The sequence below is a fragment of the Ranitomeya variabilis genome, chromosome 8 (assembly GCF_051348905.1).
Source record: "Ranitomeya variabilis isolate aRanVar5 chromosome 8, aRanVar5.hap1, whole genome shotgun sequence".
In the NCBI taxonomy this organism is placed as follows: domain Eukaryota; kingdom Metazoa; phylum Chordata; class Amphibia; order Anura; family Dendrobatidae; genus Ranitomeya; species Ranitomeya variabilis.
In genome coordinates this window covers 174,397,714-175,551,146 of record NC_135239.1, presented here as the reverse complement: position 1 = coordinate 175,551,146, position 1,153,433 = coordinate 174,397,714, and the positions used below count along the sequence as shown (strand labels likewise).

The following is a 1,153,433-nucleotide window of genomic DNA, read 5'->3' as shown; positions in this document are numbered from 1 at the left end:
AATACTAAATACAAAAGTATAAATAAATCAATATATGCATTAAATAAAGTGAAGAAGTGTAGTGCAACACGCGTGTGAACGAGTGATACAGTGACATAATAAAGGACAAACAAACGTAAAGAGGACCGAAGTCCAAATATATACAAGATGTGGATGGAATGGAGAAAACTTTATTTGTTGTCTGAGGCTTGATGACATGATGATTGATGAAGCTAAAAGAAAGTGAAATACAAATGCACTGTAAGAGATTTGTTCATTAAGGCCTTTGGGTGCTAGTGTGTCCAACCTAAAGATCCAATTTGCCTCAATTTGGGCGCGATGTCTCTTAAGGTCCCCAACTCTTGCACTAAGAATAATTTGATCAATACCCCTGACTTTGAGCAGCGACTCAGCACATTGATGGACTAGCTTGAAGTGTTTAGGTAGTGTTTTAAGAGAGTCAATATCAGAATTAGTCTGAGCTGCTCTAATGTCAAGGACGTGCTCTCAAACCCTACATCTAACTTCTCTGGAGGTTAAACCAACCTATTATAAGGTTACATGGGCAACTTGCACAGTATAGAACTGTTGTGGTGGTGCAAGTAATGGGATAGAGAATATTGAATATCCTATTCTCTTCAGCATTAGAAGAAGTGGAACATCTTTCTATATCTGGACAGGCTACACAAGTCCCACATGGACGACAACCCCACTTTGGGCCCCGTGATCCAAATAGATACAGCTTTCTTCTTGTAGTGACTATGTACTAAAACATCACAAAAGTTCTGAGACCTTCCAGAGGTGACAGCCAGTTTGGATGGTAAGTAATCAAGAAGGACCGGATCTAGTTGTAACACCTTCCAGTGTCTAGACAAAATTTCACTGATCTCACGCCACCTACAATTGAACGAATGTATAGATCGTACCTTCTCCAACGACTGTGGAGAAGAGAATCAAGGGATAAAGAGAATGCCAAGAGTGTGCAAATTGACAATTTTCATAGTCATGAAAATACAGAAAAAACGTTAAATGAGAAGGTGTGTCCAAAAATTTGGTCTGTACTGTATATATATATTGGACACAGTAATGTTTCTGCGTTGAAATGAGGTTTATTGTACTAACAGAAAATATGCAATCTGCATTCAAACAAAATTTGTCAGGTGCATAAGTATGGGCACCCTTATCATTTTCTTGTTTTAAATACTCCGACCTACTTTTTACTGACTTACTAAAGCACTTTTTTTTGTTTTGTAACCTCATTGAGCTTTGAACTTCATAGCCAGGTGTATGCAATCATGAGAAAAGCTACTTAAAGTGGCCACTTGCAAGTTGCAAGTTGTTCTCCTGTTTGAATCTCCTCTGAAGAGTGGCATCATGGGCTCCTCAAAACAACTGTCAAATGATCTGAAGACAAAGATTATTCAACATAGTTGTTCAGGGGAAGGATACAAAAAGCTGCCTAAGAGATTTAACCTGTCAATTTCCACTGTGAGGAACATAGAAAGGAAAATGGAATAACACAGGTACAGTTCTTGTTAAGGCCAGAAGTGTCAGGCCAAGAAAAACATCAGAAAGGCAGAGAAAAAATGGTGAGATAAGTCAAGGACAATCCTCATACCACCTCCAGAGAGCTGCAGCATCAACTTGCTGCAGATGGTGTCACTGTGCATCGGTCAACTATACAACGCACTTTGCACAAGGAGAAGCTGTATGGGAGAGTGATGCGAAAGAAGCCGTTTCTGCAAGCACGCCACAGAGTTGGCTGAGGTATGCAAAAGCACATTTGGAGAAGCAAATTTCTTTTTGGAAGAACGTACTGTGGACTGATAAAACCAAGATTGAGTTGTTTGGTCATACAAAAAGGCGTTATGCATGGCGGCAAAAAAACACAGCATTCCAAGAAAAACACTTGCTACCCACAGTAAAATTTGGTGGAGGTTCCATCATGCTTTGGGGCTGTGTGGCCAATGCCGGCACCGGGAATCTTGTTAAAGTTGAGGGACGCATGGATTCCTCTCAGTATCAGCAGATTCTTGACAATAATGTTCATGAATCAGTGACAAAGTTGAAGTTACGCAGGGGATGGATCTTTCAGCAAGACAATGATCCAAAACACCGCTCCAAATCTACTCAGGCATTCATGCAGAGGAACAATTACACTGTTCTGGAATGGCCATCCCAGTCCCCAGACCTGAATATCATTGAACATCTGTGGGATCATTTGAAGAGGGCTGTCCATGCTCGGAAGCCATCAAACTTAACTGAACTGGAATTGCTTTCTAAAGAGGAATGGTCAAAAATACCTTCATCCAGGATCCAGGAACTTATTAAAAGCTACAGGAAACGACTAGAGGCTGTTATTTTTGCAAAAGGAGGATCTACTAAATATTAATGTCACTTTTCTGGTGAGGTGCCCATACTTATGCACCTGTCAAATTTTGTTTGAATGCAGATTGCACATTTTCTGTTAGTACAATAAACCTCATTTCAAGGCAGAAACATTACTGTGTCCAACAGTTATTAGATATATGAAACTGAAATAGCTGTTGCAAAAAAAATAACTTTTATAAAACATTAAGCTTAAGATTAATAGGGGTGCCCAAACTTTCTCATATAACTGTATATATATATATATATATATATATATATATATATATATATATATATATATATAAAATATATCTGAAAAAAAGGCTGATCTATCAAAATCGGTAACCTAGAATTATCACTTTTTAGCCACCGCTCTTCCTTAAAAAAACCCCAGTAAAATAAATAATGCAATAAATAAAAAAAATGGCAATGGGATCAAAATCCATCCACTCAGATTGCATAAAAAGCCCTCACACAGCTCGAGTAACGGAAAAATATTTCAGAATTGTTTTCACCAAAAGGAAGTAAATAAAAAATAGCAACAAAAAAAGACAAGTTTTGTGCCCCCAGGTACTGACCTGTAGAACCATGCTGCCAGGTCACTTTTACCATATGCTATAAAAGCAAAACCCAAAAAATGATGGTAGAATTACGTGGGTGGTGGGGGGGAAGGAGGTTGCAATTTTACCGAACTTGGCCTTGAATTCTTTTTTTTGCCCTCTATTCATTTTACAATACAAAGTATTGGTGTCATCCAGTAGTGTAGCTACTGGGGGGCAGTCGTCCTGGGCCTCGTGCTCTGAGGGGGCCCATCTGGAGCTAGGCTACTATAACTATCCGCGTGCACAGTGTGCCGATACAGTTACATTCTGCAGCAGTGCAGAAGGAATCGATCTCCCTGTTTTGCCACCTGACCGCAATGGGCAACTTCAGCAGGCGTCGGGGCCCGGTCCCCACCCATCATCACAGGTTCAACTATATCGGCTGGATGCTGATACAGGTGACAGCCTTGATGAGGGAAAGAGCATTATGCTCCCTCGCACATCATCCCGTCAGCATCTGACATCACTGATGCATTATACTAGAGAGTCTGATTATGGAGTGCTGCATTATATTACAGTCTGCCTATGGGGCAGGTGCATTATATAACAGTCTTCCTATGGGGGGTTGCATTATAATAGTCTGTCTATGGGGGGCTGCATTATATTAGTTTGCCTATGGAGGATTGTATTAAACTATAGAGTCTGCCTATGGGGTTCTGCATTATACTATAGAGTCTGCCTATGTGGGGGAGCAGTATACTATAGAGTCTGCCTATGTGGGGGAGCAGTATACTATAGAGTCTGCCTATGGGGGGTGTATTATACTATGTAAAGTCTTTCTGTGGGGAGTATATTATACTATATAGAGTCTGCCTATGGAGACTGGTATCTACCACTGACCATATGGCGGTAATATCCATGTTGGTCTTGATATAGAGAGATTATTTTCAGTAACAGCGCAGTCATCTGCTGAGGTTCTCCTCCACTATTAGGGTGCGTCACCAGTTGTAATCAGAGTTACCTGGTTGGGGGCCCACTCAGAAGTTTCTCCCTCCCTTAGCCAAAACCGTAGCTACGCCTCTGGTGTCATCCCAAACTACAACTCGTCCCACAAAGAAACAAAACCCTAATATGGTTTTGTGGAGGGAAAAGTAAAAGAAGTTATGGATCTCGAAGCGAAAACCAGGTCCTTAGGGGGTAGTTTGAATTTATTTTTTAAATGGGGTAATGCATAAATAAAACCATTTCAGCTTTATATTTTATGCTATTTACCTTGTGATTTAAAACAAATCAAGTGAAATAACTAATTCACTTGAATTATAAATGATTTTGTTATTAAAATCAGTTTTTTGTTTTATTTTGTACAAATGATTAGTAATTCCATGTATATCCCAATAATACACTGCATTATATAAGGGTACAGGCATATCCAGTCTGTGGCCCAGAGCTGCATGATGAGGTAGGCAGTGACATCAGGACACATCATGGAACACGGACCATGGAATGTGAGGTGATGACATTATGACATAACAATGGCCTCGGCTGTTAAAGGGGCTGTTGTTGTGTTGATCGGTGCACACATGTAAGAGAAGTATCTCTAGCGAGTGCTCCCTTTTGACTTTGTTATTTTTTGGCAAAGACAAGGAAATATTTCTTGAGCGTTTATCGTGAAGATTTATTTTGTTCAGCGTTATTCAGTGTCTTCAGGGCTAAGAGAGTTCCACCATCTTGCCCCACACTGAGAGGATCATGGCTTCAAGGGACAATTCTAATCCATCCCAAGTCCCAGGAGAGCCTTCATCAAATGGGATCACAAGACCTTCTACATCAGGTAAGATGGGGAAGGGCATAAAGATCCACTAATACGTCCATATACAGGTCTCTAAAATCTATATTCTGTAAAGGGGATAATATTCTACAGGAGAAAGTCCTTATATGTGTTTGTCTTTTTCACACAGGAACATCGCGGCATAGCAGGGAGGATTCCCCTATAGCCCACAGGACAAGGGGCAGGATTGCCCGACAAAGAAGAATGGAGATAGCGCCTGTTAACACTAGAGGTAGAAGGCAGAGACAAAGAAGACCACCACCACCACCACCACCACCAGCAGCAGCACCGGAAAGGTCTGAAGATGCTAACCCATCTCCCATTACCACCCGGCTTGCAGTGGTGAATTCGTCCATGCTGCTACTCCCCACCTCCATAAGGTCAGCCGAGGACCCACCAGCGACATGTGCCATCTGTCTGGATGACTTTACACCTGGGGATCGAATCAGCCACATGCAGTGCTCCCACTTCTTCCACCTTGCGTGCATTGGAAGATGGCTACTGGACAATAACAGCTGTCCACTCTGCAGGCACATTAACAGCCAGCCTCAGTTTCTGTTCGAAGCACATCTGGAAAACTATGGGGAGATTCTGGTAGTAGTTAATGACCCCAATATGCGATTCCACCCGCCAGTGACTGTATTTTTATTTGATGCCTGGAGAACCCTTGTGTTCCATTGAGGGAATTCATTGCCAGCAGTGATGCAGAAACAGTGAGTATTTTATTTTATTGTCCAATTATAAGTGATAGTTGTTGTGTGTAATGTCTATATAAATATTTCATAGGAACCTAAGCGTCACTCCTGGACGGGGCACAGCGGGAGGTGCGGCACAGGGTCAGCCGCCATTTCCATCTTTCATGCACAGAGCACCATTCTTGTGTAATTTTCTTCATTTATCAGGTGAGAATGCACAAAGCTGACATTTACCTTTTATGTGGGTTACAGTTATCCTACCTGAGCCTTGTAACAATATTCTGCCCATTTCTATGTGTTGCGGAACTGATTGAGTTATTCTGTGCAGCATAAATATGACGAATGTTGTGTGCAAGCATTCTACTCCCTGACAGCACAAGCACAGGAGCATTCACTTTTTTTATTATAGCGCCCTAAAGCTAAAGTCTCCAGTCTCTATTTACGATGGAGTAAATGTTCTGCCAGAAGATGACATTTTCATCAGACAAATTAAAAGATTGAATTACTCATTGATATAGAAAACCAAAAATGCCATAGTGCGTCGTGTGCAAGAGTCCAGAGTTTTCCATAACATCTTTTATCATTTTCTCACAGGGACATCCTAAAAGACATAGGCTGGGCCATTCCACCAACCGTCCCCCAGGCTGAAGAGAAATTGTTATTATGGAGAAATGAAGCCTCCAGTGACACCGGATGAGGCAAAACATAGAAGATCAAGACTGCAAATAAGAACCAACTGCAACATCAACATCCAGTCTGAAGACCGATCACATACAGAATGGATGATGTCAGATCCCACCTGCTCGGGCTGGAGACAACCCAAGCTAACATCCTAAACTCCAGCTCAATGCCCTCAGTGATCAACTGCTCTCACGGAGAAGATGCAGCGAGTCAATCGGGTGACGCCGACTCCATGGCAATCATTCACTGGACGGCAGAGCAAGGAACCATCCTTTATGACATCCAAACACCTTATTGTTTTATAAAGAACAATGAAATCTATTTAGTCTTTATAATTGACATTGTTATAGACAAAACATATAAAGGTTTTACTGTTTAGAAATAAGAAAAAAAAGTTCCTTAAGTTATGGCACATATTGAATAAAGTGACAGGTAGTGAGGGTTCTCTGCCTTCTGTTCACCACTCAAAGCCTCACATTTCGCCCCCACACCATGTAGATTAGGGGTCTCTTATCTGTGACTTATAAGCCACATGTGGCTCGTGGCTGTCTGCAAGTTTGGTTCAGGTCTCCTGATGGTGAGTTTGGTGAATCGGCCTGCATGAAAGAGTTGATGGATCCTCATATACTACCCCTGGCAGGGTTCTTTTACGACTATGGCTTTCCTTCCTTAGACTTCCTGGACTGTCCCATGTGTTTCAGAGAAAGCATACTGCGAGCAGCCAACTGCCGTCTGTACGTCTCTGACATTAGTCCAAAGTAGATTCCTGGCGACTTCTCTTTAGATGTGGGCGAGTTGCTGCTCCCACTCGCTCTGGCACTCTACAGACAACACATGTCCCTGTCTCGGGGTGCTGCTGTGTGTGGGGTGCATCACACTTACTTCTGGCCTGCAGACCTTTATTGGCTCCATGTTTTCCTCTTCCAGAACCTTGGCAGCAATCAATCTAGGGGACACTTGTTTTATAAAAACAATCAAACTTTTCCTGGGCAATTTTTACAAGCAGGCATATAGGATATGGGTTGTCATCATTCCCACTGGTACCGGACACAACTTCAGCCATGACTCTCAGTATAGGTAGAGTATATATTCACTAGCACTAGGAAGTCTTCATCACCACTAGCAGTGCACCCGGATTGCAACACCTGCCGCCTCATAGAGTCTGAGCTTCACAGGCTGAGGGCACCCATGGGCCCCGACGTCCATCTCAAGGTTCCCCAGGCTGGCAGACGGAATCACGTGGAAGGGTATTTCTGACAACCCACTGCCCTGCAGTGTGGTCCCTAGCAGCCCAATGTGTGAGACTGCTGCTGTCACTTCACACCACTGTCCTGCACCGAATTGTCACTTCCTGAACTTGGCACTAAGGCTATTACCAACCCCAAACTGGGCCGACCATTACAGTTAACCCTGCCTACGCTAGACTGCAGCCCCAGTGAGTGTTGCCCCTGTAAATATGCCTCAATATAAAACACATTTAACCCCTCAGTGTCATGGAGCAGACCATCAGCTCCTCTACTACTACATTCACCCATACTTTAATTATGGTCATCCTCGAACATACCAGACCTTAAGGGAAGAGTTCGTGCAGGAATTAAAACATTATAAAATATGTAGCTGCAAACTTGTCCCAATATCTTCTTCCTTCTCGGGAGACACCTAGCCCTTCTTGAATAAGAGCCCCGATACAGCAAGTGAGACAATCCATCATCTATTATATTTCTATCTTTTCAAAATTTTAAAACCTTCAGCAGCATCGGCGCTTCTTGGCACGGACCCTGGAAGCAGAGTGTCCATGTCCATATTTTCACCAAGGGCCAACACAGCAGTAGTTCTTTCCTTGTTCAAAAACCTAGTCCATGAAACTTGAAGATTACCAAAATGGGCAATCGTAGCGTCACTAATTTGTACAGAAAATCTTTTGAAGCCTGCAGCTGACTTCAGCCTCCAAGCGTTGGGAGCGCATGACGTCACTGCCATGCGCCCCAGTCATGTACATGCCGACATCAGCTGCTGTCCTCTGGTCGGCAGTACGAGTATGTATTTCAGTGCATGGAAACGGTGAGTTTGTGCCCAGCAATACACTACAATTCGATGAGTGTCCAAGGACGCACATCCAGCTGAAGTAATGGGGGTTGGTGTCGGCAGGCACCTCACCTGCAGGCCTGATTGCGGTGGCAACCGCGGTTGTTATGCCACTGGCACCTACATTTTCTCAAAGGTCAACAGAATTTTGAGGGAGTAGACATAGCCTCAAATGGCTCCATGCATTTGCTATAATTTAATGGGAATCAGTCAGAAGGATGAACCCCCCTAAGCCGTCTATATGGGATCGTAGGTCATAGAAGGTTGAATAAAGTGATTCATTGATATCTGTGAACTGATGTGTTATTCCAGAGAAATGTACATTTGTCACCCCCGGAAGAAGCTGGCGGCGAAATGCGCATCGGGTGAGCAGACGCCTGGGTGAACACTCTGTCCTGGCACATTTACTGCAGTCACACCCTAAGGTACTTACCACTGAGTTGCTGCAGTCTTTCTTTGATAGATACTCTTAATCTATAATCATCTATGTGTTTTTAAGTCTGGGAAGCATTACTGTCCCCACCAAGTGTTTCTTATTTGGCTGTGTACCTCCATAAGACCACTGTGCAGCACCTTGAGGACTGTTTTCATTATAATAGGTCTTTACTCATATTACCATTACCATATATTCTTTGTGCCTGTTTTTACGTAGTATTACATTTTGACTATGGATAATGCCAGATTGTGGTTGTAAGCATACTTGGAGAGGATTATAGTCACAGTACTAAAATATCATTACAACTATACCTCCCTGCCCATTATATCCATACCACTTGTCTCACCCAGCATCCCCTATATGACATTTTTGCTTACTGTATTCTTTGCATTTTAACACATTTTGATATTTAATAAAATGCACCTGTTTTATGGATCTCTTCGTTGCCCAGTCCTTACTGTAGGTTTGAGTATTTTTGTTTTCGTGTCAAAAATATGGAAGTGCCATTCTAAATAATAACGGATAGTATTGTTTAACTATTTTTCTTAATGTACCCAGAAATAGGTGAATAAACCAAAAGGAAACAAAAAAAAACCTTATAAAATATATCAAATTTTATTGAATCATATCATAAAAAACATGAAATAGGGGACCAAAGAACAACATTAGAAACCATAGTACAGGAAAATCATTGGTGGGAATACTGACCAAATAACAGTTAAACATGATAAGAATCCCATATACTTAGACAATATAGTGCAAAGAATCTTTTAGACAAACATATCTAGAAGTAAAGTGCATAGAAAGCATGAAAAGAAGGGATATAATGTATAAATATCTACCAGTAGTCACTATCCTGTGGCTCCTGTGACTCCAATGTACGTTTCGCCCAGTGGCTGTTATGACCCCAATGGCAGAGGGTCTCAGGAATAATTGCTAAGTCTGCAAACACAGAAAACCAGCTCATAGGGCAGTGGTAACTGGGCTGACCATATATCTAATCCTAGCACCACAAATACCAGCAGCCGGGGAACGTTCCTACGTTGATCCTAGACGTCTCGCGCCAGCCGGAGAACTAACTAACCCTAGAAGGGAAAAGAAAGACCTTTCTTGCCTCCAGAGAAAATACCCCAAAAGTTGGATAGAAGCCCCCAACAAATAATAACGGTGAGGTAAGAGGAAAAGACAAACATAAGAATGAGCTAGGTATTTAGCAAAGAGAGGCCCACTAGCTAATAGCAGAATATAGAAAGATAACTTATATGGTCAGCAAAAAACCCTATCAAAAATATCCACACTGGAAATTCAAGAACCCCCGAACCGTCTAACGGCCCGGGGGGAGAACACCAGCCCCCTAGAGCTTCCAGCAAGGTCAGGAATCACATTTAGTACAAGCTGGACAAAAATGAGAGCAAGCAAATAACCCAAAAAACAAAGAAGCAGGACTTAGCTTAATTTTGCACGAACCAGGACCAGCAGATAGGAGCAAACAGAATGTGTCTGATTACAACGATGCCAGGCACTGGACTAAGGTTCCAGGAGGTTTATATAGCAACACCCTTGAACTAACGACCCAGCTGGGTGCAAACTGAGGGAAGAAAATCCCAGAGTCATATCACTAGTAACCACAAGAGGGAGCCAAAAAGTCTAATTCACAACAGTACCCCCCCTTAAGGAGGGGTCACCGAACCCTCACCAAGACCACCAGGGCGATCAGGATGAGCAGCGTGAAAGGCACGAACTAAATCGGCCGCATGCACATCAGAGGCAACCACCCAGGAATTATCCTCCTGACCATAGCCCTTCCACTTGACCAAATACTGAAGCCTCCGTCTGGAGAGACGAGAATCCAAGATCTTCTCCACTACGTACTCCAACTCGCCCTCAACCAACACCGGAGCAGGAGGCTCAGCAGAAGGAACCACAGGCACAACGTAGCGTCGTAACAAAGACCTATGGAACACGTTGTGAATGGCAAACGAAACCGGAAGATCCAAGCGAAAGGACACTGGATTAAGGATTTCCAATATCTTGTAAGGACCGATGAAGCGAGGCTTAAATTTAGGAGAGGAGACCTTCATAGGAACAAATCGAGAAGACAGCCTCACCAAATCCCCAACACGAAGTCGGGGACCCACACCGCGGCGGCGGTTGGCAAAACGCTGAGCCTTCTCCTGTGACAATTTTAAGTTGTCCACCATATGATTCCAGATCAGCTGCAACCTATACACCACAGAATCCACCCCAGGAGAGTCAGAAGGCTCCACATGTCCCGAGGAAAAACGAGGATGGAAACCAGAGTTGCAGAAAAATGGCGAAACCAAAGTAGCGGAACTAGCCCGATTATTAAGGGCAAACTCAGCCAACGGCAAGAAGGTCACCCAATCATCCTGATCTGCCGAAACAAAACACCTCAAGTAAGCCTCCAGAGTCTGATTAGTTCGCTCAGTTTGTCCATTAGTCTGAGGATGAAAGGCAGACGAGAACGACAAATCAATGCCCATCCTAGCACAAAAGGATCGCCAGAACCTGGAAACAAACTGGGATCCTCTGTCAGACACAATACTCTCTGGAATGCCGTGTAAACGAACCACATTCTGAAGGAACACAGGAACCAGATCGGAAGAGGAAGGCAGCTTAGGCAAGGGCACCAAATGGACCATTTTTGAAAAGCGATCACATACCACCCAGATGACAGACATACCCTGAGACACCGGGAGATCAGAAATGAAATCCATGGAAATGTGTGTCCAAGGCCTCTTCGGGACAGGCAAGGGCAAGAGCAACCCGCTGGCACGAGAAAAGCAAGGCTTAGCTCGAGCACAAGTCCCACAGGACTGCACAAATGACCGTACATCCCGTGACAAGGAAGGCCACCAAAATGACCTAGCCACCAGATCTCTGGTGCCAAAAATTCCCGGATGACCTGCCAACACCGAGGAATGAACCTCGGAAATGACTCTGCTGGTCCAATTATCAGGAACAAACAGTCTGTCAGGTGGACAAGAGTCAGGTCTACCAGCCTGAAATCTCTGCAACACACGTCGCAAATCAGGAGAAATGGCTGACAAGATAACTCCCTCTTTAAGAATACCAACAGGTTCTGTGACTCCAGGAGAGTCAGGCACAAAGCTCCTTGAAAGAGCATCAGCTTTCACATTCTTTGAACCTGGTAAATACGAGACCACAAAGTCAAAACGGGAGAAAAACAATGACCAGCGGGCCTGTCTAGGATTCAGGCGTTTAGCAGACTCGAGATACATCAAATTTTTGTGATCAGTCAAGACCACCACACGATGCTTAGCACCCTCGAGCTAATGACGCCACTCCTCAAATGCCCACTTCATGGCCAGTAACTCCCGATTGCCAACATCATAATTCCGCTCAGCAGGCGAAAACTTCCTAGAGAAGAAAGCACATGGTCTCATTACCGAGCAACCAGGGCCTCTCTGTGACAAAACGGCCCCTGCCCCAATCTCAGAAGCATCCACCTCGACCTGAAAGGGAAGTGAGACATCAGGCTGGCACAAAACAGGCGCCGAAGTAAACCGGCGCTTCAACTCCTGGAACGCCTCCACGGCTGCAGGAGCCCAGTTAGCAACATCAGAACCTTTCTTGGTCATATCCGTCAAAGGTTTAACAACGCTAGAAAAATTAGCGATAAAACGACGGTAGAAGTTAGCAAAACCCAAGAACTTCTGAAGACTCTTAACTGACGTGGGTTGAGTCCACTCATGAATAGCTCGGACCTTGACTGGGTCCATCTCCACAGCAGAAGGGGAAAAAATAAACCCCAAAAAGGGAACCTTCTGTACTCCAAAGAGACACTTTGAGCTTTTAACAAACAAGGCATTCTCACGCAAAACCTGAAACACCATCCTGACCTGCTCCACATGTGAGTCCCAATCTTCAGAGAAAACCAGAATATCATCCAGATAAACAATCATAAATTTATCCAGATACTTCCGGAAAATATCATGCATAAAGGACTGAAACACTGAGGGAGCATTAGAGAGCCCAAAAGGCATCACCAAGTACTCAAAATGACCTTCGGGCGTATTAAATGCAGTCTTCCATTCATCACCTTGCTTAATGCGCACAAGGTTGTACGCACCACGAAGATCTATCTTGGTGAACCACTTGGCACCTTTAATCCGGGCAAACAAGTCCGACAACAGAGGCAAAGGATACTGAAATTTTACAGTGATTTTATTCAGAAGCCGATAGTCAATACAAGGTCTCAAAGATCCGTCTTTCTTGGCCACAAAAAAGAATCCCGCACCAAGAGGGGAAGAGGATGGACGGATATGCCCCTTCTCCAGAGACTCCTTGATATACGAACGCATTGCGGCATGCTCAGGTACAGACAGATTAAATAATCTTCCCTTAGGAAATTTACTACCTGGGATCAAATCTATGGTGCAGTCACAGTCCCTATGAGGAGGCAGAGCACTGGATCTGGACTCGCTGAATACATCCTGATAATCAGACAAATACTCAGGAACTTCCGAAGGAGTAGAGGAAGCAATAGACACCGGCGGGGAATCAGCATGAATTCCCTGACAGCCCCAACTTGACACAGACATTGCCTTCCAATCCAAGACTGGATTGTGGGTCTGTAACCATGGCAGACCCAAAACGACCAAATCATGCATTTTATGCAGAACAAGAAAACGAATCACCTCCCGATGTTCAGGAGTCATGCACATGGTCACCTGCGTCCAAAACTGCGGTTTATTTTCCGCCAATGGCGTAGCATCAATACCTCTAAGAGGAATAGGATTTACTAACGGTTCAAGAACAAAACCACAGCGCTTGGCAAATGACAGATCCATAAGACTCAGGGCAGCACCTGAATCCACAAACGCCATAACAGGGTAAGAAGACAAAGAGCAAATCAAAGTCACAGACAAAATAAATTTAGGTTGCAAATTACCAATGGCGACAGGACTAACAACCCTTGTTAGGCGTTTAGAGCATGCAGATATAACATGTGTAGAATCACCACAGTAAAAACACAACCCATTCTGACGTCTATGATTTTTCCGTTCATTTCTAGTCTGAATTCTATCACATTGCATTAAATCAGGTGTTTGTTCAGACAACACCACCAGAGGATTAGCGGTTTTGCGCTCCCGCAAACGCCGGTCAATTTGAATAGCAAGCGCCATAGAATCATTCAGACTTGTAGGAATGGGGAAACCCACCATCACATTCTTAATGGCTTCAGAAAGGCCATTTCTGAAATTTGCGGCCAGAGCACACTCATTCCACTGAGTACGCACGGACCATTTCCGAAATTTTTGGCAATACACTTCAGCTTCATCCTGACCCTGAGAAATAGCCAGCAAGGCTTTTTCTGCCTGAATTTCAAGATTGGGTTCCTCGTAAAGCAATCCGAGCGCCAGAAAAAACGCATCAATATTTGCCAATGCCGGATCTCCTGGCGCTAGCGAGAAAGCCCAATCCTGAGGGTCGCCCCGCAAAAAAGAAATAACAATTTTAACTTGCTGAGCTGAATCTCCAGATGAACGGGGTCTCAGAGAAAGAAACAATTTACAATTATTCTTGAAATTCCTAAACCTAAATCGGTCTCCAGAAAACAATTCCGGAATAGGTATTTTAGGTTCAGACATAGGACTACTGGTAACAAAATCTTGTATGCCCTGCACACGAGCTGCCAGCTGGTCTACACTTGTAATCAAGGTCTGGACATTCATGTCTGCAGCAAGCACAAGCCACTCAAAGGTAAAGGGGAGGAGGAGAGGAAAGAAAAAAAAAAACTCAGAATTTTCTTTCTTATTATCCCACTTCTGCAATGCATTAAACATTCAATGTTGTCCTGGCATACTGTTATGACCCCAATGGCAGAGGGTCTCAGGAATAATTGCTAAGTCTGCAAACACAGAAAACCAGCTCATAGGGCAGTGGTAACTGGGCTGACCATATATCTAATCCTAGCACCACAAATACCAGCAGCCGGGGAACGTTCCTACGTTGATCCTAGACGTCTCGCGCCAGCCGGAGAACTAACTAACCCTAGAAGGGAAAATAAAGACCTTTCTTGCCTCCAGAGAAATTACCCCAAAAGTTGGATATAAGCCCCCAACAAATAATAACGGTGAAGTAAGAGGAAAAGACAAACATAAGAATGAGCTAGGTATTTAGCAAAGAGAGGCCCACTAGCTAATAGCAGAATATAGAAAGATAACTTATATGGTCAGCAAAAAACCCTATCAAAAATATCCACACTGGAAATTCAAGAACCCCCAAACCGTCTAACGGCCCGGGGGGAGAACACCAGCCCCCTAGAGCTTCCAGCAAGGTCAGGAATCACATTTAGTACAAGCTGGACAAAAATGAGAGCAAGCAAATAACCCAAAAAACAAAGAAGCAGGACTTAGCTTAATTTTGCACGAACCAGGACCAGCAGATAGGAGCAAACAGAATGTGTCTGATTACAACGATGCCAGGCACTGGACTAAGGTTCCAGGAGGTTTATATAGCAACACCCCTGAACTAACGACCCAGCTGGGTGCAAACTGAGGGAAGAAAATCCCAGAGTCATATCACTAGTAACCACAAGAGGGAGCCAAAAAGTCTAATTCACAACAGTGGCTTTCTCAAGGAGTTTGGGGGGAAGTGAATGGGGGGGTTTATTTATATGTCACACAGGCCAATCAAACTTAATGGTTCCTAATAACAAGTGTTGTGGCATGATGAAATAGACTAATTGCCAGCAAAGAAAAAATAACATATGCCCATAACAATGATGCTATATTGGGCATCAGCAGAAAAAGCCTTGGCCATATAAAATGCAAATCAAAAGCCTATAAAGATGTATGCGTTCCACCGTGGAATGCTGCCACAGATAGGCACCTCTGGAACCAGAAGTGACATGTAGCAACGATGCATCCAACCGTGGAACACAAAAGGTGCAGCCAGAAAGTAATGTCCGGTTCTCCAACAGGAACGCATAGCATGAAGCAACTCCGGAAGTGGTAATGACGTACCGCGGTCATGCATCCCAAGGTCGAATGCATGAATACGGAGAAAGCAATGACCGGAAGGTGCGGCCGAAGGATGTAAGATGCTCCACACAGGAGCGCATGCAGCACTGAACACCCCCGGATCAGGAAATGACGCGCCACAATGTTGCGCACCAGAGTGAAATACAAAGGACAGGGGGAAATAGCCAGGAGATGGTGATAAATCACATCGTTAGATGGGTACTAAGGAGGCTATGCAACCTATCAGGGCATAAATGATGGAGCAAAGTTAATGATATTTCATAAAGAAAAGGCTACAGTGGAATATGGCTAAAAGCAATTACCATACTGGCCAGAAAAAATAGAAAGATTAAAAATACTGACATCTAGTATAGATATAACAAATAAAAAAATAAAATAATACCATCCATATACATAATAGGGGTAATCATAAATAGCATGTATAAAGTGACAAGTGCATAACATAATATGGGCAAAAATATATACCCAGAAGAAAAACAGATATAATACTATATACAAAAGTATAAATATATCAATATATGCATTAAATAAAGTGAAGAAGTGTAGTGCAACACGCATGGGAACGAGTGATACAGTGACATAATAAAGGACAAACAAACATGTAGAGAGGACCGAAGTCCAAATATATACAAGATATGGATGGAATGGAGAAAACTTTATTTGTTGTCTGAGGCTTGATGACATGATGATTGATGAAGCTAAAAGAAAGTGAAATACAAATGCACTGTAAGAGATTTGTTCTATAAGGCCTTTGGGTGCTAGTGTGTCCAACCTAAAGATCCAATTTGCCTCAATTTGGGCAAGATGTCTCTTAAGGTCCCCAACTCTTGCACTAAGAATAATTTGATCAATACCTCTGACTTTGAGCAGCGACTCAGCACATTGATGGACTAGCTTGAAGTGTTTAGGTAGTGTTTTAAGAGAGTCAATATCAGAACTTGTCTGAGCTGCTCTAATGTCAAGGACGTGCTCTCGAACCCTAAAACTAACTTCTCTGGAGATTAAACCAACCTATTATAAGGTTACATGGGCAACTTGCACAGTATATAACTGTTGTGGTGGTGCAAGTAATGGGATAGAGAATATTGAATATCCTATTCTCTTCAGCATTAGAAGAAGTGGTACATCTTTCTATATCTGGACAGGCTACACAAGTCCCACATGGACGACAACCCCACTTTGGGCCCCGTGATCCAAAAAGATACAGCTTTCTTCTTGTAGTGACTATGTACTAAAACATCACAAAAGTTCTGAGACCTTCCAGAGGAGATAGCCAGTTTGGATGGTAAGTAATCAAGAAGGACTGGATCTAGTTGTAACACCTTCCAGTGTCTAGACAAAATTTCACTGATCTCACGCCACCTACAATTGGACGAATGGATATATCGTACCTTCTCCAACGACTGTGGAGAAGAGAATCAAGGGATAAAGAGAATGCCAAGAGTGTGCAAATTGACAATTTTCATAGTCATGAAAATACAGAAAAAACATTAAATGAGAAGGTGTGTCCAAAAATTTGGTCTGTACTGTATATACACTCACTGGCCACTTTATTAGGTACACCTGTCCAACTTCTTGTTAACACTTAATTTCTAATCAGCCAATCACATGGCGGCAACTCAGTGCATTTAGGCATGTAGACATGGTCAAGACAATCTCCTGCAGTTCAAACCGAGCATCAGTATGGGGAAGAAAGGTGATTTGAGTGCCTTTGAACGTGGCATGGTTGTTGGTGCCAGAAGGGCTGGTCTAAGTATTTCAGAAACTGCTGATCTACTGGGATTTTCACGCACAACCATCTCTAGGGTTTACAGAGAATGGTCCGAAAAAGAAAAAAAATCCAGTGAGCGGCAGTTCTGTGGGCGGAAATGCCTTGTTGATGCCAGAGGTCAGAGGAGAATGGGCAGACTGGTTCGAGCTGATAGAAAGGCAACAGTGACTCAAATCGCCACCCGTTACAACCAAGGTAGGCCTAAGAGCATCTCTGAACGCACAGTGCGTCGAACTTTGAGGCAGATGGGCTACAGCAGCAGAAGACCACACCGGGTACCACTCATTTCAGCTAAGAACAGGAAACTGAGGCTACAATTTGTACAAGCTCATCGAAATTGAACAGTAGAAGATTGGAAAAACGTTGCTTGGTCTGATGAGTCTCGATTTCTGCTGCGACATTCGGATGGTAGGGTCAGAATTTGGCGTAAACAACATGAAAGCATGGATCCATCCTGCCTTGTATGGAGCATCTTTGGGATGTGCAGCCGACAAATCTGCGGCAACTGTGTGATGCCATCATGTCAATATGGACCAAAATCTCTGAGGAATGCTTCCAGCACCTTGTTGAATCTATGCCACGAAGAATTGAGGCAGTTCTGAAGGCAAAAGGGGGTCCAACCCGTTACTAGCATGGTGTACCTAATAAAGTGGCCGGTGAGTGTATATATTGGACACAGTAATGTTTCTGCCTTGAAATGAGGTTTATTGTACTAACAGAAAATATGCAATCTGCATTCAAACAAAATTTGTCAGGTGCATAAGTATGGGCACCCTTATCATTTTCTTGTCTTAAATACTCCGACCTACTTTTTACTGACTTACTAAAGCACTTTTTTTGGTTTTGTAACCTCATTGAGCTTTGAACTTCATAGCTAGGTGTATGCAATCATGAGAAAATCTACTTAAAGTGGCCACTTGCAAGTTGTTCTCCTGTTTGAATCTCCTCTGAAGAGTGGCATCATGGGCTCCTCAAAACAACTGTCAAATGATCTGAAAACAAAGATTATTCAACATAGTTGTTCAGGGGAAGGATACAAAAAGCTGCCTAAGAGATTTAACCTGTCAATTTCCACTGTGAGGAACATAGTAAGGAAAATGGAATAACACAGGTACAGTTCTTGTTAAGGCCAGAAGTGGCAGGCCAAGAAAAACATCAGAAATGCAGAGAAAAAATGGTGAGATCAGTCAAGGACAATCCTCAGACCACCCCCAGAGAGCTGCAGCATCAACTTGCTGCAGATGGTGTCACTGTGCATCGGTCAACTATACAACGCACTTTGCACAAGGAGAAGCTGTATGGGAGAGTGATGCGAAAGAAGCCGTTTCTGCAAGCACGCCACAAACAGAGTCGGCTGAGGTATGCAAAAGCACATTTGGAGAAGCCAATTTCTTTTTGGAAGAAGGTCCTGTGGACTGATGAAACCAAGATTGAGTTGTTTGGTCATACAAAAAGGCGTTATGCATGGCGGCAAAAAAACACAGCATTCCAAGAAAAACACTTGCTACCCACAGGAAAATTTGGTGGAGGTTCCATCATGCTTTGGGGCTGTGTGGCCAATGCCGGCACCGGGAATCTTGTTAAAGTTGAGGGATGCATGGATTCCTCTCAGTATCAGCAGATTCTTGACAATAATGTTCATGAATCAGTGACAAAGTTGAAGTTACGCAGGGGATGGATCTTTCAGCAAGACAATGATCCAAAACACCGCTCCAAATCTACTCAGGCATTCATGCAGAGAAACAATTACACTGTTCTGGAATGGCCATCCCAGTCCCCAGACCTGAATATCATTGAACATCTGTGGGATCATTTGAAGAGGGCTGTCCATGCTCGGCGACCATCAAACTTAACTGAACTGGAATTGTTTTGTAAAGAGGAATGTGTTATGACCCCAGTGGACAGGGTCTCAGAGGAACGTGTAAGTCTGCGAGATTCAAAAATCCAGCTCATAGGGCTGTGGTAACTGGGTTGACCAAATAGCTACTCCTAACGCCAACACTAGAAGTAGCCGGGGATCATGCCTACGGTGATCGCTAGATGACTCGCGCCAGCCGGAGAATCTAACTACCCCTAGGAGAAGAAAACAAAGACCTCTCTTGCCTCCAGAGAAAGGGACCCCAAAGCAAGATACAAGCCCCCCACAAATAATAACGGTGAGGTAAGAGGAAATGACAAACACAGAAATGAACCAGGTTCAGCAAAGGTCAGGATACAGATTGGAACAAGCTGGACAAAAATACCAAACAAAACAAAAGCAAAAAGCAAAGAAGCAGACTTAGCTTGAAATACAGGAACCAGGATCATAGGACAAGAGCACAACAGATTAGCTCTGATTTCAACGATGCCAGGCATTGAACTGAAGGTCCAGGGAGCTTATATAACAACGCCCCTGAACTAACGGCCCAGGTGAGGATATAGGAAAAGACAGAAGCTCCAGAGTCAAATCACTAATGACCACTAGAGGGAGCAAAAAGCAAAATCACAACAGTACCCCCCCCTTAGTGAGGGGTCACCGAACCCTCACCACGACCACCAGGGCGATCAGGACGAGCGGCGTGAAAGGCACGAACTAAATCGGCCGCATGAACATCAGAGGCGACCACCCAGGAATTATCTTCCTGACCATAGCCCTTCCACTTGACCAGGTACTGAAGCCTCCGCCTGGAGAGACGAGAATCCAAGATCTTCTCCACCACGTACTCCAACTCGCCCTCAACCAACACCGGAGCAGGAGGCTCAGCAGAAGGAACCACAGGCACAACGTACCGCCGCAACAAGGACCTATGAAACACGTTGTGGATAGCAAACGACACAGGAAGATCCAGGCGAAAGGATACAGGATTAAGGATTTCCAATATCTTGTAAGGACCAATAAAACGAGGTTTAAATTTGGGAGAGGAAACCTTCATAGGAACAAAGCGGGAAGAAAGCCACACCAAATCCCCAACACGTAGTCGGGGACCCACACCGCGGCGGCGGTTGGCAAAGCGCTGAGCCCTCTCCTGTGACAACTTCAAGTTGTCCACCACAAGATTCCAGATCCGCTGCAACCTATCCACCACAGAATCCACCCCAGGGCAGTCAGAAGGTTCCACATGACCCGAAGAAAAACGAGGGTGGAAACCAGAGTTGCAGAAAAACGGCGAAACCAAGGTGGCGGAACTAGCCCGATTATTAAGGGCAAACTCAGCCAACGGCAAGAAGGTCACCCAATCGTCCTGATCAGCAGAGACAAAACACCTCAAATAAGCCTCCAAAGTCTGATTAGTTCGCTCCGTCTGTCCATTAGTCTGAGGATGGAAAGCAGACGAAAACGACAAGTCAATGCCCATCCTACTACAAAAGGATCGCCAGAATCTGGAAACGAACTGGGATCCTCTGTCTGACACAATATTCTCAGGGATGCCGTGCAAACGAACCACGTTCTGGAAAAACACAGGAACCAGATCGGAAGAGGAAGGCAGCTTAGGCAAAGGAACCAAATGGACCATCTTGGAGAAGCGATCACATATCACCCAGATAACAGACATGCCTTGAGACACCGGAAGATCAGAAATGAAATCCATGGAGATATGTGTCCAAGGTCTCTTAGGGACAGGCAAGGGCAAGAGCAACCCGCTGGCACGAGAAAAGCAAGGCTTAGCTCGAGCACAAGTCCCACAGGACTGTACAAATGACCGCACATCCCTAGACAAGGAAGGCCACCAAAAGGATCTGGCCACCAGATCTCTGGTGCCAAAAATTCCTGGGTGACCTGCCAACACCGAGGAATGAACCTCGGAAATGACTCTGCTGGTCCACTTATCAGGCACAAACAGTCTGTCAGGTGGACAAGAATCAGGCCTATCAGCCTGAAATCTCTGCAACACACGTCGCAGATCAGGAGAAATAGCTGACAAGATAATACCATCCTTAAGAATACCAACAGGTTCAGCGACTCCAGGAGCATCAGGCACAAAGCTCCTGGAAAGAGCATCGACCTTCACATTTTTTGAACCTGGTAAATACGAGACAACAAAGTCAAAACGGGAGAAAAACAATGACCAGCGGGCCTGTCTAGGATTCAGGCGTTTAGCAGACTCGAGATACATCAGATTTTTGTGATCAGTCAAGACCACCACACGATGCTTAGCACCCTCGAGCCAATGACGCCACTCCTCAAATGCCCATTTCATGGCCAACAACTCCCGATTGCCCACATCATAATTTCGCTCCGCAGGCGAAAACTTCCTAGAGAAAAAGGCGCAAGGTCTCATAACAGAGCAACCAGGGCCTCTCTGCGACAAAACGGCCCCTGCTCCAATCTCTGAAGCATCCACCTCAACCTGAAAGGGAAGCGAGACATCAGGCTGGCACAAAACAGGCGCCGAAGTAAACCGACGTTTCAACTCCTGGAAAGCCTCCAAGGCAGCAGGAGCCCAATTAACCACATCGGAGCCCTTCTTGGTCATATCCGTCAAAGGTTTCACAATGCTAGAAAAGTTAGCGATAAAACGACGGTAGAAGTTAGCGAAACCCAAGAACTTCTGAAGACTCTTAACTGACGAGGGCTGAGTCCAATCAAGAATAGCTCGGACCTTGACTGGGTCCATCTCCACAGCAGAAGGGGAAAAAATGAACCCCAAAAAGGGAACCTTCTGTACACCAAAAAGACACTTTGAGCCCTTGACAAACAAAGAATTTTCACGCAAAATTTTAAAGACCATCCTGACCTGCTCCACATGCGAGTCCCAATTATCAGAAAAAACCAGAATATCATCCAGATAAACGATCAAAAATTTATCCAGATAGTTCCGGAAAATGTCATGCATAAAGGACTGAAAAACTGAAGGGGCATTAGAGAGCCCAAAAGGCATCACCAAGTACTCAAAATGACCTTCGGGCGTATTGAATGCGGTTTTCCATTCATCCCCTTGCTTAATGCGCACAAGGTTGTACGCACCACGAAGGTCTATCTTGGTAAACCACTTGGCACCTTTAATCCGGGCAAACAAGTCAGACAACAGCGGCAAAGGATACTGAAATTTGACAGTGATCTTATTTAAAAGCCGATAGTCAATACAAGGCCTCAAAGATCCGTCCTTTTTAGCCACAAAAAAGAATCCCGCACCAAGAGGGGAAGAAGACGGACGGATGTGTCCTTTCTCCAGAGACTCCTTGATATATGAACGCATAGCGGTATGTTCAGGTATCGACAGATTAAACAGTCTTCCCTTAGGAAATTTACTGCCTGGAATCAAATCTATTGCACAGTCACATTCCCTATGAGGAGGCAATGCACTGGACCTGGACTCGCTAAAGACATCCTGATAATCAGACAAATACTCCGGAACTTCCGAAGGCGTAGAAGAAGCAATAGACACAGGCAGGGAATCCTCGTGAATACCACGACAGCCCCAACTAGACACTGACATAGCCTTCCAGTCAAGGACTGGATTATGGGTCTGTAACCATGGCAGCCCCAAAACAACCAAATCATGCATTTTATGTAGAACGAGAAAACGTATCACCTCGCGGTGTTCAGGAGTCATGCACATGGTAACCTGTGTCCAATACTGCGGTTTATTTTCTGCTAATGGCGTAGCATCAATACCCCTAAGAGGGATAGGATTTTCTAATGGTTCAAGAATAAAACCACAGCGCTTAGCAAATGAGAGATCCATAAGACTCAGGGCAGCACCTGAATCTACAAACGCCATGACAGGATAAGATGACAGTGAGCAAATCAAAGTTACAGACAGAATAAACTTAGGATGCAAATTACCAACGGTGACAGGACTAACAACCTTAGATATACGTTTAGAGCATGCTGAGATAACATGTGTAGAATCACCACAGTAGTAGCACAAGCCATTCCGGCGTCTATGAATTTTCCTCTCATTTCTAGTCAAGATTCTATCACATTGCATCAAATCAGGTGTCCGTTCAGACAACACCATGAGGGAATTTGCGGTTTTTCTATCACATTGCATCACATCAGGTGTCTGTTCAGACAACAACATGAGGGAATTTGCGGTTTTGCGCTCCCGCAACCGCCGGTCAATTTGAATAGCCAGGGACATGGTATCATTCAGACCTGTGGGAATGGGAAAACCCACCATAACATTCTTAATGGCCTCAGAAAGGCCATTTCTAAAATTAGCGGCCAGTGCACACTCGTTCCAATGTGTCAGCACGGACCATTTCCGAAATTTTTGGCAATACACCTCAGCCTCGTCCTGGCCCTGAGACATAGCCAGCAAGGCTTTCTCTGCCTGAATCTCAAGATTGGGTTCCTCATAAAGTAAACCGAGCGCCAGAAAAAACGCATCAATATCAGCCAATGCCGGATCTCCTGGCGCCAACGAAAAAGCCCAATCTTGAGGGTCACCCCGTAAGAATGAAATAACAATTTTTACTTGTTGAGCAGAGTCTCCAGACGAACAAGGTTTCAGGGACAAAAACAATTTACAATTATTCCTGAAATTCCTAAACTTAAATCGGTCTCCTGAAAACAGTTCAGGAATCGGAATCTTGGGTTCAGACCTAGGATTTCTGGTAACATAATCTTGTATACCCTGCACACGAGCGGCAAGCTGGTCCACACTTGTAATCAAGGTCTGGACATTCATGTCTGCAGCAAGCTTAAGCCACTCTGAGGTAAAGGGGAAAAGAAAAAAAAAAAAAAAAATGAGAGAGGGAAAAAAAAACCCCAAATTTTCTTTCTTATAATCCCACTTCTGCAATGCATTAAACATTTAATACTGGCCTGGCATACTGTTATGACCCCAGTGGACAGGGTCTCAGAGGAACGTGTAAGTCTGCGAGATTCAAAAATCCAGCTCATAGGGCTGTGGTAACTGGGTTGACCAAATAGCTACTCCTAACGCCAACACTAGAAGTAGCCGGGGATCATGCCTACTGATCGCTAGATGACTCGCGCCAGCCGGAGAATCTAACTACCCCTAGGAGAAGAAAACAAAGACCTCTCTTGCCTCCAGAGAAAGGGACCCCAAAGCAAGATACAAGCCCCCCACAAATAATAACGGTGAGGTAAGAGGAAATGACAAACACAGAAATGAACCAGGTTCAGCAAAGGTCAGGATACAGATTGGAACAAGCTGGACAAAAATACCAAACAAAACAAAAGCAAAAAGCAAAGAAGCAGACTTAGCTTGAAATACAGGAACCAGGATCATAGGACAAGAGCACAACAGATTAGCTCTGATTTCAACGATGCCAGGCATTGAACTGAAGGTCCAGGGAGCTTATATAACAACGCCCCTGAACTAAGGGCCCAGGTGAGGATATAGGAAAAGACAGAAGCTCCAGAGTCAAATCACTAATGACCACTAGAGGGAGCAAAAAGCAAAATCACAACAGGAATGGTCAAAAATACCTTCATCCAGGATCCAGGAACTTATTAAAAGCTACAGGAAACGACTTGAGGCTGTTATTTTTGCAAAAGGAGGATCTACTAAATATTAATGTCACTTTTCTGGTGAGGTGCCAATACTTATGTACCTGTCAAATTTTGTTTGAATGCAGATTGCACATTTTCTGTTAGTACAATAAACCTCATTTCAAGGCAGAAACATTACTGTGTCCAACAGTTATTAGATATATGAAACTGAAATAGCTGTTGCAAAAAAACCAACTTTTATAAAACATTAAGCTTAAGATTAATAGGGGTGCCCAAACTTTCTCATATAACTGTATATATATTTAAAATATATCTGAAAAAAAGGCTGATCTATCAAAATCGGTAACCTAGAATTATCACTTTTACGTCACCGGTCTTCCTTAAAAAAACCCCAGTAAAATAAATAATGCAATAAAAAAAAAAAATTGCAATGGGATCAAAATCCATCCACTCAGATTGCAAAAAAAGCCCTCACACAGCTCAAGTAACGGAAAAATATTTCAGAATTGTTTTCACCAAAAGGAAGTAAACACAAAATAGCAACAAAAAAAGACAAGTTTTGTGCCCCCAGGTACTGATCTGTAGAACCATGCTGCCAGGTCACTTTTACCATATGCTATAAAAGCAAAACCCAAAAAATGATGGTAGAATTACGTGGGTGGTGGGGGGGAAGGAGGTTGCAATTTTACCGAACTTGGAAATGAATTCTTTTTTTTGCCTTCTATTCATTTTACAATACAAAGTATTAGTGTCATCCAGTAGTGTAGCTACTGGGGGGCAGTCGTCCTGGGCCTCGTGCTCTGAGGGGGCCCATCTGGAGCTAGGCTACTATAACTATCCGCGTGCACAGTGTGCCGATACAGTTACATTCTGCAGCAGTGCAGAAGGAATCGATCTCCCTGTTTTGCCACCTGACCGCAATGGGCAACTTCAGCAGGCGTCGGGGCCCGGTCCCCACCCATCATCACAGGTTCAACTATATCGGCTGGATGCTGATACAGGTGACAGCATTGATGAGGGAAAGAGCATTATGCTCGCTCTCACATCATCCCGTCAGCATCTGACATCACTGATGCATTATAGTAGAGAGTCTGATTATGGAGTGCTGCATTATATTACAGTCTGCCTATGGGGCAGGTGCATTATATAACAGTCTTCCTATGGGGGGTTGCATTATAATAGAGTCTGCCTATGGGGTTCTGCATTATACTATAGAGTCTGCCTATGTGGGGGAGCAGTATACTATAGTCTGCCTATGGGGGGTGTATTATACTATGTAAAGTCTTTCTGTGGGGAGTATATTATACTATATAGAGTCTGCCTATGGAGACTGGTATCTACCACTGACCATATGGCGGTAATATCCATGTTGGTCTTGATATAGAGAGATTATTTTCAGTAACAGCGCAGTCATCTGCTGAGGTTCTCCTCCACTATTAGGGTGCGTCACCAGTTGTAATCAGAGTTACCTGGTTGGGGGCCCACTCAGAAGTTTCTCCCTCCCTTAGCCAAAACCGTAGCTACGCCTCTGGTGTCATCCCAAACTACAACTCGTCCCACAAAGAAACAAAACCCTAATATGGTTTTGTGGAGGGAAAAATAAAAGAAGTTATGGATCTCGAAATGAAAACCAGGTCCTTAGGGGGTAGTTTGAATTTATTTTTTAAATGGGGTAATGCATAAATAAAACCATTTCACCTTTATATTTTATGCTATTTACCTTGTGATTTAAAACAAATCAAGTGAAATAACTAATTCACTTGAATTATAAATGATTTTGTTATTAAAATCAGTTTTTTGTTTTATTTTGTACAAATGATTAGTAATTCCATGTATATCCCAATAATACATGGCATTATATAATTGTACAGGCATATCCAGTCTGTGGCCCAGAGCTGCATGATGAGGTAGACAGTGACATCAGGACACATCATGGAACACGGACCATGGAATGTGAGGTGATGACATTATGACATCATAATGGCCTCGGCTGTTAAAGGGGCTGTTGTTGTGTTGATCGGTGCACACATGTAAGAGAAGTATCTCTAGCGAGTGCTCCCTTTTGACTTTGTTATTTTTTGGCAAAGACAAGGAAATATTTCTTGAGCGTTTATCGTGAAGATTTATTTTGGTCAGCGTTATTCAGTGTCTTCAGGGCTAAGAGAGTTCCACCATCTTGCCCCACACTGAGAAGATCATGGCTTCAAGGGACAATTCTAATCCATCCCAAGTCCCAGGAGAGCCTTCATCAAATGAGATCACAAGACCTTCTATATCAGGTAAGATGGGGAAGGGCATAAAGATCCACTAATACGTCCATACACAGGTCTCTAAAATCTATATTCCGTATAGGGGAAAATATTCTACAGGAGAAAGTCCTTATATGTGTTTGTCTTTTTCACACAGGAACATCGCGGCATAGCAGGGAGGATTCCCCTATAGCCCACAGGACAAGGGGCAGGATTGCCCGACAAAGAAGAATGGAGATAGCGCCTGTTAACACTAGAGGTAGAAGGCAGAGACAAAGAAGACCACCACCACCACCACCACCACCACCAGCACCGGAAAGGTCTGAAGATGCTAACCCATCTCCCATTACCACCCGGCTTGCAGTGGTGAATTCATCCATGCTGCTACTCCCCACCTCCGTAAGGTCAGCCGAGGACCCACCAGCGACATGTGCCATCTGTCTGGATGACTTTACGCCTGGGGATCGAATCAGCCACATGCAGTGCGCCCACTTCTTCCACCTTGCGTGCATTGGAAGATGGCTACTGGACAATAACAGCTGTCCACTCTGCAGGCACATTAACAGCCAGCCTCAGTTTCTGTTCGAAGCACATCTGGAAAACTATGGGGAGATTCTGGTAGTAGTTAATGACCCCAATATGAGATTCCACCCGCCAGTGATGGTATTTTTATTTGATGCCTGGAGAACCCTTGTGTTCCATTGAGGGAATTCATTGCCAGCAGTGATGCAGAAACAGTGAGTATTTTATAGTCCAATTATAAGTGATAGTTGTTGTGTATTATGCTGCCATGTGATTTGGCACAAGAGATTGTCACATGTAATGTCTATATATATATATATTTCATAGGAACCTAAGCGTCACTCCTGGACGGGGCACAGCGGGAGGTGCGGCACAGGGTCAGCCGCCATTTCCATCTTTCATGCACAGAGCACCATTCTTGTGTAATTTTCTTCATTTATCAGGTGAGTGCACAAAGCAGACATTTACCTTTTATGTGGGTTACAGTTATCCTACCTGAGCCTTGTAACAATATTCTGCCCATTTCTATGTGTTGCGGAACTGATTGAGTTATTCTGTGCAGCATAAATATGACGAATGTTGTGAGCAAGCGTTCTACTCCCTGACAGCACAAGCACAGGAGCATTCACTTTTTTTATTATAGCGCCCTAAAGCTAAAGCCTCCAGTCTCTATTTACTGTGGAGTAAATGTTCTGCCAGAAGATGATGTTTTCATCAGACAAATTAAAAGATTGAATTACTCATTGATATATAAAACCATAAATGCCATAGTGCGTCGTGTGCAAGACTCCATAGAGTTTTCCATAACATCTTTTATCATTTTCTCACAGGGACATCCTAAAAGATATAGGCTGGGTCATTCCACCAACCGTCCCCCAGACTGAAGAGAAATTGTTATTATGGAGAAATGAAGCCTCCAGTGACACCGGATGACGCAAAACATAGAAGATCAAGACTGCAAATAAGAACCAACTGCAACATCAACATCCAGTCTGAAGACCGATCACATACAGAATGGATGATGTCAGATCCCACCTGCTCGGGCTGGAGACAACCCAAGCTAACACCCTAAACTCCAGCTCAATGCCCTCAGTGATCAACTGCTCTCACAGAGAAGATGCAGCGAGTCAATCGGGTGAAGCCGACTCCATGACAATCATTCACTGGACGGCAGAGCAAGGAACCATCCTTTATGACATCCAAACACCTTATTGTTTTATAAAGAACAATGAAATCTATTTAGTCTTTATAATTGACTTTGTTATAGACAAAACATATAAAGGTTTTACTGTTTAGAAATAAGAAAAAAAAATTTCCTTAAACATATTGAATAAAGTGATAGGTAGTGAGGGTTCTCTGCCTTCTGTTCACCACTGAAAGCCTCACAATCCGGCCCCATCCCATGTACATTAGGGGTCCCTTACCTGTGACTTACAAGCCACATTTGGCTGGTGGCTATCTGCAAGTTTGGTGCAGGTCTCCTGATGGTGACTTTTGTGAATCACCCTGCATGAAAGAGCTGATGGATCCTCATATACTGCTGGGAGGCGGCTGCAGAGTCACCATCCCGAAGTGCTGATCTGTTCAGTGAACGGATGACCCTGTGGGTACCTGATGTCGGCCAGGTTATTTTTACTTCCCTCCCCTGGTAGGGTTCTTTTACAACTATGGCTTGCTTTCCTTCCTTAGACTTCCTGGACTGTACCATGGGTTTCAGAGAAAGCATACTGCGAGCAGCCGACTGCCATCTGAACGTCTCTGACATTAGTCCAAATTAGGTTCCTGGTGACTTCTCTTTAGATGTGGGCGAGTTGCTGCTCCCACTCGCTCTGGCCGCTCTACAGACAACACATGTCCCTGGGTCGGGGTGCTGCTGTGTGTGGGGTGCATCACACTTACTTCTGGCCTGCAGACCTTTATTGGCTCCATGTTTTCCTCTTCCAGAACCTTGGCAGCAATCAATCCAGGGGACTCTTGTTTTATAAAAACAATCAAACTTTTCCTGGGCAATTTTTACAAGCAGGCATATAGGGTATGGGTTGTCATCATTCCCACAGGTACCGGACACAACTTCAGCCATGACTCTCAGTATAGGTAGAGTATGTATTCACTAGCACTAGGAAGTCTTCATCACCACTAGCAGTGCACCCGGATTGCAACACCTCCCACCTCATAGAGTCTGAGCTTCACAGGCTGAGGGCACCCATGGGCCCAGACGTCCATCTCGGGGTTCCCCAGGCTAGCAGATGGAATCACGTGGAAGGGTATTTCTGACAACCCACTGCCCTGCAGTGGGGTCCCCAGCAGCCCAATGTGTGAGACTGCTGCTGTCACTTCACACCACTGTCCTACACCGAAATGTCAGTTCCTGAACTTGGCACTAAGACTGTTACCCAACCCCAAACTGGACCGACCATTACAGTTAACCCTGCCTACGCTAGACTGCAGCCCCAGTGAGTGTTGCCCCTGATAATATGCCTCAATATAAAACACATTTAACCCCTCAGTGTCATGGAGCAGACCATCAGCTCCTCTACTACTACATTCACCCATACTTTAATTATGGTTATCCTCGACCATACCAAACCTTAAGGGAAGAGTTCGTGCAGGAATTAAAACATTATAAAATATGAAGCTGCAAACTTGTCCCAATATCTTCTTCCTTCTCGGGAGACACCTAGCCCTTCTTGGATAAGGGCCCCGATACAGCAAGTGAGACAATCCATCATCTATTATATTTCTTTCTTTTCAAAATTTTAAAACCTTCAGCAGTATCGGCGCTTCTTGGTACGGACCCTGGAAGCAGAGTGTCCATGTCCATATTTTCACCAAGGGCCAACACAGCAGTAGTTCTTTCCTTGTTCAAAAACCTAGTCCATGAAACTTGAAGATTACTAAAATGGGCAATCGTAGCGTCACTAATTTGTACAGAAAATCTTTTGAAGCCTGCAGCTGACTTCAGCCTCCAAGCGTTGGGAGCGCATGACGTCACTGCCATGTGCCCCAGTCATGTACATGCCGACACCAGCTGCTGTCCTCTGGTCGGCAGCATGTATTTCAGTGCACGGAAACGGTGAGTTTGTGCCCAGCAATACACTACAATTCGATGAGTGTCCAAGGACGCACATCCAGCTGAAGTAATGGGGGTTGGTGTTGGTAGGCACCTCACCTGCAGGCCTGATTGTGGTGGCAACCGCGGTTGTTATGCCACTGGCACCTACATTTTCTCAAAGGTTAACAGAATTTTGAGGGAGTAGACATAGCCTCAAATGGCTCCATGCATTTGCTATAATTTAATGGGAATCAGTCAGAAGGATCAACCCCCCTAAGCCGTCTATATGGGATCGTAGGTCATAGAAAGTTGAATAAAGTGATTCATTGATATCTGTGAACTATCTTATTCCAGAGAAATGTACATTCATCACCCCCGGAAGAAGCTGGCGGCGAAATGCGCGTCGGTTGGGCAGACGCCTGGGTGAACACTCTGTCCTGGCACATTTACTGCAGTCACACGGTAAGGTACTTACCACTGAGTTGCTGGAGTCTTTCTTTGATAGATACTAATCACCTATGTGTTTTTAAGTCTGGGAAGCATTTCTGTCCCCACCAAGTGTTTCTTATTTGGCTGTGTACCTCCATAAGACCACTGTGCAGCACCTTGAGGACAGTTTTCATTATAGGTCTTTACTCATATTACCGTTACCATATATTCTTTGTGCCTGTTTTTACGTAGTATTACATTTTGACTATGGATAATGCCAGATTGTGGTTATAAGCATACTTGGAGAGGATTATAGTCACAGTACTAAAATATCATTACAACTATACCTCCCTGCCCACTATATCCATACCATTTGTCTCACCCAGCATCCCCTATATGACATTGTTGCTTTCTGTATTCTTTGCGTTTTAACACATTTTGATATTTAATAAAATCTCCCTGTTTTATGGATCTCTTCGTTGCCCAGTCCTTACTGTAGGTTTGAGTATTTTTGTTTTCGTGTCAAAAATATGGAAGTGCCATTCTAAATAATAACGGATAGTATTGTTTAACTATTTTTCTTAATGTACCCACAAATAGGTGAATAAACCAAAAGGAAACAAAAAAAACTTATAAAATATATCAAATTTTATTGAATTATATCATAAAAAACATGAAATAGGGGACCAAAGAACAACATCAGAAACCATAGTACAGGAAAATCATTGGTGGGAATACTGACCAAATAACAGTTAAACATGATAAGAATCCCATAAACTTAGACAATATAGTGCAAAGAATCTTTTAGACAAACATATCTAGAAGTAAAGTGCATAGAAAGCATGAAAAGAAGGGATATAATGTATAAATATCTACCAGTAGTCAGTATCCTGTGGCTCCTGTGACTCCAATGTACGTTTCGCCCAGTGGCTTTCTCAAGGAGTTTGGGGGGAAGTGAATGGGGGATTTATTTATATGTCACACAGGCCAATCAAACTTAATGGTTCCTAATAACAAGTGTTGTGGCATGATGAAATAGACTAATTGCCAGCAAGGAAAAAATAACATATGCCCATAACAATGATGCTATATTGGGCATCAGCAGAAAAAGCCTTGGCCATATAAAATGCAAATCAAAAGCCTATAAAGATGTATGCGTTCCACCGTGAAATGCCGCCACAGATAGGCACCTCTGGAACCAGAAGTGACATGTAGCAACGATGCGTCCAACCGTGGGACACAAAAGGTGCAGCCGGAAAGTAATGTCTGGCTCTCCAACAGGAACGCATAGCATGAAGCAACCCTGGAAGCGGTAATGACGTACCGCGGTCATGCGTCCCAAGGTGGAATGCATGAATACGGAGAAAGTAATGACCGGAAGGTGCGGCTGAAGGATGTAAGGTGCTCCACACAGGAGCGCATGCAGCACTGAACACCCCCGGATCAGGAAATGACGCGCCACAATGTTGCGCACCAGAGTGAAATGCAAAGGACGGGGGGAAATAGCGATAAATCACATCGTTAGATGGGTACTAAGGAGGCTACGCAACCTATCAGGGCATAAATGATGGAGCAAAGTTAATGATATTTCATAAAGAAAAGGCTACAGTGGAATATGGCTAAAAGCAATTACCATACTGGCCAGAAAAAATAGAAAGATTAAAAATACTGCCATCTAGTATAGATATAACAAATAAAAAAATAAAATAATACCATCCATATACATAATAGGGGTAATAATAAATACCATGTATAAAGTGACAAGTGCATAACATAATATGGGCAAAAATATATACCCAGAAGAAAAACAGATATAATACTATATACAAAAGTATAAATATATCAATATATGCATTAAATAAAGTGAAGAAGTGTAGTGCAACACGCGTGTGAACGAGTGATACAGTGACATAATAAAGGACAAACAAACATGTAGAGAGGACCGAAGTCCAAATATATGCAAGATGTGGATGGAATGGAGAAAACTTTATTTGTTGTCTGAGGCTTGATGACATGGTGATTGATGAAGCTAAAAGAAAGTGAAATACAAATGCACTGTAAGAGATTTGTTCATTAAGGCCTTTGGATGCTAGTGTGTCCAAACCAGCATAGTCAACTAATATATAAAACTTAGCTTTTACTTCCTCAATATTAAAACTCCTTTGGCCACAGACAAATATACATAAATATAAAGTGCTCAAACAACACCAGTGCACATAAAAAGATTGGATACGGTCTCACCAAGTTGTTACTTCTTAGTTTCTTAGATCCATCTTATGCTTGTGAGACCGAAGATATGCGAGAGCAAAGTAGGGGGGAGAAATGTGGGGTCTGGCTTCCCTGTCGTGCCCACTGTGAGAGACTCCCGCCCTAACAAGGGCGGTACCCAAGTATGGAACTACCTTAGAATACCCATGGTACGTATAGCCTCCCTGGGTGTCATGTAAATTGCTTCCCAACGCGTTTCCCCCCCAATTCAGGGGGTTCGTCAGGGGAAGTAGTTCAAATAATCTGCGGTCTCCTGCAGTGGCAGGTAAGACCTTCCCATGTGTTACGTGCCTCTCTCAAAGGTTACACAATCTCTCTGCTTATTCCCTGTTTGCTGTCAGTATATAGGGTAATGGGCGGGACCTTGTGATCTTTGGCGTCTTTCATCACTTCCTTCCATTAATGTGTACGGATACCGCCATATTTTTACCTCGTCCGCTGCGCCTAAGCGTCACACTACTTGATTTACCGATTACCTTATTCTGTGTCGCCCGCTGATTGGTGTATTCAGCGTGTGCGCCGTTGTCTAGCTTACCCCGGTCATATGACCACAGGTCCTTTTCGGCGTAAATCATTAGGAACCACTGCGCATGTCTGTTCCGCAGGTCGTAGCTCTTTCAATTACTATGGACCAAAAAAGAACGGCACATTTAGTTCTTTTTCTTTCGATTACAGTACCAGGATCTATTACCTTCGGTATTAAACTTGATAGAACAGTTCATATAAAATCTTTTCCCATTCTATCTCAAGTATACCGTCCCCACCTCTATATACATATACCGCAAATTAATAAAGCCCCATATCTTTCTTAAGTAGCTCTATCTGTTAGCCATAAGCAGTGGATTTTTTCCACCTGCATTCACTATATGTATAGTTTAAGTTATGTATTCATGGTCTCATCCTGTGAGACTCAACTTGGGGTTCTTTTTTGGCTGCATCTCCATCTCCTGTCCAGACACTTGGCATGTATTCTTATTGTTTCTCTACAGACTAAAAACTGTCAATGAAGAAAGGGTATTTTATTTTTATAAAAAGCAACTATAATTAAGTTGTTCGTTAAGCCCTAGAGGTTGTTGGGTACCTAACTGGTATATCCACCGACACTCTCTTTGTAGGATCAGTTTGTCATAGTTTCCCCCTCTTATGGGTGGTTTGACTCGATCTATACCCATAAATCTCACTGTCTCACATTTTCCTTCATGGCTATTATTTACATGTTTGGCTAATGGCGTGTCTCTGCCATTTCGTATGTCTCCTAGGTGTTCCCCTACTCTCTTTTTTTAAGGTGGGATAGTCATCACCCAACTCCCCAAAAAATAAAATACCCTTTCTTCATTGACAGTTTTTAGTCTGTAGAGAAACAATAAGAATACATGCCAAGTGTCTGGACAGGAGATGGAGATGCAGCCAAAAAAGAACCCCAAGTTGAGTCTCACAGGATGAGACCATGAATACATAACTTAAACTATACATATAGTGAATGCAGGTGGAAAAAATCCACTGCTTATGGCTAACAGATAGAGCTACTTAAGAAAGATATGGGGCTTTATTAATTTGCGGTATATGTATATAGAGGTGGGGACGGTATACTTGAGATAGAATGGGAAAAGATTTTATATGAACTGTTCTATCAAGTTTAATACCGAAGGTAATAGATCCTGGTACTGTAATCGAAAGAAAAAGAACTAAATGCGCCGTTCTTTTTTGGTCCATAGTAATTGAAAGAGCTAGGACCTGCGGATTTACGCCGAAAAGGACCTGTGGTCATATGACCGGGGTAAGCTAGACAACGGCGCACGCGCTGAATACACCAATCAGCGGGCGACACAGAATAAGGTAATCGGTAAATCAAGTAGTGTGACGCTTAGGCGCAGCGGATGAGGTACAAATATGGCGGTATCCGTACCCATTAATGGAAGGAAGTGATGAAAGACGCCAAAGATCATAAGGTCCCGCCCATTACCCTATATACTGACAGCAAACAGGGAATAAGCAGAGAGATTGTGTAACCTTTGAGAGAGGCACGTAACACATGGGAAGGTCTTACCTGCCACTGCAGGAGACCGCAGATTATTTCAACTACTTCCCCTGACGAACCCCCTGAATTGGGGGGGAAACGCGTTTGGAAGCAATTTACATAACACCCAGGGAGGCTATACGTACCATGGGTATTCTAAGGTAGTTCCATACTTGGGTACTGCCCTTGTTAGGGCGGGAGTCTCTCACAGTGGGCACGACAGGGAAGCCAGACCCCACATTTCTCCCCCCTACTTTGCTTTGCTATCTTCGGTCTCACAAGCATAAGATGGATCTAAGAAACTAAGAAGTAACAACTTGGTGAGACCGTATCCAATTTTTTTATGTGCACTGGTGTTGTTTGAGCACTTTATATTTATGTATATTTGTCTGTGGCCAAAGGAGTTTTAATATTGAGGAAGTAAAAGCTAAGTTTTATATATTAGTTGACTATGCTGGTTTGGTCTATTTGAATAATGGTCAAAGAAGTCTTGAGTATATAACTCAGACTTATTTCTTGCTGAAAAACGTGCTAGTGTGTCCAACCTAAAGATCCATTTTGCCTCAATTTGGGCGCGATGTCTCTTAAGGTCCCCAACTCTTGCACTAAGAATAATTTGATCAATACCTCTGACTTTGAGCAGCGACTCGTCATCACATTGATGGACTAGCTTGAAGTGTTTAGGTAGTGTTTTAAGAGAGTCAATATCAGAATTAGTCTGAGCTGCTCTAATGTCAAGGACGTGCTCTCGAACCCTACAACTAACTTCTCTGGAGATTAAACCAACATATTTAAGGTTACATGGGCAACTTGCACAGTATATAACTGTTGTGGTGGTGCAAGTAATGGGATAGAGAATATTGAATATCCTATTCTCTTCAGCATTAGAAGAAGTGGAACATCTTTCTATATTTGGACAGGCTACACAAGTCCCACATGGACGACAACCCCACTTTGGGCCCCGTGATCCAAAAAGATACACAGCTTTCTTCTTGTAGTGACTATGTACTAAAACATCACAAAAGTTCTGAGACCTTCCAGAGGTGACAGCCAGTTTGGATGGTAAGTAATCAAGAAGGACCGGATCTAGTTGTAACACCTTCCAGTGTCTAGGCAAAATTTCACTGATCTCACGCCACCTACAACTGAACAAATGGATGTATCGTACCTTCTCCAACGACTGTGGAGAAGAGAATCAAGGAATCAAGAGAATGCCAAGAGTGTGCAAATTGACAATTTTCATAGTCATGAAAATACAGAAAAAACTTAAAATGAGGTGTGTCCAAAAATTTGGTCTGTAATATATATATATATATATATATAAATATACACAGTGCCTACAAGTAGTATTCAACCCCCTGCAGATTTAGCAGGTTTAATAAGATGCAAATAAGTTAGAGCCTTCAAACTTCAAACAAGAGCAGGATTTATTAACAGATGCATAAATCTTACAAACCAAAAAGTTTTGTTGCTCAGTTAAATTTTTATAAATTTTAAACATAAAAGTGTGGGTCAATTATTATTCAACCCCTAGGTTTAATATTTTGTGGAATAACCTTTGTTTGCAATTACAGCTAATAATCGTCTTTTATAAGACCTGATCAGGCCGACACAGGTCTCTGGAGTTATCTTGGCCCACTCCTCCATGCAGATCTTCTCCAAGTTATCTAGGTTCTTTGGGTGTCTCATGTGGACTTTAATCTTGAGCTCCTTCCACAAGTTTTCAATTGGGTTAAGGTCAGGAGACTGACTAGGCCACTGCAACACCTTGATTTTTTGCCTCTTGAACCAGGCCTTGGTTTTCTTGGCTGTGTGCTTTGGGTCGTTGTCTTGTTGGAAGATGAAATGACGACCCATCTTAAGATCCTTGATGGAGGAGCGGAGGTTCTTGGCCAAAATCTCCAGGTAGGCCGTGCTATCCATCTTCCCATGGATGCGGACCAGATGGCCAGGCCCCTTGGCTGAGAAACAGCCCCACAGCATGATGCTGCCACCACCATGCTTGACTGTAGGGATGGTATTCTTGGGGTCGTATGCAGTGCCATCCAGTCTCCAAACGTCACGTGTGTGGTTGGCACCAAAGATCTCGATCTTGGTCTCATCAGACCAGAGAACCTTGAACCAGTCAGTCTCAGAGTCCTCCAAGTGATCATGAGCAAACTGTAGACGAGCCTTGACATGACGCTTTGAAAGTAAAGGTACCTTACGGGCTCGTCTGGAACGGAGACCATTGCGGTGGAGTACGTTACTTAAGGTATTGACTGAAACCAATGTCCCCACTGCCATGAGATCTTCCCGGAGCTCCTTCCTTGTTGTCCTTGGGTTGGCCTTGACTCTTCGGACAAGCCTGGCCTCGGCACGGGAGGAAACTTTCAAAGGCTGTCCAGGCCGTGGAAGGCTAACAGTAGTTCCATAAGCCTTCCACTTCCGGATGATGCTCCCAACAGTGGAGACAGGTAGGCCCAACTCCTTGGAAAGGGTTTTGTACCCCTTGCCAGCCTTGTGACCCTCCACGATCTTGTCTCTGATGGCCTTGGAATGCTCCTTTGTCTTTCCCATGTTGACCATGTATGAGTGCTGTTCACAAGTTTCGGGAGGGTCTTAAATAGTCAGAAAAGGCTGGAAAAAGAGATAATTAATCCAAACATGTGAAGCTTATTGTTCTTTGTGCCTGAACTACTTCTTAATACTTTAGGGGAACCAAACAGAATTCTGGTGGGTTGAGGGGTTGAATAATAAATGACCCTCTGAAAAAACTTTTCCCAATTTAAAAAAAAAAATAAACAAAGAAATAACATTCTTTTTTGCTGCAGTGCATTTCACACTTCCAGGCTGATCTACAGTCCAAATGTCACAATGCCAAGTTAATTCCAAATGTGTAAACCTGCTAAATCTGCAGGGGGTTGAACACTACTTGTAGGCACTGTATATATATATATACAGTTATATGAAAAAGTTTGGGCACCCCTATTAATCTTAAGCTTAATGTTTTATAAAAATTGTTTTTCTTTTGCAACAGCTATTTCAGTTTCATATATCTAATAACTGTTGGACACAGCAATGTTTCTGCCTTGAAATGAGGTTTATTGTACTAACAGAAAATATGCAATCTGCATTCAAACAAAATTTGACAGGTGCATAAGTATGGGCACCCTTATCATTTTCTTGTTTTAAATACTCCGACCTACTTTTTACTGACTTACTAAAGCACTTTTTTTGGTTTTGTAACCTCATTGAGCTTTGAACTTCATAGCTAGGTGTATGCAATCATGAGAAAAGCTACTTAAAGTGGCCACTTGCAAGTTGTTCTCCTGTTTGAATTTCCTTTGAAGAGTGGCATCATGGGCTCCTCAAAACAACTGTCAAATGATCTGAAAACAAAGATTATTCAACATAGTTGTTCAGGGGAAGGATACAAAAAGCTGTCTCAGAGATTTAACCTGTCAATTTCCACTGTGAGGAACATAGTAAGGAAAATGGAAGAACACAGGTACAGTTCTTGTTAAGGCCAGAAGTGTCAGGCCAAGAAAAACATCAGAAAGGCAGAGAAGAAAAATGGTGAGATCAGTCAAGGACAATCCTCAGACCACCTCCAGAGAGCTGCAGCATCAACTTGCTGCAGATGGTGTCACTGTGCATCGGTCAACTATACAACGCACTTTGCACAATGAGAAGCTGTATGGGAGAGTGATGCGAAAGAAGCCGTTTCTGCAAGCACGCCACAGAGTCGGCTGAGGTATGCAAAAGCACATTTGGAGAAGCCAATTTCTTTTTGGAAGAAGGTCCTGTGGACTGATGAAACCAAGATTGAGTTGTTTGGTCATACAAAAAGGCGTTATGCATGGCGGCAAAAAAACACAGCATTCCAAGAAAAACACTTGCTACCCACAGTAAAATTTGGTGGAGGTTCCATCATGCTTTGGGGCTGTGTGGCCAATGCCGACACTGGGAAACGCATGGATTCCTCTCAGTATCAGCAGATTCTTGACAATAATGTTCATGAATCAGTGACAAAGTTGAAGTTACGCAGGGGATGGATCTTTCAGCAAGACAATGATCCAAAACACCGCTCCAAATCTACTCAGGCACTCATGCAGAGGAACAATTACACTGTTCTGGAATGGCCATCCCAGTCCCGACCTGAATATCATTGAACATCTGTGGGATCATTTGAAGAGGGCTGTCCATGCTCGGCGACCATCAAACTTAACTGAACTGGAATTGTTTTGTAAAGAGGAATGGTCAAAAATACCTTCATCCAGGATCCAGGAACTCATTAAAAGCTACAGGAAGCGACTAGAGGCTGTTATTTTTACAAAAGGAGGATCTACTAAATATTAATGTCACTTTTCTGGTGAAGTGCCCATACTTATGCACCTGTCAAATTTTGTTTGAATGCAGATTACACATTTTCTGTTAGTACAATAAACCTCATTTCAAGGCAGAAACATTACTGTGTCCAACAGTTATTAGATATATGAAACTGAAATAGCTGTTGCAAAAAAAACAACTTTTATAAAACATTAAGCTTAAGATTAATAGGGGTGCCCAAACTTTTTCATATAACTGTATATAAATATAAAATATCATATCTGAAAAAAAGGCTGATCTATCAAAATCGGTAACCTAGAATTATCACTTTTAAGCCACCGCTCTTCCTTAAAAAAAACCCAGTAAAATAAATAATGCAATAAATAAAAAAAATGGCAATGGGATCAAAATCCATCCACTCAGATTGCAAAAAAAGCCCTCACACAGCTCAAGTAACGGAAAAATATTTCAGAATTGTTTTCACCAAAAGGAAGTAAACACAAAATAGCAACAAAAAAAAGACAAGTTTTGTGCCCCCAGGTACTGACCTGTAGAACCATGCTGCCAGGTCACTTTTACCATATGCTATAAAAGCAAAACCCCCAAAATGATGGTAGAATTACGTGGGTGGTGGGGGGGAAGGAGGTTGCAATTTTACCGAACTTGGACTTGAATTCTTTTTTTTGCCTTCTATTCATTTTACAATACAAAGTATTGGTGTCATCCAGTAGTGTAGCTACTGGGGGGCAGTCGTCCTGGGCCTCGTGCTCTGAGGGGGCCGATCTGGAGCTAGGCTACTATAACTATCTGCATGCACAGTGTGCCGATACAGATACATTCTGCAGCAGTGCAGAAGGAATCGATCTCCCTGTTTTGCCACCTGACCGCAATGGGCAACTTCAGGGGCCCGGTCCCCACCCATCATCGCGGGTTCAACTATATCGGCTGGATGCTGATACAGGTGACCGCATTGATGAAAGAGCGTTATGCTCCCTCTCACATCATCCCGTCAGCATCTGACATCACTGATGCATTATACTAGAGAGTCTGATTATGGAGTCCTGCATTATATTACAGTCTGCCTATGGGGCAGGTGCATTATATTACAGTCTTCCTATGGGGGGCTGCATTATAATAGAGTCTGCCTATGGGGGGCTGCATTATATTAGTTTGCCTATGGGGGTTGCATTATACTATAGAGTCTGCCTATGGGGTTCTGCATTATACTATAGAGTCTGCCTATGTGGGGGAGCAGTATACTATAGAGTCTGCCTATGTGGGGTGTATTATACTATGTAAAGTCTTTCTTTGGGGAGTATATTATACTATATAGAGTCTGCCTATGGAGACTGGTATCTACCACTGACCATATGGCGGTAATATCCATGTTGGTCTTGATATAGATTATTTTCAGTAACAGCGCAGTCATCTGCTGAGGTTCTCCTCCACTATTAGGGTGCATCACCCAGTTGTAATCAGTTACCAGGTTGGGGGCCCACTCAGAATCCCACCTTCTGCCAAAACTATAGCTACGCCTCTGGTGTCATCCCAAACTACAACTCGTTCCACAAAAAAACAAAACCCAAATATGGTTTTGTGGAGGGAGAAATAAAAGAAGTTATGGATCTCGAAACGAAAACCAGGTCCTTAGGTGGTTGATTTGAATTTTTTTAAATGGGATAATGCAAAAATAAAACCATTTCACCTTTATATTTTATGCTATTTACCTTGTGATTTAAAACAAATAAAGTGAAATAACTTTAATTTACTTGAATTATAAATTATTTTGTTATTAAAATCAGTTTTTTTGTTTTATTTTGTATAAATGATTAGTAATTCCATGTATATCCCAATAATACACTGCATTATATAAGGGTACAGGCATATCCAGTCTGTGGCCCAGAGCTGCATGATGAGGTAGGCAGTGACATCAGGACACATCATGGAACACGGACCATGGAATGTGAGGTGATGACATTATGACATAACAATGGCCTCGGCTGTTAAAGGGGCTGTTGTTGTGTTGATCGGTGCACACATGTAAGAGAAGTATCTCTAGCGAGTGCTCCCTTTTGACTTTGTTATTTTTTGGCAAAGACAAGGAAATATTTCTTGAGCGTTTATCGTGAAGATTTATTTTATTCAGCGTTATTCAGTGTCTTCAGGGCTAAGAGAGTTCCACCATCTTGCCCCACACTGAGAAGATCATGGCTTCAAGGGACAATTCTAATCCATCCCAAGTCCCAGGAGAGCCTTCATCAAATGGGATCAGAAGACCTTCTACATCAGGTAAGACGGGGAAGGGCATAAAGATCCACTAATACGTCTATACACAGGTCTCTAAAATCTATATTCTGTATAGGGGATAATATTCTACAGGAGAAAGTCCTTATATGTGTTTATCTTTTTCCCACAGGAACATCGCGGCATAGCAGGGAGGATTCCCCTATAGCCCACAGGACAAGGGGCAGGATTGCCCGACAAAGAAGAACGGAGATAGCGCCTGTTAACACTAGAGGTAGAAGGCAGAGACAAAGAAGACCACCACCACCACCACCACCACCAGCAGCAGCACCGGAAAGGTCTGAAGATGCTAACCCATCTCCCATTACCACCCGGCTTGCAGTGGTGAATTCGTCCATGCTGCTACTCCCCACCTCCGTAAGGTCAGCCGAGGACCCACCAGCGACATGTGCCATCTGTCTGGATGACTTTACACCTGGGGATCGAATCAGCCACATGCAGTGCTCCCACTTCTTCCACCTTGCGTGCATTGGAAGATGGCTACTGGACAATAACAGCTGTCCACTCTGCAGGCACATTAACAGCCAGCCTCAGTTTCTGTTCGAAGCACATCTGGAAAACTATGGGGAGATTCTGGTAGTAGTTAATGACCCCAATATGCGATTCCACCCGCCAGTGACTGTATTTTTATTTGATGCCTGGAGAACCCTTGTGTTCCATTGAGGGAATTCATTGCCAGCAGTGATGCAGAAACAGTGAGTATTTTATTTTATAGTCCAATTATAAGTGATTGTTGTTGTGTATTATGCTGCCATGTGATTTGGCACAAGAGATTGTCACATGTAATGTCTATATATATATTTCATAGGAACGTAAGCGTCACTCCTGGACCGGGCACAGCGGGAGGTGCGGCACAGGGTCAGCCGCCATTTTCCATCTTTCATGCACAGAGCACCATTCTTGTGTAATTTTCTTCATTTATCAGGTGAGTGCACAAAGCAGACATTTACCTTTTATGTGGGTTACAGTTATCCTACCTGAGCCTTGTAACAATATTCTGCCCATTTCTATGTGTTGCGGAACTGATTGAGTTATTCTGCGCAGCATAAATATGACGAATGTTGTGAGCAAGCGTTCTACTCCCTGACAGCACAAGCACAGGAGCATTCACTTTTTGTATTATAGCGCCCTAAAGCTAAAGTCTCCAGTCTCTATTTACGGTGGAGTAAATGTTCTGCCAGAAGATGACGTTTTCATCAAATTAAAAGATTGAATTACTCATTGATATATAAAACCATAAATGCCATAGTGCGTCGTGTGCAAGAGTCCACAGAGTTTTCTATAACATCTTTTATCATTTTCTCACAGGGACATCCTAAAAGATATAGGCTGGGTCATTCCACCAACCGTCCCCCAGACTGACGAGAAATTGTTATTATGGAGAAATGAAGCCTCCAGTGACACCGGATGACGCAAAACATAGAAGATCAAGACTGCAAATAAGAACCAACTGCAACATCAACATCCAGTCTGAAGACCGATCACATACAGAATGGATGATGTCAGATCCCACCTGCTCGGGCTGGAGACAACCCAAGCTAGCACCCTAAACTCCAGCTCAATGCCCTCAGTGATCAACTGCTCTCACAGAGAAGATGCAGCGAGTCAATCGGGTGAAGCCGACTCCATGACAATCATTCACTGGACGGCAGAGCAAGGAACCATCCTTTATGACATCCAAACACCTTATTGTTTTATAAAGAACAATGAAATCTATTTAGTCTTTATAATTGACTTTGTTATAGACAAAACATATAAAGGTTTTACTGTTTAGAAATAAGAAAAAAAAATTTCCTTAAACATATTGAATAAAGTGATAGGTAGTGAGGGTTCTCTGCCTTCTGTTCACCATTAGTATAGAAGAAATAGGAGACAAAAAAGCGCAAATAGGGTCTTGTCCTCAGGACTGCTCTTAAAGAATTATGAGAGAACTGCTCACCTGATGGTGCAAAGTAAAGGCGTGTAAATTGTCAGCTGCTGCAGATCCACAGGTCGGCGCTGCGACCTCTTAGAGACGTTATAATAGATGAATGTGGATAAAATCTGCGCTGCTGTAACAAATAATGAATCCAGATATAGTTGTAAGGTGTTCGGGTGGTTTATTCAACGCGTTTCGAAGCTCATGGCTTCTTCTTCAGGAAGTTTCCACACAAAGATATCCATTTGTGTGGAAACTTCCTGAAGAAGAAGCCATGAGCTTCGAAACGCGTTGAATAAACCACCCGAACACCTTACAACTATATCTGGATTCATTATTTGTTACAGCAGCGCAGATTTTATCCACATTCATCTATTATAACGTTTCTGTTCACCATTGAAAGCCTCACAATCCCCCCCCCATCCCATGTAGATTAGGGGTCCCTTATCTGTGACTTACAAGCCACATGTGGCTCCTGGCTGTCTGTAAGTTTGGTGCAGGTCTCCTGATGGTGACTTTTGTGAATCGCCCTGCATGAAAGAGCTGATGGATCCTCATATACTGCTGGGAGGCGGCTGCAGAGTCACCATCCCGAAGTGCTGATCTGTTCAATGAACGGATGACCCTGTGGGTACCTGATGTCAGCCAGGTTATTTTTACTTCCCTCCCCTGGCAGGGTTCTTTTACGACTATGGCTTGCTTTCCTTCCTTAGACTGTCCCATGGGTTTCAGAGAAAGCATACTGCGAGCAGCCAACTACCATCTGTACGTCTCTGACATTAGTCCAAAGTAGATTCCTGGTGACTTCTCTTTAGTCGTGGGCGAGTTGCTACTCCCACTCGCTCTGGCCACTCTACAGACAACACATATCCCTGTCTCGGAGTGCTGCTGTGTGTGGGGTGCATCCCACTTACTTCTGGCCTGCAGACCTCTATTTGCTCCATGTTTTCCTCTTCCAAAACCTTGGCAGCAATCAATCCAGGGGACACTTGTTTTATAAAAACAATCAAACTTTTCCTGGGCAATTTTTACAAGCAGGCATATAGGATATGGGTTGTCATAATTCCCACAGGTACCGGACACAACTTCAGCCATGACTCTCAGTATAGGTAGAGTATATATTCACTAGCACTAGGAAGTCTTCATCACCACTAGCAGTGCACCCGGATTGCAACACCTCCCACCTCAGAGTCCGAGCTTCACATGCTGAGGGCACCCATGGGCCCAGACGTCCATCTCGGGGTTCCCTAGGCTAGCAGATGGAATCACGTGGAAGGGTATTTCTGACAACCCACTGCCCTGCAGTGGGGTCCCCAGCAGCCCAATGTGTGAGACTGCTGCTGTCACATCACACCACTGTCCTACACCGAAATGTCAGTTCCTGAACTTGGCACTAAGACTGTTACCCAACCCCAAACTGGACTGACCATTACAGTTAACCCTGCCTACGCTAGACTGCAGCCCCAGTGAGTGTTGACCCTGATAATATGCCTCAATATAAAACACATTTAACCCCTCAGTGTCATGGAGCAGACCATCAGCTCCTCTACTACTACATTCACCCATACTTTAATTATGGTTATCCTCGACCATACCAGACCTTAAGGGAAGAGTTTGTGCAGGAATTAAAACATTATAAAATATGAAGCTGCAAACTTGTCCCAATATCTTCTTCTTCTCGGGAGACACCTAGCCCTTCTTGGATAAGGGCCCCGATACAGCAAGTGAGACAATCCATCATCTATTATATTTCTTTCTTTTCAAAATTTTAAAACCTTCAGCAGCATCGGCGCTTCTTGGTACGGACCCTGGAAGCAGAGTGTCCATGTCCATATTTTCACCAAGAGCCAACACAGCAGTAGTTCTTTCCTCGTTCAAAAACCTAGTCCATGAAACTTGAAGATTACTAAAATGGGCAATCGTAGCGTCACTAATTTGTACAGAAAATCTTTTGAAGCCTGCAGCTGACTTCAGCCTCCAAGCGTTGGGAGCGCATGACGTCACTGCCATGTGCCCCAGTCATGTACATGCCGACACCAGCTGCTGTCCTCTGGTCGGCTGTACGAGTATGTATTTCAGTGCACGGAAACGATGAGTTTGTGTCCAGCAATACACTACAATTCGATGAGTGTCCAAGGACGCACATCCAGCTGAAGTAATGGGGGTTGGTGTTGGTAGGCACCTCACCTGCAGGCCTGATTGTGGTGGCAACCGCGGTTGTTATGCCACTGGCACCTACATTTTCTCAAAGGTCAATAGAATTTTGAGGGAGTAGACATAGCCTCAAATGGCTCCATGCATTTGCTATAATTTAATGGGAATCAGTCAGAAGGATCAACCCCCCTAAGCCGTCTATATGGGATCGTAGGTCATAGAAAGTTGAATAAAGTGATTCATTGATATCTGTGAACCGATATCTTATTCCAGAGAAATGTACATTTGTCACCCCCGGAAGAAGCTGGCGGCGAAATGCGCGTCGGTTGAGCAGACGCCTGGGTGAACACTCTGTCCTGGCACATTTACTGCAGTCACACGGTAAGGTATTTACCACTGAGTTGCTGGAGTCTTTCTTTGATAGATACTAATCACCTATGTGTTTTTAAGTCTGGGAAGCATTTCTGTCCCCACCAAGTGTTTCTTATTTGGCTGTGTACCTCCATAAGACCACTGTGCAGCACCTTGAGGAGCGTTTTCATTATAATAGGTCTTTACTCATATTACCATTACCATATATTCTTTGTGCCTATTTTTACGTAGTATTATATTTTGCCTATGGATAATGCCAGATTGTGGTTATAAGCATACTTGGAGAGGATTATAGTCACAGTACTAAAATATCATTACAACTATACCTCCCTGCCCACTATATCCATACCATTTGTCTCACCCAGCATCCCCTATATGACATTGTTGCTTACTGTATTCTTTGCATTTTAACACATTTTGATATTTAATAAAATGCACCTGTTTTATGGATCTCTTTGTTGCCCAGTCCTTATTGTAGGTTTGGGTATTTTTGTTTTTGTGTCAAAAATATGGAAGTGCCATCTAATATATAAAGCTGAATGTGTGTATGTATGTATGTCCGGGATTGGCATCTGAACCGTCGCAGCTACAGCCACAAAATTTTGCACAGTCACACGTCTGGACCCCGAGGAGCGTCATAGGCTATGTTGTGAGGTGAAATTTTAACCCCGCGCTTTCCAATTCACCAAACAATTTTGCCCCTATCTACATAATGGGGAAAAAATGAAAGGAAAAGTGTTGGAGGAAAATTGACAGCTGCCAGATGTGAACAAGGGGGACTTAAAGAATGACAGCGATGGCGCCAAAGAGTATATACCGTACAGTTGCTAAGGTGGGGCCCCAACATGGGATAATCACCACACCACCACGGGGATATGAACACACACACAAAATGCGCCACACACTACCACGTGCTCGAACACATATACCACCCTCAGCACACATTTCACCACACATACACCAACCTCGCCACATAAAAGTAGAAACACAAAAGTCGCCGCTCAAAACTCGCCACGCGCAAAACTCTCCACATGCAAAACTCACCACACGTGCAAAACTCACCTCATGGAAAACTCGCCACACGCAAAACTTGCACACGCAGAAAAATTGCCACACGCAGAAAAATTGCCACATGCACAAAAGTTGCAACACATGCAAAAGTTGCCTCACACAAAACTTGCACATACTCAAAAGGCACCACACATAAAACTCGCCACGCGCAAAACTCGCCATGCGCAAAACTTGCTGCACACAACTTGCTACACTAACCTGTCACATGCAACTCGACACACAAAACGTTGCTACACGCATGTCACCACACAAAACTCATCTCACAAAAGTCCCTACATGCATGTCGCCACACGCAACTCAACACACACAACTTGACACACGAAACTCGCCCTAAAACACACACAAGTCTGGTATTATCCTTCAAAAATAAAAATCTGATTAATAAGCAGACAAACTACAAGAGCAACAAATGTACCATATAGGAATCCGGCAACTGTCAGTCACATGACCAGTCTATTATGTGTATGTGTGAGCTAATATATACTGCCAGGGGGTGGGCTTACTGTTGGCTGGGGATTTATCAGGCTGCCATTTTAGCTTACAAATACTGAGGTAAAAATACTGACCAAATAACGTGTGAACGAGGGCTAATACAGGAGGAGATGACATACAGATATATACTATATACAGGAGGAGATGACACACAGGTATATACTATTTACAGGGGAGATGACACACAGGTATATACTATATACAGGAGGAGATGACACACAGATATATACTATATACAGGAGAGATGACACACGTATATACTATATAGAGGAGGAGATGACATACAGGTACCTACTACATACAGGAGGAGATGACATACAGGTATATACTATATACAGGAGGAGATGACACACAGTTATATACTATATACAGGAGCAGATTACCTACAGGTATATAGTATATTCAGGAGGAGCTGACATACAGGTATATGCTATGTATAGGAGGAGATGACATACAGGTATATGCTATGTATAGGAGGAGATGACATACAGGTATATACTATATACAGGAGGAGATGACACACAGATATATACTATATATAGATGAGATGACACACAGGTATATACTATATACAGGAAGAGATGACACACAGATATATACTATATACAGGAGAGATGACACACGTATATACTATATAGAGGAGGAGATGACATACAGGTACATACTACATACAGGAGGAGATGACATACAGGTATATACTATATACAGGAGGAGATGACACACAGGTATATACTATATACAGGAGAAGATTACCTACAGGTATATAGTATATACAGGAGGAGATGACATACAGGTATATGCTATGTATAGGAGGAGATGACATACAGGTATATACTATATACAGGAGGAGATGACACACAGATATATACTATATATAGGTGAGATGACACACAGGTATATACTATATACAGGAGATTACATACAGGTATATCTAATGTATAAAGCTGAATGTGTGTATGTATGTATGTGTGTATGTCCGGGATTGGCATCTGCACCGTCGCAGCTACAGCCACAAAATTTTGCACAGTCACACGTCTGGACCCTGAGAGCGTCATAGGCTATGTTGTGAGGTGAAATTTTAACCCCGCGCGTTCCAATTCACCAAACAATTTTGCCCCTATCTACATAATGGGGAAAAAGTGAAGGGAAAAGTGTTGGAGGAAAATTGACAGCTGCCAGATGTGAACAATGAGGACTTAAAGAATGAGAGCGATGGCGCCAAAGAGTATATACCGTACAGTTGCTAAGGTGGGGCCCCGACATGGGATACTCACCACACACGGGGATATGAACACAAACACAAAATGCGCCACACACTACCACGTGCTTGAACACATATACGACCCTCAGCACACATTTCACCACACACACACCAACCTCGCCACATAAAAGTCGAAACACAAAAGTCACCACTCAAAACTCGCAACGCGCAAAACTCGCTACATGCAAAACTCGCCATATGCAAAACTAGGCTCACGCAAAACTCGCCACACGTGCAAAACTCACCTCATGGAAAACTCACCTCATGCAAAACTTGCACACACAGAAAAATTGCCACATGTACAAAAGTTGCACCACATGCAAAAGTTGCCTCACACAAAACTTGCACATACTCAAAACGCACCACACATAAAACTCGCCACGCGCAAAACTCGCCATGCACAAATCTTGCTGCACACAACTTGCTACACTAACCTGTCACATGCAACTCGACACACAAAATGTTGCTACACGCATGTCGCCACACAAAACTCATCTCACAAAAGTCGCTACATGCATGTCGCCACACGCAACTCAACACACACAACTTGACACATGAAACTCGCCCTAAAACACACACAAGTCTGGTATTGTCCTTCAAAAATAAAAATCTGATTAATAAGCAGACAAACTACAAGAGCAACAAATGTACCATATAGGAAATACGGCAGCTGTCAGTCACATGACCTGTCTATTATATGTATGTGTGAGCTAATATATACTGCCAGGGGGGAGGGCTTCCTGTTGGCTGGGATTTATCAGGCTGCCAATAGCAACCAATCACAGCTCAGCTTCTATTTTGCTACAGTTAATTAACCTGAGCTCTGATTGGTTAATATAGGCAACAAAGACATTCTCAGTATAACAAAGCTAATATATGTTGTGAAATTCTTCTATTAGCTTAGTTTTTGCCTTTTAATAATTACATTTCTATCTATTTGTTTTGTGGTTTTTGTGTGCAGAATAAATTTTTGTTAACACATTCTATTTTGCTAACAGCAGTCATTAACCCGGGCGAAGCCGGGTAGTACAGCTAGTTCTAAATAATAACGGATAGTATTGTTTAACTATTTTTCTTAATGTACCCACAAATGGATGAATAAACCAAAAGGAAACAACAAAAAAACTTATAAAATATATCAAATTTTATTGAATCATATAATAAAAAACATGAAATAGGGGACCAAAGAACAACATCAGAAACCATAGTACAGGAAAATCATTGGTGGGAATACTGACCAAATAACAGTTAAACATGATAAGAATCCCATATACTTAGACAATATAGTGCAAAGAATCTTTTAGACAAACATATCTAGAAGTAAAGTGCATAGAAAGCATGAAAAGAAGGGACATAATGTATAAATATCTACCAGTAGTCAGTATCCTGTGGCTCCTGTGACTCCAATGTACGTTTCGCCCAGTGGCTTTCTCAAGGAGTTTGGGGGGAAGTGAATGGGGGGTTTATTTATATGTCACACAGGCCAATCAAACTTAAGGGTTCCTAATAACAAATGTTGTGGCATGATGATATAGACTAATTGCCAGCAAAGAAAAAATAACATATGCCCATAACAATGATGCTATATTGGGCATCAGCAGAAAAAGCCTTGGCCATATAAAATGCAAATCAAAAGCCTATAAAGATGTATGCGTTCCACCGTGGAATGCTGCCACAGAGAGGCACCTCTGGAACCAGAAGTGACATGTAGCAACGATGCGTCCAACCGTGGAACACAAAAGGTGCAGCCAGAAAGTAATGTCTGGTTCTCCAACAGGAACGCAGAGCATGAAGCAACCCCGGAAGTAGTAATGACGTACTGCGGTCATGCGTCCCAAGGTGGAATGCATGAATAAGGAGAAAGCAATGACCGGAAGGTGCGGCCGAAGGATGTAAGGTGCTCCACACAGGAGCGCATGCAGCACTGAACACCCCGGATCAGGAAATGACACGCCACAATGTTGCGCACCAGAGTGAAATACAAAGGACAGGGGGAAATAGCCAGGAGATGGCGATAAATCACATCGTTAGATGGGTACTAAGGAGGCTACGCAACCTATCAGGGCATAAATGATGGAGCAAAGTTAATGATATTTCATAAAGAAAAGGCTACAGTGGAATATGGCTAAAAGCAATTACCATACTAGCCAGAAAAAATAGAAAGATTAAAAATACTGACATCTAGTATAGATATAACAAATAAAAAAATAAATATACCATCATAATAGGGGTAATCATAAATAGCATGTATAAAGTGACAAGTGCATAACATAATATGGGCAAAAATATATACCCAGAAGAAAAACAGATATAATAGTAAATACAAAAGTATAAATATATCAATATATGCATTAAATAAAGTGAAGAAGTGTAGTGCAACACGCGTGTGAACGAGTGACACAGTGACATAATAAAGGACAAACAAACATGTAGAGAGGACCGAAGTCCAAATATATACAAGATGTGGATGGAATGGAGAAAACTTTATTTGTTGTCTGAGGCTTGATGACATGATGATTGATGAAGCTAAAAGAAAGTGAAATACAAATGCACTGTAAGAGATTTGTTCATTAAGGCCTTTGGGTGCTAGTGTGTCCAACCTAAAGATCCAATTTGCCTCAATTTGGGCAAGATGTCTCTTTAGGTCCCCAACTCTTGCACTAAGAATAATTTGATCAATACCCCTGACTTTGAGCAGCGACTCATCACATTGATGGACTAGCTTGAAGTGTTTAGGTAGTGTTTTAAGAGAGTCAATATCAGAATTAGTCTGAGCTGCTCTAATGTCAAGGACGTGCTCTCGAACCCTACATCTAACTTCTCTGGAGGTTAAACCAACCTATTATAAGGTTACATGGGCAACTTGCACAGTATAGAACTGTTGTGGTGGTGCAAGTAATGGGATAGAGAATATTGAATATCCTATTCTCTTCAGCATTAGAAGAAGTGGAACATCTTTCTATATCTGGACAGGCTACACAAGTCCCACATGGACGACAACCCCACTTTGGGCCCCGTGATCCAAAAAGATACAGCTTTCTTCTTGTAGTGACTATGTACTAAAACATCACAAAAGTTCTGAGACCTTCCAGAGGTGATAGCCAGTTTGGATGGTAAGTAATCAAGAAGGACCGGATCTAGTTGTAACACCTTCCAGTGTCTAGACAAAACTTCGCTGATCTCACGCCACCTACAATTGGACGAATGTATATATCGTACCTTCTCCAACGACTATGGAGAAGAGAATCAAGGAATCAAGAGAATGCCAAGAGTGTGCAAATTGACAATTTTCATAGTCATGAAAATACAGAAAAAACGTTAAATGAGAAGGTGTGTCCAAAAATTTGGTCTGTACTGTGTATATATATTGGACACAGTAATGTTTCTGCCTTGAAATGAGGTTTATTGTACTAACAGAAAATATGCAATCTGCATTCAAACAAAATTTGTCAGGTGCATAAGTATGGGCTCCCTTATCATTTTCTTGTTTTAAATACTCCAACCTACTTTTTATTGACTTACTAAAGCACTTTTTTTGGTTTTGTAACCTCATTGAGCTTTGAACTTTATAGCCAGGTGTATGCAATCATGAGAAAAGCTACTTAAAGTGGCCATTTGCAAGTTGCAAGTTGTTCTCCTGTTTGAATTTCCTTTGAAGAGTGGCATAATGGGCTCCTCAAAACAACTGTCAAATGATCTGAAAACAAAGATTATTCAACATAGTTGTTCAGGGGAAGGATACAAAAAGCTGCCTAAGAGATTTAACCTGTCAATTTCCACTGTGAGGAACATAGTAAGGAAAATGGAATAACACAGGTACAGTTCTTGTTAAGGCCAGAAGTGGCAGGCCAAGAAAAACATCAGAAAGGCAGAGAAAAAATGGTGAGATCAGTCAAGGACAATCCTCAGACCACCTCCAGAGAGCTGCTGTATCAACTTGCTGCAGATGGTGTCACTGTGCATCGGTCAACTATACAACGCACTTTGCACAAGGAGAAGCTGCATGGGAGAGTGATGCGAAAGAAGCCGTTTCTGCAAACACGCCACAAACAGTCGGCTGAGGTATGCAAAAGCACATTTGGAGAAGCCAATTTCTTTTTGGAAGAAGGTCCTGTGGACTGATGAAACCAAGATTGAGTTGTTTGGTCATACAAAAAGGCGTTATGCATGGCGGCAAAAAAACACAGCATTCCAAGAAAAACACTTGCTACCCACAGTAAAATTTGGTGGAGGTTCCATCATGCTTTGGGGCTGTGTGGCCAATGCCGGCACCGGGAATCTTGTTAAAGTTGAGGGACGCATGGATTCCTCTCAGTATCAGCAGATTCTTGACAATAATGTTCATGAATCAGTGACAAAGTTGAAGTTACGCAGGGGATGGATCTTTCAGCAAGACAATGATCCAAAACACCGCTCCAAATCTACTCAGGCATTCATGCAGAGGAACAATTACACTGTTCTGGAATGGCCATCCCAGTCCCCAGACCTGAATATCATTGAACATCTGTGGGATCATTTGAAGAGGGCTGTCCATGCTCGGAAGCCATCAAACTTAACTGAACTGGAATTGTTTTGTAAAGAGGAATGGTCAAAAATACCTTCATCCAGGATCCAGGATCTCATTAAAAGCTACAGGAAACGACTAGAGGCTGTTATTTTTGCAAAAGGAGGATCTACTAAATATTAATGTCACTTTTCTGGTGAGGTGCCCATACTTATGTACCTGTCAAATTTTGTTTGAATGCAGATTGCACATTTTCTGTTAGTACAATAAACCTCATTTCAAGGCAGAAACATTACTGTGTCCAACAGTTATTAGATATTTGAAACTGAAATAGCTGTTGCAAAAAAAACAACTTTTATAAAACATTAAGCTTAAGATTAATAGGGGTGCCCAAACTTTCTCATATAACTGTATATATATATATATATATATATATATATATATATATATATATATATATACTGTATATATATATATATATATATATATATATATATATATATATAAAATATATCTGAAAAAAAGGCTGATCTATCAAAATCGGTAACCTAGAATTATCACTTTTTAGCCACCGCTCTTCCTTAAAAAAAACCCAGTAAAATAAATAATGCAATAAAAAAAAAAATTGCAATGGGATCAAAATCCATCCACTCAGATTGCAAAAAAAGCCCTCACACAGCTCAAGTAACGGAAAAATATTTCAGAATTGTTTTCACCAAAAGGAAGTAAATACAAAATAGCAACAAAAAAAGACAAGTTTTGTGCCCCCAGGTACTGACCTGTAGAACCATGCTGCCAGGTCACTTTTACCATATGCTATAAAAGCAAAACCCAAAAAATGATGGTAGAATTACGTGGGTGGTGGGGGGGAAGGAGGTTGCAATTTTACCGAACTTGGCCTTGAATTCTTTTTTTTGCCCTCTATTCATTTTACAATACAAAGTATTGGTGTCATCCAGTAGTGTAGCTACTGGGGGGCAGTCGTCCTGGGCCTCGTGCTCTGAGGGGGCCGATCTGGAGCTAGGCTACTATAACTATCCGCGTGCACAGTGCGCCGATACAGTTACATTCTGCAGCAGTGCAGAAGGAATCGATCTCCCTGTTTTGCCACCTGACCGCAATGGGCAACTTCAGCAGGCGTCGGGGCCCGGTCCCCACCCATCATCACAGGTTCAACTATATCGGCTGGATGCTGATACAGGTGACAGCCTTGATGAGGGAAAGAGCATTATGCTCCCTCTCACATCATCCCGTCAGCATCTGACATCACTGATGCATTATAGTAGAGAGTCTGATTATGGAGTGCTGCATTATATTACAGTCTGCCTATGGGGCAGGTGCATTATATAACAGTCTTCCTATGGGGGGTTGCATTATAATAGAGTCTGCCTATGGGGGGCTGCATTATATTAGTTTGCCTATGGAGGATTGTATTAAACTATAGAGTCTGCCTATGGGGTTCTGCATTATACTATAGAGTCTGCCTATGTGGGGGAGCAGTATACTATAGAGTCTGCCTATGTGGGGGAGCAGTATACTATAGAGTCTGCCTATGGGGGGTGTATTATACTATGTAAAGTCTTTCTGTGGGGAGTATATTATACTATATAGAGTCTGCCTATGGAGACTGGTATCTACCACTGACCATATGGCGGTAATATCCATGTTGGTCTTGATATAGAGAGATTATTTTCAGTAACAGCGCAGTCATCTGCTGAGGTTCTCCTCCACTATTAGGGTGCATCACCCAGTTGTAATCAGTTACCAGGTTGGGGTCCCACTCAGAAGTTTCTCCCTCCCTTAGCCAAAACCGTAGCTACGCCTCTGGTGTCATCCCAAACTACAACTCGTCCCACAAAGAAACAAAACCCAAATATGTTTTTGTGGAGGGAAAAATAAAAGAAGTTATGGATCTCGAAACGAAAACCAGGTCCTTAGGGGGTAGTTTGAATTTATTTTTTAAATGGGGTAATGCATAAATAAAACCATTTCACCTTTATATTTTATGCTATTTACCTTGTGATTTAAAACAAATCAAGTGAAATAACTAATTCACTTGAATTATAAATGATTTTGTTATTAAAATCAGTTTTTTGTTTTATTTTGTACAAACGATTAGTAATTCCATGTATATCCCAATAATACATTGCATTATATAATTGTACAGGCATATCCAGTCTGTGGCCCAGAGCTGCATGATGAGGTAGACAGTGACATCAGGACACATCATGGAACACGGACCATGGAATGTCAGGTGATGACATTATGACATAACAATGGCCTCGGCTGTTAAAGGGGCTGTTGTTGTGTTGATCGGTGCACACATGTAAGAGAAGTATCTCTAGCGAGTGCTCCCTTTTGACTTTGTTATTTTTTGGCAAAGACAAGGAAATATTTCTTGAGCGTTTATCGTGAAGATTTATTTTGGTCAGCGTTATTCAGTGTCTTCAAGGCTAAGAGAGTTCCACCATCTTGCCCCACACTGAGAGGATCATGGCTTCAAGGGACAATTCTAATCCATCCCAAGTCCCAGGAGAGCCTTCATCAAATGAGATCACAAGACCTTCTACATCAGGTAAGATGGGGAAGGGCATAAAGATCCACTAATACGTCCATACACAGGTCTCTAAAATCTATATTCCGTATAGGGGAAAATATTCTACAGGAGAAAGTCCTTATATGTGTTTATCTTTTTCACACAGGAACATCGCGGCATAGCAGGGAGGATTCCCCTATAGCCCACAGGACAAGGGGCAGGATTGCCCGACAAAGAAGAATGGCGATAGCGCCTGTTAACACTAGAGGTAGAAGGCAGAGACAAAGAAGACCACCACCACCACCAGCAGCAGCAGCACCGGAAAGGTCTGAAGATGCTAACCCATCTCCCATTACCACCCGGCTTGCAGTGGTGAATTCATCCATGCTGCTACTCCCCACCTCCGTAAGGTCAGCCGAGGACCCACCAGCGACATGTGCCATCTGTCTGGATGACTTTACACCTGGGGATCAAGTTAGCCACATGCAGTGCGCCCACTTCTTCCACCTTGCGTGCATTGGAAGATGGCTACTGGACAATAACAGCTGTCCACTCTGCAGGCACATTAACAGCGAGCCTCAGTTTCTGTTCGAAGCACATCTGGAAAACTATGGGGAGATTCTGGTAGTAGTTAATGACCCCAATATGAGATTCCACCCGCCAGTGACTGTATTTTTATTTGATGCCTGGAGAACCCTTGTGTTCCATTGAGGGAATTCATTGCCAGCAGTGATGCAGAAACAGTGAGTATTTTATAGTCCAATTATAAGTGATAGTTGTTGTGTATTATGCTGCCATGTGATTTGGCACAAGAGATTGTCACATGTAATATATATATATATATATATTTCATAGGAACCTAAGCATCACTCCTGGAGGGGGCACAGCGGGAGGTGCGGCACAGTCCATCCAGTGCGGCACAGGGTCAGCAGCCATTTTCCATCTTTCAAGATGACATTTTCATCAGAAAAATTAAAAGATTGAATTACTCATTGATATATAAAACCATAAATGCCATAGTGCGTCGTGTGCAATAGTCCATACTTTTCCATAACATTTTATCATTTTCTCACAGGGACATCCTAAAAGATATAGGCTGGGTCATTCCACCAACCGTCCCCCAGACTGAAGAGAAATTGTTATTATAGAGAAATGAAGCCTCCAGTGACACCGGATGAGGCAAAATATAGAAGATCAAGACTGCAAATAAGAACCAATTGCAACATCAACATCCAGTCTGAAGACCGATCACATACAGAATGGATGATGTCAGATCCCACCTGCTCGGGCTGGAGACAACCCAAGCTAACACCCTAAACTCCAGCTCAATGCCCTCAGTGATCAACTGCTCTCACAGAGAAGATGCAGCGAGTCAATCGGGTGAAGCCGACTCCATGGCAATCATTCACTGGACGGCAGAGCAAGGAACCATCCTTTATGACATCCAAACACCTTATTGTTTTATAAAGAACAATTAAATCTATTTAGTCTTTATAACTGATTTTATTACAGCCAAAACATATAAAGGTTTTACTGTTTAGAAATAAGAAAAAAATGTTCCTTAAGCTATGGTACATATTGAATAAAGTGACAGGTAGTGAGGGTTCTCTGCCTTCTGTTCACCACTCAAAGCCTCACAATCCCCCCCACACCATGTAGATTAGGGATCCCTTATCTGTGACTAATAAGCCACATGTGGCTCGTGGCTGTCTGTAAGTTTGGTGCAGGTCTCCTAATGGTGACTTTTGTACATCACCCTGCATGAAAGATTTGATGGATCCTCATATACTACCACTGGTAGGGTTCCTTTACGACTATGGCTTTCCTTCCTTAGACTCCCTGGACTGTCCCATGGGTTTCAGAGAAAGCATACTGCGAGCAGCCGACTGCCATCTGTGCGTCTCTGACATTAGTCCAAAGTAGGTTCCTGGTGACTTCTCTTTAGACGTGGGCGAGTTGCTGCTCCCACTCGCTCTGGCACTCTACAGACAACACATGTCCCTGTGTCGGGGTGCTGCTGTGTGTGGGGTGCATCACACTTACTTCTGGCCTGCAGACCTCTATTGGCTCCAGGTTTTCCTCTTCCAGAACCTTGGCAGCAATCAAGGTTTTATAAAAACAATCAAACTTTTCCTGGGGAATTTTTACAAGCAGGCATATAGGATATGGGTTGTCATCATTCCCACAGGTACCGGACACAACTTCAGCCATGACTCTCAGTATAGGTAGTGTATATATTCACTAGCACTAGGAAGTCTTCATCACCACTAGCAGTGCACCCGGATTGCAACACCTCCCGCCTCATATCGTCTGAGCTTCACAGGCTGAGGGCACCCATGGGCCCAGATGTCCATCTCGAGGTTCCCCAGGCTGGCAGACGGAATCACGTGGAAGGGTATTTTTGACAACACACTGCCCTGCAGTGGGGTCCCTAGCAGCCCAATGTGTGAGACTGCTGCTGTCACTTCACTCCACTGTCCCACACCGAATTGTCACTTCCTGAACTTGGCACTAAGGCTGTTCCCCAACCCCAAACTGGGCCGACCATTAGTTAACCCTGCCTACGCTAGACTGCAGCCCCAGTGAGTGTTGCCCCTGACAATATGCCTCAATATAAAACACATTTAACCCCTCAGTGTCATGGAGCAGACCATCAGCTCCTCTACTACTACATTCACCCATACTTTAATTATGGTCATCCTTGACCATACCAGACCTTAAGGGAAGAGTTTGTGCAAGAATTAAAACATTATAAAATATGAAGCTGCAAACTTGTCCCAATATCTTCTTCCTTCTCGGGAGACACCTAGCCCTTCTTGGATAAGGGCTCCGATACAGCAAGTGACACAATCCATCATCTATTATATTTCTTTCTTTTCAAAATTTTAAAACCTTCAGCAGCATCAGCGCTTCTTGGTACAGACGCTGGAAGCAGAGTGTCCATGTCCACATTTTCACCAAGGGCCAACACAGCAGTAGTTTTTCCTTGTTCAAAAACCTAGTCCATGAAACTTGAAGATTACCAAAATGGGCAATCATAGCGTCACTAATTTTTACAGAAAATCTTTTGAAGCCTGCAGCTGACTTCAGCCTCCAAGTGTTGGGAGCGCATGAAGTCACTGCCATGCGCCCCAGTCATGTACATGCCGACACCAGCTGCTGTCCTCTGGTCGGCTGTACGAGTATGTATTTCAGTGCACGGAAACGGTGAGTTTGTGCCCAGCAATACACTACAATTCGATGAGTGTCCAAGGACGCACATCCAGCTGAAGTAATGGGGCTTGGTGTCGGTAGGCACCTCACATGCAGGCCTGATTGCGGTGGCAACCGCGGTTGTTATGCCACTGGCACCTACATTTTCTCAAAGGTCACCAGAATTTTGAGGGAGTAGACATAGCCTCAAATGGCTCCATGCATTTGCTATAATTTAAAGGGAGTCAGTCAGAAGGATCAACCCCCCTAAGCCGTCTATATGGGATCGTAGGTCATAGAAAGTTGAATAAAGTGATTCATTGATATCTGTGAACCGATGTGTTATTCCAGAGAAATGTACATTTTTCACCCCCGGAAGAAGCTGGCGGCGAAATGCGCATCGGTTGAGCAGACGCCTGGGTGAACACTCTGTCCTGGCACATTTACTGCAGTCACACGGTAAGGTACTTACCACTCAGTTGCTGCAGTCTTTCTTTGATAGATACTCTTAATCTATAATCACCTATGTGTTTTTAAGTCTGGGAAGCATTACTGTCCCCACCAAGTGTTTCTTATTTGGCTGTGTACCTCCATAAGACCACTGTGCAGCACCTTGAGGAGCGTTTTCATTATAATAGGTCTTTACTCATATTACCGTTACCATATATTCTTTTGTGCCTATTTTTACGTAGTATTACATTTTGACTATGGATAATGCCAGATTGTGGTTGTAAGCATACTTGGAGAGGATTATAGTCACAGTACTAAAATATCATTACAACTATACCTCCCTGCCCATTATATCCATACCATTTGTCTCACCCAGCATCCCCTATATGACATTTTTGCTTACTGTATTCTTTGCGTTTTAACACATTTTGATATTTAATAAAATCTCCCTGTTTTATGGATCTCTTCGTTGCCCAGTCCTTACTGTAGGTTTGAGTATTTTTGTTTCCGTGTCAAAAATATGGAAGTGCCATTCTAAATAATAACGGAATAGTATTGTTTAACTATTTTTCTTAATGTACCCAGAAATAGGTGAATAAACCAAAAGGAAACAAAAAAAACCTTATAAAATATATCAAATTTTAGTGAATTATATCATAAAAAACATGAAATAGGGGACCAAAGAACAACATCAGAAACCATAGTACAGGAAAATCATTGGCGGGAATACTGACCAAATAACAGTTAAACATGATAAGAATCCCATATACTTAGACTATATAGTGCAAAGAATCTTTTAGACAAACATATCTAGAAGTAAAGTGCATAGAAAGCATGAAAAGAAGGGATATAATGTATAAATATCTACCAGTAGTCAGTATTCCGTGGCTCCTGTGACTCCAATGTACGTTTCGCCCAGTGGCTTTCTCAATGAGTTTGGGGGGAAGTGAATGGGGGGTTTATTTATATGTCACACAGGCCAATCAAACTTAATGGTTCCTAATAACAAGTGTTGTGGCATGATGAAATAGACTAATTGCCAGCAAGGAAAAAATAACATACGCCCATAACAATGATGCTATATTGGGCATCAGCAGAAAAAGCCTTGGCCATATAAAATGCAAATCAAAAGCCTATAAAGATGTATGCGTTCCACCGTGGAATGCTGCCACAGAGAGGCACCTCTGGAACCAGAAGTGACATGTAGCAACGATGCGTCCAACCGTGGAACACAAAAGGTGCAGCCGAAAAGTAATGTCCAGTTCTCCAACAGGAACGCATAGCATGAAGCAACCCCGGAAGTGGTAATGATGTACCGCGGTCATGCGTCCCAAGGTCGAATGCATGAATATGGAGAAAGCAATGACCGGAAGGTGCGGCTGAAGGATGTAAGGTGCTCCACACAGGAGCGCATGCAGCACTGAACACCCCCGGATCAGGAAATGATGCACCACAATGTTGCGCACCAGAGTGAAATACAAAGGACAGGGAGAAATAGCCAGGAGATGGGATAAATCACATCGTTAGATGGGCACTAAGGAGGCTACGCAACCTATCAGGGCATAAATGATGGAGCAAAGTTAATGATATTTCATAAAGAAAAGGCTACAGTGGAATATGGCTAAAAGTAGTTACCATACTGGCCAGAAAAAATAGAAAGATTAAAAATACTGACATCTAGTATAGATATAACACATAAAAAAATAAAATAATACCATCCATATGCATAATAGGGGTAATCATAAATAGCATGTATAAAGTGACAAGTGCATAACATAATATGGGCAAAAATATATACCCAGAAGAAAAATAGATATAATAGTAAATACAAAAGTATAAATATATCAATATATGCATTAAATAAAGTGAAGAAGTGTAGTGCAACACGCATGGGAACGAGTGATACAGTGACATAATAAAGGACAAACAAACATGTAGAGAGGACCGAAGTCCAAATATATACAAGATATGGATGGAATGGAGAAAACTTTATTTGTTGTCTGAGGCTTGATGACATGATGATTGATGAAGCTAAAAGAAAGTGAAATACAAATGCACTGTAAGAGATTTGTTCATTAAGGCCTTTGGATGCTAGTGTGTCCAAACCAGCATAGTCAACTAATATATAAAACTTAGCTTTTACTTCCTCAATATTAAAACTCCTTTGGCCACAGACAAATATACATAAATATAAAGTGCTCAAACAACACCAGTGCACATAAAAAGATTGGATACGGTCTCACCAAGTTGTTACTTCTTAGTTTCTTAGATCCATCTTATGCTTGTGAGACCGAAGATATGCGAGAGCAAAGTAGGGGGGAGAAATGTGGGGTCTGGCTTCCCTGTCGTGCCCACTGTGAGAGACTCCCGCCCTAACAAGGGCAGTACCCAAGTATGGAACTACCTTAGAATACCCATGGTACGTATAGCCTCCCTGGGTGTCATGTAAATTGCTTCCCAACGCGTTTCCTCCCCTATTAAGGGGGTTCGTCAGGGGAAGTAGTTCAAATAATCTGCGGTCTCCTGCAGTGGCAGGTAAGACCTTCCCATGTGTTACGTGCCTCTCTCAAAGGTTACACAATCTCTCTGCTTATTCCCTGTTTGCTGTCAGTATATAGGGTAATGGGCGGGACCTTGTGATCTTTGGCGTCTTTCATCACTTCCTTCCATTAATGTGTACGGATACCGCCATATTTTTACCTCGTCCGCTGCGCCTAAGCGTCACACTACTTGATTTACCGATTACCTTATTCTGTGTCGCCCGCTGATTGGTGTATTCAGCGCGTGCGCCGTTGTCTAGCTTACCCCGGTCATATGACCACAGGTCCTTTTCGGCGTAAATCATTAGGAACCACTGCGCATGTCTGTTCCGCAGGTCCTAGCTCTTTCAATTACTATGGACCAAAAAAGAACGGCACATTTAGTTCTTTTTCTTTCGATTACAGTACCAGGATCTATTACCTTCGGTATTAAACTTGATAGAACAGTTCATATAAAATCTTTTCCCATTCTATCTCAAGTATACCGTCCCCACCTCTATATACATATACCGCAAATTAATAAAGCCCCATATCTTTCTTAAGTAGCTCTATCTGTTAGCCATAAGCAGTGGATTTTTTCCACCTGCATTCACTATATGTATAGTTTAAGTTATGTATTCATGGTCTCATCCTGTGAGACTCAACTTGGGGTTCTTTTTTGGCTGCATCTCCATCTCCTGTCCAGACACTTGGCATGTATTCTTATTGTTTCTCTACAGACTAAAAACTGTCAATGAAGAAAGGGTATTTTATTTTTATAAAAAGCAACTATAATTAAGTTGTTCGTTAAGCCCTAGAGGTTGTTGGGTACCTAACTGGTATATCCACCGACACTCTCTTTGTAGGATCAGTTTGTCATAGTTTCCCCCTCTTATGGGTGGTTTGACTCGATCTATACCCATAAATCTCACTGTCTCACATTTTCCTTCATGGCTATTATTTACATGTTTGGCTAATGGCGTGTCTCTGCCATTTCGTATGTCTCCTAGGGGTTCCCCTACTCTCTTTTTTTAAGGTGGGATAGTCATCACCCAACTCCCCAAAAAATAAAATACCCTTTCTTCATTGACAGTTTTTAGTCTGTAGAGAAACAATAAGAATACATGCCAAGTGTCTGGACAGGAGATGGAGATGCAGCCAAAAAAGAACCCCAAGTTGAGTCTCACAGGATGAGACCATGAATACATAACTTAAACTATACATATAGTGAATGCAGGTGGAAAAAATCCACTGCTTATGGCTAACAGATAGAGCTACTTAAGAAAGATATGGGGGCTTTATTAATTTGCGGTATATGTATATAGAGGTGGGGACGGTATACTTGAGATAGAATGGGAAAAGATTTTATATGAACTGTTCTATCAAGTTTAATACCGAAGGTAATAGATCCTGGTACTGTAATCGAAAGAAAAAGAACTAAATGCGCCGTTCTTTTTTGGTCCATAGTAATTGAAAGAGCTAGGACCTGCGGATTTACGCCGAAAAGGACCTGTGGTCATATGACCGGGGTAAGCTAGACAACGGCGCACGCGCTGAATACACCAATCAGCGGGCGACACAGAATAAGGTAATCGGTAAATCAAGTAGTGTGACGCTTAGGCGCAGCGGATGAGGTAAAAATATGGCGGTATCCGTACCCATTAATGGAAGGAAGTGATGAAAGACGCCAAAGATCATAAGGTCCCGCCCATTACCCTATATACTGACAGCAAACAGGGAATAAGCAGAGAGATTGTGTAACCTTTGAGAGAGGCACGTAACACATGGGAAGGTCTTACCTGCCACTGCAGGAGACCGCAGATTATTTGAACTACTTCCCCTGACGAACCCCCTGAATTGGGGGGGAAACGCGTTTGGAAGCAATTTACATGACACCCAGGGAGGCTATACGTACCATGGGTATTCTAAGGTAGTTCCATACTTGGGTACTGCCCTTGTTAGGGCGGGAGTCTCTCACAGTGGGCACGACAGGGAAGCCAGACCCCACATTTCTCCCCCCTACTTTGCTTTGCTATCTTCGGTCTCACAAGCATAAGATGGATCTAAGAAACTAAGAAGTAACAACTTGGGGAGACCGTATCCAATTTTTTTATGTGCACTGGTGTTGTTTGAGCACTTTATATTTATGTATATTTGTCTGTGGCCAAAGGAGTTTTAATATTGAGGAAGTAAAAGCTAAGTTTTATATATTAGTTGACTATGCTGGTTTGGTCTATTTGAATAATGGTCAAAGAAGTCTTGAGTATATAACTCAGACTTATTTCTTGCTGAAAAACGTGCTAGTGTGTCCAACCTAAAGATCCATTTTGCCTCAATTTGGGCGCGATGTCTCTTAAGGTCCCCAACTCTTGCACTAAGAATAATTTGATCAATACCTCTGACTTTGAGCAGCGACTCGTCATCACATTGATGGACTAGCTTGAAGTGTTTAGGTAGTGTTTTAAGAGAGTCAATATCAGAATTAGTCTGAGCTGCTCTAATGTCAAGGACGTGCTCTCGAACCCTACATCTAACTTCTCTGGAGGTTAAACCAACTTATTTAAGGTTACATGGGCAACTTGCACAGTATATAACTGTTGTGGTGGTGTAAGTAATGGGATAGAGAATATTGAATATCCTATTCTCTTCAGCATTAGAAGAAGTGGTACATCTTTCTATATTTGGACAGGCTACACAAGTCCCACATGGACGACAACCCCACTTTGGGCCCCGTGATCCAATTAGATACACAGCTTTCTTCTTGTAGTGACTATGTACTAAAACATCACAAAAGTTCTGAGACCTTCCAGAGGTGACAGCCAGTTTGGATGGTAAGTAATCAAGAAGGACCGGATCTAGTTGTAACACCTTCCAGTGTCTAGGCAAAATTTCACTGATCTCACGCCACCTACAACTGAACAAATGGATGTATCGTACCTTCTCCAACGACTGTGGAGAAGAGAATCAAGGAATCAAGAGAATGCCAAGAGTGTGCAAATTGACAATTTTCATAGTCATGAAAATACAGAAAAAACGTTAAATGAGGTGTGTCCAAAAATTTGGTCTGTAATATATATATATATATATATATATATATATATATATATATATATATATATATATATATATATATATATATATATATATATATATATACACATATATATATATATATATATATATATACACATATATATATATATATATATACACAGTGCCTACAAGTAGTATTCAACCCCCTGCAGATTTAGCAGGTTTAATAAGATGCAAATAAGTTAGAGCCTTCAAACTTCAAACAAGAGCAGGATTTATTAACAGATGCATAAATCTTACAAACCAAAAAGTTTTGTTGCTCAGTTAAATTTTTATAAATTTTAAACATAAAAGTGTGGGTCAATTATTATTCAACCCCTAGGTTTAATATTTTGTGGAATAACCTTTGTTTGCAATTACAGCTAATAATCGTCTTTTATAAGACCTGATCAGGCCGGCACAGGTCTCTGGAGTTATCTTGGCCCACTCCTCCATGCAGATCTTCTCCAAGTTATCTAGGTTCTTTGGGTGTCTCATGTGGACTTTAATCTTGAGCTCCTTCCACAAGTTTTCAATTGGGTTAAGGTCAGGAGACTGACTAGGCCACTGCAACACCTTGATTTTTTGCCTCTTGAACCAGGCCTTGGTTTTCTTGGCTGTGTGCTTTGGGTCGTTGTCTTGTTGGAAGATGAAATGACGACCCATCTTAAGATCCTTGATGGAGGAGCGGAGGTTCTTGGCCAAAATCTCCAGGTAGGCCGTGCTATCCATCTTCCCATGGATGCGGACCAGATGGCCAGGCCCCTTGGCTGAGAAACAGCCCCACAGCATGATGCTGCCACCACCATGCTTGACTGTAGGGATGGTATTCTTGGGGTCGTATGCAGTGCCATCCAGTCTCCAAACGTCACGTGTGTGGTTGGCACCAAAGATCTCGATCTTGGTCTCATCAGACCAGAGAACCTTGAACCAGTCAGTCTCAGAGTCCTCCAAGTGATCATGAGCAAACTGTAGACGAGCCTTGACATGACGCTTTGAAAGTAAAGGTACCTTACGGGCTCGTCTGGAACGGAGACCATTGCGGTGGAGTACGTTACTTAAGGTATTGACTGAAACCAATGTCCCCACTGCCATGAGATCTTCCCGGAGCTCCTTCCTTGTTGTCCTTGGGTTAGCCTTGACTCTTCGGACAAGCCTGGCCTCGGCACGGGAGGGAACTTTCAAAGGCTGTCCAGGCCGTGGAAGGCTAACAGTAGTTCCATAAGCCTTCCACTTCCGGATGATGCTCCCAACAGTGGAGACAGGTAGGCCCAACTCCTTGGAAAGGGTTTTGTACCCCTTGCCAGCCTTGTGACCCTCCACGATCTTGTCTCTGATGGCCTTGGAATGCTCCTTTGTCTTTCCCATGTTGACCATGTATGAGTGCTGTTCACAAGTTTGGGGAGGGTCTTAAATAGTCAGAAAAGGCTGGAAAAAGAGATAATTAATCCAAACATGTGAAGCTTATTGTTCTTTGTGCCTGAACTACTTCTTAATACTTTAGGGGAACCAAACAGAATTCTGGTGGGTTGAGGGGTTGAATAATAAATGACCCTCTGAAAAAACTTTTCACAATTTAAAAAAAAAATAAACAAAGAAATAACATTCTTTTTTGCTGCAGTGCATTTCACACTTCCAGGCTGATCTACAGTCCAAATGTCACAATGCCAAGTTAATTCCAAATGTGTAAACCTGCTAAATCTGCAGGGAGTTGAACACTACTTGTAGGCACTGTATATATATATATATATATATATATATATATATATATATATATATATATATATATATACAGTTATATGAAAAAGTTTGGGCACCCCTATTAATCTTAAGCTTAATGTTTTATAAAAATTGTTTTTCTTTTGCAACAGCTATTTCAGTTTCATATATCTAATAACTGTTGGACACAGCAATGTTTCTGCCTTGAAATGAGGTTTATTGTACTAACAGAAAATATGCAATCTGCATTCAAACAAAATTTGACAGGTGCATAAGTATGGGCACCCTTATCATTTTCTTGTTTTAAATACTCCGACCTACTTTTTACTGACTTACTAAAGCACTTTTTTTGGTTTTGTAACTTCATTGAGCTTTGAACTTCATAGCCAGGTGTATGCAATCATGAGAAAAGCTACTTAAAGTGGCCACTTGCAAGTTGTTCTCCTGTTTGAATTTCCTTTGAAGAGTGGCATCATGGGCTCCTCAAAACAACTGTCAAATGATCTGAAAACAATGATTATTCAACATAGTTGTTCAGGGGAAGGATACAAAAAGCTGTCTCAGAGATTTAACCTGTCAATTTCCACTGTGAGGAACATAGTAAGGAAATGGAAGAACACAGGTACAGTTCTTGTTAAGGCCAGAAGTGTCAGGCCAAGAAAAACATCAGAAAGGCAGAGAAGAAAAATGGTGAGATCAGTCAAGGACAATCCTCAGACCACCTCCAGAGAGCTGCAGCATCAACTTGCTGCAGATGGTGTCACTGTGCATCGGTCAACTATACAACGTACTTTGCACAAGGAGAAGCTGTATGGGAGAGTGATGCGAAAGAAGCCGTTTCTGCAAGCACGCCACAAACAGAGTCGGCTGAGGTATGCAAAAGCACATTTGGAGAAGCCAATTTCTTTTTGGAAGAAGGTCCTGTGGACTGATGAAACCAAGATTGAGTTATTTGGTCATACAAAAAGGCGTTATGCATGGCGGCAAAAAAACACAGCATTCCAAGAAAAACACTTGCTACCCACAGGAAAATTTGGTGGAGGTTCCATCATGCTTTGGGGCTGTGTGGCCAATGCCGACACTGGGAAACGCATGGATTCCTCTCAGTATCAGCAGATTCTTGACAATAATGTTCATGAATCAGTGACAAAGTTGAAGTTACGCAGGGGATGGATCTTTCAGCAAGACAATGATCGAAAACACCGCTCCAAATCTACTCAGGCACTCATGCAGAGGAACAATTACACTGTTCTGGAATGGCCATCCCAGTCCCCAGACCTGAATATCATTGAACATCTGTGGGATCATTTGAAGAGGGCTGTCCATGCTCGGCGTCCATCAAACTTAACTGAACTGGAATTGTTTTGTAAAGAGGAATGGTCAAAAATACCTTCATCCAGGATCCAGGAACTCATTAAAAGCTACAGGAAGCGACTAGAGGCTGTTATTTTTACAAAAGGAGGATCTACTAAATATTAATGTCACTTTTCTGGTGAGGTGCCCATACTTATGCACCTGTCAAATTTTGTTTGAATGCAGATTACACATTTTCTGTTAGTACAATAAACCTCATTTCAAGGCAGAAACATTACTGTGTCCAACAGTTATTAGATATATGAAACTGAAATAGCTGTTGCAAAAAAAACAACTTTTATAAAACATTAAGCTTAAGATTAATAGGGGTGCCCAAACTTTTTCATATAACTGTATATAAATATAAAATATCATATCTGAAAAAAAGGCTGATCTATCAAAATCGGTAACCTAGAATTATCACTTTTAAGCCACCGCTCTTCCTTAAAAAAAACCCAGTAAAATAAATAATGCAATAAATAAAAAAAATGGCAATGGGATCAAAATCCATCCACTCAGATTGCAAAAAAAGCCCTCACACAGCTCAAGTAACGGAAAAATATTTCAGAATTGTTTTCACCAAAAGGAAGTAAACACAAAATAGCAACAAAAAAAAGACAAGTTTTGTGCCCCCAGGTACTGACCTGTAGAACCATGCTGCCAGGTCACTTTTACCATATGCTATAAAAGCAAAACCCCAAAAATGATGGTAGAATTACGTGGGTGGTGGGGGGGAAGGAGGTTGCAATTTTACCGAACTTGGACTTGAATTCTTTTTTTTGCCTTCTATTCATTTTACAATACAAAGTATTGGTGTCATCCAGTAGTGTAGCTACTGGGGGGCAGTCGTCCTGGGCCTCGTGCTCTGAGGGGGCCCATCTGGAGCTAGGCTACTATAACTATCTGCATGCACAGTGTGCCGATACAGATACATTCTGCAGCAGTGCAGAAGGAATCGATCTCCCTGTTTTGCCACCTGACCGCAATGGGCAACTTCAGGGGCCCGGTCCCCACCCATCATCGCGGGTTCAACTATATCGGCTGGATGCTGATACAGGTGACCGCATTGATGAAAGAGCGTTATGCTCCCTCTCACATCATCCCGTCAGCATCTGACATCACTGATGCATTATAGTAGAGTCTGATTATGGAGTCCTGCATTATATTACAGTCTGCCTATGGGGCAGGTGCATTATATTACAGTCTTCCTATGGGGGGCTGCATTATAATAGAGTCTGCCTATGGGGGCCTGCATTATATTAGTTTGCCTATGGGGGTTGCATTATACTATAGAGTCTGCCTATGGGGTTCTGCATTATACTATAGAGTCTGCCTATGTGGGGGAGCAGTATACTATAGAGTCTGCCTATGTGGGGTGTATTATACTATGTAAAGTCTTTCTTTGGGGAGTATATTATACTATATAGAGTCTGCCTATGGAGACTGGTATCTACCACTGACCATATGGCAGTAATATCCATGTTGGTCTTGATATAGATTATTTTCAGTAACAGCGCAGTCATCTGCTGAGGTTCTCCTTCACTATTAGGGTGCATCACCCAGTTGTAATCAGTTACCAGGTTGGGGGCCCACTCAGAATCCCACCTTCTGCCAAAACTATAGCTACGCCTCTGGTGTCATCCCAAACTACAACTCGTTCCACAAAAAAACAAAACCCAAATATGGTTTTGTGGAGGGAGAAATAAAAGAAGTTATGGATCTCGAAACGAAAACCAGGTCCTTAGGTGGTTGATTTGAATTTTTTTAAATGGGATAATGCAAAAATAAACCATTTCACCTTTATATTTTATGCTATTTACCTTGTGATTTAAAACAAATAAAGTGAAATAACTTTAATTTACTTGAATTATAAATTATTTTGTTATTAAAATCAGTTTTTTTGTTTTATTTTGTATAAATGATTATTAATTCCATGTATATCCCAAGAATGCATGGCATTATATAAGGGTACAGGCATATCCAGTCTGTGGCCCAGAGCTGCATAATGAGGTAGGCAGTGACATCAGGACACATCATGGAACACGGACCATGGAATGTGAGGTGATGACATTATGACATCATAATGGCCTCGGCTGTTAAAGGGGCTGTTGTTGTGTTGATCGGTGCACACATGTAAGAGAAGTATCTCTAGCGAGTGCTCCCTTTTGACTTTGTTATTTTTTGGCAAAGACAAGGAAATATTTCTTGAGCGTTTATCGTGAAGATTTATTTTGTTCAGCGTTATTCAGTGTCTTCAGGGCTAAGAGAGTTCCACCATCTTGCCCCACACTGAGAAGATCATGGCTTCAAGGGACAATTCTAATCCATCCCAAGTCCCAGGAGAGCCTTCATCAAATGAGATCACAAGACCTTCTACATCAGGTAAGATGGGGAAGGGCATAAAGATCCACTAATACGTCCATACACAGGTCTCTAAAATCTATATTCCGTATAGGGGATAATATTCTACAGGAGAAAGTCCTTATATGTGTTTGTCTTTTTCACACAGGAACATCGCGGCATAGCAGGGAGGATTCCCCTATAGCCCACAGGACAAGGGGCAGGATTGCCCGACAAAGAAGAATGGAGATAGCGCCTGTTAACACTAGAGGTAGAAGGCAGAGACAAAGACCACCACCACCACCACAACCACCACCACAAGCAGCACCGGAAAGGTCTGAAGATGCTAACCCATCTCCCATTACCACCCGGCTTGCAGTGGTGAATTCGTCCATGCTGCTACTCCCCACTTCCGTAAGGTCAGCCGAGGACCCTCCAGCGACATGTACCATCTGTCTGGATGACTTTACACCTGGAGATCAAGTTAGCCACATGCAGTGCTCCCACTTCTTCCACAAGGCCTGCATTGGAAGATGGCTACTGGACAATAACAGCTGTCCACTCTGCAGGCACATTAACAGCCAGCCTCAGTTTCTGGTCCGAGCATATCTGGAAAACTATGGGGAGATTCTGGTAGTAGTTAATAACCCCAATATGAGATTCCATCCGCCAGTGATGGTATTTTTATTTAATGCCTGGAGAACCCTTGTGTTCCATTGAGGGAATTCATTGCCAGCAGTGATGCAGAAACAGTAAGTATTTTATAGTCCAATTAGAAGTGATAGTTGTTGTGTATTATGCTGCCATGTGATTTGGCACAAGAGATTGTCACATGTAATGTCTATATATATATATATTTCATAGGAACGTAAGCGTCACTCCTGGACGGGGCACAGCGGGAGGTGCGGCACAGGGTCAGCCGCCATTTCCATCTTTCATGCACAGAGCACCATTCTTGTGTAATTTTCTTCATTTATCAGGTGAGTGCACAAAGCTGACATTTACCTTTTATGTGGGTTACAGTTATCCTACCTGAGCCTTGTAACAATATTCTGCCCATTTCTATGTGTTGCAGAGCTGATTGAGTTATTCTGTGCAGCATAAATATGACGAATGTTGTGTGCAAGCGTTCTACTCCCTGACAGCACAAGCACAGGAGCATTCACTTTTTTTATTATAGCGCCCTAAAGCTAAAGTCTCCAGTCTCTATTTACTGTGGAGTAAATGTTCTGCCAGAAGATGATGTTTTCATCAGACAAATTAAAAGATTGAATTACTCATTGATATATAAAACCATAAATGCCATAGTGCGTCGTGTGCAAGAGTCCACAGAGTTTTCCGTAACATCTTTTATCATTGTCTCACAGGGACATCCTAAAAGATATAGGCTGGGTCATTCCACCAACCGTCCCCCAGACTGACGAGAAATTGCTATTATAGAGAAATGAAGCCTCCAGTGACACCGGATGAGGCAAAACATAGAAGATCAAGACTGCAAATAAGAACCAACTGCAACATCAACATCCAGTCTAAAGACCGATCACATACAGAATGTCTGATGTCAGATCCCACCTGCTCGGGCTGGAGACAACCCATGCTAACACCCTAAACTCCAGCTCAATGCCCTCAGTGATCAACTGCTCTCACAGAGAAGATGCAGCGAGTCAATCGGGTGACGCCGACTCCATGGCAATCATTCACTGGACGGCAGAGCAATGAACCATCCTTTATGACATCCAAACACCTTATTGTTTTATAAAGAACAATGAAATCTATTTAGTCTTTATAATTGACTTTGTTATAGACAAAACATATAATGGTTTTACTGTTTAGAAATAAGAAAAAAAATGTTCCTTAAGTTATGGCACATATTGAATAAAGTGGCAGGTACTGAGGGTTCTCTGCCTTCTGTTCACCACTCAAAGCCTCACAATCCGCCCCACACCATGTAGATTAGGGGTCCCTTATCTGTGACTTATAAACCACATGTGGCTCGTGGCAGTCTGCAAGTTTGGTGCAGGTCTCCTGATGGTGACTTTTGTCAATCACCCTGCATGAAAGAGTTGATGGATCCTCGTATACTACCCCTGGTTGGGTTCTTTTACGACTATGGCTTTCCTTCCTTAGACTCCATGGACTGTCCCATGGGTTTCAGAGAAAGCATACTGCGAGCAGCCAACTGCCATCTGTGCATCTCTGACATTAGTCCAAAGTAGGTTCCTGGTGACTTCTCTTTAGACGTGGGCGAGTTGCTGCTCCCACTCGCTCTGGCATTCTACAGACAACACATGTCCCTGTCTCGGTGTGCTGCTGTGTGTGGGGTGCATCACACTTACTTCTGGCCTGCAGGCCTCTATTGGCTCCAGGTTTTCCTCTTGCAGAACCTTGGCAGCAATCAAACTAGGGGACACTTGTTTTATAAAAACAATCAAACTTTTCCTGGGCAATTTTTACAAGCAGGCATATAGGATATGGGTTGACATCATTCCCACAGGTACCGGACACAACTTCAGCCATGACTCTCAGTATAGGTAGAGTATATATCACTAGCACTAGGAAGTCTTCATCACCACTAGCAGTGCACCCGGATTGCAAAACCTGCCGCCTCATAGAGTCTGAGCTTCACAGGCTGAGGGCACCCATGGGCCCCGACGTCCATCTCGAGGTTCCCCAGGCTGGCAGATGGAATCACGTGGAAGGGTATTTCTGACAACCCACTGCCCTGCAGTGTGGTCCCTAGCAGCCCAATGTGTGAGACTGCTGCTGTCACTTCATTCCACTGTCCTGCACCGAATTGTCACTTCCTGAACTTGGCACTAAGGCTGTTACCCAACCCCAAACTGGGCCGACCATCACAGTTAACCCTGCCTATGCTAGGCTGCAGCCCCAGTGAGTGTTGCCCCTGACAATATGCCTGAATATAAAACACATTTAACCCCTCAATGTCATGGAGCAGACCATCAGCTGCTCTACTACTACATTCACCCATACTTTAATTATGGTCATCCTCGACCATACCAGACCTTAAGTTAAGACTTTGTGCAAGAATTAAATCATTATAAAATTTGAAGCTGCAAACTTGTCCCAATATCTTCTTCCTTCTCGGGAGACACCTAGCCCTTCTTGGTTAAGGGCCCCGATACAGCAAGCGAGACAATCCATCATCGATTATATTTCTGTCTTTTCAAAATTTTAAAACCTTCAGCAGCATCGGCGCTTCTTGGTACGGACCCTGGAAGCAGAGTGTCCATGTCCATATTTTCACCAAGGGCCAACACAGCAGTTCTTTCCTTGTTCTAAAACATAGTCCATGAAACCTGAAGATTACCAAAATGGGCAATCGTGTCGTCACTAATTTGTACAGAAAATCTGCTTACTTCACTATCAAAGCTTTCATCCCAGTTCATTCAAAGACGGGATACCCAATTGGCAAATTTTCCTGGGTCAACCGAAACTGCTCGGAATTGGATGAATACAAATATGAGGCTAGATCTCTAACTTCGCACTTCCAGCATTGTGGATATCCCAAATCAGTCATCTCTCGAGCTTTTCAGAAAATTGCTGTTAAAGCACAAATTTTTTTACTCAATCCATCTTCCCGATCAAAAGATAAACCTAATTTGATTATGAAGTAGATTCAACAATCAATGAAGTCTTATTATTTGACTCTTTCATAAGCCCTGGATCATGCTTAAAATTGAGTCACTTTTTTTTATACCTGAGACACCTTCACTAACTGCCCGATGAACACCCAACCTACGTGACAAATTGGTCAAAAGCGGGCGACATTTAGGACCCGCACGTACTCTAGAGGTTCTTTCCCCTGTGGTAAGTGTTATTTTTTCCTGCTTAGAACTTACAAGAACCTTTATTAATCCCATTATCAGCAGCAGTACAACCTTAGAGACCTTGTAAATTGTAAAACACGTAATGTCATCTATGCTTTAATTTGCCCTTGTTCTAAAGTCAATGTGGGCGAAACCTTTGAGGAGTTACGTAGGAGCGTTCAACAGCATACGTGTATGTGTAAGAAGGAATGTGCTGGACAATATGGTGCACCTGGCTGCCGTTCATTTGATTCGTTTTACGGCTCCTATTTAAGCCTGACACTCCACTCGGGCAGATTACCCCTGACAAAGCTGCCGGCAGGCAACGATACGCGTCGGGTCTGCTTCTCCGGCTATTTCCACTTACCCTGGTACATATTTAATACGTTCTCATTGCTCCATTGCTGCTATTAGGGAATTGTTCCCCAGCCTCTGCTCTCTTTATCTGGCATGCAATACAATTAATTGTATTGTTTGTTTTTTTTGCTGCCATATATATGTGATCATTGTACCCCAGGTATTTCATCCTGGTATTTACACATTTTGTACTCTTGCTGATATTGTTATATTATATGAAAAGGGGTTTTTTTTTCAAATTTATTTTGTATACGGTATATTATATATATGTATGCATTTAATCATGTTACTTGGAACTAATATAAAACTAAATTAGGGAAATATTTATACACTTACAATCGCCTGAGGAAGGGGGAATTGCGGTATTATCTTACACTACCCTTTCAAGTTCTCATACATATTTTGAATTGTTTGTAAATACATTTTTCTGTCTCTGTTGATATGTTTGCGTCTTTAATAAAATTGATTTTATTAATTATGGGTGTGCACACTTCTCTTTCCTTACAACGTTTCCTAACCTTTCCTTTAGATGCTTTTCCTTTCCTCGGTTCAGCTTATGTTGAGTCCTGCTTATTCGCTCGGATACTGCCGTTTAGGACTCCTTATGTTTTGGCCACAAAAATGAATATCTAGGGTCTTGAGAAAGCATAGCCCAACGGAGTCACTGAGCTTAGGCGAGAAATGGATATTTCTGTAATTAATTATTTACACTGTACGGTCAACACTGTAAAGAAAAACTAATATTAAAGAGATTCATAAAAATATGGCGGCACAAGCCTGATACATGTTCTGAACTTGCATACTGCTACTGACATCAGACTTCCTTGTAACAGTTTTTCCATAGGCTGACAACACAAAGGGCTCTTTTTTAATAAAGGGATAAAGCGCGTTTGTCATGTATTACAAGTTTGATCACAGATTTATAAAAGTTATCAACAATTGTACAAAGTTACAATACGCTCCTGCACACTCCACGCTGGCAATGTTAGCACTTAGTGTAAAGCTCGGTGGACTTTTTGCAGCATCTGATGCTACTTTTGGCTCAGTAATCAGAAAGTTCTGTCCAGAGGGTGAGAACATGTGTAAGCCCGATTTTCTAGGACATGTTTTGCGATTTTCTTAATACTTTCATCTTGATTTTCTGAAGAATCTGAAAAATCCCCAAATAGAATGTATAAGATACAACAGGGTGAAAATGATTGTCAAAGTGCTGAGCAACTAATGCCAGCAAGAAAAAGCGTCAAGCTAAAAAATAATGAGAAATGTACGGCTGCATTTACTCTTACATACATAAATATAAATCTTGTGACTTTACAGCAGCTCTAACATTTTCTCAAAAGTGAGCAGACTTTGGAAGGAGTGAGCTTGGCCGGATACGGCTCCATGCATTTGTTATCATTTAAAGGGCTTCCGTCAGAAGGATCAATGCTGCCAAGTCGTCTATATGGGCAGGTAGATCATAGAAAGTTGAATGGAAGGATACCTTGTTATCTGTGATCTGAGCTCTTATTACAGAGAATTCCATATTGTTCTTAATATGTAAATGAGCTGTTAAGATCTATGGGCCGGACATAGATCTCCACGAGAATCTGCCTCCGGAGCTTATTTAAAATAAAAGGGACATTACGAGTGTGAGACAAGTAGATCAGGAGAGCAGACTGTCAGTCATTACATGTCTCACACTGGTACTGTCCCCTGTCATTTAACCCCTTCCCGACCTTTGACGCCACGTAGGCGTCATGAAAACCCGTGCCAATCCGACCCATGACGCCTATGTGGCGTCATGGAATGATCGCGTCGCTGCAGAGCGGGTGAAAGGGTTAACTCCGATTTCACCAGATCTGCAGGGAGGGGGAGTGGTACTTCAGCCCAGGGGGGGGTGGCTTCACCCCCCCGTGGCTACGATCGCTCTGATTGGCTGTTGAAAGTGAAACTGCCAATCAGAGCGATTTGTAATATTTCACCTAAAAAACTGGTGAAATATTACAATCCAGCCATGGCCGATGCTGCAATATCATCGGCCATGGCTGGAAATACTGAAGTGACCCCCCCCCCCCACCACCGATCGCCCCCCCAAGCCACCGATCTGTCCCGTAGTCCCCTCCGTCCTGTGCTCCGCTCCCCCGTCCTCCTGTCCGCTCCCCCCGTGCTCCTATGTCACCCCCCCGTGCTCCGACGCCCCCCCCCCGTGCCCCGATCTCCCCCCCCCCTTATACTTACCGAGGCTCCTGGTGCCCGTCCGCCTCCTCCATGGGCGCCGCCATCTTCCAAAATGGCGGGCGCATGCTCAGTGCGCCCGCCGAATCTGCCAGCCGGCAGATTCATTACAAAGTACATTTTGATCGCTGTGGTAGGTTCTATCACAGCGATCAAAATAAAAAAAATAATAAATAAACCCCCCCCCTTTATCACCCCCATAGGTAGGGACAATAATAAAATAAAGAAAATATTTTTTTCTTTTTCCACTAGGGTTAGGGTTAGAACTAGGGTTAAAACTAGGGGTAGGGTTAGGGTTAGGGTCACGGGTAGGGTTAGGGGTAGAGTTATGGCATGTGCACTCAGTGCGGATTTGGCTGCGGATCCGCAGCGGATTGGCCGCGGATCCGCAGCGGATTGGCCGCGGATCCGCAGCGGATTGGCCGCGGATCCGCAGCGGATTGGCCGCTGCGAATTCATAGCAGTTTTCCATCAGGTTTACAGTACCATGTACACCTATGGAAAACCAAATCCGCTGTGCCCATGGTACGGAAAATTCCGTGCAGAAACGCTGCGTTGTATTTTCCGCAGCATGTCAATTCTTTGTGCGGATTCCGCAGCATTTTACACCTGTTCCTCAATAGGAATCCGCAGGTGAAATCCGCACAAAAAAACACAGGAAATCTGCTGTAAATCCGCAGGTAAAACGCAGTGCCTTTTACCTGCAGATTTTTCAAAAATTGTGCGGAAAAATCTCACACGAATCCGCAACGTGGGCACATAGCATTAGAGTTAGGGTTGGAATTAGGGCTAGGGTTGGAAATAGGGTTAAGATTAGGCTTGTGGTTAGGGTTACGGATAGGGTTAGGGGTGCGTTGGGGTTACAGTTGTGGTTAGGGTTGGGATTAGGGTTGGGATTAGGGTTACGGGTGTGTTGCGGTTAGGGTTATGGTTAGGGGTGTGATTAGGGTTATGGCTACAGTTGGGATTAGGATTAGGGGTGTGTTGGGGTTAGTGTTGAAGTTAGAATTGAGGGGTTTCCACTGTTTAGGCACATCAGGGGTCTCCAAACGCAACATGGCGCCACCATTGATTCCAGCCAATCTTGCGTTCAAAAAGTCAAATGGTGCTCCCTCCCTTCCAAGCCCCGACGTGCGCCCAAACAGTGGTTTACCCCCACATTTGGGGTACCAGCGTACTCAGGACAAACTGGGCAACAACTGTTGGGGTCCAATTTCTCCTGTTACCCTTGCAAAAATAAAAAATTACTTGCTAAAACATAATTTTTGAGGAAAGAACAATTATTTTTTATTTTCACGGCTCTGCGTTGTAAACTTCTGTGAAGCACTTGGGGGTTGAACGTGCTCATCACACATCTAGATAAGTTCTTTGGGGGGTCTAGTTTCCAAAATGGGGTCACTTGTGGGTTGTTTCTACTGTTTAGGCACATCAGGGGCTCTGCAAATGCAATGTGACGCCCGCAGACCATTCCATCAAAGTCTGCATTTCAAATGTCACTACTTCCCTTCCGAGCCCTGACGTGTGCCCAAACAGTGGTTTACCCCCACATATGGGGTATCAGCGTACTCACAACAAACTGAGCAACAAATATTGGGGTCCAATTTCTCCTGTTACCCTTGTGAAAATAAAAAATTGCTTGCTAAAACATCTTTTTTGAGGAAAGAAAAATGATTTTTTATTTTCACGGCTCTGCATTGTAAACTTCTGTGAAGCACTTGGGGGTTGAACGTGCTCACCACACATCTAGATAAGTTCCTTGGGGGGTCTAGTTTCCAAAATGGGGTCACTTGTGGGGGGTTTCTACTGTTTAGGCATATCAGGGGCTCTGCAAACGTAACATGATGCCCGCAGACCATTCCATCAAAGTCTGCATTCCAAAACGTCACTACTTCCCTTCCGAGCCCCGGCATGTGCCCAAACAGTGGTTTACCCCCATATATGGGGTATCAGCGTACTCAGGAGAAACTGGACAACAACTTTTGGGTCCAATTTCTCCTGTTACTCTTGCAAAAATAAAAAAGTCTGGGCTAAAAAAATATTTTTGAGGAAAGGAAACACATTTATTATTTTCACGGCTCTGCGTTATAAACTTCTGTGAAGCACTTGGGGGTTCAAAGTGCTCACCACACATCTAGATTAGTTCCCTTGGGGGTCTAGTTTCCAAAATGGAGTCACTTGTGGGGAGTTCCTACTGTTTAGGCACATCAGGGGCTCTGCAAAAGCAACCTGACGCCCGCAGAGCATTCCATCAAAGTCTGCATTTCAAAACGTCACTACTTCCCTTCCGAACCCCGACGTGTGCCAAAACAGTGGTTTACCCCCACATATGGGGTATCAGCGTACTCAGGAGAAACTGGACAACAACTTTTGGGGTCCAATTTCTCCTGTTACCCTTGGGAAAATAAAAAATTGTGGGCTAAAAAATCATTTTTGAGAAAAGAAAAATTATTTTTTATTTTCATGGCTCTGCGTTATAAACTTCTGTGAAGCACCTGGGGGTTCAAAGTGCTCACCACACATCTAGATTAGTTCCTTGGGAGGTCTAGTTTCCAAAATGGGGTCACTTGTGCGGGAGCTCCAATGTTTAGGCACACAGGGGCTCTCCAAACGCGACATGGTGTCCGCTAATGATTGGAGCTAATATTCCATTCAAAAAGCCAAATGGCGTGCCTTCCCTTCCGAGCCCTGCCGTGCGCCCAAACAGTGGTTTACCCCCACATATGGAGTATCATCGTACTCAGGACAAACTGGACAACAACATGTGGGGTCCAATTTCTCCTATTACCCTTGGGAAAATAAAAAATTCTGGGCTAAAAATCATTTTGGAGGAAAGAAAAATTATTTTTTATTTTCACGGCTCTGCGTTATAAACTTCTGTGAAGCACCTGGAGGTTATAAGTCCTCACTATGCATCTAGATAAGTTCCTTGGGGGGTCTAGTTTCCAAAATGGGGTCACTTGTAGGGGATCTCCAATGTTTAGGCACACAGGGGCTCTCCAAACGCGCCATGGTGTCCGCTAACGATTGGAGCTAATTTTCCATTCAAAAAGTCAAATGGCACGCCTCCCCTTCCGAGCCTTGCCGTGCACCCAAACAGTGGTTTACCCCCACATATGAGGTATCGGCATACTCAGGAGAAATTGCCCAACAAATTTTACGATCCATTTTATCCTGTTGCCCATGTGAAAATGAAAGAATTGAGGCTAAAAGAAATTTTGTGTGAAAAAAAAAGTACTTTTTCATTTTTGCGGATCAATTTGTGAAGCACCTGGGGGTTTAAAGTGCTCACTATGCCTCTAGATAAGTTCCTTGGGGGGTCTAGTTTCCAAAATGGGGTCACTTGTGGAGGAGCTCCACTGTTTAAGCACACAGGGGCATTCCAAACGCGACATGGTGTCCGCTAACGATGGAGATAATTTTTCATTCAAAAAGTCAAATAGCGCTCCTTCCCTTCCGAGCCTTACCATGTGCCCAAACAGTGGTTTACCCCCACATGTGAGGTATCGGTGTACTCAGGAGAAATTGCCCAACAAAATTTAGGATCCATTTTATCCTGTTGCCCATGTGAAAATGAAAAAATTGAGGCTAAAATAATTTTTTTGTGAAAAAAAAAGTACTTTTTCATTTTTACGGATCAATTTGTGAAGCACCTGGGGGTTTAAAGTGCTCACTATGCTTCTAGATAAGTTCCTTGGGGGGTCTAGTTTCCAAAATGGGGTCACTTGTGGGGGAGCTCCAATGTTTAGGCACACGGGGGCTCTCCAAACGCGACATAGTGTCCGCTAAAGATTGGAGCCAATTTTTCATTGAAAAAGTCAAATGGCGCTCCTTCCCTTCCGAGCCCTGCCGTGCGCCCAAACAGTAGTTTACCCCCACATATGAGGTATCAGCGTACTCAGGACAAATTGGACAACAACGTCCGTGGTCCAGTTTCTCCTTTTACCCTTGGGAAAATAAAAAAATTGTTGCTAAAAGATCATTTTTGTGACTAAAAAGTTAAATGTTCATTTTTTACTTCCATGTTGCTTCTGCTGCTGTGAAACACCTGAAGGGTTAATAAACTTCTTGAATGTGGTTTTGAGCACCTTGAGGGGTGCAGTTTTTAGAATGGTGTCACTTTTGGGTATTTTCAGCCATATAGAACCCTCAAAATGACTTCAAATGTGAGGTGGTCCCTAAAAAAAATGGTTTTGTAAATTTTGTTGTAAAAATGAGAAATCGCTGGTCAAATTTTAACCCTTATAACTTCCTAGCAAAAAAAAAATGTGTTTCCAAAATTGTGCTGACGTAAAGTAGACATGTGGGAAACGTTATTTATTAACTATCTTGTGTCAAATAACTCTCTGGTTTAACAGAATAAAAATTCAAAATGTGAAAATTGCGAAATTTTCAAAATTTTCGCCAAATTTCCGTTTTTTTCACAAATAAACTCAGAAATTATCGACCTAAATTTACCACTAACATGAAGCCCAATATGTCACGAAAAAACAATCTCAGAATCGCTAGGATCCGTTGAAGCGTTCCTGAGTTATTACCTCATAAAGGGACACTGGTCAGAATTGCAAAAAACGGCAAGGTCATTAAGGCCAAAATAGGCTGGGTCATGAAGGGGTTAAACAATCTGAGGAGGCGGATTCTCAGGGAGATCTATGTCCGGCCAATAGATCTTAACAGATCATTTACATATTAACAAAAATATGGATTTCTCTGGAATAAGGCATCGGATCACAGATATCAAGGTATCATTTTATTTAAATTTCTATGACTAACATGCCCAAATAGACGACGTAGGAGGGTTGATCCTACCGACAAATTCCCTTTCAGCTGGAAACTTACACAGATTTAATTTCTAGTGGGGCATGGACCACTGAAGATCTGACAAATCTATTTAAGGACATGAACATTGAAGATTGTTGGTTAAGATATGCCAAACGTATTAAGATCTGCCAGTAGTATCTAACATCATTCTAAAGTAAATGTGCCCTATGGTGTTTGGATCCTTACAATCCCGCCTATCGCACTTTTGTCAATACATTATTCCACCAAATGAGTGAGTACGGTGTCAGAGTAAAATGAAAGGATATACAGTACAGACCAAAAGTTTGGACACACCTTCTCATTTAAAGATTTATCTATTTTCATGACTATGAAAATTGTACATTCACACTGAAGGCATCAAAACTATGAATTAACACATGCCTTCAGTGTGAACGTACAATTTTCACGGTCATGAAAATACAGAAAAATCTTTAAATGAGAAGGTGTGTCCAAACTTTTGGTCTGTACTGTATATATATATCAGTGGCTTGTGCGGTTTGTGTGTCGTGTTGTTCGCAGACTTAGTCTAATTTTTAGATCCTGTTAGACTGACAAGTCTGCTTCATCAAATCTGCCAAATTATTATTGTCTGCACTTGATTTATTAGCTCCCTGTCAGTGAATATAGTATGTATTGATAGGAGGGTATGGTGCATTTAGGATATGGCATCACTTTCTAATCGAAGTAGTTGTACGTGAAAAAACAAATCCCCATTGATAAATCTTCCTCAGTGCTTTACAACATTTAGCGGTGTGCTTTCATGCCTTACATTTTGCCAGCTGAGCCATCATGAAGCAGTTCTTGAAATAAGCTTCAGAACAGAAATAATTTGCAATCAGCACCTATAGTAGAAAAAAAAATTGCATTAAATAATTACAAAGTAAAACAACAACAAAAACCTTTGTTCTGTGTTAGCCAGGAAGCCGTTAAACAAACCAGATGTGCATAATCCTCCGTAGAGCAGGAAGTGGGATGAAGGAGTTCTGATACTTACCTCGTGATCATGGTTGCGCAGGCCAATAGTGATTGAGCGACTCGCCCGGGATATCACCGCCGTCATGGCATACAGATTGATGAGAATATCCGCCACTCGCTTCAGCGCGAGCTGCTCCTCCACAATTGTCTGAAAAAACGGGGTTCGTGATAATGGGCATTAAATTCGTCACTGAAACCAGTTCTTCGTAAACCATCAATTTGATGTAAGGATTTACTAGCGCATAACCTGTACCTCTATAGGAGCAGAAATACAGTAACGGCACTGACTATAACGGATTACTTAAAGAGACACATTCAGGAGGCTTTTGCCATGTAATCTGACAGCAGCATGATGTAGGGACAGAGACCCTGACTCCTGTGATGTGTCACTAAGAACCACCATTTTTTCTGCTGCAGATGTAGCAGAGCTCTGAATGCTGATCTGTGTATAACCCTGCCCACACCGACTGGCAGCTTTCTGTGTACAATGTCAAAGTTGCCAATCAGTGGTGTGGGCAGGAGGACTATGAGGCATACAACATCTAGTCATCTAGCAATAATCTCCTGCTGATAAAACACTTTGTATTGCAACAGCCAAACATTGCTGGAATCAAGGTCTTTGCCCCTACATTATGCTGCTCTCAGATTAGAAAGCAAAAACCTGCGACAGGTTCCCTTTACAGGGATATTCCTAAAGGGAAAAAAGAGAAAATCTACTACCCAGAGGGTAAGTAACAACATGCTGATCACTGGGGAATCAACTGCTGGGACCACCAAAGATTTGTAGATCTGGGGGTCTGCAGTCCTATAACGAATTTACGGCAAGAGCACTCGCTCGATCTGCACTCATTGTCTATGGGACTGCTGGAAATTGCTAAGAACAGTAATCAGCAGTCCCATGGATAATAAATGGAGTGGAAGCCGAGAATGTGACCCGCTGATATGTTCTTGAGTGTCCAGGGGCTTAGTAGCCAGATCCCCAGGTTACCTGTAGGAGATCACTTGTATTTTTTCGCTTTTTAGTTAGTACTTCAGCATTTGTAAACCAAAATCAGAAGTAAAAACTACAGAGAAAAACTATAAATGAAAGGATCACACCTTTTCTTTGTTTAAGCGTAGGTTCACACAGCAGTATCTAAAAATTGGTCTTGTTTTCATACAGAAACGCGTGACGATTTTTTCTCACTTGTCATCTATGTGTAGTCCGTATACAATCCGTTTTTTACTCCGCAGCTAGTAATCATTTACAAAACCAATTACAGTTTCCTATTTTGCAGAATCACAATGTATCTATAAAAAACGGATGCTATGCTGCAGTTCCTTATGGATTTCATTTTTTTTTGCACACCCGTAGACATGAATGGGTGAATCTCATCTGATTTTAGGAGGAAAATCCTGCATGCTGCAATTTTTTTTCATATGCAGATTCAACCAGTGAAAAAAAAAATCTGTTACCTGCACTGGGACATTGAATAACACTGGACAGAGTGAGATCCATTTTTTAATGGATAACACTCAGACCAAAAATAAAGGGGTATGCACGAGTCCTTAAAATGACCTGTGGCTTTAGCATGCACATATTAATGAAATACTAACCAAAACCCTCATGTGTGAACAAGGCCTTGTAAAAGGTAAGTCAGATCAGCGTCCACCATCAACCACGAAATACAGGGACAGGGGAATCAAGCTCTTACCTTTCCAAACCTGTACAACAGACTTTCCACAGCACTGGCAAAATAATACGTATTCTCCTCCAGTTTCTTTGTACTTTCCTGTCAATTTAATAAGTGAATATTCATAGTTATTGATATCTCAGCTCTCATCCAAAATGGTCAGAGAAGAAATAAATCAAAGAGTTTGTATAGAGCCTGTTATTAATGCATCAGGCATTGAGATACACAGAGGGAACCATTGGGCACACGGCAGGCTCCATCGGGCACACGGCAGGCTCCATCGGGCACACGGCAGGCTCCATCGGGCACACGGCAGACGCCATCGGGCACATGGCAGGCTCCATCGGGCACACGGCAGGCTCCATCGGGCACACGGCAGGCACCATTGGGCACACGGCAAGCACCATAGGGCACACGGCAGGCTCCATCGGGCACACGGCAGGCTCCATTGGGCACACGGAAGGCACCATCAGGCACACGGCAGGCTCCATCAGGCACCATTGGGCACACGGCAGGCTCCATCCATGTGTCTCCATAACCAGAATGGGACATGTGCACGATACCAGCCGGGCATCTGACTGCCACTTTCCACGCTCTCGCCTTGGATGCGCTAGCATCTCAACAACCAATGAAATTTAGGGGCGCTGCATAACCCCATGAACAGCAAAGGAAAATGCATAGAATGAGGACGTTTTGCCATTTTTTCTGAATAATGGTGTCTTGTATTGCTATGACGAATACTAACATGAAGAGTTCTCGAGAGGACTATGCACATGTCCAATTTGTGGTCATTAGTGAGCACTTTTGTTGGGTTTATGGAGAAAAAAAATTAAAAAATAAACTTTTTCTTTGAGGAATCTGTTTTCTAATCTTTGACATTTGCACAATTATTCACTTTATTGCAGACAAAATGCACATTTGTAACGTGAACGTTGGGTTCGGTAATTTTGTTTTGTTGTAATAAATGAAAGTTTTATTATGGTGGTAAAAACTCTTTATATGATGAATCACTTACTTCAAGGCTTGGGTGCACGACTCCATCTTTTCCAGTTAACCCTAAATTGATTTTCCTCCCGACAGTGCTGCCCAATTTTTTGCCGATAAGTTCCAAGGCGATGGAAAGATTCCCCTTCCTTAACTCCCTGATAAAAAGGAGACCACTGGCATTATACACGTCACATAGGAAGCCTGCAGGCAGGATTGTAGTATGATCCATATTACTGACTGCGCACAAATTCTACTTAGGGCTCATTCAGAGATCTGTACAAATCGCACCAACTACAGACCGCTAATGCACGGCCCGGCCGCAGGTCTCCAGGCCGGAGCACGACAGCTTCATGTATTGCTAGGTAGGTGTCATTTTTAGGTCAGGATACAGCCAGGCCGTGCATTGCGGACAACGGATGTCTGCAGGAGTCTGTACAGGGATTTTCTGATCTTTAAAAACTGCATAGTAAGGCTATGTGCACATGTTCAGCATTTCTTGCAGAAATTTCCTGAGCAAAACCGGACATTTTCTGCAAGAAATCTGCATGCGTTTTTTGAGTGTTTTTCTCGCGTTTTTACCGCGGTTTTTTTGCAGATTTTTCCGGAGTTTCCCAATGCAATAATATAGTGGGAAATCCGCAAAAAATCTGCAAAATTAATGAACATGCTGCTTTTTTTACCACGATGCGTTTTTTTCGCAGAAAAAAAAAACAGCATCATGTGCACAAAAATTGCGGAATGCATTCTAAATGATGGGATGCATAATGTATGCGTTTTTTTCGCGTTTTTATAGCGAAAAAAAACGTGAAAAATCTGCAACGTGTTCACACAGCCTTATTGCTCTCACAGCGAGCATTGGCAGCATCAAAACAACTGTGCTGCACAGAGCCTAAAAAAAAGAGAGAGAGAGAGAGAAAGAAAGAGAAAGAGAAAAAGAACAAGAGAAAGACAGGGAAAAAGTAAGAAGGAAAAAAAAAAAAGAAAAAGACAGATAGAAAGAAAAAAAAGTGTGAGAAAGAAAAAGAGCGTGAGAGCTTCCAGCTGTAAAGTTCGGGTCCCCATTGACTTCTATGGGGTTTGGGCACAGTTCTGGTACCTGAACCAAACCTCCATGGGTCTGCTCATCCCTGGTTATCACCTACCCAATGGATAAAGGCTGTCTGCTGAAATCAAGCTGAGTATTTGCTGATTGAGAGAATCACTATTATTTCACTTACTTTATTTTCCCAGTTAGAATCTTTCCTGCATACTGCATCCCTGTGAGGGCAATGTACATCCGCAGGATTTCATTAGTGCCCTGAAACCAAGGATACATTCAGAATTACAATGTACACTTTGTATAGAATTACATAATAATATTCTACATGTGCACAATAACAATGCGGAATATTTAAGCAAACAGAAAAACAAAAAAACAAAAAAAACTGTTATAAGACCAATGAAACCAAAAAGGGTGTGTAAAATGTTACTCTACAGCTGCACAATGTAAACATATTGTATATACTTCATAACATGCACTGATTGACGGCATAAAAGGGGGGGTCTCAAGCCGTTTTCAGGCTCCCCTGGCGCCCAGCTTGCACACACGCGCTCCTTGCCTATGTGACTATCCTCGTGAGTTGGCCTTGGTAACAAGTGTTATACTAGAAAAATACAAAAAAGGTACCTGCACAGCTGATAGTCTTTTCAAGAATTTTGCCATTTTACCCATTTATTTTACCTCTTTAAATACCGTACAATAAAACCTATAATGCAGAACTGTGTCCGGCATCGACGTAACAATGTCTTGCTCTCAAGCGGTAAATGTCCGATATGAATAGAGGCAGAATAATGCAGCCCGAGAACACTCACCTCAAAAATAAGAAGAATGCGACTGTCCCGTAGATAGCGTTCGTATGGATAATCCTTCATGTATCCCAAGCCCCCAAGGATCTGCAGCGCCTCGCTGACACACTGCCATGCCCCTTCAGAGCTAAACACCTGACACAAGAAACAATCACTATTAGTAGCTTTTTTAATATCAGGGTGCCACAAATGTAAAGCTAAAATCAATATTAAGAAATTGTGAGCTAAACAAAAATATCTGAAGATCCGTTTTGTGTTATCAGTATTTTTAGGTTTCCAGAAAAATAAACAATAATTAAAAAGGAGTAGTCAGTGATCACTAGTGATGAGCGAACGTGCTGGGATCAGGTGTTATCTGAGCATGCTCGAGAGCCACTCCATTATCTACTATGGGAATGCCGAGTATTGAGATTGGCTTTTTTTTTTTTTTTTTTTTTTTTACAGCCCCATAGAGAATGAATGCAGTGGCGATCAGACGTGCACTGACGCTCCATTCTAACAGGGATGAAAGGTCTGCGGTAGGGACCCAGCAGTCGGACCCCCCACTGATTAAGAAGTTAGCAGCTATAGTGGATGGCTTATAACATATTTCCACCAGACAGCCATTTTCTTAATATGTAAAGGGGTTAAGTGTGTCCAACTCTCCAGCCATACAAAGGACTTCGGATACGTGCACACGTTGCGTTTTTGTCACGTTTTTATAGTCCAGTTCGGGCACAAATGGAAGGATTTTCTAGTATCAGCAGTGTGAATAAGATTTCTGAAATCTCATGCACACGGTGTGTATTTTTTCCTTGCAGATTTCATCCATACTAATTTATGGGGAAAACGTTGCTTCAAAATTTGCATTTAAAACAACCCTCAAAAAATAACCACGTGATAAAAATGAGAGCCTCAATATCAATGCTTATAAAAACATAAAAGCTCTTCCAGAGTCCTCTGTATTATTAGATTTGCCATACCTATCTCCAGTGGGTTATTGGTTCCAGCTGGGCATAGGAAACCACAGAGATCATCATAGTCTACGGTAATCGCAGATTATTTTTAAACTCGTTTGATAGAAGATTCCACAACATACATAATCAGGTGATATCATAGAACAAACATTTATCATTGCTCTCATTAAAGGGAATCTGTCGTGTCATTTTTGCGTACCATACGAATAGTACCTTGATTTCTATATTCTAAACTTACCTTAACCATGGCAGCTTCTACTGAGCAGTCGGGAAACCCTGGCCTGTCCATCATACCAGCTGTGAGGTACGCCATGCTTTCCATTACATAAGCCTTTTCAGCCATGACAGTAAATTTCTCCTATATTACCGGGAAGTAAAAATAATTTATTACAAATATAAGCAAACATAAAAAGGTGTGTCCATTCACTTCTGTAACACACAACACATTAGGGTCGTCGTTTGTCTGGTACAGAAGAAAATTATAGTAACTACCACATTAGACACTTACAGTACTCAAAAGGGATTGTCCAGGCATAAAAGTCTGCAGTCCCCTCATCTGACTCCAAGGCTTTTTGAATTGTGATAGTGTGCAATGTACACACTGTCAGGATTCCCTAGCATTGCCAGTGCGACCGAGATGTCACATCACCACATTTATACACTTTGCTTACTTGTGGTTTTGTGCCAACTACATGTGCATGGCCTCTACATCTAGCCTAGTCTGAAAAATCCGATTAGGAGACAGCTCACACTGGCAATACTGGGGCATCCTGACAGTGTGAGCATCGCACACTGTGACAATTCACAAGTCTGCAGTCACTGAGAGACTGCAGACATGTGTAAAGCCTGGGCGTCCCGTTAATATAACATAATATATATTATAATGCAATTTCTACATAGGCAAAATAGTAATAAATTTCTCTTTTTTGACATCCCCAGAGCTAAGCCTGCAATAGGCAGATCAGAAAGCAGACAGACAGTACAATGGGTGCCCTAAAGACGCACATGTTCCCGCATAGACTCACTCTCTTCCCTGCTATTCTAGAGACCTTGTGAGGCAGCTGCCTTGTGCCAACCCCAGATCAGTGCAGCAGATGTAGACAGATAGAGCTCTAGATCCAGAGACACTGGATCCACTGTACTCAGTGTGGGTTGCAGCTGCCGTCGTCATATTGTCACAAATACGGTCACAGAATAATGAGGAGGAATTACCTGTATTAGTTCAAAGTCGCTGAGCTTCTTGTTGAACTGTTTCCTCGTACAGGCATATTCCGCTGTCATTTCTAGATCACATAAATAAAAGGGTTGATAAAACAATGTGAGATGTGATCACATAATTTAACATTTGACTTCACAAGAAAAAAAAATATTACACCAAACATGAGAAACCCAAATATCACAGCCCTAGCTTCTTCCAACGATAGAAAATAATCATTACTTAGTGACCTAAATTGAAAGGGGTTGTACACCACTGGGGACATTAGTTTTTCCCAAAATTAATTTATTTTTTAATAAAAACATTTTTTGTAATTAGGTTTCATTAAAATCTTTGCATCGTTTACTTTATATAACCTCTGTGTTGCGCTGCCTATTGCTGGTTGCAAAAGGGGTTAACAGAGTAACAGAGAATCCATCAGTGAGCTCATTCTGTCTAATGGGAGAGTTTGTAGAATACGTATGTGTGCGTGTATAATATATATATATATATGTATATACATACACACATATCTGGGAGGACACACTGCACATGTGCCCGGCCCCCCCTCCCAGAAGGATCACGCTGGGTCAGGGGACGGGTCAGGAGGGCCCGGGGATGGCAGAGGTATCGATGGGCTCAGGGGCATCCTTTTTCTCTCCTCTGTCATCTACATCATATCAGAAGATAGAGAAATCATTGAAACAGAGGGCACACTTTTTTGTAACGACACCTGACAAATCATACTTGGATCTCCCACAAGTGGTGCCCCATTTTAACCCTACGATGCATAATGCGGGACTTTTAGGCCCATTCACTTACTTTTTTGCTATTTTCTGAAAGATTACATGACTTCTGATTTTGAAAGTCTAGGTATTCCTCAGGCTTGTAGTTTTTGTAAATTTCCAGTCGATTATGCGATAGCCATTTTTTTTTTTTTTTAAATAAAAAATGCTTTATTGGAAAACCACATATTTCCATAACACTGGCCCATTAGGCCCGTATTATGTTTATCATATACTCAGCAGTTAATGTGTCATTTTTTTGGCTGTAAATTTTTTTTTATGACATTGCAGATATTTATGTGCAAACTTAGAAGACAGACATATTGCTTCTGGAACAAACAATAGATGGAAAAATATCTCAGGAGATGAACCTTACGCTTATATTGGACTAACACTTCTGTCAGGGTGACAACAATCTTATTATTATCAGAGAATTATTTCTGGACCCAATTCTGATCCATACTACAAAGCATCAGTGTCAGGGAACAGATAGGAGGATACTCGGAGAAGCCTTTGATTTGATTAGTGACCTCGTCCTTCAAGGTTGGAAATGGATCAATGAGCTCCTATTAGTTAGATTTGGAATATTTGTATCAGGAATTGTAACAAGCGCTACAATCCTAGTGATAATGTAACAGCGAATGAGCGACTTGTACCCTTCAGAGGACGCTGCGGGTTCATTCAATATATGCCGAGTAAACCAGCCAAGTATGGACTGAAAATGTTCTAGGTGTGTGATTCTGACAATTATTATGGGATGAATGGGCTTATCTACTGGGGAAAAGAAGTTGGCGCATATATAACAATGGACAATTACTGTTGACTTTTTGCTTGGGAAAAATGATAGAAGCTGGGGATACTCTTCTCTGAAATACACTGGTGTCTCAGAGAAAGAAAAGGCATCCTGTTCTTCTCGGCACTGCTGTAGGTGATTGACAGGTCTCTCATTCATGTGAACATAGGGAGAGAGCTGTCAATCGCCTACAGCAGTGCTGGGAAGAGCCGGCCAAGGGCTCAGCCAGACTAATCTGATCTCTATGGAGCCCGATCAAAGCAAATTATCGCTGGAGAGTTTCTAAGGATAATATCAATCACTCGACAGATTCCCTTTAAATACTTTATTCTGCTTGGTCTTCTTCCAAAAAGAATCATTGCAATTATTAGAAACACCACATGACAAACAGTAGGAAAAGCCGATGTAAGAAAATGTCATGTTACCTATCAGCTTCTTAATGATTCCGGCTGAGGCGCTGCCCATGCTGAAGCGCCCGCTATTCAGAATATTCATGGCAACCTGAAAAATACAGTTATTAAGACGAGGGCAGAGGTTGTGAGAACATTATGGGTTGTGGGGATAAACTGTGGGGGATGGAGGAGAGCATAGTCCGATTACTCTCACGAGTATGGAAAGTTCCAAAAATTGGAAATTGATAAGAAATATATTGCTGCTATATGAGTATTAAATGTAGCGACAACTTGTAGATTGTGAACCTTCGCGGGCAGGGTCCTCTCTCCTCCTGTACCAGTTGTGACTTGTATTGTTTAAGATTATTGTACTTGTTTTTATTATGTTTACCCCTCCTCACATGTAATAAATGGTGCTATAATAATAAATAATACTAATAATAACTCACCTTAAAACCTCCTCCAACTTCACCGATGACGTTCTCAATAGGGATCTTTGTGTTCTCAAAATGGAGCTCACAGGCTACAAGATAATTTAACATATGAGAAGAGGACCACGCATCACATTTACTGCACAACATTTAATATTAACCGCATATCTGAACGTAAAGGTCTTCTATTTATATGAAAAATAGACATGGATTGAAAACATTTTCTCTTAAAAAGCCATGTAAGCCTTTTTTACTGCTTAGTCACAGCAGCGTGCACCCCATGGTTTGCTGTCTCCCCCAATAAAGCAATAGAGAAACTGTTTTTATTTCAAAAAGCCACCACCGGAGGGAGCATGAGAGCTTTTTACATATGGCCCCACATTGCGCTCACTGAGAACAGAGTATGCACTGAGCTCCCTCTAGTGGTGGCTACAGGAAGACAAAATGTTATGTTTTGAGTCTATGCAGAGGTTTTGGAGCGTTTTATGAGAAAAAGCTCTAAGTTGTATTAAAATCAGATTAAAAATTAATCTGCACAGATTTTGGATTGAGGAATAGTATGATCATAAAGGCTGGATTGTCTCTGCTTGTTCGAAACGAGTTAACCTGAAGTTATTGATGCCACTTTTGGCATCAAAGTGGGTTATGCCAGCAATGACTTTCATCACCTATGCACACGATAGACGAAAAGATCAAGGGAATGGAGGCTCCTGTGTGATGCAAGTAGTTGTACATATGTATGATCACGGCTCCATTTACTTCTATGGAGAATGCAGTGCACAGGTGTGACCACCGTTCCTATAGATCATGACTAGAGCGATGGTCACACATGCGAACCACCGCTCTATTTACATAAACAGCGGCCATTTTGGCAGAGCTGGCTGAGATTGTCATGAAAGCGCCAAAGTTTCCCAAATTTTTGCGAGACTTCTAGTAAATAAAATTGCAACTTACAGTGTTTATGTTAAAAAAAATATATATTATTTTATATATCGGACCCCCAAGACATTGCACTGGTGAGCGAGGATTGCTCTTACTGTTCGATCCTCGGATTCCGAGCTTATCTTCAGGCTTTCCGTGAGAGACCCCTCCGAATGCACGCTCCACAATAAAGGCTGAGATTTTATCCTTTGTGGCTCCATCTGCATCTACAACTTCTGTCCTTGCAAATACAGTAAAAATATCAGCCAGGCCTCCGTTAGAGATCCAGATCTGTAGAGTGAAGTCACATTATAAAAGCAAAGCCACAATAAAGGAATTAGAACTCCCCCTAAAAATTCACACAGCAAAAAAATGGCAGCAGCGATATGTACCTGCCCAGGTGTCCGAACTAATGCACCACTAGCCTATTAGTGACCCATATAAATGCACTAACGTTGGCCTTGTAAACTGGGGTGTCTGTCCTCATGGGGTGCACGCATATAGTGCTGGGCAGCCCGCCTGATCTAATAGCATGAGTGTCACTAAAAGGCTGTAAGCCAGACACTGTGTCATTTTCATCCTAAATCCCTATCTATTTAGTGCCATAATCTAAAACTATATACTTGCATTATAAAGTCCCTATGCTTCCCCAACTACATAAACTGCTTATATTAATTTTTTCATTTCCTTTTTGAGGACTCTTTATTTGAAAATCCCTTAGCAAAGGGATTCATACACTGGGATTCCCAACACTCACTGACTCTTGTTTCTGGGGCAGGGCTACTCACTGCAGCAGTGCAATGTGCACAATGACAGTGCGCGCTGTTGCTCGCTCAGATCAGCACTAATGAGCCAACAACACATAGTGCAGTGTCTGAATACTCTGTGTGCAGAGACCAGTGATGTCATTTGTGGGGGCAGCGCTGGTCTCTGCACACTGGGTATTATGCCACTGCACTCAGTTACTGGTCCACTGCTGCTGATCAGAGTTGGCAACAGAGAGCGCTGTCACTGTGTACATCGCAGAAACGAGTGTTACTGATGACGCTTCATTTCAGAAAGGGGGCAGGGGCTGTGGCAGTGACTGCAGCTTCTGCCCTGATGATGAGTATCTCAGCATGCACTGGAATTCTCAAAGTGTCATCAAACAGGAAGTGAAAAAAAATCCTTAACTCTTCTGCCTAACTCACCTCTCTCCACGCTACTCCTCAGCTTCTACCCTCTGAGAATCCCTTCATTGGCTTCCAATTCCCCAACATATCCAGTACAAACTACCAATACTGACCTACAAGGCCACCCATAATCTGTCTCCTCTGTATATCTCAGAACTAATCTTCCTATACCTTCCAAGACGTAACCACTGGTGTTTTAAAGACCTCCTTCTCTCCTCCACACTTATACGTCCCTCACCCATTTGCCTCCAAAACTTCTCCAGAGCATCCCCCATCACATCTGATTATCCGTCACACTCAAAACTTTCAGACAAAACTTGAAAACCCATTTCTTTATGAAAGAATACAACCTGTAATGACCGTGCTACCACATCACCACCACCGGAGCTGTCGCAATCCCCGGCGTACTGTCACTTTACCCATTATCTTGTAGAATGCAAGCCTGCAGGGGCAGGGCCCTCTCCCCTTTATACTAGTCTAATTTATATTTATACTTTGAATCTAACCCCTTCTCATGTACAGCACCATGGAACTAATGGGATAATAATAATAGATTATAGCACTAAATAGACAGGGATTTAGGAGGAAAATGATTTTGGCCTTTGAACTTTCCCTTTACGGCAATAAAACATAAGTACTTGGTTACAGAGCTGGACATAGTAAAAAAAATACATAATACATATATACACATACAGTTACTGTATGGAGATACAGCAGAGCTGAGTTATGTATCATTACAAACACTTTCAGCTCTCATCTCGGTGCTGTCAGCTCTCCGACTTCCCACACTGACTGCTGTGACGCAAGATCTGAAAGTGTTTGTAATAATACATAAATCAGCTGTGTATCTTTACACAGTAGTTGCAGAGATCAGTGAGGAGACGAGGCATGTTCTTTTCACCCATTCCAATTGGTTAGCCTCATGCAGGGGAAGAAGTACACGACCCTACAGCCAAATCACTGGTAACGCCAAGCTGAATAATAAAACAACGAATAACCTACACCTTTCAAGCTAATATCTCCAGAACACAGGAAAAATTACAAAATAAAGACTATGCTTTACTGAGCTCTGCAGCAATTCTTCCATGATATGGACAGTTTAGCATTCTCAATTGGGTGACAGATCGCCTTTAATAGAAATCATAACCATCAATCAATCATAAATAAGTACTTCTGCATCATAAGTTTAACCATTGAGAATCCAGATATTGCAGGTAATGTGTCTGGAATTGATCATGACTCTTGTTGTTTGAAGCCTAACCAGTACTGTGCATTAGTCGATGGCTATTAGTCCATATAACTTTACCTTTGAACCATTGAGGATGTAATGTTTTCCATCATCACTTAATGTGGCTCTGGATTTTATTGAAGCAGCATCACTCCCACTGGACAGGGAAAAAATATTAGTATTAGGACTTTGTTTATTAACAGAGATTTAAAGTCTGTTGCACTCATAATGACAACATATGCCAATCTACGTCTCATCTGCTGTTGGAATAACAAGCATGGATCAGAGCTATAAACAGTTATGGTCATACTACTTTATATGTTTCCAAATAGAGATAACGGAAAACCTATTGCAAAGCAATCTTATACTAGAGCAGCATATTGGTCTGGAGATCAGTGTCACGGCCATTACTCTAAGTATAGTATTGAAGGGATAGGCCAAGCTGAAACTAACGTGTACTAAAGGGGTCCTCACTGTTTATAAGCTTCCACCTGCCTTGCCAAAAAGCAGTAGCCAAGATCCCACAAGACCCTCAACTATCACTATATTATACTGCTATGCAATGTGACACTTCTGCTAATGAGCAATTGCACCGCCTTGATTTATGGTTGAAGTTCTTGCCTCACTCATCAGTACAAGGTAGAGCTCAAGGTTTTTTTTATTTATTTCCTTTTTTAATAGGACACACTATGGTATGGGAAAAAATTAAAAACAAAAATTTATCACATCGCCTATGCAGGACAAGCCATAAGCCTCACGGTGCCAGTATGTAATGTTAATAGGGAGATCAAAGTAACCAATTATGTATATATAACAAACATATACACACAGAGTTATCCTACATTGCACAGCTATGATTTTCTTTGTAATACACCATCATTTTATTTTGCTTCCTTCTCTCCCAAAAAATCATACTGAAAGTGCTCTTTTGACTGCTTAGGATATGCTCCTTTATAAGCTACCTTGAACTGCTGCTGTAGCAAGAATTGGTACTTACAACAATATTTACAAACAAAACACTTCCCTGTCTGAGCACAGGAAGGACAGCATAGGCGTTCACATAGGGAGAGGCCTTAGGCCATGTTCACACGCTGCGGGTTCCTCTGCGGGTTAATCCCGCAGCGGAATTGAAAATCTGCAGGGCAAAACCGCTGTGGTTATCCCTGCAGATTTATCGCGGTTTGTTCCGCGGTTTCCGCTGCGGGATTACTGCTGTACTATTGATGCTGCATATGCAGCAATATGCAGCATCAATAGTAATGTAAAAAATAATAAAAATTGGCTATACTCACCCTCTGACGTCGCGATCTCCCCGGCGCTGCAAGCGGCTGTGCCGACAAGGACCTTCGTGACGTCACGGTCATGTGACCGCGGCGTCATCACGGTCATGTGACCGCGACGTCACCACAGGTCCTGTTCGGCACAGCAACTGAGACCGGACGGCCGCGGGCAGCGCTGAGAGGTGAGTATAGCTTCATTTTTTATTTTAATTCTTTTTTTTACACTATTTTATGGTTCCCAGGGCCTGGAGGAGAGTCTCCTCTCCTCCACCCCGGGAAACACCCGCACATTATCCGCTTACTTCCCGCAACGTGGGCACAGCCCCATGCGGGAAGTAAGCGGTTCAATGCATTCCTATGGGTGCAGAATCGCAGCGATTCTGCACAAAGAAGTGACATGCTGCGGGTTGTAAACCGCTGCGTTTCTGTGCGGTTTTTCCCGCAGCATGTGCACTGCGGTTTGCGGTTTCCATAGGGTTTACATGTTAATGTAAACGCTATGGAAACTGCTGCGGACCCGCAGCATCAAAATCGCGGCGGTTCCGCGGTAAAAACCGCAGCGTGTGAACATGGCCTTAGGAATAGTATTTTGATTCTTGCTGAAAAAGCAATTCAAAGCAGTTTCAAAAGGAGCATAAACTAGGCAGTTATAACAGCATTTTCAGCATATTCTTTGATAAAAGAAAAATAGGGCAATGAAGAATACAACCGATTCATAACTTGGCAAAGGTTGATCAATAATAATAATAATAAGTTTATTTACTTTATTAAAAAAAAGGCAAAGATGGTTTGTAACATATGTTTGACCTTGAGGCATAACTGGTACTCTCCCAGACCTCTGAAGCGCACCCATCTGGGGTTGAGAAAGTCCTACATTACATGCACCATTCCAGATGGGCCACTCAAGCGCCCACTGTTATAAAAGCATTTTAAAAGAAGAAAAAAAAGTCTCCAGACATTATAGACCAGACACCAACATCCGGCAATACTTTAATAATATATTTTATATGTAGAGGCTTTAACATCTAAATCGGGTGGCCCAAGTCTACAGATTTTTGGGGTTTTGGTGCTGCACACTTTATAGATATGATAATGTGTTCTATAGAAATAAAACATTTACATTTTTTGTGTAAAGTAATAATGGTAAATGGGATGTAAACTGACAAATTCTGTTGGCTTTGCATGTAGGAGACAAACAAAATAGCAAAATCTAAGAGAAAATTACATAGGTTTTTTATTTACCGTATATACTAGAGTATAAGCCGAGAATTTCAGCCCATTTTTTTAGGCTGAAATTGCCCCTCTCGGCTTATACTCGAGTCATACCCAGGGGTCGGCAGGGGAGGTGGAGCAGCAGCTGTGTAATCATACTCACCTGCTCCTGGCGCGGTCCCTGGTTCCCCGGCAGCTTCTTCCTGTAGTGAGCGGTCACATGGTACCGCTCATTACAGTAATGAATATGGACCCGGCTCCACTCCCATAGGGGTGGAGCCGCAAATTCATTACGTAATGTGCGGTACCATGTGACCGCTCACTACAGGAAGAAGCTGCCGGCGCCGGGGAACAGACCTGCATCCGGCGCCAGGAGCTGGAGAGTATAACTCAGTGCGCGATATTCACCTGCTCCCCGTTCCACCGTCGGCGCCGCTGCGTCCTCTGCAGTGACACTCTGGTCAGAGGGCGCGATGACGCAATTAGTGCGCGCCGCCCTCTGCCTGAGCAGTCAGTGCACAGGATGGGGAAGACACAGCGGCGGCCGTCGGTGGAACGGGAAAGGCGAGTATAGCAAGTGCCGGGGGCCTGAGAGGTGAGTGTGTGATTTTTTTATTGTTTTAATCGCAGCAACAGCATATGGGGCAAATATCTGTATGGAGCATCTTATGGGGCCCATCATGAACTGTATGGAGCATTATATGGGGCTCCTGATTCAATATGAATATTCAAAAACACTTAACCTACTGATGTCTCAATTAATTTTACTTTTATTGGTATCTATTTTTATTTTTAACATTTACCGGTAGCTGCTGCATTTCCTACCCTAGGCTTATACTCGAGTCAATACGTTTTCCCAGTTTTTTGTGGCAAAATTAGGGGTCTCGGCTTATACTCGAGCATATACGGTAAATAACTTCATCTTTTTTAAAAGGTAAATTCACACATACAAAAATTTGTGTTGCAGATTTTACATCAAAATAAACAAGTGGCGAATTTCGATTCAGATTTAAATGGTCACGTCTACACAATTTGCATAAATCAATAGTACAAGTGAATATAAGAAGCTGTAATTGATCCCATCAGAGAACTATGCCTTTTTTCTCCATTTATGAGCCACTTCTTCCTCTCCCCCGCATCCTGAATCATTCACCATGGAGGTTATAATTTAATTTGTTCAAGATGGGCTCTTTGCTCACTGAGGGATCAGATTACAGCTGCCGATGGAAGTGTATGAAAAGGTGAGAAGCATATGGTGCCGTTTCTGCTTTTTAGTAAGTGTTTTCTCTCACCCCAGTGCATGGATTCACTATTACACCACTGTATAAATGCAGCTGTGGCTTCAAACGGCGTTCCACATAGATAGAGGAGAGCGAGAATCCCTGGAGTCTGTGTCTACAGTGTCAGCGGCGGACATACCATTGGTGCAAGGTAAGAGGCCCAAGAGGTAAGGGGCCACTAGCACCACCAAAGCAGGTGGAATTGAGCATTATGATGAGTTATTGGACTGCAAAGGACCTGTATATTGTTTGTGAACTGGGATCTTCTAATGTCTGTGTCCGCCCCTATACAGTACACTAGCTCAGAGACAAATTATAATTATGGATAAAGTCTACAAAGGGGAAAAGTGTGGAAAAATTAAAGATACAAGTCAAAAACATCCAGACATAATGATACAAAACTACATTTATGCATTGGAAAGGGGTTACCTAGGACATTGTTTGGGAAGCAATGTGCATCTATTGATTGCCCGCTACACGCAAAGCAAATATGTCAAAGCTATGCACTTATCACATACTTAATATCCTATACTTTGTGCCATATAATCAGCTTCTTTCTTACTTTGTGATCAAACATCCAAAATAGAGCAAATACAAGGGGAAAAAAAAGCAAAAAAATAAAAAACCATAAAAGCAAAGAGCTTTTTTTTTTTACCTTCCAGGCTCCGTGAGACAAAATGCGGCAATGTGTTCTCCTGATGCCAGCTTCGGCAGATATTTTGCTTTTTGCTCATCATTACCGGCAATCAGTATTCCCTGAAGAAATGACAATAAAGCAGGAGTAGGTCTACAAATCTTCGCCCGGGATAATCTCCCGTCCCTCAACCAATCATAATAAAATCAAGTGTCCGTGTTATTAGGGGAGACAAGCGAGAGAAATATCACATTTCGGAAATAACTAACAACCCATCATCGTATCCCCAACACATGAATGGCGGAGCGGACGCCAGACACAGGCAGGGAAAGCTACGACTCCCTCCATCCAAGACAGGCCTGAAGGGCACGGCAGTCATTATCATTAGGCCTGCGCTGCACTCGCAGATTGGATTTCCCCATTATGAACAATGTAATACATTGGGGACATCGAGCTTCTCCTAACAATCCCAGCGTGCTAATGTGGTAAGCCGAGGCTCCAGAACCGGCAAATGATCACTCGCGATTAAAACAGCGCAACTAAAGGCTGATGGAAACGCGGCCCGTTCATTCACTATGAGGGGCTCTTTAACTTTAATGCAGAACATAAAAATAAAAAATTTGAGAAATTGACCATGGAAACCAGATTTCTAATCTATAACACAACATGGACAGCTGGACTCAGACCTGTTCCCATGACTAGGGTTCTTTTCACATTGGAGGACCAGTCACAAATTTGGCCTAAAATACCGGACAAAATGGCGCAGCACGCTGTAACTAGTCCAGCACTATGACTGAGAAGGTTTTGGCACAAAAAAAATGCAGCAAAACCTAATACCTGCGTTTTTGGGTGAAAAACACTGAAAGAAGGGATATGCTCCATTGTGCAAAAAAACATGCAAAGCGCAAAATCCCGAAGACAAAAATAAACAATGTGTGTGCATAACATTTCTGAAACCTCAGACTTTGCTGGTACTGTAAAACGCTGATGAAAATTTTCATTAAAAAATGCTGCAAAAATCACCTAGTGTGAACTTAGCCTTAGGCCTCATTATAGCTGTATGGAGCCTTCTTTAGTCTGACTTGACAAGGAGAACAGTGCGGCATGCATTATTCACTTTTCTATTAAAGCCATGAATACCAGACACAGGTATCCGTCATCTGACCAATCTGGCACTGCAGTGTGCTTTCCATCAGAAACAATTTTCTTAAATACACTAGGTGGGTTTTTTTTGGGGGAAGTGAATGGACTTTCCTACTGTGGCTACCGCGCAGCACCATCAGCACAAGCAGGAGACCGAGAGGAACATGTGACAAGTTGGGTAAAAATGCGCTAAAAGAATTATAATTTAACTCAAATGTAGAAATCAACATGCAAATAAGGAGATTTTTGTTTACTTACCGTAAAATCTTTTTCTCCGAGCCACTCATTGGGGGACACAGGACCATGGGTGTATGCTTGCTGCCACTAGGAGGACACTAAGTAGACAGAAAAGTTAACTCCTCCTCTGCAGTATACACCCCTTCACTGGATACAATTTCAACCAGTTCGGTAGTAAAGCAGTAGGAGCATGAACAAAGACAACTATGTCAAAACCAAAGAAGTAACAACAAGCCAAAACAGGCTAACAGGGTGGGTGCTGTGTCCCCCAATGAGTGGCTCGGAGAAAAAGATTTTACGGTAAGTAAACAAAAATCTCCTTTTCTCCTATGCCTCATTGGGGGACACAGGACCATGGGACGTACAAAAGCAGTCCCTGGGTGGGGAGCAATATGCTAATACCCCATGTACCACTGGCTTACGGCTTAAGGAACTGCCGCTTGCAGAATGCGCCTGCCAAGGGCGGCGTCTGCAGAAGAAATAGAATGAATGTGGTAATGCTTGGTAAAAGTGTGCAAACTGGACCACGTCGCAGCCTTGCAGACCTGCTGTGCCGACGCCTGATGCCGAATGGCCCACGAGGCGCCCACCGACCGAGTAGAATGAGCCTTGATCCCAGCTGGGATAGGCACACCCCTGACACGATAAGATTCTTGAATGGCTGACCGAATCCATTTTGCCAGAGTGGCTTTTGAAGCAGGAGAACCCCTCCTGGGCCCCTCTGGAAGTACGAACAGGACGTCTGACGTACGAAAGGGAGCCGTCCTCGAGACGTACCGACGAAGAGCTCTCACCACATCAAGAGTGTGTAGAGCCTTCTCGATGCGATGGACAGGTGTCGGGCAGAACGAAGGTAAAACAATCTCCTCATTGAGGTGGAAAGAGGAGACGACCTTGGGCAAAAAGGTGGGAGAGGTCCTCAATACCGCCTTGTCCGGATGAAAAATTAGAAAGGGAGGGCGGCAGGAGAGCGCAGCCAACTCCGAGACCCGTCTGATGGACGTGACGGCTACCAGGAAGACTACCTTCCAAAAAAGGAAGGTTAAGGAAACGTCCTGCAGCGGTTCGAAGGGAGCCTCCTGAAGTGCTCCGAGAACTAAGTTGAGATCCCACGGATCTAAGGGTGACTTGTAGGGAGGCGCCACACGGGAGACTCCCTGGAAAAAAGTTTTCACCGGCAACCTATTGGCAATCTTCCGCTGGAAAAGAACTGACAATGCCGAAACCTGACCCTTTAGGGAGCTAAGGGCAAGTCCCGACTCTAGTCCGGACTGAAGAAACTCCAGTATGGAAGGAACAGAAAATACTAGAGGAGACCGTCCCTGTGCCTCGCACCATGAGAAAAAAATTCGCCAGGTACGGTGATAACTACGCATGGAAACAGGTTTCCTAGCTCTGATCATGGTGGAGGACACCCTGGGAGAGAAACCCGCTTGGCCTAGAATCCAGGACTCAACAGCCAGGCCGTCAAAGATAGGGCCCTTGAGTTCTGATGGTAAATTGGGCCCTGTGAAAGAAGATCCGCGCGATCTGGAAGACGCCAAGGGACGTCGGTTACCAGCTGAACCATTTCGGCGTACCATGCCCGACGCGGCCAGTCTGGCGCGACGAGAATCACTGGTACCCCCCTCTGTCCTGATCTTTTTGATGACCCTCGGTAGTAGGGGAAGAGGAGGAAAAATGTACGGGAGTCGGAATTGGCGCCAAGGCAGGACCAGGGCGTCTACTCCGAGGGCCCGTGGGTCGAGGGACCGAGCAAGGAACTGAGGAACCTTGTTGTTCATCCTGGAAGCCATGAGATCCACATCCGGGGTCCCCCAGCGATGGCAAATTTGCTGGAAGACCTCCGGGTGGAGGGACCACTCTCCGGAGGCGATGCCCTGGCGGCTGAGGAAGTCCGCCGCCCAATTTTCCACACCTGGAATGTGGATCGCCGAGATGGTCGAATGGTTCGACTCCGCCCAAAGGAGGATGTGAGACACCTCGAGCATGGCCGTCCTGCTGCGGGTTCCGCCCTGACGGTTGATATACGCCACGGCCGTGGCGTTGTCGGACTGGATTCTGACTGGATGACCTGCCAGAAGACGGTGAAACTGGTACAATGCTAGCCTGATAGCTCGAATCTCGAGGATGTTGATGGCAAGGCGAGACTCTTGAGCGGACCACCGCCCCTGGGCTGTGTGATGGTTGAAGACCGCTCCCCAGCCTATGAGACTGGCATCGGTGGTCACCACCAGCCACCGTACTGGGAGAAAGGACCTTCCCTGAGTTAGGGAGGACTTCAGCGTCCACCACCTTAGGGTCTTCCTGACCCGAGGGGACAGGATGAATCGGCGATCGAGGGAGGACGGGTTGCCGTCCCAAGCCGACAATAGTGCATGTTGCAGGGGACGGAGGTGAAACTGCGCAAATGGGACCGCTTCCATGGCCGCTACCATCTGCCCGAGAACTCGCATGCTGGCGCGAATGGAGTGGGATACTGGGCGAGAAAGACGCTGGGCTCCCTGCTGCAAGGCCAAAACCTTGTCTTGAGGGAGTATGACCAGACCGCGGGAAGTGTCTAGTATCATCCCCAGGAAGGAGATTTGTTGAGCCGGAATTGGAGAAGATTTTTCGAAATTTATCTTCCATCCCAGACGAGAAAGAGTATCCACCGTGAGAACGACGGACTCTTCGCACGCCGGGTAGGAAGGACCCTTTATCAGTAGGTCGTCCAAGTACGGAATTACCACCACTCCCCTGGAATGAAGAATGGCCATGGCAGCCGCCATGACCTTCGTAAAAACTCTGGGGGCGGTGGCGAGACCGAAGGGCAAGGCCACAAATTGGAAGTGTTCCCCGCAAAAGGCGAAGCGAAGGAACTGCTGATGCGGAGGGAAAATCGGTATATGCAGGTAGGCATCCTTGATGTCTATGGATGCCAGGAATTCTCCCTTTTCCATAGACGCGACCACAGAACGGAGGGATTCCATCCTGAAGTGTCTGATTTTTATGAATCTGTTTAGTAGCTTCAGGTCTAGGATCGGACGAAGTGATCCGTCCTTCTTTGGGACCACGAACAGATTCGAATAGAAACCCTTGAATCTTTGTTTTAGGGGGACCGGAATGATGACTCCGTCCCTTTGTAGTGCCCGTATTGCCTGAAGAAACGCTGTGGCCTTTGACCTTTGAGGGCAAGATTGGAAGAAGCGTGTAGGGGGGAGGGAGGAAAATTCTATTTTGTATCCGGTGGACACCAGATCTCTGACCCACTCGTCGGAAACGACTGAGAGCCAGGTTTGATGGAACAAAAGTAGATGTCCGCCTACTTTGTCGGAGTCCACCGGATGGTGCAAGGAGTCATTGGGCGGAGGATCCCTGGGATGCGGATCCCTTAGATCCGGGAGGTTTAGGCCTGGGTCTCCAGTTACGATTAGGTCTGTAAGAGACCTGGGTGCCTCGGCCACCGCGCGAACCTCGTCCTGATGCGGGGGTAGGAGATGAGGAAGACCAGTTGGTATTGGGCCGAAACGGCCGAAATGGAGGTTGCTGCTGGTACCGAAAGGGCCGGGTAGGCTTTTGCTGGGGGAGAAATTTACTTTTCCCTCCTGTAGCATCCGAGATCATTTGGTCCAATTTTTCTCCAAATAACCGACCAGCTTGGTAAGGCAGGGCTGTTAGAGAGCGTTTAGAAGCCGAATCTGCTCGCCAATCCCTGAGCCACAGGGCTCTCCTGATGGAGATTGCATTGGCGGCTGCCTGTGCAGCGCAATTAGCTGCGTCCATAGAGGCGTTGACTATGAAGTCTCCGGCCTGCGCTATCTGGTTAACCAGGATGCTGGCTTCTGGAGGTAAATCACTGGTTTGGATGTTAGAGGAAAGAGTCTCAGTCCAAGAGACCATAGCCTTAGCCACCCAGGAGGCGGCGAAGGATGGAAAGAGAGACGCTCCTGTGGCCTCAAAGGCGGAACGAGCCAGATAATCAATCTGGCGATCGGAGGGATTCTTAACGGAAGAACCGTCCGAAAGAGACAGGATGGTCTTGGACGCGAGGTGTGACACAGCAGGGTCCACCGAGGGAGACTGTAGCCAGTCTTTGACTAATTCCCGAGAAAAAGGGTATTTGGCCTCGATGGACTTTTGTCCTATGAAACGTTTATCTGGGCGATCCCTATGTTTTTGTACAATCTCTTTAAAGTGAGGGTGAGTGACAAAAACCTTTTTAACACGTTTAGTTCTTTTGAAAGATACCACGTGTTCGGGTTCCGATACGGCATCCTCAGTCACCTTCAGGGTCTGGTTTACCGCCTCAATGAGAGAGTCGAGAGACTCCTGGGAGGAGGGGGGTCCTGAACGTAGGAAATGTCGGACTCATATTCAGAGTCATCCGAGTTTGGGGAAGGGGACCTGGAAGCGGAGCTTGCAGGTACTGAAGGGCCTGCTAGCTCATGGTCAGGGGATGAAACGTGAACACGTTTTTTCGAGCCCCGGGTAGAAAGTGACCGGATACGCCCCCTGCTTGTAGACGAATCCATACCGTCGTCTGAATCCTCCATGGTCCGACCTGGAGGGGGGCCCCGGAGGGAATCAATTGCCCTGGCTAGGGAAGCCACAGATCGTGACAGAGAGGTTGCCCACTCAGGGGGGCTAGGCTCTACCGGGTCGACGGGAGCGGCGTCGGCGACGGTACCGGCGTCGGCAAGGGGCGGCTGCACAGAGGGTGAGACGCAGTCTACACACAAAGGGCTAGTGTGGGCTCGGGGCAGGGCCGCATTGCAAGTGGCACATACAGTGAAAAACACTGTGTGCTTCTTGTTACCCTTTTTTGTCTCCTTGGATTGAGACATAGTGCCTTGGGGACAGAGCGGGCAGTATGCGCAGAGAAGGGGTTAAGCTTTCTTGAAGCAGCTTACCCACGGTCCTTTCTGTGTCCCCAGAGAGAGATTGGCGGTTCTTTTCCAGGAATTCTCCTTGGAGCGCTGCAGAAGCGTGGTCTCCGTACAGGGAGAGGGTGAGAATATGGCCCCCGAGATTTGGAGAGCGCTTCTAGTCCCAGACGAGAAGCGCCGGTGTAGGGGGCGGAGCTACGGCCGTGGGAGGAGATTTTTCCCCTGCGGCCTACTCCGGCTGAAGAAGCCGGGGACTAAATTTTAGGGCCTGCCGACGATGTGCGGCGGCGGCCGCGACGTAGCGCCGCCGAGCACCACCGACCCCCGGTCGGCGGTGCCTCTCCCTGGGGACCCGGACCGGAACGCTACCGCTAAGGGGGAGCAGGGGGGGGTCCCCTGAAGGTACTTACAGCCGCCTTGTCCCGGTTCTCACAGGCCTGCGGACGCTTCTGTGAGGATGTGCACTCAATCCATGCACCCTGGATGGGGATGGAGAGGCCCCTGATGCATCGCTGCAGTAACAGAGGGGGCTGCGGCACAACATCCCCTCCGGACTGCATTCTTCTCCAAATTACATTGCTGTAATGCAGGGTCCTGGAGGGGATTGGGGGAAAGCGGGACCGTATAGGAACCGTTGCCCTGGCGCAAACTTTTCGTGCGCCATACGTCGCAGGAGAGGGACGGGGAGGTATACTCGCCGTGCTCGCCTGTTGTTGGTTCGGGGGAGAGCGGACCCTATGAAAAAAGGACCCGTCGCCCCCTTCACTCCGTTAAATAAAAAATTTACATAAAATTTAAAAAATTAAAAATCAAAATAAATAAAGTTGGGGTCTGGGAAAAAGACCCAAGTGCCTCCTAAGACACTAAGCAAGAACTGGTTGAAATTGTATCCAGTGAAGGGGTGTATACTGCAGAGGAGGAGTTAACTTTTCTGTCTACTTAGTGTCCTCCTAGTGGCAGCAGCATACACCCATGGTCCTGTGTCCCCCAATGAGGCGTAGGAGAAAAATGCAAATTCTGGTCAGTCTCCTTATTTCCAAGGCAGAATATAAGACCCCACAACACATATTCACGGACGTGGTAATATAGGATGTCTTACCTTTAGCCCTATGGCTTGGTGAGCAGCCAGAGTTACAGCTATTGCTCCGTCTAGAGACGTGATCTCTCCCAGCCGAGCATACATGGTGTTGGATAACCCCAGGCCTCCTGCATGAATCATTGCAGAGAAAACAGCCACAGGTCAAAGAAACCTTTCAGTACAAGAGGCCTCATACAGCTTCACTACTTATCACTGAACGTGTCTTTTGCTTTGCCCTTTGTAAATGTACTAGGATAAACACAGTGTAATATGAGGGGTGAGCATGCTGCCTACGAGAGCGTTCATCAATAATGAATGAGAGGTATATACCGGGTGGGAGAGAACAAGCACTGAGGGGTCAGGTTATAAGAGTCAGAAATGAGGAATGTACAATCACCAACAGCCACCAATTTGTCGCAACGGTCCTGATTCTTCAGAAACAAGGCAGAAAAATCTGGGAACATCTCAGAACTAAAAGGAGCAGAGTTTACGTAAAGCCTGCCAAACACCAATGTATACATGTTGTATGTGTGGTCCAGGTCTTTTCCTACAGCTATGATACATGTATATACCATAAATATCTGACAGCCGCTTATCCAGTCTCTGGGCCCCGCATCCACCTCTGTAATGGGCTGTATACTGAATTTCTATATCAGAGAACGGAGAGAGGACTATGGTCGGGCACCAGTCAGAAAAGGGGATCAGGGGATCCCATTTTTGAGTGTGGGTCCTATAGGTGGGACGCTGTGTGAAATGTACAAAGTGAGGATAGAAATTACATTAAGTCCCGAGACAAATCTTGATAATGCATCTATCACTCCCCCTTTCTTAACCAGCGTTGTATGATGAACGAAGAAACCCACTCTAGGAGCTGCACACAGAAGCCAGTGAAAAAGGCACTTACCGTACTCCTCAGGAATTTGCATGCCAAACAGTCCAAGGTCTTTCAATCCGTCCAGTGTTTCGGGAGGGATTTTAGCATTCTGATCTATTGCTTTAGAATCAACTGCAAGAAGCAAAATATATTTAACTACAATAAATGTAAAAAAAAAATGAATGAGAGGCACGGAATTCATTACATCGGTATTTCTGTCATTTGGGGTTGTCTTATCACAGGCAAATCCTTGCAATGTGCAGCTGCGAAGCTTTGCTCCACGGCGGAAATGTAATATTACATGGCAGCTATCCTTGTCATATAAGGACGGCTCAGATCCACCAGAACAGGACATCAATACACCATAATAAATACATGGATATCAACACACACGGCCACCTCTCTGAATCTAGTAGTAGTGGCAGAAATGGTTTGGACAAAAAACAATACAACGGTTTAAGGCGATCTTATATTTTTGCTAGAAATGCTTTGTAATACTACAGAGATCATCATCATCATCATCATCATCTCACCTTCCTCACTGAAGAACTTCTCCACCGGTCCTACGAGTTGATTGATCTCCTCCAACTCATCATTACTGATCTCTGGGTATGGAAACACTTCTTCCTGGAAGACAGAAAGAAAGTCATGTAACTACTGATAATTTACACCATACATGTTGTCTGCAGGATTCTTCATTGTTCACAAAGGTGTCCCTTACTTCAATATTTACAAGAAAACTATTATAGGTGAAACCTGGATCTACTGCGCTGCATTCAAATGTGAAAAATGAACTATTTTACATCTGAGACTAATCAGTTTTGGATCCCAATGGGTCATATTTTCATAAGAGTTATGCCTAAGACAGATAAAAAAAAAAAAAAAAAAAGTCTACAAAAAGACCTCCCTCCTCCGGTCTCTAACCCATGATGTTCCTCTAAATCAGATATCTCATCAGATGGATGCCGGGTCTCACAGCTTAGACCGTGAGATGGTTCCTTCAGGAGAGGACATCCCAACGTGTGGCTAGCGAATGCTTATTTTATTTCACACGCAAGTTCACAAAAGTTCAGTGACAAATAATCATTCTTGATATTTGGGTGAGCTTGCTGGCACTGACGTCAACATCTGAAGTGCGGAGCGCCTTCTCCGAATACACACAGTTTGCTAATATACCTGTAGGGACCTATACCTGCTTCCTAAGAAGCCTATAGAAGCTGGAGTGGGGATGGGAAAGCTTTCTGCAACTTTTACCCAGAGCTGTATATTTTGGCGGAGATGTGTTAAGGTGAACCTGACAGCAGACACATGCCGCCAGAAGCGGACACTAGCTCCATCACTTCAGCCAGACACGTTTTACTATTGTTTCAGAGAGAACAGAGTATGAAGACCTGGCCGAGGCCATGCGGCTCCAGTGAGGAGTTCGTGAGTCCGATGGCTTCTCCACTCCTCATTTCCTTAAACTGACAGCTCTCTCCCTAAATCTGTACAGGAACAGACCTGCCAAAGAGGAGGGAGGCTGGGACAAGAAGGGAGATATTAAACAGCAATTAGATTGTTACATTTTACCCTATTCACAAATAAAGAGCTCTCTTCATTCTTTTAAGGGCACATATACAGCGTTAATTGAGAATTTAGCCTATTTTAGGTATGCACAATTATTTCTAATAGAACGCAGTACTGTGCTATGTAATAGTAGTGCGTTTTTCGGAGTGTTCTATAATCCTGCCTTTCTACCTGTACGTGTTACAGTATCTTACAAGTATATGACTTTCAGTGCATTAGGTCTTCATCATTCCCGTCCCTCACACTAGAGGTTTTGTAGGCTTTAGTATTATATGTTTATCGTATTTTTATTCTAATAAAATGTACTAATTTTGACCTATTCAGAGTTGTGTCCACCATTACTATTTTGCGAATAATTTATGCAATATAATAGTACTCTTTTGAGATCTCCTAAGATACGCTGATAATTTGCTTCCGACTTGGAGCTACATGCATGGTGTCCAGAGACTTCTCTGTGGCTCTACCGTTTATCTCTGGTTCCATACAGAGACAGAAAAAGGGTTTTCTGGCTAATTTATAGGGAAACATTATGCCATGCTCCATCGGATGCCATTTTACAGACACTCTCTAAGGGAGAATGCCTCTGTGATACAGTACAGTACTGAGCCCCATACAGCAAAATGCAGAGTTGGAGGATTTTATATAACAGGTTACAAATCCCTTAGGTCTATTCTGGGTCTCTGAGTAATAATGCATCCATATAGCCGCAGGGGATGTTCATACCTTGTATATCAGTGTATGGCACATCCCTTTGCTCACAAACACTGGACATATAGATTGTGCATTGTGACGACCTCCTGCTGCAGATGGAGGGGCTCAGAGCTCCCCTTATGCTCTATATCCCTCAGACACTGGATGTAATAATCTATAATGGATTAATCCATTCCTAACATCCTGTGGATAACACCAGAGTGATAACGGGTTAACAGTAAAGAGCTCTAGCCCTTACACCAGCAGGATAAAGCCACTGAACGGCCCAATTCTGTTGGTATCCTCATTTAGAATAGTGTGTGTGTGTGTGGGGGGGGGCAACTAATAACGTCCTCATGACAGTTAGACTGCTGTCACACTAGCAGTATTTGGTCAGTATTTTCCATCAGTATTTGTAGCCAAAACCAGGAGTGGAGCAAATAGAGGAAAAGTATAATAGAAACATATGCCCCACTTCTGCATTTATCACCCACTCCTGGTTTTGGCTTACAAAATACTGATGGAAAATACGGACCAAATACTGCTAGTGTGACGGCAGCCTTATACTGGTGGTCACCGATCCTTCCCTAACAACAGATCGAAAGAAGAAATCACTAAAGTTCTCATGCTTCGCACTGACGAGGGCCAACAGCCCGAAACACCATGTCTGCGAATTGAGATACTGATTTGGCTTTTATCCTAAGTCATATTGCACGACTCGTTAAAGAGTTGATTGTGACTTGTAGGATCGCTACTTCCAATAGGTGGCGCTATAGAGTTAAGTCCTCTTTTTCTCAGAAGAGGCAATTTACATACTAAAGACTTTGTAATTCTTGAAAGAATGGGGGAAAGTGAACCCCAGATTTTTCCATGTGCCCTGCTCAGGTCTTCTCAACCAGTAATTGAAGCTGCAACCTCTACACAGACAATTTCCCCTCTTTACGCTTTATCTCCATATCTGTCCATTATGAGTTTTTTCAGTAGTCTTGTCTGTATCCCAACCATTAGGACACAAGGGGAGAAAAATCATTCCGGCACATCCACATGACTCTGAAAGGGATTGTCAACTTTTACGGACAAATATATTTTTATTTACTATTTTTTTCTTAAATGCAACTGTCTTTCATTAAAATGTTGCAAGTTTTGGCTTTAAAGAAGCACTACCATCATTTTGTTCCCTCTTAAAGGGAACCTGTCACCCCCCCAAAATGGAAGGTGCGCTAAGCCCACCGGCATCAGGGGCTTATCAACAGCATTCTGTAATGCTGTAGATATGCCGCCGATGTAACCTGAAAGATGAGAAGCAGATGGAGTGCTCTGCTTCCCGGGGCTTCAGGAAAATGGCCGCGGGAGGCCGCGCGTGCGCAGATGGAGATCGCGGCGGCCATTTTCCTGAAGCCGAGATCTAAATCTGCGAACTCGGCTTCAGGAAAATGGCCGCCGCAATCTCCATCTGCGCACATGCGGCCTCCCGCGGCCATTTTCCTGAAGACCCGGGAAGCAGAGCACTCCATCTGCGCACACGCGGCCTCAGGAAGATGGCCGCCGCCACCGATAAACCGGTGATCAACCCGGCTCTGCCGTTCACATTGCATTCCGGGCCGCTGCGGACGACCTCACCTGTGGAAGGGACCCTGCGCACGCCATACCGCACCTCTGCTGCCGCCACTACAGCCTGCATTACGACTATTAGACGCACCCCCTATTTTCCCCCCTTTTTTTGGGGGGGGGAAAGTGCGTCTTGTAGTCCGAAAAATACATAACCAAAACACCCTGGGCAAACACTGTAGCATCCGAATCAAGGCACCACAGTGTCACTTAACAAGTACTAGCTCATAAACCAATAGTAGGGTTAAGGGTGGGCACAGTAACCTGACATGGCCCTCACACTGGAGGACCCCACTACTGACACTGCAGATGACAACAGAGAATTTCACACATCGAAAAACACCTAATTCTGTTCCAGTCCAGCGGTCCAGGTGGGTGCTGGCGTCCGGCATACCAAGCCGTCATTAATCTCACAGCACATGACTGCTCTTTTCCTGATCATGGTGGCCGTGACCTGCATAAGCCATCAAGCACGCAGAAATCTCACATGTGATAATAACAAAATATCCCGGCCGACACCAACAGCTGCACAGGGAGTCCAAGGAGCGGGCGTGCGAGGCACAAAAGTGTGTGAAAGGTCTCCGCCATACACGGGAGCAGCGTCGGACATCACCCATCACCTAGACACACGATCTCGGGCTGCAGACCTATCCGCCATCCAACACAAAGAAGAGGGAAGCCAGTTGTGAAATACTGATATGCCACGATTACATCAACAGTGGTCTTATATAGATAGGGACCCTCACTGAATGCTGCAATTAAGCGGCCCCAGTAATTTTGCAGCTGGGACCTTCTAATTTCATAATTTTAGCTCCGGGCGCTGCACAGGAAAAATACAAAATCACCAGAACCACTGCTGTAGATCAGTAATCAACACATCATAATCTGTAAAATATCAATTCACTAGTTTACTCGTTACTGCCTATTGTACTGTATGATCCAGATGGAAAACTATAGGTCACCTGTAGCTGGGGGTCTCGTGCAGTGGTCAGCTGATTGTTAGGCTAGGTGGAGAAGACCGTGCATTCTCTCATCCAAGAGAATGGGAATGCAAATGACACTAGAGAGTGCGCTCCATTCTATCAGATGAGGAGAAAGTGGAGAAAAAAAAAGGTCTCCATCTTCTCCATTCTGTCAGTCTGTGGAAATTGGACTTCACTCAGATGTCATCTGAGTGCAGTCCGATGTTTTCCACAGACTCATGAATTTGCATTGCTGAGTGCAGTCCAATACTCGTATCAAACTCTGGCATGCAGTGAGCCGGTCCGAGGATAAAATTGAATATGTGCACAACTCTACAGACTAAGGCTACGTTCACATTTGCGTTGTGCGGTGCAGCGTCGGCGACGCAACGCACAACACAAATGTAAACGCGTGCACAACGCAGCGTTTTGTGACGCATGCGACCACTTTTGCATGGTTTTTGGAGCAGAAAAAACTGCAACATGCAGCGTCCTCTGCGCCCTGACGCATGCACCACAGTGACGCATGCGTCACAAAACGCAAGTGCAACGCATGTCCATGCGCCCCCCATGTTAAATATAGGGGCGCATGACGCATGCGTCGCCGCGGCTGCGCCTGACGCAACGCTAATGTGAACGTAGCCTAACATTGGTCCGACTGCTTCCATTGTTTCCTCAGGTTGCACTCGGACTGAAAATACAGCCATATGCACGAACCCTTAGGGTGCATACATTAGGACAAACCCTTACAATGAACCCAACAACTCTTCTGACTGAATCGACTCAAGGGACTTAGTCCAGTAGCCAGGTCAGGAATCTGTGGCTACTGGAGGGGAGCCCAGAAAACCGTCTCCTACCTCCCAACATCCGCAGCTCTTCTTTGATGATCCGGCCTGGTGTGATGTCACCATGTGCATCAAGCAGCAATGATAACAGCGAATCAGTCCGGCTAATCAAAAGAAGAGTCATGGATGCCGGGAGACAATACTCAGGGCTCCCGTCCAGTGGCCATAGATAGCCGACCTTGCCAAAGCACTGTCTTGTGAATCACTCTTGTGGTGATCACAGGCATCTTATCCATGGGGAAAGTCCTGATAGGGAGAACCTGTCAGCAGGAATATACATGTAAAACTCAAGCTATGGGGACAATGGCGCTGTCACACTGATTTAATACAAACCTTTAGGCTATGTGCACACGTAGGAAATGTGGTGCAGAATTTTCTGCACTAAATCTGCATCTGCTGGCAGAATCCGCAGGTGCGTTTTTAGTGCAGATTTTATTTCTATAATGGAGGGGTGCAGAAACGCTGCAGAACTGCACAAAAGAAGCGACATGCACTTCTTTGAAATCTGCAGAGTTTCTGCGCAGATGTTTCTGCACCATCTGCACAGCTTTTTTTTTTTCACATTGATTTACATTGTACTGTAAATCACAGTGCGGATCTGCAGCGTTTCTGCTGCAGAAAAATCGGCTGCAGATCTGCACCAATTCTGCACTAAATCTGCATCGTGTGCACATACCCTTAGAGGAAAACTATGCAGTCTGATTTTCCTTAAATCTTCATGATAACTTTCGGCTTCCTTAGCGCTTTGGGGCAGGACTGTGAGTAGGGTCTTCGGCTCAGCCACGGCCCCTCCGCTGCCTCTGTTGCATTCATCATCTTGGTTATTTACATTTTGGGTTGACGCTGTCCGAGCTGTGGACGATGCTCTCGAGGATTCAGCTGGTGGCAATAGAGGGGCCATGGATGGGTCCTCCGCACTGAGACCCTACCCAGTGATGAGGAAACCAACATTTATCCCAATGATTGAATGTGAGAATTCTGTGCCGAGAAAGAGGGAAGACACAGAGCACAAGGTGTGCCAGCTGCTGCAGCACCCATGGGTGGGGATCCTGCCCCAGGGAGGAGGATGGGAGGCTAGTTGTACATTACTTTATGCTGTTGTTCTCCTGATGATGAAGTCGGTGACACTTTGCAGCGTCGAGAATCACATGACTGCGTCCTCCGGATTATTCCCTGTATCCAGCACAGACTACCACTCCCATCCTCCTCACAAGTCTGTGCCCAGCGCCCTGTGGTGCTGGAGCCGCTGGTGGCCGCACTGTCTATAACCACTGGCAGTGGTTACTATGGGGACTCACGTTCCCCTCCCCGGGCCCGGGGTGCTGCCAGGTCCCTACCTTATTAATGGAGCCCAGGAAAAGCTGCTTGGCGAACGCCAGACTCCGCGGTCCCGTGTGTACGAGCCGCCGTAATTCCACCTGACGGCCCCGGGTAGAAGCGCCCCATCTCCAGGCGATACGCCCGATCTGTGCACACAGGCGGCTCATTCCTGTCACGTCAATGTCACGGCCGGTAACAGTCTGCCACTAACGAGCGACCTGCTACGTCATCAGTAGGCGCGGCTGCCGGCGTCACGTGATCCTATCGAGCGCCTTCAACTTGTTCCCAACGCTCAGTACATAGCTGAGAAAAACTACAGTTCCCAGCATGCCGTGCGCCGGATACACTGTGAGGTGCGCGTGTGAGACAGAGACTTTTCTGACAGGGAGTATGACAGCAGCCCGCCACCCGGCCCGTCCTCACAGGGGTAGCCCTCCACCCGGCCCGTCCTCACAGGGGCAGCCCGCCACCCGTCCCGTCCTCACAGGGGCAGCCCTCCACCCGTCCCGTCCTTACAGGGGCAGCCCGCCATCCAGCCCGTCCTCACAGGGGCAGCCCGCCATCCAGCCCGTCCTCACAGGGGCAGCCCGCCACCCAGCCCGTCCTCACAGGGCAGCCCTCCACCCGTCCCGTCCTCACAGGGGCAGCCCTCCACCCAGCCCGTCCTCACAGGGGCAGCCCTCCACCCAGCCCGTCCTCACAGGGGCAGCCCTCCACCCAGCCCGTCCTCACAGGGGCAGCCCTCCACCCAGCCAGTCCTCACAGGGGCAGCCCTCCACCCAGCCCATCCTCACAGGGGCAGCCCTCCACCCGTCCCGTCCTCACAGGGGCAGCCCTCCACCCAGCCAGTCCTCACAGGGGCAGCCCGCCACCCAGCCCGTCCTCACAGGGGCAGCCCTCCACCCGTCCCGTCCTCACAGGGGCAGCCCTCCACCCAGCCCGTCCTCACAGGGGCAGCCCTCCACCCAGCCAGTCCTCACAGGGGCAGCCCTCCACCCGGGCCGTCCTCACAGGGGCAGCCCGCCACCCAGCCAGTCCTCACAGGGGCAGCCCGCCACCCAGCCCGTCCTCACAGGGGCAGCCCTCCACCCGTCCCGTCCTCACAGGGGCAGCCCGCCACCCGTCCCGTCCTCACAGGGGCAGCCCTCCACCCGGCCGGTCCTCACAGGGGCAGCCCTCCACCCGGCCGGTCCTCACAGGGGCAGCCCTCCACCCGGCCGGTCCTCACAGGGGCAGCCCTCCACCCGGCCGGTCCTCACAGGGGCAGCCCTCCACCCGGCCGGTCCTCACAGGGGCAGCCCTCCACCCGGCCGGTCCTCACAGGGGCAGCCCTCCACCCGTCCCGTCCTCACAGGGGCAGCCCTCCACCCAGCCCGTCCTCACAGGGGCAGCCCTCCACCCAGCCAGTCCTCACAGGGGCAGCCCTCCACCCGGGCCGTCCTCACAGGGGCAGCCCGCCACCCAGCCAGTCCTCACAGGGGCAGCCCGCCACCCAGCCCGTCCTCACAGGGGCAGCCCTCCACCCAGCTAGTCCTCACAGGGACAGCCCGCCACCCAGCTAGTCCTCACAGGGGCAGCCCTCCACCCAGCTAGTCCTCACAGGGACAGCCCGCCACCCAGCTAGTCCTCACAGGGGCAGCCCTCCACCCGGGCCGTCCTCACAGGGGCAGCCCTCCACCCGGGCCGTCCTCACAGGGGCAGCCCTCCACCCGGGCCGTCCTCACAGGGGCAGCCCGCCACCCAGCCCGTCCTCACAGGGGCAGCCCTCCACCCAGCCAGTCCTCACAGGGGCAGCCCTCCACCCAGCTAGTCCTCACAGGGGCAGCCCGCCACCCAGCCCGTCCTCACAGGGGCAGCCCTCCACCCGTCCCGTCCTCACAGGGGCAGCCCTCCACCCAGCCAGTCCTCACAGGGGCAGCCCTCCACCCAGCTAGTCCTCACAGGGGCAGCCCGCCACCCAGCCCGTCCTCACAGGGGCAGCCCTCCACCCGTCCCGTCCTCACAGGGGCAGCCCTCCACCCAGCCCGTCCTCACAGGGGCAGCCCTCCACCCAGCCAGTCCTCACAGGGGCAGCCCTCCACCCAGCCCATCCTCACAGGGGCAGCCCTCCACCCGTCCCGTCCTCACAGGGGCAGCCCTCCACCCAGCCAGTCCTCACAGGGGCAGCCCGCCACCCAGCCCGTCCTCACAGGGGCAGCCCTCCACCCGTCCCGTCCTCACAGGGGCAGCCCTCCACCCAGCCCGTCCTCACAGGGGCAGCCCTCCACCCAGCCAGTCCTCACAGGGGCAGCCCTCCACCCGGGCCGTCCTCACAGGGGCAGCCCGCCACCCAGCCAGTCCTCACAGGGGCAGCCCGCCACCCAGCCCGTCCTCACAGGGGCAGCCCTCCACCCGTCCCGTCCTCACAGGGGCAGCCCGCCACCCGTCCCGTCCTCACAGGGGCAGCCCTCCACCCGGCCGGTCCTCACAGGGGCAGCCCTCCACCCGGCCGGTCCTCACAGGGGCAGCCCTCCACCCGGCCGGTCCTCACAGGGGCAGCCCTCCACCCGGCCGGTCCTCACAGGGGCAGCCCTCCACCCGGCCGGTCCTCACAGGGGCAGCCCTCCACCCGGCCGGTCCTCACAGGGGCAGCCCTCCACCCGGCCGGTCCTCACAGGGGCAGCCCTCCACCCGGCCGGTCCTCACAGGGGCAGCCCTCCACCCGGCCGGTCCTCACAGGGGCAGCCCTCCACCCGGCCGGTCCTCACAGGGGCAGCCCTCCACCCGGCCGGTCCTCACAGGGGCAGCCCTCCACCCGGCCGGTCCTCACAGGGGCAGCCCTCCACCCGGCCGGTCCTCACAGGGGCAGCCCTCCACCCGGCCGGTCCTCACAGGGGCAGCCCTCCACCCGGCCGGTCCTCACAGGGGCAGCCCTCCACCCGGCCGGTCCTCACAGGGGCAGCCCTCCACCCGGCCGGTCCTCACAGGGGCAGCCCTCCACCCGGCCGGTCCTCACAGGGGCAGCCCTCCACCCGGCCGGTCCTCACAGGGGCAGCCCTCCACCCGGCCCGTCCTCACAGGTGCAGCCCTCCACCCGGCCCGTCCTCACAGGGGCAGCCCGCCACCCAACCCGTCCTCACAGGGGCAGCCCGTCCTCACAGGGGCAGCCCGCCACCCGGCCCGTCCTCACAGGGGCTGCTCGCCACCCGGCCCGTCCTCACAGGGGCTGCTCGCCACCCGGCCCGTCCTCACAGGGGCTGCTCGCCACCCGGCCCGTCCTCACAGGGGCTGCTCGCCACCCGGCCCGTCCTCACAGGGGCAGCCGTCCACCCGGCCCGTCCTCACAGGGGCAGCCCTCCACCCGGCCCGTCCTCACAGGGGCAGCCCGCCACCCAACCCGTCCTCACAGGGGCAGCCCGCCGCCCGTCCTCACAGGGGCAGCCCTCCACCCGGCCCGTCCTCACAGGGGCAGCCCGCCACCCAACCCGTCCTCACAGGGGCAGCCCGCCACCCAACCCGTCCTCACAGGGGCAGCCCGCCACCCAACCCGTCCTCACAGGGGCAGCCCGCCACCCAACCCGTCCTCACAGGGGCAGCCCGCCACCCAACCCGTCCTCACAGGGGCAGCCCGTCCTCACAGGGGCAGCCCGCCACCCGGCCCGTCCTCACAGGGGCAGCCCGCCACCCAACCCGTCCTCACAGGGGCAGCCCGCCACCCAACCCGTCCTCACAGGGGCAGCCCGCCACCCAACCCGTCCTCACAGGGGCAGCCCGCCACCCAACCCGTCCTCACAGGGGCAGCCCGCCACCCAACCCATCCTCACAGGGGCAGCCCGTCCTCACAGGGGCAGCCCGCCACCCGGCCCGTCCTCACAGGGGCAGCCCGCCACCCGGCCAGTCCTCACAGGGGCAGCCCGCCACCCAGCCCGTCCTCACAGGGGCAGCCCTCCACCCAGCTAGTCCTCACAGGGACAGCCCGCCACCCAGCTAGTCCTCACAGGGGCAGCCCTCCACCCGGGCCGTCCTCACAGGGGCAGCCCTCCACCCGGGCCGTCCTCACAGGGGCAGCCCTCCACCCGGGCCGTCCTCACAGGGGCAGCCCTCCACCCAGCCAGTCCTCACAGGGGCAGCCCTCCACCCAGCTAGTCCTCACAGGGGCAGCCCGCCACCCAGCCCGTCCTCACAGGGGCAGCCCTCCACCCGTCCCGTCCTCACAGGGGCAGCCCTCCACCCGTCCCGTCCTCACAGGGGCAGCCCTCCACCCAGCCAGTCCTCACAGGGGCAGCCCTCCACCCAGCTAGTCCTCACAGGGGCAGCCCGCCACCCAGCCCGTCCTCACAGGGGCAGCCCTCCACCCAGCTAGTCCTCACAGGGGCAGCCCGCCACCCAGCTAGTCCTCACAGGGGCAGCCCTCCACCCGGGCCGTCCTCACAGGGGCAGCCCGCCACCCAGCCAGTCCTCACAGGGGCAGCCCGCCACCCAGCCCGTCCTCACAGGGGCAGCCCTCCACCCGTCCCGTCCTCACAGGGGCAGCCCGCCACCCGTCCCGTCCTCACAGGGGCAGCCCTCCACCCGGCCGGTCCTCACAGGGGCAGCCCTCCACCCGGCCGGTCCTCACAGGGGCAGCCCTCCACCCGGCCGGTCCTCACAGGGGCAGCCCTCCACCCGGCCGGTCCTCACAGGGGCAGCCCTCCACCCGGCCGGTCCTCACAGGGGCAGCCCTCCACCCGGCCGGTCCTCACAGGGGCAGCCCTCCACCCGTCCCGTCCTCACAGGGGCAGCCCTCCACCCAGCCCGTCCTCACAGGGGCAGCCCTCCACCCAGCCAGTCCTCACAGGGGCAGCCCTCCACCCGGGCCGTCCTCACAGGGGCAGCCCGCCACCCAGCCAGTCCTCACAGGGGCAGCCCGCCACCCAGCCCGTCCTCACAGGGGCAGCCCGCCACCCAGCCAGTCCTCACAGGGGCAGCCCTCCACCCAGCTAGTCCTCACAGGGACAGCCCGCCACCCAGCTAGTCCTCACAGGGGCAGCCCTCCACCCAGCTAGTCCTCACAGGGACAGCCCGCCACCCAGCTAGTCCTCACAGGGGCAGCCCTCCACCCGGGCCGTCCTCACAGGGGCAGCCCTCCACCCGGGCCGTCCTCACAGGGGCAGCCCTCCACCCGGGCCGTCCTCACAGGGGCAGCCCTCCACCCGGGCCGTCCTCACAGGGGCAGCCCTCCACCCGGGCCGTCCTCACAGGGGCAGCCCTCCACCCAGGCCGTCCTCACAGGGGCAGCCCTCCACCCGGGCCGTCCTCACAGGGGCAGCCCGCCACCCAGCCCGTCCTCACAGGGGCAGCCCTCCACCCAGCCAGTCCTCACAGGGGCAGCCCTCCACCCAGCTAGTCCTCACAGGGGCAGCCCGCCACCCAGCCCGTCCTCACAGGGGCAGCCCTCCACCCGTCCCGTCCTCACAGGGGCAGCCCTCCACCCAGCCAGTCCTCACAGGGGCAGCCCTCCACCCAGCTAGTCCTCACAGGGGCAGCCCGCCACCCAGCCCGTCCTCACAGGGGCAGCCCTCCACCCGTCCCGTCCTCACAGGGGCAGCCCTCCACCCAGCCCGTCCTCACAGGGGCAGCCCTCCACCCAGCCAGTCCTCACAGGGGCAGCCCTCCACCCAGCCCATCCTCACAGGGGCAGCCCTCCACCCGTCCCGTCCTCACAGGGGCAGCCCTCCACCCAGCCAGTCCTCACAGGGGCAGCCCGCCACCCAGCCCGTCCTCACAGGGGCAGCCCTCCACCCGTCCCGTCCTCACAGGGGCAGCCCTCCACCCAGCCCGTCCTCACAGGGGCAGCCCTCCACCCAGCCAGTCCTCACAGGGGCAGCCCTCCACCTGGGCCGTCCTCACAGGGGCAGCCCGCCACCCAGCCAGTCCTCACAGGGGCAGCCCTCCACCCGTCCCGTCCTCACAGGGGCAGCCCTCCACCCGTCCCGTCCTCACAGGGGCAGCCCGCCACCCGTCCCGTCCTCACAGGGGCAGCCCTCCACCCGGCCGGTCCTCACAGGGGCAGCCCTCCACCCGGCCGGTCCTCACAGGGGCAGCCCTCCACCCGGCCGGTCCTCACAGGGGCAGCCCTCCACCCGGCCGGTCCTCACAGGGGCAGCCCTCCACCCGGCCGGTCCTCACAGGGGCAGCCCTCCACCCGGCCGGTCCTCACAGGGGCAGCCCTCCACCCGGCCGGTCCTCACAGGGGCAGCCCTCCACCCGGCCGGTCCTCACAGGGGCAGCCCTCCACCCGGCCGGTCCTCACAGGGGCAGCCCTCCACCCGGCCGGTCCTCACAGGGGCAGCCCTCCACCCGGCCGGTCCTCACAGGGGCAGCCCTCCACCCGGCCGGTCCTCACAGGGGCAGCCCTCCACCCGGCCGGTCCTCACAGGGGCAGCCCTCCACCCGGCCGGTCCTCACAGGGGCAGCCCTCCACCCGGCCGGTCCTCACAGGGGCAGCCCTCCACCCGGCCGGTCCTCACAGGGGCAGCCCTCCACCCGGCCGGTCCTCACAGGGGCAGCCCTCCACCCGGCCGGTCCTCACAGGGGCAGCCCTCCACCCGGCCGGTCCTCACAGGGGCAGCCCTCCACCCGGCCGGTCCTCACAGGGGCAGCCCTCCACCCGGCCCGTCCTCACAGGTGCAGCCCTCCACCCGGCCCGTCCTCACAGGGGCAGCCCGCCACCCAACCCGTCCTCACAGGGGCAGCCCGTCCTCACAGGGGCAGCCCGCCACCCGGCCCGTCCTCACAGGGGCTGCTCGCCACCCGGCCCGTCCTCACAGGGGCTGCTCGCCACCCGGCCCGTCCTCACAGGGGCTGCTCGCCACCCGGCCCGTCCTCACAGGGGCTGCTCGCCACCCGGCCCGTCCTCACAGGGGCAGCCGTCCACCCGGCCCGTCCTCACAGGGGCAGCCGTCCACCCGGCCCGTCCTCACAGGGGCAGCCCGCCACCCAACCCGTCCTCACAGGGGCAGCCCGCCGCCCGTCCTCACAGGGGCAGCCCTCCACCCGGCCCGTCCTCACAGGGGCAGCCCGCCACCCAACCCGTCCTCACAGGGGCAGCCCGCCACCCAACCCGTCCTCACAGGGGCAGCCCGCCACCCAACCCGTCCTCACAGGGGCAGCCCGCCACCCAACCCGTCCTCACAGGGGCAGCCCGTCCTCACAGGGGCAGCCCGCCACCCGGCCCGTCCTCACAGGGGCAGCCCGCCACCCAACCCGTCCTCACAGGGGCAGCCCGCCACCCAACCCGTCCTCACAGGGGCAGCCCGCCACCCAACCCGTCCTCACAGGGGCAGCCCGCCACCCAACCCGTCCTCACAGGGGCAGCCCGCCACCCAACCCATCCTCACAGGGGCAGCCCGTCCTCACAGGGGCAGCCCGCCACCCGGCCCGTCCTCACAGGGGCAGCCCGCCACCCGGCCAGTCCTCACAGGGGCAGCCCGCCACCCAGCCCGTCCTCACAGGGGCAGCCCTCCACCCAGCTAGTCCTCACAGGGACAGCCCGCCACCCAGCTAGTCCTCACAGGGGCAGCCCTCCACCCGGGCCGTCCTCACAGGGGCAGCCCTCCACCCGGGCCGTCCTCACAGGGGCAGCCCTCCACCCGGGCCGTCCTCACAGGGGCAGCCCTCCACCCAGCCAGTCCTCACAGGGGCAGCCCTCCACCCAGCTAGTCCTCACAGGGGCAGCCCGCCACCCAGCCCGTCCTCACAGGGGCAGCCCTCCACCCGTCCCGTCCTCACAGGGGCAGCCCTCCACCCGTCCCGTCCTCACAGGGGCAGCCCTCCACCCAGCCCGTCCTCACAGGGGCAGCCCTCCACCCAGCTAGTCCTCACAGGGGCAGCCCGCCACCCAGCCCGTCCTCACAGGGGCAGCCCTCCACCCAGCTAGTCCTCACAGGGGCAGCCCGCCACCCAGCTAGTCCTCACAGGGGCAGCCCTCCACCCGGGCCGTCCTCACAGGGGCAGCCCGCCACCCAGCCCGTCCTCACAGGGGCAGCCCGCCACCCAGCCCGTCCTCACAGGGGCAGCCCGCCACCCGACCCGTCCTCACAGGGGCAGCTCGCCACCCGGCCCGTCCTCACAGGGTCAGCCCGCCACCCGGCCCGTCCTCACAGGGTCAGCCCGCCACCCGGCCCGTCCTCACAGGGTCAGCCCGCCACCCGGCCCGTCCTCACAGGGTCAGCCCGCCACCCGGCCCGTCCTCACAGGGTCAGCCCGCCACCCGGCCCGTCCTCACAGGGTCAGCCCGCCACAACAGGGGCTGCTCGCCACCCGGCCCGTCCTCACAGGGGCTGCTCGCCACCCGGCCCATCCTCACAGGGGCTGCTCGCCACCCGGCCCGTCCTCACAGGGGCTGCTCGCCACCCGGCCCGTCCTCACAGGGGCTGCTCGCCACCCGGCCCGTCCTCACAGGGGCTGCTCGCCACCCGGCCCGTCCTCACAGGGGCTGCTCGCCACCCGGCCCGTCCTCACAGGGGCTGCTCGCCACCCGGCCCGTCCTCACAGGGGCTGCTCGCCACCCGGCCCGTCCTCACAGGGGCTGCTCGCCACCCGGCCCGTCCTCACAGGGGCTGCTCGCCACCAGGCCCGTCCTCACAGGGGCTGCTCGCCACCCGGCCCGTCCTCACAGGGGCTGCTCGCCACCCGGCCCGTCCTCACAGGGGCTGCTCGCCACCCGGCCCGTCCTCACAGGGGCTGCTCGCCACCCGGCCCGTCCTCACAGGGGCTGCTCGCCACCCGGCCCGTCCTCACAGGGGCTGCTCGCCACCCGGCCCGTCCTCACAGGGGCAACCCTCCACCCGGCCCGTCCTCACAGGGGCAGCCCGTCCTCACAGGGGCAGCCCGCCACCCGGCCCGTCCTCACGGGCTGCTCGCCACCCGGCCCGTCCTCACAGGGGCTGCTCGCCACCCGGCCCGTCCTCACAGGGGCAGCCCTCCACCCGGCCCGTCCTCACAGGGGCAGCCCTCCACCCGGCCCGTCCTCACAGGGGCAGCCCTCCACCCGGCCCGTCCTCACGGGCAGCCCTCCACCCGGCCCGTCCTCACAGGGGCAGCCCGCCACCCAACCCGTCCTCACAGGGGCAGCCCGCCGCCCGTCCTCACAGGGGCAGCCCGCCACCCGGCCCGTCCTCACAGGGGCAGCCCGCCACCCAACCCGTCCTCACAGGGGCAGCCCGCCACCCAACCCGTCCTCACAGGGGCAGCCCGCCACCCAACCCGTCCTCACAGGGGCAGCCCGCCACCCAACCCGTCCTCACAGGGGCAGCCCGCCACCCAACCCGTCCTCACAGGGGCAGCCCGCCACCCAACCCGTCCTCACAGGGGCAGCCCGCCACCCAACCCGTCCTCACAGGGGCAGCCCGCCACCCAACCCGTCCTCACAGGGGCAGCCCGCCACCCAACCCGTCCTCACAGGGGCAGCCCGTCCTCACAGGGGCAGCCCGCCACCCGGCCCGTCCTCACAGGGGCAGCCCGCCACCCAACCCGTCCTCACAGGGGCAGCCCGCCACCCAACCCGTCCTCACAGGGGCAGCCCGCCACCCGTCCCGTCCTCACAGGGGCAGCCCGCCCCCCGTCCCGTCCTCACAGGGGCAGCCCGCCCCCCGTCCCGTCCTCACAGGGGCAGCCCGCCCCCCGTCCCGTCCTCACAGGGGCAGCCCGCCCCCCGTCCCGTCCTCACAGGGGCAGCCCGCCCCCCGTCCCGTCCTCACAGGGGCAGCCCGCCCCCCGTCCCGTCCTCACAGGGGCAGCCCGCCCCCCGTCCCGTCCTCACAGGGGCAGCCCGCCCCCGTCCCGTCCTCACAGGGGCAGCCCGCCCCCCGTCCCGTCCTCACAGGGGCAGCCCGCCCCCCGTCCCGTCCTCACAGGGGCAGCCCGCCCCCCGTCCCGTCCTCACAGGGGCAGCCCGCCCCCCGTCCCGTCCTCACAGGGGCAGCCCGCCCCCCGTCCCGTCCTCACAGGGGCAGCCCGCCCCCCGTCCCGTCCTCACAGGGGCAGCCCGCCCCCCGTCCCGTCCTCACAGGGGCAGCCCGCCCCCCGTCCCGTCCTCACAGGGGCAGCCCGCCCCCCGTCCCGTCCTCACAGGGGCAGCCCGCCCCCCGTCCCGTCCTCACAGGGGCAGCCCGCCCCCCGTCCCGTCCTCACAGGGGCAGCCCGCCCCCCGTCCCGTCCTCACAGGGGCAGCCCGCCCCCCGTCCCGTCCTCACAGGGGCAGCCCGCCCCCCGTCCCGTCCTCACAGGGGCAGCCCGCCCCCCGTCCCGTCCTCACAGGGGCAGCCCGCCCCCCGTCCCGTCCTCACAGGGGCAGCCCGCCCCCCGTCCCGTCCTCACAGGGGCAGCCCGCCCCCCGTCCCGTCCTCACAGGGGCAGCCCGCCCCCCGTCCCGTCCTCACAGGGGCAGCCCGCCCCCCGTCCCGTCCTCACAGGGGCAGCCCGCCCCCCGTCCCGTCCTCACAGGGGCAGCCCGCCCCCCGTCCCGTCCTCACAGGGGCAGCCCGCCCCCCGTCCCGTCCTCACAGGGGCAGCCCGCCCCCCGCCCCGTCCTCACAGGGGCAGCCCGCCCCCCGCCCCGTCCTCACAGGGGCAGCCCGCCCCCCGCCCCGTCCTCACAGGGGCAGCCCGCCCCCCGCCCCGTCCTCACAGGGGCAGCCCGCCCCCCGCCCCGTCCTCACAGGGGCAGCCCGCCCCCCGTCCCGTCCTCACAGGGGCAGCCCGCCCCCCGTCCCGTCCTCACAGGGGCAGCCCGCCCCCCGTCCCGTCCTCACAGGGGCAGCCCGCCCCCCGTCCCGTCCTCACAGGGGCAGCCCGCCCCCCGTCCCGTCCTCACAGGGGCAGCCCGCCCCCCGTCCCGTCCTCACAGGGGCAGCCCGCCCCCCGTCCCGTCCTCACAGGGGCAGCCCGCCCCCCGTCCCGTCCTCACAGGGGCAGCCCGCCCCCCGTCCCGTCCTCACAGGGGCAGCCCGCCCCCCGTCCCGTCCTCACAGGGGCAGCCCGCCCCCCGTCCCGTCCTCACAGGGGCAGCCCGCCCCCCGTCCCGTCCTCACAGGGGCAGCCCGCCCCCCGCCCCGTCCTCACAGGGGCAGCCCGCCCCCCGCCCCGTCCTCACAGGGGCAGCCCGCCCCCCGCCCCGTCCTCACAGGGGCAGCCCGCCCCCCGCCCCGTCCTCACAGGGGCAGCCCGCCCCGTCCTCACAGGGGCAGCCCGCCCCCCGTCCCGTCCTCACAGGGGCAGCCCGCCCCCCGCCCCGTCCTCACAGGGGCAGCCCGCCCCCCGTCCCGTCCTCACAGGGGCAGCCCGCCCCCCGTCCCGTCCTCACAGGGGCAGCCCGCCCCCCGTCCCGTCCTCACAGGGGCAGCCCGCCCCCCGTCCCGTCCTCACAGGGGCAGCCCGCCCCCCGTCCCGTCCTCACAGGGGCAGCCCGCCCCCCGTCCCGTCCTCACAGGGGCAGCCCGCCCCCCGTCCCGTCCTCACAGGGGCAGCCCGCCCCCCGTCCCGTCCTCACAGGGGCAGCCCGCCCCCCGTCCCGTCCTCACAGGGGCAGCCCGCCCCCCGTCCCGTCCTCACAGGGGCAGCCCGCCCCCCGTCCCGTCCCCACAGGGGCAGCCCGCCCCCCGGCCCGTCCCCACAGGGGCAGCCCTCCACCCGGCCCGTCCCCACAGGGGCAGCCCGCCACCCGGCCCGTCCCCACAGGGGCAGCCCGCCACCCGGCCCGTCCCCACAGGGGCAGCCCGCCACCCGGCCCGTCCCCACAGGGGCAGCCCGCCACCCAGCCAGTCCTCACCTGCCATCTTCACTGACTTGAGGCGTAATGCTCCAGCCATAGCAAATACGCTGACTCTTGACCCTTTTCTCCAGACCACAGGGGCTCCAGCTGTCACCCCCATCCCTCAACTATAATAAAGGGCTTTTTTTATTTGGATCTTTTTTGTTTATACCTTTTTCGGGCACATACAATGTCTTGATTTTACGGGTTTTTTGAGGGGGGAGAGGAAGATGAAACCAAAAAACAATAATTCTCTCATTTTGATTCTTCTTTCCTTTAACCTCATGTTTAAATTTACTTTTTATAGATCTGTCTTTTATGGACGGAGTGATAATAAATATGTAGGGTTTTTCATTATTTTTGACCTGGAAACCTTCAAAACATTTTAGATTTTAAAAAAATTTATTTATTTTTTTTTTTTTTTTGAGTTTTACTTAACTTTTTTAAGCACCTACACCTGCGATCACTTGCTTGTCATACTTCAGAACTTCAGTATTGCAGTAAAAAGAAGAAATGGCCCAGGCCGAGCTTCACGGGAGCACAAATGTCGGGGATGGGTGACTTCAGTAGGCCCAGCAGTGTTGCCAACCAGTCAATTCTTGGAAGTCTGTAAATAATACTGCACTTTTTTTTTTTTTTTTACCTAATATCAGGTGAAAGATTCTCTTTAGGGAGTAACCGTCGTTTTAATATTTTTACATAAATCAATAGCATATATGAAAATAAGCAACATTCTAATACTGTATATCTTATCAGAGAAATCTCTCATCCTGAACTGATCATTCACGCTCAGTTCATAGATATAATGCGTCTTCAGTGACTACAGATTTCCCCATTACTGAGATAGATGACAGTTGGTGCTTATGAAGTTCTATGGAGAACTGTAACTGTTTCAGAACTTGCAGCACAATATGGGTCTGCCTATAGCGCTTCCCTCCTCCATAGAGTTTTAAAAGCACCGACTGCCATCTCCTAGCTCTGGAATGGGAAACCTGTTTTCACTGAATACAGATTTTACAATTAGTTGAAAATGAAAGATCAGTCCAGGAGGAGAAAGAAGCAGATTTCTCTGGTAAGATATATTACAGAGTTGCTAATTTTCGGTATACTATTGATTTATGAAATGAAAAATAAATTAAAGACTGATAATAAAACATTCCAAAACAATGAGAAATTGCATTTTATTGGAAAAATGTTAAACATTTATTCCTGTATAATGACTTGTATGCAAGGCAAAATTTAAAAAGGATTTATAAAATATATAATTTGAGTAAACCAAAAGCGATTTTTTTAAATGAAAAAATAGGAAATTTTAGTGTAATTTATGAAGGAAGCAACTGCTAAAAATGAGGGACTCGCATACACCCTGTATAACACATAAAGGAGGCCTCATACACATTCTGTTCAAATTGTCATGTAGTGGTAGACTCATACAGGCTATGCATAGTTGAGGGTTATATACCAGGGAAATTTATTCCAGACCACAAAATAGTCTATGGGTGAGCAATATAATGCTGATAAGAGTATGTGCACATGTTGAGTAAAACTTCTGCAGGAAAAAACACAGCTGCAAAAATGCGCGTTTTTGCCTGCGTTACTGATTGCAGTGAAGTCAATGGTTAAAAATGGCAAAAAGGCATAGAGAATTGACATGCAGCGGATCTGCAAGTCAAAAATACTCAACGTGTGCATGACATGTCAGGTTTCTCCTTCACTTTCCTGGAAACAGGTTTTGTCACACAAAAAAACTTGACAAAAATGCATCAAATCTGCACCATGTGCACACAGCCTAAGTTTTTGAAGATTTTTTTTGAGGGTTATATACCAATGAAATGTACTCCAGACTACAGAATAGTCTATGGATGAGCAATATAAAATTTTGATCAAGTTTTTTTAGGCTTATATACCAACAAAATGGACTCCAGACGACAGAATAACTTGTGGGTTGGCAATATAATACTAATACAGTTTTGAAACAAGTTTTTTTTTAGGCTTTTATAGTAAGAAAAATTACTCCAGACCACGGAGTAGTCTTGGATGATCAATATAATAAAGATAAAATTTTGAGCAAGTTACTTGAGGGCAATGAAATGTTCTTGTGGAGAAACGGGGTCAGTGGGTGCTCTCGTCTGTTGGCCCAGCTGTCTTTAGCAAGACTGCATGGACCACGGCTCATACCATTGAACGCCCGCTCTATCTCCCAGTGGGCAATACACTACACAGACAACACAGGGTTAAGGTAAAACAGTGTGGCAATACTTTATTGAACCACAACACACAATAACAAACAACAATCCCACCAATTACCCCAAGATGGTGCACATTACAGGGCCTCACCCTTCCGCTGACTCGCCGAGATAATGGTAGATGTTATGTCAGAGCTCCCAGGGTCGCTACTCTATCTGTGGATGCACGCACAGAGAAGGGGTAACGACAAGCATAGGGAGATGACCAAGAACTGTCCATAGAGTCCATACAAGGTCCAAAGCCAGTTGACACGAGAGTCACCACCTGGCTTATCTGACCATCTCCATGGAACCAGGCGACCAGCGGGTCCCAACCCTGGCTTTCTCCAAACATATCCATGGTTCAGAGATGGTCACTGGATCAGATCTGTGTCTTTCCAACCGGAGCCAAAAAACCCCGGGTTGTTTCCTATAGAATCATAGATCAGTGTCCCTCGTGATGGTGCCATGATGAATTGGCTGCAGTCCTTTCTCTTGTCGGGTGGTTTGCAGAATGTCTGGCTGATAGCTCTGTGTTACTTCAGTCTCCCAGGATGTGATCTCTGAGTCTTTTTATACCCAAGGCATGTAAGCTATTTTTAGAATTACCCGGGGTCCTTCAGTCCAACATCAAGATAAGGTAAACAATGGTGATGGGATCAAGGTAGCCCTATTAGCATATCAGCACACATCAATAAACAAAGCTTTAAGGCCCCGTCTCACATAGCGAGATCGCTAGCGAGATCGCTGCTGAGTCACAAGTTTTGTGACGCAACAGCGACCTCCATAGCGATCTCGCTATGTGTGACACGTACCAGCGATCAGGCCCCTGCTGCGAGATCGCTGGTCGTGTCGGAATGGCCTGGACCTTTTTTTGGTCGTTGAGGCCCCGCTGACATCGCTGAATCGGTGTGTGTGACACCGATCCAGCGATGTCTTCACTGGTAACCAGGGTAAACATCGGGTTACTAAGCGCAGGGCCGCGCTTAGTAACCCGATGTTTACCCTGGTTACCAAAAAAACAAACAGTACATACTCGCCTTTCGGTGTCCAGGTCCCTTGCCGTCCGCTTCCTGCTCTGACTGCCGGCCGGAAAGTGAGAGCAGATCACAGCAGTGACGTCACCGCTGCGCTCTGCTCTCAGTGTACAGCGGCACTGTCAGAGCAGGAAGCAGACAAGGGACCTGGACACCGAAAGGCGAGTATGTACTGTTTGTTTTTTTTGGTAACCAGGGTAAACATCGGGTTACTAAGCGCGGCCCTGCGCTTAGTAACCCGATGTTTACCCTGGTTACCGGGTGCTGCAGGGGGACTTCGGCATCGTTGATGACAGTTTCAACGATGCCGAAGTCGTTCCCCTGATCGTTGGTCGCTGGAGAGAGCTGTCTGTGTGACAGCTCCACAGCGACGCTGCAGCGATCAGCATCGTTGTCTGTATCGCTGCAGCGTCGCTGTGTGAGACGGGGCCTTAACACACTCTATGTACAGTCACTATTACAGACTTAGGGTACCGTCTCACTATACGATTTACCAACGATCACGACCTGCGATACGACCTGGCCGTGATCGTTGGTAAGTCGTTGTGTGGTCGCTGGGGAGCTGTCACACAGACCGCTCTCCAGCGACCAACGATGCTGAGGTTCGCTGGTAACCAGGGTAAACATCGGGTTACTAAGCGCAGGGCCGCGCTTAGTAACCCGATGTTTACCGTGGTTACCAGCGTAAAAGTAAAAAAAAAAAAACCGTACATACTCACCATCTGATGTCCGTCAGGTCCCTTGTCGTCTGCTTCCTGCTCTGACTGAGTGCCGCTGTACAGTGAGAGCAGAGCGCAGCAGTGACGTCACCGCTGTGATCTGCTCTCACTTTCCGGCCGGCAGACAGTCAGAGCGGGAAGCAGACGGCAAGGGACCTGACGGACATCAGATGGTGAGTATGTACGGTTTTTTTTTTTTTACTTTTACGCTGGTAACCAGGGTAAACATCGGGTTACTAAGCGCGGCCCTGTGCTTAGTAACCCGATGTTTACCCTGGTTACAAGCGAACGCATCGCTGGATCGCTGTCACACACAACGATCCAGCGATGACAGCGGGAGATCCAGCGACAAAAGAAAGTTTCAAACGATCTGCTACGACGTACGATTCTCAGCAGGGTGTCTGATCGCAGTAGCGTGTCAGACACTGCGAGATCGTAACGATATCGCTAGAACGTCACGAATCGTGCCGTCGTAGCGATAAAAATGCCACTGTGTGACGGTACCCTTAGGGTACCGTCACACAGTGGCACTTTTGTCGCTACGACGGTACGATCCGTGACGTTCCAGCGATATCCATACGATATCGCTGTGTCTGACACGCAGCAGGGATCCTGCTGAGAATCGTACGTCGTAGCAGATCGTTTGGAACTTTCTTTCGTCGCTGGATCTCTCGCTGTCATCGTTGGATCGGTGTGTGTGACACCGATCCAACGATGCGTTCGCTTGTAACCAGGGTAAACATCGGGTTACTAAGCGCAGGGCCGCGCTTAGTAACCCGATGTTTACCCTGGTTACCATCGTAAAAAAAAAAACCACTACATACTCACATTCCGGTGTCCGTCAGGTCCCTTGCCGTCTGCTTCCCGCTCTGACTGACTGCCGGCCGTAAAGTAAGAGCAGAGCACAGCGGTGACGTCACCGCTCTGCTGTTACGGCCGGCGCTCAGTCAGTGCAGGGCAGCGGACGCGAATGTGAGTATGTACTGTTTGTTATTTTACATTTTACACTGGTAACCAGGGTAAACATCGGGTTACTAGGCGCTGTGCTTAGCAACCCGATGTTTACCCTGGTTACCCGGGGCCTTCGGCATCGTTGGTCGCTGGAGAGCGGTCTGTGACAGCTCCCCAGCGACCACACAACGACTTTCCAACGATCACGGCCAGGTCGTATCGCTGGTTGTGATCGTTGGAAAGTTGCAGAGTGTGACAGTACCCTTACACAGTATGTTAGATAGTATATCAGTTGGCAAGTCTGTCTTCTTGACCCACCAGACATAAACACTTAAATTCACAAGCCAATATACAGATAAAAAGCCAGTTCTTTTGGTTTGCAAAAACATGGTTGTCTGGGAAATTAAGATACAATCTGGTTTCATCACAGTTCTCAAAAACACGTAATACTGTTTGGCTGACAAATGTAACCCAGCAAATGGCTGACAAATGGAAGCCTACAAATTTTTTAAGAGCTTTTTCTCAGTTTTAGAGATCACAGAAATGTACTCCACACTACGGAATAGTGTATGGTTGAGAAATATTTCCCAGGAAGATGTTTCAACGATTTTCGAGTGTGTTATATAACACAAAAAAAGAACCTTAAAGCAAGTAATACTTGATGGATCGAAATATATTTAATATTTTTCTGCCCAGACTGGAGATTGTCTCTCTCCCTGCTCCTGCGACTCTCTCCCTCCCTAGGCTAAATTGTATGTGATACAAACAGCAAAACTAACAATTATCCCTAAGGCTAGGTTCAGATTGCGTTAGTGCAATCCGTTTAGCGCGAGCGCTAGCGGATTGCGCTAACGCAATGTCTTTTTCGGGGCCGCGTTCAGGGGTCGCGTTAACGTCCCCGCTCTCGCAGATCCCCGATCTGCGAGAGCGGGGAACGGACCTCTGGCGCGCCGCGGACGCTGCAAGCAGCGTCCGAGGCGCGCTACAAAAGACCGGCACATCGCTAGTGCGTGCCGAAAATGACACGCGCTAGCAATGCGCTCTAACATTGCCGGCAATGGGAGCGCTAACGGACGCAGTGCAACGCTGTCCGTTAGCGCTATCCCATTAACGCAATGGGAACCTAGCCTTAGAAGGGCTGTTAGTATGATGGCTCAGTATCACCACTACACTCCTCTGATTCATTATACTGTGCACACACACAGGCCTAGACAAGCACGCTCTCCCTCCAATACAAAGTATCACAGAGCTGTGCAGTGGCGTCAGTGTGCCGAGCTGGGCAGCGCCTGTCCTTTTATAATCATTGATGTCAGAGGGCCAGTCACAGTATCACATGAGAAAGAAGCACTGCATGCTGCGAATGGCTCCGATATTCAGATCACATGCACTATACAAGTCTATGGGTTTGTGTAAAACTTCTGATAGAGTTAATCCGAGTGTCATTAGCATAAACGCCCGATTTTGTCTCCAGGGAATATACGGCCGTGGGACCGCAGCTTTTATATAATACAAGGATAACTTGAGTCATCCAGAACAGCTCTCCATTCTGGCTGATGGAGGATTGTCATAGGAGAATCCATTCTCAGGAGGCCTTTTATGGACACGGGTTACTTTTGTGAGACAACCTCTTAGCTTTCCACCTATTTGGGGTCTTCAAGGCCTACGGTGTGACATTAAGAAAAATCATATTTGTGTCCCCATGTTAAGAGCCTTTTTTTAAAAAAATATAATGGGGCACTACTTACTATGTCAAACATCTTAGATGCTACAGACATTGCCGACCATGCATCCAAGGGGTTTAACAGCTAGAATACATTACAGCTGACATGGCGCCTGCATGAACACTGCTTTTGTGTCCATGCCATCCACCAGATATATTTATACGTTCTATAGTGAGTATGTTGAGGTATGGGGTTAAAATCTAAATTTCTAAGTTTCCATTTGTGCACTATGTCAGATTCCCTGGGCTACCTCAGACCTGCATGGGCTTGTTTTTTTTTTTTTTTCTAAAATCAATGAACCAGGGAAAGTGTCAAGGGTTTTTTATTTTTTTTGTGTGTTTTTTACTTTTTATTACTGAGTTAGTAATGGGGGTGTCAGGTGATAAGACGCATCTCTATTACTAACACCAGGGCTTGATGTCATCTGTGTTTTGGGGCAATTCACAGCTGACATTAACTCCATGCTCTCTAATGTGATGCGCCAATTCTGGCGTGCCTGCAAGCTGGTATTTTTAGGCCGCGAATAACCCTGGACCTTCACAGACTGATAATACCATCTCACAGCTGTCTGCTTTACCTTTGCTGGTTTCATAAAATAGTGGGGACCCCATGTAGTTTTTTTACTTTATGTATTTGGTTAAACAAGCATAAAAAGCTGTGCAATAAACTCCACATAACAGGTTCTAAAGGATGCAAGTTTATAATATGTAGGGGGGGTTGTGAAATTATCCATCTACAGTATCTATCTAAAATATCTATCTAAAGTATCTATCTATATCCCTTCTATTCTGAAAGTTCTGGCTGTGAACTTCCTGTGCTTGTCTGATGAAATTTTGCTTGAGAAAGGTCCTCAATTAGACTGAAACGTTACCATCTCTATGGGCTATTACATTTTTCAAATTTACTAGTGTAGGAGTGCTACATTTATTTTTGTGTGTACAGTGGGGCAAAAAAGTATTTAGTCAGTCAGCAATAGTGCAAGTTCCACCACTTAAAAAGATGAGAGGCGTCTGTAATTTACATCATAGGTAGACCTCAACTATGGGAGACAAACTGAGAAAAAAAAATCTAGAAAATCACAGTCTGTTTTTTTATCATTTTATTTGCATTTTATGGTGGAAAATAAGTATTTGGTCAGAAACAAAATTTCATCTCAATACTTTGTAATATATCCTTTGTTGGCAATGACAGAGGTCAAACGTTTTCTGTAAGTCTTCACAAGGTTGCCACACACTGTTGTTGGTATTTTGGCCCATTCTTCCATGCAGATCTCCTCTAGAGCAGTGATAGTTTTGGCTTTTCGCTTGGCAACACGGACTTTCAACTCCCTGCAAAGGTTTTCTATAGGGTTGAGATCTGGAGACTGGCTAAGCCACTCCAGGACCTTGAAATGCTTCTTACGAAGCCACTCCTTCGTTGCCCTGGCAGTGTGCTTTGGATCATTGTCATGTTGAAAGACCCAGCCACGTTTCATCTTCAATGCCCTTGCTGATGGAAGGAGGTTTGCACTCAAAATCTCACGATACATGGCCCCATTCATTCTTTCATGTACCCGGATCAGTCGTCCTGGCCCCTTTGCAGAGAAACAGCCCCAAAGCATGATGTTTCCACCACCATGCTTTACAGTAGGTATGGTGTTTGATGGATGCAACTCAGTATTCTTTTTCCTCCAAACACGACAAGTTGTGTTTCTACCAAACAGTTCCAGTTTGGTTTCATCAGACCATAGGACATTCTCCCAAAACTCCTCTGGATCATCCAAATGCTCTCTAGCAAACTTCAGACGGGCCCGGTCATGTACTGGCTTAAACAGTGGGACACGTCTGGCACTGCAGGATCTGAGTCCATGGTGGCGTAGTGTGTTACTTATGGTAGGCCTTGTTACATTGGTCCCAGCTCTCTGCAGTTCATTCACTAGGTCCCCCCGCGTGGTTCTGGGATTTTTGCTCACCGTTCTTGTGATCATTCTGACCCCACGGGGTGGGATTTTGCGTGGAGCCCCAGATCGAGGGAGATTATCAGTGGTCTTGTATGTCTTCCATTTTCTAATTATTGCTCCCACTGTTGATTTCTTCACTCCAAGCTGGTTGGCTATTGCAGATTCAGTCTTCCCAGCCTGGTGCAGGGCTACAATTTTGTTTCTGGTGTCCTTTGACAGCTCTTTGGTCTTCACCATAGTGGAGTTTGGAGTCAGACTGTTTGAGGGTGTGCACAGGTGTCTTTATACTGATAACAAGTTTAAACAGGTGCCATTACTACAGGTAATGAGTGGAGGAAAGAGTAGACTCTTAAAGAAGAAGTTTCAGGTCTGGGAGAGCCAGAAATCTTGATTGTTTGTTTCTGACCAAATACTTATTTTCCACCATAAAATGCAAATAAAATGATAAAAAAACAGACAATGTGATTTTCTGGATTTTTTTTTCTCAGTTTGTCTCCCATAGTTGAGGTCTACCTATGATGTAAATTACAGACGCCTCTCATCTTTTTAAGTGGTGGAACTTGCACTATTGCTGACTGACTAAATACTTTTTTGCCCCACTGTATATTGGAGGATTGGTTTATGCTTGGCAGGCTCTGCACCCCTGCCCCCCTTTTTGCTGATGCTGCCTTGATTTTTGACTATCTATATCTATCTATTATCTGTCTGTCTATTATCTATTATCCTCCTGTTCTGAGGTTTATGGCTGTGAATTTACTGTACTTAGCTGATGACATTTCTTGGTTCCTTGTGTGATGTGTGCATAAACCATGCTCATGGTCCATGTGGCGTCCATTTTTTTTCCTCGCACCCGTTGACCTGCATTGGGAGTCTTGTCGTTATACACGGCCACTCCCAGCATGCTGTTTTGTTTTGTTTTTCTCAGCCCAATTCAAGCTGAGGAATATCTTGCAGATCGTCACTGCCTCATCGAATAGCATTTTTTCAGAGTGCAAGGTAATTTTTTAATCGGATATCACTTGTCCGATTTATACACCAGTATGAGCGAAACCTAATAACGTCACTGATAGCAGCCAAGGCTGTAACTGGGGGGATTTCTACATATACTCAATACTGAATAAATAGAGATATTTGGGAAATTTTGTTTCCATTTTTTCATCATCTGCAGATCATTAACATGCCTATCCATTTTGTGATTTCCATTATTCGATAACATTTTCTTCTTGGTGTTGAAACTTCACTGCTAAGGAGTGTAAAATATGCAAAATGTCAGTTGTTAAAATTGGATTGACGTTCCACAACAATGCACAGTACGATGTAACAAATCCTATACATAAGGCAGCTTAAAAAAAAAAAAAAGAATTTGTCTTTGTCCGGGCGTCCATATTCCCTGGTAGCGTATATGTAAGGGGCTGACTTTAGGAGAAAACACATTTAAGTATCTGTTTGGCTTGTGTAATATTTTTTCATGGTAGAAAATCACACATATAGAGTTCACAATAAATATTGGACGCCGTTCCCAATGATAACACTGGTCAACGCAATTTTTCTGGCAAAAGGTTTTAAAACATATTTTAAGTCAATTTTGGCTGCTGATTACGAATATGAACTCCGTTTTTGGCTATCTCATCAGGATTTCGAGATATTTTCAATTTTTGATGAAAATTACTCCTAATGTTTTATGATAAAAACACATGATTTTCAGTACTACATTCTGTATATTTTTAATCAAGGAATAACAAAGATTACAAAGTCTATGTACAGCAAATCAAATATACTTACAGAACTAAACTACAAAATATAAAAACACATATATATGGCACACAGATGAATGACAAATGGCAGTTATTTGAACTTTCTTTTCTTGGCTGATCTGTGATGTATGGCTTCTGGGTTGTCTCTCACCAAGCTCCAGCAATAGTCAGCCATCATATGTGAGTCCCACCGGCCTTGATACCGTTCTTCCATGCTCCCCTTGTTCTTCGCTCACATCCCCAAGGTTCTCTGGAAAAAAGTCCAAATGGCTGTGTAAATAGTGAATCTTGATACTCATTCTACATCCAAGATTTCGCAGACTCATTAGTAGCTCTTCCACAATCTCTTCATAGTTGTCTGCTTTCTTATTCCCTAGAAAATTCTGCACCACATTACAAAATGCATTCCAAGCTCTTTCTTCTGTCTCATTCATTGATGTGATAAAATTTGGGTCTCTCATAAGTGTTCTTATTTGAGGTCCATCAAATATTCCAGCCTTTTTCTTCTCTTCACTAAGACCAGGAAAAGTTGAACATATATAGTTAAAGCATTCTCCACTGGGATTGAGAGCTTTGACGAACTGCTTCATCAATCCAAGTTTTATGTGTAAGGGAGGAAAGACAATGTCCTTCCTATCCACTAGAGGATCATGGATGACATTCTTATCGCCATATACCAAACTCCGTCGCTGAGGCCATTCAGTTCTCACCCAATGCTCTGCTGTAGCTCTACTGTCCCAGTAGCACAGAAAACAAGGGTGTTATCATAACAAATTATGCATGTTCAAAGAAAACAAAGATATTCTCACATTTATTGGGAGACTAAATGAAAACTAAATTTACCTTAGGCTAGGTTCACATTGCGTTAGTGGGTGGTCGCTAACGGACAGTGTTGCACGGCGAAAATGTCGCAATTAACGCCCTGCAACGGTCCGTTAGCACACCCATTGATAGCAATGTTGTTTCAGCCTGAAGCGCATCGCTAGCGCGTGCCTTTTTCGGCTCGCGCTAGCGATGTGCCGTTCTTTTGTAGCGCGCCTTGGACGCTGCTTGCAGCGTCCGCGGCGCGCCCGAGGTCCATTCCCCGCTCTCGCAGATTGGGGATCTGCGAGAGCAGGGACGTTAGCGCGACCCCTAAACGCGGCCCCTACAAATACATTGCGTTAGCGCAATCCGCTAGCGCTAAACGGATTGCCCTAACACAATGTGAACCTAGCCTTAGTGAACCGTATAAACCGGCGCTTTTCATACACTACTTATATTTATCATGGAATTCATGAAAATGGGCTATATACCTATAGCGCAAAAATGTGATGTGATAGAAAAATTATAAGATCAGATTTGAATTCAGCACCCTCAAATTAGTCTAAAACTGTTCTTAAAGTCCATGCCAGAAATTATTTTTTTTTTGTAGACCAGTGTAAGTAATGTTAGTATGTAATAATTCCAGCGGTGGACGCCGCGGTGACAGCCTGCATGTAGGCTGTAGCCTCTCTTCCTCTTTTGGATATTCAACACGATATTGATAAGATTTCTCCGGGTCATATAGTCACTTGATCCTAGCTATTATCCCAATTTACGTTACTGATGAAGGTCCCTTTGTGTGACCGAAACGTTTTTTGAATTTGGGATACAATAAATCTTTCATTTCTTCTCACCACAAAGTTGAGTGCCGGGTTTTGTATTGTTTATTGATTACGGTTTGGGAACCTACCCGTGCACCAGATTTGGTTGTGCACACGTTAATCTAACCACAGTATGTAATAATTCAGCATGGCTCAGCAGAGGATGCTCATTACCTGTTATCTAATCATCGAGGTCTAGAATACATGCAGGTTGGATTACAATGATGCTGTGGACAGAAGCCATAAGGCAGCATCCGTCGATACATTCTCTATACTATGTCGCTATAACATAATAATTCTATGACAATTTCTAGATTAGAGAATATCGGATCAACAGGTTTCTCAAATAATTATGTTTAAGGAATCACTTTACTTTATAATGACTTTCTATGCAGCCTGAAGCCATTTTATACGTAAGCCCAGCGGGAAATCAGATTCACTGCAGGCAGCAATAGGGGTGCAAATAAGAGATCGTCAAATTACAGAACATATCACAACCAAGGGTGTACGCATAAAATCCAGGGCTTCTACTCAGATCATATAGAGCAATGCCTCCATGTTGTAGTGCCTGCCATATTAGTCCAAGCATTAGAAGTTATTACTTGTTTATTGTGTTTGTCCTGCAGATTGACCTCCCACCAATCATGGTAATGGGGTTAAGAAATTCCTCATCTAAGGGTACCGTCACACAGTGGCATTTTTATCGCTACGACGGCACGATTCGTGACGTTCTAGCGATATCGTTATGATATCGCAGTGTCTGACACGCTACTGCGATCAGACACCCTGCTGAGAATCGTACGTCGTAGCAGATCGTTTGAAACTTTCTTTCGTCGCTGGATCTCCCGCTGTCATCGCTGGATCGTTGTGTGTGACAGTGATCCAGCGATGCGATCGCTTGTAACCAGGGTAAACATCGTGTTACTAAGCGCAGGGCCGCGCTTAGTAACCCGATGTTTACCCTGGTTACCAGCGTAAAAGTAAAAAAAAAAAAACCGTACATACTCACCATCTGATGTCCGTCAGGTCCCTTGCCGTCTGCTTCCCGCTCTGTCTGTCTGCCGGCCGGAAAGTGAGAGCAGATCACAGCGGTGACGTCACTGCTGCGCTCTGCTCTCACTGTACGGCTGCACTCAGTCAGAGCAGGAAGCAGACGGCCAGGGACCTGACGGACATCAGATGGTGAGTATGTACTGTTTGTTTTTTTTTACTTTTACGCTGGTAACCACGGTAAACATCGGGTTACTAAGCGCGGCCCTGCGCTTAGTAACCCGATGTTTACCCTGGTTACCAGCGAACCTCGGCATCGCTCCAGCGCCGTGATTGCAAAGTGTGACCGCAGTCTACGACGCTGGAGCGATACTCATACGACGCTGCGACGTCACGGATCGTACCGTCGTAGCGACGAAAATTGTACCGTGTGACGGTACCCTTAGTAGAGCTGTAACCGACAAGTACATCGCTGCAGTCCCATAGAAAGTGCATGGTGCATGTCCGACCAGCCATCGATTTAAACAGGCATCTGCAGAGCAGTCAGATTCCCACTGATCAGCAACTTAATCCCTACCTTACAGATAGGTGAGAACCTCTACAGATGGGAATGCTTGTATGTGAAGGTACTTTTAAAGGGAACCTGTCACCCCCAAAATCGAAGATGAGCTAAGCCCACTGGGGCTTTCTGTAATGCTGTAGATAAGCCCCCGCTGTATCCTGAAAGATGAGAAAAAGAGGTTATATTATACTCACCCAGGGGTGGTCCTGGTTCTGTTCTGGTCCGATGGGCGTCGTGGTTCAGAGCCTCCCATCTTCTTACGATGACGTCCTCCTCTGGTCTTCACGCTGCGGCTCCGGCGCAGGTGTACTTTGTCTACCCTGTTGAGGGCAGAGCAAAGTACTGCAGTGCGCAGGCGCCGGGAAAGGTCAGAGAGGCCCAGCGCCTGCGCACTGCAGTACTTTGCTCTGCCCTCCACAGGGCAAAGTACGCCTGCGCCGGAGCCGCAGCGTGAATACCAGAAGAGGACGTCATCGTAAGAAGATGGGAGGCCCCGGACCGCGACGCCCATCGGACCGGACCGCAGCGGGACCGCCACTGGGTGAGTATAATCCAACCTCTTTTTCTCATCTTTCAGGATACAGCGGGGGCTTATCTACAGCATTACAGAATGCCCCGGTGGGCTTAGCTCATCTTCGATTTTGGGGTGTCAGGTTCCCTTTAAAGGGTTTATCCTCTCCTTCTGACGTCCAGAGGAAGTGAGAGAGCAGCCGCAGATCTCACTTCTTCCATATGTCAATTACGTCTGTAGGAGAGGAGAATGAAGTCAGTGCACATTATGTCACGTGATCCCCGGAAAAGCCAGTGCCGTAACTGCTGGAACGGCGCCGGACCTGGAGGCAAGTATAGGTGTTTTGATTTTTATGGGGCTACATAGGGATGGTAAGGGGGGTGTCTGAGTAGTAGGCAACCCCTTGCAACGAATGGAAAAACATGGCTACTCAATTTTAAAAAGTTTCACACCATCGATCAGAAATGAGCAGCACCAAACAACCCCTTTAAATAAGATGTTAGTGATTTTCCCGTCATGCAATTCCCCTATAATAGCCAAGTCTAATCCATAAAAAGTTCAAGAATGTTACAAGCTTTGAGTCTCATGGACCGGAGACATGAAAAGAATCTATCAGCAAGATTTTGCTGTGTAATCTGAAAGCAGAATGAAGTAGGGACAGAGACCCTGATTCCAGTTATGTCACTTGCTTTATTGGGTGCAGCAGTTGTGATAGAATCACCGTTTTCTCTGCTGCAGATCTAGCAGAGCTTGAAATGCTGAGCTGTTATAACCCCGCCCACACCACTGATTGGCTGCTTTCTGTGTACACTGTATGTTGTCTAAGCTGCCAGTCAGTGGTGGCTGCAGGATTAGACTAGGACGCACGAGACACCTAGTTCTCTAGTGATAATCTCCTGCTGATAAAACACTGATTTTATTAAAACAAAAGCAAAGTCTAGTAAGTGACACATCGCTGGAATCAGGGTCTCAGCCATTACATCATGATGCTGTCAGATTACATATCAAAAACCTGCTGACACATTTCCTTTAAAACTGATGTCTGTATAGATCGATTAAACTATGAGGCCGATTCATGGAAGCTTTTACGAGGGCATGTGAATACTTTGAAAAGTTGTGCAATATGGAGTCGTGCATTTTACGACTTTCGGCATTTTCACATCAGCCCTGACAAAATGGCTGGAGCTGAGGAGAAGCCCTCCCTTCCGATTCTTGAAAATCGCCTTCATTTTTTACACCAGAAATACTGCTCCAGTCCTTTACTGGAGTAACATTTCTGGTGCGACACGCGCAACTGAGAAGAAGCGAGTTTGGTGCCTCTTGCACTCCATCAAAACTGATGAATCGGCCCCTTTGAGTTAAAAAAAATGACAGCAGATGGATGTGCGAATGTAGCAGGAAAGATAAAACCAGACACTACCATTGGATCGTGTTTTCTGACGCAATACCCTTTTCTATCCACAGGTGTCACTATTGTAGCTTTTCCATGCTTGTCGTTCACTTCCATGTGCTGCAAACCTGCGCTGCGGTCACGCACTTGCTGCATACGTTTGCCTGTTATATAGAAGTAAATGGCTTCTTGCATGTGTGACTGCATATAGCTGACAAGGCGCAAGTTTTAGGCTTTAATGAAGATACAGACGACAATATTAGAGAAGGCGGCCACCCTCCAGTCCTCTGTCATTCCATCTACTTTGTCAGCAACGCATGGCAGGTAATGTGTTTTCCATTAGGAGGGTAATGGCCTGGGGGCGACTAGCACTCTCCTCCGTACGCTGTATGCTATAATTGCTCGTGAAATAGTAAAGTCTCAAGCCATGCATGGATTTCTCACCTTCCGCACAATGTACTCCATTCTCACTAATATCAGTCCTGCCTTTTGGCGAGTTCTTTTTTTTTAATGGTAAGTACAATTCCTGCTGCCTGGATAAGAAGCCTTTGAACTATTACTTAGAATGGAGCCAGGAACCTGCGGTCGATTAATCGCGTAGCCACGGCTATAAATTATGTTTTATCACACGCACTAGCCAATCATTTTACTATGGAGCCATTTGAAAACAAATTACGCGGTGCAATGAAATAAAAGGAAATATTGATTTTCTCTGAGGATTTAGTAGGTCTCGACGATGTGTTATTAGCAACACGTCTTTCATTTATTACCCAAGAGGGATGGAGAGCGGCTATTCCCACCGCGGCTCGGTCAGCTTGTCACAAAAAGATCGCCTCCCAGGCAAAATGGCTGGAATACCCATAGGACGAGGAGAAAAATATAGATTCACGTATTACCAAAGCAAGCTTCTATTCTGGCATTGGTCAGTCCTGCCAAATGACGGGGATTACTTTTCAGAATATTTGCCAGTTCTCTGAATGCTGAGCTGTGTATAACCCCACCCACACCCCTGATTGACAGCTTTCTGTGTACACTGCATAGGCAGAAAGAAGCCAATCAGTGGTGAGGGCGAGGTTATACAGAGCTCATGAATATGGAGGACTACATGGTAGTAATTTTACTAGTCCTGTAGTGTTAATCTTCTGCTGATAAATCTGTGATTTTATCAAAATTACAGCAAGCAGCCCAGTAAGTGACACATCACTGGAATCAGGTTCTCTGATCTCAGATTAGGTGGAATAAATCTGATGACAGATTCCCTTTAATAACTGATTATTGTGTATATAATGGGATTATTCAGACACCTTGCTTCTCAAGCAAGAACAACCCAATAAAAACCCCGAGAAGATTTCATATTCACTATGATTTGATTGATTTAACACAGATGTAATGGCTCATGTAGGGCGTCCGTGCTGGTCATGGCTCACCCGAATGTCACAGCCTCAGAGATATACAGGTGCTTCTCACAAAATTAGAATATCATCAAAAAGTTAATTTATTTCAGTTCTTCAATGCAAAAAGTGAAACTCATATTTTATAGAGTACAGTCCCAGCAAATACACAAGATGGTGCAAATTACAGAGTGTAACCCTTTCGCTGGCTCGCCGGGATTAGAGCAGCTGTGATTTTGGGGCTTTCAGAGCCGACCACCCCCAACAGAGGCACATCCCCCTTTTATAGTTCACAACTGTCCTTTAGGCCATCATCCACAGTTCAGGGGGAAGGTGAAATGAGGTCATCTCTCTTTGAGTATTTAATCAATCTGCATAGTTTGTCCTTCACTTTTTGCAGGTTAACAAGCTGCCTGTACTAATACAATGGGTAATCAACATATTAGCAAACATCGATTGTTCAATTATCCTGCATCTCTGTATTCCAAGGATAGCACAATAAGTTGCAACCAAAATCAATTGAAGAGTCAACAGTCAGGCTCCTATGAACAATAGCCTATGTCTCGACCCACCGAACACATGTCTGGTCTAATTAAGAATAAATGTATAGGTTCACCAAATAATGGTTATTTTCTTTATAATGAAAATATATATAGCTTCTGTATCAATTCCTCATAGTTCTGCTGTTAGGCACATTATTATTATTTTTTATTATTATACATTTTTATAGCGCCATTTATTCTATTACATGTGCAAGTATAGACAAATACAATAAACATGAACGAAAAACAAGGAACTAACAAGTGCAGAAGGAGGGAGGACCCTGCCCGCGAGGGCTCACAGTCTGCAGGGGATGGGTGAGGATACACTAGGAGAGGGTAGAGCTGGTTGTGTGGCAATTCAGTAGGTTGAGGGTCACTGCAGGTTGTAGGCTTGTCGAAAGAGGTGAGTCTTCAGGTTCTTTTTGAAGGTTTCAGTGGTAGGTGAGAGTCTGATGTGTTGGGGTAGAAAGTTCCAGAGTATGAGGGAAGCACAGAAGTCTTGAATGAGGTTGTGGGAAGAAGAGATAAGAGGGGAGTAGAGAAGGAGATCTTGTGAGGATCAAAGGTTGTGTGTAAGTAAGTACCGGGAGATCATGTCACAAATGTATGGAGGAGTCTCGTTTTGGATGGCTTTGTATTTCATAGTAAGAGTTTTAAACTGAAGTCTCTGGACGATTGGAACCTACTGAAGGGCTTGGCATAGGGGAGAGGCTGGTGAATAGCGGGGAGACAGGTAGATTAGTCGGGTAGCAGAGTGTAGGATGGATTGGAGAGGTGCCAGAGTGCTAGAGGGGAGGCCAGAGAGTAGGAGGTTGCAGTAGTCAAGGCGGGAGATGATAAGGGCGTGCACTAGTGTTTTTGCGGTTTTGTTGTCGAGGAATGCGCGGATCCAGGAAATATTTTTGAGTTTGAGATGGCAGGAGGAGGCAAGGGCTTGGATATGTGGCTTGAAAGAGAGGGCAGAGTTGAGGATCTCCCCGAGGCATCGGGCGTGTGGGACTGGGGAAAGTGAGCAGCCATTGACATTGATGGATAGGTCTCGTGGAGGGGTAGAGTGAGATGGGGGAAAGATGATGAATTATGTTTTGTCCATGTTCAGTTTTAGAAAGCGAGCAGAAAAGGGTCGAGATAGCAGACAGACAGTGTGGGATTTTGGTGAGTAAGGAGGTGAGGTCAGGTCCAGATAGGTAGATCTGCATGTAATCAGCGTAAAGATGATATTGCCAACCGTGGGATTCTATGAGCTGTCCCAGGCCGAAGGTGTAGATGGAGAAGAGTAGGGGTCCTAGAACTGAAAAAGAAATGATTAAGGGAGCTTAGTCTCCAGAAACGCGTTGAGATTCTTACCCATATGGCTTGTGCTGAAGTCTGTATCCTCTATGCTTAAAAGTATGTGAATAAAGAAAACTCTTTTTTACGGATTCGGTGAAGCTGGACATTCTTTTCTTTTTTGGACTCTATACGCCTGAACACAGCGGGTCCGTGCTCCCGAGGATTGGTTTATGCATCACGGGTGAGCTAGTTTATATTCTTTATTTCAATGTCCTAGAACTGAGCCTTGAGGGACACCGACAGACAAGGGGCGAGATGAGAAGGTGGTGTGGGAGAGGGAGACACTGAAAGTTCAGTCTGTTAGATATGACGAGATCCAGGATAGGGCTGTCTGTGATGCCAAGAGATGGGAGAATCTGTAGCAAGAGGGAGTGGTCCACATTGTCAAAGGCAGAAGACAGGTCCAGGAGAAGGACAGAGTAGTGTCGTTTTCTCTTGGCGGTTAGAAGGTCATTGGTGACTTTAGTTAGGGCAGTTTCACTTGAGTAATGGAATCGGAAGCCAGATTGTAACCGGTCAAAGAGGGAGCAGGAGGAGAGGTGGGAGGACAGTTCAAGATGGACATGTTCCAGTAGTTTTGAGGCATAAGGGAGAAGAGATATCAGGCGATAGCTAGACACAGAGGATGGGTCGAGGGAGGGCTTTTTGAGGATGGGTGTGATCTTGGCATGTTTGAAAGATGAGGGGAAGACACCAGTTGTGAGTGAGAGGTTGAAGAGGTGTGTCAGTGTTGGGATGAAGACTGGTGAGGTTAGGGATGAGGTGAGACAGCAGCGGATCAAGTGTGCAAGTAGTGAGATGTGATCTAGACAGGAGGGTGGAGAGCTGATCTTCTGTCATGGTGGAGGAGAAGCTGGTTTTAGAGGAACTGTGTTGAGCAGCTAAGAGGGGCATTGGGTGCTGTGGGCCAAAGCTTTCTCTGATCGTAGCAATCTGTTTAAAGAAAGAGGCAAAGTCTTCAGCAGAAATGAGCGGGGAGGGAGGAGGTGCTGGGGGACGGAATAGAGAATTGAAAGTGTTGAAAAGCTGTTTAGGGTTATGAGACAGGGAGGATATGAGAAATGAGAAATACGTTTCTTTTGCGGCAGTGAGTGTGGACTTGAAGCTGGCGAGGGACTGCTTTTATGCGATGAAGTGCTCGGCAGAGTGGGATCTCTTCCATCTCCACTCAGCGACCCTGGAAGCCCTTCTCAGTTCCTTGGTCAGGCTGGTCAGCCAGGGCTGTCTGTTGATTGTACGAGTTTTGCTATGCATGAGGGGGGCAGCCGAATCGAGTGTTGCTGTTATGGTGTTATAAAAAGTGGCAGCAGTATCTGTGTCATGAAGGGAAGCTATGTCTGTAAGAGGGAGAAGGGACTCATAGAGTGATTGTAAATTGAGGTGTTTGAGATTTCTGCAAGGGTGAGTGAGTTTGTGGAGTGGGGGTTGCGCACTAGGAGAGGAGAGGGAAGAGAATGTCAGTAGGTTATGGTCAGACGGGGAGGGGAGTTTGTGAGATTAGTAAGGGAACAGAATCGGGTAAAGATAAGGTCTAGTGTGTGACCATCTTTGTGAGAGGCCACAGAAGACCATTGAGTGAGGCCAAAGGAGGCAGTGAGCGATAAAAGTTTAGTGGCAGCTGAGGTGGAAGTGTCAATGGGGATATTGAAGTCACCCATGATGATAGTGGGGATGTCAGCAGAGAGGAAATTGAGTAGCCAGGTGGTGAAGTGGTCGAGAAAGGTGAACATGGCTAGTTTTGGGGAGCGGTAGATGACAGCCAGCTGGAGGTTGGAATCAGGAATAGATGCGGATGGAGTGCACCTCAAAGGAGGGAAGAGTAGCGGAGGGTAGTAGTGGGATTGGAGTAAAAGAGCAGGTGTCAGACAGGAGCAAGCCAACTACTCCACCGCGTTTGTTGCTGGGGCGAGGGGTGTGAGAGAGGTGGAATACGCCATAGCAGTAGCGTAGCTACCGGGGGGGCAGAGGGTGCGGGCCCCGGGCCTGGTGCTCAGAGGGGGCCCACCCAGAGCTATGCTATGGTAACTGTATCAGCGCGCGCAATCTCCCTGCTCTGCTGCCGGCCGCTGTGGGGCCCGAGCAGGCGGGGGGGGCCCGGTGCCAGCAGTGGGCCCCCCGCCTTTCATCGCAGGGTCAGCTGTACCGGCATTTAGCCGATACAGCTGACCGCAATGATGAGGGAAGGAGCGCTGTGCTGTGCTCCTTCCCCCATCATCCCCCTGTCAGCATCTGACGTCGGCGACGCTGACAAGGGTGCGATGACGTCACTGCCCGGCACCCGCTGTCAGGAGACAAGCGGGAGTTCAAAGCAGCGCTGGAACCAGGAAGAAGAGAGGTGAGTATTTATTTTTTAAGGGGTGCTGCCTTATAATACAGTATCTGCCTATGGGGGGGTCTGCCTAATACTACCTGGTCTGCCTATGGGGGGGTCTGCCTAATACTACAGGGTCTCCCTGTGGGGGGTCTGCCTTATAGTACAGGGTCTGCCTATGGGGGGTCTGCCTAATACTGAACAAAGAAAAAAGGATTATTTCAGCTCACCCTTAGGGTGCTTTCACACTAGCGTCGTACGACGCATGTCACAATGCGTCGTTTTGGAGAAAAAACGCATCCTGCAAAATTGCCTGCAGGATGCGTTTTTTCTCCATACACTTGCATTAGCGACGCATTGCAACGGATTGCCACACGTTGCATCCATCGTGCGACGGATGCGTCGTGTTGTGGCGGACCGTCGGCACAAAAAAAGTTAGAATGTAACGTTTTTTTTGTGCGTCGTGTCCGCCATTTCCGACCGCGCATGCGCGGCCGGACTCCGCCCCCGCCTCCCCGGACATCAAAATGGGGCAGCGGATGCGTTGTAAAACTGCATCCGCTGCCCCCGTTGTGTTTTTTTTCACAGTATGCGTCGGTACGTCACATTGCGACGTGCGTCGTACGACGCTAGTATGAAAGTAGCCTTATAGAAGAATTTCTCATAGTCCAAATAAAGTCCGAGCATGGAAAACGTCTCTGTCCACTCACAAAAAACATTGTATATAGTAGTGGGAATCTTTTTGATTCGTAAACTGTCATGATCTCAATGGCAAGAGAACATAGCATAAGCATATATAGGAACTAGCTCTTGGAAGATGGGAACTGAGCTGACCATGAACTAAACCTAACGCACAACTAGCAGTGGCCGGGTAGCATGCCTACGTTGATTCTAGATGCCCAGCACCAGCCGGAGGACTAAATAAAGCTAGCAGAGGAAAATATTAGTCCTAGCTCACCTCTAGAGAAATACCCCGAAAGGAGACAGAGGCCCCCCACATGTATTGGCGGTGAGTTGAGATGAAATAACAAACGTAGTATGAAAATAGGTTTAGCAAATTTGAGGTCCACTTACTACATAGCAGAAGACAGAAAGGACACTTTCATGGTCAGCTGAAAACCCTATCAAAAACACCATCCAGAAATTACTTTAAAACTCTGGCATTAACTCATAACACCAGAGTGGCAATTCCTGTTCACAAGAGCTTTCCAGACACAGTAACGAAACTACAGCTGTGAACTGGAACAAAATGCAAAAACAAACATGGACAAGAGTCCAACTTATCTAGTAGTTGTCTAGGAGCAGGAACAAGCACAGAGAGGCTTCTGATAACATTGTTGACCGGCAAGCAACTAACAGAGCAGCAAGGTTATATAGCGACTCCCACATCTTGATGGGAACAGGTGAACAGAGAAGATGAAGACACCAGTTCAATTCCACCAGTAGCCACCGGGGGAGCCCAGAATCCAAATTCACAACAGTACCCCCCCCTCAAGGAGGGGGCACCGAACCCTCACCAGAACCACCAGGGCGATCAGGATGGGCCCTATGAAAGGCACGAACCAGATCGGAGGCATGAACATCAGATGCATTCACCCAAGAATTATCCTCCTGGCCGTATCCCTTCCACTTGACCAGATACTGGAGTCTCCGTCTGGAAACACGAGAGTCCAAGATTTTCTCCACAACGTACTCCAACTCACCCTCAACCAACACCGGAGCAGGAGGCTCAACGGAAGGCACAACCGGTACCTCATACCTGCGCAATAATGACCGATGAAAAACGTTATGAATAGAAAAGGATGCAGGGAGGTCCAAACGGAAGGAAACAGGGTTAAGAATCTCCAATATCTTATACGGGCCGATAAACCGAGGCTTAAACTTAGGAGAAGAGACCCTCATAGGGACAAAACGAGAAGACAACCACACCAAATCCCCAACAGAAAGCCGAGGACCAACACGACGGTGGCGGTTGGCAAAAAGCTGAGTCTTCTCCTGGGACAACCTCAAATTGTCCACCACCTGCCCCCAGATCTGATGCAATCTCTCCACCACAGCATCCACTCCAGGACAATCCGAAGATTCCACCTGACCAGAGGAAAATCGAGGATGAAACCCCGAATTACAGAAAAACGGGGACACCAAAGTGGCAGAGCTGGCCCGATTATTGAGAGCGAACTCCGCCAATGGCAAAAAAGCAACCCAATCATCCTGGTCAGCAGACACAAAACACCTCAGATATGTCTCCAGGGTCTGATTAATCCGCTCGGTCTGGCCATTCGTCTGAGGATGGAAAGCGGACGAAAAAGATAAATCTATGCCCATCCTAGCACAGAATGCCCGCCAAAATCTAGACACGAATTGGGTCCCTCTGTCAGAAACGATATTCTCAGGAATACCATGCAAACGAACAACATTTTGAAAAAACAGAGGAACCAACTCGGAAGAAGAAGGTAACTTGGGCAGAGGAACCAAATGGACCATCTTAGAAAAACGGTCACACACCACCCAGATGACAGACATCTTCTGAGAAACAGGCAGATCTGAAATAAAATCCATCGAGATGTGCGTCCAAGGCCTCTTAGGAATAGGCAAGGGCAACAATAATCCACTAGCCCGAGAACAACAAGGCTTGGCCCGAGCACAAACGTCACAAGACTGCACAAAGCCTCGCACATCTCGTGACAGGGAAGGCCACCAGAAGGACCTTGCCACCAAATCCCTGGTACCAAAAATGCCAGGATGACCTGCCAACGCAGAAGAATGAACCTCAGAGATGACTCTACTGGTCCAATCATCAGGAACAAACAGTTTATCAGGTGGGCAACGATCAGGTCTCTCCGCCTGAAACTCCTGCAAGGCCCGCCGCAGGTCTGGAGAAACGGCTGACAATACCACTCCATCCTTAAGGATACCTGTGGGCTCAGAGTTACCAGGCGAGTCAGGCTCAAAACTCCTAGAAAGGGCATCCGCCTTAACATTCTTAGAACCCGGTAGGTATGACACCACAAAATTAAACCGAGAGAAAAATAATGACCAGCGCGCCTGTCTAGGATTCAGGCGCCTGGCGGTCTCAAGATAAATCAAATTTTTGTGGTCAGTCAATACCACCACCTGATGTCTGGCCCCCTCAAGCCAATGGCGCCACTCCTCAAAAGCCCACTTCATGGCCAAAAGCTCCCGATTCCCAACATCATAATTCCGCTCAGCGGGCGAAAATTTACGGGAAAAGAAGGCACAAGGCCTCATCACGGAGCAGTCAGAACTTTTCTGCGACAACACTGCCCCAGCTCCGATCTCAGAAGCGTCGACCTCAACCTGAAAAGGTAGAGCAACATCAGGCTGACGCAACACAGGGGCAGAGGAAAAACGGCGCTTAAGCTCCCGAAAGGCCTCCACAGCATCAGGGGACCAATCAGCAACATCAGCACCCTTCTTAGTCAAATCGGTCAATGGCTTAGCAATATCCGAAAAACCAGCAATAAATCGACGATAAAAGTTAGCAAAGCCCAAAAATTTCTGAAGACTCTTAAGAGAAGAGGGCTGCGTCCAATCACAAATAGCTTGAACCTTGACAGGATCCATTTCAATGGAAGAGGGGGAAAAAATATATCCCAAAAAGGAAATCCTCTGTACCCCAAAAACACACTTAGAACCCTTCACACACAAAGAATTAGACCGCAAAACCTGAAAAACCCTCCTGACTTGCTGGACATGAGAGTCCCAGTCATCCGAAAAAATCAGAATATCATCCAGATACACAATCATAAATTTATCCAAATAATCGCGAAAAATATCATGCATAAAGGACTGGAAAACTGACGGAGCATTAGAAAGACCAAAAGGCATCACTAAATACTCAAAGTGGCCCTCGGGCGTATTAAATGCGGTTTTCCACTCATCCCCCTGCCTGATTCGCACCAAATTATACGCCCCACGAAGGTCAATCTTAGAGAACCACTTGGCCCCCTTTATGCGAGCAAACAAATCAGTCAGCAACGGCAATGGGTATTGATATTTAACAGTGATTTTATTCAAAAGCCGATAATCAATACATGGTCTCAAAGAGCCGTCTTTTTTTGACACAAAGAAAAAACCGGCTCCTAAGGGAGATGACGATGGACGAATATGTCCCTTTTTCAAGGACTCCTTTATATATTCTCGCATAGCAGCATGTTCAGGCACAGACAGATTAAATAAACGACCCTTTGGGTATTTACTACCCGGGATTAAATCTATGGCACAATCGCACTCTCGGTGCGGAGGTAACGAACCAAGCTTGGATTCTTCAAAGACGTCACGATAGTCAGACAGGAACTCAGGAATTTCAGAGGGAATGGATGATGAAATGGAAACCACAGGTACATCCCCATGAGCCCCCTTACATCCCCAGCTCAACACAGACATAGCTCTCCAGTCGAGGACTGGGTTGTGAGATTGCAGCCAAGGCAATCCTAGCACCAAATCATCATGTAGATTATACAGCACCAGAAAGCGAATAATCTCCTGGTGATCCGGATTAATACGCATAGTTACTTGTGTCCAGTATTGTGGTTTATTATTAGCCAATGGGGTGGAGTCAATCCCCTTCAGAGGAATAGGAGCCTCCAAAGGCTCCAAATCATACCCACAGCGTTTGGCAAAGGACCAATCCATAAGACTCAAAGCGGCGCCAGAGTCGACATAGGCGTCCGTGGTAATAGATGACAAAGAGCAAATCAGGGTCACAGATAGAATAAATTTAGACGGTAAGGTGCAAATGGAAACAGATTTACCAAGCTTTTTAGTGCGCTTAGAGCATGCTGATATAACATGAGTAGAATCACCACAATAGAAACACAACCCATTTTTCCGTCTAAAATTCTGCCGCTCGCTTCGGGACAGAATTCTATCACACTGCATACTCTCTGGCGACTTCTCAGTGGACACCGCCAGATGGTGCACTGGTTTGCGCTCCCGCAAACGCCTATCGATCTGAATAGCCATTGTCATGGACTCATTCAGACCCGCAGGCACAGGGAACCCCACCATAACATCCTTAATGGCATCAGAGAGACCCTCTCTGAAAGTCGCCGCCAGGGCGCACTCATTCCACTGAGTAAGCACAGACCATTTACGGAATCTTTGGCAGTAAATTTCCGCTTCATCTTGCCCCTGAGATAGGGACATCAAAGTTTTTTCTGCCTGAAGCTCCAAATGAGGTTCGTCATAAAGCAACCCCAAGGCCAGAAAAAACGCATCCACATTGAGCAACGCAGGATCCCCTGGTGTCAATGAAAAAGCCCAGTCTTGAGGGTCGCCCCGGAGCAAGGAAATCACAATCCTGACCTGCTGTGCAGGGTCTCCGGCAGAGCGAGATTTCAGAGACAAAAATAATTTGCAATTATTTCGAAAATTCTGAAACCCGGATCTATTCCCCGAGAAAAATTCCGGCAAAGGAATTCTCGGCTCAGATACAGGTGCATGACAAACAAAATCTTGCAAATTTTGTACCTTCGTGGCGAGATTATTCAAACCTGCAGTTACACTCTGAAGATCCATTACAAACAGGTGGACACAGAGCCATTCAAGGGTTAAGAGGAGGTAAGAAGCAGCTAGACAGCAATTAAGGGCTAGGCAGCAAAACTCTGAGGGGAAAAAAAAAAAATTTCCCTTCAACACTTCTTTTTCTCCTGCTTCAGCCCAAACAATTAACACTTTGTGGGCCGGTCAAACTGTCATGATCTCAATGGCAAGAGAACATAGCATAAGCATATATAGGAACTAGCTCTTGGAAGATGGGAACTGAGCTGACCATGAACTAAACCTAACGCACAACTAGCAGTGGCCGGGTAGCATGCCTACGTTGATTCTAGATGCCCAGCACCAGCCGGAGGACTAAATAAAGCTAGCAGAGGAAAATATTAGTCCTAGCTCACCTCTAGAGAAATACCCCGAAAGGAGACAGAGGCCCCCCACATGTATTGGTTGTGAGTTGAGATGAAATAACAAACGTAGTATGAAAATAGGTTTAGCAAATTTGAGGTCCACTTACTACATAGCAGAAGACAGAAAGGACACTTTCATGGTCAGCTGAAAACCCTATCAAAAACACCATCCAGAAATTACTTTAAAACTCTGGCATTAACTCATAACACCAGAGTGGCAATTCCTGTTCACAAGAGCTTTCCAGACACAGTAACGAAACTACAGCTGTGAACTGGAACAAAATGCAAAAACAAACATGGACAAGAGTCCAACTTATCTAGTAGTTGTCTAGGAGCAGGAACAAGCACAGAGAGGCTTCTGATAACATTGTTGACCGGCAAGCAACTAACAGAGCAGCAAGGTTATATAGCGACTCCCACATCTTGATGGGAACAGGTGAACAGAGAAGATGAAGACACCAGTTCAATTCCACCAGTAGCCACCGGGGGAGCCCAGAATCCAAATTCACAACAGTAAACCCCTTGGAATAATGTTCTGTTCTAAATAGTTTTGTAAAGTGGTATAGTCCCACCAAATACTTGTTTCATTTAGATATGATTTTTCATCTGCCTGATACTGGTCTGCCTGTAGGGGATCTGCCTAATACTACAGGGTCTGCCTTATACTACAGGGTCTGCCAATGGGGGATCTGCCTAATACTACCTGTTCTGCCTATGGGGGTTCTGCCTAATACTACAGGGTCTGCCTGTGGGGGGTCTGCCTTATACTACAGGGTCTGCCTATGGGGGGGTCTGCCTAATACTACTGGGTCTGCCTATGGGGGGTCTGCCTAATACTACAGGGTCTGCGTATGGGGGGTCTGCCTAATGCTACAGGGTCTGCCTATGGGGGGAGGTCTGCCTAATACTACAATACTACAGGGTCTGCCTATGGGGGGTCTGCCTTATACTACAGGGTCTGCCTATGAGGGGTCTACCTTATACTACAGGGTCTGTGTTGTGAATTTGCTTTTTGCTCCCTCTAGTGGTTACTAGTTTTTTGACTCTGGTTTTTCTGTCATTCCTTTTATCCGCACCTGGGTCGTTAGTTAGGGGTGTTGCTATATAAGCTCCCTGGACCTTCAGTTCAATGCCTGGCAACGTAGTTATCAGAGCTAGTCTGCTGTGCTCTTGTCTACTGATCCTGGTTCCAGTTATTTCAGCTAAGTCTGCCTTTTGCTTTTTGCTATTTGTTTTGGTTTTGTATTTTTGTCCAGCTTGTTCCAAATCTATATCCTGACCTTTGCTGGAAGCTCTAGGGGGCTGGTGTTCTCCCCCCGGACCGTTAGACGGTTCGGGGGTTCTTGAATTTCCAGTGTGGATTTTGATAGGGTTTTTGTTGACCATATAAGTTACCTTTCTTTATTCTGCTATCAGTAAGCGGGCCTCTCTGTGCTAAACCTGGTTCATTTCTGTGTTTGTCATTTCCTCTTACCTCACCGTCATTATTTGTGGGGGGCTTCTATCCAGCTTTGGGGTCCCCTTCTCTGGAGGCAAGAAAGGTCTTTGTTTTCCTCTACTAGGGGTAGCTAGATTCTCCGGCTGGCGCGTGTCATCTAGAATCAACGTAGGAATGATCCCCGGCTACTTCTAGTGTTGGCGTTAGGAGTAGATATATGGTCAACCCAGTTACCACTGCCCTATGAGCTGGATTTTTGTATTCTGCAGACTTCCACGTTCCTCTGAGACCCTCGCCATTGGGGTCATAACAGTTTGCCAGGCCAGTATTAAATGTTTAATGCATTGCAGAAGAGGGATTATAAGAAAGAAGATTCTGAGTTTTTTTTTTTTCTCCTTCCCCTTTACCTCAGAGTGGCTATGCTTGCTGCAGACATGAATGTCCAGACCTTGATTACAAGTGTGGACCAGCTGGCTACTCGTGTGCAGGGCATACAAGACTATGTTATCAGAAATCCTAGGTCAGAACCTAAAATACCGATTCCTGAACTGTTTTCCGGAGACAGGTTTAAGTTTAGGAATTTCGTGAATAATTGTAAATTGTTTTTGTCCCTGAGACCCTGTTCATCAGGAGATTCTGCTCAGCAAGTAAAAATTGTTATTTCGTTCTTACGGGGCGACCCTCAGGATTGGGCTTTTTCGCTGGCGCCAGGAGATCCGGCATTGGCTGATCTTGATGCGTTTTTTCTGGCGCTCGGTTTACTTTATGAGGAACCCAATCTTGAGATTCAGGCAGAAAAGGCCTTGCTGTCTATGTCTCAGGGGCAGGACGAGGCTGAAGTGTATTGCCAAAAATTTCGGAAATGGTCCGTGCTGACACATTGGAACGAGTGTGCACTGGCCGCTAATTTTAGAAATGGCCTTTCTGAAGCCATTAAGAATGTTATGGTGGGTTTTCCCATTCCCACAGGTCTGAATGATACTATGGCACTGGCTATTCAAATTGACCGGCGGTTGCGGGAGCGCAAAACCGCAAATTCCCTCATGGTGTTGTCTGAACAGACACCTGATTTAATGCAATGTGATAGAATCCTGACTAGAAATGAGCGGAAAATTCATAGACGCCGGAATGGCTTGTGCTACTACTGTGGTGATTCTACACATGTTATCTCAGCATGCTCTAAACGTATAGTTAAGGTTGTTAGTCCTGTCACCGTTGGTAATTTGCAACCTAAATTTATTCTGTCTGTAACTTTGATTTGCTCACTGTCATCTTATCCTGTCATGGCGTTTGTAGATTCAGGTGCTGCCCTGAGTCTCATGGATCTCTCATTTGCTAAGCGCTGTGGATTTACTCTTGAACCATTAGAAAATCCTATTCCTCTTAGGGGTATTGATGCTACACCATTGGCAGCAAATAAACCGCAGTATTGGACTCAGGTTACCATGTGCATGACTCCTGAACACCGCGAGGTGATACGTTTCCTGGTTTTACATAAAATGCATGATTTGGTCGTTTTAGGGCTGCCATGGTTACAGACCCATAATCCAGTCCTGGACTGGAAGGCTATGTCAGTCTCAAGTTGGGGCTGTCGTGGTATTCATGAGGATTCCCTGCCTGTGTCTATTGCTTCTTCTACGCCTTCGGAAGTTCCGGAGTATTTGTCTGATTATCAGGATGTCTTCAGTGAGTCTGAGTCCAGTGCACTGCCTCCTCATAGGGACTGTGACTGTGCTATAGATTTGATCCCAGGCAGTAAATTTCCTAAGGGAAGACTGTTTAATCTGTCGGTACCTGAACATACCGCTATGCGTTCATATATCAAGGAGTCTCTGGAAAAAGGACATATTCGTCCGTCTTCTTCCCCTCTTGGTGCGGGATTCTTTTTTGTGGCAAAAAAGGACGGATCTTTGAGACCTTGTATTGATTATCGGCTTTTAAATAAGATCACTGTCAAATTTCAGTATCCTTTACCGCTGTTGTCTGACTTGTTTGCCCGGATTAAGGGTGCCAAGTGGTTCACCAAGATAGACCTTCGTGGTGCGTACAACCTTGTGCGCATTAAGCAAGGTGATGAATGGAAAACCGCATTCAATACGCCCGAAGGTCATTTTGAGTACTTGGTGATGCCTTTTGGGCTCTCCAATGCGCCTTCAGTTTTTCAGTCCTTTATGCATGACATTTTCCGGAAGTATCTGGATAAATTTTTGATTGTTTATCTGGATGATATTTTGGTTTTTTCTGATAATTGGGATTCGCATGTGGAGCAGGTCAGGTTGGTCTTTAAAATTTTGCGTGAAAATTCTTTGTTTGTCAAGGGCTCAAAGTGTCTCTTTGGTGTACAGAAGGTTCCCTTTTTGGGGTTCATTTTTTCCCCTTCTGCTGTAGAGATGGACCCAGTCAAGGTCCGAGCTATTCTTGATTGGACTCAGCCCTCGTCAGTTAAGAGTCTTCAGAAGTTCTTGGGCTTCGCTAACTTCTACCGTCGTTTTATCGCTAATTTTTCTAGCATTGTGAAACCTTTGACGGATATGACCAAGAAGGGCTCCGATGTAGCTAACTGGGCTCCTGCTGCCGTGGAGGCTTTCCAGGAGTTGAAACGCCGGTTTACTTCGGCGCCTGTTTTGTGCCAGCCTGACGTCTCACTTCCCTTTCAGGTTGAGGTGGATGCTTCGGAGATTGGGGCAGGGGCCGTTTTGTCGCAGAGAGGCCCTGGTTGCTCTGTTATGAAGCCTTGTGCCTTTTTCTCTAGGAAATTTTCGCCTGCCGAGCGAAATTATGATGTGGGCAATCGGGAGTTGTTGGCCATGAAATGGGCATTTGAGGAGTGGCGTCATTGGCTCGAGGGTGCTAAGCATCGTGTGGTGGTCTTGACTGATCACAAAAATCTGATGTATCTCGAGTCTGCTAAACGCCTTAATCCGAGACAGGCCCGCTGGTCATTGTTTTTCTCCCGCTTTGATTTTGTTGTCTCGTATTTACCAGGTTCAAAGAATGTGAAGGCCGATGCTCTTTCTAGGAGCTTTGTGCCTGATGCTCCTGGAGTCGCTGATCCTGTTGGTATTCTTAAAGATGGAGTTATCTTGTCAGCTATTTCTCCGGATCTGCGACGTGTGTTGCAGAGATTTCAGGCTGATAGGCCTGAGTCTTGTCCACCTGACAGACTGTTTGTCCCGGATAAGTGGACCAGCAGAGTCATTTCCGAGGTTCATTCCTCGGTGTTGGCAGGTCACCCGGGAATTTTTGGCACCAGAGATCTGGTGGCCAGGTCCTTTTGGTGGCCTTCCTTGTCAAGGGATGTGCGGTCATTTGTGCAGTCCTGTGGGACTTGTGCTCGAGCTAAGCCTTGCTGTTCTCGTGCCAGCGGTTTGCTCTTGCCCTTGCCTGTCCCGAAGAGACCTTGGACACATATCTCCATGGATTTCATTTCTGATCTTCCGCTATCTCAGGGCATGTCCGTTATCTGGGTGATATGTGATCGCTTCTCCAAGATGGTCCATTTGGTTCCTTTGCCTAAGCTGCCTTCCTCTTCCGATCTGGTTCCTGTGTTTTTCCAGAACGTGGTTCGTTTGCACGGCATCCCTGAGAATATTGTGTCAGACAGAGGATCCCAGTTCGTTTCCAGGTTCTGGCGATCCTTTTGTAGTAGGATGGGCATTGATTTGTCGTTTTCGTCTGCTTTCCATCCTCAGACTAATGGACAGACGGAGCGAACCAATCAGACTTTGGAGGCTTATTTGAGGTGTTTTGTCTCTGCTGATCAGGACGATTGGGTGACATTCTTGCCGTTGGCTGAGTTTGCCCTTAATAATCGGGCTAGTTCCGCCACCTTGGTTTCGCCTTTTTTCTGCAACTCTGGTTTCCATCCTCGCTTTTCTTCGGGTCATGTGGAGCCTTCTGACTGTCCTGGGGTGGATTCTGTGGTGGATAGGTTGCAGCAGATCTGGAATCATGTGGTGGACAACTTGAAGTTGTCACAGGAGAAGGCTCAGCGCTTTGCCAACCGCCGCCGCGGTGTGGGTCCCCGACTACGCGTTGGGGATTTGGTGTGGCTTTCTTCCCGCTTTGTTCCTATGAAGGTCTCCTCTCCCAAATTTAAACCTCGTTTTATTGGGCCTTACAAGATATTGGAAATCCTTAATCCTGTATCTTTTCGTCTGGATCTTCCTGTGTCGTTTGCTATTCACAATGTATTTCATAGGTCCTTGTTGCGGCGGTACATTGTGCCTGTAGTTCCTTCTGCTGAGCCTCCTGCTCCGGTGTTGGTTGAGGGCGAGTTGGAGTACGTGGTGGAGAAGATCTTGGATTCTCGCCTCTCCAGGCGGAGGCTTCAGTACCTGGTCAAGTGGAAGGGCTATGGTCAGGAGGATAATTCCTGGGTGGTCGCCTCTGATGTTCATGCGGCCGATTTAGTTCGTGCCTTTCATGCCGCTCATCCTGATCGCCCTGGTGGTCGTGGTGAGGGTTCGGTGACCCCTCACTAAGGGGGGGGTACTGTTGTGAATTTGCTTTTTGCTCCCTCTAGTGGTTACTAGTTTTTTGACTCTGGTTTTTCTGTCATTCCTTTTATCCGCACCTGGGTCGTTAGTTAGGGGTGTTGCTATATAAGCTCCCTGGACCTTCAGTTCAATGCCTGGCAACGTAGTTATCAGAGCTAGTCTGCTGTGCTCTTGTCTACTGATCCTGGTTCCAGTTATTTCAGCTAAGTCTGCCTTTTGCTTTTTGCTATTTGTTTTGGTTTTGTATTTTTGTCCAGCTTGTTCCAAATCTATATCCTGACCTTTGCTGGAAGCTCTAGGGGGCTGGTGTTCTCCCCCCGGACCGTTAGACGGTTCGGGGGTTCTTGAATTTCCAGTGTGGATTTTGATAGGGTTTTTGTTGACCATATAAGTTACCTTTCTTTATTCTGCTATCAGTAAGCGGGCCTCTCTGTGCTAAACCTGGTTCATTTCTGTGTTTGTCATTTCCTCTTACCTCACCGTCATTATTTGTGGGGGGCTTCTATCCAGCTTTGGGGTCCCCTTCTCTGGAGGCAAGAAAGGTCTTTGTTTTCCTCTACTAGGGGTAGCTAGATTCTCCGGCTGGCGCGTGTCATCTAGAATCAACGTAGGAATGATCCCCGGCTACTTCTAGTGTTGGCGTTAGGAGTAGATATATGGTCAACCCAGTTACCACTGCCCTATGAGCTGGATTTTTGTATTCTGCAGACTTCCACGTTCCTCTGAGACCCTCGCCATTGGGGTCATAACAGGTCTGCCTATGGGGGGTGCTGTCTTATACTACAGGATCTGCCTATGGAGGTACTGTCTTATACTACAGGGTCTGCCTATAGGGGTGCGGCCTTATAGTACAGGGTCTGCCTATGGGGGTGCTGCCTTATTGTACAGGTCCTGCCTATGGGGGTGCTGCCTTATAGTACCAGGTCTGCCTATGGGGGTGCTGCGTTATAGTACAGGGTCTGCTTATGGGGTGCTGCCTTATAGTACAGGGTCTGCCTACAGGAGTACTGAACAGTAAAAAAGTTATGTTTCAGCTCACCCCCATCAGCAAATCCATGAGAGTCCACAGGAACATCCGAGCAAGGAAAACGCCACCGCCCAACGTCCTCTGCTGAGTAAGTAAGAAAAAAAAAATCCAGCTCCGGAGTAAAAGTCATCAATTTTATTTCCACATATTTAAAATTCGGAAAAAGCTGCTTGCAAGTAACTGCACAACTATTTCAGAAAAGAAGCCATAAGTTAGCTGAACGCGTTTCGAGCACGCATGGTGCTCTTTGTCCACAGCATGGACAGGAGTGCTACTGTAGCGCCCCCACTGCCGCAGGGCCGAGGGGTACCCGGTACCGGGCCTCTGAGTCTCTGCTCTGGGGTTATCACGGTGGCTAGGCCCGGTCCGTGACCCTGCTGAGGGGCGTACAGGGAATGGTGGATGTGGATGGTGATGGTGGTGCGGTGCAATAAATAACGAGGACACCAGGTTGCAGTCTCTTTACCTCTTTACTGAAGATCTCTGAGTCCTCAGTCCGGAATACGGTTCACCAGGCTGCGCAAGTCCGGCCGGTCCGATGGCACCTCCAGAGTTCTCCTTGCAGGTGGAAATCTGTGCCTTCCTGCTAGCGCTATGTGTTGTGGTCCTCCCCTGCTGTGCTTACGGAAAGTCCCCACAACTGTTGTGTCTGTTTCTCGTGTTCCTTCACAACAACTCGATTAGATGATGTTCTGCTAATCCTCCGTCCCTCCCGGTGTTATGGTTGGGACGCACCCGTATGACGGGTAGGCTCGGAGCTCTTCCGGGACCCCAGAGTCGCCCCTCTCCACAGGTTGCCCCCCATGTCTGCATAGGTGATTTAGGTGAGACAGCCCGTCTGTGACTGACTGTCCTGCCGTTGGTTTGAAGTATTGCCTGGAGCTAGATATATGAATACTTCCTCGGCGTTCCGGCCGCCGGTTGTGCGCCTCAGTAGAATGTTGCCTCGGTCTTACAGCACGACTCCTACTGGTATTCTCCTTCTTGCTATGATCTCGTTTCTCACTCAGCACAATATATCTCGCTTCTGATCCTTTCTTAGGGCACCGCCGCTATGCTGAGCAGGCACGGTCCCGTGACGTTCCTTCTTGTAGCCAGGCCTCTGTCAGGGTCCCAAACCTGACAGGGACCCTACCGAATCTTCCCCCACAACACCCTCTGCCACCAGGTGTTGTCTGGTCCAACCCAGTCAGCTTTCTGTCTAACTTCCTGCCTGACCCCAGTTTACCCACACGGTGAGGAGTGGCCTAATAAATAGCACCCTTAGCTCCCCCTGGAGGCCCGACTGTGAAATGTATTGGTGTATGTGATACCTGGTCAGATGAACTCCTTCAGTGCCATCAGACGTACCATAGCCCCCCTTAGCGGCGGAGCCACAGTACTGCAACGACCAGGACTCTGGGGCGCTGCACTCCCCCCCGGTTAAATCCAGTACTCCGGGACTGGGAAGAAAACAACAATACAAGTTAGCAAAAAGACATACAATTTTTGTGAGTGCAATAACAATAAGCATATTTAAACAGGGCTTCCCTTTATGGGAGGTGAGGACACTTGAACGTTACAAAACATGGTTAAATATTATAGCAACATGCTATAAATAACTTTCTTTTACCCAACCGGGTATTCTACTTAGTGCAAAATTGTTGAACAATAATTTAACATTGCCTTTAAGGTTGTACACTCTAAATCCACTAAAGACCTTCTTATAACACATTATAAGGCAATTAACTTCATACTCCTTCTTCAAGTCTGCAGGACCGCCTGTCCTAGATGCTCCAGACCTACTGCCTCTCCTTTCTTTACAGGACCGCCCCTTTCAGCCCGGGCCTACTGCCCCTCCACTACTATACACAGTATAGAACATGTTTTTCTTTCTGTTTGAGATTACTGAGCCATCTCTATATGGCTCCTAAGAGGACTCACCACTAACCCCTACGGGTTCACTTCCTGTCCTCATCCTTCTATTAACATTATTGAACATTTCTTACAATCAACTAATTGGCTACATTTAACTTTCACATCTCAACATTATTACTTCTTTTTTCAAAGCATCATCATTCCTTAAGTTCTATCGATGAACATCCCCTTTAAGAGGGGACCAAGTCTCTATGAGGTAGTGCAACTTCTCAAGCTGCAAGTCCATATGCAGCAAGGACTCCAGTACAAGTTCCAAGAATCGTATCTTCGCAAAGAGTCCTTCTTTTAAGTAAAACCAGTAGGGAGCACCTTTAAGAAGGTGCAAACTATTTACAAGAAGTTTGTATCATGCACTGTTCATGATTCCAGCAGTTTTTGGGAAGTTGGGCAAAAATTATAAAACAAACCAAAAAGCAGAAACAATAGGGATCCCGGGTCAACAAAGGGATCCCTTTAAGAGTAACCCTAGACGGGTTTTGGCAGCAACATAGCAGAAAAACAATGAACTATTTACAATCATTAAAGCATTCTTGCTTACTCGAACCACTCAGGAGGCAGCACCGGCGGAGGCAACCCCTTTGGGTATTGCGAGCCGCCCGGTACTGCATAAGGGGGTCTGTTGTCCCATCTGGGGGTCTGCGTACCCACAGTCTTCAATTCGGGAGCAGCACGGGCACCACCCCCCTGAAGAGGTGCCTCCTTGGCCACGAGGGTGGTGGAGGTGACAATACTGCATGTCGTGGTCTTAACCATAGTGCACGTAGGGGTGACCTCGGTGGTCCTGGTAATGACCATGGGCTGACCACAAGGGGGCACCTTGGCTACAGGGGTTAGCTTCACTGGCACCTTAATCGGGGGTTTCACAGGGGTCTGCCTCTTGCGGACATTCAGGGCAAACCACCCCTTTTCCCCAAAGTGCCTGGTGTACGAGACTTCATCCCCCGGGTAGAGATCCCGGTCTGGGTGGCCCTCTCTGAGATGCGACTCGACATCTCTGCGGTTTACAAACACCTCCGCATACAGACCCGGCTCTTTAATGAAGCCCCAACCTCCGCGGAGCTTGAAGGTGGTGATGATGCCCTGCCTGCGCGGGGCCTGGTGAGCGGTGGGGTCCTTGCGGGCCCGGTCCTTGACCGCCAGGACTTTCTGATGGTAGGCCTCCAGCCCGGCCTGGTACTCTTTTTCTCTCTCCTTCCACTGCTGTTCTGTTCCAGCTGGGCCTGGTATTCTTCCCAGCTCAGAGCCTGCACCATCTCCCCTTCCCATGTCTTCACCCCGGGGAACCCCATGAGATCAGATCCCGGGTTCACCCAGCGGCATACCGTGCGCTCCGCACGGGTCTCACACAACAGGGTGGTTGGCGCGATCGGGGCCTTCAGGCGGTGTTCCATGCCCGTTGCCTCCTCCCATGGTAACAGGCGTTGGAGTCTATGGGTCCCAGGGAGAGGGGGTGCAGCGACGGGGCCTATCAGCAGGTCCTCTGCTGGCGGGGCAGGGTCGACGGACTCACCAGCCAATGCAAATTCCTCCTCCGCGGCGGGTTCCGCTAATGGTGTCAGCGAGGGCCTCAGCAACAACTCCGGTAGCGATACAGGATCCGATGTCAGAGGATTTCCTTCCGGCGCTACCTGGTGCGGAGCCTGGGCCCCCGTGTTCAGCTGAAGGAGCTGGTGAATCAGGTCTCCCATTTCAGCCTGCAAAAGATCAGCGTTCTCTGTGGAGTAGTGGCTGCGGTACTCGTCCGGGTAGTTGGGGGAGACTTCTGCTTCCACCCCACATTCGGGTTCCGAGCTGCTGGCCATGGCGTCCTCCACGTGAGTCGCTTCCTGGTTCTTTTCCCGCTCTCTCCTTCGTGGGCGGTTTCGCTTTCTCTGTTTCCGCCCACCATTGAGAATCAGGAGGCGGATCTCTGCTGCTGACGGACACGTCCTCACGGTGCAGAAGTATTTAGACTGGGCGGCCATTGTCTTTCGCGCTCTCCAGCTTGTCCACGCCTACTCCACGCCCCTCTTCTTCTCCTGCGCTCTCCTCAGCGCTGTAATGGCGGCGGATTTTGGCGGCAAATGGCACAGCACAGTCCTTGCAATAAAGTACAATCCAAGCACAGTAAATCACAGTTCCAAGGCACACATGACCTGATTCTTCAGGCTTAAGTAGATCCTGTTCGTGACGCCAAGTTGTAGCGCCCCCACTGCCGCAGGGCCGAGGGGTACCCGGTACCGGGCCTCTGAGTCTCTGCTCTGGGGTTATCACGGTGGCTAGGCCCGGTCCGTGACCCTGCTGAGCGGCGTACAGGGAATGGTGGATGTGGATGGTGATGGTGGTGCGGTGCAATAAATAACGAGGACACCAGGTTGCAGTCTCTTTACCTCTTTACTGAAGATCTCTGAGTCCTCAGTCCGGAATACGGTTCACCAGGCTGCGCAAGTCCGGCCGGTCCGATGGCACCTCCAGAGTTCTCCTTGCAGGTGGAAATCTGTGCCTACCTGCTAGCGCTTGTGTGTTGTGGTCCTCCCCTGCTGTGCTTACGGAAAGTCCCCACAACTGTTGTGTCTGTTTCTCGTGTTCCCTCACAACAACTCGATTAGATGATGTTCTGCTAATCCTCCGTCCCTCCCGGTGTTATGGTTGGGACGCACCCGTATGACGGGTAGGCTCGGAGCTCTTCCGGGACCCTAGAGTCGCCCCTCTCCACAGGTTGCCCCCCATGTCTGCATAGGTGATTTAGGTGAGACAGCCCGCCTGTGACTGACTGTCCTGCCGTTGGTTTGAAGTATTGCCTGGAGCTAGATATATGAATACTTCCTCGGCGTTCCGGCCGCCGGTTGTGCGCCTCAGTAGAATGTTGCCTCGGTCTTACAGCACGACTCCTACTGGTATTCTCCTTCTTGCTATGATCTCGTTTCTCACTCAGCACAATATATCTCGCTTCTGATCCTTTCTTAGGGCACCGCCGCTATGCTGAGCAGGCACGGTCCCGTGACGTTCCTTCTTGTAGCCAGGCCTCTGTCAGGGTCCCAAACCTGACAGGGACCCTACCGAATCTTCCCCCACAACACCCTCTGCCACCAGGTGTTGTCTGGTCCAACCCAGTCAGCTTTCTGTCTAACTTCCTGCCTGACCCCCAGTTTACCCACACGGTGAGGAGTGGCCTAATAAATAGCACCCTTAGCTCCCCCTGGAGGCCCGACTGTGAAATGTATTGATGTATGTGATACCTGGTCAGATGAACTCCTTCAGTGCCATCAGACGTACCATAGCCCCCCTTAGCGGCGGAGCCACAGTACTGCAACGACCAGGACTCTGGGGCGCTGCACTACCTTATACTACAGGGTCTGCCTATACGGGTGCTGCTTTATACTACAGGGTCTGCCTGCGGGGTGCTACCTTATACTTAAGAGTCTGCCTATGGGGTGCTGCCTTATACTACAGAGTCTGCCTATGGGGAGTGCATTATACTATATTGAGGACTATCTGGTACATTATACTATATTGAGGACTATCTGGTGCATTATACTATATTGAGGACTATCTAGTGCATTATACTATAAAGAGGCTATCTAGAGGGGCATCATACAGTTTGGGGATTACAGTGTTGGAGCCATCAACCAGTTTGGAGGCTACTAAGGGGTCAGTATACTGTATAGCAGAGCATCATACTGTGTATAGAGGAGCTGTACAGGGGGCAGACTCGGGACATTATTAAATGTAAAGTGGGCAGTTATTGTTATAGGGGAACTCAGGTTACTGTGACTGTCAAAGGAGCACACAAGGCAATATTACTTTCTAGGGGACAAAATATGGGCACTGTTTTCTAGGGCACTTGTGCCCAGCATTACTATATTATAGAGGGGTGCTTTAGAATTTAGAGGGCACAGAGAACCACACAGCAGGGGCAGTAATAGGGACACATACGGCAGCAGCGGCTCAGTATTGGGGTATCAGGTGCAGTAATAGGGACACATACGGCAGCAGCGGCTCAGTATTGGGGTATCAGGTACAGTAATAGAGTCACATACGGCAGCAGCGGCTCAGTATTGGGGTATCAGGTGTAGTAATAGGGGCACATACAGCAGCAGCAGCTCAGTATTGGGGTATCAGGGGCAGTAATAGGGACACATACGGCAGCAGCGGCTCAGTATTGGAGTATCAGGGGCAGTAATAGGGACACATACGGCAGGGGCTCAGTATTGGGGTATCAGGTGCACTAATAGGGACACATACGGCAGCAGTGGCTCAATATTGGGGTATCAAGGGCAGTAATAGGGTCACATACGGCAGCAGCAGCTCAATATTGAGGTTTCAGGGGCAGTAATAGGGACACATACGGGAGCAGCGGCTCAGTATTGGGGTATCAAGTGCAGTAATAGGGACACATACGGCAGCAGCGGCTCAGTATTGGGGTGTCAGGTGTAGTAATAGGGATACATATGGGAGCAGCGGCTCAGTATTGGGGTATCAAGTGCAGTAATAGGGACACATACGGCAGCAGCGGTTCAGTATTGGGGTGTCAGGTGTAGTAATAGGGATACATATGGCAGCAGCGGCTCAGTATTGGGGTGTCAGGTGTAGTAATAGGGATACATACGGCAGCAGCGGCTCAGTATTGGGGTGTCAGGGGCAGTAATAGGGACACATACGGCAGCAGCGGCTCAGTATTGGGGTGTCAGGTGTAGTAATAGGGATACATACGGCAGCAGCGGCTCAGTATTGGGGTGTCAGGGGCAGTAATAGGGACACATATGGCAGCAGCGGCTCAGTATTGGGGTGTCAGGTGTAGTAATAGGGACACATACGGCAGCAGCGGCTCAGTATTGGGGTATCAGGTGTAGCAATAGGGATACATATGGCAGCAGCGGCTCAGTATTGGGGTGTCAGGTGTAGTAATAGGGATACATACGGCAGCAGCGGCTCAGTATTGGGGTGTCAGGGGCAGTAATAGGGACACATACGGCAGCAGCGGCTCAGTATTGGGGTGTCAGGTGTAGTAATAGGGATACATACGGCAGCAGCGGCTCAGTATTGGGGTGTCAGGGGCAGTAATAGGGACACATATGGCAGCAGCGGCTCAGTATTGGGGTGTCAGGTGCAGTAATAGGGACACATACGGCAGCAGTGGCTCAGTATTGGGGTATCAGGTGCAGTAATAGGGACACATACGGCAGTAGCGGCTCAGTATTGGGGTATCAGGTGCAGTAATAGGGACACATACGGCAGCAGCGGCTCAGTATTGGGGTATCAGGTGCAGTAATAGGGACACATACGGCAGCAGTGGCTCAGTATTGGGGTATCAGGTGCAGTAATAGGGACACATACGGCAGCAGAGGCTCAGCATTGGGGTATCAGGTGTAGTAATAGGGACACATACGGCAGCAGAGGCTCAGTATTGGGGTATCAGGTGTAGTAATAGGGACACATATGGCAGCAGTGGCTCAGTATCGGGGTATCAGGTGCAGTAATAGGGACACATACGGCAGCAGCGGCTCAGTATTGGGGTATCAGGTGTAGTAATAGGGACACATATGGCAGCAGTGGCTCAGTATTGGGGTATCAGGGGCAGTAATAGGGACACATATGGCAGCAGCGGCTCAGTATTGGGGTATCAGGTGTAGTAATAGGGACACATACGGCAGCAGTGGCTCAGTATTGGGGTATCAGGGGCAGTAATAGGGACACATACGGCAGCAGCAGCTCAGTATCGGGGTATCAGGTGCAGTAATAGGGACACATACGGCAGCAGCGGCTCAGTATTGGGGTATCAGGGGCAGTAATAGGGACACATACGGCAGCAGTGGCTCAGTATTGGGGTATCAGGTGTAGTAATAGGGACACATACGGCAGCAGCGGCTCAGTATTGGGGTATCAGGGGCAGTAATAAGGACACATATGGCAGCAGTGGCTCAGTATTGGGGTATCAGGGGCAGTAATAGGGACACATACGGCAGCTGCGGCTCAGTATTGGGGTATCAGGGGCAGTATAGGGACACATACGGCAGCAGCGGCTCAGCATTGGGGTATCAGGGGCAGTAATAGGGTCACATATGGCAGCAGCAGCTCAGTATCGGGGTATCAGGTGCAGTAATAGGGTCACATATGGCAGCAGCAGCTCAGTATTGGGGTATCAGGGGCAGTAATAGGGTCACATATGGCAGCAGCAGCTCAGTATCAGGGTATCAGGTGCAGTAATAGGGACACATATGGCAGCAGCAGCTCAGTATTGGGGTATCAGGTGCAGTAATAGGGTCACATATGGCAGCAGCGGCTCAGTATTGGGGTATCAGGTGCAGTAATAGGGTCACATATGGCAGCAGCAGCTCAGTATTGGGGTATCAGGTGCAGTAATAGGGACACATACGGCAGCAGAGGCTCAGTATTGGGGTGTCAGGTGCAGTAATAGGGTCACATATGGCAGCAGCGGCTCAGTATTGGGGTATCAGGTGCAGTAATAGGGTCACATATGGCAGCAGCAGCTCAGTATTGGGGTATCAGGTGCAGTAATAGGGACACATACGGCAGCAGAGGCTCAGTATTGGGGTATCAGGTGCAGTAATAGGGACACATATGGCAGCAGCGGCTCAGTATTGGGGTATCAGGTGCAGTAATAGGGACACATATGGCAGCAGTGGCTCAGTATTGGGGTATCAGGTGCAGTAATAGGGTCACATATGGCAGCAGAGGCTCAGTATTGGGGTATCAGGTGCAGTAATAGGGACACATACGGCAGCAGCGGCTCAGTATTGGGGTATCAGGTGCAGTAATAGGGTCACATATGGCAGCAGCGGCTCAGTATTGGGGTATCAGGTGCAGTAATAGGGTCACATATGGCAGCAGCAGCTCAGTATTGGGGTATCAGGTGCAGTAATAGGGACACATACGGCAGCAGAGGCTCAGTATTGGGGTGTCAGGTGCAGTAATAGGGTCACATATGGCAGCAGCGGCTCAGTATTGGGGTATCAGGTGCAGTAATAGGGTCACATATGGCAGCAGCAGCTCAGTATTGGGGTATCAGGTGCAGTAATAGGGACACATACGGCAGCAGAGGCTCAGTATTGGGGTATCAGGTGCAGTAATAGGGACACATATGGCAGCAGTGGCTCAGTATTGGGGTATCAGGTGCAGTAATAGGGACACATACGGCAGCAGCGGCTCAGTATTGGGGTATCAGGTGCAGTAATAGGGTCACATATGGCAGCAGAGGCTCAGTATTGGGGTATCAGGTGCAGTAATAGGGACACATACGGCAGCAGCGGCTCAGTATTGGGGTATCAGGTGCAGTAATAGGGACACATACGGCAGCAGCGGCTCAGTATTGGGGTATCAGGGGCAGTAATAGGGACACATATGGCAGCAGCGGCTCAGTATTGGGGTATCAGGTGCAGTAATAGGGACACATACGGCAGCAGCGGCTCAGTATTGGGGTATCAGGTGCAGCAATAGGGTCACATACGGCAGCAGCGGCTCAGTATTGGGGTATCAGCAGGATGAGGAGTTTGTGCAGGTTGGGAATAGATGGTGATGGGGCTAGAATGTGAAGTGAAACGTGTCTTTGTTGTTTTCTCTGCAGCCGAGTCCTGGCTGGAGAAGCTGTCATGGCATTCTGGGCCAGATGGGAAAAGTGAATGATTCCATCAGTGAGAACGTCAGTGGTAAGACATTATCTATAACTGTGCTGTGATCTCTTATATGTTCTGTAGGGCTGGTATTTACCACTGACCATATGGCGGTAATATCCATGTTGGTCTTTGTATAGAGATTATTTTCAGTAACATCGCTGTCATCTGCTGAGGTTCTCCTCCACTATTAGGGCGCGTCACCGAATTGTAATCAAGGTTACCTGGTTAGGGGCCCACTCAGAAGCTTCGCCCCCTCTGAACCAAAACCCTAGCTACGCCTCTGCGCCATAGGAAAGCACAGCTGGAGAGGCTGAGTCAGAGGGGGTGAGCCAGGTTTCAGTGATGCCGAGGAAGGAGAGTTTGTTGGTGATGAAGAGGTCATGGATGAATGGCAGTTTGTTGCAGACGGAGCATGCGTTCCATAGTGCACCAGGTAGGGGGGCCGGGGGAGAGGAGGCTGGATGAATTAGTATGAGGTTATCATGACACATGGCTTACTACAATTATCTGATATCTCTGTGAGCATCACACATCTGGTCACTTCTCAATCATAGTGTATCATTGAATAACTGCAAGCAAAGACAGTGAAAAATTCACCAAAAAGGAAATGGATCCTGGCATGATGAAGAAGTGATACATTTTTACGTGTTTCTTTTCTTTCCTGTGCTGGATCCTCGTCTATTATGGGTGAATAGTGATAGACCGAAAACCTAAGGTGAATGCATCTGTATAATCCAGACATGAAAAAATTATTCTTCTGAAAAAAATATCCTTAAACTCTAACATTTAATATTGACCTTGACAAGACAAATCACAGATAACTGTCTGACTTCAAATTACATAGACTACTTGAAATTTTAGCAACATGGATTCAATTGTTCTCTTATTCTTATAATAATACCCAATTTTGTGTAATTTGTCATCTTGCAAAAGCACTAAATAGGGCGATTGCAGAAAGTTTAAGATGCTGAAAGGAACATTTTATATAACCGAAAGGATGTTAAAGCTTTAAAAGGAATCTGTCAGTAAAATCAACCTCTCCCATTTATATGGGTATGCAGGAGTTTGAACTGCAAATTTATTAACACCTTTATATCTTCTCTCTGTTGCTTCATTTCTGAAAAATTAGAGTTTTAATTCATATTCAAATGAGCTATTAGGTGCTTTCGGCGTGGCAGAGCACTTAGCAAGCCTCTGCCTTCCAAGGTTGTTTCCCTGCACAGCACCAGCTTCTTTAGCTTGATTGATCACTAACTGATTTCCTTGCCTGGCGCCTTACATTACACAGACAGTGAGCTACCAATCAAAATAAAAAAGCTGGTGCTTGGCAGAGATGCAAGCTCTGGAGGCAGAGGCTCATGAAGTGCTTTGTCACGTCCATAGCACGTAACATTTCATAAGCATATGAATTAAAACTCTAATCTGTCAGAAATGCAGCAACAGATAGAAGATATAAAGGTTTCAATGGATTTACATCTCAAAGACCTGAAGAATGGGTCATTGTTATCACATCAGTGAGTGTCCAATACCCGGCAGCTCACTGATCAGCTGGTATCTCCTTCAGTGGCAGCCATATGCAAACAGTGTGTGGAGCTGAAAAAGCATAACTCTGTACACTGTTTAGTAGCCTTTCCCTGGTACTTCCGCTGTGTTGCAGTTCACTTCAATACATGCTAGGCTTTTATATGACTAGTGTCCTTCATTTTTCACCAATTTTTCCCTCTGCAGACTCTGTAATGTTCAGTCCTGTCTGAGCTAATGGGAAGAGCAGCTTTGATGTCTCCCATAGACAGTACACAAAGTGAACTGGATTCTCCTACTCTTCTTTATAGCACATAGACAAGAGCAGCGGCATGGAAGAAATTACACTGTTGAAATACATTTGCTGAAAGTTATAGAGACCATTTATATAGAATCTCATCAGGTTTTTGCTAGTCTGCATAATGTAGAGAAATAGACCTTGATGAGGTTATATGTAAAGGGCTGAAAGCAGTGATGCACTGTTGGATGAGACTGTATACAGTTTCAAACAGGAGCAATGTACTGTGGAATGGGGCTGTATATAGGGGCTGAGAAGAGCTATGTAGTGCAGGAAGGGTCTGGATATTGCGGGGCTAAGAGGTGATTTACTGAAGAAGGGGGCTGAGTTTAGAGGAGGCTGATTGGAGCTATGTTCTGCAGAATGGGGCAGTATATAGAGGGATTAAGTGAAGCTATGTACTGCAGAATGGGGCTATATAGAGAGTGGTTGAGAGGAACTATGTACTGCAGAATGGGGCTGTATATAGAGGGATTAAGTGGAGCTATGTACTGCAGAATGGGGCTGTATATACAGGGGTTTAGTGTAGCTATGTACTGCAGAATGGGGCTGTATATACAGGGGTTTAGTGTAGCTATGTACTGCAGAATGGGGCTGTATATAGAGGGATTAAGTGGAGCTATATACTACAGAATGGGGCTATATATAGAGTGGTTGAATGGAACTATGTACTGTAGAATGGGGCTGTATATAGAGGGGTTGAGTAGAGCTATGTACTGCAGAATGGGGCTGTATATAGAGGGATTAAGTGGAGCTATGTACTGCAGAATGGGGCTGTATATAGAGGGATTAAGTGGAGTTATGTACTGCAGAATGGGGCTGTATATAGAGGGATTAAGTGGAGCTATGTACTGCAGAATGGGGCTGTATATAGAGGGATTAAGTGGAGCTATGTACTGCAGAATGGGGCTGTATAAAGAGGGATTAAGTAGAGCTATGTACTGCAGAATGGGGCTATATATAGAGTGGTTGAATGGAACTATGTACTGTAGAATGGGGGTGTATATAGAGGGGTTGAGTGGAGCTATGTACTGCAGAATGGGGCTGTATATAGAGGGATTAAGTAGAGCTATGTACTGCAGAATGGGGCTATATATAGAGGGATTACGTGGAGCTATGTACTGCAGAATGGGGCTGTATATAGAGGGATTAAGTGGAGCTATGTACTGCAGAATGGGGCTGTATATAGAGGGATTAAGTGGAGCTATGTACTGCAGAATGGGGCTATATATAGAGGGATTAAGTGGAGCTATGTACTGCAGAATGGGGCTGTATATAGAGGGATTAAGTGGAGCTATGTACTGCAGAATGGGGCTGTATAAAGAGGGATTAAGTGGAACTATGTACTGCAGAATGGGGCTGTATATAGAGGGATTAAGTGGAGCTATGTACTGCAGAATGGGGCTATATATAGAGGGATTAAGTGGAGCTATGTACTGCAGAATGGGGCTGTATATAGAGGGATTAAGTGGAGCTATGTACTGCAGAATGAGGCTGTATAAAGAGGGATTAAGTGGAACTATGTACTGCAGAATGGGGCTGTATATAGAGGGATTAAGTGGAGCTATGTACTGCAGAATGGGGCTGTATATAGAGGGGTTGAGAGGCGTTATGTAGTGCAGAAAGTGTCTGTACATTGCAAGGCTAAGAGGAAGAGGAACGATTTACTGAAGGAAGGAGCTGAATATAGAGGAAGCTATAGGAGCAATGTACTGTAGGATGGGGCTGTATACAGAGGCTAAGAGGAGCTATGTACTGCAGAATGAGGCTGTATATAGAGGGATTAAGTGGAGCAATGTACTGTAGGATGGGGCTGTATACAGAGGCTAAGAGGAGCGATGTACTGCAGAATGGGGCTGTATAAAGAGGGATTAAGTAGAGCTATGTACTGCAGAATGGGGCTGTATATAGAGGGATTAAGTGGAGCTATGTACTGCAGAATGGGGCTATATATAGAGGGATTAAGTGGAGCTATGTATTGCAGAATGGGGCTGTATATAGAGGGATTAAGTGGAGCTATGTACTGCAGAATGGGGCTGTATATAGAGGGGTTGAGAGGCGTTATGTAGTGCAGAAAGTGTCTGTATATTGCAAGGCTAAGAGGAACGATTTACTGAAGGAAGGAGCTGAATATAGAGGAAGCTGATAGGAGCTATGTACTGCAGAATGGGGCTGTATATAGAGGGATTAAGTGGAGCTATGTACTGTAGGATGGGGCTGTATACAGAGGCTAAGAGGAGCGATGTACTGCAGAATGGGGCTGTATATGTTATACTTCAGGAAGTGCATAGTCATAATCCAGTGGAAGGGCCACTGACTACTGCAGGGGAATATGTTATTACCTGGATGGAAGGATTGATTATTATACTACAGGTGATCACTGCAAGGGAATGTGATCTTATAATCAGGTGGAGTGATTTATTATAATATGTTGGGGTAAGTAGCTATGAGAGGGTGGTAGTGAAGGGCCGGGCCACTCATTGACCAGTTCTTTGTGCCCTCCCACCCCCTTGCCCCCACAATCCTACATTTGCCAACTCCTGAACAAAGGTGTAAATATTCTCTTTGCCGCTCTCCAGTCATTGTCGCAGTGTCAGACTGTAGGTGTAATCCATGAGGAATACACATATTTCCTGAGAAAGGCATGTCAGGAGAGCAGACAGGACCTCTTAAATCACTCGCCTCCAGAGTGCTTCTGTAATGATATTTTTGGAAGAATAATAGATTCATGAAAGGAACTGATTTGTTTGTTCTACGTATCACAATATTGTCAGGTTCTGATGCTGTGGCAGTATCTGATTTACATGTTTTTCGAGGAAATCAGCAGAACATGCATAAAACAAGTATATCTTTGTCCTTCCAGTTCACGTTTGACGTACAAAGCAATAAGAAGCAATCCATTAAGTCATACAGGAAAGTCTGTGTTGTGTGCTGCAGTAATCTAATCTTACTCTAAAATGTAGGAATTTACTAAGACTTTCTATGTCTCATTATTTATGTTCTTGTAGAACTCTGACTCGCTCTAAAAACAGGAGGAGAAATGTGTAAATTGTTGGGGAGTCCTCCATTGATGTGCTTTGTAGTTTTCTTGTACTGTTAAGATCTATGGGCCGGACATAGATCTCCCTGAGAATCTGCCTCCAGAGATTATTGTAAATGAAAGGGAGAGATACCAGTGTGAGACATGTAATGACTGACAGTCTGCTCTCTGGATCTACATGTCTCACACCCTTTCATTTACAATAAGATCTGGAGGCAGATTATCGGGGAGATCTAAGACCAGATCGTAGATCTTAAACAAATTTACATATTAAAAAAAATGTATTTTTCTGAAATAAAACACCGGATCACAGACATTTTAAATCGTCTTCCTACATGCCCATATGGATGGCTAAGGAGATTGATGCTACTAACATTCCCTTTAAGAGGTGTCCACCCTCAAAATATATAACTGGTTCGGCCAGTAATTGGATGCAATAGTCACAGGTCCTCCCATACTGAACAGGAAGTATGGAGACCTGTTAAAAATAAAATTCAGGGATAGACAACCCCTTTAAGGTCACAGGTAACTATGACTCTCATAGTGACTCTTTGCTCTGAAGTACCGTACATACTATATAACATAAAACTTGATTATGTGGCGTTTTATGGGAATAACCAATATAATATTTTTACGAAATGCTAATTTTTTTTAAATATAAAAAAAACTGTGGAAATTGTTTAACTTTTTTATGAGCGGGTGTAATTTTTTTTTACTTTTGCAACCTTTTTCATCTCTCATTTTATTAAACTTTATAATCATTTGTTCCCACTAGGGGACTTTTATTATTATTATTATTATGCATTGAAACATTTGTCTATTTTAATGCACCATCGGCCGCATATAGATAATACAAACACACACCTATGAAATGTCCTAACAGGTATTATTTTACGCTCTTGCAGCCCATAAAGCTTTAACTCAATCTTAAGACTTGTTCACACATTGCGTTTTTTTTACTCTCTGTTTATGCCCCTGAAAAAACGCAGCTTTTACAAAAGTATGAGTAAAGTTAGCGACATTTCTGAAATCTTATGTACATGTTATCAGTCATCTCTGCATTTAGAGCTCTGCCCATATGGCGTTTATAGCTTGGCTGACTACAACGGACGCTTCCAACACACGGCACAAGCGAAACCAACACTTCTGTAATTTGACATAATAAACATTTTAACATCTGAGATTTTTTTTCTTTAACTTCATTTAAATGTCTCTTCTTTCTACTTAAGGCAGATGGAATTTTTCCGTTCATTTCACTGATTTTTTTTTTTAGTTGTATACTGTAGGCAATCCCGTGAGCTCATTACAGTCATTTATTCCCTGGTAACTTGCTGGTAATAACACTTTCTCCGTGTGAATGTTCCTGGTACTGTGCAATTCTCCCTTATTTACATTGTATTTGGTCAACAGAACAAGAAGTAAGGAAAACATAAAGATTGTGTTTGTTCTTGGGATGCTACAATGTATAAATAAGTAACATTCTACAGAAATAATAATAATAATATACAGGGCAATATAATACTCAGGTCCCATTATTATCTATATAATACGTTACACAATTTGTCATTACCAGCTCGTATACTTTAAGTCTTATTTCTATAGAATTGAAAGTTGCTCATGTGCATAAAAGTACTTGTCCTATATATAAAATAGAAACGTGTCTATTGATGTATTCGTACCCCGTTTCCCCGAATATAAGACCTGTCTTATATTAATTTTTGCTCCAGGACTTATTTTCACGGAATGTCTTATTTTTCCATGAACAACAATCTACAATTATTAATACCAGTATTAATTAATATTATTAATATTTATTGCTCATCGGTTTCCATACAGTACTGTACCGTAGTAATTGGTGAATGGATCCTTCTTCAAGAGAAGACACCCTGAAAGGAAAAGACTGCAGAAGACCCAAAACAATAAGGGTTGGTGAGTGCCGGGCTCTCACACACATTGGGGGGGAAACAATCACTTGGCTGCAGTGAAACGCACAAGGGAGCAGCTGGAACGTCAAGGGACCTGACAGCACGTGACGCGCCTGTGACAGCAGTGAGGACGGCAGGACTACCCAATCTGTGTGTGAGAGCCCAGCACTTGCCAACTCTTACTGTGTTGGGTCTCGTGGGGTCTTATGAGTGCAATTCTTTTGGGGGTGTCTGCTTTCCTTGGTGAAGGGTCTATCTATCCCGCTGCATTCTATTTTCTATTGATTTTACTTTTTTACATGTATCGCTGCCTGGACACTATTAAAGTTGATTTGTTTACGAGCTGTAGCTAAGGTTTATTTTTGAAGTATGGCTTATATTTTTAGCATCCTCAAAAATCATGTTAGAGCTTATTTTCAGGGTAGGTCTTATGTTTCGGCAGAACATTGTAGATGTCTCACTATCCCAGCATTCCCAAATAAGCTGCAGAGAACCTGAACTGCAGGCTAGAACATGTATGCAACCTGCACTATGGGTTTCATCATTGGATATATGCAAATTGCCTCTTCAGAGAGGAAGAGGGCTTTAACTCTAGAGAAACTTATTGGAAGCAGCAATCCTAAAAGTCAATATAGACCCTTTAACAACCCTTGCCACATGGCTTAGGATAAAAGCCAAACCAGAATCTCAATTTGTAGAAATATGTTTCAGGGTGTTGCCCCTCCCCAGTTGTCATGCTCCACTAAGGAACCAGATGACACACGGCGAAACGGATGAGAAGGGAAGCACTGCAACTACTGAAAGATTAAAGGGGCACCCTTGAAGCCTGCCCTGTGCAACCCTGAGGACTCTTACGTCCCTAGATGGGTTCTTTCACCCCGTGCTGCGATCAAGATCCTAATCTTTGCCTTGCTCTAAGTAGACCCTGGATAGTGCGTGGGGCAGCAGGAATGCTAATCCTGCTGTATAATACAGACACAAAAGAGGACTGAAACGGGTAAAGAAAACAGCAATCACTCTAAATGCAACCAGACTAAGGAATGGTATATAACGGGAGAGGAAAGGTGAGACAAACCAAAAAGGAGATAAGAAGGATAATACCAAGCACACTTCTGAACAACATTCTCCCGAGTCGACTCCGAAATGTCTTTCACTTTCCACGGGTCACAGCTCCCAAACCAACTCCAAGGTATAGTAAGCTATCACTGGCAATTACTCAAGCTAAGAAGTGAGCATTTATACCTTATACATCTCTTCCAATCATCAGTCGGCTGGCTCCCCATACACATTAGACTGTTGGACGAACTCATCGATGTCAGCCTGTTTGGCTGACATTAGTTTAAGTATATGGGGGCCTATAGTCCTTATTCTCTATACAGAACACTTGCATGGTCAGCGGAGAATGCAAATGCATGAGGGTGTTACATCTGTCAGAGGTTGTGCGCTAAAAAAGGCAACCTCAGACAGACTTGGCGGAAGCAACTCTGTCTGACAGATTCCAGAGGAACACTGCTCTTCACTTTTTAACCTTTGCACAGGGATCTGGTTTTCAAACGGGATTACTTCCACGGAAAAGCTGCTATACAGAGGAGCGATCTCAAAGTGAGAGAATAATTGAGTAGCTGGCTCAGAACCAGGAGGTTGGTGTAGGGACAAAATCATAAAGAAGGCGATTAGTCAACCAGCAAGCCAAGGTCAGAAATCAGTAATGTCCATTGGGAGAATAACAAGGCACAAGTTATACAGAAGCAAGTCAGATTAAGGGCTCGCTCACATTCGCGTATAAAAAATGGCTCCGATGTCAATCCAGAAAAGTAGGACAGTGTCATGCGAGTGTGCAATTTTTTTTTTTATCACCTAGCATCTGTATGACATGTGAATGCAATCCGTATTTAATGCGTTTTTCACATCATCTTTTACATACAGTAATACTCTGTAACGTAAAGCTAGTTTACAAAAGTAATAAAACAATCTTATGTAAAGATATAGATAGAAAGATATTAGATATATAATAGACAAAAAAATAGATATTAGATAGAATAAATAGATGTAATGTAGATATATAATTTCACAAGCCCCCAACATATAATAAACTTGCACCCTTCAGTGGCCTTCATGTGGCACTGAAGGGTGTTTAACCTTGTATAAACTATTAAATAATTTAAAAAAAACATGGGGTCCCCCCCCTATTTTTGATAACCAGCAAAGGTAAAGCAGATAGCTGCCAGCTGATATTATCAGTCTGGGAAAGCCCCTGGTTATTGGGCCATTCCTAGCCTAAAAACACCAGCCCACAGCCGCATCAGAAGTGGCACATCACATGCGCTTTGCTCTTCCCGATTGCCCTGGTGCAGTGGCAATCAGGGTAATGGGGCTTGGGATTGATGTCAGCTATGATTTATCAAAAATCACAGCTGTCATCAATCCCTGGGGTTGGTAGTAGAGGCCCCCATTAAAAACCCAGGAATCAAAAGGAAATGCACACACACAAAAAGGTTTATTAAAAAAAAAAAAAAAAACACTGCCCTATGCTTTCCCTGGTTCACCAATTTATTTTAAAAAAGCCACGCAGGTCCACTGTAGTCCACCAAATCCAACATAGTCCACCGAATCTGACATAGTCCACAAATGGACACCTGAAAAACAAAAAGAGAAAAAAACATGACAATGTCCCTCATTCACCAATTTATTCCAAAAAATATTCTCTCACAGCTACGTCGTAGTCCAGCATTCCCCGAATCCGGTCCTGGCAACTGTGAATAGGAGTAAGTAGCATCACTACTATTCACAGACACAGTGGCCGGGTACTCACATCACCACTAATCAGAGTTGCCGTCTCACACTGCACTCTGCAGCTCTGCGCAGCGGTGACATCAGTAACTATACCGCTCATCAGAGTTGCTGCCGAGTCCCGCTGCCCTCTGAGACTCGGTGTCTAATTAGTGGTATAGTTACAGATGCTGGTCAGAGCCGCTGGTGAGGTCAGTACCCGGCGACTGTGAATAGCAGTAACGTCACCACAGCCTGATTTATGGGAACGCGATTGTCATGATCTGTACTTTTGCCCTGTCCTGTATTTGAATCATATGTATTTTCTTGTGCTTTGAGTCAATCTGTAACAAAATGTCTCCTTCCCCCAATACTTGCAGCCCTAAGCTATAATGTAATTAAGCTTTGTCAACATCACTAGGAAGGAATAGCCATTGTTCCTCACAGCAGGTGGCTAGTCAAATGTACATATTACTTAGACTATGTGGAGCTGACCAAAATAGAATCTTCTGGTGAACTCAACCATTGAACAGAAGGTGTGACCCCTACCCCTTCATGGGCGGATCCCAGGAGCTCAGACAATCCATTCTTATGTTGAGATCAGATGTGAGTTGATGCTGGAAGGAGAAGGAGTAGGGATTCTTAGCTGAGGCAAGACCCTACGTTCATCTGTGACTGCGGAAGCGAGACTTGAGCTGAGGCCATATCTCGTCGTTCGTGAGATTGTTTGGGATCTCTTGGACTCGTGTGGACTATAATTTTGTTAGCTGGCACAAGGATTATCGGGAGGTGCCCCCGAACCTGTTCCGTTGGACTAATTGTGGACTCTGTAGATCTACCTGCCTGTGTTGTTCCAGCGTTCTTGATAATAAATCTGTGGAATCATCCCTTGGCCTGTTGTCCCTTCTTGCTCTGCCGTACACCCCGTCACAAACTGGTGGCAGCAGTGGGATCAGAGCAGAAGGAATGGAGGACAATGGCCCAACATCTGGAACCAGCACCGCAGAGTACAAGAACTGGACTGTGGTGAACTTACAAACAAAGGCCCGTGAACTGGGAGTCAGCTACAAGGGGCTCTCCAAGGAGCAGCTAATTGAGGCTTTGGAAGGAGTTCGCCTGCAAGATGACGCTGAGGAGGGATCCTCACAACAAATGGAGGAAAGACTGCAGCCGGAGGTAAATACCCAAAAAAGTCAGTGGGTTGTATGGTACGAGGAGGAGTTGGCATTGCTGGGAGAGGAGCTCACCATCGCCGATAAGAAGGAGGCCATTCACAGAGCTCAGGAGAGGGAGAGGGAGGCCATTCGCAGAGCCGAGGAGAGAGAGAGGGAGGCCATTCACAGAGCCGAGGAGAGAGAGAGGGAGGCCATTCACAGAGCCGAGGACAGAGCTCAGGAGATGGCATTGCTGGAGAGGCAGATCGCTTTGGAAGCAGCAAGAAGCTCCAGACAGAATGTAACCCCCGCACCCACCATGAGGGAACTCCCCAGAGTGTCCCGCAAAGACTTCAAGCCGTTTAATGAGGCTTCAGGAGACATCGAGGGCTTCTTCCAGGACTTTGAGCATCAGTGTCGATTAATGGAAGTCCCGGACAGAGAGCGAGTCCGACATCTGGTGGGGCTCTTAGAGGGTGGAGCTGCCGCAGCCTATAGAGCTATGGGCCCTCGAGAGAACTGTGAGTATGCGGAGATTAAACTGACTATTCTAGAACATTATGCTGTGACACCAGACACTTACAGGACTCAGTTCCGTACTTTAGCCTGCGATGAGGAAGTGTCTTTCAAGATGTATGCCCACAGACTCAAACAAATATGTAATCGCTGGCTGGAAGCAGAGGAGGCCTTAACCTGGGAGACCTTTCTCCAGGTTATCCTAAAAGAGCAGTTTTACTTCAAGTGCCCTGCTGAGATCCGGGAATGGGTGCGTGAGAGGAGACCAGCCACTGTGGAGGAAGCTGCAGCTCTAGCTGATGAGGTTCTCACCATCAAGCCTCAGTGGAAAAAACTACTACTCAGTGAGAAAAAAACTACCAGCCCCCCAACGCTGGCAGCTCCTGGTCCTTCGGCCTCCAATATTTACCATCCCACTAGACCCCCCACTCATGGTGACCTTCGTGTGACTGTGCCTCGCACTACTACTGCTCCACCTTTGGGAATAAGACATGGAGGAAGAATCCCAGAGCGCAGATATTATGGATGTGGGCAGCCTGGGCATCTGCAATTCCAATGTCCAGGTGTTCGGAGGCAGAACCGCTACAGACTGCCTTTGCCCGTTCATTATCTACAGACCCCCTCACCAGGAGAAGGGCTGGATATAGTCCCTGATGACTTGCTAAGTGACTCGGATACCCTGGATCCCCTACCAGGAGTCTATGGGGTGCGAGCCCCAGCCACCTGTTCTTCTGAGCTTCAGCACAAGCATCTACAGGAGGTCGTGCTGGATGGCCAAAAAGTTGTTGGCTTCCGTGACACTGGGGCTTTCCTCACCATAGCCGATCCCCGAGTAATTCAACCAGAAGCAATTCAAAAGGGACCAGGAATTGCTATTGAATTGGCTGGAGGCACCCAGAGATATATTCCAAGAGCGAGTGTGACCCTGGATTATGGCTTTGGGGCCAAACAATGTATGGTCGGCGTGATGAGCGGCCTCCCTGCAGATGTTCTTCTGGGAAATGATGTGGGAAATCTTCAATGCCACTTTGTCGGTGCGGTAACCAGAAGTCAAGCCAAGAGGGCAGCGGATGTGGACGTGTACAACCCATCCATGGAAATGAGGCCACCAGAAATGCCGTCACAGCCAGTGAGTGATTCTTCTTGTGGGGATAATATGAATGTTACTTGGGATAAAGTTCAGTTTAGACAAGAGGTAGAGACTGACCCCACCCTTGCTAGTTTTAGAGCTCGAGCTGAGATAGGGCAGCTAGGGGAGAACGGGGAAAGAATTATCAGAGAAAATGGACTTCTATATCGGGTTACCAATGCCAACTCCCTAGATAAGCCCTGGACTTATAGCAAACAGCTGATTATTCCTCAGAAGTACAGAATTCCCCTATTACACCTTGCTCATGACATTCCTACGGCTGGCCATCAAGGCAAAACTCGCACGGAGAGACGATTGACTCAAACTTTCTATTGGCCGGGGATTTCCCAAGCCGTAGCGCATTTCTGCCGAACTTGTGACATATGTCAGCGTAGAGGGCGACCCGGAGATCACCCAAAGGCACCCCTGCAACCTCTCCCTATAATAGAAGAACCCTTTCAAAGAGTAGCTGTCGATATCATTGGACCTCTTGCTAAGCCAAGTAAATCTGGGAAGCAGTACATTCTCACTGTCGTGGACTATGCCACCCGATATCCAGAAGCTGTGGCCTTGTCAAGTATTTCTGCAGCCAAGGTGGCCGAGGCCTTGGTTACCATCTTTACCCGAGTAGGATTCCCCAGTGAGATCTTGTCAGACCAAGGCTCCCAGTTCATGTCAGAGCTGGTCCAGTGCCTGTGGCGCACTTGTGGAGTACGAGCGATCCGAACGACCCCGTATCATCCCCAAACAAATGGACTTTGTGAACGATTCAATGGCACTCTGAAGAATATGCTAAGGGCCTTCACGGACAGAGATTCAGACTGGGAGAAGTACCTACCCCATCTCTTGTTTGCCTATCGGGAAGTTCCCCAGGAGTCCACTGGGTTTTCCCCCTTTGAACTACTCTATGGAAGAAAGGTCCGAGGACCCTTAACCCTGCTCAAGGAATACTGGGAGGGGCAAGTTGAGGATACAGGAGCCCCTGTTGTCCCTTATGTCCTAAAGCTGCGAGAAACCCTGGCTCAACTTGCTAGTTTTGCCCAGAGTCATGTGCGGATGGCTCAAACCAGACAGAAGACATGGTATGACCGTAAAGCACGCTATCGGGAGTTTGTAGAAGGACAACAGGTCTTAATGATTGTTCCCCATCGGCAGAATAAACTGCAGACCACATGGGAGGGTCCCTTCCGGGTTCTCAGAAAACTAAATGACACCAATTATCTTCTTGCTTTAGATGATCAGGGGCTAAGACAAAAGACTGTCCATGTAAATATGATTAAGGAGTACCATGACCGGAACATTCCAATGATAGCAAGCTGCCAGCTGGCTTCAGAAGATGGTCAAGAGGATGAGGACTCCCTACCTGATCTCGTGGAAGCAGCGAGAGCCCCATCCACTGTGGAACAGGTTCCACTGGGAGATCACCTGGATTCCTTACAGAAAAAACAGATGCTGGGAGTGCTTCAACAGAGACGGGCTGCTTTCTCATCCCAACCAGGTCGAACCACCATCACCCAACATCATGTGGACACTCAGGGTATCCGTCCCATACAACAGGCTCCTTACCGGGTACCTGAATCAGTTCGACACACCATGCAGCACGAACTGGAGGAGATGTTACAGCTTGGGGTAATCCAGGCCTCCCATAGCCCTTGGGCCTCTCCTGTGGTGTTAGTACCCAAGAAGGATGGGAGTACCCGGTTTTGTGTGGACTATCGACGACTAAACGACCATACCGTCAGTGATCCGTACCCAATGCCCCGTATTGACGAACTTCTAGACCGCCTGGCTGGGTCCCGATATGTCACTACCTTGGATCTCAGTAAGGGCTACTGGCAAATTCCTCTGACGGAGGAAGGGAGAGAACGGTCCGCTTTTATAACCCCCTTTGGTCTGTATGAATTTCTAAACATGCCCTTTGGAATGAAGACTGCCCCTGCAACCTTCCAGAGAATGGTGGACCAGATCCTCCGGGGATGTGGTGACTTTGCTTGTGCCTACTTGGATGATATCGCAATCTTCAGCCAGACGTGGGAAGAACATCTGAGCCAAGTAGCCATTATTCTTGACCTGCTTCTTGCAGCAGGCCTAACCATTCGACCAGATAAATGCCAATTGGGGATGGGTGAAGTTCAGTACCTAGGGCATAGAGTGGGAGGAGGGAAGCTCCGTCCTGAACCTGCCAAAATCCAAGCTATTAGAGACTGGCCTGTACCCCAAACTAAGAAACAAGTTATGGCTTTTTTGGGCACTGCCGGTTATTACCGAAAATTTGTTTCTCATTTCAGCACGGTGGCCAAGCCTCTTACCGACCTGACCAAGAAAACGATGCCCCGGCTGGTGGTCTGGACTCCAGCCTGTGATGAGGCTTTTAACAGGCTGAAGGACGCTCTGGTCTGCGACCCTGTTCTGGCTGCTCCAGACTACAAGAGGAGATTCATTGTGCAGACTGACGCCTCTGCTTATGGACTGGGAGCTGTACTCAGCCAGGTGAATGCAGCTGGGGATGAGCACCCCATTGCCTACCTCAGCCGGAAATTGCTGGACCGAGAATTGGCCTATGCAACTGTTGAAAAAGAATGTCTGGCTGTAGTGTGGGCCCTCAGGAAACTAAGACCGTATCTGTATGGACGAGAATTCACTGTGGTTACTGATCACAATCCCCTCATCTGGCTGAACAGAGTCTCTGGGGACAATGGACGCTTACTACGATGGAGCCTGGCTCTGCAGCCCTATAACTTTACCATACAGTATAGAAGAGGCAGCCAACACCAAAATGCAGATGGACTGTCCAGGCAAGAGGAGCCCTGAGCCCGGTCAGCCATGCCTGTGTGTACTTAACCAGCGACCTGTGGAGGTCCCTAGTACGTACACAAATTGGGAGGGGAAGGGATTGTCATGATCTGTACTTTTGCCCTGTCCTGTATTTGAATCATATGTATTTTCTTGTGCTTTGAGTTAATTTGTAACAAAATGTCTCCTTCCCCCAATACTTGCAGCCCTAAGCTATAATGTAATTAAGCTTTGTCAACATCACTAGGAAGGAATAGCCATTGTTCCTCACAGCAGGTGGCTAGTCAAATGTACATATTACTTAGACTATGTGGAGCTGACCAAAATAGAATCTTCTGGTGAACTCAACCATTGAACAGAAGGTGTGACCCCTACCCCTTCATGGGCGGATCCCAGGAGCTCAGACAATCCATTCTTATGTTGAGATCAGATGTGAGTTGATGCTGGAAGGAGAAGGAGTAGGGATTCTTAGCTGAGGCAAGACCCTACGTTCATCTGTGACTGCGGAAGCGAGACTTGAGCTGAGGCCATATCTCGTCGTTCGTGAGATTGTTTGGGATCTCTTGGACTCGTGTGGACTATAATTTTGTTAGCTGGCACTAATTTCAGCACGGTGGCCAAGCCTCTTACCGACCTGACCAAGAAAACGATGCCCCGGCTGGTGGTCTGGACTCCAGTTCCGTTGGACTAATTGTGGACTCTGTAGATCTACCTGCCTGTGTTGTTCCAGCGTTCTTGATAATAAATCTGTGGAATCATCCCTTGGCCTGTTGTCCCTTCTTGCTCTGCCGTACACCCCGTCACAGCTAGCCTACATCGTAGTTGCGTGGGAAAATTTTTGGTAATAAATTGGTTAACGAGGGACATTGACTTGTTTTCTTTCTCTCTTTTTATATTTTTCAGGTATCCATTTGTGGACAGATTCCCAGGACTATGGCAGACCTGCATGGCTTTTTTTCTTTTAATAAATTGGTGAACCCGGGAAAGTGTGGGGGAGTTTTTTTTCAAATAACCTTTTTGTGTGTGTGTGTGTTTTTAATTTTGATTGCTGGTTAGTAGCAGGGGTGTCTGATAGACACCTCTCCATTACTAGCACCATGGCTTGATGGTAGCTGTGCTTTTTGACAAATCACAGCTGACATCAGCCCCAACTACCATTACTCCATTTACCAACGCATCAGGGCAATCGGGAAGAGCGAGGCAAAGCGCGAGAATTGACGCATCTCGTGATGTGCCACTTCTGGGGTGGCTGTGGGCTGGTATTTTTAGGCTGGGAAGGACCCAATAACCGGGGACCTTCCCAGCCTAAAAATGTCAGCCTGCAGCTGTCTGCTTTACCTTTGCTGGTTATCAAAAATAAGGGGGATCCCACTTTTTTTTTATTTATTTAATAGGTTATGCAAGATGAAACACCCTTCAGTTCCACATGAAGGACACTAAAGGGTGCAAGTTTTTTTTATATTTTGGGGGCTTGTGAAATTATATATCTACAGGACATCTATCTATTCTATAGTATCATTTATTCTGAGGGTTCTTGCTGTGAATTTACTGTACTTGGCTAATGAAAAGTTGTTCCTTTTCAGATATGTGCCTAAAATTGGCAGTGGACAGCAGGATTTCAGGAGCTTTGATAGCTTGCAGACCCACCCAGGTCTCACAGTAGAGAGCAAACATTGATAGAAGTTAACTATATATCATCTCTCAATCTGGATGGAACTCCAAGTCATCCTCAAGGAGGGTGCAGCGCCACCTGGAGACAGAAGCAGGAACGGCAGGCACCAATACAGATGTCACAGTGGGGAGAAGGAAAGTTAGCTGTTGGCCAAACGAACGTTAAGTTGACAAATATCTAATGTTTATGGCTAACTTTAGACTTGAACTAATGTGAACACAGTGGTTGTACTTATTATTAGATCCATCAGTTAGGTCTCTGCTGATATTTTATAAGAAATACATTGAAGAGACTTGGTGCCACTTGAAATGTTTCAGATCAAGTTTGCTGCTACAATAAATTAGACATTTAATAAAATAGTATATTGTTAGCTATGAAGTTCCATGCGGTAGAGAACATTGTGGCTTATGTTTGTTGACTTGTAATCGCTGGGGAATCATACTAACAAATACGGCATTTCTTGAACTATTTGCTCTGAGCAAACATTACTGCACAGAATAAAGTCTATATGTTGTGTTTATTTATTTATTTTACTATGAAAGAGCCACATTAAACCGGTGAGTTGACAGCAGGAGCCGCCCGAGAAGGAAAGGCTTTCTGTTCAAATAATTGATTTGGCCTTTTCCAGACACAACAGGAGACAGCAAAATCTTTCCAGTGAATGCAAAAAGCATCACAAAATGCGACACTAATGAAATGCAAAGGCTTTGTAGTCTCTATTCCGAGCCTGGAATAACGCAGGAAGGAAAACATCTATGTTTTAATAAAAGAATACAGAACCTGGCAGACGAATCAAAAGTCAAATATTCCGTGTCCATAGAAATGAATGTGTCGGAGCTTCACTTGTCTAAGACGACAAAATCATTGACCTCATCATATTGTTTAATAAAACATTACTATTACTAACATGGATTAATCTACTATGCTAAATATGTGTGAGCACCACTTCAGCTACTTATTGTCATCTGTGGTTACAGCTGTGGAATCGTAATATTTTTTTTATTACTGAAAGCCAAGTTATCAGGGGCGTAACGATCGCGGTCACAGAGAGTCCAACCACGACTGGTCTCATGTGGGAGGGCCACCCGCCGATACTAACCTCAACTGGATGGGCGTCCGAAGGCGCATATTCAGCCGAAGTGTATTGCAGTGCAGGGACCCTCCAGCTCCCTGCACTGCAATACATGCTGCCAGCCAATCAGAGGCTGTCAGCTGACGTTGGTGTGCTAGTCATGAGTGACGCATGGCAGTGACGTCACGTGTTGCCCATGACCACACATTGAAATGAGCTACAGAAGAGGACGCTGCATGTAGTGGGAGGTTAAGAACAATCTTTTTTTTTTTTTTTTTTTTTTTTTACGTTATAGAAAACAAAGCTGACGCTACATCAGTAAGGGGCCCAGGATGGGGGGCATTATACCAGAATTGGGGTCATTATACCAGAAAGGGGCTCAGAATGGGGGTCATTATACAAGGAAGAGGCCCAGGATGGGGGTCAGTATGCCAGAATGGGAATACAGTATGGAGGTCATTATACCAGGAAAGGGCCCAGGATGGATGCAAGGAAGGGCACAGGATGGGAGGTTATTGTACAAGGAAGGTCCTCAGGATAGGGGTGATTATACCGGAATGGGGTCCAAAATGGGGATCATTATACCAGGAAGGGGCCCAGTATGGCAGACATTATAAGACGGGGACAGGATTTCAAGAAGGGGCCAGGATGGGGGATGTTGTAAAATTAAGAGACCTAGGACAAGGGACATTATAGCAGGAAGGGGCCCAGGATTGAGGATATAATTACGGTAAGGTGCTCAGGATGAGGGACATTATTCAAGGAACGGGCCCATGAGGTGGGACATTACACCAGGAAAGGGCCCAGGATGGGGAACATTATAACCGGAAGAGGCTCAGAACAGGGAATATTATAACAAGAAGGGACCTAGGATGAGAGACATTATTACAGAAAGGGGTCCAGGATGAGGGACATTATTACAGGTAGGGGACTGGACTGGGGACATTATTACTGGAAAGGGACATTATTAGAGAAAGGGATCAGTTTGGGATGCATTATAACAGGAAGGTGCCATGATGGGGACAGGACAGCTACACGTATGTCTTTATAGAATCTCGATTGCTACAAAGGTCCCTACATCTGACCAACAGGGAGGTAGGAGCGAATGTCCAAATTTTGTGATGGGGACCATGGGACTCTAGTTACGCCACCGCAAGTTACTAATGGTTTTAATAATCTCCATCTCTCAAGATTAATGGTTGTTTAATGAAAGCAACACCTTTTTTTTAATAAAAGGCTGATTGCAAAGATTACTGCCACATCTGTTCTCAATCAAGAAATCATTTAAATAGGACCTGCCTGACAAAGTGAAGTAGACCAAAAGATTCTATAAAGCTAGACATCATGCTGCAATCCAAAGAAATTTTGTAACAAATGAGAAACAAAGTAATTGAGATCTATCAGTCTGGAAAAGGTTACAAATCCATTTCTAAAGCTTTGAGACGCCAGTGAACCACCGTGAGAGCCATTATCCACAAATTGCGAAAACATGGAACAGTGGTGAACCTTCCCGGGAGTGGCCAGCTGACCAAAATTACCTCAAGAGCACAGCAATAACTCATCCAAGAGGTCACAAAAGAAAAGAGGTCATCCAAAGAACTGCAGGCTTCACTTGCCTCAGTCATGGTCAGTGTTCATGATTCCGCCATAATAAAGAGACTGGGCAAAAAACTGCCTGCAGAGCAAAGTTCCAAGAGGAAATCCGCTGCTGAGCTAGAAGGACATAAAGGCTCGTCTCAGTTTTGACAGAAAACATCTTGATGATCCTCAAGATGTTTGGAAGAATACTCTGTGGACTGACGAGACAAAAGTTGAACCGTTTGGAAGGTGTATGTCCCATTACATCTGTCGTAGAAGTAACACAACATTTTAGAAAAGGAACATCATACCAACAGTAAAATATGGTAGTGGTAGAGTGATGGTGTGGGGCTGTTTTGCTGCTTCAGGACCTGGAAGACTTGCTGTGGTAACTGGAACCATGAATTCTCCGTCAGGATTTTTTGGTAGACAGCAGAATGTCCGGCCATCTGTTTGTGACCTCATGCTGAAGCGCATTTGGGTTATGCAGCAGGACAGTGAACCAAAACACACCAGCAAGTCCACCTCTGAATGGCTAAAGAAAAACAAAATTAAGACTTTGGAGTGGCCTAGTCAAAGCCCTGTCCTTATCCTGATTGAGATGCTGTGGCATGACCTTAAAGCGGTTCATGCTCGGAAGCCATTCGATGTGGCTGAATTACAACAATCCTGCAAAGATGAATGGGCCAAAATTCCTCTAGAGTGTTGTAAAAGACTCATTGCCAGTTATTGCAAAGGCTTGATTGCACTTGTTGCTGCTAAGGGTGGCCCAACCAGTTATTAGGTTTAGGGGGCAATCACTTTTTCACACAGGGCCCTGTAGGTTTGGATTTCTTTTTCCTTAATAATAAAGACCTTCATTTAAAAACTGCATTTTGTGTCATTTGTGTTATCTTTGTCTAATATTTAAATTTGTTTGGTGATCTGAAACATTAAAGTGTGACAAACATGCAAAAGAATAGGAAATCAGAAAGGGGGCTAACACTTTTTCACACAACTGTATATATACGTCACTGCCGATAGACCCAATTTTTTATGGACACTTTCCACATATCATTATATAGGTCACATCCCCAACTGCACTTGACCTAAAGCCCCTGAATTACAGTGTTCATCAATCCTTCAAAAATAATCAAGGCAATTAAAGATAACCGTCATGTAAAATAATGCTATTAACCGGCCGTTATGGGTTAACCTGCAGGTTAATAGTGTTTTGATACTGTGTGGCACTGGCACTGAAAGCTCCGCTGCTGGGAGAAAATTAACTTTATTCCTCCCATCAGCGTTTGGCCTCCAGTCATAGGGGCGGCTCCTGCACGGTTTCTGTCACCCCTCTGTGAATAGAGAGAAGCAGCTGTAACTGCGCCTCCGACACTGACTGACAGCCGGCTCTAAAGCTGTTGAACTCTATACACAAAGCAGTGACTGATCCCGCAGTACCGCTTCCCCTATGACTAAACACTGAACACTGCTGGGAGAAATAAAGTTAATTTTCTCCCGGCAGCGGGGCTTTCAATGCGAATGCCGCACAGTATCAGAATGCTATTAATATGTAGATTGACCCCATACCTGCGGGTTAATAGCATTATTTTACATGACAGGTTCCCTATAGGTTAATACAGACTCCAGATATCAAAATTGTGTGAACATACCATAATACATTATTTTGTTTTCATTTGGAAATTTGAAGAATAAATGACATATTTTATTTTACTTTTTGCTCAAATTACGCCTAATAAAATTAAAAAGTAAACGTTTAGAAATAAAAGATAGGACAGCTTCAGGTGTTGAAGAAAAAAGAAAAAAACAAAAATGTTTCGGTTAGTAAAAGAAATAAACAAATTAGTGTAAAAAAGAGCTACGAAGTATTTGGTTCAAAACACATCGGTAGTTAAAGGGGCTATAAAGCCCTAAGAAATTGATATTCTATTGTTAATATAGGCCATCATTATCAGATTAATGGTCTCTTCACATCATGTTCTGTCCAGATGTCACCGTATCCCAAAATTCCAAGCGACGGACGTTCACCGACCTCCATATTGGGACACCCAAGTGAAGGGTGTCTCAATATGGAAACTGCTGGTGGTACCACCAGCCTCTTGTGCGTTACCACCAGCGGAGCACCATCGCACCACACACACACTGTGTACGCCGTATGCACCACACACACAAACATACACTGTATACGCCGTACGCACCACACACACTGTATACGCCGTATGCACAACACACACACACTGTATATGCCGTACGCACCACACACACACACACTGTATACGCCATATGCACCACACATACGCTGTACGCACCACACACATGCACTGTATACGCCATATGCAGCCTCTTGCGCGGTACCACCAGCGGAACACCATCGCGAACAGGCTGCCGCCGGGATCAGCCGAGTGATTCACTGACCGCCGCCATCTTTGTACAGGAGGAGAGCATGCACAGATATAATGTGACCGCCGCTATCTGTCTGCACAAAGATGGCGGCAGTCTGAATTACTGTGCCTGCGTGAATTCTGCGCAGGCGCAGTGAATCATTCGGCTGATCCCGGAGGCAGATGCACGACGTGTCTACAGGCAGAGGAAGCTGGTCACATTAAAGGGGTTTTCCCACGAACGAAAGTTCATTTTAAAAATTGTCTGTGTCTGACCGTGTACGGAGCATACCACATCTCCTGGGCAGAGGAGGAAGCAAAAGACAATACTGACATTACAGCAGGGGATCACAGTGGATTAATTTTGTCAGGTAAAATATTTAACTGTTTTTAAACAATATTTTACCTCACAAAAGGGAAAGAGAGAGTGGTTAGGTGGGTGAGCACATGGGGGAGAGATTCTCGACGCTGCAAAGCCGGCCCCCATCGTGACATTACCGCCCTCCCAATGTGACAGCATCAGGCCTCCATCTAGTGTATATACACTGCTCAAAAAAAATAAAGGGAACACTAAAATCTCACATCCTAGATATCACTGAATGAAATATTCCAGTTGTAAATCTTTATTCATTACATAGTGGATTGTGTTGAGAACAATAAAACCTAAAAATGATCAACGTAAATCACAACTAATATCCCACGGAGGTCTGGAGTTGGAATGATGCTCAAAATCAAAGTGGAAAATGAAGTTACAGGCTGATCCAACTTCAGTGGAAATGCCTCAAGACAAGGAAATGATGCTCAGTAGTGTGTGTGGCCTCCACGTGCCTGTATGATATCCCTACAACGCCTGGGCCATGCTCCTGATTAGGCGGCAAATGGTCTCCTGAGGGATCTCCTCCCAGACCTGGACCAAAGCATCCGCCAACTCCTGGACAGTCTGTGGTGCAACGTGACGTTGATGGATGGTGCGAGACATAATGTCCCAGATGTGTTCAATCGGATTCAGGTCTGGGGAACGGGCGGGCCAGTCCCTAGCTTCAATGCCTTCATCTTGCAGGAACTGCTGACACACTCCAGCCACATGAGGTCTGGCATTGTCCTGCATTAGGAGGAACCCAGGGCCATCCACACCAGCATATGGTCTCACAAGGGGTCTGAGGATCTCATCTCGGTACCTAATGACAGTCAGGCTACCTCTGGTGAGCACATGAAGGGCTGTGCGGCCCTCCAAAGAAATGCCACACCACACCATTACTGGCCCACTGCCAAATCGGTCATGCTGAAGGATGTTGCAGGCAGCAGATCTGTTATGGTGACCTGGTGGTTAGGAGCACTAGGAATGACCCGATGAGCAAACTAGTAATACCGGACCAGCTCTGGGAAGTGGGAGCTCTGCTGACCACAACCCCTAATCCTATCACAACAACTAGAAATAGCCGTGGAGCGTACCTGACTCTGCCTAGACGCCTCTTCACAGCCTAAGAGCTAACTACCCCTAAAGATAGAAAATAAAGCCTACCTTGCCTCAGAGAAATTCCCCAAAGAAAACAGGCAGCCCCCCACAAATATTAACTGTGAGTTAAGATGGAAGTCACAAACACAGGAATGAAACAGGTTTCAGCAAAGGAGGCCAGACTTAACTAAACAGACTGAGGATAGAAAAGGCAACTTTGCGGTCAGCACAAAAAACTATAAAAACCACGCAGAGTGTGCAAAGAGACCCCCGCACCGACTCACGGTGCGGAGGTGCCACTCTGCATCCCAGAGCTTCCAGCTAGCTTGGCAAAATCATGATAGCAAGCTGGACAAGAAAACAGAGATAAACAATTTAACTAGCAGGGACTTAGCTTTTGCTGGAGTAGACAGGTCATCTGCAAGATCCAAGAGAGAACTGAACCAGTACTAGAACATTGACAGCTGGCATCAAGTAACGATCTGAGTGGAGTTAAATAGAGCAGCCAGCCTAGAACTAAATGAGGTCAGCTGGAGAAGGAACCTCAGAACCAGCAGGTCCACTCACAGCCACCAGAGGGAGTCCATGGACAGAACTCGCCGAAGTACCATTCACGACCACAGGAGGGAGCTCGAGAACAGAATTCACAACAGTACCCCCCCCCTTGAGGAGGGGTCACCGTACCCTCACCAGAGCCCCCAGGCCGATCAGGACGAGCCAAATGAAAGGCACTAACCAGATCGGCAGCAAGAACATCAGAGGCAACAACCCAGGAATTATCCTCCTGACCATAACCTTTCCACTTGACCAGGTACTGAAGTTTCCATCTCGAAATACGAGAATCCAAAATCTTCTCCACCACATACTCCAACTCCCCCTCAACCAACACCGGGGCAGGAGGGTCAACGGAGGGAACCATAGGAGCCACATATCTCCGCAACAACGACCTATGGAACACATTATGGATGGCGAAAGAAGCTGGAAGTTCCAAACGAAATGACACAGGATTAAGAATTTCAGAAATCTTATAAGAACCAATGAACCGAGGCTTTAAACTTAGGAGACGAAACTTTCATAGGAACATAACGAGATGACAACCAAACCAAATCCCCAACACGAAGTCGGGGACCAACACAGTGACGGCGGTTAGCGAAACGTTGAGCCTTCTCCTGGGACAATGTAAAATTGTCCACCACGTGAGTCCAAATTTGCTGTAACCTGTCCACCACAGAATCCACACCAGGACAGTCTGAAGGCTCAACCTGCCCTGAAGAAAAACGAGGATGGAAACCAGAATTACAGAAAAAGGGCGAAACCAAAGTGGCCGAGCTGGCCCGATTATTAAGGGCGAACTCAGCCAAAGGCAAGAAGGACACCCAATCATCCTGATCAGCAGAAACAAAGCATCTCAGATATGCTTCCAAAGTCTGATTGGTTCGTTCGGTTTGGCCATTTGTCTGAGGATGGAAAGCTGAAGAAAAAGACAAATCAATGCCCATCTTAGCACAAAAGGACCGCCAAAACCTTGATACAAACTGGGAACCTCTGTCCGACACGATGTTCTCCGGAATGCCATGCAAACGAACCACATGCTGGAAAAATAATGGAACCAAATCAGAGGAGGAAGGCAATTTAGGCAAAGGTACCAAATGGACCATCTTAGAGAAGCGATCACAAACTACCCAGATGACCGACATCCTTTGAGAGACAGGGAGATCCGAAATAAAATCCATGGAAATATGCGTCCAGGGCCTTTTCGGGACCGGCAAGGGCAAAAGCAACCCACTGGCACGAGAACAGCAGGGCTTAGCCCGAGCACAAATCCCACAGGACTGCACAAAAGAACGCACATCCCGTGACAAGGAAGGCCACCAAAAGGATCTAGCCACCAAATCTCTGGTACCAAAGATTCCAGGATGACCAGCCAACACCGAACAATGAACCTCAGAGATAACTCTGCTAGTCCATCTATCAGGGACAAACAGTTTCTCCGCTGGACAACGGTCAGGTCTATCAGCCTGAAACTCCTGCAGCACCCGCCGCAAATCAGGGGAGATGGCAGACAAAATTACCCCCTCTTTGAGAATACCAGCCGGCTCAGGAACTCCCGGAGAATCAGGCACAAAACTCCTTGAAAGGGCATCAGCCTTCACATTCTTAGAACCCGAAAGGTACGAAACCACAAAATCGAAGCGGGAGAAAAACAGCGACCATCGAGCCTGTCTAGGATTCAACCGCTTGGCAGACTCGAGATAAGTCAGATTCTTGTGATCCGTCAAGACCACCATGCGATGCTTGGCTCCTTCAAGCCAATGTCGCCACTCCTCGAACGCCCACTTCATAGCCAACAACTCTCGACTGCCCACATCATAATTGCGCTCAGCAGGCGAAAACTTTCTAGAAAAGAAAGCACATGGTTTCATCACCGAGCCATCAGAACTTCTTTGAGATAAAACAGCCCCTGCTCCAATCTCAGAAGCATCCACCTCGACCTGAAATGGGAGCAAAACATCTGGCTGACACAACACAGGGGCAGAAGAAAAACGACGCTTCAACTCCTGAAAAGCCTCAACGGCCGCAGAGGACCAATTCACCACATCAGCACCTTTCTTGGTCAAATCAGTCAATGGTTTAACAACACTAGAAAAATTAGCGATGAAGCGACGGTAAAAATTAGCAAAGCCCAGGAATTTCTGAAGGCTCTTCACAGAAGTAGGCTGAGTCCAATCATAAATGGCCTGAACTTTAACAGGGTCCATCTCGATAGTAGAAGGGGAAAAAATGAAGCCCAAAAATGAAACCTTCTGAACTCCAAAGAGACATTTAGACCCCTTCACAAACAAGGAATTAGCACGAAGGATCTGGAACACCATTCTGACCTGCTTCACATGAGACTCCCAATCATCCGAAAAGACCAAAATATCATCCAAATATACAATCATGAATCTATCCAGGTACTTTCGGAAGATGTCATGCATAAAGGACTGAAACACAGATGGAGCATTAGAAAGCCCGAATGGCATCACCAGGTACTCAAAATGGCCCTCGGGCGTATTAAATGCTGTTTTCCATTCATCGCCCTGTTTAATACGCACAAGGTTATACGCCCCTCGAAGATCTATCTTAGTGAACCAACTAGCCCCCTTAATCCGAGCAAACAAATCAGACAGCAGAGGCAAAGGGTACTGAAATTTGACGGTGATTTTATTGAGAAGGCGGTAATCTATACAAGGTCTCAGAGAACCATCCTTCTTGGCCACAAAAAAGAACCCTGCTCCCAATGGTGACGACGACGGGCGAATATGCCCTTTCTCCAAGGACTCCTTTATATAACTCCGCATAGCGGCGTGTTCTGGCACAGACAAATTGAACAGTCGGCCCTTCGGAAACTTACTACCAGGAATCAAATTAATTGCACAATCGCAATCCCTATGAGGAGGTAGGGCACTGGATTTGGGCTCATCAAATACATCCCGGTAATCCGACAAGAACTCAGGGACTTCAGAAGGATGGGAAGACGAAATTGACAACAATGGGACATCACCATGTACCCCTTGACAACCCCAACTAGATACAGACATTGATTTCCAATCCAATACTGGATTATGGACCTGTAGCCATGGCAAACCCAAAACGACCACATCATGCAAATTATGCAACACCAAAAAGCGAATATCCTCCTGATGTGCAGGAGCCATGCACATGGTCAATTGAGTCCAGTACTGAGGCTTATTCTTGGCCAAAGGCGTAGCATCAATTCCTCTCAATGGAATAGGATACTGTAAAGGCTCCAAGAAAAAACCACAGCGCCTGGCAAACTCCAAGTCCATCAAATTCAGGGCAGCGCCTGAATCCACAAATGCCATAACAGAATAGGACGACAGAGAGCAAATCAGAGTAACGGACAAAATAAATTTTGGCTGTACAGTACCAATGGTGGCAGACCTAGCGAACCGCTTAGTGCGCTTAGGACAATCAGAGATAGCATGAGTGGAGTCACCACAGTAAAAACACAGCCCATTCTGACGTCTGTATTCTTGCCGTTCAGCTCTGGTCAAGGTCCTATCACATTGCATAGGCTCAGGCCTCTGCTCAGAAGATACCTCCAAATGGTGCACAGTTTTGCGCTCACGTAAGCGTCGATCGATCTGAATGGCCAAGGACATAGACTCATTCAGACAAGCAGGCGTGGGGAATCCCACCATAACATCCTTAAGGGCTTCAGAAAGACCCTTTCTGAAAATTGCCGCCAGGGCACACTCATTCCACTGAGTAAGCACAGACCACTTTCTAAACTTCTGACAATATACCTCCGCTTCATCCTGACCCTGACACAAAGCCAGCAAGATTTTCTCTGCCTGATCCACTAAATCTGGTTCATCATAAAGCAATCCAAGCGCCAGAAAAAACGCATCTACATTACGCAATGCAGAATCTCCTGGCGCAAGGGAAAATGCCCAGTCTTGAGGGTCGCCGTGCAGCAAAGAAATAATGATTTTTACTTGCTGAATGGGGTCACCAGAGGAGCGAGGTTTCAGGGCAAGAAACAGTTTACAATTATTTTTGAAATTCAGGAACTTAGATCTATCCCCAGAAAACAAATCAGGAATTGGAATTCTGGGTTCTAACATCGGATTCTGAACTACATAATCCTGAATGCCTTGTACCCTTGCAGTGAGTTGATCCACACAAGAGGACAGACCTTGAATGTCCATATCTACACCTGTGTCCTGAACCACCCAGAGATTTAGGGGAAAGGAAAAACAAAACACGCTGCAGAGGAGAAAAAAAATGGTCTCAGAACTTCTCTTATCCCTCTATTGAGATGCATTAACACTTTACGGGCCAGCTGTACTGTTATGGTGACCTGGTGGTTAGGAGCACTAGGAATGACCCGATGAGCAAACTAGTAATACCGGACCAGCTCTGGGAAGTGGGAGCTCTGCTGACCGCAACCCCTAATCCTATCACAACAACTAGAAATAGCCGTGGAGCGTACCTGACTCTGCCTAGACGCCTCTTCACAGCCTAAGAGCTAACTACCCCTAAAGATAGAAAATAAAGCGTACCTTGCCTCAGAGAAATTCCCCAAAGAAAACAGGAAGCCCCCCACAAATATTAACTGTGAGTTAAGATGGAAGTCACAAACACAGGAATGAAACAGGTTTCAGCAAAGGAGGCCAGACTTAACTAAACAGACTGAGGATAGAAAAGGCAACTTTGCGGTCAGCACAAAAAACTATAAAAACCACACAGAGTGTGCAAAGAGACCCCCGCACCGACTCACGGTGCGGAGGTGCCACTCTGCATCCCAGAGCTTCCAGCTAGCTTGGCAAAATCATGATAGCAAGCTGGACAAGAAAACAGAGATAAACAATTTAACTAGCAGGGACTTAGCTTTTGCTGGAGTAGACAGGTCATCTGCAAGATCCAAGAGAGAACTGAACCAGTACTAGAACATTGACAGCTGGCATCAAGTAACGATCTGAGTGGAGTTAAATAGAGCAGCCAGCCTATAACTAAATGAGGTCAGCTGGAGAAGGAACCTCAGAACCAGCAGCTCCACTCACAGCCACCAGAGGGAGTCCATGGACAGAACTCGCCGAAGTACCATTCACGACCACAGGAGGGAGCTCGAGAACAGAATTCACAACACAGATCGCTCTCCACGGCGTCTCCAGACTCTGTCACATCTGTCCAATGTGCTCAATGTGAACCTACTTTCATCTGTGAAGAGCACAGGGCGCCAGTGGCGAATTTGCCAATCCTGGTGTTGTGTGGCAAATGCCAAGCGTCCTGCACGGTGTTGGGATGTGAGCACAACCCCCATCAGTGGATGTCGGGCACTCAGACCTTCCTCATGGAGTCTGTTTCTAACCGTTTGTGCACATGCACATTTGTGGCCAGCTGGAGGTCATTTTGCAGGGCTCTGGCAGTGCTCCTCCTGTCCCTCCTTGCACAAAGGCTGAGGTAGCAGCCCTCCTACAACCCCCTCCACATCTCCTGGTGCACTGGCCTGTCTCCTGGTAGCACCTCCAGCCACACTAGGCTGACAGACACATCAGTCCTTCTTGACACAGCTCGCATTGATGTGCCATCCTGGATGAGCTGCACTACCTGAGCCACTTGTATGGGTTGTAGAGTCCGTCTCATGCTACCACAAGTGTGAAAGCACAACCAACATTCAAAAGTGACAAAAACATCAGCCACAAAGCATTGGTACTGAGATGTGGTCTGTGGTCCCCACCTGCAGAACCACTTCTTTATTGAGGGGGTCATGATAATTGCCAATAATTTCTATCTGTTGTCTATTTCATTTGCACAACAGCATGTCAAACAGTGTTGCTTCCAAGTGGACAGTTTTTTTGAGCAGTGTATATATATATATATATATATATATATATATATATATATATATATATTAGTGGGAGAAGATTTATATGTCAGTAGTTGCCAGGAGTAAATTATGTGTCACATATGTAATAACGGGCTGCACTGTCTTCAGGAAAAATCAGTTACATTCATTCTTTCTGCAGGATATTTTCAGATTTGAATCTTGCTGTGTTTTGAAAAATGAACATGGCATTCAGCTGGAGTGGATGCCTTAACTATAAGTCAATAACATGGTGGCCACTATGTTAGGACCAGGTGACCTGTGCTTCCTCGAGAAGAGGTTTGGTTTCTGGTCTCACAATTTCACATGACATTTACCGGACTTTCTGCAGTTAGATGTACATAAAGAATAAGTGAGTTTCTTCCTGCATCAAAAGACAGACTTTTTCTGTTTTTACAACCGGACTTTCCACAATCAGACATACTCTTGGATTAAATTAGTTTCATTCTACATCCAGAGAAAACTTCATGGCTCATTTTACGTTGCCAGAATTCAAATTAAATCCATGGTTGGGATTGGTCATCAATATCAGATCTGTGAGGGTCCTTCACCCAGCACCCCCACCGATCAACTGTTTGTAGCTCCTGCGGCTTCATACACTGTATAGTGGCCACTCTCAGTAGTGCAGACCACCCTCTGCCTCTTAGTACGGAGTCACAGGGACTTTGTGCTACAGTACAGGCTCTTTGTGGTCTTATCTGATTTTGTTCCTGTTAGTTAAGTTCATCTTTGAGGAGGGAAAAAATCCCAAATGGTGTCCCGATTCTTAGGTAACCAATACACCCACCGTTTAGGATAGGCCACTTTCACTGTGGACTTTAAACTTCAGAGAACATGCCTGTTGATGCTTTATGGAATTTGTTTTACGTTGTCTGTGCGCGAGTAATAAAGTATATTTCGTAATTGTAGTAATGCAATTTTCTAATCATTTTCCCTACTTTCCCCTAGGAAGAAATAACTAAGGGAGCTTCCTTGGCTCAAGGAGACCCTCGTTCAGATGCTTTCTAACAATTGTAATGAACAGTGGCCCTCATTCATCAAAGCAATTTTGACATTCTGGGGTAAATTGCTTTGAAAAGTCCAACATTTTTGAGGAATTCATAGTTGCACAAAGCAATTGTAAATTTGACATTTTCACAGTTTCTTTCAGTTTCCGCCAAAATGTGCGCCGTGGCAGCATACCTCCACAGGTCGTCTAATTCATGAAGAGCTGTGGTGTTAATAGGAAATCTTACCAGCATGGATGACGTCACAGGGGTCAGGACTGGCTCTGCAGAATAGTCACACTCTCCCCCAGTCTATTCCAACCTCAACTGGACAAAGCAAAGAAAATGTTTTAACAGATTGCGATGGGCGCCCATTGCCCACTGATCCCCGACATTGGTGACGTTTTCTTGGTGCTCCAGGTTATGCCAGTTCTGGTTCATGTCTACCATATGAAGACCTGTGAACGTGGTCAAAATCTATAAGATTTGACAAATTATATACAGTCAGAAAAAGAAATGTTTTTCCCCTTTAACGATTTACTTTAATGTGAAAGAGTTTGGTTAAAATAGTTGAAGTGTACACAGCCGTAAGACCGGTGTGCGGTCAAGGTTGCCGTGTATATTAGAAAACACAGAAGCTTAAAATTAAATCTTAAGCCGGCGAGCAGATCCTCCAGCTGAGAAGTAGCTGGACACGGCAGCGCATAAAGGTTTCCATGGCAATCCATGATGTCAGCGAGTGTAAATGATTGAATCAGAAAAGACGCTTCGCTGCCAGAAATACTTTACTCTTAATACACTGTGTATAAGTATTGGTCTACAAACCTGCATACAGCCGGGGGGGAAGGTGGTCAGAAGATAATACATACAGCACTGAAATTTGGAAATATGCCGAGACCCTATAATATTTGTCTCTTACCTCCTTAGCTATTTTCCCTCTTTCCACCCATCTTTATCTAACCTAGTTTTCCTTCTCACCCCCATATTTCCCTAACTCCTTTCTTCCCTGTCTCCACTCAAATTTCTCTAGCTTTCAATCCCCCCTTCCCATTTCCCTCTCCCCACTCTGCCTTCCCTAGCTCCTTTTTCCCCTCTCCACCCATATTTCCCTAGCTCCTTTTCCCCTTTCCACCCATATTTCCCTACCTCCCTTTTCCCTCCCTCCACCCATCTTTTCCTACCTTTTTTCTCTCTTCCCACCTATCTTTTCTTTGCTTCTTTTTAGCCTCTCTCTACCATTCTTTCTCTAGCTCCTTTTTCCCCCTCAGCCCCACTAATCTTTCTCTAGTTCCTTTTTTTCCCTATCTCTACCCATCTTTAATAGCGCATTTTTTTCCTCTCACCACCCATTTTTAATAGCTCCTTTTTTCCCTCTCCACGCCCATCTTTATTAGCTCATTTTTCCCTCTCCACACCCATCTTTAATAGCTCTTTTTCCCTCTCCTTGCCGATCTTTAATAGCTCCTTTTTTCCCTCTCCACACCCATCTTTCCCCAACTCCTCCCCATCTTTCTCTAGCTCCTCTTTTATCCTTTCCCACCCATCTTTTTCTTGCTCCTTTCCCTTCCCCAATTTCTAGGCCCATATTATCTGACTCTCACACATCTCTTCCAGCCATGCCAGTCCCATACATCATGCCATGTTCCCTTCATCCTTTTTCGCTCACACCCTCCCCTACTGTCACATCATGCTCTAGTCCCGGCCATGACCCTTTCCCATTGGACCAATGCCGACTTCCTCTCTTCTTGCTTCTTCCACTCCATATGGTTTTAAACAATTTATTTTTTTCTCTTTTTACTTTTCATTATTATTCACACACCATTTTATCAACATCATATGAATTTTAATGTATGATTGGTATCTGTCTGTTGTTTTTTACTGCACTTATTGCCTAAGTTATGCTAATTAGGTCAAGGGTACCACATTTGGCGCTTTTTTATTATTTATACCACACACATGTACATTTTTACTGTATTTGGCCTGATGAAGATAACAATTTGGTGTTGAAACGCACAGCCTGATATTTTACCAATAAAGGAACCTTGACTACATCCTCTGCTCTTTGGACGGTCTTCTATATTGTTTTGTATTCTGCGGTGTTGTTTGTCCACCATCACTGAGGAAAGGAGCAGCACCTGACAGACCATAATTCTACAAGAATATACCAAGGTTGTGTCGGCAATTGCAATTACACAACCCCAGAAGGTGAACGCATTCCCCATTAATCGACCAAAATCTCCACCTTCTACTGGTTTATTGCACTAAGAGGCCTCTTGTTTAACTTTGCCATAAATTTCTGATAGATGATGGTCCCACTTATGGTACCTGCTTCTATCTCCAGAATAGGGGTTCCCCGATCGCTTGTTCCAGCTGGCACCTCAACACTAGTGAGTGGAAAGGTGGTTACACGAGCAAATATTCAGCAAACATAAATATTGGGCTCATTCTAGGTGCTCCTTGACAACTCCTAACCATTCTCAACTTGATGTCTTGTTCCCTAAGTTGAATTTTCATGAATAGTACCCTTCCTTGTTTGCTAACATGGACCCATGTAGATCACATCTTTGTGTAGGTTTTGACCAAGTACCCCAAAAAGTGGACAAGACCAACCTTAAATGTGTCTCCTTGCTTTAAGGATCCAACTAAATAAAGGCTATGCCTGTGGAACCTATGATGTTGCGACACCGCTTCACTAGAGATATGTAGGGGATACTTTTTAAAGGTCAATGTCTCCTAGAAAATTACATTATGGTAAGACTAAGTACAGATTTGCTTAGATTTTTCCTGAACTTTATTCTCATACATTTCTCAGAATAGTACAGTACTGTAGGTGATATTACTTCACCTTGAGAACATCACGCTGACAATCTTCTCCCTAGCAACTCACCGATGCCGCAGCTTACCTTGATTTCTCTATATATTGTCTCTATTTCCATTGTCGTTCTTCGAGGTTTAATTTATGTTTTTCATAAACTTCTCAGAAAAAACTTGTAAGTGCAGCAGAAAAATCACCAGCAACTTTAATTACCAGTTGTCTAAACTATTACAAAGCCCACACAATTTTAAAGAAGTTCTCCAAGACTTTACCAACGATGACCGATAATGAGGATATCCTTGGCCTAATCATAGGTCCCAGGTCTAGCAAGTAAGTTCTGAATTTTGGTCTTCGTCCCAATAGGTCTGACAAATGTCCAACACAATGTCTGGGGTCCAACCTGGAGTCCCTTTTATCTGCACAGTAAAAGGACTTGCGCAATAGTAGTGTCCCCATCAGTGTTTCCATGGATATGGTGACTTCTCTGTATGAGTACCTATGGCTGGTACAGCAGTTCACAATGTAAGTAGCTGTACAAGGAACAGCCACCCACAGAAATGTCACAATCCTGGAGAACCACGTTCAGGCTATGCCTATATGAAGGGTTTCTTAGGAGGTTTTGGAGCAGAAACTGATCGGAAACTCTCCAAATCCTCTTCAAAAATCCAAAACTCCTCAAAAACTTTGGAGTTTCTGCTCAGCTTCCACTACAAAAACTCAGCAAAAAGTATCTGCATGCACATACCCGAATACCTAGCACACTGAAAATAAACAGTGTACTGTATATACCTCTGATTCTTCAGAAGGAAACTGCGGCACACAACTCTTCTCATAAATGCTGAACACCAAGGAGCCAGTGTAAATTGTCCATCGTACCAGCAATGCCAAGGTGCACTGGTGGCATTGGTCTACAGTTCCCAGTATGCTTTGAATGCCTTTTGTTCTGGAGATGTAATGGTTTCACCATGTTTTGGGCATCAGCAGGAGTTCGGTGATAGTGTACGCATGCTCTCTACATTTTTGATGCTATCCATCTGTGTAGCAGAATTGTTGTGCACCCAACCCTATTGTACTGGACCATTGGAAAAAGACAGGAAGGATTCAAAATAACAATATATTAAATGATAATAAATTATATAAAATATTAAATACAAATATTAAACAAGATTATATATAGAGTATCACACAAAAGTGAGTACACCCCTGGTATTTTTGTAAATATTTTATCATATCTTTTCTTGGGACAACACTGAAGATATGATACTTCGATACAGTGTAACGTAGTCAGTGTACCGCTTGTATAACAGTGAAAATTTGGTGTGCCCTCTAAATAACCCAACACACAGCCATTAGTGTCTAAACCGCTGGCAACAAAAGTGAGAACACCCATAAGTGAAAATTGCCAAATTGTGCCCAAAATGTCAATATTTTGTGTGGCCACCATTATTTCCAAGCACAGCCTTAACTATCTTGGGCGCGGAGTTCACTTGAGCTTCACAGGTTGCCACTGGAATCCTCTTCCACTCCTCCATGACATCACGGAGCTGGTGAATGTCAGACGCCTTGCGCTCTTCCACCTTCTGTTTGAGGATTCCCCACAGATGCTCAATAGGGTTTAGGTCTAGAGACATGCTTGTCCAGTCCATCACTTTTACCCTAAGTTTCTTTAGCAAGGCAGTGGTCGTCTTGAAGGTGTGTTTGGGGCCATTATCATGTTGAAATACTGCCCTGCAACCCATTTTCTCAACAGAGAGTATCATGATCTGCTTCAGTTTATCACAGTACATGTTGGTATTCATGGTTCCCTCAATGAACTGTAACTCCCCACAGCCGGCAGCACTCATGAGGCCCCAAACCATGACACTCCCACCACCATGCTTGACTGTAGGCAAGACACATTTTTCTTTGTACTTCTCACCTTGTTGCCACCACACATGCTTGACAACATATGAACCAAATAAGTTTATCTTGGTCTCATCAGAACACCGGACATGGTTCCAGTAATCTATATTCTTAGTCTGCTTGTCTTCAGCATAGTGTTTGCGGGCTTTCTTGTGCATCATCTTTCGAAGAGGCTTCCTTCTGGGATGACAGCCATGCAGATCAATTTGATGCAGTGTGCAGTGTATGGTCTGAACACTGGCAGGCTGACTTCCCATCCCTGTAACCTCTGCAGAAATGCTGGCAGCACTCATACTTCTATTTTGAAAAACAACCTCTCTATATGACGCTGAGCACGTGCACTCATCTTTTATGGTCGACCATGGCTAGGCCGGTTCTGAGTGGAACCTGTCTTAATAAACCGCTATATGGTCTTGGCCACTGTGCTGCAGCTCAGGTTCAGGGTGTTGGCAATCTTCTAATAGCCTAGGCCACCTTTATATATAACAACAACTTTTTTTTCCAGATTCTCACAGAGTTCTTTGCCATGAGGTGCCATGTTCAACTTCCAGTGACCAGTATGAGAGAGTGTGAGAGCGATAACATCTAATTTAACCCACCTGCTCTCTATTCACACCTGAGACCTTGAAATGCAAGTGAGTCACATGACACTGGGGAGGGAAAATGGCTAATTGAGCACAATTTGGTCACTTCCACTTAGGGGTGTACTCACTTTTGTTGCCAGTGGTTTAGACCTTAATGACTGCGTGCTGAGTTATTTAGAGGGCACACCAAATTTACACTGTTATACAAGCGGTACACTGACTAGTTTACATTGTACCAAAGTGTTATATCTGCGGTGTTGTCCCAGAAAAGAAATATCAAAAATATTTGCAAAAATGTGAGGGATGTGTTCACTTTTGTGAGATACTGCATATTTATATAATATATTTTTTATTATATATATATATATATATATATATATATATATATATATATACACAATAAAAAAATATATATATTTTTTACTTTGTCCAGATTTTAGACATAAGATGTCAAAAAGTGGAAGTATGTTTAGAACTACAATGTATGAATGTGAGCAGTGTTTAACTGGAACTTACCCATCATTTCTTCCACCAGTGGAAGGAACTTTCTTGAAAATAAACCTTTGCATAGCAAACTGTGAGAACCAGCAGAGGACAACTCATCATTTCAAAGTCTTTATTCACCATACATGCATATGGCGCCAAAGTTTTAGGCAGGTGCAGTAAAAAGCTGCAAACAGCATCAATTCTTCTAGTTACACGAATCGACATCCACAGAAGATCTGTGGTTAGTTCTCCAAGATGTTTGGAGCAACCTCCCTGCTGAGTTCCTTCTTTTATATAAAGTGTATCTTGAATAATTGATGCGGTTTTGAAGGCAAAATGTTTTTACAGCAAACATTGTTTTTTTTTTTTTGTTCATTCACTTTATTTTTATCAATTACCACTTCTAATTTTGATAGCTTCTTACATTGCAGCATTTTTTCCACATCTGCCTTACACTTTGGCGTGGCATTGTATATATGGCAGGAGTTGAATATGTTCCGTTTCTCCGAATTCCATTTATCGGTATATCCTCACATCTCAGACATACGTTACGATCCAGTGACAAAATACCATTGTCGTCTTTTATGGTTTATTGAGTTAGTCCACATGATCACAGTTATAGTTTTACATCGATAGGGTTTGTTACTACTTACAAACAGAATGCATATTAAAATGAAAGCACTCCTCTCTTCGCATTACTTACAAAATGCAACTTGTGTCCCATCAGAAATCGGTCCGTCTAATGGGAATCTAACAGTCTACTCTTAGGAACTAACCCTCCGTGTGTTGTCTACTACGCTAATGTTATAGTCAGGAATCTAGTAAGAGATAGGGACTGTGTGCAACCTCAGTATGACTGCAGACGGAATAGTAATATACACACTATGTACAGGAATCAGTCACCTAGCTCCTACTTGGTCCTAAAACCGCCATTCCTAAATCGCCACTTGCGGTTAGTTCCTTTTTTGTTGTTGTTTTTATATATACAAAGCAATCTTTATTTGCAGGCAAGAAGTGCAATGGTAATTTACAATGAAAACATAACAAATTCATGCGGAACTGCAGGAGACACAGCAAGTCAACAAGTAGAGAGTCAATATACATATATGTATAAATATCCGCTGCCACGTTCAGCTTATATTAAGAAACCAGAGGTCTCCGCTACATGCAGCACCATGGGGAGTGTCATTCTACAATACATGTACAGTATATAAGTATCTTGTTATTGTTTACAGTGTGCATTTCATTCTTAACTTAAAAAATACATATACATTATGTGGTCGTTCCAGGAAAGAGTCGGCGCCTTCATATTGGTTACGTCATAGCGGAATGTGGCGGATTACATAAAAGCACTTTTATAGAACTACCGCTGTGCCGATCAATCACAGGATCAATCTGTATTATACGTACAGCGTTACATAGAAAAGCAGAATATATTGTGTTTTTACTTATTTGGTCGATATGCCAAAATGACTATGTAACAAGTTTTATCAGCGGGAGGTTGAGGCCTCATTATTTCCACGCAATGTGTCAATAATTTACTTGTTCTCTTTTTCCTGCTTCCTAAATCTCTGGTTATAATGGTAAAAGCATGGTATAATGTAGGAGAAAAAGGTAGGGATGTATTCGGCACATCAACTTGTAGTTTACGATCCCAAAAACTATATTAGGATGTCAAGCCATCTTAAAAGTATTTAAAAAAAAAAACACATAACGCGTTTCAGGCACGACAATAGCGCCCTCAGTCATAGGCACATTGCTGTGCTTCTCAGCGGGATCAAGACTCACCAGTTACACATCGGACCCTGCCTGATTTGGATTGGATCGCTACGGCGTGCAGCTCCCTGACCCCCTCTCTCCTCATTGTATAATGTACTACATTTTATTAGTAGGTATGGAAAAAGGAAAAAAGTAGCTTTCATCTGCCACCGACAGGTCCCGTCAGTCAATTTCTGGTCCATGTAGCTGACGAAGGGGCATGAGCTGCTTACAGATGGTCTTTAGTGATAAGCGAGCGTGCTCAGATAAAGTGTTCCCAGAGCATGCTTGAGTTCTAATCGAGCATTTCGGCATGCTTGAATAATATGCTCGAGTCGCATATTTGCTAGGCAATCCCTGCATGTGTTGCGGCTGTCGAACAGCCGCGGCGACTCGAGCGTATTATTCGAGAAGGCCGAAATGCTTGATTCGCACTCAAACATGTTCGGGTAACACTTTATCCAAGCATACTCGCTCATCGATAATGGTCTTCCTTTTGGAGAAGACTCTGATTTGGCTAACAGGTTCAGGTCAGGAGAGCCGCCGGCCAGTCCGAGCACTGAGATCGTCGTCCGTGTTCTACGGCTTTCTGACTGCGCCCTTACAATGTAAGTGTATGGAGCCTTGCTGTGACGCTCTATAGACTTACCTTGTATAAGCCACTTTTGGCTCATAAATATGATCTGTCGAGTCAGGACCAAAGTGGCGCTGGAAACCAAGAATAGACATTAAGTTTATTAATGCACTCACACTATACTACACAGGTTTAGGCAATACAATTTAGTGGGAATGCTCCTTTAAAAGGTCAGAGATTGACTTATAGGATACTTTCTTCCAATTGGTAGTGCTACAGAGGTTGTTTTATTTAATTTGGAGGGGATTTACAAGGGGAAGCGGAGCCACCGTACTGTCAGCATCTAGGCAGCGCATCTTCTGCTGACATTTGCATTGGAGTTGGGAGAAGCAGAATCAGACAGGGCCGTCGAGTTGCTAAAGCTCTGCGGGAACAACTTGAGACATCACACGTTTGCTAAGTCAACGTACCGTCCCATCGATGCTGCATCTCGATGCCAAATGCAAATTTCGTATTAGCTACTACAGAGCTCAAAAACTGTTTTTGCACCCAGAACTCTTTAGCAAATCTGTTTGCACCCAGGTTTCAGAACAAATGGCAAAGGGCATATACCAGAAACCAAATGGCACGAGTTCTTCTGGATCTCACAATCGAGATTTGAACATGACCATCAGTTCCCACCATCGGGCTATGCAAGTAGTGTGCTTATGACTGCATATGGAGAAATAAAGGCGTCCACACTAATGAAGCTCCACACCGGCATTGTGCCTGTTATAACTATGTTTTTGCCTTTCTAACTTCTACTAAATAACATTAAGACTGCAAGAAGGAAAATATTAATATGATTCACGATGAAGAATACAACCAATATGCCGAGTCTTCTCTTTCCTGGAACGACATATAAATTACAGATAATTTCTACTATAAAGTACAGAGGTAAGAAGGGAAGGCTACATATTGTAATATGTTATCACCTTACCTCGGCTAATATGAACAATAATACTGATATATTCTGCAAATATACACTATTTAGAATGTAGCATCAGAATATTTACTATAGATGACATGCAAAACCGCTGTTTTTTTTGCCTTACTAGTAAGTTTTATAGCCTGTGAGGAACAGAACTGAGCCTTTTGATGAGAATGGGAGCCGTGAACATGTTGTGGGCAACCTCAAAATATTCTGTAAGAGACCTGACCTCTGCAGTGTACAAAGTGACGGGATACCCTGCAAACATGGCCTCGACAGGTAACAAGCGGTTTATGATTTGCAAGTAGTAACTCGATAAGACTGCCATGATGTATGTTACTATTGGGTGATTTGGGCAACACATTGATTTATCTTTTTACTCTATGTACCTGCAAAAATATGTTCTGTCCTTTCAGAACCAGACTTTGGCCCACATTTAATAAGTACCTTGCGCCAGTATCTGCCGCAAAATCAGATGACGATGATAAGTGGTATAAGCTCTATGGAGTATGTGGGGTCTTCAAGTTTGAAGGGAACCTGTCAGGCAATTCATGCTGACATAACGCGGGCAGTATGATCCACAGCCTGGTTGCAGGATAGCAGCCAGGTATATCTTTCTCTGAAATCTATCAATCACCTGCAGCAGCGCTGGGAAGAGACGGTCAGAGTTGACACCGTACTAGTCTCGTCTTCAGTTATGGTCAATCCGGCTCTTCTCAGCGCTTCTGCAGGTGATTGACAGGTTTCTTTCTCACGTGTACATAGGGAGAAACCTGTCAATCTCTTGCGGTGGTGCTGGGAAGAGACGGCCAGAGTCGACACCGGACTAGTCTCGTCTTCAGCTATGGTCAATCCGGCTCTTCTCAGCGCTTCTGCAGGTGATTGACAGGTTTCTTTCTCACGTGTACATAGGGAGAAACCTGTCAATCTCTTGCGGTGGTGCTGGGAAGAGACGGCCAGGATCGACACCGGACTAGTCTCGTCTTCAGCTATGGTCAATCCGGCTCTTCTCAGCGCTTCTGCAGGTGATTGACAGGTTTCTTTCTCACGTGTACATAGGGAGAAACCTGTCAATCTCTTGCGGTGGTGCTGGGAAGAGACGGCCAGGATCGACACCGGACTAGTCTCGTCTTCAGCTATGGTCAATCCGACTCTCCTCAGCCCTTCTGCAGTAGATTCACAGGTTTCTTTCTCACGTGTACATAGGGAGAAACCTGTCAATCTCTTGCAGTGGTGCTGGGAAGAGACGGCCAGGGTCGACACCGGACTAGTCTCGTCTTCAGCTATGGTCAATCCGGCTCTCCTCAGCGCTTCTGCAGGTGATCGACAGGTTTCTTTCTCACGTGTACATAGGGAGAAACCTGTCAATCTCTTGCAGTGGTGCTGGGAAGAGACGGCCAGGGTCGACACCGGACTAGTCTCGTCTTCAGCTATGGTCAATCCGGCTCTCCTCAGCGCTTCTGCAGGTGATCGACAGGTTTCTTTCTCACGTGTACATAGGGAGAAACCTGTCAATCTCTTGCAGTGGTGCTGGGAAGAGACGGCCAGGGTCGACGCCGGACTTGTCTCGTCTTCAGCTATGGTCAGTCCGGCTCTTCTCAGCGCTTCTGCAGGTGATTGACAGTTTTTTTTTCGTATGTACATGGGGAGAAACCTGTCAATCTCTTGCAGCGACGCTGGAAATAGCCGGCTGAACTTTCAAAGTATATTCTCTCTGAAACGTAGAAGCATTTCAGAGAATAATAGGCTGTGATTCATGCTGCTCGCAGTTTGGGCAAAATAAATAGCTAGACATGTTCCCTGTAAGACAAACTCATTTACTATAAATCTAGAAAATGGTGCAATTTTTGGCATAAATCTATTTCGGCTTACAGCAAGGATAGATTGCCTTTTCTGCCTCTCAGACCTTCTCAATTGTAACTTTTGAGGAGACATGTGCTTCTACGCTACACGGAACTGATACACGCAGATTTTCCACCTGGTTTTTTGTGTACGAAATATCCACATCGTATTACACTACCAGCAAAGTGGAAAGTAGAAGTGTTCGAAGTGGAAATTGACAGCTGCAAGTGGATCAGTCGTTCCACTTAAAAGCTTGCGTAGGTCACGCTGGCCAACACGTCTCGATAAACGTTGGCCATGGTCTTCTACATAAATCAGTAAGGAACTGAGTGCACTCTGTAATCATCATTGGGGAGGTCTTTTCTGTCTCTTTACATGGTCTCCACCATTTTCCCAAAAAAAGTTTCTATGAAGACATAATTTATGCAAGACATGACCCCAGAAAAAAAAATTGGGAGACTTGGAAACCTAACTACTGCTTTCTATAGCAAATACTAAGAAAATGATAATCGTCCATTACGGTCACTAGCATTGTATAGTCTACAAGGAACAGTCTCTGCTTCTCACAGGAACCAAAAGTAGGCCCATATTGTTCTATAAGTAAAGTTTCTAATGTCAAGGGTCTCAGCAACATACATATCAGCTGGTTCCTCTGAAAGGTCTATCCTCTGGCCTACGAAGAGTTACGCTGGTATCAATAAGGTATACGGGCAAGGTACAGAATAGAAATCCATTGGTTCCTTTCATCACAGTGAAAAGTATTGTTTGGATTGGTTTGTAAAATGTGTCAAAATACAACGTCCACAATGAAAAGCAGGAAAAGTAACGAGATGACCTCAAGCAATTCTGGATAGAGGTAACCATACACGTGATGGGTGACTTACAGAAGACTCTCTCGGGAACTGAGATCTGTAGAGTTGGTGGGGAGTAAACCGTTAGACTAAAATCTCTACTTGCCAATCAAAAAGAAGACAAAAAAAAAAAAGAATGAAAAAACACTGCTAAAAAAGTCTGAAAATACATTCTCTGCTATAAAAAGGTCTCAAACGTTTTGCTCCTAGTTTCAGAATCAAAATGAACGGTGACAGCAAGACACTGCAGACAATGGAGAAGAAGATCCACGGACGCTGTATGATGCGAGTACACGAAAACACACATCTAGATTTATGTGTTTACAAATCGTATGTATATATATATTTATATATATGTATATAAAAAAGGTAGATAATGAAAATTCACAGTTCTTACAGCCGTTAAAGTGTCCAAGAATCGGTATGGTCAATGGTCAGTTACTCTAGAACTGCAGGGGGTTCTTCCGTCAGCTCACGTACCTGGAAGAAGACAGTGTAATACTGATCTGTAGTAGGTTGTTGTTGTTTTTTTTAATGTTTTTTTAATGTTTTTTTTTTAATCTTTTACAATAAGAATAATTTATCCTTCCGTACAAGCAGAAACTGTCAGAATAATTGGCACATATTATCATTATTACTACGGAGATTGCTTGGTTTTAGGAAAATACTAGAACCTCTTCGTAATGTTCCTACAAACTAGATGAAAGTGAGAATGCTCGTGAGTCAATATTGCTAGAGGTGAAAAATAATTTTTAAATATTTGTGTTTTTGTTTTTTTTAACTTTTTCAAGTACAATAATTTAAGGTACTAATGTGTACACGCACGCAATATATTAAGAAGATGCTATATGTAAGTGTGTACACACACGCAGTAGAACTAGAGTAATTAGCTAAGTAGTATTATGAACCAGGCCAGTGCTGAGGGTTTTTTTTTTATTATTTTCTTATGCAGCTACTAGGCCGTTCTTCCATTGACTTGCTACTTCTATATTGTAATTAAATAATAAATAATGCTCCTCTTTTAAGTGTGACAGCAAGGAATGCTCTGGCGCTTTGGAGATCCTTCGTCTTCCCCTGCTGGAAGGATGATGCATCTAGACTATTGTGCTAATTCCGCTGTGTTTGGGTTTGGTGCTTGTGGACGTAGACGGCACTGGCTGAGAGTGATGATGTTGCGCATGCTGGGAATGTGCCGAGTGCCCGGAGTGCCCGGAGTGGGAGTGCTGTGCATGCGGGTGCTGAATGTAGGATGCATGGGAAGAATGCTGTCCGTGTGGGTGGTACTGGTGCGGCTGGATGTGCTGCGGAGGGTGGTAGTGATGATGGTGGTGGTATGGCGGTGGGTTTTGCGGCACGTGGCAGTACTGTGAGTGTTGTGCGTGTACTTGTGCCTGTGTTTGCCCCTCGACTTGTGCCAAGTGATGGCTCGTTGGGTGCTGTTGATGTGAAATCAATGTAGGATGCTGCGGCGGCGCTTGTCCGGCTACCAGATGGCCTTGGGAAGATGGCTTCCCTCTCTTGCTACCGAACAAAGAACCTAGGAGGGAGGAAGAGTTAGGTAAGCTCTGACGAGAGGCACATTCCCGAGTTGAGGTGGCTCGTCTGCGCATGTGAGGGCTGCTAATGATGGACCCCTGAAAAGGAAGCATAAAAAATACAATTACACAATTTGCAGCAGTCCAATAGTATTATCAAAAAATACAACAAGCTACGCACCTAATCTAAGACAAGCCCACTGATGTCACTAGGTTGTCCCACTGCCGTCTCAAAAAGCTCTCGTAAAATCCAGACATTCGACTGTTACCATAACGCTACAGCTATCTAAGCTAAACTACAGAGGTGAGCTAAGCCTATGTGAACTAGGTCTAGGCCTGGGCTTAGAGGGGACGGGCATTAGGCGGTCATGGGACACAAATTATCGGAGGTGAACACACAGAGATAGGTGACTGAGCACATGATCAGTGTAAATTAATGGTTCAAGATGAATGAAATCTCATGAAATCCTCATTGACGTAATTATCATATTGACTTTGTCTTCTGTCTACCTGAGTACAACCTCTGCTTCCCTTACGATATAGACTGGATCAAATTTAACAGTGTGGTCATAATATTCATCACACTAACAGATAGGCAAGAGACTGTCATTAGAAGTATAAGGTAGTAAGGAAAGAGGGTTAGCAGCCAGCTAGTGGTCCAGGGCCACCGTGAGAAGGAAGCAGTCACGTGTGGTGGTGGTGGTGGAGTCATGCTTCTAGGAGCTAGGAGGATTACGAGGAGCCAGGAGCGTCCTCACAAATCTTAAGTGTTTGTTTGGCTTTGGAATATACAGAGTGAGAATCCCGGGCATGCAATATCTGAGGCAAGCAGAATACAGAGGAACAAAAAAAGTGTTCAAGTGAAAGGAAAGGATTCAAATGCATATCACATCCAGCTAGGCATCCTACTTACTTCCATATTGCTGTCTAGCGATCCTGCACTGCTGCGCCGCCCACGCTTGCCTGCCCAGGACATGCAATACCATAGATTAGATATCGACACAAGATCTGGGTAACACAAGTCTTCCCCTAGCTGACAACCTAGTCATTTTACTCACTAAGCAATCAAACCTGACATATATAGTTGCTCTCCTAGCGCTGTCTGAGAAACACGGCCGAAGGCTGTACTTCTCTAGAGGCGTAATGCCACAAAACACGGGAACTAGCGGTTACCCAGCGGTGCTACAAAAACACGCTGTAAGATTCCAGCTTCCAGAATACCTTGCCAGGTTATCTCAGCTCTTCGGAAAAGATTGACGAAGTATACTGGAAGCTGTTCGAAGGTTATGAGATGCCAAACACTGTATAGGGAATTATGGGTTAACAGGGGTGTCCAGAGGAATAAAACTGTAGATAAATGTAGATAAATCAGTAGGTTATGCAGCTTACTAATATACTTTATGTCTCAAAAGTGCCCCGATCTTCAGCTACAACCTCCGAACTGGGTCCTGTCCGACCTTTTTCCAGTTTGTGTACCATATAGGAAAGCGTTGACAAGAGTGATGTGCGAAGGGAACTCGTGGACTGATCATTTCAATAGCTAAGCCAGACCCCTTCTCTCTATATACATCATCGGTGACAGAAGAGGGCTGGCTGACTTCTCATTTCGACAACTAAGCCAGTCTCTACTGTGACAGAGAAGATGGCTAGCTGACTACTCAATTCGATAGCTAAGCCAGACCCCTTCTCTCTTTATACATCATCTGTGACAAAGAAGAGAGGTGGCTTAATGCTCATTTCAATAGCTAAGCCAACCCCTAGTGTGAAAGGGAAGGGGACTGGCTGACTGCTCATTTCAATAGCTAAGCTAGACCCCTTCTCGCTTCCTCCATCATCTGTGACAGAGAAGAGGGTTGGCTGACTTATCATTTCAATATGTACCCAGCTCCTACTGTAACAGAGAAGGGGGTTGGCTGCCTGCTCATTTCAATAACTAAACCAGCCTTTATTGTGATAGAGAAGGGGAATAGCTGACTGCTCATTTCAATAGCTAAGCCAGACCGCTTCTTTCTATATATATCAGCTATTACAGAGAAGGGGCTGGCTTAGCTTCTGAAAAAAAGTCATCCAGACCCCTTCTTGGACATCACTGGTCACATGTGTGCGAAGGTGACCAACCACAACCCAGGACTGGAGCTTGTAGATGAAGATCGGGCGGCACCTTTCAGAAGTAAAGTGTATTATTAAGTTTCATAATTTATTAATGTAAACACATTTAAACTACATTTCTTCTACTTAGACAGCCCCCTTTAAAGCATTGTGGCATTAGACCATCTAGTAAATAGGAGGTTTCATAATAATTAAATTAAATAAGAGGCTGGAATGAAAAGCCAATTATACGATTTACATTCTCGTCATTACATGGGGAGAGACTGCCACATCACCTCGCTGGTCAATTTGAATCAGTGACTTTTATTTCTAGGCATGTATCCGGTATGACTCTAGATATGACATTCTCAGGTTGAAGCAGATCTGTAGCGAGGAGATGATTGTTACACACTGATATCTATTGGAATATGAGAGATGAGACGTCTGGTTGTGATCTATTATCTCTACATCAGCAGAATGGGAGCTACGGTATGGGCACAGTCCAGGACCTGGGCTATGGGTGAGGCGGCTAGGCTACACAGGCCAACACATAGTAGCTTACTTGCACTGGTTTTGCCGTTTCTGAACAAGAACATAAAAGCTGCAAAATGACACTGGATGATTAGTGATGCAATGAATGGAAATGAAACATCTTTTTTTGTCATACACAATACTTTTTTTTACTTCTAAGCTTTAGTCTTTATGCTACAAGATTGACATAAAAATAAGAGGGTGAGTTTATCGTGTATTTGTGTGGCCAAATCAAGGACTGGTGTTTAGTGGCGTCAATAGAAATCCTGTCCTACGTAAGTTTAATAGATAAAATGTGCATGATGTATCAAAAACAATAATCCTAATAACATCAACATTATACAGTTCTAGCAATATTCAGATTTTAAAGAGAATCTTTCGTGACCGGACACTTGGCTCTCTATGCCTCGGGTCTGCGGATCTTTTGCACCACGGACAAGTGATTGGTCCTGATGGGACAACCCCTTTAAGTTGTCCCATCTGCACAATATTGTCTATATGTCCCATTGGTGCATATGACTGAAAGGCATTGGGGATGGGAGGAAGGTTGGGAAACGTCTCATGAATTACTGAAAAGCAGTGACTCCCTTCCTGGCCATCCAAGTAGAATACGGGAGTCATTCATTTCAATGGCATGCAATACTGTAGGGGTCACTGCAGGGATAATGAACAGCTGATGGGCGCTTTCCAGGCAGACCAATCAGAAACCTCATAATCAAAGGGTTATCTATGACATGATAAACCCTTTAATAAAGTTGGTGAGTCTTTTGCTTTTCTTTACCTGGACATAATCTCAGAAAGTATATGTAATTAAATGAAAAACTCATTAAAGGGAATCTGCCACCTGGTTTTTGCACCCCCATCTTTTAGCAGCATAATGTAGGGACAGATACCCCGATTGCAGTGATGTGTCACTTACTGGGCTGCTTGCTGTCATTTTGATTCAATCCCTGTTTTCTCTGTTGCAGATCTAGCAGCTCTCTGAATGCTGAGCCCTGTATAACCCCACCCACACCACTGATTGGCAACTTTCTATGTACAATGTGCATAGGCAAAAAACATTGGTGGTAGGGTTATACAAAGATCACTAGTATGGAGGACTACGTGGCAGAACATTTACAAGTCTTCGAGTGATAATCTCCTGCTGATAAAACTGAGTTTCACAATGAAAACAGGAAGCCCGGTAAGTGACACATTGCTGGAATCAGGGTCGCTGTCTCTACATCATGCTGCTCTCAAATTAGATGTCAAAAACCTGGTGACAGGTTCCATTTAAAATATGTCTCCATTTTTATACTACAATTTGATGTGCAAATACTCTATAATAAGCTTGAACAAAGACAAAGGTCCATGATGCATGATCTAAATTCTAATCATGCTTCAACTTATCCTTTTGGTTAGTGTAATGGTTCATCTAGGCAAGTCTTCACTATTATATTATTATAAGGGGCGTGGCTCACAGGATCCTCAGGGGCGTGTCTTTAGGCCTCTCCACCAAAGTCCCCTGTGAGCCACGCCCCTTATAAAGACCAAAACAATGCAACAACTAAATGACCAGTATCTCTGGAAACATAGGGAGGTTTTATATAAGCCAACAGAAGAAAATGGAACACTCAGGAGCGGCGGGAAAAAATAAGAAAAAAATGGCCACTTTAGACCTAGTGACAGGTCTTCTTTAAACGCTTATTAGGATCAATAAACTGTGTTTCTCTAATTATTAGAAATATTTCATGACTATTACATTGTTATCATTTCTATTAGCATTTCCAATGCCAATGTAGAGCACATTTCTTTCCTGGTAACAGAGAAACATGTTTCTATCTGTACAAATAGACTATTTATAGTGTGAGCATACCACACCATCCATACCTGCATAGTAGTAATTTTGTCTGTTATTTTGTAAAGGGTTTGTCCAAAACGAAGATATTAATGAGCAATCTTTGCACTGTGTAGTGGCCATTTTCAGCTCCCATTGAATAGAGAGCTGAGCCGCAGTACCCAGGAATGGCCACTACTCAGTGGATGGCGCTGTGGGGTTCTGGCCGCGGGATCTGGTCTGATCGCTGGGGGTGACTGGATCCCACTTATATCACTTTATGGATAGGTTATCAATATATTAGTCTTGGGCAACCCCTTTAAGTGATGGCTATACTACTTTTAAATGAAAAAGAAAAAATAATAATTAAAAGCTTGTATTCATTAATGGAAAATATAAAAGAAATGAATTGTAATTTAAAAAACAATTTAGGTTTTGGCATTTGGATAGGAATATAAATATAACCATTTCATCAGAGGTAGGTGGGTCATAATAAGCCACTATAAATAAATGTTCTGTATGAGTAACGTACTGTGCTGCTATAATAACTGTATCAGATAAAGCCAACAGATACCAAAAAATCTCACTAAATATTCTGAGTATGCTGAGAGAGTCTGTCCATAGCACGGAAGAAAAAGTAGTACAGACATAACCTGCTTTCTAATCCAAGTCTCATTACTTTTCCCGTTCCACAAGACTCCATCCAAGTCCCGCAGTCATCAACCGGCATAATAACTGGACACACACCAAAAATCATAGGCCTGAAGCCCTCATGGCTTAAAAGAAACATGTCTAAGGAATTTGTAGATTTTACGGTGATGTGTAACGGTTTTAGGCAAAAAATTAGAAATGTTAATAGTTTATTTTTATCAATGAACAAAATGGAAAGTGAAGGAAGAAAAGAGAAATCTAAACCAAGTCAATATTTGGCGTGACCTCCCTTTGCCTTCAAAACAGCATCAGTTCTTCTGGGTACACTAGCACACAGGTTTTGAAAGAAAGTGAGATTGTTCCAAACATCTTGGAGAAGTAACCACAGATCATCTTCTGTGGATGTTGCTTGTGCAAATCCTTCTGTCTGTTCATGTAATCTCACACAGATGATGAGATCCGGGCTCTGTGAGGGCCATATCATCACTTCCAGGACTCCTTGCTCTTCTTACCACTGAAATAGTTCTCAAAGACATTGGCTCTATGTTTGGGGCCGTTGTCCTTCTGTAGACTAGATTTGGAGCCAATCAGACACCTCACTGATGGTATTATATGATGGAAAAGTATCTGCCTGTAGTTCTCAGCATTAAGGGCTCCAAGAAATGGACAACATCGAGACATCAAGATCAGCCATGGAAAATTGATGTAGCAGATGAAAGATACATCACTATGAAATCAAAAGATGTCCAGCAGTGCCATCAACTCAGAACTGGAAGCCCCCCAGTGGGACCCAACTACACCCATCTACTGTTCAGAGAAGTCTTGCTAGAAGTGGTCTTCATAGAAGAATTGCTCCCACAAATCATACCTTCTACAATGAAACAAGACCAAGTGACTCAACTATCTACGAAAACATAGGAGCCTGGGTACACAAAAATGGCAGCAGGAGCTCTGGACTGATGATTTAGAAGGTAGCTTGTTTGTGAAGGGGTGGAGAGCTGTGCAATAATGAGTGTCTGCAGGAACAGTGAGGCATGGTGGAGGATGCTTACAAGCTTGAAGCTGCTTTTCAGCAGAAGAAGTTGGGAATTTGATCAGGATGAATGGTGGACTCAAATAGAGAAATACAGGCAGATACTTATGCATCAAGCAATACCATCAGGAAGGTTTCTGATTGGCTTCAAATTTATTCTGCAGCAGGACAACTACTCCAATCATACAGAATATGTCATTAAGAACTATCTATAGAGCAACGAAGAACAAGGAATCCTGGTAGCCATGGTATGGCCTCCAGAGAGCCCTGATCTCAACATCATCCAGTCTCTGTGGGATTACATTAAAAGACAGGAGGATTTGCACAAGCGTATACCTGCAGAAGATCTGTGGTTAGTTCCCCAAGATGTTTGGAACAGCCAGATTCTCAATCTGTAGGTAGCACTAGTACCTCAGGGGGTACACAACACACCACTACAGGGGGCCTACACTGTTGTCATGCTATACTTACAACATAAAATAAAACATCTGATAAACTAATTTAATGCAATTTATTTGAGTTGGGGGTAATTGGCTTAAAATGTCACTGGCATTTACACGAAAAAATTTGGTAAACATAAAAGTCAGAAGCTTTAATCGATTGGAGGTGTCAGCATCTGGATCCCATCGACCACTAAAGCCCGGGAGCTACTCTCCTGCAAAGATGGGCTCACTAGAAAGTCTCTGGAACTTATGCTCAGTCTCAGAGATTAGCCTGACCACTGGGGCTCTTTGGTTTTAGCTATCGGTGGGGGTCTCAGCCCCGACCCCACCAATCAATGCTTCTGACAAGTCTCTATGTTATACTTTTAATATCATTAATAAAAACTGATTTCCGTATAACCAAATCATGAAAAGTCCTCCTTCAGGACCTCAATAGAACTATTTTACACACCGGATTAACACCAGATTTTTACTGTAATGCCACGAGTAATGTGATAATGGCCACATACTAAACTTATCTTGTGTTCCAGGAGACCAAATCAACATATGCTCCTAATAATGCCACAAACATTGCAGTGAATATGTCATATTCCCCCAAGAAAGTGAAGAGTTTCTTCTGTTTTCCTTCTACAGCCTTTACTTATTGTATAGCACACATTCATATTTCCTCCCAAAATCTTCTATTATCTCACCTTGTAATGTTTGAAAAGAGGGGTGTTAAGGCCATGTGCTATATACTTAGAAGGTGCCACATTTTCGTATAGTATGGATATGGCCAACATGCGTCTAGCCGGTATGATGCCCTACATGTACATATGGACTTACCTGGCTGTTATTGTGCACGGTTAGTATACAGCCACCTCCTCAAATATTATATGTTATCATTAGAAAATGACCTATTGTTTAAATCAGGTTTTTGCATTCCATGTATTTTTGCAAAATTTTTGCAATTTTGTTTTCCATGTCATGTTAAAAGGAATTTGTCAGCAGGTGTTTGCTATATAATCTGTTAGAAAAATGATGTAGGGACAGAAACCCTGATTCCAGTGGTGTCACGTCGTTTACTGGGTGCAGCAGGTGTAATAGAATCACAATTTTCTCTGTTGCAGATCTAGCAGAGCTCTGAATGCTGAGCAGTGTATAACCCTGCCCACACCTCTGATTGGCAGCTGTGTACAATGGAAACTAATCAGTGCTGGGGGTGGGGTTTGACTATCAGGTATGAGGCCAGTTGTCCTGTAGTGATAATCTCCTGCTGATAAAACTCTGATTGTATTGAAACAGTAAAACACAACCTAGTACTGGACACATCACTGTAATCAGGTTCTCTGCTCTTACATCATTCTGCACTCAGACTACATAGCTAAAACCTGCAAATGGATTCCCTCAAAAAAAAAATACAATCAGTAATGTTGCAATTCTCACACTGACTCCTGTTTTTTTTTAACTTTTACACTTCCAGTCCTTTTAGGAAGAGTTTAAAGGTATTTTCTTATTATCGGAGGCAGGATTATAATGACAGGTGACATCTCTAAACATAGATGACAACACAGGATCCACCAATAACAATAGGCACTATCACATCTGTCCCTGATCCTCTCTCTTCACAATGACCTTTGCACATGTATTGTTTCCTGAAACAACTTGAAGTTAGAGTCTAAAAAAGCCCCAGAGGTCAATGTGAAGATTGCAACGTTTATATTTTTTATTTTTAATACAGATCGTGCAGTGTAAAGAAAATAAAAAAATTGCCAAAAACTTTTATAATGTAAGTTTAGCACAAAAACCTGATTTAATGGGGTTTTCTAGGAGCAGGGTTCTTCAGCCTATCGGCTAGTGCTAGTTTGAAATTATTATTATTATTATTATTAATTATTATAGCACCATTTATTCCATGGCGCTTTACATGTGAAATAATAAAATATGCTACCCAACCTCCCAGGGTCCAGGGCTGCCTGCCCACCCAGCTCAGATCCCAAGGGTAAGTAGCACCATCTCCTGCCAACTACTTTCTGTCCTGACTTGGACAATCACTGGCTGAAGGAGTCACCCATTACAGTCACTGACTGGCTGCAGCGGTCTCATGTCCCAGAGCTGGGACTTCATTTGCAGCATAGTTTCATATATACTCACATAGGTCGAAAAGAGACATTCAGTAAGAACCTCAACTTCAACCTTTCTCCTTCATTCTCTTTCACTAGATTATTTATAATCCACAGCGCCATTGGTTATGAGAACAGCATCCAGACATTTTTTTAATAATGTTATTATAGTGTCGGCCATTACTATCTGTTGTGGTCGGCATTCCACAGTCTGACTGCTCTAACTGTAAAGAACCCTGCTGGAATCGCCTTCCTTCCACCCTAATGAGTTCCTCCTGGTCCTTTGTAAGGTTTTTGTAAGGAATTAATCATGTGCCAGTTCCTTTGTATCAACCACACATGTATTTATACATATAAATGAGATTGCCCATCTATTCTCACCTGTCATGGCAAGAGAAGAGTCAAATGACCGTTTACGGTTTAAACGGTCCGATTATTCTTATCAAAGTTTGTTCAAAGTGGCATCAGTTTTTGACGGACAATCGGAGAAAAAAAAAAAGGTTTTCCACCTTCTCCATTCTGTCAGTCCATTAAATTTTTTCCCATGGACCCATAGAATTGCATTGCAAATTTTGATCCGACACTCAAATCACAATTGGACGTGTCACCGATTTTTTCCACCGACCACTCGGTTCAAGGACAAAATCGGACATGTAACAGCTCCATAGAATATCATGGTTACAAGAGCTATCCGTGAAAACCAAAAGGAGCATTCATCGGAGAAAATTGTCCTAAGAGAGACATTTTATCCTGTATAATTATCTAGGTGCCCGCCTTTCAACACTGTCTCCAACTTTCCAATATCCTTTAAAAAAAAGTGGAGTCCAAAACCAGATCCTGCATTGAAGACGTGGCCTTACAAGTGATTCATAGAAGGATAATAATATGTTGGGATCACAGGATTTTATCTCTTTTATGCATCCTAAAATTTCATTTGCTTACGAAGCAGCTGTCTGGCATTGAGTACTGCTGCTTAACCTACTTGAAGAAGAGACTGGCTGAGAAGACCACCATCAAACTGGAAACGGAGGGTCAGTGACATTTTGAGATTTAGCTTTTTTTAACCCATTCTGAATCTAATATATAAAGCTGAATGTGTGTATGTGTGTATGTCCGGGATTGGCATCTGCATCGTCGCAGCTACAGCCACAAAATTTTGCACAGTCACACGTCTGGACCCCGAGAGCGTCATAGGCTATGTGGTGAGGTGAAATTTTAACCCCGCGCTTTCCAATTCACCAAACAATTTTGCCCCTATCTACATAATGGGGAAAAAGTGAAAGGAAAAGTGTTGGAGGCAAATTGACAGCTGCCAGATGTGAAGAAGGGGGAATTAAAGAGTGAGCGATGGCGCCAAAGAGTATATACTGTACAGTTGCTAAGGTGGGGCCCCAACATGGGATACTCACCACACCACCACGGGGATATGAACACACACACAAAATGCGCCACACACTACCACGTGCTTGAACACATATACCACCCTCAGCGCACATTTCACCACACATACACCAACCTCGCCACATAAAAGTCGAAACACAAAAGTCGCCGCTCAATACTCGCCACGCGCAAAACTCGCCACACGCAAAACTCGCCACACGCAAAACTCACCTCATGGAAAACTCGCCACACGCAAAACTTGCACAGGCGGAAAAATTGCTACATGCACAAAAGTTGCAACACATGCAAAAGTTGCCTCACACAAAACTTGCACATACTCAAAAGGCACCACACATAAAACTCGCCACGCGCAAAACTCGCCATGCGCAAAACTTGCTGCACACAACTTGCTACACTAACCTGTCACATGCAACTCGACACACAAGAAGTTGCTACACGCATGTCGCCACACAAAACTCATCTCACAAAAGTCGCTACATGCATGTCGCCACACGCAACTCAACACACACAACTTGACACATGAAACTCGCCCTAAACACACACAAGTCTGGTATTATCCTTCAAAAATAATAATCTGATTAATAAGCAGACAAACTACAAGAGCAACAAATGTACCATATAGGAAATACGGCAGCTGTCAGTCACATGACCAGTCTATTATGTGTATGTGTGAGCTAATATATACTGCCAGGGGGAGGGCTTCCTGTTGGCTGGGGATTTATCAGGCTGCCAATTTAGCTTACAAATACTGAGGTAAAAATACTGACCAAATAACGTGTGAACGAGGTCTAATACAGGAGGAGATGACATACAGATATATACTATATACAGGAGGAGATGACACACAGGTATATACTATTTACAGGGGAGATGACACACAGGTATATACTATATACAGGAGCAGATGACACACAGGTATATACTATAAACAGGAAGAGATGACACACAGGTATATACTATATATAAGAGGAGATGACTTACAGGTATATACTATATATAGGAGATGACACACAGGTATATACTATATAGAGGAGGAGATGACATACAGCAGGTATATACTATATACAGGGGAGATGACATACAGGTATATACTATATACAGGAGATGACATAAAGATATATACTATATATAGGAGGAGATGACATACAGGTATATACTATATACAGGGGAGAAGACATACAGGTATATACTATATACAGGAGATGACATACAGGTATATACTATATATAGGAGGAGATGACACAGGTATATACTATATACAGAAGAGATGACATATAACAGGTATATACTATTTACAGGGGAGATGACATACAGGTATATACTATATACAGGAGATGACATACAGGTGTATACTATATATAAGGGAGATCATTACAAACATGTATACACTGAGGGGAAAATGAGAGGTGTGAGGTGAAAATGAGGGGTGTGAGGTGAAAATGAAAAGGTGTGAGTGCAAAATGAGAGGAGTGAGGGAAAATAGTGGAGTGATCGGAAAATGACAGATGTGAGGTCGAAATGACAAGTGTTAGGGGGGAATGAGAGGAGTGAGGGGGAAAATGAGAGGAGTGAGGGGGAAAATAAGAGGTGTGAGGGGGAAAATGAGAGGTGTGAGGGAGAAAATGAGAGATGTGAGGGGGAAAATGAAAGATGTGAGGGGGAAAAGGAGAAGTGAGGTGCTATAACTAACCACAGATATTTACTATGCCCAGGCTACGCCGGGCTCTTCAGCTAGTCTTTTATAAAGTAAAAACAACAACTTTTAAGACCTCTTTTGTAGAAAAAAATTATCCAGATCCATGCTTAAAGTTCTTAAAATAATACCCGAGATGTTAATCATTGCTATATTTACTGTTTTTTATAAATTCAGGCCTAAGTTTAATTTCATTTGGTTTGTGTGACGGGCAATAAAATAACTTGCTGAAGATTTTCCAATGGTGCTGCCCAGTGGCGTAAGTTTAAACTTGTGGGCCCCAGTGCAAAATCTCCAACAGGGCCCCCAACTATCACAGGTCTTCAATAATATTGGACTTCTTATATGAGACAAAGGGACCTTTTGGGCCCCTCTATGCTCCAGGGCCCTGGTGTAACTGCTACCCCTGCACCTACTCCAGTTATGCCCTTGGTGCTACCTTCACTAATCACAACCTACAAAAGTCCTCCAGCCTTCAATTATCAAGGCCAGGGCTTAGTAGTCCACAATTTTCTTAACTTGCACCACGTGATCCAAAAATTATTTGAAGGGCATTGAAACAGCCACTTGTATCCATCTTTTCTGAATGTTTTATAACAATGAAACAAAAGATCCACAATGTCAGAGTGCAGAATATTAGCTTGTAAGACACAACGCACACTCTCGTTAGATATTATTTCATGCACCACACTGTACAAATACGCTACATGCTGCTTTCTAGAGAGGTTTAATATGGCATCATTGCAAAATCATCCTCTTCAAACGTCAGTGACAAATAAATGACACATCCATCAAAACTCATTCTGAGCGTCGCAGGGGCTCTATAATACAATATTTTGCTAATATCTACTTAATTCTGCCATGATTAGTTGTCATCAGGGACCTACTAGCTCTGCAACCCAACTTCATTAATCGCTTGTTGGTCTCAAGGCAAAATATGTGCACTAATGAATAAATTGAATTAATCAGCTAATTTATAAAGACGTTTGTCTGTTTTGAGGAATGTTGCAGAATTTCTTTAATAAAGTGTTATTATTGTAGACTTTAGGTAGTTGAGGGAGCGACTCAAGTCTAACCTTATGATCGTTGGGGTCAAATCCATCATTAGGACATACTGTCCATCAGCAGAACACAGTGTCTATCAGCAGGACACAATATCCATCAGCAGGACATAGTGTCCATCAGCAGGACACTGAGTCCGTCAGCATGACACAGTGTCTTTCAGCAGGACACAATGTCCTTCAGCAGGACACAGAATCCATCAGCAGGACATATTGTCCATCAGCAGAACACAGTGTCTATCAGCAGGACACAATATCCATCAGCAGGACATAGTGTCCATCAGCAGGACACTGAGTCTGTCAGCATGACACAATGTCTTTCAGCAGGACACAATGTCCTTCAGCAGGACACAGAATCCATCAGCAGGACATATTGTCCATCAGCAGAACACAGTGTTTATCAGAAGACATAGTAAGCATCAGCGGGACATAGTGACCACAGCAAGACACAATGTCCTTCAGTAGGACATAGTATCCATCAGCAGGACATATTGTCCATCAGCAGAACACAGTGAATATCAGCAGGACACAATGTTCATCAGCAGGACATAATGTTCATCAGCAGGATATAGTATTCGTCAGAAGGATGCTGAGTTAATCAGCAGGACACGGAGTCCATCAGCAGGACACTGAGTCCAAAAGCAGGACACAGTGTTCATCAGAAGAACACAGTGTCCATCAGCAGAACACAGTGTCCATCAGCACAGTGTTCATCAGCAGTACACGGTGTTTATCAGCAGAACACAGTGACCATCATCAGGACACAATTTCCATAAGCAGAATAGTATCCATCAGCAGAATACAGTGTCCATCAGCAGAATACAGTGTCCATCAGCAGAACACAATGACCATCAGCAGAAGACAGTGACAATTAGCAGGACACAGTCCATCAGCAGAACGCAGTATCCATCAGCAGACCACACTGTCCATCAATAGGACACAGTGTTTGACCACAAGCAGGACACTGAGTCCATCAGCAGGACATAATGACCATCAGCAGAAGACAGTGACAATTAGCACGGCACAGTGGCAATCAGCAGACATAAAGCACTATAGGGTGCACCAAACACCAGATATTAGTCAATGCGGATGAAAAAACCATGCATGGAAAAATGAACCATGAATTTGAAAACGAGAAAAGACCAAGCAATAAATGGTTTGCACACCTGAATAAATATAAAATATATAAATCACAATTTATTAGGGAAACAACACACACATTAAATCTTAAAACCATTAAAAAACACATACAAAATCAAATCACAACACCCCTGGCCCAGGGGCAGCGATACACGTGGGGTTCTCCCCACACCCGTTCCCTATTGTTTTGTGAACCCCCAGCTCATTTCTACTTGTTCCTTGCCTGTATTCAAACCGGTTTGGTAAATATTATCAGAGCTTTGGCCTCTTATTTGGCCCTTAGCCTTTTTTGGTTAAGGGGCTCTTGTATACCATTCTCGCTTTTTGCTATAGACATGGGTTATTCATCCCGGGTTTGGGCATTCATGGCTTCCTAATATATAGGGGTTCACTGTTCTCTATTTAGCTACATTTGGACATCTGTATACATGTGTATGCTTCCTCCTGTTTTGATTCCATTATAATTATTGCCTGTTTATTGAACGTGATATATACACATGGTTTTATATACCAGTGTTATAGTGCAATAGGAGGTTGTATTATCATTATTATCATTACACATGTATATTGGGCCAGGGGTGTTGTGATTTGATTTTATATGTGTTTTTTAATGGTTTTAAGATTTAATGTGTGTGTTGTTTCCCTAATAAATTGTGATTTATATATTTGATATTTATTCAGGTGTGCAAACCATTTATTGCTTGGTCTTTTCTCTTTTTCAAATTCACAGTGTCCATCAGCAGGACACAGTGGCCATCAGCAGGAAACAGTGGCCATCAGCAGGACACAGTGACCATCAGCAGGACACAGTGACCATCAGCAGGACACAGTGACCATCAGCAGGACACAGGGTCCAACAGCAGAACACAGTGGCCATCAGCAGGACACAGGGTCCAACAGCAGAACACAATTGTGATTTTTGGGAGTTTGGTGGTTTGTTGTGTGTGTTCACCAGTGAATTCTCTATAATCTAAAAATAATAAGCAAAGATTCAAAAAAATATTCAAAAGTACACTTCACATAACATGGACATTCTGACTGGGTAATGTTCATATTCTATGCCTATTTATGTCAATGTATGTTAGTGAGGAAGGGTTTTAACAGGTATACAGTACAGACCAAAAGTTCGGACACACCTTCTCATTTAAAGATTTTTTCTGTATTTTCATGACTATGAAAATTGTACATTCACACTGAAGGCATCAAAACTATGAATTAACACATGTGGAATTATATACTTAACAAAAAAGTGTAAAACAACTGAAAATATGTCTTATATTCTAGGTTCTTCAAAGTAGCCACCTTTTGCTTTGATGACTGCTTTGCACACTCTTGGCATTCTCTTCTTTAAATGAGAAGGTGTGTCTAAACTTTTGTTCTGTACTGTAACTACTGTATGTTGTTAGGATGCAGTTACTTCCAAATTAGGATGTAGAAAAGGTTAGGAAACAACTTGGATGTGTTGTTAGATGGAATCTGTCACCAAATATTGCTGCCCCATCCAAGAGCAGCATGATGTAAGTACAGAGACCCTGATTCCAGCAATGTATCACTTACTGAGCTGCTTGTTGCGGGTTTGATTAAACACTGTTTTATCTGTGGCAGATCTAATAGTTCTCTGAATGCTGAGCCCTGTATAACCCCACCCACATCACTGATTGTCAGAGTTCTGTGTACACTCTGCATAGGCAGAAAGCTGACAATCAGTACTGGGGTTGTAGCTGGACTACATGTCAGCAGGTTTGCTAGTAGTGATGAGCGAATATACTCGTTACTCGAGATTTCTCGAGCATGCTCGGGTGTCCTCAGAGTATTTTTTACTGCTCGGAGATTTAGTTTTTCTGAATGATTTACATCTGTTAGCCAGCATAAGTACATGTGGGGATTCCCTAGCAACCAGGCAACCCCCACATGTACTTATGCTGGCTAACAGATGTAAATCATTCAGCTGCGGCAAGAAAAACTAAATCTCCGAGCACTAAAAAATACTCAGAGGACACCCGAGCATGCTTGAGAAATCTCGAGTAATGGGTATATTCGCTCATCACTATTTGCTAGGCCTCTAGTAATAATCTCCTGCTGATAAAACTATTTTATAAAAATGACAACAAGCAGCCCAGTAAGTGACACATCACTGGAATCAGGGTCTCTGTCTCTATATCATGCTGCTCTCAGATTAGTTAGAAAAAAACTAGTGACAGATTCCCTTTAAGTAAATCTTCATAGAGAGCTTGCAAGCTACATATAACCATAAGGCAAATAGATATACAAGGCTAAGGGGGATGGCCAATAAGAGAATATCTAAATTTAAGAGACTGTATAATAAAGATTACGAATCGGATATGAAAACTGCTATTGGGTTATGGTAAAAGATAAGATACAAATAATAAAAGATATTAAAAGTCATACAATAACACGGCATAGAAAACTGGGAGTGTAATCATAATCAGACTTCATGTAACTAAACTATTGTGTTACTTGTATTACTTTATGGAAGGTTTCTCTATTGAGACTTTGACTATTGACTTTGTGGTCGATAAACACTTACTATAGATTACAGTATCTCAGAATGGATGGGTAACTGGGTACGACGAGAAAAATTGGACAAAACACTTCAAGAGAAGTTATCTGTGATGTAAAGGTCTCTTTCATGGGCAGGTAATTGACTGAGCAATCTTATAGAGAGAATCTGTCAGTAGGATGAACCCCCTAAGAAGTCTATATGGGCATGTAGGTCATAGAAGGATGAATAAAATGATACTTTGATATCTGAGATCCAATGCCTTATTTTAGAGAAATCCAAATTTTTCTTAATATGTAAATGAGCTGTTAAGATCTATGGGCCGGACATAGATCTCCCTGAGAATCTGCCTCCAGAGATTATTGTAAATGTAAGGGAGAGATACCAGTGTGAGACATGTAATGACTGACAGTCTGCTCTCCTGATCTACATGTCTCACACTGGTAAGGCGCTTTCCATTAAAAATAAACTCTGGGGGCCGAATTATCAGGGAGATCTATGTCCGGCCCATAGATCTTAACATAAAAATGTGGATTTCTCTGGAATAAGATAACTGATCGCAGATATCAACGTATCATTTTATTCAACCTTTTATGTCGGATTAGTAGGGTTGATCCTAAGCCCTTTAATAAGAAAGCTTGTTCCTGATCATGACACCGGACATCTAACCAACAAATTGGCTGACTGCATCTCTTACGTGTGCCTAATATTATAATTGTAAGCAGCACATCTCAGGTGTAAACTTGGGATAAGCTGCTAACAAGAAGCATATTGGATGGGGACCAAGAGATGGCATTGGCCTGTGTAAAATGCCATCGATCGGCAATTGTTTAGGAAGGATCTGCCCTAAGAGATGGTATTGGGAGTTGATGGGATCATATACGACAAAGTGTAGATAAAAAGGGTGGTGTGGTGGAATGAACAAGCAACATGAGCCACTGGAGGGAAAAGCCAAGGATAAATGAGGACAAAGTAATGGAAGACACGGATGAGAATGATGTGGTTGGTGGTGGTTATATTAGATGGATGGAAAACACGGATGAGTATGATGTGGCTGGTGGTGGTTATATTAGATGGATGGAAGACACTGATGAGTATGATGTGGTCGGTGGTGGTTATATTAGATGGATGGGAGACACTGATGAGTATGATGTGGTTGGTGGTGGTTATATTAGATGGATGGAAAACACGGATGAGTATGATGTGGTTGGTGGTGGTTATATTAGATGGATGGAAGACACTGATGAGTATGATGTGGTTGGTGGTGGTTATACTAGATGGATGGAAGTCACTGATGAGTATGATGTGGTTGGTGGTGGTTATATTAGATGGATGGAAGACATTGATGAGTATGATGTGGTTGGTGGTGGTTATATTAGATGGATGGAAGACACTGATGAGTATGATGTGGTTGGTGGTGGTTATATTAGATGGATGGAAGACACTGATGAGTATGATGTGGTTGGTGGTGGTTATATAAGATGGATGGAAGACACTGATGAGTATGATGTGGTTGGTGGTGGTTATATTAGATGGATGGAAGACACGGATGAGTATGATGTGGTTGGTGGTGGTTATATTAGATGGATGAAAGACACTGATGAGTATGATGTGGTTGGTGGTGGTTATATTAGATGGATGGAAGACACTGATGAGTGTGATGTGGTTGGTGGTGGTTATGTTAGATGGATGGAAGACACTGATGAATATGATGTGGTTGGTGGTGGTTATATTAGATGGATGGAAGACACGGATGAGTATGATGTGGTTGGTGGTGGTTATATTAGATGGATGGAAGACACTGATGAGTATGATGTTGTTGGTGGTGGTTATATTAGATGGATGGAAGACACTGATGAGTATGATGTGGTTGGTGGTGGTTATATTAGATGGATGGAAGACACGGATGAGTATGATGTGGTTGGTGGTGGTTATATTAGATGGATGGAAGACACTGATGAGTATGATGTGGTTGGTGGTGGTTATATTAGATGGATGGAAGACACTGATGAGTATGATGTAGTTGGTGGTGGTTATATTAGATGGATGGAAGACACTGATGAGTATGATGTGGTTGGTGGTGGTTATATTAGATGGATGGAAGACATTGATGAGTATGATGTGGTTGGTGGTGGTTATGTTAGATGGATGGAAGACACTGATGAATATGATGTGGTTGGTGGTGGTTATATTAGATGGATGGAAGACACTGATGAGTATGATGTGGTCGGTGGTGGTTATATTAGATGGATGGAAGACACTGATGAGTATGATGTGGTTGGTGGTGGTTATAGTAGATGGATGGAAGACACTGATGAGTATGATGTGGTGGGTGGTGGATATATTAGATGGATGGAAGACACTGATGAGTATGATGTGGTTGGTGGTGGTTATATTAGATGGATGGAAAACACGGATGAGTATGATGTGGTTGGTGGTGGTTATATTAGATGGATGGAAGACAAGGATGAGTATGATGTGGTTGGTGGTGGTTATATTAGATGGATGGAAGACACTGATGAGTATGATGTTGGTGGTGGTGGTTATATTAGATGGATGGAAGACACTGATGAGTATGATGTGGTTGGTGGTGGTTATATTAGATGGATGGAAGACACGGATGAGTATGATGTGGTTGGTGGTGGTTATATTAGATGGATGGAAGACACTGATGAGTATGATGTGGTTGGTGGTGGTTATATTAGATGGATGGAAGGCATTGATGAGTATGATGTGGTTGGTGGTGGTTATATTAGATGGATGGAAGACACTGATGAGTATGATGTAGTTGGTGGTGGTTATATTAGATGGATGGAAGACACTGATGAGTATGATGTGGTTGGTGGTGGTTATATTAGATGGATGGAAGACACTGATGAGTATGATGTGGTGGGAGGTGGTTATATTAGATGGATGGAAGGCATTGATGAGTATGATGTGGTTGGTGGTGGTTATATTAGATGGATGGAAGACACTGATGAATATGATGTGGTTGATGGTGGTTATATTAGATGGATGGAAGACTCTGGTGAGTATGATGTGGTTGGTGGTGGTTATATTAGATGGATGGAAGACACTGATGAGTATGATGTGGTTGGTGGTGGTTATATTAGATGGATGGAAGACATTGATGAGTATGATGTGGTTGGTGGTGGTTGTATTAGATGGATGGAAGACATTGATGAGTATGATGTGGTTGGTGGTGGTTATATTAGATGGATGGAAGACATTGATGAGTATGATGTGGTTGGTGGTGGTTATATTAGATGGATGGAAGACATTGATGAGTATGATGTGGTTGGTGGTGGTTATGTTAGATGGATGGAAGACATTGATGAGTATGATGTGGTTGGTGGTGGTTATATTAGATGGACATATTGGATGGTTACAGATGATGATGGAAAGAAAGATTCAATGACATATTGTAAAATAATGGTTGTAAAATCACGGCATGGAGGGTCGATTAGTATCCTGCCATTGACAATGTCAAATATACTGCACTTGTACATCAAAGAGCCTGAATCGCTTTATTAATGGGTACAAGGTACGGTACTTTCCAGCTCACAAGGTCAAGGCGAGCCGCAAGGCTTACCGTCCAAGAAAATAAGCAGCTGTTTAAAACAAGGCTATTGCGTTTCACAGCACGCTAATACACAAATAATAATTTGGGATCTTTTTCGTCTACGTTTATGGCTCTGTGTGCAATGTTCTACTCTTTCTATTTAGGTTACATTGTGTTCCTGCATGGCTTAATGTGTACCATAAAGAAGCTTCATATTCCACTGCTATCCTGGTGATAGGACTAACCCAGGAGGTTTATAGTTTTTATAAAGGAGAACATTCGTGAATGCTGATAAAAGATAGCGGTCCAGTTTTTCATCGGACTTGTGTTTGCAGACCCTGAGGGTATGCAGCTCAATGTCAGTCTGCTGCGGTAAAGCTAGTTTCAGATGGTAATGCTAAAAGACCTAGATAACTGGGCCAATATCTAGTACAGCATCGAAAGGCAAAAAATAAATTTAGACGGGCTTCACTCCATTTCATTCATCTAATGTAATGCACGGGTACACGGAAGCACAGGATACACATGAAGCGATCATTACATGAACCTGGGTCTGTCTGCTTCTATGTCTACAAATCCACTTACGCTTTCCACTGTCTTCACTGCAAGTATACATAGTAATCTATAATAGTTCATTGTCAAAACAAGTAGGCAAAAAAAAAAGGAAAACAGCAAATAAACCAAATAAATATTCTTATAAGGGTTACGGCTGTATACAGCACAAATGATGGTATATTTATATTGAATATACATATTTGTGTATATTAAGCTCATAACCAGGTATACGAGAATCATTCTTACCTGCTTCTGACAGATCTCGAAGAGAGCTGCTGAGAGCGCTGCGTTTTAGTCCTTCGCCTGTGGCGTAGCTGTCATCTAGACATGTCCTGTTCAATGTGCCGTTACCAGACTCCTTCTTCAAACTGGAGCATTGAGACATACTGGGACGCACCACTCCCTTCTGCTTCTCTAGCTCCGCTGAAGCAAACACAATGAGTAGAAGGGAAAAATGAGCCGCATTATCAACTCACAGAAATCCAATACTGAACAACGAGAAGCGTTTTTATCTGGGATTTCACTGACGAGATCCCGTCCTTAGGACACGCTACATTAGGTTAGGGCAACAATAGTCTTTAAAATGACAATCTGGCAAATCCAACATTGTAAGCCACCTTCAGGACCTAGAGCCTGAATACAACCGAAGCACCCCTATACATCCATATTCACGCTGGACTGTGTGTGAAACGCGTCAGTGTTTTGTCATTTGGGATTTTAATGTTGTATAAAGCCTTGAAAATGTATATCCACTATACTTGTTATTGTTTTACCCTGAATTCTCAAACTGGTCCACACATACATTGGAGTTGAGCTTGAATTTTCCTCTTTTTGTTTTTAGGTACAACCATATGTCACATCTTCATCTTTCCAGGAGACCTCTTCGCATCTGAGCTATCCTGATGGGATTCTCTGTTTGTCTTGGTTCTTCATATTTTTAGATTGGCCATATTGATAGTACAAGTTATATGGACGCTGTCCCTTCGAGTCAAGAGGGTGACAAGGGACCACCATATAGTGTATGCTATGTACCCCACCTTCTCATTAGTAGTGTGAGAAGGTATTTAGTGGGCAAAATTTGGCATCACTAATATGTAACCTAAAGGGCATTATTCTAGTGAGAGCTTCCCCGTTCCTTAGTTGAATATGTCGCGATTATTTTTATTCATCCGCTGATTAATCATCCATGATTTGCTTAGGAACATTAGTCAACCACTAGACCAAAATCCATATGTGGCCTTTGGGCCAGTAGAAGACTGTGATGTCCTGGCATCTTGGTCACTTGGCCATACTTTTAATAGAATTTTCTATTTCTTATTCAGTAGATCTTCACTAAATCTACTAATACATCCCCTGTTCTACTGAGTAGCTGCCCTGACATCAGTATGACATTATATGCGCAGAATGTATATACCTTTGTACTTACACTCTATTCTGTATTTTTCCATTTCCTGAACTTCTGCAATGGACTCTCTCAAGTCATCTGTGAACTTCTTGCGATCCTGGGGATTTGGTGCATTGAAGTTTATGAGAACTTTAATATCTGCTCCTGGAATTGCTGATGTGAGTCGGATGCCATTTGGGTAGTCTAAAATGAACAAAGAGTAACAATCAATGAATTAATCTAGAAATACAGCGCGCAGTGAAGCTCGGCGTCGTGTCCGTAATGTAATATCTGCACAGTAGAACAACCATCAAAGAAGAAATTTGCTAAAACAATCTTTTTCGCAAGGCTCAAACCTTAAGAACAGTGTGGTCGGCTCATGGTACCGTGCTTTTAAGGCTAATGACCCACTAAGAGGTTCACCATGACGTGGTAGTGGCCATTATACCATCTGATCACAATGTTAAACTAAGAACCTTGTGTTCAATTTTACAAATTTGGGAGCTTTGGATGTGCAGTCCATGTATTCCTACAGCTATGGTATATTGCATGATCTGTCCCTTCTTTTTTGTTTTACGTCGTATCAGCACTCTGTCCATTTGGCTTAGGTGTTTTAATTAGCAGGAGACTGCAGAAGGGGTTCTATCTATTCTTGCTCTAGACTTTTAGTCTTAGAGCTTGTGGAAACTGAGGTATTGGTTTTTGTTATCTATTCACATTGGTACTACATGGTGGCCATTGTTGCTGTGATGCAGCACATGTGGGGTGGTGTGACCAGGAGCCATGGGGGCTTTGCCTTGCGGCACTGGTGCTCTGGTGCACCGGGTCGCTCTTCACCTGATGCTAAACTGCTTTGGCGGTGGTCGGCACACAGTGCCGCACATTTAAGGTTCACCGTGACGTGGCAGTGGACTTCATACAGTCTGATCAGAATGTTAAAGTATCAACCTCTTGTTCATTTTCATACATTTTTTGCTTAGCTGTAATAGACCAGCGTATAAGTTTTGATGTATGGTCCTGGAGCGGACATATCATTGGTGCAACCTGTGCAGCCACACAGGGACCCAAAAGGTGAGGGGGCCATATCTACCTCAAAAGCTGGTGCAATTGTGCATTATAATGAGATATTGAACTGCAAAGAGCCCATACATTTGTCTAAACACTATCAGAAGCCAGGGCATCAAATGAGCGCATGGAAACAATAAAGAGCAATGCAAACATCAGATGATGTAAAACATACAATCATTTTATGGTCTCAGAAAACATCTGTGGTATAGAGAACCTATCATCAGTCGCCAGTTTTTATTTTCATGTTATTTAGATTTTTGTTTTGTTTAACTCCGACATGTGGTCCCAGAGATATGAGCCTTTTTATTTACTGATCATTTATATCACCTTGACAAACCAGGTGTGGCTCACGGGCTCCTCTGGGGCGTGTCTTTAGGCTGTTTTGCATAATTATCATTTGAGACACACCCTTTTTTATAAAGACCATAAAAAGTTGTGTCAGAAAAAGGCCCATATCTTTGGAATCGCATGACGGATTTTAAAAAGAAAAAAATAATAATACTCAGGGGAGAAACAAAAATACACAACGACAAGCAAACTATCAATTCTTGACCTGCTAACCGGTCCACTTTAAATAAACCTTTTCCCGAATATCTTACTGAATTCAGAAATAATCAGACTCCATATTCTTTGCACTCCCTGTTTTATCTACTGATTTCAGCTGACAGTTCCTGAGAAAGCGAAGACAGAAGAAATGAATCTGCCTTGTGTAATTCATGAAATTTTCTCGAGAGCAGGAAGCTAAGGGCATCTGCTTTTATTTTTAGGAATATAAGGTAACAGTATTCCTTGAAGCGTAAAAAAAAAATAATGTTATTTCTTCACACATTAGTGTTACTTTATAGCACAATATTAATTCCTGGCTGATGATCATATATTATCCGATGCCCATAAATCTGTCATATGAGCCCAAGGGGTAGCAGATGTGCTATAATGACGGCTTACGGTATCATCTATAACTTCGGGATCCCAAAAGAGAGATCTGTCGAAGAGGAGAAAAATATTTAATATTCTCCTGAGTAAACTGTCAGAGAGGTATAATTCTCCATACGAAATACTCCGAACTCCACATTGTGCTAAATAAAGCTGAGATACTTGTGTTACGGCACAAGGTCATGGGTAATATATAATAGCCGTCCTATTCTTTTGCGGGTTATGAGCATAGACAGGAATATATAGAAATCTAAATAAATATTGCGACAGGCACTGATTAATGTCACCATGGCGTAATAAAAGCGAGGCTTAGTTTGGAGGGCCACTGTTATAAACAATCACATCACCGAGCACAAAGTCGCCTGCCAGGATGCTTTAGCATTTGCCGCCTAATGGACTCCACAAATACTCTGCACTGCGGTGACCTGCTGGAGCTTTTGTGAATAATGCCGCTTAAGAGTTGTGCAAATTGACATTTACAGAACAATTTACAGCTTTCACACTTGTCTTCTCGAGAATTCGTCTCATTTTCTATCATCCGTGCTGGTTGCCTCGCAACCGCACAGCTATAAACTAAGGGCAGACGCACAATGGCGCTTGCCGACATCAAGATCAGCTGCAAAATAAAAATTCTCTGTGTTAATTGATGGGATGTAAAAGAAGAGTTTGGTATTGAAAGGGTCTCTCCAAACAGAACTCAAAATCTGAGTTTTACCTAGGACTCCAAGTTCCCCCTAATCAACATGGCTTTACCTCCCATTGCTAGTCCATTTATTTTTTAAAGGGAACCTGTCAGCAGCTTTTACTCCCCCCCAAAAAAAAACATTTATATGACTGTAGTGCCCTTTAAAAGATAAGCCAATCCCTTATGGACCCCAAAGTGCTACTCTTTTTGAAGATCAGTGTGGAAGTGCATTAGGACGTGACGGTGCACTTACAGCTCCTCAGTCTCACACTGTATTCCTGATCTAGCAGCATCCTCCCCTGGCTGATTGACAGGTTGTTTGCTTTATACACTGGCCATTGACTAGTCCATCAGCCAGGGATTGGTGCTGTCAGCACGGGAGTATATAGTGAGGTTGAGGAGCTGTAAGTGCATCATCACTTCTAGACTGACCTCAAATCAAGATTTCTCGATGTTAGGGGGTCAGAAAGGGATTGACGTGCTAATCTTTTTAAAGGGCTACAAATGAATGGTTAGGGAGATTAAAAGTTGCTGACAGGTTCCCTTTCAACATTCTGCATCCTTCTTCCAGGAGACAGCCTGACCTGAGACCTTCTTCAACAATTCTTACTCTTTCCTATGGGCAAACATGACAAACATAAAACAAATATGAGTAGATTGTATAGTAGGACTTAAGACCCCCATACACATTTGTGTGACAGTTATCTTCCCCGAATCTCCCATACACGGGAGTGCTCAGCAGATCGCTCCTATATAACAGTGCTGACTTCTCTGGCAGGACTTTGCCTCTGCCGGGAATAAAAGGATTGGCTTTTGGGATTCCAACATGCCAATCCTTCTCCCCTTCGACATCACCTGCCGGGAGAGATGGGAGGTTTTTATACACATTAGGTATCTGCTTGATCAGCTATCTCTCCCGACTTCCCCATACATAGGAACACTCGTCTCCTGTGTTTTCAATGAGAGAGCTGCTGCCAGATTTCTCTGGCAGCAGCTTATCCTCATAAGAACAGAAGGATAGACTGTCGGAAACCCAACGTGCCGAAACCTTCTCCCACCTCACATCATCAGTCGGGGCAGAGTCAGGAGACCTCCATACACATTAGACTGTGAGCCTATCCCAGCAAAATCGAAGGTCTGTCTGACTTTACTCTATATAGTATTGATTGGTTCCTATAGTATTTAGCCAGAGCCCAGGGATTAGCATAAAATTCACCAAGATCAGAATTCAAAATTATGCCAGTGAAGAGTTGCAATTCTTGACAGAGTCCGTAGACCAGGGCAGAGGTTATTTTTTATCTTATACAGCCCATGTAACTACCATGCAATATCCAGGTTATAATTTTATTGATACGACTCCAAAAAGATGCCCCCATTTACAGCCCACAAGAGTCGATGTAAAACTTACACTGATTTTCGAACAGCATAACTTGCATTCCATAGAGGGAGAATGACTGCCGAAAGCTGTAGGTTACAGAATTTTTCTTCTTCTGGAAGATTTTTGTTACCTGGAAAGTATGTAAGTGAACATTTAGCGTTTGGAGGACTTTATTGGTCTTCCACTAACAAAACGTTAACTACATTTATTAATATAACAAATTAAAGCTGCACTCTGAAATGCTACAGTATATAAACATTGAATATATGAAATTGGATCTGAATTAGTGCTGTAGAAAACAAGATTAAAAATGAAGGTACCTAGCGCACTAATTGGCCATCTCTTGTGTGCCCAACAACCAGCGACAAGGCGTACACCTTTGTTGGGACCCTGACCTAACATGATACCTCTCTCGGGCTAGTTACAGGCTGTTTGGCACACATGAGCTTTAATTTGTTAGTTACATATAGAGTAGATCTCTTAGCTTTCACCTGTTCTCATTTCTCTTACTGCTTGGAAGTGATGGTCAGACTTTTGATATTTGTAAATTCCTTAATCTCACATTAATAGGTCCTAATAAATGCTATATCAAAGAACATTCTAAATTACTGAAGAAACTTACATTAAAGTCAATTTTAAAAGGTTGGGATTTGTACTTTCGGATTTTTTGGTGCTGTAGCTAATCCCCATTCATAGCAATATACTGATGCACATTGTGTCTAAAAAAATGCTGAAGGGGCCACATCATTCCAGCAAGGGCCACTGACTTTGGTATTTATCGGTGGTCCAAGGAGTAGGGCTATCACTAACCACGCATTGATTGCCTCTCTTAAAAGTATGGTATCAATGACTATTGAGGGAAAAAAACATTTAACAAAAAATGTGTATAAAAATGCATGGTAAGGATTAAAGAGGTGTTCCCATCTCTGTAAGTGATGGTATAGCTGTCACACTGTGACTGTTCGTGATTAGGGAAAGAGGCCCTGAACCATCACTAGGACTGGGGCCCTAACTATCCCTGATCCCAAAGGTACCTCTAAAGGTGAGGAGGTTTGGGCCACAAGCCTTACTGTTCTCCTATTATACCCTAAACTGTCCCCTCCCCCTACACCAGGAGGCCTGGGGCAGAAATGCTGGTGTATCTACATGTAAGACAGACAACAATAACAGAAAACAACAAACATACAAACACTCACCAAAGGTAGAGAGGTATATAAGAAGGGATAGGAAAGTACCAACCAAATGGAAATAGGACAATGAGGAAAGCATACACACAAAAACAGCACACAGCAATCTCCAGTAGCAACAACATTATTTAATTCAGCACAGCGTCTCCAAGAAGCTAGGAAGCAAAGCTTTCACTGGCAAGAAGAGAAGGTCTGGTCAGGTTTTATAGGAAGAGGAAATGATCAGCTCAGAAGCAGATGAAAAGTAGCCGCATGTTTCTGACCAACATAAAAAGGGATGTTAACTTCTACAGCATCAAAGGAAACAAAATCCATTTACCGTAATATGGGACACAAACACACAGGCTAAATGGAAGATCTGCGATTCACAATACGTAGTGATCTTCTAACCCCAGATCTTCCACAAGGATCTGACACACTCGTGACAATAGCTCTAGAATATGCTAATATTTAATAATCTATGACCCCCACTGATCGTGTCAATAAATGACCTGCAGAGCTTCTTCAACTTTCCATTCAAATCATAGTTTCTCCCCTGCGATGGGGTGTTCCTGATGATCCACTGCAGAGCGGCTCCTTTCAAGTGAATGTTTCCGTTCCCTGCACAGCCATGAGTGCAGGAGCAAATGTGCATGGAGATCAGTGAAAAAGAATCTGTCAGCAGGTTGTTGCTATGTAATCCAAGAGGAGCACGATGTAGGGACAGAGACCCTGATTCCAGTGACGTGTCACTTACTGAGCTGTGTGATGTCATTATGATTCAGTGATTGTTTTTTTCTGCTGCAGATCTAGCAGTGCTTGGAATGCTGAGCCCTGTATAACCCTGTCTACACTGATTGACAGCTTTCTGTGGCCATCGTATATTGACAGAAAGCTGCTAATTAGTAGTGGAGATGTGGTTGGACCAGAAGGCACAAGACACCTAGTCCTGTAGTGATAATCTACTACTGATAAAACACTGATTTTATTGAAACAGCAGCATTTAAGTAAGCGATATATCGCTGGAATCAGGGTCTCAGACCCCACATCATGCTGCTCTTGGATTACAAAGTAAAATGTGCTGACATATTCCTTTGAAGGGGACGGTGCTGAAGCCACTTTAATGATCCGGATTGGGTAAGGTCCGCGACGTTAGATCCCCAGTGATCATAAAGTGATCATATCAAGGCGAAAATGAAAATAGCCTTTTAATACTTAATGGAGCAGATTTAGTAAAAAAAAGTGTGCGAAAGGAAAACTGTCTTTATTACCCATAGAAAAATATTAAAATTTGCGAGCCCTCGGTAGTTGATGGCTTTTAATGGCGAACTGAAAAGATGGTAACAAAAAGCAGCTTTTATGACTACTCATTGTTTTACGCCCAGCGTCCTGCTTCTCCCGTTTATCTGCAGTTTTACAAAGCGGCATTTCCAATGCCGGCAGCAAAGCCTTTCATAAGTGTATAGATTAAGAAGAAGTCTCATCTCTTTGATCTCCAAATCTATTTTTGGGAAAGGATGAAAGCTCCAAATTTATAGTGATAAAACTTTTAACAGTTTTGAATGCTTCGAGCTGCACAAATAACATGTAATATGTACGCACTCTCCGAAAATAGGAGCCACTAGTATACTGTATATTTCCTCCTGAGCCTTAATAAGGTATCCTGACTAAACGATGTCTGATCCGTGACTTCTGGGGATAGATTCCGCTTAGGGCAGGTATACACCAGCGTATTTTCTCTCATCCGAGAGAATCGGGTCAATCATGCAAATCAAACTCTGATCAGACTGTCAGCATAGTGTAATCAGATTCTGTTGGATGAGGAGAAGATGAAAAAAAAAATTCTCCATCTTCTACATTGTGCCAGCCCATGGAATTCGGACTGCACTCAGATGTCATCCAAGTGCAGTCTGATGGTTTCCATGCACTCATTGACTTGCATAGTCGAGTGCGATCCGAATATCAGATCATAATTGGGCATGCAACAATTTTTTCCTCGTACTGGCTAGCGGAACCAATCGGACATGTGCAAGGCCCCATAGACTTATACTGGTCCAAGTGTAATCTGATGTTTTGTCGGATCGAACTCAGCCCAAAAATATAGCCATGTGCATGAGCCTTTAACCTGATACATACCACTAGAAGGTCATTAAACAGGAAGATTTCTCTCTGGTGTAAACCGAGTTTTTGGGGTTTGTTTGGATCGGGGACTTCGAAAAGACGGCAGTAGCAGACCAGTCTTCGATGTGGTAAGGAAAGGACCTGTAGGTAGAAAAGCAACATTTTCAATAGGTGGTCAGAATCCAGAACAAAAATGTTATCAAATCATGATTGTTAAGGCCAAATACACATTAAAGTTAGTTGGAATTGCTGATTTTCGTAGGGTCTGTGTCAGAGAGGAAGAGGATTGGGCGTCTTCCAAGGAGGTGATATCAGGGGTGAGAAGGATCAGGCATTTTCAATTTCAATGTCTGATTCTTTGCTCTCCATGCCAATGTACAATATATGCATGCTCTGCCACACTGAGCGTGCAGGAGTATGACGGGACTATAGAAGATCATGGTGGATCAAAAAGTGAGCAAAAAGTTAAATGGGTCTAAGGGTATAGGATCTGCTTTTCGGTAGAAAAAAGGACTTGTATTAGGTACAGTAGATCCACTAATGACTATTTCTGGAATGGGCAACTACGGTGTAACCATTGGGTTGGCTGATAGAGGATCATAAATGTCAGACTTTCCTTCATCTGAAGATCACTACAGATCTGGATTTCATCATGCCCAAAGCACGCAGGCCCCGATTCACCAACACTGGCAATTTTCACACCAGTCTTGATGAGGAGGGTGCCTTGGAGTCAGAGGCACGTAATGACAAGTGACGTGCGCCTCACTAGAAATTTTACTTTGGTCATGGCCTGGAATAAGAACCACCAAGGTTGATTGTGAATTAGAAGAGATGTGGCGTCACACCCCTGCTGCACCCCGGTCATGCCAAAATGGGCAAGAAAACGCCAACAGTCACAACATTTTTTCAGAAATTAGATGCATAAAAATGTGACTTTTCAAAAGCTTTTGCGTCAGTATTCTGGTGTAAATGTGTTGATAAACTGGGGCCTCAAATTTTACATCTCTATACACAAATAAAAATCATGACCCTATAGAGTAACGGGCCGACCCTATAGAGTAACGGTATTCTCCAATGCCAGAACTTGGACTAATAATATTTGAGCTCTCCAGGCCTGTAACTCATCATTGTCAGATTATTCTAAATCTTATTAAAGCCTAATCCTGAGCCTACATAAATACACATAAACACATTAATAAATGTGATGTGTGACAGACGTGGGGCAGAAATATAGCCACTTCTGACATACTAGATATACAAAAACAAACATAAAAACATCGAGCAGTCCTTTACCAATTACAAGTGTTGTCTCTAAAAAAAAAGCTAAAAAGCTAAGACATGCCATCAACATTCGACTGGGGTCCAACCTCTAGAAAACGTTGGCTCTGCTTTGCATTTTCTGGAGATTATACAGTACGGACCTAAAGTTTGGACACACCTTCTCATTTAAAGATTTTTCTGTATTTTCATGACTATGAAAATTGTACATTCACACTGAAGGCATAAAAACTATGAATTAACACATGTGGAATTATATACTTTCACGGCCACTACACAATGTATGGAGCTATGCCAGGTCCAGTGTGCTGTGGCTTGGAATACGGCTGGAGGACTTTCTTTATTTGGATCTTCACTGTGCCACATGTGGCAGCAGTGGCTTCCTCCGTGCCACGAATTGTAGCAGCCTCAATAAGGATGAGCTGGTACTCCTACATCCTTTTTGTATCTTGCCTCAAAGTTGTACCACCACTGATCTGATACTATTGCAAAGAAAACTATTTTAAAGGGGTTGTCCACTACTAGGACAAAATGTTTGGCCCCAATAAAATAATAAAACCTATACTCACCTCCCGTGCCAACGCCGTTCCCGCAGTGTCAGCACTTGCTCTCCCCGGTGCTCTCGTGATGGCATCACTGCCCATTCTTCGAACAAATCGAACATGGAGAGGCAGTCCAGGCTGACGCTGATCTCAGACTTCCTCTTCATGTTCGATTTGTCTGAAGGTGGAGACAGTGACGCCATCTCTGATTGGGCGCCGATGTCACGTGTCACAACACCGCGGGAGAGTGAGTGCCGGCACCGCGGGAACGGTACTGGCACAAGATGTGAGTATAAGCTTTATTATTTTATCGGGGGTATGACAAGAAGTTGGCCAAGTAGTGGGCAACTTCTTTAACAAACATATAGGGGAAAAAATTCTAGTATTAAGCATATATTAATAAGGAGAACGTTTCAGGACAAAGGTAGACATTAGACGCTTTAGACGAGATCTAGTAGAGTTTAGCTAAAAAGTGTTAACAAAACGAATACCTACACAGCCAAGTCCGTGGTGTAGGGATCCGATCTACAGTAAAAAGACACACATAAAGTCATTAGCAATAAAAAAAACCACAACGTAAGAAACAAAGGAAATGCAGTGACAACACAACCAGGCCGTGGAAAACTCCAGCATGTATTCTGGAGAATTGGACAACAGAACACCTTACACATTCTCATCTCAGAACACCACATGTGAAGAACTAACGCGTTTCAATAGATGGATCTCCTGGAGAAGTTACTGCGGCGAGGAGCAAGGCCAGGGAATGATATTTCCAGGGATCCTATAAAATAACCTACATCGTTGGCTTTGTGATTTAATACTGCAAAATGATGCAGCAACACTGACATTTCAGAGGGCAGTAACATGGAGGAAGCAATAAAACAAATGATCCTTTTATTGTGATAGGTAAAGATGCTGATGAGGTCATTTATTACACACATCATAAAATCGCTGTCAACACATTAAAAAAACAAACAACACAAAAAAACATAAAGAGACCAAAGTCTATTGTTGCATGCCCAGAATTGGCTGATTTATCTGGGTAACGGATATGTTGCTGGGAATCACACGTAGGCTTGACACTAAAACAGGTTTATAATCAGAGCTGAGCAATAATAAGTCAATAAATATGAATATTACAAGAAACCAGATACATTGATAGCCAGGGACTCCGGCAAACAGACAGTGGGAGCACAGATACTAACACACTTTCCTCTTTCGGAAACAGTCCAGGCAATTTTGTGGCTGTCCCAGTCCTAATAGGGTCAAGGTCTACGCAAACCCTACCCATAAATTGAATTTACCGACCAGGGATGAGATGATCCTGGACGTCATGGGATCAAAAATCTCTTTAAATGGAATTTGTAACTATGTTTTTTGTTGTGAATTTGGATTCTGGGCTCCCCCGGTGGCTACTGGTGGAATTGAACTGGTGTCTTCATCTTCTCTGTTCACCTGTTCCCATCAAGATGTGGGAGTCGCTATATAACCTTGCTGCTCTGTTAGTTGCTTGCCGGTCAACAATGTTATCAGAAGCCTCTCTGTGCTTGTTCCTGCTCCTAGACAACTACTAGATAAGTTGGACTCTTGTCCATGTTTGTTTTTGCATTTTTTCCAGTTCACAGCTGTAGTTTCGTTACTGTGTCTGGAAAGCTCTTGTGAACAGGAATTGCCACTCTGGTGTTATGAGTTAATGCCAGAGTTTTAAAGTAATTTCTGGATGGTGTTTTGATAGGGTTTTCAGCTGACCATGAAAGTGTTCTTTCTGTCTTCTGCTATGTAGTAAGTGGACCTCAAATTTGCTAAACCTATTTTCATACTACGTTTTGTTATTTCATCTTAATTCACCGCCAATACATGTGGGGGGCCTCTGTCTCCTTTCGGGGTATTTCTCTAGAGGTGAGCTAGGACTAATATTTTCCTCTGCTAGCATTATTTAGTCCTCCGGCTGGTGCTGGGCATCTAGAATCAACGTAGGCATGCTACCCGGCCACTGCTAGTTGTGTGTTAGGTTTAGTTCATGGTCAGCTCAGTTCCCATCTTCCAAGAGCTAGTTCCTATATATGCTTATGCTATGTTCTCTTGCCATTGAGATCATGACAGTTTGACCGGCCCACAAAGTGTTAATTGTTTGGGCTGAAGCAGGAGATAGAGAAGTGTTTAAGGGAAATTTTTTTTTTTTTTTTTTTTCCCTTCAGAGTTTTGCTGCCTAGCCCTTAATTGCTGTCTAGCTGCTTCTTACCTCCTCTTAACCCTTGAATGGCTCTGTGTCCACCTGTTTGTAATGGATCTTCAGAGTGTAACTGCAGGTTTGAATAATCTCGCCACGAAGGTACAAAATTTGCAAGATTTTGTTTGTCATGCACCTGTATCTGAGCCGAGAATTCCTTTGCCGGAATTTTTCTCGGGGAATAGATCTGGGTTTCAGAATTTTCGAAATAATTGCAAATTATTTTTGTCCCTGAAATCTCGCTCTGCCGGAGACCCTGCACAGCAGGTCAGGATTGTGATTTCCTTGCTCCGGGGCGACCCTCAAGACTGGGCTTTTTCATTGACACCAGGGAATCCTGCGTTGCTCAATGTGGATGCGTTTTTTCTGGCCTTGGGGTTGCTTTATGACGAACCTCATTTGGAGCTTCAGGCAGAAAAAACTTTGATGTCCCTATCTCAGGGGCAAGATGAAGCGGAAATTTACTGCCAAAGATTCCGTAAATGGTCTGTGCTTACTCAGTGGAATGAGTGCGCCCTGGCGGCGACTTTCAGAGAGGGTCTCTCTGATGCCATTAAGGATGTTATGGTGGGGTTCCCTGTGCCTGCGGGTCTGAATGAGTCCATGACAATGGCTATTCAGATCGATAGGCGTTTGCGGGAGCGCAAACCAGTGCACCATCTGGCGGTGTCCACTGAGAAGTCGCCAGAGAGTATGCAGTGTGATAGAATTCTGTCCCGAAGCGAGCGGCAGAATTTTAGACGGAAAAATGGGTTGTGTTTCTATTGTGGTGATTCTACTCATGTTATATCAGCATGCTCTAAACGCACTAAAAAGCTTGGTAAATCTGTTTCCATTTGCACCTCACCGTCTAAGTTTATTCTATCTGTGACCCTGATTTGCTCTTTGTCATCTATTACCACGGACGCCTATGTCGACTCTGGCGCCGCTTTGAGTCTTATGGATTGGTCCTTTGCCAAACGCTGTGGGTATGATTTAGAGCCTTTGGAGACTCCTATTCCTCTGAAGGGGATTGACTCCACCCCATTGGCTAATAATAAACCACAATACTGGACACAAGTAACTATGCGTATTAATCCGGATCACCAGGAGATTATTCGCTTTCTGGTGCTGTATAATCTACATGATGATTTGGTGCTGGGATTGCCTTGGCTGCAATCTCACAACCCAGTCCTCGACTGGAGAGCTATGTCTGTGTTGAGCTGGGGATGTAAGGGGGCTCATGGAGATGTACCTGTGGTTTCCATTTCATCATCTATTCCCTCTGAAATTCCTGAGTTCCTGTCTGACTATCGTGACGTCTTTGAAGAATCCAAGCTTGGTTCGTTACCTCCGCACCGAGAGTGCGATTGTGCCATAGATTTAATCCCGGGTAGTAAATACCCAAAGGGTCGTTTATTTAATCTGTCTGTGCCTGAACATGCTGCTATGCGAGAATATATAAAGGAGTCCTTGGAAAAGGGACATATTCGTCCATCGTCATCTCCCTTAGGAGCCGGTTTTTTCTTTGTGTCAAAAAAAGACGGCTCTTTGAGACCATGTATCGATTATCGGCTTTTGAATAAAATCACTGTTAAATATCAATACCCATTGCCGTTGCTGACTGATTTGTTTGCTCGCATAAAGGGGGCCAAGTGGTTCTCTAAGATTGACCTTCGTGGGGCGTATAATTTGGTGCGAATCAGGCAGGGGGATGAGTGGAAAACCGCATTTAATACGCCCGAGGGCCACTTTGAGTATTTAGTGATGCCTTTTGGTCTTTCAAATGCTCCGTCAGTTTTCCAGTCCTTTATGCATGATATTTTTCGCGATTATTTGGATAAATTTATGATTGTGTATCTGGATGATATTCTGATTTTTTTCGGATGACTGGGACTCTCATGTCCAGCAAGTCAGGAGGGTTTTTCAGGTTTTGCGGTCTAATTCTTTGTGTGTGAAGGGTTCTAAGTGTGTTTTTGGGGTACAGAGGATTTCCTTTTTGGGATATATTTTTTCCCCCTCTTCCATTGAAATGGATCCTGTCAAGGTTCAAGCTATTTGTGATTGGACGCAGCCCTCTTCTCTTAAGAGTCTTCAGAAATTTTTGGGCTTTGCTAACTTTTATCGTCGATTTATTGCTGGTTTTTCGGATATTGCTAAGCCATTGACCGATTTGACTAAGAAGGGTGCTGATGTTGCTGATTGGTCCCCTGATGCTGTGGAGGCCTTTCGGGAGCTTAAGCGCCGTTTTTCCTCTGCCCCTGTGTTGCGTCAGCCTGATGTTGCTCTACCTTTTCAGGTTGAGGTCGACGCTTCTGAGATCGGAGCTGGGGCAGTGTTGTCGCAGAAAAGTTCTGACTGCTCCGTGATGAGGCCTTGTGCCTTCTTTTCCCGTAAATTTTCGCCCGCTGAGCGGAATTATGATGTTGGGAATCGGGAGCTTTTGGCCATGAAGTGGGCTTTTGAGGAGTGGCGCCATTGGCTTGAGGGGGCCAGACATCAGGTGGTGGTATTGACGGACCACAAAAATTTGATTTATCTTGAGACCGCCAGGCGCCTGAATCCTAGACAGGCGCGCTGGTCATTATTTTTCTCTCGGTTTAATTTTGTGGTGTCATACCTACCGGGTTCTAAGAATGTTAAGGCGGATGCCCTTTCTAGGAGTTTTGAGCCTGACTCGCCTGGTAACTCTGAGCCCACAGGTATCCTTAAGGATGGAGTGGTATTGTCAGCCGTTTCTCCAGACCTGCGGCGGGCCTTGCAGGAGTTTCAGGCGGATAGACCTGATCGTTGCCCACCTGATAAACTGTTTGTTCCTGATGATTGGACCAGTAGAGTAATCTCTGAGGTTCATTCTTCTGCGTTGGCAGGTCATCCTGGCATTTTTGGTACCAGGGATTTGGTGGCAAGGTCCTTCTGGTGGCCTTCCCTGTCACGAGATGTGCGAGGCTTTGTGCAGTCTTGTGACGTTTGTGCTCGGGCCAAGCCTTGTTGTTCTCGGGCTAGTGGATTATTGTTGCCCTTGCCTATTCCTAAGAGGCCTTGGACGCACATCTCGATGGATTTTATTTCAGATCTGCCTGTTTCTCAGAAGATGTCTGTCATCTGGGTGGTGTGTGACCGTTTCTCTAAGATGGTCCATTTGGTTCCTCTGCCCAAGTTGCCTTCTTCTTCCGAGTTGGTTCCTCTGTTTTTTCAAAATGTTGTTCGTTTGCATGGTATTCCTGAGAATATCGTTTCTGACAGAGGGACTCAATTCGTGTCTAGATTTTGGCGGGCATTCTGTGCTAGGATGGGCATAGATTTATCTTTTTCGTCCGCTTTCCATCCTCAGACGAATGGCCAGACCGAGCGGATTAATCAGACCCTGGAGACATATCTGAGGTGTTTTGTGTCTGCTGACCAGGATGATTGGGTTGCTTTTTTGCCATTGGCGGAGTTCGCTCTCAATAATCGGGCCAGCTCTGCCACTTTGGTGTCCCCGTTTTTCTGTAATTCGGGGTTTCATCCTCGATTTTCCTCTGGTCAGGTGGAATCTTCGGATTGTCCTGGAGTGGATGCTGTGGTGGAGAGATTGCATCAGATCTGGGGGCAGGTGGTGGACAATTTGAGGTTGTCCCAGGAGAAGACTCAGCTTTTTGCCAACCGCCACCGTCGTGTTGGTCCTCGGCTTTGTGTTGGGGATTTGGTGTGGTTGTCTTCTCGTTTTGTCCCTATGAGGGTCTCTTCTCCTAAGTTTAAGCCTCGGTTTATCGGCCCGTATAAGATATTGGAGATTCTTAACCCTGTTTCCTTCCGTTTGGACCTCCCTGCATCCTTTTCTATTCATAACGTTTTTCATCGGTCATTATTGCGCAGGTATGAGGTACCGGTTGTGCCTTCCGTTGAGCCTCCTGCTCCGGTGTTGGTTGAGGGTGAGTTGGAGTACGTTGTGGAGAAAATCTTAGACTCTCGTGTTTCCAGACGGAGACTCCAGTATCTGGTCAAGTGGAAGGGATACGGCCAGGAGGATAATTCTTGGGTGAATGCATCTGATGTTCATGCCTCTGATCTGGTTCGTGCCTTTCATAGGGCCCATCCTGATCGCCCTGGTGGTTCTGGTGAGGGTTCGGTGCCCCCTCCTTGAGGGGGGGGTACTGTTGTGAATTTGGATTCTGGGCTCCCCCGGTGGCTACTGGTGGAATTGAACTGGTGTCTTCATCTTCTCTGTTCACCTGTTCCCATCAAGATGTGGGAGTCGCTATATAACCTTGCTGCTTTGTTAGTTGCTTGCCGGTCAACAATGTTATCAGAAGCCTCTCTGTGCTTGTTCCTGCTCCTAGACAACTACTAGATAAGTTGGACTCTTGTCCATGTTTGTTTTTGCATTTTTTCCAGTTCACAGCTGTAGTTTCGTTACTGTGTCTGGAAAGCTCTTGTGAACAGGAATTGCCACTCTGGTGTTATGAGTTAATGCCAGAGTTTTAAAGTAATTTCTGGATGGTGTTTTGATAGGGTTTTCAGCTGACCATGAAAGTGTTCTTTCTGTCTTCTGCTATGTAGTAAGTGGACCTCAAATTTGCTAAACCTATTTTCATACTACGTTTTGTTATTTCATCTTAATTCACCGCCAATACATGTGGGGGGCCTCTGTCTCCTTTCGGGGTATTTCTCTAGAGGTGAGCTAGGACTAATATTTTCCTCTGCTAGCATTATTTAGTCCTCCGGCTGGTGCTGGGCATCTAGAATCAACGTAGGCATGCTACCCGGCCACTGCTAGTTGTGTGTTAGGTTTAGTTCATGGTCAGCTCAGTTCCCATCTTCCAAGAGCTAGTTCCTATATATGCTTATGCTATGTTCTCTTGCCATTGAGATCATGACAGTTTTTGCTATGTAATCTGAGAGCTCATGATGTAGGGGTTGAGAGCCTGATTCCAGGCATGTCTCACATACTAGGTTGTGTTTTGTTGTTTCATACAATGAGTGTTTTATCAGCAGGATATTATCACTACAGGACTAGGTGTCTCATCCCCTTTGTCCAATCCTGCCCCCCAGCACTGATTGACAGCTTTCTGTCAATATACATTGTACACAGCAGCCAATCAGAGGTGTGGGCGGGGTCATACAGAGCTCAGCATTCCGAGCTCTGCTAGATCTGCAGCAGAAAAACCTGTGATTCTATGAGAACTGCTGCACCCTGTAAACTAAGTGATACATCGCTGGAATCAGGGTCTCTGTCCCTCTGTGATGTAGGAGCAGCTAGTCCTTCCTTTCTGAACAGTACCCTCCTGTCCAGGCGGAATTCGAAGACTGTAGTCACTGATTGGGTGCAGTGGTCACATGACACCCTTCCCTCCCCCCTCGGAAGAAAGATTTTATTTTCTGGCGGGGGACACAGTACGGATTACAGAGAAGCAGTTGCTCTCTGGAGATTGGACATAGTTTTTATTTTTTCTTTGAACCCCAGTGGTTCATTAAGATTTATTGGAGCAGTAGTGAGGAAACCCTTTAAGGAATTTTTTGGAAATGTTCACAATATAAAATCTTTTTACTGCTAGTTCTAAAATTCTTTGATGAATCATTTTTTAATAAGTTTATTTTTGGTCAAAACTTCCTTATTCTGCTACATTGCTCAAAATCCCATGCCTCCATTCACAATCCCAAAGTCCAAAGAGTTTTCCAAAATTTTAGAAAAAGTTCATCAAGAGTAGGGAATTTTATAAAGCAAAGAAATAAGTATTACTAACCCCTTATATCCCCTTATGTTCTGGTGGTCAAGGCCGGCCATTCAAATGACCGCTGCAGCTCATCACTTGCCCCAGAGCTCATAAGCCCTGTGTGTAAAGATCACAATCAAACCAAGCGATTGGCTGCAGTGGTCAAGTGAATGATGGATGGGACATCATTGATCAGCTGGGACCACTAACAGCGGCAGAGCTGGAACGTCAGGGGATTCAACCTGTCTTTTAATTTCTAAGAACACTCCCTACTCTTGGCCAACATTTCTAAAATTACTGAAACCTAAATTAGAGGAAGTTAGAAACTTCAATGCAAACATGCTCCCCCTAGAGGGGGCTGCAAACCCCCAAAATGTTATCATTTACATTTATGGCTGTAGACATTCACTTTAGGAACACCTTCAATTAGGAAAACATGTGCAAATTGAGTTTAATTAAAAAAAATATATATTTATTTCTATTCACAGCAAATGCTAAAAATATTGACTTACCTCTTGTTCTGGAGAAATAATAAAATTATAATAATAATGAGAAAAAAATCATCTTCCTCTGGTTTTCAGGGACACTAAAGTCACACATGATTGTAAAGTAAATTTTGTATTAATGGCTTATGTGTTAACCTATTTACCCACATTCATCCATTAGGCTGCATTCACACACCCGCGTCTGATTTCACATCAGTGTAAGAACGTCCATTTTTCTTCCATGTGTGATCTGTTTTGCCTTCCTGCTGTATCTAATTTTTTCTACCCCATTTTTAATAACAAGCAGGTAGACTGTGTGAACTGTAATTTATCCACTGACTCCTCCTAATGGATCATTTTAAAAATGATGGAACATTGATGGAACTCTGAAGTACAAAGGATGTCTTCTCTTTTTAACCCCTTTAATGGATCCCCATAGACTTTAAAGGGTAACTGTACTTTTTAGTAACGATTCAGAATAACAATGAGAGAAAGAAAAAATGGTGGCACTCACCGACCCATTAAAAGTTCCTTTATTGTTTCACATTAAAACCTGGATGCAGGAGAGTCTGTGGAAAACATGTCGGACAACGACCATTTAGCACCTTCTGCGCTTCAACGGGTCCTGTACTGAAGGGGAAATGATGGAGATCTTGCTTGCTTTTTAGCAAAATTCCCATCATTTCTCCTTCAGTTCAAGACCCTTTGAAGCACAGGAGGCACGAAACGGCGCTGAAACAATAAAAGAACTTTTAATGGGACGGTAAGTGCCGCCATTTTTTCTTTCTCTCATGGACATTGATTGATTTGTTTTTTCTTGGTGAGCACTTGAGATCCCAGGGGTCCGATGTGATTTGCTTTCCCTTAATCACAATAGACTTTGGCCATAGGTGTGACAGCGGTGCCGGTCTCATTCCTTGAACTATTCAAAATAAGCTATCATGTGTTGTACATGAGGAATAACACCATTTCTAGCCATTATATAACCTGTATCCGGCATTTTCACCAGTTTTCCCGTCTGTAGGCTTTATCTCTAATTTACATTCCTCTCTGAGCTGGTGGGTAGAGACTAAATGCTGTCACCTCTCCCATACACAGTACTGCGCACAGAAAGGGAGTCCTAATCTTCATTTTATTTTATTTTTTAGCAAACAGAGTCGAGCAGAAGCACATAGGAAATTATACAGCAAGAGTGATCAGTGTAGTTATTTATTGAGCACTGGTGTGAGATAAAAGACTTGTTAGAAAGCTCACCATGATCTTTCTATGTCTCCTTCTACCTGTTTCCTCTCCCTGCTGCTCACTCTTCCTCCACTCTCTGTAGATTATAATGGACTTTATTCAGCGTTGATTATGAGTTCAGGAGGTAGAGGGAGAGGAAAAGGCTGATAAGAGGGAAAGGAAGTAGATTTCTCTGATACAACATATTTCAAAGTTCATTATACTCTCCTGCACTGTTGATTTATGCAACATTTTTGAAAGCCATTTAATGGCCGAGTCTTATAAGCAAAATGGGGGAGAATAGCACAAGTTCTGAGTCTCACAGATCGGTCACATGGATCCATATTAAAAACGCATGTGTGTATGGATCAATAAAATTTTATGGGTCCGTGTGCTGCCCGAGAAAACAATGGACATCAGGAGGATGTGTACAGCGGATGTGTTAATGTAACCTTACTTTACTTGTATAGACCATTTACACTATCAGGAGATAATCCCAGTAGTACACGGTAGCATATTACTATGTGTACTGCATACTGACTGGGCGCTAACCAGTAACTCACCGGCTTCTTGCCTACAATAAGTTTTTCAACCTTCTGAACTTGAGATACATGATCTTCATTAGTCTTGAGTTCACGCTTACGGATGCGCTCATATATGCCTATCAGCATCTCCCGAGGGATGTCCTCACCATCGTCCACACCTGCAGAGAGTGACAGTTCTCATTACCAAAGGACGGGACATTACAGCTTGTTATTGCTGATGGCTCTGCAAGGTCAAAGCCAAGGACAATGATCACACATATCGTTGTTTTTCAGGGATGGCCAAGCAGGTACTGAATTGACAATTAGCCCAGGCACCACAACACTGTTTCTCTGGATAGTTGGATCACGGAGAAAATGATATCCGCACAGTTCCTCGTTCTGCATTCATCATTACCTGTCATCCCGGACTTCAATGTTTAATTACCCAAAAGTATATAAAGCCCACATCATGCACTGAAGGGGGTTCCTTATTACTACAAAGGTGATTTAGCTTTATATACTGCACGCGAACAGTGGAATATCAGGATGACTGAAATCATTTTGCTAAAAGTATCCCTACTAGTTATGTCTCCCATAAATATCCCTAGTAGTTATGTCTTCCATAAAATATCCCTACTAGTTATGTTTTCCATAAATATCCCTACTAGTTATGTATCCCATAAAATATACCTAATAGTTATGTCTCCCATAAAATATCCCTACTAGTTATGTCTCCCATAAAATATCCCTAATAGTTATGTCTTCCATAAAATATCCCTACTAGTTATGTTTCCCATAAATATCCCTACTAGTTATGTATCCCATAAAATATACCTAATAGTTATGTCTCCCATAAATATCCCTACTAGTTATGTCTCCCATAAAATATCCCTAATAGTTATGTCTCCCATAAATATCCCTACTAGTTATGTATCCCATAAAATATCCCTAATAGTTATGTCTCCCATAATTATCCCTCTTAGTTATGTCTCCCATAATTATCCCTACTAGTTATGTCTCCCATAAAATATCCCTACTAGTTATGTCTCCCATAAAATATCCCTACTAGTTATGTCTCCCATAAATATCCCTACTAGTTATGTCTCCCATAAAATGTCCCTACTAGTTATATCTCCCATAAATACCCCTACTAGTTATGTCTCCCATAAAATATCCCTACTAGTTATGTCTCCCGTAAATATCCCTACTAGTTATGTCTCCCATAACATATCCCTACTAGTTATGTCTCCCATAAAATATCCATACTAGTTATGTCTCCCATAAATATCCCTACTAGTTATGTCTTCCATAAAATATCCATACTAGTTATGTCTCCCATAACATATCTCTACTAATTATGTCTTCTAGAAAATATCTCTACTAGTTATGTCTCCTATCAAATATTCCTACTAGTTATTTATTTATTATGCTTTTCTTATACAGCGCTATCTTATTCCACAGCACTTTACATACATCATCATCACTGTCCCCAATGGGGCTCACAATCTAAATTCCCTATCAGTATGTCTTTGGAGTGTGGGAGGAAACCGGAGAACCCGGAGGAAACTACATACAAACTCCTTGCAGGTGTTGTCCTTGGTGGGATTTGAACCCAGGACCCCAAGATCTCAAGAAGAAAGGTTCTCACTTTAAAACCGAAGCATCGCCATGATGGGCCATTAAACAGTAACTTTTTTCGCTTTGAATGGTGTACTGCCTCCAATCTCTTGAAGTCTATCTATCTATCTATCTATCTATCTATCTATCTATCTATCTATCTATCTATCTGTATATGCTATTGAAAATTTTAACTGTTACCTCTTAGATTCTTCACAAAATCCTCCAGCTTCATCTTTCGCTCGGGCTTTACGTTGGGGCTGTACATGTCAGTGTTGAGAAGGATAATTGCAAATGCCAAGATGAAGATGGTGTCTGGATTCCGGAACTGCCTGACAACCCCGGGGTTACAGATGCAATACCTCTGGCTGTAATACAAGATCAAACCATCATGTACAAACCAAGACACTTCCTAAAAGCTAGTAAGTGAGTAGGCCATATTACATACAGTCATGGCCGGTCCTTCTTTCCTAGAGGGAGAGTCAGGACATTAGGAGGAGGACTGGTCCCAAAGTTGGTGAGTTCGACATATGGTATATGTTCTCAGCACTAGGACCGCTAGTGATTTAAAGTATATTAGTCTTAGTCTACTAAGAATTTCACTATCAGAGCAGCTTCCACTGAGAATTAGACCTATGAGGACATCATGTATTTATCTCATTAGACAAGTATTCAGTAAGCCCACCGAGCCTTGGGCCTTCCCAAGATGGATATTTCAGGAGGAAGTAAAACTTACAGGAAACATACAATTCATGAAAATGATTATTAGCAGCTCTCAAATCTGGAACTTCTTTTGTGCAGTCAGGTTTTACAAAGAAGAAGAGTCTGCAAATGAAAGTAAGTGCAGGATTTACATCTGCTGGGTGCAGAGACCTGGTAATTTTCAGCAGCTCTTATTTGGCTGAGTATTACGGATGTAATTCTGGTATTTTAGTCAAATGCTCTTAAAAGGATAACATTTTTTCAGGCGCTCTAATAATTATGGATAATGCAGTTTCTGACGAGCAAGATTTCAAAATTATATACTGCACGTTCTTTCAGAGTGTTAAAAGGGTTTGTATGGGGGTAACATAATGATCGGAGGGGTTCTGACCGCTGGGCCCATACCCGATCGGCAGAAAGGAGAACTTTTATCCCCCATGAGAACGAAGCCGCAGTGCAAATCCTGGATCATTGCTCCATTTATTCCCTATTCATCTGCCGAGCACTGCTCTTTGTCTTTTTTTCCAGCAGCCCCAAAGAAGATGAATGGAGAAGCTATTGCGTTTCTGACCTGCCGCAGTATTTTGTAACAAGGTTAAAAAGTCCTCGTTCTGCCGATCCTTGCAGATCCCAGAAGGCAGATTCCCACTGATCAGTATGTGATCACCCATCTTATGGAAAGGTGATAACTTATTTTCACTGGACAACTGCTGTAAGGTAAATGAGACCTAACTAGGTCTACCTAATATCCAAAATTCACACACTGAAAATCCATTGATTACAGTGTGAAAAGGCAACCATCTAAAGGCCTCCTTACATATTACATAGGTGTCAGCTGGATGATTGTTTATCCAACAGCCATTTCCTCCGATTCACCCATACACAAGAACGCTCGGGTAGACCAAGGGTTCTCTAGGAGAGAGGTGCTGTCAGAGACAGAGCCTTATCTTGTCACCAAACTGAAGAATCGGTGTTGAAATTCCAATGCTTAGATCCTTGGGGGGATCCTCTCCCGCATGCGGCATGCCAATTAAATTATGGCCAATATCAATGAGCATAGCTGACTTTTGCCTAATGTGTAGATGGTCCTTTTGGCTCTTCCCTAAAAGATGATGTGAGAAGGATCGTACATGCTGAACTTCATCGCCCAAGCCTTTGGTTTTCCCTGTATCAAAAACTGCCACTAGAGGTATTTAGCAATGGGTTACTCCCCACTTTGCCAAAGTGAGCAAGCAAGTGTATACCGGGCATTAAGAGAGATACCTGTTGGACGACCACTCATTTGGCCGACAGCCAATCTGTATGGGAACCTTTATCATGAAGCTAGCCCACCAGCAGTTGTAGGCCTTGTAAAAAGTCGAGGTTGGCACTCAAATTATAATATTAGTTAAAAATTGTTAGGGGAGCTAATGTTTTAGACCTAAGACTAACGGGATCCTCTTTCTGCCATTTATACTCCCATCTGATTTGTTTCCATTTCTTACCAGTGACCTATAACATTGAGATCATGATTATTACCGTACTACACAATTTACAGATAGCGGACGCCGTGTGATGGGTGCATCATATGAAAGCTTGTAACATTGGCATCTGCTGGTGGGCTAGTTGGTGAGGCATCATATGGTGGTAGAACATCTGGAAGAACATACACTCAGGTTGGCCACCCTGGGCAGGCATCATATGGTGGTGGAACATCTGGAAGAACATACATTCAGGTTGGCCACCCTGGGCAGGCATCATATGATGGTAGAACATCTGGAAGAACATACACTCAGGTTGGCCACCCTGGGCATGCATCATATGGTGGTAGAACATCTGGAAGAACATACACTCAGGTTGGCCACCCTGTTCAGGCATCATGTGGTGGTAGAACATCTGGAAGAACATACACTCAGATTGGCCAACCGGAGTCACGGAAGCACAGATCGCTAAGTCTTGCGGTGATGATTTCACATATGTTCTTATCGGCGGTTTGTGGCTTCATACTAGGTGTTCAGCGCACCGAGCATAAAACAATTTATTCTCCAGTGACTGTTTACAGTGCCCGCTTGCAGTTCAGTGCTCTTCTTCATGCGAGAGTAGAGATCAGCCCCTGAAATGTATTCATCATCCATGACCTTCAGAGGCAGGCACTTTATTTCCAGGGACAGCTCATCCCTCCCCAGTGTTTTCACACATGCTGTTTAAATTCCAAGCGGCCGAGCCATGACCATCTGACTCTGCTTAAGTCAAACTGCAAGAGCTTAGTGAAGCTTAAATCTTTAACTATGTGCAGCTCACATATTCTGCATTCCTTGTGTGCCGGCTCTGCAAACATTGCACCCTTCCATATATACCTCGTTGTGAATATAGCCCGTAGAGCAGACGGTGCAATGAATACTGTATGCATACCTAAAGGCTTCAATGAGTCGCTCCACTTTCTGGGCTTCTCCCTGGACCCGTATATGAGCTTGGAACTTCCTGAGAGCTTCATCTAACTCCATGGCTGAAAAATCCATCTCATCAACCACGCAGCTGGAAGACAGAAGCACAATCGCATTGTTTAGCCTCCCAGCTGGGAAACAGGACTGTTGGGGAATTAGGTTTTAGGCATAATATTAAAATATTAGCATTATATGCTATTTTATAATTAACCGTAACCAACTAGGAGTTCTTGCTAATTGTAAAATTGAAAATCCCATCACACATACAAAAGCAATAAAATAAAAAAATCTGTACAGCATCAGTGAACAGTTTGATGGTTGGCAATTGTTCAGATGAAGCCTATTTGTAAGTCGGTACTAGACTGTATAAATAAGGATCAAACATTATATGGGGTTCTCCGCTTTGGACCAACCCTATTTGAAGTGTCCCTAGAAAATAAGCTGAATAAGTGTTCTCCAATCGAGAGCGCCAATAAATCAGACGTTACCTCTGGGAAACCTGGATATAAGTGTTTCCTTTTACTGCAGCGCCTCCACAGGGGAAACAGAACATTACACATCGTCCAATCGCATCATCGTCTGTGAATATAGTGGTTTGTACTGAAGAAGAAGTGTTGTATTCTTCGAAACTCGTTGACAAATAAAATACCCTTCACTGTCTGTTCATCGTCTGGTGGGAGACTAGAAGTGAGATTTCAGATCCATCTTTCCGCTTGTCCACATATTATTGTAACCGCTCTCCCCTCCAGCCAAGAGATTAGTATCCTAAATATGAGGAACCCACTCTATTGACTAAGAATTCCCTATTATTTTGATGTCAGTGCATTTGGAGCTATTAAGATGTGCAATGGACTCGTAGCTAGGAGTCCGGAGTCTTCATGAGGGGAGCGCCGTCTACCCCTTATACATGTAACATCCAACCGGCTTAGTGATTTATGGTTGTGGTGTATCAGAATGTATACAAGGCAGCCATCAATAACAGATACACCGAACTCATAACCATGTGTCTTCTATACTCTTTGATAGCTGCTTAAAGGGAGCCTTTCATCTGATTTTTTTAAATTAAACTGAGTACCTCCTTTAGTTGGCGCTGATCTACTGATTCTGGAACAGTTTTTCTTTTTCTTTTGTGCCCCTCTGTTCCAAAGTTAAGCCCCCCGGTAATGCAAATGCAAATTTTCCCTTCAACTAACTGGGCGTGTACCAGAGAATGTTTCTGTGGGCTCCTCTGAAGCTGACCAATCAAAACATGGCCAGACCCACCAATAAGTTCTGTGGTATACGCCCAATTGGGTGAAGGGAAAATTTGCACCTATATTATCGAGGGGCGTAACTTTGGAACGGAGGAGCACAGAAGAACTGTTCCAAAATCAGTCGAGCAGTGGCAATTGGAATCGATATTCAGCGTAAATGAAAAAAGGCAGTGAAAAGTCCTCTTTAAAAGGGGTTGTCCTGCCCTAGGTTACAAATCTGCAGTTACTCTATGCGACTGCAGACTTGTGAATCTTCACAATATGCGCACTGTGGCTCACAGGGGTATTCTCCTGTGTCGGTGCCGGGAAAAGTGGGAATGTGACTGTCAGTATGTGATTTGCATACATGCGGGCACGTGCCAACTAGACGTGCGCAGCCTAGCTTAATGCAAGTGTATTGAGAGAGGCCGGACAAGTCTAGTCGGAATGTGGCTAGAATTATGCAAATCACATACTTGGGGTCACATACTTGCTGCTCCCAGCGCCGAAGGATCCTTCACGCGATATGAGGATTCACAAGTGTGCAGTCACATAGATTGATTGCAAAGTTATATCCTAAGGTTGGACAATTCCTTTAAGCTATAAAGTTTTTTTTTTATGTGTGCGCCCTTTTTTACAAACAGGAAAAAGATGGGCACTAATTACAGGGCATTGATCTGTTACCCGGCACTGAGCAGTGATCAATTTTCCTCTGCGTTGTTGGTAATACACACAATGAACAGTTTTAATCTTCCCGAAGCAATAAATTGTAGTGAAACCATTTAAATGTGCCATCAAAAAATGGCCTAGTGTTTAAGTCGGGTTTTTCTGTTAAATTGATCTTTTTTCACTTTTTACTTTTTTTTCATTCAAGTCTCTATATAAAAAAAAATACAGAAAAAAATCCCTAAATCTAGCATATTTCACACTGGCTACTATTAGACTCGTATATCCTGTTCTTCCCATGGACACTTGCAGCAAGGATCCTATTGAATTGCATTGGAGTATGTAATGAGCATGGTCTAATGTGGGATAAGGTCATGGTGCAGGAAGGGGGAGGAAGGGAGCTTTGAGATAAAATTTGGTGGCACAAATTATTGTGTCTGAAAATCATATCCATTCATCTAAAAAGATGGAGCAGTGACAGAACTGTCTGCAACAAAAACTGCAGCAAATATGCAACATATGGATATACCCTAATTATTATGGTTCAGTTACGTATATAGAAATGACCATGTGATGCCCCTTCACACGTCCGTAAATACCGATAGCGGAAAAAATTATACTGATGTCATCAGTGTGTTGGAACATCAGTGTACCATCCGTTTTTTCCAGTATTTCGTAAGAAAAATCAATTCCAAAGTTTCTCCTACACTTTGCAATGTTAAACACATACAGCACACGGACGGCACATGGACGGTACACGGACGGCACACAGATTCCAGAGACTTGTATTGTCCATTGTCTTCTGTACTGCTGGTAAAAAACTAAAATGTCTCCTTGTGGTTTACACTGACATGTGAGCAGCACCATAGATTATAATGGATACCTGTGGCATCATTGAAAAAAACAGATGCTACACGTACTGAAAACATGTGAAAGGGGTCTTAGTGTATCCGGCACGTTTTCTTTATCTCTAAAGGGGTCGGCAACTTCAGCTTTATTTTAACTGCTGTTTTGGGGACATGATTTTGTGGCACTGACTAATATGCAATATTACAGGTCCTCCTCAGACTCTTGGACATTTAGCCTTCCTCACAGAATATACAACTATTCTGTCCACAACATGGCTGCTGATGGAGGAGAATGTGATCAGATCAACCATCGGCTTCCTCCAATTTAAAAACACCTCACATTGGGAAAGTTGCTATTGAAGGAGGATGATGTAAAGGCCTGGTGACATGATCCTCCACCAGCGGCCATCTTGTGGAGACGCAAGCTGTGTTTTCTGTCAGAAGGCTAAACATGCAAGTGCAGGGGACTGAGCTGTGATACCTGTACAGGCCGTCGCCGGGTTATGAACTAGATAGATTCTGTAGGTTTGTTTGTAGTCCGAATCTTTATAACAGTTGGAATAGGGTTGGCAAAAAACAACTATTGTTCACCTCATCGCTGACCTCTCTGCTCGCTGCTTGCCGTTCGATATTCAATACAGGCCAGAACTTTCAGCCGTGTCCAGTTATCGGAGGTCAGTGTGTCTTATAAGGTTGATGTCAAGATGTGTGCTGCAACCTTCTGATGCTCAGTGACCTCCGAGGCCTGGACACCGCCAAAATGAAGAGACCAGAGAAGCATTGTGCAATGGCGGAAAGAAGAGGACCAGATGGTGGACACCAAGTGGCAGGGCGGCTGGTGAGGTGAATTTTTTTTTTGACCAATACTCACGTCATCACTCACCTCTCCTACAGCATCTGAGGAGCACAGGGGCACTGAAGATGGCCATTTCCCACAATCCGGCCAGTTTCAGAGCAGCGCTTACAAGCTCTTTGTACAAACATTTTGCAATTTTATCCATTTAAAGAGAATCTGTCGACAGCTTTTTGCAATTCTATAATTCCACGCTCTATTCATCCTGATCTATCTGGTTCATGAGCGGAGTGCCTGTTCCATCAAATTACTGAAATTTAAAGGGCACATTGCATTTTTACCCCCTATTAACCTATACGCCAATAAATGCTTGAGCCATTAAACAGAGTCTGTGATGGATGCCTAAAGTGACGTCTGTCACCCACAGGCTATAATGGCATCCGCTCTGGCCACTTCTCATTTTTGCTCTTTTGTTTTTTTCCCTTCCCTTCTTTCAAGACCCATCACTTTTTTATTTTTACGCCGACATCCGCATCGACACTGGGAAACGCTGACTGGGTGCAGATCTTCAAAGTATATTTTCTCTGACACGATGGAGAACTTTAGGGAATAATATACCTGATGATTCATGCCGGAAATGACATGGACACCATGAAATAACCTCACAGGTCCCTTTAAAGCATTTATTGTGTGGTAAAAATCACCTGACAAAATGATTTTCCAGGTAAGTACAGTTACGGTGATACCAAACTTGCAAAGGTTTAACTTAAGTGTTGGAAAAAAAAAATCAAAAGAGTTTGTAAAAATAAAAATAAATAAATAAATAAAAAAATAATTAGTTTGTGTGTCGCCATTTATGGAGACATTTTGATAGCTTTTTATTGCATTTTAAATGAGGCATTTATTGGCTACTGAAATGGCTCACCTCTGCAGTCATGCCACTGAAACTATCACTTATTTGTAATCCTAAATCTATATTTATTTAATGACGTAATCTAATCTCTTCTCTAATATACTTTAATTAAAAAGTCCCTTCCTTCCCTCGCTTTATTAACTTCTTTATTTTTTTTCACTACTTCCTCTGTGATGACGCTTCATTTGAGAATACCAATGCATGCTGGGATAGTCAAACGAGATGTACACTGCTACAGCCTCTGCCCCCACCTTGAAATGAAGCGTCATTAGTGACATCCTTTTCAGGGTCTGGGCTAGTCCCTGCTCTATTGATCATTTTGACGCAAATGCACTCTCTCGCCGGCTCTAAAAAGTGACAAGGCAGCAAGAGGGCGCACTGTTAATGCTCATTGTAAGGAGAGAAGGAATAAGCAGTGACTGCAAGTGATGTCATTTGCAGAGACAAGGCTGGTCTCTACTCACCATTTTTTCACCTAACCACGTGCACTGACAGTGTGCTATGTTACTGCCTTGTCACTTCTCATTAAACCTGGTGAAAGAGTGCACTGTTACTGTGCGCTGAGAAGAACAATGCACAGTGACATGATCCTATTGAGCATCTGCAGCACCCCAGAGTCCTGGTTGTTGCAGTACTGTGGCTCCGCCACTATGGGGAGCTATGGTACGTCTGATTGCACTAAGGAGTTTCTCTGACCAGGTACACTGACACCACACTTCACACTCCGGCCACCAGGGGGGGGTGGTCCTATCTAGTACGCCACTCCTCACAACTCTGGTAAAACTGGGGGTTGGACAGGAAGACAGAGAGAAGTAGCTGGGAAGAGCTAGTGAGAGGACCTGTCAGGGATGGGATCCTGGCAGACTCCTCAGAACAGAACTAACCAGTGCACAACGGGAATACAGTAAAGAAGTATTGGGACCAGAAGGAGTCGTGCTGTTAGACCGAGGCAACATCCTTCTGAGGCGCAAACAGTCGGTGGCCGGAACGCCGAGCAAGTAAGAGACTTTAAGTACTACTGCAAACCACGGCCGGACAGCTAATTACAGGTTGGCTGTCTCACTTAACACCTAAGCAGACAATGGAGGCAGCTGTGGGAGAGGGGCGACTCTAGGGTCCCGGAAGAACTCCAGGCCTACCCCGTCATACGGGTGCGTCCTACCATATCACCTGGAGGACCGGAGAAAGAACGAACAGTAGAGACAGACAGAAACAGTTGTGAGGACTATCCCGGGAGCTCAGCAGGGAAGAACTACAACACCCAGCGCTAGCAGGTAGACACTGATTCCCACCTGTAAAGAGAACTCCTGATGTGCCTTTGGACCGGCCGGTCTCTGACAGCCCTGTTAACAGCGCTCTGGACTGAGGACTCTAAAACCTTCAGTAAAGAGGTAAAGAGACTGCAACCTGGTGTCTTCGTTATTTACCGCGACTTGCACCATCATCATCACTTATTGCACCGGACGTCCCCCACTGACAGACAGGGCCACGGACCGGGTCTAGCCACCGTGACAACCCCAGGACTGAGACCCAGAGGCCCGGCTCCGGGTACCCCTCGGCCCTGCGGCGGTGTGGGGGCGCTCCACATCCATCAGAACTATCAATTGGGACAACCTCCAATCTTTGCTGTTATAATTGGAGCCAGCTATTACACAACCTGCATCTGTCATGTGTGGAGCGGGTTCGGAAAAAATCTGTCATAGACCACCCCTGCTACCATGTGTACTGATGTCTTCTTATATAGGACCCCATCAGGCACAAAGGCTTATTTGTGGCTGCCACCTTGCCACTTGCTGTGGTTACACAGCAACCCATTCAGTGCAGCACATAACCTGAAATGCAGCAATATATACATCAAGTGTGTTATCGGTCCTTACATATAAGTCCACACATCTGGTATGATACAAGTTGCAATTTACGGAGAAGTACTTCTAGATGAAATAGTTTTGTTCCCTCTGTTAAATGCAATATGCCCTCCCGTACTGTGGTTAGAGATTGTAGTGACAAATAACATGGAGACAATGGTCCTGGATGGAATCCAAAGACTCCGAGAAGTGACATGGAGAACATCCGTCAGATGGCTTTCAGGTTAATGAATACAATAAAGAGGTTAGTTGGTACTTTTATTCAGCTGCATCAATTCAGTCCATGAAGGCTTAGGGAGCATCACAAGGACCTAGAGTCAAGTCTGCACTAACGGCCAGTTACATAGTAAATCAGGTGTAAGTAGCCGTAAATCTCCCATAAAATGCATGGAATTATAAAATTATAGTAGCTTTGAAGCTTTGGAAAATCTAACACAGAAATTGCTATTTAGTCATTTATAAAGAGCTGTAGTTCTCATACAGACAGATATGACATCTATCGAGGAATTCATACCCCCAAAATATGACTGTGTTGCTTAGACTGCACCCTCAAAACAAGCAAGGAATGGGGTAGTGAGCTACTAGTATGTGTGCCATGGTGCGGACAAGAGCCATTTACTCAATGCTTTAACAGAGAGAATCGTTAATAAAGTCCTGAACTTATGAATAAATTAACTATACCATTGACTGACGGCACACACAGAGTGGAGCAATACTTTAGAAATCACAGTTTGGGGTCAGACTTCCCAATGTGCCTTAAACTTGAAAGGGTTATCTGGACATAGGGCGCAGTCAGGCGGCCGTATATATCGGACAGAGATTGAACTACAATGCTCGGCCGCGGCTCTCCCGACCCGAACGCAACACCTGCATAGAAATATATGTAGCTATCATGCCACCAGCCATTCCAAGCATAGTAGTCCACTCTAGGGTTGAGCGAAACGGGTCGATCATTTTCAAAAGTCGCCGACTTTTGGCTAAGTCGGCGTCTCATGAAACCCGATCCGACCCCTGTGCTTGTCGGCCATGCGGTACGCGACTTTCGCGCCAAAGTCGCGTTTCAATGACGCGAAAAGCGCCATTTCTCAGCCAATGAAGGTGAACGCAGAGTGTGGGCAGCGTGATGACATAGATCCTGGTCCCCACCATCTTAGAGAAGGGCATTGCAGTGATTGGCTTGCTGTCTGCGGCGTCACAGGGGCTATAAAGGGGCGTTCCCGCCGACCGCCATCTTACTGCTGCTGATCTGAGCTTAGGGAGAGGTTGCTGCCGCTTCGTCAGAAGCAGGGAGAGCGTTAGGCAGGGTCCACTAACCACCAAACCGCTTGTGCTGCAGCGATTTCCACTGTCCAACACCACCTTCGGTGTGCAGGGACTGTGGAAGCTATTTTTTTTTTTTTTTCCCCTCAGCGCTGTAGCTCATTGGGCTGCCCTAGAAGGCTCCGTGATAGCTGTATTGCTGTGTGTACGCCACTGTGGAAACCAACTGCTTTTTTCAAAGCACATATCCTCTTGTTCCTTCCTTTCTGCACAGCTATCTTTTTTGTTTGTCCACACTTTTTATTTAATTTGTGCATCAGTCCACTCCTATTGCTGCCTGCCATACCTGGCTTACATTACTGCAGGGAGATAGTAATTGTAGGACAGTTTTTTTTTTTTTTTTTTTTTTTTTTTGTGGGAGATTAAGATTGGCATTTCTGCTACAGTGCCATCCCTGTGTGTGCCATCTCTCACTGAGTGGGCCATAGAAAGCCTATTTATTTTTTCCGTGATTTGTGTTCTAAAATCTACCTCAACACAAAAACACTACATCAATCAGTGGGAGAAAAATATTGGCCTCAGTCAGGGCTTGTGTGCCACTGCTGTGTGTGCTATCTCTCATTCAGTGGGCTATAGCAAGCCTATTTTTTTTTTTTTTTTTTAATATTATTTGGTTTCTAAAGTCTCCCTGAAAAAAAAAAAAAACCTAAAAAAACAGTGGGAGAGTAATATTGCCCTTTCAGCTTGTGTGCCAGTCTTGACTCCTGGGTGTGCCACCTCTCTCCCTCTCATTCAGTGGGCCATAGAAAGCCTATTTATTTTTTTAAAAAAATATTATTGGGTTTCTAAAGTCTCCCTGAAAAAACAAAAAATACATAAAAAAACAGTGGGAGAGTAATATTGCCCTTTCAGCTTGTGTGCCAGTCTTGACTCCTGGGTGTGCCACCTCTCTCCCTTTCATTCAGTGGGCCATAGAAAGCCTATTTATTTTTTCCGTGATTTGTGTTCTAAATTCTACCTCAACACAAAAACACTACATCAATCAGTGGGAGAAAAATATTGGCCTCAGTCAGGGCTTGTGTGCCACTGCTGTGTGTGCTATCTCTCATTCAGTGGGCTATAGCAAGCCTATTTTTTTTTTTTTTTTTTTTTTTTTTAATATTATTTGGTTTCTAAAGTCTCCCTGAAAAAAAAAAAAAAACCTAAAAAAACAGTGGGAGAGTAATATTGCCCTTTCAGCTTGTGTGCCAGTCTTGACTCCTGGGTGTGCCACCTCTCTCCCTCTCATTCAGTGGGCCATAGAAAGCCTATTTATTTTTTTTTTTTAATATTATTTGGTTTCTAATTCTCCCTGAAAAAAAAAAAAAAACCTAAAAAAACAGTGGGAGAATAATATTGCCCTTTCAGCTTGTGTGCCAGTCTTGACTCCTGGGTGTGCCACCTCTCTCCCTCTCATTCAGCGGGCCATAGAAAGCCTATTTATTTTTTTTTAAAAATATTATTGGGTTTCTAAAGTCTCCCTGAAAAAACAAAAAATACATAAAAAAACAGTGGGAGAGTAATATTGCCCTTTCAGCTTGTGTGCCAGTCTTGACTCCTGGGTGTGCCACCTCTCTCCCTTTCATTCAGTGGGCCATAGAAAGCCTATTTATTTTTTTTTTTAAATATTATTGGGTTTCTAAAGTCTCCCTGAAAAAAAAAAAAAAACCTAAAAAAACAGTGGGAGAGTAATATTGCCCTTTCAGCTTGTGTGCCAGTCTTGACTCCTGGGTGTGCCACCTCTCTCCCTCTCATTCAGTGGGCCATAGAAAGCCTATTTATTTTTTTTTTAAAATATTATTGGGTTTCTAAAGTCTCCCTGAAAAAAAAAAAAAAAACCTAAAAAAACAGTGGGAGAGTAATATTGCCCTTTCAGCTTGTGTGCCAGTCTTGACTCCTGGGTGTGCCACCTCTCTCCCTCTCATTCAGTGGGCCATAGAAAGCCTATTTATTTTTTTTTTTAAATATTATTGGGTTTCTAAAGTCTCCCTGAAAAAACAAAAAATACATAAAAAAACAGTGGGAGAGTAATATTGCCCTTTCAGCTTGTGTGCCAGTCTTGACTCCTGGGTGTGCCACCTCTCTCCCTTTCATTCAGTGGGCCATAGAAAGCCTATTTATTTTTTCCGTGATTTGTGTTCTAAATTCTACCTCAACACAAAAACACTACATCAATCAGTGGGAGAAAAATATTGGCCTCAGTCAGGGCTTGTGTGCCACTGCTGTGTGTGCTATCTCTCATTCAGTGGGCTATAGCAAGCCTATTTTTTTTTTTTTTTTTTATATTATTTGGTTTCTAAAGTCTCCCTGAAAAAAAAAAAAAAACCTAAAAAAACAGTGGGAGAGTAATATTGCCCTTTCAGCTTGTGTGCCAGTCTTGACTCCTGGGTGTGCCACCTCTCTCCCTCTCATTCAGTGGGCCATAGAAAGCCTATTTATTTTTTTTTTTAAATATTATTGGGTTTCTAAAGTCTCCCTGAAAAAACAAAAAATACATAAAAAAACAGTGGGAGAGTAATATTGCCCTTTCAGCTTGTGTGCCAGTCTTGACTCCTGGGTGTGCCACCTCTCTCCCTTTCATTCAGTGGGCCATAGAAAGCCTATTTATTTTTTCCGTGATTTGTGTTCTAAATTCTACCTCAACACAAAAACACTACATCAATCAGTGGGAGAAAAATATTGGCCTCAGTCAGGGCTTGTGTGCCACTGCTGTGTGTGCTATCTCTCATTCAGTGGGCTATAGCAAGCCTATTTTTTTTTTTTTTTTTTATATTATTTGGTTTCTAAAGTCTCCCTGAAAAAAAAAAAAAAACCTAAAAAAACAGTGGGAGAGTAATATTGCCCTTTCAGCTTGTGTGCCAGTCTTGACTCCTGGGTGTGCCACCTCTCTCCCTCTCATTCAGTGGGCCATAGAAAGCCTATTTATTTTTTTTTTTAAATATTATTGGGTTTCTAAAGTCTCCCTGAAAAAACAAAAAATACATAAAAAAACAGTGGGAGAGTAATATTGCCCTTTCAGCTTGTGTGCCAGTCTTGACTCCTGGGTGTGCCACCTCTCTCCCTCTCATTCAGTGGGCCATAGAAAGCCTATTTATTTTTTTTTTTTAATATTATTTGGTTTCTAATTCTCCCTGAAAAAAAAAAAAAAACCTAAAAAAACAGTGGGAGAATAATATTGCCCTTTCAGCTTGTGTGCCAGTCTTGACTCCTGGGTGTGCCACCTCTCTCCCTCTCATTCAGCGGGCCATAGAAAGCCTATTTATTTTTTTTTAAAAATATTATTGGGTTTCTAAAGTCTCCCTGAAAAAACAAAAAATACATAAAAAAACAGTGGGAGAGTAATATTGCCCTTTCAGCTTGTGTGCCAGTCTTGACTCCTGGGTGTGCCACCTCTCTCCCTCTCATTCAGTGGGCCATAGAAAGCCTATTTATTTTTTTTTTAAAATATTATTGGGTTTCTAAAGTCTCCCTGAAAAAACAAAAAATACATAAAAAAACAGTGGGAGAGTAATATTGCCCTCTCAGCTTGTGTGCCAGTCTTGACTCCTGGGTGTGCCACCTCTCTCTCTCTAATTGTGGGCCATAGAAAGCCTTTTTTTTTTTTTTTTTTAATATTATTTGGTTTCTAAAGTCTCCCTGAGAAAAAAAAAAAAATAAATTAGGTGGGAGATTAATATTGACATTAGTGCTTGAGTGACAGTCCTGCGTGTGTGTCATCTCTGTGATTTTGTGCCACAGAAAACAGAGTGTGTAACATTGTGCCTGATTTTCCTTGTGGTCTCACCAACCTGTTAAGGGATATTGAAATCATACTGAAGTTATAGCTCACCGTGTAAGTTGTTTGACAGCAACAAATAAAGTTACTTTGGTTAAGATTTTAAAACAATGAGGAAGTCTGGTGCAAGAGGTCGTCGTGGGCGTTCATTGTCAGCTGGTAATGATGGTAGTGGTAGAGGAGCATCAGGTGGTCGTGGGGATAAAAATATTCCACCTAAGTCTGGAGCTGTGGAGCCAGTTTCGTCGTCAGGCTACACAAGGCCTCGAACGCTCTCTTTTCTGGGAGTAGGAAAACCGCTTTTAAAGGCGGAGCAGCAACAGCAAGTTTTGGCTTACATTGCAGACTCAGCCTCTAGCTCTTTTGCCTCCTCTTCCGAAACTGGTAAATGTAAAAGCAGCGCGTCGCTTGTGGATGTTCACGGTCAGGGACAAGTCGCTTCCTTGTCCTCCTCAGCAAAAACTACAACAAGAGAGAAGGATGCAGCAGGCGACACAACGGGTCACTCCATGGAGCTCTTTACACATACCGTCCCTGGCTTAGAAAGTGAAACATTTAACAGGCCATGCCCATTACAAGTATATTCTGACATGGAGTGCACTGATGCACAGCCACAGCCAGAGTACTATGCTGCTCCTTTGACTCAGACCACCACATTGCCCTCTCAGGGTACAGATCCACAATCAGACCCTGATGAGACTATGTTGCCCCGCCACGAACGCTATACCACCGACCGACACAGTGACACAGACGAAGTTGCACACGAGCTCGAAGAGGAGGTAATAGATGACCCAGTTATTGACCCCGATTGGCAGCCATTGGGGGAACAGGGTGCAGGCGGCAGTAGTTCAGAAGCGGAGGTGGAGGAGGGGCCGCAGCAGGCATCAACATCGCAACAGGTTACATCTGCCGGGCCCGTATCTGGCCCAAAACGCGTGTCAAAGCCAAAACCTGTTGGAGCACAGCGTTGCCATCCGGTTAAAGCTCAGTCTGCAATCCCTGAAAAGGGATCCGAGTCTAGGAAGAGTGCAGTCTGGCATTTTTTTAAACAACATCCAACTGATCAGCGCAAAGTCATCTGTCAAAAATGTTCAACTAGCTTAAGCAGAGGTCAGAATCTGAAAAGTCTAAATACTAGTTGCATGCATAGACACTTAACCACCATGCATTTTCAAGCCTGGACTAACTACCAAACGTCCCTCAAGGTTGTAGCACCCTCGGCCAATGAAGCTAGTCAGCAACGCAACATCCCTTCCGTCACTGTAAGGCCACCATTTTCCGCACCACAGGCAGTATCTGTGCAGGTTTCTTTGCCAGCCAAAAGCAGTCAGGGTCAGGGAATCACCAGTTTTGTAGGAGGAAATATTGCATCTAGGGCACCGGCGGAAACAATACCGTCTCCAACCGTCTCTCAGTCTGCCATGTACACCGGCACACCCGAAAGTTCCACGATCTCCAGCTCTCCAGTCCAGCTCACCCTACATGAGACTCTGGTTAGAAAAAGGAAGTACTTATCCTCGCATCCGCGTACACAGGGTTTTAACGCCCACATAGCTAGACTAATCTCGTTAGAGATGATGCCCTACCGGTTAGTTGAAAGCGAAGCTTTCAAAGCCCTGATGGAGTACGCTGAACCACGATACGAGCTACCCAGTCGACACTTTTTTTCCAGAAAAGCCATCCCAGCCCTGCACCAGCATGTTAAACAGCGCATCGTCCATGCACTCAGGCAATCTGTGAGTACAAAGGTGCACCTGACTACAGATGCATGGACCAGTAGGCATGGCCAGGGACGTTATGTGTCCATCACGGCACACTGGGTGAATGTGGTGGATGCAGGGTCCACAGGCGACATCAATTTAGGGACAGTTGTGCCTAGCCCACGGTCTAGGAAACAGTTGGCTGTAGGCGTTCGCACCCCCTCCTCCTCCTCCTCCTCGTCCTCCTGCAGAAGCTACAGCTCTTCCACAGAACGCAGTCTGCCAACCACTCCATCGGCAGATGACACTGTTGCACACCAGTTGTCCCATTATGGGCCAGCTACTGCCAAGCGTCAGCAGGCTGTATTGGCTATGAAGTGCTTGGGCGACAATAGACACACCGCGGAAGTTCTGTCCGAGTTCTTGCAACAAGAAACGCAGTCGTGGCTGGGCACAGTAGATCTTGAGGCAGGCAAGGTAGTGAGTGATAACGGAAGGAATTTCATGGCTGCCATCTCCCTTTCCCAACTGAAACACATTCCTTGCCTGGCTCACACCTTAAACCTGGTGGTGCAGTGCTTATTGAAAACTTATCCTGGGTTCTCCGACCTGCTCCTCAAAGTGCGTGCACTTTGCTCACATATCCGACGTTCGCCTGTACACGCCAGCCGTATGCAGACCTATCAGCGGTCTTTGAACCTTCCCCAGCATCGCCTAATCATAGACGTTGCAACAAGGTGGAACTCAACACTGCACATGCTTCAGAGACTGTGCGAACAGAGGCGTGCTGTTATTTATTTGTGGGAGGATACACGGGCAGGCAGTAGGATGGCAGACATGGAGTTGTCAGGTGTGCAGTGGTCTAAGATACAAGACATGTGTCAAGTCCTTCAGTGCTTTGAGGAATGCACACGGCTGGTTAGTGCAGACAACGCCGTAATAAGCATGAGCATCCCCCTAATGCGTCTGCTGATGCAAAGTTTGACGCACATAAAGGAGCAGGCGTCTGCACCAGAGGAAGAGGAAAGCCTTGATGACAGTCAGCCATTGTCTGGTCAGGGCAGTGTACAGGACGAGGTAGCGGGCGAAGAGGAGGTGGAGGACGAGGAGGATGATGGGGATGAGTATATTTTTAATGCCGAACCTTTCCCGGGGGCACAGGAATTTGGTTGCGTGTCACGGCCGGGTTCTGGTTTTTTGAGGGACACAAGTGACGTAGATTTGCCTGCAACTGCCCCTCAACCAATCACAACCGGAGATTTGACAACTGGAACTTTGGCCCACATGGCGGATTATGCCTTACGTATCCTAAAAAGGGACACACGCATTACGAAAATGATGAACGATGACGATTACTGGTTGGCCTGCCTCCTTGATCCACGCTATAAAGGCAAATTGCAAAATATTATGCCACATGAGAACTTGGAACTAATATTAGCAACCAAACAATCAACTCTTGTTGACCGTTTGCTTCAGGCATTCCCAGCACACAGCGCACGTGATCGTTCTCACACGAGCTCCAGGGGGCAGCAGACTAGGAGTGTTAGGGGTGCACACATCAGAAGTGGCATTGGACAGAGGGGTTTTCTGACCAGGTTGTGGAGTGATTTTGCTATGACCGCAGACAGGACAGGTACTGCTGCATCAATTGAAAGTGACAGGAGACAACATTTGTCCAGTATGGTTACTAACTATTTTTCATCCCTTATCGATGTTCTCCCTCAACCGTCATTCCCATTTGATTACTGGGCCTCCAAATTAGACACCTGGCCAGAATTGGCAGAATATGCATTGCAGGAGCTTGCTTGCCCGGCAGCAAGTGTCCTATCAGAAAGAGTATTCAGTGCTGCAGGTTCAATATTAACCGAAAAAAGGACTCGTCTGGCTACCCAAAATGTTGACGATCTAACATTCATTAAAATGAACCACAACTGGATTTCGAAATCTTTTGCCCCACCTTGCCCGGCCGACACCTAGCTTTCCTATGAAAAGCTCTTGCCTGTGAATTACTTTTCTAATGTCTAATTTGCTGCAGCTGATTGTACAGCATACGACATGTTTACACCTCCCTAAATGGCAAAACTCCCCACACGGGGCCGTGGTATCGCGACTTGGCGCAAGCACCCGTGAGACTGCTGTTTGTCTGAAGAGGTGGGTGTGCTCGCTTTTGGTTGACGGCATTGCTACTGGGTCCCTCATAGTACAATGTAGTGTCTCTGGCGGTGGTGGTGCGCACCCAACGTCAGACACACCGTTGTAACATGAGGGGCCCTGGGGCGGTCCCGCCGGCCTCAAGAGAGTTCCCCCCTACCCCAGCTCAAAATGTGCTCTACCACGTGCAAAATTATGTCGCACAGCTCCACCAATCTTTAGTCTATTCGCTGACATCATTCAATGTCTGGCACTGACAATACAAATTTGTAGACATCTATGATGCAACTTAAAGTAGTCTGTGTCTGTGTCCTATATTGGCACCATTAAATAGTTACTGCCAAATTACTATGTCAGAAACTCAGTAGATGAGCCCACCCCTGTACCTAAGTATGCCACCTTTTTTTTTTGTTTTGGTTGTTTTGCGAGACATTAACATCTATTTATATTTTGGGAGTACTGGGACAGACACTCCTTGCACTACTCCTCCACTCACCACCAAGCTGCCTGTGTATCCATGTAACCGCTGTAAAACTGCCATGAGCCTATTGTTTGTTATTTTAGGCCTTTGATAGCCTGTCTGCGGCCCCTACTTGCAATACTCCTCCACTGACCACCAAGCTGCCTGCCCGTGTATCCATGTAACCGCTGTGAAACTGCCATGAGCCTATTGTTTGTTATGTTAGGCCTTTGATAGCCTGTCTGCGGTCCCTACTTTAAATACTCCTCCACTGACCAGACCACTGCTGCCCGTGTACCCCTGGAACCAATTATAAAGTGCCTACAGCCAGCCCATTTTCTTATGTTAGGCCTTTGAAGCCTGTCTGCGGTCCCTACTTTAAATACTCCTCCACTGACCACCAAGCTGCCTGCCCGTGTATCCATGTAACCGCTGTAAAACTGCCATGAGCCTATTGTTTGTTATTTTAGGCCTTTGATAGCCTGTCTGCGGCCCCTACTTGCAATACTCCTCCACTGACCACAATGCTGCCTGGAGTGCCTGCCTGTGTATCCATGTAACCGATGTAAAACTGCCATGACTGCCTACTGTTTGTTATTTTAGGCCTTTGATAGCCTGTCTGCAGCCCCTACTTGCAATACTCCTCCACTGACCACCAAGCTGCCTGCCCGTGTATCCATGTAACCGCTGTGAAACTGCCATGAGCCTATTGTTTGTTATGTTAGGCCTTTGATAGCCTGTCTGCGGTCCCTACTTTAAATACTCCTCCACTGACCAGACCACTGCTGCCCGTGTACCCCTGGAACCAATTATAAAGTGCCTACAGCCAGCCCATTTTCTTATGTTAGGCCTTTGAAGCCTGTCTGCGGTCCCTACTTTAAATACTCCTCCACTGACCACCAAGCTGCCTGCCCGTGTATCCATGTAACCGCTGTAAAACTGCCATGAGCCTATTGTTTGTTATTTTAGGCCTTTGATAGCCTGTCTGCGGCCCCTACTTGCAATACTCCTCCACTGACCACAATGCTGCCTGGAGTGCCTGCCTGTGTATCCATGTAACCGATGTAAAACTGCCATGACTGCCTACTGTTTGTTATTTTAGGCCTTTGATAGCCTGTCTGCAGCCCCTACTTGCAATACTCCTCCACTGACCACACCAATGCTGCCCGTGTACCCCTGGAACCTATTTAAAAGTTCATAGAGCCTAGTTATATATTTTATTTACTATTAATAAGGCCATGATGGACTACGCTGTACCACGCTACAAGCTAACCAGTCGACACTTCTTTTGCGAGAAAAGCCATCCCAACCCTCCACCAGCATGTAGAAGACCGCATTGTCCATGCACTCTGGCAATCTGTGAGTACAAAGGTGCACCTGACAACAGACGCATGGACCTGTAGGCATGGCCACGGAAGATTACGTGTCCATTACGGCGCAATGGGTTAATGTGGTGGATGCATGGTCCACAGGGGACAGCCTACTAAGTCTGTCTGCAGTCCCTAATTCAAATTGTCCTCCACTGTCTAAATCGGAACTTCCACCTTCTGGCTTTCGGCCTATAGTATCAGAAATTAAACTGCATTTGGCCTTCAACTTTGGTTAGGGCCTACTAACGGCTTCTGCCCCTCCCTGGTGTTGCCCTCAACTAAATAAAGCTGAGCTTCAACCTTCTGCTCCAAATTACCATTTTGAAAAATGCAATAGGCTTTTCAGGCCTACAAAAGGTGTCTGTCTGTGTGCCCCTCCCTGGTGTTGTCCTCAACTAAATAAAGCTGAGCTTCAACCTTCCGGCTCTCATTATGTGGTTTTAAAAAAAAAAATGGTGGTTAGGGCCTACTAACGGCTTCTGCCCCTCCCTGGTGTTGTCCTCAACTAAATAAAGCTGAGCTTCAACCTTCCGGCTCTCATTATGTGGTTTTAAAAAAAAAATGGTGGTTAGGGCCTACTAACGGCTTCTGCCCCTCCCTGGTGTTGTCCTCAACTAAATAAAGCTGAGCTTCAACCTTCCGGCTCTCATTATGTGGTTTTAAAAAAAAATGGTGGTTAGGGCCTACTAACGGCTTCTGCCCCTCCCTGGTGTTGCCCTCAACTAAATAAAGCTGAGCTTCAACCTTCTGCTCCAAATTACCATTTTGAAAAATGCAATAGGCTTTTCAGGCCTACTAAAGGTGTCTGTCTGTGTGCCCCTCCCTGGTGTTGTCCTCAACTAAATAAAGCTGAGCTTCAACCTTCCGGCTCTCATTATGTGGTTTTAAAAAAAAAAATGGTGGTTAGGGCCTACTAACGGCTTCTGCCCCTCCCTGGTGTTGTCCTCAACTAAATAAAGCTGAGCTTCAACCTTCCGGCTCTCATTATGTGGTTTTAAAAAAAAAAATGGTGGTTAGGGCCTACTAACGGCTTCTGCCCCTCCCTGGTGTTGTCCTCAACTAAATAAAGCTGAGCTTCAACCTTCCGGCTCTCATTATGTGGTTTTAAAAAAAAAATGGTGGTTAGGGCCTACTAACGGCTTCTGCCCCTCCCTGGTGTTGCCCTCAACTAAATAAAGCTGAGCTTCAACCTTCTGCTCCAAATTACCATTTTGAAAAATGCAATAGGCTTTTCAGGCCTACAAAAGGTGTCTGTCTGTGTGCCCCTCCCTGGTGTTGTCCTCAACTAAATAAAGCTGAGCTTCAACCTTCCGGCTCTCATTATGTGGTTTTAAAAAAAAAAATGGTGGTTAGGGCCTACTAACGGCTTCTGCCCCTCCCTGGTGTTGTCCTCAACTAAATAAAGCTGAGCTTCAACCTTCCGGCTCTCATTATGTGGTTTTAAAAAAAAAATGGTGGTTAGGGCCTACTAACGGCTTCTGCCCCTCCCTGGTGTTGTCCTCAACTAAATAAAGCTGAGCTTCAACCTTCCGGCTCTCATTATGTGGTTTTAAAAAAAAAATGGTGGTTAGGGCCTACTAACGGCTTCTGCCCCTCCCTGGTGTTGCCCTCAACTAAATAAAGCTGAGCTTCAACCTTCTGCTCCAAATTACCATTTTAAAAAATGCAATAGGCTTTTCAGGCCTACTAAAGGTGTCTGTCTGTGTGCCCCTCCCTGGTGTTGTCCTCAACTAAATAAAGCTGAGCTTCAACCTTCCGGCTCTCATTATGTGGTTTAAAAAAAAAAAATGGTGGTTAGGGCCTACTAACGGCTTCTGCCCCTCCCTGGTGTTGCCCTCAACTAAATAAAGCTGAGCTTCAACCTTCTGCTCCAAATTACCATTTTGAAAAATGCAATAGGCTTTTCAGGCCTACAAAAGGTGTCTGTCTGTGTGCCCCTCCCTGGTGTTGTCCTCAACTAAATAAAGCTGAGCTTCAACCTTCCGGCTCTCATTATGTGGTTTTAAAAAAAAAAATGGTGGTTAGGGCCTACTAACGGCTTCTGCCCCTCCCTGGTGTTGCCCTCAACTAAATAAAGCTGAGCTTCAACCTTCTGCTCCAAATTACCATTTTAAAAAATGCAATAGGCTTTTCAGGCCTACTAAAGGTGTCTGTCTGTGTGCCCCTCCCTGGTGTTGTCCTCAACTAAATAAAGCTGAGCTTCAACCTTCCGGCTCTCATTATGTGGTTTAAAAAAAAAAAATGGTGGTTAGGGCCTACTAACGGCTTCTGCCCCTCCCTGGTGTTGCCCTCAAGTAAATAAAGCTGAGCTTCAACCTTCTGCTCCAAATTACCATTTTAAAAAATGCAATAGGCTTTTCAGGCCTACTAAAGGTGTCTGTCTGTGTGCCCCTCCCTGGTGTTGTCCTCAACTAAATAAAGCTGAGCTTCAACCTTCCGGCTCTCATTATGTGGTTTTAAAAAAAAAAATGGTGGTTAGGGCCTACTAACGGCTTCTGCCCCTCCCTGGTGTTGCCCTCAACTAAATAAAGCTGAGCTTCAACCTTCTGCTCCAAATTACCATTTTAAAAAATGCAATAGGCTTTTCAGGCCTACTAAAGGTGTCTGTCTGTGTGCCCCTCCCTGGTGTTGTCCTCAACTAAATAAAGCTGAGCTTCAACCTTCCGGCTCTCATTATGTGGTTTAAAAAAAAAAAATGGTGGTTAGGGCCTACTAACGGCTTCTGCCCCTCCCTGGTGTTGCCCTCAACTAAATAAAGCTGAGCTTCAACCTTCTGCTCCAAATTACCATTTTAAAAAATGCAATAGGCTTTTCAGGCCTACTAAAGGTGTCTGTCTGTGTGCCCCTCCCTGGTGTTGTCCTCAACTAAATAAAGCTGAGCTTCAACCTTCCGGCTCTCATTATGTGGTTTTAAAAAAAAAAATGGTGGTTAGGGCCTACTAACGGCTTCTGCCCCTCCCTGGTGTTGTCCTCAACTAAATAAAGCTGAGCTTCAACCTTCCGGCTCTCATTATGTGGTTTTAAAAAAAAAATGGTGGTTAGGGCCTACTAACGGCTTCTGCCCCTCCCTGGTGTTGCCCTCAACTAAATAAAGCTGAGCTTCAACCTTCTGCTCCAAATTACCATTTTAAAAAATGCAATAGGCTTTTCCGGCCTACTAAAGGTGTCTGCCCCTCCCTGGTGTTGTCCTCAACTGAACAAAGCTGAGCTTCAACCTTCCGGCTCTCATTATGTGGTTTTAAAAAAAAAATGGTGGTTAGGGCCTACTAACGGCTTCTGCCCCTCCCTGGTGTTGCCCTCAACTAAATAAAGCTGAGCTTCAACCTTCTGCTCCAAATTACCATTTTGAAAAATGCAATAGGCTTTTCAGGCCTACTAAAGGTGTCTGTCTGTGTGCCCCTCCCTGGTGTTGTCCTCAACTAAATAAAGCTGAGCTTCAACCTTCCGGCTCTCATTATGTGGTTTAAAAAAAAAAAATGGTGGTTAGGGCCTACTAACGGCTTCTGCCCCTCCCTGGTGTTGCCCTCAAGTAAATAAAGCTGAGCTTCAACCTTCTGCTCCAAATTACCATTTTAAAAAATGCAATAGGCTTTTCAGGCCTACTAAAGGTGTCTGTCTGTGTGCCCCTCCCTGGTGTTGTCCTCAACTAAATAAAGCTGAGCTTCAACCTTCCGGCTCTCATTATGTGGTTTTAAAAAAAAAAATGGTGGTTAGGGCCTACTAACGGCTTCTGCCCCTCCCTGGTGTTGCCCTCAACTAAATAAAGCTGAGCTTCAACCTTCTGCTCCAAATTACCATTTTAAAAAATGCAATAGGCTTTTCAGGCCTACTAAAGGTGTCTGTCTGTGTGCCCCTCCCTGGTGTTGTCCTCAACTAAATAAAGCTGAGCTTCAACCTTCCGGCTCTCATTATGTGGTTTAAAAAAAAAAAATGGTGGTTAGGGCCTACTAACGGCTTCTGCCCCTCCCTGGTGTTGCCCTCAACTAAATAAAGCTGAGCTTCAACCTTCTGCTCCAAATTACCATTTTGAAAAATGCAATAGGCTTTTCAGGCCTACTAAAGGTGTCTGTCTGTGTGCCCCTCCCTGGTGTTGTCCTCAACTAAATAAAGCTGAGCTTCAACCTTCCGGCTCTCATTATGTGGTTTAAAAAAAAAAAATGGTGGTTAGGGCCTACTAACGGCTTCTGCCCCTCCCTGGTGTTGCCCTCAAGTAAATAAAGCTGAGCTTCAACCTTCTGCTCCAAATTACCATTTTAAAAAATGCAATAGGCTTTTCAGGCCTACTAAAGGTGTCTGTCTGTGTGCCCCTCCCTGGTGTTGTCCTCAACTAAATAAAGCTGAGCTTCAACCTTCCGGCTCTCATTATGTGGTTTTAAAAAAAAAAATGGTGGTTAGGGCCTACTAACGGCTTCTGCCCCTCCCTGGTGTTGCCCTCAACTAAATAAAGCTGAGCTTCAACCTTCTGCTCCAAATTACCATTTTAAAAAATGCAATAGGCTTTTCAGGCCTACTAAAGGTGTCTGTCTGTGTGCCCCTCCCTGGTGTTGTCCTCAACTAAATAAAGCTGAGCTTCAACCTTCCGGCTCTCATTATGTGGTTTAAAAAAAAAAAATGGTGGTTAGGGCCTACTAACGGCTTCTGCCCCTCCCTGGTGTTGCCCTCAACTAAATAAAGCTGAGCTTCAACCTTCTGCTCCAAATTACCATTTTGAAAAATGCAATAGGCTTTTCCGGCCTACTAAAGGTGTCTGCCCCTCCCTGGTGTTGTCCTCAACTGAACAAAGCTGAGCTTCAACCTTCCGGCTCTCATTATGTGGTTTTAAAAAAAAAATGGTGGTTAGGGCCTACTAACGGCTTCTGCCCCTCCCTGGTGTTGCCCTCAACTAAATAAAGCTGAGCTTCAACCTTCTGCTCCAAATTACCATTTTGAAAAATGCAATAGGCTTTTCAGGCCTACTAAAGGTGTCTGTCTGTGTGCCCCTCCCTGGTGTTGTCCTCAACTAAATAAAGCTGAGCTTCAACCTTCCGGCTCTCATTATGTGGTTTAAAAAAAAAAAATGGTGGTTAGGGCCTACTAACGGCTTCTGCCCCTCCCTGGTGTTGCCCTCAAGTAAATAAAGCTGAGCTTCAACCTTCTGCTCCAAATTACCATTTTAAAAAATGCAATAGGCTTTTCCGGCCTACTAAAGGTGTCTGCCCCTCCCTGGTGTTGTCCTCAACTGAACAAAGCTGAGCTTCCACATTCTGGCTTTCGCCCTATACTATCAGATATTAAACTGCATTTGGCCTACTAGTGTGGTTAGGCCCTTGAAACAGTGTCTGCTGCTCTTGGGTTTGCTACTCCACTGAACAAAGCAATGCCGCCTGTTTAGTCCTGTTACCAATTTTGAACTGCATGTAGCCTACTTTATTCTTTGGCCCTATATCTGTTTCCTCCTCATCCTGCCCATTGCCCAGCCACTGCTAAATGAGTCTGCTGGTACATTGACCTAGACCACTACATTCCCCTTGTACTCTACACAGCCAGAATCTGTCCCTGCTGAAAGTAAGGTTCCCCTTCCCGCATGTTATACCACCTTACACAGGGACAAAGAGGAAGGTGCAGATGAAAGTGCAGGTTCCTTCATCAGGTGGGGGGGCATACTCGTTGGCGACGTCACTGGCACAGGGCCCCTCAGAGTACGCAAAAGTGTCGCTGCTGGTGGGAGGCGCCCCCGCCATGCAAACACACCGCCGTACTTTGAGGGGCCCTGTGCCAGTGGCAATGCGAACGAGTGGGCCCCCCCTGCTTGCTCAGGATCACAGCACTTGCAACTTTTAAATACTTACCTTTCCCTGCAACACCGCCGTGACGTAGTCCGCATTTCCTGGGCCCACGAAAAACTTGAGCCAGCCCTACTCCCCCCACAACTTTCCCCCAATTCCCTATGCCCAACTATTATTATACAGTTAATTAAGATTGGCAAGCTTCAGAAACAAGAATGGATGTTTTTGGCATTAAAATGGGCACTGTAGGTGTTTTCCTGGCCTCCACTCACTGCCGACTATGCTTCCCCATTGACTTGCATTGGGTTTCGTGTTTCGGTCGATCCCCGACTTTTAGCGATAATCGGCCGACTGCACTCGACTCGACTCTGGACAAAATCGGGTTTCCCAAAACCCTACTCGATCTTAAAAAAATGAAAGTCGCTCAACCCTAGTCCACTCGGTTCGATTTATACGGCCCACTGAATGCGCCCTTATGTGCACACGTCCGGATTTCTTGCAGAAATTTCCTGAAGAAAACCGGAAATTTTCTGCAAGAAATCCGCATTTTTTTTTTTTGCGTTTTTTTTCCGTTTTTTTCGCGGTTTTTTTTAGCATTCTGCAAGCGTAATTAGCTTGCAGAATGCTAAAGTTTTCCAAGCGATCTGTAGCATCGCTTGGAAAACTGACTGACAGGTTGGTCACACTTGTCAAACATACTGTTTGACAAGTGTGACCAACTTTTTACTATAGATGCAGCTTATGCAGCATCTATAGTAAAAGATAGAATGTTTAAAAATAATAAAAAAAATGGTTATACTCACCCAGACATCTCCTCAGCGGCGTCCGTTCCTCTTCCTATAGCTGGTGTGTGCGCGCAGGACCTTCCATGACGTCGCGGTCATGTGAGCGGTCACATGACCGCTCACGACCAATCACAAGACAGTGACGTCATCACAGGTCCTTTACCGCACAGCAGCTATAGGAACCGAAGCGGCAGCATGCAGCGGTGAGGCGGGAAGACATCGAGGGTGAGTATATGACTATTTTTTATTTTAATTCTTTTATTTTTGACCAATTATATGGTGCCCAGTCCGTGGAGGAGAGTCTCCTCTCCTCCACCCTGGGTACCAACCGCACATAATCTGCTTACTTCCCGCATGGTGTGCACAGCCCCGTGCGGGAAGTAACCAGATCAATGCACTCCTAGGTGTGCGGAATCCCCGCAATTCCGCATTTTTAGGCCATGTGCACACGTTCAGGATTTTTAGCGTTTTTTTTCGCGTTTTTTCGCTATAAAAACGTGATAAAAACGCGAAAAAAACGCTAACGTATGCCTTCTATTATTTACAGTGTATTCCGCATTTTTTGTGCAAATGTTGCGATTTTTTCCGCGAAAAAATCGCATCGCGGAAAAAAAAGCAACATGTTCATTAAAAATGCGGAATTGCGGGGATTCCGCACACCTAGGAGTGCATTGATCTGCTTACTTCCCGCACAGGGCTGTGCCCACGATGCGGGAAGTAAGCAGATTATGTGCGGTTGGTACCCAGGGTGGAGGAGAGGAGACTCTCCTCCACGGACTGGGCACCATATAATTGGTCAAAAATAAAAGAATTAAAATAAAAAATAGTCATATACTCACCCTCTGATGTCTTCCCGCCTCACCGCTGCATGCTGCCGCTTCGGTTCCTATAGCTGCTGTGCGGTGAAGGACCTGCCGATGACGTCACTGTCTTGTGATTGGTCGTGAGCGGTCATGTGACCGCCCACGTGACAGCTCACATGACTGCGACGTCATGGAAGGTCCTGCGCGCACACACCAGCTATAGGAAGAGGAACGGACGCCGCTGAGGAGATGTCTGGGTGAGTATAACCATTTTTTTAAAAAATTTTTTATTATTTTTAAACATTCTATCTTTTACTATAGATGCTGCATAAGCTGTATCTATAGTAAAAAGTTGGTCACACTTGTAAAACAGTATGTTTGACAAGTGTGACCAACCTGTCAGTCAGTTTTCCAAGTGATGCTACAGATCGCTTGGAAAACTTTAGCATTCTGCAAGCTAATTACGCTTGCAGAATGCTAAAAAAAAACGCAAAAAAAAAAAAGCGGATTTCTTGCAGAAAATTTCCGGTTTTCTTCAGGAAATTTCTGCAAGAAATCTGGACGTGTGCACATACCCTAAATGAACATGTTGCTTTTTTTTCCGCGATGCGATTTTTTCGCGGAAAAAATCGCAACATTTGCACAAAAAATGCGGAATACACTGTAAATATTAGGAGGCATATGTTAGCGTTTTTTTCGCGTTTTTATCACGTTTTTATAGCGAAAAAACGCTAAAAATCCTGAACGTGTGCACATGGCCTCAGGGTTAGGCCATCACTATTACATTGGTGAGTCTTAAGCCCAGCATATACCTCAGATGGCTGTCTGCAGAACCGTCCGTTTGTCCCTAAGATATCTGGGCCATCTCTCCCATACACAATGGCACTCGTTCTGTCTACAACATCTTTCACTTATCTCAAGGAGAACAAAAGAATCGCCAGACCAAGATCAGACATGCCGGATCCTTAACTCCTCCGACAATCATCTGTCTGGGGACCCCATACACATTAGACTGTTGGCCAAACCCATCGATATCAGTCACTTTGGCCAAAATTAATCTATTTTGTATGGTGGGGCTGGACTCTCAGTCCGCTGGGCAATCAGCTTTTTGCGGAGGCTGCAGTAATCCAGTGAGCACTATGGCCGCTTATTGTTTACATCGGTCCTTAGTGGAGACGGAGAGAAGCAATTTGATTTCTGGTCCAGCATCCAGTCTGGTCCTCCGTAGCAGCCGGTCTTCACTCCTATTGCGGACAACATTCTGGGCACCACTGGCACTTATTAAGCCCTGTAACGTCATGTGATCGCGGGGCCTAGTGAGCACCAGAAGATCCTAGTGTGCTGGGTGCAATAGTGGAGACCGGCAGCAACAGACAACCGGACCGGTTTAGGCCTACTCAAAAAAACTGATTGGGAGGAGTTGCAAGAATCAGGTCTCCACCAATCTAATATTGATCTAAAATTGATACGCTCTCAATTTTGAAAGCCTGTATAACATTTTTACTTGATATGACCAGTGACTACTTATTGGACAAAATGGGCCAATTGGATCCATATGGTATTTAGTTAAGTTCCTGCTGATTATCTGGAATAATAGTAATAACTATGATCATATGTACGCCTGCTCCAGGCATACTTGTCTGATCGGAGAGCATCTGCACTTTCGCTCCACAATAGAGCACAATATAATACTCTAAATCTGTAATGCCTGATAACCACGGGAGTCATATATGGTATCTTCATGGTGCTATGAATTAAGCTGGCCAATATTTCAATCATTAATGAGATATGGTAGCTGCTACTGAATGGCCTCTAGTTTCATGATAAACAGTGCTGAATCTCCGGTCCACCGCTCCCTGATCATACCATAGGTTCTGCCGATCATCCAACATAAAAACGACGAGTGCCAGGGAGGAACGCTACTCACATTGATGACATGTGGGCACAGATGGCCATGTTCAGAAAAGGCACTAATGGAAATGAACATTGGAACGTTTATTCTTCTCGTAAGCACCAAAGTGAGAGCAATCTCATCCACAAAAGTGCAAAATGGCCAATTTTATTAAAATTGACTACAAACAAACCTATCACGGTGGAGCTTACATTTACTAAACCGCTCTCCTAGAATGAAAGAAAGTTATACCATAGGACAATTTTAGCAACAACTTTACAGATGTTAACGACCACCTCGGATCCCACGTAAAAAGGCAGAAAGCAATTACTATTCATCTTAATATTTACAAAAATGAAAAAAAACTAAAAACTTAGGACTGTATAATAGTTCTGATAAAGCTTTACTCACTCGAGGACGTCTCTGTTGAACTGTTTCTGTCTGTTACCCAGAAACTCTCCAATCATTTGGCGGCTGAGTCCCTTTCTCTGCAAGAGAAAATGAGCCACTCCAACTGGGGTGTCCGGTACAAAGCCCCGCTCAATGAGATACTGGATTCCCTTTTCAGGTTTCCTACAGAAACAGAAAAAATTATAAAATCAATGGAGATACATTGAAACTGGAATAACAGAAGCAGAATTACATGGTAGATCAATTTTCTTCCCAATCTGTAAATAAATTTGTACTACTGTAGATTTACTGTGCTTTGTTCATATTGCATTTTTGATACGTGACAGTGGTTCCGTCAGGGCTTCCATCTGAAGCTCTGAACAACAAGATTCAGGTGCAACGTCCGGGGCCATTGACTTTGAAGTGAGTTTGTCAGCACAGAATAACTGCTGAAATCATGTTCAGCCATTCGATGCACCCTTGGTGTGGCCAAACAGTTCATTGCACCTTCTCACCTACTAGTTTTCCATCTATTTCCACCCTTCTTTGGCTCTATAAAGCCAGAGCTGTCAATCAAAATAGGGGAGGAGGTAGGGAGAGGCGTGAAAATAGGGGAAGAGGAAGGGAGATGGGTGAAAATAGGGGAGGAGAAAGGTAGAGGGGTGAAAATAGGGGAGGAGAAAGGAAGAGGGGTGAAAATAGAGGGAAATTAAGTAGATGGGAAGATGCACTGAAATGTTTGGCCACACCAAGGGTGCACCTGTGCTTGGACAGCCATCTTGTGCTTCACTTACTCTCTTTAATGAGGAAGTATCGTGGATCCCGGTCAGAGGCTTCTCAATCAGCCAAACCAGATCTCTGCTTTGCACTGATGAGGGGCAGTACCCCGAAACACAGTGTCTGCAAATTGAGATTCTGGTTTGGCTATTATCCTAAGTCATGTGACAAGGCTCGTTAAAGGGTCGACATTGACTGTTAGGATGGCTACTTCCAATAGGTGGCACTAGAGTTCTAGTCCTCTTCCTCTCTGAAGAGACAATTTGTCTCTTTAATGAGGCAGAGAGACTTATTTTGTGCTCTATCAAATCTCATTTTAGACATTTGTTTTCTTTTACCTTGAAAATGTGTTGGTGTAATAAAAACTTTAATTTTATATCATGGAGGGTTCTTCATTTCCAAAAGAACAGCCCAGGCACCGTGATCTCTCCACTAAAGTGAATTGCTATCTGGAAGAACTTTTTCTCCAGCCACTGGGCTGCAGTTGTGGATTCCAAGGCTCTAATAGGTGTTGTGTCCCTACACAACCACCCGAGGCGAGCACCACCATCACTCTTACCCTCTCTCATGGTTTTGCCCTAGTGTGCACTTCTGTCCCAACCAAACCTCATTTTAGGGCGTCTCTTTGCTCTGCACTTTCCAGTATTTAAAGCAGGCAAAGTCCAAACAAAGCTCCTAGTAGAATGAACACATACAGTAACTTCTTTTAACCTCTTCATGGTTAAAAGAATCAACAAAAGGCTGATCATGTGCACAGTAGTGATGGGCGAGTGTGCTCGTTACTCGGGTTTTCCGAGTATGTTCAGGTGTTCTCCGAGTATCTTGGGCGTGCTCATAGATTAGGTTTGTGTCCCAGCAGCTGCATGATTTGCGGCTGTTAAGCAACCTGAGCACATGCAGGGATTGCCTGTTTGTTAGGGAATCCCCACATGTATTCAGGCTGTCTAGCAGCCGCAAATCATGCAGCTGCTGGGACAAATGGTCGGGCAAGCCGTAAATCATCACTGAAAAAAATGTTTTAGAAGTGAGGGTGAGCAATGAGTGGAACAGGCTGCCACGAGAGGTGGTGAGATCTCCTTCAATAGAAGTCTTTAGAAGCTGGACAGACATCTGTCTGAGATGATTTAGTGAATCCTGTATTGAGCAGAGGGTTGGACACGGTGACCCTGGAGGTATCTTCCAACTCTACCATTCTATGATCCTTCTTTTCTCTGTCGTCAGGGAGAAGTCAAGACCCCCTGATACACATTACAGCCAGTCTTGTCAAAATAAGCAGGTTCAGCATTTCTCCTATATGTTTGGGCCCCTGTTGGCGGCTTTTTTGATTGACATTTTAGGAACTCAGAAAAGGCTTTTCCATTCTTTACAAAGTTAAAGTCTGGATGTACAGATGACAGATTCCTGCACACTAACACTGCACATTCTCACTTTACGCTTTACAGTCCCTCCAATTACTGACATTTTCTGGATTGTTTCTTTCAACAAGCAACATAAGTAAAATTGAATCTCCAGATGCTAAAACAATTGATTTCCGAGACAAGGTGACCTACAAACATCCACGCGCTAACGCTGAAAACAATTTTACCAGTGAGGATGACTAACTGGAGATTAAAGGCTTTTGTTTTCAGATAAGAACACTTCAAGCCCAAAAGGCTTCAGAGAAGCACAGGAAATATGGAGAAATCTGTTCTATAGGAGGATGTGATGCCTTTCACTCAATGCCAAAAATACTGTAGAATAACCAGTGCTGACATTTACAGCCCGTTCATTGTTGCATTTGTGCCTTTTTTCTGTCTCTCGTTTTTCCATTTACGTCTTATTCTTCCTTCAATTTGCATTTTTTTTAAGCCTGTTTTATGTATTCACCAGTTTGTGAGAGTGCTTTTTATTTTCCATACGTCTTTGGCTAATTGATCAATTGTTTAAAGAAAAAGGCTAAATTTGGCACCAATGTACCCCAATCTACACCCCCACACACACTTTGGAGTGCTTTTACATACAGTAGTTATTTGGGCTCGAATGTTGCGCCATACGGTGAAACTCTTTTTTTTTATTTTGCGGAAAATTCATTAAGCATGTTAGCTATTTTAGGGGGCAGCACGGTGGCACAGTGGTTAGCACTGCAGCCTTGCAGTGCTGGGGTCCTGGGTTCAAACCCCACCAAGGACAACATCTGCAAGGAGTTTGTATGTTCTCCCCGTGTGTACGTGGGTTTCCTCCAGGTTCTCTGGTTTCCTCCCACACCACAAAGACATACTGATAGGGAATTTAGATTGTGAGCCCCATTGGGGACAGCGATGATAATATGTGCAAAACTGGAATATGTTAGCGCTATATAAAAATAAAGATTATTAATTTAGAGCAAAGAAAAGGGACTTAAAATAAAACGCAAATAATGACTCGTACCCTTAGTTTTTATTATAGGAAGACACTATTCCATCAACTTTGCTGAATAACAGACAGCAAAAATAGGACAGTAGCATATACTTTACAATCTGGCTATATGCTAGCGTGCAAAAATCAAGACTGAACCAGTGCCGACACTGCTGGAACAACACCGGAAATAATGATAAGTTTTATTATTTTACAAAAGGAAAACGAAGATTGAGAAGGGGTTGTGCAAGTAGTGGACAACCTCTTTAACACGTGCACAGCAATGTCATTTTTACATTGCTGTGTACTATGTTCATTTTGTGGCGCTTTTTCAGGTGGATTCCGGGCGGAACTCACCTGAAAAAGACATCGCGTGCACATACCCTTTCGTTCCTGGGACTAGTCTGACCTCTCCTACATGGCTCACTTCTGCCAAAACAACATTCTGTCTAATACTATATCTCACTGCTCTGAAAAACAAACTCAATAAGTCTATTTATAAGATGGGAACAGAATGGCCGTCTTAGCGTATGACAGGGTGGAGTGGACATTTCTTCAATTTTGCTAATTTGCTGTTTTTGACTCATCACAAAGACTTCTCTGTGGCGAGAGAAACTCCTAAGTGACAGCACGAAATGAACATGAAAATGATATGTTCTGGGAGAGGATGGGTCGATGGGAGCCTGAAGTGACCGCGAAAGTGGCTGCGGGAGAATGTGACAGGAGCAGATGGTGAAGATCCTCTATAAGCAGCCTGCCGTGCTGAGGACTAATCGATGTTGTCATCTTCAGGTACGGCAGCTTCAGCTTAGGAGAGTCAGGAAACAGACACAAATGTGAGCGACAACCTGTCTCGGTTTATGGGCTTGTGCACACATTGCAGATGTGGCGCGTTTTTGCATTGCAGATTTGCAAGCAAAACCTGACGCAATCCTGATGGCAGCAAAGTGGATGAGAAACCTGAAGTGTCATGCACACGTTGCTTATCTGTGACTTGCAGATTTGGGGCAGAAAATAATCTGCAGCATGTGAATTCTCTGTGTGTTTTTGTACTGCATTTTTCACCATTAACTTCACTCAAATCAGTCAAAAAACCGGGGAAAAATGCACCATAAAAGCGGCAATAGCACACCATAATGTGCAAAAATGCACCATAAATGTGGTAAAAAGCACCATAATGTGCAAAACGCACCATAAATGTGGTAAAAACAAACCATAATGTGCAAAAACGCACCATAAATGTGGTAAAACACACCATAATGTGCAAAACGCACCATAAATGTGGTAAAAACACATCATAATGTGCAAAAACGAACCATAATGTGCAAAAACGCACCATAATGTGGTAAAAACACATCATAATGTGCAAAAACGCACCATAATGTGGAAAAACGCACCATAAATGTGATTAAAAAGCACCATAATGTGCAAAACGCACCATAAATGTGGTAAAACACACAGTAATGTGCAAAAACGCACCATAATGTGCAAAAGCGCACCATAAATGTGGTAAAAACGCACCATAATGTGCAAAAACACACCATATAATGGGCAAAAACCATAAATGTGGTAAAAACACCATAAAGTGCAAAAACACACCATAAATGTGGTAAAACACACCATAAATGTGGTAAAACACACCATAAATGTGGCAAAAACACAACATAATGTGCAAAAACGCACCATAATGTGCAAAAACGCACCATAATGTGGTAAAAACACATCATAATGTGCAAAAACGAACCATAATGTGCAAAAATGCACCATAATGTGGTAAAAACATCATAATGTGCAAAAACGCACCATAATGTGGAAAAACGCACCATAAATGTGATTAAAAAGCACCATAATGTGCAAAACGCACCATAAATGTGGTAAAACACACAGTAATGTGCAAAAACGCACCATAATGTGCAAAAGCGCACCATAAATGTGGTAAAAACGCACCATAAATGTGGCAAAAAACACACCATATAATGGGCAAAAACCATAAATGTGGTAAAAACACACCATAAAGTGCAAAAACGCACCATACATGTGGCAAAAACACAACATAACGTGCTAAACCACACTCTAACGTGGCAAAAAAACAAAAAAAAAAAGCGTTTTTCTTGCCAAGAGCTGCATAGTTGCTGCATCCATTTACTCATCGTGTGCACACAGCCATACTTGAATCTTATGTCTATCATTTTCTTTCAGATCCTGGCATTAGCCGTGTCTTAGGGTATGTGCATACGTATCTGTGAGGGCTGCAGATTTTTCCGCAGCGGATTTGATAAATCCGCAGTGCAAAACCGCTGCGGTTTTTCCTGCGGATTTATCGCGGTTTCTATTGCGGATTTCGCTGCGGGTTTACACCTGCAGATTTCTATTGGAGCAGGTGTAAACCTGCAGCGGAATCCGCACAAAGAATTGACATGCTGCGGAATGTAAACCGCTGCGTTTCCGCGCGTTTTTTTCCGCAGCATGTGCACTGCGGATTGCATTTCCCATAGGTTTACATGGTACTGTAAATGCATGGGAAACCGCTGCGGATCCGCAGCAAAATCCGCAGCATGTGCACATACCCTTAGAGTATGTGTCCACGTTCAGGTTTGCTTCAGGCTTTGGTCAGGATTTTATGCAGGTAAAATCCTGACCAAAAATGCACCTGAGGTCACTGGCAGGTCACCTGCGGTGTTCCTGCGTGTTTTGCTCATTGTAGCAAAATGCTGCGTTCTGGAAAAAACGCAACGCATGTGCGTTTTTGCGGGAAAAACGCATGCGTTTTTTAATGCACAGTGGAGACGGGATTTCATTAAATCCCCTCCACTATGCTGTAACATCTGGACGCTGCGTTTTTGACGCTGCGGCTCAGCGCTGCGTCAAAAACGCAGCGTTTCCTGAACGTGGACACTCACCCTTAAACCCCATTGAAAAAATGGTTGTTAGTTAAAAATACATGTAGATAGGTAAAAATACAGCAAGATTTTGCTATTTAGTCTGATAGCAGCATTATGCAAGGCACGAGAGCCTGATTCCAGGGTTGTGTCACTTATTAGGCTGTGTGTTGTAGTTTCAATACATACAATATAATCAGTGTTTTATCAGCAGGAGATTATCACTGCAGGACTAGGACTCGCATGCAAAGCAGTCGGGCAAATCTGCTACATCTAATATCAGACAAAACAGGGATTCTATCAAAACTACACCAAACAGTCCAGTAAGTGATACATCACTGGAATCAGGGTCACAGCCCCTAAATGATCCTGCTCTCACATTATATAGCAAAAACCTGCTGGCAGATTCCCTTGAACTTTTAAGGATTAAGAAGTTGGCAATTTTTTTAATTCATTTCAACAGTCAACACTTTTTGGATGTGGCTATATGAGGGCGAAACTAGAATTTTTTTTACTGTATTTAATGGCATTCATCATGTTATTAAATAACATATTAATCATTTACATTCATAGCCGACACAACAATATACTTATTTTTATTTTTTTTACATAATAAGCCATTTTTCAGCGGGGAGAACAAGTGTTTTGTGTTCTTTTTTAGTTCTTCCTTTATTGCTCATTTATCTATTACCTTTTATAAGCTTGATCACTCATATAATACCCTGCACCACTACTGTATTACAGTGTATTATGCCTCCACCAGAGTCTGATAGGTGTATAAAGATGGCAGACAACTGAGTTACCGGAGGCCAGTAGGGTGTCTAACTACATAAAAGTGGTCCTTACTGCTGGAATAAGTTGCCTAACAGCACCCGCAAGCAGGGCCGGCGTCAGCACCCGGCGTACCCGGGCAAGTGCCGGGGCCCAGGCGAGACGGGGGGGCCCACTCACGCTGTCTGGGATCAGGGCCGCCATCAGGGCATTACTGCCTGCAAGATCATCAAGATGAAAATATATGTAATGGAGCAATACATACATTTTCGTTGGGTAGTACATTTTCCAGCCGGAGAAGCCGCATAGTTTCTGGCGAAACAGCCAAACGCAGATGTGCCATGCTGCTAGCGACACTTAGGAAGAAATGAATGGGAGTTATGGGGATGACATAGAACAGCAAGCTACGCATTCTCTACGACTCGGGAGGCATGTCAAATGGCGTAGGTCGCTTTATTACACTGTTTTTTTAACTCCCATACATTTCTATAGGAGTTGCGCAAACAGCATAGCACAGCAGCGCTTGGTCGTTGTCATAGCCAGGACCTAAAAGCAGTAGTCCCTATCGTGGCCATGAAAGGACAACATAGGATTAACCCCTTATAGGGGCCATTAACTACCCATCGGAGGCCAAAAAAGTTTCGGACTACATCTGATGCTATAATTTTACTAATTATTCTCTCTCATTCTTTTACTTTGTAGGGTTCCATATCTAATTTGCTTCCTTGTATCCAAGGTTGTGAAACATTTTGTATACTCCAAATATGTACAGAGAGAACAGGCAGCGTCTACAATAGATACTCGGAGCACAGGATTGTTCACAAAGCCTTTCCTATGAATGTACATACAAACATTGAGCATTGAGTTACTAAGGCTCCCAAATATGAGTACACAAGGAAGGCAGCAGACGTGATGTGATCAGAGTTCTTCATTGTCCACTGTTCTATAACTTGTAGATAAGTAGAAAGTTGAAAATAAAAAAATCAGATAATGTACATGGGGTCCTTTCTTTCTCAATTCAGTATATTATCCACCTTTGGGTATAATTTTTATTTTCTTCCTTATATGCATGTAATTTGGGCTAACAATCATTTTTGCAATTGGGTTTCATTCAAAATGTTGCACCATTTGCCTTCTATAGCTTTTGTGTTGGGCTGTCCATTGCTGGCTGCAGAATGAGTTAACTGAGAATCCATCAGTCAGCCACTATGACGGTCTGAAGGGGAATTTCTAACTTTTTTATCTGTCGTTTTCTGAGCTCCTCACAGACCACATCAAAATTGAATATACAGAGAAACAAAGAGACTGTAAAAACTAAATAGTGCAAAATGTATCATCATTTTTAGCCCCTAAAATGTGTCATGATTTTTAGCCCCAAACTGGCCCTTAAGTAAAAACAAAAAAAAATAATTTCCCAGAGGTGGACATTTTTATTTTTTTTTACCTATCCACAAGATAGATGACAAATGTATGATTACTGATGTCCGACAGCTGTAACACCCACTGATCACAACAACAGGTGAAGTCCCTTGTGTGAGTCTTACTGAGTATGTGCGACCACCACTTAATGGAGTGCTGGTCGCACATGCTCATTATATTATTCATTCACTCATGTTTTCATTCACCTAGGGGACTTTGGCCCACCATCCTTGGGATCAGTGGGCCACTCAGCAGATAGAACCCATCGATCATACATGTTTATGGGACAACACTTGTCTGATTCGGGACTTGCGGGGACGTTGCGTGACCTTGGACACGACTCTCTTTTCACTTTTTCTTTGAAACCCTCAGAATAATCCTTTAAACCATTTTCAAGCTGCCCAAGGTGTTTCTTTAAGAGTTCAGGTGGTACTTACTTATTGAAAAGGTTCAAGCCGATCCTGTAATGTCTTTTCCTGATGACATCATTACTGAATGCCGGGGAATCCCAGCTGTTCCGTGTCTCTTTGTGGTACGTCTGTTTGCTCAGGGTCTGCTCCCGGATACTGTCTCGTGAAGACTCTGAGCTGCAGTTTATGGTATCATTGGAATTAGAAGTGCTATTTATGCTGTCATTATCGCCATCCGAATAATCAGATTCAGATTTACTCTGTCGGTTCACAGTGCCATTGATTATCAACTGTGCATCGATAGGCCTTGGACGGTGGCGGCTTTGCTCATCTTCCCTAGAGATTATTTTGGTTGGAATATGGGGGATATGTTTGGGGCTTCCTTGCTGACTGTGAATCCCTCTTTCATACACGTTCTGCCTCTTTATAGATCCTCTTTCCGAGCGATCACTAAGATCTACTGAACTGTCACTGGGTGGCTCAATGGTGAGCAAAGGGAGATGGTCTATTCTTGACCGATGGTCCTGGCACTCCAGTGACGGAGTGCTCCGACAACTGGTATCTGTATCCAACTTATCGTCCTTATGAGTCATGGACCAGTACTCTTGCGAAGAGTTCATTGATCTGAGTCTCAAGTCAGATTCTGTGCTGGACGGCCTGTCCACAGACTGAGAAAGAGGAAGAGGAGGGGAGAGCTCTTCCTCGTCAATATACAGGGTAACATCACTATAAGATGCCGTCATTTCATCAAGTTTCCGATGATCAAGATTATGTGCTGGCTTCATCTGACTACTTCTTTCCAATTCCCGACTTCTAACTTGCTCAGATGCCTGGACCTCATCTGCGTGTAAACTACGGCAATTTAAAGCATCATCGATGGATTCGGCAAGGGACTTAACTTGTCTGCTGAAAGCATCTTCAAGTTCTGTGATCGCATCGGCAAAATCACTGGAGGCAGCAGGAGATTTTAATGATGTTTGCTCACCGAGATCCCCACAATCAGACTGCAACATACGGTGCCCAAGTTTTGTGCCATCGTTCGACAGAGACACCTGCTTCCCTTCAAAATAGGAACTATGGACTTTCTCTGGTCCTTCAAAGGAGAACTGCATTCTCATATTGGACAACACGATCCGTCTCGACATGCGGTTTTCTGACATGGAACTTCGAAGCCTCTCGAAATTCTTGTTCATCTGATATTGCCGGAAGGCGGTTTGGATGGTGCGCGCAGCATGTCTGGTTATGAGACGGCCTCCATATTTGCGCTCCAGCATTTCCACCTTCAGAAAGAAACACAAAGCAATTATTAAGGTTCTGTATCAGACACAGGAATGTCCCGATTGTTTTAAACAATAAATTATCCTCATCGTTATTTATGGATATTATCAGATAGTGATTTACAACCATGTACTTTTGCATTTTTTCCTTATTAAAATTTGCTTCCGTTCCTGAGATATTAACACTTTTCTTTTGTTTGCAGCTTGTTGCCTAGGAGACAGACCACTGCTGTTGTCTAGCTTGTAAACACTGAACTGTATCTGGCTGGGATTAGGAGGTAACAGCGCACTCCAGCTATTCTGGCTTAAAAACAGTGTGTTACGCTGCCAGTAACCTGTACACTTTCTGAGCGCTGTTATACTCACTGCGCTCACTGCTCTGCTCCTTTCAGTCACAAGCCATCATGCTGAACTCCCTCTTGCAGCATTCCCAGCATGGCTGCATCCTCCTCTTCTTGAGAATCTCCACCTGGGTAAAGGGAGGCATGAAAAGACTCTGCAGGAATTCGATCCCTGTGTGTCCCGCAGAGTTTAACTTCCCTGCTCCTCTCCCTGCCAGCAGGGGATATAATCGACAGCTCCGCCCTCCACACCATGCCTGAACTTAGGTTCCTCTCCTAATATCCTGTCTATGTGCGAGTTTGTATTGACTCTCCTGTTTCCCACCCGGCTTGGATACCCATTCTGTCTGACCTCTCTGCTACTGAAATCAACTTTGTATTCTGAACCTGTGCTGCCTACCTTGACCTCGTACTTCCTGAACATCTCTCTGCCTACGCCCCCGATGCCTCTTATCCCTGCCTTAACCCGTTGGTCAGCTGCTGCAGGTCCAGGCCTGGAGTGGCACCTGGTGGCTGCCCTAACAACCTAAGCCTATCCTCACCATCAGAGACTCTAGTGAAGATCAGGCAGTCACTTAGTCATGCATCTCCAGGGTAAGCCCAGCTATTGGTGCAGTGGGTCCACATCCACCACTGTCACACTGTGTTTACAAGCTCAGAAGAAAAGAGCTTGTAAGCACTACACTTTATCTTCTGTCTAGCAGCGGAGGTCGGTCTCCAAGACAGCGAGCAGTAAACAAAAGTGTTAATATCTCAAGAAAGGCTGAAAATTTTAATTACTGGTATATTGCAAAATTGCTTGGATTTATAAGAACTATCTGACAATACCTATTTATGAAGATGGGGGGGGAAAAAACTGTAAGCCATGTTCACAACAATTTTACAAAATAAGACTTATTGTGTAATAAACTATCTGTGTTAACTCCTTAAAAGGGAATTATTAGTATGATCAACCCTCCTAAGTCATCCATACGGGCATGGAAGTAATTGAAAGAGGAATAATATTGTACTTTGATAACTGCGATGTGATGTCTTATTTCCGAGAAATTCACATTTTCTTAACATGCAAATGAGCTGTTAAGATCTGTGGGCCGGACATAGATCTCAACAGCTCTTATACATAACTAGCTGTACTACCCGGCTTCGCCCGGGTTAATGACTGCTGTTAGCAAAATAGAATGTGTTAACAAAAATTTATTCTGCACACAAAAACCACAAAACAAATAGATAGAAATGTAATTATTAAAAGGCAAAAACTAAGCAAATAGAAGCATTTCACAACATATATTAGCTTTGTTATACTGAGAATGTCTTTGTTGCCTATATTAACCAATCAGAGCTCAGGTTAATTAACTGTAGCAAAATAGAAGCTGAGCTGTGATTGGTTGCTATTGGCAGCCTGATAAATCCCCAGCCAACAGGAAGCCCTCCCCCCTGGCAGTATATATTAGCTCACACATACACATAATAGACAGGTCATGTGACTGACAGCTGCCGTATTTCCTATATGGTACATTTGTTGCTCTTGTAGTTTGCTTATTAATCAGATTTTTATTTTTGAAGGACAATACCAGACTTGTGTGTGTTTTAGGGCGAGTTTTATGTGTCAAGTTGTGTGTGTTGAGTTGCGTGTGGCGACATGCATGTAGCGACTTTTGTGAGATGAGTTTTGTGTGGCGACATGCGTGTAGCAACATTTTGTGTGTTGAGTTGCATGTGACAGGTTAGTGTAGCAAGTTGTGTGCAGCAAGATTTGTGCATGGCGAGTTTTGCGCGTGGCGAGTTTTATGTGTGGTGCATTTTGAGTATGTGCAAGTTTTGTGTGAGGCAACTTTTGCATGTGGTGCAACTTTTGTACATGTGGCAATTTTTCTGTGTGTGCAAGTTTTGCATGAGGTGAGTTTTCCATGAGGTGAGTTTTGCACGTGTGGCGAGTTTTGCGTGAGCCTAGTTTTGCATATGGCGAGTTTTGCATGTAGCGAGTTTTGAGTGGTGACTTTTGTGTTTCGACTTTTATGTGGCGAGGTTGGTGTGTGTGTGTGGTGAAATGTGTGCTGAGGGTGGTATATGTGTTCAAGCACGTGGTAGTGTGTGGCGCATTTTGTGTTTGTGTTCATATCCCCGTGTGTGGTGAGTATCCCATGTCGGGGCCCCACCTTAGCAACTGTACGGTATATACTCTTTGTCGCCATCGCTCTCATTCTTTAAGTCCTCATTGTTCACATCTGGCAGCTGTCAATTTTCCTCCAACACTTTTCCCTTCACTTTTTCCCCATTATGTAGATAGGAGCAAAATTGTTTGGTGAATTGGAACGCGCGGGGTTAAAATTTCACCTCACAACATAGCCTATGACGCTCTCGGGGTCCAGACGTGTGACTGTGCAAAATTTTGTGGCTGTAGCTGCGACGGTACAGATGCCAATCCCGGACATACACACATACATACATACACACATTCAGCTTTATATATTAGATATACCTGTATGTAATCTCCTGTATATAGTATATACCTGTGTGTCATCTCACCTATATATAGTATATATCTGTGTGTCATCTCCTGTATATAGTATATACCTGTATGTCATCTCCTCCTATACATAGCATATACCTGTGTCATCTCCTCCTGTATATACTATATACCTGTAGGTAATCTGCTCCTGTATATAGTATATACCTGTGTGTCATCTCCTCCTGTATATAGTATATACCTGTATGTCATCTCCTCCTGTATGTAGTATGTACCTGTATGTCATCTCCTCCTCTATATAGTATATACCTGTGTGTCATCTCTCCTGTATATAGTATATATCTGTGTGTCATCTCCTCCTGTATATAGTATATACCTGTGTGTCATCTCCCCTGTAAATAGTATATACCTGTGTGTCATCTCCTGTATATAGTATATAGCTGTATGCCATCTCCTCCTGTATTAGCCCTCGTTCACACGTTATTTGGTCAGTATTTTTACCTCAGTATTTGTAAGCTAAAATGGCAGCCTGATAAATCCCCAGCCAACAGTAAGCCCACCCCCTGGCAGTATATATTAGCTCACACATACACATAATAGACTGGTCATGTGACTGACAGCTGCCGGATTCCTATATGGTACATTTGTTGCTCTTGTAGTTTGTCTGCTTATTAATCAGATTTTTATTTTTGAAGGATACCAGACTTGTGTGTGTTTTAGGGCGAGTTTCGTGTGTCAAGTTGTGTGTGTTGAGTTGCGTGTGGCGACATGCATGTAGCGACTTTTGTGAGATGAGTTTTGTGTGGCGACATGCGTGTAGCAACTTTTTGTGTGTCGAGTTGCATGTGACAGGTTAGTGTAGCAAGTTGTGTGCAGCAAGTTTTGCGCATGGCGAGTTTTGCGCGTGGCGAGTTTTATGTGTGGTGCCTTTTGAGTATGTGCAAGTTTTGTGTGAGGCAACTTTTGCATGTGTTGCAACTTTTGTGCATGTGGCAATTTTTCTGCGTGTGGCAATTTTTCTGCGTGTGCAAGTTTTGCGTGTGGCGAGTTTTGCACGTGTGGCGAGTTTTGCATGTGGAGAGTTTTGCGCGTGGCGAGTTTTGAGCGGCGACTTTTGTGTTTCTACTTTTATGTGGCGAGGTTGGTGTATGTGTGGTGAAATGTGCACTGAGGGTGGTATATGTGTTCGAGCACGTGGTAGTGTGTGGCGCATTTTGTGTGTGTGTTCATATCCCCGTGGTGGTGTGATTATCCCATGTTGGGGCCCCACCTTAGCAACTGTACAGTATATACTCTTTGGTGCCATCGCTGTCATTCTTTAAGTCCCCCTTGTTCACATCTGGCAGCTGTTAATTTGCCTCCAACACTTTTCCTTTCATTTTTTCCCCATTATGTAGATAGGGGCAAAATTGTTTGGTGACTTGGAAAGCGCGGGGTTAAAATTTCACCTCACAATATAGCTTTGACGCTCTCAGGGTCCAGACGTGTGACTGTGCAAAATTTTGTGCCTGTAGCTGCTACGGTTCAGATGCCAATCCCGGACATACATACATACATACATACATACACACACACACACACATTCAGCTTTATATATTAGATAAGAAAAATATGAATTTCTCTGGAATATGACATCAGATCACTGTTATCGAGGTATCATTTTATTCAGCTTTCTATGACCTACATGGCCATGTAGATGGCTTAGGAAGTTTCATTCTACTAATTGATTCTCTTTCACGACCAGGCCTGTTAGGTCCTTAAAGGGATTTTCCACTCCTTATTAAAAATTACTAATGGAAAGCCATCTTGATAAATGAAGCCATACTTACCCCTGAAAACTACCCTCCGTTCTGACATTGTTGTAATGGCTGTCTACGCCGGGCTGGAAGTGATGACTTCACAACCTCCGGTGAACTGACTGCTACAGCCACTGATTAGCTGCAGGGTCAGGAAACTGGTGGCCATGACATCATCACTTCCGGTCTGCGGGAGAATGTCAGAACAGCAGCATTGGAGCAGTGGCTTCTTTTATTCTTTTTTTTTTTTTTTCAGGATTCCTTAAAATTAATAGCTTTTAATAGAGTGGAAAACCCCTTTAAAGATCAGGTACATCTTTTCCGTTTTTCCTCTCTACATTTCAGCAGCTGTAACGCTTTACATTTTTTAAGTGCCCCTTGTTTCAGGCAAGAGAAAATTAATATTTTCAATCTTGAGTGTACATATACTGTAAATGACCGTACAAGCTATTTAATTTGTTTTTACCGGGAATAGCAAAAAAAGCAATTTTTTGCATTTTTTTTTAAACCAGTCACGTTTCAAATTATAATTAAAGCGTCACATTAATTCTTCAGCTCATGTGGATATCTAATCGGTTTTGTTTTGTTTTTTTTAATGTATGCGCAAGAAAATGTACTTTACACTTAATTTTTTTTTTCTGTTACTTTTTTGCTTTTTTTTTAAACTTTTTTATATATTGTTTTAATCGCATTAGAGATTACTATTACATATGTCTATTTTAGCTTCATAAAGTTTTATTACATCGGCAGCTGGTTATACAAATGTATAAATAAAAGTAGCAGAAACATTTTTTTTTTCTTTGAAGGTGCTAGGGAGAAAGAGCTGTAGCCTGGTGGAGCGGAGGAGAACAAAAGTTCCATTGTATTCTTTCTAGTTTTCTACATTCCTCCAATAATTTTTTAAGTTAATATGTGATTTATAGATGCACTCTGTAAACTAATACATTATTTTTGATCCATGACACAGGCTAAAGTGTGAGCAGACAGCATAAAAACATGGCGCCATACAAAAAGGCCCATGCGAATTAGCATATGGCGGTCATTAATAGGTTCATCTTCCTCTGTTTTCAAGAGTTCAGCATGCAGACATGTAAACCAGCAAACACAGGTAGTACCCACCCTCCCCTGGTCCGATCTCTGTGTTTTGGATTTATCGGTAATGTTACGACAATAGCGCACATCACCGCTGAAGCCAATCACTGAGCTCAGTGGCTCATAACATCTGCAGAGCCACTGAGCTCAGTGATTGGCTGCAGTGGTGATATGTGCTGTTAGCGCTGCAGCCAAACTACAGACACCAGTAGTAGAGACCCATCGCTGCACCCGAGGATGGTGAGAGCTTTCTGTGTCAGGGGTTTTACATGTCTGTAATCATTCGGGAACCAATTTTTTTGAAAGTGGAAACCCCCTTTAAAGCACATTTAGATGATTATGACGGTGTTTGTTACTGTAAGAAATGGATCCGTTAGAAATTTATGGATTCAGAATGCTTTTCACATTCAATCGACTATTCTGATTTGCAACAACAGTTTAAAAAAAGGACTTGTACTGTGATTGTCTGCAGCGGTCCTCTCATTTTCTAAATGGAGCCAGCGGAGACATCAGGAGCGGTCTACGCTGGATCCGCGAGGACAACGTAAAGTGACCATGTTACTACTTTTTATTTACAGTCGATGTCTTATTTTTTTTCTATATTAGACAGCTCTTTTAGGGGAAATCAGTCTAGTAATAAAGTGAAATACTAGGGGGTGATGGGTAAAAACGACTGTGCATGACTATTGATACTTAACCCCTAATATATCATAAATTAGACACTGGGGCATATTTATCAAAACTGTCTAAGAGAATGTTCACATGCAGCGTTTTTATACCAAATTTTTCTGCACCAAAAATCAGTGTTGGCAGGAAAAACTCTACAGTATGCTTATTTTTTACACGGTTTTACTAGCATTTTTTCCCACATTCATTTGAACTGCAAAAATGCTGAAAGAACTGACACGCTGCAGAGTACAAAAAACATCCAGTGGCTCAAAAAAACGCAAGGAGCAAAAAAGCAGAGTGTGAATGAGATTTTGGAAACACTCCACCCTAATTCTTAGTGCAAACTAGTCCCAAATGCTCCAGATTTATCAACGTGGTTTCGGTGTGATCAATCTGTCTACTTTTAAGACGGTCTAGTCTAAGTTTCTGCTGCCTCCCAGTTGGCTTACTCTGTGCCAGAAACTTGCGCCAAAATTGTGGTGTATTTTTGGGTGCATGTCACATTTCTGGTACGTCACATTCCTTTTAAGCAAGCCGAGACCTTTTAATAAATATGCTGGAAGTCATGAAGACATTTTTTGGGGAGAGTATTAGGAATTCTGGCACTTTTAGCTTGATAAATATGTCCCTTTGTGCCTTGTCAAATTATTTGGGGATATCATGTAAAAAAAAGATGATGTTGCGTTTTAAACACTAAATTAAGAGTAACCGATGTTTCAATTTTTATTTCATAACTCAATAGTACATATGAAAATAAGCAACTTTGTAATGTATGTTATCAGAGAAATCCGCTTCTTTCTGATCGTTCACTCTCAATTCAGGGGTAAAATCTGTCTTTGGTGAATACAAAGGAGACAGGAAATGACAGTTGGTGCTTCTAAAGTTCTATGGAGAAGGGAGGAGTCAGAGGCCGACACAGACGTTCTGCTGCAAGTTCTCCTGAAATGACAGCATTCTCCATAGAACTTTATGAGCACCAACTGTCATCTCCTGTCTCAGTAATGGGAAAATCTGTGTTCACTGATAACAGATGTTACCTGTAAATTGAGAATTTTGAAGATGAATGATCAGTCCTGAAGGAGAAGGAAGCAGGTTTTTATAATACAAAGTTTATTATTTTCACGTTTATTATTGATTGATGGAAAAAAATAAAAATGTCAAGATTTTTTTAACCATTTACCAATTGCATCCACCTCTCAGCTGTATTAGGTCTACTAAAAAATATTTTATTCAATGACAGTATTCAGAGATCTTGCAAACGTGAACTCGAAAAAAAAAGGACAGATTTTTTTTAAAGAATATATGTATAGAAATACAGCAAGAAGTGTTACCTGCTTGTCCTGCAAGTCTGAAGACAGCTCATAGCTCTCGGAGAGTGATCGGGAGCGCTTGATCGCCTCCTCCTCGGCCTGTTTCCGCAGAATGGATGTGGAATGCTGTAGCTTTGGCCTTCGCGAGCGCTGTCCGGGGGACACGGAATAAATCCCGTAGGCAGGATGGTCGTACTGGTCGGGGCTTATAGATGAGCTGTGCGTTATTGCCCCTTGGTGGTAACCTGAGCCGTCTAAAGAAGCGCCTGTTTCACTTCCAGGGACCTCGCCTTCAACACTAGAAGGAAAGAAATGAATAAACAGCCATAAGTCTTGGGAGTTCCGAGATCTCCGTCCTCATCGATTATATAAAGCCTTTACATAATCTAGTATATATAGATCCACACGTACGTGTACTCACACCTAATCAGCAGAGATGTGGCAGGTAACATCACGGATCTCACCTGTCTCACCAGCACCTTCCTTTCATCTTAACAACTTCCACACACAAATACTGAATGTACTGGGCGTGTAGGAGACATGTGTCAGTCTTATCCCCGAGGTCAAAGTACTGACTGATCACAATAATCTGATCAAAGCACCTACTGTCTGTGCCTGGAGGAGACTCCCTGAGAAAAATCATTAATATACGGTAATCCTTTTCCACCCTTTGAGACTAAATTACGATAATACAACAAAAAAAAAAACATATCCAGACCTTTAAATGCCAAAAAACAGCCCCCCTTCTACAGAGAGTGTCCAGCTCGGGTAGGGTCTGAGGACCGCCAATGTTAAGCAAAGCTTGTAACTCCTATTTATTATTTAAAGAAGACCTGTCACTTATCATAAATATGGTTTCATTCAACCTTGCGTAAAAGCCGCTGTTCTCCTGAATCCGGCGTTGTTTTTCTTTTCTTCCTGCGCCTCTGCGTTCCTGAGATATAACCTCTCTTTCCCCTGTACGTAAATCTAGCCTTGTTAGTCAAGTGGGCGCCTCCCTCAATGACCACGCCCAATTGGATACAAAGTCTAGGTTTATACACAGGGAAGAAGAGGCCATGTCTTAGGAATGGAGAAGGGTAGAAACAAAAGAAAAACAACGGACAGTACTCGGATGTCATCGCGTACGGTCTGACTTTTTCACCGACCCATTGTCTTGCATTACCGATATCTTCGGATCAAAATTGGACATGTCTCCACGATTTTCCTCTCGGTCCGCAAAAAAATTCAGACATGTGAAAGTCCCCATAGACTATCACAGGTACTAGTGCTATCTGTGAAAAACACGGAGAGCACTCATATGCGAAAAATAGACGTTGCGGCTCCAATAATGATCATCGGGAGACATCCAATGGCCTATATGAAAACAGACAGTCCTGTTCTATTTTTCCTTAGCTTATCATGTAGAGACTTATAAAAAGAGCAGAGCAAGGGGTCAGCAGGGACACACCACCCGTGCGCAGGACCCCGGGCTCGATATGAAATCCCAGCCATTGTGGCTTTGAACTTTCTGAGCAGCGCAGATTTATTTCGTCCCTCTCGGCTGAATTCTCACTTCAGAGCTGGAAACGCCAGGAGATTTTCAGACTCTGATAATGAAAACTTCACGGAAATGTTTAATTCTTTGGTCACCATAAAGCTAAAGAACATATCGATTTTCTTCCAGAAAACACGACAAAACAGCTAAAGTTTTACAGTGTACTAAGTTACGCTGCTTTTTCTAGTGAGAACAGGTACCAAAAAAGTGCGAAAGACATGTGTTTTTTTATCCTCTAAAGGCTGGCTTTACAAATACCCTGTGTCACATCATTGCTCGAAGCAGCGCTGACTCATGCGCATGTGGTTTGAGTTTTCTCTTCTGTGATTTGTTTTTGTTTCAAGAAGTGGCAAATTGCATGTGACTATCCCCCTCACCTTCCAGCAGCCCGTAGCTCAACCCTTCCTTCTTGTTCTATAGTCTTAGTAAAACTTCTCAGTCTCTCCGAAAAAAAAAAACATTTGCAGTAATGCTGAAATAAGTAAATAGGGAAGAGGGAGATGCAGCTGCAGCTTCTCTAATGCTCTAAGTCTATGAAACGGCTTGGGCAGTAGGAAACTACATCAAAGTACAATAAAGGTGCCCATACATGTGAGATAACTCGTCTGACAGCTATATGTCGTGACTTTCTTATACCCGTAAGATAACTCGTCCGACAGCTCCCAAGTCATGTGAACTCTCAGGTTGGGGAGAGGGGAGAAAGCTGCTACCAGACACCTGGTTCGAAGGCCTAGAAGAGCTCTCCCACTCAAAAATTCCGACACACATCTACCCCTACCCAAACAGTGATTGTCATTTTTTATGTAATAAAGGCAGGCTTAGTATGTCCTGGATGTGATATGAATATGGGACAATAGTCTACTTCCAGAGTGAATTACCTAAAATAAAACAAAACACTACAAACTTTTATAAACTTTTAAACTTCTGACCAACTTTTAGCACAGGCTATAGTAATATATCATGTACAAAGGAAAGCCGGAACAATCCTATTTATAGGCGATTTCTGTCTATTTATATCTGTATGTTCAGCACACGCTCATATTATTTTTGATTACTCCTGTTGTGTCATTCTGCTCGCCTCCTGTAACAAGCCTGAGATGACGCTTACCGTGATGACTGGTGCAGCACACCTCTTATATTACCGGTCGTAGTCATAGTGGTTACATCAGCGCTTGCTGCATACAGAGCCAGGCCCTGGTAAACACGAGCCCTATAGTAACACCCTGTTTCCCATGGGTTTACAGTATATTTGCACTACATGACATGTTTGCATGGCTGTGTGTGCAGAGTAACAACAGACCTGTAATTTTATCATGTGTTGTTCTTAGTAAAATTACAACTTATCACCAGGTTTTTGCCACCTAATCTCAGAGCAGCATAATGTAGAGACAAAGAATCTGATTCCAGTGATGTCTCACTTACTGGGCTGCTTGTTACAGTTTTGATCAAATCAAACTTTTATCAGCAGGAGATTATCACTAGAGGACTAGTAAACCTGCTGCCATGTAGTCCTCTATATTCATGAGCCCTGTATAACCCCGCCCCCAAAACTGATTGGTTACTTTCTGTCTATGCAGAATGTACACTGAAAGCTGCCAATCAGTGGTGTGGGCGGGGTTATACAGAGCTCAGCATTCAGAGAACTGCTAGATCTGCAGCAGTAAAAACAGTGATTTTATCAAAACAACGGCAAGCAGCCCAGTAAGTGACACATCGCTGGAATCAGGGTCTCTGATTGTTACTATTGTTATTACTGTGGGTGTTATTATTACATCTTGTCAAAATGGCTGTATCCCTTCACAGTCAGGCAACGTGAATGATAATTAGACAGTTTTAGGACTCATGCAGACGACCGTATTTATGGTCCCAGCATAACATCAGATTGCACTCGGACCAATGGGGCCGTGCACCTGTCCGGTTTTCACAGAATCCCCGAGTTGGACCCGATTATCGGATCACACTTTGCCGTGCAAGTCAATGACTCCACGGAAAACATTGGGTTGTACTCGGATGACTTTTTACAAATTTTGCAATTTTTGGTGCTGAAAAGATGCAAAATCTAGTTAAAGACAAAAATAAAGAACATATAATAATAATAATAATAATAATAATCTTTATTTTTATATAGTGCTAACATATTCCATAGCGCTTTATAGTTTGCGCCAAATTTATGGGCCAGGCGTGCAATTTTTGAAGAATTTGGCGCAAAGAATGTCAGTGAATATCACATGACAAAAAAAAGAGAAGTGGTTACAAAAAAAATAAAAAATGCAAATGATATTATAATTGCAGTATACTGGGAAACTAGACTTCACGTAATGCCCTATTACTTTTGCAGAGACATCGTCAAACTGAACAGTTGGCATATTGTGCCCATCTAGAAGACCGGGTCCTATAATGGGTAAACTGGTTCTTGGCGCCCCAAGCTTTTGCAACCTAAAACCCACATGTGCCAAACATTTACCCATATTAAAACACAGTAATAAAATGTACAGAATAAAAGTGGAAATCTGTTGGCAGTGTCCCCTGAGATCGTCCTATTTTCCCATTTACCAGACCGTATCAGGCCCCAAACTGCGTAATGCACCCACAGACTAGGATTCAACTTCCCCGTTTATTCGATCCATCTGAAAAAATCCAAATATATTATGCATTCCGGCATTTCATAAAGGAAGAGAAGTGTAACTATACTGTGAGAAAATGATTTATTGTAGAAAATATAATTACGGGAGTTTGCCTTCAGGCGCGCTGCCCCCCACAGTCATGACAAAGTATTACTTCTGTCACTGCCAGCTCCACTCTGGTGAATCGCCATTTGTTGGCACTTGGCATGCTGTGAATATCTGATCATCTGCGGTCTAAAGGCACCGAGCTGTGAAATGAAGTTCACCGAGAAACAATGCACCTTGCTCTGTTGTTCCTTACATTTCAGATGTGCAAATAGCCTCTTTAGAGAGAAGGATTTGAACTCTAGCGCAACCTATTGGATGCAGCAATCCTAAAAGTCAATGTTGACCCTTTAACGAGCCTTGCCACATGACTTGGGATAAGAAGCCAAACCAGTAACCTCATTTGCAGACAAGCATTTCGGGGTGGTTGCCCTTCATCAGTGCAAAGCAGGAGATGTAATTTGGCTAGGTGAGAGGACTCTGACTTGAGGTTGTAAAGTGGAACATTTCTCCTTGTGGAAAGTATCAAGCCAGCGTAAGGAGACTTATGGGCCATACAATACTTCTCTGTGAATTTACATATGCTAATAGCCTCCTAACAGAGGAAAAGGACTTGATTTTGGTGCTATCTTTTGGCTGTAGCAATAATAAAAGTCAATAATGACCCCTTAACGAACCTTGCCATATGACTTAGGAAAAGAAATCAAACCAGAAACATCATTTGCAGACAAGTATTTCGGGGTGATTACCCTTCATCAGTGCAAAGCAGATCTAATTTGGCTAGGTGAGAGGACTCTGACTGAGGTTGTAAAGTGGAACATTTCTCCTTGTGGAGAGTATTAAGCCAGTGTAAGGAGACTTATGGGCCTTACAATACTTCTCTGTGAATTTAAATATGCTAATAGCCTCTTAGCAGAGGAAGAGGACTTGATTTATGGCGCTACCTTTTGTATGTAGCAATCATAAAAGTCCATGCTGCCCCTTTAACGAGCCTTGCCATATGACTTAGGATAAGAAGTCAAACCAGAAACTTCATTTGCAGACAAGTATTTGGGGGTAGTTGCCTTTCAACAGTGCAAAGCAGGAGATCTAATTTGGCTAGGTGAGAGGACTCTGACTGAGTTTGGAAGGTGGAACATTTCTCCTTGTGGAGAGTGTCAAGTCGGTGTAAGGAGACTTGTAGGCCATGCAATACTTCTCTGTGAAATTAAATATGCTAATAGCCACTTAACAAAGGAAGAGGGCTTGATATCTGGTGCTACCTATTGGATGTAGCATTGACCCTTTAATGAGCCTTGCTGGAGTTACATAACCTGAGAAGGTTTTTGCCATGTCCTTTACAAGAGAAGGCCTCATTCAGACATCCATTTTTCATGCACTTGTTCTGTCTATGTTTTTCACGCATGAGACGCGTACTCATTAGAGTCTGTGTGGCTGTTCACATGTCCGGAATTTTTGGCAGTGTGTCTGGAAAAAAAAATCTTGGACCCATGTCTGTTTTTGATACAAGTCATCACCCATACAAGTTTAGGGATCCTGTAAATTTACGGACAGCATATGGGTGCCATCCACGCGCAGTCCGCGTGCTGTCCATTTTTAACATTGTAACGGGTAGGAGAAGTTTGAACTGTAAAATGAGACTAAAATGCATACAGGTGACATAAAATTTCCCATAACAGTAATCTAAAACTATGAGAAATGAGAAAGTTCTATGCTGACCTTTATTAATGCCGCAGTTTGGGCCTTTGACAGGATGAAACAGCAAGAGGACTGGCAGTGCCATCTGCCAAGGGACAACAAGGGCTTTAAAAATCTTACTAATTCGGTAAGAACTGGGTCAAACATATAAATAAACTCTATAGAAAAATCTTTGATAATGGTGACATTTAAGAAGTAATAAATTATTTGAGGCTGAAATATCCCTAAAATAAAATATCAGGTCTGCAGACAGGTCTGTGGGGTCAATGCAGGGTATTACAGGCAATAACATGATATTACTGTTATCAGATTTACAAACACATGCCCCTGGGTGTTTGCCCATCATCAGTAAAAAAGGGGGAGATCTGATTTGGCTCCATAAGAGGCCTCTGACCAGAGTCTAAGGGGTAAAGTTTCTTCTTGGGGAAACTGCTAAATCGGCGTAAGGAGACTTAAAGGCAATGCAATGAGCTATAAGTCTCCTTACGCCAACTTGGTACTCTTCACAAGGGGTCTTGAATACAAATGTATTTGTGGTAATATCACAAAGGAATTTATATGTCCCCTTTCTGTTTGTACTGGTTTCCACCTGCGTTAAAATTTGTCCATAAGAGATACACAGTGCATACACAAGGTCATATCTGTGATCTATTTCGTATGGATCATTAATATTTTGTCAATTAAATCACATAGGTCCAAAAATTATCTTTGTTTTTCCCAAAAATTGCAACACGTAATGAAGGTATTTTTGCATACCCGTGGATAGATTAAACTATAGGGCCGACATAAGTGAATATTGGCGCAATTAACACAGCAAAAAAGTAATTTTTAAAAATAAAGGTATTTCTAGAGCCTGAGCTATGGAATAAACAGAACAGCTACAGTCACCGAAACTAATGAAGAAATATCTGACAAAGAGAAAAAAATTCCATTCCACCTCATATGGTTAAATCATTAAACCTCAGACGCACAACACAGGACTCATTCACTTCCCCAGAAAACCCAGCAATGTGACGGCAGGGCTCAGACTTAGCAGGAGATGCCAGGAAGTGTAATCAAGACTCCAAAATGTCTGCAGCTCCCGTGCAGAAGAGCGACCTATGAAATATTGAGGGTGATTTCTTCAGTCTCGCAGAACACTTAGGCCATAAAACCAGCAGCTGCCGGGAATTAAAAATCTGTCTAATGAGCCTCCCAAATCTCTCTTTTTGGAATTAAAGCTCAGAGTGAAAGCTAAATCTGGAATACTAACATTCCTCGAAGACTCCTACAGTTCTTCCAACAGCTGACTCCTGGAATGTGAGCATTCATCCTAAATAAAGTAGTAGACTGATAAAGAAACCAAGCAGCGTGCCACCGGCCTGGCAGCTGGGAGCCCACAAGACTTAATATAGTATTACCACCGCGGTGACATATCAACGCATTCGTTTTCTCTCATCCTATAGTTACACCATTTCCTTAGAAATTCTGCAAAGAGAAGAAACGCACGTTGAGGCATTCATGATGATTTAATTAACCTTCATGCATTTAATCTTTGTATATTGATCTGCAAGAAAGAGTACAACGCCAGCGTCGGTGCTCATTTTACATATGGCAAGTGAATGTGCACACTGTAGGGGAATGAATGGTCATTACTACTCTATAATTAGCATCACTGTTGGCATTTTCATGGCGGGATTTGCTAATAAGCAGTGGAGTATCTATAGTGGGTGCAGGGTTTGCAGTTACACCCGGTGCACTGGAGCCAAAAAGGGCCAAATAAGTCATTTTGGACCATATATGTCACAGACCTCTCCCAGATATCCAGGTCTCCGCTTCCTTCCCCTGGGTCCGCTGCCTTCTGTTGTGCTCCACATTGGGTTTTGAAAGTTGCCCACTTTGGATTAGAGACATCATCTCACAGGGCCTATTTAAGGACCATTAAGACACACACTTGTGTCTGGGGTTTGAGACTCTTGCCCTCTATGTTTGGTATGTTCCACCTTCTGTCCATACTGTGCTCTACTTGCATCCATCCCTGCCGCTCCTGAGATTCCTGAGTGTGCACAGTCCTCGCTTCCCAGGTGCCTTCCTGAATCAACGCTTGGAGTCCGTGTGCCCACTCGGACCTGAGGCTTAGAGGATCCACCTCACCAGGAGAGCCTTAATATGAGAGAACCAACTGATGACCCATGATACTTATTCCTGCTGGAAATTTTTCATTGGGACCCATGAGCTCCAAGTTACTCTACTGCTGCTATTGATGATTTTCATGACCTGTCATACAACTCCTGTTTAAATTTACTTTTGGGGTCCTAAGAGTCATGCAGATTGCACCACGATGGAAGGCTACACACTGTGCCCTGCCGCCGGACTGATACTTCTCGCTCTGGGCCAAACAGCACCTACAGCAATCAAAAAATATTATATGCAGTCATTGGTTTCTTTATTTTTTTTTTACTTTTAGTTTATTTTTTTCCTAGAAATCCAGTGGACATAAACCAGGCTCCGCTCACGTGTATTGATGGAAGCTTTTCCTTGTTGACTCAAACTTCAAGCAAAATGTTTCATGTTTGTTGAAGAGGAGGATGAATCATTGGGTGATTTGCATAGAGGAACACAGAGCGCTTTGTGGCAAGAGCTTGGCAACTGGATGGAAGAGCTATGGACGGGCAGATCACATGGAAATATCACAGACTAGCAGGAGATTGATGCTGCAGGCACATCATGAGAACATTAACCATCCATCCAGCGTGAGGCATGATGACATGCTCCATCCGACCACACCTAGTACATGTGCATGTCTGTAAGTCTGTCTGCAGCAGAAAAGAAGAGCAAATACGACAGTAAGCAAAGTGCAGCGGGGACACCGACTGTAATGCATGGACTGACCCTGGGTCTCCCGACCAGGACTTGTAGGCTCATATATGAACTGACCTATAGTCAGTCCGTACAACTATTCATCTTCTCATTGTCTAGAATGATGCATAGATTCTACGATTGGTAAGGAGGGCGATAACCAGGTAAGGACTGGGTCTGAAATTCAGTCCTGGCATTTGAAATCACACAGGCCCATGTTGTCCCCATCCCCATGAACCAGATGGGATATATTACTAACATTACCCTGGATGGAGGAAAGGAAGATTTTCTACAAGACCAATATTTCTAATGATACCCATGGCCTGCTGGGGTAAGTGACAGAGTCAACGACTTTGTGCTCCATCACAACTCTTAATAGTATGGGTGTCTTGAGAACACCGATTTTGTTAACAACGTAGCAGACAAGACAGCCCATGACCAGACAGGCCCTTCTGGCATTTGCCAGAATTGCCAGATGGCCAGTCCAGCCCTGGCGATAACACAAAGAAATGTCCCTAAGATCACCGGAGGTTAGGGAAGTAAAACTTTTGTGTTGTTCTTAAACAAGTTCCATGCCCCCGAACATTGCACCTAGAGGTTGACAAATTGAAAACTAAGACCATGATCAGCTAAGCTCTGGTCACCCTCATATTCTAGCCGAGGCAAATATTTAAAGTCGTGATGCTAGCAGTAATGTAAATTTATCTCACAAAAAAACAGGTGACACACTCAGAAAGTGTAGTTAGATGCTTACTAGAATACGGACTCTCCAGTCTTTTCTGAATCACACATGGACCCAATGTCTGTTAGCGAAACACAGGAAAAGTTTTTCACGTTTTTCTCAACTCACAAACAGTAATGTCGAAGCATGAGGTACCCATGTCACAGCCCTTACCTATTATGCCATGTTCTAGCCAATCTTCTAACAACATATGAGCAGTTTGCAAATAGTATAATTGCTATCATTGTCTCTCATCTTCCTCTAGACAATACCCCTATAGATTCTCTATGGGGTTAAGGTCAGATGAGTTTGCTGCCAATCAAGCACAGTGATACTGTTGTTTTTAAACCAGGTATTGGTACTTTCGGCAGTGTGGACAGGCGCCAAGTCCTGCTGGAGAATGCCAAGAGAATGTATGGGGTATTGTCAAGAGGAAGATGAGAGACACCAGACCCAACAATACAGATGAGCTGAAGGCTGCTATCAAAGCAACCTGGGCTTCCATAACCCCTCAGCAGTGCCACAGGCTGATCGAGAAGACGCTGTATTGATGCCGTAATTGATGCCAAAGCAGCCCCGAGCAAGTATTGAGTGCATTTACTGAACATACATTTCTGTAGGCCAACATTTCGGATTTTAAAATCATTTTCAAGCTGGTGTTATAAAGTATTCTAATTTACTGAGATAATGACTTTGGGGTTTTCATTGACTGTAAGCCATAATCATCAACATTAACAGAAATAAACACGTGAAATAGATCTCTTTGTTTGTAATGACTCTATATAATATACAAGTTTCACTTTTTGTATTGAAGAACTGAAATAAATTAACTTTTTGCTGATATTCTAATTTTGTGAGAAGCCCCTCTAACTCTGCGAACTACTCCAGTTATTTCACACACAGCAGGAGGAGCCAACACCATCACAACATATGCATTATTTTATGTGCCAATTTTGTTTTTCAACCTGGGACCCATCTACCCTAAATTACCACTCTGAGAGTCCTTTTTTGGGGGGCTGGAATGACACCTATTAATTTAGTGTTATTGGAACATCTCCCAATTGACATGCACAATTTACACCAAGCAGAAATATGTTCGTAAGGTTGCAAAATTTCCAAAAATATAAAATAATAGAAAACTTGACTTGCCCTTGGAGAGTAGCTGCAGAGAGGAACAAGTCTGATCCAGGCGTATGCAGGAGGTGAAATGGCTGGCAGATCTCGTACTGCTATGTAACTGGTGATAAATCTAAACCTGTCCCATGCTGACATCACTACAAGCACTGACAGGCTCAGCTTGGGACACCACTAAGGATTTTTGGCAGATGGTAAGATGGCAAGAAAAAAAAAAAACTCCTGAAAGGCAGAGGCTCCTAAGTCATAAAATGTATGGGAACCATAAAAAATGTAGAAAAAAACAAATGGGCAGCTGGCATACCTGTGTACATTCCTATAGCAAAATTACTGTGGAGCAATTCCAATGGACATAATTATAAGGTTATGTTCACACACACACAGCAGATTTCTTGCATAGATGTGTGCGGCTGTCCTATTTGTGGAAATCCATATACATGAGCGCATTCAGATGTATGGCAGTGATTATTTCAGCTGCAAAAATTTATGCAACAAATCAGTCACGCGGGAACTTACCCTAAAGGCTCATGCAGACATCGGTGACAATAGATCCGAGCACGGACCTGCCTCGGCTCTGCTGACTTGAGCGTCACCGCTTTATACTATATACATGTCTATGAGAGTGTGACACATGGGTCGGTAAAGGTTCAGCCAGTCAGGGCATTGTGGTTCATGCTAGGACCGATTTGCAGTGATGTCTGCATGAGGTTTCCTAAAAGGTTGTAGCTGTGCCAAAATTAAGAATATTGGTGTATACACACACAATCGTTTCCGTATGGATAGACATATACTGGCACATGGTTCATTTGTAGAAATCCATACACTGAATTATTGGTGTGTGGGGAGAGGGGGAATTATTATTATCAAAAATGGTGAGTCAACTGGAATTTGCAATATAGTATGCACCATTTGCACAGGCCTCAACTTACTGAATATCTAGGATATGTTGTATATGGGGTACCTACACTGGACACCGTTGTCACTAAACGTGGGCATACACTTTACGATGTTACTGGTCAAATGCTTATTCAGCAGGCAGCTATTTCTGCCTCTTACCCCCATACACATACACGGTCAGTCGAACATTCATATGATCTCAACAGAAAGAGGGGAATAAATAAGCTGTGGTAGTGACTTATCTTTCACTGCTTCATCCCATACACATACACGGTCAGCCAAGCATGCATATCATCTTAATAGGAAGAGGGGAATAAGTAAGCTGTGGTAGTGACTTATGTTTCACTGCTTCCTCCCATACACATACACGGTCAGCCAAGCATGCATATGATCTTAATAGGAAGAGGGGAATAAATAAGCTGTGGCAGTGACTTATCTTCCACTACTTCCTCCCATACACATACATGGCCAGCCAAGCATGCATATCATCTTAATAGGAAGAGGGGAATAAATAAGCTGTGGCAGTGACTTATGTTTCACTGCTTCCTCCCATACACATACACGGTCAGCCAAGCATGCATATGATCTTAATAGGAAGAGGGGAATAAATAAGCTGTGGTAGTGACTTATCTTTCACTGCTTCGTCCCATACACATACACGGTCAGCCAAGCATGCATATCATCTTAATAGGAAGAGGGGAATAAGTAAGCTGTGGTAGTGACTTATGTTTCACTGCTTCGTCCCATACACATACACGGCCAGCCAAGCATGCATATCATCTTAATAGGAAGAGGGGAATAAATAAGCTGTGGCAGTGACTTATGTTTCACTGCTTCCTCCCATACACATACACGGTCAGCCAAGCATGCATATGATCTTAATAGGAAGAGGGGAATAAATAAGCTGTGGCAGTGACTTATCTTTCACTGCTTCCTCCCATACACATACACGGTCAGCCAAGCATGCATATGATCTTAATAGGAAGAGAGGAATAAATAAGCTGCAGCTAGACACCTGTGGTGGTGGCAAATCTTTTATGAGAAAGAAGCATTGGTGTTTTTAAATCCAATATGCCTGATCCTTTTTTACTCATGGGTGATTTTAAACATTGCCACGCTCATCAGATGGATGGTCAGTCCTGCCAAAATTGGCTAGTTTGGCGGTTTCAATATAACGAGTTTGGACATCTCTGAAGAGTCAATCGCTTTCCAAATGCAGCCCATCAACACTTTGTCCTACTTCTCATTGGTAAACTACTGATTTTTTCTGGGAAAGCTGCGTTTAGCCAAGCGATTGTAGTATTACATGACAGTCTGTCAGATGAGTGGCTGCCCTTCTAGTATGATGGATCAAGTCCACCAGAATGGAAGACGCCCTATGGCTTAACAAATAGAAGGGGTGCCAAGCGGGTACATGTACAGGGGTTGTCTTGATGAGACAGCCACATCAACTCATACTGCCCTCTGATAAGGAAGCCTGATCTTAACTATAGGTCCCCTTTTTCCGATGACAATGGTTTTTATGAATGTGCACCACTGTATGAGTGTACATTACCTGGGAGGGTGCTGCCGTAAATAAAGTTACACATCCATTATCAGAATCATTGGCGTTATACCTGGGAACAATCTGATAGCGCAAGGAGGAGTCGAGATAAGACATGCCACCGAACAGCAGCATGTATTATGCTGAAGAATTTGCAAGGCAAATGTGTGTACTTTGAAATATACAGCCGCCTGTCTTGGTGTTATCAGAAATCCCATGTAATCATGTTATATTTGGGAATTTCTGCTTATTATTTCCAGTTGATTTTAACCCTAGAACGCATACCCATAGAAATCTACACATTCACGCACCTGGGGCCTTTTAGGCCTGCTTACAATTATCATGGAATAACTCAAATAAAAATACTTTTCAAAGTTTATTGCAAAGTAAGGATGCATTCCCACTAGCGCAGGGGTCCGCCAGGACGGGATTCCGTAATGGATCTGACCTCCTGGTGACCCCAGCTAAGGCTGGTGGACGCATACCTGGGGCCTCGCAGGCCTGCCAGGTTACTTGTTTTCTATTTTCTGTAAAATTACTTTAGTTAGAATTTTGAAACTCTAGGTATTCCTCAGGTATATAGTTGTTAGTAATTTCCAGTTGTTCATATATTTTTATGTTATAGGCATTTCGGTATAACAACCTTTTTTTGGGACTACCCCATATTCACGCACCTGGGGCCTTTTAGGCCTGTGTGCAAATAACATGGAATAACTCAAATAAAAATACTTTTCAAAATGTATTTTAAAATTGCAAGGTAAGGATGCATTGCAACTAGCGCTGGGGTCCGCCAGGAGGGGATCCGTAATGGATCTGACCTCCTGGTGACCCCAGCTAAGGCTGGCAGAATCCCGCGATTCCGGCAGCCTTAGCTGGAGTTACCAGGAGGTCAGATCCATTATGGATCCCCTTCTGGCGAACCCCAGCGCTACTAGGAACACAGCCTAAGATGTGTATATTTCAAAACATAATTATGTGCATAAAACAACAAAAAAGTAAACGGGCACGCCAAATATAGGCATTCTATATGCAATTTTTTTATGAAAACATTTTTTGGTTGTAGCAAACTTGGTGCAGGAATATTTATTTGTAACTTTACATATTCCCCCGACAATTCTCGCATATTATTTTTTCGGCTGAATGTTCCTTGCATACATTTTGTCCGCAAGTAGAACAGAAACGCTCCGATTTTCTTTCCTTCTTTGCTGGACAAAAATAGCAGCGCTTTCTTTTTTTTTTCTCTTTGCTCTGGATGTTCCAGAAAGCGTATTCCACATCGGATCATTGCCTCCTTAATTTGCCTTGATAAGCATATCATGCTGCTTCTCTCCATCATAGTAGGCATCAAAAGTCCATAACAAAGTTCTGTCAAAAATAGACGTCTTTTGTCTTTCCTGTTGGCATGGAATTCTGGATTAGTTTGACAATAAACAATATAGCTATTGAGGGCTGACACATCAAGGATATTGGAAAAAAGGGCAACAGGCCAACGTTTAGTCTGCCTTTTGCACGAATACTCTCCAATCATTTCGTCCATCTTGTCGACACCTCCTTTTGTCTTATTATAATGCAGTATGATTTCAGGTTTTTGTTTCCTGTCATTGGTGTCAATACTTCCATCATGATGCATTGTACTCAGTAATATCACAGGTTTTTCTTTCTTGGCTTTATAAGACACCATTGTTGCTTGGTTGCAGAAACCGAATACACTCTCGTAGATCGTTCGCTGTGCATTGTGCTTCATGATTGGAGGAATTTCGCGGCGGTTTGGCCTCATAGTACCAACAAGTGTAACTTGCTTTTGAAGCAAAAAGTTGGCCATTTCAAAATTGGTAAAGTAATTATCCATTGTAATATTTTTATTCTTTTTTTTTTCTTATTTTTCTTATTTTTATGTTGTCATGCAGAATCCACACTCTTCCCAGCAATAGCAGAGTCATAAAAGTTCTTCCCCAGCAACAATACAGACAAAAAGACTGAGTATCACATGTAAACCTAGTACCGGCCTAAAAGGCCCCAGGTGCGTGAATATGGGGTAGTCCCAAAAAAAGGTTGTTATACCGAAATGTCTGTAACATAAAAATATATGAATAACTGGAAATTAACTATATACCTGAGGATTACCTAGATTTTAAAAATTCTAACTAAAGTACTTTTACAGAAAATAGAAAACAAGTAACCTGGCAGGCCTGCGAGGCCCCAGGTGTGCGTTCTAGGGTTAATGGAGAAGCTTTAAAGCCCCTATCAGATGAAATGATTTATTTCGTTACATATTCTAGTTACAATAAAACAGAAATCAATATTCTTTAAGGGTTTGTCTACTATGTGAGAACTCCTTATCAATGGAACCCAGGAGGTCAAACAATTAAAAAAAATCCTCCTTGGCTGGTGCTGCTCCTCTGTACTCAACACTGCATTCCCTGCTGGTCTTCAGGAATCAACATCTGGGAGGTGCATCAGGTGAACGCTGCAGTCAATCAGAGGCCAGTCATTGTCTGTAGTGTTTACATTTTGCCTAAGCTGAAGAAACCCACCAACTTCAGTGGGACATCAATCTAATGTGTATGGACGCCTCTCGATTTGCCATCAACAGAGAAAGTTCAAGCATGAAGGAATCGCAAACCCCAAACCTTTTGTTTCCCCAAGCCACTGGTAGTGGTGTTTCCCTCGCGCTCTCAGTGTCTACGAGAAAGTTGAGAGATTGATGTTGTTTCATCAACTTGTATCTGAGATTTATTGACACCATTAAAGGTTTGAACCAAGATATGAAGTTATCCCCTATTAACGGGATGGGAAATAATTTTGTGATTGCTTTGAGATCCAACCGAACAGTCTGATTGAGAATAATAGGTGTACATGCCCGACCTCTCTCCATTTGGACAGGAGCTCCTCAATATTGGAGTCACAGCGGTCGGATACCCACCAATCAGGATGTTGTCTCCTATCCCAAAAATAGGGAATAACTTCATATCTTGGTCCAATTTAATGCAGTGTTCTACATTTGTTGGCTATCCTGGTATTCCAAAACTATAACTTCCAGCAGGTCCCGACAGCCGTAGTTTGGGAATTATCGCTTAAAACAGAACCATAGAGAAGAGAATACTGCTACAAGGATGCGATGAAATGTGCTGAGCATTTGAAAGCATTTTTCTTGTAAGGAAACGGCATTTTAGCTAAAAATATACGATCCTTTTATGGCTGCCAGCTGCTCTGAATTGACCAAACTAGCAACTGCCGGAACGGTTTATTTATACCCTGTAGAAGTGGCATTTTTCAGCAGGACATCACATGTGAACTTAGCTGCTTCTATGATGGTCAAGTGTGCAAAAACTTGTTGAATAAATGTCAATGGCCCCATAAGCTCCTCTTAATAATGATAATCGTGTGAGAACAGCTGTATGGGGGAACAGACACCGATCCTAGATGGTGGGAGCTGGGAAAATATCGCCAGGAGATGACAATCTGGGTACATTTTCCATTTTAAGGGATTCTTGGTAATGTGAAACACAGATGAGGTGATTTTACTCGAATTCTTTGGAAAGAGCTTTGCATTACATCATGGTTTCTGGCAGTCGTTCTTATTTGGCTAATGCTGCAAAGACAGGGAGGTTGGATATCGCCATCCAGATACTTATTTCCTTAGATTTATAATGTTTTCAGCTATTTATAGTGCTACGTACAAAGCTCTGGTTCAGACTTGCGAATCTCTTTTGCAAATTTGAACAAGGCTGCAAACTTGAACGGTAAAAGGCCTATACATGTAAAAGTTGTCTCACCCATTTCTGCTGAATGTGTATGGGAGGAAGCCCCCAACTCTCCCCCCTATAGATGATGTTGAGGATCAAACATTTTGAATGTAAACGCCCAATCAAGGTGACATTGGACAAGTCTAGCCAGTGCAGCTTCTCGGGATTTAGGTACCTCCGGTGTGGCTTCTCAGGGTTCAGCTACAGCTGATGCACCTCCAAGGTTCAGATCCGCTAGGTCAGGTTTCAGGCTACAGGGACTGCCGGGTGTGGCTTTGGGCCTTTGCCACACAAGGCCCAGTGGTTCTGTGTCAGGCCCAAGCCACACAGGGACCAGAGGCCCAGGTTAAGACTCACTACACGGTATACTAGGATGACAGACCTGACAACATACAGTTGCACATACGAGACATGTAGGGGAACTCAAGGAAAAATAAAAGTTGTTCAAGCGTTTGGTAAAATAGTTTCTTTATTTTAAGTCCATTAAAAATGTACAAAAATTACAAAAGGTTGCATAGACAGGGCAAGGGAGCAAGACACGTTTCGAACGCTCACTTGCATTCTTTATCACAGCTTGGCTACACAATCAAAAGGATCCTGGTCACAACAGCCACTCAGCTTTCAGAAACACAGAGTGGACAGCAATGTGAACAGCCTCTTCTCTCAGCACCATGGTATCTCCATTGTTAGATCAGATAGACAAGAGGTCAGCAGTGTGAGCAGCCTCTTCTTACCTCAGCACCCCTAGTATCTCCAGTATTAGATCAGATAGACAGGGTGACAGCAGTGTGAGCAGCCTCTTCTTACCTCAGCACCCCTGATATCTCCGGTATTAGATGAGATAGACATGGTGGACCGCAGTGTGAGCAGCCTCTTCTCTCAGCACTATGATATCTCCGGTATTAGATGAGATAGACAGGGTGGACAGCAGTATGAGCAGCCTCTTCTTACCTCAGCACCCCTAGTATCTCCAGTATTAGATCAGATAGACATGGTGGACCGCAGTGTGAGCAGTCTCTTCTCTCAGCACCATGATATCTCCGGTATTAGATGAGATAGACAGGGTGGACAGCAGAGTGAGCAGCATCTTCTTACCTCAGCACCCCTGATATCTCCGGTATTAGATGAGATAGACAGGGTGGACAGCAGAGTGAGCAGCATCTTCTTACCTCGGCACCCCTGATATCTCCATTATTAGATGAGATAGACATGGTGGACAGCAGTGTCAGTGGCCTCTTATTACCTTAGCACCCATGATTTCGATTGCACATGCTTGCATGTACCTGTCCTATGAATATTCTAGTACAGGTTTCTGTCAGTGGCCATTTTAATGCTCTATAGTGATTATCTCCTTAGACAAAACAAGGGTCATTTGCTAATTAAAGGTATTTAGAAACTTAAAATAAAATTTCCTTTAGTAATTTTTTGTTCTATTTCCAGAGAACACCTTTAATAATCAGGTACTCATTATGGCTGTATTATGGAACTGTATTACACAAATGCCCAATACAGTGCCCATATGAAGCCTTAGAAATATTCTTATAATGATCATGTGTCCATCAACCAAGTTTCCTACTCCATTGTTCGCTCTCTTATACACCTTTATATAGTGACAAAACCTTCACATAGTTACAAAACAGAATCAAGTCTTCAGAAAGAATATCAGAAGTGACTCACAAGTTTTATGTAACCTCACACTCAAAAAGGGTGTTCCTATTAGATTTTGGCCATTCCCTAAGGCTGTCCTGGGGATGGGACTTATCGTAAACATCCTTATTCCACCAACCAATGTTTTGTTAGGCAAGCTTCCACATCACATAGAAGTAGAATTTTGTACCAATGTGGCCAAAAAGCCCAAGACAAAAAAATTCAAATCTCAGGTAAAACTTTATTTAGTGCTCCTAACCAAAGTTACTCTTAAGCTAAGTCTAATTCTAAAGCCTCCCGTGTGCTTGATGCCTCCATGCCAGACATCTCTGTAAGCACATCATCGGGATCACATGGATTCCCAGCACCGCAACATGCAAAACTCTAGTCAGAAAACTACTCTGTAATCAGAATTTTGTAATAAAGTCCTTGCTCCACAGCTGTTGCAGATTACACGAGCCCCGACTAAGCCAATGCTTCACAATTTCCACCAAAATAAACATAAAATCTATTTACTGTGTGATATACCTGGAGCGCTGCCGGCTGACTCATGGTAACGATCAATGGATAGTTTTATATGTTATATATGGTGTAACGTTGGCTGTGGGGAAAGCAGACACTGAAAGCTCAGTTCTTATGAAAATCAGAATTAGTGGACAGGATGCGAGGAGTGAGACTCAAGGCTACGTACGCCATGCTGCCTGCTCGGCTCAGATCCTATCACAGCTTCTACAGTGCTTTATAGGCTGCTACCACCATGATTTACGGTAATTCCTGGGTAATTAAAAAAAGTATTTTAAGCTTCAGAATGGAAACTCTGTTTATATTAACACAGAGCTCCACCAAGCACTACATCGGAGTTTCTGTCGGAATCCCCGAAAAACTCAACCCAACAGAGTCATTCACTTAAATGAAGCCAACGGAGTCATCGTGGACCCTGTCTGGCAAACTCAATGTCTGAAAAAGACAAATACTGCCACGATGGAGGCTTCACTAAATTGTTCCCTTCGCAATACAGTTTTTTGGGGGATTCCAACAGAAACCTCGACATTTGTGCTAGGCAGGGAACACGCTATTAATGTGAAGCATGCCTAAGAGAAACACCCAGGAAGTTTTACCCATCTCGCTTAGTAGTGTTGAATGGTGGTGGTCTGGGTATTTTGACCCCACTGATAGCTCAAAACTAAGAAGCAAATGCCCTCAGCCTATCATTGAGCACAAGCAAAACAAAGTCTATGGGTACGGTATGTTCACATTGGCTTTTTTTATGTGGACTCGCTATGAAATCCATGTAAAAAACTCAACTAGTGGCTCTTTACAGCGTCCTGCTCATACTCACGGACGAGCAGCAGGAACAACGGGTCACAATCAACACTACTAAACATTGGCTATAAAAAAAGTTTAAAACTTTAGGTACCCTTTAAAAGTGAACTCATGAGAAAATGAATTTTCCCAATGTGTGAAGATGACCAGATCTCAGCACCGAAAAATCCTCACCTTCCTGTGCAGATCTAGAAATGTCACCCGTTACAGTAGAGAATGAATGGTGGCCGATATTAAAGGGGTAATTAAGTAAAGGGACACTCCAACCAAAAACATATATCACCCGTCCACTGGACTCACTCCTATAAAATTGGAATGGTGCAACATAGCATATGTTTGACCACTTCTTGCACAGCGGTTACACCATTTAGTACCGATCCAGTAATGTAACTGCCCAGCTGACAATTGGAGTATAATTATGCCTTTGTTTTTGACAGATTAATTTGCTAATCCAAAATTGAAGCTGCTACAGTACATGCTATGTGAGTGCTGCCAAACTCTATACAGCGCTATAAGCAATGAGAAATGAGTAAATGTCATAAAATTAATTTTGTGGGATTTTTATTTTCTGAGACTTTAGTATTGAAGACCTATCCAATGGAGGTCTAACTCCCGGCTAATCCACCGATCGGCTCATTTAAAGTATTGCGGTGCAACAGAATTGTAACAGCTCCATGGAGTGTGTAGTGGCCATAAATGGTACTGCAAGGTCTCTCCCATACTTATCAAATTTAGAGCAGTATAAATAATAGAAAAGCCCGAGACATTTCTTTGCATATTTTTAAGAAATAATACAGTCTCTCTTGTCATTATACAAGTCAATTACGCGGGACTCTAACCTAAAGATAATAGAAACACAATATCCAAACCCAACAAGATCTATAGAAAAAGAAGCTGAAATTAATGTCTTCTCAGCTTGTAGTGCCTAGTAAATTATTAAAATGCTTTTCATTACATTTCCCAGTGCAGTTTTTATTTGCTCTCATAAATTATACAGTATTTATAGCTACAAAAGAGAATAGCTGTAGTTTATGAAATGCTAAACAGATGACATCACTAAATGACTGCTGATGACATCATCGGCCGGAGCTTAAACAGGCACCGGAGGTTTATGTATGCGGTCTCCGGTGTATTATAATTATATGTTCCGCGTTTTCACAGCAGGACGAGTAACTTATACAGAACTCCGGGCTGCGACTAAATAAGTAATAGGTTTTAATGTAATTGAAAGAGCGCGATATTTTATTTATTGTTCTGTCGCTGAGTCTCATCAGCAGGAGGTCACATGCCAGTCATTTACTTATTATGTACAATTACGATAATTATCAGTGACAAATCATAAAGGAGAATTCAAGGTAAAGGGGAAAAAAGTGTCCTGAATTCTCAAGAAGGAAAAGGGTTCAACACTGGAGATAAAAGCAGCAAAGTTCTATGTAAACGTGTTAGAATCCTGCTCGTGTTTCAGGCATCTTCAAGCCCTAAGTTGTATCATCAAAAACGTCTTGAACCTGCTTATCAAACAGGATCGGCTATGTCAGGATAGAGGGATATAGATAAGATTCTCCAGGCGTGTTGCCGCTCAAGACTGTGGCTTCATCAGGGGTTGGAGTATTGTGCCAGCAGTATACACTGTCTCTGTGTTTAGCCTACTATCTATGTTATGTTTCATTAAGCTTTAATATCTTCAATTATACTATTAGATCAACGGAAGTACTATTGTGCCGACAGTACATACTGCTTCTGTGATGAGCCGGTTGGCCATGTGGAACCTTTATTGTATGTCAGGCTTGTGATTCACATGTATATATTTATAATATATTTGATAGGATTATAGCATTGCACTTGGGTAGCACCTTAGTTGACCCCTGCTACTTATTTGTAAGCTTCAAGCATAGACCTAATATTTGGCGATAAGTGGTGTTATTACGCATTTCTAATATTATTGTGACACACAGTGTGAGAACACTAAGTGCAAAACGAGGAGATGGAAGCCCAAACGCTAGGGAAAGGGGAGTGGAGACCCCTAGGTAGATGTAATAGCACCCTGCCTATCCTACCGTCCTTATATTGATTCCACACCAATAGTTGAGCAGGAACCTAAGCCCTGTATATCCCTAGAGCTAGGCCCTGAATAGGGAAGGGGGAAGAATGAGCACTGGTCAGTCCCCACTGTACACTAAAGAGAAGGGAGACAAACAAGGGGAAAGCAACTTAGCTTGAGCAGACTCAGAGGGGTAACACCAAATGTCCTCCAACAACTCCAGAGAGGAAGTAAGCTATAGCTCCAAGCCTTCACAAGGGAAAATGTGAATATCACCAGCAACTCCCTGAAGCAGACTGAGAGTCTATAAACACCCAGGTCCAGGTGTGTCAAATAGAGCCGGAGGGAGGTTGCCAGTGGGTCCAAAAGTCACAAGGATTAAGAAGGCAACTGCAATGCCAAACGCATAGACCTTCTGCAGCCACATGCTGTCTGTAGCATCTGACACACCTGTGACAATTATGGTATTTTTATTGGTTCCTCATGTACCATCTCACAGATAGGTGGAATAGATTCCAACACTTGTGGTCTGACGTACTACTAAGGCTATTTGTGCTGTTTAAGTGTTTTTAAATGTCCTTGCTATTACATTTAGGTAATCCTTGTCTCTACATACTTTCTTTTTCTTTATTCCCTTGACAACTGGTGGCAGCAATGGGATCTGTGTGATCTCCCCTGTGTCATCCTTCACCGTGACCACGTTATGTGAGGCTTCTGTAATGCAAGTCATTAGTATATACGTGCTTGAGGAGAATCCCAGGAACCTGAGGCCTCGGGGCTAACAGTGGAGGCCCAATGAGTGAGTTTCCGTCTTTAGTGAATACTGATTACATGATACAATTAGACTTATTGTAATAGCTCCAGAGAAAACAGAATTACCACAGCAACCAAAGTCCATCCATTGCCACCCGTTCTACTCTCACAATCCTTCAACATATCTTGAGGAAGCTAAGGTCCTACAAAGGTTTATTTTGCTGGCAGGCCCCTTTGGCAAGCACTAAATCAAGGCAAGAGCTGCTTTTACTGCTGGCAAGAAAGTTTTAGGAAATGTTTCAGGAGCCTGAGACGATTACAACAAGAAAAGAGAGGCTTTGCTTTAATAGATGAAAGAACTGGATGGTGATGCTGGAGGCAATGCTGCCAATAGACATGCAACAATGGTTGGCCAAAAAAGAACTGTTAAAATCGGCAAGTCCTTGAATGGTTAATTCTAAATGGTAATTTATAGGACCAAGGGAGTGGGAGCTTACAGACCCCTCTGATACAGCTTATCTATAGGTAAATATTTCTCCTGTCCTGCTTATTTGTCCCACAAGAATAAGAGCGCTGGTCGAATAAATTGGGATGGATCTACATTATCCCACTGTGGCCACTATGCAGTTGAGTTGTGATGTTCTGCTCCACAACCACACACATCCAGCCCCTGTAGACACTGGGTACAGCTGATCATTGGGGGTGCCAGATATCATACCTCAACTAATCTGGTAATGATGGCCTCTCCTAACGATATGCCACCTATATAAAAGTCTCGGACAACCTCAGCTTACGGCAGAATTGGGGGTTTGGGAAAGTAAGCTGTTGGCTAGAAGATCAACAACTATCTGTTCCAGCTATGGCTATCTTTAATAAGATGTTTAAAAACAAAAATCACTCAATCTATGTTGAAGAGTCTCCCATGAAAAAAATTAAAGGGGTGGTCCAAAATCCAAAATAATTTTCTAATATACATAAATTAAAAAATCCCTGTCCTTCCCTAACTACCCTAACTGCTTTTCTATTTTTTTATCTGTTTCATTTCAAGGAGGGGACAAGAGGTGCGCATCGACCACCGCCTCTGCCCCCTGACGACGCTTGCACCGGGATTCTCAAATGAAGCGTCATCGAAAAGGAAGTGAAACAAAAAATTGAATAGCAGTTAGATAGTGTAGTTAGGCAAGGATATGGACTTTATAAGAAAATAGTTTAGGTTATGACACTAAATAATAGGGATTTAGAATGATGAAAATTACTTTGGAGTACGGACCACCCTTTTAAGCATTTCCACTTGTCTGTCCTAACTCTGCAGATAGGGAGGATGCTCTCCATTTACAAAAGAGATCTGTCTTAGTTTTCAATGTAGTATATGGCATGCCATATAATTATAAGACTTCTAAGCATAGTAAAGAATTAGTCCAAGATTATTAGTCTTTTCAGATGAATGGGGTGGTAGAGTTACTCATCTTCCCACCCTTTAAGTTTACAACAATGAATTCCTCCTCTCATTACAACCAACCCAAAGTGCTGTCAAAGTCCGCCAATGCTGTTTGTCAGAAGGTAGCGTGGCTTGACGCCTCTTATTCGTCCGGCCGGCTTTGTAAGCTCAGTGTGATTCTCCCACGTATTTGGAAATATCTGATATACAGAATAGTACATCCCGAAATGTGAGACCTGATCTATTTCTGTTCAAGTTACTAATATGTGATTTAGGCCATTCAGCAGATCCCGTACTAAAGTGATGTCATGTTATTTTTCAGCACAGACTTGGACAAGTTGTGGTTTTTAGAATTTTTTTTTTAAGGAAAAACTTTGGAACTGGAACACAATGTTCTTAGTTGTACTACCCTTTAGTTCTTCCTAAAAGTCAAGACTCGTGAACATTTTATTTATCACTGGGTCTGGGCAGACATATTCCTCTTGCTGCCAACTGGACCATAGTGGCAGGAGTTTCATGCCATCAGCACTCCATCGGTATGGAAGTTACAATAATTGATCCATGCAGATTCATGCTGTCACCTTGGGGTCACCTTGCTGGTTCCAAATCATTGTCGTAATTAAAGAGACAGCTAAAACTGTCCATAAAAAAGCGGTAAAGCTAGAAGTGGGAAATATTTACTAGCGCAAATTGGGTTGGGGTTCCACTAATTTGTTTGCCCCCCACTGTCTCTGCCAAAAACATAAGATTCATTCTGGTGGATTTCTGCAATGTTTCCAGTTTCCCGGTGTTTGCTTTCAGCCGAATTTCTACCTGTAGTATCCTACCATTTCCCTAGATAAGCAGCACCAGATGTGTTGGCTTATATTTACTTTGAGATATCTATTTCTATGGATATATCCTTCATCTGGGAATTAAATACATGCAATTCAACACTGCCTCCTCTCCATCTAGAAAGTCAGATGAACTCTAGTGCTGTGGTCTCTAAAACTTTAAAGGTTTCTCCAATTAAAACAAGGACTCTTCTGATCGATGGAGATCCCAGATACAAATCTGACCCTTACGACATACTGTAAGTCCTAAAAGTTATTGCTGGTTTTCCCAGGCATGTAATTCCTATATGTATTTAGATCAATGTAGAAATGTTACCATTGACGTTACATAGATGATCTTTTTTTATGTAAATCCACATACAAGAAAAGTAGATTCTACAAACCAATGGTTAATGAACAATATATCTATTACACATTCGGTAACCCTATTTCCAAAAAAAAACCCACTGCACTGAAAAAGTACCAAAAATTAAAGGATTGCAACAAATTTGGCCCAATAAAATTATTTCTAATGTCAAAGTGAAAATTGGTCTAAAAGAAATTAAAACTGAAAGCACACAAAGCAATATTACACAAAGCTGATTACGGAGGCGATTTAATGAAGCATTAACGATAAACCCAAATTGGCATTAGATCATTAATCCCTCCTGAATTTCAACCAATCAGTTTAAGAATTAATGCGATCTAATAAAGTGACTGCTATTAGGTGTATCAATGGCGTTGATTCAACAGTTCTTGGCCATGGGAGAGTGACTTGTTGGCGCACCGTGACACAGTTATTTCATTTGTTATTAAAGGGAGTCTGTCACCATTTTTGTGTCTCTGAACAAATGTCTAACATCACCTGTATACCCCAAAAATGCAATTTTAATTGCTCCCGCGCTGTTTTTAAACAAGGATGGTCCGGTCCGATGGGCATCCTCCCAGTGGCTTCTGTGCCTCCTCTCTGCTCCTACTCACTGTCCTCCTGCTTTGACATGTCCTGCCTCATCCACATAGAGAAACAAGATTTTGCGCCTGAGCAGTAACCTCACATATCCACCCAGATGAACTTTGCCCTGCCCTAGTGTGGGCAGAACCAAAAACATCACTGCAACAGCGCTGAGTGAAGTCATCCAGTTATTTCCAGCGGCAGGGTACATTGGAGATGGAATGACGCCTGCGCAGTGATGTTTTATGCTCTGCCCACAGTAGGGCAAGGTGAGAAATCTCGTTTTGCTATGTGGATGATGCAGGAAGCGTCATCCACATCTCCATCCTTCAGCTTTGATCGATCAGGACCAGGGAGGAGGCATAGACATCACAGCTGGAATGCCCATCCGACCGGACCATAAAATGGCATTTTTGCATGTATACAGGGGGAGTCAGGAGATGGTAGACATGTTTGTGGCATGCAGAAGCAGACAAAGGTGGTGCCATTTGTTCGGAGACACAAAAACTGGTGAGTGGTTCCTTTTAAAGCCAACTGAGTATACAAGTCCAGATACTAATGCTAATAAAATGTATCCTGTTGGTACAATGAATGGGAAGGTGCCAATAAAAACAAGTATGACTTTGGACTATTTACGATTGTGGTACTGACACTTCTGATCATCGCTTCCCTATGATTGGTCCAATTTCTGGCTCAGTGGTTAGCACTGTATGGTGGCTCAGTGGTTTTAATTCTGCAGAACACTAACATTACACTCACAAGCTATACAACTGCAATCTCCAGGGGGAATCTGCCATCACCAAATGCTAGTTTGTCATTCTCTGCATATTTAGTGCATGTTTTATCGTAAAGATGGAAGATCTGGAACTACTTTACTGAAAGTCGAGGCATCATTTTCTCCTTTACGGCGCTGCCCTGTGACTTCATCCAGTTTAACCATTCATTACCCACACGTACTACTATTCCAGAAGGGAAGCATATTCCAGACGTGGGCACATACTTTCACAAAGAGTCATATTTAGGTGGGACGCACCATTCATTAAAAGTTCTAACATCTGCTTTTATGGCATTTCTATGCAAGATTAATAGAAAACAAAGTGCCCAAAAGTTATAAAAAACAAAATGTAATACGACCGATATGTACGATAATGGCTTCAAACTACATACAGCATAACAGAATCGATTCAGTTTTTCCAAAAGCATGTCAAATAATGCGTTGCCCCTTCTTTTACATAGGACTGCAGATTTGAATCCTATATAAACTAAAAAGATACAGTAAATAGCACAAAGTCTGCAAATAGCACAAAACACATTACAGCTGATACCGTCCCATAGACAGGATGTTATACAGTGTAGCACTATGCATTGTGGAGGAAGTTTTACGTCACTTTTCTACGTTGTTGCGCAGTGGTCTTGTAAACCGTCTACAACATTGTGTCTGGTGTGACGGGATTTGTATAAAAGTGGCGGAAAATATTTGATGTAGCGGTGACTTATTGCAGCATTTTGTATACATTGCAGGCGCTGGTCCCTGCGAGGACCCCGTGGTGTTTTGTGCGTAGTGTAGTATATACAATGGTGCGTGCTATTTGTGTCCATATATATAAATATTCTGTATTACCAGCTGTCCAGTTCAAGCTCCAGCAGAGACTGGGTCCTCTCCGAGTTACACTGCAGGCACCACATGGCTCAGCGCAGGGACAGGACAAGGTGACGGTGTCACATCATCCCAACTGGGACCCCAACATCCTGTATCCCCCCTGACCGGCTGCTTCTGCAGTGATCCGGAAGAATCAGCAGAGAGGTCCACCCTTCCAGTCCAGGGGAGGATGGGGGGCTGGCAGGGAAGCTGGGATAGGGGGGAGAGGAGGAGGAGGAGGGACACTGGATTAAACTGCTCTCATTTGCTGCCCATTGCTTGCGCTTGTGTTTTCCAAGGAACAGGAAACTGGTAAATAGTCCAGAGCTGGAGAACAGGGAACAGAGCAGTGTATACTGTCAGGAAGGGCTGATCAATGGGGCACAGTTACCCCGAAGTCTAGGGGCACTGCTCCTGCACTTATGGCTCATTTTCTTACTAGGACCAGAATTATTATTATTATTATTATTATTATTATTATTATTATTAATGATACTAATAGTAACAACAATTATATCAATATTTATATAGTGCCAGCACACTGAACCAAGCTTTACATTTAATGCAAAAGTGATCCTGAAATCAGCCACATATGGAGCTAGCCGTATTTATTAAGATCTGCCATCGCTTTTTAAGACGTCCATTTATTATGCTGCCTATGTAGCATCGATATATTCAGGAGAGCTTTACAGAGATTTTTTTTTATCACTGTCCCCAATGGGTCTCAATAATCTGAATTCCCAATCAGTATGAGTGTGGGGAAAAAAAACAGAGTACCACGCAAACATGGGGAGAATGTACAAACTCCTTGCAGATGTAGTCCTTGGTGGGATTTAAAAGCAGGATCCAGCAGCACTGTAAACTAACAGTGTTAACCACTGAGCCACCATACAGTGCTAATCACTGAGCCACCATACAGTACTAACCACTGAGCTGCCATACAGTGCTAACCACTGAGCCACCATACAATGCTACCATTGATCCACCATACAGTACTAACCACTGAGCCATCATACAGTGCTAATCACTGAGCCACCATACAGTAATAACTACTGAGCCACTATACAGTCCTAACCACTGATCCACCATACAGTACTAACCACTGAGCCGCCATACAGTGCTAACCACTGAGCCACCATACAATGCTACCATTTATCCACCATACAGTACTAACCACTGAGCCATCATACAGTGCTAACCACTGAGCCACCATACAGTACTAACTACTGAGCCACCATACAGTCCTAACCACTGATCCACCATACAGTACTAACCACTGAGCCACCATACAATGCTACCATTGATCCACCATACAGTACTAACCACTGAACCATCATACAGTGCTAACCACTGAGCCACCATACAGTACTAACTACTGAGCCACCATACAATGCTACCACTGATCCACCATACAGTACTAACCACTGAGCCACCATACAGTACTAACCACTGAGCCGCCATACAGTGCTAACCACTGAGCCACCATACAGTGCTAACTGCAGAGCCACTGAGCTATCCAGACTACAAGATTATATCATTTTCCTTTTGAAACAAGTCCAGGCAGCAGAGGCACAGGTGTCTATAAATGTCTGATTACATAGCAGTACATAAGGCAGGTCGATGTATGATGCAGCCCGGCTGCCGTGGAAGTTGTGCTATTTTCAGAACATTTGTCTGGTTTAGAGACATTTATCATGAGCTGTTCGACATTTTAAAAGAAAGTCTGCAGTTCTGGCTCCTGAGATGAGTCTTCACTGAATCTCAATAGAAAGCATTAGCAAGAAAAGCAGATAGGGCAGCTTAGTGGCTCAGTGGTTAGCACCTTATGGTGGCTCAGTGGTTAGCACCTTATGGTGGCTCAGTGGTTAGCATTGTATGGTATCTCAGTGGTTAGCACTCTATAGTGGCTCAGTAGTTAGCACTGCACGGTGGCTAAATAGTAACACTATGCTGGCTCAGTGGTTAGCACTGTATAATGGCTCAGTGGTTAGCACTGTATGGTGGCTCAGTGGTTAGCATTGTATGGTAAATCAGTGGTTAGCACTGTATGGTGGCTCAGTGGTTAGCACTGCATGGTGGCTTAGTGGATAGCACGTTATGGTGGATCAGTGGTTAGCACTGTATGGTGGCTCAGTGGTTAGCATTGTATGGTAAATCAGTGGTTAGCACTGTATGGTGGCTCAGTGGTTAGCACTGCATGGTGGATTAGTGGTTAGCACTGTGGCTTTGTGGTGCTGGGGTCCTGGGTTCAAATCCCACCAAGGACAACATCTGCAAGGAGTTTGTATGTTCTCCCATAGTTTTCCTCCAGTTTCCTCCCACACCCCAAAGACATACTGATAGGGAATCTAGATTGTGAGCAAAATGCTTGTTCATCCAGTGATGTGAAGGCATAAAGATCATCTACTGTCACATGTACACAGGGGAAGTGCTGCTGATAACATGTGCTGTATATGAGGAAAGATAATTGTATTAATGTTCTGTCTCCATCATTGCTCACCATGTTATCCTTGGGGTACATGCCCACGATCAGCAATAACAAACGCTGAATCGTACGGTCCAAGTACAACGTAGCCGTGGCGTTCCAGCGGTTCCTTCCTGATGGTCTCCTGTTTACCTTGACAGCAATGCCCCAAGTATCCAGTATGACTGCTGCAGCCAACTACCGGCCTTATACCGGCCTTAGGGCTTGTGCTTTATATTGATCAGGCCAGTGATTGGCTGCAGCAGTCACCAGTTGGGTAAGGCTACAGAAGAGGAAACTTAGCGTCAACTGTTTATTTAGGGCTGTCGCAGGTTGGAGATGAGGTGAAATGATAGGAAAATCCCCAACGTATAATGGACACAATGTAAAAGCAGAAGACATTGTCCCGGGAAAACAGAACATGTTACAAGAGAACATAGAAGTAAAGTATGTTGTACCAGCAAAGTATTGCACCCTAGGTGAGGAGAGGAGATAGTGGCAAAAGTAAAACCAATTACAATAATCACCGGGCTGCAGCTGATCCCTGGCATCATCTTCATGTTCATTTCGACAGGAGGCGGAGACAGTGACGCCAGCGCTGACTGGACGCCGGGCATCACGTGCCAATTCACCACATGACAGCCCCGGGGCCGTGAGTGCCGATGCTGCGCTGGAACAGTGCCGGCACGGGAGGTGAGTATAGGCTTTATTATTTTATCGGGAGCCATGCATTTAGTTTAAGAAGGGGTTGCCCTAGCAGTTGACAACACCTTTAAAAAATCAGGTGTAAGGATAACAGTGCGGATTATCTTGATGCGTTTCGCAGTGTTCTTACTTCATCAGGAGAACTGAAGATCATTGTGGATCTCCTGATGAAGTGAGAGCACTGCGAAACACATTTAGAATAAACCGCACTGTTACCCTTATACAGTACTGGACTGGATTCCTTTGTTGGATATACCACCAGCGGCACAGGTCCGCAATTACTTAATCTCTAGTAATCAGGCAGAGATACATCCAAGGCTAAAATCCCACAATGAGCTTTTAGTGAGTTTTTGATGTTGCGGATCTTCCGCAGCATTTATGCACTCATTAAGTAAAGTAGGTTATTTGCATGTTTTTTTTTTTTTAAATACGCAAAAAAATCACTGAAAACTCATCATGGGAACTTAGCCTAAGGCCGGAGACACACTGCTGCGAGATACGGCCGAGTCTCGCTGGTTAAAAGCAAGCTGTGGCACCTGCACTCCGGAGCGGAGCGTGCAGCTGCATAGCAATACATGGAGCTGCACGCTCCGCTCCGGAGTGCAGGTGCCACAGCTTGCTTTTAACCAGCGAGACTCGGCCGTATCTCGCAGCAGTGTGTCTCCGGCCTAAGGCCGGCATCACACTCGGCGTAAGACAATACGGTCCATATTTTACGGCCGTAATACGGCCGTAATACGGAGAAATGTTCCCAAAATAGTGATCCGTAGGCAGGGTGTGTCAGTGTATTTTGCGCATGGCATCCTCCGTATGTAATCCGTATGGCATCCGTACTGCGATATTTTCTCGCAGGCTTGCAAAACCGACATCTAATGGATTTATGTGCTCAAATGTTCGGGAAAACATATATACAGTATATATATATATACATATATATATGTCATTGAGACACATATATATACATTCTGTATTTAGATTTCATTCAGCGCGATATCTGTGAAAAGCCGGTAATTCAATTGCCAGCTTTTCATTTCTCCTTCCCAAACCCGACATGATATGAGACATGGTTTACATACAGTAAACCATCTCATATCCCCTTTTTTTTTTCATATTCCACACTACTAATGTTAGTAGTGTGTGTATGCAAAATTTGGGCGCTGTAGCTGCTAAAATAAAGGGTTAAATGGCGGAAAAAATTGGCGTGGGCTCCCGCGCAATTTTCTCCGCCAGAGTGGTAAAGCCAGTGACTGACGGCAGACATTAATAGCCAGGAGAGGGTCCATGGTTATTGGCCCCCCCTGGCTACAAACATCTGCCCCCAGCCACCCCAGAAAAAGCACATCTGGAAGATGCGCCTATTCTGGCACTTGGCCACTCTCTTCCCACTCCCGTGTAGCGGTGGGATATGGGGTAATGAAGGGTTAATGTCACCTTGCTATTGTAAGGTGACATTAAGCCAGGTTAATAATGGAGAGGCGTCAATTATGACACCTATCCATTATTAATCCAATTGTATGAAAGGGTTAAAAAACACACACACACGTTATTAAAAAGTATTTTAATGAAATAAACACAGCTGTTGTTTTAATATTTTATTGCTCTCTCAATCCATTTGCAGACCCTCGCTTGGCAAAACAATAAACGCACAAGATACATACCTTCTGCTGACCCATCACGTCCCACGAGGTAATCCATCTGAAGGGGTTAAAATAATTTACAAGCAGGAGCCCTGCAAATGCAGCTGTGCTCGTGCTTGTAATTCCCCGGCGAATGAAGGAAATGTAGGTCATTGACCTACATTTCCTTCAGTCGCGGTGATGCGCCCCTGCTGGATGTTCTCATGAACTGCAGCCTGGGAACTTTTTCCCACGCTCCAGGTCATATGAGGACATCCACCAGGGGCGCATCACCGCGACTGAAGGAAATGTAGGTTAATGGCCTACATTTCCTTCATTCGCCGGGGAATTACAAGCACGAGCACAGCTGCATTTGCAGGGCTCCTGCTTGTAAATTATTTTAACCCCTTCAGATGGATTACCTCGTGGGACGTGACGGGTCAGCAGAAGGTATGTATCTTGTGCGTTTATTGTTTTGCCAAGCGAGGGTATGCAAATGGATTGAGAGAGCAATAAAATATTAAAACAAACGCTGTGTTTATTTCATTAAAATACTTTTAAATCATGTGTGTGTGTGTGTGTGTTTTTTAACCCTTTCAAACAAATCGATTAATAATGGATAGGTGTCATAATTGACGCCTCTCCATTATTATTCTGGCTTAATGTCACCTTACAATAGCAAGGTGGCATTAACCCTTCATTACCCTATATCCCACCGCTACACGGGAGTCGGAAGAGAGTGGCCAAGTGCCAGAATAGGCGCATCGTCCAGATGTGCCTTTTCTGGGGTGGCTGGGGGCAGATGTTTTTAGCCACGGGGGGGCCAATAACCATGGACCCTCTTGTTGTGAAATTGGATTTTGGGCTCCCCCGGTGGCCACTGGTGGAATTGAACTTGTGTGCATCATCCCCTCTGTTCACCTGTTCCCATCAGGATGTGGGAGTCGCTATTTAACCTTGCTCCTCTGTCACTTCCATGCCGGTCAACATTGTAATCAGAAGCCTTTCTGTGCATGTTCCTGCTACCAGACAACTTCCAGCTAAGTCGGACTTTTGTCCTTGTTTGTTTTTTGCATTTTGTTCCAGTTCACAGCTGCAGTTTCGTTTCTGTGTCTGGAAAGCTCTTGTGATCTGAAATTGCCACTCTGATGTTATGAGTTAATACTAGAGTCTTAAAGTAATTTCAGGATGGTGTATTGATAGGGTTTTCAGCTGACCATGAAAGTACCCTTTCTGTCTTCCTGCTATCTAGTAAGCGGACCTCGATTTTGCTAAACCTATTTTCATACTACGTTTGTCATTTTCATCTTAAATCACCGCCAATATATGTGGGGGCCTCTGTCTGCCTTTCGGGGAAATTTCTCTAGAGGTGAGCCAGGACTATATTTTCCTCTGCCAGGATTAGTTAGTCCTCCGGCCGGCGCTGGGCGTCTAGGGATAAAACGCAGGCTACGCTACCCGGCTACTGTTAGTTGTGCGGCAGGTTTAGTTCATGGTCAGTTTAAGTTTCCATCCTTCCAAGAGCTAGTTCCTATGTATGCTGGGCTATGTTCTCTTGCCATTGAGAACCATAACACCCTCTCCTGGCTATTAATATCTGCCCTCAGTCACTGGCTTTACCACTCTGGCAGAGAAAATTGCGCGGGAGCCCACGCCAATTTTTTCCGCCATTTAACCCTTTATTTTAGCAGCTACAGCGCCCAAATTTTGCATACACACACTACTAACATTAGTAGTGTGGAATATGCAAAAAAAAAAGGGGATATGAGATGGTTTACTGTATGTAAACCATGTCTCATATCCTGTCGGGTTTAGGCAGGAGAAATGAAAAGCCGGCAATTGAATTACCGACTTTTCACTAACACCGCTGCGTATTTCTCGCAAGTCACACTGCTGGTCCGTGTGGAATCCGTATTTTTCTCGCCCCCATAGACTTTCATTGGCGTGTTATTTGCGCAATACGCTGACAAACGCAGCACGCTGCGATTTTGTACGGCCGTAGAACGCCGTATATTACGGATCCGTAATATACGGCTGATAGGACGAGACCCATTGAGAAGCATTGTGCCGTATGTTATGCGAGTTTTACACACGTAGTTTCTGCGCTCTTACGTCCGTAAAACTCGCATGTGTGACGGCGGCCTAAGACATCAGCTTTGGATGTAGCTGCAACCTTTGCAATCTCTACAGCTTTGCCAGGTACTGTACACCAAGACAACAGCACATGAGCTACACTGGGAGACAGATGAATATTGTATCTGGGAAGGAGACAATGTATGGAGCAAGCAGAACATGTCACATTGACAGCAGAGGGAGAGTAATACATTGTTCTTGGTTAGTAAAGCATGTTACATGGCAGCATAGGGACAGCAGAGAATATTTCATAGAAGAGCACAATGCAGAACATGAATCCACAAAATGTACTGAGAACTGAGAATAGACAACCTGGGAGCCAGGTCTTGTATGATGCCTTATGCTAGAATCCTCTACAAGCTTGGTTTAATTACTTGGACTAAAGGGATCAATTCCGATGACTAAATAATAAAAAGTCCTATTTATAAGAATAGGATAACAATTTTTGCCCACATAACCTTAGGGTACAGCCACTACTGTGGGAAATGTGGGGCCTATTATTCTGCATGGAGAACTATGTGGGGCCATTATACTGTATGGAGGACTTTGTGGGGCCCATTATACTGTATGGAGAACTATGTGGGGCCTATTATTCTGCATGGAGGACTATGTGGGGCGTATTATTCTGTATGGAGGACTATGTGGGGCCCATTCTAATGTATGGATGATTATGTGGGGCCTATTATTCTGTATAGAGGACTATGTGGGGCCTATTATTCTGTATGGAGGACTATGTGGATCCCATTATAATGTATGGAGGACTATGTAGGGCCTATTATTCTGTATAGAGGATTATGTGGGGCCCATTAAAATGTATGGAGGACTATGTGGGGCATATTATTCTGTATGGAGGACTATGTGGGGCCCATTATAACGTATGGAGGACTATATGGGGCCTATAATTCTGTATGGAGGACTATGTGGGGCCCATTATAATGTATGGAGGACTATGTGCGACCTATTATTCTGTATGGAGGACTATGTGGGGCCTATTATTCTGTACGGAGGACTATGTGGGGCCAATTATAGTGTATGGAGGACTATGTGGGGCCTATTATTCCATTTGGAGGACTATGTGGGGCCCATTATAATGTATGGAGGACTATGTGGGACCCAATATAGTGTATGGAGGACTATGTGGGGCCTATTATTCTGTATGGAGGAGGACTATGTAGGACCCATTATAGTGTATGGAGGACTATGTGGGGACTATTATTCTGTATGGAGGACTATGTGGGGCCCACTCTAATGTATGGATGATTATTTGGGGCCTATTATTCTGTATAGAGGACTATGTGGGGCCTATTATTCTGTATGGAGGACTATGTGGATCCCATTATAATGTATGGAGGACTATGTAGGGCCTATTATTCTGCATAGAGGATTATGTGGGGCCCATTAAAATGTATGGAGGACTATGTGGGGCCCATTATAATGTATGGAGGACTATGTGCGGCCTATTATTCTGTATGGAGGACTATGTGGGGCCTATTATTCTGTATGGAGGACTATGTGGGGCCAATTATAGTGTATGGAGGACTATGTGGGGCCTATTATTCCATTTGGAGGACTATGTGGGGCCCATTATAATGTATGGAGGACTATGTGGGACCCAATATAGTGTATGAAGGTATGAAGGACTATGTGGGGCCTATTATTCTGTATGGAGGAGGACTATGTAGGACCCATTATAGTGTATGGAGGACTATGTGGGGCTTATTATTCTGTTTGGAGGATAATGTGGGGCCCATTATACTGTATGGAGGACTTTGTGGGGCCTATTATTCTGTATGGAGGACTATGGAGGACTATGCGGGGCCCATTATACTGAATACTGGTTGGCCCGTGCCTTTGTCCAAGTTTTTCATTTTGGCCCTCTGTGTGTTTGAGTTTGATATCCCTGACTTAGATAGAAGAGTTTTCTAGGTGTGCTGCATGACATGGTCGCTGTGCAAGGAAGGGGAGGAGATGAGCTGTGACCATTACATATTGTGACTGCTGTGTTCGTTAGTAAGCTATATACAGTACAGCGGATATCTTGTGTTGTAACTCTGCTTGTGATAATATTGAGATGAATGTTGAAAACTGATTCATGCAAAGGTATCAGACTAATATTGGGTTTCGTTTACAAAGTGAAAATGGTAAAATTGTAAAAGCCACTTCCAGGTCACACTGAGCAAAATGTGACCTGGAGAGTCTGACGTGCGATAACGTCACTTAGAAGAGGAGCGGAACGGCGCAGTGAAGGTGAGTTTATCAACACACGCACCACAGTACATAAACATATATACAGAATTAGTAAAAAAACTAAACTTTATGGGAGGGCTTCTGTAATTTAATACGTGGAAAAATAACTCAAAGCACTTTTTGTCTAAACAATAAAAAGAAGGCTTGATACATGCAGACTATTAATATATGTGAGGCATAACATTCCCACAGATAATATTAGGAAGAAATATTCAGTAGCGCCACATTATAAAGCTCCGTCTGTCTGTAGAAAAAGAGAAGGGAAGGATGTGATACAATCACAGATAATATATTATCCTTGTCAAATAAGCAGCTTTGAAGGATGAACAGATCAATCCTGTGTCTTCTAACTTTCAATGTCATTGGGAAATAATCAGGTCGTCCGCACTTGAGGCAGAACCATTCCACAATCTGTAACAAGGGGCACTGGCTGGGTGCCAGCGCCGTCCTCCTATAAAAACATCTGAAATATTTCAGGGAGAAATAACAAATGCTGTATTGTGAGGAAAGATACTTTATATGTTGTTTTATTGTACTATATCGCTACTAAATCATCTGTAAAATACAAAGGAAAAATTACTGTACGATGCACACAGTGATCCTATAATGGCCTCTTCTGCCTACTCATAGGGGGGATTGTCGGCCTCTAGCAGGGATAGACTCGGTGTTAGAGATCTCAATGCCATAAGGGGCTTCAAAAGTCCAGAGTCGGATGCAGGGTCCAGAAAAACGTAAAAAATGCATAGAGATAAATGAAGTAAATACAACGTTATTTAATGTTACCGAGATTTTATATTATAAATGTGATGGATCGTAAGGGATCCATGACCATTATTATCCAAGGGCCACTTCCGGTTACGTCTCTAGTGTCTTGTAGTAGAACAATGACTGATGAGCTTTTTCCACCTGAGATCATGAATGTTGGCATAACTGCAGCATCAACCAAGAAAAGACCTAATCAGGATGGCCAAATTGATAGACAGCATCAAGTTTCTGGACAGTTGGCAAACCTGAAGCTAATGTCATCCCAAGATGTTATACATAACATTTTAGGATTGCCCGTCACATATTAATAGACTGCAGAAGAGCCATAATAATCATGCAGCTCAGGGGCGATCAGACAGAAGAGCCATAATAATTATGCAGCTCAGGGGCGGACACAGGCAGAAGAGCTATCATAATCATGCAGCTCAGGGGCAGACATAGACAGAAGAGCCATAATAATCATGCAGCTCAGGGGCGGACACAGGCAGAAGAGCCATAATAATCATGGAGCTCAGGGGCGGACACAGACAAAAGAGCCATAATAGTTATGCAGCTCAGGGGCGGACACAGACAAAAGAGCCATAATAGTTATGCAGCTCAGGGGCGGACACAGACAAAAGAGCCATAATAGTTATGCAGCTCAGGGGCGGACACAGACAGAAAAGCCATAATAATCATGGAGCTCAGGGGCGGATACAGACAGAAAAGCCATAATAATCATGCAGCTCAGGGGCGGACACAGGCAGAAAAGCCATAACAATCATGCAGCTCAGGGGCGGACACAGACAGAAAAGCCATAATAATCATGGAGCTCAGGGGCGGATACAGACAGAAAAGCCATAATAATCATGCAGCTCAGGGGCGGACACAGGCAGAAAAGCCATACTTACTGGGCTTTGTGTTGTGATTTCAATAAAATCAGTGTTTTATCAGCAGGAGATTATCACTCAGAGGAGATGGCAGTGGATAAGAAACCCGGGCTGAGGATCCAAAATACAATAGGAGCATTTTGAGGTGATCATACGTCTTGAACCAGTGATTGAGAGATTCCATAGTGTTATTTGCATTCGACTGAACAGGACATGTAGGAGCGCTGCAGTCCATCACTCAGCAGCTCTCAGCCAATGAGACGGACACTGATTGAAAAAACAATGATAAATGCAGATATCATTTTGGAGGGATGTAGGGAAAAGGAAGCAGGAGTTGCATCTTCAGGTATAGACCAATGTCATAAAAGAGCCTTTGCTTGTCTGTGGAGCAATAATGGGGGACTGCAAAACTCAGCAAATCCTGCAGATAACAAGGTGGGAGCTTCAGCGGCAACGACATATAATTTGAAGATTCAGATACGTTTTACCGACAGATCTTCAATATTTCGATTTTAAGGCAAAACAGAAAACGCTGCCAAGAATGACATTGTAAATCATTTGTATTCCGGATCATATGATGTTGATCTGCTTCCAGTTATGGAACAAGCAGCGCGGTGTGCGGGGAAAATATTTACTCAGCATAAATATGTCCTGTATCCTATAAATTCCCATTTTGCTTTTCATTTTACACTTGATACATGAGAACCTCAGTCCTTCATTACTAATAATAATTTAATGATAGAAGTATCTCATCATTATCTATCTGCCACCCAAAAATGCCTTGAATAGTGGTGACCTAAAAAAGGACTTGTCACTTGCCATAAATATGTATTTTTTTCCTATTGGCGCCGTTCTCCCGAATCCGGGGTTGTTTTTCTTTTCTTCTTGAGCCTCTCCATTCCTGAGATATGACCCTCCGATCCCTGTATGTAAATGAAGCATTTTTATCGAAGTGGGTGTGGTCTTCTGTAGGCATCTTCTTGAGTATCACGCCCACATGGACAATAAAGTACAGAGAGAGCCATATCTCAGGAATAGAGAGGCTGAAGAATATAAGGAAATCAACACCAGATTCGAGAGAAGAGCGACGTTCACACCAGGTGAAAATAAGTAAATTTTCAAGGGAATAAGCAGCAAGCCTCATCAGAGAGGAACTCTAGCGTCACCTATTGGATGTAGAAATCCTAAAAGTCAACATTGACCCTTTAAAGGGCCTTGTCCACATGACTTAGGATAAGAAGTTAAATCAGAAACTCAATTTGCACAGACACGTGTTTCGGGGTTTTTGCCTCTCATCAGTGCAAAGCTGGAGAACTTGTTTGGTTGGGTGAGAGACCTCTGATGGGGCTTTAAGGGGTAAAGAAGTTTCTATTTGGGGAGAGTGCCAAAATAGCGTAAAGAGACTAATAGGCCATGCAATGCACCGATATTTATAAAATTCCAGAGGAGCACTGCAACCTATAAGTCTCCCTATGCCAACTTGCTGATACTTCACCCCTTAGACCTCATCTTTTTGGCAGATGACAGGTCCGCTTTAAAGAAGATGGAACTGAAATCTGGTCTGGATAAAAGGGTCTTCTCAAAGAGGTGGTCTTTGAGAGAGGCTTCACTAGATATGCATACATCCTCCTTCATAAACCTAAGCAATCAAGGCACATAGCTCCAAGGGAGAGTCCGAGTAGTTGAGCTGTTCCAGATGTCACTTGTGCCTGTAAATGGTCCTCAAGTCAGAGGTCAAGCATCAAGGAGAACCCTGCCCCCTGCTGCGCTCCTTGTGCTATTTGTTATAATGGCAACAGTCAGGGACAGAATTTGGGACAGAATTCTCCGGTATCCAGAACACAAGTGCTGGGTGCAGTCAGAGTCCTGGGGGAGACGTGACCCTGAACCGAACCTTCTGCAGGAATCCTCCTCTAGTTCTTCTGCTTCTATCTGTCTGTGTATCACTGGGTCACAAATATGTAAGAAGAGAGAAGCATTACTGCGCTGTTCTCACAGTGTGCACAGTACACATTATTTCTCCCTTACAATGCCTTGTACTTGCTCGGTAGGAGGATGTAACACACAAATACAATTCTGCCTGACAATAGGTAAAGGTATTTTATGGTGTGTGCCGACATCATAAAAAGTATGTCATCATTGTCATCTGCGGTTACTTCAATATTAGCGCAAGGAGGAACTACAAATGTACAATACTAAGAATAAAGCAATCGCCTTCTCCATAAAAAGTCAGCCTGCCAAAACGAATTTAGATCAGAGATTTAACTATAGGCATGGACACGTATTACCCCTTAAAAATAGATATTACATATACAGAGTAATGCAGGACGCATAATGCAGACGATACAGTACCATATACTAAAATCAGCCTAATTATTAATCTCACAGATACAGAACCATATACTAAAATCAGCCTAATTATTATGTACACGGATACAGCACCATATACTAAAATCAGCCTAATTTTTATGCAGACGATAAAGTAGCATTTACTAAAATTAGCCTAATTTTTATGCACACAGACACAGTACCATATACCAAAATCAGCCTAATCATTAGGCACACAGATACAGTACCATATACTAAAATCGTCATATTTATTATGTACACAGATACAGTACCGTATACTAAAATCAGTCTATCTCCCAATATTTTGCCCTGTACTGACAAAATTTAAAATAAAATGGAAATCTATAGATGCCTCTTTCTTCCTTGCGAATGAGCCAGTGGCTTTGCTGGGATCAGTTTTCTCCTTTCTTAATGAAAGCTTATTTGCATCGATTTTGGTTCCTATAAAGCTTTTTTTGTAAATAGGTCTCTATAAGTAGTGAGAACCATTATCTCCCTAGTGTCCGTTCTGGCCAAAGTAGAGCGGCTGGTTGGTGCCCTCAGCTCCCATGGCACCTGCCCGTCGCGCCCTCCCTGGATACGTCCTATACCGAGTAGCTCCGATCTTTGGTGGCATTCTCTCACCTGGGCTCCGGTGACCTCCGATTTCTCCGTTCTGGCTTTCCACCACTTTGCATTGGTCATCTGGATGAAGCGGAGTCCCTTTGTGTGTATAATCTGTGCTGCGGTCTGAGCTGCGGGAATTCCTCACATCTGCTGACTCCAAATGTTTTCTGCCCAGAGTCAACAAGCCACCCAAAAATGCAGTCTCGTAATCATGCTGCTCCTAATGGTAATATTCCAAAACGTCAGATGACCTTTTTCTTCATTTCAGTAGATAGGAGTTTTGCACTAATAATAATAAAAAAAAAATAGAGCGAGAGCCGCAGCAGCGTACTATATCATCTTTTTCCGGCTGATGTTGAATGAATATCGACTGTTAAACAACACCAATCAATGGCCTCAGTGTTGCATGAAAACTGCACCGGACAGAAGAACAAATTGGAATAAACCACACAGGCAAAGGCAGATACGTATGGATTTAGCTCCTCGTATGAGACCTGTTTCTTCTCCTCCAATGCCAACATTCTGACCACTCATCACCATCTCCAAGACTTCTGATGAGATATTGTTAGCGACAGCCTTTACCCATCATATACGGCATACACTAAACACATGGAACCTCTCCAAAAACCATCTCGGAGAAGACCAGTCCGTATCTAATCTAGGCTATGACGGATTATCGACCATCTTCCTTGAGAGGAGCTAGAAGACCATTTTTTTTAGCTGCAAATTTTATTGCATTCAAATCCATGAGTTGTGGGAATAATTAAATTAAGGGCTCATTTAGATGGTCACTGTACTTATCTTGATCTTATTTGATAGATAATGTGATAAGTAGACAATTTCCAAATGACTTTAATGCTGTCTGACCTTCAAACAGATCACTACAAATTCCTGGCCACTAGGTGTCTCCCTTCTGTGTAACTTGTTGTCTACTGCCCATTAAAGAGGGCGTCTGGGACTTTAAAAATGTTGGCAGAGACAGATATAAGAAGTAAGCACAGGTTTTATGTTATCTCTCAGCTCCTGCTCTCCTGTCTGTTAAACTGTGTACAAGCAAGCAAACAGTCAAGGTGTTACATATGGGCACTAAGAATGCATGTTCCAGCACCTAGAGTGCTGGTAGAGTACTGTGAGGGATGAGAACATTATGACTATACCTTTCTACAGGTTTTGTACACTTTGAACATTGCAACCCTTATCATTATTGAAACCGGTCTGATAATCATCACCTGTTATCCAATTGATATTGGCAGCAATTACATGTAGTACGCACACAGTGTAGTATAACGCTGGGCCCCTTAGATCCATATTGTTCTCCAAGTGACTAATAGCCCAAAAGAACAAGGTGCGTCCTGATGGGATAACCCATTTAATTATATTCAGTTCAGCTGTTTCTCTGCTGCACCAGTCACCTACAGAGGTAACAGATGCTGGCGATGCTCACTAATAGCTGCCATTGCAGTGGCCGTAGGGTTCTTCACTCAGGTTGCTACATACTCTGAATGGTAGAACTCAGCATTGTTGCGGTAGTTTGTCTGTGTAGCAGTTCTGCCATCATATTCATTAGCCCAGAGGTATAAACTGAAGCTCCTGGGCACCAATGCAATGATACCTCTGCAAGACACCAATAAGTTTAGGAAGAAGTCAGTCTTAGATCCATAAAAGATGCTAGCTGTAATTCTATATAATGATTTCTGGTTTTCATAATTTTATATAACATTTGCATTGCTTTTTAGTTATATGAAGTTGCTTCCAGTGTTACATCTGGAATGCAGACTCCAAAATTGCCAAATCTGAACGAGGCCCTACTTTGTAAACACTTACATGATATTTCTCAGTCTTATATAAAGTTTTAAGCTGTTGTCCAGAACTTAGATACTGAAGACTAATCGTTAAGATAGGTCATCATTATCAGATCGGTGGATGTACGATATCCGGCACGCGCACTGATCAGCTGACTGCAGATTCTGCAGCCGCATAAACAATGAATAGCGCTTGTGCCCCACAGCTCCACTCACCCTGTAGTGGCCATTATCGGGTACTGCAGCTCAGCTCCCATTGAAGTTTACTGCACAGCAGTGCTTTGTGGAAGTTCAGATGACAGTATGCTATCATAATACATTGAATTTGATGGGTCTTCTTTACTATACTTTTCTATAACTTCTGTTTTTATGAAAACATGCAAAAATATCACGGCAGACTCCACTGCATGCAGTTTTCTGTGCGGATTTTCCCCTTAGACTTGCATTAAGTGCAGAAATTATGCAAGTAAAAAATGTACATGGCATCAAAAATGCATTTTATCCGCACCTAGGTATATCAATACATTTTTGTGAAATGCAAATATCAAAAACTATCAAAAACAAAGCAGCTTTATTTAAATCATGACATAGCAACAAGAGACAAAAATCGTAGAGTAAAAAAAACGCAATAAAAAACTGCAAGTAAACTAATTTAAATAGGTGGAGAAATTCTGCCGAGTCAAAAACTCACCAAATAGTCAACGTATGCACAGGGCCTTATTGATCCCAAAAATGGGGGCCAAGGTGTGAATGGAGCAGTCAGTAGTGAGCACATACGACCACCATGCTAGTAGACAGTGAACGGTACAGTGGTCACACGTGATTACTACCGCTCCATTCACACAGGGGACTGGTGACGGGTGGGTCCCGGCAGTAAGATCAAGCAATCGTACATTTATAACCTTTCCTGGTACAACCCCTTTAAAGGGAACCTGTCAGCCGATACATGCAGCCCAAACCGTGGACGATGTATCAGTCCCTGGCAGCTATTTCAGTCAGAGACAAACATACACGGCCATTATTGTACAGCCAGGGGCTGATACAGGCCGCCTACGCTTTGGGCAGCATGTATCGGCTGACAGGTTCCCTTTAAGATTTGCATAAATGCAAAATATATCTTTGCCGTGAGAGACACATTATAGTTTTGCAGTTAAATTGAATCTCTCAGCAGCTGTATGCTTTATAGACTCATGGCGGCCATAAATAAGGACTGAGGAACTTATGCCAGTGATGTGTCACTTACTGGGCTGCTTGCTGTAGATTTGATAATAGTTATACCTGCTAGTCCTAGCAGTGATGCCGCTCTCTAACCTCTCCACTGGAATTGATGGAAAGCCTTCTGCCCAAACTGTGCATCGACACAAAGCTGTCTATCAATGAATAACATTGAGCTCATCACTGAGAAGACTAGCAAAGCTGCAGCAGACAAAGCAATGATAATATCAAAACTACAGCAAGAATGCCAGTAAGTGATACATTGCTGGAATCAGCATCTCTGCATTTACTTTATACTGCTCTCAGATGAGGCATCACAAACCTGGTGACAGATTCCCTTTAACTAGAATATCTTCATCCATTTTTGCCTTTGCATAGATCAGCTGATCCTTCACAAGAAAACACAGACTTTCCACTCAATCCCTGGTCATGGTCACACTAATAAAGTTCTCTGCGATAAATCAGGATGCTCAAAATGATCACATCCACTTAGATAGTGTAACTTTATCAATGTCAGAGTTTCTTTTTTTTTTGTTTAAAGCAAAGCAAAATGCTGATAAAAGTTATTATGTATCAAATATAATATAAAAAATGTAAAAGAATCCAGGATATCATTATTTATTTATTTTACTCACTTATATAACGCCATTAATTCCGCAGTACTTTACAGACATTATCATCACTGTCCCCATTGGGACTCACAATCTAGATGCCCTATCAGTATGTCTTTGGAGTGTGGGAGGAAACCGGAGGAAACCCATGCAAACACGGGGAGAACATACAAACTCCTTGCAGATGTTGTTCTTGGTGGGATTTGAACCCAGGACTCCAGCGTTGCAAAACAACAGTGCTAACCACTGAGCCACCAAACAGTACTAACCACTGAGCCACCATACAATGCTAACCTCGGAGCCACCATACAGTGCCAACCACTGAGCCACCGTGCTGCCCTTGACATGATAGCAGTTTTACTCTCAATGCGTTTCGCAGAATCTATAACTTCATCAGGAAAACCATAGAACGTCAGTGTTTTCTGAGGTTTCTCATGATGAAGTTATAGATACTTCGAAACGCGTTTAGATGGCGTTCATAGGAGATCGTGATTTGTGCTATACATAGCAGGGCTGATATACTGTTAAGTGGAGCACAAGCGATTGGACGATTGCAGCTTCAAGTCCCCTAAGGGGACTATTAATCAGAGTAAAAAGTTTTAAAAAAATTTTGGGGAAAAATATGAAAAAAGTTAATTAAACAAAAGTTCAAATCACCCCCCTTTTGCCCCCTTAAAAATGAAACAATAAAAAATATGCATATTTGGTATCGCTGCATTCATAAAAAGTCCAATCAAAATATGAAGAGAATTAATCCGATCGGAAAACGGCATAACGAGAAAAAAAAAAAGGAAACTCCAGAATGACCTTTTTTGGCAGCAGCAACATCGCAATAGAATGCAATAAAAACGGTGATCAAAACATCATATCCCCATACCCCAAAATGGCATCAGTAAAAACATCAGCTCAGGGAGAAAAAAATAAGCCCTCACCCAAAAACATATCAAAATAATAAAAAACGCTTAGTGTCTTGGAAAATGGCAACAAAAGCAAACATTTTTTTTTACAAATTTCCGATTTTTTTTTTCAACACTTAAATAAAAAAACAAAAACAACTATCTGCATAATTGTAGAACATGGTAAATTAAAAACCCAAAACACAGTTGTGGAATTGCACTTTTTTGCATTTTCAACATACTTGAGATTTTTTTCCTGCCTTCCCGTGCATCACATGGTGTCATTCAATAGTACAACTCATTCTGCAAAAAATAAGTTCTCATATGGCTCTTGGAAGAAAGGGAGAAAAAAAATTAAAAAATGGAAATACAAGGGGAGAGCACTGTTATGCTGGGGTCCTGGGTTCAAATCCCACCAAGGACAACATCTACAAGGAGTTTGTATGTTCTCCCCGTGTTTGGTGGGTTTCCACTGAGTTCTCCGGTTTCCTCCCACACTCCAAAGACATACTGATAGGGAATTTAGATTGTGAGCCCCAATGGGGACTGTGATGATGATGTCTGTAAAGCGCTTTAGAATATGATGGCGCTATATAAGTAGGTAGAATGAGCAAAGTAGCTAAATCCATCATGTCTCACGCAGCGCCATGTTCACCTTGTTATGGAATTTCCTTTCCAATGTCAACCAAAATAATACACATTTATTTCTTATATATTCATTTTCTTGACCATTTCTTGCATTCAATGTCCCCTTTCTTACATATGAAAAAGGAAAATATGGAGCACAAGTTCTCTAGAAGTCTGTATTTCTGAGCTTGATGGAAAAAGGTTTTAGTTTAAGCAAACCACTGACATCCAGAAGATGGCGATTGGGCCACCTAGCCTCAACTACGTATGTTGGGCTGCCTACTGGCAGATGCCCCAGAACGGAATGTATTCTGAAAAATCATTTTTTTGAAGAACTGGCAGCAGCTGAGAGGAAATGAGGAAGCAATGACTGTGTTATTATCTGGTAGAGGAGGAAATGCTGACCAGCAGCTCAGCCGGCAGCACATGTGCCGGTGTACAGGCTACAGAAGTGCTGGCTAGGGAAATGTCACATTATCAGTGTTCTGCAAGGACAGGTCATTTCACAAGTTATTTATCATCCTCTCCTTGGCCAAATATAAAAACAGGGTAATAAGCCAGCTCCGTTCTGTCCAAGCAGATGTTATAAGGAAGCACGGAGAGGCCAAATCTTGTTAAAACGGAAAAGTCAAGAATAGACAGTAATGGAAAAACAGAGGCGCAAAAACTCCTTCTAGAACCCAATCCAGCCCAGAGATACCCAAACCCCAAAGAGGGAAATGACCTGAGGATGTATCACAGGTATGAAATGTATATTACCTATGGAAGGCAATGCTTCACCTCCAAAATGTCCAGAAAACTGACCAAACTTCTGCAAGAGTAAGTATTCAAGAACATTCGCACATGCCCTGCCGCCTCATTCAACTCTAAGACATTTGAGATCCCCCAACCATGGCCAAGGGCCCAAGGCTAAGTGATACCATGGGCTATCTTCACGAGTGTCATGGACTTGAATGGAGGGACAGGTTTCATATTCAAGCCTAGGGTACTAAATATATTGGTCGATAACTGAGTGCTGTACTGGGCTATCTTGCTCTGTGCCACATGGTGCATGTAGATGTGCCGATTTTGGCCCATTAATGCACTTTAGTTAGTGCCGATCGTCTATTTGACAAGTCCAGCGTTCATGTACCATCCTCATTGCATGACCCGATTAACAGTAATGGGGATGGAACAATTGCTAATATGGTCGTTCTGTCCCATAAAGTATAGTGTGACCGGCAGCACATCCCCTGTTTACACGGGACAATGTACTGCTAAGAAAGATTATTTTTATGACAGCATAAATGATCTCATCACCCAATTAATGAGCAATTTTCTCGTTCATTGGGTAATTGCTGAGATGTTTACACATAAGGGCGCATATAAATTGCAGACTGACCAGCAACTCTTCTGACCTGAGTGTGACAGCTGCATAGAAATACATGAAGCTGGTGGGGAGAGCCGCCGGCCAGTCCGTGCACTGCGTTCCGATCTCAGTCGGATTTATACGGCCTTCTGACTGGGCCCTTAGAAAGCTCATCTGCACTGCTGGTATTTCAAAAAGTTGATGTTTCTTTTTGCACAAACAATTACCCAACAATGGAGCGTTTTCCTTGCTCGTCGTTGGATGGACGCTGGTATGTTTACATGCGTAAATAATCAGGAGTAAGTGTTCTTACGAACATGTTTGCTGAGGGGAGGAGGGGAACTATGCGAAGGTGCCGGGCATAGACATAGCACGGATGACACAACCATCTGATAAATTAATAGCCATATACTCAACGTGTCTCTAGTTGGTTTGGGTCTACAGGAATGGAGATGTCTGGAAACCTCTGTATTATACCATTTACGCATACATGGACGATCCAGGTGAAAAAGGAGAGAGGGGCAGGTATAGATTCCCAATGAGACATTGACCCAATCAACAGCAGGGGGGATTGTTAGCACTTGATAAAGAACTTCTCTTGGAACTATCCAATGTTTCACGAATCAGCCTTGTAAGCAGCGCACGATACAGCCGGGGGATTAGCCTCTACACAATGGCCAAAGACTGAAGGTAACAGCTGAAATAACAGTCTCATTATTCCCCAGAAACAAAGCGAAGCAGCACGAGCCTGGGATAATTTATCTGTATTGTGCTCTCTTTGATCTGACATTTTCAGTCCACAAAATGTCTCAAATAGTCAATCAATCTCCGGTGAATAACTAACAAACTTACCTATTTTACCGCCCATCTCGGAGAACTAGCTCCATCGCTCTGCAAATGCTTTTTATTGTTATTTTCAAATGACTTTCCATTTTCCAATGTCAATTGACCCTCTGTAAAGAGCAGCCACATATAGCCAGAAGGTTATTACTGCGAGCTTTGTGTGCGAGATCAATCCCATAGTAGCGCAATTTAATGTAATGCCAAGAATCAAATGCGCAGTTTCTTGTTCGTATTCTTTTATGTAGAGATTTATCTATATGTCATTATAATAGGCAGCTGAAAAGCGCATTGTCAATCCCAGCAACATTCATTTATTCTTCATGCAGCCATGTTTATGGCTAGATCTTTTCAAGGCCTTAAAGGAAATCTGTCGCTAGAACAGTCTTCAGGTTATAACATCTTTGTCTTATTGAAGCTGAACTAGTGAGTAGAAAAGCATATAATAATTAACCCCCATGAGAAGCTGCTCAACAGAATGTCAAATGAACCCTCCTAAGCAAAAAAACTTGCAAAGGCTTCCAGCAACAGGGTAGTATCGTCTGGTCGGTGGACAACTCTCTCTTCCGAACTCCACATACATATTCATGCTCAGGTCAGCCAATCATGCATCTGTTCTGAGCGGCACAGTGGACAAGAGACCTTTGCCATTGGCTTATCTCCATTGACATAGGTTGAACAAAAGTTGGCAAAGATGCCAAATATATTTGATTCTCTAGGGCAGAGTTCCCCAACTTCAGTGTTCGAAAGCCACAAACAGATCATGTTTTTATGATTTCCATACTATTGCAATACTAAGGAAATCCTGAAAATATGACCTATTGGTGTCTCTTGAGGACTAGAGTTGGGGAACACTGCTCTAAATCATCAAATGTTTGGCATGTTTGGCCAGTGATAACACTGTTCTAGGATGTAGAAGAAAAACAAGAAGCCTCTGGGTGCTGATGGAAGAGATGACGACTCATAAGTAGAGGTTCTGTTAAATTATTGAGGCTTCTGTGCTGGTGCGTTTATCAGGTCATTAGATGCATGCTCAGTTCAGACAAGCATGCATATTTTCCAAACGGGAGAGCATAGAAGACCTTTGGTGTTGGCTTATCTTCCTTGACATAGACTAACCAAACGACAGCCAAACATGTTATACACATTGGACCCTTGGCCAGTTCTGCCAAAATCAACAGGCCTGGATGACCAAAGTCTAATGTGCTGGGCCACTACCGTCATGTCTTCTATTCGTAATGGAGTTGTGACAGCTATGACATTACTTATTTTGATATAGATCCCAGCTATTCTGAATGGAACCGACTGACCTATAATCATCACAATCATTGACCTATAATCATCACAATTATTGACCTATAACCATCACCATCAGGTTTTTGTTGGATGCTTTAACACTTTCTTGCCATCAAGGACACTGAAAAACCCAAGATTAGGGAATAAATAAGCAAAACGGCATTAAGGAGCAACTATGCACTAGTCAATAGGCAAGAGTCTGTCGAGCAGGCTGTTAGGTTGAGCTGAGCTGTCGAGCAGGCTCTTTATCTCAGGGTGTACATCGGTAAAATGACCATTCTAATAGGAAAGGAAAAAGTGTAGGAAAACAAGTTTTCTTTAGTTTATTGTATTAAATACATCAGGTTTTAAACGATAATTCAAAATATAAGGTTGTATCAAGGAAAAACAGATGATATGAAGAATCAGAGGAACGTCAAGGGTTTGATCCTCCACCTCGTTGTCAGTCTATGTGAGGGAAATCAAAGGTTCAAAAAACAAATGTTCCCTTTATATTGGGGTCTATTGAAAAAGGAAACTTCAAAAGATTCTTTGTAATGTGCCCATATAATGAATAATTCACCATCTGCTGCCTGAAAACTGTAATATTCAATGACGTACACGATTAAACAGGAGATGGAGGGGTCTCGTTACGATCATCACTTGAGTCTGTTGAAATTGGAGAATTTCCTTTAGTACTAAGGTACATCAGTCTTACCTGCTACGTGAAATTAGTGGAATAACTGACCTTTAAGCTGGTCAATGAGCATGTAAAATATTTGCCCAGAGTAAGAGAAGAAACCCAACGCCTGTGCCTCCAGAGTAATACCTCCATCAGCAATTATGTCAAACACTACATTTTAACATACACCAATCAACCATAACATATAAACCACCTGTCTGATCTTCACGTCGCCAAAAGAGCTCTGATCCCAATTCTGCAGGACCTTATGAAGGCTCTTGGCAATAAAGTACTCAGCATCTTGTGCTACGGTAGCTTTTCTGTGGGAACAGATTAAATAACCTTCACACCTCATGCAAAATGATTATGTTGCTGGTTTACCGAATGACCTTCATTGGAACACGTTTGGTGGGTGCTAACCACTGTATAACACAAAAATCCCGCAAGACTTGCCCTTTTTGATCTGCTCTAAACCAGTAGTCTCCACTTGTCTACTAGCAATTTGACCCTTGATCACTGTCACCTGTCAGTGTTGTTAATGCTATAGCTGATCAATATACATACATTAAAATCAATGTCTCGGATGACCAGACTGAAAGACGCTCTATGCTACCTGCTCAGCAGCTAGTCTAGTTCACATGGCATAAGTGGACATATTTGACAGGACTCGTAAAGATGAACCATAAAGTGACCCTCTGCCCTGGCTCTAAAAAGTGATTTTCATGGAGCACTCCATTTGCCTCCAATTACCTCTCCGGAGTTCCTACATTAAATTGACATGGAGAGAACAGTCGTAAGTCCGAGTCATGCTTCCCTTGCTTTTCCCATGCTATGTAGGCATGATTCAGGCTTACCCCTGCTCCCTATGCCTCTGCGGCACCCATCTTGAATGCAGGTGGACCGTAAAGCTAATCTCAGCAAAGGAGGCAGAGAGCGCATCATGTAGGCCTACAGCACATAGTGACTATTCACTGCCAGTGTGATGGTAAGATGGTGGCATATTACTAGTGATCGCCAGAAATGCACCATCATACTACATTTTATTTTGCATCCCTTGATAAATGAGACAAAAAAATTGTAACTAGGTGGATTTATAATGGAATCTCCAATGACTTTACGTTGTTTTCCGTTATAAGTAACACCAGCCTTCCTTAACAAGCTACACGTGTGGAATGGCTTCTGTCTGGTACACTCTGGTGGTGTGTGTGTGTGTATATATATATATATATATATATATATATATATATATATATACTGTATATACGTATACATATATGCATATATGTAAAAAAAAACAACAACATACATATATACAGTATATATACAGTATATATATATATATATATATATATACATATATATATATATATATATATATATATACACTGTGTATATATATATATATATATATATATATATATATATATATATATATATATATATATATATGTTTTGGTTTCTTTTTAGCTCACCAAACAAAACGTTGCATGAGAGTTTCTGGTACCACTTTATATTTTTGTGGATTGTCCCATAAACAACATACAGTATATCACTTATACAAGATAGATAATAAATATATGATCGCTGGGGTTCCTATTGCATTTACTGATTTTGAGAAAGGGAATCCCGAAGTTCCCTATGTCAATGGAGTAGTAATGAACATGTGCGACCATTGCTTCATTCAATGTCTATAGATGGTCGCACTTGCTCACCACTGTCTCATTCACAAGGAAGATTTGGGGCATCCATTTCTCAGGAGCAGTGGGAGTCTCTGTGGCCAGAAGCTCAATGATCATTCCTATCCTGTGGATAAGTGCTAAATGTTATGTTTGGGACAACTGATATTGACCCATTGATAAATACAATTTGTCCAGGACGAGGGTCGCCAAAGCAACCCAACACATTCTGTTTTACACCACGGTAGAAGATTAGGTAAGGTACAGCGTAGAGATGGTATGAGATTTTTTTCGCACATCCCATTCCATTGGCCATAGCAGTGGGCTGTTGTCGTGCCATGGGTCTGGGAGAACCACCTCTTACCTGTCATCATCCCCAGCTTTTATTTTAGCTAGTCGACAACATAGTTGTGGCGTGATGTGCATGTGACATCTTGTGGCTGGGTAATCAAAAGAGCAGCCAGGGATGACAGAAGGTAAGAGAAGGTTCTTCAACTCCCAAGTCGAAGTCATAGACCACTCTCATGGCCCATGGAAAGGGAAGTGCAAATCGATTATCACCAATACCTGCTCTAATAAGTTACATTTTGTCTCTTCGGCCCATAACTTTGTCCATAAATGACTTTCCCGTTAGTTTTTTGCCCATCTTTAGCAAAGTTGCCATACTGTAGGCAGCACTGTGTTCTCCATAGAGTTTTTATGTTCTCTAAGAGTCCATCCTTGTCTATTATTTTCACCCATGGTAGACCTACAGATCACATGACCAAAAAACCTACAGATTGTTCCACCCTACAAATTATTCATTTACTGACGAGAACTGAACGTCATTAATTTATTTCTCTGTCCTCAATATGGAAAAAATGGAGGAGGCCCAAGTCTTGGAAACAATTTTCTATGGATTTCCAGTCTTATTAGCGCCAAAACTCTTCTTCTGACATCTTGTGAAATCTCTTTTGATCTCGGCAAGCTGCTCTTAAACAGAATTCTTTTGTTAAGAGGAGAAAACCAAATTGCTTTCTGATAAGACAGAACGGATCAAACCCACACCTGAGCGGAGTGCAACACGACTCGAATCGCTGTTTTCCGAGATCAATACATTCAGAGGCTCGATATTGTTAGAGGATCATATACTTTTGCCATTAGTGACCTTGCTTGCTTATAAGATAGAAAATTGACCGAGTAAGAAAATATTACCAGCGCCATATTTACCATGGACAAAGAAATCAATTACTTGAAAGCCCTCACTGATGTTTTCTTGCCACTATTAAATGCATGTAAAAATAAAAAGCAACAAAGGATTCTTTTAAGAACCCTTCCGCCACAACTGATTGCTGAGATAATATTTTGAGACCCTTAAATTATTGTGAAGGAATCCAAACAAGTGATCCTAGCATGGCCTGATCATAAGGAAGGCAAAAGAGGCAGCTGCCATGAGGTCTCCACCACATAAGTCCTCCACTTCTCAGCCATTCACAGAAAACACATTGGAGTTTGGAAAGTTTTTCAGTATAGTTCCAAATATATCAAAGTTTAATATATGGCAGAAAAGACCATTTAACAACCATCACCACATGAAAATTTTGCCCAAGATCTGCACCATTTTTGATCCAACCCCAACACTGTCTTGGTTGGACTGTATGGGCAAAGTATTAGAAGCATGAGCTTATATCCATTGAATGACGGTATCTGGATATTTTAGAAATTTGTGCGTGCGATACTTCATAGTCATTTCATCACTGTATACCAGACCCGTGTGAAGTCTATGGCTGCACGGAGACATGTGTCAAGGAAAACACGTTAAGTCGTCACGTCTAAGGATTTTCTATCGTGTTTACATTGTCACCTTCTGTGACTGTGACACAGAGTCGCAAATGTTTCCGAATGTGTTGGATCTTATAGCGCAGGCAGTCCATAGACTTCATGCGACTACGACTTGCGTTCGACTTATCTCCCATTTGGCCATTTTTTTCCCCAGCAAAATCGAGGCTCTAAAATAGTCGCACAACAGCAAGACGTAGTTGTTGTTTTTTTTAGACTTTTCTGAGAATTGCTTGTTGCTCAACACATGTCGCCATGTAGGGCCGACCTAAACTTTTTGCCCATGGCCTGCACCTACTTTGATCCAATGAGTGCTGGACTCCATAATAAGCTGAGGAAAGGGCAATGGCGTTAGGCCTCATTCAGACATAGGTTTTTTTCTTCTACGTGAACAAAAAACAGACCGAATTTCATCAGTGTGCCGGATCAGTAATCCTTCCGAGTCTCAGTTTTTACCACCAGTGTTTCATCAATTTTTCTCTAATATATATATATATATATATATATACAAAAACAACTGATCAACATTCCCTATCTTCTTCTTAGACAGTATAAACCGGACAACACTAAGATGCAACTAGGGTGCCATCAGTGTGTTATCTGAGTTTTTCTCCGATCCATAGACTTGAATATTCAATATTTATATGTAACTTGGGTCAAAAACGGATAATTGAATGAGGCCCCAGAGGTAGCACTTTATAAAGGTAGCAATGCCACAGAAAATGGTGGCGTCTACGACATTATTTTAAAGACTTGTGCACCACATCGTACTTCGTGCTTAATTTTGCACAATTTGTCCAATTCCAATACAGCTACAGCGTATATCATATATGCAATATATAAGGTATAGTTTAGAGTTGGTGCAAATCAATTTGCAAGACCCATCCCATCGGTTATATCGGCAATCTGAAGGCCTGAGAGAGCCGCCTCCTAAATGGTGTCATCCGCGGCTCCTCTTGATTAGGCGGTGTGACGTGATGTCATCGTTATGGCGTGATGTACATGTGACGTTGCTCGGGGCTGGCTGATCAAAAGAAGAGCCGCGGATTCCGGGGGATAAGAGCCGGTTCTCACGGCTCCCATCCGGCGACCACAGAAATAATGATGGGGCCAAATTTTGCAAATTGATTCACATCAACTCTAAAATGGACATTACAACACAATACTGAATATACAATATATACTGTAGTTAAATTGGAATTGGAGAAGTGGCACAATACATTGGGTATAGGTGCCTTTTACAACACCGGGCATTCCCCATGGCACAGCAAGGGCCTTTCATTTTCGGAGACTTATCCTTCAAAGGTGAACGCGACCATCACAAATGTGTGCACCATGGAAATATGATCGAGGAGTAACAACATATTTCCAACTAAGTAAAAAGAACTAGTAGTTTCCGAACGTAGCAGTAATAGCCACCGCCATACCAATACTAGTCGCATTATAACCCTATAGGGGTCAGCACTGTTGCTTTGCAGCGCTGGGTTCCTGGGTTCAAATCCCACCAAGGACAACATCTGCAAGGAGTTTTGTGTTTTCTCCACACTCCAAAGACATAGTGATAGGGAATTTAGATTGTGAGCCCCAAACGATGTCTGAATATGATGGCGCTATATAAGATCATTAAATATCACACCTGATTGTTAGGAAAAACAAGGATCTTTAATGTCATAAAGCCATAGGCCCAATACGCCGGGTCTCAACAGATCGAGATTTGTATATTAGTAGACTCCATGTACTTCTCGGATATCGCAAGATCGCAGATCCCTTACTTGTCAACCAGTCTGACAAGAGTTAATGGGTGAATAACAATACTCCGCATTCACACAATAGGAGTCTCCTCCACAACATGCAGAACAGCAGACATTGCAGACGGCTCTCGCTGCTGCTTTCCTGCCCTGCTAAATCAATGTGTCTCCTGCGGCACAGTGTCCTGCACTGCATCAGTCACCTACCTCTGACTCCATCCTTGCCCAGGCTGGCGACAAAGAGCGAGGATCTGGCGTTCAGGTGGAGCGATGCCTGTGTCACTTTGCAGTGGATACTCCGTAATGACACAGGGAAAAAAAAAATCAAGAAAGCTTTGTGCTGGTATAGGAGGATGCAGCTAGGTCAGTCCCTCATTGACGAGCAACGTGCAAGCGAGAGATACCGTAGAGTACTGCTCAGCACATTGTAGCGGTGGGATGGACCCTATAGCTCCCTCTTCTTCTCCGCCGCTCGTCCACTATGCACTGGGTAATTCCCAATCTCTCCGGTGATTGCAGACATTAGCCAACCTTATTGCAAGGTCAAAGGCCTTCTCATCCTTGCAAGACATAGTCTGAGGCTTAAGAGATTGGAGCCGAACTGTACATAACAGATGATGCGGCACGTGACCTAATGGAATTAAATCAGTCTTTCCTTCACGAGGATGGTTACCTAATGGAATTAAACCCTTCTCCGTTTCTCAAGCGTTGGCAAAACCTAATAGATCTCCGACAAAATAAATAAGGAATCCCTTCTCGGCAGGACGCAACAAAAATTGGCAAAGCAGAGCTACCACTCCCATGGCCTGTCCGCTCCCGCAGGTCCACTTTCCGTAGGAACCTTGTAAATTGGAGAAACCTCCTTAGCCGCACAGGTCAGGGGAATACGGGACGCGCTGATTTCTCAGGGTTATTGGACGAGGTAGCGTTAAGAGTTGTGGGAAGTTCACAAGATTTCTGACTCAGGCTGCGCTTCCTTAAAACTGGTTTAGCCACCCGGGGCGTTAACCCCTGCCTCGCCGGCGGAGTCATGCACGCGCTTATACAAAGGCAGATCTTGTGCCTCCTGTCCAACTTCTTACAAGGGAGAGAACGCAGAAGATGGTGACTGTTTAACCCACTAATGACTGTCGCGTCTGGTTACGTCAGCCCATCCGGTGCCTTTTTTTAGACATCGCATTGGAAGCCGAGTTATGCGCGGAAATATCTGTAGTTATGGCAGATTGTAATTAACGTAGATGAACGCGTGTAATGAGTGTCTTTTAGGGTGGTGCTTAGAGATGACAAAGAGCAGTCTGACTGTCCCCATAAACATCTACCGGAGCGTGGCCGTCACACGGCATTGTCGTACTGTGGCTGCAGAATGTGACTTGGACACGGATTGTGGCCACTAGCTATGCATCCTATGGGTTTTGCGGTTGCACGGTGTAAAAATAACATGTCGGCTGAGACTAGGGTCACTTGAAGCGCATATAAAATATTAATATATCAAAGAGCTAATTTTATGGACAATTTCTTGCTTCCTTTTTTATTTAAATACATGGAAATAATTTTTGCATTTCGGTTTTATTAAAACTTTGCAATGTTCTACCCTACGTGTTGCACTGTCTATTGTTGGCTGCAGAATGAGTTAACTGAGAGCCCATCGGTGAGCTGTTCTGACAGGCAGCTTGTAACTCTTTATCTCTTTTTCTGAGCACCAGTCAGACCACATCAAAGCTGAATCTGCAGTGAAACAAGGATCTTGTTAAAAGCCAAAAGGTGACTTTTTTTGCCGACCAAGGGTGGATATATCATTGTTGCAACCTTTGCAGCTGCGCAGGGACCCCAGAGGTAAGGGGGCTACTACAACCTCCAAAGAAAGTAAAACTTTCCATTATGATTAGTTATTGGACTGCAAAGGTCCCATATACTGTTCCTGCACGGGGGCTTATTTTGGTCTGTGTTTGTCAGTTGTGCTGACAATCCTCTGCCCTTGCACATGCAGGATACGGTCCTACTGCAGCAATTAAGGATTGACCACACATGTTCAACCACGTGAGCTGTAGCTCATCCATGGGTGCCATTATATATGCAAGGGGGTGCCAATATTGCACCTTGCAAATAAGCATTATTCTAAAGAGGTATAAATGTCATAAGAAGCCAACCAGAACGTTATCCGGCACTAAAACAGGGATGACCTTCACTTCAGATAGGCCATCAATGTTCCATCCTTGGGGATCCAGCCTCCTGGTCCTTCCGCTGATCAGTACAACGAAAAGGAAGGCATCATCATCATCCTTTATATAGGCTGTATGGACAGCTGTGCCATTGGCCACATTTACCTATCGACCCAACAACAGCGTCACCTGGTTGAATTTTTTTTTTACATACATCGTAATTCAGAAATTTTTGAGAAAAAAAGAACACCAAATACAAAAAAAAGCCCGATTCATTCTTTGCGTTTCTTTTATGTCACTGTTATTTTTTGCCCTGTGGCACCCTTGTGATTTTTTTTGCTTAAAAGTCTTCAAAATGCTGTAAGCGGTTCATGACTTTTGCTCGCAATACTCTTTAATTTTGTCTTCATCAGTTTTTGCACTTTTTAAAAGCAAAAAGTTGCATGTTCCATTGAAATGTGGTACACAACTATACCATCTGCACGAAAACTTCTCCAGTACAAAAGGGAAAAAAAACACACAGCAGGGGATGACTGTAGTACATTTCCGCGAATAATTTAGCGACGTATAAAAAGCTGAAGTTGTTGAATGAGCTACAAATATCTGAAAAAGTAAAACCACGCTCACAAATGGTGAATATAAATGAAAAAAATATATAAAATAAACCTAAAGGGATTGTCCACTACTTGGACAACCCCTTCTGAATATCTATGTTCCCCCCAGTAAATAATACTCACCTGCAGAGCCATTCCAGACAGGCTCTCCCAGGGCTCGCATGACATTATGTCATGCAATTCCTGTGGCCAATCAGCTCTGGCTTCATTGTCCTCTCCTACAGACATAACTCTGGTTGTCTTGATTTGCCTGAAAGTGGGGAGAGTGAAGCAAGCACTAATTGGCCACAGTGATCTCATGGCATAAAGTCAAGTGATCCTTGGGACCACTAGTGCTGGAATGGCACTGGAGGAGAGTATAAATGTTATTATTTTATGGGGGTAAACATATGGATTCAGAATGGGTTTTCTGAATAGTGGACAATCCCTATCAAAAGGTGCAACTTAAAAGAAGAATTACGTGCAAATCAAAAATAATTCATTAAACTATTCACATAATGGAAAAATCCATTTTATTTAATACAATTAAAGCCATGTAATATGCAACAAGTACACATTAATGAGGAATGTAAAGAGACAGTATCAAGTAAACATAGAGAGCGATAAGTTCAAATGGCCAGGGTTAATATAAAAGCACACACTCCCCTTGATAAAGCATCTGTGCGAAACGCGCGTCGGGGTGGCCATGATGGTTTTATTACATTATGCGTAAAATATAGCAAACTGCTTAGCCTGGTTTCAGACTGTGTACTGGTAGAAATGTGCGGCAGCCATTTTTTAATATAATGTATATAATTTATGTTTAGCCTGGCCATTTGGACTTACCGCTGTATATGTTTACTTGATCCTTCCTCATTTATGTGTGTTTGTTGCATATTCCATGTTTTTAATTGTATTAACATTTATTTTATTTTACTGTTATGTGAGTAGTTTAGGGAGTACCTAGGTATTCATATGGAGTAACTCATTCCTTTTTTTCCCAGAATTAATGGGGAGACTGATAGTGATATGTCTCTAACCTTAAACAAATATATTTGGTATTTGTATGATGATAAATCAAAAATACACTTAAAACACTAAAAACGTAAAAAAATAATAAAGCGGGGCCAAAGTTCGTTGTCTGACATCTCAATTCTTGCTCCATAAAAACCCTCAGATGACAACTTATGGCTGAGGGCTAGGGTTGGCTTTAACATACATTTCAGTAGAACCATAACCTGACTCCATTGCACCCAGAATTGGAAACAGTTCCCCCAGCTAGGAAAAAAAATGGGATCGGTGAATCTCCAGGTCCTGGGAGTGACCACAACTTCTGCACCCCCGATTACAATTCCGAGAATGTAACACATTGGGGGGAGGATTGGCTCAAGTGACAATCAACAGGTGAAAGATGCTCTTCAACCTCCGAGGCTAAAGTTTTGAAGAACTATGTCAGATCCCCCGACCCATATTATTATGTCTGTCAAATCCCGATTGGTGGTCAGCAGGTGATGGATCTAGAAATTGGATGTTTCTATCCTCAGCCTTGTACATTTTTAATGACAGTTTCCTGGATATTGATTTCCAAGTAATGGCTAGAAAATACAGAATGCAGGAGAGGCCGGTGTCATACGATAGCGGGTCGAGGACACAGAAAAGTACAATGGTCTCCAATGTAATGTTTTACGCTAAACCTGCTGCTACAATGTGGCTTCAGACTGCAAATAGATGGTATGTAAGGCAGAAAAACAGACCTGTGACATGCAGGTCAGCCTAGTCTAAAGTATATAGTCGTTATTTTAAAAAAAGTAAAAAGAAAAATATTTAAGGCGCAGACTATACGTCATTTATATACAGTACATGTTTAATAAAGTTAGTTTCATTCACCAAAAAAGCCACAAAACCACATAAATAACCCATGGTCGCGTCTTTTGTAGGGTTTGTACACTTTCTAATTTCTTTGCGTGATCAAAAAATGCTGTAAAAACACTGAAAGAAGTGACATGCTGCAAGAATGCAACGTGTGAACATAGCCGAAAAATTTAAAATTCAATGTCTCGCACAAAAATAAAAATCTTCCACATTCATAAATTTTTACTTTTCAGTCTGTCCAATTAAGGCTAGTTTCACACTAGGGTTTACCTGATCTGCGGCAGGCTGCGGACTTCCTCCGTGAAGCCCCGCCCTCTGCCGCACCTCTGCCGCTAGCTCCGCCTACTTCTGCATGCGGCCCGCATGCGGCCTGCGTACCTATCTTTAACATTAGGTACGCAGGTCGTGCGGCTGTATGCGGATGCTGCCGCATGCGTCGTTTTGACGATGCGGAAAAAAAAGTGCTACAGGCTGCGTCCTACGCTGGTCGCCGCATCGTCAAAACGACGCATGCGGCAGCATCCGCATACAGCCGCACGACCTGCGTACCTAATGTTAAAGATAGGTACGGAGGCCGCATGCGGGCCACATGCAGAAGTAGGTGGTGCTAGCGGCGGGGGTGCGGCCGAGGGCGGGGCTTCGCGGAGGAAGTCCGCAGCCTGCCGCAGATCAGGTAAACGCTAGTGTGAAACTAGCCTAAGATCTCATGCGAACGTTAGTGATTTATACACTTCCCTCTATGTAATATCTGGAACCAGAACTAATTAAAGTGAGTCACACATCAGTATTCCTAAAAGAGTCATTGGCCTTCAGGCTACAGTCTAAGTACAGGCACATGGTGATTTACCAGTCATGTGTGAGCCCCGGTGACATTTGACTTCAACACGCTGCTTTGTGAATTGACTGTCTCTATAGCAAAGCTGCCGAATTGTCAGTCAGGTGATCTCTCCCTGCCCGATCACATGGAAAAAAAAAAATACATGTGCAACTGATTTTAGTGGGGAATTCAGTGAGGGTTATTGCACCCACTACTAACGTGCTTTTATTTGGCTGGTATCTTATCATGAAAAATTTGACATATAGAAAGTTGAGTTGTTATGTCAATCAATCCCTGTGGCCAGCACTGATTGGCACCAGGGATTGCGTGACATAATGTCATGCGATCCCTGGAAGAGCCAGTGTCAACACTGCCATAGTAGCCCCGACACCGGAGGTGAGAAGTGTTATTATTTTACTGGAGAGAAACATAGGGATTGAAAAGGTGTTGCTTGGGTAGTGGACAACCCCTTCAATGTCATGCCCGGTGGATGAGGTCCTGCAAATCAACTTACACCAACTACCAGTAATGGAGTCTCTCAAAACATTATAAACCTTGAAATTAAGTGTAGAGAAATGGTGTTTTTTCATCTTCATCATGTGTGCCTATGACATCCCTCAGTGTAATGTGTACCATGTAATACCCCATTTACCCTTCGGAGGTGCTGCAGGGAAATTAAACACTTGTTTATCAGGAACAGCAACAGATTACTGTTAACTGAGTCCCAGTAGCAGAAAACACAAATAACTCCTTTAGAGCGCCACTTCGGCGGTTTTTCGTTTGAAATTTTACCGATGGCGTGGGGTCACTAATCTAAGCTCCCTGCTTCTACTCTCATACTTACCAGCCGCCGTCTTCTGCTGCTCTCAGAGCCGCTGCGGTCGGTCTCCAGCAGTTTGTGACCTGCCGTCTTGCTCCAGTCTTTGCTGGAAAGATCCGGAAGTCATGACTTAACGTAAGTCTCTGAGAGTCAGAACTAGGCCAGGGCGCCTCTTTCATAAGACTGACACTGAGAGCTTGCGACCGTTACCGCTGACATCCGGTCACAAGATGGCGGAGCGGGATCAAAGCGGTGCTGGGAAGAGCAGGAGACGGTGGTGGGAAGAGTATAATACTAGAGCCAGGTAACTTAGATTATTGGCGCCACTCCAGAGCTGAAAAATAAAAAACCCAGAGTGGCGCTCTAAGAGCATGCATTGATAATGGTAAAAAGTAAACCATTTTGCTCCATGATCACTCCATTTTTGCCCTATATTCCGTGGTTCAAATCTACAAAAAAATGCTTATATATTTTTGCAATCATTTTGCGTTTTTGTACTTCTCTTTAATCACAGGTTTTCTTTTGTCACCAGACATAACAATAAATTCAAAATTCTGCTGCCTCCCATAGTAAATGTGATATCCAGTATGAGATAAGAAAAGTAAATGATTTCCAAAGTTAAGGTGGCGACACAGGTTAGACTTTAAGGAGTATTCCTATCTCCAAGATCTATGCCAATATTTAGTAAGTGTAATAATAATATTAGCAAATACCTCCAATTAGTAATGTAGTACAGTTTTTCTGATTCACTGTCTCTTTCCTCATGTGCAGGCATTGCAGGACCTTAGGTATCCATGGTTACGACCACTGATATTTTTCAGTACGCTTACTTATATAGCGCTATTAATTTCCACAGCACTTTACAGATATGATTAGATATAGTGACAATTAGTTAGCTAGTTGCTAGTGGTCGTAACCACGGATACCTAAGGTCCTGCAATGCCTGCACATGAGGAAAGAGACCTAGCAAATCAGAAAAACTGTACAACATTTCTAATTCTAGGTATCTGCTAATATTATTGTTATAACACCTCCTATATATTGGGGTAGGATCTTGGAGATGGGAATACCCCTCTAATGCCCCCCAGCACCTTAAACCAATGTTGTCCAAACATGCCAATATCGGAGGGATCAGCCGACCAGTATGTATGGGGGCGCCGGGCCGACTGATGGATGGGGTAGGGGGACATGTCGATCGGACATGCCCGATTTCACACTGCCGATTGTATTGTTCTCCCAGAGATAAGCCATTGCTGGAAGCTCTCTCTCGTGGAGAACAGGAGATCTCGGCTGAATGATGGGAGATGTGTATGGTAGAGATGGCCAAGATGGCGGTCAACTGAACGATCAACCATTGTATCGCTCAGCTGACAGCCATCTAATGTGTATGGCCGGCCTTAGGTCGGCCAAACCCGCCAATTTCAGCAGGACCGACCCACTATCTAATGTTTATGGCATTGTTGTACTATATTGGAAGCCAAAAAAAAAGAATTTGATATGACGAATTTTAATTTGTCGATCCTATGTTTTCGGGGGGAGATAAGCTGCTGCCAGAGGGGGCACAGGCACGCACAGCTTAACCGAGGGTGCATGTGTATGAGGAGTTTGTTAGAAATAGCTGTTACCAAAGGAACTTGTAGAAAACATATGGCCACCTTTACCCTCTGTGTGGATGATAACTGTGAAATAATGCTCAAATGGGGAGGCTTTTAAAGGGAAACTGTCATCTCATTCATGCTCCCCGAACTTCAGGCTCCATTAATCAGACAATAGCAGCGTAATTGCAGACATGTATGTTTTACTTTTAAAAGCTACAGCGTTTAAAAAAAAAACATTCTTCAAAAAGCCAAGGCCATGGGTCTTGGATTCCAAATCCGATGCAGTCCCCTGTTGACTACTTCACGCTCCACTCCCCTATACTGACAGGTCTCTCCCTAGACACACACATGGGGAGAGACCTGTCTATAGGATCTTGGCCGGCATAATCCGCAAGACATGTTCCTCCGACTATTTATCAAAGACACATACAGGTGCATCTCATAAAATTAGAATATCATCATAAAGTTCATTTATTTCAGTTCTTCAATACAAAAAGTGAAACTCATATATTATATAGAGTCATTACACACAGAGTGATCTATTCCAAGTGTTTATTTCAGTTAATGTTGATGATTATGGATTACAGCCAATGAAAACCCAAAAGTCATTTTCTCAGTAAATTAGAATACTTTATAACAGCAGCTTGAAAAAATTATTTTAAAATCTGAAATGTTGGCCTACTGAAATGTATGTTCAGTAAATGCACTCAATACTTGGTCGGGGCTCCTTTTGCATCAATTACTGCATCAATGCGGCGTGGTATGGAGATAATCAGCCTGTGGCACTGCTGAGGCGTTATGGAAGCCCAGGTTGCTTTGATAGCAGCCTTCAGCTCGTCTGCATTGTTGGGTCTGGTGTCTCATCTTCCTCTTGACAATACACCATAGATTCTCTATGGGGTTAAGGTCAGGCGAGTTTGCTGGCCAATCAAGCACAGTGATACTGATGTTTGTAAACCAGGTATTGGTACTTTTGGCAGTGTGAACAGGTGCCAAGTCCTGCTGGAGAATGCAATTTCCATCTCCAAAAAGCTTGTCGGCAGAGGGAAGCATGAAGTGCTCTAAAATTTCCTGGTAGACGGCTGCGCTGACTTTGGTCTTGATAAAACACAGTGGACCTACACCAGCAGATGACATGGCTCCCCAAACCATCACGGATTGTGGAAACTTCACTTCAACTTCACAAGAACTCAAGTAAATTAACTTTTCGATGATATTCTAATTTTGTGAGATGCTCCTGTAGTTCCTAGCATTACAAACCATGTTTTCCCTAAAATGTCACATCGTGTCAGAGTAAATAATGCATGAACGAGAAAACGTGTTATAGGCAGCATGAATCTCGAAACAAGTTCCCTCTACTCTATGAGATGTTCTGAAGTATGCATCCACTGGGGGGTCTTGTACTTAGCAGGAACCAGAAGTTCAGAGCTCAAATGCCTTGTTCTGGTAAGGCCTAGTTGCAGCTGTGACCCCTGGTAGGTGGTACCATAAATGACATAAAAGACAATGTACACGTGACCGGAATCATTCTTCATCACTGTATATAGAATTTCCTCACTAAGTCTAGCTGAGGAAACAGTCAAACGGTTGGTATTTCATGACACAGCAAATATATGAAGAAAAAGAAAAGTTACTGTAACACAGAAGCAGAGTTCAGATCCCCAGAGAGCAAAGAAAATCACAAAGACTGCAATATAAGCCATATATAAACACACACAAAAAATACATTGGCAATCTCAGAAGACCACTGATTTCCAGAGTAAAGGTCCTCCTTAGACCGATTCAAGGCCCTCTCTCCCTGTAGCCGCATTGACTCTTTTTCTGGAGCACTCATCTCATCTGGGAATTAAGGAACATTCATGAGTAGTTTTCTATGTGCATCCTCTTCAAAATTCTCATTAAAAGACTCCATGTGAACACGCCCCTTGAAAAAGGAAAATCCATTTCCGAAACGTGCGTTGGGGAAGGAGCTGCGGCACAACTACCAGGACATCATGATGGGTAATACATTGCTTTAATATCTCCTAATGTTGCTATATTACATATAGGCACCTTTGTAGCTACAATGCTAAGAAGAGAGGGAAGCTTATGCTAGTGGCTACCAGCTGTTACAAGCTAATTATACATCTCTCTCTGACTCCACTTTGGGGTGGTTTTTTCTTTGTGCCTTTATATGGGAATTGTGCAATAGGTATACTACTATTTACCTGTGGGATTGCCCCATACACCCTGGTGCTGTGCCTGGCTCCTATTCTATCTTGGACTATCTGTCGCTTACCTGTAACATTTTTATATTTTTGTACTTATTTAATTGCTCTGTCACATTATGGGCCTTTTGTCGTGCTCTTCTAAGCCCTAATTTTTAATACATTTTGTGTGAGTTATTTAACTAATAAAAGGTGTTCAATATATTTTCAGTATCTAGCATGACTCTTTTTCTTTGGTGTATCATATAATTGCGAGTCGCTATTTTCACAATATGCAATTTAGCATATAAAGGCATATATATGCCATACAATACGTATTGAGTAATATGTTTTGGGGAATATGTATACAAATAGTTGTAGATGGTTGGATATTGTTCAAACAGCCTACACGTAAAACTAATGCTCCCCTTACATGTTAAGGTACCTTCACACGAAACGACGCTGCAGCGATAGCGACAACGATGCCGATCGCTGCAGCGTCGCTGTTTGATCGCTGGAGAGCTGTCACACAGACCGCTCTCCAGCGACCAACGATGCCGAGGTCCCCGGGTTACCAGGGTAAACATCGGGTTGCTAAGTGCAGGGCCGCGCTTAGTAACCCGATGTTTACCCTGGTTACCAGTGTAAAATATCGCTGGTATCGTTGCTTTTGCTGTCAAACACAACGATACACGCCGGTCTGACGACCAAATAACGTTCTGAACTTTATTCAGCGACCAGCGACATCACAGCAGGATCCTGATCGCTGCTGCGTGTCAAACTAAACGATATCGCTAGCCAGGACGCTGCAACGTCACGGATCGCTAGCGCGATATCGTTACAAAGTCGGTTCGTGTGAAGGTACCTTTAGACTAACGTTGGCCAAGACTAGGGTGTAAGGGTTCCTCTGGTTGATGAATGTTGGGGAAGTTCAGGATCGGCCATGTCTGATTTTAGACAGCCGAATCAGTTGTTAGTCCGCTGGCATAAATGTCTGGCAGTGGCTATTTCACAGAGAACACAGGAGTGCTGGGAAGAGCCGGCCAAAATGACTGTCGTAAAAAACCATGGCTCGCCCGACAGCCATCTAATGTGTATGGCGTCCTCCACATCGGCCTGTTACAGCTTCTATGTGACAGGAAATTGCCTGGATGAAAATGAACCTCAGAGATGATTTTGACTGGATTACTGTGATATTTTGTCATCTGCTGCTGAGGAGCAAGTGATCTTACAAAATTTTAGCAAAAACGTGACTTGTGCTTTATTTACAGTATGAAATCGAAATGAACAGGCGCGACTGCACTCCTCAGCCCATGACTGTTCCTTCAGGATCCGAGGCCTATCCGAGGCCTACGTCACCGTCCGACTCTTCACATTAATGTAATAGCTGCCACAGTTTTCAAGTCTCAAGGTGTGCACACAAGTGACAGAGAAATCTTTCTGTAGGAGCCAGACATCCCCATAACTACACGACCGCCTCGGGCTCTGCTTGTTTTCAGACGCATCAGGCAAGGCTTCGAGTAATTACAGCGCATCAGCTTACACGTCAAAGAAAGTCTTCGCTGGATCACAGGTTAGCAATAACCAGCAATCTTTTAATGAGAGCTGAAAACGCGATGAAAGCAAATGATAAAATATCACAATAAATGAAATGGAGAGACATTTTTATAACATATCCTAAATATATCACAGCTTTATCGCTCTGTCTGACATTTGGATTTCGCAATAAGGACGTTTTAATCTCAAGAAGAAAAATTCTTAAACTGCTAAGGGTTATATATATCGCCTTCAAGGGAGTCTGTCAGCACAAAATGACTGTTCAAACCAAGCACAGGAGATTGGTGGACAAATAATTCAGTGCTACTTCCCACCTATGTGTGTTATGATCCGGTGACTTAGGAGCAGCATGAGACTTTCTCAGGAGTAGGTGGAACCTGTACTGACCACAATCCCTAAACTGACACCGCAACTAGAAGTAGCCGTGGGGTGTACCTAACAATCCTAGACACCTCGACACAGCCGGAGGACTAAATACCCCTATAGATGGAAATGGGAATCCTATCTTGCCTCAGAGCAGAACCCCAAAGGATAGGCAGCCCCCCATGAATATTGACTGTGAGTATTAGAGGAAAGACATACGCAGGTAGGAAACAGGATTTAGCAAAAGAGGCCACTCTAGCTAAATAGGAACGGATAGGACAGAATACTAAGCGGTCAGTATAAAACCCTAAAAATATCCACAGCAGAATAATACAAAAATTCCAACATCTAACTAAAGACATGGAGCGTATATCTGCATCTCCTGAGAATCCAACTTGACTGTAAAAATCCTGACACAGTCCAAGATGAACAAGAAAAGACAAATGAATAGCACAAAATAGTAAACACACTGCATGTGTGCTGTAGAAACAAAAACCAGACACTTATCTTTGTAGATTTAGCAGCAGGGCAGGAAGACCAGAAAGATTCAAAACCTCCAAGAACAATGGACAACTGGCACTGACTAATGAATCCAGCAGCCCTAAATACCCCAGTCAGGCCTGCAATCAGCAGGGACACCTGACCAGGATTGCAAGCCAGGGACAACTGCAATACCACCAACAACCACCGGAGGGAACCCAAGAGCAGAATTCACAACAGTACCCCCCCCTTGAGGAGGGGGCACCGAACCCTCACCAGAGCCCCCAGGCCGATCAGGACGAGCCAGATGAAAGGCACGGACCAAATCAGAAGTATGGACATCAGAGGCAAAAACCCAAGAATTATCCTCCTGGCCATAACCCTTCTATTTGACAAGATACTGAAGCCTCCGCCTCGAAAAACGAGAATCCAAAATCTTCTCAACCACATACTCCAACTCCCCATCAATCAACACAGGAGCCGGAAGATCAACAGAGGGAACAACGGGTACCACATATTTCCGTAATAAAGATCTATGGAAGACATTATGGATAGTAAAAGAGGCCGGAAGCGCCAATCGAAAAGACACAAGATTGATAATCTCAGAAATCTTATAAAGACCAATAAACCGAGGCTTAAACTTAGGAGAAGAAACCTTCATAGGAACATGACGGGAAGACAACCAGACCAGATCCCCAACCCGAAGCCGGGAACCAACACACCGACGACGGTTAGCAAAACGCTGAGCCTCCTCCTGAGACAACACCAAATTGTCCACCACATGAGCCCAAATCCGCTGCAACCTGTCAACCACCGAATCCACACCAGGACAGTCAGAAGGCACAACCTGCCCCGAAGAAAAACGAGGATGAAAACCAAAATTACAAAAGAAGGGCGAAACCAAAGTAGCCGAACTAGCCCGATTATTAAGGGCAAACTCGGCCAATGGCAAGAAATCCACCCAATCATCCTGATCAGCAGACACAAAGCATCTCAAATAAGTTTCCAAAGTCTGATTAGTTCGCTCGGTCTGGCCATTTGTCTGAGGATGAAATGCGGAAGAAAAAGACAAATCAATGCCCAACCTAGCACAAAAGGCCCGCCAAAACCTAGAAACAAACTGGGAACCTCTGTCGGACACAATATTCTCCGGAATACCATGCAAACGAACCACATGCTGGAAAAACAACGGAACCAAATCTGAAGAGGAAGGCAATTTAGGTAAAGGCACCAAATGAACCATCTTAGAGAACCGGTCACAAACAACCCAGATAACCGACATCCTCTGGGAAACCGGAAGATCAGAAATAAAATCCATAGAAATATGCATCCAGGGCCTCTCAGGAACCGGCAATGGCAAAAGCAACCCACTTGCACGGGAACAACAAGGCTTGGCCCGCACACAAGTCCCACAGGACTGCACAAAAGAACGCACATCACGTGACAAAGAAGGCCACCAAAAGGACCTACCAACCAAATTTCTGGTACCAAAAATACCAGGATGACCAGCCAACACAGAACAATGAACCTCAGAAATCACTCTACTAGTCCATCTGTCAGGAACAAACAGTTTTCCCACTGGACAGCGGTCAGGTTTGTCAGCCTGAAATTCCTGAAGAACCCATCGTAAATCAGGGGAAATGGCAGAAAGGACCACCCCTTCTTTCAGAATGCCGACAGGTTCAAGAACCTCAGGGGAATCAGGCAAAAAACTCCTAGAGAGGGCATCAGCCCTAATATTCTTAGAACCCGGAAGATTCGAGACCACAAAATCAAAACGGGAAAAAAACAAAGACCATCGAGCCTGTCTAGGATTCAGCTATCTGGCAGACTCGAGGTTAATCAGATTCTTATGATCGGTCAAGACCACAATACGGTGCTTAGCTCCCTCAAGCCAATGTCGCCACTCCTCAAACTCCCACTTCATAGCCAACAACTCCCGATTGCCGACATCATAATTGCGTTCAGCAGGCGAAAACTTACGGGAAAAGAAGGTACACGGTTTCATCAATGAACCAACAGGATCCCTCTGGGACAAAACGGCCCCTGCGCCAATCTCAGAAGTGTCAACCTCAACCTGAAACGGAAGAGAAACATCCGGTTGACGCAACACCGGGGCAGAAGTAACTCAGCGTTTAAGCTCCTGAAAGGCAGAGACAGCCGCAGAGGACCAATTAGCCACATCAGCGCCTTTCTTCGTCAAATCGGTCAAGGGTTTAACCACGCTGGAGAAGTTAGCAATGAAACAGCGATAAAAATTAGCAAACCCAAAAATTTCTGAAGGCTCTTCACAGATGTGGGTTGAATCCAATCATGAATGGCCTGAACCTTGGCCGGATCCATCTCTATAGATGAGGGAGAAAAAATGAAGCCCAAAAAAGAAACCTTCTGCACTCCAAAGAGACACTTAGACCCCTTCACAAACAAGGCATTGTCACGAAGGATCTGAAATACCGTCCTGACCTGTTCCACATGAGACTCCCAATCATCGGAAAAAATCAAAATGTCATCCAAATATACAATCAAGAATTTATCAAGATACGTCCGGAAGATATCATGCATGAAGGACTGAAAAACAGATGGAGCATTGGAGAGCCCGAATGGCATCACAATGTATTCAAAATGACCTTCGGGCGTATTAAACGCAGTTTTCCATTCATCACTCTGCTTAATCCGAACAAGATTATATGCCCCCCGAAGGTCAATCTTCGTAAACCAACTAGCCCCCTTAATCCTCGCAAACAAATCGGAAAGCAGAGGTAGAGGGTATTGAAACTTGACCGTGATCTTATTCAAAAGGCGATAATCAATACAGGGTCTCAAGGAGCCATCCTTCTTAGCAACAAAAAAAAATCCCGCTCCCAACGGTGAAGAAGATGGCCGAATATGCCCTTTCTCCAAAAACTCCTTAATATAACTCCGCATGGCGGATTGTTCAGGCACAGACAGGTTGAAAAGTCAGCCCTTAGGAAACTTACAGCCAGGAATCAAGTCAATCGCACAATCACAGTCCCTATGCGGTGGAAGGGCACTGGACTTGGGCTCATCGAATACATCCTGAAAATCAGACAAAAACTCTGGAACTTCAGAAGAGGGAGAAGAGGAGATTGACATCAAAGGAACGTCAGTATGAACCCCCTGACAACCCCAACTAGTCACAGACATAGACTTCCAATCCAACACAGGATTATGTACCTGCAACCACGGAAAACCCAGCACGATAGCATCATGCAAATTATGCAACACCAGAAATCGACAATCTTCCTGATGGGCTGGCGCCATCACATGGACACCTGTGTCCAAAACTGGGGCTTATTTTTAGCCAAAGGTGTAGCATCAATGCCCCTTAAAGGAATAGGGTTCTGCAAAGACTGCAAGGGAAAACCACAACGCCTGGCAAACTCAAAGTCCATTAAGTTCAAGGCGGCGCCTGAATCCACAAACGCCATGGCAGAAAATGATGACAATGAACAGATCAAGGACACAGATAACAGAAATTTAGGTTGTACAGTACTGATGGTAAATGAACTAGCGATCCTCTTTGTACGCTTAGGGCAAACTGAAATGACATGAGAAGCATCGCCACAATAAAAACACAACCTATTCTGACGTCTGAATCCTTGTTGTTCCGTTCTAGACAGAATCCTATCACTCTGCATTGGCTCAGGCATCCGCTCCGAGGGCAACGCCACAGCGCGCACAGTTCTGCGCTCTCGCAAACGCCGATCAATCTGAATGGCCAGAGACATAGAATCACTCAGACTGAACGGTGTGGGAAACCCCACCATAACATCTTTAACGGATTCAGAAAGACCCTTTCTGAAAATTGCCGCCAAAGCATCATCATTCCATTTAGTCAACACAGACCATTTTCTAAATTTCTGACAATACAATTCTGCCGCTTCTTGACCCTGAGACAGGGCCAACAAGGTCTTCTCCGCTTGATCCACAGAATTTGGTTCATCATATAATAATCCTAAAGCCTGAAAAAAGGCGTCTACATTAAGCAAGGCCGGATTCCCAGATTCCAGGGAAAATGCCCAATCCTGAGGATCGCCACGCAGCAGGGAGATGACAATTTTAACCTGCTGAATGGAATCACCAGAGGATTGAGATCTCAGAGCAAAAAACATTTTACAGTTGTTTTTAAAACTCAAAAATTTGGACCTGTCACCAAAAAACAAATCAGGAGTAGGAATCTTAGGCTCTAAAACCGGAGCTTGAACAATATAATCAGAGATACCCTGTACCCTAGCAGCAAGCTGGTCTACACGAGAAGCTAATCCCTGAATATCCATGCTAGCACAAGACTCCTCAGCCACCCAGAGAAAAAGAGGGAAGGAGAGACAAAGCAGGCTACAGAAAGAAAAATGGCTCAACACCTTTCTTCCCTTCTTCTGAGATGCATTTAACTCATTGTTGGCCAGTTGTACTGTTATGATCCGGTGACTTAGGAGCAGCATGAGACTTTCTCAGGAGTAGGTGGAACCTGTACTGACCGCAATCCCTAAACTGACACCGCAACTAGAAGTAGCCGTGGGGTGTACCTAACAATCCTAGACACCTCGACACAGCCGGAGGACTAAATACCCCTATAGATGGAAATGGGAATCCTATCTTGCCTCAGAGCAGAACCCCAAAGGATAAGCAGCCCCCCACGAATATTGACTGTGAGTATTAGAGGAAAGACATACGCAGGTAGGAAACAGGATTTAAAAGAGGCCACTCTAGCTCTAGCTAAATAGGAACGGATAGGACAGAATACTAAGCGGTCAGTATAAAACCCTAAAAATATCCACAGCAGAATAATACAAAAATTCCAACATCTAACTAAAGACATGGAGCGTATATCTGCATCTCCTGAGAATCCAACTTGACTGTAAAAATCCTGACACAGTCCAAGCTGAACAAGAAAAGACAAATAAATAGCACAAAATAGTAAACACACCGCATGTGTGCTGTAGAAACAAAAACCAGACACTTATCTTTGTAGATTTAGCAGCAGGGCAGGAAGACCAGAAAGAGATTCAAAACCTCCAAGAACAATGGACAACTGGCACTGACTAATGAATCCAGCAGCCCTAAATACCCCAGTCAGGCCTGCAATCAGCAGGGACACCTGACCAGGATTGCAAGCCAGGGACAACTGCAATACCACCAACAACCACCGGAGGGAACCCAAGAGCAGAATTCACAACATACGTGTTTGTCATCTACATCTGCCCTCCTCCTCTCCTCCAAAGATTTCAATCAAGGAAGAGGAGGCAGAAATAGATAGAAAACAAATAAGTGGGATGGTGCTCTGAACTACTTGGCCAAACCCAGGGTGCTCCAAGTGTCTGTGCTTTGTTTGAACAGTCATTTTCTGCTGACATACTCATTGTAAGATCGTTATGGGCTGATGTAGCCAGGATCATAGGGATTCCTTACTGTTTCACTTGAAGCCATGTCAAGTGAGCAATTTCTTCATCTGACCTGGATGTTCTTTTTAATGGGGATACCTTATCAGAAGAACCTTTTTTTCAGACTGAAGCCAGCTTGGTGATCAGCTATTCGTGGTGGAGGAACTTGTAGCTAGCATGTAGGATTACATGCCAGCCATTTAAATTAGTGGCCATGATAGCACTGATTCGCTTCTCCAGTGGGTGGCATGACGTCATCAGAGATGTGCCGCAGATTCTGTTAATAAACCCCCAACTATCAGGTGCTTTATATCATACTCGTATCCTCTTTGCGGAAGAGGGAACTTTGGGCTTCCTCAAGGTTCTAGACATGCATAGAACTACTACCCCACACATCTACTACCCCTGCACCACCACCATATACACCGCTGAGCGTAGTTCAGTGGCCAGGGCTTCTCAGAAGTGCGTGACTATCATTGGGAGATACTCTACATTTACACTAGCCAATCATGGCTATTAAATTATTGCCGGTTGCCTACGTGTACTCTGATCGGCAGTTGTCTAAGAATCTGTGTAGACAGGCTGACCGCACTTCCATACGCCCCGAATCATCATTGATACAATAATTTTGTTCACACAGGATATTATTGTTCTCGGCAGCACATGTCCTGTTTACATAAGATGATGTGCTGCCAAGAAAGATAATTTTTGAGCAATTAATTAAACAGTGACCATTTTGCTCCTATGTCGAGTGATTGACAGCCTAATTAGACAGTATAACAATTGGAAAACAAGCCAATTAACGACCAGTGTAAATGCTTAAACATTCAATCCCTGCTCTCCTGCATGTACAGTGGGGCAAAAAAGTATTTAGTCAGTCAGCAATAGTGCAAGTTCCACCACTTAAAAAGATGAGAGGCGTCTGTAATTTACATCATAGGTAGACCTCAACTATGGGAGACAAACTGAGAAAAAAAATCCAGAAAATCACATTGTCTGTTTTTTAATCATTTTATTTGCATTTTATGGTGGAAAATAAGTATTTGGTCAGAAACAAAATTTCATCTCAACACTTTGTAATATATCCTTTGTTGGCAATGACAGAGGTCAAACGTTTTCTGTAAGTCTTCACAAGGTTGCCACACACTGTTGTTGGTATGTTGGCCCATTCCTCCATGCAGATCTCCTCTAGAGCAGTGATGTTTTTGGCTTTTCGCTTGGCAACACGGACTTTCAACTCCCTCCAAAGGTTTTCTATAGGTTGAGATCTGGAGACTGGCTAGGCCACTCCAGGACCTTGAAATGCTTCTTACGAAGCCACTCCTTCGTTGCCCTGGCGGTGTGCTTTGGATCATTGTCATGTTGAAAGACCCAGCCACGTTTCAACTTCAATGCCCTTGCTGATGGAAGGAGGTTTGCACTCAAAATCTCACGATACATGGCCCCATTCATTCTTTCATGTACCCGGATCAGTCGTCCTGGCCCCTTTGCAGAGAAACAGCCCCAAAGCATGATGTTTCCACCACCATGCTTTACAGTAGGTATGGTGTTTGATGGATGCAACTCAGTATTCTTTTTCCTCCAAACACGACAAGTTGTGTTTCTACCAAACAGTTCCAGTTTGGTTTCATCAGACCATACGATATTCTCCCAAAACTCCTCTGGATCATCCAAATGCTCTCTAGCAAACTTCAGACGGGCCCGGACATGTACTGGCTTAAGCAGTGGGACACGTCTGGCACTGCAGGATCTGAGTCCATGGTGGCGTAGTGTGTTACTTATGGTAGGCCTTGTTACATTGGTCCCAGCTCTCTGCAGTTCATTCACTAGGTCCCCCCGCGTATTTCTGGGATTTTTGCTCACCGTTCTTGTGATCATTCTGACCCCACGGGGTGGGATTTTGCGTGGAGCCCCAGATCGAGGGAGATTATCAGTGGTCTTGTATGTCTTCCATTTTCTAATTATCGCTCCCACTGTTGATTTCTTCACTCCAAGCTGGTTGGCTATTGCAGATTCAGTCTTCCCAGCCTGGTGCAGGGCTACAATTTTGTTTCTGGTGTCCTTTGACAGCTCTTTGGTCTTCACCATAGTGGAGTTTGGAGTCAGACTGTTTGAGGGTGTGCACAGGTGTCTTTTTATACTGATAACAAGTTTAAACAGGTGCCATTACTACAGGTAATGAGTGGAGGAAAGAGGAGACTCTTAAGAAGAAGTTACAGGTCTGTGAGAGCCAGAAATCTTGATTGTTTGTTTCTGACCAAATACTTATTTTCCACCATAAAATGCAAATAAAATGATCAAAAAACAGACAATGTGATTTTCTGGATTTTTTTTCTCAGTTTGTCTCCCATAGTTGAGGTCTACCTATGATGTAAATTACAGACGCCTCTCATCTTTTTAAGTGGTGGAACTTGCACTATTGCTGACTGACTAAATACTTTTTTGCCCCACTGTATATCCAGCTCTGGCCCATACATGACTGAGCGACACAACAAACTGTTAGCCTTGATAGCAGTTAAAGGCTACAATATAAACACCTAAGAGTGCTATAAAGTCCTGACGCTGGCACCTGCCCAACACTGATGTAGAACATTAAGAGGTACGGTATGTACTGCTATAAACTCTTAAAACTTCACTTACATTGACCAAAATTACTCCTATAGGCCAAAACTGTAGGAAATTCAGACCCCCCAGTGTACACTAATTCAGCTGGCACAGGTACAGTAGATGTATAGGTTTTGGGCAAATTTTGAGTTTTGAAAAGTTTTATGGTCTAACCAAATTATAGCTCCTATTGACCCAAATTTTTAATGTGGAAGTGATAAAGCTGCGATTCATTCTAGCTTTTCCACCAGGCATGTACTTAGTGTCTGCCTGTCAGTAAGGAGAGGCTCGAGGACGGGTGGTTTCCTTGGAGGCTCATTTACAACTCCGGTGCTATGTATTGATCGGGATTACCTTCACCAAGAGACCGATGACATTTTTTTTGCTTGTCAAATCGGCTTGCGGTATCTTCCTTTTGACACTACTGAATATTCATCGCAAGTAATAAAATACTTGGGATAACACAGGGTTTACCAAACACCAAAGGTCATCATTTATGGTTGTTTTCAGGTCGCTTTTCTTTTTTTTTTGTCTTGTGGTTTCCGTTGATGTTTTTTTTCCACCAAATTCTTCAAAATGGCACACGCGGTTCATGAATTTCGTACAAACTCAAAAATAATTTTTATTTTTGTCTTTGACCCTTTTTAGTGCCAAAAGTAACACGTCTCGCTAATTGGTGCAATATTTGTCTTCAAAATATCTGGCGTACAAAAAGGACTCCGGGCAGGAACTGGAGTATGTTTGTGACAACTTTTTAAAACTTTTTGATGGATTAGGCAAAGACATCTGGAGAACAAAAACACACCCACAATAGTGAATGTAAAAAAAATAAAAAAAAGAGGCTAACACATTTAAAAAGCAGAATAAAGTGCAAATGAAAAAAGGGGAAAAACACCAAAAACTAGACAAAGGTTAAAATGCAATAATGAGTCGGGCGTTAAAATGTCCAGAATTTCTCCATCTCATGCGGGACTTATGCCTACAGCATCGCTCTACCTGTTACTATTATGGGCACAGCTATGAGCGGTGTGACTTGCCTATGATGCTTGACACCATGAAGTGGCGCTGCGAGTCTACTTGTCACTCAAGATCAGCAGCCGTTTCTTGAGCAGTCTCATGGCGTCACACTGCCATTAGGCAGCACGATAGACACAAATGTGCAGGAGAAAAATATCACATCTCTGCACGACTGATCATCAGAGCTGAAAAAGGAAAAACGTACAATGAACAACGTGTTGTTGTTTTTTTTACTTTCCCAGAACCGACAGAATCTGGGATTTTGCAGATTTATTTTTTTTTACCATGGAAAAAATAATCTATGGAAGTGAAAGGAATTTCCTGTGACGCTTCTTGTTGGTGAATCATTATCTGGTGTCAGTTTATAACTTTGCAAAGAATGGACAAGATATACAAGTTTTGTTTACAGATAGGAACAGTGATGATTTTTTTTTTACATATTTTTATGCTTACGTGCATGTGATTGGGGCTTAAAATCATGTTTGCTATTAGGTTTTATTAAAAAAAAATTGCACCTTTTGGCTTTTACAGGCTCATTTTTTCCCTACAGATTCAACTGTGGTCATAAATCAGCTGAGAGGAGATCAGGAAAAGACAGATAAAAACTTACAGTCTCTACTATCAGACGTCATAGTGAGCTCACTGAAAGATTCTCAATTAACTCATTCTGCAGCCAGAAACAGAAATTGCAACACAGAGGCTACAGGCGGCAAACGGTGCGAACTTTTTAATGAAACCCATTGGCAAAAATGATTTCTACTCCAAAAATACATGTATTTAAGTAACAAAAAAAGTTCAGAATTATAAAAAAAAAAGTTCAGAAAAGTGGACATTTTTATGAATGATCATTTTTAGCAAACTTATAATTGGGAAGAGTTTATTGAATGTAGAAATGTTACAAGTTACGGCCGGGTAGTAGATTTCTGGAGTTGGCACATTGATCCGGGGATTTATTCCAGATGCCATATTTGTAGTCAGGAATCATTTTAGTTCCGGAGATGAGGATAATTGTCTTTTTCCCCAGGAAATTAAATTGAACTAGAAGGACTTGCATATTTTTTTCAGCCTACAGTATATCACAACGAAATAGAAATTATCTGGATGAGAACCCAAAACAGACATTTTATACTGTTGGTTACAAGCTCTAGTCTACATCTAGTTCTCCTACATGACAGCAATTGACTTGATTTTTAAGTAAAAGTCTAAAAAAAAAGCCCCAGTGGCCAGTGTGAAAATTGCAACATTTCCATTTTTGATTTTTAATAAAGATTCTAATATAAAAATATTAAAAAATTGTTAAAAAAAAATACATTTAACACAAAAACCTAATTTAAACAATAGTTAATTGTCTGTTGACTCGTTCCCTTTAAGATGAAGGGTCCCAGTCTTGCTGTAATAGTCAACAAGAGGGCTTCTTGGGTAGAATTCTGAACCATGGGTACATTTTAGATTCACCAAGTTAGGTGGATCCACTACGCCCTAGGTCAGGGTGGACACGCAGACCCCAGGTGTTGTTGATTCAACACGCAGGAAGGAACATGGACAACGAGGACTTGACACACACAGAAAAACTCAACAGCAGCAGGATTGATGGATGGATGGATGGATTGGGACCCAGCAGGGAAAAAGGGGAAGTTAGAAACACATCAAGCACAGGTAATGGCACAAACCAAACATGGAACACTAGCGTCCCAATCCCAAGACACAGGGGTATGTCTAAGTGGGCTTTAAATAGGTCTAGGGAGATGATGTCATTGATCCACTTCGGGCAACCTGCAATCTCGATGTGGAGCACAACAGAAGGCAGCGGACCCAGGGGAAGGAAGCGGAACCCAGGATAGGTGTGTAACAGCAAGATTTGCATTCCTGTGACAATAAGGCGGCATCAGTAAGTTGGAATGAAGTCCTATGTGTGCAATTGCTGCAATTAAGCTAAGGCAAGGTGGAAGTACAGTATATGGCGAGCTTTTGGTCATAACCCTATCCATAACCTATAGATAAGACAAATGTTGTTTTTTTCACCCTAGGTTTTATTTCTTCAATTTCTCATTGTGCTCAGCTTAACACATCTGTTTTTTTTTAACTAATTCCCCCCCCCCACACTGTCCCTGCCCCATAGAGAGTAACAGCTATAAATCTTGACAGCATGGTGAAATAAATTGATCATTAAAGCATGCATGCTCAGCAAATGTTTCACCACTTTGTTTTTGAAGGTGTATGCTTTTATAAAGTTTGTACCATTGTTTTGCGGAGCTAAGTCACACAAAAACTGATTTACTGAGCAAGCCAGTCAGCAGACGAGGGGAACTGAGCTGAAAAATGACACGTATAGTAAAATGACATATGAAGCTTTCTATCCATATATCACAGAGATGGGAATACAGAGTTTGCTTTACATTGTGCTTTTTAGAGGCAATTTTTAGAGAATAAATGCACCTGTTCAAAATTATTTTTTTTATCCCTTTTATCATTTATCATAGTCAGACCCATCGCAATAGTTTCAAGTCACCAAGAAGCCAGTGACCGTGCATCTCCCTATACATTACTGGTCACAGGCAGGGCAGAGAAGTGCAATGTAAAACGCTCTGGAGGGATCTTCTCTACGCTCAGTTAGGAGCTATCTATTGCAGGGTTACCTGATAAAATTTCCACTGTTGGTGTATCACAACATCTTATGTAATGAAGCAAGGAGGTCTGAATGCTACTGAAAGGTATTCGGGTCTGAGAGAATTACAGTCTATGAACAAGGCGTTTATCATCTAACCACTACCTAGGTGATAAATGATAGATCGGTGGTGGTCTAACTGCAGGGACCCTCACTGATCATCATATCGAGGGACTCCAGTCTGTATTAAATCCAGCCAAAAGACCGCACTACCCCAAACTGGCAATCAGTGAGGGTCTGAGCGGTCAGACTCCCACCGATCTAGCATTTATGACCTAATATTCATGACTTTAGCTTTTCCCCACTTTATTGCAGACTGGAAGTTTAAGGTCCCTCATACGTATGATATGGCTGTCGGCCAATCATTCAGAAGGCAGCTATCTCACCCAAGTCTCCTATAGACATGAGTAGAAATGGGTGAATCCGATCCATAAAGTCTGGGGTCTGTGCACAGACGTCTCCCAGATGTCCGAGTTACTGTTAGGGATTGACAGGCCGAACAAAGCTTATTGAAAAAATAAATAATTAAAAAAATAAAGACAAGTGGTCCCCTCTATTATTGATAACAAGGGCAGGTAAAGTCGACAGCTGTGGGCTGCAGCCCTCAGCTTAATCTTGGCTTGTTACCAAAAATAGAAGGGTCCTCAAGCCGTTTTCTTTTATTTCAATACATAATTTAAAAAAATGGTGTGGGGTGCCCCCATATTTGATAATCAGCCAAGCTAATACAGACAGCTGGGGGCTGGTATTCTTAGGCTGGGAAGGACCATGGATATTTGACCATCTGCAGCTGCCCCAGAGAAGGTGCATCCATTAGATGCACTAATTCTGGTTCTTTGCCCGGCTTTTCCCACTTACCCTGGTGCGTTGGCAAGCGGGGTAATACTTTGGGGTTGATGTCAGCTTTGTAATGTCAACTGAAATCAAGCCCAGGGGTTAGTAATGGCGAGGCATCTATCAAATACCCCCATTACTAACCCAGTAAGTAAAATTTTATAAAGACACACGCACAGACAAAAGTCCTTTAATTGAACAAAACACTCCCTGAAAAATCCCACCTTTTTCCAATTTACTAACATAAAAATAAAATTAATCCTCACCTGTCTGCCATTAATCAATAATGATGATGATGTCCCACGATGAGCCCCAACTCTGTTACAACTGGTTGAATTGCTGAGTGGTGACATCAGTAATGTTACCGCTCAACGCGGCAACCAGACCACACTGAGTTTAGCGTGAGAACGCGGCTGGGTGTGACCAGCGGTAACCTTAATGACGTCACCGTCAGACACACTGAGCTGCGTTCTCAAGCTCAGCTCAGTGAGATCTGGCTGCTGGGCTGATCAAGGGACATCAGCATTATGGAATATCAGCAGACACGTTAGGATTACTTTGATTTTTTATTTTTATGTTCATAAATGGAAAACTGAGGGGATTTGTGAGGGAGCGTTTTATTCAATGAAAGAACTTTGCTTTACCTTTCTTGCTTGTGAGTATGCGTTTAGTAAAAGCGGTGTCGCCTCTCCATTACTAACACCTATGCTTTATGTCAGCTGATATTAAAAACCCCAAAAATATTACCCCGCTTACCAACACACCAGGGCGAGCGGGAAGAGCCAAGGCTAAGCACCAGAATTGGCTCCTCTAATGGATGCACCATTTCAGGGATGGCTGATGGCTGGTGTTATTAGTTTGGGAGGGGGCCAATATCCACGGTCCCTTCCAAGCCTAGTAATAGCAGCCCGCAGCTGTCAGTTTAGCTTTTGCTGGTTATTAAATATACTGGGAACCCCAAGTCATTTTTTTGGGGTCCCCCTTTTTAATAGCCAATAAAGGCTATAGAGACAGCTGTGAGATGATATTAATAGACTGGGAAGCTCCATGTTTATTGCCCCCTTCCCAGAATAATAACACCAGCCCCCAGCTGTCTGCTTTCCCTCAGCTGTGTATTAAAAATAAGGGGGACCCCACACCATTTTTTCTTTTATTAGCTAAATACATGTACAGTAAGTTACAAAAGTACTGAACTAATTATATATCACACTGACATCTTTATTACTATGCGCAGGCGTCGGCTGGTGAATACTCGAAACAAGAGAGGTGGAGGGCACCATCGTAATATCACTAACTGGGATCCACCCGGAGTATGTCATTTAGAGAACATATCAAAAAGAGAAAAAGAGACATACACAAAACCAGGGATCACCAAAAAGATAGATCAATATAATAAATTACAAATTTTATTATGATCACACAAGACACATCAAACAATTAAAAACATTTAAAAACCAAAAAAATGGTACATACCCCAACAAGGGGATGCCCCCCAAGACCACATGAAGGCTTATTCCACAACGTATATACATATAAGGTGCAAAGATACAGTGGGGCAAAAAAGTATTTAGTCATTCAGCAATAGTGCAAGTTCCACCACTTAAAAAGATGAGAGGCGTCTGTAATTTACATCATAGGTAGACCTCAACTATGGGAGACAAACTGAGAAATAAAAATCCAGAAAATCACATTGTCTGTTTTTTTATCATTTTATTTGCATATTATGGTGGAAAATAAGTATTTGGTCAGAAACAAACAATCAAGATTTCTGGCTCTCACAGACCTGTAACTTCTTCTTTAAGAGTCTCCTCTTTCCTCCACTCATTACCTGTAGTAATGGCACCTGTTTAAACTTGTTATCAGTATAAAAAGACACCTGTGCACACCCTCAAACAGTCTGACTCCAAACTCCACTATGGTGAAGACCAAAGAGCTGTCAAAGGACACCAGAAACAAAATTGTAGCCCTGCACCAGGCTGGGAAGACTGAATCTGCAATAGCCAACCAGCTTGGAGTGAAGAAATCAACAGTGGGAGCAATAATTAGAAAATGGAAGACATTCAAGACCACTGATAATCTCCCTCGATCTGGGGCTCCACGCAAAATCCCACCCCGTGGGGTCAGAATGATCACAAGAACGGTGAGCAAAAATCCCAGAACCACGCGGGGGGACCTAGTGAATGAACTGCAGAGAGCTGGGACCAATGTAACAAGGCCTACCATAAGTAACACACTACGCCACCATGGACTCAGATCCTGCAGTGCCAGACATGTCCCACTGCTTAAGCCAGTACATGTCCGGGCCCATCTGAAGTTTGCTAGAGAGCATTTGGATGATCCAGAGGAGTTTTGGGAGAATGTCCTATGGTCTGATGAAACCAAACTGGAACTGTTTGGTAGAAACACAACTTGTCGTGTTTGGAGGAAAAAGAATACTGAGTTGCATCCATCAAACACCATACCTACTGTAAAGCATGGTGGTGGAAACATCATGCTTTGGGTCTGTTTCTCTGCAAAGGGGCCAGGACGACTGATCCGGGTACATGAAAGAATGAATGGGGCCATGTATCGTGAGATTTTGAGTGCAAACCTCCTTCCATCAGCAAGGGCATTGAAGATGAAACGTGGCTGGGTCTTTCAACATGACAATGATCCAAAGCACACCGCCAGGGCAACGAAGGAGTGGCTTCGTAAGAAGCATTTCAAGGTCCTGGAGTGGCCTAGCCAGTCTCCAGATCTCAACCCTATAGAAAACCTTTGGAGGGTGTTGAAAGTCCGTGTTGCCAAGCGAAAAGCCAAAAACATCACTGCTCTAGAGGAGATCTGCATGGAGGAATGGGCCAACATAGCAACAACAGTGTGTGGCAACCTTGTGAAGACTTACAGAAAACGTTTGACCTCTGTCATTGCCAACAAAGGATATATTACAAAGTATTGAGATGAAATTTTGTTTCTGACCAAATACTTATTTTCCACCATAATATGCAAATAAAATGATAAAAAAACAGACAATGTGATTTTCTGGATTTTTTTTTCTCAGTTTGTCTCCCATAGTTGAGGTCTACCTATGATGTAAATTACAGACGCCTCTCATCTTTTTAAGTGGTGGAACTTGCACTATTGCTGAATGACTAAATACTTTTTTGCCCCACTGTATATTCAAATAACAATATGTGACCTATATGAACGTGGAAGATATACAGCTGCTCCAAAGAGTTTGTAAATGCTCTATAGGCGTATAGTCGCTATGACCTTTATAATGTTAAATGGGTCTATAGGCGTATAGTCACTATGGCCTTTATAGTGCTAAATGGGTCAAGTACACTGAATAGTGATGCAAAAAATAGAACGTGTGTAGCCCAGCACCTGTAATGAGCCCAGATACAGTACAAAATATCAAAAAGACTGGCATAGCTGATAATAATCTAAATGCCAGAAGAGCCTAGTACAGTACAAAATATAAATAAACAATCTGTACACCCATGAGTCCTTCCATCCGCAAAAAATGCAATATAGAGAGGTAAAGGACAATGCCTAACAACACTTTCAATACATAAGGAAGATATAAATGTGTACGATTTAGAAAGTCAAAGAGTACCATACCAGGCCTGCCTGCAGAGAATAGCTCAGCTTAAACCATGGTGGAAAGGGAAGGCATAAGGTGTCAGAGAACGCCCTATAGGGTCTGCCCGGAGCAGAAGACAGCACTCATGGAATGTTAAGCCAGTCAGAAAGGGGGGGGGGGGCACAGGAGCCCAACGCGTGTCGCCACGAGCGTGGCTTCGTCAGGGACAAAAGTGATAGTGTCCTTGCATTGACAATATATATATATATACTAATAGGTTAAATGCTTAGATTCATACCAGCTGCGTGAAGCCTTCCTGGTAGATGCATGACGACGCTGTACGAAGTGCTGAAGAGCCAAATTAAGCACCGGAAGTGCCGTACCGACATAAAAAACTAAGGCAACGGCAGCGGGTCACTCCCGGTGCTTAATTTGGCTCTTCAGCACTTCGTACAGCGTCGTCATGCATCTCCCAGGAAGGCTTCACGCAGCTGGTATGAATCTATGCATTTAACCTATTAGTATATATATATATTATCAATGCAAGGACACTATCACTTTTGCCCCTGACGAAGCCACGCTCGTGGCGACACGCGTTGGGCTCCTGTGCCCCCCCCCCCCTTTCTGACTGGCTTAACATTCCATGAGTGCTGTCTTCTGCTCCGGGCAGACCCTATAGGGCGTTCTCTGACACCTTATGCCTTCCCTTTCCACCATGGTTTAAGCTGAGCTATTCTCTGCAGGCAGGCCTGGTATGGTACTCTTTGACTTTCTAAATCGTACACATTTATATCTTCCTTATGTATTGAAAGTGTTGTTAGGCATTGTCCTTTACCTCTCTATATTGCATTTTTTGAGGATGGAAGGACTCATGGGTGTACAGATTGTTTATTTATATTTTGTACTGTACTAGGCTCTTCTGGCATTTAGATTATTATCAGCTATGCCAGTCTTTTTGATATTTTGTACTGTATCTGGGCTCATTACAGGTGCTGGGCTACACACGTTCTATTTTTTGCATCACTATTCAGTGTACTTGACCCATTTAGCACTATAAAGGCCATAGTGACTATACGCCTATAGACCCATTTAACATTATAAAGGTCATAGCGACTATACGCCTATAGAGCATTTACAAACTCTTTGGAGCAGCTGTATATCTTCCACGTTCATATAGGTCACATATTGTTATTTGAATATATCTTTGCACCTTATATGTATATACGTTGTGGAATAAGCCTTCATGTGGTCTTGGGGGGCATCCCCTTGTTGGGGTATGTACCATTTTTTTGGTTTTTAAATGTTTTTAATTGTTTGAGGTGTCTTGTGTGATCATAATAAAATTTGTAATTTATTATATTGATCTATCTTTTTGGTGATCCCTGGTTTTGTGTATGTCTCTTTTTGATATGGCTGGTGAATACTCTCATCATTGTCGCCTGCTCTTGCTGCTACCAGTGAGACCAGGCGTATGCTGATGAGAGCAGTATTCACCAGCTAACGCTTGACTGGCGGTAACTTTTTCACTGCTGGTCATAACTGTTGGCTCACATGCTGTCATCTCTGTGACAGTGTGGGAACCGCGGCGGTGTGAGCAGCAGTAACATCAGTGAGGTTACCACCAATCAGAGCTGGCATTTCCCACGCTGTCACATAGATGACAGCGTTGGAACTGCCGGATGTTCAGGACCCCCATTCATTTGAATGGGGTCCGGGATTGAGTTTGGGTACCGTTCTGGTTTCCCCAACCAAACTTTTTTATAAAGTTCAGTTGAACCCGATGGACCTGAACATTCATGGGTCCACCCATCCCTACACTGCTGAGCGCTCCTGTGTGCTCTTTGAAAGAGCCACTGCCAAACATGTCTGGCAGTCGCTTATCTCTGGGATAAGGATCGGCAGTCCAAAATCATATATGCTGAATATTTTTTGTCCCCCAACATCATCAGCCAGGGGCCCCCATACACTTTAGACTGTTGGTCGAACCTGTCGCCATCAGCAATGTTAGTATAATGTGTATGGGGCCAATCTACTAATGTCCCATCACAGGCTCAGGGGATCTGCTCAACCTCCATGCTTTACGCTACATCTCAATTATATTCAAGAACTGTCAGTATTGGGATTTTCTTAAACATAATTTTGGCAGGATGTTCTTTGGCTGTACATAGTGTTCTGTAAAGCACTTTGGTATCATAGTTTACACGCTTTACATACTCAGGACACACTAGCCTTTACCCTTGTCCACTTTTATGATATAAGGAAGTATATAAAAATAGCTATTTTCAGCCTCATGAAAAGGCTTCATCTGTCCTTTATAACTAGAGCAGATGGTTGTCCTGGTTCATTGGATTCGTGACTTGCATATAAAAAAACACATAAAAGATATCTATGGCAAGAGGTTTGTATATTTCTTTAGCAGATTCAAAAGGAGGACACAAAACAGAGTAATAAAGTGGGAAAAAAAGCGTCCAATACTTTTCATGTCAACTGGGATGGAGATACAGCTGGTGCACGGGGATGCAGCAGCCTCATCTAGGGCACCCAAATAAGTGATGGGGTCCCATTGTGAGGAGCCAATGTCACATAAAGTGACATTGGCCGGCCAGGGCATCGCAGTCGTACTTCGACCATGAAACATGAATGTGTGAAGCCAGCCTCGCTTCTAGTGAGGAGCTAATCTGCATGCGCTATATTCCCAGGAAGGCAATCTCCACCACTAGAAACATTACACCCTGAGGGTTAGCCTTTGAGCGCAGTCAGACGGCTGTGTAAACTGGACCGAGATTGGACCACAGTGCTCGGACTGGCCGCGGCTCTCCTGACTCGATCGTGACGACTTCATATAATTCTGTGCAGCTGTTATTCTCAGGTCGGGAGAGCCAATGGCCAGTCCATGCTTTGGGTCCAATCTCAGTCCAACTTATACAGCCGGCAGACTGTGCTCTTAAAAACACTTTTACAACGAAAGATGTTTTTAGGATTAGGGCTAGAGATGAGCGGATCGCTTCTCGGAACTCCAGTCCATGGTTCAGATCAGTACCTGGGATCCTGGAGGATAAGGAAATTTGCCATCTCCTCTCCATGACTAGAGAGGTCGTGGAGAGAAGGTTGGCAAATGTCCTTACCCTTCAGTATCCCACGCTCGGCTTATAACACAATTTTTGTTCCTGGCTTCCAAGTGTAATATTTCAACTGCTTATGTTTAAAGACTATGGAAAAACGACTTCATTCAGCACAAACTTTGATTTTATGACCACAGGACAGAAAAATGTCGTATATATTGTGTCAAATAAAAGAAATTACACCATAACAAATTTTTATATATTTTTTTGTTCCTGGGTCCAAAGTGTGTTTTCCTAACCCGTTATGCCTAAAACAAGTAGAAAATAGTTGTTGTTCCACTAAAACTTTGCTTCTGTGATCAGGACAATGACATTTTGAAATTTGTCTGTTTTTGGGAATATTCCTCATTCACATTCAATACTAAGTAGTCTTCATTGTCCTGATCACAGAAGCAAAGTTTTAGTGGAACAACAACTATTTTCTATTTGTTTTAGGCATAACGGGTTAGGAAAACACACTTTGGACCCAGGAACAAAAAATAAATAAAACATTGTTTCATAGTGTAATTACCCAGGCTGCACTGCACGTTGCACAGAAAACGTCAGATCAGGCCGAGTATCACAAGTACGATCTGTGAAAAACTTGGATAGCATTCATGCAAGAAAACTGTACGTCAGCATGGGGCCTTAGGCCACGTGCACACGTTCAGTATTTGGTCAGAGTAACGACACAACATTTCTTCTAAATTATGCCAGACGTAAATTTTGTAGGCCCCGAATCATAAACTGTTATCAGAAGTACTGACTCTTCTTGTAGGATGAATATTTACCTGTAATATTACCTCCTACAGTTTATTTTTTGTTATCTTTGCAAAACAGTAACGCATGGTCACTGAACAATGATGTTTGCTGATATGTTGATTACATACATTGTCCATGCCAGACAGTTTGTTGGCATTCCCAAACAGGGGAGGAAAAACTATGCAAATAGATTACATAATAAACAGAGGCAGGTTGGCCTCATTCACATCTCTCTCTGACCTCAGGATGCTGGTTGAAGGCAGTTGTGAACTATATAGAGACTTTTTCTTCTTGTCCGTGAGACTCTACAGGAGTTCAGATTAAGGGACTACAGCCCCGGCTGGAAGAACACAGGACTGCTTCATTGACTATCACTTACAGAATCTAGATTGGGACAATGGGGTCACCAGGCCAAATACTTCACTGCTCTCGATTAGCTTCTTAAGCTTGTTGTTACCTCTGTTATGATCTGGTGGCCTAGGAGCAGCATGAGACGTACTCTGGAGAAGGTGGTACCTGTACTGACTGCAGACCCTGAACTTAACACCGCAACTAGAAGTAGCCGTGGAATGTACCTAGCACTCCCTAGACTTCTCGACACAGCCGAAGGATTAATTACCCCTAGAGATGGAAAAGGGAAAACTATCTTGCCTCAGAGAAAATCCCCAAAGGATAGACAGCCCCCCACAAATATTGACTGTGAGAGAAGAGGGAAATAACATACGCAGACTGAAATCAGAATTTAGCAAAGGAGGCCACTTCTAGCTAAATAGAAAGGATAGGACAGAGTAATATGCGGTCAGTATTAAAACACTAGAAAATATCCACCACAGAAAATACAAAATCTCCACATCTAACGAAAGACATGGAGGTTATATCTGCATCTCCAGAGATACCAGCTTGGCTGAACAATCCTTATACAGACCAAGCTGGACAAGACAAAACATGGAAAATAACTTGAACGATCAGGCCCACAGCATGTGGACTGCAAAAAACAAAGACTGAACTTATCTTTGTTGAAATGAACAGCAAGCAAGAGAGACCAGGCAGGGAAGTGAATCCTCCAGGAAACAATGGACAACTGGCACTAACTAAAGGGTAAAGCAAGACTAAATAGCCCTGTCAGAATTGCAATAATTGGACACACCTGATGAATGCTGCGATCCAAAGACAGCAGCACTACCACTTATAACCACCGGAGGGAGCCCAAGAGCAGAATTCACAACATACCTCCTCGCTGTGGGGGTCCGCCAAAAGCAGGGAGCCACTGGTGATGATATTCGGCACTGGTAGCAGCTCTAATCTCGGTGAGTCAGTGGAAGGGTAAACTGTTGTCAGAAGTATTGACTCCTCTTGTTGGATGAATATCTACCTCTAATATTTCATGTTGTTTGCGGATTAAAATGAAAACCGAACGCTCATGTGACTCACATGAGAAAAAAAAAAAAACAGAAGAAAAACGCTTTGATCCTTTGCGTTGGACTCCCATCTCATAAGCTGGGACCCTTCCGACAGATTGTTGGATTGCCATCACTGAGCGCAGCCGTCTCATGACTCATTCATAGATCACGTCTATGGAAAAATGGAATTTTATTTTCGCAGTCTGACAGGAGCTGTAATGCCATTTAAATAAAGGCAATTTAGCCTCATACGAGGTGGTATAACATTGTAATAATTGTAATTAAATATGTTTTACTGTTCCATTACATCCTAATGGGTAAGGATTGCAGCATGCTGTTATAACACTGCCATTTCATTAGGCAGCGCTATGACTTCCATTCATTACAAGTGTCACAAATACCAGAATATCACTGTTATTTCCACAAAGCTAATATGGGGTCAGATTGCTATGTATGTAATAATCTGCGAGGGCTGGTTATTACGTGAACGAATCTCGCACCTTAATCCTGCACACATGAAAGGACTGGAATACTGTATATATGGACAAGATTACAGAATACACTTCTTGGCCGGGTAGGACAGAGACGCCAGGTTTCATGTATGTATTACAGCACTTAAAGGCTGAATGCTGCATATTCTGATATGTCTGGTTTAGTACATACCTATATTCCTCATAAAATAACCATTCTGGAGCATCTTGTATTATATCTCTCACTAGTACTGTTCCTCCGTTATTCCCCTTGGAAATTTGGGAATAATTTAACATTTGGGTATCACCAGTTAGGGGGCGTGTCCCTGCCCACTTTCACACTGTCCAATTAGGGCGAGACACACCCCCTTTGTAAGCACTGATTGGACGAGGCCTTTGTCAGTAACTCCCAGCTGTCAATAATAACTGAGGAACAGCGCAAGGTAGAACTATAAGAAAAGATGCTCCAAAACTGTTATTTCATGGTGAATGCAAGAGAGGGGACCACTCCTTTTTGATTACTACTGAACAGTCCATTTAAAAGGATGTCAGTAAACTGTAAAAAGTTAAAATTTGTGACATTATATTACAATTATTTTTGTAATCAACTAATTTGTAACCGCACCACTTAGAAGGAATCTGTCAGCAGGTTTTTCCTATCCCATCTGTGAGCAGCATGATGTAGGGGCTGAGACTAATTCCACTTATGTATTACTTGCTGCGCCGCTTGCTGCAGATTTGATAAAATCACAGTTTTATCTGCTGAAGATCTAGCAGTTCTCTTTAAAGCTGAGCTCTGTATAACCCCGTCCACACCTTGATTGACAGCTTTCCGTGCTCACTGTGCATAGGCAGAAAACTGCCAATCATTGGTGGGGGCAGCGTTATATAGAACTCATGGACATGGAGGACTACTTGGAAGTAGCAGGTTTACTAGTCCTCTAGTTGTCATGCACGTGGATCGTGGATCCACTGTGCCACGTTCTGGGCTTAACCAGGAGGAACGTGGCTGACACTCAGTTACTGCCGGAGAGGCTTCAGGCTCATGTACTGATGGAGCGGCTTCAGGCTCATGTACCGCCGGAGCAGCTTCAGGCTCAGGTACTGCCAGAGCAGCTTCAGGCTCAGGTACCTCCAAAGCGACATCAGGCTCAGGTACCACCAGAGCGTCTTCAGGCTCAGGTACCACCAGAGTGTCTTCAGGCTCAGGTACCACCGGAGAGGCTTCAGGCTCAGGTGCCAGCGAAGAAGCTTCAGGCTCAAGGTACCGCCGGAGAAGCTTTAGGCTTAGGTACGGCTGGAGTGCCTTCAGGTTCAGGTACCGTCCAAGCAGCTTCATGCTCAGGTACCACCGGAGCGGCTTCAGGCTCAGGTGCCAACGGAGAAGCTTCAGGCTTAGGTATTGCTGCACAGCCCTCAGGTTCCGCTGGAGTGCCTTCAGGATCAAGTACCGCCGGAGCAGCTTCCGGCTCAGGTACCGCCAGAGCAGCTTCAGGCTCAGGCACCGTCAAAGCAGCTTCAGGCTCAGGTACTGCCCAAGCGGCTTCAGGCTCAGGTACTGCCAAAGCGGCTTCAGGCTCAGGTACCGCCGGAGCAGCTTCAGGCTCAGGTACCTCCAAAGCGACATCAGGCTCAAGTACCACCAGAGCATCTTCAGGTTCAGGTACTACCAGAGAGGCTTCAAGCTCAGGTGCCAGCGGAGAAGCTTCAGGCTCAGGTGCCAGCGGAGAAGCTTCAGGCTCAGGTTCCGCTGGAGAGCCTTCAGGTTCAGGTTCCGCCGGAGCGGCTTTAGGCTCAGGCACCGTCAAAGCAGCTTCAGGCTCAGGTACTGCCAAAGCGGCTTCAGGCTCAGGTACCCTCAGAGCGTCTTCAGGCTCAGGCACCTCCAAAGCAGATTCAAGCGGAGGTACTGCCAAAGCAGCTTCAGTTTCAGACAACACGGGTCTCAGGAACAGGATCTGATTCAGACATCAAGGATTTCAGGGACAGTTTCTTGGTCAGACAACACAGGAGGACCTGGCATCTGACTAGTTGCACAACACTAACTATCCAAAGTTAGTTATACTTGATGTCTTCCAGCTATTGTGAATCGCACAGATCACGCTTTTTTTTTGCAGTTGCGCAGTGCATTCGGCTCTTGCGCCTGCGCATTATGCTTTGCCCAACTGTGGGTATAGCATACAGCACAGCATGCGCGGTGATGTGCTGTATGCTATGCCCACAGTTGGGCAAAGCATAATACGCAGGCGCAAGGGCCGAATGCACTGCGCAACTGCAAAAAAAGAGCGCGATCTGTGCGATTCACAGATCGAATTTACGTCAGACACGCCGAGGAGCAGGGGGGAGAAACAGTGATTTAACCACGCCCATTTGACCAGACCAGCGTGATTGACAGGCGAAAACGGCGACTTTAGTAAGGTATTTTGGCAGCATAGGTGGGGAATCAGGGGACAAAAAATACACTATTGTAAAGCACAGCTCAGGCCCTATTTAACGGTATTTTTATCTCATATTGAAAAAACGGGGTGACAGGTTCCCTTTAAGAATCCAGTAACTATGTAGCAATAACTGGAGAACCACAGTAATGGTTCCTTACATGTGAAATCCAATGATCTTCATACTATAGGATGGTAACTGCCCATAGCTACAATGACATAAGGACCTTGCAGCTTACTTCATGCGTTTCTAAAGACAATTCTGCATTCTATATAGTTTTTTTGCATCTGTTTTCCAAAAATCACAACGATTACTGCCAGTCATTACGGCTCACAGAGTTGTAATCATATGAAATCAAAAGTTGTACTAGATGCATGACTGGGGCAGACTGACCTGTCAAGAGTCAGTGAAAGCAACATGGAATTAAAGAGGACCTGTCGCTTGCTCAAAAAAAAATAGTTAAATACCTTATAAAAGATCCCTGAGCTCCCCTGATACTGCAGCTTTATTTGTTTTGATTTGTGTTGCTCCATTACAGAGATATTCACATTTGTTTCTTCTGGAGTGCAGTATGTGAAATCTGTGCCTTGCAGTCCAACAGGGTGTTTCTTCAGAGTCTTCTCTAAGGGTGTGACCTTTCACTCCTCCCTCCCAGTAGCTGCCAATCACAGCTCACTAGCTGACCAAAAAGTCTAGCAGTCTCCGACTTTGCTGAGCTGTGATTGGCAGCATCTAGTAGGGCGCGGTGAAAGTGCACGGCCCCAGAGAAGACTGAAGAAACATCCGGTGGATGTCCAAACAGAGATTTCACATAGTGCGCTCCAGAAGAAACAAATGTGAATATTTCTTAAATGGAGTGTAGCAGCGCAAAACGGAAAAGAGGGTCAGAATCAGGGAAACTCGGGGACTTTTTTTTTTAACAAATTATTTAATTTTTTTGAGCAATTGATGGGTTCTTTTTAAAAGGGGTTGTCTTATGTTAGGCTACTTTCACATTAGCGTTTCCCTGATCTGCGGCAGGCTGCGGCCTTCCTCCGTGAAGCCCCGCCCCCGGCCGCACCTCCGCTGCTAGCTCCGCCTACTTCAGCATGCGGCCCGCATGCGACCTCCGTACCTATCTTTAACATTAGGTACGCAGGTCGTGCGGCTGTATGCAGATGCTGCCGCATGCGTCGTTTTGACGAGGCGGAAAAAAAAAATGCTACAGGCTGCGTCCTACGCTGGTCGCCGCAGCGTCAAAACGACGCATGCGGCAGCATCTGCATGCAGAAGTAGGCGGAGCTATAGGCGGAGGTGCGGCCGGGGGCGGGGCTTCATGGAGGAAGTCCACAGCCTGCCGCACATCAGGGAAACGCTAATGTGAAAGTAGCCTTAGAAAAAATAGCCAAAACCAGCATGACACCTGTCTAAAAGCTGGCTATGGTATTGACACTAGGTTCAATTAATTTTAAATATGGTTAACCTGCTATACCAGACACAACCCACAGACCGGTGTGGCGCTGTTTCTCTAATTATGTGCATCCCTGTGAATATTTCTCATTTTATTTTGCTTTGTGGGATTATTCCTCATTATCTTTGGGTATTATTGTGGAGGTAAATGATCAGTAATGGTTATAATAACGTCATCTCTCCTATGCGCCTTTAATATTTCCACTGGCATTAGAGAAGAAGTCTTGACACGCGCCAGGCTTACATTAATTGAAGCTTCTTCTAGGCGGCTGATGGCCTTTTAGTGAAACATATTTCTGTCATTTTAGCGTTGCACGGAGCCCAGACAAGAGCCCGGAGGAGGCTGTCACCCTGCGCAAGGTTTTTAAGCCCAATAGCGGAAAAGATGGTACATTATGAACTAATTATGCCGGGTACTGGCTTTTTTTATGGCAATTTAATGGCCCCAAGCAGCCAAAATCTGAAAACTAATCTACTGAGGTCACCGAGTCGCCACTGCCAGTCATATGCCATGAGCACGGAGATATTTACCAGTGTGCCACTTACATAACCGCAGTACATCCGACGTACTCATTTTAGGCCAGTAGAAGAATTTTTGCAAAGTGTTGGCATATCCCTGGGATATGAATGGGAGGGGATAAAAAATGGTATTGCTGTTTCACAGTTTTTTGCTGGACAGCGGTATGCCGGCCACTAATTGCAATGTGGCTAACAGCAGTGCCCGACACTGTCGGGAGAGGGGTTTTCTCATCAATATAAAGAGTTAAAATTGCAAAGTACATGAAAAAACAAGCAACTTTGTCATTTACCTCCTATTAAAAAAAAGTGAACAGTTTGGGCCAATGACTCATCCATGCACGGTATGAAATGTAAATCATTCAGCAACGTTATCTTAAGAAATACCGTTTAGTGTCCCGATAGCTTTATTACCGGTCTGCAATGCTGCTGGCATTGTGTAGCATGAGATAGATCTGGTACATATAAAAATTTAAAGGGGTACCCCCATGTTAAAAAGTTCTGGGCATATTACTAGCATATGCAAGCCTTTATTATTAGTGGGGGGGTCTGACTTCTGAGACTTTCACTGATCATGAGAATGACAGATCTCCAGTCCTGGTGCAGAACTGTGTTCTCTAAGTACTGTGTCCTCTCTCCCGACTGTGTCGGGCACTGCTGTTAGCTCCCCAAATAGGTCTCCTGGATAGAATCAGCATTAATTACTAAAAGAAAATAAACTGTATCCTGCTTTACCACTTGTGGGCCACCCATAGACTTCAAACATCTGGGTGGTTTGCGTTCAATTTTGCAATGACATTCTACAATTACATTGCATAGTGAAACAATTGCAGGCAATCGACAGCTGTGGGGGCAGGGAATCCACTGTCAGACACGGCCGAGCTCCCCATGGAAGGCAGAGAGGGTTTATTACAGTTTTTCCTTTCCTGATCACTTGATACCCAGCTCTGAACAAGTGTCATATATACAGTATAGGAAACACTAACAGTGCTTCCTTCTCCAGACCCCGCAGTCGTGTTTTTGTCAGATCTATGGAGGAATCAGGAGCTGCTGAGTTCTAGGAGAGTCAATCAGGTCTGCAGTTCACCCAGGAAGCTGAAACTCTACTATAACTGGGGCTAATATACTAGTCCAAGTTACAGGGAAAATTAGATTAAAAATAAAATAAAGTATAACTTTATGGAGGCACAATATGTGAAGTAAATGACAATTAATAAAAAGCAGGCAAAAAAAATAGTCACTGATAACTCAGATCACTGTTACCAGCTAGGACCCCATTGAAAAAAATACGTATCTGATATACTGTATAAAAAAAAAAATTGACAAAAAGGGGAACACATTTTTTAATGGATTTTTGTGGCCCATTGTGGTTGTTGTAAACTTTTTTTTATAAAAGTAAAAAAAGAACATAAAAAATAATCCCCGTGTATCACAGCAAAAAAAAAAAAAAAAAAGAATGAGAAAGAAAATTGAAGTTTTTTTAAGCCACAAAAAAACCCCAGAAAATGTGCCTGGTCAGGAACTATAAACTGATTATAAACTAGACTGATAATATACAATGCGTTAGAGTTCAGTATTGCTATAGTAATTCATGATCTTTATGAGCATCAGCTCGTCAGGTCATCCACTGTTATCAGGGTTTTTGATTTTTTTTATGATTTTGCATTTCTTACACCCTACAGTACACTAGATGAAGTCTGATGGAGGCATCAAACTGGGCTGCACTTCCTTTTCTGGCCACCAGGGGGAGGAAACAGAAAGAGAATAAAACCAGACAGGAAAGAAAGCAGAGGGCAGTAGGCAGGCAAGGAGCAAGCAGTAAGGATCATGTAGGGTGCCATAAGGGGCTGGGAAATGAAGACTACATGTTATAGATTATGTTCAAAACAATGTTCATCAGGCAACATTTATATATACGGGCTAAGTAGACTGCAATTATAAGTTGTCCTCCCACATATAATCAAATAATAATCGTACTATCATAATAAAGTCTACATTTGTATTCAGCAATATTAATAAAAAACAACAATTCCTATAGTCATATGGAGGATTTATAGGGAAACTCAAACACAAAGCAGCAGATCATATGTGTAATATCTGAGCAGTGCACACTCATAATACAGTGCAAGCATGTTAGAAAAGTGCGCGGGTGCATCACAATGCTGTGTAATGGCCCGAAGAGCACATCACGGAGCACATCGCAGAGCACCTCGCGGAGCACATCACGGAGCACGTCGCAGAGCATATCACAGAGCACATCGCAGAGCACATCGCGGAGCACATTGCGGAGCACCTCGCAGAGCACATCGCAGAGCACATCGCGGAGCACCTCACGGAGCACATCGCAGAGCACATCGCAGAGCACATCGCGGAGCACATCGCGGAGCACATTGCGGAGCACCTCGCAGAGCACATCGCAGAGCACATCGCGGAGCACATTGCGGAGCACCTCGCAGAGCACATCGCAGAGCACATCGCGGAGCACCTCACGGAGCACATCGCAGAGCACATCGCAGAGCACATCGCGGAGCACATCGCGGAGCACATTGCGGAGCACCTCGCAGAGCACATCGCAGAGCACATCGCGGAGCACCTCACGGAGCACATCGCAGAGCACATCGCAGAGCATAACGCAGAGCATATCGCGGAGCACATTGCGGAGCACCTCGCAGAGCACCTCGCAGAGCACATCGCGGAGCACCTCACGGAGCACGTCGCAGAGCACATCGCAGAGCGCATAACGCAGAGCATATCGCGGAGCACATTGCGGAGCACCTCGCAGAGCACATCGCAGAGCACATCGCGGAGCACCTCACGGAGCACATCACGGAGCACGTCGCAGAGCATATCACAGAGCACATCGCAGAGCATAACGCAGAGCATATCGCGGAGCACATTGCGGAGCACCTCGCAGAGCACATCGCAGAGCACATCGCGGAGCACCTCACGGAGCACGTCGCAGAGCATATCGCAGAGCACATCGCAGAGCATAACGCAGAGCATATCGCGGAGCACATTGCGGAGCACCTCGCAGAGCACATCGCAGAGCACATCGCGGAGCACCTCACGGAGCACGTCGCAGAGCATATCGAAGAGCACATCGCAGAGCATAACGCAGAGCATATCGCGGAGCACATTGCGGAGCACCTCGCAGAGCACATGGCAAAACACAGGGTCTGCACTAGAGAGTAGGGGCTAACGCATCATCACCGTTCTGACCCACAATGTGCAATTCAGGAGAGTGTCATGTGGCCTCCACAACAATACTGCCCTGGAGTCTCTTATTTCTGCACATGCTAATTAAAAATGTGCGCACTCCACGGTGCCAACTAACTAATTAGGGTGTTAGAGCATTCGGCTCTTTTGTTGGGTGATTGCTGACATGTTTGCACCTAAGAACGCTCATCTGCGCTGCTGCTGTTTATAAATCTGGAAGCTACACACTCTGTATGTTACACACATGGCATGTTACACACATACACACACATCCATCATGTCCCATATACAAGTGTTACACACATTGCATGTTACACAGAAAGTACATATTACACACATACACACACTGCATGTTACACTAATGGCTTGTTAAGGCCCCGTCTCACTACGATTTACCAACGATCACGACCAGCGATATGACCTGGCCGTGATCGTTGGTAAGTCGCTGTGTGGTCGCTGGGGAGCTGTCACACAGACCGCTCTCCCCAGCGACCAACGATCAGGGGAACGACTTCGGCATCGTTGAAACTGTCTTCAACGATGCCGAAGTCCCCCTGCAGCACCCGGGTAACCAGGGTAAACATCGGGTTACTAAGCGCAGGGCCGCGCTTAGTAACCCGATGTTTACCCTGGTTACCAAAAAAAACAAACACTACATACTCGCCTTTCGGTGTCCAGGTCCCTTGCCGTCTGGGTAGATGCTAGAGTGTATGGTAGATGCTAGAGTGTATGGGCTCCTTCCAGGTGTGACGTCATTTCCGGGGGCGTGTCATATCGGGAGGGGGCGTGTTCTCCAAGGCGGCAAAGGAAAGCAGCATGACAGCTTGTGGACGCCATGGAGGTCAGTGGTTTCAGGGTGAAAAATGCTACTTGCCGCTCGCTATTCGCTATTGGGGGGAGGCCCTGTGGTGGTCGACCTACTTGTCTGTGTGGGGAGTGACCCGTGGTGGGATTTTGGGGGGTGTTGCTGGCTATTGTGGGGGACCCCTGTGGTGTGGTTTTGGGGGGCTCCGCTGCTGCTGGCTATTGTGGGGGTTCCCTGCGGTGGGATTTTGGGGGGCTCTGCTGCTGCTGGCTATTGTGGGGGATCCCTGCGGTGGGATTTTGGGGGGCTCCGCTGCTGCTGGCTATTGTGGGGGACCCCTGTGGTGGGATTTTGGGGGGCTCTGCTGCTGCTGGCTATTGTGGGGGACCCCTGTGGTGGGATTTTGGGGGGCTCTGCTGCTGGCTATTGTGGGGGATCCCTGCGGTGGGATTTTGGGGGGCTCCGCTGCTGCTGGCTATTGTGGGGGACCGCTGTGGTGTGGTTTTGGGGGGCTCCGCTGATGCTGGCTATTGTGGGGGACCCCTGTGGTGGGATTTTGGTGGGCTCCGCTGCTGTTGGCTATTGTGGGGGACCCCTGCGGTGGGATTTTGGTGGGCTCTGCTGCTGCTGGCTACTGTGGGGGACCGCTGCGGTGTGGTTTTGGGGGGCTCCGCTGCTGCTGGCTATTGTGGGGGGACCCCTGTGGTGGGGTTTTGGTGGGCTCCGCTGCTGCTGGCTATTGTGGGGGACCCCTGTGGTGGGATTTTGGTGGGCTCCGCTGCTGCTGGCTATTGTGGGGGACCGCTGCGGTGTGGTTTTGGGGGGCTACGCTGCTGCTGGCTATTGTGGGGGACCGCTGCGGTGTGGTTTTGGGGGGCTCCGCTGCTGCTGGCTATTGTGGGGGACCGCTGCAGTTTTGGTGGGCTCCGCTGATGCTGGCTATTGTGGGGGACCCCTGCGGTGGGATTTTGGTGGGCTCTGCTGCTGTTGGCTATTGTGGGGGACTGCTGCGGTGTGGTTTTGGGGGGCTCCGCTGCTGCTGGCTATTGTGGGGGGACCCCTGTGGTGGGGTTTTGGTGGGCTCCGCTGCTGCTGGCTATTGTGGGGGATCCCTGCTGTGGGATTTTGGGGGGCTCCGCTGCTGCTGGCTATTGTGGGGGACCCCTGCAGTGGCATTTTGGGGGGCTCCACTGCTGCTGGCTATTGTGGGGGACCGCTGCGGTGTGGTTTTGGGGGGCTCCGCTGCTGCTGGCTATTGTGGGGGTTCCCTGCGGTGGGATTTTGGGGGGCTCTGCTGCTGCTGGCTATTGTGGGGGATCCCTGCGGTGGGATTTTGGGGGGCTCCGCTGCTGCTGGCTATTGTGGGGGACCCCTGTGGTGGGATTTTGGGGGGCTCTGCTGCTGCTGGCTATTGTGGGGGACCCCTGTGGTGGGATTTTGGGGGGCTCTGCTGCTGGCTATTGTGGGGGATCCCTGCGGTGGGATTTTGGGGGGCTCCGCTGCTGCTGGCTATTGTGGGGGACCGCTGTGGTGTGGTTTTGGGGGGCTCCGCTGATGCTGGCTATTGTGGGGGACCCCTGTGGTGGGATTTTGGTGGGCTCCGCTGCTGTTGGCTATTGTGGGGGACCCCTGCGGTGGGATTTTGGTGGGCTCTGCTGCTGCTGGCTACTGTGGGGGACCGCTGCGGTGTGGTTTTGGGGGGCTCCGCTGCTGCTGGCTATTGTGGGGGGACCCCTGTGGTGGGGTTTTGGTGGGCTCCGCTGCTGCTGGCTATTGTGGGGGACCCCTGTGGTGGGATTTTGGTGGGCTCCGCTGCTGCTGGCTATTGTGGGGGACCGCTGCGGTGTGGTTTTGGGGGGCTACGCTGCTGCTGGCTATTGTGGGGGACCGCTGCGGTGTGGTTTTGGGGGGCTCCGCTGCTGCTGGCTATTGTGGGGGACCGCTGCAGTTTTGGTGGGCTCCGCTGATGCTGGCTATTGTGGGGGACCCCTGCGGTGGGATTTTGGTGGGCTCTGCTGCTGTTGGCTATTGTGGGGGACTGCTGCGGTGTGGTTTTGGGGGGCTCCGCTGCTGCTGGCTATTGTGGGGGGACCCCTGTGGTGGGGTTTTGGTGGGCTCCGCTGCTGCTGGCTATTGTGGGGGATCCCTGCTGTGGGATTTTGGGGGGCTCCGCTGCTGCTGGCTATTGTGGGGGACCCCTGCAGTGGCATTTTGGGGGGCTCCACTGCTGCTGGCTATTGTGGGGGACCGCTGCGGTGTGGTTTTGGGGGGCTCCGCTGCTGCTGGCTATTGTGGGGACCCCTGTGGTGGGGTTTTGGTGGGCTCCGCTGCTGCTGGCTATTGTGGGGGACCCCTGTGGTGGGATTTTGGTGGGCTCCGCTGCTGCTGGCTATTGTGGGGGACCCCTGCGGTGGGATTTTGGTGGGCTCCGCTGCTGCTGGCTATTGTGGGGGACCCCTGTGGTGGGATTTTGGGGGGCTCCGCTGCTGCTGGCTATTGTGGGGGACCGCTGCTGTGTGGTTTTGGGGGGCTCCGCTGCTGCTGGCTATTGTGGGGGACCGCTGCAGTTTTGGTGGGCTCCGCTGATGCTGGCTATTGTGGGGGACCCCTGTGGTGGGATTTTGGTGGGCTCCGCTGCTGCTGGCTATTGTGGGGGACCCCTGCGATGGGATTTTGGTGGGCTCTGCTGCTGCTGGCTATTGTGGGGGACCGCTGCGGTGTGGTTTTGGGGGGCTCCGCTGCTGCTGGCTATTGTGGGGGGACCCCTGTGGTGGAGTTTTGGTGGGCTCCGCTGCTGCTGGCTATTGTGGGGGACCCCTGCGGTGGGATTTTGGTGGGCTCTGCTGCTGCTGGCTATTGTGGGGGACCGCTGCGGTGTGGTTTTGGGGGGCTCCGCTGCTGCTGGCTATTGTGGGGGGACCCCTGTGGTGGGGTTTTGGTGGGCTCCGCTGCTGCTGGCTATTGTGGGGGACCCCTGTGGTGGGATTTTGGTGGGCTCCGCTGCTGCTGGCTATTGTGGGGGACCCCTGCGGTGGGATTTTGGGGGGCTCCGCTGCTGCTGGCTATTGTGGGGGACCGCTGCTGTGTGGTTTTGGGGGGCTCCGCTGCTGCTGGCTATTGTGGGGGACCGCTGCAGTTTTGGTGGGCTCCGCTGCTGCTGGCTATTGTGGGGGACACCTGTGGTGGGATTTTGGTGGGCTCCGCTGCTGCTGGCTATTGTGGGGGACCCCTGCGGTGGGATTTTGGTGGGCTCTGCTGCTGCTGGCTATTGTGGGGGACCGCTGCGGTGTGGTTTTGGGGGCTCCGCTGCTGCTGGCTATTGTGGGGGGACCCCTGTGGTGGGGTTTTGGTGGGCTCCGCTGCTGCTGGCTATTGTGGGGGACCCCTGCGGTGGGATTTTGGTGGGCTCTGCTGCTGCTGGCTATTGTGGGGGACCGCTGCGGTGTGGTTTTGGGGGGCTCCGCTGCTGCTGGCTATTGTGGGGGGACCCCTGTGGTGGGGTTTTGGTGGGCTCCGCTGCTGCTGGCTATTGTGGGGGACCCCTGTGGTGGGATTTTGGTGGGCTCCGCTGCTGCTGGCTATTGTGGGGGATCCCTGCTGTGGGATTTTGGGGGGCTCCGCTGCTGCTGGCTATTGTGGGGGACCCCTGCGGTGGCATTTTGGGGGCTCCGCTGCTGCTGGCTATTGTGGGGGACCGCTGCGGTGTGGTTTTGGGGGGCTCCGCTGCTGCTGGCTATTGTGGGGGACCGCTGCGGTGTGGTTATGGGGGGCTCCGCTGCTGCTGGCTATTGTGGGGGACCGCTGCGGTGTGGTTTTGGGGGGCTCCGCTGCTGCTGGCTATTGTGGGGGACCGCTGCAGTTTTGGTGGGCTCCGCTGATGCTGGCTATTGTGGGGGACCCCTGTGGTGGGATTTTGGTGGGCTCCGCTGCTGCTGGCTATTGTGGGGGACCCCTGCGGTGGGATTTTGGTGGGCTCTGCTGCTGTTGGCTATTGTGGGGGACTGCTGCGGTGTGGTTTTGGGGGGCTCCGCTGCTGCTGGCTATTGTGGGGGGACCCCTGTGGTGGGGTTTTGGTGGGCTCCGCTGCTGCTGGCTATTTTGGGGGGACCCCTGTGGTGGGGTTTTGGTGGGCTCCGCTGCTGCTGGCTATTGTGGAGGGACCCCTGCGGTGGGATTTTGGTGGGCTCCGCTGCTGCTGGCTATTGTGGGGGACCCCTGTGGTGTGGTTTTGGGGGGTTCCGCTGCTGGCTATTGTGGGGGACCCCTGTGGTAGGGTTTTGGTGGGCTCCGCTGCTGCTGGCTATTGTGGAGGACCCCTGTGGTGGGGTTTTGGTGGGCTCCGCTGCTGCTGGCTATTGTGGGGGACCCCTGTGGTGGGGTTTTGGTGGGCTCCGCTGCTGCTGGCTATTGTGGGGGACCGCTGCTGTGTGGTTTTGGGGGGCTCCGCTGCTGCTGGCTATTGTGGGGGACCGCTGCAGTTTTGGTGGGCTCCGCTGATGCTGGCTATTGTGGGGGACCCCTGTGGTGGGATTTTGGTGGGCTCCGCTGCTGCTGGCTATTGTGGGGGACCCCTGTGGTGTGGTTTTGGTGGGCTCCGCTGCTGCTGGCTATTGTGGGGGACCCCTGTGGTGGGGTTTTGGTGGGCTCCGCTGCTGCTGGCTATTGTGGGGGACCCCTGTGGTGGGGTTTTGGTGGGCTCCGCTGCTGCTGGCTATTGTGGGGGACCCCTGTGGTGGGGTTTTAGTGGGCTCCGCTGCTGATGGCTATTGTGGGGGACCCCTGTGGTGGGATTTTGGTGGGCTCCGCTGCTGCTGGCTATTGTGGGGGATCCCTGCTGTGGGATTTTGGGGGGCTCCGCTGCTGCTGGCTATTGTGGGGGACCCCTGTGGTGGGGTTTTGGTGGGCTCCGCTGCTGCTGGCTATTGTGGGGGACCCCTGTGGTGGGGTTTTAGTGGGCTCCGCTGCTGATGGCTATTGTGGGGGACCCCTGTGGTGGGATTTTGGTGGGCTCCGCTGCTGCTGGCTATTGTGGGGGATCCCTGCTGTGGGATTTTGGGGGGCTCCGCTGCTGCTGGCTATTGTGGGGGACCCCTGCGGTGGGATTTTGGGGGGCTCTGCTGCTGCTGGCTATTGTGGGGGACTCCTGCGGTGGGATTTTGGGAGGCTCCGCTGCTGCTGGCTATTGTGGGGGACCGCTGCTGTGTGGTTTTGGGGGGCTCCGCTGCTGCTGGCTATTGTGGGGGATCCCTGCTGTGGGATTTTGGGGGGCTCCGCTGCTGCTGGCTATTGTGGGGGACCCCTGCGGTGGGATTTTGGGGGGCTCTGCTGCTGCTGGCTATTGTGGGGGACTCCTGCGGTGGGATTTTGGGAGGCTCCGCTGCTGCTGGCTATTGTGGGGGACCCCTGTGGTGGGCTTTTGGGGGGACCTGCTGCTGCTTGCTATTGTGGGATTTTGTGGGGGGGGACTGCTGCTGGCTGTTGTGGTGGACTTCTGTGGTAGGCAACCTGCTTTTGTGAGGGGGGCTGCAGGCTATTGGGGGACCCCTGACCTGCTTGTGGGGGGGGGGGGGCGACCTGCTGCATGCAATTGGGGGTGACCCATTTTAGTGGGGGGGTGACCTGCTTGTGGGGGGGGGGACCTGCTGCTGGCAATTGGGGGGACCCCTGTGGTGGGATTTAGGGGTGACCTGCTTATGGGGAGACTTGTTTGGGGTGAGAGACCTGCTGCTGGCTATTGGGGTGACCCCTGTGGTGTGATTTGGGGGCGACCTGCACCTTTTAGTGAGGGTGACCTGCTTATGGTTGGGTTTGGGGAGGCGACCTGCTTGTTGCGGGACCCCTTTTAGTGGGGGCGACCTGCTTGTGGAGGGGTGACCTGCTGATGGCTATTGATGGGCCCCTGTGGTGGGGTTTGGAGGTGACGTGCTGCTTACGGGGTGGACCCCTTTTAGTGGGGGCGACCTGCTGCTGGCTATTGGGGAGACCCTGGTGATGGGGTATGACGGCGACATGCTTGTGGTCGGGTTTTGGGAGGGCGTGACCTGCTGTCTATTGGGGGGGACCCTTGTGGTGGATGTGGGGGGAGACCTGCTGCAAGCTATTGGGGGACCCCTGTGGTGGGATGCGGGGGTGACCTGCATGTGAGGGGTGACCTGCTGCAGGCTATTTGGGGGACCCCTGTGGTGAGATTTGAGGGCGACCTGCTTGTTGTTGAATGTGGGGAGGTGACCTGCTTGTCATTGAATGTGGGGAGGCGACCTGCTTGTCATTGAATGTGGGGAGGCGACCTGCTTGTCGTTGAATGTGGGGAGGCGACCTGCTTGTCGTTGAATGTGGGGAGGCGACCTGCTTGTCGTTGAATGTGGGGAGGCGACCTGCTTGTCGTTGAATGTGGGGAGGCGACCTGCTTGTCGTTGAATGTGGGGAGGCGACCTGCTTGTCGTTGAATGTGGGGAGGCGACCTGCTTGTCGTTGAATGTGGGGAGGCGACCTGCTTGTCGTTGAATGTGGGGAGGCGACCTGCTTGTCGTTGAATGTGGGGAGGCGACCTGCTTGTCGTTGAATGTGGGGAGGCGACCTGCTTGTCGTTGAATGTGGGGAGGCGACCTGCTTGTCGTTGAATGTGGGGAGGCGACCTGCTTGTCGTTGAATGTGGGGAGGCGACCTGCTTGTCGTTGAATGTGGGGAGGCGACCTGCTTGTCGTTGAATGTGGGGAGGCGACCTGCTTGTCGTTGAATGTGGGGAGGCGACCTGCTTGTCGTTGAATGTGGGGAGGCGACCTGCTTGTCGTTGAATGTGGGGAGGCGACCTGCTTGTCGTTGAATGTGGGGAGGCGACCTGCTGCTGGCTATTGGGGGGATCCCGTGGTGGGATTTGGGGATGACCTGCTGCTTACAGATGGAACCCTTTTATTGGGGGGTGACCTGCTGCTTACTGGGGGATCCCTTTTATTGGGGGCGACCTGCTTATGGGTTGGGTTTGGGGGGGGGCTGAAGAGGGTTTAAGCTGGGTGGGGGGTGGACATCGAAGGGGGTGTGTGCTGGGTGGGGGGGTCCACGTCCGATGGGTGTTGGATGCCCGATGGGGGTTTGTGGGGGTTGGACGTCCGAAGGGGGTGTGTGCTGGGTGGGGGGGTCCACGTCCGATGGGGGTTTGTGCTCGGGAGGGGGAGTCCACGTGTGATGGGGGTTTGTGCGGGGTGGGGGGTCTGCATCTGGGGGTTTGCTGGGTGGGGGGTTCCGCGTCCGGTGGGGGTTGGACGTCCGATGGTGGTTTGTGGGGGTTGGACGTCCGATGGGTGTTGGACGTCCGATGGGGGTTTGTGGGGGTTGGACGTCCGATGAGAGTTTAAGCTGGGGTGGCGTTCGATTGGAGGGGGTGTCTGATGGGATTTATGGTTGGGGCAGGGGGCGCCATATTTGGATTTACGCTTGAGGGGAGGGAATGTCTAGTGGGCTTTGGATTTATCCTGTGGGGTCCGCTGGTTAATGTGAGGTGGATGTTCCTGACTGGGGGAGCGAGGTTATGCTGTGTGGCCATCTGGTTGATGTGGGGGGGGGGGGGCTAATGCTTCATTGGGGTACACAAAAAAAATATGAGTGTATGCTGCTTATGCTATGCAAAAAAAAAAGGTATTTCCCTGTAGAGTAGGCCACACCACCAACTGGCACGAAGCTAATCCTTTTTAGCTTAATGTCAGTAGGAGGCAGACATGGGTCTGGACCACCCAGCTCAGTTCTGACTTAGGTTTTGGGTTTTTTTTTTTATTAACGATTTTCCTTTTTCTTTTTTTTTCTTTTTTTTTTTTTTTTTTTTTCAGATACGGCTTTTGAGGGCGACAGTGGAATTGTCACTCTAATCTCCCACCTAGAATTGTCACTACCATATCATCTGTGGTGTACGAGGCAAGGCCCTAACACATCAAGAGTGTTTGTGGTTCCCCAGAGGACGGTCCACGCCACGAATCCCCCTACCCTCTGGCCCCCCCAGAGCCAGATGGAGTAGGGAGGGAAGACTAATCCGTTATGTGCCAGCCGCCGAAAGGTCTGCGTCCAGGTTATTCCATGCCCATCTTCATCATCTGTCTGTGAAGAATGATGTGTGACCTTCAGGACAGGTATATCCTACCAGGCAGTGAGGGGGCTACTTTAAAAAAAAAAAAAAAAATGGAAAGGACAGGACAAGTATGCCCTAGTTTGCCCCTGAGCAATATGGACATCTTCTGGGGAAACCTTCCTATTCATGCAGCCTCCATGTTTTCCAGAGGCTCCTGTGACCCTGCTCTTAAAATATCCAGGCTTCGGTCTAGGCCTTCTCTGGTGGCCGGTCCACACCGCCAGTGCCCTGAACAATCATGCACACCAACTTTCTAGTGTGTCCTACTCTGCACCTATCAGTTTAAGAGTACTTCGCTTCTGCAACAGAGGACTAAAGTCTGCCTCCCAAGACATCTGCTGTTCAATTTTGTTTGTTTTGGAAATGTTCTGTCCAAAAAACCGACGGGACAACTCTCCGACCCGCCAGGAAAAGATGAGACCTTCCTTTAGGCCAACCCCCTCCTGGCATCCATGAACCCACCAGCACTGGTCTGCTAGGCCTGGATCTAGCAGACTCTCTTCGACATGATGGGGCGTTCCCACCTTGGATGTTTCTCAGGGTCGGCTGCCGTGTCCTTCACAATTCAAGGCCGGTATTACGATCTCTGGTCTGGGACACCGAAACCTCAGACATCGGAGGCAGGCCTGGGGGGAACAGAGCCACATACCAAACCGACAGTCCAACCCGCATGCACCAACAGCATACTACAGTTTTACAATACTTTAGAAATGCATAAAATGAAACAAGCAAAGGCATAAAGTTATTCAATGCAAAAAAATGCAGTCTTATAAAATTGGAAATGTTTCTATATCTAATGGTAAAATGATATTTATCCAGTATTTCTATAAGTAAAAGTCTGAGATTTCTGTGGGAAATGGTCATTTGTTCCTCTTAAACCAGTTCTGAATGTAAATAAAACATTGCTCTGATGAAGTCTCCACATTGTATTTTAGCCTTTCATTTCATGCGTAGGGCAGGACAAGCTCATGATGTATCTGTGTAACACATGTAAGGTGCTATAATAACAGCCTTAGGCTGGTTTCACACCAGCGTTCGGCAGGGCTGCGGATGGCAGCCTTCTTCCTCCGTTAAGGCTACTTTCACACTAACGTCGCTTGCTGTACGTCTCAATGCGTCATTTTGGAGAAAAAACGCATCCTGCAAAGTTGCCTGCATGATGCGTTTTTTCTCCATAGACTTTCATTAGCAACACATTGGGACGGATTGCCACACGTCGCATCCATCATGCGACAGATGCGTCGTGTTTTGGCGGACCGTCGGCACAAAAAAAGTTCCATGTAACTTTTTTGTGCGTCGAGTCCGCCATTTTCGACCGCGCATGCGTGGCCGAAACTCCGCCCCCTCCTCCCCGGAACTCACAATAGGCCCCGGATGCGTTGTAAAACTGCCTCCGCTGCCCACGTTGTTCTACATAAAACACACTGTCCGTCGGGCCGACGGTTTGCGACTGCCCGTACCGACTGACTAGTGTGAAAGTAGCCTTAGCCCTGCTCACTGCCACAACTCTTCATTCAGTTCCGCCTACGTCTGCATGCGTCCTGCATACCCTATCTTTAATATTGGGTACGCAGGCCAAGCGGATGCCTCCACATGTGTTGTTTCAACGCTGCGCCGACTGCAATAAAATGCAACATGTTGCGTTCAATGCAGTTCAGCGCATCTTCAAAATGAGGCATGCCTGCGTACCCAATGTTAGATGGGGGATGCATGCAGACTTAGGCGGAGCTGAAGGAAGAGGCGCAGCAGTGGGCGGGGCTTAACGGAGGAAGAAGGCTGCCGAACGCTGGTGTGAAACCTGCCTGAGACAGGTAAGCCACCTTTGAAACAATGTTCACATGTACAAGCTCTTAGCCCCTTTGTGGCGGGGCCAATTTTTTAAAATCTGACCAGTGTCACTTTATATAGTAATAACTCTGGAATGCTTCAACATCCCATTGATTTTGAGATAATTTTTTTTTTTCGTGTTATATTAGGCTTTATGATAATGGTAAACTTGAGTTGATATGTTTTGATTTATTTTGTAAAAAATCAGAAATTTTACAAATTTTAAAAAATATAAATTTTTAATGATTTTCCCTTTAAGGCCGGAGTCACACTAGAGAGGAATACGGCCGAGTGCTATGCGAGAAAAAAATCGCATAGCACTCGAACCAATGTTAATCTCCCATCACTTTTTTTTTCACAGCCGTATATGTGCGAGTGAAATTGCAGTATGCTGTGATTTGCACCGTATATCAGCCGAGACTCGCCAATGAAAGTCTATTTGTGCAAGAAAAACTCGCACCACACGGGCCATCAGTGTGACTTGCGAGAAATACGCAACGGTGTCCTTTGAAAGGCCGACAATTCAGGTGCAGTGTACAGTAAAATCACACTGACAGGTTACAATAGAATAGACATATACACACAGTATAGGTGTATATAAAATCTAAAGAGATACACTACAGACCAAAAGTTTGGACACACCTCATTTAAAGATTTTTCTGTATTTCATGACTGAAAATTGTATATTCACACTGAAGGCATCAAAACTATGAATTAACACATGTGGAATTATATACTTAATTTCAGTTTCACACTTTTTTGTTATGTCTTATATTCTAGGTTTTTCAAAGTAGCCACCTTTTTCTTTGATGACTGCTTTTCACACTCTTGGCATTCTCTTGATGAGCTGCAAGAGGTAGTCACTGGGAATGGTTTTCACTTCACATGTGTGCCCTGTCAGGTTTAATAAGTGGGATTTCTCGCCTTATAAATGGGGTTGGGACCATCAGTTGTGTTGTGCAGAAGTCTGGTGGATACACAGCTGATAGTCCTACTGAATAGACTGTTAGCTGCTTTTTTCCTGCCATAATACAAATTCTAAGTAAAGAAAAACGAGTGGCCATCATTACTTTAAGAAATGAAGATCAGTCAGTCCGAAAAATTGGGAAAACTGAAAGTGTCCCCAAGTGCAGTGGCAAAAACCACCAAGCGCTACTTAGAAACTGGCTCACATGAGGACCGCCCCAGGAAAGGAATACCAAGAGTCACCTCTGCTTCTGAGGATAAGTTTATCCGAGTCACCAGCCTCAGAAATCGCAGGTTAACAGCAGCTCAGATTAGAGACCAGGTCAATGCCACACAGAGTTCTAGCAGCAGACACATCTCTACAACAACTGTTAGGGCTTGTTTCCATTTGCGAGAAACACATCCGTATCTCGCATGTGGAAACCAAGCTGTGGCGCCGGCACTTTGGAGCAAAGCGTGCAGCTCCATGTGTTCCTATGCGGCTGCATGCTCCGCTCTGGAGTGCCGGTGCTACAGCTTGGTTTCCACATGCGAGATACGGACGTGTTTCTCGCAAATGGAAACAAGCCCTTAAGAGGAGACTTTGTGCAGCAGGCCTTCATGGTAAAATAGCTGCTAGGAAACCACTGCTAAGGACAGGCAACAAGCAGAAGAGACTTGTTTGGGCTAAATAACGCAAGGAATGGACATTAGACCAGTGGAAACCTGTGCTTTGGTCAGATGAGTCCGAATTTTAGATCTTTGGTTCCAACCACCGTGTCTTTGTACACAGAAAAGGTGAACGGATGGACTCTAAATGCCTGGTTTCCACCGTGAAGCATGGAGGAGGAGGTGTGATGGTGTGGGGGGCTTTGCTGGTGACACTGTTGGGGATTTATTCAAAATTGAAGGCATACTGAACCAGCATGGCTACCACAGCATCTTGCAGCGACATGCTATACCATCCGGTTTGCTTTTAGTTGGACCATCATTTATTTTTCAACAGGACAATGACCCCAAACACACCTCCAGGCTGTGTAAGGGCTATTTGACCAAGAAGGAGAGTGATGGGGTGCTACGCCAGATGACCTGGCCACCACAGTCACCAGACCTGAACCCAATCGAGATGGTTTGGGGTGAGCTAGACCACAGAGTGAAGGCAAAAGGGCCAACAAGTGCTAAGCATCTCTGGGAACTCCTTCAAGATTGTTGGAAGACCATTCCCAGTGACTACCTCTTGAAGCTCATCAAGAGACTGCCAAGAGTGTGCAAAGCAGTCATCAAAGCAAAAGGTGGCTACTTTGAAAAACCTAGAATATAAGACATTTTCAGTTGCCTTACACTTTTATTAAGTATATAATTCCACATAGTTTTGATGCCTTCAGTGTGAATGTACAGTTTTCATAGTCATGAAAATACAGAAAAATCTTTAAATGAGGTGTGTCTAAACATTTGGTCTATACTGTCTGTGTGTATGTATGTATGTGTGTGTGTGTATATGTATATGTGTATATATATAATATATCACACGGACAGCGGAATAGCTGATAGTTAATTTGTCGGCTTCTGTTAAATCATTGCAGAGGCTGACAGGATAGGAGACATGGTTTACATACAGTAAACCATTGCAGAACAGTTAGACTTATATAGGTCAGTGACTAATACGGTTAGTAGTGTGTGTGTGTGTGTGTGTGTGTGTGTGTGTGTGTGTGTGTGTGTAAAATTTGGGGCCTGTATGTATTTAATAATGTTTTCACTGAAAAAACTGCTCCCGCACAATTTTCTGTGCCACAGAGGGAAAGCCAGTGACTGAGGACAGATATTATAGCCTAGAGAGGGACCATGGTTATTGCCACCCCAGAAAAGGTGCATCTGTAAGATGCGCCAATTCTGGCACTCAGCCTCTGTCTTCTCACTGCCCTGTAGCGGTGGCATATGGGGTAATAAGGGGTTAATTTCACCTTTGTATTGTAAGGTGACATTAGGCCAGCTTAGTAATGGAGAGATGTCTGATAGATGCCTCTCCATTACTAACCTGTGGGCTTGATGTTACTTGACAATAAAAAGGTGACATCAACCGCACAATTATGAACCCCTCTGCTACAGGGCAAGTGGGAAGAGCGAGGCTAAGTGCCAGAATTGGCACATCTATAAGATGCGCCATTTCTGCGACGGCTGAGAGCTGATGGTTTTTAGCCTGTGGGGCTGCCAATATCCATGGCCTCTTCACAGGCTATAAATATCAGCCTACAGCTGTCTGCCTAGCATTTGCTGGTTGGATTTTATGTCAATATTTTGTGTTCCCCTGTAAAATAGCCAGTAAAGGCTAAGCAAACAGCTGTGAGCTGATATTAATAGCCTGGGAACCTTTATGGTTATTGTTTCCTTTCCAGAATAGTAACATCAGCTGTCAGCTTTCCCACTGCTGGTTATGAAAATTATGCGGGAGCCCATGCAGGCTTTATTTTTTGAAAAATAAACATTTTGCATTTCACGCAGGTTTCTTAGTTGTTTTTTTTTACAGCATATGTAGGTTAATTATGTTAATGCTCCTACATGGGTGTGTGTGTGTCTTTAGTTAATATTAATGAGGGTATCTCGTGAAGAGTTTGAATAAGGAAATGCATCAAATTCCTTTATTTATTTATTTTTTTTAATATATCTTTATTTAGCGCTCACGATTTACAGAAACGCATCAAATCCGCATAAAAAAGTACAGAATTTCCACTGCGTTTTCTGCTAAGAGACGCACTAACCGTGCAGACATTTCCTCAAGCAAATCTGCAACGTGCGCACATAGCCTTAACCATTATGCGTCCATATTCATTAATGAGCAGAACCACGTGACCGCTGAACACAGGAAGAGCTGCCCGGAGACCATGGGACATGCAGGGACCGCGCCAGGAGCAGGTGAGTATGTGACAGCCGCCGCTTCCCCGCCGACAATGACTCGAGTATAAGCCGAGAGGGTCTCTTTCTGCCCCCAAAAATTTCGGCTTATACGCGAGTATATACGGTACAGCACTCTAGAAGGGTGTGTATAAGGCCATATAGGTGCTGGTGGTACTATATATGGGGAAAACCTGGTGACAGGTTCCCTTTAAGAAACCTATGGAACTAGGTTAAAATTAGCATTTTTTTGGATGGTGAAAAACTTGTAATTTAAATATTGATGGTGGCTGAACTGCAGGTGGTCTGTGTCGCTTCATAAGTTTAAGACCGGGGTCACACTAGCGTAGAATATGGACGAGCGCTATGTGAGAAAGCATCGCATGGCACTCGGACCAGTGTTAATCTATGGGGCAGATCACATCTGTGATTATTTTTTCATGCCAAATCAGCATACGAGAACAATCGCAGCATATATACCTGACAGGGGCCCATACAGTCTATATCTACAATAATATATACCTGACAGGAGCCCATACATTCTGATATTATCAGTAATATATACCTGACAGGGGCCCATACAGTCTATATCTACAATAATATATACCTGACAGGGGCCCATACATTCTGATATCATCACTTATATATACCTGACAGGGCCCATACATTCTGATATCACTAATATATACCTGACAGGGCCCATACATTCTGATACCATCACTAATATATACCTGACAGGGCCCATACATTCTGTATCTACAGTAATATATACCTGACAGGAGCCCATACATTCTGATATCATCACTAATATATACCTGACAGAGGCCCATACATTCTGATATCATCAGTAATATATACCTGACAGGAGCCCATACATTCTGATACCATCACTAATATATACCTGACAGGAGCCCATACATTCTGATATCATCACTAATATATACCTGACAGGGGCCCATACATTCTGATATCATCAGTAATATATACCTGACAGGAGCCCACACATTCTGATACCATCACTAATATATACCTGACAGGAGCCCATACATTCTGATATCATCACTAATATATACCTGACAGGGGCCCATGCATTCTGATATCATCACTAATATATACCTGACAGGGGCCCATACATTCTGATATCATCAGTAATATATACCTGACAGGAGCCCACACATTCTGATATCATCACTACTGTAATATATACCTCACAGAGGCCCATACATTCTGATATTATCACTAATATATATACCTGACAGGAGCCCATACATTCTGATATCATCACTAATATATACCTGACAGGAGCCCGTACATTCTGATATTATCACTAATATATACCTGACAGGAGCCCATACATTCTGATATCATCACTAATATATACCTGACAGGAGCCCATGCATTCTGATATCATCACTAATATATACCTGACAGGAGCCCATACATTCTGATATCATCACTAATATATACCTGACAGGAGCCCGTACATTCTGATATTATCACTAATATATACCTGACAGGAGCCCATACATTCTGATATTATCACTAATATATACCTGACAGGAGCCCATACATTCTGATATCATCACTAATATATACCTGACAGGAGCCCATGCATTCTGATACCATCACTAATATATATACCTGACAGGAGCCCATACATTCTGATATCATCACTAATATATACCTGACAGGAGCCCATACATTCTGATATCATCACTAATATATACCTGACAGGAGCCCATGCATTCTGATACCATCACTAATATATACCTGACAGGAGCCCATACATTCTGATATCATCACTAATATATACCTGACAGGAGCCCATACATTCTGATACCATCACTAATATATATCTGACAGGAGCCCACACATTCTGATATCATCACTACTGTAATATATACCTCACAGAGGCCCATACATTCTGATATTATCACTAATACACACCTGACAGGAGCCCACACATTCTGATACCGTCAATGATATATATATACCTGATAGGAGCCCATACATTCTGATATCATCACTTATATATACCTGACAGGAGCCCGTACAGTCTACAGTATATCTACAGTAATATATACCTGACAGGAGCCCGTACAGTCTATATCTACAATAATATATGCCTGAAAGGAGTCTGTACAGTCTATATCTACAATAATATATACCAGGAAGGAGCCCATACACTCTAGCATCTTCAGTAGTGAGCCGGCTAGAGTGTATGGGCTGCAGTCAGGGAACCAGGAAGGAGCCCATACAGTCTATATCTACAATAATATATACCTGACAGGAGCCCATACAGTCTGTATCTACAATAATATATACCTGACAGGAGCCCGTACAATCTATATCTACAATAATATATACCTGACAGGAGCCCGTACAGTCTATATCTACAATAATATATGCCTGACAGGAGCCCGTACAGTCTATATCTACAATAATATATACCTGACAGGAGCCCATACAGTCTATATCTACAATAATATATACCTGACAGGAGCCCATACAGTCTATATCTACAATAATATATACCTGACAGGAGCCCGTACAGTCAGTATCTACAATAATATATACCTGACAGGAGCCCGTACAGTCTGTATCTACAATAATATATGCCAGAAAGGAGTCTGTACAGTCTGTATCTACAATAATATATACCAGGAAGGAGCCCATAAAACTCTAGCATCTTCAGTAATGAGCCGGCTAGAGTGTATGGGCTGCAGTCAGGCACCTGGAAGGAGCCCATACACTCTAGCATCTTCAGTAGTGAGCCGGCTAGAGTGTATGGGCTGCAGTCAGGCACCTGGAAGGAGCCCATACACTCTAGCATCTTCAGTAGTGAGCCGGCTAGAGTGTATGGGCTGCAGTCAGGCACCTGGAAGGAGCCCATACACTCTAGCATCTTCAGTAGTGAGCCGGCTAGAGTGTATGGGCTGCAGTCAGGACCTGGAAGGAGCCCATACACTCTAGGCTCAACCTAGAGTGTATGGGCTCCTTCCAGGTGTGACGTCATTTCCGGGGGCGTGTCATATCGGGAGGGGGCGTGTTCTCCAAGGCGGCAAAGGAAAGCAGCATGACAGCTTGTGGACGCCATGGAGGTCAGTGGTTTCAGGGTGAAAAATGCTACTTGCCGCTCGCTATTCGCTATTGGGGGGAGGCCCTGTGGTGGTCGACCTACTTGTCTGTGTGGGGAGTGACCCGTGGTGGGATTTTGGGGGGTGTTGCTGGCTATTGTGGGGGACCCCTGTGGTGTGGTTTTGGGGGGCTCCGCTGCTGCTGGCTATTGTGGGGGTTCCCTGCGGTGGGATTTTGGGGGGCTCTGCTGCTGCTGGCTATTGTGGGGGATCCCTGCGGTGGGATTTTGGGGGGCTCCGCTGCTGCTGGCTATTGTGGGGGACCCCTGTGGTGGGATTTTGGGGGGCTCTGCTGCTGCTGGCTATTGTGGGGGACCCCTGTGGTGGGATTTTGGGGGGCTCTGCTGCTGGCTATTGTGGGGGATCCCTGCGGTGGGATTTTGGGGGGCTCCGCTGCTGCTGGCTATTGTGGGGGACCGCTGTGGTGTGGTTTTGGGGGGCTCCGCTGATGCTGGCTATTGTGGGGGACCCCTGTGGTGGGATTTTGGTGGGCTCCGCTGCTGTTGGCTATTGTGGGGGACCCCTGCGGTGGGATTTTGGTGGGCTCTGCTGCTGCTGGCTACTGTGGGGGACCGCTGCGGTGTGGTTTTGGGGGGCTCCGCTGCTGCTGGCTATTGTGGGGGGACCCCTGTGGTGGGGTTTTGGTGGGCTCCGCTGCTGCTGGCTATTGTGGGGGACCCCTGTGGTGGGATTTTGGTGGGCTCCGCTGCTGCTGGCTATTGTGGGGGACCGCTGCGGTGTGGTTTTGGGGGGCTACGCTGCTGCTGGCTATTGTGGGGGACCGCTGCGGTGTGGTTTTGGGGGGCTCCGCTGCTGCTGGCTATTGTGGGGGACCGCTGCAGTTTTGGTGGGCTCCGCTGATGCTGGCTATTGTGGGGGACCCCTGCGGTGGGATTTTGGTGGGCTCTGCTGCTGTTGGCTATTGTGGGGGACTGCTGCGGTGTGGTTTTGGGGGGCTCCGCTGCTGCTGGCTATTGTGGGGGGACCCCTGTGGTGGGGTTTTGGTGGGCTCCGCTGCTGCTGGCTATTGTGGGGGATCCCTGCTGTGGGATTTTGGGGGGCTCCGCTGCTGCTGGCTATTGTGGGGGACCCCTGCAGTGGCATTTTGGGGGGCTCCACTGCTGCTGGCTATTGTGGGGGACCGCTGCGGTGTGGTTTTGGGGGGCTCCGCTGCTGCTGGCTATTGTGGGGGTTCCCTGCGGTGGGATTTTGGGGGGCTCTGCTGCTGCTGGCTATTGTGGGGGATCCCTGCGGTGGGATTTTGGGGGGCTCCGCTGCTGCTGGCTATTGTGGGGGACCCCTGTGGTGGGATTTTGGGGGGCTCTGCTGCTGCTGGCTATTGTGGGGGACCCCTGTGGTGGGATTTTGGGGGGCTCTGCTGCTGGCTATTGTGGGGGATCCCTGCGGTGGGATTTTGGGGGGCTCCGCTGCTGCTGGCTATTGTGGGGGACCGCTGTGGTGTGGTTTTGGGGGGCTCCGCTGATGCTGGCTATTGTGGGGGACCCCTGTGGTGGGATTTTGGTGGGCTCCGCTGCTGTTGGCTATTGTGGGGGACCCCTGCGGTGGGATTTTGGTGGGCTCTGCTGCTGCTGGCTACTGTGGGGGACCGCTGCGGTGTGGTTTTGGGGGGCTCCGCTGCTGCTGGCTATTGTGGGGGGACCCCTGTGGTGGGGTTTTGGTGGGCTCCGCTGCTGCTGGCTATTGTGGGGGACCCCTGTGGTGGGATTTTGGTGGGCTCCGCTGCTGCTGGCTATTGTGGGGGACCGCTGCGGTGTGGTTTTGGGGGGCTACGCTGCTGCTGGCTATTGTGGGGGACCGCTGCGGTGTGGTTTTGGGGGGCTCCGCTGCTGCTGGCTATTGTGGGGGACCGCTGCAGTTTTGGTGGGCTCCGCTGATGCTGGCTATTGTGGGGGACCCCTGCGGTGGGATTTTGGTGGGCTCTGCTGCTGTTGGCTATTGTGGGGGACTGCTGCGGTGTGGTTTTGGGGGGCTCCGCTGCTGCTGGCTATTGTGGGGGGACCCCTGTGGTGGGGTTTTGGTGGGCTCCGCTGCTGCTGGCTATTGTGGGGGATCCCTGCTGTGGGATTTTGGGGGGCTCCGCTGCTGCTGGCTATTGTGGGGGACCCCTGCAGTGGCATTTTGGGGGGCTCCACTGCTGCTGGCTATTGTGGGGGACCGCTGCGGTGTGGTTTTGGGGGGCTCCGCTGCTGCTGGCTATTGTGGGGACCCCTGTGGTGGGGTTTTGGTGGGCTCCGCTGCTGCTGGCTATTGTGGGGGACCCCTGTGGTGGGATTTTGGTGGGCTCCGCTGCTGCTGGCTATTGTGGGGGACCCCTGCGGTGGGATTTTGGTGGGCTCCGCTGCTGCTGGCTATTGTGGGGGACCCCTGTGGTGGGATTTTGGGGGGCTCCGCTGCTGCTGGCTATTGTGGGGGACCGCTGCTGTGTGGTTTTGGGGGGCTCCGCTGCTGCTGGCTATTGTGGGGGACCGCTGCAGTTTTGGTGGGCTCCGCTGATGCTGGCTATTGTGGGGGACCCCTGTGGTGGGATTTTGGTGGGCTCCGCTGCTGCTGGCTATTGTGGGGGACCCCTGCGATGGGATTTTGGTGGGCTCTGCTGCTGCTGGCTATTGTGGGGGACCGCTGCGGTGTGGTTTTGGGGGGCTCCGCTGCTGCTGGCTATTGTGGGGGGACCCCTGTGGTGGAGTTTTGGTGGGCTCCGCTGCTGCTGGCTATTGTGGGGGACCCCTGCGGTGGGATTTTGGTGGGCTCTGCTGCTGCTGGCTATTGTGGGGGACCGCTGCGGTGTGGTTTTGGGGGGCTCCGCTGCTGCTGGCTATTGTGGGGGGACCCCTGTGGTGGGGTTTTGGTGGGCTCCGCTGCTGCTGGCTATTGTGGGGGACCCCTGTGGTGGGATTTTGGTGGGCTCCGCTGCTGCTGGCTATTGTGGGGGACCCCTGCGGTGGGATTTTGGGGGGCTCCGCTGCTGCTGGCTATTGTGGGGGACCGCTGCTGTGTGGTTTTGGGGGGCTCCGCTGCTGCTGGCTATTGTGGGGGACCGCTGCAGTTTTGGTGGGCTCCGCTGCTGCTGGCTATTGTGGGGGACACCTGTGGTGGGATTTTGGTGGGCTCCGCTGCTGCTGGCTATTGTGGGGGACCCCTGCGGTGGGATTTTGGTGGGCTCTGCTGCTGCTGGCTATTGTGGGGGACCGCTGCGGTGTGGTTTTGGGGGCTCCGCTGCTGCTGGCTATTGTGGGGGGACCCCTGTGGTGGGGTTTTGGTGGGCTCCGCTGCTGCTGGCTATTGTGGGGGACCCCTGCGGTGGGATTTTGGTGGGCTCTGCTGCTGCTGGCTATTGTGGGGGACCGCTGCGGTGTGGTTTTGGGGGGCTCCGCTGCTGCTGGCTATTGTGGGGGGACCCCTGTGGTGGGGTTTTGGTGGGCTCCGCTGCTGCTGGCTATTGTGGGGGACCCCTGTGGTGGGATTTTGGTGGGCTCCGCTGCTGCTGGCTATTGTGGGGGATCCCTGCTGTGGGATTTTGGGGGGCTCCGCTGCTGCTGGCTATTGTGGGGGACCCCTGCGGTGGCATTTTGGGGGCTCCGCTGCTGCTGGCTATTGTGGGGGACCGCTGCGGTGTGGTTTTGGGGGGCTCCGCTGCTGCTGGCTATTGTGGGGGACCGCTGCGGTGTGGTTATGGGGGGCTCCGCTGCTGCTGGCTATTGTGGGGGACCGCTGCGGTGTGGTTTTGGGGGGCTCCGCTGCTGCTGGCTATTGTGGGGGACCGCTGCAGTTTTGGTGGGCTCCGCTGATGCTGGCTATTGTGGGGGACCCCTGTGGTGGGATTTTGGTGGGCTCCGCTGCTGCTGGCTATTGTGGGGGACCCCTGCGGTGGGATTTTGGTGGGCTCTGCTGCTGTTGGCTATTGTGGGGGACTGCTGCGGTGTGGTTTTGGGGGGCTCCGCTGCTGCTGGCTATTGTGGGGGGACCCCTGTGGTGGGGTTTTGGTGGGCTCCGCTGCTGCTGGCTATTTTGGGGGGACCCCTGTGGTGGGGTTTTGGTGGGCTCCGCTGCTGCTGGCTATTGTGGAGGGACCCCTGCGGTGGGATTTTGGTGGGCTCCGCTGCTGCTGGCTATTGTGGGGGACCCCTGTGGTGTGGTTTTGGGGGGTTCCGCTGCTGGCTATTGTGGGGGACCCCTGTGGTAGGGTTTTGGTGGGCTCCGCTGCTGCTGGCTATTGTGGAGGACCCCTGTGGTGGGGTTTTGGTGGGCTCCGCTGCTGCTGGCTATTGTGGGGGACCCCTGTGGTGGGGTTTTGGTGGGCTCCGCTGCTGCTGGCTATTGTGGGGGACCGCTGCTGTGTGGTTTTGGGGGGCTCCGCTGCTGCTGGCTATTGTGGGGGACCGCTGCAGTTTTGGTGGGCTCCGCTGATGCTGGCTATTGTGGGGGACCCCTGTGGTGGGATTTTGGTGGGCTCCGCTGCTGCTGGCTATTGTGGGGGACCCCTGTGGTGTGGTTTTGGTGGGCTCCGCTGCTGCTGGCTATTGTGGGGGACCCCTGTGGTGGGGTTTTGGTGGGCTCCGCTGCTGCTGGCTATTGTGGGGGACCCCTGTGGTGGGGTTTTGGTGGGCTCCGCTGCTGCTGGCTATTGTGGGGGACCCCTGTGGTGGGGTTTTAGTGGGCTCCGCTGCTGATGGCTATTGTGGGGGACCCCTGTGGTGGGATTTTGGTGGGCTCCGCTGCTGCTGGCTATTGTGGGGGATCCCTGCTGTGGGATTTTGGGGGGCTCCGCTGCTGCTGGCTATTGTGGGGGACCCCTGTGGTGGGGTTTTGGTGGGCTCCGCTGCTGCTGGCTATTGTGGGGGACCCCTGTGGTGGGGTTTTAGTGGGCTCCGCTGCTGATGGCTATTGTGGGGGACCCCTGTGGTGGGATTTTGGTGGGCTCCGCTGCTGCTGGCTATTGTGGGGGATCCCTGCTGTGGGATTTTGGGGGGCTCCGCTGCTGCTGGCTATTGTGGGGGACCCCTGCGGTGGGATTTTGGGGGGCTCTGCTGCTGCTGGCTATTGTGGGGGACTCCTGCGGTGGGATTTTGGGAGGCTCCGCTGCTGCTGGCTATTGTGGGGGACCGCTGCTGTGTGGTTTTGGGGGGCTCCGCTGCTGCTGGCTATTGTGGGGGATCCCTGCTGTGGGATTTTGGGGGGCTCCGCTGCTGCTGGCTATTGTGGGGGACCCCTGCGGTGGGATTTTGGGGGGCTCTGCTGCTGCTGGCTATTGTGGGGGACTCCTGCGGTGGGATTTTGGGAGGCTCCGCTGCTGCTGGCTATTGTGGGGGACCCCTGTGGTGGGCTTTTGGGGGGACCTGCTGCTGCTTGCTATTGTGGGATTTTGTGGGGGGGGACTGCTGCTGGCTGTTGTGGTGGACTTCTGTGGTAGGCAACCTGCTTTTGTGAGGGGGGCTGCAGGCTATTGGGGGACCCCTGACCTGCTTGTGGGGGGGGGGGGGCGACCTGCTGCATGCAATTGGGGGTGACCCATTTTAGTGGGGGGGTGACCTGCTTGTGGGGGGGGGGACCTGCTGCTGGCAATTGGGGGGACCCCTGTGGTGGGATTTAGGGGTGACCTGCTTATGGGGAGACTTGTTTGGGGTGAGAGACCTGCTGCTGGCTATTGGGGTGACCCCTGTGGTGTGATTTGGGGGCGACCTGCACCTTTTAGTGAGGGTGACCTGCTTATGGTTGGGTTTGGGGAGGCGACCTGCTTGTTGCGGGACCCCTTTTAGTGGGGGCGACCTGCTTGTGGAGGGGTGACCTGCTGATGGCTATTGATGGGCCCCTGTGGTGGGGTTTGGAGGTGACGTGCTGCTTACGGGGTGGACCCCTTTTAGTGGGGGCGACCTGCTGCTGGCTATTGGGGAGACCCTGGTGATGGGGTATGACGGCGACATGCTTGTGGTCGGGTTTTGGGAGGGCGTGACCTGCTGTCTATTGGGGGGGACCCTTGTGGTGGATGTGGGGGGAGACCTGCTGCAAGCTATTGGGGGACCCCTGTGGTGGGATGCGGGGGTGACCTGCATGTGAGGGGTGACCTGCTGCAGGCTATTTGGGGGACCCCTGTGGTGAGATTTGAGGGCGACCTGCTTGTTGTTGAATGTGGGGAGGTGACCTGCTTGTCATTGAATGTGGGGAGGCGACCTGCTTGTCATTGAATGTGGGGAGGCGACCTGCTTGTCGTTGAATGTGGGGAGGCGACCTGCTTGTCGTTGAATGTGGGGAGGCGACCTGCTTGTCGTTGAATGTGGGGAGGCGACCTGCTTGTCGTTGAATGTGGGGAGGCGACCTGCTTGTCGTTGAATGTGGGGAGGCGACCTGCTTGTCGTTGAATGTGGGGAGGCGACCTGCTTGTCGTTGAATGTGGGGAGGCGACCTGCTTGTCGTTGAATGTGGGGAGGCGACCTGCTTGTCGTTGAATGTGGGGAGGCGACCTGCTTGTCGTTGAATGTGGGGAGGCGACCTGCTTGTCGTTGAATGTGGGGAGGCGACCTGCTTGTCGTTGAATGTGGGGAGGCGACCTGCTTGTCGTTGAATGTGGGGAGGCGACCTGCTTGTCGTTGAATGTGGGGAGGCGACCTGCTTGTCGTTGAATGTGGGGAGGCGACCTGCTTGTCGTTGAATGTGGGGAGGCGACCTGCTTGTCGTTGAATGTGGGGAGGCGACCTGCTTGTCGTTGAATGTGGGGAGGCGACCTGCTTGTCGTTGAATGTGGGGAGGCGACCTGCTTGTCGTTGAATGTGGGGAGGCGACCTGCTGCTGGCTATTGGGGGGATCCCGTGGTGGGATTTGGGGATGACCTGCTGCTTACAGATGGAACCCTTTTATTGGGGGGTGACCTGCTGCTTACTGGGGGATCCCTTTTATTGGGGGCGACCTGCTTATGGGTTGGGTTTGGGGGGGGGCTGAAGAGGGTTTAAGCTGGGTGGGGGGTGGACATCGAAGGGGGTGTGTGCTGGGTGGGGGGGTCCACGTCCGATGGGTGTTGGATGCCCGATGGGGGTTTGTGGGGGTTGGACGTCCGAAGGGGGTGTGTGCTGGGTGGGGGGGTCCACGTCCGATGGGGGTTTGTGCTCGGGAGGGGGAGTCCACGTGTGATGGGGGTTTGTGCGGGGTGGGGGGTCTGCATCTGGGGGTTTGCTGGGTGGGGGGTTCCGCGTCCGGTGGGGGTTGGACGTCCGATGGTGGTTTGTGGGGGTTGGACGTCCGATGGGTGTTGGACGTCCGATGGGGGTTTGTGGGGGTTGGACGTCCGATGAGAGTTTAAGCTGGGGTGGCGTTCGATTGGAGGGGGTGTCTGATGGGATTTATGGTTGGGGCAGGGGGCGCCATATTTGGATTTACGCTTGAGGGGAGGGAATGTCTAGTGGGCTTTGGATTTATCCTGTGGGGTCCGCTGGTTAATGTGAGGTGGATGTTCCTGACTGGGGGAGCGAGGTTATGCTGTGTGGCCATCTGGTTGATGTGGGGGGGGGGGGCTAATGCTTCATTGGGGTACACAAAAAAAATATGAGTGTATGCTGCTTATGCTATGCAAAAAAAAAAGGTATTTCCCTGTAGAGTAGGCCACACCACCAACTGGCACGAAGCTAATCCTTTTTAGCTTAATGTCAGTAGGAGGCAGACATGGGTCTGGACCACCCAGCTCAGTTCTGACTTAGGTTTTGGGTTTTTTTTTTTATTAACGATTTTCCTTTTTCTTTTTTTTTCTTTTTTTTTTTTTTTTTTTTTCAGATACGGCTTTTGAGGGCGACAGTGGAATTGTCACTCTAATCTCCCACCTAGAATTGTCACTACCATATCATCTGTGGTGTACGAGGCAAGGCCCTAACACATCAAGAGTGTTTGTGGTTCCCCAGAGGACGGTCCACGCCACGAATCCCCCTACCCTCTGGCCCCCCCAGAGCCAGATGGAGTAGGGAGGGAAGACTAATCCGTTATGTGCCAGCCGCCGAAAGGTCTGCGTCCAGGTTATTCCATGCCCATCTTCATCATCTGTCTGTGAAGAATGATGTGTGACCTTCAGGACAGGTATATCCTACCAGGCAGTGAGGGGGCTACTTTAAAAAAAAAAAAAAAAATGGAAAGGACAGGACAAGTATGCCCTAGTTTGCCCCTGAGCAATATGGACATCTTCTGGGGAAACCTTCCTATTCATGCAGCCTCCATGTTTTCCAGAGGCTCCTGTGACCCTGCTCTTAAAATATCCAGGCTTCGGTCTAGGCCTTCTCTGGTGGCCGGTCCACACCGCCAGTGCCCTGAACAATCATGCACACCAACTTTCTAGTGTGTCCTACTCTGCACCTATCAGTTTAAGAGTACTTCGCTTCTGCAACAGAGGACTAAAGTCTGCCTCCCAAGACATCTGCTGTTCAATTTTGTTTGTTTTGGAAATGTTCTGTCCAAAAAACCGACGGGACAACTCTCCGACCCGCCAGGAAAAGATGAGACCTTCCTTTAGGCCAACCCCCTCCTGGCATCCATGAACCCACCAGCACTGGTCTGCTAGGCCTGGATCTAGCAGACTCTCTTCGACATGATGGGGCGTTCCCACCTTGGATGTTTCTCAGGGTCGGCTGCCGTGTCCTTCACAATTCAAGGCCGGTATTACGATCTCTGGTCTGGGACACCGAAACCTCAGACATCGGAGGCAGGCCTGGGGGGAACAGAGCCACATACCAAACCGACAGTCCAACCCGCATGCACCAACAGCATACTACAGTTTTACAATACTTTAGAAATGCATAAAATGAAACAAGCAAAGGCATAAAGTTATTCAATGCAAAAAAATGCAGTCTTATAAAATTGGAAATGTTTCTATATCTAATGGTAAAATGATATTTATCCAGTATTTCTATAAGTAAAAGTCTGAGATTTCTGTGGGAAATGGTCATTTGTTCCTCTTAAACCAGTTCTGAATGTAAATAAAACATTGCTCTGATGAAGTCTCCACATTGTATTTTAGCCTTTCATTTCATGCGTAGGGCAGGACAAGCTCATGATGTATCTGTGTAACACATGTAAGGTGCTATAATAACAGCCTTAGGCTGGTTTCACACCAGCGTTCGGCAGGGCTGCGGATGGCAGCCTTCTTCCTCCGTTAAGGCTACTTTCACACTAACGTCGCTTGCTGTACGTCTCAATGCGTCATTTTGGAGAAAAAACGCATCCTGCAAAGTTGCCTGCATGATGCGTTTTTTCTCCATAGACTTTCATTAGCAACACATTGGGACGGATTGCCACACGTCGCATCCATCATGCGACAGATGCGTCGTGTTTTGGCGGACCGTCGGCACAAAAAAAGTTCCATGTAACTTTTTTGTGCGTCGAGTCCGCCATTTTCGACCGCGCATGCGTGGCCGAAACTCCGCCCCCTCCTCCCCGGAACTCACAATAGGCCCCGGATGCGTTGTAAAACTGCCTCCGCTGCCCACGTTGTTCTACATAAAACACACTGTCCGTCGGGCCGACGGTTTGCGACTGCCCGTACCGACTGACTAGTGTGAAAGTAGCCTTAGCCCTGCTCACTGCCACAACTCTTCATTCAGTTCCGCCTACGTCTGCATGCGTCCTGCATACCCTATCTTTAATATTGGGTACGCAGGCCAAGCGGATGCCTCCACATGTGTTGTTTCAACGCTGCGCCGACTGCAATAAAATGCAACATGTTGCGTTCAATGCAGTTCAGCGCATCTTCAAAATGAGGCATGCCTGCGTACCCAATGTTAGATGGGGGATGCATGCAGACTTAGGCGGAGCTGAAGGAAGAGGCGCAGCAGTGGGCGGGGCTTAACGGAGGAAGAAGGCTGCCGAACGCTGGTGTGAAACCTGCCTGAGACAGGTAAGCCACCTTTGAAACAATGTTCACATGTACAAGCTCTTAGCCCCTTTGTGGCGGGGCCAATTTTTTAAAATCTGACCAGTGTCACTTTATATAGTAATAACTCTGGAATGCTTCAACATCCCATTGATTTTGAGATAATTTTTTTTTTTCGTGTTATATTAGGCTTTATGATAATGGTAAACTTGAGTTGATATGTTTTGATTTATTTTGTAAAAAATCAGAAATTTTACAAATTTTAAAAAATATAAATTTTTAATGATTTTCCCTTTAAGGCCGGAGTCACACTAGAGAGGAATACGGCCGAGTGCTATGCGAGAAAAAAATCGCATAGCACTCGAACCAATGTTAATCTCCCATCACTTTTTTTTTCACAGCCGTATATGTGCGAGTGAAATTGCAGTATGCTGTGATTTGCACCGTATATCAGCCGAGACTCGCCAATGAAAGTCTATTTGTGCAAGAAAAACTCGCACCACACGGGCCATCAGTGTGACTTGCGAGAAATACGCAACGGTGTCCTTTGAAAGGCCGACAATTCAGGTGCAGTGTACAGTAAAATCACACTGACAGGTTACAATAGAATAGACATATACACACAGTATAGGTGTATATAAAATCTAAAGAGATACACTACAGACCAAAAGTTTGGACACACCTCATTTAAAGATTTTTCTGTATTTCATGACTGAAAATTGTATATTCACACTGAAGGCATCAAAACTATGAATTAACACATGTGGAATTATATACTTAATTTCAGTTTCACACTTTTTTGTTATGTCTTATATTCTAGGTTTTTCAAAGTAGCCACCTTTTTCTTTGATGACTGCTTTTCACACTCTTGGCATTCTCTTGATGAGCTGCAAGAGGTAGTCACTGGGAATGGTTTTCACTTCACATGTGTGCCCTGTCAGGTTTAATAAGTGGGATTTCTCGCCTTATAAATGGGGTTGGGACCATCAGTTGTGTTGTGCAGAAGTCTGGTGGATACACAGCTGATAGTCCTACTGAATAGACTGTTAGCTGCTTTTTTCCTGCCATAATACAAATTCTAAGTAAAGAAAAACGAGTGGCCATCATTACTTTAAGAAATGAAGATCAGTCAGTCCGAAAAATTGGGAAAACTGAAAGTGTCCCCAAGTGCAGTGGCAAAAACCACCAAGCGCTACTTAGAAACTGGCTCACATGAGGACCGCCCCAGGAAAGGAATACCAAGAGTCACCTCTGCTTCTGAGGATAAGTTTATCCGAGTCACCAGCCTCAGAAATCGCAGGTTAACAGCAGCTCAGATTAGAGACCAGGTCAATGCCACACAGAGTTCTAGCAGCAGACACATCTCTACAACAACTGTTAGGGCTTGTTTCCATTTGCGAGAAACACATCCGTATCTCGCATGTGGAAACCAAGCTGTGGCGCCGGCACTTTGGAGCAAAGCGTGCAGCTCCATGTGTTCCTATGCGGCTGCATGCTCCGCTCTGGAGTGCCGGTGCTACAGCTTGGTTTCCACATGCGAGATACGGACGTGTTTCTCGCAAATGGAAACAAGCCCTTAAGAGGAGACTTTGTGCAGCAGGCCTTCATGGTAAAATAGCTGCTAGGAAACCACTGCTAAGGACAGGCAACAAGCAGAAGAGACTTGTTTGGGCTAAATAACGCAAGGAATGGACATTAGACCAGTGGAAACCTGTGCTTTGGTCAGATGAGTCCGAATTTTAGATCTTTGGTTCCAACCACCGTGTCTTTGTACACAGAAAAGGTGAACGGATGGACTCTAAATGCCTGGTTTCCACCGTGAAGCATGGAGGAGGAGGTGTGATGGTGTGGGGGGCTTTGCTGGTGACACTGTTGGGGATTTATTCAAAATTGAAGGCATACTGAACCAGCATGGCTACCACAGCATCTTGCAGCGACATGCTATACCATCCGGTTTGCTTTTAGTTGGACCATCATTTATTTTTCAACAGGACAATGACCCCAAACACACCTCCAGGCTGTGTAAGGGCTATTTGACCAAGAAGGAGAGTGATGGGGTGCTACGCCAGATGACCTGGCCACCACAGTCACCAGACCTGAACCCAATCGAGATGGTTTGGGGTGAGCTAGACCACAGAGTGAAGGCAAAAGGGCCAACAAGTGCTAAGCATCTCTGGGAACTCCTTCAAGATTGTTGGAAGACCATTCCCAGTGACTACCTCTTGAAGCTCATCAAGAGACTGCCAAGAGTGTGCAAAGCAGTCATCAAAGCAAAAGGTGGCTACTTTGAAAAACCTAGAATATAAGACATTTTCAGTTGCCTTACACTTTTATTAAGTATATAATTCCACATAGTTTTGATGCCTTCAGTGTGAATGTACAGTTTTCATAGTCATGAAAATACAGAAAAATCTTTAAATGAGGTGTGTCTAAACATTTGGTCTATACTGTCTGTGTGTATGTATGTATGTGTGTGTGTGTATATGTATATGTGTATATATATAATATATCACACGGACAGCGGAATAGCTGATAGTTAATTTGTCGGCTTCTGTTAAATCATTGCAGAGGCTGACAGGATAGGAGACATGGTTTACATACAGTAAACCATTGCAGAACAGTTAGACTTATATAGGTCAGTGACTAATACGGTTAGTAGTGTGTGTGTGTGTGTGTGTGTGTGTGTGTGTGTGTGTGTGTGTGTGTGTGTGTGTGTGTGTGTGTGTGTGTGTGTAAAATTTGGGGCCTGTATGTATTTAATAATGTTTTCACTGAAAAAACTGCTCCCGCACAATTTTCTGTGCCACAGAGGGAAAGCCAGTGACTGAGGACAGATATTATAGCCTAGAGAGGGACCATGGTTATTGCCACCCCAGAAAAGGTGCATCTGTAAGATGCGCCAATTCTGGCACTCAGCCTCTGTCTTCTCACTGCCCTGTAGCGGTGGCATATGGGGTAATAAGGGGTTAATTTCACCTTTGTATTGTAAGGTGACATTAGGCCAGCTTAGTAATGGAGAGATGTCTGATAGATGCCTCTCCATTACTAACCTGTGGGCTTGATGTTACTTGACAATAAAAAGGTGACATCAACCGCACAATTATGAACCCCTCTGCTACAGGGCAAGTGGGAAGAGCGAGGCTAAGTGCCAGAATTGGCACATCTATAAGATGCGCCATTTCTGCGACGGCTGAGAGCTGATGGTTTTTAGCCTGTGGGGCTGCCAATATCCATGGCCTCTTCACAGGCTATAAATATCAGCCTACAGCTGTCTGCCTAGCATTTGCTGGTTGGATTTTATGTCAATATTTTGTGTTCCCCTGTAAAATAGCCAGTAAAGGCTAAGCAAACAGCTGTGAGCTGATATTAATAGCCTGGGAACCTTTATGGTTATTGTTTCCTTTCCAGAATAGTAACATCAGCTGTCAGCTTTCCCACTGCTGGTTATGAAAATTATGCGGGAGCCCATGCAGGCTTTATTTTTTGAAAAATAAACATTTTGCATTTCACGCAGGTTTCTTAGTTGTTTTTTTTTACAGCATATGTAGGTTAATTATGTTAATGCTCCTACATGGGTGTGTGTGTGTCTTTAGTTAATATTAATGAGGGTATCTCGTGAAGAGTTTGAATAAGGAAATGCATCAAATTCCTTTATTTATTTATTTTTTTTAATATATCTTTATTTAGCGCTCACGATTTACAGAAACGCATCAAATCCGCATAAAAAAGTACAGAATTTCCACTGCGTTTTCTGCTAAGAGACGCACTAACCGTGCAGACATTTCCTCAAGCAAATCTGCAACGTGCGCACATAGCCTTAACCATTATGCGTCCATATTCATTAATGAGCAGAACCACGTGACCGCTGAACACAGGAAGAGCTGCCCGGAGACCATGGGACATGCAGGGACCGCGCCAGGAGCAGGTGAGTATGTGACAGCCGCCGCTTCCCCGCCGACAATGACTCGAGTATAAGCCGAGAGGGTCTCTTTCTGCCCCCAAAAATTTCGGCTTATACGCGAGTATATACGGTACAGCACTCTAGAAGGGTGTGTATAAGGCCATATAGGTGCTGGTGGTACTATATATGGGGAAAACCTGGTGACAGGTTCCCTTTAAGAAACCTATGGAACTAGGTTAAAATTAGCATTTTTTTGGATGGTGAAAAACTTGTAATTTAAATATTGATGGTGGCTGAACTGCAGGTGGTCTGTGTCGCTTCATAAGTTTAAGACCGGGGTCACACTAGCGTAGAATATGGACGAGCGCTATGTGAGAAAGCATCGCATGGCACTCGGACCAGTGTTAATCTATGGGGCAGATCACATCTGTGATTATTTTTTCATGCCAAATCAGCATACGAGAACAATCGCAGCATATATACCTGACAGGGGCCCATACAGTCTATATCTACAATAATATATACCTGACAGGAGCCCATACATTCTGATATTATCAGTAATATATACCTGACAGGGGCCCATACAGTCTATATCTACAATAATATATACCTGACAGGGGCCCATACATTCTGATATCATCACTTATATATACCTGACAGGGCCCATACATTCTGATATCACTAATATATACCTGACAGGGCCCATACATTCTGATACCATCACTAATATATACCTGACAGGGCCCATACATTCTGTATCTACAGTAATATATACCTGACAGGAGCCCATACATTCTGATATCATCACTAATATATACCTGACAGAGGCCCATACATTCTGATATCATCAGTAATATATACCTGACAGGAGCCCATACATTCTGATACCATCACTAATATATACCTGACAGGAGCCCATACATTCTGATATCATCACTAATATATACCTGACAGGGGCCCATACATTCTGATATCATCAGTAATATATACCTGACAGGAGCCCACACATTCTGATACCATCACTAATATATACCTGACAGGAGCCCATACATTCTGATATCATCACTAATATATACCTGACAGGGGCCCATGCATTCTGATATCATCACTAATATATACCTGACAGGGGCCCATACATTCTGATATCATCAGTAATATATACCTGACAGGAGCCCACACATTCTGATATCATCACTACTGTAATATATACCTCACAGAGGCCCATACATTCTGATATTATCACTAATATATATACCTGACAGGAGCCCATACATTCTGATATCATCACTAATATATACCTGACAGGAGCCCGTACATTCTGATATTATCACTAATATATACCTGACAGGAGCCCATACATTCTGATATCATCACTAATATATACCTGACAGGAGCCCATGCATTCTGATATCATCACTAATATATACCTGACAGGAGCCCATACATTCTGATATCATCACTAATATATACCTGACAGGAGCCCGTACATTCTGATATTATCACTAATATATACCTGACAGGAGCCCATACATTCTGATATTATCACTAATATATACCTGACAGGAGCCCATACATTCTGATATCATCACTAATATATACCTGACAGGAGCCCATGCATTCTGATACCATCACTAATATATATACCTGACAGGAGCCCATACATTCTGATATCATCACTAATATATACCTGACAGGAGCCCATACATTCTGATATCATCACTAATATATACCTGACAGGAGCCCATGCATTCTGATACCATCACTAATATATACCTGACAGGAGCCCATACATTCTGATATCATCACTAATATATACCTGACAGGAGCCCATACATTCTGATACCATCACTAATATATATCTGACAGGAGCCCACACATTCTGATATCATCACTACTGTAATATATACCTCACAGAGGCCCATACATTCTGATATTATCACTAATACACACCTGACAGGAGCCCACACATTCTGATACCGTCAATGATATATATATATACCTGATAGGAGCCCATACATTCTGATATCATCACTTATATATACCTGACAGGAGCCCGTACAGTCTACAGTATATCTACAGTAATATATACCTGACAGGAGCCCGTACAGTCTATATCTACAATAATATATGCCTGAAAGGAGTCTGTACAGTCTATATCTACAATAATATATACCAGGAAGGAGCCCATACACTCTAGCATCTTCAGTAGTGAGCCGGCTAGAGTGTATGGGCTGCAGTCAGGGAACCAGGAAGGAGCCCATACAGTCTATATCTACAATAATATATACCTGACAGGAGCCCATACAGTCTGTATCTACAATAATATATACCTGACAGGAGCCCGTACAATCTATATCTACAATAATATATACCTGACAGGAGCCCGTACAGTCTATATCTACAATAATATATGCCTGACAGGAGCCCGTACAGTCTATATCTACAATAATATATACCTGACAGGAGCCCATACAGTCTATATCTACAATAATATATACCTGACAGGAGCCCATACAGTCTATATCTACAATAATATATACCTGACAGGAGCCCGTACAGTCAGTATCTACAATAATATATACCTGACAGGAGCCCGTACAGTCTGTATCTACAATAATATATGCCAGAAAGGAGTCTGTACAGTCTGTATCTACAATAATATATACCAGGAAGGAGCCCATAAAACTCTAGCATCTTCAGTAATGAGCCGGCTAGAGTGTATGGGCTGCAGTCAGGCACCTGGAAGGAGCCCATACACTCTAGCATCTTCAGTAGTGAGCCGGCTAGAGTGTATGGGCTGCAGTCAGGCACCTGGAAGGAGCCCATACACTCTAGCATCTTCAGTAGTGAGCCGGCTAGAGTGTATGGGCTGCAGTCAGGCACCTGGAAGGAGCCCATACACTCTAGCATCTTCAGTAGTGAGCCGGCTAGAGTGTATGGGCTGCAGTCAGGACCTGGAAGGAGCCCATACACTCTAGGCTCAACCTTGCCGTCTGCTTCCTGCTCTGACTGAGATCCGGCCGTACAGCGAGAGCAGAGCGCAGCGGTGACGTCACTGCTGTGCTCTCACTTCTCACTGTACGGCCGGGAGTCAGTGAGAGCAGGAAGCAGACGGCAAGGGACCTGACGGACATCAGAAGGCGAGTATGTACTGTTTGTTTTTTTTTTACATTTACGCTGGTAACCAGGGTAAACATCGGGTTACTAAGCGCGGCCCTGCGCTTAGTAACCCGATGTTTACCCTGGTTACCAGTGAAGACATCGCTGGATCGGTGTCACACACACCGATTCAGCGATGTCAGCGGGGCCTCAACGACCAAAAAAAGGTCCAGGCCATTCCGACACGACCAGCGATCTCGCAGCAGGGGCCTGATCGCTGGTACGTGTCACACATAGCGAGATCGCTATGGAGGTCGCTGTTGCGTCACAAAACTTGTGACTCAGCAGCGATCTCGCTATGTGAGACGGGGGCTTTACACACACATTGCATATTGCACACACACACTGCATGTTAAGGTACCTTCACACGAAGCGACGCTGCAGCGATAGCGACAACGATGTCGATCGCTGCAGCGTCGCTGTTTGGTCGCTGGAGAGCTGTCACACAGACCGCTCTCCAGCGATCAACTATGCCGAGGTCCCCTGGTAACCAGGGTAAACATCGGGTAACTAAGCGCAGGGCCGCGCTTAGTAACCCGATGTTTACCCTGGTTACCAGCGTAAAATCTAAAAAAAACAAACAGCACATACTTACATTCACGTCCCCCTGCGTCCACTTCCTGACTGACTGAGCGCCGTACAGTGAGAGCAGAGCGGTGACGTCACCGCTGTGCTGCTTTCACTTTCACTTTGCGGCGCTGAGTCAGAGGAGGAAGCAGACTGCAGGGGACGCAATGTGAGTATGTGCTGTTTGTTTTTTTTACATTTTACGCTAGTAACCAGGGTAAACATCGGGTAACTAAGCGCGGCCCTGCGCTTAGTAACCCGATGTTTACCCTGGTTACCAGTGTAAAATATCGCTGGTATCGTTGCTTTTGCTTTCAAACACAACGATACACAGCGATCGGACGACCAAATAAAGTTCTGGACTTTATTCAGCGACCAGCGACATCACAGCAGGATCCTGATCGCTGCTGCGTGTCAAACGAAACGATATCGCTAGCGAGGACGCTGCAACGTCACGGATCGCTAGCGATATCGTTATAATGTCGTTTCGTGTGAAGGTACCTTTACACACATACACACACATAGAGGACATACCAGACTCTCTTCTCCTCTGGTCCTATGACCCTGATGTCACCAAAACATATTTCTAAACTTCACACCAGACATCACCAGTGAGGTTTGTAGCTTGTAAGGGAAGAGGACCCTGGGAAATCGCCTGTATTGCCATCACCTCCAACTCCTCACTACTAAAGCTAGCTAAAGGCTAAAAACTGACCTACGGTTCGAATTTAAAAAATCTACAGCACATCTATTCTTTGAGTGGCAGTCATTGAAGACTTCACTTTTTGCAATGCATAGGGTGAATTTGTTAACAAATCCCCCCACACCCACACCATGCTTGAGAAAATCAAAATTAGACAATGCAGCCAAGCTGGAGTCATCTGTGGCACTACTTACCCTTGAGATAGTTTAACTTTTCAAAAAGGATTATACATCCATTCGCAGATGGATTTTTCACAGTAAGTACACCGGCCTCATCCGGTCCCAGAGATGAATTTAAGGATTTTTGCCGTTTTAATTGTGAAATCTGGTGACTGATCCCATTTAAGTGTCACAGATAAAACGTATCTTTACTTCTGCGCTGACAAAGTTCGTCGGTAATTACAAAAAAAAGTGATATCCCAAGGTCATTCTTTTCCAGAGTCCTGGGTGTTAGTTCAGGGTAGCTGCGTACCACTGACTTTGGCGATATATGTGACATGCTGTTTTTGCACATGGCGCAGTAAACTCGTCAGGGGACAAGTGTCAGAGCGGATCCAGTGTCACCACATATAAAGTTACAACGGCGCATTTGCTCTCGAGACCCCATAAAGCTTCTGAACGCTAAGATTACAACAACAAAAAGATTTTGGTGGTCCAGTTCATAAACGTTTCCTTTGATACTTCCTTTCTTACAGGCATTCCTTAGGCAAATGAACCTCATAAAAGTGGGATGTTATTTAACAGAGACGGGGCTGACACGTTTTTGGAAGAATCTCCTTGAAAATATCTAATTACTGTCCAACTAATTAAACAATGTACAGTTGGGAGCGATCAGACGTCTTACGTCCCAAGGCTGCTGGAAGAAGAATACTAAACATCCTCATTACTGGCTCCGTCCTATGTGTGATATTAGGGTACATCCATCACAATAAACTCTTACCTTTGCTACTAGGTAAAGAAATAGAATAAAATCACTAAAATAGCATAAAATAATATCTACCATGTAACGAAGTAATAAATAATATTACAAATGATAGCATATTTCACAGCACCATGTTTTATGTCATTGGTAGAAGCAGTGATAGGGAGAATATGAGGCCTAATTAAATAGTATATGTAAGAGGGGATGGGGCTGAGTGTTGCTAAGTGCACAGTCCCGGGGGGCTATAGTATGGACCCACATGCACGGCCTGTGCCTTCATGAGATTCCACATTCTCCTATGGAGTCAGTGGTTCTTCACGTTACTATACAGTAGTGTGGAAAATTAATACTGGACATCAAAATCGAAGATCGATAACATGGCTATGAAGATGGATCTTAAAGGGGTTGTCTGGGACTTTAACAATGATGGCCTAGGGTGGGTCATCAATGTCTGATCGGTTGGGGTGTGACACCCGGAACTCCCGCTGATCAGCTGTTCCCGGTGTTGGCACAGCCGGAACTCTTACGTTACGGAGCGGCACAGCTCCGTCTACTGTATAGTGGCCGCGGCTGGGTACTGCACCTCTGCCTATTCAAATCAATAGGGGGTGGAAGTGCAGTACCCTGTGTGGCCACTATTCTGTCAACGGTGCAACTGAGCCAACACTGGGAACAGCTGAAGGGCGAGGGTGCAGGGTGATGCACCCACCGAACAGACATTGATGTCCTATCCTTAGGGTAGGTTATCATAGTCAGGTCTGTGAGGGACCGAATCTTTACATCCTGCCCTTTGTGATAAATCTACAATACCCAACATTACTGCTGCTAAACTGAATGTATGGCGCAGGGTAACTATAAGGCCAGTTGATTGGCGGGGTGATGCGAGCAGGACACCCACTGATCTGATAATAATGTGCTTTCCTTATAGAGGACAAGTCACATGCCATCTCTCTCTCTCTCTCTCTCTCTCTCTCTCTCTCTCTCTCTCTATTTTTGCCTTCTTATATCCTTTCTTACTTGTTTACCTGGAGCCGATCCAGTTGTCCATTTTCTTGATCAATACAGGTCATTACATGGGGTCAATGGCTGAGGGAATAACGTGGCTCCTCCAGCTGCTCCTATCACTATGACGCTTCGTGCTTTCATGACGCACGAGCGGCAGGCACGTCCTGCATGCCAAATGTGAGCACACGAGACGCCATCTGTACAGCCGGCCATTCTTCCCCCTACAGCTCATTACTCCGCGTTCTGTTTATTATCTCCCATCTTGTTAATGATACTCGGTTCGGTGTAAGGGATTCATGAAGGAAAATGTGCAAAATGTCAAAATGTGCAGGATGGCTCAAAGTGCTCGGTAAAAAAACAGGAATATTTTCAAAAAACAATGACGTCAAGAATTAGATTGTATGAAAAACAGTCGAGACAGAGACACAACCGGCAGGGGCTCGGTGAATATAAAGGCACAACCGGGCTAGTCCTGGAGGCTCAGGTGTGGTCCCGGCATTACCATGGGCCCTGGAGTATGACAACTTGTGTGGGCGGCCCACCATTCCTAATTAAGGACGGCACCGTCTGCTCCTTACTGTCTAAACAATAGGTGTCTACTCAGATCCAAGTGAACTGAAGATCTCCAAGGAAAACAGGCATTGTCCGCATCGGTAGACCGGCACGTAGGATGCTATTCTTTTGCCGTAACAGCATAAAACACACAGGTATTGGGTCGTTCTCCTCCCTCAAGTTTTAAAGGGAAACTTTCACATGATTCATGCTGCCCAAATCATGTACAAATACGACTGAGTACCATAGCCTGGTAATGGTGCCGGCACCGGCAGAATTCTCCCGCAGCGGCAGAATTCTCCCGCAGCGCTCTAGATGATTGACGAGTCGCTCCCGTAGCTAGAGATGTCAATCACCTGGACTGGCACTACAAAAAGCCAACCGGGGGTGACGCCATCTCGTTTCATCTCCGGTTATGATCTTCTGCCAGATCTTATAATTATATTTTCCTGGAAACACCAGAAAGTTTCAAAGAAAGGCTGTGTACAAAGTGCTGCCATATTTTATCAGTTGTTTCCGATGTCGGCAAAAAAAGGAAGAGGCTGGACATAAATGGTGGAAGCTTGTATTACGGCTTCCATAAAGATCTCTGTTGTACCTGCGTATGAAGTCGGAGGCATAGGGAGGTGTAATAGGCGGAATCGGTATATATTACAGAAAAAATGTTGCCGTGTTCCGGTAAGGTTTGCATATACACAAGTCTGGCAAAGCTTATATGGCAGTTCACGACCACTGTCTAGCAAGGTACTGTAGGAGATGTGCATGCTTTTTGTACTGCGCTACAGACTCTGCGTCAGCGCCAATAATATATTAAATAAACATGTATATACACTGTACAAGCTTATGTCGAGGGGTTATATAAAAGTAGCCATTTCAATATAGTCTCTATTTTATATCAATGATACCTTCTATTCAATACTGCAAGAACAGAGTCACCTTCTTCTTAAAAGGAAGCTATCATCAGAAAGTATCACTTTTTTAAATCAGGATTTTGTGTTAAATGTAGTTTAAACAAAATATATTGTTTTTGTTTTTTGTTTTGTACATATCACAATCTGTATTTAAAAATAATAAATATAAATTCTGTAATTCTCACACCGGCCACCGGGGCCTTTTTAGACTCTAACTTCCTGTTGTTTCAGGAAACAACACGTGTACTCAGGCACAATGGTTTGACTCTGTCCTTTTGTATTGAAGCATGTAATGAGCATGTGGATAGGTCATTGTGAAGGGTGGGGGAGCAGTGTCAGCTGTGACATAACCTATTGTGATTGGTGGGTTTTGTGTTATCAGCTGTGAATAGCAGTAGTACCTGTCATTGTGACCCTGCCTCTAATGATATACTCGTCTTGAAAAGACAGGCAGTCTGGGTCACTGTAATCCTGCCTCTGATGATAATGAGCCTGCTGGAAACTCTCTCCATGACAAGAAAGGAATTTATGAGTCTAAAACAGCATATGTTGCGGGAGTGAAAATTTTAAGATTACAAATTTAGATTTTTTAAAAAATAAAGATCAAATTATAAAAAAACAAAAAACAAAACACCGCTTTTTAAATAATAAAAAAGTCACTTAAAAACCTAATTTAAACAATAGGCCATCTCAGAACAGATAGCAACATAAGACTTTGTTTGAAGCCTGGCCAAGAAAACAAGATCCTTGGCAGAGTTTTATCTGATTCCTGCAAGTTGTTGGAGTATTTATTCCTCCCATCTATCACTTGGAGACTTGGCCTGCCGTCCCTTTAAGTGACCCCCTGGTTTGGGAGACCCCTACCTCCTATGATAAAAGCAGTCCGTCGGCTTCCAAGTTTCCAGTTAATTATTTATGTCTTAAACTTTCAAGCGAATCTATTGTAATGGAAAAATGGAAGGGTTTCCGAAACTTCACTTTATCGGCCATTTACTGAACCAATTGCATTGAGAATCGTTATCACTTCTTTTAGCATTTCTATTATCTGGGGTAGAAGATGATTAATTTTACAGGAGAGGACAATGAAGCAACCAGATTGTCCCTCCCAAGCGTTGTTCCAAATAGTTGTTAAAGGGAATCTGTCAGCAGATTTTTGGCTATGTAATCTGACAGCAGCATGATGCAGAGGCAGAGACCCTGATTCCAGTGATGTGTCACTTACTGGACTGCTAGGTGCAGTTTTCATTAAATCCCTGTTTTCTTTGCCGTAGATGGAGCAGTGGACAAAATGCTGAGCTGTGCTTTACACTGTGCATCGTCAGCAAGGTGCCAATCAGTGATGGGGGGCGGGGTTACACAGATTAGCTGGACCGTCTGGCATGTGACAGCTAGTCCTACAGTGATAATCTGCTGATGATAAAACACTGATTGTATTGAACTAGTCTTCCAAGAAGCATAGTCCACGGTCAGTTTTTCAAAGCATGTTTTATCATACAAAATCTCATAGTACGACCTACCTGGCTGAATCCTGCCGAATTTTTAATACAGTGATTACCGAAAAATCCCTCTAAGACAATAAAAGTGGAGCAGAATGATATTTGGGTTTCTAGGAAAAGATTCAGTATAACTTGTATATTATTCATAGAAATCTCTGATGTTTGTATTATAGGAGTCCAGTGGGCGGTCCTACTAGTGATTGACAGCTATCTCTGCATGCACAGTCATACAAGGACAGCCTGTCAATTAGTGATGAGAGAACGTGCTGGGATAAGGTGTTATCTGAGCATGCTCGGGTGCTAACCGAGTGTCTTTGGCATGCTCGAATAATATGTTCGAGTCCCAGCGGCTGTTAGACAGCCACAACACATGCGGGTATTGCCTAACAAACATATGCTGCAACTAACAGCAGCGAATAATGCAATCACGGGGACTCGAATATATATTACTCGAGCATGCTGAAGACACTGTTCGCACCCGAGCATGCTCCAATAACACCTAATCCGAGCACGCTCGCTCATCATTACTGTCAATCACTGATTAGGACCGCCCACTGGACTCATATACACTATAAACACCAGGAATTTCAATGAATAAAACTAATAATAATCAATAAAATCAGTCCTCTTCATATTATAAGCCATCCTCTAAAATGGCATCTGTTATGTCCCCAAATAGCCGAAATACATGTCACTGACATCGTACAATGGGATTTTCTAATCTTTGTCCCATAAATATTTCACACTCCATTCAATGAGATTTTGCAAATAAATAGGAGATAATTACTTGGCGCAGCTGTTGAGGGACCGAGTCGGTCCCTGCGGGACTGGTCTATACTATCACAGACATGCTGTTTGTCTTTTCTAGGAACGCTTCCTCTCCTCTCTCCCCAGCCCTTTTTATTTTTCCCATTAACCCTTAACATACCATTAAATGGAAAAAAAAAGAAATCATATGGTCGGCGATGTCTAATCTTCTCACTGTCCCCTCGGACCTTTAGTCCTAGTCCTAAAATGTGCTTCCCTATAACGTGCAGTGCACGAACTGCGGAGACACCTACGAGACACCTGGGTCCTGTTTTCAAGAATAACTTTCATTTTACTGTTTTTCCCCCCATAAATCAATAGTACGCATGAAAATAATAAATCTTATTAGACTAATAAGCTTGGAGTGATCATTCATTCTCAGTTCAGTCAGTGTTCAGTGAATGCAGATTTTCCCATTACTGAGATAGGAGATGACAGTTGGTGCTTAAAAGATTCTATGGAGGGAGGAGGAGCTAGAGGCCGACACAGACGTTCTGTAAGTTCCCCTGAAACGACTGTTACACTTTACATCATAACCGTCGTTTTAATATTTATATCATAAATCAATAGTACAAGAGAAAATAAGCAACTTTGTAAGATATTTTATCAATTTTGCTTATTTCACTCTCAATTCAAGGGTAAAATCTGTTGTCAATGAAGATTTTTCCATGACCGAGTTAAGAGTTGATAGTTGGTAGTTATAAAATTTTATGGAGGGAAGGAAGGGATTCTGCTGCAAGTTCTCCTGAAACGTCACTTACCGTTCTCCATAGAATTTTATGAGCACCAATTGTCATCTCCTATATTAGTGATGGGTAGATCTACATTCACTGTAGACCATTTTATCACCAAAATGAGGTCTTTGAGAAGGAAAGATGGAGAAAAAAGTGGATTTCTATAATAAGATATATTAGAAAGTTTCTGATTATTCACCTGTACTATAGAGTTATGGAAAAAAAACAAAAAAAACAATGGTTACTCTTTAATTTTATTAGGTTACATACAATAAGTACAATATTGTACACACCGCTGCGGGGTATAATGCTTATTACCTCCATACAGTACAGCTCACATACAGCAGAAACCTTCACCCACCCAGGATGAAGGTCATAATCTAGCTATATTCACATCAGTGGTATTTACTAGATGCTACGTGCACTAGGATGACACAAGTCGGATGAAGGTCATAATCTAGCTATATTCACATTTCAGTGGTATTTTCTAGCTGCTGCATACACTAGGATGCCACGTCAGATGAAGGTCATAATATAGCTATAGTATATTCACATGTCAGCGGTCTTTTCTAGCTGCTACGTGCACTAGGATGCCACGTCATATGAAGGTCATAATATCTAGCTATATTCACATGTCTGTTGTCTTTTTTAGCTTCAACGTGCACTAGGATGCCACGTCATATGAAGGCCATAATATCTAGCTATATTCACATGTCAGTGGTCTTTTCTAGCTGCTACGTGTACTAGGATGCCACGTCGTATGAAGGTCATAATATAGTAATCTAGCTATATTCACATGTCAGTGGTCTTTTCTAGCAGCTACGCGCACTAGGATGCCACGTCAGATGAAGGTCATAATATACAGTAGCTATATTAACATGTCAGTGGTCTTTTCTAGCTGCTACGTGCACTAGGATGCCATGTCATATGAAGGTCATAATATCTAACTATATTCACATGTCAGTGGTCTTTTCTAGCTGCTACGCGCACTAGGATGCCACGTCGGATGAAGGTCATAATCTAGTTATCTAGCTATATTCATAAGTCAGTTTTTTTTTTTAGCGTCCACTAGAATGTTATGTCACATGAAGGTCATCACCTAGCTATAGTCATGTCAGTGGTCTTTTCTAGCTTCAACGTGCACTAGGATGCCACGTCATATGAAGGCCATAATATCTAGCTATATTCACATGTCAGTGGTCTTTTCTAGCTGCTACGTGTACTAGGATGCCACGTCGTATGAAGGTCATAATATAGTAATCTAGCTATATTCACATGTCAGTGGTCTTTTCTAGCAGCTACGCGCACTAGGATGCCACGTCAGATGAAGGTCATAATATACAGTAGCTATATTAACATGTCAGTGGTCTTTTCTAGCTGCTACGTGCACTAGGATGCCATGTCATATGAAGGTCATAATATCTAACTATATTCACATGTCAGTGGTCTTTTCTAGCTGCTACGCGCACTAGGATGCCACGTCAGATGAAGGTCATAATATACAGTAGCTATATTAACATGTCAGTGGTCTTTTCTAGCTGCTACGTGCACTAGGATGCCACGTCGGATGAAGGTCATAATCTAGTTATCTAGCTATATTCATAAGTCAGTTTTTTTTTTTAGCGTCCACTAGAATGTTATGTCACATGAAGGTCATCACCTAGCTATAGTCATGTCAGTGGTCTTTTCTAGCGGCTACATGCACTAGGATACGTCTTTTGCATTTCCCAGATGTGGGTGATGATCTGTATCACTTCTCCCTGCACAGAAATGCATAGCACTAATTTTAAGATACATAAAAGAGCGCACAGATATCATAATGAAATGTTCATACAACTGAAATCTAATATATATATATATGTACTTACCGCCGGCCTGGATATCACCCCATCCAGTATACGAGGCAGATCCAACTGTTATACTAAACACCTCTTCTGTCTCTCTCCCTGTATCAATTCAATGTCTTTCGTGCAACTTCTTGATCCCTAAATTAACCTCCCTGAGACGGGATTACTGTTTGCAGGAAAAAGAAAAGGGGCTTTGACCGTTCCGCCCTTCAAAACAAAACAAATTGGAAAAAGAACAAAAACCAACAAGATAATCTTGGGGCTTGCGTGACACTATGAGAGAGGACAACCCTATGTCAATGTGTCTGTGTTCAGCATCTTAATGCAGCGCCCCAGGAAGAAGGACAGCGGTCTGTAAGGATACAATGGAGCTGCCCTGTAATATCATGGCTCTGCGGAAAGATGCTGCACAGGGACATGCACAATACAGGAGCTCTGGCCGGATCATGTGTCCCTGGTTTAAGGTTTCACAGCGGGACTTTGTTTCCGAGGAGACAGCTAAACTTACCATCCTGGGAAACTTCACATTTACAGTGGTCTTGAAATTATCTTATTTAAGGTCAATATAACGGGCGAAACATGTCCAAAGTAGACACGGGCGAGGCAGAAAAATGGAGTCCTTGTAAAGATAAAGCACCTAAACAAAGAAAGCCTCCGCCATTCCTTCCTGCAGCACACTACATTATTCAATAGGGTGGAACCGCCATGGGGTAAAGGTGATCCGGGCATAAAACACCGCTAACATGAGCGCTCGGCTCTCCAACAAATTATTTACACTCGCTAGCGTTCCTTCTGTCTAGATAGGGCGTTTTCTGCATCATATCATTTGGTCAATTCATGAACTTTATAGAAAAAGCAATTTCTATCTTCCATATAAGAAGGATACGGTGCTAAATGGTACCAATGGTCCAGCTACTTGCATATCGGTGGTTGTGAAGGACACTTAAGCAAACATCTGGGTCTACGTGGTGTTAAAAAGATTTTTTGGGAAAACCCCTGTCCCCCAGCTGCCTTACTCGCCCTCTCCAAGTCCAACGCTGAGTCTTCTCCACTGCTCCCAGGGTCCGTTATTGTTTGCTGAACTGATGTCACATCAACAGCGCTGCAGTCAATCACTGAGCTCAGTGGTTCTGAGCGGCTTGTGCTTTCAAATTTGGCAGAGGTAACAGATACCAGGAACAGTGGCAAAGACTGGACCTGGGGAGGGTGAGTAAAGTTACCGTAACTTTGTTTGCTTCCATATACCTTACATATCGGTTGGTTTAATGCTCGTAGTGCCAACAACTGTTTCTCCTGACACCTCCTATACATACACGATCTGCATGGAAAAGTGTGCTGGAGTTTTTAATGGAGAGATCTCCCCTGAGAAGAAATCTATTGGACACATTGAAACCCAACAGCCCAATCATACTCTCCGCTATCTGGAAACGGGCCAGGAGGCCAATATGCACATTAGATGGTTGACAGTATTTAAAGGTAAACATGCACAATGAGATATGAGGACCCCGTGGCAGAATGGAGACATGTTCATTATCAACGTCATGTCTAACCAAGAACCGCTCCATTTATTAGATTTTTTTGGGCAACCCCTAAACCTCTGCCAATACTGTCCACCGTCTAACCATGTCCTACAAACCATTCCTCATCCTTGCCCGAGACAACTAATGTTATGAGACGGGAAACTGGTGTTCAGATCAAGAGCGTTTCAGTCATCCATCCTACACGAGAAAAGTGCATCAAGTCAGCAAACACATGTCCCTGTCTATAAAGGGTAGCCCGACGTTGACACCAACCCAACTAAGGTTTGTGCCGGCTCCAGAAGTGTCCAGATATCAATAAGGCCGCTGAAGCCTGTGATTGGCCTCATTGGTGAGGTGACCAGAAGAGCGCAGCATCAGATAAACATTCGACAATGCACTCTTCACCAGACCACCACAGCCATTCACAGGCCTCAGTGGACCTTTCGATAGATCTCCGGAGCCTCATCTGGATCCAAGGAGGGGGAAAGAAGGAGAGTATGTCTCTGTGTGTTATTTTGAAAATATACATGCATAAAAAAAGGGTTTACAGTATCGGAAACTCTCCTTTAAAAGGTTTGTCTCAGAACTTGCTGTATTCTTACTCCATATCTAGGTTGCAAGTGTGAGGGTCTTGAATTGATACAGCGTTTCTATGGATGTCTGTATGATCCAGTACTCACACCAAGAACTTCATCAGATAGCGTCAACTCGACTACAGAGGCATGCATGAAGATTTCAGAAGAAGTATATTCTCAAGCTGAATTCTTATATTATGCACAATAGTAACAGCAGAAGCTGTAACAGCTGAAGTAGGCAAAAAGACAATTGTGAACCAGAGAGACAAACCTAGAAAAATACATAGTAAATATAGAAAAACTGACTGAACAGCCATCTAGTCTGAACTGGTGCATAACCAAAAAGTCTTACATAGCAAATAGATAATGGCTGCACTCAAGTTTATTGTGCTAAAGCAAGGAAATGTGCAATACATGAAATGTGAACAGCATAATGGCTTGTGAAATTTATGAAAAAACACATGAGATTTTTAGCACAAAATTTGGCCAAATATTGTGAGCCCATTCACCAAACGTCAAGGTAATCTCAGATCGAATGGGTAACTAACCTGTCTGCCTAGTGTGAACACTTACCTATGGCTAATAAAATGGTAAAGCCTGTATTTATAGAGGAGGTTAGAACCAACTGTGTTTGGATGTAGTTAAAATCACAGCATGGTGAAGGGCGGGGCGTTCAAGTCAGAAAAAGCAATACATAGTAAATATAGACAGGTTAGTTACCCATTCGATCTGAGATTACCTTGACGTTTGGTGAATGGGCTCACAATATTTGGCCAAATTTTGTGCTAAAAATCTCATGTGTTTTTTCATAAATTTCACAAGCCATTATGCTGTTCACATTTCATGTATTGCACATTTCCTTGCTTTAGCACAATAAACTTGAGTGCAGCCATTATCTATTTGCTATGTAAGACTTTTTGGTTATGCACCAGTTCAGACTAGATGGCTGTTCAGTCAGTTTTTCTATATTTACTATGTATTGCTTTTTCTGACTTGAACGCCCCGCCCTTCACCATGCTGTGATTTTAACTACATCCAAACACAGTTGGTTCTAACCTCCTCTATAAATACAGGCTTTACCATTTTATTAGCCATAGGTAAGTGTTCACACTAGGCAGACAGGTTAGTTACCCATTCGATCTGAGATTACCTTGACGTTTGGTGAATGGGCTCACAATATTTGGCCAAATTTTGTGCTAAAAATCTATGTGTTTTTTCATAAATTTCACAAGCCATTATGCTGTTCACATTTCATGTATTGCACATTTCCTTGCTTTAGCACAATAAACTTGAGTGCAGCCATTATCTATTTGCTATGTAAAACCTAGAAAAATGGCTGACAAACACTAAGTGGAGAAGAAAGGAGGGATCCTTACATCAGAGCTGGACTACAGGGAGAGATACGGAACAAACTTCTAAAGGCAAACCTGGATGACCTTTTACTGCTCGATATTGCTTTCAGCCTGTAAGCATCAATGAGAACTTGCAACTTCTTCTATACAATTTTATTAGAAATTCAAAGAATATTACAAGACGTAAAAAGCTGTAAAGAAGAAGTTGTGCAATTACAATTGATCAGTGATCCTCTCATTACATCTCTAAACCAACATAATATATATATATTTATATACACTGTGGGGAAAATAAGTATTTGATACAAATTACAGATTTTGCAAGTTTTCCCACCTACAAAGAATGGAGAGGTCTATAATTATTATCGTAGGTACACTTCACCTGTAGGATACAATCTAAGGAAAAAAAATCACATTGCATGATTTTTATATCATTAATTTGCATTTTATTGCATTAAATAAGTATTTGATACAATAGAAAAACAGAACTTAATATTCGATGCAGAAACCTTTGTTTGCAATTACAGAGGTCAGACGTTTCCTGTAGTTCTTGACCAAGTTTGCACAAACTGCAGCTGGGATTTCGGCCCCCTCCTCCATACAGATCTCCAGATCTTTCAGTTTTTGGGATTGTCGTTGGGCTACTGTCATGGGTTTACCGTGACAAAGAGGAGCCAGAAGACTACAGCATCTGATTTTTCCTACTCCTGCACTTCACCTTCATATTAAATGGTGTAAATTTCTTTGGGCAGTGCAGGGGTTAATCTACTGAGTTGAGAGCTCCTGGAGCATTTAGGCTCTCAGCTGTGCACTGTTAGCCACTCCGATCTCCTATATAAACTAGGTCCTGGCTAGCACTCATTGTCAGTGCTAGATTTTGTTGCATGGCTGGAGGTTGTTGTTGGTGGCTATTGGAGTAGGCGGTTGGTGGATTTATCTGTGACTGTTGCTTGGTTTTGAGTGTGTGATAATTCCCTTTCCTCTCTAACTTTGGTTTAGCCTCATCCTTCACTCTCTGGTGCATCTCTCTGTTATTTGTGTGTGTATATTTATATGTTTGGTATTTTTTGTTAACCTTGTTCGTATTACCTTGTTAATCTGGTTGCCGTATTACGGTACACTACTATTCCCCTCTTCCCTAGGTGGGAGAAGGGTGCATACTGAGAGCGGATTCAGGAGCTAAGGCAAGGTAAGTGGCCCCGGCATCTTCACCATCAGAAGTAATCCGAGGAACAGGGCGAGCTAGAGCGCCGCTAGAGTTAGGGTCAGAACCCATGGTCCCGGGACACCCGGCAACAGAGTCGTGACAGCAACATTGAGTTTCAGCTCAAAACTTGCAAAATCGGCAGTGTATCAAATACTTATTTTCCCACTGTATACACAGTATATATATATATATATATATATATATATATGTTAACGACAGGTCATCAATATCATATGTTCAGGTAACTCTGATATAGTAGCACTGTAGTGTCAATTATCATCTTGTACAAACTGTACCTGTTACATTTACTGATTGACACATCCTCCCATTTTTAGTGCCGTCCGGGTCCTTGTCTACACCCCGTGACCGGAACGGTGACTACACAAATCACACGGTGTCCTCTGTGTGAACCAGAAGTCACTTTTGTAATGGACTCCTATCTGACTATGAGTCTCAGACACATTTTAAAACCTTTTGCCCATTTGATTTCCACAAGGGAGAGGAACTATCATATAAAAACAGAAGACGTCCTTTGTTACATTACTGTAACCTCCGAAGAACGGTTATTGTTAGAGGAACAATGACATCATCTCTTATTTAAAATGTATCAATTACAAAATGGAAAATAATAACAATAGAAAACAGATCTGGTTACATTTCCTGTAATGTCGATTATTTCCCCTATCATTAGGGTTTCGCTGGAACATGACTTTCAGGAGTTTGGCCGCACAGATTCCACTGAGTGAAGTAACAGTTTTCTGGCAATGTCAGTTTTGCTATCCATTACATACAGTATATACGGAAACTAATAAAATATTTTTAGTACTAAATAGACCATTATGTCCAAAAACTGTATTATATAAGATAGGGAGCTCTTTAGCCAGACACCAAATACCATTTTTTAAATGCAATATTACCATCACCAATAATTTTTATAATTGTTCCAGTATACCTGGAGAAAAAAATTACACATTTTTTCATCTAGTCTTGATGGAATTTTTTCAACCTTTCTATGTACCTATAAATGTTGTATCTTCCTTAAAAAGAACTTTATAAACTATTTATATTGTAGCACTCTCTATTCCTACGTATCCATGCTGTAATGGTGCTACTTCTTTGCCGCTTTCACTCTGCCCTTCCCTATAATTGGTCCCTTCATTCATTTCATAAATGCTCAGTTGTCCCATCGCATTCCCTGAGTCGCCCGCTGTCCAGGCTTGTGCTGTAATAGAGGGCGGTTCAGCATCCCTAACACAATTAGACTTTTATGGTGAACAGGAACTTATTTAAACCTCCCACCAATATTCTTAGGGATGGTTTTAAACACTGTGCCATCCAGTTTTAGCCAGGGGTGTATGTCGGCTCGTGAACGTCCTGCGGGCTCAATAGTCCCTTTTTTTATTATATCGTCATCTATTAATAAATCCAACTGATGAAGCATTACATTGTCCCAAGACTACTATTTATAGAGGGCCTTTCACCTGCTAAAAGAGACCAACTTTCACTCTTATTTTACTCCTGTTGCTCCCCTGAAGGTTTTTTTTTAAAAAAATCTGTCATATAGGGCTGACCTGACATTACAACTGATGGCTCTTCAAAGCATGTATGCATGTAGTTGTGGTGGTTCAGGTTATGTATTTATGTACTAATGGTGCTTCTAGTGATGTATCCTTGTACTGATGGTGCCTCTAGTGATATATCCTTGTACTGATGGTGCTTCTAGTGATGTATCCTTTTACTGATGGTGCTTCTAGTGATGTATCCTTGTACTGATGGTGCTTCTAGTGATGTATCCTTGTACTGATAGTGCTTCTAGTGATGTATCCTTGTACTGATAGTGCTTCTAGTGATGTATCCTTGTACTGATGGTGCTTCTAGTGATGTATCCTTGTACTGTCGGAGGTTCTAGTGATGTATCCTTGTACTGGTGGTGCTTCTAGTGATGTATCCTTGTACTGATGGTGCTCCTGGTGATGTATTACTGTACTGATGGTGGTTGTGATGCTGTATTTCTGTAATGTAGGTGGTTTTGGTGATGTATTTCTGTATTTGGTTCCGATCCTGTACATATGTAAAAATCCATAACTTGTCAGATAACGTGATACATGACTATGTTAATAAAGTCTTGTGCCCTCTGACAAGGGTTGCTACATCTGTATTTTTGTTAGGAACATCAATTATAAAATTAAACCATGTAGCATATCAGATCCTGTGTATTATACTCACTATCAGGATTCAGGTCTGCTTGCTGGTTCCAGCGGTCATCAGGTGATCACTCATATGTGATTTTCATATATACGGTAACATGCCAACTAGCCTCTTTTCTTGTTTATCACAGTGTGATATTGAGAAAATTCGGACGATCAGCAGGTTGACACATTATTGAATGTATGCAAAATGCATACGAGCAGTCACATGATGAATATGCAAACCAATTAAGCTGTGTATAGGGGGGCGCCAAACTGATTTTATACCCCAGGTGCAGGAAAACATAGATTCCCTTCTGAGAAGGATGTAAACATAAAATACATTGCATCCTTATAATAGATATGTATAGAGGAGAAGAGGAAGATAATTCTGGACCTTTAAAATCCAAATATAAAAATCATGGAAAGGAACTTCAGCTTCAGATACAAGACAGCGCAAGTGTGGAACTAACGCAGAGATGAAATCCGTGTGATCTGTGACCTGACGGGGACTCGATTTGAGGCAGGGATTCGGAGTCTCTCCCCCATGTACAGAGGATAAACAGAGCAAGGAATGTTCTGATGTTTCCCTTTTGTATTCCCGCAGAGTTCAGTTTGGATGATGTGACAGGTCTTATAAACATTATCCGCGGAGATAGTGATGAAACCCCTTTTGGAAAAAAAAAAGAAGAGAAAACTCTGAACTGTTTATGTAAATACTGAACTGCCTGATCTCTCGCCTCTTTGCACTTATCCCCCGGCTGAAAGGAGGATAAAGGGAAAATATGAACAGAAAACACAAAGTGGAGCCGCGAAATGTAAATACAGAATTACTTATGTACCGTAGACGCACATGTACCGTAACACGCAGATAATCCGGTGTCTGATGGGTTCCATCAATGCAACAGAAGACGAATTGGGAACCCGATAGGAACCTATTGTAGTACTGATTAGCTGTAACTTTGTAACATAGGTTCTAAAAAAGAAGAAAAAGTAATTGTGCATACAAAAGAGGGGATGTCACCTGTTTAAAAAGCTAGAAAAAAATCCATAAACCAATAATCAAGTGTCATCTTTTCGGGTTCAATATTTTGTGTTGATCAATATTTTATATAAATCTCCCTTGAGGTCGGAGCTCTGTTTCTGCATAGAAAGAGGTGAACAATACCATTCTGCCACCACTAGAGGGAGCACAGAACAATACTTAGTATCAATATTATGCAGTACGTTCCCAAGCTCCCCCTAGTGGTGACTGCAGGCAGGCAGAACTTTATCATTTACAATGCAAAGAATTTGTATCAGAAAAACAGAGTTTCAACCCTATACAGATATATGAAAAAATAAATAAGCACAGAATCATGGACCTATTAAAAAAATGGTGTTCACGAATGAACAAATTGCATATAGGTAGCAATACATAAAAAAAATATATTTACTAGCACATTTCTTCTCACCTACTAAATCTAGGCTGCAGTCATCATGCCCTATATACCCTATGTGACAGCTACAACCAATCGCAATCACTGTCCTTAGCTGTCTTGAGCTATAAACCACTGAGACCAGTGACTGGCTGCAGCGGTCACATAAGGTATACATTACATCACTAGCTAAGGTAAACAGATGACCAGCACTGGAATGTCGGGGATGGACTGGGTGAGTATAAATCACCCAGGTTATAGGGCAGCCTTTTGCTACTGCTCTGAGCTTTCTTGATTAGTTTCAGTGGTAATGTCACACCGAAGGCACTGCAGTCAATCACTAAGGTCAGGAGTTCAAAACATCTACACCTGCAGAGCTGCTGAGACCAGTGATTGGTTGCAGTGCTGTCATCACCAGTGCATCTGATCAACAAAGACTGGGCCAGCAGCAAGAGGCAGCGCTGTGCCCCAGAAGTGTGAAGGAAAGCTAAGGTTTTCGTGTCTTTTTTTGCGTTTGTGAGCCTATGGAATAATAATAATAATAATAATAATAATAATAATAATAATATGAAATAATAATCTTAATAATATAATCCTGTACTAATAAAATAGAGTTATTACACCAGGCCAGGCCTCCCCAGTACTGAGAGTGTTTTAGTACAGTATCAATACAAGGGTATAACCTTTGGGGACACAATTTTTTATTTTTTATTTAAATGAACGTATTTGAGACTGAAAATTTTGCAATTGATTATCATCAAGAATTTTGCCCTTATGCCTTCTCCAGCCTCTGTGTTACAATGTCTATTTCTGGCTACAGAATGGGTTTACCGAGAATCTACCAGTGAGCTGATTTTGTAGCTGTCAGGGAACTCTTGTTTGTCGTTTTGTGAACTCTCGGCTGATTTATGACCGTAGACCACATCAAAGTTGAATGTGCAGGGAAACAAAAAGAGCCTGTAAAAGTCACATTTTCCAAGATTTTTAATGAAACAAATTGATTTTTTAGCCCCAAATAGATGCATTAATTGAAAAAAAAAATCCTTAAAAGTGGAAAACCCCATTAATACAAAGCCGTCTAAGCCACTCATGTACAGTCCCACGTGATGGATCTTTTATTTCTTTTGGCTTCCTTTCCTCTATTCTTCGTATATATTGTGTGCAAAGCCATTGCCACATTTCTATTTAATTATTACAAGTTGTGATGGTCATACAAAAGTCGTAATAAAATAAAGTCTGAATATAATCCAAATAATTCATCTAAGGAACGGCGACTAAATATCACCCGGAGAAGTGGATGGCGGCACTGCTGTATCTGCGGATAATCCTGTAATCGCGCTGATCGTGCTGACAGCCGTGTATACATTTCCATACATTTCCATACATAGTAAGTGTCTGGGATACAGTAAGATGTCAGCACGTCCGGACAGCGCACTGCCACCACCATGACTTCATCGGCTGCTCACATACCTGTCTACATTCATTCTCCCTACTCCAGAACGGACGAGGTGGAGCACAGCGCACTCTGTACATAAATCTGCTTGATTTTAGGCACTCGGAAATGCTGCAGTTGGGTCTGATGGGTTCTCTTGCTCCATATGCATTAAAATAAACTTCAGACATTGTGAATATTCAGGCATGGTCGACTGAAAAACGCTGCTTTCTCCTTTTTGCAAAGTTGTAACAAAAAGGCAACTATCCTATCACTGCTCCCCAAAAAACTTTTCTTTCTAATATACTTTGTATAAGTACCAAATTTTGACAAAGAGCAAATAGCAGCAAGAATCCTCATCTAGGAAACATTCTCCATACCCAATGAGACATATTTGTAAGATTTTATATGTACACGTCATATTTATTATTTGTCCACCTTCACACGACTGTAATAGGGGCGTATTATAGTGTCCGCATCATAGCTGCAGCCTGACATCCCATCGGTCTATTGATCCAAAATTACATCACCTAAGAATCTATAAGGATCAATGTGCAGGTCAAGCTGAATCTCAGACGACCCGGGCATTGCGGCTGTAAGGTGCAAATAAAAGGAGGGTTTTTTTGGTACAGAGTTCTGGAGACAAATCCATGAGTGAATTCTTGAGATGAACAAATCAGTTCAAGTTTCACAAGTTCGAACATTCGCAAAAAAACTCTTTCCCGGCACCATTTGCCACACAGCTGAAGCATCAGAGAATGGGCTAATGTCATTTTTCATTGCTGCATGAACTTCCCCATAATGCTTTGCAACTATGACATGTAGTGGATTATCCTTGTACCTTGGTCAGTACCTGGGCCATCACAGATCAGCGATACCAAGTGGAGCACAGTTTGTATGGTAGAGTCATTTTCCATCTATAGAGTCAGTGGGTAAGTCTCTCTCTCCTGAAGAGTGCAACCTCTTATGGTCAGTGGGGGTCCTCTCTCTCCTGAAGAGTGTAAGTTCTTATGGTCAGCGAAGTCCTCTCTCCTGAAGAGTGTAAGTTCTTATAGTCAGCGGAGTCCTATCTCGCCTGTACAGTGTAAGCTCTTATGGTCAGTGGGGTCCTCTCTCTCCTGAAGGGTGTAAGCTCTTATGGTCAGCGAAGTCCTTTCTCTCCTGAAGAGTGTAAGCTCTTATGGTCAGCAGAGTCCTCTCTCTATTGAAGAGTGTAAGTACTTATAGTCAGCGAAGTCCTCTCTCCTGAAGAGTGTAAGTTCTTATAGTCAGCAGAGTCCTTTCTCTCCTGAAGAGTGTAAGTTCTTATGGTCAGCAGAGTCCTATCTCGCCTGTACAGTGTAAGCTCTTATGGTCAGTGGGGTCCTCTCTCCTGAAGAGTGTAAGCTCTTATGGTCAGTGGGGTCCTCTCTCTCCTGTAGAGTGTAATCTCTTATGATCAGTGGGGTCCTCTCTCTCCTGTAGAGTGTAATCTCTTATGATCAGTGGGGTCCTCTCTCTCCTGAAGAGTGTAAACTCTTATGGTCAGCAGAGTCCTCTCTCTCCTGAAGAGTGTGAGCTCTTATGGTCAGTGGAGTTCTCGCTCTTTCTTCTCCCCAGTATTGAGATTTGAGCAAATTTATTTTACACAAATTGAATTTTGGGGTGAAAACTTGGCAAATGTAAATTTTAAAAGATCTCCTCATCTCTAGTGAATTCAACAAGGAATAGGAAATATAAAAGAAGGACGTATACTGTATTTTTCATACTTCTTGCCAAATTTAATTCTGACTTTGACTCAAAAATTTAGTTGAAAGTGGAATCAAAAATGTATATTTTCAGCTAATATATTAAAATGAACTATGTGAAAGTGTCAATCAATCTAGAATCCATTAGTACCCACACATTGTTGGTTATTGTTTCTCTAGCTCTTAACAGTCACACCCTGTAACCTCAGCTTAGTAGTCTTATGATATTAGAAATCCCTATTTCGAGAAGCTCTTCTGGTGCCTTCAGCCAACAGATATTTATTTGTATTAATCATGTAATCTAACGCCTTGGTAGGAGACTTTTCTGCAGGACAGCAGTTATCCTACATTGCCCCCCACTAAATATCACAAAAATGACTAATCTCAATCATAAACTTTGACCTTACCTTATAGTTCGGACCGAAAGGCAATATTTCCACATAAGGTTCCACATCGCTCCTCCATCCTCCTTCATGACCACCCGGGATGTCCTGTATAATCCACTTATAAAGGTACAACTGAAGACACAAGCTCAGATCAGTTCAGGACTCGCGAAGGTGCAGTAGACACCAAAACACTTCAACTTGTAGAAATCCTCAGACTTCTGGGACGAAAACTTCAGTTGAAGCCTCATCTCATGTTACCTCTTCATGGTTTACAGGAATCTGTGTTACGATGAATATTATGCACATTTTCCGAGGAAGGAAAAAAAAACAGAACGTAACCTCAAAATGACTGGTTTGGGTTTTTCCTCCAGTCAAGATTTCATCCAAAGGTCTCTTTATTAAGTTTCTTCAGAGTCTCCGTACAACTATGCTCTCTCTGAAACTGTAAGTGAAATCATCTACTTGAGACTGCACAAGACCACAGCTGTCTGCTAACTATCTGACTTGACTGCTGTGTAATAAACTCTTTCCCAGCCCAAGCGCCCTAATGAATCATTTTCCAATAAGCAAACAAGGAGCTTGAGACTTAAATGAACCAGGGTAATGTGAAGCTCCATCTCTGGACGAGCTAGACACAGTAATCTGTTTTTAGTACAAGGAAATGAAGCCGTGTTAAGAACACACTGGTGGATTCCTGAAATGGAAAATTCAATCTAGAATCATTTTGTCTTAATGTGCTTCTTCAGAAATAAGGAGGGTACCATGGATGAGAGACCTGGAAGAAACACCATAGGTCTTATATAGGCAACCTCCCCAAAAGCTTACATTCTATAGAGGAAAGTACTCCAACAGTACTCCAACAGGATCCAATCCCGTATCTGTACTTAAAATAAAGCTACAGGGAAGATGTAATGCAGGTTTATGACTAAAGCTAACATGGCATATATACATAGTTAGTGCCAACCAAAACGTATGAACCATCTGCAGCAGATGTCAGCTGTATACTACAAGTTTGCTGGAGAGGCTGCGATCAGGGATAACTCCCATCCTGGACAAATAGGCCAATTAACTGTTGTGGTAAAACCCAGTGGTCCGATTGAGTCATTAAACTTCAGTCTTGGACCATGGTGATCAAGGACCTAAATAACCAATATTGGAGGTTTTGCCATTCCCAGATATAGTCAAGTGGCTGCTTTAAGAATAGAAGCATTAGTTAATATGCTGCAGACTACACACCTGCAAATCCCACCATCAAAACAGAGTGGGCATTAAGGCTACGTTCACAATTGTGTTGCGTCGGGCGCAGGTTCGGCGACGCATAGCAGCGCATGCATCATGCGCCCCTATATTTAACATGGGGGCGCATGGACATGCGTTGTCTTGCGTTTTGTGACGCATGCGTCATTTTTGGCGCAAGCGTCAGGGCGCACAGGACACTGGATGTTGCATTTTTTTTGCGCCGAAAATCAGGCCAAAATTGGACGCATGCGTCACAAAAAAGCTGCGTTTTGCATGCGCCGCACAATGCAAATGTGAACGTAGCCCAATTCAGGTGTTTTTAAAGGGGGGGAATAACCGGGTTCTTCCCCCATGTGGACCCAAAGAATATGGTCATTTGAATTATTATTATAAATTAGCTCTGCTCGTTTAAAGGGAACCTGTCACTCCCACAATCGAAGGTGAGCTAAGCTCACCAGCATCAGGGGCTTATCTACAGCATTCTGGAATGCTGTAGATAAGCCCCCGATGTATCCTAAAAGATGAGAAAAAGAGGTTAGATTATACTCATCCAGGGGCGGTCCTGCTGTGGTGGGTGTCGCGGTCCGGGGCCTCCCACCTTCTTACGATGACGTCCTCTTCTTCTTGTCTTCACACTGTGGCTCCAGCGCAGGCGTACTTTGTCTGCCCTGTTGAGGGCAGAGCAAAGTACTGCAGTGCCCAGGCGCTGGGCCTCTCTGACCTTTCCCGGCGCCTGCGCACTGCAGTACTTTGCTTTGCCCTCAACAGGAAAACTAAGTACACCTGCATAGGAGCCGCGACAGGAAGAAAAGAAGAGGACGTCATCTGATGAAGATAGGAGGCGCCGGAGCGCGACACCCATCGGACCGGGTTCGCCCCAGGGTGAGTATAATCTAACCTCTTTTTCTTATCTTTTAGAATACATCGGGGGCTTATCTACAGCATTACAGAATGCTGTAGATAAGCCCTTGATGCTGGTGGGCTTAGCTCACCTTCCATTTTGGGGGTGACAGGTTCCCTTTAAGCCTGACAGCTCTTAAAATGGATTTCACAGAAAGAATTTGAGCAAGCCGCTCTATCTATCAGGTCCCAAAAAAACCCTAGACTTTGCCCATTAACTCCTGTTCAGTGATTTGGACTTACACAAGGCTCCCAGTGTTGGCGCTGCTGGCCGGTGGAGCAGTGTAACAGAGAAGGATCGTATATGCCAAATCAAGTCAGAATTGTCAGGCAAAGGCCCAGGTCAATACAGTCTGAGGTCAGCAACTAAATACCACACATGATTAGGGCAGCAGAGGTATAGGACCAGAACCAGGGTCAGGTGTAACCTATGACTGTGAACTAGAGGCAGGGAGCTAAGAGTTTACATGGTGTGAGCCCCACCTAAGTCTCACAGAAAGGAGACAATAATATGATTATGATCAGAAATTGACCTCCAAGGTCTCTGACTGGATGACACCACGAGTCCCAGAATATCACACTGAACTTCTGCATTGTTATCCCACATCGCCCGCAGTGAAGACGCGGTGTCGCCCACTGACAGAAGCTGAAGCAGAGGGAACAATCATAGATATAGCTGGAACAATTATGTTTCAATTAAGATATTAAACCTAACAGCTACTCAACAGCTCCTAGAATAAAGAATCCCATTTCTGTAGCTATAGATTCAACCCTTTTCTTGGCATGAGAGAGAATGACCGTCTTCTGGGGAACTTCATAGTGAAAAAATGCTCATTTTTAAGTCTATGTTTATACTCGTGTATGTGAAACTTTGAAATATTTTGAAACAATTGAAATATGTACGAAATAAAGACTCATATTCCTAAATTGTAGTCTAAGGGGTAAATTATGTATTTGGGACTAGGGCCAGATCTGCTAAGGCATGACTTCGCAGATTTCCAAGGAATTAAATAACCTAAAAAAGGACTTTACCGGCAGATTGTATATTTCTAACAAAATCCCTGCAGATCTGGAACTAATTAGGAATGAGCTCACCATGGGTGGAAACTGGAATTGTTATGACCCGGCATTCCTGAAATGAAAATATTGAGAAGTCAGGAGATGACGATGGCAGCCATGGAAGCCACGCAGACTCTAGTTCTTACAGGAAAGTTGAGATTTGGTTGGGTACAGCAAGCTGTTTCGGCTTTTCCTCAGTAAACACGGTAATAACCACAGTGAAAATCAAACTGAGAGCCACATCCATGGGCTGGTAAAATATGCAACTGTGCCTAAGGGCTCTTAAACATGACCGGACGAGTGATATCTATGGTGTTCATGGATAGTACTCATACCCATGATATTCTATGGGGCTGTGCACATGTACTTTACTTAGGACCCAGTGATCCAAGGAAAAAATCTTCGATTTTCCTGATATTGATTCGAATGTTGAATCAAAATCATCAATACAAGTCTTTGGGTCGGTGAAAGAATGGAAAACAAGGAGAAACTTTTTTTTTTCTCTCTCCACCTCCGAGAAAAACTGATCACGCTCTGATCAAAGTCTGATCCGAATAATCAGACCATTTTTCTAAGATGGAGAGAAACCTAACCGAGACTTTCTTGTCACGTACAAATTTTCAGGGTTTTTAAAACAAGGGTTTTTATTGTGTTTTTCTGTTATATAGTGTAATTCAAAACACGTGGTTTTTCCAGTGTTTGGTTTTTTTTTCGTCCTAGAGCCCACTGCATTCAAAAGAAAAAAGGACAAAATGCCACAAAAACACTGAAAACAAAGGTGCTGTACAGTACATGCAGATTTTCAATAATTTGCTATAGCATGAAAAATACTACAAACCAATGATTGTGAAACCGGTCTAAAAGCTGTTTCTTAAGAAAATAAGGGCTGCAAGGGTTTCAGGCCTGTTCTGCTGTTCCCTATTAAGAAACCTATGTGCTTCCCTCTGAAATCGGAGCATAAAGAAATACAGTAGGACAAACTAGAAGTCTATTGGTAGCGTTTTATGGCTCGTAATAGTGTGGTAAGGTAATACATATGTGTTCGTGAGTCGATAGGATAGGTCATCGATATCACATCTGTAGTGGTCCGACACGCAGGACCCCATTCCCCCACGATCACCGTTTATCAGCTCTGGATGTAAACAATTTATGGAATTGGAATATTGCAGATTTTTTAGTAGCCGCCCCTGAATAGGATGGTTCTAAGGGCCATTCCGAGACCCCCGGGCACAGTGCAGTTTAACAAATATGCCAATCATACAAGTGTTTGTTTCCAATTATCTGGTTTACTGCATTTAAAATTAGACCGATTTAGAAAACCGAATAATCATTGTTTTACATTTCACACAATTTAGTAATTAGTATCGTCTGTCTATTTTTCATAAAATTAGAGATGCAATTGTTGTATCAAAAACATTTCTAGGCTTGATTGAAAAATGCCTATGTTGTACACAGATGGAGTGATTAGACTATTAGTAGTAGTAGTGAAATTAAATTATGGCTATAAGCCAAAAAGTAATTAACCTGAATAAGTCATTAGCCATTATATAATGTTATCAAGCTGTAAACATCTTAATTACTGATAAACACTCATTACTACCGGGTATATTAGACTGGATCATCTGGTTGAAGATATTTTAAGTTTTATTGTATATTTATATGTGTGTATATATTACCACACACACACACATATATATATATATATATATATATATATATATATATATATATATATTTATTACACACACACAGGGGTGTAACTACAACAGGTGCAGGGGTTGCAATCGCACCTGTTGTAGTTACACCAAAGTCCCTTTGGCTTATAGAAAAAGACAATTGCTATTGAAGATTTAAAATATTTGGGGGCCCCATTGGAGCTTTCGCATTGGGGGCCCATGAGTTTCAAGTTACGCCACTGCACACACACTATATATATATATATATATATATATATATATATATACTGTATATGAGAGAGAGAGAAAGAGAGAGACAATGCAAACTTCGAGGGACCATCCATGTCATCCTGAGAAGTGCAGTTTTCTTCTATCGGGATGCAAGTGTGACTTATATGTAATATATACCACGTGCCTTTTGGAATAAGTTTAAGAAATTAAGCTGCAGAAAATAGTCCCCATGAGTCTTTGTTTACTGCACTTCTCTCCAGAGATGATGCGCCATACAGTCATATGACTACTTCAGCCAATCACTGGCCTCAGCGGTGATGCCAGCTGGTAAGGCACATGACTGCAGAGGCCAATGATTGGCTTCAATGATCACATGGATATGTGGCGCATCATCGGTGATGGTTAAAATAACAAAGACCATCAGGGGCAAAGAGCAGCTGCATCTAATTACTAAATTATCTGGCAACATCAACCTACTTTAGCAAGGTTTTGACACATTGGTGGTAATTCATCAACTTTTGCCAAAATTCGGGCTTAAAACTGCTTGAAATGTTGCACAATACTTTTTAAATTTTTGGCATTTTTACACCAGACTTAGCCAGCTCCACCAACTTATTGAAAAGTGGGTGCAGTTTAGTGGGGGTGGGTGTGTCCGAACATGGTGTGGGGGTTTCAGCTATCTGGTAGCCGCGTGGATACGCACAGGCACAGGGTTTTAATATCAAAACAGAATAAAGTGTATTGTCCGTCATAAACTTTACAGCTTCCAAAGGGAAACACACCTGCCATCCAGGACCTTACCTCCCGCTTTCTTTCAATTGGTAATATCAAGATTTGGACCATAACAAATTCATGCTGGTGCAAGGCATCTGAGAGCTATGCCAAAATAGTTTACAGGTGCACGTTTCGTCATGAATTTTGTGCTTCTTCCTCTATAGCAGACCCTTCATTAAGACTGGCGTACAAAATGGCAGTATTGATTAATCTGGGCCTAGTTTCTTACTGCTCTACAGATTCTTAGAACAATGCCAATATTTTATTTGCCAGTTGCCTACTCAGAATTTTTTTCAATATTACCCTCTCTATTTCCCAGGAAAGACAGTCAAAGAAAAGTGTCCTTTTATTGAGAATTATTGAATTCTAATTTAAAGACAAAATCAGGTAAAATAATGATTTTTTTTAATGTAAAATCTGTGGCCACCGTCTATTTCAAGAACAAATGGGCAGTGCTGGCCTACAGAGTGCATGAAACCCTTAGGTAATTCCTTAGATTAAATTTACTGTAAATCTCCCACACAACAATCCAAGCAAAGCTGCACTGACCTGAATGGATGTTTATGTAAAACCTCTGAGCTCTGTTGAATGGCTTTTTTCCCCATCATTTAGGGAGTATCACAACCCCTGATAATACTGCTGCGGGGAGAGCTGCACACAGCAGCAAGGGAGCTGAGCAACGTGCCGGGAACTAACCAGGTAACAACCAGGACCTGAACCATGTGACAGAGTAGGAGGTTGTCGGCGGCGGAGCCAGACTCCGGTGTGCAGAGGAGAGATAAACACAGAAGAGTAGTCAAACAAGCTAAGATCTGAACCAGGAGATCACAAGGTACCAAAGGGGTGAGACAGGGGATTGTCAGAAGTGAAGCCAGAGGTCAGAAATCCAGAAGAACAAACAAACAGAGTAACACATGGAGAGCAAAGAAAACAATTGCAAACCAGGCACACACTCCAGGGGTCAGGCACACAGACTAGAACGAAAGTATAGCTGACAGGGAATCCTAGTCTGGAGTGAGTATAAATACCCCTCCCAGATCGAAAGGAAAGCAGGCAAGATTAACCCTGAGAGAACAGGACATTAACCATGTCCTAACCATGACAGTAAGCCAGCGGGTTTAAACCATTCCACCATTGTTATCTTCTAACATGTCTCAATAACAAAATACATTGAAGACCATCACAATTTCATTATAGCACTGTAGCTTCAGGCTACTCGGCATCTATGGTAGATGCGTTGTAGTCAGTCTTAAGGTCCAAAATACCACCAATCAAGCAAGTCGGTTACCAGACAAGGCAGGGCAGGTTCGGCAGCTGATCAAGGATAAACTTCCCTGATTTAATTTCTCTGTGGCAGTGAATGTAGTCTATATACCACCCAGAGTGTTCATTTGGACTGTGATTCTCAGGTTTTTACATGGCTACCTCCCAGACCATTCTTGTGAGTAAACTCTTAGATGGTTTGACCTGGGACTATCTCCCTATTTTCTTTTTGCTAATTCTGTTTGACCTTCTGGATTCTAAGGGTACTGTCTCACAGTGGCACTTTTGTCGCTACGACGGTACGATCCATGACGTTCCAGCGATATCCATACGATATCGCTGTGTCTGACACGCAGCAGCGATCAGGGACCCTGCTGAGAATCGTACGTCGTAGCAGATCGTTTGGAACTTTCTTTCGTTGCTGGATCTCCCGCTGTCATCGTTGGATCGTTGTGTGTGACACCGATCCAACGATGCGTTCGCTTGTAACCAGGGTAAACATCGGGTTACTAAGCGCAGGGCTGCGCTTAGTAACCCGATGTTTACCCTGGTTACCATCATAAAAGTAAAAAAAAACAAACAGTACATACTCACATTCCGGTGTCCGTCAGGTCCCTTGCAGTCTGCTTCCCGCTCTGACTGACTGCCGGCCGGAAAGTAAGAGCAGAGCACAGCGGTTACGTCACCGCTGTGATCTGCTTTCACTTTACGGCGGCAGTCAGTCAGAGCGGGAAGCAGACGGCAAGGGACCTGACGGACACCGGAATGTGAGTATGTACTGTTTGTTTTTTTTACATTTTACGCTGGTAACCAGGGTAAACATCGGGTTACTAAGCGCGGCCCTGCGCTTAGTAACCCGATGTTTACCCTGGTTACCAGTATAAAATATCGCTGGTATCATTGCTTTTGCTGTCAAACACAACGATACACGGCGATCGGACGACCAAATAAAGTTCTGAACTTTATTCAGCGACCAGCGACATCACAGCAGGATCCTGATCGCTGCTGCGTGTCAAACTAAACGATATCGCTAGCCAGGACGCTGCAACGTCACGGATCGCTAGCGATATCGTTACAAAGTCGTTTCGTGTGAAGGTACCTTAACCCTGTTTTTTAATCTTTGCTTCTGGTTCTGTTTCTGCCTTATTGCACACACTGTAATCAATCACTGGTGTGTCAAGAAATAAGAGACCCTATGGTCAGTATATGATCAAAGAATGTCTTCTAACAAAAAAGTGATTACCCATAGTGGACAACCCTCGCGTATCAGACCTTTTCTCCAATGAAACCTTAGCAGTCAGCCATTTTCAACCCTTTTTATTTCTGCCTAGAACCAAAAAGATGAATCCGTGGATGCTATGCAGGTCTGTGGATTCGCAGAGTCAGAGTTGTGTCGTCGGAGTCTTGAAACATTAATAACAGTGTATGTCCTTCAGTCTAATGAAATTGCTTATTAAAAAGAACAGGGAAAGCTGCTGTAAATGTGTTATTATTAATAATTATTGGCAATTTATGAAGTACTTGGAAAATTTAAAAAGAATAATCAAAGTCAAAACTTTGGCTTCATGACTCCAAAGCAACAAAAGACACTTATAGAATTATAATGGCTCCTCAAGGGATGGTACCTTCACTTTTCATGGTCTTGTGACAATGAAAATAATATTAAGGATTGTTGTTATTTATTGCCCAAATGCTTTATTTATGAGTAGGTGCTGCATCTATGCATAAATGCTTACGACTGCCATAAATTTTGATAAAAGTTTTAATGGAGGGCAACTTGTGTTTTGGACTGTTTTAGGCTTAATGGGCCTTTAAGTGAGACATCCGTCTTATTTCGTCTCAAACACTTGGGCAGGAAGAGAAAGATTTAAAGTCCCCTGTTTACAGCCGAGCATTTGAAGCGCTGCTCTAAATCATTATTCACATAAACACACTGAGCACAAATGGATTCAATTCCAATGCTGCAATGCAGAGCAATATCGAATTCTAAAAATAGAAGATAAAAAAAAAGGAATATCAAAGAGATGAAAGGGATAAACAGTACAAAGCCTTCATCCACAACGAAAAAAAAAAGAAATCTTCACTTTACTGAACGTCACGACAATCAGAGCATTTTCTGTCAACAAGAATCTTACAATCAGAATCACATATGGAAAACCAGATTATTTAGGATGTTACACGCTGGGTCTATCCAGGTGCTCTCTAAAGGGCTTTATGATTTGATCTCGGCATACAGCACTCTGAAAGAACTGGGCAAAGATTTCAAAGCAGACTGGAGTTTCAAGATGCGCTGTTCAAGCTCTTTGGAAAAAGCATCAAGAAATGGGTAACTCTGAAAACCATAGACGCAATGGTCAGCCAAAGAAACTTAATGCAGCAGATGAAAGATACATCGTGCTTACTTCCCTTTGAAATCGGAAGATGTCAAGCAGTGCCATCAGTTCAGAACTGGCAGCTACACCAATCTAAGTCTGGCCAAAAGTTGTCTTCAGGGAAGAAACAATAAACAAGACCAAGCGTTTCAACTATTATTATTATCATTATTATTTATTATTATAGCGCCATTTATTCCATGGCGCTTTACATGTGAGGATGGGTATACATAATAAAAACAAGTACAATAATCTTGAACAATACAAGTCACAACTGGTACAGGAGGAGAGAGGACCCTGCCCGCGAGGGCTCACAATCTACAAGGGATGGGTGAGAATACAGTAGGCGCGGGTAGAGCTGGTCGTGCAGCGGTTTGGTTGATCGGTGGTTACTGCAGGTTGTAGGCTTGCCGGAAGAGGTAGGTCTATACACAAAACCTTAGGAACCTTAGGAACTGAGTTACAGAAAAATGGCAGCAGGTGCTCTAGACTGATGAGTCAAATGTGAAACATTAGTCTATAACATGACAACAACCCCAAACATACAGCAAATTATATTACAAATTATCTTCAGTGTAAAGAAGAACAAGAAGTCCTCGCAGTGATGTTATGGCCTCGACAGAGTGCTAATCTCAACATAATCCAGTCTCTGAGGGATTACATGAAGAGACAGATGGATTTGAGCAAGACAATCTGAGGGTAGTTCTCCAAGATGTTTGAAAAAACCTTCCTGCCGATTTCCTTCAAAACTTTTGCGCTAGAGTACCTAGAAGAATTGATGCTGTTTTAAAGGCATCGGCTGGTCAGACAATATGATGTGACCTCTGGGTTACACCATGGTTGCCTGGTAATAGTTTTATTGAACGCAATATAAATTTATATTTTGCTACTATTGGGATTCACTTATACCAATCCAGACATCAATGTTTGATTTTTTTTCAGGCTCACACACGATTGAAGAGACTGTCCACTTAGTTCTTTATTTTAAATGGTTCGTCTTGACAAAACAAACAAAAAGAAGAGATGCTTTTTTCACGGATCCTCCCATCTTGATGTTTCCCTGGTCCTATATTGGTCTTTTCTCTCTGGTACCTTCTGGATCACCAGAAACGACCCTTAACCAAGGGTCACTGAGTGTCGGGAGGAACTAAGATGTAGTTCTCAGTGGAAGACCAGAAAAGTGGGAGGGAATCAGAAAGGTCAACATCACTTCAATTTGTTTCTTTTAATATTCTGAGTTTCTGACCCTTCCTTTTTTTATCAAAATGGACAAACTTTTTAAGATAAAAATGACGAATGCTAAAGATTTTGTGCAGTATGGTAAAGGATTCTGCTAAAGAAAGCTTCTCCCCAGGATAAAACCTTTTAAACAAGGGTTTTATAGGGTGGTTTTAAAATAGTCTTTGTCATTCTTTCATAAATTTTTTTCTTCTATCTAATAATTGACACCAAATATCCCTGACAGAATGGCCACGTGTCAATATATCCTAACAGTTGACCTAATACCATGACATGAGCATTGTGTACTGCTCCACTTCACAGCTACAATACTTGTTATATACGAGGCCTTTGCTTTGGATATAAAACTGTAGAAGAGAAAGACGGTGGAGTAGAAGATCTTGGTGGGGGGGTATATCTGACCAAGATGTGAACTTTCTCCTGAGGACCACAAGAGATTTGTAAATACTTTCCACTAACCTAGCATCTGACTGACTCAAGGATATGGAAGGAATCCAAACTCAGTTTTATACTTGAAAGAGCCAGCGATCAATTAAACAAATCATTAACGAGGCCAGAAAAACAGCGCATTTTACATTAATTATAAACAATTTTAAAGGTTAAGATGGAAGCGGTCGATAACAAAATCTATGCAATGAGAAGAATGCTGTGATAGTCCAAGATTGAGGTCCCCTTATTAAAACACAGCCTAATTATTATGGGGTTCTCGCTGCACGTTCCTCGCCTCCTCCATTTTCTCAGCTTGGCATTGAAAAGCAAACAAGGGAAACAATGAGTAAGCAGGCCGGAAAAGAATACCTCCATTATAATTGTAGATTAGAGTCCTTCAAGTATGTTAGTGGAGAATATTCAACCATGCTGCTTGCAAGGTGATAGCCCACGACCTTGGACAACAATGCTACGTTGGGTTGACACATACAGATTTCAATCTGCATTCCTCCCTTTATTTTTTTTCCAGGTAATTTAAGAATTACAAATATTAAAGTCATCAGTACCTGCCATTTTCAACCGAATTGTCCGACAATGTAATGTCCTTCTTACTCTACCCAACAGATGTTGGTACGCGAGAGAAGGATTGAGCCGTTTGCATTTAAGTGCCCAATCCTTTTATTCTTCAGAAGATAAGCCACCGCCAGATCTGTCTGACAGCGTCTTTCTCAGCTCTCCTTATTGAAAACACATGAACATTCAGCTGAAGCAGTATGGAGGAGTCGAAAGAGACCGCAGTTGGCCGATAGATATCGCTTGCATATGGCCAGCTTTACCTTGGAAGTACCAGCAATACAATATCTCTTTTATCTGTACAAAACCCACATAAAAAAACCTAAATGGGAATTTCAGTAATATTTCTTGATAGCCTGCCCTCGAATAGAGCTGAGGAATCATACCAGACAGAGCTGTTGTCTCCAACAGCAATAACGATTGTAGAAAATGCTGTGATCTTTCATTCAGCTAACCGTGGGGGTCCAGATGGATGGATGTACGGTATATTTATAACCATAAATGAATATTTATAGAAAACCCCTTCAAGGCGTCCATCACCCAGTTATTGATTTCTAGACATATATTAACAAGTGATTTATGGTTGGTTTGTTTTTCTCCTATAGAGAAGTCTATGGGTAAACATATGAAAAAAGACAGACCTAGAATAAACTGCGTTTGAAAAAAATGCCAAAGGACCAATGAACACACCAAAAGTCTATGTGACCATAAAGTTTTCCCTAGGAGGTTTGGGAGGAGAAACTTTCAAAATTCTCCTCTAACCTCAAAACTCCTCAAAAACTTGTAGTTTCCGCTCATTTTCTGTAAAAATACTCTGTGTGTACATAGCCAAAAATGTGAAAAAGGGCCAGAAGAAAACCCCAACATTTGGTGTGCATTTGCAAAAAAAACATCCTATTAGACACTTGTAGGAAATCCTGTATATAAAAGGTCCTTTTGTGTACATTATGGTGCCCTCGATGGCCACTGTGCTCATCTCTGTGTGAATGCGCACAATGAGACAAAACTGAACAGGAAATATCTCAAGATCTCCACATCCTCAAATTTGTAACTGTACCTAACAGAGTGGGTCCATGGCATTGACAACGAGAACAATATTGCGGATCCCTCACCGGAACCTACTCAACAAGTTGTTTTTTAGCAGATATGCCCAAAGTGATCAGTTTTCAAATGGCGGATATGAGAACAACGAACTGTAATCTTTGTAAATGCTGTTGATTTAACCAGCCGACTCCACAGCAGATTATGTATCCCATCTCATCCACAAGCTACGTGGACATTGAATTGTGGATTTTAAAATCTGTAGTATATGAATTCCTGTTGCAGATTTTCACAGTAGATTTCCTTATTCTATAAGGGTTAAACCTATAGTAATTTCCATTGCAAATCAGCAGCAAAATTCACATGTTGCACATTTGGGTTTTGCTGCAGATTTGCCATGGGTTTGTGTTGATTTTCACCATGTTAATTTGCAGCAGAATTTTCCAAATCCAAAATTTTGTATATGACTACAATTTCCTTAGGCTATGTTATTATTATTATTATTTATTATAGCGCCATTTATTCCATGGCGCTTTACATGTGAGGATGGGTATACATAATAAAAACAAGTACAATAATCTTGAACAATACAAGTCACAACTGGTACAGGAGGAGAGAGGACCCTGCCCGCGAGGGCTCACAATCTACAAGGGTGAGGGTGAGGATACAGTAGGTGAGGATAGAGCTGGTCGTGCAGTGGTTTGGTCGATCGGTGGTTACTGCAGGTTGTAGGCTTGTCAGAAGAGGTAGGTCTTCAGGTTCTTTATGTTCACATCGTGTTTTAGCCTATGGTCAGTGGCTCCAGTCGAGGCAACCAGTGATGGTGAAAATGACTGTAATAAAGCAGACAGAGTCACCGTGAGCTCTATCGGACATTACTTTTGGTCGTATACGTCTATTTGAGGCAGGTTCCAAGACGTAGTTGACCACAACTTGGAGCTTGTCTCAAATAGGCGCGTACAGCTAAAAAATGATATCCGATAGAGCTTACGGTGACTCCGTCTGCATCATTACAGTTAATGGCCCCATCAATGCATACACCCAAATCCATTTTCCGGGACTTCAGACATAAGCTGCAGCGGAGTCACTGACTGTAGGCTAAAGCAAGATATGAACATACCCTTACACATTTTTTGTGCAGTGATATCCAATTATCTGGTAACAACCTGGATATAAAAATATTTAAGGAGGCACCATCTGGTGCCATCAATGGTGACTATTCCTGACTGTATGAGGGCAGCATTTGTAGCAGAAAGGTGTCGCTTTCTGCATGTGCCGATCTCCAACAAGCAGAAGGTTGGCGCCATTTCAATTTCAACAACAAAGCTAGAATCGCTCCTGGAAAAACTGAACCTAACTGAACCCTAAGCTAACGGCCAACAGAATCAGACATGTAAAATGGCTCCGAAAACATTTACTCTTACAAAGTGAGAACACGACCGAAAAAGACTATTTCAAATAACCATAAAGAGCAAAACTACATTTTAATGATAATTCTCCTTCACGCTTCAGTGGTCTAGATGTAATTAATGCAGCAATCCCCCAGCCGTCAGCCTATCCCAGTTCAAAGCGATGACAGCATAAATCACCGAATTATAGAGTCTAGGGCCGCGAAATCTAAACACATCATTTATAAGCTGTACAGAATTTGGTGCAGGACAATCAACAATAAACCCAAAAGCTTGAACCTTACTTAATTCCTCATTATTCCATCCGCAATCTCTCGCCTTGCACAGACCGGAACTCATTCGGAATCAAACTGCAGAAAATTGTCTTGAAAGATTTGGATTGGGGATGAAAATGCCGAATTTTCTTCCCATGCTCTGGGAGCACTTTCTATTGTTCGGAACTGGAGGGAAAGAACTTTGGCCTAATTCCTGGTCCTGCCGCAGAGCATCACTCCAGAAACTTTTGTTAAAGGAACAGTGATCGGGTAACAAGAGATTAATGTATCGACCACTCACCGTAACCTCGCGAATATGTGATAATAAATCATCTGCCTTATAACAGCCACTCACCATCATATCGCCCCAAAACGTATTCACGTTGCATCTGTCTGTATATTGACATTGCTATTTTAATTAAAAAGCTCTTTGTGTAGTATATAGATCTGATCAATATAATCCCCAGATGGCAACATAATTACTAGGAGGAGAAAAGCAATTTCATACTCGGCGACAATATATGAACACTGATGTACAGGCTCCGACGCAGAAAAAGGTTCCCTATAGCAAACAATTACATCTCTGTTTTCTTATTTTTAATGCAAGTTTCTATAATTAGAGCTGCAGTAATATCTCTATTTACCATCTACTTATTTTACTTTGTTTGCATAGCACCATCATGTTCCGCAGCGTTTTACAGACATCATCAATGTCACCATTGGGCTCACAATCTAGATTCCCTATCAGTATGTCTTTGAAGTGTGGAAGGAAACCGGAGAACATGGAGGAAACCCCCGCAAACACAGGGAGTACATACAACCTCCTTGTAGATGTTGACCTTGGTGGGATTTGAAGCCTGGATCACAGATTTGACCACATTGTGCAAATACACCCACCGGATCTCCTGTCCTAATCTCAATGGCCTTACAAATACCTATAGGGCTGTGGAGTTAGGGTCAGTAGACCTGCGGCCGTTCCGTACATCATGATCCGTATTTGCATCAGTATTTGTTACTAATCCCATCCAGCGCTATCCTATTCCAATCTCGAATCGAATGCCGAGAATGAGATACACAAAGATAGTCTAGTCTTTGAAACTGGACTGAACTTAGGAGAGAATACTCCTTGTAGATGTAGTAGATCCAAGTGGAATATTCTGTTTTGAAAGTATGGCATGTTACAATGAGCCAACGGGCAACATGATTCAATAAAGTCAAGAGAAAGACATCTGGAATCTCTGGTCTCTCGATGAAAGGCCAAGATTAGTGGAAATCCAACTGAGATGTTTGAGGACTCAATCAGAAATCAGTTTTTCGTGTACACGTGTCCTTCCATATTTTTCATAGATAACACTTATACCTAAAGGAGACGTTCACACGACTGTGTGTTTTTGAGATCCAATGCTGTATGCAAAAAATCATGGATGGAGATATGTATGTATTTGATCCAAATCTTGGATCAAACTTGTCAATTCAAATCTATGGGTCCGTGAAAGATGTCGGACACCACTTGGATGCTATCCATGTGCTGTTAATTATTCACAGACTTTTTTGATATTAGCAGTTTTATCATTTTTTTGTTGTTAATACGAGACAAAATGAATTATATTCACTTATATAACGTCATTAATTCCTCAGCGCTTTACAGTCATCATCATCATCACTGTCCCCATTAGGGCTCACAATCTAGATTCCCTATCAGTATGTCTTTGGACAGGCAAACACAAGGAGAACATATAAACTTCTTGTAGATGTTGTCCTTGCTGGGATTTGAACCCAGGACTCCAGCGCTGCAACGAAACAGTGCTAACCACTGAGCCAGCATACAGTGCTAACCACTGAGCCACCATACAGTGCTAATCACTGAGCCACCATGTTACATCATGCTGAATTAGATCTTTAACAGAACAGCAGCAGCTGGATTCCATTATATCTTGGAAACGTAAGCCAATGTATCTATGGTTATCTCCCAAGAATAATTTCCAAGATGTCCATCACACACATCAGAGGGTCAGTCCTTCACATTGAAATCGGAGGTTTTGGCCGACTTTCATCTAATATTGGGGCCTTAATGTATATGGTCAACTTAAAACTTTAAAGGGGCTAAAGTGGCCAAGCAGCGTAGATAAAAGTTGGCTAACGGTTATACACGTATTGAATTAATCGTACCACCAATTAATCGTACGGTACCACCAATACTGCCGTACAGTTTCCCTTTCCAGTTGTTTAAAGGAACCATACCTGATCAGTGACGACAGGCGGTAGATAACTGAAAAATCTTGTGTATGTGATGAAAAATTCAAGCATGGCTGACTTTATTTCCAACTATGTGGGTGAGTGCTAAAACGATCCATCATTGCTGAAATCCAGTAAGAGGAAATCCAGCGTTCCGTCCTTATCGAGGAACTACGTGTTTATTGTAGCTTTATTCCATACGTGCTAAAAACACTGAACCCAGGTCAGGAAACAATTGACCCGTTTCAGAAGAAAACTTCCTTATTCATTGCTGAAATCACTCACTTTTGTCTACTTTAAATGGGTATTCCCATCTCCAAGATCCTCTCCCAATATGTAGTCATTGTAATAATAATATTAGCACATTCCTCCAATTAGAAATGTAGTATAGTTTTTCTGATTCGCCATGTATCATTCCTCATGTGCAGACATTGCAGGACCTTAAGTATCCATGGTTACGACCACTACCAACTAGTCAACTGACTGTCACTATATCAGTGGTCGTAACCATGGATATCTAAGGTCCTGCAAAGCCTGCACAAGAGGAAAGAGACTTAATGAATCAGGAAAAACTATAATATATATAAAATTTGAGGAATTTGAAAATATTATTATTATTACCCCTCCTACATATTGGGATAGGATCCTGGAGATGATAATACCCCTTTAAGTTAATGTGTATCAGCACAATTATGCTTTTTTTGTTATTTTCTTGGGATATTTCCAGGTTTAGTCTCAAAGTCTAATTTTCTCTTCTTTGACCTAATCTTATTTGCACAACTATCGGCGTCTACAAATGTCCAGTTAGTACATACACAGCAACTTCCCACCAACATCTACATACTGGTATTTCATTTTCGGATGGGGGGGTGACTCGGATTAGAGAATGATCTGCTCTTTTTCAGACCGATAAACCTTTTTGAACCCAAGTTCTACGCTCCAGTATGTCAACCACAGGCCACGCCAACAATGTGAACTTGGATTTCCGCCTGCTTTCGATAACAGCCATTCGCCTGCCTGATTTCCTGTTAGAATGTTCTGGCTCACAAGAGACGCAGACACGGTTTTATGCTTTATTTACTGTACTGTCAAAATATTTGTAAAAATCTGTCAGAAGGAAAACTTTAACGAGAAGCATAATGGGTCATAAATATGCAAATATGCTAATGAGTGCACTGCAGTTCCCGTTCCATTGACACTTGTACTCCGGCCAAATGGTACCAATTCCTTGGGAATATTACGCCCCTGCCAGACAGATCATATGGAGCGAAATCTGCCGGCTTTGCCAGCATGTTGGTTATTCGTTAATTGCCAAAGGCAGACGAGAAGAAAAATATTTTATCGAAATTGCAAATGTATGAGAAGGGGGTTATCAATGACGATGCCCTTAGTGCCGATACCGGAGAGTTCAGAGCAGAAGACAAGGTGGTAATGAGAGAAGCTTGTCATGAGCTTGGCTATGACCCAGTGCTTAATAAAGCTGGGACTCGGCAGCACCAGGGACTCCTGACTCCATTTTTCGAGTCAGTTGAAATCTTGAAATAAAATGAGATAAATGCCAAGATTCTAGAGAAGACGCAGCCAATGCAAACCCAACACATAAATCTTAGGAGAGGAAAATGTGACAGATTCTCGTTCTTAATACTAAGGTTAAACAAAGATAAAATGAGCTCATACCAACTCGTATAAATGCTGATTTATGTAAGAGTCCTGTCCATTGGGACCGAGCGCATACAATGTCTCGCTTCGCCACTGCAGACGCCAGATGTGATCTGAAAGGTGACTACAACTTTTTTTCTGCTTTTCTTGCCAGAAATTCTTCTAAAAAATGCCCTGCGTTTCAAGGGACTTTAATATTGCTTTGTACAAGTGGTTTTTTGTTGTTGTTTTTTTTTTCCCTAGGGGGCAGGGTTCTCGTAAGAAACATCATTAATTTCATTATGTTAATTCAATTCATGCATTTGTAAAAAAAAAATTCAAACCTTTGTAGTGTATTTTATATTTCCCTTTTGATTTTCGAGCAACATCTACTCACAATCGTTTGGGGTAAACAATGCTACGAAAACGGCCCACCTTTTTTCCCTGAAAAAAAAACTATATTGTCTGAAACCAGCTTTCCATTTAAAATATAATTTTTCTCTAGTATTGTTCATGCCCTACAGGAAAGTAGGAAAGAAAATTTAAAAAAAAAAGCTAGAAAATGCCATTATCAATACAAGCTGTGATTTGAAGAACAAAAAGCCAAAAACTTCAAAAATACCAAAAAGAACTAACCTAATCCTAAAAAAATCCTAACCTAAATTCTCCTTACTATTTTGCATTTTACTAAAGACTTCTGATTGAAAAAAGACACATAGAAAAAAACTCAGTTAAAAATGCAAAAGAACACTGAAAAACACTAAGTAAAGTCATGACTACATGGTGACTTTTGCCACGACAAATGTTGCAGTGCCAAAGTTCGATAGGTGTCATTGCCATACCACAGAGCAATGCAAGTGGGTAGGGTCGCATTGTAACCCCAAGGGTACTGTGACAGCGACAAGCAAATCGCAAAAAATCCAACACAGTCACACTTTTTGGCACTTGCTTAGTATCAATGCGACCCTATTGACTTGTATTGCACTGCAATGTAGCAGAAACACCTTCTAAACATTGGCCACAAAAAATCTGTATCGGTTAACATTGCCATGAAGCCCTAGCTTAAGAGTAATTCCTTTTTTTACCTAATTATACTCCAGTAATTACAAAGTTCAGATTTGTTTTTGTAATACACTTTATTACCTAATTTTGCATCATTCTGTTGCTAATACTATGCTGCAGCACTTTTTCAGTACCCAATTCCTGCTCCTTCATAAGTTTCTTTCAGCTGCTGCCAGGAAAAGATAACAATGCTAGATTCAGCCTGTGTACAGGAATTTCCCCATCTGAGTACTGAGGTTGGGAGCAGAGAAGCTCAGAAGGGGGAATTTCCATACTCTGACTTTATAATTTAGCGTAAGAATCTTTTCTGAGCAGCAGTTGAAAGCAGCATCTAAAAGAGCCTGAAGTAGACATTGAAACAACACTGAAGCATGTAGTTTCAGAGAGAAGGAAGAAAAATAAAGTGATGATGCATATTACAAATATTAGATTGTAATGCCAGGAGGATACTTAAATAAAACTCTTCAAAGAGGTTGTCCACTACTTTTACATTGATGACTTATGCTTAGGATATGTTATCAATGTCTGATCGGCTGAGGTCCTACACTCGACGATCAGCTATTATCTGTGTCGGCATCCTGCCGGAAGTACTCGCTTGCCAAGCTGCTCCTTCTTCTGGCAATGGCCGAGGCTTAGTATTACACATGTGCCTCCTATTCAAATCAAGTGAGTACTTCCAGCTGGCAGCTACCGTCAACACCAATAACTGCTGATCGACGGGGTGCCGGGTGTCCAACCCCAAGCAATCAGACATTGATGACCTACCCCAACATGTTCCCCAAGATCAAATATAACCTTTATGACCTTGATAATGAACACAAAACATAAAATTCCTTACAAATTTTTTAGCTGTTATCAATTAAAAAGATTGATTAGGATGACCCCTATATGCTCTATCAAGGTATTTGGGCATCACAGAGGAGATCCCCTATCTCCCACAACCATTATAGAGTGTCTCTCGTTTTGGATGACACAGTGTGACCATGTATTTCTACAAAGAACTGGCAGTTCCCCCCCAATCTTCTGTACTGTGGGAAAAACAAGTATTTGACACACTGCCAATTTTGCAAGTTTTCCCACATACAAAGAATGGAGAGGTCTATAATTTTTATCATAGGTACACTTCACCTGTGAGAGACAGAATCTTAAAAAATCCCAAAAATCACATTGTATGATTTTTACATAATTAATTTGCATTTTATTGTATGAAATAAGTATTTGACACAATAGAAAAACAGAACTTAATATTCGGTACAGAAACCTTTGTTTGCAATTACAGAGGTCAGACGTTTCCTGTAGTTCTTGACCAAGTTTGCCCACACTGCAGGAGGGATTTTGGCCCACTCCTCCATACAGATCTTCTCCAGATCTTTCAAGTTTTGTGTTTCGTGTTGGAAGACCCAGCCACGACCCATCTTCCGCGCTCTTACTGAGGACAGGAGGTTTTTGCCCAAAATATTGTGATACATGGCCTTATCCATCTTCCCTTCCGTACGGTGCAGCCGTCCTTTCCCCTTTGGAGAAAAGTACATGCAAAGTATGATGTTTCCCCCACCATGCTTCATAGTTGGGACAGTGTTCTTGGGGTTGTACTCATCCTTCTTCTTCCTCCAAACATGGCGAGTGGAGTGGATACCAAAAATTTCTATTTTGGTCTCATCTGACCACTTGGGCTTATCCCATGCCTCCTCTGGACCATCCAGATGATCATTGGCGAACTTCAAATGGGCCTGGACATGTCCTGGTGTGAGCCCGGACCTTGTATGCCCTGCAGAATGTTAATCCATGAGGGCGTAGTATGTTACTAACGCTAATGTTTGAGACTGTGGTCTCAGCTCTGTTCAGGTCACTGACCAGGTCCTCCTGTGTAATTCTAGGCTGATTCCTGACTTTTACCAGAATCATTCTTACCCCACGAGGTGAGATCTTGCATGGAGCCCAAGACCGAGGAAGACTGACAGTCATCTTGCATTTCTTCCATTTTCAAATAATTGTGCCAATATTTGTTGCCTTCTCACCAAGCTGATTGCCTAATGTGCTGTAGCACATCCCAGCCTTGTGCAGGTCTACAATTTTGTCCCTGGCGTCATTAGACAGCTCTTTGGTCTTGGCCATGGTAGAGAGGTTGGATTGTGATTGATTGAGTGTGTGGACAGGTGTCTTTTATACAGGTAACTAGTTCAAACAGGTGCAATTAATACAGACAATGAGTCAAGAGTATTAGGGCTTCTTAAAGAAAAAACTAACAGGACTGTGAGAGCCAGAATTATTGCTTGTTGGTAGGTGATCAAATACTTATTTCATGCAATAAATGCAAATTTATTATGTAAAAATCATACAATGTGATTTTCTGGATTTTATTTTTAGATTCCGTCTCTCACAATTGACGTGTGCCTGTGATACAATTTACCGGAGTGTGCGGCTGCATGTATTTCTATGGTCCCAAGTGCCGGTGTAACAGGCCAGATTATACCCCCAGGCCAGACTATACCCGGGGTTAAAGTGGCCTAGGCTAGATTATACCCCGGGTATACTTTGGCCTAGGCCAAACTATACCCCGGGGTATAAAATAGCCTAGGCCAAAGTATACCCCTCCAGGCCAGATTATACCCCCCAGGGTAAGCTGAGGGAAAGCTGCTCATTCTTCTAGGTCACAGCTCCCCCTCCCATCGGGCACTGCTCCTTTTCAAGCTCCTCCACCTCTGGTGACGCCAGGGATCTCCCTTTCTAAGCCCCACCCCCTCCCTATAGTCACATGTGACATGAAATCTTCAGCCCTGCTCGTGCCAGCTCGTTGTCTTGGCGCCTTGGATATGCTTGGAAAAGGGCTTTGTATACCTAGGGGGCACTGACGAGCACTGAGGGGTGGGTGGGGAACCCCTTTACTGGTTGCTATGGGATATAGCATGATCACTCTATCCTAGCAACACCTTGGATACGCTTGGAAAAGGGGTTTATCTATCTTGGGGGCACCATTGCAGCACTGCGGGTGGGTGGGGAAACCTTTTACTGGTTGCTATGGGATTTTACATGATCACTCTATCCTAGCAACGCCTTGAATACGCTTGAAAAAGGGGTTTATCTACCTTGGGGGCACTCTCGCAGCACTTAAGGATAGGTGGTTAACCCCTTAGGTGGTTGCTATGGGATTTTACATGACCACTTTATCCTAGCAACGGCTTGTATACGCTTGGAAAAGGGGTTTATCTACCTTGGGGGCACCCTTGCAGCACTGTGGGGAAGCCGGGGAACCCTTTTACTGGTTGCTATGGGATTTTACATGACCAATTTATCCTAGCAACGCCTTGTATACGCTTGGAAAAGGGGTTAATCTACCTTGGGGGCACCCTCACAGCACTGCGGGGTGGGTGGGGAACCCTTTTACTGGTTGCTATGGGATTTTACATGGCCATTCTATCCTAGCAACGCCTTGGATACGCTTAAAAAATGGGTTTATCTACCATGGGGGCACCCTCGCAGCACTGCGGGGAAGCCGGGGAACCCTTTTACTGAGGAAGGAAACAGCACAAAAATTCAAAAGCTGACTTAGGCCATAGTATACCCCCGGGGGATAAACTTTATACCAGGGGGTATAAAATAGTTTTTATAGTATTTCTCTAGGCCATAATGTTATCACTTCACTGTTTTTCTCACCCTATTGCTTATTTGTTGAAAAGTGTGCAGATCTGAACTGACAGTAGATGGCGCTGTCCTGTCAGTGCATAGTTAATGATAACTTGTTTTGTATGTTCTCTATGACACCTCTCTGCTCTCTATGACACCAAATCTTTTCCAATTTTGACAACCATGGAAGATCAATTGTATGACCAGCTTTTGAGATTCTACACTGCAACAGAACAAAGGTACCCTCAGTATACCTACGATCTACCTCCTGAGAAACGTGCAAATGCCAAGTCCCAGTTTAGACAAACAGCAAAGCCATATCGAGCCCAAGGAGGAATTGTTTATCATAGGGAAAAGGAGGTTCTTACTAAAAGTCGACTGCCAAATATCCTGAAGGCCTGTCATGACAACCCAATATCTGGGGGCCATTTTGGCAGAGATAAAACTTTAGCCAAAATCTCTGACCGGTTTTACTGGAAGGGAATGAAAAATGACGTTCACCAGTATGTGAAAGCCTGTCAAAAATGTTTTGTTATAAATCCCAAAATCACAAAGGAAGCTCCACCACTCAACAGTATATCAGTGCCTGGAAAAGTATGGAGCTTAGTTGGGATTGATATGATTGGCCCTCTTCAGGAAACATCAAATGGCAACAAATATATAGTTGCTGCCACTGATCATTTCTCCAAATGGACTGAAGCAACAGCTGTCCCAGATAAGAGTGCCAAGTCAGTGGCAAATTTTTTGTACTCCGTTATCTGTCGCCTTGGCTGTATGGAGACTCTGATTAGCGACCAGGGACGAGAGTTTGTAAACTCGATCATTGACAACCTGATGGAACATTTTCAAACAGATCACCGTATTTCATCTGCATACCACCCACAAACAAATGGCCAGCGGGAACGTGATAATCGGACACTTAAAGAAGCTCTTAGTAAGCTTGTCAATGACCAAGGAAACAACTGGGATCAATTCATCCCTGGTGTTCTGTTTGCCTATCACACATCTGTGCATGCTTCAACCAAGGTTACTCCATTTGAGGTCATGTATGGACGGAAGGCCAAGCTTCCCATGGACCTTAATCCCTCAAAAGATGATACGGTGGATCCCATGCCCATTTCAGATCATGCCACCCCTGATGTGCTAAATACACTGTCAAGCATTCTTAAAAAGCTGCACTCAGACGTCAGTACCAACATCCACTCTGCTCAAGAACACCAGAAGTGTGCCTTTGATCGCCGACACAAAAGCAACAAAGAAATCACTGCTGGTACCATAGTTTATATCAAGAATCAGCGCCGTATTCAACGCATAGGTTCAAAGATGGAACCACGCTGGATTGGACCTTATTTAGTTGTGGAATCCTTGACCAAGGGACGAGTAAAACTTAAGAACAACAAAACTGGCAAGATATTAAGCAACACATACCACACCAGCAACCTAAAGATTTACCAGGATAAAGAGGCTTCTCCACCATCCGATGATGATTATTCCAGTGACTCTGCCACACAGAAAAATAAGCAAACTAAGGCTTTCAACCTACTACCAAGTTCAAGAAGGAAGTATCTTAGCACCACTCTTGGCCTTACGTTTAGTAAGGTTGTATACTGTGGATGCAGACGAGACCTTGAACAACCACGGCGTACATATAAAACCAAAGGTGATGGAAACTGCTTCTTCCGGGCCATCAGCTACATCTTGACAGGAACAGAGGACAACCATTCCCTTCTCAGAGATAAAGTCATCCACCATATGAAAACTGACTTGACAAAAAAACTACAGGACTACTTGAACCAAAATGTGAATGAATATGTGAACATCTCTGGAATCTCTCGTGATGGAGTCTGGGCAACTGATGCAGAGATCATGACCACGGCGAATCTGTTGAGTTGCGACATAATAATCTACACAAACGTCGGTGACTCCATGGATTGGTTGACATATCCTGCAAGCTTCAATCTGCAGTCAACAACTGAACATGCACTGTATCTTGAAAATAAGCACGATCATTTCAATGTTGTTATCAGTGTTTAGCTTTAAACGTTAATTTGGTAGCAAGGACATGCTAGACTAAATGTCATAATACACAGAATGACTGTTGGGCGATTTGTTGCCCCAGATAATTGCATTGCATGATAAGTGACTTATAGCTAATGAGAAATTATTGCCCCCCCTCCCACCGCTAGGTGGTGCTGGCTCTGCTTCTACAAGCTCCAACGGCACTAGCCAGGTGCCGCTCTCCTCTATGGCGCCTGGCTGTGACGTCGGCGCATGGAGAGGCAGCGCCACCTAGCGGCAGGAGGGGGACCCCGTCTACCAGGAGACGGGCAGCGGCGGTTAGCGAGGGGGGGTAATCGGGCAGCCCCCCTAAGGTAACTATAAAATGGGGGGGTATTTGTAATGCATATGCATTACAAATACCCCCCTTTACAACTACTTTTGCCATGGGCAAAAGTTTTGTATAGTGGGAGGTACTCTTTAAGAATTGTCAGTTTGGTTTCTCAATAAAATGTTGAAGCATTAAGTAATTCTTGTGTATATCACTCAATGCAAATGATTTCATTGGGGTATAATATGAGCTGAGAGGTATAAATTGGGCTAGGCAACTTTAACCCCAGATTAGTTACATAATCTGGCCTGGAGGGGTATAGTTTGGCCTAGGCTATTTTACACCCCGGGGTATAGTTTGGCCTAGGCCAGTTTATGCCCGGGTATACTCTGGCATAGACCAAATTATACCCGGGGTTAATCTGGGACAGGGTTACTTTGGCCTGTTACACCGAGGAACCCTTTTACTGGTTGCTATGGGATTTTACATGACCACTTTATCCTAGCAATGCCTTGTATATGCTTGGAAAAGGGGTTTATCTACCTTGGGGGCACCCTGCTTGCTATAGGGTTTTACATGGTGTAAGTACCTTAGATTGATCATTTGAAATCGCTTAGCAACCAGGAAAAGAGTTCCCCAGCCTCCATGCAATGCTGCGACAGTGCCCCCAAGGTAGATAAGCCCCTTTTCCAAGCGTATCCAAGGCGTTGCTAGGATAAAGTGGCCATGTAAAATCCCATAGCAACCAGTAAAAGGGTTCCCCGGCTTCCCCGCAGTGCTGTGAGGGTGCCCCCAAGGTAGATAAACCCCTTTTCCAACCGTATCCAGGGCGTTGCTAGGATAAAGTGGCCATGTAAAATCCCATAGCAACCAGTAAAAGGGATCCCCACCCACCCCGCAGTGCTGTGAGGGTGTCCTCCAAGGTAGATTAACCCCTTTTCCAAGCGTATACAAGGCGTTGCTAGGATAAATTGGTCATGTAAAATCCCATAGCAACCAGTAAAAGGGTTCCCCGGCTTCCCCGCAGTGCTGTGAGGGTGCCCCCAAGGTAGATAAACCCCTTTTCCAACCGTATCCAGGGCGTTGCTAGGATAAAGTGGCCATGTAAAATCCCATAGCAACCAGTAAAAGGGATCCCCACCCACCCCGCAGTGCTGTGAGGGTGTCCTCCAAGGTAGATTAACCCCTTTTCCAAGCGTATACAAGGCGTTGCTAGGATAAATTGGTCATGTAAAATCCCATAGCAACCAGTAAAAGGGTTCCCCGGCTTCCCCGCAGTGCTGTGAGGGTGCCCCCCAAGGTAGATAAACCCCTTTTCCAACCGTATCCAGGGCGTTGCTAGGATAAAGTGGCCATGTAAAATCCCATAGCAACCAGTAAAAGGCTATAGTCTGGCCTGAGGGTATAGTGTGGCCTGTTATAGTTTGGCCTAGGCTGTTTTACATCCTTAGGTATAGTTTGGCCTAGGCCAAAATATACCCAGGGTTAAATGTAGCCTAGGCCACTTTAACCCTGGGGGGTATAATGTGGCCTGGAGGGGTATAGTTTGGCCTAGGCTATTTTACACCCCGGGGTATAGTTTGGCCTAGGCCATTTTATGCCTGGGTATAGTTTGGCCTAGGCCAGTTTATACCCCGGGGTATACTCTGGCCTAGGCCAAATTATACCCGGGGTTAATCTGGGACGGGGTTACTTTGGCCTGTTACACCGGGTATTGATGCGAGTTTCTCGCATTGCACTCGCAAGTGTGACCCCGGCCAAAGACTTATTTTCCCCACTGTATATGCTGATTGGCCTCTTTACGCCTGAAATTCTAACCCATGGAAGCAAAAACTGAAAAAAGAAAATTACAAAAATATCTATTATCTCTAGACTAAATGTATAAAAATTATAGGGATTGTCCACTTATGGGGACAATTTCCTTTTTTTCCTAAAAATTATTTTTGCAATTGGCTCATTTAAATAAAAAAAAAAAAGGTTGCGCCGTTTGCCTTCTGTAAACGTCAGGGTTGCACTGTCTATTGCAGGCTGCAGAAGGAGTTCACTGAGAATCCTTCAGTTGGCGAGTTTATAAGTCTTTTGTTGGACTTTTTCTGATTTCAGAATGTGCAGGAAACAAAGAGCCCGTCAATTTTAAATGAATCTTGATTGCAAAAATATTGATTAGGCCCAAATAAAGAATTTTAGTAGAAATCCACATGCAGCGCCCCAGAGTCCTGGTCGTTGCAGTACTGTGGCTCCGCCACTATGGGGGGCTATGGTACGTCCGATGGCACTGAAGGAGTTCATCTGACCAGGTATCACAGACACGAATACATTTCACAGCCGGGCCTCCAGGGGGAGCTAAGGGTTCTATTCATTAGGCCACTCCTCACATACTGGTAAAACTGGGGGTCAGGCAGGAAGTTAGGTTGAGAGAAAGCTGACTGGGTTGGAACCAGGCAACACCTTGTGGCAGAGGGTGTTGTGGGGGGAAGATTCGGTAGGGTCCCTGTCAGGGGTGGGATCCTGACAGAGGCCTGGCAATTGGAAAGAACGTCACAGGACCGTGCCTGCTCAGGATAGCGGCGGTGCTCTAAGAAAGGATAAGAAGCGAGATAGATTGTGCTGAGTGAGAAACGAGATCAACAGAAGGAGAAATTCCAGTAGGAGTAGTGCTGTAAGACCGAGGCAACATCCTACTGAGGCGTAATTCACCGGTGGCCGGAACGCCGAGGAAGTATAGAGTTCCAAGCCATACTTCAAACCAACGGCAGGACAGTCAGTCTACGGCGGGCTGTCTCACCTAAATCACCTATGAAGACATGGGGGGCATACTAGGAGAGGGGCGACTCTAGGGTCCCGGAAGAGCTCCGAGCCTACTCGTCATACGGGTGCCGTCCTAACCAGACCATCAGGGAGGGACGGAGGAGAAGAACATCATCCGAACGAGTTGTGAGGGAACATCAGAAACAGACACAACAGTTGTGGGGACTATCCCGTAAGCACAGCAGGGGAGGACCACAACACATAGCCCTAGCAGGAAGGCACCGATTTCCACCTGCGAAGAGAACTCTGGAGGTGCCATTGGACCGGCCAGACTTGCGCAGCCTGGTGAACCGGACTCCGGACTGAGGACTCAGAGACCTTCAGTAAAGAGGTAAAGAGACTGCACCCCTGTGTCCTTGTGATTTACTGCGACCGGCACTACACCGCACCACCACCACCACTCACATCTATTATTTACTGTACGCCCCTCAGCAGGGTCACGGACCGGGCCTAGCCATCGTGACAACCCCAGAGCAGAGACTCAAGAGGCCCGGTGTAACAGGCCAAAGTAACCCCGTCCCAGATTAACCCCGGGTATAATTTGGCCTAGGCCAGAGTATACCCCGGGGTATAAACTGGCCTAGGCCAAACTATACCCAGGCATAAAATGGCCTAGGCCAAACTATACCCCGGGGTGTAAAATAGCCTAGGCCAAACTATACCCCTCCAGGCCACATTATACCCCCCAGGGTTAAAGTGGCCTAGGCTACATTTAACCCTGGGTATATTTTGGCCTAGGCCAAACTATACCTAAGGATGTAAAACAGCCTAGGCCAAACTATAACAGGCCACACTATACCCTCAGGCCAGACTATAGCCTTTTACTGGTTGCTATGGGATTTTACATGGCCACTTTATCCTAGCAACGCCCTGGATACGGTTGGAAAAGGGGTTTATCTACCTTGGGGGGCACCCTCACAGCACTGCGGGGAAGCCGGGGAACCCTTTTACTGGTTGCTATGGGATTTTACATGACCAATTTATCCTAGCAACGCCTTGTATACGCTTGGAAAAGGGGTTAATCTACCTTGGAGGACACCCTCACAGCACTGCGGGGTGGGTGGGGATCCCTTTTACTGGTTGCTATGGGATTTTACATGGCCACTTTATCCTAGCAACGCCCTGGATACGGTTGGAAAAGGGGTTTATCTACCTTGGGGGCACCCTCACAGCACTGCGGGGAAGCCGGGGAACCCTTTTACTGGTTGCTATGGGATTTTACATGACCAATTTATCCTAGCAACGCCTTGTATACGCTTGGAAAAGGGGTTAATCTACCTTGGAGGACACCCTCACAGCACTGCGGGGTGGGTGGGGATCCCTTTTACTGGTTGCTATGGGATTTTACATGGCCACTTTATCCTAGCAACGCCCTGGATACGGTTGGAAAAGGGGTTTATCTACCTTGGGGGCACCCTCACAGCACTGCGGGGAAGCCGGGGAACCCTTTTACTGGTTGCTATGGGATTTTACATGGCCACTTTATCCTAGCAACGCCTTGGATACGCTTGGAAAAGGGGCTTATCTACCTTGGGGGCACTGTCGCAGCATTGCATGGAGGCTGGGGAACTCTTTTCCTGGTTGCTAAGCGATTTCAAATGATCAATCTAAGGTACTTACACCATGTAAAACCCTATAGCAAGCAGGGTGCCCCCAAGGTAGATAAACCCCTTTTCCAAGCATATACAAGGCATTGCTAGGATAAAGTGGTCATGTAAAATCCCATAGCAACCAGTAAAAGGGTTCCTCGGTGTAACAGGCCAAAGTAACCCTGTCCCAGATTAACCCCGGGTATAATTTGGTCTATGCCAGAGTATACCCGGGCATAAACTGGCCTAGGCCAAACTGTACCCCGGGGTGTAAAATAGCCTAGGCCAAACTATACCCCTCCAGGCCAGATTATGTAACTAATCTGGGGTTAAAGTTGCCTAGCCCAATTTATACCTCTCAGCTCATATTATACCCCAATGAAATCATTTGCATTGAGTGATATACACAAGAATTACTTAATGCTTCAACATTTTATTGAGAAACCAAACTGACAATTCTTAAAGAGTACCTCCCACTATACAAAACTTTTGCCCATGGCAAAAGTAGTTGTAAAGGGGGGTATTTGTAATGCATATGCATTACAAATACCCCCCCATTTTATAGTTACCTTAGGGGGGCTGCCCGATTACCCCCCCTCGCTAACCGCCGCTGCCCGTCTCCTGGTAGACGGGGTCCCCCTCCTGCCGCTAGGTGGCGCTGCCTCTCCATGCGCCGACGTCACAGCCAGGCGCCATAGAGGAGAGCGGCACCTGGCTAGTGCCGTTGGAGCTTGTAGAAGCAGAGCCAGCACCACCTAGCGGTGGGAGGGGGGGCAATAATTTCTCATTAGCTATAAGTCACTTATCATGCAATGCAATTATCTGGGGCAACAAATCGCCCAACAGTCATTCTGTGTATTATGACATTTAGTCTAGCATGTCCTTGCTACCAAATTAACGTTTAAAGCTAAACACTGATAACAACATTGAAATGATCGTGCTTATTTTCAAGATACAGTGCATGTTCAGTTGTTGACTGCAGATTGAAGCTTGCAGGATATGTCAACCAATCCATGGAGTCACCGACGTTTGTGTAGATTATTATGTCGCAACTCAACAGATTCGCCGTGGTCATGATCTCTGCATCAGTTGCCCAGACTCCATCACGAGAGATTCCAGAGATGTTCACATATTCATTCACATTTTGGTTCAAGTAGTCCTGTAGTTTTTTTGTCAAGTCAGTTTTCATATGGTGGATGACTTTATCTCTGAGAAGGGAATGGTTGTCCTCTGTTCCTGTCAAGATGTAGCTGATGGCCCGGAAGAAGCAGTTTCCATCACCTTTGGTTTTATATGTACGCCGTGGTTGTTCAAGGTCTCGTCTGCATCCACAGTATACAACCTTACTAAACGTAAGGCCAAGAGTGGTGCTAAGATACTTCCTTCTTGAACTTGGTAGTAGGTTGAAAGCCTTAGTTTGCTTATTTTTCTGTGTGGCAGAGTCACTGGAATAATCATCATCGGATGGTGGAGAAGCCTCTTTATCCTGGTAAATCTTTAGGTTGCTGGTGTGGTATGTGTTGCTTAATATCTTGCCAGTTTTGTTGTTCTTAAGTTTTACTCGTCCCTTGGTCAAGGATTCCACAACTAAATAAGGTCCAATCCAGCGTGGTTCCATCTTTGAACCTATGCGTTGAATACGGCGCTGATTCTTGATATAAACTATGGTACCAGCAGTGATTTCTTTGTTGCTTTTGTGTCGGCGATCAAAGGCACACTTCTGGTGTTCTTGAGCAGAGTGGATGTTGGTACTGACGTCTGAGTGCAGCTTTTTAAGAATGCTTGACAGTGTATTTAGCACATCAGGGGTGGCATGATCTGAAATGGGCATGGGATCCACCGTATCATCTTTTGAGGGATTAAGGTCCATGGGAAGCTTGGCCTTCCGTCCATACATGACCTCAAATGGAGTAACCTTGGTTGAAGCATGCACAGATGTGTGATAGGCAAACAGAACACCAGGGATGAATTGATCCCAGTTGTTTCCTTGGTCATTGACAAGCTTACTAAGAGCTTCTTTAAGTGTCCGATTATCACGTTCCCGCTGGCCATTTGTTTGTGGGTGGTATGCAGATGAAATACGGTGATCTGTTTGAAAATGTTCCATCAGGTTGTCAATGATCGAGTTTACAAACTCTCGTCCCTGGTCGCTAATCAGAGTCTCCATACAGCCAAGGCGACAGATAACGGAGTACAAAAAATTTGCCACTGACTTGGCACTCTTATCTGGGACAGCTGTTGCTTCAGTCCATTTGGAGAAATGATCAGTGGCAGCAACTATATATTTGTTGCCATTTGATGTTTCCTGAAGAGGGCCAATCATATCAATCCCAACTAAGCTCCATACTTTTCCAGGCACTGATATACTGTTGAGTGGTGGAGCTTCCTTTGTGATTTTGGGATTTATAACAAAACATTTTTGACAGGCTTTCACATACTGGTGAACGTCATTTTTCATTCCCTTCCAGTAAAACCGGTCAGAGATTTTGGCTAAAGTTTTATCTCTGCCAAAATGGCCCCCAGATATTGGGTTGTCATGACAGGCCTTCAGGATATTTGGCAGTCGACTTTTAGTAAGAACCTCCTTTTCCCTATGATAAACAATTCCTCCTTGGGCTCGATATGGCTTTGCTGTTTGTCTAAACTGGGACTTGGCATTTGCACGTTTCTCAGGAGGTAGATCGTAGGTATACTGAGGGTACCTTTGTTCTGTTGCAGTGTAGAATCTCAAAAGCTGGTCATACAATTGATCTTCCATGGTTGTCAAAATTGGAAAAGATTTGGTGTCATAGAGAGCAGAGAGGTGTCATAGAGAACATACAAAACAAGTTATCATTAACTATGCACTGACAGGACAGCGCCATCTACTGTCAGTTCAGATCTGCACACTTTTCAACAAATAAGCAATAGGGTGAGAAAAACAGTGAAGTGATAACATTATGGCCTAGAGAAATACTATAAAAACTATTTTATACCCCCTGGTATAAAGTTTATCCCCCGGGGGTATACTATGGCCTAAGTCAGCTTTTGAATTTTTGTGCTGTTTCCTTCCTCAGTAAAAGGGTTCCCCGGCTTCCCCGCAGTGCTGCGAGGGTGCCCCCATGGTAGATAAACCCATTTTTTAAGCGTATCCAAGGCGTTGCTAGGATAGAATGGCCATGTAAAATCCCATAGCAACCAGTAAAAGGGTTCCCCACCCACCCCGCAGTGCTGTGAGGGTGCCCCCAAGGTAGATTAACCCCTTTTCCAAGCGTATACAAGGCGTTGCTAGGATAAATTGGTCATGTAAAATCCCATAGCAACCAGTAAAAGGGTTCCCCGGCTTCCCCACAGTGCTGCAAGGGTGCCCCCAAGGTAGATAAACCCCTTTTCCAAGCGTATACAAGCCGTTGCTAGGATAAAGTGGTCATGTAAAATCCCATAGCAACCACCTAAGGGGTTAACCACCTATCCTTAAGTGCTGCGAGAGTGCCCCCAAGGTAGATAAACCCCTTTTTCAAGCGTATTCAAGGCGTTGCTAGGATAGAGTGATCATGTAAAATCCCATAGCAACCAGTAAAAGGTTTCCCCACCCACCCGCAGTGCTGCAATGGTGCCCCCAAGATAGATAAACCCCTTTTCCAAGCGTATCCAAGGTGTTGCTAGGATAGAGTGATCATGCTATATCCCATAGCAACCAGTAAAGGGGTTCCCCACCCACCCCTCAGTGCTCGTCAGTGCCCCCTAGGTATACAAAGCCCTTTTCCAAGCATATCCAAGGCGCCAAGACAACGAGCTGGCACGAGCAGGGCTGAAGATTTCATGTCACATGTGACTATAGGGAGGGGGTGGGGCTTAGAAAGGGAGATCCCTGGCGTCACCAGAGGTGGAGGAGCTTGAAAAGGAGCAGTGCCCGATGGGAGGGGGAGCTGTGACCTAGAAGAATGAGCAGCTTTCCCTCAGCTTACCCTGGGGGGTATAATCTGGCCTGGAGGGGTATACTTTGGCCTAGGCTATTTTATACCCCGGGGTATAGTTTGGCCTAGGCCAAAGTATACCCGGGGTATAATCTAGCCTAGGCCACTTTAACCCCGGGTATAGTCTGGCCTGGGGGTATAATCTGGCCTGTTACACCGGTACCGGGTACCCCTCGGCCCTGCGGCAGTGGGGGCGCTACACACATATGGCTAAGGCCACAGCTGAAGGGGAGGGGGAGATGGTTCTGTACGTTTGCATTTGCGTTGATCATGCATATGGGATAAATCCATAGGGATCTGGAGACATAATGAGACAGTCACACCCCTCGCCTCTTGTGCAGCTGTGGTCGTCCTCAGACATCACAGGAGTGCGCCTGTTTGTTTAGCCAGATTTATATTTTTGTGGACATCCCCTTTAAGAAACAGGGAGGTGGAAATTGTAATTGTACCTAAGCATCAGTGTATGTACGGTATGCTATATACTGTATTATTGCATTGCGGTGGGATTTAGTAGTATAGGTATTACCTGTATTTGCATTTTTGGGGGCCCCCAGCTATTCGATGACTTTCCAGGTTTTAATTGGAAGCATTTCCCAGTCTTCTGTTCTACATCTTTTCCCTAATTCCCTTCTCTTCTCCAAGTGCTTTAAACCTCACACGTGCTGGACAACAAAGGGTAATTGAGTCCCATCTATGCAGGACAATGAGAGATGACACAACCAGCTGGTGCCCCTCACTAACCCTGGGAGGGGGAACAAATGAGGTGCTGTTTTAGTGGATTGGGGGTGGGGAGGGGGCAATTTCAATATTTTAAACTCACAGGCCATAGTTAACGCCGTTTTAAAGGAAATAACTACTAGAGTTTTCAATGGGCGCACCTGTGTTCACAGAGAAATGGCCTTTAAATCTAAAAAAAAAAATTAAAAAATTCAGTTATACAACATTCAGTTTTTTCTCAGCTATTTTGGGGGATAAAATGTTGCTGTTTCTCAACAGAAAATATTATATTGCATTTTTTGTCTTTTTGTTTAATCCTTTCGAGTCTTTCACACAGCATGCGCTGGATATGGAATTTTTATAAGATATTTTCCAAATTCCTTTTCTTTAGAAATGAAAATAAAAATGCGTGTCTGTATAAAACGGAGAATCACATGAAAGAAATGCATGACAATCAATGCCCTTTTCTGCAGCCAAAAAAAAAAAAATATGGGGGACATTGACTTAAAACCTTCGAAAGATACAAGGATTCCAAACAAAAGCCCACCAGAGTAAATTGTGCACACTTACCGAATTTGTCTCATCCTCGGCAATCTGGGCAACACAAACTAAAATATACACCATCTACGAGATGATTTAGATTTCCACTACAAGGCCACGTTCATACATTCAGTATTTTACATCAGTATTTGTAAGCCAAAACTAGGAACAATCAGAGGAAAAGTATAACAGAAACACATCACCACTTCTGTATTTATCACCCACTCCTAATGGTGATGAGCGAACGTGCTGGGATAAGGTGTTATCTGAGCATGCTCTTGTGCCGACTAAGTGACTTTGCCATGCTCGAAAAATATGTCGCTGCGAGTTAGGCAATCCTTGCATGTGCTGTGGCTGTCGAACAGCCGGGAGACATGCAGCCAAGGGGACTCAAACTTATTTTTCGAGAACGCCGGAGACACTCGGTTAGACCCCGAGCATGCTCAGATAACACCTTATCCCAGCACTAGTTACAAACACTGGTGCGTAATACTGACCAAATACTGAAAGTGTGAACATGGCGTAAGAAAATCAATTTAGATTATAAATTCTAGTAAATTCATCAGGCCGCAAAACAACTCTCTTCTACAAAACCTTGATGTCTTTTTTTTTACAATTGTTTTGCACAAAAAATAAAAGAGTGGATGTAAAGTAAAGTATCATTTTTCTTTCCTTTCTATCTTTCCATATTTTTAGATCCAGTTCAGGATTTCGCTCAAAAAAACTGCATCAACAAGTGCCTGTGTAGTGCAGCCTAAGGGCTTGATCACACGCTGCGTATTTTGTGCATTTTGTCTTCACCTATTTTTGTGCAGCGCTTTACAATGGCAGCAAAATAAATGACATTCCCAAACTTTCATGCCCATGTTGCGCACTTTTTCCTTGCGTCTTTTCAGTGTGTTTTCTCAAGACGATTCAGTGTATTCGCACTGTTTTTACTCCTATTGGGATCAATGAGGGTTTTTAAAAAAAAAAAAGGTGTTTGAAAATTTATGTGCATTTTTCATACGTTTTTGCCCTTATAAACACAAGCACGTTTTTAACATAAGAGGATATTGCACCATATAAAACCTGTATAAAAATCTATAAAAAATGTGCATAATCTACGCGATGCCTTTCCTGCCAATATTTTGCTTTGTGAACATATCTTGGCTGCTTTCATATTTTTTTCACGTTTTTCGAGTGTTTCGCATTCTACGATTTTTGGACCGACGGTAACTCTCCCGACCTGAACTCAATAGCCGTGAAACATCCACATGTGAATACAGCCCTAAGCCAGGTATAAAGGGATCAACAGCTACTGGAAAGTCACCACGTGACGCCACATATTCTACGTGTTATCACACATTGAAGTTCCCAGGCTAAATTTAGTTTGGCGAGGGAGCGACACTTCTCCGCTGAACCCCCAGCCCTTGGGCAGGTTAACCAAGGAAAGAAATAGAAGAAAGGAGGAATGTCTGTTAGTCTTATTGTGTGGACGGTGGGTGTGTAATCTGCTGATATCTTCTGATATAAAGGATGTGTCGCTGCTCATGAATATGAATGCATCTGCCTTTATACAGGGGGTTCCCTCCTCCTCTGCTCGCCATCAATCACAAAGATGCTTTGTCACAGGAGCTTCGTCCAGATTAACTATGTATTAGCCAATGGCAGATATATCTCCATCTCGTCTACATCCTCGGATCGGTAACCCTTGATCTCGCTGCTTAAGATCACGACATAATATAGGGTTGAGTACGGGAAAGACAACGACGACGATGCACGTAAAGGGATAATACATCACCGAGTGCACACACTGAATGTATCACATAGAATTCTAAAGATAAATATTAACATTATGAATTTTATATTTAGTAAATAAACCATTTCCAACATTCCGTATCACCTCGTACCTCTTATACAGCCCGTGGAGGGGTTGAAGACACAGAAACTGCCAATAATCCAGACAAAAAGCTTTGAACTTCATCATTTTGATAGCGAGGGGGGTAAAGAGTGCCTTAGATGGCACCGTCCGAAACCAGCAGGTGCCTCGCTGCACATTGGCACAGACGCATGGGAAAATTCGGCATCCCCAAAAAGTAGCAAACTCCAGAAAGACGGAGGAAGGGAAGAACGAGGTCTCCGGATGACGGCTCCGACCTCTTCATATTACTGGAAGTTCTCGAAATCTTCGTCAGGGAGAAGACACTAATCCATACAGGTTTTGATCATCCTCAAAAGGAAATTTTTTGTTTCCTTGCTAATCCCCAGGCAAAGACTTTCCAAAAAGAGAAAAAGAATCACCTAGAAAATCCTCTTTGTGGAAAAAAAAAAAATCAGCAGGACGGCTCACTTTGCTGCCACCGGACACGTCCAGTCCATTGTAACAGAACATGTGAGAACGTAACAAAAAGAAATGTCGCCGCGCGCCCTCCCCCTACCCTAAAATAATGTATTCTTATCTTATTCCCAGCACACGTTGCCAGTCAGGTCCGTGTGAACAGCTAATCATAAGAACCACATGCTGCACAGAGGGACAGGCTCCCAGCCAGAGACGGGGGCCCTGGGATTGGCCCTGCTTGGTTTCTATGGAAACAGGAACACATTGATGACAGCCGAAAAAAAAGGTCCTTGGATGACAGGAGGGGGGGTAATGTCTGTGTAACGTGCAGTACAAGACCCTCTTAGAGACCCCTCTGCACAAAGCCAAGGTTGGGAGCGGCCGCTTACACAAATGATGTAAAACAATGAAACAAAAAAAAAAGGGATTCTGGATCAAACACAGCAAATGAAAAGAAAAGTGCAAATAAAGACAAAATAATAAAAGAGTGTTCAAAATATAAATCATAAAATACAGATTACAGATTCATTAAAATTATTCCAACAATTTTTAGTTTTTATTATGTTTTACACAGACAAAGGTAACATGAAAGAGAACAGGAGAATTGCTGTAACAATGCAAGTATAATGGCAGCATAGGAGAAGCAGACATTTATAGTGGTCCTTGTGACTGCTGGGGTCTCCCGTTAGGGTCCACATTTTTTTTTAGGAGAATGAAGGGCACATAATCCCAGTTACTTATCAGGACAGGGTCACACATTCCTAGCACGCTCCATTATAGTGTTTGGATACGGAAACAGATGAGCGAGACAAGAGGGAGCACGAGACCCTTGTTCTTCCACCTAATTAATTACATATTCTAAGGATTAAGCAAAAATGTTTATCAATGGATGACACATGGATGGTAAAAAACGGACAGACGGATGATACACTGATGGTAGAAAATGGAAACACTGATGACACACTGATGGTAAAAATGGACACACGGTGACACACTGATGGTAAAAATGGACACACGGTGACACACCGATGGTAAAAATGGACACACGGTGACACACCGATGGTAAAAATGGACACACGGTGACACACTGATGGTAAAAATGGACACACGGTGACACACCGATGGTAAAAATGGACACACGGTGACACACTGATGGTAAAAATGGACACACGGTGACACACTGATGGTAAAAATGGACACACGGTGACACACTGATGGTAAAAATGGACACACGGTGACACACTGATGGTAAAAATGGACACACGGTGACACACTGATGGTAAAAATGGACACACGGTGACACACCGATGGTAAAAATGGACACACGGTGACACACCGATGGTAAAAATGGACACACGGTGACACACTGATGGTAAAAATGGAGACGCGGTGACACACCGATGGTAAAAATGGACACACGGTGACACACCGATGGTAAAAATGGACACACGGTGACACACTGATGGTAAAAATGGACACACGGTGACACACTGATGGTAAAAATGGACACACGGTGACACACTGATGGTAAAAATGGACACACGGTGACACACCGATGGTAAAAATGGACACACGGTGACACACCGATGGTAAAAATGGACACACGGTGACACACTGATGGTAAAAATGGAGACGCGGTGACACACCGATGGTAAAAATGGACACACGGTGACACACCGATGGTAAAAATGGACACACGGTGACACACCGATGGTAAAAATGGACACACGGTGACACACTGATGGTAAAAATGGACACACGGTGACACACCGATGGTAAAAATGGACACACGGTGACACACCGATGGTAAAAATGGACACACGGTGACACACCGATGGTAAAAATGGAGACGCGGTGACACACCGATGGTAAAAATGGACACACGGTGACACACTGATGGTAAAAATGGAGACGCGGTGACACACCGATGGTAAAAATGGACACATGGTGACACACTGATGGTAGAAAATGGAGACACTGGTGACACACTGATGGTAAAAATGGACACACCGATGGTAAAAATGGACACGCAGTGACACACTGATGGTAAAAATGGACACGCGGTGACACACCGATGGTAAAAATGGACACACCGATGGTAAAAATGGACACGCGGTGACACACTGATTGTAAAAATGGACACACGGTGACACACTGATGGTAAAAATGGACACGCGGTGACACACTGATGGTAAAAATGGACACGCGGTGACACACTGATTGTAAAAATGGACACACGGTGACACACTGATGGTAAAAATGGACACGCGGTGACACACTGATGGTAAAAATGGACACGCGGTGACACACTGATTGTAAAAATGGACATGTGGTGACACACTGATTGTAAAAATGGACATGTGGTGACACACTGATGGTAAAAATGGACACACTGTGACACACTGATGGTAAAAATGGACATGTGGTGACACACTGATGGTAAAAATGGACACGCAGTGACACACTGATTGTAAAAATGGACATGTGGTGACACACTGATGGTAAAAATGGACACGCGGTGACACACTGATTGTAAAAATGGACATGTGGTGACACACTGATGGTAAAAATGGACACGCGGTGACACACTGATTGTAAAAATGGACATGTGGTGACACACTGATGGTAAAAATGGACACGCGGTGACACACTGATGGTAAAAGTGGACACGCAGTGACACACTGATTGTAAAAATGGACACGCGGTGACACACTGATGGTAAAAGTGGACACGCAGTGACACACTGATTGTAAAAATGGACATGTGGTGACACACTGATGGTAAAAATGGACACGCGGTGACACACTGATGGTAAAAATGGACACGCGGTGACACACTGATGGTAAAAAACGGACAGACGGATGACACACTGATGACACCAGTACCATTTTCTTACATGAACGTGTGAATGAGGAATAAGGGCAAGCTAGGAGACGCCATCAATAAAGCCGTAATTACAGCTTCCACAAAAGTCTTCAGATTTTCCGATTCCTTACTTAGAAATATCTACCATGGTGAATACTTACTGATGGAGTTCTACCTTAGCAAAGGAAGGCAATGTCACCATTCAGAAGTCAGGGAAAGCTGGGTGACCGTTTTCACCAGCTTTCCCATAAGCGGGTATAACTAATAGATGGATGAATATCAATTATCAATTTTAGGTGTTTGGCAAACAAAGACAATTCTAAAAGACTTGGAGGGGTCGTCCTGCACTGCAAAGAAAAATAATTAAGGCATGTTGGTTTTTAAAGGTGTAATCGAAGGCATATTCACCTTCCAGTAGCCCTGATGGTCCAGTACAGGCTGCATTGGAGGGTGCTCTGGATGCAATGTCTGCTTCATTTGGAAGTCAGCAGGATGTGATTGGCTGCAGCGGTCCTTTTTACTTCCAAATAGGCCAGACATTGCATCTGATCCTCAGAGTATGCTTCTGTCTGTTGTTTGCAGACATGTAGGCATGGATGTTCTTAAGTGCAGGACAACGTCTTTAGGCTATGATTACATGATGAGTTTTTGATGCTCCGCCATTTCTGCAGATATTATTTAAATTAAGTCACTTGTGTTTTTTTCATTTACTGTAGAAATTCCCGCCCCTGATGAACGGCTTCCATACATCTCTATGAAGATTTCTCTGTAATAAGAATGTGATTTTCTGAAAAACTCCTTTAAAACCCTTCATCTGGTTCTAATCGCTAAAGAATTGACATGCTGCGGAAAAAACAACGCTGCATTTCCGCATGTTTTTTTTCCGCAGCATGTGCACAGCGGATTTGGTTTCCCATAGGTTTACATGGTACTGTACAACGCATGGGAAAGTGCTGCAGATCTGCAGCGTCAAAAACGCTGCGGATCCGCAACGTGTGAACATGGCCTAAATGGTGAAAGATTTTCTCCATATAAAAGATGATTCTGACTTCAGGGCTGATGACATTTATTGGTAACACGGCGGTGGTTGCATCTGAGCAGCAGGGACAGGTTTCCGGGCATCAGAAAACAATGGGCAGAATTCACTGAAGACGAAAGTAAGATCCCTGATAAATGGACCTACATCAATCATTAATTATTTCTCATTATTTTACCCAAACACTGAAATTACAGTCTTTGTTGTGCAATTTCTGACAATCTATTGTTCCCTGTTATCATATGCAGCGCCCCAGAGTCCTGGTCGTTGCAGTACTGTGGCTCCGCCACTATGGGGAGCTATGGTGCGTCCGATGGCACTGAAGGAGTTCATCTGATCAGGTATCACAGACACCAATACATTTCACAGCCGGGCCTCCGGGGGGAGCTAAGGGTGCTATTCATTAGGCCACTCCCCACCATAGTGGGTAAACTGGGGGTCAGGCAGGAAGTTAGATGAGAAAGCTGACTGGGTTGGAACCAAGCAACACCTTGTGGCAGAGGGTGTTGTAGGGGAAGATACAGTAGGGTCTCTGTCAGGGGTGGGATCCTGACAGAGGCTTGGCAACGAGAACGAACGTAACGGGACCGTGCCTGCTCCGGGTAGCGGCGGTGCCCAAGAAAGGATTAGAAGAGAGATAGATTGTGCTGAGTGAGAAACGGGATCACGCAAAGGAGAAATACCAGTAGGGGTCGTGCTGTAAGACCGAAGCAACATCCTACTGAGGCGCACTACCGGTGGCCGGAACGCCGAGGGAGTAGAATAACATTCAGCTTCAAGCAATACTCCAAACAGCAGCAGGACAGTCAGTCTCAGGCGGGCTGTCTAACTCAAATCACCTATGAAGTCTTGGGAGGCAATTGTGGGAGAGGGGCGTCTCTAGGGTCCCGGAAGAACTCCAGGCCTACCCGTCAAACGGGTGCCGTTCCTACCCGAACCTCAGGGAGGGACGGAGGATTGGCAGAACATCATCTAATCGAGTTGTGAGGGAACATCAGAAACAGACACAACAGTTGTGGGGTACTTTCCGTAAGCACAGCAGGGAAGGACTACAACACATAGCGCTAGGGGGAAGGCACAGATTTCCTCCTGTGAAGAGAACTCTGGATGTGCCATTGGACCGGCCGGACTTGCGCAGCCTGGTGAGCCGTATTCTGGATTGAGGACTCAGAGATCTTCAGTAAAGAGACTGCAACCTGGTGTCCTTGTTATTTATCGCGACTTGCACCCCACAACTGCACCGTTACAACACCACTTATTTTCACCGGACGTCCCCCACTGACAGACAGGGCCACGGACCGGGTCTAGCCACCGTGACAACCCCAGGACTGAGACCTAGAGGCCCGGCTCCGGGTACCCCTAGGCCCTGCGGCGGTGTGGGGGCGCTCCACATATTTTTCAGATACAGTGACGGTATGGAAAAAATGCTGCGCATCCAAATACATACATATTTATGAATGAAACTATAACTAGGTAATTACTCAGCAATGTGCATCTAGAAATGTGAAAAATGTGTGCATGGCCTACGATAATGAGTGACAAATATAAGCTCACCGCCGGACATATTTATCGAACGAAAAGTGGCGCTATGTGGATTAATTAAATGCAAGAGGGATTCGCTGTACGTCCCAAAAATATGCATGTATCAAAGCCTGGTGACATCATGAAGAGTGGCTGCAGACTTGTGAATAAACACTGCGTGCACTGTCAGGATTCTCTATGCCAGTCCTGGGAGCGTCAGTGCATGTATATGTGATCACATGCCGACTAGACATCTGCGGCCTCGCTCAATACAAGTGAATAAAGTCTAGTCGGCATGTGACCGCATGTATGAAAATGGCATATTTGTGGTCAGATGAGCGCTCACTCCCAGCACCGGAGAATCCTGACAGCGCGCACTGTGCGTACAGTGAGGATTCATAAGTCTGTAGTCATTACATAAGACTGCAGACTTGAGCCCCAAACCTGGACAACCCCTTTAAGTCATCCCTTAAAACAACTTTTTGTTACTTTCATGGTAGAAGCTTCTCACCTGCCCATGTAAGAGTAAAAATACTCATTTCCAGATGATTCTGTATGGAAATACTGATTTGATTAATAAAATTGACCTTTTCGAGTCCAATGATACACAGGAACATGCTCATTCTGCTTTTTTACTTTCATAAAAGACCAGTGACATTAATATGGGTAACCAGCAGAAGTAAAGGGCAGTAAAATGTGATGAACAAATAGGAATCATCCATTTTATTTCGTTTAGTACATTTTTTGACGTAGAGGTATATTATTGCCCAAAAAATTCATTTTTTTAACAGTACTGTATATACAACCCTATAAGTGGCATTTGCTTAGTCGTCTGACATCCATATTTAATCCATTGTCATGAAAGAGGCATAGCCAGAAAATCACGCGCGTCGGTGTCGGGGAAGGATGCCAGCTTCTCATTCTCCTCTTGCCAGGGTGTATAAATGTAGGGCTAAGGCAGAAAATGAAAGGTTTGTCCCAAGAATGGAAAAACCTAGCAATAACTCACAATTGGTTTCCATTTTTCTAAACCTGGTCTGGTGTAAATGATCTTAGTAATGCTGGGAGCTGCGAGGAGACAAGCTCCTCCCCTATGTCCTTTCCAGCCTGATGCCAAGCAAAGTATACATCCCCTGTCTCCAAACACCTCTTCTTGGAGCTGTATAGTGGGATCTCTAATTTACCCTTCACGACCATCTTCTACGTACTCATGATTTATGTCAAACAAAAAATTAAAGCTGATTATTAACATCCAGATGTCACAAATGCCTTCAAATTTTAAGTAATCCGTGTCAATAATCAATAGAAGTAAATGGTAAGTGCCATGTGGTTCACGGTAATGTCAGAGAATAATATATATGAGCCAAAAATATATACCGGACATCTGCGTCCGAGCAACATGAAAGGTCTCAATTGCAAAAGCTCGAAATAATGGAGCGGATAAATGGAGGCAGCACTCCGAACATACAGGGCAACATTATAGGACGTTAATGGCCCATGTGGCGACGTATCAGTTTATAGGATGGACCTTTCTCAATCATTGTACCAAGGGCACAAATCACATATTTAAAGATGCATTAATTACACAAAAGATCATCATTAACCTAGTAATCCTCATAATACAGCTGTAGTACTCAATAAACAGGTCAACAAATCATAATACACGGATCCATTGTGCATCATCTGCATAAAAATATAGGACATTTTATGGATAAAACTATAAAAAGGGGCATAAACTGCTGATAATGAAGCTCATGGGCATGAATAATTAGGATGATTCCCTTACTGTACTATAGCCACAATGCCCCACATACCCTCAAGTTGGGTGTTTGAAAAATCCCACTGCGCATGGCAATATCATTATCAGGGGTTTTTTGTCTTCTCTATTTATCTAGAGACAGTAAAATAAAAGCAGCGTTTTTCATGCCAAAATGGATGAAAATCCCCAAAGGTTATCACCAAAATCTATCTACGGTATCTATCTATCTATCTATGTATCTATCTATCTATCTATCTATCATCTATTAACTATTTATCTGTCTATAATCTATATATCTATTATCTATCTATTTATTATCTATTTATCTACATATCTATTATCTATCTATCATCTATTTATCTATCTATCATCTATCTATTTATCCATCCATCCATCGATCCATCCCAGATTGCCCTTGATCGTAGCTTTCTATATTGATTGGAATAAAGCACAGACTGAACTGTTTCAGGGGTCAGAGGTCTCCATAATAATTGTGTTCTGGAACACTTTAGAATTAGGCAGAAGATTGGAAAGTTCTCATTATAGGAGTATTGAGAAGTACAGTCCCTCTTTAGCCCGGCTCCCCATCTGTTCCCTTTTTCTTTTGATTTATGTTGATGTGGAATAGTAAAAAGCTTCAACTAATAACTGAATGTGATGTGCCTGATACAGGAGCGCGCTGAGCCTCGCTGTACGTCACATACACAGCAAACACTGATCATTTATACTGCTGGGCTGTAAATTATCGATATAGAGGCTAATGAGTCAATCCCGGCCTTTCTCGCCCCAACCTCTATTTCACTGCTATTAGAAGTTCTTCCTTCTTCTACAATCACTGCCTCTAATCATAATGAGATTGTGGGGAACATTTCTAGGAGAAGATCAGGACCTTAATGTGACAATTCCACGATCAGATGATTTCATCATCAATCTACAAAACGTGAAATATTCCTCAGTCTGCTAATACCTGATTAGAAAGGTCAAGGAATCGCCTTCCCTATCGCAGCGTTTGCTGGGGGTGTTTATAGAAGATATTAATGGACAAATTACCGAGGACATCCCACCAAGCTGTTCTCTATATAGGTGATGTCCTGATAACACTACCAGGAGGGTGCAATGGTGACTCCTCACAGCTATTCCTTGTTAGGTGCCATAATATATAGAGGTCTGATCAATATACTGCATGGACAGCTCAAGAGTCTCCTATATACATGCATGCTCGGTCTGGCCAAGTGTCCATGTGATTTGCGTGGGGGACTGAAGTAAGTGGGTGCTGGATAACTCTGGTGCCACCTTATCTTCTGTGAGAATGAATGGATTCAGATACCATATATTATGTTTCCAGTCGGTGGTCATGTCAAGAAATGCGGTCTCATGTGTAAATGTATATGAAGGCCGGCACTCGCGTAAGTTGCAATTAACTCTTGACTTTATTCCATTGAAACTTCAATACATCAATCCATATGACGCGTTTCGGCTTTTTCACACATTTTTCTACATTATTCAGATGATGTTGGGTTAGTGGGGAGTTGGGACTCCCCTACAAACATGAAATCCTTAACCAGTCCTGGTGAAAATAGTAGGTGTGTCCGATGTTATTCTAATGTTTAAAGGGAGTCTGTCAGCACAAAATGACTGTTCAAACGAAGCACATGCTCTTGGCGCACCCTTGGCATTTCCAATTAGTTCAATGAAACTTCCCACCTACTTGTTTTCATCAGAATTTGCACTTATCTGGGTCCTGAAAAGTCAGAGCTGTCAATCAAGAAAGAGGAGGTCAAACATTGATATAGAACAAGCAGATGAGAAGGTGCCCTGAACCTCTCACCCAGGCCTGGAGTGCACTGAGCGCCTGTGCTTGGTTTGAACAGTCATTTTTTGTTGGCAGAGTCCCCTTAACAGTTTCAGACGAGTAGACTAAAAGCCCCACGTCAGCTGGACATACACATCAGATCACAACTTCACTGTATCCAGGAAGACTCGGCTCCCATTGGCGTACTACTACGGCAATGGCTTAATTCCCCAAACAAAAGGATCAACTTCTGAAATTCAACAGGTTGGATACCAGAGGGTATATATGAGTTATACATACCCCCGGCCAGAGGGAACGGCCTCGCTTCTATACACTTGTATGGAGCGAGACGGCGCCCTCCAGTCGACCATGCCATCTAGTCGGCTAAGCCCACTTGTTGGGCGCATCACCAGACGGGGAGCAGCCTTGCTCCATACACTTGTAGTCACATCTACTAGACAGGCTCCGGTGCATCCCTGCAGTGCACAGTGCGTGCTCTGGGTTGATTCATAAGACTTATCGATTTGGACCGGACATCCCGGTCCAACCCCTTTAAACAGCTGCCTACTGGCTTGTGGCCGGTAACCTGACTTTTATCAGTCCTTAATCAGAAAGAACACCCTGACTGCCTATCATTTTTGTAGGCTCCTTTATCAGAGCTATATATATATACTAGCTATTGAACCCGTTCTACGCCCGGGTGGCTAGCATTTATATTGGTATATGGTCAGCATCCTGGTATGTGCTGCTCCCATCTTGCTCTCCCATCCTGTCATGTGCTGCTCCATCCTGCGGCCCCATCCTGTCATGTGCTGCTCCATCCTGCGCCCCCATCCTGTCATGTGCTGCTCCATCCTGCGCCCCCATCCTGTCATGTGCTGCTCCATCCTACACCCCCATCCTGTCATGTGTGTGCCCCCATTCTGTCATGTGCTGCTCCCATCCTGTCATGTGCTCCCATCCTGCGCCCCATCCTGTCATGTGCTCCCATCCTGCACCCCCATCCTGTCATCTGTGCGCCCCCATTCTGTCATGTGCTGCTCCCATCGTGCGCAATCATTCTGTCATGTGCTGCTCCCATCCCGCGCCCCCATTCTGCCTGTTCCTGTTTCCATTCTGCCATATGTTGCTCCCATCTTTCTCTCTGGCTCTACTGCCCGAGTGCGGCTGTGCTGAGTGCGGGCGGCTGTGGTGAGTGCGGGCGGCTGTGCGTGGCTCTGGTGAGTGCGGACGGCTGTGCGTGGCTCTGGTGAGTGCGGGCGGCTGTGCGTGGCTGTGCTGAGTGCGGGCGGCTGTGCGTGGCTGTGCTGAGTTCGGGCGGCTGTGCGTGGCTGTGCTGAGTGCGGGCGGCTGTGCGTGGCTGTGCTGAGTGCAGGCGGCTGTGCGTGGCTGTGCTGAGTGCGGGCGGCTGTGCGTGGCTGTGCTGAGTGCGGGCGGCTGTGCTGAGTGCGGGCGGCTGTGCTGAGTGCGGGCGGCTGTGCTGAGTGCGGGCGGCTGTGCTGAGTGCGGGCGGCTGTGCGTGGCTGTGCTGAGTGCGGGCGGCTGTGCGTGGCTCTGGTGAGTGCGGGCGGCTGTGCGTGGCTCTGGTGAGTGCGGGCGGCTGTGCGTGGCTCTGGTGAGTGCGGGCGGCTGTGCGTGGCTCTGGTGAGTGCGGGCGGCTGTGCGTGGCTCTGGTGAGTGCGGGCGGCTGTGCGTGGCTCTGGTGAGTGCGGGCGGCTGTGCGTGGCTCTGGTGAGTACGGGCGGCTGTGCGTGGCTCTGGTGAGTGCGGGCGGCTGTGCGTGGCTCTGGTGAGTGCGGGCAGCTGTGCGTGGCTCTGGTGAGTGCGGGCGGCTGTGCGTGGCTCTGGTGAGTGCGGGCGGCTGTGCGTGGCTGTGCTGAGTGCGGGCGGCTGTGCGTGGCTGTGCTGAGTGCGGGCGGCTGTGTGTGGCTCTGCTGAGTGCGGGCGGCTGTGCGTGGCTCTGCTGAGTGCGGGTGGCTGTGCGTGGCTCTGCTGAGTGCGGGCGGCTGTGCTGAGTGCGGGCGGCTGTGCGTGGCTGTGCTGAGTGCGGGCGGCTGTGCGTGGCTGTGCTAAGTGCGGGTGGCTGTGCGTGGCTGTGCTGAGTGCGGGTGGCTGTGCGTGGCTGTGCTGAGTGCGGGTGGCTGTGCGTGGCTGTGCTGAGTGCGGGCGGCTGTGCTGAGTGCGGGCGGCTGTGCGTGGCTGTGCTGAGTGCGGGCGGCTGTGCGTGGCTCTGGTGAGTGCGGGCGGCTGTGCGTGGCTCTGGTGAGTGCGGGCGGCTGTGTGTGGCTCTGGTGAGTGCGGGCGGCTGTGCGTGGCTCTGGTGAGTGCGGGCGGCTGTGCGTGGCTCTGGTGAGTGCGGGCGGCTGTGCGTGGCTCTGGTGAGTGCGGGCGGCTGTGCGTGGCTCTCGTGAGTGCGGGCGGCTGTGTGTGGCTCTGGTGAGTGCGGGCGGCTGTGCGTGGCTGTGCTGAGTGCGGGCGGCTGTGCGTGGCTGTGCTGAGTGCGGGCGGCTGTGTGTGGCTCTGCTGAGTGCGGGCGGCTGTGCGTGGCTCTGCTGAGTGCGGGTGGCTGTGCGTGGCTCTGCTGAGTGCGGGCGGCTGTGCTGAGTGCGGGCGGCTGTGCGTGGCTGTGCTGAGTGCGGGCGGCTGTGCGTGGCTGTGCTGAGTGCGGGCGGCTGTGCGTGGCTGTGCTGAGTGCGGGCGGCTGTGCGTGGCTGTGCTGAGTGCGGGTGGCTGTGCGTGGCTGTGCTGAGTGCGGGCGGCTGTGCTGAGTGCGGGCGGCTGTGCGTGGCTGTGCTGAGTGCGGGCGGCTGTGCGTGGCTGTGCTGAGTGCGGGCGGCTGTGCGTGGCTGTGCTGAGTGAGGGCGGCTGTGCGTGGCTGTGCTGAGTGCGGGTGGCTGTGCGTGGCTGTGCTGAGTGCGGGCGGCTGTGCTGAGTGCGGGCGGCTGTGCGTGGCTGTGCTGAGTGCGGGCGGCTGTGCGTGGCTCTGGTGAGTGCGGGCGGCTGTGCGTGGCTCTGGTGAGTGCGGGCGGCTGTGCGTGCCTCTGGTGAGTGCGGGTGGCTGTGCGTGGCTCTGGTGACTGCGGGCGGCTGTGCGTGGCTCTGGTGAGTGAGGGCGGCTGTGCGTGGCTCTGCTGAGTGCGGGTGGCTGTGCGTGGCTCTGCTGAGTGCGGGCGGCTGTGCGTGGCTCTGCTGAGTGCGGGTGGCTGTGCGTGGCTCTGCTGAGTGCGGGCGGCTGTGCTGAGTGCGGGCGGCTGTGCGTGGCTGTGCTGAGTGCGGGCGGCTGTGTGTGGCTGTGCTGAGTGCGGGCGGCTGTGCGTGGCTGTGCTGAGTGCGGGCGGCTGTGCGTGGCTGTGCTGAGTGCGGGCGGCTGTGCTAGTGCGGGCGGCTGTGCATGGCTGTGCTGAGTGCGGGCGGCTGTGCGTGGCTCTGGTGAGTGCGGGCGGCTGTGCGTGGCTCTGGTGAGTGCGGGTGGCTGTGCGTGCCTCTGGTGAGTGCGGGCGGCTGTGCGTGGCTCTGGTGAGTGCGGGCGGCTGTGCGTGGCTCTGGTGAGTGAGGGCGGCTGTGCGTGGCTCTGGAGAGTGTGGGCGGCTGTGCGTGGCTCTGGTGAGTGCGGGCGGCTGTGCGTGGCTCTGGTGAGTGCGGGCGGCTGTGCGTGGCTCTGGTGAGTGCGGGCGGCTGTGCGTGGCTCTGGTGAGTGCGGGCGGCTGTGCGTGGCTCTGGTGAGTGCGGGCGGCTGTGCGTGGCTCTGGTGAGTGTGGGCGGCTGTGCGTGGCTCTGGTGAGTGCGGGCGGCTGTGCGTGGCTCTGGTGAGTGCGGGCGGCTGTGCGTGGCTGTGCTGGGCGCCGAGTGCTGGGGGCCTGAGCAGGCGGGGACACCGGCGCGCTGTGGTGGTCAGGTGCCGGAGTCGCTGCTAGCTCAGGCCCCCGGCACTTGCTATATTTACCTATCCCCCCGTTCCACTGCTGCGCGCGGCTCCATCTTCCGGGTCCTGTCCTCTGGCTGTGACTGTTCAGTCAGAGGGCGGCGCGCATTAAGCGCGTCATCGTGCCCTCTGAACTGAACGTCTCAGGCAGAGGATGTGGAGGACGGAGGCTCGCGCAGCGGTGGAACGGAGAACAGGTAAATATACTCACCCTCCTGGCTCCGTGGCTCGTCCCTGCTTCTCCGTTGGAGATCGCGGTGTGCGTTCAGTGTTTACGCATACCGCGATCTCCTGGGAGCGTCACTGTGTGGGGTCCAGACTGCGCCGGCGCTTGCGCTTGCGCAGTCAATAAAGGCTTCGGACAGAGTGACGCTCCCAGCATTATATTATAGATATATAAACTCAAAAAAAAGGAAAAGCAGCACAAAATAAGTGAAAAAAAGTGGACTTTAATGCCTGAACGGCGTGGCAACGTTTCGGATGTGTTATCCTTTGTCAAGCCTTGACAAAGGATAAAACATCCGAAACGTTGCCACGCCGTTCAGGCATTAATGTCCACTTTTTTTCAATTATTTTGTGCTGCTTTTCATTTTTTTTGAGTTTATTACTTTTTGACCATTGGATTGCTGGTCGGAAGAGCTCTGCATGCCTTGTAAGGTAGTAATTTGATGCTGTTCCAATTTTTTCACTTTATATATATATATATATATATATATATATATATATATTGTAGCATAGCGACTGGTCATGTGAATGATGGATGGTATGTATCGCAGAGGTGGGTGGCCCTGTGATGGAAGCCTGGGTATATTTTGCTCAAGCAGATCTACTGCTGAGGGGTTTGTTTACATTGGGAAGGTTTCCAGGTGATTGGAGAGACGGGTGGGTTCAGTCACCTACAAACCCAGCCAAAGAGGCGTGTCTGAACACGTAAGATGGTTTTGTGTGTAAGGACCTGTGGTGATGTCACGCTCACCTGACTAGCCATGTGATAGGTACCTGGGTGTGGTTACACCTATGTAAAGGAGGTGTGTGTAGCACATGGGGAGAAAGATTGAGTGAGTGTGTGAGTGTCTGTCAGGGTGGACACACTTCCGTGTGTCCTGGCAGGACACTGCAGAATGGCCTGTGTGTTGGACAGTTCCAAGTGGGGATGTCCTGGAAGCACACAGAGACCATTCCAGGCTGGAGAGCGTGCGTGCTGGACATAGCACGGACGGATGGTGTTGGAGACTCCTGGGAGTGGAGTCGTCCTGGAAGCACCTGGAGACCGTAGACCTGAACGGTCTGGTTGAGGACCTGGGACTGACCTGAAGTCAGTGTAAGGAGTGGAATTTCTGAGAGGTAACCCCGGACAACGGGATTATAATATACAGCAGAGAAGCCTATCTGCTACGTGAACTGTCTAATGTTTAATGGCTGTAATGAAATGGACTATACCATGTCTCAAGCGAGTATCCCCAAGACCCGTAGCGGGTGAAACGCTACAATATATATAAATAAAAGCACCAACACAAATGCCGAGATAAAACAGACGAAAAAAATGGTGTTTACATAAGAATATAACAGGCGTCTTACTCAGATGTGATTCTAATTACTATGGAGGAGGACGGCAACAAAAATCCAGCACTGAATCGAACACATATAATTAGGGTGGAAATCCGGCAAAACACTGATTATTCTAATGGAAACAGTTAAAGAGATCCCCCCCGTCCCCCGCCTTGTTGGGGCCGCCGCTGTAATTTTGGCCTCCTTTACACACGATCTTCCGTGTAGCAGTGAGAGCACTTTATCGTCTCCTTCGCATTTTGAAGTCCAGGACGGTTATTGTTAAGCTGCGGGTGAATTAGCTGCCAGTCACTAATACTTAGCGGTAATCTGCCAGTGCGGGAATGCAAATGAAGACTTTTGTCAGCAGCCGCCGCGGAGTTTATACATTTCTCATTTCCTTCAAACAACTCAATAAAAAACCATTAAGCTTCATCTCACGATCCGAGACAAAATGAATCAAAGTCTTTGAAAAAAAAGAGATATTGGGCCGCTACCTACTTTGTTCGAGGATTTACAAGACAGATTCCCTGTCTGCTAGATGTGTATCGCTCTGCAATAAATCGCACTCGGATAATGGGAGCTAAGGCGCGGCTGCCGCTCTGCTTAATTTAATGGAGCTGCAAAAATTTCAGTGCTTATATGTATTAATATATCAAAGCGAATCAAAATCCAAGCTACATACATTTTTTTAGATAGATCTGTTAAAACTGATGAGGCTGATGTACTTACTCTGAAAATCCATTCCAATACATTTTTTAAAAGTTATCTTGGGGCAAAAAAGCAGACTTGGGGCAAAATCGATTTACAGGACGCAGAGAATCGATTTGCAGGACCCAGTCCAGTGGCTGAACGAATAATCTGTAGCTGCCGGATCTAAATCCTGACAACTGCTTCTTGCCCGACGGGATCCATGATTGTTCTTTTCACTTGCTGGCCTGGCCACAGCGATGACGCTGGACCAGGTTGGATAACAAAAATAAGAGCCAGGGATGTCATCAGGGCTCCCGTCTGATGGCCAAACTGACCACCAACGTGTTCGCTGGACTGGGTCCTGCGAATTGATTCGAACCAACTTGACTCATCAGATATTTGAAATAACATATTATGGGTCTAGCTAAGATCAGGAGAAGGGGATTGAAAAAAAAGCATTATACAGTCATTCTACCTTTAATTTTCAAAGTAAGTACACCCGCTTCATCAGGCCTGATTTTTTTAAAGCAAGTACACCTGCTTCATCGGGTCTGAGATCTATTTCATAACAGATGTACTTTGTATTGTGAAAGACCGACTTTAAGCTTTGGTACTGATGCAAAAAAATGCCATGATATAAAAAGCAAGACAAGCAAAAATGTAGACAAAGTTGCTACAAAGTATCTATAATTGAGATATCAATGACAGTCAATAAAAAATTAACAAAATTTATTGTTTTAAGATTTCTTTAAAACATCAGTTTCACCAGTAGCAACCAATAAAATAAAAAAATGAAGTGCTGGAATCACTGCATCGACCCTGCTACTTATTTGTTAAATTTGTGTTCTGCTCATGAAGGCCATTGTGTGCTCCAGATAAAGAACGTCCGTGGGGGGCTTGTCCTGGCATGTTCCTATTCACGCATCCCATTGGAATAATAGAGGAATACATGACGTAAATAAATATTGTCATTTCATGGGTAAAGCGAGTATTTGGTAAACTGTCAGCAAAGATGATGGGGTCTCTTTAAGGAATGGTATTAATAGTAATCCGCTCATATTCCGCTGTTGGAAACGCTTCTTTTAACCTGAAGAATGAGCTAATAATAACCTGTATTGCTGGAAGGAACGGCGGACGCTCCCACGCTGATAATAACACACTAAAGGAAGAGATGTTTATACAAGCGGCTAATATATTCCTGAAAGACACTCCAAAAGTGGAGGCTTTGGTATAATAATTTTTTTTGTGCATCTGTATCTCTATATATAAGAGGCATCGTGATTACTCGCTAATCCCGCCCCCTGCACAGTAGCTCCACCCCCACCACACTACCACACATAATCCTACCCCCCACAAATCCCGCCCCGTCACCACATCACCACACATAATCCCGCCCCTTCAACACATCACCACACATAATCCCGCCCCTTCAACACATCACCACACATAATCCCGCCCCTTCAACACATCACCACACATAATCCCGCCCTCCAACACATCACCACACAATCCCACCCCCCACCCCATTACCACATATAATCCCGCCCCCCCACCACATTACCACACATAATCCCACCACCCCATTATATTACTACACATAATCCCGCCCCCACCACATTACCACACATAATCCCGCCACCCCACCATATTACTACACATAATCCCGCCCCCCCACCCCATTACCACATATAATCCCGCCCCCCCACCACAATACCACACATAATCCCGCCACCCCACCATATTACTACACATAATCCCGCCCCCCCACCATATTACCACACATAATGCCGCCCCCCACCACAGTACCACACATAATCCCGCCCCCCACCACATTACCACACATAATCCCGCCACCACTCCACATTACTACACATAATCCTGCCCCCCCACCACATCACCACACACAATCCCGCCCCCCACCACATTACAACACATAATACCGCCCCCCACCGCATTACCACACATAATCCCGCCCCCCACCACATTACCACACATAATCCTGCTCCCCACCACATTACCACACATAATCCCGCCCCCCACCACATTACCACACATAATCCCGCCCCCCATCACATTACCAGACATAGTCCCGCCCCCCACCACATTACCACACATAATCCCGCCCCCTCACCACATTACCACACATAATCCCACCCCCACCACATCACCACACATAATCCCGCCCCCACTACATCACCACACATAATCCTGCCCACCCGCCACATCACCACACATAATCCCGCCACCACATCACCACACAATCCCGCGCCCCCAACACATCATCACACTAAATCCCGTCCCCCCACCACATTACCACAGATAATCCCGCCCCCCCACCACATTACCACACATAATCCCGCCCCCCACCACATTAATAATAATAATAATAATTTTATTTATATAGCACCACATATTCCGCAGCGCTTTACAACTTATAGAGGGGACTTGTACAGACAATAGACATTACAGCATAACAGAAATCACAGTTCAAAACAGATACCAGGAGGAATGAGGGCCCTGCTCGCAAGCTTACAAACTATGAGGAAAAGGGGAGACACGAGAGGTGCATGGTAACAATTGCTTTAGTTATTTGGACCAGCCATAGTGTAAGGCTCGGGTGTTCATGTAAAGCTGCATGAACCAGTTAACTGCCTAAGTGTGTAGCAGTACAGACACAGAGGGCTATTAACTGCATAAAGTGTATGAGAACATGATACGAGGAACCTGATTATGTTTTAGTTTTTTTTTATGATAGGCCACACAGGGATAATTAGGTTAATGCGTTGAGACGGTAGGCCAGTCTGAACAAATGCGTTTTTAGGGCACGTTTAAAACTGTGGGGATTGGGGATTAATCGTATTAACCTGGGTAGTGCATTCCAAAGAATCGGCGCAGCACGTGTAAAGTCTTGGAGACGGGAGTGGGAGGTTCTGATTATTGAGGATGCTAACCTGAGGTCATTAGCGGAGCAGAGGGCACAGGTAGGGTGGTAGACTGAGACCAGAGAGGAGATGTAGGGTGGTGCTGAGCCATGGAGTGCTTTGTGTATGAGGGTAGTAGTTTTGTACTGGATTCTGGAGTGGATGGGTAGCCAGTGAAATGACTGGCACAAGGTAGAGGCATCGGTGTAACGGTTGGTGAGGAATATGATCCTGGCTGCAGCATTCAGGACAGATTGGAGCGGGGAGAGTTTGGTAAGAGGGAGGCCGATTAGTAGAGAGTTACAATAGTCCAGACGTGAATGAATAAGTGAAACAGTAAGAGTTTTTGCAGAGTCGAAAGTAAGAAAAGGGCGAATTCTAGAAATGTTTTTGAGATGCAGATAAGAAGAGCGAGCCAGTGATCGGATGTTGGGGGTGAATGAAAGCTCGGAATCAAGGATGACCCCAAGGCAGCGGGCATGTTGCTTTGGAGTAATGGTGGAACCACACACGGAGATGGCAATGTCAGGCAAAGGTAGGTTAGTAGAGGGAGAGAACACGAGGAGTTCAGTTTTTGACAGGTTCAGTTTCAGATAGAGGGAGGACATGATGTTAGAGACAGCGGTAAGACAATCACTGGTGTTTTCTAAAATGGTCGGCGTAATAACAGGAGAAGAGGTGTATAATTGGGTGTCGTCAGCATAGAGATGGTACTGGAAACCAAATCTACTGATTGTTTGTCCAATAGGGGCAGTATACAAAGAGAAGAGGAGGGGGCCTAGGACTGATCCTTGAGGAACCCCAACAGTAATAGGAAGGTGAGAGGAGGAGGAACCAGCAAAACATACAGTGAAGGATCGGTCAGAGAGATAGGAGGAGAACCGGGAGAGAACGGTGTCCTTGAGGCCGATGGAGCGGAGCATATTGAGGAGGAGCTGATGATCCACAGTATCGAATGCTGTGGAGAGATCCAAGAGTATTAGCATGGAGTAATGACCATTAGATTTAGCTGTTAGTAGGTCATTAGAGACTTTAGTGAGGGCAGTTTCAGTAGAGTGTAAAGAGCGGAAGCCAGATTGAAGAGGGTCGAGAAGAGAGTTATCTGAGAGATAGCGGGTAAGACGGGAGTGGACCAGGCGTTCGAGCAGTTTAGAGATGAAGGGAAGATTAGAGACAGGTCTAATTAGTGGCACAGTTTTGGTCGAGGGATGGTTTTTTAAGTAATGGAGGTATGATGGCATGCTTAAATGAGGAGGGAAAAATACCGGAAGTGAGGGAAAGGTTGAATATTTTTGTTAGGTGAGAGGTGACAGCCGGAGAAAGGGACTGGAGGAGATGTGACGGAATGGGGTCACTGGTGCAAGTGGTCGGGCGAGAAGATGCAAGGAGCCCGACTACTTCTTCTTCTGTAACTGGCTCAAAGTCAGAGAGTGAACTAGATGCAGTGGGGGAGGGAGGACAGTGCATGGTATGAAGAGATTGGGAGATGATTTCCTGTCGAATGTGGTCAATTTTTTCTTTGAAGTAATTGGCCAAATCGTCAGCGCGGAGATCCGTGGTTGGGGCTTGCTCTCTTGTGTTGAGTAAGGACTGGAAAGTGTCAAAGAGACGTTTAGGGTTATTTGACAGTGAGGTGATCAGGGTGTTGAAATAGGTTTGTTTGGAGAGGTGAAGGGCAGAGTAGTATGTTTTTAGCATGAACTTATAATGGATGAAATCTTCGGGTAGATTAGATTTTCTCCACAGACGTTCGGCGCACCTGGAGCACCGCTGCAGGAAACGTGTTTGCAACGTGTGCCACGGTTGTCGCCGTCTGTGCTGAGTTGTTCCATGTATAGGAGGTGCAGCTTCATCCAGGGCACTTTGCAGGGTTTCATTGTAATGCTTCAGAGCAGAATCAGGACATGAGATGGAGGAGATTGGGGCCAATGAGGACTGCAAGTTCTTCATAAGTTTCTGGGTGTTAATGGCCTGTATGTTTCTATAAGTGTGGAAAGTGGGGGTGACCTGAGTGGGATGGCAGTTCTTGATAGAGAATGAAAGAAGGTTGTGGTCAGAGAGCGGGAGAGGGGAGTTTGTGAAATCGTCCACTGAGCAAAGCCGGGAGAAGACCAAGTCAAGGGAGTTTCCATCTTCATGTGTTGGAGAGTTAGTTTGCTGCGAGAGGCTGAAAGAGGAGGTTAGAGATAAAAGGTGAGAAGCAGATGGGGAGAGGGGAGAAGCAATGGGGATGTTGAAATCACCCATGATAAGGGTGGGGGTGTCACAGGAGAGAAAGTGTGAAAGCCAGGTGGCAAAGTGATCCAGGAACTGATGAGAGGGGTCGGGAGGACGATACACCACTGCCACTCGCATGGAGAAGGGGACATAGAGTCTGACAGCATGGACCTCAAAGGAAGGGAATACAAGTGAGGGTACTTGGGGGATAATTTGGAAGGTACATTTGGGTGAAAGGAGCAGACCAATGCCTCCACCTGGTCTGTTGTCTGATCTTGGGGTATGAGAAAAGTGTAGTCCACCATATGAAAGAGCAGCAGCAGCAGCGGTGGTGTCTGACTGCTGGATCCAGGTTTCAGTAAGAGCCAATAGATTAAGAGAGTTAGAAAGCAAGAAGTCATGAATGAAGGAGAGTTTATTACACTCCAAAGGGCACAATTGAAAGAGACAGAAGGCATGCATGGAATATTAATAAGGTTAGAGGGGTTTCTGAGTGTAGCAGTTGGGAGGTTTGACTGGCTATAACATGGGGGGCCGGGGTTGGGAGAGATGTCTCCAGCGACTAGGAGAAGGAGGATAGAAAGAGTGAACAGATGGTTAAGTGATTTGTAAGAGCGTCTCTTGTGTTGGATGGTGGGACTGAATGGATCAGCGCTGTTAAGCAATGTGAACAGAGCATAAGTGCTATACAAAGGAGAGGAGAGGACAGAGGGGCCGATATGGATGGAGTGTAAAGAGTTTATGCAAGGGTGGTGAATGTGAGTGAATGCAGCAGCCAGGATATACATTATACAAATACATATGGTGAGTATTTGTTCTGTTTCAAATGAATAGGGAATAGATTTATTTTTTCTTACCTGTCTCCTGCCCTGTTTAACTGCCATGTTATAACTGCCGAGTACTTAGAAAAAAGTACTTTGAATAAATGTACACGAATAATAGTGCACGAATGCATCCCCAAAGTATGTCTACATTTATAGAAGGCTAGCTCTTAGATTACCACACATAATCCCGCCCCCCCACCACATTACTACAGATAGTCCCGCCCCCCACCACATCACCACACATAATCCCGCCCCCCCACATCACCACACATAATCCCGCCCCCCACCACATCACCACACTTAGTCCCGCCCATTACCACACATAATCCCGCCCCCCACCCCATTACCACACATAATCCCGCCCCCCACCCCATTACCACACTATTGTTATTTACTTCATTTTAAGTTAATTTACCACATGCGTAAGCGCTATCGAATGTTGTCATTATTTACTTTTGTTTAATCACCAGCAGCGTTAATTAGATAGCAATGTGCGTGCCGAGCGTTAGCTGGCTGGAAACATCTAGTATATATATATATATAGAGAGAGAGAGAGAGAGAGAGAGAGAGAGAGAGAGAGAGATATACATGCAGATGGTCCCTTAAAGGGGTTGTCCGGTCTAAAATGAAAAGTCTGCAGTCCTTCTGAGTGTCACTCTCTGTGACTGTAGACTTTTGAATCCCCCAGAGCAAGCACTTTGCACCGCTAGGATTCCGCCGGTGTGTGAGCCAGGTACGGTGGTGATGTGTGCTAGACAGAAGCCGTCTAGTGGGTGCGGCCTTGCTCCATACAAGCATATTGAACAAAGTCACGCCCACTAGATGGCCACACCCACTGGACGACGGCACGCACTGAACGGCACCAGCCCCGGAGTATGCATATCACATACATCACCGCTATTTCCAGCTCAGAAACCGGCCAATCCTCGCAGCGTACAGGGCGTGCTCTGGGCGATGCATAAATCTACAGATTATTGACGGCAGACTTTTCATTAACCCTTTTATTTGTTAGATAACCTGCTCAATAGGAATATGCAACTTACTTTATTTAAAAGTTATGTTGTCCTCCCCACCCCTCCCACCAAAAAATCACTCTAAAGTGTTGGCCATTAAGTGTCACCCTGTTATGTGCCATGGTGTCTCCTGCCTGCGGTCAGGTATAATCCATCTCTAGCAGCAGAGGCACAGACACGGATTACAGGGGCGAAGCTTTATTTCTCAGCTTTTTCTCACGTGTCTGTGAAGCTCCATACAGCCAGTACGGAGAGACAAGCTTTCTGTTCGGGGCAGGCAAGGAGCATGCTGGGAAGTGATGGAAAGGAAATGTTTAGCACCTATAGTGCTGGCAGAATGCTGATAAGGAACCGCCCACTGAAAACAGTTACGGAGTATAAGAATCAGGTCGGTTCCTGGACATATCAGACTGGTATGTGCACCAAATGCAGTTGTATCTTATATATCAGGCTTCTTATGGAAGCCACATCATAATATTATCATCAGTTCCACAAGATTGCAAATTTGACTCTCCTCAGTCATTCTGCTACATAGGCTCTGTATTGTATGTGTTTTTAATATTTGCTCTCGAGTAGGACAGAGATTTTGCAATAGTTCAAGCAAAATTCTAGTGTGTGATGCAACGGAATAATAATCAGCATTTAAGCCATTCCTACTGATTTATAGCCGCCGAGTCTTCCTTTTATTTCTGATGTTATTTGCAATGTAAATGATTTACTCTGGCAGCACAATTTAATAGCACATAAAGCAGGTTGATTCCTCTCACAGGAGTGCACATACGACACATGCAAATTTCACCGAGGGGCCACACAAGCCATCTCTGGCTAATTCTTCATGAATTTCTCCCCTGATTGTAAATGAGATGATTACGATGCATGGCAGACTGCGAAATGTAACGATACGAGGATCGCACAGAACTGCATAACCCAAGTAAATGTAAATGCGACAGCAGCATGGTGATCCGTGGAATCAGAAACCTGATAGCGCTAATCATCAAAAATATCTGGTCCATTCTCCTCCCAATCTATCAAAATGGGGATGTCATTTCTGGGGAGAAAGATGGAGAAGTGGCAATGATATCTTCCATCCATCCATCCAGCTATCTATTTATCCATCCATCTATCCATCCACCCATCCATCTATCCATCCATCCATCAAGATGTCTATCCATCCATCCAGCAGTATAGCCATCCACCTATCCATCCATCTATCCATCCATCTGTCTATCCAACCATCAAGATGTCTATCCATTCATCCATCCATCCATCAAGGTCTCTATCCATCCATCCAGAACTATAGCCATCCACCTATCCATCCATCCATCTTTCAGTCTATCCATCCATCTATCCATTCTTCAGTCTATCCATCCATCCACCTACCCATCCATCTGTCTATCCATCCATCTATCTGTCCATCCATCCATCTGTCTATCCATCAATCCATCCACCCAGCTGTCCATCCATCCTTCTATCTATCCATCCATCCATTCACTTATCCATCCATCTGTCTAGCCTCTTGTGAATTCTGTTCTTGGGCTCCCTCCGGTGGTTATAAGTGGTAGCGCTGCTGTCTGTCCTTCACAGCAGTTATCAGGTGTGTTCACTCTGGACTGGGCTATTTAGTCTGGCCTCACCCTTTGGTCAGTGCCAGTTGTCCATTGTATTCTGGAGGATTCACATCCCATCATGGCTTCTCCTGCTTCCTGGTCTTTTCACCAAGTTCTGCTGGTTTGCAGCCCACATGTTGTGGGCCTCATTGTTCAGTGCATTTCATGTTTTTTCTTGTCCAGCTTAATCTGTGTAAGGATTTATGCAGTCAAGCTGGAATCTCTGGAGAGGCAGATATACCCTCCATATCTTTAGTTAGATGTGGAGATTTTTGTATTTTCTGTGGTGGATATTTCTTAGTATTTTAATACTGACCGCATAGTTCTCTGTCCTATCTTTCCTATTTAGCTAGATTGGCCTCCTCCTTTGCTAAATCCTGTTTTCAGCCTGTGTATGTTTTTTCCTCTCCTCTCACAGTCAATATTTGTGGGGGGCTGCCTATCCTTTGGGAATTTTCTCTGAGGCGAGAAAGTTTTCCCTTTTCTATCTATAGGGTTAATTAGTCCTCCGGCTGTGTCGAGGTGTCTAGGATCAGTAGGTACATCCCACGGCTACTTCTAGTTGCGGTGTTAGGTTCAGGGGCCGCGGTCAGTATAGATACCACCTTCTCCAGAGTACGTCCAATGCTTATCCTGGGCCACCAGATCATAACACTAGCCATTAATCCATCTATCTAGCTGTCTATCTATCCATTCATCCATCTATCTGTCTATCTATCCATCCTCCACCCTAAGCTACGCTCTATAGGCTTCAAGGACACCGTTCTCTCCTGGTTCTCCTCCTATCTCTCTACTCCTTCACTATATCTTTTGCTGGCCCCTCTTCCTCTCATTTTCCCCTTACAGTAGGGGTTTCTCAAGGATCAGTCCTAGGTCCCCTCTTCTCCTTGTATACTGCCCCTATTGGATAAATAATCAGTAGATTTGGTTTCCAGTTTCATCACTATGCCGATGACATCCAATTATACACCTCGTCTCCGATATTGCCATCTCCGTTACCATAAAAGTCCCAATACATCAAATATATGAAGTGCTATGATCCAATCAACAGATGAGGATGTGTGGGAGCTGTCCAATGATCATGGAGGGGGTGTGGTGTGACGTGTGACGGACATAGGTATCCCTCATCATTAATCTACCTATGCCGGATATTGCCATTTCCATGAGTGGTTCTACCATCACTCACAGCAACATACCTGCTGTCTTGGGGTCATACTTGATTCAGATCTTTCCTTCACTCCCCACATTTGATCATTCACCCGCTCATGTCATTTACACCTCAAAAATATTTCTAGAATTCAACCTTCTCTTACCTTTGACTCTGCAAAAACTATTACTATTGCTCTTATTCATTCTCATCTCGACTATTGCAACTCTCTACTAATTGCTCTACCTCTTACTAAACTTTCCCAATCTCTCCTGAACAGAGTTGAGCGACTTTTACTTTTTTCGGATCGAGTCGGGTTTCGCGAAACCCGACTTTGTCAAAAGTCGGGTCGGGTGAAATCGGCCGATTATTGCGAAAAGTCGGGGGCCGACTGAAACACGAAACCCAATGCAAGTCAATGGGGAATCAAAGTCGGCAGTGAGTGGAGGACAGGAAAACACCTACAGAGCCCATTTTAATGCCAAAAACATCAATTCTTATTACTGAAACTTGTCAATCTTAATTTACTTTATAATAATAGTTAGGCATTAAAAACTGAGGGTTATTTGGCTAAAGTTGTGGGGGGGTAGGGCTGGCTCAAGTTTTCCGTGGGCCCAGGAAACGCGGAATACGTCACGGCGGTGGAGCAGGGAGAGGTAAGTATTTCAACTTTGCAAGAGCTGTGATCCTGAGCAAGCAGGGGGGCCCACTCGTTGGCACTGGCACAGGGCCCCTCATAGTACGGCGGTGTGTTTGACGGCGGGTGGCGCCTCCCACTGCCAGAGACACTTTTGCGTACTATGAGGGGCCCTGTGCCAGTGACGTCGCCAACGAGTATGCCCCCCCCACCTGATGAAGGAACCTGCACTTTCATCTGCACCTTCCTCTTTGTCCCTCTTTGTAAGGTGGTATAGTATGCGGGAAGGGGAACCTGACTTTCAGCAGGGTCAGATTCTGGCTGTGTAGAGTGCAAGGGGAATGTAGTGGTCTGGGTCAATGTACCAGCAGACTCATCTAGCAGTGGCTGGGCAATGGGCAGGATGAGGAGGAAACACAGATATAGGCCCAAATAATAAAGTGGGCTAAATGCAGTTCAAAATTGGTAACAGGACTAACCAGGCGGCATTGCTTTGTTCAGTGGAGGACAACTGTAATGAGTGGCAGACACAGTTAGTAGGCCCAAATAATAAGGTGGGCTAAATGTCTGCCAAAAAATTGTTCATAAATAACCAGGTGGCATAGCTAGGTACAGGGGTGGGCTCCTCTGCTGAGTAGCCGACAGTGGTAGTAGGTGCAAAGTATTAAATGGTCTAAATGGAGGCAAGGGCCCCTGTATATTTTAACTATCATCTATAATTTCAACAAATTTGTATTGGCAGTGCCATTGAAGGATTTAACAGCACAGACTACACAGTGGTGGAGCAGGGAGAGGTAAGTATTGCAAGTGGTAGCGCACTGTTCGAGCTGGGGGGGAACACTCTCTCGTGGGCGGCGCTACTGGCACAGGGCCCCTCATATTACGATGGTGTGTCTGACGTTGGTTGTGCACCACCACCGTCAGAGACACTTCATTGTACTATGAGGGACCCTGTGCCAGTGCCGTCACCCAAGAGTGGGCACACCCACCTGTCCAGGCAAACGGCACTCGCACGGGTGCTTGCGCCAGGTGGTGACCACGGCCCTGTGGGGTGAGTCAGCCCATTTAGGGAGGCATAAAAATGGCCTATGGTGGACATTCAGTAGCTGCAAATGGAGGAATTGGAGAAGTCAGTAAGAGGAGGCCAAAAGCAAGACATTTTTCAGGCCAGCTACGTGTCAGCAGGGGAAGGTGGGGCAAAATAATTTGAAATCCATGATTGGTTCATTTTAATGAAGGTTAGATCATCAACATTTTGGGTAGCCAAACGATGACGCTGGCTCAACACCTCCAGCCTTAGGTGCTATTGTGCTTTTCCCACTACCACCAGATGCACCACCACCACCACCATCATCAGTACCAGTTGGCAACCACCGCCCACGGGCTATTCCACCAGACCTCCTCATTTTTTGGAAAATCTAACCAAAATAACAACCGTTATATGGTACTGTAAAACAAGGTAGAAAGTGTATATAAACTTGTTGAGAATTTAAATCTCACTTTTTTGTGGGGGGAGACTGCACCAAAACTCAGGCCCTGTGCATAAAACACAATGTAAGTGGCAGAAAGTGGCTGGCTGATATACGACAAACTAACAGGAATGAAGTATATCCACTTTGTGAGAATTTGAATCTCACTTTTTTTTTTTGGAGACTGAACCAAAACTCAGGCCCAGTGTATAAAACAACACAATGTAAGTGGCAGAAAGTAGCTGGAAGATATATGAAAAAATACAAGGACTGTAGTACAATTTCAATCTCCCTACAATGATCTCAGGACACGTATGGCAGCAATAAAAAGGACTGCTGCACACAAAAGTGTGGACAAATAAACAAGATAACTGTGCAGAAAGGAGCAACAGGATTTTTGCTTTTAAAAAAGCAGTTGGTTTGCACAGCAGCGTGCAAACAGCAATGCAGCTATCAGGCAGCCTAATAAGCTACAGAGCTGATGCACAAAAATCTAGCCTCCACTGTCCCTGCAAAAAAAAGGTGGTGTTAGACAGTGGAAATCGCTACAGCACAAGCAGTTTGGGGGTTAATCTTCCCTCCCTAACTATGTCCCTTCTTCTGACGAAGCTGCAGCAACCTCTCCCTATGCTAAGATCAGCAGAAGTAAGATGGCGGTCGGCGTGCATGCCCCTTTATAGCCCCTGTGACGTCGCAGAAAGCAAGCCAATCACTGTCATGCCCTTCTCTAAGATGGTGGGGACCGAGACCTATGTCATCATGCTGCCCACACTCTGCGTCCTCCTTCATTGGCTGAAAAATGGCGCTGAAAGCGTCATACGAAACGTGACTTTTGCGCGCAGATCGGCGACCTCATGGCCGATCCCACACTAGGATCAGGTCGGGTTTCATGAAACCCGACTTTGCCGAAAGTTGGCGATTTTTAAAATTGTCCGATCCGTTTCGCTCAACCCTAGTCCTGAATGCTGCAGCCAGGATCTTATTCCTCGCCAACATCTACACCGATGCTTCTACCCTGTACCAGTCATTAAACTGGTTGCCCATCCAATATAGAGTTCAATATAAACTCATCACTTTTATCCACAGAGTGCTTCATGTTTCAGCACCAGCCTACATCTCCTACCTCGTCTCAGTCTACCACCCTACCCATGCCCTCCATGCTCCTAATGACCTAAAGTTAACATCCGAACCCTTCACTCCCATTTCCACGAATTCTTATGTGCTGCTCCAATTCTTTGGAATGCACTACCCAGGACAATTTGAAAAGTCCCCAATACCCACAGTTTTAAGTGTGCCCTAAATTGCATTTTGTAGACTTTCTTAATTATTTTTGTATTTACAGAGGACATGGGCTGCATTGGATTAGACATAAAGGTTAGTATAACTTTGTTTTTTATTTTAATTTCAAATAAAGCTGTCTGTGTCTTTATTTCAATTAACGGAATTTATTCTGACTTTTTTTTTTACAATCTAACTATAGGTTAGTAATGGGGGTGTCATACAGATGCCTCTCCATTACTAGCCCCTGGGCTTGATGTCAGCTACCATAAAACAGCTGACATCAACCCCAAACCTATTACCCCACTTGCCACAACACCAGGGCAAGTGGGAAGAGCTGAGCAAAGTGCCAGAATGGGCGCATCTAAAAGATTTGTTTTTTCCGGGATGGATACTGTCTGCTATTTTTAGGTAGGGGAGGGCCGATATCCATGGCACCATCCCAGTGTGAGAATACCAGCCCCCCAGCTGTTTGTTCCTGTACCCCTCTGATCCTGAGATATGGCTCCCTATTTCCTACAAATAAATCTAGTATTTTTAGATAACTGGGCGAGGTTCACAAGAAGACTTCCATAGAGAACAGTTGGGGACCTCACCTACTTAGCTCAAAAGACTAGATTTACTTATTAGGAAGAGAAGGCCATATCTCAGGAACGGAGAGAAGCAGGAACAAAAGAAAACTAATGCTGAATTCAGGAGAACATCAGCATTCATAACAGGGGGAAAAAAATTACAGATTTATCACAACTTATAACATATCCTAATCATATATATAACTTTTCACCTGTTGCAAATGCAGCTGTTCTCCTGAATCCGTTGATCTTCTTTGTTTGTTCTTGCACCTCTCCATTCCTGAGCTAAAGCCTCCTCTTCCCTGTAGGTAAAACTGGTCTTATAGCCAATTGGTGTTGTCATAAACTCTTCTCTGTGGGCGTCTTCTTGATGACCATGCCCACTTTGCTCCAGAGCCTCTCCATTTCTGAGATAAGGCATCCTCTTCTGTGTATTTAAATATAGTCTTTTATACAAGTGGGCGTGGTCATAAACTCTTCTCTGTGGGCGTCTTCTTGATGACCATGCCCACTTTGCTCCTGAGCCTTTCCATTTCTGAGATAAGGCATCCTCTTCTCTCTATATAAATATAGTCTTTTATACAAGTGGGCGTGGTCATAAACTCTTCTCTGTGGGCGTCTTCTTGATGACCATGCCCACTTTGCTCCTGAGCCTTTCCATGCTTGAGATAAAGCATCCTCTTCTCTACATATAAATATAGTCTTTTATACAAGTGGGCGTGGTCATGAAATCTTCACTGTGGGCGTCTTTATGACCACGTCCACTTGGAAACAGACCAAATTTTTAGATAGGAAAAGGGGAAGCCATATCTCAGGAAAGGAGAGGAGCAGGAACAAAAGAAAAACAACGTTGGATTCAGGGAAACAGTGGCATTTATAAAATATAAAAAAAAATTAGAACGTTTTTTCAAATGACATTTTTTTTTGTTTTTTTAATGATCGTTGGGGGTCCAACCCAAGGGAGCCCCACCAATGCCCTGAAAGAAGGGCCACAGCGTTGCTTCCCCTTTACAGTTTTTTCTCGGTACATTAGCGCTGTCAGATAACTGAGAAAACTACAGCTTGGTCCAATGATTGGGGCCATGGTCCTGCCAGTATCGAGCATTGCTGGGGGAAAGCAGAACTGTGGCCCCTACATCCACGACATTCCCCAGGATCATTACGTGATGTGATATCCTCGTCGCCCCTTGCATCCCTTTAATTACACAGATAATTGAGTCCATATACCTTAATTGGATTTCCATTGACAATACAGTAAAATGCTAACGCTTAATATTTAAGAAGGATTAAACACCAATAGAACTGTAAAATGTGAGAAATGCTGCTACATTCTTAAAACTGCAAATGATGAAGCGAGATCTAATAAAAGTGTCCAGACGCTACAGGAAATGAAAGCAATAATCATCGAGGCATGAAGAAAGGGGACACACGGTTTATCATGCATTCCCAGACTTGAAGATGAAGCAAATTACATTTCTGTGCACTATGAATCCGGCAGCCTAAATTATGTAAAACATTGTAGATGACATTAGCTGAGAGGCGGCTTGTCATGTATAGTGCGGTCACGTGTGAACACTTTAGCTTAATTAAAGCAGACCCTTGTCATCCCATAATACATAACATATGACATAACGCGGTGTAACTGCCTGTGTAAGCGGAACGTCTTGCGTCAATGTATGAGACTTATGCAAAATAGGTCCTGTTGTGCCGACTTCTCATAACTGGGTCTGTCCTAGAACTATACGTTGCACTTGTTAACCGTGCTGGGGTTCCCGCTTGGAGCAATAACAATCATTTTCCTGTAGTCTCTGACATTTAAAGAAGACTTGTCACTAAGTGGCCAGTTTTTACTCTTGTTTTATTCCATTGATTATTCCATTTTATTTTTTTGTCTTATATGTCATACTGTTCCTGAGAAAAGGGCCATTTTTATTTGGTGCCAGTTTTTATAGTCTTTAACAAAAGAGGCGCGGCTCACAGGCTCCTCGAGGGCGTGTCTTAAGGCTAATCTGTGAGCCACGCCCCTTTAGAAAAGACCATTCAAAATAGTACTAGAAATATAAGCCCATATCTCTGGAATCAGATTAAAAAAAAACAACAACAACAAACAACACGATTGTTAGAGGCAGGTCCTAGCTATGAGACACAGCCTTTACCTGCTGAGTATGAGGCGAGTTCACCCTGTGAGCCCGATCCATACAATTGTTGGATGCAGTGAAGGGGTTAAATCTTCATTTAAATAAAAAAAAAAAAAAATGATAGCAAATGCAATTATTATGCTTACATGTGGTACTGCAAAATGCATTTTTTTTGGTTGCAAAAGAAGACAGCGCATTCCATCACATGCAATGGAGGAGCTAGCGGAAATTACAAATTGCATCACAAAATATTGGGAAGAATTCAATATACACCTTATGCCAGAAAATTGAAATATAAAAGTCTGTTTTTTTGTGCAACACAAAGTTGTACAAACATTTTGTGCCCCTTTTCTTAAACTTTTGTCTTAGCATGACAGATTCACTGTAGTTTACTCCAGAAAGTCATATTAAGCCTGAAAGATGCGCTAAGTTTATAAAGAGACATGATATTCTTAATAAATTGCGCGCATTCTACTCCAGCAGATGTCTGATGAACTCCCCAACCCAACCTTGTCTTCTCTCACCAGGTACTGGGCAGATGTAGGTCTTAAAGGGGTTGTCCAGTGGAAACAAGTTATCTATCCACAGGATAGGTGATAACTTACTGGTCTTTGGTGAGTCATCCTGCTATGACCCGCACTGTTCAACAGAACTGAGAATTTTAATCAAATTTATGTAGAGAGGAAGAGGACTAGAACTCTAGTGCCACCTATTGGAAGCAGTCAATATCGACTCTTTAACGAGCCTTGCAATATGACTTAGGATAAAAGCCAAATCATAATCTCAATTTGCAGATAGTGTTTCGTGGTGACTGCCCCTCATTAGTGCAAAGTATGAGATCTGATTTTGCTAGGTGAGATGTTCTGGACTGTGATCGAAGGCATAACGTTTCCCCTTGTGGTGAGTGACAAGCCAAGCCTGACATGTCTCCACAAACAGAGACATTACCCCTTAGACCCCAATCCCAGTTATAGAAAGGAGCAGCAGTGCACATGCTTGACCATCACTCCATTTATCTTCTACATTGCTGCTGAGCACTATACTCAACTTTTTCCGGCAACCTCGTAGAGAATGAGTTGGAAGGTGGTTTGACTTCCACCTGCTGATCTGTTTTGTAACAAGACTAAAAATTTCCTTTTCTGCCCATTGACCACCAACGATCAACAAGTTATAACCCATTTTTGTGGATAGGTGATAAATTGTTTCACTGGACAACTCCCTTGAAAGCATTTTACAGCTCAGATGACTATTCGTTCCCGACCAATGATCTGTGTAAATATTCAGCTGATCAAATGTCATTTGATCTAATCTTTATGTGGACATTAAATCTGTCAACTGATTTTTTCTATGTAATCTGAGAGTAGCATAAAGTATGGGGCAGAGACCCTGATTCCAGCCATGTGTCACTTACTGGACTGCCTGGTTCAGTTTTGATACAATCACTATATTATCTGCTGCAGATCTAGCAAAGCTCTGAATGCTGAGCTGTGTATAACCCCGCCCATACGACTGATTGGACGTTTCCTGTGTACACTGTGCATAGGCAGAAAGCTGCCAATCAGTGGTGGAGGCGGGGTTACACAGAGCAGGTTGACTAGATGGTACCAGACACCTAGTCCTGTAAGGATAATCTTCTTCTGATAAAACACTGATTTTATTATCACAACAAGACAAAGCTCAGGAAGTGACACAAATCAGTGTCCCAGTCTCTACAAAACATGCTGCCAGATTCCCTTTAAATTTGACATTTGGCTGCAGCAATGTGGCTGGCACAAATTAAATTGTATATAAAAACAAGTGAGCATCCTATGATCGCCCAGTCGCATGCAGTGCTGATAATTGCTCCGTATAATTGGAGCTCAAAAGGCATCGATCAGCTTGCCATATCCTCAATCGGTGCTCGTTTCGGTCAGAAAAATCTGTTCATGTAAAGGAGGCTAAGAAGAAGATATAAAACACTGAAGATGCTACTAAAAGTGATCTGAACAACTCAACATCTATATCGTTAATGGACACTAAAGTTGGTCAAGCAATCTGAGTAAAACACATGGATGGAGCGGCGTAATTTCGCCGCCCCTAACTCCAGAATCGACTTATTGATGTTGAAAGCCCACTTTTTCGAAAGAAGGTTCATGCTGACATCCTGATCACTAGTAAAAAGGCTTAAGTATTGTTAGCACTTGATAAGTAATAAAACAGCCAAGGTATATTAAACTACACGGATGGAGCAAACTTCGGAATGACTCATGCTGAGCAGATAGGAGGGAATCCGCCCGGTGAACACAATGCATTTCACAGTACCTTAGTGGTTCTGTAGATAAACTGCTCCTGGTTTCCAAGGAGGTCCGTGGGTAATAACTACATAATGAGAAGGAAAGAGAAATCAGAACTTGCTTAGAAGACTCGCCGACCCATTAATAAATACCGCAGGTGATCGTTCTCAATGGCGGATGTCATATTAAAAGTGAGAATTGAAAGAAGTAAATGATTCTAGCCGGCATCGGGGGTTAGGTATTATGATCGTCCCCCGCTGCGTCTTTTTTAGCTATTAGCACCTTATTGTTTGTTAATGTAAAAAAAAAACATTATTGCACACGATACAACAAGATGAAAGCTGCAGGCGCACAAATACAGGTAAGGCTATGTCCTAAGACAAAACATTCCCGGCCAGGAGGATTTGCATGCAATTATTTAGGATAGAATCAAATATTTTTTTAATATTTATAATTTATTTTGTAAATGAATATCCATGGATACAAAACAATACCGCCACATAATTGCTTTGCAAAATAGATTTTTTTAAATGTGTCCATAGTAAAGATTGCACTAGTGAATTTGCGCCTTTTTTTCTTGTCTACTTTTTAGTGTTTTTTTTCCCTTTGGCACCTAACTTTTTTTTTAAAAGTTATTTGATATGTATTTGTTTGTTTTTATGCTCTCCATTGTGGGCGAAGCTTTGGTCTTTTCAGATGTTTTTAACTGATTCATCGATTGCGACTTTTTTAAAAAGTCACAAAATTTGGACGCCAATGTACGCCAGCCATTTGTTGTGTGCTCCAAATTTTTGTGCAACATTTTAGCAAAGCAAAGGCAAAAGACAAAGATAAAGAGCATTTTCTGATTCTGGTTGCAAAATTCAAACATTCAGGAACCATTTGCGCTGTTTTGAAAAATTTGGAGGATAAATTGTCAACGAATACACAAATACAAAGAAAAGAATAGTGACTAGTGATGAGCGCAAGTGCTCGTTACTCGAGTTTTCCCAGGGTGCTCGGGTATGCACCGAATATGGCTGGTGCTCGGGTGACAAGTTCAAATCCCCGTAGACGCAAGTTTCGTGACTTAGACAGCCACAAAACATGTTGGGATTGCCAGAGGTCCACGGGCAATCCTCGCATGTCTTGTGGCTGTCTATCAGAACATGTCACTCAAGCACCCGCCATACTCGGTGCATACCCGAGCACCCTGGGCAAACTCAAGTAACGAGAACTTGTGCTCATCACTAACAGTGACTAAAAAGCAAGTGATGAATAGCGCCTTTTTTCTCTAAAGATAGAAATTTACATTTCTGAGATATAATTATTGCAAATGGAGTCACATCAACACCTCTATAGCACAGAGCTTAGCCCTGGGTCACTGGTGATGTATCGGCAGAAGGCAGGTGCTGACAACTCTTGGCTTGAGGGGGCAATCAGTGGTGGTCGTAGCTATAACTATAGGTACTGTAGCTAATCATGCAGGACTGATGTATTAGAAGAAAAGAGACCTCTGCACCACTAAAGACCAATATGTTATGGAATGAAAAAGCAGCAAATGAGAGAGGCTTTTGCCAGCATTCATAAATGGATGTATGTTGTTTGGAACCCTTATCTACATGTTGGGGTTTGGGCACTGAGATAATGGAGAATATTTCAGTGAGTTCGTTTTCATGGTCTCACAGGAGAGTTTGTAACTCAAAGTTGAATATGCAGGGGATCTAAGAGCCTCTAAAAGCCAAGACGCTGCAAAATATTTTAATGAAACCATACTGTAAAAATTATTTTCAACCCAAATTACAAATTAGGGCTATATTATTTTTTTTACTGCTGGCCTCAGAACTAACCTGTTTCTGCCCAGCGACGATCTATACTGGCACAGAGCAGTTGCTGACTGCTCCTGTCGGCGATTCTGCTGACATCACGTCAACACAGCAGGGGCTTCTGGTGAAAGGGTAAGACTGTCAACATCATGATGATTAATAGCCAGCTCCCCACTGCATAACTTCAGTAAGCTGGCTGTCAATCACCATGACGTCGACAGTCACGCCCCATCAACAGAACAGCCCAGAAGAAGAAGAGCTGCTCTGTTGACATGGAGAAGCAGAATCGCCACCAGGAGCAGCCAGTGAACATTCTGAGCCTTTGACAGATAGAACAGGAAGGTAATATATTGGCTCATACTAAAAAAATTATTTAGCCCTGGATAACCCCTTTATATGAAAAAAATCCAAAGTAAGATTTATTCACATTACTTTTTTGACCTATGCTTATGATGTACATCGAGGAAAACTTGCAGTATAAAGGCAAAACATGTCTATAGACCATTATTGCCATACAGAAGCTACAAGTTTGCCGTCTTGGCTCTTCATCACGCATGTATAGGCAGATAAAGGTCAATTTTCTGCATGCAACTGCTCAGTATGCTACAGGACAAGCTCTTCAGCCTGCAAATGAGAGCACCTTTTGGCCACTAAACTACAGACCCACCACTTATAATTTATAAAGACCATTTCAGGGGGCCCAGAAGTCACAGGAGATGAGCTATGTACTTTGGGCCACTTGGGAAGGTCCACTGATTACTGTCAATTTAAAGATAGTAATGAAAGGCTCTCTGAGCCGCCTAACGGTCATACAAAATTATGCCTATCTGCCCTAGGCAACATATGCAACTCTTGCTCCAATCATATCATGAATACGGCCTCACACAAACTCAAATCACACATCGTTGACTAGCTTGCCAAAAATAAACAATAACAGCTCCCAAAAAGACTATCGCTTAAAAGTAATCACCCATTTTTGCCAGCCTTTCTGTGAAAGATTTATAATTCCATCATATACTAGTATCTAGTATTGTCATATAAAGTAAACTATGCAGTAAACTCTACATCCAAATTTTAGATTATGAAGAATTATTTAGCTTTGAAATTAAAAAACAAAACATAAGAGACCCAAATCACTAACTTACCATTTCCAATATAAAGAAATATCCTATATAAAATAATTTCTTATGTGACCGCAAAGGGGTTAACACAGACCCAAGATAGGCTAGCTATTGTAAGTTGCAAGCCAATTTGAACTAAAATGATACTAAGTAGTAAAGAGGACATATAACTTGCCGTTAACATACAATTATTTTTCTTGATGTAAATTTCCCTGTGCTGCTTAAAATAATCTCTTAGAAGGATCAACCCCCTTAAGCCATCTACATGTGCATGTAGGTCATAGGAAGATGAATAAAATGATACTCTGATATCTGTGATCCGACGTCTTATTCCTGAGAAATCATGTTTTTTCCTAATATGTAAATGAACTATTACGACGTATGTGACATAGATCTCCCTGAGAATCTGATTCAAGAGCTTATTTTAAATTAAAGGGGACATTACCAGTTTTAGATATGTAGGTCAGGAGAGTAGACTGTCAGTCATTATATGTCTCATACTTTTAACACCTCCTTTATTGTAAAATAAGCTCTGGAGGCAGATTCTTTTACAGATCTATGTAAGGCCCACAGATCTTAACAGCTCAATTACATATTAAGAAAAATATGGATTTCTCTGCAATAAAACATCGGACTGCAGACATCAGTATATCATTTAATTAAGCTTCCTATGAACTACATGCCCAACTATATGGCTTGAGAGGGTTCATCCTATTGACAAATTCCCTTTAATTTGTTTTTTTTTTGTTGTTCCTGCATTTCTATTCCTGAGATATAAATGTCTATTTCTTGTCCGTAAATCTAATCTTGGTAGATAAGAGGGTGGTATCCTCATGAACACGCCCACAGAGTTGAGGCACACACCCACTTGGCTAACAAGATCCGATTTCAATACAAGGAAGAGGAGGCCATATCTCAGGAACGGAGAGGCGTAGGAAAAAAAGAAAAACATTGTCAGATTCAGGAGAACAAAGGCATTTAGATCAAGTAAACAAATATATATTTAGAGAAAGTAATAAATTCAATTTTAAGTGCTTTTAAAAAATCTGCGCTATTGACACTGACCGTTATAAAGATGAATTAGGTCAGTTTGGTTCCCTATAAACCATGCTGCAGCCTTGGGGCTGTGCCTGCATGATATACAACCATGGTTTACTAGTCGTTGTAGGTAAGGCAGACATTCCAATAACGAGACATTGATGATCTACTGAGGATGACTACTTCTATGGAATATCCTGAATACAATGAATACAAAAAACAAGTACAGATGACACCATCATTAGTAGCGTAATGGGAGAAAAATAAACCCTATTAAGTAACGCATTTGCCGAGGACCTGTTCTGACAAAATATAATTTAGTCTGACAAAACACATTAATAGGGCTATTGAGCGTTCCATTTATTTGCTTCTTGTGCCAGTGAAAAATTATAAACGTTTTACAGTTCCTCTTTTTTTGTCTCATAGTTTACATGTTTCTTCTTCGGCTTTATTGTTTTTGAGACAGTGTAAAAGGGTAAGATTAATTTATTTCTAATTGAATGTACCGCTTAGCCAAATCTTGGCATATTACTGTCAGCTTCCATTGTTCCAGTTATAATAGTGCAGAAATGAGTATATTAGTATTTCATCATAAATCATTTTTTAATCCACTTTTTTAAAATTAATACTGCAACCTGTTTTTTTTTGTTGTGTTATTTCATTGTAAAATGTGAGATGCATCTATTAGCCTTATGAAATGTTGCATGCTTGCTGACAGTTTCCATTTTTGTAGGGCAGTCCCACAAAGCAGGACATGAAGGGGATTGAGTTTTTACAAATTTCATTTGGTGTTTTGGGTGTACCTGGGAGGAATAGCGCACTACTATGACCTACTGGAATGTTTCATCTTTGGAGTAGGTAAGATAAAGACATGTTTATTTTCCTTTCCTTAAAGGGAAAGGAAAAGAAAGAAAGAAAGAAAGAAAGAAAGAAAGAAAGAAAGAAAGAAAGAAAGAAGGAAGGAAAGAAAGAAGGAAAAAAGGGAAGAAAGAAGGAAAGAAAGCAGGAACTAAAAAAGCAAGGAAAGAAGGAAACAAATAAGGAAAGAAAGAAATAAGGGAAGAAGGAAGGAAAGAAGGAAGGAAAGAAAGAAGGAAAGAAAGAAAAAGAAAGTAAGAAAGGAGGAAAGAAGAAGAATATTACCTTATAATTAAATCGGGCTTTAGTGTTCAATGTATTTTTCAAATATTTTTGACAGAGTTTTTTTGGTTGTTTGTTTTTCCATTTCAAAATCTGTATTAAAAAAAATAGAATCATGGTCAGCTGTGACATCGCCTATTGTGATTGATGGATCCTGTGTTATCAGTTGTGTATAGTAGTGTTACATGCCATTGTAATCCTTCCTCTGAAGATAATGAGCCTGCTGAAAACTCTCACAGAAAGGCCAGGAAGTACATAGTTAAAAAAGCCCAAGTGGCCAGTATGAAAATTGAAAGGTTATTTATTAGTGTTTCTTTTAAAATAAAGATCATAATTGCTGTGAAATTTAAGGGTGGATTTTCTGCACTTAAAATATAGAGAATTTTTTAGAAACATTGAAGTTGATACATTTTAATTTAGTCTTATTTATATGCTTTTTTTTCTTCTGTTTTTATTGTACAGTATCCATAAAGAAATTGGCATTTGTTGCAGTTTTTTTAAATGAAGTTGATACATTTTAATTTAGTTTTATTTATATGCTTTTTTCTGCTGTTTTGTGTACAGTATCCATAAAGAAACTGGCATATGTTGCATTTTTTTTTTAAATCCACAGCATGTCAATGTCTGTTGCAGAAGTGCACCTATTTAGTGCAAATTTTACTACTGCATTTCAATGGGGACCCTAAGCCCCAAACACATCAAACCACTAGACTGGCATTATTGCACTTTTTAATGAATCTTTTCATAAAAGTTAAAAACATAAGAATAGCTAAGAAAAATTTAGGTGGATTTTAGCTGCAATTTAGAAATCCTTGAGTAAAATCCTCATAATATATGCAACATGTGAACCATAAGCAAGATGACAGAATAAAGCCCACCTCATGACGGATTGATAGGTTATGGGGCACAAAGGGTTCAAACACAATAAACAGAGATGTTCAGAAGTCAGCGTGAATAGATGCCTACATTATGGGGACATTGCATGACATTTGACCCCTTCTGGGTCTTTATCCAAAGAGTCACGCATGATGGAAGATTTGGTGGTAAAGAATGGCGCTGTCAGCTCTGGAGTAGCAAATTGTCAGATTCTGAGCTCACCGATTGACTGCAGTGCTGTTGACATAATGTCAGCGCTGCAGACAATTACAGACAGTGGGAAAAGAGGCGGAGACTCAGTGCTGGACCCGGTGAGTGTGAGTAAAGGGTTTTTTGTAGCACCAATGGTTTGTTTTTAACTTTGTAAGGGCCAGTCTTGATATTCTGCAGTTATTTTACCATCTAGTCATTTTCCTTTCTTTTTTTTATTTCTCACCATGGTTTTATCCCGCAAGTTCCTCGCTGCTCGCTAGTATCCGATATGATGGAAGAGACATAAAAATAACAGTTGCTTCCTCAGATCTTCCCTGGAGGAATATACGGCTTTGACTTTCCTCTAATATCTCCTCCACTGACACGTTCCCATCTTCATTATAACATAGTATCAAACCTACCAGTATATCTCCCGGGACGTTCCTCTGCCCATCATTGGGTTTAGCTGCACCAGTTTAGGTTTAAGCTACTCGAACATATAATGAGCTCTCATTTCTCTAATTCCCCTCTGCTTTCACTGTCATTGCTCCATGGAAATGCTCCTTTGTAAAGTACTCAGGGACATATTGCCCAGCACAGGCGTTGCTAAACCCATCGTATCTTACTTGATCAGTCCATTGCTTCAGTTTCATAGTCAGCTATTCCTCCTTCTGATGTTTTCTCTTTGTTGGCTGCTGTTCCTGGATCCATTTTCTTTTAAATTTATACAGAACGATAGATTTTTAGAATCATTTATAGGCTGAAAATATATAAAAGGGGTGTCTAGGTTTTTACGAATGAATTTTTGAAATATCCTGTTAGTTAAAGGAGGTTTTCCAGAACTTTCCAACATTTGGCAGAAGCTAGGTGAGAAAGAAAGAAAAAGAGTAAGAGAAAAAAAAAGAGAGAAAAACAAAAAGGGAGAAAGAAAGAAAGAAAGAAAGAAAGAAAGAAACAAAGAAAGAAAGGGAGGAAAGGAAGAAGAAAGAAAAGTAGGAAAGGAAGAAAAAAAGAAAAGGAAGGAATGAAGAAGAAAGAAAGACAGAGGGGAAGGAAGAAGAAAGAGAAAGGAAAATAAATAAATAAATAAAGGAAAAAAGAAGGAACAAGAAAGAAAGAGAGAAAGAAAGGAAAGAAGGAATGTAGAAGAAGAGAGAAAGAAAGAAGGAACAAGAAAGAGAGAAAAAGGAAGGAAGAAGAAAGAAGGAAGGAAGAAGAAAGAGAAAGAAGGTGTGAAGAAACCAGATTATATCTTAATTACCCAGACGACTATGTTTAACAAACCAAGAAGTTGGCTTTTGGATTTAAGTGTTGATTTCTGGTTGGTCAAGAAAACAGACTTTTGTTTGTGCAAGCCTGGAATATTGACTTATAAGCTGGTATTTGATATACCATAGTGTGCTCTTATCCTTGATGAATAGTCAGGTCTATTAATATGCTAATTATACATTTTCTAGCCCAGATATTTTGTTGATTTTTAAACCAGAGGAGGAAAATCTATGCAAATAAATTAAATAATCAAACAAGGCAACTTGGTGGTCACCATTCTACCCCTTATCTGTGAGGGTTGACTGAAGGACACTGATTAAATCTAAAAATAGGTTACATGCCACTATATAAAGAGACTTTTTCTTCTGGTCGGGGGTACTATGGACCCGACTGGTAGAACACAGGACTGCTTCATTGACCATCACTGAAATCCCACAGACATCTTAAAGAATCCAGGTTGGGACAATCGGTTAACCTGGCCACATCACTGCTCTCGGTTAGCTTCCTAAGCTTGTCGTTTCCTCCTCACTGTGGGGGCCCACCAAAAGTGGGGAGCCACTGGAAGCAGCTCTAATCCCGGCGAGTCAGTGGAAGGGTGAGACTCTGTAATTTGCACCATCTTGGGTATTTGCTGGGACTGTTCTGTTTGCTATTGTGTGTTGGTGGTTCAATAACGTATTGCCACACTGTTTTAGCCTCACACATTGTTGTCTGAGTAGTGTTCTGCCCGCATTAAAATGAGGTCGGGCATTCGGTGGAGCGATCCCTGGTCCATGCGGTTCCGACTAGCGGACCTGGGTGCCCTCTGATTTCCTGAGTCTCCACAGAAGGGAAGGGAGAAGAAAGAAGGAAGAAAGAAGGAAGAATGATGAAAGTAGGAAGAACAAAGAAAGAAAGAGAAAGAAAGAAAAAAGTAGTACTTGAAGAGATAGCCATTGCTTACTACTCAAAGCCTCTGCTGCTCCAATGGCGCTTCTGCAGTGGTTTCCAATAGAGCCAAAAATATTACTTCCTGTCCAGTTACCTAACCGCTGCAGCCAAACACTGAGCTCAGTGGCTCCTGGCTATACACAGCACACAGGATATGTGATAACTTGCTGACCACTTGGTTACAAGAATGTGTGCTCAGTGCCAGGTGCCTGTCGCTCTGTTACCTGCCTATATGACTGCAAGAGATTGCCAAGTGCAGTGTATTCAAGGCCATTGCTCTATTTATATGTGGTACTTCAGAGCCGTGTTCTCAAGCATAGTGGGGGACCCTGAAGTGGTGCCCCCAGTAATCAGCATGCTATCTCCTATCCTGTGAATAGGGGGTAACTTGCTATGTTGGCAACACCCCTTTAAGTGCTGATGCCTTTGAACTCTTCTGGTGTTGACGCAAATTGGTATGTCCACCACAGTGGAGGACAGAAGACATAAAATTGATGTATGACACCGAGATGCAGATTATGAAACCAATCTGCAGAATCCCAAGCAGCATCATACCATTAAGCACATATCATTTCTATTGCAACAGTCCATTTACGCGGCATTGAGGTGTTTGGACCTTTTTAAAGGGGACCTGTCATGTTGAAAAATTGTATCCTAACGTCAGGAAAGATCTTATAAAGCAGGAAGAGATGATCACTTTAAAAGGAATCTCTCACCAGGTTTTTGACACCTAGTCTGAGAGCAGAATGATGTAGGGGCAATGATCAGCCGAATTCGGTCATTGCTTCCTTGTGGGTCTTTCTGACTTAAAGGGAACCTGTCATCAGGATTTTGCTAAGTAAACTACAGAACCTGTCAGGTTGGCGCTGTTATATTGATTAAAATGATACCTGGGATGAAGAAATCTGTCTTGTGGTTCTTGTTTTATCTTTGTTTGCAGTTTTGAGTTAATGAGATGCTTGTGTTCCTGGGCGGCTTGTGGGCGGGACTGTGGTCAGCCTGTGGGTGGGTCTGTGGGCGGGTTTTTATTTGGTGCTCTGGCTTCGTCTTAATCGTTGTGGGCTTAAATGACAGGTCACTAAACCTTCAGTGACACCTGCCTCTTATTTTAAATACTGCGCTTGCCCAGATAATATTGTGTTCTTTAGAAAAAAAAATTAACTCCAGCTAAATGGCCATTTTATTAACTGGGCAAGGGCAGTATTTAAAATAGAAGGCAGGTCTCTGAAGGTTTGGTGACCTGTCATTTAAGCCTACAAGGATTAAGATGAAGCCAGAGAACCAAATAAAGCCCTGCCCACAGGCTGCCCACAGTCCCGCCCACAGTCCGCCCACAGGACGCCCACAGTCCCACCCACAGTCTGCCCACAGCCCTGCCCACAGGCCACCCCGAAGCTTGAGAATCTCGTTAGTTCAAAACTGCAAACAAAGATTAAACAACAATCACAAGACGGATTTCATCAACCAAGGTATCATTGTAATCAGTATAACGGCGCCGACCTGACACTGTCTGTAGTTTACTGAGCACAATCCTGCTGACAGGTTCCCTTTAAGTCAGAAAGACCCACAAAGAAGCAACAACTGAAGTCAGCTGCAGTAAGGCCTGGGAAAGTATCACAAACGAAGAAACCCAGAATTTCGTGATGTCTATGGTTTCCAGACTTCAAGCAGTCACGAAAGTATTAAAAATGAACATTTAATTTATGATAAAGTTAATCTGTGCGATTACTTGTGAGCCCCAGAAATAAGGAGGTTTTGTAGAAAAATGGTTGCAATTCCTAAACGTTTCACAGGATATTTTTGCTCAACCCCATTTATTAAATGTGAAAGTCTCCAGAGCAGAGCTGAAATGACCAAGATTCGGTCACCGGCCATATATTTCTAGACCTAACTGTATCATTGGAATCAGGGTCTCTGCCCCTACATCATTCTGCTCTCAGATGATGTAGAAAAAACCAGTAGATAGATTCCCGTTAAGCACAAGGTCCCACTAAAGCTGCGCTGCCGGACTCGCAGAATATCACGATCTGCAATTAGTTACTGAATGTGATCACTGCACCGGCCAGCAATCAATATATGTCACATCCCAGCACCCCTTGTCCCCCACAAATCATGTCCTTAAAGCCTTGCTCCGACCCTGCTGCACTGTGAGAGCTGGAGGAAGCGGAGCTGTAATCTTTTCCTATCTCGTCAGTTTCGGGGCGGCTGATAAACCGCTCTGCGCTGTCAGATTCCTGGATGCTGCGGAACAAAGCGAGAGATATTGTACTAATCGCACACCGGGAGGAAACCGTCTCTGCCAAGAAACATCAGCGTTCGCCGCGCCACGTACAGCATGGCATCGCAGCGCGCCACTTACATGATCCATTGAGTGTTTTATTATCAGCGCACAAATAATCACTCTGCTTTTAATTGTTCACACGTCTTGGCTGCAGCCCCAGTTATAATTTTATAAGATCATCACGTACGAAAAATAATTAATTCCTTTTTTTTTTCCTAAGACACAATTTATCTACAAGGCTGATATATCACACCGATGCATTACTGAGAATGATGGATTGCTCCATCAATGCTAAGAAAAGAGTTATATTTAGTGTCTGATCACACAATTCTATTAAAGTGTAAATTAAAATAGGTCTAGTATTTATAGCAGGCGCCACATGGATTAATTACAGGACAGGGTTAATTCTGCGCACCTCCAATCACTGCAGTACAGCTAAAATATAGTGAGGGAGTTTGCACCTTGATACAGTGACACCTATTGGTAAACAGCAGAACTGCACCTCACTAGATTCAGTCATTCATTCATTCATTAACACATTATTATTCATTTTCTTACAATTTATTTTCATGATATTGTGACATTATATATTTATGGAAGATCATCGCTAGTCATATTTAAAGATCCTACAAGGGTGGCTCATATTTTGCTGCAAGAGGCCAAACCTTTAATATTTAAAGAGGAACTAAACTTTTATTTATTATTATTTTTAAAAAAATATTTTCGTCCAGCATGGAAAATTATGAAACTTTGTAAATCACTTTAATACGGAGTTTGTCTGATGACGGCAGTGATAGATGTCTGAGTTTTCCGCGTATCAGAAAAAAGGACGATTATTCTGATCAGAATATGATCAGACTGTGGTACGTGCATCATCTGATTTTCTGGTATTTTGGGAAATTCACACTTTTTTTCTCCGTTCTGAGAGTCGGTGAAAATTGGACTGAACTTGGGATCTGAGCTTGGTCCGATTTCTTCAACCGACCCATTGATTTGAAACATCAAAAACAAGAAGGATGGGGACTATGGAAGAAACCACAAACATGCCATTCAGAAGTTGCAACTGTTCATAATGTCTTAGGCTATGTTCACACGCTGCGGATTTAACTGCAGATCCGCAGCGTTTCTGCAGCTGCGGGTCCGCAGCAGTTTCCCATGCGTTTACAGTACAATATAAACCTATGGGAAACTCAAGGGCACATGCTGCAGAAAAAAACACGCGGAAACGCAGCAGTCAATTCTTTGTGCGGAATCCGCAGCGGTTTTACACCTGCTCCATAATAGAAAATTGCAGGCGTAAAACCATGGTTAATCTGCAATAAATCCGCAATAAATCCGCAGGAAAAACCCGCTGTTTTTGCCCTGCGGATTTTCTCAAATCCGCTGCGGAAAAATCCGCAGAGGATCATTCTATGTGTGCACATACCCTGAGGAGTCAGGACGTGTTCACACAAAGCATTTCAAATGGATTTTTCACAGGTTTTTCTGAAAACATGTTAAAATGACTGCATTTTTACAGTGGTTTCAGAAAATTGCGACAAAAATGCATCTCAGACGCTTTTCTTTACTTAAATGCATGTATTTTGGGCTAAAAATTATTTTGCAGTTGTATTTTTGCACTGTTTGCTTATTTATAACCCTGTTGTACTGCCGATTGCTGGCTGCAAAAAAGTTATCTGAGAAACTGTCAGCGAGCCCGTTCTGCTGAATTATGACCACAGGAGAATCCAGCTTTGTGGTCATAAACCGGCTGAGAGAAGCTCAGAAAATGAGTTGACTGATGGACTTCGTTCACTCATTCTCCATAAATATACAGGGAAACAAAAGAGCCTGTAAAAGCCAAAAAGGGCAAAAACAATGGATGCAAACATTATTTTAAGTACATTAGTTTAAGTAAAAAAAAAGTCTCAAGGGCACTCAAATCATTTTAGTGGCACTTAAAGGGAAATTCTCCATCTCATACATTTATGGCATATCATCTGGATATATCATAAATATCTGGCTTGTCCTGTCTCTGGCTGTATGTTTCTCAGGATTGCGCTTGTCTGGAAGTTTTTCAGAACTCCCATAAGAGTCAATGTATGGAGCTGCCATGTGTGACCACATATTCATTGTCATCTGCTGTTGGATGGGAGTCAGGAGAGTTGGGACCCAAATCTAACAGCTATTAAAGCCGCATATTGTGAATCTGTATAACTTGTGAAGCTATTTTCCCACTTTTTAAAATTCTAATCTGTTGTTTTTTTTATGGCCAGGACAGCAGTGCATGCTCCATGATTGTACCCATTAGAAAAATCGATCCCCAACAGGCCCATTATAAGTCAATATGGGATCTATCAAACTAATCATAAATAACTCATTCATAACCAGCAGTGACACTAGTCACTATTCACGGACAAGCCATGAGGCAGGGTAGTCAAACGTGCGGGGGTCAGATACCTGGAGAGCACGTAGTAAACTAAAGGGGAAAGACAAAGGCAAAGTCAGGTCATGGTCCGAGGTCAGAATACCAGGAAGATAGCAGATCAGAGCAAAGGGGCTAGGCAAATGGATGGTCAGAACGAGGTCAGAAAGCAGTACATCAACAAACAGAGCATAGGAATACAAGGCCAACAACCACCGAGCAAATGCTACGTCTGGTAGAGATCAGAGACTGACAGCTTAGCTAAATAGCTGGGTAATCACTTGGAACAGGGAATATCTGAAGAAAACTCAGTACCTCCCAGTCTCAGACTAGACGGCTGAGCGGTCTATCAAAATGCTGACAGCTCAGCACTCCCCAGCAGTAAATTGGACAACTTATGGCTGTCAGTCACTGCGTTCAAGACACACTGAGCGGAGGAATCGTGACAGTAGCGAAGTTTTTCTCTCTTCGAGCGAAATTTTGACTCATTACTCTTGACCCTGAATTTAAAGGAAGTCGGACAGCACAGAATGAGTGATCAAATCTAGCACAGGCGCTCGGTGCACTCTTGACATGGCTGAGCAGCTTTTTACCATCTCGCTTTCCATCTATGTCCATCCCCTGATTGACTGAAAGGTGGACATAGAAAGAAAACAAGTAGGTTGGAAGGTAGACTGTAATGTTTGGCTAAGGTGCTTTGTTTGAACAATCATTTTCTTCTGACATCTCCCTTTATATACCCTGGTCATAGTATTTATTTTACTCATTTATATAGCACCCTCATATTCGGCAGCATAATTTCATCACAGTCCCAATTAAGGCTCACAATGTAAATTCCCTATCAGTATATCTTTGGAGAGTTGGAGGAAACTAGAGAACCCAGATGAAACCCACGCAACTACAGGAAGAACATACAAACTCCTTGCAGATGTTGTTCTTGGTGGGACCCCAGTGCAAAGCTAACCACTGAGCCACCGTGCCATAGTACATTACGTAGAAAAAAAAAAGGAAGCTTGGCGTCATCTGGGTGCTACCGTTGATGTGGATGACCAGAGTCAAATTGTAGAAAAACATTTTATTATACTACTCGTTTAGGAGATGATATGTTTCCTTCATCAGGTACCTGAAGGAGACGTATCATCTATGAAATGCGTAGGCCAATAAAATGTTTTTCTAACAGCCGACTCTGGTATCCACATCCACGGCAGTGCCCAGATGACACCATACTTTCTTTTCTTTCTCCGGTATGTCCTTGTAGCTCCGTAATCCACAGGGTTCGGAACCAGTGGTAAGTGGAGCACCCCCACGGTGGATTCGTCTTGGTCCTTCTCAATGTAAGCTGCGCTTGAATACCGACATGTGTCCTGCGATACCGATTCACACATGGAGCTTTTTTTTCCTTGTTCACCGTGTTATAGTAGACAGGATTGTTCTGGCACTCAGTAACCAGGAAACTTGGATTGCCTCCATAGTTAAGTGCCGGAAATCCATCACCAATTTTGTAGAACAGAACGCTGATACATATAGTGCAATATGAAGATTGGTCGATGATAATGCTAGTGTCATGGGGTTACCGTGACAGAGAGGAGCCAGAAGACTGCAGCGTCTGATTGCTCCTATACTGAAAAGAAGTACTTCACCTTCGTTTTAAACAGTGTACATTTTTGTTTCAGTACAGGGGTTAATCGGCCATATTGAGAGCTCTGGGAGCTAGGGCTCTCAGCTGAGCTCTGTTAGCCACTTCTATCCCTTATGTAATCTGGGTCCTGACTGACAAACATCATCAAAGATAGCTTATGCAGCATGGCTGGGAGGATAGTAGTTGGTGCTTATATGAGAAGGCGTTTGGTGGGTATATCAGTGACTGTTGCTTGGTTTAGTATGATAATTCCCTTTCCTTCTCCTACTTTGGTTTTACCCTATCCTCCACTCCCTGGTGCATTCCTCTGTTATATACGAGTGAATATTTGTATGCCTGGTATTTTCCATTTTCCCTTTTCGTGTTACCTTGTTCGTTTGGTTGGTGTATTACGTTACACTACTACTCCCCTCTTCCCTGGGTGGGGGAAAGGTACAGATGGAGGGCGAATTCAGGAGATAAGGCAAGGTACGTGGCCCCGGAATCTTCACCTTCAGAAGGAACCTGGGGAACAGGGTGAGCTAGGTCACTGTTATGATCCTTAGTGGTTGAGGATCACAAATTACTTCAGCTAAGTAACATACATAGGACAAGCTCTATGGAGGTGGCAAACTGGACTGACCGCAAATCTGAACCTATCCAAACACACTAGAAGTAGCCGGTGAACGTGCCTAAAAATCCTAGACGTCTCGAGCCAGCCTGAGGAACTAACTACCCCTAGAGAGAAAGAAAGACCTCTCTTGCCTCCAGAGAAATAATCCCCAAAGATATAGAAGACCCCAACATATAATAACGGTGAGGTAAGAGGAAGGCACATACACAGGGGTGAAAACAGATTTAGCAAATGAGGCCCACTAATACTAGATAGCAGAAAATAGTAAAGGGGTCTGTGCGGTCAGTAAAAAACCCTTACAAAATATCCACACTGATATTTCAAGAACCCCCGCACCAACTAACGGTGTGGGGGGAGAAACTCAGTCCCCTAAAGCAACCAGCAAGCGAGGAAATCACATTTTAGCGAGCTGGACTAAAAACATAATAAATGCTGATAATCAAAAAATGATCAAACAAAAACTTAGCTTGTCTTGGAGAGACTGGGAGCAAGGTAGTCACAAGGAATCTGAAGAGCACTGAATACATTGAGAGCAGGCAAGGAACTGAGTATCCAGGTGAGCTAAATAGGAAACTAACCAAGGATAACGAACCAGCTGATGCTGCCAACCTGCAGAAAGACAATACTACACAGTACCGCTTGTGACCACTAGAGGGAGCCCAAAAACAGAGTTCACAACAGTACCCCCCCCCCCTTGAGGAGGGGTCACCAAACCCTCATCAAGACCCCCAGGGCGATCAGGACGAGCCGCGTGGAAGGCACGAACCAAATCGGCAGCATGAACATCTGAGGCGACAACCCAGGAATTATCCTCCTGACCATAGCCCTTCCACTTCACCAAATACTGAAGCCTCCGTCTAGAGATACGAGAATCCAAAATCTTCTCCACCACGTACTCCAATTCGCCCTCGACCAGCACCGGAGCAGGAGGCTCAACAGAAGGAACCACAGGTACCACATACCTCCGCAACAAAGACCTATGGAACACATTATGAATGGCAAACGATGCTGGGAGATCCAAACGAAAAGACACCGGGTTAAGGATCTCCAAGATCTTATAAGGACCGATGAAGCGAGGCTTGAATTTAGGAGAGGAGACCTTCATAGGAACATACCGAGAAGACAGCCACACCAAATCCCCAACACGAAGTCGGGGACCCACACCGCGGCGGCGGTTGGCAAAGCGCTGAGCCTTCTCTTGTGACAACCTCAAATTGTCCACCACATGGTTCCAAATCTGCTGCAACCTATCCACCACAGAATCCACCCCAGGACAGTCAGAAGGCTCAACCTGACCTGAGGAAAAACGAGGATGGAAACCAGAATTGCAGAAAAAATGCGAAACCAAAGTAGCAGAACTAGCCCGATTATTAAGGGCAAACTCGGCCAACGGCAAAAAAGTCACCCAATCATCCTGATCAGCAGAAACAAAACATCTCAAATAAGTTTCCAACGTCTGATTAGTTCGCTCGGTTTGGCCATTAGTCTGAGGATGGAAGGCCGACGAAAAAGACAAATCAATGCCCATCTTAGCACAAAAAGTCCGCCAAAACCTGGACACAAACTGGGATCCTCTATCAGACACAATATTCTCAGGAATGCCGTGCAAGCGAACCACATTCTGAAAAAATAGAGGAACCAAATCGGAGGAAGAAGGCAACTTAGGCAAGGGCACTGTTGTGAATTTGGATTCTGGGCTCCCCCGGTGGCCGCTTGTGGAATTGGACTTGTCATCCTCTTTCCTGTTTCACCTGGTTCCATCAGTAGTGGGTGTCGCTATTTAAGCTCATTTCTCTGGTGGTTTCTTGCCGGTCAACAATGTTATCTGATGCCTCTCAGTGCTTGTTCCTGCTTCTAGACAACTACTAGATAAGTTGGACTTTTGTCCATGTTTTGTTTTGCCTATTTGTTCCAGTTCACAGCTGAAGTTTTGTTACTGTGTCTGGAAAGCTCTCGTTGATCAGGGATTGCTACTCTGGCGTTATGAGTTAATGCCAGAGTTTAAGGTAATCTCTGGATGGTGTTTTGTTAGTGTTTTTCTGCTGACCATGAAAGTATACTATCTGTCTTCTGCTATCTAGTAAGCGGACCTCAAATTTGCTAAGACTATTTTCCTGCTACGTTTGTTGTTTCATCTGAACTCACCGTCATTATATGTGGGGGGCTACTGTCTTCTTTGGAATATTTCTCTAGAGGTGAGCCAGGTCTTATATTTCCCTCTGCTAGCTATTTAGGTCTTAGGCCAGAGCTGGGCATCTAGCGATAAATAGGAAATGCTACCTGGCTATTTCTAGTTGCGCGGCAGGCTTAGTTCATGGTCAGTATAGTTCCATCTTCCGAGAGCTTGTCCCTCTATAGGCTTGCTATGATCTCTGCCTGCAGAGATCATGACAGTAGATTTTGGCGGGCATTCTGTGCTAGGATGGGCATAGATTTGTCTTTTTCATCTGCTTTTCACCCTCAGACTAATGGCCAGACCGAGCGGACTAATCAGACCCTTGAGACATATCTGAGGTGTTTTGTCTCTGCTGACCAGGATGATTGGGTTGCTTTTTTGCCATTGGCAGAGTTCGCCCTCAATAATCGGGCCAGTTCTTCCACCTTGGTGTCCCCGTTTTTCTGTAATTCGGGGTTTCACCCTCGATTTTCCTCCGGTCAGGTGGAATCCTCGGATTGTCCTGGAGTGGATGCGGTGGTGGAGAGATTGCATCACATCTGGGGGCAGGTTATGGACAATTTGAAGTTGTCCCAGGAGAAGACTCAGCGTTTTGCCAACCGTCATCGTCGTGTTGGTTCTCGGCTTTGTGTTGGAGATTTAGTGTGGTTGTCTTCTCGTTTTGTCCCTATGAGGGTCTCTTCTCCTAAGTTTAAACCTCGGTTCATCGGCCCTTATAGAATATTGGAGATTCTTAATCCTGTTTCTTTCCGTTTGGACCTCCCTGCGTCCTTTTCCATTCATAACGTTTTTCATCGGTCGTTATTGCGCAGGTATGAGGTACCTGTTGTACCTTCAGTTGAGCCTCCTGCTCCGGTGTTGGTTGAGGGTGAGTTGGAGTACGTTGTGGAGAAAATTTTGGACTCTCGTGTTTCCAGACGGAAACTCCAGTATCTGGTCAACTGGAAGGGTTACGGCCAGGAGGATAATTCTTGGGTCAATGCATCTGATGTTCATGCTTCTGATCTTGTTCGTGCCTTCCATAGGGCTCATCCTGGTCGCCCTGGTGGATCTGGTGAGGGTTCGGTGCCCCCTCCTTGAGGGGGGGGTACTGTTGTGAATTTGGATTCTGGGCTCCCCCGGTGGCCGCTTGTGGAATTGGACTTGTCATCCTCTTTCCTGTTTCACCTGGTTCCATCAGTAGTGGGTGTCGCTATTTAAGCTCATTTCTCTGGTGGTTTCTTGCCGGTCAACAATGTTATCTGATGCCTCTCAGTGCTTGTTCCTGCTTCTAGACAACTACTAGATAAGTTGGACTTTTGTCCATGTTTTGTTTTGCCTATTTGTTCCAGTTCACAGCTGAAGTTTTGTTACTGTGTCTGGAAAGCTCTCGTTGATCAGGGATTGCTACTCTGGCGTTATGAGTTAATGCCAGAGTTTAAGGTAATCTCTGGATGGTGTTTTGTTAGTGTTTTTCTGCTGACCATGAAAGTATACTATCTGTCTTCTGCTATCTAGTAAGCGGACCTCAAATTTGCTAAGACTATTTTCCTGCTACGTTTGTTGTTTCATCTGAACTCACCGTCATTATATGTGGGGGGCTACTGTCTTCTTTGGAATATTTCTCTAGAGGTGAGCCAGGTCTTATATTTCCCTCTGCTAGCTATTTAGGTCTTAGGCCAGAGCTGGGCATCTAGCGATAAATAGGAAATGCTACCTGGCTATTTCTAGTTGCGCGGCAGGCTTAGTTCATGGTCAGTATAGTTCCATCTTCCGAGAGCTTGTCCCTCTATAGGCTTGCTATGATCTCTGCCTGCAGAGATCATGACAGGGCACCAAATGGACCATCTTGGAAAAACAATCACACACCACCCAGATGACAGACATTTTCTGAGATACCGGAAGATCCGAAATAAAATCCATGGAAATGTGCGTCCAAGGCCTTTTCGGAATAGGCAAAGGCAAAAGCAAACCGCTGGCACGAGAACAGCAAGGCTTAGCCCGAGCACAAATCCCACAAGACTGCACAAAGGAACGCACATCCCGCGACAAGGAAGGCCACCAGAAGGACCTAGCCACTAAATCTCTGGTACCGAAAATCCCACGATGACCCGCCAACACCGAAGAATGAACCTCGGAAATAACTCTGCTGGTCCATCTATCCGGGACAAACAGTCTCTCTGGTGGACAACGGTCAGGTCTATCCGCTTGAAATTTCTGCAGCACTCGTCGCAAATCTGGGGAAATGGCAGACAAAATCACTCCCTCTCTGAGAATACCAGCCGGCTCAGAAACTCCCGGAGAGTCAGGCACAAAACTCCTAGAAAGTGCATCAGCTTTCACGTTCTTTGAACCAGGCAGATATGAGACCACAAAGTTGAAACGGGAGAAAAACAACGACCAACGAGCCTGTCTAGGATTCAGGCGCTTGGCAGATTCAAGGTAAATCAGATTTTTGTGATCAGTCAAGACCACCACACGATGTTTAGCTCCTTCGAGCCAATGTCGCCACTCCTCAAATGCCCACTTCATAGCCAACAACTCCCAATTACCAACATCATAATTCCGCTCGGCAGGCGAAAACTTTCTTGAAAAGAAAGCACATGGTTTCATCACAGAGCCATCAGAGCTTCTCTGCGACAAAACAGCCCCTGCTCCAATCTCAGAAGCATCAACCTCGACCTGGAAGGGGAGAGAGACATCTGGCTGACATAAGACTGGAGCTGAAGAAAAGCGGTGCTTCAGCTCCCGAAAGGCCTCCACGGCCGCAGGAGACCAATTAGTCACATCAGAACCCTTCTTGGTCAAATCCGTCAAAGGTTTAACCACGCTAGAAAAATTAGTGATGAAACGACGGTAAAAATTAGCAAAACCCAAGAACTTCTGAAGACTCTTAACAGACGTGGGCTGAGTCCAGTCATGAATAGCCTGGACCTTGACTGGGTCCATCTCCACAGTAGAAGGAGAAAAAATAAAACCCAAAAAGGAGACCTTCTGTACTCCGAAGAGGCATTTTGAGCCCTTCACAAATAAAGCATTAGCACGCAGGACCTGAAACACCATCCTGACCTGCCTCACATGGGACTCCCAATCATCAGAAAAGACCAAAATGTCATCCAGATAAACAATCATAAATTTATCCAGATATTCTCGGAAGATGTCATGCATGAAAGACTGAAACACAGAAGGAGCATTAGAGAGTCCAAAAGGCATCACCAAGTACTCAAAATGGCCTTCAGGCGTATTAAATGCTGTTTTCCATTCATCTCCCTGCTTAATGCGCACAAGGTTATACGCACCACGGAGATCTATCTTGGTGAACCAACTGGCACCCTTAATCCGAGCAAACAAATCAGACAATAGTGGTAAAGGATACTGAAATTTGACTGTGATCTTATTCAGAAGACGATAATCTATACAAGGTCTCAAAGAACCGTCCTTCTTGGCCACAAAAAAAATCCTGCACCAAGAGGGGAAGAGGATGGGCGAATATGTCCCTTCTCCAAAGACTCCTTTATATAACTCCGCATCGCGGCATGCTCTGGTATAGACAGATTAAAAAGTCATCCCTTAGGGAATTTACTACCAGGAATTAAATTTATAGCACAGTCACAATCCCTATGAGGGGGCAGGGCACTGGACCTGGGTTCATCAAATACATCCTGGTAGTCAGACAAAAACTCAGGGACCTCAGAAGGAGTGGAAGAAGCAATAGACACCAACTGAGCATCGCCATGAATTCCCTGACAACCCCAACTTGACACAGACATAGCTTTCCAATCTAAAACTGGATTATGAGCCTGCAGCCATGGCAGACCTAAAACGACAACATCATGCAAATTATGCAGAACAAGAAAGCGAATCACCTCCTGATGTACGGGAGTCATGCACATGGTCATTTGCGTCCAATACTGAGGTTTATTCTCAGCCAATGGCGTAGCATCAATTCCCCTCAGAGGAATAGGAAATTCCAAAGGCTCCAGGACTAAACCACAGCGCCTGGCAAACGACAAATCCATCAGATTCAGGGCAGCACCCGAATCCACAAAAGCCATAACCGGGTAGGATGACAAAGAACAAATCAAAGTAACAGACAAAATAAATTTAGGCTGTATAGTACCAATGGTGACAGGTTTAGCGATTTTTTTTAAGCGTTTAGAGCATGCTGAGATAACATGAGTAGACTCACCACAGTAAAAGCACAACCCATTTTGACGTCTATGACTTTGTCGCTCAATTTTGGTCAGAGTTCGGTCACATTGCATAGACTCAGGTCTCTGTTCAGAAAATACCGCCAAAGGATGAGCAGATTTGCGCTCCCGCAAACGCCGATCAACCTGAATGGCTAAAGCCATAGAATCACTCAGACTTGTAGGGGTGGGAAACCCCACCATAACATTCTTAACGGCCTCAGAAAGACCTTATCTGAAATTTGCAGCCAGGGCACACTCATTCCATTGAGTAAGCACCGACCATTTCCGAAATTTTTGACAATACACCTCTGCTTCATCCTGACCTTGAGAGATAGCCAGCAATGCTTTTTCTGCCTGATTCTCAAGATTAGGCTCCTCATAAAGCAGTCCAAGAGCCAGAAAAAATGCATCTACATTAAGCAATGCAGGATCTCCTGGCGCCAGAGAGAAAGCCCAATCTTGAGGGTCGCCACGCAACAAGGAGATAACAATTTTAACTTGCTGAGCGGAATCACCAGAGGAACGAGGTCTCAGAGTTAGAAATAACTTACAATTATTCTTAAAGTTTAGAAACCTAGATCTATCACCAGAAAACAACTCAGGAATGGGTATCTTTGGTTCTGACATAGGGCTATGAATAACAAAATCCTGAATACTTTGCACCCGTGCAGTCAGATGATCCACACTAGAAGTCAGAGTCTGAACATTCATGTCTGCAGCTGAGCTCAAAACCACCCAGATTTCAAGGGGATGAAAGAAGCTAAACAGACTGCAGCAAAGGAAAAGCGGGAGGAGAAAAAAAAATGTACTCAGGTCTTCTTTTTATCCCACTTCTGCGATGCATTAAACACTTTTTGGCCTGCTCTACTGTTATGATCCTTAGTGGTTGAGGATCACAAATTACTCCAGCTAAGTAACATACATAGGACAAGCTCTAGGGAGGTGGCAAACTGGACTGACCGCAAATCTGAACCTATCCAAACACACTAGAAGTAGCCGGTCAACGTGCCTAAAAATCCTAGACGTCTCGAGCCAGCCTGAGGAACTAACTACCCCTAGAGAGAAAGAAAGACCTCTCTTGCCTCCAGAGAAATAATCCCCAAAGATATAGAAGACCCCAACATATAATAACGGTGAGGTAAGAGGAAGGCACATACACAGGGGTGAAAACAGATTTAGCAAATGAGGCCCACTAATACTAGATAGCAGAAAATAGTAAAGGGGTCTGTGCGGTCAGTAAAAAACCCTTACAAAATATCCACACTGATATTTCAAGAACCCCCGCACCAACTAACGGTGTGGGGGGAGAAACTCAGTCCCCTAAAGCAACCAGCAAGCGAGGAAATCACATTTTAGCGAGCTGGACTAAAAACATAATAAATGCTGATAATCAAAAAATGATCAAACAAAAACTTAGCTTGTCTTGGAGAGACTGGGAGCAAGGTAGTCACAAGGAATCTGAAGAGCACTGAATACATTGAGAGCAGGCAAGGAACTGAGTATCCAGGTGAGCTAAATAGGAAACCAACCAAGGATAACGAACCAGCTGATGCTGCCAACCTGCAGAAAGACAACACTACACAGTACCGCTTGTGACCACTAGAGGGAGCCCAAAAACAGAGTTCACAATAGGTCACCCCTTAGCATTAGAGACAGGAAAGGAGCCCATGGTCTGGGGTCACCCGACAACAGAGTCGTGACAGCTAGATTCTGTATTTAATCCATAACTGTGCTGCAATATCCTGCCACCGTAGAGGATTATTCCAAGGTTCTTTATCCCCTCTTCCGAGAAAGAATAAATGCACCAACATATGTCATGTGTACAATGCGAACTGTTCGGCTGTTTTGCTCACAAAGAATTTATTTCAGTCGTCTGATTAGAATCTTCATTAAGAATGTGGGAATCGGCTTCATTATTGTGCTCAGCTCCCGCGCCAGACTAAATCCTGTTGAGAATTTACTTCTACTTTCATGTATATTTTTAATGAGGCAGGAACTGCACCCATTTCATGTGTATTCAAAGAGAAAACAGCATGGCTTAGAGTTATTGTAACTTTCATCTCGCAGCTGTGAGCAAAACAGTAATATTCCTATTCCGCACTTTATTTTCTGTGCAGGGAAACACTATAATTATCTTCTGCCTCGGATTGTGCTTAATGTGTATTTAAGAATATATTGCTGATGAAAGCATTAATTCACAATAAAAATGGAAATAACACTACTGATTATATGCTGAGTGTCAAATATTTAGGGGGACACCGAATATTATCAAATTAACGGAAAACTTTTTTGCTGGGATCGTTTAAGGAACCCTCATTTTTTATTATAAACCCGTTACACGCGGCTTCACATTTTTTCTTATGAATATTATTTGGATCATAACTAAACATCTTCTGGCAATATGGATATGTTGGAGAAGATTTATGAACATTGCCTACAAGAAAAACTGCCTTATCATCAACCAATCCTTTAGGACAGTTAAATGAATCTCGCCCATTGGGATTTGCCTAGTGACATGGGAGTATCCACCATGGAAGCAGGTATAGTAGGTGCTACGCAGAGGTAAGGACAAGCTAGTGATGACTATGGATGGTAGAAGATGTGGAGTATTCAATGTGGCCCCATTCTATGTTTTACTATGAAGTCCAATAGTGACCTCTTCTGCTGGTGTTGACAATGTATTGTGGCATTATTCTTTGCACTGTCCCCGCTCTATGATATCAAGCGTTGTGATCTCATAGTGTCCAATTATGTATTTCTGACTCCAGTGATATGACATCATTGGTTTATAACCTCTGTCCTAAGACATCAGGTTTTTTTTTATTTCTGTACTATGGCATAAGCATAACCAGGTTTATAATCTCTTTACTGTGACATCACTGTCTTTATAATCACAGTACTGTGACATTGCTGTGTGTATCATCCCCGTACTGTGACATTACTGTGTGCATTATTCTCATACTGCGACATCACTGTGTTTATTATCTCTGTACTGTGACACTACTATGCTTATACTGTCTGTACTATGACATTGGTGTTTATTATCCTTGTACTGTGACACTACTATGCTTATAATCTCTGTACTGTGACATTGGTGTTTATTATCCCTGTACTGTGACATTAGTGTATATTATCTCTGTATTGTGATATTGGTGTTTATTATCTCTGTACTGTGACATTACTATGCTTATAACCTCTGTACTGTGAAATCACACTATTTATTATCCTTGCATTGTGAAAACAATGTTTTATTTATCCCTTTACTGTAATATTACAATGTGCATTATCCTTAATCTGTGACATCACTGCTTTAATTATTCCCGTGCTGTGACATCATTGTGTGTGTTGTCTCTCGATTGTTACATCACCTTGCCCAATATACCTGGTTAAAAATAGGACCAAAACAACCAGAAGCTTTTCACTTTGAGCTTGTTTCCGCAGCGTTCCTTTATATCTAGACCCGTGTGTCTTCATAACATTGTCCTCCAAACTACAAGAATCCGCCAAGGCTACTTTGACCCTACAATGTGCAAACTTAGGGGGGAGAGTAAGCTACTACCAATCATCTCTGGCAATGATTTACTTTTTTTGAGAACAAAAGATTCAGACATGTTGCAATCTAACAATCACAACCCCTCTTTTCTCCGACAACTGCCATTGTGAGTGAGTCAGAAGATGCTCATACACAAGTTAGGGGGTTTTGGAGACGTTCCTACTGAATGATGTGCATGACCATCTTTAAACTCTACGGAATTACCTCTTATCAAACGATGCACAACCTCCACCCGTGCATTTGTTTCCCTAAGGACACCAGACACATTAAAGAAGACTGGGCTGACCAACAATAGTTCATCGATAGGAACAAACAGAGATTCGTTGCAAAAAAAAAGCACCATAGACAGCATCGGCCCTGGATTTTCTCAGCCAATGATTTAGCCAGTGGTTATCATCGTCTGAAAAATCTAACCAGTGTTTTCAATGATGACTAAATTTTCCGGTCGGCCTTCCAGCCAACAATCATTTGTTATAGGTGAAATTGCCCATTTCAGCTGACTTATCTTATGTGCATAAGGCTGGTTTCACACTTGCGTTTTGATCTGCAGCGTTTTTAAAAAAAAACGCATGTGGTGAAAAAACGCATGTAAACGCATGCAAACGCTGCGTTTTTTAGACACATGCGTTTTTGCATGCAGAAAAAAACACGGCGTTTTGACGCGTTTACATGCGTTTTTTCCTGCGTTTGCGTTTTTGAAACGCATGCTGAGAAGTGTGTGACAGCTGCCAATCATCAAAATCAACTAGAAAACCCACTATTAATAGAATTAGCTAGGGTTAGGGTTAGGGTTAGGATCCCTAGGGTTAGGGGTAGCTTTTTATTAGAATGTCCTGGTCACCAGGTCACTGATAAGCCACCCCCCACCATCAAGGTGATAAAGGGATCCAAACCCTAACCCTAACCATAACCCTAGGGATCCAAACCCTAACCCTAACCCTAACCCTTGGGATCCTAACCCTAAGCCTAACCCTACCCCTAACCCTAACCATAACCCTAGGGATCCTAACCCTAACCCTAACCCTAAGGGTTAGGATCCTAACCCTAAGGGTTAGGGTTAGGATCCCTAGGGTTAGGCTTAGGGTTAGGATTCCTAGGGTTACTAGGGATCCTAACCCTAACCCTAACCGTTAACCTAGGGATCCTAACCCTAACACTAACCCTAAGGGTTAGGATCCTAACTCTAAGGGTTAGGGTTAGGATCCCTAGGGTTAGGGTTAGGATCCCTAGGGTTACTAGGGATCCTAACCTTAGGGTTAGGGTTAGGGTTAGGATCCCTAGTAACCCAAGGGTTAGGGTTAAAGAGATAAAGAATGGGCATGAGTCACACTGTGATGGTCTCCGGTAAGGAAAGAGGGCCCCAAACTGTCCCTGGAATTGGGACCCTAACTATCCCTGTCCCTGGGGTACGCCTGTAAAACCCTGTTCTGTCCCTTCCGCCACCCCATGAGGCATGGAACAGAAAGGTAAAGTACACAAGACGCAAAGTCAAAACAGGGATAACAGAAAGCAACAAACATACAAACACTCACCAAAGGTAGAGAGGTATATAAGAAAGTATAGGGTTATACCAACCAATGGGAATAGGACAATGAGGAAAGCATACACCTACAAACAGCACGCAACAATCTCCAGTAGCAACTACGGTCTCCTACTCAGAACAGCGTGTCCAAGGAGCTAGGAAGCAAAGCTTTCACTGGCAAGGCAGAGAGGTCTTGTCAAGGTTTTATCAGGAGAGGTAATGACCAGAACAGAAGCCGCTAAAATGGAGATGCAAGTTTCTGACCAGCACAAAGGATCATTAACCTCTTCAGCACCAAAGGAAACAAAATCAATTTAATATGGAACACAAACAGGCTAAATGGAAGATCTGCGATTCACAATACGTGGTGATCTTCTAACCTCCAGATCTCCCAGGAGAACATGACAGCAGGACCGATTTTAGACTGATCATCCTCCCATAAAGAATACAAGATAGCGCTCCTGTGCATAGGAGCAATGGCTGAGATAATTGCTGTCCAAATAATCGGCCCAATCATCACAGCAATCCGTTGTGTGTTTGGAGCTTTAGAGATGGGAATTTGACAGATAAAGTAATGAATACAGGTGCTTCTCATAAATTAGAATATCATCAAAAAGTTTATTTATTTCAGTTCTTCAATACAAAAAGGGAAACTCATATATTATATAGTCATTACAAACAGAGTGATCTATTCCAAGTGTTTATTTCTGTTAATGTTGATGATTATGGATTACAGCCAATGAAAACCCAAAAGTCATTTTGTCAGTAAATTAGAATACTTTATAACACCAGCTTGAAAAATGATTTTAAAGTCCGAAATGTTGGCCTACTGAAATGTATGCTCAGTAAATGCACTCAATACTTTGTTACACCTCCTTTTGCATCAATTACTGCATGAATGCGGCGTGGCATGGAGGCGATCAGCCTGTGGCACTGCTGAGGGGTTATGGAAGCCCAGGTTGCTTTGATAGTACCCTTCATCCTGTCTGCATTGTTGGGTCTGGTGTCTCATCTTCCTCTTGACAATATCCTATAGATTCTCTATGGGGTTAAGGTCAGGCGAGTTTGCTGCCAATCAAGCACAGTGATACTTTTGTTTGTAAACCAGGTATTGGTACTTTTCGCAGTGTGGACAGGTGCCAAGTCCTGCTGGAGAGTGAAATTTCCATCTCCAAAAAGCTTGTCGGCAGAGGGAAACATGAAGTGCTCTAAAATTTCCTGGTAGATGACTGCGCTGACTTTGGTCTTGATAACACACAGTGGACTTACACCAGCAGATGACATGGCTCCTCAAACCATCACTGATTGTGGAAACTTCACACCAGACCTCCAGCAGCTTGGATTGTGACCTCTCCACTCTTCCTCCAGACTCTGGGACCTTGATTTCCAAATTAAATGCAAAATGTACTTTCATCTGAAAACACCTTGGACCACTGAGCAACAGTCCAGTTCTTTTGAAGCCCAAGTCTTCCCCATGATTGTGGAGCTACTGAAACAGACTAAGGGACCTTTTTAAAAGCTTAGGAAGCCTTTGCAGGTGTTTTTTGTTAATTATTCTAATTTACTGAGATAATGACTTTTGGCTTTTCATTGGCTGTAAGCCATAATCATCAACATTAACAGAAATAAACACTTGGAATACATCACTCTGTTTGTAATGACTCTATATAGTATATGAGTTTCACTTTTGTATTGAAGAACTGAAATAAATTAACTTTATGATGATATTCTAATTTAGTTAGAAGCACTTGTATATGGGTTAGAGAATATTGTAAACATCCATTCGAAAAATCCCAGAAAAAAAAACTACAGTGAATCTTGCTCCAGCCCAAACTGACTGATAACAGGGAACAAAAGATGGCAGCCAACCAAAATGTAGTCAGTCAAAAGCAAATGTAGATAAAACAGACTAGATGTAATGTCCAGTTAAACTACATTGGCTGCGCAGTGATTGCTCAGTGGTCAGTTCCCTGGAAGATAAGAGCGGTGTAGATTGTCTTTGACACATTATTACCGTCTTGTTCCACAGCCTGAATATAATTAATCAGCCAGTTCTCTTGATTTAAGAGATATGAATGTTTCTAATAAAAATATCAAATCTGTATAAAAACTGAAGGGATAGAAAATTCCAGACGATAAAGTATTGAGAGGAGGGAAAGATGATAGAGTCGCACTTACCATCTCCAGCGATCACAGAGTCACACAAGAGATGTAACAGAATAAGTAAACAGCCTCCTAAATATTTCATCGTCCCGGATGGTGCGGGGATACCTGAGCCTGGTTTGAAGTATAATACAAACCATGAATAATATTACAGCGAATGACAAATGTCTGTATGATTGCCTAATCGTGAAAAAATGTTTCGGAGAAATATTTTCATTTTTACACCTTTGTCAAAAAGTGATATTAAAAGGGCACCTGTCATCTGACTGATAACATGTTCTGTAGCTAATTGTATCCAGTGATATTCTGTAAAACCAGCAGAATAGTGTGATGCTACTCACTACTGAAAGACAAGCCATGAGGCTGGGTAATCAAGTCTGAGGTCAAAAGACAGGAGGGTACTTCATAGACAGAGGGGTGATGTGAAGGCGTAGTCAGGTAACAGTCCGAGGTCAGCATTCCAAGAAGGTAGTGGATCACGACAAAAGGGCTAGGCAAATGGATGGTCAAAGACAAATCCAAGGTTGTGGAGCAAAGATCAGAATACAATACTAAACACACATCACTTGAACAAGGCTACAACTGGCAGAAATCTAAGGCAGAGAGACAGCTAAATAGCAAGGTAATTACTCCAAGCAGGAGACATATGGAGGACGTCCCAGCACGTCCTGGCCCTGATTGGATGACTAATCTGTCACTCCAGACACTGACAGTACAGTACGCCCCAGCTTCTGGATTGGATGGCTGGGCTGTCAATCACCATTCCGACAGCTCAGCAAGCCCCTGCCCTAATTTGGACTGCAGAAAAGTCGTTCACTAAGTCCAGACACACTAATAGGCGAAATAGTGACACGTAGTGTTACGGGGTCCCTATGTCGCTGACCATGCAGCTGGATCTGTAGACAGTACGGTACAGAGAAAGAAAAGCTGAGCAGAATGATGTATAAGTTTGTTGGAAAAGATTCAGTATAATTTGTATTTCATTCATGGAAATCCTGGGTGTTTATATACAGAAGAGTCCAGTGGGTGGTGCTTCTAGTGACTGACAGCTCTCTCTGCATGCACAGTAAAGGAAAGACTGTCACTCACTGATAGGACTGCCCATTGGATTCATATAAATATAAACACAAGGGATTTCAATTAATAAAATGCAAGTTTTACTAAAACTTTTTCCACAAACATGTACATCAGTAAACAGGACACAGCACAAAGTAAATTCTGCTAGGAACATAGCCTATTGATAAAGAGTTCTCCCACAAATAATCGTACTATAAAAGGTGATGTACTCCCATACAGGTAGACAGCCGGGCTGAACTGTAGTGACCTAAGGACTGTGAGAAAAAGTCACCGAGTTCACTGCAATTCAGCTCAGTGAGTTCACAGTTCAGTCCAGCTGGGAAACACAGCCTCAGTAACCAGCGCTAACATTGATGAGGTCACCGCTAGTCACTGCTGCTGCGCTTGCAGCAGCTCATTCACCGTGGTTCTCAGCCTGGACTGTCGCATCTTGGCACCGTCCAGGTTGAAAATTATTAATCCCCAGACATGAATTATGGGGTGGGACAGAACGTCAGACTGGTGAGGGATTTGTTGCTTTTTTTTTTTATTACAGGAGACAAGGGCTTCAATGGATTGGGCGTTAAGTGATTATAACTGTAATTGTTATTTTTAAATAAAAATGGAAAAGTGTGTTTTGTTTTGATGTCAAATAAAGGACTTTATACGTGCTGTGTGTTCAGGGCCGGACTGGGACTAAAATTCAGCCCTGGCATTTGAAGTTACACAGGCCCACTTGTCACATGGTGACTGTATAATATCTTTGTACACTTGTAGGCAGGGCCGGTTTTAGGCAAAGTGGGGCCCTAGGCAAAGTTTAAAATGGGTCCCCAAATGATAACATATTGCACATCACACAGAAGCCTTTCTGTTGTATTTACGTGCGCTGAGTTCAGGCCGCTAAACGAGTTTGATCGACAATACTGAAGTTGTTCAACGCTTGTTTCCCGGCCTCTTTCCACCAGCTGAGGAATAATGATGAGACAGAACGATCACTAATAGATCACCATACAGTATCATGTTTTCAGCAGCACATCTACAGTTTACACTGGCAATGTGCTGCTGACAACAAGGCTTTTTGTTCCAGCAAAAACAATCCGAATATGCAGCATTTTACTTGTTTAGTAAAATACACCCCATAGTCCTCCATATATTATAATGTGCTCCATAGTCCTCCATATAGAATACACTCCCTATAGTCCTCCATATATTAAAATACACTGCTCAGTCCTCCACATAGTATAATACACTCCTCATAGTCCTCCATATAGCATAATACAATCCTCATAGTCCTCCATATAGCATAATACAATCCTCATAGTGCTCCATATAGTATAATGCACCGCCACAGTCATCCATGTAGTACAATTCACTTCCCATAGTATAATGCACCCCATAGTTCTTCATATAGTATAACGTATTCCCCATAGTCCTCGATACAGTATAATGCAGCCCACATATAGTATAATGCAGCCACCCCAGAGTATAATGCAGCCACCCCAGAGTATAATGCAGCCACCCCAGAGTATAATGCAGCCACCCCACAGAGTATAATGCAGCCACCCCAGAGTATGTAACCCCCATAGAATATAATACAGCCCACCTCCCCATAATATATAATGTAGCCCCCCATAGAATATAATGCAGCCCCCCATAGTATATAACGCAGCCTCCCCCATAGAATATAATATACCCCCACAATAGTATATAACACAGCCACATAGTACATAACATGGCCTCCCCCATAGAATATAATATACTCCCCATAGTATATAGCAAAGCCCGCATATTATATAGCACAAACCGCATAGTATACAGCACAGCCTGCATACTATAGCACAGCTCGCGTAGTAGATAACACAGCCCACACAGTAGTATTCAGCACAGACCACACAGTAGTATACAGCACAGACCACACAGTAGTATACAGCACAGCCCACAGAGTAATATATACAGCACAGCCCACAAAGTAATATATACAGCACAGCCCACAAAGTAATATATACAGCACAGCCCACAGAGAACTATATACAGCACAGCCCACAGAGAACTATATACAGCACAGCCCACAGAGAACTATATAAAGCACAGCCCAGAGTACTATATACAGCACAGCCCAGAGTACTATATACAGCACAGCCCACAGAGAACTATATACAGCACAGCCCACAGAGAACTATATAAAGCACAGCCCAGAGTACTATATACAGCACAGCCCAGAGTACTATATACAGCACAGCCCACAGAGAACTATATACAGCACAGCCCACAGAGAACTATATAAAGCACAGCCCAGAGAGTACTATATACAGCACAGCCCAGAGAGTACTATATACAGCACAGCCCACAGAGAACTATATACAGCACAGCCCACAGAGAACTATATAAAGCACAGCCCAGAGTACTATATACAGCACAGCCCAGAGTACTATATAAAGCACAGCCCAGAGAGTACTATATACAGCACAGCCCAGAGAGTACTATATACAGCACAGCCCAGAGAGTACTATATACAGCACAGCCCACAGAGTACTATATACAGCACAGCCCACAGAGTACTATATACAGCACAGCCCACAGAGTACTATACACAGCACAGCCCACAGAGTACTATATACAGCACAGCCCACAGAGTACTATATACAGCACAGCCCACAGAGTACTATATACAGCACAGCCCACAGAGTACTATATACAGCACAGCCCACAGAGAACTATATACAGCACACAGTAGTATACAGCAGAGCACAGCCCACAGAGAACTATATACAGCCCACAGTAGTATACAGCACAGAGCACAGCCCACAGAGAACTATATACAGCACAGAGCACAGCCCACAGAGAACTATATACAGCCCACAGTAGCATACAGCACAGAGCACAGCCCACAGATAACTATATACAGCCCACAGTAGTATACAGCACAGAGCACAGCCCACAGAGAACTATATACAGCCCACAGTAGTATACAGCACAGAGCACAGCCCACAGAGAACTATATACAGCCCACAGCAGTATACAGCACAGAGCACAGCCCACAGAGAACTATATACAGCCCACAGCAGTATACAGCACAGAGCACAGCCCACAGAGAACTATATATAGCACAGAGCACACAGTAGTATACAGCACAGAGCACAGCCCACAGAGAGCTATATACAGCCCACAGCAGTATACAGCACAGAGCACAGCCCACAGAGAACTATATACAGCCCACAGCAGTATACAGCACAGAGCACAGCCCACAGAGAACTATATATAGCACAGAGCACACAGTAGTATACAGCACAGAGCACAGCCCACAGAGAGCTATATACAGCCCACAGCAGTATACAGCACAGAGCACAGCCCACAGAGAACTATATATAGCACAGAGCACACAGTAGTATACAGCACAGAGCACAGCCCAGAGAGCTATATACAGCCCACAGCAGTATACAGCACAGAGCACAGCCCACAGAGAACTATATACAGCCCACAGTAGTATACAGCACAGAGCACAGCCCACAGAGAGCTATATACAGCCCACAGTAGTATACAGCACAGAGCACAGCCCACAGAGAACTATATACAGCCCACAGCAGTATACAGCACAGAGCACAGCCCACAGAGAACTATATACAGCCCACAGCAGTATACAGCACAGAGCACAGCCCACAGAGAGCTATATACAGCCCACAGCAGTATACAGCACAGAGCACAGCCCACAGAGAACTATATACAGCCCACAGCAGTATACAGCACAGAGCACAGCCCACAGAGAGCTATATACAGCCCACAGTAGTATACAGCACAGAGCACAGCCCACAGAGAACTATATACAGCCCACAGCAGTATACAGCACAGAGCACAGCCCACAGAGAACTATATATAGCACAGAGCACACAGTAGTATACAGCACAGAGCACAGCCCACAGAGAACTATATATAGCACAGAGCACACAGTAGTATACAGCACAGAGCACAGCCCACAGAGAGCTATATACAGCCCACAGCAGTATACAGCACAGAGCACAGCCCACAGAGAGCTATATACAGCCCACAGCAGTATACAGCACAGAGCACAGCCCACAGAGAACTATATACAGCCCACAGCAGTATACAGCACAGAGCACAGCCCACAGAGAACTATATATAGCACAGAGCACACAGTAGTATACAGCACAGAGCACAGCCCACAGAGAACTATATATAGCACAGAGCACACAGTAGTATACAGCACAGAGCACAGCCCACAGAGAGCTATATACAGCCCACAGCAGTATACAGCACAGAGCACAGCCCACAGAGAACTATATACAGCCCACAGCAGTATACAGCACAGAGCACAGCCCACAGAGAACTATATACAGCCCACAGCAGTATACAGCACAGAGCACAGCCCACAGAGAACTATATACAGCCCACAGCAGTATACAGCACAGAGCACAGCCCACAGAGAACTATATACAGCCCACAGCAGTATACAGCACAGAGCACAGCCCACAGAGAGCTATATATAGCACACAGCAGTATACAGCACAGAGCACAGCCCACAGAGAACTATATACAGCCCACAGTAGCATACAGCACAGAGCACAGCCCACAGAGAACTATATACAGCCCACAGCAGTATACAGCACAGAGCACAGCCCACAGAGAACTATATACAGCCCACAGCAGTATACAGCACAGAGCACAGCCCACAGAGAACTATATACAGCCCACAGCAGTATACAGCACAGAGCACAGCCCACAGAGAACTATATACAGCCCACATCTCTTCTCTTCCTCCCCTCACCTCCTCCGAGAATGGCCCCACAGTCCAGAAAAAAAAAAAACTCTCCTCACCTCTCCTCGTGCCCAGCGTTGCTTCCTGGTTCCTGCTCCTGTCTCAGCAGCTGCAGTCTGCCCGGGACACAGCAGGTGCGCGATGATATGACATAGGCAGAGCGGGGAATGATGGGAGAGGAGCGTCTGTAGACGCTTTCTCCTCCATCATTGCATTCAACTGTACCGGCGTCTATACGCCGGTATAGTTGAATGCGACGGCGGGGGCGGCGGATTGAGTGGCCCACCACTGGCACCGGCCCTTCTGGCATTTGCCAGAAGTGCCCTATGGCCAGTCCGGCCCTGTGTGTGTTTATTTACCATACAACTGTAGGATTAGTAATAGATAGGTGTCTTATAGATGCCTCTCCATTACTAACCAGTGGGCTTGATGTCACCAGACAATATAAAGGTGACATCAACCCCACAAATATGAACCCCACTTGCCACCACTACAATGCAAGTGTTAAGAGCCGGGCAAAGCGCCAAAATAGATGTGCCTTTTCTGGGCAGTTGCGGGCTGCTATTTTTAGGCTGGGGGGGGTCAATATCATGGCCCCTTACCAGCCTGAGAATACCAGTCCTCAGCTGTCTGCTTTAGCAAGGCTGGTTGTCAAAAATGGGGGGATCACATGCTTGTTTTTTTTAAATATTTATTTAAATAATTTAAAAAAACAGCACGGGGACCCCTCTATTTTTGCTAACCAGCCTTGCTAATGCTGACAGCTGAGGGCTGCAGCTCACAGCTGTCAGTTTTGCCCGGCTGATTATAGAAAATACAGGGGAACCCACGCCGGGTTTTTCACTTATTTATTTATAGCGCAGGTGGTGATTGATGAATACTCCTAAGGTCCCATCAGCCGCCGCCTGCTGTCGCTGTTATCAGTTGAATATAACTCTCATCATTCTCCCCTGCTCACGCTGATCGCCAGCACATCGCCCTATATAAGTGTTTCCGGTACGTGTGAAAACTGTCACCACACATACCGGACACCCTGAGGTCTGAATGAGGCCTTACAGAATACCATGAAAAAGTCTCTAGAGGCAGCAACTCCACTCTTTTAAAAGAACTGCTAAATAATTAAATTGCTGTCATTTCTTTAATACTTACTGCATTAAAAAATACAAGAATTATTGTTTTTATCTCAAGTTTTTTTTGTTTGCTTTTTTTAAATATGGTAACTATTTTGTCATGCAGGTCCATGCTCCGGTGCATCCAGTCAATCGTTTCAAGTTTCTATTATTAAAAATATTCTTGTTTGTTCAGCAATTTTCCAGACTGCTGAAAAAAAACAAAACTGTTATTGGAAAGAATGAAAAAAAATAAAAGCTGTTGCGCTACAAAGACAAGGTGTTTTCAATAAGCATCTTGGGGGATAAGAGCTTCTCCTACATTGGTCCTTGTCGGTAGAACGTCACGGTTTGTAAACGTCCGTGACAGGTAATATTTGCTTGCCTAATAAATATAAAGTGCGTGAAAGCAAATATCTGTGGATCTCCACTGATGAGGTCTATTGTGGTGAAAGGAAAAAGAGGATCCCCCTCTGTGATTTTTACTGAACAGTACATCATAAAATATTCATGGGCGAGGTTTTAATATGTATACGGCGTCTTCCAAAACAGATTGAATCCTCGTTATCTGCTTGCAATAATTTTTATATTTTCCTGTTCTAAAAATAAATCATTTTCACTTCTTTTCCTTGGTCTTGACATCTGGCTTCCATTGTCCTTGCCGGCATCCAGGGCCGGACTGGGACTAAAATTCAGCCCTGGCATTTGAAGTCACACAGGCCCACTTGTCGCATGGTGACTGTATAATATCTTTGTACACTTGTAGGCTACAAGAAGTGAGGGGAGTGTAACACGACTATATAACATATAATTACAGCTGTATCCAGCATTACAGCTCAGCCCCCGTAGAATGTAATACAGCACAGCCCCCATAGAATGTAATACAGCACAGCCCCCATAGAATGTAATACAGCCAGCCCCCATAGACTATAATACAGCACAGCCCCATAGAATGTAATGCTGCACAGCCCCCATAGAATGTAATGCAGCACAGCCCCCATAGAATGTAATGCAGCACAGCCCCATAGAATGTAATACAGCCAGCCCCCATAGAATGTAATACAGCCAGCCCCCATAGAATGTAATGCAGCACAGCCCCCATAGAATGTAATGCAGCACAGCCCCCATAGAATGTAATGCAGCCAGCCCCCATAGAATGTAATACAGCCAGCCCCCATAGACTATAATACAGCACAGCCCCATAGAATGTAAAGCTGCACAGCCCCATAGAATGTAATACAGCACAGCCCCCATAGAATGTAATACAGCCAGCCCCCATAGACTATAATACAGCACAGCCCCATAGAATGTAATGCTGCACAGCCCCCATAGAATGTAATGCAGCACAGCCCCCATAGAATGTAATGCAGCACAGCCCCATAGAATGTAATACAGCCAGCCGCCATAGAATGTAATACAGCCAGCCCCCATAGAATGTAATGCAGCACAGCCCCCATAGAATGTAATGCAGCACAGCCCCCATAGAATGTAATGCAGCCAGCCACCATACAATATAATGCAGCACAGCCCCATAGAATATAATGCAGCACAGGCCCATAGAATATAATGCAGCACAGGCCCATAGAATATAATGCAGCACAGGCCCATAGAATGGAATGCAGCACAGCCCCATAGAATATAATGCAGCACAGGCCCATAGAATATAATGCAGCACAGGCCCATAGAATATAATGCAGCACAGGCCCATAGAATGGAATGCAGCACAGTCCCATAGAATGGAATGCAGCACAGGCCCATAGAATGGAATGCAGCACAGGCCCATAGAATATAATGCAGCACAGGCCCATAGAATATAATGCAGCACAGGCCCATAGAATATAATGCAGCACAGGCCCATAGAATATAATGCAGCACAGGCCCATAGAATGGAATGCAGCACAGCCCCATAGAATATAATGCAGCACAGCCCCATAGAATATAATGCAGCACAGGCCCATAGAATATAATGCAGCACGGGCCCATAGAATGGAATGCAGCACAGGCCCATAGAATATAATGCAGCACAGCCCCATAGAATATAATGCAGCACAGCCCCATAGAATATAATGCAGCACAGCCCCATAGAATATAATGCAGCACGGGCCCATAGAATGGAATGCAGCACAGGCCCATAGAATATAATGCAGCACAGGCCCATAGAATGGAATGGAGCACAGGCCCATAGAATGGAATGCAGCACAGGCCCATAGAATGGAATGCAGCACAGGCCCATAGAATATAATGCAGCACAGGCCCATAGAATATAATGCAGCACAGCCCCATAGAATGGAATGCAGCACAGCCCCATAGAATATAATGCAGCACAGGCCCATAGAATGGAATGGAGCACAGGCCCATAGAATGGAATGCAGCACAGGCCCATATAATGGAATGCAGCACAGGCCCATAGAATATAATGCAGCACAGGCCCATAGAATGGAATGCAGCACAGCCCCATAGAATATAATGCAGCACAGCCCCATAGAATATAATGCAGCAGAGGCCCATAGAATGGAATGCAGCACAGGCCCATAGAATATAATGCAGCACAGGCCCATAGAATATAATGCAGCACAGGCCCATAGAATATAATGCAGCACAGGCCCATAGAATGGAATGCAGCACAGCCCCATAGAATGGAATGCAGCCAGCCCCATAGAATATAATGCAGCAGAGGCCCATAGAATGGAATGCAGCACAGGCCCATAGAATATAATGCAGCAGAGGCCCATAGAATGGAATGCAGCACAGGCCCATAGAATATAATGCAGCAGAGGCCCATAGAATGGAATGCAGCACAGGCCCATAGAATATAATGCAGCAGAGGCCCATAGAATGGAATGCAGCCAGCCCCATAGAATATAATGCAGCAGAGGCCCATAGAATATAATGCAGCAGAGGCCCATAGAATGGAATGCAGCCAGCCCCATAGAATATAATGCAGCAGAGGCCCATAGAATGGAATGCAGCACAGGCCCATAGAATATAATGCAGCAGAGGCCCATAGAATGGAATGCAGCACAAGCCCATAGAGTATAATGCAGCAGAGGCCCATAGAATGGAATGCAGCACAAGCCCATAGAATATAATGCAGCAGAGGCCCATAGAATGGAATGCAGCACAGCCACATAGAATATAATGCAGCACAGGCCCATAGAATATAATGCAGCAGAGGCCCATAGAATGGAATGCAGCCAGCCCCATAGAATATAATGCAGCAGAGGCCCATAGAATGGAATGCAGCACAGGCCCATAGAATATAACGCAGCACAGGCCCATAGAATGGAATGCAGCACAGGCCCATAGAATGGAATGCAGCCAGCCCCATAGAATATAATGCAGCACAGGCCCATAGAATGGAATGCAGCACAGGCCCATAGAATGGAATGCAGCACAGGCCCATAGAATGGAATGCAGCACAGGCCCATAGAATGGAATGCAGCACAGGCCCATAGAATGGAATGCAGCCAGCCCCATAGAATATAATGCAGCAGAGGCCCATAGAATGGAATGCAGCACAGGCCCATAGAATGGAATGCAGCACAGGCCCATAGAATGGAATGCAGCCAGCCCCATAGAATATAATGCAGCAGAGGCCCATAGAATGGAATGCAGCACACACCCCCCCCCCAATAGCTCCACAATCCAGTCATCACTCATTGATAAAAAAAACAACAAAAAACACTCTACTCACTTTTCCTCCTGCCCAGCGCTGCTCTGGCTCTGGTCTCAGCAGTCGCAGTCTGCCCGCCCGGTCACACAGCAGGTGCGCGATGATATGACGTCATCGCGCACCCGCAGTGTCAGCGGCAGGCAGAGCGGGGAATGATGGGAGAGGAAGCGTCAGCAGACGCTCTCTCCTCCATCATTGCATTCAACTGTATCGGCGTCTATGACGCCGGTATAGTTGAATGCGGGGCCGGGAGTGCGCCGACAGCGGGGAGAGTGTGCCGACAGCGGCACACTCGAGCGGCCCACTACTGCCACCGGCCCTTCTGGCATTTGCCAGAACTGCCCGATGGCCAGTCCGGCCCTGCCGGCATCTCACCGGTGTAGTAGTATCAGGGGTCACCACCAGTGATGAGCGAACGTGCCTGCATAAGGTGTTATCCGAGCATGCTCGTGTGCTAATCGAGTGTCTTTGCCGTGCTCAAATAATTTGTTTGAGTCCCCGAAATCACTCGGTTAGCACCCGAGCATGCCCTGATAACATCTTATGCGGGTACGTTCGTTCATCACTAGTTGCGGCATTTTATTGCTGCTAGGAGAAGAGGAAAAGCAAAATCTTTCCTTTGTGTCAAACTTCCCCAAGTGCTGCTCATTTTCTCTGTGCTGTCCTGGGCTCCCACCTCTGCATCACAGTGCAAGTCTAAGGGTATTTTCACACGTCTTTCAGGCAGATTCCGCCCTGAACCCTAATGAAAAACTGATAAAAACCTACTAAAAAGAATGATCCTATGTATTGCAAGTTGTTCAGACATTGATAATCCGTCTTTTGTCACTTCTTCTAGCCACTTCTGACTTCGAAAGCCATAAAGCGGCTAAAAAAAAAAAACTTACCGGTTGGAAGCTACCACTATTTTATATATTGCATTAAAAAAATAAGAGTGTCGGCAGGAAAAACACTGCAAAAAATACACCAATTTTTACCAATTGATTTGAAAGGATGAAAAACGCTGCAAAAAACACTTAAAGAAAATGCTTTAATGGTTAAAATCAGCAATAAAAAAATTAGCAGCGTGTCCATGAGATTTCAGAAATCTCATTCACTTCGCTGGCACTCTAAGCTGCTGCTTTTCTTTAACCCTTGAAAAAAGCGTGGAAAAAAGGCAGCAAGAAGCAGCATGTGAACAAGCCCAAAGGCTTTATACAACCTTCAAGAACTGTTCCTTCATATAAGTCCGATTTAATTCCGCAGCCAATAGTTTTCATGGTTACTATGAGGTCTATCATGCAATATAAAAATGCACTACATATAACACTTTTTGATTTTGTCTTGAAGGTTTGTTTTTTTACGTCCATGGTATTTTATTAAAATATGGGAGGTGGCGCCGCATATTCATCACTGTAATGAGCGGTACCACGTGACCGCTCACAAAGGACAAGCTGCCGGCGCTGAGGGGAGGCATCGCGGGAGCTGAATGCAAGCAGGCAGGCGCACAGGGGGTGGGAGGCGGGAGGTGACCACAAACTTTATTTTAAACACAAAAAAACCCCAAAACCTTGATTTTTCATTCCTTCTCTCCAGCGAATGCTGCTGGGGAGAAGGAATGAATGCCGGCTTCAGCACCAAAAGCAGGGGACAGCGCTTAACTCTAGCGCTGTTTCTCCTGCGGCGGTACGTGCACATGGAGGAGAATGCACATTGTTCTCTGTGTGCGGGACGCTTTGCGGACCGTGCTGCCGGAGAAACGTAGACATGTCTCCGTGTTTTTCACAAGGACACACGGTCCGCGAAAAATCACTGACGTGCAGAGACACATTGATTTTAATGTGTCTACGTGTGTCAGTGTCTCCGGTACGTGAGAAAACTGTCACCACACGTACCGGAGCCACTGACGTGTGAAACAGGCCTAACCCAGTGTGGATGAAGAAGCTGTTACATAACCCCTTAGTATTTGTGCTTTTAGACCATGTTCAGCTAAGGCTACTTTCACACTAGTCCTGCAGCAGACAACCCTTTAAACGGAATCTGTCAGCAGGTTTTTGCTATTTAATCTGAGAGCAGCATAATATAGGGCAAGAAAGCCTGATTCCAGGGATGTGTCACTTATTAGGCTGTGTTTTGTAGTTTCAATACAATCAGTGGTTTATCAGAAGGAGATTATCGCTAGAGTCTCAAATGCAAGCCAGTCCCGCTAATCTGTGTAGCCCCGCCCCCAACAACTGATTAGCTGTTTTCTGCACAGTGTGCACAGGAAGCTGCCAATCAGGGGTGTGGGTGGGGTTATACACAGCTCAGCTCTTCTACAGCTACAGCAGAGAAAACAGTTTTTTTCAATCAAAACTGCACCAAGCAGCCCAGTAAGTGATACATCATTGGAATCAGGTTATCTGCGACTACATCATGCTGCTCTCAGATTATTTAGCTAAAACCTACTGACAGTTTCCCTTTAAATAGTTTGGATTAAAGGGACAGGATTGTCAAAATTAAGCCTTTAATGGTGAAGTTTGTACTTTATTGCAGCTGGTATAAGCAGGTAGTGCTCATATTTGACACATGAATATTCCTCAGATAATTCACTGCAAAGACGTATCTATAATATCTCCAAAAAATCCAAAACTGGTTCACTGACTTATCCAATTGGAGTGACAAAAGTTAAAACATAACTTTTATTACAAAATGATTAAATTGTGAATAAACAAAAAACAAATTTAAAAATTATTTAAAATTGCTCTTATTGTGCTTATGAGCCACAGTGAATGATTTCATGTTAAGTAGCTCATACTTAAATATTAGGGAATTTTGACAGCAACACACTGTATTTTATTGGACACTATCTAGACAGCTTATTATTTGTGGACAAGAAGGTGCTATCACTGCTACCAGAGGCGTAGCTAGGGTTTTGGTTCAGGGGGGCGAAGCTTCTGAGTGGGCCCCTAACCAGGTAACTTCGATTACAACTTGGTGACGCGCCCTAATAGTGGAGGAGAACCTCAGCAGATGACAGCGATGTTACTGAAAATAATCTCTATATAACGTCCAACATAGATATTACCGCCATATGGTCAGTGGTAGAAACCATCGATACAAAACATATAACAGATCACAGCACAGTTACAGATAATGACTTACCGCTGACATCCTTTGTGATGGAATCATTCATTTTTCCCGTCTTTTCCATCTGGCCCAGACCGACATGACAACTTCTTCCAGCAACAAAGACAAGTTTCACATCTCATATTTTGAGCTATCACCATCTATTCCCAACCTGCACAAACTCCTCATCCTGCTGATACCCCAATACTGAGCCGCTGCTGCCGTATGTGTCCCTATTACTGCACCTGATACCCCAATACTGAGCTGCTGCTGCCGTATGTGTCCCTATTACTGCACCTGATATCCAAATACTGAGCCGCTGCTGCCATATGTGTCCCTATTACTGCCCCTGATACCCCAATACTGAGCCACTGCTGCCGTATGTGTCCCTATTACTGCCCCTGATACCCAATACTGAGCTGCTGCTGCTGTATGTGTCCCTATTACTGCCCCTGATACCCCAATACTGAGCCGCTGCTGCCGTGTGACCCTATTACTTCCACTGATACACCAATACTGAGCCGCTGCTGCCATATGTGTCCCTATTACTGCACCTGATATCCAAATACTGAGCCGCTGCTGCTGTGTGTCCCTATTACTGCATCTGATACCCCAATACTGAGCCGCTGCTGCCGTATGTGTCCCTATTACTACAACTGATACCCCAATACTGAGCCGCTGCTGCCATATGTGTCCCTATTACTGCACCTGATACCCCAATACTGAGCCGCTGCTGCCATATGTGTCCCTATTACTGCACCAGATATCCAAATACTGAGCCGCTGCTGCTGTATGTGTCGCTATTACTGCACCTGCTGTGTGGTTCTCTGTGCCTTCTAAATTCTAAAGCACCCTTCTATAATATAGTAATGCCGGGTGCAAGTGCCCTAGAAAACACTGCCCATATTTTGCCAACTAGAAAGCAATATTGCCATGTGTGCCTCTTTGACAGTCACAGTAACCTGAGTTCCCCTATAACAATAAGTGCCCACTTTACATTTAATAAAGTCCCGAGTCTAACCCCCTGTACAGCTCCCCTATACACAGTATAATGCCACCTCACTGTATAGTACAACCTCACAGTATACTGACCCCTTAGTAGCCTCCAAACTGTTTGATGGCTCCAACACTGTATGATGGCTCCTTCACTGTAATCCCCACACTGTATGATGGCCCCATACATAACCTTCATATAGTATAATGCACCAGATAGTCCTCAATATCAATATAGCACAAGGCAGCACCCCCATAGGCAGACCCTGTAGTATAAGACAGCACCCCATAGGCAGATCCTGTAGTATAAGGCAGCACCACATAGGCAGACCCTGTAGTATAAGACAGTACCCCATAGGCAGACCCTGTAGTATAAGACAGTACCCCATAGGCAGACCCTGTATTATAAGGCAGTACCCCTATAGGCAGACCCTGTAGTATAAGGCAGCACCCCATAGGTAGACCCTGTAGTATAAGGCAGCACCTCATAGGTAGACCCTGTAGTAAAAGACAGTACCCCCATAGGCAGACCCTGTAGTATAAGGCAGCACCACCATAGGCAGACCCTGTAGTATAAGGCAGCACCCCATAGGTAGACCCTGTAGGAAAAGACAGTACTCCTATAGGCAGACCCTGTAGTATAAGAAGGTACCCCCATAGGCAGACCCTGTAGTATAAAGCAGCACCCCCAAAGGCAGACCTGTAGTATAAGGCAGCCCACATAAAAAAAACACAATACTCACCTCTCTTCCTCCTTGTTCCAGTGGTGCTCCGAGCTCCCGCTCCTGCTCATCTCCTGACAGTGGGCGCTGGGTAGTGAAGTCATCACGCCCACTGTCAGTGTCGGAGCGACGCTGACAGGGGGATGATGGGAGAAGGAGAGTAACGCTCCTTCCCTCATCAATACGGTGAGCTGTATCGGCTAGATGCCGATACATCTCACCTTGCAATGACAGGCGGGGAGGCCCACTGCTGGCATCGGGCCCCTGGCCTCCTCAGGGGCCCCATAGCGGCAGGGCAGGGAGATCGATTCTCCCTGCTCTGCCTCAGAATGTAACTATATCGGTGCGCTGCGTAGCTCGGGACGCTCGCACCCTCTGCCCCCCCGGTAGCTACTAATTATCCCTGATGTCTGCGGAAAGTGCTATTTGTGCTAGCAGTACAAAAATAAGATTCCCACAATGGATGAGTATAATTCCCTATGAGATTATCGCTGTGGCTTAAAGAGCAAACAGAACTTTCAGTGGTTATTGAGCCCAACGCGTTTCATTATTTTTCATCACTGCTTAAATCATCAGGGGCTAGCAGTCATAGATAAGGTGCAAAAACGATAGAGTATCGGCATGCTTGCAAGCTCTGTCATTTTTGCTCCTTATCTATGACTGCTAGCCCCTGATGCTAGCTCTATTCTGGAATCTTTTCCCAATTCTCTGATTAATATGGGAAAAAAGTGCAGTAGGCTGGAAGTGCACATCTGCTATATTCTAATTAATCTGAGTCATTACTTAAACTGCCATTGTTCCCTAATGAGAAACAAAATAAGCAAAAACAAAATTTCCTAGGACTCGTGGGACTCTGGTGAGGACACTGTGCGGTTTCTTAGCGATCACTCCTCGGTTCTAAACTTAGAATCCAATCTTCATTTAGTATATTTTATAATTGGCACTCAGAGAAATGTTCTTACGCAGATCATGGTGATTAGCATAACAGCATACGATAAATGCTCACTGTTAATGCAACAATTGTACAAATATATGAAACTTTATAAGAGAAATATAATTTCTCCACTTATCAACTTCTCCTTCCACCTCACCTTCCAACGTCATCGTTCATTCTGGAAAAAATAATAAAATCCATCTTTGCTCAAGATACGATATATTGTGTGCTCACTGAAGAGTCAGGTTACAGCTGCTTATAGTATTCAATGGAGAGATAGTGGATGTAGTTCCAGGAGGAACTACTGAAGTTCTCAACTCTACCGGGAGGAGCAAATACCAAATGTTGCAGGTTCAGTTCCAGGTTCTTGTGTCTGCTAGTGTGAGAGGAAGGTCAGCTTAGGACTGAAGCCATCACTGGGTAAAGTGAAAGACTCTGGAACTGATCCTGAAAATGTTTGGTATTGACACCTCTCGTAGGTCCACTACTTCTCCATTTTTACTCTCAGAGCAGATCCCAGGAATAGGTGATAGAAGAGCAGAAGTGATCCCTTGTGGATACCCGGCGCATGTTTTTTCCTGTGCCCACAGCACAATTACCATAAATGAGCATTGTTACTATGTCCCTAGTTGCACCTATCTTTGGTGGCATCACACCAGAAAACGCTATTTGTTCTCTTCATTCTATTGAGACGAGATGGAGGAGGGAGAAGCAGAGAGAAAGAGGCAGAAAGATAGTGGAGCTGCTTTTTAGTGTTTAATCTTATCTAATGCTGGAATCACAGCTACACTGCTCAGTATTATTGTATACTATGAAGCAAGCTGTTGCTCCTGACCATGTGCTACATATAGACAGTAGAGCAGGATTTTCTTATGTCTGCCTGTGTGTGCTGTGTATGGTAGACATTATAGCAGCTTGTCTCCACTTTAGTTTGGGAACAAGTGAAAATTAGAGATAAAGTCTGGAGGGTGATGAACTCATGAATAATTTAGGATACGAGTCATATAAAGGTCTGGAAGAGTGTTCTTTCTCATATACACACGATTGCTTATTCTGAAGAGTTACTTAAAACGACAGGTACGCTTTCATGAAAGGAAAAGAACAACAACAAAATAAGAACAGCAGAAAACAATAAATATCATGCACAGCAAACCATATAAACCTACAGTGCACACTAAAAACACTGAAATAATAGCCACATACAAAGAGAATGTAGTATTGATCTAATTGTATTTCCATTCCAGACAAAACACTTGTTTCTCAGAATAGATACGTTCTGAATCTAGCTCACCCTCGAGGGAGTGATACAGCTGGTATACAACTCCAAAGAACTCTAAACAAGCGAGGACCAGCTCCATTCCTCCTTTACTCCAAGGAGTTTTTGCTCATTAAAGTCTGCAGGTCTGTTCTAGCAGCCTGAACACATCCCATATTGTGTCCCAGAAGAAGCTGACTATTTTGAGAACACATCACAGAGAATCGAGAGAATAAACATTTGGCCAGAGCGTTAACCACTTTTCAACACTGCTGAGTCCTGATTTTCTTGCAAGTCTATGAGAATTTGATTCGTTATTATTCCAAACCCCCGTCCCCTCCTCGCAAGTAATAATGAGGCACCTAAAGAGTTTCCCGAATACTGAAGTGGATGAGGAACTTTAGATCCTAATGGAAAATATGACTTCTCTAGAGGAAGGGACTGTTTTAAAATGGTTGTTCAAAAACTAAAAATTACATTTCTTTGTCAGGATACAAAAAAATAATAACTTTCCCATTGCAATCATTTAATGGGAACCTGAGAAGATATTCATGCTGTCCATGGTTTCTAGACACTGGCTGTGCTCTTGCAGTCGTCATGCACATATCAGTTTGAAACGTTGCGGCATTTCAGGGAAAGCTTGCCAGATCTATGAGTCTAGGAGGACTTGTCCAAATCAGATCCCTGGTGGCTTCTCCCTACTCCACTATCCATCATACTGGTCTTTCCCTATATACTCATCATCAGGGAGAAACCTGTATGTCAAGAGCAGCAGGGTGGGGAGAAGTCATCAAGGTGGGGAGAAGTCATCAAGGTGGGGAGAAGTCATCAAGGTGGGGAGAAGCCACCAGAGTTTAGAGAAGCCACCAGAGACCTTGGACTGGTTATCTGAGATGTACACATCCCGGACAGCTTTTCAAAGTGTGATTTCCCTGAAACACTGCAACATACACATCGGAAATAGCTATTGTCAGAGCCATGCTGCCTGTGATTCGGGCAGCATAAATCTCCTGTCAGGATCCCATTAGAATGAAAGCGCCTTTATCCGACAAACAATACGTGTTATGGCGTCCTCTGCATTTTTTTTTTGTTTCTTCTCAAAACATCCACCTAATGTGTCCATCGATGGCCATGGACCTAAGAAAAAAAATAGCTTTGTGTACTGATCTCTGACACAAAGGGACCTGCACAGATAAGGTCATGAGGCCAATTGTGTGCAGATCCTGAAGCCAAAACGAAAAAAGGTGAAATAGTATTGAAACTTTTTTTTCCATAAACAAACAGTACAGGTGAAGATAAGAAACTTTGTAATATATGGTTTGAGAAAATCTCATGTATACCTCATTTGAGAAAAATACAAAATTCGACTACCATACCTCTATAAGGCCACGTGCACATGTTGAGAATTTATTGAGCTTTTTACCTCAGTATTTGTAAGCCAAAACCAGGAGTGGGTGGTAAATGCAGAAGTGGTACATATGTTTCTATTATACCTTTCCTCCAATTGTTCCACTCCTGGTTTTGGCTTACAAATACTGATGTAATATACTGACCAAATACTGCTAGTGTGACGGCAGCCTAAGGCCACGTGCAGATGTTGAGAATTTATTGAGTTTTTTACCTCAGTATTTGTAAGCCAAAACCAGGAATGGGTGATAAATACAGAAGTGGTGATGTGTTTCCATTTCTTCTGACTGATCCATTCCTGGTTTTGGCTTACAAATCCTGAGGTAAAAAAAACTCACTGAATGTGTGACCATGGCCTTATATACATACTAGAATTTAGAATGTATTCTTCTCTACAAATGCCATACAATTTCTTAGTGAGAGGGGTCAATTTAGCTCAAATTACAGAACTGAAAATCGTAGTGATGTGTTCTTGAGCAATGTCACCGATTTATTTTTAATTGACCAATTTGGCCCTTCCAGTTTAGGGCCCATTTAAGGCCATGTTCACACGTTTAGTATTTAGTCAGTATTTTACCTCAGTATTTATAAGCCAGAACCAGGAGTGGGTGATAAATACAGAAGTGGTGACGTGTTTCTATTATACTTTTCCTGTAATTGTTCCACTCCTGGTTTTGGCTTACAAATACTGAGGTAAAAAACTCACCAAATACTCAATGTGTGCACGTGGTCTTAAATGTGTCCTTTACTGGAAACGGCAAATTGGTCAATTCAACATCAATCGGTGACATTGCTCAAGGACACATCACTACGATTTTCAGTTCTGTAATTTAGGCTCCATTGACCTCTCTCACTAAGTAATTGTATGGCATTTGTAGAGAATTCGCACCAGAACCGTCATGCCGTGCCTCTTATTAATGCAATGAATAACAGAATAAAACATTGAATAAACTAGACCAGACTAGAGAACATTTTGTTACAAAGAACATCTGAGATATGGAAAACCGCTTTTATACGTAGATGTGAGGCAGAGATAGTGAGGAGCAGCTTATATCCAACACTGAAAGGATAAAAGAATATTGATGTCATGGGTCTCTTCTCTAAAATGAATATTCTGTATTAGAACAACACAAAATATCTATTCTGTGATTTATGGAGAAATTATCCTATTTCTAATTATCTCATCGCATGTCCATGTGGACAACCTGTCTGTCCTGGATTAAGTAATCAGTTGCGTCAGGTAGGAAAACGTAAGCATAGAGACCCCATTGATTATTATGGGGTCTTTTTGGGGACCAATTTTGGAATGGGAAAAAAAAGTCCTGAATGCAGAACTTTTTCTTCAATTCTTAAAAGAAAACAGAAACCAGACAGGACCTGTACTTTCTCGGCATGTGAACACAGCCTTCAAGAGAATGACGTCTTAGACGCCGGTATTGTTTTTGTAGCAGAAGAAGCTTCAGGAAAACGTCAGTTGTGCTTTTCCCTTTTCTATGACGTTTTTGTGGCTATCTTTTTTCTTTTTTCGCTGCTTCCCAGTTTTCAAAGCCTGAAGCAATTAAAAAAAAAAAAAGAACATGTGATCAGAATGTCTTCTTTCCATTGTAGTGCATCTGTTCATTCTTTTTTTTTACATTTATTGAGCACTTTTTAGATGGGGTTCCTGAAGTTACTCCACCGTCATTTTTGCGCTCATTTTCATGCCAGCATCTTTTGCCTATATCTTCTATTAGGCCTGTTTCACACGTCAATGGCTCCGGTACGTGTGGTGACAGTTTCCTCACGTACCGGAGACACTGACACACGTAGACACATTAAAATCAATGTGTCTCTCCACATGTCAGTGATTTTTCGCGGACTGTGTGACCGTGTGCAAAACACGGAGACATATCTACGTTTCTCCGGCAGCACGGTCCGCAAAGTGTCCCGCACACGTGCACACGGAGAACAGTGTGCACTCTCCTCCATGTGCACGTACCGCTGCATGAGAAACAGCGCTAGAATTAAGCGCTGTACCCTGTTTTGGTGCTGAAGCCGGCATTCATTCCTTCTCCCCAGCAGCGTTCGCTGGAGAGAAGGAATGAAAAATCAAGGTTTTTTTAATTTTTTTTGTGTTTAAAATAAAGTTTGTGGTCACCTCCCGCCTCCCACCCCCTGTGCGCCCGCCCGCTTGCATTAAAATACACACCCAGCTCCCGCGATGCCTCCTCTCAGCGCCGGCAGCTTGTCCTGTGTGAGCGGTCACGTGGTACCGCTCATTACAGTGATGAATATGCGGCTCCACCTCCCATAGGGGTGGAGCCGCATATTCATCACTGTAATGAGCGGTACCACGTGACCGCTCACACAGGACAAGCTGCCGGCGCTGAGAGGAGGCATCACGGGAGCTGGGTGAGCATTTTAATGCAAGCGGGCGGGCACACAGGGAGTGGGAGGTGGGAGGTGACCACGAACTTTATTTTAAACACACTCAAAAAAAAACAACTTGATTTTTCTTTCCTTCTCTCCAGCGAACGTTGCTGGGGAGAAGGAATGAATGCCGGCTTCAGCACCAAAAGCAGGGGACAGCGCTTAACTCTAGCGCTGTCTCCTGCACAGTCCGTGTGGTCCTCAGTCGGCACACGGCTGCCGCACGTGTGCCATACTGATGTGCCACGTGAGCACACGGACACACGGACACGGATAACTCTGGTACCGATTTTTCCGGTACCGGAATTATCTGGACGTGTGAGACTGGCCTTACGGAGCCACCTGAGGAATGAACATGTTTCTTCTTTTAACCACTTCAGGGTTTCCAAACTTTGAAGCGGTTAAAAGAAGTAACAAAAGACTAAATGTTTTGTGTTTTGTTTCTTGGCACTTCCGGGTAGAATCAGCCTGAAAAATGATGTTATGTGTACATAGCCACTGAGTGGAAACTCTCCAAACACCTCTTTAAAAACTTGGCAAAAATACTGAGTGTGAACACATCCTAAAACTATCACCATAGATAGACTTTTTCAAACTCAGGCAACCCCTAGTTCTAGGTAAGGGGCAACCTTTGGAGGCAGTACAAGTGTGTGAAAATTCTTTGCACAGAGACATTTGTTCAATGTAGTTGGTTGAAAACCACAGCGATTTTGAAGCAGAATGTCCGTGTATATGTGCGGACTTTGCTTCCGAATCACATTCATTTTTCAGTCAGATCCTTGGCAGAAAATTTTGCCGCAGTATATAGAACTGCGTGGGAAAATAAATCTGCTTCAGATTTACAAATCTGTTGCACGATCATTCTGTTGCTGAAATGCTGTTCATTTTTACTGTGGATTTAACCCAGCAAGTTAAGCCGCCTGTGTTACAATAGCAATACATTTCACAAGACCCCAGTATGAAATATGCCAATAATTATAACTGAGATACAAACAGTCATAGGCACATTAAAGTGAAGTTCACACAGTGTGAAAATACAGCAGAGGTTCTGTTGCATAAGCGCTCGCTGAAAATCCATTTGTTTTACAGTGCCAGCATAGTGCATGAAATTTAGGAAATATCATACACTAGATGGTGGCCAATTCTAACGCATCAGGTATTCTAGAATATGCATGTCCACGTAGTATATTGCACAGCCCACATAGTATATTGCCCAGTTACGTAGTATATTGCCCAGTTATGTAGTATATTGCACAGCCACGTAGTATATTGCCCAGCCACGTAGTATATTGCCCAGCCACGTAGTATATTGCCCAGCCACGTAGTATATTGCCCAGCCACGTAGTATATTGCCCAGTGACGTAGTATATTGCCCAGCCATGTAGTATATTGCCCAGTTACGTAGTATATTGCCCAGTGATGTAGTATACAGCACAGAGCCACGTAGTATATTGCACAGCGACGTAGTATACAGCACAGAGCCACGTAGTATATTGGCCAGTCACGTAGTATATTGCCCAGCTACGTAGTATATTGCCCAGCCACATATGTCACAGGTTAAAAAATAAAAAATAAACATATACTCACCTTTCGAGGGCCCCTTGTAATTCTGTCGCCTGTGTGCGGTGCAGGCGGCAGCTTCCGGTCCCAGGGTGTGATGACGTCACGGTCACATGACCGTGACGTCATGGCAGGTCCTTCTCGCGCAGGCGCGCAGGACCTGTGATGACGTCGCGGTCACATGACCGTGATGTCATGGCAGGTCCTTCTCGCACACCATCCTTGCCACCGGAACCTGACGCTTGCATGGAGCGGTCACCGGAGCGTCGCGAGGAGCGGGAAAGGCGGCGGAAGGTGAGTATATAATGATTTTTTTTTTTAATTATTATTTTTAACATTAGATGTTTTTACTATTGACGCTGCATAGGCAGCATCAATAGTAAAAACTTGATCACATAGGGTTAATAGCGGCGGTAATGGAGTGAGCTACCCGCGGCATAACGCGGTCCGTTACCGCTGGCATTAACCCTGTGTGAGCGGTGACTGCGGGGAGTATGGAGCGGGAGCCGGGCACTGACTGCAGGGGAGTAGGGAGTGACTAATCGGACTGTGGCTGCCGCTGATTGGTCGCGGCAACCATGACAGGCAGCTCGCGAGACCAATCAGCGTCTTGGATTCCATGACAGACAGAGGCCGCGACCAATGAATATCCGTGACAGACAGAAGGACAGACAGACAGAAGGACAGACAGACGGAAGTACCCCTTAGACAATTATATAGTAGATATGCAGAGAGAAATACGCACGGCACAAATTTTGTAAATCCACAATATGACAATTGCTGCAAATGTAGGTCTGAATTTCACCCTTTGCAGTGCAAACAATAAAATGTGCAGCTTCTCCGCAATAATATCCACAATAAGTTAATGTCCTGCTACATACCATTCGGTATGGCAACCAAAATGTGCTTATTGGCTCAACATGACACCCTGTGCTCAACAGTGTTTAAAGGGAACCTGTGACCCGCAGAAATGCTATTTAGGCCACGTTCACACGTTGAGCATTTGCTCAGCATTTTACATCAGTATTCTTAAGCCAAAAATCAGGAGTGGAACAATCAGAGGAAAAGTATAAGGCTGCGGTCACATGTTGAGCATTTGGTCAGTATTTCACATCAGTATTTGTAGCCAAAACCAGGAGAGAGTGAAAAATACAGAAGTGGTGACGTGTTTCTATTATACTTTAACTCTCATTGTTCCACTCCTGGTTTAGGATCACAGATACTAATGTGAAATACCGACAAAATACTGAATGTGTGAACGTGGCCTTACCTGTAGCTATAGGGTTGGTATGCAGGTAAAAGTGTTTAAATGCTACATAACTGTAGAGAAAGGCATGGACCGTATATCCAAAAATCAAACATTGATCTATTTAAGCCAAGCAAACATTTACAAAATTGAACATGAAGTTCTTGGTTGAACTCATTGAGTTTTTCACTGTGACGTGGCCATGGACTTAATACAGTCTGATCATCTGATCAGAATGTTAGGCTACTTTCACACTAGCGTCGGGCTCGGCCCGTCGCCGTGCGTCGGGCCGAGGTCCCCGACGCTAGCGTTGTCCCCGCCGCACAACGGGGGCAGCGGATGCATTTTTCCCACGCATCCGCTGCCCCATTGTGAGGTGCGGGGAAGTGCGGGGAGGTGGGGGCGGAGTTCCGGCCGCGCATGCGCGGTCGGAAAAAGCGGACCGTCGGGAGCAAAAAACGTTACATGTAGCGTTTTTTTCTCCCGACGGTCCGCTACCATACGCCCAAGCGTCGCAAAACGGATTCACCGTTTGGCAATGCGTCGCAAATGCGTCGCAAATGCGTCGCTAATGTTACTCTATGACGAAAAAACGTATCCAGCAAAAACTTTTGCTGGATGCGGCGTTTCGCAAAAACGACGCATTTGCGACGTATTGCAGTTAACGCTAGTGTGAAAGTAGCCTTAAACTAAGAATCTTGTGTTCAGTCTTGTAAAATTTTACTTAGCTGCAATAGATCAATGTATAAGCTTTTACGCGCAGTCCATGTCTTTTTTTTCACAGCTATGGTAAATAGCAAGCATTTAAAACCTGTGTGGGCAGCTTACTGGAGCAGCGGCTACAGGGAGAAAATGAAGTTTTCTTCTCCCTGTAGCGACTCACTTCCAGTTCGGGCGCGCTCACATGACCATATTATGCATCCGAGTGTGATCAAACAAAACATCGGCTCATACTCAGACCAATGTTATTCCATGGGGCAGCTCACATGTCAGATTTTTTTTGGATCGCGTTCGTCCATGCAAGTCAATGAGTGTGTGGATGCCATCGGACTGTACTTCGATGACATCTGAGTGCAGTTTGATTTCAATGCACTGACACAATGCCTGAAATTTTGTTCTCCATCTTCTCACAGTGTGCTCTAATTCTCTCATCTGAGAGAATCACATCGCTCTAGGCTGACACTGTGATCAAACTCTGATCAGAATTTGATCACAATATCATTTGCATAATCGGCCTGATTTTATCACATGAGAAAACCTATGGTCGTTGATCTTAGCCTTATAGAGGCAGTGAGGGGGCTGTTACTGATCAGGCTGTTAATCAAAGTGACAGATCACAGCTGTAACCTCTCTCTGCACCATCCCGATGAATGGAAGCAAGCGGCTGCAGGAAGAATAAAAACTACATTTTCTCCCTGTAGCCAGCTACACAGGAGTAAATACTATTTACCTGCAGATTACCCCTATATCTCAGGGTTTATAGCTTTTCTGAACATGACAGGTTCCCTTTAAAACAAACCCAATAACAACAATTGCTTCCACAACAGTGTGGTCATATCATGGACATGACTACATGGACAATAGAGGTAGCTGGTATGAAGCCCTTGGAAGATGGTGCCTATGGACCTGGTTCAGTCTATCCCCAGGGTGAAAGTATCCGTGCAGGCCTCCCCTTTACAGAAGAACCAAGCATAGGGAAAAAATGATGGAATCACTCAATTCTGTGGAAAAAAAATTATGGAATCATGAAATGCAGACAAACAAAAAAACACTCCAACACATCACTAGTATTTTGTTGCACCACCACTGGCTTTTATAACAGCTTCCAGTCTCTGAGGCATGGACTTAATGAGTGTCACACAGGACTCTTCATCAATCTGGCTCCTACTTTCTCTGATTGCTGTTGCCAGATCAGCTTTGCAGGTTGGAGCCATTTTCTTCAACTTCCACCAAAGATTCTCAATTTGGATTGAGATCCGGACTATTTGCAGGCCATGACATTGACCTTATGTGTCTATTTTAAAGGAATGTTTGCACAGTTTTTGCTCTATGGCAGGATGCATTATCATCTTGAAAAATGATTTCATCATCCACAAACATCCTTTCAATTGATATGATAAGAAAAGTGTCCAAAATATCAACATAAACTTGTGCATTTATTGAAGATGTAATGACAGCCATATCCCCAGTGTCTTTACCTGACATGCAGCCCCATTTCATCAATGACTGTGGAAATGTGCATGTTCTCTTCAGGCAGTCATCTTTATAAATCTCATTGGACCAGCACCAAACAAAAGTTCCAGCCTCATCTCCTTGCCCAATGCAGGTTCGCGATTCATCACTGAAAATGACTTTCATCCAGTCATCCACAGTCCACGATTACTTTTCCTTAGCCCATTGTAACCTTGTTTTTTTCTGTTTAGGTGTTAATGATGGCTTTCATTTAGCTTTTCTGTATGTAAATCCCATTTCCTTTAGGTGGCTTCTTACAGTTCAGTCACAGACGTTGACTCCAGGTCCCACCCATTCTTTCCTCATTTGTTTTGTTGTGCATTTCCTGTTTTGGAGGCATATTGCTTGAAGTTTCTGGTCTTGACGCGTTGATGTCTTCCTTGGTCTACCAGTATGTTTGCCTTTAACAACCTTCCCATGTTGTTTGTATTTGGTCCAGATTTTAGACACAGCTGACTGTGAACAACCAACATCTTTTGCAACATTGCGTGATGATTTACCCTCTTAAGAGTTTGTAATCCTCTCCTTTGTTTCAATTGACATCTCTTGTGTTGGAGCCATGATTCATGTCAGTCCACTTGGTGCAACAGCTCTCCAAGGTGTGATCACGCCTTTTTAGATGCTGACTAACGAGCAGATCTAATTTGATGCAGGTGTTAGTTTTGGTTCTAAAAATGTACAGGGTGATTCCATCATTTTTTCCTCAGAATTGAGTGATTCCATAATTTTTCCCCTATGCTTGGTTAAAAAAGTAACCATTACTGACTACTACATTTTTTGTTCTTGATTTCTTTTCGTGTTTCTTAAAGCCAGAAAGTTGCCATTTGAAATTACTTTAGTTTTGTGCCATGTCTGTGAGCTGCTTTTTCTCTACAAAATTAAACAACTGAATGAACATTCTCCAATGCCGGTGATTCCATAATTTTTGCCAGGGGTTGTAATGTGTATATTCCTAAGTAGGATCCTTCTACCATTGAGCACTATCTAAAGACATGACTTTCTGTCCTTGTCCCATCGGTGCTGTCATGTAACATAATCACATCATCATTAGTGATGGAGAACAGAAACTCGAGACTGGGGATAAATACAGCTGTTTGAAAAAGTGTTTGCCCCTTTCCTGATTTCCTATTCTGTTGCATATTTGTCACACTTAAATGTTTCAGATCACCAAACAAATGCAAATATTAGACAAAGAGAAAACAAATAAACACAAAAAGCACTTCTTAAATGAAGGCCTTTATTATTAAGGGAAAAAAAATCCAAACCTTCAGGGCCCTGTGTGAAAAATTGATTGCCCACCCCCCTTCCCACCCAGGAAAAACTCCATACATTAACTCTGGTTTATAACATCTTTGGGAAGCTGAGTTCAAATTCCCTAACCACATGCGGGCCTGATTATTGCCACACATGTTCTCAATCAAGAAATCACTCTCACAAAAGGGAACATTCCCCATACCCTGCTGGAAAGGAACATGGCGACTAGTCCCCAGTACTGGATTGCTAGGTCAGGAGAAAGTGTTGGTAGGGAATTGTTTACCTCCATTTATTTTGACAAGCATACAGCATGATTGCCCATGAACCCTACAAGTGCTTTGAAACGCTGCTTCTGCCCTACGAACAACAAATAATCACAATACTCCATATTGTGTTGCATTCTGCTTATTATATTGCACTGGTGTCACCATACCTTCTTCCTATATGTATTATAGTAATTTACATTTACAGCAGAGGTGTTCATTATGGGAGGAAACAAAAGGGCACTCAATGGAGACCTGTTGAGCACATCTACCCTTCCATAGAGTCACCTCTAAAGATGATGCAATTAACATCTTCAAAGGGGAAGAGGACTTCAACTCTAGTGCCACGTATTTGGGTAGCAATTCTAAAAGACCCTTTATTGGACCTTTAATGTAACCCTTTGATGAGTCTTGCCACATGACTTAGGAAAGGAAGCCAAACCAGAGGCTGTTTGCCCCTCCTCAGTGCAAAGAAGGAGATCAATTTGGTTGAGTGTGAGGACTATGGCTGGAGATCTAAGAGGGAACGTTTCTAATTCAAGTCCTCTACTTCTCTAAAGAGGCTATTTAGCACATTTAATTTCCTAGTGGAGCATTGCATGTCTTGTCTCCTTACACTGTCTTTGCATTCTTCACAATGAGAAATGTTCCCCTTGGAACTCGTCAGATGCCTCTCATCTATCCAAATCAGGTCTCTTTCTTTGCACTGAGGGACAAATACCCTGAAGCACATGTCTACAAATGGAGTGCCTAGCTTGGCTTCTTATCCTAAGTCACTTGGGTCAATATTGTATTTTAGGATTGCCACCACAATAGGAGAATTGCATGACCTATAAGCCTCCTTACGTTGGCTTGGCGCTCTGCACAAGGAGAAGCGTTCTCTCTACAGATGAGCAGCATAAAAGTAAAAAATGAATTGGCTCCTGAAATTAGAATTCAGTGACTAAATTATTCTATAGTATATATTGGCATGAATTAGCACTAATTGTCCTTAGAGGAGCCCTATTAATGTCAGAATATACAGCCCCCAGAATTTCTTCCTCAATGTTTAAAATGTTGGGAATGTCAACTTTCTTTAGGCTTCATGTAAAACTGGTCTTGTAATGTGTGTCAATTTGTGTATCTATAGTTGGAGTACAAGTCATTGAGATGAAATTGGCTTCCCATAAAAAATATTCCTGAAAGGCCTCAGAACGGTTTGAAAATAGGAAACTCTACTTATCCTCACTCCCTGCAGCTCCTGTTCCAATGCTTTGCTGGTCTCTACTTTCTTGTCCTGTATTAACATGACGGCAATGCTTACTCAGCCAATCACTGACCGCAGTGGTGACCCACCTCAGTCAGTGATTGGCTGAACCACCTCAGTCAGTGATTGGCTGAGCGACCTCAGTCAGTGATTGGCTGAGCCACCTCAGTCAGTGATTGGCTGTGCCACCTCAGTCAGTGATTGGCTGAGCTTGCATTTCTACCTAGATCCATTTTGTTAAGACAGCGTCAAGAAGTAGAAACCAGCGGGGCTGAACAGTGTCAGAAATGGAGTTTAAGGAGATCCATGAGGATAAGTTTTATTTTCTTCTTTTAATTTTCTTTAAGAGAAAATTTACGGTAAAAGTAATTATTTATAATAGCAGTGTGGAAAATGGACAACTAAAATCAGGAACTAAAGCCCAGGTTCTGATCACACACTGTTCTGTAGCTATCAACTATTTCCTGCAAATTTTTTATTTCCAGTCATTGGTTTCCCTTGAACTTGTCTGTAGAAATATTCTATTACTTTCCTATTTATTAAACTTCTATGTCCTACTCTTAGAAATGGGTAGGAGGATTAGTGGGGTTTGAATATGTGGTGCCAACAATACCAGCATCTTGGATCAAAGGTATTCAGAATTGGATCCCAGGATCAAAGAGTTTTAATAGCGGTTTATTAGTCAACGCGTTTCGAAGTATACCGGTTTATCATGAGAGACCATTCTTAGAAATAACATTCAGAGCTCATTCGGACATCAGTTTTTCAATGTAAGTTCTATCTGTGTTTTTTACGGATAGAACTGGTACCTTATATAGTCTAGGAGTTTGTTCATATGTTGTTGTTTTTTTGCAGACTACATGATCAGCATAAAATCACGGGGTCTTGTCCAATTTTGATCATTCTTACCAATGCAAGTCTATGTGTTCTTAGCTAACGATATAATTGTTAATGGACAGAAGAAAAAAATATCATGAAACGCCTTAGGCCTTTTTCGAGCTAATACCCTTCGAATTTACTATGTGTATTGAGCTTAGTCCTGGGAATTCCTCTGTGCGCTAATCCGACCATAGAAGACCTTGATAGAAATGTATTAGTGTGTGATTAAAAATGGCAGCTGGTTTGGTGTGCAATAACGCCGGAGATGTGACCCTGTGTACTTGTATAGAAAGCGCAGAAAAGGAGCAAATTGAAGCTAAATGATCAACTCTAAGAGTAATAGATATAAGACGCGTTCATCATGTTAATGGTTATAGAACTATCTCTATGGGAATGGACGTGTGTCCACCATGCAAGTTAAGAAAAGATTCAGCAATGGTTTAATTATTTACTGCAACCGGGCAGGCACCGGCAGTAAGTCCAAGCATTCATCATTCATCTGAAGGAATGACAGGTGATTAGTTGCAGCTTTGGTATAAAATGTCATTGAGAAGCCTTCTAACCCCCCAAAGGAAATATAAAAAAAACATTATACATAAAGGCGCCAGGGGTTGAAACCAGCTATAATGCCATCCTAACAACCATATTGTCATAAAGTAATATTCTACCGGTAGCCCGCCTTGAAATTCCAAAACGCAGCACTCAACAACATTAGGCACAGTTGTATTCTTGGCTTACCGCCTCCTAAATGTAACTTAATACCCAATTGATGAATGTTGTATTCCAAAATGGCTGCATATGGAGCTTGAAAATGAATATTCTCATTTGTTAATGCAATTTTCTGACACCAGTATTGTAACCCATCAACAGAATATGGGTGTACCAGCTCCGAAATGCAGGTAATGCAATTATAGGATCGATTTCGACCTTGGAGATGGCGTTTGTTAGATAAATATTATGCCGTCAGGGTTTTGACATTATTGGGTCTGTGCATGGAAACACACTTAGAAACTTACTTTATATAGACAAGATGCGTGTTTTCACACACACACACACACACACACACACACACACACACACACACACACACACACACACACACACACACACACACATATATATGTACATGTGCGTATATCTATATATGTGTATATGTACAATGTATATATGTGTGTATACATATAGCTATACGTGTATGCATGTATATCTATATGTGTGTATACATGTGTAATATAGCTGTGCGGGTGTGTATGTATATCAATGTGTGTGTATACATGTGTAATATAGCTGTGTGTGTGTATGTATATCAGTGTGTGTGTATACATGTGTAATATAGCTGTGTGTGTGTATGTACTGTATATCTATAGATGTGTATGTATGTATATATGTATATAGTGTGTATATACATATATATATATCATTAATGCATAATAATATTCCTCTAAATACACATATGCCATCAATACATAAACCATAAATGCATAGTAATACACACCTACTGTAAGTCCACGTATACCATCAATGCATAGTAATAGTCATCAACACACACATAAATCAATGCCTAATAGTATTTATATGATGCATATAATAGGAGTATACATAAACCATCATTGCACAGTAATATTCACCTATATGGAATCAATGCTTTAGTATTATTCACCTAACTAACCATCAATGCACAGAATACGTAAGTCAACACTAGGAATGTCTCCGTAATGCTTGATGCACTAGGACCAGTCAATATTCCTGTAAAACCTGCGACTACTAACCTGGTGACTGCCAGCACTAACACAACTGCATAGTGAGCATCCAGTCCTTTATTTCCATGGCCAGGTCAGTCTATAGCACTATTCCTGACTATACCCTTAGGACATGTACAGCCTATAATGACGAAGCATTTTCTATTTGAGTGCTGCTGACCCTTCATACCGAGCCGGTTAATGTCATCATCACCTTAAAATAAAAAAAAACTTTTTCATGTTCCACAATTTCGAGATCACCCCCTTCCCGAGATTAATATGCTGAACCCCCCCACCACCCCCAGGGGAGGATTTCGCTTCTAAATCTCCAGTAAATCGGAACGTTACGACGGTTTGTTGATCATCGAAGGCAACGCTGTTAACGGATCTGTAAATGGATGTCATGTATCAATGTCACGGTAGGGAGAGATAAAAAAATATAAAAGGGGTTACTCACAAATAACACCTTCGACAGGCCATGGTCAATGTCGACAGGACGGTCACGTTCGGACGAGTTGGTTCTGGATGGGAGAGCTCTGTAGGCGATGTGTCTGCTGCAATCTACGGTCCAGCCTGGTCCTCACCAGTCAGCCTGTGATGTAACCATCTTCAAGGGCTGCGTGCTATCATCCCTCTATGGGGACTTGTTATGGAAAGCCGAAATAAATCTAAACAGCCGAGAGTAATCGAGGTCAAAGAAAAAAAAAAAAAACAACAACCCTCAATAAGGTAGCAAAAAAAATAATAATGAGGGTCTGGTTTTTTTTGGTTTTGCAGCTGATGGCTGAGCTCTCATTGACGTGCTCCTCTACACCCTGGGTGCGTGTTTTGCATCAGCTGGAGGGAATGAATGAGAGGCAGAGGTAGAATTCACCATCTTGTCTCAGCATCATAGAACCGTCCGCAGCGTCGGCCGCTCATTGGCTCCCGCGTCCCCATAGTAACAGCAGCATCTGTGCTGGAGAATATTCACTCTCATCTGCAATTTCTGCTTGTACACAATGCCGGGCGGGCGCTGATAAGGCAGAAGGATTTAGCTTTCAGTTAAGGAAAGGAGAGAAGGAAAAAAAAAAAGCAGGAGGAAACCAGAGGTCAACGTCAATGATGTCATGTGCACAAATTCACAAAAAAGCTCAAAGCTTTTTGCAGAAGGAAATAATAATAATCACTGTATGCCGTTCAGAGGCCACACGGGGACCACAGCCCTGCTTAATAATTTAGCTGCTGTGCTATTTCTATTCCTGGGTATTGACAATGCCCGGGTCATTTCAGTAGTGACAGGAGGCTTGACTCAAGAAATTAGGTCATGGCTGTAAGATAGGTATAAACCGAGACTGTTGGGCGTTTCTGGAAAAAATTCATATATAGAGACCTAAAAATTGGGTCTGGTTTGTGATAATCAATCAACCGCTTTAATCTGTTAGTAATTTCAGATCTATCCTGTTTAGGATCATGCACCTCGCGGCCCTAAGCTGTTGGGCTCATTCACACGTCAGCGATTTTACATGTATGAAACAAAAAGGCCATCTGTGGTTTGGATCTAAGTTTCATCAACGGTAGGCCTCCTTCATAAGTCTGTATAAAACCGGTATCGGCATAGTTTTGGATCAGCGAGGAACCAGCGTTTTTCCGGTATCGATTAAGAAAGAATGAATTTACACAGCGTCTCCTAAACAGCACACGGATGACACACGGATGACATCCGTGTACTGTACGTGTTTGACACAGATCCATAGACTTGTATTGGCCCTGGTCACCTGCTGCAGGTAAAAAATAGACCCGTGTTGTTTATTGAAAACAAAGATATGTGCCACCGCTGCATAGGTTATAATAGGTACGTGTGGCATCCATGGGCTAAGTCCAGAGCAGGGGGTCTGTCATTATCTACCTGCCCTCCATGTGTAGTTTGGGGTCTGCAAATCTCTACCTGCCCTCCATGTGTAGTGCAGAGGTCTATTGCTCTCTACCTGCCCACCATGTGTAGTGTGGAGTCTGTCACCAACTGCCCTCCATGTGTAATGTGGGGGTCTGTCACTCTCTACCTGCCCTTCATGTCTAGTGCAAGTGTCTGTCACTCTCTACCTGCCCTCCATGTGTAGTGTGGAGTCTGTCACCAACTGCCCTCCATGTGTAGTGCGGGGGTCTGTCACTCTCTACCTGCCCTCCATGTATAGTGCGGGAGTCTGTCGCTCTCTATCTGCTCTCCATGTGTAGTGTGGGAGTCTGTCACAAACTGCCCTCCATGTATAGTGCAGGGTCTGTCACTCTCTACCTGCCCTCCATGTATAGTGCAGGGTCTGTCACTCTCTACCTGCCCTCCATGTATAGTGCAGGGTCTGTCACTCTCTATCTGCCCTCCATGTATAGTGCAGGGCCTATCACTCTCTACCTGCCCTCCATGTATAGTGCAGGGCCTGTCACCCTCTACCTGCCCTCCATGTATAGTGCAGGGTCTGTCACTCTCTACCTGCCCTCCATGTATAGTGCAGGGCCTGTCACTCTCTACCTGCCCTCCATGTGTAGTGCAGGGTCTGTCACCCACTACCTGCCCTCCATGTATAGTGCAGGGTCTGTCACTCTCTACCTGCCCTCCATGTATAGTGCAGGGTCTGTCACTCTCTATCTGCTCTCCATGTATAGTGCAGGGCCTGTCACTCTCTACCTGCCCTCCATGTATAGTGCAGGGTCTGTCACCCACTACCTGCCCTCCATGTATAGTGCAGGGTCTGTCACGCTCTACCTGCCCTCCATGTATAGTGCAGGGTCTGTCACTCTCTATCTGCTCTCCATGTATAGTGCAGGGCCTGTCACTCTCTACCTGCCCTCCATGTATAGTGCAGGGCCTGTCACCCTCTACCTGCCTTCCATGTATAGTGTAGGGTCTGTCACTCTCTACCTGCCCTCCATGTATAGTGCAGGGTCTGTCACTCTCTATCTGCTCTCCATGTATAGTGCAGGGCCTGTCACCCTCTACCTGCCCTCCATGTATAGTGCAGGGCCTGTCACCCTCTACCTGCCCTCCATGTATAGTGCAGGGCCTGTCACTCTCTACCTGCCCTCCATGTATAGTGCAGGGCCTGTCACCCTCTACCTGCCCTCCATGTATAGTGCAGGGCCTGTCACTCTCTACCTGCTCTCCATGTATAGTGCAGGGCCTGTCACCCTCTACCTGCCCTCCATGTATAGTGCAGGGCCTGTCACCCTCTACCTGCCCTCCATGTATAGTGCAGGGCCTGTCACTCTCTACCTGCCCTCCATGTATAGTGCAGGGCCTGTCACCCTCTACCTGCCCTCCATGTATAGTGCAGGGCCTGTCACTCTCTACCTGCCCTCCATGTATAGTGCAGGGCCTGTCACTCTCTACCTGCCCTCCATGTATAGTGCAGGGCCTGTCACTCCTCTCTACCTGCCCTCCATGTATAGTGCAGGGTCTGTCACTCTCTATCTGCCCTCCATGTATAGTGCAGGGCCTGTCACCCTCTACCTGCCCTCCATGTATAGTGCAGGGCCTGTCACCCTCTACCTGCCCTCCATGTATAGTGCAGGGCCTGTCACTCTCTACCTGCCCTCCATGTATAGTGCAGGGCCTGTCACCCTCTACCTGCCCTCCATGTATAGTGCAGGGCCTGTCACTCTCTACCTGCCCTCCATGTATAGTGCAGGGCCTGTCACTCTCTACCTGCCCTCCATGTATAGTGCAGGGTCTGTCACTCTCTACCTGCCCTCCATGTATAGTGCAGGGCCTGTCATTCTCTACCTGCCCTCCATGTATAGTGCAGGGTCTGTCACTCTCTACCTGCCCTCCATGTATAGTGCAGGGTCTGTCACTCTCTACCTTCCCTCCATGTATAGTGCAGGGCCTGTCACTCTCTATCTGCCCTCCATGTATAGTGCAGGGCCTGTCACTCTCTACCTGCCCTCCATGTATAGTGCAGGGTCTGTCACTCTCTACCTGCCCTCCATGTATAGTGTGGGAGTCTGTCACCCTCTACCTGCCCTCCATGTATAGTGCAGGGCCTGTCACCCTCTACCTGCCCTCCATGTATAGTGCAGGGCCTGTCACCCTCTACCTGCCCTCCATGTATAGTGCAGGGTCTGTCACTCTCTACCTGCCCTCCATGTATAGTGCAGGGTCTGTCACTCTCTACTTGCCCTCCATGTATAGTGCAGGGCCTGTCACTCTCTACCTGCCCTCCATGTATAGTGCAGGGTCTGTCACTCTCTACCTGCCCTCCATGTATAGTGCAGGGTCTGTCACTCTCTACCTTCCCTCCATGTATAGTGCAGGGTCTGTCACTCTCTATCTGCCCTCCATGTATAGTGCAGGGCCTGTCACTCCCTACCTGCCCTCCATGTATAGTGCAGGGTCTGTCACTCTCTACCTGCCCTCCATGTATAGTGCAGGGTCTGTCACTCTCTACCTGCCCTCCATGTATAGTGCAGGGCCTGTCACTCTCTACCTGCCCTCCATGTATAGTGCAGGGTCTGTCACTCTCTACCTGCCCTCCATTTATAGTGCAGGGTCTGTCACTCTCTACCTGCCCTCCATGTATAGTGTGGGAGTCTGTCGCTCTCCACATGCCCTCCATGTATAGTGCAGGGCCTGTCACTCTCTACCTGCCCTCCATGTATAGTGCAGGGCCTGTCACTCTCTACCTGCCCTCCACGTATAGTGCAGGGTCTGTCACTCTCTACCTTCCCTCCATGTATAGTGCAGGGTCTGTCACTCTCTATCTGCCCTCCATGTATAGTGCAGGGCCTGTCACTCTCTACCTGCCCTCCATGTATAGTGCACGGCCTGTCACTCTCTACCTGCCCTCCATGTATAGTGCAGGGTCTGTCACTCTCTACCTGCCCTCCATTTATAGTGCAGGGTCTGTCACTCTCTACCTGCCCTCCATGTATAGTGTGGGAGTCTGTCGCTCTCCACATGCCCTCCATGTATAGGGTGGTGGTCTGTTACTCTCTACCTTCTCTACAAGTTGATTTCCCTCTAGGTAAACGTTACTGTTCTGCTCTTGATGGGAGATTGGGGCATATTTGTAATATAGATCCTCACTGTCCAATAAAGGCCATCAATGTCCACTGAAATAAATACATTTATTTACGTGACTATGAAATCATCGTCGCCATGACTTCCCTATAACATCACAATGACAAAACTGACATTGTTACCATGTCACTATGACAACACTATGACTTCATTGCCATGACAACACTATGCACGTCAACATTATGACATAATCGTCACCATGACAAAATTATGACATAATCTTTGCCATCACAGCACTATGGCATCATCGTTGCCATGACAACACATGAAGCCATGACATGATTGTCGCTATAACAACACACGACACTGACATATTCATCACCATGACAACACTATGACATCATCTACGCCATGACAATACTATTGTATTATCGTCGCCATGACAATGTGGATATCATTGTTGTTATGACAACACACGACACTATGACATTATTGTCCTCATGACAACACATGACATCACTATGACATTATCGCTGCCATGACATCAAACATGCATACAAAAGAAAAATGTACATGGTCAACATGACCCAGTTGACGCGTTTCGAGTACACTTACTCATGAAATCTCAGGAAAATCCAGTGCTGTTGAGCTGGACTCCAATTTTTTCTATTATCTTTGATGTGAGGACAGGGCGATGCCAGTGTATGAGCCCCAACTGGGTGAGATGGAATTAGGTTTTTATATGATATCATCGCCCATGGCAACAGGTGACACAATGGCATTATCGCCACATGATTACAAACGACACTGTGCCATTATCGTCACCATGACATCACTGACATCATCGTTGCCATGATGTCAGTATGACATCATTGTCACTATAGAAAACAAAAATCAAGGGTGCTCACTATGTGTAAGCAGGGGTGCTCTGGAGAAAAGAAGAGTCCAATATGTTAAGATAACTCCGGCACACCATGAATCTTCAACCGTTAATATTTATTAGTTGTATCTCAATTCAACAGGTAGCGGGATGTCATGCAAAAAAGAAAAAAGGATCACAATTGTAGACTTATATGAATATCCCCGACGTTTCGGCATTCACTTGCCTTTCTCAAGGGGTATCAGTCTATTTGTGATGTGGCCAGCAGGGTAAGTGATTCCCGCTTAATCTTTTCAGCATCCGGGACAAAGCTCCAAGTGAGGACGAATAGCTGCTCCAAGTGAGGACCGCAGCTATTCGTCCTCACTTGGAGCTTTGTCCCGGACGCTGAAAAGATTAAGCGGGAATCACTTACCCTGCTGGCCACATCACAAATAGACTGATACCCCTTGAGAAAGGCAAGTGAATGCCGAAACGTAAGTCTACAATTGTGATCCTTTTTTCTTTTTTGCATGACATCCCGCTACCTGTTGAATTGAGATACAACTAATAAATATTAACGGTTGAAGATTCATGGTGTGCCGGAGTTATCTTAACATCATTGTCACTATGACATAATCATCGCCATGACATCATTATGACATCATCACGGCCATTACGTCACTATGACATCATCGCGGACATTATGTCACTATGACATCTTCGCGGCCATGGCATCACTAAGACATCATCGTGGCCATGACATCATTGTCGCCATGACAACACTGCAAAATCATCATTGCCATCACAACCCACGACACTATGGCATCATCATCGCCATGACATAGCATGGACGACCACTGCTATACATTATCTGTAGCAGTGGTCGATGCATCCTCACACTAACGCTCAAGGGAACTTTTAGAACGAAATTCTTGGGATCATTGGGGGTCTCTGCAGCCAGACCTCATTTATGGTATATTAATCGTGAGTCTCAAGGGATGATAAATGTAGTTTATCAGACAATCCCTTTAATACAATTCCCACTATTAATACAGAGCAGGGCACTGGAAGCAAAATGCAGTGAGGTCCTTAATACAGTACCCACTGTACTACAGACACAAAGACCTCCACAATATGTAGCACACGAAAGCCCCCAACACCAGTGTTATACACTCCATACTCACAAATCGTGTCATACATTTAAAGGGGTTGACCAAGCTTTACAAATTGCTGGCTTATCCTTAGGATGGGCTATTATCACATCTGTGCGGATCCATCTATTGGCTGACTATACAGTGGTTCCTGCAGGTATTACATTGTTGTACCATTGATGTGAATAGGTCAACATTGTGATATCTTCCAAGAACCGATAAGAAATGTATAAACCAGCGGCAACCAAAGCGACAATGACTGATGCCTAAGGGCTGGTCATCAGTAACAAAGCCTGATGCTTAAGGACTGGCCATCAGTAATAATGCCTGATGCCTAAGGACTCACCATCAGTAACAATGCCTGACGCCTAAGGACTGGCCATCAGTAACAATGCCTGACGCCTAAGGATTGGCCATCAGTAACAATGCCTGACGCCTAAGGACTCGCATCAGTAACAATGCCTGATGCCTAAGGACTGGTCCTCAGTAACAATGCCTCATACCTAAGGATTTGCCATCAGTAATAATGCCTGACGCCTAAGGGCTGGTTATTAGTAACAATGCCTGATGCCTAAAGACTGGTCATCAGTAGGGTGGAGAGAAACGGATCGGTCATTTTCATAAATCGGCGACTTTTAGGCAAAGTCGGGTTTCATGAAACCCGAACCGATCCTAGTGTGGGATCGGCCATGCGGTACACGATCAGAGCGCCAAAGTCGCGATTCATATGACGCTGTCACCGCCGTTTTTCATCCAATGAAGGAGGACGCAGAGTGTGGGCAGCGTGATGACATAGGTCTCGGTCCCCACCATCTTAGAGAAGGGCATGGCAGTGATTGGCTTGCTGTCTGCGGCGTCACAGGGGCTATAAAGGGGCGTGCACGCCGACCGCCATCTTACTGCTGCTGATCTGAGCGTAGCGAGAGGTGTTGCTGCAGTTAGTCAGAAGCAGGGACAGAGTTAGGGAGGAAATATAAACCCCCAAACCGCTTGTGCTGGAGCGATTTTCACTGTCCCACACCACCTTTTTGTGCAGGGACAGTGGAGGTCGTATTTTAGTGCAGCAGCTGCATAGCTGTGTGCATGGTGCTGTGCAAACCAACTGCTTTTTTAAAAGCAAAATTCCTGTTGCTCCTTTCTGCACAGTTACCTATCTTGTTTATTTGTCCACATTTTTGTGTTCAGCAGTCCTTTTTATTGCTGCCATACTTGTCCTGAGCTCATTGTAGGGAGCTTGTTATTGTATTTATTTATTTTTTAAAATAATAATTCCAGCCACTTTCTGGCACCTTCATAGTGTTGTGTTATACCACTGGGCCAGAGTTGTGGTTCTGTGTCTCCCCCCCAAAAAAAGGGAGATTAAAATTCGCACACAGTGTATATTCTGCTGTACTGCTAGTGTGTCGTATATATCAGGCAGCCACTTTCTGCCACGTTCATAGTTTACTGTTATACCACTGGGCCACAGTTGTGGTTCTGTGTCTCCCCCCCAAAAAAAAGGGAGATTAAAATTCGCACACAGTGTATATTCTGCTGTACTGCTAGTGCGTCGTATATATCAGGCAGCCACTTTCTGCCACGTTCATAGTTTACTGTTATACCACTGGGCCAGAGTTGTGGTTCTGTGTCTCACCCCCAAAAAAAAGGGAGATTAAAATTTGCACACAGTGTATATTCTGCTGTACTGCTAGTGCGTCGTATATATCAGGCAGCCACTTTCTGCCACGTTCATAGTTTACTGTTATACCACAGGGCCAGAGTTGTGGTTCTGTGTCTCCCCCCCAAAAATGAGGAAGTCTGGTGGAAGAGGCCGTGGGCGGGGGTTATCACCTGGTACTGATGGTGGTGCTGCATCTGGTGGTAGTGGCAAAAGTACAGTAGCACCTAAGGCTACTTTCACACTAGCGTCGGGCCGACGTTCCCAAAGCTAGCGTTGTCTCCGCCGCACAACGGGGGCAGCGGATGCATTTTTCCAGCGCATCCGCTGCCCCATTGTGAGGTGCGGGGAGGTGGGGGCGGAGTTCCGGCCGCGCATGCGCGCTCGGAAAAGACATTTACGACGGAGCAAAAAACGTTGCAAGCAACGTTTTTTGCTCCCGACGGTCCGCCACTGCACGACGCATCCGTCGCACGACGGGTGCGACGTGTGGCAATCCGTCACAATGCATCGCTTAATGTTAATCAATGGTGAAAAAACGCATCCTGCAAACACTTTTGCAGGATGCGTTTTTTTGGCAAAACGTCGCATTGTGACGGAATGCAGTTAAAGCTAGTGTGAAAGTAGCCTTAGGCTGGAGGTGTTGAGCCTGCGTCATCGTCTGGCTACACAAGGCCTCGAAGGCTCCCTTACCTGGGAGTAGAAAAACAGCTTTTAAAGCCGGAGCAGCAGGAAAAAGTTTTGGCTTTCCTTGCTGACTCAGCCTCTAGCTCTTTGGCCTCCTCTTCCCAAAGTTCAAAATGTCACAGCAGCCAGTCGTCAGTGGATGCTCCCGGTCAGGAACAAGACGTTTCCTTGTGTCCTTCTCCCAAACCAAAAGTGAAGGATGCGTCAGGCGACACAACAGGTTACTCCATGGAGCTCTTTACACATACCGTGCCTGGGTTAGAAAGGGAAATTGTACCCTGCCCATTACTAGAAGAATCGGACATGGAGTGCACTGATGCACAGCCACAGCTAGATTATGATGCTGTTCCATTGAGTCAGATCACTACATTGCCCTCGCAGTTTGCTGAGCCAGAATCTGACCCTGATGAGACTATGGTGCCCTGTCCCGAAAGCTATAGCACCTTACACGGTGACACTGAGGAAGGTGCACATGACATTGAGGAGGAGGAGGTGATAGATGACCCAGTTGTTGACCCAGATTGGCAGCCATTGGGGGAAGAGGGTGGCGCTGCCAGTAGCTCAGAAGCGGAGGAGGGTTATCCACAGCAGCACCAATCTACATCGCAACAGCTGTCATCTGGCAGGCCCGTATCAGGCAAAAAACGTTTGACAAAACCAGTTTTAGGACAGCGTGGCCATCCTGTGAAAGTTACACAGCGTGCAATGCCTGAAAAGGAATTCCATAGTAGGAAGAGTGCAGTGTGGCATTTTTTTGACCAAGATCCCAATGATCAGTCAAAAGTGATCTGTAAAAAATGCTCAAAGACTTTTAGCAGAGGGAAGATTCTTAACAATTTAAATACAACGTGCATGCATAGACATTTAAACAGCATGCACTTGCAAGCCTGGACTAACTACCTAACGTCCCGTACCGTTGGTGCACCAGGTCTGAATGAAGGTAGTCAGCACTGCAACATTGCTTCCCTCACTGTAAGCCCACCGGTTAGGACACCAGCAGCAAATGTGGAGGGATCGTCGCTAGGCCAAAGCAGTCAGGGAGTCAGAAGGTTATTGGTAGGAAGCACTGTATGTAGGCCAACATCACCAACTCATTCTCAATCTGCCATGTCCACAACCACCACCACCGCTAGTTCCACCATAGGCAGCTCTCCAGTCCAGCTCACCCTAGAAGAGACTCTTGTTAGGAAACGAAAGTACTCATCCTGTCATCCACGTACACAGGGTTTGAACGCCCACATTGCCAGACTTATCTCGTTAGAGATGATGCCCTACCGGTTGGTTGAAAGCGAAGCTTTCAAAGCCCTGATGGCCTACGCAGTACCACGCTATGACCTACCCAGTCGCCACTTCTTTGCGAGAAAAGCCATCCCAGCCCTCCACCAGCATGTCAAATTCCGCATTGTCCATGCACTGAGGCAGTCTGTCAGTGGGAAGGTGCACCTCACAACAGATGCATGGACCAGTAGGCATGGCCAGGGACGTTACGTGTCCATCACGGCGCACTGGGTTAATGTCGTGGATGCAGGATCCACAGGGGACAGCAATAGTGGAACAGTTCTGCCTAGCCCACGATCTAGGAAACAGTTGGCTGTAGACTTTCGCCACCTCACCTCCTCCTCCTCCAGAAGCGAAAGCTCATCCACAGAGCGCTGTCGCACGACCACTCCATCCGCAGCTGCCAGTGTTGCACATGAGGTGTCCCATTACGGAACAGCTAGTGGGAAGCGTCAGCAGGCCGTGTTTGAAATGAAGTGTTTGGGCGACAACAGACACACTGCGGAAGTTCTGGCCGAGTTCTTGCAGCAAGAAACTCAGTCATGGCTGGGCAGTGTACATCTTGAGGCAGGCAAGGTAGTCAGTGATAATGGAAGGAATTTTATGGCTGCCATAGCCCTTTCACAACTCAAACACATACCTTGCCTGGCTCACACTTTGAACCTGGTGGTGCAGTGCTTTGTTAAAAATTATCCGGAGTTACCAGCCCTGCTCCTGAAGGTGCGAAGACTTTGCTCGCACATCCGCCGGTCGCCCGTACACTCCAGCCGTATGCTGAACCATCAGCGATCGCTCAATCTTCCACAGCACCGCCTAATTATCGACGTTGCAACAAGGTGGAACTCCACACGGCACATGGTTCAGAGGCTGTGTGAACAGAGGCGTGCTGTCATGTATTTGTGGGAGGATACGCATACACGGGCAGGCAGTTGGATGGCAGACATGGAGTTGTCTGGTGTGCAGTGGTCCAAGCTACAAGACCTCTGTCAAGTCCTTCAGTGTTTCGAGGAATGCACACGGCTGGCAAGTGCAGACGACGCCATCATAAGCATGAGCATCCCACTTATGCGTCTGCTGATGCAAAGTTTGACGCACATCAAGGAGCTGGCGTCTGCAGCCGAGGAGGAGGGAATACTTGATGACAGTCAGGCATTGTCTGGTCAGGGAACTGTCCAGGACGAGGTGGCGGTCGAAGAGGATGAGGAGGAGGATGATGGGGATGACTATGTATGGGAGGAGGATGCTTCTCAGGGGCCACTTGAAACTGGTGGCGTTGCAAGGTCAGGTACAGGTTTCTTGCGGGACACTTGTGATGTGGATTTCCAAGAAAGTGCTCCTCAACCCAGCAGGACCAGTGAATTGACACCAGGAACATTGGCCCACATGGCTGAGTATGCCTTGCGTATTCTAAAAAGGGACCCCCGCATTGTCAAAATGATGACCGATTACTGGTTGGCCTGCCTCCTGGATCCATGCTATAAAGGGAAAATGCAAAACATCATGCCACATGAGAACCTTGAGCAAATATTGGCTACCAAACAAGCAACTCTTGAAGACCGTTTGGTTCAGGCATTCCCAGCACACGGAGGCGGTGATGGTCCTCACACTTGCCGTAGGGGGCAACATGACAGAGGTGCTAGAGGTGCCGAAATCCGAAGTGGCGTTGGACAGAGGGGTTTTCTGACAAGGTTGTGGAGTGATTTTTCAATGACCGCTGACACAACAGGGACTGCTGCATCTATTCAAAGTGACAGGAGACAGCATTTCTCCAGTATGGTTACAAACTATTTTTCATCCCTTATCGATGTTCTCCCTCACAGGTCATTCCCCTTTGATTACTGGGCATCTAAACTAGACACCTGGCCCGAATTGGCAGAATATGCATTACAGGAGCTCGCTTGCCCTGCTGCCAGTGTGCTTTCAGAAAGAGTCTTCAGTCCTGCTGGTTCAATACTGACTGAAAAAAGGACACGTCTGGCTACCCAAAATGTAGATGAAAAAATAAATAAGGAGAATCAAGAGTTTTTACATATAAAAAATATATATTTTATTACATATAATGTTGATAAATATTCATTATAACAAGTACAAAGACAATCTGTCAATATGGAAGGGAAGATGATCCAGCTTGGTGATAACGTAGCGTGAATGCTAAAACACAGGACTGACTATGTGCTGAAATTACTGGACAATTACCAACTGCCAGGTGGGCATATACAAGGTAACCCTAAATGGACCCAATTTGAGTGAGAGCGACAGCACCTGTTATATATCAGTACTAGTCGCACTATTAAAGTAACTGCGCTAGTTCAATGAACTGTAGGTGTCGCATCATATTCAAAGAGGGACCGCACATAAAACATATAACAAAGTATAAAGGTTATTTACCCATATCGTCAGAGTGTCAGACCTGGGAGCGTTCGCTTTCCCCCTTATTATTTATGATTAGTTTGAGTTTAGTATACTTACTTATAGGTATATTGCTGTTTTTTTTATATGTCCAAAATGTAGATGATCTAACCTTCATTAAAATGAACCAATCATGGATTGCCAATTCTTTTGCCCCACCTTCCCCTGCTGACACGTAGCTTGGGTGATAAATGACTCGCTTTTGCCCTCCTCTTACTGACTTTGCCAATTCCTCCATTTGCAGCTGCTGAATGTCCACCATAGGCCATTTTTATACCTCCCTAAATGGGCTGACTCCCCCCACAGGACCGTGGTCACCACTTGGCGCAAGCACCCGTGCAAGTGCCGTTTGCCTGGACAGGTGGGTGCGCCCACTCTACCTCTACTAAACAAAGCTGAGTTTGAATATACAGGCTTTCGGCCTCTATCAACAATATGAAACTGCATTTGGCCTGGTTCTTGGTTTGGGCCTAGTGACGTCTGCTGCTGCCTCTTGGTTTCCTCAAAGAAACAAAGCTGAGTTTCAATCTACAGGCTTTCGGCCTCTATCAACAATATGAAACTGCATTTGGCCTGGTTCTTGGTTTGGGCCTAGTGACGTCTGCTGCTGCCTCTTGGTTTCCTCAAAGAAACAAAGCTGAGTTTCAATCTACAGGCTTTCAGCCTCTATCAACAATATGAAACTGCATTTGGCCTGGTTCTTGGTTTGGGCCTAGTGACGTCTGCTGCTGCCTCTTGGTTTCCTCAAAGAAACAAAGCTGAGTTTGAATCTACAGGCTTTCGGCCTCTATCAACAATATGAAACTGCATTTGGCCTGGTTCTTGGTTTGGGCCTAGTGACGTCTGCTGCTGCCTCTTGGTTTCCTCAAAGAAACAAAGCTGAGTTTCAATCTACAGGCTTTAGGCCTGTATTTAGAATTTGAAACTGTATTTGCCCTACTAGTTTGGTTGGGCCCTACTAACAGTGTCTGCTGCTGCTTGTTGTTGTCCTCCACTGAACAAAGCAATGCTGCCTGTTTACTCCTGTTACCAATTTTTTTTCTGCTTTTAGCCTCCTTTTTTATTTTGGGCCTATATCTGTGTTTCCTCCTCATCCTGCCTATTACCCAGCCACTGCTTGATGGGTCTGCTGGTACACTGACCCAGACCACTACATTCCCCTTGCACTCTACACAGCCAGAATCTGACCCTGCTGAAAGTCAGGTCCCCCTTCCCGCATACTATACCACCTTACACGGGGACAAAGAGGAAGGTGCATATGAAAGTGCAGGTTCCTTCATCAGGTGGGGGGGCATACTCGTTGGCGACGTCACTGTCACAGGGCCCGTCATAGTACGCAAAAGTGTCACTGCCGGTGGGAGGCGCCCCCGCCGTCAAACACAACGGCGTACTTTGAGGGGCCCTGTGCCAGTGCCAATGCGAACGAGTGGGCCCCCTGCTTGCTCTGGATCACAGCACTTGCAAAGTTGAAATACTTACCTTTCCCTGCTCCACCGCCGTGACGTATTCCACATTTCCTGGGCCCAAGAAAAAATTGAGCCAGCCCTCCCCCCCCCCACAACTTTAACCAAATGACCCCCAATTTTCAAAACCTAACTATTATTATAAGGTTAATTAAGATTGACAAGCTTAAGTAACAATAATTGATGTTTTTGACATTAAAATGGGCTCTGTAGGTGTTTTCCTGTCCTCCACTCACTGCCGACTTTTATTCCCCATTGACTTGCATTGGGTTTCGTGTTTCAGTCGGCCCCCGACTTTTCGCAATGATCGGCCAATTTCACCCTACCCGACTTTTGACAAAGTCGGGTTTCGCGAACCCCGACTCGATCCTGAAAAAGTAAAAGTCGCTCAACTCTAGTCATCAGTAACAATGTCTAATGCCTAAGGAGTGGTAATCAGTAACAATGTCTGATGCCGAAGGACAGGTCATCAGTAACAACCATCAGATCATATCATGATTAAGGGTGCTTGTTCACCAGAAACGCGTTGATATCGCTTTTTATTCTTTGTTGCTGCTGATGTTTTATCCTCCACTGAACATGATTTGAAGTGAATAAAGAAAGGTTTTTTTCACTACCTCGTTGAGCTGGATTCCTCATTTTTTCTTCGATTCCTCCACGCCCTGACACAGCGGTTCCGTGCTCCGAGTTCCTAAGGATGCCGATTATGGTGAGCTGGACTTTGTTTTATCATCAGTAACAACACCTGATACCTAAGGACTGGTCATCAGTAGCAACGCCTGATTCCGAAGGGCTGGTCATCAGTAACAATTCCTGATACCTAAGGACTGGCCATCAGTAGCAATGCCTGATGCCTAAGGACAGGTCATCAATAACAATGCCTGATGCCTAAGGAATGGTCATCAGTAATAATGCCTGATGCTAAGTACGGGTCATCAGTAACAACATCTGATGCCTAAGGACTGGCCATTAGTAAAAATGCCTGATGTCTAAGGACTCGTCATTAGTAACAATGCCTGATGCCTAAAGACTGGTCATCAGTAACAATGCCTGATGCTTAAGGACTGGCCATCAGGAATAATGCTTGACGCCTAAGGACTCACCGTCAGTAACAATGCCTGACGCCTAAGGACTGGTTCTCATTAACAATGCCTCGTACCTAAGGAATTGCCATCAGTAACAATGCCTGACGCCTAAGGGCTGGTCATTAGTAACAATGCCTCACGCCTAAAGACCGGTCATCTGTAACAATGCCTGACGTCTAAAGACCGGTCATCAGTAACAATGTCTAATGCCTAAGGAGTGGTAATCAGTAACAATGTCTGATGCCTAAAGACAGGTCATCAGTAACAATGCCTGATACCTAAGGACTGGTCATCAGTAACAATGCCTGATGCCAAAGGGCTGGTCATCAGTAACAATGCCTGATACCTAAGGACTGGTCATCAGTAAGAACGCCTGATGCCGAAGGGCTGGTCATTAGTAACAATGCCTGATGCCTATGGACTGGTCATCAATAACAATGCCTGATGCCTAAGAAATGGTCATCAGTAACAATGCCTGATGTCTAAGGACCTGTCAACAGTAACAATGCCTGATGCCTAAGGTCTGGTCATCAGTAACAATGCCTGGCGCTCGGCAGCACGGCAGCAGGACTTACCCACCGTCTTTAGATCAGCCATGGCTACAGGTACAGCATGATAACATATTATTGTTTATTTTTTTCTTCACCTGTTATGTAAGTGGTTCGAACTAGTCAGTTATTCTGGTGCACACGATATATTATATCGTTTCAGCTCCTTTATATTATGTTTGAACCCTTCCCTTTTGGGTCCATCAGACCTAATTAACCATGGCTGTTTAAACACATGGTATCCCAGACAGGGGCCTTTTATACAGATATCTATTGTGGTGTGGTTTCTATCCTGCGCTTTGCTGCTTGGCACAATATAATTTTTTGTCTTCTGTTTTTTTGTTTGTTATTGGTTTCTCTTGTGGATTTACTATTAATATGATGTTACTGTTTACTATGATATCTAAATAAAATTTGTATATTTGTACATTTTGGCGTTTTGCTTCCATTATGATATATACTCCTCAGAAATATCATTTGAAGTATCTTGAGGATTTGGGCTGTATTCTTATAGGTTTAAATGCTTTTTTGTCGCTCTGGGAGCATATATTAATTTTGGAAGAAAATGTATAGGTTGTGCTAGTCATCAGTAACAATGACTGATGCCTAAGGAATGGTCATCAGTAACAATGCCTGATGCTGAGTACGGGTCATCAGTAACAACGCCTGATGCCTAAGGACCTGTCAACAGTAACAACGCCTGATGTCTAAGGACCTGTCAACAGTAACAATGCCTGATGCCTAAGGTCTGGTCATCAGTAACAATGCCTTACACTTAAAGACTGGTCATCAGTAACAATGCCTGATGCCTAAGGAGTGGTAATCAGTAACAATGTCTGATGCCTAAGGACAGGTCATCAGCAACAATGCCTGATACCTAAGGACTGGTCATCAGTAACAATGCCTGATGCCGAAGGACTGGTCACCAGTAACAATGCCTGATGCCTAACGACTGGCCATCTATAAGAATGCCTGATGCCTAAAGACTGGTCATCAATAACAATGCCTGACGCCTAAGGACTGCCCATCAGATTTCCATCCAGATACAAAGCATCTCCCAGTAATCTCAGTACACGGGGCCATACAGAAAGTTCCCTGCAGTTCTATGACATAGACAATACCCCTAACAGTAAAAGAGATACATATACTACCCCAAAAAAATGTTATAGCAAACAACACTGAAAAATAGTCCTACCACAGTGCCTCCTAGTAATTATTGATAATTAACAGGAGGCACTTTGCATGTAATATTATTGGTATACTGGTATTGGTATAGTGGATGTTCTTGGGTAACAGGATGGTGGTTATATTCATACACTATGCGGTGATAATATATAGTCATTGTGTGGCAGTATTTTTCCCTTTTATGTGATTTTATTATTGGCATATTAGTTGTGGCATAGCTTACAACTGTCCCAGATTCAGCGGGACTGTCCCGCCATGTCGGGGCTTTGTCTGACTTCTAATACTCGCCTTTCTCCGACGTCTTCATCACTCTATAGCTCCTCCTTGGGGGGTGTGGGGCCGCATCTCTCTGCACTGACGTAAATAAAATATTCGATTCTTCTTTTGTGATCAGGTCAAAATCACAGCCTCATGTTCGCAGGCAGCAGCTCTAGCTACAAGCCACAGCCCACAATAAAAAAGATGGGAGCATTTGGCAATCTTGAGATGTATTGCAGGCAGTGACTCCTGAAGCAGATGATACACGTACATAGAGATACATTGTATATAGCAGTGTATTTCTATGTTCTTGTATTCTAGAGGCGAGGAAAAAGTCAGATATTTTTGTTCCTATAAAACTACTAAAAATAATGAAAAACAATAACAAAAATGTAATTTTCTCTTTTTTTGTGAGTCTCCTGGGGACTCCAACCCACAACCTCTATAACTGCAGGCAAAAGCTATAGCTATTGAACCACAGGCTCCAGTAACATCACTTGGAGGATTTTGTGTACTTTATCTGTATTACAGCCCCAGAACCCACAGGCAGATTATACATGTACATAGAGTTACATTGTACATGTGTATTTCTGTGTATTTTTATTCTAGAGGGAAAATAAAAGATTTTTTTATTATTATAAAACTACTAAAAAATAATTAAAAACTATTATAATAATGTAATTCTTGCTGTGATTTTGAAATAATAATAAATATCACAAATTAGCATATTTGGTGTCTGTGCAATCATAACAACCTGCACAACACAGCAATCTGATTATTTACGGGGACTGGTAAAAATAGCATAAAAAAATTGAGTGACTGATTTTTTTTTTCACTATTAAACCCATAAAAAATGTAAAAACTTAATTCCAGCTCATCCAGTTGCTCTATGCTCATCAACCTTGGGCTCAGACATAGAGGAGAAATGCACCAAAAACGCACAGTATAAGGCCAGTCTCACACGTCCAGATAATTCCGGTACCGGAAAAATCAGTACCGGAGTTATCCGTGTCCGTGTGTCCGTGTGCTCACGTGGCACATCAGTGTGGCACACGTGCGGCAGCCGTGTGCCACCCCTGTGCCGACTGAGGACCACACGGACCGTGCAGGAGACAGAGCTAGAGGTAAGCGCTGTCCCCTGCTTTTGGTGCTGAAACCGGCATTCATTCCTTCTCCCCAGCAGCGTTCCTATGGGAGGTGGAGCCGCATATTCATCACTGTAACGAGCGGTACCACGTGACCGCTCACACAGGACAAGCTGCCGGCGCTGAGCGGAGGCATCGCGGGAGCTGGGTGAGTATTTTAATGCAAGCGGGCGGGCGCACAGGGGGTGGTAGACGGGAGGTGACCACAAACTTTATTTTAAACACAAAAAAAATAAAAAAAACCTTGATTTTTCATTCCTTCTCTCCAGCGAACGCTGCTGGGGAGAAGGAATGAATGCCGGCTTCAGCACCAAAAGCAGGGGACAGCGCTTAACTGTAGCGCTGTTTCTCCTGCGGCGGTACGTGCACACGGAGGATAGTGCACACTGTTCTCCGTGTGCACGTGTGCGGGACGCTTTGCGGACCATGCTGCCGGAGAAATGTAGACATGTCTCCGTGTTTTGCACACGGACACACGGTCCGCGAAAAATCACTGACATGTGCAGAGACACATTGATTTTAATGTGTCTACGTGTGTCAGTGTCTCCGGTATGTGAGGAAACTGTCACCACACGTACCGGAGCCACTGACGTGTGAAACAGGCCTAACAGCATCTTTAGACACATACTGGGCACAGTTTTCATGAAATCACATCTCCTTTTCTTGGACAGTTAGGCTATGTAATGCGAAATGATGAGTGTTTTTTTCCTGCTTTTTTTTTTTAAACAAATTCTGCTATGTTTAACTGTCCAAGCAAAGTGGATGTGATTTCATGAAAACTGTGCCCCTTGGGCATCTAAAGACATGTCTGAACTGTGTGTTTTCTGGTGCTTTTTTCTTCCTCTGGAGGCTTCTATATGGAGGCTAAAAAAAAGTGTAAAAAAAACACAGTTACTTTTTGAAGTGCAGAATGCAGACTTTATGCAGTATAAAAACCACTTAAAAATGTGGCTTCATATCTGCACCCGAAACGCATCAAATAATGGGGAAAGCGCATAAAAACTGAAACAAAAATGCAATAATCAGAGAAGATGATTGTTGCGTAGTTTGGTGAGGATCCTGCAGAAAATAAAACATTGTATTTACGCTATGTGTGAATGTGGCCTTACAGACAGAAAATGGCCAGATGTCATATAGTGAAGCTACACAAAGATGAGAAAGTTCTGGCTGCTTCGACTACGGTCCCAACTAGAGATGATCAGGATGCACTGATGACGTTCGCATCGCATCAGCCCTGGCTAATCAAACGACGCTCCAGAGACGCGGAAGATAAGAAAATTGCAGCCTCCCATCCAGCCTCCAGGCACCACTGATCTTGATGCTGGACCAGAGACCCGGGAATCGATTCGCTCATCTCGAGTCCCAACCTTCCCAGATACAGGAGACAGTCCCGGATTTTAATCTATACCCTGCAGTCTCGTTGTCTGCCGAATTCCATCACTACCTCCGCCCCTCTGACATCTCCTCCTGCCAGACAAGAAACGGTAAATGGGTGGGAATTGGGGTATGGTCAGGGGAGTGGCCAAAAGTTGGCACAGAGCACTACGTGCGCCACATAATTTGTCCCTCTTTCTGTTCTTCACAATTTGGGAAGGTACGTTTTTGGTACAGCAGATGATCAGGAACAATATGGCTACTATTTAGAAGTATTCTTAGGAAAATGAGAATACTCATTTTTTTTGTATCAGGTGTGTATATTTTTTCTGTAGTCTTTTTTTTTCTTTATGGAGGGGAGATAACACAGAACACATATGTTTTTATAGACTCTAGAACGCTACCTTCAAGGGCCCGTACATCTGAGCAATTTGTTGGTCAGGGCTCAGATCCAAATTTTGTCCCATAGAGTCCCATAGAACTCTAGCTATCTCACTAATAGAATCTATATGATGAACATCCGTTCATCCATAGTTACACGTGTTTATTTAACTCCCTGTTCTTTATTGCAATTGATTTGATCCTCAGCTTTCTGGGCCTTCAAAATGGAAATCTATCAATTTATAAGCAGGAGGGAAAATTGGTTAGTATTAGCTGTGAAGAATATAAACTGATGTCAGATGGTGGTCAGTAAATGGGATGGGTGATGGAGAAAAATGCAATATTAGTAAATAGGTCTATATGTGCCCAGCCTGTATACAATGGACATGCTGTAGATGAGGTGTCAATTGAGCAATACGTCATGAGTGAAGGGAAACAGTTCAATTAGTAGAGGTGTTCTGATTGTGTATTACGGAGAGCCGGCATGCTGCCAAAAAGACAAATTACTCATCGGAAAACTGCATTTAAGGATTGCTTTCCCGCATGAGCCCCAGGTGCTACACGAGACAGGCTTATTTCCAAGTTCTTTGTAAGGTGGGCAGAAAAAACCCCAACATGGCTATAGTAATATGGTATCACTTACAGAGCTGCTCGCTCCTTCCACAACCTGAAACAGATACAATCAAGTGAAACTGTGCAATTCCCGCTGTCTTATATTCCAATGACATTTCACCAATAGATAAATATATGCTAAATATAAAATGTAAACCGAGGACACATTAATATAGATTTCATCCGGGCTGGGGCGAGGTGTCTGGGTGCTTCGGAAAGAGAACTTGACAGCCGATACATGCTCCCTGACCCACAGGCAGCATGTATCAGACATCGGCTGCAAGATCTCAGCCAAGTATGCTTGACTGTCTCATTTCAAAGAAGGACATCCTTTAAAAGCCGCCGGCAGGTAGTCGGTCAAGTGAGTCCCTGGCGCCTCTTCCCCTATGCTGCCCTGGAGTGACAGGTCTCTCCTAATACACGTAGGCAAGAAGAAAGCTGTCAATGTAGGATAGCTGGCAAGGAGAAGCAGCTAAGGACCCGCTTATCCGACTTGTCTCCCATGCGGCTCGGTTTATGGGGGCTTTTTAAAGTATGTCTTCCTCAGCCCAGCGATGGGTCAGCTCAGCCCCTGTGACTCGCTAACTATGGGGACAAGCTGCTGCATGCAACACTCAGAGCAGGGCACATGTGCTGACCCATCACTGCCATCATCTGTACTCCTAATTAGTGCTTTCTGATATCAATGCAGCCAAAGGCAGGAAAACAGATTGGGGAAAGGCAAGGGTTGGAAAGACACTTACCTGCATTTTTTTTACAGGAATAAAGACACATTCCCTAATAAAGTGACTTGCAAAGTTTCATAACGTTTCGTCACTTATCAAAATACTTATAAAAAAAAGTTTAGCTACTGTTTAAATGGGTATTTGAGTCTTAAAATAACACTACCACGTTCTTTGCATCATTTCAGTAACAGTGGCTTCAGGATCATGTAGAAAATGCTGCAGACTAACAAACAATGATGAAAACTTCATTTCTTATTTCAAGGCAGTCTGTCAGCATCAAATGGGTGTTAAAATCTAGCACTACACCTTGTAGAGTTCAAATATGTTGCTGCATTTTCCAGAAATTGCTCATTATTCAAATATACTTATGAGGTGCCCGATGCACCCTTGGTGTGGCTGAGCAGCTCAGAGCACCTTCCCACCTACTTTTCCTGCATATACTTTTGTAGGAGCTAGATGTGCTTGGTTGGAATAGTCATTTTGTTCTGACAAAAACTCCTTTTAGTTTAAACATTCATTTCTAGATAATGTGACAATGAGTCACTTCTCATGGATAAGCCCTGAGTCAGGGAAGTCAATAAGTCCAAGGTCAAGAGCCAGGAGGATATGTCATAAACAGAGGAAAGAGACAAAAGCATAGTCAGGTCACAGGCCGGGGTCAGAATTCCAAAGTCAGAGTGCATCAAGGCAAAAGGAGTAGTACAAACAAGTAGTTAAAAGATAAATTCAAGGTCCAGCAACAAAGATCAGAATGTTAGAGTTCAGAGCACAGAGAAAACACACCACTGAGTTGAAGGCTACGACTGACAGAGATCTGGAATTGACAGATTACCTAAACAGCTGGGTAATCACTTAGAACAGGGAACACCTGAAGGACGCTCAGCACCCCCCAGTCTATGAAAATACTGACAGTTTAGCATGCCCCTGCACTGGATTGGACGTGACCCTGATTTTGGAGGGCGGCAGAACTGTCGCTAGCTGTGTCCAAGGAGTGGACAACCCCTTTAAGAATGAGTTAGCTCTTTGCCCCAGCCCTGTACCTCATTGAACTAAATTAGTTAGATTTTTTAATACAAAATTATGTTCTACGTAGGGATTACTGCAAAGTTTATAAATGGCAGAATTTAATTTATTGAGTCTATCCAATGATAGCCAAAACGAGTTGTTTATGCCAGCTATAAAGACACAGCGGCAGAATAGCCTTCTCCTGTGTCACTGTACAAGAGCAATTATTCCCAAAGCTCCGCTATTAACACCCACCATCATATTTAATGCTACTTGCTCAAAGGATGCCACAATCTACCTGTCACACAGAGTTACAAGGCGATCCAGCGGGGTCATTTGTTACATCGTTGACATTGCCATGATCTATAATCTTGATACATGTGAATGTTAGGGAAAATTTGTCACCAGAGTCCCAATTTTTCGTTACCTATTTTTTTTTGTTGTAAGGTTGTGAATTTCATTTGCTGTGATCTAAAAACCTTTAACAGCTGATGAAAAATATGATGGTGTACTTTCCTTCACAACGAATGTAAGGAAATGATGTATTTTTGCATCATTTTTCTTATTTGTTCTGGGAACAAAAAAAAAAAGAGACAAAGAAGAGCAGGTAGGGGCCATTTGTCTAGTGTTAACTAGGTCTCCTCTGAGTTATGACTGAGTATATTACCAAAGGATGCCAAATCTTCTGAGTTGTATGGATTCTACAACTTACATCCATGGCTTCTGAGACCAATTGATTAACCCATCGTTTGCTGTAAGCATTATGAACTGTTATTAGAGGCTGTTCAAATTACAGTATGCTGAAATCTGCTTCGAATTCTACAATTCGCACCTACAGCTAACTTCTGCTTCAGACCTGCCATTTTACTCTTCATATGCTCTCCAGTGTTCATCTACCCTCGTGGTTCTGTCGTAACCGGTGTGTCCTACCTTGCTAGTTCATGTGATGTCCGGCTGCTTTTCATCCTGCTGTGTTAATGACCTGGGTCCGCGATCTCACGCTGACCTGCGGATTTGTGAATCCACCTCACCAAGTGAATGTAACACAGCGGAAACTTTAATTAGAATATTAATTGACTATATTTTCCACCAAGACCTTGCAACCACAATTTAGGACACACAAATATAAGAGGAAGTAGGGTCCAGGCAAATAAGGATGTTGGAGCCGCAAGAGGGTATTAGCTAATTAAATATTGAATGAGGGTGGACATGAGACTACACTGTATATCTAATGTTAACTGCATTATATTGAGGTATTGGGGCGCGTCCACCAAATGTATGACATAGTTCCTTTCCAGCCACATCCATAAAACTGTTTCAGAATGTTGATAATATGTAACATCATACTCTTCAGACTCTCTTCTACCATGACATACTAATCAAAATTTCATTCATCAGAAATGTGTCAAAAGCTGATCCAATTGTAAGTCAACCTGGACTACCAGGATCCATCAGTATCCATTTGCAAATCGATCCAGCATAGTTGCATGTTCTTATTATTAACAAGTATCCCTCAACATTGTAATTGCAACATGAAGAAGGCCACGGTAGCACGTTTAGGCCATGCAGGCTGCTGACAGTTGCACCAGGAAAATACAGCCCGGTGTTCTACTGCTGAAAAACGGCTCCTTGGACACTTTGCAGAAATGGCTTTGTACTGCAAGTAATATTGGTTGCCACATACCAAGCCAAACAGTAAAGACTAGAAGGGTCAAGCTAGCATTCACTATGCCACCCAACACCATAATCCCAGTTTGACATTTTCTTGCAAATCCTCTTCATAGCTTTGCCCACGTGGTCTCAGACCAATTTGTGGCTATTACTGCATCCAAGACAAAACCAGAGATAATGGCTGAAGAGGATAGACATCCTTTTCGGCCTCCATTGTTCTCTCGCTCTGCACCATTAGCCTTTGAGAGCAGTGGTATGACGTCAATGGAACACCTGTAGCTGGACGTCTGGCTCGTTGCCCAATAGCGTGAAAACACCTTCTTGTGGTTTATGTAGATACTGTTTGATGCCTTAGGCTACGGTATGTGATGTCCAATTTTATTTGCAGTAAAGAATGGATTAATCATAGAACCAGTGGTGCGGCCATTTCTCCAAAGTGTCCCAGGAGCTGTTTTATCACATTAATGCCAGTTCTCATGTTGCTTGTTACTGTGAGCAGCCTGTGTGGCCTAAACATGTGACAATGGTCGGTAACGTCTCCAGACTTCTCACTTGGTGCATTTTTGGATGCCACTTGACAGTAATTGCAAATGGAGCTGCCAGCAGCGGATCTTGATGATTTGCCCTAATGCATTCAGTGTAGCACAACATTCCTCAGACAAACATCAATAACCTTCTTGATGGCAGTCAAGGAATGTAAATGTGGGGATTTCTGAAAATGGTGCTCATACTCAGCAATGAATAAATTGAGATATTTTGAAAATTCTGTTTCCATTTTTACATAATTTGCAAATCATTAACATGTCTATCCAACCTGTGATTTCCATAATTCCTCGACTTCTCCTTTTTGGTGTTGCAATTTTCATGTATAGGAGTGTATATAAATATATCTCTATTAGACTGACCAGTGCTTATTAGGGTGCATTAAATCATTATAACCATTGATTTCCATAGGTCCGGCCCCTGAGGTTCACAGGAAATAGTAGTTTATTCAGATGAATGGCTGTCTGTGTAGTACCTGGATATCCAGAGTGTACCAGAGGTGCTGAGTTTCTTCACTGGCTCGTAAAACAGAGATCCCAAACAAGACATATACTTCTATAATGACCATGTACCCATATATTCTGAAGGGACAACCACTTTATCTTGTATGTGAATCTAAATTCACAAAGATTAGGACTAATACTAAAGACTGCATATCCTGAGTTGGTAAAGAATAGTTTTTTTCTCCTTAAAAACCATCAGTTGACAGTTCTCTAGAGACATAGCAATAGTGTCTTTCCTCCTACGCATTACTAATGTACTGTGAGCAAGATGACAGATCACAAACCTTTCTGAAAAGACTTAAAGAGTGAAGATTTCTCCCTTCTAATTGTGCTGTAAAGTTTCAAACGGCATGTCATGTAAAGAGAGAATCCCTTTTCTAATGAAACACAAAAAAAATAGCCTCAAAGGGGACCAGACTGTCCGACTAGATGAGGTACGCTAATAGGAAGTGCTGTCGTTGTAGCTGACGGTGTGTGCGGTAATCGGTAATGCGCCAATGGGCAAAAGTCGAACATGGCAGAAGATAATCCATGTAAACTTGCCACACCACCCTCTATCATCTGGCATGCCAAAATCGCAGACCAGACACATGGTAGTGGTGCATTATTTTTGCTACTATGCCAGATAGTGTTTTTTTCTTTTAAAACCATTTTCTTTAGCTTATAGAGTGTCAATATATGCCACAGCATTATACGGTCCTCCAACAGTCTTTATCCCAAATCAGGTTCACTTAGTAAGTAAACTGCATGACGCAAACACCTGCACAAGGGGTTTGGAAGGAGGAGGCTCGGAAAGGGTTAATAGCTATTTTTTTGCTAGGAAAGGGTATATAGATTATTTTGCACAACCAGAAAAGAAAGTTAGGAGGTGTGGGGTTTGAGTTTAGGGCCCATGGAATGGGATTCTGTTTAGGATTGGGTAAGTTGTGGGAAGGGGGTGGAGGTATCTGAGGTACCTCAAAAGAAGAGGAGCAGCCTTGGATCATAGACTTCTCAGGACCGGTGAATGACCTGTCCACCCGCCCTTATGTTATGCCCCATTTTGTTTTGCTAACATAAAAGTTCTGATGGTGGTGTTATGGTCTTTGGCTATTTTATATTTATGTCATAGCAGCTGGAGGTCAGGGATGGCCTTGGTGGCCTTGGTTAATGGGGGTAGGGTCACATCAGAGGTATGTTGACCTTCCATTATTGAGCTATGGTTTAGTTCTTTCTTGGGCAGTTCCCGAGGAACAGTGATACATTTGCAAAGGGGACAGCACCATATGTCAACCCCGAACTGGAGTGGTGCGGCTGGGGAGTATTTATTCTGGCGCTGTCCAGTGGTGTCAGGCCATCCAGGATCTCCTCATGAAATAAATTGCATTTATGCTTGGTTTGATATACTGTATGTTGTAATCAATAAAGACTACTGTGGCTACTTATTTTCAATGTCACTCAGCGGTATGTCAAAAATGGATAAAAGGGAATATGTCATCACATTTGAGCGATCTGACCTATTAATATTGTCATACAGGTTATAGACTGGTGAAAAAAGAGATACCTGTATGTCTCATGGATAATGCCTTGTTGTAGAAAAATCATCTTTTATTTCTTTATGTAAATGACCCCTTCCAGGCTATAGAGTTTTCGCTGCCCGGAAGATAATACTGCCTCTTTACTTTGTTATCCTATCTTTCTCCTCCCACATTGTCACTGTGTACCTGTGATGTCAGGTGCGGAGCTGGAAGTCCAGCGCCTGCGCATTCCAACTGCCGTCGCTCCTCATCAACATTCTGACCTTCTATGGCATTGGCTTCACTTTTGTTCTGCACAGGCACCAGGGAGTTATTGTAACTGCATAAAGGAATACCTTTTATTCTTTGACTCTAACTTGTATGACCATTTTAAAAGGTCAAATGTGGTGAAAAATTCCGTTTAATGCTGTAGACACTTTACAATACCCTAGTCATGCAGGGCTTCATTATTATTGATTGTTGGATTGTACCTTTTTGAAAAATGAATAAGGCAGGTTCATCTTACTGTCTAATGTGTTTGGGCCCCCCAACTCTACCCCAATGGTTGATGTTGGGAGATATAAGCATCCAGCATGTCTCATTTCGGACTGCCCATCCTTTGTTCTTTAACTGATAAGCCGTCGGCAGAGATATCTGGCTGTTGTTCTTCCACAAAGTGAGCACTCCTGTGTATGGGAGAGACAAGCAAGATAGTTGCTGGCCTAACGATTGTCTAACAGCTTTCTAAAGTGTATGAGGGCCTTTAATATCCATTTCCACAAGTGAAGATGTTCCACAACTTAATTAGCAAACGATCAAACAATAGGAACAACTTGGTGCTCATTCAGATGTTCGTTTTTCACGTATGAGTGCTAAATGCTCATTCATTATCTTTTTTGATGCAAAATAGATCAGTTCTCGGCAGCACAACATCCTCCTGAGCAAACAGGACATGTGCAGCCAAAAAAAAAACCCAAATATGTTTACTGTAGTTCAACTGTGTAAAGAGGCTGGTCAACAACCACTGTCAACTAGTCGGCGGTCATTCAATGCTGCTGGGCGTTCTGTATAAACTGACTTTGATTCCATTTAAACCCCCCTTTTAGGCTAACCAGCAAACGGGTAAGTCACACAGGACACGTGCAGCTGTTATACTGGAAACTACAGACAGGCGGGAGACATCCAGGAGACCACAGACTGGCGGCTGGGATCCTGGAAGCTGCAGGCAGGTGGGAGATGTCCAGGAGACCAGAGATAGGCAGCTGGGATGCTGGAAACAGCAGGCAGGTTTGAGACATCCAGGAGACCACAGACAGGCAGCTGAGCAAGTCAATGTGCACAGAGAAACTGAAAACCTTAGCAACACTGAAGTAAGTTCATACTTAAACACAGGTATGTGTATTGATGAGCCTTATATAGGCTCTGGCAGATGCTCACATGGGCCATCTGAAAAGCCTGACGTGGAGCACAACAGATTCTAGCGGACCAGGGTGAGGAAAGCAAAGCACAGATCCAGGACAGGTGCATAGCACACCCATAAATACTTAACTGCAAAGTGACTGAACAGAAGACTAAAATCCTTCACACAAGTTGAGTATTTGGAGATTCTCACATTCAACATGGGTTATTCCTATTGCAGAGAAGAATACCCTATTCAGCTCATTCACCCAAACTTCTACATTGACTTTGCATGGACACGACTTTCCAAATAGTCAACTGATCGATAAACCTGGTGACCACAATATTTTCAGAACAATTTGCTCATCTAGCATTCTGTTTGGAAAATGGACAATTTAATTAATTAAAACTGCTCATAAGAATGAGCCGATATACAGGGTGACCTAAATTGACTCTCTTGTTAGTAAGAAAGATCTGGCAGGCCTCCCAGCAGGTGCCGCAGTTCTCTATCCGTTGGAAAAAGACACCAGGGAAATTATGTCGGCCATATTCCAAAACCTACACACAGATTGTGCAAAGGTTGCAAATGTTGATGCGCTTTATGTAAATGACTCTCACGTCCAGCAGTTTTTCCCCTGTGACAAATTAGACAAACTGACTTTTTATCCGGCCTATGCTAATGTTTGAACAAAGTTATAGATCAAAGTAAATTCCTGTAAGACGATGACAATCCCATAACAAACCAAACATTGAGCAAATTATTCCAGTCACTAGCAATGGACCACACATTATATAGCCAACAAGGGTTTTAGTACAAAGTTTCATAAATGGTTGTACAATTGCACCAAATCAAGTGGCAACCACAAATCTGCAAGCTTTTTCCTAAGAGAACATGTTAGAAATAATGGAAGCGGACTAGAACTCATTTTGTATCCAAATCCAGCTTTAACCTTCTCCACAACAGTATCACGGACCTGCCTGTTGTGTTCCTTGGTCTTCATGATGATCTCTGTGCTTCAAACAGGGCCCTGAGACTATCAAAGAGCAGTGCATTTATACGGAGACTTGATTACACACAGGTGGATTATATTTATCATCATTAGACATTTAGGACAACACTGGATCATTCAGAGATCCACAATGAACTTCTGGAGTGAGTTTGCTTCACTGAAAGTAAAGGGGCCGAATAATATTGCACGCCCCACTTTTCAGTTTTTGAATTTCCACAAAAATGTAAAATAACCAATAAATTTAGTTAAACTTCACAATTGTGTTCCACTTGTTGATTCTTCACCAAAAATTTGCATTTGGTATCTTTATGTTTGAAGCATGAAATGTGGGAAAAGGTTGAAAAGTTCCAGGGAGCCGAATACTTTTGCAGGGCACTGTACTATATACAAGATAGGTCATAAAAAAACAGTATACCGTGGCATGCAAAAGTATTCACCCACCTGTAATTTTTGTTGTGCTTTGTTACCTCACAGCTTGTAATTTCACTGTTTTTGTTTGAGAGTTTGCATCGGTTCATGTAAAGAACATGCCTACAATTGTGAACATTTGGTTTTCTTTTTTTTTTTTGTGAAGCAAACAATAGGACAAAATAACTGAAACATTCAGTGTGGATAACTATTCACCCTGCCCCCCCCCCAAGTCAGTACTGCCCCCCCCCCCCCCAAGTCAGTACTATGTAGAGACTCATTTCATGGCAATCACAGCTGCAAGTCACTTTGGATAAGTCTCCATGAGCTTTCCACATCTTGCTACTGGGATTTTTGCCGATACCTGAAGGCCAAACTGCTCCAGCTCCTTCCAGTTAGATGGTTTCCTCTGGTGAACAGCAATCTTCAGGTCTGACCACAGATTCTCAATTGGATTAAGGTCTGTGCTTTGACTTGGCCACTCCAAAATATTTACACGTTTCCCCTTAAACCACTCGAGTGTTGCTTTAGCTTTGGGTCATTGTCTTGCTGGAAGGTGATCTTTCATCCCAGTCTCAAATCACTGACAGACTGAAACTGGTTTTGTTCAAGAATATTCCTGTATTTCACACCATCCATCTTCCTCTCGATTCGGACCATTTTCCCTGTAAATGCTACCAAAAATCATTACCCACAGCATGATGCTGCCACCACGTTTCACTGTGGGGATGGTATTCTTAGGGTGATGCATTGTGTTGGTTTGGCAGACATAGGGTTTACCTTGATGACCAAATAGATACATTTTGGCCTCATCTGACCACAGCACATTCCTCCATATATTTGGGGAGTCTTTTGGCAAACTGAAAACGAGCCTTACAATTTTTGTGTGTAAGTAAAGGCTGTTTTCTGCCCACTTTTCCATAAAGGCCACCTTTATGGAGTGTATGGCTTATTGTGTTCATATGGGCAGATACTCCAGTTTCTGCTTGGGAACTCTGCAGCATCTTCAGGGTTACCTTTGGTCTCTGTGCTGTCCTCCTTGCCGAGGCAGAGAGTTTTGGTGGACGGCCCTCTCTTGGCAGGTTTCTTGTGGTACCCATGTTCTTTCCATTTGATGATAATGGATTTTATGGTGCTCTGGGGGATCATCAGAGATTGGGATATTTTTTTTTTTGTAACCCAACCCTGACTTGTACTTCTGAAAAAATGTGTCCCTGGCTTGTTTGGAGATCTCCTTGGTTTTCATGGTGCTTGATAAGGCTACGTTCACATTTGCGTTGTTGTGTGTTGCGTCGGCGACACATCGGCGACGCAACGCACAACGCATGCAAAATGCATGCAAAACGCATTGTTTTGTGACGCATGCGTCCTTTTTTTGCTTGATTTTGGACGCACAAAAAATGCAACTTGCTGCGTCCTCTGCACCCTGACACGTGCGCCGCAGTGAAGCATGCGTCACAAAACGCAAGTGCAACGCATGTCCATGCGCCCCCATGTTAAATATAGGGGCACATGACGCATGCGTCGCCGCAGCGGCGCCCAACGCTGCGTCGCACAACGCTAATGTGAACGTAGCCTTAGTGGTGCTTCCTGTTAATGGTGTTGCAGCCTCTGTGGCCTTTCAGAGAAGGTAAAGTGTATATAATAATAATACCGTATTTTTCAGATTATAAGATGCATTTTTTCCCCCAAAAAACTAAATTAAATTAGTTTAAACGATTAAACTAAAGTAAATAATGACAACATTCAATAGCACTTATGCAGGTGGTAAATTAACTTAAAATGAAGTTAATAACAATAATAATCATTAAAAATCTGAATAATACTAATAATACATTTTATTCACAGTGTAAAATCAAAATCAAACTGGATTAAGATGTGCGTTTTTTATTCATTCCAGCATCTAAACAAATTTCATAACGAAACATAAATTATGTTAAAATTTCTCTGTAATCACACTTAAATTGTGGGGATGGAGCATCGTGTGGTAATGTGTGAGGACGGAGCCTCGTATGGTAATGTGTGGGGACAGAGCCTCGTGTGGTAATGTGTGGGGACGCTGCCTCGTGTGGTAATGTGTGGGGACGCAGCCTCGTGTGGTAATGTGTGAGGACGGAGCCTCGTGTGGTAATGTGTGAGGACGGAGCCTCGTGTGGTAATGTGTGGGGATGCAGCCTCGTGTGGTAATGTGTGGGGACGCAGCTTCGTGTGGTAATGTGTGAGGACGCAGCCTTGTGTGGTAATGTGTGAGGACGGAGCCTCGTGTGGTAATATGTGGGGACGGAGCCTCGTGTCGTAATGTGTGAGGACGGAGCCTCGTGTGGTAATGTGTGGGGATGCAGCCTCGTGTGGTAATGTGTGGGGACGCAGCCTCGTGTGGTAATGTGTGAGGACGCAGCCTCGTGTGGTAATGTGTGAGGACGGAGCCTCGTGTGGTAATGTGTGGGGATGCAGCCTCGTGTGGTAATGTGTGGGGACGCAGCTTCGTGTGGTAATGTGTGAGGACGCAGCCTCGTGTGGTAATGTGTGAGGACGGAGCCTCGTGTGGTAATATGTGGGGACGGAGCCTCGTGTGGTAATGTGTGGGGATGGAGCCTCGTGTGGTAATGTGTGAGGATGGAGCCTCGTGTGGTAATGTGTGGGGATGGAGCCTCGTGTGGTAATGTGTGGGGACAGAGCCTTGTGTGGTAATGTGTGAGGATGGAGCCTCGTGTGGTAATGTGTGGGGATGGAGCCTCGTGTGGTAATGTGTGGGGACGGAGCCTCGTGTGGTAATGTGGGGGGACGGAGCCTCGTGTGGTAATGTGGGGGGACGGAGCCTCATGTGGTAATATGTGGGGATGGAGCCTCGTGTGGTAATGTGTGGAGACTGAGCCTCGTGTGGTAATGTGTGGGGACGGAGCCTCATGTGGTAATGTGGGGGGTGGGAATTTGTGTGGTAATGTGGTGGGGGGGCGGGATTATGTGTGGTAATGTGGTGGGGGGGCAGGATTATCTGTGGTAATGTGGTGGGGGGACAGGATTATGTGTGGAAATGTGGTGGGGGGGCAGGATTGTGTGTGGTAATGTGGTGGGGGGGCGGGATTATGTGTGGTGATGTGGTGGGGAGGCGGGATTATGTGTGACGATGTGGTGGGGGGGCGTGATCATGTGTGGTGATATGGTGGGGGGTGGGATTATGGGTGGTGATGTGATGTGGTGTGGATTGTGTGTGGGAATGGGGTGGGGGGGCGGGATTATGTGTGGTGATGTGGTGGGGGCGGAGCTACTGTGCAGGGGGCGGGATTAGCGAGTGATCACGATGCCTCTTATATATATAGATATATATATTTTTTTAAATAATTCTTTATTTACATTTTAGAAAAACAAAATTACACAACTGTGAAAAGTCATGAGATGCAATGGAGTAATGATAACATGTGATGTCACAAGAGGCACCCTAAGGTGCTTAAAACATTTTGAGACAAGGGTACAGACAACTATGACTACTAAACGGAAAAAAAAGAAAAATAGAACCTAGAAAAGGGACCTAACCATATTTAGGATATATTAGGCTGTATCAGAACAGAAAAGTAGTATCAAGTGTGATCAATAGTGCATGTAATAACAGCAGAGAGACGAGAACAGAGAACTTGGAATCTGACATTGAAAGACGGGTTAAAAACTTCCTTAATTTGAATTTCTATCTCTCCCAGACTTTAAGAAATTGAGGGTGTGTGAAGGATTCCCAGCTAGTGAGTTCCTCAAGACGTCGAAACATATATATTTTTTTTTACCTATTCTGAATGGGTTGGAAGATATTCCAGTATCCAGTGCACGGGGATTAAATGCTTGTCAGTTCCTGATAATATTGCTAATAGATCGTGTTTTTTGGGCTTAAACTGCACTGTTGGGCAGGACAATAAAACTTCTTTCGGAGTGTGATTTATCAGACCTATGTTTTTTTAGAGTCTCCTCTATCTCCAACCAATATGGTTTTATTTGGGGGCAAAATTTAAGTAAATGGGACAAGTCTCCTTTATGCGCTCTACATCTCCAATAGAGGTTCGAATCTGTTAGACCAAAATGGCACAGGAGTTCAGGGGTCCTGTACCAGCGGGTCAACATTTTATATGAGTTTTCTTGCAATAAAGAATATCTGGAGAAACCATGAGAGTTAGAAAAGATAGAATCAATTTCAGGTGTGATCAGATGGCTGTAGATCTTTGAGATTCCTCTAGGGATGGGATAAGAAAGCTTACTTAGCATATCAAGCCAGGTCCGCTCACTAGTGGTAGAGAATTTTGACTTAAACGTTGACAAGACATGAGTTTTATGATGTTGCTATAAAAAATTAGAAGGACGTACAGAAGACCCAATCGGCCATTAGTCTAGAATGGGATTTTATTTGCCAAGACCTGAGTGATGGTATAATATGGTAACTCTGACCATAGATTATAATGGTCTGAATATTCAGGATCCAATAGGAAAAGGATAGTGGATATAGGAGTTTGGGTTAAGGGTGCAAGTTTAGGGGACATTTCCTTTTCTAAGGCTGGCTTAATGGGAAATGTTGGGGAGGTAATGACATTGCCCAATGTTTCAGGAGGTAGGGTCAGTCCAGTCCAGATGTATTCATGAAAATTTTTACCGAAGAGTAAGTATTCTAAATCTGAGTTTTCTTTACTTTTAGAAGAGTTCGCCAATTTAAGCCATCTATTGAAGCGAATTGCTTTATAATACACCTGGATTTCAGGGAGTCCGATGCCTCATTTGGGTTTTGGTTGGGATAGGTTTTTATGTGCTAGCCTTGGTTTTTTATACTTCCATATGTATTGAGACAGTACCTGTCTAATTGAAGGTGGGCGATTTATGGATACAAAATATGTAAACACAGTTTGTAATATAAAATAATAGGTAAAAAGCCAAGAGTGGGGTGAATACTTTTACAAGCCACTGGATGTATAATATTTTTTATTCTACATATTTTTATATTTTATCTATTTAATCTCTATCTTAAGCAATTATTGATAGAAACACACTAAATTATCCATTCATGTAGACATTTTCTCACTGCCAGCCCTGTAGAATAGCTAAGCTCCTCTTCCAAGATGCCTCCTCCACGACTGTTTTAGCCGGAAGAGAAAAGTAATTTCCGATGATTGCTCATGTGAAGGTCTTCGTGTGTGCATGCTCCATTAAACCTATGATGACGGCTGCCTGTACACGGAGGGAGCAGCTTTATGATACACTGCTCCTCTTCACATTAACATGATATGTGCTGCCATTATTAAAATGGAGGGATATGATGGGCCTCATTCATTTTTAAAACTGCTCCCGTAAAATAAAAGTTGAACTCTGATTGGCAACCAAGACAGTTTTTCTGTAAGGGATCACACAGACATGTGTATAATAGGTTCATGTTATGTCCGTAAGCACCATGGAGAGCGCATGAATCCTTTGCACCCAGTTGACAAAGACTGATGGTCTTGGATAAATGCAAGTACCATCAAATGTACCATTTTCTGTAGAAAGCAATTATTATCATTCTCACATACCTGCAGTGATTTTCCTGGACAGTATGAGGCAGTGTTCCCCAACTCCAGCCCTCAAGAGCCACCAACAGACCACTTTTTCAGGATTTCCTTAGTATTGTCTAGGCGATGAAATTATCTTCTGGAAAGTACTAAGGAAATTCTGAAAACATGATTTGATGGAGGCTCTTGAGACCTGGAGAACACTGCTCTAAGGAGTAGTGCACAGAAATGAACAAAGTTTTCCAACCCTATTTTTTTCTGAAGCACCTTATTATGGTCTTTGGTGAAGTTGAGCGAATATGTTTGGAATCGGTCACCAAATCTAAATTTGCAATATTCGTGCCATATTGGTACCTTATTTGTGCCAAATTTATGCTTGACAATCGATTCCAAACATATTCGGTAATTTCTACTCCCGTTGACTCTAATGACATTCAGCTGTGTTCGGTGAATATTGCAAAAACAATATTCTGAAAAATTTGCTCAACTCTACTCTTCGGTCTCCCACCAGTCTCTGATTATACTCTCCAGCAATGTCGTAAAAACACAAAATCACTTCAGCCTATCGATTTGGAGCGCCCCCACGTTAAGGGCAATGGGGTACTCGGCACCGGGTCTCTCTTTCTCAGTTCTGGGGATGTCACGGTGGCCCGACCCAGTCCGTGGCCCTTCTGAGGGGTGTCCAATTAAAGGTGAAGTTTGTCCGGTGTTCGTGACGCCACCTGTGGTATTCGGTCAGGGTGACCGACGCTGCTTAGGGGTCCGCTGGGGTGATAGAATGGCAGCTAGATGGTATACCTTCCCACAGGTGAAGTATGTCCCCAGGGCTTCCCAGATGTGTAGGTGGTGATGGTGGACGATGTAAGGCGCAATGAATAACGAGGACACAAAGGTTGCAGTCTCTTTACCTTTTACTGAAGACTTCAGCGTCCATAGTCCAGAGTACCGTTCACAGGGCAGGCAGAATCCGGCCGGTCCAAAGGCACATCCAGAGTTCCCTTATCCAGGTGGAAATCAGTAGCCTACTAGCGCTTGTGTGTTGTAGTACCTCCCTGCTGAGCACCACGGGATAGTCTTCACAACTTTCGTGGATGTTTCTGATGTTCTTTCTCTGTCCCCCAGATGGTATGGATATGACAACCCGTATGACGGGGTAGGCCTGGAGCTTATTTATAGGGACCCTAGTGACGCCCCTCTCCCACAATTTGCCTCCGTGTCTTCTTAGGTATTAAGGTCGGGCAGCCAACTTGGAATTGACTGTCCTGCCAGTCTATGAAGTAATACGTAGAGTCAATTACTCCCTTGGTGTTCCGGCCACCGGCTACGCGCCTCAGAAGGAGGCTGACGATCTTGGGGCAGAACTCCTCCCGGTATTATCTCCTTGTGCTGTGACTTCGTTTCTCACTCTCCACAATACACTTCGCTTCGTGTCCTTTCTTAGGATGCTGCCGCAATGGGTGCAGGCGCAGCTCTGTAACGTTCTATCTCGTGCTTGGCCTCTGTCAGGATCCCACCCCTGACAGGGACCCTCTGTCTGCAGCTCAGATGTTCCTCCTTCTCCCCCTGTCTGCCTGACAGGTCCTCTCTGGGTCAAACCCAGGTAGCTTCTGACTGACTTCCTATCCAACCCACCAGTTTTACTCGTGTGTGAGGAGTGCCCTAATAGATAGAAGCAAGGCTCCCCCTGGTGGACTGGAGTGTGAAGTGTGGTGTGTGACTTGTGATACCTGGCAAGGTGAACTCCTTTAGTACCATCAGACGTAATATCACTCCCCCTGGTGGAAGAGCGATATTACTGCAGCAACCAGGACTCTGGGGCGCTGCACTTTGCCATAAGTGTGACCTCAGTGGTGGGAAACGTCACCGCCACAACCGGAGACTGCCTATGGAGGTCACGTGTCATCGTGCCATGTCATCACTAGATCCAAATGACTGAGAGAGGTGAGGGCCTAGAGAAGCCTGAGAACAAAATTGGCACTGGACGTAGCCTTACTCCTTTAGTTATTTTACACTATTGCAAGCAGATAGGATTTGGTCAACCCTTTCGAAAAGGGTTGCATCTTCTTTCTTCAAGAGGACCTGCTCTCCGCCTCTTTACTTCCTGGTGGTCGGAAGAAGGTGTGCTCCTGATTGATTGCCAGCTTGCTCCAGGACATGGTCATGCTGCTTACCGACTCTTCAATGTTGCAAGCAGTGTCAACTTTGCCTCTGTAGCACTGGAGGACAGATCTGGCCATCTTCACGGCAGTAATTACAAGCTCTATAGAGCAAACCTTGTAAGTACTGAACTCTGAGCAGTAAACAATGAATAATCCTTTTGTTCTTGAGAACAGAATGGACTTTACATAACATTTGCAAAGTCGCTTGTATTTTACGAGAGCTTTGCAATGTTTCCCATTTAAGACGATGAGCCAACCCCTTTAAGAAGCAGTAATACCCTTCTTAATCAGAATGTTGAACTACATCTTGTACTAGCATTTTTATTCTTTTCTCCAGATGGTGTCTGGTTGGCAAGATAATATAAAGCTGCTAATCTGATGTCTCCACAAAATGGATTTTCTTCTGTTGTCTGGCCTTATGAAAATGCTTTTCAGAGACTTGTACGTGGCTGAAGATGATTTCAGTGGTTTTTACAGTGGATAAGAGATCGGCGCTCGCAATCCACATTCATAGCAAACAATATCTACATTTTGCACACAATCGCCAGCCGTATTTGGTCTGACACATGCCAACAGTGCCGACTGTTCCGCAGTTCTCCCTACTCCATGGCAAATTCAATTCCATTGATGTAAATTATATACTGGTGTCAGAGGGGCAGAAGACTGCAGTAATTACTGAAATGAGAGGAAACCTCTTTTGATACACGATCATAAAGCATTTTTACGGTTTCCTATGTAATCGATACAGGCAGCCACACTTTCCATTCATGCAGCAGAAGAAGGTGCAAACCATGAATTGCATTTAGTATATCACTCCGATTTAATTTGATAACTTTATCGTAAATGATCTCCACTCTGTGGCCTTTATTACCGTCAGTACAGAAAAGAAACAAAACAAAGAGAAATGTCATTCTTCAATGCGATAGTTACCCAGCATTCCTTGCAAAATATATAATGAGCCTCGGAAATATAGGCAAGTGGTCAGCTCAGTGCTGCAATCCCCCTGGGGCTACCAATTAGAGGTAGCTGTCAGCTATTAGTGGAATTACACAGCGTATCCCTTCCAGTAATTGTAAAAATAACAGAAATGAGACAGTTATTTTACGTATTGATTTTGCTGCTGGTGCGCCCTAGGGGAACTCGGACAGGTGACTCCACATATCATGGTAATGGGCAGACCCTTTTCTTTTGGCTAGGAAGGTGATTTTCTATTCAGCAGCAGTTAGTAGAAGTAGCTATTCTACTGACACCCCTTCATACATGCCCGACTCGTTGTTTGTTGTTTTCAATGGGAAAAGCCAGACAGCTCCCCAGCTTAACTCTACTGCTAACTCAAACTCTCTAACTCCCCAACTTAACTTCCCTAGTCACTCCCCACCTTAAATCCCCTGGTAACTTCCAGCTCTCCAGCTTAACTCCTCTGAAAACTCCCCAGCTTATATGCCCTGGAAACTCCCCAGCTCTCCAGCTTAATTTCTCTTGGAATTCCCCAGCTTAACATCTGGTTGGAAGTCCTCAGCCTAAGGGTACCGTCACACTAAGCGACGCTGCAGCGATAGCGACAGCAATGCCGATCGCTGCAGCGTCGCTGTGTGGTCGCTGGAGAGCTGTCACACAGACCGCTCTCCAGCGACCAGCGATGCCGAGGTCCCCGGGTAACCAGGGTAAACATCGGGTTGCTAAGCGCAGGGCCGCGCTTAGTAACCCGATGTTTACCCTGGTTACCAGCGTAAAAGTTAAAAAAACAAACAGTACATGCTCACCTGCGCGTCCCCCAGCCTCTGCATCCTGACGCTGACTGAGCTCCGGCCCTAACAGCAGAGCGGTGACGTCACCGCTGTTGCTTTCACTTTCAGTTTAGGGCCGGCGCTTTAGTGTCAGGAAGCAGAGGCTGGGGGACGCGCAGGTGAGTATGTACTGTTTGTTTTTTTAACTTTTACGCTGGTAACCAGGGTAAACATCGGGTTACTAAGCGCGGCCCTGCGCTTAGTAACCCGATGTTTACCCTGGTTACCAGTGTAAAATATCGCTGGTATCGTCGCTTTTGCTGTCAAACACGGCGATACACGGCGACCTAGCGACCAAATAATGTGCAGACCTTCTAGCAGCGACCAGCAATTTCACAGCGGGATCCAGATCGCTGCTGCGTGTCAAATACAGCGATATCGCCATCCAGGTCGCTGCAACGTCACGGATTGCTGGCGATATCGCCTAGTGTGACGGTACCTTTACTCCCCTAGAAATTCTCCAGCTTTAATCTCTTGGTAACTACCCAGCTTAACTTCACATATTACCTCCCCTGGGAACTCCCCAGAGTAAGTCCCCTGAGAACTCTCCAGCTTAACATCTCTGGAAACTCCCCAGCTTAACTTCCCTAGAAACTCTTTAGCTTAACTCCCTTGAAAACACATAACTTTACTCCCCTGGGAACTACCCAGCTCAACTTCCTTGGGAACTTCCCAGTTGATCTCCCTTGGGAACGCCATAGCTTAATGTTCCCGGAAACTCCCCAGCTTAACGTCCCTGGAAGCTCCTCAGCTTAACATCCCTGGAAACTCCCAAGCTTAAAGGGAACTTGTCACCTGAATTTGGCGGGACCAGTTTTGGGTCATATGGGCGGGGTTTTTGGGTGTTTGATTCACCCTTTCCTTACCCGCTGGCTGCATGCTGGCCGCAATATTGGATTGAAGTTCATTCTCTGTCCTCTGGAGTACACGCCAGCGCAAGGTAATATTGCCTTGCGCTGGCTTGTACTCCGGAGGACAGAGAATGAACTTCAATCCAATATTGCGGCCAGCATGCAGCCAGCGGGTAAGGAAAGGGTGAATCAAACACCCAAAAACCCCGCCCATATGACCCAAAACTGGTCCCGCCAAATTCAGGTGACAGGTTCCCTTTAACTCCACTGGGAACTCCCAATATTCACTTCCCAGCTTAACTTCCCTGGAAACTTCACAGCTTTGCTCCCCTGGAAATTCCCCAGTTTAACTCCCCAGCTTAAAAGGGTATTTCAATCTCCAAGATCCTATCCCAATATGTAGTAGGTGTAATAATAATAATATTAGCAAATACCTCCAATTAGAAATATAGTATTGTTTTTCTGATTTGCTATGTCTCTTTCCTCATGTGCAGGCATTGCAGGAACTTATTTCACCTGCTACATATTGGGATAGGATCTTAGAGATGGGAATACCCCTTTAACCCATGGGAACTCCCCATTTTAAACTCTCTGCAAACGCCCCAGCTAATCTCCCCTGGGAACACCCCAGATTAACTTCTCTGGGAACTTCCAGATCCCCAGTTTACATCCCAAGGGAACTCCTGAGCTCCCCAGCTTAACTCTCCTGGGAACTCTCCAATTCCTCTGTTTCGCAGCTTAATTACCCTGGGAACTCCCCAGTTTTCCAGCTTACCTCCCCTAGGGACAAATGGATCAGGCATTAAAGGTTAACATCCTTTCATTTCTCCAACATTATCTGTGGAGAGATACTTTGAAGGCCACCACGAACACTACATTGTCATTCGGTCTTGCCAAACTTGCCGGGTTTAAATTACCTTTTTCTAAAATGCATGGCTACCTCAGAATTAGCAGTTTTGAATATACATTCAACACTAATCACAAAAGGAGTTGTCTGATGTTCATTAATGGTTAAAACTGAAAATGTTCTTAACAATAAGAAGAGAAGGATTTTTACTTCTATAGTTTACTGCTCATTGCCAAGGTTACCAGCCACCTCCGAGTGTCCTATTTCCTAGGCAAGGAGCAAGCGCGTATAAGCCACTCTGAAGCTGGACAAATCGCTGGATCCAGCCAGCTCACTATCCCTGCACTCATCTGCTGTTGCAGAGACAAAGATGTCTCTCCTAGTTGCATCTGAAAGAGCAGACTAACTACATGACCCTGCAAGCGGGAAACTGAGAGGCAGAGGAGCGGTGCGCTCCTGAAGACAGAAAATGAGCAGACCTTTACGAAAATAAAAAAATTTACACTTGCAATTCTCCTCCTTGTCTATGACATTAGTTTGATCCATACAATATATATTTTTAGGACTTTTTTGAAACTTAGCTTCAAATTCCTTTGGATACCTCCAGCCTCCATAAGGGTCACTGACGGAAAAGCTTAGGCTCTGCTCTTGTTTCCATACTTCTATTCTATGATGGTAAGAATGCTGGTGTGACCTGCAACCTGTAACCAAAAATCTATCAGATTTGGATTTTTTGCAACTCTACTACAATTATTAGATGGAGTGATGCAATGCAACACTGGTATTTTCATTTTGTAATGTAGCCCCTAGACTAAAGGTGGACATACAGTACCTACAGGAGACCCATACACATCACATAGTCATCCGGTCCCACCAAAACCTGCAGGCTTGGATAACTGTCATCTAATGTTTATGTGGACTTTAAGGATGGCATTGCATGATAAACCTTTCCCTGTGTCCTCAAGATATTGCACAAACATTCTGAATATTTGGACTTAAGTCTCCCATACACATTAGATGAAAGTCGTCTGGACCCGCCAATATTGTCAAGGCCAGCCGACTATCTAATGTTTATGGGGGCATCTTGACTCTCCCCCAGACAGAGAATGTCAACTTCAATGGCTGATCCTTTTGATTTCAGAGAAGTCTGGTAGATTTCACCTTTTTACCCTTTGAAAACACATAAACGCTGAGCTAAACTGAGCGCTCATGTGTATGGGGGAGTTTAAAAATATATTTGTCTGCTGAACCAACGTTCTGCCGACAGTTATCTAATGTGTGTGGCCAGCTTTAAAGGGTGTCTGTCATTTCCAAAATGCTAATTATGTTACTTAAACATTTATATAGGGGACTTAGCTACTAAAGAAATCATAGTTGCAGATAAATTTACATTTAATCCATATGAAAATGAGGGCATTTCAGTGCACCCTTAGAATGGGCAATGGTTCCGTGTGGTGATACGCCCTCCGATTTACATATCTAGCACGGCCCCTTATCTTGATTTGACATTGCTTGTTTTATCACAGGAACTTGACTGCTCCCTAAATGCATACTCCTGTTCATGTGTATGCACACTAACACTGGAGGAGCCCAGCTCATAGTGTTTGGAAGTGCACACTTGTTGTCGGTGCAAGCACAATCTGATCTCCAGGAGGTCTCCAGCTCCTGCTAGTCTGTTCCTGCGCATGCGCACTGACACTGGCCTAGTGGTGCGCTCATAGCGTTTGGAAGCGCGCACTTGGTGTTGGTGCAAGCACAATCTGATCTCCAGCTCCAGGAGATCTCCAGCGTCTGCTAGTCGGTTCCTGCGCATGCGCACTGACACTGGCCTAGTGGTGCGCTCATAGCGTTTGGAAGCGCGCACTTGGTGTCGGTGCAAGCACAATCTGATCTCCAGCTCCAGGAGATCTCCAGCGTCTGCTAGTCGGTTCCTGCGCATGCGCACTGACACTGGCCTAGTGGTGCGCTCATAGTGTCTGGAAGCGCGCACTTGGTGTCGGTGCAAGCACAATCAGATCTCCAGCTCCTGCTAGACAGTTCCTGCGCATGCGCACTGACACTGGCCAGTGGTACGCTCATAGAGTCTGGAAGCGCGCACTTGGTGTCGGTGCAAGCACAATCTGATCTCCAGCTCCAGGAGATCTCCAGCATCTGCTAGTCGGTTCCTGTGCTGTGCGTACTGACACTGGCCCAGTGGTGCGCTCATAGTGTCTGGAAGCGCGCACTTGGTGTCGGTGCAAGCACAATCAGATCTCCAGCTCCTGCTAGACAGTTCCTGCGCATGCGCACTGACACTGGCCTAGTGGTGCGCTCATAGCGTTTGGAAGCGCGCACTTGGTGTTGGTGCAAGCACAATCTGATCTCCAGCTCCAGGAGATCTCCAGCGTCTGCTAGTCGGTTCCTGTGCATGCGCACTGACACTGGCCCAGTGGTGCGCTCATAGTGTCTGGAAGCGCGCACTTGGTGTCGGTGCAAGCACAATCTGATATCCAGCTCCAGGAGATCTCCAGCGTCTGCTAGTCGGTTCCTGTGCATGCGCACTGACACTGGCCCAGTGGTGCGCTCATAGTGTCTGGAAGCGCGCACTTGGTGTCGGTGCAAGCACAATCAGATCTCCAGCTCCTGCTAGTCTGTGGCCTCCACTCACTTAACCTGGGAGTGTAGTAAGCGGCGGCTTCAGAGAGGAGCCGACGATTGTTAAATATCTATTTTAAAAAAATTTACCAGGTCAAATATAAAAAATACAGTATAACCTATTATACATTTTTTCCTCAAATCTCCTGTTATGCGCTGTACTGGCCTTTAGTAGGCACAACATAATGTTAAATTATGCTCCACATATTTGGAAGTGCTTCTGCTACTTATAAATAATAGAAATATATTGCATTAAATATTTGGCAGGTAGACACCAGGGGACCCTGAATTCGTGTTAGGGTGAATGCACAGATGAGTTCTTTGATGAGGTTTCAATGAAGCATTTTGACCTCTTTGCATTATGTGCAACTCTAAGGCAGCGGGATTAATTAAAAATTGCCAACGAGGTCCCTTTCCTGTTATTTACAATTATATATTTAATGGCGAGTCTGTGTTACTTGGAGGCTAAGGATAAGAAACTGCCAAAGGTTCATGTCAGCGCAAAGCTAAACGTAAATCAACGAAGCTGAGTATATTTGTACGGATTGATGCCTTTATTCTCTTTTATCTTTTACCTGTGATAGACATTTGCACTAGAGATGTCACTGCAGATGCAAACACATAGTATCAAAGGCATAAAACATGTGTAACTGCAAACAACTAGGGCTTTAGCAGGATCAGACCACAGCCAGAATTCAAAGAATATTTTTTTAGAGCAAAGCATGATATTTCTTGTTCTGTGATGTCTGACATCTGACCCCCCCTCCGAAAATAAATGACATTTTTGGGTGTCATAACTAGAGTTGAGCGGATTGATCGAGTTTGAGTTAAATTTCCTGAAATTTGTGGTTTTGGGCAAGTTTGAACATTTTGAGATTCAATTCATGGTTTGCAAAAAAAAACCTTTCCTGGCACCATTTCCCACCCTGCTGAAGCATAAAAGAGTGGGCTAATGTCTTATTGCGTGGCCACACGTGCCTCCCCATAATGACTATATGGCCTCCACATTGTCCTCCTTAATGAGTTATAACCACCACGCTGTCTGCCATTATTAGCTGTAACCACCACACCATCCACCCTTATGAACCACGGTCTATACCATGGCTGTCCCTTCTCCATTGTTTTCCATTACACTCTATATCTCCACACTGTCCCCCCCACCATGCTAACCTCTCCATACTGTGCCCCCATTTCTTGCTGCTCCCTCTCCATATCCGTACTGTATCCCGTCTTCACACTATGCCCTCATACTGCCCACCACACTGCCCTCTCCAGACTACCCCTCCTCACACTGTCCCTCACAGTATGTGGCTACCACAGCCCCCCATATGGTGCATTATATTCACAACAGACACCAATTTACACTATGATGTCCACAACAGCCTCCCATACAATATGATGTTCACCACAAAACCATCATTATATAGTGCTGTCAAAACCACAGCCCCCCATATATAGTATGATGGCCCCCACAGCACCCCATGCAGATATCCACAGCAGCCCCCAAATATACAGTATAATGTCCACCACAGCCCCCTATGTAATATGGTCACCACAGCCACCAATACAGAATAATGTCCCCCACTGTGCCCTATGCAGAATGGTCACAACACTCCCCAATACAGTATGGTCACCACAAACTCCAGTATATCCCCTACAGCCCCCTGTACAGTATGGTCATCACAGCCTCCTATATAGTATGATGTTTCCACAGCCCCCTATAGTATAGGGCCTATACAGTATGATGTCTTCACAGCCAGCCCTCAGTATTATGGCCCCCAGTATAATGTCCTCCATAGCCAGCCCCCAGTATAATGTCCCACAAAGCCAGCCCCCAGCGTAATAGTCCCTCACAGCCAGACCACAGTATAGTGTTCCCCATAGTCAAACCCCTAATGTCCCCTACAGCCAGCACCATGTAATAGTTCCCACAGCCAGCAACCCCCAGTATTATGTCCCCAACAGCCAGCAGTCCCCAGTATTATGTTTGCCACAGCCAGAAAGCCCCAGTATAATGTCCTCCACAGCCAGCAGCCCCCAGTATTGTGTCTCCCACAGCCAGCAGCCCCCAGTATTATGTCCTCCACAGCCAGCAGCCCGCAGTACTATGCTCCCCACAGCCAGCCCATCTTTTGATGGCCCCTATCCAGTGGTAATACAATATAAGAAATATAACAGTACAGCAGTGGTTGCTGGATGGCGCTATGAAGTCACTGCATCACACTTCCGATGTCCCCTACATGCGCCGTCTCCAACAGGGCGCAGGCCAGAAGTTCTGATAGAGCTCCTGGTGGAGCAGGGTGCTGATTACAGTTCCACTGCTCCTGTGTTGGTGGCACCACATCAATTGCATTCATGTCTTGCATTCCGCAGAGGTAACACCGGACGAAGCACAGGCAAAGAGAGGGATGAAGCGCTGTCAGCGACTGACACTGCTCACCTCCATGCCTGTGCCCCAATTGTCAATGTACTGAATGCCTGGGACCAGAGGAAGGTGCCAGGCGGCCACAGGCATGGCAATGTCAGTTTTCTTTTCCCTTGGGTAGGCAGGAGGCAGCACCCTAGGCAAGTGCCTACCCTGCCTATCCCTTGTCCTGGCCCTGCCCTGGTGGTCAGTACCTGGGCCATCACATATGAGTGGAGCACAGTTAATACGGCAAAGTCATTTTCCATCTCCAAAGTGGGGGTCCTCTCCCTCTCCTGTAGACTGTAAGCTCTTATGTTCATCAGGAACCTCTCTCCTGTAGAGTGTAAGCTCTTATGGTCTTTTTATTCTCTCAGCCACATGTATTTTTCAAATAAATTTCAAGCTTTACAGACATCATAATCACTGTCCCCACTGGGGCTCGCAATCTTAATTCCCTATCAGTATGTGTTTGGGGTATGAGAGGAAACTGGAGAACCTGGAGGCAACCCACACAAACACGGGGAGAACATACAGACTCCTTACAGATGTTGTCCTTGGTGGGATTTGAACTCAGGACCACAATACAATAGTACACACTGTATGAAAATAAGAAACTTTGTAAGATCTTATTGGAGATATATGCTTTTTTCTCCTCCTAGACTGATCATTCACTCTCAAAATTCTCAGTTCATGGGTAAAATGTGTCTTTACTGGATACAGATTTTTCTTATTACTGAGATAGAAGATAACAATTGGTGCTCATGTAGTTCTAAGAAACTTGCAGCAGAATTATTGTTTGTGCTATTAGTTTCTCCCTCCTCCCTCTCCATAGAATTTTATAAGCACCAAATTTCATCTTCTATCTCAGTAATGGGAAAAACTGTCTTCATCAAGTGAAAGATCAATCCAGGAGGAGAAACAAGCACAGGGGAGAAACAAGCAGAGAGGAGAAACAAGCAGATTTCTCTGATAAGATATATTACAAAGTTGCTTATTTTTATATGTACTATTTATTTATGAAATAAAACTTAAAATGACGGTTACTCTTTAAGTGGTAACAGAATGAGAAGAGAATAAAGACACACACTACTTTTACACCTGGTAGCAATATTTCTTGAAATTAAGTCTTTTAAAGTTTACATTAACACAAAGGTTTATATTACAGATTTCTGCTAGAATGTTAAGGTCAAATGATAGAAAATGCCAGTTAAAACCTAATTTACCATGTAATGAGATCAGCCAAATTCACATAGCAACTTGAAACTGCGCAACTTATTTGAGAACTAGCTTATAGAGGCACAGCATCCTCCGTAATAGGAAATTAACCAGCATCTTCAACCAAAACCTTTGACATCCACTTGAAAGTGCCTGAAGCTCAATTTGCTCAGGGGTCTGTACCGTCATTAACTAAGTCATTGAACCCTAATGAAGTGTTTACATTTCGCAGTCTTGTTGTGCTGATCTTGATTATTCGTTCATCTCAAATACTTCCCTATCCTCATACAGCTGAATGTTATCTTAAAGGGGCTCTTACCTTTTAGCACATGAGAATAAGTATATCTTGGGATATACCAGAAAAGTTGTGCAAAACTGACTAACCTACAGTACAATGATGGGGGATATAACTGCAGCAGTGGAGAATCTAGAGAATGTCTGTTCTTGTCACATATTGTGAGAAAATAGTTAATTTATGACGCAGGATAAACTGGTCTTTGGACATGATGTGAAGTGTACAGTATCTGCAAATCCTTAATAAAAAGGTGTTTAGTGAAACAGAAAAACACATAAAAAATGTTTAAGGGGTTAAAAAAAACCTTAAAGGTGCTGTCCACTACTAGTACAATACCCTTCTCAATTTGAATGTTTGCCTCTGTTAAAATGAAAACACTTATACTCACCTCCCGTGCCACCGTTGTTCCAGCGGTGTTGGCACTCACGTTCCGGGAGCTCACATGAGATTGTTACTGTGACGTCACAGTATTTTATCTTAATTAACCAGATGTTTATTTTCAGTAAGCCAGGAGGAATAGACTGTTATCTATATGTTGACTTTTCAATTTATTGTCTTCTATTTTTGCAAGCGAGTGATGCAGGGTCATTGAACAATGATGTTTGCTGATATGTTGATTACACATTGTTCAGTCCAGCTAGTTTGTTGCTTTGCAAAACAGAAGAGGAAAAAACTATGCAAATAGATTAAATAATCAAATAATGTAAGGAGATCTTGTCACCATTCTTCCCCTTTACGTCTGGATGATGGCTTGAAGAACAGTTGTGGACTATAAAAAGGGGATAAATGCCTCTGACAGATATAATCATAAAGCCAAATAACCGTACATCCAGACAGCCAAGAGAACAATAGAGATCCAAGGAACCAGAGACTCTTTACAAAACCACAGCCAGGAACACTCTACAAGACAGCTGCCACATCATGTTTCCATCACGAGGGACACAGACTTGACATTCTACAGGATGCCAGCTTAAGGGACCACAGCCCCAGATCTGCTCCATTGACCATTACTGAACCATGGATACGTTTGGGGTAGTCAGGTTTTGGACCCATCGGTCACCTGAACCACATGGATATGTTTGGAGAAAGCCAGGATCACCTGGTTCCATGGAGATGTTCAGAGAAGCCAGGATGTGTCCCTCCATTCACCCAGCCTTGTTACTCAATGGACTGTGAGCTTCCTAAGCTTGTTGTTACCTCCTCTATGTGTATACCACAGGTGGGGGTAGTCGGCCCTGGAAGCTCTGAAATCACAGCTGCTCTTATCCCGACGAGTCAGCGGAAGACTGAGACTCTGTAATTTTGAACCATTTTGAGTATTTTGCTGGAACTGTTCTATTTGTTATTTGCCAGTTTTGTGGTTCAATAACGTATGCCACACTGTTTTACCCTCACCTGTGTTTTCTGAGTAGTATTGGGCCCACGGTAAAAGGAGAGCGGGCGTGCGGTGGGATGGTCCCTGGTTCACATAGTTTCAGCTAGCGGACTCGGGCACCTGCTGACCCCCGTATCTTCACAGTTATGTCATGTGAGCCTGGCACCCAATCAGTGCTAGTGTCACTGTTACCGTCTTCAGACATAAAAGTAATCAAGAGGAGGTAAGCGGACAGCTGCAGCTCTTACTTCCTGTTGATTACATAAACGTTCAAAGGAGGGAACAGTGACACCAATGCTGACTGGGAACAGGGCTCACCTGAGCCCCGGGAAAGTGTATGCCGACACCGCTGGAATGGCACCGGCATGGGAGGTGAGTATAGGTTTTTTTTTATTTTAAGAGAGGTAAAAGTTCAGATTGAGAATGGACAACCCCTTTAAGAAATAGGTGATTTTGTTTTTTTCATACTTTTGTTTTTTCTTCCCGTTCTTTGCCGTGCCATACTTTTTAAATTTTTCCAATTACCTATCCATATGAAGCTTGTTGTTTTGCAGGACAGGTTGGAGTTTTGAATGACACCATTTACTTTGCTACATAATGTACTGGGAAAAAAACACTCCAAGTGTGGTGAAATGGTGACGAAAAAAAAGGAATTGTTGCTTGGGTTTTGTCTTTATGGCACTCATTGAATGATAGAGGTGAACTTGGTGGACTTCAGTCCAGTGGCAAGGTCACTGGTAACTAGCGGCTAGATGGGAGACCTGCATATCTCTTAGCATCCAATATTCCTGGTGCGACTTTTGATTACCCAGTTGCTGGAGCAACATCATCTTAGCATCACGCAGCACAGCACTATGCTACGTCACTTACTGCGGCAAGTTACAGGACACTTCCAGCCTGCCGTCTGCTGTAAGGCTGGCGCCACGGTGGGGACGTCAGTCGGAGTCATGATATCAGTACATAGTGCCGCCCACATCCATTGCATGACAGGATAAAAGAGGAGACATTTTCTGCAGGTAGATTATGGATTAGGCAAATATACTTTTTTATATGTTTTTGTTTTGGCTGTGGTGACCCTAATACTTTGTGGACTGACCATCACACTATATGGGGGAGATGTGGGAGGACAACCATACTGTATTGGGGCTGTGGGGAATAATCTTACTATACAGAGGGATAATGTGGGACCATCAAACTATATGGAGGGCTCTGGGGGACCACAATACTAGATTCACCTTTGCTAACAAAGTACAACAGAGCTAAAACAGTGCAACAGAAGTGAACGTTGTCTCATTTTAAACACATCTACTGTACAGAGAACAACTTCAAGAACGACCTCATTTGGAGCCTGGAAGTGGGATGGAGAGTGATGTTCAACTTGTCTCAGAATTTCCCATATGTGTTTGGTTGGGTTCACATTAGGAGACACTTGGCCAATGAATCCCTTTCGCTCTGTCTTTCTTCAGAAATGCAACAGATGTGTGTTTTGGATCATTGTCATGTTGGAAAAGTGCACGCTTACCAAGGGCTCGGAGTGATGGGAGCATCTACTCTTTTAATATAGAGCAGTGCATTTGTGAATTCATGATACCATAAATGAAATGTGGCTCCCCGACACCAGCAGCACACTGCCACCACCATGTTTTACTTTAGGTGCCATGCAGTTAGAAAATGGAGTTCAGAAAAATTAATGGTGCCTACAGGGGTGTATTCTTTTTTTGTGTCAACTAATTTGAGTAAAACTGAGGATTTTATAATGAAAGTTTTATTAACCTTACTTGTTATGGCTTAAAAAATGTTCTATGAAATTAAGTCTTATTAAAATTTTGGAAATTGTACACGTGCTAAGTGAGATTGATTAAAATCTTATTTTTCAAAGGGGGTATACTTACTTGTGCTGAGCAGTGTGTGTTGGTCTATAAAGAGTTAGTTCTAAAATCACAATGTGGTTGTCTTATAATATTTGTATTCATTTATGTCAATGTGACCCATTTTTAAATCTCCCCTGTTTTTCACATATCACCTCATTTAAGGATGTCCTACCGGGCTCAGAATACTCTTCAGTTGCCATTGGAACTGCCTTGTAGTACTAAGGACCTTGGTCGATCCTACATAGGGCAATCTCTCTCAGCTGGCTGTGTTGTGTCTAGAAAGAAGCTTCTACTGTCAGGAATGTCACGGAGAAACTCCTTCATTACAGTGCAAAGTTCATATGAGGAAACAACGGTGCCTGTTGTGATCCTAATGGCAGAGGATCTCAGGGTCTTCAGCAAAGTCTGCAAACATAAAATCTAGCTCTTAGGGAGGTGGTAACTGAGCTGACCACATACCTGATCCTAGCCCACAAATAATAGCAGCCGGGGAACGTGCCTACGTTGGTTCTAGACGTCTCGCGCCAGCCGGAGATCTAACTAACCCTTTCAGAGAAAATACAGACCTCACTTGCCTCCAGAGAAAGATACCCCAAAGTAGATACAGGCCCCCAACAAATAATAACGGTGAGGTAAGAGGAAAGGACAAACGTAAGTATGAACTAGATTCAGCAAAGAGAGGCCCACTAAATAATAGCAGAAATATAGAAAGCGGACTTATGTGGTCAGCGAAAAACCCTACCAAAATATCCACGCTGAATATCCAAGAACCCCCGTACCGACTAACGATATGGGGGAAGAATATCAGCCCCCTAAGAGCTTCCAGCAAAATCAGGAATCACATTATGAACAAGCTGGACAAAAACAGAATAATACAAATAAACAAAAAAAACAAGAAAGCAGGACTTAGCTTAAGTTGCAAAAATCAGGACCAGTAGACAAGAGCAACCAGACAAGGACTGAATACATGGATGCCAGGCAATGGACTAAGACTCCAGGAAGTTTAAATAGAAACACCCAGAGTCTTAACGAAGCAGGTGACTACAAACCTGGGGAAAGAGTATCCAAGAGCCATACCGCGAGTGACCACAAGAGGGAGCCCAAAAGTATAGTTCATAACAGGTGCCTATGTGTTGGTAACTAAGAGGAGTAATATACTGCAGGATGGGCTGTATAGAGGGGAATGAGAGGAGTGATATACTGCAGGATCAAGCTGTGTATAAAAGGGACAGAAAAGAGATATATAATGCAGGATGGGTTGTATAGAGGGGACTGAGAGGAGTGATATTCCGCAGGATGGAGCTGTGTATAGAAGGGAATGAAAGGAGAGATATAATGCAGGATGGGCTGTATATAGAGGAGAAGAGAGAAGTGATATCCTGCAGAATGGGGGTATATATTGAAGGAACAGAAAAAAGAGAGATAATACAGGATTGAGTATATATTAAGAAGAGTGAAAGGAGAGATGTATTGCAGGTTTGGCTGTATATGGAGGGGACAGAAGGAAGAGATATACTGCAGGATGGATGGGCTATATACAAATGAGCAGAAAATAAATTTTCTGCAGGATAGGCTGTGCATACAGGGGATAGAAAGGAGAGATATACTGATGGATGGGCCATAAACAGGGCTGAGACAAGAGATATACATGTATAGAGGGGCTTAGAGGCTATAGTGTAGAATGAGGCTGTGTACAGGGGTTGAGATTAGTTGAGCTTTGTTGACTGCTGCTGAGAGTTGATACATATGTGCCTCTTCTGATACATATGGCACAGGATTATTTTCTTCTGTATGCCTCAACAGAGCAGCATTTGCAGTTTCACATCACTGATCTGTTTCTGGCAGGCATCAAAAAACAAGTGTGAACTGCCTGGTAATTAAGAGCTTTATTTTACAGATTACAGGAGAGTCCAGCTCTGCTAATTCCAGCCAATGATGTAAACCCACACTGCAGCTAAACTGATATAGATGACAGGAGATAAAATCAGTCAGACAAGAAACTGTACAGGAGCAGACAGTGCACAGAAGCATATAGTAAATTCTACTCTTAGATCTATCTTGATGATAATTGAGAGAGGTGAGAGAAATCAGGAGCACATCGGAGAAGGGGGGGGAAGGGGTATGCAGCACTAAGGAGAAGAAAGTGCAACCGGGAAATGTAGTTTTAGCAGACAAGAATAGGAATGCCCATTATGCTATGGATACTAAGTGACAGATAGAGGTAAAAAAGACACAAAGATACAAGAAAGAAACTTTATGTTTGGCTTAGCCTGCATATTAACAATAAGTACCATATGCATTTACTGTGGTTTGTGAAAAAGGATGTGATTCTGTGAATAACCTTTTAATGTTACAGCTGATAATGAAATATTATTATTTATATAATTTTAATTCAATTCTCATTGGAAAAATCCTTTGCAGAAAAATTCCTGTACTTGTGTTATTCTTAATTACATCCCAATACTGCTCAATATGCAGCGTCTGTTCAGCCGCATTTACCAAGTGCTGAATGCAGATCTGAGCAAACAGAACACAAATCAGGGAAAGCCGCCATTAGTATGAGCCCTTTGGTCTTGGGTTTTCTTCGAGGCAGAGAAGGAGCAGCAAAAAAGCATCTTTTGTACTTCTTTGTCTCATGTAATGATTTCACAGACAATGCCAAGGCAAATATGCTGGAAAGCTATAATTTATTTATTGATCTTACCATAGCTAATAAATGCAGAGAAAAGAATGCAGCTTTTAGGAAAAATCTGTGCAAATGAAGGAATACGTCATTAAAAGTCAAAGAAAGTATTTGCATGCTATTCAATATTATATACAAATTATAATAAGTGGAAATATGTATGTAAACATAGGGCGAATTCATTGGTTCAAATTCAAGAATGGTACCGCAAAGTGGGTCTGTCGGTGGTCATCTGGCAGCGCTATAATGGCTACCATGGACAGACTTGTTGCAAGTCCCTCTATTTGCCAGATCTCAGGGGTAGCGCAACCTTCATCCATTAACCCTTGTATATGGTTCTGTATTTACTCTGGGGTCCATGGGTTTGGGCTACAGAATCAGCTGCTGGCCGGTGGTGCAGGCTAGCAGAAAGATTGGTCTTATAGCTGTGTCAGAACCAGAAGGTTGGTGCAAACTGTAAAGGTACCTTCACACTGAACAACTTAACAACGATATCGCTAGCGATCCGTGACGTTGCAGCGTCCTGGATAGCGATATCATTGTGTTTGACACGCAGCAGCGATCAGGATCCTGCTGTGCCATCGTTGGTCAGAGCTAGAAGGCCAGCACCTTATTTCGTCGCTGGATCTCCCGCAGACATCACTGAATCGGCGTGTGTGACGCAGATTCAGCGATGTCTTCACTGGTAACCAGGGTAAACATCGGGTTACTAAGCGCAGGGCCGCGCTTAGTAACCCGATATTTACCCTGGGTACCAGTGTAAATGTAAAAAAAACCAAACACTACATACTTACATTCCGGTGCCTGTCGGGTCCCCTGGCGTCCGCTTCCCTGCACTGTGTCAGCACCGGCCGGCCGTAAAGCAGAGCACAGCGGTGACGTCACCGCTGTGCTTTAGGGCCGGCGCTTACACAGGGAAGCGGACGCTGGGGGACGTGACAGACACCGGAATGTAAGTTTCGGAATACACCTCATGACTTTCGGAATACACCTCTTTATTAAGGCTAGGTGGAAGCTTACAAGACTCTTTGGGAAACCCATGGGGTCCAGGATGGGTCACAAAAGCCTCCATTTAACATGTGGTCTGAAATTTTGATTCTGATGTCTCTCTGAAACCCTGTTGACATCATAAACATATGCCTTTAATTGTATAACAAGTCTGGCTCTTTTTCTTAGGTAAATATCTGTCCTTGGGTAGAAGACACCAGCACGTTGCACCCTCACATCTCATTTTTACAGCCATAAAAGTTAATTTTTTAATTCCACACATATAACACAACTAACTGTACAAAAAATAAAAAAATAAGCTTTAATTAATCCAGACAGAATAGAAAAATTAAAAAAAAATCACACGCTACTAAAATACTTTGTTAATAATTTTTCCTTCATTCTTGACAAAAACAATATACCGTAGTCATTATCCCTGCTAAAGATGGTTTTTCAATTGCCTGCTTTTTCTTTTGTAAACACAGTAAAGAAAGAACCAATCCACAAAATTAAAAAATAATTGAAGATTTCTATTCATTATTTATTTATATTAATTACATAATTTGCATATCTAATAAAGCAAAGCTTGTTACAGAATTATTTAAGGAGCTGGTTTAATTATTCGGCACCTGAAACAAACATTACATTGAATTTACAGTAAAAGTTTGAATGTAGTCCACAATAAAAGTGTCAACGGGTATACAATAAAATCAGTTTGTTGTTTTCTTTGTTCTTTTTCTTAAATGAGTTATCATGCCTTCAGATATACTGTTCTAGAGAATAAAGTTTAGATTTTTTTTTTCTATAATATCTATCGGCAAGCGAACAATGCTACTGCACATGCGCCGCCACCTTTATGCTGGAGAAACAAAAAAATTTGGCTGCAGCAAAATGGCGCAGCTTCTTAGTCCTTTAACAACGGCACTCAATCCAGATCTGCTCACCTCCGTACACACAGACATGTTAGAGACAAACAGGTCTTATTTTACAAAGTGAATCACACCCAGAGGTGGAGATATGGTAAGCAGCCATTGCTCATAATCAACCTGTCAGGGCCGATTAACCCCTTCTATTCCTATATGCACTTAAAGCAATGCTCCAGGTTTATCTCCCATCCACTATGAGTCCAACAATATATATAATATATACAGTATATACAGTATATATACTAGATCTAGGCCCGATGCTATCGCATTGGGAGGGCGGTAATGTCACGATGGGGGCAGGCATTGCAGCGTTGAGAATCTCTCCCCACCATGTGCTCACCAATTCCTATCCACTCTCTCTTTCCCCATGTGCTGACTTCTCCCGTCTGTGCTCTCTTCTATGACCTGTCTACCCCATGTGCTATGTGCTCCTCCTGTACAAAGATGGCGGTGGTCAGTGAATCATTCGCATGATCCCGGCGGCAGCATGTTTGCGACGGTGTTCAGCTGGTGGTACGGCACAAGAGGCTGCGTATGGCGTATATAGTGTGTGTGGTGCATATGGCGTATACAGTGTGTGTGTGTGTGTGTGGTGCATATGGCGTATACAGTGTGTGTGTGTGGTGCGTACAGCCTATACAGTGTGTGTGTGTGGTGCGACAGTGTTCCGCTGGTGGTGCCGCGCAAAAGGCTGTGTACGGCGTATACAGTGTGTGTGTGTGTGTGTGTGTGTGTGGCGTGCACAGCATATACAGTGTGTGTGTGTATGGTGCGTACGGCGTATACAGTGTGTGTGTGTGTGTGGCGTGCACGGCATATAGTGTGTGTGTGGTGCGTACGGCGTATACAGTGTGTGTGTGTGGTGCGACAGTGTTCCGCTGGTGGTACCGCGCAAAAGGCTGTGTACGGCGTATACAGTGTGTGTGTGTGTGTGTGTGTGTGTGTGTGTGTGTGTGTGTGTGGCGTGCACAGCATATACAGTGTGTGTGTGTATGGTGCGTACGGCGTATACAGTGTGTGTGTGTGTGCTGCGTACGGCGTATACAGTGTGTGTGTGTGTGTGTGTGGTGCGACGGTGCTCCGCTGGTGGTACCGCACAAGAGGCTGGTACCATCAGCAGTTTCCATATTGACACATCCATCACTTGGTTGTCCCAATATGGAGGTCGGTGAACTTCCGCCGCTTGGAATTCTGGGATCAGGACACATCTGGACGGAACAGGATGTGAAGACATTATAAGGTAAGTATATATAGACACAGTTCTTATTTTCTCTGGTCGGCACTTATTTACCAACACATTGCCGCTAGTCTTCAGTTGTTTTTCTACCTCATGTACCTTTTGTCTGTATACTTTATATGTGCAATAAATTTATACATTTTCAGTAATACCCCGTTTTTCTCCTCATTGGTATTTCTGGGCATTAATATATTATTGGTAGTTATTTATACCTAATTAATTTTTATATTAGTTATTCTGCCCATATCCAATTGGGATTTTTTGGTTCTATGTATATAGCTTTAGGGGTATGGTCCCAAGTAGCTATGGTGACCACATTGTAGGTTCTTATATATAGATACAGTGCCTTGCGAAAGTATTCGGCCCCCTGGAACTTTTCAACCTTTTCCCACATATCATGCTTCAAACATAAAGATACCAAATGTAAATTTTGGGTGAAGAATCAATAACAAGTGGAACACAATTGTGAAGTTGAACGAAATTTATTGGTTATTTAAAATTTTTGTGGAAATTCAAAAACTGAAAAGTGGGGCGTGCAATATTATTCGGGCCCTTTACTTTCAGTGCAGCAAACTCACTCCAGAAGGTCATTGTGGATCTCTGAATGATCCAATGTTGTCCTAAATGCCTAATGATGATAAATATAATCCACCTGTGTGTAATCAAGTCTCCGTATAAATGCACCTGCTCTGTGATAGTCTCAGGGATCTCTTTGAAGCACAGAGCGCATCATGAAGACCAAGGAACACAACAGGCAGGTCCGTGATACTGTTGTGGAGAAGTTTAAAGCCAGATTTGGATACAAAATGATTTCCAAAACTTTAAACATCCCAAGGAGCACTGTGCAAGCGATCATATTGAAATGGAAGGAGTATCATACCACTGCAAATCTACCAAGACCCGGCCGTCCCTCTAAACTTTCATCTCAAACAAGGAGAAGACTGACCAGAGATGCAGCCACGAGGACCATGATCACTCTGGATGAACTGCAGAGATCTACAGCTGAGGTGGGACAGTCTGTCCATAGGACAACAATCAGTCGTACACTGCACAAATCTGGCCTTTATGGAAGAGTTGCAAGAAGAAAGCCATTTCTCAAAGATATCCATAAAATGTGTTGCTTAAAGTTTGCAACAAGCCACCTGGGAGACACACCAAGCATATGGAAGAAGGTGCTCTGGTCAGATGAAACCAAAATCGAACTTTTTGGCAACAATGCCAAACGATATGTTTGGCGTAAAGGCAACACAGCTCATCACCCTGAACACACCATCCCCACTGTCAAACGTGGTGGCAGCATCATGGTTTGGGCCTGCTTTTCTTCAGCAGGGGCAGGAAAGATGGATAAAATTGATGGGAAGATGGATGGAGCCAAATACAGGGCCATTCTTGAAGAAAACCTGTTAGAGTCTGCAAAAGACCTGAGACTGGGACGGAGATTTGTCTTCCAACAAGACAATGATCCCAAACATAAAGCAAAATCTACAATGGAATGGTTCACAAATAAATGTATCCAGGTGTTAGAATGGCCAAGTCAAAGTCCAGACCTCAATCCAATCGAGAATCTGTGGAAAGAGCTGAAAACTGCTGTTCACAAACGATCTCCATCAAGGCTCACTGAGCTCGAGCTGTTTGCCGAGGAAGAATGGGCAAGAATTTCAGTCTCTAGACGTACAAAACTGATAGAGACATACCCCAAGCGACTTGCAGCTGTAATCACAGCAAAAGGTGGCGCAACAAAGTATTAGGTTAAGGGTCGAATAATATTGCACGCCCCACTTTTCAGTTTTTGAATTTCTGCGCAAAGGCCAATGGAGTCCGTGTGGATGGGTGCACTATATGGTTCCATGTTTTTTAAAAATGTCTCCACGATGAGCCGATATGACGTACGACACTAAACTATGAATGCTTCCATGTGTAATCATACATATATACAGTAAAGCACCCATCAAAATCTACAGGCGCCGTTTTAGGGCACCATATAACTCATGGGTTCAGCAAGAACAAAAAACAGACCATCCAATGTCAGAGAATTAATATTATGAATAGTGTTGAGCGATACCGTCCGATACTTGAAAGTATCGGTATCGGAAAGTATCGGCCGATACCGGCAAAGTATCGGATCCAATCCGATACCGATACCAATACAAGTCAATGGGACTCAAGTATCGGACGGTATTCCTGATGGTTCCCAGGGTCTGAAGGAGAGGAAACTCTCCTTCAGGCCCTGGGATCCATATAAATGTGTAAAAGAAAGAATTAAAATAAAAAATATCGCTATACTCACCTGTCCGACGCAGCCTGGACCTCAGCGAGGGAACCGGCAGCGTTGTTTGTTTAAAATTCGCGCTTTTACTTGGTTACGTGAAGTCCCGGCTTGTGATTGGTCAGGGCGGCCATGTTGCCGGGACGCGGACCAATCACAGCAAGCCGTGACGAAATTACGTCACGGCTTGCTGTGATTGGTCCGCGTCCCGGCAACATGGCCGCCATTAACCAATCACAAGCCGTGACGTCACGGGAGGCTGGACACGCGCGCTTTTTAAAAAGCGCGCGTGTCCAGCCTCCAGTGACGTCCCGGCTTATGATTGGTCACGGCGCCATGTTGAAGGGACGCGGACCAATCACAGCAAGCCGTGACGAAATTACGTCACGGCTTGCTGTGATTGGTCCGCGTCCCGGCAACATGGCCGCCATTAACCAATCACAAGCCGTGACGTCACGGGAGGCTGGACACGCGCGCTTTTTAAAATGGGCGCGTGTCCAGCCTCCCGTGACGTCCCGGCTTGTGATTGGTTGCGCCGCGGTCAACCAATCACAAGCCGGGAGGCTTGTATAATACATCAGCTGAGAGGTGATACATGGGAATGTGAGACACATCCTGCAAATTCGACCAAACTTATTATGCAATAATTGATGTTTTGACAACATTGGCAGTTTCCCCTTGTTTGGTTTAGTTCATCCTCACTCATTTTGTGCGCCGCGGTCAACCAATCACAAGCCGGGAGGCTGGACACGCGCGCATTTTAAAATTTTAAAATGGGCGCGTGTCCAGCCTCCCGTGACGTCCCGGCTTGTGATTGGTTGCGCCGCGGTCAACCAATCACAAGCCGGGAGGCTGGACACGCGCGCATTTTAAAATTTTAAAATGCGCGCGTGTCCAGCCTCCCGGCTTGTGATTGGTTGATCGCGGCGCAACCAATCACAAGCCGGGACGTCACGGGAGGCTGGACACGCGCCCATTTTAAAATGCGCGCGTGTCCAGCCTCCCGTGACGTCACGGCTTGTGATTGGTTGCGTCTCCCATGTGACTGCGACGCAACCAATCACAAAGCCGGGACGTAATTTTAAAATCCTTAAGGACCTGAAATTATGTCACGGCTTGCTGTGATTGGTTGCGTCGCCCATGTGACTGCGACGCAACCAATCACAACGCCGGAACGTAATTTTAAAATCCTGAAGGACCTGAAATTACGTCACGGCTTGCTGTGATTGGTTGCGTCCCGGTCACATGGGCGGCACGCAACCAATCACAAGCCGGGACTCACGTAAAGGAAAGAAAAGCGCGAATTTTAAACAAAGAACGCTGCCGCTTCCCTCGGTAAGGTGCAGGCTGCGTCGGAGAGGTGAGTATAGCAATATTTTTTATTTTAATTCTCTCTTTTACACATTTTTACATTAATGTTGTTTCGATACCGATACCCGATATCACAAAAATATCGGATCTCGGTATCGGAATTCCGATACAGCAAGTATCGGCCGATACTCGATACTTGCAGTATCGGAATGCTCAACACTAATTATGAATAAAACTTTTTTACACATCACATATTGACTGCTTTTAACTTCAGACTGTGTAATAGGTCCCATTATTATTAGCTCAGTCCATGGGATTGTTAACGTGCACCATAGCAGACAGAGCTGCAGTCCTCAGGAGAAGGATTTCAGCATAATAACATCTGCCTGAATCCTCCTACTATTGCCCCAAGCCGTCTGTGAAGAGAACTAGATTTATTTTATGTGATTTTTAATTCCATGTAGCTCCACCTGCTGCTCTCCACTTACATCTCAGCCACCGGCAGATGTAACAGATAATTTGGCCTGTTTCACCAGTACAGTAATAGAATGCCTTAATTGGTGGTCCACAGTTCACAGATCAGAAACCGGTTTTCATCTTCAGACAGGAGCCTTCGTCGGGTGACCGTCAGTCACCTGACCTGAGCTCCTGTCTGCAGCCAAAAAAGAGTTTGTGATCTGTGGCCTTCTAATAAAGGTAACCTACTATTTGGTGTGTATTCTGCTTCTGTACCGGGCAGTGCACCGACACTCCACCGCTAATTCTGCTAGCAGGAGAGAGCACAGTTCACACTAGCGGCACGACCACTGTCAGTCTTTAGTAGCGCATCAACTGCTGCAAAGTAGAAAACCGGATTGCAGGAGCAGTGCGTTCTTGAAGTTTCATCTTGAGACAACCCCTTTAAGCAATGCAGTGTGTCTGATGGACACAGAAAGAGAAGGGCCCCTGTGCAAGAACAATATATGGGGCCCTATGTGGTCCAATGGCTCATTATAGTGCACAATATCCCCTTCCTTGCCGGTGGAAATCTGTAGTATGTATCATTTAGAAGATGGCCTGAATCATTACAAGGTGCAACTTTCTTTCAAAACTTTGATAATACATAATCTAGAGACACAGTGACATTAAGGATTGATGTAAAGGTTCTGCTTATCCGCAGCTTCCACTAAATAGTTTGATATACGGCCTAGTCATATTTTTAAGGAATCACAGCCTCGAGGCAATGTGTAATCGCTTTGCTGTCTGTGGTGATTTCTAACACTAGGAAATTGCAGATAAGAATTTCTGGCTTAGCAGCTTTGTGCAAAGTTTTCAGTATTAACCATAAGAATGCAAATACTAAACATTCCATAAGGTCAGAGGTCAAGATTCAAATCTAAGGCTATGTGCACACGTTGCGGGATTGCCGCGGAAATTTCGGCAGAAATTCAGCAACTCCTGCCGCAGGTAAAACGCATGCGGATTTGGCATGCGTATTCCCGCTAAACACTAGCATTTTTCAAGTGTAATTAGCTTGCAGAATGCTAGCGGTTTCCAAGCGATCTGTAGCATCGCTTAGAAAACTGATTGACAGGTTGGTCACACTTGTGAAACATAGGGTTTGACAAGTGTGACCAACTTTTAACTATTGATGCTGCCTATGAAGCATCAGTAGTAAAAAGATATAATGTTAAAAATAATAAAAAAAAAATAAAAAATCGTGATATTCTCACCTTCCGGCGGCCCCCGCAGCCTTCCCGATCCTCGCAATGCTCCCAACAACTCCCGTTCCCAGTGATGCCTTGCGGCAATGACCCCAGATGACGTAGCGGTCTCGCGTGATGCTACGTCATCACAGGTCATTGTCGCAAAGCATCCCTGGAAACAGGAGCATCGCGAGGAGCGGGAAGGCTGCGGGGGCCGCCGGAAGGTGAGAATTTCACGATTTTTTATTTTAATTCTTTTTTTTACAGGTATATGGTTCCCAGGGCCTGGAAGAGAGTCTCCTCTTCTCCACCCTGGGTACCATCCACACATGATCCACATAGCTACATGCGGGAAGTAAGCGGATCAATGCATTCCTATGTGTGCCGAATCGCCACGATTCCGCACAAAGAATGAGCATGCTGCATATTTTTCCGCAATGCGATTCCGCCACGGAAAAATGCGCAGCATTAGAACAGCATTGCAGAATCCCTTTGAATTCGATGCGCCGTGTTGTGTATGCGTTTTCGCGGCGAAAAAACGCATCAAAAACGCATACAATCCGCAACGTGCGCACATAGCCTAAATGTATGTTTTCACTATATCGTAAAAACAGCAAACCTTCCACCCTCTGCACGGAGCTGTAACATTTATTTGTGCTGTAACATTACTGTCATAACTGTTTAGGAAAATGTTTAGAAAATCATTATATATTGTCTGCCGTCCTGCCATGATGACGTTCCACTACTCTCTTTCCAGATGTGAGGACTGTGAAGTAGTCGGTCAGGGGATATCTATTTCATTAGATTACATTCTATTTTTCTTAGAGGTCACAGTTAACGGCTTTTCCTAATATGATCTAATCTTAGTCAATCAAACACAAAAAGTTTTTTTTTTAAAGGGGCTGTCCAGGCTAGGAGTTCAGGTCTGCAGTCCCTGTATGTGACTGCCCACTTGTGAATCCTCACAGTACGCACAGTGCGCACTGTCAGGATTTCAGATCTCGCGAGTGATCGGTCATCTGACCACAAGTATGTGATTTGCATTCATGCAGTCATGTGCCAACTAGATGTGTCTGACCTCACTCAATTTACATCTACACAGCACTTGATCACATCTATGCAAATCGCATACTTTTGGCCAGATGACCGCCCGCCTGCCCTTGTGAGGATTCTCTGGTGCCGATGCCTGGACTGGACAGGCATGGGACCGCAAGTATGTGATTTGTTGCACACATGGAGTCACCTGCCTACTAGACATAGGCGGCCTTGCTCGAAACAAATTGAGTGAGGCCGGTCACGTCTAGTCGGAATGTAGCTGGAAGTACGCTAAATGCATACTTGCAGTCACATGACCGCCTGCTCCCGGAGTTGGCTTCAGAGATTCCTGACAGTGTGCAGTGTGCTGGCTGTGAAGATTCACAAGTCTGCAGTAACATTAAGTGACTGTATATTTGAGCCCCAAGCCTGGACAGCCCCTTTAATAGCTTTATAAAAATAATACTAGACACTTAAAAATGTCAACATAATTAAACTATGGCAAAAAGATCTCCTAAATATTACAAATGTATACAATTAATGTCAGCGGATGACCATATAGTCACTCACAATAAGACACCAGACTCCACCAACATACTAAAGAAAAACTACATAGATTCTTCATAAAAGAAGTTACACTTTCCTTACCAAAGGGGTCTCCCAGTAGGATGATGGCAGCAAATATATCAGAACCAAGCATATCACATAGCGGTGCTTCAAGGCCATACAAAGGGTTGTCATGGACAACAGAATGCTCCAATACACATACGCAGAATCAGGAGGACAAGGAGTGACAACATTCTGTTTAAAGGTTTATAGAAATGTTTATGTATATCAATATTATCCCATTACAAAAATATTAGTAAGGATGAAAAGTTATATAAGGACAAACGAATTTGGAGTAAAGGACTCGGATATAGTGAGTCTGAGGTCAGCACAATAAGTACAATCAGGAAGTCACATTCCTAAGAGTGACTAAGAAAATTTATATCCCAGGAGTGCAAGACATAGCAATTCCTACTGCTAACAAATTTCCCCACATATAGATGAGTGTTTGTAGATAAAGTACAGGAAAGAAATATATCTTGGTACCGTGTTAGCCAGTAGATAGAAAAATATTTAGAATTGAGAGTCCTCAGTGGTTGATACCTTTTAATGGCTAACTGAAAAGATGGTAACAAATTGCAAGCTTTCGAGACTACATACATCTCTTCATCAGGCAAAGACTAAAACAAATTCTGAAGAATCACATATTTATGCACAACATAGTATAGAGAAAAAAAAAAAAAAGAGGGGAAAAAAAAACCATGGATAAGCTAGGTGACATGAAGCAGAATTACCATGGGTGATAAACAGTTACGTCCATAAATATTGGGCCAATTCTTAGATAAGGAATGTTTTATTGTCCTGTGATTAGGGTCTCGTTCTGTTGTGATGACCCCACATGGTCTGAGGGGCAAGTTCATTAGTTGATGTAAAAAGACATAAATCCGTGTGACACATTCATTCCTGCAGTTAGACTGTCAAAGGTCGTCATCAGTTTATACTCCCAGACTCTTCTGTCTCTCTGAGTTTTGAAGTTACTTTTCAATACAAGTAATTTCATGTCCATAATGCTATGATTTGGGAGACAGAAATGTATTGCCACAGGTAGATCCATTCTTTTTTCTCTTATTGTGTGGCGGTGAGAGTTCATCCTTGTTCTCAGTTTCTGCCCTGTCTCCCCCACATACAGACCCCCAGTTGGACATTTAGTACAAATAATTAGGTACACCACATTAGAAGTGACGCAGCTGAAAGTACCTGGGATCTTGTAGTCCTGGTGTGAGTTGGGGATCTTTATCTTGTCCGTGGTCATTATAAATGGACAGGTTTTACATTTTTTCTGATTGCAGGGAAAGGTACCTGCAGCTGTTGGAGAGGACAGGGAGCTTCTGACAATGATGCTTCTTAGATTTGGGGGCTGCCTAAAACACAGTAGTGGGGGGTCTGGAAAAATGGATTGTAAGCGGGCATCTTTTTGTAGTAAAGGTTGTAATTTCCGTGCAGCTCCCCTTAGCGCCTCCAGATTTGGATTGTAGGTGACTACTAGAGGCACCCGGTTATTTTCTTCTTTAGTTTTGTAATGTAGCAGGTGATTCCTTGATATTCTGGTGGCTCTTGTAATCTGATTTTCAATTGTTCTTGGATGGTAGCCCTGATTCAAAAAGGTCTTTCTGAGGCGACCCAGGTGTTCATCTCTATCCATTGGGTTGGAAAATATACGATTGTATCTGATGGCTTGGCTGTAGACAATAGAGTTTTTTATGTGTTTTGGATGGAAACTGTCCCATTTAAGGTATGTTGGACGGTCGATTGGCTTCTGATACAGGGATGTCTCTATTTTATTGTTCTGCAGCTTAATGATGGTGTCCAAAAAGTTAATTTCAGTGCAGGAGTAGTTGAGTGTCAAGTTGATGGTAGGATGAAATTGATTAAACTGTTCATGGAACGACTTTAGCTGTGGTTCAGACTCCGTCCAGATGATTAAAATGTCATCAATGTAGCGGTAGTACGCCAGAGGCCTGATGGGACATGAGGACAAAAAGTCGCTTTCAAGCTTGGCCATGAACAGATTTGCATACTGTGGGGCCATTTTACTTCCCATTGCTGTGCCAGTCTCCTGTAGATAGATCTTCTTGTCAAACTCAAAGTAATTGTGGGTGAGGATAAATTTTATGTTTCACCACAGAATTTGCATCAGTCCCTGTGTTTTCCAGGAAGAATTTGCAGGCATTTAATCCATCCTGATGTGGGATATTGGAGTACAAAGATTCCACATCCATGGTGGCCAGGATGGTTCCTTCTGGTAGAGGACCTATTGCTGATAGTTTATTCAATAGGTCAGTTGTGTCCTGAATGAAGCTGGGTGTATCTTTTACTAGGGGTTTAAGAATACCCTCTACCCATCCAGATACCTGCTCAGTAAGGTGCCCACACATGAAATAATTGGTCTTCCTGGGTTTCCAGATTTGTGGATTTTGGGAAGCATGTAGAATGTCCCTGTTCTTGGACTTTCTGGTATCAGGTCATTGGCTCTTATGGATACGTCAGGCAGACAAGATACTAACTTGTTTAGTTCCTTGTAATAGTCCTGTGTAGGATCCGACTCCAATGTTTTGTAGTAGCGTGTGTCCATAAGTTGTCTGTTTGCTTCCTTCATGTAGTCTGATGTGTTCATCATGACTATTGCACCTCCCTTGTCAGCAGGTTTGATGATGATTTCTTTATTGGTTTTAAGAGACTGTATGGCCTTTCTCTCCTGGGCACTGATGTTGAATGCATGACCCCACATGACCGCTCATACAGTAGAAGGTGTGGCCAGGACAGGACACTGCGAGGGAGGCAGGTGAGTATTTTAAAAACAGCGGGCGGGCGCACAGGGGGTGAAAGGGGGTGGGGACAGGGATCTTTATGTTAAACACCAGAAACAAAAAAAAAAAAGCATTATTCATATCTTCTCTACAGCAAACGCTGCTGCAGAGAAGATATGAATGGCGGCTTCAGCACCATGTGGGGGGGACAGCGCTTATCTCTAGCGCTGTCTCCTGCACGGTGCGTGTGGTACCCAGTCGGCACACGGGCGGCACACATGTGCCGCACGTGTGCCACACTGATGTGCCACAGAAACGCACGGGCACACGGACACGGATAATTCCGGTACCGATTTTTCCGGTACCGGAATTATCTGGACGTGTGGGACTGCCCTTAAAGTAGCCCTCCTACTCTGCACTCATTACCTGTATTATTTGCACCTGTTTGAACTTGTTACCTGTATAAAAGACACCTGTCCACACACTCAATCAATCACACTCCAACCTCTCCACCACGGCCAAGACCAAAGAGCTGTCTAAGGACAGCAGGGACAAAATTGTAGACCTACACAGAGCTGGGATGGGCTACAGGACAATAGGCGAGCAGCTTGGTGAGAAGGCAACAACTGTTGGCACAATTATTAGAAACTGGAAGAAACACAAGATGACTGTCAATCTTCCTTGGTTTGAGGCTCCATGAAAGATCTCAATTTTTTTTGCTGAAAAAGTTGAATTCTGATTAGATCAAAGTGAATCCACTTTAATGTGAATTCAATTGAGATAACTGTTCAGGAACCGCTGCACTATTCTAATAGAGATTAAAGAGGTTGTCCGGCGATAGGTTACAAGTCTAATGTAACTGCAGATTTGTGAATCCTCTTGTCGTGTGCACTGTGTACAGTGAGGATTCTCAGGTAATGGTGCTGGAGGCGCGTGATCACAAGTATGTGATTTGTACACATGCGGTCACATGCCGACTAGGTGGGCGTGAGCTCGCTTGGTGCAATTGTATTGAGCGAGTCTGGATAAGTCTAGTCGGCATGTGACCACATGCTTGCACAGCTCCCAATGCCGTCACTGGAGAATCCTGACAGTGTACAATGCTCGCAATGTGAGAATTCTGCAGTCACGTAGAGTCATGTACGCCAGGACAGCCCCATTAAAGTGCCCAGCTCTGCCGATCAGTGCAGGTCCCAGCAGTCAGACTCCCACTGATCAACAATCTTACGGATAGGTGACACATGTTTTCACCGGATAACCCCTTTAATGACTACACAGCATGACTTGCCACAGGTAAAGATAAGATGAAAATCACTATCATACAATGACAGGTGTATTATTTAGAAGCGCCCATTTGTAGGTGACAATTAGTATATCCATGAAAACAACGTTTGCCTACGCAATCAGATTTCTTTTAACGGCTGCGATCGTCAGGGAATTCATTTTTAGACGAGCGCCGTCTAATGCTGCATCCTATACGTACTGTATAATCTGCACAAAGTTTCCATCTGTATGAATACAATGCGCAGCTGATTAGGCGGAATAATATGCAATCAGGACCGTCATAGCGATGTGGTTGAGTATTTAGAATGCCATAATGAAGTGTAATATAGAAAATTATATATCCTTCCCCTACTGCTTGAAATCACTGAATGAACTTGTTGAGACAGGGACAAAAGATATATTAAGACTATAAAAAATCACAAATAGTGTCAAAAGTTAAAGTGGCGCCATTAATACGGCAAAAAAAAGGTTAAGACCCGCGTCAATCTGTGGAGCATTTTGCACTGCACGCTCACCATTAGTGATCATACATGTACTATCAAATATTGGATAAATAGCTATTTCTTAATATACTTTTTTAAAATAAATAATTGAACAATTATAGTGATACAATTTCATTTCGAATTTATCGATGGCTTCGGCTCCACTGTCGAACAAAGCGTCAACGTTTTATCGGTATTGCAAAAAAGTGTAGTAATTGGCAACAGCAACCAATCTGATTCCAGCTCTTTAGAAAATGAGAGTAGTAGTCTTATTGATTGCTATGGGTAACTGCTCCCCCCATCAATTATCATCTAAGAAACCACAGAGAAATTGTACTTACTATGTACTCCTCATTCCAGCACTGGGGACAAGGGGTCTTCTTTCCCTACAAAATACATCAGGGTTAAAATGGTGTCCACATAAAATTGTAAATGCAGCATGGTTTTCTCAATATCTTAATATATCCAAAAGTCTATTCAGGAGTCTTAAAATAATCCCTAATAATTAAGACGCACCTCAAATGATAACGTAAACGATCACAGTGCAATTTTTCCAAATGCCATGGTGTGCTCCTACCGTTCTTCTGCGCCCCTCTATCCAGAAGGGAAGTTACTGCCGTAGAATGTAAGACTATGTTCACACAGATGGTTTTTTAGAAGCTTTTTCGAGCAGAATGGCTACAAAATCCTCCTGAACCACCATTTCAAAAACTCTTAGGGCTTGATGCCTCAAAGGTTTCACAATAAAATTCTGGCGTGAAAGCATGGAAAAGTCACAAAATGTAGGCGCAACTTGGAGTTTCTCCAAAATGTTACAACTTTTGGCGTTCTCACAGCAGTTTCTCCCAGCTCCGACAAAGTGTAAACTGTGTATTGCGGTTTTAGGTGCATACGTTATTATGACAATGTGTAATGCATAGGTAATGTGTAGTAATGTTTAGTGTACAGTGAAGAATGAGCATAGGTTAGGATTTGGGACATAAGATAGGTAGTAACATAGTGACTATGGGATAGGACAGATTTTGGAAAGCATTATAAGTATAATGTGTTTTGATAAGAAGTAAATGTAAGTGCATAGTATGTAGTGTAAGGAAATCTGACAGCTAAAGACGTAGGGACAGACATAGTTAAAGATAAATTTGGGACTAGCCCATAGTGGGAACGGCAAGCCCCAGTAAAGAGGGAAGTGCTTCCTGATAGGACGGAAGTACAGTAATCAAGGTTAAGTTCAAGTACAGTTCACTGATACTGCCAGCTAGAATCTATTGCTCGGGGCAGTGGGAGGCCTTACTGGAATCCCTTGGAGACATTCCTGCAACATCTGGAGCTCAAAGCTTGTTACTGGTACTATAAAGTATGCCTTATCCTCTGGGGTACAATACAAGGCCCAGAAGATGCCCGGGGTGTCTTTTTGAGCATTTTGCTTGAATGAACCCAAGCTGCTTCTACACTATTGAATGAAGTAAAAAAACAAAATCTGGAAAACACCAGTAAAAGAAATGTTGGCAAAATGCTAGAAAATCCCACTGGCAGGCAAAAATGCAGAACAAGTGCTTGGGGAAGAACCCAAAAAATGCCAAAAAAAGAAGCTTCAGGAAAAACATCATGGTTTCCCGAAGCATCTTCTTCTCGAAAAACTCAGCAAGTTCACCCACCTAGAAAAAAATTGTGTGCCCATAGCCTAACACTTGGTAGAAAAAATGTGCATGTCACTTCTTTGAAGTGGATCTTGAAGGAAACCTCTCCAAACTGTATGAAAAAAAGGCTGCAAAAGTCTTGTAGCATGCACGCCACTCAGGACATAAGGGCGATACAAAGGAAACATGAGATATTTTTGGAATCCTGGGGAAGTCTTATTCAGGGCGATCATTAATTATAATTCTTCACAGTAGAGGGGAGGTAACGGTTTACAGGCACACAGCTATGACACAGTTCTGAGCTGAAGTTGATCACAGGGGTTTTATTAAAGCTTCTTTTTATCACACAGAATCACTTCTCTTCATGCAATGCTTCATCAACATAAATGAAAGTATCTTTACAGATAACTTATTTTCACAGATAACTTCTCACATATCTGTATCTTTACAGATAACTTATTTTCACAGATAACTTCTCCTTAACCTAAGCAGAACTGTACTTTGACCATACAGTGAGGTGGGGATGAGTCCAGTACTGTAGCTCTCTCACTTCTATCTTGAGGTAATAAAGATGCTCCTGGCTGTCTTGACCGCTTCTATGATTACAGCAATTGCTTCCCAGGAAGAACTGGTCTATACAGCTTGTCTGATTGCAGTCTGACAGGAGACTCTCCAGAACACACCTTACTCTTGGATGTCCAGGACACAATAACAACTTTCCCAGTATCCCCGTGGGCTGAGCTAACTACTCCCTGTCTGCTATAACCATTTTAATCCCTATAGTTACTGGATGATTCTAAATCAACAGAGCAGCTTCTATATGTCACAGCCCCTTCAAGAAAAAAATATCAAAACTCTTCAGGAAAACAAAAAAATTCTCCCCAAAATTAGCATTTTCTGAAGTGGTTTCTTCTTGAATAACTCATCAGATTTGACCTTCTCAAAGAAACCCTGTGTGAACAAAGGTTTATGTGATTCTGCTGTACTGGATGTGCGAACTTAGGTGACGGCGATGGTACGGGCGGTGGACAGTTAGTAGTGCTATATAGGAACAAAATGAGCAATATACTGTATACAGAAGAAGAACTGCGCACACCCTTGTACTATCATCATTGCCCTAGCTAATATAATGCAGTTGTCCTGTATATCATATTTTAATTAAAAGGATGGAATAAGAGTAACCAATAGAAGCCGCTTTAAGCAGCTGCTGCTGTGGTCTTTGCCGGTCACAGTTTGCTTTGGGGCAACTGATCACATTACATCTAAGCGGGTGACTGCTGCGACCAATCCATGGCTTCAGTCCGATACCGCTGTAAACCAGTGATTGGCAGCAACAGCCATGTACTTAGAAGATAAGTGATCAGCTGCTTGAAAATGGATCCCGGCGTCCTAGCCATTTAAAGGGATTATTATTGGTCATTTTATTGTATCATCACAGTCCCTGCCTTGTGGAACACAGTAAAAATTCCCTAGACAACTTGCCTTTAACTTCAATAGAAATCTTTGTTTTCCCTGTAACCTTTCATCTAATAAACAAAAAAAAAGGAAATAATGTTTTGCCATTCTCAGTACCATATCTGGGACCCCTACATTTGTCCACTGAGCAAATCTTGAGTGACAGCACTGACGCGAGCCCTGCCTGAACACTGCTCATAGGAGTAACTTTCAAATCCCAGTAACTCCACCTCATCCAACACCCCCAGGCTTTATTGCCTTGGTATGCCGAGATGGAAATTGATTAACTCGATGTGGCTCTGGGTGCTTAACTACGCACACAAAATCTAAAGTATTTAAAGAAATCTTCACCCTAACACCAATAAATTGATGAGTACATCCAACGCCAATACCTCAAACACTACTACCAGGCATTTGATCCAGTCTCCCCACTGTTTACCAAATTTGCTAACCGCTTCCCTTTTAATATATATCTTTTTCACCATTAGGATTGAATTTTTTAATTATAGAATATCATAAAGAAACCTTTAAAAGTAAATTATATTAGATATGCATTAGAAAAATGTAAAACTAAGGAACATACTTATTTTCCAATTAGGGTAACTGAATGTCCTGATCACTAAGGCGACTCAGTTACGCCCTGAATTGTTATCCTATGTTATTGTACCTACCTAACCACAGAGGTTTTCACCCTAAAATCAGCGATAAATGGTGCCCCCGCTCCTTCACAGCTATCTCTATACCTTTCCATAAGGCTCTATGTTAATTTACTATATTTTGATGACTTTAGGATTATTATATACACTTATTGGTTTGTATTGTTTAATCCCCAAACTATTTCATCAATCAAAGGAGGGCTATTTGCTAGCCAAGGTTTGGAAGTAGTCCTCCTTACATGGTAAAATATTTTAGCTATGGCCAACTGAGCTGGAGAAGATCCTCCAATGTTCCCCACTAGACCCAGAACACAAGATTTACGATTACTGGAAATTGGAATGTAAAGGCTTCACAAATTAGTCTGCCGACATTTTCCCATAACTCCCCCAATTGCGAACATGACCAAAACATCTGATTCAGATCTGCTCCCTCTTCCCCACAGCGGGGACAATGATCGCCAGCTCTGAGACCATCCGATATAAAGCTTCTGCGGTTCTATTGAGTCTATGAATCAGGAACAATTGTGACCTCCTCTGGGCTGTATTAATCCATATCTGCCGTGTTCAGTCCAAGATGTCCTCCCATTCCTCCATGGATATATGTCCCACATCTCTCTCCCACCTATTTTTGACTACGGTCATAAATTCACCCAGAATTCTTTTACTCCTCACCACATAATCTATTTTCCCGTTGACTGAGATGTAGAGATCAGAAACGTTTTTTTTGTGGTCTTATTGCATGCCTCAATTGTAGATATCTGAAAAAATCCAAAATTCCAAATTACTGAAGTTGAATTCCCATTTTAGTTGCTCAAAGGATCAAAAATGACCATCCGGATACAATTCATACAAGTATCTCAGGCCTGTTATTTCCACTCCCCCTGTTGTTTCCTTCAAATGCAGCAGTTCCTTCAAGCAAGGGTCATTCCATAGAGGGGTATATTTACAGCATTCCCCCATTCCCAACAGTTTCTTACAAGTCTGCGATGTTTTATGCATAAGAAGTAGGTTAAAGAAACCAATTTTAAGTGACCTTAATTTTATGTGATTCTAAGAGGTCCAACAAATTATCCTGCCCCGTCAGATGTTTCGGTACCACTGTACCTGCCTCCTGGAACCCTTCCAAGCATGTGGAAGTGCTAAACCTCCTTGATCTTTGGATGTTGTTCATTTTCCTAATCCAGTTCTTTGGAATCCAGATCGGGGAGCTGTGAAGAGCATACAGTATGGAGGGCACAAGGCACATCTTAATGAGATTAGTTCTACCCAGAGTCCATACTGGTAATTTCCCCCAAGTACTAACTTTATTTCTAACTTTGATAACCAGGAGACTCCGATTTTAGCCCTATTGTCAAACTTTTAACAGACAGACCTAGTTGAAGCCGCTTTTACATTAAAAATTACAAATTAGGATCAATGACATTTAAAGAGGCGCTGTCATCTGGTCAAAAGTGTCCAGTTTTTGCTCTTATTTTATTCCTGCTGCTTCTATGACTATTTAGGTTTTTTTTCTCTTTCTTCGAAAATCCACCATCTGGTTCCAAAGATTTGGATTTTTTATACTTAGTGATCATTTTTAATGTTTTTTTTTCAAGGGGGCAGAGCTCATGCTCCTCTGAGGCGTGTCTTGATAAAAGACCATAAACAGTAGCACTAAATAAAAAGCCCCATATCTCTGGAACTGTGTGGCGGAATATGAAGAAAACAAAAAACAAGACACTCAGGGGAGCAGAGGCAGGGGTGGGATTCAGCCGTTTCTCCCCGGTTCGATGGAACCGCTTGTTAAAAAAGCAGCCGGTTCCCCGAACCGGGGAGATTCAGAGCTGTGATCTGGTACCACACCTCACAACCTTCCCGTATCCCGCTGAGGAGTCCTGATTTGAGAGTGCCCCGTGGTCCAGCACTGCAGAGCTGCATCCCTCCACCTGCAGAGAGCCACACATCGCCGCTGCTCTGTGTGCACAGGACCTGTGATGAGGTCACAGGAGGGGAGGAGTCAGGAGTCACATGATCAGGGGCCTCCTTGTATTGCAGGACTCTGCTTTGCTGTCACGGTGCTGGACGACGGTAAGCTTATGTGTGGGGTCAGGAGTTGTTTACAGTGTGGATGTAGCACAGCCGTGTGTGTGTACCAGGTGTGTACAAGGTGTGTGAGTTTTCGAGGTGTACAGAGCGGAGCCGTGTGTGTATGAGGTATACGGAGCAGAGCCGTATGTGTGTGTATGAGGTGTACGGAGCGGAGCTGTGTGTATGAGGTGCACGAAGCGGAGCCGTGTGTTTGTATGAGGTGTACGGAGCAGAGCTGTGTGTATGAGGTGTACAGAGTGGAGCCATGTGTGTGTATGAGGTGTACGAAGCGGAGCCGTGTGTGTATATGAGGTGTGCGGAGAGGAGCCGCGTGTGTGTATGAGGTGTACGTAACGGAGCCGTGTGTGTATGAGGTGTACGGAGCGGAGCCATGTGTGTATGAGGTGTACGGAGCGGAGCCATGTGTGCAAGGTGTATGAAGTGGAACCGTGTGTGTATGAGGTGTACGGAGCGGAGCCATGTGTGTATGAGGTGTACGGAGCGGAGCTGTGTGTGTATGAGGTGTACGTAGCGGAGCCGTGTGTGTGTCCGAGGTGCACGAAGTGGAGCAGTGTGTGTATGAGGTGTACGGAGCGGAGCCATGTGTGTATGAGGTGTACGGAGCGGAGCCATGTGTGCAAGGTGTATGAAGTGGAACCGTGTGTGTATGAGGTGTACGGAGCGGAGCCATGTGTGTATGAGGTGTACGGAGCGGAGCTGTGTGTGTATGAGGTGTACAGAGCGGAGCCGTGTGTGTATGAGGTGTACGGAGCGGAGCCGTGTGTGTGTATGAGGTGTACGGAGCGGAGCCGTGTGTGCAAGGTGTACGGAGCAGAGCCACGTGTTTTCGAGGTGTATGGAGCGGAGCCGCGTGTGTGCAAGGTGTATGGAGTGGAGCCGTGTATGTAAGGTGTACGGACTAGAGCCGTATGTGTACGGAGCGGAGTCGGGTGTGTACGAGGTGTACGGAGTGGAGCCGTGTGTGTAGGAGTAACTATGTGTGGCCATTATACTGTACGCAATATCATGTGACCATTATACAGTATGGAGCATCATGTGGGGCCATTATACAGTATTGAGCATCATGTGTGGCCATTATACTGTACGCAGTATCATGTGTGGCCATTATACAGTATGGAGCATCATGTATGGCCATTATACAGTATGGAACACTGTGGGGCCAATAGACTGTACGCAGTATCATGTGTGGCTATTATACAGTATGTAGTTTCATGTGTGGCCATTATACAGTATGGAGCATCATGTGTGGCCATTATACTGTACGCAGTATCATGTGTGCCCATTATACAGTATGGAGCATCATGTGTGGCCATTATACACTATGGAGCACTATGTGGGGCCATTATACTGTACGTAGTATCATGTGTGGCCATTATACAGTATGTAGTATCATGTGTGGCACAGTATGGAGCACTGTGTGGCTATTATACAGTATTGAGCATCATGTGTGGTCATTACACAGTATGGAGCACTGTGTGGCTATTATACAGTATTGAGCATCATGTGTGGCCATTACACAGTATTGGGCACTATGTGTGGCCATTATTCAGTATGGAGCATCATGTGTGGCTATTATACAGTATGGAGCATCATGTGTGGCCATTAAACAGTATGGAGCATCATGTGCGGTCATTATACAGTATGGAGCATCATGTGTGGCCATTATACAGTATGGAGCATCATGTGTGGCCATTATACAGTATGGAGCATCATGTGTGGCCATTATACAGTATGGAGCATCATGTGTGGCCATTGTACAGTTTGGAGCATCATGTGGGGTCATTATACAGTATGGAGCACTGTGTGGCCATTATACAGTATGGAGCATCATGTGCGGTCATTATACAGTATGGAGCATCATGTGTGGCCATTAAACAGTATGGAGCATCATGTGCGGTCATTATACAGTATGGAGCATCATGTGTGGCCATTATACAGTATGGAGCATCATGTGTGGCCATTATACAGTATGGAGCATCATGTGTGGCCATTATACAGTATGGAGCATCATGTGTGGCCATTGTACAGTATGGAGCATCATGTGGGGTCATTATACAGTATGGAGCACTGTGTGGCCATTATACAGTATGGAGCATCATGTGTGGCCATTATACAGTATGGAGCATCATGTGTGGCCATTGTACAGTATGGAGCATCATGTGGGGTCATTATACAGTATGGAGTAGGGTGTGGCCATTATACAGTATGGAGCATCATGTGTGGCCATTATACAGTATTGAGCATCATGTGTGGCCATTATACAGTATTGAGCATCATATGTGGCCATTATACAGTATGGAGCACTGTGTGGCCATATTTTTTGGTTTATAATTATTGTTTATAAAACAGTGTGATCAGCAGTGCTAAATGGGTGTGGTTGGGATGTGGATATGGGTGTGACTAGTGAAATGGGAGTGGTCAGAGGCGTGGCCTAAAATTTGCCACGCAAACTTTATCCCTCTTTCCCTTCTTCAAACGTTGGGAGGTATGGTTTGACTGCGCCCCTACTTGTATATGTTTGAGGAAAAGGTGTGTGTAAATGGGTGTGGCTTAAAAAACGGGTGTGGCTTCCTACACACAAACACAGAACCTGTTGTTAAAAATTTGAATCCCACCCCTGAGCAGAGGGATTAAAATAAGAGCAAAAATTAAAATAAGAGCAAAAATTGATCGTTTTAAGAAAACTTTTTTTTTACAGTATTTGTATTGTCAAAAATCAATATTACCAGAATTCTACTCAATTTTACAATTAATTTCCTTCTTAGATCAATGCTGAATCACAAGGAACATGTTCTGAAACACTAAAATGGCTGTGTATTCCAAATGCATGGCTCATACTGTCCTTCTCCAAAAAACACCCATGCATACGTGCCGGCCACACACTGCAGCTGAGAAATCAGCCCTTTGGCTTCATTCTGTGCATAAATTGGACTGCAAAATGTATGCTTTATCTCTACTGCCACCTAGTGGTGGTATTGTGGTATAGCACAATAAAAATACACCAATCCATCACAATTAGCTATATTTACAGTGGAGAAATACGGCTTTATCTGTGTCACAGAGGTTCTACTGTTCACTGAATCATTAATTACTAAAAAAATAATGGTAGAGGTTGGAAGATACATTTAATATTGTAGCTGTAACGGCAGATTAACCCACAAAATAGTATAATAATAGTATCACGCTACGTCATCATACAGGTAAATACTAAAGATGAAGATGACGCATCTACAATGTGTCACATCACTGCAATCTGATCTTGGTCGGGAGCTGGGGATGTGCACTGTGATTAAAAAAAAGTGCATTACAGGGTATATTCCTGCCTTGATAGGTGATACATTGTAAATGAGTCTGCATATTGGGAACCCAGTGATCGCCAGGACCGCCGGACCCAACCATAATGCCGCAGATAGAAAGTGTCCGGATGGAGCGGAGGTCGAGCATGCTCTGACATTCCATTCCGGGTCTGCGGCACCGATGGTCTCAGCCATGCAGGGATTTTTTCAAAATGTTTTTCAGTGTTATTCACTTTTCACCATCGGCATTTCTCCATCATTCAATCATTCATGGGTTTTTTTGCATATGAGAAAGAACTGACTGTTTTTCATCAGTGCGCTGGATCTGATCCAGACCTACTGATATGATTAGTTGAGTCTGATCTGTGACTTGGAAAAAAAAAATGTCTTTCTCCAGTTTTTTTGGCACACATTTGGTTTAGCAGAGAAACGCGAACATTTGAACAGTTCCATAGACTATAATAGGTATGTGTACATGACAATGGGACGTCTGAATGAGGAATAATCCGCGGGTAGACAAACTGGAAATGTAGAGTTCTATAGGCTCTGATGCAAAAGTTTGACAAGGGCCCCCACCAACATGGTGGTCAGATGTATGGGCCCCTGTAATAATGTCCCCATACTGTAATAATGTCCCCATTCTGTGATAATATCCTATATCATGACTGACACATCCTGTAATAACATCCCCCATTGTGGACCTTAACAGTAGTAGTGTTTCCCGTCCTCTAATAATGTCCCCATCCTGTAATAATGTCCTACATCATGATACCTGTCCTGCAATAACAACCCCCATTGTGGACCTTTCCTGTAGTAGTGTTCCCCGTCCTGTAATAATGTCCCTATCCTGTAATAATGCCCCCTGTCCTAGCACCAATCCTGTAATAATATCGCTTGTCCTTTAATAGCATCCTCCATCCTATAATAATGTCCCCCATCCTGTAATAAATTCCCCCATCCTGACCCCTTCCAGTAGGAATGTCCCCATCCTGTAAAAATGTCCCCCATCCTGGTTCTTTTATTTAGCAAAGTCCATCGTCATGGCCACCATTCTTTAATAATGTCCCCCTTTCCATAGTAATCTTCCCATCCTGTATTAATGTCCCCCAACCTAGGCCCCTACCTGTAATAATGTCCTCCATCCTGGGCCCCTACCTGTAATAATGTCCTCCATCCTGGGCCCCTACCTGTAATAATGTCCTCCATCCTGGGCCCCTACCTGTAATAATGTCCTCCATCCTGGTGCTCTCTTCAAACAAATTTAGACACCAAAAAAAAATGATTCCTCTTCCCTGTCCATGACGTACAGTGCCCTCTACTTCCTTCTTAGCTGGTGAAGGTGGGCACGGGGCGTATGGCAGTGATGTCATGCACAGTCCGCGATGGGCACACTAACGATGGCTACCGAACTCCTTTGGCTGGAGGCCACTATACCTATTGCAGCACAAGGATCTGGTGGCTTTCTGCACCACAACACAATTGAGCTAAATGTGCGTATGAGGACACAGATTCAACCGAAAACAGGGGTTGGTGTCGACAGGCCCCCTGACCGCACAGGCCCAGTCACCCCTCTGCAACAGCGATCAATACGTCCCCTCGACAATATTTGGAACCAGTCAAAATTAACATAATCAACTGAAAGGACCGGATGTCAGCAGCACAATTCCAGGTGCGCTGGTCCAGCCTGCTCCTATTTATTTTTACCTTTTTCATGGAAAAATATATCTTTGTACTGTGTTCGCCAGTAGATAGAAAAAAATATTACAAATTAACCACCGAGTGAGGACTCATTTTTTAACATTTCCCTACCTTATTCATACGATTGGACCATGTCTAGGATTTCTATACTTTTGCAACCTGTTTTTTATTCTAATACATCGGAGATTAAAAAAAAATCACCCTGGCACCATCCAATCAGTGCTGGCAGATTCCCGCCTCTGACAATATATGACATCCGCTGGTTGCTGGTGATGATTATAAAGTGTCCAGGGCGTAGAGTGATGAGCACAATCTTCTTACACTTTGTCTTTAAACTATTAAAAAGTAATTGACCTAGATGAATATGAAAGCTGATTAAAAAGATAATGATGCCCTAATGATATAATAAGCATTACGTGGGTCGGTGATGTACGGTGTTTATGGGATAACCACGTTACAGCATACCTGTTGTTTCAGGTAACTTTTCAGAACAAGCTGTCATGTATGAGTATACGGGATGGAGAAAATCCAGGTAATTGATGCCCCCAAGGGCAAAAAATGGGCCATTCACCAGAATGCACAAAAAAACCCCAAAATGCTAGATCTGTAAATGACTTATATCCTGCATTTTTCACCAGCATTCCACTCTGCTCCCTCTATCCAAATTGTCAGTTGCTTTTGAGCTAGTGGGTTGAAACTGGCTGCTATATACTCTCCCATACACTGTGCACATGATTGTGAGGGATTCTGCTCTACTGACATTATGCAGCAGCATGGAGCTATGTGCCTTTGAATACAGCACTGGGGTAATGTAAGTGTGACACCCCAGGAAACCCGTTGTCACAGTGGTATTGCCTTCCTCACGGGGAGGGTGATGCCATGCCCGGAAGCTACAGGGATCCCTTTAACAGGTAACAAGTACATACAACACTGTTCTGACTCCAGGCCAGAAGGGTGAGCTCTAGACCCGGTTTGAGGGTAGCTTCCCTATATATTCTGGCTGGAGGAGGAGTTCGAGGGAGTCTGTGAGGAGAGCTGGAGCCGAGCAGACATGTGGTTCTGCAGCTCCTGACAAGAGAGTCAGTCAGTCTGTAGGAGACAGTGAGGGGAGAAGGAACACAGGAGGAGAGAGAAACTGGAGTGGAGCTGCGATTGGGCTCCCTCCAGGTACAAGCGCAAGAAACCGGAGGCCGGATGTTCGAGGTTGTGGGGGAACTGTATGTCACACAGCAGAAACCAGCAGGCAGGAGATTCCAAGTCTCCTGGCCACAATTACACCTGAAGGCACAGCAGCAGATTAGAGCCTGGAGTCACCACGAGAAGGGACACCTGTAGAAAGGCTTGAGTTGGCTGCCATGCAGGTAGTGTTCACCTAAAGGGACAGAGTGAGAGAGGACCTTGTGTGAAGCATCAGGCAGCAAGGGACTGAGAGTACAGCGCAGTACTTAAGGCTTCCAACACCACCTGGCTAGGGGGATTCCGAATCGCTTCCAGGCTGGCCAGATTCCAAAGACCATCTGTAATCTGTGTACCTGACCATCATCAGTAAAAGGTAGAGACTGCAACCTTGTGTCCTCGAATTCTTTCCTGCACTTCACCATCTATCATCCCTACCAACTACACCGGGAGCCCTGGGGACTAAGCTCTACCGGGGGGGAGCTATACCACCTCTGCTGCAATACCATCATCCCCAGTGGACCCCTTTAACCCCTTCATGACCTTGGGATTTTCCGTTTTTCCGTGTTCATTTTTCACTCCCCTCCTTCCCAGAGCCATAACTTTTTTATTTTTCCATCAATATGGCCATGTGAGGGCTTATTTTTTGCGGGACGAGTTGTACTTTTGAACGACATCATTGTTTTTAGCATGTGGTGTACTAGAAAACAGGAAAAAAATTCCAAGTGCAGTGAAATTGCAAATAAAGTGCAATCTCACACTTGTTTTTTGTTTGGCTTTTTTGCTAGGTTCACTAAATGCTAAGACAGACCTGCCATTATGATTCTCCAGGTCATTACGAGTTCATAGACACCTAACATGACTAGGTTATTTTTTACCTAAATGGTGAAAAAAAATTCCAAACTTTGCTAAAAATAATAAAAAATCGCGCCATTTTCCGATACTTGTAGCGTCTCCATTTTTCATGATCTGGGGTCGGTTGAGGGCTTATTTTTTGCGTGCCGAGCTGGCGTTTTTAATGATTCCATATCGGTGTAAATATGTTCTTTTGATCGCCCGTTATTGCATTTTAATGCAATGTCGCGGCGACCAAAAAAACGTAATTCTGGCATTTCAAATTTTTTTCTCACTACGCCGTTTAGCGATCAGGTTAATGCTTTTTTATTGATAGATCGGGCGATTCTGAACACGGTGATACCAAATATGTGTAGGTGTGATTTTTTTTTTTATTGATTTATTTTGATTGGGGCGAAAGGGGGTGATTTAAACTTTTATATATTTTTTATTTTTTAAAAACTTTTTTCTTTACTTTTGCCATGCTTCAATAGCCTCCATGGGAGGCTAGAAGCAGGCACAGCGCGATCGCCTCTGCTACATAGCAGCGATCTGCTGTTCGCTGCTATGTAGCAGAAAATCAGGTGTGCTGTGAGCACCAACCACAGGGTGGCGCTCACAGCTACCGGCGATCAGTAACCATAGAGGTCTCCAGGACCTCTATGGTTACTATTCTGAAGCATCACCGACCTCCGATCATGTGACGGGGGCCGGCGATGCCATCATTTCCGGCCGCCCGGCCGGATGCGGTAGTTAAATGCCGCTGTCTGCGTTTGACAGCAGCATTTAACTAGTTAATAGGCACAGGCAGATCGCGATTCTGCCCGCACCTATTACGGGCACATGTCAGCTGTTCAAAACAGCTGACATGTGCCGGCTTTGATGCGGGCTCACCGCCGGAGCCCGCATCAAAGCGGGGCTTCTGACCTCAGATGTACTATCCCGTACGAGGTCAGAAAGTGGTTAAGCTGCGTCAGCCATCCTCGACCGAGTACCACAGGTGGCGTCACGAACACTGCTACATTAGACTTTATTTCCATCTCCATTAATCCTTTTTATTGGACGCCCAGGGCCACTGACCGGGTCACTGCCATCATGACCACCCCTTTAAGAACAGAACCGGCCCGGTACCGAATACCCCACGGTCCTAGCGGACGCTCCATAAGCACTTATGGCCTGATTCATCAAGACCGGTGTTGTTCAATGCAGTCTTGATGAGGCAGTGTGGTGAAGTCAGATGCTCATGATTCATGAAGGGGTGCACACGTTTTCATTAATCGGGAGTGTCTGATGAGTGGCATGTACCACGCCAGAAGTCTCACTCCGTTCAGGTACTTGAGTGAGATTTCTGGGGTAGAGAACGCCACAGCTCGTCATGAATTAGACGAGCTGTGATGTTCCGCCACTGCTGTGCCCCATCCCAGCACCGTCCATATTGGCAGAGCTGGGAGAAACTGGTTTGAAATTGCCAAAAGTCGCAACTCCGAGTTGCACCTAAATTTTGCCACTTTTCAAAGCTTTTACAACAGAACTGTGGCGCGAAAGCTTCTATGAGTCTGCACACAACGCCTAATCAAAATTTCTGTAGAAAGTGAACATAAGCACAGCAATGTAAAAACAATATTGCTGTGCACAGTTTCAGTCTTTTGTTATTTCCTTTAACCGGTTCAGGTTTCGGAAACGGTGAAGCGGTTAAAAAACATATTCATTCTTTGGGCGGCTTCGTTTAGAAGCTGTCCATTCTTTATACTTAATAGTCAAAGAAGACAGCGGTGGATTTGCCACAAAAAGCCACAGCGATACAGCCAGCTAAGCAACAGCTTCTGGAAAAAGACCCTAAACTTTTTCCTGACGCAGCTTTGCCTAAGAAGATCTCAGCAGCTCCGTTGGCACCTTAAAGATGTCATGTGCACATATTCTTACTAAAAAGAAGCAGCACGGTCTGTCTGTGCCTTCTTTCTCACTGTGCTCCACCCTTTTCCTTCTCCGTTGACCTCAATAGGCAGCTGTAATCTGCTGATTCTTCAGTGAGCTGGCAGTTTTGACCAAGTTGGATTTTTGCTGTTTTTCAGAGAGAGTTTTTCTAAGATAAAGATGACAAAGTTTCTTATATTCACCTGTACTATTCATTTATGCAAAGTTTGTTGAAACGTCAGTGGTCATTAAGTCTAAAATAAAAAAAAGATGAGAATTCAATTTTTTCCCATTATTTGGTTATTGAAACCTTGAGTAATTAGTTTTTATGGGGGGTGGAAATAATTTATAATATTATCTGCTGTCAAAGTGCAAATCTAACAGCGCAGTAGTTATTAATAAAGCATGTAAGTAATTTCCTCATACTTTACTTCGCTAAAGGCAATTAGAGGTAACCGATCCAGACCATGAACATTTTCAGATTTCATACAAATAATGTAGGTTGGCAGCAGCTTTCAAAACAAACCATGGCTCATTAAAACTTCATCCACAGATTGTACATGACTCTGAACGTGAGTCATCTCTCTGTACTGTGCTGCCTTAGCCCTCCCTGGCGGCCATCCATTCTGTCATTTACAAAGAAAGTAACTTTCTAAATCCTGTACTGACTGCGATACAAACTGTACTAACCCGAAGACCACCATTATTCTGGATTAATAGGAAACTACAGCAAGAAAATGTATCATTGCCTGCCATTATCCCATCTACTGGTATTCCCCCAACACATCACATAACATGGAAACTTACAAAACATCCACAATCCAGCGCTGCGACCCAGTCACCCCCTTCTTCTGCCCGGTGGCGTGTATTGACTCGAATTTCCAATAACAATAGGCAATATCACATCTGATCCTGCTCCTCTCCCTTGACAATGACCTCTGCACATGTTCATTAGACACTTAGATACAAAAGATAAGGTCAGGGTTTGACTTGTAGCTATGCACATATATTGTTTCCTGAAACAACAGGAAGATAGAGTCTAAAAACATCCCGTGGCCAGTGTGAAAATTTCTATTTTTTATTTCTAATACTTATTGTGATATAAAAATAAATAAATTATACATTGCCAACATTTTTTTTTAATTAAATACACGTAACACAAAATTTTTGTTTTCTAAAATAACCTCCAGTATGACTTTGTTTTAGGGATTGTGCAGACGACTGTTTTAATTACAGGAGTGCTGTCCATTGTTTTGATGGGTAGTACATGTTATTTTATACGGCCATGCACATGTCCAATTTTTTTTTCTCAGACAGAGTTTTACGAGGAAAAAATAATCACAGAAAGAACAATTTGCCTCTGAGAATTGGATGGTACTCGCCCATTTATGTTTATGGGTCCGTGAAAAAAATCAGACCATACTTGAATGACATTCCAGTGTGGTCCGATTTTCACGGAATGTCATAACATTCCTCCGGGATAATCGGATCGCACTCTGATGATACTGTGATCAGCAAAATTGGGCCAATTTTCCTGGATGGATAGAAAATGGTCATGTACACCTGCCCTTACAAGCAGTTACAAGACCTCCTCAACCAGAAGGGTAAGCTCAAAGGCCAGGGAGGGACTATGGTGACTCTACAGGGAGCAAGATGGCCACTAAGGATCTAATTTCTTCACAGTTACTATGTGCAAGTGTAGTTGTTGCTAAGAACTGGATAACCTATAGAAATACACTGTTTTATGCATGGAAACATCATATGATGCTACGGTTTATTCTCCAATATCCTAATTGCTGGGATAATAAGTATAAACAAATAGTCTTGGAAAAATGGTCAAGAATTGTTGATTGATAGTTTTTTTTCCCCCTCTCTCTTCACTGTTTGAGTTGGGGTGGAGGCTATGCTACAAGTCTGTAGTCACTCTATGTGACTGCAGACTTGTGAATCCTCACATCGCACGCACTGTGCACTGTGAGGATTCTGTTGTGCCGGGAGCGGATGAGTGCATGACGGCAAGTATTCGATTTGCTCACATGCCGACAAAATGTGCTCGGCCTCGTTCAATGCAAGTGTCTAGAGCAGTGTTTCTCAAACTTCAGTCCTCACAGACCCCACGGGTCATGTTTTCAGGATTTCCATAGTGTTGCCCAGGTGAGACAATTCCTGATGCCTTGATGATACTTCCACTACTTGAGCAATACTAAGGTAATCCTGAAAACATGACCCGTGGGGTCCATGAGGACTGGAGTTTGGGAAACACTGGTCTAGAGCAAAGCTTGGCACGTCTACTTGGAATATTGCTAGAAGAATGCAAATCTCATACTTGAGGTCACATGATCGTCCGCTCCTGGCGCCGGTTCCGGAGAATCCTCATAATGTGCAGTGAGTTCGATGTGAGGATTTACAAGTCTGCAGTCACATAGAGTGACTGCAGATTGTAGCCTAAGGCCGGACAACCCTTTTAAGGGGAAGGGAGAAAATGGAAAAAAAAGGATGATAACTGCATAACTGCATTAGCTTTCTTGTGTCCATGTTTGAATATTTGAATAAGTATCATCATCAAAAAGTAAAAATAAGAAAAGCAAGGGAAGGACTTGGGCAGTGAGGATTGGTAGGTGAGTATACTTTTTACATATATTTTAAGACAATACTGATTTGGGAAAAAGGGGTGGTGGATAACCCCTTGAAGTATGGTTTTACGTTTCATGGAACACCAAATAACACTAATCTGGCAACTCCACTGTTTATTTCATTGGAGGGCCTATTTTATTCCTTACCCAGTAGGCTCATAGACGGAATACCAAGTTGTTTGCTTGTACACTTTGCTTTACAGCTGAAATTAATGTTGCAATTTGGTAATGGAGACATCTCCTCAACATGATGGTAGATTCCGCTAGTGTTATCAGCTCAGAGCAGTCTCGCAGTAAGCTCGCTATTCTCACTGACCAATTAGCTTGGATGGATGAGCTGGTGGTGATGGAAGTGTTATTCCTCCATTATAACCATCGTGACAATATAATTTGTCACTGGGCACTCAAACATATAATAATGTCAACATTTTCCACTGCTTGCTTCCAAATTAAATGATAGAAACACACGTAAGGGAATCATTGTTCTCTTCTCATGAACCTGCTGATCAGATAAGCCTCGACTTTGATCCTATAAAAAGATTGCTGGGATGAAAATTTACTGAAGAACGCAAAAAAATATCTGTATAAACAACAAATCACTGGATAAAATACAAAAAAAATAAATAGAAAAAAAGGAATTTGCAAGCCGGGTGAAACATTATGATTAACAAGAGCATTCCCAACTCCCCAAGCCGTCATTACCGGGGTCACATTTCTGACAACGGGTAGGTTGGTCTTGTCTGTGCACGTAATTGAGTCGAGAGTTTTTATCTATTGCAGGATATGTGCAAATTAGTTTGCAAACATGAAACTTGCAGTTTGTAAATTAACACTCAAGAGGAACAAATGGATAGTGACATAGTTTAAAATAATTTTTCTTGTCTCATATGATATTCCCAACTTGGAAATCATCCATTTTCTCCAACTAAAGTGAAGCGTCCACATTTGTGTGGAAGGAGGTTAACTTTCCTAAAAAGTCTTAATCGGGAGGTACTTGCTGCTTACTTACTGTAGATACCCCATTGTGTATGTAGCTACCCCTCTTCTTGTTTCAGAAGCTACCTAGACTGACATGCTTCTTATTTGGTGGATATTCCCTAAACAAACCAAATTCTGGTCCAGAACCTACGGTATCATTCAAACTGTCTTTAAAGGTAATCTGTCAGTAAGATCACCCTTCCTAAGAAAGTTGAGTAAAATTATACTTTGATATCTGTAATCCGATGTCTTATTCCAGAAAAATCCATGTTTTTTACATTTAAATGAGATGTTAAAATCAGTTTAAGGACAACTGCAGATGTATTTGTAATGAGACAAAGTTCAGCTCTGCTGTACTTTGTTAGTTGTAATCACACACAGCTGTGCAGTAAAATCAAGAGTGCAGACTGTCATTCATTACATATCTCAAACTGGTAACGCTCCCTTTAATTTAAAATAAGCTCTGGACTCAGATTCTATGATCTGTGCCTTGCCCATAGATCTTAACAGCTTATTTACATATTAAGAAGAATATGGATTTCTCTGAAATAAGAAATCAGATTACAGATATCAAAGTATCATATTAATCAACTTTCTATGACATGCATGCCCATATAGATGGCTTAGGAAGGTTGATCCTATTGACAGATGCCCTATAATGCCACATTATGCCCTAACCCCTGGGATGTCCTACATCACAATATATTAGACCTCACACAAACACAATTTTGACTTCCTATTTCTGACTGCCAAATAAATGATCAAACATTCAAAAGATCTGTTCCTCTACAATGAGATAGGTCCAGAATGGACGATTTGTGATAAATGAAAAATTGTCCCGCATTTTAACATGTAAACATGACAAAATTCTCAAGATCTGGACACCATGGATATAATATGCTTATCCTCGTTCACCTGTAATGGTGGTGGAAGCCCATGGATTGCTTCCAGACCCCCAAGGATTAAATGTGTTTTATTTACTTGTATGTGGTACAGGTAGAATACCCCATGGGGCTGCAGTTAGCTGGGACAGGGTTAACTGTGGTGGCCATCCCAGATGGGAGAGGGAAACTGAGTGTTAGAGAAAGAGGCAGGAAGTGACTGTTCAGTTAATGCGAAGGCAGAAGTGCATATGCATCAGGAATAGTGGGCTGCTAGGGACAACGTGAGCTCAATATTCAGGACAGCAGATTGCCGTAAATATCTTCCAGGTGATTTAGTCTAATGGCCAAGGGCAAGCTCGAGATGGACGTTGGGGGCCAGGGGCACACTCAGCTTGCGAAGCTAGATGAAAGGATGGACTCAGACTACATGGGGCGGAAGGTATCGCAATCCAGAAATGCTGCAAGAGGTGAGGAAAATCCCCAAGGGATAGGAAAGCCAGAAAGGGGGATATGCCAGCTATACCGAGAACCAGGACTAAAGTTGTATCCGGTACTGGGAAAGATGACACCACGTTGGGCCTTATCCTTTAAACCTGCTTGTAAATACTGTACAGACTGACATTCTCTAAGTAAAAGTTTGATTTTTATTAACTACGTGTCTCCAGGATTGTTTGCTGCCCTGGTTCCAGAAGAGGGATTCCTGGAACCAGAAGAGACCCACAGTATATGTGTGAAGCACCACATACACTGCAGCAACTGCAGCACACCAGGACTGAGATACCCCTTGTCTGGAGGATGCCAGAGCAAGTGGGGACCAAAGCTCACCCACAACTACATCGCTTGGGCATCTTACACACCTACGTTCTAAGCTGCCTGACATATTGCGATATCCATTTATATTTAGCATGAAACCTATATTTTTCTTGTTCTGTGCTCACTTGGGATGAACCCCTTTTGTTTTATCTCTTTCCTTCCTCCCTTTACCTATTATTTCTACTGCATCTCAATGGTTAGAAAAATAAAAAATTCCTTTCTTGGCGCTTCCGGAAGACAAGGATAGTTTGCAGGTTGAGATAAATTGCTCAATACCAAATTTATTAGGACACATTAATAAGAACAAAACAACGCATTTCAGCCCACAACGGCCTTCATCAGGTATTATATGTGCTTTTTTTTTCTAACCATTGTATTCACATGCAATCCTTGGATCAAGGCTGGCATAGTTCCTGCAATAGTGCTGCATACCGGAATATTATAAGGCGTGGATCCATCATACGGATCAATTGAATATACATACAAGACATCCAAAGGGTGAGTGCAACAATATATATTTCTTGCTGTGAATATACACCTACACTTAGACTATGCGCCCCTAGTCTCCCCTTTATATCTCCTTCCAATATTCTACTGCATCTCGTCTTTCTTAAAAAAACCAAAGATCTCAAGATCCAAAAAGAAATCCCAACCCAGAAAAGTGTAACTCAGCATTCAACCATACTAATTCAATGGCATCTCTTGTGCTAAGTGTTGAGTTCATATTAAAACACCAGACGAAGGCTCCCATCCGGAACCGAGAACTAGTTTACGATCTATCAAATTGTGGATTCGAATAAAGGTAACAGTTTTTACCACTATTATCAGAAACCTTACTAGGCAGCACACCGTACTCTTGTTGAATTCTTATCGGTTTTTAACCCGCTAAACTCCAGAGCGCATTCTCCTCTGGCGCCATCTCCTAGACATAAGGAACAATCGTCCCTATCTATCACACCACCTGAGGGCCACCTTTACCATTTTCCTTCACATATCTGGGTAAGACATTCAAGAGTTCATAAAGTCGGAGAGACATGCAGTCATCAAAGTAGTTGAAGGGACGAGCACAGCAGCCACCGACTTTGCTACGTTTCAGGGTGCACCGCCTTTCTCAAGCATGGTAGGAACCTTTCATAAAGACAAGCCATGTGATAACTACCTGAATCCTGACAATCATGTGGTTGTTACATTGACATATACCACCTACCTAAACAGGTGGAGACCTGGTGCACCCTTTGGTGACAATGTCATTCGCTACTGGCAGCGGCCTCTATTAGTGGCATAATGCCACTTACCAAGCTCCAAAAATTGCCCAGAGTTTAACTGAAGAACATGACGAAGAGATCAACATTGTGACCTGGTCTTAATGGAGTTTTCACGTATCCGTGGGATAGGTGATAACTTACTGACTGTTTGAGGTAAGAGTGCTGGAATCCACACAGGTCTGGACATATGAACAAAGCCTAAGTTCCTGTGGATTTGTGATAACTTGTTTTCACCGGACAACCTCAATGCAATCAAGCATCTATGGGACGTTCGTGGAGACACAAGGTCAATCCATGAAGGTCTCACATCACTACTAATAAATCTTAAAGAATTTGCTGCAAACTTGGTGCCAAATACCACAGGACACCTTTGGAGATCTTGTAGAGTCTATCGCTGGATGAGTCAGAGCTGTTTAGTGGACACAAGAGGGTCGTTTTCATGGTACGAACGTCTTTTCTCTATGGTGTTTTATTATATACTAGATGGTAGCCCGATTCTAACACATCGGGTATTCTAGAATATGTATGTAGTTTATTTATGAAGATTTTAGAATAACATATTGCATACACAGGATTCAGCCGGCTGCGACCAATTAGCGAAGCGTGGCTCAAATCCCGTGCCAATTCGCGGCCGGACTGCGCCTGTCACTGATTGTTCGCAGCCGGCCACGTAGTATATAGCACAGTCACGTAATATATAATAGCCCACATAGTAAATAGCACAGCCACGTAGTACATAGCACAGCCACGTAGTATATTGCACAGCCACGTAGTATATAGCACAGCCACGTAGTATATAGCACAGCCCACAGAGTATATAGCACAGCCACGTAGTATATAGCACATCCCATGGAGTGTATAACAGCCCACATAGCATATAACACAGCCAAGAGTTTATAACAGCCCACGTAGCATGTAACACAGCTCACATAGTATATAACAGCCCACGCACACAGTATATAACACAGCCCACGCAGTGTATAACACAGCCCACGTAGTGTATAACACAGCCCACGTAGTATATAACAGCCCACGTAGTATATAACACAGCCCATGTACTATATAGCACATCCCACTTAGTATATAGCACAGCCACGTAGTATATAGCACAGCCCATGTAGTATATTGCACAGCCCACGTAGTATATTGCACAGACCACATAGTATATTGCACAGCCACGTAGCATATTGCACAGCCACGTAGTATATTGCACAGCCCATGTAGTATATTGCACAGCCCACATAGTATATTGCACAGCCCACGTAGTATATTGCACAGCCCACGTAGTATATTGCACAGCCATGTAGTATATTGCAGAGCCCACGTAGTATACAGCACAGCCCACGTAGTATACAGCACAGCCCACGTAGTATATTGCACAGCCCACGTAGTATATTGCACAGCCCACATAGTATATAGCAATGTGGGCATCATATCCCTGTTTAAAAAAAGAATTAAAATAAAAAATAGTGATATAATCACCTTCCGTTGGCCCCCGGAACCAAGCGAAGCGTTTACCGATGCTCCTCGTGCGCTCTAGTCCCAAGAGTGCATTGCGGTCTCGCGAGACCGCTACGTCATCATCTTGCGTGATCGCAATGCATGGAGCGGTCACCGGAGCATTGCGAGGAGCGGGAAAGGCCTGTTCCTGATCCGGGGGGCCGACGGACGGTGAGTATATAACTATTTTTTATTTTTTTTCATTATTTTTAACATTAGATCTTTTTACTATTGATTCTGCATAGGCAGCATCAATAGTAAAACGTTGGTCACACAGGGTTAATAGCAGTGTTAATGGAGTGTGTTACACTGCGGCATAACGCAGTCCGTTAACACTGCCATTAATCCTGTGTGAGCACTGACTGGGGGCGAGTATGGAGCGGGCACTGACTGTGGGGAGTAAGGAGCCGCCATTTTGCCGCCGGACTGTGCCCGTCGTTGATTGGTCGTGGCAGTTTTGCCGCGACGAATCAGCGACTTGGGATTTCCGTGACAGAAAGAAAGACAGAAGGACAGACAGAAAGACAGAAGTGACCCTTAGACAATTATATAGTAGAAGTTCTGTGCGCTTCCATATTAATTCCTTCGGAATTTTGAAAGTGAAAATATCTCAAGGGTCTGTAGTGTAGGCCCAGCAGTAAGACTGCATTACTAAAATCATTGCAGAACAGAGCCAACACGAATGGAGGAATTAGATACAGAAGGTAATAGAAAGAAAGAGAGGCAGATGGATAGATTTAAAATGGGTCAATGAATAGGTAAATACCCGAAATGACTTCTTATTCTTCAATCTTGTCCTTCCTCCGCAAGGTCCATTTAACATCCACATCTTATTGTGCTGATCGATCAATTTTTTTTTCTGAAAGCGAAAACATCAGTTCTCTTTCCAAATCTTAACCAGGAAAAGCTTCGTCAATAATCCTGCACCTGAAATCCAGCGATCAATGAAGTGTTTAAAGCTGGTGGACACTTTTCCTTTTGTGTCTGTGATCTTACGTTCATGTGTCAGCTCTGTTATTACCGCACACTGAAATGTATTAACGATTTAAGTGTCTGTGTCACGCTCTGTAAGTACGGGACGCCGCGTTTCATCAGAGTCGCACCTTGTAAATGTGGGTAAATTCATCCGCAATATACACAATTGACAGTTGTCTAAGAGGATGATACAGTCAGGTGGAAATAAGAACACACGGCGGCCAAAAACACATAATGCAGCTACATTAGCGGTCGACGAGAGCAAAAATCCACTATGAAGGGAAACCAAACGCAAAGCAAAAACGTGACACATAACAGTTACAGGACGAAACAAACTCTAATATTTTTGTATAAGGCTTTATCGAATTTATTAGAAATGTCCATCCTCCAAAATTCGACCTCAGGGATGTTCTAGGCTTATGAGAAAGATCTGCTCTTTTACATACAGTGGAGCAGACTTCTATTAAAAAATGCGCTGGAATTAAAGGATTTGTCATCAAGTCAAAAAAGTCTTTTCTGCTTATATTTTATTCTAGCTGCTCCACTGAGTATTGTTTTTTTTTAATTATTTTTTTAAATCCACCATCCAGAGATACAGGTCTTGTTATTTAGTGCTACTTTTTATGGTTTTTACCAAGGTGGGGGTGGCTCACAGGATCCTCTGGGGCGTGTATTTAGGCTGCTTTGTATGATCACCCTGTTATCAACATCCCCTTGGAGAGATCATAAAGTGAACATACTGTTCTGGAAACGATAAAAAAAAACAAAAAACATAATACTCAAGGAAGCAGTGGAATAAGAGCAAAAGCTGACAACTTTTGACCTGTTGACATGTCCTCTTTAAATTGAGCCAGAACTCTGGCAGCCATGACATGTGCCGCATTTATTGAGGTGTTTTGGTTTTTTTTACACTTTTTGAGCCTTTTTTGGCAAGTGCATGATTTACTCTGAATGGCTTAATATGCATCGAAGTGAACTATTATTTTGGCATAAAAACTGGTCTAAAGTAAGACAACCAGGGAGTGGTGTATAGTGAGGCTAGACAGTATATAAATGCACCAAATTTATCATCGAGCAGGCACCACCATGATAAATTTGGCCCATCTAGCCTAATTGTAATCTAATTTTCAGACAGTTTTAGTAAATCTGCCTCTGTGTGCACTAACTCATGCGCTCACAGCTTGTTATTAAGGAGGTGGTTGGGCAGACGTCTAATGATCTATAGTTACAAGAGCTCAAACTGTAAAACAGATCTGGTAAAACGTGCCTAAAAGGTGGCATCACTTGGTTATAAGGCATTATCCAAAAAAAAGCCCAAAAGCTAGCATAAAACAATAAGCCAATCCTTTGCAACAAGTAAATTAATAGTAGTAGTACATGCAAATAACATGTACATTTTGGTTTGTATAAGGTAATAAAGACATATAAAATGTATTATAAAGTGTGTGTTATTTTCTTTTGCCATTTTTCTTCACTTATGTTTTTGCCTGCTTTCGGTATGGTGTTTTTTTTTCAGTATATGGCAATTATTTCCCCCAAAAAACCTAGGTAATACAATGCATGTAGTAATGTACATGTGATATTTCCCCCTTGAAGAACAAGTGTGTTATTATATTGTGTAAGGTGAATTGTGACTTGTGTTAATAATGTTAATGTTGTGTGCTGCCTGACAGTAATGAAGGTTAGAGTTAAGTTTTGGACTAGCAGAGAGTGGGAGAGGCTAAGCTGAAGGGACAGAGATAGTTTCCTGGTAGAACAGCAGAAAGGGCCCAGAGTGTGTTGAAAGAAAACCTAAGGTCTGGTGTGAAAAGTGCTGCATGATGTGGGTGTCCTTAACAAGAGAGGAGACCGAGCAGAGGATAGTGAGATCCTAGCGGAAAGTGAGGGAGAAGTGAACAAAAGAACAGACTGATGGATAGGAGATGGGTACTGGGTCAAGACGTTTAGCAGTATGCTCCAAAGTATATACAGTATACACATCATATACATCATTTATTTTTCAACAGTACAATGACCCCAAACACACCTCCAGGCTGTGTAAGGGCTATTTGACCAAGAAGGAGAGTGATGGGGTGCTACGCCAGATGACCTGGCCTCCACAGTCACCAGACCTGAGACCAATCGAGATGGTTTGGGGTGAGCTGGACTGCAGAGTGAAGGCAAAAGGGCCAACAAGTGCTAAGCATCTCTGGGAACTCCTTCAGGATTGTTGGAAGACCATTTCCGGTGACTACCTCTTGGAGTTCATCAAGAGAATGCCAAGAGTGTGCAAAGCAGTCATCAAAGCAAAAAGTGGCTACTTTGAAGAACCTAGAATATAAGACATAATGTCAGTTGTTTCACACTTTTTTGTTAAGTATATAATTCCACATGTGTTAATTCATAGTTTTGATGCCTTCAGTGTGAATGTACAATTTTCATAGTCATAAAAATATAGAAAAATCTTTAAATTAGAAGGTGTGTCCAAACTTTTGGTCTGTACTGTAACTTGTAGAGGTAACAAGCCTAGATGGGACATAGTATGTAAGATGGAGAGAGTGCAGAGCATTAGAAACAGAGAAGATAAGTACTGGCCATATTGGCAAAATAGTTCTCTAGAGGGGAAAGAAGATGCGGAGCCGTGGGTTGAGAATATGACTCTTGCTAACTGGACTGTAGTATTGAGCCGGGCTGTGGAGAAGTAAAGAGGAAAGGTGGAGATATAGGACAAGTGAGAAAAGAGGAAGGAACTAGGAACTGAAACTGTGTGTGAAAAATGTTCCATCTTGTAAAGGAAACAGATGTCAAGTTGTGTACCTGCTATCTACTGTATATGACCCACACTCTCCCAAGTTATCGTTGAGTTAAATAATGTATTTTTGAATGGTAGTCTCCCTCATTGAAGTGTCAAGCATCTGGTCCTGGCCAACCCAAGTCACCAGTTACATGCGGCCTGCACGAGCATAGTCCAGACACCCAGCCAGGACCCCACGTTCATGTAACGCGTTGGGGCGTATGAGCTGAGTATCTCACCCACGACCACCGCCCACACCATGTTACATGCATTGCATTCTTGGTTGGTGTGTTTAAAACAATTGAGAGCATGATGTGGATTAAAAAAAAATTACAACACGATTGTTCATGGGCGGATTTTCGCTGTCGTGTTGAGTTCACCCTGTGTAATGATTTTTGGTAAACTAATGCAAACAAAAAGAGTAACAAACAGGTACACCCCCAAAAAATCAGGGCAATCCTATACAGTGCTTTCTGAAGCAGTAAAGTGAAATTTGAAGCTAAATCCATGATAGGATATGGAGAAATTTTGGCATCTATTTCTGTTGCCATTCTAAGCCTTGGGCTACATCCACACATCCGTGTGACTGCTAACATCTGATGGAAACAGACCAATTTTTTTTCTCAGCTGTCATCCTAGTCATTTCCATTTTTTTATCCCTATTTTTCACTGAAGCAGGTCGACTGTCTAAACTATTTTTATCCTTTGAGTCTTAGCAATAGATCAGTTAAAAACGTCTAAAACACGAATGGAACTTAGAACTGCAAAGTCTGTCTTCTGTGTCATTTGTTATATACAGATCTCCATAGACTTTAATGTCCAAGTCGTATGTGCAAAATGGGTGAGAATAGGACATAGGCCTGTTTCACACGTCAGTGGCTCCGGTACGTGTGGTGACAGTTTCCTCACGTACCGGAGCTGAAGCCAGCATTCATTCCCTCTCCCCAGCAGCGTTCGCTGGAGAGAAGGAATGAAAAATCAAGGTTTTTTGCTTTTTTTTGCGTTTAAAATAAGGTTCGTGGTCACCTCCCGCCTCCCACCCCCTGTGCACACGCCCGCTTGCATTAAAATACTCACCCAGCTCCCGCGATGCCTCCTCTCAGCGCCGGCAGCTTGTCCTGTGTGAGCAGTCACGTGGTACCGCTCATTACAGTGATGAGTATGCGGCTCCACCTCCCACGTGAGCACACGGACACACGGACAACTCCGGTACCGATTTTTCCGGAACCGGAATTATCTGGAGGTGTGAGACTGGCCAAACACGGACTTTCAAGGATCGAGGACATGGATCCATTTTTAAAAATGATGTGTATATGGATCTATAAAACTCTATGGATCCGAGTGCTGTCTGAGAAAAAAAAATGGACATCTCAGGGATGTGTACAAGAGATGTGTGGATGCAGCCTGAGGAGTTTACAGTCATTGTCCAAATTCACTCAAAGAATAAAAAAATTGTGTACTTTTCATCCAGAAAAAATGGATGATTTTTCATCTGTGCTGTCTTCCGTATGCCATCCAATTTTATACATCATAATTTATTACAATTAAAAAAAAAACAAATACAGTTAACTAAGTTAAAGAATTGCAATATATTTGTAAGAATCAGATGTTATAAGGTTGATCCATATGGGTTCTGATTTTTCTTTTTTTGCTTATTAACTGGACACTAAACATGTGATTATGCTGCAGCGCGGGGGCAATGGCTGGTACCTGCCTGCAGAAGTGTTTTTGTTTTTTTCTTCAGTATGTACAGGTATTCATTATGCAAACTAGGGGGCAGATCAGTGACCTGTCGCAGTTTTGATTATGAATATCTAATCAGAGCACCACAAGAAGACCCCCCACAGGCCGCCCCGGGACATGGGCATATCATTAACTCAAAACCGAAAATAAAAATTAACCCCTTACTGCCATCGGACGTACTATTACGCTGATGGCCGTATCCCCTGCTTTCATGTGGGCTCCGGCGGTGAGCCCACCTCAAAGCCGAGACATGTCAGCTGTTTTGAACCGCTGACATGTGCCCGCAATAGGCGCCGGCGGAATCGCGATAGGGCCGCACCTATTAACTACTTAAATGCCGCTGTCAACCTCTGACAGAGGCATTTAACAAGCATTTTCGGACGGAAATGCGTGCACCGGTGATCCCGTCACATGATTGGGGGTCATCGGTGCATCAGCATAACAACCAGAGGTCTCCTGCAGACCTCTATGATTGTTGATGCCAGATTGCTGTGAGCGCCACCCTGTGGTCGGCGCTCATAGCAATGCTGTAATTCAGCTACATAGAGGTGATCTGAGTAACAGAGCCAATCAAGTTGTGGCAACTTTTAGGCCATGTTCACACTTTGCGGTTTTTACCGCGGAACCGCGGCGATTTTGATGCTGCGGGTCCGCAGCAGTTTCCATAGCGTTTACATTAACATGTAAACCCTATGGAAACCGCAAACCGCTGTGCACATGCTGCGGGAAAAACCGCGCAGAAACGCAGCGGTTTACAACCCGCAGCATGTCACTTCTTTGTGCAGAATCGCTGCGATTCTGCACCCATAGGAATGCATTGAACCGCTTACTTCCCGCATGGGGCTGTGCCCACGTTGCGGGAAGTAAGCGGTTAATGTGCGGGTGGTACCCGGGGTGGAGGAGAGGAGACTCTCCTCCAGGCCCTGGGAACCATATTTGGGTGTAAAAAAAAGAATTAAAATAAAAAATCATGCTATACTCACCTCTCAGCGCTGCCCGCGGCGTCCGGTCTCAGTTGCTGTGCCGAACAGGACCTGTGGTGACGTCGCGGTCACATGACCGTGATGACGCCGCGGTCACATGACCGTGACGTCACGAAGGTCCTTGTCGGCACAGCCGCTTGCAGCGCCGGGGAGATCGCGACGTCAGAGGGTGAGTATAGCCAATTTTTATTATTTTTTACATTACTATTGATGCTGCATATTGCTGCATATGCAGCATCAATAGTACAGCAGTAATCCCGCAGCGGAAACCGCAGAACAAACCGCGATAAATCTGCAGGGATAACCGCAGCGGTTTTGCCCTGCAGATTTTCAATTCCGCTGCGGGATTAACCCGCAGAGGAACCCGCAAAGTGTGAACGTGGCCTTAGCCTCCCATGGAGTCTATTGAAGTATGGCAAAAGTAAAAAAAAAAGTTTTTAAAAATATGAAAAAATAAATAAATAAATAAAAGTTCAAATCACCCCCCTTTTGCCCCATTCAAGATAAAACAATTAAAAAAAATCAAAACATACACATATTTGGTATCGTCGGGTTCAGAACCACCTAATCTATTAATAAAAAAAAAGAATTAACCTGATCGCTAAACGGCGTAGTGAGAAAAAATTTCAAAACGCCAGAATTACGTTTTTTGGTCGCCGTGACATTGCATTAAAATGCAATAACGGGGGATCAAAAGAACCTATCTGCATAGAGAAAACCCCACTAACCATAAGAACTTACACTCTACAGAAGAGAGAAGATCCCACTGACTTTAAGAACTTACACTCTACAGGAGAGAGATAGGACCCCGCTCACCATAAGAATTTGCACTCTACAGAAGAGAGAAGACCCTGCTGACCATAACAGCTTACACTGTACAACAAACAGAGAGAAGACCCTGCTGACCATAACAGCTTACACTCTACAGGAGAAAGTGAGAGGACCATGCTGACCATAACAGCTTACACTGTACAACAAAGAGAGAGAGGATCCCGCTGACTATAAGAGCTTACACTGTACAACAAACAGAGAGTGGACCATGCTGACCATAAGAGCTTACCCTCTACAGGAGAAAGAGAGAGGACCATGCTGACCATAAGTGCTTACCCTCTACAGGAGAAGGAGAGAGGACCATGCTGACCATAAGAGCTTACACTCTAAAGACGAGAGAGAGGATCCCGCTCACCATGTAGAGTTTTGCACTCTACAGTAGAGAGGACCCCGCTGACCATAGAAGTTGACACTCTAGAGAAGATAGAGGACCCCGTTGACCATAAGTGCTTACACTCTACAGAAGAGAGAGGACCCTGCTAACAAGTAAAGCTTACATTCTACAGGAAAGACTCTGGAGATGGGAAATGCCATACAAATTGTGCTCTGCTGGGAACCACTGATTTCTGATGACCCAGGTACCAACCACCACAAGGTGTGGTAATCTGTAAGATGTCATGGCTGCACGGCATGACAAAGCAAAATGGCAATTTCCCTCTCTCTAATGCTTCAGCAGTGTGGTAAACTCTGCCAAGCAAGTTATTTTTCTTTGCAAACTGCGAATCTCAGTGTTTGAATTCGAGTGCAATCATGAATTTCAGGATATTCAGCTTCAACTCCATCCTCAGCGGATCGATCTGCAGATCTCTACTTCTTTCCAGCAAAAAAGCCAGACACATCCAGAAAGATGGTCAAAAGCACGCCATAGTTTTACCTTTTTAGAATGCGTTTTCTTCATTCAGAAGAATGGAAATATAGGGTGGCACACTTCTGAGTACTATTCCGGCTATTCAAACACAATGCATAGACTGTGTGGTCAACAGAAAGGTTTAATGCCATGTGAAATCACCTTTACACATCAGGCGGTGAAGTCAACTTGTGTAATTGAACGGTTCTCAAAAACATCTAACTAAACAGCAGACATGGATCCAATACATTGATATATTTCATGAATTAGCTGCAATGATTGCCCTCACTGATCATCTTGACACCGGGTATCATCAAATTCGATTTCATGTTACATTTTTTTAGTACCTTACGACCAGCAATATACCAAGAAAGAAAATGTTAAAATTATTCACAAAAAGCAATAACCGTCTGGTATAAGACTATTTGCATTGAGATGTTTTCTAAGTGTGTCTAAAGAGTGTACGCCACTTTCCGGTGTAATATCGCTATGTTTCACGCATGACTTACAATGTGCTTCAATAAAATATTCATACAAATACAAAGTGGTTAGTTTCTACCTCGGATGTAAAGCACATGAAGTAGACATTTTTTGCTCCTCTTAGGGATGAGCTGGAGACCATGGTTATTTCTAGAGATGGGCAGACACCTGCATGTTCAAGTCCGGCAAGTTTGGCCAAACAGTTACAAAAAGTACCCGGACCAGAAACCAGACCCCATTCACTTGAATAGGGGGCCCGAACATCCTGTGTGCCACGCTGTCATGTGCATGTGCAGCAAACACTGCTTCTGATCGGCAGTAAAATCATCCCCGAGAAGCAGTTCCCAGGTCAAAAAACGGCGTGAGCGCTCAGCTGTGATCGGAGGTATAAAGTTTACCTTCGGTCACTGGACTACTGCTCCCATCAGCCAACGCCTGCTGCCGCTAATAACAGTGAGAGCAGGAGCAGCTGATGGGAGAATTCATAAGCCAGTGTCTGTGCTGTAAATAACTAATAAAAAACCCAGCATGGGTTCCCCTGTATTTTTGATAACCAGCCAGGAAAAACTCACAGCTGGGGGCTTCAACCCTCAGCTGTCAGCTTCAGCAAGGCTGGTTATCAAGAATAGGGGGGTCCCCACGCCGTATTTTTTCATTATTTAATAAATAATTTTTAAAAACCTGACACCAGTGACCAGAGGAAAACTTTATACCTCCGATCATAGCTGCGGGCTCACACTATCTGTTGACAGCATTGGAATCGGGGCTGTCGGCCCGGTGGTAATGACTTTATCGCCGATCAGAAGCGGTGTTCGCCGCAGTGTCATGCACATGACAGCACAACAAACACCTGGTGTTCAGGGGGGGCCAAACCCGAACAGAAACACGGACTTCCTGGTAGGTGTTCGGTACGGACGCCGAACTTTACTGTTCAGGTTCGCCCATCCCTAGTTATTTTGAAGGTGTGGTGTACAGTAAATATGCTATTGTACATGATATACAATATATACCCGGCTTTACAAAGTATGTTCTAGGACATCAGGTATGCAAGAGGTTAGTAAGGAGAAAAAAGTACATACTTATCAGCTTGCCCAAGGTTAAATGTGACTCCTGGATGCAAAATATCAGAATAAGGGATACACGGATGATGAATCCCAGCTGGTTCCTGGGTGGAGTAGTAATGAAATGGCAAAGTTGGAATCCAGCAAACCAACGAGTGATTAAAAATTCATGTTCATTCCAAAATCCTTAAAACCATGGTGAGAAAAAAAGAGAAGCAAAGAAGAAAAAAAGGAAAATAATAAATCACAAAGATGACGCGTTTCGCACTGCATGGGTTCTTAATTATAACCTAATAAGAACCCTTGCTATGATTAGGAACCCTTGTGGTCCGAAAGGCACCATGCATGTGATTTTATTAGTTTTGTCTTTTCTTCCCTGCTTCACTTTTCTCACCATAATTTTAAGGATTTTGGAATGAACATGATTTTGTAATCACTTGTAGGATTGTTCTAACTTTATAACAGGTTAGTAGCAGTAGAGTACAAGAGCATTGTACCAATTCTAAAGAGTTCGAGAAATATAAGATTAGGTAAAGAGAATGCATAACCTTATAAAAAAAACAAAAATGGTAGGCATAGATCAAATAATTGATTACCAGTAAAGTAAATTGGATTTCAAAAATCTCATATGCAAATTGTCTCTTCAGAGAGGAGGAGGACTTGGAAGAAGCGATCCTAAAAGTAAATATCGACCCTTTAATGGACCTTGCCACATGACGATAACAGCCAGACACTCCATTTGCAGACACTTGTTTGGGGGTGTTTCCCCTCCTCAGTGCAAAGTAAGAGATCTGATTTGGCTGCATGAGAGGCTTCTGACTTGAGTCTAAGGGGTAACGTATCTCCTTAAGGAGAGTGACCTACCAGTGGAAGGAGACTTAAAGGCCATGCAATGCTCCTCTGGGAAATTAAATATGTAAATTGACTCTTCACAGAGGAACGGGACTAGAACTAGTGCTAGCTATTGGATGTAACAATCCTAAAAGTCACTACCTACCCTTTAACAAGCCTGGCCACATGACTTAGGAGAAAAGCCAAACCATTCACAAGCTGCATTTTTTCCCCATTTATGTTTTTTAGCTGGGTTTTGAAATCTGCAGCGTGATCATTCTTTCATGTTAATCGCAACAAGAAGAATTGTTTCTCATTGCAGAGAGTGACATGTTAAGCATGTCGAGGTGAGGAGACCTAAAGCCGCAATGCTCCTCTGAGAAATATGCAAATTGTTTTGTTATTGTGTTTTGGCTTTTATCCTAAGTCATTTGACAAGGCTCGTTAAAGGGTCGATATTGACTTTTAGGATCGCTACCTCCAATAGGTGGCACTAGAGTTCTAGTCCTCTTCCTCTCTGAAGAGACAATTTGCATATTAATGGAAAAAAATGCAAGTAAAAACATGTAGATCAGGAGAGCAGACTGTCAGTCGTTACATGTCTCACACTGGTAACTGGCACAGACCCCTCCTTCTGGTTTATGATAAGTGTTTCCTCTCACCCAGTGAGATATTCACAGCTACACTTCTCAGTACTGCTGCATAGTGTCCTCCATGCTTCTGGGCATATGCTACATATAAAAAGAAGAGCAGGTTTCCCCCTTGTTTGTGTATGCAATGTAAGGGAGACATCATAGCAGCTGGTCTTCATCCACTAGCTCAGAGACAAGTGAAAATTAGAGTCAGAGCCTGAACATGGGAAAACTGGTAAAAGAAAATTCAGGAAACAAGTCACATAACAGTGTTATCTTTCATGTACATACACGGCAGATTATTATGAAGTCCCCTGAAGTGTCCCACTCTTACATGACTCTCGGTCACTCTATCATCACTCGCCGGGCAGTTCTATCCTGTGTTGCTTCTTACAAATCGCCAATGATCACACCCATGTCACTTTTGATGGTGTCGACCCAGCAGGTTCTTGGCCGTCCTTGTTTTGTCACTGACTGATCCATGCAAGAGGTCTTTCTCCAAAGACTGACTACACATAATGTGTCCAAAATAAGCTAATTTTTGTCTGGTTATCTTAGCTTCCAGAGACAGTTTTGGCTAACCTTGGTCAAAGGCGTCTCCATTGTTCATCCTCGCTGTCCATGGAATCCACAGAAGTCTCCTCCAGCACCAAAGTTCAAATGCGTCAATTTTCTTCCTGTCAGCCATCTTGAGTCTCCAGGTCTCACATCAGTACGTTGCGTGGGTGATGTCTCGGCTTTTCCAGACCATGGTCATGCCAACCATTGCATCAGATCCTAGTGTTCCGCGTCGTTTTACTTCAGGCGTATAGTCGCCATCGCAGTTGATCTTGGAGCCAAGGAATATGGAATTGTCGACCACTTTGGTTTCCTCGTTGTCAACCTTGATATTGATTTTATCCGTTTGGCTGCTGTCATGATCTTTGTTTTCTGGACATTCAGATACAACCTGAATTTCTCACTTTCTTCCATAACCCACAAAATAAGCTTCTCCAAATCCTTCTTTTTCTCTGCCAGGACATTGTGGCATGTATCAATAGCATGTCAGGAGATTGTGCTTCTATGATTTTTATCTTCAAACCAGTCATAGAAACGTTCTCAAAGTCATAGCTCAGCGATCACATACCCGTCTGGCAAGTTGAGGAATCATCGATGGGAATGGGGAACCGGGAACCGCTGGAGGATGATATTCTATATTTTTTATTTTTTAAGCATTCTGGGCTATATGTGAAAAAAATCGGGGGGTGGACAACTGCTTTAATAGTATAATAAATTTTAATAATCTAATAATGGAATCTGGCTATAACTATATCTGAACTGGAAAGTGTTTATTTGCTATGGTTGACTGAGCAGTAAATAATTAACTGGTGAGAAAATAATACTTTCAGCATTTGCCTCGTATTACATTGAAGGAGGCATGCTTATTGGGTTAGGTGACGGTGAAAGGTTAGAAATATTATGCATATTAGCTGTAGCTACAAGCACAAGACTTGTAATTAAGGGAAAAATATGAACAGTTTCATGGGAGTAAAACATGCATTTAAAGGGAATGTGTTGTCAGAAATGACCTATTGTGTGAATTAGATTCTGGTGTTATATGTATTTTTTTTTTTAATTTTCAGATCATGATCAATTTAAAAAAAAATTAAAAAAAATTAATGCTATTGTATTTTTCACACGTGCTGTGAGGAGGTGGCCAAGGCCTAAAGACTATTGGACCAATGGATGTAGAATGGAGTCCGCAGATCTAAGGGATGCAGACTTTTTGCAGCACGGAGCAGCGGTTACGTCAATCTTATTGTTGTGTTTATTATAGATTTGCTTTTTCTTCAGTTTAAGGTGCATAAATCTCTCCTGGAAAGTGTTCAGCCTCAGGAATCGATGTTTCCACTCAGTGACAGTAAGCAGAGGAAGATGTGGATGGATCTTATGTATACTTAATGCCAGACACAAGATTGGTAATAAGGTAAAGCAATTATTGTCTCAGGGGCCTCAATTAAGCCATTATGTGGATGGGGATAGTCGAACCAGTGGGTTTCTCACACGCAGTCCCAGGTGATGGGCTCTGTCTCAGGAAAATTCCTCCACCAATGCACATTTAGGCCGGCCTCACACTTGGCGTAAGACAATACGCCACGTATTATACGTCTGTACTACGGCCGTAATACGGAGAAATGTTCCCAAAATAGTGATCCGTAGGCAGGGTGTGTCAGCGTATTTTGCGCATGGCATCCTCCGTATGTAATCCGTATGGCATCCGTACTGCGAGATTTTCGCGCAGGCTTGCAAAACCGACATCTAATGGATTTATGTGCTCAAATGTTCATTAAAACATATATACAGTATATATATATATATATATATATATATATATATATATATATATATATATATATATGTAATTGAGACACATATATATATATATTCTGTATTTAGATTTCATTCAGCGCGATATCTGTGAACAGCCGGTAATTCAGTTGCCGGCTTTTCATTTCTCCTGCACAAACCCGACAGGATATGAGACATAGTTTACATACAGTAAACCATCTCATATCCCCCTTTTTTTTGCATATTCCACACTACTAATGTTAGTAGTGTGTATGTGCAAAATTTCAGCGCTGTAGCTGCTGAAATAAAGGGTTAAATGGCGGAAAAAATTGGCGTGGGCTCCCGCGTAATTTTCTCCGCCAGAATGGTAAAGCCAGTGACTGAGGGCAGATATTAATAGCCAGGAGAGGGTCCATGGTTATTGGCCCCCCCGTGGCTACAAACATCTGCCCCCAGCCACCCCAGAAAAGGCACATCTGGAAGATGCGCCTATTCTGGCACTTGGCCACTCTCTTCCCACTCCCTGTAGCGGTGGGATATGGGGTAATGAAGGGTTAATGTCACCTTGCTATTGTAAGGTGACATTAAGCCAGATTAATAATGGAGAGGCGTCAATTATGACACCTATCCATTATTAATCCAATTGTAGGAAAGGGTTAAAAAACACACACATTATTAAAAAGGATTTTAATGAAATAAACACAGCGGTTGTTGTAATAATTTATTGTTCTCGCAATCCATTTCCAGGCCCTCGCTTGGCAAAATAATTAACGCACAAGATACATACCTTCTGATGTCAGATCACGTCCCACGAAGTAATACATCTGAAGGGGTTAACTAATATTACAAGCACGAGCTGCGATAAACCACTTGCTCGTGCCTGTAATCCCCGGGTGCTGAAAGGAAAGCAGTGATCTATACTTACATTCAGTCGTGGTGATGCGCCCCTGCTGGATGTTCTCATGAACTGCAGCCTGGGAACTTTTTCCCACGCTCCAGGTCATATGAGGACATCCACCAGGGGGCGCATCACCGCGACTGTAGGAAATGTAGGTCAATGACCTACATTTCATTCATTCGCCGGGGAATTACAAGCACGAGCACAGCGCTGCATTAGCAGGGCTCCTGCCTGTAATATTAGTTAACCCCTTCAGATGGATTACATCGTGGGACGTGATCTGACATCAGAAGGTATGTATCTTGTGCGTCTATTATTTTGCCAAGCGAGGGTTTGCAAGTGGATTGCGAGAACAATAAATTATTACAACAACCGCTGTGTTTATTTCATTAAAATACTTTTTAATCATGTGTGTGTGTGTTTTTTAACCCTTTCCTACAATTGGATTAATAATGGATAGGTGTCATAATTGACGCCTCTCCATTATTAATCTGGCTTAATGTCACCTTACAATAGCAAGGTGGCATTAACCCTTCATTACCCCATATCCCACCGCTACAGGGAGTGGGAAGAGAGTAGCCAAGTGCCAGAATAGGCGCATCTTCCAGATGTGCCTTTTCTGGGGTGGCTGGGGGCAGATGTTTTTAGCCATGGGGGGGCCAATAACCATGGACCCTCTCCTGGCTATTAATATCTGCCCTCAGTCACTGGCTTTACCACTCTGGCGGAGAAAATTGCGCGGGAGCCCACGCCAATTTTTTCCGCCATTTAACCCTTTATTTTAGCAGCTACAGTGCACAAATTTTGCACATACACACTACTAACATTAGTAGTGTGGAATCTGCAAAAAAAATGGGGATATGAGATGGTTTACTGTATGTAAACCATGTCTCATATCATGTCTGGTTTGTGCAGGAGAAATGAAAAGCCGGCAATTGAATTACCGACTTTTCACTAACACCGCTGCGTATTTCTCGCAAGTCACACTGCTGGTCCGTGTGGAATCCGTATTTTTCTCGCCCCCCATAGACTTTCATTGGCGTATTATTTGCGCAATACGCTGACAAACGCAGCATGCTGCGATTTTGTACGGCCGTAGAAAGCCGTATAATACTGAACCGTAATATACGGCTAATAGGAGCAGCCCCATTGAGAATAATTGTGCCGTATGTAATGCGAGTTTTACGGACGTAGTTTCTGCGCTCTTACGTCCGTAAAACTCGCCAGTGTGACGCCGGCCTTAGGCTGAATTCCGTCGGCTTGTGGCATTTAAGACACTGACGAGGGAATGGTGGGGAATTGTTGTCTGCTGGAGCAGGATACACGTGCTACAGTCTTGGTATCCGTCGTCTGGAGGAGCATAGGCTGTGACTGCAGACTATACCGGCTGGAGAAACAACATTTGGGAGACAATAGCTATCGCCTGATATGGGAGCAGTGGAACTACCGGCCCCAGGTTGAGATCTTGCGGACTGGGGGCTTCTCATTGTGGCCATCTACCTGGAGATGCTGTAAGACCGTGGACGGAAGAAGTAAAACTAATTGCATCATTAACCGACTAGGTGATTATTACAACCCACAATCTCAGATCTTTACCCTTGCTACTATGGATATTTTACACTCATACTTACTGTCCTTTCGGGAAGAGTTTACAGTAGTTTCATTATCATCAGAGGCAGGTTTGCAACAACAGGTAAACACCTCTATACACAGCGGATAACACAGGATCCACCATTTACAATAGGCGATGTCACAGCTGACCCTGTTCCCCCTCCCTTCACATGCACATTAGATGCTTCACATAAAAGATGCAGGTCAGAGTCTGTCCATTGTGGCTAATATCCATGTGACTCTTATGACTCGACAGGAAGTTAGAGTCTTAAAAAGCCCCAGTTGCCAGTGTGAAAATGGCACGGTTTCAATTGTAATTTTTTTTCCTTTTAGAATTTTTTTTTATCATATCACGATCTTTATTTAAAAAAAAAAATAGTAATTTTGCAATTTTCACTCTAGCACTGAGACTATTTAGACTCCTATTTCATATTGTTTCAGAAAGAGTTTACAGCAGTTTGTTTCATTATCATCAGAGGTAAGTTTGCAATGACAGGTTATACCTCTATACACAGCTGATATACTGTATTGTCATTGGTGGATCCTGTGTTGTCAGAGTTCCCTCTGCTCCTCTTCCCTTCATAATGACATTTTCACACGCTCATTAGATGCTTTAATATGATAGAAACAGTCAGCATCTGTTCATTGTGGCTAATGTTCACATGGATTTCCTGAAACAGCAAGATTTAGGGTATAAAAAATCCACAGTGGCCAGAGTGAAAATTGCAAGATTTCTATTTTTAATTTTTTTATTAAAGATTGTAATATGAAAAAAAAATATTGCCTAAAATTAAAGGGAAAAAATATAATCATAAAAATCTAATTTAAATAATAGGTAATTTTCTAATGACACATTCCCTGTGATCTGACAGGTTCAATTTACATTATTGCTGCGAACAAAGTAGCCTGCGGCGATCGTTCACACAACTGATCTTCAATAAAACGACTGTCAAACAGTTGCCTCAATGAGCCAAAATTGTCACTTTTCTTAACATGTCCTTCTACAAATAAATATCTGTCTCTTTCATTCCCTTGATTGCAGGATGAAATAACGAGGATACATGAAACACCCAAGCAATTATCACTAGGATGGATTAGAAGGTTGTGTGAAGGGTTTTTCATGATACTACAATGTTTAGCGCATACTTGTTTGCTCACACAAAGCCTTTAGATAAGCATGGTCCTGCTGCCCTCACCCGAGCAAAAAGTTTTCACTTCTTTTAATGCACCTACAAGTCTCGTATGTCCTGGAATTGCCGTGATTTCCATGGTCTGTAATTTATCATCCACTATTTCGAGTAAGCAGTTCCTCTTCATCAAAAGTCTGGCAGCACTATAGGTGCTGGAGCTTAACTTCCCCTCACTTTCCATCAAATATTGGTCCTGTTCCGGTCCAATGGTTTGCCTGCCTATAACTGAAATCCTGCCTCTGTTATGCTCATATGCAGTTTGACAGACAGGAGAGTGTGTGCAAAGAGACAACGACTAGTCGCCACTTACTATAATCTGTCTTTTCTTTTTCTGCTGCTAGAGACGACTTATACTTGGCAGTAATGCTACTAATGTACATGTGAATTACCAGAAAGAAACTGATAGGAGTTACACTTGACAAAAGGCAGTAATGTTGCTAATGTGCATGTGAATTACCAGAAAGAAGCTGCTAGAAACGAGTGACACTTGACAAAAGGCAGTAATGCTGCTAATGTGCATGTTAATTACCAGAAAGAAGCTGCTGGAGATGAGTTTCACTTGACAAAAGGCAGTAATGCTGCTAATGTGCATGTAAATTACCAGAAAGAAGCTGCTGGAGATGAGTTTCACTTGACAAAAGGCAGTAACGCTGCTAATGTGCATGTAAATTACCAGAAAGAAGCTGCTGGAGATGAGTTTCACTTGACAAAAGGCAGTAATGCTGCTAATGTGCATGTGAATTACCAGAAAGAAGCTGCTGGAGATGAGTTTCACTTGACAAAAGGCAGTAATGCTGCTAATGTGCATGTTAATTACCAGAAAGAAGAGGAAGTGAAAGTATAAAACTGCACTAGCTGATAGTGTAAAAACTGCAAGATTTCAAACTTACTTTTTTAAGTACACAGTGCTATATAATATGATGACTGCAATATATTAAGATGATAAAAACGTTTGATGGGAGGAGGAGTGTTTCTTATTTTTGAAAAATGGAAAAGATTAAAAATAAAAGACAGTAAAAGTAAATACATGAAATGCCCAATTTTCTACTAACATTTTAATGATACGTCTCTACAAGAGAACTCTATAGATACTGTACTTATACTTTTTTTTGTTACAGGCATACACTGAGATCCGTATGACCAGATGTGGTGTGAATAGATATATCTATGTTAGCAATGTTGCCTTACAGCTCTGGGATCCTCCGCTCACCACATGCTGATAGATTAATTGGCTTCTTATGAACTTGGCCCTCAGGACTGATATACAATAAATGATTACCATTTTATATAGTGCTGCCGGTTATATCGGACCTTCACAGGGAGCTGAGCTGATTCCAACGTGCAGTAAAAGGGTGCTTGTGCCAAGGTGCCACCATGTGAAATGGAGATGGGCTCACAAATGTTAATTATGCCTACAAACTAGTGGTGTTCACAGTTAAAGGGGTTATCCAGGACTAATATTTTTCTTTTTACTATGGGCCTAAGAACTATTAGGCAGGAAGTTGCTAACTACCGGCCTGTTGTACCCGGAGCTGATCTCTACTGGCACAGAGTTGGTCACAGACCGCTCCTGCCGGCGATTCAGCGAATTCTGCTGACGTCACATCAATAAAGCAGCAGCTCCTCGACAGGCGTGACTGACAACGTCATGCTAATTTACAGCCGACTTTCACCTACCTAACTGGGGGAAGCTGGCTGTCGATCAGCATGACGCTGACGGTCACGCCCTGTCGACAGCACAGCCAGGAAGAAGAAGAGCTGCTCTGTTGACATGAAGCAGCAGAATCGCCGGCAGGAGCTGCCAATGACTGCTTTGTGCCAGCGCCGGGTAGAACAGGCCAGTAGTTGCCAACTAGTTTTTAGCCCGAGTTAAATAAACAAAAAAATAATAATAATCCTGGATACAACCTTTAAAGGGAAACCTATGGCTTTTCTAACCATATTTACAATGAAACAGTTCAAAGAGATATTGTGCAGCCAGGCGCTCGTTCATGCTGCTCGTGGTTTCAGCAGCATAAATAGAATGACAGGTTGCTTTAATCTTGGAAATTAACCTATGAATATCCACATTATAATGATATCAATCAACTACATTTTTCAGCCAAAGAGTTAAAAAGAAAAAAAACAACGCAGAGTAAGAAAAAAAAAATATATATTATCCGCACATAGGAACCAATCTTTTTTATTTTTTTTCCAGGGGTAGGTCTCATTGGAAACACTCTGCATTTCTCTGGAATCATTTTTTATAAATGACTCTGCATTTCTCTTTTCGGTTTATTGCTTCTATAAAAAGAACAGATAAATGACGAAGGTGACGGTGATGTTTCTCAATTAGGACAATTAGAATTGCTGAGCTTGACACTACACAGAATACAAGAATCTATTACGTGCTACACATCAGTATCACACGGTATTGTACGCTCTGGTACACAAAAGGGTGATCGAGAATCCCAGAAAGATTATTTTATTTTCAAAATTAGAATATCATCAAAAAGTTAATTTATTTCAGTTCTTCAATACAAAAAGTGAATCTCATATATTATATAGAGTCATTACACACAGAGTGATCTATTCCAAGTGTTTTATTTCTGTTAATGTTGATGATTATGGCTTACAGCCAATGAAAACCCAAAAGTCATTATCTCAGTAAATTAGAATACTTTCTAACACCAGCTTGAAAAATGATTTTAAAATCCGAAATGTTGGGCTACTTTAGAAAAATCCGAAATGTTGGGCTACTTTAGGACCAGAAAAAATACAGACAGTGATAAAAAATAATACACAAAAAAAGGGGTATTACCACAAACCGTTGCTCAACATGACAGACAGGATAACTACCCATGCAGTACCATCGATAAAGTATACGTCCACGCAGCACAAAAATATACAGAAAGTTGTATACAGGCGTAGAATAACATAGCATATTTGGGGAATTACTGTGTGTAGACAAGGGCTTGTGGTAATATATATTTAAAAAAAAAATCATTTTTAATTGTTGCCTGTGTTTGTTCTTTGCCTATGTGTGATATTTGGTGTTGAATAAGGTATTATCGGATTATTTGGAGGTGCATTCTCTAGTCTATACATGTATTATTTTCTCATAGTTTAGATGCTTGTTTCTCTACATACTGGACTGGCACTGTTTGGTAGTTGACGTAGTGACCTTAAAGGGAATCTGTCAGTAGGTTTTTGCTATAGAATCTGAAAGTCGCATCGTGTAGTGGCAGATACCCTGATTCCAGGGACGTATCACTTACTGGGCTGCTTGGTCCAGTTTTGATAGAATCACAGTTTTCTCTGCTGTAGATGTAGCAGTTCTCTGAATGCTGAGCTGTGTATAACCCCGCCCACACCACTGATAGGCAGCTTACTGTATACACTCTCAACCAGCTGTCAATCAGTGATGGGGGTGGCATTACAGTAAAGCCCCTTTAACCCATTCTACGGATTCATGTTGCACATATAGGAAATATAGGTATAGTATAATGCCAAAGATTTCACTTACTTCTTACATTAAATTATTATTATTATTTATTATTATAGCGCCATTTATTCCATGGCGCTTTACATGTGAGGAGGGGTGTATGCAGCGCCCCAGAGTCCTGGTCGTTGCAGTGATGTCGCTCTGCCACTAAGGGGAGCTATGGTACGTCTGATTGCACTAAAGGAGTTTCTCTCACCAGGTAACACTCGCACTACACTTCACACTCCGGCCACCAGGAGGGGTGGTTCTATCTAGTAGGCCACTCCTCACACTCTGGTAAAACTGGGGGTTGGACAGGAAGACAGGGAGAGAAGTAACTGGGAAGAGCTAGTGAGAGGACCTGTCAGGGATGGGATCCTGGCAGACTCCTAAGAGCAGAACTAACCAGTGAACAACGGGAATACAGAAAAGAGGCATTAGGACCAGAAGGAGTCGTGCTGTTAGACCGAGGCAACATCCTTCTGAGGCGCAAACAGTCGGTGGCCGGAACGCCGAGCATGTAAGAGACTCTAAGTACTACTGCAAACCACGGCCGGACAGCCAATTATAGGTTGGCTGTCTCACACAAATCACCTAAGCAGACAACGGAGGCAGCTGTGGGAGAGGGGCGACTCTAGGGTCCCGGAAGAACTCCAGGCCTACCCCGTCATACGGGTGCGTCCTACCATATCATCTGGGGGACGGAGAGAACGAACATCAGAGACAGACAGACTCAGTTGTGAGGACTATCCCGGGAGCTCAGCAGGGAAGGACTACAACACACAGCGCTAGAAGGTAGACACTGATTCCCACCTGTAAAAAGAACTCCTGATGTGCCTTTGGACCGGCCGGTCTCTGACAGCCCTGTTGACAGCGCTCTGGACTGAGGATTCTTAAACCTTCAGTAAAGAGGTAAAGAGACTGCAACCTGGTGTCCTCGTTATTTTATTGCGACTGGCACTTCACAACTTCACCATCATTCACCACTCTTTTACCGGACGTCCCCCTGACAGGCAGGGCCACGGACCGGGCTTAGCCGCCGTGACAACCCCCCAGAACAGAGACTCTGAGGCCCGGTGCCGGGTACCCCTCGGCCCTGCGGCAGTGGGGGCGCTCCATTTTGGCGTCACGAACAGGATCTACTTAAGCCTGAAGAATCAGGTCATGTGTGCCTTGGAACTGTGATTTATTGTGCTTGGACTGTGTATTGCCATTTACCGCCAAAATTCGCCATTGCCGCGCACTAAGGGAGGAGCCTTAGCTTCGTGGGCGGAACCGGCCAAAAGAAGCGCGGAACGGAAAGCGCGGTAAGGCGCCAATCCCGGAAGAGGAACTCTGACTTCCAGCAGGTTAGTGGGAGGAAGGGACAGCCATGTCCGAGTCGGGAGGAGAGGAGGTGGCGGCTGCAGCCGCGGACGCAGGGGCAGCTCCGGTCCCCGCAGTGGGCGAAGCCGCGGCCCTAATACCACCACTGGCGGCCCCGGAGCCCGCTCCCCCCATCAGCCAGGCGGACACCGCCGCTACCGCAAAGGCCATAATGCCCTTCTCTATGCCATACCTGCCCGGAGCGGCCTGGCTCCCGCGATACTCTGGGGAGTCACATACATTCACTGACTTTAAAGAAGGGCTCTGCAGCCTGCTCGAGTTCTATCCCCTAACCGAGCCTCAGAAGGTTCATATGATAATCGGCCAACTCTTTGGAGCAGCTCTGAGAGAAGTGAAGTCCTGGCCCGCCGCAGATAAGGGAACGGCACAGCAGATTTTTGCAAAGCTTAAAGCCACCTTCGATACCCGTACAGCTACAGAAATTAAATTGACTTTCTATGGATGCAAACAGAGACCGCAGGATAGCTTACGGGACTATGCCCTTAATCTCCAGGAGGCGATGCGGGCCATTAAGCAGAGTGACCCCGACAGCATGCAGGATGAGGATAAACTCCTGAAGGAGCGGTTCATTGAGGGGCTCCTGTGCAGTCACCAACGGGGCCAATTGTACTTTTTGGCCATGCAAAATCCAGACTTGACTTTTGCGCAATTCAAGGATAAAGCTATCCAGGCATTGCAGGAGCGACAGCCTAGCCGTGCAGCACCTCTCAGGCGCCCCGCTCTCACATACCACCAGGAGGTGGCGTCGGATGTTCCAGTCGCCGCCGAGGCCGACGCCCAGAGCCTAGAAGACGACTCCCCTGCAGGACTCCGCCTCCAGATGCGGGAGCTGACCAAGAGCGTTGCTGCCCTGGCCCGGACGGTGCAGTCCCTACAGGAGGCCCCCAAGAAGAAGATCCAGCTGGCCTCCAGACCGGAGGATGTTCCTTGGATGCGACAGAGGAGGACTCCGCCGACCAGAGGCCGGGCCGACGATCGCTTCCATCAGGATGGACGACCCATCTGCTGCCGCTGTCATCAGGTGGGCCACCTTGCAAGGTACTGTCCTTTAAACGAGCAACCCCTGGGGCAAAGGGCCAACCCCCAGGAGTAGGACGGTCAGGCCCGCAGCATTGGAGAACCAAATACATTGGAGGACGACCAGTTCTCCCCGTAGTGGTTGATGGGATCCCCTTGAACGCTTTGCTGGACACCGGTTCTCAGGTGACGACTATACCTTACGTGCTTTATAAACGGTATTGGGAGGACACCGATATTACTCGTGGCCCTGACAATGATTTCACCATAATAGCCAGTAATGGTCAGCCGTTACCACAAGTGGGGTATAAGGAAGTCACCATCAAAGTGGGGCGGGTGGAATTGAAAGCCCAAGGGATTGTGATTGTTGATATTGATCGTCGAGAATGTAATCCCATGATGACTCTTGGTACTAATGTTATAGAAAATTGTCTTGCAGAAGTTATTGTTTTGTTGCAACAGGTGGCAGAAACCGCTGGCCACAGTGAGCAACGTGCCCTGCAGAAGGAAATCAGAGCTCTGATGCAGAGACAGCAGGTAGAGCTGACTGGTGGTGAGATTGGTCATGTCACTGTGAGTGATTCAAACCCCATCGCGATACCCCCCAGGAGTGAGATGTTAATATGGTGTCGGGCAGCTATAGGCCTCAGGGGAAAGGACTACCAGGCCTTGGTAGAACCCGTATATTCAGACAATAGGCCTACTATTCTAACCGCCAGGGGGGTGGTTGACGTTCGCCAGGGGAGGGTGCCTGTACGTGTCCTCAATTGTGGGGAGGAAGAAGTTCACCTCACCAAGTATGCCACACTCGCCAAATTGTTCACTGTTAATAATAGTGTGATACAGACACCTGAACCCTTGGTCCTGTCAAACGTGGCAGGGGACAACGCTTCTGCAGAGCACTCGAAAGACTGGTGTCGGGAATTGCATGTGGGCACTGATTCTACCCCATTCCATCAAAAACAGGGGGCCTACAGGGTGGTACACGAGTACGAGCAGGTATTCAGCAAACACCCCTTGGATTTCGGGCAGGTGAAAGGGATCCAACATCATATCCCCACGGGAGATCACCGACCCATAAAAGAGAGATATCGTCCTGTACCCCCAGCTCATTACCAGTGTGCCAAAGACATGTTGCGGGAAATGAAGGAGGCTGGGGTGGTGAGAGACAGCTGTAGCCCCTGGGCAGCTCCATTAGTCCTTGTTAAAAAGAAAGATGGTACAATGAGGATGTGTGTTGATTACAGGCAGTTGAATCGCATTACACATAAGGACGCATACCCACTGCCCAGGATAGAGGAGTCTCTGGCTGCTTTAAAATCTGCTAACTATTTCTCTACCTTAGATCTCACCAGTGGGTACTGGCAGGTTCCTGTGGCGGAGGCGGACAAAGAGAAGACGGCCTTCACGACACCAATGGGTCTCTGCGAATTCAATTACATGCCCTTCGGATTGTGCAATGCTCCAGGGACGTTCCAGAGGATGATGGAGTGCTGCCTGGGACACATGAACTTTGAAACCGTGCTGCTGTATTTGGATGATGTTATTGTTTTCTCTAAGACCTACGAAGACCATCTGAAGCACCTGGCCGAGGTGTTTGAAGCTCTGTCCAACTTTGGCTTAAAGGTGAAACCGTCCAAGTGTCATCTGCTGAAACCTAAAGTGCAGTACCTGGGCCATGTGGTGAGCGCTGAAGGAGTGGCCCCAGACCCAGACAAGGTCACGGTGATCAAGGACTGGCCAAAGCCCAGTGACCTCCACGAAGTCCGGCAGTTCCTCGGGCTGGTCAGCTATTACCGGAGGTTCATCAAGGACTTCACCAAGAAGGCCGCACCCTTGCAAAACCTGTTGGTGGGACAACCAAAGAAGACTAAGGGGACGAACACCCCATTTGACTGGAATGAGGAGCTGGAGGGATCCTTTACTTGTTTGAAGTCGGCACTGACGGGTGAAGAGGTACTGGCCTACCCCGAATACGACCAACCGTTTGTGCTGTACACGGATGCCAGCAATGTGGGATTGGGAGCCGTGCTGTCCCAGGTCCAGAAAGGCAAAGAGAGGGTGATCGCTTACGCCAGCAGAAAACTCCGTCCCACGGAAAGAAACCCTGACAACTACAGTTCCTTTAAGCTGGAATTCCTTGCCATCGTCTGGGCAGTGACAGAGAGGTTTAAACACTACCTGGCCTCCGCGAAATTCACCGTCTTCACGGACAACAATCCGCTAACGCATCTGGACACTGCCAAACTCGGGGCCTTGGAACAGTGGTGGATGGCCCGGCTGTCCAACTATGATTTCACCATCAAGTACCGGGCAGGACACAAGAATGCTAATGCCGATGCCTTGTCCCGAATGCCCAATTTGCCAGAAACGGGAGAAGACCCGGAGGCACTTGAAGAGGTGGAGCTGCCTGCCTTCCATCGCCCCAAAGCCACTCAGAACTCTCATCATGTGAAGAACAGGCACAAGAACCAACCGGATGCCACGCTGAATCCCCTGCCCCATCACGGATGGGCGGAAACCCAGGATGGTGACCCCGCGGTCCGTCGGGTGAAAGAGCTCTTGACGCAGGTAGGGTTGCACCCTGGCCCAGATGATCCACAGGAGACCCAACAGCTGTGGAAGGGGAGAAGCAAATTGTTTATCCATGATGGCAAGCTGTGCCGGAGGAGCATCGACCCATGTACTCATGAATTGGTGTGGCAGATAGTGGTGCCAAGGCGAGATGCGCTCATGGTTCTGGGAGCCTACCACGATGGAGCCGGACACTTCGGATGGAGGAAGCTAGAGAGGCTACTCCGAGGGAGGTTCTATTGGGTTGGCATGAAGAGAGCCATTGAGAAGTGGTGTCGGGAGTGTGGTCCATGTAGTCTACGCAGGAAGGACCATGGTAGTCAACGGGCTCCCCTGCGGCCTATCATCACCAAACGGCCGCTCGAACTGGTCGCACTGGATCATGTGAAACTGACACCTAGCCGGTCAGGCTATATCTACGCCCTTACCATCGTAGATCACTACTCCAGATTTTTGGTGGTCGTACCTGTTAAGGATCTAACAGCTAGGACTGCCGCCAAAGCCTTCCAGCAGTACTTTTGTCGGCCCCACGGCTACCCGGAGAAGGTACTGACCGATCAGGGACCAGCATTCGAAGCAGAAGTGTTCCAAGAGTTCTGCCAACTGTACGGGTGTAAGAAGATCAGAACCACCCCATACCATCCTCAAACCAATGGGATGTGCGAAAAGATGAACCAAGTGGTGATCGACTTATTGAAGACCTTACCCGTGGAGGAACGGAACATGTGGCCGACCAAGTTGCCTGACTTGGTGGATATGTACAACCACATCCCAGTAAATTCCACCAATTGCACTCCAGCGTACCTGATGCGAGGAAGGTCTAGCCAGTTACCTGTTGATCTGGACATGGGGGTCCTAGTCCCCGAAGATACCTCGTCGGATGCGGATTGGGATGCAGAAAGGCAGCGAAGGTACCGCCAAGTACAGGAGTGCGTGGAAAGAAGTCTGGCCCAGGCTAGGCAGAAACAAGAAAGGGACTACAACCAGCATGCTCCTGCGATTCCCCTGTCCCCTGGTGAGCAAGTACTCAAGCGAAAGAGGAGACTACACAAGCTCGATGACCAATGGGAAGCGGAACCGTATACCATCCTGCCATCCGATTTCGACAACACGAAGGTCTGTCTCATCAGCAAGGACGGAGGGGAGACCTCGACAGCGATATCCAGGGATCACCTTAAGGTCTGCCCCGATAAGTTGAGAGAGAGGGACGCGGCCCCAGAAATCTCCCCACCGGTGGAAAAGGAGAAGATGATCCACACCGTCCATGGAGACTTTCCCCAGTCCTGGACTCAGATAAATCACGCCATCGTGGTACCTGTTCTAACGTTCCCACAGCCGGACCCACCAGAAACAATGGTAGTACCCGACCATCCGGCCCCGCAACCTCAACAAGCCCTACCTGAAGATGCTGTGCCGACCGCTGAACTGGCAGATCCTCCCTCTGCTATCGGTGAGTCTGCCGTACCCACTGTTGCTAGCAGCAGCCCTGAGAACTCTAGCCTGCCAGCGCTACCCAGACTCACTAGAAGTGTAGCCAGAAGACAGTGCACTACACCAGCGGTAGCAAGTATAGCGGGCCCTGTTAGGTTAATAGCAACCCCTGCGCTGCGAAGGTCCATGCGCAGCACTCAGAATCAAACTCCCCTCCGCTACAAAACTTGGAGGTATTAATAAGGGCTGCTATTTAGTTGAAAATGTTTGTGTACATATCTTTTGTTACAGGTTGTAAAATGGACAATAGAGTAATGGACGGTGAATTGCTCAAAAACTTTCCAAAGGGGGGACTCCTTTGTTTACCCGGGGTCCCCGCTGTTTCAATCATTGAACTGAGAGTCATAAACTGTGCATGACCTAACTTTTGCAACGTTCAAGAGTCCTCACCTCCCATAAAGGGAAGCACTGTTATGTTTAATTGTTTATGCTATTTCAAAATTTTGTGTGTTTTCTGTTAACATGTATTGTTGTTCTTGTTTTCCCAGTCCGGGAGTACTGGATTTAACCGGGGGGGAGTGCAGCGCCCCAGAGTCCTGGTCGTTGCAGTGATGTCGCTCTGCCACTAAGGGGAGTGATGTTACGTCTGATTGCACTAAAGGAGTTTCCCTGATCAGGTAACACTCGCACTACACTTCACACTCCGGCCACCAGGAGGGGTGGTTCTATCTAGTAGGCCACTCCTCACACTCTGGTAAAACTGGGGGTTGGACAGGAAGACAGGGAGAGAAGTAACTGGGAAGAGCTAGTGAGAGGACCTGTCAGGGATGGGATCCTGGCAGACTCCTAAGAGCAGAACTAACCAGTGAACAACGGGAATACAGAAAAGAGGCATTAGGAGGAGAAGGAGTCGTGCTGTTAGACCGAGGCAACATCCTTCTGAGGCGCAAACAGTCGGTGGCCGGAACGCCGAGCACGTAAGAGACTCTAAGTACTACTGCAAACCACGGCCGGACAGCCAATTATAGGTTGGCTGTCTCACACAAATCACCTAAGCAGACAACGGAGGCAGCTGTGGGAGAGGGGCGACTCTAGGGTCCCGGAAGAACTCCAGGCCTACCCCGTCATACGGGTGCGTCCTACCATATCATCTGGGGGACGGAGAGAACGAACATCAGAGACAGACAGACTCAGTTGTGAGGACTATCCCGGGAGCTCAGCAGGGAAGGACTACAACACACAGCGCTAGAAGGTAGACACTGATTCCCACCTGTAAAGAGAACTCCTGAGGTGCCTTTGGACCGGCCGGTCTCTGACAGCCCTGTTGACAGCGCTCTGGACTGAGGATTCTTAAACCTTCAGTAAAGAGGTAAAGAGACTGCAACCTGGTGTCCTCGTTATTTTATTGCGACTGGCACTTCACAACTTCACCATCATTCACCACTCTTTTACCGGACGTCCCCCTGACAGGCAGGGCCACGGACCGGGCTTAGCCGCCGTGACAACCCCCCAGAACAGAGACTCTGAGGCCCGGTGCCGGGTACCCCTCGGCCCTGCGGCAGTGGGGGCGCTCCATGTACGTAATAAAAACAAGTACAATAATCTTAAACAATACAAGTCATAACTGGTCCAGGAGGAGAGAGGACCCTGCCCGCGAGGGCTCACAATCTACAAGGGATGGGTGATATCTATTGTAAATTCTACAATAGCTCAGAAACAGAATTCTCGTAGCCGGCCACAGTGCATGCGCTGGGGGGATTCAAAACTCTGCAGTCACACATAGCGACTGCAGATTATAAATTTTAGACTAGACAGCATAGTCCTCCATACAGTATTATGAGCACCACCTAGTCCTCCATACAGTATTTTGAGCACCACAAAGTCCAATATGCAGTATTATGGGCACCACATAGTCCTCCATACAGTTTTCTGAGCACCACATAGTCCATCACACAGTATTATGGGCACCACATAGCCCACCATGCAGTATTATGGGCACCACATAGTCCTCCAAACAGTATTATGGGCACCACATAGTCCTCCATACAGCATTATGGCCCCACATAGAGCTCCATACAGTATAATGGACCCCATATAATGCTCCATACAGTATAAATGACTCCATATTTTGCTCCATACAGTATAATGGCCCCATATAATGCTCCATACAGTATTGTGGCCCCATATATTGCTAAATTTAGAATAATGGCCCCATGTATTGTTCTATGCAGTATAATGGGCCCCATACATTACTCCATATAGTATAATGGGCACCATATATTGCTCCATACAGTATAATGAGCCCCATATATTGCTCCATACAGTATGATGGGCCCCATACATTGCTCTATACAGTATAATGGGCTCCATATAATGCTCTACACAGTATACAATGGCCCCATATATTGATCCATACAGTATATAATGGCCCTATGTATTGTTGCATACAATATAATGGGCCCCATATAATGTTCCATATAGTATACAGTTATATGAAAAAATTTGGGCACCCCTATTAATCTTAATCTGCATTCAAACAAAATTTGACAGGTGCATAAGTATGGGCACCCTTATCATTTTCTTGTTTTAAATACTCCTGCCTACTTTTTACTGACTTACTAAAGCACTTTTTTTGGTTTTGTAACCTCATTGAGCTTTGAACTTCATAGCCAGGTGTATGCAATCATGAGAAAAGCTACTTAAAGTGGCCACTTGCAAGTTGTTCTCCTGTTTGAATCTCCTCTGAAGAGTGGCATCATGGGCTCCTCAAAGCAACTGTCAAATGATCTGAAAACAAAGATTATTCAACATAGTTGTTCAGGGGAAGGATACAAAAAGCTGTCTCAGAGATTTAACCTGTCAATTTCCACTGTGAGGAACATAGTAAGGAAATGGAAGAACACAGGTACAGTTCTTGTTAAGGCCAGAAGTGGCAGGCCAAGAAAAACATCAGAAAGGCAGAGAAGAATGGTGAGATCAGTCAAGGACAATCCTCAGACCACCTCCAGAGAGCTGCAGCATCAACTTGCTGCAGATGGTGTCACTGTGCATCGGTCAACTATACAACGCACTTTGCACAAGGAGAAGCTGTATGGGAGAGTGATGCGAAAGAAGCCGTTTCTGCAAGCACGCCACAAACAGAGTCGGCTGAGGTATGCAAAAGCACATTTGGAGAAGCCAGTTTCTTTTTGGAAGAAGGTCCTGTGGACTGATGAAACCAAGATTGAGTTGTTTGGTCATACAAAAAGGCGTTATGCATGGCGGCAAAAAAACACAGTGCGTTGTATAGTTGACCGATGCACAGTGACACCATCTGCAGCAAGTTGACAGTAAAATTTGGTGGAGGTTCCATCATGCTTTGGGGCTGTGTGACCAATGCAGGCACCGGGAATCTTTTTAAAGTTGAGGGACGCATGGATTCCTCTCAGTATCAGCAGATTCTTGACAATAATGTTCATGGATCAGTGACAAAGTTGAAGTTACACAGGGGATGGATCTTTCAGCAAGACAATGATCCAAAACACCGCTCCAAATCTACTCAGGCATTCATGCAGAGGAACAATTACACTGTTCTGGAATGGCCATCCCAGTCCCCAGACCTGAATATCATTGAACATCTGTGGGATCATTTGAAGAGGGCTGTCCATGCTCGGCGACCATCAAACTTAACTGAACTGGAATTGTTTTGTAAAGAGGAATGGTCAAAAATACCTTCATCCAGAATCCAGGAACTCATTAAAAGCTACAAGAAGCGACTAGAGTTATTTTTGCAAAAGGAGGATCTACTAAATATTAATGTCACTTTTCTGGTGAGGTGCCCATACTTATGCACCTGTAAAATTTAGTTTGAATGCAGATTGCACATTTTCTGTTAGTACAATAAACCTCATTTCAAGGCAGAAACATTACTGTGTCCAACAGTTATTAGATATATGAAACTGAAATAGCTGTTGCAAAAATTAACAATTTTTATAAAACATTAAGCTTAAGATTAATAGGGGTGCCCAAACATTTTCATATAACTGTATCACCTTCACAATTCTTGCATCCATTGAACTTGTGAGTTTTTGGAGAGTTTCTGCTTGTATTTCTTTGCATGAAGTCAGAATAGCCTCCCAGAGCTGCTGTTTTGATGTGAACTGCCTCCCACCCTCATTGATCTTTTGCTTGATGATCCTCCAAAGGTTCTCTATAGGGTTGAGGTCAGGGAAAGATGGTGGCCACACCATGAGTTTATCTCCTTTTATGCCCATAGCAGCCAATGACTCGGAGGTATTCTTTGCAGCATGAGATGGTGCATTGTCATGCATGAAGATGGTTTTGCTCCTGAAGGCACGTTTCTGCTTTTTATACCATGGAATGAAGTTGTCAGTCAGAAACTTTATATACTTTGCAGAGGTCATTTTCACACCTTCGGGAACCTTAAAGGGCCCTACCAGCTGTTTCCCCATGATTCCGGCCCAAAACATGACTCCTCCACCTCCTTGCTGACGTCGCAGCCTTGTTGGGACATGGTGGCCATACACCAACCATCCACTACTCCATCCATCTGGACCATCCAGGGTTGCTCAACTCTCATCAGTAAAGAAGACTGAAAATTAGTCTTCATGTATGTCTGGGCCCACTGCAACCGTTTCTGCTTGTGAACCCTGTTTAGGGGTGGCCGAATAGTAGGTTTATGCAGCACAGCAAGCCTTTGAAGGATCCTACACCTTGAGGTCCGAGGGACTCCAGATGCACCAGCAGCTTCAAATAACTGTTTGCTGCTTTGTAATGGCATTTTGGCAGATGCTCTCTTAATCCGATGAATTTGTCTGGCAGAAACCTTCCTCATTAGGCCTTTATCTGCATGTACGCTGTCTGTGCTCTGTTTCAGTCACAATTCTCTTCATGGTATGATGATTACTCTTAAGTTTTCGTGAAATAGCTAATGTTTTCATACCTTGTCCAAGGCATTGCACTATTTAACACTTTTCAGCAGCAGAGAGATTCTTTTTATTTCCCATATTGCTTGAAACCTGTGGCCTGCTTAATAATGTGGAACATCATTTTTAAGTAGTTTTCCTTTAAATAGAATCACGTGGAAAACTAATTATCATGTGTTTAAGATTGATTTCAGTGATCCATTGAGCCCTGAGACACAATGCCATCCATGAGTTTATGTGAAAAACAAAACAATTAAATCTTTATAACACTTAAATCCAATTTGCATAATAATTTGGAACACAGTGTACAGTATAATGGGCACCATATATTGCTCCATACAGTGTAATGGCCCCATGTATTGCTCCATACAGTATGATGGGCCCCGTTTATTGCTCTATACAGTATAATGGGCTTCTTATATTGTGCCATGCAATATATAATGGCCCCATATATTGATCCATACAGTCTAATGGGCCCCATATATAAAAAAATCAAATACTCACCTCTTCTAGTTCCCTGCAGCTCCAGTCTCCTCAGTGTCTTCTGACTCTCTGCAGTGCTTAGCACAGAGGGCACGCTGTAATGACATCATCTTACCCTCTGCCCTGAGACGGCAAAGAGAGTCAGAAGACGTTTAAGATACTGGAGCTGCGGGGAACGAGGACAGGTGAGCATTTGAGGGGGTAGGGGCAGTACCTGCGCTGGCACTTGGCTCCCACGACTCATGTGGCTCATAGCGTGCCGGGGTGCCCAGAGGCGAGTGTGCCACCCTGTTCGTCCAAGGCCCCAGCACTGGCCAGGGTGTGTTGGGTGGTGAAGTTGGCCCTGGTTGCAGGTTATCTGGACTGCCTGGCACATGAGACCTAGTCTTGCAGTGATAATCTCTTGCTGATGAAACACTGATTGTATTGAAACTACAGCAAGAATCTGAGCAAGTGACACATTATTGGAATCAGGGCCTCTGTCCGTACATTATGCTGCTCTCGGGTTACATAGTAAAAACTTGCTGATAGACGTCCTTTAAAAATAGACTGAAAAATGAATGCAGAAGACTATGAACAAATCCAGGTAAAAGTATTGACGCAGTCTGTGCGATATTAGCACTTAGAAGACTATGTAATCCTATCAGGATGCTGACCTAAAAAGTAAAGCAAAGGCCACAGTGGAATTAAATTATCATAAAAAAGTAGGAGAAAAAAAAAATAATTTCCCTGTAGAAAATTCCAGCCTTCGTTTCAATTGTACACATGTTGTATTTGGATGCTACTCAATCCAAATTGCTGAAATCCTAGTACAAAATTCAACAAATGGAGTAACAATTGCACCAGTACAAAATTATTGCAGCGACTGGAAGAACTCACTATGGCGCACAAATAATATTCGAAGTCAGATGCAAAATCTCGCTGAGATTCGACAGCAGTAAACCGGACTTGGAGATGAGTGGAGAATAACATGAACTGGATACGTCCATGTTGTGCAGAGTTTGGGATGGGTCCCTCGAAACTTATCATCTAGGGGATCTGAGTCATAAAGGTACGAAAAGTCTACATAATATGGAATAATGAAGTTGCAACAGTTGTGCCCCTCAAAAATCATAGCAAAAGTACACACATTAATTTTAATTGCTACGTTATTTAGAAAACGAACACATGACTAAGCGTAAGCAAAAAATGGCCAAATATACGCAGGCAGTAAAAAAAGAGCACACAATCCAAACGTGGCAGCATGGTGGGGGTAGAAGTGGTAAAAATGCATTTGTGCAAAATGCAATCAGTAAAGTTAGTTGAAGTGAACAAATTCCTGTGCACATGTACAGAAGCAGCAAAAGCGAGAGCAGAAGACAATGGTGTATGGTCACGTTCACATGCAGCAAATTTGTTGGAGAATTTTCTGAGAGTTTCATTCATCTTAAAGAAGCGCTCCCATCAAAGGTTTTATCCTCTTAATAAATAGCAGTCATCACATTATATAGCACTGTGTACTTACAATTGCTCGTTTTGCCTTTCTACCTACATAATTCTTCTCTTTTCCATTAGGTCTATGACATCACATGATTAATAACTGACTAGCTGAGTCGTTCTATGTAGAAACAGGAGGTCAATTTTCTCTGCACAAGTCATGAGTCATCACTGCATATGCCTCTGGCAGGGGAGGATGGAGCAACTGGTTCAGGAGTTGAAGAGGGGAATGATAAATGCAGGGACAAGAGACTTCCTGTTTCTACATAGAGCAGAGAAAAGAGAAAAATGTGATGGGTAGAAAGGCAAAATAAGCAATTATAAGTACACAGTGCTGTATAATATGATGACTGCAATATATTGAGAGGATAAAAAGTTTGCTGGGAAGAGCGCTTCTTTAATGAGACTTGCAGTCCAGTATATTTTTCTTTCTAAAAGCTCTTAGTTTGTTATATATACAAAACAGGCTTTTTTTCTAGTAACCTTATTGATGCTTAAAGGGAATCTGTCAGCAGATAACCATGATGTAGGGGATGAGACCCTGATTCCAGCAATGTGTCACTTACTGTGCTGTGTGTTGTTTCTATAAAATCTGTGTTTTATCAGCAGGAGATTTTCACTAGAGGACTAGGTGGCCTGTGCCTCCTGGTCCTAACATGCCTTCACCACTGATTAGCCGCTTTCTGTCAATATACAATGGACACAGAAAGCTGCCAGTTGTGTCGGCAGGGTTATACACAGCTCAGCATTCTGAGCTCTGCTAGACTGTATCACAACAACTTCACCAGCTAAATTAAGTAACACATTGCTGGAATAAGGGTCTCTGCTCCTAGATCATGCTGCTCTCAGATTACATAGCAAAAATCTTCTGACAGCTTCCCTTTAACAATTACACTTTCTAAAAGCTTATAGAGTACATAAATCAGCTGTAACATTACAATACCAGGTGAAGAAAATAATATTAATTATCCTGTTACAATACTACCTCTCATGTGGTAGGAAATATTAAGAAACAAGTGAACTGTCAGTTTTCGAAATTGAAATGTTGGAAGCAAGAAAAAGGACAACAGCCAAACTGGGTTGGTTAAACAAAAAGTTGGAGCGTCTCCAAAACTGTAGGTCTTACGAGGTGTTCCCAGTATGCAGTGGTTAGTAACTACAATAAGTGATCCAAGAAAGGACAACCAGTGTGCAGGCAACATGGTCATGATGACCCAAGGCTTGCTGATGAAGCTATGGAGCGAACACTAGCCTATTTGGCCTTTGAGGAGCTAATATAGCAGAAAATTGATGTAAAAGTTAAAGGGGCTATCCAGGGCTATATTTGTTTTTTGATACATTGTGAAGCAAAAAGCTGCCTATTCTATACAGCGCCAGCTCAGAATGGTCACTGACCGCTCCTACCGGCGCTTCAGCTGCTCCATGTCAACAGAGCAGCTCTTCTTCTGGTCTGCTCTGTCAGCGTCATGCTAAATTGGCAGCCAGATCACCGTAATTAGGCATCGGGAAGTCGGCTGTCAATCACCATGATTTCGGCAGTCACACCCCATCAGCAGAGTGGAAGAGAAGTTGCTGCTCTGTGGATGAGACAAAGCCTCAGAAGGAAGCCTCACTGGCAGGAGCGGTCTGTGACCACTCTGTGTCAGCAGAGGTATGCGCTGGACACAACGGGTAGGTAGTTAGCTACTAGCGCCTGTTTGTTCTTAGACAAATAGTCAAAATTTAACATAGTCCTGATTACCCTTTTAATGTTGTCTATTACAGAAAGGTGACCGAGCACTCAGTAGACTTCAGTCACTGAAAGCATCCACAACAGACGTAAACATCTGCACTGGACCTTGGAGCAATGGAAGCACGTGGTCTGGTCTGATTTTTCTGTTTTCCATCGTGTGGACAACCAAATGCATGTGCATGCTTATGGGAAAAAGGGAAAGTTGATGGACACAATGTGATGCTCTGGGTTCTGTCGGGAAACTTTGGACCCTGGCATTCATGTGGATGTTGCTTTGATGCAACCACCTACCTAAAGATTACATACATCTCTTCATGGCGATGGTATTCTTTCTTCTGAAAGCCATCTGCAATGAGGCCAATTTTACACAAAGCCAATTATATTTCTGAAATGTTGGAAGAAGTTCAGAAGAAGCGCTGACCCTTGTCGAATATAACACTGCAAACACCTGGGCCACCATGCCGCCTCCTCAACCTAGTCTTAGTATTAGTTTTTGCACACAGCATATTATAAAGTAATGTACCTTGCTTAATATCCTGTCAAAATTTGGGCTAAAGATGAGTTTGTCTTCGTGCGCGTGGTCCCTTTTCTGCTTACTGGCTTCTGCTGTCAGGTGAAGACACAGGGGAGATGTGTTTCTGTACATCATCCGTCCTATCTCCGGTGGTAGTGACACTTTGTCACTATGCGATGATCTCCTGATGCGGACAATGTATTTCCACTGATAAACTGTAAAGATTAGATGACTGCAGTTATGTGTCGGAGTAATGCAAACTCAGCATCTTCTGCAGATATGCCTCTCGTCAAGCCGAAGAATGATTGTTACCAGATCTCACAAAGATTACGTCATTTATCACTTTCCACCCACAACCAGAGGTTGGCAGGACCCTGTTATTGTGCTTAAACACGTAGGCGAGCCTCTTACCTGACAATAATACATTTCTAGATGAAAAGGCAAATAATAATTCCCCAAAAAAACAAACAGATGAGTTATTGTCCTAGTTTGTGTTTGAGAAAGCCTCGTTGAGATTATGTTCAGCACTGGAAACTTTATAAGCAACGGAAAATAAAATAAGGGGGAAAATGTACTGATGTTGTCTTTTGCCCCAAAATTTTGGTGTATTTCCAGTGCACATTAAAGGAGATCTGTCAGCAGGATCCCCCACGTTCATAGACAAGTCCATCAATATATTTACATGTCCAGTCCGTTCCTTCTTTACTGAGAAATCAGTGTGTTGTAAATGGTAGGGTAGCTCTGACATCTCTGTCACTCCAGCTCTATTCCCTGCCCAGAGCCGCCTCCTCCTCCTGCTTGACTGAGAGCCTCTATGCTGTGTAACTTCAGGCAATGTAGTCATCAGTCAAGCAGGAGAGGAGGGAGCACTTGGCAGTGAATAGAGCTGGAGTGACAGAGGCTTCAGATCTACCATAGCCATTTGTATATCAATTCAAAAACTGATTTCTCAATAATGAAGGAATGGACTGACCATGTAAAGGTATTGTTGCACTTGTCTTTGAAAGAGCTACGTGGACATATAAAAAGTTTGTGAGTTTGTGAAATTCTGTTCACATATTCCCTTTAATGTATTTTAAGCCACAGCCTTTCGTTTCTATAAATCACACTTTTGTGGACATTATCTAGTGAGGCGCAAGTAGTGTCAAAACCCATAATAAATCTGGTGCAAGGCGTGAAGACTAGAGATTGGCGGATTGATTCTCGGGACTCTGGTCTATCGGCCAGGTCACTAGTCTCCGGCTGCTGGACATGTGGCTCGTGAATCTCTTACCTTCCCAGGATCTTTGGCACCACTGGGGTGGTGCAATGTTACCTTTGCGGCATGTTGCATAGATGATGTTGCGTCAGGACAGCTAATCCGGGGAGGCCGGAAAGTAAGAGATTCACGAGCGTGCTGACCAGCAGCCAGAGACTACTGACCTGGCCGATGGACCAAAGTCCCACAAATTCATCTGCCCAATTCTAATGTATGTTCAAAATGGAGCCTGAATTTTGGTACATTGAGCTTAGTAAATCTCTACCGAAAGTAGAGATACAGAAAATACAGAATTTTGGTCTTGATTTCTTTTTCATGGAAGCATATTCAGTTTTAAAGTGAGCACTATGGGTGGGTAGAGCTCTGTGTATTAAGTAGTGAATGCCTCGTACTTCATTTTGAGCCGTTTAGGCTTTCAGTGAACCACAAATTGAAATCTAAAGGGTAAATTTGTCATTGGGGGATTATTTGGTGTTGTTGTTTTCCTTGCTTTATGCTTTTCATGCCATTTATTTTAAGACAATTTTATCGAATTACACCCAATGTGTGTTTTGAAAAAAATTACTTGAAATGGTAATCCACAGAAAAGTCTGCTAAATTTGTAAAAAATGCATCAAAGGTACCGGAAACTCGTTAGATTCATACTGCCCAAATCAAGGCTGCATTATTGTACTCTGAATGTTGCACCACTTTGGAGAAAACGTACTTCGAAAAGGCTGCCAAGGACCACCATGTGTCATGGATGACCAGTTCAAGAGGCTGGTCCCCAGCAGCTTCTCCCCACCCCAACTCTTAAGTGTGTGTATAGGGTAAGACCTGTCAGTTAAGGGGAGGAGGGCATGGAGAAACCTCCGGTGACAACATTGGACTAGTCATCTGAGACACGTGGTCCTCTGCCGATTTTCTCCAAAACGCTCCAGTGTTTCAGAGTTAAGCATACACGGCTGTAACCATGCAGCCATCATCTGATTCTTGCTGCCACATTTTGGATAATGGGAATTATTAAATTAAGAAGTTGTTTTAGTGCAAATATGGGGTGCAACAAAATAATTTACTTTTCTACCATAGTTTCTGTTTCAAATAATCCCCTGTATGTTTTGCTCAAATTTCCTTTTTGGGAATTAGTGGTCCATAAAGTGCATAGGTGGCAGTCATAATTTGGAACTAAGACCGCTCTGTTGGCTAAACTAAAGGAAAATGTGGCACATGTAAACCAAAATGCTTTCATATTCATGGTAAAAAATTCAGAGATAAAAAATGTTTTTGGCTGCGAAACTGTGCTCTTCCGGTTACGTACAATGTTTACATCCAACCAGAAGAAATTCTAAGAGCTGATCGGATGGATCGGAGGTGTCGGATGTTGGTCGTCCATAGTCCTGGACAACCTAAACCACAGACTGTTGTTTATGCCAATTTATAGTCAGGAATAAGGACTGGAAATATATCCAATTATTCCTGTTTCTTAATATTTCAAAGTGATTAAAGGATAAGTCCAGACTTAGGTTACCAGTCTGCAGTTACTTTATGTGACTCTCACATCACGCACACTACACGCTGTTAAGATTCTACAGTACCGGGCCCGAATAATCAAGTATGCGATTTGCATACATGGGGTCACATGCCGACCAGACGTGAGCAGCCTTACTCAATGCAAGTGAATGAAGCGAGGCCGGACACGTCTAGTTGGAATGTGGCTGAAGTATGCAAATCACTTGTAAGTATGCAAAACAGAATGCAGTGGGTAGAAGTTAGTTGTAATGATAAAACAATACATGTGCCTGAAGGTCTTTAGTGAAAAGGTAACGTCACATGCACCATCCAATAGTTACAAATGTCTGCAGGCAAGATAAATGACTTATACTGTGACTACGAGAAGCGGTAGCGACAGATAGGATGATGCCGGCTGATACATCTTTTATGTGTCCAATGTACAGCGCTGCTGACCTTCTTCTATTCCACACAATTCATACGATGGCTGACATTACTGCTTACCATTTATTATAACGATCACATTCCTGGAACAGTCAATTCAGTCCTGTGCAACTCAATGTCCTCAATTTGTCAGCGAGATCAGAGGTTTCGCACTCTATATGGTCTATGAAGTCCGAGCAGTCAGGGGCAACTGACCGATTACCTCCAAATGCAGCACGATAAAGTGTCTGGATGATGAATATTAATTCCCCAGTCCTTAAAGAGACGAGTCATTAAAAAATAAGTGGCTTTAATTTATTCTAACATAATTATGTTTTTTTTTTCCTGCCAGGGCTCTTTTTCAACGTGGCAAAAGTCCAGGCTTCTAAATATCTTGATTTAAGGAAGGTCTCGGCCATCTGTGCACTTCCCCGCTGGGGATGGACTCTTCTGATCTAGAAAAGTCTGGTGCTATGTCTTTTTCATCATATACGGTACGCTGCTATACACCTGAATCTGCCCTGAAATTAATGCAGGAAATATGCCTAAAAATGTATTTACTATACTCAACCCACATACTCCAGCCAGCCTGTTCATTAAGACTAGCATGCGCAACGCCAGTCTTAATGAATCGGCCCCTATGTTTTCCATTCAGTATTACTGCTTGTAATCTCCAGCAACAGAGACAGAAAGAAGGATTAGGGTACGTTCCCACTATTGGGAATTGCTGCGGGTTGGACGATGCGTCCAGATGTTGCAGCATCCAAAAAGTGTATATTTTTAAGTGGGCACCATCATATAATATTATAATGGTCTGGGATCACTACCATGCATGTAAGACGTTGAGATGTTGCAGCACAGTGGATGGGATTTCTAGAAGTCCCATGTCCACTCTGCGTGCATAGTTGACTGTGGATCACCCACAGAGAGAAAAAAGCCATTTGAAAGTGGTAGGCAAAATGTATGCTGGAAAGTGAGGGAAAAGAAGTTCCAACACCTATAGTGCTGGAAGAATGCTGATAAGGAATAACTCCTCCACTCAAAAGGAGCAAAAGGCAAGTTTCAGAGCATGAGAATTGGGATGGTTCCTTGTTCCTTGAACTAAAAGCAGTTTTATCTTATTGTGGGGGATGAGCTTATACATTTACCCTATTTTGGGTGAACTCTAATGAAAGGTTAATATCATTAAAACCTAACTTTCTGCTGCAAGCACTGGCTTAGAATACCTTACCTACATAATGGATCCGGTTATGGTTTGATCGAGCGCATACTCTAATCATAGCTGTAATGCCGACTCTTTATATGAAACATTATCATATGTATTACCTTGAATTAAACATGTAATTATCTAGGTGTATCAAACTATAGAAAAGTGTACATGAAATGGTGTGATTGCTTTTATATTCTCATTAAACTTCATTCACATTACTTTTACAACTCATAAGACTACAAATCTTCACGTATTTATGTGGTAGAAAAACTTCACAGGGAGCTCGAGAGCTTTATAGACTCATTTAGGAAGGCAGACTGCAAGAAAATTGACCTAAATGGCCTCTATGCTTCTCTGAATAATTTATAACTCCTCCAAACTCTTCAAAAATAATGCAATCAGGAAAGAAGACGGGCATGTCACATACAGGGAGCCCCATCATGGTGTGTCCCTAGCTGGAAAGTTATAGACCATGCCAATCAGCATTCCTTCTATGAAAGGTAAGAATGAGGGACGGGTACAGTAATTTATATCTGACGCTAAGCTAGTGACATAACCTCGCCCGGGCCTTTATTTGTGACTCTACAGAAATATTGCTCCTAGTGAAGCCCATTAGTTATCCCACAAAGTACGATAACCCTTTCACAGCCTCCACAGTAAGGTGCTCCAACAGTTAATTCCCGCACACAAAGTATGATGTCTGCACAGGATATTGCCCCCAATACTTCCCCTTCTCCACACAAAGTATAATGCCTTTACATAGATTATGTGCAAAAAGAAAAAAAAGAGCATGAACCGCACATCCCAAAATCATTAGGGCGTTAGGACCCACTACGAGGTTTGCCGTGAAGGGGCAGTGGGCTTCATACAGTCTGATCAGAATGTTAAACTGAAAACCTCATATTCAGTATTTAAATTTTTGCCTAGCGGCTTTAGATCAACATATGATTTTGGGATGTGCGGTTCATGCTCTTTTTTTTTTTTCTTTTTGTACAAAGCATGTTCTTGTCTCTTTCTTGGACCAGCACTCCTCCCATTTGGCTCAGGTGATTTTAATTAGCAGGAGACTGCAAAGTAAGGGGTCTAGCCCATTTTGGCTCTCACTGAAGAGCTGGAGGAAGGTGAGTTTAAATGCTCCTTTTCATTTTGGTGCTGGTGCTGTGTGGCGGCCATTGTTGCTGTGGCTTTGTGCTGGTGGGGCGGCGCGGTCTGGAGTCATGGGGGCTCAGTCTCGCAGCAGGGGTGCTGTGGGGCAACAGGCCGTCCGCCCTGCTGGTGCATGGCCGCTGCGGCGGTGGTCGCCGCACGGCTCCGCTCCGTTAGGGCGTTAGGACCCACTATGAGGTTTGCCGTGAAGGGGCAGTGGGCTTCATACAGTCTGATCAGAATGTTAAACTGAAAACCTCATATTCAGTATTTAAATTTTTGCCTAGCGGCTTTAGATCAACATATGATTTTGGGATGTGCGGTTCATGCTCTCTTCTTTTTTTTTTTCTTTTTGTACTTTACATAGATTACCCCACTCACAGTGTTACAGTGCCTTGCGAAAGCATTCGGCCCCCTGAAACTTTTCAACCTTTTCCCGCTTTTCAAAGTCCAGAGCTCAAATCCAATCGAGAATCTGTGGAAAGAGCTGAAAACTGCTGTTCACAAACGATCTCCATCAAACCTCCCTGAGCTCGAGCTGTTTGCCGAGGAAGAATGGGCAAGAATTTCAGTCTCTCGATGTACAAAACTGATAGAGACATACCCCAAGCGACTTGCAGCTGTCAGCGCAGCAAAAGGTGGCACAACAAAGTATTAAGTTAAAGGGGCCGAATAATATTGCACTCCCCACTTTTCAGTTTTTGAATTTCCACAAAAATTTTAAATAACCAATAAATTTCATTCAACTTCACAATTGTGTTCCACTTGTTGTTGATTCTTCACCAAAAATTTACATTTGGTATCTTTATGTTTGAAGCATGATATGTGGGAAAAGGTTGAAAAGTTCCAGGGAGCCGAATACTTTCGCAAGGCACTGTATGCCCAAAAACACCCCACACAGAAAATATAATGCCCCCACAGCCCCTTATACACATTATGATGCCTCTACTGTAGATTCCCACACAAACAGTATGCTGCCCACATAGCCCAAACCATATGATTCCTCCACAACTCCCCACACACAGTACGATGCCCCCAAAGCCTTTCACACCTCCCCACACAACCTCTTACCCAGTAAGACGCCCACGCAGTTTGATGACCTCACACAGTGTATGATGTCCCCATGGCTCCCCACACAGTCCCTTGTAACTCCTAACACAACCCCTCACATATAGTATGATGCCCTCAGAGGTCTCCACACACAGTATGATGCTCCCACAGTCCCAAACACCTCCCCATATAACCCCTTACCCTGTATGATGCCCTCACAGCTCCCAATGCACAGCATGATCACCCCGCAGCACCTTACACCTCCCCATACAGCCTCACTACACAATATGGTTCTCCTGCAGCCCCTCACACCTCCCGTAGAGTTCCACTTCACAGTATGATTCCCTCGCAGACCCTCACAACTCCACATACAGCCCCACTTCTCAGTATGATGCCCCCACAACCTCACACACAGTATGATGCCCCACAGCCCCCAGACTCATACACTAGGTGATGGCCACCACATCACTCCCCACACCGTATGATGCCTGCACAGTAAATTTCCTTCTTTCTCTCATAATGTCTGATGCCCTGGTAGGACCTTCAGTTTTTAAAGATACTGAATGGAGAACTAAGGATGTGATGGTTCCCTGCTCCACTGTGATGTTCTACTGTATCTGTGTCCTGAATAGGGTCACCGTGACGTGGTGGGATGGCTTGTATGTTTTTTTATCAAAATTATTTCAACTAAGCACCCTATTTTATTTTCTTGCACTACTGTTATGTATTTATTTTCTGCAGGGTATTTACTTACTATGTTTTTATCTTTGGTTTTGTCTGAGGACACAGATTAAACTGAAGACGGATCATACCTCCAAATTCCCAGGACAGCTGCCAAAGTTTGAGACAGTCCCACTGTATTCGGGACAGTTGGGATGTATGCAATCGCTGCTGCAAATACATATGCAAAATATGCTGGACACAGTACAGTAATGTGAACGTTCCCAAAACACCATTCCCTATATCCCATATAAAACATTGCATATTCTTTCATATCCTTACATTATGCCAATTTCTGTCTTACACATAAAATTGCCTAATAGATGTGATTCTTGTGCTATATTTACTTTACAGGGGTATTCCCATCTCCAAGATCCTATCCCAATATATAGTACGTGTAATAATAATAATATTAGCAAATACCTCCAATTAGAAATGTAGTATAGTTTTTCTGATTCGCTATGTCTTTTTCCTCATGTGCAGGGAATTGCAGGACCTTCGGTATCCATGGTTATGATCACTAGCAACTAGCTAACTATCACTGTCAGTGGTCGTAACCATGGATACCAAAGGTCCTGCAATGCTTACAGATGAGGAAAGAGACCTAGCGAATCAGAAAAACTATACTACATTTCTAATTGGAGGTATTTGCTAATATTATTATTATTACACCTACTACATACTGAGAGGATCTTGGAGATGGGGATACCCCTTTAAGCTAGAAATTTGCCATAACATTTGGCACCCGATGCTGCATTTCAAGCCACATTCCCTTGTCTGTGAAACAACACCCTTTTCCCAATAAGTAACTCCATCTTGGGAAGTGAGGAGCAAAACTTGTCTAAAACAGATAAGAAATTTGATATTGTTGGAGTGTTTTTACTCACGTAACTAAGCCATGAAGATCCCGTTATGGGGTAATATCCCCTCGGCGAGGCTACGAGTGATAACCTGATAACCTTTTTTATATAAGTGTTTTGGTGCCATCGGTGATGAGTTGCCGTGCACATTGTACATGCATCTTGCCAGTCCTTTCATTGTCCTACAAGGAGACATTTAGTGAAGAACATATCGAGTGTCATAAGGAGATTTTATAAGGAAGACTAAAACTTGATTTTTGCAAAAAATTCCTTCAAAGTTATAGAGATTTTTACTAATTAATGTGCATAAGCCCCCAAATAATAGACACTCTTCTCTTCCCTGAGGAAAAAATATTGAATAAATTGCTCACCGTGCAATGAATTCTGAAATCTGTCCATAATGTGCAAGGGGTGTCGTTTCACTGCTGACCGACAAAAAATATGTCCAGGAAAAATGAAGTTGGTTGGCACATCCCAAAAAAAATAGATAAAATCTTCACATTTTTTTCCATATATGTCAAACAATTAAAATCCACGTGTTCACTCTTGTGCGTTTCTGGTGCTGTGTGCGGCCTTTGAATTTGCACTTGTTCGTCAGCAAAGTATGATGCCGCCACATCCTACTTATGCAGATGCCGTTGAAATTGTGACAACGGGCGTGAGAAGTTGGGGAGGTGCCAAACGGCACCGGGCCCCGAAAGTTCACGGGCCCCATAGTGGCTGCAAGGTCTGATGCTCTGGGTAGTACCCCCTAATGTTCACTATCTATATTGCTCAAAGTGTCATACGCACACATGGTCCATAGACTATATGGCTGCACATAGATTACCTAGTGGCTTCAAAATCCTTGCTGTAACATGACGTTACATTAGATGTTGGAGAGTGTATCTCCTAAATGAAGTTTGCACTTCTTTGCGATCTGATAGGAGAAAATCGGTCGAGACACCGCATAAAATCACATCGTACAGACCAACAAGAAAACTGCTTTACTTCGCCCAGAACCAGCTTGAAAATGAGGACAGGATTTGATCTGTTACTATAGTCAGCGCAATTACTCCTGTCGATAGTCATGTTATCAACTTTACACCAACAAATGACTCTACGCATCTAAATCAATAAGCAATCATAACACACAAGCTATCGCTACGCATATCATCACCTTACAAAGTACCCAGACCAAACTAGCCTGAATAGCAACACTTTACTTCTCCAACTTTTTAGCTCCTACACCCAATGACTAGAGATGAGCGAACAAATTCAGAAAACGGCCGCGGAATCCGAATCATACAAGTAGAGATGAGCGGATATGTTCGGAAACAATCGACAAACATAAATTCGGCACAAAATATGGCTCATTCGGATTTGGCGACTGTTTTCAAAATAAGTCTGCTCATCTCTGCTAATTACACGATGATGGCGGAATGTTACAACAATGAGAATCGCCCGTGCACCCAACGGACAATCCATTTGCAGACTGTGGACTATAAATATCCACATAAAAGTTATGAACCACATACACGAAAACATAACTCGTTAAAGGGAACCTGTCACCCCCCTCTGGCGTTTTTAACTAAAAGAGCTACCTTGTGCAGCACTAAGTCTGCATTCTGTCAGGTGGCTCTTCTTTTTGTGCTCCCTTCCAACGCAGCAATATTAATTTTTATAATTTTGGCGCCATACCTTTAGTCTGTTCGGGGAGCACATCTTTTCCCCAGGACACAACCGCCTCCCAACCATCAGTCAGCCCCTCCGTGCACCTGGCGCCGCCTCCTCTATCTTCAGTAACGTACCCGGCGCCTGCACTGTGCTTTTCTTTTTCGGGCATGCGCCGTTTGCGTTGCCCTTCGACTCACATCATCTGATGGAATTCATCTTGCGCCTGCGTGTACCCGAGGCCCGACATCCCGCCCTGCAGTGTGTTCTGATTTATTCACACTGCGGGGCGGGATCTTGGGCCTCGGGTATGAGGGGCAGCGCAAACGGAGCATGCCCGAAAAAGAAAAGCACAGCGCAGGCGCCGGGAACGTTACTAAAGATAGAGGTGGCGCCCAGCATGGGTCATGTCAACCATGTAAATTTTTCTTTTGTATGCACCATGTTTCTTTTGAAAAAGAAAAAGAAAAGGAAAATCCAGTCCTGTTGAGCAGGACTCCAATTTTTTCTATTATCCTTGATGTGAGGCCAGGGTGAGGCCGGTGTCTGAGCCCCAGGAGGATGAGCATAGAGCAACTGGGTGTGCTGGAATCAAGCTTCTACATACCATATACTGTATGTTCAGTACTGTTGCCTATTTGATCCCACCTGTCATCCCCCAATTTTTTTTGAGTGCGCTGTACTGATTTTAAATCTCCTTTTTCCATTAATATAGATTATCACATAAAACTATACAACGGAGTCCTGCATCTTTGCCTGCAGTATAATGGATTTTTGAAGCTAGAGGAAAGGATATTTGATTGTTATTGCAACTTTTTAGCTATTGTGTGATTTTGGCAAGTGGATCCAAGGCCTCCACTGTTAAAATAAAGGACAAAGCAAGCGAGCCCCATAGGCTTAAATCAATATTCACCGTGGTGTTCATGGTATAAATGACAGTATTGAATCGTTTTCAATTTTGGGACTTAACAGTATGTATTACCAAGATTATTTTTCAAACTGTTTGCCTCGAGTAAGCACATTATCAAGTGCACCCACATAAAAGAACATCCTGGAGAGCAGACTGAACCATAAGCTGTTTCTTTTTGTCTGACTTCCATTTTATTGAGTATTTTTATCAGCTGTAATTTCCTTTGTGTGTGCTTTCTAATAATTCTGATGATCCTCACGTCGTTTCTCAACATAACAGAGTCTGCCGAGTCAATGGCAGTATTATTTATATCGCTAAAACGTCTTCTGGCTTGAGTGCTGTTGACAGTCCAGACATGAGCAGGCTTGTTTTATTGTGCTCAGGGTTGTTCAATGACATGATTATATTTCTAAAAAAATGAAAAAATCTGTGTAAAGTATAGCACTGCAGATTGTATGCATATATGCAGATGGCTAGCCTAAGCATATGCAGCGCCCCAGAGTCCTGGTCGTTGCAGTACTGTGGCTCCGCCACTATGGGGAGCTATGGTGCGTCCGATGGCACTGAAGGAGTTCATCTGATCAGGTATCACAGACACCAATACATTTCACAGCCGGGCCTCCGGGGGGAGCTAAGGGTGCTATTCATTAGGCCACTCCCCACCATAGTGGGTAAACTGGGGGTCAGGCAGGAAGTTAGATCAGAAAGCTGACTGGGTTGGAACCAGGCAACACCTTGTGGCAGAGGGTGTTGTAGGGGAAGATACAGTAGGGTCTCTGTCAGGGGTGGGATCCTGACAGAGGCTTGGCAACGAGAACGAACGTAACGGGACCGTGCCTGCTCCGGGTAGCGGCGGTGCCCAAGAAAGGATTAGAAGAGAGATAGATTGTGCTGAGTGAGAAACGGGATCACGCAAAGGAGAAATACCAGTAGGAGTCGTGCTGTAAGATCGAAGCAACATCCTACTGAGGCGCACTACCGGTGGCCGGAACGCCGAGGGAGTAGAATAACATTCAGCTTCAAGCAATACTCCAAACAGCGGCAGGACAGTCAGTCTCAGGCGGGCTGTCTAACTCAAATCACCTATGAAGTCTTGGGAGGCAATTGTGGGAGAGGGGCGTCTCTAGGGTCCCGGAAGAACTCCAGGCCTACCCGTCAAACGGGTGCCGTTCCTACCCGAACCTCAGGGAGGGACGGAGGATTAGCAGGACATCATCTAGTCGAGTTGTGAGGGAACTTAAGAAACAGACACAACAGTTGTGGGGTACTTTCCGTAAGCGCAGCAGGGAAGGACTACAACACATAGCGCTAGGGGGAAGGCACAGATTTCCTCCTGTGAAGAGAACTCTGGAAGTGTCATTGGACCGGCCGGACTTGCGCAGCCTGGTGAGCCGTATTCTGGACTGAGGACTCAGAGATCTTCAGTAAAGAGGTAAAGAGACTGCAACCTGGTGTCCTCGTTATTTACCGCGACCTGCACCCCACAACTGCACCGTTACAACACCACTTATTGTACTGGACGTCCCCCACTGACAGACAGGGCCACGGACCGGGTCTAGCCACCGTGACAACCCCAGAACTGGACAGAGACTCTCAGAGGCCCGGCTCCGGGTGCCCCTCGGCCCTGCGGCGGTGTGGGGGCGCTCCAACTTGGCGTCACGAACAGGATGTACTTAAGCCTGAAGAATCAGGTCATGTGTGCCTTGGAACTGTGATTTACTGTGCTTGGGCTGTACTTTATTGCAAAGACTGTGGATTGTCACTTGCCGCCAAAAGTGCGCGCCACAACCGCCGCCATTACAGCGCTAAGGAGAGCGCAGGAGAAGAAGAAGGGCGTGGAAGTGGGCGTGAACAAGCTGAAGAGCGCGAAAGACAATGGCCACCCAGTCTAAATATCTCGGCCCCTTGAGGACGTGTCCGTCAGCAGCCGAGATCCGCCTCCTGATCCTCAATGGTGGGCAGAGACAGAGAAAACGGAACCGCCCACGAAGGAGAGAGCGGGAAAAGGACCAGGAAGAAGAAGCGAGCAACATGGAGGACGCCATGGCCAGCCGCCCGGAGCCGGAGTGTGGGGTCGGAGCCGAGGACTCCCCCAGCTACCCGGAGAGGCACCGCAGCCAGACCTCCACAGTTGACGCTGACCTCCTGCAGACCGGAGCGGACGAGCTGATCCACCAACCCCGGCGGATGCAGCTGAGCACTGAGGCCGGGTGGAAGAAGACCATCATCGGGAGCCTCGCCAGACGTCTGTCGGCAGCCTCGTCTGGTCCGGAGCAAGAAAGAAGTTCCAGCGCTCCGAAGCCAGAAAGCAGGGCCCTGCCGGAAAGCGAGATGCTGCAAGCAGAGATGACAATGCCGCAGCACAAGGCCCCGCAACCAGCGTTCCAGACCCCAGCGGAGGCGGAGCAGACCGGCACCGGAGGGACCGCATCTGAAGCAGGTATGAAGGACGACCCTGCCCTGACGACCGACACCCCTCCAGTGACTGCTAGTGCCACAGCTGCTGACTCCGTTCTAGTGACTGATCTTGCAGCAGCCGATACCTCTGCTGCAGCAAATGCCCATACTCAAGCGGCGCAGACCTCCATAGCTGCACATGATTTAACCATACATGAAAGACGGATTAACGGCGTGTGTCCAGCACTGGGTGTAGCCCTGGACCTCACTTTTCCCAGGCCAGGCAAGGTTAAGTGCCAGGTGCAGCCCTGGAAGCCGTCCAACTAAGCCTCGGAAACCTGAAACTGTAAATAGTTAACTGTTTATTTCCTTGCTGTTTTGCTGCTAAACCCGTCCTGGGTTAACTCGTAAAGGGATCCCTTTGTTTACCCGGGATCCCTATTGCTTTTTATTTTTGCTTTCACTTTCATTTTTGCTTTTTTGTTCCACAATGTTATAAAAACTGCTGAATCATGAACAATGCATGATACAAACTTCTTGTAAATAGTTTGCACCTTATTAAAGGTGCTCCCTACTGGTTTTACTTAAAGAAGGACTCTTTGTGAAGATACCACACTGGAACCTTTGCTGAGTAAGGACTGGTAGCTTGAGAAGAAATGCTACCTCATAGAGACTTGGTCCCTTCTTAAAGGGGATGTTCAATTGTTGCACTTAAACGGTGATATTGCTTTAAGACAGGTAGCAATAATGTTCGATGAAAGAAAGAGTTAATAATGTGTTACAGAGGACAGAAAGTGAACCCGTAGGGGTTAGGTAGTGAGTCCTCCTAGGAGCCATACGTAGATGGCTCAGTGCTTCTAAAACTGAAAGTAATGTTATGATCTATACTGTGTATAGAAGTTGAAAAGGCGGTAGGCCCTGGCCGAACGGGGCGGTCCTGTAACAGAAAGGAGAGGCAGTAGGTCTGGTGCCGATAGGACAGGCGGTCCTGCAGATTTAAAGAAGGAGAATGAAAAAGTTAAATTACCTTATAATGTGATTATAGGAAGGTCTTTAGTGGATACGGAGTGTATGTCCTTAAAGGCAACGTTAAAGTATTGTTCAGCAATTTTTGCACTTAGTAGAATACCCGGTTGGGTAAGAAGAGTTATTTACAGCATGTTGCTATGTTATTTAACCATGTTTGTAACGTTCAAGTGTCCTTACCTCCCATAAAGGGAAGCCTGTTCAAGTATACTTATTGTAATTGCACTCAACAAAATTGTATGTCTTTTTGTTAAACTTGTATTGTTGTTTTCTTCCCAGTCCCGGAGTACTGTGTTTAACCAGGGGGGAGTGCAGCGCCCCAGAGTCCTGGTCGTTGCAGTACTGTGGCTCCGCCACTATGGGGAGCTATGGTGCGTCCGATGGCACTGAAGGAGTTCATCTGATCAGGTATCACAGACACCAATACATTTCACAGCCGGGCCTCCGGGGGGAGCTAAGGGTGCTATTCATTAGGCCACTCCCCACCATAGTGGGTAAACTGGGGGTCAGGCAGGAAGTTAGATCAGAAAGCTGACTGGGTTGGAACCAGGCAACACCTTGTGGCAGAGGGTGTTGTAGGGGAAGATACAGTAGGGTCTCTGTCAGGGGTGGGATCCTGACAGAGGCTTGGCAACGAGAACGAACGTAACGGGACCGTGCCTGCTCCGGGTAGCGGCGGTGCCCAAGAAAGGATTAGAAGAGAGATAGATTGTGCTGAGTGAGAAACGGGATCACGCAAAGGAGAAATACCAGTAGGAGTCGTGCTGTAAGATCGAAGCAACATCCTACTGAGGCGCACTACCGGTGGCCGGAACGCCGAGGGAGTAGAATAACATTCAGCTTCAAGCAATACTCCAAACAGCGGCAGGACAGTCAGTCTCAGGCGGGCTGTCTAACTCAAATCACCTATGAAGTCTTGGGAGGCAATTGTGGGAGAGGGGCGTCTCTAGGGTCCCGGAAGAACTCCAGGCCTACCCGTCAAACGGGTGCCGTTCCTACCCGAACCTCAGGGAGGGACGGAGGATTAGCAGGACATCATCTAGTCGAGTTGTGAGGGAACTTAAGAAACAGACACAACAGTTGTGGGGTACTTTCCGTAAGCGCAGCAGGGAAGGACTACAACACATAGCGCTAGGGGGAAGGCACAGATTTCCTCCTGTGAAGAGAACTCTGGAAGTGTCATTGGACCGGCCGGACTTGCGCAGCCTGGTGAGCCGTATTCTGGACTGAGGACTCAGAGATCTTCAGTAAAGAGGTAAAGAGACTGCAACCTGGTGTCCTCGTTATTTACCGCGACCTGCACCCCACAACTGCACCGTTACAACACCACTTATTGTACTGGACGTCCCCCACTGACAGACAGGGCCACGGACCGGGTCTAGCCACCGTGACAACCCCAGAACTGGACAGAGACTCTCAGAGGCCCGGCTCCAGGTGCCCCTCGGCCCTGCGGCGGTGTGGGGGCGCTCCACATATTATAGCATTTCAAGGCTATTGGCACCTCTGCACTGATATTCTTTTCATTTGCCTCCTAAAAGTAAAGTGAGAAACTTTCTAAATAGTTGTCAGTAAAAAAAAAAAACAACCATTTTGCTCCCACAGAGTACCTTTGAGGGTATGTCCACACGATGCGGATTTTGTTGCGGATCCGCAGCAGATTGGCCGCTACGGATTCGCAGCAGTTTTCCCTGAGTTTACAGTACCATGTAAACCTATGGAAAACAAAATCCGCAGTGCACATGCTGCGGAAAAAAACGCGCGGAAGCGTAGCGTTGTTTATTCCGCAGCATGTCAATTCTTTGTGCAGATTCCTCCATAATAGGAATCCACAGGTGTTAAACCGCAAGTGGAATCCACACAAAATCTGCCAAAAAATCACGGTAAATCCGTGGTAATTCCGCAGGAAATCCGCAGTGTGGATTTATCAAAATCAGTGCGGAAAAATCCGCAACACTTTCCGCAACGTGTGCACATACTCTAAAGGTACCTTCACACTTAACGACTTTGCAACGATAACGATAGCGTTCCGTGACGTTGCAGCGTCCTGGATAGCGATATCGTTGTGTTTGACACGTAACAGTGATCTGGATCCCGCTATGATATCGCTGGTCGTTGCTGAAAGTCCAGAACTTTGTTTGGTCATCAGATCGGCGTGTATCGTCGTGTTTGACAGCCAAAGCAACGATGCCAGCGATGTTTTACAGTGGTAACCAGGGTAAATATCGGGTTACTAAGCTTAGTAACCCGATGTTTACCCTGGTTACCATTGTAAATGTAAAAAAAAACAAACAGTACATACTCACATTCCGGTGTCTGTCACACGTCCCCCGCCGTCCGCTTCCCGCACTGACTGTGAGTGCCGGCCGTAAAGTAAAAGCAGAGCACAGCGGTGACGTCACCGCTGTGCTGTGCTTTACGGCCGGCACTCACAGTCAGTGCGGGAAGCAGACGCCGGGGGACGTTACGGACACCGGAATGTAAGTATGTACTGTTTGGTTTTTTTTACATTTACACTGGTAACCAGGGTAAACATTGGGTTACTAAGCGCGGCCCTGCGCTTAGTAACCCGATGTTTACCCTGGTTACCAGGGGACTTCGGCATCATTGGTCGCTGGAGAGCTGTCTGTGTGACAGCTCTCCAGCGACCACACAGCGACGCTGCAGCGATCGGCATCGTTGTCAATATCGCTGCAGCGTCGCTTAATGTGAAGGTACCTTAGGTCCTCTAAATAGCTGTTTTGCAAAATGTTCAGAGCTCCTGTTACAGATGGCTATCTGCTACGATTCCCTTCTCATAATCTTAGAGATAACAGTATGGAGGAGGTATACACAGATCTCCATAGTGTAGAGAGGGGAGAAATCATGTATAGTCTCAGAGAGGGCAGAGAGTAAAGGTTAAAAAAAGAGGAGGGAAGCAATTAAAGAGGAAATGAGTGCAGGATAGAAGGTGAGTTAATAGTGCCCTGAATACACAGACCTTATGTTACACACGTCTTGAGTCTGGGCTTTGCTCCCTTTACCTCAGTCTGCTAAACTTTTTTGTGCTCCACATTGGACTTTAAAAGTAGCCTGTGTGCTTCCATGACACATAGCCGATATTTACCCTGGTCACAAGTGAACACATCGCTGGATCGGCGTCACACATGCCGATTCAGCGATGACAGCGGGTGATCAGCGACCAAAAAAAGGTCCTGATCATTCCCTACGACCAACGATCTCCCAGCAGGGGCCTGATCGTTGGTCGCTGTCACACATAACGAGATCGTTAAGCGGGATCGTTGCTACGTCACCAAAAGCGTGACGTAGCAATGATATCGTTAACAAAATCGTTATGTGTGAAGGTACCTTTAGTTTGTTGGTGCATCATGATCCCTCTGCAATCTCCCCGACGTCTCCAGTCAGCCTGCAACTTCCAGTACCTCTGCTGCCTGTCCGTAGTCTCCAGGTTGTCTCCTGTCTGCCTGTGTTTTCTAGTACCTCTTCTGTCTTTTGTTTACTGGACATCTCAAGTCTGCCTGTGGCTTCCACTGCTTCTTCTGCCTGTTTGCGGTTTCCAGTACCTCTGCTATCTGTCTGCAGTCTCCAGGACATCTCCTGTCTAACTGCACCTTTCAGTACCTCTGCCACCTGTTTCCAACATGCTTAATTTGCCTGCTGCACCAACGCCTGTTGCCCTTGTACCAACGGTATCTTGAGCTTTGAGAATCCACCTCACCTAGTGAACCTGACACCTTAGATCCATCTGTCTATGTCACTGGGATAAATACTTCCACAAAAAATAAAAAAAATCTGAAAGTTGGAACAGGCTGCAAACTCCAGGTGTTCTGAAAATGAATATAGGAATGAAGATTGCAGACCAAAAGTTGGTGCAACTGTAACAAAAGGTAACCGCTAACAAATGTAAAAATCATTTTTTTCAATGTCAAAGGTGTCCATACCCTCTAATTCTTTACAGGCGAGGAAATTACCATAAATTATTATCTACAGCTGAGCTCAGAAATGGTTATGACTTATCTGATACCTAAATTGTCTCAATCAGTAATCTGCAGTCATGGCAGGAGCCCTAAAAACATTATTTTTTTTCTATGTTCGGTACATGGATCGGACCTGTGATTAATTGCAAATAGCATATCTTACGACTAGAGGGGGATATACACAGACAGCTTTGCACATCCTGTTCTGGTGATATTAACATGCAATCGATGCAGCCAACTACTGGCTGCAGTAAGGAAGTGATGGTTACTGCTGCATTCAGTGATCGGCTGCAGCGGTCACATTCCATCACTGCTCCAAGGAAGATTGGTGGAGGCTCAGTCTCCAAACGTCCTCAATAGGTGATTTAGTTGTTAGACCATACTTTTTGGAAAAAAAGGACTTAAAAACCACTTTACTTTTTTTCTGGATATGTCAGACTGAATCTGATATCACCACTCATTTTCCGCATAAATACAATTCCTCTACTGTATCTGTCACAGCTCCAATCACATTAGATTGATGTTGCTAAAAATGGATGTATAACGTCCTCGTTCTCTGAGTGTATTCTTTAGTATTGATGAATTATCATATGTTCCAAACTTAGCAGAAAAAATATATTCTACGCACATTTTTGGTGCTCAAATTTTCTAAAATGCTGGAAATATAATTTGAGGAAATTATCACGGACCTTATGCCACTTTTATGGCATTAAAAAGGTTGAATAGTTACATAATTTGGTGCATGCCACTACTAGTCAAATATTTGTGACTTTTAAACACTCATGCTTTTTACCAAATTGACAGGAAAAGGTTTTGGGTTTGGGAGCAAGTATGTGGCTAACTTTAGTCCAACAGATTTACTATAATTTCACCAGAAATTGAGATTGAAAATTTTAACTTATGGATTTGACAAATTCCTGGGAATGGACCCAAAATTTCAATGATTGTTCAGCGAGCCACTTAGTTATCACTTTTGCCTTGTAATATGGTCTCCATCATGCTGGAGAGAGCGTTGTTCCACAAATTAGTCCTGAATCATTGGTAGAAGTTGCTCTTGGAGGATTTTTAGTTCCCATTCTTTATTCAGGGTCTTAGGAAAAATTATGAGTCAGCTCACTCCATTGGATAAGAAGCCCCTACACATGAATGTTCTCAGGAGGCTTTATTGTTAGAATGACACAGGACTCATGATAGCGCTCACCTTTTCTTCTCTGGACAATCATTCTTCAAGATGTCCAAAACAGTCTAAAGGGGGCTTCAACAGAGAAAATAACTTTGTAGGAAGTACAGGGAATGGACTGAAAATGACTAGCAGAAAGTTATTTTTTTCTGATGGAGAAACAAAACCACAGAAATTGTCGAGACAAAGGGTATTGGCGAGTCATACGTGATGTCACCTCCAACATACCTTCACCCACCCAATTTCCCCAAATAAACTACTGCAAACCTGGATGGATTTAAATTAGCCATAGCAGCCTTTATTATAACAGAGGAACCTGTTAACCAACCTGGCTTTTTTAACATAGTCCACTACCTGCAGGCCTTTGTAGCCCTTAACACGGGGGTTACACTACCTCCGACTACTTAATAAATTCCACTTGGGGAATCCAGAACCTTGTGGGTTTCCACCCCCACCGATCTGCCACTAACCACATCCAAGAACCTTGAAGACCCCCCTTTTCCACTAACATAAATGTTTTTCAACCGTAAACATTTATGTCCCTTCACAACCTCAACCAAAGCTCAATGCCTTCTTGAATGACTAGACACCACATATCGAGTCCCACAGCATTCAGTTGCACTCCATTGCGCCTCCATCCAGAATTCGCTCTCACCTGCTTCCAAATCAGCATGACATACCGCCGCTGCTCCATTCCTAGCCATAAAATGGCCCAGCGCCCTATTAACTTTTATCCTTGCCTTATTGATTTTATCCACAGATTTTGACCCATGCCACACCTTTCTCAGGTTACTGTCCAACCATAACATGATTACTCTTGGAAATATTGTCCATAACCTTAAGAGATCAAATTTGATGTCCCTTAGCATTTCTCTAAAGGGCCTTCTCACCAAATCATTGCCCCAATTAGCAACACCAATATATCTAGAGCTCGATCTAGCCTCACAAACAGGTAGAATTCCAGAAGAATCTTACTCCAAACCAAGCCCTGATTACCAAACAACCGGAGTATGACATCCTCCGTTGAAATTACCAGCTGCCTGCCCGTCGGACGAACCAAAGCTCGTAACGCTGCCCAGAATACAAAGGAATGGCCCATAATCCACACTAGCTGGGGCCCCCTGCCTGCAAAAAAAATAAAACTACAATATAATCCACCTTTCTACAAACTCCCTTAAACCACAGAAACTGACAATTGGGTGGGTTGAACCTAAGACCTAAATCTTGATGATTCCCACCTAGCTATCGACTTCACCACTTCATCGCTGAGCCCACTCCTCGCTGCTTCAGTAGCAGCCCCTATTCGAAACAAATGACTACTATAATCTGCTGACAACACACCCCCAGATTCCAAACAGCATCTAACGATAGTCAAAAATTGCAAACGAGACAAGGCCGACCCTTCTATATGAACCAACAAAGGAGTATCAGACCTTCCACCCACTGTCCTGAATTCCTTCATGCAATTTACCGGACACATCGCCAAACCAGGGACAGTGAAAATCACCACTCTACAACCCTTTCCTTCTTGATCCATTTTAGAGGAATTAATAACTAACTCAATCCTATCCTTGTATACGTGCACATCTTCTCTTAAAAAGCTCCTCTTACTTACCCTGGTGGCACTAACCAGCTCCCCCCAACTACAATGCTGCAATAAAGGCCAAGGAAAAAGCTAATTTAAATAGGCAAATTTCTCAAAAAGACTTGCAAACCGTCTCCACCTGCGTTTCCAAGAGTAGTAACAAGTCATATGAAACTGGACTTCTCTGATGCATCACTTTCCAACCCCTCTTCCATCCCCATAATGCCTGCACCACAAAAAAATGCATTTTGACACATCCTTAACACCTCTATCCTTGAAACCAAAGCTAATCCAGCCACAAACCTATTTATCTTTGGCACTGACCATCGCTCTTCCCAGCATTGACCCACTAAATGCAATAACAAACCTTCATCACTAACAACTAGTGTTGAGCATTCCGATACCGCAAGTATCGGGTATCGGCCGATACTTGCGGGTATCGGAATTCCGATACCGAGATCCGATACTTTTGTGGTCTCGGTATCGAAACAACATTAATGTGTAAAATAAAGAATTAAAATAAAAAATATTGCTATACTCACCTCTCCGACGCAGCCTGGACCTCACCGAGGGAGCCGGCAGCGTTCTGTGCTTAAAATGCGCGCTTTTACTTCCTTCCGTGACGTCACGGCTTGTGATTGGTCGCGTGCCGCCCATGTGGCCGCGACGCGACCAATCACAGCAAGCCGTGACGTAATTTTCAGGTCCTGGATGCCTAATTCTAGGCATTCAGGATTTTAAAATTGCGTTCCAGCTTGTGATTGGTCGCGTCGCGGTCACATGGGCGACGCGACCAATCACAAGCCGTGACGTCACGGGAGGCAGGAAACGCGCGCATTTTAAAATTACGTCACGGCTTGTGATTGGTTGCGTGCCGCCCATGTGACCGCGACGCGACCAATCACAGCAAGCCGGGACGTAATTTCAGGTCCTGAATGCCTATTTCTGCATTCAGGACCTGAAATTACGTCACGGCTTGCTGTGATTGGTCGCGTCGCGGTCACATGGGCGGCACGCAACCAATCACAAGCCGTGACGTAATTTTAAAATGCGCGCGTTTCCTGCCTCCCGTGACGTCACGGCTTGTGATTGGTCGCGTCGCCCATGTGACCGCGACGCGACCAATCACAAGCCGGAACGCAATTTTAAAATTCTGAATGCCTAGAATTAGGCATCCAGGACCTGAAAATTACGTCACGGCTTGCTGTGATTGGTCGCGTCGCGGCCACATGAGCGGCACGCGACCAATCACAAGCCGTGACGTCACGGAAGGAAGTAAAAGCGCGCATTTTAAGCACAGAACGCTGCCGGTTCCCTCGGTGAGGTCCAGGCTGCGTCGGAGAGGTGAGTATAGCAATATTTTTTATTTTAATTCTTTATTTTACACATTAATATGGATCCCAGGGCCTGAAGGAGAGTTTCCTCTCCTTCAGACCCTGGGAACCATCAGGAATACCGTCCGATACTTGAGTCCCATTGACTTGTATTGGTATCGGGTATCGGTATCGGATTAGATCCGATACTTTGCCGGTATCGGCTGATACTTTCCGATACCGATACTTTCAAGTATCGGATGGTATCGCTCAACACTACTAACAACTTCACCTAAGGATACCTGTTGTGAATTCCGTTCTCGAACTCCCTCCTGTGGTCATGAATGGTACTTCGGTGAGTTCTGTCCGTGGACTCCCTCTGGTGGCTGTGAGTGGAGCTGCTGGTTCTGAGATTCTTTCTCCAGCTGCCCTCGTTTGGGGCTAGGCTGGATTTTCTATTTAACTCCACTCAGATCGTTATTCCATGCCAGCTGTCAATGTTCTAGTACTGGTTCAGAGTCTCCTGGATCTTTCTGTGGACCTGTCTACTCCAGCACAAGCTAAGTTCCTGCTTGTTCATTTGTTACTTATTGTTTTTCTTGCTAAGTTCTAGTCCAGCTTGCTTTCATGAAACTATCTGGCTAGCTGGAAGCTCTGGGGGTGCAGAGTGGCTCCACCGCATCGTGAGTCGGTGTGGGGGTATTTTTTGCACACTCTGCGTGGTTTTTGTAGCTTTTTGTGTTGACCGCAAAGATCCCTTTTCTATCTTCAATCTGTTTAGTTAGACTGGCCTCTCTTTGCTAAAGCCTATCTCATCCTGTGTTTGTGATTTCCTCTTATCTCACGGTCAATATTTGTGGGGGGCTGCTTTTACCTTTGGGGAAAATTTCTCTGAGGCAAGTGAGGCTTTGTTTCCTTTCTTTAGGGGAAGTTAGCTCTTAGGCTGTGAAGAGGCGTCTAGGTAGAGTCAGGCATGCTCCACGGCTATTTCTAGTTGTGTTGATAGGAGTAGGGTTTGCGGTCGGCAGAGTTCCCATTTCCCCAGAGCTCGTCCCGATTCCGTGATTAACTATCAGGTCATTTCTGGTGCACCTAACTACCAGGTCATAACAGATACCTTCCAATCCTCCCACACCTTCCAAGCCTGAGTATATGCTGACCGTGTCCTGCCTAATTAATATTAGGAAATCAGCTGATATCTTTATGATCCCAGCAAATGTTGGATTGCACCACCTTTCACTAACGAAATTGTTTGCCATACCGCAACCACCCTTGATCCCCATAACCCTATATGCCTCCACAATAGCGTCCATTTATCAAAACAATGCTGACAAATTTTCTGGTGCTTTTTTCCCTATCACACTAGCCAAAATGCCAAATGCCTGCAGCCAATTCGAGAAGGAACGTGGCCTTAAATGGTAGCTCCTTTTTTCCTCATCCTCGTTTTTTAGTGTCACCCTATTTAACGATATCCAGATTAAAACTTTCCAAAGGCAAAAGTGAAAAAATAACTGCATTAATTTTTCCATCTTTTTTCTCTTATATCCTGTTTTAAATGAGTCCCCATCTGCCCCTCAAAGCAAACATAGATTTCTTCTTCAGCTGAATCATGAAGCCTAATCATATCTTCTTTTTCATTTTCTCCTGCTGCTGGCCCCGAAGTTGAAGATCCGTCCCCGGTAGCTGTACCCACTGATCCCGATACAGCTGATCCATGAACCCTAAGATAAACCCAAAAAGCCGGCGCACCGCTCCTCAATCTCAAACCTGCCTCCGACAACTCCCCCTGAGAAAAAACCCTAATTCGCTGTTTACTGGAGCGGGTAACAGAGAGCTGTAAGAAAAAGCTGCCTGGGTGCTGTGTCGCATGGAGCAGCTGCAGATCCAGAAATCTGATTGTGTCGTCCCTCGGCTGGTGCTGCGGATAGGCTTCTCTGTGCTCTACCAGAGCCCCTGCAACCTCGAGAGGACCTCGATGCAAGCACATCCACGTGGCTGCTGTTGAACGCAGGGCCACCTGGCTGCTGCCTGAACACATACTGGTGCTGGGCAGCTGCAGTATATGTGCTGGGAGTGAGAACATCCATGCTGCCTGAAATTCTCCTGGCGCCGGGAAGCCTTGGGACTGGTGCTGAAGACCAGAGCAGCCATGTTGTGGCTGTTGGGGGCAAGGTCAGCCAATTGCTGCTCACTAGACTCATGCTGCTGGAAGGCCACAGGATGTGACTTCCCCTCCTGATCCGCCTTGTGAACACTAACATGTGTGACTCGCTGGCCGGGTCCCTCCGAGCTCTGGAGACTCACCACTCCTGGTTCGAACACCACATCACCGATGAGGGAGAGACCAACTTCTTGTCCCGTTGTAGGCCCTGCACCAATGCAGGATTCCTCCCAGCCAGCAGAAGGCAGCAGGCCAGCCTGTGTCCCTATGCGGCGCCGTACCCGGGGGGTTACCTGAGGGCTTAGGTGCGCCAGAGGCCTAGTCCTTCATGGCCAGCGAACATCGGGAGGCAACTGGGCTAGGTCACACTGGTTACCCACATTAGTCTGTCCTACTACTTCAACCCTTTCTTTTTCTAATCCATCTTTCCATTTAATTTTTCGCCCCAATCCTGTCACATCAACCTCAACTTTTATGGCAGGGCCCAGTATGGCTTCACTTAATCCCCAAGGGCAGAAGTCTTGAAAACTAAGGGTCAACACAGTAAATATTGAGCCTCTACATAAGTAAACTTAATGTATTTGTCAATAAAAGTTTAAAAACTGATGAAATGATGATATTTGTACTTCAATAACCAGAGAAACATCCGACTAAAAGATCTAAAAACACTGAAGCAGTAAACTTTGTGAAAACCAAAATTTGTGGGCATCTCAGAACTTTTAGCCAAGACTGTACAGAAGATGTACCTAATAAATGCCAACTTCTGAGTGGCCATTGGAACACATAAAATCATTGCAGAAAGAAGATCCCAAATGGATGATCCAACCTACTTCGCAGAGTTTGCGTGTTCTTCCTATGTCTGTATGGGTTTCCTCAGGGTACTCCGGATTCCTCCCATACCCCAAAACATAATGATAGGTTCCCTTGGAATTAGATTGTGAGCCCTAATGGAGATATAATGTGAGTGATGACAATCTCTGTAAATCACTGTGGAATGTCGTGGCTTTATGTACATGGAGGTTAAACAGCACCTAAACGCCATTCAGTGGGTGACTACTTTTTGATCTCCATTGCATATATATGCTATTAGCCTTTCTAATCTGTGATTTTGGCTATGGGCACCTGAGTTAATCAAAGGAAATAAAGGTAAGTATTGTTTGTGATTTTTTTTCTTTTTATACAACGGCGGTTTTGATCAAGTAGTAGCTGAGTAGTAATCAGCAGGAGAAGTTCTCTCTTACTCTGGTATTTTCTCTTTTATGCACTTTTTTTTTGCGTTAGTGAGAGACATGAAGAAGTGATGAACAAACAGCAAATACAACATTGTCGAGAAATTGACGATACTTTTTTTGGTAAGGAATCAATACAAACTAAAAGGCAACTTTTTTTTGTCAGTGAGATAGAAAAGTGTAGCTTTAGGACAGCAAACTGCTATAGATTACATCCGCTAATGGCACCCTTCAAGAACTTGGAAAACAAGTCTCGCCGCGCTTAAAAAAAGTTTACCGCAGCTTCTAGGACAATTGAAACCTTGAAAGCAACTTTTTATGTACAGTTTCAACATACTGTCGCCAAGTGGATGACTAGAAAACTGACATTGGATGTACAACGACTCCCCCTGCTCCTGTAACGTGCAAGACAAATCTACATATCTGGGAAATCTGCCAAACTGCTGAAGTGGACAACAAGGCCACCCACCCGTCACTGTGATCCTGTCATCAGTTCCACAGCAACGCTTTGTAATTATCAAGATTTATTGAGCTCTTACCATCTTGGATTGATGACATGGCTCCGACCCTGGTAAACTTATATAACCACAATTCCATGTCCAATAGGATCAAAGACAACTCTGCTGCCATTAAGCATGTGCACAGTTGTAGTAGGAGAAAAACTATCCTCATTTATCACATTAAGGCCTCAGTGTGCCTCCTTTAAAGAGAAGCTATAATCATAAAAGTTGCTATTTTTTCAAATCAGGTTTTTGTGTTAACGTTTTGACAATGTTTTCTACCTTCCATAAAACAATCTGTACTAAAAATTAAAAAAAGAAATTATGCTGTTTCAGGAAACAACACATGTACATACCCAAAAATGGTCACATCCCAATTCTATCTTTTGTACTGAAGCATCTAATGAGCGTGTGCAAAGGTCATTGTGAAGAGAGAGGGAGCAGGGTCAGTTGTGACATTGACTATTGTGATTGTTGGACCCTGTGTTATCAGCTGTTTATAGAGCTTTTACCTGTCATTGTAATCCTATGTCACGCTGTTACTGTATGGGAGATATGGAAATGGGCCCTTCACTGTCGAACGGACTGGGGCCCTAACTATCCCTGTTCCCAAAAGTACCTCTGAAGGTGAGGAGGTTTGGGCTTCGTGTCTCACTGTTCTCGACACAGAAATACTAGTGTATCAACACATAAGACAAACAGGGATAACAGAAAAGCCGCTAACATACAAAATCACTCACCAAAGGCAGAGAGGTATACAGGGAAGGGGAGAAATGTACAAACTAAATAGGAATAGGACAAGAAGAAAAGCATACATCCAAAAACAGCATACAACAATCTCCAACTCAGCACAGCAACTCCAGGGAACCAGGAAGTAGAACTTTCACTGCCGAGGAAGAGAAAGCCTGGTCAGTTTTCATTGAGAGGGTATTACCAGATCAGGAGCAGCTGAGAGCTACCTCATCTGAGAGCAGGATAATGTAGGCAAAGAAACCCTGAATCAAACAATGCTTCAGTAAGTTTACTGTGTGCAGTCGTTATGATGCAATCATAGTTCTTAGATTTAGCATGAAGCAGAGCTGAGAAAGCTAACCCCGCCCACACCAGGCTCTGTATGTACAATGTCGATAAACAATAAGGTGCCTATAACAGGAGGAGGCGGAGTTAGACTTGCAAAAGCATGTCAGCTAGTTACTGCAATGATAATCACCAGGTGATAAAATCTTCTGTCTAAGTAAACAGCACTCAGCCTGACATGTGACACATTGTTGAATACTGTGTTTTAACCCCTACCGCTTGCTGTCCTCAGATTACATAGCAAAAACCTGCTGACAGATTATCTTTAAGTGAACTAAAACTATATGGTTCGATTCATTACTAAGTAGTTTACGCTAAAATTTCTCAAAATTAACATTTTTGTACACCTCATAGTTGTAGTAAATTGTGACTTTTTGCGCCAATACCTGGCAGCTTTTTAAAAAGTTTAGCCGGGACAGGCTGTTGCTGCGCCCATATAACAAATTTCTCATAATTTACAACGCAAAGGTAGCTAAAACTGTTATAGAAATGACAGAAAAGTACTCCAATCCTTGACTGGAGTACAATACTTAAAGTAACACGCAGCAGCTGATAGTTGTGCCAAATTCTTTAAAGGGGTGGTCTGAAACCATACAAGAATTTCACACAAAATGCCTATCTATTTAATGTAATAAATAGTGATGAGCGAATACATTTGTAACTATTCGTTACTCGCAGTCAGCCTCAGCGGTGACGTGATCAAAGTTACCAAGATGCAACTGTCCAGTGATGCGGTGAAGTCACTTTGCTTGAGCTGCGGTGACCTCATCACTGGATTTTTCCTATGGTGCTGAGGTCACTGCAGTTCAGCCTGGCTGGGAACACAGCCTCAGTGACCTGAGGTAAGCTCAATAACGTCACCGCCGGTCACTGATGCTGGGCTCGCAGCAGCTCATTCACCAGTGGTTCTCATCCTGGACGGTCGCATCTTGGCACCATCCAGGTTGAAAACTATTTATCCCCCAGACATGGATTATGGCGTGGGACAGAATGACGAAGAGGTGAGGGATATTGTTGTTTTTTATTTTTGTTTTCTTACAGGAGAGGAGGGATTCAGTGGAAATAGGCGTTAGGTGAGTATAACTGTATTTGTTATTTTTAAATAAAAATGGAAAAGTGTGTTTTGTTTTATTTCTAATAAAGGACTTTCTTCTTGTGTTTTTATTTACCAAACTATAGGATTAGTAAAGGATAGGTGTCTATAGACACCTCTCCATTACTAAGCCGTGCGCTTGATGTCACGTGACAATACAAAGGTGACATCAACCCCATAAATATGAACCCCTCTTGCCACCACTACAGGGCAAGTGGGAAGAGCTGGGCAAAGCACCAGAATTGGTGCATTTAATAGATGTGCCTTTCCTGAGCAGCTGCGGGCTGCTATTTATAGACTGGGGGCAATATCCATGGCCCCTTCACAGCCTGAGAATAGCAGCCCCCAGTTGTCTGCTTTAGCAAGGCTGGTTGTCAAAAATGGGGGGAACCCCACGCTGTTTTTTTAAATTGATTAAAATAATTAAAAAATACGGTGTGGGGACCCCTCTACTGTTGATAACCAGCCTTGCTAATGCTGACAGCTGAGGGTTGAAGCCCCCAGCTGTCAGTTTTGCCTGGCTGGTTATAGAAAATACAGGGGAACCCACACCGTTTTTTTCATTCATTTATTTATTTATAGCGCAGGAGCTGGCTAATGAATACTCCCATCAGCTGCTCCTGCTCTCACTGTTATTAGCGGCAGCAGGTGTATGCAGTAATAGTCCCATCAGCCACCACCTACTGTCATTATTTTCACTTGAATACAACTCTCATCATTCTCCCCTGCACATGCTGATCACCAGCAGAGTAGGGCAGAATGCTGAGATTCGTCTTCAGCACCCGGCTCCAGGGAACAGCGCTTACTGTACCGCTGCTTCCCTGGCGCCCTCCGTGTGGTACTGATGCGGCACACTATTGCCACACGTATGCCACACGTATTACACACATGGACACAGACATTTCCGGTACCAATTTGACGCTAGCGCGAGCGTTGTGGGAAAATTTGTAACGGTGCTCGCACCATTAAATGAGTTCACTGGCTATGAACTCCCAGGACCTTTCTTATGGCACCGGAAGTGTGAGAACTTTCTCACACTCGCGGTGATGTCAGACAGGTCCAACCAGTTCACCACGAGACACTGGCCAGCGATAGCAGGCGCTGCTCAGTGTGTCTGCTTGATGTCAGGTTGTAAGGTTGCATCATGCAACCATGCAGCCTGCCATCTAGATGTAGCAGAGCTAGACCCATCGTGGGACAAATGGTTTATCATCTTCTCTGTGCAAAGATGAGGAATATTGTTGTTTTTTTATTTTAACTCTTTTGCAGAAGACAATGGAGTCGGTGGAATAGGCGATGTCGTAAGTATGGTTTAATTAAGATTGATTAAAGAAGTCTGTGTCATTCTTTCAATTAAAGGACTATTTTCTGGGTGTGTGTGTTTTTGTACAATATGACTATGGGATTAGTAATGGGGGCATCTTATCGATGCCTCTTCATTACTAACCTCTGGGCTTAATGTCACCAGAAAATACAAAGGTGACTTCAATCCTCCCAACTATCACCTCACTTGTCACTGTTACAGGGCAAGTGGGAAGAATGAGGCTAAGTGCCAGAAAGGGCACATCTTAGAGATGCGCCTTTTCTGGGACAGCTGAGAGCTGACGTTTTTAACCTGGGAGGGCCAGTATCCATTGCCCCTTCCGAGGCTATTAATATCAGCCCACAGCTGTCTGCATAGCCTTTACTGGTTATTAATTATAGGGGGATCCTACATCATTTTTTGGGGGTCCTCATTTTCACAGCCAGTAAATGCTAAGTATACAGCTGCGAGCTGATATTAAATGTTTGGGAATCTCCATGGGTGTTACCTCCTTCCCAGGCTAGAAACATCTGCCTCCAGCCATCAGCTTTCCCTCTGCTGGTTAAGAAATTTATGCATGAGCCCACGCCATTGTTTTCTGAAAAATAATCTTTTAATAATTAAATACATGTACAGTAAGATGCGCACGCATTGTACTAATTGTACATATCACTGACATCTGAATATCTATATATCTATGTGTATATACTGTGTATAATCCATCTATTCTATCCTATCGGCTCCTGCTGTGATTTTATAGTATGTGGCTACTGAATTGATAGATAGATAGATAGATAGATAGATAGATAGATAGATAGATAGATAGATATACAAAAAAACTGACCAGCACCTCTTAAGTGTGATCATGTGCAAGCTGCCAGACTGCATTATATTATTATTATTATTATTATTTATTGTTATAGCGCCATTTATTCCATGGCGCTTTACAAGTGAGGAGGGGTATACATAATAAAAACAAGTACAATAATCTTGAACAATACAAGTCATAACTGTACAGTAGGAGAGAGGACCCTGCCCGCGAGGGCTCACAATCTACAAGGGATGGGTGAGAATACAGTAGGTGAGGGTAGTATATAGATAAAAGAAAGAACGGCAGCACTATGTATAACTTTAGGCCATGTGAAAACACAGAGAAACATTAAAAACATATAATCTAGATATTACTACGCAAAAAAAATTATTTCAAAATATTTTTTTTTAAACTTATAGAAATTACCGTAATGAAAATGAAGGTTCTTAGCGCATTAATTGGCCAATTCACTCCTCCCATTGAAATGCAGGTGGCCGTAATCAGCTCTACTTGCCCATAAATTGTAGGCTAAACCCAGGAGTAAACCCATGAGTGTCCAAAATTGTATGTTGATAGTCTAAGAGAAGGCATGTACAGTAGGGTAGGACCCATCAGAGGAAGGTCAACATTCCGTGGTTGATAGGCATATATGAATTGGCAAATTTATGCACTAAGAACCTTCATTTTCATTAATTTGTGTAAGTTTAAAAAAAAAATTTTACATTTTTTTTTGAGTAGTAAAATCTAGATTACCGTATATACTCGAGTATAAGCCGAGAATTTCAGCCCATTTTTCTAGGCTGAAATTGCCCCTCTCGGCTTATACTCAAGTCATACCCAGGGGTCGGCAGGGGAGGCGGAGCAGCAGCTGTGTAATCATACTCACCTGCTCCTGGCGCGGTCCCTGGTTCTCTGGCGCCAGCAGCTTCTTCCTGTAGTGAGCGGTCACATGGTACCGCTCATTACAGTAATGAATATGGACCCGACTTCACTCCTATGGGGGTGGAGCCGCATATTCATTACTATAATGAGTGATACCATGTGACCGCTCAACACAGGAAGAAGCTGCCGGCACCGGAGAACAAGGGACACCGCGCCAGGAGCAGGTGAGTATAACGCAGTGCGCGATATTCACCTGCTCCCCGTTCCACCGTTGGCGCCGCTGCGTCTTCCGTGTCCTCTGCACAGATGCTCAGGTCAGAGGGCGCGATGATGCGATTAGTGTGCGCTGCCCTCTGCCTGAACATTCAGTGCAGAGGATGGGGAAGACACAGCGGTGTCCATCGCTGGAACACGGAGCAGGTGAATATAGCAAGTGCCGGGGGCCTGAGAGGTGAGTATGTTTTTTTTTGTAATCGCAGTAACAGCATATGGGGCAAATATCCATATGGAGCATCTTATGTGGCTATGTGCAGCGTATATATGGGGCAAATATCTGTATGGGGCCATGTGCAGCATTATATGGGGCAAATATCTGTATGGAGCATCTTATGTGGCTATGTGCAGCGTATATATGGGGCAAATATCTGTATGGGGCCATGTGCAGCATTATATGGGGCAAATATCTGTATGGAGCGTCTTATGTGGCCATGTGCAGCGTATATATGGGGCAAATATCTGTATGGAGCATCTTATAGGGCTATGTGCAGCATATATATGGGGCAAATATCTGTATGGGGCCATGTGCAGCATTATATGGGGGCAAATATCTGTATGGGGCATCTTATGTGGCCATGTGCAGCATGATATGGGGGCAAATATCTGTATGGGGCATCTTATGTGGCCATGTGCAGTATTATATGGGGTAAATATCTGTATGGGGCCACGTGCAGCATTATATGGGGCAAATGTCTGTATGGAGCATCTTATGGGGCCATAATCAACATTTGTACAGCATTATATGAGGCATATTTTAATATGGAGCATCTTATGGGGCCATCATTAACTGTATGGAGCATTATATGGGGCTCCTGATTCAAAATGGATATTCAAAAACACTTAACCTACTGCTGTCTCAATTAATTTTACTTTTATTGGTATCTATTTTTATTTTTGACATTTACCAGTAGGTGCTGCATTTTCCACCCTAGGCTTATACTCGAGTCATTAAGTTTTCCCAGTTTTTTGTGGCAAAATTAGAGGGGTCTCGGCTTATACTCGGGTCGGCTTAGGCTACTTTCACACTTGCGTCGGTACGGGTCCGTCGCTAAGCGTCGGCGCGACGTACCGATGCATGTTGTGAAAATTTGTTACGACGTGGGCAGCGGATGCAGTTTTTCAACGCATCCGCTGCCCATTCTAAAGTCCGGGGAGGAGGGGGCAGACGTACGAAAAAACGTTACATTGAACGTTTTTTCGTGCCGACGGTCCGCCAAAACACGATGGATCCAGTGCACGACGGACGCAACGTATGGCCATATGTCGCGATCCGTCGGCAATACAAGTCTATGGGCAAAAAACGCATCCTGCGGGCACATTTGCAGGATCCGTTTTTTCCCCAAAACGACGGATTGTGACGGAAGCCGAAAAACGCAAGTGTGAAAGTAGCCTTATACTCGAATATATATGGTATATGTTTTTAATGTTTTTTCACATGGCTTAAACTTATACATAGTGCTGCTGTGCTTTATTTTTTCCAGATATATAGATAGATAGATGTAATATATATACATATATATGTGTGTGTCACTGACATCTATATATCTACCTATTCTATGTGTATATATCTATTCTATCGATTCTATTCTGACCTGTTGTGCTGTGATTTTACTGTACACGGCAGATGAATTGCCGACTTTTCATCTATATTTATCTATCCCAACCATTCAGCTTTTTTCCATGCCCTCAGACCTGTTTGCTGTGTCAAGCAAAAAATATTCGGCTTTCCCATTGGCTTGCATTGGATCCATTATTCGTACAAATACACGGATATTACAAAGTATTTGTGCCGATTTTCCCAAATCCAAATATTTCACTATTCACTCATCACGAGTAATAAATCTAATAACTTTTCTAATATACTTCAATTAAAAATTCCCTATCGCTCCTTTTCTGCTCTATCGTCCTGTCTTTTTTTTTCAACTTTCAATGACGCTTTGTTTGAGAGTCCACAATGCATGCCAGGATATACAAATGGGATGTCATCAGGGGACTCAGACTGCAGTCGCTGCCGCAGCCACTGTCTCCATTCTGAAAAGTAGTATCTTCAGTGACATCCGTTACAGGGGCTGAACTAGTCCGTGCTCTACTGAGCATGTGCCGTTTTTTAATGCCGACACATGGCGGCAAAAGAGCGCACTGTCAGTATGCACTGAAAAGGAGAGAACGCAATGAGTAGGGAGAACAGAGATCAGACCTCGAAACGTCACTGATGACTTTCCATCTCATGATGGCATCTGTTTTGAGGTCTAGTCTCTGTTCTTCCTGCTTTATCTCCTTTTTTTTTTTTAAATAAATCAATATTACATGTAGTAAAACATTGCAATAGATCTAGTTAGAGAAATCAGCTCCTTTCTCACCCAGGACTGATCTTTGATTCTCAACTCACAGGTATAATCTGTCTTTGGTGAATACATATTTTCCTATTACTGAGATAAGAAATGACAGTTGGTGATCATAATGTTCTATGGAGAACTGTCCCTGTCGTTACAGGAGGACTGGAAACAGAATGCTCTAGCTCCTCCCTTCTCCATAGAACTTTATGAGCACCAATGGTCAGCTCCTATCTCAGTAATGGTAAAATCTGTATTCGCTGAAGATAGACTTTATCCATGAATTGAGAGTGAAAGATCAGGCCGGAAAATATAAAATATATTACAACATTGCTTATTTTGATGTGTACTATTGATTTATTACATAAAAATATATAACAACGGTTATTCTTTAAGTTTTACAAGCGTGTAAGAGCTGCGATTTCATATCAACAATTGGGTGAATGTTTCCTTAAAAGAAGACGACAAATGCACTGAAAACCAGAGATGCTGCCGGCATTGTCAGCGCTGATCAATCACAGCATACCAGCCATGGCATTCACCCTTCCTTTGAGCACGCACAGCTGGATCGTGGCTTCAGCACCGCCAACTCTCAATGATCGACAGATGGGTTCACAGATATTCCACCGGCTCACTCCACGGCAAACCAGCGCACGATATTGTATTAGGAATAAATTTCACAACATTGGAAAAAGTTGAATCAAAGATCGTACACTTCAGATAGATGCCATCATTTATCATATTAGGTCAATTAAAAGGGGTTGTGTGGTTTAACAAACACATTGTAACATACCCTATCGGGGTTTTCTGACCCCACAGTTCGGACTTCTTTCTCTGGAGGACCACGCATGTCCATGCACTGCAACCATGGTCCTTTGCAAAAGGGTCCCAGCAGGAAAAAAAAGTTTGCGGAGCCCTGTTCTTTACGGCTATACAATTATATTAAAGGGGTTATCTCACTAGCGAAATCTCTTTCTACATGGGCTCTGCTTACTGTTTTGGATCTTTCTCTGTATACCGTCAGCAAACATGATTTGTCAGCCATCGAGACACAGCATTGGCTGCTGCTACTGCAGGACAATAGTAATGTTAGATGCCTTCCATTCTAGAGGGACCACCAGTATGATATGCGTATGTCCTATTTGGGCATTTGGACAGGGTTTTCTATATATGCCAACCCCTTATATAAATTGCTAAATTATTATTTCCATCACATTATGTGATTGTCATAATTATCTGCTACTTACCTAAAATTTTGCCAGTAAGCTACAAGTTCGGAGTCACGGTCAAAATCTGAGACCCATGAACCAAAGTGGTGCTGGTTTTATGTTAGGTTTGTGAAAAGGGTGCATTATAGTTCAGACCTGGGTGTTCCCCGGAAAGCTGGGGACATTGTTTGAAGGGGCAAGGTTTGGGGGCAAGGCTTAAAGATTCTCGGAAATGTTGGCAACTATGTGTGTGTGTAGGGCCTTGGATGACATTGAAAATTGGCTATCCATTTAACTTATCTCTGCAGTGTGATTTCTAGAAGTGTGTTCCAAAAGTGTGGATTACATTAGAATTAAAACCTGAAAGATGTATACAGACTGTGCCCTGCTACCTACCACCATCGCACTCTAACAAGCATCTCTATTCTTCCAACAGGTATGTTCATCCACCCAGCTCTCCTGCTATGAAGTGCATATAGTACATCACCCAGCTTTGCACATAGACTTTCCTCTGCTCCTAGCATCCACATGGTATGTTCATCCACCCAGCTCTCCTGCTATGAAGTGCATATAGTACATCACCCAGCTTTGCACATAGACTTCCCCCTGCTCCTTGCTTTCACATTGTATGCCTTTCAGCTAACCCCAACTTACCCTGTGATATTTATGACCTTGTTTACTTAGGCTTGATTGTATGCATCTGGTCCACCCTTAATTCTCTGACCAAGATGAGCAGAGACCACTCCTCTCTGCTTCACACCTGAAAGCACTTAGTTTTCCATATATTGCATAGCAAAAGTCTGCATGACTTAAGGCCCCGTCTCACATAGCGATTTACCAACGATCACGACCAGCGATACGACCTGGCCGTGATCGTTGGTAAGTCGTTGTGTGGTCGCTGGGGAGCTGTCACACAGTCAGCTCTCTCCAGCGACCAACGATCAGGGGAACGACTTCGGCATCGTTGAAACTGTCTTCAACGATGCCCGAAGTCCCCCTGCAGCACCCGGGTAACCAGGGTAAACATCGGGTTACTAAGCGCAGGGCCGCGCTTAGTAACCCGATGTTTACCCTGGTTACCAGCGTAAATGTAAAAAAAAAAAAACAGTACATACTTGCCATCTGATGTCCGTCAGGTCCCTTGCCGTCTGCTTCCTGCTCTGACTGAGCCGCCGTACAGTGAGAGCAGAGCGCAGCGGTGACGTCACTGCTGTGCTGCGCTCTCGCTGTATGGCCGGATCTCAGTCAGAGCAGGAAGCAGACGGCAAGGGACCTGACGGACATCAGATGGTGAGTATGTACTGTTTGGTTTTTTTTACATTTACGCTGGTAACCAGGGTAAACATCGGGTTACTAAGCGCGGCCCTGTGCTTAGTAACCCGATGTTTACCCTGGTTACCAGTGAAGACATCGCTGGATCGGTGTCACACACACCGATTCAGCGATGTCAGCGGGACCTCAGCGACCAAAAAAAGGTCCAGGCCATTCCGACACGACTAGCGATCTCACAGCAGGGGCCTGATCGCTGGTACGTGTCACACATAGCGAGATCGCTACTGAGGTCGCTGTTGCGTCACAAAACTTGTGACTCAGCAGCGATATCGCTAGCGATCTCGCTATGTGAGACGGGGGCTTTAGTCTGCAGTGTGATCCCTAGAAGTGTGTCCTAAAAGTGTGGATTACATTGGAATTAAAACCTGAATTGAACCTGAAGGGAACTGAAGGTAACTGGCCAGGCACTGCAAACAATGTTTCTGTTTGTTTTCACTTTCACCCCTATAATCTTTCACTTTCTGCTACCTCCCCCAATCCCCACACCAAGTAAGGAACTGTTCGTCTCCTCTTCAATCCTCCCCATCCATCTCACCTCCTCCTCAGAACTGTTCCTTAGGATACAATCCTCTGTCTCAAAGCACAGGCAGCCCCCTCATGCCCTCTCCTGCTCCCACCTGATAACACTATCTCTGCTCCTTCTCACTGCTGGTGATATCTCTCCAAATCCTGGTCCTCCTCACCATACTCCCACAGTCATTTCTACCTCCCACCCACGCTCCATCACAAGCTTCCGTAACCTCTCTAACCTTATACCCATTCGCCCAGCCCCCGCTTCCCCAGTCCCACTAACAGGAGCTCTGTGGAATGCTCGCTCTGTCTGTAACAAGCTTTCCTACATACATGATCTTTTTGTTACTACCAAACTTTCCTTCCTCGCCATCACCGAAACCTGGCTCACCCCTCCTGACACAGCCTCCCCTGCTGCACTCTCTTACGGTGGCTTCCACCTTTCTCACACACCCCGCCCCAGCAGCAAGCATGGCGGAGGAGTTGGTTTTCTCCTGTCAGATAACTGCTCCTTCACCCCAATCCCACTGCCACCCTCTGTTACCCTCCCTTCTTTTGAGGTGCACTCTGTGCGCATCTACTCCCCCTCCAACCTCCAACTGGCTGCCATTTACCGCCCCCCAGGGCCAGCCACCACCTTCTTTGACCACTTCACTACCTGGCTACTTCATTTCCTTTCTGCGGACATCCCCACTATCATCATGGGCGATTTCAACATCCCCATTGACACTTCCCTCTCAGCTGCCACTAAACTTCTATCTCTCACTTCCTCCTTTGGCCTCACTCAATGGTCTTCTGCAGCCACTCACAAAGATGGTCACACACTGGACCTCATCTTCACCCGCCTCTGCTCCCTATCTAACCTCTCTAACTCACCTCTTCCACTCTCTGACCACAACCTTCTCACATTCTCATCTCTCTCCACTCCATGTCTACAATCCCCACCCCACAAACTTTCACATCCTCGCAGAAATCTTAAACATCTTGACCTACATTCATTCTCGGAATCCCTCCTCCCTCTCACAGACATAAGTTCCATACACAATGCGGATGACGCTGCCGCTCTATATAACACCACAATAGCTGTAGCTTTGGAATCTGCTGCCCCACTTACACATACCAAAGCTCGCAAAATCAACAGACAGCCCTGGCACACCAGCCTGACCAAAGAACTGAGGTGAGCTTCCAGGGCTGCTGAGCGCAGATGGAAAAGATCCCACTCCAACGACCACTTTATCGCATTCAAACAGTCCCTCGCTACTTTCAAGACCACACTCGCCACAGCTAAACAAACCTACTTCTCATCTCTCATATCCTCCCTGTCTCACAACCCTAAACAGTTATTTAACACCTTCAATTCTCTCCTCCGTCCCCCAGCACCTCCTCCCTCCGCACTTATCTCCGCTGAAGGCTTTGCCTCATTCTTCAAGCAGAAGATTGATAGCATCAGAGACAGTTTTGGTCAACAAGCCCCAGAGCCCTTCCTCCCGACTTCCCTGCCCTCCACCTCCAAAACGAACTTCTCCACCATTACAGAAGATCAACTCTCCACTCTACTCTCAAGATCGCATCTCACCACCTGTGCGCTTGACCCGCTCCCATCCCACCTCATCCCAAACCTCACAACAGTCTTCATCTCAACCCTAACCCATCTCTTCAACCTATCACTAACAACTGGTGTTTTCCCCTCAAGCTTTAAACATGCCTCCATCACACCTATCCTCAAAAAGCCCTCTCTTGACCCATCCTCTGTATCTAGCTATCGCCCTATATCACTTCTCCCTTATGCCTCCAAACTACTGGAACAACACGTCTACCTTGAACTGTCCTCCCATCTCTCTTCTTGCTCCCTCTTTGACCGCTTACAATCTGGCTTCCGGTCACACCATTCCACTGAAACTGCCCTAACTAAAGTCACCAACGACCTCTTAACCGCCAAGAGCAAGCGACACTACTCTGTTCTCCTCCTCCTCGACCTGTTGGCTGCCTTTGACACAGTGGACCATTCCCTATTATTACAGATCCTCTCATCCCTTGGCATCACAGACTTGGCCCTATCCTGGATCTCATCATATCTAACAGACCGGACATTCAGCGTCTCCCACTCACACACCACCTCCTCACCTCGCCCCCTATCTGTCGGAGTCCCACAAGGTTCAGTCCTTGGGCCCCTGCTCTTCTCCATTTACACCTTTGGACTGGGACAGCTCATAGAATCTCATGGCTTCCAGTATCACCTCTATGCTGATGACACACAGATCTACATCTCTGGACCAGATATCACCTCCCTACTAACCAGAATCCCTCAATGTCTGTCCACTATTTCATCCTTCTTCTCCGCTAGATTTCTGAAACTTAACATGGACAAAACAGAACTCATCATCTTTCCCCCATCTCACGCGACCCCCCCAACGAACCTAACCATTACAGTAAATGGCTGCCCACTCTCCCCAGTCCCACAAGCTCGCTGCCTCGGGGTAATCCTTGACGCTGATCTCTCCTTCAAACCACATATCCAAGCCCTTTCCACTTCCTGCCGACTTCAACTCAAAAATATTTCACGAATCCGTTCATTCCTCAACCAAGAATCTGCAAAAACCCTAGTCCATGCCCTCATCATCTCTCGCCTTGACTACTGCAACCTCCTGCTCTGTGGCCTCCCCTCGAACACTCTCGCACCCTTCCAATCTATTCTAAACTCTGCTGCCCGACTAATCCACCTGTCCCCCTGCTATTCCCCTGCCTCTCCCCTCTGTCAATCCCTTCACTGGCTCCCCATTGCCCAGAGACTCCAGTACAAAACCCTAACCATGACGTACAAAGCCATCCACAACCTGTCTCCTCCATACATCTGTGACCTCGTCTCCCGGTACCTACCTACACGCAACCTCCGATCCTCACAAGATCTCCTTCTCTACTCCCCTCTTATCTCCTCTTCCCACAATCGCATACAAGATTTCTCTCGCGTATCACCCCTACTCTGGAACCCTCTACCACAACACATCAGACTCTCGCCTACCATCGAAATCTTCAAAAAGAACCTGAAGACCCACCTCTTCCGACAAGCCTACAACCTGCAGTAACCACCGATCAACCAAACCGCTGCATTACCAGCTCATTCCTCACCTACTGTATTCTCACCCATCCCTTGTAGATTGTGAGCCTTCGCGGGCAGGGTCCTCACTCCTCCTGTACCAGTTATGACTTGTATTGTTTAAGATTATTGTACTTGTTTTTATTATGTATACCCCTCCTCACATGTAAAGCGCCATGGAATAAATGGCGCTATAACAATAAATAAAAATAATAATAATAATAATAATAATAACTTATCCTCGGCTCAGCATAGAGAATAGTTAAATGAGTTGTCCACTACTTAGGCAATCTCTTCTGAATCATTGTTTCCCCTTTTAAAATAACAACACTTATACTCACCTCCGAAGCAGGCGCCGTTGCAGTGGTGTCGACACTGTCTCTCCCAGAGATCGCGTAACAGTGTGATGCCACTCGGCACTGCCTCTCCCGATGTGACGACATGCCCACCCTGCGGGCAATCAGTGGCTGCTTCACTCTCTCTGCCTTCGGACATATCACATACATCTGGAGTAAGAGCAATAGCCACTGGTCTGGCTTCCTCCAGATGTAAGTGATTTGTCCAAAGGTGGGTAGAGTGAAGCAGCCGCTCACTGGCCGCAGGGTGGGCATGTCGTCACATCAGGAGGCAGTGCCGACACCGGTTGGAACGGCACCGGAGGTGAGTATAAGTGTTGGTATATGAAAAAGGGTGAAATATACGAATTGAGAAGTGGTTGTCCAACTAGTGGAAAACCCCTCTAACTATGAAACTCCAACCCTCCTACCTAATGGGCCCTGGTATAGGCACAACCTTACTTGGTGCAGATTCTCTCCCTGCTTACAGTAGCCTGTATCCTATAAAAGGAGCATATGTTAAAGACTAATAACATCATATTGGGTTGTTTTAAAGGGATTATCGAGCCATATGATACTGACCTATCTTTATATCAGGTCATCCATATGAGACCAGTGGTGGCAGATACCTTAGGATAGATCATCAATAGACTGATGTGATGTAAACTCTGAGAACAGCAGCAATGCAAAGTTTTATCTAATCATTCATTGTGTAGAGGTCACTGCCAGGTACTGAAGAACAGTTCCTATTCTGAACAGGACAGGATTCTGAATAGTACCCTGCAGTGGACTGACACAACGTAGCTCCTTTCTATGTTTACATCCAGCCACCACTTAAGCTGATAACAGCTGATAGATGGGGGCACTAGGTGTTGGACCCCCACCGGTCTGATATTGATGATCTATCCTAGATTATTGATGAGCTATCCTAAGGTGTTGGAGCAACCCCCACCGATCTGTTATTGATAACCTATTCCAAGGATAGGCCATCAATATCATATGCCAGGAGAACTCCTTTAAGGAATAAAAAAAGCAGCTTTTTCATATATTTTAGGTTTGTTCACAAAACACAAATCCACATGTAGGCTCTAGGCTTTTTCCTAGAATTGAGCCACAATTACCTTCGCTACAGATGTGTTAGGGTGTAGAGGGGGTTGCATTGCTCCTTTAAGTGATGCGAGTCTCCACTCTATACTTGCTGGTAAGATAATTATGCACAGTGGACCAGCATGTGCTAATTAATGTTTGGCAAAGGCATTAATGTTCTATTGAATGCACCATTTTGTGCAGGTTCTAAAGAAAGAGAGAAACTTCTTTTGCAGCACTTTGCAGTAATATTTGTCTACAAATATAAATTACACTTATGCAGATTTTCTCTCTGCTCATTTTTATGCTCATTTTTTTATGCTGAATTCCAAATTCTGATCTTACTGATTAAAAGCGTATGGCGGGTAAACGGCACTATTAGTGGAATGACTGTGCCTTGTTATGCAGTGTCTCATTGCAGTGCGATGCTGCAGGATCATTTGGCATGGTTCATGCCTTGTTTTGCCAGCTGCTTCACTACTAATAGACTTTTGACTAGTTTATTCCTTTTCTGCAGCAGTGACACAATGCAAAAGAATGCATGTTTTTTGTAAAGTTTTTTTTAACTCTATTCTGTCACTATATATACATATAATTCAGCTAATATTTCCTCTTCTATCATAATATCATAGCATATGCTTCTCTTCAGATATGTGATGTGAGCACAGAAGTATGGCTTCATCATAAAAAGTGGAAGGAAAAAACACTGTAATCCTCCATCTGACCTCTGTTGCTCTACGACCCCCTGCTGTTAACAGGTAATTGAAGTAGGTCATCTGATGGAGCGCAGACACAAATTCTGTACAGCAGGCTTGGAGGTAACACTTTTCTCTCCTGAGTAGATAAGGCCTCTTTCACACATCAGTTTTCTGCCGTCAGTCACAATCCATTGGCTCAACGGATCGACGGATCCGTCACAGTTTGTGAAAAACTGATGCGACTGATCCGTTTTTTCGCCGGATCTGACTAGCGGATCTGGCTAATTGGATCCTAAAAAAAATCAGAGCATGCTCAGTTTAAAAAAACAGAATCCGTCGCTGTCCGTTTTTTTCGACGCACACAAAAAAGTTACTTTGTCCATTGTCTCCGGCCGCCGGACAAACAATTTTCGAAGGATCCGGTGAACGACAGATGAAACGTGAGGCCATCCGTCACAATTAGTCGCTCATACAAGTTTATGAGAAAAAAATGGATCCGGGGCATCAGTCGCCGGATCTGTTTTTTTTTTCAAAATTCGACGTATTGCGACTGATAGCAAAAAACTGATATGTGAAAGAGGCCTAAGTCTACAAAAGAATTACAGGCCGTCCGGATGGCACTGTATGCCATGAATATTGTTTTTTTTGTGGCCAATGTAGGTGTTATAGTTGTGGGAGACATATTTTTACCATCATGACGAAGTGGTGAGCATAACACATTTACTTACATCATTGTGCATCAGCCCTGAATTAATATCAGACAGATGGAAAAAGTTGGATATGCCATGTCTCCTATCTATGGAAAGCTAACATCATGATAGAAAATATCACATTAATATCTCCTGCCTGGGACCTCCGGGGGCAGATATCCTTAAGATTTGGGAACTCATAATTTTTGGAACCTGAGCTGCATCCCATCTACCAGCCCCCATATGAGGTCATTAAGGGAGTGGCTTGTACCTGTTAAACGCAGATTCTAAATTATTGCCATTGTTCAGTGCTAGGAGATTCAGCTTGCTGTAGGACTGCACCATCTGTGACATCAGACCTAGTCATTTTCTTTTGTTCATCCCCTCTTATTTTTATTTGACAGTATGCACTGTTTTGTCGTGTGCCCTTTGTAATTTTTTAAAATATTTTTGTAAACACTGTTTAAATATATAAATTGCAATAGCTTTATTCCTTTTGCTCTATGAACCTCACCCCTGAAGCCTCATGAGGCCCTACGTTACCAGAAATGGGTGTCCAATCAGCCTGTATAAACCATTGGTGGTGGTAGACGGTCTTTATGTGGTCATTGCATCATTGCAGAACTTGGAAGTGACCATACCAAGGTATGTATATATATATATATATATATATATATATATATATATATATATATACAGTGGCTCGTGAAAGTATTCACCCTCTCTGCATTTTTCATGTTTTTCTGCCTCACAACCTGAAATTTCACTTTTTTTAGGGTTTGCATTAGTTCATGTAAAGAATATGCCTACAACTGTCATCATTTGCTTTTTTATTGTGAAACAAACAACAAATATGACAAAATAACTGAAAACTTCAGTGTGCATAACTAGTCACCCCGTTAAAGTCAGTACTTTGCAGAGCCTTGTTTTGTGGCAGTTACAGATGCAAGTCGCTTTGGATCAGTCTCTATGAGCTTTCCACATCTTACCACTGGGATTTATGCCCGTTCCTCAAGACAAAACTGCTACAGCTACTTCAAGATAGATGGTTTCCTCTAGTGAATAGCAATCTTCAAATCTGACCACAGATTCTCAATTGTCTTAAGGTTTGAGCTTTCACTAGGCCACTGCAAAACACTTACACGTTTCCCCTTAAAGGGAACTTATCACCAGGTTTGACTGATATGAGATAGGGCCACCACTTTTCAGGCCTGATATACAGCATTCTATAATGCTGTATATCTGTCCCCAACCAGACCTGCAATACAAGAAAAAGACCTTTTATTACACTCACCTGCGGGGCGGTCCGGTCTGAGGGGTGTTGCTGGTTTTTGTCTGGCACTTCCTTTTTGCTTCTTGTGGATGACTCATCCCTACATCATCCACACATTGTCTCCGGCATCAAGCCCTTGCGCAGGCGTACTTCTCTGCCCTGACTAGGGCAGAGTAAAGTACTGTAGTGCGCATGTGCCAGGGCTCTTTGACCTTTCCGGCTGCCTGCGCACTGTAGTACTTTGCTCCTCCCTCATAAGGGCAGGAGTGCGATGCCGGGGAAACTGTGTGGATGATGTAGGGACACGTCATCCACATGAAGCAAGAAGGAGGATGGCATCACAAGAAGAAGGGAGGCGCCAGACCAAGACCAGCAACGCTCCCCAGGTGAGTCGGACAGCCCTGCAGGTGAGTATAATAAAAGTTATTTTTCTTGTCTTGCAGGTCAGTTTGGGGCCATATATACAACATTACAGAATGCTGTATATCAGGCCTGAAAGGTGGTGGTCATATCAGTCAAACATGGTGACAGGTTTGTTTTAAACCACTCGATTGCTGTTTTAGCAGTAAGCTTTGGGTAATTGTTCTAGTTGGAAGGTGAACCTCCACCCCTGTTTCAAATCACTGGCAGACTGAAACAGGTTTTGCTCAACAATATCCCTGTATTCCGCAATATCCATCTTCCATCATCCACCTTGATGTGGACCATATTCCCTACGGCCAAAAAACATCCCCACAGTATGATGATGCCACCACCATGTTTCATTGTGGGTCTGGTGTTCTGGGGTGATGAGCTGTGTTGGTTTGGCGACAGACATAGTGTTTACCTTGGTGGCCAAAAAATTCAATTTTGGACTCATCTGACCACAGCACCTTCCTCCATATATTTGGGGAGTCTCTCATATGTATTTTGGCAAACTCAAAATGAGTGTTAACATTTTTGTGTACATAAAGGCTTTTTTCTGCACACTCTTCCATAAAGGTCACGTCTATGGAGTGTACAGCTTGTTGTGGTCATATGGACAGATATTTCAGTCTAAGCTTGGGAACTCTGCAGCTTTTTCAGGGTTACCTTTGGTCTATGTGCTGCCTCTCTGATTAATGCCCTCCTTGCTCTGGTTGAGAGTTTTGGCGGACGGCCCTCTCTTGGCAGGTTTGTTGTGGTATCATGTTCTTTCCATTTGATGATAATGGATTTGATGGTGCTCATCAGGGATTGGGATATTTTTTGATAACCCAGCCCTGACTTGTACTTCTCAACATCTTTGTCCCTGACTTGTTTGGAGATCTCCTTGGTTTTCATGGTGTTGTTTAGTTAGTGGTGCCTCTTTCTTCATAGTGTTGCAGCCTCTGTGACCTTTCAGAGAGAAAGAGGACTTGAACTCTATAGTGCCACCTGTTGGAAGTAGCGATCCTACAACTCACAATCAACCCTTTAACGACTCTTGCAATATGACTTAGGATAAAAGTCAAATCAGAATCTCAATTTGCAGACATGCTTCCCAGAGGAGCATTGCACGGCAAATAAGCCTCCTTACCTTAACAAACCAGAGGTGGTATGTCTCTCCACAAGGAGAAACCTTACACCTTAGACCACATTAAATAGATAGGCATTTAGAATTAAAATAAATTGTATTTCCTGACCACTCCTTTAATAGTTATGGATTTAGAAAGGGAGGTCATAAAAGTTCCTGTAGGTGTAATGTGTTTAAAATTCACAATATGAATTATAATTTAAATAAATGTAAACCCACAAAATAAAAAAGTGAAAAATTCAAATAATTTCTGACAAAGTATCCCTTTAAGCTTTAAGAAGCAAGGCTAAATAAAAATCAAGCACTGACAAGAGGAGAGAAAGAGAAGAAACATCAAACAGAATATGCAATAGTCTGAAAAAAAAATTCCATAAAAGCAGCAGATAATTTGTCAAAGATGAGTTTTAGGCAATAATATATTTGTATTATATATGTATATATAATAAGAGAAAAGGGGAAACGTTACAAGTTGAAAAGCACTTAGTTCTTACTGAAAATATTTAAATCCAATGTTATATCATCACTCTATAGTCAAAAAGTCAGTATATACACCGAGGATGTACAAGAAATTATTTATATGTATTCACCTTATTAGCGGGACATATTTGTTGCCCTGTTTTCTGCCACTCAAAACTGTAGCATCTTTTTTACAAAAATATATTCAGGCTGTAAAAAATGTGAGTTTGCTTAGGGCACATAGAGAAACAAGGTTTTAGGTATACATGATGTTGATTAGCTGGATGTGATACAACTTGTCATTGGTGCTGGAGATTTTGCTGAGACTTCCTGCTGTGAGAGAGGCAGGCAGAGACACTTCATATATAACCTGAGTGATAATCTGTTCATATAGGTGTTGATGTGAAACGAACAGTAAGTTACATTGAAAAAATAGAGGTGTTGTACTTTTTAATTTCTTTGGAATTTCTTTTTTTACTAAAATAAGATTTTTATTTGAAAAAAGTTATTTTTTCCCCTTCACGATCTATGACGTATCCCCCTATGATGCGTGCTCCGACGCTGAGCCCGCATCTTTCTTGTCACATGACAGCTGATTTGATCGGCCGTCATTTGCCTCTAACAGCCGTGGGTGGAATCGCAATCCACCCGCGGCTGTTAACATGTTAAATGCCGCTGTTAATCTCTCACAGTGGCATTTAAATCGTGCTTACGGGGAGCACGGCATAAGACCCGTCCGTGGCCAGCATCCGGCGTTCATTATAGGTGATGATGTCTGCTACACATAGCAGGGCTGAAGCACTCCTATGTGTAGTACAAGTGATCGAATAGTCCTAAGTGGACTATTGAAGCTAGTAAAAAGTACAAAAAAAATTATTTAAAAAATTAAATATAAAAGTTCAAATCATCCCCTTTGCCCCATTCAAAATACCCTCCGCAGCAAGGAAAGGACATTCAAAAGGGCATGTGAGGGATAGTAAGGTGTTTCCATCTGAGCCATTATTGTTTTGGGCAACTGACTTGTTTATCTTTACGTTGGTATCTATTGTTGTAGTATTACATGAAAAGATTATACTCACTTGAGTAAGGTGTTCGTATACATGTGGCCTTGTTTTCAAGTGTTGGGGACTCTATACCTTAAATTATTTTCTCTGTTTAATCACTTCTGGTATACATACATTTGTTAGTATTGTATGGTTTTACTAACCGCAGGGTATTTGGATTAATCGTGGGTTTACATTCACAATTTTTTCTCTGGCCATTTATTATCCTAATAATATCAGTTTTCAATAGATAGAGGCATTTTAGGTTATTGGCTATTTTTTCGATGGCAATCATTTACCCTTGTTCAGACTGTAATAGGGAACATTAGGAGCTGCCATTGGAGAGCGGGGGCGCCACATTGTGTCCAAGCTAGGGTGCCAACCTCCACAGCTAGGAAGGGGTGTAAATCAGGGCATCTGCAGGGCAAAAGAGATTATTCCAATTTGACTATATACCCCAATATTTATTGTATTTGATATTCTTTTTTTGTTTTTTTTTCTCTTATTCACTATTTTAAGAATTGATCTAAATAAATGTTATGTTTTAGTGGGATTTTTTTTTCCCGTAAGTCATTATTAGCAGTTGGACAGAGACAGCACAGGCTGTGGTCAAACAGAGAGAGAAACCGACCCACAGCCACAGATCACCGGATCAAGTTCCGGAGTGGAGCCATGACAGTATCCACATAAAAAAAGTAGATCATAATTAATATAATCTGTTTTCTTCAAGGGTCAGATTGACATATTTTGAAAGCAGAAACTAGCACTTGAGCAATGACAGTATCCAAATAAACAAAGTAGATCCTAATTATTATAATTTAATTTTTTCCAAGGGTCAGATTGACATATTTTGAAAGCAGAAACTAGCACTTCTATATTTCACTGAACAAATTAAGAAATCATGTGAAAAGCAATAACTGGAGAGAAGAACTATGTGGTGAGATCTGAAAATAGTAATAGGGCATCCAGGCCAAAATTTTGCATTTCATGTAGTTTTCCCGGGGACAGGCAAAGGGCTACCTTAAGTGGAAGCCTGAACTCTGCTTCAGGAAATATAAAAAGCCTTAGGAGCCTTGATTTATTTGACTTATATTCACATCACTACCTCCTACGAGAAAACGCCAGTTTATGCTACTCCATAATACACAGAAGAACAAGAGAGTCAAACCCTCCGGTACTATTTAAGGTCACCATAAATTGCCTCTGTGGGTGCTCATAGGAGAAGTTAAGAAACCTCCTTTGGAGCATTAATGAAACAAATCTTTCTGATTTACTTTCTCCTCTCTGTTGGTTCAACAATAGCTGTGATTTCCATTCTCACCTGTTTTCTAAGCGCGTCGCGCGCAACAATCAATTCTAATGCATTGAAATGAATTCTATTCAAAGAACAAGTTGTTGATCATGGCGAAATTCTTGTACAATCGTTCAAGGCACGATTAAAGAAAAAAAAAAATTCTAACACCAGCCTGCAGATGTTGTCCAAAAAGAACTTTTCTAAGTGCATTATTTCGGTATTGAACATCGAATTTGCAGACGGCAATAACATTGGCTGTGACATTTGAAGTCTATAAATATATTTGGGAATATAAGATTAGAAACCTTCCTTGCCCGGGTTTACTTATAATTATTTTGCCTTAAGTAATGCATATTAAAAAATGTATGAGCTTCCTATATGACAGATGCTAACAGCCACAGGAACGTGCTACAGTATGCGACCTTGTGAAGGTTACAGCATCTCAGAGCCGACCACTAACACTATTATTACCGCAGAAAGGCACAAAGACACAAGAAGAGACATGTTAGTAATGAGAAATGTGTAAAAAGTCATGTCTTCAGTCCAGCTGTCTGTCAATCACACCGGATGCACAATAACATTTAAGGAAAAGAAATAACATTTATGCCAATAATAGCACTCACTATTAAAAAAAGATTGTTCAGCGCTAAGGGTCTCAACCTGTCCAATGTAAGAGGTTATCGTACATACCAGGAGCAAGGGAGGAGTTATAAAGTTTGGGAGCCAATTTCTTGGCATAAAAAAAAAATCACAAATTTTGTTGCACATTGTTATTTGTATTTTTTTCAAAGAATTTGCACATGTTTGTGATTTTAAATCACTCGGCCATTTATGATATTTGTTTGGCAGAGAGGAGAGAGCTTGGTTAGTTAGCCAAATAGCTATATAGCAGAATTATAAATTGTGAGTTTCTAAAGGTGCAAAAAAGTCACAATTCCCACTCCAAAATAAGGAAGGGACGGTGTAAAAACTAGGAAAACTTTTTTTTTTTTTTAGACAGAAGTGTTATATGTTGTCTATATCGTACAACACTTTGAAACATATGGCACATATAATGGCACAAACAAAAGTGACTTGAATGAGCCCTACCTGATACATTACCCCTTTGACTCTAGGGACACACACCCACGGTACAACGCTTGTACAACGCTGTGCTTGTGATACAATAAAGCCTACGTAGACCTTTGCAATTTATTTTTGTAATCATTTATTTCCTAAATGCAAAGTTAAGAAACTTTCTAAAGCATCTTCATTAAAAATGTGCTGCCATTTTGCTGCTGCGGCATCTGTAAGTCTTTTATGCCGCTCAGTGCTATTGTAAAAACGCTCCAAATCCATCAATTCTTTCTATAAATATTCTTATGTTTTTAAGATTATCAGAGTTTGAGTTAGCTTCTCTATATAAGGTAGCTTACGTGGCGTTTTCACTTTCAGCATTCTGCTTGGCATACCTGTGTTAAAAATAATAAAAACAGATGGCATCCACCATTCTCTGCATCTCTGGTGCTGCTTCAGTGACTGTTAAACTGTCTGCAGTGATAACATCATATCAACAGCCCTGCAGTCAATCACTTGGCTCACCCATCATGTGATGTCTACAACACCAGTGATTGGCTGCAGTGCTGTTGACATTACATCACCGATGCAGCTAGCAGACAATCACTAGAACAACAGCAGAGAAGCCGCACTGGATCGAGGGCATAACAATCACTGTCGCAAAAAGGTGCTACTGTGACTGGGCCCTTGTGGGAGCAGGGGCCACCGATGTCAATTTCACCTGGATGTACAGTATGTGCTCGACTGCACATTCAGGTGAAATATATTGTCGTGCCAAGAACTGCCAGTTCCATGCGCTGCAATACATGCCAATCAGAGGCTGTCAGCTGAAGTGGGAACATGGCAATGACACACAAAATATGGCAGTGACGTCATAGGCTGCCTGTACCGGAATGCCAATATCAGCTGCCGGTTAATGTACCAGCCACAGAACAGGATCATGTGAGCTTATGGAGGTGTGAAAAATTGTTTCGTTTCTTTTTAAAATGTGCTGGAGAAGAACAGAATGGGCCCAGGATGGGGAAAATTATGCCAGGATGGGGGGCATTATACCAGAATAGGGGCATTATACCAGGATGGGGGCATTATACCAGAATGTGGGCATTATACCAGGATGAGGACATTATACCAAGATTTGGGACATTATACCAGGATGGGGACATTATACAATAATGGGGACCATTATTCCATGATTTGAGCATTATATCATAATAGGGACATTATTGCAGGATAGAGGACATTATACCAGAATGGGGACATTATTCCAGGATAGGGACATAATACCAGAATGTGGGGCATTATATCAAGAAGCGGGCATTATAACAGGATGGGGAATATTATAACATTAAGGGGAACATTATACCAGAATATGGGCATCATACCAGGATGGGGGCATTATACCAGAATGGGGGCATTACACAAGAATGGAGGCATTATACCTGGACGAGGAACATATACAAGGAAGGGGGTGTTATATCATAATGGGGACATTATAGCAGAATGAGGACAATATAGCAGGATGGGGGACATTATACCAGAATGTGGGCATTATACCAGGATGGGTGACATTATACCAGGATTGGGGCATTATACCAGAATTGGGGGCAATATACTAGACAGGCTTTCAGTATCCATTGTTTCAGATGCTGCACATTTTTTATCTTCACAGCATAGACGATTGCCTTCAGATGACCCCTGAAGTCTAAGGGGGTCAGATCGGGAGACCTTGGTGGCCATTCAACTGGCCCACAACGACCAATCCACTTTCCAGGAAACTGTTCATGTAGGAATGCTCGGACCTGACACCCATAATGTGGTGGTGCACCATCTTGCTGGAAAAATTCAGAGAACGTGCCATCTTCAGTGCATAAAGAGGGCAACACATCATCTATGGTACGGTGTGGTATATGGGGTACAAAGATAGTGGGGCCATTCTTCATCAATGGAAACCTCAATGCCACTGGATATCTGAAATTGCTACATGATGATGTATTGCCCTCATCTCAAAAGACGGATACTGGAAGCCTGTGCTAGCATTTCTTCTGCGGTGTTGCTATCAGTGTGTCAAGAGTGGGAGAAGAGGGTTGCATTGACAATCCAACACAAAGGGCAGCACTTTGAACACATTTTATAAGTGGTCATAAACTTGTAAACAACTCATGAAAGAATAAAGTTACGTTAAAACCAAGCACACCATTGTTTTTCTTGTGACATTCTCAATAAGTTTGATGTGTCACATGACCATCTTCCCATTGGAAAAAAATAAAGTTGGATCCAAAATGGCCAACTTCAAAATGGCCGCCATGGTCACCACCCATCTTGGAAAGTTTCCCCCTCCCATATACTAATGTGCAACAAACAGGAAGCTGATATCACCAACCATTCCCATTTTAGGTGTATCCATATAAATGGCCCTCCTTGTACTTATTCAACTATTTCTAGTGGTAAGATAGTTCCTGGTAGTGAGGCTGCAATCCTTATCAGACTGGAGAAAACCGAGCTAGAATGGTTGATTCCCATCAAATGAAATATTGATGCATCGTTATGATTTGCCATCATTTACTGACTTGTGGTTGAACACCTCTTACATGTTCATGAAGCCAAGAAATTAGGCACTGCACCGGATAAGTTGTGCCGGCAGCTGTAGCGTAGCTTGGCCCTTTCCCTTGCGGCTCCACTCCAGGGCAAAACAGTGCTAAACCAGCTCTATCTCCCATTCATTCCATTGTCCATACCCCCCACAATCATTGAGTGATGACCAGTGGCATAACTTGAAGCTTTTGGGTCCCAATACAGATTTTCCGATGAAGCCCTCAACCAACACAAGGCTTTCTTAAGAACAGTCTTTTCATACGGAGCAAAGGGACCTTTTGGGGCTCCATAGCCTCCAGGGCCCGGGTAAGATTGCAACGTCTGCACCTATTATTGTTACACCCCTGGTGATGACGTGTCCTACAGACATGCCATGACTTTATGGGATGAAGGATAAGCCCTCCTAAAGGAATATATGCATTCCTGACAGTCCAAATGTAGCCAAAAGCAGAGCTCTAACAGAATAAAGGAAAAAAAAAATAAAATTCTTTTGTAAAATAAGAAATAATTATTAATAATACAACTTCCAAATCGATAAAAAAACTAAACAACTATAACTTCGAAGCATGAAATTAGAGTTAGTCGGCATTGTCAACGCTGGAAGCAGAAGGGTTTATACATTTATATTAACTAATAGGATATTTCATTCTCTAAAGGTGTTTTAGGGCTGGAAATATATAAATTGTAATTGTATATTGCCTCATCTAAACATTTGGATGAATTCCCAGCCTTGTTTTTGTCGGTCCTGAATTTTTCAGTAAATGGTTTTTCACAAAGTTTGATCATTTCTGTGAAAATATATAAAACATAACCGCCTTTCTCCATCATGGCACGTAAGAAACTCATTAAATTTACAAGTAGCAACATCTGCAGATAACAGCAACCTCACTGCTAATAATTAGGAGCTTGAAGCCAAAAGCCATTAACTGACACCTGTTTTATAACCCTTGGTCTCAAAAGACATTAGGAAAGTTCAATGCTAGTTTAGTAGAAAAAATGTACTTTATTTTTCAAAAAAATTGCTAAAAATTCTGATGGTACCTATACTAATAGTGTGGTTATATATATATATATAAAAATATACATGACAGCACATGCTTTATATATACTTTAAAGGGAACATGTCAGCAGGATTGTGCTGAAATCCGTCTTGTGGTTGTTGTTTAATCTTTATTTTCAGTTTTGAGTTAATGATATGCTCATTCTCCGAGACCGCCTGTGGGGGTCTTTATATGGTGCTCTGCTTAGGTATTCATCTGTTTGTCTTCTGACAAGTCACTGATCCCTCAGTGACTTGCCCCCTAGATTACATAATAAATACTATATACCGTATTTTTCAGATTATAAGACGCACCTCAAATTTTCATGAGAAAAATAGGAAAAAAACTTTTTTTAATAACATGGTGGTGCTTCTTATAATCCATGCGTCTTATAGCTTACCAGGGGTGGCGGCTGCGATGAAACGGGGGTCCCAGGGTCGCTGGTGGAGGAGGCAAGAGTGGGCATTGCCGCAGGCTGGGATGAGTGGGTATTCCAAAGTATGGCACGCCGCTGCGGGTGTCCCAGTGGCGGTGCTGCGCTATGTCCCCAGCGGCGGTGCTGCGCTGTGTTCACTGTCCACAGTGGCGGTGCTGTGCTGCGCTGTGTCCCCGCTGTGTCACCTGTGCTGCTGGGGGCTCTGCCGACATTTTGTGAAAGGCCAGAGCCCCCCGCAAGTTCTTAAATGGTTTCCTGTGCAGCAGTGGACTCTGGGAAAATGGCCGCCGGGAGGCGGGGCATGCACAGATCGAGATCTCATCTCCCAACATCTTGGCGACGAAATCTCGATATGCTCATGCGCCGCCTCCCGGCGGCCATTTTCTCGAGGTCCACAGCTGAACAGGAAACCATGGAAGAACTTGCGGAGGGCTCTGGCCTTTCACAAAATGTCGGCAGAGCCCCCCGCAGCACCGGGGACACAGCACAGCAGCGGGGACACAGCGCAGCACAGCACCGCCACCGTGGACAGTGGACACAGCGCAGCACCGCCACTGGGGGCACAGAGCAGCACCGCCACCGGGACACAGCACAGCACTGCCACCGGGACCCCCGCAGTGGCACACTGATAAGGTATATCCGCATTATAAGACGCACCCCCATTTTCCCCCAAAAAAATTTTGAGAAAAAGTGCGTCTTATAATCCGAAAAATATCCAAAATAACTCGGCACTCAAAAATTTATGAAGGAAAAGAAAATACAATTTATTTTGTGTCCAGACATAGAACCAGTTTGTTGAAAGTTTTCAGTCCCAGGTGGACCTTCCTCAGAACAGTTCCCTTGGCGACATAGAATGCCACCAGCGCTGGAGCTTCACTACGTGCTGACCACCGGATCTCTAAAGCGCCTTAGTGCGCTACCAGCCCCAGGTCTATATACTGCATTTAGTGTTGGTGATAGCTTAAAAAATAGCAGAGGGACTTCCCAACTGGCCATACGTGTTATCCTAACATTCCAGATAAATTAAACTGTTCTGAGGAAGGTCCGCCTGGGACCGAAAACGTTCAACAAACTGGTTCTATGTCTGGACACAAAATAAATTGTATTTTCTTTTTCTTCATAAATTTTTGAGTGCCGAGTTATTTTGGATATTTGCTATTAAGGGTGGGATACCCTACTCGAGCACCAACACTCATACTCCTGCAGAGTGCCGTGATTGTTTACTTTTACTTATAATCCCAAAAATACGGTATCTCTTGAAAAAAAAATCCCCTTCTGCATGCAGGGGCCAGTGCTGGCGCTTGCGCTGCAGCATGATTGCATATATAATATGTAGGTAATCCTTTTATTTTATGTTATCCATAAATTCATTAAAACTAAACAGTTTGAAAATGGTGCCGCCCATGCCTGCGCAGTAGCAGCTTATCAGTGATCCGATAGCTGCTATTGTGCAGGCACCGCCGGCTCCATCTTGCTAGAGAAAAAAAAATTGCCTCCCCCTGACCTGTGATTGATGACCATGAAACACAGATGTAGGTATAAAAAAGGATTTCTATTGTTCTGCAAGGAGAATCAGAAACTCTTTACAAAATCACAGCCAGGAACACTTTACAGGACAACTGCCATGTGATTTGGGGTGAGGGTGGCCCGCCTACCCCATTTATTACAACATATTATTGTCTTGAGTATTTGTTCAATGTTTTAGGGCTTTTTCTTCCTGTCTCTATTGCTAATAAGTGTTATGTGAATAATTGTGGAACTGCAGTAATCATTAAAAAGTCAATTTTTGCTGAATGCGGAGAAACCACTTGTTATATGTTACGCTTGCACTTGGTCTGTTTAACACGAGCGTTGATTGTTGTTCCACTGTGCAGTGAACTGTAGAGAGCCTGGAGGGGCGTGACTAAGCGCCCTCCCAAGACTGACCCCGGATAAACGTCAACTGATGGTGCCATAATCCAAGGAGAGCCCGGGGAGTCATGACCAGGTTCTACACCAGGACTGACCTTGATCACACAGCAGCTGAGCCCTCAATGAGATATGAAAGTGCTTGGCGGACATGACTGTTAGGAACAGGTTCTGACACTGCAGGTTTGTGGGATACGAACCGGATCAGACACTGCAAGTTTTAGGGATAGGTACTGGTTCAGACACTGCAGATTTTAGGGATATCTATTGGTTCAGACATTGTAGGTTTAGGGCTAGGTACAGGTATAGACACAGCAGGTTAAGGGAAAGATTCAGACTTCGATACAAACAGGTTCGGGAATCGGTCCTAATTCAGACAAGGACAGTCTCAGATACAGGTTCAGGGTTCAGGTCTGGGTATTTAGCCCCCATGATGGCAGAAACAGTAAAGCTCAGACACAGGTACAGATTCAGGGTTGAGGTCTGGGTATTCAGCCCCCATGGTGACAGAAACAGGAAAGGACCTGGTAACTCAGCAGACACACAGACAGAGACACACACACACACACACACACACACACACACTGAAAAAGAATGTTGCTCTGGCACCTTCCAACAGGTGGAGGTGCCTTAAATACCAAGTGACTCACAGTAACCAGCTGGGGACACATTAGAAGCGCACACACTGTCTCTTTAAGAATCACAAAGTTCCTGTGTGTTCGCCCTAAGCATGCAACCAGCAAACATGCACAGCCAGAAGAGGATACAGAGTTACAGCATACAGCAAGCAGAGTACAAAGAGCTCACTGCACGGCCTGGGGTGGTGAGTACGTTGGTGTACCCACATGGTGGGGGATGGGAATCCATGCAGGGATGCAGACAGTCATGTTACATTATATTTGCTATGCTCAGTTATTTACATTGTTCTTGTTTGATTGGTTTATTGCCAAAAGCTGAAAGTATGCAAACTTTGCTAATACACCTAATTTGCAATGGACATTGAATCATTTTGATGACAACTGCAAATAGGGATTTAACCCTGTTGTGATCCGCTTTTTGGGCTCCCCTAGTGGTGGCTGGTGGTACTGGAGACTTGTGTGTTCTTTTCTGCCTCAGCTCACCTGCTTCCATCAGTTTTGGGAGTTCCCTATTTAGCCTTGCTCTCCAGTCACTTCCTTGCCGGTCATCATTGTAACCTGAGTCTTTCAGTTGCATGTTCCTGCTACCAGTCTGCTGATCAGCTAAGTGGACTCTTGTCCTTTTTGTTTTGTATTTTTGTCCAGTTTACAGTTTGTCATTTCCTGTTACTGGAAGCTCTTGTGGACTGAAATTGCCACTCCTGTGTCATGAGTTGACACAGGAGTCTTAAAGTAATTTCAGGATGGGTTTTTGAAAGGGTTTTTCAGCTGACCGTGAAGTCCTCTTTTGTATCCTTCCTCTATCTAGTAAGTGGACCTCGCTTTGCTAAATCTACCTTCATACTGTGTATGTCTTTTCCTCTGAACTCACCGTTAATATATGTGGGGGCTACTATCATCTTTGGGGAATTTCACTAGAGGTAAGCCAGGTCTGTTCCTTCCTCTTCCAGGTGTAGTTGTTCTCCGGCTGGCGCGTGGCATCTAGGCAGCCGTAGGAATGCTTCCTGGCTACTGTTAGTTGTGTGGTAGATTTAGGTCACGGTCAGCTTGAGTTTCCATCACCCGAGGGCTAGTCTGTTATTTTGTGTTTCTGATGTTCCCATGCCATTGGGGAATCATGACATAACCCCTTTACGACCTTGGACGTATAGGTACGTCCAAGGTCGCCTCCTCCTGTTTGATACGGGCTCCGGCGATGAGCTCACAACTTTTCCAGCACATGTCAGCTTATTTAATCAGCTGACATTTGCCCCTAACAGCTGAGGGTGGAATCACAATCTCTGACAGCAGCATTTAACCTGATCATGCAGGAAGTGCATCATAAACTCTGCCCACCGGCGCCTGTGCCACATGACCGAGTCGCCCATGGGTTGGCATGACAACCCAGGGTCTGCGGGAGTCCCATGTGGTTGTGATCGCCAAACTACTATGTGCTCCACCCTGTGGCCGACGTTCATAGCAGATGACCATTTTAACTACACGTAGCAGAGCTGAAGCTCTGCAATGTGCAGCACAAGCGATCATAATATTGCAGCTTTTAGTCTCCTATGGAGACTATTGGAGCCAGAAAAAAGTTAAAAAAAGTTTTTACAAATATTTAAAAAAATTGAAGAAATCTAAAGTTTAAATCACCCCCCATTCTCCCATTCAAAATAAACAGTTAGAAAAAAAAATATTTGGTATCATCGAGTTTAGAATCGCCCGATCTATCAATACATAAAAAGAAGTTTTCACCACTTAAATAAAAAACAACCTAGACATGTTTGGTATCTAAGAACTCGTAATGACCTGGAGAATCATAATGGCAGGTCAGTTTTAGTATTTAGTGAACATGGTAAAAAAAAAAGCAATTGTGAATTGCACTTTTTTGCAATTTCACTGAACTTTGATTTATTTTCCAGTTTTCCAGTACACTATATGGTAAAACCAATAATGCTGTTCAAAAGAAAAAACAAGTCCTCACATGGCCAAATTGATGGAAAAATAAAAATGTTATGGCTCTGGGAAAAAGGGGAGCGAAAAATGAAAATGTAAAAACGGAAAATCCCAAGGTGGTGAAGGGTTTAAATAACGAGTCGTGTCTTGCCATTGGACACTGAAAAGTGATTAAGCCCAGTAATTGGCTGCAGTGGTCACATGTGCTGTAGTCATGACATCACCGCTGCTGCCTATCCACGAAGATGGGAGGATAAAAGTTTAGTTTATTATTTTCACCTCGACGAAGCATCTAGCCAGAAAAAAAAGATTATTAATAGAAAAGCCTTTTAAAATGAGTTCTACCTTTTCCAATTTTAGGTTAAAAATATGCAATGCTGCCATATAAATGAAAAATATCTTCATCATGGCGGCCTTAAGCCAATTTGTATTTTAGGATTGGTGTACATTTCTGCATACCCAAGATATTCACATCTGGACAGTAGTTTGGATCCTATTTCATCATTACAATTTAAAGCAAAACTCTTAACCTTAGACATGCGGTGTAATAAGTAAAGCATATGGACAAAATTACACGTGTTGCTTGCTGTTTAAATATTTACAGCCAGGAAAAATACGATGTAAGCCGTGCCACAAGAAGCAAAGCGAACGTTCTTTCTTTCAATAAAAAAAAAAAAATGTATAAAGCATCGGTAGATGAAACACTGCTGAAAAATGTATGAGATCTTACAGCCTCTGGCCTGAAAAAATGGATTAAATCCACCAGCTTTTCCACGGTGCTATGTAACTTGTCAAATGCAGGAGACGCGTTGTAAAAGAAACCTGACATTGCTGGAAGCTGCACCACTGCTAGAAAAACATAGAAAACCTACATAATAAATACAAATAGATATCCTGTTCTAAAACTATTTATATGAAAAAACACAACACAGGTTATTGTTAGGAAATATGATTTTTTTTCTTTTTTATCTTTAGGTTCTCAAAAATGCAGCACGCGTCAGGGCGACGGTTGTGTAACTTTTAGAATTGTGTAGATGGGATTTTATAAAGTTACAGCTACTGCAATGAAACATCTGGCAGCTATAATAAATGAGTGTAGTAAACTGACTATAATTCGGCTATGTTAAAATTGCCTTAAAGCAGCTGTGCTGCAATTCAGTATTAAAAGGGTTGGAGAGAGCTGTGATGCTGATGCTCTATCGTAAGTAAGGTCATAAATATCAGATTGGCTGGAGACTGACACCTGGCACCTCTGCCTTTTGTGTTTGCTCTTTGGCCATTCGGCAGCGACACACATTTATTGCTTGCTAAGTGTGAAACCGACAGTCCTATTTTTCCCCTTGGACTTTTGGTGCTCCTTTATAAGGGTGCAGTGGGGTTGATTTTGGTCAATGTTTTGATCACTCCTTCATGAGATCCTTGGACAGGACATTTAGCTATTTAAAACCCTGAAGTTCTGACTCCCACTGCCAGTCAATAGCTTTTCTGTTCTATTATATAATTCTGTGCTCCTGTTTTTTCTGAGAATTCCTGTTCTTTGACCTTGGCTTGACTTTTGCCTACCTGCTAGCTTTATGATTTTGTCCATGATGTGACCTCTTGGCTTTGATCCCGCTTGGCAACCCTTGTTGCCTCTGGTTCACTCCTCCAGATGGCAGCTGTCACGACACTGTTGCAAGAAATCCCGAAGCTATGGACTCCTTCCCTATCCCTAGGGGCACCCGAGTTATCGCTGCTCCCCGGATTACTTCTGATGATGAAGATGCCTGGGAAACGTGCCTTACTGAGCTCATAAATCAGCCCTTATCTGTCCCCTCCCTCACCCAGGGAAGTGGGGAGTAGCAGTGCATACGAATACATGAAGAGAATATCACTCATACAAATATATTACTCACAAACAATAGAGTGCAACACCTGGAAGTACAGGGATTAAAAACTAAATGGGAGAGGATGAGGATATACACACAGACAAATCACCAAGCAAGAGTCTTTAGAACAACACTCCAAATGCCTCTTAACAACCAGGACTTCCAACTCCAGAACCAGGCAGTATTAAACTAACACTGGCAATCCCTGGTTGCCAGAAGTGAGTATATATAGCAGAGGGGAGTGGCCAAAACTGAACAGCTGAGACCATCAAAGCAGGAACGCTTCCATGGCTCTCAATTGAACATATTAACCTCTGCACTGCTAGCATAAATCTGCACTGTTTAATATGATGGTGAAGTCCTTCGAATCAGTGCAGAAGTGCGTGAAATCAGACACCTCGGTCTTCTGGCCCCTCTCTGTTGCGGTAAACCCGTGACAGCAGCCCTTCCATGGAAGCAATCAACTAGACCCCGTTGTAATACCAGATCCCGTAGGAAATTTGTTAAATGGAGTGGTTTTTGCCAAGTCTATCCAAATTAGCCTTGGCCTCTGACAGACATGAAAGCAACTCCACTGCTCAGCTGTTATCAGCAGCCAGATGCATAAAGTCTCTGTACTGGAACTGCACAGATCCAAACATGGTATAGCGGCCGTTCCAGAGTACTGTTGCAGTGTCTGGTAAATAGTTTACATTTGGTTTCTGGAGCTAATAACAGTTGATCATGGGGGTTGTTGGGTGTTGGAACTGACCGATTTAGTATTATTGACCTCTCCTAAAGGCCCCCATACACATTAGACTGATGTTGAACAAACTCACCAATATCAACAGGTTTGAACCACTGTCTAATGTTTATGGGGCCCCCCCCCCACTCTCTCCAATACAATTTCTGCATGTCAGATTTCAGACTGCAAATCCTTTAGTTCTCTAAAACATAAGCCACCGCCAGAGATGTCTGGCAGCCGCTCTTTCATAGAGAACACAGGAGCACTCGGCAGAGTGAGCATTCCTGTGTATGGGAAAGTTGGGCGAGATAACTGAAGGCTGAACATCTCTGGTGTCCTACACTGAGCACCCACACCAATTAGCTGTCCTTTGCTCTGTTGACCATTGGATGTAAACAGTTTGAACACGGTTTCAAGATGCACCTCCATTAACTGTGTAGTGGACTTTGCCAAATACTGCAGAACAACTTCTGTTCTTTGGGAGATTAAGGACAAAGGAAGAATCAGCATTTAGACATGGTCGAAAAAGAGCCATAGCTCAACAGGCAGAGGAACTGACCGCAAAGCAACAGACCACCGGATCGTGTCCCCAAACTGGACTCTTAAAATTACGATCAAGCACTAAGGCTGATGTATCCATTATTACTGCAGCCACTATTTTTTTTTTTATTATGCAGAAGTGACCTAATAGTCCTTTGATTACAGCAGCCTCTGCAAGCAAGTAGCATCTGCAGTATGAAAAGGGAAGAAAGTGGGGAAGTAATTGCTCTGTAAGCCAGCAGGCTTGTAAAAATAGTGGCAGTGACCAGGATGCAGCTCCATTGTTAGACTCTGTTATACATTTGAGACTTAGATCAGGTGTATTCTTGGGGAATATTTCATAATGGACACTTTCATTTGAACACCCTGATGCAGTCATTTTGTGGCATACCATTGCTCGTATGCTTCGATGATATATCATTTTTAAGTTTTTACAGGAGGTATGCGTAAATTTTTGTTGGTGCCTATGAGCAACAAATCCACTTTCTCTGTGAGATTTTTGATACATGAAGCTCAATATAAACCGTAGATAGAGAGAAAAGAACCAAGGTCACCCACAAATCTTACAGTCATTCTTGCAAATGTGTACAAATGCAGATGAGCAGATTATAATCAGTTCTGAAGACCTATGTCACACGTTATCGGCAAGAAAGAAGCTGAAGACAAGATCCTTCATTATGACTCATTTATGTCTTCTAGACGTTCACTGAATTTGCTCAGATATACAGTAAGACAGTATTTGTCTTCTCTCAAATCCTAATATAATTAATTCTTCAAACTGACAGAACACAGTTAACAGATTTAAATTAATAATGTAACAGTTCCACAGTTTTTAATTTTTTTCCAACAAAGTCGAATCAATTGCAATATTCCATCACTTACAGCTACATAATGGCACACAAAACATTAAACCTCAAATGCCAGAACAAACAATGCAATATCTATGAGACTGACCGAGATAGCGAGAAAGTATAGCGCTCAGCTATCTGTCAAACCCACGAACGGACATGAATTTAGATGTACTGCATAATCATGCAGCTTCAATCCCGATAGCTGCAAACAGCTGGTAGGTGGGGGTGCCGAGTCAGATCCCCACTTATCTAACGTGCCTAAAAATAGGCCATCAATATCAAACACCTGGAAAACCCCATTTAAAGGAACTGACTGAAAACATTCAAGTGTTGATTAGGGCTCTTTTCCATTTGCAAGAAACACGTCCGTGTCTCGCATGTGAAAACCAAGCTCTGGCGCCGGCACTTGGGAGCGGAGCGTGCAGCTCCATGTGTTGCTATGCGGCCGCACGCTCCGCTCTGGAGTGCCGGCGCCAGAGCTTGGTTTTCACATGCGAGACACGGATGTGTTTCTCACAAATGGAAAAGAGCCCTTAGTATGTGACTCACACTTCAGAGTCTCAGTGTGTCTTATGTTATGCCTGTTCCACATGTCTCTCTGGCCTCCTGCTTGTGATAGGTTTCTCTCAGTCATGTAACACCAAGGAAAATCACATATGACAATTAAGCACTAAGGCTAAGTTCACACTGCGTTAGCAGCAGCCCGTTCAGCAGATACGCTAACGGGCTGCTGCTAGCGCAAGTGCCGGCATTTGCATCCCGCTAGTGCAGATAGAGCTCTGCTAGCAGCCCGCGTCTTGGGTTCGTCACTCAATGACGGCACATCGCTAGCGCACGCCCATTGCCCATTGAAGCTCCGCCCACAGCCTGATCATGCAGGAAGACGTGACATCACCAGACATCAGAGACAGCTACAGCCGGGAGTCACATGATGGGGATAAGCGGACTGCGATAGCCCCGCTTACAGGCATATTAGGAAACACAAGGTAATTGACGAAAGCATTATTTCCAAGGTTTATATCGATCTCCTCACTACACATTGTAATAATAGTAATAGTAAGCCCACGTCAGAATCCCTCCCTTTGATGTGGGCTCCGATGCTGAGCCCACATCTTTCCCGGTATTAGATCAGATAGACAGGGTGAACAGCACTGTAGGAAGTCTCTTCTTACCTCAAATAATTTATAATTGGCACACTCCAGAAATGTGATGCAAAGGGGAATATTTAATGTACATACAGTAGTCACAAACGTTTTGGTCCGCGTGGACCTTCATCAGTGTGCTAGATATATAGCTGAGGTGATGTAAACCATATAATGGGCCCAATACAGTTAGTTTGCATCAACTGGAGAGTGTTGAGGAAAACACTACATGATGTGGCAGTCCAGCCGTTGAAGGAAAAAGGTGGGCAAAGGACTGGTGCAGCTACGCGGTATCCACCGATCCTTTTTCCTTCAACGGCTGGACTGCCACATCATGTAGTGTTTTCCTCAACACTCTCCAGTTGATGCAAACTAACTGTATTGGGCCCATTATATGGTTTACATCACCTCAGCTATATATCTAGCACACTGATGAAGGTCCACGCGGACCAAAACGTTTGTGACTACTGTATGTACATTAAATATTCCCCTTTGCATCACATTTCTGGAGTGTGCCAATTATAAATTATTTCACGTATTAAGGTTTGGGAACCTATATTTGTGCACCTCCCTAGTAGGCTGTGCTGATACATTTTCTATACTCTTCTTACCTCAAGGCCCCCGTTATCTCCAGTATTAAATCAGATAGACAAGGTGGACAACATTGGGGTTGTGGACGGTGAAGTGTTCTCATTACAGGGTGTTGGTCTATATGGTAAAAGTGATTTCCAGCCCCCTATTAAAAATCATATTGTTGAAGCATATATCCAGTTGGTAGAAAGGGAGTTTGATATGCTCAGGAAGACATACAAGAATCGTAGTCAACATAATCTCACTATTGACGAGAAAAGAGCCTTGAATAATTTGTCCAATAATACATCAATCACAATAAAAGCCGCCGACAAAGGTGGGGCGGTGGTCGTGATGGACACAGTGAAATATAAAGCTGAGATATCACGTCAGTTGGCAGACAATGATGTCTATTGTAAGTTGACTGGGGACCCTACTGTGCGTTTCCAGAAGGAACTGCAGCTTATAGTCAATGAGGCCTTGACCGATGGCCTCATTGACTCTAAGTCAAGGCCTCATTGACTATAAGCTGTCTGATTACTTGGTGACAGATTGCCCTGTTAAGCCATTGATATATGTCTTGCCCAAAATACACAAAGATTATTTAAATCCTCCGGGCTGCCCAATTGTTTCGGGCAGGGACTTTATTTTTAGCCAGGCAGCGATCTTTTTGGATAAAGTGCTGTCCAAGTTTGCCTCAAGTGCTAAGTCATATGTCCGTGACACTGATGATTTTTTGGACAAAATTGAGAATTTAAAGGTAACGGCTAATACTATACTGGTGTCCTTTGACGTAGTCTCTCTGTATACCTCTATAGAACACGAGAAGGGTTTGGCAGCCATGGATGTGGTGCTATCGGGCTCAGATGTGGGGCCTGGCCGTGCACGTCTGGTCCTTCAGCTGTTGGAGTTCATCCTCAGAAGGAATTACTTCCTTTTTGGGGATGATTACTACCTGCAGCTGAGGGGTACCGCCATGGGGTCCAACGTGGCCCCTACTTATGCTAACATCTACATGGCGGTACTCGAGGACCAGTACGTGTATGTCTCCCGGTTTTGGCCCCATGTCCGGGCCTGGTGGCGCTACATTGACAATATATTTGTAGTGTGGGAGGGACAGCTTGGGGAGCTCTTAGAGTTTCATCATGAATTGAATAATATCTATCCAGAGCTTGACTTTACAGTGACACACTCTAATGAACGTGTCCAATTTCTAGATATGATGGTATATAAGGATGGGTCTACTTTCAAAACTGACCTATTTGTGAAAAGCACGGATAGGAATAGCCTGCTTCAATTTAATAGTCATCATCCAAGAAAAATGGTTGGATCTTTGCCCTGGAGCCAGATGCTCAGAGTGCGCAAGATAATTATGAATGATTCACTTTTAGACTCTAGACTAGAGGAGATGTGTAATAAATTTCTAGATAGGGGCTATCCCGGTGCTAGTGTCAAGGAACAGAAGAAGAGGGCAAGAGAGACATCAAGATTCGATGTGAGAAAAAAGGTTAGGGTGAGAGAAAAACTTATCCCTTTTGTGTCTACCTACAATACGGCCAGTGGATTGATGAGAAACATAATATTGAAACATTGGCATATTTTACAGCAAGGATTGCCTGATATTGATGAGTTTACTCGTCCTCCGCTTTTATCATATAAAAGAGGATGTAATTTGAAGGACAAACTGGTTAAATCAGATTTTGGCCCTACTAATGTGAATATACAGAGTACTTTGGGTCCCCCCGAAATTTGGAAATTTTCCCTGTTTGGGGTGTGCATGCTGTGGTAATTTGGTAAAAGGAGAATTCTTCAGTCACCCACATACAGGCAAAAAGATTTATATCAAGGGGAGGTATACATGTACCTCGAGTTTTGTGATATACTTGATTGTATGTCCCTGCGGATTGACATATGTGGGTGAGACCACGATGCAAATTAAGGCACACATTAGTAAACACAAAAGTACCATCAGGACTAAAATAATGGATTTACCGATACCTAAGCACTTTATTGAGAGTGGGCATTCAATTAGTCAATTAAGGTTCAGGGTTATTGATGGTGTACCCCCCCCCACCCTACGTAGGAGTGGGGATAGGGTCAAATTATTAAAACAGAAGGAGCTCAAGTGGATTTCGAAGCTGGGCTCTCGTTACCCTGGGGGTTTAAATGTTGACTATAATCTGCAGTTATGTGTGTCCCGATAGATTGCACTATGATTCTGTGAGGAGCTCGTCGTGTAGAATTGTTTTTAATGGGGGTTTGGTGTTCTTTTCACTTATTTAGTGGGGTGGTATTTTGCACATGATATGATTTGTTTCTTGGCATAATGCCAAGTATGTGGGTTGAGTCTCCGCAGATATGGAATCCTCTTTGTTTGGTGTAAGTGGAATCATACAGCCCGTTTAACCTGCTTAATATAATAATATCAGTTGGCCATGGATATGGCACTGGATACGCTATGGATTTTACCGACATTTTCCTATGCGATAAACGTAGTTACAGATTTCTCTTTAGAGAATACATGTGTACAGGTTTTTGGGTGCATGTGACCTTTGGCCTCCATGGTAGCGCTGCATTTATTGTGGCACTGTTGGTGGAGGTGATGGACATCTGCATTTGAACAGTGTGGGCTTGGCTGCAGCTGCTGACATGCGCAGTGTGCGCCTGAAGATACTGATTCGTAATTGTAGGCGTCGTTTTGCATCATATGTGACGCCCCCTGTGACTGGTGGGCGTGTTTTCTCAGTTACCATTACGGCGCCACATGCGTTGTCATGTGACGTTGTACTGTGGGGCCGGTGGACGTGCGCACGGGGAACAGGTTCATCGATCTGTGTATGGTACGAGCCGGGCTATAGCTGTCGTTAGGCGCATGGAGCGCTGCAGGTGCCGCGCTACAATCGCGGACAGTGGTGTGTTTGTGTGTGACGGCTTTTGGGGATTGGTGGGCGTGTCCTCCCCGTAACCATGATGGCGTCACAGGCTTGGTCTTGTGACTCTGTGATGTGGGGCCAGTGGACATGTGCACAGGTGAACAGATGAGTCGGCCAGCTATGGAGTGAGTGGGCCTTGTGAGCTGAAGGCAGCGTGACTTTTGTCAGGTGATGCTATATGTGGGCGTATGAGGTGTGATTTTATGTGGTGAACCTGGATTGGTTCCGATAAATTAGGTTGGTACAAGTCGCTCTCTATGATTGGGCCCTCTATGTAGATACTGATTTGCTGACATGGTGATGTGAGAAACAAGCTGTCCCATTGGTTGATTATGCACGGACTCGCCTTTACAGACCTGGTGATTGGTCTTGATATGGCAGGCTACACTGTTTATATATGTTTGATTCCCTACATGTGCTTACTATTTTAATTTTGGGCTGCATTATGTATTATGTGGGATGTATAAGATAAGGTGAACAGTTTTTAATTATATATGTTTTATAGAATGTAAGTTTTATATTGTCATTGAGATTACTCAACTCTGTTATGTAAATTATGGGGGCGGTCTGGAGTGGAGTGATTGGTGGGTGATGACCAACTTCCTATTTAAGGCTGCCAGTTTGACTGGTTTGTATGCTTGAGAAAGACCCTGGAGGTTGAAACGTTGCATTTATGACACAATAAAGAAGAATTTTTTCACCTTGACTGGATGCTGTCCGTCACTTCAACCTAAGGTGGACAAGAGTGTGAGCTGCCTCTTACCTCAGCACCCCTGGTATCTCCATTATTAGATCAGACAGACAGGGTGGACAGCAGAGTGAGCAGCCTCTTCTTACCTCAACACGCTTGGTATCTCCAGTATTAAATCATATAGACAGGGTGGACAGAAGTGTCAGCAGCCTCTTTTCACCTCAGTACCCCTGGTATCTCCATTATTAGATCAGATAGACAGGGTGGACAGCAGAGTGAGCAGCCTCTTCTTACCTCAGCACCCCTGGTATCTCCATTATTAGATCAGATAGACAGGGTGGACAGCAGAGTGAGCAGCCTCTTACCTCAGCACACCTGGGATCTCCATTATTAGATCAGGTAGACAGGATGGACAGCAGTGTGAGCAGCCTCTTCTTCCCTCAGCACACTGAGTATCTCCATTATTAAATCAGGTTAGGTGAGCATAGTGATTTTTAGTATATTTTTTAACCATTTTGTGGCACATTATGGCTCTGCAGCCACCATTTTGCTGAGTTTGCATGGTGGAGAATTACAAAAACTCTGCTTTTTGCAATGGTGGATTTTTGTAAAATTCAAGTCGAATTCATTTCCACTCCTCCCTGAACTTTTTTTAGTGAACCAGCCATTGCAATCTCATGTGGCATATAGTACCATAATCTCAGTGCTCTAACAATAAAAAAAAATACTGATTTGTATGTAGGAAAATATGCTCTTAGTAGATATGCTCATCTAATACTGGAGGTACCAGTGATGCTGAGGTAAGAAGAGGCTGCTCACACTGCTGTCCACTCTATCTGATCTAATAATGGAGATACTAGTGGTGCTGAGGTATGAAGATGCAGCTCACACTGCTTTCCACTCTATCTGATCTAATACTGGAGATATCAGCAGTGCTTAGGTAAGAAGAGGCTGCTCACACTGCTGTCCACTCTATCTGATCTAATAATGGAGATACTAGTGGTGCTGAGGTAAGAAGATGCAGCTCACACTGCTTTCCACTCTAGCTATCTGATCTAATACTAGAGATATCAGCAGTGTTGAGGTAAGAAGAGGCTGCTCACACTGCTGTCCACTCTATCTGATCTAATAATTGAGATACTAGTGGTGCTGAGGTAAGAAGATGCAGCTCACATTGCTTTACACTCTAGCTATCTGATCTAATATTGGAGGTATCAGGTGCGCTGAGGGAAGAAGAGGCTGCTCACACTGCTGTCCACCCTGTCTATCTGATCTAATACTGGAGATATCAGCAGTGCTGAGGTAAGAGGACGCTGCTCACACTGCTGTCCACCATATCTATCTGATCTAATACTGGAAATATCAGAGGTCCTGAGGTAAGAAGAGACTGCTCACCCTGCTGTCCACCCTTCCTTTCTGAATGACAGAAAGTGATACAGGTATCTCCAGATCCCAACTGTGGTGCTTCCTACTGCACAGCAATCTGTCCTAGTAACATTTTAGGGCAGGTTTCTGTCCGTGTAAGAAGACAGTAACCATTTTAATTCTATAGTTATCACCTCCCTAGACAAAACGATTTATGATTCTAATAAAAGTTATTTATGAGTGTATTTATAATGACATTACCTTTGTTTAATTATTTATTTTTTTCTATTCCTAGAAAACCTCTTTAATTTTTGCACCTCAAAATGGCTTTTTTTCATTTTACTAGTAAAATATTTTAGTCTTTTTCAACATAATTTTATTAGATATGATGGCCGAATCTGAACTCTGGGATCTACAGGTACGCCATGTCAATTTTACTTAAAAATCGAATTAGCTATTGAATGTGTCTGAGATGTCAACAATTACTAACAAATAAGAAAGTAATGAATGAAGCCATTTCAGAAAGTAATAACTGTATGTTAGTGGCATTACAGCAGATAAAAAAGAATAAATGAGCTTCCGTTATTGAGTGCCATAATATGACAAAGAAATTATATTAGTCACAATGGAGGAATTATGTCTTCACTACCTCGAGACAAGAGAATGTCAAATCATCCTCATTCAGCCATCACAATGTGCCATTAAAAACTCCTCAGGAATGCAAAAACAGGCTGACTGCGACTGGAGCAGCAAACATCGTCACAACCGCCTTAATAAACACATTGATGGCCAATTTCACAAAACACATACGTAGCTTCTGTTCGTTTGACTGAGGTAATCAACCTGATAGTTCCTACAAAGGAAGTATTGTCAATTATTTCCAATGATGGTGCAGATGTATTTGTGTGGGGTACAAATACTAACAAAAATTTTCATCTCAACCATAAGACCTGAAATGACCATAAGTATACACTTCCATGAATTGCAGAAATGGCTGAATCGACCTGTAATTAATCAAATTTGTTCTGAGTTTCCCAGGCAAATTGCCTTTTCGGAGAGGAAGATGTAGAACTCTAGTACCACCTATTGGAAGTAGCAATCCTAAAAGTCAATATCATCCCTTTAACGAGCCTTGCCACATGACTTAGGACCAGAATCTCAATTTGCAGACACGGTGTTTCAGGGTGCTGCCCCTCTTGAGTGCAAAATGTGAGATCTGGTTTAACTGGGTGAGAGGCATCCGAGGGGTAACGTTTCTCCTTGTGGAGAGTGACATTCCAAGCATGGCATGCCAATGGGAGGACACTTTTAAGCATTAAAAATCTCCTCACATTGGCATGCCACGTTTGTCATGTCACTCTCTACAAGGAGAAACGTTACCCCTTGGATTCTGAATTTCCCCAAATTTCGGATTTTGGCGAATCGAAAATTTGAGGATTCTATTGGCACAATTCTAGCGAAATCACAGCCCACTATTTTGAAGAATCAGAAGGGGTTAAAATGATACTAAAACACTTTATGCTCACCTGTCCTGGTCCTTCACTTGACTCGTTATACCTCCTCCACTGCTGCTTTAGGGTATGTGCACACGTAGTTTTGAGCTCTGCGGATTTTTCCGCAGCGGATTTGAGAAATCCACAGGTAAACTTGTGGATTTACCGTGGATTTTATGCGGTTTTTGTGTGGATTCCACCTGCAGTTTTACACCTGCGGATTCCTATTGTGGAGCAGGTGTAAACCGCTGTGGAATCCGCACAAAGAATTGACATGCTGCGGAATGTAAACCGCTGAGTTTCCGCGCGTTTCTTTCCGCAGCATGGGCACTGCGGATTGCGTTTTCCATAGGTTTACATGGTACTGTAAACGCATGGAAAGTTGCTGCGGACCAGCAGCTGCGGATCCGCAGCAAAATCCACAACGTGTGCACATAGCCTTAGTACCCCGGTCCTCTGTGTGGGTCTTTGGTTCTTCTGGAGCTGAGGCCAGTGACTGCGTGGGGTGACACACTTAACTGAAGTCAATGACTTGTATCATGTCACCCCCACTTGACCACGTTATGCTAATCACTGGCCCTGGCACTGAAAGAACAGAAGACCAGTGTAGGGGTCCGGAGAGCTGCAGAGGAGGCAGTATGAAGAGCCATGGACAGGTGAGTATTTGTATTTTTAGTTTTAACCCCTTCCCTTTGCTCCATTAGTAATGCTTTGGCATCTGGAGAGACCTCTTTTTTTAAAAAAAAAAAAAATTTCCTCCCCTTCTTTCAAGAGCCATAACTTTTTTATTTTACCATCAATATAGTCTCATGAGGCCTTTTTTTTTGCGGGACAAGTTGTACTTTGGAGTGAATTCATTCATTTTATCATGTGATGCACTGGAAAAGCAGGAAAATGGAAATTTGTAAGAAACAAATTTTGGTTTTGTTGCCATTCTCCAAGGGGATAACGTTTTTTGGGATATGGGGAGTGTGAGGGCTTATTTTTTGCGCTCTGAGCCGACATTTTTACTGATAGCATTTTGGGGTAGATACAATGTTTTAATAGTCTCTTACTGCATTTTGTTGCAATATTGCGGCGGGCAAAAAATCCATAATTCTCGCGTTTTTAATTTTTCCGTTTACTATTCGGATTAATTTGTTTTATGTTTTGATGGATCAGACTTTTATGAGAGCAGCGATACCAAATATGTGTATCTTTTTATTATTATTATTTTATTTTAATGGGGCAAGGCTTATTTTTTCATATTTTTAAAAACTATTTTATACTTTATTTAATAGTCCCCTCAGGGGACTTGAAGCTGCATTCATCCGATCGCTTCTGCTATACATAACAGAAATCACCCGCCATGTATGGGGAAAGATATGGGCTCGGCGTGTGAGCCGGCATTAAAGGCAGGGACACGACTTTTGAAATACAAGTACATCAAGGGTTGTGAGGGGGTTAAAGCAAAGAATCTTAGCTTTGAATAGAAACTCAATATTCTAGGTGAGAGTGGTGGGATGGGAGATGATATCATGAAGAAACATCACTTTGTGACCATCATCTCTCCCCCTGAACAGCTCCCAGTGATCCAAGAGGTGACATAGGAACTTTTCCTTCTAGGAAAAAGCTAAGGAGCAGTGATGAGCGAGTATACTCGTTGCTCGGATTTTCACGTGGTCTCCAAGTATTTGTGACTGCTCGGAGATTTAGTTTTTGTTGACACAGCTGCATGATTTATGGCTGCTAGCCAGTCTGAGTACATGTGGGGGTTGCCTGGTTGCTAGGGAATTGCTAACCCTAGCCCCAAATCATGCAGCTGCGGCAAGGAAAACAAAATCTCCAAGCAGTCACAAATACTCGGTGACCACCCGAGCGTGCTCGGGAAAACCCGAACAAAGTATACTCGCTAATCACTACTAAGGAGTATTGATGAGCGAGTATACTCGTTGTTTTCCAGAGCACGCTCAGGTGGTCTCCAAGCATTTATGACTGTTCGGAGATTTAGTTTTCATCGCTGCAGCTGAATGATTTACAGCTATTAGCCAGCCTGAGTACATGTGGGGGTTGCCTGGTTGCTGGGGAATCCCCACATGTAGTCAAGCTATCTAGTAGCTGTAAATCATTCAGCTGCGGCAATGAAAACTAAATCTCCAAACAGTCATAAATACGGAGACCACCCGAGCGTGCTCTGGAAAACAACGAGTATACTCGCTCATCACTACTAAGGAGAAAAAAATCGCAATACAGTCTTATCTGATAATAAAGAACAGATCTTGGCTGAGCAGCAGTTGAAAGCAGCGTATAAAGATGCTTGCATTGGTCACGTGAAACAGCTCTGCTGAACAGCATTTAGGAGAGAAGGAAGCAAACTAAAGTAATGAAGTATATTAAAATAAATCATACATTTGCAATGGTATATAGCTAAAGTACAAAATACCAAAAGTATATTCTATTATATAAGGGATCAAAGTTGTATTTTTCTGATAAATCGCTCCAACTTATTTGTTATCTCCCTTTTAGAATTTTGGCTGCTTGCAGCCACCACAAAAGGGAGCTTTATAGTTTACTTAAAATTATTATTTTTTGCTTAGTTCTATGCAAGGTGCATCTAGGAAACTGGAAAAACTGTCTCTTTACTTTTTAGGACTATGTTGTACATAAAAATTAAAATGGCTGCTCATACTGTTGTACAAAACGACACCACAACAACCCCAAAAATGTCAATATACAGTATCTAATTAGAAATCAGAAGTAATTGAGCTTTTATTATGTTGACTTACTAATAATTGACAATTTTTAGTTTCTACTTAGAAATCCTTTTAAGGTTATGTGTACCAGGCGTCATTTATTTTTTCCCAGGTGTTGCAGCTCCAGGAAACTCCGGTGGTTTCGCCGCCGTTTTTGTGGTAGCTCCTCCACCAGTGTGTTTTTGTCTTTACTGTTAGCCATAAACAGCATGTTGCTTTTAACCGCTTCAGTTTTTCCGAACCCTGAAGCAGTTAAAAGAAGTGACATAAGAGAAGTAGATGCGCACAGCAATGTTGTTTTATGGGGAGAAATTTTGTGGCTCTTTTTCATGGAAATTCCTGGTGAAATCCACCTGAAAAAGACTAGGCTATGGATACGCTGAGACTTTTTCTAGCACAATCCATTGATTTTAACAGGAGATAAATGCTGCAATCTACAGGGATACATTGAGTTGTATTCAGTCCGGTGGACTCCAGTGGTCTCTCAATAGTTAAAATAAACAGTAGCGGTACAAAACCTGTCTGCGTAGCGCTAACGTTAAATTGTCACTGTAATTCCGTCATCCTGGCTGATCTGACATCTAACATAGGAAGAATTGCTGGGCAGTACAGTTGCTGAGGCAGGAATCATCTTGAGCATAGGTCTTACTCTAATTAATGGGAACTGTGAGTGAGAATTTGTATTCAATGTCTTGGCAACTACAACACCTATCGTGCCATCTGCAAGTCTCCACATCCAATATCAGCTCTGGCAGGAGAATGAAATTACAGTGACCCTTTAACCAGAGGTGTAATTTTACACATGCAATGTAACTAGTACATTTTTCATATTCTCTTAAATTGCATGGGAAAATATTCCTAGTCATGTAAGTAATTTACCTGCCGAGCACAATGACAAATATGCAATTTTAGAGTTAAATTATCTAATTCCACAACCTTGGTCTGGTGGAGAACAATCAGAAAACTGATTATAATTACAAAGCATCGGGAACGGATCTATTAACTGGAAACCTGGAAATGAGCTTTCTGGAGAAGAAGTTTTTCATTTGAATCACCTCTCGTCTGAATGTAAAGGTTCTCTGTAGAGCAACTGTTTCTAACACTGAATATTGCGGAATGCAATATTTTACCCCATTTCTAACGTTAAATAACTAACATTTGCAGATAGATTATATATGCACACATGTATGAGTCAATATCTAAAATTCCTGGACACTTATTGTTCCTTAGTCGTCAACACTTTACTTATTTTCAGCAGACAACCACTTTATCAACTATCCATAGGATGGTGGGGCGTCCGACCACTGTGATCCGCACTGATCGGCAGAACTGGGCATTTTAATTACCTATAGTGGAGGATGCTTGACCGCTTTTCCATTCATTCCCCATGGGTGGGTTCCGAGCACTTTTTCTGGCAACCTTATAGAGAATGAGTGGAGTATTGGTCGGGAATGTGCACTACTGCTCCATTCTAGTGAAGATAACGCTGCCCCAGTGAGAATGAAAAATTCCCTGTTCTGCTGATCGGAACTGGTCCCAGCTGGATGACCCCACAAATCAATAAGTTATCACCTATCCTATGGAAAACTCCTCTAACCATTTATCGTAATTATATTATTATATGTTACTAACTGTCATAGGTTTACAGCGACAGAGAGGAGCCAGAAGACCGCAGCATCTGATTTTTCCTACTCCTTCACTGATTAGAAGCACTTCACCTTCATATTAAACGGTGGAGGTTTATTTTAGCAGTGCAAGAGTTAATCTGCTTTGTTGAGAGCTCTTGGAAGCTTTCCTGCATTAAGGCTCTCAGATGTTCACTGTTAGCCACTCCCCTCTCCTATATATTCTGGGCCCTGACAAGCTCTCATTGTCTGAGATAGCTTCATGCTGCATGGTTTAGGATATGATAATTTGTTGTTGTTGTTGTTTGAGAAGGCGTTTGGTGGATTTATCTGAGACTGGTTCCAGGTTTTGGGTGTGTGCTAATTCCCCTCTTTCTCCTACATTGGTTTTCTCAATTCTCCACTCCCTGGTGTTTACCTCTGTTGCTTGTGTGAGTATATTTGTATGATTGGTATCCCTGTTTGTATTGGTTAGTGTATTAGAGTACACTATTACTCCCTTCTTTCCTGGGTGGGGGTAGGGTACAGACTGAGGGCGGATTCAGGAGCTAAGGCAAGGTATGTAGCCCCGGCGTCTACACCATGAGATGTAATCCAGGGAACAGGGCAAGCTAGGGTGCCCCTAGCATTAGTGACAGGAAAGGAGATCAGAGTATAGTGAGTGGTGGTCTGAAGCAAGAAAGAGTCTCGGGAAATATAACTTCTCCAATATACACGTGTCTCCTTCCGGAGGTCTCTTGAACTGTGGGCTTCTTTTACTGATCAGTCCTTGGTGTGACAGTGACACCACCAAAGACATGGAGCCTTAGTTGAGTTCCCATTGCCATAGATCTCGGAATAGTCACGTTCATGACTTGTTCTGGTACCTCTGTATACAGTTCCATGTGCTTGCCCTCATAGCAGACGGGTGTAAATGCCTGCTATATACAGTACACACACTAGCCTGGTCCATAAATCAGACCAGACTAATGCAAGCCACATTTTTTCACATGGACCAAGGCTCCATGTGAAAAAATAGTCCATGTGCACTAGTACATAGGATATTTTTTTTCTGAGTGCTGTCCATGTGAGGTCATGTTTTACAGGGACAGCACTTTGGATAGGAAAAATGTTTGAGGGATTGTAGCCTTTGACATTTACTCACTGTACTGCGCATGACACAGCATCAACAACTGCCATATGTTTAAGTGGCGTCCCTCATCCACCCATGATCTAGAGTATCGGGCAAAAAGTCTGGTGCCTCATATTACCAAGTTGGCCAGCTTGGAAATGGAATTGGGCATTTGTCCAATTTACTACTCCTCCCACCCTAACGCCGGTTCTGCTCATTGAGTAACTTTACAAGAACGCATCGCCTTGTGGCATTTCCAATGTTGTTTGCTGCATCTTTTGTTTTTCAGATTCCTCTGAAAATGTTCTATTCTAACTACCGAAATAGATGACAACGAATAAGGCCACAGTGGACGAGACGGAGTCCCTGGTGCAGCCATTATCAGGTTAGCTGTATTATCTGATCTCTTCACTTGTAGAAGCTCATCAACATGTACGATGACATCTCTGCTTGTACTGTAGCTACCGTGAAGGATTCACTCAATTACTGCACCAAGACCAGGCAGCACTGGAGACCTATTACACAGCATGCCCTGCGTGGCCATCACTATCATTAAATGGCTAACAGCTTATCATTACCGTTGTAGTAAAAGATAACACTATTAAGGAGCAACCAAAGGAAGTTTCCAAGTGCCTTAGTGCCCACAGAAGAAGCAGCAAAATGGCTTGATAGTATGGATTTTAGAACATTTTTTGATACAAATGACACCATAGTCTTTAAAATCGGACAGTTTTGGGTTAAGAGATAAGGACTAATAACTGAGGAATTAAAAAAAATGAATTATTTAAAAAAGAATACAAGTAATTACTAAAACAGACAAGTGAGGAGTAAGGGTGGGTTCGCTTTAATCATGTACATCTTTAATGACTGTCTAATGGCCATTTGGCATTAAACGGGTGATCCGAAACTAACATTTATTTTAATCCTAAATGTAATAATCAAATCTCTTCTCTAATATACTTAAAAAGTCTCTCTTATTCCCTCTCTATCGTTAGATTAGCTTTACTTATTTTTTTTACTACTTCTTGTTTGGTGACGCTTTGTGTGAGAATCTTAGTGCATGCAAGGTTAGTCAAACGAATCGTCATCTGTGACGTCCATTTCAGGGGCTCGGCTAGTCCCTGCTCTACTAAGTATGTGCTAATTCTCAATTCTGACATGTTCAGTAGGATCTTGTCACTGTGCAATACTCTCAGTGCATAGTGACACTGCTCTCCCTCGCTGGCTCTAATGAGAAGTGACAAGTCTGCAAGAGAGTGCACTGCTAGTACACATTGAAAGGAGAGAACGAGCGAGCAGAGATGAGCCCCACCCCTTATACTGATGTCATTTGTGGGGGCAGCGCTGGTCTTTGCTTTTCCTGATCACAATGCGATATGACAGTGCGCTCTCTTGCTGGCTGGTCTCTTCTCGCGCAAGGGAGCGCACTGCCACTATACACTGAGCAGAATAGTGCATAGTGACAAAATTCTACTGAGCATGCGTCAGAATTGACGACTGACACATGCTGAGTAGAGCAAAGACTAGCTCAGCCCCTGAAATAGATGTCACTGATGACATTTCATTTCTAGGTGGGGTCAGTGACTGTGGCAGTGACTGCAGCCTCTTCCCCCTGATCATGAGTTGAGTACCCCAGCATGCACGAGGATTCTCAAAGGAAGCGTCATGACACCGGAAGTAGTAAAAAATAAAGAAAGCAGCTATAAAGCATAGTGGGGGAAAGATGGGGACTTTTTAATTAAATTATATTAGAAAAGGGATTAGATTGTTACATTAAATTGAGGTTTAGGATTAAAATAAATGTTAGTTTCAGATCACCCCTTTAATGAATTTCCATTGGCCATTTAGCATTAAGCAGATGATGCTCCATATACAAGGTTGCATAAGCAGCACTGTAAGCCTTGTCCCATTTCCCAGTGACAGAGAGAGAAGGAAGAAAAAATATTAAAATGGCATAATAAAGTAATTAAAAGAAGACAAATCTGAAAACCATTAGCTTACAGTATATGTTATAGCACATGAACTACAGGTAAACACAGCAAAAAGTCATAAAATGAAGCTTTTATCTGCCATTTCTACATGTATGGACGCAGGATGCCAAAATACTAAAATAGTCAGAAATGTGCTATGAATGCATACTTACTATATAAAAAAAGAATAAATGACAAATTACCTTACATTTCTTGGCACTTTTTCTTCATACCTGAAAAAGACAAATACGGTACATATATCAAAGTTGTCTTTTTAGACACATCACATCCTGCTAGATGTTACATAGGGTGAAAAAAGACCTAGATCCATCAAGTTCAACTTTTCTCCACCATTTCTACATTTTGTCACTAAATTATCTATAACCTCCCATGTTACATGTACTGAGGAAATCATCCAGCCCTTTTTTAAAAAGCTGTTATAGTGTCGGCCATTACTACCTCTTGTGGTCGGCTTTCCACAGTCTGACTGCTCTAACTGTAAAGAACCCTTTCCTGTTTAGCAGTTGGAATCTCCTTTCCTCCACACATAATGAATGCCTCCTGGTCCTTAGAAGGAATAAATCATGTGCCAGTTTTTATTGGGTCACTTATCAGCAGAAGATTATCGCTAGAGGACTAGTTGTCTGGTGCCTCCCAGTCCAACCCTGCCCCCAGCACTGATTAGCAGCATTCTGTAGTGTACACAGAATTCTGCCAATCACTGGTGTGGGCGGAGTTATGCACAACTTGACAATCTGAGCTCTGCTAGACCAGCAGGAAAGAAAACGCTGATTTTATCATAACTGCTGAACCCAGTAATCTAAGTGATACATCGCTGGAATCAGGGTCTCTGCTACTACACTATGCTACTGTCAGATTACATTGAAAAAAACTGCTGACGGATTCCCTTTAAGTGAGTAGATTGGGTAGGCACCTCTGATCCTTCCTATTTTCATGGCAAGGACTAACTATTCCCCAATCAATAATGACTGCTGCCCAGATCATGGGGCATAGCCTTAATAGTTTTTTTACCGGATCCTAAAAATAGGTCACAGGCAGCATCACCCATTATGTAACGTGGGACATCACTCTACCCACATGTAAGAAAAAATTTACGTTTGTCAATAAAATGTTAAACTGTAGTATTGATCGCCAAAGGGAAAAAAAATTAATTGTGAGGTTCCATTGGAATAGTGCCCCCATTGGGCAAATGATCCTGAAAAATGCTAACCCGCTCGCTCCATATAGCTAATCAGAAAACATTGAACCGTGCATCTCTGGAGTGCAATTGTTTTATGCTGAAAGAAAAAGCAGCAAATAATGCATATAGATTGTTTTCTGCATTCGCCATATTTCAGTATAATGTGCACTTAAAATATTTCAGCGCTGGATTTCAGCTCCAATGTACAGTTATAAAACATTCACAAAGACATCTGCTAGAAACATAACTACTGCGCTACGTTCTTTGAATAGCACAATTTGACATTTGGAGCAGTCATTGTTGCAGTTCAATATGCAATGCCGAAATGTTCCCTGCGCAGATACAACACAAATTGTAAAGATCATTTCACCCTGAAATAAATTGCAAAAAGTCATTGAGGTGTCCGCCTAAAAAAGTCTATCCAGCCGTTGCTCAGGCTGTGCGCAGACCTCAGATTTACTTACCTGTCGTTCAAAATGTACACGAACATATGGCCCCCATGCGTGCAACATTGTAAAAGTCAACGAAATAAGTATACAAACGATATACAGTAACATAATATACATTGGATGAAATAAGTATTGAACACGTCACCAATTTTCTAAGTTAACCCATTATCTACCAATGTCACTTTTTTTGGGACGCCTAATCTTTAGCTTCTAGCAACTAAGATTTTATCATTTTTATAATTAGGTCCAATTTTTTGTGTTGTGTTTGTAAAATGAATGTTTTCAAAATAGGAAATCATGTCATTGTCATTTTTAATTGAATATTGGGACGCCCTTGTCTGAAAAATCCGTACTTGAAAAAATTTTGAAAATTATGTTTCTGATTCAGAAGGACCCAAATCATTAAAAATCTGTGATAAAAAAAAAAATAAAAAAAAAATGAAAATTGCTAATTTGGCAAGTAATGGGTTAATATGTTTCTAAAGGTGCTATTGACGTGAAATTCTCACCAAATGTCGGTAACAACTCTTCCAATCCACACAGGCAAAGAAATCAAACCACAATAAACTAATGTTGTTTTTTATTTACTGCTTGATATTTACTTATTATGTTTCTGTCTTTGTTTTTTTTCTATTCAGTGGCCAGTGTGAATGTGCGTGCACACCAGTTTGTATCCCAGTTCATTTTTTGTAGTTTTTCTTTTTCAGTCTGTTTTCAACATGTCCATATAAAGGTGTGGCTTGCCTTTTCTTTTAGCTGGACATTATGTTCATGTAGTTCCCCATGGCTGTGTGTCTACTAGCCGGGTTCAGTCCTTCTCAGCCCTTATCCACATGTACGTCACTTGACAAACAGTAAAGTTTTAATATTAGAGTTAGGACCCTCCCAACTAGGGTCACCGTGACATGGTGGGATGGCTTTTGCATTTTCTTAATCAAAATTATGTTAACTAAGTACCGTATATTATTTTCATGCACTATTGCTGTTTATTTATTTAATGCAGGGTATTTAATTATTATGTTTCTGTCTTTGTTTTTTTACAATCAGTGGTGGGGGTGGGGTTATACAGAGCTGATGAATATGGGGGACTACATGGCGGCAGGTTTACTAGTCCTCTAGTGATAACATCCTGCTGATGAAAGAGATTTTATCAAAATTACAGCAATCTTTTGACAGTTGATTTTGATGTCCAGTGTGGGTACACAGTTGCAACACTTGGTCATCCTGTTCAAGTATCCGCAATTGACAGTTCTCCCCTTACCCAGACTCACGTTACTTCTAAGATTAAGAATGTGTGTATGAAAGTACATGTGTTACACACAGAAACTACTTCATTCATGGTTCTTCCTTGCCAGCTAAAATGGTGTTGGGTTTGCATTGGTTGCTGAAACACAATTGTACCATCAAATGGGAGATTCACAAGGTTAAGTCTTTGGAGAATTTCTGTTTTTCAAGTTGTTCATTTAAATTCCTGTCAAATATGAGATCTCCTCCTGATTTTGTTCAGGATTCTGTGGATTTTTGTGAAGTTTCCCACCCCCCATATAGGTCCTATGATTGTGCTCAGATGAATCCCGTTAAGGTACAACCAACTAATCTTGAAGGTTTAGAAAGGTTCTTAGGGTTCACAAATGTTGATTTTGATTGTAAGTTCATTAAGAACTTTTCGGTCATAGTCAAACCGCATACTGATATGACCAAGAAGGGTACTGACTATCCCTCTTGGTTTACGAAGGCTTTTGATGTTTTTGCTAACTTCAAGACAACCTTTTCTACAGCTCCTTTCCTCAGTCAACCCAAGGTTGATTTTCTGTTACATATCTCCCTAATGCTAAGAATGACAGGGCTGATGCTTTAGCTTTGTTCCAGAGGATAATTCTTTGGTTGAGGCAGAAAAGTTGCATATCAAGGAGTATGAGGAGGAGTGGATGTTGGGTTCTAGACGTGTCAGACGCCGATAGCAACATCAAATTAAATGGAAGTGTTTTGGTCCGTAGGTTAAGGCTGGGGTTGATGCAAAATATTTGGATTCGGGTCACCTAGTGAGGGAGTTCTGTCAACAGTATCAGAGGATCTCCGCTGGTCCAGTTCCCCCTCATGGAAGGGGGTATTGTCATGCTCCTGGGTTTGAAACCTTGAGCCAATGGTTGGTTGTCAGCTTCTCTGTCCGCTGAGCCACTGCAAACACACTTTTTCTCTGGGTGCTTTAGTTCTGATATTCTGGGTATAGTCTGTTTAGCATAACACAGGTGATTTTATTTCTATACCCTATCACCTTTCGGGTGCAGCCACACTTTCCACCTGCTGGCATTCCCTGCTGGTAATAGTTTAATTTAAATGTTCAAACTTTCTGTTGTTATTAAAGCCAGTCTGTGAAATTCCAACTAAGGGGTATGTCTTAGCCGTCTCTGTGCTTTACTCTGCATCTATATTCAGTTTATTCTTAGGATGTAGGTGGCATATTATCTAACAGTACTTACTTTATTTTGTACTTCGTAGGCTTATTCTACTCACTTTGGGATCTTTACTTTTTCAGCACACTTTCCCTTTTGTAGGTAATTCACACTCTGCTCTTCCCTCCAGTTCTTTAGAAGGCATGTCAAGCAACTCGACTGCCTTTTAGGCAGTTTGGGTCAGAGTTACCATTTGTTAGTCTATTTTTAGGGCTATCTCTGCTCACGCAACTGGGGTGTGCGGGGTCAGGATCTCTAGTCTGTACAGGAACTGGAAGGGACAGGTGTAGTTTTTTAATATATTACCTATTTTCCCGAGTGCATTGCTACACAAGCATAACAGGAGCTGGCAGCCAGTGATGCCTCTTTGGAAAGTCATGTCCCACAGAGGCATAATATCATGATTTATGGGAAGATTAGTCTTAGGAAAAAAAACACCAACTTGACAAGTTGCTCACTAATTTGCTTATCACAGATTTAAAAATCGATGGACTATAAAAATGGGTTGTTAGAAAATATATAAACTGCTCTATAAAGAAACGGTGCCAGTTTGGGGGGTTTGGGGAAGCTGACAGATCCCTTTAAAAGGAGCAGTAACCTGATGCTTCACTGCGATGGTAGTCTGTTTTACTTTGAACAAAATGGATTTGAGCTGTGTTTCAGTGGATGTTGAATTCAGAAAGATGAGGGGGAGGAGGAAAAGTGGCTAATAAGTGGAGAAAGAAGCCAATGTCTCTCACAAAATATACGGTAATATAAAGTATTTTTTTATATATTTGCTTATACTTTTGATTCATGCAAAGATGGTTGTAATGACAGTGACCATTTAAACAATAGATCATTCTCTGAATTAATACCATCCTGATTGGACAACAATTTGTATAGAAATTAATCAAATGGTCTCTCATTGAACTCGTGCACATGACCGTTTTTCTCTAATGAGTGATGTCTGTGTTTTTCACGGTTAGCACTCGTACCTGTTATATTCCATGGGGCTGGGCGCATGTCCAATTTTTTTCCTTGGACCAAGTGTTCCGAGGAAAAAATGGGAGACATGTCCGATTTTGATCCTAGTGTCAGATCAAAATTGTCAATGCAAGTCGGTAGGTCCATGAAAAACCTCGTTCTGATTTTCACGGATTGACAGAATGGAGGTGGTGGATAAACTTTTTATTTTTCTCTCCACCTTTGGGAAAAAGTGATGCCACTCTGATCATACTCTGACCAAAGTTTGATCAAACTCTAATCAGAATAATTGAACTGTTTTTCTCGGATGGTGAGAAAATGGTTGTGTGCACCTACTATTAATTTTTTTTATTGACTCCATAATAATAATAATAATAATAATAATAATAATAATAATAATAATAATAATAAAAAAAGCAACAACTGAACATTATCTATCTGGAACAGTCTATTAAATAATCACTGTGGCTCTTACAAACTAGCGCTAAAATAGTTTTGTTACTCATGTGCACACTCGCAATCGTGTTCTAAAATTATCATGAAACGACAAGAAAAAGAAGAAGCTTCCGAGAAGCCTCCGCAAAGGTTGATGTAAATGTTGGGAATCTGGAACAACTGGGTGGCAGCTGCAATTTTGGCTATTTTGATGTTTCCCAGAACGAAACATAATTATAGATAAATATAGATATTTTTTTAAGTACTCATATGAAAAACTTTCAGGTTTATTTCTACAGGTGATGTTTTTACACGGCAGACTCATGCTCTTTATATAACAATGTATCTGATTTTGTACCGTTTCCATCCTATGCCTGGGTGTCCATAGTAATTTGTGTTCGTGTTGTCATCGTTAACTGCACACATCTTGACATATTACAATCTGACCGCGGCAGGACACAAACTGCTTCTACTAAGATGCAGCATATAATTTATCAAACACTGTCATTTCCATTGAGATATCAAAAAACAAACGGCAGATTGAATGTTACAGACAGATTCGGAGCACAGAGTGGTGACAGCGTGCACGTGGTTAGATTTACATGCCTCTTATCTGTGTGATCAGATCGTAAAGGAATATATGGTAAAGCAACAGGATTTTTCTCAGATTCTTGAAGTTTATCCAGTTCTGGATGTTAAAATCACACATAAACGAGAATGAGTTGATTCGCAGATCCCAGTGGTCCTATATCTATAAATTTGGAACGCCCCCACGTCAGGGCAATGGGGTACTCGGCACCGGGTCCTACGGTTCGGGGGATGTCACGGTGGCTGACCCGGTCCGTGGCCCTCAGGGGTGTCCAGTAAAAGAGTTTATATTTGGGCAAGGTGCAGTGAAGAATGAGGAGACAGGTTTGCAGTTTTTTACCTTGTTTACTGAAGACTTCAGATGGTATCCTCAGCCCGGAGCGCCAGATGACAGGGCAGGCAGAGTCCGGCCGGTCTGAAGGCAAATCCAGAGTCCCCTTATCCAGGTGGAAATCAGTAGCCTTCCTACTAGCGCCTGTGTGTTGTAGTACCTCCCTGCTGAGCTTCTCGGTAAGGTCCTCACAACTCTTGTAGATGTTCTAGATGTTATTTCTTCCTCTCTGTCCCCCAGATGGTATGGATAGGACAAACCCGTATGAGGCCATGTGCACACGTTCAGTATTTTTCGCGTTTTTTTAGCATTTTTTTCGCTATATATTTCAGTGTATTCCACATATCTTGTGCAAATGTTGCATTTTTTTCTGCGAAAAAAACCTATCACGGAAAAAAAAGCAACATGTTCATTAAATTTGCGGAATTGCGGGGATTCCACACACCTAGGAGTGCATTGATCTGCTTACTTCCCGCACGGGGCTGTGCACACCATGCGGGAAGTAAGCAGATCATGTGCGGTTGGTACCCAGGGTGGAGGAGAGGAGACTCTCCTCCACGGACTGGGCACCGTATAATTGGTAAAAAATAGAATTAAAATAAAAAATAGTCATATACTCACCTTCGATGGCCCGAGTCTTCCCGCCTCTCAGGTGCATGCTGCCGCTTCCGTTCCTATAGCTGGTGTGTGTGAAGGACCTGCGATGACGTCGCGGTCACATGACCGCGATGACGTCGCGGTCACGTGACCGCGACGTCATTGAAGGTCCTGCACACACCATCTATAGGAACGGACGCCCCGGACCCCGCAAGTTGCCACTGTGTCTTCTTAGGTATTAAGGTCGGGCAGCCAACTTGGAATTGACTGTCCTGCCGGTCTCTGGAGCAAGGCTTGGAGACAGTTACTCCCTCGGTGTTTCTGGCTACCGGCTTCTGTGCCTCAGAAAGGAGCAGCTTGTTCCTGGCTGATCTCCCTCTGATATTCCTCTCCTGTGCTCTGCTTTCCTGCACACTCTCTGCAGTATGTTCACCTTTTAGTGTCTTTTCCCAGGAGTTGCAGCACTTCATGCCAGCAGAGCTCCTCTCCTGTTTGACAGGAACTGAACCCTGAACTCCTTTTCCCTCCAGATCAGGATGTTAAATAGGGGAGTTCACCCTAAACAGGCTTAGAGCTCCCCCTTCTGGTCTGGAGTGTGAACATGTTGTATGTGTGTGATACCTGAATGTGGTTGTCTTTCATTGCCTTCAGACATGACATCACTTCTCCCCTGAAAGGATAATGACATCACTGCGACGACCAGGACACTGGGGCGCCGCACTTACACACAGCCAAATCAGATCTCATACTTTGCACTGACGAGTGGCAACACCCGAAAACACGTGTTTGCAAATTGAGATACTGGTTTAGCTTTTATTCTAAGTCATGTGTCAAGGCTCGTTAAAGGGTCGATGCTGACTTTTAGAATTGCTATTTCGAATAGGTTGCACTAGAGCTCCGGTCCTCTTCCTCTCTGGAGAGACAATCTGCATATTTAATTTCACAGAGCAGCATTGTTTGACTTATAAGCCTCCTTATCCTGGAAATCAGGCATGTTACTCTCCAAACAATACCCCTTAGGCCCCAGTCATAGTCCTCTCATACAGCCAAATCAGATCTCATGCTTTGCACTGAGGAGTGGAAACACCCCGAAACACTTGTCTACAAATTGAGATTCTGGTTTGGCTTTTATCCTAAGTCGTGTGACAAGGCTCATTAAAGCGTCGATGTTGACTTTTAGGATTTCTACTTCTAATAGGTAGTACTAGAGTTAAAATCATCTTCCTCTCTGTAGAGACAATTTGCACATTTATGAAAAGACAGGAGTGAAAGCACAGATAGGAAAGAGAGCACAAGTAGGAGAGAATTGCTGGCCATGCATTCCAGCCAACCAAAGGTTTTTCGCTTAGATTTGCTGGGTACATAAATAAAGGTGCCAAATTAAGGGTACAGTTAAGGAAAGAAGTCTGCAATGGGCATGATAATTTATAAGGGTCAGGGATGTGCTACATAAAGTGCAATCATCCAACTCAACGGAAATAGCAATATGCGTGCAACGGGCAAGATCACATGAGGCCACACTGGAGTTATAACTTCCATTTTTACAAGAATTACAGCAGATATAAAGAATTTGTAACGGATCCTGTTTCTAATTCTATTTTTTTTATTTTTACTGGATAAAACAGTATGGCGTGCTGCATTATTCTGGCCATTAAAAAATAATGAACAAAAGCATAGCCTTAGGGCTAATTCAGAAGTCAGTTTTTCTTAATATGAATTCTATGCTTTTCGATGGATAGAACTCGTACCTATTACAGTCTATGTAGCTGTTCACATGTCCACCGATTTTTGCTGACTGTGGGTTCTGCACAAAATCACTAAGATTTGTTCGAGTTTAGAATCATAGAATGGTGGAGTTGGAAGGGACCTCAAGGGTCATCGCGTCCAACCCTCTGCTCAATGCAGGAGTCACTAAACCATCTCAGACAGATGTCTGTCCAGACTCTGTTTGAAAATTTCCATTGAAGGGGAACTCACCACCTCTCGTGGCCGCCTGTTCCACTCATTGATCACCCTCACTGTCAAAAAGTATTTTCTAATATCTTCTCCCTTTCTGTTTCATCCCATTGCTTCTCGTATTTCCATGTGCAAATGAGAATAAGGATGATCCCTCTACACTGTGACATCCCTTCAGATATTTGTAGACAATCAATGTTTTGTAATCTGAAACTTAGATCAATCTCGCCAATGAAAGTCTATGGCTTCATAAAAAAATTGAATTTCATCCGTTTATTGGCCGATTTTCATGGGCCGATTGATAGGGTAGGCTCAGACGAAAGTATGAAAAAATTGTCCAATTTCATCCAGAAAAGCGGGACAATTTTTTTCTCACTTGTCAGCCCTTGTGCAATCCACATAAATCTTTTTTTTTTTTTCTTTTTTAACAGCAACAGCTATTAATCATTTACAGGACCATTTACAATTTCCTGTTACAGAATTGCAATGTATCTGTAAAAATCAGATACTTTACTCTGGCTCTGTATGGCATACGATTTGTTTGCTTAGCTATAGACTTGAATGGATGAGCCCAATCCGATTTATGGAAGAAACTATTTTTTAACACACAGATTCGGCAATTAAAAAAAATGCTCATTTTCTCTGCGCCATCGAATAACATTGGTCCTAGTGTGGTCGTTTTTTTTTTCACTCAACCAAAAATACGGTTGAGTGAAAAAGCCCAAAAAGATAGAAAAATTGCAAAGCTCTTCCTCCACATTACAATGTAAAAAAGGGACAGCATACAGGCGGCAATGAATTGTCACAGACCCATAAACTTGCATGGGTAATTTTGACCTGATAAAAAATGGACATACCTCTATAATTTTTTGCGGATAAATGCTCGTCAAAAAAGAGGTGCAAGTAAACAGCTCCATAGGCGATAATGGGTGAAAAACACAGATATAACACGTACATGAAAAATGGACATCTGAATGAGGGCTAAGGCTACATTCGCCGATCCGTGTCTATTTTTTACATCAGTGCACCGCTGTTCTCTTATGTGTCACCCGTATTGCCTTTGTGCTGCGTCCATTTTTTTTCACTTTTATGTATTGACTCTTAACATTGGACCAGTGGAAAACGGATGAAACTTGGATACAACTTTAAAGTAAAGTTCCACAAAGACTTCAAGGGCCTAGACTGATCCTCAAACCGGGTGATATAATAGGACATGTTCTGAGTGTGGCACATAGATCTCACGTTTCCATCTTTAAAATGGATGTATGTATGGATCAATGCAACTCGGTGGATCTCGTTTAAAAAATGGACATCTACAAGGAATGTGCGAATGTAACCATCGATTTCATTTTTCACATTCATTTTTCAGGCTGGCGAGTTGTGGCTATTTTGCATCAGTAATAGTATTTGCTGATGAAATTGAATGGGAGAATGGAAAGCCAGTATAAAATGTCACTAGGGTCCTCTAGTATTGGGGTCCACCGACATGAGAACTGCCAAAATAGTAAAATGTTTAAGAAAACAGGTACAACGCTTCTGAATCTCTGGGTTCACCAACACATCGTAGGACTTTATAGACCTTTTATGTTCAATTCTGAATCAAGAATCAGTACGCACTGATGCCTTATGTTCAGTGGAACATTCTACAGACATGTCTGACCCTGGATTTATAGCACAAGGAATAGCTGAATTCCAAGGATCTAGTAACAAAATCCACCCCAAGCACACCGGTGACCTATGGCATTTCATTCAAGTATTGTTGTTTGGTCTGACATTTACTAGAAGACACGTTTTCCATTAAGGGTGAATCTGACCCATACTGACATACTGGACCTTATTACGGTATACTAGTGCATTGTGACATACAGTGAGAGGCCCTAATGATAAGATTCCTGACAGAGATGAGGTTTGTCTATCGTGGAATCTGGAGAATAATGTCTGACAAAGAAAATACATATTTCCCAAAAATGCAAAGGTTAAAGTACAACAAATATTTTTATTTTTTGTATTATTATCAAATGATTTTCCATACAGTATGCTATATACAATTAGGGGATATATCAACCTAAAAAGTGATGGCATATGTTAGCCAAAAAGGGAACATGTCAGCTTCCTCATTTATTGTATTTATTGATCCCTCTTTGTGGTTTATTCATTTCTTCATATGCCTAAAATACATTTTATAACTGATCTTCCAATATGCTAATTATTAGGTGACTAATCATGACGGTGTTGCTTTTGCAAGACTAAGGGCTCGTGCAGATAACTGTATTTCAATCCCAGTGCGTTCTGACAAAACATTGGATTCCACTCAAACCAATGTTATTCTATGGGGCCATGCACGTCTGTTTTTTTCCTTGGACCGAGTTGCTGATTTGCATCCATAAACTGGATCGCATCAACCATGCTAGTTAATGGGTCTGTCAAGAAAACGGGCTGCACTCGGATGACATCCAAGTGTGATCTGATTTTCACAGACTGACAGAATGGAGAAGATGGAGAATTTTTTTTTTCCGTCTACTTCACAACCGAGAAAATTGGATCACACTCTGAGCGCACTCGGATGGGAGAAAACACGGTTGTGTGACCCTAGTCTCTTCGTCCTACTAATTATGTTATCACACCCCTGTGGGCATGAGCGACATGTTGCAAGAATGTTGTCACCATTAGCTCTTTGCAAATCTCTGCCTTCCTGATAATGTGCAGTAAGCCGGGTCCACGCGCCCCGCTTCATTATGTGCATAATCAGGGAGGCAGCAGTGAAGCAGGACTCAGGCAGCCGTTACCACCGGCTATAATAAAGTGCTGGCTTTTCACTAACTTTCCAAGTCCCGTACATTCCTTCCCTACTGGGAATCTTCATCCAAGCACTTACCATTGATCTAACCAAGCATTTGAGATGTGAGCTGAGAGCAGTTATTTTTTTTATATACTGTATATGAATTAGAAATGTATGCAGGGGATGAATCCGACAAAAATGGCACCCAACGAACCCTGCGTGGAGTTTTTAAAGGTTAATAATACTCCTCAAGAAACTTTTCAGAGTAAGCTGCCTTGTGTGAGGAATAACACTATATCTGGTCATTGCAGCCTTTGTATCTTGCACTGTTCACCACTTTTCCCCTCTGTAAGTTTTCTAATTTGCAATTGACTCTGAGCTAGTTGGTGTAGATTAGCTACTATGATGTCTCCCATACAAAGTACTCACAGACAGGAGGGATTCACACTCTTCTTTCCTTATAAGCATACAAACAGAAGCAGCAGAGGGATGGAGGAAATTACACAGCTGTACTGAGCAGTGTGGCTGTGAATCCAGCACTATTATAAGCTAGCATACTTAAAAAAGAGCTGAACCATGTGTTTCTGTGCTTTTGTTTGACTTTTATCCTCTCTCCTCCTTTCCCTACTCTCTCTATAGATGTCAATGTGCTCTGTAACCTGTCTGTGCTAGCATTCCCTTTTTGCTTCCACAAAGATCTCCAAGGGCAAAGAAAATATTTATTTTACCTGAGACAACGATTCAGTTCACTGCTCAATTCAAGACAGTGTAGTTTGCTGGAGGCCCTCTTAGTACCCACCACCCTTCACCCGCGTCTCCTGCCCTAGTTGCTGCATGTAGTGCCCACATCCCTTTGCATAGCGCCTTGAATAAATATTGTATGGTTGCGGGGTCACAATAGCCTTTTAATCACCTCTCATTATATAACAGATGATGCGTCATTGGGAGATCATTATAACGAAGTACAAAGTGTGAAAACAGCATGCCACACAAATTAAATTACAGTGATAACTTGAGTTTTCACTAATCCTTAAACAGGTGGTTGAATTCCTGTAAACCCTTTAAAAAATACCTATCTTTAAGCCCTAACTACTTTCATAATTAGCTTTATTATTAAATTCTCTACACTTCTCCCTAGCATGCCATTTCCTACATGTGTTTTTATTTACCCTACTTCCTTTGACATTCTGTTTGAGAAGAGTCTCAAAAGGGACATCACAGGAGGCTGGGGCTTCACTAACTTCACTTACTTCTCTGCAGTGTCTATCATTCCACCTGAAACAAATTGATCAATTGAGGTTGGTGACAGAAGCAGGGTGAGTGACCACAGCTTTTATTACCACCCTCAAATGAATCCTCATCAGTGGGTGGTGCACGTGTCACTCACACTGCTCTTATCAACGATCATGATCATAAATTATTTAGGGAAGGAGACTCTGGTGTTAGAAGCAGTGACTGACCGCGGTGCTAATTGAAGATGTGGTCACTTCTACTGATCCAGTATGTCATCAGGGTACAGTGGTGACAAAAGCTGTGGAAAGTGACTGCAATGCCTTGATGACATCCTGCTCCAGGAAGAGTGATAGACGCTGCAGAGAAGTGAGTGCAGCCCCAGCTTCCTGTGACATCCTGTTTGAGACTCTTCTCAAATGAAATGGCACAGGAAATCAATTGAAAAACACATATAGGAAACAGCAGGATGGGCAGATCTGTAGGAAAATTAATAATAGAGCTAATTACAAATGTGGTTAGGGCTTAAAGATAGGTATTTTTAAAGGACTTTCAAGGTATCGGACTACCCCTTAAAGTAAAAAAGATGTATACACTGGCATCCTGTAAAAAATATTTGGTGAACAATCTCACCTCATTGGTACTAGGCGTGCAGGAGTAGCGAAAACGTGTGACCACTTGTGCGTTTGCAAGAAAAAATTGGAAAAATTCCATCTCCTAAAATTCCAAAGTTTATTTTAAAACATGAAACAACAGGTACAAGGCTACGCTTTTCGAATGCACACAGGCGTTCTTTATCAAAGCTTTAATAAAGAATGCCTGTGTGCATTCGAAACATATAACCTCATAAATGTGGATTCATGTTTTTAAATTTTTTAAATACATTTTGAAATTTTAGGAGATGGAATTTTTCCCATTTTTTTGGGGGGGCATCCAATAGTGGATATCTTATCTTTGTAGCTAAGATGCCTCATTAGTATATTAGCAGGAGGGCATGGCGTCAAGTGGGTTTGCACTTGAACTTCACTTTATTATGACACAAAAGGTAGCATAAAGTGAAAAACTATGACACTGCCTTTAGCAGGAGAATCTCTATTCATCCCCATATCACCGTCTCGCATATTTAATTACAATTCTACATAAAACTATTCTCCAGGTTTTGGAAGTAAATGACTGATCTTGCTACCCACAAGGGCAATAAGCAGCTGCCGTAGATGTAGTAGTAGGTTGTCGAAGAGACAGTATTGTATGTGCGCTAAGGGAGATGATATGAAGAGAACTGTGATGTTTTTACTTAAAAGGGATAATAATTAATGTTGTCCCTTCAGGCAGTAACATAAGTGAATTAAATTAGATGATTTCTTCGTTTATCCAATAATATTCAGATTCGCAAAAAAGCTTTTACTATTAATTATTTATTTTTACTTTATTGCAACACAAAATCTCCGCGGTCCATTGCAATAGCTTCTGATAATACAATGTTTCATATGGCTGTAAATGTTGTTAGAATATATTGTCAATATATTGCCAGCTCTGCCCATTTTGGTAGAACTGGGGGAAACAGGTGTGAAGGGTTGCATCTAAATTTTGTGACTTCTCAAAGGTTTTATGGCAAAATTCTGGTATGAAAGTTTTGGTCCCATTGTGTGTACATACTCTAAGAGTATTGTCCAAAGTGGACAACTATTCTCAGCACAAATGGATTTATATCCACAATTTCTGTAAATGCATGGAACTTTATGTAAAGTCTCACATAAATATTTTGAACTTAAATTGTAAAAAGTATCCAAAATGCCAAGAAATGGTGCTTTCCAGTTAATCATAGCATGATCACCATAGTACTAATGGTCATTGAAGATCGAGAATGTATTTCTAACTGAGGATCTATATCAATATTATAAATATTAAAGGGATTTTCCATCATTGGGGAAATTTTTGTTAAGCCTTGCAGCTTGCCAAATCCTTGTGGTCTGTCACGTGACCGCAATTATGTGTTTTCGTAGTTGAGGTCACGTGCCGACTAGAGTGTCAGCAAGTACCTGCAGCAATACAGGTTCCCAGTTTGTGGTCACATGAGGTCCACCCAAAAACAGATGGGATGAAACATCTGGTAATGGAGATGCATTTCTCCAGGAATTAGCACATGGATGTCCTGGAGCTTTTCTTTCAGGGAGTTTTTGCTTGTTTTCTTTGAAAGTTCTAATAATCATTTTTATTTTTTCACTTTAGCTTTACTGCTGTCCACTCCATCACCGTCTCACCACTGGCGATTACTGGGAGCGTTAATGCGCTGGTTGATGTCAGACAACAGATCCATACTAAGAACTTTATGGATTTGATGAAGTTCAAGTTGCCATAGTGCAAACAGTAGTATCTTCATTTGTCAGCAACAGTAGCTAAAATGTTAGAAAGCTATATTTTGCTATGAACATACTGCGGTGTGGGTGTCTCTCATTGAAAAAACTTATTTATAGGCAAGGCTCCATGGGTAAACATTAGCTTACATCGGAAATTTTTCATGGTTTTTGTTCCTTAACAATACAAAGCAGGGAATTGTTTGACTAACTGAGATTTCTTAACCCCTTCACCCCGGAGCTTTTTCCGTTTTTTCGTTTTTCGCTCCCCTCCTTCCCAGAGCCATAACTTTTTTATTTTTCCGTCAATATGGCCATATGAGGGCTTGTTCTTTGCAGGACGAGATGTACTTTTGAACAATACCATTGGTTTTACCATGCCATGTAACAGAAAACGGGAAAAAAATCCAAGTGTGATGAAATTGCAAAAAAAGTGCAATCTCACACTTGGTTTTTGTTTGGCTTTTTTGCTAGGTTCACTAAATGCTAAAACTGACCTGCCATTATGATTCTCCGGGTCATTATGAGTTCATAGACACCAAACATGTCTAGGTTCTCTTTTATCTAAGTGGTAAAAAAAAATTCCAAAGTTTGCTAAAAAAAAAAAAAAAGCGCAATTTTCCGATACCCATAGCGTCTCCCTTTTTTGTGATCGGGTCGGGTGAGGGCTTATTTTTTGCATGCTGAGCTTACATTTTTAATGATACCATTTTGGTGCAGATACGTTCTTTTGATCGCCTGTTATTGCACTTTAATGCCAAAAAAACGTAATTTTGGCGTTTTGATTTTTTTTTCTCACTACGCCGTTTAGCGATCAGGTTAATCCTTTGTTTTTATTAATAGATCAGGCGATTCTGAACGCAGCGATACCAAATATGTGTAAGTTTCATTTTTTTTATTGTTTTATTTGAGGTGATTTGAACTTTTATATATTTTTTATTTTTTTAATATTTTTAAACACTTTTTTTTTTTTATTTTGGCATGCTTCCATAGGAGGCTAGAAGCATGCACAACTCGATCGCCTCTGCTACATAGAGGTGAAGCACAGATCACCTCTATGTAGCAGAAATGCAGGGTTGCTTTGAACGCCGACCACAAGGTGGCGCTCAAAGCAATCGGCCATCAACAACCATAGAGGTCTCAAGGAGACCTCTGGTTGTTATGGCAATGCACCGCTGACCCCCGATCATGTGACGGGGGTCAGCGGTGCGAGCACTTCCGTCCACGCGGCTGGTAGCGCTAGTTAAATGCCGCTGTCAGAGCTTGACAGCGGCATTTATCTAGTTAATGGACGAGGGCGGATCGCGATTCCGCTCGCGCTCATTGCGTGCACATGTCAGCTGTACAAAACAGCTGACATGTCGCGGCTTTGAGGTGGGCTCGCCGCCGGAGCCCACCTCAAAGCGGGGGTTCTGCCAGCTGACGTACTATTCCGTCAGCTGGCAGAACGGGGTTAAGGTAGGTTTACACCACCCTACTTAGGGCAATAAATTATCACCTATCATGGGGTTATCAAATCTCCAGCCCATACAAGTCTCCTTAATAATTTCCCAACCCCTACGGTAGCTTGGATGGCTTATGGTAAACTTAATCAATTCATGTCTCCAGTGACAACTAAGAAATATATCTTGGTACCGTGTTAGCCAGTGGATAGAAAAATATTTAGAATTGAGAGTCCTCAGTGGTTGATACCTTTTAATGACTAACTGAAAAGACGGTAACAAATTGCAAGCTTTCGAGACTACATACGTCTCTTCATCAGGTCAGGTCAAACTTTGGTTTGACTAAATTACCACCAATCAGCAAATATTTATTGATCTGTGGTAGTTTAATATCCTGTTTACACAGGCAGACCCTGCTAAACAATGCACACTGAACGATCTGAATAGATCGCTCAGTGCACATAGATTTTCATTGGTCTGGGCAGCGTGAGTCCTATTTACACAAGACGAGAACAATGATCTTTTGTGCAAACCAAAAGAACATTTCACCCGACGAATTCATTGGGTTATCAGCAGCCTGTCCTAGGAATGCTCATTCACAATAATCTTGAAGTGTAAATGGACCCTTAGACACTGCTCGTTAATGGTGGCAATTGCTTTCATTGAGCCAACCCACTAGGTGCACAGGGAGCTAATTATGAGTAGTGCCCCTTGAGAAATAAGTATGCAAATCAGCTGCTATTAGCTACCCATCCATAGAAAGCACTGTTTCAGAGATACAATACAATGAAGTATGAAGATCCAATCAATATAATAAAGTATATGGAGCCACCGCCAGTATAACCACATTTCGTGCAAACATCATTGCCACAGACTAAAATCTCTGATTTGATATCTCTATATATCAAATGAATACAACGGAGGGGATAGTAATTAAATGGTGACAGCAATACCAACCTATAAGCCAGTAATTATATTGATTGGCTCTTCATACTTCATTGTATTGACTGAATTTTTTTCCATCCATTTACTCCTCTTTTTGCACTTGCATACTTATGTGAGCCATCATTCAGCTTTAAAATGGTGCTAGTATTGCCCTGCTACCTCTCCATTTACTGGGTTTACATTATTGGAGGGACTACTTTTGCTATATCTTCTTGTATTTGAACTACAACCTTGCCGGATGTGGCACTTAGGAGTCACTATCCCAATTACTACTTTTTGTATGTATTTTAATAATCATTCTTTTTTTAACTATTTATTAATAAAGTGATTACATTTAATTAAATCTTGCTCTGGGATTCACTTTTCTGTTTTGGGTAATATCTTAGATGAAGTATCAAAAACCTGATGACAGATTCCCTTTAAGCGTGCTTAAAAATGATTGCGCCCAATGACCGAGCGTTTTGTTTGCTTGTTGGGTGATCGCGGCCTGTTTAGAAGGATCGATAGACATGAATGAGCTGTCCTACGAATGCTTATTCCCCAAATGTTGCTCCACCTAAACCAATCTTTAGATGCATCTTTCATAGTAGTGACCCTACAGTGTATGAAGACGTGTTCTTGTACTCCTGTGATATTTATTGTACACCGTGTGACAGCATAGTGTAGGTTAGCATCTGGCTTATCTACAAGCCCAGGATGTTTCTGTTCACTCTCACATAACAACACTGACAAAATGTCCCTGCGTCCCCTCTCATTTTGTGGAAATTATTTGTTGTGCTCCTTCAATAGGTCACTTAGCTTTTACCTTTTCGGTAAATCTGGCTCTGCATCATCTTGTGTGAATCACATCTTCCGTCTCCATTTTCATCCCCTTTAGCTTTCATTTGGATCCAGCTGTGCTGCTGATTCAACGTTACCACTGTGTGCATGGGAGTTTGTCCTTTTTCTCGAAATTGTATGTTTTCTCAAAGTATAAAAAAGAAAACCCTGCCTTGATGGCTTTCTTCTCCTTTCATACCTCTGCTCAGTTACTCTTTGTTTTGCAAAAAAAAAAATTTTTATCAACATGGAATTGGGATAAATATCAATGTATTTTCTAAAATCGGAGCAAATTAATAGGTTAGATAAATATCATTATTTCTGTTTAGGATAAGAACCTAATTAAATTCAACAAATGGATCTTGTTTTGTTAAAATATGAATCAATTAGAGCTGAATTTATGGGTTTCTGCAGCAAATTACCTAATTAGCAGCATAAACTGCATAAACTGGTTTGAGATGAATGGAGAGGGCCTTTGTGGTTACGGACAGACAATATTCTTTTTTTACCGACACATTGGAAAACTATAATAAATCATTATGATTATAAGTGATCCATGTCTGCAGCCCATAATTCTGATATGAAGACATCAGCTGCATTGCCTGAAAACTAAAAAATGATAAATACAATGAAAATATTCTGTATAAGTTTCGTCTCAGCTTCGAAAAAATCACGGGCGCCTTACATTTTTTTTTACTGGCAGGGCAAAAAAGTGCCCTATTTACATGGAATATACAATTGAAGGGAGAGGAAATTGGAAAGTCAGCTTACCACATCCAAACAATGCTAGCCTTCCTGAGAGGGAGAGATTATCATTATTAAATCTGGAATCTTCATCCATTTTAACTACCGGTAATTTTTTTTCTATAAATTCCTGGAAAGATTCTAGCACCCGAGGTCGTAACTGGATAGGATAAAAAAAAGGGATAGTGTTTGAGAAATGTATCATTAAGAGAACCCGGAGCACGGATAGATTCTGATTCCAGATTTCTAAGAGCTGCAACATGCCTTAATTCATTAAACAAAAAATGTTATTACACAAAGGTGTACAAGAAGGATTAGTCCAAAATTGAGAAGAAGGTTCATTCAAATTGGAGTCTTTCAAAAAACGGCATTCAACATTAAATTCCTGGAGAGTTTATTTATATCCAATAGCGTCTTGACAATATCACATTTTTTTTGTAGGAGAGAAACCCAGTCCTTTAGACAATAACGTAATTTGTGCTGGCGAGAATATAGCTAGAAATGTTCCAAATGGGACAGGCTAGTAGAGGTTCTTGTTCCGTTGCGGGTATCTTCTTACCCCGAAGTTTTCTTCCCGCCCTCCTGTGTGGTTGTTTGAAACCGCATAAACTGAACCAGTTATTGTATTGTAAGAAAATTGATCCCTAGGGCGACCAGCAGAATCATCTGAGAGATCCTCCAAAGAAAGATATGAATTGGAGGAAGCTATGGAAAAGTTTAGGTTAGTGAAGCTGACTTTACGTCGCTCTTTGTTTTTAAAACATCTGTAGAAAATGTGTTTTTCGAAATTGAAGTAGAAGATTTATTAGTCTTCTGTGTATAAATTTCACTTGATTCATAATCTCTAGTGTCTCTTTCAAATTTAGTTTTCTTGAGACTTGAAGTAGAGTCTTCCAACACCTGCAGATTTATAAGCATTTGCTGATTAGCTTTGATAAATGTATCTGTGTTAGTAAAAGACTTGAGAGAGGACTGGATTTTGGTAATGTCATCTTTAATATTGACAAGTTCAGAATATTTGTGTTTCTGTCACGGGGTGACTAGGTGAGCGAGAGCTAATAACCCGGGCCCCAGCAGTTTCCCTCAGATTAGGGAAATCCTGACTGACCCTCTACCCTTGCACATTAGATACTGCTAGTCCCTGTTGCTGCACTGCCCCCCTCAACTCAGTGACCTGTAGGGACAGCGCCCTCAACTGGCGGGATATGGAAGTCATGGGATCCATGACAAAACAAAAAAAAAGAAACCCCCTTTTTTTTTTTTTGTGTTGTTGGGCCGATTATAATGTCACGGGGAGACTAGGTGAGCGAGAGCTAATGACCCGGGCCCCTGCAGTTTCCCTCAGACTAGGGAAATCCTGACTGACCCTCTACCTGGAGTTTACACTGATGGTGTGCATGTCCAGGCCTCGAACCTCACCCTGTCTCCTGTTTCAACGCTAGGCTGATACCTCTGCCCACCACCTAGTGAAGAGGTAATATTCCAATACCCACAGTTAGCACAGACAAGGATAAAGGAAAATATACACCACGCCGCAGTCACTCAGGAATACACTATAAATGTGCAGGGCAAAATAAATACAAATATAGGAAGGAGTAAATAAGACAAAGGAAAATACACCACCAGCAACAAATCTCCAACAACCAGCTCTCAACTCCAGACCGAGATAACAACGCACAAGACAGAAGCTATAATCGGCGACGCCCAATGATCAGGAGAACTATTTAAAGGCAATGGGCATGGCCCAGCTTCCAATCCGAGGATCAGGTGAATTAACCCCGGAACAGCTAGATAAAATCTAGCCGACGCCAATGAGCAAATAGTGGTCAAAAGCGGAATTACCGCTGTCTGTCGGACGACCTGGTCTGAACAACGTCCGACATGACAGTACCCCGCCTTCTATGAGGGACCCCAGGGCCCTCACGGCTTATAGGACCCGGCTTGTCCGGATGGCGACGATGAAAAAACCTGACCAGCCGATCCGCATGAATGTCCGAGGCTGGTACCCAGGACCTCTCCTCAGGCCCATAACCACGCCAGTGTACCAAGTACTGTAAAGTGCGACGCACTACACGAGAGTCAACCACCTTGGAGACTTCAAACTCCAAATTACCATCCACCAAGACTGGAGGTGGCATAGGCGCCGGGTCCACAGAACCCACCACCTTCTTTAAAAGAGACCTGTGGAACACGTTGTGTATCTTATACACCGTAGGGAGCTCCAATCGGTACGCTACTGGGTTAATGACGGCGGTGACCCTAAATGGACCAATAAACCGTGGACCCAATTTAAGGGACGGTATTTTGAGTCTTATGTTTTTTGTGGATAACCACACCCAGTCATCCACACTCAGGTCCGGACCTGGCACACGCCTACTGTCAGCCGCACGTTTGTACCTAGCACCCACACTCAACAGGTGCTGTTTAACTCTCCTCCAGACTGATGACAATTGTGCTCCTAACTGGTCCTCCTCCGGAACGCCAGAAGAGCCCCTCTGACTTAAAGTACAAAATTGAGGATGTAGCCCGTAAACACAAAAAAACGGAGACTCCCCAGACGACTCCTGGCGGTGATTATTGATGGCAAACTCAGCCAAAGGAAGAAAGGTAGACCACTCCTCCTGATTATCAGAGACAAAGCAGCGTAGGTACTGTTCCAAATTTTGGTTCATACGCTCAGTCTGACCATTTGACTGAGGATGGAATGCCGAAGAATTAGATAACTTGATCCCCAGCCGTGAGCAAAACGCTCTCCAAACTTTTGCCACAAACTGAGACCCCCTATCAGACACGATGTCAGATGGAACCCCATGAAGTCTGACCACCTCCTGCACAAATACCTGAGCCAGAGTCTTAGTGTTAGGCAACGAAGGCAAAGGCACAAAGTGCAACATTTTTGAAAACCGATCAACAATCACCAAGATGACCGTGTTCCCAGCTGAGGAGGGCAAATCAGTGATGAAATCCATGGAGATTTCCGTCCAAGGCTTACTAGGTACCTCAAGAGGAAGTAGTGTGCCAACAGGACGGTAGCGGGGCGTCTTAGCCCTAGCTCACGTGGTACAAACTGACACGTATGAGACCACGTCCTGTCGGATCTTGGGCCACCAAAACTGACATGACACCAACTCCAAGGTACCTCTAACCCCTGGGTGGCCAGCCAGGACAGCATCATGATGCTCCGCCAAAACCTTTAAGCGGAGATGAAGCGGTACAAAAGATTTGTTGATGGGAAGCTCAGATGGTACCTCCTCCTGAGCCTCGGCAATCTCAGCCTCAACCTCGGTAGTGAGAGCCGAAACCACAACACCCTTTTGGAGGATGGGTACTGGATCCTCCCGAGGTTCTCCCCCCGGAAAACACCTGGACAGAGCATCCGCCTTAGTGTTTTTAGACCCCGGTCTGTAAGTGACCACAAAATTGAACCGCGTGAAAAACAATGCCCAGCGAGCCTGCCTGGGGGACAGACGCTTGGCTGACTCCAAATACAGCAGATTCTTATGATCAGTAATAACAGTTACCTGATGTACCGACCCCTCCAAGAAGTGTCGCCATTCCTCAAAGGCCAACTTAATTGCCAACAACTCCCTGTTGCCGATATTGTAGTTACGTTCGGCGGATGACAGTTTGTTGGAGAAATAGGCGCACGGACGTAAACCACTCAAAGATGACCCTTGAGATAGTACCGCCCCCACACCAACCTCAGACGCATAGACTTCGACAACAAAGGGTTTTGATACGTCTGGCTGCACAAGAATGGGGGCTGAAACAAAACTGTTCTTAAGAAATTCAAATGCGCGCACAGCAGCCTCAGGCCAAACGGAGAAATTGGTACCCTTTTTAGTCATGTCAGTTAGCGGTTTAGCAATGATGGAAAAATCCTTGATAAATTTCCTATAGTAGTTAGAAAACCCAAGGAACCGCTGAAGTGCTTCCAGGTTATCAGGACGTTCCCAATGTAGCACCGCTTGCACCTTAGCGGCGTCCATTTTAAAACCAGAAGTAGACACAATATAACCCAAGAAAGGCAACTCTTGAACAGAAAATACACATTTCTCAAGTTTAGCATACAGCTTATTCTCTCTGAGAAGCTGTAACACCTGCCTGACATGATCTAAGTGAGCATCACGGTCGCCAGAATATATGAGAATGTCATCTAGGTACACGATAACGAATTTCCCCAAAACATGCGAGAACACATCATTGATGAAATGTTGGAACACTGCAGGTGCGTTAGTCAACCCAAATGGCATCACCAAATTTTCAAAATGACCCTCAGGGGTATTAAAAGCCGTCTTCCACTCATCACCTTGACGGACTCTTATGAGGTTGTACGCCCCCTGAGGTCAAGCTTGGTAAACCACTTAGCACCTGCCACTTGGTTGAACAAATCTGGTATCAGAGGCAAAGAATATGGATCATGAACCGTAATCTGGTTCAACTCCCTGAAATCCAAACACGGGCGTAATCCGCCATCTTTCTTCTTAACGAAGAAGAACCCTGCTGCCACCGGCGAGGATGACGGCCTGATGTGCCCTTTGCTCAAGCTTTCAGCAATGTAATCTTTTAACGCTTGTCTCTCCAGACCAGAGATGTTAAACATCCTTGCTTTAGTCAATTTGGCCCCTGGTTTAAACCTGATAGAACAGTCATAGGGACGATGTGGCGGCAACTCTGAACAACCCTTCTCAGAGAACACATCCACAAAATCCAGAAGTGACTCCGGAACGCTTGAAGTCACTGCAGCCACACATGTGGCCAGGCAATTCTCCTGGCAGAACTCGCTCCACTGAATTATGTCCTGAGTTTTCCAGTCAGTTACCGGGTTGTGCATAGACAACCAAGGAAAACCCAAAAACACCTGAGCAGGAAGATTCCTGAGCACCTTACATGTAACCCGCTCGGAATGTAGAACTCCAATGTGGAGTTTCACCTCAGCCACAAATTCAGTAATCTCCCCCTGAGAGAGAGGAGCAGCATTGATGGTGACCATGCGGATAGGATGAGACAGTTTTTCAATCCTAAAACCTGCTGTGCGCGCAAACTCCTCATCAATGAGATTTGTGGCTGAACCACTATCCACAAAAACAGTAATTGGCAGCTCACTGCCAGCAATAAAAACTTTAGCAGGGATCATGCATTGAGAAACCACCATGGAGGATATACATAAGCTCAGATTGGTCTCCTCCACACCCTGTGAGCTTAGAAGTTTTCCGCCATTGCGTTTTTCTTAGACAGCAGAGGACAGATGTTAATAAAATGACCAGTTTTACCACAGTAAAAACAGGCTCCCAGCTTCCTGAGCTCAGGGGCTCGACGCTTGACATGTGACACCCCTGCCATTTGCATAGGCTCGGTGGGCTCACCTGCAGCAACCTCACGTGAACCTAAACCCTCTCCCATAGGCGATGTCTCATGCTCCCCCTGACGCAAACCGCGATCAATGCGGACAACCAGACTCATAGCGGAATCTAGAGAAGCAGGAGTCTCGTACATCAGAAGGGCTTTTTTAACCCTTCCAGAAACCCCATGAATAAACTGACTCCGCAATGCTGGATCATTCCATTGTGTATCGATCGCCCAGCGACGAAATTCAGAACAGTAATCCTCCGCAACTCGCTCCCCCTGGCTAATAGTGCATATCTTAGATTCTGCTAGAGCCATTCTGTCAGGTTCATCGTAGATTTTCCCAAGAGAGGAAAAAAAACTCTCCACAGAGTCAAATGCAACAGAATCAGATGGCAAAGAAAACGCCCATGCTTGGGGATCCCCGCTTAACAATGACACCAGGCCCACACGCTGAGCCTCATTACCCGAGGAGATCGGGCGCATGCGGAAATATAGATTGCAAGCTTCACGAAAAGAAACAAATTTCATGAGTTCCCCAGTAAATTTTTCAGGCAAAGGAAATTTAGGCTCAGCAACTCTTCCTGTCTCTCCAGCTTGCACATTAGATACTGCTAGTCCCTTTTGCTGCACTGCCCCCCTCAACTCAGTGACCTGTAGGGACAGCGCCCTCAACTGGTGGGTTATGGAAGTCATGGGATCCATGACAAAACAAAAAAATAGAAACCCCCTTTTTTTTTTTTTTTTGTGTTGTTGGGCCGATTATAATGTCACGGGGAGACTAGGTGAGCGAGAGCTAATGACCCGGGCCCCTGCAGTTTCCCTCAGACTAGGGAAATCCTGACTGACCCTCTACCTGGAGTTTACACTGATGGTGTGCATGTCCAGGCCTCGAACCTCACCCTGTCTCCTGTTTCAACCCTAGGCTGATACCTCCGCCCACCACCCAGTGAAGAGGTAATATTCCAATACCCACAGTTAGCACAGACAAGGATAAAGGAAAATATACACCACGCCGCAGTCACTCAGGAATACACTATAAATGTGCAGGGCAAAATAAATACAAATATAGGAAGGAGTAAATAAGACAAAGGAAAATACACCACCAGCAACAAATCTCCAACAACCAGCTCTCAACTCCAGACCGAGATAACAACGCACAAGACAGAAGCTATAATCGGCGACACCCAATGATCAGGAGAACTATTTAAAGGCAATGGGCATGGCCCAGCTTCCAATCCGAGGATTAGGTAAATTAACCCCGGAACAGCTAGATAAAATCTAGCCGATGCCAATGAGCAAATAGTGGTCAAAAGCGGAATTACCGCTGTCTGTCGGACGACCTGGTCTGAACAACGTCCGACATGACAGTTTCACTATAAGTTCCATAGGTTTAATGGAGCAAGAGTAAAAAATCTGATTCCAGTCATGTAGAAAAGTCTCCATATATATTAAAAGGTGGCATTCTTGTTAATCCGCAAACCTCTAGGAATCATATTTTTGGATATATAAAAGAGTCCAATTTTTGTTTTCCAACTGCTTCATTAGAGTAAGAACATTACTGTCCAGTGAATTCTCTATGGCGCCGGCTACATTGTCGTGCAGTTTATTAAAAATGGAAACAAATTTATCAAGGCGATAGGTATCACTATTCATTTCTTTAAAACTGTGGAGTAAAGTTGAATCTTGGTTTCTCTCCTACAAGAAAATTTGATAATTTCAAGACGTAATTGGATGTAAATAACTCTCCAGGAATTTTAATGCTGAAATGCCATTTTTTGAAAGACTCCAATTTGAATGAACCTTCTTCTCAATTTTGGACTAATCCTACTTGTACACCTTTGTGTAATAACATTTTTTTATTTAATGAATTAAGGCATGTTGAAGCTCTAAGAAATTTGGAATCAGAATCTATCCGTGCTTTGGATTCTCTTAATGATACATTTCTCAAACACAATCCTTTTTTTTATCCCATCCAGTTACGACCTCGGGTGCTAGACTCTTTCCAGGAACTTATAGAAAAAAGAACTGCCGTAGTTAAATTGGATCAATATTCCAGATTTAATAACGATAATCTTTCGCTCTCAGAGCATTAGCGGAACTCATTAATAATGAGGATATTTTCATTAGATAAGCAGATGGGGGGAATCGTGATTCTAAATGCCTCATTTTATAAAAGAGAAAATATGAATATCCTAAATGATGCTAGTTCTTATGCTAATCTGAAATCAGATCCTACAATACAGTTTCAAATTGAATTGTCATGGCCATTAGATGAACGTGTTCATATGGATGCTATTGACATTAAGCGTTCTGAATATCGTTTTGTCATTCATCCCATAGAACCAATATATCATGTCCTCCCAAAAAATTCATAAAGGTACCTTTCCTCCCACCTTTAGACCTATCATTGTTGGGATTGGAGCTTTGGGAGAGAAATTGGGGGAATGGGTGGATTTGTACCTATAGCCTCTTGTCAGTGGTTTGCCAGACTTTATTAGAGATACCAAAATGTTAATTACTACACTGGACAAATATCACTGACAACCTTCTTTTAAATGGCTCAGCTGTGATGATATTAACCTCTATCCTTCCATTCCACACAACATTGTTACATCCAGCTTAAAGTTTTTTTCTTGACAAGTACAGTTCATACAATAGGGAAATACAAGATTTCTTAATTTTATCAGTTTCATTTTTACTGTCACATAAATCACTCTTCCTTCGCAGGTCAATTTCTCCTTCAAACAAAGGGAGTTAGCATAGGAGGCAAATTGTCTCTTTCCCTTGCTAACGTGATTGTTGCTGTTTGGGAAGAATTTTTTTGTTTTCCCAATTTTGTAAAACCAAATTGAATGTTATGGTTGTTACATTGACGATCTCATTATAATATGGAAAGTTTCTGAATTGGAAGCCAACCAGTTTGTTTCATATATTAATAATATCAATTTCAACTTAACTTTCACGCATCATTTATCTGTTTCATCTATTATATATCTAGATATCAATTTATCTGGAGATAATAACAAGGGTAAAATTACTATACTTCCATATAAAAAAAAACACAAACTGTAATTCTATCTTAGAGGCTAGCTCTTGTCACCCTCCGCATATTATCAAGAACATCCCGTTGGAAAGCTTATAAGAACAAAAAGAAATTGTTCCTCGAATGATGTTTACATAAAGGTGACTCAGAAAATTAACAGCAGACTCAGCTGTAGAGGATATATGAATCGAGTTTTAAAAAGTGTCAACAATACAGAGAGACATGACTTGTTATCGGACCATGTAAAAAATTGTAAAAATAATAACAAATTCTTTTATAACATTTTCAATCGAATTCAGTCCTCAGTATACAGAGATCATTAATATCATACTAAAATATTTATCCATACTAAATGAAGACATTAAACTTTTGGAGATTTTCTAACAATTAGTGATGAGTGAGTATGCTTGTTACTCGAGTTTTCTGAGCATGCTCGGGTGTTCTCCGAGTATCTTGGGTGTGCTCATAGATTATGTTTGTGTCCCCACAGCTGCATGATTTGCGGCTGTTAGATAACCTGAACACATGCAGTGATTGCCTGTTTGTTAGGGAATACCCACATGTATTCATGCTGTCTAGCAGCCGCAAATCATGCAGCTGCGGGGACTCAAACATAATCTACGAGGAAGTGAGGTGCGAAACACGCGTCGGGGCTCCAGTGCGGCATGTGGGCACATCTGACATGGGTAAGGAGTCTCCTTGTCATTTTTGAAGTAAGCTGGTTTTTATCTCAGCTTGGGTTATTATACCCCAAGGTGCACATATGGAGTGGTTTATGTTCTGGTGATCCATGCCCATTGTGGCTTATACAAATTGACTCTTTTATATGGTATTGCTAGACAATCAGTTGCACCTCTTTACCTTTACATCCTGGGTGCTTCTGTATAGTCCCTTTTAGATGGGATTATTTATACATTAAGTTCTTTATATGATGTTCTCCTACCGTCTCTTTGTATGTACACCTTTTGCCCACATTGCTGCTACACGGATCTGTCACTGCCTGATTTTATAAGATATATATTTTTTATATTAATTGTAAAGTGTGTTATGTAATTATTCTACCGTCCTGGTCATTCATTGATTAATAAAGACCTGTTATATATTTATTTATTGACTGGACTTTCTGATACTTTTACACTTTCACACTTGTTTAACTAGTAGGGATGTAAGCTCTCTAGTTGGTTCTCTCTCCATGTTATCTATAATCTACTAGCATGCCCAAGATACTCGGAGAACATCCAAGCATGCTCTAACTGATCCGTTAGACCGAAAAGCAGAAGCCTTGCTTAAGAGGTCATGGGAGGCTAATACAGGGGCATTCAGACCAGCCATCTCTAGCACCTGTACTGCAAGGTCACTGCTAGTATGGACAGAGCAGCTGGAGGAACAAATTAGAAGTGGAGCTTCGAGAAATACAATCCTGTCGAAAATCCCTCTAATGAAAGATGCAGTAGCATTTCTAGCCGATGCGTCGGTGGATTCGCTACGCCTAACAGCCAGGTCAGCCGGCCTAGTAAACACAGCCCGGCGAGCACTCTGGTTGAAAAATTGGAAAGGGGACGCACAGGCCAAAGCAAAACTTTGTGCGATCCCCTGCCAGGGTGAGTTCCTATTTGGGAAAACTCTGGACGAGCTCTTAAATAAGGCAGGAGAGCGGAAGAAAGGCTTCCCTAACCAGTACCTTCCCTCTTACAGGAGAGCTTTCAGGAGGCGCCCCTTCACCAGGAACAAACCTACTGAACAAAGGGAGCGCTGGGAAGCAAAGGATCCAAAACAAAGAGGTGCTCTGTTTTCCGGATCCTATAACCAAAAACGTAATAAGTACCGTTAATTATGAAGTGGGCGGTAGATTGAAATATTTATTTTCTAAATGGAAGCTGATAACATCTAGTCTTTGGATTCTGGACATTATTCGAAACGGATTAAAATTAGAATTTGATAGGATCCCTTGGGATTCTTTTATTGTAACATCTCCAAGAGGTCAACAACAACAAGAAGCTCTAGAATCAGAGATCCTGTCGCTTCTATCTAAAAAAGTATTGATAGAGGTTCCCCGAGATCAAGAAGGGAGGGGGTTCTATTCCCCTTTATTCTTGATCAATAAACCAGATGGTTCGTTCAGAACCATCATAAACCTCAAAAAACTAAATTCCTTTTTACGTAACCACACTTTCAAAATGGAATCCATTAGTTCTACCATCAAGCTTTTGTTCCCTAGGTGTGTCATGGCCGGGATAGACCTAAAAGATGCTTACTATCACCTTCCTATACATGCCGAACACCAGCAGTATCTAAGAGTAGCGGTCATCCTGGAGGGACAGGTTCGTCACTTCCAGTATGTAGCAATGCCATTTGGGCTTTCTATGGCCCCCCGCATCTTTACAAAAGTGATGTTAGAGGTGATGGCTCATCTACGCCAACGGGACACTTTAATAATACCCTACCTGGATGACTTTTTAGTGATAGGAAATTCTGTGGCTCAATGTAAATTTCGATTGTCTAACACAATCTCATCCCTGCAGGAGTTGGGTTGGATTATCAACTTCGAAAAATCCAGACTGAATCCAGACACTACTCAAATGTTTCTAGGGATCCAGCTAGACTCCGTAAGTCAAAAAAGCTTCCTCCCGCATTCAAAGAAAATGACTATACAGTCAAAGGTGTCAGAAGCAATAAAAAACCCCTACATGACACTAAGAAAGGCTATGTCCTTATTAGGATCATTGTCCTCATGTATCCCGGCTGTACCATGGGCTCAATTCCATACCCGCCAATTACAGTACGAAGTACTGTCAGCCCAGGGACGGAAAGGACACCTAGAGAGTAAACTAACTCTCTCTAGAGATGTCATAGAATCTCTATCCTGGTGGCTAGATATGGGACACCTTTCAGGGGGTGTACCTTGGATAGTAGATCCATCCAAAATAATTACTACAGACGCCAGCCCTACGGGATGGGGTGCACATATGGAGGATGACATAGTCCAGGATACCTGGAATCAGTCAGAATCATCATGTTCGTCAAATTGGAAAGAATTAACAGCAGTAGGGAAAGCCTTAAATTATTTTCTTCCACAGATTCAAGGAGCAGATGTAAGAGTTTTCTCAGACAACTCCACCACAGTGGCCTATGTAAACCGTCAGGGCGGTACACGGTCAGGAAGTCTGATGACCATCGCAGGGGAGATCTTCCAGTTCGCAGAGACTCATCTTGCGTCCCTAACAGCCCTACACATCAGAGGAATAGAGAATACCAAAGCGGACTACCTCAGTCGAAACAGGCTGCGCCAGGGAGAATGGTCCTTAAACAGAACCGTGTTCAGACTAATAACAAGAGCATGGGGAGTGCCTCAGATAGATCTATTTGCCACAAGAGGCAACAGACAGGTAGAAAGATTCGCTTCCCTGAACTCCATGGATCATCCAGACATGCTGGACTCCCTACACCATCCTTGGAACTTCAAACTGGCTTACACCTTTCCTCCAATGTCTCTAATTCCGCTAGTGATCAGGAGGGAACGTGCAAGGGTGATCCTCATTGCACCCTTCTGGCCAAAGAGGCCGTGGTTCTCCTGCCTCCAGAGCATGTGTCTATGCGATCCACGGATTCTTCCATTGAACAGGGAACTACTGTTCCAGGGGCCGTTTTTCCACCCGCAAGTGAAAGGGCTTCACTTGACGGCGTGGAACTTGAGCGGCAGTTACTAAGCTCAAGGGGTTTTTCGGAACAGCTAGTAAAAACCCTGCTACTAAGTAGAAAAAGATCTACCACCCTGATATATAGCAGGGTATGGAAAAAATTCTTAGACTTTCATACAATACCATTCACTAAACAGGTTCCGATAACACCTATTCTAGAGTTCCTACAAAAAGGTAGAGAATTAGGATTATCAGTGAACACCTTAAGAGTCCAGATATCAGCGTTAGGAGCCCTATATGGATATAATATAGCCGCTGATAGATGGGTCTCCAGATTCATTAAGTCTTGTGAACGAAGTAACCCGGTACATATTCCCCGTCTACCTCCGTGGGATTTAAATCTAGTGCTAGAAGCCTTAACCAGCTCCCCATTTGAGCCTCTAGATTCTATACCTCTAAATGTCCTCACATATAAAGTAGCCCTCTTGGTAGCCCTGACCTCAGCCAGACGTGTTAGCGACATCCAGGCCCTATCAGTAGACCCACCATTCTTACTGATATTCCATGATCGAATAGTCCTAAAACCAGACCCCTCATACCTCCCTAAGGTAGCATCCACCTACCACAGGTCACAGGAAATATTTCTCCCTTCCTTTTTTGATTCTCCTGTAACCCCTGAACAACATAAGTTCCACACCTTAGATGTCAGAAGAGCCATCCTGACTTATATAGAAAGGTGTCAAACATGGAGGGAGAGTAGGGCTCTGTTTTTCTCCTTTCAGGGCCACAAGAAAGGACATGGGGTCACGAGAGCTACCATATCTCGATGGATCAGAGATGCTATCTGCTTGGCCTATACATCAAAAGGCGAGATTCCTCCAGTGGGTATTAAAGCGCACTCAACACGAGCCATGGCTTCCTCCTGGGCGGAACAAGCGGATGTCCCGATCCATTTAATATGTAAGGCCGCAACTTGGTCTACACCTTCTACCTTTTACAACCATTATAGACTTGATCTATCTTCATCTTCTGATTTGACCTTTGGTAGAGCTGTTCTTAGTACAGTAATCCCACTCGAATAATGACTCTCTGAAAGTCTCTCATGTGGGGTGCTGTCGTGGCGAAGGGTAAAAAGCCGGATTACTCACCGGTAATGCTCTTTTAATGAGTCCACGACAGCACCCATTTACAACCATCCCTGATTATGCACAGCTCTTTCTTTAATTCACAAATAATGGTTGTATAGAGTTTTTAAGATATTTTGCTGAATAAGAATTAATACTAAAGCTTTTGCGGTTCCCTTTTTATACTCTGTAAACTAAACTGAGGAGGAGAGGGGACCGCCTCCTTTTATTCTGTAGGTTTCCTGTTCCTATGGGCGGATCCCTCTCTCTCATGTGGGGTGCTGTCGTGGACTCATTAAAAGAGCATTACCGGTGAGTAATCCGGCTTATCCCACACGATTAGCCCTACAGCGGTTAATATATTGTCAGTCTCTAAACATTTTTCTCACATACATCAAGTCAATACTAACTCTTTAAAATGTTGTGGCATCGAGAAAATCTTCAAACCTAAAAGAAGAGGAGATATTACACGTAAAATACTTAATAGGGAATCTTTTGTGATTTTTAAAGAACAAACTAGGGTCCCCTAGGTATGAATTCAGGACAAGATCTTATTCTACAATACGATTAATTATTTTACTTTTTTGTACTTTTTTGGTCCTGAATACTATTCTCTCCTAAGGTGGTCAGAACATTGATTTTTTTAGATTTGGTATAATACAAGCTATTTTTTATCTACAACAGCCTTTTCCGGATTTTCTGTTGCTGGAGATTACCGCTTTTCCTCTGCAATTATATGGAATGTCTTGAAATTGTGAAAGTTTGGTAAACCAATGTGAGCTGTGAGTAAGTAAAAGGTAGATGCTCTCAGGATAGGAACTCTTATGCCATCCTGAAAGTAGTTGGGTCAAAGGAGATGTTCGATTTCAGTGTGTTATGAACAAGGCAAGGGACATTTTTGCCAGATTTGCATCTCAGTGACTTAGAATGGGATAGAAAATGGAGAAACAGGCCAAATACGCAAACATTTGAGAACAAGAATAAAAATGCAGTAATTAACCAGAGCCAGCAAGGGATTGTAGCAAACAAGTCATGCCAGACTAATCTAATTTCCTTCTATGATTAAATCACTGACAGAGTGGATCAGTGAAATGCGGTAGATATACACTGCTCAAAAAAATAAAAGGAACACTTAAACAACAGAATATAACTCAAGTAAATCAAACTTCTATGAAATCAAACTGTCCACTTAGGAAGCAACACTGATTGACAATCAACTTCACATGCTGTTGGGCAAATGGAATAGACAACAGATGGAAATTATTGGCAATTATCAAGACACCCTCAATAAAGAAGTGGTTTTGCAGGAGGGGACCATAGACCACATCTCAGTACCAATGCTTTCTGGCTGATGTTTTGGCCACTTTTGAATGTTGGTTGTGCTTTCACACTCGTGGTAGCATGAGACGGACTTCACAACCCACACAAGTGGCTCAGGTAGTGCAGCTCATCCAGGATGGCACATCAATGCGTTCTGTGGCAAGAAGGTTTGCTGTGTCTGTAAGCATAGTGTCCAGAGGCTGGAGGTGCTACCAGGAGACAGGCCAGTACACCAAGAGATGTGGAGGGGGTCGTATGAGGGCAACAACCCAGCAGCAGGACCGCTGCCTCCACCTTTGTGCAAGGAGAAACAGGAAGAGCATTGCCAGAGTCCTACAAAATGACCTCCAGCAGGCCACAAATGTGCATCTGTCTGCACAAATGGTTAGAAACCGACTCCATGAGGATGGTCTAAGGGCCCGACGTCCACAGATGGGGGTTGTGCTCACAGCCCAGCACCATGCAGGACACTTGGCATTTGCCACAGAACACCAGGATTGGCAAATTCACCACTGGCGCCCTGTGCTCTTCACAGATGAAAGCAGGTTCACACTCAGCACATGTGACAGATGTGACAGAGTCTGGAGATGCCATGGAGAGCAGTCTGCTGCCTGAAACATCTTTCAGCATGACCGGTTTGGCAGTGGGTCAGTAATGGTGTGGGGTGGCATTTCTTTGGAGGGCCGCACAGCCCTCCATGTGCTTGCCAGAAGTAGCCTGACTGCCATTAGGTACCGAGATGAGATCCTCAGACCCCTTGTGAGACCAGGACAATGCCAGACCTCATGTGGCTGGAGTGTGTCAGCAGTTCATGCAAGATGAAGGAATTGAAGCTATGGACTGGCCCGCCCGTTCCAAAGACCTGAATCCGATTGAGCGCATCTGGAACATCATGTCTCGCTCCATCCACCAACGTCACATTGCACCACAGACTGTCCAGGAGTTGGCGAATGCTTTAGTCCAGGTCTGGGAGGAGATCCCTCAGGAGACCATCCGCCACCTCATCAGGAGCATGCCCAGGCCTTGTAGGGAGGTCATACTGTACGTACAGGCACGTGGAGGCCACACACACTACTGAGAATCATTTTGACTTGTTTTAAGGACATTACATTCCACTTTAATTTTGTGTTTGACTCTAAATCCAGGCCTCCATTGGTTAATAAATTTGATTTCCATTGATGATTTTTGTGTGATTTTGTTGTCAGCACATTCAACTTTGTACAGAACAAAGTATTCAATGAGAATATTTCATTCATTCAGATCTAGGATGTGTTATTTGAGTGCTCCCTTTATTATTTTGAGCAGTGTAGTATATCTCGACTTCAGAAAAGCATTTGATAAAGTATCTCATATTATCCTTATTGAAAAAATGACCAAGTATGGGATTGACAAGGCTACGGTTAAGTGGATTCATAACTGGCTCAGTGATCGTAATCAAAGAGTGGTAATAAATGGTTGTACATCCAATTGGAAGAATGTTTCAAGTGGGGTACCATAAGGCTCTGTCCTGGCCCCAGTTTTGTTCAACATTTTTATATATGATCTAGATAACGGAACTAAAGCTAAACTAATCAAATTTGCAGACGATGCAAAGCTGGGATAGGAGGGAAAGCAAACTCTGGAGAAGACAGAGAAAGGATTCGGAAGGCTCTAGATAAGCTTGAACAAAGGGCAGTGACTAATAATATGGTATTTACCAGGGAGAAATGTTAAATTCTACATCTGGGCAAGAAATACGAAAATTACATCTACAGAATAGGAGGAGTAGAACTAAGCAGCAGCAAGTGTGATAAAGACTTCAGGGCATACTAATAGATCACAGATTGCACATGATGGGTCAACAGTGGGATGCAGCAGCAAAAAAGGCAAACACAGTTCTACAATGTATTAATAGAAGCATAGAGTCTAGATCACGTGAAGTCATTATCCCCCTCTACTCCTTCTTGGTCAGGCCTCATCTGGAATACTATGTCCAATTCAGGGCACCACATTTAAAAAAAACAAACATTGGAATACTGGATCAAGTTCAGAGAAATCCTACCAGGATGATGATATTAGAAAAAACTGGCTGGACAGACATCTGTCTGAGTGGTTTAGTGAATCCTGCATTGAGTAGGGGGTTGGACGTGATGACCCTCGAGGTCCATTCCAACTCTAACATTCTATGATTCTATGATCTTTACCTATGAAAAAAAATGAAATGTAATGTCCATAATAAAATTCTCATGAGATGCAATGTTGTATGGTTCAGAAAAAGCCTTTTGAAATGCCCTGTTGACGGCTTTTTATGTTCAAAACATGGAGTCTCCCATTCAGGAAAATCAGTTTTTAGCCAAAGTTGCAAGACAGAGCAGAGAACATTTCTCATGTTGGAGGACATGTAACATCTGTGCAATACATATGGAACCTAATTTTTCAAATTGCACCATATAATGGTTATTTTCCCCTTGATGGTGCTGCAGGGAAACAAAACACTTGCTATCAGGCTTCCCAGTATATTATACCCTATAAAGGAAAGTTATTTTGTCATTTAAAGTGAATGGAAATAATAATAATGTTTAACCCCTTAGTGACCACCAATACGACTTAAAACTGACCTCAGCAGTAAGTTAATAGCATCCCCCCATAGGTGAAAATACAGCAGCCGTCGACTGTACAGTACGGCTGACACACTACTGTATCGATCACAGATCAGTGTTAGAACCGACCATTAGCATTTAACCCCTTAGATGCTGCTGCCAATAGTGACTACGGCATCTAGATGGTTAACATAGTGTGGGGGCTTCTGAGGTCCTGATCCTCACCATGGCAAGTCATGGCCAAATAACAGCCTTAGAGTCTGCCGGCTATAGCGACGTGTTCAAAAGTTACCAACATTTAGGTGGCAAAAATACATCTTTTCTCTCCTGTCATGTCTCTGCATTAATTCCTGAAAAAGCACCTCAAGGGTTAATATACTATCTGACAACAGTTTTGAATATGTTGAGGGGTGCAGGGTCAAAAATGGTATAACTTTTGGGGGTTTCCAAAATATATGTAGGTCCCCCAAAATTACTTCAAAACTGAAAAAATCCCTAAAAAGAAATTTTGTAAATTCACTTGAAAAATGAAAAATGATAATTTTCTAAGCTTCCAACATTATAACAAAAGAAAAGAACATTATATAATAATGGTGCTAATGTAAAGCAGACAGGAGGGAAATGTTATTTATTAACTATTTTGTCAAATTTCTTATATTTTTTTAAATACAAAAAATATCAACCTAAATTTACTGCTATCATCAAATATAATGAGTCAGGGGGAAAAAAAACACAGTCTCAAAATTACTGGGATATGTTAAAACATTCCAGAGTTATTGTCGTATAAAGAGACACATTTGGCCTGGTCACTAAGGGGTTAAAAAATGCTGGAAATAATATTTTTTTTTAATTGAGTCCACCATTATGAAAAAAGCTATTCTGTAAATTAAATGTGTACTTCAAAATGATGGCTAAAAAAAACCCAAACTCTACAACAAAACAATAATAAAATCAAAGTACGGTAATATAAAAATAAAAAATAGGAAAAAAAGACATGGTTAACAAAATTAAAAAAAAAATCTTATGGTTTAAAATTGGTTTTAAGGAGTTGAAGCATATAAAAAGTTTTACAAGCTGACTATAATTTATAGTTGGAGATTGTTTTATGTCGATCACCTATAAAAAGCTTTTTTTAAATTGTCATACATTCCTTTCTCATAATTAACATGAAAATATTACATTATACTAATGATGTTTTTCAACATTAGTCTCCTCGTAATCTATGCAATTAGCGTTAAATACACATGAATGTGAGGTTGTGTTTAATGAACCATGATGAAAAGGAAGCACAAAACCTCAATTAATTACAAAACCCTGTGGACAAACTGAGACTGTGGTGTCCTGACACACGTGGGTCAGAATTCACAATGACTTACAAATCAGAAATTTGTGAGTGAGTGGCTGTAACGATTTTACAATTAAACAAGATATTATGGCCCTGGGGAAAATTGTCCGTTGCCAAAATAGCTTTCCAGACCCCGGCTTTTTATGAAGTCTTTGTACATTATAACGGTGCTCACAAACCGAAAGCTGGAGGCACAGTACACTCAACGTTAGATATTAAATATTCGGCTTTAGATGAAGTTCATGTGCAGAATGAGAGAGGCTCTGAGCTCACCACATAAATGGAGCTGTTTGTGTCTTGTCTCCTTAGCTCTAGCATTCGAGAGGTTAAAAGGACGTGCTTTTTGACAAATTTGTGTGTAGTAGCCCAGTTTGCTACTCTAGGAATAATTTTGCTAATTAGACTAATTTAATGGTGTCCATCTTTGAAGACTATTAGGCTCTGTTCACACAATATGCGTTTTTTTTTTTTGCCGCGAACGCCGTAAAATGTGCTACATATGGACATCCTCAGATTTCATACAAAGGTTTTGTCACGACTCCGTTGTCGAGTGTTCCAGGACCAGGGGCTCGTTCCCTGTCCCTAACACTAGGGGTGCTCTAGTTTGCCCTGTTCCCTGGATTACTGCTGATGGTGAAGATGCCAGTGCCACGTACCTTGCCTTAGCTCCTGAATCCGCCCTCAGTCTCTACCCCTCCCTCACCCAGGGAAGGGAGGAGTAAATTCACCAATCAGATTAACAAGGTAATCCAAATAGGGGTAATGAAAAATACCAAACATACAAATATACACAAATAACAAAAGGGGTGCACTGCGGAGTGAAGGATGGGGTTAAACCAAAGTAGGAGAAGAAAGGGAATTATCACATACTCAAAACCTAGCAACAGTCAATGATAAATCCACCAAATGCCTTCTCCTAACAAACCAACAACAACCTCCAGCCATGCATCATAAGCTACCTCTGACAATGGGTGCTAGCCAGAACCCAGTTTATATAGGAGATGGGGGTGGCTAACAGTGCACAGCTGAGAACTTAAACTTTCCAGGAGCTCTCAACAGAGCAGATTAACCCCTGCACTGCTAAAAGAAACTTACACCATTTAAAACGGAGGTTAAGTGCTTCTAACCAGTGCAGGAGTAGGAAAAATCAGACGTTGCAATCTTCTGGCTTCTCTCTGTCACGGTAAACCCGTGACAGGTTTCATACATTTCTGTATGAATCTTACAATACATAGTGCAATTGATGGGTTCCACTGGAGTGCCAAGATGGATGCCATAGGCAACCCACCGATTGATCACCCTAAGTCATTGTGACTGATGGTAGACTGTGAGCACATGCATTGGAGATTGCTCCCTTTAAATGCCATTGTCAGATATTGACAGCAACATCTAAATGGTTAATCAGCATGGATCAGAGCTAGCTCTGGTAGCTTCTGTTCCAGACAGATGCCGACTGTATAACACAGCTGGTGTCTGCTGTGTGTAGGGAGCTGAGCTTTTGGGCACTCTCGACACTTGCGGACCCATGACTGCACATAAAAGGCATGTTCATTTGCTCTAAAGGGTTAATCAAGTCCTATTGACCTTGTCTTTTTTTATTTAATTAAAAAAAACAGTTTAGGATGAAAAATATAGTCTGTGTATTTAGGAAGCGCTTTAGCATTTATTTAACATAAAATTTTGCGCCTACTGATTGGAAGTGCTGGAGATACCGGCAGGTAGGAGGAGTTTTGCCGAACTTTGGTCTGTTGGTCGCAGATGTCAACATGGTCGGTGTACCAGGGTCCTGCAAATCTTTGTGCTGAACTCTAATTGCAAAGGGTGAAATCCTTTCTGCTACAGATTATTTTCTGCAGAGTGTGGACTTTGCTGCTACTGTAATACACTGGAGATTTTCTGTCTGAATCTCTGTGCAGAACATCTGCATCATTTTACAGTAGCACAAGAAGGTGGATAAGACCTTACTAAATTTTATCCATACGCTGCACAAATAATCTGTGGTAGAAATTGACCTTTCGTGTGAATTTTAAATGTGCAGCCTCTGGTGTCTGTTTATTTTTGACCATATGTGCAGAAAACTGACCAATTTTCATTAGAATTTTACATCACTGTTTCGTCAATGTGTCAGTTTTTACTATCAGTTTTCTCATTTGCAAAAAAAAGTCTGAAACCTCTATTATCAATCAGTGAAAAACGGACAGTACTAGGATGCAACTAGGATGGTGTCAAGTGCTATCGGACTTCTCCTGGGGCCATAGATCTGAACTGGTCAGTGTTATCCAGGACTCTGATCAAAACGGGGCATATCTCCTTATGAATTTGGCAGATACTCGTTCCACAAAAAACACATGGACATGTGAACAGCACCAAGGATTAAAATAGGTTTGCACTCTATCCATAAAGAACTGATGGAACATGGATAGAACACGTAGGGGAGGATTTTTGAATGAGGCTTAACTCTGATTCCTGATGGAGGAACCACATAACTCATGCTGGCAATCGTTTACAGCAGCCGTCTCTATAACCGGACAGTCACAGTAGAATGGCAGTGTCTGTCTATGATATATCATAATTCCGAAAAAGGGTTGAGACATTTGGCAAGAAAATAACTGAAAACACAGGGGTAAATCAACAGCAGAGTGGATCAATTACAAGGGATTTGGTATTTTACAAAGGCCGAGTCACAGCGCTGACCTCAATCCCATTGAAATGCTGCAATGTGAGCTGAATGAGGGCGCCAGAGCTGGACACGTAGAAAATGTAGACAAACTGGAATGGCTTTACTTAGAGGGGCAACTATCTCACATACACAGGTTATTGCCAAATAAAACAACTACACTAGTAACTATAGGTTCACATATTTTACCCAATGATTGCTATGATTATGTACAGAATTTAGAACATTTGCACAGCACTGAGGCTTTAATAAGGCCCTATTAATGCATCATTATAGCTAAGGATTAAATTGACATAGTAATAAAACTAGTGATGAGTGAGTGTGCTTGTCAGGGTATGTGCACACGTTGCGGATTTGCTGCGGATCCGCAGCGTTTTTTGCAGTGCAGATTAAAAGATCCGCGCTGCGGATTAAAAGAACTAGCATGTCACTTCTTCTTTGCGGATCTGCAGCGTTTTTGTACCTATTCCATTATAGAAATCCGCAGGGGTAAAAAATGCAGAAAATCCGCAAAAAATCTGCAGCAAAAACGCTGCGCATCCGCACAAAAAACGCGACAAATCCGCAGCTGCGTTTTCTGGCAAGACATGCAGAATCTGCACCAGAAATGCCTAATCCGCAACGTGTGCACATAGCCTCACTCGGGTGTTCTCCAAGTAGTTTGGGCGTGCTCGGAAATTATGGTCGAGTCCCCGCAGCTGCATGATTTGAGGCTGCTAGACAGCCTGAATATATGTGGGGATTCCCTTACAAACAGGCAATCCCTGGATGTGTTCAGGTTGTCTAGCAACAGCAAATAATGCAGCTGCGGCGACTCAAACAATTTCCGAGCACACCCAAAATACTCGGAGAACACCTGAGCATGCTCAGAAATATCAAGTAATGAGCTCACTCGCTCATCACTAATTTAAACCTATTTTTCATTCATCTAAACCTCCACTCATGGGTTTTAGTCCAGTGGGCGTTAATTAGTGACTGACAACTATCTTTCAGAGTTGGCGTGAACATTGCAGCGAGTTGTAGGTTGTATTACAGCTAAGGAAAAGAAAAGCTCCTTAAAAGCATCTGAAATAGCGAGTAAACGATCTTGCGAGTGGTTTGATCTAAGTGTGGTTTGGCTTAAGTGTGACCTGTGATTCAGTACCTTTGGATTCAAAGAAGTATCTTGCAGTAATTCGCGGTTTATATTTACTTGTTTTCATTCCGGTGTGCAATCCCCATTGGTAAAATTTTCAACATTATTGACAATATTGTCCAAAGTAGATTTTGTTGACCAACTATTTGGAGGTGTATTCTGCTGTGGGTGATGTTTTACAGTTGGAAGCACAGGTATTGGATCTGATTGAGCAGCTTCAAACACTGAGATCCACTGACAACATGAAAAGGAGTTTGCTGCTCACAAAGCGGGTGCTTGCTTGGGTAGATGTGGGGGAGGATGGTAACATGGAGCTGGAGGACAATGAGGCAGCTAGCTGGGTGATAGAAGGTGGGGTAGACGGAAGTGTGTCAGGAAGCCTAGTCTTCATCTGGAACCCAACAAGTTTGCTAAATTAACAGATGAGGGTAGTGTCAGTAAAGAGGTAGCAATGCTATGGGAGGTCCTCTGAAAGCTGGGGGAGTGTCTTCTCCAGGAAAGAGGGGAAGGTGAGTAAGATGCTAGCAGTGGCGGATTCAATTATTAGGGGAACAGACAGGGTAATCTGTCACAAAGACTGGGATGGTCGAAAGGTGTGTTGTCTTCCTGGTGCTTTACTCCTCCGATACATTATAGAATGGGTTCACAGACTACTAGGAGGGGCTGATGGGGACCCGGTGGTCATGGCGCATATTGGCACCAATGAAAGTTAGATATAGGTGGAAGGTCCTTAAAAATTACTTCAGGGAATTACACCATAAGCCTAAGGCAATGGTAGTATTCTCTGAAATACTATAAGTGCCACGGCAGAGAGGTAATGGGAGATTAGGGAAATGAATTAGTGTCTGAGGAATTGGTGTAGGAGGAGGGATTTGGGTTTCCGACTTCTCTCTTGGCAGGCTCTATAATAGACATGGACTGCACCTCAATGGGGAGAGTGCAGCTGTGGGAATGAATAGTTAGAAGATAGGAAGTGTTAAACTAGAGACTGGGGAAGGGAATTTATTGTACTGTAGAAGATAGTATAGATAGTGACCTGGGACTAAAGGTACCGTCACATTTAGCGACGCTGCAGCGATCTAGACAACGATCCCGATCGCTGCAGCGTCGCTGTGTGGTCGCTGGAGAGCTGTCACACAGACAGCTCTCCAGCGACCAACTATGCGAAGTCCCCTGGTAACCAGGGTAAACATCGGGTTACTAAGCGCAGGGCCGCACTTAGTAACCCGATGTTTACCCTGGTTACCAGCGTAAACGTAAAAAAAAAAAACCACTACATACTTACATTCCGGTGTCTGTCCCCCGGCGCTGTGCTTCTCTGCACTGTGTAAGCGCCAGCCGGAAAGCAGATTACAGCGGTGACGTCACCGCTGTGCTCTGCTTTCCAGCCGGCGGCGCTTACACAGTGCAGAGAAGCACAGCGCCGGGGGACAGACACCGGAATGTAAGTATGTAGTGTTTTTTTTTTTTTACGTTTACGCTGGTAACCAGGGTAAACATCGGGTTACTAAGCGCGGCCCTGCGCTTAGTAACCCGATGTTTACCCTGGTTACCAGTGAAGACATCGCTGAATCGGCGTCACACACGCCGATTCAGCGATGTCTACGGGAGATCCAGCGACGAAATAAAGTTCTGGCCTTTCTGCTCTGACCAACGATGGCACAGCAGGATCCTGATCGCTGCTGCCTGTCAAACTCAACGATATCGCTAGCCAGGACGCTGCAACGTCACGGATCGCTAGCGATATCGTTCAGTGTGAAGGTACCTTAAGTAATGAAAGTTGATTGGCATGAACGGATGAGTTAGAAAAGTCCACACACTAAGCAGAAATAGAGTTAAAGAAAAATAAAGTACACATACACTAATGCCAGATGCTTCACCAACAAGATGGAGGAATTAGAATTAACACTGATGAAAGTAAATTTTGATATTGTGGGGATGACCAGACTGCTAATTTAAATGGCTCTAGCCTGTTCAGGAATGACCGAATATGTTATATGTAAAACTGTCCCTAAAACCCAACCTACGTCATAATATATTGGATCTCTCTGCAGCATTCGACACTGTGGACCATCAGCCCCTCCTCACTATGTTATACTCCATCGGCCTCAAGGACACCGTTCTTTCTTGGTTCTCCTCCTAGCTCTGTGACCGTTCCTTCACTGTATCTTTTGCTGGTTCCTCCTCCTCTCACCTTCCCCTTACTGTTGGGGTTCCTCAAGGATCAGTCCTAGGCTCCCTCCTCGTTGTATACTGCCCCTATTGGTCAAACAATCAGATTTGGTTTCCAGTACCATCTCTATGCTGATGACACCCAATTATACACTTCTACTCCTGATATCATGCCTGCCTTTCTAGAAAACACCAGTAATTGTCTCACCGCTGTCTCCAACATCATGTCCTCCATCTATCTGAAACTGAATCTGTCTAAAACTTAACTCCTCGTGTTTCATCCCTCTACTAACCTACCTTTGCCTGACATTGCCATCTCCGTGTGTGTTTCCACCCAGGGCTGCCATCAGGGCATTACAGCCGTGACTGGCATATGGGGCCCGGTGGGCAGAGGGGGTCATCTGCTCCCCGGGCCCCTACTGGCAGCCGCAGGCTGAACCGGGCCCTTAGCGGCGGCCGGCGCTGCAGCTGTTTAACGCTATTGACGTGCGGGCCCGCGCCCGCACGTCAATAGTTAACAGCCGCCAGCCAATCTGAGGCTGGCAGCTGACGTCAGCCGCAGCGTGCATGTCGCCGACGTCTGACGTCATTGTCAGTCGCCGGCGAGTGCACGCTTCAGCTGCGTGGAGAGAGCAGGAGCGCGGCAGGTAAGCGGAACTTGTTTTTTTTTTGTTGTTGTTTTTTTTTTTTTATTTTGAGCGGCGATCCGGGGGGCCCAGGGCAGGATGCTGGACACACTGGGGCAGAACGGCTGGACACACTGGGGCAGAAGACTGGGGCAGAACGCTGGACACACTGGGGCAGAACGGCTGGACACACTGGGGCAGAACGGCTGGACACACTGGGGCAGAATGGCTGGACACACTGGGGCAGAACGGCTGCACACACTGGGGCAGAACGCTGGACACACTGGGGCAGAAGACTGGGGCAGAACGCTGGACACACTGGGGCAGAACACTGGGGCAGAACGGCTGGACACACTGGGGCAGAACGCTGGACACACTGGGGCAGAATGGCTGGACACACTGGGGCAGAACGGCTGGACACTCTGGGGCAGAAGACTGGGGCAGAACGGCTGGACACACTGGGGCAGAACGGCTGGACACACTGGGGCAGAAGACTGGGGCAGTACGGCTGGACACATTGGGGCAGAACGGCTGGACACACTGGGGCAGAACGGCTGGACACACTGGGGCAGAACGGCTGGACACACTGGGGCAGAATGGCTGGACACACTGGGGCAGAAGACTGGGGCAGAACGCTGGACACACTGGGGCAGAAGACTGAGGCAGAACGCTGGACACACTGGGGCAGAAGACTGGGGCAGAACGCTGGACACACTGGGGCAGAAGACTGGGGCAGAATGCTGGACACACTGGGGCAGAAGACTGGGGCAGAACTCTGGACACACTGGGGCAGAAGACTGGGGCAGAACGCTGGACACACTGGGGCAGAAGACTGGGGCAGAACGCTGGACACACTGGGGCAGAACGCTGGACACACGGGGGCATGACTGGAGACACTGGGGCATGACTGGAGACACTGGGGGCATGATTGGAGACGGGGCAGAATGGTGATACGGGCATGATTGGAGACACTGGAGGCAGGATTGGAGACGGATGGGGCAGGATGCATACGATGGAGACAGATGGGGCAGGATGGGGAGATCATATGGGGCAGAATGGATACTCTTTAGGGCAGGATGGGAGAACATATGGCTGACGCCAGGAATGAGACACATGGGGGCTAGGATGGCGAATATTATTACCATAGGGGCTAATTAAGGGATATTATTACTGCAGTGATGTATTTATTTTATTTTTTCAGTACACTGTTTTAAACGGAGGGGCGGTCCTATTACTGTGTAGAGTGATACTATATCGCCTTCTTCATGTGGTGTAATGTAGAAGTTGGGAAAATTAAGTAATGTGTTCTGCAAGTGGAACTCGAGATAACTGTGTTATTTCCTGCAGAGACGAGTCCTGGCTGGATGAAGTGATGGCGGTCTGTGCGGGATGAAAGATGAAGGACTTCACCTAGTGACGTCACTGGTGAGTCAGTGTGTTACCTATACACTGACACTATGCACTGTATACTATATACAGAGGTCCTGTGTATAATGTCACCGGTGATCACTGGATTACCTATACACTATATACAGAGCTCCTGTGTATAATGTCACTGGTGATCACTGTATTACCTGTACAGAGACACTGCATACTAAGTACAGATCTCCTGTGTATAATGGCACTTATGGTGATAGTATTGTGTTTTTTTTTTATTATTGATCAGTATTGTAGTATTCAGTCACTATGTGGTGGTAATATGTGGTCTGGTCATGATGTTGTGGCATTTGTTCCTTGTATTTGATATTATTCGATCACTGTGGTGGTAATATGTCATCTGGTCATGGTGTGGCGGTATTTGTGCCTTGTAGATAGTATTGTAGGTCACCGTGGTGATAATATGGTGTCTGGTCATGGTGCTGTGGTATTTGCTCCTTGTATGTGGTATTATAGGTCATTTTAAAAATTGAAAAATAAATAAAAATATACCTAAATTGTATTGCATATTTTAACAAATATTTAATAGGTTACAGTAGAGTAGGGCCCGGACAAAAGTGTCTACCTTGTCATTTTGGTGGCTTAAAAAATCTTTTGGCCAAAACAAAAGCTGCCGGCTTTATGTGTGATCTGGTGATGGGAACTGTCAATGTGTGATAGGTGAGAAGTGGAGATTTTCCAAGAGAGAGCTGTGGGACTGTGGACAGTTTGAGGGGTGGGGCGTGGAGGCGGGGCTGGGGTGGAGCCTGGGCGGAGTCTCAAGGGGGCCCCGGAAATTTTGCCAGTATGGGGCCCCGAAATTTCTAGTGGCAGCCCTGGTTCCACCATTACTACCAAGCAACATGCCCGCTGCCTTGGGGTCATCCTTGATTCCGAGCTTTTCTTACTTTCGACTGCAAAAACTCTTACTGTTTCACTTATTCATTCTCGTCTGGACTGCTGTAACTCTCTAATAATCGGCCTCCCTCTTACCAAACTCTCCCTTCCAATCTGTCCTGAATGCTGCAGCCAGGATCATATTCCTCTCCAATCACTATACTGATGCCTCTACCTTGTGCCAGTCATTACACTGGCTACCCATCCACTCCTGAATCCAGTACAAAACTACTACCCTCATCCACAAAGCACTCCATGGCTCAGCACCACCCTACATCTCCTCCCTGGTCTCTACCACCCTACCTGTGCCCTCCATTCTGCTAATGACCTGAGGTTAGCATCCTCAATAATCAGAACCTCCCACTCCCGTCTCCAAGACTTTACACGTGCTGCGCCAATTCTTTGGAATGTACTTCCCAGGTTAATACGATTAATCCCCAATCCCCACAGCTTTAAGAGTGCCCTAAAAACGTATTTTTTCAGACTGGCCTACCGCCTCAACGCATTAACCTAACCATCCCTGTGTGGCCCATTCAAAAACACATAATCAGGTTCCTCGCATCATGTTCTCATACACTTTATGCAGTTAATAGCCTCTGTGTCTGTACTGTTACATATTTAAGCTGTTAACTGGTTCATGCAGCTTTACATGAACACCCGAGCCTTACATCATGGCTGGTCCAAACAACGAAAGCAATTGTTACCATCTACCTCTCGTGTCTCCCCTTTTTCCTCATGGTTTGTAAGCTTGCGAGCAGGGCCCTCACTCCTCCTGGTATCTATTTTGATCTATGTGTTTATTGTGACGCTGTAATGTCTATTGTCTGTACAAATCCCCTCTATAATGTAAAGCGCTGCAGAATATGTTGGCGCTATATAAATAAAATTATTATTATTAATATATGTGAGGCTAATGATAATGTAGAGCCCTGTGTGTGGAGATAAGGGATGGGAGAAAGAATAATAAAATACTAATAGGGGTTTGTTAAAAGCCTCCAAATATAATGGAAGGGACACAAAATGTCTTTATAAAGCAAAAAGATGAAGTAACGAATCAGGAAAAAGTAATTATTATGGGGACTTCAACTACCCTGATATAAATTGGAAATTGACAAAAGACAATTACTTTTCACAAATGGTACAGGACGCAACAAAAAGGGGGGGCACTTTTAAACCTAAAATTAACCAACAGAGCAGACAGAATATCAAATGTACGGGTTTGGGGTCACTTGAGTAATACTGATCAGAAAATAATAAGCTTTCACGTATCCTTTAATAAGATGTATAGTAGAGGAACTATGAGGACACTAAACTTCAAGAAGGCGAATTTCCAAAGGCTGTGAGATGATCTTAGTGTCATAAACTAGGACAATTTCCTTGAAATTCAAAATGCACAAATTAAAGGGAATCTTTTATAAAGAATCGGACCTGCGCAAAATATATACTCGATGGGAATAAAAAAAGCTAGACATAGGAAAAAATCACTATGGCTAAAGAAAACTGTAAGGGGCACAATAAATTACAAAAAGAGAAAATTTAAATAACTAAAGCAATAGGGTAGTAGTGAGAAAACATTAATAGATTATAGAGAAAAAAAATAAATTGTTTAAAAAAAAAAAAACAATGCATGAAAGAATGAGAGAGATTCATTGCCAAAGAAAGATAAAAATAATTTAAAAATATTCTTCAACCACTTAAATAGTAAGAAACTCAAAAATATTAGTGCTGGTCCCCCTCAAAAATAATCTGGGTGAAATGGTGGAAGAGGATGAAGGAAAGGCCAATATAATAAACACCTTCTCCACAGTATTCACACAAAAAAAGTCATAGTCATAGTCCATTAATTCTCCATGAAATGTCACCTGCTTAACTCAGCAGGAAGTATGGCGCAGCCTTAAAAACACTAAAGTAGACAAATCACTGGGTGGGTATGGCAAACACGCCGGAGCATTGCAGGAATTAAAGAGTAACTGTTGTTTTAATATTTATTTCATAAGTCAATAGCACACATGAAAATAAGTAACTTTGTAATATATCTTATCAGAGAAAACTGCGCCTTTAGCAAAATTGATCAGTCATTAGCAAAATCCTTAATTCTAATGTAAAATGTGTATTCGGTGAAGACAGACTTCCCATTACTGAGATAGGAGATGGCAGCTGCTACTGATGAGATTCTATGTAGACAGGAGGAAGAGGGACCTAGACACAGCCAAATCAGTAATTATGTTGAACCATCTCTTACTTTTCGGCATCCGAAACTATTCTTTTGATTAGCCGGCCTGGTGCGACATCAAAAGTTCATCACGCTGCAACTAATACTTACTAGTTAAAAGAAAAGCCATGAATGCTGTCAAGTAAGAGGTGGTTCTCACAACTCCTGTCCAGCAGCCACAGATTACTGATGAGGCCTATGGACCTGGTCACCTGAAATGATTCAAAGTCTTATGGTTTTTAAGGAGGTTCAAAGAAGAGTGGGCAGCTTTACTATCTGAGAGAATAAAGAACCTCATCCACAACTACCACAAAAGACTTCAAGCTGTCATTGATGTTAGAGGGGGCAACACACGGTATTAAGAAATGGGGTATGTAAACTTTTGATCAGGGTCATTTGGATGTTTTGGGTTGTCATTATGATTTAAAAAGAGAAAACACAGTAGTTTGACAATAAATGGCTTCACCAAATCACTAACCATGAGTGGAGAAAAAGGTGTTATTCATATTCTCTGAAAAAAGGCCATGAAAGCAAAAATTCTGCAAGAGTATGTAAACTTTTGAGCACAACTGTATCTTGCCATCATCATATTTAAGGCTATATATTGTTTTTATCCAATTTTCATTGCTCTTAGCACTACTGAACTTTAGATGGGTCTGCATAATTTATTGCATACAGTATAGTTGATACATAAGCTGCTTTTTATTATCTTTTTTTATGTATTTTGCATATTTTGTGATTTATGTGAGCGCCTTCTGTGCCACCACATGCCCAATTTACTAGAATAAAAGCATTTTCTTATTCAGTTTTCCCTTCATTCAACTTTTTAGAGCACATATCTCAGTATTTTCTCCTTTGGTTTTTCTAGTCAAATTTCGAGTGGTTTCCACTACGGTCTGTAGGCATATTTATATATATATATATATACCATTATTGATTTAATATGTTATACAACTATTTATAATATTTATATGCTTATTTCTTGCACACGTTTGTCTAAATAGAGCTTAGAAGTAATCAGCTAGTCTGAGTTCAATAACATGATGTCATAGATCTAAAGGAAAAGAGAAGAATTATCTAGGTAGAAAGGCAAAATGAGCAATTGTAAATACACAGTGCTGTATAATATGATGACTGCAATGTATTAAGAGGATAAAAAGTTTGATGGGAGGAGCGTTTCTTTAAATTGCACACTTTAGAAAAGAACATTCCAAAATAATAAAACGTTTTCATCTATTGCGCACCTTTATTTTGACGTATGCTAAACTGGAGTTAATCAAAAATTTGACCAACTTGAAGGAAAATGTATGGACGCTTTAAAACTTTAGTGCACTAGAGTGATGCATGTAAAAAAAGAAAAGAACTGTTGCTATAGTGACATATCTCATGATCTAAAATGACTTGAAATGTGACCTTTTGTTGCAATGGGTGAAATATCACTGTGTAGCCTTGTCACAATGGAGGAGAGAGTTCTTTATCTAAGCTATTCTCAGGACACTACTTGTGAATTGTTAAGTATTTGCAATGTTGTATGTTGGTTTGTAAATATGTAGATAATCCTTGACCACAGGGGTGAGATTAAAGAGCGCAAGTTATTTGCTGTAAAAAGTAAACAGCCGTTGAAATAGAACCGTACCTTGGGAAATACATTTTGATTTCCCATTTGCAAGTGTTATTAACTCCAAATGCCACAAATTTACATTTCCAATATAACAACCTACTCGCACTTGGAAACGCTTCATGTTTTAACTTTCAAATTCAGTTTTATGTCATCATCAAACTGTATCTTTGTCATAAGGAATAGGCCGCGCGTTAGAACAAAGCACAGAGGTTAAATAGCTTGTAAGAGAGAACCATGATCGGCTCCCCTTGAAGATGTTGTAATAAATGTGATGTGTTCTGTTGAAGCATTTCTCAGTTGCTGCATTAGATATACTGTATTAGGCCATATTCACACGTTGCAATTTTGCTGCACTTTTTTTAATGCAAAGTTTATGCTACTTACAAAAAGCAGGTTTTGTTGCGCTTTTGCTGCATTTGTTTAGTGCATTAAAAAATAATTCAACTTCATCAGGTTTTAGCACCAAAAACGGAGCAAAACTTGCAACGTTTTTTGCACTACCAAATGGGTGAAAAACGCTGTAAAAACACCAAATTTGGCAGCTCTGGTGACCTGGATGTCAGCCCCATGCAATGACATTGCGGGGGCGCCTGGTAAATACTGTGATCAATTTTGATCAATATAAATAGTAAACAAGACCCTATGCCAAAAAGTCTACAGGCCTAAATTATTGTGGACACTCCTCATCCCAGACTGAAATACAAAAAATATGGAGTCAATAGTCCACTATAAACATTTATTAAAGATGTAAGAAAATAGGCATACAAACAAGTATACGCAAATACAGACAAAAGTCAATAGATTCAGGTGTTAAGGAAATGCTCATGCACTACTAAATGTTAGGGGTGGGGACGTAAACCAGGAATAAAAACACATATAAAGTGCAGTGCTTAGATGTACTGTAATACCCTTGTTAGATGCATCGTACCTCATATAGTAAGTATGTGCGATATACTGTATATGTAATAACTCCTCAGTGAATAAAACACTGTCAGCTCAAGGGTATATTTACAATGAGGGTGTGTTAGGAGTCAAGTTCCCGCCGCTGCACAGGGGGAATCTCGAGCCGTGTCTGCTGCGGTCTCCCATTCTCCATCGGCCGCAGTGGAGCCTGCTCAGCGGAGACGTCGGTCCCAGCATCTCACTGAGTCTGATGCTGTGCAAAGGGTCACTGCTGCCTCTCCAGGCTCTGCTATTGTACCCTGCACTGGTCTACGGCAAGCAGGCTTTTCTGGGACTAAGTCCTGCTTTGCACACACTGAGCATGCCCAGGGTAAGATCTCTCAGTGGAGATCAAGGGTCACATGCTCAGGTACTGCAGCAACTTCCATTGGTCCTCCAGGAAGGTCATGTACCTGATCAAGTTCTGTGGCAGCCTTCCATTGGTCCTTCTGGGAAGGTCCTGAAGTTGCTGCAGCTATAAAAGGTTCTCATGACCGCATGACCATGCGCTAGTATCAAATATGTACGAGCTCAGCGCCAGTGTGGTCATGTGTGTGGTCAGGGACCCGGCTGAAATAAGCCCCTAAAATGCTGGCACCTCCAGCGAGGAGTTTTGTGTGTATGCAGTCAGGGACCCGGCTGAAACAAGCCCCTAGAATGCTGGCACCTCCGGGGAGGAGTTTCTTATGAGTGAATTCAGGGCTGGCTAATAGCCATTAGAATTCCAGCTCCACCGGAGAGGAGCTGCGTGTTTGGTTTGGACTTCATGACCACTGTCGGCTCTACTCAGTAGCTGTGTCCCCTATGAGCTAAACAGGGCACAGCATTCTCTTTACTACCGGCTCTGTGAAGTAACAGAGTTTGCTTATTCTAATTTACTTCACCGCCTTACTTAGCAGCAGGTTCTTTCTTGCACAGTGGATCCCGGGTTGTGAACGCACCTATCTCACCTAATAAATATATTCGGTGCGTTCCGCCAACTCTAACAGGGTGTCTATACAGATTAAAAGATGCATTCAGCAAAGGAAAAGAAATCCTGTTTTAGCTCTTACCCATGTTTCCCATGTGTAGCAGCACGCACCCAGCGTGCCCCAATGCGCGTTTCGTGTTGACTTCCTCAGGGGGCTCTAGCAAACTGTGTGTGGAGACCATTGTTAAATAAGACTCACCACAGGTGTGCATTATCTGTGTTTGCTAGGTGACGCATGGGTGGTGATGCATGCCACAGTGTTAGCATTATTGCTAGTGACAGTGCAAAAGACAATGAGAAAAACACTATATTTCCTAATTCATAATAAAAAAAAGGTGAATGTAGAGGACAGACAGAACAAAAAAGGCACTTGAAAAATTGTCCATGATATAAATACAGCTCTGGCAAAAATTAAGAGACCACTGCAAAATTATCAGTTTGCCTGATTTTTCTCTTTATAGATATATTTTTGAGTAAAATGTAAATCGTTCTTTTATTCTTTAAACTACTGACAACATGTCTCGGAAGTTCCAAGCAATAAACTTTGTATTTATTTTCTGAAAATGAGAAATGGTCAAAGTAACAAAAAAATGTATTGCTTGCTCAAATAATGTAAAAAAAACAAGTTCATAATAATTTAGAAGCAACAATACTAATGTTTTAACTCAGGAAAAGTTCAGAAATCAATATTTTGTGGAATAACCATGATTTTCAAACATAGCTTTCATGCGTCTTGGCATGCTTTCCACCAGTCTTTCACACTGCCTTTGGGTGACCTTATACCACTCCTGGTACAAAAATGTAAGCAGTTCTTCTTTGTTTGATGGCTTGTGACTATCCATCTTCCTCTTTATTACATTTCAGAGGTTTTCAATGGGGTTCAGGTCTGGAGATTGGGCTGGCCATGACAGGGATTTGATGTGGTGGTCCTTCATCCACACCTTGATTGACCTAGCTGTGTGGCATGGCACATTGTTCTGCTGTAAAAACCAGTCCTCATAGTTGGGGAACATTGCCTGAGCAGAAGGAATCAACTGTTTTTCCAGAATAACCTTGTATGCGGCTTGATTCTTATGTCCTTCACAAAGATTAAACTGCCCAATTCCAGCCTTGATGAAGCATCCCCAGATCATCACCGATCCTCCACCAAATTTCACAGTGGGAGCAAGACACTATGGCTTTTACACCTCTCCAGGTCTCCGTCTAACCATTAGATGACCAGGTGTTGATCTGTTGATGCTTCAGCAAGGCTGGAATTGGGCAGGTTAATCTTTGCGAAGGACGTATGAATCAAGCCGCATACAAGGTTATCCAGGAAAAACAGTTGATTCGTTCTGCTCAGGCAATGTTCCTCATCTCTGAGGACTGGTTTTTCCAGCAGGACAATGCGCCATGCCACACAGCTAGGTCAATCAAGGTGTGGATAAAGAACCACCACATAAAATCCCTGTCATGGCCAGCTCAGTCTCCAGACCTGAACCCCATTGAAAACCTCTGGAATGTAATCAAGAGGAAGATGGATAGTCAAAAGCCATCAAACAAAGAAGAACTGCTTACATTTTTGTACCAGGAGTGGCATAAGGTCACCCAAAGGCAGTGTGAAAGACTGGTGGAACGCATGCCAAAGACGCATGAAAGCTGTGATTAAAAATCATGGTTATTCCACACAATATTGATTTCTGAACTCTTCCTGAGTTAAAACATTAGTATTGCTGTTTCTAAATTATTTCATTTTCAGAAAATAAATACAAAATGTATTGCTTGGAACTTCGGAGACATGTTGTCAGTAGTTTATAGAATAAAAGAACAATTTACATTTTACTCAAAAATGAACATATAAAGAGAAAAATCAGACAAACTGAAAATTTTGCAGTGGTCTCTTAATTTTTGCCAGAGCTGTATATATCTTACAATCTCACAATAAGTGATCCAGTAGAAAAACAGCAACCTGCATGAAAAAACAACAAAATATAAAAGTGACGAAAGAATATTTGATATATATATACAACTCTACCTAAATATAACATAGTGCAAACAAGAATATATAAGGCTACGTTCACAACGCAACAAAAACGCAGCAAAACGCATGCACAACGCTGCGTTTTACGCCGCATGTGTCCTTTTTTTCATTGATTTTGGACGCAGCAAAAAGGCAACTTGCTGCATCCTCTGCGCCCAGACGCGGGCGCCGCAGGGATGCATGCGGCGCAAAACGCAAGTGCAACGCATGTCCATGCGCCCCCATGTTAAATATAGGGGCGCATGACGCATGCGGCGACGCTGCGGCGCCCGACGCTGCGGCGCCGACCGCAAATGTGAACGTAGACTAAGAGACATATACCAAAATACATATATATTGATATATAAATTGAAATTAAATATGCAAATTGTCTCTTCAGAGAGGAAGAGGACTTGAACTCTAGTGCTACATACTGGAAGTAGCGATCCTACAAATAATTAATTATCAACCCTTTAACACGCATTGAAATATGACTTAGGATAAAAACCAAATCAGAATCTCAATCTACAAAAGTGGTGTTTCGGGGTATTGACTTTCGTCAGTACAAAGTATGAGATAGGTGGCATTAAAGTTCAAGACCTCATATTCTCTGAAACACAATTTGCATATTTAATTTCCCAGAGGAGCATGCAAGGCATTTAAGTCTTCTCATACTAAAATGCCAGACCTGACGTTACCCCTTAGATCCCAGTCTTAGCCTCTCACCCAGCCAAATCTGATCTCATACTTTGTACTGATGAGGAGCAATACCCTGAAACACTGTGTCTAAAAATTGAGATTCTGAATTGGCTTTTATCCTACATCATATTTCAAGGCTCGTTAAAGGGTCGACATTGACTTGTAGGATTGCTACTACCAATAATGGTGCTAGAGTTAAGGCCCCGTCACACACAGCGACGCTGCAGCGATACAGACAACAATGCTGATCGCTGCAGCGTCGCTGTTTTGTCGCTGTGTGGTCGCTGGGGAGCTGTCACACAGACAGCTCTCTCCAGCGACCAACGATCAGGGGAACGACTTCGGCATCATTGAAACTGTCTTCAACGATGCCGAAGTCCCCCTGCAGCACCCGGGTAACCAGGGTAAACATCGGGTTACTAAGCGCAGGGCCGCGCTTAGTAACCCGATGTTTACCCTGGTTACCAAAAAAAACAAACAGTACATACTCACCATCTGATGTCCGTCAGGTCCCTTGCCGTCTGCTTCCTGCTCTGACTGAGCCGCCGTACAGTGAGAGCAGAGCGCAGCGGTGACGGCCGGATCTCAGTCAGAGCAGGAAGCGGACGGCAAGGGACCTGACGGACATCAGATGGTGAGTATGTACTGTTTGTTTTTTTTTACATTTACGCTGGTAACCAGGGTAAACATCGGGTTACTAAGCGCGGCCCTGCGCTTAGTAACCCGATGTTTACCCTGGTTACCAGTGAAGACATCGCAGGATCGGTGTCACACACACCGATTCAGCGATGTCAGCGGGACCTCAACGATCAAAAAACGGCCCAGGCCATTCCGACACGACCAGCGATCTCACAGCAGGGGCCTGATCGCTGGTACGTGTCACACATAGCGAGATCGCTACTGAGGTCGCTGTTGCGTCACAAAACTTGTGACTCAGCAGCGATCTCGCTAGCGATCTCGCTATGTGTGACGGGGCCTTAAAAGTCCTCTTCCTCTCTGAAAAGACAATTTTCACCCAGGTATACACAGTAGTAAGAAGTTACACTTCCTCTATTGATGGAAAAAGAAATTGACAAATTTCTAATTTTAAAACTTTGCAGCAGATTTGACAATCTTCTAGAAAAAGAGTAGTAAACATATACAATCTGAAAATAATCACTTTTTCAGAATTTTCATTTTAGATCTTTTTATTGAAAATAAAAATTGTGCTCCGGTGTGCGCATTCACTTTAGAGCTGATCTGCATGTATTTTCAGTAGCAGAGCCTTCAAATATTAATCTACCAGGAACTATCACTGCTTGTAGAACGATTTACTTCCATTTTGCTGTGCTACACAAGCAAATTTTACTCCCTGTGAAGCATAATGAAGCCGGTTAATCGCTCATTGTTGCGATTTAATTGCCTAAAGCGTGTTTCAAACAATTAATCTCGCCCATACACTGTTAATGGGGATAGAAGATTAACTACTTTCCCAAGTGATTTTAGGCAATTCTCCCTGGAAAAAGAGAACACAACACTTTCATTTTTTGGAACACAGTTAATATCATGAAATCAAAGTGAACAAGGGCCCCTATACCAATACTGTACATCTCTATAAAACAACCTATATACATTGTATACATTTTCTGAATCTGATGTTCAGATTTGCTCAATAGCCAAGTATGGCCAAGTTCAGACAAGTACATGAAAAATCAACCATTTTTCATCCTTAATAAAATGTGCTGGCCTTGTTTTAACATGCCCAGCACGTACGCAAAATACGCTCGTCTGAACCTGGTCTACAAGTGATTGTTTCCTCGTAAAGCATTCAATATTGCAAAACCAAGAAAGCTACTGCATCTTATTCTTTTCCCGCCTTGTATCCCTTTGGGAGATGTCCTATATTATCCTTCTGTTTTTTTGTTATCAAGTTTCTGTCTTTCTTGTTATGTAAAGTGTAATTTTACTAACAATTTGCTAAACTGCTATAATGTGACATGTCAAAACATTTACCGCTTCGTATCGCAATGTTGTCTGCTCAATGCACAAAGGAATGTAATTGTTCTATTTCTGTGTTAACAAAATTATCACAAAACTGTAACTGACCAAAAATACTCGACTCGCAAACAGTGGTGGTGACCCCAATTTATTAGGGTAAGTCCAAACTTGACATACTTTTTTCCGCCTGCAGATTTTGGCACGATTCCACACACTATATTCAGTACAGAATCTTCACGTGTTAAGGCCAATTTATACAAGCCAACTTTTAGCGAACAAACATTCGTATGTGCTCTCTCACCCATCGAAATAGATTGTTCGTCTGATGATTGACAATCAATACCATTGTTATCGGAAGCACATTGCCCAATATAAACAGGACACGTGCTGCCAACATGATATTCTATGCTAGAAAAACGATCACCTTAGTGACCATCCAGTGCACACAGAATGTTCATCAAGCTTTGTAAATAGGCCAATAAACAACAGCCATCTTTAAAGATCTGGATCAGCCAGTAAGCTTGGATGAGAATACATGAATACACTCAATTATGCACTCCACAGGTGTTTTATTTCTTATACCCAAAAAATAGTATTCAGACCAGTAGCATAGCTACCAGAGTGACAGAGGGTGCAGTCGGCCCATGACTTGGAGGGGCCCACCTAAAGCAACCCCACACCATTAACTGTTAATCTCTACGATAGAGTAAGTAGACATGGTCTCCTTGCATTACTGCTCTCCGTTCTGTAGGTCATAGGTCACAATAAGCCTGTGGCCTGCAGAACGGCAAGTCCCACGTGGTAGGAAATGATGATTGTCACCGCGTCGGTGTGCCCGGGACCAGCCGCTGTCTACCGCTGGACTCGCCAGATTGGGGAGAGTATATGGCAGTTTTTCATTTTACTATTGGGTGAGGGTTATTATGTGTGGTGGTTACCAAGGGGGGCATCATACATAGTGGGGGGTCACTAGGGGGGGCCAGTATACAGCATGGTGGCTACTAAGGGGCACATGATACAGGGTGGGGGCTACTAAAGAGACCCTCCTACAGAGTGGGGGCTACAAAGGGGCCATAATACAGCATGAAGTAAAGAATAATAATAATGGTCCTAGGAGCGCTGGAAATGAGACCAAAACAAGGATTTTAGTGTTGAACCACAACGCGTTTCAACGGTTAAACCGTCTTCATCAGGTGGAACTTCTTCTTTACTGCATTTTGTATCCTCCTAGAAGGTTAATGGCTGGAGCTGCGGTGGACCCTTTGCTTTTAATTTTAACTGTGACCCTCACAGCGCTCCCCAGTGACCGCTTTCTTTTCCCTTGAATTTCATAATACAGCATGAGAGCTACTAAGGCAGCCATATGGCAAAGGAACTACCAAGGTGACCCTTCTACAGAGTGGGGGTTTCTAAGGTGGCCTTCCTAGAGAGCAGGAGCTACTGAGGAAGCCATAATACAGCGTGGGGGCTACTACGGAGGCCATCATACAAAATGGGGGCTACTAAGGAGACCATGATACAATGTGGCAACTACTGTAGAGGACATAGTACAGTTTGGGGACTATTGTGGGGGCCATCATACAGTGAGGAGGATCATCATACAGTGTGGGAGCTAATGTGAAGCCATCATACAGCATAGGGCCATCATACAGTGTGGTTACTTACTACTGTGGAGCCATTGTACAGTGTGAGGGCCATCATACAGTGGGAGGCCATCATACAGTGTGGGGACTACTAAGGGACCATTATACACTGTAAGGACAACTAAGGGGCCATTATACAATGTGGGGGCTACTCTGGAGCCATCATACAGTGTGTGAGTTCTACTGTTGAGCCCAGTGTGAGGAGAACTGTGGAGGCATCGTGCAGTATGGAGGCATAATAATGAGTAAGGGGAGTTGTGGGCACAACATATTGTGTAGAGGTGAACTGTAGGGACATCATATTATGTATATGGGAGCTGTGGGGGCATCATACTGTGCATAGGGGAGTTGTGGGTCCAACATGCTGTTCATAGGGGAAATGTAGGTACATCATATTGTGTATAAGGGAGCTGTGGGCCCATTATACTGTGCATAGAGAGCTGTATGGGCATTACACTGTGTATAGGAGAGCTATTGGGACATCATAATGTGTAGTAAGGAACTATGGGGACATCATACTGTGTAGTGGGGAGCTTTGGGCCCACCATACTGTGTATAGGGGAGCTATGAGGACATTATACTGTGTATACTTGGGCTGTGGGTCCATCATAGTGTTTATAGGGGAGTGTACAGGGAGGACTCAGGGGACATTATTAAATGTTAAGTTGTCACTTATTGTTATAGAGGCACGCAGTTTATTGCGACTGTCAAAGGGGCATACAGAGGGCATTATTACTTTCTAGTGGGCAAAATGTGGGCTCTGTTTTCTAGGGCACTTGCACAGGGCATTAATATATTCAAGGAGTTAATTTTACCATCTTGCTGGCACAAAGAAGGTGTTTTATTATGTGGGCAATAAGAGAAGCGCTGTTTTTGTACCACATAGTAGGTGGTGCAATAGGGACACATATGGAAGCAGCAGCTCAGCATTAGGGTTTCAGCAGGATGAGCAGTTTGCGCAGGTTGGGAATAGATGGAGATAGTGAAGGAAATATGAGAAGTCAAATGTGTTTTTGGAGTAAACTGCTGATGAGTAGCTGGAGAAGTTGCTATGTCGGTCTGGGCCAGATGGAAAAGACGAGGGCACAATGAACAAATCTATCAGAAAGAATGTCAGCTGCAATTCACAATCCACAACATTACAGTAATCTCTTACATGTTCTGCATAACTGATATCCACCTCTATATGGTCACCATATAGCGGTAATATGGGTGTTAGTCTTTGAATAGAGATTAATATTCAGTACGAGTGCAGCCATCTGCTGAGGTTCCCCAATAACCACTATTAGGGTGCGTCATCATAATTCTGAGCATGGTTTCCTGGTTAGGGGCCCACTTAGAAGTTTCACCCTTCCTGAACTTAACCCCTAGCTACGCCTCTGATTCAGACGTCTCTAATCACTTAAATGAGGAAGAGGGAGTCCAAAATGTGGAACTTTGGAATAACCTTGACCATCTTGCCACTATTGCCATGCTATTGTACCATGCAAAAAAAGACGTACTCTTCCAAAAAAGACATCAAGTGGAGTGCAACAATTTATCCCTTGGACCCAATGTGCCTCATTACCTATTCCAGTTTTCATTTTTCATTTTTTAGTTCTTGTCTTTTAAAAGCCATTACTTTTTTCCTTTTTTATATTTTATGACTTTTAAACATTAAAACCCGAAAAAAGTAGGTTTTTATTGCAATTTTCTGAGTTCTTTTGCTTTTTTTCTTTATACTTCTGTTAATGGAGGATCTCTGTGAGGGCTTTTTTTGTGGGGTAAGCAGAAGTCTCTTCAATGATTTGCTGAGGCGAGGTGATGAGATTCATCATTTGAGAACATCTGACTTTTACACATCGTCGATAACAAATATTTTTTTTTTTTATTTATTTATTTTTTAATTCAGAAAGGGAAAAGCAGCGTGATTTATTTATTAAGCTTTCAGCCTATTTTGTAAGCCCCATCTACATATACACTGCTCAAAAAAATAAAGGGAACACTTAAATAACACAATGTGAAGTCAATCACACTTCTGTGAAATCATCCTGTCCAGTTAGAAAGCAACACGGATTGCGAATTCATTTCTCCTGCTGTTGTGCAAATGGAACAGACAACAGTTAGAAATGAAAGGCAATTAACAAGACAACCCTTATGAAGGAGTGGTTCTGCAGGGGGTGACCACAGACCATTTCTCTGTTCTCATTCTTTTTGGATGTTGTTTTGACCAATTTTCCATTGTGTCATTGCTCTCATCCCTAAAGGTACAGCAGCATGAGGCGATGTCTACAATATAACCAACAGAAGTTACTCAGGTAGTGCAGCTCATTCAGAATGACACATCAATGCGAGCTATGGCAAGAAGGGTAGCTGGGTTTGTCAGCAGTATTCATAGCATGGAGAAGATACCAGGAGACAGGCCAGTACACCAGGAGACACACAAGGGGCCGTAGAAGGTCAATAACCCAGCAGCAGTACAGCTACCTCCTTTGTGCAAGGAGGAACAGGAGGAGCAGTGCCAGAGCCTTGCAAAATAACCTCCAACAGGTCACTAAAATCAATGTGTCTGCTCAAACTGTTAAAAACAGACTCCATGAGGATGGTATGAGGACTTGAAGTCCAAAAGTGGATGTTGTACTTACAGCCCAACACCCTGCAGAGCGATTGCCATTTTCTAGAGACACCAAGATTGGGAGATACGACATTGACGCCCTGTGCTCTTCATGGAATGGTGTGGAGAAGCATTTCTTTGGAGGGCTGCACAGCCCTCCATGTGCTAGCCAGAGGTACGCTGACTGCCATTAAGTAATGGGATGAGATTCTCAGAGACATTATGAGACCATATGCAGGTGCAATGAGTCCTGAGTTCCTTCTGATACATAACAATGCTAGGCATCATGTGGCTGGAGTGTGTAAGCAGTTCCTGCAAGATGAAGGCATTGAAGCTATGGATTGGCCCACCCATTCCCCAGACCTGAATCCAATTGAGCACATCTGGGACATAATGTCTCATTCCATCCACCAATGCCACGTTGCACCACAGACTGTTCAGGAGTTGGCAGATGCTTTAGTCCAGGTCTGAGAGGAGATCCTCCAGGAGAACATCCGCAGCCTCATCAGGAGCATGCCCAGGTGTTTTAGGGAGGTCATACTGTACGTACAGGCACATGGAAGCCACACACACTACTGAGCATCTTTTCCTTGTCTTGAGGCATTTCCACTGAAGTTGGATCAGCCTGTAATTTGATTTTCCACTTTGATTTTGAGTATCACTCCAAATCCAGACCTCCATGGGAAATTCATTTATTACTTAGTTATTATTTATATTGATAATTTTTATGCTTTTTTGTTCTCAATGCATTCCACTATGTAATGAATAAAGATGTGCACCCGGAATATTTCACTGATATCTAGGATGTGGTATTTTAGTGTTTACTTTATTTTTTGAGCAGTGTATTGTGTTTTAAACTACTGTGGATGTTCAGTGAGGAATCGCCACAAAAAAACAACACTGTCAGAATTTACCTTTTTTCTAGCACCCTATAATAGTTTGAGTAGCTTATTAATATGCAGCTCAAGATGCATCCAGCCGCCTTACAGATTTTCTTCAACCGCTAACATGCCTTCATCAACTTTGAATTTATTCAAGACAAGTTTGCATGTGGTCAACCTAGGAGGGAATTCATTATCACTAAACAATATTACCTTGAACGTCTCAAAATCTCCTAGGGGCAGAGAACTAGTCTTCCCACATGATGAATTTAACTCACACTTTGCACTAAATGCTATTAGGCTTCTTTCTCCACTAATCAACAGAAACTGATTATTGCCAAAGTGAAAAGAAATCTCTTCAAGGGGATCTCTATTCGGTGCAATTATTATAAAAATTGAATGCAAAACGATTTTCTCCTTTCACAAACCTAAGATTATTCCTGGAACCTTAAGTCACAGTCACCATTTTGTGATGTGCTTTTGCGTCAATCACAGCATCACCTTTGTTTACCACTGAGCTCAAGATAAGGCTACGTTCCCATGGGTCATTTAATTTATTGGACCAGTCTCGACTCCAATTTGTAGACATAACTGGCTGTCTACATAGCAGTCAAGTGCCGGAGCTGCCTGCTATGTATATACAGTCGTGACTCAATCGCACGCACCCGATTCACTGGGTTGTGGGTAGTGTTTTACAACACGTCACAGCCCAATATTCAGTGCCTGCTTGCGGCCGATGAAAGCAGGGGAGAGAGGAAAAGCGCAAGCTGGATACTGGGCTGTGACGTGTGGTGAAACAACGCCACCCACAGCCCAGTCAATTGGGAGAATGGGGGGGGGGTTTGAATGCCACTAGGTCACACGTGGGTGATTCAAGGAAGTCCTGAAATTCACATGACATCAGCAGATGTCACGTGCTACAGACCGAGCGAGCATTGGTACATGTGGCAACAGAAGGTACTTACAAAAATACTTATTAAAAAAGTTTAAATTGATGGGCGCATTATACATTGTAGTGGACCACCTCTTTAACCACAAGTGCAAAAAAACAAACAAACAAATATTTGCATGCTGTCAAAGAGAAACAGTATAGAAATTTAAGTGGAATCAAGGGATATAATGCAAAAATTGAATGTACAAATATGTATCACATTCCAAAATCCGCCTCCCAGAAGAGCTGATAACATTAGAAAAAATGATATGCATAGTAGACACCCCTTGAAGCGTGCACATAAACAAGAGTCAAGAGTTGCAATACGTTCAGTATTTGGTCAGCATTTTACATCAGTATTTGTAAGCCAAAACCAAGAGTGGGTGAAAAATACAGAAGTGGTGACGTGTTTCTATTATACTTTTCCTCTGATTGTTCCACTCCCAGTTTTGGCTTACAAATACTGATGTAAAATGCTGACCGAATACTCAACGTGTGAACGTGGCCTAATACAGTCAAAATGAAAGGATAGAGCAGTATTGAACCATGGACTCTCAACATCCAATGAGCGTTTCGCTGGTAAACCTTCATCCAGGGGTCACTGTCTGAGTATTTCATTTAAGATGTATTATTAAAGATATTTGTACATTTTACTTTTGATATGTATCCTTCATTTTGCAGGATAACTATACAAATGCACACACAACTGTTAACTTTCCAACATTCACTGTAATCCAGGGGATAGTGCAAGTGCAGCTACCTATCTTCTGAAAGTAAAGAACAGGGTAAAATGTGAATACATCTCAATGAACATAGAGAAAAAAATCCTACCACCACCAATAAGGACACCATGCAGAGATTTACATAGATGAACTGTTAAAACCCTTTGTCATGTCCTTGAACTCCTTCACCAAAGACTCAACAGACCTACTAAGGAAACTTAATGGCCTTAGGGTACCGTCACACCGTGCAATTTTCGTCGCTACGACGGCACGATCCGTGACGTCGCAGCGTCGTATGAGTATCGCTCCAGCGTCGTAGACTGCGGTCACACTTTGCAATCACGGCGCTGGAGCGATGCCGAGGTTCGCTGGTAACCAGGGTAAACATCGGGTTACTAAGCGCAGGGCCGCGCTTAGTAACCCGATGTTTACCGTGGTTACCAGCGTAAAAGTAAAAAAAAAAAAAACGTACATACTCACCATCTGATGTCCGTCAGGTCCCTTGCAGTCTGCTCTCACTTTCCGGCCAGCGCTCACAGTCAGAGCGGGAAGCAGACTGCAAGGGACCTGACAGACATCAGATGGTGAGTATGTACGGTTTGTTTTTTTTTACTTTTACGCTGGTAACCACGGTAAACATCGGGTTACTAAGCGCGGCCCTGCGCTTAGTAACCCGATGTTTACCCTGGTTACCAGCGAACGCATCGCTGAATCGCTGTCACACACAACGATCCAGCGATGACAGCGGGAGATCCAGCGACGAAAGAAAGTTTCAAACGATCTGCTACGACGTACGATTCTCAGCAGGGTCCCTGATCGCTGCTGCGTGTCAGACACTGCGATATCGTAACGATATCGCTAGAACGTCATGAATCGTACCGTCGTAGCGATCGTAATTGCACTGTGTGACGGTACCCTTAGTTTAGAAACAAATTCCATCTTAAGCAGTATTGATATAGAGGTGTTGTATTCCTCCATCAATCATTAGGATGGTCTAAGAGCTGTTGAATTCTTTCTAAAAAGTAGGGGTCAGCAATGTCTAGGACATAATGAATTTGTTTTGAATCTGTTGTACAATAACAAATTGTATTGTGGTACCGTGTTAGCCAGAAAAATCAATGTGAATACTTTTCTGCCCAATGATGACAGAAGTTTTCTAGAAGTGATACATTTATTGGCTAACCAGAAAATAATATGTTTGCAAGCTTTCAGAGCACAGTGGCTCCTTCCTCAGGCAAGATCACAAATAGATTAATAAGAAAAAAGCACAACATTTAAGGAATACTACAATACTACAGTAGGATATTTGTTCTGGGGGTGGTAGGTGTGATGCCTCCTAAAGATAAGCCAAGGAAATCAAATTAGGCATTTTCTTAGAAATGGAGAGGCAGTGGGAATGATGTTTTTAGAAACATGGCTTAACCACGATCTGAGGGGGAGTCATAAATGCAGTGGTTGTGTACCTTGTCCTGTAATTACGAAGGGACAATATTTCAGAAGTAATGTCGCAGGCCAAGAATCTCAAATACGCCCTTTTATCAACTGTCGCACAAAAGGAGTAGTTTACAGAGTGGTCTGAACCTGTGGTCTCTAATACATAGGAAAGACAATGAGGGAGCTGAGAAGAGTGAGTGAACACTTGAGACATCGTCCTCAAAAGAGAGCCCCTTTAGCCAGGCACATAAATATGCATCATATGCATCACAATTAAGATTTATGGGAATAGATAAGGTGGAAGCTTCTAAGAGGGGAGGGAATTGGAACCAAATGATACTACAGTGTGAAAGAAGGTGGATCCATCGCCTGAGAACCCAAACACCAACAGGTCTCAATGAGACCCTTACCTTTAGCTCCTTCTTGTAATGCCCCAGATGAGGGAAAGAAAGGGTGAGCTGCCGCAGAGTGGGGGCGCCACTATCATTCCCCCTTAGGGTGCCAACCTCCACTAATAGGCAGGGACATCTATAGGTTCAAAATATAGGTTCACACACCGATGGTACCATTTATTCCCTTCTTTAATATCCCCCTATTTTTTCCTTACTTTCCTCTAAAAATCATTTCTGTATGATATTTATATTATTCTTCTTTCGATGTCTATGGATAGTATAGTTCACAGACTAGGGCTAGACAGGGTACCCTAGGGGCAGCCGTCGAGGAGTTGGGGTGCCACCTCTCGCTCCCTTTATAGCGCCAACCCCCACAGGTAGGCAGATCTCAGTTATAACGAATGTAGGACGATTTAGGGTTAGTTCTCTCTTTATGGTCCCTGATGTCTCCTTCCTTTAACATTAATGTGATAAACCATTGATCCTCTTTCCATTGTTAAATATAGAAAAAGAAGCAGCATCCATTCCAGGTGAAGATAGTGTCAAAAAAGTCTTTATTCTGCCATCACATCATACAACGTTTCGGCCAAACATGTGATGGCAGAATAAAGACTTTTTTGACACTATCTTGGAACGGATGCTGCTTCTTTTTCTATATTTGCGAGTATTGGTCCAGTGGGATCCATGGACTTTGGAGCGTGCATCCTAGTCATCTGAGTGCTGTCGGTTCTTACTTTTCCCCTTTCCATTGTTGTCTGTGTTCTTAAACCCTGGTCTCTTAAACTCTAAATGCCATTAATCATATTCTCCCCCTTATTGGTGGTCGTAGGATTTTTTTTCTCTATGTTCATTGAGATGTATTGACATTTAACCCATTACCATATGGAATTTTTTATGGGACATGTCCGCTCCAGTTCTATGGACACAAGTAAAGAACAGGGCATCCCTTTTCTCAGTATTAGGCGCTCCTTACATCTGCGTTAGAAGCTCTGCTGAGAGCCTTTGTCACAAAATTCCTTGCAAATACCAAAAATGACAGATATCATGATGGAAATTCAATGGACCCCACTATAGTCATTGTGGACTGTTGGCTGTTGCTGATGTCTATCATTAGACAAGTCCAGCAATGCCACCATCATAGGAGCAGAAGAACAACCCAGATGTGAACAGTGAGTCTATGTGGGAACCAGATTATTTGGACTTTTATAGCAGATCTTATTGATAAGCAGAAATGGAAATAATCTGAATATTGTATAATGCACCGCCCATCATAAATATTTTACAATGGTAAACCTACTTGAACAATTCTGAATGAATATCTTTCGTTATTTTACAATAATGATAAATCCATTCAGTCTCACGACAACCATGTTTTGACTAATGAATGTAATTGAGGAGCAAAGACGTTGTGTGAATGCTGCAGTGAAATAGGAGATGCCATTGTTCTTTGGCAATTAATTACTAGTGAATAACAAAAGCCGTGCATCAGTTATGGACCAGCTCATGCTCGCGCTCTCAGAGGAGATGTTGTTTTATACACAAAATGTGTTTTGTATGCGTTTTGTCTATCGGAGGCTCTAATTACACATTTTTCATTCTAGATACATACTGGTTCATTATGCGTTTAGAAATATCTAAGAGTGTACAATTTAAAAGTATTCCAGTGGCTTATACCAATCCACTGAAGTCCTGCTCCTTAGCTTTTTTACAACTGTAGGTTGACGACTGACTACAGCTCACACAAATAAAAAGGGCGTTGTACTTAGAGATCATATTTGTCTGCTTAGTGGTGAAATAATGTTTTTCAAGAGGTTACATTTGTAAAAAATATAGCAAGCAAAAAGGCCTTATTATAGTCCTTAGAAGTACCTTCTTTCACCTACTCAACCATCAGACCAAAAGTAATTATCCAGTGCCTGGAAACCAGCTGAAAAGGACATCAGGAGAGAACCCGTCAGCTTTCTTATGTGACCCTCAACAGATCTCAGCCAATCAGCATTTCAGTTACCTCTGGCAGAGATGTCTATTGGTTGTCATTGACACTCCTCCTAAGTGTCCTTTTCAACAGTACACCAGGCGCTATGTATTCTCTCAATTTTAGCTATGACTTGACTCAGGAAGAGAATTAACTTTGTACCGATGACCTAGTAGGCTAGTAGGCTGAAGAAAAATGCTAACGAACTAAACTTACATCAAAGTTTCTAAAAAGTAAAAAAAAAAATCCAATCATATCAATGATTAGAAGGAAAGTCTTGGAGAAACCTGGTAGGGTGTAGAAATGCTTTTTACAGCGTCTCTAGAGAGACAAGATATTCTTTGTCACATGATAGAATCATTCACAGAAGATGCATAATTTGTCTGTATTAATGAGACATTAACAACTGATTGTACTAAATTGAAAACAACTTTGGACGTTTGCTAATTGCATTATTATATAATTTCAGGAGGCTAGCGTTGTATTGTGTAATACTGGCAAGAGACTCATCTTTAATTTTTGCACAGGGAAAAAAATTATATGAAAAAGTTTAGTAAAGTCTTAGGGGCCGACTCATCGCAGTATTCTGTTGTAAAAAGTTTTGAAAAGTCGAATAATTTTGGCGCAACTCCAGTCTGCACTAAAATTTTGCGACTTAGATGTTTTCACACCATTTTTTGCCCATTTCTGACAAAAAAATGGGGGTTTGCAACCACAGCTCGTTAAATTTTTGACCAGCGGCGATGTTGACACCAAAAAACTGACTGCAGCAGGGGCTGGAGTAGAAATTGTGGTGAGAAGCACACAGCGATGTGTGACACTAGATCGATGCTACTGATTCATAAAGAGGCATGTGCCTGAATCAGGAGCCTCCGACTCCAGCCCAGTTCATCAAGACCTTGATGAACTGGGTCCTGTGAGTTCGTTTACACTGGTCCATTGGCTACATATGGGCAGACCGGCAATTGTTCAGTAGCCTGTTTAGAGATGCAAACCACACTTCTGATACTCACAGAACCATCACGGTGCATAGACTTTCATTTTTCTCAGCGCACATATCCATGTGCTGCCAAGAATAGTTTTTTTTAAGTAAGCTTAAAAATCATTTCAACTGATGAACAAGCATTTTGCTTTTTCTTTGGGTGGTTGATACTGCGTGATTATCATGAAACGAGGAACGATCTTTCCTAATAATTGTCTAGTGTAAATGCACGTTCACTGTTTTAGGTCACAAGCAAAATTTAGGCCTACCCCAAACAACAATGTATGGTACATCAAAATAACTAATTAAAAAAATCAATATAAAACAGAAATAAATAATAAAATAAATACACAAACTCCAAATAATACAAAAAATACTAATAAAACAGTGGAAGGTATATTTGTTGTTCTTAACATACCACATAACTACTATGCTATACGAAAATACAACAAAAATACAGCAAACAATATGGAAATTACTCTACGCACTTTCGGTGAAAGGGTTAAATCAATTCCATACTGTCCATCTGACTGCTCCAGGGGTTATATGACTGATGGATAAATCTTACAGTGGGGAAAATAAGCATTCCTACACTGCCGATTTTGCAAGTTTTCCCACCTATAAAGAATGGAGAGGTCTGTAATTTTTATCGTACGTACACTTCAATTGTGAGAAGCAGAATCTAAAAATAAAAGCCAGAAAAATCACATTAAATGATTTTTACATAATTTGCATTTTTATTGCATGAAATAAGTATTTGATACAATAGAAAAACAGAACTTAATATTTGGTACAGAAACCTTTGCTTGCAATTGCAGAGGTCAGATGTTTCTTGTAGTTCTTGATCAAGTTTGCACACAATGCAGCAGGGATTTTGGCCCACTCCTCCATACAGATCTTCTCCAGATCTTTGAGATGTCGGGGCTGTCACTGGGCAACATTGAGTTTCAGCTCCCTCCAAAGATTTTCTATTGGGTTCAAGTCTGGAGATTGGCTAGGCCACTCCATGACCTTCAAATGATTCTTGCAGAGCCACTCCTTAGATGTGTGTTTCGGGTAATTGTCATGCTGGAAGACCCAGCCACGACCCATCTTCAGTTCTCTTACTGAGGGAAAGAGATTGTTGGCCAAAATCTCGCAATACATGACCCCATCCATCCTCCCTCTAATATGGTGCAGTCGTCCTGTCACCTTTGCAAAAAATCAACCCCAAAGTATAATGTTCCCCCCACCATGCTTCATGGATTCTGCAGTGTCCTTGGGGTTGTACTCATCCTTCTTCTTCCTCCAAACACAGCGAGTGGAGTTGATACCAAAAAGTTCTATTTTGGTGTCATCTGACCACAGGACCTTCTCTCATGTCTCCTCCGGATCATCCAGATGGTCATTAGTGAAGTACAAATGGGCCTGGACATGTGCTGGCATGGGCAGGGGGACCTTACGTGCCAGGCAGGATTTTAATACATGATGGTGTAGTGTGTTACTAATGGTAATGTTTGAGACTGTGGTCCCAGCTCTCTTCAGGTCATTGACAAAGCCCTCCATGTAGTTCTGGGATGATTCCTGACCTTTCTCAGAATCATCCTTACCCCACAAGACGAGATCTTGCATGGAGCCCCAGACCGAGAAAGATTGACAGTCATCTTGAGTTTCTTCCATTTTCTAAAAATTGTGCCAACAGTTATTGCCTTCTCAGCGAGCTGCTTGCCTATTGTCCTTAGAACAAGGAGTACAACAGGAGTCTGTAGGTACTATAAAAAGTAATATTTTATTATATAACAATTACAAGCTAATAAAGTGCATACAGTGTACAAAAGATAAATAAATACAAAAGTGCATAAGGACGGAAATTGTGGATATCCACCTGTGCGAGCTGCCCATGTGAGGTACATGCCTTAATGGAGTACAGAGCTGCCAGAAAATCACATAGTAATTAGGCTCGTGGATAAAGCATGTCCCACAGCATTAGATAGAGGATAGCAGCGCTTACCAAAACAGGACGGCGGGCACCGGGTCGGATCCAATGTATAAAACCCCCGACGCGCGTTTCGACTCTTCCGGTGGTCTTGCTTTCTCAAGGGGAAGTGCTCATTTGGTGTGACAAGGACCTTGAAATAGGATTGGCTGGTGTGCACGTGACTAGTCAAATGACTATACCCGGCCAATATCAGCGGTACTGGTGGCGCATGCGCGTGTTGATCGCTGAGAGCCGCGTCAGAAAGGGCGTCATGCCGCGTCACGTGCGCCAGAGGAAGAAGAATCCTCCGGGCGCACGCGCAGGGCAGTGTTGACGCCGTTCGGGCGGGGAGCAAGGTGAACTGTTATGGACCTGGTGGTTAGGAGCACCCGGAATGACCTGATGAGTAAACTAGTAATCGGAACAAGCTCTGGGAAAGTGGGAACTCTGCTGACCGCAAACCCTACTCCTATCACACACACTAGAAATAGCCGTGGAGCGTACCTAACTCTCCCTAGACGCCTCTTCACAGCCTAAGAGCTAACTACCCCTAAAGATAGAAATAGAAGCCTAACCTTGCCTCAGAGAAATTCCCCAAAGGCAAAGGCAGCCCCCCACATATATTGACTGTGAGTTAAGAGGAAAGTCACAAACACAGGAATGAAACAGGTTTTAGCAAAGGAGGCCAGACTTCACTAAATAGTCAGAGGAAAGAAAAGGAAACTATGCAGTCAGCAGAAAAAACTACAAAAAAACCATGCAGAGTATGCAAAAAGACACCCACACCGACTCACGGTGTGGAGGTGCAACACTGCACCCCCAGAGCTTCCAGCTAGCAAGGAAATATCATGATAGCAAGCTGGACTAGAATTTAGCAGTAATAAGAAATATATTCAGGCAGCAGTAACAACAAATGAACTAGCAGGGACTTAGCTTCTGCTGGAGTGACAGGTCCTCAGAGAAGTCCAAGAGAGATCTGAACCAATACTGAAACATTGACAGCTGGCATGAAGTAACGATCTGAGTAGAGTTAAATAGGGAAGCAAGCATAACAATAAACGAGGGCAGCTGAGAAAGCAAACCTCAGAGACCAGCAGTTCCGCTAAAAGCCACCAGAGGGATTCCAAGAGCAGAACTAACCAAAGTACCATTCATGACCACAGGAGGGAGTCCGAGAAATGGAATTCACAACAGTACCCCCCCCTTGAGGAGCGGTCACCGAACCCTCACCAGGGCCCCCAGGCCGATCAGGACGAGCCAAATGAAAGGCACGAACTAAATCGGCAGCATGGACATCTGAGGCAACAACCCAGGAATTATCCTCCTTACCATAGCCCTTCCACTTAACCAGGTACTGGAGCTTCCGTCTCGAAATACGAGAATCCAAAATTTTTTCCACCACATACTCCAACTCCCCCTCAACCAACACCGGAGCAGGAGGATCAACGGAGGGAACCATAGGCGCCACATACCTCCGCAACAACGACCTATGGAACACATTATAGATGGCACAGGAAGCTGGAAGGACCAAACGAAATGACACAGGGTTGAGAATTTCAGAAATCTTATAAGGACCAATGAAACGAGGCTTAAACTTAGGAGAAGAAACCTTCATAGGAACATAACGAGAAGATAACGAAACCAAATCCCCAACACGAAGTCGAGGACCAACACAACGACGGCGGTTAGCGAAACGTTGAGCCTTCTCCTGGGACAACGTCAGATTGTCCACTACGTGAGTCCAAATTTGCTGCAATCTGTCCACCATAGAATCCACACCAGGACAGTCAGAAGGCTCAACCTGCCCTGAAGAAAAACGAGGATGAAAACCAGAATTGCAAAAAAAAGGCGAAACCAAAGTAGCCGAACTAGCCCGATTATTAAGGGCGAACTCAGCCAATGGCAAAAAGGTCACCCAATCATCCTGATCAGCAGAAACAAAGCATCTCAGATAGGCCTCCAAAGTCTGGTTGGTTCGTTCGGTTTGGCCATTAGTCTGAGGATGGAAAGCCGAAGAAAAAGACAAATCAATGCCCATCTTAGCACAAAAGGACCGCCAAAACCTAGAGACAAACTGGGACCCTCTGTCCGACACAATGTTCTCCGGAATGCCATGCAAACGAACCACATGCTGAAAGAATAATGGCACCAAATCAGAGGAGGAAGGTAATTTAGGCAAGGGTACCAAATGGACCATCTTAGAAAAGCGATCACAAACCACCCAGATGACAGACATCCTTTGAGAGACAGGAAGATCTGAAATAAAATCCATGGAAACATACGTCCAAGGCCTTTTCGGGACCGGCAAGGGCAAAAGCAACCCACTGGCATGAGAACAGCAGGGCTTGGCCCGAGCACAAGTCCCACAAGACTGCACAAAAGAACGCACATCCCGTGACAAGGAAGGCCACCAAAAGGACCTAGCCACCAAATCCCTGGTACCAAAAATCCCAGGATGACCAGCCAACACCGAGCAATGAACCTCAGAAATAACTCTGCTAGTCCATCTATCAGGGACAAACAGTTTCTCCGCTGGACAACGGTCAGGTCTATCAGCCTGAAACTCCTGCAGCACCCGCCGCAAATCAGGGGAGATGGCAGACAGAATTACCCCCTCTTTGAGAATACCAGCCGGCTCAGGGACTCCCGGAGAATCAGGCACAAAACTCCTAGAAAGGGCATCAGCCTTCACATTCTTAGAACCCGGAAGGTATGAAACCACAAAATCGAAACGGGAGAAAAACAGTGACCATCGAGCCTGTCTAGGATTCAACCGCTTGGCAGACTCGAGATAAGTCAAATTCTTGTGATCCGTCAAGACCACCACGCGGTGCTTGGCTCCCTCAAGCCAATGTCGCCACTCCTCGAATGCCCACTTCATAGCCAGCAGCTCCCGATTGCCAACATCATAATTACGCTCAGCAGGCGAAAATTTTCTAGAAAAGAAGGCACATGGCTTCATCACAGAGCCATCAGAACTTCTTTGAGACAAAACAGCCCCTGCTCCAATCTCAGAAGCATCAACCTCAACCTGAAAAGGGAGCGAAACATCTGGCTGACGCAACAAAGGGGCCGAAGAAAAACGACGTTTTAGCTCCTGAAAAGCCTCCACGGCCGCAGAGGACCAATTCACCACATCAGCACCTTTCTTTGTCAAATCAGTCAAAGGTTTAACCACACTAGAAAAATTAGCGATGAAGCGACGGTAAAAATTAGCAAAGCCCAGGAATTTCTGAAGACTCTTCACAGATGTAGGTTGAGTCAAATCATAAATGGCCTGAACTTTAACAGGATCCATCTCGATAGTAGAAGGGGAAAAAATGAAGCCCAAAAAGGAAACCTTCTGAACTCCGAAGAGACATTTAGACCCCTTCACAAACAAGGAATTAGCACGAAGGACCTGGAATACCATTCTGACCTGCTTCACATGAGACTCCCAATCATCTGAAAAGACCAAAATATCATCCAAATATACAATCTTGAATCTATCCAGATACTTTCGGAAGATGTCATGCATAAAGGACTGAAACACAGATGGAGCGTTAGAAAGCCCGAATGGCATCACCAGGTACTCAAAATGGCCCTCGGGCGTATTAAATGCTGTTTTCCATTCATCGCCCTGTTTAATACGCACAAGGTTATATGCCCCTCGAAGATCTATCTTGGTGAACCAACTAGCCCCCTTAATCCGAGCAAACAAATCAGACAGCAGAGGCAAAGGGTACTGAAATTTGACCGTGATTTTATTGAGAAGGCGGTAGTCTATACAGGGTCTCAGAGAACCATCCTTCTTGGCCACAAAAAAGAACCCTGCTCCCAACGGTGATGAAGACGGGCGAATATGCCCTTTCTCCAAGGACTCCTTTATATAACTCCGCATAGCGGTGTGTTCTGGCACGGATAAATTGAAAAGTCGGCCCTTAGGAAACTTACTACCAGGGATCAAATTTATCGCACAATCACAATCCCTATGAGGTGGTAGGATACTGGATTTGGGCTCATCAAATACATCCCGGTAATCCGACAGAAACTCAGGGACATCAGAAGGAATGGATGAAGAAATTGACATCATCGGAACATCGCCATGTACCCCTTGACAACCCCAACTAGACACAGACATTGATTTCCAATCCAATACGGGATTATGAACCTGTAGCCATGGCAAACCCAACACGACCACATCATGCAAATTATGCAACACCAAAAAGCGAATATCTTCCTGATGTGCAGGAGCCATGCACATGGTCAACTGAGTCCAGTACTGTGGTTTATTCCTGGCCAAAGGCGTAGCATCAATTCCCCTTAATGGAATAGGATACTGCAAAGGCTCCAGGAAAAAAACACAACGCCTGGCAAACTCCAAGTCCATCAAATTCAGGGCAGCGCCCGAATCCACAAATACCATAACCGAGTAGGACGACAGAGAGCAAATCAAAGTAACAGACAAAAGAAAGAGAGAGACCCTTTCTAAAAATTGCTGCCAGGGCACACTCATTCCATTGAGTAAGCACAGACCACTTTCTAAACTTCTGACAATATACCTCCGCTTCATCCTGACCCTGACACAAAGCCAGCAAGGTTTTCTCTGCCTGACCCACTGAATTCGTTTCGTCAAAAAGCAATCCAAGCGCCAGAAAAAACGCATCTACATTAAGCAATGCAGGATCTCCTGGCGCAAGGGAGAATGCCCAGTCTTGAAGGTCGCCACGCAACAAAGAAATAATAATTTTTACTTGCTGAATGGGGTCACCAGAGGAGCGGGGTTTCAAAGCAAGAAACAGTCTACAATTATTTTTGAAATTCAGAAACTTAGATCTATCCCCAGAAAACAAATCAGGAATTGGAATTCTAGGCTCTAACATCGGATTCTGAACTACATAATCTTGAATGCTTTGGACCCTTTCAGCGAGTTGATCCACACAAGAGGCAGACCTTGAATAGCCATATCTACACCTTGAGTCCTGAACCACCCAGAGATTAAGGGGAAAAGAGAGACAAAACACACTGCAAAGAAAAAAAATGGGTTCAGAACTTCTCTTATCCCTCTTTTGAGATGCAATAACACTTTGTGGGCCAGCTGTACTGTTATGGACCTGGTGGTTAGGATCACCCGGAATGACCTGATGAGTAAACTAGTAATCGGAACAAGCTCTGGGAAAGTGGGAACTCTGCTGACCGCAAACCCTACTCTGTTATGATCCTAGTGGCAAGGATCGCAAATCTGACTAGCTAAGAAACTGAACCGACGACTAGCTCTGGGGAAGTGGTAACTGAATTGACCGCAACCTGATCCTATCCGCAAACAACTATAAGTAGCCGTGGAACGTTACCTGGAAATCCTAGACGTCTCGTCACGGCCTGAGAAACTGACTATTCCTAGAGAGAAAGTAAGTCCTCACTTGCCTCAGAGAAATGACCCCCAAAGATATAGAAAAGCCCCCCACAAATATTAACGGTGAGTTAAGGGGAAAGCACATACGCAGAGATGAAATAGATTTAGCAAATGAGGCCCACTAACACTAGATAGCAGAAAATAGGAAGAGAACTGTGCGGTCAATGAAAAACCCTATTCAAAATATCCACGCAGAGATTGCTCGAGCCCCCGCACCAACTAACGGTGCGGGGGAAGCAACTCCGTACCCCAGAGCTTACCATCAGCAAGAAATCACATATTAGCAAGCTGGACTAAACTCATCATAAACAGAAATCATATTGCAGACAGATGAGCAAAAAATAATCAAACAGAACTTAGCTTCTCATGAAGAGACAGAAAACCAAGTTAGTCAGGAGTAATCAGAATAGCACTGAATACATCGACAGCCGGCAACAAGTGGAGGTAAAGCAGAGCTAAATAGGAACCTCCCTAGAGAATAACGAGGCAGCTGATCCTACCACAGACCCGCAAGATAACAAACAAAGCCACCAGGGGGAGCCCAAAAATAAAACTCACGCAATACCACCTGTGACCACAAGAGGGAGCCCGAAAACAGAGTTCACAACAGTACCCCCCCCTTGAGGAGGGGTCACCGAACCCTCATCAAAACCCCCAGGGCGATCAGGGTGAGCCACATGGAAGGCACGAACCAAATCGGCCGCATGAACATGAGAGGCGACAACCCAGGAATTATCCTCCTGACCATAGCCCTTCCACTTAAACAAATACTGAAGCCTCCGTCTAGAAACACGAGAATCCAAGATCTTCTCCACCACGTATTCCAATTCACCCTCAACCAGCACAGGGGCAGGAGGCTCATCCGAAGGAACCACAGGCACCACATACCTCCGCAACAACGACCGATGGAACACATTATAAATAGCAAACGATGCTGGGAGGTCCAGACGAAATGACACAGGGTTAAGGACTTCCAAAACCTTATAAGGACCGATAAACCGAGGCTTGAACTTAGGAGAGGAGACCTTCATAGGAACAAAGCGAGAAGACAACCACACCAAGTCCCCAACGCGAAGTCGGGGACCCACACAGCGACGGCGGTTGGCAAAGCGCTGAGCCTTCTCTTGTGACAGCTTCAAATTGTCCACCACATGATCCCAAATCTGATGCAACCTATCCACCACAATATCCACTCCAGGACAGTCAGAAGGCTCCACCTGACCCGAGGAAAAACGAGGATGAAACCCCGAATTACAAAAAAAAGGAGAAACCAAAGTAGCAGAACTAGCCCGATTATTAAGGGCAAACTCGGCCAATGGCAAAAAAGTGACCCAGTCGTCCTGATCAGCAGAAACAAAACATCTTAAATAAGTTTCCAAGGTCTGATTAGTTCGCTCGGTTTGGCCATTCGTCAGAGGATGGAAGGCCGACGAAAAAGACAAATCAATGCCCATCTTAGCACAAAAGGTCCGCCAAAATCTAGACGCAAACTGGGATCCTCTGTCGGAAACAATATTTTCAGGGATCCCGTGCAAACGAACCACATTTTGAAAAAACAGTGGAACCAACTCGGAGGAGGAAGGCAACTTAGGCAAGGGCACCAAATGGACCATCTTAGAAAAACGATCACACACCACCCAGATGACAGACATTCTCTGAGAGACAGGGAGATCTGAAATAAAATCCATGGAAATGTGCGTCCAAGGCCTCTTCGGGACAGGCAAAGGTAACAACAAACCACTGGCACGAGAACAGCAAGGCTTAGCCCGAGCACAAATTCCACAAGACTGCACAAAGGAACGCACATCCCGCGACAAGGAAGGCCACCAAAAGGACCTGGCCACCAAATCTCTGGTACCAAATATTCCAGGATGGCCCGCCAACACCGAAGAATGAACCTCGGAAATGACTCTACTGGTCCATCTATCTGGGACAAACAGTCTATCTGGTGGACAACGATCAGGTCTATCCGCCTGAAACTTCTGCAACACTCGTCGCAAATCTGTGGAGATGGCGGACAAAATCACCCCTTCTCTGAGGATACAAGCCGGCTCTGAATCTCCAGGAGAGTCAGGCACAAAACTCCTAGACAGAGCATCAGCCTTCACATTCTTCGAACCAGGCAGGTACGAGACCACGAAATCAAAACGAGAGAAAAACAACGACCAACGAGCCTGTCTAGGATTCAGCCGCTTGGCCGACTCGAGATAAATCAGATTTTTGTGATCAGTCAAGACCACCACACGATGCTTAGCTCCCTCGAGCCAATGTCGCCACTCCTCAAATGTCCACTTCATAGCCAACAACTCCCGATTACCGACATCATAATTCCGCTCGGCAGGCGAAAACTTTCTTGAAAAGAAAGCACATGGCTTCATCACAGAGCCATCAGAGCTTCTCTGCGACAAAACAGCCCCTGCTCCAATCTCAGAAGCATCAACCTCGACCTGGAAAGGAAGAGAGACATCTGGCTGACATAAGACCGGAGCAGAAGAAAACCGGTGATTCAGCTCCCGAAAGGCCTCCACAGCCGCAGGAGACCAATTAGTAACATCAGAACCCTTCTTGGTCAAATCCGTCAAAGGCTTAACAACACCAGAAAAATTAGCGATGAAGCGACGGTAAAAATTAGCAAAACCCAAGAACTTCTGAAGACTCTTAACAGATGTAGGCTGAGTCCAGTCATGAATAGCCTGAACCTTGACTGGGTCCATCTCAAAAGTAGAAGGAGAAAAAATGAAACCCAAAAAAGAAACCTTCTGGACTCCAAAAAGACATTTTGAGCCCTTCACAAATAAAGCATTGGCACGCAGGACCTGAAACACCATCCTGACTTGCTTAACATGGGACTCCCAATCATCAGAAAAAAACAGAATATCATCCAGATACACAATCATAAATTTATCCAGATATTCGCGGAAGATGTCGTGCATGAAGGACTGAAAGACAGAAGGAGCGTTAGAAAGTCCAAAAGGCATCACCAAGTACTCAAAGTGGCCTTCGGGCGTATTAAATGCAGTTTTCCATTCATCACCCTGCTTAATACGCACAAGGTTATAAGCACCACGAAGATCTATCTTGGTGAACCAACTAGACCCCCTAATGCGAGCAAACAGATCAGATAACAATGGCAAAGGATACTGAAATTTGACCGTGATCTTATTTAGAAGGCGATAATCAATACAAGGTCTCAGGGAACCATCCTTCTTAGCCACAAAAAAGAACCCCGCACCAAGAGGGGAGGAGGAGGGGTGAATAAGTCCTTTCTCCAAAGACTCCTTTATATAACTCCGCATAGCAGCATGCTCCGGCACTGACAAATTGAAGAGTCGTCCCTTAGGAAACTTACTACCAGGAATCAAATTTATAGCACAATCACAATCCCTATGAAGAGGTAGAGAACTGAGTTTGGGCTCATCAAATACATCCTGGTAGTCCGACAAAAACGCAGGGACTTCAGAAGGAGTGGATGAAGCAATTGACACCACAGGAGCGTCGCCATGAATTCCCTGGCAACCCCAACTTGACACAGACATTGCTTTCCAATCCAGGACTGGATTATGAGTCTGCAACCATGGCAGACCCAACACGACGACATCATGCAAATTATGCAGTACAAGAAAGCGAATCACCTCCTGATGAACAGGAGTCATGCACATGGTCACTTGCGTCCAGTACTGAGGTTTATTCATAGCCAATGGTGTAGCATCAATTCCCCTTAGTGGAATAGGGAATTTTAAAGGCTCCAAAACAAAACCACAGCACCTGGCAAATGACAAATCCATCAGACTCAGGGCAGCACCTGAATCCACAAAAGCCATAACCGGGTAAGATGACAGCAAGCAAATCAGGGTAACAGACAAAATGAACTTAGGCTGTAAAGTACCAATGGTGACAGACTTATCAATCTTTTTTGTGCGCTTAGAGCATGCTGAGATAACATGAGCTGAGTCACCACAGTAAAAGCACAACCCATTTTGCCGTCTATAATTTTGCCGTTCACTTCTGGTCAGAATTCTATCACATTGCATAGACTCAGGTGTCTGTTAAGAAGACACCGCCAAATGGTGCGCAGGTTTGCGCTCCCGCAAACGCCGATCAATCTGAATGGCCAGAGTCATTGACTCATTCAGACCTGCAGGCATAGGGAACCCCACCATGACATTCTTAATGGCTTCAGAAAGACCTTTTCTGAAATTTGCAGCCAGGGCACACTCATTCCATTGAGTAAGCACCGACCATTTCTGAAATTTCTGGCAATACACCTCTGCTTCATCTTGCCCCTGAGAGAGGGCCAACAAAGCTTTTTCAGCCTGGTTCTCAAGATTAGGTTCCTCATAGAGCAATCCAAGGGCCAGAAAAAACGCATCCACACTGAGCAATGCAGGATCCCCTGGCGCCAATGCGAAGGCCCAATCTTGAGGGTCGCTGCGCAAGAAAGAAATAATAATCTTAACTTGCTGAACGGAATCACCAGAGGAACGAGGTTTCAAAGAAAGAAACAACTTGCAATTGTTCTTAAAATTCAGGAACCTAGATCTATCTCCAGAAAACAACTCCGGAATAGGTATTCTAGGCTCTGACATAGGACTGTGAACAACAAAATCCTGAATACTTTGTACCCTTGTAGCAAGATGATCTACACTGGAGGCCAAACTCTGGATATCCATGTCAGCAGCTGAACTCAGAGCCACACCAAGATTAAGAGGAGGAGAGAGGCTAGACACACAGCAGCTAGACACACAGAAACAAAAAAAAAACAAAAAAACTCAAGGCTTCTCTTCTCCTGCTTCTGCCATGCAATTAACACTTCACGGGCCGGCTGTACTGTTATGATCCTAGTGGCAAGGATCGCAAATCTGACTAGCTAAGAAACTGAACCGACGACTAGCTCTGGGGAAGTGGTAACTGAATTGACCGCAACCTGATCCTATCCGCAAACAACTATAAGTAGCCGTGGAACGTTACCTGGAAATCCTAGACGTCTCGTCACGGCCTGAGAAACTGACTATTCCTAGAGAGAAAGTAAGTCCTCACTTGCTTCAGAGAAATGACCCCCAAAGATATAGAAAAGCCCCCCACAAATATTAACGGTGAGTTAAGGGGAAAGCACATACGCAGAGATGAAATAGATTTAGCAAATGAGGCCCACTAACACTAGATAGCAGAAAATAGGAAGAGAACTGTGCGGTCAATGAAAAACCCTATTCAAAATATCCACGCAGAGATTGCTCGAGCCCCCGCACCAAGTAACGGTGCGGGGGAAGCAACTCCGTACCCCAGAGCTTACCAGCAGCAAGAAATCACATATTAGCAAGCTGGACTAAACTCATCATAAACAGAAATCATATTGCAGACAGATGAGCAAAAAATAATCAAACAGAACTTAGCTTCTCATGAAGAGACAGAAAACCAAGATAGTCAGGAGTAATCAGAATAGCACTGAATACATCGACAGCCGGCAACAAGTGGAGGTAAAGCAGAGCTAAATAGGAACCTCCCTAGAGAATAACGAGGCAGCTGATCCTACCACAGACCCGCAAGATAACAAACAAAGCCACCATGGGGAGCCCAAAAATAAAACTCACGCAATACCACCTGTGACCACAAGAGGGAGCCCGAAAACAGAGTTCACAACACTACTATCACACACACTAGAAATAGCCGTGGAGCGTACCTAACTCTCCCTAGACGCCTCTTCACAGCCTAAGAGCTAACTACCCCTAAAGATAGAAATAGAAGCCTAACCTTGCCTCAGAGAAATTCCCCAAAGGCAAAGGCAGCCCCCCACATATATTGACTGTGAGTTAAGAGGAAAGTCACAAACATAGGAATGAAACAGGTTTTAGCAAAGGAGGCCAGACTTCACTAAATAGTCAGAGGAAAGAAAAGGAAACTATGCGGTCAGCACAAAAAACTACAAAAAAACCACGCATAGTATGCAAAAAGACCCCCACACCGACTCACGGTGTGGAGGTGCAACACTGCACCCCCAGAGCTTCCAGCTAGCAAGGAAATATCATGATAGCAAGCTGGACTAGAATTTAGCAGTACTAAGAAATATATTCAGGCAGCAGTAACAACAAATGAACTAGCAGGGACTTAGCTTCTGCTGGAGTGACAGGTCCTCAGAGAAGTCCAAGAGAGATCTGAACCAATACTGAAACATTGACAGCTGGCATGAAGTAACGATCTGAGTAGAGTTAAATAGGGAAGCAAGCATAACAATAAACGTGGGCAGCTGAGAAAGCAAACCTCAGAGACCAGCAGTTCCGCTAAAAGCCACCAGAGGGAGTCCAAGAGCAGAACTAACCAAAGTACCATTCATGACCACAGGAGGGAGTCCGAGAAATGGAATTCACAACAGTGAACACACACAGCGCATGCGCACGACCGCAGCTGAGGTAAATAGACTAACACACCTTTAATGAAGAATCCGCATTGGGCATAATAAATTAATATGCATATATTATCCCGGCCAAACGGAAAGAGGAGGTGGCACAGTTCCAAAATGACAGATGTGTGGGGGAGCCACAACAAAGTATAATACATCGTATATGGGCAAAATCACAGTGTGCTCCAAACACTGTTGAACCAGTAGACACATCATCATCAGCCGGGTATATTGCATAGTCCATTCCAGGTGTAACAAGGTACCACGAGTCACAGCAACTTGAGAACAGATGTGATTTGAACTGAAACAATATATGAATAAAAGAAGAATACGTTAAAAAATAAAAATAAAACGAAAGTTCCATATAGGACAACCACAAGGGAGCAAAATTAGGATGGGACTAGAGGGCAGGAGAACACACAGGACAACCTCCATAATAAACAAACCCCATAAGCCTAAAGGGTAAAGATAGGATTACACAGCATATTACTGGAAAACCACAGCTGGCTGGGGGGTATCACAGGAATGAGGAGAAGCTTAAGGCCTCATTTAGCCCTTTAGATGTCATTGTGTCTAAACGCACAATCCAACCTGCCTCCCGTTGTGCTTAAACTTTTTTATAGTTGCCACCCCTCACCCCCAAATGTATACTCTCAATGCCTCTAACCCGAAAAGTCCCCACGTCACAATCATGATGTTGTTTAAAGTGGCAGGGGATTGTCTTTAGGTCAGAGGCATCGGTCACTGCCTTGGCGGCGCGAATGTCCCTCACGTGCTCACGAACACGCACCCTCAGTTCTCTAGACGTTAATCCATTGTAAATCAGGGAGCATCCACATGTGGCATAATAGATAACGTTTGAGGTGCCACACGTAATATGCTGTCTGATATTGAACTCCCTAGATCCATTGGATGACCTAAAGACTGAGGTTCGCAAAATATTGGCACAAGCCAGGCAGTGACCACACTGGAATGACCCCAACACAGGACCTCGAGTGCTGAAAGGATTCGTTATTGGTGGAACATAGTGGCTATGAACCAACAGATTACCCAAATTTGGGGATCTTCTTGCTGTCTCACATTGTCACCAATGATTGATGACATGTCATGTCACCATTGATGGAAAGTCACCCAGGACTGGGGCCAAGGAGGGCTCCGTCTTTAGCACCGGCCAGTGCCTAGCCAAGATCTCTCTCATGTTAGACCACTCGTGATTGTATGTGGTGATAAACCTAACTCTCTCTCCCTGTACCTTTGTCTGTCCCCTATTTCCAGCTGGATAGAGGAGATCCCTTCGGGGTGTCCTTCTTGCTCTATCAAAACCCCGCCTGATGCACCTGCGGCTATAGCCTATTGCCTGTTGTCCTGTAGCCCATCCCTGCCTTGTGCAGGTCTACAATTGTGTTCCTGGTGTCCTTAGACAGCTCTTTGGTCTTGGCCATGGTGGAGTGTGATTAATTAAGTGTGTGGACAGGTGTTTTTTATAAAGATAACAAGTTCAAACATATGTAATTAATACAGGTAATGAGTGCAGAGTAGGAGGGCTTCTCAAAGAAAAACTAACAGGTCAGTGAGAGCCAGAATTCTTGCTGGTTGGTAGGTGATCAAATACTTAATTCGTGCAATAAAATGCAATTTAATTATTTCAAAATCATAAATTGTTATTTTCTAGATTTTATTTGTAGATTCTGTCTCTCACAGTTAAAGTGTTGCTACAATAAAATTACAGACCTCTCCATTCTTTGTGAGTGGGAAAACTTGAAAAATCGGCAGTGTATCAAATACTTATTTTCTCCACTGTGCATGTGTGTAGGACTTGACCTAGAGTACAAAATGTTTACAAAGTATTACAGTTTTATTTTTTGCATTTTTGTACTCACTTTTACAAATGGATTTTATGGTCAGCATTCGTTTTGCATCCACCCTCAGAAAAAACAACCCCAATCCCATGGCTCAAGCTATTTTACTATTTACTTTTAATTAGCACCAAATTGAATAAACATTTTGCCAAAAAATCTAAAATCATAAACGTCTCACTATAATTACCTTAGGAGCTCATGCAGACTGCTGCAATAATGGTTCAGTTTGTATAGAGCTGTAGGGTTTGCCATAGGGGTGCCTTGAACCACTACTTCTATATGAAAAGCATTAAACTTTACTGGTTGCACCTCAAATAACCAATACTTTCAAGTTGCAAAAAAACAAAATGAACAAAAAAAGAAATGTACAACTGCTCTTTCAAAAATGCTGATATGATTTTTTTTAATTATTTCTCTTTATCGCAATGTGCCTATGAAAATGGTAATCAACTACCATTAAGTCTTCATGTTTTATTGTGTAACGGCATTAAATCATTGCAAATTTAATTGGGCTTTTATGACACTTACTATCAGAACAATATGATTTCATGTCAGTGTGGGTGATAAATAATTTTATAGACACTGTACATGGTCATTGTAAAAGAACTAGCACTACAGATATTTAAGGTTACGCCCTGCGCACATTACCATTGAATTAATGCCTTTTGTTATACAGTATTTCCTGGTACCTGCATAACCAATCAACTTATAATGCCATATAATAAAGCCTTCAACGGTAATGTTAAAACATACCAATCATAGCATGAATGACTTTATACAGCGGCACTGAGAAGTGTAGCTGTAAATCCAGACCACTAGGATGAGATAAACACTAGAAAGCTGCAGCACGGTCTGCCTGTGTCTGTGCCTCTCTTTCTCACTATATTTCTCAGTCCTCCTCTTTCTATAGACTTCAATAACCAGCTGTGATCTGATACCTCAGTATTTTTGCCTTGACCGTGAATGATTTTCGCTGTTTTAAGAGTAAATTATAAGCTTAAGAGGCATGGAAAGGAAAAAAGTGTCATAAGTGGAGAAAGAAGCATATTTCTCTGCTAAAGATATATTACAAAGTTTCTGATATACACTTGTACTTTAGCAACTAGACTGTCCCCAGTGTGTTTTTAGTGATGCAATGTGCATCATTAACACGTTGTTTTCAAACAACATTGCATCACTAACAACACACTGGGGACAGTTTTGTTGCTAAAACTGACGTGACAGGTTCCCTTTAAAGGGAATCTGGTCACACAAAATTTACACTTCAAACTAAACACAGATTTTAGGAGACGGAGCATCAAAAAAATGTTCTTTCAGTTTTCAAATCTGTTTCTCTGTTATTCTTTTGTCCCTAGAAAAAGAGCATTATTGTAACATGCAAATGATAGCACTCAGGGCACCCTTTGTGTGACTAAATGAGTTGAAACACCATTTCACCCACTTATTTGGATTTACGGCCACCTTCCATCTTGAGAGCGCTGACTTGGCCAGAATCAGCGCTGTCTGAAACATAAACTTCCGTTATGTGCACACTGTTCATGTTATGGAGCGAGCACACCTCTCTCCTTTCTGCTGTCATCGCTCCTCTCTTCTGCTATCACTTCAGTGCAGGAGCGAGCACATACATCACTCTCTCCACTCTGCTGTCATCGCTCCTCTCTTCTGCTATCACTTGTGCCAGAGCGAGCAAATACATCACTCTCTCCACTCTGCTGTCATCGCTCCTCTCTTCTGCTATCACTTGTGCCAGAGCGAGCACATACATCACTCTCTCCACTCTGCTGTCATCGCTCCTCTCTTCTGCTAACACTTGTGCCAGAGCGAGCACATACAGTACATCACTCTCTCCACTCAGCTGTCATCGCTCCCCTCTTCTGCTATCATTTCAGTGCAGGAGTGAGCACATACATCACTCTCTCCACTCTGCTATCATCGATCCTCTCTTCTGCTATCTCTTCAGTGCAGGAGTGAGCACATACATCACTCTCTCCAATTTGCTGTCATTGCTCCTCTCTTACGCTACCACTTCAATGCAGGAGCGAGCACATACATCAGTCTCTCCACTCTGCTGTCATTGTTCCTCTCTTCTGCTATCTCTTCAGTGCAAGAGTGAGAACACACATCACTCCACTCTGCTGTTATCACTCCTCTCTTCTGCTATCTCTACAGTGCAAGAGTGAGAACACACATCACTCCACTCTGCTGTCATTGCTCCTCTCCTCTGCTATCACTTCAGTGCAGGAGCGAGCACATACATCACTCCACTCTGCTGTTATCACTCCTCTCTTCTGCTATTACTTCAGTGCAGGAGCAAGCATGTACATCACTCTCTCCACTCTGCTGTCATTGTTCCTCTCTTCTGCTATCTCTACAGTGCAAGAGTGAGCACACACATCACTCCACTCTGCTGTCATCGCTCCTCTCTTCTGCTATCCCCTCAGTGCAGGAGCGAGCATACACAGCATGCTCTCCTCTCTGCTAGCACACTTATCACTCTCTCCACTCTACTGACATACCTTGCTATAACCTCTATTGTCAAGTGATGTCAGCAATGAGGTGATCGGGAATGTATATGCTCACTATTGCACTGTGGTGATGGCAAAGGAGACAAATGAGCAAATCCAGTGTAAATTTGGGCTGACAGAATCCCTTTAAGCTTATAAGCTTTACAAGTCTATGCTGCATTTCAGCACCAATAGGAGTCTGTTTAGTCCTCACTCATATTTAAGAGACAGAAAGAACACACCATCCATAATGTCCCAAACACAACTTATCATGATATGTTTTTTCTGTGTTTTTTTAAACTGTAAGGTTATCACAGCAAATGGTAGAAAAAAAATCACATAAATTCAGTTCCGCTACATCTGTGTGCATATATTAACTAGATTATGACACACGCTGTATGTTGTTCTTTCTTCTGTCGGTACACAAGCATGCAGCTTTGGCAGCTTTCATCTGTAGCAGCAATCAGTACGCCAGTGTTAATTAAGAGGAGTTTATAAGGTTCTTTCTTCAAAGAAGTTAATTAGCTAATGTATCGCTTACTGTGACACTTGGTATAATTGCCTACAAGTGGTATATAACAACATTTTAGGTCCCAAATTCCAACTTTTTCTTGAGCGCCAAATACTCCAACAACTCAATTTTCTTCTCCAGTTAAAGCCTATACCGTTATATAAAAATGTTTGTTAAATCAGCGATTGAGCAAGTAATAACCTTTTTATTATAAATTACAATAGCTACATCCTGTGACAAAATTAAATAAAGAGAATGATATTATTTGGGTTTATCAGCAAACAAATGTAGCACCTTTATCATACGCCCTGAGATACAAGCCCAAATCTGTATTTACTCACATTTCTGAAAATGAACTCATTGAGATGTAATTATACATTGAGGCACAACTCCAGTAATCCAATTAAATTCCTTTTAGTAAATGCACCTCAGTGTGCAAATTAAAGTTTGTAATCTACAATTGTTCGAAATGATCTAGTAGCATTGTTCAATGGAAAGGCTACACACTGTGATGCTAGTCCTACTCACGGACTGACCATGTAGTAGAGTAGTCAAGAGTTGCCGAACAAACAGGCAATCCCTGCACATGTTGCGGCTGTCGAATTGTGGTGAGATATGCAACCACGAGGACTCGAATTGAACATATTATTCGAGCAGGCCGAAGTCACTCGCTCAGCACCCGAGCATGCTCCGATAATGCCTCCTCAGCCGAGCACGTTCGCTCATCACTAGTTTCCATAATACTTAAAATGAAGGATTTGCAAAGTGGTTTATACATCAAAGGATAATATCAGAGGAAGATCATTTAGACTATTACTTTACTGAAGATAAAAAGGACACTGTGTACCTGACCAAAAGCAAAAATCCTTATTACCGGACTATTATTCCAATTATCTCTGTGAAGGAGCACTGAAGTGCCCGTGACCCAGCTGCCGGTTAGGAACCACAAAAGTATAATCTCTGGCTCATTGTCTTCAGACTCCAACCCTTCAACACAGAGATACCTCAAAGTCTTGCGTTGGAGGGAAAAATTAGTATTTTACGGAACCTATAAAGTTTGGACTTGTCTTTGATATTCTTTCCTGATTAAAGAGGTTTGTCAATATGAAACTCTAGCATTAATATCAGCGTACCATCATCCGAGAATTCAGAAAAAAAACAAAATGATGACTGTGTGAAACGATGGCCTTCCTTCTATTTATGACTGACAAAATTAATTTTATGGAAAAATTGATTTTGTGACTTTTAAATGAATTTCTTTTATGCACTGTTTGGCGCTATTTATTGCACTGTTGGCGGGCTCAATTATGTGAAACGGAATTGATTTAGTGTAAATCCTAAACGATTTGATACTACGTTTATTCAAGTCACAAAATATGTTCCCCTCTCATAAAACTCATTTTGTCTCTTGAGTAAACTCTCGCATTAAACGTAAATAGTTATTTAGCAGAGAGCACAGATGGAACTTCACTGGGAATAAAGTCTTAATATAGTAACAGGATCGTAGCAAGATAGATAACTTTGCCATACGTTGGTGTACAGAGCCATATTAGCAATTGTTAAAGCGGTTGTCTACTACTTTGACATTGATGGCCTATCCTTAGGATAGGTCACCAATGTATGATGGATGGGGGTGCGCAGCCTCACCGATCACTTATTCTAGGTGCTGGCGGTGGCTGGAGCTGCTCAGTTACGGAGTTGCTCCATCTACTGATCGAGGCTGCGGCCGAGAAATGCACATCCGCCCCCTAGTGTTTTGAATAGGGGCTGCAGGATATCTGCAGGGTGTCGCACCCCCACCAATCAAGCACTGATGACCTACCCTAAGAATAGGACATCAATGTTATAGTAGTGGACATCTTCTTTAAATACCCTATGGCTCATATGGGCCATATTAGGTCACCTTTAGATTTTTAAGTAGCCCAATTATACTTCTGCATGCATCTAATTTCATACAGAAACCATAATGGTGCACAACTTCAGATCCACCATCATGGAGTTATTGTATTGTGGAAGCACTGCCATAGACAATGACCTATGGATGGCCCCTATTTTCAGAACCTAATTCTAAAGAGGGGGATTGGAATTTCTTTACAATTGTCGATACTACATAAAACCTTATTGTATATACATTGAGCAGTCTACTAATTAGATACCTTATATGGAAAAAAAGTATTGGGACTCACATTACACCTACAGGAGCTTTTATGATCGCCCATTCTAAATCCATAGACATTAATATGGAGTAGGTCTCCATTTGCAGCTAGAACAGATTTCACTCTTTTGGGAAGGATTTCTATAGGATTTTGTAGGCCGTCTTTGGAAATTTTTGTGAACCTTGTCCTATCCTCCAACATGAGTGTCTACTCATGTTGGAGGATAGGACAAGGCTCACAATCTCTGTTCTAGTTCACCCCAAAGGTTTTTGATGGGAGTTGAGTCCAGGCTGTGTGTGGCCGATCATATTCTTACTCATCAACCTGTATGGACCTTGCTTTGTGCAATCGGCATGGGGAACAGGAAGGGGCCTTCCTCAAATTGTTCCCACAAAGTTGGAAGCTACAGGTGTCCAAAATGTCTTGTGCTGAAGCATTAAGACATACGTCCATGGAACAAAGGCCGACCTTTGATGAACAACCCGATTGCATTATCACACTTGGTAAGCTGCAGTATGGCAGGTAATGTTCTTGTGTTTTCCAAACCAGGCTGTAGTATGTTCAGATCATGTTCCCGTAGGGTCAGATGCACTCAACACACAGAACACAGCAGGGGCACATTTATAAGATTATCTCAGTACAGGAACATTTTTTTTAAGACATCCAAGTGTGGAACTTATTTTTATTTCAAGATCTATTGATTAAACTACTTTCTTCATGGAACACCTTTAAAGGGAAAAATGACCCAGTGTTTAAATTTTTTAAGTTTTTCTGTTGCAAGCATTTTTTAAAAAAATTGTTGGCAATTTTTTTCATAAATAAAATGAGTAATCTTGCAATTTACAGAATGACTACTAGGGTTTTATAAGACTCATACTTTCTGTCCTTTAGGAAAAGATTACGTAAGCTTTTATTAGTAAAGGCAGGATAACAATGACAGGTAACATCTCTGTAACACAACTGATAACACAGGATCCACCAATAATAATAGACGATGTCACAGCTGACCGGCTCCTCCTCTCTTCACAATGACCTTTGCACAGGCTCATTAGACACTTATACAGGTCCTTCTCAAAAAATTAGCATATAGTGTTAAATTTCATTATTTACCATAATGTAATGATTACAATTAAACTTTCATATATTATAGATTCATTATCCACCAACTGAAATTTGTCAGGTCTTTTATTGTTTTAATACTGATGATTTTGGCATACAACTCCTGATAACCCAAAAAACCTGTCTCAATAAATTAGCATATCAAGAAAAGGTTCTCTAAATGACCTATTACCCTAATCTTCTGAATCAAATAATTAACTCTAAACACATGCAAAAGATACCTGAGGCTTTTAAAAACTCCCTGCCTGGTTCATTACTCAAAACCCCCATCATGGGTAAGACTAGCGACCTGACAGACGTCAAGAAGGCCATCATTGACACCCTCAAGCAAGAGGGTAAGACCCAGAAAGAAATTTCTCAACAAATAGGCTGTTCCCAGAGTGCTGTATCAAGGCACCTCAATGGTAAGTCTGTTGGAAGGAAACAATGTGGCAGAAAACGCTGTACAACGAGAAGAGGTGACCGGACCCTGAGGAAGATTGTGGAGAAGGACCGATTCCAGACCTTGGGGAACCTGAGGAAGCAGTGGACTGAGTCTGGTGTGGAAACATCCAGAGCCACCGTGCACAGGCGTGTGCAGGAAATGGGCTACAGGTGCCGCATTCCCCAGGTAAAGCCACTTTTGAACCATAAACAGCGGCAGAAGCGCCTGACCTGGGCTACAGAGAAGCAGCACTGGACTGTTGCTAAGTGGTCCCAAGTACTTTTTTCTGATGAAAGCAAATTTTGCATGTCATTCGGAAATCAAGGTGCCAGAGTCTGGAGGAAGACTGGGGAGAAGGAAATGCCAAAATGCCTGAAGTCCAGTGTCAAGTACCCACAGTCAGTGATGGTGTGGGGTGCCATGTCAGCTGCTGGTGTTGGTCCACTGTGTTTCATCAAGGGCAGGGTCAATGCAGCTAGCTATCAGGAGATTTTGGAGCACTTCATGCTTCCATCGGCTGAAATGCTTTATGGAGATGAAGATTTCATTTTTCAGCACGACCTGGCACCTGCTCACAGTGCCAAAACCACTGGTAAATGGTTTACTGACCATGGTATTACTGTGCTCAATTGGCCTGCCAACTCTCCTGACCTGAACCCCATAGAGAATCTGTGGGATATTGTGAAGAGAAAGTTGAGAGACGCAAGACCCAACACTCTGGATGAGCTTAAGGCCGCTATTGAAGCATCCTGGGCCTCCATAACATCTCAGCAGTGTCACAGGCTGATTGCCTCCATGCCACGCCGCATTGAAGCAGTCATTTCTGCCAAAGGATTCCCGACCAAGTATTGAGTGCATAACTGAACATTATTATTTGATGGTTTTTTTGTTTGGTATTAAAAAACACTTTTATTTGATTGGTCGGGTGAAATATGCTAATTTATTGAGACAGGTTTTTTGGGTTATCAGGAGTTGTATGCCAAAATCATCAGTATTAAAACAATAAAAGACCTGACAAATTTCAGTTGGTGGATAATGAATCTATAATATATGAAAGTTTAATTGTAATCATTACATTATGGTAAATAATGAAATTTAACACTATATGCTAATTTTTTGAGAAGGACCTGTATACAGAAGATAGGATTGGGATCTGACCATTGTGGCTATGTACATGTGTTATTTCCTGAAACAACAGGAAGTTAGAATCTAAAAAAGCCAAAGTGACCAATGTGAAAATTGCTATGTAAAAAAACCCGTTGCCAAAAATCACAAAATAAAATAAATTTAACACAAAAATCTAATTTAATTGATAGGTCATTTTTTGACAACAGCTTCCCTTTAGTTGGAATTTTCTGTGACATATTTTTAATTCCATCATGTTCTTCATATATTGGTCCTTCTCCTTGACAGCAGTATCCCTCTGAAGACCATTTTTCACTGCAGTGTTTGGTGATCGTCTTTAAGAGGTTTTAATGTATAAAACCGCCTGTCTTTAAATCCCTTCCAGGACCTTGACTTGAATCTGCAATGGAAATCACCTCTGCATAAATCTACAGTTCTCTTTACTGACCTTTTTCTAAATTGGACTATTGTATATGTTTTATATAAAATTGTACTTTATGATTCCAATTCAAACATTTTATTATACAACAGGTAGAATATGCTATTTTTGTCTGCAATTTATGATTATTTATTATAATTTATGACTGTACACGGACGCAGAACATAATGCTATTTTGCATCCAATAAAAAAAAATCTTTTTTTGATTCATATTTTTATTAGCTTCAGGAAACTGATAATAAAATATCGTTATAAAAAATCATCTCCTGAAAAGAATAAACCTTTTTATGACATCCTGGCAGATACATAAACTGAAGATGCAGGGAACATATGGACCTTCTTGATGTTTCACTGCAGTTTCTGAGCTGAAGCAGGAACTGACATACAAATATTTAACTGCACCCCATGTGCTGATTTTACTCTGACAGATACTGAATTATTCAATCCCTGTTCTACAACTTTGACAGACTGCAACACCAGGTGGAGAGCATGAGATTGCTGAGGTGCAGAGCGTCTGTAGATATATATAGAGACAGACACCATATTTTATACATACTGTATCACCTTATGTTATGAACAACCATTATTTTGCAGATCTAAAATCCAGTAGGTGGTGCTAACCACCTTAAATCTCGAGAGGAGAATAGCGGGGGCGGACATACCATTGGCGCAAACTGTGCAGTCACAAAAGAGCCTAAGAAGTGAGAGGGGCCACTTCCATTGCCAGAGCAAGTGGGATTGCGCATTATGACAAGCTGTCGGACTGCAAAGGGCCCGTAAATTGTTCTTGCACGGGTGCCCTCTTCTCTACATATCTACTCCTGAAGCATTTCAAGGCCTATAAGTCTCCTTACACTGGCTTGACATGCTCCACAAGGAGAAATGTTCCCCCTTAGACACCATGTCAGAGGTCTCTCACCAAGCCAAATCAGATGTCCTTTTTTGCGCTGATGAAGGGCAAAAACCTCAAAACACGTGTCTGCAAATATAGTTTCTGGTTCGGCTTGTCATCCAATAGGACTAAACTACTGTCACTCCTCTAATCTGCAAGTGATAATGATCTCATCTCTAAGGAAGTACAGGATATTCTAACCATCAAAGAAACAACAATACCTATGTTATATCTCCTACCAAACTACCCAAGATATATAAGAATCCACAACTCCCTCCAGGTAGGCCATTAATTTCCGGTGTAGGTGGACTAACAGACAATGTATGTCGTTTCATAGAATCACATCTGAAACCACTAGTTGAGACCATTCCATATCATACCTACGTGACACTACCGAATTACTAAAAAAATTAACTCACAATTTTAACTTTTTGTACTTTTTTACTTTTAATGAATCATTTTTCCTACAGCTCCAAGGAACAGCCATGGGTACAGCCTGTGCTCCGTCCTATGCTAACCTGTTCCTGGGGACATGGGAAAGGGATGTGTTTTCTACTGACATCATAGATCGGGTCGTATTTTGGACCCATTTCATTGATTACATTTTTTTCATTTGTCGTGGAAGCCCCACTGATTTACAAACTTTCTTCCACCATCTCAATACCAACAATCTCAATATTAGACTGACTTACCAATTTGACACCTACAGGATGTAATTATCAAGTGTGGCAATTTTGGTACACTCAGCTATAGTGTGCTATACTCTACACTATTGAAGCACCCTCGGGGATATAACTAGAGTAAAGCTTGGAGAGTCTCCCTCTTTACGTTTAAACATAACCTTTAATCACACAATTAAAATTGACAAAAAAAATGACACAAGAAAACCCACATAAATAAAGTGCTCATGCAAACCAGTGCTCACTTAAAAAATGGTTTGATCTCACCAATGTAAGCAGACGTATACTCCACAGCAGTTTACACTATGTTCCAAATTATTATGCAAATGACATTTTTCTCAGATTTTCCTAAATGGTTGGTGCAAATGACAGTCAGTCTAATAAAAGTCATCACCCGTTAGATTATACATCGAATTTTATTGAAGAAACCTCCCAATGATAACAGTATAATCTTCCAAAATGAATAAAAACTCACAATGCACTGTTCCAAATTATTATGCACAGTAGAATTTCTAAACATTTGATATGTTTTAAAGAACTGAAAATGCTCATTTGTGGAATTTGCAGCATTAGGAGGTCACATTCACTGAACAAAAAAGCTATTTAACTCCAAAACATCATAACAGGCCAAGTTACATGTTAACATTAGGGTTGAGCGAAACGGGTCGGCCATTTTCAGAAGTCGCCGACTTTTCGCAAAGTCGGGTTTCATGAAACCCGATCCGACCCCTGTGTGGGGTCGGCCATGAGGTCGGCGATCTTCTGAATCTGGTATCGGAATTCCGATACCGAGTTCCGATATGTTTGCGATATCGGTAATCGGTAAAATAAAATAAAAAATATTGATATACTCACCCTCGGATGCGCCCTGGTACTAACCGGCAGGCTTCCTTCCTAAGAATGAGCGCGTGAATGACCTGCGGTGACGTCGCGGCTTGTGATTGGTCGCGAGCGGTCACATGGACAAGCCGCGACGTCATCTAAGGTCCTTCACGCGCTCATTCTTAGGAAGGAAGGCTGCCGGAAAGAAGCAGGGCACGTCCGAGGGTGAGTATATACCTAATAGACAGTACGATGATCACGCTTATGTTTTTGGAAAATTTCTAATGTTTTCATCCCTTCACCAAGGCATTGCACTATTTGATGCTTTTCAGCAGCAGAGAGATCCTTTTTCTTCCCATGTTACTTGAAAACTGTGACCTGCTTAATAATGTGGAACATCATTTTTAAGTAGTTTTCCTTTAAATAGAATCACCTGGAAAACCAATTATCACATGTTTAAGATTGATTTCAGTGATCCATTGAGCCCTGAGACACAATACCATCCACGAGTTTATTTGAAAAACAAAACAATTAAATCTTTATGACACTTAAATTCAATTTGCATAATAATTTGGAACACAGTGTAGATCCGGAGCAATTCTCCATGGGGGAGAAAAAATATATAGAAGGGGGAAAGAATATAGAATAGTTTTATACTAGCTCCCTGACGTGCCCCTGCATTACTCCTGCCCTAACAAGGAAAGGCCCCAAGTATATCCTGCTATAAACAATCTACCATCCAAAAAGGAAAAAAGGGGAGTGTGCATCCCGCACAAAAATGAAAGGATAAAGGTCTCTCTATGCATTTCTTCCCCAGTCTTGGGGATTCATCAGGGATGTTAGGAACAAATTGGTGCTAGTGGGACCAAAGACATATCTCAAATGTCCGTCTGCATAATGGGACCCTGCAGTGGCCGGGTACCTCCCAAAAGATGTGACTGTCTGTGTCACTGAATCTTTTGGGAAGTACACTGCATGGTCCCATTATGTAGACGGACATTTGAGATATGTCTTTGGTCCCACTTTCACCAATTTTTTCCTAATGCCCCTGACTTTTACCTTTTCATTTTTGTGCGGGATGCACACTCCCCTTTTTTTCCTTTTTGGATGGTAGATTGCTTAGAGCAGGATATACTTGGGGCCTGTCCTTGTTAGGGCAGGAGTAATGCAGAGGCACGACAGGGAGCTAGTATAAAACTATTGTATATTCTTTCCTCCCCCTATATATTTTTTCTCCCCCCTGGACAATTGGTCTGGATCGAAACTGCTGTGGAGTATACGTCTGCTTACATTGGTGGGGAGATTAAACCATTTTTTTAAGTGAGCACTGGTTTGCACGAGCCCTTTATTTATGTGTCATGTTTTTTTGTCCATTTTAATTGTGTGATTAAAGGTTATGTTTTAACATATACGGAGACTCTCCAAGCTTTACTCTTGATTTTGGTGCACAGTCTGATATTTCCTGAAAAGAAACACCTGTCAATGCCCTTCTCCAGGTATCCTCTGGACATCCAATGCATGTCATCACATCGGTCCCTATTGGACAATTTCTAAGAATACAATGTATCTGCTCATCCTTAGTTGACTTTGAAATTCATGCTAAGGAGATGAAACAGAAATTTTTGGACCGTGGTTATAGCCACAGGAGCATCAAAAAAGCCTACAACCGTGCCCAAAATACTGACCGCCAAAACCTAATGTTCCCATCCAAGAAACCGCAGATTGACAATAAGGTAAGAATGATTACGCGATTACATTCTCAATTGCACTTGATGCGTAGTATTATTTGTAAACATTGGTCCATACATACAAGCGAACCTATCTTGAAACATTACTTACCTGATCAACGTACCATCACAGCTGGCTGCTCACGTAACCAACAGGATCATTTAGTTAAAAGCCTTTACCCAGTCAATAATCCATCTACCTTATTTCCTACTCATATGCCTAAACCTATACAGCGAAGGGGATGCTCACCTTGCGGAAGGTGTGTCGCCTGCCCCAATGTAGATCATGCTACTGAATTCCTCTCATCTAACAATAAACCCTATAAGATTACCCAAAACATCACCTGCACCATAAAAGCAATAATTCACCATGCCACCTGCCCATGCTCTAAAATATATATCGGACTAACAACACGACCATTTAAATTACGGATCAGAGAACATGTAAGAGACATAATTTCTGCTGCCAAAGAGGAGACCCCAGAACATCTCAAACCAATCCCTAGGCATTTTGAAATGCACCACTCCTGTGGTCCATCAGTCTTGAGGATCATTGGTATTGATAGTGTCCTTTCTGAGTATTGTGGTGGTAACATCAGCCGACTACTTGCTCAAAAAGAGGCAATGTGGATTTGGACACTGCGTACCCTCCAGGGCCGGACTGGGACTAAAATTCAGCCCTGGCATTTGAAGTTACACAGGCCCATTTGTCACATGGTGACTGTATAATATCTTTGTACACTTGTAGGCAGGGCCGGTTTTAGACAAAGTGGGGCCCTAGGCAAAGTTTAAAATGGGGCCCCAAATGCTAACATATTGCACATCACATAAAAGCATTTCGGTTGTATTTATAAGCGCCGAGTTCAGGCCACTAAATGAGTTTGATCAACAATACTGAAGTTGTTCAACGCTTGTTTCCCGGCCTCTTTTCATCAGCTGAAGAATAATGATGGGACAGAACGATCACTAATAGATCACTAACAGATCCCCATACAGTATCATGTTATCAGCAGCACATCTACAGTTTACACCGGCGATGTGCTGCTGAGAACAATGATTTTTGTTCCAGCAAAAACAATCTGAATATGCAGCATTTTACTTGTTTAGTAAAATACACCCCATAGTCCTCCATATATTATAATGTGCTCCACAGTCCTCCATATAGTATAATACACTCCCTATAGTCCTCCATATATTAAAATACACTTCTCAGTCCTCCACATAGTATAATATACTCCTCATAGTCCTCCATATAGCATAATACACTCCTCATAGTGCTCCATATAGTATAATGCACCGCCATAGTCATCAATGTAATACAATTCACTTCCCATAGTATAATGCACCCCATAGTTCTTCAAATAGTATTACGTATTCCCCATAGTCCTCGATACAGTATAATGCAGCCCACATATAGTATAATGCAGCCATCACCATACAGAATATAATGCAGCCACACCAGAGTATAATGCAGCCACCCCACAGAGTATAATGCAGCCACCCCACAGAGTATAATGCAGCCACCCCAGAGTATAATGCAGCCACCCCACAGAGTATAATGCAGCCATCCCAGAGTATAATGTAACCCCCCACAGAATATAATACAGCCCACCTCCCCATAATATATAATGTAGCCCCCCATAGAATATAATGCAGCCCCCCATAGTATATAACACAGCCTCCCCCATAGAATATAATATACTCCCACAATAGTATATAACACAGCCACATAGTACATATGTGACTCTGCCCTCTCTTTCAAGCCACATATCCAAGCCCTTGCCTCCTCCTGCCGCCTCAAACTCAAAAACATTTCCCGGATCCGTGCATTCCTTGACCGTGACACCACAAAAACACTAGTGCATGCCCTTATCATCTCCCGCCTCGACTACTGCAACCTCCTACTCTCTGGACTCCCCTCTAGCACTCTGGCACCACTCCAATCCATCCTACACTCTGCTGCTCGACTAATCTACCTGTCTCCCCGCTATTCCCCAGCCTCTCCCCTATGCCAAGCCCTTCACTGGCTTCCTATTGCCCAGAGACTCCAGTTCAAAACCCTCACAATGACCTACAAAGCCATCCACAACCTATCTCCTCCATACATCTGTGACATGATCTCCCGGTACCTACCAACACGCAACCTCCGATCCTCTCAAGACCTCCTTCTCTACTCCCCTCTCATCTCTTCTTCCCACAACCACATCCAAGACTTCTCCCGTGCTTCCCCCATACTCTGGAACTCTCTACCCCAGCACATCAGACTCTCGCCTACCATAGAAACTTTCAAAAAGAACCTGAAGACTCACCTCTTCCGACAAGCCTACAGCCTGCAGTGATCCTGAACCTACTGAACCGTCGCACAACCAGCTCTGCCCTCTCCTAGTGTATCATCACCCATCCCCTGCAGATTGTGAGCCCTCGCGGGCAGGGTCCTCCCTCCTTATGTACCCGTGTGCCTTGTTTTTTGCTCATGTTTAATGTATTTGTCTATATTTGCCCCGTATTTCACATGTAAAGCGCCATGGAATAAATGGCGCTATAAAAATGAATAATAATATTAATAATAATAACATGGCCTCCCCATAGAATATAATATACTCCCCATAGTATATAGCAAAGCCTGCATAGTATATAGCACAGCCCACGTAGTAGATAACTCAGCCCACAAAGCAGTATACAGCACAGCCCACACAGTAGTATACAGCACAGACCACACAGTAGTATACAGCACAGCCCGCATAGTAGTATACAGCACAGCCCACACAGTAGTATATACAGCACAGCCCACAGAGTACTATATAGAGCACAGCCCACACAGTACTATATACAGCACAGCCCACACAGTAGTATATACAGCACAGCCCACACAGTACTATATACAGCACAGTGCACACAGTACTATATACAGCACAGTCCACACAGTACTATATACAGCACAGCCCACACAGTACTATATACAGCACAGCCCACATAGTTCTATATACAGCACAGCCCACACAGTAGTATACAGCACAGCTCACACAGTAGTATACAGCACAGCCCCGCATCTCTTCTCCCCCCCCCCCCCGAGAATGGCCCCACAGTCCAGTAAAAAAACCCACACTCCTCACCTCTCCTCGTGCCCCGCGTTGCTTCCTGCTCCTGTCTCAGCGGCTGCAGTCCGCCCTGGACACAGCAGGCGCGCGATGATATGACGTCATCGCGCACCCGCAGTGTCAGAGGCAGAGCGGGGAATGATGGGAGAGGGAGTGTCTGTAGACGCTCTCTCCTCCATCATTGCATTCAACTGTACCGGCGTCATAGACACGGGTATAGTTGAATGCGACGGCGGGGGGGTGAGTCGGCGGCAGGGGGAGGCGGATCGAGCAGCCCACTACTGGCACCGGCCCTTCTGGCATTTGCCAGAAGTGCCCTATGGCCAGTCCGGCCCTGGTACCCTCCAACCTCGGGGTCTCAATGGAACCCTAAACTATGCGTCCTTTCTCTGATCATCTGACTCCTTTTTCCCACTCATGTTTTGAATTGCTATTTTACTAATTGTTTTGTTTCCTTATTCCTCGTTATCCATGACCAATCATCCATCGCTTTACATTATCCTTATCGTATGTTTGATTGCCTTTGACACCTTGATCATCTTTGATGTTTGGTATGATCCTGGACTTTCTCCATGTATTAGTAGTGATTGGTGCTGATATATGACCAACTTTCGTCACTTATTTACTCAGATTTGTATGATTTCTTTATATAGGTACATACATTCTGATACCTTGATTATATTGGTTTATACACTATGCATTTGATATTCACTGTCACTTTTATTTATAATGATATTCCAATATTAGTATTGATCATTCCTTCAACTTTTAGCCACTTTTCTCACCATTATCAGAACATCATAATCCTTATAATATAAATCTTATATAATATATCATTTTTTTATTTTATTGTATTTCGTTACTGCTTTTTCATATTGATGCCTGTCACTTTCACACTACTTATCACCCCCCCACGGCTATACACATCTATAAGCCATATAAACCAAGTATATAGGTCATTTCAATATCAGATACAGTACCAATGAACATTGATTTTTCTATGGAGATTGCTTTTATGTATATATGAGCTTTAAAATACATCAGACACAGTGCTAATTAATATTGATTATTCTTTACATGGAGACTGTTCTATGCTAGTCCAATGTAAATGAGTCTTTAAACCTATAGGTAATGGTATAACAGTGGTTATAGTGTTGGTGCATTCTCATCACTATGAAGATCGCTCTACGCTGGTTGGTTTCCTCCCTGCTCCTATCCTTGGTTGCATCTCTCCTTTGCTGCCCTGCGCATGTGACTGGGTTCACTCACGTGGTCAATGTGGGTGGACCGTCTGTGTCATGTGCTCACGGCATCACAGTGACGCTTCGGGGGATGGGACCAGTGGGTGGTAACCATCCATCGGATGCATCAGTAAATTTCAGTGTTATGTACACACACTATTACACAGCAAACACTGGTCATTGCACTATATCAAACATCCACCCCTGTTCCACTAGAATCACGGCCCCCGGAAGGCAAGCTCCGAAACGCGCGTCGGGGACCTGGCACATGCTCTCAGTCTGGTTAATAATACATCTTTTACTTTAATTTACCTCCATTGCAGTTGCACTTTATTTAATCAATGTCTGTTTAGCTAGTAAGAGTTACTTACTGTGATGAATACATTTAGCATGTTAGGGCATGTTAGGTTAGGCTATGGGTTGAACTAGATGGACTTAAAGTCTTCCTTCAACCTTAATAACTATGTAGCCGTCACTGGTAGTATTCCTTATGTACTACCTGTTATATTGCACATTCACTTTACCCATCCTACGTTCTTCAGCCAATACCTGGCATTTATCATACTAGATGTACATTCATTCAAGCTGGTTATTACTGGCTAACATCATTCCGTTTTTCTTGGTTCAGCTGTTTTTTTTTCCACTATATTTTATTTTTTATTTGTTAAATAAAAACTTTATGTTTTAAAACAATTTCTCGTGGAATGGTCTAATTTGCACCATTTTTCTATATGATTTATTCATGTTTTTGTGCATGACCTTTGGTCCTATATTTATCATCAGATTGATATTTATTTAATCCTACAGATTGTTCAATATAGATTAAATAAAATGCTCCGACAAGGAGAAATGTTCCCCCTTAGACACCATGTCAGAGGTCTCTCACCAAGCCAAATCAGATCTCCTTCTTTGCGCAGATGAGGGGCAAAAGCCCCGAAACACGTGGCTGCAAATGTAGTTTCTGGTGTGGCTTCATATCCTAAGGCATGTTTTAAAGAGAATCTATGAGCGGGTGTTTGATATGTAATCTGAAAGCAGTATAATGTAGGGGACAGATTCCACGAATGTATTACTTTGCTCAGCAGCTTGCTGTTGTTCAATACAGTGTTTTATCAGCAGGAGATTATCACTATAGGACTAGTTGTCTCGTGCCTCCTGGTCCAAGCAAGTCCTCACCACTGATTAGCAGCTTTGTGTCAACATACATTGTACACAGAAAGCTGCCAACCAGGGGTGTGGTCTGGAATATACACAGCTCAGCATTCCGAGCACTGCTAGATTTATAGCCGAGAAAACAAGGATTCTATCAAAACTACAAAAGGCATTCCAGGAAGTGACACATTGCTGGAATTAAGGTTTCTGCCCCTATATCATGATGTTCTCAGATTACATTGCAAAATACCTGCTGACAGATTCTCTTTAAAGGGCCACTATTAACTTTTAGGATTGCTACATCCAAAAGCTGGCACTAGAGTTCTAGTCCTTCTCTTCTGTAAAGTATTATATTTTCATATGCAGATATAGTTAATTTTAAAGCCATCCCTTCTATGTACATTGTCTAATGACTATAAGCTGATTATCAGAGGAGGTAGCATGGTCAGACCAGAACTCACACAAGCATCAGTCATAGAAGTGATAATATCCTGGTGAGAAAACACCCATTGTATCGAAACAACAGCACACAGCCTGATAAGTGACACATCCCTGCAATCAGTGTCTCAGCCCCTACCTCATGCTGCTCTCAGATTACATAGCAAAAACTTGCTGACAGGCTCCCTTGAAATATGCTGTCCAATTTGCAATTGCATTGACACTTAAACAATAAACTGAGGCATATACACTCTCTTTTACCCATGTTTATGAAGCACATGTCCCTTCAGTGACCTTAGCTACTAAACAGAAACAATAGTTCCCCGCTCTTTGGTGACCTGATTGCTAAAGCCTGTGATTGGCTGCAGCGGTGATTGTAACGGCACATCATCAATGGCACGTTCAAAACAGCATTTTGGCTTCTTCATTCTTACAATCTGTGGAGGTCCAAGAGGATGGACTTAAATGATGATTTAAAGGGAATCTTTCACCAGGTTGCTGCTAGCCTATCTGACAGCAGTATAAGGTAGGGGCAGAGACCCTGATTCCGGCAATGTATCACTTACTTAATCATTTTGATAAAATCACTGTTTTATGTACTACAGATCTAACAGTTCTCTGAATGTTGAGCTCTGTATAACCCTGCCCAAACTACTGATTTAGCAGGTTTCTGCCCATGTACTGTGTACACAGAAAGCTATGGCGATTACCTCCCCAGGCAAAACAAATATGATTTGCTATTTTAAGGTATTTAAGAATCTGTTTGTAATGAGATTTTGTTTAGTTATTTATTGTTTTATTTCCCTTTAAGTGCGTTATAAGAGGCATTAATGTCATTAGACTCAGTACACTATGTCAGGTATGATCAGGGCCGTATTTGCCACTAGACACTTGAGGGCACGTGCCTAGGGCGGGACAATGCGGGGGGGTGGCACCTGAGCAAGGTTGTTTTGGTTTTTTTTAAGTCGTGGGTCACCTCCCGACCGACCGCCCCCCAGCCCCCCCCCCCCCCGCCCGCTTGCCTGCCTGCCTCCCTGCCTCTCACCCACCCTCCTTGAAGACGATACTCACCCTGCTCCAGCGATGCCTGGTCTCGGCGTCTGCAGCTCATCCTGAGTGAGCGGTCACGTGGTACCGCTCATTGAGGTCATGAATATGCGTATATTCATGACCTTAATGAGCGGTATCACATGACCACTCACGCAGGAAGGTGCTGCGCCGGGAGTCGGGACAGAGCCAGAGGGATGTCGGCGCGGTGTGGGAACGGTGAGTATAGGGGACGGGGGGATGAAGGAGGAAGGTAAGCGGCACCATGCAAGATGGGAGCCGGGGGGTTGAGAGATCAGCCATGCATACAGGGGGGAATATGAGCCATGCATACAGGGGGGAATATGAGCCATGCATGCAGGAGGGAGAATATGAGCCATGCATACGGGGGGGGGGGGGGAATATGAGCCATGCATACAGGGGGAATATGAGCCATGCATACAGGAGGGGGAATATGAGCCATGCATACAGGGGGGGAATATGAGCCATGCATACAGGAGGGAATATGAGCCATGCATACAGGGGGGAATATGACACATGCATACAGGAGGGGGGAATATGAGCCATGCATATAGGAGGGGGACTATGAGCCATGCATACAGGGGGGGGGGGGAATATGAGCCACACATACAGGGGGGAATATGAGCCATGCATACGGGGGGGGGGGGGGAATATGAGCCACGCCTACAGGGGGGGAATATGAGCCATGCATACAGGAGGGGGGAATATGAGCCATGCATACAGGAGGGGGGGATATGAGCCATGCATACAGGAGGGGGGGATATGAGTCATGCATATGGGATGGGAGGGAGATGAGCCATGCATACAGGAGGGGGGTCATTGTACAGTATGGAGCATCATGTGTGGCCATTATACAGTATTGAGCATCATGTGGGATCATTATACAGTATGGAGAACTGTGTGGCCATTATACAGTATGAAGCATCATGTGGGATCATTATACAGTATGGAGAACTGTTTGTGGCCATTATACAGTATGGAGAACTGTGTGTAGCCATTATACAGTATTGAGCATCATGTGTGGCCGTTATACAGTATGGAGAACTGTGTGCGGCCATTATACAGTATGGAGCATCATGTGTGGCCATTATACAGTATTGAGCATCATGTGTGGCCATTATACAGTATGGAGCACTGTGTGGCCATATTTTTTTTGTTTATAATTATTGTATATGAAACAGTGTGATCAGCAGCGCTAAATGGCTGTGGTTGGGACGTGGATATGGATGTGACTAGTTGTGAAATGGGTGTGGTCAGAGGCGTGGCCTAAAATTTGCCGCGGCGCACATAGTTATACCTCCTTCCCTTCATCAAAAGTTGGGGGGTATGGTACCGCATTTGCCAGATCACGGCAAGTGCCGCAAATCCCATAGGGAATGAATGAGGCCGAACGCAGTGTTGCTGTAAGTGATCCGTTACGTGGCAGATGCAGAAAAACTGCCCGATCTGCTGCAAAAGGCGACTTTCACATCAGCGATTCTTGCCAAAGTCACTGCCGATAGTGTCATACTCACCAAAGAGGGAGGCAGCACTAAAAGGGCCTAGGGCAGCAGAAACTCTAAATACGGCCCTGGGTATGATCCACCAATCACTCGCTACATATTTAATTGCTTTTGTAATATAAGTTGAATTAAATAAAATTGGTAAATTTGTCTTTATACTAAAGCTATAAAGCATTTCCAGGTCTGAAATGGTTACTGTCAATTCAACTAGCAATCTTAGGATATTTCCTAATTAAAAAAAAGTATAGTTAACCAGACATCCTATAATACTTTTCCCATTAATGTATTATTTAAATACTCCAAGAAATAAGCCAATGTTACTCCTGCTGATTTTCTAATGGGCTTCTCCAAGACCTAAACAGCTGTTTAGTCATCCATACTAAAGCACATCAATACAAACAATCTTCTGGGGCTATTGATCCTAACTCTCATAGACAAACAAATTACTTAGTAAGGCATTCATGCAAATTCTGCAGGTACAGAAGCCAAGGCGGTAAGATCAGGGACTCGGTTGTGGTTTACATTCATACAGAATTTATAGTCGATCCATTTAAGAAGAAATAAGTGTGTTCACAACAGTAACTTTTGTTTAATGGCTCCATTATTAGGCACCATATCAATAAACATAACCTTAGCACATGGTTCCCTTGGTAAAAGTCCTGTTGGTCATATATCAGCCATCTTACAACATACACTATATGGATAAAATAATTGGGACATGAACACATTGTACCTGTAAGTACTTTTAGAATATATGGTACCATTCAAAATCCAACATCTTCCACTCTTCTGGGAACTTTATCTACAAGATTTTGGAGGTTTCTGCGGGAATTTTTGCCCATTCATTGAGATGAGTATTTATGAGTTTAGACTCTGATGTTGGATGAGAGGAGCTGGCATCCAATGTTCCAATAAAGTTGAAAGCTACAATTGTTCAAAATGTCTTGTAGGCTGAAGTATTACAATTTCCCTTCACCGGTATTAAGGGGCTGAGGATGACCCTTGAACAAACCTCATTATCCCTCTTCCACCTATCTTTACAGCTGGCACAATGCAACATTGCTGACTTATATGCAAATAACAAAAATATAAGAATTTTGAATCCCATTAATGCTCTATAGAATATACTTTCAAAATTTGAGGTTTTCAATATATCGTACATTTTGGTCTAAGTGTGTGAGCCCATCTGCACCGTTGGGGAGACCTTTCCAGATGGGATCCTAAACTAACAGACTTACCATTCTTATGTCTAGGTCTACAAATGAACTCAGGAAAAGATGAGTCCAGATTGTTAAAGCTCATCAGGTGAGGTGGATTCTCGAAGCCTCCTCCAGGTGGCTACACATACACCAAGTGTCAATACAATATGCTGGAAAGCATGTGGGCAGCAAGGACTTGGTTCACTTAGGAACCTTAGGAGCAGAAGTGAATTTGGCCCACTCCTCCATACATAGCTTCTCCATATCTTTCAATGTTTCGGGGCTGTCGCTGGGCAACATTGAGTTTCAGCTCCCTCCAAAAATTTTCTATCGGGTTCAGGTCTGTAGATTGGCTAGGTCACTCCAGTACCTTAAAATGCTTCTTACGGAGCCACTCCTTAGTTACTGTGTGTTTCACGTCTTTGTCATGCTGTAAAACCCAGTCATAACCCATGTTTATTGCTTTTACTGATGGAAGTAGGTTGTTGCCAAAATCCTGCAAAACAAGACCCCATCCATCCTTCCTTCAATATGGAGCAGTCGTTCTGTCACCTTTGCAGAAAAGCACCACAAATGTTTCCACCACCATGCTTCGTGGTTGGGACAGTCTTCTCAGGCTTCTACTCATCTTTCTTCTTCCTCCAAAGATGGCGAGTGGAGCTGATACCAAAAAATTCTGCATTGGACTCATCTGACCACATCACCCTCTCCCATGCCTCCTCTGGATCATTCAGATGGTCATTGGCAAATTTCAAATGATGGGCCTGGACCTGGGTTCTGGTGTGAGCAGAGGGACTTTGCGTGCCCTGCAGGATTTCAATAAATGATGGTGTAGTGTGTTACTGACCGTAATGTTTGAGACTATGGTCCCAGCTCTCTTCAGGTCATAGACCAGGTCCTCCTGTGCAGTTCTGGGCTAATTCTTGACCTTTCTCATAATCATCCTTACCCCACAAGGCAAGATCTTGCATGGAGCCCCAGACCAAAGAACATTGAGAGTCACCTTGTGTTTCTTCCATTTTCTAATAATTGTGCCAACAGTTGCCTTCACACCAAGCTGCTTGCTTATTGTCCTGTAGCCCATCCCAGCCTTGTGCAGATCTACAATTTTGCCCGTTGTCCTTAGACAACTCTTTGATCTTTGCCATGGTAGAGAGGTAGGAGTGTGATTGATTAGGTGTGTGGACTGGTGTCTTTTATAAAGGTAACAAGTTCAAATGGGTGCAATTAATACAGGCAATGAATGCAGAGTAGGAGGGCTTCTTAACGAAAAACTAACAGGTATGTGAGAGCCAGGCTTCTTGCTGGTTGGTTGGTGGGCAAATACTTATTTCATGCAATAAAATGCAATTTAGTTATTTAAAAATCAAACAATGTAATTTTTTGTGCTTTTTATTTTTAGATTTTGTCTCTCACAGTTGAAGTGTACCTATAATAAAAATTACAGACCTCTCCATTCTTTGTATGTAGGAAAACTTTCAAAATCGTCAGTGTATCAAATACTTATTTTCCCCACTGTATATGGAATTTTCTAAAGCAGTCAATGAAGTGTCTTTGGTGTGCATTTTTTGAAAATAATATCTCAAGAGGACTAGCAGATCCTTCTTTACATCCACGTTGCGTTGCCCTTCAAATATCTATGTTTATCTATCAGGGATGCCAGGATATCAGGATCGTATTTGCCACTAGGCACTTGAGGGCATGTGCCTAGGGCGTCGGGATGCGGGTGGCGGCACCTGAGCAAGTTTTTTTTTCTTTTTTTAAAGTCCGGGGTCCACCGCCCCCCACCTCTCCATCTTCTTGAAGACATCATACTCACCCTCCTCCAGTGATGCCTGCAACTCCGATGGTCTCAGCGCCGGCAGCTCTTCCTGTGCTCAGCTGTCACGTGGTACCGCTCATTAAGGTGATGAATATGGACACAACTCCACTCCCATAGGCGGAGCGCATATTCATTACTTTAATGAGCGGTACCTTGTAAACACTCAACACTGGGAGGAGCTGAAGGCCCCGGGATGAAGCAGGGAAGTGCAGAGACCGGTCTTGGAGGGTAAGTATGATGGGGGAGGGTGAGCCATGTGATATTCACCTGTTCCCTTTCCACCGCCGGGCGGTGTCTTTCGCGTCCTCTGGCTGTGACGTTCAGGCCAGAGGGCGTGATGACGTGTTTAGTGCGTGCCCTCTGCCTGAACAGTCACTGCAGAGACCCGGAAGACACAGTGGCGTGTGGCGGGGAACGGGGCAGGTGAATATCGCAAGTGCCGGGGGCCTGAGTCAGCAGTGACACTGGCACCTGGCCCTCATAGCGCGCTGGTGTCCCCGCCTGCTCAAGACACCGCCACCTGGCCAGGTGAGTATGTCATTTTTTTTAATTGCAGCAGCAGCATATGGGGCATATTATTCTATGGAGCATCTTATGGGGCCATCAACCTTTATGGGGCATATTATTCTATGGAGCATCTTATGGGACCATCAACCTTTAAGGAGCAGCATGTGGGGCATATTATCCTATGGAGCATCTTATGGGGCCATTATTAACCTTTGTGCAGCATTATATGGGGAATATTATTCTATGGAGCATCTTATGGGGCCATCAACCTTTACGGAGCAGCATATGGGGCATATTATTCTATGGAGCATCTTATGGGGCCATTATTAACCTTTGTGCAGCATTATATGGGGCATATTATTCCATGGAGCATCTTATGAGGCCATCAACCTATATGGATCTGCATATGGGGCATATTATTATAAGGAGCATCTTAAAGGGCCATCATTAACCTTTTATGCAGCATTATATGGGGCATATTTTAATATGGAGCATCTTATGGGGCCATTATTAACCTTTGTGCAGCATTATATGGGGCATATTTTTTGTACAGAGCATCTTATGGGGCCCATCATGAACTTTATGGAGCATTTTATGGGGCGTGTTTTGTATGGAGTATTATATGGGGCTCCTGATTCAATATGAATATTCAAAAACATTTAAACTAATGATGTCTTACTTAATTTTACTTTTATTGGTATCTATTTTTATTTTTGAGATTTACCGGTAGCTGCTGCATTTCCCACCCTAGGCTTATACTCGAGTCAATAAGTTTTCCCAGTTTTTCGTGGCAAAATTAGGGGTCTCGGCTTATACTCGGGTCCGCTTATACTCGAGTATTAAGCACACTACCCATGCCCATAACTCTACACGAGAATAGGCCACACTCCATAACAAGTATAAAACATATAGATCCTATTATAGTAAGCCATATTAGGATCAAGACGTGTTACTAAACCACAATATTAAAACAATAAGTTTATTTATTCAACAACAAAATATATTGCAAGACGAGTAAAACAGATTGGTGCCTCAGACCCAACAAACAGAGGCCAGCAAAATGTAGGACAATGCAAAATTACTGGATGAAAAAATCAATCCACTATAACAATTGAGATCGTTTAGTAATGTTGGAGTACATATACAAACAGCAGAAATGTTGCATATTCTCAATTAAGAGATAATAATCCAGTATTTGCAACTAAATCAGTCTGTGTTACTGGTGTGACAAAATATGGGAGATATCGAGGCATGTCCACCACTCCAAAACAAGTACTAGGGGCACGGTTCAGCCATCAATAGATAAACACATAGCCACTACATTTGCATCGTCCCTTCATATATCCACGCACACATAAACAGCACAGTTCCCATTCCTCCACATATTACCTAGATACGTGTCCACCAAAAAGTTCACTGTCAAGTGACAGGCTGAGCCTCCGGTCCCCGACGCGCGTTTCGCGGTTGCTTCTTCCTGTGGGACGTCTAGTTGGAATGTGGTCAGAAGTATACAAATCACATGCTTGTGCTGACATGACTGTCCACCGGCAAGGGAGAATCCTAAAAGTGTGCAGTGCATTAGTTGTGAGAATTCAGAAGCCTGCGATGTCATGATTCAGCTCTGCAGGTTCCAGTAATCATCACATGGACACTTCACTCATATGTGATTTTCATACTTATGGTCCTGTGACAACGAGCTTCTCTTCCTGCTTCTCTAAGTTTTTCACTGAACATTGAGCTTGTGGGTACATGACTAACTGTGCAAATTGCATATGTCTTTGGGAAGGGGGGGCGCCAGAAACCCTAGACACACCTCTGCCGGTATGCTACTGCGAGCGGTGATTGCCGGGTCCGGTGGAGGGATGTCTGTGCACAGGCAGTGAGGCAGGGACTGAGGGTGTGCACAGAGATGATGGAGACCCGGAGACTGCCTGTTTCAGTCTACGCCGTAGCCTGGAGCCCTCATTATCATAGGAATATGTCAGTTAATAAATTGTTTTTCTAAAGCTTTATAGTGTAGTTTTAGGTCAGAGAGGGATGGTTAGGGATGAGCTAGCAAGGTGCAGGGACAGGTAGTGATGTCTATTTGCGGACATGTGCGGCACTTATGGTTTTGCACTTGCGATGAGACAAAATAACACTGCTAGCAGCATTTTTTATCCATTGCTGCAATTACCGCATTTGCCAGATCGCGGCAAAACCGCAAGTGCCGCACATGTCCGCAAGTCCCATAGGGAATGAATGAGGCTGAACGCAGTGTTGCCGAAAGTGATCCGTTACCTGACAGATGCGGAAAAACTGCCGGATCTGCTGCAAAAGGCTACTTTCACATCAGTGATTTTTGCCAAAGTCACTGCCGATAGTGTCATACTCACCAATAGGGGAGGCAGCACTAAAAGTGCCTAGGGCAGCAGAAACTCTAAATACGGCCCTGCAGGATATACCAATAAATTAACCACACCATTACTCCACCTCCACTATCCAAAAGTGCTGCCAGTTGACAGGAAAGGTTCATCAATTCGTGTTCATGTTGTGGCCAATTCTAACCCTCCCATCAGCATGGTGCAACCTTAATTCATCTCATCAGACATTTTTTTTCACTGCCTATTGATCCGATTCTTGTGCCTGCTTGCCTTTCATATCCCTCAGACAGCAATGGCATTTGAACTGGTCATCTGCTGGCCATCTTCCCATCCTTGATAAGGAATGATGAGTTATGGGACAGGTTACTTGAAGCAAAGACTCTGGAATCCTCTTCTAATCCCTTAGGTCAACAAAGGCTTTGAGCTTCACTCAAAAATTTTTCCTTGTTCATACCATTCTCGACATACTCTTGACAAATAGAGATGAATTAATCAATTTATTTTGAATTAAATTCTACTTGAATTTTACAAAAATCAGTATTCACCAACATTCTGAATTTTTGTAATGCGCTTGCACACACCTGGCTGCCATTTTTCTCAAATATACAGTACAGACCAAAAGTTTGGACACACCTTCTCTTTTAAAGATTTTTCTGTATTTTCATGACTATGAAATTTGTACATTCACACTGAAGGCATCAAAACTATGAATTAACAGATGTGGAATTATATACTTAACAAAAAAGTGTGAAACAACCGAAATTATGTCTTATATTCTAGGTTCTTCAAAGTAGCCACCTTTTGCTTTGATGACTGCTTTGCACACTCTTGGCATTCTCTTGATGAGCTTCAAGAGGTAGTCACCGGAAATGGTCTTCCAATAATCCTGAAGGAGTTCCCAGAGATGCTTAGCACTTGTTGGCCCTTTTACCTTCACTCTGCAGTCCAGCTCACCCCAAACCATCTCGATTGGGTTCAAGTCTGGTAATTGTGGAGGACAGGTCATCTGGCGTAGCACCCATCACTCTCTTTCTTGGCCAAATAGCCCTTACACAGCCTGGAGGTGTGTTTGGGGTCATTGTCCTGTTGAAAAATAAATGATGGTCCAACTAAATGCAAACCGGATGGAATAGCATGCCGCTGCAAGATGCTGTGGTAGCCATGCTGGTTCAATATGCCTTCAATTTTGAATAAATCCCCAACAGTGTCACCAGCAAAGCACCCCCACACCATCACACCTCATCCTCCATGCTTCAAGGTGGGAACCAGGCATGTAGAGTCCATCCGTTCACCTTTTCTGCGTCGCACAAAGACACAGTGGTTGGAACCAAAGATCTCAAATTTGGACTCATCAGATCAAAACACAGATTTCCACTGGTCTAATGTCCATTCCTTGTGTTCTTTAGCCCAAACAAGTCTCTTCTGCTTGTTGCCTGTCCTTAGAAGTGGTTTCCTAGCAGCTATTTTACCATGAAGGCCTGCTGCACAAAGTCTCCTCTTAACAGTTATAGAGATGTGTCTGCTGCTAGAACTCTGTGTGGCATTGACCTGGTCTCTAATCTGAGCTGCTGTTAACCTGCGATTTCTGAGGCTGGTGACTTGGATAAACTTATCCTCAGAAGCAGAGGTGACTCTTGGTCTTCCTTTTCTGGGGCGGTCCTCATGTGAGCCAGTTTCTTTGTAGCGCTTGATGGTTTTGGCCACTGCACTTGGGGACACTTTCAAAGTTTTCCCAATTTTTCAGACTGACTGACCTTCATTTCTTAACCCCTTCCCGACCCATGACGCCTATGCGGCGTCATGGAATGATCGCATCCCTGCAGATCGGGTGAAAGGGTTAATTCCTATTTTACCCGATCTGCAGGGAGAGGGGGAGTTGTACTTCAGCCTAGGGGGGGTGGCTTTGCCCCCACGTGGCTACGATCGCTCTGATTGGCTGTTGAAAGTGCAACAGCCAATCAGAGCAATTTGCAATATTTCACCTATGAAAATGGTGAAATATTGCAATCCAGCCATGGCCGATGCTGCAATAGCATCTGCCATGGCTGGAAATCATGTACTGGCCCCCCCCACCGCCCCCGATCTCCTCCCCAGTCGTCCGTTCTGTCAGGTACCCCCCTCCGTCCCCCTGTTCGCTCCCCCGTGCTCCTGTCCGCTCCCCCGTGCTCCTGTCCGCTCCCCCCGTCCTCCGATCCCCCCCCCTGTGCTCCGATCCACCCCCCCACCACCCCCTCATACTTACCGATCCTCCCGGTGTCCGGCCGTCTCCTCGCTGGGCGCCGCCATCTTGGAAAATGGCGGGCGCATGCTCAGTACGCCCGCCGAATCTGCAGGCTGGCAGATTCGTTACAGGTACATTTTGATTGCTGTGGTAGGTTCTACCACAGCGATCAAAATAAAAAAATAATAAATAAACCCCCCCCTTTATCACCCCCATAGGTAGGGACAATAATAAAATAAAGAAAATATTTTTTTTTTTTTACTTTTAGGGTTAGGGTTACGGGTAGGGTTAGGGGTAGGGTTATGGCATGTGCACACAGAGCGGATCGGCCGCGGATCCGCAGCGGATCGGCCGCGGATCGGCCGCGGATCGCAGCGGATCGGCCGCGGATCCGCAGCGGATCGGCCGCGGATCCGCAGGGGATCGGCCGCGGATCCGCAGCGGATCGGCCGCGGATCCGCAGCGGATCGGCAGCGGATCCGCAGCAGATGGGCCGCGGATCCGCAGCGGATCGGCCGCGGATCCGCAGCGGATCGGCCACGGATCCGCAGCGGATCGGCCGCGGATCCGCAGGGGATCCGCAGCGGATTGGCCGCGGATCCGCAGCGGATTGGCCGCGGATCCGCAGCGGATTGGCCGCGGATCCGCAGCGGATTGGCCGCGGATCTGCAGCGGATTGGCCGCGGATCCGCAGCGGATCGGCAGCGGATCGGCAGCGGATTGGCCGCGGATCTGCAGCGGATTGGCCGCGGATCCGCAGCGGATTGGCAGCGGATTGGCCGCGGATCCGCAGCGGATTGGCCGCTGCGAATTCGAAGCAGTTTTCTATCAGGTTTACAGTACCATGTACACCTAAGGAAAACCAAATCTGCTGTGCCCATGGTGCGGAAAATTCCGTGCAGAAACGCTGCATTGTATTTTCCGCAGCATGTCAATTCTTTGTGCGGATTCCGCAGCGGTTTACACCTGTTCCTCAATAGGAATCCGCAGGTGAAATCCGCACAAAAAAACACTGGAAATCTGCTGTAAATCCGCAGGCAAAACGCAGTGCCTTTTACCTGCAGATTTTTCAAAAATCGTGCGGAAAAATCTCACACGAATCCGCAACGTGGGCACATACCCTTAGGGTTAGGGTTGGAATTAGGGCTAGGGTTGGAAATAGGGTTAAGAATAGGCTTGTGGTTAGGGTTACGGATAGGGTTAGGGGTGTGTTGGGGTTACAGTTGTGGTTAGGGTTGGGATTAGGGTTACGGTTGGGATTAGGGTTAGGATTAGGGTTGGAATTAGGGTTACGGTTGTGTTGCGGTTAGGGTTGTGGTTAGGGGTGTGTTGGGGTTAGGGTTGTGATTAGGGTTATGGCTACAGTTGGGATTAGGATTAGGGGTGTGTTGGGGTTAGTGTTGAAGTTAGAATTGAGGAGTTTCCACTGTTTTAGGCACATCAGGGGTCTCCAAACGCAACATGGCGCCACCATTGATTCCAGCCAATCTTGCGTTCAAAAAGTCAAATGGTGCTCCCGCCCTTCCAAGCCCCGACGTGCGCCCAAACAGTGGTTTACCCCCACATTTGGGGTACCAGCGTACTCAGGACAAACTGGGCAACAACTGTTGGGGTCCAATTTCTCCTGTTACCCTTGCAAAAATAAAAAATTACTTGCTAAAACATAATTTTTGAGGAAAGAACAATTATTTTTAATTTTCACGGCTCTGCGTTATAAACTTCTGTGAAGCACTTGGGGGTTGAAAGTGCTCACCACACATCTAGATAAGTTCCTTCGGGGGTCTAGTTTCCAAAATGGGGTCACTTGTGGGGTGTTTCTACTGTTTAGGCACATCAGGGGCTCTGCAAATGCAATGTGACGCCCGCAGACCATTCCATCAAAGTCTGCATTTCAAATGTCACTACTTCCCTTCCGAGCCCTGACGTGTGCCCAAACAGTGGTTTACCCCCACATATGGGGTATCAGCGTACTCACAACAAACTGGGCAACAAATATTGGGGTCCAAATTCTCCTGTTACCCTTGTGAAAATAAAAAATTGCTTGCTAAAACATCTTTTTTGAGGAAAGAAAAATGATTTTTTATTTTCACGGCTCTGCGTTGTAAACTTCTGTGAAGCACTTGGGGGTTGAACGTGCTCACCACACATCTAGATAAGTTCCTTGGGGGGTCTAGTTTCCAAAATGGGGTCACTTGTGGGGGGTTTCTACTGTTTAGGCATATCAGGGGCTCTGCAAACGTAACATGATGCCCGCAGACCATTCCATCAAAGTCTGCATTCCAAAACGTCACTACTTCCCTTCCGAGCCCCGGCATGTACCCAAACAGTGGTTTACCCCCACATATGGGGTATCAGCGTACTCAGGAGAAACTGGACAACAACTTTTGGGGTCCAATTTCTCCTGTTACTCTTGCAAAAATAAAAAAATTCTGGGCTAAAAAAATATTTTTGAGGAAAGGAAACACATTTTTTATTTTCACGGCTCTGCGTTATAAACTTCTGTGAAGCACTTGGGGGTTCAAAGTGCTCACTACACATCTAGATAAGTTCCCTTGGGGGTCTAGTTTCCAAAATGGAGTCAATTGTGGGGAGTTCCTACTGTTTAGGCACATCAGGGGCTCTGCAAACGCAACCTGACGCCCGCAGAGCATTCCATCAAAGTCTGCATTTCAAAACGTCACTACTTCCCTTCCGAACCCCGACGTGTGCCAAAACAGTGGTTTACCCCCACATATGGGGTATCATCGTACTCAGGAGAAACTGGAAAACAACTTTTGGGGTCCAACTTCTCCTATTACCCTTGGGAAAATAAAAAATTGTGGGCTAAAAAATCATTTTTGAGAAAAGAAAAATTATTTTTTATTTTCATGGCTCTGCGTTATAAACTTCTGTGAAGTACTTGGGGGTTCAAAGTGCTCACCACACATCTAGATTAGTTCCTTGGGAGGTCTAGTTTCCAAAATGGGGCCACTTGTGCGGGAGCTCCAATGTTTAGGCACACAGGGGCTCTCCAAACGCGACATGGTGTCCGCTAATGATTGGAGCTAATTTTCCATTCAAAAAGCCAAATGGCGTGCCTTCCCTTCCGAGCCCTGCCGTGCGCCCAAACAGTGGTTTACCCCCACATATGGGGTATCATCGTACTCAGGACAAACTGGACAACAACATTTGGGGTCCAATTTCTCCTATTACCCTTGGGAAAATAAAAAATTCTGGGCTAAAAATCATTTTTGAGGAAAGAAAAATTATTTTTTTATTTTCACGGCTCTGCGTTATAAACTTCTGTGAAGCACCTGGGGGTTATAAGTGTTTACTATGCATCTAGATAAGTTCCTTGGGGGGTCTAGTTTCCAAAATGGGGTCACTTGTAGGGGAGCTCCAATGTTTAGGCACACAGGGGCTCTCCAAACGCGACATGGTGTCCGCTAACGATTGGAGCTAATTTTCCATTCAAAAAGTCAAATGGCACGCCTCCCCTTCCGAGCCTTGCCGTGCACCCAAACAGTGGTTTACCCCCACATATGAGGTATCGGCATACTCAGGAGAAATTGCCCAACAAATTTTAGGATCCATTTTATCCTGTTGCCCATGTGAAAATGAAAGAATTGAGGCTAAAAGAAATTTTGTGTGAAAAAAAAGTACTTTTTCATTTTTGCGGATCAATTTGTGAAGCACCTGGGGGTTTAAAGAGCTCACTATGCCTCTAGATGAGTTCCTTGGGGGGTCTACTTTCCAAAATGGGGTCACTTGTGGAGGAGCTCCAATGTTTAGGCACACAGGGGCTTTCCAAACGCGACATGGTGTCCGCTAACGATGGAGATAATTTTTCATTCAAAAAGTCAAATGGCGCTCCTTCCCTTCCGAGCCTTACCATGTGCCCAAACAGTGGTTTACCCCCACATCTGAGGTATTGGTGTACTCAGGAGAAATTGCCCAACAAAATTTAGGATCCATTTTATCCTGTTGCCCATGTGAAAATGAAAAAATTGAGGCTAAAATAATTTTTTTGTGAAAAAAAAGTACTTTTTCATTTTTACGGATCAATTTGTGAAGCACCTGGGGGTTTAAAGTGCTCACTATGCTTCTAGATAAGTTCCTTGGGGGGTCTAGTTTCCAAAATGGGGTCACTTGTGGGGGAGCTCCAATGTTTAGGCACACGGGGGCTCTCCAAACGCGACATGGTGTCCGCTAAAGATTGGAGCCAATTTTTCATTGAAAAAGTCAAATGGCGCTCCTTCCCTTCCGAGCCCTGCCGTGCGCCCAAACAGTGGTTTACCCCTACATATGAGGTATCAGCGTACTCAGGACAAATTGGACAACAACGTTCGTGGTCCAGTTTCTCCTTTTACCCTTGGGAAAATAAAAACATTTTCGCTAAAAGATCATTTTTGTGACTAAAAAGTTAAATGTTCATTTTTTACTTCCATGTTGCTTCTGCTGCTGTGAAACACCTGAAGGGTTAATAAACTTCTTGAATGTGGTTTTGAGCACCTTGAGGGGTGCAGTTTTTAGAATGGTGTCACTTTTGGGTATTTTCAGCCATATAGAACCCTCAAACTGACTTCAAATGTGAAGTGATCCCTAAAAAAAATGGTTTTGTAAATTTTGTTGTAAAAATGAGAAATCACTGGTCAAATTTTAACCCTTATAACTTCCTAGCAAAAAAAAAATTTGTTTCCAAAATTGTGCTGATGTAAAGTAGACATGTGGGAAATGTTATTTATTAACTATTTTGTGTCACATAACTCTCTGGTTTAACAGAATAAAAATTCAAAATGTGAAAATTGCGAAATTTTCTAAATTTTTGCCAAATTTCCGTTTTTTTCACAAATAAACTCAGAAATTATCGACCTAAATTTACCACTATCATGAAGCCCAATATGTCACGAAAAAACAATCTCAGAATCGCTAGGATCCGTTGAAGCGTTCCTGAGTTATTACCTCATAAAGGGACACTGGTCAGAATTGCAAAAAACGGCAAGGTCATGAAGGGGTTAAAGTAATGATGGCCACTCGTTTTTCTTTACTTGGCTGCTTTTTTCTTGCCATAATACAAATTCTAACAGTCTATTCAGTAGGACTATCAGCTGTGTATCCACCAGACTTCTGCTCAACACAACTGATGGTCCCAACCCCATTTATAAGGCAAGAAATCCCACTTATTAAACCTGACGGGGCACACCTGTGAAGTGAAAACCATTCCGGTGACTACCTCATCAAGAGAATGCCAAGAGTGTGCAACGCAGTCATCAAAGCAAAAGGTGGCTTCTTTGAAGAACCTAGAATATAAGACATAATTTCAGTTGTTTCATACTTTTTTGTTAAGTATATAATTCCAAATGTGTTAATTCATAGTTTTGATGCCTTCAGTGTGAATTTACAATTTTCATAGTCATGAAAATACAGAAAAATCTTTAAATGAGAAGGTGTGTCCAAAGTTTTGGTCTGTACTGTACATCATAATGTAAAAAAAAGCCTTATACTTGCCTTACTGCTCTCCTCTCCGTCCCCTCCGTTTCAACTGTCCAGTCCACGCCGCATCTTCAGATCATCTCCACACATACTAAAATCCCCTATCACACTGTGCCGCAACTGCTGGTTTGGCGTGACCTAGGAGAATTTGTGCAAGCTTGTGAAAGACTATGGTGTTATGACCTTGCGCGTATGCCCAAAACTCTACCCCTCCCAAATTCCCCCAGGCCGCATCAAAGCCGATTCCAGCTCGAGCGGAGGTGATCTAACAATGTGATGATGACCGAACGGGGATGATAAGGAGCGGAGGGTGAGTGGTGAGGTGAGTATAACAATTTTTTTCTCACTTGTGTCATATTACATTTATGTTTATTAGCCAGAGATTAATAAGGAACATTGAATTTGCTGAGATAACTTCTCCACGAATTGTATTTCCTGGGAAAAAAAATGTGTAATCTGGTGAATTTATCCTGATCAGCTCATCTCTATTGTCAACTTTACACAAATAAACAAAAGGTTTGCAGAGTTTGTAAAATATTTCAACTAGACCTTCCCATTCATGATGCAACATCCCAAGGTCACTCGTCTACATTTCCATAAAGGAAGGCTCCAATCATAATGAGACAAGTGTCCCTAATAAAATGTCTATTTATCATCTATTATCTCTCTATTATCTATCCTCTATCTATTATCTATCTATCTATCTATCTATCTATCTATCGATCCATCTATCTATCTATCTATATATCTTTTTATTATCTATCTATCTATCTATTAAAGTAGGACAGCCTGGAAATAAATAGAAAAGGCTTAACTTAAAAAAAAAGATTGTTATTAATCACTTTTTTAATATCAGAAGGACCCAGCAGTACCCAATCTGTCCTCCTGATGTCAGCCCTATAGCATATTATTCTTCCTACAGATATTGGAATTTGTAAAGTATGTCATTTACTTCCACCTATTTCCTGAACTGAAAAATAGCATCTCTATAACTGAATGGGTGTGGATGCATTTTTTTTAAAGATTTCAGCCCTAATGCATGTGTAAAAGAAACATATTTGTGAGAAACTATTTACCAAAAAAAAAAGGCAAAATAATTTTCCATTTTCCCATCGAGCTGGAATGGAGTTTTGATAAACTGCTTCATAGTTGTTTTCAATTGCAACGATTTAGGAGGAAACAGAAGTGTAATATCTTAATGGTATACCCTGTAAAGCTAAGTTCCCTTCCATAAATATCTCAGATTAATTATCATCCCGAGACCAAATCCACTTAAAGGATTTCACAGACTTGGCTTCAGCCACCTCAAGCCCCAAGCTATGAAAGAAAACAAGAGAAAGGTTTTATTATGACACCCTTCACAATAACTTGTATCCCATCGCTCGAGTGGAGAATCCGCAATAAATTATTTACACGTTCAACGTGAAGTAACAAATGACACAACGTATACATCTTTTTTACTTCCGTACTATTAATATTAGCTTTCTGACAAGCAGTAGTATAATTATCATCTTTATTATTTAAGTGGATGAAATAGTCTTGTTGTTTATCTCGCAGCAAGAATTAATCAACAAAATTAGACAAACAGTCCATCAATCAAATGTTGCCACAAAAAGAGTAATGTTGCCAGAACTAAGTGTGAGTACAGATCATTCAGTATTGTCTATTAAAGGGTTGTTTCTATCCTACAAAGTGATGGCATATCATTATTATATACTGTACTTTTCCATTATGATCAATGAGGAGCCTCTATTGAGAATGCACATCTGATGTTATGCTGTCTCCACTTCTAAAATTTTTCTTGCGCCGCGGTGCTCTCAGCATCTGAGGAACTGCCACTTGCTGGGCGACCAGGAGCCACTGTGCACAGTAAAAACAATGAAGAGAACACAGCACTAGACCACCAGGGCATCGCATTCATGCTCCGGATCAGTGATTGTACAAGAATATATATTGATAGGTGTGAACATCTGAGGTTGTGGGTTGTAATAATCATCTAGGCAGGTTAACGATGCAACTTTTATTTTGTTCACAAGATCCCAACCCGGGCCCAGTAGAATCACTGCCTCTGTACCAGGCAATACCCGCTGTCTCCCAACTTTTGGTTGGCCCACAGCTTTTGTCTCTTCCACCAGTATAGTCTGTAGTCAGAGTCCATGCTCCTCCAGACAACGGATACCACAACCATAGCGCGTGCATCCAGCTCCAACTAGCAACAACATATAGTACAGGCCCAGCAAGTACACAAGATGGTGCAAATGACAGAGTCTCACCCTTCCACTGGCTGACCAGGGATTAGAATCTCTGCAGCTTCGGGACATCCAGGGGCAACTACCCAAAACAGTAGCATCCCACTTTTGGCAGGCACCCACAGAGAGGAGATAGCAGCAAGCTTAGGAAGCTGACCAAGTATAGTGAGGTATTTGGCCAGGTGAACTGATTGTCCCAACCTGGGTTCTCCAAACATTTTTATGGGTCAGTGATGGGCAGTGGAGAATGTCTGTATTCCACCAGTTGTAGCCATGGTTTCTCGGCTGGTTTCCTGTAGAGTATCTCTGGAAAAAAAGGGACCCCCTATTTATATTCCACAGCTCTTACCACGGCATTCTCCCACAGGATTGTGGAAAGGTGGGGGGGATAATCCCTCTTTTTTCTATTGTTCAATTAATTTGCATATTTCTTCTATAAATTGTGTCCACTTGTAAACTACAGAGGGCTGATACAATATGTAATCAGCAGGCATTCAACAAAATAATAAACATCAAGAGTTAGCATACAAGCTCAGATGAACAATGGCTCATGTCCAGGGCCGCCATCAGGGCCTTACTAGCCTGACTGGCGTATGGGGCCCGATGATCAGAGGGGGCCCGCCTCAGGCCCCATCTCTTCTGGTCATCGGGCCCAGGCCCCAGCGGCAGGATTCTGCCACTGCAGAAACTGAACCTGCGTCCGAGACGCAGGTTAAGTTAAACAAGATAAAGATCCCCAACTCACATCAGGACTACAAGATCCCAGGTACTTTCAGCTGCATCATATATAATGTGGTGTATTTTATTATTCGTACTAAATGTCCAACTGGGGGTCTATACGTAGGGGAGACAGGGCAAAAACTGAAAACAAGGATGAACTCTCATCGCCACCGAATAAGAGAAAAAAGAATAGATCTACCTGTGGCTAAACATTTTTCTCTCCCTGATCATAGCATTATGGACATGAAATTTCTTGTATTAAAGGGTAATTTCAAATCTCAGAGAGACAGAAGAGTTTGGGAATATAAACTGATGATGACCTTTGACACTCTCAGTGCAGGAATGAATGTGTCACATGGATTTATGTTTTTTTACAACAATTAAGGAATTTGCTCCTTAGACCATGTGGGGGCATCATAACAGAGAACCAGACCCCAATCAGAGGACAATAATACATTCACACTCCTTATCTATGAACTGTTCCAATATTTATGGACATAACTGTTTATAATAGTATTTCTGCTTCACGTCACTTGTCTTATCCATTGCATTTCTGCTGTGTTGTGTATAAATATGTGATCCTTCAGATTTTGTATTAGTCTATGCCTGATGAAGAGACCTGAGTAGTCTCGAAAGTTTGCAATTTATTACCATCTTTTCAGTTAGCCATTAAAAGGTATCAACCACTGAGGACTCTCAACTCTAAATATTTTTCTATCTACTGGCTAAGACGGTACCAAGATATATATCTTTCCCATATGTGGTGGTAATATGTGGTCTGGTCATGGTGCGGTGGTATTTGTCCCTTGTATGTGATATTATTGGTCATTTAAAAAATTGAAAAATAGATAAAAATATACCAAAATTGTATTGGATATTTTAACAAATGATTAAAAGGATAGAGTAGTGCTCGGCCAAAAGAGTCTACCTTATCGTGGTGGCGGCTTAAAAAAATCTTTTGGCCAAAACAAAAGCTGCTGGCTATATGTGTGATTTGGTGATGGGAACTGTTAATGTCTGTTTGGTGAGAAGTGGAGTTTTTCCAAGTGAGAGTGATGGGACTGTGGACAGTTTGAGGGGTAGAGCCTGGGCGGAGTCTCAAGGGGGCCCTGAAAATTTTGCCAGTATGGGGCAAAGAAATTCCTAGTGGCAGCCCTGCTCATATCCCTTGACCTACTGAACAATACGTCTAGCATAATTAAGAATAATTCACCCCCGCACCAGGCCTGGTTGATGCCGTGTCATCACAATACGGTTAATTCATTATGTAGACACACCCCAGATGAAACTCGAAATAGGAAAGTGTGTAACAAACAAACCTTTGGGCTGAGTTTTAGACATTGTTTTTATGGCGCTTGTTCATTGTAATCTTGTGAGTTAAATTCTTTGGTGCGATATGCCTTTTTGAGTAGATGAGTTTAATCATTGGATTCTCCTTTGATTTTTTTCATCATTAAATCAGTGGGAATCAAGATCCAACTCCTGCCGAAGGTCCGACATTCGTGTCCGCAATCCAATGCTTGGTTGTTAGATTCAGCGATATGTTACCCCTGTACAAACATTTAAAGTTCCTTCATCTGTGCGGTATATTCACTACATCACTGGTTATACAAGAGGTTGGACCCCCACAAGAAATCTAGATCTGGAATATCCTTGTAATATGCTATCCCAAAATGAGTTGGTAAAATTTCATACGAAGGCTTGTTTTTTTGCTGGATGAGTTGTAGTTTTGAATCACATCATTCATGTTCCATCTGAAAAATGCGATTACGTCATTGTTTTTTGAGGAGTTTTCCTCAATCTGGTTATATTAAAACGTCTGTTGGCTGAACTGTCCTATTGCTGCTTTCCGAACCAGGTTATCTTCTCACGAGTCACTGTTGTGCAGGTATGAGATAGTGTTACGTTAATTTATGACTGTGGTGCATGAAAGAATGGCTCCCCCACTTGTGACTTGCACTGAACAAGATCAACATGCAGTGAAGAGGAACCTGCCCTTTAAGCTGAAATTTCCATGACTCTGATTTTGGTCAAAATCGTAATTTATCCTCTCCACCGTAGCAGCGGCTTCTCGTCACAGCAGATCTGTGCAGCAGAAAAAGGAGCCGGGAGCAACAGAATCAAGATTAAAATTTAGAATCATCTGCAAGTGTGAAAAATTTGAATTTTTATTTCTAGGTCATATCCCTCAATCCCAAATATTAGGGCAGCATACATATACAATATTTACCGTGGTGATACAAGTGAACATTATGTCATGGACATTTTGCATTATAGCAGTCATAAGATTAATCAATAGTTTTGCAAGAAAGAGTTTTGCCATTGTAAGAAATTCTGTAACATTCATATAAGATTGTGCAGCTCATGATAAATGTTTCTAATATCATAGACCGGTATAAAAGGTATTAAAAAAATGTACCTAAATCGGCCATACTAGCTCTAAACATATGTAAATAAGCATTATTTATGTGTAGTTTTTAATACTGCACGCTATAGATTTCTTGTGATTGAGGCCTCACTTAGACGTCCATTTTTTTTTGTACGAGGTGAGACCTTTGGTGACCTGAGTGGCCAGCGGAAAATCGATTTTTATCGGAGGGTCAGATCAAAATTGGCCTATTCAAGTCTATGGGTCAGTGAAAAAAGAGGATGACATCAGATTGCAGCCCCCAAAAAATGATAATTATGCAAATTGTCTCTTCAGAGAGGAAGAGGACTAGAACTCTAGTGCCACCTATTGGAAGGTAGCAATCCTACAAGTCTATGTTGACCCTTTAATGAGCCTTGTCACATGACCTAGGATAATAGCCCAACCAGAATCTCAATTTGCAGACACTGTGTTTCAGGGTACTGCCCCTCGTCAGTGCAAAGTGGAGATCTGGTTTGGCCGTTATCCAAGAAGTATCGTTTCTCCTTGCAGAGATCGACATGCTAAGCATGCCGAGATGAGGAGACTTAAAGCCGCAATGCACCTCTGGGTAATATGCTAATTATGCAAATTGTCTCTTCAGAGAGGAAGAGACCTAGAACTCTAGTGCCACCTATTGGAAGGTAGCAATCCTAGACCAGATCTCCGCTTTGCACTGACGAGGGGCAGTACCCCGAAACACAGTGTCTGCAAATTGAGATTCTGGTTTGACTATTATCCTAAGTCATGTGACAAGGCTCGTTAAAGGGTCAACATTGACTTGTAGGACTGCTACTTCCAATAGGTGGCACTAGAGTTCTAGCTCTCTTCCTCTCTGAAGAGACAATTTGCATAATTAGCATATTACCCAGAGGAGCATTGCGGCTTTAAGTCTCCTCATCTCAGCATGCTTAGCATGTCGATCTCCGCAAGGAGAAACGATACTTCTTGAAAAAACTGATGACACTCTGATCAAAATAATCAGTGGGATGTCTGAATGAGGTATTAGGCTGTAATATGTGGTGGATGTCAGTAAAGAGTTAAAATACAATTGCATTTGGTCACACAAGTCAATTATTGTAATGGCCAAAATGTAAATCTTATCTGTCATATAAGTGCTTCACCGCTCTGAAATACAGAAATATATAGCACAAAGCCTCGTGTACGTGTCACAGATGGTTTATGGAGGCACGCAGACTCCTAAATGGCTCAGAACTGCGGACTCACTAAGGAATCCATGTGCCGTCATACATCTAGAGCTCTGTTTTTGCATTCTAGAACCATCAATGGAACATAATGCAACTTTGCGCTATGAAATCAGAGCAATGCGGAGGTAAACTTTTATGGGTCCCTATTAAGGCTGTGTACAAAAGTAACAATAATACAGAAGAAACCACAGCAAGAACTGCATGTGTCTCTCTCCCAGATGGGCAGCTTTCCGGTTGTCCAGTTATATGACCTCTTAGACCAGTTTTAGACCTATGAAGCATATTATCTTTGAAAACTCAATTTTCTGAAGTTTGCATATGTACATGATATTCCATCTTTGCTAATGAACCTCACAGATATACTAAAGCATAACACACACTATATACAGTACATACAATAATTACTATACTTCCAGCTTCAGAATGCATTGCTCCCTCTGCTGTCGACATGTTCTGATGGTGCAAGCTGCATCTTTTCATACTTCATGGTACATTGTAGACATATCTAACTATATCAGGGGTGCACAACCTGCGGCCCGGGGGACCACATGCAGCCGACAATGCCATTCTGTGGAGCCCCCAACCGTATGGACAGAAAAAATGCTTGATTCAACCTACTCTATGTGAGCAGTCACAGAAAGAAGAGTAGTGGCCGCAAGCTGAGGAGCAGGGACTGACAAGGATTAATAGTTCACAGTGTAGACATCTCTGGAGGCTTCATACATCATACAGTTTTACTGTGAAATGTTCAAAATAACATGAAAAAATATCAGTTTGTGCACTAAAAGAGATTTTCCCATTAAAATCAGTGGAAAACTTCTTTCATGCGGTCAAGTATTTGATGTGGGTTTTGATGTAGATTTAGGAGCAGAATCTATTTCTAAATCCTTATAAAAAAAAATCTCAGTGTGAACGTACCATTAGAGTGCTGATTTTTGGCAGTAAGAATCCTGAATTTGTACCTATCAGACATTTATGATAAACACTTTCAATATGCCACAAATGTCATAGAAGCTAATATGCCTTTACTTTTTAATGCAGTCCCCAGATTGGTTCAGTATAACAATGTGGCCCTTGGACCAAAAATGCTTATGCACTCCTATGCTATATTAATTTTATAGCACCAACATATTCAGCAGCACTATACAGACATTATCATGGCTGTCCCTATTGGGGCTCACAATCTAGGTCCGCTATCAGTATGTCTTTGGAGTAAGGGAGGAAACTAGAGGAAAACTACGCAAACACGGGGAGAACATAAAGACTCCTTGCAGATGTTGTCCTTGGTAGGATTTGAACTCAGGATCCCAATGCTACAAAGCAACAGTGCTAACCACTGAGCCACCATACAGTGCTAAACTCTGAGCCATCATACAGTGCTAACCACTGAGCCACCACACAGTGCTAAACTCTGAGTCACCATACAGTGGTAACCACTGAGCCACCATACAGTGCTAACCACTGAGCCATCATACAGTGCTAACCACTGAGCCACTGTGCTGCCCCTGATACCTTGTGACCTGTTTGCTACAGCAGCAGTAGTGCAAATTCAAGCTTTTGTCTTCTTGTTTCACATCTGTGTTAAGAATCATTTGTTTTCTATTTGGTATTAGGAACAGAAAAATGAAATTCATGCCAGTGAGGGATTGAAGAAATCATGGACCCAAAGACATCCTTATGTTATAATGGGGTCTGTTTGGTTTCCTTTATGGTGGCCATTGTTTTGCAAAAAAATTAAAATAATAACGTATGCCATGTTTCTTTTTCCTGGTAAAAATGATGGAAGAATAAATGCAGAGGTGAACGTAAACTAGTCAGCAAACAACAGGTACACTGAAATAAAATGTTGTGCATACTCACATTACAGCCCATTCTGACGAGATTACGTCCTAGGAATAAGAATGAAACCGAAAAAGTTCATGTTGTGCTATGAACACTCATCTCCCTGCGTATATTGCTCCCTATAACAATGCAAGTGATGAGAGAGTGAATCATGTAAAATGGCAAATCATATGCATTGTGCCAAGACATAAAAAATGAAAGAATTAAAACAAATTCAGAGTGGTGATGACTAAGGATATTGTGACTGTCATTGTAATAGAGACTGAATGACAACCACTCGTACATACAGAACATGCTATCATAGCGTTATTCCAAAGCTGCGAATGGATACTAACAGGGATCCCAGGAACCTGATTGATTGTAGCTGTCCATTTTGCCTGTGACATGGGCGGTGTAAAGTCGTCCATAAACTTTAGACTAAACGTGGGCAGAACAGTATCGGTCAGTCTAAATGTGTATGGGGGCCTCCCAACTCTCACCCAGGCAAATTACAGTGCATTGAAAAAGTATTCATACCCCATGAACTTTTTCACAATTTTTCACGCTACACCCACAAACTTAAAGGGGTTGTCCGGTTAAAACCGAAGTCTATAGTCAGTCTGTGTGCCTGCAGATTTATGAATTCCCCCCAACGCTCACACTGTGCCTGCAGGGATTCACCGGTTTCAGACCTGGGAACAGAGGGTATGTACGAGTTATATATACCCCCGGCCATCGGGTGCGGCTTCGCTCTCCATCCACTTGTCGGACACGCTCACTGGCCAGCCGCGTTTCTGGACGTTGTCGCGGCCTTGGTTCAATACAAGTGAACGTAGAGAGGTCTCGCCCACTGGCCGGGGCTATGTATAACTGAAACATACCCCCCGTTATTGGGTCTGAAATGGGCGAATCCCCGCAGCACACAGTGTGTGCGCTGGGGGATTCATAAGTCTGCAGTCACACAGAGTGACTGCAGACTTATCGGTTTTGAATGGACAACCCCTTTAAATATGTTTTATTAGGATTTTATGTGCTATATCAACACAAAGTAGCAAGTATTTGTGAAATGTATTGTAGGATTGCTACTTCCAATAGGCGGCACTAGAGTTCTAGTTCTCTTCCTCTCTGAAGAGACAATTTCTACATTTAGCATATTTCCCAGAGCAGCAATGCGGCTTTAAGTCTCCTCATCTCGGCATGCTTAGCATGTCAATCTCAGCAAGAAGAAACGATACTTCTTGAAATGTAAAGGAAACGATACATGGTTTTCTTAATGTTTCAAAAATATAAACCTTTCAGCAGGAACAAGGAAGCTGGTCAGAGTTGGTGGGAAGATGGATGGAGCTAAATACAGGGCAATACAAGAAGAAAACTGGTTAAAGGCTGCAAAAGACTTGAGACTGGGGCGTAGGTTCACCTTCCATCAGGACAACGACCGTAAACATACTGCCAGAGATACAATGGACGGTTTAGATCAAATCATATTCATGTTTGTGAATGGCCCAGTCTCTTTTCAGACCTTAGATTTTTTAAAATATTTAGAAAACCTTGTATCATTTCCTTTACATGTCACACATACTTCACAAATACTTGCTACTTTGTGTTGCAACAGCAAATAAAATCCAAATAAAAAACATTTCAGTGTATGGATGTAACGTGAAAAAAATGTGGAAAGGTTCACAGGATAGGAATACTTATCCAGGACGCTGTATGTCGGGGTAGAGAAAGATCAGCACCTTGTAGCTCCAACTGCTGATCCTTTTCTACTGTACAGAGATAAGCCTCTGCCAGGGAAATCTGGCAGCAGCTTTCTCATAGAGAATGCTGAAGCAATTGGACAAGATGACGGTTCTTGTGCATGGGGGAATCAGGAGAGATCGCTGTCAGCTTAACGATTGGTTAGTTGACAACTATCTAATATGTATGGGCGCCTTAAGTTGTTACCAGCACAAATGTTATTTTATGCCAAATAAAATTCCTGCTATACAGCGTTAGGAAAAATAAAAAAAACAATAGGTTTCTATTACTCCTTTTAAGTACTCTTATGTTTCAGGAAAGTAATGTTACATAATTATCTGAATTTTCTGTACATAAAAAACACACAGAGATAAGAAAATGTTATTATACTGAGCCATGCTTCACATAGTGTGTTGTCTCATTTTCATTAAACCAGTACACGTCTATTTTTCTCACTTCTCTGTATGCAAAAAAGTAGCTTGACTCCGACTCTCTCAAGTGGTTTTCCTAGTAATAAGTCTCAACAACTGCAAATGGCTAATGATAAACTGGAAGATACAAATCTATGCAGCTCTTGTGCCACTGGTACCATTGTCTTTCTCTCCTGCCACTGATACCTCAATCTTCCGCCCATGCCTCTGGTACCACTGTCTACCTCATCAGCCAGTAGCACCACAGTCTCCCTCTTCTGCCACTGGTACCATAGTCTCCCTCCTGCAACACTATTACCATGGTCTTCCTCCTCCATTACAGGTACCATAGTTTCCCTCCTGTACCAGTGGTACCACTGTCTCCATGCTGCACCACTGATACCATGGTTCACCTTCTCTGCCACTAGTACGATGGTCTCCCTCCTCTTCCTCTGGTTACAAGGTCTCCTTCTTGCTCCTTTGGTACTATGGTCTCCCTCCTGCTCCTCTGGTACTATGGTCTCCTTGCTCCTCTGGTACTATGGTCTCCTTCCTGTATCACTTTTACCATGGTCTTCCCCTTGTGCCACTGATATTAATATCTGCCTCCCGTGCCACTAGTACCACTGTCTTTCTCTTGCGCCACTGGTACCATGGTGTCGTTCCTCATCTTTACAGGTTTGAAATTAAAATACCCCTATAAAAATGTACTGACAATAGGAGCAGCAAAATATATATATATATATATATATATATATATATATATATATATATATATATATATATATATATAGTGTTACTAAAGCCAAACATGAAATGTTTTTTTTCCTTATTGACATCTACTATCTACAACTAATAGAAATCAGGTTGTTTCCTGCAGTCTACAGTATTTTGTCCGTGTGTGAGATAAATGATTCTAAGAATTCTTTGATTGTGATAAACTCTACATGATCTATGAACTATTCAACATGTCCAATGCTAAGAAAGCCAACATAATAGCTGTCGTGTCAAGAGACTACATATGATCAGCAATATGGTTTTATAATAATAATAAATAAGGAGAGTCTTTAAAGCATTTTCTAAGTGATTTTTGTGGCACTTTTTGAAGCGGACCCCCAAAACTCTGTTACACAACTGCCCCGGGTATCCTGGGCTCCTCTTCCTTCCCCTGGGTCTACTGCCCTCTGTTGTGCTCCACGTTGCGTTTTGCAAATTGTCTGGTGTCGATCAATGACATCATCTCCATAGAAATATTTAAAGTCCATGAAGACACCTACCTGTGCCTTGGGAATGAGTTTCTAGACCTGTATGTTTGGGGTCCTTCACCTTCTGTGCATACTGTACTTGCTGAGAGCCATTTATGGGCTCCCTCACAAGAGCGAACAAATTGGATGAGTGCAATACGATAAAAAATCAGATTGCATTCGGACCAATGTTATTCAGTGATTTAGTGTTCATCAACTAAGAACGGACGGAGAAAAAAATTGCAGCATGCTGAGAGTGGCTGTGAAAATTGGAGCGCAATGCAAGTCAATGGATGTGATTTTAAAATCTGGCGGCACATAGACAACTCGAATGTCATGCGATTTTAATGCGAATTTCTCCACTGGGCCTGGAAATTGCATCAGCACATTGCAGGAAGTTGTAAACCCAAAGCATCCAGGCAACCTATAAAAAAACTTCATAAACCATGGAGATCAGGACCATGGCACCACACAATAATGTGGCGATGCTTATCGTCCTGGTCCAGGAACAGCCAGAACTGCTGGACAAATGTGACCCAAGCTACCAGCACAATAGCCGGCCGAGATGCATCCTGGACATACATCTGCCGCCAGATGTATCCGAAATATGAGAACAGCTCACGAGAGGAGCAAACAGCCACGAGTTAGTACCCCATAATTCATAAAGTACTTTTTCTGTATATCCAAAATAAACCATGCCAGTACGCTAGTTTGTTTGCAAGCACCATTTATGACGCACCAAATCTCCGCTATGTAAATGTATGCATGTACGTCAGCACTTCCTCATTACTATTTCATTTACCACACGTGCACTTCTGCATGATGTATTTTTGACATAAGGATGTAGGAAAATTTTTGGTCGCTGCATGAGGTCTCAAGTTTTCAGATTTTTCATGCCAATGTTTATACATTAGGCCAACTGTAATTTTTAATGTTAAGATCATGGGTCACCCTATTCATTTTGTTAAACATACGGTATAGTCATTATTAATAAACTGAGTGATATGTTCTAATTTTGTTTTTGGACATTATATTACAGTGAATGATATCACCCGAAACTGGCGCAGCTGTCGGGAACCAACAGTGGGCCAAAAGTGCCTCTGCGGCCAGCAAGAATTGACTGTATATCTACATTGACCTTTTAAGTTTCCTGACCCATATTATAGAACTACGCTGGTAAGTTCCGGCTTGTTTCTTCATTCTCTAAGACATGTTATGTTGCGTAATTTCATCCACCATCACATCATTTTTTCACTTGCAGAACGGAATCCAACTTCCGTGATAGGGAGACGGCCTCGGAGTCAGATGCTGTGTTGGATCCTATTGGCGACTCCGTGGAGGATTGGAGCAGCAGCAGGCTAATCATTAGTCTCACCTCCACCAGCACCAGCATAAGCCACAGAGAAAGTAGAAGGACACCGAAGCAGCAGCTCTACCTTTCCGCTTGACAACTCCCCTATAGCTGCACCAATCCCACGACAAGTGCGGCCCAGGAGGGAGCTCCCCATTATCACTAGGTGCACATGGCACGCTATCGCGCATGGTGAAGGTGAATGACGATGGGGAGGAGGCTTTTGAGAGTAGCCTAGCACATTATCTGCATGACATTGCAAGGACTGTGCGTCTGTGTACAGGAACGCCATCCACATTGTGCTAGATGCATGTAACACACCCAACAATCCTCTAAAGGTATTTGACTGCTTTGAAAGCTGTCATCAGGGTAACAGAAACCATTTTCGCCTGCTAGAAGAAGATGATCACAACGCGAAGGCCAGCCAACACACAGCTTCCAACAACACCACCACCCAAGGTGCCTTAACACCACTATGACCACATAACTGGCCAAAGGCAAGGGGAGTTGGCTGGGCCAGGAGCTTCAATGCCTGGCTACATTGGGGGAAAGATGCAGCAATTATGGTACAGCCATGGGCATAATGAAGGTGCCTATTATGAGACAAGTGGCCCATACCATTTCCCACTAGAGCCCCAGACACAGAAGGCTCCTTTACCATCAGGTTCCTCAAACCCACATTTACTACATTTCTATGGCATCAGCTAAGTTCCCCAGCCACATCTCACAATTTGTGAAGTGAGCGTTGTGTCTTTTTCTACATTTGGGATTTGTGTGTTTATTGTAGTCAATTTATTTAATACAAATTAACTCCCTTTTAATGTTTGGTGTTCGTATGAGAAAATACGAATGTCCAGGTTTGTAAATAACTTTTTATAAAAGCTATTTTGAACACAAAAAAACACTTAATTATTTCTTAGATAAATATGCATTTTGCTATTGAGGTATGAAACACATATGTTTATGGTAGAAACATTTGATTACAATCAAAAAAGCAGAAACATTTCAGTTAAACACATTTACTATTCAGGGAACAATAACTCGTGAATCCTGCCATGGAGTTTCACCCTAATGGCGGAAGACTGTCGTTGTGTAGTCAGCACAGATGGTTCTAGGAGGTTACTGACACATCCGGTAGATCTTCAGGCCCTGGATCCTCACGACATTCATGCATGTGGGTAAAGCTGTGTAGGACCTCACATGCCTTGAGTTGGGGGGCAGACATGAGCACCCACCATTTAGCGGAAAGAACGCCAAAGGCACACTCAACCAATCTGTGAACAAGAGACAGCCGATAATTGAAAACTCGCCTCTGGTGATTGAGTCCTCGATGTGGGTTTGGCCGCAACACATGGAGAGTTAATTGGAAGGCCTCATCAGAAACAAATATATGTGGTGCCAGTTCAGCCCTCGAACCCGGGAGAACACATGGAGGTGGGAGACCAAGATCATTATTTTGAAGCCGCCGAACCAGGAACCTATTTGAAAAAGGTAATAATGGGTAATAAAATTATGTCTTGGGATCTTTTATCATAAAAACACATATGATGTTTTCCAAATAAAAAAAAAGGACGCCAAAATATATTTTAGACATCATGTTTAGGAATACTATATCAGGCATTCTCAGAAGCTGACCTTACTAGAGGCAACATTACATTAAGTTATAAATACACAAACATAGTACAAAATGAAGCAACACTTGCCAACAAACACAGCCACAGACATTTACATCCACTATTGAAAAGCAAGGCCACCTAGATGGCCCTAGCTATAAAGCATATACATGGAATTAAAAAAAAATGGAAGAAAAGTCCAAAAAGAAACATACCTTAGTGTGAGAAGAAGCCGCTCCTCAGCAGAAATACTTTGCTGCATCTTGGTATTCTGGTATGTTATTCCTGGCGTCAGCACCTCCAACAGATGGTCAAATGTAGCCAGGTTCATCCGACAGTAGGCTGAAAAACCTTTTCTGGATGTGTGCGTAGCTCCTGATAAAGCTGATTGAACTGACCATTTGTGGACCTTTATGTGGGTAGTGGATGGATCCAGTATTGGCACGGCCTCCTCAGATCAGCTACAATCGGGTATGACTCACCATACCGCCGACATAACACCCAGTGGAGAAGGACTCGCTCTGTACACTGCTCCGACTCTCCTGCATTAAAATCGGACCAAATTCTTATACGCTAGTGTGACTCCAGCCTTATGTGTATGGTGGGATTTACTCTTTCCCTATCCCTCCTGACTGAATCTTCTTTATTTTTGTGTTTAGCAGGTGCACAGACAGTCCAGCTCCTCCAGAACGGCAGATGTATACGTGCTCAAAAACTTCGCATGTCTTAGCTAAAGTTTTCCATACATAACTATTGACTTTTCTCAGAAAGAGACAGCTGTCAATCACTGAGTGAAGGTCAAGCTCTGGACTCAGTTATGCTGAAAATCACACAGTGGAAAGACATTTAAAAGGTTTCAAAATGAGTTTTGTTACATTCTGTATCTTTGAAAAAAAAACCTATTTTATATTGTTTTCATTGTTTCATGCAAATGTTTAATCGGACCCAAATTCAAAGGAGTCATCCCTGCGCCAGCACCGGAGAATCCTCACAGCGCACAGTCCACGCCATGTCAGGAATCACAAGTCTGCAGTCACATAGAGTGACCACCGCCATTTGTAAGTGGTTATTCAGAATTACTGATATCTACAGGATGAAAAGAACTTTATATCATATTTATGACTTTCTAAAAGTTAGCATGGCAACTATAATATAAGTGCACAACAATCCTGTCCCTCAGTCTGAGGACCATCAGAGAATATACCGTATTTTTCGGATTATAAGACGCGCTTTTTCCCCCAAAATTTTGGGGTGCGTCTTATATTCCAAATTGTAGCTGCGGTGCAGCTTACCCCATCCTTCCTGCCTAGAGCCGCAGCATCTCCTGCCTCCGCCAGCAGTGACAATGCCTCCTGGGACCACACTCCAATATCGCTGCCCCCAGGTAAGCTACTGCAAAAGCGGATTATAACACGCACCCTTTTATAAAAAAAAATAATTCTATTTTCCTCTCCAAAATTTGAGGTGCGTCTTATAATCAACAAAATACGGTAGGTGCTGATGACTAATTATTTTTACCTCCATTGTCATTGTCACTGTCACTGTCAGTAAACTCACGGTCTGTTTTACTGCAAATCTCAGCCATAAAGTAGCAGCATTAAAAATCTCTCATATCAGTGGTCTGTGATGCGTGCGTATTCTGGAAACTCCATGGTTGCTGTAACATTCCCTATACAAATCATTGTAAAACCTGGTAAAATCAATTAGCTTTATTAAATACAGATGACCTATACTAAGACTGATGACTTGCATCAATTGGTCCTGTCATCTAGCCCTGAGGCCTCGGTGCTTACAAGTCTTTGCTTGCACATGCCTCGTGCTTACAATGGCCATTGTCCTGGACTGTTTTGCAATATGTGGACAAATCCCTTTTTGTTAGAAGCGTCATGATGATATGCTAACAACTGAGTGTCCTGCTATCTGGATAACAAACAGAGACATGTAATGTGTAGGGGAACCCAATATTAAAGGGAATATGTCACCAGGATTATGCCACCTAATCTGAGAACATTACGATCTAGAGACAGAGACCCTGACTCCAGCAATGTGCTTACTGTAGTTTTGATAAAATCACTGTTTTATCAGCAGGAGATTATCCCTAGAGGACTAGTAAACCTGCTGCCATGTAGTCCTCCAAATTCATGAGCTCTGTATAACCCCGCCTCTACCACTGATTGGCAGCTTTCTGCCTATGCACACAGGAAGCTGCCAATCACTGGTGTGGGCGGGGTTATACAGAGCTAACCATTTAGAGAACTGGTAGATCTGCATCAGATAAAGCAGAAATTTTATCAAAACTGCAGCAAGTAGCCCAGTAAGTGACACATCGCTGGAATCAGGGTCTCTGTCTCTACATTTTGCTGTTGTCAAGTTGCTCCAGAAGCTTCATTTAACCCCTTCCCGACATTTGACGTACTATCCCGTCGAGGTGGGGTGGGCCCGTATGACCGACGACGGGATAGTACGTCATGCCCTTTAATGCGACACCGCGACTTAAGTCGCGGTGATCGCATTAAAATTCCGATGCCATCTTACCGTACGGAAGATGGCCTCGGTATTTCGGGGTATGGCGCCGCCCCCCCGATCGCTGTGATTGGCTGTTCAATTCTGAACAGCGAATCACAGCCTTTCTCACTGTTTCAGCCAATCAGATTGGCTGAAACAGTGAGGTCCCAGGCTAGGATCGAGTACCGATGTACTCGATCCTGGGGCCGGTGCCTGGCAACGCCAGGCACTGGCCAGAACCCCCCGGATTGGCGCGATCGACGATCATATCGATCGCGCCAATCGCAGGGCACAGCGGCGGTGTTACCGCGCTGTGCCCTGCCTGTAACGCGCTCCGCAGCCCCCTCTGCTCTCCTGTGCCCTGCCTCCTTGTGCTCCGGATCCTGCAGGTGTGATTGGCACGATCGATGTGATCGTCGATCGCGCCAATCACAGGGCACAGCAGCGGTATGACCGCGCTGTGCCCTGATGGTGACCTGCCGGTGACCTGCCGGTCACCTGCTGGTCACTTGCTGGTGACCTGCCGGTAACCTGCCTATGACCGGAGCTGTGAGCTCCGATCATAGGCTGGTGCCTAGCAACACCGGCGTCACCAGGGCCTCCCCTGATTGGTGGGATCGATGTGATCATCGATCCCACCAATCACAGGTCACAGCAGCGGTGTGACCGCTCTGTGACCTGTGTCACCTGTCCCTGACCTGTCTGACCGCTCTTCAGGAATCCTCACACTTGGTGAGGGTTCCTGCAGAGCGGTCACGCTGTCAGATCCCCCTCCTGTGCTGAGACTTGTGGTGCCACAGTAGCCTGTGACACCATAATTCTCGCTAAAAAAACAAAAGAAAGAAGACAGAAGAAAGAAGAGAGACTACAACCGTAAGTGTTGATACCCCGATCCCGGCCCGATCTTTCTTACCCCCCCATCCCCCTCCACCCTCACTTTGCGCCGCGTCCGTCCGTGCCCAAATTTAGCAGCCGCCGAGCGTTGATTGGTGACGCAGTTCACCGATCAACACTCGTGCTCGCTTTTCTTTTTCACCCCCCTTAGTGCCGCCGAGCGTTGATTGGTGACGCAGTTCACCGATCAACACTCGTGCTCACTTTTCTCCTCCACATCCCCGTCCACGCACCCCGCCGCTGCGTCTGAACCCGTGCCTTTCGTTTCTTTTTTTTTTTTTCCACATCCCCGTCCGCGCACCCCGCCACTGTGTCTGAACCCGTGCCTTTCGTTTCTTTTTTTTTTTTCCACATCCCCGTCCGCGCACCCCGCCACTGCGTCTGAACCCGTGCCTTTCGTTTCTTTTTTTTTTTTTTACACATCCCCGTCCGCGCACCCCGCCTCCGCCGCCGAACTTTGATAAGTGACTCGGTTCACTTATCAGAGCTCTCGTGCCTGGTGTTTTTTCCACATCCCCATTCACACACCCAGCAGGCGCCGAACTTTGATAAGTGACGCAGTTCACTTATCAGAGCTAGGGCCTGCTGTTTTAGACTTTTCCTTTCACATGTATTTTTTTTCTCTATTTGCTTTTTTTCTTTTACTTTTCAGAAGTTTGCACCAAACACTATCCCCCCCCCCACACGTACACATAGTTCCAATAAATTGCACCCAAGCACCATACTCACACAAAAAATGTCCCGTTCGTCCCGTTCGTCCCAGCAGCGCTATTCAGCAGAGGAGGCATATTCTTTTCTTGCCTCCGACACTGATAGCGAGGGAGAGGATCCCACATTCCTTTACTCTTCAGATTCTTCATCCTCTTCCTCCTCCTCCTCATCATCTTCCTCCTCGGGTCCTGCGGAACCGCCTCGCAGACGCCCCAGGAGAGAAGATGACGCAGCACCCACTCCTGAAGATGAACCAGCGCGCCCTTCTTCGGACCCCATATGGACCTCGCCCCCCGAAAATTACGAGCCACTGATTCCTGATTTTGTGGCAGAATCAGGAATCAGGTTTGACACCACCGGCCTCACAGAAATAGACTTTTTCAAAGTCTTTTTCTCTGAGGATTTTATTAACCTCATGGTGGAGCAAACTAATTTGTACACTCGGCAATTTTTGGAGCAAAACCCCAGTTCATCATTTTCTAACTGGTCTCCTGTAGACGCAGTAGAAATGATGCAGTTTTGGGGCCTGGTCCTCCACATGGGGATCGTGAAGAAGCCAGAACTTCGGCAATATTGGAGTGTGGATATTTTATATAACACTCCAGTGTGCCGAATGGTCATGGCTCGGACACGTTTTGAGGCCATCCACAAATTCCTGCATTATTCCGATAATGCACAGTGTCCCGCACGAGATGACCCCAATTTTGACCGTCTGTTCAAAGTTCGGCCGGTCATCGAACACTTCAGCAAAAAGTTTGCTGAAGTGTACGTGCCCAAAAGGGACATCTGTGTGGATGAGTCCTTGGTTCATTTTAAGGGGCGGCTCAGATTCCGTCAATACCTGCCCAGCAAAAGGGCCAGGTACGGAATCAAACTCTACAAGCTATGTGAGAGTACCTCAGGGTACACCCACAGCTTTAGAGTTTACGAAGGGAAGGACAGCAGGATTGAACCGCCTGAGTGTCCCCCTGTCTTGGGAGTGAGTGGGAAAATAGTGTGGGATTTGGTGCACCCACTGCTGGATAAAGGTTATCACCTCTACACCGATAACTTTTATTCCAGCATCCCACTCTACAAATCCCTCTCTGCGCGAGGTACCGCAGCCTGCGGTACTGTCCGCAAAAATCAGAGAGGCCTCCCGAAGACGCTACTTGGGCAGATGCTCAGAAAAGGTGAGAGCAAAGCCCAATGTAGCGACCACCTGCTGGTGGTCAAGTACAAGGACAAGAGGGATGTCCTTCTGTTGACCACCATACACGGTGATGGCAGCGCCCTCAGCACTGTACGGGGTACCTCTACACAGGTCTGCAAACCGGACTGTGTACTGGGGTACAACAAAAACATGGGGGGCGTTGATCTCTCCGAGAAACTCCTCCAACCGTACAGTGCTTTGAGGAAGGCCAAGGTGTGGTACAAAAAGCTGTCGGTGTACATCGTACAAATGGCAATGCTTAACGCTTTCCTGCTGTCACGATGTGCACGCCACACCGATACGACGTACCTTCAGTTCCAGGAGGTAGTGGTTAAGGCCCTGATGTTTGGCACGAGGGAAGGAGCGGGCCCCAGTACTTCCGGAACTGAGGGTGCTCGTATTGTACCAGGTCAGCATTTTCCGGGGGTGGTCCCGCCAACTGGTAGAAAAGGTAAGCCGCAAAAAAGGTGCCGAGTGTGCTACAAATGAGGAGTACGCAAGGACACCATCTATCAATGCGACACCTGCCCCGACAAACCTGGCCTGTGTATGAAGGACTGCTTCAAATTGTACCACACCTCCATGCACTACTAATTAGGAACCAGTAGATTAGTTCCAAAGAGGGGGCACATCTAAGTAAGTTCCATGGGGGTCTAGGTTCCAAAATGATGTCACTTGTGTTTTTTTTTTACTGTTTAGGCACATCAGGGGCTCTGCAAACGGAACATGACGCCCTCAGAACCAGTCCATCAAAGTCTGCATTCCAAATCGTCACTGCTTCCCTTCTGAGTCCCGAAGTGCCCAAACAGTTTTTTCCCACATATGGGGTACCAGCGTACTCAGAACAAAATGGACAGCAACTTTTGGGGTCCAATTTCTCTTGTTACCCTTGGGAAAATAAAAAATTGGGGACTGAAAGATCATTTTTGTGGGGAAAAAATAGGATTTTTTATTTTCACGCCCGGGCGTTATAAACTTTCGTGAAGCACTTGGGGGATAAAAGTGGTCACAACACATCTAGATAAGTTCCTTAGGGGGTCTAGTTTCCAAAATGGGGTCACTTATGGGGGGTTTCCACTGTTTAGGCACATCAGGGGCTCACCAAATGGAACATGATGCCCGCAGACAATTCCATCAAAGTCTGCATTCCAAAACGTCACTACTTCCCTTCCGAGCCCCGAAGTGTGCCCAAACAGTAGTTTTCTCCCACATATGTGGTACCAGCGTACCCAGGACAAATTGGACAACAACTTTTGGGGTCCAATTTCTCCTGTTACCCTTGGGAAAATAAAAAATTGGGGACTGAAAGATCATTTTTGTGGGGAAAAAATAGGATTTTTTATTTTCACGCCCGGGCGTTATAAACTGTTGTGAAGCACTTGGGGGATAAAAGTGCTCACGACACATCTAGATAAGTTCCTTAGGGGGTCTAGTTTCCAAAATGGGGTCACTTATGGGGGGTTTCCACTGTTTAGGCACATCAGGGGCTCACCAAATGGAACATGATGCCCGCAGACAATTCCATCAAAGTCTGCATTCCAAAACGTCACTACTTCCCTTCCGAGCCCCGAAGTGTGCCCAAACAGTAGTTTTCTCCCACATATGTGGTACCAGCGTACCCAGGACAAATTGGACAACAACTTTTGGGGTCCAATTTCTCCTGTTACCCTTGGGAAAATAGAAAATTGGGGACTGAAAGATCATTTTTGTGGGGAAAAAATAGGATTTTTTATTTTCACGCCCGGGCGTTATAAACTGTTGTGAAGCACTTGGGGGATAAAAGTGCTCACGACACATCTAGATAAGTTCCTTAGGGGGTCTAGTTTCCAAAATGGGGTCACTTATGGGGGGTTTCCACTGTTTAGGCACATCAGGGGCTCACCAAATGGAACATGATGCCCGCAGACAATTCCATCAAAGTCTGCATTCCAAAACGTCACTACTTCCCTTCCGAGCCCCGAAGTGTGCCCAAACAGTAGTTTTCTCCCACATATGTGGTACCAGCGTACCCAGGACAAATTGGACAACAACTTTTGGGGTCCAATTTCTCCTGTTACCCTTGGGAAAATAAAAAATTGGGGACTGAAAGATCATTTTTGTGGGGAAAAAATAGGATTTTTTATTTTCACGCCCGGGCGTTATAAACTTTCGTGAAGCACTTGGGGGATAAAAGTGCTCACGACACATCTAGATAAGTTCCTTAGGGGGTCTAGTTTCCAAAATGGGGTCACTTATGGGGGGTTTCCACTGTTTAGGCACATCAGGGGCTCGCCAAACACGACATGGCATCCGATCTCAATTCCAGCCAATTTTAGCTTGAAAATGTCAAAGGGCGCTCCTTTCCTTCTGAGCCCTGCCATGCGCCCAAACAGTGGTTACCCCCCACATATGGGGTATCAGCGTACTCAGGACAAATTGGACAACAACTTTTGGGGTCCAATTTCTCCTGCTACCCTTGAGAAAATAAACAATTGGGGACTAAACGATCATGTTTGTAGAAAAAATAGGATTTTTTATTTTCACACCCGGGCGTTATAAACTTTCGTGAAGCACTTGGGGGATAAAAGTGCTCACGACACATCTAGATAAGTTCCTTAGGGGGTCTAGTTTCCAAAATGGGGTCACTTATGGGGGGTTTCCACTGTTTAGGCACATCAGGGGCTCGCCAGACACGACATGGCATCCGATCTCAATTCCAGCCAATTTTAGCTTGAAAATGTCAAAGGGCGCTCCTTTCCTTCTGAGCCCTGCCATGCGCCCAAACAGTGGTTACCCCCCACATATGGGGTATCAGCGTACTCAGGACAAATTGGACAACAACTTTTGGGGTCCAATTTCTCCTGCTACCCTTGAAAAAATAAACAATTGGGGACTAAACGATCATGTTTGTAGAAAAAATAGGATTTTTTATTTTCACACCCGGGCGTTATAAACTTTCGTGAAGCACTTGGGGGATAAAAGTGCTCACGACACATCTAGATAAGTTCCTTAGGGGGTCTAGTTTCCAAAATGGGGTCACTTATGGGGGGTTTCCACTGTTTAGGCACATCAGGGGCTCGCCAGACACGACATGGCATCCGATCTCAATTCCAGCCAATTTTAGCTTGAAAATGTCAAAGGGCGCTCCTTTCCTTCTGAGCCCTGCCATGCGCCCAAACAGTGGTTACCCCCCACATATGGGGTATCAGCGTACTCAGGACAAATTGGACAACAACTTTTGGGGTCCAATTTCTCCTGCTACCCTTGAAAAAATAAACAATTGGGGACTAAACGATCATGTTTGTAGAAAAAATAGGATTTTTTATTTTCACACCCGGGCGTTATAAACTTTCGTGAAGCACTTGGGGGATAAAAGTGCTCACGACACATCTAGATAAGTTCCTTAGGGGGTCTAGTTTCCAAAATGGGGTCACTTATGGGGGGTTTCCACTGTTTAGGCACATCAGGGGCTCGCCAAACACGACATGGCATCCGATCTCAATTCCAGCCAATTTTAGCTTGAAAATGTCAAAGGGCGCTCCTTTCCTTCTGAGACCTGCCATGCGCCCAAACAGTGGTTACCCCCCACATATGGGGTATCAGCGTACTCAGGACAAATTGGACAACAACTTTTGGGGTCCAATTTCTCCTGCTACCCTTGAGAAAATAAACAATTGGGGGCTAAACGATCATGTTTGTAGAAAAAATAGGATTTTTTATTTTCACACCCGGGCGTTATAAACTTTCGTGAAGCACTTGGGGGAGGGGGATAAAAGTGCTCACGACACATCTAGATAAGTTCCTTAGGGGGTCTAGTTTCCAAAATGGGGTCACTTATGGGGCGTTTCCACTGTTTAGGCACATCAGGGGCTCGCCAGACACGACATGGCATCCGATCTCAATTCCAGCCAATTTTAGCTTGAAAATGTCAAAGGGCGCTCCTTTCCTTCTGAGCCCTGCCATGCGCCCAAACAGTGGTTACCCCCCACATATGGGGTATCAGCGTACTCAGGACAAATTGGACAACAACTTTTGGGGTCCAATTTCTCCTGCTACCCTTGAGAAAATAAACAATTGGGGACTAAACGATCATGTTTGTAGAAAAAATAGGATTTTTTATTTTCACACCCGGGCGTTATAAACTTTCGTGAAGCACTTGGGGGATAAAAGTGCTCACGACACATCTAGATAAGTTCCTTAGGGGGTCTAGTTTCCAAAATGGGGTCACTTATGGGGGGTTTCCACTGTTTAGGCACATCAGGGGCTCGCCAAACACGACATGGCATCCGATCTCAATTCCTGCCAATTTTAGCTTGAAAATGTCAAAGGGCGCTCCTTTCCTTCTGAGCCCTGCCATGCGCCCAAACAGTGGTTACCCCCCACATATGGGGTATCAGCGTACTCAGGACAAATTGGACAACAACTTTTGGGGTCCAATTTCTCCTGCTACCCTTGAGAAAATAAACAATTGGGGACTAAACGATCATGTTTGTAGAAAAAATAGGATTTTTTATTTTCACACCCGGGCGTTATAAACTTTCGTGAAGCACTTGGGGGATAAAAGTGCTCACGACACATCTAGATAAGTTCCTTAGGGGGTCTAGTTTCCAAAATGGGGTCACTTATTGGGGGTTTCCACTGTTTAGGCACATCAGGGGCTCGCCAAACACGACATGGCATCCGATCTCAATTCCAGCCAATTTTAGCTTGAAAATGTCAAAGGGCGCTCCTTTCCTTCTGAGCCCTGCCATGCGCCCAAACAGTGGTTACCCCCCACATATGGGGTATCAGCGTACTCAGGACAAATTGGACAACAATTTTTGGGGTCCAATTTCTCCTGCTACCCTTGAGAAAATAAACAATTGGGGGCTAAACGATCATGTTTGTAGAAAAAATAGGATTTTTTATTTTCACACCTGGGCGTTATAAACTTTCTTGAAGCACTTGGGGGATAAAAGTGCTCACGACACATCTAGATAAGTTCCTTAGGGGGTCTAGTTTCCAAAATGGGGTCACTTATGGGGCGTTTCCACTGTTTAGGCACATCAGGGGCTCGCCAAACACGACATGGCATCCGATCTCAATTCCTGCCAATTTTAGCTTGAAAATGTCAAAGGGCGCTCCTTTCCTTCTGAGCCCTGCCATGCGCCCAAACAGTGGTTACCCCCAACATATGGGGTATCAGCGTACTCAGGACAAATTGGACAACAACTTTTGGGGTCCAATTTCTCCTGCTACCCTTGAGAAAATAAACAATTGGGGACTAAACGATCATGTTTGTAGAAAAAATAGGATTTTTTATTTTCACACCCGGGCGTTATAAACTTTCGTGAAGCACTTGGGGGATAAAAGTGCTCACGACACATCTAGATAAGTTCATTAGGGGGTCTAGTTTCCAAAATGGGGTCACTTATGGGGGGTTTCCACTGTTTAGGCACATCAGGGGCTGGCCAAACACGACATGGCGTCCGATTTCAATTGCAGCCAATTTTAGCTTGAAAATGTCAAACGACGCTCCTTTCCTTCTGAGCTCTGCCGTGCGCCCAAAAAGTGGTTCTCCCTCACATGTGGGGTATCAGCGTACTCAGGACAAATTGGGCAACAACTTTTAAGGTCCATTTTCTCTTTTTACCCTTGGGAAATTAAAAAAATTATTGCTGAAAGATCATTTTTGTGACTAAAAAGTAAAATGTTAATTTTTTCCTTCCATGTTGCTTCTGCTGCTGTGAAACATCTGAAGGGTTAATAAACTTCTTGAATGTGGTTTTGAGCACCTTGAGGGGTGCAATTTTCAGAATGGTGTCACTTTTTGGTATTTTCTGCCATATAGACCCCTCAAAATGACTTCAAATGTGAGGTGGTCCCTAAAAAAAATGGTTTTGTAAATTTTGTTGTAAAAATGAGAAATTGCTGTTCAAATTTTAACCCTTATAACTTCCTAAAAAAAAAAAATTTTGTTTCCAAAATTGCGCTGATGTAAAGTAGATATGTGGAAAATGTTATTTATTAACTATTTTGTGTCACATAACTCTCTGGTTTAACAGAATAAAAATTCAAAGTTGGAAAATTGCGAAATTTTCAAAATTTTCGCCAAATTTCCTTTTTTTTCACAAATAAACGCAAGTGATATCAAAGAAATTTTACCACTATCATGAAGTACAATATGTCACGAGAAAACAATGTCAGAATCGCTAAGATCCGTTGAAGCGTTTCGGAGTTATAACCTCATAAAGAGACAGTGGTCAGAATTGTAAAAATTGGCCCGGTCATTAACGTGCAAACCACCCTTGGGGGTGAAGGGGTTAAAGCCTATGGGAATGATGGAGCATAGAGCTCGGCTATGCCCATCAGCCCAATAGACGCTGTGTGACCACAGTAAGGAGGAGCTTGAATGGTGTGATGGCCAGGCAAGTACTCTGCTGTTCATTTCATTGTAATTGCGGCTGACTAAAATAGCAGAATTTGAGGCTCAGAAGGCAGAGGACCCCCATTGTAGAGATCTTGGGTCCCTCAGCTATCAGACTATACGATGCAGTAGCATCTGGACCTAGATTTTGGGTATCGGACTCGTGCTTAATAACTTAAGACCCCCATACAGAATAGACTCAAATTGGACAAAACCTCCAATATCGGCACTCTTTTCAGACAGATAATGTTGGGGAAGAGAAGGATACATTAGATATCCAGTGTCCAATCCTTTTGGTGTCCAGGACAAAAGACAATAACTGCCCTCTCACTGGAAATATAGGAGTGCTCAGTACAGCATTCATGTTCATGGGAGAAATCGAGGGAGATAGCTGTCGGCCAAACAAATGTACATGGGGACCTTTATTATTATTTACAGTTTTACATGAATGTACGGACTGTATTGTAGCGATAAGTCATATTAGGCCGGGGTCACACTTGCGAGTGTGATGCGAGAAACTCACACGAGTCTCTCGCATCAATACCCGGCACAGCCGCCGGCACTCGGGACCGGAGTGTGCGGCTGCATAGAAATACATGCAGCTGAATGCTCCGGTCCAAGTTCCGGCGGAAGGGCTGGGTATTGATGCGAGAGACTCGTGCGAGTTTCTCGCATCACACTCGCAAGTGTGACCCCGGCCTTAGATGGCTGTCAGACGAATGATGGTTCGGACAATCATTAGACTGCAGCCATCCCGACCAGGGGCGGACATGTTGCTGGTGCAGCTGCATCAGGGCACAGAGGTGGAGGAGGGCCCGCCGCTACAAACAACACATTCAGCTGAAATGTATTGCGGTACTAGGATCCACCGGCTCCCTACGCTGCAATATACTCCGCCTGACAGCCAAAGGCCAGCAGCTGACATCAGCATGCCATGACTTAGGGTGCATGTCAGTGACAACATGCACCATAGTGGGGACGCCAAAGTCAGCTGCTGGCTCCTGCGTTGGCTGTAGAAAAGGACCTTATGCGGGGTTGGAGTGTGGGGGAAGGTGAGTAGTATCGTTTGATTTTAAGTATTGGAGAATAGAACATGGCATATTACACTAGGAAATGGACCAGGATGGGGAACATTATACCAGGAAATGGACTAGAATAAGGCACATTCTACCAGGAAATTGAGTAGGATAAGGCACATTCTACCAGGAAATGGACTAGGATAAGGCACATTCTACCCGGAAATGGACTAGGATAAGGCACATTCTACCAGGAAATGGACTAGGATAAGGCACATTCTACCAGGAAATGGACTAGGATAAGGCACATTCTACCAGAAAATGGACTAGGATAAGGCACATTCTACCAGGAAATGGACTAGGATAAGGCACATTATACCAGAAAATGGACTAGGATAAGGCACATTCTACCAGGAAATGGACTAGGATAAGGCACATTCTACCAGGAAATGGACCAGAATCCAGGATAGGGCACATTCCATTAGGAAATGAACCAGTATGGAGCACATTATCAAAGCGTACATAGCGTATTCCCAATGTGTTTGTTAATCACAGTGCCCTCTCTTTACTACATAGAGTCCTCTCAAGTTAGATACAAAATGACTGCTGATGGAGCAGCATCTGACCAGAAGACCAGTCCATCAGCTCCTCCATTAGAACATAAAGCTTACCCATATTCCATCAGCGGTTATTTCAGTTTATATCTAGGATATTAGGTTGCTTGTTTGCTATAAAAGGAGGGGGACCAAACACATTTCTTGCACAGGGGCCCCAAGCTGTCAGTGTCCACTACTGATATTGGCTTTGTTCTCTATGAGAGGGCTGGGACTCGGAGAATAAAGGAGCGGCAGTTTGTAATTGCCCATTTTACATCCTTTACCCCCTCCCCCGACAATGAATCGTCTGCTGCCTCCATACATATTAGAATCAGTTGTCTGAACCAGTCGATATTGGAAGGCTCAGCCAACAATAGCCTAATGAGTATGGGAAGTTTTAGTAATTTCCAAACTTTGCACTTATTTTAAGACTATGCTAAGACATTTATTGCATTTTACTGTCCTGGTAATCACTTCAGACTGTTAATCACAGCATTTCAGATTGTTCACAGCATTTCATCTGATAGGAATCCATAAATTCTTATTTAGACACATAGAAAATCTTGCGATCAGGACATAATAGACGTTTCATCATTTGTAGATTGACAGTTTTCCGCTTTATGTGTCAGGTTGTGTGTAAATGACGCACGTCGCAACCTCTGTATCATTCACGTTTCCAGTCCCATATACCGTTCTATCGAGCTCAATGACTTAATGAAATAGAACAAATAGAAAGAGACCAACTTTCTGCACTGAAACCAGATCCACTCCATCAGCCTGTCCTCCACTAACCACAATTGTCAAATGGCTTTACTGCCAGCATTAAATCCATAGGCGCAGGCGATGCGAGCTCATCTAACACAGATTAAACATTGAACAGCCTTTAATAAAACCGACTACCTAAGCTAAATCAACATCTCCAGCTTAATCTCTGTTTAACTACAAATAAGTCACTAAAACACATTTTCTCACACGCTCTTACCTGCAAATTCATTCTTCCCATCACACTGCCCTTTACTTATGTCACTATGTAATACAGTATTACAAATAATAAAAAAGTGTAAGTGCTCCTCCACCTTTTAAGACCTTATATTACATAGCATCATCTCTCCAAAACACTTCCACTATTAGGCCGGCATCACACTGGCGTATTTTACGGACGAAAATACGGATTGCATACGATACCATGATTCTCTATGGCCCAGCTCCTATCTGCCGTATTTTATTGATCCGTATTATACGGTCTTGTACGGCCGTAGAAAATCGCAGCATGCTGCGTTTGTCAGCGTATTGCGCAAAAAATCCACCAATGAAAGTCTATGGGGGGGCGAGAAAATTACGGATTACACACGGACCATGCGTGTGACTTGCGAGAAATACGCAGCGGTGCTCTCTAGAAAAGCCGGCAATTCAGTGCGGTGTACAGTAAAATCACACTGACAGAATAGAATAGGTAGAATAAATGTCTACACATAGAATAGGTATATATATATATATGTCAGTGAGACACACATATATATATACATATATATATATATACAGTATTTATATTTAATTCAGCGCAAGATAGCATAAAAGCCGGGAATTCGATTGCCGGCTTTTGCTATCTCCTTCACAAACCCGACAGGATATGAGACATGGTTTACATACAGTAAACCATCTCATATCCCTTTTTTTATTACATATTCCTCTTTAGTAATGTAACAAGTGTCTGTGTGTAAAATTTTGAAGCTCTAGCTATTAAGTTAAAGGGTTAAATCCCAGAAAAAATTGGCGTGGGCTCCCGCGCAATTTTCTCTGCCAGAGTGGGAAAGCCAGTGACTGAGGGCAGATATTAATAGCCTAGGGAGGTACCATGGTTATAGGACCCCTCCTGGCTAAAAACATCTGCCCCCAGCCACCCCAGAAAAGGCACATCTGGGAGATGCGCCTATTCTGGCACTTAGCCTCTCTCTTCCCACTCCCGTGTAGTGGTGGGATATGGGGTAATAAAGGGTTAATGTCACCTTGCTATTGTAAGGTGACATTAAGCCAGGTTAATAATGGAGAGGCGTCAATTATGACACCTATCCATTATTAATCCAATAGTACGAAATGGTTAATAAAACACACACACACACACACACATTATTAAAAAGTATTTTAATGAAATAAAGACATAGGGTGTTTTAATATTTTATTATACTCTCAATCCACCTGAAGACCCTTGTCACCTGAAATAAAGTTAAACAAAACAAACAACAATATTCCATACCTTCCGTCGATCAGTCTTGTCCCACGCTGTAAATCCATCTGAAGGGGTTAAATCATTTTACACCCAGGAGCTCTGCTAATGCAGCTGTGCTCCTGTCTGTAAAATTTGGTGAATGAATGGAATGCAGGGGAATGTCCTATAGTTACCTCGAGTCACGGTGATGCGCCCTCTGCTGAATGAACTCATATGAACTCGAGCCTGGGAACTTTTCAGAAAAGTTCCCACGGTCGAGTTCATATGAGCATATATGGGCATACAGGTGATAGAAATGTTACACTAGTCCTACCCGTATACCTCATATTAATGGTCTTGTCGAGAAATCTTATATTCTTTCCCTATGCTAATGATTTCTTCCAGGCTCCGGGGCGTGCAGTGCTGGAAGAAATCCTTGCCTCTTGTCTTCATTATAATACTACCCCCCTAACATCCACATCAGTTCTGGCGCCAGATCCTGCGCCTTCGCCCTGCACTCCCTCCACAATATATACCCTTTCTCTTTAATCTGAAATGCAGCAGTTTCAGGAAAAGCTTACATTGAAAAGCCAGCCAGGGACTATGTGTCTTGGCTGACTAGTCCGATGCTGATCCCTGGCAGTTTTTCCTTGCCCCATTCCTCTTGACTGACAGGTCATTCTCTATACACACATAAGGAGAGACTTGTCAGTTTAAGGAAACAGGGTGGGGAGCAGCTGGCAGGGACTGATCATCTTAGATGGCTCATTTGTGGCTTTTCAGCACCATTTTAGGTTAAAATTTGCACCGCTGCAATAATGCAGCCTGCGTCTAATTTATGCTGCTGGTGGTAGCACGAATTAGCAGACAGGTTCCCTTTAACGTATTGATTATGCCATGAATGTTACTTCTGCACTAAATCTGCTGCAGAATAAAGCATGTTGGAATAAAATCTGTGCATGTATCCCTCTCCATAAAAATAGTGTTTTCTATACCCCCTTTCATAGTCATTGCTTTGTACTTTGTTGCAAAGATTCATGTAACAGCATCTGTAATGAAAATCTGTAACAAATACGGCATTTGTAAACGGTTTATATATGTTTCCAATTAATACATTTCGTTTTTCCTGATATAAGGCTTCCACATCTAAGATTATAGGGAAGCCTCTAACTCTGGGGATTCCAGCACGCGGCAAACACATTTCTCTAGACATTATAGCTCATTTAGAATACCCCAAAGGCTCAATTTCATATCTTTAGTTGCTAAAACTAAGTACTAAAAAGTTTCAAAAGATATCAAGAGAAAATGAGAAAGTTACATTTTAGAACATTATTAACTGGCTAATATGTATTCTCCTCATGTGTAGGGAGCTGAGAAATCACAAGACACCGGAAACAGGTATAATTTCCTGTAAGAGAAGCTCGGATACATCCACAGCCCCTCAACACAAGTCAGATTGGGGAACAGGAGAGCAATCAGACCGCAGAAATCAATATGGATTTAGAGCTTCCTATTAGCAAATATATAAATATAACATAAATAAATGCTAATTAAATAATAACAAAATCTCTCGATATTCATCACAGATCGACTGAATTTGGGTCATTCTATAGTTCAAATTGGCTAAATGGCAAACGCTCGGACACCCGCCCGCCTCGTATCATCTACAAGGAAAATATTTTCTTTTAAGTAACCTACAGAACAGAAGAGGTAAGCAGCATCCAGCGCCAGTGTCTTGTAAACAAATCAGTACAGATTAAAGGTTCACTCCAGGCAAAGCGGATACATTGTGTTATGCCTAGCGCAGGGTCTGAGGGATGGGTGCAAGACGCAAGGAAGGAAGCAGCATGAAATTGGGACAGGATCCTTAAAGCCAACATGTCAGCACGATTTTGTCATATAAAGACATACAGTGCCTACAAGTAGTATTCAACCCCCTGCAGATTTAGCAGGTTTAATAAGATGCAAATAAGTTAGAGCCTTCAAACTTCAAACAAGAGCAGGATTTATTAACAGATGCATAAATCTTACAAACCAAAAAGTTTTGTTGCTCAGTTAAATTTTTATAAATTTTAAACATAAAAGTGTGGGTCAATTATTATTCAACCCCTAGGTTTAATATTTTGTGGAATAACCTTTGTTTGCAATTACAGCTAATAATCGTCTTTTATAAGACCTGATCAGGCCGGCACAGGTCTCTGGAGTTATCTTGGCCCACTCCTCCATGCAGATCTTCTCCAAGTTATCTAGGTTCTTTGGGTGTCTCATGTGGACTTTAATCTTGAGCTCCTTCCACAAGTTTTCAATTGGGTTAAGGTCAGGAGACTGACTAGGCCACTGCAACACCTTGATTTTTTGCCTCTTGAACCAGGCCTTGGTTTTCTTGGCTGTGTGCTTTGGGTCGTTGTCTTGTTGGAAGATGAAATGACAACCCATCTTAAGATCCTTGATGGAGGAGCGGAGGTTCTTGGCCAAAATCTCCAGGTAGGCTGTGCTATCCATCTTCTCATGGATGCGGACCAGATGGCCAGGCCCCTTGGCTGAGAAACAGCCCCACAGCATGATGCTGCCACCACCATGCTTGACTGTAGGGATGGTATTCTTGGGGTCGTATGCAGTGCCATCCAGTCTCCAAACGTCACGTGTGTGGTTGGCACCAAAGATCTCGATCTTGGTCTCATCAGACCAGAGAACCTTGAACCAGTCAGTCTCAGAGTCCTCCAAGTGATCATGAGCAAACTGTAGACGAGCCTTGACATGACGCTTTGAAAGTAAAGGTACCGTCTTCATCTGGAACGGAGACCATTGCGGTGGAGTACGTTACTTATGGTATTGACTGAAACCAATGTCCCCACTGCCATGAGATCTTCCCGGAGCTCCTTCCTTGTTGTCCTTGGGTTAGCCTTGACTCTTCGGACAAGCCTGGCCTCGGCACGGGAGGAAACTTTCAAAGGCTGTCCAGGCCGTGGAAGGCTAACAGTAGTTCCATAAGCCTTCCACTTCCGGATGATGCTCCCAACAGTGGAGACAGGTAGGCCCAACTCCTTGGAAAGGGTTTTGTACCCCTTGCCAGCCTTGTGACCCTCCACGATCTTGTCTCTGATGGCCTTGGAATGCTCCTTTGTCTTTCCCATGTTGACCATGTTTGAGTGCTGTTCACAAGTTTGTGGAGGGTCTTAAATAGCCAGAAAAGGCTGGAAAAAGAGATAATTAATCCCAACATGCGAAGCTCATTGTTCTTTGTGCCTGAACTACTTCTTAATACTTTAGGGGAACCAAACAGAATTCTGGTGGGTTGAGGGGTTGAATAATAAATGACCCTCTGAAAAGACTTTTCACAATTTAAAAAAAAAATAAACAAAGAAATAACATTCTTTTTTGCTGCAGTGCATTTCACACTTCCAGGCTGATCTACAGTCCAAATGTCACAATGCCAAGTGAATTCCAAATGTGTAAACCTGCTAAATCTGCAGGGGGTTGAATACTACTTGTAGGCACTGTAGCTGTAACACTGATTACATTGATACTTTAGGTTATAAAGTCCGCTTTGTGGTTTTTCTTTAATCGCCATTTAAAGTTTTCTGCTAATTATATTTCGGTGCACAGGGGCCGGACCATGCACTGGGTCTTCTCCTCCTGGTCTATGATTCTCCGGCCCCTCTGCCTACCTCTGGTCTTCGAATGACCGTTCTTCACTGTAGGAAATCTCAGTAGTAACCTGTCATTCACAGACCGGAGGGGGCCAGGAAATCACAGACAGGAAGGAGGAGACGCAGTGCACAGTCCGGCCCCTGTGCACAGAAACCTAATTAGCACAAAACTTCACATGGTTATTAAAGAAGATCAAGAATGCGCATTTATTCACCGAAGATATCGATTTAATCTGTGTTAAAGCCATGCTTACATTACAAAATCATGTTGACAGGTTTTATTTAACTGCAGGCATCTAGTTTAGGAAAAATTCAAGAACGGGGAGAAGTAATCTGGGTGGGAGCCTGCTGGCTTCTCCCCACCTGGCTCAGATAAATTGACATTTCTCTCCTAAAATACGAATAGGGTCATATCTAGCCACGCTGGTCAGGGACTAGTCAGAGCCTACCTGATGACTGTTCTCTTCGTTCCCAACTCCTTTGCAGCATTTCAGAATTAGGCTACTTTCACAGATCAGTTTTTTTGTTTCAGGCACAATCCGGCAAATTTTTGAAAAAACGGATCCGTCGCAAATAGTGAAAAACTGATGCAATGGATCCGTTTTCCTGCTGGATCCGGTTTTTGTTTTTAACTTCCTGTTCCGGGGCAGAGGAGAGAGAGAGGAAGAGAGAGAGGAAGAGAGAGGAAGAGAGAGAGGAAGAGAGATGAGAGAGAGAGGAGAGAGAGGAGAGGAAGAGAGAGAGAGGAAGAGAGAGAGGAAAAGAGAGAGAGGAAGAGAGAGGAAGAGAGGAAGAGAGGAAGAGAGAGAGGAAGAGAGAGGGAGAGAGAGAGGAAGAGAGAGAGGAAGAGAGGAAGAGAGAGAGGGAGATAGAGAGGGAGAGAGAGGAAGAGAGAAAGAGAGAGAGAGGAAGAGAGAAAGAGAGAGGAAGAGATAGAGAGGAAGAGAGAGAGAGAGAGAGAGAGAGGAAGAGAGAAAGAGAGAGAGAAAGTGAGAAAGAGAGAGGAAGAGAGAGAGAGAGAGGAAGAGAGAAAGAGAGAGAGAAAGTGAGAAAGAGAGAGGAAGAGAGAGAGAGAGAGAGGAAGAGAGAGAGAGAGGAAGAGAGACCGGATTCATCATTTCACATCTCAGTTTCATCCGTTTATCGCTGGAACCGTCGCTGAGCGTTTTTTTGCCGGACAGAAAAAACGTTCCTCTGTACGTTTTCTCGGAAACAGTTTTGGCAAAAAACGGATGAAACGTGTGGCCATCAGGCGCAATCCGATGCTAATACTATGAGAATAAATTAGATACTATAATACTATGAGAATACTATGAGAGAAAAAACGGATCAGGCAGAAAAAAAAGCGGGATCCGTTTTTTTTTTTAATTCGCTGGATTGTGTCTGACGGCAAAAACCTGATGTGTGAAAGTAGCCTTAGGGCTCTTTCAGACGTCCGTGATCATCAGTCCAATCTTGGATGACAATCGATGGACTGGCTGTAGTATCCAGAACCCCGAGCATGACAGCTTTATATATTTCTATGAGGCTGTCACACTCAGGGTCGGGAGACGTGGGGCCAGTTTATGCATTGTGATCCCAGATTGGTCCGATAATCACGGACGCCTGATAGAGCCCTAAATCATAAATGTTTGTAAAGCCTGTCCCAGTTTTATCTTGCCCATGGTTTGAGCAGCACGAATCATCTGAAAGATTCCCTATAAAGCCCTTATCATGCATCTAAGTAAAACAATGAGTAAGGTCCTGCACTAAGCAAAACAAATGTGTAGAATTTTGGTCCAAAGTGATGCATTAGGATCCACTACTGGACAACCCCTTCTTAACAGCTTTACTGCCCATCATAAAATAATTGCATACTTACCTCCCAGATCAGCATCGTTTCTACCATTGCTTCCCTTCGTCCCCAAATAGTCACATGAAGTTGTGTAACTCCGCTCTGATGAAATATTATAGGCTGCAGCCAATCACCGACTGCATTGAGACTCAGTGCTGCAATCAGGGGACCGGCGCCATTCCAGAAGTGAAGCTTTTTTAATTTATGCTGGACAGTTTAGTGGGACAACCCCTTTCATATCATTCAGATGTCAATTCAGACAAAACTAAAGAAGTAGAATCCAATCTGACATCTTAGGAGCTTTTCACATTACAATTGAGAAAGTGAAGTCCTAATTAGATATTTCAAACTCGCATGTACCCCAGGAATATAGTGTTACCACCTGATAGCATCCAGGCTGTGATCAGTATTAGTAGAGCAGGTGAGTGGGCGCTCACACTTACATACCCTGAGGCTACGTTCCCACCATGAGCTTTTGGTGAATTTTTGATTTTCTGCACCTATTAAATAAAATAGGTTACTTGCATTTTTTCGAAAATATGCAGCGTAAAAAAAATCACTAAAAACTCATCTTGTGAATATTGCCTTAAAGTGACAGAATGCTATGTCCTTCCTACAACTCAATCGAGAAAAAGGAAAACCACTTATATTTTCCATCAGATTTGGTATCTTTGATCTTTCTGAAGAAGACATACCACTCCAGAAAGGCTTTACATGCTTTACATGTACAAAGACCGGCTTACACAGAAACTCACGAATATAACTTTTGCATTAAAGGATTTTATTGGGAGATAGGTTATTAAAAAAAAAGCCATCTCTTCTTCCTTGCACATATGATGTATACATAATAGCCACTTTTGGACCCGAAACAGCCTTATGTTCACATCCACTTAAAAATTCCATTTTCTTGTTTGTATTAGGAACAGAAAATAATCGAACAGAAACGATACTTCTTGGATCCCGGTCAGATGCCTCTCAATCAGCCAAACCAGATCTCCACTTTGCACTGACGAGGGGCAGTACCCCGAAACACAGTGTCTGCAAGTTGAGATTCTGGTTTGGCTATTATCCTAAGTCATGTGACAAGGCTCGTTAAAGGGTCGACATTGACTGTTAGGATTGCTACTTCCAATAGGTGGCACTAGAGTTCTAGTCCTCTTCCTCTCTGAAGAGACAATCTGAACAGAAAAAATGTAATTTATGGTGTAGGACACATGACGGACACCGTCTGACCACACCGAACTATAATGGGGTCCGACTGGCTTCCGTCGTGGTGTTTTACCTTGCAGATTTAAATCTACAGCGTGTCAATTCTTTCAGCGTTTTGCAGATTTCACCCATAGTAATGAGTGGGGAAAAATCCGCACCAAAAACACAAGTAAACAAACTCGCAATGGAAGAAGGAGTCTGCTGTACATGAGGTTATGAAAGAGAGCGGCGAAGATTTAGAGAGGGGAAGACCTAGTTGCAGACAGGAGCGCTGGCCTTGTTGGTCCCTTCTTTTTGCAAATGGTTGGCAAGGCCCTGCACAGTCCCATCAGCAGAGAACCTGTTACACATTGGATCACAGTCACCTGATTTTGATGGGAATGACTGACCATCTGATGTGTATGGAGGTCTCCCGACACTCCTCAGATATTGTCATGTGGAATTTTAATGCCCAATTATTTTCATTTCTTTTCAGAGAAGATAAGTAGCTGCTAGAAATGTCTGCTGAGCTGTGTGTATGGGGCAGTTGGGTGAGATAGCTGGCAGCTATCCAATGTGTATGGGGCAGTTAGGTGAGATGGCTGGCGGCTATCTAATGTGTATTGGGCAGTTAGGTGAGATGGCTGGCGGCTATCTAATGTGTATTGGGCAGTTAGGTGAGATATCTGGCAGCTATCTAATGTGTATTGGGCAGTCCTGTAAGATATCTGGGGCTATCTAATGTGTATGGGGCAGTCCTGTAAGATATCTGGGGCTATCTAATGTGTATGGGACAGTCGGGTGAGATAGCTGGCGGCTATCTAATGTGTATTGGGCAGTCCTGTAAGATATCTGGGGCTATCTAATGTGTATGGGACAGTCGGGTGAGTAGCTGGCGGCTATCTAATGTGTATGGGGCAGTCGGGTGAGATAGCTGGTGGCTATCTAATGTGTATGGGGCAGTCCTGTAAGATATCTGGGGCTATCTAATGTGTATGGGACAGTCAGGTGAGATAGCTGGCGGCTATCTAATGTGTATTGGGCAGTCAGGTGAGATAGCTGGCAGCTATCTAATGTGTATTGTGCAGTCGGGTGAGATAGCTGGTGGCTATCTAATGTGTATTGGGCAGTCGGGTGAGATAACTGGTGGCTATCTAATGTGTATGGGGCAGTCGGGTGAGATAGCTGGCGGCTATCTAATGTGTATTGGGCAGTCGGGTGAGATAGCTGGCAGCTATCTAATGTGTATGGGGAAGTTGGGTGAGATAGTTAACGGCTATCTAATGTGTATTGGGCAGTTGGGTGAGATAGCTGACAGCTATCTAATGTTTATGGGGCAGTTGGGTGAGATATCTGGTGGCTATCTAATGTGTATGGGGCAGTCGGGTGAGATAGCTGGTGGCTATCTAATGTGTATTGGGCAGTCGGGTGAGATAGCTGGCAGCTATCTAATGTGTATTGGGCAGTCGGGTGAGATGGCTGGCAGCTATCTAATGTGTATGGGGCAGTTAGGTGAGATAGCTGGCGGCTATCTAATGTGTATTGGGCAGTCGGGTGAGATATCTGGGGCTATCTAATGTGTATGGGGCAGTCGGGTGAGATGTGTATGGCCAGCCTGACAAGAGGTGGAGAAAAGCAGAAGGTCCTAGAAATTGGGTGATGGAGAAACAAGTAACAGACCTTTCTGTCCGTAATGGCAAAATCCATCACATATTGGGAGGCTAATTTAGATTTTTGCCATGAAGCCTCCTCTCTTCCATGTACTCTGCTGTTCTATACTATGCACATCATATCTTTATATGTTTCTTTCCTTTGAGGCTGGTATTTCTTTGTGTTGTTATTTATATATATAAATAAAAAACACAACACGGAAAAATCTTGTATTCCTCTCTTCAACGCTGGTCCCTACAGAAGTCCTGGAAGGTGCTGACATATCCTCAATACCTGAGACTCGCAATCTTTTTCTCCTACAGTTTCACTTTAATATGTTTGAAAACAGAAGAAAACAGCGAGTTTTTCTCTGCAGCTTTCCCTGTGACTGCCAAGTTAAAATGAAATATCAGCCACACACAACAATGGAGCCTTCAGCATCACGGCCAAATGATACTCGGCTGTAGAAATGGCTGGGTATAATAATCCCATAATAATCCCAATTCTCAATGAATTAATGTGAAGTCCAGAAATGCTGCACGTCACAGATCTATATACTGTACATATAGATAAGCCTCTGTCAGATGCCACAACTCCAGGGAGCACTTTATATTCTGTCTCACTTGATAAATTGTATGATTTTAGCTATAAATGAGAGGATAATGGGATCATTAGAAATAAGCACCAGGAAACCTTTAACCCTCAGCGATCTGTCATGTAATCCAGCAGAATCCTCACAGCTGACATGTTTACTGTGAAATTAATTACGCAGATTATTACTCTCATCGTGTTCTGTGTGTTTTTATATAATTAGAATATGAGGATTTCTTATGAGAGTATTTAGCAATGTATTTAGAGTGCAAGCTCTGCGACACACATCGGCTCCATTCTCATACATGTAAATGACCTGGGTGTGTAGAGTAGTAAGTAAATGGTTTTAGTGACTGATAAATATGTGAGTGTGTGTGTATCTATATGTATATGTATGTATAATATATATGTGTGTATGTGTGTGTGCATATATATGTATATGTGAGTTTATATGTATACATAAGTGTGTGTATATTTATATATATACGTATATGCGTGTGTGTATATATATATATTGTATATTTATGTGTGTCTATATATATATATGTATATATGTGTGATGTGTGTGTATATACTGTATATATGGGTGTGTGTATGTGTGTGTATATACTGTATATGTGTGTGTGTATTTATATGTATGTCTATATATACTGTATATATGTGTATGTGCCTATATAATATATATATATATGTGTGTGTGTGTGTATGTATATATGTTTATACTTATTTGTGTGTACATATATATATATGTGTGTGTGATGTGTGTGTGTATATACTGTATATGTGTGTGTGTATATATATATATGTATGTCTATATATACTGTATATATGTGTATGTGCCTATATAATATATATATATATATATATATATATGTGTGTGTGTGTATGTATATATGTTTATACTTATTTGTGTGTACATATATATATATATATATATATGTGTGATGTGTGTGTGTATACACTGTATATATGGGTGTGTGTATGTGTGTGTATACACTGTATATATGGGTGTGTGTGTATATACTGGATATATATGTGTGTGTGTATATATAATGTGTGTCTATATGTATACAGTATAGTATTTTCCATGTGTCATATCTTTGCAGGTATCTGCCAGCACCGAGCTCCCTCTGTCATCAGTCATGGCAGGCTGGTGATATGCACTAGATCCAACCTCTGTATATGGCTGATACCAAGAACATATGGATCCATTAAAGGATAAAGAGAGTGACAAAATTAATACCAATACTCCCCTCTGATTATGAAGAACATACATGTGTAGACCCCGAGGCATGAAGACATGTCATTATTCATTAATATGTGGCAATATATAATATGCAATAAGTCTGAGGAGAAAAATGAGCAAATTCTCAAAAATTCTCTTTCAGAAACAGCTGGTAGCGGCGCTGACAGGAACGTGACATACAAAGCGCCATATTCTAGTAAACAGCATGGTGGTATACGCTGAGACCGCCCGCTTGTCCATACTACATTTTCAGTGAGAGATTATCACTTCCTCCATATCTCCTTTGCCAAGACCACCCTAGCAGACCACTTATCCAGCACCTTCGTGTGCTCTGTACCGTCCACATGCCAATTTTTACCACAAACACAATGGTGGACATAAACTCCATTCTAACCCCCTCACGAGAGGCTGTGTTGTAGCCTGTGGGGAATATTCACACACAGTTTTTGTATATGAGGTTTTTTTTTGCTTCAGTGGTCAAATCTGGAGCATTTTCACGTACTAACGCCTCAAGAATTACCATGTGGGTCTAATTTTCCACACAGAAATAAACCGCGTTCACGATAGCCTTGATTTCCCATTGAGATACATAGGAAGCTTTCTTTACAGAATATTCAAAACTGTTTTAATGTTGATTTTGTAGTGGAATCTGCTCCAAAATTCCATTAAAACCCACCAGTGTGCGACTATACCCCTAACTGGTATCTGACAAGTGACCTAGTAACGCGTGCCCTGCCTGAGCCTGTATCTCCACACCTCACATTACCACATGATAGACGCTGGCCGTAATCTGCCCACTGAGGGCAGCACCCCCTGGTGGTAGATACTGGAACTACAGCATTCAGCAACAGGTGTGTGACAGCGCCCCCTGCCGTCCTAGTCCCCACTTACTTGTCGTTCTCCTGGATGGCGCTGAGGCAGGCGGCGGCGGCGGCGGCGGCGGCGGGTGGCTGGTGCAGCCTGCAGCTGGCCAGGTGCTTGTGGTGCTCCTCCTGCAGGCAGGCTTTCTCATTGTACAGGCTGCTCACTTGCTCCTCCAGTTCATCAATCCTCTTTTTCTGCTTCTCCAGAAGCTCCTGCTGGGTCTCGATGATTTTGTTGAGCTCCTTCAGGTATTCTGCCGCCCGACATGGACTTTCTGCAGGGGGCTCCATGCTGTGCGACCTCAGCCCCCCGGACACATGCCTGTGTAGAAGATGTCAGTCACTGCTGTGATGGCACTGAGCCTGAATGCCGGTGCAGGAGGAACTCCTCACATCCCCGGCGCCGTGCACGGTGCTCCCGGCTGCAGGCACCGGATCTCCGCCATTGCCGGTCCGGTGCCCGGTGTGCAGTGACTGGCTCCGGAATGTCACTGGCGATGAATGGGAGAGACGCTGGTGGTGACTGGGAGTCGCTGGGATACTGTCCCCGGGATGATGGAGCTAAGGGCTGGGCTCATTAGCTGGGGGCTGGGAGATGAGGAAGGAGGGAGAGATGTGAGGCTGCTCGGGTCCGCTCCCCTCACTGCTGGCGGCACACACCGACCTCCTGAGCTACCTGCTGCTGCACCGGCTACAGGGGGCAATGCCAGGATGTGCCCACCTGTGCCGGCAGGGAGAACAACCAGTCACTGGGGTAGTAATGAGCCAAGAAGATGCACCCAGCAGCCCTACACATTCTCCCCAGAGAAAGGCAGCCTGCATGCCCTTATACTGCCACACTGTGCACAAATAATACACCGCCATACACTCCCCAAATAAAAGGATTGGGGCGCCTGCGCATTACATCTACAGGGCATTTTAGAATATCCCTTTCTAAATCCATAGGAATTAAAGTGAACCTGACAGCTGATATATGCTGGCTAAACTGTGGCTAGCTTGTGGCGGCCCCTGACTGTACGATCGCAGCAGTATATGTTTGCCCTAGTCACATTTTTAATAGTCGCCGGGGACTGAGCCGCACGGGGGACTAGTCACACAGACTGATCGGTGCCTTCTTCCCGCCTGCGGCGCTGACAGTGACTGACAAGTGTCTGCCTTTATGGCCGTGTAGTCATTGTCAGCGGGTGGGGAGAAGCCACCGAGGACCGGCCTGTACGACTAGTTAATAGCGCGGCTCGATCTCCGGTAGTTCTCTGATACACCGCAGCGTTTTAGAGACAAACATACATGGCTGTGATCATATAGCCAGTGGCTGTTATGTGCTGCCCATGGTTTGGGCTGCATGCATCAGCTTACATGTTCCCTTTAAAGGGGTTTGTCTACCTGGCCACCCCTTTTAAAATAAAAATAACATACCAGTGCCGTAGCAGCGACGGACACGTGAGCCCGGCGTACACTATTGGGCTGCTGCGTTTTCTCTTGTACTTGTTCAACATTCATCTGAGGGAAATGTGGAGGCAGCAGTCCAATAGTTGACTGCAGGACTAACAAGGCATAACAATGTCACGGGAAACCTGGTGTCGAGATGGCTTGGATGGCGCAACTGTGGGAGGCGAGAAATCTGTTATTTTTATTTTACAAGGGGGAACACTTCATTTTAAAAGTAAGTAAGGGCTCGTGCAGACGAGCGTATTTTCGTTCTGAGTTCAATCCGACAAATCATCGGCTCGTACTCAGACTAATGTTATTCTTTTGGGTCATCCACATGTCAGATCTTTACCTCTGACAGAGCCGACCCAAGGTAGAGATTGCTACATCTCTTGAGTTTAATCCAATATTCAGATCGCACTCGGCCGTGCAAGTCAATGAGTGCATCAGAAACATCGGACCGCACTCGGATGACATCTGAGTAGAATCCGATTTCTACGCACTGACAGAATGGAGAAGGTGGAGAAATGGAAATGTTTTTCTCCATCTCCTACTCATCCAAGAGAATTGGAGCACACTCTAATCGCACTCTGATCATACTATGATCGCACTCTCGTCACACTGATCACACTCTGATCACACTATGATCATACTATGATCGCACTCTGATCACACTTTGATCATACTATGCACTCTGATCACACTCTGATCGCACTCTGATCACACTATGATTGCACTGATCACACTATGATTGCACTCTGAACACACTCTGACCGCACTCTGATCATACTATGATCACACTCTCATCACACTGATCGCACTATGATTGCATTCTGATCACACTATGATAATACTATGATCGCGCTCTGATCACACTATGATTGCACTCTGATCACACTATGATCGCACTCTGATCACACTATGATCGCACTCTGATCGCACTATGATCGCACTCTGATCACACTATGATCATACTATGATCGCACTCTCATCACACTGATCGCACTATGATTGCACTCTGATCACACTATAATAATACTATGATCGCACTCTGATCACACTATGATTGCACTCTGATCACACTATGATCATACTATGATCGAACTCTCATCACACTGATCACACTATGATTTCACTCTGATCACACTATGATTGCACTCTGATCACACTGTGATCGCACTCTGATCACACTGTGATCGCACTATGATTGCACTCTGATAACACTATGATTGCACTCTGATCACACTATGATCATACTATGATCGCACTCTCGTCACACTGATCGCACTATGATTGCACTCTGATCACCCTATGATAATACTATGATCGCACTCTGATCACACTATGATTGCGCTCTGATCACACTATAATCGCACTCTGATCACACTATGATCATACTATGATCGAACTCTCATCACACTGATCACACTATGATTTCACTCTGATCACACTATGATTGCACTCTGATCACACTGTGATCGCACTCTGATCACACTGTGATCGCACTATGATTGCACTCTGATAACACTATGATTGCACTCTGATCACACTATGATCATACTATGATCGCACTCGTCACACTGATCGCACTATGATTGCACTCTGATCACCCTATGATAATACTATGATCGCACTCTGATCACACTATGATTGCGCTCTGATCACACTATAATCGCACTCTGATCACACTATGATCATACTATGATCGAACTCTCATCACACTGATCACACTATGATTTCACTCTGATCACACTATGATTGCACTCTGATCACACTGTGATCGCACTCTGATCACACTGTGATCGCACTATGATTGCACTCTGATAACACTATGATTGCACTCTGATCACACTATGATCATACTATGATCGCACTCTCGTCACACTGATCGCACTATGATCGCACTATGATCACCCTATGATAATACTATGATCGCACTCTGATCACACTATGATTGCGCTCTGATCACACTATAATCGCACTCTGATCACACTATGATCATACTATGATTGCACTCTTGTCACACTGATCGCACTCTGATCACACTATGATCATACTATGATTGCACTCTCGTCACACTGATCGCACTCTGATCACACTATGATCACACTCTGCCAATCTCCAGAATGTATTACATGCTGTTTACTTCCTTTGTACATATGTATATATTAGATGACGGTGAGGAATCCAGCTCAAAGAGATAGTGAAAAAACTCTTTTCTTTATTCACTTAAAAAAAATGTATTCAGTGGAGGATGAAAACATCAGCAATTACAGAGAATAAAATGCGATATCAAGGCGTTTCTGGTGACCAAGCACCCTTAGTCAAGGGTCAAGGGTGATATTCAGGGCCGGACTGGGACTAAAATTCAGCCCTGGCATTTGAAGTTACACAGGCCCACTTGTCACATGGTGACTGTATAATATCTTTGTACACTTGTAGGCAGGGCCGGTTTTAGGCAAAGTGGGGCCCTAGGCAAAGTTTAAAATGGGTCCCTAAATGCTAACATATTGCACATCACACAGAAGCCTTTCTGTTGTATTTACGTGCGCTGAGTTCAGGCCGCTAAACGAGTTTGATCGACAATACTGAAGTTGTTCAACGCTTGTTTCCCGGCCTCTTTCCACCAGCTGAGGAATAATGATGAGACAGAACGATCACTAATAGATCACCATACAGTATCATGTTTTCAGCAGCACATCTACAGTTTACACTGGCAATGTGCTGCTGACAACAAGGCTTTTTGTTCCAGCAAAAACAATCCGAATATGCAGCATTTTACTTGTTTAGTAAAATACACCCCATAGTCCTCCATATATTATAATGTGCTCCATAGTCCTCCATATAGTATAATACACTCCCTATAGTCCTCCATATATTAAAATACACTGCTCAGTCCTCCACATAGTATAATACACTCCTCATAGTCCTCCATATAGCATAATACAATCCTCATAGTCCTCCATATAGCATAATACAATCCTCATAGTGCTCCATATAGTATAATGCACCGCCACAGTCATCCATGTAGTACAATTCACTTCCCATAGTATAATGCACCCCATAGTTCTTCATATAGTATAACGTATTCCCCATAGTCCTCGATACAGTATAATGCAGCCCACATATAGTATAATGCAGCCACCCCAGAGTATAATGCAGCCACCCCAGAGTATAATGCAGCCACCCCAGAGTATAATGCAGCCACCCCAGAGTATAATGCAGCCACCCCACAGAGTATGTAACCCCCATAGAATATAATACAGCCCACCTCCCCATAATATATAATGTAGCCCCCCATAGAATATAACGCAGCCTCCCCCATAGAATATAATATACCCCCACAATAGTATATAACACAGCCACATAGTACATAACATGGCCTCCCCCATAGAATATAATATACTCCCCATAGTATATAGCAAAGCCCGCATATTATATAGCACAAACCGCATAGTATACAGCACAGCCTGCATACTATAGCACAGCTCGCGTAGTAGATAACACAGCCCACACAGCAGTATTCAGCACAGACCACACAGTAGTATACAGCACAGACCACACAGTAGTATACAGCACAGCCCACGTAGAAGTATACAGCACAGTCCACACAGTAGTATACAGCACAGCCCACAGAGTAATATATACAGCACAGCCCACAAAGTAATATATACAGCACAGCCCACAAAGTAATATATACAGCACAGCCCACAGAGAACTATATACAGCACAGCCCACAGAGAACTATATACAGCACAGCCCACAGAGAACTATATAAAGCACAGCCCAGAGTACTATATACAGCACAGCCCAGAGTACTATATAAAGCACAGCCCAGAGAGTACTATATACAGCACAGCCCAGAGAGTACTATATACAGCACAGCCCACAGAGTACTATATACAGCACAGCCCACAGAGTACTATATACAGCACAGCCCACAGAGTACTATACACAGCACAGCCCACAGAGTACTATATACAGCACAGCCCACAGAGTACTATATACAGCACAGGCCACAGAGTACTATATACAGCACAGCCCACAGAGTACTATATACAGCACAGCCCACAGAGAACTATATACAGCACACAGTAGTATACAGCACAGAGCACAGCCCACAGAGAACTATATACAGCCCACAGCAGTATACAGCACAGAGCACAGCCCACAGAGAACTATATACAGCCCACAGCAGTATACAGCACAGAGCACAGCCCACAGAGAACTATATATAGCACAGAGCACACAGTAGTATACAGCACAGAGCACAGCCCACAGAGAGCTATATACAGCCCACAGCAGTATACAGCACAGAGCACAGCCCACAGAGAACTATATACAGCCCACAGTAGTATACAGCACAGAGCACAGCCCACAGAGAGCTATATACAGCCCACAGCAGTATACAGCACAGAGCACAGCCCACAGAGAACTATATACAGCCCACAGTAGTATACAGCACAGAGCACAGCCCACAGAGAACTATATACAGTCCACAGCAGTATACAGCACAGAGCACAGCCCACAGAGAACTATATACAGCCCACAGCAGTATACAGCACAGAGCACAGCCCACAGAGAACTATATACAGCCCACAGCAGTATACAGCACAGAGCACAGCCCACAGAGAACTATATATAGCACAGAGCACACAGTAGTATACAGCACAGAGCACAGCCCACAGAGAGCTATATACAGCCCACAGCAGTATACAGCACAGAGCACAGCCCACAGAGAACTATATACAGCCCACAGTAGTATACAGCACAGAGCACAGCCCACAGAGAACTATATACAGCCCACAGCAGTATACAGCACAGAGCACAGCCCACAGAGAGCTATATACAGCCCACAGCAGTATACAGCACAGAGCACAGCCCACAGAGAACAATATACAGCCCACAGCAGTATACAGCACAGAGCACAGCCCACAGAGAACTATATACAGCCCACATCTCTTCTCTTCCTCCCCTCACCTCCTCCGAGAATGGCCCCACAGTCCAGAAAAAAAAAACCTCTCCTCACCTCTCCTCGTGCCCAGCGTTGCTTCCTGGTTCCTGCTCCTGTCTCAGCAGCTGCAGTCTGCCCGGGACACAGCAGGTGCGCGATGATATGACATCATCGCGCACCCGCAGTGTCAGAGGCAGAGCGGGGAATGATGGGAGAGGAGCGTCTGTAGACGCTCTCTCCTCCATCATTGCATTCAACTGTACCGGCGTCTATACGCCGGTATAGTTGAATGCGACGGCGGGGGCGGCGGATTGAGCGGCCCACCACTGGCACCGGCCCTTCTGGCATTTGCCAGAAGTGCCCTATGGCCAGTCCGGCCCTGGTGATATTCCAGTGCAAGCGTTGTGGATGAGCATAAATTGACCAGTTCTGCAGATTTTACAAGTGCTTCTCACAAAATTAGAATATAATCAAAAGGTTAATTTATTTCAGTTCTTCAATTGCTAATTATTCTAATTTACTGAGACAATGACTTTTGGGTTTTCATTGGCTGTAAGCGATAATCATCAACATTAACAGAAATAAACACTTGGAATAGATCACTCTGTCTGTAATGACTCTATATAATATAGGAGTTTCACTTTTTGTTTTGAGGAACTGAAATAAATTAACTTTCTAATGATATTCTAATTTTGCGAGAAGCACTTGTATATCTCCAGCTTTCTAATTCATGCTGCAGACATTTACCATGGATTTCACTCTTTGTAATGCAAATGGTGAAAATGTTGGTATATCCGCTGCATTTGTGCAGCTAAATTGCAGCAATATATTCCCAAGTTAATTACCAGAGATTTTGCAGCAAATGCATCCAGTGTGAACGCACCCTGGTGTGTTTGCTCAGTTTTAGGCAGAACTCTCCTCCTGTTTTGTTGCAAAAATAGATAACCGAAAATGGAGGAGTCCTGTATCTGTCACGATATGGGCACCAAGGGTACTCAATGGGCGCTATTGATTTTTAATGAGGTCCTCTGGGTTTTGTCTTGGTTTCTATCTTTTTTTCACCAGAATATATTACTCTATTTGCATCAAAGGATTATTAAGCAGATGCGAGCAGAGCCTTACATAGTGTAAAAAGGTCCAAACTATGCACGTTTTAGTTTAAATATGCATTTTTTTTAGAGAATGGAGCTTTGTTTTTTCTGTGATACAGAACAATCATGCATTCACATAGCCACAGTAGGTCCGAAGACATACTGATAGGGAATCTAGACTGAGAGCCCCAATGGGGACAGTGATGATAATGTCCGTACACCTCTGTGGAATTAATGGCGCTATATAAGTGAGTAAAATATATAAATAAAAAAAAAAAATATTTCTACTTGCTGAAATCACCACAAGGGGGGGCAACCACTGCACACATTTTAATACAGCTCCCACTGAAGTCAATATAGCGGAAGTGACAATCTCGGGAAAATGGAAATTATATTATTTACTGGGTACAAAAGTCGTATAGCTACAGAAGAAGCCTTGGCGAAATGAGAAAGCAGAATTGTTGCTTTTGCCAACTCTAATTTTTTAGCATACATGATTAGATAGGGAATATTGTAGAGAATCCAGTGCCTAAATATTATTATTATGTCACCATTCATTCCATGGCGATTTACATGTGAATATCAGACCATGTGAGCACCAGGATTTCTGCTGTCAGACATCGTTGTTCTTAGGATAAGTTCACATGATGCTTTTTTTTCTATAGTGTACCTGCAGCAAAATCCGTACTTGTTAAATGCAGATTTTTGCTGCAGATTTGCAACAGATATTTGAGATCTGGCGAAATTGCAGCGACACAATTATATCAAGGCAAGTCCAGGCATGGTGAAGGGGTACAAAAGGCTAAAATCTGCAGTCAAATCTGCACAAAGAATTAATATTATGCCGATTTTTAAATCTGCAATAAAAATTAATTTCTCCACAGAAAGTTTTAGCAACGTGCGGATAAGATATGTTGAAGTTTCACTTAGTAAACTTGCTACTGTTGATCTTCCACATGCAAATCTGTGCATGAAGGGACCCAGAGAGGCGATCCATGCTGACCATACCGAGTGCTTCATGAACCACACCCTGGTGTATTATTTTCTGCATTGTTTCAGAAAAAATATATTCCGAAGATCCAGCTGGGGACACTAGCTGGAGACTAGATTAGTCTGGCTCTGCTCTTGGCCGACTCTTCCCAGCGCTGCAGCAAGTGATTGACAGGTCTATGTAAATACAAGTGCTGAAAAGAGCCGGCCAACCGGACTTGTCAGCTTTCTGGTTATGGTCACCGGCTGGATATATTTTTTCTGAAACACCGGAGAATTTCAGCTGGGCTGTGATTAATGCTACCTGTGGTTTGGGCAGCGTTAATTTCCTAATAGGTTCCATTCAATGTACTTACCCTGATAGTTTGATTAATGATTTTAAAGGGAATCTGTCACCTCATTTTTGGCCTATAAGCTGCAGCCACCGGCTTCAGGGGCTTATCTACAGAATTCTGTAATGCTGTAGATAAGCCCCCTATGTTACCTGAAAGATAAGAAAAATAAGTTGGATTATACTCACCCAGGGGCGGTCACGGTCCGGTCCGGTCAGATGGGCGTTGCAGTCCGGGTCCAGTGCCTCCCATCTTCATACGATGACGTCCTCTTCCTTGGTTCCTGTCGCGGCTCCTGCGTAGGCGTACTTAGTTGTCCTGTTGATGGCAGAGTAAAGTACTGCAGTGCGCAGGCATCGGGAAAGGTCAGAGGCCCAGCGCCTGCGCCGGAGCCGCGATAGGAAGCAAAGAAGAGGACGTCATCGTATGAAGATGGGAGGCGCCGGACCCGAACCGCAACGCCCATCTGACTGGACTGCACTGGGACCACCCCTGGGTGAGTATAATCTAACTTGTTTTTCTTATCTACAGCATTCCAGAATTCTGTAGGTAAGCCCCTGATGGCGGTGGCCGCAGCTTATAGGCCAAAAATGGGGTGACAGATTCCCTTTAAGTATATGAAGTGTTTGATGGATATCTTGATCATGAAGTGGGGTTTTGGTGCATCACGCCTGCTCTAAGGTTTGGGGTTGCATTTGGTGAAGTCATATGGGTAAAGACCCTACATGAGCCTCCTCGTGAGCACACAGCTGTTCACACTGCTCAGGTCAATATGAGATGGACTTGTATTTGAGAAGAGTCACGGGTTTTTCTGTACATGACGAGTTGATCCTTCACCCTGTATTACCCTAACTAGAGAACTGTCTGCTCCATCACCAGAGGGACCTATTATCTGCCGTCTGCTGGAGCTGCACACTGTATCGCTTAACCAGAATAGACAGGTAAAAATAAATAGAAGCTAAAAGCTTAAAGGGGTTTCCCTACAATTATGGGATACGTATCTGATTATTAAGGGTCTCACCCAGTGTCGGACTGGGGTGCAAAGAACCCACCAGTAGCATCAACCCCAGGGCCCAATTATTCAGCTACAAGCAAATGTGACATTATCCTCTATCACAAATTTATAGAACAATGAACAGGGCCGATTGTTAAATGAATAAGATGTCGCCTTTGTCTGTACATAGTGATTCAAGTATATAGTGCGAAGTACTGCTCATATAATGGGGTGGTGGCCCACTACTGCACAGCGGCCCACCGGAGGATTCTCCTGTTCTCCTTTTGGCCAGTCCAGCCTGGACTCCCACCGATAAATAGTACAAAGGTTTTGCATCCCATATTTCCCCTCACACACGGCTCCATTGTTCATAAATAGGTGGTGGAACATCCCTTTACCACTTTACCATCCACTCCTGGTTTTTGTCTGTGTTTCCCTAAGGCCATGTTCCCACATAGACCAAACACTTGGTTTTTTTTCTGTGCGTTTTTCCTGCAGGTGTCCATACCAAATTTTGCAATATCAATTTGCCCTCGTTATTGTGTTTTTGTTGTGGATTTTCCCCATTATTTATGAAAGTTTGGTGCAGAAATGACCCAACTTGTTTTTTATTCATTTTTTTAGTGAAGAAATACTGAAATTTTGTATTTAAACAGAACCTAATACAACTGCGTTTTTTTTTGGTCCCCCCATAGAAGCCTAACAGTAAAATAAAACCAAAAAACACACAATAATGTTGATATCAACCTGCTGATTAATGCTATTTCTGAAGATTAATGTTGTTAGAAAGCTGCCTGGCCACTTTACAGAAAGTGCTGCACTGGATAGAAAATGAACGTTATTTCTCCCGGCAGCCTCTGGCTTTCAGTCATAGGGGTGGTGCCGACACGGCTTCAGTCACTGAGCAGCGGCTGTAACTGCACACCTGGCACTGACTGACATCCGGGTTAGCGTTGCTCCATGCAGAGCAGGCTGTCAGTGCCAGGCGTGATTACAAAAAAACACAAGTACACAGGCAGAGATGCTTACCTGTCCAAGGCCTCCAAACAATTGCACTAGCCAAGGTGCAGTGGACCCAAGTTGGACAGGTAAGCATCTCTGCCTGTGTACTGGTGTTTTTTGGTTAACAATAGTGGAGGTTTTTCCTCTTATGGTGTTTTTTTTCAGGCATGATTACAGCCTTCTTTCATTGTGTACTGAGTGGTGACAGTAGCCGTGCAGGTAGGCCTGCATGACTGAAAGCCGGAGGCAGCCAGGAAGAATACCGTTAATTTCCTCCCCGATGCCGCACTTCCAGAACAGCAGCCAGGCGCCTTTATAATGCTATTAACCCTATAGATGACAATACAGTTGCCTCCTATTTGCTCTGCAGAAGAAGGCTTTTCTATTACACCGCCACACTACTGCAGACGCTCTGCTCTTTTCCTGACAAGCAGGACAGAAAATTACGTTTTTGGCTCCCCTGTAATGAACAGAGAAGAGGATCACTATGAAGAGGTGGCTGTGGGAAGAGTGTTTGAAGATGTCACTCAGCTCATTTGTTGGACGTGCACTTTGCTATACACTTTGAACACCAGGTGGCGCCAGTAAGTAAAAGTCAGAACTTCATTCAATCATTTTTTTTAATGGCGTGAGATACATGTAATTTGCATTGAGCAACTAAAGTGTAAAAAAAAAAAAAAAAATTGGACAAATGGTAATAGCTCCATATTAGACGAAAATTTTCATCCCAACTCCACAAGTGGCACAGACTAGTCCCCTGCATCAACTACTCATTACAAAATCTAGTGCCCATAACCCGGAATATTATGTTTTTCAAGAAAGCTATCCAGGCCTCCTTAATCTTTTTTAGCGAATCACCCATTACACCATGATGTGGCAGCGATTTCCATAATCTCATTGCTCTTACTGTAAAGAATCACCATCTGTGATTAGGGTTAAACCTTTTATTTCCTCCTGTTGGTCCCTAATTTGGACAGGTGCTGCGGCATCCATCCGGACTATGGCAGTGCCAGGGTTTACCTCCTGAGCCTGTGGCCCCAACATTATCCACAAACACAGTGGACATTGAACCTTTATATTTTTCACTCTCTTTGAATCCAGTCTTGGCTTTGGTTAAAATAAAAAATTGCATCAAAAATGACAAAGTGTGATTGCAGCCTTACGTGTTTTTCTTTTTTTTTACCAAAAATGTGAATAAATCTCATCAAAATCAAGAAGCGAGTACAAAAAAGAAAACTTTAAAGACGGAGTGATCAAACATTAATGCGATCACGCCTTTAACGAGTTTCTTCTTGTTCGACTAATTAGTATCACATCGCTGCGGAACTTGACAAATAAAAAAGGGATTAAGAAAATTAGTAGGAAAAAGGAAGGTTGCAATGTAAATTGGCATCAATGGTAAAAGCAGAAAACAAGCGCATATCTGAAAATGCTGTTCCGAATCCTCTGGGAAGTTTCTGTAACGCTCCGTCATACGAGATCTCCAGATTACCAGCGGACGTAGGAGTAACCACACTTTGATTTTAAGAGGAGAGCATTTTAATGACTCCTGGGTGTCCGTTTTTCTGCTTACTATGTACATATCACATGGCTCCCCAGTGATTTACTCATCTACACGTGACCTCCTGCCATGTAATTGGGGCGGCATGATGATGAGCAAGGAATCAGTGGGGATTTAAAGGGAAGCTTCTACGATATAAGATAGCATCCATCAGATGTATTCAGAAAGCCAACTGCTAAATCACGGGCGCTCCTAATATTCTGGAATATCTAATGGACTCATATATGCACGGCGGTACTGGGGACTGGGTACAGCTCACCTGCTTTACTTCTTGTAGTATGGCAATCACCGTAGCCTCCTGGCCGAAATGGTTCCAGAAAAAGGCCAATAACATCCCTGGACAACGCCTCACTGCACCACTCCAGTTGATTGACAGGTTTCATAGGGAAAGGTCTCTTATTAACTGGAGTGGCGCGGCGGCATCAATAAGGGCCTGGCTGTGTGATTCCAGCCATGCATGTCTTCCTCTAAATCTCTGCAGGCTTTCATAGGAAATAGTTTGAGGGGCCGTCTGGGGTCTATGGAAAGAGATGAGGCTAGCCAGCCTCCGGTCGACATCTTGCTACACCGCTCCAGTTGAATGACAGGCCTTTTCCTATGAAACCTTTTTATCGACTGGAGTGGTGCGCGGAAACGATGGCCAGAGATGATATTGGACTAGTCCCATCTTTCCTTTTAGGCCAACTTTTTAAACCTGCTGGAACATTTCAGAGTAAAACATATCGGGCTGAAATTGTGCAGCCGGTCTCTGATCATGCTGTCCGTGGTTCTGGCAGCATCAATCTAATAACAGATTCCCGTAAAGGAGTGTTGCAGTCATAAAGCTGATCATAGTAACTCCCTCTCCTGTGACCACTAGTGAAACAATTCACTGGATCCTGGTCCAGGGTCCGCATCCGAGGGATAGGAGTTTGCGTCTAGGTGACGGGAGCCCTGTGAACTGCCTCCTAACATCCCCTGTGCCTTTACTTATTAATAGTCCTAGTGCACCATCTTGCCTCAAAAAGAAAAAGTGGACTCCAGCAGGCAGGTGACAGATCACAGGTTCTCCTGTCCCGCAGCCAAAGACTACTGATGCGTCCGCTAGACCAAGGTCCTGTGAATCAATTCGCTCATCTCTAGCTGTAATCTGCAAGGGAACTTGACTTTTGCATTATGACTTAATAAGGTTGAGCAATAAGATTTCTGCAGCCGTGGAAGCTAGAACAGGACGGTCTTCACTTGTGTGCCCGGTGTCCTTGGCCGGCATGCTGGGCACTTCTTGAGCTTACTAGCCATAACATTATGTCACCAGGCACAAGAGGCCCCAAGGAAGAGAACACTGCCCCGGTCCAGCTGCCAGGATGCCGGACCAGAGCAGGAAATTACGTGCTTGGTCTGGACATTTAATGCATGTACTTGGCACATATCATTGCTACACATATACCTTTGTGACTGAGCATGTGTGACCACCATCAGTGAGCTCATCAGATGGACCCGGACTTTGTTGTACACGTTTGACACCATACTGTGCAAGTTCTCATTCACACATCAGTTTTTTTTTACAAGTAAAATGGAGTTTTTCTTCTTCTCCTATGTAACAGGATGCAAAAATTAGACCGCACTCAGATGACTTCCGAGAGAGGTCCCATTTTGTTCACGAACCAAAACCCATAGACTTGCATTGCCGCCTTTCTCTGACATTCAATCGGACATGTCTTCGCAATATTGTGCGGACCTCTGGGTCTCGGTCTGAAAAGTTTTATACTTGTAAATGACCCCATTCACCATTACGAGTGCCATCCATGAAAAACCAAGATCGCACCCATATGAGCAAAACGGATGTCTGAACGAGCAATAACAAAATGTCACAACTCATTATGGGTTCTTTGTTTTTGTTTTTTAATACCATGTAGATGGCAAATAATATACATTTTTTATTATCTATAGCAATATTTCACAAATTCTCCTCTTAGATCTACATGAAGGCAAACATTGCTTGCTTTGAACCAGTGACATCATTCAGTCAGTAAGAATTTAGCTGGTAGTGAGAGCCGCGCTCGGTGTCAGCTATAACTTACAGGCCTGTCTAATGCTCACTTGTATCTAGGATCTCAAAAGGCACATAGCACTCAGCTGCCAATAAAACCTATGCATCATCTCGGCCTCATCGCTGCACCCAACATATTTAATTATCTACATTCCATACATTTAATAATGACAATTGGTCATTAATTCACTAATCCCTCACTGCCCCCACGTATGTCACAAATCCACCCAGCAGCCATGTCATGAGCAAATAAGTAATGATTATTAATTCTAAGATTGACATTGGTCAGCCATAATGCAATCTGCAATGAGCATGCATTAATCAATAACCTTCGGGATAATTACTACACGAGACCTTTTCTTAACCCCTTCACGACATGCGCCGTGTATGTATGACGCATGTCGTGTCTCGCCCTTTGATGAGGGCTCTGGCGCTGAGCCCAAATCTTTCCTGGCACATGTCAGCAGTTTTGAACAGCTGACATGTGCCTCTATCAGCCGTGGGTGGGTCCTTATGCAGAAATCATGAGTTATTCTAATAAGGTGCTCTGTGCACGGAGGGCGGAGAAGCTTCCCTCCTACATGTTCTCAGGTTATCTTCATCCCCAACTTCATTGATTGATAGGGCGGTCACTGCTGAAATCCTACATACGCACACTATAGGCAGCAGACCAATACCACAGGGAGAGGCTGTTTTGTGCATGCGCCAACAGCAGGGGCACGTGTGAATCCAGCAATGTCAGTCAATGAGATGGGACTTTAGTGGAGATAACCATAGGACATGTGGGAACGAAGCATATCACTTTTAGGCCACGTTCAGTATTTGGTCAGTATCTGATCTCATGATTTATAAGTCTAAAAAACAGGAGTGGAACAATCGGAGGCAAAGTATAATAGAAACATATCACCACTTCTGTATTTTTCACCCACTCCTGGTTTTGGCTTACAAATAGGGATGTAAAAACTGACCGAATACTGAACATGTCCTTACATTTCTGGTCAATTTAAAACAGATTTCCTCTTGGTGGAACAGAACATTGGGCAGAATCCCTCCAACTCTTCTTGTCCATTTTGAGAAGTAAAAAATCTCGAAAGAATCGAAAATCGTAATTTGCAAATGTCAGTTGAGCCATAATTTGCTAATTTTTATGCCTGCTGATAATAAATTCCCCCAATACTTTTAGCAGAAAACACAAACAGCGGATATAATTTGCATATTATTCTAGCATATTGCAGTTATCTGCTAAATATGAGTTATCTGCTAAATATTTTACCCACAGTAATACATCAGGCTCTCAGCACCTTCGGTTTTGGCATAAACAATTAAGATATTACTTTTAGAGGGGTTTATATAATTTTCAACCCCTTCTAATATACAGTAGATCACATCTCATTTTGAAGTACTTACTACCGGTAGGTTTTCCACTAAGGCAAAGATAAGCACTCACCCTTTTACACGTAGTTGTTTTATTGCACTGACATCTGCTGGGCGCAAACAGTCCTACCTAACCTGGTGGAAACGTCCTCTGGGATCTACAAATTATACACGTTTTTGAATTTAGAAAATATTGTAATCCACTTATAGTACTGGGAAAAAGTTTTAGGCAGGTGATGAAATACAGCGGTAAAGTAAGAATTGCTTGAAAAAAGTAGAAGTTTATATTTACCAATTAAAATGCAAAGAGAATGAACAATCTGCTCTTCTTGGTACACTTGCACAGATTTTGAGGGAACTGAACAGGGAGATTCTTCTAAAAATCTTGGAGAACTAACCACAGATCTTCTGTGGATGACATTTGTGTAAATCCTACGGTCTCTTCATAGACTTGATGTTGAGATCAGGGCTCTGTGGGGGTCGTATCATCACTTCCAGGACTCTTTGACCCCAATTCATCAAAGCAATTTTGCCAGAATTGTATATATTCATCAATTGCTTTCAAGAGTTGCAAAAGGTTTCTGCAACTCGAATGGTTTTGGCGCTTTTATGTAGTTTTCTCCCAGCTCCTTCAAAATGGGCAGAATTGGGGTGGGATGGGGGCATGACGCCACAGCAGGTCTAATTCATGCTGAACTGTTGCATTCCTTACCCATAAATCTTACTTCTGGAATGGGGCACGCCACTTGTCAGACACTTCTGATTCATTAAGCGGCATAAGCATCATTAAGTCTGGCGAGAAAAATTGCCAGTCTTGATGAATCATCATGGCCTTTGTTATTCCAGATGATGAGCATAGTTCTTAGGGATATTGGCTATACGTCTGAGGTAGTTTTCCTTCTGGATAAGTAATTTGTAGCGAAACGCCTCCCTGATGTTATTGAATGATTGATACGCATCTGTATTTCTCAGCTTTGAAGACAAAATTGACCCTGACCAAACCTCCAACTTCAAATGAAGTCCCAAACTTGCAGGGACCCTCCACCATGCTTCACTGCTATCTGCACATTCATTATTATACTGTTTGTCAGCCCTTCAGTAAACAAACTACCTTCTGCTACTGACAAATATATGGAAAAACTTATCAGTCCACCCCAGTTCCTATGTTTTTGTGTATCGTTGAGTTGTTTGCCTTTTCCTTGTTTTCATATTGAAGGTATAGTTTTTGCTGCAATTCTTCCATAAAGTCCACTTCTGGCTAGACTTCTCAGAACACTAGATTGATGTAGCTGGTCCAACTGGTCGCTGCCAGATCTGAGCTGATGGCACTGGAGGACATCTTCTGATTTGGAAGAGAAGCATGATGTCTTTCATCTGCAACACTAAGTTACCTTCACAGACCACTATGGTCCTCAACACTGACAATTTCTTGGCGTTTCTTCAAATGAGTTTAAATAGCACACCTCGAAACTAGTCTCCTTTGAAATCATTGTTTTGGAGAGACCTTGCTGATGAAGTATAACTACCTTGTGTCTTGTTGCTGTGATCACACTTTCCATAGTGTATAACCTGTGACATGAAACGGTCTTCCACAACCTCACTTTTGTAAGAGTTTAGCTGTTCCTCACCCAGTTTTAAGCCTCTTACACAATGTTTCTGTTTAAAGTTGATGACTGCGTTTCAACCTACATATGATAAAGAAGATTACCCATTTTGTATAATTGATTATTCATACACCGGACTATAATCAAACGAAAATCCCTGACTTTCTACAAGTGTAGCTAGAAGAGCTGAAGTTTTGAAAGTAAAGTGTGGTCACATCAAATATTGAATTGATTTAGAATTCCATTTTGTTCATTCACTTTACATCTTGGCAATTTAAGATTACCGTAGTTTATTTTTTTAAACACTTCTATTTCAGAAAGCATTCTTACTTTGCAAAATTTTGTTCCAAACTTGCCTAAAACTGTTGCACAGTGCTGTATATTGATAAGTTGCAGTATTTCTTTAGAGTTCTCCACAAGATACATTTGATGGAAAAGCAACAGGATGCGCCTCCTTCCACGCTTTGGACCGACCCTTTGTTTTAGCTTATAAACTACTTGCATGTTCTGATCAGAGAAAGGCCTCATTCAGATGTCTGTTTTTCACGGAGAGATCATGGACAGGATACTATCTGGTCTCAACATACTTAGGAAAGGGTTACACAACGGTTTTTGTCTCTATTTCGAAAAATCAGAGTGGGATCCGATTTTCTCGGGAGGTCGAGGAGAAAAAAAAAAGTTTTCTCCACCTTCTCCATTATGTCAGTGTGAAAATTGGACTGCATTCTGATGTCACGCCTCCTGACAAAGACAGGCGAAACGCACGTTGACGCGGCAGGTGGGGGTCTACAGCTCTAAGTTATATTTATACATATGCACCTATAGTCTACTCGTTTATTACGCACTATTGCACTTTATCTCTGCTTTACTGTGCACATTTATGCTTCCTTTCTTGTATATTCCTTCTGGACAGACCTATATATGTAATTTTGTTGTTGCACTATGTTTGAGCAATCCTGTTGTATCTTTATATTATATTAGGACCCCTGATGGGACCGCTTGATAATTAGATGCACTCATGATATCAATTTATATAATTAATCTCTATAGTGTGTAATACACAAGTTCTATACTAGCAATGCATATGGCATTCCATTTTTTTGGAGCAGATATAATTTTTTTACTATCCCCCAACAATCCTGCTTTTTGTGTTTCTCTGATTTGATTCAATTTTAATTAATAATCTATGTAAGATATTAAAAAAAAAAAAACTCAGACCTTTTTCTATAATTTGACTAATAGAATGTGTTATAGGTGGTCATCAGAGTGTGGTCTGATTTTTTCCAAGGATCCATAGACATGAACAGTCTAGTAGCACGCGACTCTCGTAGGAAAATTGTGCATGCTGTTATTTTTGGATTACGCAGCCGAAGGAAAAAATTGGAAAAATTGTGTATAGTCCCAAAGACTAACAAGGGCACAAGTGCAAGGAGTGTAGCCCATAAGGGGCTGCCGACTGGCTGCAGTGCTCGCGTGCCACACGAATCCTGGCAGACCCAATGCTGACATTGCTGGAACGGTGGGCTGCCGACTGGCTGCAGTGCTCGCGTGCCACACGAATCCTGGCAGACCCAATGCTGACATTGCTGGAACGGTGCGAGAGGCGAGTCTATGCTTTTTCTTTATTTTATAACTTGGCCTTGGGTTCCGGATTTATGGCACACAACAGAAATAAATCACACTAATGTACAGTACCGCAGCTTTAAGGCATAGTATTATCATAAGAATTGTTACACAGATATATAAAATGTAATAATTCAGCGAACGACAAGTATTAAGAAACAGTTTATTATACAAAGGAAAATTGCAATGCAGCTGACATGGTAAAAAAATAAGGCACAAACGGCATTCACAACGATAGCGAGCAAAACAAATGATGATTCTGAGCTATTAGAGTATAAGAAAAAAAAAAGACAAAAACAGATAAGTACCGTACATTCAGCGTGGTTTATCTTTAGGGAAAAAAAAAAAGAAAGCTTGAGGTATTTGAGTAGAGAACACTTTACTACACTTTGCTGGCCCCTGAGTATGAGCTTCATCAGTTTTCAGCACTTGACTGCGACAAAGAAAACAAAACTGACATTTTTCACATTGTATCGCTCCCGTTACACATCACAGTGATCCGTCTCACGTGATGCCGGTACAACAGTGATCGGCCATGAAGTTTTTAGCATCTTGAAAACTGGCAGACTGAATTATTTAAGACGTTTTAACACACGGTATCCCTGTGCCCATTCAATCAATAGTAGTACAGGAAGTCTGCATTAAGGGAAAACTGTGAATCTCTTGCAAGATTCTTCATCGAGTCGAACAATTATCACCTGAAACACGAAATAATCATATTCTCCCGGTACTAAACCGGACGGTGGGATATTGCCACTTTACCAGGGATGGTTAGATTGAACAACGTGGCACGATTTGCCCACCAAGAACTGTTAGTTGCACAGTAATTAAAAAAAGCAATTATTCAGGAGATTGGATTACATCCTCTTCCAAATGTCACCAATCTAGAAGCAAGGGTGAGGTATATAGGTATATAATGGAATGTAGGCGATCTGTATTAGAACGTGTACACAGCGGAATCGCTATAAGACATTTAAAACTTGGCACTCAACTTATGAATTTTTGTTGAAAATGTATTTGCAGTCCATAAAACGTTTCGGTCCAACATGGACCTTCATCAGTCTGCCGACTGCTTGTGACAGCAGGAATTTTATAAGAGTGTAGTAAAATGGCCGTGCATCTGTGCCACCAAGAAAAGTAGCCTGAAGTGGTGCAGAATTCTACCTATTAGAAGAGGGTCAGAAGATCTAGAGTAATCGGCTGTGGGGGCAGTGATCCAGTGAATGGCAGTGGTGGTCAGTGGGTCTGCTCCATGTTGTAGACGCCGCGTCTACTACACTGAGCAGACCCAGTGACCACCACTGCCATTCATTGGATCGCTGCCCTAACAGCCGATTAGTCTAGATCTTCTGACCCTCTTCTAATTGGTACAATTCTGCACCACTTCAGGCTACTTTTCTTGGTGGCACAGATGCACGGCCATTTTACTACACTCTTATAAAATTCCTGCTGTCACAAGCAGTCGGCAGACTGATGAAGGTCCATGTTGGACCGAAACGTTTTATGGACTGCAAATACATTTTCAACAAAAATTCATAAGTTGAGTGCCAAGTTTTATTTTTCTATTCATTGGTTTGGGTAACCTACTTGAGCATCTTTCACAGTAGTGCCACGTTATACTCTATAAAGGAGCATTTAGTCACCACAATTCTGGCCTGTCAATGCCCCTTAAACTAGTGCCATTCGACTATACACAAGACGTTTGGCACTCTTTAAATGACCTGATCACACAAACCGGTGACCAATGATGGGGCAGAACGATGATCGCTAATTACAACAGATCTGACCACATACAGTGTCAGGTTGTCAGCAGCCCATTGCTCATGTACACTGGGTGATGCGCCACCAATTAGGATTTTCTTCCACCATAAAAAAAAAATTACCCAATGAACAAGAAACCGGCTGATTCGTGAGGTGATCGCCGTCATGTTTTCACCAGTGGACAACCAGGAAGTGTGAACCTAGACTTACTGGCTCTTTTAGGAGAGTTTTCCCATTGGGGGAGTTCACAGTTTGGGTGTGAATTTTAAGTAACCAACCCGACTCGCTTAGTACTATCTTTACAAAATAGGTGTAAATGCCACAAGAATTATAATGGATCCCTTCCTTACATTCTTGCAGTTTGGACCGTTGTGCAGAGGTAATGGCGGATTATTGCTCGTTTTCATCCAGGATACATTGATTTGATGCTCACATTTGTCCAGTTGTATAATGATGATCTAATCCAAGCAAAGCAAATGGCAGGATTAAAAGAATATTCTTATTATTAATTTAAAAAAATTGGTGTACTAGGAGGCAGCAACCAGTCTATTTGCATGCAGAAGAGAAGAATGGTCCTGGGGATAGTGGTTTTTCATTATCATTAATGCCTCAAGCTCACAGAGTACTCTGTATCCGATTGTGACACCTCATGCACGTTAACTACCGAAAGACAATGCTGGGTCTGGCAGTACAGTATAGTGCAGTCAGCTTGTCATTTCTGTGGATAGAGACTAACATGCACGGGATTCATTCACAGCTATGAATTTCCAATTGGTCAGGCTCACATTGCAAGGCTACAATTACTGATCAGTGCAAAATATTCCTGAGTTACACAGAAAGAGCTGCCACGCATGACGCTTTCTAACTTCTACCTGAAGGGAAAAGCGAGTGGTTCGAAAAAGCAGAAATTATAAAAACAGAAGATAAAAAAAAAAAAAAGGGAATAAAAACAGTCCTTCAATCCTACAACTAAAATTGCAGTAAGATACACATAAAAACAAACAATTCAATCGGATCTTCGAAAAAAGTACCGAACAATTAAATTAAATGGACGGCATTAAAATTGGCTGCCGATAGCGATAAATGAAAAGGTTTACGATGCCATAAGATGCATGGATCTCAGCCCATGCAGCACAGAGGAATCCACATCTATTAAGAAAAGTGTGCAAAACTCCAGTCATCAAACACAAGAAAAGAAAATGCATATCGTGCTGCGCGACACATGCACTACAAAAGGCTCCCAAATCAAAACAAGTCTGCTCTTTGGTAAATCCGTTTTTTTTTTTAGTTGGAAGCGTAGTCTGGACTCCACAGTGGCCGAGACTTGGAGTTGCTCTGAGGCCAGTTTGGACTGTGGTGATTGGTAAAACTCCCTGGTGGTGTCGAAGAAAAGCCTAAAAAGACAACAAAGGCAAAAGCTTTTAGAAAGTTTCTACCATTTATTAAAAAAACGTTGCTAGTATTAGGAAGGGTATGAAAACGCCAACCCCATCTCCACCACAAAATAGTCTAAAAAACAATAGTGGAGATACAGTTGTTGCAATAGTAAAATTTCCTGAAGTGCACGGTGTTGGTAGTAACACTTACTATTCGGTGGTGCGGATGGAGGAGGAGGAGAACGTGGTATAAACGCCGGGTGATTAACAGTCTCCTTTGGTGAAAGAACTGAAAAAGGAAAAACAAATATTACCGAATTGTGACGTTAAGAGACTGAACTACACTTGTATTATTGTGTCTGTGCTTACAGAGAATAGCAATGGCTGCCCCGGCTATGAGAGCAAACAAGGTGAAGAAGAACACAGGATAAGAGTCCATAAAGGTCTTGTAAAAGCTTTGCTCCCCGGTATAAGGCACTGCAAGAGAGAACACCACGGAAGAGAAAAGTCGTTATTTAGGCTTCTGTTCGTCACTGGAAACTAACATATGTGGGGCATATATAAGGCATTAGGAGGCTGCCAAAGTTAGAGGTTGCCCAATACATAGAATCAATATATATAATTGTCTAAGGGTCACTTCCGTCTTTCTGTGTCTGTCACGGATATTCATTGGTCGCAGCCTCTGTCTGTCATGGAAATCCAATCGCTGATTGGTCGTGGCAAAACGCCCATGACTATTGCCACGACCAATCAGAGACGGCCATAGTCTGGCAGCGAAATGGCCGCTGCTTTACTGCCCTGCAGTTAGCGCTGAGCGCTCACACAGGGTTAATGCCAGCGTTAACAGACCGCGGTGTAACGCACTCCGTTAATGCTGCTATTAACCCTGTGTGACCAACTTTTTACTATTGATGCTGCGTATGCAGCATCAATAGTAAAAAGATCTAATGTTACAAATAATAATAATAATATAAAAAAAAGGTTATTCTCACCATCCGACATCGCGGCTGTCCTCGGCAGTGCAAGCGGCAGGTTCCGGTGCCAAGGATGCTATGCGAGAAGGACCTGCCATGACGTCACGGTCATGTGACCGCGACGTCATCACAGGTCCTGTGCTCATACCAACCCTGGGACCGGAAGCTGCCGCATTCACCGCACACAGGGGCCTTCGGAAGGTGAGTATATGTTATTTTAGACTTTTTTAACCACGCATATAGTGCCCACATTGCTATATACTATGTAGCTGGGCAATATACGTGGCTGTGTTATACTGCGTGGGCTGTGTTATAGACTGCGTGGGCTGTGTTATAGACTGCGTGGGCTGTGTTATAGACTGCGTGGGCTGTGTTATAGACTACGTGGGCTGTGTTATAGACTACGTGGGCTGTGTTATAGACTACGTGGGCTGTGTTATAGACTACGTGGGCTGTGTTATAGACTACGTGGGCTGTGTTATAGACTACGTGGGCTGTGTTATAGACTACGTGGGCTGTGTTATAGACTACGTGGGCTGTGTTATAGACTACGTGGGCTGTGTTATAGACTACGTGGGCTGTGTTATAGACTACGTGGGCTGTGTTATAGACTACGTGGGCTGTGTTATAGACTACGTGGGCTGTGTTATAGACTACGTGGGCTGTGTTATAGACTACGTGGGCTGTGTTATAGACTACGTGGGCTGTGTTATAGACTACGTGGGCTGTGTTATAGACTACGTGGGCTGTGTTATAGACTACGTGGGCTGTGTTATAGACTACGTGGGCTGTGTTATAGACTACGTGGGCTGTGTTATAGACTACGTGGGCTGTGTTATAGACTACGTGGGCTGTGTTATAGACTACGTGGGCTGTGTTATAGACTACGTGGGCTGTGTTATAGACTACGTGGGCTGTGTTATAGACTACGTGGGCTGTGTTATAGACTACGTGGGCTGTGTTATAGACTACGTGGGCTGTGTTATAGACTACGTGGGCTGTGTTATAGACTACGTGGGCTGTGTTATAGACTACGTGGGCTGTGTTATAGACTACGTGGGCTGTGTTATAGACTACGTGGGCTGTGTTATAGACTACGTGGGCTGTGTTATAGACTACGTGGGCTGTGTTATAGACTACGTGGGCTGTGTTATAGACTACGTGGGCTGTGTTATAGACTACGTGGGCTGTGTTATAGACTACGTGGGCTGTGTTATAGACTACGTGGGCTGTGTTATAGACTACGTGGGCTGTGTTATAGACTACGTGGGCTGTGTTATAGACTACGTGGGCTGTGTTATAGACTACGTGGGCTGTGTTATAGACTACGTGGGCTGTGTTATAGACTACGTGGGCTGTGTTATAGACTACGTGGGCTGTGTTATAGACTACAAGGGCTGTGTTATAGACTACAAGGGCTGTGTTATAGACTACAAAGGCTGTGTTATAGACTACAAGGGCTGTGTTATATACTACAAGGGCTGTGTTATATACTACAAGGGCTGTGTTATATACTACAAGGGCTGTGTTATATACTACAAGGGCTGTGCTATTTACTACGTGGGCTGTGTTATATACAAGGGCTGTGTCATATACTACGTGGGCTGTGTTATATACTACAAGGGCTGTGTTATATACTACAAGGGCTGTGCTATATACTACTATACATATTCTAGAATACCCGATGCGCTAGAATCGGGCCACCATCTAGTGCCCTTTATAAATATCTATTTTTAACCCCTATGCACTTTTGTAATTTGCTTTATTATAAAATCTCCCACCATTCTCCGTCCCGCTATTCCCTATAACCTTCTTTTTTTTCACTTTATTTTCTGTAATGTGAAGTTTCATTAGAGGCGAGTGTCAAACAAGTTGTCCCAGGAGAATGGTCCTGAAGTCACTTCCCCACAGCTTCTATCACCCAAGATGAAGTCCAGAATCACTTGTGGTAATGGAGTTAGAGAGAAGTGACTGCAACTACTTTCACCACCACCATTTCACTCTCCACCGCCCCACATCTTCAGTCTCCAGTGCCATATAGCATCTGTCCCTGCCGCCTTGGTCACCGAATTGAGACGTCATCAGGGATGGTGATAGAAGCAGGGTAAGTGACCGCAGCGCTGACCCTTGATGACTATTTGTTCAGGTGCGGTGACAGCTGTGATGCGCCCCTGATGACGTCTCGTTTTAGAGTACAAGGCGGCGGGGACAGAACCTGTGGGGCCGGCCATGAAAAGCTAAAGGCACCACTACATTCCCCGATCACCTCAATGGTAAAAGCTACACACATACACACCATTAAGTGGGCCTGTAGCTGCCATAAGTCTGATGGGAACATCTATGGTTTGGTCTGACATGTAGCTGGAAACAGAAAGCGATGTGGACAATGATCCTCGATTTAAAGCCTGCAGATCAGTAATGCCAACTTCATATGTAACAAAGCTGGGAACTCCAGAGGACTTCTCTTTCCGATACACAGTCACCACCGGGGACCCAACCTTCACCTGTCGGAAGAGCGGAAGAGATCACACAAGTTTAGACAGATTTTATTCTGTAGAACGTACTACATTATAGCCCGAGTAATGAAGACCAAGTCTTCATTATATGCAGCCATTTTTTTTTTTTTTTAATATATGATAAAATGTATGCTGCCCAGGAAGGCTATTAAGAAAATATAAAGATAAACGTGTGACTGTATTACTTGCATCCTGCATTTTTCACGAATTCTCCCCTCTGGAGGGGCTGTGTCTATGGCCGGGTTCAAACAAGAGTATCAAAAATCGCTCAATTTCCATCCAGAAATTTCATACGATTTTCCTCCGTGCCCATCCGTTTTTATACATCAACATTTTAAAATATACATGATCAAATAGTATCAGTAAAAATCAAATGCTACACAGATGATCCGTATGGAGCAGATTTTCTTTTCTGTGCAACCTTTGACTTGTATAGGCGAATCGCATCCAGTACACGGAAGAGACTAATGCATGCTGCCATTTTTTTTTTCCAGCGTAGGCACTCAGTCCGTGTGATAACTGTAATTTGATCAGATGTATTAAATTACATTGGTCAATGTGCTGTCCGATGTTTTCTCAGACAGAACGAGCCCCTGCCTCGCAGTTTCCCGTGAACGAGTGGGTGAAATCTTGCTCCTAACTTGTCTTCTAAAAAGAGCACACAGGGGGGGATTCCTGCTTTTATTTCTCTATGCGGCACATTATACAGCACCACTGAGCTGTGTGGCTGTGAATCCAGAACTGGCGTTTGATAAAAGATGATTGAAGCTGCAGTTGTGTGGATGTGAATCCAGCACTGGAGTTAGGTCAGAGTCGATTGAAGCTGCAGCTTCCTGTATCTCACCAATGCTAAATACTTTTCACCCTTCCTTAATCCATAATATCTAATAAGAGGTCTAAGCCGGATACCTCACTGTGCCTGTAAACCCCCTGCCCCCCCCCCCCCCCCCCCCCCCCAGAGTGGATGGCGAGGTGGGTTCAGGAGGCTGGTGGAAGCAGTGACTTATAAGTGTTAAAATAAAAATATTTCCCTGATAATAAAACATTTGGTATTATATCTTATTAATTTATGCAAAGTTAATTGAAATGAGTGTGACTATTTAAAATGCTAAATAAGCATCTCCCACCCCCCATGAATGGGCCCTCACTACTAGCTCTATTCCATGGATTACAAAACCGGCCACTCATTTTAATGGCCTCAATATAATACTACAATTCCCCTGCAGGAGTGGCTGCAAAAGAAATGCTGGAACAGCCGCATCATGTCTCACCGAAGCATGCCCTGTTTAGATTAAAGCCGACCCTGCGTTTATTTGATGGACATGGGTCCGGCCTCAGGAACCCCTAGCAGTCGTCTGTCATCTCCTGGGATTTTAGAATAAGAGAAACAGCCACGATCAAGCAAGAACTGAGCCGGCTTCAATCTAAGAGTCGGTCCCTTTACTGCCATGCTTAGTAACCAGCATACATATCATGGCAGGAAAAGGAATAAAAAAAAAATATGAAAAAAAAAAAAGTTTTTTTTATTGCCTTAAAATAAACCAGCCTGCGCAATATTAAATTGATGTAAAACTTGTCAGTGTTGTTTGCCCGCAGAGAGAAGCACGAGAAAAAAGAAGAAAAACTGTGCACATCTGATTTTTCTGTGCAATAACTCAACAGCTTGCCTTACAAGATCTTACTGAAATCTTAAAGACCCTGGAAGGGGGTTGAGATAAGACTTTTGGGTTTTGAAGATGGCGATATGATCGGCATCGAGGAACCAGAACATTTGGGCAGGTTCCCGCTTCGTTACGACGTGTGAAGGATGATTAGCATTGGAGCGCTCACCTCCAGATTGTTCAGAACTTCGGCGGCTCCAAATATCTTAATGTCGGCCGTTGTATAATGATTGCTTAAAACTATTTCCTTCTGATTGGCATAAAAGCCGGGATAAACAGACGCCAGCGCACTGATCTGCTCTCTGTAGACGTGATTCCCAAGAATGGCTGCCGTTACGGTAAGAGACGTGTCCCCCATGCTGAGATGTTTTAGCTGGCTCTCCGAAAGCTGCTGTCTTGAGAGGGAACAGGTGTAGTGACCTAGATATCGGATAGATAAGATAATGGTGAGGAGTCGGCTCGTTCGGCTCAGAGGAGGCAGTAATGACAGCAAAGAATTAGCAGCATAAGTGACAGACGCGAGGCATAGCACTTAGCACAGCGGCTTTCCAAATAAGCTGTACAAAGTGTATTAATGAAGAATAAAGGCAAATTAAAATCAGGATGTTGGAAAAGCTTAAACCTGCTTCAAACATAACCAGGACCTAGCAGTAAAAACGTGGGGGGAAAAAAAGAAAAAAAAAAAAATGTTGCACACATTCATACCCCGACCGAACTCCACAGAAAGTTAGTGGACCTTAATTTTACTAAAATCTCGCAACAAAATCAAGATCCATTCTCTCACTCATCCTTATCCATTCATTATCTGATGTTTTCTAAGATTTTTTTTCTTTTTGTCACAATCTTAAATTTTGAACCAAATTCACCAAAATGGGTGTAATTTTTGATGAATTGGCGCAAATTCAATAAATGTTTTTCTTTTTGTACATTTTTAGAGTAATTAGTTGCATGATCTTTTCAATAAACCTTAAAAATGGACCGGTCACTCAATTCATGGTGCCCAAACCTCAACAGGTACAAGCTGTCGAGCAGCCGCGAGACATGCAGCCGGAGGGACCCGAACATATTATTCGAGCCGCCGAAGACACTCGGTTACCACAAGAAACCCAGAACATTCGCTCATCACCTGTCATTCAACTAGATTGGTGCAAGGGAAAATCAGAAAACTAGTCAGGTCTCTTCAAACCATATTTTGTCAAACGCTGCGGCGTTTCCAAGAAAAACATATCTGCCTGCAGTCGTGCTCTGATCCATGGTTTGGGCGACATGATCTGAGTGACAGGATCCCTATAAAATGTTGAATTTTAGTCTTCACCTTCACAAAAGTTAAAAATTTTAAATAAAATTTTGCCACATTTCAAAATGGAAATGCTCCATTGAGATAACTTTCCAGAAGTGGAAAAAGTCCAATTCCACAGCCACACAAAATAATTAAAAAACACCAAAATCTATGACAATCATCGTACCTGTCTCTACATCAAATCCAGTTTTAATAGAAAATATTTCAGGAGGTGAAACATCTGGATTCTGATTTTTAAAATGCAGATGACAATGGATGAGGTTTTCTGGGTGAAGATCCTGAATTGCTTCAATCTGGACGGAAGAACAATCCCCTTAAAGTGATTAAAAAAAAAAAGAAATTTTAAATCTGCAAATACTAATAAACCAAAACCATCAACAAAACAGAAAAACAACAGAAAATCAGTTGTTGCCGAGTTGCTCTGGATAGCTTTATTAAACTGGTGTTAATTGATGTATTTATTTTATTATAGATCTTAGAGATAATGTTGAACTCTGGGGAACAGACGGGACAAAAGGGTAATTAGGAGATCTCACTGCTGGATCTCTGTAAAGCAGACATCAGACCGGCCTTCTGCTTATTTTACACTGAGGGCGATGTCCTTTCACATATAACGTAGGAAACATGTTATGTATATACATGTTATAGGTTTATGTTTGTTTTTTTTTCTTTTTTTTTTTTTTACAAGGTGTTGGAGGCCAAAAAAATGTCAATAGATAAAGCAAACTGAGAAAGGCGGTCTCCAGCCGCACTACAACATAAGAGCACTGTAACTGAGCAATTCCGGCCACAACTGAGACCAGGAACAGTTGATCAGTGAGGGTGCTGGGTGTCACAGCCCCACCAGACATCGATGACCCATTGATTCCAGCCACCGCCAAACAATGATGACCCATCCAAAAGATGGGCCATCATGTCCCGGATATCACCTTTAACTCCTTCCCGACCTTTGACGCAGCGTATGCGTCATGAAAACCTGTTCCAATCCGACCTGTGACGCAGCATATGCGTCATGGAGGGATCACGTCCCTGCAGGCCGGGTGAAAGGGTTAACTCCAATTTCACCCGACATGCAGGGACAGGGGTCCTGCAGCCCAGGGGGGGTGGCTTCGCCCCCCCGTGGCTACGATCGCTCTGATTGGCTGTTGAAAGTGAAACAGCCAATCATAGCAATCTGTAATATTTCACCTATGAAAATTGGTGAAAGATTACAATCCAGCCATGGCCGATGCTGCAATAGCATCGGCCATGGCTGGAGACCCCGATCTGGCCCCCCCACCGACTGACGGCGGCGATCAGCAGCCGCTGTCATTGTTCCCTACCCCTCCGTCCTGTCCTATGCGCCTTCCTCTCCCCTCCGCTGTCCGATCGCACCCCCCCATACTTACCTAGTCCCGGTGTCCTCGGTCTTCTCGCATGGGCGCCTCCATCTTGGAAAATGGCGGGCGCTTGCGCAGTGCGCCCGCCAAATCTGCCGGCCGGCAGATTCGTTCCCTGTACATTTTGGTCGCTGTGATAGAACCTAAAAAATTGTAAATAAACCCCCCCTTTATCACCCCCATAGGTAGGGACAATAATAAAATACAGAAAATATATTTATTTTTGGGTTGCACTTCGGGATAGGGTTGCACTTCGGGATAGGGTTGCACTTCGGGATAGGGTTGCACTTCGGGATAGGGTTGCACTTCGGGATAGAATTAGGGCTAGGGTTGGAATTAGGCTATGTGCACACGGTGCGGATTTGGCTGCGGATCCACTGCGGATTGGGCGCTGCGGATTTGTAGCAGTTTTCCATCACGTTTACAGTACCACGTAAACCTATGTAAAACCAAATCCGCTGTGCCCATGGTGCAGAAAATACAGCGCGGAAACGCTGCATTGTATTTTCCGCAGCATGTCAATTCTTTGTGCGGATTCCGCAGCGTTTTACACCTGCTTCATAATAGGAATCTGCAGGTGAAATCCACACAAAAAACACTGGAAATCCGCGGTAAATCTGCAGGTAAAGCGCAGTGCATTTTACCTGCAGATTTTTCAAAAATGATGCGGAAAAATCCGCACACAAATCCGCAACGTGGGCACATAACCCTAATTCCAACCCTAACCCTAAGGCCAAGATTAGGGTTAGGGGTGTGTTGGGGTTAGGGTTGGGATTAGGGTTAGGGGAGTGTTGGAGTTAGAATTGAGGGGTTTCCACTGTTTAGGCACATCAGGGGGTCTTCAAACGCGACATGGCGCCATTGATTCCAGCCAATCTTGCGTTGAAAAAGTCAAATGGTGCTCTCTCCCTTCCGAGCCTCGAACTGTGCCCAAACAGTGGTTTACCCCCACATATGGGGTACCAGCGTACTCAGGAGAAACTGGACAACAGCTTTTGGGGTCCAATTTCTCCTGTAACCCTTGGGAAAATAAAAAATTGCGGGCTAAAAAATTATTTTTGAGGAAAGAAAAATGATTTTTTATTTTCACGTCTCTGCGTTATAAACTTTTGTGAAGCACTTGGGGGTTCAAAGTGCTCACCACACATCTAGATAAGTTCCTTTGAGGGTCTAGTTTCCAAAATGGGGTCACTTGTGGGGGGGGGGGGAAGCTCCAATGATTAGGCACACAGGGGCTCTCCAAACGCGACATGGTGTCCGCTAATGATTGGAGCTAATTTTCCATTCAAAAAGCCAAATGGCGTGCCTTCCCTTCCGAGCCCTGCCGTGCCCCTAAACAGTGGTTTACCCCCACATATGGGGTATCAGCGTACTCAGGACAAACTGGACAACAACATTTGGGGTCCAATTTCTCCTGTTACCCTTGGGAAAATAAAAAATTCAGGGCTAAAAAAAATAATTTTTGAGGAAAGAAAAATTATTTTTTATTTTCACGGCTCTGCGTTATAAACTTCTGTGAAGCACCTGGGGGTTTAAAGTGCTCACTATGCATCTAGATAAGTTCCTTGGGGGGTCTAGTTTCCAAAATGGGGTCACTTGTGGGGGAGCTCCAATGTTTAGGCACACAGGGGCTCTCCAAACGCGACATGGTGTCCGCTAACGATTGGAGCTAATTTTCCATTCAAAAAGTCAAATGGCGCGCCTTCCCTTCCGAGCCTTGCCGTGCGCCCAAACAGTGGTTTACCCCCACATGTGAGGTATCGGTGTACTCGGGAGAAATTGCCCAACAAATTTTAGGATCCATTTTATCCTGTTGCCCATGTGAAAATGAAAAAATTGAGGCTAAAATAATTTTTTTGTGAAAAAAAAAGTACTTTTTCATTTTTACGGATCAATTTGTTTAGCACCTGAGGGTTTAAAGAGCTCACTATGCATCTAGATAAATTCCTTGGGGGGTCTAGTTTCCAAAATGGGGTCACTTGTGGGGGAGCTCCAATGTTTAGGCACACGGGGGCTCTCCAAACGCGACATGGTGTCCGCTAAAGATTGGAGCCAATTTTTCATTCAAAAAGTCAAATGGCGCTCCTTCCCTTCCGAGCCCTGCCGTGTGCCCAAACAGTGGTTTACCCCCACATATGAGGTATCAGCGTACTCAGGACAAATTGGACAACAATGTTCATGGTCCAGTTTCTCCTTTTACCCTTGGGAAAATAAAAAAAATTGTTGCCAAAAGATCATTTTTGTGACTAAAAAGTTAAATGTTCATTTTTTACTTCCATGTTGCTTCTGCTGCTGTGAAACACCTGAAGGGTTAATAAACTTCTTGAATGTGGTTTTGAGCACCTTGAGGGGTGCAGTTTTTAGAATGGTGTCACTTTTGGGTATTTTCAGCCATATAGAACCCTCAAACTGACTTCAGATGTGAGGTGGTCCCTAAAAAAAATGGTTTTGTAAATTTTGTTGTAAAAATGAGAAATCACTGGTCAAATTTTAACCCTTACAACTTCCTAGCAAAAAATTTTTTTTTTTCCAAAACTGTGCTGATGTAAAGTAGACATGTGGGAAATGTTATTTATTAACTATTTTGAGTCACATAACTCTCTGGTTTAACAGAATAAAAATTAAAAATGTGAAAATTGCGAAATTTCTAAATTTTTGCCAAATTTCCGTTTTTTTCACAAATAAACGCAGAAATTATAGACCTAAATTTACCACTAACATGAAGCCCAATATGTCACGAAAAAACAACCTCAGAATCGCTAGGATCCGTTGAAGCGTTCCTGTGTTATTACCTCATAAAGGGACACTGGTCAGAATTGCAAAAAACGGCCAGGTCATTAAGGTCAAAATAGGCTAGGTCATGAAGGGGTTAAAGGGAACCCGTCACATCCACAAAAGGGAGAAATATCACATGATATTCTTCCTGAAGCCGCTCGTTTCCAGTCATCGGGGTGGTGCACACAGCGGTTACCGTCACTGATCACTATGACATAGGGCAGCATGGTGGCTCAGTGGTTAGCATCGATACTTTGCAGCACTGGGGTCCTGGGTTCAAATCCCACCAAGAACAACATCTGCAAGGAGTTTGTATGTCCTACCCGTGTTTGTGTGAGTTTCCTCCCACATTCCAAAGACATACTGATAGGGGATCTAGATTATGAGCCTCAGTGAAGACAGCGATGATAATGTCTGTAAAGCGCTGTACAATATCATAGTGCTATATAAACAATGCATAAGAAATAATAATACTGTGAGCGCGGCTGATATGGCTCCCCGGCACGGTGATGGACAGCCTGCTTTGCCCCACAACTAGTTAAAAGCAGTGTAATTTTTCCAGAAACATTTCCGAGTCTTATGCTCAGTAACTTTTTATCAACGCCTTTTTAGTTATTTTTTTAGTTAATGGTTTCTCCTCTTCAGCATTCTGTTAGTATAATGTGTGCTGGAACTTCTTTTCCCCAACTTGTCAGCATGCATTACGTCTGTGCTGAACTGAAATATCACCTCTCAAGTTCTGCTTTTATGTAGCTGGACAAGAGAAGCAGAGAGACATAGACCGACCACCACCACTTCCTACAACTCTTCCGTATCTCTGCTGCTATCAGACTGATTACACTTTACAACAGGCAGGGGACAGCAAAGACATTATGGAGACTCCTAGTGGCCGGCAGTTTGAAGTGAATTTTTGGAGGAAAGACAATAGTAATTTGTATATAAACTACTTATATTATCTAGAAAATTACATCCTGCTGTCTAAACGTCTAGAAAGAGACTTTGACTTTCTGTATGAGACATACAAGAAGTTACTAAAAATCAGTAATGTTAGAAAATCAGACAGACATGTTGGAGGTGCATCTGTCTTACAATATATGATCTTCAAGCAAACAACGTACATTATTGCCCAGTGGCCCATCTGCTGCCTGTACCTCGTGATCTGGAGTTGTATACTGTACACCTTATTTTTCAGGGTAAGACATATAAATTGATATTAAAGTTCTGGATTATATTAAAAAAAAAAATACCAGAGAAATAAAACTTTTATAACCATTGAAAAGTCTCCAATGCAGCAAGTCAGGAGAAATACAAGCCATATTTTATTCTCAGCTACCAGAACATAAGCGTTTTCTTTGGATATACCGGCATGTCAGACAGTGAAGTCCTTTGTGGATATAATACAGAAAAAACCCATCTATTTTGTTTTCTAATAGACATCACAAGAATGGTTATCATCGCCGCTTCAGACGCCTTATTAGCCATCTAAACAATGACAAGCCCAGCTCATTTTCTAGCTCAGACTTGTAGGCAATGAAATGATCCGACAAGATAAGCCAGACGGGAATACAGCCATCAAGTAAAAAAAAATAAAAATCCTTCTACGAGGTAGTAGTAGCTTTTTACATAATTGTAGCGGAGAAGACAAGTAATAATAAGTACAACCAATTTGATGTTCTACTGAAGAACGTATCGGAGGATGGGTGAGGGGGGCAGTCAGTCATTTATTTTACCACCCACATGTCCCATTACGTTGTCCTCAGAATTGTAAAAGTTTTCTCGCACTACTTAGTACCCACAGTGGGTGCAGAGATGGCTGCACTCGTGGCTGGGGGGGGATAGCACTCCTGGCCCCGGGGGGATAGTACTCGTGGCCCGGGGGGCAGCTTTTTACAATGCGTTGTGTCCAAGTTTATTTACTAAAAAATGAGAAAATAAGTTTGTAGGATTCCAAGTGGGAGACCTCTTCTGATTTGTAGGCTTTGCCTAGCCTGTAAGAGGCAGTCCATGGTGGCTATGCAAGAGAGAAGAACAAGTGCTCCTAGTGCAATCAACCAAATGAAAGAAGGAGGAGACTTGCGAGTTGTTACACTCACCTGCTCGGGTTGGGTGAGAAGGCAAAATACGGACAATGGCACGGACCGTCTCCCTCCAAAGGCTGCAGCTGCGTCCGCGAAGACCCAGGTTATCAGGTTCGAGGACTCGGATATAGCAGTGGAGGAAAAATACCCCGGACTTCATGAGGACTGCACCTGATGAAGGAGCTAAATCGGCCCCGAAATGCATAGCCTGGATAAAAAGTTTCTAATCTTACCATTGTTCCAGCGCTCAAGTCCACAGTATTTTACTTCCACTGCTACGAAATACTGATGTGACCGCTGGACCAGGGTCGGGCAAATTTATTTGTACATCTCTTATTATTTAGGCACCATCAACCACCATCCCACCCCCACCCCAATAAAAAAAGAACCCTAAAGGCTGTAACACACCTGAGCCCAATTATGTGATTGGGGGTCCTACAGAAGCATCAGCAGAGCCAATTCTTCTATTTGCTCAATGCCGTCATACGAGAAGACAGAAGTGGTAATAAACCACTAAACAATAAACTTGTTGTAGGCTTGTATAATTGCTCTATGTACATGCAGCTTTGGGGGGGCTCTCGCACGAGTGTTATTTTATAAAGTGTTACTGCATAATGGAGGCATTTACATAAATAGAGAATTTAAGTGGTTCTGATGGGCTCTCAGGAGACCAAGCCGAGTAATCGCAATGAAGTGGATGAACCATAATCACTAGTTGCCATCTAGAAACACAACTACTTCTTTAATCTAAGGAGACTCCATGAATGTCATCATTGTCGTCACCAATGCGCCTCTCTGTGCCTTTATAGTCAGGAATTAAAAAACTTAGCAAACATTAAAACGGACACTTTCAATACACTTGAGTCCATACAATTCTTTCACGAACGCAGAGGAGTAATCCTTCATAGAGCAAATACATCCCGCACTTACAGTTATTATGGAAAAGCTCTGGGGTTTCAGTGCATTATATGGCGTTTTACAGGAACATTCACTTGATCTGCCGTCATACAAATATAGACGATGCCAGAAAGAGAAGTATTAGCCCTTGTGTGGCCGAGCTAGACTTCATACAGACAAATGGCTCCAAGACGCTACGGCACAGAGTAATCCTGGCTTACACGGGAATGGTCTGAAGAATCTGCACACCCAAGATTGGATGGAACACTCGATCCCCCTGAATTCTCTTTGGCATATTAGGCAGGAACATACTGTGTTTGGCGCTACCTTATAAAGCACTGGAACTTTATGGAAACAAGAACACATATCAAATTACCACCTCATGCCAAATATTACTTCCGGCATAACTTGCCGAGGTACTGATAATTGCCAAGCAAAATATATCGTCTTTCAATGTAACAAATAGTGTGAAAAATTAATCAAAGTATAAATCTTTTCACACCAGAACATAAAAGATGATATGGAAAAAACATTGGGGCCCATTTACCAATACGGTCTAATGCCGCATTCACACATGCGTGGATCCAGTTGGATAATAAAAAGTTAGGTGGGCTGCACTGTTGCCGTAATCCAAATTCTTCAACAATGAAAATAACGTAAGGAAAGAGACAATAATGCTCCACTACGGGTGAAAATGCAGAGGGCGCCAGTTTTATTTTATAGATGAAATCCTGCTTCATTGGCAACGATCGATGTTAGCACCGATCATGGCTGTTTATCCCATTATATGCTGCTGTCAATATAAAACACCAGCAACTAAATGGTTAACAGCAGGCGGGGGCTCATGTTTTGATTACTTTGAGGGGGCAATTTTTAAACTGGTATCAATTTAGGGAAGGGGGAAAATATTGCGCAGAATACTGCAGCATCCTAGGACATTCTTGGGTGTCACATATGCAATAGAAAGGAAACTGTGCAAATGAAAATAAAAGCGGAAAGAGTGGAATATTGTAATGTAAACTGTTCTACCATTACTGGGCGCAAAATATAAAATAATGCTTTTAAATATATATATAAAAAAAACAAAGAAACAAAAACAACAACAGGCAAGAATAATGTTCATTGGAAAAATTACGGACTGACTGAGAAAACACATTTTGTAATATTGTTTGCGCTCCCTGCTCCCAGGATGTTCATGCAAAAAATTGTAAGAGAGCCATGTGTTAGAGTTACCTTTCAAGTTGTTGCCATTTTCCCCAATATCAACAAGGAATTTATGAACATTTGCAGACTGCAAATTGATTTTCTCTCCATTTGCATCCACAACTCGTGTTCTCTGCGGTGAGCGGATTAACACCTGTAATGTACAAAAATATATATATATTTGCATATTCGATAGACTAAAAGTATTGCCATGATATGCATGAAGGCTGTGCAGAGTAATGTTTTCCATGCTGTGAAAACAATTCAGTATTGGATAAAATATTTTCTCTGTCGTTTCATTGGGGAACACAGGAGACCATGGGTGTACGCTGGTGCCGCCAAGAGGCTGATACTGAGAATTACAACTAAGAAAAAAAAAGCTCCTCCCCAACAGGCTACACCCACGTACTGGCAACCAAGCTCTTCAGTTTAGCTAAGGCTACTTTCACACTAGCGTTAACTGCAATACGTCGCAAATGCGTCGTTTTGCCGAAACTACGCATCCAGCAAAAGTTCTTGCTGGATACGTTTTTTCGTCATAGACTAACATTAGCGACGCATTTGCGACGCATTGCCAAACGGTGCGTCCGTTTTGCGACGCTTGGGCGTGTGGTAGCGGACCGTCGGGAGAAAAAAACGTTACATGTAACGTTTTTTGCTCCCGACGGTCCGCTTTTTCCGACCGCGCATGCGCAGCCGGAACTCCGCCCCCACCTCCCCGCACTTCCCCGCACCTCACAATGGGGCAGCGGATGCGTGGGAAAAATGCATCCGCTGCCCCCGTTGTGCGGCGGAGACCACGCTAGCGTCGGGAACGTCGGCCCGACGCACGGCGACGGGTTGTTCCCGACGCTAGTGTGAAAGTAGCCTTAGTGTCACTAGGAGGTAGACATGAGTCTGGAGCTCCAAACCAGTTTCTGCAAAAAGTCTATTTTTTATTTTTCCTTATTAATTTTCTTCAACGTCCAGCGACGTTTTACCTTTTTTCAATCTTTCTTCCTATCCTTTTATTCATTCCGTCTCTCTTCTCCTTCCTGAGGCTCCTTCACAGCCTTCTGAAGCCTCACCTGGGGTCAGGATTCAAATTTAGCCCCTGGCTTCAGTTGTGGCCTAGTCGAGCCAGTAGGCCATGCCCCCTTTCTCCTCAGCCAGACATTTCTGTAATTCTCCCACCCTGCAGTGTCTCCGCTCCCTCCTCCTTTCTGTGAAGCGCCATTTTCTTCCCCTGCAGCATTATATGGACCTTCCCAATTCCACATCATACCACTGCAGCTGGTACCACTTTCTATCTAGGAAAAGTCTGTCAACTCCATGGATCGTTCAATTTGTCTTTCCCACCAGGTCAGACAGTCTCTGTTATGGTGGCAGGACGCACCCCTTGTTTCTCTCAGTTGTTCCTTCCTCCCTATTCACTGGCAGATGATGACGATGGACAGCAACCTACTCTGTTGGAGAGCAGTCTTCCGGAAGTTGACATTGCAGGGTTGGTGGAAGAGCCACAAAGTGTTCCTCGAGACCAACATCCTAGAATTTGGGGCAATTCGTCTTGCACTATTGCATTGGTAGGTTTAGCTTTTGGGTCTCCCAATCTGACAATGCCACCGACGTGGCTTACATCAATTACCAAGGAGGAACTTGTGGTCAACTTCAGAGGTCTCTCCGATTCTCGACTGGGCAGCACAAAAAATTCCAACCAACACAGAAGTCTTAAGTCTCAAAAGGTCCATCCGAGGGAGAGTGGCCCCTGCCTCAGACTGTCTTTGATCACATCTGTCTACACTGGGACACTCCAGACCATGACCTGATGGCATCCACGCACAACCACAAGGTGTCCTGGTTCGTGTCCAGAGCTTGTGGGTCTTCTTGCAGTTCCATCCGACGCCCTGGCAATTGCCTGGTCTCACTTTTCCCTTCCTTATCCATTCTCACATTTAACTCTGCTACTTAGGACTCAAGAAGATCAGGTCAAAATGTATTCCTGTCATCCTCGGGGCCCCAGACTGGCCTAGAAAAAGATCAGGGTACACATAAGAGGACAACTTTCCAGTAGACATTCTGTGGAGGCTCCTGGGCCATCCAGACCTTCTCTCCCAAGGTCTCCTCTTCCACTTCTCAGCTGCTCAATTTGAACTGTTGAAGCCGCAATTCTGAGATCCTCAGGTTTCGCCAACTAAATTGTGCAGACCATGATCAAGGCTTGAAAGCCACAGGTAAATCATACAATCTTCTTGCAGACATTCTCCTTGGTGGGATTTGAAGCCAGGATCCCAGCGGTCCATGAATACAGTGCTAATCACTGAGCCATCATGCTGCCCCACATCATACAGTACAAATGATCACCCACATGAAGGATATTTTCCCTTGCTAGTTAGTAGTGCCGGCCACAAAAGCACAAACCGAGATCAAAGATCACCACTTTGTACTAAGTTAGTCTGAATTGTGGTTTTGATAATATGATCATTTAAAAGCTGCTGTATAAGACATTTCATTTGGTTTCTAATGGATCCAAAAATCAAACCGGTATGGTAAAAGCATACTTCAGCAAATACATTTTTTGTCGCTCACTGTAAAGTCCTTTTCTCATAATGTTCACTGAGAACACAGAGACTTTGGGTTATATAGCTTGAGTCGGTGCAAACCCCCTAATTTATGCAGAACCAGTAGACCATCTGATGTGTATGGGGGGCCTCCACCTCTACCCTGACAGACTGCATTGAGGGAGAGAGGGGTCAGGGAGTTAAAACTTCCACTGCTGAGCCTTTTGTGGCCACTGCTGGAGGTGCCCGCCAGGTGCTTTCTACCCTCTCCCCACCGAAAATACACGAACGCTCAGAAGAGCACTCGTATGTATGGGGGAGCAGGGAGATAAATAGGCAGAAAAGAGATTGTGAGTTTATTGAGACAATCTACTCTGCATCGCATCCGATTACTACAAATTTGGTCAGAATCTTGTAAGAAAATCCAGTAAGAATTTTGCAGATCTCGCTGGACTCTGCACAAAGTATTTTTAACCGATAACAGCTGGGATTGTGAAAGGAAATTCCACTAGGAACCTTTCTCTAACGAGGATCTGTGACGCTCTCCTGACATGTCCGTTCTAGTAAACACTTGTATTCCCCATTAAATAATTCCTGATCATATTTTCTTAGAACTTTAGGCCAGTTTTACCAATCGTGTCCAACTATTAGGAAAATGAGACCTAGATCAGTTGTAAAATTGTCTAAGGAATCACGGTGCCTCTTGCTAGATAATAACTTTGGCGCATCTTTATTCCAACTATCGCTTGTTCGTCAAAAAGTTGATATTTTTTGCCACAGCAGTATAAAAAGTTATGGACACCCCCCCTTTTATTAAAATACACATTCAGGAAGCATTTCAGAGAAATAGTGCTGCCAGATATTGGAAGAGAAAAAATTCTTCCAGAAATGTTAATTAGTGGGGAATACAAAGTTTTACTAAAACAAACAAAACGGGACCTAACAGAGCGTTTTCGGCATACTCAAAGAATATGTTTGAGTCCCCGCGGATGTCTCGCAACTGTCTGACAGCCGTAACACATGCAGCATTTTCTTGTTTGTGAGGTAATCTCTGCATGCGTTGTGGCTGTCGAACAGCCGTGAGACATGCAGCCGTAGGGACTCGAATATTTTTCTCGTGCATGCCGAAGACACTTGGTTAGCACCCGAGCATGCTCAGATAACACCTTATCCCAGCACGTTCGCTCATCACTACTGATTATCTTTATAGAAGGCACATTTTAGGGAACCTAGCCAGGGGGTGCGAGACATGCAGTAACAAATAAATTGGAAAAGTAGAGGAGGGGACTTAGGGAAGATGGAGTCTAGCCCCAGATTGTTTTCGATAGCTTCTAACGCTGCGTACAGACTGTGCTTTTTGTTGATTGTGTCTGTTGATCAAAGCTCATTATAAAGTCCATTACCTCTCGGTAGGTTTTCAGCAGCCCAGGAATTTCATAATACACAGTAACATGTCCAGGTTCTCTGGCTACAGCGGCACCGGACCTGGGATCAATCTGCAGAAGTGCCCTAGAGGAAGAGCTCCATGTCCCAGACAACCCTGTAAACCAAAAGAATAAATGTATTAGAAGCCAAAGTTATGTTCCAATCTGCAAAGGATTAGTTCCATCTTAAAATGTCAGAATATTGGAAACCGCTTGTACAAAAAATACCATTTTAAATAACTTTTTATTAAAATTATGCTTCGTTCTCCCAATAATTACTGTACATTTGATGGTTTATAGCATGTTGCGATTGAGCTGAATGTGTGCGGTGCTTACACGTGATCTTATATACACGACACTGAAGCTGGCAAGGATCGCCGGAGCGCGCCAATGGCTCCCGATCACGGCCAGCTTCAGTGTCACTAACCATGGGCCTGCAAGTGAATAGAGTTGGCTACAAAGCCAAGTGGATGGGAAGGTCGCTGTGCATGAGAAAACAAAAACTATACCGGGCACCAGAGCTGCATCCCCTTTGCTCTCAGGATTAGTGGAGGTCAAAGAGGTCGAGTCTCGTGATCATAAAGTGATTTACCATCATATTCACAGATGGGAATAACCCTCAACATCGCAATCTGTCACCAAAGCGACACATGAATGAACCGTTTATCTAATGTGACACAGGATTGTTTCATTCTCAGAGATTCGGCATTATTGGACCTAACTCTGTCCCAGCACACACCAACGAGCAATTCAGAAAGAAAATTTCCTTCTTGGATAATTTTCAGAGCAGAGATGCTTTGTACATTTCATTAAATCATCACACACTGATCTGAAATCCCCATCTGTTTCATCAATCAGAGCTGCATTAACCAATTTTTTCAAGCTTCAGAACAGAAATCTTAAAGCATTTCCAGACTCGGTGTCTGCACAGAATGAGCTCTAGCCATGTTTGCACTGTGACGCATCCAACAGGCTCTGTACTGTAGTATGAAGAAGGAAGAAAACCCACACGGGTCCACTACGTTGTAGTCTAAATAGTAAAGCTATTTTATACAGCCACCACATTATTCTTAAGTTTGCATGAAGTCCAGAGCTGCAATCATAATTCTGCCAACTGGAGGCCTCCCGACAGATGATTTGGGGATAGAATATTACATTTTATATATACATATTTTTTTATTTGGTTATATGGTAGACAAAAAAATATATATAATCGTGTGAGTGTATATATGTAGTGTGTGTACGTAAATATACATACATATACATATATATTGTTTATTAGACATTAAAATGTGTATGTAATATATAAATATATATTATGATTATATATATATCATACGCACTTTTCATAATATAGAGTTATTATTCATCTGATTATTATACAGCAGGATATATATATATATATATATATATATATGTGTTTTTTTTAAATTAATATTTAATTTTTCTCTTAATTGAATAATAGTTTATTACCTTCCTGGCTTGTTATTGGGCATGAAAAACAGATGATATCCCCAACCACAGCTTCTTCCTTCACAGCTGGGAATATGCCGTGCTGTACAGGGATGGGGACATAATCGGAAATTCCAGGATTCTCAGTATCCCATACCCTAAATATTGTAAAACCAACGTTGACTGTGCGCATGATAAAGCTGTCATTTGTGGCCCCCTTTCCAATTTGTACAAAATCGTCCCTGCAACCAAGAACATAAGAAAAAACAACCTGATATTAAAACACAAAAATGATCCACAATATTACGATGTGAGAGTAATGCTACAACACTGCCATCATGTGGTTGAAGAAATGCATTGCTAATGTCAAGAAACTCATTCATAAATATGGAAATGTTTTTTTTTTTTTTTTTATAAGACCAAGATCTGCAAGATAAGATATGTGATGGTGAAGTCGGAGTCTCACTGAAGATCTTAAGCTGAAAAGATCAGTGAATTCATAGAAGAATGTAGGCGTAGTGTCCCTTTAAATTCTAACACTTTCTTATACATATTGTCATTGACAGAAATTCTAACCCTGTAAATGTATTTATGCAAATTTGGAAAGTCCGATATTGTCAAATCTGAGAGACTGCAGAGAAAGTGGCTGCCGGATCCACCATTTACAGAAAACTAATGGCTTTGATAATGCACAGAAATAATGAATCTACTCAAACCTGTTAATTGCAAAGTTGAGAATGGAATTCTGTGCGTGGAAGACCTCGCCAGTGTTGTCATGGAAACGGGCCGAGAAACGCAATGTGGCTCCCAGCGGAACTGCAGACAATAGATGGCCGCTGCCCGTGTGTACGGCCGGGCCGGTCACCAGCCGCATATACGAGATTGGCGAAACCTGTGTGATAATAGCAGGGAAGATTTAAAGGCAAGATGGAAAAAAAACAGCAGGTATAAAGTGGAGACCCATCATTTACACAAATATAAGAGGTTTATTCCCGACCCTTAACACCTCTATGTACCTCACATATGTGGCAGCGCTGACCCCACTGCACAGGGCCGGATGTATATTACCACCAGCGGTTCACAATGTGTATGTTCAGGTAAGGCTGGTTTCACACTATCGTACGGGAGGGCTGCGGACTTCCTCCATGAAGCCCCGCCCACAGCCACGCCTCTTCATTCAGCTCCGCCTACGTCAGCATGCATCATGTGTACCCCATCTTTAACATTGGGTACGCAGGCCGTGCAGATGTATGCGGATACCTCTGCATGTGTCGTTTTCACGCTGCCCCGACCGCAACGAGTTGCATTTTGCTGCGGTCGCCGCACCGTTCAAACGACACATGCGGAGGCATCCGCATACATCTGCACGGCCTGCGTACCCAATGGTAAATATAGGTACACACGCCACATGCCGACATAGGCGGAGCTGACCGCAGGTGGGGAGGCGGTGGGCAGAGCGTCACGGAGAAAGTATGCAGCCCTCCACAGCACCTCCATCTGCAAATGTGAACCTAGCCTAAATTAGATTTTACTCTTGAAAGCCTGATTTTAATACCAAGTGTAAAAACCATTAAAAGAATTATGCAGTCATTCTGATATGACCTCATGGCAAGTATACCAGCTTCTTCAGGTATACGAGATGTATTACATAATGTATGTGGTTTAGGCTGTGAAATTTAGCAACATCTCCTTGAAAGAAAAAAAAAAAAAAAAACCCATCAGCTTTTCCAGCTTCACCACCGGTCCCTGACCTCTAGTAGCTTCACCACCGGTCCCTGACCGCTAGTAGCTTCACCACCGGTCCCTGACCTCTAGTAGCTTCACCACCGGTCCCTGACCGCTAGTAGCTTCACCACCGGTCCCTGACCTCTAGTAGCTTCACCACCGGTCCCTGACCTCTAGTAGCTTCACCACCGGTCCCTGACCGCTAGTAGCTTCACCACCGGTCCCTGACCTCTAGTAGCTTCACCACCGGTCCCTGACCGCTAGTAGCTTCACCACCGGTCCCTGACCTCTAGTAGCTTCACCACCGGTCCCTGACCTCTAGTAGCTTCACCACCGGTCCCTGACCTCTAGTAGCTTCACCACCGGTCCCTGACCGCTAGTAGCTTCACCACCGGTCCCTGACCTCTAGTAGCTTCACCACCGGTCCCTGACCTCTAGTAGCTTCACCACCGGTCCCTGACCTCTAGCTTCACCACCGGTCCCTGACCTCTAGTAGCTTCACCACCGGTCCCTGACCGCTAGTAGCTTCACCACCGGTCCCTGACCTCTAGTAGCTTCACCACCGGTCCCTGACCGCTAGTAGCTTCACCACCGGTCCCTGACCTCTAGTAGCTTCACCACCGGTCCCTGACCTCTAGTAGCTTCACCACCAGTCCCTGACCTCTAGTAGCTTCACCACCGGTCCCTGACCTCTAGCTTCACCACCGGTCCCTGACCTCTAGTAGCTTCACCACCGGTCCCTGACCTCTAGTAGCTTCACCACCGGTCCCTGACCTCTAGCTTCACCACCGGTCCCTGACCTCTAGTAGCTTCACCACCGGTCCCTGACCTCTAGTAGCTTCACCACCAGTCCCTGACCTCTAGTAGCTTCACCACCGGTCCCTGACCTCTAGCTTCACCACCGGTCCCTGACCTCTAGTAGCTTCACCACCGGTCCCTGACCGCTAGTAGCTTCACCACCGGTCCCTGACCTCTAGTAGCTTCACCACCGGTCCCTGACCTCTAGTAGCTTCACCACCGGTCCCTGACCTCTAGTAGCTTCACCACCGGTCCCTGACCGCTAGTAGCTTCACCACCGGTCCCTGACCTCTAGTAGCTTCACCACCGGTCCCTGACCTCTAGTAGCTTCACCACCGGTCCCTGACCTCTAGCTTCACCACCGGTCCCTGACCTCTAGTAGCTTCACCACCGGTCCCTGACCGCTAGTAGCTTCACCACCGGTCCCTGACCTCTAGTAGCTTCACCACCGGTCCCTGACCGCTAGTAGCTTCACCACCGGTCCCTGACCTCTAGTAGCTTCACCACCGGTCCCTGACCTCTAGTAGCTTCACCACCAGTCCCTGACCTCTAGTAGCTTCACCACCGGTCCCTGACCTCTAGCTTCACCACCGGTCCCTGACCTCTAGTAGCTTCACCACCGGTCCCTGACCTCTAGTAGCTTCACCACCGGTCCCTGACCTCTAGCTTCACCACCGGTCCCTGACCTCTAGTAGCTTCACCACCGGTCCCTGACCTCTAGTAGCTTCACCACCAGTCCCTGACCTCTAGTAGCTTCACCACCGGTCCCTGACCTCTAGCTTCACCACCGGTCCCTGACCTCTAGCTTCACCACCACCACCACTCCTAACTAAATGATGACCATTGTGAAGAAAAAGCAGAAGCACTTGTGGCAGTTCAGTCTGATAATGAATGAAGAGGTTCTCTGACCCCTAAAGTGTTCTCATTTTTGTAATTATGAGGTCCTATTGAACACAACAACATGTGAAGATTTTCTGGTAGACAACTCAATAAATGATCCTAATATCATGGAGACTGTGTCACTCTTTCGGAATTGTAGAAAAGATTTTTTTTGTAGCGTTTATCTTGTGTCCCCAATTAAAAAAAAACAAAACAAAACAGAAAAAAGAATAGATTTTTAAGTCTAGGCATATCTCTTTTCATTATTATAAATATTTAAGTGTGGTTTACTCTCCCTATTCTTACAGTTTTCCCCGCCAAGAGACTGAGGGGGCATAGGTACCTGCTCTATGGATTGCTCATCAGCGGTAAGTTGACAAAATGTAGTACTTTATCTAAAGTTCTAGACGTTATCTCACTCCTAGTAGTTTAACAACTTATTGCACATGGCCCCGTGTAACTTTAGATAGTGGAATCTGAACTTTATGTGTGATTTCAAGTCACAAGGATGAAGTGCTCAACTGTTCTGAACTTGCCGCCCCCTGTAAGGTTTGTGTAGAGGTCTTACAACCCCTTTTAACATCAGTCTAAGTCGTATGATGTATTTGATGGTCAGACTCAGAACTCAACTTTTCATACAAAACAATAATCTAAAACTCCCAAACTGAACTGCTCCCTCAAATACATCACCTATCGCTTGTCCTACAATATTAGGAAAACTGACATTGAATCTGACACATCTTTAATCCAGACTCCCCATTGCCATGAGCTTTTAATGGACCCATCTTTGTCTGCTCCAGCTCTATTGTGGCTAGGTCAATCAATCACAGCTACAGCCAGGCCATAAACAATGTGTGAGCCAGGAATCGAATCCAACTTGGGCTATAACTTATGTCACTCTGCGGCGGTTATGCACAAGCAGCACTACGCACTTTATTAAGTTTCTAACCGCAGCATCGAGAAGAATCTTCAATTTCAACGACAAACTAAGTTACTAAAGAGCGCAAAACACAAAGATAATTGTTATAGTCACTCAGCACCAGGAAAATTACCTTAATTGACACAATAATGGTTTGGTTGATTCCAAAGGGTTCCTGAGAATTAATTTCTATGGTAGAAAGTCCAGTGAGAAAACCCGATGTCAGTAGCCCATTACTGTCCACCTGTACAACAGGCAACTTATTTGGCCCATCCAATATCCGGTAATTAACAACGGCGGCTCGGTCTCTGTAGGAAGATGATGATGACATTATGTCAGGATTGAATATCAAGTGAAGGATAGAACTTTATGCAAAAGTAGAAGAATCTTTTCTTAACTTTTTTTTTATATATATTTTGTACGTATACATACGTGTGTATATGTGTGTGTATACATGTAAAAAACAAACAAAAACAAGGCTATATAAATACATGCAAGTTAAAAGAAAAAATTGTTTGTTTTTTTAACATACATGTATTTAGCCTTATTTTTTCTTTTTACATATATACATGCATAATATAGTAATAGAATTTCCTTAAAAATAATCAGCAGCATGTATGTCTATGTAACGGTCATGCTCTGGTCGGGAGAGCCGACGGTCAGTCCATTCATTGGGTTGCAATCCTTGAGTTACACAACAGTCTAACTCCTCCCTAAGGTGCGTTTTTTAGTAAGAAATACTTGTGCAAAAAAGTGTGTGCGGAGGCAGCTTCCTGAGATGGAGGACTGCATCCTTCCCAATCACAGAGGGAACTTCTCTTCCCACTGGGACCAGTACGGAGGCTGAGTAACATGCCTGGAAGTACCGTAACTGCAAATGGGGTAATGTGTGTGGGTGTGTAAATGTACATGTGCCACACGTCAGTATAACGCTTGCTACATCTGCATAGCTGTTACTGTGATGACAATGAGAAGACTGCTGGAAAGTGATCGCCACAGAACAGGAAGCTGTCAGCCTATTATAGAATTCAGCCGTTTAAGTGCAAACTGCAAAAACTCAGGAGTTTCTTCCAACATAGATCGTGATCTAGGAAGTTAAAACAAAACAAAACAAAAAAAACAAACAAACAATTATGGAAACTAGAATGAAAGTGGTTGTCCTACCTTGGAGTTGAAGTCTGCAGTCACATAGTGACTGCAGACTTGAGAATGCTCACATCACGCACAGTCCGCGCTGTCGGGATTTTCCAGTTCGGGGATTGATGGGTCATGTGACCACAAGTTTGTGATTTGTAGGCTCCGGGTCGAATTCCAACTAGACATGTCCGGCCTTACTCCATTCACTTGTATTTAACCCCTTCACGACATGCGCCGTACTAGTATTGCGCATGTCTTGTCTCCCCCTTTTATGTGGGCTCCGGCGCTGTGCCCACATCAAAGTCGCGACATGTCAGCTGTTTTGTACAGCTGACATTTGCGCGCAATAGCAGCAGGCAGAATCGCCATCCACCTGCCGCTATTAACTAGTTAAATGCCGCTTTCAAATGCTGACAGCGGCATTTAACTACCGCTTCCGGCCATCGGGACGGAAATGCTACCCCGTCATGTGATCGGGGGTCAGCGATGCTTCGGCATGACAAGCTCCTTGAGACCTCTATGGTTGTTGATGCCAGGTTGCTGTAAGCGCCACCCATGTGGCCATATTGACGGAAAAATAGTTAGTTATGGCTCTGGGAAGGAGGGGAGCAAAAAACTTAAACGCAAAAAACGAAAAAGGGCTGCGTCTTGAAGGGGTTAGATCTCATGCTTGCAGTCACATGCCTGTGAATCCTGACAGCATGCACTGAGGATTCACAAGTCTGCAGGCAGAGTATGACTTTAAATCAATAGATCAGTAAATTTATTTTAGGTTGCTTAGTTTGAGTTTCATGGACCTGCTGTATTTACTTCTGAGGTTTCAGGTTTTTTTTTGTTTTGGTTCTTTTTTTTATTTTTTTTTATTACACACCTTATTCTTACCTTCACCCTTCTTTTTTCATTTTCTTTTTATTACATTTCAAGGTTTTGGAAACTTACACCACTATATATTTCTTTCAAGAGAAAAAGCAATTAAATTACCTGTTCGTTTGAAGCCTCAAGTTGGAATTTGGAGACATAAGTATCTGCTCAGCTTCTATACTGGGGTTTGTTAAATGTAATCGCTCAAATACCTAGAACAGAAACTGGAAGTTAGAAAAGAACAAATGGGGAAAAAAACAATAATGAAAAGTCATGTAACTTAATACTTGTCACAGGTTTAGCGTGATGGAGAGGGTCCAGAAGACAGCAGTGTCTGATTTCACATACTTCTGCACTAATTAGAAGCAATCCACCATCATATTAAACAGTGCAGGTTTCTGCTAACAGTGCAGGGGTTAATTTGTTCAGTTGGAGCTCCTGGAGCTTTCCTGCTTTGATGGTCTCAGCTGTTCAGTGTTCCTCACTCCTCTCTGCTATATATATTCATCTCTGGCAATCAGGAATTGCCAGTATTAGTTTCATACAACCTGGTTCTGAAGTTGGAGGTACTGGTTGTTTGACGAGACTTTAGGAGTGTTGTTCAGAAGACTGTTGCTTGGTGATTTGTCTGTGTGCAATCTTCTTCCTCTCCTATTTGGTTGTTCCTTCCTTTACTTCCTGGTGTTCCACTCCGTTTGTGAGTGCATATTTGTAGGATTGGTATTTTCAATTATCCCTGTACGTCTTCCCTTGTTAGTCTGGTTAGTGTATTCTTATACACTACAACTCCCCACTTCGCTGGGTGGGGAAGAAGACATAACGGCTGATTAAGGAGCTCAGCAAGGCACGTGGCCCTAGTATCTTCACCATCAGAAGTAATCTGTTAAGCAAGGGATAGCTAGGGTGCCCCTAGCTTTAGGAATAGGGAAGGAACTACTAAACCCCGGGATATTCTGCAATAGTGCCGTGACACCACTGCTTTGTAAGAACAGGACAGTGACCATCACGTAAAGAGGGGACAACATGGAAAAAAGACCCCCAAACACAGACTAATTTCGGAAGAACCTACCCAAATCTGTCAACTCTATGTGGGGGCTTCCCGAGAAATATCAGTGGCGAGAAGAATAAGGCAGCAGCTCTCAGAGAACACAAGCACTTGGTGTATGGTGGAGTCGCTAAAGTTCACTGTCAGTTGATCAATCGTTCATACAGTTCTCTAATGTGCACAGGAGCCATTAAAATAGTGTTTCTGATTCACTTACCTGAATCTGAACCTCATCCGACAACTCCCGTGTCTTGCCGGAGAACTGATTTGCCGAAGCATCTGTTACTCGCACAGTTACTCTGAGACCAGTTTTTCCTTTCATTTTGGCATAAACATTCATGGCAAAGTTGAATTGTTCAGGAAGATTTAAGGATGCCTGGCAGGAAAAATAGTAAAAAAAAAACAAAACATGTCTGGAGTATAGAAAGCAATACGATGACAGAAGAAACTGGTGGCAAGCGAGTTAGCACTGTGGACACCCAAGTATGTCAAACCATACACTTTAGAATTGGCAGATACTGTAATCCTCAAGAAGAAGCTGACAACATTATGTATCAGATTATGCAGTTCATTTCATACAAAAAGACAATTCCTCAATTGTTTTTTCTGCTTACGGCATTCATTGTGTGGTAAAAAATAACCTGGTAATAGGAGTTTCCAGGTCACCATGATTACGGGGATACCAAACTTTGATACCTTTTTTTTGTATTATGTGATGAAAACATATTTGGACATTTGTAAAAGAAAAAATTATGTTGCCATTTTCTTTTTTTTTGAAACAAGGTTTTTATTGAGTTATAACAGATAATACACGTAATGGCATGTAAAAGATACAAAATAAGCATTCCATCAGGTATCGTAAGAATATAGTGAATTACATGACCGTGTAATAATAGTAGAATGAAATCAAAACAACATAGATATACCATAAACTTTAGAAACTAAGAATTGAAACTAGCAGGAATTAAACAAAAAAGAGATCATCCATAGCCCGTTTAATGAGATTCCATTTACCCCATCTAGATTGGAACTGCTCCTCTGTTGAGTGGAGTGTAAAATGAATTTTTTCATAAGCTTGTTGATTATCCACAAACATAATCAAGGTTTTGATGTCAGGAGCCTGCTTACTTTTCCAACCCTTCGCTATGTGGAAAGCCGCAGACATCAAGATATTGCATATCAAAAATTTATTATTTTTAAATTGAGTCATGTTGAGGAGGAGCAGTGCCAAGGACGGATCAGGGGCAACAATGTTATCATGAATTAATGAGATTATTTTGAAAATATCTGTCCAGAAGAATGAAAGCTTGGGACAGGACCAGAAAACATGTAAGATGTTAGCCTGAAGGTCACAATCTCTCCAACAAACGCCCGATTCTCCCTTGCTAAAGTGCTTAAGCCTGGAGGGTGTCATATAGTACCTATGTATCAATTTGAAATGAGTCTCGATGATGTTAGCGCACTTAGAGGACCTGCCTGGGAGCCTAAGTGCTATCTCCCATTGGGATGGGGTAATTGAGGTATTTAAAGCGATCTCCCATCTTTCGAAACAGCCTGTATCATTAAATATCAATTTTTTTGTCAACATATTATAAAAAATAGCTATGCTGCTTTTGTTGTTAGGCGGGGGATTGTTGAGGAAGTTCGAAGTGGATTGATTTATTAATACTGGTTTAGACGAGGTCCAACCTGTCTTCCTATATTCTTCCTTGAGAAGGTGGAAGAGCATGAAATCTGAATGTGATAGTTTAAATCTTTCTCTGGTTATGTTAAATGGGGCCAATTTGTTATTCTCAAACAGATCCTCTACGAATCTTATTTTATGAGTCGACCAATTTATAAATAGATGTCTCAATGAAGGCCTCACTGGAAGCAGAAAAGGTGTCTTCAGGACTGACATCGAATGGGGGAAAAGGCTATGTTTTTTGGAACAAAGATATATCCAACTTTTTAGTGAAGCTTGTAGGATGGGATCCGAAATAAGACTAAGATCTCTCGGATTGGAAAGGATGTTTCTTAGAAGCAAGAGAGGTTCACCATTCGGCATCTGTTGTCTCTCAATTTTTGCCCAGTCAGGGCTATTGTTGATGTTGAACCATTTCTTAGTTTGGTCTAAAAGGGTAGCATGATAATAGGCCAACAGATCCGGAAGGGCCACACCACCTTTTTCTCTTGCCTTTACAAGTATATTTTTTTTGACCCTAGGCCTCCTTCCATTCCACACAAATCTATTTAACTGTTGGGAAAATCTGGACAGAATATGAGGGGCAAGAAAGACCGGAATGCAGCGGAAAAAATACAGGACCTTGGGTAAGTACAGCATCTTATAAAGTATAATTCTGCCAAGCCAAGAAGGTGACAGTGTCGAAGCTTTTTTCATTTTTTCCTCTAAGTCATCAAGAAGCCAGTCCGCGTTGACCAGAGAAATTTTATTTATATTTTTGGTTAAAAGGATACCTAAATAGGAAACCCTAGAACAATTCCAGTTCAACGCAAACTGTTGTTTCAACGAGAAGGCCATCAGTGGGTTTAATGATATGGAGAGTACGTTAGTTTTACTCATATTTACTTTATAGTATGAGACAAGACCAAACTCGCCCAACAGTCTCCACACTTCCTTAAGAGAGTCGCAGGGATCAGTGAGTGTCAAAATTATGTCATCGGCATATAAATTTAATTTAAATTTATTATTACCCCAGGGGATACCCTTTATATTATCCGAGTCTCTAATAGCTTGGGCCAAAGGTTCTATACTGAGAATAAAAATCAGCGGGGACAGGGGACAGCCCTGTCTAGTGCCGTTTGTTATAGTGAATCTGTCTGATTGTGTGTTGTTGACTACGACTGAGGCGGAAGGACAAGAGTATAAGGTCTTAACACCTGTAATAAAAGAGGAGCCAAAGTTCATCCTCTGAAGAACATCGAACGCAAATTCCCAGTTCAATCTGTCGAAAGCTTTCTCTGCATCGAGAGTAACAAAGAGACTGGGGATCTGCATCCGATTGCAACGAGACATAAGGTGAATCAATTTTCTAGTACTCGTCTGACGGCCTTTTATAAAACCCACTTGGTCAGAGTGAACAACTTCCGGTAATATGTCCTGTAACCTATCAGCCATCATCTTAGCATATAGTTTTATATCTGCATTAAGGAGAGAAATGGGTCTATAGTTTTCTAATTTACTTGGGTCTTTATTAGATTTCGGGATAACAGTTATTTGGGCTCTTAGCATATCCTCTCTACATTTTCCATTTTGTCTTATGTACTCTAAAGCCCTAGTTAGATATGGGATAAGTATTTCTTGATAGTGTTGATAATATTCGTTGGGGAGACCGTCAGGACCAGGAGTCTTGTTTTTACTAGTTTTTTTTATGGTTCTAGATATTTCCTCCTTTGTGAAAGGGGTATCCAGAAATTCCTTTTGATCTTCAGAAAAAGCTCTAATGTTTATTTTGTCCAAGAAATTTTTGATGTCCAGTTTAGTGGGGGCAACAGAGTCATTATGGTCTTTTAGGTTATATAATTTTTTGTAGAAAGTTTCAAATTCTTTGGCTATGTCTTTTGGTTTATAAACTACTTTACCAGAGGGGAGAGCTATTTTATCTATTGATTTCTGGGCACGTATAGGTTTAAATTTGTTTGCCATAATTTTTGAGGGTTTATTGTTATTGGTGAAGTAACCTGCTTTTAAAGTTAATCTTTTTCTTTCATATTGAGAAATAAGTAGATTTCTCAGTTCTACTCTTGCAAGATTCAATTCATTAAATCTGTTAAAGGTAGGATCTGACTGTGCAATTTCTTCTAGCTTATCAATTTTATCAATAAGTTGTGATTGTTTTGCATTCCTCAGCCTTTTTAGTTTGGCCCCTAGTTGTATCATTGCTCCTCTTATCGTGCACTTATGAGCCAACCAGAGTATCTCCGGGCAAATATCATTGGTGTCATTTAATGTGAAATAATCTTTCAAGGCCAGTTCAATCAAGTCTGAGTTTTCTTTAGAATTGATAAGAAATTTGTTCATTTTCCAATTGAACATAGAGTTTTCTTTTGTTGGCATATGTAACGTTAATAATATTGGGGCATGGTCTGACCAAGTTATAGGACCTGTGTGAAAGTTTAAATATGAGTCTACTAAAGACAGACTAGTTAGGATATAGTCTATTCTACTGAAAGATTTATGTTGAGGGGAAAAATGCGTGTATTCTCTAGAGGAAGCATTTATTAGTCTACAACTATCATGGAGAGTTGTCCCTTTAAGCCAATGTTTTAGGTTTCTTGTTTTGTGGAAAGAGAGTGTTACTGAGCAGTCTAGAAGGGGGTCTACAATTAGATTAAAGTCTCCTCCCCATATTACATGTCCAACACTAAAGGATTCTAGTTTTTTTTTGAAGCTATTTAGGAACCCTATCTGTCTAGTATTGGGGACGTAGGTATTGACTAAGGTAATAGAATTACCTCCGAGAGTACCAGATATAGCCAAATATCTTCCAGCTGGGTCTTGAAGGACAGCAGTTTGTATAAATTGTAAATCTGCGTGAAGGGCAATCGCCACTCCCGCTTTTTTTTTTGTATTATTGGCAAAGAAAATTGTTGGATATTTCTTATTTTTAAATCTGGCGTTATCTTCACTCAGGAGATGGGTCTCTTGAAGCATAATAATATCCGCTTTAAGGCCAATAGCCTCTCTCCATACTGTGAATCTCTTGTAAGGAAGATTTAGGCCATTTACATTATAGGATAAAATTTTTAAATCCATATACAATTCATTGCAAAGAGATGTATAAAATATACAACATTGACCGGACAAATATGATTACCCAAAACCCGACTGGTAGGTATCCATACAGTATTTTGATATCTATTCAATGAGGTCTGGAATATTAACTCATGGAAAGACGAATCCCATAACAATATGAACCGGCGAGGATGATCTCTGTAAATTGGACCTGCATAAAAATAAACATTAATAAACGCATCGAAACTAATATAGAACTGAAGAAGCACACTAAAGAGTGTGGGGCTAAAAGAGCTACAGCTCATTTAGCAAGTGGGGGTAACAAATTGGCCAAGTGATCAGGATGGCCTATGTATTGAATTATACCCTACGAAAGTTATGCACCGTGGAGAGATGTTTTGCAGGCTCCCTAGTGTTTTCTCTACGGTCAGGGCCCTGAAGGGGGGGTAGGCCAAGGTCCTGTATAAATCTCTCCGCATTTTTGGCATCTGTAAGGGCGAAGGTAACACCGTCTCTCATTACCAAAAGTTTTGTGGGAAATCCCCATCTGTATAGGACCTTATTCTTTCTTAGGTGGTCTGTTACGCTGAATAAGTCTCTTCTTTTTTGTAGAGTGGCCCTGGAGAAGTCTGCAAAAATTTTAACTCTTTCGTATGGTTTAGACAGTGGGGCTTGTCTGCTTCTTTTCAGGATCTCTTCTTTTACAGTAAAATAGTGAAAAAAGGCTATCACATCTCGTGGGGCTCTTTCCGGGGCATATTTTGATTTTGGGAGACGGTGAATTCTCTCGATTAGCAGATCTTCTCCAGAGGCACGCGGAAGTATAGTTTTCAGTATATTGACAGTATGGTCATTTAGATCTTTGTCTCTTATGCTTTCAGGAATTCCACGAAATTTAAGGTTATTTCTGCGGCTCCTATCTTCATGCTCTATTTGTCTGGATTTGAGGAAGACTACCTCTTCTTCTAGAGCATAATGAGAGTCTATAAGTAGATTATGAGACGTGACCAATTCGCCCATTTTCTTTTCCAGGTGATCCACTCTGTCACCCAGATCATCTATATTTTTTTGTAGGGCTTGTCTATCTGAAAAGAGTTTATCTTGGAAGGATTGCGCAAGTATACAAATCATGTCTTTAATAAATTTCTCTGAGGCATTAGCTGAAGAGGCATCCACAGCGTATAACGCTTTTAGTAAATCCGGATTGGATTGTGCATTGGTCGAAGGGGATGTATTGGGTGACTTAGCCTGTGGGGAAGTGTCATTGGAGGAGAGGATTGGCATATCCTTATTGCATTCTAATAGATCCTCATGATGTTTAATGGATGTAGGAGTTTGCAGATTTAATGCCGCTGTAACCGCTGATACGGGCGAAAGCGGCAGATCTGAGATTAAGGACACATTTGGGCAGGAGGATGAGGCTCTGATCGGGGATAGGAGAGAGCAAGGCAGGTTCCGTAGGTGCTCAGATAGAATGGGCACAGTCTTCTTGGCTGAAGAGCGCAGAACGCGTGCGAGGCCACTCCCAATGTCACTATATGATGTATAAGCATTTATCTCCCGGGACCGCGAACGATCGCGGGAACGACCGCGCGACCCCGGGCGGGAGTGAGCAGCCCGCGCCGGGCTGATGATTTTAGCCTGGGAAACGGTCATTTTGTCTCTCAACATTTCGGCGTTCCTATGAGGGGATTCCCCACTACCCCTGGCACTGGGAATCGGCTGCTCCCTCGGGGATTTCGCCATACAGCGAGGGGAGCTTGTGGAGAATTCGGGATTGCCACTGCCGTGATGGCAGGACTCGTGACCGGCGCTCTTCTCGCAGGAACTCAGGCTAAGGCTCGGGCTGCTTATTTTCTGGACTTTAGAGGTACTTGCCTTAATTTTATAGTCCTCGCGCTTCTCCCGATCTGCCTCTCCTTTGCTTTTGGCTTTGAAATCTGCATGTCTTTTAGTCTGAGACTGAAGTGGAGAGGAGGGACTTCCTCTTTCTGCGCCCGAGTTTTTCTTCTTCGTGACTAGGTCGGCGCCATCTTGGAGTCTCCGGACTGGGCCAGGCCGAACAGGGTTTCCCGCTTTTGGAGTGGTTTTCCTGGCTTTATACATTTCTGCAATGTAGCTACTGGCTCCACAGAAGTTCCAAAAGTTTTGGTTGTTGAAATCCGGTGCATAGGCTTATTTTAATCGCTAACATAGGCCACCTGAGGTGGGAGCTCACTGTCCTAACGTCTTCACGGTAGTAGCGCTGGCCACGCCCCTCTTATGTTGCCATTTTCAAAGACTTGTAACCGTTTCATTTTTCGGTCCATTAATCTGTGCCAAGGCTTGCTTGTTTTTTTTATCCCAACCCGACTATTTTATTGGTACCATTTTATATGTAAGCTATGATACTTTGATTGCTTCTTATTTAATTTTTTTTTTTTTTACTGAGATTGCAATGACCAAAAAAACATAATTCCAACGTTTTGTTCTCGCTCTCTTTACAGATTGGGTTAATTAATTTGACATTTTGATAGATCGAACTCTTGTGAACCCAGCGAAACCACTCTATCTTTATTTTTGAAGGAGGAAAAAGGGGGCAATTCGGATTATGTGCTCTTTACACACACACACTATATATATATATATATATACACATATACATATACATACATACATATATACACACACACACACACACACACTGTTCCAAATTATTCTGCACAAAGTTTAGGAGTGATAAGGTTAAGGTACCGTCACACTAAACGATATCGCTAGCGATCCGTGACGTTGCAGCGTCCTGGCTAGCGATATCGTTTAGTGTGACAGGCAGCAGCGATCAGGATCCTGCTGTGATGTCGCTGGTCGCTGAATAAAGTCCAGAACTTTATTTGGTCGTCCGATCGCCGTGTATCGTTGTGTTTGACACCAAAAGCAACGATACCAGCGATGTTTTACACTGGTAACCAGGGTAAACATCGGGTTACTAAGCGCAGGGCCGCGCTTAGTAACCCGATGTTTACCCTGGTTACCAGCGTAAAAGTAAAAAAAACAAACAGTACATACTCACCTGCGCGTCCCCCAGCGTCTGCTTCCTGCTCTGACTGAGATCCGGCCCTAAAGTGAAAGTGAAAGCACAGCCGCTGTGCTGTTAGGGCCGGAGCTCAGTCAGTGTCAGGAAGCAGATGCTGGGGGACCCGCAGGTGAGCATGTACTGTTTGTTTTTTTTACTTTTACGCTGGTAACCAGGGTAAACATCGGGTTACTAAGCGCGGCCCTGCGCTTAGCAACCCGATGTTTACCCTGGTTACCCGGGGACCTCGGCATCGTTGGTCGCTGGAGAGCGGTCTGTGTGACAGCTCTCCAGCGATCAAACAGCGACGCTGCAGCGATCGGCATCGTTGTCGCTATCGCTGCAGCGTCGCTTAATGTGACGGTACCTTTAGAATTTTTTTGTTTGTCATTTAAACTCATTGATTATGATGTGGGTCAGGGCTCTTTATATCACTGAAAGCAATTGCAGATACCTGTGCAAATTAGTTTGGCAGGTGTGTCCAAATAAAGGCAAGACTACTTATGAAGGCTGTTCCACATTATTAAGCAGCCTACATTTTTGGCCAAAATGGGAAAGAAAAAGGATGTGTCGGCTGCTGAGAAGCAACAAATTGTGGAGTATTTAGGTCAAGGCATGACTACAATCAGCATGATCACGATGAAGTGTCTTGGCAATTGCACAATCAAGAAGTATGTAGCTGATTCCCAGCACACACGTGTGCGTGCTGGTAAGGAAAAATTGAGGACTCTTTCCAACAGGCAATTGCGTAAGGTTAAAAGAGCAGGTGCAAAAATGCCTTGTCATAGCAGCAGACAAGTTTTTGAAGCTGCTGGTGCCTCCAACGTCCCCAGAACAACAAGATGCAGGGTCCTTCAGAGGTTTGCAGCTGTGTGTAAGCCATCCTGTTGACACCTCTATCCACTGCATACAAGCAGAAACGGCTCCAGTGGGCCAAACTATATATGAAGACTGACTTCCAAACTGTTTTGTTCACCGATGAGTGCCGTTCAACGCTCGATGGTCCAGATGGATGGAGTGGAGGATGGCTGGTTGATGGACACCCCATGAAAACACGGCTAAGGCGCCAACAAGGAGGAGGTGGAGTAATGTTTTGGGCTGGAATCATGGGGAGAGAGATTGTCGGCCCCTTTATGATCCCTGAAGGGGTAAAGATGAACTCCGTAATCTATGTGGAGTTTCTAAAACAACACTTCCTGCCATGGTTCAAGAGGAAGAACCGTGCTTTCTGCAGCAAGATCATTTTCATGCATGATAATGCACCGTCTCATGCTGCAAAAAACACATCTGCATCTCTGGCTGCTATGGGCATAAAAGAGGACAAACTTATGGTGTGGCCACCATCTTCCCCTGACCTCAACCCCATTGAGAACCTCTGGAGCATCATCAAAAGGAGTGTCTATGATGGCGGGAGGCAGTTCACATCTAAGCAACAGCTCTGGGAGGGTATTCTGTCCACATGCAAAACAAATGAAGCAGAAACCATCCAAAAACTGACAAATTCAATGGACGAGAGAGTTCAGAAGCTTCTTTCGAACAAGGGGTCCTATGTGCAAATGTAACATCACCTAGAATAAAGTTTTCACTTGAAAACTGTTTGATTTCATTTTGTAATAAGCTGATAATGCTTATAACTTCACAATTGACCATTTTTTGTTCAAAATAAAAAAAAGGTTGAAAACTCTGCTGTGCATAATAATTTGGAACATGCATTTTGAGCGTTTACTTTTTTTTTACAAAGATACTGTTTTCATAGGCAGTTTGTTCCAAAACATTTTAATTATACTAGAATAGTAGATGACTGGAAAATAACAATGACTGCAATTCAAATAGGTAATTTAGAGAACAGGGATTTTTGTGTGTACTCACCGTAAAATCCTTTTCTCCGAGCCACTCATTGGGGGACACAGGACCATGGGTGTTATGCTGCTGTCTCTAGGAGGCTGACACTAAGCTGAGACCAAAAAAGAGTTAGCTCCTCCCCTGCAGTATACACCCTCATGCTGGCTTCCAGAGACCCAGTTCAGTGCAAAAGCAGTAGGAGATTAATAACAGTACAATACCTAACATTAGAGTATAACATGTCGAAGACAGTCAGGAACCAAAAAGGTAACAAGCTATAAAGCTAAAAGGGTGGGTGCTGTGTCCCCCAATGAGTGGCTCGGAGAAAAGGATTTTACGGTGAGTACACACAAAAATCCCCATTTCTCCTTCGCCACATTGGGGGACACAGGACCATGGGACGTCCCAAAGCAGTCCCTGGGTGGGAAACAAACCAACCAAATAAACTCCGTGTACCAACTGACTATAAATGCGCTACGGCCGCTTGCAGAATACGTCTGCCAAGGGCCGCATCCGCAGAAGATTGAATATGGACATTGTAGTGCTTTGAAAAAGTATGCAGGCTGGACCACGTTGCGGCCTTGCAAACCTGCTCCGCTGTCGCCTGGTGCCGGATGGCCCAGGAAGCACCCAATGACTGAGTAGAGTGTGCTCTAATCCCCGCCGGGACAGGTCTGGCCCTGACCCGATAGGATTCTTCGATAGCAGATCGAATCCATCTGGCTATCGTGGCCTTAGACGCCGCTAAACCCTTTCTGTGACCCTCCGGGAGAACAAAGAGGGAGTCCGATTTGCGGAAAGGAGCAGTTCTGGAAATGTATCTCCTGAGGGCCCGTACCACATCCAGGGTATGAAGGGCCTTTTCGACCCTGTGTTTTGGCTGTGGGCAGAAAGAGGGAAGAATGATGTCCTCGTTAAGGTGAAAAGAGGAGACCACCTTAGGGAGAAAGTCCGGAGATGGGCGTAGAACTACCTTGTCCTGGTGGAAGGCAAGGAAAGGCGCCCAGCAGGATAAAGCAGTCAATTCTGAGACCCGTCTGATAGATGTCACTGCCACAAGAAAGGCAACCTTCCAGGAGAGGACAGGTAGCGGCACGTCCTGAAGAGGTTCAAACGGAGGTTCCTGAAGAACGCTCAAGACCAAATTAAGATCCCAGGTCTCTAACGGCATTCTGTAGGGGGGTACCACATGGGAGACCCCCTGAATGAAGGTCCTGACTTGCAAGTTGGCAGCGATCCTACATTGAAACAACACGGATAGAGCCGAGATCTGACCCTTGAGGGAACTCAGTGCCAGGCCGGAATCTAAACCGGACTGCAAGAAATCCAAAATGGAAGGAATAGAGAAAGCAAGCGGAGGGCGACTTCGGAGCCTGCACCACGAGAAGTAGGTCTTCCAGGTACAGTGGTAGATGCGAGCGGAGGACGTCTTGCGAGCTTTGATCATGGTGGGAATGACCTGCTGAGAGAAACCGGCTTGGGTTAGAATCCAGGTTTCAACAGCCACGCCGTTAAACGTAGGGCCCCTGAGCTCTGGTGGAAGATCGGCCCTTGACGAAGCAGATCTGGGCGGTCTGGTAACCGCCAGGGAACGTCGGACACGAGCTGAACGAGCTCCGCGTACCATGCGCGACGTGGCCAATCCGGGGCAACAAGGATGACCTGAACCCCCTCCGTCTTGATTTTTTGGATCACCTTTGGTAGTAAGGGAAGCGGAGGGAACACTTACGGAAGTTGGAAACGATGCCACGGGTATATCAGAGCGTCCACCCCGATGGCCTGGGGATCCCGAGAACGTGCTATGAAGTTGTGAACTTTGGCGTTCAGTCTGGACGCCATCAGATCCACGTCCGGGGTTCCCCATCGAAGGCAGATTTGCCGGAAAACCTCTGGATGAAGTTCCCACTCCCCCGAGGCGAGGCCCTGACGGCTGAGAAAATCCGCCGCCCAGTTCTCCACGCCCGGAATGTGCACCGCGGAAATGGTAGAGTGGTTGGCCTCGGCCCAACGAAGAATGTGGGAGACTTCCTGCGTCGCCACCCTGCTGCGGGTACCCCCTTGATGGTTTATATACGCCACGGCTGTGACGTTGTCCGATTGAACTCGAACTGGGTGACCCGCAAGCAGGGGATGAAAGCGTCTCAGGGCGAGTCTGATCGCACGAATTTCCAGGATGTTTATAGGGAGCCTCGACTCCCGAATTGTCCAACGCCCCTGGGCAGAGTGGTGTAGGAAAACCGCTCCCCAGCCGAGGAGACTGGCATCGGTGGTTACCACCAGCCAGCGGATCGGGAGAAAAGACTTCCCCTGGAGGAGAGAGGATCCCAGAGTCCACCATGTGAGGGCTTGCCTGATCCGTGGTGACAGAGGGCATGGGCGATCGAGGGATAAGGGATTCCTGTCCCAGATGTCCAGCAGAGCCTGTTGTAAGGGTCGGAGATGGAGTTGAGCGAAGGGAACAGCTTCTATTGCGGCCACCATCTTTCCCAGAATCTTCATGGCAAAACGGATGGACCGGGGACGAGGGTGACAGAGCGTCCGAGCTCCCTGCTGAAGCGCTTGGGCCTTGGACCGAGGAAGTAAGATCAGTCCCCTCGATGTGTCCAGGATCATGCCTAGGAATGAAATCCGTCGGGCAGGAATGGGAGAGGACTTGTCCGAGTTGATTAGCCAGCCCAGGCACGAAAGAGAATCCAAGGTAATGCGGACGCTTGCTTCGCAGGCCTGATAAGACGGACCTTTTATGAGGAGGTCGTCTAAGTATGGCAACACGACCACTCCTCGAGAGTGAAAAATAGCCATGACAGCCGCCATGACTTTTGTAAATACCCTGGGCGCCGTGGCGAGACCGAAGGGTAAGGCTGTGAACTGAAAATGGTCGTCCAGGATGGCGAAACGGAGAAACTTTTGATGTGGCGGGAAGATAGGGATGTGAAGGTAAGCATCCTTGATATCTATCTATTGATGCTAGAAACTCCCCTCTTTCCATAGATGAGATGACTGATCGGAGAGATTCCATCCTGAAGTGCCGTACCTTTACGTACTTGTTTAGGAGCTTCAGGTCCAAAATGGGGCGTACCGTCCCGTCCTTTTTTGGCACGACGAAGAGGTTTGAGTAGAAACCCCTGAATCTCTAGTGTTCCGGAACCGGAACAATGACCCCGCTTTGGCGGAGGGATTCGATGGCGCAGCGAAGGGCGCCGGAATGAGCTCCCGAACTTGGGAGACGAGAGGGAAAAAACCGTGCTGGAGGGGAGGCGGAGAATTCTAGTTTGTAACCAGACGACAACAGATCCCTGACCCATTCGTCGTGGACGACGGAGAGCCAGACGTGCTGAAAAAGAAGCAGACGTCCGCCAACTTTGGAGGTGTCGACTGGAAAAGACCCAGAGTCATTGCGAGGCGAATCTGGCAGGCCTGGACCCTCTGGTTCTGTGTTGCCTAGGCTTTCCTCGCCAGGACTGATTCGGCCTGAAGGAAGGTCGAGAGTCCCTATCTGGGCGAGCGGATCGTTCTGATCTGGATGAGGGGGCAGAATTGGACCAGAATGGGCTACTGCGAAAGGGCCGAAAGCGAAAATATTGTTGACGCTGAAAAGCGGCTTTGGGCCTATGTTGAGGGAGGAACTTGCTCTTTCCTCCTGTAGCGTCGGAAATAAGCTGGTCTAATTTTTCTCCGAAAAGACGCCCGCTCTGAAAGGGAAGGGAAATCAGAGACTTTTTTGAGGAGGAATCTGCGCGCCACTCTCTGAGCCAGATAGCTCTCCTAATGGTGATGGCGTTAGAAGCTGCAGTTGCTGCACAGTCCGCCGCGTCGAGGGACGCATACATCACATAATCTCCAGCCATGGCAATTTGTTTGGCCAGGTCTGCCACCTCAGTCGGAAGTTCCTGTTCCTGAATGGATTTAGCGAGGGCATCCGCCCAGTAAACCATTGCCTTGGCAACCCACGCCGCAGCGAAGGAGGGAGATAGAGAAGAACCCGAGGCTTCGTACACTGAGCGAGCTAGGGAATCTAGCTGGCTTTCTGTGGGACTCTTAATAGAAGCACCGTCAGGAACGGATAGGAGAGTTTTGGTTGCCAAGCGCGAAACCGGAGGATCTACTTGTGGAGATTCCGTCCAATCTTTAACAAGATCTGCGGAAAAGGGATACTTCGACTCCAGAGTCTTTTTGCCTGTAAAACGCTTATCCGGACGCTGCCTGTGTCGCCTGACTATATCCAGGAAATCTGGGTGAGAGGCGAACGTCTTATGGAAACGCTTGTTTCTCGTAAAGGAAACAGAATGGTCCGGGGCAGAATTAGAATCATCGTCCACTTTTAGTGTATGATTGACTGCCTCAATGAGGGAGTCGACAGTAGACCTAAACTCTGGAGCATCCGGGTCTAAGGATGCATCAGACTCATACTCAGAGTTGTGATCGCTACGGGCCTCTAAGGAGGGTGAGCGAGAAGTGGAGCTACCAGAGGCTGACTGGTGTGACGAGTGCTCAGGGGAGGTAGTGCGGATCCGTTTTCTGGATGACCGTGCCTCCTTCCGGTGAGAGCGGCCCCTGCTGGCCGACGATTCCCCTGTTACGGAGGGATCTCTTAACCCAGGAAAAAAGAGGGCCCCGCTCCCCAGAGGGGTCCTGAAGGGATTTAATCGCTTTGGCCAGCGAAAACACAGACTGACAGGGACGCCACCCACTCCGGGGGACTAGATACACTGGGGTCGGTAGCGGTGGAGGGCTCCTGGGCATCTGGGGCATCGCAGGCTGAGCAGAGGGAGGAACTCTGAGGCCGAGGAAGAGGAGCCTGGCAGGTGGTACACGTAGTAAAAAAGGTAGTATGCACCTTAGTTCTTCTTATCTTTCTGGTCCTTGACTGGGACATGGTGTACGCTAAAGTAAAAGACAGTGCACAGGGCCTGTAAGCTATGGAAGCGAGGGCGATGCTGCAAGGGAGAACTAACGTCGTCTCCTTACCCGTGGTCCTGTGTCCCGCTGAGAGAGGAAGAGCGGCGGTGCTGGTGGAGAGACAGCCAGCGGACAGGGCGCTGCACTTGGAGGAGCGCAGCCGGCAGTCAGAGCTCTGCACGTGGAGCAGGAGCTGCGGCGTGCAGAGAAGAAATATGGCCGCCGGGGGTTGGTGAGGGGAATCTCGCAGAGCCAGGACCAGGGGGCAGAGCCGCCGAATGACGAAAAAAAGGGGGCGGAGCCTATCGGGAACCGGCCTGCTAGGCCGAAGCCGGGGACTAAATTTGCGGCTTCAGCCCGGCGCGCGGCCGAGGAGCGCCGGACCCTAGGGGAGACGCTGAAAAGGAGAGGGAGCCCTCCGGAACCGCTGGGGCGACCGACCCTCCCCCAAATGGTATGGCACTTACCCCGACAGAAAGGGAGAAAAAGCATAGAAGCCTGCTGCACCAGCAGTCAGAGATGTTTTTCCATGGATCTGGTGAGCTGTGCCTGGGGGATTAGGACGGTGCAGGGTTGGGGGAAGCCTCTATCCACCATCCCCATGAAAGGGGGGGTGGAGAGGAACCGTCCGCCTCCTTCCATCATCCGCTTTCTCAGTGGTGATGCAGTGGGGGCTGCACGGACGCCACAATGTAAGGTGCCTCTGAACAGCCGAGGGTAAAACCTGGTGGTCAGGGCTGAATGTCCGGAAATAGGCCTGGCTGCAGAAGAGGATACAGAAGGTGAGACTCCAGTGCTCGTCTGATAAGGGAGGGGGGAGATCGGTGCCCTTGAAGGGGCCCGTCGCCCCTAAAAATCAGCTCAGGCAGTGGCTTCCCACGTCGCAGGAGAGGATACGGAGAGGTGAAACTCCCGTGCTCGCCTGTTGTTGGTTCGGGGGAGATCGGAACATGAAAGAATCCATCGCCCCCTTCGTCCGGGATATAGGGATTTTTGTGTACTCACCGTAAAATCCTTTTCTCCGAGCCATTCATTGGGGGACACAGACCATGGGTGTATGCTGCTGCCACCAGGAGGCTGACACTAAGTATTACAAAGAAAGTTAGCTCCTCCCCTGCAGTATACACCCCTCTGCTGGCTCCCAGCTAACCAGTTCGGTGCAAAAGCAGTAGGAGATCAATAACATATAAGCGTATAGCATTTCACATTATATATGAGAGTATAACATATCAAATGATAAAAACAAATACAACTAATAATAGGGAGGGAGCTGTGTCCCCCAATGAATGGCTCGGAGAAAAGGATTTTACGGTGAGAACACAAAAATCCCTATTTCTCCTTCGCCTCATTGGGGGACACAGACCATGGGCCGTCCCAAAGCAGTCCCTGGGTGGGGACAACATCAGATCAGGCCGTGTAACCGCTACTTACAAGTGCGCCAAGGCGGCCTGCAAAGTCCGCCTGCCCAGACTCACATCTGTGGAAGTGTGTGAATTATAGTGCTTCAAGAATGCATGCGGACTTCAGGAATTTGCAAGCTTGCGGTCGTGCTTGCCGACGCCTGGTGCCTAGAGCCCTGAGACAGGGAGATAGGCTGACATCTAGCACGGAAGGACTCCTGGATGGTGAAAAGAATCCACCAGGCTAACGTGGCCGATGAACACGGCTAAACCCTTCCTGTGACCGTCGGGAAGCCTACTTACCATCGAGAAGCCCAAGCAAAGTGTCCAACCTTCGGAAGGACGCCGTCCTCGATACGTACCCACTTGGAGCACTCACTTCTTCCAGATTATGGAGAACCCATTCCGTTGTGTGGACTGGAGCCAAAAGATGAGAGGACGATGCCCCTGCAACAGTGGGAATACAAAACCACCTTGGCAACGAGGGAAGGGGATGGCTTGAGGGCAACGATGCATTGATGGCAATAAGGAAAAAAGACTGAAAGGAACAGAGTGGCAAGCTCTGAAGACTCATCAGGATGACAAGAACGCATAGAAAAAAGGGGAGTGACGTTCCCTGATCGTAAAGTCTTTCTGGATCGAAAAAGGAGTCTACTGTAAGATCCCCAGGACCATTAAGGTCCCCCAGATCTAACGGTACGCGGTAGGGAAGAACTACAGGTGAAGGCTCCCTGCGAGAAGGTCCATATTTCCAATTTTGACGAAATAAGACGGAGAAATACTAGTACCGCAAGCGAGAAAACCTGACATGGTCAGTGCGGGTCTCCCGGGATCACTGGGGGCCTTTTCTGCTTCCAAAAAGGTCTCAGACGTAGTGGAAGAGGAGTTATGGAAAATTGGAACCGTGGAAGAAACGGAGCATGCACTGCGATGGACTTGGATCTTGAAGCCAAACCATGAACTGGAGTACATAGGCGTTCAGCTTGGACGCCATCCGACCTACATCTGGAGTACTCCAGTGAAGGCAGATGTGAAGGAAGACTTCCGAGTGAAGTTCCCACTCACTTGAGGAGAAAACCCTGACGGCTGAATATGTCAGCCGCCCAGTGTTCTACTCCAGGGACATGTACTGTTGAGATCACCGAATGATAGATCTCGGCCCATCAGAGAGTGCGAGGTACCTCGGCCATGGCGCTTGACTGTGGGTACCTGCGAGATGATTGACGTATGGCACAGCCGTGGCATTATCCAAATTGAAGACGGATGGTTGACCCGCCTAAGGGCAGTGGACCTGCTGTAGGATTAGCCGTACTGTTCGGATCCCCAGAGAAATGATCGGGAGAAGAAGACGGGCATTGGTATCCCTAATAACCATTGGACCAGAAGAAGGCTCTGGATGAGGAAGGAGCTTAGAGACTACCTTTTGAAAGCCTGATTGACTTGCTGAAAACGAGCGGAGCAAAAGAAAACTACTTCCGTTTTCGTCTTATTGCTCAGAACCCTCCTAGCTAATTGAATGAACCGAGGGAATGAGTGATCAAGTGCACAAGCTCCGTGTTGAAGGGCCACGACCTTGACTCGAGAGAGAGAATTACCATCCTTCTTGTGCAGGATCATCGTCAAAGAGGATCTGCTGGGCTGGGAATGAGGAAAAAACTTGTCTAAGTTTAGCTGCTAGCCCAAGTGAGAGGGTATTGCAAGTGATATAGACGACTTAGCGTAGTCCTTGTAGAGCGGCTAGAAAGTCAAGGACGACCATGTTTCTAGGGTGCAAGAAGCACATGACAAACTGCTATGAGCGTTGCGACCACTGTGGTGCGGTAGCCAGGCTGAAGGGCAAGGTCGTGACTTGAAAATGCTGTTCGCGAATGGAAAGGAGAAGAGATAATTGTAGAGGGGAAAAAAGTAGGCATGTGAGGGTAAGAAAAACCGAATGTCGATGGATGCCAGAAAACTCCACTTTTTTTTTTTTTTTTTGTTGAAGTAATGGCTGAGCGGAGGAGCTGCATCTGAAAAAGGAGGGCCTTGTCCAAGGTTGTTAGAAGTTTGAGGTCCAGGAATGATCATACTTTTCATTTTCTCCTTCGTGAAACCAAGATCCCTTAGATCTAGACTGTCCAGGACAATGCTTCTACTGCTGGATGGGTCTGTAGAAAAAATACGATCCCTTGTTAGTCTCCCGCTCAGAAGATTTGATTTGAATTGAACTAGATAAGGTCTCTGACCAGGAGACTATTGGTCAAGCAACATCATGTGGTGCTAAAGAAGGGTAGAGCGCTGAACCCGAAGCCACAAGACGGAACGAACCAGATTTGCTATCTGACCGTCTGTGGTTTTTTAATTGATGATACATCGGGCAGGGATACTGGTAGGTATACCTCAAGAAATTCCACCCGGTTAGACTGCCAAGTGGCAGAATGCGGGGCTGCAACCAGCAGGCCTCTTGCCATCTTCGTGCAGAGTAGAAAATTAGGAACCTTCGATCCACCATTCTGTTAACAGGGACGTGGAGAGGAATCGTCCGCTTTCTTGCATCATCCCCTAAATTGATACAAAGGGGGGTGCTCGGACGCCAAAGATGTGTGCCTCTGTACATCCCCAGAGTTGAGGTCCCCGGGTGGACAGGGCAGGTTGTTTGGCATTAGGCCTGGATGCAGAAGAGGATACATGGAGGCGACACTGCATGTGTTCGTCTGTTGAAGATGTGGGGGGAATCGGTGCCCTTAAAAGGACCTGTCGCCCATAAAAATCAGACCAGGTATGGCAACCTACTTAGCGGCTTCTGTCCAGTGAATTGCTCGTCGATTTGTTGATGGTATAAATAGGAGAGTCCCTCCTTTTCTGAAGCTCTTGCAATCCAAGGCAATATGCCATCCATATTCAGCGTTGTTCTCAACAAATCATGGGGGAGAGATTAGGAAATGAAAACTTCCGTTTTGCAGACGCCTGTACGTTTTTCTAGAACACTTGCGGCCCCTGCTAGCGGACGCTCCCATGTAGGAGAGGGACCATGTATATCTGGGTTGCGGTTAGGGATGAGCGGCGGAAGGCTCCAGAGCTCAGTTAGAGTGACCAGCTTAGGATTGATGATGTGCCCATAAGACCAGTAAATACTGGTCATGCGCCTTTAAGACTAGGGAATACTGGTTGTGCGTCTTTAAGACCAGGGTATACTGGTCTTGTGCCTTTAGGAGGAGGGCATGCTGGCCATGTGCCTTTAAGAACCAGGACATACTTGTCATATGCTTTGAAGACCAGGGCATACTGGTTATGTGTCTTTAAGTCCAGGGCATATTGAACACGTGCCTTTAAGACCAGGGCATACTGGTCATGTGCCTTTAAGTCCAGGGCATATTGGTCACGTGCCTTTAAGACCAGGGCATACTGGTCAAGTTCCTTTAAGACCAGGGCATACTGGTCATGTGTCTTTAAAACCAGGTCATACTGGTCATGTGCCCTTAAGACCAGGGCATACTGGTCATGTGCCTTTAAAAACCAGGTCGTACTGGTCATGTGCCTTTAAGACCAGGGCATACTGGCCAAGTGAGTAAGACCAGGGCCTACTGGTCATGTGCCTTTAAGACCAGGGCATACTGGTCACGTGCCTTTAAGACCAGGGATACTGGTCACGTGCCTTTAAGACCAGGTAATACTGGACATGTGCCCTTAAGACCAAGGAGTACTGGTCATGCGTCTTTAAGACCAGGGAATACTGGTCATGCACCTTTAAGACCAGGGCATACTGGCCATGTGTGTAAGACCAGGGTATGCTGGCCATGCGCCTTTAAGACCAAGGAAAACTGGTCACGTGCCTTTAAGACCAGACAATACTAGACATGCGCCTTTAAGACCAGACAATACTGGACATGCTCCTTTAAGACCAGACAATACTGGACATGCGCCCTTAAGAACAGACAATATTGGACCTGCGCCTTTACGACCAGCCAATACTGGACATGCGCCTTTAAGAACAGAGAATACTGGACTTGCGCCTTTAAGAACAGAGACTACTGGTCATGCGCCTTTAAGACCAGACAAAACAGGACATGCGCCTTTAAGACCAGACAATACTGGACATGCGCCTTTAAGAACAGAGACTACTGGTCATGCGCCTTTAAGACCAGACAATACGGGACCTGCGCCTTTAAAACCAGACAATACTACATGTGCCTTTAAGAAGGGAGAATACTTGCGCGTTTAATGCCTTGATGTAGAGTGGTTGTGCCCCCTTAATGCTAAAAATCGTTGCCTCAGTGTGAGCTGGCCGGGTGGACCAAGATGGCCACTGTGAGCTGCAGACTAGATAAAATCTCGCAGAGAGCGAGAAGCGCCAACTCGGGGGGCGGAGCGACGGACACGATGCTGAATAGGCCCAAGCCGGGGCCTAAATTTCTGTAGCAGGCGGGCGACACCAGCGGGGCGTTTCAGGAGACTTCCGGGATGCGGCCTACACATCGGCCGAAGCCAGGGGCTAAATTTTTGTAGCCGGCCAGAGCGTTACCTCAGAGAGGTGGGCCACAGGAAAGTGGCTGAGGGTGCCTGCGCCTTTATGGATATCCCTCTGAAGATGGATCCACTCACCATCGTTGCGCGTCCCGGCATGGAGCCGCCGCGGATGTGGGTTTCAGCGCTGTTCTGTGCAGCGTGGACGGTGTAGGGATAAACCTCAATCCATCATCCGTTTGTTAGGGAGGAGGAGAGGAACCGTCCGCCTCCTTGTACCATCCGCTCTTAATAGTGGTGGTGCAGTGGGGGCTGCTCGGACGCCACACTGGATTGTGCCTCTGAACAGCCGAGGGTAAAACCTGGTGGTCAGGGCTGAATGTCCGGCAATAGGCCTGGCTGCAGAAGAGGATACTGAAGGTGACACTCCGGTGCTCGTCTGATAAGGGAGGGGGGAGATCGGTCCCAAGAAAGGGCCCGTCACCCCTAGAATCAGCTCAGGCAGTGGCTTCCCACGTCGCAGGAGAGGATACGGAGAGGTGAAACTCCCGTGCTCGCCTGTTGTTGGTTCGGGGGAGATCGGAACATGAAAGAATCCGTCGCCCCCTTCGTCCGTAAAAGGTAAAAGTAAAAAGATTCTTCGGGTCTGAATAGCAGACCAGTCCGTGTGCCTCCTACGGACACTAAGCAAGAACTGGTTAGCTGGGAGCCAGCAGAGGGGTGTATACTGCAGGGGAGGAGCTAACTTTCTTTGTAATACTTAGTGTCAGCCTCCTGGTGGCAGCAGCATACACCCATGGTCTGTGTCCCCCAATGAGGCGAAGGAGAAAGAAGGTTTAAGACCAGTGTGCCTCCTACGGACACTAAGCTTGAACTGGGTCTCTGGAAGCCAGCATGAGGGTGTATACTGCAGGGGAGGAGCGAACTCTTTTTTGTCTCAACTTAGTGTCAGCCTCCTAGAGACAGCAGCATAACACTCATGGTCCGGTGTCCCCCAATGTGGCGAAGGAGAAAAATATGACGAAATATTATTTGCATAACAATTTGGCAGAGTGTGTGTGTGTGTGTATGTATATGTGTGTGTATGTATATATGTGTATGTATATATATATATATATATATATATATATATATATATATATATATACATATACACACACACACACACTATATAATTGTCTAAGGGTCACTTCCGTCTGTCCTTCTGTCTGTAACGGTTATTCGTTCGCTGATTGGTCCGCCAGCTGCCTGTCATGGCTGCCGTGACCAATCTGCGACGCGCACAGTCCGGAAGAAAATGGCCGCTCCGTACTCCCCGCACTCACTGCCCGGCGCCCGCATACTCCCCTCCGCCCGCATACTCCCCTCCGCTCACACAGGGTTAATGCCGGCAGTAACGGACCGCGTTATGCCGCGGGTAATGCACTCCGTTACCGCTGCTATTAACCCTGTGTGACCAAGTTTTTTACTATTGACGCTGCCTATGCAGCGCCAATAGTAAAAGCATCTAATGTTAAAAATAATAAGAAAAATAAAAAACGATTATATACTCACCTACGCCGCCTTTCCCGCTCCTCGCGATGCAACCGGCACGTTCTGGTGGCACGGATGGACTGGCAGAAGGACCTGCCATGACGTCACGGTCATGTGACCGCGACGTCATCACAAGTCCTGCGCGGAAAGGACCTGCCGTGACTACACGGTCATGTGACCGCAACGTCATGACAGGTCCTGCACGACAAGGACCTGCCGTGACGTCACGGTCATGTGACCGCGACGTCATCACACCCTGGGACCGGAAGATGCCGCCTGCACCCCACACAGGCGACAGAGCTACAACGCGCCTGCGGAAGGTGATTATATGTTTATTTTTTATTTTTTTAACCTGTGTCATACGTGGGTGGGCAATATACTACATAGATGGGCAATATACTATGTGGCTCTGTGCTGTATACTACATCACTGGGCAATATACTACGTAACTGGGCAATATACTATGTGGCTCTGCTGTATACTATGTCACTGGGCAATATACAATGTAACTGGGCAATATACAATGTAACTAGGCAATATACTACGTGGCTGAGCAATATACTACGTGGACATACATATTCTAGAATACCCGACGCGTTAGTATCAGGCAACCATCTAGTAAATATAATATATATATATATATATATATATATATATATATATATATATATATATATATACACATATATATATTTTATATATAGAATATATATAGGGGTTGGACAAAATAATGGAAACACCTAACGTTTTGGCATCATAGTCTTTGAACATGTTATATAAATGCAAACCGTGACATATGTAATGTTTTGTAGTTGATTATTTGTGTTATGTGATATGTGTATGTAAATTAACTGGTTGTTTTGCATAATTGTAAGAACATTGATGAGAACCGGATACCAATGGCAGACCTCTCGGATTTTCAAAGACCAAATTGTTGGTGCTCGTATGGGAGGCGCTAGTGTAACAGAAAGTGCCCGAATGCTTGGCGTGTCAAGAGGTACTGTCTCCAAAGTGATGACTGTGTTTGAAAGAGAAGGAAACACATCCGCAGCAAAGCACAGGTCCGGCCGAAAGTCAAAGTTGACTGAGAGAAACCGTCGGACTCTAAAGCGAATTGTGAGAGGATCGCAAGACCACGGCTCTGAAAATCACTGCTGAGCTCAATGAACACCTACAGAACCCAGTTTCCATGAAAACAGTTCGTCGGGAGCCGCACAAATCTGGATTCCACGGAAGAGGTGCAATTAGAAAACCGCTGCTCTCAATGACAAATGTTTTCAAGCGTTTAGAGTGGTGTAGAAACCTCCAGAATTGGTCCCTTGAATCATCGTTTACCCTATTTCAGACCTCCGGCCCAGTGTACGTTTGGAGACAGCCGAAAGAAGCATTCCATCCAGACTGCCTTCTCCCAACCGTAAAACATGGTGGAGGTTCTGTGATGATCTGGGGTGCTATTTCGTGGAGATTCACCGGGCCAATGATATCCTTTCATGGAAGAATTAACAGCCGAGATTATTTAGGCATTTTGGGCGACCAAGTGCATCCAATGGTTCAAGCACTGTTCCCGGAGGGGAACGCCATCTTTCAGGATGATAAAGCACCAATTCATACAGCTAGAATCGTTAAAGCATGGCACGAGGAACATTCTCAATGAAGTTGAGCATCTCTTCTGGCCCCCACAATCCCCAGACCTCAACATTATTGAGCATTTATGGTCGATTTTAGAGATTCAAGAAAGACGTCGATTTCCGCCGCCATCGTCGCTCGAAGAACTGGAGGGTGTTTTAACTGCAGAATGGGCTAAAATTCCTTTGGAAACAATTCACACCTTGTATGAATCCATACCTCGAAGAATTGAGGCTGTAATCGCCGCAAAAGGTGGACCTACACCATATTAAACTAACTTTATATATATATTTTAAGCCCTCTTATGAACACCAGACAGCAACTGGCTGGTACTTATACGAACAAGATTAGTGATGAGCAAACACAAAACTAGAAAGTTCGGGGTTCGTACCAGACACTTAGTGGCCGTTATCCTGTTTGGGTTCGCCAGTCTAATAAACCTTGTAGAAAAGCTGCAGTACAGCCAATCAACAAGCTTTTATAGACTGTGGGCACTTCCGAAGCCATCACAGCTACGCCAAGTATTGCTATGGCTCTGATTGCCCGGCGCAGCACATGCGGCCGCCATTATGCTCTCATTAGTGTAGGGATAAGATGCAGCTGGAGTGCGGGACAGATAGTGACTGCGCGCTCTGCAACCCATATCAGTGGTACTACTGTGCTAAATGTCACTGTGTACTCTGCACCCTCCCATCTGTGGGAGCACTGTCCTTTAAGGCCTCTTTCACACTTCCGTCTTTCATTTTTCGTCATAATGCGTCGTTTTTTGAAAAAACGGATACTGTGAATTTGCCCGCAGGGTGCGTTTTTTTCTCAGACTTGTATTGACACGTCGTCTGTAAAAAAAACGTACAATAAAACGTTTTGTCTGCGTCGGAAAAACGTGCCACGACGGATCCTGCGGCATACGTCGTTGGCTAGAATATAAATCAATGGACGCAGGATCCGTCGTGGTACGTCACATGACGGAATCCAGCGCTGGATTCCGTTTTTTTTACAGTGAGCATGCTCCAATTCAGTATTTAGTAGCCAATTGGCCAGAAAGCCCCAAATCTATATAAACCTGCCATGTGGCTTCATTCCTCAATGTGCCAGCAAGAAGCATACAAGCAAGAAGCCTGCCAGCAACCTGCCTGATGGATAGATGCATAGATGGTCACAATATTTGCTATCACTCCTTCCATTTCTGCCACTTTCTCTAAACCCTCTCAAAGGTGGGGTGTTAAAACACTCAATATATATGTTTCCATTATTTTCCAGTAGCCAATCACATTTGGGAGCCTCCCGTTTGGAGGTATGGAAGACGGCTCCGTCAAAAAAACGGATGAAACGAATGGAAAAAATGGATAAGACGGATGTAACGTTGCATCCCTTTTACACTATTTTTGACGCATCTGTCGATACGTCGCGCCGACGGATGTGACGGCCTCCAGGCGACAGAAGTGTGAAAGAGGCCTAAGCCGCTATGTGTACTCTGCACCCCCCGCCTGTGGGAGTACTGTCCTTTAAGCCTCTGTGTGTACTCTGCACCCCCGCCTCTGGGAGTACTGTTAATTTAAGTCACTGTTTTTTCTAGTAGTCTGAGAAATAAATAATTGGCATCAGCCATCTTTTTACCATTAGTAGGCCAAATAAATAATTTTTCAAGACCGCTGTGTGTTTTATAGTGCTCTGGCAAATAAATAAATAAATCTTTTCTTCAGCCATCTCTTTGCGAACATGGTTTAGAAAATCAACTTCCAAAACTGCGGAAACCATCAAACAAAGGGACAAGGCGGTGCTGGTATAACTGCTGATGATTGTGTAGCTGATGCAGGGAGAGGACATGGTTATTCTGCACCTGAAACAAGAACAATTGCAACACTTTCCTCCGATGCACGCAGGCGACGGGACATTATGCATCCTTTCGTAGGCCCGAATACCGCTGCACGAATGGTGAGGCCACAAGATGTTGAAAAGTTGTTAGATTGGGTGGCTGATAGTGGCGCCACTTCCTTTGCATTATCTTAAACCCGATTCAGTGCAGAAAGTGCACAGTTGGCGCCCGAGGACCATGGTCAGCCGGCTTCCACCTAACCCCTTGCAAACCAGCCAAGCAGTCTGAGCCCAAAGTCATGCAGCAGTCTGTTCTGCTTTTTGATGACTGCTGGCTGCGGTTCCATGGCCCATCCACCCGACCTTGCTACAGAAGTGGAAGCGATTGAGTGCACTGATGCCCAACCACTTGTTAGGTTGGATGATGAGTAGGTGGGAGGGCTAGTGCACAGTCAGTGGACCACCGCAGCACGTCAGAGGATGATAAAAACTCAGTTGCCAACTGCAGCATCCTTATGCTGTGTGTAGAGTGGCAAGGAGGGCAGGGTTGAGGAGTCGGTGGAAGATGATGCGGGGGATGAGATGGTCCTAGAACCCACATGGAGCGGAGGCCAGCCTAGCCACCTTCAAAGATTGGATAAAGAGGAGGTGGCCACCAGCACATCAGCTGATGCTGCCCACCGTGCCGTTGCTTTAAGCACACCAAAGACAGTTCAAAAGAGCTCCCTGGCATGGCATTTCTTCAGGTAATGTGTTGCTGCCAAGCGACACATGGTTTGCACTCTGTGCTGTCAGACCCTGAATCGAGGCATGAATGTTCTGAACCAGAGCACCACCTGTATGATGAGGCATCCGAATTCTAAAGCATGAGGTGCAGTGGAATGCACACCTTAAAAAGCATGACAGATCTGAGCCTCCTCCTGGCTCCCTCATCTGCTGTGGTCTCAGCCTCTTCCTCCCGCTCATGAAAAACAGGGCCATAAGCCTCCCCGCAAAAAGAGGATGTGACAGCATCACCATCAGTGTCAAGGAGCGACTCCACATCGTCCCATGGAAGTGTTAAGCTCTCCATCCCCCAACTCCTCGAGAGAAAGAGGAGATCACCCATGAGCCATGGTCCTGAATGACAGCATTTCCAAACTACTGGCCTCTGAATTGCTGCCATTCTGGCTGATGGAGATGGACAATTAAAAAAAAAAACTGATGTCGGTGGCTGTCTGGCAGTACGTTGTTCCCAGCAGTCACACATTTTCCAAGCTGGCCATCCCTGCCCAAACATGTTGCAGACCAAACCAAGTGTGCACTGCACATCGCCATCAGTAGCAAGGTCCATGTAACCACCGATACGTGGACCAGTAAACATGACCAGGGACATTACATGTCCCTAACTGACCACTAGATAAATGTAGTGGCGGAAGGAGTTCTAGCTCCTGTCCTACCACCACCTAGTATTACTGGATGTTTATCTGTCCAGGTTCCCTCCCTCCTTTTAATCATCCACCGCCTTCTCATTCGGTCACAGGAAGACCTGCACCACCAACTTGAGCAAAGCCAGGGTGAAACGACAGCAGGCTGTTCTTAAACTCCTGTTTGGGGGAAAATTCCCACAACGCGAAGGAGTTGTGAACTGGGATCAAACAGCAGACAGATCAGTGGTTGGTGCTGGTGAACCTCAAAACCTGGCCTGCTGGTGTACGATAACGGGAGAAATCTAATAGCAGCTCTGGGCCAAGACAGTTTGACGCACATCCCTTGCCTGGCGCATATGCTAAACTTGGTGGCGCAGAGCTTCCTGAAAAACTACTCACACAACTGTGGCTGCTGCTGAAAGTGCGGGAAGTGTGTGCAATTTTCGGCTTTCTCATCCTGCTGCTGCTAGCCTGTCTGCTCTGCAGCGTCACTTCTGCCTTCCCGGTCACCTGCTGATATCAGATGTACTAACAAGGTGGAACTACATCTTGGGCTATGCTGAAGAGACTGTGTGAACAGCAAACATAATGAAATTTCAGCTGCAGCATACGGGTGAGTTGCTCTACAGAACACCGCTTTACAACCAACGAGTGGGTCTCCATGCGAGATGTGCGCACCGTGTTGTGCTGCTTTGAATATCCCACCAATATGGCCAGTGATGATGATGCCGTCATCAGTGTTACTATACCACTTGTATGCCTGCTGTAAAAAAACAATTCAGGCCACGATGGAGGAGGTGGTGGCACAGGAGGAAGAGGAGCAGCAGAGCCAATTCACAGCGTTATCAATCCAGTCATCCACACATGGCTCGGAGAGTGGGTTGCTGTCCCAACATCGACCATGTACCTAACTGTACAGCCAGGGGACAGTTTGGGAGTATAGTGATAACGAGGAGGTGGTGGGGGAGGAGGAACAATTGTGTTCACTGCAGGGTGGCACTCAGATCAGCTCATGGGCATCACTGGAGGATCAGGGATGGCTATTCGGCTTCGCAATATCAGCTGCTGACTCAGTTGAGACGTGGTTAATTTGCTTAAACGCTGCCTTTCCTGGAGGTGGTACACGTTTATCTGGTTGCCTCTCCGGAATAGAGACCAGATTCTCACTTCGGGCCCCCGCGTCCCAAAGGCAACAGCACTGGAGAGGTGTCCCAAGGCAAAGTCGATGGGACTGGCGGTAGCAAACCTCGTATCTGTATACAGAATCAAACTACGAGCTTTCTATGTGTGACTGCTCTATTGTGCGCTACTGAAGATAAACATTTGGCTATGTGGATGAAATTTGTAAGCTGCTTCTGAGGGGGTGCTCTGCCCCATGTTTTGTGGGTGAAATATGCAAGCTGCTATTGTAGGGGTACTCTGCCTAATGCTCTATTGGTGACATTTTTAATTGGACTGGAAGTCACTAGCCTCACTCTGTTACATTTTTTGTGTCATTCATTAAATCCTATTTTACAATCATTGCTATGGTGACAAAACCCCTTTGAGCAATTTCCCTATTCATATTTGTTTTCAGGTTCTGAGCCTGCTCCTTTTGTCTGCTCCTGAAAAGCGCCGTACATTAACTGCACTCGTCGTTAAGAGGTTAAAAATCTGTATTTCTAGCACAAACCTCTCCTTACCTCATCATGCCTGCTCTTCACCTCTATGAAATCCCGTTTTATCACAGACCAGTGGAAAGTAAGACCAGGAACAGCATTACCAAATGAGAATGGGGTTTGGCTACTGGACATTCCCATTACGTAAACCGGCATCTGTCAGAAAAAAAAAAGCACAATATTGGCATAAAACATTTATTTGTAGATATACTAATTTACTACAAAAAAAATTATAAAACAATGTAAGAGCATATTCACACATCACTTTTTATAAAGGTTTTCAGTCCCGTTTTAAAGGATAAAGCACACAGACACTATAGAGTTTAATGGAACAATTCATACATTCGTTTTCCATCTGGATCAGCGACAACAGAAAATAAAAGTTCATGAAGTTAATCTTTTTCAATTTTATTTAATCGCCCTCCCTGCTGGAAATCTAGGTGGGATCACTCCCCGCGCAGGTCATCTTCTCAGAGGGGACGGTGCATTAGCAGATCCATAGTCCAGAACTTCCTTGCGGCACCTACATGAGATTCCCAGCCCGTTTTCTCTTTTTCATGTTATTCTATCAGTGCTTGTCCAGTCACTGCGTCATTACTACATACCTGTGTGCCGCTCTTCATCCTGGTGACCGGGGCGTGAATCCGAACGCCAGAGAGTTGAACTACTTCAACTTGTACTTTATCCTAAAAAAAAAAAAAAAAAAAAAAAAAAAGAGGGTAACAAATGCTCATAAATACAGGAAAAAAAATCAGTGACGTCATGCACACAGAAACGCCGTAGTCGGTGGTTGGCTTTCCCTGTAATCATTACCTGATCGCTCATTCTATACAACAAGGATCTCTTTACCTCGGAAACGATCGCCACTTTTCCAGATTCAGCATCAACGGCTTGGATGACGCCAGTCACGGTAACGTTTCCAACTTTTGCTCCTTTCACCAATCCATTACCGCTTACCGAGGCTACGGCATCATCCGTGATGGAGAAGAGGATGTTGGACTGGGGTTGTGGGCCTCCTTCTGACGTTATCTACATGAACGCAGATTCATTGTTTCAATACATAAATCAGATTTTAGGAACCCTTGAAAGATCATAAATCACCCAAATTTACATTCCCCAAATAAGCACCTGCATGCAAGCCCCAATGAGTAGCACGATTCGTCTAGGCAGAAGTCGAAAAGGAGGGAATACCTGTGACATAAGGAACAAAACGTTAGATCCACCATAGTTTGAAGTATCTGTAGGCTATAAAATAGTCAAACATATATTTGTAAGTCATTTAATCCATTAACACCGCAATTTTTTTTTCCCATTCTTGAGTTCTAGTTTCTCATTCCCTACTACTTTTTCACTATAAAAAAAAAAAATGGTGAAAAATGCAATTCTGCCATAGTTTTTTCAGTTTTGTTTTTATGAACTTCATTGCGTGGTAAACATGACCTGGAAACATGATTCTCCCAGGTCAGTACTATTTCTACAATACTAAACTTACATAGTTTTATTTTTTATTTAAAAGGGAGTCTGTCACCCCCAAAATTGCATATGACCTGCGGCCACCGGCATCAGGGGCCTATCTACAGCATTCTGGAATGCTGTAGATAAGCCCCGATGTTACCTGAAAGATGAGAAAAAGAGGTTATATATTATACTCACCCAGGGGCGGTCCCGCTGCGGTCCGGGTCCGATGGGCGTCGCGTTCCAGTCCAGCGCCTCCTATCTTCATCAGATGACGTCCTCTTCTTGTATTCACGCTGCAGCTCCGGCACAGGCGTACTTTGTATGTCCTGTTGAGGGCAGAGCAAAGTACTGCAGTGCGCATGCGCCGGGCCTCTGACCTTTCGCCTGCGCCGGAGCCACGGCAAGAAGACAAGATGATGTCATCTGATGAAGATAGGAGGCGCCGGACCGGACCGCGACGCCCATCGGACCCGGACCGCGACGCCCATCGGACCCGGACCGCAGCGGGACCGCCCCTGGGTGAGTATAATATAACCTTTATTTCTCATCTTTCAGAATACATCGGGGGCTTATCTACAGCATTACAGAATGCTGTAGATAAGCCCCTGATGCCAGTGGCCGCAGCTCATACATACGATTTTGGGGGTGACAGACTCCCTTTACAAGGAGATATCCAGGACTTTGCAAAAAAAATAAATAAAAAAATGTGCCTAAGAAAGAACAGGCAGGTAGGTATTTGCTACCTACCTGCGTGTTGTCCCAGTCGCAGTTCGGACAGACCGCTCTGTGCTGGTAATTCAGCTGCCTCTGCTGACTTCACGTGGCAGCTTCTTTTCCGCTCTGCTCTGTTGACGTAATGCTGATAGGCAGTGAGGATCTGGCTGTCAAACTGGGAGAGGCAGTTGTCTATCACAATGACATCGAAAGTCACATTCCGTCAACAGAACAGAAAATAAGCCGATTGTTTTTCGACATGACGTCAGCAGAGGCAGCTGAATTGCCAGCCTGCATGTGTTGTGACTGTTGAACAGCCACGAGACATGCAACAGCAGGGACTCAAACATATTATTCGAGCATGCCGAAGTCACTTGGTTAGCACTCTTAGATAACACCTTATCCAAGTACGTTCTCTCATCACTACTTCCTACGAAAAGCAAGATCCACACCAATATCAAGCCAACACAATTTACCTCTAATGATTTGGGCGAAGAGTCAATTTTGTTAGCGCCTTTGTCCACAGCAGATGCAGTGAGACTCGTCTGACCTATGGCCAGACCACGGACAGCAAAGACAGCAGTAACGTCATCCACTTTCTCGCTCAGGGCCCTGAAAGTAAAAAAAAAAAAAAAAAAAAACACAATAAATGAATTGCACAATCAATTATCATATATTTTCCAAGGATTCTTTGGAAAACTCTAGAACACACTGACTTGATTGACACAATCTGCGAGGACGATCCCAACTCCAAATTCATATAAGCAAAATATTTAGCAGGAAAAGGTTTCTGAGAAGAGTCCAGGACCCTCACGTAGGCTTTAACAGTCTTCCCAATTTCTACCTGTATAAGTTGAAGAAACTTTGTTAAAACTTTTCATATTTCATGGACAACTTATTAAATAAATGTGTTTGTTTTCGGGTTTGTTTGTTTTTTTGCAAAAAGGCATTGTATTAGTGGTTTGGTTTTTAGTTAAAGTGTAAAATTGCGGGTTTCATAAATGTAGCCTAGACAAGGAGCAACGTAATGACCACAAATCAATGATATTACCTTGTCCACCACCCTAACATCCACCTGGAGAATATCAGACACGTGAACGCTAACTGCGGCCGGCGCAGGGAAGGCAAGACATAGGTCGTAAACCATGACTGATAATGTTCCTGGACGCAAAGGATAAACCTGAAAGACATATTAAGTCATAAAACAAGTGCAGGTCTAAAAGTCGTGTCCATTAACAGCAAAGACCATTACAGCCTACCTGCAGAGAATGAGACGTCCACCATAAAAACACATTGATTTAGTGGATTTAATAAATGCAGCTCTATGTATTTTCATATAGAAAAGAGACAAAACAACGACTGAAATGGTAACTGCATACCAGAAAAAGGGGTACACGGCAAGAAAGTGTATAAAATAACATTTATAAATAAGGGAATATAAAAGGAGTGTATAAATAATAAATGCACAACTCGAGGACTAAACAATATATGTGATGTAGTGTCTCCTAAAAGGACAAACTCACTCTAGGGGCTCGTTCACACCACCGTATTTTTGGTCCAAGTACTGTCCGTGAAAAAAAGAAAAAAAAAAAGACCAATTTTATTCAATTGGGGAGTCCCAAGATCAGCATTTTTTGGCCAGAGTGAAGAGGATTTGCCAGTATTGTCTTTTGCTCTTCAGGACCTGTCCAGTATTTTACAGACAACCCATTGATTTGAATGATCATTTTGTAATGCTTCATTTCCTCTGTGGTGGTGCTGCAGGAAAACTGAACACTTACCGGTAGGTTTACCCCATAGATTATAGCCGTCATTTTAGTTCTTATTTCATGAGAACCCCTAACAAACATGCCATTCCTGCACGTACCAAACATTATAGGCAGAGAACCAAACATTACAGGCAGAAATACTCCACCAGACACCCGACGCACGTTTCACAGTTGCCTGGTGGGTGAGTATCTCTGCCAATAATGTTTGGTATCTAATTTGTAATAAGCGTTACTTGTATTGGGGTACTGTTGTATATGTGAAAAAAAGAGAATTTATAATATTTTATCAGAGAAATCTGCCTCTTTCTCCTCCAAGACTGATGTTTCATTCTTAAAAAATGACAATTCTCAGGGAAAATTTGTCTTCAGTGAACACCAATTTTTCCATTTACAGAGATAGGAGATGACAGTTGGCGCTCATAAGGTTCTATCGAGAACTGTTTCAGTAGAACTTCCAGCACAATGTCTGCTTCTAGCTCCTCCCACCAAAGACCTTTATAAGCACCAACTGTCATTTCCTATCTCAGTAATGGAGACATATTTTATGCATAAATTCACTTCAAAAAGGGAGGATGGGGAATTGTTTTTAGATAGTCAAAGGCCAAATGGGAGCCTCAGTGGGCAAAGACAGGTTTTTCAGAGACAAGTTAAGAAAATAACTATACATAATTCCCAGTCCTACAGACTGTCCCCACCCTGACAGTGGTGTCAAAGTGCAGATAGTCCACACTAAAGTGCCCAAAATTTAAAGGGAATCTGTCACCCCCAAAAGTAACGGTGAGCTAAGCCCACCGGCATCAGGGGCTTATCTACAGCATTCTGCAATGCTGTCGATAAGCCTCCGATGTATCCTAAAAGATGAGAAAAAAAGGTTAGATTATACTCACCTGGGCAGGCTGTCCGATCCGATGGGCGTCGCGGTCCGGGGCCTCCCATCTTCTTACCAGTGATTTTCAACCTTTTTTGAGCCGCGGCACACTTTTTATACTTAAAAAATCCCGGGGCACACCACCAACCAAAATGGCACAAAATGACACTAAAACAGTACATAGTCTACATATAGTTAATAATATAGATTCTAAATGTATTTATACTCACTCAGTGTGAATATACAGCGTTTCCGCGCTGTATTTTCCGCACCATGTTCACAGCGGATTTGGTTTTCCATAGATTTACGTGGTACTGTAAACGTGATGGAAAACTGATACGAATCCGCAGCGACCAATCCGCTGCGGATCCGCAGCCAAATCCGCACCGTGTGCACATAGCCTAATTCTAACCCTAATTCCAACCCTAACCCTAATTGCAACCCTAATTCTAACCCTAATTCTAACCCTAATCCTAATTCTAACCCTAGCCCTAAGTGCAACCCTAGCCCTAAGTGCAACCCTAGCCCTAAGTGCAACCCTAGCCCTAAGTGCAACCCTAGCCCTAAGTGCAACCCTAGCCCTAAGTGCAACCCTAGCCCTAAGTGCAACCCTAGCCCTAAGTGCAACCCTAGCCCTAAGTGCAACCCTAGCCCTAAGTGCAACCCTAAGTGCAACCCTAAGTGCAACCCTAGCCCTAAGTGCAACCCTAGCCCTAAGTGCAACCCTAGCCCTAAGTGCAACCCTAAGTGCAACCCTAGCCCTAAGTGCATCCCTAGCCCTAAGTGCAACCCTAAGTGCAACCCTAACCCTAAGTGCAACCCTAAGTGCAACCCTAACCCTACCCCTAACCCTACCCCTAACCCTAATGGAAAAACAAAAATAATTATATTTTCTGTATTTTATTATTTTCCCTACCTATGGGGGTGATAAAGGGGGAGTTTATTTACTATTTTTTTTATTTTGATCGCTGTGATAGAACTTATCACAGCGACCAAAATGTATAGGAACGAATCTGCCGGCCGATTCGGCGGGCGCACTGCGCATGCGCCTGCCATTTTCCAAGATGGCGGCGCCCATGGAGAAGACGGCCAGACACCGGGAGGGACATCGGAGCTAGGTAAGTATGGGGGGGTGGGATCGGAACACGGGGGGGGGGGGGGGGGGGGAATCGGAGGACCGGGGGAGCGGACAGGAGGGAGGAGGGGAGCGGACAGGAGATCGGGGCAGAAAGGAGGGGGCACCATAGTTTGGGGAACTTTCCCCGCGGCACACCCGACCATGTGTCGCGGCACACTAGTGTGCCGCGGAACACTGGTTGAAAATCACTGTTCTTATGATGATGTCCTCTTCTGGTCTTCACGCTGCGGTTCCGGCGTACTTTGTCTTCCCTGTTGAGGGCAGAGCAAAGTACTGCAGTGCACAGGCACTGGGCCTCTCTGACCTTTCCTGGCGCCTGCGCACTGCAGTACTTTACTCTGCCCTCAACAGGGCAGACAAAGTACGCCTGCGCCGGAGCTGCAGCGTGAAGAGAAGAAGTGGACGTCATCGTAAGAAGATAGGAGGCGCCAGAGCGGACCAGCACCGGGACCGCCCCTGGGTGAGTATAATCTAACCTCTTTTTCTCATCCTTTAGGATACATCCGGGGCTTATCTACAGGATTACACAATGCTGTAGATAAGCCCCTGATGCCGGTGGGCTTACCTCACCCTCGATTTTGGGGGTGACAGGTTCTCTTTAAGGTCTGCTCGGTCAAAGACCCAGTGCCCACTACTGGTATGGAAGAGACGTGGAAATACAGTATATTACATTTTAGCGTGACTGTACGAAAAAAAACAAAAAACACACTTTTCATATAGTACAATAAAGGTATACTGATATACAGGCCAGGAGGAGGCCAAAAAGGACATTTTTTGGTCCCCAGTTAGGTGATTGAAGCCCCATGAATACATTTGGTGCATGCACCAAACACTCAGAAGAGAACCTAAAGTTATATAAAGTTACATAAAACTGCGGAAAAGCCATTGGAAAATACAATTGTAGCTGTACTTTATTAGACATACACCCTTGTGCTTCTCTCCAATGGGAGAAATAGCCCTTATGTTTAATAAGTGAGCAATTTGACATCTGGCAAAAGCAACTGTACTCACCGTCACGGCGCCTTTTGATTCTTGAAAAACTGTGTTAATAATATTAGGAACACTGCTATTAATAAAGAAATATCCTGATCCCTCTAAAATTGTGAATTCAGCCTGAAAAAAAGACAAAAAAACTTTTTACAAAAAACAAAAACCCCTAACAAACAGGCCATCCCTGCACGTACCAAACATTATAGGCAGAGATGCTCACCCACCAGACACCCGATTCACAGTTGCTTTGTCAGCAACTGTGAAACGCGCGTCGAGTGCCTGGTGGGTGAGTATCTCTGCCAATAATGTTTGGTATCTAATATATAATACGCTTTCTTTGCATTGGGGTATTATCTTCTCCTCCCCCTTTTATCTGATTGCTCTGTCTACTGACCTAGCACTGTGAAACATTATATTCTATATACACTGTGGGACATACTCTTATTATCCATACTGTCGGCTCTTATTCTATTGTGACTTTATATGGAACTACTAGACACTCCTCAATATAAGGAGCATTTTTTTGTCATCTTACATAAAACAGTTCAACCCTACAGCATATTTCAATATTCAATTTCCAGGGTCCCCACAGTCCCAGAGTATTCCTCACTTACCCAGCTTTTTTGTCTGTGTGTCTGTAGATTTTTTCAAAAATATTCCCTATGTGTTTTTTTAATATCTGTACTAATAAAATGATATTTTAATTAAATATTTAATTAATTTAATTTCTCCTGGCACATTTTTTTCTCCCCTTTTCGGTATCAGTTCATTAGTGCCTTGAGGGACACATTACCCCTACCTGGGTTTACAATTTTCTTTTTCTCACTTTTTTTAGTTAAAAATGCTAGATCTCGTACTATGCCAGTATGGGGGACAAAAGAGGTTTGCGAGACTCCACCGTGTATACCAGGATTTCCAGTACCAGATGTTCGACCCTGATCAAGTCCTTTATGGTGTGACTAGGAGCTCTTCTGGGCAATTATTCTAATTAATGTGATTTGGTAAAATCATCTGTCTATGGCTACATTCTGTTTTCTTAAAATAAAAAGTGATATGCAGACTTGTGAATCCTCACAAAGTGTACACTGTGAGCTGTCAGGACTCTCCAGTGCTGGGAAGGAAAAACTACAAATATGTGATTTGCATACATGCGGTCATGTGCCGACTAGACATGCATGGCCTCATTCAATACAAGTGAATTGATGGTGCTTGGACACATCTAGTTGGAATGTGGCCGGATGTAGGCAAATTGCATACTAGCGATCACATGATCACCTGCTCCTGGCACCGGAGAATCCTGACAGCACACAGTCTTGCAGCCACATATGGTGACAGCCACTTGAGCCCCATGCCTGGACAACCCCTTTAAGATCAGATCAAGTTTGTCTGTTCTTTTTCAATTTAGTCCGCAGGGCTAGCAGTCATATTCAACCAAACCTCACCGTGACATCAGGATGATTATAGATGGAAATTGATCCAGGGTTTACTCTCACATCCTCCACGAGAAGAAGTTCTAAACTGGCGGCAACTGGTGCGAGTGATTTGGACTGGAACAGAAGAGACAATTAACTGAAGTGCAAAATATCAGACAAAAAACTAGATCTCAAATCTGGAAAATCAGCATAGACAGAAGGCGCGATAACTACAAAATCCCAGAATATATTAGTTAGAGGGGAAGACTGCACAAAGGTAATATATTTACAGTCTTCTGTGCCCAGCACTGTGTAATTGCAAAGGAAATGCAGCAACCAAAAAGAATGACAATTTTGTTATTTGTGTGTGTATAACGCACGGTTTAAACCATTTCATATTTTGTCTTTTTCATTTCTTTATTTTTAATTATTTTTTTTTTACTTCTTAAAAGAGGGATTTTTGGTTCTTACCGTAAAATCTTTCTTGGAGCCGCATTGGGGGACACAGGTAACCATGGGTGTATGCTGCTGTCGCTAGGAGGCTGACACTATGCAAATAAGAAAAATATAACTCCTCCCGGCAGTATACACCCTCCGACAGGCACCAAGCAACTTAGTTGGTGCAAAAGCAGTCGTAGGAGTAGGTAAAAACAAACTCAACCTATGTATCAACCCAAAACAACGGCACATCGGCCAACATGGTACAACATAAAGGGAGGGTGATGTGTCCCCCAATGAAGGCTCCAAGAAAGATTTTACGGTAAGAACCAAAAATCCCTCTTTCTTTCTCGCCTCATTGGGGGACACAGGTAACCATGGGACGTCCAAAAGCAGTCCCAAGGGTGGGAATAATATGTAGAGAGAAGGAGACTTCGGTCGTCCGGTGAGAAACCGCCGCCTGCAGTATCTTCCTACCCAGGCCTGCTTTCGTAGAAGCCTCAGTGTGCACTTTATAGAACTTTATGAAGGTGTAAATGGACGACCACGTTGCGGCCTTGCAAACCTGAGAAGCCGAAGCTTGGTGACGAACTGCCCAGGAAGCTCCCACAGCCCGGGTAGAGTGAGCCCTCACCCCGGAGGAGGCTGTTTGTTATTAACACGGTATGCCTCCAGAACCGCCGAACGGATCCAACGAGCAATTATGGATTTAGAGGTGGGGAGCCCCCTCCGACGACCTTCCGAGACGACAGAGGATCGGACTGGCGAAAAGAAGCAGTTCTGGAAAGATAGACTCAGATAGCCCTGACCAAATCCAGCTTGTGGAGAGATTTCTCCAAAGGATGAACTGGGGAAGGGCACAAGGAAGGAAGGACGATGTCCTCATTGATGTGAAAAGCCAAAACTATCTTTGGTAGAAAGGAGGGAACAGGCCGAAGGACCACTTTATCCTGGTGTAAAATCAGGAAGGGAGAACGACAGGACAACGCCACCAACTTGGAGACTCTCCTAATCGAGGTGATGGAGATCAAGAAAGCCACTTTCCAAGAAAGAAGGGAAAGGGAAATGTCCTGAATCGCTTTGAAAGGCGCACACTAGAGGGCGCCGAGTACGAGGTTGAGATCCCAAGGCTCGACATGAGGATGGTAAGGAGGCGCTATATGATCGACACCTTGAAGGAAGGTCCTCACATGGGGAAGGGAAGCCAGGTCTCTTTAAATGGTCAGGTTTCCGCTCTGTCCTTCCTCTTTCAAAGTGCTCAGGGAGAGGCCCGAATTGAGACCCGTTTGAAGGAAACCAAGGACTGAACGAAGGGAAAAGACCATAGAGAACAAACTGTTGTCATCGCACCATCAGAAAAAGGCCTTCCAACATCTAAGGTAGATACGCGAAGATGCTGGTTTCCTAGCTTTTATCATGGTTGGTATGACGCTGTTGGAAAAGCCTGTGTCCTTCAGGACCGCGGCCTCAACGGCCATACCATTAAATTCAGAGACCGAGAATTTGGGTGGAAGAGGGGTCCTTGCAATAGACGATCCGGACGGTCTGGAAGTCTCCAGGGGACGTCCGACAGCATGTTCACTAGCTCCACAAACCAGGCCCTCCGAGGCCAGTCTGGAGCTACTAGGAGAACAGGAACCCCCTCTGCCTTTATCTTTTTTACGACCCTTGGGATCAAGGGAAGAGGAGGAAACAGATAAGGCATCTGAAACTGAGCCCACGATATCAAGAGGGCGTCGCCGGCGATGGCCATTGGATCCTGAGACCTGGATACGTACTGGGGAACCTTGCGGTTTGTTCGAGAGGCCATTAGGTCGACATCCGGAACGCCCCACATTGGACAAATTTGGTCGAAGACAGCGAGGACAAGAGCCCACTCGCTCGACACGAGTCCCTGACAGCTGAGGAAGACGGCTTCCCAATTGTCCACCCCTGGGATGTGGACGGCCGATATGGAGGGGACGTGGATCTCCGCCCAAGGTAGGTCTTTGCCACCTCCTTCATGACCTGCTTGCTGCGAGTCCCTCCCTGGTGGTTTATGTAAGCCACTGCCGTGGCGTTGTCCGACTGAATGCAGACCGGTTGAATCTGACCCGACGTCCGCCTGCGAGGAGGGGGAACGGGTAGAGAGGGGTATTCCAGCTGACGCAGTGTGACCTGGGGAACTTCCTGGATCTTTTCTCAAGTCTGCCCCTGTGAGGGTCTTGGTCAGGTGCGAGCGAACCGCTGTGTGAGGCGTTCGTGGCACTGGTGGCAGTAGTTAGAAGCGGAATATGTTCTAGGACATGAACCAGGTACTGAGACACTTTAGTCAAGTCAGACACTGACAGACATGGCAACAGTCCAATCTGGGGGAGGGGGAGTGCACTCATCCCGAGCATTAGGGACTTCCTGAGGTACGGACATGTTGGAAGAACTGCAAGACGGACAGAAAGGAGACGGCTGGCCTGAAGCCCACTTTTTCTTACAGCGGGCACAAGCGTAGTGAGTGACCGTAGGGATATAGCCAGGGGCCCCTGCAGGGTTGTGCATAGGTAGAGAGTAAATGATACCTGAAGCAGGACGCCGAAGGCGATGCTGCTTAGGGAAGTAAAGGTTGGAGAAGGAGCAGAGCAAAGCCTACCAGACTCCAAGCGATAGCGGCAGCGCAGTAGACTGTGTCCCCCGCCTAGAAGAGGTATCCAGGGAGAAGGCGCCAGTGAAGCGGGGACTGCTGGAATCGGCACGTGTATCGAGCGAGCCGGAAGTGGGTGTGTCTGGCCAAAAAGAAACCAAGGGCTTGATAGGCTGAACGCTTGGAGGGGCGTGGTCCGCCAGAGAGTGCCCAATGCCAGCGCTGAAAACCAGAGTAGGCGTGCCCAGAGCTGAGGAGAAACACACTGGGTAAGGCGAAAGAAGGGGCGTGGCCTGCCGGGCCAAAGTCTACCGGGAAAAGAGGACAGAGACAGCACGCGCCAAAAGTAAACAGGCGCGAAATTTGAAAAAGTGACCGATAGGGGCTGGAGAACGCTACGGCGGCGATCGCTGCGGACACGGTAGGCGCACCTGGTAGGCTACTGGCCGGGGCAGGGGAGGATGTCTTGAGTACCTGATTGAAGAGTAGTTCTTGTAGCTGAGGATCGCGTCAGGAGCACTTGAAGGGTAGGAAAGGTCCTGGCAGAGGGATCCTCCTTCCAGCGCCATTCCGGCCGGTGCAGAAGACTGCGTCAACCCCTTAAAAAAAGGGGGGAGGTCATCGCAGGTGACCACCGTCTTCCTCTCAGCCCACTCCGAGGAGAGAGATGAGGAGGGGAAAGGGCGAGAACTGGCCACCAAAGATCACCCTGAACACCCGTAAGGGTGACAGGAAACGAAGTCCTGCCCAGCGGGTCTGAGAGTGGGCGAAACCACACTGCTCTCTCGGCCGCATAATGTGGGGAAAACAGGGTGAGAAAACTGCACCCTGTAACCCAGAGAAATTAATCTGAAAAAGAAAGGGAAAATGATTAATAACACATACAAAATCCCTGAAAGAAAAGATAAAGCAGATCTGGGGTTAGATCCAGGTAAGCCTCCTACAGACACTAAGCAAAAACTGAGTTGCCTGGTGCCTGTCGGAGGGTGTATACTGCCGGGGAGGAGTTATTTTTTTCTTATTTGCATAGTGTCAGCCTCCTAGAGACAGCAGCATACACCCATGGTTACCGGTGCCCCCAATGAGGCGAGAAGGAAACTAATTTTTTTTAGTCCCCCCCCCCCCCCATGTTAAGATCACTTAACAACTTAGATTATATACTCAATGTTACATAATTGAAGTACATAGGTAAACTGACATTCTCCTATGAAACCCGGTCATACGTATAAGGCCAAGCTTCATAGCTGGACCAGCATGGCAGCAAAGAGAACCTGAGCCCAGCTTCATATACGCACACCCAGAGTGTGACGGCTGCAGATACGGCAAGGTGGGTGAAAGGGTTAAAATTAAAAATCTTGTACCTGCATGCCTAATTGCATATTGTGCCGTAAACTATCTTCTGCATTACACAGAACAATGGGATCATTTATAATAACCACAAAGACTGCAAAGGCTTTTGAGACTTACCAGTGTTCTGACATTGGCAGCTTGGAGATGAGATTCCTGGTAATTATTTGCTTTTGCGGTAATAACTGCTGTACCGGATACTTGATGAACGTGAACATTGTTCAGACCTAAAACAATGACCGTAAATGAGATCTCATAGCGTCGTCGTTACAGATCAGTCACATGGAAAACATGAATGGACGGAATACCGTGCATCTTCCTCTGACCACTGCCATCTTCTTTCTGGCTATATTCCATGGGTTTAAAAAGATCAAAGTTGGCCAATGCCATCTTAGAGGAATCCCACTCCACAGCCAAAGAGGAAAAGTTGTCAAACTTTCTTCCCTGGTGATCGTAGGACGACAACTGCAGTAACTGATTCCGATAGTTGGAAACTGGAATCTAGGACAAAATAAATGGTACGGAGATTTATTATGTAAATCGTGGAATGAATACATTTAGCAAATACCAATAACCACATTAGTAAAAAATTGGAAATCTTTCACATAATAATAATAATAATAATAATAATCTTTATTTATATAGCGCCCACATATTCCGCAGCACTTTACAATTAAGTGGGGACATATACAGACAGATTCAATACAAGTTAAGACAATTTAAACAGTGACATTAGGAGTGAGGTCCGTGCTCGCAAGCTTACAATCTACAAGGAAATGGGGGGGACACAATAGGTGAAAAGTGTTTGTTATTTCAGGTCTGGCAATTATAATAAATAGGGATTTTCATATAAAGCTGCATGATCCGGTCATCAGCCCGTGTGTTTAAGTGCAATAGTCAAGTATCAAGTGCAGTTATGTGCATGGAGGGTGTGGAGACAGATGAATAGTAGGGTGCAGATTCAGAATAATATTTGGAAGGAGGGAACAGGGCAAAGTTAGTTTACTGAGTAGTTGATGTGGTAGGCTGTTTGAAGAGATGGGTTTTTAGAGCGCGCTTGAATAGGTCGGGGCTAGGTATCAGTCTGATCGTCTGGGGAAGTGCATTCCAGAGAGCTGGCGCAGCACGAGAGAAGTCTTGTAGATGGAGGTACGAGGTTCGGATTATGGGGGATGTTAGCCTTAGGTCATTTATAGAACGGAGGGCACGTGTAAGGCGATAGACAGATGAGAGAGGAGATATAAGGCGGTGCAGAACTGTGGAGGGCTTTGTGGGTGAGAAAGAAGAGTTTATACTGGACCCTGTAGCGAATGGGTAGCCAGTGTAATGACTGGCACAAGATGGAGGCATCGGTGAAGCGGTTGGACAGAAATATGACCCTGGCTGCCGCATTCAAGATGGATTGGAGAGGAGAAAGTTTGGTAAGAGGGAGACCGATCAGAAGAGAGTTGCAGTAGTCCAGACGGGAATGAATAAGAGCGACAGTAAGAGTCTTAGCAGTTTCAAAGGTGAGAAAAGGTCGGATTCTGGAGATGTTTTTAAGATGTAGGTGACAAGAGCGAGTGAATGATCTGATATAGGGAGTAAAGGAAAGTTCGGAGACGAATATGACCCCAAGACAGCGGGCATGCTGCTTGGGAGTTATGGTTGAACCCTCCAGAGTAATTTCGATGTTGGGAAGAGTGAGGTTAGTAGAAGGGAGAAACACAAGAAGTTCCGTTTTGGAGAGATTTAGTTTCAGATAGAGGGAAGACATGATGTTAGAGACAGCAGACAAACAATCCTTGGTATTTTGTATTAGGGTAGGGGTGATGACAGGGGAAGAAGTGTATAATTGGGTGTCATCAGCATAGAGATGATACTGGAACCCAAATCTGCTGATTGTTTGTCCAATAGGGGCCGTGTATAGAGAGAAGAGGAGGGGGCCTAGGACTGAGCCCTGCGGAACCCCGATAGTAAGGGGACGAGGAGAGGAAGAGGAGCTGGCAAAGGATACAGTGAAGGAGTGGTCAGAGAGGTAGGAGGAGAACCAGGAGAGGGCTGTGTCCTTGAGACCTATGGAGCGGAGCATAGTGAGAAGGAGCTGGTGATCCACAGTGTCAAATGCAGCAGAGAGGTCCAGGAGAATCAGCAGAGAGCAATGACCTTTGGATTTAGCTGTTATTAGATCATTAGAGACTTTAGTGAGGGCAGTTTCAGTGGAGTGTAAGGGTATGTGCACACGTCCGGATTTCTTGCAGAAATTTCCTGAAGAAAACCGGAAATTTTCTGCAAGAAATCCGCATTTTTTTTTTTTGCGTTTTTTTTCCGTTTTTTTCGCGGTTTTTTTTAGCATTCTGCAAGCGTAATTAGCTTGCAGAATGCTAAAGTTTTCCAAGCGATCTGTAGCATCGCTTGGAAAACTGACTGACAGGTTGGTCACACTTGTCAAACATACTGTTTGACAAGTGTGACCAACTTTTTACTATAGATGCAGCTTATGCAGCATCTATAGTAAAAGATAGAATGTTTAAAAATAATAAAAAAAATGGTTATACTCACCCAGACATCTCATCAGCGGCGTCCGTTCCTCTTCCTACAGCTGGTGTGTGCGCGCAGGACCTTCCATGACGTCGCGGTCATGTGAGCGGTCACGTGAACGGTCACATGACCGCTCACGACCAATCACAAGACAGTGACGTCATCACAGGTCCTTTACCGCACAGCAGCTATAGGAACCGAAGCGGCAGCATGCAGCGGTGAGGCGGGAAGACATCGAGGGTGAGTATAGGACTATTTTTTATTTTAATTCTTTTATTTTTGACCAATTATATGGTGCCCAGTCCGTGGAGGAGAGTCTCGTCTCCTCCACCCTGGGTACCAACCGCACATAATCTGATTACTTCCCGCATGGTGTGCACAGCCCCGTGCGGGAAGTAAGCAGATCAATGGACTCCTAGGTGTGCGGAATCCCCCGCAATTCCGCATTTTTAATGAACATGTTGCTTTTTTTTCCGCGATGCGATTTTTTCGCGGAAAAAATCGCAACATTTGCACAAAAAATGCGGAATACACTGTAAATAATAGGAGGCATATGTTAGCGTTTTTTTCGCGTTATCACGTTTTTATAGCGAAAAAACGCGAAAAAACCGCTAAAAATCCTGAACGTGTGCACATGGCCTAAAGAGCGGAAACCAGATTGTAAGGGGTCGAGAAGAGAGTTATCTGAGAGATAGCAGATTAGACGGGAGTGGACCAAGCGTTCCAGGAGTTTAGAGATGAAGGAGAGGTTAGAGACAGGTCTGTAGTTAGCAGTGCAGTTCTGGTCCAGGGATGGCTTTTTAAGTAAAGGGGTTATGATGGCATGTTTAAATGAGGAGGGAAAGTTTCCTGAAGAAAGAGAGGTTAAATATTTTAGTCAGGTGAGTGGTGACCACTGGTGAGAGAGACTGCAGGAGAGGTGAAGGAATGGGGTCACTGTTGCAGGTTGTAGGCCGAGCAGAAGCGAGGAGCTTGGAAACTTCTTCTTCTGAGACAGGCTCAAAGATGTCTAGTGAGCTTGAGGTGCGGCAGGGAAGAGGATCCAGGCACTGAGGAGATTGGGCTGAGATATCCTGATGGATGTGGTTGATTTTTTTCTAGGAAATAAGTGGCCAGATCCTCACCACTGAGATTGGTGATGGGGGCCTGTACTTTAGCTTTCAGGAGGGAGTTTAAGGTTTCAAAAAGTCGTTTTGGGTTGTTGGATAGTGAGGTGATGAGGGTGGTGAAGTAGGATTGTTTGGCCAGATAAAGGGCAGAGTTATAGGTTTTGAGCATGAACTTATAGTGGATGAAGTCTTCTGCTAAGAGAGACTTTCTCCACTGCCGCTCTGCACACCTTGAACAACGCTGAAGAAAGCGTGTTTGCATAGTGTGCCAGGGCTGCCGTTGTCTGTGTCGGGTCTTTCTGCGTGTAGAAGGTGCTGCTTCATCTAGGGCATTCTTCAGTGTATTATTGAAGTGTGACAATGCTAATGCAGCGCCCCAGAGTCCTGGTCGTTGCAGTACTGTGGCTCCGCCGCTATGGGGAGCTATGGTGCGTCCGATGGCACTGAAGGAGTTCATCTGATCAGGTATCACAGACACCAATACATTTCACAGCCGGGCCTCCGGGGGGAGCTAAGGGTGCTATTCAATAGGCCACTCCCCACCATAGTGGGTAAACTGGGGGTCAGGCAGGAAGTTAGATCAGAAAGCTGACTGGGTTGGAACCAAGCAACACCTTGTGGCAGAGGGTGTTGTAGGGGAAGATACAGTAGGGTCTCTGTCAGGGGTGGGATCCTGACAGAGGCTTGGCAACGAGAACGAACGTAACGGGACCGTGCCTGCTCCGGGTAGCGGCGGTGCCCAAGAAAGGATTAGAAGAGAGATAGATTGTGCTGAGTGAGAAACGGGATCACGTAAAGGAGAAATACCAGTAGGAGTCGTGCTGTAAGACCGAAGCAACATCCTACTGAGGCGCACTACCGGTGGCCGGAACGCCGAGGGAGTAGAATAACATTCAGCTTCAAGCAATACTCCAAACAGCGGCAGGACAGTCAGTCTCAGGCGGGCTGTCTAACTCAAATCACCTATGAAGTCTTGGGAGGCAATTGTGGGAGAGGGGCGTCTCTAGGGTCCCGGAAGAACTCCAGGCCTACCCGTCAAACGGGTGCCGTTCCTACCCGAACCTCAGGGAGGGACGGAGGATTAGCAGAACATCATCTAATCGAGTTGTGAGGGAACATCAGAAACAGACACAACAGTTGTGGGGTACTTTCCGTAAGCACAGCAGGGAAGGACTACAACACATAGCGCTAGGGGGAAGGCACAGATTTCCTCCTGTGAAGAGAACTCTGGAAGTGCCATTGGACCGGCCGGACTTGCGCAGCCTGGTGAGCCGTATTCTGGATTGAGGACTCAGAGATCTTCAGTAAAGAGGTAAAGAGACTGCAACCTGGTGTCCTTGTTATTTATCGCGACTTGCACCCCACAACTGCACCGTTACAACACCACTTATTTCACCGGACGTCCCCCACTGACAGACAGGGCCACGGACCGGGTCTAGCCACCGTGACAACCCCAGGACTGAGACCTAGAGGTCCGGCTCCGGGTACCCCTAGGCCCTGCGGCGGTGTGGGGGCGCTCCACTAACTCTGGACAGGAGAGGGAGGAGATGGGGGCTAAAGATGTGTGGAGATTGTTCATAAGCTGCTGGGTATTAATGGAACGTGTATTCCGATAAGTGTAGTAAGTGGGGGTGTCCTGAGTGAGGAGACAATTCTTGACAGAGAAGGAAAGAAGGTTGTGGTCTGAAAGCGGGAGAGGGGAGTTAGTAAAGTCGTGCAGCGATCCGGGACGGGAGAAAACCAGGTCCAGAGTATTCCCGTCCTCATGCGTAGGAGAATTAGTAAACTGTGAGAGGCCGAATGAAGAAGTTAGAGAAAGAAGATGAGAGGCAGATTGGGAGAGGGGATCACTGATGGGGATGTTAAAGTCTCCCATAATGAGGGTGGGGATGTCACAGGATAGAAAGTGAGTAAGCCAGGTGGCAAAGTGGTCTACAAACAGGCGGGAGGAGCCTGGAGGGCGGTAAACAACCACCACCCGCAAGGAGAAGGGCTTAAAGAGTCTGACGGTGTGGACTTCAAAGGAAGGAAGTGTAAGTGAGGGAACCGGGGGGGATGACCTGGAAAGCACACTGTGATGAAAGGAGCAAACCAACGCCCCCCCCCCCCCCCTGTCTGTTTTCAGGTCTGGTGGTATGCGAAAATTTCAGCCCACCAAACGAGAGAGCGGCAGCAGCGGTGGTGTCTGAATGCTGGGTCCAGGTTTCTGTAATAGCCAGAAGGTTAAGGGAATTAGACATGCCGACTTTACTCAAAAAAGTTTGGTTTTATACCCATCACATATCTCAATCAAATGACCACTATGTCAGCCAAAGTTGGGACTCACAGGAAAAATAAATTGTTGGCGTAATTATTTATTTATTTATTTTTTTTTAGGGGAAAAGCTATATAAAATATAAAAAAGAAGATAGGCAAAATAAAAAACGGTATCTACAACTAAAGTTAAATTAAAAAGACCTCTGTTGAACAAAAAAATAGAAGCAGCAAAAATAAAAATTCCTGTTTTTAATACAGCAATCCAATATTTGAAATATTAATCTGATCATCAAGAACGAAAACATCCCGGGCTGGAAAGAAGTTAAAGAAGAAGCGGTCACTTGTCATAACTATGGAATTGTTTTACTGTGTGTAAATGCCACTGTAATCCAGAATCAGGCGACCTTTTCCTTTTGGTAACTAATTGGCCTGATCATCCTTGTATGTAAAATCTAGTCTTATCTTACACAATGGTGCGCGGGGCTGGCCCAGACTCTTATGAGCGTCATTCTGAGGACCACACCCTATGAATACAAAAATTGATCTAGGCTGCATTCACAAATCCATTTGAAGTGGACCTATAGTGCTTCAGTGATCCATACACACATCTGATCTGTGAGACTCAGCAGATTATATTTGTGGATCAGACTCAAGAACTGAAGTATATGGGGATCCATTAAGAACGGAAGACATAATTTTTGGCTTCGGTTTTCCATCGGTGCTGGGCTTGGTTTGAATTTTTTTTTTATGTTTATGTGTGTGTGTAGAGATATATATATCGTGCATATCATAATTCCCTGGTCCTTTAACAGAAGATCAGTTTAGTATATAGGTTTAATTCCTTGCTCTTTATACGGTAACTGTATCAAAGCTATTTTTTATTGAGTGGATTCTCTCCACAATTGGCTTAAAAACCTCTCACGCTATGTTCACACGTTGCATTTTTGCAGCTGATACGAATACAGAATATGACCTTAGTCAGTATTCTGTTAAGTGTGCAGCACTTTTGCAAGAAAGGGAGGGTTTCCCTCAATTTGGGTTTCCCTCTAGGACCTTTGTCCCCAGAATTTCATGGTGGTTCTAACCTTGAACACTTGAAATAACCCCCAAGATTTCTTGAAACTCCCCTGAAATGCGGCGGAGAGGTACAAAGGAACACTAGTAAGGACAGCACCACACCTGGGGACTGTCCTTGCTAGGATGGGAGACAGACGGGGCACGACAGGCTTGTTTAGAAATATTTACCACCCTTTTCTCCTAAGATGATGGACGGCTCACCCTGGACAACAAAGGGGTGAGACAAAACCTTTTTTAATGACAACTGTTTTTTATTGAGCATTTTTGTGTATTTGTTTGATTGCATGTTCCCCATTCTTTGAGACAGAATGGTAAAATCGAACATTTAATTCATATCACTATTTATCCTTATTGCTACCCCATGAACACAGCCTAATTCTTGCAATTACCGTAATTTTGTTGTTTGTATGAAGCTTAGGCTTTTTTTTTAGGTTCTCCCCCCTTAGGAAGATATAAAAACTGCCCAATAGACAAGGGAACATGCACGTCACTTCTTCCAAGAGGATCCTGAAGGAAACTTGGGACTGTGCACTCAAAAAAAATAATGACATGTCACTTGTGTCTCAGTGACCCGGTTTCCCTATCTGGGTGTCTAGCCTAGCGCAGTCATCGCCTGGTGGTGGCGCATCCGCAGTGAGGTCCTGATGATGTTTCGAGAGCCAGATAATCAGTCTGCACATGTGCTGCCCCAGGCAATGACTGCACTAGGCAAGAGATCTCGCTAGGGAAGGCAGGTCACAAAGAAGACGGGCCTGTCAGACACTGACTGGTGGCAGGCAGAGGGTGGGAAATAGGGCAGGAGAGTCACAGTGTCCAACCCCTCTGCACTTGAGACTCATTTGCATAATATTTCAAAGATTAATTTCTCTGAGACAAAAGAAAAAAGTTAAGATTAAAAAAACAATCAGAAAATACCATACAGTAAGTAAATCGTAACAGTACATGTAACTAATAGGGTTCTTAGTTGACATTATTTTGATTTAAAAAAAAAAAAAAAAAGCATAAAAGCTATCCCACCACATCAAGGTGACCATAACTTTACTATCTCACCTCACTATGCGACAGCAGACCTCTATAGATGGAGGCAGAGAAGGACCCAGGTCTGACTGTTTTGCACCTGTTCGTGAATAGCTATATAGACCAGATCCACCTTTTTGGGGCTGTGCATCTGTGTCTGTATAGCTTTCTACAGAAAGAACCTGGGTCCTGCTGTATCATTGTCTATTGAGGTCTGCTGGGATATAGGGAGGTAAAATACTAGGAATAGGACCATCCTGATTGGGTCACCTTGTCGCGGTGTGATGGCTTTCATGCTTTTTTGTTGAAAATGTCAACCAAGTCCCCATGTTATTTACATGTACTACTATTTACTTGATGCTTACTTACTGTAGAGTATTTTCTCATTGATTTCCCCCTAGGTTTTATGTTCATGGCCAAAGTGTGAATGTGCACCTACACATTGCACTTATACCAACAGGTGTGTGGCACATTTCTTAGTTTTTTACTAAAAACACAAAAAAGGAATGGATAAGAATATCTTTAGACGACGTGTGTGGGAACTGAAGTTACTTGTGGGTCACGTGGAGGTACTGTAAGGTGAACACTAGGAACTCCATCTACATTTTATTTACCTGGGAAGAACTTTATAGGGATAGTTCCAAAGCATCAACCCTCAGGTGAAACGGTTCACAGATCATATCTTACAGACGTACTTTACGACTACAGCTCACCCGGTTTTTCAAGCCTTCTGTGTAAATGCCAATAAATGTAAGTTCTATAGAGATAATAACACACATCTGTGTTCTTTAAGATCAACACTTGGTGGTGGGATATGTGCCAAGTGTGGTACACACCTTTTGGCTGGAGAAGAAACATTCTGACTTCATTCAAGTTACTGCTTTATCTTTATGCTTTTTTCATAGCTTCAGACAAAAAAAAAAAATCTATTCTGCAACATAAGGACTACATTTATTCAGATATTTGGCATTTGCCGTGTCGCATACACCATGTGCAGACATTGCAGTAGCTTAGGTATCCATGGTTACGACCACTCATATAGTGACAGTTATTCGTTAGTGGTTGTAACCATTGATACCCAAGTTACTGCAATTGCTAAACAAGGGTTAAGCAACAAAGCGAATCTTAAAAACTACACTACATTTCTATTTGGAGGTGTGATGAACGCGCACCTCGCCACTCCGCCTGACAGCCTCATTAAGCAATGCGGTCTCCCACTTTCACCATCATGTCGTTCCTCACCCCCCGGGGACATGCAAAGTCAGCTTGATACAGTTTTATACAAACACCTCCTTGTCCAAACAGGCCCAGGGAGAGGATGTGGCCAACGCAGTCACTGACATGTCACCACACTTGCCCACAACCTTGACTGGCTGAGAGGCCACTTTCAATAGCACCAGACTGCCACGAGTTCCTCGTTAGATATAAACCCGGTCCGTTAACGGGATTATGTCGGGCCAGAAACCAGCCTCGGTAGCATGGAAAGCTAAGCCAAGAAACAGACGTGTGGATACTTGGATTGGGATAAAAGAGCAGCGCAAGGTTAAAATTATATATTTAATCGTCTTAAGGGCACACTAAACAATACACTATATACACAATGGTTATACATATACAATGGTCAGATATGCAAATAAAATAGTGGTAGGCCAAAAGATATAAGCAGACGGATCATGTCAATTACCGGTTTGATGTTAGACCATGTGCGATGGGCCGCAGGGGGCATAGGCTAGCAGCTGGTTCCTCGATCCTTCACAACACGTTACTCGACATGGCCCCCCATTTTCCAAGTGAACTGCAAGCATAACAGACTGAGGTGCCACAAGGCCTTACACTAGCCTTTATCCCCTTTGGGACCACTCCCTCCTGTCCTCTGGGATGAACCTAAACCACCTCCCCTTGCCTTTGGCAGCTAAAAACTCCAAAACCTAAGATGGGTCATAACTCCTTAATGGATGGTCTTAGGAAAGCGGTTTTGGTGCCATCGGATCCAGCCTGGCCCCTGCTATACGCTGAGACCAAACACAGCTTTGCTACCTGGCTACTTCAAGCCATTTCACGCATCTTCCCATTGTGTGGTGCTAAAACAAAATCGAGACTCTGGAAGGTGTTCGGTCCGGTCCAGAGATCTTGAAAAATGTAACCAGTGTGTAACCAGGACGTATGATAAATCCATATTCTCCTTATGAACTCATAGCTGACTCAACAAAGCGGTTAGACTGCATGGTATTCATTTTGCAAGCAAGCCTTTTGTTTGGAGCTTAGCTGGCTCAAGGTGCGAGATCTGTCACTAACAGCCTTTTGAGGCTTGACCCCCTGTTGAGGTAGGTGTCCTGTTACAGCTGCACATGGGAAGGGGGTTTTATAATCCCAAGTCAAATAGGATACAAATGATTGACAAATTAGATCTCCAATGTTCTTCACAGGAGGCATTCGCTATTATTACACCTTCTATATATTGGGACAGGATGTTGGAGATGTGAATACCCCTTTAAAGAGGTTATGTGATGTTTGCTCAGGAGCATGGTGCTCCTCTGCCTCCTGCTTTTCAGTTTGGACCAGCAACATGGTTTGTTACTAGCCCGGAAGTGTGCTCTCCCGCGCTTCTAGCGGAAATTTAGAGAACTAGGAGGAAAAACAGCGCAATAGGGTCTTATCTGGGAGAGCTGTTTAAAAAAAGGTTATGCTAACCTGGTTTAGTTGTGTATACACAACATTTTCATGACATACAGATCAAGTTGCTGCAAGTTCAACAGGTCATCAGATAGAGGAGATACAGATAAGGAGGATCTGTGGATGATCAACAGTATAGTAGATCCAAATCCAGACAAGTTGTAATAGTGGTTTTCTTTAATCAGGCGGAACGTTTCGAAGTACTACAGTACCATGTTTTTTTTTGTCCTGATGAAGTCTGTAGCACTTCGAAATGCGTCAACTGAATAAAGAAAACCGCTATCATCTCCTGTCTGGATTTGGATGTATTATACTATTGTGCAGTAACGCAGATCATCCGCAGATCATCCTACGCTGCTAGAGGACGCAGCTTTGCCACAGCAGCATTGGAACACTTCAGCTGGCTGGATCCAGCACTCTAAATTAAAACTTTAAAGTGTATGTTCCATGCGTTTGAGACCAGCCAGTTCTGGTAGACTGCAGAGGTAATCTAGGCAACAAGCACTAAACAAAAACAATTAAAAACCATACAATTTTTACCAATGCATGTGCTACCTATGAAGTAGAAACACTCGGCACCAGATACTAAATTTTGCACGAATCTCGTCAATTCATTATTCGGCATATAATGCAGGAAGAAAGATCACGTACCACTTGCTTCTCTTGCTGCATCAGGGGACATATGAGGTCCATATGAGAATGTTTATACACCGGATTCATAGTAAATCGTGATGGGGGAGAACAGGCAAGCTTCACGTTAACACCCTCCACTGCTGGAAACGGGTTGGTCTCTGTCGGCTGATTTCCAATGGACAGTGAAATTATCTACCGAAAAAGAAAAGTCCAAGTTATGCCTCGAAATGCGTCGGTCTAAAAGGTGCAGGTACAGATTAGGTTAAGGTCTGCAGAACCGTCTGACCATCTATTGTGCCTAGGGACTCCTTTTCCTTCTAATAGAAGTATTGGGCATGCTGAATTACAACGCTTAGACTATTTTTACTATGGAAATAAAATACTGCCAGGAAATTGACAGTGCTGACGCCGTTCGTTCCTTGGGAGACGCATTAATTCTTGGCCGACAGGAGCACGAATGTGTATGGAGCATGATGTACCACAGAGTTGCATACATCGCCCATACAAAGAATGGTATCCTATGGGCGAGTTTTACAACTCTACAGTTGCATATGGAGCAGTTGTCCGCCAGATACATATGTAGCCAGATGTACGTCACATAGATACCATAAAACCATGGACGTGTATGCTCAAACTTCAGAAACAGCCAAGTAGACACTCAACCTTACCTGTTCCCCAAGGTCTCGGCAAACAGTTCTGATCCAATGCTGGAAATGGTTACGAGTTAATGGGGTGTCAAGAAGGAACAAACCAGTGCTGTCTTCATCTTCTGCAGATAAATTCCTGAAGAATTTCAGAGGTTCAAGAACCCAAGGCTTTGGCCCACCTTCAAAGAGCATGTCTTTAGAGGAACCCAATGTAACCAGTGCTACCGATGGCGGATCAATAGTCTATAAGAAGAGAAAAAACTATTTGTTTACACACATACGCATTCATTTTCCCCAAGATTATTAATGACCACAATAGGTCCTAAAAGACAAGATCAGGTGAACTGGTCTTTCTGTACTCCACAAAAAGGGTGTCCTAATGAATACACATTGGAGTTACCTTCAGGGGTGGGTAGGCAGCCACAATGATTTTAGTCTTTAGATGTACATGGCCATGTGTGTAGCTGACATATACGGTTGTGTATCCGGGTGTTTCAGCACGGACTGTAATACCGCTACAATAGTCAATACCAGGCTTTAGTCTTCCTGTAAAAAATTGGAAAATAAGGAGAGAGTTGTATCACATTTGTATATGATAAGCATTAAAGGGATTGCACACTACTCCGCCAACCCCTACACCTATACTCCCCTTTGGTGGCATTAGTACTGGCGCTCCTAGATCGTGTGTGACATCGGCCACAGGGATCACCACTAATTTCACTCTCCCAGCCTTTGGACAAATCAAATATATCTGGAGGAGATCAGAGCTGCGGCTGCTCTTTCACTTCCTCTAGATGTATGTGATTTGTTCGCAGGAGAGGAGACTGAAGCGGACGCTAATTGGCAGCAGGGATCGCGTGACATAATGTCACACAACAAATAGATCAATGGCTGCACTCAAAATTTACTGTGCTAAGGCAAGGAAATGTGCAATACATGAAATGTGAATAGCATAATGGCATGGGAAATTTATGAAAAAACACATGAGATTCTTAGCACAAGATTTGGCCAAAAGTTGTGAGCCCATCCACCAAACGTCAAGGTAATCTCAAAACGGATGGGTACCTGTTGTGATCCCTAGTGGCGGAGGATCACAAATAGATCAGCAAGTGATTAAACTAAGGACGAGCTCTAGGGAGATGGTAACTGGACTGATCGCAAATCTGAACCTATCCAAAACAACTAGAGGTAGCCGGTGAACGTGCCTAAAAAATTCTTAGACGTCTCGAGCCAGCCTGAGGAACTAGCTACCCCTAAAGAGAAAGAAAGACCTCGCTTGCCTCCAGAGAAATAATCCCCAAAGATATAGAAGCCCCCAACAAATATTAACGGTGAAGTAAGAAGAAGGCACATACATAGGGATGAAATCAGATTCAGCAAAAGAGGCCCACTAGTACTAGAAAGCAGAAAATAGAGCAGGGGTCTATGCGATCAATAAAAAACCCTTACAAAATATCCATCCTGAGATTTCAAGAACCCACACACCAACTAACGGTGTGTGGGGAGAAACTCAGCCCACTAGAGCAACCAGCAAGCGAGGGAATTACATTTTAGCAAGCTGGAACAGAAAACATGATAAACACTGCTGATCAAAAAATGAGCAAACAAAACTTAGCTTATCCTGGATGGACTGGGAGCAAGGTAGTCAGAAGGAATCTGAGTAGCACTGATTACATCGACAGCCGGCCACAAGTGGAAGTAAAACAGAGCTATATAGGAACCTCCCAGAGGATAACGAACCAGCTGATAGCCAGAGACCAGCAGGATAACAAACAAAGCCACCAGGGGGAGCCCAAAGCAAAAAAGTCACACCATACCACCAGTGACCACAAGAGGGAGCCCGAAAACAGAGTTCACAACAGGTACCTGAGCTGACTGCCTAGTGTGAACACTTACCTATGGCTAATAACATGGTAAAGCCTGCTTTTATAGGAAGCTCAGAACCAACTGTGTCTGGATGTAAATAAAATCACAGCATGGTGAAGGGCTGTGATTTTAATTACATCCAGACACAGTTGAGATTACCTTGACGTTTGGTGGATGGGCTCACAACTTTTGGCCAAATCTTGTTCTAAGAATCTCATGTGTTTTTTCATAAATTTCACAAGCCAGTATGCCATTCACATTTCATGTATCGCACATTTCCTTGCCTTAGCACAAGAAAATTGAGTGCAGCCATTATCTATTTGCTATGTAAGACTTTTTTGGTTATGCACCAGTTCAGACTATATTGCTGTTCAGTCAGTTTTCCTATATTTACTATGTACTATTTATTCTGACTTGAACGCCCCCCGCCCTTCACCATGCTGTGATTTTAATTACATCCAAACACAGTTGGTTCTGACCTTCCTATAAATACAGGCTTTACCATGTTATTAGCCATAGGTAAGTGTTCACACTAGGCAGTCAGCTCAGGTACCCATCCTTTTTGAGATTACCTTGACGTTTGGTGGATGGGCTCACAACTTTTGGCCAAATCTTGTGCTAAGAATCTCATGTGTTTTTTCATAAATTTCACAAGCCATTATGCTATTAACATTTCATGTATTGCACATTTCCTTGCCTTAGCACAGTAAATTTTGAGTGCAGCCATTGATCTATTTGCTATATGACTTTTCTGGTTATGCACCAGTTCAGACTATATTGCTGTTCAGTCAGTTTTCTTATATTTATAATGTCACACAAGCCCCGGGAGAGCCAGCACTTACACCGATGGAACGCAACTGGAGGCCAGTATAGGCATTATGATTTTACAAGGAGGAAACACAGGAATTGAGAAGGGGTTGTCCGAGTAGTGGACAACCCCTTTAACCTGAGTAGCAAGATAAAAGGTCAGTTCTTAAATCTCACATTAAAGTGGTTCTTCTATCTCGCAGATTAATAGTATACTAAAAATATAAAACTATTAATAGGAGAAGATCCCGGAGCTGGGAATCACATCTATCAGGAGTTTATGACATGTCTGGTTGATAAGCCATAAATGTAAGGAAACACCACTTTAAAAAATCAAAAACACACTGGCAGTAAAATAATGGCTTCCATTTTTACAGGAGCCTCCGCAGTCGGTTATGAACAGATTTCCAATGCTACACTCGTATAGAAAACTTTCCCACATTTACTCACCTGGCAGTATCTTAAATATCCCGGATGTCTCCATTTCTACAACCAAGTCAAAGTGCGAGCAGTCGCTCAGTGTCACCACTTCGTTGTCGCCACTTAAGAGGCCAAATATCCTGAGAGGCAGCTCAAGATGCTTCCCCAGTCTGGCCTCAACCCGACAAGGGATGAACTCCATGCCAGTGGGTTCAATGACGAAAACCTACATTACAATAGGTTAGGAATTACCGAGTCATAAAGAAATCTATCCATGAGTAGAATCATAAAATACAGATAACAGTGACAAAGGAAGACCTCCTCTTCCATACAGCCATGTCCTACGGTGCACTTACACAAAGATTATCATGGATGAGCATTCCTGAGAGCAAAACGCTCGTTCATCAGGCGAAATGATCTTATGTGCTGCACAAATTATCATGTCTCGGCAGCACGTGTAAACAGAGCTTAGGCCGCCACTGTTCACAAAACTATTACTGGTCCGCTCGTTCACCGGGCACCGAATTAAACTGCTAATAGGTAAACATTTACCGATCAGAAGCCGTTTAGTGCTGCCGGACGGTCCATGGGAAGAGACCCCTAGAAGAATATGGACCATCTTAAAATCATATAGAAAAACAAGACAATATAAAAAGATGAACCATTTATCAGCAAGTTCTGTGCACGGACGACCGGCATCAAGGAACGCATGCGATCCAGCACACAATGGAGTGTCCAGTAGATCATCCTTCTAGTAGATTTCCACACATGAAGTCTAACCTTCAGGAAGGAGCCATCCGATACACGTAGTTTGGCCGTGAAGGATCCTGGCTGGAAAGGTCTTAATGTGTGGAAATAGAATAGGATTTTATACTCCATTGTGTGCTGGATTGCTTGAATTTGTGGTTATTGGATTATAAACCATGTGAATGTAGCTCCAATCAGTGATCTAATAAAGTGCGATCCCACTGCAATCTTGTGAAGATTTCTTTTCTTTCAAAACCCTTTGTATGTCACATCTCTTCTTGCTCCAAATTCACCAACAGGACTGTCTGCAATGTTAATAATACAGCTGCATAACGATACTGGTCACTTTTTCCATAAACCTGGCAAGCTACTTGTCATGCCACGCGTACGGCAAAATAAGGGAAAGTGCAGATGAACGCGTTTTAGGTCAATGTGTTGTCCATCTGCCCCACTGACTACTCGCGACCAACACACTGATTAATGAAAGCCAAAATGTTAGCACACATGAGCAATTTTCCATACAGACCAGAATGCTCTAGTCTTGTCCACCCAGCAGAGGAGGCAATGCTAGTTTTAAAGTCTGGCAATTTGTGATTTTACTAAAGGTGTTGTCAAAAATGCAGATAAGTAACGAATATCACCCCTCCCCTCCCCCACAAAAGAACCCAAAAGTCTAGCCCAAACTTCCGAATTATGCAATCCAGTCATGCAGAGCGGAACCCCACAGCCCTCCATAACTCCCTCCATGCACTGAGGTGTACTTTACCAAAGGGTAGCATGAGCTTAGTAAAGTACAGGGCAGCAATCAGTTTGTGTAAAGAGCAAGATCTTGTGATCACCCACTTTCACTGTGAGATTGGGGCCACGGAGAATTCTGGGAACCCACTCTACATATCACAACCTTGAAGTGCCATCCCCTCTTTTGCTAGAAAGCACCATGGTGCCGCCAATCTACGAGCGCACCATCAATCCACAAGCGCACCATCAATCCACAAGCGTACCATTGCGCCACCAATCAACGAGCACCATTGCGCTGCCAATCCATGAGTGCACCATCGTGCGGCCAATCCAAGAGGGCACCATCGTGCCGCCCATCCACAAGCACACCATTGTGTGGCCAATCCACAAGCACACCACATTGCGGCCAATCCACGAGCGCACCATCGTGCGGCCAATCCACGAGCGCATCACATTGCGGCCAATCCACGAGCGCACCATCATGCCGCCATCCATGAGCCTGGTCCATGGCTTCTAAAACCAGAAGCACTAGATTTCTTCACATTGCGGACCGAGCTACGATATTCAAATTAAACCAGCAAGTAGATGACAGAACAGAGGTTATGGAAGTGTAGAATTAGACCCATTATTTTTTTCCCCTTTACCTTCATTTCTCCATAATGTAGAGGATTCTGAACATCTCGAGCCCATATAACACTGACACCTATGTCGTCTCCCGTTGTCATAAGACCTTTGACGGTAACAGTGGCCACGGCATTATTAGATGAGGACCAAGAGAAGTTACCACTTCCACCTTGTACCTTGAAATGAAAAAAAAAAATCATCAGTTATGGATAAAGGATTAAAGACTAATGTATTTTTTCATATAAAATCAACTAAACACGACACACATCCTCGATATAATAAAGGCAAAATAGAAAACATGGCTAGAAGAACGCGCTGGCCACGTGTGTAGTCATCTGTGCAATAGATACCCGAATGGCCTGGAGACATCTAGCCATTACAAAAAAAATAGTGAATACCTGAATTATATACTGATAGGCTCCAGGTCTCGGCTGCCAGGGGAAAGTCAGGATTTTGGGTGACAGAGTAATTGGTGTGTAGATCTCCACCTCCTGCTGATTCCGCACTGGATTTGGCAACACATGAACACCCCCATCCTAAAACAGAAGATACTTTTAGGTATTCTGTACATATTGCATTGTACACAGCGTTGCTTTATACATGTATGGATTCTTTTTTCTTTTTTACCCCTTTGATTTGAAATAGGAGAAGAAAATCAATCAATAAGCACCACGTACCTCATCAACCATGCAAGTCAGAGCCGCATCAATCACTGTCTGACCGCTCTTCAAGGCCTTCACACGATGGTACGAACCATTCAGGGATGATTCCAGGACATCAAAATATTCTTTAGGTATCTTCGCTTCAATTCGGATATTCTAAAAATCAAACATTAAAATAAATCAATAGTTAAAGCAAGAAACGTCCTCTCAACTGGGTCATTTCCATGGGAGCCATAGTACAGTTATCACAGTGTCTGATCAGTCATCGCCTCTGGACACGAATGTTCACATTTGCAAATTTATGTATTTTTTGCGCCAAAGCAACTCAACTGATATAGCGACCTCCAACATACATAGTCAAATTAAAGGGCTTAAAGGGGGTATTCCGGTAAGAAAAAGTTATCACCTATCCTCAGGATCAATGATAAGCTTTTGATTAGCTGTCTCCGGCAGTCCCATAGAGAAGAAAGTGTCAGTCAAGCATGCACAGTACTCCATTAAAACAGAGGAACAGTTGGTGGTCTCAGAGGTCGGATCCTCACGGATCTAGAAGTTATCATGTATCCCGTGGATAGGCGATAACGTCTTCATACATTAATACTCCTTTAAGATAACTTATAGGAGGGAAGGGAAATAAGGCAGTAAATAATGAAGATTCTTACATCTGACAAGTGGACCTTGTTACTAGACTTGTCATATACATCAATGGTTATTTCATAATATCTTCCAGTTTCGAGAACCCACCGGTCACCAGGGTAGACTGTAAAACCTGTATAACGAAAGAAAAATGTAAAAACAAAAAAGGAGATTTTTGTGTACTCACCGTAAAATCTTTCTCTTAGCCTCTAATTGGGGGACACAGGACCATGGGTGTTATGCTGCTGTCCACTAGGAGGCGACACTATGCATAATCTGAAAAAGATTAACTGTGGCTCCTCCTGTGCAGTATACACCCCTGGACGGCATCAGCCTTCTCCAGTTTTGTGCAAAAGCAGTAGGAGGAACGTAACATGAATAACATAATTATGCCTGTAAGAAGGCAACTATGTACGAGCTCAAGAAAACAATATGAGAACTCGACAGTTACAACGGCCCGGAAAGGGCAACAGGGTGGGAGCTGTGTCTCCCAATTAGAGGCTAAGAGAAAGAGATTTTACGGTGAGTACACAAAAATCCCCATTTCTCCTACGCCTCATTGGGGGACACAGGACCATGGGACGTCCTAAAGCAGTCCCTGGGTGGGAAGCAATGGACAAATATTGTGCAGACAGGCCCCTATACTTAGGGCACCGCCGACTGCAGGACACATCTACCCAGGCTCGCGTCCGCTGAGGACTGGGTATGAACCCTGTAGTGTTTAGTAAACGTGTGTAAGCTAGTCCAAGTGGCCGCCTTACACACTTGTTGTGCCGAAGCCTGGTGCCGAATGGCCCAGGAGGCCCCTATCGCCCGTGTAGAGTATGCCGTAATACCGGCTGGAAGAGGAGAATTCTTAAGGCGGTAGGCCTCTTGTATGGTGGATTTGATCCACCTGGCAAGGGTAGCTTTGGAAGCTGGCAGACCCTTGTGGCCGCCTTCCGGAAGGAGGAAAAGAGAATCAGACCTCCGGAAGGACGCAGTCCTAGACACGTATATACGCAATGCCCTGACAAGGTCAAGCGTATGCAGAGCCTTCTCCACTCTATGAACCGGAACCGGACAAAGGGATGGTAGTGAAATTTCCTCATTGAGGTGGAAGTCGGACACAACCTTCAGAAGGAAGGATGGGACCGTACGAAGAACTACCTTGTCCTGGTGAAAAGCCAAGAAGGGCCGTCTGCAGGAGAGTGCTGTCAGTTCAGACACCCTGCGTAGCGAGGTGATTGCCACCAGGAAAACCACCTTCTGGGAAAGAAGGCAGAGCGGGACCTCCTTAAGGGGTTCGAAGGGTGGTTCCTGCAATGCTGTCAGGACCAGGTTGAGGTCCCACGTTTCTAGTGGTCGTCTGTAGGGGGGAACCAATCGGGGAAACCCCCTGAAGGAAAGTCCTTACTTGCGGCTTGGTAGCAATGCGCCTTTGAAAAAGCACTGAGAGGGCTGACACCTGGCTCTTAAGCGAGCCCAATGACAGCCTGGCCTCCAGACCCTATTGGAGAAAACCAAGTACTTTGGGTAGGGAATAAGGGAGTGGGATCTGGCCACGAGATTCGCACCAGGTAAAGAAAGCTTTCCAGGTACGGTAATAAATCTTGGCAGAGGCTGGTTTCCGTGCTCTGATCATGGTTCCAATGACGTCCGTCGAGAGCCCTGCCTGGGTTAGAACCCAGGTCTCAAGGGCCATGCCGTCAAATTGAGAGCCCCTGAGTTCTGGTGGTAGAACGGACCTTGTGATAGAAGATCGTGGCGGTCGGGGAGACGCCAGGGGGCGTCTGCTGTGAGTTGTACGATGTCGGCGTACCATGTGCGTCTGGGCCAGTCCGGTGCAATTAGGATGGTTGGAACTATCAGGGGGAGAGGTGGAAAAATATACAGAAGCTGCAACTGGGTCCAGTCCTGAACCAGAGCGTCTGCTCCGAGCGACTGCGGATCGTGTGTTCTGGCCATGAAGTTGGAGACCTTGGCATTGAAGTGGGATGCCATTAGGTCCACATCCGGGGTCCCCCAGCGGAGACAGATCTGTTGAAAAATTTCGGGATGGAGAGACCACTCTCCCGAGTCTATTCCTTGTCGGCTGAGGAAGTCTGCTTCCCAGTTGTCCACACCTGGAATGTGGACCGCCGAAAGAACCGACCCCGTGTCCTCCGCCCAGCGGAGGATGTGTGACACTTCTCGCATAGCCTGGGTACTGCGGGTCCCCCCTTGGTGATTCACATATCCGTGGCATTGTCCGACTGTATTCTGATGTGAGAGGCTGCCAGTAAGTGATGGAAGGCCCTCAATGCCAGAAGGATGGCACGAATTTCCAGGATGTTGATGGGCATGGTCGCTTCCACTGGGGACCACTTGCCCTGTGGTGTAGGTGCACCGCACCCCAACACGTCAGGCTCGCGTCGGTGGTCAGAACCTTCCATTGACCTGTGAGAAAGGATTTCCGCTTTGCTAGCGAAGTTGGCTTGAGCCACCAGTGCAGGGACCTCCTGGTTGACGACGTTAGCTGGAACTCCATGTCGAGAGAAAAGGGATTCCTGTCCCAGGACTTGAGAATGGCTAGTTGGAGAGGTCTGAGGTGAAACTGGGCAAATGGGACAGCTTCTATTGCTGCTGCCATCTTGCCGAGGACTCTCATGGCAAACCGGAGAGATCGAGGGGGTTTGCGGAGGAGGGTGCGAACTGCTAGGCGGAGAGCCAGTGCCTTGTCCTTGGGAAGGAGCACTAGACCCCTGGAGGTGTTGAATAACATTCCCAGGAAGGTCAGGGACTGACTCGGAGTTGGTGATGACTTTTGTAGGTGGATTAACCAGCCCATGCGACTGAGAGTATCGGTTGTGATTGAGACGCTGAGCTCGCAGTCCTTGAAGGTGGGAGCCTTGATGAGTAGATCGTCCAGGTATGGAACGACTACTATGCCTCTGGAGTGCAGGACGTCCATGGTGGCTGCCATGACCTTGGTGAACACTCTGGGAGCCGTGGCGAGTCCGAAAGGGAGAGCCACGAATTGGTAGTGGTTCTGGCCTATTGCGAACCTGAGAAACCTCTGATGGGCAGGTGCAATGGGTATATGCAGGTATGCGTCTTGTATGTCTATGGAGGCGAGATATTCTCCCTTCTCCATGGACGCAATGATGGACTGAAGGGACTCCATGCGGAAATGACGGACCCGTACATATTTGTTGAGCTGTTTTAGGTCTAGTATGGGCCGTACGCTGCCTCCTTTCTTGGGAACTACGAACAGATTGGAGTAGAACCCTCGGAAGCGGTCGGTCGTGGGTACCGGTACTATGACTCCTGCTTGAAAAAGCGAGGAGAACGCTTGGTGGTAGGCACGAGCCTTGGCTGGCGGTTTGGGGGGGACAGAGAGGAAGAATCGGTCCGGTGGGTTGGAGGTGAAGTCTATTTTGTATCCGGAAGACACTAGTTCCCTGACCCACCTGTCTTCTGTAATAGGCAGCCAGACTTGATGAAAGAGCAAAAGTCGGCCGCCTACTGGTGTGGTGTCTTCCGGAGTCTGTGAGTCATGATGAGGAGAAGGTCTGAGATTTTCCTCCTCTGGGCTTAGGCTGGCCTGCTTTTGACTGCCAGGTCTTGTCCGACCTTTGCGTCGATCGTGAGTTGTCCCTGCGTGGGGAACAGTTACGATTCTGTGCTGGACGCGAGACGGACCAGCCGGAGGAATTCCGAAAGGATCGGAATTGAGTTTGGTTATGCTTCTTGTAAGTGCGTTTAGGTTTCAGTTGGGGAAGAGAAGTACTCTTACCCCCGGTGGCGTTGGATATCAGTGTCCAACTGTTCACCGAAAAGTCTCCCACTGAGGTAGGGGAGGTGCGTGAGGGACTTCTTTGAGGCTGCGTCCGCTTTCCATTCCAGCAGCCAGAGGATACGCCGAATCGTGATGGCGTTTGATGCTATCCCCGCTACTCCCCTTGCTGAATCCAGAGCTGCATGGAGCATGTAGTCTGCTACGTCTGCTACAACTATTTGAAGCGCTTGGTCCGTCAGCTCAGGAGCGGATGCTTGGAGAGCTTGTAAATTCTTTGCCCAGGCCAGAATGGCCTTGGCAGCCCAAACTGAGGCGAACGCGGGAGCCAGGGATGCCCCTGCTGCCTCGAAAATTGAACGAGCCATGCGTTCTACCTGCCGGTCTGCTGCGTCCCTGAGGGTTGAGCTATCTGGCAGTGAAAGGAGGGTCTGTGCTGCTAGCCTAGAGACTGGGGGGGTCCACTTCAGGTGGATTTGTCCATTCCTTGGGTGTCCTTCTGTGGGAAGGGGTACCTCGCCTCCAGATATTTGCGATTAGCGAATTTTTTCTCAGGCTGTGAGAGCTGCTTTTTAAGGATCGCCTTAAACTCTGGGTGGTTAGAGAAAACCTTAGGCGGCTTCAGAGGTCCTTCAAAGGAAATCTTATGTTCTGGGGCCTCTGGTGGCGGATAAGAAATGTCCAGCACTCGATGGATGAATGAAATTATGTCCTCAACTAGCGCTGTATTGCTAGGAGGGATTGGGATCAGGGACCCCTCCGTTTCTCTGTCTGAGTCAGAGTCGCAGATGCTTTCCCAATCCTGTGTATCACTGAGGCGTCCCCTGCTGAGTGGGCTGGGGAGGAGGCCCTCTCTGGTCGGGGATTGCAGAGATCTGCATTGTCTGTCCCTGGAATGGGACGGTCTAGATGACCTGGAGCTACGGTGTCTCTCCCTAGAGGGGATGACCGTGTGCTATGGGATGACGCAGATGGACTTGATCTATGGGTCCGCTTGCGTCCTGACCTAGACGTGGATGTGCCAGGGTCATCTTGTTCCTGAGTCAAGCTCTCCCTTTGCTGGGTAACGGTCATAGCCGGGGCATGACCCTGCAGAGCCTGAAGCAATGTGGAGGTTAGGTTATCTATAGACTGCGTCATAGATTGCAATATCTGAGTAGCCCATTCCGGCGTGGCATTAGACTCCGAGGCATTGGCAGGGGCTTCTTGAGGCTCTGACACATTAGTTTGTATACAGTTCTGACAATGCGGGTACGTGCTACTACTGGGGAGAGCGGTCCCGCAGGCTGTGCAGAATGCATAATAGCAGTTCTGCCTGGTTCTCTTGGACCTTGAGCCCGGCATAGTGCACAGAGCGCAGAAGTGCTGCCAGCAGAGGACCTTACAGGGGTAGAGAAACCTATAGGGGAGCCTTATAGGTAATATGGATTCACAGCTGAGTAAAAAACCCAGCTGTGATCTTACCCCACCAGTGTGCCCCTAGGTCCAGCACCGAAGATCCACAGTCCTGTGCCCCCCGGAGACTGGCTGCCTGGTCCTGGTCCTGCAGACCGGGAGATGCAGGGTTAATCTGCAGCCAAAAATGGCTGCTGAGACAGAGAGGAAAGGAGGAGAAGGGGGCGGAGAGCTGGGAAAAGGCGGCAAGGCTGTGTAAAAATGCGCCCTTTCTGTCTCGATCCGCCCCCTCTATGACACTGTAGAGTCATATTTGTCATCCAGGGGGCGGAGAGGAGGCGGTGGCTTCAGCTAGGCCGAAGCCGGGGCCTAAATTAGATGCCTGAGGCCCAGAAGGGCTCCAGGCCGGCGCGAAAGTCCGGGAGGGGGTCGGATTTGAACCGGACCCCTCCGGATTTAAAGGCAGGATGGCGGTGGGGCTATAAGCGGAAGGGGGAGCCCGGTAGGGGTCTCCCTGAGGCAGTATAGAGCTGGTGCTCCCGCAGAGACAGGGGCGCAGGGAGCCGTGTGTTTATGTGCTATGCCTGCCTGCACTCCCCCCGGCCCCAACAGGAGCCCGCAGCTGGGCTGGGGTCCCTGGATGCAGGCGCAGTGTGCTGGCCCATTGCTGGGAGCTGTAGAATGCTGCCTGTACAGGCCCTACCTGAGGTGTCTCAACCTAATACCCCCAGAGGGGGATAGGGAGGGTGCTGTTGTCACCTTCAAGGGCCTTTATCCTCGCCTCGACCTCAACCCAGAAACCAAAAGGAATTGGGGAAGGAGGGGGGGGGTCTCGACTTCGAACCAGCACCCGAGGGACTGGGGAAGGAGCAACATGGGGAATAGCCATCTCGACTTCAACCGGGCACCCCATAATAGGGGGCCGAGGAAGGAGCCATGTCGGGAGTCTCACAGGAGACCCTCTTTTCTTCATCTGTAATCCCGTCGGAAAAAAACGGAGTAAAAATCTTTTAGGTGTGCCTCCTATGCGACACTAAGCAAAAACTGCAGAAGGCTGATGCCGTCCAGGGGTGTATACTGCACAGGAGGAGCCACAGTTAATCTTTTTCAGAGTATGCATAGTGTCGCCTCCTAGTGGACAGCAGCATAACACCCATGGTCCTGTGTCCCCCAATGAGGCGACAGAGTAAAACAATATATCACAGGACAGAGCCCGAGCTAGAAACTGGTAAGACCCAACATTTGCACTGAGTTTGTAGGTTCCCCAGCATTTGTGTGAGCAGCCTCCAGGTATTTGGGTTCTCTCTCTTAATCCAAAACTATATTGATAGGTTAAAGATACATTTCTCAGCATCATTAATGGTTCAAATTGTAAGGCATTTGCAAAAAGCAACTTAAAAAAAAATAGTAATTAGAATTTCACTCCATTCTCAAGAAATTAGGGAGCTTTAATTCTATTGTTTACCACTCGTTGCCCAAGTTACTGGCCACCTTTATAGTCCCCCATTGGTGGACAGTCTCCTAGGCAGATAGCTGTATCCGGCCAGCTTCGGAACCACTGCACTCCTCTGAAGTTGCCCATGTTGGCACCATCCAAGAGCGGACAGTATGGACCGGCAACTCAACCGTGCTGCTGGTTCAAACTATCAATTGAACAGGAACTCGCCACGCCCCGGTCAGCAGGAAGGCAGAAATATTAGCTCCTGCAGTGCTTAAGATTCCTTTTTAGAGATCGCAATCGTCATCAGAAATGACAATGCATCAACGCAATGTTAAAACCAGAAAAATTACATGTGCCATTCCCGACCTTAAATAGGACTGAAAGCACGATAGTGACCACCCTGCTCTCAAATTAGTGATGTGCACTGACAATTGCAATCATCATGATACAGAAGACAAATATAGTTACCTAAATATCCAGGTTCAACCACATAGATGGTACCATTTGGCAGCCGGGAAGCACCTTGCATACGAATATGTACAAGATCATTAAGTAAAATAGAATTAAAAGGTAGAAATGATGGCAAGCGAATGTAAATATTTAGAGCAAGAAACCCTGATTTCAGGGATGTGTCACTTATTGGGCTGTGTGCTGTAGTTTCCATACAATCAGTATTTTATCAGCAGGAGATTATAACTGCAGGACTAGGTCTCAGGTACCAGAAAGTCAGGCTAATCTGTGTAACTCCGCCTCCACCTCTGATTGGTAGTTTCTGCACAGTGCGCACAGGAAGTTGCCAATCAGTGGTGTGGGCGGGGTTATACACAGCTCAGCATTTGAGCTCTGATAGATCTACAGCAGAGAAAACAGGGATTCTATGAAAACTACAGCAAGCAGCCCAGTAAGTGACATATTGCTGGAATCAGCATCTCTGCCCCTACATCATTCTGCTCTCAGATTACATGACAATCCTGCTGACAGATCTCTTAAGAAACAGAAATCACTTTAAACTAGATCATCTTTTGGTAGACAAGCTATCTGAGAAGTAAGCAGAGCAGTCCAGAACAAACAACTGCCTTAAAAAAAATGTCAAGTGAAAAAACATTATCACTTAACCACGGAATAGTTGACGAGTTCCTGAATGGTAGGATCTGGACAGATCGGCAGAACTTCGATCCCCATTACAACGGAGCGGCAGTGCGTGTGCTCGACCATTGCTCCATTCATTCTCCATGGGACTGTCGACAGTCAAGCTCAGTAAATAAATGGAGAGGCCATTAAGTTTTGCGCACTTGCTGCTCCAATTTCTTTCTACTACTTGCCCAAATGTGATTAAATGTAACAATTTTAACAGGAAATGTATTACTGGTCTGTAACAAAAAAAAAAAAAAAAGCAGTAAACTTAATTTTGTTCCTCATTACCAACAATCAAAAACTCCCCCACAATTTTAGGTTTACCTTTCTGCACTGTAAATAGTTTCTAACACTAAACTATGTGCAGCATAAATATCTGAAACTATAAAGGCGGCAGGATCTGTTTGTGCGGCTGGTGGCAGCCTGCCATGATAATCGGCCACTGGTACAAACACTTAAAGAGCTGTTTGTGTTCGCTCTGACTGCATGCTCCCACTCCTGGACACGGACACCGTACACGCCATGTGTAGCTCACACAGTACAATACTGTCTCTTTTGGTGAGCCCCGGGGACATTGCCGAGCCCACCCCTCTCCCTCGGGGACTTTGCCAACCGCCCCCCCACCTGGGGACACAAGTTATAATATGGGGCGAGCTACGAAAACATCTGAAATGTGGAAATCGCAGGAAGCCATCGCACAAGGATATTTTTATGAAGCAGCACTATGCTGGTTTGGCCCTTTTGTAACGCAGTCACAGTAGACGTCCCCTGGTCCAGCCTGGCTACAGGTCTGTCCTTGTAGCCCCCGTGAGACGGGACGTGGTTCTGGAGCTGGAAAGTGTATTGATCAGACGGCATGGCTAAATCTGGAGAGAAAAACAGAATTGAAAAGGCCTTTACAATGCTTACAGATATGAAGGTGTAATCAAGAGCAAAAAAAAACAAAAAAAAACACAGGATTGCAGTATGTAGGAAAAATCATAGTAACAGTTATTAAGGTTGAAGGAAGACTTTAAGTCCATCTAGTTCAACCCATAGCCTAACCTAACATGCCCTAACATGTTGATCCAGAGGAAGGCAAAAAAAAACCATGTGGCAAAGAGTAAGCTCCACATTGGGGAAAAAAAATCCTTCCCGGCTCCACATACGGCAATCAGACTAGTTCCCTGGATCAACGCCCTATCAAGGAATCTAGCATATATAACCTGTAACAAAAGGAGCATGGCCTCCTTTGAAGCCCAGCTACAGCCTGGATTTCAATGGAGCTCTGTGATGGAAGGCATGGAGGTCTTCATCAGACTCCTGGTTGCCAAAGCAAAGCGTCAGCAATGACGTCCCGTGGCAGGGATGAGAGCATAGAATGATGTGACCTCAGGCCGGCGCGCTTTTAATGCAGCTGTCAGAGCTGGACGTGTTAACAGCAGGAGGCGGCAATGTTGGGCAAGGAATAGAGCTGGAGTGACAGAGGCTTCAGATCTACAGCCTCAATAATGCAAACGCTGATAGCAGAATGGACTGGCCATGCAAAGGTATTTCCGGACTTGTCTTTGAAAGAGCCACATGTGCAGATAAATAGTTTGGGGTGTGTGAAATCCTGCTGACAGACAATTATTTCAGTGTCCTGGATCGGAGAAGCTTACCTGTGATTTTTCCCTGTTTGATTTTCTGTACTTTGTATTTTATAGAGGAACCAACAAGCAAATAGATATCAGATGCCGGATAAAGGAGAATGTTTTCTAAAATAAGGAGCCGGACTTCTGCCGGATTCACATTCTGTAATGCAAGATGAAGACACAAAACTTTCTAAAACCCTTGTAGATTACACTGACGAGGAAATTCACATTCATATAACATCTGCAAGGAGTTTGTATGTTCTCTCCGTGTTTGCCTGGGTTTCCTCCGGGTTCTCCGGTTTCCTCCCACATTCCAAAGACATACTGATAGGGGATCTAGATTGTGAGCCCTAATGGGGACAGTGATGATGTCTGTAAAGCGCTGCGGAATTAATGGTGCTATATAAGCAAGTAAAATAAAATATAGAAATAACTCACAATGACACCCCTCTCGCAAAGGTACCAATCCACTTGCCTCATACACTGGTTCCAACATTTTCGCCCGCAGTTTGGAGCTTCCAGTCTTCATTCCAGACACCAGAACGGTGTCCCCCTGTTTCGCAACTTTCTCCATCTCAGAAATGTAAGCTGGCGGCACGTAGGTAGACTCCAAAAATTTAAGAATTCTAAAAATCAAGAGATTACATTTTATTTTAAAAGGGTTATTTCCACCTTCATAGATAGGGCATATAAAAAAGAAATTTGCTGCCATCATGTGCCTTTAACAGCTGCAGGCAGAGCTCTGCCTTCATAGGAGATCGTGATTTTAGCTACACATAGGATTGCACATGCACTGCTATGTATAACATAAGCAATTGGACGATCGCAGCTTAAAGTCCCCTAAGGGAACTAACACAGAAAGAAAAACAAAACCACACAAAAGTTCAAATCACCTTCATTAAAAAAAAAATAAAAAAAAAATGCTGCATTCGTAAAAGTCCAATCTATCAAAATATAAAATAAAATAATCCGATCTGTAAACAGGTACTAATATATCTATATTTATTTATGTATTTTTTTATTATTATTAATTTTTTTTTACTACACATTTTTAAATATTAACTGCACTTTAACAAAAAAATACTCACACACATTTGGTATCTGGGTATTCGTACTGACCCAGGTAACCATAATGCCAGGTCAGTTTTACCGTACAATGTACATGGTAAATAAAAAAAAAAAACATTTGTAGAATTGCACTTTTATTTTGCAATTTCAACACACATGGAATTTTTTCCCTGCTTTCCGATGCATCACATGGAAATGACCCTGTGTTTATGAGGCTTCCTTTAAGTAAATTACAGCAAAAAAATTCTGCCGGGGATAAATCTAGTAAATTCACATATCTAACAAATCTATTTCTCTTACCGCAACGTGTTGTGTGAATCGGAGTAGCCGTCCACATCGGCATCTTTCACCACTGACCAGTCAAAGGCCATGCCAGCCAAAGTGCTGAATGTATTCCCTGCAAAATACCAAAACATTACACAGCGAAACTTCTGGGAGGATCGGCTAAAATTGCAGTATAATAAATTGGCATTCTACAGGTGGTCTTCTCAAATAGACAACCAGCATGCAAAATATTATATGATGAAACTGAGAATCGGTCATAGGAAATCTGGTCTGGATAGGAGGAGGACGTCTCAAAGAGGGGAGGTTTTGGAGTGCATTTACTGTCCAGATTGTATAGAAATTAAGGAGTGTAATATTTTACCTTCAGAGTCCAGTGCTTGTATCTTTAGTTTCAGTGGCGAGTCCTCCAGGTAAAGTTCCCTTGTAGTCGATACAATCTGGATGTCATGAACTATGTCAACGATGGCATCACATCGGAGGACCTGTCCGGTGTCTAAGGAACAAGAAAAAATAGTGATTTTTTTTTTTGTGTACTCACCGAAAAATCCTTTTCTCCGAGCCAATCATTGGGGGGACACAGGACCATGGGTGTTATGCTGCCTGCCACTAGGAGAACACCAAGTTAATCTTTCTGTGTTAACTCCCCCCCTGCAGTATACACCTTCTCACTGGCCAATATACAACCAGTTCGGTAGTAAAGCAGTAGGAGTATTAAACAAGAGACAATAAAACTATGCCAAAACCAAAGGAGTAACAACAAGCCAATAGGCTAATAGGGTGGGTGCTGTGTCCCCCAATGATTGGCTCGGAGAAAAGGATTTTACGGTGAGTACACAAAAATCCCCATTTCTCCTACGCCTCATTGGGGGACACAGGACCATGGGACGTCCTAAAGCAGTCCCTGGGTGGGGAGCAACATAGCTGCTAATACCCCATGTACCATAGGCTTACAGCGAAGGTACTGCCGACTGCAGAATGCTACGACCCCCAGGAAGAAGCTACGTGCAAAATGCGCGTCGGGGTTTTTTCCTTCTCCTTGCAATCCACATTAACCAGGTAATTAACATGGTGTTACGGCCTTTCTATTATTTACATTGGCACTTATGAATGGCCTTTTTGTGCCTACTATTACTCTGCTATGACGCACTTGCACCTTACCATAAGTCATTTTTGGCCCTTATATGATCTCCTTTAACTATGCACTGATATAATTTTGGAGCCTGGGCACTTGCACTTTAACAGATGGTATTTTTCTGATTTTATAGGCATTTTTGTGCAATCATTATGAAACTTACTCTTTACAAATCCAGAGCATGCTGATTCACTTTTATGTAACATATTGAAACTATTTGGCTTTTTTTGCCGTCAGCATTTTGCAGATTATTGTTTGTATTTTGGGTTGCTTGGAGCTCACTCTGCCTTGTTTGAGTCCCTTAGGTATGTTGATGAATTTTGATTTTAATTTATTGTGAATAAAATATCTTAAATTTTACTCTTTGGTCTTGTACTTCCCTTCTTTGGATTCATGTAATCAAGTATACCATATGATAAGTTTGGTCTTTCATTTTTTGGTATTCGACTTCAGAATGCGCCTGCCAAGGGCAGCGTCTGCAGAGGATAGAGAATGAATGTGGTAGTGTTTGGTAAAAGTATGCAAGCTGGACCAAGTCGCAGCTTTGCAGACCTGTTGTGCTGACGCCTGGTGCCGAATGGCCCAAGAGGCGCCCACCGACCGAGTAGATGGGGCCTTAATCCCTGCCGGGATAGGAGCACCCCTGACACGATAGGATTCCTGAATAGTCGATCGAATCCATTTGGCTAGAGTAGCCTTGGAAGCGGGCAAGCCCTTCCTTTGTCCCTCTGAAAGTACGAATAGGACATCTGACTTGCGGAAGGGAGCCGTCCGTGAGACATACCGTCGAAGGGCCCTAACCACATCGAGAGTGTGCAGAGCTTTCTCAACGCGATGGACTGGTGCCGGACAGAACGAAGGCAGAATAATCTCCTCATTGAGGTGGAAGGAGGAAACAACTTTGGGTAGAAAGGAAGGAGAGGTACTCAAGACTGCCTTATCTGGGTGAAAAGTCAGAAAAGGGGGTCGGCAGGAAAGAGCCGCCAACTCCGAGACACACCTGATTGACGTAACAGCAACTAGAAAAACCACCTTCCAGGAAAGGAAGGTCAGAGACGTCCTGCAGTGGTTCGAAAGGGACCTCCTGAAGAGCTCCAAGGACCAAATTAAGATCCCATGGATCAAAAGGCATTTTATAGGGAGGCGCCACATGGGAAACTCCCTGAAAAAACGTCTAAACCGGTAATCTGGTGACAATTTTTCGTTGGAACAGGACTGACAATGCTGACACCTGTCCCTTGAGAGAGCTAAGTGCGAGACCCGACTCTGGGCCTGAATGGAGAAATTCCAATATGGAAGGGATGGAGAATACCAGAGAAAATCGTCCATGGGCATAGCAATGGGCGAAGAAGATTCGCCAGGTACGGTGATGAATGCGCATGGACACGGGCTTCCTAACACTAATCATGGTGGAGGATACCTCAGGGGAGAATCCAGCTTGGGCTAGAATCCAGGATTCAACGGCCAAGCTGTCAAAGACAGGGCCCCGGGGTTGTGGTGGTAAATCGGGCCCTGTGAGAGAAGATCCATGCGATCTGGAAGCCGCCAGGGGAAGTCGGCGACCAGCTGAACCAGTTCCACGTACCATGCCCGGCGCGGCCAGTCCGGCGCAACTAGGATCACCGGTACCCCTTCTGCCCTGATCTTCTTGATGACCCTCGGTAGCAGGGGAAGAGGGGGAAAAATGTACAGGAGGCGTAAATGATGCCACGGCAGGACCAGGGCATCTGCTCCGACGGCACGTCGATCGAGGGATCGGGCAATGAACTGGGGGACCTTGTTGTTTAGCCTGGAGGCCATGAGGTCCACATCCGGGGTCCCCCAGCGATGACAAATCAGCTGAAAAACTTCCGGGGGGAGGGACCACTCGCCCGAGGTGAGCCCCTGGCGACTGAGGAAGTCCGCCACCCAATTCTCCACACCTGGTATGTGGACCGCCGAGATTGGCGAATGGTTGCTCTCAGCCCAACGGAGGATGTGGGTCACTTAGGGCATGGCAGTCTTGCTGCGGGTTCCCCCTTGATGGTTGATGTACACCACCGCTGTGGCGTTGTCGGACTGGATTCTGATGGGGTGACCTGCCAGGAGATGGTGAAAACTGAACAAGGCTAGTCTGATCGCTCGAATTTCCAGGATATTGATGGGGAGACGCGACTCTCGAGTGGACCACCGCCCCTGTTCTGTGTGTTGGTTGAAGACCGCACCCCAGCCCAAAAGGCTGGCATCGGTGGTCACCACCAGCCAGCGCACTGGAATAAAAGACTTTCCCTGGTACAGGGAGGACTTCAGCGTCCACCACCTGAGGGTCTGCCTGACCTGCTGAGACAGACAGAGACGACGGTCGAGAGAGGACGGGTTCCCGTTCCATGCCGAGAGCGGCGCATGTTCTAAGGGACGGAGGTGGAACTGCGCGAACGGAACCGCTTCCATGGCTGCTACCATTTGTCCGAGAATGCGCATGCTGAAACGAATGGAGTGAGAGACTGGGTGGGAGAGAGTCCGTGCTCCATGCTGCAAGGCCAAGGCCTTTTCTGGAGGGAGAATGACCAAGCCATGGGAAGTGTCGAGGGTCATTCCTAAGAAGGAAATCCGCTGAGCGGAGAAGATTTGCTGAAGTTTATATTCCAACCCGGGCAAGAAAGTGTATCCACCGTGATATCGACGGACTCCTCGCAGGCTAGAAATGACAGGCTTTTTATCAGTACGTCGTCCAGGTACCACCACTCCCCGAGCATGAAGAATGGCCATGGCAGCTGCCCTGACCTTGGTGAAAACTCTGGGAGCGGTGGCGAGGCCGAAGGGTAAGGCCACAAACTGGAAGTGTTCCTTGCGAAAGGTGAAACGAAGGAACTGTTGATGAGGAGGGAAAATTGGGATGTGGAGGTAAGCATCCTTGATGTCTATGGATGCTATGAACTCTCCTTTTTCCATGGACGCGACAACAGAACGGAGAGATTCCATTCTGAAGCGTCGAATTTTGACAAAGTTGTTCAGAAGCTTTAGATCCAGTATTGGTCGCAGCGAACCGTCTTTTTTGGGACCACGAATAGGTTCGAGTAAAACCCCTTGAATCTTTGGTCTTGGGGAACTGGAATGATGACTCCGTCTCCTTGTAGTGCCCGTATGGCCTGGAGAAAGGCCATTGTCTTTGTTTTGGGAGGACATGAATGGAAGAAGCGTGTCGGGGAAGGGGGAGGAAGAAAACTCTATTTTGTATCCGGATGACACCAGTTCTCTGACCCACTTGTCGTGGGCAACCGAGAGCCAGGCTTGGTGGAATGAAAGTAAACGGCCGCCTACTTTGTTGATGTCCTCCGGATGTTGCAACGAGTCATTGATTGGAAGGTCTAAGGGATCTGGATCCCTTAGATCCGGATGACCTTGGTCTGTTTTTCCAGCTACGGTTGGGCCTGTATGAGACCTGGGAACCTCTGTCTCCGCGCGATACTCGACCTGATCCAGAGGACGGAGATGACCAATTACGATTGTTGCGAAAGGGCCGGAATCGGGGTTGTTGTTGATACCGAAACGGCCGGGCAGGTTTTTGTTGAGGGAGGAATTTACTCTTTCCTCCGGTAGCGCCGGAAATAATTTGGTCCAACTTTTCTCCGAATAAGCGACCAGCTTGGTAGGGCAGAGATGTCAATGATTTTTTGGAAGCAGAATCTGATCACCAATCTCTGAGCCACAGGGCTCATCTGATGGAGATTGCGTTTGCGGCTGCTTGTGCAGCGCAGTTGGATGCATCTATTGAAGCATTAACCACGAAGTCCCCGGCTTGGGCTATCTGGTTAGCCAGATTGATCGCCTCTGGAGGGAGATTACTGTCATGGATGGTTGTGGTCAGGACCTCAGTCCAAGCGACCATAGCCTTAGCCACCCAATTAGTGGCGAAAGATGGAAAGAGATGCTCCTGTAGCCTCGAAAACAGAGCGAGCCAGGTAATCAATTTGACGGTAAGTGGGGTTTTTGACTGAAGAACCGTCAGACAAGGATAGGAGCATTTTGGAGGCGAGATGTGATACGGCAGGATCCACTGAAGGAGACACTAGCCAGTCCTTCATTAGTTCCTGAGCAAAAGGGTATTTGGACTCAATAGGCTTTTGACCCGTGAAACGTTTATCGGGCCGGTCTCTGTGCTTCTGGACAAAGTCCTTAAATTCAGGATGAGTGGCGAATACCTTTTGGGCCCGTTTAGTCTTTTTAAAAGACACCACGTGTTCCTGAGTGGATAAGGGTACCTCGTCCACCTTCAGGGTCTTGTTGACCACCTCAATAAGAGAATCAAGCATCTCTTGAGAAGTCGAGGAATCCTGGACTAAAGATGCATCAGACTCGAATTCAGAGTCGTGTGCGTTATGGTTCTCAGGAGAAGGGGAAAGAGAAATTGAGCTCGTAGAAGATGAAACACAAGCACGGCTGTGATCAGGGGACGCGACATGGGTCCGTTTTCTAGAACCCTGAGCCCTTAGTGACAGAGTGCGCCCCCTGCAGGTGGGCGGATCCGTACCATCGCCAGAGTCTTCCACGTTCTGACTTAAAGAGGGACCCCGGAGGGAGTCTATTGCCTTGGCCAGGGAAGCCATAGATCGTAATAGGGAAGCGGCCCACACAGGGGGACTAGGCTCAGCAGGGTTGGAGGCGGCGTTGGTGGCGGCGGGAGGCGACTGCACACCGGCCGGATCACAATCCGCACATAACGGGGTATTGTGAGCTCGGGGCAGGGCAGTGCTGCAAGTGGCACATGAAGTAAAAAACACTGTGTGCTTTTTGTTAACCCTTTTGGCCTTTTTAGGGTGACACATAGTGCGTCTTTAGAGATAGGCAGGGTATGCATGCAGAGAAGCGGGTTAAGCTCTTCCTCTGTGTCCCCAGGGAGGAAGAGGGCGGCAGAAGGGATGTCCGGCGGCCCCATAGCTGTCAGTCAGCGTGGTGACACTGTGTGGCTGGTTTCCTCACAGGAGTGCGAGCAACATGGCCCCCGAGATTTTGCAGGGCGCCTCTCGTTCCAGAAGAGAAGCGCCGAGAAAGTGGGTGGAGCTCCGGCAGTGGGCGGAGCAATGCAAACCGCGGCCTAGTCCGGCAAAAAAGCCGGGGACTAAATTTCTGGGGCCTGCCGGTGATGCGCGCCGGCGGCCTGCGACAGAAAGCTGGCTGACCGCCGCTGGCACCCAGCCAACGGCGCTTCTCCCCAGGGACCAGGACCGCCCTCTCCGACGCCGGTAAGCGCAAGGAGAATATACTCACAGAGCAATGCAGCCTCTCCCCAGCCTCCTGTCACTTGTGAGGGTACCAACAACAAAGATATACTCCGCGTGCTCGCCTGTTGATGGTTAGGGGGAGTGCGGACTGCATGGAGTATTATATGGGGCATCTATGGGGCCATAACTTCATGGAGCATTATATGGGGCATATATTTGTATATGGAGCATCTTATGGGGCCATAATGAACTGTATGGAGCATTATATGGGGCTCCTGATTCAATATGGATATTTAGAAACACTTAACCTACTGATGTCTTAATTTTACTTCTATTGGCATCTATTTTTATTTTTGACATTTACCGGTAGCTGCTGCATTTCCCACCCTAGGCTTATACTTGAGTCAATAAGTTTTCCCAGTTTTTTGTTGCAAAATTAGGGGGTCGGCTTATACTCGGGTTGGCTTATACTTGAGTATATACAGTAAACAAAACTGCAACTTGGAAAAGAATTTGATAAAGGTAAAAGTATCCAAAATATCCATACATCCGTCTTACGTTGGTTTCACATATTTGTTACACTCAGACTGTTTTAGTATCAGAAGACCTGGTTCGACCACAGTTGGGCAGTTTTCATTTGCACGGACTGTTTGAAATCAGCCTTTGGGTGGTTTCACACTGCGTCTTGTCATCCGTTCGCTGGTCCTTTTGGGTCCAGTCTACTACGTCTGGGTGTCCACCTCCAGTAGGCGCATATGCCTGATAATGATGCGCGACAGAGCACATGTTCATTCTGTCGGCACTATTATAGTCTATGGCCCCGTCGGTGAACCCTTAGGTGTCCTTCACACCCTGATATTTGCAGTACCCAGTGTTATTCATGTCCGTGTGCGCAATTCATGTGTCACGTTCCGGAATAGGGACAGGATAGCAGGGACAGGATAGCAGGGACAGGATAGCAGGGACAGGATAGCAGGGACAGGATAGCAGGGACAGGATAGCAGGGACAGGATAGCAGGGACAGGATAGCAGGGACAGGATAGCAGGGACAGGATAGCAGGGACAGGATAGCAGGGACAGGATAGCAGGGACAGGATAGCAGGGACAGGATAGCAGGGACAGGATAGCAGGGACAGGATAGCAGGGACAGGATAGCAGGGACAGGATAGCAGGGACAGGATAGCAGGGACAGGATAGCAGGGACAGGAGTGAGACTTATAATTAGTCCCTTGCGTGTGTAGCTTACTGTACACTTAAGAAGCTAATAAACAAATGAAAAAAACAATGTTAAGTTCCCCTTATTTCTGATAATCAGCAAAGGTAAAGCAGACAGCTGTCGGCTGATATTATCAGGCTTGGAAGGTCCCTGGATATTGAGCCCTTCCCAGCCTGAAAATACCAGCCCGCAGCCATCCCACACTCTCCCTGGTTCACCAATTCTGAGGAGCATTATCGTGAGTACTCGGCATCTGTGAGAATAACAGTAACTTTACAGCTAATCAAAGACACCAGGGCCGGATTCGGGGAATGCTGGACTATGTCGGAACTGCGTGGGAGCATTTTTTCTAATGAATTGGTGAAAGAGGGACAGTTATATTTATTTCTCATTTTTTAGGCATCCATTTCTGGATCACATCAGACCTGCATGGCTTTTTTTTTCTTAATAAATTGGTGAACCAGGGAACATGTCGAGGCGTGTTTTTTCAAATAAACTATTTTATATTGTGTGGGTTTATTTTTGATAACTGGGTTAGTAGAGGGTGTCTGGTAGCTAACCCCAAGGCTTGATGCCAGATGTGATTTTTGACTGACATCAAACCCAACTACCATTACCCCAATTGCCACCGCACCAGGGCAATTGGTAAGAGGTGAGGCAAAGTGCCACAATTGGCGCATTTAATGTAATACACCACTTCTGCGGCGGCTGCTAGCTGGTATTTTTAGGCTGGGGAGGGCCCTATAACCAGGGACCTTCCCAACCTGATAATATCAGCCCACAGATGTCTGCTTTACCTTTGCTGGTTATCCAAAATTAGGGCACCTCACATGTTTTCATTTATTTATTCGATTAATACAAATACAGTAAACTACACACATAAAGCACTAATTATATATCTCACGGATATCCATCTACCCCATATTTATCTCTGCACATCAAACACCTATACATCTGTCATTTCTATAATGGTACGTGTCACACACAGAGAGCACTGGGATGTCACACTTTATGTCAACCATGTTTGGGATGTATTGTCACCCGTGCTGCCGAAAAAAAAACTACATCGGCCATGTTTATGTCGGGGTCCCATGGACATGTACGCAGCCCCATAGACTACTATGGGTGTGCATGTGTAAGTGTCTCTGGTATGTGTGTAACTGTCACCACACGTAAAGGAGACACTGATGTGTGAAGGGGGCCTTTCAGTGATACACGCTGCAGTTGTAAGCATGGACCCTTCGCACCAGGTTATTTTAAGAGGAGGGACATCAGTGTCCTGAGGTCAGCAACTGGTTCTGTAATACTGACCTCAAAGAAAAGCCCGGCTGACAGACACGTGGTCGGCTGCTGAGAATAGGTGCCAGTGTCAGCTACAAACCAACAATACTAGGACTTAGTTACACTGGATTAAGCTTTACTTATACAATGGGGAAAAAAGAAAAACATTGAACTCACGTTTTGACGGACAGTGACACAAAAACTGTACACTTACATATATCTTCTGCAAAAATGATACTGGTTACTCGTGTAGGATGGGTGGCACGTGCCTGCACCACGGCCCGTTGCGAACACTGATGATCATCGATGCTTACATGTTCGATGCTGGCAACCTCGGGCCGTGTTGATGACCTAAAATAATTTTATGAAAATAAAGGTTAAAAAAAAAAATGAAAAATATATATACTGACTGTAGTAAAAATATCAAGCAATAAAAAGGTTCCTGATCAGATCTATTGGTGAGTACTTTAAAAATAAATAGTTTCATCTGAATGCCCCCAGGGCCATCTACAGGTTTATGTGGGTACTTGGTCAATTAAGCAATTTTGGGCCCCCGGGAGTCTCATATTTAAGAATATTTTTTTTTCATATACTATACAATAACGATCATGCCGGCGACTTTTTTGTGCCCCGTAATTTACCCAAAAAGCAGAAATGACCCCCCCCCCCACAAGCTTCAACAGAGCCTGTCATCACGACTTTGTAATGTAAAGCAAGCACATGGCTGTAATACTGATTACACGGATACCTTTGGTGATGAAATCAGCTTTGTGGTTCTTCTCTAATCACCATTTGAAGTTTTCTGCCATTGAGATTTCGGTGTACAGGGGCCTCTGGCTGCCTCCGGTGTGTGAAAGACCTTCCTCATCTATTTGAAATCTCAGCAGTGACCGGTCATTCATAGACTATAGGTAGGCGAAGGGGTCAAGAAATCACAGAAAGGGAGGAGACCAAGTGCACAGTCTGGTCCCGGTGCACTGAACCCTAATTAGCAGAGAACTTCAAATGGCGATTACTGAAGATCAAGAAAGCGGAAGGAATCAATTTAATCTGTATTACAGCCCCATTTCCATGGTTGTGGAGTTGGTGTAAATTTTGGTGGAGTTAGTATAAAATGGACCGACTCCTAAAATATATAATTGGGTTCAGTAGTTCAGTGCAGGTTGTGTTGTACAGGTTTTCAAAATAATTTGGGAAAGTTATAAAATGTCCTATAAATGTCTGTTGTGTTCCTGATCTAAGTATCTGGGCTTTTAGTGGAGATGAATCTGTGGTGCACTTTATGTACATGCTCAGTAGTGACCAGTGCTGTGGGGCCGTAGTGATAACTCTGTGCTGCACTTTATGTACATGCTCAGTAGTGACCAGTGCTGTGGAGTCGTAGTGGAGATGAATCTGTGGTGCACTTTATGTACATGCTCAGTAGTGACCAGTGCTGCGGAGTCGTAGTGGAGATGAATCTGTGCTGCACTTTATGTACATGCTCAGTAGTGACCAGTGCTGCGGAGTCGTAGTGGAGATGAATCTGTGGTGCACTTTATGTACATGCTCAGTAGTGACCAGTGCTGTGGGGTCGTAGTGATAACTCTGTGCTGCACTTTATGTACATGCTCAGTAGTGACCAGTGCTGCGGAGTCGTAGTGGAGATGAATCTGTGCTGCACTTTATGTACATGCTCAGTAGTGACCAGTGCTGTGGAGTCGTAGTGGAGATGAATCTGTGGTGCACTTTATGTACATGCTCAGTAGTGACCAGTGCTGTGGGGTCGTAGTGATAACTCTGTGCTGCACTTTATGTACATGCTCAGTAGTGACCAGTGCTGCGGAGTCGTAGTGCAGATGAATCTGTGCTGCACTTTATGTACATGCTTAGTAGTGACCAGTGCTGCGGAGTCGTAGTGGAGATGAATCTGTGCTGCACTTTATGTACATGCTCAGTAGTGACCAGTGCTGTGGAGTCGTAGTCGTAGTGGAGATGAATCTGTGCTGCACTTTATGTACATGCTCAGTAGAGTCCAGTACTGCGGAGTCGTAGTCGTAGTGGAGATGAAGCTGTGCTGCACTTTATGTACATGCTCAGTAGAGACCAGTGCTGTGGAATCAGAGTCAAGGAAATTGAAGAGTTGGAGGTTTGGTTTCCCGACTCCACAGCCCTGCCCATTACAGCCATGTCCTTATTTTACAATACCAAATCGTGCTAACAGGCTCTCTTAGAAAGGCGAAGACAGGCGGCTGTACACCACAATGTTTGTAATTAACCCTTACAATGCTGAAAAGGGTGGTGCTGTACTCGAAAGACAGCCTTGAAATGTATTATTTAATTTTGCTTTCCCACATAAACCGCCACAGCTTTTTATTTGTATGTACTATAGTATAGTGCTGGAGGCGTAGTAGTTGTTTTTTTCTTTGCAAAGCAACCGGATTTTTTTCATTTAGGCCTCATTTGCCACACTAAAGTAAGCAGTAAATTTATATTATAGGAATTGTGCCATCCTTTTCCCTCTCCCCAAAAGTAAGCTTTTATTACCAGACCCTTACAAGTCAAAAGATGCACGATTTGTGGGTAGGAAAGAAAAGCAGAAACGTGTCATTCACACACGAGCCTTTGTAGAAGATTTTGCATCTTTTATGTATGACAGGAAGTATAAGTCAGGCTCATATCCGGAACTGAGAACAAAAAGATAGAAAACTTCTACAGCGTTATTTTTTTTTTTGTCCACTAATGAGGAAAAAAAAAAAAAAAAAAGTTTCCACCTTCTATCAGTCTGTGAAAAACTGACAGCACACGGATAGCATCAGGGTGCCACCACATTTTTCACTGACTCATAGTTTGGCACTATTTTAATCCAATGCTCGGATCAATATTAGACAGGTCTCTTGTGATTTTGCACAGACCACTTGATCTGGGATGAAAAAAAAAATCTGACATTTGAAAATCCATAAGTACAAGTGCCATCAATGAAAAAAAAAAAACCTGTACGTGAAAAATAGCGATGAGCGAACGTGCTCTGATAAGATGTTATCCGAGTGTCTTCGGCCTGCTCGAATAATATGTTCGAGATCCTGCAGGCAATCCATGCATACGATGCAGCAGTCTAACAACTGCTGGAACTCTAATATATTTTTCGAGCACGCCGAAGACACTCTTAGCACCAGAGCATGCTCAGATAACACCTTATCTGAGCATGTCCACTCATCACTGGTGAAAAACTGACAATGTGATTAAGATAGCCGAAACACATGCAGGGATAGCCTAACAAACAGGCAATCCTTGCATATGTTGTGGCTGCCTAACAGCCGCGAGGACTCGAACATATTACTCGAGCACGCCGAAGTCACTCAGTTACCACCCGAGCATGCTCAGATAACACCTTATCCCAGCACGTTCGCTCATCACTGAAGGTCACCCTATTGTGTGCACTTTCTTCCACTTCACAGCACCTACAGAACTGCAATGTATCTGTAAACAATGGATGCTATACTGTGGCTCTGCATGGCACGCTTTTTTTGTTTTGTTTTTTGCGCACTCCTCTCACATAGGGAAGATACTAGTGCATGCTGCTATTTGTTTTTCACATACAGATTTGGTCAGACAAAAAAAAAAAATCTCAATGGCACGGCTCCATTGAATAACATTGGTCCGTGTGAGGTCCGTTTCTTTCACGGATTGCACTTGGATGGAAACTACGCTTGTGTGAACCTTACCCGTACAATGAGTGACACTGCAAGATCCTCAAAAGGAGCGTGAAAATCCAACTAGGTCACCACTTCTTATAGCATCAGAACATAATGGCCTCGCTGCCTACTATGGTGCTAGAATCCGGTATAGATCACAACTTGGCATCTACAGCTTTCAGAAGTTGCTTTTTGTGGAACATTAAAAACTTAATGGAAGTTGAAATAAACTGCATCAAACCACAAGAGCGCCGCAAAATGTCTGATGATTTAAATATGAAAAAAAAAAAAAAAGAAAAATGCAAAAGTGCACGATGCAAACCACATGGGACAGGCAGGAGATAGAGATAAGAGACTGAACCGGTGTGGGCCACGGGCAGCCAATCCTGAGGCCTCATGTTCCCAGATAATGACAATATTCACCTACTAAGTGCTGGATCATGTTTGGTTTGGTCCATTTTTACCATCAGTGTGCAAAAAAAAAAAAAATTGGCAAAGCTTCTCCTACACATTATGGTGTCCATCATTTTCATAGGGACATAGACTTGTACAGGCGGTTGTGATCAGTGATTTGTATGAAAAAAAAAAAAGCTGGGGCATAGCTCAGCGATATTTCTTTTGGGAATACAAAATATGCAAAAAATAAAAATCACAGACATGTAAACAGCCCCAAAGACTATAATGGTTACGTGTTCTAGCCACAAAAATAAAGAGCAAATACATGAAACAAAGTATCATAGAAGAATGCGGCAGCACTCACCAGTCCTGGAGTGATAAGAATCCTTTATTCAAGCATGAAAGACAACATCTTCACGGCTCGGGGGTGTGCCAGAAAAACAAGGGTGTGCAGGGAAGGACGACGGCCGTTTCGCGCTTAGTGCAGAGCTTCTACGGGTCAGACTAAGAGCGAAACGGCCGTCGTCCTTCCCTGCACACCCTTGTTTTTCTGGCACACCCCCAAGCAGTGAAGATGTTGTCTTTCATGCTTGAATAAAGGATTCTTATCACTCCAGGACTGGCGAGTGCTGCCGCATTCTTCTATGATGCTTTGTCTACAAGTCTTTGCTTTTCATGCGAGCACCCATGTCCTGCAGACAGGCATTCCATTGCATCAAGTACAGGCGGTAATTGACTCCTCATTCAGAGGGCTGTGCTGCGCAAACTTTTTTTTCTTTACATGTTCAAATACATGAAACACACGCACGCACACACCCGGGGCAGGTGTATAGCTCCGGCACACACCCGGGGCAGGTGTATAGCTCCGGCACACACCCGGGGCAGGTGTATAGCTCCGGCACACACCCGGGGCAGGTGTATAGCTCCGGCACACACCCGGGGCAGGGGTATAGCTCCGGCACACACCCGGGGCAGGGGTATAGCTCCGGCACACACCCGGGGCAGGTGTATAGCTCCGGCACACACCCGGGGCAGGTGTATAGCTCCGGCACACACGCGGGGCAGGGGTATAGCTCCGGCACACACGCGGGGCAGGGGTATAGCTCCGGCACACACGCGGGGCAGGGGTATAGCTCCGGCACACACCCGGGGCAGGGGTATAGCTCCGGCACACACCCGGGGCAGGGGTATAGCTCCGGCACACACCCGGGGCAGGGGTATAGCTCCGGCACACACCCGGGGCAGGGGTATAGCTCCGGCACACACCCGGGGCAGGGGTATAGCTCCGGCACACACCCGGGGCAGGGGTATAGCTCCGGCACACACCCGGGGCAGGGGTATAGCTCCGGCACACACCCGGGGCAGGGGTATAGCTCAGGCACACACGCGGGGCAGGGGTATAGCTCCGGCACACACGCGGGGCAGGGGTATAGCTCCGGCACACACGCGGGGCAGGGGTATAGCTCCGGCACACACGCGGGGCAGGCGTATAGCTCCGGCACACACGCGGGGCAGGCGTATAGCTCCGGCACACACGCGGGGCAGGCGTATAGCTCCGGCACACACGCGGGGCAGGCGTATAGCTCCGGCACACACGCGGGGCAGGCGTATAGCTCCGGCACACACGCGGGGCAGGCGTATAGCTCCAGTGCACACGGTGCCAGCACTCACCACTTGTAGCAGCCCTCTGTGACCTCCAGGGTGAAGTTTATCCTGGTCCCTCGGGTGAAGGGCAGCAGGACTTTGGGGATACTCAGTTTGGACGATGAGGAGACCTGCAGGAGAGTCAGGGCAATAACTCCGAGCGCCCAGCAGTCCCCGTGCCCCATGCCGGCCTCTGTGTGTCCGCCTCTGTGCCGGCTCCTGTGCACACAACTCTCCGAAAGTGGCAGGAGGGGACAGCGCCGCCAGCAGGGCTCCCGGGGCTTGTGCAGCAGCTCGTCGGGTCTACAGCTCGCAGTGTACGCGGGGGGCCGCCGGCTGCTTATCGGCTCCCGCCATGTGTTTCATCACCTCCTCCTGCCCGCACCGCTATCTGGGAGAAAGAGCCGTAAAGAGAGGGAGGGCTGAGTGCTGTACACACGACACGGTGCTGCTGTCACCTCCGCTGCACACACGGGGCTGCAGTCACACGGCGACTCTAGCACTGCCATTAGATTTCTGCTATAATTGCATTAACCCCTTCAGTACGGGGCTCATTTTACCGTAGGAAAAAAAATCCCAAGTGGGGTGGAATGGTGAATCCCAGTAATTGATTTTTCTGGGGGGGTTTAATTTATGTTGTGCACTGTGTGGTAAAAATGACCCCTCAACGTGATTTTTTTTGGGGGTCCATACGATTACGTCCAGTTATTTCCGGTACCGGAAGAAACGGTTCCAGAGCTATCCGTGTGTGCACGTATCCGTGTGTCCGTGTTTATCGTCCGTGTGCTGTCCATGTCCGTGTATTGAAACAATTTGTTTCAAATTTAACCCTATGACTTTAAAAAAACCACACAGACGGCATCCGTGTGCGGTACATGTTGACACGCAGCCATTGACTTTAATGGGTCCGTGTGATCCGTGCGCTCCCACGAACACTGACATGTCTCCGTGTTTTGCACATGGACACACGGTCCGTGAAAAGACGCTGACATGTGCAGAGTCACATTTACTGTAATGTGTGTCAGTGTCTCCGGTACGTGAGGAAACTGTCACCACACGTACCGGAGACACTGATGTGTGAAACCGGCCTAAGGCTACTTTCACACTTGCGTCGGTACGGGCCCGTCGCAATGCGTCGGGCCGACGGAACCTGTGAAATTTACTGCAAGACGTTCTACAGTCCGGGGAGGGGGGGCCGGAGTTTCGGCTGCGCATGCGCGGTCGAAAATGGCAGACACGACGCACAAAAAAATGTTACATGGAACTTTTTTTGTGCCGATGGTCCGCCAAAACACAACACATCCGTCGCACGATGGAGGCGACGTGTGGCAATCCGTCGCAATGTGTCGCTAATGCACGTCTATGGAGAAAAAACGCATCCTGCGGGCAACTTTGCAGGATGCGTTTTTTCTCCAAAACGACGCATTGCGACGTGCGTCACACGACGCAAGTGTGAAAGTAGCCTTACCTGCAGCACAGGCGGTGTGATGTCTACAGGTGTGACAGGTGCATTTCCAGCCTGACTATTCATAGCTAAAGGCTAGAGAGGTTACGGCACAGGTGTCATGGTGTCCGCTTTTTACAGAATTGACTTGAGTCAATAGGAGTCATTTTCCGCACGGTTTCCAGTGTACAAAAGATCTCCCAGCAGTTCAGACCAGACGCACCAGTCTGGATTTCAGCTCCATACAACCTAAGGCTGCCGTCACGCTAGCAGCATTTGGTCAGTATTTTACCTCAGTATTTGTAAGCCAAAACCAGGAGTGGGTGATAAATACAGAAGTGGTGACATGTTTCTATTATACTTTTCCTCTGACGGTATGTGCACACGATGCGGATCTGCAGCTGATTTTTCCGCGCAGAAACGCTGCAGATCCGCACTGTGATGTACAGTATAATGTTATTCAATGGCAAAAAAAAAAAAGCTGTGCAGATGGTGCTGAAAAATCAGTGCGGAATTGCTGCGGATTTCAAAGAAGTGCATGTCACTTCTTTTGTGCGGATCTGCAGCGTTTCTGCACCCCTCCATGTTAAAATTCTGCAGTGGCAAAATCCGCACAAAATCCGCATCAATTCCGCATAAAAACCGCGGTAAATCCGCGGCTGCGGATTCTGCCAAGAGATGCGGATTTTGTGCAGAAAATTCTGCACCTCTTTTCCTACGTGTGCACATACCCCAAGTGTCACATGTCTGTCAGTGTATACACTTTACCTTTTCTGAAAGGCCACAGACGCTGAAATACCATTAACAAGAAGCACCACTAACCAAACACCATGAAGACCAAGGAGATCTCCAAAGAAGTCAGGAACAGAGTTGTTGAGAAGTACAAGTCAGGGTTGGGTTATAAAAAAATATCCCAATCTTTGATGATCCCCCCGAAGCACCCTCATATCCATTATGATCAAATGGGAAGAACATGATACCACAAGAAACCTGCCAAGATATGGCCGCCCACCAAAACTCTCAGCCCAACCAAGGAGGGAATTAATCAGAGAGGCAGCACAGAGACTAAACGTAACCCTGAAGGAGCAGCAGAGTTCTCAATCAGAGACTGGAGGATCTGTCCATATGACCAAATAAGCTGTACACTTCAGAAAGGTGGCCGTTATGGAAGAGAGGGCAGAAAAAAGCCTTTACTTACACACAAAAATTGTAAGGCTAGTTTTGAGCTTGCCAAAAGATGTTTGAGACTCAAATGAATGGATCGAGGTGCTGGGTTCAGATGAGACCAAAATTGAACTTTTTGGCCAGCAAGGTAAACGCTATGTCTGGCACCAAATCAACATAGCTCATCACCCCAAGAACTCCATCCCCACAGTGAAACGTGGTGTTTTACGGCAGCATGGACAGGGAAAATGGACCGAGTCGAGGGAATGATGGATGGAGTGAAATTCGGGGATATTTTTTTTAGCAAAACCAGTTTCAGTCTGGCAGTGATTTGAAGTATAGTGTAGTATATCGTGGCACAGCTGTAGAGGTGCACAAAGAAGGTTCCCAAACCAGTAACCATATATGAAATAAACTTTGGCACTCAACTTATGATGATGTGAAATTTTAATGGCAGCCACTTGTACAAACGTTTCGGTCAGACATATTGACCTTCTTCAGTGTACTGGTCTCTTAGAGACACTATTCGTGTGTGGCCTGAGATCAGATTGCGGTCCTATATGTGGATCCCAACAGCACAAGCTAGTGTAATCTCCAGGAGTATGAAGGAACCAAGACTGCGCATAAGATAACTGACGAGGTACATGTGACCCAAGAGCACAGGCTAGTGTAGTCTCCAGGAATATAAACCTGTATACGAGTAAGCAGCATGGATCCAAAGAATGGACCAAACTTTGGAGTCCCTTGTCGGGAGAGGCAGAGGTGTAAACATAGAACGCGGTGTCAGTGATTTGAGACTGGGACAGAGGTTCACCTTCCAATAAGACAATGACCCAAAGCTAAAGCAACACTCGAGTGGTTTAAGGGGAAACATGTAAATGTTTTGGAGTGGCCTAGTCAACGCCCAGACCTTAATCCGATTAAGAATCTGTGGTCAGACTTGAAGATTGCTGTTCACCAGAGGAAACCTTCTAACTGGAAGGAGCTGGAGCAGTTTTGCCTTGAGGAATGGGCAAAAATCCCAGAGGCTGGATGTGGAATGCCCCTAGAGACTGATGCTAAGTGACTTGCAGCTGTAATTGCCGCAAAAGGAGGCTCTACAAAGTACTGACTTTAGGGGGGTGCATAGTTATGCACACTGAAGTTTTCAGTTATTTTGTCCTAGTGGTTATTTACCTCACAAAAGAAAAACAAATGTTCACAACTGTAGGAATATTCTTTACATGAACTGATGCAAACCCTCAAGAAAAAATTGTGAAATTATATGTTGTGAGGTAGCAAATTACGAAAAATGCCAAGGGGGAAGTGAACTTTTGCAAGCCACTGTGTGTGTATGTGTGTGTGTATATATATATATATATATATATATACATATATATATATATATATATATATATATATATATATTATTTTTTTTGTTTAAAATGAGTCAGAAATAGCAATGTGTACGACCAACTAATATACTTCTTTTACTATAGGTGCCCAGATCTGCAGATATCATCCGGTTTGCCAACTCGTCTTCTATCCTTGTTCTCAGCAATGGACAGTGTTTCCTGTGTCAGAAAGTAACTGGTTCTGTTTGTGAAGGGGACTGGCTTCTTGCTAATTTCGACAGCTAATCTAGCTCATTTTATGTGTATGCATTGGCCTCCAGAAGGGGGCTGGCTTAGCTGTTCAAGTTCTTACCATTTCCTTGCTGTTGTTGTTTTTTTTTTGTCAACAACTGATACAGATGATTTTATTTTCTGCACCATTCTCAACTTATTTTTCCAACTATTGTGTATGAAAAACCTAGAAAATGTGCACTTTTGGAATCCTGGACACATTTTTTTTAATCTCTTAGTGACTAGGTCACATTTTTCAAACCTGACATGAGTCAGGATCATATATCTAAATGGTTAATGAATATGTAGCTAGTAAATGTAGCGTTTCTCCATTGGTTGCTCTGGCATTTCAATTACATGCTATTATCACTAGTTTATTACCTTTTGTGGACTTCCAATCAATGGAGAAACGCTACATTTTGCTACATATTCATTAACCATTTAGATGAATGATCTTTGCTGGCCTAGTATGTATTCTTATTTGTTCTCATCTTGTTAACTTATATACAACTATGTTTACAATCGGCACCATTCCTCACATAGCCTTTATTTACTCTATTTTTCTCATCATCTGTATAACGCAACAGTATCAATTATTTCCCAGTAGTAATAACTCCGGAATGTTTCTTCATATCCTAGTAAATTTGAGATTGTTGATTCGTGACTCATTATGTTTTATGATAATGGTAAATTTTGTTCTATATGTTTTACGTGGTGACCAGAAAAATGCCCACAGGAAAATTGCCCACAGGAAAATTGCCCACATGGAAAATTGCCCACACGGAAAATTGCCCACACGGAAAATTGCCAATTGCAGTATCACAAAGTTTCAGATCCATGATATTTGAGGTGCAAGGTGAAGAATGCCCACAGAAAATTGCCCACAGGCTGAATTATAGGTTAAATGCTCTGTAGGACAGGGGGATATTATATGCATGTATACGTGAGATGCTCTGCAGGGCAGACGAATAATATATAATTATAGGCGAGATGCTCTGCAGGATAGAGAATAGCAAAGAGATATAGGTTAAATGCTCTGCAGGGCAGGGGCATATTATGCAGGTATACGTGAGATGCTCTGCAGGGCAGAAGAATAATATAGAATTATAGGTTAAATGCTCTGCAGGACAGGGGGATAGTATGCAGGTATACGTGAGATGCTCTGCAGAACAGAGAATAGTATAGAATTATAGGTGAGATGCTCTGCAGCACGGAAGAATGTCGGCGAAAATTGCCCACATAAAAAACTACCGACAAGTTTATTAAGAACAGTTTATTAAGGAGTTCTAATAACAATAATAACTTAAGTTCATTAAACAATCATTGCACACCTGCAAATAATTAGCTGCTGGGTGATTGTCCATGACTTCCATGGGCTCCATTGAAATACAATACAGCACAACACAGGCAGCAAAGAAAATGCAGAATGGATTTCAACAAAGGTCTCTGGGCCCAGTTTTCAGGTTCGGTTCACTCATCCCTAGTCCCAGAGTACAGATTCTGTTCTTAGGAGTTGTCATTCCACTGTGCTAACAATAATTCTACTCTCATTGTGGTGTGTCTGAGCCTAGAGACCCTTAGTCCACTCTCATTGTGGGGTTTCTGGGCTTAGAGACCCTTATTCAAATCCACTCTGCAGTTCCTTCTATCCTATGCCTGCCTGCACCTGCAGTATATGTGTATGATACATAACTAGGTAGGGTCTGTTCACGCTTACTCTTGGTAGCCGTAAGTGGACAGGGAAGGAAGTGCAGGTGCCAGATTCACTGCCACTGAAGTCAATGGGAGAGCGGAGCTGCTATGGCACTTCCGCTCCTCTGACAGATTCTGACAGAATCTCACCTTTCTGCGGTGCCTTCTGGGCTTCCAGGACCGTCTATGGCTACGTTCACATTTGCGGTCAGCGCCGCAGCGTCGGGCGCCGCAGCGGCGCCGCATGCGTCATGCGCCCCTATATTTAACATGGGGGCGCATGGACATGCGTTGTGCTGCGTTTTGCGCTGCATGGCCGCAAGCGTTGGACGCAAGAAACGCTTCAAGTTGCATTTTTTTTGCGTCCAACTTTCGGTCAAAAAGGACGCATGCGGCGCAAAACGCAGCGTTTTAGCGTGCGTTTTGCCGCGTTTTTGTTTGCGTTGTGCGCTGCGGCGCCGACGCTGCGGCGCACAATGCAAATGTGAACGTAGCCTATCTCAGCCAGCAGCACCCTGCTTTTGGTGGGCTCCCACTGAGATGATAATGTATTAGATCTGACCTGCAGTCCCATGTAACTCCACAGATAATAGAGTGATTCTTTTGTGGGTACTGATAGCAGTGATGGCTCCTCTGGATCATACTGCTGCTGTTTCTGCATGTGCTGCTCTGGGCTGGTGGGAGGAGTAAGGCAGAATCAGTGAGAGAGGAGAGCAGACTAGATCTATCTATTGCTGATAATGACAGACTACTACAAACCGCAGATCTTCAGTATGTTTGCAGTTTTGCACTAGGTCAGCTGTAAATCACAAGTTGATCACATATAATGGGAACATTCTCACCTTTCACCTGAACTATCATAGATCTGAAACTTTGTGATGCTGCAATTGGCAATTTTCTGTCATGAATCCCAATGGCTAGGGATAGCACAGGACAAGCAAGGTACAAATATATAACGGACGAGTTCTAGGGTGATGGAACCTGGGCTGACCGCTGCCCTACGCCTGACAAACGCAACTAGAGATAGCCAGGGAGCGTGCCTACGTTGGTTCTAGACGCCACGCACCAGCCTAAGAGCTAACTAGTACTGCAGAGAAAAATAAGACCTCACTTGCCTCCAGAGGGATGAACCCCAAAAGGTATAGTTGCCCCCCACATGTATTGACGGTGAAATGAGAGGAAGGCACACACATAGAGATGATATATATAGGTTTAGCAAATTGAGGCCCGCTGTAAACTAGAAAGCAGAACGATACAAAAGGGGTCTGAGCGGTCAGCAAAAAACCCTAATCAAAAAACCATCCTGAGATTACAAGAACCCATGTGCCAACTCATGGCACATGGGGAGAACCTCAGTCCACTAGAGCTACCAGCTAGCATAGAGACATAATAAGCAAGCTGGACAAAAAAACAAACAACTGAAAATCAGCACTTAGCTTATCCTGAAAGATCTAGGAGCAGGTAGGCAGGAACAAAACAGAGCACATCTGAATACATTGATAGCCGGCAAGGGAATGACAGAAAGGCCAGGTAAAATAGGAAACACCCAGCCTCTGATGGACAGGTGGAAACCAAAGGCCGCAACCCACCAAAGTCACCCAGTACCAGCAGTAACCACCAGAGGGAGCCCACAAACAGAATCCACAACAGTACCCCCCCCTTGAGGGGTCACCGAACCCTCACGAGAACCCCCAGGGCGATCAGGGTGAGCTCTATGGAAGGCGCGGACCAAATCAGTCGCATGAACATCGGAGGCGACCACCCAGGAATTATCCTCCTGACCATAACCCTTCCACTTAACCAAATACTGGAGTTTACGTCTGGAAACACGAGAATCCAAGATCTTCTCAACAACATACTCCAATTCTCCCTCCACCAGCACCGGAGCAGGAGGCTCAACCGAAGGAACAACGGGCACCTCATACCTCCGCAACAACGACCGATGGAACACATTATGAATAGCAAACGATGCTGGGAGATCCAAACGAAAAGATACAGGGTTAAGAATCTCCGAGATCCTATAAGGACCGATGAACCGAGGCTTGAACTTAGGAGAAGAGACCTTCATAGGGACAAAACGAGAAGACAACCACACCAAATCCCCAACAAGAAGTCGGGGACCCACGCGGCGACGGCGATTAGCAAACTGCTGAGTCTTCTCCTGAGATAACTTCAAATTGTCCACCACCTGATTCCAAATCTGATGTAGCCTGTCCACCACCACGTCCACTCCAGGACAATCCGAAGACTCCACCTGACCAGAGGAAAAACGAGGATGAAACCCCGAATTACAAAAAAAAGGAGAGACCAACGTGGCAGAACTAGCCCGATTATTAAGAGCAAATTCGGCCAGTGGCAAAAAAGCAACCCAGTCATCTTGATCAGCAGAAACAAAACACCTCAAATAAGTTTCCAAGGTCTGATTAGTTCGCTCCGTCTGGCCATTCGTCTGAGGATGGAATGCAGACGAGAAAGACAAATCAATGCCCATCTTGGCACAAAACGTCCGCCAAAATCTAGACACAAACTGGGATCCCCTGTCAGAAACGATATTCTCCGGAATCCCATGCAAACGAACCACGTTCTGAAAAAATAAAGGGACCAACTCAGAAGAGGAAGGCAACTTAGGCAAGGGCACCAAATGAACCATCTTAGAAAAGCGGTCACACACAACCCAGATAACGGACATTTTCTGTGAAACCGGGAGATCAGAAATAAAATCCATGGAAATGTGCGTCCAAGGCCTCTTCGGGATGGGCAAGGATAACAACAACCCACTGGCCCGAGAACAGCAAGGCTTAGCTCGAGCACACACTTCACAAGACTGCACAAAGGTACGCACATCCCTAGACAAGGAAGGCCACCAAAAAGACCTAGCCACCAAGTCTCTAGTACCAAATATTCCAGGATGACCAGCCAACACAGAAGAATGGACCTCGGAGATGACTCTACTGGTCCAATCATCCGGAACAAACAGTCTTTCTGGTGGACAACGATCCGGTTTATCCACCTGAAACTCCTGCAATGCACGTCGCAAGTCTGGGGATACGGCGGACAATATTACCCCATCCCTAAGGATACCAGTAGGCCCAGAGTCTCCAGGAGAGTCAGGCACAAAACTCCTGGAAAGAGCATCTGCCTTCACATTCTTTGAACCTGGCAGGTATGAAACCACGAAATTGAAACGAGAAAAAAACAACGACCAACGAGCCTGTCTAGGATTCAAACGCCTGGCAGACTCAAGGTAAATGAGATTCTTGTGATCAGTCAAGACCACCACACGATGTTTAGCACCCTCAAGCCAATGACGCCACTCCTCAAATGCCCACTTCATGGCCAAAAGCTCCCGATTACCCACATCATAATTGCGCTCGGCGGGCGAGAATTTTCTAGAGAAGAATGCACATGGCTTCATCACCGAGCCATTAGAACTTCTCTGTGACAAAACCGCCCCCGCTCCAATCTCGGAAGCATCAACCTCAACCTGAAAAGGAAGTGAAACATCTGGTTGACACAACACAGGAGCAGAAGAAAACCGGCGCTTAAGTTCCTGAAAGGCCCCCACGGCCGCAGGAGACCAATCAGCAACATCAGCACCCTTTTTAGTCAAATCAGTCAAAGGTTTAACAATACTGGAAAAATTAGCAATGAACCGACGATAAAAATTAGCAAACCCCAAGAACTTCTGTAGGCTCTTAACAGATGTAGGTTGTGTCCAGTCACAAATTGCCTGAACCTTGACGGGATCCATCTCAATAGTAGAAGGAGAAAAAATGTACCCCAAAAAAGAAATCTTCTGGACTCCGAAGAGACACTTTGAGCCCTTCACAAACAGAGAGTTGGCCCGCAGAACCTGAAACACCTTCCTGACCTGTAGAACATGAGACTCCCAGTCATCAGAAAACACCAAAATATAATCCAAATACACAATCATAAACTTATCCAGATATTCACGGAAAATATTGTGCATAAAGGACTGAAAGACTGACGGAGCATTGGAGAGTCCAAAAGGCATTACCAAATACTCAAAATCGCCCTCAGGCGTATTAAATGCGGTTTTCCACTCATCACCCTGTTTTATCCGCACCAGATTATACGCACCGCGAAGATCTATCTTAGTGAACCACCTAGCCCCCTTAGTGCGAGCAAACAAATCAGTCAATAATGGCAATGGATACTGATATTTGACTGTAATCTTATTCAGAAGGCGATAATCTATACAGGGCCTCAGGGAACCATCTTTTTTTGCCACGAAAAAAAAACCTGCTCCCAGAGGGGACGAAGATGGACGAATATGTCCCTTTTCCAAGGACTCCTTAATATAATTCCGCATAGTAGTATGCTCTGGCAGTGACAGATTAAATAAACGACCCTTAGGGAACTTACTGCCAGGAATCTTCTATAGCACAGTCACAATCTCTATGAGGAGGGAGCGAATTGAGCTTAGGCTCCTCAAAAACATCCCTATAGTCAGACAAAAACTCAGGGATCTCAGAAGGAGTAGATGAAGCGATTGAAATCGGAGGTGCATCATCATGAACCCCCTGACATCCCCAGCTTAACACAGACATTGTTTTCCAGTCCAGGACAGGATTATGAGTTTGTAACCATGGCAGACCCAGCACTAGTACATCATGTAAATTATACAATACAAGGAAGCGAATCACCTCCTGATGAACGGGAGTCATGCGCTTGGTCACTTGTGTCCAATACTGCGGTTTATTCATAGCCAATGGTGTAGAGTCAATTCCCTTCAGAGGAATAGGAACTTCCAGAGGCTCCAGACTAAAACCGCAGCGTTTAGCAAATGACCAATCCATAAGACTCAGGGCAGCGCCCGAATCCACATAGGCATCAACGGAAATGGAAGACAGTGAAAAAATCAGAGTCACAGACAAAATGAACTTAGGCTGCAGAGTACCAATGGCAAAAGATTTATCAAGCTTTTTTGTGCGTTTAGAGCATGCTGATATAACATGAGCTGAATCACCACAATAAAAACACAATCCATTTTTCCGCCTATAATTTTGCCGTTCACTTCTGGACTGAATACTATCACATTGCATAGTCTCAGGTGCCTGTTCAGAAGACACCGCCAACTGGTGCACGGGTTTGCGCTCCCGTAAACGCCGATCAATCTGAATGGCCATAGCCATAGACTCATTCAGACCTGTAGGCGTAGGGAACCCCACCATAATATCCTTAATGGCCTCAGAAAGACCATTTCTGAAGTTTGCAGCCAGGGCGCACTCATTCCACTGAGTAAGCACCGACCATTTCCGAAATTTTTGACAATATATTTCCGCTTCATCATGCCCCTGAGAGAGGGCTAACAAAGCCTTTTCAGCCTGAATCTCCAGGTTGGGTTCCTCATAGAGCAATCCCAATGCCAGAAAAAACGCATCCACACTGAGCAATGCAGGATCCCCTGGTGCCAATGCAAATGCCCAATTCTGAGGGTCGCCCCGCAGGAAAGATATTACAATCCTGACCTGTTGAGCAGGGTCTCCAGAGGAGCGAGATTTTAAAGAAAGAAACAATTTACAATTGTTCCTGAAATTCAGGAAGGTAGATCTATCTCCAGAGAAGAACTCTGGTATAGGAATTCTAGGTTAAGACATGGGAGTGTGAACAACAAAATCCTGTATGTTTTGAACTTTTGCCGCGAGATTACTCAGGCTGGAAGCCAAACTCTGGACATCCATGTTAAACAGCTAAGATCAGAGCCATTCAAGGGTTAAGAGGAGGTAAGAAGCAGCTAGACAGCAATTAAGGGCTAGGCAGCAAAACTCTGAAGGGAAAGAAAAAAAAAAAAAAAAAAAAAATTTCCCTTAAACACTTGTTTTTTCTCCTGTTTCAGCCCTAACAAATAACACTTTGTGGGCCGGCTATACTGTCATGAATCCCAATGGCTAGGGATAGCACAGGACAAGCAAGGTACAAATATATAACGGACGAGCTCTAGGGTGATGGAACCTGGGCTGACCGCTGCCCTACGCCTGACAAACGCAACTAGAGATAGCCAGGGAGCGTGCCTACGTTGGTTCTAGACGCCACGCACCAGCCTAAGAGCTAACTAGTACTGCAGAGAAAAATAAAGACCTCACTTGCCTCCAGAGGGATGAACCCCAAAAGGTATAGTTGCCCCCCACATGTATTGACGGTGAAATGAGAGGAAGGCACACACATAGAGATGATATATATAGGTTTAGCAAATTGAGGCCCGCTGTAAACTAGAAAGCAGAACGATACAAAAGGGGTCTGAGCGGTCAGCAAAAAACCCTAATCAAAAAACCATCCTGAGATTACAAGAACCCATGTGCCAACTCATGGCACATGGGGAGAACCTCAGTCCACTAGAGCTACCAGCTAGCATAGAGACATAATAAGCAAGCTGGACAAAAAAACAAACAACTGAAAATCAGCACTTAGCTTATCCTGAAAGATCTAGGAGCAGGTAGGCAGGAACAAAACAGAGCACATCTGAATACATTGATAGCCGGCAAGGGAATGACAGAAAGGCCAGGTAAAATAGGAAACACCCAGCCTCTGATGGACAGGTGGAAACCAAAGGCCGCAACCCACCAAAGTCACCCAGTACCAGCAGTAACCACCAGAGGGAGCCCACAAACAGAATCCACAACAATTTTCCATGTGGGCAATTTTCTGTGTGGGCAATTTTCCTGTGAGCATTTTTCAGGGATCCATTTTTTGCTGACGAGATCTCTGCGCCTTTGTTTTCCAGATCAGCAAGTCCCAATTGTTAGACCCTTCTCAATCATAATGTTATGGCATCATTTTTAACTCCTTCATGACCTTAGACGTATCTATACTTCCAGGTTGGGAAGTACTTCCCGACCTTGAATGCATGGATAAGTCAAAGCAATTTTACGCCAGGAGCTGTGCGCTCTTTTTCCAGCGGGTGTTCAACTGACATGACAACTGACACCCGACACTCACTGCCAGGACCGGTGCCCACACTGATCCCAGCAGTTTATCCCCGATATCAATCGCAGCATTTAGAAGAGAGGGAGAGGACTCCCTCTCTCCTCCGATTGGCAGCCTTGCGACGTCTTAGCAAGGGACCTATTGTTGCCATGATGACCCAATGTCATCTTGACAACATCCGGATCACCAAGGCTTGCAAGCCAGTTAGATCATGGGCAGTGCATGGTCTCACTAGCTGATGTCAGTGCAGCTCTGACAGGTATAAAGCATAGCAATATGCTTACAATAAAAATGTAATTTATTCTTTCTTCACCGCTCAGTGGTATAAAACTCTGAGGCACATGTGGTGTCAATATGATCACTGCACCCCTAGATGAATTAGTTGGGGGATGTAGTTTGTAAAATGAATTCACATATAGGGGGTTTGTGTTGTTCTGGCACCTCAGGGGCTCTGCCAATGTGATATGGCACCCTCAAACCATTCCAGCAAACTCTGAACTCCAATATGGTGCCTCTTCCCTTCTGAGCTGTGCTCTGTGCCTCAAAAGTAGTTTCCCCCCACATATGGGGCATCGGTGTACTAGGGAGAAATTGCACAACAAATTGTATGGTGCAATTTCTCCTGTTACCCTTATGAAAATCCAAAATGTGGGGCTAAAATAACATTTTTGTGGGGTAAATGTGATTTTTGTTTTTAAATTTTCACGGCTCAACGTTATAAACTTCTGTGAAGCATCTGGGGATCAAAGTGTTCACCACAGATATAAATACATTCCTTGAGGGATCTAGTTTCCAAAATGGTGTCACTTGTTGGGTTTTTTCACTGTTTAGGCACATCAGGGGCTCTCCAAACTTGACATGGTGTTCACTAATAGTTCCAGCAAATTTGGAATTCAAAATTCACTTTCTAAGGTGGGTTTTAGAGCAGATCTGCCTGAAGCAGACATCGTGTGAGTATAGCTTCTTTTTTTTTTTACACTTTTATCCCTCTTTTTTTTAAACAAGTTGGAAAATTTGTTTAGCTCATGATGGATAATTTAACTGTTAGCTTGTCAGGAGCCTAGAAAGGTTGGGTGAAAATCCCTTGGAGACTCTAGCAGAGAAAGTTGGTGGTGGCCCCCGGTGCAATGGCACTATCCAGAGCTCCATAGAGCCCATGTCCAGAGGTGCAACTTGAAGCTCGTGGACCCCAATTCAAAATCTCCAACAGGGCCCCCAACTATCATGTGTCTCTAATAGTGTGGGACTTCTTATATGGACCCAATGAACGACTTGACCCCATTCGGTCTGCAAAGCCGGGTGCGAATGCAGCCCCTGCCTCTTTGCAAATGCACATATGGTGTGTCCGCCCCGTTCGGAGGCTATAGTGGCCATCTTGCCTCTTGTACATAGGCCGGCAGCGTGCTCAACCGCAGAACACTCGAAGCTCTCACATTTCCTGCAGCTCAGAGTTCTCTTTCGATATGTGTAGCACATTTCATGACGTCACAATGACAAGTGCATAACCCTGCCTTCTCGTGACGTCATGTGCTGGAGGAGGAAACCAGCCCCACAGAAGGAAACAACATGTGAGTAATCAGAGAGGGGGGAGATGTTACATGGAGGGCGAGCAGGCGGCCTGTCAGTGTATGGATAGACAGGGGCATGCAGCTGCTGCTCCACATATAGGCAGGATGGGAGGGAGGCAAGCTGCCTGGGTAACAATAGGAAGGCTGGGGCTGAATGCAGGTTACTGGGGATCTGCAGAAAGGGAGAGGGCTGCAGATTTCTGGGATCTGCCTATACAGTAATGGTATGGATGTTCTGGGCATAGGAAGGCAGAGACTGAGTTTGCTGGTCAAGAAATGCAAGCATTTAGGCCGGCCAGACGTTATATAAGGGGATGTGGTACACTGGAGTACGGAGATGGAGAATGCATGACCGCCAGCATACTTAATAAGGCCTCATTCAGACGTCCGTGTTGTATTGATACAGGAAAGATATATATCTTGGTACCGTGTTAGCCAGTAGATAAAAAAATGTTTAGAATTGAGAGTCCTCAGGTATCAACCACTGAGGACTCTCAATTCTAAACGTGTTGTATTGGTATTTTTCATGGATAGAATATGTAGCCAGCCATTAAACTTCATTCACATGCACGAGTGTCCACACAAAGAAAATAAACAACAAAGGTCTAATTCTGATCCGAGTCATCGTCAAACTCGCTAATGCAAGTCTGCAGATCTGTGGAAAAACTGGGACAGGACAATGATCACATCCTTCTTGCATCTGAGTCCTGTCCATTTTTCACTGACTGCTAGAAGATCGAGAAAACTCGCGGGCAGCGTCCTCTCTCCTCCTGTACCAGTCGTGACTTTTATTGTTTAAGGTTACTGTACTCGTTTTTATTATGTATATCCCTCCTCACATGTAAGCGCCATGAAATAAATGGTGCTATAATAATGAATAATGATAATGATAATAGTTGTTGGGTTTGGGGTTTTTTTTGCATATGAGAAAAACCAAACCTAGGTGACCGCGACAAACAAGTTGCAAAAAGTCCAGAAGCATTTTGTGGTTGCAGCCCTGTCTCATAGTGATCTATGGCCACATGACTTGTGTCACAGGCAAAAGTTGTCATCGTCTAGACCTAGGGTTAATGAGACAAGGGGGAAAAAATGGTAAATAGGTGTCCAAGTAAAATTCTGTTCCATGATGCAGGAAATGTAGAACTTGGCGCTCAGAAGGATAACGGATTTTATCTTTATTTGTGATTGAAATCCAAAATCAAAAACTTTGGTCCAAACAATAGACCTTCATCAGTAACATAGGTTGTGGGAAACAAATGTAAAGACACTTGGCGCAATGGCATAGATGCGGTATCCACCGCTGCTGGACGCAGAGAAGCGCTTGATTTTGGACTACAGTCACAAGTAGTGATATAATCAATTAAGTGCCAAGTTCTACACTTGTTACAGTCTTCAGGGTCTGATGGAGAAAAATGCGCCAAATTCATCAGATGTTGTGCACCTTCTAAAAATTTGTTGCATTTTTCTGCTCCCAGTTGCGCAGAAATTCTCACCTTTTCTACTCCAGTTGTTATGACCCCAATGGCGAGGGTCTCAGAGGCACTAGTAAGTCTGCAAAATACAAAAATCCAGCTCATAGGGCAGTGGTAACTGGATTGACCATATATCTAATCCTAACGCCAACACTAGAAGTAGCCGGGGATCATGCCTACGTTGATCGCTAGATGACTCGCGCCAGCCGGAGAATCTAACTACCCCTAGAAGAGGAAAACAAAGACCTCTCTTGCCTCCAGAGAAAGGGACCCCAAAGTTGGATACAAGCCCCCCACAAATAATAACGGTGAGGTAAGAGGAAATGACAAACACAGAAATGAACTAGGATTAGCAAAGAGAGGCCCGCTTCACTAATAGCAGAATATAGAAAGATAACTTATATGGTCAACAAAAACCCTAACAAAATCCACGCTGGAAATTCAAGAACCCCCGAACCGACTAACGGTCCGGGGGGAGAACGCCAGCCCCCTAGAGCTTCCAGCAAAGTCAGGAACAGTTTAGGACAAGCTGGACAAAAATGCAATCAAAACAAATAGCAAAAAAGCAAAGAAGCAGACTTAGCTTGATCTAGCAGGAACCAGGATCAGTAGACAAGAGCACAGCAGATTAGCTCTGATTACTACGTTGCCAGGCATTGAACTGAAGGTCCAGGGAGCTTATATAGCAACACCCCTGAACTAACGACCCAGGTGAGAATACAAGGGATGACAGAAAAACCCAGAGTCAAATAACTAGTAACCACTAGAGGGAGCCAAAAAGCAAATTCACAACACCAGTTTTCTCTCTAAAAGCACTTGATGAATTCTCCATTTCATTTCAGACGATTTGTTCAAGTGCAGTCATGGCGAGATACAGTTTAATGACTTACCTACTTTTTATAGGAAGCAGAGTAAAGCCACCGAGAAAAATACTAATGTAATGTAATTAATGTAATGAAATGCGTGGATGTGTTTCCTAGGCCTCATGATACTAGACTGTATGAGGACATCCCTGCAAGTCTCTGGCCAATTGTGTATTCTACCGATTATAACATCACATTTATTGGACTGGAGAAGCTTCATCCGTTTGACGCCGGCAAATGGGGAAAAATCATCAACTTTCTCAGGGGTAATTATTTAGTTTACTGCGCGCCATCTCGGTCCATGGTCCAGGTCTGTGCTGTGTAAAAACTTAACGGAGCTGCAATGTACGGCTGCATTCAGTGTGTAGTGTCCGCTGCCAGGCGCTGCAGAACAACTTGCTGTGCTTCAGTACTAGGCAGCGGCTGCTACACACTGAATAAAGCTGCTCCGTGCACAGTCAGTTGGTGGTAATGCCAAGTGTCATATTGCTGACATATCCTATTATTACCATTTTTCATCAAAATGTTGTGACCGGGCAACCCACTTTAATGTTGGATGTGTTGGTCTAAACTGATTCACCTGTATTGGAAGCTACACTGTGTGCAGAATTATTAGGCAAGTTGTATTTTGATCACATGATACTTTTTATACATGTTGTCCTACTCCAAGCTGTTCAGGCTTGAGAGCCAACTACCAATTAAGTAAATCAGGTGATGTGCATCTCTGTAATGAGGAGGGGTGTTGTCTCATGACATCAAAACCCTATATAAGGTGTGCTTAAAGGGAACCTGTCACCACCAAAATCGAGGATGAGCTAAGCCCACCAGCATCAGGGGCTTATCTACAGCATTCTGGAATGCTGTAGATAAGACCCCGATGTATCCTGAAAGATGAGAAAAAGAGGTTAGATTATACTGACCTGGGGGGCGGTCCGGTCCGATGGGCGTCACGGTCCGGTCCGGGGCCTCCCATCTTCTTGCGATGACGTCCTCTTCTTGTATTCATGCTGCAGCTCTGGCGCAGGCGTACTCTACCCTGTTGAGGGCAGAGCAAAGTACTGCAGTGCGCAGGCGCCAGGAAAGGTCAGAGAGGCCCGGCGCCTGCGCACTGCAGTACTGTGCTCTGCCCTCAACAGGGAAGACAAAGTACGCCTGCGCCGGAGCCGCAGCATGAAGACAAGAAGAGGACGTCATCATATGAAGATTGGCGTCGCGGTCCAGTCCGGGGCCTCCTATCGGATTGGACCGCCCACCCAGGTGAGTATAATCTAACCTCTTTTTCTCATCTTTCAGGATACATCGGGGGCTTATCTACAGCATTCCAGAATGCTGTAGATAAGCCCCTGATGCTGGTGGGCTTAGCTCATCTTTGATTTTGGGGGTGACAGGTTCCCTTTAATTATTAGGCAACTTCCTTTCCTTTGGCAAAATAGGTCAGAAGAGAGATTTTACGGGCTCTGAAAAGTCCAAAATTGTGAGATGTCTTGCAGAGGGATGCAGCAGTCTTGAAATTGACAAACTTTTGAAGCATGATCACCGAACAATCAAGAGTTTCATGGCAAATAGCCAACAGGCTCGCAAGAAGCGTGTTGGGCAAAAAAGGCGCAAAATAACTGCACAAGAATTGAGAAAAATCAAGTGTGAAGCTGCCAAGATGCCATTTGCCGCCAGTTTTGCTATATTTCAGAGCTGCAACATTACTGGAGTAACAAAAAGCACAAGGTGTGCGACACTCAGGGACATGGCCAAGGTAAGGAAGGCTGAAAAACGACCACCTTTGAACAAGAGACATAAGATAAAACATCAAGACTGGGCCAAGAAATATCTTAAGACTGACTTTTCAAAGGTTTTATGGACTGATGAAATGAGTGACTCTTAATGGCCCAGATGGATGGGCCAGAGGCTGGATCAGTAAAGGGCAGAGAGCTCCACTCTGACTCAAGACACCAGCAAGGTGGAGGTGGGGTACTGGTATGGGCTGGTATCATCAAAGATGAACTTGTGGGACCTTTTCGGGTTGAGGATGGAGTGAAGCTCAACTCCCAGACCTACTGCCAGTTTCTGGAAAACAACATCTTCAAGCAGTGGTACAGGAAGAAGTTGGTATCGTTCAAGAAAAACATGATTTTCACGCAGGACAATGGTGCATCACATGCCTCCAACTACTCCACAGCGTGGCTGGCCAATAAAGGTCTCAAAGAAGAAAAAATAATGACATGGCTCCCTTGTTCACCTGATCTGAACCCCATAGAGAACCTGTGGTCCCTCATTAAATGTGAGATCTACAGGGAGGGAAAAGAGTCCACCTCTCGGAACAGTGTCTGGGAGGCTTTGGTGGCTGCTGCACGCAATGTTGATCGTAAACAGATCAAGCAACTGACAGAATCTATGGATGGAAGGCTGCTGAGTGTCATCATAAAGAAAGGTGGCTCTATTGGTCTCTAATTTTTGGGGGGTTTGTATTTGCATGTCAGAAATGTTTATTTCTAAATTTTGTGCAGTTATATTGGTTTACCTGGGGAAAATAAACAAGTGAGATGGGAATATATTTGGTTTTTATTAAGTTGCCTAATAATTCTGCACAGTAATAGTTACCTGCACAAACAGATATCCTCCTAATATAGCCAAATCTAAAAAAGCCCCACTCCAACTTCCAAAAACATTAAAGGGAACCTATCACCCCGTTTTTTTCGGTATGAGATAAAAATACTGTTAAATAGGGCCTGAGCTGTGCATTACAATAGTGTAGTTTGTGGACCCCGATTCCCCACCTATGCTGCCGAAATACGTTACCAAAGTAGTCATTTTCGCCTGTCAATCAGGCTGGTCAGGTCGGATGGGCGTGGCTTCTTCCCCCAGATATTGCGTAGTTTTCCGTTGGTGGCGTAGTGGTGTGCGCATGTCCAACGTCCCCAATCCTGCACGGGGGGGTGAAAATAGCAGCGATGTCCGTTATTCCATTGGTGGTCGGTGGGCGCGGCCATCTTCCTTTGGCCGCGCGTGCGCAGAAGCGGCGCTCTGCTGGCCGCGGCTTCAGGAAAATGGCCGCCGCGATCTCCATCTGCGTACGCGCGGCATCCCGCGGCCATTTTCCTGAAGCCGCGGCCAGCAGAGCGCCGCTTCTGCGCACGCGCGGCCAAAGGAAGATGGCCGCGCCCACCGACCACCAATGGAATAACGGACATCGCTGCTATTTTCACCCCCCCGTGCAGGATTGGGGACGTTGGACATGCGCACACCACTACGCCACCAACGGAAAACTACGCAATATCTGGGGGAAGAAGCCACGCCCATCCGACCTGACCAGCCTGATTGACAGGCGAAAATGACTACTTTGGTAACGTATTTCGGCAGCATAGGTGGGGAATCGGGGTCCACAAACTACACTATTGTAATGCACAGCTCAGGCCATATTTAACAGTATTTTTATCTCATACCGAAAAAAACGGGGTGATAGGTTCCCTTTAAGCTTTGATATTTATGAGTCCTTTGGGTTGATTGAGAACATAGTTGTTGATCAATAATAAAAATAATCCTCTAAAATACAACTTGCCTAATAATTCTACACATGGTGTAATAGGATCTACTGGAGTGTGTAAAACTAATTTCCAAAAATGATTTTTAACCTCAAAATAAATAGATTAACCCCTCTCTGACCTTAGACATACTATCCCGTCGAGGTGACCTGGGCCTATCTGACCCTCAACGGGATAGTACGTCATAGCGATCGGCCGCGCTCACGGGGGGAGCGCGGCCGATCGCGGCCGGGTGTCAGTTGACTATCGCAGCTGACATCCGGCTCTATGTGCCAGGAGCGGTCACGGACCGCCCCCGGCACATTAACCCCCGGCACACTGCGATCAAACATGATCGCAGTGTTCCGGCGGTATAGGGAAGCATCGCGCAGGGAGGGGGCTCCCTGCGGCCTTCCCTGAGACCCTCGGAGCAACGCGATGTGATCGCGTTGCTCCGAGCGTCTCTTACCTCCTATCCCTGCAGGCCCCGGATCCAAAATGGCTGCGGGGCTGCATCTGGGTCCTGCAGGGACTACTTCCGGGTCCAGAGCAGGCGCTGGTAAGCCTGCAACGCTGTAAGTCAGATCGCTGATCTGACAGAGTGCTGTGCAAACTGTCAGATCAGCGATCTGTGATGTCCCCCCCTGGGACAAAGTAAAAAAGTAAAAAAAAAAAATTCCACATGTGTAAAAAAAAAAAAAAAAATTCCTAAATAAAGAAAAAAAAATATTATTCCCATAAATACATTTTTTTATCTAAATAAAAAAAAAAAACAATAAAAGTACACATATTTAGTATCGCTGCGTCCGTAACGACCCAACCTATAAAACTGTCCCACTAGTTAACCCCTTTAGTGAACACCGTAAGGGAAAAAAAAAAAAAACGATGCAAAAAAACAACGCTTTATTATCATACCGCCGAACAAAAGGTGGAATAACACGCGATCAAAAAGACGGATATAAATAACCATGGTACCGCTGAAAACATCATCTTGTCCCGCAAAAAACGAACCGCAATACAGCATCATAAGCAAAAAAATAAAAAAGTTCTAGTCCTCAGAATAAAGCGATGCCAAAATAATTATTTTTTCTATAAAATAGCTTTTATCGTATAAAAGCGCCAAAACATAAAAAAAGATATAAATGAGATATCGCTGTAATCGTACAGACTCAAAGAATAAAACTGCTTTATCAATTTTACCAAACGTGGAATGGTAGAAACGCCTCCCCCAAAAGAAATTCATGAATAGCTGGTTTTTGGTCATTCTGCCTCACAAAAATCGGAATAAAAAGCGATCAAAAACTGTCACGTGTCCGAAAATGTTACCAATAAAAACGTCAACTCGTCCCGCAAAAAACAAGACCTCACATGACTCTGTGGACCAAAATATGGAAAAATTATAGGTCTCAAAATGTGGAGACGCAAAAACTTAAAAAGCGTCTTTTAGTGTGTGTCAGGACTCTGAACATTTTTTACCTCTTGTGCATTACTGCCCTTTTCCAAGATGGCATCTTTGGTCTCATGTGCACTGTGTCTTCCTGCTATAAAACTCCACCCCAGCCTTCAGTCTGTGCTAGAGTATTCTGCCTTGCATCCAGCTCCTGACCTCTGATTACTCCCTGGCTATACACCTGCTCCTGTGAACCTGTGTGGTGATCCTGCTACTCTGCTCTGAGTTCCTGCTGCATACACAAGTTTCCAGTAATCCTCCTTCATCTGCTGTTCGTGTTTACTTCCATCTGCATTTGCTGGACATGTAAGCTGTTTCTGCTTTGCAATAACCTGAGACTATTAACCAGGCCTCCCTGGTTGAGCTAAGATATGATTTGAACTGCCTATTAAGCATATCTATCTGTGCCTGGACTAAGACAAGGATTTATTCATGTCAAGTATCCTCAAGAATAACTGTGCTTCATAGACTTTCTGCTTGATTGCATTTTCCTCTGAAGTTTTCTATAGACTGCTAAGCTGCATTTATTATTTGCACCAAGTGTTGTGGACTTGAGTTTCTCTCTGCACCTGTTTGAATCACCATGTGATAATATAGACTTTACCACTTATAAAACTAAAACTGTGTCCTGTAGTTGTCTTGTTCCACGCAAAGAGTCTCCTGAGTTATCCCCTATAATTATTACAGGATACTCTAGCCTAAAAAAAAGGAGACTGCTGGAACAATGACTGCAGAAAGCAAATTAGAGCAGGTGTTTTCCATAATTAGATCACTGCAGAAAGATGTGGAAGGTCTGCAAAAGAAGTTTGGAAGCTTTGAACACAATCAACAAGTGTTTGGACAAACTTTGCAGGACTTGAGAAACCGCATGGCAGCCCAGGAAAACAAACTTGCTGGCATAGAGTCCCAGTATGAACGGGCTTTTCAGGACATAAGCACGCAAATAGTTGCACAAGTGACTTTACCCTCTGGGCAACCGCCACCAGCTGGCCCACCTAAGTTGCCCCCATTCAGATTTAATGGTGATCGCGACAAATTTCATGGCTTTGTGAATCAATGTATGCTATATTTTGAGATACAGTTCATAGGTTATATCATCTCTCCCCAGGGGCTGAACATGGAATCTGGTAAGATTCAGGCTATCCTTGACTGGCCGGTACCCAAGAACGTTAAGGAGGTCCAACGTTTTATTGGTTTTGCAAATTTCTACAGACGCTTCATTCGAAATTTTTCTGATATGGTCCGTCCCATTACTTACTTGACAAAGAAGGAAAAGCCCTTTAAGTGGTCATCACAGTCTCAAGAAGGTTTTGATCGGCTTAAGATCTGTTTCACATCAGCACCGCTGTTGATACACCCAGATCCAACACTTCCTTTCATTGTGGAGGTGGACGCTTCTAATAATGCTTTGGGGGCTATTCTCTCCCAAAGAACTGGAGAGAAGGGTCTGCTACATCCTTGTGCTTTCTTTTCCCGTAGACTAACCTCAGCAGAGAAGAATTACGATGTGGGAGACAAGGAATTGCTGGCTATTATTGCGGCTTTCAAAGAATGGAGGCATCATCTGCAAGGAGCTGCCCGACAGATCATAGTGCTAACTGACCATCGCAATCTAGAGTTCCTTAGATCCGCTAGATGTCTTTCTCCTCGTCAGGCTTGTTGGAACTTATTTTTAAATCAATTTAACTTTGTTGTCTCGTACCGTCCAGGTTCTCGTAATGGGAAGGCTGATGCTTTATCCCAAATCCATGCTGCGGATTCCGTACCTGGAGCCCCGTCCAAGACCATTCTATCTGATGCCAATTTAATCGGAGTTATCCACGATCAGGACTTGTGGAAGGAGTGCAGGGAGGCCTATGAAGGTGATGTATTTCTGGCCAACCCACCTGTGGATATTAATCTTGTCTTTAAGGGTGGCATGTGGTTCAGAGATCGATGTATCTACGTCCCGGAGGTCGTCCGTCTGCATGTCCTCAAGTTGGTACATGACTCCAAGTTGGCTGGTCACAGGGGGGTACAGAAGACACAAGAGTTCCTGAGCCGATTCTTCTGGTGGCCAACTTGCCTGAAGGATACCAAGGACTATGTTCTCTCTTGCGAGGTATGTGCCCATTACAAGACTCCTCATGTGGCACCTATGGGTCTTCTACAACCATTATCTGTTCCGTCCCGCCCTTGGGGGTCTATATCAATGGACTTTATTGTGGAGCTGCCTACATCGGGGGGCATGAATACAATCATGGTGGTAGTTTATCGCCTGACTAAAGCTGCTCATTTTGTTCCGTGCACCGGCCTCCCCTCAGCTAAAGATACAGTGAACTTGGTTATACAGAATGTCTTTCGATTGCACGGGGTTCCGGATGAGATCATCTCTGACCGTGGAGTACAGTTCACTTCAAGATTCTGGAAGTGGTTTTGCTCTGCACTCAATATTAATGTCTGTCTCTCTTCTGCTTACCATCCCCAGACAAATGGTCAGACTGGTCCAGACACTGGAACAATATCTAAGATGTTATGTCAGCCATCTCCAGGATGATTGGTTGGAGTTGTTGCCGATAGTCGAATTTTCATATAATAATTCTCAGAGCGCCTCCACTAAATTTACACCTTTCTTTGCCAATCTGGGTTATCATCCGTGTATTTTACCTAGGTCTCCAATTAATTCTCCGGTTCCGGCAGTGGAGGAAAGGCTGACTGCGATGAGACAAAATCTGGAGGTTCTGAAGGAATCCCTGACCACAGCTCAAGAACGTTATAAGAGATCGGCTGATAGATTCCGTAAACCTGCACCCATGTTCAAGGTAGGAGATTCCGTGTGGTTAGCAACTAAGAATCTGAAGTTAAACGTTCCTTCACAAAAACTTGGACAGAAATTCATTGGCCCTTTCAAGATCAACGGTATTGTGAGCTCTGTGGCCTGCCGGCTGAAGCTGCCTAGGACAATGAAGGTACACCCAGTTTTTCATGTATCTTTACTAAAGCCTGTATCTCCTAATACCTTCCAGGGACGTGTTGTGCCACCTCCGCAGCCTGTGGTGATTGATGGGCAAGAACAATTCGTGGTGGAGGAAATTATTGATTCCAGGATTCGCAGGAATCGGCTCCAATATCTGATAAGATGGCAGGGATATCCCCCTGAGGAAGACTCTTGGGAACTTGTGGAAAACATCAATGCCCAACAGAAGATTTCTCGTTTTCATCAGCGATTCCCTGAGAAACCAGGTCCAGGATCGTCCTGAGGCCGCTTCTAAGGAGGGAGTAATGTCAGGACTCTGAACATTTTTTACCTTTTGTGCATTACTGCCCTTTTCCAAGATGGCGTCTTTGGTCTCATGTGCACTGTCTTCCTGCTATAAAACTCCACCCCAGCCTTCAGTCTGTGCTAGAGTATTCTGCCTTGCATCCAGCTCCTGACCTCTGATTATTCCCTGGCTATACTGTTACCCTTGTGAAAATACAAAACTGGGGGCTAAAAATCATTTTTGTGAAAAAAATAAAAAAATTATTTTCACGGCTCTGCGTTATAAACTGTAGTGAAATACTTGGGGGATCAAAGCTCTCAAAACACATCTAGATAAGTTCCTTAGGGGGTCTACTTTCCAAAATGGTGTCACTTGTGGGGGGTTTTAATGTTTAGGCACATCAGGGGCTCTCCAAACGCGACATGGTGTCCCATCTCAATTCCAGTCAATTTTGCATTGAAAAGTAAAATGGCGCTCCTTCCCTTCCGAGCTCTGCTATGCGCCCAAACAGTGGTTTACCCCCACATATGGGGTATCGTCATACTCAGGACAAATTGCACAACAACTTTTGTGGTCTAATTTTTTCTCTTGCCCTTGGGAAAATAAAAAATTGGGGGCGAAAAGATCATTTTTGTGAAAAAATATGATTTTTTATTTTTACGGCTCTGCATTATAAACTTCTGTGAAGCACTTGGTGGGTCAAAGTGATCACCACACATCTAGATAAGTTCCTTAGGGGGTCTACTTTCCAAAATGGTGTCACTTGTGGGGGGTTTCAATGTTTAGGCACATCAGGGGCTCTCCAAACGCAACATGGCGTCCCATCTCAATTCCAGTCAATTTTGCATTGAAAAGTAAAATGGCGCTCCTTTCCTTCCGAGCTCTGCCATGCGCCCAAACAGTGGTTTACCCCCACATATGGGGTATCAGCGTACTCAGGACAAATTGTACAACAACTTTTGGGGTCCATTTTCTCCTGTTACCCTTGGTAAAATTAAACAAATTGGAGCTGAAATAAATTTTGTGTGAAAAAAAGTTAAATGTTCATTTTATTTAAACATTCCAAAAATTCCTGTGAAACACCTGAAGGGTTAATAAACTTCTTGAATGTGGTTTTGGGCACCTTGAGGGGTGCAGTTTTTAAAATAGTGTCACACTTGGTTATTTTGTATCATATAGACCCCTCAAAATGACTTCAAATGTGATGTGGTCCCCCAAAAAAATGGTGTTGTAAAAATGAGAAATTTCTGGTCAACTTTTAACCCTTATAACTCCCTAACAAAAAAAAAATTTTGGTTCCAAAATTGTGCTGATGTAAAGTAGACATGTGGGAAATGTTACTTATTAAGTATTTTGCGTGACATATCTCTGTGATTTAAGGGCATAAAAATTAAAAGTTGGAAAATTGCGAAATTTTCAAAATTTTCACCAAATTTCCGTTTTTTTCACAAATAAACGCAACTTATATCGAATAAATTTTACCACTATCATGAAGTACAATATGTCGCGAGAAAACAATGTCAGAATCGCTAAGATCTGTTGAAGCGTTCCAGAGTTATAACCTCACAAAGGGACAGTGGTCAGAATTGTAAAAATTGGCCCGGTCATTAACGTGCAAACCACCCTTGGGGGTAAAGGGGTTAAAGTAAAAAAAAAAATGTTGTTCCCAGATGTGGACAACACCTTTCATTTTTGTTAATTGTTTCCCTTTTAGATGAAAAGTTAATCACAGATGACACTATTGTAACTGCAAAGGAGGCAACAGAAGATGACTTACTGGTTGTACATACGAGACGCTACATAAATAAATTAAAGGTAGTGTATCTTTTAGCGTAAAACACAAACATAATCTCTGATTCATCATTTGTGGAGTTTTCTAGTGACTTTTTGTTTTTGTCTTATGATCTTTGTTGCCGTCTTTTATGACAAATTCTTCAAGATGACGCATGTGGCTGAAGACAAAAAAAAATTACTTTGCAGAAAATGTTCTTCATTTCTGTTTTTAACCGTTTTTTATGACTTTCTAACTTCCGTGAAATCACTCCGGTAGGAAATGGAGAACATTTGTGCAAAAATTTAGTGGCTTTTCTAAAAGCCACAAATAAAGAATCCAGCCAAAACATCTGGAACCCTGTCCATAATCAACTAAAAAAAAATAGAAAACACCAAAAAGTGACTTTATAAAAGACACAAAACAGTGATGAATCGATCCCATATTTCTCGTGTTTTTGCTTTTGCCATGGGTGCTAATACAAGGGCCTCAAGGCCTCAAGCAAATTATATCTAAGGGCTCCTACAGAAGTCCGTGATACTCGGTTTGAGCATGAACCGCAATGGATAGAGTGTCCACAAGTCTCCTGACTCAATATTCTCATATATGCCTAAGAGCTGAAGAGGGCACAGGACTCAGCAGAGGTCTTGTATCCCTTGGTTCTAGTGATTGGTGAGAGGGAGCGTCCTTGACTTATCTCTATCACGTGTCTTTTGTAAAAAGAAAGTTACCCGCTAACTGTATATGACCCGTTCGTCATTTCTGTATAATAGTATGTCCAGACTCGCGCTTCTGACAATCATGCTCCAAGTACGAACTGCGTAGTCCAGACTGGCCCTTGGTCTCCTGATCCAAACTCCACAGCCTTTTTGAAATATATGAGACTTGGATTTGGGTCAGGAGATCCATAACCAGTCCAGATGATGAATTTTGAGGACATTATGATGGCCTAAGGTATTCTTTAAAAATTGTCTTTAGCTAGAATCCTGTAATAAATAAGTGAACTCCTTGCTGCAATATTTATGTCTTCTAGTGGTCATTTGTAGTTGCCACCATAACTGAGATTCCACCACTGGTTCTCCTTCCCAACTTTCTAGTTCAAAGAAGAGTATTGAAGCCATTGAGGACTCAGACAGGAGGCACCATAATGGTATGTAGAAGGAATATATTGTGTGTATCATAAAGTGGTAATATCTAAACTGGAATGACTGGTGTTTGGCCTGCATTGTAAGGTTCATTATAATGGCTAAAAGTCATCTAGGGACCGCAACCAGAAATGGAAACCTTTCAAGAGATGTAATTCATCACCCTGGTTATAATTCCAAAACCAACCCTGATTAGGGCTTGTGCAGTCGACCGAATTGTCATGGGGCTGTGCACATGTCTGATTTTTTTTTCCGACGCCGAGCCAGTCGAAGGAAAAGTTGCAGCATCCACGATTGGCATCCATAAATCAGATTGCACTCGCCCATGCAAGTCAATGGGTGTGTCAAAAAATTCGGACTGCACATTGACATCCTAGATCCGACTGTAGAAGGTCTTTGCAATTAGCTCAAGCACCTTCTTGATTTTTGTATCTCTTTGTGAAGTGAAATCCCTCTCCCTTTATGACCCAACGGTTGCTTCCACCTTCTGCTGCTAATTAGACACATGTGCTGAAGGTTTATATTCATTCCGTGTCTGCAGCATGTTGCTGGTGTTAGCTCTTAATTGTCTCTGTCTAGTTGGAATGTACTAACAGTCGGTTAGATCCTTCTCAGAGGACTCTTGGAGGATTGCTGGCGTGACATTTCGGTTGTCTTCTCAAGCTAAGAGTTCCCCTTGTTCATCTACTCTTTTGGTCTTTAGTTGTAGTGGGGACTGACTAGTGCTAACCGCATCCCCTCCCTAACCAGGGCCCATCGCTAGGGTCAGGCAGGGATTACGTTCCTGCTCAGCGACAGGTGCACAACCTATATATAGGGATGGTTAGGGCAGACAAGGAGATTTTAGATCTGCCAAGGGGTCTACGCTCCCCACTTCCCTAGTGTTTGGGCTCCCTTTCCCCTTTGTTGTGCACTTATCCATCACCCAGTGTGACAATAAGTATAAATACAACCTTAGACTCCTCTAATGGCAGCTGTCCGGTCAGTGTCAAGTCCATGGAGTAAAACAGTAGGCATCAGCCGAGAATTATATAATGTCTGTTGCTATCATGGGGTTGAACCAAAAGTTATTTATTTTTCTTTTAGGCTGGAAAACTGGCTATTGAAAGAGGATGGGCAATCAACGTCGGCAAGTATAAGATTCATTCTCTGTTACCTGGCTCATGAATAGTAAGACGTCAAAAGATGTCTCCCTTATGAGAGAATAAGATTGGGGGACATGGTTCTCACATCCTACTTGTTCTTCAGTCTGTCTTCACTAGGAGGCTAATCTGACTTTGCGTACAAGACTCAGCATACATGTTGTTTTGCTAAAATAAGAAGGGGATTAGATTATGTACTTTTATGTCACTTACCATCAAAGATTTAAGATCCAAGTCCATGTATCATGGTGCCTGCAATCACTTATTGTAATGACTGTTGAAGGCTCGTGCCTGCCGTATACAATGGAGATTAGCATTTAGGGTACAATATGACAATATTCTTCAGCTTCTATAGAAGATAAAGGAGTTGTCTGGTTTAGAAAAACTGTTTCATATACGATGTTAGAGACTTCCGAGTTTCATCAGAATATGATCCATTGTTTCCTGTTCTTGCCCTTTTTGTTTTATCCTCCCCTTCTTTCAAGAGCCATAATTTTATTTTCATTTTTCCGTCCGCAAAGCCATATTCACTTTACAATATAATGTACTGGAAAAAATCAAAGTGCAGTGAAATGGTGAAAAAAATCCACGCAATTTCACCGTTTCTTTTAGAATTTCATTTTTAAATACCGTATGTGAAATGTATGGTAAAAAATAACCAGACAACATAATTCTGCAGATCGGTATGATTACAGCGATATCAAACCTATACATATAATATATACTGCTTAGTATATATATATTGTTATTGTTTTTTGTTTTTGGTTTTTTTAAGTTGTAAAAAGAAGTGCGGTTTTGATAACTATTTCCTGAGAACTTTTCCATCGATACCGCTGTATTTTTACTATTTATAGATTTTATTGGTACAGCTTTTGTATACATACAACTTTTTGATAATTTTTTATCTAATTTTTTATTCCGGTTCATCGAATGGGAATCCTGGTGTTTTTTATTTTTTGTGTATACTGTTTTTATTTTTATACTGCTTGTTAGTTGTTTTTTTTTGTCTTGTTTTTTAGGGACTTGAACCTGCAATCATGTGATACTAGTATTTTATAATTGAGCAGTTTTAAAATTGCAGTTTATAGTTAGGAGTACGAAAATAACGGCAATAGGGATCTTCAGCTGGACCACGGCAGCCATGTTACCTATTGGCACCCAATCAAAATTTATCATAGATTATTCTACAGCTTTGCTTGACCTCTTAAAGGGAACATGACATGTGAAAAAACGCTATTAACCTGCAGATATGGGGTTAATCTGCAGGTTTACTTGCAGATTAATATGTATTTTCATGTATTTCTATGCAGCTGCATGCTCCGGTCACTAGTGCCAGCAGCAGTGCCGGGTATTAATGCGAGAGCCTCGTGCGAGTTTCTCGCATTGCACTCGCAAGTGTGACCCCAGACTTTAAGAGAATAGTGGGTCTCTGACCCCACCAATCTGATAATGATCAGTAATGACCTATCCAAGGATAGGACAACAATTTGTCCCCAAAAGTGGCAAACCCCTTTAACTTAAATTTCATATGGTCTTATTTTTAAGGTGGAGGCTTTCATCATTGTTCCGGTGACAAAGGAGGAGGATTTTGTGCATATGCTGACATAACGTTATCTATCAAGGTATAGTACAAGAGGCATTACTTTGACATAGTAGTTTATTGTATTATAAACCATGATACACAAGGTGTTGTATAAATGATAGTTAAACCCATATACATAAAAGAAAACATGGAGGAACTCTCCACTTTCAGTGGTAGCTGACAAGCCTCTAATTTGCATTTGGGCCAATGAGGACTAGAGTGTACCATGAAACGAGGCGTCCAGAGATCACCTGAAGGAGCGGATGGATGAAACCTAGACAGTGGAAACCAAGCAAAGTTCTGTCTTCATTTCAGGTTCAGCACCCCTGTTCTTACTTGCACTAGTTTATATGCACATAATTGTGTTTTCAGTCCAATCATTAAAATGAACGTGAAGCATTCAACATCATTAAAGGACTTGTAGTTCTGCCGAAAGCATCACAGCACTGTTTGGTTGAGTGTGCACTTCACTAGTTGACACTCTTCTTAGGAAATCCGCAGGTTCTGCCTTCATCTCATCTATGGATCTTCAGGGGTGCATTTAGAAATGCCAATTTGCGTGCATCGATGCATCATTTAGGGTTGGGCAAAAGGAATTGCAGGAACGTTAGTCCAGTGACCATGTTGCTAGTCCATGGCCGGGGAACCTCCTCTTACCTGCCAGCAGGATCCTGCAAACATTTACTCATTTGTCGGGTGATTGCTGGCACATTTACACGAGCTGAGAACTGGGAATGAGCATTCCTGGGAATATCTACTGGTCTTATCAAACCATTGGTCCCAGTTTCCCTGTAGAGTAACCACATTTTTTTTCCGCTGTGTTTTTTTCTATGCAGAAAATCCAATGTTTTTAACATTTCGAGCAAAGTGGATGTGAACTCATGATAACTCATGTGTGTTTATTGAACTGTTCATTGTTTTGTTTTTTTGGAGGATGTATTTTGCCCCCTATGCTTCTGTTGAGGAATGTAAAAGTATGAATGTAAAAAAATGATTTTTTTAAGTACAGACTCCCAGCATTTTTCACCCTCAAAATAAACACATTAAAATACTGCTTCAAATCTGGACCAAAAAGGCATAAAATAGTTCAGTCGACAGATAATTCTTTGGTTTGGCTGGTTTGCGTTACTTTGCATATTTTCCTCATGGAGTGTTGCCTTGTAAATAAGTCTCCATGTGTACTTGGGTCTCTTCAATGAGAGATGGTTCCACGTCTGCGCTCTGCCTAGGTATCTCGAACAGCCAACCAGTACTTTGCTCTGTACTGATGAGGGGTAAAAGCCCAGAAATGGTGCAGTCCTATACATGGGTCTATGGTTTGGCTGATATTAGCTGTTTTTTTTGCTTTGAGGGATCAAAATATGTCTCTTCTTGTGACAAGCGAACGTGTTCGGATAAGGTGTTATCCGCTGTGCTCATGTGCTAACCGAGAGTCTTCAGCGTGCTTGAAAAATATGCTTGAGTCCCTACAGACCCATTTTTGACAATGCTGTGCTGCAAAAACAATGAGGACAACACAGTTCTAAATGTGGTGGCCATTCATTCTTTGGATTAGGCCCCCTTCACATGTCCATATAATATCGATATCAGAAAAACAGTACTGTGTGATCAGTGTGCTGTTAAGTCCTTTTCAGTCCCTGGCTTACTAGAAGTAGGCATCCGAGTGAATGACACGCAACACAAAAGATTGTGTGATCATAACAGGGAAAGCTCAGGAGCCCGTCTCTGACTCACTGGGCTCACCCCTCCTGTTTATATAGGAATGAGATAAGCATTACAGACATGCGTACAAGCGCTCATATTCTCTAACAAAAGAGTATCTATTCTACTGATAACGTTCACTTCTGGAATGCAGGTTACAATATGGCAAAGGAATGCGTCCATAAAAGGAAATATGTCTACCTTGCTCAAGTTTCTTCATATACGTCTCTGAGTAGAGGAAGACAAAATGGATTCTTCAATCTGATCTCTACAATTCCCCCCTTTGACATATTCCTTTTATAATCTATCACAAATCCCCTTTAACATATCCATATTTTAGATTACCACAGGGCCAAAGACAAAGCCTTTATTTTTGGTATTACACATGTACACGCTTGTATTCAATAAGAGAATCAAATCTAGTATCAATTCTTCCGTTTAACTCTCACAACCTTTTCTTTGTTCTGCAATAAGTATACTAGAATATAAAAACAAAAATTAGTACGGTAATATTAATTAGAATCACTAGAGGATAACATAAGAATAAAGAAGAAAATTTATACTCTTGCATCTATTACACAAAATTTATCTGTGCATACTGAGATACTCTTGAGCACAATCTGGAATAGTACGTATATGACTACAATAATCATAACTATATGTATTATGCTCTGCATAATCCCAGCAACCCACCCGCCGATTCCTCTGAACCAGTTGGCTGGGTTGAGAAAAGAGAAAGTATCAGACCACCAGCTATCCTTATTCTGGTCATTGTCTTTATCATACTGATCTCTGAGTCGTTGTACGTCCTTTAATTTAAATGTCATGTACTAATTTTCTATGATGTTGTACGAATCTATTGTTCAAAGGGGTTAAAGAATTTAGTCTATCCCATGCCTCCGTTGAGGTTAATACTATTAACATCAATGTTATGAGTTTTATACTGCTCTTTTGCAATGGCTTGCATGTATCCATGATGCCTTTCCTTCGAGCTTGACTGATGTAGGTGTTGTCAACAGGACTTGGAAGGGTCCGTCAAATCTTGGTTCAAGAGCCTTTCTGGTGTGTCTTTTTACATAGACTTGATCACCTGGTTCCAACTTGTGACTTCCTTCAATGTTGTCAGGATCTGGAAGGGAAGCAAAAACTTGTGCATGCACCTTAGTTAATTGTTTCTGAAGATTTTGCACATAAGAAGTCAATGACTCAATATTTAACACAAGTTGCTGTGGAAAATAACATCCTAAATTGGTAGTCCTGCCAAACAAAATTTCATATGGAGACAGTTTAGTCTTACCCCTTGGGGTATTGCGTATTGAGTAAAGGGCCAGTGGAAGGCATTCTGTCCAAGGCTTTCCTGTTTCAGCCATGGCTTTCTGTATTTTTAATTTTAAAGTTCCATTCATGCGTTCCACCTTACCAGAACTTTGAGGATGGTACGGAGTGTGTAACTGACTTTCAACACCCAACATTTTCAGTACATTTTGAAATATTTCTCCAGTGAAATTAGTACCCCTATCTGACTCGATCACTTCAGGGAGACCGTAACGGGGTATCAGTTCGGCAACTAGCTTTACAGCAGTGTTTTTAGCTGAAGCCTTCCGAACTGGATAGGCCTCTGGCCACCCTGAGAACATGTCCACACACACCAACACATACTCATACCCATTACTTTTTGGCAGCTGGATAAAGTCTATTTGTAATCGCTGAAACGGATAGAGAGGTCGGACGTGATGCTTCATAGGGGTCTTTGTTGTCTGTCCGGGATTATGTGCCAGGCATATAGCGCATGTTGCACAATAGTCTCTTGCGTAGTTGCCAAAACCTGGAGCCAACCAGACTTGCTTTGCCAGTAGTGTCATTGCATTTGCAGACACATGAGTAGGGTGGTGCAGTCCACCAACTACAATCGGGTACCAGGCTCTAGGTAGACATATTAGTCCATCTTTCTTCCAAATTCCTGCTTGTTCTTCTGCCCCTTCCTTTTTCCACCTGTCCCTCTCCTCTTCTCCTGCATCTTCCTGTGCTTGTCTCAGTCTATCTTCAGTATTTTCTGTGGGGTTTACAGTATGAACCTGCTGTAAGGGTTTGACCGCTGCTGCCTTGGCTGCTTTATCAGCCCTATCATTTCCCCTAGATTCCCTAGTGTCGAGTCTCACATGTGCAGCTACCTTGATTACTGCTACTTCTTTTGTTTCTTGTGCAGCCTCTAAGATCTGTTTGATCAAAGAAGCATGTTTTACAGGTTGTCCTGACGCTGTCATGTAACCTCTAGCTCTCCAGATTACTCCAAAATCAAACACAATACCATGTGCATACCTAGAATCAGTGTATATATTAGCTGTCTGATTCTCAGCTATTTTTAGCGCTTCAATCAATGCTGTCAGTTCTGCTTCTTGTGCAGACTGTTTCGGTGGAAGAGGTTGTGCTTTGAGAGTTTCAGATTCTGACACAACTGCATACCCTGTATGAAAGTTACCTGTGTCATCTGCAAACCTACTACCATCTATAAACAGCTCTAAATCTGGATTTTGAAGTGGTGTTTCGGATACATTGGGTAAGCCTACCGTTTCTTGTAAAATGAGCTCTGTACAATCATGTGTGTCTGTAGGGAAAAAATTTGCGTGTGGATCAGTGTCCTTATTCCCCCCTTCAGACTCGAGAGGTAGCAGTGTTGCTAAATTAAGAGTCTGAAGCCTAGCAAATGTGATAGTCTGGTAGCCCTAACGCTGGAGCTGAAACAAGGGCATCTTTTAATTGTTGGAATGAAATCTGACCTTCTTTTGTCAACAAATAAGGTTCATTTTTTACACAGTCATACAGTGGTTGCATTAGTTGACTGGCATGTATAATCCATTGTCTACAATGAGACACTATTCCTAAAAATGCTCGTAGCTGTTTATGATTTCTAGGCTCATTCATCTGTCTTATTGCTTCAGTTCTTTGAGGTGTAAGATGCTTTTTACCTTGAGAAATGCAATGACCTAGAAAGACCACTTTGGTCTGACAAACTTGTAGCTTTTGTCTATTCACTTTACACCCTTCTTTTCCTAGAAAACATAGTAAACTCACAGTGGACCTTTCTGCGGTTTTTAGATCTGGGCAGCAAAGTAGTATGTCATCCACATACTGCAAAATTACTACCTGTGTTTCAGGTCCAAACCTCTGAAGAACTGTTTGTAGGGCATTTGAATAAAGAGTAGGGGAGTGTATCATTCCCTGTGGAAGGCGTGTCCACGCCAACTGTTTGCCCTTAAATGTAAATGCAAACAAATGCCAACTGTCTTGGTGTAAAGGAACCGAGAAAAATGCATTTGAAAGATCTATTACAGTAAACACTTGAGAACTGGCTGGTATCTGTGATAGTAACGTATGAGGATTGGGTACAACTGGGGTGATTGGATCTAGAACTTTGTTTATTTCTCTTAGATCATGTACCATACGATATTTGGGCATAGAACCCTTATCAAGAGTTCTCTTTTTGACTGGATACAGAGGAGTGTTAGCAGGTGATTGTATCTCTACCAAAACTCCTTTTTCTCTATATCCCTCTATCTGTTTTGTAATCGCTAATTCCTGCTGGGCACTCACAGGGTATTGTCTGAGCTGTGGGAGAACAGTTCCTGGTTGCACAGATAGTTTTACAGGAGAGATATGCAATAATCCCACATCAGTGTCACCCTGTGCCCACAGTGTTTCTGGGATCATTGAGAGGTCTAGATCTGTGGTGTACTCTTTTTCTTCAGCATAATCCTCAAAAGCCTGAATTCTGACATATTGTTCTAATGATTCTGCATCATCAGGGATAGTCAACATAACTGTGCCATCTTCCCTAAAATTGATGTTAGCTTCTAATTTCTTTAGTACATTAGTTCCTAACAGACATGTTGGGGCACCTCTGGCATACAAAAATCTGGATGCAAAACATTTAGGTCCTAATGAGACCTCTAGGGGCACAGTATATGGCAGTGTTCGAATTACCCCATCATAACCCTCAGCAAAAGTTGTTTGTTCTGAAATATCTTCCGGATTTGGAAGAAAATCTTGATTCAAAATTGAGGAAGTTGCACCTGTATCTATCAAAAATGGAATCTCTCTCCCCCCCACATTCTAGCTGGTAGGGAAGTTTGTAACACATCGAGTCAATCTGAATCTGGTATGGGACCATCTATGATGGTAGATTTCTGCTGGTTGTCCGTTTGGGGAGGGTTATTTCTGGGAACAAATTTGCCTGACTTTATATCTGCCAACTTCTTCCTGCACTCTCTTTGGAAATGACCTGGCTTTTTACAGTAGTGGCAAGAAAAATTATGTCTCACTCTTCCTCCTGTATTAGCTTGTGCTATTCTAACAGGCTTACGATTCTCTCTCATATCCATGGCTATTCCTAAACATCGTTGTTTCACAATATTTGGTTGTTCAATTGTTCTCCAATCTGGAGTAGAGGATTTAAATTTTTCTCTGATTTTCGGATCTAGCCCCTCTATTAATTGTTTTGTAAAAAGTCTCCTTACTGAAGCATCAGTCAAATCCAATCCTTCATCCCTAAAGCTATTTTCTAGTTCCTGACTATATTCTTCAATACTTTGCCCAAATTTCTGCATAATCACACCTGTAGACCCCCTTTCCCTCTGTTTTCCTCCTTCTGTTCTTCCAGATGGTACAAATGATTGGGCTTTTGGATCTAGGTAAGGTGGTGGGATTATATCACAACTTTTTCCCTTTCCCATGATCCATTTGGAAGTGTCTGGATCATACTTCCAATTCTCCTCTTTAGCTGTTTTTGAGACCTCTATCATACAGTGTATGATTTCTTCCCACCCATTGTCTTTGATAATTCCTCCTCTTTCTTTACTCAGTCTTTCCCATTCTGTACTGAACATAAGTGCTTCTGAAATTCCCAATTTTTCTCTCACTCTTCTAATCTGACTTCTGACTGCCTTTCCACATCTTTCCTGTATGATATCTGCTGCTTCCACTTGTCCTAAGACAGTTTTGGTCTGTTTATTTCTCATTTTAGCTATTTCTACCCCAGGTGACGTTTGGACAATCACTGTGGTGATGTCTCGTTGCCTTCTCTCCTAGGGAGCTAAAATATCCTTTCAATATTTGCTATTTCTACCCCAGGTGACGTTTGGACAACCACTTCCTCTGTTGGTGGCGTCTCGTTGCCTTCTCTCCTAGGGAGCTAAAATATTGAAGGGCTTGTCTGCTCTGTTTCTTCTAATATGCAGGACGTACTTAAGTGCTATTATGCACACAGACCCAGCAACACCATACAGATCACAAAACTTTCTGTGTCAGTTAGCATACTTGTCCCAGGCTCATGAAAACCGCGTCCTGGGCTCATTCTATCACACCTTATCCAGGGAATGTAGAAACAAGTTCTATAGGAGAGTCAAGCATGGGCGGAGGTCTCCCAGAAGGACGCTACCTCATAACCCAGTTAGGCTGACTTCACCAATAACCTTGTTCTAACAATCGTGGCTTATTGTTCTACGTACTTCTATTCTTCTTTCACAACATGTCACAACCTTCACACTGTTCACACACTGTTCACACACTGTTCACACACTGCCAGGGACAGGACTCATAAGTCTATACAATATGGTAACCCGAGTTTTATAGGTATCTACTCACTACTAGACTAACCCAGCGTGACACGGCTCATAGAGATCTTTCGGATAATACAGGGCAGATAAAAGAGAACTAATAATGTCTCTTACCTGGCCAGGTATTTCAGTTCATTTGCCGTCCATTATCCCAGATCTCCGTTGTCCGTATCCGCAGGTAAATCTCGAGCAAACACTCTCTCCTCAGGTCCCTGTTCGGGCGCCAGAATTGTTGAGTCCTCATCCGTCCCTGGCTTTCTGGAGGTAAGCTTCCAGGTAAATGACACGCAAACAAAGTATTGTGTGATCATAACAGGGAAAGCTCAGGAGCCCGTCTCTGACTCACTGGGCTCACCCCTCCTGTTTATATAGGAATGAGATAAGCATTACAGACATGCGTACAAGCGCTCATATTCTCTAACAAAAGAGTATCTATTCTACTGATAACGTTCACTTCTGGAATGCAGGTTACAATATGGCAAAGGAATGCGTCCATAAAAGGAAATATGTCTACCTTGCTCAAGTTTCTTCATATACGTCTCTGAGTAGAGGAAGACAAAATGGATTCTTCAATCTGATCTCTACAGTGCCATCAGTGTGTCAGCCTTGTGTCATCAGTGAGCCAGGCGTTGTTTTCTGGCATGGCTCAAGAAAAATCAGTTCCAAAGATTCTCCTATACTGTCACAATCCATTTTTGAATTTGTGGCAGCTCTGGTTCCACTCTGTTTTAATGTAGCTTTTTCCTTTCAGGACCAGCGGGGGTTAATGTCAGTTTTTCCCTTGCTGGCAATCTTCCTCAGTTGCACTGCTGCTGGGTCAGCTGATGTGGTGGAGACCACTCCCATCATCTTTTAAATGGGCTCCTGATGCATCAGCTGACTGTTGCTGATAGAGTTTCTCTATGGAGACCAGCCGTGCAGTTGCAACTCTCTAGTGTCAGCTACTTCTGGTGTTCGGAGTCCTGTTTCTGTGTCATTTGTAGATTGTGAGCCTTCGCGGGCAGGGTCCTCTCTCCTACTGTACCAGTTATGACTTGTATTGTTCAAGATTATTATACTTGTTTTTATTATGTATACCCCTCCTCACTTGTAAAGCGCCATGGAATATATGGCGCTATAACAATAAATAATAATAATAATAATCTGCGGTGTGGAGCTCGGCAGCAGTGTCTGGAAGCTAAGTGTTGTGTTCATTCATTGTCCCTTTCGTGTTTGTCATTGTTCCCTGTGTGGTACTATCTGCAGTGGTGAGGCTAACGCCAATTGCCGGCCAATGCACTAGCCAGGGCAGTATTGGTTAACAGCGAGGGACGAGGTTCCTGACAGGGGTGGGGGAAGGACCCACTTAGGGCATTAGGGGAGTGCAGGGACAGACTCAGGTTTTAGCTCAGGTGGCGACCATCCCCCATTTCCCTATCAGTAGGGCCTTCCTCTCCCCATTTCCATTGCGTTGTGTGTATGTTGCGCCATCCGCTGACCGACCCCTCGTTGGGTCGTGTTTTATCGTGACATACAGTGCCTTGCGAAACTATTCGGTCTCTGGAACTTTTCAACCTTTTCCCACATATCATGCTTCAAACATAAAGATACCAAATGTAAATTTTTTGGTGAAAAATCAACAACAAGTGGAACACAATTGTGAAGTTGAAAGAAATTTATTAGTTATTTTAAATTTTTGTGGAAATTCAAAAACTGAAAAGTGGGGCGTGCAATATTATTCGGCCCCTTTGCTTTCAGTGCAGCATACTCACTTCAGAAGTTCATTGTGGAACTCTGAATGATCCAATGTTGTCCTAAATGCCTAATGATGATAAATATAATCCACCTGTGTGTAATCATGTCTCCGTATAAATGCACCTGCTCTGTGATAGTCTCAGGGTTCTGTTTGAAGCACAGAGAGCATCATGAAGACCAAGGAACACAACAGGCAGGTCCGTGATACTGTTGTGGAGAAGTTTAAAGCCGGATTTGGATACAAAATGATTTCCAAAACTTTAAACATCACAAGGAGCACTGTGCAAGCGATCATATTGAAATGGTAGGAATATCATACCACTGCAAATCTACCAAGACCCGGCCGTCCCTCTAAACTTTCATCTCAAACAAGGAGAAGACTGATCAGAGATGCAGCCAAGAGGTCCATGATCACTCTGGATGAACTGCAGAGATCTACAGCTGAGGTGGGACAGTCTGTCCATAGGATAACAATCAGTCGTACACTGCTCAAATCTGCCCTTTATGGAGGAGTGGCAAGAAGAAAGCCATTTCTCAAAGATATCCAAAAAAAAGTGTTGTTTAAAGTTTGCAACAAACCACCTGGGAGACACACCAAACATGTGGAAGAAGGTGCTCTGGTCAGATGAAACCAAAATCGAACTTTTTGGCAAAAATTCCAAACGATATGTTTGGCGTAAAGGCAACACAGCTCTTCACCCTGAACACACCATCTCCACTGTCAAACATGGTGGTGGCAGCATCATGGTTTTGGCCTGCTTTTCTTCAGCAGGGCAGGGACGATGGTTAAAATTGATGGGAAGATGGATGGAGCCAAATACAGGACCATTCTTGAAGAAAACCTGTTGGAGTCTGCAAAAGACCTGAGACTGGGACGGAAATTTGTCTTCCAACAAGACAATGATCCCAAACATAAAGCAAAATCTACAATGGAATGGTTCACAAATAAACGTATCCAGGTGTTAGAATGGCCAAGTCAAAGTCCAGACCTCAATCCAATCGAGATTCTGTGGAAAGAGCTGAAAACTGCTGTTCACAAACGATCTCCATCAAACCTCACTGAGCTCGAGCTGTTTGCCAAGGAAGAATGGGCAAGAATTTCAGTCTCTCGATGTACAAAACTGATAGAGACATACCCCAAAAGCGACTTGCAGCTGTATTCGCAGGAAAAGGTGGTGCAACAAAGTATTAAGTTAAAGGGGGCGAATAATATTGCACGCCCCACTTTTCAGTTTTTGAATTTCCACAAAAATGTAAACTAACCAATAAATTTCGTTCAACTTCACAATTGTGTTCCACTTGTTGTTGATTCTTCACCTAAAATTTACATTTGGTATCTTTATGTTTGAAGCATGATATGTGGGAAAAGGTTGAAAAGTTCCAGGGGGGCGAATACTTTCGCAAGGCACTGTATACTTTGCAAAATTATACACATACACCCCTTGTGCTGTATGTTTTTTACACAGACTCATACACGGTTATTGGCTCTTGTCATCCGTGCTGCTAGTAAAAAACAGACATGTTTCTGCGTGGATTTCTCAGACACAAGGTTCATGCAAACAAACGGACATGTGAAGATCATCATAGATTACATTGGGTATGTGTGGTATCCGTGAAAAAACTGATGCCACACATACCTGAAACACGGACATGTGAAGAGGACCTTAGCGTGGGTCCCAAGGTTCAGACCTGTAATGATCATAGAGTGATGGCATATCAAGGTAATATTAATATGTCCCCACTTTATAAGATTGGAAAACCCTTTTAAATTGATTTCACAGCGGGTAGGAGTTTAGGGTGTGAGCGCTGTATGTCTGTAACAGATATCAATAATAAACTTTACATATTTCTTTTTATAGTTCTTGTTCGAGCGTCTTGAAGGAATTTCTAAGGCTACTATAATAGACCTGGACGCCCATCAGGTACCAAACTCCACATATATATTCATGTCATCAGATCAATGATCTGTGATCAGGGATCATTGTAGATTCTGTTTCTGTATCTCAATAATTAGCTGTTGTTTAACATTTCTCTATTATGTCATATGGCTATCATAGAATGGGGGAATTCGCTCTATGAACCAGAATAGAAACCCACCAAAAAGATGACATTACATGAACAGCCAGATGATCGGCAGATCACAGCTTTCCCTGGCAGATTCAGCGTTATGCTGGGGTCTCAGGGGCCCGATTGTTTCAGCAGCTCTCGCATTTAAGGAATTGACTGTGATAACACAATTCCTGAAGATTTATGTTTTAGATCAATGTTTTAAAACACATAATATTTAAGAAAAATGTGTTTTCAGATCATATTATATTGGAATAAAACAAAAATAACAAGGAATGAAGTGATGAAATTGTAAATTTTCATCTCATTTCATTTCAATTTTCACATGTATATGTGTGTAATATATATATATATATGTGTGTGTGTGTGTGTGTGTGTGTGTGTGTGTGTGTGTGTGTACCATTATATATTTTTCTTTTTATTAGGGTAATGGGCATGCAAGAGATTTCATGGATGATAAGCGGGTGTACATCATGGACATGTACAATCGGCACATATACCCTGGAGATACATTTGCAAAACGTATGTAAATTGAATTTAACAATATTACTTCTGTATCAGCGTTAAAGCCTGGGGATGTCATTATTAGTGATAAAGAAGTGTCAGATCATAATAATAATCTTTATTTTTTATTTAGCGCTATTTTATTCCTCAGCACTTTACAGTTTGCACACATCACTGTCCCCAATGGGGCTCACAATCTAAATTCCCTATCAGTATGTCTTTGGAATGTGGGAGGAAACCGGAGAACCCGGAGGAAACCCACACAAATATTTGAACCCAGGACTTCAGCGCTGCAAGGCTGCAGTGCTAACCACTGAACCATCGTGCTGGCTCTACAATAACAGTATTGCAGCATTGTTCTAGAAATAAATGTATGCTGCATAGTGTAAATGGGATTTTTTTTAACCTCTTATAAAGGAAATTTGTCACCATTTTTTATCCACCTAATCTGACAGCAGCATAATTTAGAGATGGAGACCCTGGTTCCAGCAGTATTTTACTTACTAAGCTACTTGCTGTCATTTTTATATAATCACTGTGTTATCAGCAAGATATCACTAGAGGTCTAGAAAATGTTGCTGCCATGTAGTCTTACCACCTGCCCACTACTTATTTTCAGCTTTCTGCCTATGCACAATGTTCACAGAAAGCAGCCAATCAGCGCTGGGGGCGGAGATATACAGAGCTCAGCATTCAGAAAATTGCTAGATCTGCAACAGATAAAGCAGTGATTTCATCAAAACTGCATTAAAGGGAACCTGTCAGCAGAAATGTGCACAGTAACCTACACACAGTGTCAGGTGGGCACCGTTATACTGATTACAATGATACCTGGGTTGATGAAATCCTTCTAGTGGTGGTTGTTTAATCTTTTTTTTCAGTTTTTAGTTAATGATATGCTTGTGATCTCTCACTGACCTGTCCCCTAGTTTACATAATGAATATTAGATATATTGTAAAAAAAAGATCACCTGCAGCAGGCCTTTACAAAACAGGTTAAAGAAAATATTTCAGCAATGTTTTGCTACCTCATCTGAGAGCAGCATGTTATATGCAAAGAGACCATGAATCCAACAATGTATCACTTAGTTTACTGGGTGCAGCAGTTCTGACACAATCAGAGTTTAGAAATGTAGCAATGCAGAGGAGCTGAGAAACCTAACCCCACACACCCCAGGCTCTGTATTTAGATAGTCTATAGACAGTGAACTGCTTATCACAGGAGGGGGCGGAGTTAGATTGGCAAGCAAATGCTGCTGTAGTCTGGACAATGATAATCACCAGGTGATAAAACCTTCAGTATAAGTAAACAACAGCACCCAGCCTGACACGTGACATATCCTTGAAATCTGTGTTTAACCCCTTCCGGACCTGTGACACAGCGTATGCATCATGAAAGTCGGTGTCAATCCGACCTGTGATGCATATGCTGTGTCACAGAATGATCGCGTCCTTGCAGGCCGGGTGAAAGGGTTAACTGTAATTTCACCTAACCTGCAGGGACAGGGGGAGTGGTACTTCAGCCCAGGAAGGGTGGCTTCACACCCCCCCCCCCCCCGTAGCTACGATCGCTCTGATTGGCTGTTGAAAGTGACGTTTCACTTTCAATCAGAGTAATCGTAATATTTCACCAATAAAAATTGGTGAAATATTACAATCCAGCCATGGCCGATGCGGCAATATCATTGGTCATGGCTGGAGACCGCGATCTGCCACCGATCTAACGCCCCCGTCCTCCGTCCTGTCCTGTGCTCCGCTCCCCTCCGTCCTCCTGTTCTCTCCCCCCGCAGTCCGATTTCACCCCCCCCCCCGCTGTCCGATCCCACCCCTGCATACTTACTGACCTCCGGTGTCCCTGCCGGTGTCCGTCCGTCTTCTGCATGGGCGCCGTCTTCCAAAATTGGCGGGCTCATGCGCAGTGCGCCCGCCGAATCTGCCGGCCGGCAGATTTATTCCAGGTACATTTTGATCACTGTGATAGTACCTATCACAGCGATCAAAATAAAAAAATAATAAATAAACCCCCTTTATCACCCCCATAGGTAGGGACAATAATAAAATAAAGAAAATATATTTACTATTTTTCCACTAGGGTTAGGGTTAGAACTAGGGTTAGGGCTAGGGTTAGGGTTTGAACTAGGGTTAGGGTTAGAATTAGGGTTAGGGTTACAACTAGAGTTAGGGTTACAAATAGGTTTAGAACTAGGGTTAGGGTTAGAATTAGGGTTAGAACTAGGGTTAGGGTTAGAAGTAGGGTTAGGGTTAGAACTAGGGTTAGGGTTAAAATTAGGGTTAGAATTAGAGTTAGAACTAGGGTTAGGGTTAGAACTAGGGTTAGGGTTAGAATTGGGGTTATAATTAGGGTTAGAACTAGGGTTAAGGTTAGAAGTAGGGTTATGGTAAGAACTAGGGTTAGGGTTAGAATTAGGGTTAGGGTTACAATTAGGATTAGAACTAGAGTTAGGGTTAGAACTAGGGTTAGGGTTAGAACTAGGGTTAGAATTAGGGTTAGGGTTGCAATTAGGGTTAGGGTTAGAATTAGGCTATGTGCACACGGTGCTTATTTGGCTGCAGATGCACAGCGGATTGGCTGCTGCGGATTTGTAGCAGTTTTCCATCATGTTTACAGTACCATGTAAACGTATGGAACACCAAATCCGCTGTTCCCATGATGCGGAAAATACCACTCGGAAACGCTGCGTTGTATTTTCCGTAGCATGTCAATTCTTTGTGCGGATTCCGCAGCGTTTTAAACCTGTTCCTCAATAGGAATCCGCAGGTGAAATCCACACAAAAAACACTGGAAATCCACGGTAAATCCGCAGGTAAAACGCAGTGCTTTTTACCTGTGGATTTTTCAAAAACTGTGCGGAAAACTCCTCACATGAATCTGCAACGTGGGCACATAGGCTTAGGGTTAGGGTTGGAATTAAGAGTTAGAGTTGGAATTAGGGTTAGGGTTGGAAATAGGGTTAAGATTAGGGTTAGGGGTGTGTTGGGGTTAGGGTTAGGCTTGTGGTTAGGGTTATGGTTAGGGTTGAGATTAGTGTTAGGGGTGTGTTGGGGTTAGGGTTGTGGTTAGGGGTGTGTTGGGGTTAGGGATGTGATTAGGGCTATGGCTAGAGTTGGGATTAGGGTAGGGGTGTGTTGGGGTTAGTGTTGGAGTTAGAATTGAGGGGTCTCCACTGTTTAGGCACATCAGGGGTCTCCAAACGTGACATTGCGCCACCATTGATTCCAGCCAATCTTGCGTTCAAAAAGTCAAATGGTGCTCCCTCCCTTCCGAGCCCCGACGTGCACCCAAACAGTGGTTTACCCAAACATATGGGGCATAAGTGTACTCAAGAAAAATTGCAAAACAACTTTGGGGGTCTAATTTCTCCTGTTACCCTTGGGAAAATAACAAAATGGGGGCTAAAAACTTATTTTTGTGTGAAAAAAAATGATTTTTTTATTTTCACGGCTCTGCGGTATAAATTTCTGTGAAGCACTTGGGGGTTCAAAGTGCTCACCACACATCTAGATAAGTTCCTTGGGGGGGTCTAGTTTCCAAAATGGGGTCACTTGTGGGGGGTTTCTACTGTTTAGGCACATCAGGGGCTCTGCAAACGTAATATGACGCCCGCAGACCATTCCATCAAAGTCTGCATTCCAAAATGTCACTACTTCCCTTCCGAGCCCTGACGTGTGCCCAAACAGTGGTTTACCCCCACATATGGGGTATTGGCGTTCTCAGGACAAACTGGACAACAACTTTTGGGGTCCAATTTCTCCTGTTACCCTTGTGAAAATAAAAAATTGCGGCTAAAAAATAATTTTTGAGGAAAGAATTATTTTCATGGCTCTGCGTTATAAAGTTCTGTGAAGCACTTGGGGTTCAAAGTGCTCATCGCACATCTAGATTAGTTCCTTGGGGGGTCTAGTTTCCAAAATGGGGTCACTTGTGGGGGAGCTCCAATGTTTAGGCACACAGGGGCTCTCCAAAAGCGACATGGTGTTCGCTAACGATTGGAGCTAATTTTTCATTCAAAAAGTCAAATCGCGCTCCTTTCCATCTGAGCCCTGCCGTGCGCCCAGACAGTGGTTTACCCCCACATGTGAGGTATCGCTGTACTCAGGAGAACTTGCCCAACCAATTTTAGGATCCATTTTATCCTGTTGCCTATGTAAAAATGAAAAAATTGAGGCTAAAGGAAATTTTTTTGTGAAAAAAAAGTACTTTTTTATTTTTACAGATTAATTTGTGAAGCACCTAGGAGTTCAAAGTGCTCACTATGCATCTAGATAAGTTCCTTGGGGGGTCTAGTTTCCAAAATGGGGTCACTTGTGGGGGTGCTCCAATATTTAGGCACACGGGCTCTCCAAACGCGACATGGTGTCCGCTAAAGATTGGAGCCAATTTTTCTTTCAAAAAGTCAAATGGCGCTCCTTCCCTTCCGAGCCCTGTCGTGCACCCAAACAGTGGTCCCCCCCCCCCATATGGGGTATCGGCGTACTCTGGACAAATTGTACAATAATTTTCAGGGATCATTTTTTTGACTAAAAAGTGAAATGTTCATTTTTTCCTTCCATGTTGCTTCTGCTGCTGTGAAGCACCTGAAGGGTTAATAAACTTCTTGAATGTGGTTTTGAGCACTTTGAGGGGTGCAGTTTTTAGAATGGTGTCACTTTGGGGTATTTTCAGCCATATAGACCCCTCAAACTAACTTCAAATGTGAGGTGGTCCCTAAAAAAAATGGTTTTGTAAATTTTGTTGTAAAAATGAGAAATCGCTGGTCAAATTGTAACCCTTATAACTTCCTAGCAAAAAAAAAATTTATTTCCAAAATTGTACTGATGCAAATTAGAAATGTGGGAAATGTTATTTATTAACTATTTTGTGTCACATGATTCTCTGGTTTAACAGAATAAAAATTCAAAATTTGAAATTTTCGCCAAATTTCCAATTTTTTCACAAATAAACACAAAAATTATCGACCTAAATTTACTACTAACATGAAGCCCAATATGTCATGAAAAACAGTCTCAGAATCGCTACGATCCGTTGAAGCGTTCCTGAGTTATTACCTCATAAAGGGACACTGGTCAGAATTGCAAAAAATGGCCAGGTCATTAAGGTCAAAATAGGCTGGGTCATGAAGGGGTTAACCTCTACATTATGCTGTCCTCAGATTGCATAGAAGAAACCTTATGACAGATACCCTTTAAATAATTTAATATTTTTATATCACAGACTTTTTTAAAAATGTCTTTATTTTTAATTGTGGAAAAATATTTTGGGACTTTTTTTTAAACGTTTCACTTTTCGTTAGTCCCCATAGGGGGACCTCAACCTGTGATTGATTGCTATAGACTCTAATACAGCCATATACAGAAAATCATGGTCTCCTATGATGCACAGTTTGTGGTCGGAGGGCACAGGAAAATCAGCATGGCAGCCATGAGGGCCTTCAGCAGGCAACAGGCTGCCATTGCATTCTATGGTACATTGCAAACGCGTTGCTGGGGGAGTGTTGCTGGACGCCCAGATCAGAAGCCTGCACTGGATCATGCAGCAGCGCACCAGTAGCGATCAATGCTAGTGCAGGTCACTGCTGTAAGAAGCAGATGCTTGCTGTGTACCACAGCCGGCATCTACATTGTATGGCGCAGGAACAGCTCATGATCCCGCTCCGTGAAGTAATAGTACGACATGGGGCAGGAAGGGATTTAAATAGCAATTGTTTATATATCTGTGCTTTGCATGTGGTTTTGATGGTGACATACCGTATATTAATTCATTCTGGGTTTTGTTTTGTCCTTTCTTAAAATATTTAGAAGCAATAAAAAGGAGAATAGAGCTAGACTGGGGCACAGAAGACAAAGAATATTTGGAAAAAGTGGAAACTCATGTGAAAGGGGCTCTGAATGAGGTCACCCCAGATGTGATCATCTACAATGCTGGGACCGATATACTGGACGGAGATCCACTCGGTGGGCTCTCAATTTCCCCCAAAGTGAGTAGCAAATGTTTAACCCTAGTGAAATCTTGTAGATCACATATAGGACTACATGGCTTCATGAACGTGTGATTTTACACCATTGTAATAGGGCACGTTGTAAAAAGTTTGACTTTGTTGTCCATAGCAACCAATCACAGCGCAGCTTTCATTTTTCAAGAGAAGAATACAAAATATAAGTTGCACTGTGATTGGTTGCTATGAGCAACCAATAGTCTTTTCTTAAACAGGATCAGAAAATCCCCCCTTAATGTTCCTAAAAATGATTCAGTGTAAATCTGCAATGTACCGAACTAAGGAACCAATGATCGTTCTTTTTACATGGAGTTTTGACGCGCCCACAGGGCAATGGGGTACTCGGTACCAGGTCCGGTCGCAAAAAGGGGGATGTCACGATGGCTGCGACTCGGTCCGTGTCTTTGGGCATCAACATTAACTAGGAAAAGAGGAGCAACAATATTAGATTAGCAAATGCTATATAAACATGTAAAACAAGTTAATGTAAACTGGTGCTTCCCTTTATGGGAGGTATGAGTGCTTGAACGTTACAAAACATATTTACATTGTACGCGTACTTTTGGAAAATGGAAAACGGTATAACAACTAACTATGAAGTGCAGTTACCCTCTAAGGGTATACTATCTTTAAGGCTTCTAAGTGCAAAGCTTTTGACCAACCCCCACGGGTTTACTGCATCACTAAATATCTTCATAATACTATCAGAGTTTCAGTTTTTTCCAATTCACTATGCTAGCTTACTAATATATGTACGAACTGCTATATAAAATGCAATGTTATCTAACTTTTCAAATATTATCACTTCTAGAAAGTGCAACAAGTCAATATTCCCTTTAAGAGTGCAAACAATTTTTCAAATCCTTCAGCATTGAGGTAGTGCAATAAATTGTGTAGTGATATCATTCACATTAATATTCAAGTCAGGTAATAACATTGTAACAACAATAACGATGCGAGGGACCCGTTACGAACCCCCAACATAGGTCTTGGGCGGGCTAAAAGGCGTGTATCCTGACCCGGAATTCTGCCAAGCCAACGGGTTTTTCTTAAGGTCTCTGTGAATAGATCAACTTTTAAGGCAACATGGGAGCTGTCCCTTTAAGGCTACGTTCACATTTGCGGTCAGCGCCGCAGCTTCGGGCGCCGCAGCGGCGCCGCATGCGTCATGCGCCCCTATACTTAACATGGGGGCGCATGGACATGCGTTGTGCTGCGTTTTGCGCCGCATGGCCGCAAGCGTTGGACGCAAGAAACGCTTCAAGTTGCATTTTTTTTGCGTCCAACTTGCGGGCAAAAACGACGCATGCGGCGCAAAACGCAGCGTTTTAGCGTGCGTTTTGCCGCGTTTTTGTTTGCGTTGTGCGCTGCGGCGCCGACGCTGCGGCGCACAACGCAAATGTGAACGTAGCCTAAGAACTTTTATGTAAAACCATTAGAAAGCACCTAAAGAGGTGCAAACTATGTACAAAGAAAGTTTGTGAACCATTCACCGTCCATGATTCAAATGTCTTTTAAATAATTATTCAAACATTAAACAGTTAACAGTAAACTGTGATCTGGCCAGATCAAGGGGAAGCTGTAAACTTGGATGACAGGGTGCAAACCCAACAGGGTTAATTTAACTTTACAAGTAGTCTGTTTCTCATTATCATTTACTAAGTCATTTACTAAGTCTTTTTCCAGGGCAACACCTGGGGATTTGGGCGATCTGCACGTATCACTTACAGCGCGTCCATACTCTGAATAGGAGTCTGTGTGCCCACTGAAGTTTGTTCGATTGTTGTCTGCGTGGCCCTTGTGCACATGGTGACTGGTGCAGGTGTCACCTGGCCAGGTGGGGGCGATGGTAAGTTAGGGAGAGCCGTCGGTGGTAATGGCTCCAAGTCACGAGCTGGTGATTTTGTGACTTTAGGCACACATTTGTGTACGTGTAGGGCGTACCACCCTTTGTCTCCTGTTATGATTGAACTGGTGGTTAGGAGCACTAGAAATGACCAGATGAGCAAACTAGTATTACAGAACGAGCTCTGGGAAGTGGGAGCTCTGCTGACCGCAAGTCCTAATCCTATCACAACCACTAGAAATAGCCGTGGAGCGTTCCTGACTCTGCCTAGACGCCTCTTCACAGCCTAAGAGCTAACTACCCCTAAATATAGAAAATACAGCCTACCTTGCCTCAGAGAAATTCCCCAAAGAAATAGGCAGCCCCCCACATATATTGACTGTGAGTTAAGATGGAAGTCACAAACACAGGAATGAAACAGGTTTCAGCAAAGGAGGCCAGCCTTAACTAAACAGACTGAGGATAGAAAAGGTATCTTTGCGGTCAGCATAAAAACTAACAAAAAACCACGCAGAGTGTGCAAAAGAAACCACCGCAACGACTCACGGCGCGGTGGTGCCACTCTGCATCCCAGAGCTTCCAGCTAACAGCACAAAATCATGATAGCAAGCTGGACAAAAAACAGTGGTAACAAATAAGCTAGCAGGGACTTAGCTTTTGCTGAAGTAGACAGGTCATCTGAAAGATCCAAGAGAACTGAACCAGTACTAGGACATTGACAGCTGGCATCAAGTAACGAACTGAGTGGAGTTAAATAGAGCAGCCAGCCAAGGCCTCAACGAGATCAGCTGGAGAATGAATCTCAGAACCAGCAGCTCCACTCACAGCCACCAGAGGGAGTCCATGAACAGAACTCGCTGAAGTACCATTCATAACCACAGGAGGGAGCTCGAGAACAGAATTCACAACAGTACCCCCCCCTTGAGGAGGGGTCACCGAACCCTCACCAGAGCCTCCAGGCCGATCCGGACGAGCCAAATGAAAGGCACGAACAAGATCGGCAGCATGAACATCAGAGGCAACCACCCAGGAATTATCCTCCTGACCATAACCTTTCCACTTGACTAGGTACTGAAGTTTCCGTCTCGAAATACGTGAATCCAAAATCTTCTCCACCACATACTCCAACTCCCCCTCAACCAACACCGGGGCAGGAGGATCAACGGAGGGAACCATAGGAGCCACATATCTCCGCAATAACGACCTATGGAACACATTATGGATGGTGAAAGAAGCTGGAAGGTCCAAACGAAATGACACAGGATTAAGAATTTCAGAAATCTCATAAGGACCAATAAAACGAGGCTTAAACTTAGGAGACGAAACCTTCATAGGAACAAAACGAGACGACAACCAAACCAAATCCCCAACACGAAGTCGGGGACCAACACAGCGACGGCAGTTAGCGAAACGTTGAGCCTACTCCTGGGACAATGTCAAATTGTCCACTACGTGAGTCCAAATTCGCTGCAACCTGTCCACCACAGAATCCACACCAGGACAGTCCGAAGGCTCAACCTGCCCTGAAGAAAAACGAGGGTGGAAACCAGAATTACAGAAAAAAGGCGAAACCAAAGTGTCCGAGCTGGCCCGATTATTAAGGGCGAACTCAGCCAAAGGCAAGAAGGACACCCAATCATCCTGATCAGCAGAAACAAAGCATCTCAGATATGTTTCCAAAGTCTGATTGGTTCGTTCGGTTTGGCCATTTGTCTGAGGATGGAAAGCTGAAGAAAAAGACAAATCAATGCCCATCTTAGCACAAAAGGACCGCCAAAATCTTGAAACAAACTGGGAACCTCTGTCCGACACGATGTTCTCCGGAATGCCATGTAAACGAACCACATGCTGGAAAAACAATGGAACCAAATCAGAGGAGGAAGGCAATTTAGGCAAAGGTACCAAATGGACCATCTTAGAGAAGCGATCACAAACCACCCAGATAACTGACATCCTCTGAGAGACAGGGAGATCTGAAATAAAATCCATGGAAATATGCGTCCAGGGCCTTTTCAGGACCGGCAAGGGCAAAAGCAACCCACTGGCACGAGAACAGCAGGGCTTAGCCCGAGCACAAGTCCCACAGGACTGCACAAAAGAACGCACATCTCGTGACAAGGAAGGCCACCAAAAGGATCTAGCCACCAAATCTCTGGTACCAAAGATTCCAGGATGACCAGCCAACACCGAACAATGAACCTCAGAGATAACTCTACTAGTCCATCTATCAGGGACAAACAGCTTCTCCGCTGGACAACGGTCAGGTCTATCAGCCTGAAACTCCTGCAGCACCCGCCACAAATCAGGGAAGATGGCAGACAAAATTACCCCCTCTTTGAGAATACCAGCCGGCTCAGGAACTCCCGGAGAATCAGGCACAAAACTCCTTGAAAGGGCATCAGCCTTCACATTCTTAGAACCCGGAAGGTACGAAACCACCAAATTGAAGCGGGAGAAAAACAGCGACCATCGAGCCTGTCTAGGATTCAACCGCTTGGCAGACTCGAGATAAGTCAGATTCTTGTGATCCGTCAAGACCACCACGCGATGCTTGGCTCCTTCAAGCCAATGTCGCCACTCCTCAAACGCCCACTTCATAGCCAACAACTCTCGATTGCCCACATCATAATTGCGCTCAGCAGGCGAAAACTTTCTAGAAAAGAAAGCACATGGTTTCATCACAGAGCCATCAGAACCTCTTTGAGACAAAACAGCCCCTGCTCCAATCTCAGAAGCATCCACCTCGACCTGAAACGGGAGTGAAACATCTGGCTGACACAACACAGGGGCAGAAGAAAAACGACGCTTCAGCTCCTGAAAAGCCTCAACGGCCGCAGAGGACCAATTGACCACATCAGCACCTTTCTTGGTCAAATCAGTCAATGGTTGTTGTGAAATTGGATTTTGGGCTCCCCCGGTGGCCACTGGTGGAATTGAACTGGTGTGCATCATCCTCTCTGTTCACCTGTTTCCATCAGGATGTGGGAGTCGCTATTTAGCCTTGCTCCTCTGTCACTTCCATGCCGGTCAACATTGTAATCAGAAGCCTATCTGTGCATGTTCCTGCTGCTAGACAACTCCCAGCTAAGTTGGACTTAGTCCTTGTTTGTTTTTGCATTTTGTTCCAGTTCAAAGCTGTAGTTTCGTTTCTGTGTCTGGAAAGCTCTTGTGATCTGAAATTGCCACTCTGATGTTATGAGTTAATACTAGAGTCTTAAAGTAATTTCAGGATGGTATTTTGATAGGGTTTTCAGCTGACCATGAAAGTGCCCTTTCTGTCTTCCTGCTATCTAGTAAGCGGACCTCAATTTTGCTAAACCTATTTTCATACTACGTTTGCCATTTCATCTAAAATCACCGCCAATATTTGTGGGGGCCTCTGTCTGCCTTTCGGGGAAATTTCTCTAGAGGTGAGCCAGGACTATATTTTCCTCTGCCAGGATTAGTTAGTCCTCCGGCCGGCGCTGGGCGTCTAGGGATAAAACGCAGGCTACGCTACCCGGCTACTGTTAGTTGTGCGGCAGGTTTAGTTCATGGTCAGTTTAGTTTCCATCCTTCCAAGAGCTAGTTCGTATGTTTGCTGGGCTATGTTCTCTTGCCATTGAGAACCATAACAATGGTTTAACAGCACTAGAAAAATTAGCGATGAAGCGACGGTAAAAATTAGCAAAGCCGAGGAATTTTTGAAGGCTCTTCACAGAAGTAGGCTGAGTCCAATCATAAATGGCCTGAACTTTAACAGGGTCCATCTCGATAGTAGAAGGGGAAAAAATGAAACCCAAAAATGAAACCTTCTGAACTCCAAAGAGACATTTAGACCCCTTCACAAACAAGGAATTAGCACGAAGGACCTGGAACACCATTCTGACCTTCACATGAGACTCCCAATCGTCCGAAAAGACCAAAATATCATCCAAATATACAATCATGAATCTATCCAGGTACTTTCGGAAGATGTCATGCATAAAGGACTGAAACACAGATGGAGCATTAGAAAGCCCGAATGGCATCACCAAGTACTCAAAATGGCCCTTGGGCGTATTAAATGCTGTTTTCCATTCGTCGCCCCGTTTAATACGCACAAGATTATACGCCCCTCGAAGATCTATCTTGGTGAACCAGCTAGCCCCCTTAATCCGAGCAAACAAATCAGACAGTAGCGGCAAAGGGTACTGAAATTTGACGGTGATTTTATTGAGAAGGCGGTAATCTATACAAGGTCTCAGAGAACCATCCTTCTTGGCCACAAAAAAAGAACCCTGCTCCCAACGGTGATGACGACGGGCGAATATGCCCTTTCTCCAAGGACTCCTTTATATAACTCCACATTGCAGCATGTTCTGGCACAGATAAATTGAACAGTCGGCCCTTCGGAAACTTACTACCAGGAATCAAATTAATAGCACAATCGCAATCCCTATGAGGAGGTAGGGCACTGGATTTGGGCTCATCAAATACATCCTGGTAATCTGGCAAGAACTCAGGGACTTTAGAAGGATGGGAAGACGAAATAGACAACAATGGGACATCCCCATGTACCACTTGACAACCCCAGCTGGATACAGACATTGATTTCCAATCCAATACTGGATTATGGACCTGTAGCCATGGCAAACCCAAAACGACCACATCATGCAGATTATGCAACACCAAAAAGCGAATATCCTCCTGATGTGCAGGAGCCATGCACATGGTCAATTGAGTCCAGTACTGAGACTTATTCTTGGCCAAAGGTGTAGCATCAATTCCTCTCAATGGAATAGGATACTGTAAGGGCTCCAAGAAAAAACCACAGCGCCTGGCAAACTCCAAGTCCATCAAATTCAGGGCAGCGCCTGAATCCACAAATGCCATAACAGAATAGGACGACAAAGAGCAAATCAGAGTAACGGACAAAAGAAATTTTGGCTGTACCGTACCAATGGTGGCAGACCTAGCGAACCGTTTAGTGCGCTTAGGACAATCAGAGATAGCATGAGTGGAGTCACCACAGTAAAAACACAGCCCATTCTGACGTCTGTACTCTTGCCGTTCAGCTCTGGTCAAGGTCCTGTCACATTGCATAGGCTCAGGCCTCTGCTCAGAAAACACCGCCAAATGGTGCACATTTTTGCGCTCACGTAAGCGTCGATCGATCTGAATGGCCAAGGACATAGACTCATTCAGACCAGCAGGCGTGGGGAATCCCACCATAACATCCTTAAGGGCTTCAGAAAGACCCTTTCTGAAAATTGCCGCCAGGGCACATTCATTCGACTGAGTAAGCACAGACCACTTTCTAAACTTCTGACAATATACCTCCGCTTCATCCTGACCCTGACACAAAGCCAGCAAAATTTTCTCTGCCTGATCCACTGAATCTGGTTCATCATAAAGCAATCCAAGCGCCAGAAAAAACGCATCTACATTACGCAATGCAGGATCTCCTGGCGCAAGGGAAAATGCCCAGTCTTGAGGGTCGCCACGCAGCAAAGAAATAATGATTTTTACTTGCTGAATGGGGTCACCAGAGGAGCGGGGTTTCAAAGCAAAAAACAGTCTACAATTATTTTTGAAATTCAGGAACTTAGATCTATCCCCAGAAAACAAATCAGGAATTGGAATTCTGGGTTCTAACATCGGGTTCTGAACTACATAATCTTGAATGCCTTGTACCCTTGCAGTGAGTTGATCCACACAAGAGGACAGACCTTGAATGTCCATATCTACACCTGTGTCCTGAACTGTTGTGAACTCTGTTTTCAGGCTCCCTCTTGTGGTCACTGGTGGTATGGTGTGACTTTTGCTTTGGGCTCCCCCTGGTGGCTTTGTTTGTTATCCTGCTGGTCTTTGGCTATCAGCTGGTTCGTTATCCTCTGGGAGGTTCCTATATAGCTCTGTTTTACTTTCACTTGTTGCCAGCTGTCGATGTAATCAGTGCTACTCAGATTCCTTCTGACTACCTCGCTCCCAGTCCATCCAGGACAAGCTAAGTTTTGTTTGCACATTTTTTTGATCAGCAGTGTTTATCATGTTTTCTTGTCCAGCTTGCTAAAATGTGATTCCCTCGCTTGCTGGATGCGCTAGTGGACTGAGTTTCTCCCCACACACCATTAGTTGGTGCATGGGTTCTTGAAATCTCAGGATGGATATTTTGTAAAGGTTTTTTATTGATCGCATAGACCCCTGCTCTATTTTCTGCTTTCCAGTACCAGTGGGCTTCTTTTGCTGAATCTGATTTCATCCCTACGTATGTGCCTTCTTCTTACTTCACCGTTAATATTTGTTGGGGGCTTCTATATCTTTGGGGATTATTTCTCTGGAGGCAAGCGAGGTCTTTCGTTCTCTTTAGGGATAGGTAGTTCCTCAGGCTGGCTCGAGACGTCTAGGAATTTTTTAGGTACGTTCACTGGCTACCTCTAGTTGTGTTGGATAGGTTCAGATTTGCGATCAGTCCAGTTACCATCTCCCTAGAGCTTGTCCTTAGTTTATTCACTTGCTGGTCTATTCGTGATCCTCAGCCACTAAGGATCATAACACTGAACCACCCAGAGATTTAGGGGAAAAGAGAAACAAAACACACTGCAGAGGGGAAAAAAAAAAATGGTCTCAGAACTTCTTATCCCTCTATTGAGATGCATTAACACTTTGCGGGCCAGCTGTACTGTTATGATTGAACTGGTGGTTAGGAGCACTAGAAATGACCAGATGAGCAAACTAGTATTACAGAACGAGCTCTGGGAAGTGGGAGCTCTGCTGACCGCAAGTCCTAATCCTATCACAACAACTAGAAATAGCCGTGGAGCGTTCCTGACTCTGCCTAGACGCCTCTTCACAGCCTAAGAGCTAACTACCCCTAAAGATAGAAAATACAGCCTACCTTGCCTCAGAGAAATTCCCCAAAGAAATAGGCAGCCCCCCACATATATTGACTGTGAGTTAAGATGGAAGTCACAAACACAGGAATGAAACAGGTTTCAGCAAAGGAGGCCACCCTTAACTAAACAGACTGAGGATAGAAAAGGTATCTTTGCGGTCAGCATAAAAACTAACAAAAACCACGCAGAGTGTGCAAAAGAAACCATCGCAACGACTCACGGCGCGGTGGTGCCACTCTGCATCCCAGAGCTTCCAGCTAACAGGACAAAATCATGATAGCAAGCTGGACAAAAAACAGTGGTAACAAATAAGCTAGCAGGGACTTAGCTTTTGCTGAAGTAGACAGGTCATCTGAAAGATCCAAGAGAACTGAACCAGTACTAGGACATTGACAGCTGGCATCAAGTAACGATCTGAGTGGAGTTAAATAGAGCAGCCAGCCAAGGCCTCAACGAGATCAGCTGGAGAATGAATCTCAGAACCAGCAGCTCCACTCACAGCCACCAGAGGGAGTCCATGAACAGAACTCGCCGAAGTACCATTCATAACCACAGGAGGGAGCTCAAGAACAGAATTCACAACAGTCTCCCCAACGTCTGGTATAGGTGACTCGGTCACCGGGGTAGAGGTCCCTGTCCGGGTGTCCCTCTAGTAGGTGAGCTTCCACATCCCGCCTGGTAACAAATATTTCTGGGTACAGGTCAGGTTCTTTAATAAACCCCCATCCAGATTTAATGTGGAATGTCACCACTGTACCTTGTCTCCGTGGGCCCCTGTCCTCATAGCTTTCCTTCCTGGCCCGGGCCTTGGCCTGTAAGTCCTTTTCCTTTGCGGCCTGGCGTCGGAGGTCCTGCTCCCTTTCCTCCTGTTCTCGTTGGAGCACCTGCTGCCGTCGATACTCCTCCTGACTGATAACCTCCACTTGCTCCCCTTCCGCTTGAGCCTCTCCGGGAAACCCGATCAGGTCGGTACTAGAATGCTTCCACCTGAAAGTTATCCATTCTCCCTGTATGTCTTAGGTCTTCCTCGTCGGCTGCAGCAGGGCGTCAGGGGTCTTTAAGGTCTCCCAGGGTAGTTCCCACTCGATCAGCTTGCACACCCAGTCGGGTGATGGGGGTGGGGGAGCATCTATGGCCACTAACAGGGTGTCCTCGGCTACCGGGGCAGGGTTGGTATTCCTACCTGCCGCCGCGGCGTCTCTGGTGCCGGTCTCCTCCGCTGCAGGCTTGGGCTCCTGGGGTCCGCTGTGCTGCTGCTCGGTGACGTTCGCAGCTGCTTGGTACCAAGACCTCCGAAGCTAACGGCATAACTCCTCAACCTCCGCGCCAAGAACGTCCGGGTTCATGAGTGACGGCGGTGCCTCCTCCTCGTCTTATTGATGAGAGACACTGCGGGCTTTCTCCCCCTCCTCTGGGTGACCTCCGCTCGCCATCTTGCCAACCAAGTTCTCTTCGGCGTCTTCCTGTTGGTTCTGCCCCTCCTCTTCTGTTGGGTGGTTCCTTCTTCCTCCACCATCCCAGACCAGGAGGCGGACCTCTTTCGTTGATGGGCATATCTTTTGGACATAGTAATATCTGTGAGGGGCGGCTATTACGTTTGCGCCATTTTTCCAAGCTACGCCCACGACAACACGCCCCACTCCTCCTGCAAGCCACATGGCGCTCTAATGGTGGCGGTTTTGGCGGCAATTTTGGCGGTATTTCACAATAAACAGTCTCTCAGCACAACACAGTTAGGCATAGTCTTTTAGGTGCGCATGACCCATTTTGCTGGGTCAGTCCATACTGTTCGTGACACCAAAAAGTTGACGCGCCCACAGGGCAATGGGGTACTCGGTACCGGGTCCGGTCGCAAAAAGGGGGATGTCACGGTGGCTGCGACCCGGTCCGTGGCGCTGGGCATCAACATTAAAATGGGGTATAGCGTTTAGAGTTTGTCGTGACGCCACCTGTGTTATTCGGTCAGTGGTGACCGACGCTGCTTTAAGGGGTCCTCTGGGGTGATGTTTTGGCAGCTAGATGGTATACCTTCCCACAGGTGAAGTATATCCCCAGGGCTCCCAGTGTATAGATGGTAAATGGTGAATGGTGCAGTGAAGAATGAGGACACAGGTTTGCAGTCTCTTTACCTTGTTTACTGTTGATTTCAGCAGCCACAGTCCAGAGCACCAGATCACAGGGCAGGCAGGGTCCGGCCGGTTTGGAGGCAAGTCCAGAGTCCCCTTATCCAGGTGGAAATCAAAGCCTTCCTCTAGGGTGGTGGTGTTGTAGTCCCTTACTGCCTATGGCTTCACATAAGGTCCTCACAGATGTTATCTCTCTCTCTGTCCCCTGGATGGATAGGACATAACCCGTATGAATGGTGACTTGAGCCTGTTTATATGGACTCTAGCATGCCCCGGGCTCTAAGGGTGTCACCGTGCCTCCTGGGTATAGGTGCGGACAGGTAACTTGCAGTTCAGCTGTCCTGCCGGTCTCTCATGTAAGTCGTAGAGGTCCTTACAACCTCAGTGTTCCGGCTACCGGTTTTCTGTGCCTCAGAAGGAGGCAGCCTGCTCGTAGCTGGTCTCCCTCTGGTATCCTCTCCGGTGCTTTGCTCTCCTGCATGCTCACTGCAATATTTTCAGATTTCTGTAAGTGTCTTTCCAGGAGCTGCAGCTCTGCGGCTACACAGCTCCGTAAACCCTCTCTCCTCAGACTGCTCTAGTCTGCAGTCTGGCAAAGACTAACTAACTTTCCCTCCAAAACTACAATATATAGGGGTGTCAGCTAGTAAATAGGATCAAAAGCTCCCCCTTGTGGCCTGGAGTGTGAACATGTTGCATGCTTGTGGTTACCTGGTGACAGTTATCCTTTCTTGCCTCCAAACGTAACATCACTCTCCCCATGAGGAAAGCGACATTACTGTGACGACCAGGACCACAGTTTTACCAGGCGTTTCTCATCTACACAGTGTTTTAAACTGATTAAAAAGCTTAAAGGGTCTGTCTCATGGTTAAATATTAGTTTTCTAATGGTAATATCTAATCCCTTATTTAGAGCATTGTTCATGGTTATCATGAATTAAAACTGCAAAGGTGTTTTGGGTTTTTTTAGTTTTTTTTTTTTTTGTGGTTTACGTTCCTTTTGTACATTACATTCGTCTGACCTGTTTATAGGAACACACAAAAGGAACTCATGCAAAACAGATCCTGTGCGTAATTGATACAAACAAAAGCAGAGGGATCTCATTGTTTATTATAGGGTTCATCTGGATATTATTTTGTGTCTGTTTTTAGAACAGAAGAAAAAGAAAATCAATCAGAACTTATTTTTCTGTTCCAATAACTTACAGATAAGGCGTTTGATTTTCGCATGTGAGTGCTACCTGTCTATTCACCCATTATATTCTATGGGAAATGTTTTACTCCAAAGTGGTCAATAAAAAATATCATAGACATGTCTGATTTTAATCCGTGGGTCAGATCAAAATCAGCAATGCAAGTCAATGGGTCCATTAAAAATTTGGGCCACACTCAGATGACATCCGAGTGCGGTCAGATTTTCACAGACTGTCAGAGTGGAGAAGATATAGAATTTTTAAAACAAAAATTCTCCACATACGAAAAAAATCAGATGTCATTCTGATCAGAATAATTAATCTGATTTTCTCATACGCCAAAAAATCAGATGTCTGAATGAGGCCTAATGGACCCCATACGGAACCCATAATAATCAATGGATCTGTCAGTTTCTGTTGCCATCAGTTCTGGATCTGTGTTGCATATGAATTGTATTTGTTTATTCCTTTAAAACAGAACCATCAGACAGAATGTGCAAATCGAAATCTGAACGTCGCCTTATACCTACGAATCATAGAGTTCATACTACATCAAAAATTCTTATTCCCATAAACAAATGAGCTTTGTTATTTTATATATAGAAAAATCCTTTTTGTATTTTGTTTTTATGATTAGGGAATTATAAAGAGAGATGAAATTGTGTTCAGCATTGCCAGGAGCCGTTCCATCCCAATACTGATGGTCACTTCCGGAGGATACCAAAAGAGGACAGCGCGGATAATTGCAGATTCCATAATCAATCTGCACAACCTCGGCCTTATTTCCAGTTCTCAGCCAAGTGAACCCAGGATATGAGCAATGCTATAGAAAAATGTGACTAATTCTGTGTGGCAATAATTTACAATTTGTTTAAAAAAAATGTAATATATGAATCTAAAATACTGTGTATTTATTTAAGTGGGGAAAAAAATTAGAACAAGCATGGAAAATTCTAAGATCCCTTTAATTTATTCATTTAATTTCTGTTATTAATGGTAGATTCCACCTGAAAAGCGTAAACTATTTGAGATTTCCAGTTTGACTATCTCTTCAGGGGGATTGGGCAGGACACTAAGCACTGCAGTCCCTTAACTTGCCCCTTCAGTGATAGTTTACACTGCGGATATCATTCTCAAGTAAATTGACATGAAGAGTGGATATTCTTATTAGTGTATCATCAATTCATTTGCAGAATTCCTTGCGGATTTCATTCTTGCAACGCACAGAGTGATGGCCACTGAAATTCTGTAACAATAATTGTGGCAAAACTCACGTAAAATACATACAACAAATTTGTTGCAAAAATAGTGGTGGATTTGCTTGCACCAAATATACACATTTTTAGTGGCAAAATTGCAACATTTTGCTGTAGCAAAAAAAAAAAAAAAAATCTGTAAAATCTAGTTTACATGTTGCTTTTTTATACTTGGGTTTTTTCGACTTGTGGTTCATCTTTTTGAAAAAAAAAAAAAAAAAACAGCATGGCAACTCTTCCAGCACATTTATTATAGATTTTCAAAGAAAATTAACAAAAAAAAATAACAAAAACTTGTAAAAGATGCACTTAATTTACACTGCGGTTTTTCAGCACCAGACAGCATTTTTCTTTTTTATTTCTCGATATGAGAGTTATAGAAAGAGTCTAAGGATAAATAAATAAATAATAATAATAATAATGACCACTTGAGATAAGGAAAAAGATTTCCAGCACCCCTATCCGGCATGCATGGCTAAGATCCTGCAAACTTCCATGACCGGTACACGAATGCTGGCATCCTGGACGCTTCTGGCGTTTACAAGGACGACAATGTCAGATGATTGTGGCACAACACACATATCCAAAACAAAAAAAGATGTTAAACCGCACCCTTAAATGTCCAAGTCTTTAAAGACCAAGAGGTGCATGTCAAAACCAGGGAGTCCATCCCAGAGCGTGCTCCATATCCAAATAAATAAAAAAACAGCGCCTCAAACTGTAGTGAACATTAAATCTTACATTTTATTCTGCCTCCAGATACAAATCTAAAACAGACCATTAAAAAGGATGCAAAAATATACATACACTTCATCCTTAACATTACTACCCATGGGACCCCACAAAATATATATTGCAATACAATACTAACACAATCAGGGGACACAAGCTTTTCAGGGGGCTAAGAGCATAGTCAATACCCAAGAGAATAGGGAAGATTTCTCAATGATTCCCAGCCAGTCTCCCATGCTGGTACTAACCCAGCCTCAAGCTGCTTAGCATCTGCCATCTGACGAGGGAAAGCACACTCAGCTTAAAGTGGCCATTGAAATAGCTCATATATTCTAAACCACCTCCACTCCAGATATAATCTCAGAATTAACACACCTACGTACCATGTCAGGGAGAATGGCCATGCTGGCAAATAACAATTACAAGCATAAAACTACAGAAATATATATGCGGATACAGGGAGACATGTATACAGATGTCACTATATCATAAATATAATCCCAAATAAAGGGATATTGTCCCAAATATGCATATAGACATCGCCCCATGTGAAGGTCACCATATGCCACCCCCACCTACACTGTCCTATCCCTATCGGCAAAATAATAGAACCAAATACAAATAAATAGGTTAAAAACAATATACCAATGAGGCTCCACAATAGATATATCCAGAACCCACATATTTTTATAGCAAACAACTCTGATTGTATTCAATATTCATACCCTTTGACTGAAGAGTATCTAGTTCAAAGATCCATCTCAGTTCTTTTTTCTTTAGAATGGAGATCCGATCCCCACCCCGTCTCAAAACAGGCACATCATCTATAACCCTATATCTCAATTGATTAACTGAGTGACCCATATCACGGAAATGTCTCGGCGCGGGAAGTTCAGTCAGTCCAGTCCTGATCCTGCTCTTATGTTTGCTTATTCTTGCTTTCACCTCCATTGTGGTCTCTCCTACATAGAAGAGACCACATGGGCAACTCAGGACATAGATCACGTAACTACTAGTGCAAGTATACTGTTTTCGAATTTCATACTTCTTCCCTGTTTGGGGGTAACAGAAAGAGGCCCCTTTAATCATATTACTACAACATGCACACCCAAGACATGGGAAATTACCAAGGCTTGGGCGGCTCAAAGTGGTTTGTAAATCCTTCTTAGAGCTGCCTATATCGGACATAACCAACTCATCCCTCAAATTCTTATTCCTCCTATAGGAGAAAAGTGGTGATAATTTAAATTCCTCAACATCAGCGTGACCCCTTCCAAGTAATGACCAATGTTTCCGTATAACATTCGAAATCCTTTTACTCATACCATTGTAAGTCGTCACAAATAGAATCCTCCTCCTAGGTACAGTAACCATCTTTGGCATCAACAATATATGTTCAAAAGTGCTATATTCCCCACATACAACAAGGCAGATAAAGATATACTTAGTATTGTTGTATGTGGGGAATATAGCACTTTTGAACATGTTAACATCCATATAGTTCTCTGCGCTGATATATACTGTCACTGTGCACTTTATTCCTTTTTTGCTGTAATTATTAATTATAGCTGTACTAAGATCTGTATACCTATAGTTTACAGCATTGTTTGGTTTTGTGCTGGACAAGTCTCCCCATGCACTTGGAAGTTTTCTGTTCCCCCGTTTTTGTCTGTATGTATTAACTAATATTTTAATTATTTATAAATAAATATATAGTTTTTAATTACACTCTTTCATCACTTCTTTTCTTTTATGGCACCCACCATATTAGAATATGTTTTTGACATACTGTTGAAGTGACTTTAGCCGCTTCTAAACATAGGACTATGGGAATAATTATCTTTTCTGTGTTCTACAAACAGATTGTCTGCACTTTCTACAAAATGGACTTTAAAGCCAGGGAAAAAACCTGGCAAGCTAAGGCATCCGATTTGTTTAGACAGGGGGCCTCCAATACTACTGAGGATGCAATTACACTTAATAAAGATTTGATTAGACAATACAGAAATGCCTTATACAAAAAAAATACGGCTATGGTGGAATAGATCGGCCTTGGAAAATTACATGGATAAACAAATAATTCCCAGAGGATTAAGAGTACAACTGTACCCTTCCTTTGAACTTCTTATCAATGCGATGGACTTCAGCACTTACTACATGTTCTCTGGATTTTATCCAGATTATTATTGACAAGAATACCATGTGATTAAAATCCATTGAGTCAGAAATTGAAGAATGTGAAAAATGACTTATCAAAGACATCCCAGTGGAAAATTTTGATAAAATTATGAATGAAATCAACAAGGATGTGGATAAATGGGAAAATGATGTCTGTCAAAACAAAATTAAAAAATTTCAGAGGGATTTAAATGATTACGATACTGATAAAATCTATCGGTGGCAAAATAAGAAACAAAATCCTCCTAATAGGAGTAAATCGAGTGACAAGAAAACAACAAGGTCCACCCACCAGAGAAGTCCCTCAGTTAAGGCCCCGTCACACACAGTGACGCTGCAGCGATACAGACAACGATGCTGATCGCTGCAGCGTCGCTGTTTAGTCGTTGTGTGGTCGCTGGGGAGCTGTCACACAGACCGCTCTCCAGCGACCAACGATGCCGAGGTCCCCGGGTAACCAGGGTAA

The 1,153,433-nt window shown here is 44.3% G+C and overlaps 4 protein-coding genes and 4 long non-coding RNA genes across 31 annotated transcripts; 5 read left to right on the top strand and 3 right to left on the bottom strand.

Moving 5' to 3' along the window:
• Nucleotides 1-56,500: 56,500 nt before the first annotated feature.
• On the top strand, nucleotides 56,501-57,766 carry LOC143787662 (uncharacterized). Of its 2 annotated transcripts, XR_013218426.1 has the most exons (3): nucleotides 56,501-57,026; nucleotides 57,139-57,207; nucleotides 57,359-57,766. It is a non-coding gene; the product is annotated as an uncharacterized LOC143787662 (long non-coding RNA). The 2 variants fall into 2 exon arrangements; XR_013218425.1 differs by having other exon boundaries at nucleotides 57,139-57,766.
• Nucleotides 57,767-75,945: 18,179 nt separating this feature from the next.
• On the bottom strand, nucleotides 75,946-115,413 carry ACAD9 (acyl-CoA dehydrogenase family member 9). Its single transcript, XM_077277979.1, has 18 exons — nucleotides 115,115-115,413; nucleotides 108,640-108,733; nucleotides 108,137-108,238; nucleotides 107,254-107,360; nucleotides 99,928-100,028; nucleotides 95,579-95,657; nucleotides 93,217-93,391; nucleotides 92,198-92,271; nucleotides 91,782-91,857; nucleotides 89,796-89,866; nucleotides 88,822-88,941; nucleotides 87,634-87,762; nucleotides 87,000-87,079; nucleotides 85,811-85,937; nucleotides 84,817-84,894; nucleotides 83,142-83,270; nucleotides 82,917-82,989; nucleotides 75,946-76,262 (listed from the first exon to the last, which is right to left on the bottom strand). The coding sequence occupies exons 1-18, from the start codon at nucleotides 115,262-115,264 to the stop codon at nucleotides 76,162-76,164; spliced, it is 1,866 nt and encodes a 621-aa protein (XP_077134094.1). The 5' UTR covers nucleotides 115,265-115,413; the 3' UTR covers nucleotides 75,946-76,161.
• Nucleotides 115,414-207,733: 92,320 nt separating this feature from the next.
• IQSEC1 (IQ motif and Sec7 domain ArfGEF 1) lies at nucleotides 207,734-954,708 on the bottom strand. Of its 22 annotated transcripts, none has more exons than XM_077277637.1 (17): nucleotides 954,066-954,703; nucleotides 794,287-794,316; nucleotides 657,784-657,828; nucleotides 528,689-528,745; nucleotides 304,627-304,903; nucleotides 295,681-296,933; nucleotides 287,046-287,207; nucleotides 260,287-260,409; nucleotides 257,395-257,561; nucleotides 255,616-255,755; nucleotides 245,937-245,966; nucleotides 243,637-243,762; nucleotides 240,365-240,464; nucleotides 236,301-236,474; nucleotides 235,133-235,309; nucleotides 215,203-215,252; nucleotides 207,734-214,388 (listed from the first exon to the last, which is right to left on the bottom strand). In XM_077277637.1, the coding sequence occupies exons 1-17, from the start codon at nucleotides 954,326-954,328 to the stop codon at nucleotides 213,849-213,851; spliced, it is 3,714 nt and encodes a 1,237-aa protein (XP_077133752.1). In that variant the 5' UTR covers nucleotides 954,329-954,703; the 3' UTR covers nucleotides 207,734-213,848. The 22 variants fall into 22 exon arrangements, with proteins under 22 accessions (XP_077133752.1, XP_077133753.1, XP_077133754.1 ...); XM_077277638.1 differs by having other exon boundaries at nucleotides 236,313-236,474; nucleotides 954,066-954,701; XM_077277639.1 differs by lacking the exon at nucleotides 245,937-245,966 and having other exon boundaries at nucleotides 954,066-954,706.
• LOC143788199 (uncharacterized) lies at nucleotides 366,499-382,452 on the top strand. The gene is made up of 3 exons (XR_013218573.1): nucleotides 366,499-366,850; nucleotides 371,602-371,903; nucleotides 382,304-382,452. It is a non-coding gene; the product is annotated as an uncharacterized LOC143788199 (long non-coding RNA).
• Nucleotides 402,893-412,010, top strand: LOC143788677 (uncharacterized). Its single transcript, XR_013218705.1, has 2 exons — nucleotides 402,893-403,008; nucleotides 410,793-412,010. It is a non-coding gene; the product is annotated as an uncharacterized LOC143788677 (long non-coding RNA).
• LOC143788676 (uncharacterized) lies at nucleotides 419,735-428,880 on the top strand. Its single transcript, XR_013218704.1, has 2 exons — nucleotides 419,735-419,850; nucleotides 427,663-428,880. It is a non-coding gene; the product is annotated as an uncharacterized LOC143788676 (long non-coding RNA).
• Nucleotides 954,709-973,168: 18,460 nt separating the features above from the next.
• On the bottom strand, nucleotides 973,169-1,088,982 carry NUP210 (nucleoporin 210). Its single transcript, XM_077276978.1, has 40 exons — nucleotides 1,088,573-1,088,982; nucleotides 1,083,046-1,083,182; nucleotides 1,074,363-1,074,494; nucleotides 1,074,017-1,074,113; nucleotides 1,073,124-1,073,274; nucleotides 1,072,676-1,072,808; nucleotides 1,071,743-1,071,901; nucleotides 1,070,370-1,070,438; nucleotides 1,063,335-1,063,441; nucleotides 1,062,688-1,062,828; nucleotides 1,062,409-1,062,546; nucleotides 1,062,031-1,062,186; nucleotides 1,059,932-1,060,127; nucleotides 1,057,209-1,057,354; nucleotides 1,056,830-1,057,051; nucleotides 1,056,180-1,056,353; nucleotides 1,045,185-1,045,377; nucleotides 1,044,997-1,045,103; nucleotides 1,040,508-1,040,612; nucleotides 1,039,087-1,039,188; nucleotides 1,035,352-1,035,480; nucleotides 1,035,017-1,035,144; nucleotides 1,034,777-1,034,912; nucleotides 1,033,257-1,033,319; nucleotides 1,032,978-1,033,157; nucleotides 1,032,734-1,032,814; nucleotides 1,032,153-1,032,284; nucleotides 1,003,934-1,004,092; nucleotides 1,002,792-1,002,883; nucleotides 1,000,807-1,000,981; nucleotides 997,069-997,244; nucleotides 996,374-996,594; nucleotides 994,880-995,016; nucleotides 990,970-991,093; nucleotides 982,774-982,920; nucleotides 981,477-981,727; nucleotides 979,427-979,634; nucleotides 976,526-976,633; nucleotides 976,368-976,445; nucleotides 973,169-976,174 (listed from the first exon to the last, which is right to left on the bottom strand). Exons 1-40 carry the CDS (start codon nucleotides 1,088,728-1,088,730, stop codon nucleotides 976,065-976,067), a joined length of 5,658 nt encoding a protein of 1,885 aa, XP_077133093.1. The 5' UTR covers nucleotides 1,088,731-1,088,982; the 3' UTR covers nucleotides 973,169-976,064.
• A 13,883-nt stretch (nucleotides 1,088,983-1,102,865) lies between these two features.
• On the top strand, nucleotides 1,102,866-1,152,517 carry HDAC11 (histone deacetylase 11). 2 transcript variants are annotated; one of them, XR_013218338.1, is made up of 11 exons: nucleotides 1,102,866-1,102,965; nucleotides 1,105,418-1,105,566; nucleotides 1,115,222-1,115,322; nucleotides 1,116,312-1,116,428; nucleotides 1,117,510-1,117,552; nucleotides 1,119,111-1,119,187; nucleotides 1,130,054-1,130,116; nucleotides 1,130,687-1,130,783; nucleotides 1,136,583-1,136,761; nucleotides 1,149,439-1,152,183; nucleotides 1,152,262-1,152,517. XR_013218338.1 is itself a non-coding variant. In XM_077276005.1 (10 exons), coding segments are annotated over exons 1-10 (1,008 nt in total). In that variant the 5' UTR covers nucleotides 1,102,866-1,102,963; the 3' UTR covers nucleotides 1,149,619-1,152,517. The 2 variants fall into 2 exon arrangements, 1 of the variants encoding a protein (XP_077132120.1); XM_077276005.1 differs by having other exon boundaries at nucleotides 1,149,439-1,152,517.
• Nucleotides 1,152,518-1,153,433: the final 916 nt, after the last annotated feature.

Excerpts from the sequence above, each read along its gene's own strand:
- NUP210 (XM_077276978.1), bottom strand. The coding sequence starts at position 1,088,730 with ATGGGGCACGGGGACTGCTGGGCGCTCGGAGTTATTGCCCTGACTCTC. Across the intron at positions 1,057,355-1,059,931 it reads GATATTTAAGATACTGCCAG|GAAGACTAAAGCCTGGTATT; the intron begins GTGAGTAAATGT and ends AATTTTTTACAG. Across the intron at positions 1,000,982-1,002,791 it reads TTGAGGCTTCAAACGAACAG|AGACCGAGCCGCCGTTGTTA; the intron begins GTAATTTAATTG and ends ATCTTCCTACAG.
- ACAD9 (XM_077277979.1), bottom strand. The coding sequence starts at position 115,264 with ATGAGCCGCCTGTGTGCACAGATCGGGCGTATCGCCTGGAGATGGGGC. Across the intron at positions 95,658-99,927 it reads TGTCTCACGGAGCCTGGAAG|TGGGAGTGATGCTGCTTCAA; the intron begins GTAAAAAAAAAA and ends TTCCCTGTCCAG. Across the intron at positions 92,272-93,216 it reads CGGAATCCGAGGATCGAACA|CCTGTGAGCTCCATTTTGAG; the intron begins GTAAGAGCAATC and ends ATTATCTTGTAG.
- IQSEC1 (XM_077277637.1), bottom strand. The coding sequence starts at position 954,328 with ATGGAGCCCCCTGCAGAAAGTCCATGTCGGGCGGCAGAATACCTGAAG. Across the intron at positions 296,934-304,626 it reads CAGACTTGCAGGACAAGCAG|GTGGAAATGCTGGAGCGCAA; the intron begins GTAACACTTCTT and ends TTCTTTCTGAAG. Across the intron at positions 257,562-260,286 it reads CGACTCATTGAAGCCTTTAG|CCAGAGGTATTGCATCTGTA; the intron begins GTATGCATACAG and ends CTTGTATTACAG.
- HDAC11 (XM_077276005.1), top strand. Across the intron at positions 1,117,553-1,119,110 it reads AGGATGGGCAATCAACGTCG|GTGGAGGCTTTCATCATTGT; the intron begins GCAAGTATAAGA and ends CTTATTTTTAAG. Across the intron at positions 1,119,188-1,130,053 it reads ACATAACGTTATCTATCAAG|TTCTTGTTCGAGCGTCTTGA; the intron begins GTATAGTACAAG and ends TTCTTTTTATAG.